The sequence below is a fragment of the Spermophilus citellus genome, assembly GCF_964194105.1.
Source record: "Spermophilus citellus genome assembly, chromosome: 5".
In the NCBI taxonomy this organism is placed as follows: domain Eukaryota; kingdom Metazoa; phylum Chordata; class Mammalia; order Rodentia; family Sciuridae; genus Spermophilus; species Spermophilus citellus.
The window spans coordinates 135982057-137135489 of NC_138186.1; the positions used below are offsets into that span (position 1 = coordinate 135982057).

The 1153433-nt window shown below is 35.3% G+C and overlaps 3 protein-coding genes and 1 long non-coding RNA gene across 6 annotated transcripts; 2 read left to right on the top strand and 2 right to left on the bottom strand.

The window, feature by feature from the left end:
- Positions 1-120053: 120053 nt before the first annotated feature.
- Positions 120054-696458, top strand: LAMA2 (laminin subunit alpha 2). Its single transcript, XM_081295188.1, has 63 exons — positions 120054-120435; positions 255624-255794; positions 263137-263249; positions 292076-292318; positions 333667-333846; positions 336767-336856; positions 338229-338346; positions 343746-343924; positions 354437-354536; positions 358687-358847; positions 373424-373564; positions 375926-376099; positions 428790-428891; positions 430230-430441; positions 441158-441269; positions 446829-446942; positions 451169-451296; positions 459216-459302; positions 466765-466976; positions 470494-470600; positions 476109-476289; positions 479042-479178; positions 497220-497456; positions 498636-498779; positions 499479-499658; positions 499794-499982; positions 500066-500199; positions 504476-504593; positions 511923-512057; positions 525289-525413; positions 531697-531783; positions 535704-535897; positions 548043-548185; positions 552430-552528; positions 574759-574870; positions 580214-580376; positions 581283-581493; positions 589033-589149; positions 589830-589993; positions 592059-592197; positions 611903-612005; positions 624214-624330; positions 625985-626167; positions 630280-630434; positions 636061-636204; positions 637000-637133; positions 639025-639184; positions 642742-642866; positions 648158-648320; positions 649170-649314; positions 657302-657440; positions 662376-662496; positions 665579-665755; positions 670381-670529; positions 675592-675768; positions 675971-676139; positions 685301-685413; positions 685735-685924; positions 687964-688119; positions 689857-690010; positions 692368-692498; positions 694431-694653; positions 696086-696458. Exons 1-63 carry the CDS (start codon positions 120324-120326, stop codon positions 696241-696243), a joined length of 9351 nt encoding a protein of 3116 aa, XP_081151314.1. The 5' UTR covers positions 120054-120323; the 3' UTR covers positions 696244-696458.
- An 87010-nt stretch (positions 696459-783468) lies between these two features.
- ARHGAP18 (Rho GTPase activating protein 18) lies at positions 783469-953092 on the bottom strand (the record flags this gene model as incomplete). Of its 2 annotated transcripts, none has more annotated exons than XM_081296653.1 (15): positions 783469-784148; positions 785594-785655; positions 789064-789188; positions 798696-798836; positions 800702-800908; positions 805067-805149; positions 806727-806886; positions 809555-809632; positions 813896-813987; positions 816827-816992; positions 823783-823949; positions 828902-828965; positions 832777-833012; positions 836451-836650; positions 952917-953092. In XM_081296653.1, the coding sequence occupies 15 exons, from the start codon at positions 953090-953092 to the stop codon at positions 784057-784059; spliced, it is 2049 nt and encodes a 682-aa protein (XP_081152779.1). In that variant the 3' UTR covers positions 783469-784056. The 2 variants fall into 2 exon arrangements, with proteins under 2 accessions (XP_081152779.1, XP_081152780.1); XM_081296654.1 differs by lacking the exon at positions 952917-953092 and adding an exon at positions 902287-902495.
- Positions 953093-953366: 274 nt separating this feature from the next.
- LOC308650579 lies at positions 953367-962320 on the top strand. Its single transcript, XR_014022356.1, has 3 exons — positions 953367-953503; positions 953652-954530; positions 959141-962320. It is a non-coding gene; the product is annotated as an uncharacterized lncRNA (long non-coding RNA).
- Positions 962321-1003895: 41575 nt separating this feature from the next.
- TMEM244 (transmembrane protein 244) lies at positions 1003896-1043024 on the bottom strand (the record flags this gene model as incomplete). 2 transcript variants are annotated; one of them, XM_081293839.1, is made up of 6 exons in its annotated part: positions 1003896-1003990; positions 1007769-1007813; positions 1009328-1009453; positions 1013329-1013402; positions 1017541-1017626; positions 1042992-1043024. In XM_081293839.1, 6 exons carry the CDS (start codon positions 1043022-1043024, stop codon positions 1003896-1003898), a joined length of 459 nt encoding a protein of 152 aa, XP_081149965.1. The 2 variants fall into 2 exon arrangements, with proteins under 2 accessions (XP_081149965.1, XP_081149966.1); XM_081293840.1 differs by lacking the exon at positions 1003896-1003990 and adding an exon at positions 1006902-1006996.
- Between the last annotated feature and the right edge of the window lie 110409 nt (positions 1043025-1153433).

The following is a 1153433-nucleotide window of genomic DNA, read 5'->3' on the forward strand; positions in this document are numbered from 1 at the left end:
GGAAAAAATCACTTGATTCTATGCAAATTTAAACAAAATTAATGATCCTCAATAAGTTGAGATGGATATTTGTATTATTTATAGAGCTAAATAAAATATTTTAAAACAGAATAATACAACAAAAATGAGAAAAAATGGACAACTTCTAGAATAATACGAATTTCAGATGATAATTATAAAATCTAATTTTCATAATAAGTTGATGTGAAGGAAATTGAGGTAGTGTCTTTTTTTATTCTCTTGACTTGTGATAACCTGATAACTCTATATGACAAGTGTGAAACAAATAAGATTTTTTAGATTGGTGCCAATTTTCTGGAGGACAGAGTGAAATATTTTCATGCTTTCACTCAGAAAATATTCATTGAATGCTGTGTCAACTACTGTTCTAGGCACTGGGGCTAAAGTAATGAATATGTAGACAAAAATTTCTGACCTCAAGGAACTTCATTGTATTAATACTTGCTATGCACAACTTTTGACTCAATATCTGTGCTTCTAGAAATTTATCTTGCAGAAAATCTTGCAAAAAGTACAACAAGGTTTATATAAAATGATATCATTGTTATACCACTGTTAGTTATATGAAAAATTAGAAACAAGCTAAAAGTTCATCAATATAAGACTGGTTGGATAAATGATGGTATTCATTGTGCAAAAAATATTTTTTCAGCTATTAAAAGCAATGAGATAGATTATATAATGTTTAGGATTAAAGTATATTTATCTATGTATATGCATATTTGTTAGAAAAATTCGGCAACATGTACCCCCCCACACCCCCCAAAAAAAGAAGGTTTCCTCTGAAGGTGAAATTATGAAGGACTCTCATTTCTTTGTTCATTTTTTAAGTTGTTTAAAGGAATTTTTTCCAAGACACTTGTGTTGCTTGTCTAAACAGATTTTTTTTTTAAATGAAGTATATAAAAGGGAACTTTCAAGGGTAGAGGAGTGTCCAGCAGGGAACTACAGAGTTGTTGGCGTCTCTTTTTACTCATCCAATCCAGTACTTAAGAAGAAAAAAAAGGAGAGAAAAGCTGGAAAAACAAAAGTTCCTCTTTATTTGCGTTACCATATTGCATTTTTATTTGTCTTTACCAGTAGGAAGGTCAATGATAGAGATCTATAAATCAGAAGCCCCAAAGCATCTATTTGTCTAATAATGACACTTCTAGGAATTCATCTTGAGAAAAAAATACTAGACAGAAAGATAGATTTATGCATAAGAGTGGGTATTAAAAGTAGTAGAAATAATCTAAAATCCAAAATAAGGGATTGCTGAAATACACATATGACATCATATAATTGGATACTTGGGAACCTTAAAAATAATCTTGAAAAATACTGCCAAGGAAAAATGTTAAAATATGTTAAGTGAAAATACGAGGCTCTAAGCCATACATACCCATTTTAGTTTGAAACAACAGACGTTTATTTTATCATAGTTCTTGAGAATGGAAGTCCATGATAGAGGTACCAGCAAATTTAGTTGCTGATGAATACTCTTACTTGCCTATACCATGCCATCTTCTCATTGTGTCCTCATATGGCCTTTCCTCTGCTTGCAAGTAGAGGCAACTTTAGAATATCTTTCTCTTCTTATAAGAAGACAGCTTTATAGGATTTACCCTCCATAATTAATTACATCCTTAAGAAAATGACTATAGACATTTCATTCATCTTTTGAAATATTAATTGACCTGGGCTTGGTGGTGCACACCTGCAATATCAGGTAATCAGGAGGCTGAGGGAGTAGGGTCACAAGTTCAAGTATAGCCCAGACAATTTAGCAAGACCTTGTCTCAAAATTTAAAAAAAAAAAAAAAGAAAGAAAAGAAAAGAAAAGAAAAAAGAAAGGGTGATGGAGAATTTGCTTAGCATAACTGAGGCCCTGGTTCAATCCTCAGTACTGCAAAAATAATTTAAAAATTTGACTTGGCATATATAATTTGCCTTCACATTCCTGTTGATCAGAAAGTCACATATCCATACAAAACTGCCAGGACTCTGGGAAATGTAGTATTACTGCAGGTGATTGCTAAAACTATTAATGCTGAGCTAAAACTATTAATGGGAAGAGGGAAGAATGGATATTGGACAGTGAGCTGCTCTGCCATAGGAAACCTAGAAAATATTATATTGAGAATGCCTAAATGATATCTTTTAAAATATTTTATTAAAATACACATTTCTAAACTTATTATTAACACATTTTAATTATACAAATTATGGGATTCACTGTGATAATCCCATAAATGTATACATCGTATATTGATCATGTCCATTCTCCCTCCTTTTCACATATGAAAAAGAATATACAATACTTGTATTTCTGTTTCTTTTTTATTTCAGTTAACATAATGTCCTCTAGTTCCACTCATTTTGCTGCAAATGATGGGGTTTCATTATTTTTTATGGTTAGATATTATTCTATTATGTTTATATATACTATATTTTATTTATCCATTCATCTATCAAAATGACATCTAGGCTAGTTCCATATTATACCCATATTAAATCCAAAGCATTTATATAGTAATATGGTTAAAAAGATAGATGTACCAAAACATTAACAGTGGTTATTCTGGATAAGAAGGATTTGTTTATGAATGATATTTTCCTCTTTAAGCTTTTGTATTCTTCTAAATTTTTTAAATAGTAAACATATTACCTTTAAAATTAGAAAATATTTAACCAAGAGAAATATCTCTGCATAAGTTGTAGGTTTAATTAACATTACCCTTCTTATATAACTGCTCTCATAATAGTTTTTTTATTGGCTTAATTTAAGAGTCAGTGAATTTAGGTAGGGCCATGGCATATACCTGTAATCCCAGAGACTAGGGAAGCTGAAGTTTAAGGCCAGTCTCAGCAACTTAGTGGGACCCTATCTGTATCAAAATGAAAAATTAAGAAAAGGACTAGGGAGGCAGTTCAGTGGTACAGCACCCCTGGGTTTAATATCCAGTGCTGCAAATAAAATAAAACAACTAAACAGTCAGTGAGCTTACATTGCCTAATATGTATTTTAAGATTGTTGTCTTATTATTTAATAACAAATAGAATAATGAAATAAAAGACATTTCATTTTTTAAGCTAAAGAAAATGGTGTATATAGGTCAGAAAAGTATCTTTTATAATAAGGTAGGGATAATATCACTACCCTATTAGCTTCCTTTCGGTCTTTCTTTTTTCCTTCCTATGCTGGGGAGCAAATCCAAGGCCTCATTCATACTAGGCAAGTCCTCTACCACTAAGCTACATCCCCCGTACTCTTTATTATTTTGAGACAACATCTCCCTAAATTAACTAGGTTGGCCTGGAACTTTTGATTCTCCTGCCTTGGGTTTCCCCATTAGCTGGGACTACAGGTGAGGACCAACTCTCCCAGTTCCCCACAAGCTCTCTGAAAAGTAAAAGAAATCAGTTCATGCAAAAAGGCTCATACAGTGCCTGGCTCATAGTAAATACTCCATATTTATTACCTATTATCATCATCACTGATGGCGGCAGTATATTGTTTCTTCCTCTGCTTTCACTGTTGAACTGGTCACATCTGCTTGAGAGACCTGTCAGTTTCAGTGTACCTTCAATTGGTTGGACAGATTCTGGAGAACAAACAGCCCAACATTCAACACTTTTTATTCCCCAGGTTTTTTAGAAAAATTCCTAAATCTTCAAGAACCAGATTGATCTCGTATGTTTCCAAAATCCATATGGCCACAACACTATTGAATCCTTTGGCCCTTTATTTGTCTTCATTTTAATCAGCAGTTAAAGAAAGTGCTATCTTCTTGGACAAACATTCTAAGGTCTGTTGAGTTTTCGTCTTTTATGAGCTTACTTCTTGACATGATCAAACTGCAATCAAATTCATCAACGAAGTAAACAAAGTGGAAAGCAATTCTGAATGACTCTGCATTCTACTCAGATCCACACTGTACAGCCATGGTAAACAGATAGATTAGGGAAGTGAAGGGCAAACACAAAAGGCAGAAATAGCGACTTCATGTTTATAGCAAAACTTCAAGCACAACCATATCCAGGAATGAAGAAGAAAGCTAGGATTTAACTATAAACTGTGTTACAATATTTCAACAAACAAGCACAATATTTTAAAATAGAGATCTTGGCAAGATCCTTATCAATTCCTCTGTGATATATTAGTTCACAGAAGTATTTGAAAATAAAAAGAATCTCTACACTCTTTTTTTTTTTTTGATGGATGAATTGAAATATATAATCTTAGTTTGAAAAACAATTTTTTTGCATTTTTATTTTAGTAATAATTTCAGATTAAAGAAAGTATTTTATAAGACAATGATTGTACAAATGTGCAAACTTAAATGGATTATTAAAATTCAAAATACATTCATACATAACTATTAGCCTATTATAACATATGTAAGAAACAATACATAATTTATTTTCCTTTCTTCTTTTTCTCCCCCCACCCTGCTCCCAGTACTGGGAATTAAACTCAGGGTTACTCTATCACTGGGCTACAACCCTAACCTGTTTTATTTTGAGACAGGGTAGGTTTCACAGACTGGTTTCTAACTTGAAATCCTCTTGCCTCAATCTTCCAAATAGCTGGAATTGCAGGTTTGGGCCAACATGCCTGGCTCATTTTGTCATTATGGCTGAGAATTTTGATTTCCCCAATTAAAAAAAGCAAATTTATTATTTTAAAATGTAATTAGAATTTACTAGGGAATTTTATCAAATTCATTGTTTATCATCTTTTTCCCCCATTTTCATGTGTGATGATGAATTTTGTGCTGACTGGCTAACGAGACAACCAGAGAGCTTCTCTGGATATGTCTGTGAGTGTTTCCAGAAGAGATTAGTCTTGAATCAATGGAGTGAATCTGTCCTCACCAGTGTGGGTGGACATCATCCAGTTTGTTGAGTGTCCACCTAGATGTAATGAAAAATATAGAACAAGGAAGAATTCAAGTTCTCTCTTCTTGACCTGGGACTCCCACTTTCCATTTGTCATGTTACTCCTGGTTCCCTTAGGACTCAGCTGTGGGTGTACAGGACAGTTCCCCTTCTCCCACCTCCTTTGGTCTTATATTGGGAGTTACACCATAATCTTTACCTGTGCCCAGGCCTTTGGATTTGGACTGCATTATACCACCGGTTCTGGCTCTCCTGGCTGTTAAGCTTGCAGATAGCATATAACTGAACTTTTCTGTTTCATAATCCGGTGAGCACATACCTATAATAAATCTAAATTTCCTTAAAGTGTGTTTGTGTGTGTGTGTATGTGTGTGTATAGATATATTTATAATCCTCCTGTTGATTTTATTTCTCTGAAAAACCCTAATACTCTACTAATCTTCTTTTTCACTTTTCCTTTGATAACATACATAGTCAAATTTTCTTTTAGAGAATGACTAGCGGGTAAATGATCTTAGATATTATATGTTTGAAAATGAAGCCAAAATGAAAAGAGGCAGGCAGTGTAGACAGGTAAATCTGGTCAGATTGGATCAAGGTGGCCAATTTGGGCCCAGGAAGTCAAATACCACCCCCTGAGGGATTGAAATGTTAATTCCTTCAGAGCCTTTCCTCCACCCTTATCAAGATGTCCTGCTCCTGTTCCAACCTGTTGCTAAGGTAACCTGTCCCAGGAACTGTACCTTCCTACTGGGACTTGTAAAAGTTGGTAATTAATGTGCCCTGGGTTGCTCCATTAGGCCTTCCCCCACCCCATCTGCTTCTCACCTTTTGGCCATCCTACCTGAGCATCTCCTGGGCCTCCTCACATACTCAGGAAAGAGAGAGATAAGCGAAAGAGAGCAGGAGAACAAAGGAAGCCTAGGACATATTAAAAAAGGCAGACCGTCTCATTTCTTGGGATACCAGGATACCAGCTATGGCCTCCTTCTTCTTCCCAGGAGAAGTCTGTTACCCCTTTTAAAATAAACACTGCTTTATGTGTTTGCCTAGACATGTTTCTCTAATATTACACTTCAACATGAGAGGGAGCAGAACTCGTCACTGCTTACTGGCAGTATCAAAAACATCTTTATTTTGCTTTTACTCTTGGATAATAGTTAAGTATAAATGCTTTGTTGATAATTTTCTTTTTCCCCTTCCATTTGTCCTTAGATATTATGAGTCCACAGAATTCATAATACATTATTGCAGATGAGAAGGGTACTTTCTGTCCTTTGCAAGTCGTTTATCTGTTTTGCTTTGGTAGCTTTCATGTATGTCATTTTATCTCTGATGCTCTAGAGTATCAGCACACTGTGTATATGTATGGGATTTATCAACACATCAAAGTATACTTTTGACCTAATGCTTCAAGCTGGAGAATTCTGAAGCAGTTATCTCTTTAAATATTGTATGTTTCCTGCTCTGTCCTCTTAGATAAGTTTTATCATCTTTTGCTCCATCCTCTATATTTCTTAACTGCTTCTTTCCGGTATTTCTTTTAGCTTCTTTCTAGTATTTATTTTAGCTTCTTTGAACTGTATTCTAGATGAGTTTGTTCCTTATCCAACTTTCTAGTCATTCTGTATTAGCTTCTATTTTTATGGTAACCACATGTGCTGTATTTTATTTAAATGACATTATTTTTTCACATTTGGAATATAGAAGTGATTGTTTTATATTCTCAGTTTGTTTCTTAAGGTTTTCCAAGTTTGGTAATTGGCTGAATTCAAAGAAAGCCAGGGTTCCTTTATCTCCTGAAAACTTTTAATGTATTTATTTAAAAACTCTTGCCCCTTCAATCCCTATACCTGCCCATACAGAACCCTATCCTGATTTCTATTTTAATAAACTGAAATTAATTAATGAATTTGCATTCCAATTATTGATTTCTTGGCTCTGTTTTAGTACTATATTTTTTAATGCTTTGTAATTTTCATTGTCTTGCTTTCTTTCCTTTTCTCCAGTTCTCTCTTTTTCTCATCCTTCCTCCTTCTCTTTCTTCAATCTGTCACAATGTGTCTCTCCTACTCACTCATCACTTGCATTTGCTTCTAACCAGCCCTCTGATGAATCAGGTCGATAACCACAAGCAGCAGTTACTATCAGCTATATTCATGAAGCAAGTGGTTGGTTTGGTTCAGCCACGTGTCACAAGATGCATTTTGTATTGTTTATTTTATAGTCCTGAAACATCTTTGTCTTACAACATTTTTTTTTTTTAAATATTTATTTATTCTTTTAGTTTTCGGCGGACACAACATCTTTCTTTGTATGTGGTGCTGAGGATCGAACCCGGGCCGCACGCATGCCAGGCGAGCGCGCCACCGCTTGAGCCACATCCCCAGCCCACAACATTTTTCATTTATATTCTACTTCTGGTCAATGGAGTTTGCTTTGAATTTGAGTCTGACTACATCATTTTGTTCTTCTATATTTTTATTTGACAGTGGCATGAAATGGGAGTTTATTAATGGGCATACTCTTTGTAATAATTTAACCTGTGTATCTATTTCTTCACCTTTTTTTTTTTTAATAGGTTACTGGGGATTGGTTGCAGGGATGTTCTTCCACATATACATTTCCAGCCATTTATTTATTTATTTATTTATTTAGGGACAGGGTCATGCTAAGTTGCCTGGCTGAACTTGAACTTGCAACCATGCTCCCATAGCCTACCAAATACCTAGGATTTTAGGTACATGCCAGTATGCCCAACTTTTTATTCATATTAATGTTTACTTTTTTTCCTCTTTTCCTGTTTGGACCCAATTTTCTCTTTTTGGTGTTCTGATAATTTGGGGGACTTGGCTATATGTCTTTCAAGTTCCTTTTTAACTTGTTTAGTATCTGGCTATTGAATTCTAACTTTTGCCTTCCTTCCAAGAGTAGAATTATTATTGTGGTCTTGCTGTTGCACTACTTCTTGGGCCCTTGTACTTTATTCTATGCCATAGCATATTCTTCTGCTATACTTTTCCATAATATTCTGTATTTTCTTACATGTGCATGTAGGGAGAAAAAGTAATATATTCTCCTCATCCATTGCTAGGTTCATTAATGAGACCCCAGTAATAAAATTATTAATGAGAAAAGCATATAAATTTTGTTTAATATAGCTTTTAATGTGGCAGAAAGGGACTTTGAAAAATGGTGACCCAAACTTGGAAACCTACATGTCTATATGCTTAGGTTTGCTGAAGGGTGAGCAGTTATAGGGAAATATGAATGAACAAAGCTTGGTCAAATGATGATAAGCTGGGGAAACTTAACAAGACCTGTTCAGATTCTTCTCTGTGATCCTGCATTTTCAGAAATCAGAATTTGCCTTTCCTCCAGGGATAAGGATGGCTCTTCTGGAATTGAGAGCCTCTGACCTTTTTTTAGAGGAAGGTCAGAGAATCCTTTTGATGTCTGCTTCAGAAGACAAGGATGGGAGAGGCTACCTTCTGCTGTTTCCTTAAATTCCCAAGTGCCATATTTTGGTGTGGTATGTGCTGCTCTGTGACACAGCCATTTTTCTTTTTCTATTGACCACTTAAATATAGATCTTGTTTTAAGGACTCTTAATTCTGCCTTCTGACATACAGGGTCCTTGCTTTTATACGACATATTCTTGCCAACTGTGACTAGATCTCACCTCAATTATTCTCTTTGGCAGTCTATGCAGTTGCAACTTCATCCATATCCTGTTGGCATTCACTGTAAATGCTGAGGTTTATATTTTGCAAACACACATGACTGTCTTCCTGAAGGCATTTTATAGGTATAGTAATTTGCTTGCCCCACTTGCCATACAAACTGAAAGTTCTGGAGCATTGATGCCTCCAGAAGAAATTCCCAGAAATGCAGGGTATGAAGTTTTAGTATCACAAATTGTCCCTCAACTGGGAAAAATCTGAAGCATATTTTACACTATTACCCAGAGTTCTATAGTGGAATTTGGTTCTATTTGCTCACAGTGATAACTTATTCATAATGTGACTTTTATTGCTGCACTTTCCTTCCTTTATCTCTACTTTTTAATAGGCATTTACCTGGATCACTTACCAAGTTACCTGTATTCAAAAACCTTTCTCTGAGTTTGCTTCTGTTGGAATTCAAACTCTGATATAAACCATCTCATGTACATACTTCCATTTAACTACTATTCATCCATTCCCACTTGGTGTAACAACAGTTTTTCCCTGTCTCTTATTAATGTTTTAGTTTGTTCTCTATACGCATGGCAAACTGAAATACATTTGACCTAAATGGTCCTCATACTTGAGTGAGAAAGTCTGGCCCAAAGTAGCCTCTCTATAAAATAAGCAGCACCTATTGATGTTTAAAAAATTATAACCTACCCGGTAGTATGCCCTTAGAAGCAAGCAATTAAGTCTTAGACACTTAAAGTCCTCAAACTGTAGCCAGTCACAAGTTTCTAACTGATCACACCATGCTCATGTAAGCCAAAGGTCAATTATAGCCAATCAGGTGATTTCTTTGTATCACTACTTTATTTTTTTAAGGCTGTAAATATAACCATATGTGTGGTAGACTGGAGCATTCTGAACAGAATCATCTTTAGACTGGAATACTGTTTTGTCCTGGAAGCTTTTTCTTCCCCCAGCAAACTTTTATAAAATTTATCTACTCTCAGTTTTTCTTCAGTACATGTGTGCTTTTTTGTAAGTGCTGAGTTACATGCTTCTTAAGACTATTTTTGCAAAAGGTGTTACTGTTGCAGAGCAAGACTAGCCTATGGAGCCAAAGGGGCTATGGACGTTCTACAATTGTGGGTGTTTTCTCAATTATTGGTTTTTGCAATTTCAAAAGAAGGATTTTAGGCAAGTTGCATATGGGAATAGGCAGGAGTTTATTCGAAGGGAATGAGAAAGAGGAAAAGGACATTTTCAAGGGAGAATGGGTGATTGGGTCCTCTTTGAGAGGAAAGGAACCCTCCAGTTTTTTTGAGGGTCCCAGATAAGTTTCCAGATCCTCTGGGCCAGCACCAACTTTCAACTTTTGATTGACAACAGAATTGCATTAGACTTCCAAGTCCGCTACAATATTCTTACCCACAGATGCTTAAGCAAAACCCATGGCATATATGTGTGGTGTTACCATCATAATGACTTTTTTGGGGGTAGGGGGTTACTGAGAATGAACCCAAGGGTGCTTTATCACTGAGTTATATCTGCAGCCCCTCGTTTGTATGCAGTTTGAGACAGGGTCTCACTAAGTTGCTTAGAGCCTTGCTAAATTTCTAGGACTGGTTAGAACTTGGGATCCTTCTGCCTCAGCCTCCTAAATTGCTGGAATTACAGGTGTGTACCACAGTGACTGGCATATAATAATGACATGTTAAAGATCCAAAGGCAACTCAGGGTCACCTTAGAGCTCAAATTGTTCTTACAGATTTTATACTGGGTGGGCTTTTTTTTTTTTTTTTTTTTCTAATTATCCTTTTTTTCCAAGTCCTGGAATCTTTAGTCTGCATAAAGGTCAAAATTCCCCTCTGTACTCCTCTTATTGGCAGGAAAGAGTCTTTGGGCCTGCATTCCTCCCTTCCACAGACAATAGGGTGTTCGATGAGGAATACAGCATGTCCTATTGATTTAGGGCAGTATAAGAGTGGCCTCAGGTAAATTTTTTTTTTTTTTTAAAGAAAGCTTGTGGGTATCAGCACAATAGGTCCAGTCTATAGAATTATCTCCTTTACCTCATGTCCGTTGTGCTCATGTCTGCCTGTTATCTCTCTCTACAATTCCAGCAATGCCATTTAAATTCTCCCATATCAACTTCTAGGGCCTCTTCCTTTCACTTTTTCTTACATCTATTTTTAAACATTATAAGCTGATGAAAATAAAATTGCCAGATTTACAGTGTAGTCTTTGCAACTAGGCATAGTTTGGAGCAGTCATAGGCAACTTTTTTTTTTTTTTTTTTTTTTAGAGAGTGAGAGAGGAGAGAGAGAGAGAGAGAGAGAGAGAGAGAGAGAGAGAGAGAGAGAGAGAGAGAATTTTTTAATATTTATTTCTTAGTTCTCGGCGGACACAACATCTTTGTTGGTATGTGGTGCTGAGGATCGAACCCGGGCCGCACGCATGCCAGACTAGCGCGCTACCGCTTGAGCCACATCCCCAGCCCTCATAGGCAACTTTTGAACTTTCTCTTCCAACAGTGAATACTGAGTTGGTTCCTTTTGCACCAGTAAAGTTGTGATTGCACAGTATGTCTGCAAGGCTAGAAAGCTAAACCTATTGGCTTGGCTTGAGGATTTAGGAGTAGAGTAGTAGAGGGCATACTTGAAAGCTTAGTTTAAAACCATCAAGCAGGTTCAGTGGTTGTAGTACTGCTTTTCTTCCTCTTCCTCCTCTTTGTGCATAGTGGCAAAATATTTATTTAATGGGTGAAATGGTAAGTCCTTGTAAACATTTTCTGGATACACAACCAACTTTTATAATGCTACAACTACCAAGAGCTTTCTTGTTTCCTGTTTGTCTCTGTTGTTTTTATTTTATTTTTTTCCAGCAAGGAAACCACATTGATATCTGCTACAGGAAAAAAAAGGCTAAAAACTGCCATAAACTGCTCTATGACACAGTTTATTCTCAATAATCAACTAGCTAAATAGATATCATTCAGAGGCAAAGATACCGCCATGCTCATTTAGGAGCATTTAAACCCAACTTATTTTTAATCTCTCCCCAGTTGATGGTAAGCAAATATTGATACTGAGTACTAAAATCTGTAAAGCAAAAGAAAATGATTTTCATGGCTGTTGAAAGAAGCCACTGGAGTCACTTTGCCAGTTGTTGTTCCTTTTTATCTCTGAATTGGCTTATTGTTTCAGGCTTTGTCTCTTCCAGTAGAGGCAATTTATACTGAAAAAGAGGTTTTCATTTGCATATTCTGTGAAATTCAAAGCATGTTTCCTTGGAAACTTTGGTTGTCTGAAACAGTTATTTACGTAAACAATGTTCTCATCAAAGCTAATGTTTCCAAAGGAGGGGGGATATTTATAGTTCCTCTGAAATAAAACATGAATTAACACTAATATCCTGAGATTCTGTGGGATTAGCGAAACTTAATGATCTTCATAAAGAATGTGAAATAACTGAAAAACGGCTTTTATATTAATATTAGGTTATATATTCTATGCATTATACAACAGTATCCCTCCTGCCTGATTCAAGACTGGTAGGTGGAAAAGAGATTAAGACGGTTATTTAAAGTGAGTTATCAGGAAGAAAAAGTTAGATACAATTAAATAAAAATTACTCATGTTGCTTGCTAAAGGTGGTAAGGCAGATTTTATTCTTGAAGGGTCATGGAGATAGGCATATGCAGCCATGCAGTGAGATGAGATGTTGGATTCACCTCTGACTCCCAACCAAGATAAATGGGGATTATGAACAATGAATGGATAAAGACTAAGAGCATCATCAAGTGTCTGGCTAATCTGACCAAATTGGATAGTTACTGAAGGCAGGTGAAATGATGAGGTGGTGAGGGTGGGCAGATACCAGAGGGAGTCTTTTGGTGAACTGGCTTAGCAGGGTTCTTTTTCAAACTGGATTCTACATGGACAGAGAGGGAAGCCCAATTCTGGGCCTAGCCAAGACAGGGATTCAAGATCCTGACTGAAGTTTGGGTCTAAGGAGAGAACCTATGTCAATATACACTGCAACATTTCATTTTAAAATGTGCACTTATTTGCCAACCTTTGGATGGTGATCCAAAACAATTACTTTGATGTCTGCTGAGAAAGTTCTACATTCTTTTCTTATATAAACACTGTACTCTGTCATTTTCAGTTTTTTCAAATTTATTATGGGAGTCCATGTACTTAAAAAAAAAGAGTATAAGTTTCTTCTAACTATTATTTTCAAGTCCCCTGTCAGTTTTTTATTTTTTGTTTCACACAAGAGAAAATATATGTTAGTGACTCACAATTATAAAATCTTTCAAAGCATTTAACTTAGTTTACATAGCATTCCCATCATCAATTACATTTCATCAATTTGCATAACATTTAATTTAATTACATAATTGTAGTAAGAAGTACAACTGGCATAAACAGTTTAGGAAATTCAGCTGAATCTTGGTAAGCATACAATTCCCCTAGCAGTAACATAGTCACTAAAAAAGAAAAAAATATATATTTATGAAGTACTTAATTTTACCATTTTAAACTGAAACTGGGAAGACCAATAGATCTCTGAAATACATGGTCAGCAGGTCTTGGGACATGTTCCTGCCACTGCAAGTAGCAAGACTGTGTAGCATTTGAAAAATGTCTGCAGGAACAGAACCAAGACCCTTTGTTTTTGTAAACTTTGAGGAAAGAAAAAAACGTTACCTACATTGCTTATAAATAAGAGGACAAAACCAAGCAGGCAAACATGGGTTAGGAGTTCACACGGCATGGCAATACATTATTAGCCTCTTGATAGCTTTGTTATAGGTACCAACACTGGGGGATTCTCGAGCTAACAGGAGCTGAGGTTCCTTTTCTCACCCACTCTACAGATGTCCCATGGATGACAGGACATATAGTATCTTTTGTCCTTTGTGACCTTAATTTTGGGGTCCAATTATATTCATCACTGCACATAGACATGTTGATCATTTGAGGAATATTTTGTCCCAAACTAAAAGGATTAACCTGAATTAGACTTTTCTAGTTTCTCTCTCTCTTTACCTCCAGGCTGATCAGCCTAACCCTACCAACCATCATGGCCAGAAAAGAGTGAAAAGAGGTAGCACTTGAGTTCCTCTAGTTTTTCCTCCCAAAAGACATGTTTATCCCACCCCTTTATTAGCCTCTCTATCTCCCTCATTATTCCTACCCTACATCTGTAACCACTCAATCCCTAGGAGTTGAGAAGCTGATTTGTGAGTAAAGCTCCTTTTCTGTTCCTTGGCCACTCAATAAAGCCTTTCTTTCCCCCCAGTGCTCATTTCAGTGTTTATTCCAAAAGAGGAGCTTCTAGATCTGGGTTCAGTCACAATATGTTAAATAACAATGGGCACTATAGGAAAGGAAGCAGAGAAGAATAGGGGTTTGAAAATCATAGGGGAATTGTGAATTGGGGGAAGTATAGTTTAGAAGGTGGTATTTGGTCAAGTGCCTAAAAGAAGAGAGTTAAGTTAGATAGGAATAATGAGGAGAGAAAATTGATTTAAGTGGTAATAAAGAAAAAAGTAAATTTACTTATACTCTTTTAATTTCTCTGCTGGGACCCCTGTAACAAAAGGCAGATTAACAAGAGAAAAACAAATAAAAGTTTGTTAATAGGTATATACATGGAAAAAAACAGGAAAAAAAATCATTATCAAAAATGTGGCTTAGAACTCTGTTTTAGCATCTCCAATAAAAACCAATACATTTTCACAGAAATGACAAGACAAAGGCAAAGGATGTTAAGTCTCTCAAGATGTCTTTGTCCTTTTAGGCTGTCATAACAAGATACCATAAATTGGTATTTCTTAGAGTTTATGCTCATGAAGATTAGCGATTTGTTTGATGTGGTTTGGGATTCTGGGAAATCCAAGATGAATTATCATCAGATTCAATGTCTGGTGAGGATCACTTTTTGGTTCATAGATAACATCTTCTAGCTGTGTCTTCGAGGGGAAAGGAAAATCTCTAATCTCTTTAGAAATACATAACTGTGCTGATGCTAACCACAAGGTCTCTATCCACATGAGCCAATAATTTCTCAAATCCCAACCCTAAATACCATCAACCTGGGGCTCAGTTTTCAACAAGGAACACAAAAATTCATCCCTTAGAAAATCAGACTAAAGTCCTTATTGGGTAACTAACTGGTCTTTCCTGGTACAGATACGTAAATTGATGTCCTATTTTCAGGCAAATGGGGGGTGGTAGAGAGCTTTATTTTCTGTCACTGCTTCTTCTCTATTTGCCTCATCTCAAAATAGTCCTTATTTCGAAGTAGCACACGGAGGGTGGCATATTTTGTTACCCTTCACAGTCTCTGAGGCAGAAGTGTGCCTGGAGTTATGGAGGATAGATAGCAAGGGAGCCAGGGGCAGGGCCTTAGTAACTGAAGAGTCAAAGCAAAAGAGAAGTTATCTCAACATTTTACAAAGATCATCTGGCTGAGAAAATATATGTCACCAAACGAAGTAGAAAGGACAGTTGGGAAGCTACTGAAATGAAACAGATTAGAAGTGATGGAATTAGAGAGAATTAAGGAATTAAAAGAACAAAAACAAGAATCTCATGAAAATACAAGGGAGAACTGGGGATTAGAGGAAGAAGATCCAGGGCCACAGAGGAGGGCTAGGAAAGGGGAGACCTGCGGAATGAGATTACCAAAGTTTGTTATGTGCATATATGAATACATCACAATGATTCCACTTTTGTGTATAACTATAATGCTCCAGTGAAAAAATTTAATAGAAGGAGGGACAATAGAGGAAGGGATCATGGGGAGGAAGGAGGTGGTAGAAGGGTAGAGTCCTGGGCATTGAAATGGAGCAAATTATGTTATTACATTATGTATATATCAGAATCAACTCCACAAGTAGAATGAACTAATAAAAAAGTATTTTTTAAAAAAATGAAGCATATATTTAAAAAAATAAAAGGCAATGATGGAGTTCCACACCTTGAGTTTTACATTGTAGTGTTATAGATATATTTTGAAGGTAGCATCTTTAAAATCTATTTTAGTGTATTTTTAAAAATAGTAAAATAAAAATAGTGTTTTGGCTCTGTGCACATAATTGAAATAAAATATCGGAATAATATATTAGAATAATTCTATTATTGCTCTGCAATAATTCTAGATGCAGTTTACCATTCCTCTTAGTATTAGAAGTTTTTGAAAACCTCTTTGGCTTATATTCATACACACACAAAAAAATCACTATTTTAGAGAAGTGATAGATGACTGGATATAAGTTTCATGGATAATGCTTGCATTAGTTTTAAGGTAATCTTGTTCTCTTGTGTATTATACTTCAGTTCAGTCCCTTGAACATGAATGTCTACTAATTGTTTAGATTCTTTACTTCATGCCCACTTTTAATTTTAAATTTATTTTCAAAGTAAACACTATAGTTAATATTAAAAATATAGTATATATTAATAAAGATGATATACATATATGTGCATGGTACATATATATCATTTTTTAAAATGGAAACTCCTAACCCAATAATAACTTTGCCTTCTCTTTTATTACCAAATTATTTCAAATGAGGAGGTTGACATTCTGAAACGTTCTCAGATGCATCTTATAATTTTTCCCTTTACTTTAAGTGCCAGTTCTGCTCTGAAATTGAAAAACAAATCAAGTCACCAACCTATTAAACTCTGTTGTCAAAATCATTCAGCTTCACACACAGCTTCTCTTTAGATCTTTGACTTCCAGTTATGACAAGGTATCTAGTACTTTGTTTTTCAGTCCTTTACCTTAATTTCTATTTGAGTAGCATATTTTCTTTCCAAGAATTGAAAGTCATTCATGACTCATTTATTTTCTATCTACTGACATGTTATTTTGAAGATTTTTAGGTTGTGAGAAGTGATATGATAGTGAAAAAGACAGACTTAGAAAATTTTAAACTGAGTACAAGAATAGATAGATAGTAGATATATCATAGTGGTAAAATCCACTCATCTTCCCAAATGGAAATCTGAACATTCTGAACATTTTATGTCAGCCTGACTTTGGGAACGTAGATCTTATTGGTGGTTGAATAATATTTGTTGAAAGTTTCAAAATTTCTTTAGTTCAATTATTGATAAGCTCATCTTTTTCTGGAAAAGGTAATATTGTCTTTATTAGAATTTAGGCAATTATTGTAACTCCTCAGAAACAACAACCTCACACAATAATAATGATCTCTCAAAAATATTCTAAGTTTGGTTCTAGCACTTAAGTGTTCTTCATGTTTTATTTAGATCAATACCAGTTGTCAAATTAAAGACCACTCACAAATTTTACTCTCCAGCCAAATCTGTCCCTGAATATTAGGGTTGACTATCTATGACCATGAATAAGTGACTAAAAATTGAATTTCCAGTTTATTCTTTCTCACCACCCCTGCCTTTCCAAATGTTGTGTAAGTCATCTGCATCTTAATCAATAGTACTTAATCTTTCTAAGTGCTATGGCCCAGAATTTGGTTCTATCCTTGATTACTTTTCTTTTTCTTTTATCACACATCCAGTCATTAGGAAATACTTTTTTCTTAATATTGAAAAACATATACAATATATTTTGCAAAATATATACAGTATATTTTGCAAAATATATGCAAAATTTGCAAAATATATGCAATATTCAGCCTTCTTTGTCTGAACCACCAGCTAGCTATGGACTAGATGATAGTTTATTAACATTAAAGCAGCCAGGTGAAGCATTTAAAGCAAAATTAATTTTCATATTACATCTCTGCTGAAAACCTCTATAAATGCCCCATTATAATTGGGATAAAAAAGGAAGTTTTCATAATGACCTATTAGCCTGTATACGACCTGGCCTACTGTTATTTCTTTTATACAGAAATAGTGTTAAAGTAGAAATGGTGGAAATTAGAAATCAACAGGAAAGATTAGAGAAAGTAAAAACCTACCTGAATTCTTTATCAATCAAAATTAAGACAAAAAATAATTAATGACATCCTCAAATACAGTGTGAAAAGTCCCCTTAGCAGATTTAACTGAAACACTCAGGGAATTCCTCTAGTAGAAATAAAAATCGGTGAAATAAAAGGATGGAAATCCAAAAGGTAAAGAAAAATATGTGGGTAAACCCCATAATCTCATGCTGTTCAGGCAAAGCAACAATAATTGCAAAAAAATATGTGAAGAAGGAATATACATGCAACACAAAATATGGGAGGGTATAGTAACCACCATATACTATTAACATTCTGAAATTTTCAAACTTCTTTCCCTAGAGCTACAAACTGGCTGATTTCCAGTGTTTGAATGTTGACAGTTTTACCATTTTTTTTTTGCCAGTGCACCATAAAGTCATTCATGTTTTCCATTTCTGATGTCAGTTTCCTCATTGACTGCTACCTGGTCATTTAGCTAATGCAACATATGCAAGGTACTTCATAAAGGAAGTACTCCATTTCAAATTACCAATAATTTTTTAAATGTTATCAGATTCAGAAAATGAACAAATCAGAAACAAACATAACAAAATTTTGGTGGCTTATATAACTGAAGTTTATTTTTTGCTTAAGTAATAGTCCCATACAGATGCTCTTGGCTAATATATACCCCCACATCAGGTGGTTCAGGACCTCAAACTCCTTTCACAAGTCCCTGCCATCCTTTAGGGCTTTGAAGTCCTCTGCATTTAGTTGACAGATAAGAAAATAATACAAACAAAACAGAGCCATTGTTTCTCAAACTGAGATGATGTAATCACTTTGACTCACATTATCTCACATTATATTGGTCTCTATTGATAGTTAGCAAAAATGTTGGAATTGTAGACTTGGGATAGACAGTTTCTTCCCAACAGGAATTCCTACCATTGCTAAGAGAAATCACCAATTTTTGTTGAACAGTTACGCATTCTTTTTAAATTTTTTTTTTAAAGTTGTTTGTTTCTTTAGAATTACAAATCAAAAGGAGTTTTTTAGAACAAAGATTTGAATAAATCTTAACCATTGTTGGACTTAATTTTTCTTTAAGCAATAAAAATGTAACAGTATCAGCAGAAACCAAAGGAAATTATCTTAATAAAATATAACATCTTTGTTCTTTAAGCCAATTCTCTGTTGGATCCTACTTATACATTTTATTTATATCTTATTTTTATGTGTTCTTATTAGTTATACATGACAGTAGAACGTATTTTGACATATTATACATATGATATTTTGATACATTATGCATATACATATAACTTCCCATTCTTCTGGTTGTACATGATATGTAATTACACTGGTTGTGTATTCATATATGCACATTCATAATGCCTCATTCATTCTACCAACTTTCCTATTTCCAATGCCCCCTCTCCCTTTTATTACCCTTTGTTTATAGGGGGTTTTGAATGAAAAAAAAATAACCAAAGGCTTTAAGTTTGTAAGCAAAGCTTCTTCCCCATCACAATAACTTTATAAAACTAATTTTGAACATTAAATAGATTTGATGAGACAGGATGGGTAGGAAATATATGTAATTTGGACCATTATATGAAAACTTTTAGTTAATAAATTGGAGTGTTTTATTTTAGTGTTTCATAAATGTTGACTGAAGAGAGTTCTTTGAAAGAAACTCTATTCATTTACCTTTTCCCACTATGCATTCAGATATATGCTTTTTAATATAAGTACATATTTATAAGTTCTTCACATAAGTACTTTAATTGTGCTTTCATGAGCAAGAGGGCTGTAAAGTTATGCAAACTTCCAAGACTTAGATTAGTCTTTCAAAACTCACTTCTCTTAAACATGGGAGGGGATAAAACAAGTAAAAATGTGTATATTTAGAGGCCTTGTGCTAAAATGCTTAATTTCTCAAAACTACTCATATGTCTACTTTTACAGTGGATGAAACAAAGGGTAATTGTGGCCCTTTGATTTGTGATGTAAGCCCATATCTCCAGAGGACAGAGATAACTATTTTGACAATAGAAATTCAACTCATAGGTTATTTGGATATATTAGATACATGCTTTAGTATCTAGCCCAATTTATTAGAGAATATGTTTTTGTGATATGCAATAATAACATAACCCATAAAATATCTTATAATATTAAATGTAAATTAAATATCTACTTTTGTTTATCTATATTACCGTTTAAAATGGAAAAACATCTTTTTATGTTTTAATTTACAAATAACAACATTTAAAACAATTACTTCCATCCACAGATGTATTTACATGCAGCTCAGAATCAAATGAGATAATTTTGAAACTGCTCAATTTGATATACTGAGCTTATGTCTTCTATTAGTTTGTGCAACCCATTTAGGTTTAATGAAAACCTCTCACCAGTTATCTAATTTTTGATATCCTTATTAACTTAGTGCAGAAAAATTGTGTCTATAAAGCACTGGGCTCATTCCCTCGAGTTAAGTTGCTGTTAAAAGGCACCTTCCCATGTGACACAATGAAGACAGCATTAAAAATTTTAAAGATCTTAAATGCTAATTAGGTCTGGTCAAATATGTATATTAAATTTTAATTATAGTTCATTTTGTCCTTGACTTATTATTGAATACAGTGTTGAATTTTTAGTAGCAACTACTATAAGTAAATGAATTATTTTCAACTTTATAATAGTCATTAAAACTGAGAACAACCTGTTGATTTCTCTTTAGTTGACACAGAACTTATTGGAATTATGTAATGAAAGTTTTTGAATACATGAAGTAGGTGAAGACCTAGATGGGAGATATCTATCTTGTCTTCAGTGCCAACACTAGAAAAAATAATATATACTGTTCATTGCCAGTATCAAGTAAAGTTTGGTCATTGGAAAGATTGTAAATTATTTGAGGAAAACAATTGTATCTTAGATAATTTTTTATATCTAGACTTTAGCTACACACATTTCTCTTATGAAATTGTGCTAAATTTTGTTGATTTTTTTTCCTGTGTTTATCAAAATGAGGGTATGTCTCATGTTGACATGGTGGGTTATATTGATAAAGGTTCAAATATTAAAACAACATTGCAATCCTGTTTTAAACCCAATTCAGTTAATACCTAATGTCTTTTTAAATGTATTCCTTTATTGTAGTTGCTAGTATTTTATTAATTTTTTAAAATTTCTATTCATGAATGATTTTTCTGTAGTTTTCTTTACTTTTAATACCCTTGCCAGATATGGTTCTGATTGTCCTGATCTTACAAAATGAGTTAATAATTTGTTCATTTTCATCATTATTCCAAAGAAAAGTTTAAGTAAATGCTGTGATCTGAATATCCTCCTAAATTCATCTCTTCAAACATAATCCGATGGTGGTTAGCATCAAAGGGACCTCTTGTCAAGTGATTGAGTCATGAAGGCTCTGCTCCCAGTGAGAATGGATTAGGTGCACCATAGAAGCTCTGGAGGGAATTTGGTTAAGCTTTGTTTTGTCTTTCCATTTTCTGTCTTGTAAGTACGTGGCAAGAAGTTCCTCTCCAAGACCCTATTGTTAACACTTTGATCTTGGACTTCTCAGGCTCTAGAACTCTGAGAAATAAATTTCTATTGTTTATAAATTACCCAGTCTATGGTATTGTGTTATAGCAGCACAGATAGACTAAGAGTTAAGAACTATTTTTTCTTTAAGTGTTGGGAGGACTTCACCTTTGAAGCTGCCTGAGCCTGAAGTTTCTATAGTAGGAAGAATATTAATAAAAATTTCACCTTTTAAATAAATAGAAAGCAATTAAATTTTCCATTTGTTGTGCCAACTTTTGCAAAATGAGTTTTTCAATAAATTTTTCATTTTATCTGAGGTATGAAATTTAATGGCATAAAGTTATTCATAATAATATTTTTAATGGCTATTGGATCTATATGTAAACACCACTTATTTGTTAAGGATATTGGCAATTATGTTTTTCTCACTCTTTGGAGGAATTATTCTCACTAGAGAATTTTAATTTTTTTGAACTTTCAGCTTTATGTATTAGCTTTTTCTGTTGTGTGACATAACACCCTATGAAAAATCAAGTTAAAAGAGGAACTATTTATTTTTGCTCAGTTTTAAGGTTTTAGTTCATGATTGTTTAGCTCCATTTCCTTTAAACCTGTGGCAAGGCAGAACATCATGGTCCAGAGGGAATGGTAGAGTAAAGCTGCTTACCTCATGGCTGTGGGGAAGCAAAGAGAGAGAAAGAGAGGCCCAGAGACAAACTATACCATGACTCCAGTGAACTACTTCCTCCAACTGGGCTTCACTTCCTAAAGTAACTGATTTCTAAACATTTAAACATTTTCTACTTAGAAAATATTTTCTGTGTTTTTTTATCTTAATTTAATTTAGTTAAAGGTCAGAGAACAAAATATAGTATCATTTCAATTATTTGTAATTTATTGAGATTTTTTTTATGGCCCAGCTCATGGTCTATCTTGTTAAATCTTCCACATGCACTTGTTCAAAATGTCTATTCTGCAGTTGTGGGTTATAGTGCCATAAATGTGCATGATATCAAGTTAGTTGCTAGTGTAGTATTAATTTCCTTTAGCTTTACTGAATTTTTTGTCTATTTTATAATTACCAAATGGGGGAATGTTAAATTCTGAAGTCATACTTATGGATTTGTTTCTTTTCTTAAATCTGTCAACTGTTGCTTTTTGTATTTTTACATTGTGTTATCAGTAGCAAACACACCTTTCTTGTGGACTTTTCGTCCTTTATTTTTGCAGTGATGGGGATCAAGTCTGGGGTCTTATGCATGCTAGGCAAGCATCTTACCACTGAGCTACATTCCCCGGGCCCCACACCTTTCTTATGAACTGACCTATTTATTATTATGAAATACATCTTTTTGTGTTTATCTTAAAGTACACATTATTTCATTATAGTATAGCCATATCTGCTTTCTTATGATTATCTTCGTATATAATTTTTCAACCTGAATATCTTTCTCTACCTGAATATCTCTCTCCATATATATATATATATATATATATATATATATATATATATATATCACATATATAAAACTATATATAACACATATATATATATAACTATATATAACCATATATACATATAAAACATATATATCTATATATACATAAAATATATAAATATAAATATATGTGTATGTATATGTATACACATATATATCTTTTTTTTTCATATATATCTTTTTTAAGGGCACTTAGTTTAATTGTATAAAAAATCCATTCTTATGACGTCTCCTTTTAATTGGAGAACTTAATCCATTTGCATTTCATGTAGTTATTAATAGAGTTGGAATTTAGACCAATCCTTTGCTTTTTATTAAGTTTGTTCTTTGTATCTTCTTTCTAGCTCTTCTGTGAATTAATCTCCTTCCTTAGATAATTAATTCTAATCTTGGTTTTATTTTTATTTTTAGTGGTTTCTTTAGGAAATATTCACCCCTTAATTTACTGTCTGTTATATCATTTTGTATTACTTCACCATATGACAGATATATTTCATTTGTTGTCTTATCCATTATGATGTTTCTTTTTTAAAAAAAATATTTATTTATTTATTTATTAGTTGTAGTTGGACACAATACCTTTATTTTATTTATTTATTGTTACATGGTGCTGAGGATCAAACCCTGGGCCTCGCAAATGCTAGGTGAGTGCTCTACCTCTGAGCCACAACCCCAGTCCTATGATGTTGCTTTTATCTAATTTATTTCTAAATTACAATGCATCATTAACTTTGTATTCAATAATCAGTTGCCTCTCAAAAAAATTTTAAAAAGTGTTTTATTTTTCTCACTTGTGTTTTACTTCTGATGAATTTTATTTTTTCTGAATATACTCATTACTCTTTGATATTATTTCTCTATAGGTGAACAAAATATTGCTTACAATTTCTTAAATTTCTGGTGTTGGTAATAAATTCTTTAGTCCATTTTAATACAAACTTGTTTGTTTCACTTATAGTTTTGAAGTATATTTTCACTGGCTATAGAATTTTGGGTTGACAACATTAAATGTATGATTCATTTTCTTTTTTATGATGAGAAGTCAGTAATTAGTCTCACCAATGTCCTTTTCTTATCTGAAGACTTTTAAGATTTTTCTTATTATCTTTATTTTTCAGATATTTGAGTACCTATGTGTGGTTAGCTTTATTTTTATATCACTGTGTTTATGCTAATTATTGAGATTTGTGCATCTACATATGACGTTTTTAGTTGAATTTGGTAAAAATTGTGCCATTGGACATTTGTCTTTATACTCTATTTTTAAAATTTTCTTTGGGAAATCCAAATACACATATAATATGCACTCCTGGATATTGTTTCAGGGGTCATAGTCTTTTGATTTCCAGTATATTTTAGTTCATAATAAATAATTTCTTAGAACTTTTTTCAGTTTCATGGACTCTCTTCTGTGAATGATCTGCTTTTAATTCATTGTGTATGAACATATATATTATATATTTAATTTAATGTATGCCATTTTTTTATTTCTAAATTCTCATTTGTTTACTGTTCTGGGATTTCTATTTCTTTCCTGAAATTATAATTATCTTCCCTATTATATTCATCTTTTCCTTCAAATCTTTTAACATGTTTATAATATTGGATCAAGATGATGGCTCATGGTTAAAAAAATCTGAATTATCTGTGGGTCTATTTCAATTGATTTTCTTTCTTGAGCATCACATTTTTCTAGTTCTCAATATCTATTTAACTCTAGATATTATGCTTCATCTCTGTTCTGGTCTAGTGGCTGGGTGTGAAGCTCCTCCTTCAAATTCCACTAGGGGTCATATTGGGCTCTTCTGGGACACAGCTCTGAAGAGTTTTGTTTTACTGTTGGATTGATTCACAGCCGGGCTTTGGAAACCTTGCACCCCCAAATGCATAAGGCTGCTTGAATCCTGTTTCATACTCTTCTTCCATTGCTTCTTTGCAGAAAAATTTAGGAAGTTGTAGGAGAAACTGTCAGGCACATTGGTTAATTTTAGCATTTGGGGCTCTTCCGGATTTTAGTCCTCTCTGCCAGTTTACACTTTTTAAAAAAGCTAGGCTAGATTCTCCTCATTCCAGCAAAGTCTCGCTATCTGTGACAAGCCACTTACTGCCCATCCATAGCCAGGCAAAGGATGGGCCTCTTGACATAGGAGCTGAATTGACTTGTGCTCCTTGATACTGGAATTCAGGGCTTCCATTCATCCACCACCCTTAATAGTCCCTTAGGATACGATGTAAATGTTTATAATTTTTTTTCATGCTGCTATCATGAAATATTTTCCCTACTCCTACATCCTACTCAGTAACAAAATGTTTTCAATCGTCTTATATTGTGTTTTCTTTTGACAAAACAGTTTTCCTCCTACAAACCTTTAACTGATGGTACAGATCTCTGTGGGCCCAGCTAAGGGCAGGTCCCAACTGTTGGCTCTTACTTTCCATCTGTGCCTTTAAATGCAAACCCCTTGATCATTAATATCAATAAATCCTCACAAAAAATTATGGGTAGGTTTTAGCATATCGTGCAAATTGTCCAAAATTTCTTTTCTGTTTTTTTCTTACTTGCTTTCTTAGCCAACATTAGGGAATTCTCTTATCCTCAAGTGAACCTCTGCTTATTCTCTTATCCTCAAGTGAACCTATGCTTATAAAAGCTTACTTTCTACATTTTTCCAGCATTCTAGGTGCTCTGTGGTGGGATAATATCTAGTGTACCACAAAGACAAAATACATAAGTCATTTCTTAAGCCTTCATGTAATTTTTAACCTTTAAGTCACACAATCGGATAATGCTGTTTTTCTTCCTTGGAAAACCTTCAATACTTCAGTTCCTCTTTAATGACATTTTACAAGTTCTTTACTATGTTATTGATAGTTTATCTGCATATCCTAGTTGTATTACATGATTTTAAGTTCAGAGCGGTGGAGTAGCTTGATAGAGAGATGTTTAGCACACAAGGCCCTGGTTCAGTCCCTAGCACCAAGAAGAAAAAAAAAAAAAGAAAAATTTCGATAACCAGTTGATTTTGATATGCTTATATTCTTTTTAAAAATTTATATTTAATGACAAATAAAATTGTACATATTAATTGGGAATCATATAATGTTTTGATACATGTATACATTGCATAATGTTAAGCAGATAAAACATTTATCTTCTGAAACATCTGTCATTTTTTATGGTGAAATGTTCAAAATCTTTCCTTCTAGATTTTTGAAATGTACAATGCATCATTAATGTTTCTAGTCACCCTATTATACAACACACACCAGAACTTCTTGCTCCTAATTGCATCTTAGAATCTAGTGATCAACCTTTTTCATCCCTCACACTCCTTACTTTCCCTAGTCTCTGGTAATCACTATTCTCCTCAAAACTTTAATGAGATCAACTGTTTTAGATTCCACATACAAATGAGATCATGTGGCACAGGACTTTCTGTATCTGATTTGTATCAGATACATTTAACCTAATGATCTCCAGTTCCATTGACATTATTGCAAATGACAGGATTTCATTCTATTTTTTTTTTGTAGTTTGACAGTGTTCTTTTATGGATATGTATCACATTTTAAAATCTATCCATCAGTTGACACACACTGAGTTTGTTTCCATTTCTTGGCCATTGTGAATAGTGCTGCAATGAACAAGGACTTCAGGGTCTGTAGAAAAGAAAGATTTCATTTCCTTTAGATGTTTACCCATGGAATTGATAGATCATATGGTAATTCTGTTTCATTTTGTTAAGAAAACTCCATGCTGATTTTCATAATGGCTGTACTAATTCTCATTTCCACCAACAGTGTGGGATCGTTCTCCTTCATCCACATCCTCACCAGCACTTGTTGTCTTTAGCCTTTTTGATACTATCCATCTTACTGGTACAATGTGATATCTCATTATGATTTCAACTTCCTTTCCCTGATGATTAGTGATATATTTTTTTTCATGTACTTGATGGCCTTCTGTATGTCATCTTTAGAGAAAAGTCTATTTAGATCTATTACACTTTTAAAAAAATCATGTTGTGATTTTTTGGCTAATTGAGATTTTGGACTTCCTTATATATTCTGGATATCTGCCCCATATCAAAAATAAAATTTATAAATATTTTCTCCCTGTGAAACCACTGTAAGAAAAAATAGAAGAAATATTTTAACATATACCTATAGGCAGTAACTTCCTGAATAGGACTACTAAAGCTCAAGAAATAATACTAAGAATTGATCATTATGATTATATGAAATTAAAAAGCATCTCAGGAAGAAAACAATAGAGTGAAGAGATCATACAGAATGAGAAAATGTCTTTTCTCAACTGAAGATAGATATACAGAACATATAAAGAATTAAAAAATCTCAATGCCAAAATAAACCAAATAACTCATTCAATAAGTGGGCAAATGAACCAGACTATTCTCAAAAGAAGTAGAAAAAAAAAGTTTAACATCTTTAGCCATTAGAGTACTGTAAATTGAAACTTCTCTGAGATTCCATCTAAGCCAAATAGAATTGAAATTAAGACTACATATAATAGTAAGTGCTACTGAGGATGTAGAGAAAAAGGCACTCTTATACACTATTTGTGGGAAAGAAAATTAGTGAACATACTAGGGAAATTAGTAATGAGGTTCCGTAAAAAAGTAAAGATAGAACTACCACTCTTTGGTATTTATAAAAAAATGATTAAACAGCATACTTTAGAGATACATACATATCCATATTTATTGCAGTACAATTTACAATTGTGAAGTTATGGAGTCTTCTAGGTGTCCATTAACAGTTGAATAGATTAACAAACAAACAAACATGTGATATACATATACAATGGAATTGTATTCAGGCATAAAGAAGAAGGAAATCATGTCATTTACAGGAGAATGAATGAATCTATAGGGTATCATTCTAAGTGAAATAGCCAGACTCAAAAAGCCAGTATTGAATATTTTCTCTCATATGTGAAAGCTAGGGGAAAACAAGAAAACTGAAAGAAGACATGGAAGTAGAAGGGAGACAAGAGTGTAGAGAGGGGGCTGGGGATGTGGCTCAAGCGGTAGCGCGCTCGTCTGGCATGCGTGCAGCCCGGGTTCGATCCTCAGCACCACATACAAACAACGATGTTGTGTCCGCCGATAACTAAAAAATAAATATTAAAAAATTCTCTCTCTCTATCTCTCCCTCTATCACTCTCTCTTTAAAAAAAAAAGAGTGTAGAGAGGTAAGAGGAAGCATACTAGGAAAAAGAAAGGGTAAAGGGTGTTACTGGGTAATGAAATGGTTCAAATTATGTTATGTGCATGTACAAGTATGTCATAATGAAACCCACTATTTCTGGACAATTATTAGGCACGGATAAAAATATCTTCTCACATTTTTAGGTTGTCTTTTCACTCTGTTGGTGTTTCCTTTGCTCTAGAGGAGCTTTTTGCTTGATGTAATCCTTTTTGTTTGTTTTTTTTTTTTTTATGATCTGTGGTTTACTCAAAAAGTCTATGTCCATTCTAATGTCCTGAAGAGCTTCCTTCTGTTTCCTTAGTAGTTTCCTATGTATGTCTATATAGATACCATAATCTTTATGTTAAGCTCCTAGTATTGCATTAAAGTGTTTAATCAACTTTGAGTTGATTTCAGTTTGATGAGAGATAGGGTTCTCATTTATTATTCTGCATTTGGGTGTCTATTTTCCAAGCACCATGTATTGAAGGCTCCTTTTTTCTGATGTACTTATTTAATGCCTTTGTAAAAAATAAGTTAACCTTAAATGTGGGAGTTGGATTCTAGAATCTCTATTCTGTTTCATTAGTCTATTTGTTTATTTTTATATAAGTACCATGCTGTTTTGATTATTATAGATTTGCAATATGTTTTGAAGTCCAGTAGTGCAATACATCCTATTATTCTTTCTGTTCAACTTGACTTTGGCTACTAAGGTTTTATTTGGAGTTTTGTAAGAATTTTAGAGATTTTTTCTAGTTCTATAAAGAATGCAATTGGTATTTTAATGAATATCACATTGAACTTGTAACTCACTTTGGGTAATTTTCAAAATATTTATTCTTCCAATCTATGAACGAGGGCTGTAGTTTCATTTTTTATTGTTTTTTTTTCAATTTCATCAATGCTGTATTATTTGATTATAGAGCTCTTTAATCTCTTTGGTTAAATTTATTCCTAGGTGTTTCTTAATAGCCATTATAAATGGGATTGATTTCTTAATCTTTTTTTTTTTTAGATAATTCTCAGTTGGCATATAGCAACACTACTGATTTTTGCATGCTGTATTTACATCCTGTGGCTTTACTGTACTCATTTATTTTAATAGTTTTTTGATGAAGTCTTGGGTTTTAAATTAAGATTATGTCACATGCAAACTGACAATTTGATTTATTCTTTTCCAATTTGATGCCTTTTATTCTTTCTCTTATTTGATTTATTGGAGTAAGACTTGTAGCACTGTGTTGAATAAAAGTGGTGAACATGGACACACTTGTCTTGTTCCAGATCTTAGAGAAAAAGCTTTCAGCTTTTCCTCATTCCTCATGTAATGTTGTCCGTTGGATTACATAAATGGCCTTTATTATGTTGAAGTACCTTCCTTTTATGCCTAATTTATTTATGAGGCAATGTTGAATTTTATCAAGTAATTTTTCTGCATCAATTGAGATGATCATGTTTTTTGTTCTTCCTTATTTTGATGTGGTGTTTCATGTTTATTTATTTGCATATATTAAAAATGTCCTTGCATTCCTGGGATAAATTCCACTTGATCATGGTATGTGCTATTATATTTGGATTTTTGTATTTTATTGAGAATTGTATCACACCTGGATATTGGCTTATACTTTTCTTTTTTGTTATTGATCTATCCTTAATTTTCTTATATCCTCAATACTATCTTTAATGCTTGGTGCAATACATTGTTTATACTATCTACTCCATGAAGGAATTGATGTATGTAGAGTGTAATAATATCTATTATTTTTTATGAAGAAGAAATAAAAGCACTTCTATGGCCAGGTTAAAATTTTAAAATGTTTTATCTCTTTAGTTGTAGATGTAGAACATATTCCCAAAGACAAGAAATCAATGGTAATTTTCTTACAATAGTTACCCTGAGGTTTTGTTGCCCTCACACTGAAGTTTCCATACTACAGTTAGCAAATAATCAGAATAATATAAAATACTCAACCTTATTTGATTGTCAGATAAATAATAAGTTTTTACAATGTAGATATGTCTGAGATTGCAGTGTTATTTATCTGGAAGTCAAATTTAGTATGATGTCTTGTACTCTTTCTGTTAACTCTATTCAAATTATAATGAATATTCTCAGAAACCTGCTACCAAATTGCAAAATTTTCCAGAAATAGTTTCCTTGGAGTACACCTTATACCCAAGAACTTCTCTCTGAACTTCTCTTTTCTCGTTTCTGTCATGAAGATAATTTTCTTCTTATCCTTCCAGTCTTCAAGATGACAGTTATCTAACTGGCATAACTAAACTGTATTGCGTGGGGGGGACGCTATACCATGGAATTTGTAACTTTCAAGTAAAATGTACACAATGTAACAGTATTGGAGTCAATGTCATAATTCAAAAACATGATTCTATTGATGAAATCTTGAACCAGAGTCAAAGTATCACCAAAATGCAAGAAAGAAATTTGTGGTCTTTGAAACAAGCTCAGTAAATTGTGTACTGATGCCATCAGGTTTGGAGAAGTACTCTCTGCCAGTTGGGATTCTTAACATGTAGACTTTGTGATTATCAGCCATGTCATTTTAACTTGAGTTAGTATTTAAAATTTTTAAATGACTGCTACCTTGGATTCTAGAATTTAGTAAAAAATCATAATAAACATCATCAATGGTTTTTACAAAAAATTATATACTCCACCAGTATTTCTTCTCAGACTAAAACTATACATTATTCCTCCACTATTAAAGTAAGCAGTAAATTAAGAAATTCAATTGAACATATTTTGAATTAAAAACACATAAATTTACTATTGCAAGCATTCATTTAGCTAGTTTCTTGCCCTTCTTCCCTCCTTCTTCCCTCCCTCTTGTTTCTCCTCCTCCTCCTTCTTCCTTTTTTTCTTTTTTGCATTTTGGAACCAATGAGAATTGGTTCATTTATTAATTTTCTTTTGTTAATAAGTTTATTCATTGGGAAAAGAAGAATAAATGTTGACAATAAGAATAGCCGGTTTTCAGGGAATCATAAGATTTTTTTTCCCCCTTGAATGTACAGAAAGTTTGAATTATAAACAATAAATTGTTTAAGTCTGTCATTTTTAAACTTGGGAGAATCCACTCATTTATGAATTAAGATTTAATATTAGTTCTCTGAGAGAATATTATTATTAGAAGATGGACACAGGAATTATGAAATGTTTTAAAGTAAGAAGAAATTTAAGTATACATTTAGATTACAGCAGAAACAATGCTTACACAGAATATAAGAAAATATTTTTAACTAGCATGGGTAACACAGGAAGATAGCTGACAGCTGTTGACAGTTTTCAGAGAACACCGAAAACTCTTCTGCGTTGTATTTCTTCTTGATAATTTTATACATTAAAAAGACTTATTATGGTTTATTTCTGTTTGACAAACCTGATTTTAGACTTGATAAGGAATATTTTCCTGTGTTCTCAAGCCCATACCCAACACGTTTGAGGGGAAACAACCAATTCCTATAGGTAACCAGCCACCATAGTGATTCCCCAAATGATAGAAGTTTAGAATCTTGATAAAGGACTAGGAGACTGGAGAGAGGCCTGGGTAGTTTTATAAAGTCCTCCAAATAATGCTGATATCATTTTCCCATCCTTAAGGATCTGTATCTAATATAAATATTTTCTTTAAATGAAGCAATTGAGAGACAGATTTGCCCCACATCATCCAGAAAATTGGGTAAGAAGATAAAATTGGTAACTGTATCTCATTTTCAAATACAGTGTTTTTCCTGATGCATAATGTTTTACTATACTGCTCAAAAACTTACATTTGTGTCAGCAATAATTTATCACTTCAGTTCATGAATGCACATGAATTTTTTGACCATTTTTTAAACTGATTTTCTTCTGTTGTAAAACAGAGGGTTGGTAGCAGAGAAATACTCAAATGTGAATTGCTTGAGTTATTCTTAGTTAGATGCTTCCTGACAAACTTGGAGGAATCGATACAGTTTTACCAGTCTTTAAGCAGATTTTGTCTTCTTTTATTACTTTAGCTTGGGGGACATATGGTTAGAGTGTTTAGTAAAGGATGAAAAATGTTAGAGCTCTTGTCCTAATTACTAATTCTGATTAACTCCCCCAACCTGTCTGGTTTACATTTCCATCCTGTGGTTACACTAATTTTATAAGTTCAGACAGTAGTATAACTAGGAAGATAATCTTAGGGGACAGCAGACAGTGATGGTGCACATTCTTTTCTGGTGCTAGAGACAAGTGTGTGGAAAGAAATGTTGTTATGCAGCTGGAATTTGTCAGTGCTATAGAGACTCATTAGTTTATTAAAATATATATATTCGTTGAGTGTCTGCTATATGCCCACCCAGTCCTAGATCATGGGTCTTGATCTGTGAATGAAACAAAGTCTTTGCTTTTGCAGAATTTATAGTCCAGTTTAAAATTGAAGTTTGATAGTCTGGTTGGTAAAGATTTTACATTCACCCATATATATTTAATTGCATACACACACACACACACACATATACACATGCTTATATATAGATGTATGCATATGTACATATGTGTGTGTTTTTTTATTAGTTGCTCATGACAATACAACGATCTTGACATATCATACATTTGAATCAAATGGGGTATAATTTCTCATTTTTCCAAGTGTATAGGTTGCAGAATCACATTGGTTAAACAGCAACGTATATGTGTGTGTGTTTGATGGTAAGTTGTAATAAAAAAATTAAAAGAGTAAAGGATGGAAAATTTTACAGGGTCCATGGTGTAAGACATTTTAAGTAGAGTCATAGGCCAAGTGAAGGGATGAACCAAGAAAATAATGTAGGGAAGAACATTTGAGACAAAGGGAGAGGCTTGCTTTGTATTTTTGGAGAATTACAGAGAAGTAATATGGGTGGAGCACCATAACAGAAGAGTGAGAGGAGGTGAGGTCTAGAAATCATCAGGAGCCAGTTCATGTTGGAATTTGTAGGCCTACTAAGTATTTGGACTTTATTCTCTGTAAAATGGCATACATTGGAATAATTTGAGTTGAGGAAGGGCATGATATCATTTGTGTTTTTAAAAATACCATGTGTACAATTGAAGGATCTGACTCTAGTGGAACTAATGTAGAGGAAGACATACATTGGGAGGCTAGGAGCAAAGTATAGGCAAGAAATTATGATACTTGGTTTGATGTGCTATCTTTTTTTTTTTTTTTTTTTGGTACTGGGGATTAAACCCAGGGGTGCTTTGGAACTGAGCCACATCCACAGCCTTTTACATACATACATATATATATATATATATATATATATATATATATATATATATATATATTTAATTTTGAGACAGGGCATTGCTAAGTTGTTTAGAGCCTCACTAAACTGCTGAGCCTGGCCTCTAACTTGCAATCCTTCTACATCATCCTCTGGACTCTCTGGGATTATATTCACGCATCACCCTACCCAGCCTGACATGCTATCTTTAGAGGGGTCAGATTCTCAGTAAATTTCAGAGATGGAGCTAATAAGATTTTGGATATGTAACATAGGGGATAAAAGAGCTAAGAGGACTTTATGAATTTTGTCCTGAGAAATTGAAATAGAAGTTATCCTTTGACTGAGAGGAGAGGGAGAAATAAGTCGTGATTTCCAAAATCTTTTGTAGTAACGCAACAGTCCTCACTGGATATGAGTTAAAGATCCTCCAAAAGATTGAACTGGTTCAGTACCTTTTTATTTTGCTTCTTGAACATTTTTCACACTTGTTAATGAAAGCTCAAGTTGGCAGCAGAGATAAAAATGATTGGTAGAGCTATTAGGGAAATACTCACAGAGGCTAACAACTATCTTGCTTGACAGGCAGAAACAATGACTACTTAAATGGCTTTAGGGATTTGGAATGGCCCAAAAAAACCTCAGCTTAAGAAATGCCAGCCTTACCACAGCCACACAGATTTCCTGACTTCACTATTTGTCACTATAAGGGTCCTAGGGGAGTTCCTGTTTTTTGACTTTTAAATCTATACTAAACACTTAAATGCTAAAAACTAAATTGATTTAATATTATCATTTTAATTAGTAAGATACATCTGGTTTATTCTGTAGCTGGGAGCAGAACGGAGAAATCTAGGACCATGTAGTATACTGATATTTTTCATACTGACAGAAAAATTATTACTAGACATAATAATTATGTATAAAGATACATATTAGAAATTTTTAAAAATCGTGAATAATTTTTAAAAATTTGTACAACAGGGCTATTTTTTTTCTGGAAGCACATATTTTTTTTTCTTAGTTGTAGTTGGAAACAATACCTTTATTTTATTCATTTTTTATGTGGTGCTAAGGATCGAACCCAGGGCCTTGCACTTTCGAGGTGTGAGCTCTACCACTGAGCCACAACCCCAGCTCACATTTCTTTATTTTTATGTATAGATTTAATCTAGGGCATTTTGTTGCTAAGTAAAATGACATTTTTAAAAACAGCACTCTCAAGTCACAATTTAGAAATTACAACACTATGCCTGCATTCAAAAATTCTCAGCAATGGCACGGCGTTTTGTGTGCTGTATTCACATCTTATGTGCTGCTTCCTATAGCAATCTGTCTTTTTTTTTCCCCTCTAAAGAATGAAGCTTTCATCTCAAATATTTCAAAGCGAATCCAATGGCTAAGAAAATATGCAATGAAAACAAGAACTTTCCAGGTTTCAAAAAGCAAGACTCTTTCTAAAGATTTTTAAGTTCTTTAATTTTAAATTTATTCCTGGAATATAACTTTTTTTTTTGATTGAGAATTTTCTCCAATCATTGCCTCTTCTGAGGACACTGCTGGCACTATCTTCCCATGTAATCATCAGGTACCAGGATTGCTTTCTTGCATTTGTAAATCATCACTCCTCTTACATCTTGTATCGTACCTTGCCTTTCTAAAAATCTTGACCATGGCTCCAAGCCACCTTCTCATTTCTTCTAGGAACAGGCTTCTCTTTGTTTCCATTCCATTCATTGAAGACTTTATGAATTAGTTTTGTAATTCACACATATTTCTGACCTAGTTCTTGCTCACTGCAACAAATGTGAATGATTTTTGAGACATTCAGGATTTTCAGTTTCCTACACTTTTGTTTCTGTTTTTTTTTTTCATTCCCTCAGTCATGTTGTCATATCCTAGAAATTGTGACCACTCAGGACGTGTCAACCTCTGGGGTGTTTGCTTCAACTTCCCAATTTCTGTCCACCATCCCTTCTTAGGCCAGCTACTCATATAGCTCCTCTCAGCTTGTCTTTTCTCTGTCCTAACTAGAATTTCCAGCATTGGAAACCTCAGAGTTTCCTCATTCACCTTCCCCTGTTTTCTCATGCCTTATGTAGTGTAGAATTACTGATTTACTTATTCACTCTCTTCCCAACATCTTATCTTCAGTCTCACATCAAATTCTTCTTCCATACCATCTGCAGGGAAAATAAGTCCATATCCATCAGGAATCCTCACTATACATATCAGAAACTGCTTCAGATTTATTGGAAAAGAAATTTATTAATAGAATATTGCTGTTTTAGTCAGTTTCCCCCCTGCTGTGAGCCAGAAGATCTGACAAGGACAATTTTAAGGAGAGAAAGGTTATTTGGGGGCTCAAGGTTACAGAGGTCTCAGTCCAAACATGGCCAACTCCATTGCTCTGGGTTAGAAGGGAGGCAGGACATTATGGTGGAAGAGTATAGCAGAGGAAAGCAATTGAGAACATGGCACCTGGAAGCAGAGAAAGACTAAGCTTAGCTCACAAAATAGAGACCCCCCCACCAAAGACGTGCCTCTGACAACCCACCTCATCCAGCCACATACATGCCTATAGTCACCACTGAGCTAATCCCTTCCAGAGGATTAACACACTGATTGGGTTGAAGCTCTCATAACTCAATCATTTCATCTCTAAACTTTCTTGCATTGTCTCACACATGAGCTTTTGGGGGATGTCTTATTTAGAAACCATAATTACTGATGGAGTGGTTCACAAAGTTGAGAAATTGGCAAGATAACCAAGCTCAGGAAAGAGGCTGCAAGGAAGGTTCTACAAAGAACCTGGGAGCATGTCAGGCCACAGGGACTTCCGGTTAGGATGCTGACACTGAAGCCAGACACTCTGGCATGGCCCCTCTTTATAGCACTACAACAATATACCTTAAAATTTTCTTTTTGATTTCCAGCAAAATTGTTTCAGAAATAGCTGATACTGAGGATATGGATACTGAGGATTTTTAAGGCTGAACCATTATTATGAATAATTTCTAAGCTGTGCCTATGTCTTTACATTATTTTGTCAAGATTCAAAGTCTTAGGAGCATGATTCAAACATTAATCTTCTGGTTTTAAGGATGGAGTATTCAGAAGTTCTCTCTCCTTTTTCCTCTGTAGTTGCCTCTAAGGCAGTGAGTACTGTCACCTTCACAAAATGAGATCGTTTTCCCAAATCAGAAAAGTGTCTGGGAACTAGTTGCCAAACATTGAGAAATAACTGACATATCAAGACTATATTAATTCGACTTCCTCATCGATACATGGGTTGCTGAACACTGTTAGAGAAAATGATACAGCCATAAGTTTATATTCTAGATCAAAATTAGTTGTTCACTGTTTCCTGTACATCCCTTCTGTTGGTGGCTGATTACTGCTGTGTTCTCCATAGCGATTATTTCTCATTTTTATGCTTCCCTTATTTTTCTAAACCTTCCCTTTGTCCTCTTATTCTTTGTAGTTGCACTCATCATGTTGTTTAGAGAGAAAAATAGAACTTTAAAAAAGTCCTTCAATTTTGTGCCACCATTCAAACAAATTCATCTGGCTACATTCAGATTTTCTTCTAGCTTTGTCTCAGTTATCAGTCTTCCCATCTGTGCTCCATATTCTGCTTCTTTATCCCTTTTCAAATTCTTCACTTGGTTGTTTATTCCACTTATCATGACTGTAATTTTTCCCTTACACCTATTTATATGTATTGACATATAAACACTTAAGAATTTCTAATCATAAAGTTTTCTTTATTCATATTACTTAAGATACTACCCATTATTATACTCAAAAATTCTAGAAAGTTTTAACGATTTTCTTAAAAGAATGCCTTATTCATCATAATAGCTATTTCTGCAACAATTTGGCTGGAAATAAAAAAGAAAATTTTACTGATCAGTGTGTTAGTCAGCTTTCCATTATTATAACAAAGTATTTGAGATAATCAATGCATAGAGCAGAAAGGTTTATTTTGTTCACAGCTTTGGACATTTTCAGTCAATGACCAATTGCCTCATTGCTTTGGGCTTGTGGCAGCACAATTTTTCATGACAGGAACACATGGCAGAGGATGCCCATTCACCCCATGGTACCCAGGTGCAACAGAGAGAAAGAAATAGAGTCACGTGATCCGTTTTGGGGACACACTCCCAATAACCTTAATCTCCTCACTGGGCTCCACTTTGTAAAGGTTACCACCATCTTTCAGTAGTTAGTTTGAAAACCAATTCTTTAACACATAGGCCTCTGGAGGACATTACATATTCAAATAGAGCAAGCAATTTGTAATTACAAGGTAAGAAAAAATATACAAACTTCCCAATTCCCTGATTGGGAAGGAGAGTGACTTGAGACTTCATATACTTGAATGGAGATGAGATTGTTTTAGACACTCACTTGTCAACAAAAATTATTCTCTTCTTGGTTCAGAAGGACTATCTTCTTCAATCTTGAGCCTCTTCTAAGAATCTAAGGCATCCAAGGCAGTTACTTGGTAATGGGTTGTTTAATCTCTTCATCTCCTATTTATTCCTCTTGCTCTCATGCCTCACACTTGTGACTTAAAATAACACGAATGTATTAACTTACTGTTTTCCAGGTTAAAAGCTCAACATTGGTCTCAATGGAACAAAATTCATGCCAGCAAGTCTGCATTCCCTTCAGGATACTCTAAGAGAGAAGACAATTCCATTTTTTTTTTCTCCAGATGCTAGAGGCTGCTTGCCTTCCTTCAACTTCAAAACTAGTGAAGTGGATCAAGCTTTTCCCCCATGATATTACACTGACATTCTCTTCACCTTCCTCTTCCACTTCTAAAGATTATTTTCAACCCACAGGAATAACCAAGAAGAGCCATTTCAAGGTCCTTAATTGATCTACCAAGGTGTTTATTTTATTTTATTTTGCCATGTAAGATAACCTATTCATGGATTTGTGTAATGACAAAATGGACATCTCTGAGGTGCCTCTATTTTCCCTACCAAATACCTCAGAAATATTTTGTTGCCACTGGATTCATAACTATGGTCATTCATTTCATGATCCTGAAGAGTCAGTACAGTCTGAGCAGGAAGCAAATAGTTGACTTACAAGGAGAGTGGCAATATTTTTTTCATACATATTTCAAATACCTGAAGAATAGATGCAGGAGTATAATTCTAAGGTAGGTAAAGGAGAGAATATATTACACCAATTTTTTGAAATGACTACAATTACCAGATACTTTAGAATTTATATGTTAATTTCTACAGGTAGAAATAGTTTTAATAATTTACTTTGTCAGTGATTGAAACTTTGATTGAAAGAAGTTGATGTTCTATAACTCCTCTAGCATAATATGATGGAAGAAGTCTAAAGGATTAAGAAAATGGGATGTTGGAGAATTTATCATGTATGACTTGCACATTCCACACCTATTGCATATTCCAAGGAGGCCTAGAGGATCCTCACAAAACTAATGTGTTAAGCATTAAGACTCTCCAATGCCCTGTAACATTGTCTCCTGTAAGTCAATGATGAGTATAGGTGATGTTGCCAATGAATTAGGTTCTCTAATTTCAGCAGGGATAATGGGATCCAGTAGCAAAAGAAGTTAAGTGGCTGTGTAAGACCAAAGAAAAGCTGGTATATATATCATAAAAGGCAGTAGGAATGAGGTGGGGAATCTAAATATATTAACTCACAGGAATCTTTGGAAGAGACTATTGTTTTTAGAAACTTACTGTATACCAAAGGTGTATTTAACTCCTTATTGGTGCAAACAGGATGGTAAAAAGATTTTTAAAACACCATAAAAAGAAATATTTATTTATAACCATGAAAACAAATGCTCAATAGAGGTTTCTAAATTTCATGCAAAATATTTGAATGCCCTACAGGGCATATATTTTCCATAGTATGAAAATTCTTTGCATATCTCCAGGATAAAATTACTCAGCACTGCATAGAAACAGAATAATCTGTAGGCCTATCAGTTTTTTATCATCTTTACAGATTTGTAAAATACTGTAATGTAGGCAACATCCTCCTAGTGTTGGATAACCCTTGTAATTTCTGCCTCTTAGACAATATTCTAGGATGACATTATGAGATATGGAATCCTCTGTTTTCCTGTCTGCATGTTTTGGAATTTTTTCCCCCTTAACAGTCTTTTCCTTGTACATGTAAGTAAATAACTCTCTACCCCTGGCTACAGGCAACCACTAAAGTTTTATGTCACTATAAATTGTATTTGACATTTCAGAGATTCCAGTAACAGAATCAAACAGAATGTACTTCTTGAGCTTGAATATTTAGGATAATATTCTAAATATTAGGATAATATTATTGGGCTGAATTATTTGGTTTCTATCAACAGCACATATTTTGTTTGTTTGTTTTTATGTAGTTGTACTTTATTATATGGATATACCAAAAGTTTTTTTCACTGATCAACTTTTTGAGTCTTTTCAATTTTTCATAACTTTCAAGTTTTTAGCTATTTTGAAGAAGCTTGGGGCTGGGGATGTGGCTCAAGTGGCGTGCGGGCGGCCCGGGTTCGATCCTCAGCACCACATACCAACAAAGATGTTGTGTCCACCGAGAACTAAAAAATAAATATTAAAAAATTCTCTCTCTCTCTCTCTCTCTCTCTCTCTCTCTCTCTCTCTCTCTCCTCTCTCACTCTCTCTTTAAAAAAAAAAAAAAAAGCTACCAAGGATATACATATGTATGTGTGTGTGTGTGTATATATATATATATATATATATATATATATATATATATATAAATTTGTTCACATAATGTATATGTGTGTGTTCATATAATACTTATTTTATATATATGAACATACTTGATTTATATATATGTGAATATATATTATATATTTATATGTATATATACTAAATATGCTATGTATCATATAGTATATATAGTATATATTTATGTAGCATATATAGTATATATATACACATATGTATGTTGTGTGTATATATATAGTATATAACAAGTATTATGTAAACACATTTTTTATTGGTTGTTCACAACATTACAAAGTTCTTGACATATCATATTTCGTACATTAGATTGAAGTGGGTTATGAACCCCCAATTTTACCCCAAATGCAGATTGCAGAATCACGTCGGCTACACATCCACAATTTTACATAATGCCCTATTAGTAATTGTTGTATTCCGCTACCTTTCCTATCCCCTACTATCCCCCCTCCCCTCCCCTCCCATCTTCTCTCTCTACCCCATCTACTGTAATTCATTTCTCTCCTTGTTTATTTTCCCATTCCCCTCACAACCTCTTATATGTAATTTTGTATAGCAATGAGGGTCTCCCTTCATTTCCATGCAATTTCCCTTTTCTCTCCCTTTCCCTCCCATCTCATGTCTCTGTTTAATGTTAATCTTTTCTTCCTGCTCTTCCTCCCTGCTCTGTTCATAGTTGCTCTCATTATATCAAAGAAGACATTTGGTATTTGGTTTTTAGGGATTGGCTAGCTTCACTAAGCATTTTTTTTATCTCATCTATGTAAGTAACTCAGAGTGGAATTAATGAGTCATATGGATATGAATATGTACCTTTATAGGAAATGGTAGATTGGTTGGATTAATTTTTCAAAGTGATTACATTATCAATAATTATTCCCATCTTTGGAAGGGAGAGAGCCTCAAAGACAAATCATTTTCTATTCAGCGTCAGGAATCCAAAATCAAAGCCAAAGCTGACTGCCAACAATGGCCAAGGAATGGAGAAGGATGACCCTCACTCACAGACCAATTTCTCACTTATGGTTGAGAGGCTGCAGAGACAGAGTAGGGGAAGGATGGTAGGAGATACAGTAATCCAGGAGAGGAATCTGTTCCTAATATTGGTAAGACTTCTTGGAACTTGAGGGCCACCTCTTTTTATTCCTTTTATGATCTAGTGTTTCTGACCATGCAGTGGGTATGTGTGTCATGTAACATGGAAATTAGATTATAATGAAGTTAGAGATGGTCTGGCAGTTACTCTGGCACTCATCTCAGATCTAGCTGATATTAACTAGCCTACCTGAAGAGAAAATTTGCCCTTCAGACATCTTGTTCTCAAAGATAAACAGGATTAGTGGGGTAGAAATTCAGCTGGATCATGTAGGTACTACTTTGGATAACAGTTATAACATTTTCAATTCCTTACTCTAGGTATGAGAGTACCAGAAACTTTATAGTCACCAATAGTTAACATTGGTCTTCTTTATTTTAGCCATAATAATGAGTATACAGTGATAGCTTACTGTATTATTTTTATTCAACTGATTACTAATGACATTGGAAATTTGTTTATGTATATCTTCTTTTGCCAAACAATGGGGATGGATTTCTTCTGAAAATTTATTTGTAAATATCCTTCATATATTCTAGATGCAAGTTGTTTTCCAAGTTTGATGAGAATATTTCTGGAAGCCTATAGGTTGTCATTCTATTTTTCTGAACAGTGGCTTTTTAATAGCGTGAATTTTGAATTGAAGGGACTCAGAACATGACACCCCAAAATATGTTGCACTGGTATATTGTTTATTTTGAGCTGAATGTGCTAGCAAAATAGAGAATGTAGGGAAAGACTGCCTCTAAACTCCCCAAATCTGTCTAAAGACAGATTCTCTAAAAGGAACCCAATTGTCATAAATCCTTTCCCCAGAAATTTCATCAACCAGAGAAGATTGACTCTTATCAGAGGAGAGGAGTCTAGAAGTCAATACTACACCTAGACAAATTTTGTTACAAACAGTAATATCTACCATCTATTCTATCAAGTTTCCATTCATCTTTCTAGAAAGTCATTTTCTTTTCCCTGTGTGGCCTATTTTTTACCTTTCTTTCCCATCAAGACTGTAAATAAGCTTTGAAATCTCACAACTTTTCTGAATATTCACTTTTTTTCTTGTGTTGCCCCATGCATATAGTATTAAAAATTAGTTAATTTGTGTACTTTTTCTTATATCATTGTATTTGGTGTCAGTTTATTTCACTGACTCATCTGTCAAATTTAAGAGTGTAGAAGCAAAGTCCTACTCTGCAGAATTTTAATGAAGTCCAGATTGCCCAGATATTTTTGAAAAGCCCAGATGGGCTTTTCTTTTTTCTTTTGTTTTAATTAATTAATTAATTAATTTTTAAATTTATATATGACAGTGGAATGCATTACAATTCTTATTACACATATAGAGCACAACTTTTCATATCTCTGGTTGTATACACAGTATATTCATACCAATTCGTGTCTTCATACCTATACTTTGAATAATAATGATCATCACATTCCACCGTCATTAATAACCCCATGCCCTCTCCCTTCTCCTCCAACCCCTCTGTTCTATCTAGAGTTTGTCTATCCATCCCATGTTCCCGCTTCCTATCCACTATGAATCACCCTCCTGATATCAAAGAAAACATTTGGCATTTGTTTTTTTAAGGCAGGGCTTTTTCTGTGGTATCTTTGCCTTTTTTATTATCACAATGATTAGGTCTGTTTTCCTAATAGTTATTTTTTATGTTTTCTTAATAGTTATTTTTTTATGTTTTATGTTTGGGTCTATGATATACTTTGAGCTAATATTCTGTATGTTAAGGTAAGGTAAAAATTACATTTCTCCATATTTATATCAAGTTGTTCTGATACCATTTGTTGAAATATTGACAACTTTCCTGTAAAATCACCTTAGTATCTCTGTCAAAGTAAATTAACTGCAAATGTATACATCTCCCCAGTCCTCTGTATTTTGTTTCTTTGATCCTTATTTCTTGATCTTTACATGAATGGCAAATTATCTTGATTTCTTGAGCTTTATACCAAGTATTGAAATCAAATAATGCATGTTTTTTAACTTCGTTTTTCTTTTGAAATTCATTTTTTTCATTATTTCCTTATATTTTTAGAATAAACTTAATTTTTGCAAAAAGCCCATTTGTGTTTTATTAGGACCATATTGAGAATATATATCAATAGGAAAATTGTCTTAATATGGAATTGATGAATTCATGATTATAGTATATATCTCTATTTCTTTAGGTGTTTTAAAATATTTCCCAGAAATGCTTTAGAGTCCTTAATATTCAAATTTTCCATACATTTTAATAAATTTATCCCTATGTATTTCATGTTTTTGATGCTTTTGCAAATTGTTGCATTTTTTTTTATTTTCTAAAAATATTGTTCTTAGTGCATTATAGTTATACATAATATTGGGGTTTATCCTGACATAATCATACATGCATGGATATAATTTTCTCCACTTCAGTCCCCAACTTTCTCTTTTCCTCTCTTCCTCCTTCCCCTACTTCCTTTATACTACTGGTATTCCCGCCATTTATTTTTTTGTTGGTGTTTTATAGGAATACATAAAGGCAGACTTCACTGTGGTATATTCAGATATGTACATAACATAATTTGGTTAATTTTATTCCAAAGTCCCACCCTTTTTTGGTCACTCCTCCCTCTGCCTTAATCCCCTTATATTACAATGACCACTCTTTAATTTTCATTGGAACCACTCCTGCTTCACTTTTTCCCTCTTTTTTTGCTCTAGTTTCTGCATTTGAGAGAAAACACCCAACCCTTGACTTTCTGAAACTGGATGATTTTACTTAACATATTTTCCTGTTCCACCCAATGACCAGCAAATGCCATAATTTCATTTTTCATGATTGAGCAAAACTTCTTTTTGTATATACACCACATTTTCTTCATCCATTCATCTATTGACAGGCACCTATCTGGCTTTTCATAACCTGGTTATTGTGAATTTCACTGCTATAAATGTTGTTGTGTCTGTAGCACTATAACATTCTGATTTTAGTACTTTTGGATAAATATCAAGGGGTAGGATAGCTAGATCTTTTGATGGTTCCATTCTTTTTAAGAATCTCTATGCTGCTTTTTAAAGTGTTTGTATCAATTTGCATTTCCACCAACAATGTAGGAGTACACCCTTGTTTGGACATACTTGTCAACATTTATTATTATTTGCATTCTTGATGATTGCCCTTCTAACTGGAGTGAGATGATATGTCAATGTAGTTTTGATTTGCAGTTGCTTTATTACTAGGGTTGTTGAAATATTTTTCATATATTTGCTGGCCATTTGTATTTCCTCCTTTGAAAAAAATGTCTGTTTAGCTTTTTCCCATTTATTGATGAGGTTATTTGTTGCTTTGTTGTTAACCTTTTTTTTTTTTTTTGAGTCCTTTATATGCTCTGGATATTAAAAGCCTGTAAGAGGAATTGCTAAAAAATAATTTTATCCCATTCTGTAGACTCTTTTTGACTCTCTTAATAATTTTCACCTCTATGCAGAAGCTTCTAAATTTGATGGCATACCACTTATTGATTCTTGGTTTCATTTTGTAAGCTTTAAGGGATCTTGTGAAAGGAAGTTGGTACCTGTACCAAATTGTTGGAGTATTGACCCTATATTTTCTTCTACTAACTGTAAAGTTTCTGGACTAATTCCTACTTTGAGTTTTGTGCAGGGCAAGAGCTAGGAATCTAGTTTCATTCTTCTATATATGAATATCTGGGAAACCAGCATCATTTATTAAAGGTTATATTTTTTCCAGTGTGTTTTTGGCACCTTTGTTGAGTATCACTTGACTGTCTATGTGGGTTTGTCTTGTGTCACCTCTACTTTTCTACATTCTCATTGTGTGTGTGTATATATATATATATATATATATATATATATATATATATATTTTTTTTTTTTTTTTTTTTGCTGGAATTGCTGTAACACTAACATTTTCTGCTTTTCATCTGTTTTCCAGAGGGATATTAGCTTATAGTTTCTTCCCTCTTTGCTATCTGTCTTCCTGCCTTCCTCTCTCACTTTAAATATCTTTCTTTTTCTTATCAAGTTATTTGATCTCATAAAATCATTTTGGAAATGTATATCTGAGATACATTTTTTTCTCTATTGACATTTTTCTTTCTAAAATATTTGATAAAATTAAATAGTAAATTCTTTAATTCTGGAATTTTCTGTGTGGTAAAGTGAATTGAATATAAATTAGGTTTCTTCAGTAAGTTTAGGTCTTTTCCATTTTCTATTTCTTCTTGAGTAAACTTTGATTACTTAAATCTTAGGAGGAATTTTCCAACTTTATCAAAGTTGTCAAACTTACATCCTAAAGCGTGTCATTACATGTTCTAGTTTCACTTTAAATGGATGCATAATGCACTATGTTGATTTGTTTTTCATTTCTAATATTCCCATATCAGCCATGAAAGTTGGGTCACACCATCAGCAAAGTCCCTAAGATCTGCTGATAGCCTAGTTTGGAAAGAGTTTAGAATGGACAATGGAAGAAGGAATGTTTGAGTACCAACTGCAGTTTTGACATCCACCAAATAATTGAGAGCCATTGCTCTCATTTCTAAATTTCTCCTTGGAACCTCACAAAATTCATGGAGCTTTTGGTTTAAAATTCTTCCTAGATGCAATTTTGTTGTGACATCACTCAGGCAATTTTTCATCTCAGAGCTTCTGGATAGTCTCTCTGTCTTTGTATTCAGTCAAAGAATTAACAGTATAAGCATGCTTTTTTCTGGAACTCTTTTCCTGTGTAAATCCCTCATTTCCAGAATTCTCCTCTGGAACTTCCAGCTTCTTCAACATCCCTAAATCTCTTTCACTCAGTGAAACAATTACATTCTCTTGGATCTTCTTCACAAACAAAGACCTGGACTATGCACCAGAGTGAAATCCAGGGCAACCAACATATGATTTCCTTGTTTGTTTCTTATCCTTCTGATATTTCCTTTATTTTTTTCCTCCATATTTGTGGTTGTTTATGGTGAAAGACATAGTTTGGTATTGTTACTCTATCTTAGAACTAAAAATTATTTGCATGATTGTATAAGTATTTAACTTAATTTATTTCTCAGTAGTAAAATTGTAAAAGCACTGTTTAAAATCTTTATCCATTGACTTGAAACATCAAGCTTATCTTAAGAGTACTTAATATGTATTTCTGGACTTCATACATTTCCATTCATACGTTTGCTTGTACCTGAGAAAGTTTTTGATAGTTTAATTGCAGGTTGAAAATATTTTAGAATCTTTTAGTTCAATCCCCTCTAATTATCTTTCTTTTTTTTTCTGTTATTATGTGATATAATGACAAAAGTAGAAATTTAAGACTTTGTATATTTCTATTTTTAATGTGTGATTAATCCACAAGATTTTTTTCTTTCATTTAAATTAATAATTTATCGCACTTTGATAAACTACAGATTCTGAATTTAGTTTTTTAGAATTTTTTCCAAATGTATGAAAAAAAGGCAATATGAGTCCAATTAAACTATTCTATATTAGTTTTTTCTATTACATTGTAGAGGGATAGATGACATAATACCTGGGTTATTAGTGAGATAATAGGTATAAATCCAAGTACTCTTAATAATTTTCAAGTCATAAAAGTTACATATATAATCTAAAGTCTAAAAATGAACATTCTGCACAAGGAGTTGATTATGTATTTTCATTTAACTTTGTAGTAATCTAAGTATGTTTTCAAAGATTGAGTAACTTATTGAGGATTGAAATAAATTAAGTAATAAAATATTTCAATAGAAGTATGAACATTTTAAAATGAACATAATGTCACATAGATATAAAACAAATTCATATATGGAAGTTATAGTTAAAATTAAGTATATATAAACAAATTTAAGTATTAAAAAGTATTATGTAAAAGCAGGAAGCAATGTAAGAAAAGAAATTAATTATTTGCCTCTAGAAGTATTCTTTAACTTTGTTCATCCTTTAAATTACTCAATCTACAAACTTTTACTGAGATTAAATTTGGTTATATAATATATTATTATGCATTGATGTATAGTTATGAAACACTTCTATAATTCAAAAAGATGAAAATTAATTTTCATACAATGTTGAAAATATCAAGAAATGTATATAATAGGTATGTTTAATACATAGGTCAATTCATCATTAAGTTTACATTTTATAATGCTAATGATAACCATACATATATTATGAATTTTCTCCCTAATATTAAAATTTACCATCTTTATAAAAAGTAATTTATTGGGCTGGGGATGTGGCTCAAGCGGTAGCGCGCTCGCCTGGCATGCGTGCGGCCCGGGTTCGATCCTCAGCACCACATACCAACAAAGATGTTGTGTCCGCCGAGAACTAAAAAATAAATATTAAAAATTCTCTCTCTCTCTCTCTCTCTCCTCTCTCACTCTCTCTTTAAAAAAAAAAGTAATTTATTGTGTTTGCATATTTTATTTGCATATAGCACAATTTAGCTTCCTGCTTTGAACATAGCATTATTCACTGCTTAGGAGTCCTATAGCTTGTGGTGCTTGAGTTTTCATGACCTCAAACAGTGAGTCTTTCCCCAAAGGTTCTGTGGTCAGAGGTTATAAACTTGTGGGATCTGCAACACAGAGCTGAAAAATGTTGTAAATGTGGCATGATGAATTCAGCTGAGAGACTGGTTTCTCAGCATAATTGATACATCTCAGCAAACTTCAGAAAAAAACACTTGGTGCATAAATGCAGGGAATCTTATTGTTTACTTAGACATATAGGAGAGAATGATGACTCAAAATTAAATATTCCTAAAAAATAAATATTCCTCCAAGTTTTGAATCACAGGTCTTAAGCCTTGTAAATACCACATATAATTATAATATATTCATATCCACGGAGATAATATTATCAAGCCTAAAATTTTTATTCCAATCTAAGAGGCTTAGATAATATTATTGTATGGTACACTTCTTATAAGAAGTGAATACAGACAACAAAATTGAGAGGGGTTTTTTTGTTTACTAAATTAATTTTGGATAGAAAAGAGTGAAAGTGATGTTATGTTTTATTTCTTGCCATTTCAAAACAGAAAAGCTTGCTATCAAAGAAAAAAATCATGTGTTAGAAATTTTATCAGAGAAATTAATTAAATTAGTTTGTGTAATTTAGCAAAGTATAAATAAGATAAATAATACAGATATTTAAATTTAAATTTTTATTTTGAAGAAAGTCATAGACTTATTAGAAGTTGCAGATGTAGTACAGAGAGGACTACTATATGCATTAGGCAATTTCAACAGTGGCAGCATCTTGTATAATAGGTTCAATCCTTCCTCTAGCTTTTGAACAACAGAGAACAAGTGAGGTAACCACTTTCACACTCTAATCTGAATTGGCAACAATTGATTATTTTTTCTCCTAATACTGTGTCATAGTTTCTTCCTCTCTCTCTCTTTTTTCTTTTGGTTTGGATACTTATTGATTTTTTTAATTGGATTACAAGCAATTTGATTTTTGTTTGGTTCAGAATAAGATATTTTTGTATTGCTAGAAATATTCTTGACATTTACTTATTTATTTTGGTACTGGGGATTGAACCCAGGTATGACCTACAATCCCAATCCTTTAAAAATGTTTAAATTTTGAAACGGGATCTCACTAAGTTGCCTAGGTTGACCTCACACTTGCAATTGTTCTGTCTCAGCCTTCCAGTGAGCTGGGCTTACAGGTGTGTGCCTCCATATTCAGCTTGACTTTTATTTTCAATGAACTTAAGTTACTTAATAGTTTTGAGTCTGTAAGTTTGTTTATCTTAACAACAGCATTATTTAATTTAGGCTCATTTTATCTACTGCTACTATTGTGCAAGACCTTTCTTGGTACTTTGTTGTAATATGTGATGAGTTTGAGATTTTTCTAGTCTGCTTAGTGGGAACAGATATCCTGGGTGAGTTGCAGACATTGGCCCCTCAAGTCATTTTAAGTAGTTTTGTGTGTGTGTGTGTGTGTGTGTGTGTGTGTGTGTTTGTGTGTGTGTGTTTGTGTGTGTTGTGTAGTTTCCTCATATTCATATACAAAAAAAACCAAAACACTATTCTGAAGACTGCCAAGGAAAGCTTGTTGTTCTCTGCGGTTTTTTTCTTTGTAAAGTTTTTTTCCCATTGGTAATGTTTTGTACAATTCTAGACATTTTGGTTTTTCTGGTGTTTCAGCTCTGTTTTCTCCACCCCAGATGTCTATCCATTTCCAGAAGCCTGGAAATTCTTCCAAAGCTTGAGCTGGGGTAGTCATAGGACTCACCTCCTTTGTGTCCCATCTCTGAAGGATCATTACCCTTCATTTGATGCACTAAAACTTGTCATTTTATTTACTTTGTCTACTTTTATAGGTTTTTCAAGTAGAAGAGTAAATTTGGTTCCTGTAATTCTATCTTAGAGAGATATAAAACTCTTTCACCGTTCTGTTTTACCAGGACATTTAAAATATTTCCTACATTTTCTCCCTTCTTCCATTTTCACTTCCTTCCAGTAAATTCCTTTTGTGCAAGTCAAAGTGGCTTGTCTAAGAGGAAAGTTGATCAAGAAGTATTCTGCTTAAAAAATTTCATGGCTTTCTGTAGCAATTATTGTTAAGGAAAAAAAAATCTAGTAAAGGCTTAATATGATTTTGAAACCTTATATCCAAATCTGATGTCAACTCCTATCCAAAATCTTCCAATTCCTTTTTTATATCTAATCTCCTGTCACACTGAACTTGGAGTCCTTTCAAAGTAACAGCACAGTATTGCATCTTTAGATATTCATATGCACTGCCCTCTTTTCCTAGTTACTTCCAATTCATCCTTAATTATCTACTATTTATCCTTAAAAAAATGGTCATTTAAACTATAATTCCCCCTGGTTTAACTCAGTACTAACCACACATCAGGCAAATAATAAATATTTTTTTGCATATTATTATTTGAGTATGAGGGGGAAAGAAGGAGCTAAAAATTTAAGAACTAATATTGAATATTTGTAAAATTTTGTTTTTGAAAGTGCCTGAGCTCTAGAACAATTATGCTTATATTCTCAAAATTTTTCTTTCATATTTCAAACATAGTAGTAATGTTTGTGTTCAACAACTCAAATTTTCAGTAGTTTATCCACCGCTCTCAGTTCTCATTACCCCTACTGAGTCATCTGGATTTTCTCCAGAACTCTCCATTTAATGCCAGATTTCACCCAACTCAAGGTTGACATAATTAGTCAAATTTAATCCAGGAAAAGCCTTTCTACTCTTTTCCCAGGCCAGCTGGCTTCTTCTTGAAATCCTTTCCAACATTCACAGGCTGCCTTATGTTCCAGGTTCCTCTTGTCTTGGCTTTTTCTCATCACACCATATTCTCTAATGAGGCGAAGGCTATCTGCCTGGACTGGAGGTGGGCAGACTTCCTAGTCCTATTACAAACCACCAAGCAGAAATTATTTAACTGATAAGACAAGATGGCACTTAAATCTTTTTGGAAAAATTAAGGCTAAAACTAAATGGCAAAATCTTATTTCTGCATATTAGATCAAGGTTCTCAATATTGTCACACAAAACTTTGACATTTTTGATTATTAATATACATCTATACTTCAGAATATGTTTCAAAGGAAATTTTATAAAACTTAAGTGACTTGAAAGTATCATACTTTTTTTTAAATAATTATTTTCTCTGCTTTTAATTTTTGGAAATTTCTTGACTATATAGACTGTATACATATGTATACACATATATAAATATGACAAAAGTCCATTTTTCATAATTTTTTTAAAATTTCTTGACTATATAGACTGTATACATATGTATACACATATATAAATATGACAAAAGTCCATTTTTCATAAAATTATTTATCAAGCATAATGCTTGACTTTGGGAGACATATATGGGTCAACAATGGGGATGCAATGTCTGACTCCATGTACTTGTAAGTGAATAGATCACTAGAAGACATATACTCGTTCAAAGCAAAGCTACAGAATTTTAGTCTTTCCACTGCCTCACTATATTATGAACTTACTATTCTCATGTACTTTGCAGAAGTTGACATATTAATTAAATGTGTCTTCCTTTTTATTCTATTGTTGCTTTGTTGGTACCCAGTGGCATAGAATTGGATTAATATTTTCTTTGTTTTGTCATGTACTGTCATCAGTGGCTCTTTTGTACTTTGTACATTAATGCGTTTTTGCTTATAAAGGATAATGTAACAAATGCCAGTTAACTTACCACCTGGTTTGGAAATGAGAATATTGAATGATCTGGTTCTTATAATTTCTGTTCACTATCTTATTTTTCACCACCTTCCTACCATATTTTTTTGGATCGTAGATGACATCCTCTTGTCTTAAAAATAATATGATGTAGTTATAACTATTTATCCTTAAAATAGGTAGTTTTATTTTCATTATTTCAATTTTATGAAAATATATTGTGCAGGAACAGAGTGCGATTGAGAAGGGAGGTGTGTGTGGTGGGGGGGGGGAGAAACTAAAAAATGACAAAGAGTGAAGACCGGAAGGGGGGAAGGTAAAAAATATTGAGGGACCTCAGATCTAGAATGGACCATAAAGATAATCTCATTGTTAGGATCCTGAAGTTCAGAGTCAACCAGGGACAGTAAAGGAGCTCAACTTTCTTGACTCTTGAGTTTGCTGTTCCCCGAAATGAAGGGGCAACCCTGGTGAGGCTGAGGTAAGGAGGAGGCATGGTTCCGCACTCCCGAAGTTCCTGGACCCTGGAAAGAGAAACGATGTTAAAGTGGGATCGTGGGGCACCATGGAAAGGACAAGTGGGGAAGAGAAATAGAAATGAGGATGGGCCTCCAGTGAATAAATACACCTCGAGTCGTCCAAGTACGTTTTCTCTTCCCGGCCTTTTTGCTTGCTGTGCCCACTTCTGGAATGCACACTGCATGACTGTAACCAGTTCAAGTCTCTGCTCATAGGTGACCCCATCAGAGACTGTAACCACCGTATCCAAAGGTGGTGATCATTGCACCTATCCTGTTTTATTTGGGTTTGGTTTTATTTATCAAAGCACTTACCACCTAACTTGTGAATCCAGGAGTTTTTATCCTGGAGGGCAATTAGTGAGCGGACCTAAGAAAATCTTTCAAAAAAGAAAAATGCCATCTAACCATTTTTCTACAGAGAAACTGTGGATGGCTCTCTCTAGAACAAAGGTTTGTGATTTTAGAAAATCTGCATATTTCTAGAAAGAACCACTTGATGTTGAAGGAAATCCAGAAAGATGAACCATTTGTATTTTAAAATACTTTATTCTGGTAACCTCTGGATATCCCTGAATAGAAGATAACCAGTGATCCTGGGAACATACTTCAGGCTTATCAGAAAAGAGCCTTGTTTGAGGCTCTTGTCTTTCTAGCCTTTCAGTGCTTGGATTTTTCTGGAAGAAAGACTGTTGCTGGAATAAACAATAGGCTAACAGTGAGTAGGGTTGACTTTTGCTAGGCTATTAAGGTGGTTATTTCCACTCTATCTCATCCCTACTGTTTACTGAAGTGTCACCTGCAACGTGGAATAGGAAATGGAAAGAAATCCTTGAATTTCCTTTGAGAAGCTTATCAATATTACAGCCTCTTTTATTTGTTTTATCCTATGTTCACTTTGAATTTACAATTTGATAAAACATACTTGATTCAAGGATCAATATGAATGTTAACATACTTTTCTGGTTCTGATGAGAGACTCCCACTACCATCAACAGTTACATACACCACCCACACCCCCATGTAACAAGTATGCTTTTTTAACTCAAACATTGCCTCATGTTCTCAATTCTAGTTCCAAGGTATCATGATATTGAAACAGCACTAATTTTAACACCCAGTATATAAGATCCAATCCTAGTTCTATCAGTTATTAGTTGTGACCTGAACAAGCTTCTATGCCTATCTGACATAGAAAATAATACCTACTATGTTAACCTCAAATATTATTGTGAGGATCAGATGACATGGATATGAAGCATCTTTATCAACTGCAAAGTACTATGTTCAGGGACATTGTAATGCTATTCAAATACACTGAAGTATCCAAATCATAGAAGCTAGAGTTGGAAAGGACCCTAAAAGAAATCTATAAGTTCATTTACTTTATTTGAAGGATAAAGAAACGGACCCAATATAAAAGATAATCAATAGATAAATACCTTTGTATAAGGAAGCCTATATTAAACCAGTCTTTTATTTTACTTCCCCAAAAAAGAATATATTGTGCAGTATTTTCACTTTCAACTTGTGAGAGTTTTAAAATAATTTTTGTTTATTTTTAAAATGAACAAGATATCATTTTTCCTAATTAAATAAAATACATTTCTTACCATGATGATTGTTACAGGTATAACAGTTAACATGAGTACAATATTTATCTTTGTATAGGAAAAGCATTTCTCTTGTTAAGCTAAAAAAAAAAAAGAAGAAGAAAAAGAAAGAAAACTGGAAATTGATGATATGTAAAAAGATTTGACAAATTGAAACTAGAAAGCATTGTCAAAATACCATTTTTCTCATGTGATGGAGCATAGAAATTTGAATAAGGAATCTAGACAAAGTTAATCTACTGATATGTGTTCAATATGTTAATATTATTCAACATCTCTTTCAATGGTCTCTTAAAAACTTATTTTGAGATTGTCATTTTGTCTTACACTCTCATTCATTTATGTTGTATCTCCATTTTCGCAGAACAAAACTCAATTTATACTGTTTTTCTGTGACCAGGTAGGGCAATGGTGGGTTTTTCTAAAGGAATCAAATAGTGGACTGTTATTTGCTTATCTTAGGCTGGCTTTATGCTACGATTTTTTTTTCCCCTTAAGGTTGCATTTGTAATTTATTACATTACCACAAGGGTGCACTAAGAAGCCCTCATACACACAAAAATCAGTTATTTAATTTGCTGTAACTCATTTATCCAGAGCAGTAAAATATTTTTATTGGATTCACTTGAAGATGTTCACACTCCAAGAACTTCCCTAGACTGTTAGAAACACTCTGCATAAGAGCAAAAATTTATTCTCACAAAAAACACAAGAGTTTCTTTCCAATAATTAATTATTAAGTCTTAAAAAGTTGCATAGATTATTTTAGACAAAAAAATGAATTTAGCCAGGGATTTCTTTCTTTTATTTCTTTGGCACTTAAAAATAGTTTTCTTTGGAAAAAGTATTTTTAATTATTTGGGAGAAATAGCAATAGGATTTTAGTATGTATTCTAATTATGAAGTGTAAAACTTGACATATTGTTAGCATTATGTCAATTTTTCATCATTCCTTTGATTGTTAAATAAAATCGAGTATTAGGTTTTCAGGAACCTCACATACATTAAGAGGCATATCACATACTTCATATACCAATCTAGAATATAAAAGTAGATTATTTTTCACAAACAAATACTCCCAATAATATTGCACTAAATGTAATTATGTCTATATATTAGAAATTTATCACCTTTATCATTTTATTTACAAAAAATTATAATCATTTTGCTTTTAGATAAAGCTTTAAAATTGTTGAGATATAAAGCTCTCTTATTGTTTATTCTCCAGCGAGCATTTAGTAATAGCCTACTGTATGTCAGGCACTGTGATAGATCCTGCAAAATCAAGGATTAATCACAACTACAGTCTCTTTTCATGCCTTAACTATGTACTAATAGCAGTGGAGATGGAATTATCAAGAAAGGAGTTTGAAGTTTTCTTCAATATTCATTGGAGAGTTTTTATTTGCTGAATGGACTTATTTGCATAGAACATTGTCCCTTACTTTTTTTTAGGTTGAGTAGTGGAAAATTGCCAGGTTGGGAGGCCAAGTTTTGGATCTTACATTTAGCTCAGTCAGTAATACCTTCTTGGGAACTTCAAAAAATCCTGTTTTCTCATTTGTAAAATACAAGAGTTAGAGTCAATGATTTCTTAAAGAAGTTTTCTTTGAACTTTGGCATGCTATGATTCCACTTATGTTAGTGCATAATTAAGAGATGTGGTACACTGAAATGCAAAAGAAATTGGATACAAACTGAACATATTTTAGGAATAGGACAATAAATATATTGTGAGCTTTTGATTTTGAACATAAAGACATTATTCATTTTTACAGTTTAGTTCAGCAGTGGGCATCTTGCCAATATGATAGGCACAAAACGACCCCTTAGATACAAAATAATCCTTTGAATACCACAACATTCCAGTCCACAGCTACTCATGAATAAATTTCTTGGTTGGGTAATTTACTTGATGATGGAAAAATAAAGTCAAAGACTATATTTGATATTAGAGATTAAATACTGTTGAATTTTACTGAAGAATTTCTTATTTCCTTTCTCACTTAACCTTTATTTTGTATTTAATTACTTTTTAAAATTTTTGGAAAATATGTAGCATATAAAAATGACAATGTATGGTATAAATGACAATGTATGGAATAATAAATCCCCATATATTTATCATATAGCTTTAATATCAATCAATGACCAATCTTGAGTTTACATACCATCTATCACTGATTATTATGTCATTTGTAAACATAATCACAAAGAAATTGAACCCATTTGTAAACCAAATTCAGGCCTTTTCTACTCTTTCAGTTTTTATTTGTATGAGCTAAAGATATGTCCCTGGATGAATGATGCACAATATGTATTCTGGGATGCCATGTATCTTACTGATGTGCTTTAATCTGTTTTGGGCTTAATTATGAATACACCATTTCCATTTTATGATGGACTGATGCTGGATCTGTCTTGTTTTGTGACTTAGTGGGTGCTATAGAACACAGCTCATGATAGGCAGTTTCAGATTCACAGTCAAATGTTTTATTTTTACCAGGGTACAATAGTTTACTAGGAATTCTTTTGCAAAAAGTATACAATTATTCAGTGCAGAGGCATGATCTTGCTCCAGAACCCCAGGTACCTACATTGTAATGCCTCCCACCATGGAGACTTCTATTTGATCATGGGGTCTACTGATTTGGATAGTCTAAGCAGCAGCCTCCTTTTATTATAACAGAACCTGTTTTGTATCCTGTATCTGCTCCAACTCTTCTCCAAGATAAAGCATTTCACAGTACCCATGGATCAGATCAGTATTACTAGTTGAGTACTGTGTTATCTTCAGAGCTTTCAGAGATTTAAGAGACAGTGCATTTCCTATTTTATAGTTGGGGATACAAGAAACAGTAATTTGACTTTTAAAAAATATTTTATTTTTTAGTTGTATATGGACACAATACATTTATTTATGTATGTATGTATGTATGTGGTGCTGAGGATCAAACCCAGTGCCTTATATGTGCAAGGAAAGTGCTCTAGCAGTGAGCTACAACCTCAGCCCAGTAGTTTGTCTTTTAATTGAAGATGACCTGCCATGCCACTGACCACTGTGCCTCCTGATATTTTGCTAATATGACAGCCCTCTGAATATTCAATGAAGTTTACTTCATAGAAATTTACTGGAACTCATGTGCCTCACCAGTGCTTCTAATGTGTTAACCACCCTTTTCATCCTCCTGCTTGATCAGCATGATATCATTAAGGTAGTGGATCAACTTGATTTTCTGGAGCCCGAACATATGATAAGGGTGCCTTTGAACTCCATCTTGATATGGAGCTCAAGATTGAACCTAGAGATGACGTAAATCTGCGATTATGTTTTGTTGGGTCTTCCATGTGAATGTAAACCCTTTCTTTTCTTTTTTTTCTGAGATAGAAACACATGCATAGACATACATAAATTCTCTCAGTGTACTATATACCATGTATCTAAGGCTTTATGAATGTGCTTGGGTAAAATTACCAAATTTAGCAGGGAAATTGCAATTAAGCTATATTTGGTTGAGCTTGTGGCAATTTATTGTCATTCCCCACAACTGGTCTGTTTTTTAAAAACTGGTATATTTGATGGGTACCATTCCTGTCTGTCATCCACCATCCTTTACCCACCCCACTTCTAAAGTTTCATTTTGTCTGTGATTTTCTATCAGATCTGGGAGGTGAGGGGGATTGTGGATAGAATGTCAGAGACTTCCTTTTGATTTTGCCTTCTATGATAGCTCTTATCCCACAAACCAATGCAAGGGTTATTCTACCTGTCAAGAACATCTATCCTCATTGTCTACTCCACTGGATTTCTACTCTCCCCTCCCACCTTTCTGTGTGTCAATTTCCACATATCAGTGAAAATATTTGACTTTGGGGATTGGCTTATTTCACTTAGCATGATACCATACATTCAGAAACCAGAAACATCTATTCATATTTAATGAGACTATACTGGAATTTAGCTAGAATTCTATTTGTCTACTGACTCTCACCTCCCATTTGTTCTTTCTCTAAAAGGGAGGCCATGATGATTCTTTATGTCTCTGGCGATCAATAAAATCCTAGATGCCTTTGCTCTTCCTCAAAATGTCTGGTTATTCCTGTTGTACAGAGACTTGAGACCTGAGTAAATGGCCACAAATACTAGCCCTCTCCTGGAGAAAGACTGGGAGAGTCAATGCAGTACTTACTTTCCATGCTCCTGGAAGGTCTTCTTTCTGCTGAATTCATTTGATATTGAGTCTTGAAACTGAATTGCTGACTAAAATGATAAATGTATATGAAACGTGTCCAATGTTTTCTATTCTCTCCACGAATGTTATATTACTTTCCTTCCACAGAAATGATTGAGAGCATCTGTTTCTCTATGGCTTTTTCAGAAATATGTGGCTGAATTTGGAACATTTGATAATTTCATAGGTGAAAAATATCTCCGTGTGTGTTCAGTTTGTATTTTTCTTATCACAAGTGACCCTCTTATCCTATGCTTAACTGCTATTTGCATTTATCCTTCTGTGAATTCCATTGATAATCCTTGGAAAGTTTCATAGGATTTTTGTATTTTTTTTCTTTCAGTTCTCAAGGTATCTTATATATTAGTGATACTTGTTGTTGATTTTTAACAGAGATTGGATATTTTTCCCCCACTTGGTAATTTGATTTTTGGATGTCTTATGATTGCTTTGTCATGGGTTCTTTATATATTAAAAACTATAAATATTTTTCCTTATGGAATTTAGATTCTGAGTCCCAGCAGGCTGTTCTCAGGTTATCCTGCAATTTATCTGTGGTATGATTTACTTTTATTTATAAATTTGTTTAAATAAATCTTGACCCATTTAGAACTTAGATGGCTTGGTCCATGAAATCTTTGATCCACTTAGACTTCATCATAGTAGATGATATGAAGAATGGTTCTACTGTTATTTTTATCCTCTATCTTGTTATAACAATACCACTTTTTAAAAAGTATTTATTTCTCTCTACTGATCTGAGGTGCTAGTGCCTGTATACACACATTTTTCATATGTCTGGTTATTTTCATACACAATTCATACCAATTCGTGTCTTTATACATGTGCTTTGGATAATAATGATCATCACGTTCTACCATCATTACTAACTCCATGCCCGGCTCCCTTCCCCTCTAACCCCTCTGCCCTATCTAGAGTTCATCTATTCCTCCCATGCTCCCTCTCCCTATCCCACCATGAATCTTTGATATCTTTGATATCTTCCTTATATCAAAGAAAACATTCTACTGCATTTTCTCCTTTATGAAAGTTTTTCTTATGAAACTGGTTTCAGAAATATTTACCAATGTTACTTCATCATGAAGCATGCATTTTAACTTTATAACTGTCCTAGTAAATCTCCTTTACTATATTTCTAGTTGGAATTCCTCCTTGTCAAAAATAAAGATTGAGAAATTCCAAAAAAAAAAAAAAAAAACAAACTTATGTTCCACTCAAGTTGTTAGAAAAGGAAGAAAAAAATAGTTCTAAAATCAGTAGAAGACAGGAAATAATAAAGATCAGAACTGAAATAGTGAAATTGAGGACAAAAAATAAAATACACAGGATCAATGCAACAAAAAATTGACTGAGATTTGTTTACCTATTTTTTCATGAATTCAGAGGTCTTAGACTTGCATATCAATTGCAATGGATTTCCCTTTCTCTATTTTATGTGTGTTATTTTGTGTGTAGTTATTTTTATTTTTTAAAGTTTTGTTCTGGGACTTCTCTATTTTTATTGTACAAATAGATGTCCAGATATATGACCTATAGGGTCCCTCTGGATTTTCCCTCTTGGGGCCTTTTGATCTGGGAGTTGTTGATCTGGGAGTTTTTTCCTTCTCAATTTTATGTGATAAACATGGAGAGTGGTGACTTGGTTTCTGATTGTCTCAGCTGCATTTGCACTGGGAACTTTCTGTATAAAGATACAAGTCAAGGTGTCCCAGTTGCTATGTTAATGCTGGCCTGAGGAGACTCTGTGCAAACCCACAGAGCTATATCATTCTGGGCCTTGAACTCAGGCATCAACTCCAGAGGATAGAGAATTCTGAGCATAACAAGATAACCCTAATGTGTTGCCAGTCTTGTGTCCTTCAGATTGCCTTCTTTGCTGAAATTCTAAAAATTACCTTTTGATGAGATTTATATAATAAACATGCTGTACTATCTCTAGGTCATTTATCTTTCATCATGGGATAATGATCCACTTGCCCCCAGCTTTTTCTCTCTATATGTGTCTGTTTTACTTTTCTCAATCCCTCGTTGTCCCTTGCCAGTTTCTGAATAACAGCAGTGCTGGTTGCTGCAATATCGTAATGTTGAGGGTCTGGTGGAGCTAGATCTTTTGTGAGGTGAGATTTGCTGTTACTTGGCTGAGTTGTGGGTATTGTTCTGAAGCAAGATCCCCACTCTGTGAACTTAAAGTGTTCCAATCACTTTCCAGCCTCTCCTAGAGGAAAAGGGAGCCAGGAATAGACTAAAGTTAGCAACAGATGAATATTCATTGTGGATATTTTATTTCTCTTATAACCATCAATTAGATTTATTTCTCTAGGTAAATATCTGCTGAAAGCTCATTCCAGACCTCAGGCTGATGGCTTCTATTTTCTTTTCTTCCTTTCTTTACTCTATTGAAACTTGTTCTCTAATAGATTCTTTCAGACATGATCATTCTGAAAGAATGAAAAAAAAAAAAGATAAAATTCTCTGTATTCTTATTCCTAACAGATAATTTTTATGTCCATATATAAAGTTAGTATGGATGACATACAGCCTGAACACAAAAATTATTTGTTCACATTTTCTTTCCTTGTGTTTCAAAATTTTGTGTCTTTATTGTCTTCAGGCATAATGTGCTACTGTCTAAGAGTCTAATAAGAGTGTAGTTCCCCCCGGGACTGGTAGTGCATGCCTATAATCCCTGTGGCTTTGGAGGCTGAAGCAGGAGGAGTGCAAGTACAAAGCCAGCCTCAGCAATGACAAGGCACTAAGCAACTTAGTGAGACTCTGTCTCTAAATAAAACACAAAACAGGGCTGGGGATGTGGCTCAGTGGTCAAGTGCCCCTGAGTTCAATCCCCAGTACCAAAACAAAGAGTGCAGTTCTCATTTCCTTTTAAGTGCTTTGGTATATTTGCCTACATTCTCAAGCTCCCCTACCCTATTTTCTCCTTCTTAAAATCTAAGTTTTTCTACTAAGAAAACATGTCTGGATGTTTTCTCCTCTGGATTATTTGTCCATGTGTATAGTGTATAGTAGGATATGAAATTTCAAGTTATCTGTTTTCCAGGAAAGTTGTTTTGAGTTGTGTTTTTGTCCTGTTTCATGATCTTAGTTTTCATATGTTAGATCTGGTCTTTCAGTTATATGTATCATTTTCTGTGCATACCTTTTTTCATAGTGTTCATCTTTGATTTTTAAACATTGGCTGCTTTCTGTTTCTCCCAGTCATTATTTGTGTATGTTTGTTTTTCTCTCTAGTATTAATTAAGACATTTTTCTTTTAACTTTTCTTATAACTTTCTAAATCTTGTTTGCTCTTTTCAAATTGTACTTTTGTTCAGTCATCTCATTTATTATAAGCGTTTATAATTCTTATTTAAGCAGTTTTTAGTTTCTAACATTTCACTAATTGTTTTGTACTTATTTTTAATAATTAGGTAAATTTATTGTGGAGATATCTTTCTATTGCACCTTCTTTGTCTATAGTAACAGTATTTTTACTGAATCTTAGTTTTATTGCAATAGTTTTATCTATGATTTGAGTGTAGTCCTTTTCTGTATTCTTCAGGAATGAAAGGAGAATAAGATTATCTGTTGTAGGTTTATGATTCCAGAACTCCTGTTGGCATTGAAAAAATATATATCTTTCTATTCTTTGAGACCTTATGCTGTATTTTCCCTCTCCCAGGCATGAGATCATCTCAGTCTTTGCTCTATTGCTCATATCTTGCTGAATTTGATTTTAGATGCAGCAGGTTTTAGAAGTAACTTAGCTTGACTTTATTTATTTTTTGGCATGAATTTGGTTTTTGTTTTAGTTTGTTTTGTGTTTTCTTTTTCTCACTGAGTTAAAATTTCTTAAACCACACCAACACCACATGACCTCACTGTTTTCCAAGACTATACCCACAAATTGGAGTCTGTTGAGTTCTTCTCAAATCAGTCACCATTTTTATGTTTGCTTTCCAAACTCCAGAGTGTGGTGATTTGAGAGTTTTCTAGGTCTTGTAGCTCTTAAAAGTCCCTTGTTCATTTTCTCTGCTTCCTTCCACACAGTTAGCCAGACCACTTAGTTCTTGCTCTTATAGTGTTGATCCTCATCTATTAGCATTTTAAGGTTTTTGTAAGGATAACTTGCTATCTAGAATTGATGCAGATTTTGTCTGTGGCTGTGGATTTTGCTACTCTGAGTGTTCCATGCATTTTTTATAGTGATATCAGGGAAGGTTAACAAACTGTATTAATTTACTAGGGTTATCATACCAAAGACCCAGAGAGTAGATGGGTTAAGCAACAAATTTGTTGCGTAACAGTCTTGACGACTGTGTGTTAAAATCAAGGTAGCAATGTTGTTGGTTCCTTCTGAGAGCACTATGAGATGCCTCTGTTTTAGCAATCTATCCTGTATTCTATACTTTCATCTTTTCCTTTGGGGAAGACACAATGCAAACTACGTAGAAACTAATGATGCCCAACCCTTATTTTCTTGTTTAAATTTCTTTATGTACAAATAAAACACCAATAAAATCTCTGTATGTTATATTTTTGTAATGCATATAATACAAGATTCCTGACTTTAAGGAGTTGGCATACAAATGGAAGAACAGATATAAAACACCTGAAACATTGAATAATAGTATATAAATGCTTCAGGAGTTGAAACGAGAACTCAGTGAAGGTTTATGTATTCAGGAAAGATTTTCTCTGAACATAGAATTGACCATAATGTTGAAGAATTATGGGAAGAATCTGGATAAACTGAAGAAAAAAAAAAAAAACATGCTTCAAAGTAATCAAAGACAAAGTGAGAGAATATGAATGCCTGTCCAGTTGTCCAGAGAAAACTTAGAGATTACAGTGAGCCTTAGGAAGTAATGGGTTAATGATTGGATAGGGATGATGTGAACAGCTTTTAATGACCTTAAAAGTTAGACAGAGGAGCTAAACTGCTTGACTAAAGAAACTCAAAGCTGATCAGTGTCAAGGCGTATTATTTGTAAAAGTAAGTTTAAGAGTAGTCTATTAGAGAAAGTGAGCCTAGACTCTGGAAGATGGCGGCGGGAAGTAAGCCGCTCCGTGCTCTGTGCCGCCGCGCCCGCAGAGTATGTTGCCGCGTCTTAAAAGATGAAGTAAAGATCATTAAAGGAGATCTGTCGACAAAGACTCAGCACTGTGTCAAGAAAGGGGCCTAGGTGTAGTGAATCCGCCACGACTCCAGCCAAGGTGGAGTGAGTCCATCACGACTTCAGCGCGAGCAGTAAGGCTGCAGCCCGAGGTGCCCGGCTCCCTCGGCCCCTTCTCCTTCTCCTCTCTGCCTTTCCGCTTTGCTTCTCCCCAGCCGTCTCTCCTCCCACGCTCAGTCCCTAAATCTAGATCTCAATTTCTTTCCCCCACCCCGCCCGCTCTCCCGCGTGTCCGGTACTCAGCCCGCGCGGCCCCGAGGCACTGCCTCCCCTCCCCCAGCCCGCACCCCCTCCCCGGGGGGCCCGAAGGCCACAGCTGGGCCGACACCACGCCGCCGCCGCCGCCGCTTCCCGCGGAGCACCATAGAGCAGACTCTTCACTGCGTGAGTGAGCTGCCGAGTTTAAATGGAACAGCTGATGAGTGCCAATTTAAAATCTAAGTGATCCAACATGGCGGCGGACGTGGAGAGATCAAGTCTCTAACCCCTTCAGCTGCGCAAGCATAGGGAGAAGTAAACTGTCAAAATACTGTTCGCTCAGGACCACTAGGCACTGTTGAACTGAAGGGGATCCCGGGTGAACAGTCTGCCCCTCTCAGAACACACCGAGCCCGGATTGGACTGCTTCTAGTGACTCAGCACTAATGATCCTGCTGAAATAACTAGTTGGCCCACCTGAACCCACAGAGTTAAAAGCCAACTGAGCACGATAGTCAGACCCAGGGTATCCCTCTGCTGACAACAGAGGTCCCTTGCACCAGCTACCAGGGGAGTTGCTACCTGAGGGCAAACAAATTCGCTGGGGCTCCTCAGCCGCAAGCCCTACAAACTTAGGGTCTGAGGGAGGCAAACAGAAAGGGTGTGCCCAGGCATCCATGGAAACAGGGCTCCCAGGAGCAGCAAACCCGGTGTGTAGCCAGTATTGTGGCGAGCTTCACAGGTGAGCGGGGCCTGGCTTGAGGAACCACAAGAGAAGGCCCTAGGCACTCAGGATTGGAGATCCGCACAGTCTGGGAAGAAGAGCTGAGGAACAGTGATTGGTTCCCACCCATCAAGAAGAGAAGCCTGGCCCAGTTCCCACCTACTGGAAGAGAAGTTAATTGAGCTCTATGACTGCATTTATTATTATTATTTTTTTTTAATGATTATTATTGGTATTTTTTTAAATTTTATTTTCACTTTTTGTTGTTGATGTTGTTGTTGCTCTTCAACTTTCTTATTAATGGTTTCAATTTTTTTTAAATTCTTTTTATTCTATTATTATTACTATTATTTTTTAAACTTTAATTTCCATTGGTTTATTATCATTATAATTTTTTTTTGGTTTTAAATTTTTATTTTTTCATTTTTTCTTTCTTTCTTTTCACTTTTTTCTTTTGTCTTTTCATTTCTTTTCAACTTTCTTATTCCCCCTTTCTTGAATTCTACCTGCCTACACTCACTCTCTTTAGTGACTTCTTCCCTTCCCTTCTAATACCTCTCCTCCCAAGCATCAAATAAATTTATAAGAGTAAACAGTAACTCAGCAGTCAAACAGAACAAGAAGTATCATGAGCATAAAAAAGCAAGGAAGAAAAGGAGTACAAACAATGAAGGACAGCCTAAATATTCAGGAGGACCTGGAGTCATCAGAAAAATGGCCATATAAAGAACTCAAGGAACACCTTAGACAGATGGAAAGGAACCTTAAATATCACATTGAAAATGAATTACATAAACAGATAAAAGAAGAAGTTAAGCATCTTTATCAGGAGATAGAGATTATAAAAAAAATCAAACAATAATTCTAGAAATGAAGGAAACGATAAACCAAATTAAAAACTCAATCGAGAGTATCACTAACAGAGTGGAGCAAGTAGAAGCCAGAACGTCAGATAATGAAGACAAAGTATATCATCTTGAAAAGAGTCTAGCCAACTCAGATAGACAGGTAAAAAATCATGAGAAAAACATCCAAGAGATTTGGGATAACTTAAAAAAACCAAACTTATGAGTCATCGGGATAGAGGAAGGCACAGAGATTCATGCCAAGGGAATGAGTAACTTGCTGAATGAAATAATTACAGAAAACTTTCCAGAAATAAAAAAGGAAACAGATATACAAATTGTAGATGCATACAGGACACCGAGCACACAAAATCACAGTGGACCAACGCCAAGACACATTGTTATGAAGATATCCAATATACAGAACAAAGAGAAAATATTAAAAGCTACAAGAGAAAAGAGGCAGATTACATTTAGGGGTAAACCAATAAGGTTAACAACGGATTTTTCATCCAAGACGCTGAAAGCGAGAAGATCCTGGAACAACGTATTTCAAACACTGAAAGACAACAGATGCCAACCAAGAATTCTGTATCCAGCAAAATTAAGCTTCAGATACGACAACGAAATAAAAATCTTTCATGATAAACAAAAGCTAAAAGAATTTGTAGCCAGAAAACCAGCATTGCAAAGCGTCTTGAGCAAAACTCTACACAAGGAAGAAATGAAAAACAATAACCAAAACCATCAACAGGAAGTGCCTCGGTAAAGACAGAGGACTGGGGGAAAGCTAATCATGGAGAAACAAACTAAATTAGGAAAAAAAAGAGATAAATAATCAAACATGGCAGGAAGTACAAACCATATATCAATAGTAACTCTAAACGTTAATGGCTTAAACTCTCCAATAAAGCGACATAGGCTGGTAACATGGATTAAAAAAAAAAAAAAAAAACAACAATATGCTGCCTCCAGGAGACACATCTGATTGGAAAACAGGCTCAAGGTAAAAGGTTGGGAAAAAATATACCACGCACACGGTCCTCGTAAGCAAGCAGGGGTGGCCATTCTCATATCGAATAAAGTCGACTTCAAGACTAAGTTAATCAAAAGGGATAAGGAAGGACATTATATACTGTTAAAAGGAACCATTCACCAACAAGACATAACAATTATCAATATGTATGCACCAAATAATGGCGCTGCGATGTTCATAAAACAAACTCTCCTCAAGTTCAAGAATCAAACAAACCACAACACAATAATCATGGGTGACTTCAACACACCTCTCTCACCATTGGACAGATCCTCCAAACAAAAGTTGAATAAAGAAACTATTGACCTCAATATCACAATCAATAACCTAGACTTAACTGACATATATAGAATATATCAATCATCATCAAGTGGATATACTTTTTTCTCAGCAGCACATGGAACCTTCTAAAAAATAAATCATATATTATGCCATAGGGCAACCCTCAGTAAATATAAAGGGGTAGAGATAATACCATGCACTTTATCAGATCATAATGGAATGAAACTGGAAATCAATGATAAAAGAAGGAAGGAAAAATCCTACATCACATGGACAATGAACAATACGTTACTGAATGATCAATGGGTTACAAAAGACATAAAGGAGGAAATCAAAAAATTCTTAGAGATAAATGAAAATACAGACACAACATATCGGAATCTATGGGACACAATGAAAGCAGTTTTAAGAGGGAAATTCATCGCCTGGAGGTCATTCCTCAAAAAAAGGAAAAACCAACAAATAAATGAGCTCACACTTCATCTCAAAGCCCTAGAAAAGGAAGAGCAAAACAACAGCAAATGTAGCAGAAGGCAAGAATTAATTAAAATCAGAGCAGAAATCAATGAAATTGAAACAAAAGAAACTATTGAAAAAATTAACAAAACAAAAAGTTGGTTCTTTGAAAAAATAAATAAGATTGACAGACCCCTAGCCATACTAACGAAGAGAAGAAGAGAGAGAACTCAAATTACTAACATACGGGATGAAAAAGGCAATATTACAACAGACGCTTCAGAAATACAGAAGACAATTAGAAATTATTTTGAAAACCTATATTCCAATAAAATAGAAGATAGTGAAGACATCGATAAATTCCTTAAGTCATATGATTTGCCCAGACTGAGTCAGGAGGATACTCACAACTTAAAAGGACCAATATCAATGGATGAAATAGAAGAAGCAATCAAAAGACTTCCAACCAAGAAAAGCCCAGGACCGGATAGGTATACAGCGGAGTTTTACAAAACCTTTAAAGAAGAATTAATACCAATACTTTTCAAGTTATTTCAGGAAATAGAAAAAGAGGGAGCTCTGCCAAATTCATTCTATGAGGCTAACATCACCCTGATTCTGAAACCAGACAAAGACACCTCAAAGAAAGAAAACTACAGACCAATATCTCTAATGAACCTAGATGCAAAAATCCTCAATAAAATTCTGGCGAATCGGATACAAAGGCACATCAAAAAAATTGTGCACCATGATCAAGTAGGATTCATCCCTGGGATGCAAGGGTGGTTCAATATACGGAAATCAATAAATGTTATTCACCACATCAATAGACTTAAAGATAAGAACCATATGATCATCTCGATAGACGCAGAAAATGCATTTGACAAAGTACAGCATCCCTTTATGTTCAAAACATTAGAAAAACTAGGGATAACAGGAACTTACGTCGACATTGTAAAAGCTATCTATGCTAAGACTCAGGCTAGCATCATTCTGAATGGAGAAAAATTGAAGGCATTCCCTCTAAAATCTGGAACAAGACAGGGATGCCCCCTATCACCACTTCTATTCAATATAGTTCTCGAAACACTGGCCAGAGCAATTAGACAGATGAAAGAAATTAAAGGCATAAAAATAGGAAAAGAAGAACTTAAATTATCACTATTTGCGGATGACATGATTCTATACCTAGAAGACCCAAAAGGGTCTACAAAAAAACTACTAGAACTAATAAATGAATTCAGCAAAGTGGCAGGATATAAAATCAACACACATAAATCCAAGGCATTTCTGTATATCAGTGACAAAACTTCTGAAACGGAAATGAGGAAAAACACTCCATTCACAATATCCTCAAAAAAAAAAAATACTTGGGAATCAACCTAACAAAAGAGGTGAAAGACCTATACAATGAAAACTACAGAACCCTAAAGAGAGAAATAGAGGAGGATCTTAGAAGATGGAAAAATATACCTTGTTCATGGATAGGCAGAACTAACATCATCAAAATGGCGATATTACCAAAAGTTCTCTATAGGTTTAATGCAATGCCAATCAAAATCCCAATGGCATTTCTTGTAGAAATAGATAAAGCAATCGTGAAATTCATATGGAAAAATAAAAGACCCAGAATAGCAAAAACAATTCTAAGCCGGAAGTGTGAATCAGGTGGTATAGCGATACCAGATTTCAAACTATATTACAGAGCAATAGTAACAAAAACAGCATGGTACTGGTACCAGAACAGGCGGGTGGACCAATGGTACAGAATAGAGGACACAGAGACTAATCCACAAAGCTACAACTATCTTATATTTGATAAAGGAGCTAAAAACATGCAATGGAGAAAGGATAGCATCTTCAACAAATGGTGTTGGGAAAACTGGAAATCCATATGCAACAAAATGAAACTGAATCCCCTCCTCTCGCCATGCACAAAAGTCAACTCAAAGTGGATCAAGGAGCTAGATATCAAATCAGAGACTCTCTGTCTGATAGAAGAAAAAGTTGGCTCCGATCTACAGATTGTGGGGTCGGGCTCAAAATTCCTTAATAGGACACCCATAGCACAAGAGTTAATAACAAGAATCAACAAATGGGACTTTCTTAAACTGAAAAGTTTTTTCTCAGCAAGAGAAACGATAAGAGAGGTAAATAGGGAACCTACATCCTGGGAACAAATTTTTACTCCTCACACTTCAGATAGAGCCCTAATATCCAGAGTATACAAAGAACTCAAAAAATTAGACAATAAGAAAACAAATAACCCAATCAACAAATGGGCCAAGGACATGAGCAAACACTTCACAGAGGAGGACATACAATCAATCAACAAGTGCATGAAAAAATGCTCACCATCTCTAGCAGTCAAGGAAATGCAAATCAAAACCACCCTAAGATACCACCTTACCCCAGTAAGATTGGCAGCCATGGTGAAGTCAAAAAACAATGAGTGCTGGCGAGGATGTGGGGAAAAGGGTACTCTTGTACACTGCTGTGTGGACTGCAAATGGGTGAGGCCAATTTGGAAAGCAGTATGGAGATTCCTGGGAAAGCTGGGAATGGAACCACCATTTGACCCTGCTATTGCCCTTCTCGGACTATTTTCTGAAGACCTTAAAAGAGCACACTACAGGGATAGTGCCACATCGATGTTCATAGCAGCACAATTCACGATTGCTAGACTGTGGAATCAACCCAGATGCCCTTCAATAGATGAATGGATAAAAAAAATGTGGCATTTATACACCATGGAGTATTACGCAGCACTAAAAATGACAAAATCACGGAATTTGCAGGGAAATGGATGGCACTAGAGCAGATTATGCTTAGTGAATCTAGCCAATCCCTAAAATACAAATACCAAATGTCTTCTTTGATATAATGAGAGCAACTAAGAACAGAGCAGGGAGGAAGAGCAGGAAGAAAAGATTAACATTAAACAGAGACATGAGGTGGGAGGGAAAGGGAGAAAAAAAGGGAAATCACATGGAAATGGAGGGAGACCCTCATTGTTATACAAAATTACATATAAGAGGTTGTGAGGGGAATGGGATAACAAACACGGAGGGAAATGAATTACAGTAGATGGGGTAGAGAGAGAAGATGGGAGTGGAGGGGAGAGGGTATAGTAGAGGATAGGAAAGGTAGCAGAATACAACATTCACTAATATGGCAGTAAGTAAAAATGTGATGTGTAACCGATGTGATTCTGCAATCTGTATTTGGGGTAAAAATGGGAGTTCATAATCCACTTCAATCTAATGTATGAAATATGATATGTCAAGAGCTTTGTAATGTTGTGAACAACCAATAAAAAAAAGAGTAGTCTATTAGCAATATGCTTGATGGATTCAAAGTAAATTTAAAATTAGAATAGTATTTTATCATTTATAAATCATGTTTTCATCCATTTCCCCAATGTTAGTAGAAGATAGGAAGACTTATTTAGCTTTGATAATTTTCTAGGATCTTTTTACAATTATCTACTTTCTGCAAAATACCTTGATGCATGTGTTAATGCTGCTCTTTTTAGATGATTAAATTAAACCCATACAGTTGAAATTCCTTCCTGAAAAAAGAATATATATATATATATATATATATATATATATATATATATATATATATACACACACACACATTTAATACATGTTTTAGTTAAAATCTGAATCCAGGTCTCCCTGGTTCTGAAGTTCATACTCTTTCCACTATCCTTTACTGCCTCATAAAAGGCTACCAAGTTTTAGAGATAGTACAAAATATTTTTATAGATTTGGCAATGACACTAGAGAAGAAAGTCTAGGCATGAAAGATTTTTTTGAAATGAGGATGAGTTAGTGAGTGATCATATATTTTTTGAGCCCAGAGATTATATCTAGCTCACTTTAGCATTTCTTACACCAAGCATACTGTGGAAACACATCAGTTTTTATACATTTTGTTATAAAAATGCAGTGCTTAACTTTATTCTCAGTAGTATGTAAGTCAAAATGGCATTTTGTAATTTTTTCCTCCACTAGATAAAAATAAATGTTAAAAAATTTTTAGTTGTCTAATACATCACTTACAGATTTAATTGCCTTACATATTCAAGGAAATATTTTTTCCATAGTCATTTTTCTTAAGCTAGTTTTCAACTATACTAATTATTATGGATGTTATGGTCAGTTGTAGGTATCAACTTGGTCACCCAGATGGCTTTTCTAGCATACTTTCTGAGTACATTGGGGAGGGTGTGAAGTCTTTTCCAGAAGAAATTGACATTTAAATCCTAGACTGAGTAAGGATATTCAGTACTCACCCAATAGAGGCAGACACCATCCAACCAACTGAGGGCCCAGATAGAACAAAAAGGCAAAAGAAAGATGAATTTGTTCTCTTTTTTGAGCTACAATAATCATCTTGTCCTTCCCTTGGACATCAGACTTTCAGGTTTTCTGATCTCTGGACTCCAAGACTTGCACCAGAGGACCCCAGGTCCTCAGACCCTGGACCTCAGGTGAAGAGTTACAGAGTTACACAAACAGCTCCTATCCTGCAGTTCTCAGGTTTTTAGACTTGGACTGAGCTACATCTCTGGCATCTCTGGTTGAAGATGACCCAATGTGGAATCTCTTAGCCTCCACAATCACATATGCCAGTTCCCATAATAAATCCCCTCTCATATATCTATTGTCTCTTTTTCTCTGGAGAATCTTGACTAAGACCATGGGTAAGAGAAAAGTCTAAATGTCGAAAGTACCTAAAGAATTAAAAAAGGCAAGAAGAGCCGGAGCCCCTCGTAAAGTCTTTCTTTTTTGTGTGTGTTGAAGGGTAGACACAAAATATTTAGCTTAGTTGCAGCCACATCATGTGGTGTTCCTCTATCTTCCCCAGGTCTAGTTTCTGTCCCATTGTATTTCTATGTTATGAATAAATTTTGGACCTCTATTAATGATACCAAGTTAGAGATAGTGTAAGGATACTACAGTGTTGTCTACACAAAATGAGGATGAGAAACAAGTGATGCTAATTAAAAAGAAAATATGAACAGAGTGAGGATTTTCTGGCATTAGCATTTTAAATTTTGTTTTGTCTGATTTAAAATAAAGGAATTATGTTAAAACTATATGTTAAAAGTCACTTTTTAAAAATATGTTAAAATTAGAAAATTATTACCAATTAAGAAATGTAACTTGAGCCTCATTAATAGTTCTTGAATGTTGTTTAAAATTACTTGGGGTTTATTATATTTTGAACTTTAAAACTTTATAAAATTAAACTTTAGTAATTAAGTAATAATGTACAGTTTATCATCATAATAAATTAATACATAGGAATCAGTAGGGAAGTGGATTATAAATTTTTTATCTCAAGCAAAAGAACATTGGTTAAAGTTATGATTCCAATAATGGTGAGTAACATTTTCTGAACTGATCCTCCTATTGATAATTATTATAACTTTGAATTTAAAAAACTGGTCAAAATATTAAAAATCAACCCAAACACCAGAAACCAACATAATCTTTTAGAGAAAAGAAGTGGCCAAGGTGACACTTATATTTACTTAGATTTCTCCCTGAGGTAATTCCCAGTTTCCTGAGGTATATAGGGAATAGAGCTCAAATAAACATCTGTGGTTTTGCCAGACTAAAAAGGTAGAACAGAAGGAAATTGAGGAGAAAATTGCAGGAAGGAGAGAGCCACAGAAAAAGGATGCCCATTTCCAAATTCTGCATACACATTCTGCACATACATTTCTTTCAACTCCATCAGTGACTTCTGAAATATGCACATGAAGAATAAGACTTCAAAGAGCCAGGAGGAAAGCTGAAGCTGAAATACCAAAGAAATGAGAACAGACTTGAATATCTTCCTCTTGCTCAGAAAAAAAAAAAGTTCTATTCAAATGAAGCTAGGTTATAGTCTCCAGAATATGAGACAGTAAGCTCATGCTGCTGGCATCATTCAGCTTGTAAGTGTATTAAGGCAGCCTGAGCAAATCACACAATGAACAAATCACATGCAGCCACATGTAACAAACACAATAAATCATTAAAAGGAGCTGCTTATTCTGTGAATGTAAGATTGATTTAGCATGTGAAATCAATCAATAGAACTTCAACACATTAATCAGGAAAAGGAGAAAAAATATGATCACAGAAAAATCATTGACAATATTCAACAATGATACATGAATTAAAAAAAAGTAAGAAGAGGGAGAAAACCTCATTGCAAGCTAAAATGTATATAAGGAAACATCTCTAACCTATTTGAGGATATCTATGAAATATCTATAAGTATTCAAATTATTTTCCCTCAAGTGGGAAATAAAAGACTTATTGCTCTCACCACTTCTCTTTAATTTGGAAATGAAAATTCTAGCCAGCAATTAAGCAAGTAAAAAAATAAGTAGGGGTTTTCAAGAGAATGATCAGAAAAGACAGAAAAATTTGCAAAAGATGCCCTTGACTAAGAATTATTATAGGAACCTGTATAGATAGATGGATAGATGAACTGAGGCAGAGAGTCAAGAGATGCAGGGAGGCAGGGTTTGCATGACTGTGAGAGTCTGCAAGTCTCTAATTTGTAGATCAGGACTGGCAAGACATTGTGGTCTTTGGTTTAGAAGCAACTGGTGACAGAATTTCTTCTTTGGGGGATCTTAAGTCTTTTATTTTATGGTCTTATGGTGGGTGACCTATTTTGCTCTAAGTCTACTGATTTAAATATTAGTCACAATTTAAAAAGTAAAATATCTTTACAGCAATGTCAAGGCTGGTGCTTGGGAAAACATCTAACTGATCTCGACAGGCTGGACAAGTTGGTTGGTTCATAAAATGAACCATCACAGAGGGAATGTCCTCAGCTTGATAAACGACATCTATGAAAACCTCTGACTAACCTCATATTTAATAGTGAAAGGCTACTATCTCCCCAAAATGAAGAACAAAGCAAGGATACTCTTTTTCATCACTTCTATGCCACAATGTATTGAAGCTTTTAACCAGTACAGGATGGCAGAGCAAAAACAAACAAATACATAAAAGGAATCCATATTGGAAAGAGAGAATGCATTAATTCAGATGAGATAACTTTAGGATATCCTATAGAAACTCCAATAAAGCCACTAAAACTAATAAGGGAGTGTGGCAATGTTGCAGGATACAAGATCAATATGTAAACATCTACAATATTCCTATACACTAGCAATAAACAATAGGAAATGGAATAAAATAATACTGTTTGTAATAGTATCAAAATATGAAGTAGAGACAAATTTTACTAAAAGGAGCAAGGTCTACATACTAAAAACTATAAAATTGTGCTGAGCAAGACATGGTAATCCCAGTGGCTTGGGAGGCTAAAGAAGAAGGATTGCAAGTTGAAAGCCAGCCTCAGCAATTTAGTGAGGCCTTGAGCAACTTAGTGAGACCCTGCCTCAAAATTAAAAAATAAATAAATAAATAAAGGGCTGGGGATGTGGCTTAGTGGTTATGCACACCTGAGTTCAATCCCCACTACCAAAACAACAACAAAAAAGTGCTGAGAAAAATTAAGTAATAACCAAATAAGTGGAGAGATATAGCATTCATAGCTTGGAAGACTAAATATTATGAAGATGTCATTTATACATTCACTGAACTACATTCATCTGCATACTGTCTACATTTGCTTTAGTACTGCCCTAGCACTTTAGAGTGGTAGTTACCACAAAAGACTATATGATCCCCAAACTATTTATTACCTGGTCCTTTGCAGAAAACCTTTGCTAATCCTGCTGTATTTCCCTCTCCATTCAGGTTCTGGTTATTTTACTGGCTCTTTCTGGTGTCAACTCTTAGTCTTACATTGCCACTGACATGTACTTCTAACAGATTAACATACCATGGTATCTCTCATGGTATACTTTAAGCTTCAGTTTAAGATAGTACTTTTCTTTTAGAGAGCTTTGCTGAGCCCTGAAATCTCAAGAGAATGCACTGAATCTGTGGTCGTAGGGAACTTCATATTCCATGTTTTTTAGACTAATAGTTAACATACTATAAAAATTTGTTTTTATTTTCTCTGAAAGATTGTAGACTATGTGGAGAAGGGATTGTGTTGCAATATTTTACTGGGAAATGGCATATATTTTCTACTTTTGAATGAAATAACATATAGGCAACAATCTTCCACCAAGATAGCTTTAGAGCTAAACAGCATGGTCAAAGGAAAGCTTTTGGGGAAGATTATGCTGGCACTAACCAGTGATTTCTTTTCGAGAAACTCAATGTCATTTCACCTGTGTAGAATAGATATTGTGATCTGAGACTCAGAGTTACAATTCTTTGACTCTAACATTTAAAAAAAATTTGGATTCATATCACAAATAATTCACAAATATTTTGAATTATTTGATATGAATACACAATTTTTTTACATTTGTGAAAAATCTTTCCTCTGATACAGCATTGATAAATTTCTGCCTATGAAATCACCAAAATGAATTTTTTCACTCCTATCTTAAATGAAAATGAAAATTAGCTATTAACTGATATGCTAACACAGGAGGTAAATTCCCAGACCAACTACTGACTTATTTGGTATGAAAAGTACACATTTTATTTGCAGCCTAGCGTCTTCCTATTTAAAGGCAGAACACAATGGCTTTTGATATAATTCCTTCATGTACTTGTTGAGAGGATTGCCATCCCTGTAACATACTCACAGCAAAACCTCAGGAAAGTCTCTGAATCTGACTTCAGGTACATGGAGGGAGAGTAAGCACAGATGTATTTGATTGGTCAAAAGAGTTGAGATCATTTGGGTAAAGGAGAGGGAAATAACTCACATTTTTCTAAGTTTTGTGCAAAGAAAGACTAAATTGGTATACAAAGTAAATAAATGAACTAAACTACTATAAAGTGAAAATAAAATTGGGAACTATTATGTGGTGGGGAATTACATGTTATATTTGCAAGTAAGATAGATTTGTGCAAGTTTTAATGGTTAAACATACAAATGGAATCTTTAATGCAAATTGTTGGTTTGAATAGCCAGTTACCTAGACTAACAATTATGGCATGTGTAGTAGGACAGCCACATTTTCACTGTAGAAGGTGCAAGATGTCTGTAATATTAAATGTTTAGTAGTGTGAGTCCAATACATTACCCTAGGAAGTTGTAAGGTATGTGAGACATCTAAACAACAAAGGTGTGATATTGGGGAAACAGAGTGGATTCATTATTGAGTATTTTAAAGTTAAAAAAATTCAAGACATAAGTGACTGTTTTAAGGTAAGGATTTGTGTCATAATCATGTTTTAGATTTAAAAAATAAAAATTACAATATACAGATTCTTAGATGACTATAAAAATACTAAGTGGTATCAGTCATGTTGTCCTAGAAAAATAATTTCCTAAAATCTCTGTTTCTATTTTTTGGCACTGTGATTTTGGCCCCCACCTGTGTAGGAGGAAAGGTGCCAAGCAGAAGCTGCTATCATCTCTGTGGAACATTTTTAACTCAGTAGCTGAAAGTGACAGCTTAAGTTATAGAAAATTGGTGAAGGTACAATTGGATAAATAAAAGTCATTTTTTTTCTTTTTGAAGTTACAGTATATAAACTAAGAAACAGAAGTTTATAAAGCCAAAAGATTCAAACCTTAGGGAAGTAAGCATAAACTAGTCACAGTGACACACACACACACACACACACACAAAACACACACACATACACACACACAGAGAGAGAGAGAGAGAGAGAGAGAGAGAGAGAGAGAGAGATGAATACATAATGGAATCACTGATGTTCTTTGTTCTCCCTGGCTCATTTCTAGTTTCAGAGACAAAGGTTGAAAACCAAGCAAAATGATAGCAACAAATAAAAAACCACCAGCATCACCAGAGAACATCCTCTAAATATAAATGAGTATTGTGTGTAATGCTTCCTATGCATCAAGGATCACTGCACTTTAACGGTGGTCACATAAGATTACATTGGATCAGGGAAATTCCCATCACTTAGTACCATTATGGCCATCACAATGTTGTATAGCAATACACTAATAATGTGTTTGGGTGAAGTTGGTGTAAATCAACAATGCTGCCAGTTGAATAAAAGTAGAGTGCATATAAATGTGTATAGTACATATATTCTTTGATTATGATAATAAATGCCTATGCTTCTAGTTTATGTAGCTATTATACTATACTTTCCATTGTTCTTTCGGAACATATGGCTTCTACTCATGAAAAAGAAAGTTTAATGTAGAAGAGTGTGCCATGTTATGCAGGTTCTCTTTATTATACTGTTTTCTTTTTTGTTTGGTTTAACCTGTTGTTGTTATCTTCATCATGACCCTAGCAACAAATATATATGTATGTATACACATACATACACCATTTAGCCTAGGTGGGCAGCAGGCTATACCATCCAGGTTGGTGTAAGTAAATTCCATGAAGTTCTCACAATGATGAACTTGCCCAATGACACATTTTTCCATATTTTATCCTCACCATTAAAGGATGTATGCATGTATTTGTGAAAAATAGGTCCTCACAATGAAGCATAGACTTGAAATAAATCAACATCAACCAGAGATATGAAAAATTGTGCTCTACATGTGTAATAAGAATTGTAATGCATTCTGCTGTCATATATAAACAAAAAATAATAAACAACATATGAACTAAGAAATAATTTATCAAAACATTTATGATTTTTTAATTGAAGTTGTAAAGTATTGTCAAAGGGAATATATCCTTAGAAGACTATTTAGAGTTGGGTTTAAGTGGATGGTTTTTCATTTAAATTTAGAAAGTAATGAGAAACTGTTCTTTAAAGAGATATTATCATTCAGAACAATAATAAAAACATTCAAAAGCCTGTCAATATAGGAGAAGTTACTTATATTAATGTGATTCTATCCACACTGACACATAACAGCATTGTCTGTGGGTGTTCAATTGCAGCTCTGACACTAGCACTTCGCTGGACACTCGGGACCATCCAGCGATAGTCATAGTACCTGCTATTAAGTTGCTAATATGATACAGTTTGAACATCCCTAATCCCAATATCCAAATTCTGACATGATTCCAAATCCAAAATGTCTTAGGCATCAACATGGCTCCACAGTGGCAAATGTCATATCTGGCTTCATCTGACAGGTTGGAGTAAAATACAGGTGCACTAAAATATTGTATGACAATTCACACATGCATGGAAATTGATTTCAGTTTACTCTTGTTGTTCTTTTTTTTTGGCAGTGGGGTGCATTCAGGGGATTGAACTCAAGGGCAGTCAACCACTGAGCCACAACCCCAGCCCTATTTTGTATTGTATCTAGAGACAGGGTTTCACTGAATTGCTAAATGCTTCACTTTTGGTGGGGCTGGCTTTGAAATCATGATCCTCCTGCTTCAGCTTCCCAAACCATAACCATAAAGCTTTAAAAAAGATTAAAAAAACAATAAGACTGATTGATACTTCTTTACTAATCAGTTTGCTCTCACACAAGAAAAAATGGACCTTAGTAATAGTTTCTCACTGTATGATTTTTCAGAACTGTTGTGCATCATATATATATATATATATATATATATATATATATATATATGAAAAAGCATATAATCTCAATCCATTGTTTGCAATCAGTGATTCAACTTGCATGATATTCTCTCCTTCTAGAAATAAAAATTATTGAGATAAAAAAACAGCAACAAAAATATCGTATGAAGTTACCTTCAGACTATGTGTGCAAAGTATATATGAAACATAAATGAATTTCATGTGTAGGCTTGGATCATGTCCCCAAGATATCTTATTATGTATTTGCAAATATTCCAAAATTTGAAAAATTCTGATGTTTCACTTCTGTTCCCAAGTGCTGAGAACCATTGCCAAGTAGGAATGACGCATCGAAATTTCCTTGCCAGCATACCCCATGTTGCTTAGAGGAAGGACTCATGGAAATGGACTTGCCTTGGACATTTGCTATGACATTGCATGTATGTTTGAGAAAGGTGACCCTGCTCAAGGACCAGGGTGGATCCTGGTTTAGGGAGGATCCTACTGGATTAGGGAGGATCCTACTGGATTAGGGCGGATCCAGGTTTAGGGTGTATCCTGCTGGGAATAGGGAGTATCCTGCTCCTTGGGTTTAGGGCAGTTCCAGGTTTAAGGTATACCCTGCTGGGAATAGGTCGTATCCTGCTGCCTCTCTGGGATTCAGAAAGTATTTGGGATTCAAAGCCTGGTGGAGTACGTGAATTTTGCGCCAGAACGTGAATTTCCCCAGAACGTGTTTGTAGAGGGCCGGTGTGAGTTCGGGAATAAAGAATTGCTATTTGAATCTACAAGGCTGTGAGTGGCTTGTGATTGTGTGACCAGCCAGACTGCGGCATTTGGTGGCCCGTCCGGGGATCAAACCCGCGACCTTGGTGTTATCAGCACCAAGCTCTAACCAACTGAGCTAATGCCGCAGTCTGGCTGGGCACACAATCACGTACTCCACCAGGCTTTGAATCCCAAATACTTTCTGAATCCCACAAGAACTCAAGGGAACGATCAGGCCTGCCTGAGGCAGCAGGATATGCCCTATTCCCAGCAAGGTACACCTTAAACCTGGAACTGCTCTAAACCCAAGGAGCAGGATACTCCCTATTCCCAGCAGGATACACCCTAAACCTGGATCTGCCCTAATCCAGTAGGATCCTCCCTAAACCCGGATCCACCCTGGTCCTTGAGCAGGGTCACCTTTCTCAAACATACATGCAATGTCATAGCAAATGTCCAAGGCAAGTCCATTTCCATGAGTCCTTCCTCTAAGCAACATGGGGTACACTGACAAGGAAATTTCAATGCGTCATTCCTACCTGGCAATGGTTCTCAGCACCCAAGCATTTCAGACAAGGAATACTCAGCCTTAGTAAGAAGGAGATGTGAAAACAGAAGTATACTCCCATGTACTTTTGGAGAGGTTTGCATGATACACACATGAAATATTGATGAAAGAACTCTTATGTTTCTAATTCTCAGAATGGATTGCCAATTTGTAGGACAGAGAAACTACTTGTTATATTCAGTACTGTATTTCCATTTCTTAGAATTATGATGGGTATAGAGGTATACTAAGAATTTTTTAAAAGATTAAAAAAGAAATTAATCTTCCTTGGGATGTTAAGCTAAATTTCACAGCAGAAGTGATGCATAAAATGATTCTTCAGGTAAGACAGGGAGGCAACACATCAATATATGTAATGGCACAGAAGGATAAAGCAGTTTGATGGTTGACAAGTAATAATAGGTCTGAGGGGTTCCAACCTTGGGGGAGGTGGGGAACAGAGGCTGAAGACAGTGAAGAGGTGGGCAGGGGTCATAATTTAAATGGGTCATAAGTGTGGAGGATATTTAAATTTGATATGGAAGCTCACTGAGACAATGGAGAAAATCACTTTATCTGAAACTTCCTTCCTAAAGGAAATCTGGTTTCTTCCAACTAAATCTGGCTTTGAACAGGAACTGAATGGGCATCTCAGTTGGGGCAGATTAAATTTTGACTAGAAATGTCAGGAGTGTTTAAGATGGTGGAATAGAGATTTCCTCTGGACATAGGGAGGCAGACCAGAAGAACATAGTCTCTATTGTTGGACTGGAATAACTCAGTCTGATAGTATAGTCATTTACTGTTAGATAATTTTATTCCACTATCACATCATGGTGATGTTACCCAGTAGAAGTTATGCTTAAAGTTATATACCCTGATCTTAGTTGGCTATGAGATATGAAGATCATCTTTGAATATAATTTTGGTGATACCTGCTTGATTCCTTTGAAGTTATATGCAGTTGTCATTTGAGTATGACACTTAGCACATTGCTTGGGTATAGGAAGCACATATAAATATTAATTGTATTTATCTCTTTTGTCATTTATCATGAACACATATCAGCATGAGTACACTGCTCCATACCAAAAAGCATTTGATTTAGTGTCTGATCTATTTCATTTTCTTTGTAGACCACTTTTATTTCTCACCTTTCCATTCTTAAAATGCTTACATTACATATCCTCTCCAATAAGCCATGATAATCAATTTCATTGCAATCGAGGATTATCTCTATCAGGGTGCCTAATGTCAACCTAATCCTGTATGTATATCTCTTATGCTAGAAATCACTTTTCCTTTTTCACATTAAATTTTACCCAACTCTTACATCCTATCTCAGCTTCTACCTAGTTCAAGAAAATACCTTCAGCTCTACGAGTTTGTCTGAATTCAAATTAGATTAGTACCTCTCATTAGATACTAATGATTTTGTGTGTTAGCAACACCATTGCCAATAGATTGCAAGCTCCTCTATCTTTAGGTACTCTGTGTATTTATAGCCCTGACAGTGCTAAATCCAAGGTTCAGCATGTGACAGATACTCATTAAATGTTGACTGACCTAAAGAGAGTTCATGCGTGGGTGAAAGGAGGATTCTTAAGTCTGGACAGTATCAGCAGTTGTATCTTTAATAACAGGGATTTATTAGCTGATTAATCAGCATTAAGAGGTACCTCTATCATTACCCTTCCTTGCCAGACATTATCATGACCTTTCTTTTGTTATTCCACTGTTTTCCATCTGCCATTGGGCATTTGCTCAGTTCTGCATCTATGGAATCTTTATAAGTATAATATGACATGAGGTAAGCATGGAAATAATTTTTTTTTGCAGATCACTGAACAAGAAATGTTGCTTATCACAAGGTAATGTAATATGGCAAGCCCTAATCACTGAAATGTTCTGAGTATATTACTGAACACAACAAAAATGGAACAGTTATACCACGCACATATGACTTTACAAATTTATTCTCAGAATTGGTGAAGTAGTGACCATAAATATCTGCTTATTTTGCTGTGTTATATATAAATGTGACAACTTAAGTACAGTCCTATCTCTAGCATCTGGGCTAGTCAACTGGCTATCAGATATCTAAGAATATTTGTTGTTATATAAATACAAAATGAAACAGTGCTTGGTTGAACTTTTACGCTCCAAAAAGATAGAAACAATAAGCAAGTATATTGGAACTTTTATGAAGAAAATAAATGTTGCCAAAAAATCAGTAAGAAAAGTTGTACTGCTTATATAAAATTTGTATCCCTCTGAAAAATTTCCTACCCTTATCTCAGAGCTTTTTGAATGTACAATTTTCTAAGTTACTCTAAATAGGAAAAGGAATCATGTACCCAATTAATTAGCAACCTAATTAACTGAACCGCAGCAGTAGTTATCTGATAGTAAGTTAGAATATTGGAAAAGGTAAGCTGATGTAATGTCTGCATTTGTTCTGCAGGCAGGGCTGTGTTTTACTTCTACTGACCATAACAAAACTTTTCTCCCTGAGCTGTGACATGGAAGGGAAGACAGTCATTTTTCTCTAAGAATATCTGTGGTTGTTATTCCCAAGAGAAATTGCCTAAAGGACCTTGTCTCAAGTTATACGCTTTTTCAAAGACAAAAAAAAAAAAACAAAACAATCTCTCAAAAGCTGTAGAGAACTGTGAGCAAACTAAACCATTCCCTATGGGTTTTCTCATAGTACTTCAGGTCTAATGCTTCAGCTATGCTCCTCAGTATCTTTCAGTGGGTCCTGTTTTGAAATTGCACGGGGTTAGAAATTCTTACAAAGATTAGAAATACTTGGTGAGATCACTTTAAGGCAACTAGTATGCAGCTCTATTCTCTCTAATATTATTCAATGTTAAATATGATAAAATAAGAAAGAACACTCAAAAAGAAAAAATCCATACAATTGTATATCTATAGTCTTGTCTTCCCTTGTTGCATTTTTACAATAACAAATGACAAAAACAAGCGATAAAGTGGGGTTTATACATGGATTTGTACATATGAGCTTACCTATGTTTTGTTACTATTAAAAAAGCAGTTAACTTCAATTACTTACTGACCAATGCTTTTCTTGAAGTATAATCATATCAGCTTTCTAATGACTAACTTCTTATTTATCCCTGAATTTGACAAAGCCAGAAAAAAAAAAAAAGCTGTTTTGAAATAAGAAATACAATCTGGGAGAAACATGTTGGTTTGTCTTTAGACACTGGATGCTCCAGCCCTAAATACAAGAGTCAGAGTTACAGAGGCTTTAGTTCCTCTGCCCGTAGGTGGCATGCTGCCGGAACCCCGTGCCATCTCATTGCTGTGTGGGTTTAAGGTTCCTTTACCCATTCTCTGGGAGTGTAGGAATTTTTTTTGCTGTGGCATGTGTTTCTATTTCTTTTGGGCGGCTCCTTAGGACTTTTAGTGACCACCCACAGTGTCTACGTTCATGATAGTACGATAAACTTTATTTCTTTTAAAATATTTTTAGCTGTAGATGGACCTAATACGTTTATTTTATTTTATATGTGGTGCTGAGGTTTGAACCCAGTGCCTCACATGTGCTAGGCAAGTGCTCTACCACTGAGCTACAGCCCCAGCCTCAACTTGTTTTTCTTACCAGTATTGACATTTTCCCTCATCTTCAAACATAGCCACATGACATCAGGAAGTTCAAAGTAGGCAGAGACTTTGTTTTTAATCACTTCAGTATGAGTAAATAAAAATGTATACTTGTATTTCTCAACAATATTGCATTTTATCATCAGCTCTATACTTGAGGTTACAAATAAAAGAAATAATAAAATATAAGCATTTAAAATCATTCCTGCTTTGGCAGTCATGGAAATGGGGTTTTTGAATCTCCCTTCAAGAAAGAACTTTCTAGTGAACTACAATTAGTACATTAAGGGAGAGAGCCTGAGCACCTTCAGTATCTGTCCCATTTTTGATCCAAGTTCATGCTCTTCCCATACAGCCCCTGGTCAGTGACTGAGCTTGATATGGTCCCTGCACCTCTTCCCAATACAGACCTCTGCTGAGGGAAAATCCTTGCTAGAGAGCTCCCTGATGGATTGGGTAAGATTTTGTCAGATCTCTTTCACTGTTGTAAGATCTCCCTGCCCCATCTGTTCTATGGTTCCTTTTTTTCTTTCACACATGTCAGATTTTTATAGTGATGTCAAGCTTTTTTTCTGCTAGATCCTAATTCCTCTAACTTTTATCTTGTGCAGGCATTATCACTCAATAAAGTTCTTGACCTCCTGTTTGTCTCAGAATCAGTTCCCAAGGGAACCCAACTAATATTTTAACTGATTTGTTTGATGTTTTAAAATGTCACTGTAGATTGTAATCTAATTTCCTTTTTACCCTGTTTAGTAAGTTTCTCAAGAAGCAGAGCTCAAGACTGGAGCTTAGGCCCAGAAAGCTCATTTTGCTAGGTCCTACCAAGGGATAGGAGTGGATACTGGATATAGACAAACATAAGCCAGGGGTGGTCGTTGGCATGACTATTGTGTGCCACTGGGTTAAATTCCTCTAAAAATACCTTGAAGAGGCTGGTGGAACATCCTCAGAATTGTTTGCTGGAAGTACACAAAAGAGAGTAATTTACATCATCCTTCCATCACTTTTTGACTAAGGGCTGCTATCTCCACCTTTGTAAACTGGTTGCTGTATTAATGGTTGGAATAAAAAGGTGGGTCAAGAGGATTCCTAGGGTGGCCGAGGATGTACCCACTGCAGCCCCTTTAGAAGTTTCATTACCACTTATATTAAATTTGTCCCATCTTAAGAGCTTCTAGCAATTTTATACCTTTAAAGCATATACTTGTTGAAGAAATTTTGAAATAAAATTATAAAAGGTGTAATATTCATTCCACTTTTAACAATTATAATTATTCTACTATTTCTGTTTCATCAATTGCTTCCCCATGTTTTTCCTAATGTATTTTAAAGCAAATCTAAGATAAAATAAATTTTATCCACAGACATTTTATTTTATTTCTATACAAATTAAGGACTTTGAAACCTAGTCACTATACCATCATTATTTTAGCAGAATTTTAACAAAAGAAGCTACAAAATCTGTGTTCATTTTTTTCTCCTGACTATACCTACATTCATGCATACATGCTCACACACACCCAGTTTGTTGAAGTAACTGGCTAATGTATCTTTTGAAATTTACTCCACTCACCTTTTGACTGATAATAGCCTTGTAGTATTGTATAAAATATTCCTCCATCATATTTCTGAATAGGGGTGTCCCAGACCTATAGCATTCAGATTTGGGGAGTTTGTTAACATGGATTGAAAAATATCAGCAATTTTATGTTTCCTATTCTAACAGAAATTTAACATTTCCTTCATGTTGAACATATCTTAAAAATTACAGAAGCATTAGCAAAACTACTATATAGATTTTTTCTTTTTTTTTTAAGAAAGAGTGAGAGAGGAGAGAGAGAGAATTTTTTTTTTAGTGAGAGAGGAGAGAGAGAGAGAGAGAGAGAGAGAGAGAGAGAGAGAGAGAATTTTTAATATTTATTTATTTTTTTTAGTTCTCGGTGGACACAACATCTTTGTTGGTATGTGGTGCTGAGGATCGAACCCGGGCCGCACGCATGCCAGGCGAGCGTGCTACCGCTTGAGCCACATCCCCAGCCCCAGATTTTTTCTATTGTTATAAATAGAAAATTTTATGTCCATATGACATTACAGTTGTAGAAATGTCATTTATTTTTCTGGTTATTTACATCAAAAATTTACTATGGCCATTAGATACTCCAGTACATTCCAAGTTATCACAGTCTTCGTGTTCATAAACATGGATGGCCAACTAAGGGTCAAACCTGGCCTAATATTTAGTGAAAACAGGGTGATTCATGCCATCTCTTCAAGGCACATAAGAATTCTTAACTCTTGGTTTGTGTTTCAAAAAGGCAGTGATCTTTTACACTATAAATGACTGCACAGGCTGAGTGAAGACCAGATAAGTTCAAATGTATCTTATAATTGAGGCAAATAAAATGTATGCTAGTTAATGTAACTTATTAATTACTACAAGCAAATTGTAAGATATCCATCTCTAAGTCTGTGAGTAGCAGATACTTTTTTCTTTCTTTTTTAGTATCATTTGGACATTGCCTATATTATAAAACAAAAATATTCCCATACTGAAATATTAGCTGTGAAATTTGACTTCATGGAGAATATTCAAATACATGGACACATCTGTAGAAGGTTGTGTGTTGAAATGGTTTCTGTTATATTTCTTTGGATTATTAAAACTCCTTTTTCTCAGTCTTTGTGACCTGAAGAAGAAATTAATAATGATTTTTTAATTCAGAAAAATATTGTCTTTGTTAGAGAGAATTCCTTTTTATTATTTTATATAAAGATTCATAGAAATTCAGAAGTAGTTGAGAATCAGTGGAGTTATAGGAAGTAAGAAATCATTTGAGAATTGTGCTTAAGTCTTTCTTTCATTTAGTTATAGTTTCTTTTTATTTTTTATGCAGGGTCTTGCTGTGTTGCTCAGTCTAGTCTTTAACTCCTGGGCCCATGCAATCCTTCCACTTCAGTCTGCCCAAGAGCTGTAGTAACTCACCATTTTTCCCAGCTTTAGGTAAGTAATTGCGAATGCACTAACTCATCTATTAATGTGTACAGATGGCCTATTAGCTAGTATATATTTTGAAAGACTATGTAGTTTAAATGTTAATTGAAATTAGATTTCCAAGAAGTTATAATTTATTAATATATCATAAATATTTATCTACTGTAAAATTAATAAATTGCTATTTATGACGTGGTGAGATTTAGAATCTAAATGATAATTAATGAAACAATTTCAATTTTAATATTGACTGTTACTAAACCAATACATGGAGGGAATCATTCACTTGGTTTATGAGAAAAGGGGCTCATCCTCCCCACACACTTTTACAAAGTCATTCAATTCATTCTCAGATACTTGGATTTGGATTTGTAGTGGCTTGGCCATGGCTCTCCAATCTGTCTTATATCAGAATCACCTTAGGACTGTTAAACTCAGATTTCTGGGCCGAGTGTTTCTGTTTTAGTAAATATGGAGTAGGGTTTGAAAATAAGCCTTTTTAGTATTTACTTGGGTGATATTAATATGGATGGTCCAGCAACCATAGTTTGATGATTGTTATTATAAAATATGAGTTTATTTAGTTATCAACTCAAACATTCTATAAAAATATGGAATGAGTACTTATTATTTGTCAAAACAGCAGAATAAAAATTGGGAAGCCACATTGTTTTTATTGGAGGTGATTTTTTTTCTGTAGGGGTGTACTTGGGATTGAACTCAGGGGCACTTGACCACTGAGCCACATTCCCAGCCCTATTTTGTATTTTATTTAGAGACATGTTCTCACTGATTTGCTTAGTGCCTTTTTTTGCTAAGGCTGGCTTTGAACTCACCATCCTCCTGCCTCAGCTTCAAAAGCCGCAGGGATTACAGACATGCACCATCATGTCCATCCGAAGGTGTTTATTTTGATGAAGTATGTTTAATTTATATCTGAAAATAATTGTTAATGGTTAACTTCTACCTGTAATTCCACATAACCTTTATATTGCTCAAAATTTTTCATGTTAAATGAATCAGTATTTTACTTTTCAAATTAGGACATTAAGACTTGAAATGTGGAATATCCAATGTAAAGCAACCTCATGAAATATGAAAAGGTAGTCTGAGGACTTTATGTTTATTAGTATTGATCAAGATATCATATTAGCTTTCTAGGGTTGCCATAACAAAATGCAGCACACTGGGATCTTGAACAACACACATTTGTATTTTTATAGTTCTGGGGGTGGGATGTGTAAGATCAAGGGGTTGGCAGAATTGGGTCTTGGTAAAGCCACTCTTCTTGATTTGCAGCTGGCTGTCTTCATGCTGTGTCTTCATGTAGCCATTTCTCTGTATCTGTGCCTTCCTCGTGCATCTGTCTCATTCTACTGAAGGGCATCAGTCTTGTTGGATCAGGTCCCCACCTGGCTAGCCTCATTTTAACTTAATCACTTCTTTGGTTACCAAAAACAGTTCACTCCAGAAGCCAGGCACTAAGGGAGCTTGAGTGATATAGGACAACAGAATTAGCAAAGAAAAGAAAATAAATGGGAGACCAGAGGACCTAAGAATCACAGAAGCTACAGCCGGGCTTCAGTCTGTCAGAGAAGACACTCAAACACATTATTTATTGGCAGAACACTCATATGTCAAGCATTGTTGTTTGTATTTTGTTCCTGAAATCAAATCATGAAGAAGTCAACTATGCAAAAAATTACAGAGTCAAAAGGAATAGTAAATCATAAACTAACTCTGAGAGAGATACTAAAGGTTATAAATTTATATTTAACAAAATTAAGTTTGCTTAGTTGAACAATTCATGTAATGGTAGTCTAATTTTTTTTCCTTAGCTTATACTCATTGTTGTGGTAAGTCCATAGCTGTAGGAAGGTATTTTTCCAAGACGGTGGTATATATGCTCTCTTGGGATCTATTTCTTTGAGACGACTTAGACAATAAAGTCTTGGTGTCACTCCTAGGGTGACAAAGTTTTTCTATCTTGGGAAAGATTGTACAATTTCAGAAACTGCTAAAGTATCTGGGTGGTGCTTGGATTCAATATAATTGGATAGTATTTTCAGAACCTGTTGTGTCATGAACTATGTTTAGTGACAAAGTAAATAAGTCCTGGTACAATGATAGGAAATCAACAAATATTTTTGTACAATAAGCATCAAAAGTTAAAATGAACTTTATAAAATATTTTTACCTCATCTATTAAAATAGTTGGAGTAATTATAAATAGAAAGAAATCCACCACTTGATTAATTTATTATTAATGTATTATTAATTTCTATCACTGAACACCTTCTTGGCTTTCTAAAACTCAACATTGATTGTCAAGAAGACATCCGTCAACAATTTCTGAGAAAACTTTATATTCTCTGAAAAATATATTTAAGTTCAATGTAGCAACACAAAGTCTCTGTAATTCAGTATCTCCTTACTCTATAGCTTGCATAAATTATATATCACTGTGGGAGATAATTAATCTGCTTACTTGCTAGGTTTAATTCTATTCATGTAAATGCTTTTTTGTTATCTATATCTTCAAATATTTGTAGTATTTATTTAATTTCAATTTTACTTTGCTAAATTTTAAATCAGAAAAAGACAGATTTTCCAGGAAGAATCATGCAGTGATTTATCATGCAGACTTGAAGTTAGATTCCATGGATTTGAACTTTGACTTTCTTCTTTACCTTATCAGTATTTAAGCTGTTTACCTTTATCAAGCTAGTGAGATTCTATCAATTTTAATTTCTTTGCCCTTATAGTGAGAAATAGTAACAACATCTACCTGAAGAAATTATTATGAGGAATGGACAAACAGATATATAATTTGGCCAGTGATTTAAAAATTAAATTATTATTACAATTGTTATTAATACATATAACTCTCATACATCTAAAATAACTCATCAATACAGTACTTAATTACTAAGTGTCAAATTTCTTAATTTTTATATCACTAGATATTGTCAGTCACAAATAATAGAATTGTAATAGTCTCTTACTTCACAGTATGAAGTGATAATTTAGTGGCTAATATTTGTGGGAATAACAGTAAATTAAATACTTTAAAGACTTCTTATTTCTCTTCTGCAATTATTGATCTTTAAAAATAATATATTTTGATTACTTGTGAGAAATAAGGGGGTTTTGTTTGATTGTTTGTTTGCACTAGAGATTGAATCCAGGGTGCTTAACCACTAAGCCACATTATTTATTTTAATAAATATTTATTTTGAAAGACAAATATTTATTTAAAAAATATTTTTTATTTAGCAACTGGGTCTCATTAAGGCTGGCTTTGCACTCACGATCCTCATGCCTTAGCCTCCTGAAGAAATGAGGTTTTAATATTAAATAGTTCCCCTCTCAGAAGAAAAAAAAACACATAATAGTCTAATAATTTGTGTGAGATTTTGCAGAAAAGAATCCCTTAATGCTTGGATTTCTTTTTAGTCAAATTCTAAAGAATGCTGAAATATTAATATTTCCATCTGTTTTTTTTTTTCACCATTAGTGAAGCAGGGGGTATAAAGCAGAAATAATGTGGGCTTTCAAAAACTAATATAAGTTTACAAGAAATTATTACTGTATCCATTTAGATAAATAATTTTAAATTGAAGACAAATAGTTATAGTGATAAATATTTTAATTTTGACTGTTCATATAGCAGAAGATTAAAGCTATTTTTAGCCTAGTCCCATATTTAAAAGTAGAATATTTGGGAAAAGATCTTTGGAGATCAGAAATTGATATCCACAGCTAATATACAGTGGTTTTTCTTTTTCTTTTAAATATTTTTTTAGCTGTAGTTGTATACAATATCTTTATTCCATTCATTTATTTTTACGTGGTGCTGAGGATGGAACCCAGGGCTCTGTGCATGCTAGGCAAGCTCTCTACTGCTAAGCTACAATCCCAGCCCCTACATTGGTTTTTCTACCACATTATACTGCATTTTTTTTTTTTTGTGTGTGTGTGTGTGTGTGTGTGTGTGTTGCATATAAAAATTACCCAAGCAAAAGTACTTTAAACATTACAGAGGATTTCTGGGATTTTATAAGTGTATAAATATGAGGCCATGTTGAGTTCTGAGTTGGTTTTGATTTGGAAACTTAATGGTATCTTTATGGGCCCAGATTTCTCTGTACTTTCATTCTCCCTTACTCTATCAACTTTATCTCTGAGATTTTCTCATGATGCCAAAATGAATCCAGCATTTCCAGGCTTTATAACCAATCTTCATCTAGAAATAGGGATGTTCCTTTCTCAGCATTCTAAGAGTTCTAAAATTCATTTTTTAAAAAAAAAAACTTCAACTTCTAGTTGGATCATTCAATCTCTGTACAAGGGGATGAAATATTTGGATTGACTTATGTCTATCAGAAGTCTCACTCTTGAATTTAACTTCTTGTGGAACACATGTGCTGCAGAGTGGAATAGCAGGTGACTAAACCAAAATTCTTAATGCTTTTAGGAAGAAAAAAGAAACCAATTTATGCTGCCTAGGTAATCAAGAACAAATCCACACTGGTATTTTTATCAAAGTCAGAAAAAAAATTACAAAATACATGGAAAGTAATCTTGAAGATTTAAAAAAATTTATACAGCTTAAAAATATCCAGAAATAAAATCATGTATAAAGAACAGGTCTGCAGATATGATAGTAATTAGTTATTTTTCTCTCAAAATGAACCTGTGTTCTCAGGGATTACAATTTTTTTTGAAATTTGTGGATCCAAAGATATAAATATCTTAAATGGCTATGGGCAACTTGGTTTTGGGAGATATGTTCCAATGGAGTATGTTATTTGTTAAAGGAATGGTCATCTGTTCAAAATATATCTGTTTATAAATAAATACATAGATAAAACTCTTAAAATATAGTTTCTAACAGCATCTGGAATACGTTTCCTTATGTGAATTCATCATATTCAGTTCAGGCACCTTTTCATCTGGAAGCATGATAAAATTGGATTTCTGGATCTGGTTGAATACTGGATTAAGAATTCTAGAGTATAGTATATATCAAAGTTGCATATGATTTCATGCATTCCATTTTTCTGGTGCCAGCAGCAACCATGCTTCTATTTTAAATAGATCTCAAGGACTGACAGCAGTGTCTGAAGAAGGGAGAAGCTAGTATTCCTCTTCTGGCTGTTGGTTTTAGCACAGTCACTCTGGATGAGATGCAGCAGAACCTCAGAGTGAACGTTAGAATACAAAGCCAATACACAATAGGTATTAGTTCAGATTCTACAGAGAAACTGAAGACAATAGAATGGATAAATAGGCATAATTATAAGGAATTCCTTATGTGATCATGAAGGCTAAGTGTCTGGATCTATAAGAGGTGAAGTTCTCATATTTCCTAGGATCTGAGAGTCAGCTAAGCTGATGGTATAGTAGTATGAACACTGGTAGGTCACCTGAAATACAGAAAGAGCCAATACTTCAGTGTGAGTAGGAAGGCAGGAAAAAGCCAATGTATCAGCTTGCTTGCAGTGAGACCACACAGAATTTCTTTTAGTTAGGAGATAGCTTCCTTTTTCTATCTAGGACTTGGACCAGTTAGATGGGGCCTATCCACATTAGGAAGGGAAATCTGCTTTAATCAATCTTCAAATTCAAATATTAATCTCATTCAGAAATACTTTTATAGACACATGCAGAATGTTTGACCCACTGTCTGAGCATCCCATGGACCCAATCAAGTTGACATAAAAAACTAGCCTTTACACAGTACAAGTGCAGGATGGTTTGTCTTAAAAGTTGACAGATCACTGGAAAAAAGCAATTCTGTTTACGGTTCTGATGAAGAAGTTATAAAGTTTTGCTCCAAATCCTTTAAGGCTTTAGAGCCAAAATTCTTTAGATCTTTTCACATTTTTATCCAGATGTGATGGCCTTTACAGAACAAATAAACATGGGTTTGCATGTGACCATATTTGGAAGAAAGAATGGAAGGATTAGGAGTGTAGGAAGCGGTATTTAGCCTAGAAGAGTTCCAGGAAGGATGCTTTGATGATGTGCTCATCTTCCTACCAAATCATGGTTAAAACCTTCCAGAAAGATTATGGTGGCGATTCTTAAAATCCTCTGGAAGAGCAGATTCAGACAACACTTGAATAGTCGTTGTATTGTATACTGAATGTAAAAGGGAAGACCTCAGTCAGGCCATGCATTGGATGGTCTGCGTGAAGGAGAAAGTACTTGGAGGTGGTAGAAGGGTGGAGAAGTGAGGAGACAGACCTCAGGAGGACACCTGAGCCTCTGCACGCCAGAAAGAGCCCTTTTTATAAAGGACTCCAGAAAACAGGGGACACTCCAGCAATGTTGGTTCAGAGCTCCAGTTGGAAGTGTGACAGAGAAAGAGGTGCACTCTACTTGTTTATTTTCCTAAGCAACCCAGCATGACACAGAGGAAGACTAAAGGAAATCCAGTGTCATTTCATTCCTAGTGAGTTTATAGCTCTGTAAGCAACATGAGAAGCTACTCTTATCTGGAAATAATCATGTTTTCATGGTGGACATAGCAGCAACAGAGCGAGAGGCCACCCTCAGAGCCTTGGTAGACAGAAAACCTTAGTGAGATGATAAGAACAGAGAACTGTTTCTAAACTTATAGACAGATAGAATCATAATCCAGTGATTTTGAATTGTTTCAGTTAATAAGATTATTTCACATTGGTAAGGGATGTAGACAATGGCCCATTTCTTAGCTCTATGATCTTAAAATACTAAAGAAACAAGCCATAACAATAAGAAGATATAATTAATGAATTTCAAGACCATGAATGATATATTACTATATTTCAATGAAAAACTGTTTCTCTTTTATAATGTTTCCATGTCAGTTATATCTAATTTTACTAGGTTACTTACAGTTTTCATGTCAGTTATGTCTACTTTTACTGTGTTACTTAAAAGTTAGGTTACTTGGGGCATTTAAAATTAAATGAATAGGGAAAGACCAAGAGTTCCCTTTTATATTGTGGAAAGTGAACATCACATATGAAAACCTATATACAGAGAGAAGTTTTTCAGATTGATTAAAATCATTTGATTTCAGAAGTATTTATTTATTTTTTAAAAAACGTTGAGGGTCACAGACAAGTCAAGATGGCACCTGGCACTTTGCCAGGAGGAGTGGTTTGAGAAGTAACGTCAGGGAGCCATTAAGATGATGGAGATTCTTAATGACTGACTGCTGTGTCTAGATTATGTCAATTAATTTAAGCTGTGTATAATTATTAAGATAATGAGGATTCCTTAATGACTGATTCCTGTTACTGGATGATGCTAAATTGAGTCAAGCTGTGTATTCAGTTATGTATATATACATCTGCTGTCCTAGAATGAAGCGGCTCCCACTGTATCAACCTTCACAAGTTGCTTGTCACCCCCCCGCCCTCCGTTATTTTGCCCAGCCAGACTGCGGCAAAAAAAAAAAAATATTTTAAATTGTGGATGGACCTTTCATTTATTTATACACAGTGCTGAGAATCTAATCCAATGTCCCATGCATGCTAGACAAGTATTCCACCAATGAGCCAAGTACTACACCCTAGCCTAGAAATATTTACTTATAAGAAAACCATGAAGGTTTGGTACAAATGCCTTCTCTTATTGCCTAAATATGTAATTTTTTAAAAAAAGATTTTAAGTAGAAATGTTTTAGTAAATTAAATTACAGGTTCAATCTTTCAACATATTTGCATTCTGCTTATATTTAAAATGTTAGTTTCAGGAATTCAATCAAGAACTCTGTCTGGTTAATAGATCTATATTTTCTATGGAGTTTCTATAAGACCCACATACGTGTATACACTTTTATTTTATTTAGTGTATAAATAAATTTTGAAATTGGGTGACAGGTTCAGATTGATACACTTGACTCTGCAATTTTTATCCTCTCATATTTGTTGCCTCTTGACTCCATCAGCCTATTTTCAGAACTGATTTTGACCCAAGAGAGGAAAGAGTAAGGATCACCTCTTTCAGTATATTGAAGTTGAATATTATTCTGCTCTCACTTTTTACCTTATTTCTGAGAACTTTGATTCTTTCTCCTGTTAGTCTAATGCAGAGATTGGTTAAATGAACCCATTATTTTTCATGGATGCTGTATTAGTCTATTTTTTGTTGCTATATCAGAAGACTTGAGGTGGGAAATTTGTAAAGAAATGAATTTACTTTGGCTCTTGGTTCTTGTTTTCACTGGCTTTTTCATAGTTGTCACCCAAAGACCTGAAAAGAGCAATTTTAGAACAGGAAAAGTTCATTCTGTGGCTCACGGTTTCATAGGTCTCAGTCATGGTTGGCCAACATGGTTGCTCTGGGCTAGAGGTGAGGCAGAGCATCATAGAGTAAGAGTGTGGTGGAGAAAAGCAACTAACTCATGAAATTGAACTAGGAAGGAGAGAAAGACACAGCTCCCCTCACCACGGACAAAATATAAACTTCAAAGGCAGGCCCTCTGTGACCTGCTTCCTCCATCCACACCCTACCAGCCAACAGTTACCACCCAGTTAATCCCTGTCAAGGATCAGGTGATTAGGTTAAGGCTCTCATAACCCAGTCATTCCACCTCTAAGCTTTTTGCAGGGTCTTACATGAGAGCTTTTAAGGGAGAACTAATATCTTCACCATAACAGTGCTGGAAACTGAAAAGTCCAAAATCTGCCAGCTGCATCTAGTGGGACAACATCTTACTTCAACTCATGGCAAAGGTGGAAGGGAGGTAACTTAGGGTGGAAGAGGGAGAACAGGAGGGAAACTTGACTTATAGCAACTCACTTTTGGTAGCTCATTCAGTCCAGTAAGAGCAAGAATCAACTCACCGGGGAGAGTCCATTCATGGGGACTCCCCATCCCAACCCAAACTTCTACCATGTCCCACCCTCCAACATCAAAGATCAAGCCTCAATATAAGTTGTGGTGGGTACAAACCATGTTTGAACTATAGAAAATGCAAATATGTTCTTTCTTTCAAATTCTCTACTTCAATTAAATCATGAAATACAAGTGAGAGAGTCTGGATTGTCTTTAACTCTACCTTTTCCAATCTCATATTTAGTTGTTTCTTAAGTTCCATTCTTTTCACTTCAAGAGCTGTCTTATCTGTTTATCCTAACTCTTAATTCCTAGATTAAAAATTCTACTATCTTTTATCTGACCATTTGATGTAGCCTATTATTGGTTTCCATCACTGCTGTTTCCATTTATAATTTATCTTTCAAGTCACTTCCAGAAGAGTCAACATGTGTGAAGTTAAACAGACTTGACTCTGCTATCAGATTACTTAGGTTCAAATTCTAATCTGTTCTAGAGTGAGTTATTTAACTGTTTTGTGCTTTAGTTTCTCACTGAAGATGGCAGTACTTATTTGTGTGGATTTGAGAAAAAAGAGAGAAAATATACGTGAGTAACATAGAAGAAATAATTCCATGGATGATGACTCTCAGAAAATGTAGTTCTGCTCTGGACCCAGTGGTGGTTCTCCTTTACCTAGGGAGCATATCAGTATCATGACATACAAAACTTTTCCTGATGAATTCTAGGTTACTTTTCCTGCCTTGTCTCTATGTCCCATAAAAGCACCCTGTGTGTTTCAAATCATGTTATTTTAAAGATGCATATTATATTTTGCAACTAGCTTATTATTTTCTCTCTATGGAATGATCTTATGTTGGTTATTGCTTGGAAAACACTTGTTTGTATTTCAAGCCATTGTCAAATTAATTTTGTTTGTAAATTTTTCTGATCCTTTCTAGATATCAATTCCTTCTTGCAGTGGACATTGTTGTTGTTTCACCTATATCTTTTTTGATTCTTTCTATCCTTTCCATGCATAACAACCTGATTTTCAGTAGCCATTATCCTCTAACTATATCCTGAGACTGTTTAATCCAGTTTGTCATCTTGCTACTAAATCCATTTCAGAAAATAAGAGTTGGGATAAAGAGATGAAAACAGTCTCATGGAAATTAACATCCACCTGGAAGCAGACCTTAATTTCTAAGTAGAATAGTGAGTTGGGATTGCTCTTAGGGGAGAAAAAAATTATATCTACTCTATCTGCTTTTCCATAGCACTTGGTACATGTTACCTTAGAAGATTTGGTTGTAGAACTTTTATTTATTTTGTACCTGTTTTGCTACCTCCTCTGGACTGTGAGATGCTCCAGCAAAGACTGCACATCTCATCCATCTTTCTATTTCCATGATCTTGAGCTGATCTTAACCCATGATAAGCCTTCAATAAATTGGCTACTGAAATGAACCATGATCATCTGGTGTGCCACTTGAATCTCTCAATCGTTGTTTTTAATCTTTTGATTCTTCCAGGATTGTGGATGTTTGACCTTGCCTTGACTGTAAGTCTCTCCTTCAGAGACTAGACTCTTGTCATTGAAATCCCAAATCATGGCTTTTGCCTTCTAGTTGATGAGAGGGTTTTTTTTTCTTTTTTGTTTTGTAATTTTGCTTTCCTGGAAGATCTTTCCTGAAAAAAGGAAGGCATAAATAATTAAGAAATAATTGAAAGAAAAAAATAATGAAAAAGAGAAGAGAGAGAGAGAGGTAGAGAGAAAGAGAGGAGGTAAAATTACATGGAAGGTTGAGATGCAGAAGAATGCTGAAAGTTCTTGCTAGATACGCTCCCTTTTTTTAGTAAAGTTAGAGAAAAAATCATTTGCTTAGAGGAATGGGCAAAATGCATATGGTCATGAAGGCACTAGAAAAGGCTTAAGAGAACAGATAAGAATAGTGTAGATAGGAAACCAGTAAAGACTTCTAGAAAAGGCATTTATTCAATCTATAAACTAACAGAGCACCTGCTGTGTATCATGTCCTGTACTGAACATGATTGAGACCATTCAATATGATGAATAATTCAAATCCACTACTTTCTTTTTTTATTTGTTCTTTTTAGTTATACATGAGAGTAGAAGCTATTTTGATATATTTATACAAGCCTTGACTATATCTTATACTAATTAGAACCCCAGTCTTGTGGATGTACTTGGTGGTAAGATTCACTCTGGTGTACTCATATATGTCTACAATAAAGTGTGTCAGATTCATTCTTATTTCTTTCTTATTCCTGTCCCTCATCACTTTTCTTCAAATTTTCAGTATATAAAAAGATCAAAAAAGCTTAATACCAAAAATTAAAAAAAGAAAAGAAAACCCAACTAACCTAATTGATAAATGGGCAAAGAAGTAGACACTTCTCCAAAGAAGAAATATGGTCAAAAAACATGTGAAAAAATGTTTAACACCTCTGGAAATTAGAAAAATGCTAATTAAAATTGCACTAAGATTTCACCTCACTCCAACCAGAATTTCAATTTTTAAGAATACAAGTAACAATAAGAATTGGTGAAGATGTGGGGAAAATGGTTCACTCATACGTTGTTGATGGGACTGCAAATTAGTGTAACCACTCTGGAAAGCATTATGGAGATTCCTCAAAAACTACAAATGGAACCATCATTTGAACCAGTTTTCTCTCTACTCAGTATATGTCCAAAAGAGTTGAAAGCAGCATACTACAGTGATGTAGCCACATCAATGTTCATAGCATTGTAATTCATGTTATCTAAACTATGGAACCAAACTAGATGTCCATCAAGAGGTGAATGGATAAAGAAATTTTTGTATATATACACAATGGAACATTACTCAGCCATAAAGAAGAATAACATTATGACATTTGCCAGTAAATGGATGGATCCAGAGACTGTCATGCTGAATGAAATATGCCAATCCTCAAAATCCAAAGGTCAATGTTTTTTTCTGATATGTTGATACTAACCCATAATAAAGGTATGGGTCAAAGAATTGAAGAAGTTCAGTGGATTAGACAAATACACTACTTCTAACAATGTATTCATTTTAATTTTTGGACGGTTGCCTTAAAATACTTACAAGTAACCTAAAATATGAAAATGTTCATTAATAAAGCAAAAACCTCCATTAAATTATTTAAGCTTTGAAAATAAGCATTCCTTTAGAACATGTAATTTTGACCAATGTGAGAAACTATCATTTTGGTATTTTGTTGTCAAGAGAAAAGAACCTCTGGCAATACAACCTTCTTTAGTACCTTTGCTGCCATTACCTGGAAAGCAGGATATTGAGACATTTTCCCAGAGCAGAAAAGAAATATCTGCTGAGGTCTGCTTAGTTTATGATATATTCTAAGGTAAAGTAAAATTTTATAACTAGAATTTTTTGACCCAATTTTACAATTCTAAGAACTTTCAGGCAAAAGTCTTAATCTAATGATTCAGGTTTTAAACTCAATCACAGTCTTTCATTCTTCCTTTTTCATATGACATTTCATATGACATCAATTTTTTCAAGGAACAAAGCAATCTTATATGTCAAAATTACTTATGCCCTTTGTTATGGTTTAGATATGGTGTCCCCTAAAAGCTCCTATGTGAGCAAATGCAAGTAGGTTTGGAGGAGAAATGATCAGGCTACAGACTTAACCTTATCAGTGAATTAATCCCTAATGGGATTAACTGAGTGGTGGCTGAAGGCAGGTGGGGTATGGCTGGAGGAGGTGGTACATGGGCGGATTGGCTGTGGGTGTATATTATGTATCTGTAGAATGGAGATTCTCTCTCTCTCTCTCTCTCTCTCTCTCTCTCTCCCTCCCTCCCTCCCTCCCTCCCTCCCTCCCTCCTTACTGATCATCATATGAGCTGCTTCCCTCTCCCACACTCTTCTGTCATGATGTTCTGCATCACCTTAAGCCCAAGGAATGGAACGGGCTTTCTATGGACTAAAACATCTGCATCTGTGCACCTTCAAATAAACTTTTCTTCCTTAAAATTGCTCTGATCAGATCTTTTAGTCACAGTAGTGAAAAAGCTGACTAAAACACCCCTTGAATCCTGTGAATAGTTATTTATACAATTATAAAAAAAAAGTAGGCAATAGGTGAGAGGGTGGAATTGTCATCTGACAGATCTGAATAACCTTATCACTTATCAGTTGTGATCTCAGAGAAGCTATTTATCCTTATTATAGTTTAGTTTTCACTCCAGAAATTGAAAAAAAGTGGAGTAATGTAAATGAATAATTTGACAGAAAACTCATAAAGTAGTGCCCGGTAATGGCAAGGCATTGATAAATGATAATTATTTATATTGAATATTTACTTTTCTGTAGTTTGTTTTGAGGCATTCATTGTGTAGACAGACCACTTTCCTAAACACAGGGAATTTCTGACCTAAAAACCCTTGCTGGGAGGGAGAGTCAATTTTCATATACTGAAGCTTAATTGCAAGCACATATTTATGACACTTAACCTGTCTCACCTCCTTGATTTAGGCATATTTCCAAGTGCATGCAGCCTATATTTTAACTGTGAGATAATGCTGGAAGGAAACACATACAGAAACAGAAGGGAATCAGGTGGATGACAAAGACACCTGTTAACAGTGATAGCCATCTTCCATAGGCAGTAGAAGCAGGAGGTCAGCAGTGACTTTTTTGAATTGCTGGTGATACTTCCTGTGGCTCTGAACCTGTTTCAGCAGTGGCATGAAGAGTGGCAGGTTCATAGACTGTGATTTGGGCTGAGGCTCTGGCAGTGGGCCTTGGGAGACTGGTTCTCCAACTTCATTAGAATTTCTTTCAAAGCATTCTTTTATCTTGAGTCAGCCAGTGTCAGCCTTTGTGGCTCTCAGTGAAGATTTCTGATTAATATAATATTAGGATCAGAAATATTTTCAAGTAATAAGCCTAAGGGGAAATTGAGGGTGGAACATGGAAGTGGAGAAGTCTGGGATTTGTTAACTGGCTTAAAGGGGAAAAAAAATTACAGTGATCATTAAAGGATACAACGATGGTAGTTGATGGGATGTTGTACCTGAAACACTAATTAAATTATTCCCTGTGGTCATCTGCTATGAAAGAGCCACTCAAAGAAAGGTTGTGAGGGACCAGTGGATATTATGGGCTAGTAGGAAATATTTTCCCTAAATATATGGACATATTACCCAAGGAGGATGTGGTCAAATTCCAACACTTTTGGCTTAAGATCAAAAATAAACAAGAGCATTTCTATGTCCATGTTAAAACAAACAAACAAACAAACAAACACATACCTCTCCTCTTTTGTGTCAAAGAGCCTAGACACTGAAACTGAATGTAGGTTTGAGTCTGTGAATTGCTGAATTATGTTGGGTAAATTCATTGTTTGATGAATTTTTCCTTTACTGCTAAAATTGCTATTATTTCATGTTTTTATTAGTGCATGGATTACAAATGCAAAACGCCATTCAGATAGAAAGGTAAATTATATAGGCTTTGGTTTTCAGTACAAAGAGACACAAATAACTTATACACAGTGTTTAGTCATTCCAGTGAATCTACCTGTATTCACTAGGATTACTATATGTCTGTAGGTAACTAAATACAGCTAGTGTGGCTTCAAAGGCAAGCACACACATTGCACTTGTACCAAGAAATCTGCAGGTGGCTAGTGGGTTTAACAGCTCTGCAGTGTTTGAGGTTGCTGCTGTTTCTCTCTGCCATTCCCTCATGTCAAAGGAAGGGCTCTGCCATTCCTCTTTATTGATGCTCAAGGCAGTGTTGAGTTATGGGAAAAGGCTAAATCTTCACCCACTGTCAGACACTTGCCAAGAAATACCATCATTCTGTCACTTCTGCTAAGGTGCCATTGCTGACACCAGCTCATGGGTTTGTTCACTCTGACAACAAGACAGTATTAAAAAAAAAAAATCAGGAGAGGCTTGTGCTGATGAATTTGCCTGGGATGGACACATTGTTCGCTGAATTAAAGTGAGGATGTTAGCAAGGATGAGGCTGGGAATGAATATTAAGTTGCCAACAAGTAAGGTCTGCCACATCATCCCACATTTATTTCGCCAGTTCCTGAGTATATGACTGGAGTACATGTATTTAGTAACAGACAGCACTTCCATTTACCCTTATGAACCATGGAACCAAGGTTACCATGGGAGGGAGACACAAAGATCTTCTTTCCTAATGAATACACTGCCCGTTGAAAAGTTAATACCATCAACAAAGACATGAAAGAAAACAAGGAATCTCATCAAGCACTGTGCTTCCCTTTTATTGTTGAAATCTGTTAAGATACAATAATTTGCCTTTTCCTTTTGAAAGAAGAGATCCACGGGCATGATTCAGATCACTGATGGCCCCCTCCAAATTTCACTGGTAAGGTAGACCCCTGAATTTTCATGGATTAAACTTCCTCACCTCTGGAGTTTGTTTTCCTCACCAAGATTTCCAATATAGTCATCCTTTTATTGCTTTATTCAGCCTGTCTAGCTTGATGTCATTGTTATACACAAGGGGACATTCTTCTGTTTTGTGGAGTATCCAGGTGAAAAGGGTGAGAGAGAGTTAACAGGGACAAGGGACAAGATTGTGTTTATGCCAAGAATAAGATGGGCTTCCTTACCTGTTCCTTAAGATTGAAAGTCTGATGCGTCACAGTTGTGTGTGTGGGGGGGATGTGTGTGTGTGTGTGTGTGTGTGTGTGTGTGTGTGTGTTTGCAAGGACTATTTCAACAGAGAAACTGATTTATTTCTTATCATTCTTGTAGTTGATTATCTGGGCTTTGGATTATCATTCCTAAAGTTAAATATATCATATTTCTAATTAGGTTGGTTCCTAGGCCAACCCACCAAGGTCAACTTAGTCCTATCAGACAATAAATTGTGGAGTACAATTGCACTAATGTGGATTTGGGGTCCTGTGGAAAGGAAGCCATGAAATACAGTGGGAGAAGGGAGAAGAGGCCTCTTTCTGTCTTGACTTAAGGAAAAAGGAAAACAAAATGAACCTTTCCCCCCATGTGCTGATTTCCCTAGTGCGTCCACTTCTGTGCGATGGTACTGAACTGTGGCACAGACCTAACTTCACTGCAAAATCCAAAAGGGTCCATGTTTCAAAATTGCAAATCCTTTTTAACTACTTTTCACTAATAATTACACCACTATTTGCATGTATGTTTGGGAATGCTTTAAGTGTGGGTTGAGAAACTACCATATTGCTAGGTTAGTTCTGCCTATAGGTCTATTCCCATGGTTGGTTCACCAAAACTCTTCTCCTTTCTATTGCATATTCTCTCCTCCATTTCTAAATATGCAGATGAACTGAAAGATTCGTAAAGATTCTTTGGGAGGTTACTTTGGTGGCACACAGCTTGACTTCAGAGAGTGGAGAAAGTCCATAAAGATAAGTGGTTATATTTTAGGATTATCTGTAAATTGGGTTTTACTGAAACAGAGACCTGTTCAAATAAACATGATCTTCTCATTAGGTTGATATTGCTATAAAGAGTATCAGTTATTTTATTGTAGGATGCACTAGGTGTTCCAAGATAGAGAATTACTGCAAGGGAAAAAGAGGGTGAAGGGGAGAGCAATGCTTAGTGGGCAGGGCTCCAGCTCTATGCTCTCCTACAACTTCTCCTCCACACCCAGGTACATGTAGGCACTTTAATCTCAGCAATTTACTGGATATGTGTATCAGATATTCACCTATTTTGAGAAATGGCTCCCTTTCTTAAAAACATTTGAGAAGCACTAGATGAGATAATATTCAATATTCATTCCAAATCTGAAATTAAATGGCTCATCACATACCTATCACTTATTACATCTAACCAACACCTTGAAATATATTACATATTTATTAGTGTTAAAAATATTTGATTAATTTAAGAGAAGTTAAAGAAAATAGACTTTATGTTTGACTATAAGTAAAATGTTAAATTTAATAATAAATAAGTGCCTTAAATTTTAAGGCCTGTACACAAAAATATTAACCTCCCCATGACTTGATATTTTTAAATAGCAATGAATCCCTATTCCACTATTTCCTAGCAATGTGGGCTGGAAAATTGTCTTAAGCTCTTTATTCTTCAATTTCCTCATCTGTAAAATGGAGATAACAATAGCATGTATTTAGCTATAATGAAAAAGTAGTAAGACATTAAAGCTTTAGGAAAATGACTGGAACCTTGTAAGCACTCAATATAAATTATAAATATTATTATTGTTTATTTTGAAGTCATAAAATCTATATTACAAGTCTGACCACTGAAAATTTGAATAACTATTTTTTGCATTTGCGAAAAAGGAAAAAAATATAGGACATCTAGAATAGCTTGAATTAGAAACTCGGAAAGGAAAACAGATGGGTAATATCCAGAAAGAAAATTTTGCTCAGGATTGCCCATCTGCTTCTTTCTGCCTGTATGCTTTGCAGTAATATAAATTTTCAAACAGCCAAGTAATAGAATTCTCAATCTACTTTAATTTGTGTTTGCACTTCATTGGCTACTGGCAAGGGAATGGTTAGACTCAGATTTGATGATAACGCCACATAGTCCTCATGTTTATCCCAGGAGAGGCAAAGCTGTACAAAAGATTAAAATTAGTAGGAGGCAATTATTCTCCTTATTAATCAATTCTAGACACATTTGGCAGCTTTCTCTTGCAACAGAAGTACTATTCAAATCAAGGTAGTAGAGACTCTTTTCAAAAGTGTTATTTTAATTGAATGCATCCAGCTCTCTTTAGTAGGCCATAACCTTCTTTGCCTAAGAATGTGTTAAGATTAGTGTTTTTCATTTGAAAATTACAGAGTTTTCTAAAAGCACCATCATTATTCATTTTATTATTAATTGAAATTGCTTATTCACAGTTAAAAATAAATAGAAACTTATTTGATTCATGAATTAAAGACTAATGCATTTTTCTCTTAATGGAAAAAAGTTAGCTTTATTTTGATTTATGTTAATAAATGGCCACTCATGTAGATCCAAATCAGAAATCAGATGATGGTTTTTAAAGGCAAGACTAAAAGCCTCTATATTTAGTAGGTGGTTGTGAATTATTTTACAGAATTATAGATGGCTAGTGATTAAATCTTTAAGTTACTAGGCTAGATGGTCATTTTCCTTGTATTTAATCAGTCAATTCAAGCAGGCACTTAACATTGAAAAATTTAAAAAGAGTAATTTTCTACTTACTTTTCATCCATAAGAGGAAAATTGGCCAAAGACTTTATGTTTTCTTTATCCTGGATCATTCTTGATATCTGTAAGTCTAGAAATACTCTACTGCAATCAATGATCTCAAACCCTAATGTCTTATAATAGCAAATGTTTAAACCTCATTTAAACTATATATCAATTGGAATGTCATGGGACCCAGGCCATGGTACTATCTTCTCTGAATCCTTGTGGTCTTAATTATAGAGTGGGAGGAAATTGTGGTGAAGTTCATGGAAGTGAAAGATATCACATTTCTTCTTCATTGGCCAAAACTATAGCAAGATTGAGTTCAACATAGTGAGAAATTGAAATTTACCACCCATAGCTTAAAGGACTATCTTGAAGCATTCATTACAAACATAGCTAAAATGAGGCCTTTGAAGAACTGTATCTGAAACATGTGAAGAAAGAAGAATTCTAGTTGGGGAAAGAAAAAGAAAAGATCATATCAGAAGTTAAAAAAAATTAAATTTGACCTTTGACTCTGAGTATCCCCTCTATCCATTCTCAGATTATTCTAAGGGTGTTATGAGACTATACGTCCTCACATGACCAGTATGCTTGAATTTTGTGAGTATAATTTGTTCAGTGTCTTAAAATTAATAGAGTCTATCAAATTTTGTTCTTAATACCTCTTTTGATGTAAGTGGTCTTTCAGTAGATTCAATAGCACTATATAAGTTATAATGAATCTACAAGTACTTTGTAATTATTTCCATATTCTTTTCATAATTTTTGCTTTCATGTAGATCATGGATACTTTTTGATCTTAATGAAATTGTCACATGATGGCAGGTAAAATAGGCTGATGAGATATTGGATTAATGTGAATGTTATCTGATACTTAAAATATAAATGTCAACTCCAGTCTTCTTCAGAAAAGTGCTAATTTAGGCTAGCATGTTATATTCTCAAACCTCTAGGTCAAGTTTAATGACTCACTTTATGTTTCATATAAGGACTTTATTTATTTTTATCTTCTGTAGAAATATTGTAGAAAAAAATCTGAAAGGAGCAAATTTCCTTAACATGGCACAAGCTGATTTGCAGTATATTTTATCAATTGAATTAATAACCACGAGCTTTTTCATCATTCTGTGAAATGTGTTCACATCCTGGTGGTAGAATTCCTCTAATCATAGATTCAAACGTCCTATTCTCTTTTCATTCTCTCCTGCATTCCACAAGTCTCTTGACTGTCTTTCTCCATGGGGTGAAGAGTGAATTATCTGGATGATAAATTGGGCAGTCAAAATTGGGCATGTAAAGCTGTAGCTTGCTATTTTTGTTATTTGCTTCTTGCTCAGGTCCTCCACTCCATAAATAACTTTTATTTGGGTGAGGTTGTGTGGAAGGGTGTGGCTGGTGCTTAGAGTTTCTCAGAATTGACTGCAAGTGGGTAGGGAAGTGTCTAACACTGGGATTTCATACTGGAAATCTCTCCTGGCTTCACAATAAAGCTACATTCTCCAACAATACTATGATGCAGACTGCTCTGATTTTTTTTTCAATTCTCTGCCTCACTTCACTTGTTTCTCAAGTCAGGCAAGGAAACAATTTTTCTTCAAACCCTAATTATCCATTCCTTCTCTTACCAGTCCCAAACCTTGCTCAGAGCTACAGATTAACTGCTGAAGAACACCTTGCTATTCTATCCAATTTTCCTGTTACTTCTCACAGATTGAAGGAAAATTGTTGGGTAGGGGTTGGGTATCTGTACTTTTAAAAACTTCACATATTTTTTGAAGAGCTCCCAGATTAATGAAGATACTGACCTGTTTCAGTTATATGTGTTGTATATGTTATCAAGTTTGTGTTTATCTTTTCATTTAATTTACAATTTTTAAATAATAAATACTTGAAACTTGCTTACAAAAACTATTTGTCTTTATATTTTTCCATTTCTATCTTCCTCTGTTCTAAGAGCTGAATATTTTCTGGTAGGATTTTAGAGTTTGAATTTAAAGTAAGTTATTTAAAAATCACTACATGAATACATGCATATTTTTTAAAAGCCTCAAATTTCAAAGAAGCATGTTTATTAAAACATAAAAATTCCCCATTAGTAACACTTCCATCCTCTTATTACATCAGAAGCAATTTGCACATGCAAATATACACAGATCGGTTCTAATTTTGATGTAAAATATGCATTGTTTAGTAATTTTTACAAAATTAACATATCTTGGCAAAATTTTCATGTCTAGAGATCTTTTTATTTATAGAATGGTATAACATTCTATAGGAAGGACAGATCATAATTATTTAACTATTCCCCAATTGATGCACTCTTGATTTACAAATTTACTATTGCAAACACTCCTGAAACAATCATACTTATGCTCTTATTATTTCTGTGTTCACTTTTGGAAGTACAGGCTCTTCTTTAACTCCTGAGGGGAGGAAATGTCATGTTCTTCAAAAATGACAATTATGATAACAAGAAATAAATAGGCTTATAGAAGACCACTGAACACCTGGACCACTTTGAAACTAGAGAACCAACAAAAACAGAAGTTGGTACTTGAAGAGAGAATGTGCACTGCTAATGCACAAAGCTCTATGTTGGTAGGTGGTCACAATGGATATTAAAAATATCTGAAATCAGTAAATGGAAATGCTAATAAGATTAGGGCTGATGATGCTGTAGGAGGGACAAAGTATCACTGTGAGTCAGGTAGATACCATTATGGTGGGCACAGGCAGGAGTACAAGGTGCAGTAATATGAGAACTACTAATGCTGAGAATAAGCCATCACTGGAGAAGCTGGGTGCAGGCAGTGATTCTTTTTTAAAATCTTTTTTGTTTTTGATTAGCACATAAAATGTGTACATATTTATGTTTTGATTCATGTATATACATTGAGTAGGCACTGATTCTTAATGGTATCTTGATAACACTGCAGGAGCCCAGCCATGGGCTTTTTCTTTTCATGCTGAAGATTGTCTTTCTACTTAATGTTTTTTTTCCTGCTTTTCTTGCTTGGAGAAGGCCATGCATAAATCTATATAACTTCTATGCAATGTTGTATCCATTCTATTTATGACTCAAGTATAAGTAGATACATTTGAAGTGAGGTAAAACTGTAGAAGAAAAAAAAATGTTTCTGCAAGTAGAGTAAGGAAGTCAAAAGTGATACACATTTATAATTTGGCATGAATGAGTTAAATGTGCATGTTTTCTATTCTGCCAAATTGTTCTCAAAAATGATGATGATCATTTGCAACCACAGGGGTTTAGAATATCTGTTATCTAGATTTTCATTAGCACTAGGTGGGGTTAACCTTTAAAAATTTTTTGTTTCATGAACTTATTCTACCCAGTAGAGTGAAAATAAATACTTTATTATTGTTTTCACTTACATTTCTGAGATAGTTGAACCATTTTTGTATCTTTTTATTTTGCAGGCAAATATGGACTTGTGGATTATTTGTTGTTATTCTTTGCTTATTTTTATGTTTAATCTTTTGTTGTTGTTCTTCATAGTTGTTGGTAGAAACTTAAAAACAGTAAGAACATATAAACTATGTGCCCATTAATTATTGGAAGAGAGTCCTAATAATCTTTGGCCTATAATTTAACTTTCCATGTTTTTTCCCCCACAAGTAAAATTTTAGCATATTTATGTGGTCATTTATGCTAATTTTCCCTTGTTGCTCAGAATTTTGTGATTACTTTAGAACAGCTTTCTTATCCCTATATTTCTTATCCTTATATTACTAATGCATTAGTAAATATAAATATATCTTTATTTGTATTAATAAAAAGTCATAGAGCTGCTGGGCAGTGGCACAGTTCAGTATGCCAAGTGAGCTGGAAATCTGAGGAAGGAGGATTGCAAGTTTGAAGCCAGCCTGGGAAACTTGGTGAGACCCTGTCAACAAAAAATAAAAAGGCTGGGATGGAGCTCCTGGGTTCAATCCCCAGTATAGCAAAAGAAAAAAAAAATGTCACAGTGCCATCTTCTCTCTACTAATTAATTCATGAACACTTATAAATAAATCTAAACATAGTATTCCGCTTATATTCAGACTGCTGAAGTGTTAATGTCTTCTCTAGTTTTTCTTTTTATTTTTAATTAAAATTTTGTTTATCCACTTGTAAATACTTTTTCCCCTAAAGGAACGTTATAGGGACAGATACTCTCTTTGACTAGAATTTGGTCATTATCTCATGAGTCCTCTTCTTGGTTATGCCTGAACCAACCCTGGGCTTTGCTGGCTGTCTTCAAGGATTCTAGTTTTAGGAAGAATCCTGCTAAGTCACTTTAAGAGAGAATCTCATCTTTATATCTTATCACTCTTCTCTGCCTTGAGCAAAAGACTGTTAAGTCAATTTAGTAAGAGTCCCCTTTCTTTCCTTTGATGTCCCTGTTATTGTCTATCCACTGAAACCCCACACTACTCTTAGCTATAAATCCCCACTTGTTTGTGTTGCATTCAGAACTTAGTATGATTTCTCTTCCCTATTATAGTAGTCTTGACACAGAAAAGGAGCACTGAATTGTCTCCCTACCAATTTATCAGGTGCCAGATGATTTTTTTTCTTTAGCAAGAGACATTGTGTCATTATTTCATAAATAAATTCATAATTTTAATTAGTATTGATTAATTTTGAGAATAACTGTTTATTTGATATTTAGTTCATTTTTCAAGGAATGTGAATCTGTATCTATTTCTATAAACACTGAGGTCCTCTGCATTCTTTTCCTAATGCCTATTTTTAAATTATTTTTGTAGGGCCAAGATCAGTTCATTTAAACACATATGCATTTGAAGCTTTAATAACTTCAGAAGTATAAGTATTACAAACATACAAAACACATTGTTTAAATATTTGCATTTCTTTACATTTATTTAGTTTTGAGAAATTGGATAATAAATTTTTAATTCTTTTAGTCAATGTTGCCACCTTTAATCAGAAAGACTAAGGCAAAATTAAAAATTGATGACTTGCAAAATCAAATATACATACAGGAAATGTAAACAAACTTTCATATGATTTTGGGGGTAGGTTTGTAGAATTTATAAACAAGAAAAACATTTCCAAGTAGAAAGGAGAAAACCATTCTTTCTTAAAGTCTTTGTCTTGTTATTTCTTCATTCTCTCTTTCTTATTTGCTAACTGGATTAATTACTAAGGGACTGGTCTTGTATCTTTTGTAGTTCTAAAATCTCTACCTTTGACTTCATGCCCTGTTACAGTTTTTGCATGACTTTCATCTTCAAACTATAATTTATTTGCTTTGTATTTTTATTATAGTATTTAAAAAAATTCTAACAATAAATTTTGGAGACTGATTCAGTGTGACAATGATTTTTTTCACTTAAGTTTGAAAACTAATTTTAAAACTGAGTTTTGAAAATAGACATGTTAGTTAATTTTTAATGACTCAAGGAAGACTTATTTTTCTCTAACCTAACAACTATAGGGACTAAAAAAAAAAAAAAAAAAAAAAAACTTTTACTAGGGTAATTATCATAACCTCTATCATGGAAATATAATTCTATGCATTTTCAGTTAATTTTTTGGTAAGTTAGGTGTTTTTCCTGGTATATATGCTTTTTAGGTTTATTCTCTCTCTTTAGATAGAAATTGAAGAGACTTCTGATTTTTCAGTTGTACAATGAAAATATTGCTTAGCAATTTTTAGTGATATGAGAATATTTCTCTAGAATAGACATCAAGTGCACTTGCTAGGCTGAAATATTAGGTATTTCACATTTTAGTTAATTTTATCACTTGGTGCAACTCGATATGTTTGCCAATTCATATACAGTGAATGAGCACCCCGGTGTATGATAGTGTGTCCAATCCTTGAGTATTTCAGTTCCTTATTTTGCTGCCAGCCTCATGGAGGAAAACTGGTGTTCAAATTGTTTTAATTTGTGATTTCCTACTAACTGGTAGGGTTAAGCATCTTTTTTTGTATATGTATTGCTCTTTGATTTCCCTTTTATGTGAATATCTTCACTAAATATCATACATAAAATTCTAAATAAATTTAGTGATTAAGTATAAAAAGTCACAAATCATTTAAAACAATATGTTTTTTGCTTATTTTTCTGTTGTCTGCTTTTCTTTTATTCATTTATGAGTATTTTTATATATTCAAGGTACTAAACTTTTATCTGTTCTATATGTTACACATATTTTCTACATGATTGTTGGTTATGTGTCAATGTTGTTTATTGTAATGTTGATATTATTTATGGCTTCTGAACTTTAAGATGTCCATCAGTCTTCCCTATCCCTGATTATATTTTCTTCTAATGCTCTTATCACTTTACTTTTTAACAGTTTTAAGAGTTAGCTTCTTAATACACTGAAATAAAGCAAGAACATACTGTGGGCCCTACCTTTAATATATGTCTAGAATCTGCCATTTTTCTACCTCTGCTTCTCCTCCAGTTCCAGCTACCATTGCTATTTCTGAATTTCTGTGGCAGCCTGCTAACTGGCCGTCTTGTGTCTGCACTTGCTCCCTACAAGCTATTTCAACGTGTAGCCAGACACACATCATCAAAGTGCAAAATAGCAATAGCTGCCATTTTCACATAGAGTAAAACCAGTGTCCCCAGAATGCTTAACATAATTTTGCCCCTTACCCTTGGTCTCTTTCCACTTTGCTCAGTCCTTTCTCCATTCCTTACTGTCCTCAATTAATACACAACCCCAAGTCTATGCACCTACTCTGCTTTCTAGCTGAAGAAGCACCAAGGACAGCTTGTTCTGTTCCCACAGCTCTGCAGCCATGGTGTCCCTATGGCTGTTGGTGCTTCTTTAAACTGCTGTGCTTACCCGACTCTGTTCCTATTCCCTCTTGAAAATATCCCTAAAACCTCTCTCTTATCTCCTTTCTTGGGGTTGCTGCATTGGCACTGGGTACTGAGACATAGGCAGAATCTGTGAATTTTTACAAAGAACTGAACATGTGCAACTTATATTTTATAATAATTTACTGAATTTTTGTGATATTATTTTTTTTTTCCCAGAATAAAAGCTTTAAGATTATAGAGCAACAGAGATCTTTGTTTCATTTGCTGACTGCTGTATTCCCAGCATGGAGACCAATGCCTCACCTGTAGTAGGCTCTCAGTAAATACCAGTGGAAATGAATTGAAAGAACGAGTGCTAGCACTGATGCTACCAAGTGTCACCACCATTGCCACTGCAACGAATTTGAACTTTTCTCTGCTTCTTGATACTGCAAGTTGTATGTTAGAGGCTGGCTTGGGTAGGAACATCCAAGTGGCAATACTTAACCTCCTTGCCCTCATCTGCTTGCAAGAAATCTGTTCATCTTCCTCAATGGGCAACACAGCCCATGATCCTACTAGTAATCACAGGGCGGGGCCCAAACAAGGACAAGCCAAAAGAAGAAATTATTCCTTTCAGGATTGAATTAGATATATAAATTAATTTCTAGAGAATCTTTATGATGTTGAACATTATCATCTAAGAATATAGAGTAACACTCTATTTAGGTCACATTTTTTATTATTCAGATTTTGGGAAATACTATATTATATTTTGGTGTTATGCATTTTTTATATTTATTTCTAGATAGATTTTTATTAGTATTTTTTAATTAATCATTTTTAATTGATAGTTTTTGGTGTATTCCACAAATATTATTTTTATTCCTGTGGTAAATATTCTCTTTGCTAGATTTATGAATTATTGTTTTAAATTATTTGTGACATTTTACACTTAATTACTAAATTTATTTAGACTTTTATGTATGATATTTAGTGAAGATGAAACTCAATTTTGTATTTTTCAATTCCTCCACCAATTGTCTAAGCCTTTACAATTGATATTCCTTTTTTATTCTCATTAATTTATGGTGCAAATGAGCATCTACTAAACTGTTTTGTTTCTAGACTAGTTATAATTTTTAATTATTCCCTCCACACCTATTCCTCAACATCACAGAGAAATCTGTTCACTTGACTATGCCCTATTCATGAAATGACTATGAAATGCTTTCATAAGAACTAAAAATAACCATCTAGATGTCTTCAATGGAAATTACCTCAATATATCTAGCTCACATGGGGCGGTCTTCCTGTATTTCCTCTCAGTTATTAACACTGCCAGACAGCCAGTTGCTCCAGGCAGAAACTTTAGAATGATCTTTGAATCCCCATATCCGGTTGGTTAGCAAGTCTTGTGAATTCACTCTCTCAAACACCTCCAAAATATTCTGACACTGCATTCATTGAATTCTGTCCTCTGTCAGATCTCAGCTTAAATGTCACCTCCTTAGAGAGGGTTTTCTGACACACTATTTTAAGGAAGCTTCACCTTATAGTTACTGATTAATCACCTTGTTTCTTTTGTAAATGTTATAACAATTTGTAATCACGAATTCACAACTTTTTACTAATTTGTTGTTTGTTTGTTTCACCACACTGTAAATGCTATGATAATGGGGTCTTGTTTATCTTGTTTTTGGTAGTAACCACAGTATCTAGTTTCTAGCATATAGCAGACATTCTTGTTAGGTTAAATTGCTTTCATTTCCCTTAATAATTTTTTGTTCAAACAATTGCCACATTGGTAGAATGATAAAGTTCAGAAATCTAATCATGCTACCTCCCAATTTAAAAACCATGTCTTCTTAATTACAAAGCAGACATCACTTTCTTCAGCCTGTAAAAAGTGGCAGGACTACTTCTGATCTACTTTAAATGAGGTTTTGAGTAGAATTGAATGTGCTATGGTAGGAAATAATCTTAAAGTTCGTGTTTGTTTTGAGTTATGCATTTTAAAAACCAGAATTTTAGGAGGAAAAAAAACTCATGTACTTTCTTCAGAGATGTTTCCAACATTTTTCCCATATATTAATTTCTCTTATTTCTAATTTTCATTGGCTTCTTTTGTTTTAAAATATTTTATATTAATCTTTTTCTACATTTTAGAACCTTAGTAATTAAACACTATTCTTTTCTGGTTAGATTAATAATACTACAGAAAATAATTGCATTTTGTGATTAGCTTGTGGGGTTGGTTTCTTTCATGCCTTTACTCTTCTGTAGGTCATAAGCCTGAAGTATATGATAAACCTTTCCATGACACATAGAATGTCCCTTGTACACAGTTAGCTGGTGCTGCCCACATATGGATTCTGAACACTTCAACAGTGACTATCTGACTGAAGACCTAAATTATAATTTTTCTTTTATTTAAATTTGTTTAAATTTAAATGACCATGTGTGGCTAGATGTTACTGCATTAAACAGTATAGGTCTATTCACTCCAATAAAAAGGCAAAAATTATCAGCCTGTCTGAAAAAGCAATACTCAATTCAATGCTGACTATAAGAGACAACCTTTATACATGAAAGTAGAGCATAGCAATGTAAGCAAGCAAATGTTAACTGTCTATATTTCTATATGGGGTGGATATTTGACCCTGCTATCCATCTCCTTGGTCTATACCCAAAGGACTTAGAATCAGCATACTACAGGGAAACAACCACATCAATGTTTATAGCAGCACAATTCACAATAGCTAAACTGTGGGATAAACCTAGATGCCCTTCAGTAGATGAATGTATAAAAAGAAAAGTAGCATAAATACACAATGGAATTTTACTGAGCAATAAAAGAGAATAAAATCATGGCATTTGCAGGTAAATGGATGGCTTGGAGAAGAGAATGCTAAGTGAAGTAGCCAATCCCCAAAAAACAAACGCCAAATGTTTTCTCTGATATAAGGAGGCTGATTCATAGTGGGTAGGGAGGAAGAGCATGGGAGGAAGAGAGGAACTCTAGATAGGCCAGGGGGGTGGGAGGGAAAGGGAAGAAGCAGGAGGTTAGCAAGGATGATGGAATGTGATAGACATTATCCAGAGTACATGTATGAAGACACAAATTGGTGTCAACATACTTTATATACAACCAGAGATATGAAAAATTGTGCTGTATATGTGTAATAAGAATTGTAATGCATTCCACTGTCATTAATTTTTTAAAAAATCCAAAAATATAGGTGGATGTATGAATATAAGACATATGGATTTTAGCAGAAGAAAATTACCAGGGATGGAGGCATTTTGTAATAATAAAAGAATCAATTTTGAAGATAACAGAAGATACTAATGTGCAGACACTGATAATACATCTGCACATCATTACTAAAATCTTGTGATGAAGAAATTGTATTAATATAATAAAGAAAAATCCTATAAGATTATGGTGGTTATAACATAAAATATACCCACTCATTTACATACTTCTAATAAGTAGAATTTTGTGAAAGCGATGGTGTGACTAGGTCATAAATAGCATTATTTTTTCTCTCTTATCATTTGCTCTAGGTAAGCAAACTGCCAAGTCATAAGATAACTCAAGCAGTCATATGCTGAAGCATGTGGCAAATTACCAAGTCTATGCCACAGCTGCCTTAGATAGGGATCCCATAGCCCCAGGATAGCATTAAGATGGCTGCAGCCCTGGTTGATGTCCTGACTGCAACCTCATGGGAGATTTTAAGTCAAAATCACCCAAGTAAATTCCTTTTAAATTCCTGATCCACAGTAACTTTGAAATAATGAATACTTAGTAATTGAAGCTGTAAAGTTTTGGTGGCAATTTGTTTTGAAGTAATAGATAACTAATAAAAGGTCTAAAAAGTGAACTAGAAACAGCCACATTTATCCTTAAGAGCAAATGGATAGATACAAAGAACATTATCCACCAGTTTGACTGACTTAATTAACCTTTATAGAACATGCCACCAAAGAATAGTAAAATACCATTGTCTCAAATAAATATGGACCATTCATAAATATGGATCATATGCTAGGAAAACAGGTTTCTGTAAGTTTAAAAGTATTAAATCATATAGACTATATCATATAGACTATGGGAATTAAATTAGAAATTAATAAAAAAATCTAAGGAAACCTCAAAAAATGGATATTGAAAATGCAATTTGAAAATAACACATGAGTCAAAGAAGAAAGCACAAAATAAATTTTTAAAAAAGATTTTTGAATTGAAAGAAAATCTAAAATTCCAAATTTGGGGGATGCATAAGACTCAGCTTAGAGGAATATTGAGTCCTTTGCTATTTATTTAAGAGAAGAAGAAACATCAATAATCAATGATTAAGTTTCTACCATATGAAACTAAAAAGTAGAAGGAAAGAAATTTTCAAAATTTAAGGAGAAATTGATGATAAAAATATACAAACAACAAAAGAAAAAAATCAACAAAGTCCAAAACTGATTCTTTGAAAAAATCAATAAAAACTATAAGCCTCTAAAAAAATTACCAATATCAGGGGGAAAAATCATCATTATGGGTCCTACAGATATCAAACAGATAATAAATAAATATTATGAAAAAATTTTGCCAAAATAAATTTGACAATTTAAACAAATAGATTAAATCCTTAATACAAATCACCATAATTGGTATAAGAGAAATGAAAAATCTAAATCACTCCATATCTATTTAAAACACTGAATTTAACAATTTTAATTAAAAAAAAACTTAAAAAAAAGAACACTATAGGCCTATAATTTCTCTGGTGAGTTGTATCGGTCATTGATGGAAGAAATTATAAAACCCTACATGAACTATTGCAGAAATGACCTTACTCAGACTAATTGAGTAAGGCCAATATTACTCTGATACTAACTTCAGATGACAATTTACAAGAAAAGTTAGAATGTACTGATATCCTTCATGAATATAGGCATAAAATACTTCTTAAACCCATAGTTTAATTGAAGTATAACTGATATACAAATAACTCTACAAATTAAACATATACAACTTGATGAGTTCGTGTGTATTGAAACCATTGCCCAAATCAAGGTAATAGACATATCCATCATCTCCATTCCAAAGGTTTCCTTGTGTGTGTGTGTGTGTGTGTGTGTGTGTGTGTGTGTATTAATAACAGTTAACTTGAGTTCTAAAATTTGGTGCATACTACAATATTATTGACTATCAAAACCCAAGTAAATCTAAACCAGCAACATATAAGGGATAATAAATCATGATTAGTTAGAATTTAGGCCAGGGCTGAGAGTTTTACAAAATCAGTCAACATAGACTCACCATGTTAATCAAACAAAACTAATTGTGCTTTTTAAAAATAGATGCAGAAAAAGCAATTTGCTAAAATTTAATACTCATGTCACAAAAACTTTCAGCAAAGCAAGAAATTCCCTTAATTTCATACTGAGCACCTACTGAAAACCCATAGCCACTATCATATTGGTGAATGTGCATGAATGACTGCTTTTCTGCTCTGATCAGAAATAAGGCAAAAATGTCTACTCTTATCAGTTTTCATCTTATTACTAGCGGTCATTGCCAGAGCCAAATGGCCCCAAAAGAAAGGAAAAGACAAAAGTGAAAAAGTAAAAGGCAGACAGATTGAAAAGGAAGAAGTAAAATTATTTGTATATAGCTTGATCCAGCACATAAAAAGTTCCAAGGAGTTGTCATTTAAACTACTTTAAAGTGATTTTAGTAACTTTTTGATTACTAAACTTTTTGATTATTTTGATTAATGATCCATTGTAGATAGTTCAAAATTATCATTTCTGTTAGCATAAAAATTAAAATTTAAAAGATTAGGTGTAATAGCATTGAAAAACATGAAACATTTAGATTAAATTTTAGAAAATATGTTCAAGAATTGAACATATTAGCTTCCACACATGCACTGAACACTACAACACAGCTTAGAATATTCAAGAAGCAAATAGAATGGGACATGTAATATTTGTAAGTGGAAATTCAATATTGCTAAGATATTGATTCTTCCAAAATTAATCTATGGATTCAACCTAATTGCAATTAAACTCCTATGACTATGACCTTTTTTATTTCCCCCTTTCAAATATGGTAAAAATTGACAAGCTGAGTTTTAAAATTTTGTGTATTTCAAAACTAAACATAACTTTCTGATATGATCCAGCAATTTTGTCCCTGGCTATTTACCCAAAAGAGTTGAAAATTAATATCCATGTAAATACCTGCTCAGAGATGGTTCTAGCAGCTGTTTAAAAATTGCCCAAATCCAGAAGTAACCAACATGTCCTTCAGTAGTGAAGCAATAAATAAACTGGTATATCCAGAGACTGAAATATTATTCAGGTCTATTATTCAGAAATGAGCTATCTGGACACAAAAATATAAGGAGGAAACTAAACATAATATGAAATGAAGGAAGTTAATCTAAAAAGGCTTAAATACTGGAAGATTCCAACTGTATGAAGTTCTGAATAAAACATAAATAACAAAACAATAAAAGATCGGTGGTTACCAAGGGTGGAGATTGATGTTTGTGGGATGGAAGGACAGTTGAATTGGCAGAACACAGAGAACACTGAGGGTGATGGGTCTTCTTTGTAAGATACTATTTGTCTAAACCATCAGAAGTCCAATGCCAAGTCAGAACCCTAGTGTAAGCCACAGACTCTGGGTGATGATGACTTGTCCATAGAAGTTCATCACTGTAACAACTGCACCCCTCTGAGAGGAGGCTGACAGTGAGAGAGGCTGTATGTAGTGAGAGGGACTAGGGCTGTAAAGACATCTCCTTATCTTATGCTCAGTTTTGCTGTGAATCTAAAACAGTGCTAAAACATAAAGGCCATTAAAAATTAAAATATTCAGTTTCATCAATAAATTAAAGACACTTTCATTTAAAAATTACATGGACATACACAATAATAATAAGAATTTTTTTGGGGTGTTTTGGGGGAGTACCAGGGATTGAACTTAGGGGCACTTGTCCATTGAGCCCCATCCCCTGCCCTATTTATTATTTTATTTAGAGACAGGGCTCACTGAGTTGCTTAGCCTCTCACTTTTGCTGAGGCTGGTTTTGAACTCAGGATCCTCCTGCTTCAGCCTCCTGAGCTGCTGGGATCACAGGTGTGCACCACCAGGCCCAGCTAAGAATTTTATTTTTTATATTTGAAAAATATGCAAAATGTATAAAGCAAGTACTTAAGATACCAATTATTCTTTTTTTCTTTTTTAAAATTGTTTCTTCTTACTTACACATAACAGTAGAATTCATTTGGATAAAATTATGTAAGCATGGAATATATCTAATTCTGATTAGGACCCCATTCTTGTGGGTACACATGATGGTGAGATTCACTTAGGTATTTTCACAAGTGTACATAGGAAAATTATGTTAGATTTATTCTACTGTCTTTCCTATTCCTACCCCCCCTTTGTTCTGCTTTGTCTAATCTACTGAATTTCTTCCCCCACCCCTTTATTGTGGTTTAGCATCCACATATTATAGAGAACATTTTACCTTTGTTTTTTGGGGGATTGGCTTATTTCACTTACCATGACAGTTTTCAGATATATCTATTTCCTAGCAAATGTCATAATGTCATCTTCTTTATGGTTGAGTAATATTCCATTGTGTATATATACTACATATTCTTTATATGTTTATCTATTGATGGGCATCTAGGTTAGTCAATTGAACTTCACCAAAATTCTTAGTTAAGAGCTCTGCTTTTTTTTTTCAATGCAGATATTCATTGAAAGGGTATTTAATACCACTTCAGAAAAAGCACACAATCAGTAATCCCTATGCTCATGGTATTAGAGTGTCCAGGATAATATCTATATCCCATCGATCATATTGATGATGACCCTAAGAATAGAATTCCTAAAAGGGATTTACATTATCTAACTTTGAGATTTACTATAAAGCTAGGTAAGAAAGGCTGTGATAGTGGCATATAACTTTGTATCTATCTATTCATCCATCCATCCATCCATCTATCAATGCAGGGTCCAAAAATAGACCCATACATGGTCAATTGATTGTTGAAAAAGAAACAAAGGTAATCAGATAAGGAAATGATATCTTTCTCAACAAATAGTGTCAAAATTAATTATATATGCATGAAGAGAACAAAGAACTTACCTTAGACTTTACTTCAAAGCCAACATCAAAGTACACTTGGAATTATAGATTTGAATGTAAAAGTCAAGAATATAAAAATCTCTATGATGGATAATCCTGTTAGGAACTCTTTATTTTACTGAAAGGAAATTCATAGATAATATCATAACTTCAATAGGATATCTTTAAAAATCAGTTTATCTTATCTATAAAAATAAAAATGTCATCTACATGAAAGATTTTAATATGAAAATGTTTAGATAAATATACCTCAGTTAAGTAAGCAAAATAAAACAGAAGGAAACACCTATTCCTAGAGTCACTGTCAACATAATTGATGTGGCATTGATGTTGTGGGGACTCATATTGTGAGCAGGGTTGTTACCAGTGATGTGATTTTCTGAAGCGGTATACTGTTTCAATGGATATCTGCATAGTAAAATGAAAGCGCTTATCTAAGAACTTTTAGTGAACTACAGAATGACAAAATACAGTATTTCCTCAATTTATATTATAGATACATCTGGGAAAATAAAAATCACACATCAAAGATTTATATGAAACATTTGTTTTTCAAATATAACAAGTTTATTTTAAATCTGCATGAATATCCAGTGGCTTATTGAGAAGTCCAGGAGGGATAACTTACAATGTAGGACTGTCTGTCCATTGAGAGACAACTAGTCTCCTGATTGTACCCCACATTAATGACAGTAGTGTCCACCCAATCCCTGAACAGAAAATGGACGTCTTGCAAGTCTCATTAAACCCTTTAAAGAACTGTTTCAAATTTTATGAGAACCACTGATCTAGGCCATAACAAGCAAATAATAATAATAATAATAATAATAATAATAATAATAATAAAAGACTAGGAAGGGAAAAATGCACTTCAATTGAGTTAAAGGGAAGACATTAGGACTGAAAGAAGTGAAACTTTGGATCTGAAAGGAAATCATTGCAAAACGTTTATCCTTTAAATAAATGTCTCCCGGAATCAGGGGAAAGCTTTAATTCTAAGCATTATATTGATGAGAAACATTTCAGGAGATCAAGGGGCATATTTTATTTTGCCAAACCTCTGTTGCCTTGACAGCCTTATATAGCATCCCCTGGCCTGAAGTTCAGGGTTCCCAGGGGCCACTGGGGGAACTCTGGAAACTTGGGAGGGTCTTGAATTACCTGGATTCACAACAGCTGCAGTTTTGCCAGGACGTTCTCAGGAGCCAGAGTTCCTAACTGTACGGATTTGCCACAAATAATGTTTTCCATGTGTAGGGATTTCACAGATCCCAAAGTACTTTGGTTGGTGTCAACAACTTTTGTAATTTTAAAGAAGTTTAGGTAATGGATCAAGCTAAGGAATGATCCCATCGCAGAGGAAGGCGCGCGGTGGGAAATCCGGTCTTTGCAGGAGGACCCTTTAAAGGCCTGAGCCTGGGTGTCTGTGGGGCCGAGCGCCTGCGAAGGGGGAGAGTGGGGGAGTGTCCTCTTTCTCCCCCCACCCTCGGGCGGCGGCTGAGCCAAAGCCAGGGAGGGCTGTCTCCTCCTCTTCCCCAGCAGCTGCTGCTCACTCAGCTCTCAAACCAGGGCCAGGGGACCAGGCAGAGCGACTCTGAGAAGCTCCTGAGAAGTGGATTCGCTCGGGGCCACCACGATGCCGGGGGCCGCTGGGGTCCTCCTTTTCCTGCTGCTCACTGGGGGCCTTGGGTACAGCCAGGAGCAGCGACTCCCACAACGTCGACAGCCACAGGCGCATCAGCAAAGAGGTACCGTTGAGGCAGGAGCTTTTGATCCGCATCCTTTCCAGGGGCGCGGCTCCTTACTTGTCCTTTTTTCCCAGAGTTGCTGGCTGGGACCGCTTTCTCGCTTTGCCCTCAGGGAGTGCGCTTTCGGAAAAGAGGGAGGAAGAGTGAAACAAGTTCACGTTCAACTCCCTGAAAATTAGTGTAGAGGGAATTACCGCCAGGGACATGGAGCGCTCTTCATTGTTCATTTGTTTCTAAGCGGTCCTGCTATCTCTATGCTTTCTGTGAACTGATTTATGAACTCTTTCCAAGAGGCAAACTTTTCCAATTGGGGAGAAAAAAAAAAAAAGAAAAGAAAAGAAAAAGAAAATAAAGTTTCTCCAAATCACATTCCATCCCTGCAGTGAAAGGTTTCCCCAAGATGTAGTTCATCTTGGAACTTTATGGAGGGCAGCTGATGCATCTTTTTTTAATTTTAAGCAAGTTTGTTTCCAATTATTTAAAAGGGATTTGTAAAGTCGTAAAGTGTGGGGATGTTTTTTTTCTTCTTTCTTAACAATATTTCCAGCCTCACCTTTTCCATAATCACATTCCCTCTCTGAGGCCTGTTTTTGTTGTAATGAAGCTTCTTGCTTAAATATAGAGGAGACTTTTAAGTCCTGTGTATTTTAAGACACAGTGACCAGATATACACTTCAGGGGCTTTGGAAAACAGTTATATTTAATGTAACTTAAATTATTCTCATCGGAGCATCAATGTTTATATGCATATCATTTCTGAAACTCTTGGGAGATTTGAAGTGTTATTTTATCATGAATTTTAAAAGAAGCACATTGCAGCATTTTAAAACAGAATTCGTAACATTATTTCAGAAAACGTTGCTATTAGTTGGAAACCTGAGTCAAAGTAAAATGTTATTTAAGAAATATATAAGTTTTGTTTTAAATATCAAAATATTTAAGCTTTGGGAAGTTTGGATAAGGCTGAATTTGCTAAAGTTTTGAAATATAATCATCCCTTTTCTAATTAATTGGAATAAAGCCATGTCACATAGTTTTGATGGTTGTTCTTGTTATAATCTAGACTTTTTAGGAGTACTGTTTTTTAAAGGATTGAAAATATATCCTAATCTTCTCGCTTTAATAATAACTCACTGTTTATATATTTTATAAAATAAAAATGACCTTGAGTTCACTATATAACTTTTTTTTCTTTTATTTTTTGTTTTTCCTTCCCTGAGAGGTTAAATGGGGTCATTGTGGCTCAAATAACAAGATTTTGAGACAGTGATTTTAAGAATAACTTTAATGGCTGCTTTAAGAATACTATTTTAAACTATTAACCTTTGTTTAATTACATGATGTGTTTTAATAATACACGGTATTTCAGTACTGTTAGGCATCTGGCAGAGAGGAGAGGCTAGAACACCAATCCTTCTGTCCACTTAGAACAGGACAGAAGCTTAAAGCATGCAGAATAGTGAGCAAGTGGGTTCCTGAGAATTTTCCCCAGCACACACATGTGCTCCTGCCTTTTCTCCCTCCTACCTCAATTTTGAGGTAAAAGTAACTGTGATTTCAGTAGTCTAGGCATAGAGAGGTGAATGCAGAAATGTTTGTAATGCCATAATGTTGAGAGATTATTACGTAGTATATAATGAGAAATCTTGAGAAAAATAACAATGATGTAAAATCTACCATAGACCACAGTATTCTGTATTAGATATATTATTATTATAGGCTATTTGCAATACATTTGGAGGTCAGCTCTAGGATAAATTGTTGAAGTTCATTCATAATAAAAGTACATATAGGGCTGGGGATGTGGTTCAAGCAGTAGCGCGATTGCCTGGCATGCGCAGGGCGCTGGGTTCGATCCTCAGCACCACATAAAAATAAAGATGTTGTATCCGCAGAAAACTAAAAAATAAATATTAAAAAATTCTCTTTCTTAAAAAAAGTATATATAAAATATGTTTTGTGACACCTTAAATTTATAGGTCTTTATAATTTGAAATGGCTTATATACATGATCTGTTTTTACCCTGAACTTATTATTCCACTAGGATCAATTTAAAAATTGAGGCTTTATGTAGCTGTAACTTCTTACATAACTGATAAGAATAACTTAATTTTAAACAAATACAATCACTTTCCAGATTTTTTTATGCTAAAATTTCCCTTTTATTGTTTCAAAATTCCTTATTTCCTTTTTTTCATTTTCTCCCCCCCCCCCTTTTTTTAATTTGACATGATTGCTTTTTGGTGTCATGGTATTAATTGATTAAAGGAAGCTTTCAGTGATGATTATTGGATATGAGTTGGACAAGTATTTTCTTGCCTATCATCAACTGTTTTTCGATTATACATGCTAGCACTGACCTTCCTGACCAAACACTAACTGTGTAGGAGTTCTGTTTTCCTTTATAGTACCAGGCCAATTTTTAAGTATTTTGATATGTAGCAACAATTTTTAGATATTGTAATGGAATTAGAAACTTAATCAGATTTTTTTTTTGCTTTTTATTTTTTCATTAAAATTTCATGTGGTTTTTATAAAAATACTGAATTATAGAATGAATAACACTGAATAAGCAAGTGTGGCAGTCCAAGGAAATTCTACAACTAGATTTAAGATCAACAAAATAGGAGCATGGCATAGTCAATTATTCTAAACTTCAGCAAGGCAGTGAATAACTTTTTTTTCTCTAATTTTCTTGTGAATAACACATGCAAGTGGAAGCATAATGGTGGGTAAATTGCAACTGAGTGAAAAGTAGTTTGCAAAGAACATTGCAGAGTGGATCATAGTCAGTCTGGAGAGAAGTCTCAAGTAGTGTGACAGAAATTTTCTTATGTTCAACTGTCTTAGTAATGATTTGATGGCAGACATAAAATCCATGCTTATCATATTGTCAACTTGTCCAAATATGATGCAAGTGGCAAGCTGGTGAATAAAAGGATTAGCCATTTTAGAGGTCTTCACAGCTTGGACTGTGAACTAAGCTTACATGAATCTGATTTTATTTTTCTTAACTGGAGTTAAATAATTCTATACACCCTCTTCAGAAAATGTATGATGTCCTTTACATGTACAGGGATGAATCAAAGAGAGGATGAGAAAGGCCAGTTAGAGTTGTAGCAAGTGTAATATGAACATATAGTATGGCATAGTGACAGAAAATTTAACTCGCTTTCATACAGAGCTCATTGATGCAGACAGGTCTGGTCGATGCATTTAGGTACCTCATTGACAAATAGGAATAAATTCAGAGGAAGGCAAATAGAAGATTCAAGGTTCTGTAAAGCTTTTCAGAGGAGGTATGTTCCAAGGAAAGCATTTTGACCTGACGAAGAAAAGATTTAAGGAGAGATAATCATAAAAGAAATCCTCAGAGTTTTAGAAGGATTGTTACCTGACAGAAGGACAAAACTGTCCTTTCTGAAGGCTGAACAGGTTTCCATAGAAGAATATGACAAAGAGGAAAGTTTATATTCAATAAAATGGAGTAAAAGGTTGCCTCTTCCCCGCCCTTCCACTCTCTTCCACTCTCCACTTTGAGCAGCTTGCAACAAACTGGGTTGTCTTTGGGATCCTCGCCTCTGGAAATGTCCATGCTGCAATCAGATGTGTTAATTGCAGAGATGCTATAGGAAGAGATGCCTCTGCTGAGTAAAAGTTGAGATGCATTAAGTCTAAGTTCTTTTTCGTAATTACAATACTAAATCCTAGTATTGTAATCTATTGTTTTTGGATTGTATACTTGCGTTTAAATTTCCAAATTCTTATAAATGTCAAGCTAATGTTAAATGCATTAAAATGAGTATTTGGATGCCTTCTAAAATTTAAAATAGAAAACATGTTTGAGACAATCCTCACACATTTTTGGCAAGAATGTTTAAACATTTAGCAATGAATTTTCACATCACCACCAATTACATGATTTTAAAACATCCTGTGTTATATAAGAATAGTTTATACATTTCCTAGGAAATTTTCAAGGGGTTCAGTGGGATCATAAACCTAAAATCATTATGTTTTTATTCTTTCTTTTGCTACATTATAACTGTTGACTTATTTATTATATATTGACCTACTATTTTAGTAGAAATGATTCATAACAGATAAAAGGTATGGCTGATAAGAATATATTCAAAATTGACTATAATAGATATGGCAGAATTAATAAAATTTGTATAAATTTTAATTTTATATTTTATTTTACATATCAGTGAACACAGATTTCTATGTTATTCCTAAGGATTTCCTATCCTAGGATTTCATGCAAAGTAATGAGCTGAATCTATCAAGAGTTGCTGGGTAATATGAAAAATATGCATATGCTTTGCCAATTCTTCCTCAACTCACTTCAGTTACTCTAGCTGCTAAAATATGGGGAAATCATCACCTACACTTATAATAAGTAAAGTTTTCACCTTCTGCAGATATAATCATTTAAAGCTCAAATAGGTATTTCAAGTGTTCTAGTCAGATATGACCACTGTAAGAAAAAAATAATTCTGAATTTCATAGGAGGTATTAAATAATAATAAGAATTTCTGAATTAGTAGGATTTCTTGTACTTTTGTACTATACTGCAAAAATTATGACTCAGAAAAGTTTCCTTTTTCATAAACTTCACATCTTAAAATTTTCTCAGTACCCATTTACCTAAAGCAGAACATTGTCACTGTTGGTTTATTTATGCATTTGCTCAATACTAATCATTCATCGACAATGACTAATGTACTAGACATTTCAACTTGGACCTCTGAGACTGAAGCAATTCTTTTGATCCAAACATATTTAGCAAGAATTATTAATATTTAAACTTTATTCTGGGTCTCAATTTTCTTTCATAATATGTTGTAGGATTACAGAACATGTTCACAATAACTGGTCACAATGTAAGTGGGAGGATTGATACCTAATGAGATCTAGAATAGGGAAACTAACCTCAGGTCACCTGTCCAGTACACTTTTCAGTATGTACTCTGTTAGTAGCTGTAGACTGTATAAAAAATATCAGAAGGAAAGGATCAGTAGCCACACAGATTATTTAGCTTCTAATCTAGAAGACTGGGGCTTAGGTTTTGTATAAACTCAAAACTTTAAACTGGGTAGCCTAAGCAGGCGTTTAAGCAGAATCCCAGGTGCAGTCAATGAGAAAACAAGATAGAGGTTAGAGAAAGACAAAAGTGAATTTGCATGTGGTTCTCAGGCTTAGTGTTCATCAAATAGACTGAAACTAAGCTAATTCTGGGCTTTACTTTTCGGAAACACTGAATTTAAAGATCAGGATTTATGAATGAAATAGATGGGATTAGGTCTGGGTGTATTGGAATGTGGTTAATGAATGAATGTGTTCAGTGAGTAAAACACACACACACACACACACACACACTTGAAGCTCTTGTGGAGCTTATATTTTGTTGTGATGGAGATGAGGTAACAGGCATATAATGAAGAAGTAATAATATGTATATTATATAGAATTTAGTGAGTGATAAATGTTCTAGACAAACAAATACAGTAGGGTAAAGAAGCCAGGAGTTCTAGGAGAAGAGAGAGACTGTTTGCTATTTTAAAAAGGCTGGTAAAGTTAGGCTCAGTGAGAAGCTTACACTTAAGTTACAGTTGCTTATGATGTGAGAGTCATTCATACAGACATCATGTGGAAGAGTAATTTCTGTGCAGGGAACAGATTTATAATTTAGAGCACAGTGAGAGGGATTAGAGAAGTAATGGGAGCTGGATTATATAGCATGTTAAATATTGTAAAGATTTTGCTTATAGTCTTAGTGAGATGGGAAGGTATTGGCAAATTTTGAGCAGAGTTTAATAAATGCATGAAGTCACCACTGTTATGTACTTTCTCAAATAGGCCCAGATCCCTGAGACTCAAGCAACAGTCCAAGGGTAGGATTATGTTAGGCTGTCTCTTGTCTTAGATGCCCCATTCATGGAGGATATTAAAGTGGCTCCACATTTCAGAGCATTCTACTTCAAGTGTTTTCACTGTGAAGCTCAAATGTATCTTTGAATGCTTTTCTTCTTTTGTCATCTCTCAATACTATTTCATAATACAAAGTCAGTACCTCAGTAAGAGCATGAGTGCAAGCCCTTTTATTTCCCCCAATGTATCTGGAAACATGTCATAGTTTCTTAGAGCAATTTTAGCTAGTGTGTACTTTAAAACAAAAGTAAGTTTCTTACAATCCCACAAGGACCTACGTGTATATTGAAGTTCCCTTTTTTATTATCCATTTCAATATCAAAGCTAAAGTTTAGACACTATTGTTAAAAGTGGCACAGTGATGTATTGATCTGATGACTTCTTTTATGAAACGGACTTTGAAATGTTACCCATTTTTACAATCAGAAGCTTATTCTATGCTCCATTTCGATTTTTATAACTGCTTTAAGGATCATCGTAAGTCTTACAGTAACCTTTGGACTAAAGTAATGCAATTTTGGCATGATTTAATTCTGTCATTTAGAACAAAAGTTACATGAAGAAAATTGCTTGGCTTTTCTGTTCTTTCCTTCCCTCCTTCCTCCCTTCCTTACTGTTTCTTTAGTATCTGCTTGTGAATAAAAGAGGGCAATTAAAAGAAATGAATTTAACTATTATAAATTTAAGAAGATTTGTACAGCAAAGCTTCACTTAAATCCTTCTTATTAAAAATTAGTGAGTCTTGCTCTCAAAAGATAGTTTTTTGACAATCCAAATTTCCATATTGACTCAAAGCTAAAGACATTGTCAAAGATGTACCAAAAAGATTAAAAATGTTTTCTTTAAATCATCTTTAATGTGAATTTTAATGTGGGACTATTACATTATTTGGAAACATGGCATTTAAAAAAATATCTTGGAGTTTGTCTATTAGTAGGTTATTACTCCTAATCCCAGCCTTCCGTGACAAGCTTCCTCTAGTTCAAATAGCAAGTTAATCTATGCAAATCCCAATAATGAAAAACTGAGGACCTATTTAGTGTCTGGCATTTAAGAAAGGCACTTCAATAGTTCTGGGATCTCAGTGGACCACTGAGCTGTGCTCTACCTCAAGGCTCCTCATTCAATTGGTCTTCGGTGCTAGAGGTAGACTGGTATATTAATATTTAATACAGTGAGCATTGATCAAAACCTTTACTTACATAACAAAGATTTTTAGTAGATTGATATAACTAATTTATTTTATAGCAGGAAAATTATGATTCCTAGCAACTTATCAAGGAAAAATAAAATTTCCAATGCTAGTTTTATATTTAGAAACTGAACAGCAATGGGGGAGGCGAAGGCAGGAGGATCACAAGTTTGAGACCAGCATCAGCAACTTAGTGAGACCCTAAGCAACATATCAAGATCATGTCTCAAAATAAAACATTAACAAGGACTGAGTATGTACCTCAGTGGTAAAGTACCCCTGGGTTCAATCCCCAAAACCAAAAGTAAAAAATAAAAAACTAAATCATGTCCCTCCTCCTGATTTTATGAATCCTGAGCCTTCATCCTTTTTAATAAAATACACTTAAATTAATATTTTCATTTCTGAGTTATGTTAGTCTAATTTGAAATCAGAGATTCATTAAGTATTGTTAAAGAGTAAGATATTTGATGAGGAACATTCAGGGCATATTTTTATTTAAACACAAACTACTTAAAACTGTGTAGAAATATATGCACACATATGTCATGAGTTAAACCTATTCATAAAGCATTCATCAAATTTTAGTCTTTAAACTCTTAGGACTTTGATTCCTGGACTATAAGAAAGTATTGATTAGTTCTTTTTTTGGCATTTGTGATGTACCTTATAGAAGTTACTTAAGCGGGTCAGAAGCATAATGATATTTATTATTTAACGGTTTCTTTTAAAAATACTCGATTTGTAAATGTCAGTGAAGGAAAAGAGCGAGAATAAAACATATATACCTAAATACCAGAGTGGGGTTAATTTAAAAATTTCTCGTCAAGAAATTTAAAGCTTTGCTATCTTTCTAAATAGATTTAGACTTCCATCTGAAGTGAACTCAGTTAAGAGAAAGTTTTGCAACCCTCTTAGATTCTTTGAGGGTGTGCATGTGTAGGTATGTAGTATGTGTGAAGAGCACATCATGTGTGTATTATTTAAGGTTTAACAATCACAGTACCTAATTAGTATATTTAGTATCTTGATCATTAGCTTTTTGTTTCCTTAAGTCATTAGATATTTTTGGTATCAAAAAAAAACCTGAATAAGGGACTCTAAGAATTGAATTTCTGGAATTTCTAGTTGCCTTGGTGAATGATTATGGACCGAAGGATAAATTGTAAGTGGAATAATTCTCAGTCTAATAACTATGGTATTAAAACTCTTAAGGTATAGCTTGTAATATAGAAGGTTCTATCCCAAAATGGAAGTGCAGATAGTAGAGTTTTCCAGATCAAAAGCCTATGTAGCTGTCACAATTGTCTGGCTTATTGCCTGTCATATATTTTCCAGTTACTGAAGAAGACTGAAAGTCAGAAGGACAGCATGAATCTGTACAATTGTTATTTTGGGGCACTACCTTATTTATTGATTTGTTGTGAGGTGTTTATGGAACTTAGACTATAAAATACAGCATGTAATGAGGTCTCAATAAATGTGAATTTTCAAGATGCCTAAAAAAATGAAGTTTAGAAATTATTATGGTGTTGAGAAATGTTTTGGCTCAGTGAAACACTTTTCTACAACTGTGTGGCATAACAAATTCAACTGGGATTATTTATGAAAGAATTTGCCCTATATTTAAAAACAGAGATATAAGAACTCAGTTTTAGTTAGAATTTCTATCACAATCATAATCAGAATAAGTAAATAGTATTTATTCTGAACTTCATGGCATAGCCTACAATAATTATATGTATCACCATATTCCTACTTATACTTTCAATTTCCACACTCATTTCTCTATTAATGAGGTAACTGAATAGTAGAAAGTATGTACATGGGAGATGGTAAGAGACGGATTCACTGCCAAGTTACTAAATAATGAAAAACAAAGGACTCAGTCAATGGAGTTTAAATTTCCTCTTAGTGAAATAGAATTGTTAGAGAATACACGTGAAAATAATTGGCAGTTAATCAGGACATATTAGCTCTTTCCTTTCTCCTTTATTATTCAAACATAAAGCCCAACAATTATATTTGTAGTGCATATGACTCACCTCTTTGCTTAAGAAGATCAAAATATTCTAAATTTTGAGTATTCCTTAAGAGATTATTGATGGCAAACTAACTCATTGTAGAGGGGTTGAAGAATTCTGTCAGAGTTACCCAAGTCAGTAATAGAGATAAGAAGAGACAAGTTCCTATAATTAGCTAATAGTTATGTTAGTAGCTCAGTGTGAGAAGTGATTTAAAACAGGCTACACAATGGAAATTTTAGCTATTCTTTGTGGCTATTTATACTTCAACTGAGATAATTGAAATTATGTTTTAAGACTCTCATTAATAAGCATCCATTTATTAAGTATTGATAAACTCTAGTTTTAGATCCTTTAATGCACATAATGAATTTTCCTTTAATATATGTAATGAGTTTAGAAAAATGTGTGGCACATAGTGTCCCATAAAGTTTAGTTAGTTATTAGTAAGCATATGTCCTTATTAACACCTGCTTGGGTAGAGATGACAATTAAGCATATTTGACACACAATATTATTTTAGGATGGTCTTCAGTGATCTTCAATGGAAGTCCAATTGGATTATAGGAAAACTCTCAATATAAAGAAATTATATTGATATTCCATAACCACTAACATGAAAAAATGTTCTTAAAACACATTACTTAATACCAACAATTTTTAGGGTGTTAATCTGTGTATTGAGTATAATGACAAATTTTTTAAAAAAAAGAAAGAAAAGAAAAAGAAAAACTACCTCGGAAAATCATGCAACACCTAACATATTTAGGGAAAATTGATTTTTAAAATTAGGAATATTGAATTTTCAAAAATATTAAGATAAAACACTTTCTATAGACCCTTTACTATCAAAAATGTTTCAAACATACTGAATATATAATGTTCAACTGTTTAATTTTTTATTCTGATAAATTAGAAAAATATCAATGGATTTGCAATTGGAACTTTAGAATAAAAGTCTTGCCACCAGCCATCCCAAAATATATTATAAACATTGTATATGTCATTGATTCTGAAACAATTTTTGATCTAAAAAATGGCAATAGACTGTTAAATCTATCTCATGAGATTTCTGGAAGGACTAAATGAAATATGCCGTATAAAGAACATTACTAATAATAATGTTTAATATTATAATAAATGACAAGGCTGGCCTTAGGCATTACTGAATGAATTGAAGGTTTGCTGTGATTTCCTTCCCCCTAGTAGCTTTTAATATATTTAGTTATATATTTTCAAAAGCATATAGCACATGGTTTTCAAACATGATGCAAATGATTTGTTTAGTAAGTATTATACATAAAGTATTGTATGTTTTGAAAGCATATATACATTACTACAGAAAAAACAAAACTGGTATCTGAAAAATACATATTAATTTTCTACAAATAAAGAGCAAATCTTAAATATTTAGTGAAAATATAAAAATAATAATAATAGCTCAGGAATTCTCTAACTTTTTGAGTCAAGATTTCTTTATATATTTAAAAATAATTGAAACCAACTTATATATGGCTTATATTTACTATTTTATTGTAATATAAATTGGAGTTGGAAAATTTGAAAAATATTTTTTAATAAAATAACAGTAATATAACAATTACATGTTGACAAAAATTATGTAGCTTTATAGAAAATAATTTTATATATAAAACCTAATTATATACCTTAATTAAAGTCTAGTAGAAGAGAACTAGGTTCTCATTTTTGTCTCTTAGTTCAAATTATTATATATTTATTTGGTTTAAGTTTATAAAGAATTATACAGTAACATATCTAGGAATGATGCCAAGAAAATCTAAACCTATATCAGTGATATTTTTGTACTGTTATATTAAAATTCACTGCTTTATCTTGCATTTGGAAAGAATTTTATTCATGTGTTCTAATATCTTTCACTGATTATTTGGAACATATTGATCCACTAAGTTATGCAGATCACCCAGAAATTAACAAGTTTTATTTAAAAACATTTTAAAATTATATTTTTATATAATCACTGATCTAATCAGCAAAGTCTTTAAATATTAGAACTTATTAATCTCACAGTGGTAGAGACAAGATTTTCCAGATTTTATTTTCATTTGCAAGTTTAAATATAATTATTGATCATTTTTTATTTTTTTTGGTAACACAATTACTTTATTTCCATGGAAATATCTATCAATTAACTAAGAATCAAAAATTATAATTTGTCAGACACTTTTTGGAGTAAAAAATATATTTCCCCAAAAAGTATTACTCCTAATGTATTTAGGTTTTTATTTTTTATTTTTTGCAGTTCTGGGATCAAACCCAAGCCTTTACACATGGCCCCTGCATGACATCCCCACCCCTGATGTAAGCAAGTTTTAACATGAATTTATTAACTTAGTCCTTGGGGTTCAAAGTGAGTTTCTTATATATGTTCTGAATGTTAACCCCTTTTCAAATGACTAGTTAGTCAATAGTTTCTCCTATTCTGTAGATTATCTCTTAATTCTGTCAAATGTTTCCTTTGCTGTGAAGAAGCTTCTTAATTTGATATAAACCCATGTATCTTGTTTTGCTTTTGTTTCCTGTGCTTTATGATCTAATCAAAAAATCTTTCCCTAACCCAACGTGTTGAAGTATTTTCCCTGTTTTTATTTACTAGTTTCATAGTGTCTTGTCCTGCTGCTTTAAAGTATCTTGATTCTTGAGATATGAATTTCTTTCTGTTCCCTTTTGGGTTCTATTTGTACAGAGGATCTTTCCCCAACCTTTCATTTTTAGTTTGTGTGTCTTGAAGTAGTGCATTGGGTCTTCTTTTTCCATCTATTCAACCAATTTGTATCATTTAATTAGGATATTTAATCTATTTTTATTCAAAGTTATTACTGATAAGTTAGAACTTATTCCTGCCATTTTGTTAATTGTTTTGTAATTGTTTTGTTCATTCTTTATAGGCCTAGACATCTCTTACTGTTTATGTTTGTGGTCTTGTGGTTTTTGTACAGAGTATGACTCTTTTTCATTTTATGTCTGCTTTACCAGTGACTTTTCTTTTTAATGTGTTTTCATGATGTTGGTAGTTATTTTATTTGTTTATTTTTATGTGGTGCTGAGGATCCAACCCAGTGCCTCACATGTATGAGGCAAGTGCTCTACCACTGAACTACAACCCCAGCCCCATGATGTTGGTAGTTATCATGCTTTTGTTTTTAGATATAGGATACTCAAGCATACTTAAGATGGCTAGTTTAACAATAATGGATATTCTGTTTTTACTTTGTCTTCAGAAGTATTTTTTCTTCATCTCTGAGGATTGGCTCTTCTGTAAATAATACTCTTGGTTGATGGTGGTGTTTTATTTCCATAGAACTTTTACAAATATATTGTTGTTTATGCTTATAACTCCCTTCAAAGTACCATTCAATTACTCCCCTTTGAGACTGATGGATTGCAAAGGAAATCTTATAACCAATAACCTGGTTGGTTATTGGTTAACAGAAGGTATAGTCCTTGTTTTGTGACTTTGTATCAGAAGTACAGCTAAGTCCTAATTCCTTAATTTATCAGTTTATTTGTGACTGAGCCCCACTGGAAGTTCAGCTGGGGTGGGCATTAAAGACACCCACTTTGAAATTAGATTTCTGGGGTATGAGTTCTAGATTCTCATCTTGCTGACTGAATGAATCTGAATAATTTCTTTGAACCTCATTGTTTTCAGCTGCAATAATAATAATAATAATAATTAATAATAATAATAATACCTTTCTTAGCGAATGATATAAAGATTAAAAGGAGTGGGCTGGGGATGTGGCTCAAGTGGTAGTGCGCTCGCCTGGCATGTGTGCGGCCTGGGTTCGATCCTCAGCACCACATACAAATAAAGATGTTGTGTCCGCCATAAACTAAAAAATAAATATGAAAAATTCTCTCTCTCTCCATCGCTCTATCTCTCTCACTCTTTAAAAAAAATAGATTAAAAGGAGTTAAGTGCCCAGTTTGTATGCAGAGGTAAATCATCAAGGGTAGACTTCATGTTCATGTTCAATGGTGTTCTCAGCATGACAAGTCAGACTTTGACTTAACCATCAAGGAATTAGCTTTGTTGTCAATCGTTTTAGAATGAGTAGAGGTAGTCATAGTCTAGTCTATATTGCTACTATCCTAGTTTTAAATACTAATAGATGTCTTCATGTCTACTACTCCTCTCAAAACTAATATTTTCAAGTACTGAACATGTGTCCTTCATATTACCTCAACTCTTCTCCCCTCAGCTTCCCCAACTAAGAAAATGGTACCACCATCCACCACCGAAAAAAATTAGATAACTAGATGTCGACATTAACTTCTGTTTTTCCTTCCCCTCCTACATCCAAATCACCAGTATGTCTGTCACCCATACTATCAAAGTTTATCCCATATCCGTCCACATCTTTTGGACCCTACTGTCTTCTAGACCAAGGCTCTGCCTTTTCTTGCCTATGCAGCTTCAACAGGCTCCCAGCTGCACTTGCTGTTTTGCATTTTACCTATTTACAATCCATTGTCTAAGCAACAACCAGAGTGAGCTCTGAAAAGAGTAATCATATTAGATCTACCTCCCCGTAAAAGTTTCATTGCATTCCGATTTCAAGAATATTGAATAGAGTCCAGATTCCTTAGCCTACAAGGCTATTGGGGACTCAGTTCCATGTATTTTTCTGTTATTTCTCTGTTTTTCTATAATATTACAGGAGCAGTGTGAACTTATTTTCATTTCTGAAACATACCATGCTTATTTCCATTTCAGAACTTTTGTACCTGTGGGTCCTCTGTCCAGAATATTGTTTCCTCAGTTCCCTGCATGGCTGTCTTCTCAGTATCACGATTCCATCTCCTAGAGAGACCTTTCCTGAGTATCAATTTAAAGTAGTTCTCATTATATACTCATCTCCCTGCTGTGATTTAAAAAGAAAGTTAATATTTTATAGAATAATCTAATTTATCTTTTATTCTGTTGTCTGTCTCTTCTGCCATCAGAATATCAACTCTATTGTAAAAAGACCTTCATGTCCAGAGCAGAGGAGACACTGTATGTCAATATTTTGAATTAACACATGATTGTGTTCGGGTTCTTTCATATATAATTCCATGGGTTATGTAAAAATTGAACTTATCTATGTAATGAATCTTTCTCATTTATGACTTTTAAGTTATATAATGAGTTAGATGACCAATCTACTCATAATTTAGATTAAACTTCAAGAGTTATCGCTCTTACAGAAAGCTGGAAAGGTAGTAAATCAACTAGTTCCTCTCTTTAGAGCCTCAGCTCTTTAACAGAAATTAATAACTAAGTAAGGTTTATAATGATATGATAGGATTTTTTACCGTTTATTTTTCCTGTTGTTTTATCTCCAGATGATAGTCTGATATATGTATGGTAGGCATACAAAAACAACACAAAACAAAGGCACACAAACAAAAAAACCACCTGCATGAAGAAGAAATCCTTTTTGTATAAACCTTTCAAAAATATTTACATATTTTTTTTCACCTAATGAATGTCTTTATAGTCTGGATGAATTTTTTATAAGTTATAAATTTCCACAAGTACTGAAACACAGTATATATGTAGATATAGATACATGGCATTGTTATCCATTCCACTTAGGGATGACCAAAATATTTTAGAAAATGGAACTACTTTAAATTATCTTGTTTTTTTAAGATTTTTTTACCCCTTAGAACTTTCCAGTGAGGGTTTAATGGCATTTAACTTTGATAGGATCTCTTCCTTAGTGTTAATAATAAAAATGGTGACATACTTAGAATTAATAAAAGAGATTTGTAGTTTAAGAAGCATGGCACTATATTCTTCTCCTTAAAGAAAACAACCTTAATAACAGGCAAGACAGAGATGGGCTTTCAAAAATGAGAGATTTTTCTGATGGGGTAAGAAGGTTGTGAGCAGGACCTAGGTCTGTTTTGCATTCTTAGCATTGTACGGGCCCTGGCACCTAGGATATTCACAGGACAAACTGGATGATAAAATAGGGTGAAAGGAAGAGCTAACGTTTAGGAAGAAAAGTGTATTTCATTCATATAGGTATCAAAATAAACACAGTTTAGATGTATGATACCATCAGAAGTAGGTATTTACTCAGTATGGAAAAGAGAACCAAGCAGGATTTTCCAGGACAAGAAGGACAGGTGTAAGATCATGGACTGATGAAATATATTATTCCAGTTAAATGTTTAAATCTAAAAATTGATGATACTGGGAGTTTAACAGGTACTTTACACATCAGAGAAGCTAATAGTCAAAACTGCCTGCCAGTGTCCTTACTAAGTCCTTCTTACTAAGTCCTAATTCCCTATTTTTTTCAATATTCTGGTTTTTTTATTATTTTTTAATTTATTTATTTTATTGGTTGTTCACAACATTACAAAGCTCTTGACATATCATATTTCATACATTAGAATCAAGTGAGTTATGAACTCCCATTTTTACCCCAAATACAGATTGCAGAATCACATCGGTTACACATCCACATTTTTACATACTGCCATATTAGTGACTGTTGTATTCCGCTACCTTTCCTATCCTCTACTATCCCCCCTCCCCTACCCTCCCATCTTCTCTCTCTACCCCATCTACTGTGAACAAACACTTCACAGAGGAGGACATACAATCAATCAACAAGTACATGAAAAAATGCTCACCATCTCTAGCAGTCAAGGAAATGCAAATGAAAACCACCCTAAGATACCATCTCACTCCAGTAAGATTGGCAGCCATTATGAAGTCAAACAACAAGTGCTGGCGAGGATGTGGGGAAAAGGGTACTCTTGTACATTGCTGGTGGGACTGCAAACGGGTGCGGCCAATTTGGAAAGCAGTATGGAGATTCCTGGGAAAGCTGGGAATGGAACCACCATTTGACCCAGCTATTGCCCTTCTCGGACTATTCCCTGAGGACCTTAAAAGAGCGCACTACAGGGATACTGCCACATCGATGTTCATAGCAGCACAATTCACAATTGCTAGACTGTGGAATCAACCCAGATGCCCTTCAATAGATGAATGGATAAAAAAAAATGTGGCATTTATACACCATGGAGTATTACGCAGCACTAAAAAATGACAAAATCATGGAATTTGCAAGGAAATGGATGGCACTAGAGCAGATTATGCTTAGTGAAGCTAGCCAATCCCTAAAAAACAAATACCAAATGTCTTCTTTGATATAATGAGAGCAACTAAGAACAGAGCAGGGAGGAAGAGCAGAAGAAAAGATTAACATTAAACAGAGACATGAGGTGGGAGAGAAAGGGAAAAAAAAGGGAAATTGCATGGAAGTGGAGGGAGACCCTCATTGTTATTCAATATTCTGTTTTCACTAACTTTTTTTTTGCAAAAAATCAATTCTCCATTTATGCCTTACTATTTAAACCATCAAAACAGTCCTCTTTCCTTAACAATCTTTATAACACCCTACTTTTTATTCTTCTACTTTTAAAATGGAGCTAAAAACTCATTTCCTTCAAGTTCTTATTGATAAATCCACATTTGTATGATTACTTCTGTCCCTTTAATTCAAGCCATCATAATACATAGTGTAAAGTTGTTTTTTATATATTTCATTTTTTATTATTTTTATTTCTTGATTAACATGTTTATGTTTTAAAAGTATGATAGAGGTAGAATTTCTCTCCAAAGTGTATGCATTTTCTTCTTTTTTAAAAATACTAATTGAACTCACTAGGCAATGACAACATTTTCAATTGGAAATATTTAAAAGGAATAGAGAAATGGTGTTCTTCATTAGCTTTTGTTCTCTTGAATTGTGTTATTTATTAATAAAGAGCCAATAAATGGATTGAAAAAGCAATATGAGTCAAATAATGAAGAGTCTCTGCATTCAACTATAGAATTATTAATATACTTGCAATTTTGTTTTAAATTAAATATTTTTCAAGTCTGAATTACTTTGTATAACTTTAAAATTTCTATTTTAGTTAGAGCCTGCTATGGTGCTGTGTAAACCTTTTTCCCCAGAGTGGTGGTATGGGAAAGGGCTGTGGACCAGTAAGTGGTAGTACCTCATGGGAGGCCCTTAGGTCATTAGGAGTTTGCTTACCTTCAGTGGGCATTGTTAGATCCTGGCTGTCCCTACTCTCTACTCTCTTTGCTTGAGATGTGAACATTCACTCTAAAATATGGTTCCACCACAATGTGTCACCGTTAGCAGAGGTCCATACCAATGAATTGTACCTCCAGACCCCTAAGCCTAAATAAACCTCTTAATTCATAAGTAGCTGTGTAATATATTAATTACAGTGACACAAAGCTGATGCATACAAGATGTATAAATTAAATGTCTAAATTTAGGTAAGTTTATATAACATACCATGATTGCCATGGGAGATAAAGGCCAATTTGATGAGCTCAGTCAAAATCTCTCTTTCTACCATATTCGTATCATATTGACATTTATGTTGCCTCTGTCATCAAGGGACTTTATCTTTTAACCATCATTTCTCTATTTCTCTACAAAGCCTTTGAGTCTTGTGTATATAGCACTACTCCCTATAGTTGGAGTTAAGGGGGAGGAGCAATGCTAAAAATGAACTATCTTTACAAAAATAAGAAGGTATGAAATCCTGCATATCCTAAATGCTGGTTGTACATTTTAATTCTCTATATATTCTTCACCACAACATGAAAAGCTGCATTTTTTTGAAGGAGAAAGCCAATATACAAATTGTAGTAGTATAATATCATTTAAAAATGAGAGGGTTAGGATTTTTGAGAATTGAATCTATAGATAACCTATAATATATTTAAAAACTTAGTTAAAAACTGCTGGTTTATCACATTCTCAGAGAAATATCTTTTCATCTTATTTCTTTAAGATAATTGTTAATCTTTATGTATTTACCTGTTTGATTTTTACATTCTATTTATAAATATGACTAGAAACAAATTAGAATGCACACTATTATTTTACATTAACATATTTTGTACTTCCATGACAGATTTGTGTATGGTTTTATATACTAGGATATTGAATATATTGTAATTCACTTTATAAAATATTGATATTAAAATCTATGAGTTCTGTTTATTTGAAGGCTATAGGAGACTTAGAGTGAAATCATCATCTCAAGACTTCTTTCAAATAATACATTCACTATTACTGGAATTGTTTTTTGTGCATTACATTCCATTGACGTAGTTTTAAACTTCCATTCTACTTCTTTATAAAAGGAATTTCATTATATCTGACACCACAGTAAGTGAGTTCCAGAATCGTTGACATTTAGTAGAATTACATATCTTAGTGTCTTTGTATATTCCGCATTAAAATGCATTATGTGTAATTTCAATTCTGTTTTAAAGAAACAACCATTGATTTACATAGTTGTTATATAGAAGAGTTCTGTTTAACTCCATTGTTGGATTTAGTGGTGGTTTTTATTTATTTATTTATTTTTCCTTTCTGAAATCATTTAAAAATATTTCTTGGTGTATTTTCAGCTATTGAATAAAACTAAGATAAATTCAATGTTTTCATAGGTTATGTATTTCTGGGATTTGCCTTGGGGGTTGGGGAAAAGAGGAATCTGAGTTGAAGGGGTGGGGGATAAAGTTGGTGGCCTTTGATTCTAAGAGGCCTGATTCTGAGAACTTCTCATCCATCCCTAGAGGATCTCACAGATGGATATGCAACTGCAGATAAGTATTTTTCAGCCCAAAGGAGTCCTGATAGATCCAAGGTGTGATTGCCCTAAAATCATGTAAAAGCCACCAGTAGTGGAATCACCATTTCCTCAAGAATCTGAGCCTCAGGGACCAAAGTCGAAGATACATCTACTCCATTTACTTTTATGGGAGGAGAGCTTTAAATTCATCCAGGTCCAAATCACCCACTATCTCTGTTTTTTTTTTTTTTGGGGGGGGGATACCGGTGATGGAACTCGGGGGCACTCAACCAGTAAGCCACATACCCAGGCCTATTTTGTAATTTTATTTAGAGACAATGTCTTACTGCATTGCTTAGCACCTTGCTTTTGCTGGGGCTGTGTTTGAACTCGAAGTCCTCCTATTTCAGCCTCCTGAGCTACTGGGACTGTCTCTATTCTTAACCATTGCTACATCTCTGCTTTCTTTTTCCTGTCTAGAGGGAAAAGGGTCACAATGTTAGTAACCATCTTGAAAGACAGTTTCCTGTTTCATCAGCATGCCATCCACAGTCTTAGGTTTTTAGCTTGGTTTGAGGGATTCTTGTTCGTAAGTTACAGCAACAAATTTGGCATGGAAATGCCCTTGACAGTAGTTTTAATAAGCACTTCAATTTCACCAAGAAGTGGTATAGAGAATCACCATGCTCTCTGTCTCCTAAGAGAAGTTTGAGGAGGCTGAATGTCCTGCCGAGTTGATTAGCCTGATTGCCAGATCAGAAACTAGGCATAGTAGCATGAAGCATGTTGTTCTGCATCTGGAAGCCAGGATGTAATAAGCATTGTTAATTCAGTTAAAGAAAGACAGCTGTTTAAGATTAGTCTTGTGTATGTGTGGGAGTTAAGAGCATAATGTCCCTTTTCCAAACTATTTATGGTTTTCTTTGGCTTGTATGCAAATTTTAATTGATTAAGGGATAAATAAACTAAATGAAATAATAGTCAATTTTGTACACTTAAAAACTGGTTGATCTGTACTCATTTGAATGATGGTACACAGTTCTATAAACCAGATAACTTCCAATTCTTTCTATACTGTGCATTATATTCTGAATCAGTTTCCTACTGTGTAACTGCTAAGTCTTGTACAGCCCTCTATTTTCAAAATCAGCCTTTCTGTTAACTATTACTTAGGGCCCCAACCTAATTACTGATTTGTCATAACCACTGTTGTTTTCTGATATGCATTTTGGTGAAAATTTGAATAACATGTATTTATGCAAATGTGTATAATGAGACATATTTGGAAAACAGGTTTTTTGTTGAGTTTAAACTTCTGATCTCCTGTTAGCTTTCATAAACTTTAACGTTTTTTTCTGGTGTTCTATCAAAGTACTGATTATGTGTCCTGCATTTTATTTCTTTTGTTTCAACTATTCTTGAGATTCTCTGAGAAGTAAGACTATTACAGTCATGATGCTGTAACTGAGGAAAGGAGGTTCCCAGTATGATGTAAAGGCAAAATCACTTTTTAAAAACAACCTTTTGATATATAATGTATATAAAATAAAACAGCACCTATATACAGGTAGATAACTTTTGACAAACTCGTGAACCCATGTAATACCACCCCAGTCAAGAAATAGAACATTTTCCCTTTTTCCAGAATGCCTTCCTGTCCCTTTGCATTCTCTTCCCACAACCTCCAAACCCTTACCCATTTTGGTTCATTTGTCCTAGGATTTCCTTTATGCATATCAACAACTATGTTGTTTTATGTTCTGCCTTCTTTTGTCTATTCTAATGTCTATAGAAGCATCCATATTTTCGTGCTTGTCAATATTTATTCTTCTTAATTGCCAAAAGATTTTAAATTTATGAGCATATTTCAGTTTTTAATTTACCAGCCTGTTGGTGACATTTAGACTGTTTCTAAGTTTTAACTATTATGAATAAAGTTGACATATGCTAATCATATACAAGTCTTTTTTTATGGACATATGTTTTTATTTCTTATATTTATCTAAGACTGGAATTAATGGGTTTCATGGAAAATGTACATTTCATTTTATAAGAAATAAGAAAATAATTTTTTAAAACAAAGGTATGATTTTAGTCTAGTGTTGTTTGCTTTTATCCTGAAACATATATATTTGCTAAGCTAACTTTCTGGGGAAGGGATGGTACCATATTTGATATCTTTACTTCCTTCCTTTGTTTTAGATAATTAAAAAATAAATATGAAAAGCTCACTCTGTATGGGAAGATTTCTAGGGGACAGGCAAGTTTAAAACTTCTGTAAGATGCTGCAGAGGCATAGAAAACAGAATAAATACATTTTGTTTAACTTAAAGCAGGCTGTTAATCACTTTTTCACTGTTTTACATGTATTGTGCTCACAGGAAAGGAAATGGTACAGAGGAAGAAAAGTTCCATTTTATTCATTAAACAAAAATTCATTGAACACGAACTATAATAAAAATTCTGCATTGTAGATACAAAGATGAGCGAGAAATATTTTTTTTCCTCCAGAATTGTATGGGTAAAGAAAAAAGTAAATGTATCTTATATAGTGAGATTAATACAGGCAGGATGTATATGGAAAGGACTTTGTAAAGTTATTAAAATGTTTTTAGATTCTAAAGAAATAAAAAATTTTCCATCTCATAGGTATAGGAGCAATATCACAAAGGAGATGGAATTTGAGCCCAACAGAAGAGAAGAATTTTGATGTGCAGGTCAGGAAAAAAGCAGATAAAGGGGATGAAATTTTGTTTTGTGGCTATGGTGATGAGAAAGGCAGGTGAGTTAAGACAGGTTTGAAACTGGAAGGATGGAGAATTAAAAAACACAAACTTAAGTTTAGTTTCATTATTAGTAAAGCAAAAGATTAGCTTGTGATGAGAAAAGAGAAGCTAAACATTAATTTTATTTTATTTTTGATTGACATGAATTATTTTTTATTGATTTCATTATGTTTTTAAATACACAACCACAGTGGAATGTATTACAACCCTTATTACACACATAGAGCACAATTTTTTGTATCTCTGTGTATAAAGTATTTTCACATCAATTTATGCCATTATGCATGTACTTTTTTTTTGAAAATTGACATGTATTAATTCTATATATTTATGGGATTCAGAGTGGTAATTCAGTGCATGCATGCTCTGTTTCCCTGGCTCTACCCTCCTTCCCCACCCTATCCCAACCTCTAATATTCCCTGTTTCACATTTGACTTTTTCTTTTTTTTACTTCTGCATAGGAGAGAGAATATGTAGTATTTGTCTTTCTGGGTCTGGCTTATTTCAGTGAACAGATTATGAAAGGTAAGGGTGAGGGTCTACAATCATTGAAATGGAGTGTAGAGAACACTTACAGGCTTTGATGAATTCTAGAAGCTGTGAGAAAGGTGATCGCTACTTGAGCAATTCTAAGACATTGGAAACCTTTAAACTTTGATTCCACGTTTTCAGTAACTATTCAAATTCAATTAATTTAGCCAAAGAAAGAGTTACCCTGTCATTGATTATTGATAATTGGACTAGTGTAGTTTTTGTCTAAATGATACATTTTTATGAAAAAAAAAAAGACCAGTTTCACTACCTGGATCACTTGTTATGACTTTGTCTGAGATAAACATCCATATGAATTTAAGCCATTTCTTTACTTCACTGTTTAGACGATATTAATAATTTAATCTTATTATTAACTAGAGATTACTTTTTAAAAATTGTACACTTGTGGCTTATTGCAACATAGTGACTAAAGCTGCTATATTTCTACCTCTAAAAATTGATTTGTATGTATTGTCTCCAGTTTATTCACAACTTCTGTAGTAAAGCAATCAGTATAAACTCTCAGAGCAAATTAGAGGGTCCTTATTAGCAATAAAATATAGTAAAAACATACACAGAATAAACATATTTTTATATAATGAAATTACCTCAGAATGTAATTAATCTCAATTAATCTCAATTAAATGAGTTTATAATTGAGATATGTGTGCAAGGGAAAAGAAAATTTATATGCTATGTAGTGTGCATATATAAATATATATATTTTAATGTCAGAGCCAAAATCTCAGCTATCATTTTAGAGTATGTGTGGGTGCCATTAAATGCAAATGTGTTACTTTGCTATAGTACAAGGATAGACCTAGGCAAAAATTAGGAAAAAAAAAAGATTGAGGGGATAAAGAAGTGAAAAATTATAAGAGAAAAACTAACTTCCTTATTTTTTTCCACAAAGTTATTAGCAGAAATATGTCCAACATAAATAGTAATTTAAAAAAATAGAAAGATGTTTATTTTAAAAATAGCTATATAGGGCTAAAGATGTGCTTCTGTTGTTTTACTGTTATAACTTCCAAAAGCCACAGTTAGGGATGTTTTATTAATTTGATACTTGAAATCAATAGATAAATTCTACTCAAACAGTATTTAGGTGCATTTGATTTTTCACTTCAGAAAATGTGTTTGTGAATGCTGAAATCAGCAAGCAAAATGTAAATGTAAAGTGAGCAACAAAGAATGCTACTTATGTTGAGTGCTGGCCTGTGTACTTTAAGTCTGTAATCTTCTATATGTATGTAATACTTGTTCAAGTTCATCATAGCTCTGTGCCCTCTACCTCCCAATACAGTCTCCAGCATATCTAATTTTAAAATAGCTATGCTCATTTCAAAGGAAAACTTTGCTGTGGTTTTATTTTATAGGCTTTAGATTTAAAGTTCTACCACTTAGGTAGATCACAAAGGTAGCTTTCTTGAGCATCTGTGTTTGCAAGAGTCTTATGAGCACTTTGTAAGAGAAATGACAAGTGTATATACTAATCACATAATTCTTTCACTTGAACCTTAAGACAAAGATAGAAAACCCTTTAAAACAGATTGATAATTGAACCTGAGTAAGCTATTCTAGAGCCCATTATTATTGAACCTACATGGGCTTTAGATTGGTAATGTCTGAATTGTGTTTTTATATTGAGGATGTTCATATTCATGGTATTTTTATTTTTTTATTTTTTTAAAACAAAAATATTATTTCCCCCAGAATGTTTTTCATACCTAAAGTACATTACTGACTTTAAACGGAAGTCTGAACACTTAAAACAATTAGCTAGATCTATTTCTTAATAGTTCAAATTAAAGCAGTTTGTACCTAGACCCTATTGGATAAAAAAAAAAAAAAAAGATAAGGTGGTGATGGGAGAATAGCTGGTCTAATTAGAAATACTTTGGCTTCACGTGGACCTTTGCTGAATGCCATTTCTGTGTATTCAATATTTGACCAAGTGCTGAACATCCACATACATTTGCCTCTATGTCAACATTTTGCCTCAGTCTCTCTCCCTCCCTCTGTGTGTGTGTGTGTGTATTATATAATATATATGTATTTCAAAATATCATGTTGTACATGATAAATACCTATGGTTTTATCTGTCAATTTTAAAATAAAGAAAAAATACTTTGTAAATATTTCACTCAGGCACTTACATGAACAAGACCAAAGGGCTAAAGGAAAAATAATTTGCTTTTCTTAAAATACACATTTATTTTCTTTTAATTGCTAATGGGCTTTTTTGATTAGTCTGTGGTTGCTTTTGAAGAGTTATGGGAGCACAGGGCAAGATCAAGAAAGGAATTTTTACCCAAAGTATTCCTGATTCTTAGTGTTTTGTGGAACAGCGTGAGAGATGTCTTCCAATTGTGCAGGATAAGTACAGCCCACTGAATAGTGCTTAACAGCAGTTTACCACAACCAGTTATAATGTCAAAACATTGGAACCTTTTCTTTTCTTCTATATTTGAATAATGATAAATGCCTTCACGCTGGGTGAGAACTATTGAAGTGCGTTTCTCTGCAGGTAAACTTGGCAGAGTCTTATATAACTGCACTCGATGGGAGCAGTGCTTAAACAGTGTGAAACACATTGTCTGACGAGAATTGTATCACAATTTGGAATGATGTTTATGCAAGTAGATAGTCTACCAGTTATTTTTTATTTTAAAAATGGACCTCAGAAGCCACAATATAATAACCATGTATGAGTTTGGATGTTTGAAGTGAAAACTATAATTGCTCTTTGTGGGAGAAAAATAAATTCAGAAATGAGACTGAAAATAAACTATCATTTGGCCCTAAGTCCATCAAGTATGTATGATGAGAAATAATTTGTCTGTCTTTTAATTCTAAAGTAAGATGTACAATATGATTAAATAGTTACTGTTTTCTAAAAAAAAAATCTATAATTTTGATTGAAATTTAATATTTAGTTGTGCCTGTACCTATGCCTGATTGTTTACATGTTGGTTGACGTTGTCGGTTGTCTAACTGCTGTATGGTGTTCTTTGCTGCTGCATTGATTCCACCCCTCCTTCACGGTGATAACATTGTTTTTCATGGTAACCTTTCATATTGGTTTGATGATCCTAAGTGGACTGCATGGAAACTGGGTGACCCAAAAGTCTATTTGACTAATTGGGATATTGGAATGAAGACCAGAAACTCTAGTACTTGTTTGATTTTTGAAGAACTTCAATTATGTTGGTTCATATTCCCAGGCACTCCAAAATAAATGTAATAATCAGAGATTCTAAATGCAAATACCAGTTTTAGCAATGAAAATAATTGGTATTTGAATTGTTGAGCTTCTAATATGTGACTAGGTAAGTAGTTATTGGTGACTTGTGAAATGGAATATGCAGTGCTTTTATACTTGGGTATGTCATTTGAACATTTTGTAAGATAACTAACATTTCAAGTCTTCCTTGTTTTATAATTGCATTGTCTTCATTCAATTATTACATTTTTAAAATTTAAAATTTATTTTTTTTCAATTATTGAATTTTATGATAGAATTTGATGTGTAGAGCTCTGAGGTCTTAACCTATAGGGTGGTGTTTCTCAAATAGTGTAGATAGGGGCTGGAGTTGTGGCTCAGTGGAAGAATGCTTGTCTAGCATGTGTGAGGCATTGGATTTGATCCTCAGCACCACATAAATGTAAGTGAATAAAATAGAGGTTAAAAGAAAATAGTGTAGACACAGAAAACCTAGGAGATATACACAACTTGAGAAGCTGTCAGGGCAACAGTGGCTGTGAAATTGGATCAGGAATTTAGGGCCAGAGGTGAGTCAGAGGCTTCCTACTCAGCTTCTTTTACAACTGAACATTTAAATAAAATTGGAAACCTGCTATTCTTCATGTTTGATTTCCATTATGATGGGAATGACTTGGGCAAGCTACAGTACAGATGGTAATATTGGCTATGATGGAGTGGCACGTGGGAAAAGGAAACTTTTAAGCATTGGGTTTAAGAGAGGCACCAAGTGTTGTCCTTTCTTCCCCAACCTTTATATCTATGTTTACTTACCTTTATCTACCTCAACACACCTGATTCTTATTCTTTCATTCTCTCTGATAGATAGCTTTGCTTTTCCGCTCTCCCATGGCCTCCTATGGCATCTCATCATCTTCCATCTTACAAATATAGTAAAAAATTGAAGCCCCCCCCCATTTAAAAAATAATTATAGATGTAACATACATTTGTTTCTTTCTATAGTTAGATAATATATATAAGCAAAAAATAAAATAAGCATGAAAAAATTTTTTATCAGTTTCCATCAGAAATTGGTCAAGTGCTTTGGAGTTTAATGGTATATAGAATTTACTTTATTTTCTTTATCTATTTAAAAGTCTGGCCCGTGGTCTCAATTTATAAAATCATCAATCTTTTATTTTTACTTTCTCTTTTACTCCTTTTATTATTTCTCAATATGCAGTGTCTAAGACAGGTACATATGTGATTCAGAGTCCCAACTGTTCTCTTCTTGTAATGTCACCAACATAGCAAATGGCTCTCATGCTGGCTGCAGCAGAAGAGAGGAGAATGGAGCCATCACTCAAGGTCTTCAGTGCTTTAGTGAGGAAGTCACATAAATTTATTATCTAGAAATAGTCATATGCCTATGTTAACTACAGGAGAGCTAAAGAGTGGAGGACACACAGGACATAGTTGGTGGGAACTGCTATCTCCAATTACACATAATGGTAAAAGAAAATAGTCTTCCAAATCTGTTAAAATCACACTGTCTTCTCAAATATCCTGGGTACTTTATTAATTTAGTTTATTGTTATCCCAATAATTGTCTTTTCACATTGCTTAAATAGTTATTTCACAAGTCTTTTTATTAACATGCTGTTATGCACACCACAGGTACTGAAACATAAAATTCTTCTTCCAAAATCATGCCTGTTTAAACATTTTTAATGTTCAATTTTCTTTTTGGCACTGGGGATTAAACCCAGGGATGCTTTACCACTGAGCCAAATCCCCAAGTCCCCAGCCCTTTTTTTTTTTTTTTTTTTTTTTTTTTTTTTTTTTTTTGAGATAGGGTTCCACTAAGTTGCTTAGGGCCGCATTAAATTGCTGAGGCTGGCTTTGAACTTGAAATCCTCCTACTCATCCTCCCAAGCCTCTGGGATTATAGACACGTACCACCACACCTGCTCAAAGGAACCTGGGAAAGCCTGAATGAGAGTCATTTGCTGGGATTATAGTCATATGCTATCACAGTATCTTTCTTAGTCCTATGTATGAAAAATGTATACAGCCCTCCAAGATATTTGTAAGTACTCAGTTCCCAGGTGTCTAGGGTGCTATCTTATCTACCCCCTGAAATTTTAAGGCTCACACAGATGGAGCTTTATTTTTTGCCTGACACCAGTACAAACCACTGTTGCTTCACATTAACCCATTTGCAAATAGTCATTACATAATAACATCATTTTTAGAGAAGAGAATCATTTAATGAAACATAACATCAACAAGCCATTTACAGACTACACATACTTAAATATCACAGCATAGTTTTGAGATATTTATAATTGATATATAAGTGTTTACTAAAGTATTATGTGAATATATTTTTGTTATAAAAACTTAAAATGAAGCTTTATAAAATTTGAATGGATGAGTGCCATTACAAAAAACACCACCAACAAAAAACAAAAACAGAAAATGGGATGTCCATTGTGGAAAACAGTATGTCAGTACTTGAAAACAATTAAAAACAGAATTACCATAAGATTCAATAATTCTGCTTCTGGGTATGTACCCATGGAATTAAAAGCAGAGTCTTGAAGAAATATTTGTATAACCATGTTCATAGTAGCATTATTTACAATGGCTAAAAGACAGAAGCAACCAAGTATTAACAGACAAATAGATCAAGAAAAAATATGAAAATTACTCAACCATTAAAAGCAAAGGAATTTTGACACATTCTGCAGCTTGGATGGATTTTGAGAACATTGTGAGATGAAATAAGCCAGTCACTAAAAGGCGATTACTATATGATTCCACTTACATAAAATACCTAGAATAATCAGATTCAAAGAGTCAGCTTATTGACTCCCAGGAGCTGAGTGGGGGGAGGAATGTGAGTTAAAGTTTTCAAGAGGAAGAGTTTTAGAGGTGGATGGTGGTGGGAGTTGCACAGCATTGTCAAGATATTTCATGCTACTGAACTGCACACTTAAAACTGATTAGGATGATAACTTTTGTGTTATGTGTATTTTATCATAAATTAAAATAATTCAAAAAGGCATTCTTACTTAAAATTCTGTAATCAGAGAAAAACACTGGCTTTATTTTTTATATTATCATATAACAATATAGGGTTTATTCTCTGGTTAACTTTGTTTTTTGCATAGATCTGATGTTAATTACATAGTGTGATCTGCGTCTCCAACAGCATGCAAGTCCTGTTATGACAGATGGAGCAGGGAAACTTCCTGGGTCCAAATCGAATTTGGTCTTTTGTTTCCTTTTCTGCCACATTCTTTGTGGTCTTATTTCTACTCGACTCATACTCTCCACCAATGAGACATTCTGGCAGAATTTTTTGTGACCCACCAGATCTAGGATTTCTATTCGGTACTTTTAAGCATTTATCCTAAAATTTCCTGGTTCTACTCAAAGGTTGTGTGCATGTATGTGTGCATGTGTACACGTGTTTGTCAATGTGTAGTTTCTATGAACATATGGACTGTTAAACTTCAAAGGTGAGTTTGAAGCTTTTTACAATTCTTCAAATTTATTTAGCCTTCAGTGTGTTCTGAATTTTTTAAAAAAGCTCTTTGGTAGTGGTAGGAATAGTAGTTCAAGTACAAATATTAGCTCTCAGGCTTTTTTTTTTTTTTAAGGGAGAAAGAGAGAGAGAGAGAGAGAGAGAGAGAGAGAGAGAGAGAGAGAATTTTTTTAATATTTATTTTTTAGTTCTCGGCGGACACAACATCTTTGTTGGTATGTGGTGCTGAGGATCGAACCTGGGCCGCACGCATGCCAGGCAAGCGCGATACAGCTTAATTTACAGTTTTGAGGATCAGAACACAAATTTATAACCCAAAGAAGTCATTCAGGGATTTCTTCTTCTTCAATAATAATCTGTTTTGTATTCAATATTTAGGGTGGATCCAAGATGAAAAATTGGGAAGAAAATATCAAGACTCTTTTTTTATTGGTTCTTTTTAGTTATACATGAAGTAGATCTATTTTGATATATACAAACATGGACTACATTTTATTCTCATTAGGATCTCAGTCTTGTGGATGTACATGATGGTGAGATTTATTGTGGTGTATTCACAGAGCAAAGTTATGTCAGATTAATTCTACTGTCTTTAAAGACAGTGGGATCTCAGGACTCTTAACAGCTCAAACCTTCATGATTATTTATTCAACATAGAGAAATCCAAACTGTTAAGGTACTTAGTATCTAGCCATTATTTGTTACTAATTTTGTCTGTTTAATAAATGATAGTATAGACCATATTTTGAACATTTATGTGCCTTTTAAATATTTGTAATGTGTTTGCTGTGATAAATTCAAGAAATCCAATCTTTCTTCTGAGCCCCTCTCCACTTTTGAAATAGATAAAGACCACTTAGTCATTTAGAAATATTTACTGTAGTGCTAAAGCTCAGAGTAGAAAAGGTGTTTTAGTATTCATCAGATATAACATTGTAATTTTATTGGTAAGACTGTGAAGCAAATCCCAGTGCACTTTAGCTTGGTTAACAAAGATGAAATACAGAATTAAGTAGGTATATCATGAATCTGATTAAGGTTGACATCCAGTTTGAATACATTCATCCTCTAAGGTATAGTTTAGGGCATAAATCATCAACCAAGTGCAAAATGGTGACGTTGAGAGCAGCAGGACATGTATTAGTCAGCTTTATATAACTACAATGGAATACATGACGAAGACTACTTTTGAAGCAGAAGAGGTTTACTTTGGCTTATGGTTTTGGAGTCTGGAAGTCCAAACAGCATGTCCCAGGATCTAGTGAGAGCCTGCCTTTGCTGCCTCACATCGATGTGGGAGCACATGTATATTCCTGTATGGTCTTTCTCTTTCTCTCTCCTCTTAAAGCCACCGATTGAATCATGTGCGCTCAACCCTAATGACCTGTTCTAATCTGATGAATTCCCAGAGGATCTGGAACAAAGCATATTTAAACCCTTACAGAATACAAAGATCTGGTGGATGTTGCTAATGTGTGGCTGCTTAAGTGAATGTGAAATGGGATCCCTAAGTGGTATTTGTCTTTAATGAAATGGCTCAAGCATTCCCTCGTCAGGACACCAATTTCTGTCCTCTTGCCTCCCTTTTCTAGAACAGTGGTCTTAAAACCGTTCTTAGAACCCTTTTTAAAAATGTGCATTTAAATTGTGACCATTTTTCTCACACACACAAATATAATGAAAATGTCATGAATTTTCTTGAAGACATACTTGGAGTTATTATGTTTAGTGTACTCCAATATTTCTACCCTACATTTTTTCTTAATATTTGTTTTGACCTACTAAATTGATTTCAAGATGTACTAACAGATGGTCATAACTTGAAAAAATACTCCCCAGACTTTTTCATGTTATATATTTGGGAATAATTAAATGTGTGTTGAGTGAGTAATGATTTGCTTCCAATTTACCTGTGTATATGGTGAAAATGTTTCTGTGAGTTGAAATCTTTTCTCAGGAAATTTACTTGAAAATCTTCATAAAAGATTTTCCTCATTAGTTCTGTATTAAAAGTTCATGTTTGTACAAGCCAAGGCAAGAGGAAAGAAAAGCTCTTAAAAAAATTCACAGAACTGTTTTAACACATTTCAGGGGATTGTCATTAAGTATGTGCTTTCTAATTACCCCAGAGGAGATCAGTAGACTTCCCTTGTATTTATGTGGTGACCTTGGGGGATTAAGATATGAAAGTTCTAAGACTATACTAACAAAAGACTCTTGATATATTCAAAACCCACATCTATCAACAATTTCAATCCTTAGAATTATAGTGCTGTTTTTCTGAAAAACTTTCCAAATTCTTATCCACATTATATTTATCATTAGTTTATTTCTTCTCCATATACATGAAACAAGTAAAATAATATCAACTTCTATTGGCTTAAGAATGTGGTAAGACCATCTAATGTTAATAATTTTACAGAGATTTAAGTGCTAGTTCTATGTCAATAATCCAAGATAGTTATTTCCATTGTTGACCTCTTCTTGAGCTCCATCTCCTAATTTTCAACATAAAGTTACCAGCTGAGCATTCTTTTTTGAAGTATCTGATTTTGTCCACAGACTTCTGGCACTGCATTAACTCTTTCTCCTCTTATTTCTACTTTTTTTTGCTAAGGGTACCACAAGTCTTTCAGACATAAGCCCCTGGATACATGCTAGATCCCTGTCTTTTCTCCCATATTATATTGTTCAGGAAGGACTTGATTCTATTTTCCGAATATTTCTCATACTTTCCTATTTCTTTCTATTCCTAACTGCTTATACCCTCATTATCTTTAATCTGACCAATGACAATCACCTTTTGAGGTAGTAGCTGGTGCAACTGGATATTTCCAGTTCTTCTTCTGGGAACACAGCAGAATTGCATGTGTCCAACCTCTGAAGTTAGCCACAACCAATGAAATGTGAGCATAAGAAACATGTGTTATTCTTAGCCCTTTAAAAGTCACTGCCAAGTCACCATACTAAACAGAGAAATAATTTTCCAGATGGAAGATTGAGAAAAGAAAGATATCTGTGCCCCCAACATGGACACAAAAGACACATGGAGTAAGAGAATGAAATAAGGTTAGTTAACTTTGCTAATTTAATCTGAGAGACTTGGGAGTTTGCAGTCACATAGTATTCTAGCTTGCCCTGATTAATATAGTCCCTTAACTGATTTCTCCAAAGTCTGTTACCCTTCCAATTATTCTATGTCATTACCATATTAACACTCCTAAAATATAAGTTTAATTATACATATTTTTAATATATTTTAATATTTCTCCCTTATATTCACTTGCCTTCAAGGGAATCACAGTGTGTATGTCAACTCCCTTTTCATATCTATGCACACTGGACACTTTCTGCTTCTTTTGGTTTTCTGTTCCCATTATGATGCCAGAGGCCTTTCTCTTCTACTCCTTTCTGATGAATTCCTATTTATTTTTAATGAACAAATCAAATGACAGTATCTCCATGACATTTTTTTTCTGGACCCTTGTATGAAAGAGACAAGAGATGTTTCTATCATCTCAACTCCCAAAAGACTGAATAATTGTTCTAGCGTTTGTCACTCTTTGCAGTGGCCATTCTGAGTCGATTTTTAGGTACTTTGAAGCAGGAAGTGGTTTTCTTTAACTTCCATATTGTTGCACATTCTCTTGCTTAATGAAGAGTAAATATCTTAAAGTTTAATGAATGAATGAAACTCATGGTAACTTTGACTTTAAAACTGTGGCTTTGCTCTTTAGAAGCCATATGATTATTGGTAACAATAATGAGGCAGGTGCTGCTAATGACATATTTAAGGTAAAAAAATGTAAATGTCATAGTAGTCATTTTCTTTCAAATAATCTTCTTTTAAATTATTTTATTAAGCTGCACTTTGAATTTTACTTTGGTCTCTGACATATTGACTTTGAAGAGTTTCTTAGTGACTTTAATTTTTAAACAATTTAAACAAATAAATATTACATTAGTAAACTGTTAGTTTCAAACTGTAACTTTCCACTTGATCTGTTATTGCAAAATCTGTTTCTATTTTAATTTTAGATAAATTTTGTTTTAAAAAGAATTACTCATTATATTTTTCCTCCAACTTCTTTAAATGCACCAGCTATTCTTTTCTGGATAGTATAAAAGTTTCAAATCAATGAATATTCTATGTCATCCTAATCTTGATGATTAAAAGGAAAGAAAAGCCTAAAACCTTTTTATTCTACAAAAACCAATACTTAAACATGTCTTTTTCTTTGTAATTTATGTTTAATTTGATACATAAAAATTCTCCATATTAATGGGCTACCATGAGACATTTTAATACATATATATGTCTGTCTTCCTTCCTTCCTCCCTTCTGTCCTTTCTCTCTCTCTCCTTCTTTTTCTCTGTCTCTTTCTTTCTTTTTTCTTTTTTGTGGAGCTGAGGATTGAACCTAGGGTCTCACACATACTAGGCAAGTGAGCTACCACTTAGTTACATTCCTAGCCCTTTTATTAAAAAAAAAATGGGGGACAGAGTCAAAGTGACTTGGAACTTGTGATCCTCCTGCCTCAGCCTCTCAAATAGCTGGGCTTCCATGTGTTTACCACCACACCTGGATCTATTTCTTACTATAAAGTAATCTTAACACAGTAGACAAAAGAATAAGTCTGGATCATTCTTCATTACACATTGTAAGGGCTTTGCCTGTTTGGTGGTAGGCCCTGGAATGATATCCTCGTAAGTGGAACTCTCTGTCACTGACTGCACTTATGTCAATTAAAAATCTTCCCTAGAAGTGACTGGACCTTATGCAGATCTCTCCAGTTGTTGTTTCTCCCAGTACTGAGGTCCGAGAGCCTGAGCATGAATCATTCGACAAGTGATTACCGAGAGCTTACTGATCTTTAGGGCTTGAGCACTTCCTAAAGAAAATACCAAATATGGGATATAACCCCTGCCTCTAGAACTAATGCATAAGATCAGGCATACAGATATTACAGAGTATGTGAATAAATTCTAAACTGCACTATGTAGCATGTGAGTGGGAAGGGTTTAATGAAATTAGAAACCAGTATGGAACACAAATATTATAGAGGCATGAGTGAGTTTTCAGTGACAGCTGTGGGATGGAAAAAGAATGGATTTAATCCTAAAGTTAGGTCATGCATTTTCCCCTAGATTTATTGAAATATAATTGACAACTAAAAATTGTATAGATTCAGTACATACAATATGATTATTTTATATACATGCACAATGCAAAATGATTACAACAGTTAATTAACTCATTTATCACCTCACAAGTTAACATCATATGTATGCATGCACTGAAGACACTCAAGATCTATTTTCTTCAAGCAGACAATATAATATCATTAATGTGGTCATCAAGCTGTATGTTAGATCTCCACAATTTTCTGCATTATAACTGAAAATTTGAACCCTTTGACCACTATCCTCTCTTTTTCTCATGCATCCAAACTCTGGCCATGACCATTGTACTCTCTGTTCTATAAGTTCAAAGTATAAGTAAGATCATACAGCATTTGTTGTGCTAGTATTTTTTTAAGGCCTGCCTTATTTCATTTAGCATAATGTGCTCCAGATTTGTTGAAAATGGAAAGGTTTTATTCTTTTCTATGGCTGAATAATATCCACCATGTGCATACGTACATATATACATATGCATTTTTCCTTTTATTTATTCATTCTTTTATGGACACCAAGGCTGTTTCTACATATTTGGCCACTGTGAATAATACTGCAATGAATTTGGGATGCAGATATCTGTTTGATATACTAATTTCATTTCCTCTGAATATATGCCAAGAAGTGAGATTACAAGGTCATATGGTAGGACTATTTTTATTTAAATTTTTTGATGCTATTTTGTATAGTGACTATAAGATTTATATTGCCACCAACAGCATAGAAGTCTTCCCTTTTTTTCGTGCCCTTACCAACATTTGTTATCTTTTTTCTTTTGAATAATAGCCATCCTAGCAAGGGTGGGATAATTTTGTGATTTTTAATTTACATTTCCCTGGTGACTAGTGTTTTTGGACACCTTTTGTTGGCCATTTCTTTATTTTTGGAAAAAACAGCTTTTTTAAAACACATTTTTAGGTCCTCTGCCTATTTTAAAATAGGGAAGTTTTGCTGTTAAATTTTTATTTTTGTTATTGAATTGTATGAGTTCCTTATTCTGGATATTCCTTAGCACATATATAGTTTGCAAATATTTTCTCCCACTTTAGAGTTTGCCTTTTCATTGTTTGGTTATGTCCTTTTCTGTGAAAGCTTTTTATATTGATGTAGTCTCACTTGTTTATTTTTGCTTTTGTTGCTTGTGTTTTCAATGTCATATCAAAAAAAAAAAAGTATTGCCAAGGACAGTGTCAAGCAGCTTTGCTCTTATATTTTATATAAGAATTCTGTGGTTTCAGGCCTTCCATTTAAGTTTTTAGTTAATTTCAAGATATTTTTTGCATGAGGAGTAAGGATCCAGTTTCACCATTTTGCATGTGGATATTCAGTTTTTCCAGTGCAATTTATTGAAGAGATTTTTTGTTCCTCATTGTTTTCATGGCATCTTTGTCAATAGTTAGTTGATAATATATGCATGTGTTTTTTTTTTCTAGACTCTGTATTCTGTTCACTTGGTATATGTATCTTTTTTTTTTTTTATTGCCAGCATCATGAAAACTGTTAGCACCATGTGAGTATCATACTATTTCGATCACTTGGGCTTTGTAATATAGTTTGAAATTAGCAAGAGAAATGTCTCCATCAAGTTCTTCTCTTTCAAGATTATTTTGACTGTTCAAAGTCTTTTTAAGTTCACTTCAAATTTTAGAATTATTTTTCCTATATCTGTGAAAAACGCCATTGACATTTTTATAATGATGGCATTGAATCTGTAGGTTATTTTGGTAAAATGGATATTAAACAATATTGATCCTTCTGAGTCTTGAACACAGGATATCTTTTTATTTATTTGTATCTTCTTCAATTTCTCCCAGATTATAGATTTCAGCATACATATCTTTAATTTCCTTGGTTAAACATTATTCCTGAGTATTTTATTCTTTTTGATGCTATTGTAAATGGGATTGCCTTCTTAATTCTATTTTGGTAAAATGATTATTTTCTTCTCTGAGAAATGTGTTCTTCCCTGAGAAGATGAGTTGCTTTCAAGCTTCTCCATGTGAGCTGCCCCCATCATTCCCTTCTAGAAAAAATGCCTCTTCTCCATTCTTGCCAACTCCAATCTGCTTTCTTTGATGCATTAAGAAATGTTTATCACTCCTCTGTTTTAAAGTTGAAAAAGCCCTTATCTCTGAGTCTCCTTGTCTTAAAAGATGACCTCTATCCAGCATGTTTATTTTTCAAATTTAAGTTCAGATATTCCCTCCTTAGGGAGGTCTCTTCAGACTGTCTGTCCCACCCCAACTCAATCACACTCCTTATGAGGGGCACTGTTGTTGTCTATGCTTTTTTTTCTTTTACACTCGTCATTGATTATAATTATTAATTTACTGAATGAGTTGATTGCTGTCCCTTCTTTTTGTATTGTAAACTTTGAGAGGACAAGGACTCTTGTTTTCCTTACCATCTTTCTCACTTCAGTGCTGATAATATCTGGCACGTTGTAGAAACCTAATAAATATTTGTTGAAAGGAATGAGTATTGAGTGAGGAAATAAATGAATAATGCATTTATGAGTGAGCAAAGAACATATCACACTTTTTTGGTAAATATTTTGCTCACCTTCATGCTAAACTAAAAGAACATCATAACCTGAAATATACCTGGAAGCCATTGAATGAAAAATTCCATGTGCAGAATATTGTTTAAAATATGAATGAAGTATGTATAATGTTTATAGGGGTACAGAACCATATAGTTCATGAAGGAAGAAATTGAGAGCAATGACCTGGAATAAGATTTTTAGGATATAACTTACTTGAGTGGAAGGTTTTCTTTGAGCAGTAGTAGAAAATACCTGCTTGGTGGAGTGGAGCAAGTAGGTGGAAAAACTTTGGATTCAGAAAGAGTGATTTAGACTAAATGAATTTATTTTCAGCTGTCAGCAAACATTGACTGAGTGTTTGCTAGTTACCAGCCACATAAAATTAGGTGCTAGGAAAATGGAGGGACATAGAATGAAGTAGAATCATTGAGATCTTTGGAAAGTCAAGTACATATTCAATATCTGTTCTATGAAGAAGAATTAGAATACTTCTGAAAGATGGTTCTGGGACAGGGAGGAAGTCTGTTGAGTGAATGAGTGAATCAATCAAATTTAATTAATTAAACTGTGCTTCAGTGAACATTCTGAACATCCTTCTCTTAGTTTTATTTCTCTTGACTGTAAGATTTTACTTTAATGAATTATTTGGTTCTCTTCCATTGAGTCAAAGAGATTTTTAAAATATCATTTTAAAGTTTCAGAAACAAAAAAAATAAATGACATGCTCTAAAAAAAGGAGGAGTTTAGACCTAAAAAGAAAAATGGCAGAGATGGTAAATATGTAAGTGAGAAACATGATAATGAGTTTCGTTAACAAGATGCAACACTAAATAAAACACATTCTCAGGTGGTGGATGGCAGTTTATTCTCTGTGCCCAGTGCGTTGTTACCTGCTGACAGTGATTTTTCAAATGTGACATGTGGCTGAGGTCATCACATCACCCACATACACCTCTGTCACTGAGGAGTTCAGAGGTAGAGGATGAAGGGGAATGGCATTGGCCTCCAATAATCTTTGCTTGAGCAGAGCATCTCTGGAGAACACAGTCTGAATTTAACTATGTTCAAAATGCTCCACCTACAAAGAAGAGCGGAAAACAATCTCATTAAAAGTAGCCTAGAAAACAATTCCAAGATATATGATTAAAAGCAAACCGAACAATGGGAGCACAAATAGCGTGACCTTCTCTTGACTTCCATTTTTACTGCTGTACTTATTCAAGTTCTGTTTTGGACATTAAGCTTTGTTCATAGCCATAACTTCTTGGGCTATTCACCCATCTCATCTATTATTTTCCCCTTCTAATTTTTATTGAGTTCTTTTAAGAGAAGCTTGAAAGAAAATCTTTAAATCTTTATAAATCAAAGTTTTCACTCAAATGCTTTTAAAATAATTGTGTATGTATAATGTTATTTAAAAGTCTTCTATTGTCATTTAAGTTACTGTTTATTGAACTTTCATTGAAACTAGGTAAAACTTTTTTTCTTTCAGTTCAGCTTTAAAAGAAAAGCCAAAAATATGGACGGTAGTCAGAAATGATGAAAATAAATTAATATTCTTTTTATTTAATTTTTAAAACTATGAAGTAACTCTTTTAAATGGGTTCTAAAAGTTTTTGTGTGTATGCCTGAATACCATTGTTATGCAGAATAAAACTTTTTTTTTTTTCAGTTCATACTGTGGATGGAAGATTTCTTCAATTGATGTTTCTGTAAAATAAAAAAGAAGTTTAGCACAGAATTCAGTATTTAATATAATTGTTCATATGTAATCTTATTTTGGATGATATATTAAAATCACTTGTATTTTATACTTGTATATTGCAGAGTATAAGAATAATTACAGTTTCATCGGTAACTGCCTTAATTAGAACTAAGCCTGGGGAAACTCATTTGAGGTGACAGGGTACACTGTAAGGTATCAGAGATGAGGGGTTGTTGGAGAGACTGTGGGCTGTGTGCTTTCTTAATTTTGCTCTAAATGGTTAGAAGCACAACCCATACATTCTCCATTTGTACACTATAGAGTACTCATTGTTATTCTGTTCCACATTCACTAATATCATTTTTTTAGAACAAACTATTTTTAAAGGCATATATGTTTTAGTTCTTAGTAATCAAAAACTTATACTGAAAAATATCTGCTGTTTTGAAATTAACTTGATTTCCTTCTGGACATAATGTATTTTTTCCAAATGACCAAGAAAAAATGTAGCTTTCTTAAGATTTTTCTACTTTCTAGATTATCAGAAGGAATTAGTGGAAATAATATTAAAAATATATCATCGGGACTGGAGTTGTGGCTCAGTGGCAGGGCACTTGCCTCACACATGTGAGGCACTGGATTCTATCCTCAGCAACACATAAAAGTAAACAAATAAAATAAAGATTTTGTGTCCATGTATAACTAAAAAATTTTGAAAAAAAAAGATATCACCAAATGCTTCTCATGGATAATATAGAGGACAACACAGTACAGTTGTTCAGCATAGATGAAGAAAAGAAATATCTCTGTATGAGCCTGCCATGTAGGTCAAATATGAGGCCCTTCAGAGAGGAAGTACCTTGTGAAGAAAGAGCCTTAAACATTAATAAGATTTAGAAAGAAAACTTACCGAATGTATTCATGGCAGCAAACTATATAGGTAAATATATATATGACAAAATCAAGATTTTAACAGATCTTCAAAGATTACAGTAATATACCTGATATGATACAGTCTTATAATTTCAATAGACAAGATTTCTCATACAGTGGCCAATCTTTCATCTGAGTACAAACCCAAGTGTATTGAAAGTGAAAAATGGAGAGTCCCTAACTAGATTAAGTGAATTAATTATAATCTTTGGACTTGGGTCCTGAAATTTCTATTCTCCTCAGAAACTTCTTTTGTGTATCCCAGAGTTTTGCAAGCTGCTCATCTAATATATGAAAGGTAATATCCTTGATCCATTTCTGTTTGCTAAGCAAAAATTTGGAAGAAAAAAAGCTAGCCCTAGATGCCATACTTCAGAGGGATACAGGAAAGTAGGTTACTTTTGGAATCAGGGGTGGATGGGACAATGAAGCTCTATAACTTCATGTCGTTTGTGATGGCAAATATCTATCCTTATAAGAGCAGGCACTGAAATAATCTACCAGTTGTTTTCAAATATCCGAGGGAATATCAATACAAAGTTTATTTGTAGTTATGCCTCACTTCTCTGGAAGTTTTGATTAAAATGCATTTTTGTAGATGTAATTATGCCTTGTTTCTCTGGTGACCATCTGTTAGAATTTTGAAAACCTACACCTATGAAAAAAAAATGTGTCACTAAGATACATTTGTTACACCCAGTGTCTCAGTTGTGGACTTTTTAATCAGTGTAGTTGCCATCAGACTGACCAACCAGCTTGCCTGCTAATCCATCTGATCCCTGTCGCACTAATACCGCAGGGAGCAGAGCACAGCTGCTGTTCTTATTTCATTCTCCTTCTGTCTGTCATGACATCCAGGTGCCAATATCTGGAGATAGACATTTTACCAAGAGCAGTTGTTATAGTAGCTTAAACTAAAATCTCCATGCATTTCCCATGAAATAAAAAAAAATTATTATAAATTTCAATAATGGCGTGTGAATTAAATAGTTAGGTTCAGTGACTATTTAGTTCTGATCGTTGTTAAGATGACTGGTTGGATGTTGGAAGACTTCGAGTACATACATTTAGTTACATCTGTATGGCATTTAGTGTGATAGGAAGAGTCTGAAATGGTTCCCAGGATTCCCACCCCCTTGATTACATGTCCTGTATAATCACCTCTAAGTGAATGTGGGTGGGACCTGTCAAAAGGATGGACTGTCATTCCCATGACAGGTTACATTTTGTGACAAAGTAGAAGATATAAATCAGGTATAATTTTGATTCCTAATTAGCTTTCTTTGAGTCAATGAGATGGGAGATCATTGTGGGTGGGTCTAACCTGGTCATGTGAGTTCTCAACACAAGATCCAAAGGGCATTTACTGTTGACCTTGCAAAAGCAAGTAGCCATGGGAGGGACCTGAGGCAAGAGCAGCAAGTGCCCCAGGAGTGGAGAGCAGCCCATGTGATTACCAGGAAGGAAGCTGAGCCAATGCTGAGACCACAGCTCACTGCCACCTTGTGGGTGCTGAGTAGAGCACCCATCTAACATGGTCCACAAAAACTGTGTGATAATAAACACATGCTTTATGGGAATAAGTTTAGGGGCATTGTTACACAGCAATAAAAACCAAATACTTCATGGAAAAAACAATTTCACCAAACAACAACCTGTTACTCAAACATTTAGCTTTTTCTTCACTTAGTGATTTGGAAAAGTGATTTATGATAACAGATTTGAAAAATTTAAAAATAATTCTAATTCTTCTTCTCCTTCTTTTTTTCTTTTTTCTTTTACCAACAAATCATCATCCTGTTTGAACATTGCTTCATTTTAGTTCTCTGGTTGTAAATTGCTCAAAGTTGAGATTTTTCTGGATAACACTTGTTTGTGTTTCACTGAATGCTACAAATAAACTGAAAAGGTCAAGACATACACACTGTTTATCAAGGCAGGAAAAAAGATAAGCAGGATGATGATTTTTCATTTTACCTGATTCATGACTATTAAATATTAATGTAATAGTTTGTATTTGTTGGGTGTTAAATTGTTTGACATCTAGCTGGAAAGTAAAATGTCATATCACAGATAGCTTTTCCAATGTTTCCTTTTTAAAGTAAAGCTTGAGGATTAATTTTTTCATGAAAATTAATTGCTATTCTGTATGTCTTCCTCTATAAGAAAAGAGTTAAAGAATGGAATGTAATGACATTGAAAATTGCTTTCATGTCATATCAAGCAGGAAAAGCCATATTGTTAATGTGTACATTCAGTGTGATCCCCACTTTATAATTCTACTGTCACTCAATATATCTAAATATAGCATATAAAAAAGGATGGAAGTAATTTGGGTCTTAACAATTATTATGTCTGATGAGATTATGCATAATTTTTTTAAAAAATAATATTTATTCTATATATTAAGCATGTATTACTTTCATAACCAGAATGAAACATTATTTTAACAGAAGAGAGTAAATTGAAAGTTTTTAAATGAGACAATGTTTGTGTGTGTGTGTGTGTGTGTGTGTGTGTGTGTGTTACTTGATTGCAAAGGGAAAGGTGGAGATGAGATTGAGGAAGGTTAGAATATTGTGGAGTGAGCCACTTTGATATTGTTATAATCTGGGCAGAAGGAAGCAATTGCAGAGAGCAAGAGGCTAAAATGTAAGGGAGAAAATGAATAGCTCAGCTGTATTTTTTAGGGAAGCAGGAATGACTCAGATTTGATATATAGGTGCCTGGATTTGCCTTTAGGAGGAGAAAGAAAACCTCTTCTGAGACTGTGAGAGATAGCTATAAGAGATAAAGAGAAGACCAGGCAGGAAATCAAAGAAATCTGTGCATGTAGCCTAAATTCTGTCTTTGAATTAAGCCAGGTCATTAGCTGAAATTGGGAAAACTGGGGTGAGCATGGGCCTGAGCTGATTTCTCCTGGAAGAATCCAAGCAAAGCAGACAAAACAGGTACTTGATTGCAGACTGGTGCAGACATTAGTGGCTAATCTGATAGCCACCCTGAGGTTGCTGCACTTAAATACGTGGTAGGAACTCTGGGGAAAAGAATTTCTCCCTATATGTGCACAGATTTGGTTCTGATCCTGAATAGAGATTTAGTGGCTTCCCAGTTCATAGACTTACAGAATATCTTCCTAAAACATGCTTTTCTTCAGTTTATTTCTTAACCTGATCCCAATCCATCTACTCTCATTCCAAGACATACACTAACACTTCTAAACTGCTCCCGACCACATACAGCACACACTGTGCTTGAGTCCCCCCAAATGACACACCTTCCTCCAAGCATGGGTGTGAAACTAGGAAATTAGGGAAATGTGATATTTGGTACTTCCTCTCCCTCCATCTGGGATCACTTTGGCATGAATATTTTAATGGTTTTAAGAGTTAATAATTAATCTCACCTAATTCTCAGAGCAAACCATAGGAGATATATTTTATTTTAATACCACTATAAAAGAGGAAGAAGTCAAGGCCAATAGAAGGCTATTCACTTTCCAGGTCATGCTATCCTTGGTTGTGTACTGGCTGTGTTTCTATCTATTTAGAGCAAAAATAAGAAAGCACACAGCCCACAGTGTCTCCAACAACCCCTCATCTCCCACGGGTACAGCACACCCTGTCACCCCAAATGAGAACTTAATCTGCAGGCATGGCTTCCTCAGGTGGACTTTGTGTTCCCACTGGGATATTAGCTGCAGATCATTCTTTCCTTTTCCCAGGGGACAAAGACTCTTTACAGTGTGTTCACCTTTCTCCCCTTCTCTTAGGGCAGGCTGGTTGCTCCTCATATCACTACTTACAGTGTAGTGGAGGAAAGATTGATTATCCTGTAGGTGTCAGGAACATTTGGCAGATGATCTGTAGGTAGTGGATACAAGTATCAAAATTAGAAAAGACATTTTTTTGAAGAAACACATGAAGGGAGGGGAGAGGGAAGGGAAGAAAGGAGAAAGAAGAGGAAGAAAGATGGGAAGGAAGGGGAATGTCTGATGAGTTTGTGAAGAATGTTCTTTGCAACTGAATTGTGTGACTTTAGTTACATTGACTTAAAAGGAAACAAAAGAAAATCACCCAACCAGTGTGTTTTACTTAAAATGGGGTCATTATTTCTGTCTTTATTTCATATGTCTTTATGTGTCTCATACCTTCTTAGAGTTTTAAAAATTTTGAAGACAAATTAAAAATAGTTAATTTTCACTAAAACAGTCATATTTTTATCCTTTGAAGCTTGTACTTTATGTTACAACCTAACATTTACCACCTAGTGTTAAATTTGAACCAGTTTTAATTCTAACCAGAAAATTTAAGACTTTTTTGATTTTTTTAAAAGATTTTAGACTACTGAAAGAAAACAAAATATGATCCTTTATTGTTTTGATTATTGCTTAAATATCTTGATCCCAAAGAAATATGCATAAATGCTATGAGGAGAATTTAGAAAATTAGAAGACTTAAGTAAAATATAATTTGTGTACTTAAAATACACAGGTATTATCTATGATGCTAAAAGTATCAAGATGTAATATTACTGACCTCAAGGGACATAGTTTTTAGACAGATGAAGAAACAAATTAAAACATAAAATGATATGTGTTTCTTCCACTCATGAGTATGGGGCACTTAAAGAAAGAGGTGCTTGGGAGAAGCTAGAGGGAAAGCTCTCGGATTGAAGCTCTGGGATTGGAGCTCCAGGAAGCAAACATGCAGGGTAAGAGGAGAAAGGGCCCTGAGTATTCAGGGAAAGTGAGCACTTTGGCAAGGATCACCATTTCTGAAGCAACTCACCAAAGAGGAGTTAGCAAAGAGAAAACAAAATCTCAGTAGGGAAGATGGGTGAGGATCCAGGCAGACTGGGTGGGTAGAACTTGCTTATTACAATCAAATGTTTGTCCATCTAATCTCTAGTAGTACTAGGAGTCCTATAAATGTTTTGTTTACTTTTTTTTTTTTTTTTTTTTTTGCAGAAAGCTCTTCAGTTTTCAAATACTGTTAATCTCAGTGACATGTGAAGAGCCACTGTCCAGAAATGGCTTAGCGAGGTGCCAAAGCCACAAGGCCTGGGGTTGAACCTCCGTCTCTGATTTTTTAGTTCTGTGACATTAGTTAAGTTACATAACCTCTCATGTCTCTGTTTTCTTGTCTACAAATTGGGGATAATAATAGTGCCTACCTTTAGGAGCATAGTAAAATATTATATTTATTTTACTATATATACATGTAAGGTTCTTAGCAGAATCCCTGGTATCACATGAGCACTGAGTAAACATTGGATGTTATTGTTTAGTTTACCTGAAACAATTAAATGGCACAGTATGAAGGACATACAACAATGACCCATATCTCCACTATTGAAATTTTATCAGAATTTTTTAATATCTAGGATATAGATTCAGAGGAAGGCTCTAAAAATTAGCTTAATATTTGAGATTAAGAGTAAATTGTTTCAATGGTGATGTGATTGGATTTTTTATCTTTTGTCTGTGTGACGTTTTCCTCATGGTCCTTGTCACAGAGCCAGTAAGCTGTCCTGTTTTGGAATTAAGGCAGATATGAATTTGAATTGCAGTTTTTCCATTTCCTAGATGTTTGACCTTGTGTAAAAATGACTTTAACTCTTTTTTTTTAATCTATCAAACCAGGTTTATGTTCCTGGCAGGGTGTGTTAAGTGAGTTAATTGTGATAATAGGTGTAAGTGACTGGTAGAGAGCCTGGCACAAGTCAGTGCTCAGTGAGTGTGGTTATTGAAAAGAGGTCCCCAGAGGAGAGCTGGCCCTGCTTATGAATAATGATCCTCAGTTCTGTACTGGGAGTCACTTCCTTAAGGGAAATCTCCTATCAGCACAATGTCCAAACTTAAAAATTTTCATGATTATGCTTACAAAAAAGTTATTTTAAACTGGGATGTAAATCCACTGAGCTTCAGCTTGGAGTCTGAGTTACAAAGTTATCTGTAGTGATTTTGAACAGAGATGCTGTCCTAAGGCAAAAATGATCATAAATTCCAATGTGTGTTCAATGCCAGGTGATCCACATTAGTTTTCCTTTACAGAGGGAAAGCTACTCATTGTCCCAAAGCTGTTGACACTCAATTTAACTTAGCATGACATATAAATACTATTTATCCATTTGGCTTTGCCATTTAAGAAATTCTTCATCCTTTTTATCTGTTTTTTTAAAAATATCATATATTGTATATAACACATATACATATACAAAATTATAACATATAACACACACACACACACACACACACACACACTCCTTCCTTGGCCTCCCAAGCCACTCAGATTAGAGGGCTGTGCCACTGCACCTGGTTAAAATTATATTTTATAAATAATGCCAATCCTCAAAACTAAAAAGCACTTTAAAACCTAATGTCTTCATTTTCTGAATGAAAATAAAAACTTTCTTTAAATATATGGAAAAGTATTTGTCTTTCATAGGGTATATTCTATTTTAAAAGATCTTAAAAATTAAGTGAAATAGTCTAGTGCTTCTGGTAATGTGAATGTTAGCCAACAGGAATGGAAATTAATACACAACCAACCACAAATATTTTTTGAGAATCTATTATAAATAAGGCATGGCTTCACAGACTGGGTATCTAAAAATGGTAAAATAGAATTTCATCTCTTAAGGATCTCAATTATTGAGAACAACAGACACTATAACAAATACATATTATTTAATTTAACAGAATTAAATTTGATTATTCACAAGGCATTTGCAATCTCTATTCATTGGTGTTGAATTTTAAAATGCAAAATCCTGACAATTTAGCCAGACAGGATAGCACACGCCTATAATCTCAGTGGTTCAGAGGCTGAGGCAGGAGGATCATGAGTTCAAAGCCAGCCTCAGCAAAAGTGAGGTGCTAAGCAACTCAGTGAGACCCTGTCTCTAAATAAAGTACAACATAGGGCTGAAGATTGATTGATTGTTATTGGTATTGGGGATTTAACCCAGGGGTGCTTAATCCCTGGGCCACATCCCCAGTCCATTTTTTATATTTCATTTTGAGACAGGGTCTTGCTAAGTTGTTTAGGGCTTCTCTAAGTTTCTGAGGCTGGCTTGAACTCTCTATCTTCCTGCGTTGGCCTCTCAAATCACTGGGATTACAGGAATGTGCCATGGTGCTCAGCTAGGATTGTTTTTCTAGTTAGTCTTCAGTTGCAAGTGATAAATATGCAAATTTAGTTCCAGGGACTCCTCTATTAATCTGTTCATAGAAGAGCTGATTTAGCTATCCATTGACCAGTGGTTGAATCACATCATCAGTACTCTTTCCCATTCCCTCTCATTTTTCCTCTTTTTTTTTTGTCTTTATTTTTATCAGTTCTTTCTTTTCAGGTGCCATTAGTAGACAGCCATCAGTAGCTACAAGATTTAGGTAGTTCTTAGCACTTTAATCTCAGAAGGAGAAAAACCTCCTATTCCTAAAGTCCCTTTTAATCTTTGACGGCTTTGCATTGGTCACATGCCCACAAGGGACAGGGTATCTTGGCCAGCTTGGGTCACATTTCCTGAATTTTAGAGGGGTTACACTGTGGCTGATGTATATTCCACAGGTAAGAAATGACAACTGGGGTTGGATCCATTCTTTTCTTGATGACTTCCTGCCTCCACATGAAGTTCTTTTCAATTGAAACTGCTTCCTGGCTTGTTGCTTAAATTTTGTGTGAAAAATCAATTTTAGGTAAAAGCAATAAAGAAGGCTCTCTAATGCTTCTTTTAAAGAAACAGACTTTTACCTATAGGAGATTCCATCAATAGAATCTTTAAGGAAGAAGAATATAGTTTATATAAAATAGTAGGATGCCCTGAATTTTTTAATGTCTCATGGATTCTAACATAATTGACAGCCTGTGTGAACCACTTGACATCCTCCAGAGATGTACATTGTCAAAATACAAAATCAAAACCTGTATCTGGAGTATGTGTGTTCTTCGTGTGTGTGTGTGTGTGTGTGTGTGTGTGTGTGTGTGTGTGTGTGTAGGCATGTATGGTATTAATGTGCAAGCCAAGGAGAAGAAAAAGATGAGTTTGATATTATCTTACCAATATTCTGTGATAATCTTGTTGAATAGTTTCTTTTGTTTCTCTTCTAAATTGACAAAAGTGCAATGTTGTTTGTGCTGTATGAAGTAGATGGAAGATTTTCCATATATTAACAGCAATTCTAAAAGGAGCTCATTTCTCAGATCCATGTAGTCAAAATGACAAACTTACTAAAGTATATTTGCATTATTCTAGATATATTTTTCAGCAGTATTCTTTAAATGTTGAATCCCAGCTGATTTTTCTTTATCTTCAAAAAGTTCAATGAACAAATTATATCCTGCAGATTTTGTTGTTGCTGTGTTCAAGTTCATTTCATCTCTTTTGCTTTAATTCTGCATGGATGTTGGATCCTGATTGTTTGAAGACAGACTTGAGTCCCGAAGTCTGTCTCCTTGACCAGTGGGTTATTTATCAATTTAAAAAGGATGTAGCCATGCATATTAAAGAAAATGTTTACTTTAAGAGGCAGTGTGCTGTTATTATTAGAGCACATCTCTCAAAAAAGAAAATGTGAAGTTCATAATGATGCCTTCTCATATTCCTCTTGAAGATGACTATCATTTTAGCTGTTATAAAACAGGAAGAAGCATCATGGAGCATTAAAATATAATACCTACAGTCACAGTAGCATGCCATTAAATAAAGTTAAGGCATGAATATTTAAATTAGAATTTGTTTTTCATACTCTATTATGTCAGGAAGAAATTGCAAGCTCTGGAAATCCTTTGCATCTTATTGAAAGAAGGTTTGGCATCTTATGCTTCTTTTAAAGAAATATCTGTATCAGCAGAAGATTGCTAACAGTCATCATATTTGATTTTATTTAACATTTCTTAAACACATGGTTGTTTTTATGCAGGCATGGTGTGTTGGCACTTTTACATTACCAGCTCCTTGATTTAAATTTTATTCATGATGCTGACCTGTCATATGGAGTAAATCTATACCACAGTAAAACTCTGTTGTGCTTAAATACATAGCCAGATGTAATATATTTGAGTGAAAACATTGCAAAATCATAGAAGGAAATCTACTTAAGATTTTTTAAAACAATCCTTTGATGTTCTTCAGTTTGTCAGCAGAAGAACATGATTGATGAGCCAAACAAACAAACAACAACAACAAAGAGACAAAAGTGTGGGCCCCAGATTTCTTAACAAGACTCCTAAAGCACAAGAAATACAATCAAGAAATTAATAAATGGGATGGCCTCAAATAAAAAAGCTCTTCTCAGCAAAAGAAACAATGAGGTGAAGAGAGAGCTTACACTTGGGGAACAAATTTTTGCTACACACACATCAGATAGCACACTAATCTCCAGGATATATAAAGAACACAAAAAACTTGACACCAAAAACAAAAAAAACCAAAAACACCCAATCAATAAATGGGCTAAGGAGCTGAACAGGCACTTCTTGGAAGAAGATAAACATATGATCAACAAATACATGAAAAAATATTCAACATTTCTAATAATTAGAAAAATGCAAATCAAAACTACTCTAAGATTTCATCTCATGTCAGTCAGAATGGCTGTTATCAAGAATACAGACAACAATAAATGTTGATAAGAATGTGGGGGAAAAGGCACACTCATACACTGCTGGTGGGACTGCAAATTGGTGCAACTAATCAGGAAAGCAGAATGGAGATTCCTTAGATTACTTGGAATGAAACCACCATTTGACCCAGCTATCCCACTTCTTGGTCTACACCCAAAGGACTTAAAAACAGCATAGTAAATAATGCAGCCACATCAATGTTTATAGCAGCACAATTCACAATAGCTAAACTGTGGAAGCAAACTAGATGCCCTTCAGTAGATGAATGGATAATGAAACTGTGGTATATATATATTATGGAATATTACTCAGCATTAAAAGAAATAAAATTATGGCATTTGTAGGTAAATGGATGGATTTGGAAAATTTTATGCTAAGTGAAGTAAGCCAATCCCCAATACCAAAGGCCAAATATTCTTTCTTATAAGTGGATGCTGATCCATAATGGGACAGGGCATGAGAAAAATGGAGGAACTTTGATTGGGCAAAGGGGAGGGAGAGGTGGGGAGGGGGCATGGTGGCAGGAAAGACGGTGGAATGAGATGAACATTATTACCCTAGGTACTTGTATGACTGCACATACGGTGTGATGCTACATAGTGTATAGCCAGAGAAATGAAAAATTGGGCTGCAGTTGTGTACAATCACTCAAAATGCATTGTGCTACTGATCCCCGCGGCCTGCCCCGCGGCTACAGAAGGCGGGACGCCGCAGAGAAGCGATTAATTAGCAAGCAGGGAGGAAAGTGGCTGCCATTCAGTGGAACCCTGCCGGCCAAGCCTGCACTGACCCCTGGGCTGAGTACGGGATTTCAGACGGGGAAGGAAGCGATACAGTCCCGACCCCCACAACAGAAACTCCACCAAGGCGATCAGCGGCCACCATCTTGGAGAGCTGAAGTATCTACCGCCACTCTCCGACAGATTGCAACAACAAAACAGGTCTGTATCACTCAGCCCATCCCCCATACATCGGGCAATCCGCATAAAACCTCTCCTAGGCTTTGCCGGGGAGGGAGTATCAGAGTGAGCCCTCATAAAGACTAGGGGAAAACTAGAGACACCTGACCTTCAACTCCCCCTCCCATCAACAGCCAAAATGAAACCTGTCTAGCCAGCGCTGGGGGAGGGCCAAGCAGAAAAAATCAAAACGATAGAGTGCCGGAGATCCCAATAGCCAATTGTGCGACCCCGGGGATCCGGGCAGACTGATTCGCCCGGCCTTCCCCATGGCTACAGAAGGCGGGGCGCCTCAGAGAAGTGATTAATTAGCAAGCAGGGAGAAAAGTGGCTGCAATTCTGTGGAATCCTGCCAGATGAGCCCGCACTGACCCCCGGGCTGAGTGCGGGATTTCAGAGGGGGAATGAAGCGGTACAGTTCTATCCCCCACAACGGAAACAAAACAATAGAGTGCCAGGGTCCCCAATAGACACCCTCCACACCCAACAAACGGCAGGTCCAGAGTACAGTTTGAACTGCCGAGAGCCATCACTCAGGGGAAATCTGGTCTAGCAGGAGAAACCAAGACTAGCAAGAGAAACTAGGGGACTAGAGGCCAGGCCCTTGCAACTGGGCGGCTGGAAACCGCAGGCCCGCCGGCGACAGTTCGCCCACTGCCCGCGTAACTGGGCGGTAGGAGAACGCCCGCCCGCCGACTACCGACCGCCGGACTGGGTGCCTAGAGATCGCCCGCCCACTGGCGACAGCCGGCCCGCTGCCCGCACGACTGGGCGGCCAGAGTCCACTCTCCCGCCGTGACCGATCACCCGCCCGCTGCCTGAGATACTGGGCGGCTGGAGACTGCCCGCCTACCTCGACGGGGAGCTGAAACCAAACAGAGACAGTCCAGTCACACAGCCCCATTAGGACACCCCAGCAAGGAGCCTGGGGCCCGTCAGAGCAGAGTAGTGACGTCACTGGAGCTCGGCCGTCGGAATTCCTTCCCAGCAGAATCCACGTTAGCAGGCACAGTTTAACAACACAAATAAGAAACAACAGAGTAATACAGAACCAAAACAAATCTATAGAAGAGAGCAGAAACACGGCAATCAAATAGAGCTAGAAAGTAACGTGGACAACATGAGAAAACAAGGGAAAAAAGGAGTACAAACAATGCAGGACAACTTAATTCTACAGGAGGACATAGAAACATCAGAAGCAGGGATAGGGAAAGAACTCAAGGCATACCTAACTCGAATGGAAAGGAATGTTAGGGAAGACATGAGATAGCAAGTCCAAGTAATAAAAGTATATTTTGAAAATGAATTAAACAAACAAATTCAAATGGCAAAGAACGAGCTCCACCAGGAGATAGAGATCTTAAAAAAAAAACAAACAATAATCCTAGAATTGCAGGAAACTGTAAACCAAATTAAAAACTCAAACAAGAATATTACAAACAGACTTGATCAAGTAGAAGTCAGAACATGAGATAATGAAGACAAGGTTTATCAACTTGAAAAGAATATAGTCAACACAGAAAAGATGCTTAAATCCCACGAGCAATCTATTCAAGAGATATGGGATGTCATAAAAAAACAAATTTGAGGGTCATCAGGATAGAAGAAGGCACAGAGACTCAATCCAAAGGAATGGACAGCATATTAAATGAAATAATTCTAGAAAACTTCCCAGAGATGAAAGATGATATGGATTGCCAAATCCTGGAAGCCTACAGGACCCCAAACATTCAAAACCATAATAGACCAACTCCAAGACATATAATTATGAAGATAGCCAATGTACAGAACAAGGAGAGAATATTAAAAGCTACGAGAGAAAGGAGGCAGATTACATTCAGGGGTAAACCAATTAGGTTAACGACTGATTTCTCATCACAGACTTTGAAAGCGAGAAGATCCTGGAACAATGTATTTCAAATGCTGAAAAATAATGGATTCCAACCAAGAATACTGTATCCAGCAAAATTAAGCTTCAGATTTGACAATGAAATTAAAATCTTTCACAATAAACAAAAGCTAAAAGAATTCGCAGCAAGAAAACCAGCACTGCAAAGCATTTTGAGCAAAATACTACAAGAAGAGGAATTGAAAAATAGTGCCCAAAACTAACAGCAGGAGGTATCTCAGTAAAGGGGGAGGAAAATAACCAAAAAGTAAAACCAGCCAAACTAAAATAAATAAATAAAGAAGCATGACTGGAAGTACAAATCATATCTCAATTGTAACCTTAAATGTTAATGGCCTAAACTCACCAATCAAGAGACATAGGCTAGTAACCTGGATCAAAAAAAATAAACCCAACAATATGCTTCCTTCAAGAGACTCATATGATAGGAAAAGACATACACAGGCTGAAGGTAAAAGGTTGGGAAAAATCATACCACTCACATGGCCCTCGGAAGCAAGCAGGAGTGGCCATACTTATATCGAATAAAATCAACTTTAAACCTAAGTTAATCAAGAAGGATAAAGAAGGACACTATATACTGTTAAAAGGAACCATCCACCAACAAGACATAACAATTATCAATTTGTATGCACCAAACAATGGAGCTGCAACATTCATAAAACAAACTCTCCTCAAGTTCAAGAGTCAAATAGACCACAACACAATAATTATGGGTGACTTCAACACACTGCTCTCACCATTAGACAGATCCTCTAGACAAAAACTGAATAAAGAAACTATAGAACTCAACAACACAATCAATAACCTAGACTTAACCGACATATATAGAATATATCAACCATCATCAAGTGGATACATGTTCTTCTCAGCAGCACATGGACCCTACTCAAAGATAGACCATATATTATGCCACAAGGCAACTCTTAGTAAGTATAAAGGCGTGGAAATAATACCATGCACCATATCTGATCACAATGGAATGAAATTGGAAATCAATGATAAAAGAAGGAAGGAAAAATCCTACATCACATGGAAAATGAACAATATGTTACTGAATGATCAATGGGTTACAGAAGACATAAAGGAGGAGATGAAAAAATTCTTAGAGACAAATGATAATACAGACACAACATACCGGAATCTGTGGGACACAATGAAAGCAGTTTTAAGAGGGAAATTCATTTCTTGGAGTTCTTTCCTCAAAAAAAAAAGAAAAAACCAACAAATAAATGAACTCACACTACACCTCAAAAACCTAGAAAAGGAAGAGCAAAACAACAGCAAATGTAGTAGAAGACAAGAAATAATTAAAATTAGAGCAGAAATCAACAAAATTGAAACGAAAAAAAACCATTGAAAAAATTGATAAAACTAAAAGTTGGTTCTTTGAAAAAATAAATAAGATAGACAGGCCCTTAGCCATGCTAACTAAGAGAAGAAGAGAGAGAACTCAAATTACCAACATACGGGATGAAAAAGGCAATATCACAACAGATACTACAGAAATACAGAAGATAATTAGAAAGTATTTTGAAACCCTATATTCCGATTGAGAAAGGAAGACACACACAATTTAAACAGACCAATAACAAAGGAAGAAATAGAAGAAGCTTTCAAAAGACTACCAACCAAGAAAAGCCCTGGACCGGATGGGTATACAGCGGAGTTCTACAAAACCTTCAAAGAAGAATTAATACCAATACTTTTCAAGCTATTTCAAGAAATAGAAAAAGAAGGAGCTCTTCCAAATTCATTCTATGAGGCCAACATCACTCTGATCCCAAAACCAGACAAAGATACTTCAAAGAAAGAAAACTACAGACCACTATCTCTAATGAACTTGGATGCAAAAATTCTCAATAAAATTCTGGTGAATCGAATACAAAAACATATCAAAAAACTTGTGCACCATGATCAAGTAGGATTCATCCCTGGGATGCAAGGCTGGTTCAATATACGGAAATCAATAAATGCTATTCACCACATCAATAGACTTAAAGACAAGAACCATATGATCATCTCAATAGATGCAGAAAAAGCATTTGACAAAGTACAGCATCCCTTTATGTTCAAAACACTAGAAAAACTAGGGATAACAGGAACTTACCTCAACATTGTAAAAGCTATATATGCTAAACCTCAGGCTAGCATCATCCTAAATGGAGAAAAACTGAAGGCATTGCCTCTAAAATCTGGAACAAGACAGGGATGCCCTCTATCACCACTTCTATTCAATTTAGTTCTCGAAGTACTAGCCAGAGCAATTAGACAGACAAAAGAAATTAAAGGCATAAAAATAGGAAAAGAAGAAATTAAATTATCGCTATTTGCGGATGACATGATAATATACTTAACAGACCCAAAAGGGTCTACAAAGAAGCTGCTAGAGTTAATAAATGAATTCAGCAAAGTGGCAGGTTATAAAATCAACACGCATAAATCAAAGGCATTCCTGTATATCAGCAACAAAACCTCTGAAATGGAAATAAGGAAAACCACTCCATTCACAATATCCTCAAAGAAAATAAGATACTTGGGAATCAACCTAACAAAAGAGGTGGAAGATTTATACAATGAAAACTACAGAACCCTAAAGAGAGAGAGAGAGAAGATCTCAGAAGATGGAAAAATGTACCCTGTTCATGGATAGGCAGAACTAACATCATCAAAATGGCGATATTACCCAAAGTTCTCTATAGGTTTAATGCGATCCCAATCAAAATCCCAATGGCATTTCTTGTAGAAATAGATAAAGCAATCATGAAATTCATATGGAAAAACAAAAGACCCAGAATAGCAAAAGCAATTCTAAGAAGGAAATGTGAATCTGGAGGTATAGCGATACCAGAGTTCAAACTGTACTACAAAGCAATAGTAACAATAACAGCATGGTACTGGTACCAATACAGGCAGGTGAACCTATGGTACAGAATAGAAGACACAGAGACTAATCCACAAAGTTACAACTATCTTTATATTTGATAAAGGGGCTAAAAACATGCAATGGAGGAAGGATAGCATCTTCAACAAATGGTGCTGGGAAAATTGGAAATCCATATGAAACAAAATGAAATTGAATCCCTTTCTCTCACCATCCACAAAAGTTAACTCAAAATGGATCAAGGAGCTAGATATCAAATCAGAGACGCTGCATCTGATAGAAGAAAAAGTTGGCTCCGAACTACATATAGTGGGGTCGGGCTCCAAATTCCTTAATAGGACGCCCATAGCCCAAGAGTTAATAACAAGAATAAACAAATGGGACTTACTTAAACTAAAAAGTTTTTTCTCAGCAAGGGAAACAATAAAAGAGGTAAATAGAAAGCCTACATCCTGGGAACAAATTTTTACCCCTCACACCTCAGATAGAGCCCTAATATCCAGAATGTACAAAGAACTCAAAAAATTAAACAATAAGATAGCAAATAACCCAATCAACAAATGGGCCAAGGACCTGAACAGACACTTTTCAGAGGAGGACATGCAATCAATCAACAAGTACATGAAAAAATGCTCACCATCTCTAGCAATCAGAGAAATGCAAATCAAAACCACCCTAAGATACCATCTCACTCCAGTAAGATTGGCAGCCATTATGAAGTCAAACAACAATAAGTGTTGGCGGGGATGTGGGGAAAAGGGTACACTTGTACACTGCTGGTGGGACTGCAAAATGGTGAGGCCAATTTGGAAAGCAGTATGGAGATTCCTGGGAAAGCTGGGAATGGATCCACCATTTGACCCAGCTATCGCCCTTCTCGGACTACTCCCTGAGGACCTTAAAAGAGCATACTATAGGGATACGGCCACATCAATGATTATAGCGACACAATTCACAATATCTAGACTGTGGAACCAACCTAGATGCCCTTCAATAGATGAATGGATAAAAAAAATGTGGCATCTATACACAATGGAGTATAATGCAGCACTAAGAAATGACAAAATTATAGAATTTGCAGGGAAATGGATGGCATTAGAGCAGATTATGCTAAGTGAAACTAGCCAAGCCCTAAAAAACAAATGCCAAATGTCTTCTTTGATATAAAGAGAGCAACTAAGAACAGGACAGGAAGGAAGAGCATGAGGAAAAGACTAACAGTAAACAAAGACGAATGGGGGGAGAGAAAGGGAGAGAGAAGGGAAAGCATATGGAAATGGTAGGAGACCTTCAATGATACACAAAATTATAAGAGGTTATGAGGGGCAAGGGGGAAGGGGGAAAAAAGGGGAGAGAATTGAACTACAGCAGAGGAGGTAGAGAGGGAAGATGGGAGGGGAGGGGAGGGGAGCGGCGATAGTAGGGGATAGGAAAGGTAGCAGAATACAACAGTCACTAATATGCCATTATGTAATAATGTGAGTATGTAACAGTTGTGATTCTGCAATCTGTATTTGGGATAAAAATAGGAGTTCAAAACCCAATTGAGTCTAATATATGAAAGATGATATATCATGAGCTCTGTAATGTTTTGAACAATCAATAAAAAAAATGCATTGTGCTGTCACAGATACCTAATTAAAATAAATAAATAAATAAATTTAAAAAACAATAAATTCAAAGGCTACACAAAAAATAGGTGTGGGCAAGGAACACATTAAGAAAAAGAGGTATTTTTTACAAGTAAATACTAAATAATAAATTATTAATGTAAACTTCACACGTTTTTTTCTGTCTTTAGAAAGGGTTGGATTCAACAATCCTTGGAATCATAAATGATAATAATAAGTGTAACATAAATGTAATAATGGGCTTTGGGTTTTTGTTATTTTATGTAAAATCTGTGGGATAATAAAAAATAACAAAGGTTTATGTGGTATTTACTGTGCATCAGTAAATGTTTGAACTCTCTCTATATAATTCATTATTTTTCTCAAAGTCTGTGAGATAGGTACTATTACTGTACCCAATTTACAGACAGTGACGCACAGAAGAAATTAAGTAACTTTTCCAAGGAGACATACCAACAAGTGGTAGAACCAGAATTTGGACATCTGTGGAAAGGCCCTAGAATGGTTTCTTCAATCACTAAACTCTATGGCAGCCGCAAGTGTGTCAGAGAGATGACAAACTAGCTATAGCTTCCTTCATCTAAAACAAAAGTATGTGGAAGCACACCAAATGTGAATACTTTTAAAATAGAACAAAGTTAATAGGGAAAATAAAACACATTTAAGAGTTTCAACCTTGTTCTTCCAGTTATGGGCATTTAGATATAATTTGGGTTTCTACTGTTGGTTTTATTAAGATAAGTAAGTCTATCTTTTATTTGTTGTATTTATTTCTCTTTGCTAGTTTTTGAGGGGCAAAAATAGAGTTGCTCATTCTGACTATTTAAAAGTTTTAGCATTAAATTGAAACACTGATTAATCATTGTGAAAACATATTCAATGCCTTTATCAAATTACAGCTAAATAGTGAAGCAGGATGATTGATCAGTGTTTTTAGAGAGAATAATGAGTGGAAAGAAATTCAGCAAAAAATAATTTTTAACAAAAAGAAAAAAAATAGACTCAATTGACCCAAACATATGAATTCATATGAGCCAATAATTTCTTGTAATATCATACATTTCTTACCCTTTTTATAGGAAAAATTTACACAATTCTCAGTGTGGCAAACACTTACCATCAAAGATACAAAGTGATAGGCCATGGACTTTATAAAACCACAGCATGAATATGGCAGATTTTCTTATGCCATCAATTTTACTCAAGGGAAATTTTAAATAATATTTTAATTAATGTTAAAAATAAAATTTATCAGGCAAAAGAATAAAATATATTTGAATTTTTAAAATATCTAGTCTGACTCTTCAAGGAAATGTCAGTTGTGGCAAAAAAAAAAAAAAGTTGTAGCTATGCCACTAGACCCCAGGATATATCTATTTATTCTTCTCTGCCTTAGGGAAATTAAAAAAAAAAAAGTTTGAGAATTTCTGAGATAATTCAGCTTTCCGTACTTATTCTGTTAGTAGATTGGTAGTATGTTTTGGACACTCGTTATGAATCCAAGAGTGAAGTTGAAACAGTTGGATATTTTATAAGACTTACTATGTGTTGCTTTATGTTAATGAAATTGGTTAGATAGATCAATAATCATCTTATTAGTGAAAGAAAATAAAGAGTATTAGTATGTAATAAACACAAAACAAAGTTAATGATATTTTGCACAATGTTAGACTAAAAAAATATGTGTGTCTGGTAATCTTTTCACCTTGGTGATTGTTGCTTTCTTTATAGGTTTTTACTGTAGTTCTCTGTTTATAATGACACACTGCTGCCTGTGCTAATCATTATCATCTATTGCTTTCGTTTTATTTGTCATGTTGTACAAATTCATGTTCAGTTCTCAGGTAATATTGTTGCAAGAAGTCACACATAAGGTAAATTTAAAAAAAAGAATACTAAAATTGAGTGAAGGTTTGGTTGGATTTTATATGTGACTGACCTTGTGTGAAGAGAAATCCACAATAAAATGCTCCGTGAGACACACTGCATGGAAATCTCAAGCAATAAAATTCATCCATATATTAAATGTTATTCTCACATTCTATTCTATTTGGTTCATTAAGAACATGATGATATTTTGAGAACCCCAATTCCTCAAGCTTTTGATTTTGACACCAAGAGATCTACCAGGGAAAGAAATGATTTGTCTTCCTTAACTCAATATTATCAAGTTAGGAATATTTTTCCAATTTATTCCAAAATATTGGCTATTTTATGAATATTTATTATGTGCAAGGAATCTGGCTAATTGCTGGTTAGATACTAAGATATTTGGATATATTTAGATACCAGTACTGTTCTTTAGGTTATTTTTATTTTTACTTTTAGTCACTGACAATTTATAAACCATTAAGCCTTCTGATGTTAATATTTGAAGTTCCTTTTTTGTATTACATTTACTTACTGAATGCCTTATGGGATTTTTTTTGTGTAGTGTAGTCAGGGTTTCATATAATTTCAGTGTTTTCAATATTTACATTATTCTATAGCTTTCAAAGGCATAGTTTCTTATTGTTTTCTTAAAATTTTCTAGGCTAAAATATTACTGGCTTCCGCATTGATGCCTTTAGCATCAACAGGTCTGATTTTTGCAGATCAAAAATATTTGAATAAAAAACCCACACATGTACTGAACATGTACAGCTTTTCTTATCATCAGACCTGAACAATACAGTGTAATAGCTATTTGCACAGCATTTACATTTACATTGTATTAGGTATTATAAGTAATAGAGAGATGATTTAAAATATAAGGGAGAATTATGTACATAGAGGTTATAGGCAAATATAACGCCACTTTATATAAAAGATTTGAGCATCTACAGACTTCAGTACCCTATGGAGTGGGGGAGGCAGGGTGTAATGGAATTTAATCCTATTGTTGATACTGAGATACAACCATATTTATGTTTGAGAGTCTATTCTATAGTGACTGCTGATTGTGTAGTTACTTTCACCTTGCTTTGGACTGCCATCAGATCTTCTCAAACGTGTGCTTACTATAGATGTATGAGGGGCACATTTTTTGTTTGTTTTGGAAACAATACAGAAGAAAAGTTTTAAACTATAAACAATACACAATAATTGTTTTTAATGCCCTTCTTGATGGTGCCCAACATTTCACTTCTCTTGCTGGCTATCTCAGTGGTTCAGGCCTTTTGTGTTTAAAGAGTAGTTTATACTCAGTAATGACTAGTCCTTGAAGTCTCTTAGCTTGCCATCAATAAGTATAATTGGCGTATGTTCCCAATGTGTAACACTCCATGCCCATCTTCTGCCTCTTGTTTTGAGATTTATCCCTGAACTGTTTTTCTCTCTATGTATATAACAATCAAGAAGAGTTTCATCATCTGCCAGTTTGAGGTTTCACTTAAAAGTCCTCTTAGCCCATCAAAGAATAATTCATCTCAGTAGATTCTTTATGTCCTATCACTGTTTTCCTGTATTACTTCAAAAAATTTTCATATATTCATTTTTTGTATTAAAAATACTGCATATTAATATCAAAATCTGGAAAATTCACACAGGCAGAAATCAGTCATTTTACCAGGCAAAAGCAGTGTCTGCTAACATCTAGCACATAATGTAATGTTTAGCAAATATATATTTTTACAAAACTTGGTTTCAACATCTGTATGCCATTTTACCTATGCATTTATTTATTTGTGCCCTTCAATATCCTATCTACCTTCTTTTATTACCTGAATGTGAGTTTATTCCCATATATCTGGCAAGATCAGATAAATTTTAAAACGTCTTTGAAATATTTAATTTGTCAATGGATCTTTGTTATGGTATCCATGTGCGGTGTCCCCCAAAAGTGCACATGTGAGACAATGCAAGAAGATTTGGAGGAGAAATGATTGAGTTATAGCTTTAACCTAATCAGCGAATTACTCCTTGATGGGATTAACTGGGTGGTAACTAGAGACAGGTGAGGTGTAGCTAGAGGAACTGGCTCATTAAGTCCGTGGCTTTGGGGTACATATTTTATATCTGGAGAGTAGAGACACACTCTCACTGATTACCATGTGAGAATCTTCCCTAAGCAATAATTTTCCGCCATGAGCTGGCTGTATATGGACTGAAAACCTCTGAAACCTTAGCCCTAAGTAAACTTTCCTCCTCTATAATTGTGCTGGTTGGGTCCTTTAGTTTCAGCAGTGAAAAATCTGACTAAAACAATATTCTTTCCAAAATTTACTGTCATTTTTTCTTGTTACATAATTATTAGTAGAATTCAGAAATATGCTTTGGGGACTTTTTGTCTTGGTTATTTTCTCATGTTTTAAAATAAGGACTTCAACTTGTTTCATGGCAGATTTTAAAAATTACTTATTTGTTATTAAAAAGTATGTTTATCAAAGCAATGTTTTTTAATCATTACAATTATTCATGTATTTGACATTAATTTTTCAGCAATTGGTGTTCTTACTCTGTGGCATATTTTTCTTTGATTTCCAAATGATGATACTAAAGTCTCGGGGTTTCTTAAAGCAAAATTCTTAAAACTGACATTTATATTTTAACATATTTTTGTCCTTTTGTACATTCATTTTAAAGGCTGAAGAACAAAAAAAATAGGCTCCAGGATACCCATGGTGTTTAATATATTATTAAGAAATAATATGTTACATGTGTAGTCAAAGCCCTACAATCTCATCTCTCCTCTTCCCTTCAGAGGGATCTGGTTATGATTAGTAATTTGTGGTTGTGGCAATTTCAACTAATTGTTATGCTATTTGTTTTCATTCTGCACTTTCACCCTCATCATCATCCTTGTGATAGGCTTCATGATTTGAAAATAACAGCTAATATTGATGTTTTCTGGTTTAATCATCACCTGCCTCTTTCCCTGGTAAGTTCTATTTTAAAGGACATTGTTTTAGTCAGCTTTTTCATCTCTGTCACCAAAGATCTGACAAAAACAACTTTAAAAAGGAAAGTTTGTTTGGGGGCTTATGGTTGAAGAGATTTCAGTCTATAGATAGGTGGCACCATTCTTTGGGACTCAAGGTAAGGCAGAACATCACGGTGGAAGAGAGTGGTGGAGGAAAGCAGGTCAAGGTATGGCTGCCAAGAAGCAGAGAGAGACCAACTTTAGCTCACAAAATATACACCCAAAGGCACACCCCAATAACTCACTTCCTCTAGCCACACCCTACCCGCATACAGTCACCACTCATTTAATCACTATCAGAGGATTAATTCATTGATTGGGTTAAGGCTCTCATAACCCAGTCATTTCACCCTCTGAACTTTCTTGCATTGTCTCACACATGAGCTTCTGGAGACACCTAATATCTAAACCAAATCAGATATTATGTGTGTTTCATGAAGCTTAGTTGTATCTAAATAATAGCAGTTATGGTCATGGAATATTGGAAAAATCAAAACAAAAAGTTGCAATTCTTGATCCCTCTTATATCCTGAGAGACATGACTGATATAATTTAATTGTTTCTTCTAGTAATTACCTCCAGATTTTTAGATGATATATTTAAATAGTATAACTTGAGTTTTGAATTTTAGATGTTATTCCTTTCCTAGTATGGAAGCAAAGATTGAGTTCTCCCATCTAATCTGCATATACACTGTACCCTTCATCCTCCAATATATTTCTATTTAAAATAAATGTTTTATGAAAACTATAAAAATATCACAGCTGAGCTCTGTGGTATATTGCACATACCTTTCCTTTCTTGCTAGCACTAATAATTCCCTTGTTTTTAAAAAGTCTTCCTTGTTTGTATACATTTTCCTACTTCTAAACATATCCCTAATTACATCTACCTACTTCTAAACCACAGTCTTTGACAGAGTTGTTCACTTCCCTTAAATGCTCATAATATTTGGAAGTTTTGTTATTTTTGTTGTTGTTTTTAGTTGTGTGTGTGTTTTAAGAGCACTCCTGTGGAGCTCTTTATGGCCATATTTTTGTATCTTCCCTACAAAGATTGAGGGGTAAATGACATTTTTAAATACGTCTTATTTTTTTTCTCTTTTGAATATCAAGGGGTTATAGAATTTCAGGCTGAGAGCATTGTCTCTTGTTCTTTTGAAGGCATTTTTTTCTGGGGTTCTCCTCTTGATTCCTATCACTACAGCAATCTTGCATCTTTACTTGGGTACATGAAATATGTTCTGGGTTCAGGTCCTTTGCACTGGTTGGTCTTCTGCCAGGAATTCTTCTGCAGTAGATATCTTCATGGCTGTTCCACTTCTCTACATAGAAAAGTATAAGAATGAGCCATGTTCAGTGAATCTCCTTTTATTCCTTTTAGATTAATTTTTGCAGACTGACCTTGCCGCTGATATTCCTTTATCTCCCTAAGCAAGTCCTAGTATTTCCTCCTTTCTCTTATGTCTTTGGGTATACCATAGAGCTTACTTACATATGAGGCAGACTTTTATTACTCCTCTCTGTACCACCTACTCTTCTCCTTAACCCCTGAGAAGACAGAGACTCCATGAGGGCTTGGGTTTTGTCTGACTTTTCTTTTTCTTTTTAAATAACTCAAATATACAGAGCAACCAGGTGTATCCCTCAGCACTTAGAAAGGTGCCTGGAACATGTTAGAACTGTAAAAATATTTGTTAATGAAGAGTTTTCTGATTTTCTAAGTGAAGAATTTTGCCAATATTCTTAATCCTATATATGTGAAGAGATTTTTACCTCAATAATCCTTATGGTCTTTTTTTTTTTTTACCTCTAGTATTCTGTAGTTTGATTATGATAGGCTCTGTGTCATGAAATTTTGACCCTGAAACTCATGGATTTAATTTTTATTGTTATTTGTATTATCTATTATGGAAATATTCTTAGTAGGATTTGAATTTTGTGGATTTTTCTTTTTGTCTTTTCTTAGGTAGCTTGGCATCTTTTTTCTTTTTATTCCATTTCTTACACCTAGAAGATTTCTGTGGTAGTCAGCTTTTTCACTGCTGTGACTAAAAGACCCCATAAGTACCACTTTAGATGAGAGAAAGTTTATTTGGGGACTTACAGTTTTAGAGGTCTCAGTTCATAGACAGCTGGCTGCATTTCTTAGGGCTCAAGGCGAGGCAGAACATCATGGCAGAAAAATGTGGCCTAGGGAAGCAGCTCCATGATGATCAGGAATCATAGAGAGAGACTCCACTTGCCATATACAAAATAGATACCCCAAAGCCACGCCCCCAATGACCCACTTCCTCCAGCCACATCCTACCTGCCTTCAGTTACCACTCAGTCAATATATCAGCTGGATGTGGTAGCTCACAATGTAATCCCAGTGACTCAGGAGGCTGACTCAGGAGGATATCAAGTTCTAGGCCGGCCTCTGCAATTTAGAGAGACCCAAAGCAACTCAGAAAGACCATATCTTAAGATGAAAATTAAAAATAAAAAAAGGCTGGGTATGTAGCTCAGTGGTTAAGTGCCCCTTTGTTCAATCCCTGGTAATGTACACACACAAAAATTACTATATCATCCTGTTCATGTATATCATATATTTTTGCTTGTTATCTTAGTATTGATTGACTTTTGAAGTTTTGTCTTTGTTTCCTCTGAGTTCCTTCTATTTCTCTGTTTTATTTTCTACCTTTCATAGTAGATATAAAATTTATCAGAAAATTTGGCTGTCTGATTATATTTAGCTGATCCACAAAGGTTGTTAGATCAGTGGGTGTCAGAAATGTATGTTAACTTGAGGATGATCAAGTTGTTGTCTTTTCACTGTGAGACTCTCAAACCCTATATCTGTTGACTATTTCTATGGGCAGGTATTTTCTAATCTTTTGTCTGCTAGCTTTTCTATTGGGCATAGTTAAGTAAGGGCTAGGGATTAAAATGATCACTTTATCCAGTATGTAGATTATCTCTCTTTTTTTGTCTTCAATACAGAAGGCAAAATTACTACCATCTTCTGCTGCACGAACACTAGAAACTCATTGGTTTAATTTCCCTGGAGAATAAAACCCCCATCTCCTGCCTTATAAGTTATTTGGCACCTCAATTTGTAGAGACTCTATGGGGTTCAGCAGCTCAAACTAACCTTCTTGTTGTGGTTTTTTCCCATCCCCCTCCTCTTGCAGACACCTGTCCTTCAGCTTTCTTGCTTTTTTCTGGTACCACTTGCACTATCCATTTTCTTTCCATCCTCTATGAATTTGTTGACATTTTACTGCTATCTTCTTCCATCTAGTTAACTGGGTCTAAACATTTTTATTATCTAAATCTTACTTTAGAAGCTTTTATATTAGGATTTAATGTGTTGTTCATGGCCATCTTTAACTAGAGTCCTAGGTATGGGTACTTTAAGTACAGACGAAATATAATTTTACCTTCATCCCTCTACTTTTGAGACTTAGTGATGCTGAGCCCTAGTTATGCTATGGTTACATCACAACCAATGATATGGAACTTTGATTTTATGTGTATTACATTCATAAAGAGAAACTTAGGGTGACTTAAAGTACTTTTGAAGTTCATGATCATTGTGAGAAGTAGGCTTTTGAGTTATTTTTCATTTCCCTAAGGGACAAGAACAATAAAAAATTAATGTAAACACATTAAAAGCTTTGTTAGACATTAGGCAGTGGTGTCTAATTATTAAACAATAAAGTAATAATATTTCTCTTCAGTCATGTGTCTATAAAGACAAAGTTCTTAGTGATTTAGTCCAAGTCTTTTCCATCAATGTGATAAGGACCTCTGGATGCTAAAGAGATTGATAAATTCCAAATACAGAACAAATTAATTTTCTTAAAACTTGTTGTATTTATTTAGCTGATGACAGGGTTAGAATCAATTGAAAGTAACTTCAAATTAATGGCTGTATTTCTTTTTATTGGAAAACAGAATCTTCTGAAAAGGCAAAGTGAAATCTTGTCATCTACATCACTTGTTAATGAAAGGGCACAAGATACCTACCCATAATTTTTCTCCATCTGGGAAAAAAAAACTACAGATGAGTGATTAAACTAATTATTCCAGTCTTTATTATCTTTTAAATTTAACTTTTTTGAGCAACAACAAAACCATGGTAATGTTGGAAGTATTGACCGGAGAACTAGATTGCCTTATTCTAGTATATTCTTTCACTAACTGGTGTGTTCTTTGTTTTTTATTTTTTTGTACCGGGGATTGACTCAGGGGTACTTAACCACTGAGCCACATCCCCAGCCCTATTTTGTGTTTTATTTAGAGTCAGAGTCTCACTGAGTTGCTAAGTACCTCAGTTTTGCTGAGGCTGGCTTTGAACTTGCGATCCTCCTGACTCAGCCTCCTGAGCCAGTGGGATTACCACCATGTGTGCACCACCATGCCCAGCAAACTGGTGGCTTTAATCTCTTAAATGTGATCATAGATCACCAGTCATAGGACTAGATGATCTTTAAAGACTCCTTCTTGTTGTTCTCCTCCTGTTTCCATGTTTTGCCTTTCCTTTTTGATGCTAAGACACGATTCTTGTTTTCACTGGCTCACATTGTACTAGTGAAAATGATGGTGCAAATTAAGGACAAACATACACACATATACCAGGTCATCTTATGACTTAAGAGAAAATACATACAGAAAATGCTGGGGGGTCAATCAGAGTATTTTCTAAGAAATCTAATTTTTTTCTTAGTACAGAATTTACATTTCCCATCATAGAAATGTAGTTAAAGTAGAGTCTCACATGACTGCATTCCCTCTCATCTGGCTATCTCCAGGCCCTATGTCATGTAGAATTCAATGGGTGTTTTCCTCTGTGTGCTTTGTTTACTGTTATAAAATCTTAAATCAAAACATTACATCAAAGGAGAATTTTCATCAAAAGAACCTCAGGAAAACCTCAAACCAACCACATATTCTGCTCATCTATTTAAATCATTAGCAAAGGCAGCACTGTTGTCCTAGCTTCTGAAGCTAACTAGACTTGTCATTTTACCCCTCTTGTGGATGCTTTTCCCATGGCTGAAATACCTGTAAATTACTAATAAATACTGGCAAGGAGGGAGGTTAAAAACAGGCAAACCTTTGCCTTTTAGCTGACAAAGCATTCATTGAAATGCTATCTGTGTGAAGCACTCAGAAATTCATCATCTGAATAGTCTAAATTACAGTACAGGAAGATTGCAGCCCACTTGGGGGACTACCTCCAGCATTCTTCTAGGTTAATTTAAACCAACATGCAGATGTTTTATATGCTTCCTGTGTGGTATCCCAGAAGGTTATATCTTTCCTTTTGAGCTTTGAATGTGCCGATCACCTTGTATAAACAGTAGCATTTCAGTGCACTTGGAAAAAAATAATCTTTGTCTTTGGAGGTAAGTGGCGGGAAAGAGAAATCATTAGAGACTGGAGTGATTGTTGTTGATTGAAAGAGTATCAAGTGAGTTGAATGCCCTGTATTTTAAAAATAGGAGTGATCTCTATTATTACTTTTTTTTTTTTTAAAAAAAAATCTGCTTTTTATATGATACCTGACATGGGAAAGGGATGTTAATGAGAAGCCAATGATGTTGAACTTGCTGTATTTTCAACTGACTTGTTTTTCTCATGAAGGCAGCATTTTACTGAAATTGTGTTTGTTTTTCTTTCTGATAGGTTCTAATTGAAGTTTGAAGGTTCATTACACAGTGCCTGGGAATATGTTGTCAAATACAATTCACCTCTCCCATAGTGAATGTTAGCATAATTTTATAGGACAGGGGACTCTAGAGTGCTCAGCTGTCATAATATTTGGATCCAATTTTATTCATCACGGACAGAATATTTACAATGTTTTGAATTTCTATGTTCAAATATCAGTACACAGAAGCAAGGCATAAAGAATAGATTTGAATGTAAGTAGACGAGCTTTGGCCTTCAAACAACATGTTACAGACCAAATCTTATGCCTCCTTCAATTATATTGAAATAATGCAACCTTACATGTTTCACAAATGTATCACCTGAAACCTAAAAGCAAACCACTTCATCAAAGTCATCTTTATTTAAGTTTAGTAGGAGAAAAAAAAATCTAAAGTGTTTTATTATATATATATATGCTTTTTATGTAGCAGGACATTTCTGATTTTACTTGGGAAATTGAATATATGTTGGGTAGGCTTGGGTTCTCAGTAAATGAGTCTACTTCAGTGTGAGGACTGTTTTTATTAACAGATTTTATAAACCAACTTGGTAGTTTCTAGTTCTGTGGCAAGAACAATATATCATTATAAACCTGCAACATAAATGTACAGTATACATTCTTGTTTCAAAAGTCTCTAAGAAGAGTTCCCTTATGAACAATTTATATGAGAAGATCATAAACTGAAGTTCAGCAATAGCACAAGCCACTGTAGAGAATGGTGTGTGTTTAATGATCTTTAAATCGTGAATATATATATATTTTCAAGAATTTATTAGTCTTACTCCAAATATATATTTTTTTTTTGGTAAATTGCAATTGGAAGGAAGAGTTTATACTTTTTAGAACTACTGAGCTGGCCAGTATATTAGAAAAGTACATAAAACAGGGCTGTAATCTCTGTTTCAAGTGGAATATTTTTCTCCAACATCTGGGTGCAATGATGGCAGTACACTGTCATTTTATTTTTCTTTTGTAGAAGTTTGATTGAATTTTTAAAATATTAAAATGTGTTTACAAAATACAATCTGTGTTATATTGTAGTAGAAAAAAATTGGTCTAAAGATATGAATCGGTTTGGATAACATGGTCATCAAACTATTCGATTTATTTAATTACCCTAAAGAGAAGTTGGTCATAAATTTTAAAATGTTATGACTGAATTTATCTTCCACGTTCATGTAAATTTACATCTTGCTTAAGAGCCTTGAATACTTGAGGTCAGTCATTTTTAGGAAATACAAGACTCTTCTATAATTCCTACCTCCTGTGAACAACTCCTTGTGGTCCCTATAATTGCTCTTGTTTAGTGCACAGGCCTTTTAACTAAAAAAGGAAGAAAACAAAACAATATATATGGACAAAGACTGGAAACCAAAATAAAAATAATTTGAACTCAGCAGATTTTTCTGGGCAAAGCCTCAGAAAGCATTCCAGTTCTTCTTCAGAAAGGCCTTTGTATGCTTAGCTAAATAGATTGAAAAATGCTTATAATTTTGATAAATGATTCAATTGTTTTCTCAATACTAAACATTCATAAAAAAGTGTCTATTCATTCACATAATCCTTTTTAAAATGAGGTAAGTTAAGGAAAAAAGTAGGTCAATGTGATGAGAAATGAGCTTTTTCTTTATCAAAAGGTTAATTTTGTAATCTTTAAAAGAGCAAAGATAAGCTCAGCAAATAAGGGGCTTGTAATAATGAAAGTCCTAAACACAGAAAAACTGTCCTTTTGTTTTTAATCTATAATTGATTAATTAAATTTCCTTGCATGTGTATTGCATAAAACACCTTTCAGGGGTGCAGTTCTTCCTCATTATAGCACCAGCAAAGGTCCAAATTTCAATGAGTAACTTAGCATAGGTGGGAAAGAGTGCTTGTGAGCTACATGCAGATTGTTATAAAACCCTATGAAAGATCTTACAAATACAGAATAGGAATGTGCCTAGGAATGAACAGGCTCTATTCATTTCCGCTTCTATGAGGCTTTTAGGCCTAGGCTTTTGCTCTGAGAAAGAAAACATCAAGAGTGAAATATCAGTTACCACATGTATTCACCCAGTTTGTCTAAAAGTACCAGTAAATTTAAACTCCCTACCACTCCCGAAGATATACAAAATCAAACATCAGTATAAAAGAGAAATATGAGTGAAATAAATTTTAAAAAGAACAGAAACAAATGTTTTTTTTTCAAGATGCCAAAAATATACAAAGAACAGTAAATCTTGATTATTTCATTAAACATGCATGGAACAAAATAGTCATGGGCCAGGCACCTTTAGATTACCCTCATGTGCTTTGCATGAGAACTCAGTTGCTATGCATAAGGCTCAAAGACACACTCCTGACCACTTATTGTGCCAGATACAATTCCTGTCTGATATTGTGTTTAAGGGGTGACTAGAATCGGTATTGATCAATACTTGATGAGTACATTTGACAAACATTTTAAAACTATCCCTGCTCAAAAGTGATAAAATTATCCCTGCTAATCAGGAACATGAGACTTGTATGGGCTCCAGGAGGAAGGAGATGAGTTAGAGCAGTTTATCTAACAAGCACCCCCAGGACTCCATTCTCTCCTTAGGGGACTCAGTAGGTGATGAAAATCTGAGTCTGAGTTTTATATCTTGGGTTATTTCTGAGTTAATCTCTAAGGAGCATGAGATTCTTAGCTCAGGTTCCATCCTTGCTCAAGGATAAGATCATATATACCTAGTCCTCGCAAATTTCTCTCTAGTCCAAACTGAGGCTAATTTTGCTTGTTAAGGATTTGTGTTAAAAAGAAATCAGTCTCAGGACTGGGGTTGTGGCTCAGTGGTAGAGTGCTTGCCTAGCATGTGTGAGGTACTGGGTTTAATCCCCAGCACCACATAAAAAAATTAATAAAATGTCATTGTGTCCATCTACAACTAAATTAAAAAAATCATCTCAATTCATTCTATAGATGAAAATGTGTTTATTTAATCAACCAAGGGGAAATCTATGTGAGGCAAAAATTAAAGAAGGACTTTCCCACCATTTGGTGAGCAGCAACTGAACTGGGTATGTTCTGAGAAGACTGTAGCAATATTGAGGGCCTGTACATAGCTCTGTTCTGGGTAACTTGGCTTCATGAACACACTGGCGTCCAATACTGTGTCACTCTGGAAACATCACAGGTAGATAAAACTTGGAAGTGGGCATTGTTCCAGGCCAAAGCCTCCACTCTTATTTGTGGTGGGCCCAAACATCTAAGATAAAATGTGTAACCAATTATACTGTTATTTCAGGCTGAAACCTAAGACATTGAAAAGAGTTAATACTACTGAAGGGGGCTGGGGTTGTGGCTCAGGGGCTGAGTGCTTGTGAAGCACTTCAGCACCACATAAAAATAAACAAAATAAAGATATTGTGTCCATGTGTAAGTAAAATATTTTTAAAATTTTTTAAATTACTGGAGGGAAGATGACATAGGAAAAGCCATTTGTTCCCTTCTTTTTAGGTCTCCACAGGATGACAATAATACTTTATAATAATCACATTTATGCAATTTCCCAGAAAGTTTGAAATCTTAGATTACCACTGACATTCCAATTTCTAAAGGAAGCTCATATGAATTCCCACATCTCTGTGAGAATAGATTTAGGTATTATATTACAACTTCCTGTGTAGTTTTTAATACTTGGATTGATAGTTCCTTTGACTTTAAAGCAAATTAATTATGTATACAGAAGCAATAATAACAATATTGTTATTTGCAGAGAACAAAGAGAATTAAAAGTACTCTACAAATGGAAGATATACCATGCTTTACAAGTAACTGGCATCTGCATGCCTGTAAGCTCAGATCCAATGGTAGATGAAGAGCAACACAAAGTACAATTATGACTGGCACAGCTATTTTGAAGTTTTAAAAGAGATAATATATAAAAATCTATAATTGAAAAGAGAATCTCGTTAGAAATCAGTGGAAAAATAACATATTTCAGAATTAAATAGGTTAAGTAAAATGAAGAATCTATTAGGGGGCTAATCATTCTTTTTAATTTTTCTTACAATTTATAAGTTATAAACCATATAAATTATTATGTTTATAAATAATAACATTATTATGTTTCATTTTTATAAACATTGAAATAATATGCTGACTCTTTAGTCATCGTGTAGTCCAAGGTCTTTTTATTTTGTTTAGTCTATTATTTTTGAAAGAATGCAAACTATGGTAACTTTTATTATGCTACATGGTATTTTTCAAATTTTTGCTTGAATAAATGATTATAGAGTAAAAATGTAAAACATTGGCAGGCTGTGCAAAGATCCCGCAAATGCTCTATTATTTTCATTATTTATTTTTTATTTTTTTATTATATGATCTACCAGTGTTCACAGCCTGTGAGAGTTTTATTTTTTTTCCAGCTTAATTTGATTTTACCAACACCCTGTGGGCACAGTGAAGAAGATGACTTATTTGTGATTTTATAACTGAAATTGTACCAGTTCCAAGGTATATTAGATAGAAATATACTTTAATTAAAAATAAATATAGTTTTTAAACTCTCAAACACCAATCTTTACAATCTTTTTTTTTCCCCTGAATAACACAAATCAATTTGCATTACAAAGTAGAAAATTCAGTTGTTGGAAATGTTATTCAATCCTATTCTGATAATTAGTTTATCTTGATTTGTTACGACCCTTATCCTTAAGTTGTATCCTATGATTTATGACAGAATGACCATCACTAAGTCCATCATTGCCCATTGGTTTGTCTAGATTAGCTGTGTTCTAAGGAAATTAATTTTAATTTAGAATAGGAATAGCCTACAACCATGAACACTGAAGCTATACATATCGCTAATCAGAGTTGGTGGCTTTCTTTTGCATGTCTCTTGGAGAAGGGTTTATTTAGGGGAGGGCTGGTTTTATTGGTGACCATATACAAAGGGAAAAGGAGCCTCAGCTATTCTTTTTTGCAGTTGACTGTGATGTCCTTTTTTCTGCATTGTGACACTCTTCCATTTGACTCAGGAGTTTTTGTGAGCCCTTAGCTTTGAATATCAAAAGACCTCATCTCCTTTCTATCATGTGCCTGGCACTGAAAAAAAAAGCGAAGAGTAAAAAAAAAAAAAATAATAATTACACACACACACAGAGACACACATATATGTATATAATCTGTTAACATAGTGGAAACATTTCAAAACATTTCATTACAACATTTACAATTTGACTTTACACCTGTATTAGTCATTTAAAATTCACCATTTATTTGTAAATTAATATTTGAATATTAGTATTTTCAAAGAAAAAAGGTAAAATCTTCACAGAGAGAGAATATAGTCAAAGAGGCGATGTGAATACATGGAGGAGAATGAGAATCATTGCCAGATGAGTAATCAAAAAAGAGCATTTTCAAAAAAGTGGTATCTGTGCTGGGTTTCTGTTGGGATTAAATAAAGGAGAGATTAAGTAGAAGACAGATCTTTTAGGCAAAGGTCTAGAAGTTGGGTGTGCATCAGGGATTTTAGTAGATGTAATTTATAAAGGGAATGTTCTCAGCAGAAAAGGATAGGGTAAAAAACTGGAGAAAGATGCAATTACAGGAGAAGCCAAGCCTCCACCTGCACAGGCATGGTGTGTCCTGGAGACAGTATTGCACCACAGAAGGTGTTTCCCCCACAAGGAGGAGGATCCCAGGGTTTCATACCACACATCAGACACTTAGTAGCCACAGGCTGAAGGACAAGTAATGTGACTCAACAGGTATTCCAGGGTGAGGTGGCTCTCAGACACAATAGCCAATGTCTGGAGTGGTGGATCTGCAAGCCATCAACAGCCACCACTGCCACAGCTGAGAGGGTGCTCAGACTTTGGAGAGGATTCTGAGTAGGCTCCAGCAGAATTTCCTACACTTGGGAAATATGCACTGTACACATAGAAGGTTAGTTGTGAGAGAGAACAGCCTGATAGGAAATATTTATTAATTCAGATTTATCAGGATGTTCAACTGGTAATACTTCATTAGTAATTAGATATTGTATGCATTTTGAAGCAATGACTGTGTTTTGAAAACCTTATTTTGTTAATGATCTATAATGATCTATTCCATTTCCTACCTTACAGTTAGGACCATTTATTAATTAAGAGCAAAGGAAAGGGGAGGTAGGTGAAAGACAGATACAAATCCTGTTTTTTTTTTTTTTTTTTTTTTTTTTAAGCTCACAAAGACTAAAGGGGCTTCAAATTGCCAGAAGAGCAGAAAGTTAGTGTCACAGAGACCAGGGACCACTTGGTATAGGGTTAACTCCCTTAGTTTCCTGGCCCTTTGAATCAATAACCAAGGCAATTCACTACAAATAGTTGGCCACCATGGGAGCAGGTAGAGTTATTGCTTTTTCACCACTGCTGCAGAGCCTTGATGCCTCCTTCCATAGGGGATCCTGGAAATTGCCTTATAACACAAATGCAGACTTGCATTTCAAATAAGTGCCTTTCCACCATTGCTTTTTAAGCTTTTCACATTAACATTGACCTACTGCACCAGCTACAAGTCCTCCATCTATCACACAGTGGCTAGCCTATTCAAGGTAAGTAGCCAGATGCCAGCATGCTGTGCACAGTATGTTATCTGACCTTTGTGCAGTTCAGGGTACTCCATTTATGCCCAGTTAACCAGGTGAACCTCTAGTTGCTTTATCAAATACAGCCTAGGCTGTCAAAGAGGTCACAATAGGAACATACAGCGTCCCTGTATCCTACAAAAGAGTTGTTTGAAATCAGAGAATATTTGCTATCATTTTCCAATGTTCAATTTCCACCAAAAGACATATACCTCTATGACTTGTGAGAATTGTTTAAGTTGATAAGAACTAAGATTCAATTCTCATAATTATTAGGGTATCTACCAGCATGCCAGCAGATAGCAAAAATACAAGATGAATATGATACCATTTTGTGGAATATGACATAAAGTTTTAAATGGGATGTAGATAAAAGTACTATTTCGTATTAAAATATATTAAATCATATCATATGATGAAACCAACATTTTAATACAGTTTTTAGATATATCCTCCAAATTTTTATATTTCCTGTAGTGTTAATTCAATAATTTCCACCAAAACACCAATCCTTTGGAAAAGTTTGAGAAGTGCTAATGTACTTCTCAATGGATCTTCAGAGAAATATTTTAGAATAAAAAAAATTAGAAAACTAGTGGAAATGAGCCTGTGGAGTCACTAACTCATTAATTCATGCAATATATTTTAAGCCACTCTTATGCACCAGTTGTTGTTTTTTTGTATGTTTGTGTTTTCAGATAGGCAATTTCTGCATTGCGACACAATCTAATGAAAAATAAATTTTAAAATAAATATAAATAGTATATGGTGAACTAAACACAACAATAAAAATGATGTTATAACAGAAAATAACTGAATATTAGAAGAATTAGGGAAACCTCCTTGAGGAAGCAAAACTACTCTGAAATATTTAGAGGAAAACAGTATAAGTTCAGGCAAATAGAATTTGGAGTGGAGTTAGGGATAGGTGGATGGAGTGTGAAAGTCTAGGCAAATAATGTAGCATTTCATCTAATGAGTATCCTAGGTGAGAAAGTATATGGCTTATTCCAACACTTAAAGAAGTTTGAAATGCTTGGGATATAAAGTGTGAGGAGAAGGATGAAGGAGAAGGTAAAGCAAGCATCACAGGGAAAGAGGAGGAGAGGTAAGGGTAAATATTAACCAAGAACCAGGTTGTGATCCACTTTGTGAGTCCAATTAAACCATACCAGGAAAATCATTCTGACTGCAGCATGGAAAGTGAATTGGAGGGGTCAATGAAGAAAAACCCATTAAGAGGTGTTTGATGGGACCAAAGAGATTTTTGAGGTCTCAGAGGGTTGTGCTGGAAATGGACTGCAGAGCTGGACTGATAGGACTCATTAGTATTTTGATGGGATAGAATGGAGTAACGGAGTAGATGACAGTGTGAGGTGGGAAGAAGTGGGAGGCATGACACTCACATTTCTAACTTTGTTAAAAGATAAGCAGAAAGATGTGTTTTGAGATTAAATAAGAATTCCCATTTGAGTTTGTTTCTTTCTTCTCTTACATTTGATAGACATCCTCCTGCAGATGTCTAAGAGGCAATTAAAGGTTTAGAGAGAGCTGATGGAGAATTCAGGCTGACAATAATGACTTGGGAAATTTCAGCTTATAAATACTCATTGGCACTAGGGGACTGGCTGATATCACTCAGGACAGATTTGTGGAGTGAAGAGAAGTTGCAGAAGGAGCACTGGGAAAAACATTGGCCTTGGAGAGGAGATGCTTTGCTTGAGGGTCCACTATGCATTCAGATTTTTCTCTTGGAGAGAAGCATCAGAGCAATAAAGGAAACTTGATTTCATCCATGTTTCAGATTGTTTTTAGAATGGCATCCAATTAATAAAGAGTATATGATGTAAATATTGACATTCATGAGGAATGTGTCTTGGGACCTTCAAATCTGTAACTATCATTTTAGTTCAAATGAACCCCAAGAAATTCTGTGAGGCTTAGGTACATGCTCTGTATTTCAAGATATATTACAAATACAGCTGGACCAGAGCCCTGATGAAATTGGTACATAAGTAGCTTTGTGATCCAATGCCAAGATAAGTACACAGATTCCTCTTCTTGTCCTTCAAAGTGAGATTCCCTGTGAAATAGAGCAAGACTGCCATGTTCAATGAAATAAGGAAAGATCCATATTTGACTATCTTTTGCTCCTTAGATATGTTTGTAGATATCACTGTATTCTGCTGGTGTCTGTGATAAGAAATCTGAGTGTCTTGCCTTTCCTGGTCTTTCTCTTTAGGAGTATCTCTGGTTAGAAAGAGCTTCACACAACTGCCTGATCAGTTTTCACCTCTCCTCCTAAGGCTCTTTCTTCTTGCTTCCTATTTTTTTTAAGGAAGAGATATTCTTAAACTATGAGAACTAAATTTTACTTATGATAAATACTGGTTCATTAGCTTCAATATAGCTTTCAGCCTCTGTTGCTTCAGAGAAATGATTTTATATAGTTTACATTTCACCTGAATTGGATTTTTGTTGAGACAAGTATTTTCTGAATATGTCCTCACTTCACAAAATTAATTTATTTTCATCTTCCCTCCAGTTTTACCACTGTTTTGAAAAATTGTCTTGTAGAGACAGACTCAGTGAAACAATTTCATAGCCTTTTTATCTTCTTTGCCTCAGACAGTATGGTTGATTCATTCCCTCCCTATGTTGGAGTCATTGTAAAATCAACATTTTACTTTTAAATGAATCCAACATGCATAAATTCTAGTTAAGTAACCTCAAAACTGTGAGTTGTCTTTATTTTAAAGGGAAATGCTTAATTTTTTTAAAAGAAACCATTAAACATGTCATTTTGTGATTTACTCTGTATATTAGAATGAGTACGGAGTAGCAAACTTGAAATAAAATTAGTATCCTGGGTGTCACTGACCAATTTAACTGCTTCCATCTTACACACTAACCAAATAATTCTGATTCAAAGCAGGGCCTGAGGAGGATTAGCAGTGAATATTTGTAACAAATCATTGGGGCTGCTTGTGAATAATTGAGTATTAGGTCGGTGTGTGCCATAAATTCAATTATTCACTCAACTTTTTTTTTTTGACCACCTTTCTGAGACTTAAGCACAGGTATTTAACCAAAGCAGATCTGCCTCTTCTCTAAAGTCCATTGCAGCCTATGAGGTTGATAGACTGTAACTGCATCATTAAGATAAGGTAAACATGATTTGGTGTGAAAGAGGTAAGGAACAGGACTCTTGACAGTATATAATAAAAGAATATGATCTATGAGACAGAAAATCAAAAGCTGCATCTCTGAGGAAGTGACTCTGGGAAGAATTAGTAGAAACTAGGTCTGCAAATTGGGTTAGGTAAGAGGGTTGAGAGTGTTAAGAGGGAAAGCTTCATGGGAACATAGTCCCTGTCCTGGTGTACTCTAGAGAAAACATGGAGCCTCAAAGTGAAAAATGTGATTGTGGTTAGAACATCAAGATGAAGGGCAAAGACTTTCAACTGAGGAAGAAGCCAGACCATGCATGACTTTAGAGGTTGTTAATTAAAAGATTATATAATTTAAAGGAGGCTTATTGATTAGGATGAACTCAAGATAACTTATTTTGTAAAGGGTCAGCTAGGAAATATCATAAATAGCACAGGTGATATGGTCTCTGTGGTAACTACTGAGCTCTGCTATGGCAAGGGAGAAGCAGCCTTCAATAGGACATATGGGAGTGAATGTGGCTGGGTTTCAATAAAACTTTATTCATGAAAACAAGCCATGAGAGTATTTTGCACACCCCCTGATTAAGTCAACCCTCACGTTACTTCTTTCTTTCCAGATTTCTCCATTTGAAGTTGCTCAGGGATATTGAGAGGACTGTAGCAGTGCATAGTCAGCAAGTATCAAGGTACTTCATACATTGAAAATTAGGTTAAGAAAAAAAAGTTGGAATCCTTTGATTCTTCTTTGAAATAATGTCACTGGAAGAAAGCAGCAATCTGGTTCATCTGCCAAGAGGAAAAGCATAAAATGAAATGCCAGAAACTGGATACTAGAGGGAATGAGTGCTAAGAAAATGTTAAAAAGGTTTCTTGAATAGTAAGGATCACTTGAGAGGTGAACTTGTTCAAAGCATGCATTTACTAGCCTCTTGCAAGAACAAACTGTATTATGAAGCTCTGCTACAGCTTGTCTGATATACGGCACCTATGGTCTCTGCAGACAACAGGCTCTGTACTTGAAAAGCACTGAGTTTAGTGCTCCCACTATAGAGAATGATGTACTGTCAAAAAAGTATTCAGATGAAATCTGGAAAAGCTAAAAATGACTTTATGGTAGGTTTTGCTCCCTGTTTTAATCACAGTACCAACTTTGAGTAATTTCATAAAACTTTTTTATGTTGAACAGTCTGTAAAACTCTTGTCAAAATCAGATAGTATCTTTACAATATTTTGGAATTATAACACTGGACACAAGTGGAAGAAGATATGTATCTCTCAGGATGTGCTAGATTGTGCTGAAGACACAAACAACCCTAAACTTCAGTTACTATAAACAACAAAACATTTTTTTTCTTTGCCACTCAAAATACATGGTCATCATGGTCATCAGAGGACTGTATTAATCATAGTCACAGACATAACTAGTTTAACGGAGCAATCAGCTTTTCAGTGTTTCTGATAATGGTCGTAGGAGAGAGAACTCTTGACTGATTTAAGTGACTTGACTTGGAAATAACATATTAAATTTTCTCATAATACATGAACCAGAACTAGTCAAATGCCCCACTCACACCTGTTGGCCTAGGATATTTAGCCTCAACATCCATGTACCCAAAATTTGGAAAGCTGGGAATGTGGCAAACAGTACTAGAACCTACCATAGGAAGTTTTATATTTTTGTGTGTGTTAAAAAGTTTTCTTGAAATAAAATAATTATTTTATTGATAACTATTTATTCAGTTTGGAGAAGAGTAACATAAATCAAGGACTGTGATTGTTTTTCCTCACAGTATTCTCTACCCAGCATACAGAACAGTTCCTGCCCCAATGAGGGGCTCATAAAATATTTGTTAAATAGATGAAGCTGTCTGTCTAGTCTAATCCTTTGATGCAAGACCATACAAAATAATGTGCCACTTTCTTTCTTTAAGATCTTAAGAATGTGACTTCCACATAACATTATCCTTAAAGTAGCTGAAAAATCACTGTCAAAAATAATAGTCAATGGGCTGGAGTTACAATAGTCATGTGTAGACCAGTTACCTGGCATGTGTGAGTCCCTGGATTTGATCCTCAGCACTGCATATAAATAAATAAATAAATAAATAAATAAATAAATAAATAAATAAATAAATAAATAAATAAAATAAAAGATCCATTGATGACAACAACAATTTTTTAAATGTAGCCCCAAAATCTGTCTTTAAAACTTTTGTATCATTTTGAAGAAACTGAAGATAATTTTTTAAATGGTCATCTTTTCCCCACCATAAGAGGAGAGAGACTTTTGAATTGCAAATATTTGATATTGGGGGTTTACTCTCTTGGTTTATATTAATCAAGATTATTCCATGATCATAAAGTGATCTCTAATATCTTGGTTAGTTAATATAGCAGAGTTTGTCTTCTCTCACATTGTCCAATTGGGTTTATGAGGGAGAAGGAAAAGGAGCTCTGCTCATATATTAATTAACTGAAGCTAATGGATGCTCTGCTATCTGGAAAAGAGTAGTCACTTTGAGATCAAGATAGCTGAAGCATACCACTCATCTCCTCCATATTTTGTCCAGGAATGTGACAAACACCACTTCTACTTATAGCTCATTTTTTAGAATCAGTTGTCCTCACATACTAAAAAGGATCACAGTAATGTGAGAAAGCAGATGAGATGTTTGACAAGCACTACTTCTTGCCACATAATTTGTATCAAATAATTCAAAGGCCATAATATTATACATAGATTTGTAACAGTGGGGATTTTATTCTGAATATAGAATTCACTAGAAAGAAAAAATATGTTGAGATTATCTAAGAAAAAGTAACTTAGTCTTGGTTTGCAGGAACTATCAATTTAACTGATTTAATGATAATAGACAAACATCAGAGAAGTAATAGACAAACATCAGAGAAGAGATTTGGACTTGAAGAGTCTGGGCCCAGTTGCAATCATAGTACAAAAACAAAAATAGATGTATTAACCTATTGCTAGGAGAAATATCATAAATTAATATCAGTGATCATTTCTATGTTAAGTATTAGAACAGTGAATTGGAACAATGCTTATTTTATCTATCTACATCAGCACCATACACAATAATATTTTGTTTGTGTTTTAAAATATTTTGCTAGTTGCCCTGTAAATATATCAATGTTCTGTACTATGTACCTCTTAAAAGGAGAATTACCTCACAAATACCAGCCGTCTGCTATCGTAACCCACCAAGTTGTAGATATGCACAATGATTGCTGTTAGCAGAATAAGTAGATTGAAATTCGTTATGCTATACATGTTAACAATTATAGAAGGAAAGCAGTTCTTTTTGAGACTTAATTTTCTATGTGAAAATAAATCCATTTTTTGGAGGGACATTTCACATGGACTATTGGGTCATATTAGGTTAAGTTTGGGAAACTGATGTTTATTGAGCTATCCACATATCTGCTAAAGGAATTTCACATCTATAAATAAATAAGCTTATTTTTCCACGGTGCCAGAGAGATAATAAGACTTTTATATAAAAATATTTCAAAGCAGCTGAAATATCATGATTGTTATTCTACTATTCCTGCCATAAATACTTAGTGATCTGTGTGTCTATTTTAGAAATTTGCAGTGAATATTTTAATTTTTTCTTGTTTTTGAGAACTACTTTCAACCACAGCAAAAATCAAGTTTATATTAATGTGTATATCTTAAGATGTCTTTTTAAATGCTATTTATTTATTTATTGGTGTAGTACTGGGGATTGAACCCAGTGCCTCATAACCTGTTAGGAAAGCTATTCCCAGTCTTAATATGTTGGACAAGCATAAGATTTTAGCTTTAATTTATACTGAAATCAATTTAAGATGATTTTAGAAAGTCTTATTGTTTTTGTTTTTCTTCCCCAGTTACAGTTGTGATTGTCACTTGCCCCAAATCAAAGAAACTGCCTCTTTCCTCTGTGTCCTAACCGAAGGACATCTTTAGCATTCAGGTGTCTTTCTCTGAAACCAGGAGGCATCTACTCCTACTTTCCATTCCACACAGTCACAAGTAATTATTCTGTAGTTTGAGGTCCCTACATACTTGCTGATTTTCTCCGTTTTGTCCTACAGGTTCCGTAATTTAATACTTATTTCTCAACTAAGCTATTGTTAAGATCAAACTTTTCAGGCTGTCAGCCATAATAGAGCCCATACCTGGTACTATCATTCTAGGTATAATTATGAAAAAAAAAACTATGAAAAATTTATAATTATGAAAAATTAAATGGCCTTGGTTGACTCCCTTTCACCTGGGATAAAGTTCAAACTCCTGAGAGTTGGTTCCATTTCCTTTCATCCTCTCACCCTTGTCTGACCTCAACTCTCACTCCTCTCCTGCACACCTTTGAACCTGTGACATTAAAAATGACTTCCAGTTCCTCCCAGGTATCACGGTCTCTCTTGCTCATTTTTCCTTGTAAAGGCCATTCTGATTGCCTTCCCCACAGAAACTTGGTTTCAGCTCCCAGCTCATCAAGTCCTACTCACTTCTTAATTGCTAGCCACTAGGACACTGTCCTTTAGTTCCTCACAAGGCAGATAGAGGCAAATAACCAGCCTTCCTGAGCTCTTCAGCTCTCAGCGCAGAGTCTGTTTCTTCAACATAACACAGGCACACACTCTCCAGGTGGTTCGTTTTACTTGATTGACATCTTTACTGCATTGTTCCTTGTAGGTGGAAACAGTGTCTTTGTTTATTATCTTTATTAGCATGAGAAAATCAAAAGGCACAGGGAAAAATATGGAATGATAAAATTTACCCTCACACTCTAATCTCTTCTAGTAACCTTGATATTTTATCATGTTTTCTTTTTCTTGCCAAACAAATAAAACAAAATACAATTAACTTTTACTTCTATTCTAACTTCCTTTCCTCCTTTGCATGTAAGCAGCAAACACCATCACAATTGGATTTTTCCTTTACATTAGAAAACTTTTAAAACACACATTGTGTATCTATAGTCAAGCAGTGTATGTTTATGAGGTGTTTATTTTTCTAATTTTAGAAATGTTTACATACCTTCTTTACCCTACTATTTCTAGAAAAATTGTGCCAGTATGCATAGATCACAAAAACATAATTTTGAGTAAATGTGCCAAGGGATAGAATGTCATGTGAAGTTTAATTTTTGTCAGTTATGAGTGATAGCAGTTTATCTTTTTTGCTTTTATTTGTATTTTTGATTAATAATGAGATTGAACTTCTTCCCATTGACCATTTAGATATTTCAGACTCTGAATTTTCAGCAAATTCATGTTTTTCTAGAGGAAAAAAAGAGGGAATGTCCCATAGACTTGAGGAAATGACAGCTCTCTACATTCGTGGGTAGGCGGTGTGGTAAGTACCAGCTTTACTGAGCAGAAGATGGAATGGGAGATAGAAAACATGAACTAAGAAGCTTGGATTTTATCTTCTAGTGGTAGAAAATTATTGATGAACTTTAAACAAGGTTGTACTGTGTCAGAGCTTAGTTTAAAGAGTCAGCCTGTGAATGATGCTTTGTAAGCCAAGGCAGAGGGAGAAGACTTGAAATAGAAAAAAATATGTAGAAAAATATTGCAGTAGATTAAACAGAAAATTGCAATGATCTGAAATGAATAGAGGAAGTAGAAATGAAGCAAGTGGCTGTTTTTGCAATTTACTTGATAAATTGGATTTTAGGAATTTGGATAGGCTCAAGGTAAATGAGGCACATAATCTAAATGTTAATGATGAGTGTTATTTAATGTGTACTACTGATATTGTTTTTTCCTTACTAAACTTAAAATTAAGACAGTCAGATGCTATGAAACATTTCCCTGTTCTCCCCATTGTATCCCCAGTGCTAGTACATAAAAAGTATACCATGCATAAACAGAATGGACATCTGTATACCTCTGTCTCCATTTTGTTGATTTACCTTATTCTTGCAAATACTACTCTTTTCCCTTCCTATCTTTCAGAAATTTTTTCCTCTGTGTCCTTAATCTAATCAAAACACCACATCTGTTTTTCCGGCTGTGGTGCTAGGGAAACTTAGAACTACCAGCAAATTCTCATCTTTGGTCTGATGGGTTCTTTTGCTTCTCCTCAGCTGCTCATGTTCTTGCTGTGCTGCAGTTACTGGGTATAGCTCATTTGACTACAGTATCCTCATTATCATACTTTTGAAAACTTACATCTCTCAAGAAAGACCCTTTCATATACACTTAACCAAGAAGTTCAACAGAGACAATTTGCTAGATGTGAGCTCCCTCAGCTATTCTTCTTTTCTCTAAGCTTTTCATTTTACATGCTTAAAACACTTCCATCTTTCAACTTTCTCTAAAGAAATACAAAACATAATAATTCTGCAGGATTGCATGACAAATTTTTCATACAAAAAGTAATTTGTCCCCTATGGAAAAAAAAACACTTCTTTGGAAAGAAGAGAAATAAAGTAAATGCTTTGCAATGGAAAGGGAGATATTTCTCCCTAATCTCACAGGTTTCCATATTACTTTATAGCTTAATCTTGATAATCCCTTAGATGGCAATAAATATGATTTTGTTAAATTTTACTTCCTTTCTGGTTTTTCTGGGGGAGTACCTGCCATTGTGCTTGCATTACAAAACAATATACATTATATGTGTACAGTTGGAGACACTTGGCTACATTGAATCAGGTTGGAAAATAAAGATTTGTGATTATTTCACAGTTTATAGAAACCATCACTTTCTGGCTCTTCTGTATAGATCTACAAATTAATTAGTAGTTTAAGATACATGTTTTTTATTACTCATTCAAAGCCTATATTACTTCCTATTCCTTTGACCTAAATCATAATACACTGTCTTGTAGGTACAGATTTTTAAGAACTCCTTAGGCTGCCTCATTCTTTTTGGACTCATGTCTATGTCATGCATGGTCCTGAATGTGGAATGGGTCTCTGTGAGGAAAACTGGGTCAGATGGCTGCTTGTGCAGATTGGGAAGGAATCTATAGCTTTCTGGGCTCTTTTGAAGGGCACTATTTTAAAATACAGATTAGTCAAGGTTTACAGCGTTCTTCCCAGCCCGAACACTTCAAACCACCATGCAATTTAAAACTGTTCAGTGCTCTTGGCAAAATTCTGGTCTTTTGATGTTGGGGCAAGAGTAGATATTTTATTGGACAACAGGCAAAAGTAGAGATAAAACACTGGAAGGTTTTTTAGGTAAAATGGATTGAGTTTAATAAGAAATGTTCACACCTTTAAGATCTAGAAATGCCAACAGAATGAGAAATAGAAACACAACAAAACCACACACAAATTCAGTCTAGATCCAACTTAACAGTCTGATATTCATCTTCCAATGTTTAAAAAAACTTAGCGTAAAAAATTCTAAACATGAGAAATGGAGACTATAGTGTAAGAAATCCTTTAAGTGCTAATCACTCCAATAATTATCACACATCTATTAACTCTACTTTCTTCCTTCTTTCCCCATTGGATTCTTTTGAATTGAATCCAAAACGTCACAATCTGTAATATAATCTGTAATCTGCAAACATTTAGGCATTCATCTCTAAAAGACAAGGATACTTTTTAAGAATATAACTCTAATGCAATTTCACAGTATGAAGTGACAAAAGATTATTTCATATTATCAAATAGTCATTGACAATCTATCACTTTTTATATACTTACTAGAATATTTATTAAATGAAAGCTGTGGATCATTAGCTTTTTCTTTGTTTACCTCCAGGTAGATGTGACTATAGGAAAACAGATCAAATACTTGAGACTTTTCCTTTATTTTCTAGCCTGGGAAAAACATGAGTTTGTTCGCTGGTATCTGTTAATAGTGATCCATTTGCTTTATTTATCTTTGTGACCTCATATATTTTTAATACATTTGATATGTTTCAATTTATTGTAGCTGTTATTCCTTTCTATGCTCAAATGGCTCCCTCTTTATCTTGGGAGAGTGTCTTCACCTTGGCTCCTTAGTCCTTTAACTCATATGCCTTGATTATGCCCAGGCTTCCTGGTATTTTAAGATTTTCTAGGATTGTCTTGTGTATTTCCTCTCTCAGTCATAGACACTGTCATTTCTCTAAGGAACTCTGGTTCCTTATAGGAAGAAAAGATACTTAGAAACCACAATTTAGGCCAATAGGGCTGTTCTTGGATATACATTGGTGTGTTTCTTAGGTCTTTTTAGTGGACTAAGAAATAAGTATTTTCAATATTGAACATACATCACAAGTTCATTTTGACGTATCCATTTTGAATTATATGGTTTATATTCAACTCCTTTAGATTTATATTTCTCTTTTTTATTCACCGAAAGTTTTGATTCCTAATACCTTATTTGCTATATTTTATGCTCTATCTAAATATGTACTTTCAAAATAATAATAACAATAATATCGTACATAGTATAATTACAAAAGTGACTTTCTTAGCCCTAACCATTATTTTGTATTTCTAATATATCCCACTAGGCATGTACAATCAAATTACCCTTTAAAAAAAGCTTAAAAATTTTTTTCTATTATGGTTAAGATGTCATCCATAATAATAGCTACCTTTGTTTCATGTAAGCTATGTTTTAAGGAATTTTTTTAATTTTTTTTGTAAAATATTCACAAAGTTCTAAAGTTATATCTGTAAAATAAGGTATATACAAACACTAGACTCAATCTCTGTCTCAATCCTGTTTTCTACCTCCCCAATGAGTACCCATTCTCTTTAGTTTTAGAATAACTTTTTTTTTTTTAGGGATATATATATATATATATATATATATATATATATATATATATATATATACACACACACACACACACACACACATACATTTAGACACTTCACTTAAAGCTTTTATTTTGTTATTTGCCTGTACAAATATTCTTATAATCAATCGTTATGTGCAGGTAATCTTTGTACTTTTTATTTTTTGATCAGTTTATCCTTAGAATAGATTCCTAAGAATATATCCTCAGTTAAGGGATAAAATTGGATATTCTTTTATCAGATATTGTCACATTCATCTCTTAGGGGAGTGATATTTTCTAGTTCTAAGGCCAGTGTGTGAGAATACTCCATATTCTTCAACAAATTTTGTTGCTAAACTTTACGTTCCAAATCTTTGTTGTTGGTAGTGGGATGTTTATTAGTTTGTTGGGGAAGAGAAGGAAGGAAGAAAACTCAGCTTGAAGGAATAAAAAGAATTTGAAAACTCAGGTTCAGTTCTTTTTTTTTTATTGGTTGTTCAAAATATTACAAAGCTCATGACATATCATCTTCCATACATTTGATTCAAGTGGGTTATGAACTCCCATTTTTTACCCCAAATACAAGTGCAGAATCACATCGGTTACACATCCACATTTTTACATAATACCATATTAATGACTGTTGTATTCTGCTACCTTTCCTATCCCCTACTATCCCCCCTCCCCTTCCCTCTCATCTTTCCTCTCTACCCCATCTGCTGTTGTTTAATTCTCTCCCTTGTTTTTTTTCCCATTTCTCCTCACAAACTCTTATATGTAATTTTGTGTAACAATGAGGGTGTCCTTCCATTTCCATACAGTTTCCCTTCTCTCTCCCTTTCTCCCACCCCACTCGTCTCTGTTTAATGTTAATCTTTTCCTCATGCTCTTCTTCCCTGTTCTGATCTTAGTTGCTCTCTTTATATCAAAGAAGACATTTGGCATTTGTTTTTAAGGATGGGCTAGCTTCACTTAGCATAATCTGCTCTAATGCCATCCATTTCCCTGCAAAATCCATGATTTTGTCATTTTTTAGTGCTGCGTAATACTCCATTGTGTATAAATGCCACAGTTTTTTAATCCATTCATCTATTGAAGGGCATCTAGGTTGATTCCAAAGTCTAGCTATTGTGAATTATGCTGCTATGATCATTGATGTGGCAGTATCCCTATAGTATGCTCTTTTAAGGTCCTCAGGGAATAGACCGAGAAGGGCGATAGCTGGGTCAAATGGTGATTCCATTCCCAGCTTTCCTAGGAATCTCCATAGTGCTTTCCATATTGGCCGCACCAATTTGCAGTCCCACGAGCAATGTACAAGTGTACCCTTTTCTTCACATCCTCGCCAGCACTTGTTGTTGTTTGACTTCATAGTGGCTGCCAATCTTACTGGAGTGAGATGGTATCTTAGGGTGGTCTTGATTTGCATTTCTCTGACTGCTAGAGATGGTGAGCATTTTTTCATATACTTATTGATTGATTGTATGTCCTCCTCTGAGAAGTGTCTGTTCAGGTCCTTGGCCCATTTGTTGATAGGGTTATTTGTTATCTTATTGTTTAATTTTTTGAGTTCTTTGTATATTCTGGATATTAGGGCTCTATCTGAAGTGTGAGGATTAAAAATTTGTTCTTGAGCTCTCCATGATTACTTGTTGGACCTTAGACAAGTTAGAGAACATTTGTCATCTGTTCCAAAGGACTGTAATGAAGATTAAATGAAAGGAGATCTTTGAAATATATGACAAACTATTTTGCCATAATAGTTACTAAGGACATGGTTTTTAAAAGGTAAAGTATTAATAAACACTGGTAAAGAATTTGTAAACTTCTACTCGTCCTTTGATGAGAATATACAAGAGGATCTATCCACCTTAGGTCTCATGATGATACCTAGTGCCATCTCCAAAAGCCAAAAATCTGTGTCTGAAAAGTAATTGTGGTCATAGCACATAGGTCCTGCATTTAAAATGGCATGCAGAGTACTTTAACCATATTAATATTCAGATAATCACATATGTCACAGGGCACTGTGACATTATATGCTTGTTTGATAAATAAATAAACTAGGTTAAGAAAGGCTTAGTGATTGTTCAAGGTCAAGGTCATACAGCTATGGTTGTGTAGATATTGGAATATATTTATGTGATATGTATAACCGTGTATATATCCATATTCTATGAGTGGAAATGTGTCTGAGCTTGAGGGAAGAAAGGGCATGGTCCAACTAACCGAGACCAGTTCAGTGTCATTTTAGATGGTGTGACTAAATGCCCTCATTTGCTCAGGACAGTGCTGTTTTATATATATAATATCCTTCTCTAATTGCTACTAGTATCAACACTTATTCTCAGAATTGTCCTACTTCTGAACAAGAGTCAATAAGCCTGTAAGCAATGTATGAAGTTTAATGTTACAGTTTCTCAAAGTGCTTTGTGGGAGATCCTTACTCCCTAAATTAAAAGCAATTGAAAACACCACAATCCTAGTGTGTGGCCTGCTAACTTCTTTATAGTAGCTAAGGATAGCTTCAACCTGCAGCTGTGGTTAAACGTCTCTGTAGATCTTGAGTCCCTGGTGGGGCTAAGCCTGGGGTTGTACAGAAGACAAAAAGCAGGCTATTGTCCTTCTATCCTGGGTTTAACAGTCCATATGTTCCCAGGCCCTATATCAGATCCTGCAGAAAACTGAGCACTTGGTAGTGTCATCAGTAAACATATGACTTCAACTGGTATGTGGCCTCTGTGCAGGATAGGAAGAAAGCCAGTTTACTCAGGGCACAGAGTTGACCTGCATGCTTATATCCACATTATTTAATCTTCTTGTTTCAGAGAAAAACATTACCAACTGGAATACAGACCACCCTTTCAGACTATATCACTATGTATGTCTTTTTAAACAAAGATCAGGGACCCAAGATGAATGGCGTCTAGGCCTAAGTTATAGCTTGGTTTTATTTTGCTTATTAATTTTGTAACTTTTTACCTGGGAGAGTGCTGCTGTGTATTTGATCTTACAACCAGCACCAAAAGTATCAGTCTCTTTAGAATGTGTACTACAGAAACACAAGGGCAGGGCTTTTGAGAATGGGCATGATGAGTGCAAATTTGATAGGAAAAATATTAACAAAATAGCCTTGCACCAGGTGCCATGCATCACACCTGTAATTCCAGTGGCTCTGGAGGCTGAAGCAGGAGGATTACAAGTTCAAAGCCAGCCTCAGCAATTTAGGGAGGTCCTAAGCAACTCAGTGAGATTCTGTCTCTAAATAAAATATAAAAAGGGGTTGAGGATGTGACTCAGTTGTAAAGCACCCTGGGTTGAATCCCTGATACAAAAAAATAGCCTTGCTGATGCCAAACCAACATCCAGGCTAAGACTATGTGATTCTGGACAAGTAAGAGTTTCATTTCTCAATCTAATATGCTTCCAGATAAAGAACAAAATAAATGAGGTAAAAAAAAAATATTTATACAGGCTAATGTGTCACTAAGGGGATTTTAGTTACTGTCTATTGAGCAAAACCAGCTGGGCCAACACAAGACTAAGGCCCTGATGCCCCTGTTGGTTGGAGAGGGCTTGAGGAGAGGGAGCCCAGTCTTGCATAAGCATTACCTGGAAAATTAAATTGTCAATTATTGGATTTGTCACTGGTTCCTAGAATTTAGACTAAATTAGCAATCTTTTCTACTTTAAGTCTTAGAAACCATAAGACTGGGAGAAATTTAGTTCTTCACTTTTATTTTCTATGCTTGATGGGGATTAAATTTCATTAGACTTTAGCCCAATATATTAAAACTGAAGCATTTAATTGAAAAAACTCAGAAATTTCTTCAGGCTAAAATTGTTAATTTTAACAAGTCTATTAGATTCATTTAAGATTAATAGTATACTGAATAAAAATGAAATTTTCTATTCCTATATCATTAAATGAAAAACAGAACAAAATCATTATTTTATAAGTAATATGCATCAAGTTTCTAGAATAGCAAAGGATTATTTGTCTTCAAGAAAATATTTTCTATATAATAGTAATGGTGGTATGTGGATATAGGGAGCCTAAAATAATGATTAGGAATGATACTAATGTCATAATTAGGTTTGAGGGTAGCCTTTCTAATTCTGTAATGTTTAATTTAACATACTTGTTGATGCTTAAATGTTAACAATATTTTTAAGTGACTCTGAATAGGATTCTATCCTTAAATGGTCTAATAGTATTTATAGAAAAAGAATGCACCTATAAACATTTGTTCTCAAGCATATAAAAATCTAATCTAATATGAAGGTAGAGTAATGCAGAGAGGATAAATAGGTAATTCTGAACCAAGTGATTTTTAGTTCCTTTTGAATAAGTGAAATCATGAATGTTTCTCATATTTGCTCAATTTATAAAACATGAAGTTACAAAATAGCATTTGAATGACCTGCACAGGCTTTGCAAGCACTGAACCTTGCATCTGCATTAAAGTTCTTGGTATACATTTTCTATCTTGGTTATTAGAAAGCAAGATAATTTTCCTCAGTGTCTCAGGTGTTCCATATGTTCTATGAAGATCATATCTGCCTTGTAAAGTTGTCCCAAGGAGCAGAGATAATATATTCAAAGATACTGGCACATAATAGGTGCTCACAAATTGTAACATGTTTTCACTTCACATGATTTGTTGATATTTATAAAAGCCACTTTAATAGATAATTGCTGATAGGATAAATATTGTTATAAATATTGCCTTAGTACATTCATGTTATTATAACAAAATAATCATGAACAGGGCAGCTTATAAACAGCAGAAATTTATTTCTGATGGTTCTGGAAACTGGAATGTCAAGGCCTAGGTGATGTCAGGTTCAGTGTCTGGTGAGGATCTGCTTTCTCCTTCATAGACAACATCATTCTGTTGTAATCTCATACAAGCATACAAGGGAAGGCAACAAAGTGCCCCCTCATGCTTCTTATATAACGACACTAATCCACTCATGTGGGTTCTGCCCTCCTCACCTAATGACCTTCCAAAAGGGGACTCCAGGATTAGGGGGATTAGGTTTCAGTGTGTGAGTTTGGGTGGGCCGTGAGCACTAACATTTAGAATGTTACAAATATAGATATTATTTTAAAATGCTTTAGGATTCCTTAGTGTGGTCACTGTTAAAACAAAACCAAACACAAAGCTGTAGTAGCAGCCAGGATATCTTACATAGATTTGTTTTGAGGGACTATTTTAGGCTTTTTCAGTTTACAATATGCTGTTAGCCATTTCTGTTTGTTAGGTCCTCAGCCTGTGTTATTTCCGAAAAAAATTATTTTTGTATTTTGTATTTATGTATTTCCTATTGGTTCTCTGAAAGAAGCAATTGTTTTAATTATTGATTATTTATGGTTAAATGGGGAATCATTTTATTCTGACTCATAGGAATAAAACAACAACAAATGGGATGCATGTGAAACACCTCATAAATGCGTATCCAGCAAAGAAAGTATGCATCTTCAGATATGAATATGCATTTAGAGCCTGGCTTGCTGCCAAGCTCCTAACAAGTTGTTCTGTGCTTCAACTTCCTATTATCATAGATCCTGCAAATGGATGCTTTTGGTCCACAGTTAGAGGTAATAGCACCCTATAGAGTTTTATATCTGGGAAGAAGTGGGCTTCTTTGTGGTTAGGTAATTAAATATTTATCACTTTGCCTTAAGCCAAGTACATGGTAAAAGACTAGTTTGTGTTTTTTGTTGTGTTTTCAAGTGGGCTACTTTTACTCTTATTTATCTTGCCTTAATCAGAGGGTTCATTGTTTATTAAAAAGTTGTAATCTGAAATACTTTCATTACATATGTATTACCTAAAACAAATGAGCTATCAATGCTTCTGAGCTTCAAGCAATGACTTGTCAGTATATAAATCCATAATATGTTCCTTGATATGCATAAAGAAGATATTTTAATCAGTATTTCTTTTTGTATTTAAAAGTTGAAAGAAACCCTCTATAGAGCTAAGAATGCTTTTTAATTTTTTTTTAGAAAAGTGATAATTCCAATGTTATTTCTTTACTGTTCATAGAAGATTCTGATTCAATCAGTTTAAGCAATGATAGAGAGATGATTGGTCATTTAAGTTGGATTTTGATTTAAAGAGTAAATTCTTGGAATTTGGGATACTGAACTATCTGTTCCATGCTGAAAGGGAAAAAAAATAACTTCTTATGATTTTTGCTTACTTTTATCTTTTTTTTCCCTAGGAATGGCATCCTGTTAGAAAAACTTATTTTATTCTCCTAGATTTCCTATCACCCCTACCCTCCTGATGCATGGTGATTGGTTTACAAATAGAAATTTATGTCAACTGACACAATCCTTCTTCCTTCTACTGTTGATTTCAAAATGTTCTGCAGTCCTGAAATATGAAACACTATTGATATTTTTTGGTTCAGCTAATGCTTTCCAAAATGTAAATGGATGAAAGTGCTCCAATCTATTACAGAAGCAGAAACATCTTCATATTTGCTTTACAAATTTTTCTAAGTAAAATACAGTCAGGTTTGTAACATTGCATACAAACTCATTTTAGAATTCTTTGCAATAAATTGAAGAAGATAGAGCAATCTGCTTCTCATATTAAACAGTGAAGTAAAAAGCACAATTTTAAAGAACTATTTCTGTTTTGTTAGTGTACAAAAGTTTGTGCTTATTGCTGACTTCTTAAAGAAACCCTATGGGTGAAACTTATGGTTGTTTATGAAATCTGTTATAGAACAAAGTAAAGTAAGATTGGAACTATATGTCTAATTAAATGATAAGGTATGTAGGCAAACTAGCCAGTTAATTCACATAAATACTTCCTATGCACTTTGACATCTAGTATTCAATTTTCAATCAACTCAAAGCCCTGCAACTACTCATTTGAATATTAACTTGGAAAAAACATTCACAGTTAGCAATTTCCTTTTATGTCCACGTTATTTAGAATCAAGGCATAGATTTACCACTGTGTTTTATAGTCAGAGCATATTTATTTGTGAATACTTAACCCTTGATATAATATAGAATGTGGTATAGGACAAATGACATGATCAATTGTTAGATTCTGACGTAATGATAGAGTCTTGGCATTTACAGATTCAGCATTCACAATTACAGTTCTTGTAGTTTCAGATATTTTTGAGAAATCTCAAAGATAGATAATATGGTTTGAAATTTGTGAGCCACAATAATTTGTGCTGTGATCCCAGCTATTGGTTACCTGCAAGCAAGCCCATCTTATAACCAGAATTAACACTGCAATAGAGTTGTCTATTCATTAGGGCCTTATATTGACTTCTATGACAGGATAACTACCTTATTTCATAGCATGAACTGTGCTAACAAGGATTTCATCTATGGGTTCTTCAGGTTTTTTATTTGTTATATACTATAAGATCTATACCATAAGAACATCGTGGTTTAGTGAAATTAAAGACACTTGTTATTTTGTAATAAGATTATTTTAGTATTTCAGATACGGTCTCACATTAAATGAAAAATGTTAAAAGATGCAAGAATTAGATTTTAAAGAAAACTCCTATGCACCCATGTGTCATGCTTTCACACTTAAATTTAAATAAATTATTTATAATCTATAGTATCCAGCGACCTTCATTGTGTAGTAGAGAAACTGAGAATTCCTGATAAGCCAAGTTAGAATAGGAAGACATCAGCTGTGCTGTTGATATTTTGCTATGACATTTCATTTTTCTCACATGGCTTTGTCTTTTTTGACTTCACATTTTATTGATAGTTTTGTTGTATGTACTTCAAATACATCATCTCATTGCATAACTGATAAGAAAAAAAATGCTATAAGAAAAGTAGGGAAAATGTGAAAGTCAAGTTCAATATTTTAGTTATGTACAGGGTATCCAAAAGAAACATGGATATTTCATTTAAAATAGCTGAATCCTCTAAGTAAAAATATTTTTACTTGTCATATGCCAAGCAGATCACTGATGCTATTTAATTTCTCTACCTGTCAGTAAGAACCATCCCTGAAGAGCACTGGAAAAGCTTTCTGTGAATGAAATCATTTAACTAAGCAACACTAGAGATTATTTATATTTAATTACCACAAAAACACTTCTATATGTGTATGCCAACACATTCTAACTGAAAAGCTCAAAATAAAATAATAAATCACTATTTTCTAAAAGAAGGTAGTATTTCCAGCAGAAACTGGAAAAATGTCCACCAAGAATTTATATATAATGTATATAAATCCTGACTGAACAATGAGTGAACAGTTACTTCTAACAAATTTCAGTAACATTGTCTTGACAGTGGTTCATGGTGCCTCTGTGTTGCTAGGCAACCCGAGGAGATGGAGGATTCAAACTCAAATATAATATATATATATATATATTAGACTTTATGCATATAATATTGAGAGTGTATTATACATGTCATTACAGGCTAATTGTACATATCTATTTTATATTCTAAGCTTCTGTCTATATATGTTTATTTTTATGTATACATGCATACATATGTATGTCTGTACATATATATATGTATAGACACATACTGCCAGCATCATTACTCCTCATTTTAAAAAATTAGCATACTCCTAATAATATGCATTGTTTTGATTAATTATTCTGGCTACAAGAGAGAAAATATGTAGACTTTATTGATGCAGAAAGATTTTTTTAAAAAAAATATAAACTGTACAATATGTGCATAAGAGAGAGAGACAGTGTTTCTGAAATAAGATCTCTATGGATAAAAAAAAGGAATAGTCTCTTAGTTCCACCTGGTTCTTCTCAGTTAATTACTATAATTAATAGATGTGGGAGAAAAATTAACAGGATTCTTAAATCCAGGGAGATATTAAATGTCAAAAATGGGGATATTTGAATTAAAACAGGTTCAACTTGAGCAATACACAATGATGTTTAAGATTCTGGTAGCACATTAATTTTAAGTGAGAGTCTTACATTTGATAACTGGAGTAATTTTGTGAATCCAATTTTAAGAGTTAAATGTTATGTCAATGTCAAAGACCAGAGAATTAGATATTAATAACAAAAGAGCTTTATGGAATAATGCATAATACATCATGAAGGCTAAAACTTCTGAAAATTGATGGTCTCAATCAAAGAGGATGGATTTTAAGAATCTTCATGGAATGATTACACACCTGCAGTTTTGTGAGGACAGGTGAAAAGAACAAAGAATATCAAAGGCTTTTATTTCAAGGACTCTGAGAACTTGTAGGTGTACATCATAGCATTAGTCAGTTTACAGTTAGTTAAATGGTCCAAACTTATGAATGAGGATGTTTTTATTGTCTCGCACCAAGATCATGGCACGATTGCTGGGCAAATAGGGGCTTATAATCTCCATGGTATCATTTACAAATCCATGTGTGGGCGTGCAAATTGGTACATTTAGATTCTGATACACTTTAAATGTCTTATGGTAGTTTGAACCAATATCTAATTGTGTGCTTTTTATATGTTTATGTTATTCAGATAAGGTTGAATTTATTTATTTTCATCTTTGAAGATTGAATTAAATATAATCTTTACTATTTTATTGAGATTATTTTAGAATAAATGTATTATAAGAAACATGATTATGTATCTAATACACTATCTCTATACTTTAGAAATTTAGTGATAATTAAGAATTATACTCCTCGATTTGGTTTTCTGGGCAGGGAATATTAGAATTGGTAATTATATATCACATAAATTTGATAAAATTATTTTGTGAGTGAAAATTCTTCTAGACACTATATGTCAAGTGGCATAGCTATTTAACAATAAATATATCATGCTTAGCATAATGCCAGATATACTTGGGTGATTCAAGATTTCTGTAGAATGAAGTTGAGAGGTATTGATAAGTACCAGATATTCCATAAAAACAATTTCCCAATTCTTTGGATTCCTGATTCTTCAGTGATACATTTAATTACCCAATATTCTATTAATCTTTAAATTCATTACAAACATTATGGTTTACCAGATTTTTGTTATTTAATCATTTAATTCTGATTCTCCTATTGATGAATTATGGAATGATGTCTTTCATGCTACTTTTAATTTAATGTTTTAAAATTGATTCTAATATGTTTCTTATTTTATACTAATAAACACATTTTGGCCAAATTGCTTTCTTTTAATAAATTTTCTTATCATTAAAAAATTTTATGTAGATGATCATTTATATGGCTCAACTTCTTTTATTTTAGTAAAACAAAATGAGCAGAATTAGTAAACAAAATCATACTGATATTTTTGGTGTGGATTGTTAAATAAGTAACCTTGCTTCTGTTATGCAGAACTTTGACAGATTTGTAGTTAAACCTTGCTCTCATGTTAATACCCTTTGTATTTAACGTCTAATAATGTGTATGTAAATTCATCCTTCACTGATAGTATAAAAGTGAACAAAATATATAAATAAGGACTTTGTCCTGTGTAAATCAAATGCAGAGGCTGACCAAGGGAACTAAATGATGTAACTATAACATATGTAAGTGCTATAAAGGAAATTTAAAAAGCAATATAATAGAAAGTAGTTGTGTTGGGTTGGTGTAGAGGAGATGATCAAAGGAGGCTCTGCATGGGCTGACATTGCCACTGAGAACACCCAGGAAGGGCCCTGACAGTTCAGTCAACCAAATAAGCACATCTGGCAGAGTCAGGGAAATAGGGAAGGCACATAGAGCAAGGGGACTGGTGACCTCAAGAGGTAGATGGGCCAGTGTGTTTACAGTGCATTGAGGGAGAGGGAAAATAATGCCAGTCAAGGCTGGAACTGAAGACAAAAGTTGACTATTGGAGAAGTGTATCTATAAGAATTTCGGATTTCTGGTGTGTTTTAATTAAATGAATGCAGCTGTTTTCTTCGATGAACAAAAAAGGACTTGAGGTTTTTATAATGTGATTTTAATGATGAATCATTAAGCCAGGCAGGAAAGAACGAAGGCAGGCAGATAAATGGTGAGTGGGAGAAAGAACTCTAAGCTGCAGAGGAGTCTGAGAGACCTTGGGGAGGGTGGTGAGTAGAAGATCTGCTGAGGAGCCAGAGCAGTTGGGCCCTGAGACAGAGGGGAGGAAAGATGAAGACCCAAGGCCCAAGCACTGGGTGAGACACATGGATAGACTTTTCATTTGTAAAGAGGGGTAAATAAATGTCTTAAATAAATGACTAGCAGGTGGTTTGTGGGATGTATTAGACGGTACAGACCAATGACTCCAGTTCCAAATAAGCTGAAATTTTGGGAGGAAAAAAGATAATTATTTTAGGAGTAGCAGCAAAGAGAAACAAAGGCATTATACAACCTGTCTCTAGGTTTTGAAGAACTTTTTAAAAATTAGGTTCACAAGTCTCTTGTCTGGTGATGGTGGTCATTTTATTTAGAATTAAATCATGTCCCAGTACTCACTGGTTTGCATCAATATGTTTTTCTGGGCATTTTTAACAAGGATGCATTTCCATGAGGGCAGAGATAGTTTTTGTTTTGTAGATTGTTGAATCATCAGAACCCTTTTAGTAAATACATGTTGACTTAAATTAGTTACACTCAATTTCTTGTTTGACTTAAATTAGTTACACTCATTTTCTTAACTTGATTTTAATTGGCAAATTAAGAAAAATGTACTTTTATTTTCTGTCTTTATTTCTAATTCTTTTTTTATATGAATTATGTTATCGCATGTATTTTGGCACTTTATAATTATTGCCAAATTATAAACACTATTAGTATCTTATTGACACCTCATAATATTCTATTAACTATCATTTAACACCTTTCCCACTAAACATATTTCAGAATATATTTATAGTTATTGCTTCATGATTCTATTTTATACTCATTTCAATTATGTCAACTAAATTTTCATGTAAAACCACATGGAGTTATCAGATTCTTTAATAGCATTCAAAATTTATATAACGTATCTGTAGAGTTTCAGATATTTTTGAAAAAAAATTACTTTGGAAAGAAATAATTTACTTTAACATGTTTTATTTTTTATAAAGACATCCACAGGTTATGAATTTACTGTTCTTTTCTTGGGGAAAGAGGTATTAGGGTTTCTTTCCAGCTTTTAGACTGGCCAGTGAGGGGAGATTTTTATAAGGTAGTAATTTAAATCCCCTTCCTTCATCTTCTCTCTTCTCTCTTTCCTTTGTTATTTCTTTCCTTTAATTTTAAATATATGTATCTTCTTTCCAAGAGGAATGTATAATAATTGCTGCTTATATAACTACTCATATTTTGTCCTTGGAATATTAAAAAGTGGTTGACATTGCCTATCTTGCTTTATTAGAAAATAATAAAAAATATGTTAAAAAAATTGTTAAAAATATGTTAAAAATTTTAATACTAGAATTTACCAAATTGATGAGTACTGATAACTTTTGTTTTCTCATTACTTTTAACTTTCATTAATTTAATGATAATTTTGCAATTTTATTCAAATTTCAGACCTGAGCATACATAAACTGATGAATTGATGTCTAGGAAATAAGTTGCAATATTTTTATTCTGGAGAATTTTTCCAATTATTCTAAAGCTCTGTAGATTACCAAAGCTGTCAAGGAAAAAATTGTGTGTGTGTGTGTGTGTGTGCGCGTGTGTATGTGTGTATGTGTATGTGTGTGTGTGGTGTATATATCCATGTATGTTTCTTAGTATTTTTGCCTTATCATGAAAGGACAGGCTACTAAGCAATGATGTGGTAAAAAATCTCCCTCTTTTTCCCAAATTGGACAGTAACTCTGCATTGTGTTAGGCGAGAGCTAAGATAGGAGTCCTTTGGCCACCAAGGCTGCAAAGCTGGGTTGAACCTGGATTCCATAGCCCATTGAGACCAGTGGCAAGACCAAGGCCCATGTAGCTATAGCCTGCCTGTTGCTAAGGTATCTTGTGGCCTAATACCACTGCAGCCAGCAAGAGGTGATACTGGCTGCAATTTAAGTCTGTCTCACTGGAGCTGCAGTTTGGGTCTCTGGACATGTACAGACCCAGAAGCTTTATCTGCCAGCACTAACCTGGGATAAGTGCTGTAGAAGTCTTCATAGTGTTGGGTTTTAAAGGCATGGCACTGAGTTCCAAGGCAAAGTTCTGTGTATATTCCCCTGTCCTACTCCCCAGTGGATGGAATCTTTGTGTATTATGGTGCCTAAAGTTGGGGCAAGGATGGTGGAAGGAGTCCCTTGGCTCCTAAGTCACTCTAGGTCCATGAGCACTGGCCCAAAGGCAGGGCCTGTGTGCACTGCCAAGTACTATGTCATTGTGTCAAGTCTGGTACTGGGTTCCAAGTTTAAAGCCCAGACTAATTTCTTCTCCCTCAAAGGGGAGGGAGGTAACTCCAGTGTGCTCTGCTTGGAGTTGGAAGAGGGGTAACAAGTGCAACTTTCCTTCCTGACTTCTTCAGTGCATCTTCTTACTAAAACAATGGATTATGATTACCCAAGTCATTTCCTTAGTTTATATGAAGGTAATTGTTCAGATAGATGTTTCTGTAGAGATAGGATCACTGGAGGGTTTTACTCCTCTGCCATCTTGTTCTACCTATAAAAAAGAATAAGTTTGATAGAATCAACCTTTTGGGGTCAAACAATAAACCCCTTAGATTAAAAAACATTCATCAGCTACTGTAAGTTTATTGCAAATTTTTATTTAGGTTCAATAAATATATAATTGAGTAAATAATATTAGCAGAAAATTTTACAGATTACATAAGAACCAATTTGATAAGTCTTTAAAGTGTAAACCTCTATAATTGTTATCAAGCAAAATTTGGTGTCTATTACCACATATGTGAATTGATATCATTATTTCCACAAGTTCTCAAATTTTTAATGTGAATCTTAAAGTTTTTGTGATATATTTTCAACTTGCATTAATAGTTTACTTTTTTTGGTAAGAATTAAGTTATATTCTTGGGGTTAGGGTTGTGGCTTAGAGGTGGAGCACATGCCTAGCACATGCAAGGCACTGGGTTCAATCCTCAGCAGCACAAAAAATGAATAAATAAATAAAATAAAGGTATTGTGTCTAACTACAACTAAAAACATATACATATTAAAAAAAGAGATACTTTATATTCTTAATTTTAGCTGAACCAACTTATATGTAATTTGCCACAATTTTAGAGGTTGAGGATTGGGCAACAGTCCCATCTTATCTCTTTCCCTACTTTCCTGATCTTAGTGAATGGTGTCCCTTTATCCCACCCATGGACAAACACTACAGACTGTGCCTCTGACATCCCAAAATCCATCTGCTTTCCAATCCTTACAGCCAATGTATTCATTCAAAATCTCTTTCCCTTGATTTCTAAACTGCTTTTCACATTAGCCATCTGCAAATCTCTCTTGTTACTCCCATTCTCATATCATTCCTGCCTAAATGCTCTCCCAGGGATCCCTGTGGTCTCAAAGATAAAATTAGATTCAAACTTGTAATAAAGTGTGCTTTAGTCAGCGTTGCTTTGCTGTGACCAAAATACCTGAGAAGAACAGTGCAGAGAAGGAAGACTTTGTTTGGGCTCACCATTTCAAAGATTCAGTCCATGGTTGACTAACTCCACATATCAGGGCCTGTGGTGAGGTAGAACATCATGGCAGAAGGGTGTGTCAGAGGGAAACAGCTCAGGCCATGCTTTCTTCTCAGGAAGCAGAGAGCTCTGCTCACCAGGGACAGAATATAAAAACCAAAGGCACATGCCCAGTAACCTACTTCTTTTTGTTATACCTACTTGCCTACAATCACCACCCAGTTAATCCATGTCAGGGGATTAATTCACTGATTAGGTCATCGCTTTCATAATTTAATCATTTCACTTTTGAACTTTCTTTCATTGTTACATAAATGAGCTTGGGGGGGCACCTCATATCTATAACATAGTAAGGTACATATAATCTTAATAATTCAGTCTCTGCTCATCAGGTAGTCCTGTCAGGCTGTACTCCTTGCAGTTGCTGGGAAGTGCATGAGCATGCTTATGATTTGTCCCTTCTGTCCAACACCTCACATGATTTGTATGGGTGGCATGTCGTCACCTTTTAAGTATTTGCTGAAACTTCCCATGACATCTTGATCCCTGAACAACCTCTTCTTTGTGCTCACGGAAGTCTTTGTGCTTATATCATTTATCACACAGAATTACCTCTGGCAGTTTAATGTCTGTCTCCCATCAGGCTCCTGAGTAGTTATGCATAGGGGCAAGCAATCTGGTGGAAGGGGGCCAAGGAAGCTTGTCTTAGCTACATTGGCAGATCAATGCTTTGCTTAGATTATCTTTAATTGAGATGGATTTAGGTAGACTTAGGGAGATTACTGGAGAAAAAGGAAATACGAGAGACCAAGCATCTCTTGGCACCTCTGCTGCTGATGTTTCCACTGTGGATTGAGCTCTTAGAAACCAGGGATTATGTCATCTGAGTGTCCACTGAGTACCACATAGTGTTTGGCAAATAGATTGTGTGTCTGACACTTAATAGGCCCTTAATAAATATTAAGTGAATGGAGGATTCTGGATGCTATTCATGTACTCATACTAAATTACTTTCAAAAAGTAAATCCTCTGTAACATTGAAATATACTTAAAATGTATATTTTTTCATCAATGTGATTTGATTTAGATGTGTGGGATCAAATGGGATTAAGAGAAACCATTGCTACCTATATGCAAATACTACACGAATCTAACATTTTATTCTCTGATGGAGATTTTGTGAAAGGAATCTCCTTGGCCAGAATTTTCTGATGGAGGAATAAGTCAGAAATATGAAAAGCATACTTCCTCACTTTTAGGTTGACAGTTTTTTTTTTTTCCCTATGAGCTGTTATACATCAAGCATACCTAAATTGCCTTTCTGAAATACAGGGACACCGTGTATTGTCAGTAAAATGGTCTGTGTTGATTAGTTTGTCTTTGGGGTGTAGTTGATTCATCAGATGATGGAGATCCTGCTGGTGTTTCATGCAACCTGCTATGGTATGTGGGCTTTATTGGCTTCCCAGCAGCAACACTGACACAAATTGTCAGATTTTATGGGCAGTTTTAAACCTAATGAAATACATCCTTGAGAAACTTCCCTCACCATTTTAGTAACTGTACAATTTGAAAGAAAAGAATCAATGCACACCACACAGGGTAGTTCAGGACTGAGATCATGGAATGCGGTGACAACATGCTTATTTTGCTCTCGCACATGGTGTCATTAACTGCACTATGGGATACTGATGCCGCCTCAGGGGCTGGTATTAATCTTTGTGCCAAAGCTTGCAGAAGCCCTGGGTGCACTCGCTGATGTAAGTGTTGCTGTCCATCTTTTTGATCCTAAGATTATTCCTTTGGGGTGGAAGGTAATATAAGGCTGCTGAACTTTAAAAAAAAAAATCTATTAGTGATGTTCATTTTCTTCCAGTTCTGAGAAGTAAGAGTACAAAGTCACATTATTACACAAAAGAAAGTAGTTCTATCACTGCTAGATAATTTACATACATTATCTAATTTAGTCATAAACCGGAGACAGTAAAAATATTATATCTACTTTGCCAATGAGATATTAAGTGATTTTCTGGCATTTGATTTAGGTCCACATGCATCCAAAGGCATATTCTTAATTAACACTCTAAAGAGTCTCCAGTCAAAGCAGTTATTTTGCTATTTTTTTCTTTTAAATTTAAGTGATTCATTGTTATATAATAGTAATAATGATATTTTTATAAGTCAAGAAAGTTGACAAAAATTTATGTTCAAAATTATCTAAACCTTTCGTTTTCCCCCCTACCTTTCTATGTATTCCTGAAATGATGTTACAGTCAGGATCTGTATATTGCCAGGAACTTTGGCAAGAGGAGAGATTACTTTTTGGATAGAATCATTTGCAGGAATTTTCCAAATGATTCACAGAGAATCAGCTTAATCTTCTGGAAAACATTTTAGGGACCACAGATACATATTGCACCCAGAATGCAGTGTGCTTGTTGTAGTGTGGTCTATTATTTTTCTTTTGGTATATATGCATAATCCAAATACCTACATAGAAATAGCAAATTTTAGCACTTTTAGCTATAAAACAAAAGCTATCCTACAGAAGAAATTCTTCATTCTTATTAAACATATCCAGTATCTCTAATAGGAATAACTAATTCAGAAAGACATCATGACGTTTGGTTCTCATTTGGTATTCATGGGCGAAATGGTCCTCTTTGGGAATACTTTAGAGAAGTTAACTTTTTAGCTAAATTAAGGCTCAGTTGATATAAAAAAAGGTATATAAAATGTTGATCCACCTTGTAGAAATGAGTGAGCTGTCTTCCCAGTCAGATCAAAATCTCCCGCGTGAGTATTATAAATTCTCTTTTTTATTTCTAAGAACTTTGGAATAATTGTGACTTAGATCCTTTAAAAACTGAGTGCTCTGATTGGTTTCTCAAAAATCTCAAAATTTTGACAAATGTTTTCCATTTTCTTGTAATTAGGATAATTATTGTAAAAAGCCAGAAGGTGCTTAATTCAAAACTCTAAGCTGAAAACCAAAATTAGAATGAATCTTTAGAAAAGTGAAGATGTCCTTTTTTGAAAAAGTTTGGAATCATTAATTAAATATTTGACCTTTTGTGGCTTTTCAAATGTCCATTTTCAGAAAGGGAAAAACAGTTAGAAGGAAAAGACTATGAATGTAGATTCAGGGCCAGAGGACAAAACCAGTTTAAATTGCCTTGATATAGATTCATAGATTGCAAATGAGCACTTTTTAAAATTTAAACCCTTGAATATAATATCTCAGGAAGAGAGTGAGTTCTTAATATATATGTATATAATGTGATTCTTACTGCCTACCAGCTGTGTTCTGATTTCAGAAGATGACCTTCCCTATAAGTTTTATATCTAACTCATAAAATGTGCAGCTCTGGAGAACAATTATCATGACAGGGAATATACATTCCTGATGATACAATGGGGTCCTGTTTCCCACCTCTGTTTTTGAAGGATATTAAAGGTAAGAATATAAATGTTTCAGTTGTTCTCCTTGCCTGATTGTAACAGTGAAGGAGACAAAATTGATTCTAGCTTATGGCTTGGTGTTCAGTGTTATTCTGTGGCACCTGTTGACCAGCAGCTGTTGGAGATTATTGCAGGTTTCTTTGTCAGGAATGTTGTAGCAACTATAATAAATCAGACTTAGATTGGATACTGAAGGGGTTGTTTAAAAGATTTGAAACTCTCTGTATAGACAAAGATGTTAATTCTAAGTGGCAAATCAGAATGAGCCTGCATGCATATTGAGACTGAAGTGTATATTCTAAATCTGAGCTTATGATCATTCATACAATGAAGCAGAGACAATTTTCTCCCAGAAATACCCAACATCAAGAGATTCCCTACCAAGTATGCATTAAAAGATAGCAAGAGTACAATATTTCTTTAATATCCCCTGCTCTTTCATTCAAAGGAAATGGAGGAGACATCTCTGATGCATAGAAAATCATGTGGCAAACACACATACAATGGATTTGAGAAAATAAATTTCACTAATCTAGACATTTCTCTCCTCAAGAGAAAATGGATTTAAGAAATTTCATGATGTATTTATATTAAACCTATTTTCTCCTACTTGAAGTTGGAAAAAATTGACTCTAAGGTCAAAATATGAAATTGACTTTCTCCTTCTGTGTTAGTCAGCTCTTCATACTGTGACCAAAATAGCCAACAAGGACAACTTAGAGGAGGAAAGTGTATTGGGGCTTAGTGTCAGAGTTATCAGCCCATAGATAGCCCACTCTATAGCTTTGGGCCCATAGTGAGGCAGCATATCATGGTGGAAGGGTGTGGTGGAGAAACGCTTCTCCATTCATAGCAGCCAGAAAGCAGAGGTGGAAGAAGGGACCCACAGAAAAGATGTACCCTTCCAGGATATGCACCCACCCCCTGCATCCATGCCCCCATCTTCCCACAGTTACCATCTAGTCAGTTCATTCAAACTAGGATGAATTGATTAGGTTATGACTCTCTAGACTTTCCTGCAAAACCATTCACCTTCCTAATATACAATGATATTTCACATTAAGTTAAATTAAGGAGGAACATTCACAGTGACTGGGGAGGGAAAAAATGTTGTTTATGACTTTATTGATTATTATGTCAATATATACTGGATACAGTCCATCTATTGTCTAAATTTATATTTTCTCTGAGCTCAAATCTCAAAAAAATTCAGATATATTTGGGGATATCTGAGAGAGGTAAACTGTCTAGAGTCAAAGCAAATGTCATGTGACTTCTAATATATTTATTCCTCTTATTTATATCTTTGCCTATGCTACCAATACATCCATATCCACATGAACTTAAGGATTCATTTTTCATATTCAAATTTTATTCATGAGAAAAGCAGATTTATGCTTAATCCCATTTATGTATGTGGAGAATGGCTCACCTTACTCATTTTACTTTGCAAACCCAGTCACTCTTCTTCTCACCTCTCTCCATCTCTTTCTTTTTATCCTGTCACTAATAGAGCCTTCACTAATGGAGCCTTCAGCTACAAAGACACACAGGACCGCTTTCTGAGGAATAACTGAAATTAACCACATACATCATTTCAGTGGCAAACCCCACAGCCACCAGTCATTTATAGTGCCAAGTCTCAGCTCTTCAGGTAACAGTGGGAAGAAATAGTACACTACACATGTTCCACACATGGATAAAAGAGATTGCTGATTGTTCTCCTATGTGGAAGCCATGTGCCATACCCATCCCCTTTACACATTTATGAAATTTCTGTGATTTGTCCTTTATGTCTTTTGAAGCATTCATATAATTAGATTAGGCTCTACCTAATGGAAGGGAATTGCTCCTATTCTGTGCACAGGGGGTTCATCCATCACCAAGTCTTTTCAAGCATCAATGGCATCAGTAGTGTGCTCAGCATCAAGGCTGAGCAAAGAAAAGAACTTCCCAGAGATTACTCTTAAAATATTCCATTCTGAGAACACCTGTTTCTCCTAGTGCTGTTTACTTTGGGCCTTTCAGGGTCAGTAGGAAGGCTTTTCAACAAATTTGGTTTCTTTTTTAAACTATTTTTGGCAGTTTTGTTACATGTGCCTGTAATTCATTTTAAGTGGTAAAGAGATGGAGATAAATGGTAGGTAGAATTTGAAATGTCTGAAGGCTTTTTTTTTTTTAATCATCCTAAGTTTTTTTTCCACAAATTATATCTGGTAACATACAAAAATGAGACATTATAAAAACAAGGAACAGTTTAATGTTGTTGAATATAAAATCTTTACTATGAGGGGATAAAGATGGAATGAGGCTCTTCCACTCTTCTTATTTTTTATTCTTCTTCTTTCACTCTTTCCGACTCTGGACCCAAATAAAAACACTCAGAATTAATTTTTGTCATTTCAGGGAAATCTGTACTGTACCTTGTCTTTCTGCAAAGCAAAGATAATATTGTATTTCAAAACTTATCTGCCTATAATACTTGAGGAATATATTTTTATTATTTTCTCAAAAGCATTTAAAATTTCCCTAACTGTATTTTTAATTCTTATTCATTCTAAAATAGAACATAGATAATAAATTTACTCATTTTGTGACTCATTCATCATTTGAATATAGTTATAACACTATGCCCTGTTAAATTATTAGAACCATTTATTTTTATGGCAAATGATCTCAAGCTTCTATATAATCATCACCCTCAATCTCTTTCTTTAAAACTGTTATTAATTGGAATAAAATTATTAAAATTTTAAAAATTTATTTCAATTAGGTATATATGACAGTAGAATGCATTTTGATTCATTATACACAATTGCAGCACACCTTTACATTTCTATGGTTGTACACGATGTAGCGTCACACCATATGTGCAGTCATACATGTACCTAGGGTAATGATGTCCATCTCATTCCACCATCTTTCCTGTCCCCATGCATCCTCTTTACCTTCCCTCCCCTTCCTCCCCTCTATCCTTTTTGCACAATCAAATTTCCTCCATTTTTCCCATGCCTCCCCAGTCTCTTTTATGGATCAGCATCCACTTATCAGAGAGAATATTTGGCCTTTGTTTTTGTTGGGTTGGCTTACTTTGCTTAGCATGATATTCCCCCATATCTTTACATTTACCTGCAAATGCCATAAAACAATAATTGTATGTGTGTGTGTGTGTGTGTGTGTGTATGTGCGCGCGCGCGCGTGCGTGTGTGTGCGTGCAAGCTGTGGATTGAACCCAGGGCATGTGAGGCAAGCACTCTACCAACTGAGCTATATCCCAGCCCCCAAATGTTTTATAATTAGTTGTAAAATAATAATTCTCTTACTGATAAAATATACATTTGTTTTGGCTATTTACAAGACTTTTTTTTTTTTTTTGGTTTGGGGCATAGTTATTTTTCCTTTAATATTTATAGTAAATAATCAGTCACAATTTTTACACAAACCTTTCAAACTCATTGCAGTTTCATTAGAGGGAAATTGTTTTTCCTAATGAAATATACTATGTAATAATTTTTGCTCACTGAAAGACAAGAATGCACATTTTCCCCCCTTTGGTTCATCAAGATGATGGTTCATAGAGAATAAATAAGTGTTCCATTGACAAAGTTACTTATGTGTTATAGTTTCTGAAGTAAAGGAAAATAAGGAGAAAATGATTTTCAAATATGCTATGGATGGCTTTCAGTAAATTTTGCCAATGGGATATAAATTTTAGAGACTGTATTTAGACTCAGTGTTACATACTTTATTTTATATAATAAAATATAATAATATTTTCCTTACTAGTCAAAGCTAAATGTCCTCTTCCTCCTCTCAACCCAATCATATTACACTCATTCTTTAATAGTTGAGTTCCCATCTCTTCTTGAAGTACTGCCTGTGAACATCAGTCTATGGTGTAAAACAACTGTTATAGCATTTACGGCAAATATCAATAATTACTGCATCTAGGTGATAAGTATACAAGTGTTATTTGAATTAGCCTTTCAACTTTTCTTTATAATTGATATCTTTATTAAAAATTTTTGAATAAATAGAATAAAGAGTTAGCAAGTGACTAGGCAGTAAAAAAAAAAAAACTAATAAAATATACCAAGATGCATGTTTATAGAAACCAAAAGAATGCTGATGTCAAGCATAGAAAGTGTGGATAAGAGGATTAAAATGTCTCTATTCCAAGAAGAAATGCCAGGGAGGTAGGCAGGGGCCAGGAGCTTTGTAAGCCAGGAGAGACATCTACATTTTATTCAGTAGATTTTAAGTAAAGTTGTAGCTTGCTTCTGATTTATATTTTAGAAGAAATCTTTGGCTACCCAGTGCAGAATTTATTGTTGGGGTATAAGATCTACAGTAGGGAACTAAATTAGGAGGCTATAGGAATACAGACACAAGAGTGGCTTAGATAGGGTAGGTTTAAAAGATGTGGGGGAAAGCAGCCATGTGTGGGACATTTGTGACAGGTAGAATCAATAGTAATGACTGATGGATTGCAGGTAGGTAGTAAGAGAAAGAGGGAAACTTTAAGTAAGGCAATTAGGAAAGTAAAATCAAAGTTAGATCCCATACTTGTGTCATCAGCCATAATATGGATGTGACGTCATTGATTTTGCTGGAATTGATTAGGAGGGGAGCACGATTTTCCAAGAAAGGAAGGTCATGGAATAAAAATTTCTGTTTCAGCCATATTGAGTTTGAGACAAGTAAATAGAACTAGTGTCTTGCTATTTGGATACATCTTATTTTCTAGGAAGAAAATAATCCAGTAGCTATAAATATGGAAGTCTTTGGCATATAAATGGTGTGTAAAATCATATGACTGAGATGGCAAGATGATGTCACCAGGGAAGATTGAGCAGATGGAGAAAAGGAGATTTCCCTTGCCAAGCTGTGGGTGTTTCTACATTTAATTGCTAGCAAAGAAACAGGAAACAATAAGTGAGATGACGAAGGTATAGCTATTTAGGTATAATTCCTGGAAGTCAATGAAAGAAAATATATCAGGACACTGTTAGTGTTGTCAAACGTCGTTAAGAATTCAAATCAAACAGGAACTATGAAATGGCCATTGTGTTTGGGAAAATGAAAACCACTGATGCCTGGGAAGAACATTTTCTTTGGAGTTGGGAAGACTAGATGAGTTTCAGGGGGGAATGGGAGATGAAGACAGTAGAGGATTTCAATAGAGTTTTCTCTGAAGGGTAAAAGCAAAAGAGTGCATTAGGCAAGGAAGAGAGAAACTAAGGAATTTGTTTATGCCTTTTTCTGTTTTGGTATTTACAGTTGTATCTTGTATACTGATATGAATGATTAAACAGAGAAAATAATGATTCAGAAAACAAAGGGGATAGTTATAGGAGCAAAATCCTTAAGGAAGATGGAGAGATCTTAATTCAGACTTACCATGCCACATGTGGGGAACTTGTCCTTTGAGAGGGATAGTCCCATTTCATCTAGAGCTAGAGGAGAAAAGGCAAAAGCATGACACTGATGCTGGTCGCCTGGTGTAATGGCACTGTGAACATGACAAAATTTCTGTCTCATTTCCTCAAAAGGGTACGAGGTGAGGTCAGCAGTGGGAAGTAAGGCAGGGGAGAGGGTCATCTAGTACATTTGAAGAACAAGAAGAAGGTTTGGCTATCTAATTTTTTACCTCCTTTTCTGGTTATCTTCCATTTGTATTCAAATCTCAGCTTTCCCACTTCCTACATATTTAGCCATGGTGAGATCACTTAGCCGGCATTCCTCACAACAAAGAATTTAAAGTTTCATAATGCTGACAGCATGGTTATGATAAAATAGGGATATGCAGATTTGAAATATTAATAGTTTGATATTATCATTAGAATCTAATCAAGCATGAATATACTGGCTTCTATATTCTGGCAGAGGGAATTATCTAGCCTTACTGTCTTGAAATATAACTCATAAATTCATTCAAATAATAAATTACAATAAGAATTTACTCCATATAACCAATTAACACTTTTCCAAATTAATTGAGGATGCTTTGTCTGAAATTGACTTAATGTAGATCATTTGTCCATAAAAACATAAGCATGGGCTGGGGATGTGGCTCAAGTGGTAGCGTGCTCGCCTGGCGTGCGTGCGGCCCGGGTTCGATCCTCAGCACCACATACAAACAAAGATGTTGTGTCTGCTGAGAACTAAGAAAAAATAAATAAATATTAAAATTCTCTCTCTCTCTCTCTGTCTCCCTCTCTCTCACTCTCTCTTTAAAAAAAAACATAAGCATATTAATTAAAGGATACAAACTTAAATGTTAAAAATGAGGTGATCTTATTTGGAGGTATAAATCAAGGATGCATTTTCTGGTTAAGAAAATGTCATGGTTAATCATATGGAATCTCTATATGGAATCTCTACTCACCCTACACCCTTTAAAGCACTACAGTACAAGTTTGGGCTGATCAGGATCATCACTGTCTTTGCTCTGAGATGAACAAAGTCAGGTGTTCCTCTAAGATGCACTGGTGGTTACAAATAAGAGCATGGTAAAAGGGCAAGCAAGAGCAGCCTCACTTAGAATCCAAGAGATACACAAGTTCTCCCAGTCCTCCCTATAGTTTATTTGCATTGTGGGTTTTTAGGGGCACCTAAAAAGTATCTTAGTTAATATAATAGTATTCATAATATACTTAATATAATAATATTCATAAATGTTTTGTCATGAGGTATTTCACCATTTTAATCATTTAAGATCATTTAAGATGAAATGCACCAGCTCTGATGATTATCTTTTTTTTTAAATTTATTGGATGTTCACAACATTACAAAGCTCTTGACAAATCATATTTCATACATTAGAATCAAGTGGGTTATGAACTCCCATTTTTACCCCAAATACAGATTGCAGAATCACATTGGTTACACATCACATTTTTACATACTGCCATATTAGTGACTGTTGTATTCTGCTACCTTTCCTATCCTCTACTATCCCCCTCCCCTCCCCTCCCATCTTCTCTCTCTACCCCATCTACTGTAATTCATTTCCCTCCATGTTTGTTATCCCATTCCCCTCATAACCTCTTATATATAATTTTGTATAACAATGAGGGTCTCCCTCCATTTCCATGTGATTTCCCTTTTTTTCTCCCTTTCTTCACCATCTTCTTGATAACTATATTTTCATCAGGAAATTTAATTCCCTAACACTCCAGAGTAGTAAATTTGTCCTTTTTTGTTTGGGGTATGAAGGTCAAAATGAGGTATTATTTTTAAGAAATTGAGTGATCTTCATTGTTCCTAATCAAAGAATTTCTCTTTATGTAGTCTATACTGGAATTTGCAATGATGCACATAAGATATAACTTTTTAACCTGTAAAATTGTTTTGCATTTTTGTTTCACTTTTGTTTGCAAGTGTGAGCACTTAAAATCACCATTTGAATTTTGAGCTCTTTTGGCTTTTGACTGTGGTAGAAATTTGGATTGCAGACAATGGGAACTGTGATGTACAATATATAAACTTGCATCCAACTGAGAAAAACCACCACTCCTGTCTCAGTTTCAGTCAGCAGGGGTTTCTCTTTTAGTTTGTTTAGAAGAACTGGAGCCTGTCATCAACATGGCAAACCATAGTTGACAGCAAAATTTTCTTTTGCCCTTTGTATCATAACTAATGAATGCCACAGAAATTTATGTCTAGCTGAAGAACAGTTTATATCGACAATGTTAAGAATAAAACCAAATAATATCTTAGATTATTATGTAAAATAGACCAAGGACCATTATCTGAATACCAGATGGAGCCAAATACTTCTTTTTGATTCAGATTATACTTAGAAACATCTTGGATGAATAGAGGTTTTTATGGTATATTATATAAGAAATACTATGATGCAGGAACAGTGAGGTAACAACTCCCACATCTCAAAGTGAGAATGAATTCTTTAATATACTTTCTTTTTGAAATTAGATGTAAAAGAGTACATACTGCCTGATTCTATTTACATAACATTAAAAATAGATACACATAGGGGCTGGGGATGTGGCTCAAGCGGTAGTGCGCTCGCCTGGCATGCGTGCGGCCCGGGTTCGATCCTCAGCACCACATACCAACAAAGATGTTGTGTCCGCCGAAAACTAAAAAATAAATATTAAAAAAAAATTCTCTCTCTCTCTCTCTCTCTCTCTCTCTATCCTCTCTCACTCTCTCTTAAAAAAATAGATACACATAAACTTTCATGTTTGATGGATAGATGTTAACATGGTATTTACGTTTGAAGGTATTGGAGATGGGTATCAAGAAAGAGGATTCTGGATACGGGTAATATTCTCTCTTAATGTGGATGATGGTTATGTACGTTTATATTTATGATCATACATTGATTTTAATATGATACTAAATGGGGATCTTCATGATAAAGCAATGAGATTACATAAAGATAATACATTTATACATTTTCTGTAGGTATATTTTAGATATGTTCACCATAATATATTTTATTAGTACTTATTGTATACAATTTTTAAAATGCTTTCACGGGAAGAAAACAAAAATCTCAGAAAACAAAAATTTATCCCATTTCCTCTTCACTAGAGATAAGTCTATAAACCTGTCATATAAGTAGTATATTATGGGTATGTTAAAATATGTTGAATAAGCAATGCAGCAGCTCCATCTAGACTTTCTTATGAATGAAAAAGCAGAATTAGGTTTAAATGTATTATGTGGGCAACTGAAAAAATAAATCTTTTTTTTCTGAGTAAACTTCAAGTACATTAATCATAAGTAAATTTAATGAGTTAATTATATTAAATATTTTTAAGCTCAGTTTATTTAGATGTATCTTTGTTTTCATTGAGTTCAATAATTTACTTTAATTTTAAGTAATGATATTTTATTTTGCTTCTACTGTTTGTAAGACATTATGACTTTTATGTTATAAATGTTCCAGATATAGCCTCATAGAAAATTTGGTAATGAGAGTACTATTGATTTTAGCAAGTGAAGATGTGTAAGTCTATAGATTATTTACCTACTGCGGGACTCGTACATCATGAAAGATAAAAGACTTTTGTGTACATCTTTGGCATCTGACAGATGAACTTTGATAATATAAAGTCTAGCAAAATCTTATTACTCAAAAATTTATTATCAAATGCATATTACTTGTTAACTTTTTTTTCATAATCCTTTGGGATGCATTATCTAAGAGATTGACAAAGGTGATAATAAAAGCTGTCATTTACCAGGCGTATTCCACTTGCCAAACACAGTTCCATGGCTGATGATGAATATGATTCCTATGTTTCTGGAGAGCTAATTTAAGCAAAGCAGTTTTTTTCTGCCTTAAAATTATGAAGTGTTTTTCCTAAAACCATTACTTCATTTATCCTATTATGGAGAAAATTAGCTATTTTATGAGGAGAACACCATCCTTTGATGGCTATCACCTAAGATAGTTAAACTTTCTTTTAAAAAAATTATCATCTAGGGGGAATAAAAGTAAATACAGTTATTTACATTAGATCTTGTAAAGCTATATACATGCACAGAAATACCTAATTTTCCAAAAGCAGCAGTTTTGTATCTGATGGGAATCTCTTTCCATTGTGTGGATTGATACATTTTAAGGGATCTTTCTACTTTGCATGAAAAAAGTAGCTATGGGAATATTTCTTTGTCAAATGTAGTTGTCTAGAAATATTAATAAGAGAGAATATGTGTTGGGCATTATAAAATATTTTGCAATTTCAAGTTACAGTTGATTGTGAAATAATAGTTTCATACTGAATGAAACATTTGCTTTTAAGAAACAAAAGTGAAGTATTTTAGAAGCCATTAATATAGAGGACATGATGATCTTATATTTTGCTTTAAGAAGTACATGCAATAACTCTAACGGGGTTGAAATGCCAGAAAATCAATCTGAAGGGAACCTGCATAAATGAGAAGAATAAGAAATAATTACTAGGGTCTTAAGTAAAAAGGTAGAACTAATGGGGTATGCTAAAAGTTATATCAAAGTCAAGGGGAAAATTGGTATTTATTATGAAACTTTTATGTATTTTAATCAGAGGCAAATGAAATAGTACAAAGAAGCTTGAGATAAAATAAAACACTTAACCTATCCCTCCTTACCTCTCAAGTCATATTTGTTTTAGTTAGCAATTCCCTCTGATATGTCTAGATAATAGGCTTTTATACATCTTTCTCAATCTATTGAGTATTGATATTATCAATTGACATTCTCTTTTATAATCCACCACTTGGCTCTTCTACACCCGTGTTCAATGCTGTTACTTCCAATGTAATTAATATTTTACTTAACTCATATTATTTTTTATGATGTAAATGTTGACCACTGTTAACATATCCATTATTCCATATTTATGTGACCTATTTTGAGTGGTTATGTTCACTGATATATATATATTAGTTTATAGTCCTTCTGGTACTATTTGCTATTGTTGTCTTCCTTCCCTTATAAATACTTCATCATATTATTCTGAACAGCACCACTTGTCTTTAGAGCTTTTGCTTGAAGTCCTCTGTGTTAGGCCTGAGGGTGGATTGATTGCTCCCTCAGCCTTCTAGAGTGTTTTCCTACATTTCTCTTTTCTGGTTTACTTTCTCATTTTGCTGAAGCACATTTTCAAATAGTTTCTTAAGAAAAGTTGCATGTCCAATACATTTTTTGTCTTCATATCATTTGTGGTATTGTACAAAGTCATAGGCCCTGCTACTATATACTTATTTCTTCTAGTTTAAATAATTTTTTCTTTTATTCTTACTTCTTAACTATAACTCAATTTATCTAGAGTCTTCATTCTATCTTCCTAAAACTTCTACTAGTCAAATTTGTTGTTTCTGTATTGATGATTGATACCACTCTTCCCCTCCTATATTAAATCTATTTTTCTCTATTGTGAGACAAATCTTCAACTTTTCTTCCAAAAACTTTACTGAAAAATTTTTTTGAAGTAGTTGTAATTTCTTTTTTTCCATATTACCCTACTTTTTAATCTCTGCAACAATATTAGAGGTGTTTTTATTTTTAAAAAGTAGCTTGGTCAGTTCTTTGTATAACTTTATGTCTTCGAGGATTTTCTCTTATTTAGTCTTAGTTTCTCCTTTCCTTAAGAGATACTTTATTCAAAAATCTGCATATTTTTCCTTCCCTCGATTAATCGCAAGGCCCTAAAGCGACCTGTGTTGCTGATTGTATGATTGTACATGAGGGCAGTGCAACATGCCTTTAGGTCAAGCATGAGTTATTTTCTGGGGCAACATCCCATGCAAAACTTTGTAGGTTTTCTTTCCTCCTCAGGGATCATGGCTTTTCTCCCGAGAGGGCAGCTCCATGTTTAACCCTAAGGGACAGGTAGTAACCACTGTTCTGGGTCTCAGTTGTTCTTGGCTGCAAGAGAAAAAAATATTCCCCTGAACAGAAAAGTTTTCCACTACTTCTGTTGAATTTAGTACAATCATATCTTTTAATGTAGTCACATCTCATGAATAAGTTTTATTTCATGTAACTGATTTATTCAACAAAAACAAACAAAAGAAAGTTTACAACTTAAAATTCCCCAGTAACTCTTTGAAATTTCTCTTGTTTAGATTTTCATTTCAATATATCATGGGCTTAATTGTCTGTGTTTCAGAAGGACCCAGTTTTGGGGTCACAGTCCACCTGTTTATAGTCGAGTCTTGATAGCTAGTTGCACTATCATATGCACTGGGTAAAATGTTCTCTTGTTTAGCACATTATGTCACTTATTTGTTCCAAAATATTTTATCTATGAATTGCTACTCCTCCATGTAGACTTTTGCTCACAGAAAAGGTAAAATAATTTTGGAAACAGAAATTATTCTGAATCTAAAATTAGATATTCTTAATTTTGAGTAAATTGTAGGTAGAATTAACCATATCCTATGTGCAATAGAGCTTATTTCTTCAAATTATGCAGAAAGTGCACATAATTCTGGAAATAAAAATGTTCAAGAGCTAAGAACTCTCTGCTGTTATTTGTTTTCCATTTGATATAAACATATTCGGGTATAGTTACTTTTCTAGCTACAAGAATTAGCAACAGCTTTGGAGAGAAAAAAATAGGAGAAAGAATGCCCTGAGCATCCCTTTGAATAGCTCAGGCAAGAACAGGTGTTATTATCCCAGGAGGAAACAGTAAGTGACTTTTGTGTAATTGGAAGTGTGTCCTGCCCTGATAAGAATTCGTGGGTAAGGAAACAAGAGACTAGTAAATAGCCGAAGGGAAGAAAGCCAGAAAAGCATGCTGTGTTCCTCCACTTAAATATATGTCATTTCTTTAGGGTCTGCAGGTTTTACAAAGAGATGAGGACTAATTTGGAATGCTACTTACCTCTGTTTCCAAAAGAAAGACTTCCTTTAAAATGTGGTTTTAAGTAGGCCATGGACCAAAAAATAGGCCATAAGGCATGCCAGGCAGCTTGATAAACTTCAAGGTTCTAGGAAATTTCATCCATTGGCAAAATCTTCCATGCTTTAAACAGTATGAGAGAGGAAACCCACGGTAAAAATCAGCCATGGTAGTAATACTGTCTCCCACAAAAAGCTATTTGAATGGTAACGCCTTAGGAGTGATGCTCTTGTTGTTTTGGTTGGTTGATTAAATGTTTTATATATTGTTTTTTTCTTTGCTTGTTGATTTTTAGCATATAAATAAAACTCATAAGGCCAACAACAAACAAAACACAGTAATCTTTCAGGAGCTTTTAAGATAGCATCATCCATTTCAAGATATTTTGAGGCTGAGGTTCTTCTATTTTGCTTGTTACAATACTGCATAATTTTGCTTATTCTACATTTTTTCTTACTCCTGAAACTCAGAAGAAGCTCTGTCATTGACAGGCTCTCATTGTGCATTCATCACACCACCAAACCATCATTTACTCTAAAATTAAGTGTTCAATGATATGCACGTGATAAACTCATTCTCAGTCGAAAAATTTTCTGGGTGCTTAAGAAATTGTTCTTTAATCACATTTGGCCAAAAAGTTTAGCAAAAATAGTATTTTGACAAGCAATGTCAGCCTTTTCCTAGATTTTGATAAATGTGGACAAAATCAATAGATAGATGCATGAGAAGTGCCCAAATAAAATCAACATACATCAAAAGAATTTCCTAACATAACTCCCAGCTGTAGATTTTTTCTTTCAATAACAAAACAGTTTTCATAACTAGAAATTACCCACCCAACTTTCTATTCAAAGAGTACTTCTTTGCAGAAGGCAGAATAGTTACTCAGCAAAATAAATACAATGTGAGACTCCAGTATATTGTTGTATACACAAAAGCCAGGTGAATTTAGAAAATATTTAGTGTTTCCAGGTTTGGTATTTGAGAACACTTTTTGCATCTACATGGCAATATAGAACTGACTTTCCCCTTCCTCCACCGCATTATCAGGGTCCCACTCTATCTCTTTTTTTTTCTTGGTTATAGTAATATACACTACCATTTTATTTTAGCGCTTTCAATATCTCACGTGCTTCATTCTTTTTCTTTTTAAAGATAAAACAAAAGTTTTGCACCACCCTTATCTAGTTCCACTCCCATGCCTATTACCATTATCCATGTACTCCTCAGCTGGTGGCAGTCTGCTTTATTTTTCTCCATATATAAAACTGGTCTCATTAAATCCTTCTATGTAATCTTATAAACCAATGTTCTAAATTCTACCCTGCTCCTCTTTTTTGTGTTCCAAAGAGCCTATCAGTGGATTGGAGAAAGCTTCCATAGTGTCTACTACCAGTGTGTACTGGAGACTCTGGATCTAGACTTATCCATTTGATCTGTTGCTTGTACATGAATGTCAGCAAAGAAACCTGAAGATCATCCTCAAATCTTTTTTCTCCTGAATTGCCACTATTATTAATTTTAACATAATGTCTTTTAAATAATTTACCCTTTCTCTGAACCTAATATCAGAACCCTTTGCATATGGTTATATCTTGCTTGCATTGATGGTTATATTTTGCTTGCAATTGGCTATCTTGTCCCTACTTTGCCCAACTACACTTAGTCCAATCCTCTGATCTCTTTTCTTTCATATCACTAACTTTGTATCACATATTTGATTTTATTTATTGATTCATAATCACACTCTGTTAGTTCATTAGGTGCCCATTGCTTATCAATATTATTTTTTATTTTGTTATTCCATTCATAGCTCTTGTCATAAATGTTTAAATATATATGGTAGACAGTGCAGATGGAATGGTAGTGGTAAAATGAGTACTGGGGCAAGGATGAGAATGGGTATCTAAAATTGAAAGGGTATTTCAGCAGCTGCCTACCATAGTCTAGAAGAAGTCCACTCTGTCTTCCTTGCATTGGTGGAACTGGATCTATGTTAAAATAGGTTTATTTGAGAAATTTTATATAGAAATTAAATATAACCTCTGTGTTGGCTCTACTTAAGTAATATGCTATACACCCATAATATAAATAATCAAATGTTACGAGGGAAATGTGGGAAGCATAAATTGTTCATTGATTTCTAAAGAGAGCTGTATATCTGCCTAGATGAATTCACAGTGTTATGATAATAATGGCATTTCTCCATGTCTTTCCAGTTTTTTGACCAGGCAAAAGGTGTGTTTAAAATCAAAAGACATCAATGGCCTTAATAAGTTTTCTCCTTAGAAAGTTTAAAAATTAATTAAAACTAATTAAAAATTAATCTAGAACTATCTAGATTTGGAATTCATATTGTGCATACATGAACTTAAAACAGCAAAAAAGGTATCCATACATGTGTGAATTTGTTGTCTAATTTAATTTAATTTGAATTATTGAGAAAACAGACAGTTGCAATGTGATATATTATATGAAATGTGTTCCTTTGCTGTTTTTATAGAGAGTGGATATTTTACTTCTAATTTAAAAAAAAAAGAGCCTTTTTTTTCTTAATTCTGGGTTGCTTGTTATCTGTAAGTAAATTTCTGAGAAAAGTGCAAGTATTTAAATACATTGTCTTTATATTTAAAAGGAAAGAGTACGTGTTTGCACACATATTACTATTTTTAAAAAAAAACATGCATTTTATTTACTTGTTTTATAGATTTTTAACAATAGTGGTCTGAAAATAGTTATTGTTTAATAACTGTGGATATCCAACACTTTGCTTTAATACAGCTGCAGGCATCTTTTTCATCAATAGCATTGTTAGTAGGTCAAGGAGAAATCATACCTAAATAGAAGGATCCATGGAGAAAAGAGACCAACCATATCAGAATTAAAATGAAATTGAAAAAATTTAAATCAAGAAAACCATTTTTGCTTCTTTCAGTATGATGTGCAAATTCATGCATTTTAAATGGGAAATTTCCTAGCCACTGAACAGCAGTGATGTGAGCTTTGTGGTCACAATCTACCTGTGGTTGCTTTTGCTCACTTAAGGAAATTACATTTGAAACATTCCGAATACATTATGGACCCACAAGAAAGTTCACAGTGATTTCTTTTTAGCGGAACAAAGTACTTGCTTTTTCTCAGCTCAGAATCATTTCCCAATCTTTCTGCACTTAAGAGGCAGCACACACCTGCCCACACACTCACACATGCAATATTTTACTGGCCATCTCTGTATTTCTTAATGTGTGGCAAACTTGGCCATCAGCTAGAATATGTGTTTTACTTTGGATAGTAATTTACCTCAATAAAATGTCCGTCACTTACTTTCTATGCATGAAGACTGTTTTCCACAAGACTTATAGGTGATTTCATATTTAGTCCAATATTGCCTAAAATGAAATTTTGCATGACATTAACATGATATCAATAATCTTTCTATCATGTAGAATGAAATAGGTATTTTGAAAAGATAAAAAGTATCTGTGATAATAAGTATATTCATAATGTATCAACCAAATTTGCAGAATATTGGTTTCTCTATTAAATTATGTATCATTTTAATTAAAACAAATATATTGTCAATTTGCAAGCAGCACAGTGGTAAGAATCTTTTGCGTGAAGGCAGTTGTATAAATGTGCACTAAAATTCAGTCTAACTGCAAAAATGAATTCAGTAGCTACACATTTAGAAATCAGTGCTAAGAATAAATCTGTTTACAAGCAATTAGTATATATGTGCTTTGTTAGAAGGAAGAGAATTTATTGTAAGTGGGATGCATTAACTCTTTCAGACATAAGGATTTTAGCTCCCAAATACACTCCATTCATGCAAGCAATATGTTTTTTTTTTTTTTTTTTTGAGAGTCAGTTTTCAGCTTCCAGCTGTTTTCTAATGCTGGAAAGTGAACGCAAGAGTTTGAAATGGTTCTGGGGACACAGTCTTTCCTGTCAGGGATTCTAGCAAATGCTTTTATAATTTGATATCCATGGAAGACAGGGCAAATATAGAATAGCATCAAATTGATTTTGCAGAATTTTCAAACCAGATGTCCCTTGGCATTTACATGGAAGAAGTCTACTGAGTACCAAGTTACATATTTTTGTGTGCAAGTTCTCAGCCATGGTATGTAGTCATTGGTGTTTTGACAGCCATCTGCTCAGACCTTACTTTCTGTATTCAGTCATAACTAAAATTGAACATTTTTCAAACTGGAAAATTCCAGGTAGTTTCAATTTTAAGAGAACAGAAAACTACTACTCAGTAACAGATCAAAAGAGCAATATCTTTTGCTTAGACAAAACCCTTGAATGGAAAAACAGTGTCTTATAAATAGCTGTGAAAATAAGTAAAATCTTAGAGAATAAAACCCTCATCATATTATAACATTTGAATTGGTGTTAATTGTGAGCAAGGTTTTCAACTAGATGCTGAAGATGTTACAGAAATGAGAAACTCCATATTACACTGTCTAATGTTGACCTAGTCTTGTACCTGATGAACACCTCATAAATATTGGTTGAATAATGCATGAATGAAGGAATATTAGGAACCAAATATAATAATGTGTCTATGTATGTATTTTTCACCCAACACACATATATACACAACTTTTTGTGTATATGTGTAAGACACACATGTTTACACATTATAAGTGAGCAACATGTTTAATAAGAGTGTAACTATGTACTTATTGGTATATTAGGCATTTTGGAGATTCAAAGAAAGTACACAACATTGTTTCTAAAGTCACCTAGAGGTAATCCAATAAAACTTGTTTAATGATAAATTATATAATATATAACATATGTAATATTACATACTCTCTATATATATCATAATATAGAGAAAAGCAGAAAAGTGTTTTTTAATCAAGAGAATGATTCTGAGCTAATTTTGAAAGAAACACTAAATTTAGATATATTATGGAAAACAATTTAGGGAAATGAATATAGCACAGAGAATATGGGAAATAAGATGATATATTCAGAAGAGGATAAGGAAATATTTGACTATAGTGTGGGATTTTAATTGAAAATATGAAGAGATAAAATTAGAATACATTTAGATTGATAAAGTGAATTGTGGTGAGATTATGGAATACTTTGTCTAAATGAAAACTTTATATTTAATCAAAGAGTCAAGTAAGAATTATTTGAAGTTGTGGATAGAGGTGAGAACATGGAGAAAGTGGACTTTTGAAGAATTTATAATAATGCAGAGGAATCAAGTAAATCATGATAATCTCTGTTTTTAATTAAAATAAGGACTTAGGCTGCATCAGTAATAATGACAAATAGTGTGAATTTATTTTGAAAAACAAGGATAAAGCCTGATAAATAGAAGACAAGAGAAAACCAACGTGAGATATCTCTCTCTCTCTCTCTCTCTCTCTCTCTCCCTCTCTCTCTCTCTTTCTCTTCCATGTTTTCAATTGTAAACCATTTTTATTACTCCACTACTTTTCTTATTAATATTGGAAATAAGCCATAATTATGCTCATACATTAATTAATAATCAAATATTTTTGAACCCTTTCTTAGGTCAGGTATTACATTAAGCACATATATTATTTTAAAAGTTTTCAATTTGGTTAAAAGAAAGACAGATGATAAATAAATATTATCATGAGATTTTAGAAATCATAAGGCTCCAAATCCATCTATCAGTTTCATAAGCATGATTTTCAAGCTTGACAGGGTAGCAAAATTTACATCTCTGAAAAATAACACTTTACTGGGCATGTTTGTTGTCACCAAGCAAATATATGGCATTCTGAAAATATTGCTTATGTCTCTTGTTTCAACATGCTTGGGACAAGTTAATGTTTACGGTTTTGTGAGTGAATAAATCCATATACTGAAAACATGTTATTCAATAAGTTGACCTTGAGTTTTGAATACATTTTGGAGTCTGAGGGAATATGGTCCTTAAGTTTCAATCTTCTAGGTGTGTCTAAATTTAAGTTCATAGATATAATTATCGACATTTATTATAGTTTAATGATTTTGTTAAGTTAATTAATTTTTAGAATATTTTATTCTGACCAGTAACTTTTGACCACCATTCATTCTAGTGGGAATCATGAGATTCCCATATTAATAAGAAAAAAAAATAACCAAATTCTGACTGTCGTGACATTACCAAATTCACCAAATATATTTCCCTTCCAAAATCAGAATATAACATCTTGATATGATTTTAAATTGATACAGCATATTGTTAAATTAGCCACTTAGTGAAAAAATAGATAAAACATTACTAAAGGCATAAGGAGAGAGCATTAAGTGAGAGAAATCTGCAGAAAAATTCAGTTTCATGTAGAAAACTGAAGAGCAATTTACTCTGGAAGCAAAAATCTTATGACATTAAAACAAGATGATGAAGAAATTACTCTGTGCAAGTGTGGAGAAAAAATAGCTTGTGATACCACAGTGATGTGAGACCTCATTATCTATCAGCAATGAAGAGCTCTAACTACCATGCAATTAAAATACTGGAGAGTCTAAATAAGAGTGTATCATGCCTGACACATGTAGAAACTCAGAACTGGGTGGAATTGTAGTAGAGTGATGCTCTTGGCAAAGCAAACTGATTAGAGATCTTTAATTAAAGAACAGTTGCATGGATACCTTCTATAACTATCTTTCAAGTAACAACATCTCATTCTGGATATCTTACTTGGAATAAAATTGATACTCTGATGAAGACTCATCATTTCTGAACACTTACAGAGATGTTTCCTATATTCTCAGTAGTAAGTTCCAAACTGTTAATACCATGTTATGGAGAAAGGCTTGTGGTTTGGTGGCTTGATTTTGCTTATTTCTTTTAGAAGATCAGATAAACTAGTGCACTGTATACAGATTTTTTAAAAAAGGTTAAAACTAATGTGATTAAATTGATTCGCAGAATCTGAGGTCATTCTTTAATTTTATAAATATTTACTGTACATCTATTTGATGTCAATACTATAATTGTCCCTGGGAATAAAAATATTAATAAATTATGGTCTCTGCCTTCAAGAGACTTAGATTTTAGTGGTTAGAGGCAAAAAACAAAAATTCTGATGAAAACCTATCTCTGTGAGTTTGTATGTGCTTGGTAAATTAAAAGCATTATTATAAACCCTATGCTAATTGGCTGCACAAAGCTGCTTTTTAAATTCAATTTTCCAAGAGAAAACTAAATATTTGTGAGTTTCCCTGCATATGTATGTGTGTATTCCAACAGCTGCTGGAGAACAAAGTATTTTGCTATAAACACTGTCAAATCTCACTTTGAAAAAAAAATTGTCTATAAAACAAGTATTTCCATAGATATACTGAAGCTGAATAGAACTTGCTTTTGTAGCACAAAACAGAATTAGATGCTTGAGTCAGCCATGAAGTATTGTTTTTAGATAGCCCTAGTTCTCTGTCTTCACCTTGTGCATTAGGCTGTGGTCTGGTACAATTTGAAGGTTATCAAGCCATAAAATGTTCCAGAAGGAATCTAACAGTTAGTGTAATTTAACATTGTAGTTATTAGATTAGGATCAGCACATTTTGCCTTCAAGTATTTTTGAGGGAAGTAGGGTCATAGACTGGGGAAATACATTAATCCACCAACCAAATTTCTGATTTATCAACCAAATCAACCTAATCCCAGAGAAAACTAAAGATGACTCACAAAAACTCCACAGAATATGAGAAGCTGTATTTATTTCCCAACACAAAAGATGGAAATCTACCCAGAGGGCAGGGGTATGGGTTTAAGAAGACAACATAATAAAGTGTAAGAAAATACTGGTTTTAGACTTTGATATTATCATTATTTCTATGCTGTCAAATCATAGAACAACAGCAACAGAATTGTGGCTTTTTAGTGTTATGTTTGTTGAGTTTTGTTTTAGGTCATGCTTTATTCTTTTTATTTTTTGACAAAGGGAAGTTTGCCACTTCTTCAGAACATGCATATAATTTATGTACTAAATTCTGATATGTTTCTCATTGGAGAATATTTCACGTACCTTTGGGAATACAGTGATAAATTGAAGGAACTATATATGGTTTCTTCCTTCATGAAGCTTGAGTTCCAACAAAAGAGATGATCACTCATTAAAGTTACAGATTGTCATAAGTTCTACACAAGAAAAATAAGGCACAGTTAGGAACTATAATAGAAGACCTGTTTATAAAGATTAGAAAAGATCTCATAGAGGACATAAGACAAAATAAATACCTCTGAAAAGCAGGAAGGTATAAAGAGCACAAGAAAGTAGAGGAGCAAGAATTTCTAGATGTAATACGGAGGAAGAAAAAAACAGCCTTGTTTAGTAACCAACTCAAGAGAGCATTCTTTGAAGGAGACGAAAATCTTGTAATCCAGGATAATAATTTTGAATTTTAATCTAACTTCAATTAAAGTCTATTGAAAGGGTTTAAGAAGAGTGATGTGATTAGATTTATATCTTAAGAAAATTTATTTTATATATAAAGATTAGGAAAATGTCCAGAACAACTTAGAAATACCTTTCAGAGGCTATTATAGAAATATCAGTGTTACAATGCATGCGACTTGGCCCCACTGTAGGCAGTGATGCTGGAGAGAAGCAGATGGATCTGAAAATTATTTTGGAGTTAAACTAGAATGTAGTGATGAAAAGACATCAATGTTGACTCCCAGTTTTCTGTATGAGACACCAGATGGGTAAAGTAAAATGTGCTGAGCTACAAAAAACTCAGGAGTAGCTAATTCACTGGGTGTTAGGGCAATGGTTGGAGCACTGGTAATCATAAGCTCTGCTTTGGATAGATTAAATTTGAGATGTTGGTGAGACATCTAAGTAGAGGTTTCAGCCAGGCATTAAGATGAACAGGTCTAAAGCTTTAGAATGCTCTCTGGCCTGTAGATATAACTTGGGTGTCAGTGATGCTACAAATCACATGCAAATGGCTTAGAAGTGGATGAAATTATTCAGGAAGAAGAATTTAGATAAGAAAAGAATCCAGGATCAGCCCCTGAAGAATTCTTAATACTTACTGACAAAAACAAATGAAAAAGAGTGTAGTAAATGAATGTGACTTCCTTTCTGTTCATCTAAGTTTTTTAAGCCAGGGTAAACATGACTGGGAACTGTGTTTTCATGTGTGTTTCATCACTAGAGATAAGAAATGGTAAGCAGTCCTTATAGAGCATGGGAACCGCATTTTCTCCAAGGCTGTGGTATTCATCAAAGCATGCACAAATCCCTTCTGAGTTTTTGTTTGTTTGTTTGTTTGTTTGTTTGTTTGTTTGTTTGAGGGACATAAATATAAGCTTATGCTCCTAGCATAGAAACTAGTTTAGAGATCTGTCATATTTCACTTTTAAATTATTGGTGAACAGCACACATAGTTGCAAAGTTTTTGATCTGTCTCCATTACAAACACCTTTGTTGTGGGGTAATTGCCAATTTAAGGTTGTAAATTTCATTTTAGTGACTTAAAAGTGTTTTGTATTTTTTTCATCCTTTCCTTTTTTCCTTCTCATTTTGGGTTTGCACACAGACCTGCCAAAGAGACATCGAGTTGATAGGCTTGGTTTTTGGAAGGCAGGCAGAAGAGGGTAGATACTGAACATATGTTCTGCTGATATTGATGAAGTGACGTTGGAAGGAATTTGGAAGTAGTGTATTTCTCCCCAGATGCCACCCCCTCAGTATATATTTTAAGTATCCTAATGCTAGAACATTCCAAATAAGTGTTCCAGCTATGTCTCTTTTTTGGGGTAATAATTTTTGAAAACCATTGAGATGATTCAGAATTGTCCTACAAATGAAGTATAATAAAAACAAAGTATTTGGTGAATACTAATTTTAAATGGTAGTAAATAAGATTTCCAAGCCAGTTCCAAGGAGTGGAAGTGTGACCAGCATCTGCCAGATGGTGGGTTCTTTTCATTTTATTTTATTCTTTTTAATTATACATGATAGTAGAATGTATTTTGATACCTTGTATATACATGGAGTACAACTTCCCATTCTTCTGGTTGTACATGATGTGAAATTACCTTTGTCATGTATTCATTTATGGTGGGTTCTTGATAAGTGATGGAGGCCATATGTAGTGAGACCTGCTTTTGGGGACAAAGTTAAAGTCTCTTCCATTTAGTGCTGGGATGATGTCTTGCTAAATCGAATTTTTTCTTTTCATTTCAGGAAGTATATTGATCACAGGCATTGTGGTCAACTCCCATTTACCCATCATAGGGTGGTTAGAGTTGGTTCCAAAATGTATTTATAGAAGTTTGGGGAAGTTTAAAGCACAAATGCCTTATCCCAAGTCACTGTTACTGTGTAATAGCCTTCCTGGTGTAGGTTAGATTCCTACAAGAAATCTAGATTGTAATAACAGTCATTTTCTTATGTATATCTAAAGTTTAGGTCATGGCAAATCCATGAGGGTATTCTCTTAATTAGATGAATGATGCCCTTTGTGAGGAATTCAGCTCATGTATTTGCTAGGCCAAGTGGTGAAGGTGGCTGCCACATAGAGTAAGTGCTGATGCTGTGTCAGCTATCATATAATAGTTACCTTTGGCTTATTTCATTTCTGATGATAATAAGATTGTTTAAATTTTTATCTTAATCAGTTTATTTAAAAGAGAGAGAGAGAGAGAGAGAGAGAGAGAGAGAACAATTTAAAAAGTTAATTCCACAGAGTAATAGGAACAACTTTTCCTAATTATAAAAAGAGGAAAGGAGACCAAATCAATTCAGGAGGATTTAAATGTGTCTTTTTATTTTGGAGGCTGAAAAGGGCAGAATTAAGTCATAGTCTGAGATAAATGTTAGTGCCCTGGAAACAACTAGAATACGTGCTCTCCTTGTTTTTGTTTGCTTCTAGCCAATTGGATTCATTCTTATTTTCTTTCTAGCTTGCAAGCATTGTTGTGTCTGGACAGCTATTAGTTCAAATTGGACTGATTTTGCAGTTCTATAAAACTCCTCATCTGCATTGTGGATCAAGTGCATTAAGTTACTTCCTGTGGTGCACAGCTGGAAGTCATTCTCTTCAACATTTTGTTTTGTTCCATTTTTGTTTTATACCAGTGTGTCCTACACACCCACATAGTTCAGGATTTCAACAGACAAGTATCTCTTTTACTTCCTTGACACGTCTGAGAACATTTTAAATTGGCATGTTCTCTTTTGTCTTTTAAATAGTGAATCGCTGGCAAACAACTTTGTTTACTTGCATGAATATTTTTTAAAATGCTCCACAGACCTAGAAACTGAAATGGAAAGTTAGAAACATTCAAACCATTTCCGTTTATTCTCTTCAGAGGTGATAGGTACTTGGCATAAAATAACAGAAGAAATACTGTAGCCCAGAGTAAGATGACAGGAAAAGAGAGAGAGAATCTGCCATGTATACTTGTCATAACATAATTATTTTTCACAGTTATTAAAATGAATATACTGAAAATAATTGTTTTATTGACTTTCCCATAGAAAGTCTCCAACTACCATTGGTTATCAGTTATTTAGTGATGGTCTTCACAAGCTGAAGTATGAATGTTAACAGAAATTAAAGAGATGAGAAATTAAAGAGATGTATATGTGTCAATAGGCAAGCGTATACTGATATTTCTGAGTGTTAATTTAAAAATATAATAATATGCTAGACACAAACAATGAAGACAGATAATCCGTAGTATCTAGTTAGTTTAATATTTATGCTGATGAAACAACAAAAAAACACCATGTTTGGAAATATTCATGCCAGACTGTATTAGAAAGATTTTCTTTAAAGATGTATACTAGATAGTGGTCATTAAAAAAATGTTATCAATGCTGGGTATGTGGCTCAAGTGGTAGCACGCTCGCCTAGCATGAGTGAGACACTGAGTTCGATTCTCAGCACCGCATAAAAACAAAATAAAGATATTGTGTCCATCTAAAACTAAAAAATTTAAAAAAAAAGATTTATCAAACATTACACAAAGGTAGTAAAAATAAAGCTACAAGAACTGGAAAACTCTACAAGGGAAATACAGTTATCTGCTGGTTGGTGACCTGCATGTATCTTGGAGTAATTCAACATTTTACTAATCTTATCCTTTATTTTATTTTATTTTATTTTTTTGGCCCAGTTGCTGTGCTTGAAGGAAACTGAAAAGACAGTTTCCCTTTGTAGCACCAAACAATCTTTTCCACATTTGATTTAAGAAATGCCTGTTGAAATTTTTATTGGTACTGATATTAAAATTTATGAAAGCCAATGAATAAGATAAATTTCATGGATGCATTATATTTCTGTTATATTTTTCACCAAAATTTGGTGATGAAAATTTGACTTCATGCAGAAAACTCAAGAGCACAATTATATAGTGAACACGGGCTGAATTAAAGCTAAGATTTTTGTATATTCACTTTGTTGCATGTCTATTCATTTGAGCTTATCTATCCATGGATTCATCTAATTGTGGACATCTTACAAATACATTATCATAAATAGCATTAACTAGAGTCAAAATTGGTGTGTGTCTTTTTAAAGAAATATTTAAATTATCACAACATTCACTTGTTGAGTGCAACTTTTAACAAGTTTTAACAAATGTGTATACCAGTAGAATGCAAACTACTCTCAGGAATATTACCACCCCACAATTTTTCTTTATGCCTCTTCCTAGTCAGTCTTTGCCAAACCCTCAAAGGAAACCTTTTTTTATCCCATGTTATATTTGACCAAAAGATTAGGTTTGCCTGTTGAAAGGTGATATGAATGAATAATAAAATATATACTCTTGTGTAAAGCTTCTTTAATTTGGCATAACAGTTCTTGGAGTCATCTGTGTTGTTGAGTGTATTAATAATTTGTTCGATTTTAATGTGAAGTGGACATTTCATTATATAAACACAGCACAGTATCAGTTCTCTGATGGAGCCCAGGCTTGGGGTATTATGATAAACTTTTCTATGAATGTTCTTGTATAAGTTTTTTTGGATACTGTCTTTTCGGTTGATTATTTAACTGTGAGAGGAAATGTGGGTTCATAGGGTAGGTCTAAGTTGAAATTTATTAAAAACTGCCTAACCATTTTATGTAACATTTGCAGTAATTTACATCCACAACAGTAATATAAAAGAGTTCCAGTTGATATGCAAACTTCAACTTGTGCTGTTATTGTAATTTCATACCACTTAACACAAAGCATTTGGATCCATTTACCATAATCCTGCTATCCTCCAACCTTCCTGATGGTTGTCATATGTGTTATATCTACATCATAACCCTACCCAAGGCAACATTATAATGCTTGTGCTAAGTACTAATATCTATTTTAAAGACTTCAAGAAGGAAAACAGTTTATTGCTTGTTCTTTAGGTCTCTTACACTTTCTTCTGTCAGTTTCAATTTTCTATTATTCATTTCGGTGGGTAATTTAATTTTACATATATTATTTTTCAGTTCTAGAATCCATACTTCACATGTGTCTATTTCTCTGAAGATATTGAAGATATTTATCATTTGTCTTTCCATCATGAGCTTGTGTGTGTGTGTGTGTGTGTGTATAAGACAGAGAAAGAGAACTATAGTTTAAAACTTCCTTTAACTTATTTGTTTGCTTCTTCTAATATGTGATTGATCTCAATTCTCAATGCTGGTTTTAGTTGATTACTTCTCTTCAGTATGGGTTGTCTTTCTTTTTTTAATCTTTCTCTCTCTCTCTCTCTCTCTCTCTCTCTCTCTCTCTATATATATATATATATATATATATATATATATATATATATTAGTACTGGGGCTTGAATCCAGGGTTCTCTAGCACTAAGATGCATTCCCAGTTATTTTTATATTTATTGAGACAGCATCTTGCTAGTTACCAGGGTTGATTTGGAATTTACAATGTTTCTTTGTATGGATTTTTTTTCTTTAATTTAATCTTGGAATTTGTGAAGGTTATATTGTACAAATTCTAGGTTAGGTTATATTCCTCTGATATATACACATTCAATTTTTTGTTTCTGAGACAGTGGGTTAACTTCACTGCACTCAAATTTCAATCTTGTCCCCGCTCCCTGCCCCCCCCCCCCATGGCCTTCAAGAGTTGTATTCTCTACCCAGTGTTTTCAGTCTCAAGTTGTATTACTTGGAAACTGCCTAGGACTTACAAAGGTCTGGCATCTGTGAGCAATCTGGGTACAGTTTGTACACATTTTCAGGCTCCCCTTCTGTGCCCCTGTCCACTCCAGGATTTGACCCTTCATTTTATAACTGCTGTGAGCTGTGCCTGTTCTTGGTTCTGTTCTTTGGTTATTTTATCCAATAAAACTCTGAATTTCTGTTGAGTTTTAGCCCCACATTGCACGGTTGAGGCTTATCCAGTGAGTTATCTTTTTCTTCTATGCCTACACGTTTCTCCTTAATTATTGTTTGTGGTTGATCTGATTCAATAAAAACTTAGATATCAACTGACACTAGATATTGGTGGGATACCTATCTATCTAGATAAAGGTATAGATAGAGGAAAGGGGAAGAGAGAGAAAGAGACTGAGAGAGCCTGAGAAAGAGAGAGGAAAGGAAGGGATATCAGAATCTGCAGCTTTTATCTTTGGAAACTTTGATCAAATAGTAGCTGCTTCACAATTTTTATAAATAGAAGTTCCATAAATAGATTTAAAAATGCTTCTTCTGTTTGAAACTAGAATATGGTATTTTGACAATGCAGATGATCAAAATCATGCCAACATGTATGAACATACTATATTATTTGAACACCCAAATAGACTATAAATATATCCAAGCAAAATCAGTAAAAATTTAGTGAATTAAGTGTTCACTGTGTTGTAATATAATTTCTGTTTTTCCCCTAATTTGGATTTGGCATTTTCCTAAATTTTCTATTTACCATATGTGTGTATGCATGTACATATATGTAAATAGAAATATGTGTGCCTAATATATATGCATATATAATAGAACAAAATATTTTATAAATAGTGGACATATTCTAATCACTATATATAGCAGAGAGAATAAATATCTTCATAAACATAAATCCAACTAAATTTAGTGTAGATTGTATTTAAAAAATGTCAATCATAGTTGTATGGTCATTAACATTACAAGACCTCAAACTGATTGCAATGCATTAATACTCTGTAAAGGTTCATCAGTTATCTGTAGTTCGTTTACACTTCTAATGCTTACATAATCTTAACAAGTAACCTAGATTGAATATGGCAATAAATATTGGTCTAATGCTTTTGAATGGGAATAAATAGGTACACCCTAATAGATTTTATATATAATGAAAATGATGGCAATCTATAATATTGCATGCTGAAGCTTCAACAAAAGTTGAGATATTGACTGACTGTTAAATTGATCATTTTCAACTAATTGAGGACTTTCCCTGACCAATATACTTTATTGATTTTTTTAAAATAAGCAGGAAAATAGTGATAAAATTTCATGAAGCAACTATTCTCTGACCACGATGCAAGGCAACTAAATTGTGAAAAGGCTAATTTTGAGCAAGTGATCAATAAGTATAATAGAAAAAATATCAATAGAAAGAAGGGAAAAATACCAAATGTAAGTTTTTTTTAAGAACTTTAGTTTTATGGGTAGAAAACTCAATGGAACAATGGCGTGGCGAATAGGTAATTTATTTAATTAAATATATACATTGCTAAGCTTTATAGAGGACTAGGTTTTGGGCTCATCATTGTGTCCTGAAAAAAAAAGTCTTCTGAGCTTTTTAAACAGCTGAGTTCAACTCATATTCTCAAGCTGAACTTTCTCCACATTATTTATCTACACTTTCTATAAAGTAGAATTAATAAGATTTACACAGTGGGATGATTGGGATATTAAATAATATGAGAAACATAAAATAGCTTCTGAATCAATGTTATTCCAATATCTGTAATCCTTTTGTAGTTGGATCATTTTGCTCTCATTTTATTCATTTATTCATATGGGGAAATTGAGATGTAATCCAATTCTATGTTTTCTGAACATAAAATGCAAGTAAAATAGTTTCTGCTGGGTGGGTATCTTTCTTTTGGTTTGCTCTCATGACTGCTTGGACGAGGGAAAGTACTTTGACCATCTCAAATCAGGCCCTGTAAGACTGCACCAGACCAGGTTATGGGGAGTCATCCATTCCTGCAAAGTCATGGGAAAGGTCAGGATTTGTCAGTGGTAAAGGAGGAGATCACAGAGTCAAAATGACTATATCTTGGGGAAGTTGTAGAGACATCCCCAGCTGCTGGAGATGGCTTTTATGTGGGTAAGCTGGTTTTCTTTGAAGGGTCTATATGGAGTTTATGACTGGAGCTTGTTCTACGATCACCAAGATGAGAAGAAGAGTATTTATCCTCCTTAGAACACAAGGCTTAATGCATCTCTTCATTCCTATTACCTATTTTTTCTATACCATAAATTAAGTGTTTAAAGAATTGGAAAAAAATAGTGACTAAAACAAATTGGTAACTGTGACATATAGGCTGTGGTTTGTGTTGGTATGTGTGTGAACCATTAGGTGTATTCTATGTGTAATCTATATGTTTCTATATCTATAAAGTTGCATAATCCTACATGTTAAAACAACTGCAAATTGAAGTACTCAACATCCACACAAACTTTTAGCATAAAGCCCATATACAGGGTACATTTACTTTCTCCTTTCTACCTTTTTTCCTACCAGATAAACTTCTCTATCTTCAATATTTAGCTCAACATAATTCCAAATTTTACTCACTGGCATAATATGTTCTCAAACATATTTGATGAAAGGATAATTATATAGTTAAATGTAAAATGGTGATGAATGACAGAAGACAGAGATATACACACAAATCTTATTTTTTTGATCATATATTATTTACTAACCTAGAGAAAAAAGTGTCTACAATAAAGAAATAGTGCCCTGGAGACTATATAATTATAAAAATCAGTTTAAATTTACAACCTGTCAAAATTCACAAAATTGTTATGAAATTTCTCAATAAATCTAGTCTATGTAGAAAAGGTAAAAATAAAATAAATACTAGATAATTTTTATATAGCACTGTTAGTTAGCTTTTAACTGCTGTGACAAATAAATGAGAAAATAAAGAACAAAAATTTATTCTGGCTTACAATTTCTGATGTTTTAATCCCAGCTGCTTTGGGGCCTGAGGTTGGGCAGAATATCATAGCAGCTTGAACATACTGTGAATAAGGTTGCTTACCTCCTAGTAGCCAGGAAGAAAAAAAAAGAGAAAGTGCTGAGGTTCAAATATCCCCTTCAAGGTCACACACCAAGTGACCTAACTCCCTTCCAGTATGACTTATCTCCTAAATCTTCTATCACCTTCCAGTAGTGTCATAGGCTGGCACCACGCCTTAGCACATGGGCCTTTGGGTGACATTTAAGATACGAGCACCTTGCCTTTTGCATAGCACATTATGCTTTATTATGAAACAAACAAACAAAAATAATGTTTTATGAATGGATAACATTTCTCTGACCAATGATCATCTTAGTTGACCTCACATCTCATTGTAGCATGTCTCACTGTGTGGAGGTCAGAGAGCATAGAAATTGTGGGGAGGGATAAATTCATTAGGAAGTATGAAAGAGACAGAAATTAAGTAAAAATTTCAGGAAGTGATGAACTCCTGGCAAACCAGGAAGAATTGGAAACCTCAAATAATTATTAGCTGGAGAAAAGCACAAAGCCAGAGGATTAAGGAGAGGGATTGCTGTGCTGGAAGGGAAAATCAGAGGGATCTTAGAGCCTGGAAAGTGCAGACAGGGAGGGAAGATTTCTTGAGTATAGATTTGGGAGATCCTGAGGGTAATTGAGAAAAGAATTGAAGTGCTTTCTGGCCTTATGAATTCACTTACTGATTAGACAATTTGGATAATGATTACAATAAAGATCCAAAGTAATTAAAATTGTTTTTAAAATTTCTTCTATCATTGCTTTTGCTCTTCTGGTTGAAAGGAAGCTTTATTGATCAAATAAAAGTACATATACATCTCATCAAATTTTATAAACACTGATTTATTTTTTAGTCTTTTATTGTTTCAGTGCAATTCCAAGATCAATCAAGATCACCAGTTTTAATGAGCACTAGATTTATGTAGGTTTCAGATTGCATTGAAGATACCGTTCTGTGTAATGATTAAGAGGACAGGCTTGAGAGCCAGAAAGCTTAACCTCAAAGCACAGCTCTGTTAATAGTAATCCTGAGCCGCCATTTACTTAATACCCTGTGCTTCTTTAATAAAATAAAAGTAAATATAGCTCATATTGCTCATAGACTTATGATACATAAGTATTATAAAGTAACTATCATGATCGTTATCAGAAGTCATTTATTCATTTCTTTTACAAACACACTGAGTGGCTTTTCTGTGCCAAGTCCTGAGAATAGGCTGAAAAAATTTAAAAGCTTAAAACTTTAAGGGTATCAGTAAAACATCAGGCCATAGATTTAGTCAAGAAAGACAGTATTAGAAGTTGAACTGATATAGACCTACTTGGCACATGCATAGAACTTGGACAGCCTAAGTGATCAGTATGTTACTTACATAAATTGAGTCAGATTATCTTAATTCCCAATTGATTTCCTCTAACAAGAGTTTTTCAGTTATAGAGTGGCTTTTGATGAGTCACTTTATTTCGCTGTCATGGAAAAGAGGTCTATAAAATGCGAATACTAGACATGTACAAAGCAGAACTGACATTAAGTTATAGAAACTGAAGGACCTGCACTGGGTTCTCAGATAGAAGGAAGGCTCTCTAGCCTTACAATGAGTTGGCCTTTTGAGTTTGTATGTATGCAAGTCAAACATTTTATTGTAGCTAAGAAATATTTTCAGGTATATGAACATTTACTATTATGATGATTCATTTTTGGAAAGGTATTGTGTAGCACAGAAATCAGTAAAGGGCAGTTTTCCAATATCTTTCATCATTATCTATTTTTTTCTAGTGTGAATATAAATAAGTTGTAACAACCATTTACGCCAAGTGATATTTGGAGCATAATGTGAGCATGAGAACCATAGGTGCATTATTGTGCAGAAACTACATGTGATTATAGTTTAATACTAGATATAAAATAACTGAAGGGGAAGATTCAGATTCAGTAAGATAGTTTATTGATCAAATGAAAAGTATTACTTAAAAGTGTCTGTGACAAGACCTTCTTTATAATTAAATATTAGAGATTAAAGATTAAATAGACAGCCTCATATTCCCATATTTAAGACCCAGAAAGAAAAAAAAATCTCTTCCTTTGTTAAAATGTAGTATTTATTGTCAGGTATTTTATTATCACTAAATATTTCATCTTGGATTAATTTAATGCTCTGAAAAATATCCCATGTTAATTAAGCATTTTAAAATACAGCAAAATCAAAACTGGCTCACATGCTTTCACTTGTCCATCTTTTTCAGGTTTATTCCCTGCTGTCCTGAATCTTGCTTCCAATGCCCTCATCACAACCAATGCGACATGTGGAGAAAGAGGACCTGAAATGTATTGCAAGTTGGTAGAGCATGTCCCTGGGCAGCCTGTGCGGAACCCCCAGTGTCGAATCTGCAATCAAAACAGCAGTAATCCATACCGTATGTATTTCACATGTATTTGTTTTCACTCAGTAAGATATATTTTTCAGAGATTTTAAGAGCACGTTCCATGAAATTAAAAGAGCTTATAATTCTAAGAATTCTTAAAATCTTTTTTTTTCAATGTGAGCCTGTATATGGCCCTCTTCTGTCATTCAACAAAAATTAAAGTCTTGGGGTTCTTTAAAAGTAACAGGCAGAGAGGCTGGAGAGAACTTTCTAGCTGAAGAACTAAATCAGTCATTGGGTTTCCTGGCTCCAGAATGGTATCAGAGGATGTGATTTTTCATGGAGGCTTTAGTTATTCATTGGTTGCTGGTGTGTCAGGTACTATGATTAAGTTCTACTGGGAATAAGGAGTAGTCTTAGCCTCAACAAGAGAGTCAGTGGGCAAGACAATGGCTACTGCTATGTAGTGTAATAAGTTCAAAGAAAGAGTATAGGACCCTGAAGAAGAGAGAAGAGGCTCAGAAATCCAATCTTGATATAGGTGAAGGCTTACCAGATGTGATAACCATGCTGGCAGAGAAGACACTTATGAGCTGAGTAGGTGAAGAGTGGAAAGGGGAAGAAAAATTTAAAAAGCAAGGTTAGGAAAAGAAATCAGAATAAGACAAAAAAAATTTACTTGTTCAGGGAGCTACCAGTAGTTAGGAATGAGTAGAACTGAAAGTGTCAAAGAGGAGAGAATAGAGATGAGTCAAACATAAAAGACTGGAAACAGATTACCAAGGGTCTCACAAACAGGATTGTTTGTGCATGGAAAGCCCACTTGGTCACCTCTATGAACCACATTGTCACCTCTATGAACCACATTGACACCTCAGATAATTTAGTGTATTTGTTCAACAAACTTTTAAATGCTACTTCTACCTATGTCTTATACTGGAACATGATGCTTAATCATATGTAGTCCTTGACTTAGAGAACTTGGAGGGGAAACAGGAAAGAGAAACATAAACTGGGAACATGTAGGTTCTATGTAGATGCCAAGGTCATTGAAGGATTTCCAGGAGACAGTGACTCATACTCTCAGAAGGTACAAAGTAGTAAGATTAGATGAGAGAAAAGCATTAGAAAAGGAAAAGCATATACAAGTCTTGGAGGTATAAACAGCAAGAAGTATTCAGAGAACTGTGTCTTAACAAAGAATTTGTATGGCAAAGGGAAGAATGGTATGAGATAATTTAGAGTTGAAAGTTGATTTATAGATATGCATTAGAAAATCACATATATCATCTACCTATCTATATAAATTTATATAGAAAGGAGAGAAGCTAATAAACTAAATATTTATTATCAATTGATGTGAGTTATGATGAAAAACTTGGAATAAAGCTTCATCATTATACTATTTTTAAATTTGTTAAATGTACCTTTTAACTTTCTTTTATAGTGTTTACTTTTAGAACAGACTCAGGTATGCAGAAAAATTCCCATATTCCCTCTGCCCCAAATACATGCCTGGCCTTCTCCATTATAAATATCTACCTCTATGTGGCAATTTTTTGTTTATAACATTGACACATCATTATCACCAGAATTCAGAGTTTACATTAGGTAGATCTCCCTCCTGTTGGTATGTTCTATGGGTTTTGCACAAATGTGTAATGAAATGTATTTATCATTACCATTTTAGTATCATACAGAGTAGTTCCATTGCTGTATTTTTTTAAGCTTACCAAATGACTAAAGGTTTCTCTCACAATTTGCATTTTTTCAATCTCAGAAAGGAAATTGGAAGACACTGTGCCTTTTTGATAGAGTTAAAGAGAAGAATGCATAATTCTCTCTATTATAGTTAATTTAGAGATGTATAAATCATTAAATATTTTGAGATAATATTTATTAATATATTGTCACTTTTATGATGAAAACTGATGGTCTCATATACCACAAAATGTTAGAAAAAATTAAGACACCAAAGAGGGCAATCATCAGAAATCTTTCTTTGCTATGATGGACTTTAGTTGATTTCTAGAGTCTGTGTTGGTATGGTATGGGATCAGACTGGTAAGTCACAGCACACTTCCCATGTTTGTCTATTTCTTGTGTGGTATGATAAGAGCAAAAGACTTATGTCAGACCCCTGGGGAAACATTAAAGGCTCAAGGAAATGGTTAAGTGGAATCTAGGAGAGGATGAAGATAAACAGATTTTAAGGAAGAAAATCTGGAGAATGAGGCATCATGTATATTAAGAAGAAATTTTCAGGAAGAAAGAGTAATGTATAGTGTTAACTGCTTCCAAGATACTGAGCAAGAAAAGCATAACATGGATAACATAGGTTTTCCTAGGTTTTGACAACACAGGCATCTGCTGGCCATCTTGTTAAAGGAGTCAGTGGACTCACAGTGGCAAAGACAACATTGAAGAGTTAATAAATCAATAAGGAGGACAAAAGGGGAGTGAAGGAATAGTCTTTTCAAGTATTCTTGATATAAAGAGAATAGAGGGTTTTGGAGAGGAGGATATGGTGCTGGAAGGTTTTCAAAGACAGTAAACAGGTGAGCAGGTTTTAGAGGTGACAGGGAAAAGTGAGAGAAGTTGTCAAAAAAATGGTGTTGAAGGTGATGTCTCTTAAGAGATGAGGAGAGATGATCATTAAGCACAGATATAAAAGCCTAAATGAGGAGATATATACCTTTTTAACTGACCAAGTTAGAATAAAAGGAAGGATGGGTAGTGGCAGATAGAAGAGTGGTTGGGAGAAAATTTTTACTAGATGATCTTATTTCCTTTTTAAGATGTGAGTCTGGGTTATCTGCTCAGGAAATAAGTAAAAATTCAGATTAGTTTCCTAGGGGATAGACACCACTGAGCTATAATGAGAATAAGGTCAGAATTCCATATAGAGTAAAAAGGCAGTAGCAAATATTTGGACTTATTTTTGTGCAACATTACAGAGAAAGTGGAACGGAAGAATAAAGTGTCAAGAAAATCCAAGGAAAGGCTTGAGAAGAAATGAACTGATGGATTATAAGTTTTCATTTCATTAGGAAAGAGGGTAAATTCTGGTGGAGAAAAACATCTATGAGCTCAGGAACAAATTATTTTGTGCAGAATTTGAGAAAGGCTGGAAATACGGACATAGTGCAATGGATGATAGGGATGGGGTGGTAGAAATGCATAGCTTTGTGTTTAGGATAGGATGGGCAGAGGGGAACTTATAAAGGTAAAGAACATTAAAATTCACATGTGTGTATATATATGTATATAAATATGTTTCTAAGTAAGTACCTTTATTTACCATATATATACATATATATATTTACCTTATATATACATAAATATATATTTCTACAAAGAAAGAAATTGTTCAGGATGAAAAATGCAAAGATTGAACTGGAAAATAACTGAATGAAGACTCTTGGTTGGAAACTAGATGAAATCTACTTGCCAAAATGAGTTTAAGACCTACTATGTCACTTTTTCCTTCAAAGTTCTGTATTCAGAGTCTCTTTGGCCTCAGTAGAATATGCCTATATTTAGGCATTTTCACCCCATGTTTTCAAATTAAAGCCAAAAATGAATCAATGTTTTAGTATAGCATAATTCACACCAGGTTTTCTTTGTACCTCCCCATTTTTACTTATTTGTGTTATTTTTTTTTTATAACTAGTCATAGCTTGTATTTACTTCATATTGTTTGTTTATAAATGACCAGCTTTACTACATTTCGAAATCATGTTTTAGTACTGGAAATTTAGAAAGAATAGAACCCCACAAGAATAAAATTCTAGTAATAAACCACAGGAACATATGTTAGTAAAGCTGGAGCTATAAAGGATAAAATTCCACAAATTCAGTGAACTTCTAGAATAATTCTGGAAAGTTTGCACTTAATACCATATAAAAAACAAAACTTGAACTCCCTTACTATTACTAGACTGTGCTTCCCAATTAAAAATTAGCAGTCTGAGTGGTCTGCCTCCTTGGATCCCCAGCCAGTTTTCAGATGCAGTTTAGCCCTTTGGTTGACTTGTATAGTTTTTCCCTGTTGAGGATATTCATGTTTCTATCCCCTTTTAAATAAGGGAACTTTGCCAGCAATTAATCAGTATTTGCAAATTAATTATGGTTAAATTTTTATAATGGGGATTATGGTTAATTGTTGATTCATCTCCCTGTCCCCCTTTTCATGACTAATTCTCATATCAATTTGACCCGAGGTGGCAGATATCAAAATTTCCAATTAGACAGGCTCTCTCGCAATTACCTACGAGTCACAAATTCTATTTGGTAATGTGGTTGTGTGAATGTTTTTCTATCACATATTAAACCCACAGTCGATAAAGATGATTCAGGAAGATGTTTGGGGAATGTTTGCTGTGATATTTGTTTTTCTTCACAAGCAATGCCAGCAATATTTCATTTGGTGTTCTGATTTCTGTGTGCCAATTTCAGCACCCACTCACACCACCAGGAGCATTTGTTTGATATTTAGTTATGCTTCTGATATTTGCTTATTGTTATAAAGATGACATCTTCCTTAGCTAAACATAATTTAACTAGCACTAATTATTAAATACATTCAGCAATTTTACTTTTCATTAATGAGACAGGATGCCTTATCTCAGTGGACTGTTGATGACATAAGACTTGGTACAAAATAAAGTCCATCCATCTGCTTAGTGGAATTAAATTTTTATCAATAAAAACGGAATGTTGTTATCCTGTCCTATCATCTCATACAATATTTGGAATATGAATATCTATGTTTGAAAGGTGAATATCATACCATAAGAAAGACAAAGTCATAGCCTTTGTGTGTTTAACTGATGGTTATAGCAGACTACCTAAATAAAATTGACATATAATAAAAATTTTCACAAATTTGAAAATGGCAAATTTAATAAATAGTTTTTAATGAATTTTTAAAAGATATTTTATTTTACTGATTTATACTGCATGGAAGACTTATTAGTTTTGCTTTATTTCTATTATTTTCAATTTTTTATTAATTGCAATTTGTCTCTAAAATTCAGTAAGGTATACATTTTGAACAGATTCACAATGTATTTTATCTATATGCATAATAAGCTTAGATTATTGATAATTATAGAGTTCATTAGCAACCCTATAAGTAAAGGATTTGGATACAAAATGTTTTCACCAGTCAGAGACATGTAAAATAAATGAGCACAACATTCCATGTGTTTCATGAAAACAAAAAGGATACATTTTAAAGAATTTTTCTTTTCTGGATGTGGGAGTGGGGTACTGGGGATTGAACTCAGGGGCACTAAGCTTTTATTTGGAGACAGGGTCTCAGCAAGTTGCTTAGCACCTAAGTTTTTTGCTGAGCCTGGCTTTGAACTTGCAGTCCTCCTGCCTCAGCCAAGAGCCCTGGGATAACAGGTTCTTCTTTATTTTGATTTTATGGCTTTTAAAAACTATTGTTAGCTCTACTTTGTGTACAACCAGAGATATGAAAAATAACTTGTGCTCTATATGTGTAATATGAATTGTAATGCATTCTGCTGTCATATATAACAAATTAAAATTTTAAAAATGCCAAAAACCCCATTTAGCTTCTAAATGTCCTTCATTTTGTGAAATAAAAGTGATGGCATATTAAATGATAATTAGTAGATCAGGATTTATTAATACTTGAAAAAATAAATTTGAACTCCTATATCAACTCCATATATCTCTCATACATTTTTTAAAAATTTTACTTCTTGTCTGAAAGTTAAGAATCTGGAAACCACTGCTGTGAGTGAAGTTTTTGTTATCCCTATTTTAGGGATGACACAGATTTTAAGCAATTCGTCCATGGTCAGTTAAGTACTAAATGGCAGCGCCAGGAGGAATAGCTAGTTTTTCATGACAGCTCTTCATGTGCCAAATTTTGTGCTCTTCGATCATTAGACTATATCATTATCATTAGAATATATGGCTGGATAACTTCATTATGTAGATAAATTGAGAATCCATGATTGCTCTTTTCAGTGTTGTAATTTGTTCATTATTTGAGGTAGTCTTTCAATTTAAAAAAAGATTATGTTTTAATCTGAAGGATTATTCATAGATCACTAATTTTAAACATTTTCCCAAATAATTAGTTTTATATAAGTTCTCAAGAGTGACACCCCAACTATACTTAAACCATAATGAATGGAAGAAAACCAAGGAAGCTCTTTTCCCTTTTGTTTACATTTCTGAGGGAAAATGTGCTGACTTCCAAGTGAGGTGTGAGGAATGTAGATACTTTTACTAGAGCCTTAAAATTAGAAACAGGAACATCAACAACCTCAACTCCCACCATTCTCACCCATGTGTGGATGGGGCCCATTTAGATGAGAGAAAAAAAACGAAAAACAAATAAATATAGCTTGTATTATTTGGAAAAGGAGAAGCAAAGATTTCAGACTTTGATTCAAAGAGTAATGGGGATTGGGGAGGCCCGGGGTAGCTCTACTGTAAAATCTTTGGAGCTAATTTGGAAGAGATGAGCATCTTTGAGGTCCAAAGCTTGTAAGAACAAAGAGAGCCATATCAAAGGACAATATGATTGGCCATGGCTGTCCATATCTCACCTGCTATTCCCAGTCTTCCTTATGATTCTCACAACTGGGTGTCTTCTCAACTGTGTGGATAAGGTGAGGAAAGACCTATGTTTTATTGGTTGGATGAAGTTTCATATGCATTATCTCTTTGTTTGCCATTATTATCTAGATTCTTCCACTACAGTAGTGATTCATGGGGCTAGAAAAAAGCTGCACAGGAAGCATAGGTATCTTTCATTATATTTTTTAACAGTGGTAGAAAATGACAATCTAAAGACTTGTTGTAAAACATCTCATAGGATAAATGTGATAGCAGTTTATATTAAAACCAGATAAATACTGGATCGTCCAAGTCCTGGTGATAAAGAATTTGTCAGAAGAGCAAATGTTCAAGTATGTTTCAACTACAGTTCAAGATTTTATGTTTCTGTTAATCAAGTTGATGGTATACTAGAGTTGCCTCAAACAGTACAGATTTTGCTTTTTTGAATGACTGATGCATCAATTTGATTTCAATATTATTTCCTGACCCTTAATTTCTGCAGTCATCTTCAGAGTTGCCCATTGTAGTAGTTGATGGCTGGAGTGTTGAACAGCTGCTTCTTGATTAGCCGGAGATCTTGGTCATTTCCTACTACATTGTACAGAGATATGGAAAAGGTGTCACTGGATAAATTCTGTAGAAGATATGGATTACTCTTTTTTTAATGTTTGATCTTTACAGGATTGTTTTACCTTAATTTTACTTTTTTTTCTTCAAAGAAACAGTTACAGATTCTTTATATGATTTTCTTTTCTCTTCCTTACACATGTCGCTGCTGACTCAATAGAGAGACACCCTATTACGAATGCTATTGATGGAAAGAACACTTGGTGGCAGAGTCCCAGTATTAAGAATGGAATCGAATACCATTATGTGACAATTACACTGGATTTACAGCAGGTACAGTGCCACTTTCTTATCATTTTCCACTTTTGTTGTACCTTGCATTTGCTATTTATTTAGTTGGTACTTTTTAGGGTGAAAGGATACACTTTCTGATCACCTGCTGTTATTTTCTTGATACAATGAACAAAGGGTCCTATTCATTTGGCACATAGCCGTTTACAAATATGTGGTATTTATTTCTAAAGCACAACTAAAATGGATCCAAGCAAATGGTTTATTAATGATTTAGGACCTGAATCTATATTAACTAGTTAGAGTTGATGAAAACATGGATCAACAAAATTTTACATGAAGGGAGTATGATAGTGCCATTTTTAACTTTTAAAATAATACAGTGCTTCCACTCTGCTGGTGTTGTATGTGCTCTTAAAGGCTCTTGGATAACAAGGCTCTTGAGTAAATTGCCTCTCATTACTGAGAGTTGTGCAAGCTGTGACAGTTAGTCTCAAATTAAACTTGGGCCTCTAAACGAGGTAACAAGCCTTGTAGTTATATAAAATTGATGTTGGAAGTCATTAGAGTGTGTGTTGCATAGGCCTGGGTGCCTTCTATGCTTAATTTCCTTCTTCTTTCTGTTCACAACATTCAGTTCTGGATGAAGTTATGAATCAAGAATCACCGTCACCAAAATTATTTAGGCTTGCAAATGGATTTGGGATGGGATTTGAGAAAAATGTTCCCATAGTTTTTTGTTATTCCAAATACAATGGTTAATTTAATTGTCCTAGACTGAGACTAGAAATGGTGAACTTATGTAACCTCTTCACTTTGGCCTGTTTCTCTTTCACTCTCTGGCATTAACATAGGAAAAACACTTATTTGTTCTTTCTTAGTCCAGTGTGGAGATGATGCATCTAGAGATCTGAGAACTGCTGCAGGGGAATGGCCAAAACACTTAATGGGAGATCAATACACTATAGAGGTCATGGTTTTCAGAGTTTGCCAAAGTATAGGGAAACACCATCCAGTGGGCTAGATTGACATCAGGCAGAAAAGTTCAACCTCCATTCTCCAGAATCTAGGCACATTTTGGTGAGACCTGTATGTAATCAAGAGCCACAGATAGCCGTTGGAAGAGTGAGAAAGCTGGTAGATCACATAGCAGACCCCCTTTCATCATATCTGACCCTTTGGACCTGAGTAACAGAGTGGTGACAGGGCTCAGTGCTGCAGCTAAATTGCCAACTGACATAGATTTATTTCTACCCATATTAGTGTACAGCAGCTGAATGTCAGGTCTGAGTTAGTGATATTTCCCAAGAACTCTCTGTGCATTGTCTGGGAGTGGCCAGGCCATCTACCACACTGATCAATCTTGCTTTAGGTCAATTAACCCTGTGCATGAATTCCCTGTGGATCCTACCCTCAAATTGGACTTTATCTTTCTCTGGATAAAGACAGCTTGGTCCTTTATCAATCACAGCAGTACTTCCTTTTCATATGATCATTGAAAGTCTGCCTTCCCAATCAAGAGTATGTCTGCTGTCCATTGACTTGGGTCATCTCCTGGGATAGGAAATCAATAAATAGTGATGGTTTATTTGCTCTGGTTTACTCTCCACTTATTCTTTTAGATTGCACATAGAGCAAGAGAGTCAATTATTAATATAATTTGCACAAATCACTTGAACTACCCTTTGAGCTCTACCACAACATTATTTATCTGTTATCAAATATAGCAGCATTTTTCTTTCTAATTTACAGCTGGATGGTGGATTCACCAGTTTTTACTAAATCATTTTTGTCCAACATGCTTGTCATTTATTTCATAAGTCAAAGAATTCATCCCAAAGCTCATTTTTTTCAATGAAGGCAGTTATATTTCCCCAAATTTGTTTTGCATCACCAGTTATTCATTACCATACACAATCTGAAGAATCATGTAGTTTTGAGCCAGGCCTGAAATCTTAGCTCCTCAGTACACTGAGGTAGAAATATCACATGCTTGAGGACATACTAGGACAGACATACTGTCACAAAAATAAAATAAAATAGGGCTGGAGATATAGCCCAATGATACAGCAGCTCTGTGTTCAATCCCAAGTACTATAAAAAAAAAAGGAATTACGCAGATTGGTTTTTCTGTTTTATTTCCACATGTTATGATAGCTTAAAAATGAATGAATACTCCAAGGCATCTTTTAGAGTTCAGTCATCCTAACAATCCTGACTAGTATATAAATTCTGTATATAATTAAGGGCTACTGACTCCAATACCTGTAACTGCACAATGTACATAGGCTTTGTACTCAAATGGTCTGATATTTTAGGGTGTTGCCCACCTATTCCCTTTTATTTACGTTAGCCTTCTCTAACTTACTGAATGACAACCTACTATGTTTTTAAGAGGAGAATATAGATAATCTATAAAAGAAAATAAAAATGTATTTAGTCTATTATTTAATGATGTACATCAAGGAGGTTTTGTAAACAGGCTTTATGTAATTCCATAAACAAGAAGGAACCCCACACTTCTCATTTATCCTCAGCCTTTGTAATAACAAACTGTGGCAACATATTTATAGTACTTACCTAGGAAGCAAAACCATAGAAAGACATATTTTAATGCATTAGCAATAGAGAAAATAAGGACATCCTTTATTATGTTACTCACTTCTCACAATAGTCCCATAAGAAAACTAGTATTATTATTCCTATTTAATATCTGAAGAATACTAGTAGGGTCAGAAAAGTTAAGAAACTTGGCCTTCTTTACAAAGCTTAGCATAGAGAGTCTGGATTTTGACTGGAACAGTCTGAATCTGGAACCCAAACTATTCCATCATTTTCTAACAGGGGTCTGAGAACCTTAAGCTAGGAAGCATATGAGAATTTTTGGTATATATTTTCACGGGGTTCATATGTAGTCTACAATCAAAGAATGCTGTACTATGTTCTCTTGTCTTCTATGTAAGCAAAATGAATGGAACTAGATCTCTTATTTCTGGTAGAGTCCAATGTGCCTCTAAAGTGGCATAGAAGCTGTCTTTTCCTCTTAGAGTATAAAGGAATAATAGGTTACTCAGCATAATATAAGCTATTATCCAACTGGGAGTCAAGTGCAGTGGTATTGTTAGAATAGGTAAACATCAGTAAATGTATGTTTGTCATTAATTCAACAAGAAGTTTGACCATTTCTTGTTTTTTTTTTTGTTTTGAGATGTATGAATTTTGATAAGTGCTAATGGTTTGTTGATATGTTCTTCACTCCTCTGTGAAACACTTTGAATAAATTACTATCTTAAATATAAGTAGCAATCATTAGATTTTCTTGATTAAATCATTAAAGACTATACTGAGAGATTTCTTCACATTTTAGTATCCAAGATAAGCACCAGAAAAATATTAAAAAATGTATTGACAAGAAAGTAACTGCCTATTTTATAAGAAGACTGTTTTTACATTTATTACTAAATAATTATTGGCTTTTTCCAATGTTTACTCATAGCATATCTTAAGCTAATGATTTAATCATGCTGTGCCTCAATATCTAGATTAGCAGAATACACATTACAGTGTGATTGTAAAATGTTTTAAATAATGATAATAGCATATAGCAACTAAATTCCATCTGGCAATTATGTCAATTATTAGAACTTTGGATCAGCATCAACTTGAATAGAAGATGAAATGTTCCAGTGATATGTATGCAAATACCCAATATGACAAACAAAAGTATACAGAAATTTAAAAGACAATAAAAGAGATTGAATGGTAATATAATTTCCAAACATTTATATTCTGACAAGATGTCATGAGAATGTGTCATGATATCTGATCTCATTTTATGACTTTTAAAGTTTTTTTCAGTCCTGCCCTTTGATTTCTTTAGAGAAAAGGCAGATTGGTAGTTGGTATAAAACACAAAAGACCAGCTGATAATAGACTATGTTAGCATATATTGAAGTCATACTCATGCCTAGTAATCGAGGAGTGAGGGGAATTAATTTTGCAGTGTGTAGGAGTCCCAGTTAGCTTAATAAACACTTCTTCTATTGCATGTCTATTTCTTAGACTTAAAAGGGCATTTACAAATAAGATTGTCTTGCAGCTACAGAGATCATACTACACACATATTTTTAGCCTAAATGTCTTACACATTGACTTCAAACAGACATATTTGGAGATATGGGTTAACAATTTTAAATATGAGTTATAATTTAGAAGGAATTCAAAGTAGTATAACTATATTTTTAGAATCTATTTGAGTAACATAGAAGAAACTTCTCTTAAAGTCCAGAACTATTAATGTAATGGTTGAGTCCTTTCATGACAATGAAGCACAGAATACATCATCTATTCAAGTTTTTTTTTTAATTTAAACATTTGAAACATGATTGAATTTTCAGTCTTGAAAGAAGGTCATTGTTCTTTCATATCAAATTATTTTTTATACTCTTATTATGATTCCTATACAAGGATCTGTTTTTCAAGGATAAATTTTGGAAAACTTACAAATACACAAAAATTATACAGAATGCTTCCAAGCAATGAATGGGTCAAAGAAATTAAAAATGAGACAAATAAAAGGATACAGACACACTACTAAAATTCTATACCATACTACAACTTAGAGGATTCAGCAAAAGCAATTCCAAGAGGAAAGCTAATAGCAATAAACACTACATCAAAAAGAAGGAAAGATCTCAAAGAAACGACCTAATGTTATTCCTCAAAGAAATAGAAGCAAAACATACTGAGCCTTGAGTTACTAGAAAGGAGGAAATAAGAAATATCAGAGCAGTAATACTGATATAAAGACACAGAAACAATAAAAAAGTCAAACAAAACCGAGGGTATATTTTGAATATAAACAAAATCAGCAATCTCCTCTACAATCAATAAAATAAAATAAAAGATATAAAATAATAAATGTTTTAGTAAGCTTTTGCATTGTTATGACAACATACCTAACAAGAACAATGTAGAGGAAGAAAAGTTTATTGTGGCACATGGTTTCAGAAGTCTCAGTCCATAGATAGTAGACTCCATAGCTCTGGACCCAAGGTGAGTCAGAACATCACCGAGAAAAGGGATGTTGGAGTAAAACAGATCAGACCATGCCAAGAGGGAAGCAGAGAGAGCTTCATTTACCAAGAACAAATATTTACCCTAAAGGCATGCCCCCAATGACCTATTTCCCCTAATCACACTCTACTTGCCTACAGTTACTACCTAGTTAATCCACATTAGTGGATTAATCCACTGATTAGGTTATAACTCTCATAATCAAATCTTTCACTGGTGAAGTTTGTTGCATGTCTTACATATGAAATTTGAGGGCATATATGTATAATAACTATAAATTAAAAAAAGAAGACAGGATTATTGATACCACAGAAATATAAAGGATCAGAGACTACTATGAACAATTTTATGTCAAGAAATTGTATATCCTAGACAACAGATATAAATTCCTAGACACATACTATCTACTAAGACTGAATTGTGAAGAAATAGAAAACCTGAAACAGTCCAGTAAAGGATAAGGGAACTGACTCATATTCTTTTCTCTGTACCAAATATTTAAAGAATAACAAATACCAGTTCTTTTCAAACTCTTTCAAAAAAATTGAAGAGGTAGGAATATTTCCAAAAGCATTTTATGAGAAGAACATTACCCTTATACCAAAGCCAGGCAATGGTATGATAAGAAAAGGACACTAAAGCCTAATAACCTTGATAAACATCAATAAAACATTAGCAAACTGAATTTAACATCATATTAAAAGAATCATTGTGCATGATCAAGTGGAATTTATCCCTGGGATGCATGGATGATTCAGTATATGCAATTACATACATGTAATATACTATATTAACAGAATGAAAGATAAAATAGTATGATTATATCAATAGATACAGAAAAACATTTCACAAAAACAACATCCTTTTATGTACATAGGGAATATATCTCAATGTAATAAAACCATGTATGATAGACCCACCAGTAACATACTCAGTGGTGAAAAGTTGAAAGCTTTTCCTCTAACATCAGGAACAAAATTAAGATGCCCAGTCCTACCACTTCTATTGAATATAGTATTAGAAATCTTAGCCAGAGTAAGTAAGTAAGAAAAATAAATCAAATACATCCAAAATGGAGAGGAAGAATGTAAATTCTCGATTTGCAGATGACATTATATATAAAAGCCCTGATAATTCCACCAAAAAGTATCATAAATAATTAACAAATTTAGTAAAAATGCAGATTGTGATACCAACATACAAAATCTAGCAAATTTATATAACATTAATGAGCGATTGAAAAGAAGAAGCCAGAAGAACAATACTATTCACAATTACATAAGAAATAAAACAAAATTGACTATTTAGGGAAAAAGTTTAAATGAAAAATTGAATTACCCATCCACAAAAAACTATAAAATGTGGATGAAGGAAGTTTAAGAAGACAGTAATAAATAGATATCCTATGTCCATGTATTGGAGTAATTAATATTATTAAAATGTTCCTACTACCCCCCAGTGATAAAAATTAATGAAATTTTCATTAAAATTTCACTGATATTTTTCACAGAAAAAATTCCTGAAGTTTCTATGGGAATACAAAGGATTGAATAGCCAAAGCAATCTTGAGTACAAGAACAGAGCATTATATTACCTGACTTCAAAATATAACTATAGTGTATACTGTCAAAAAAGTATGATAGTAGCATAAAAACAAATAGACCAATGCAAAAGAATAGAGAGCCCAGAAATAAATATACACATTTACAGTCAATTGATTTTCAACAAGCTGCCATGAATATACTATGAGAAAGGATAGCTTATTTAATATAGGATGTTGGGAAAACTGGATATCCACTTGCAAAAGAATGTAAGTAGACCCTTATCTTACAACATATAAAAAATCCACTTAAATAAATTAAAGACTGGAACCATAAAATGATGAGAAGAAACCATAGGGGAAAAACTCTATGACACTGCTGTTGGTATTAATTTGTTTATATAACCCCCAAAACACAAGTTACAAAATTGAAAGGTCACAAATGAGAGTGCATCAAACTAAAGTGTGGTGGCTCAGCCAAGGAAACAATGAACAAGGCTGCTTTTGAAATCACTGAATTTATTTCTTGGTAGTATTTGAAACCCTGCTAAAGTGGGAATTCAAATCCAACTACAGAGATTACATGATGAAAACATCCTACTTAGATAGACCTTGTTTGGTGTAGCAGTAGGATCTGTGGTTAATAGAAAATATGTTCTCTCTATAAATGGATTTGTGTTGACTTTTTAGTCATTTATGTAGTTCACAACCAACTTCAGTGTCTATATAGTACAGCATATTAGTCTTGACTGGTTTCTACTCCTCTCCTCTTCAGTATTTTCTCCATACAGCAGTCACAGTAATCTTGGCACAAAAATCAGATCACATCACTTCCACTGAAACTCTCTAAGGGCTTCCCATCACACTCACTTTGGTAAACACAATGACTCATAAGTCCCTATAGGACCAATTCTTCAACCTGTTTCATTTTTAGCTTCATGTACTGATCTCCCTTTTTCATCTGCCCTGATTGTTGCCTCTCTGGATTTCTTGAACACTAACATTTTGCACCCTCCTGCCTTAGCACCCTTGTACTTGCTCTTTCTTCTGCCTGTAGTTGTTTTCCCCATTTTCCCCTTGGCCTGTGTTCTCACCTCTTTTGCGGTTATATTCGGTGTTGTCTTCTCAGCAAGGATCTCCCTGAGGGCTCCATTTAAAACGGCAGCCATTTCCTAGACCGCTTCCTTGCTTTATTTTTCTCTACACAATATAACTTTCCAAGTATGTATATTTTACTATTTATGTTGAATGTTTTTTTTTTTCACTTCTAAAAGCAAATTTCATGAGGTTGGAAATATTTGTTTTTAACTTTTTTGAATATAAATTAAAAATATTTATTACATGAAACATGAAAATTTGCAGATTAATGATGTACCATATGATATTTCAATTTTTTAAAAGATACTACATTCTAAGTCCTTAGAACAGTTTCCAGCATATTGAGAGCATTCAATACATTTTTATTAAGTGAATGAAGGATTAAGTGAATAAATGAGAAGAAACATCAATTCATAATGTAACAATCTTATTCTAAGGATTAAATTAGAGATTAAATCATTGGTTTCTTATGATAAAATTTTGTTTGCATTTTTAGAATTTATGTAATTTCTATCAGTTCTTAGGTTGAATAGCATTATCTTAGTCTGTTTGGGCCATAATATAATGCCATAGATAGTTTATATACAGCATAAATTTATTTCTTGGGAATTCTGGAGGCTGGGGAAGTCCAGAGTAAAGGCACTGTCAGATTATGTGTTGGGTGAAGGTTTGCTTCCTGGTTTATAGATGGCCATGTTCTTGTGGTAGCTTCAAATGGCAGAAGAAACAAATGAGCTCTTTGGGGTCTCTTTTGTAAGGACACTGATTCCATTCATTAGGGTCTATTCTTATGACCACATCACCATCCAAAGGCCTCCCTGTTAATAGCATCACACTAGGGTTAGGATTTCAACATAGGAATTTGGAAGGGACATAATATTCAGCATTTATAAGACATGGAATAAGTTTTCTCACTAATCATCTTTCTAAACATGTGTTAAACTTCAGTGATTTGCCATTCTCTGTGTAAATTCACCACATTCATAGTTTATTTGCGAAAGAAGGTTTTACTGTGATAATATAAAGTGATGGAGGGATAGGTTTTACATACTGGGTGGCATAAGGGGCTCTGTTTTAGCTTATGTTTGAAATACACATTGATCATCAACATGGAAATATTAAAGAGAATTGAATTTATCAGACTGAGGTTGAAGGGAAAGATTAGAAGTCATGATATCAACTTGGATAACACTGGCAAAGGATTCTCATTAACATTAAGCCCTTGTTTAAGACCATCTAGAAAGAAAGTATAGAACTAAAAATGTGCCTAAAATTGAATCCTAGGCATTCCAAATTCAGAGGTGATAAATTAAATATGTCAAAAAAGAAGAAAGGCAGCTGGGTGTGGTGGCCCATACCTATAATTTCAGCAGCTCAGGAGGCTGAAGCAGGAAGATCACAGTTCAAAGCTAGCCTCAGCAACTTAGTGAGTCCCTAAGCAACCTAGTAATACCTTCTCAAAATTAAAAAAAATAAAAAGGGCTGGGGATGTGGCTCAATGGTTAAGTGCCCCTGGATTCAATACCTGGTACGAATAAATAAAATAAACAGTGTGTGTTGGGAGGATTGTTCAATTGTGTCAGTGCAGATGCTGAGGAGAATGAGTCAAATCTCTCAGATATTAGAAATAACAACATTAAAAAAAAAACTGAAATCAATGAGTACTATATTTTTAAACTTAGAGAATCTTTAATGAAAGTCAAATGGCTTCAAAAATAACATTTGATCTGGAAGCATCCACCATGATACTACCTACCAGTATTTGTTTACTTAATTACACACATTTATTCTTCAACCTTTCAATTAAGGTAATAACCAATAAAATTGGAGAGCAAAAAATAGAAATAGTAGATGTCCGCATCTTTTGCTTATCAGCCAGATTGTGAGCAAGTATTAAAAGTAATATATTCCTGGCCGGGCATAGTAGTGCACATCTATAATACCAGCAACTCAGTAGTTTGAGGCAGGTGTGGCACTCATTCAAGTCCAGCCTGGAAGACTCTGTCTCAAAATAAAAAAATAAAAGCCAGCAATGTATCTCAGTGGATCTCAGTGGTAGAGTATACCTGAGTTTAATCTCCAGTACCATCTTAAGAAAAAGTAAAATTAATGTATTTCTTAGTCAAAATACCTCACTTTCGCTTGTTTTTATAAATATTCAAATGCAGCCTTTCTGCCTAATTGGTTGTAGGAAGCTCATTATAGATTATTCTCAAATTAACTGAAACAATGGACACAACTACAACAAATACAGTACAACTAAGAAAATCCATCCCAAACACTAATGAGCATTTGCCTTTCAGCATTGAGTCATTATCATTATACTGATATAATAAGTCAGGTTCAGGTTAGGAAGCAAAGATAAATAGTGCTCAGAATATAAGGTAACTAGTTAATTAAACCCTCTGCCTTCATACTAGTTGCTGTTTTCATGCTAAAATCTTGCAGCAGTGGGTTGGAATACATGATTTTCTTAGTAATAGTATGTGATAGAATGTCACATTTTGCTCTATCACCATCCTCATCAGCTTTCTCAATTTATTTGAAATGATAATCATTTATATTCATCAATTTGACAAATAACCTATTTACTTACTGAACCTGAAAATGTTGGAAGATTTTAACAAATACAGAATTTAACAAATGGACTAAGAAAGGAAAAATGTTTTTCTCCACTATTTTTAGGATATACTCAAAAAAACTATAAATAGAATATAAATTAATCTATGGACAAGACTGATTTAAATTATAAAGTAATTGCACAAGTTAATTACAACCCACGTAACAGATTTAGAGGAAAAGAAATTGTAAGTAGATCCCGTTTTGGTAGTATTATTAATGTACTCCAATCAGCATCTTACATTTCAAGTGGCCCTGGTACCATTTTACTATGGATCTAGACAAATGGGTATGTTCTAAGACATAGCATCAAAGATGTGGAACATTTGTATTCCATTTAACTCTGTGGCACAGAAAGCTCTAAGCAATGCATAGCACCTTGTTTATCCTTTTCTTACAAGGGAACCTTCCAAGCCTCTAAGAAACATTCCTTACTTCTTATTTGGCCTCTTGATGTGTCAGATTCTTTTTTTTTAGGAAGCTATTATTTTTCAGGCAGATCATTGCACAAATTTATAATCAATGACAATTTTTTTTTTACTTTTTATTAAATAAATCAGGATTTAGGAGATGGAAGGGTGAAAAGCAAAGCAATGAAATTTGAATGAAGAAAATATGTTATTATACATTTGTCCTGATACACTGATGGCACATCTAGAGTGAACCCTAATATACTCTATAGACTTTGTGTATTATGATGTGTTAATGCAGTTTTCTCAATTGTAACAAATGTACCACTCTGGGAGGTAGTGTTGATCATGGGAGAAGCTGCGCATGTATGGGGCCAGGACACATAGGAAAATCTCTGCATCATCTGCCCAGGATTGCTGTAAACCTAAAAATCCGCCCCCTGCCCCTGCAAATAGCATCTTCAATAAGGAAAAAGGAAACCCTATGTTTCTCACTAACTTTTTGATGAAGTTTATCTTTTTGTTTTCAATTCACTCAGTGTTTAATTCTTTAGACCAAAGTTTCACTTATGGTCAACCTCTCAGAATGTGCTGGGTTTTTTTATTATGATATTACACACATGCACACACATCCACACATACAACATAAAAGTTATCCCCTCAAGTGTTTTCGAGTACACACTTGTACATTCATGTATTCATTCATCAAGTACATTCATATTGTTGTGTAGGCATCACCACCATCCAGATTTAGAACTCTTTTTCCTTGTTTAAAACATGAAATATTGAGCTCATTAAATAATAACTACCCATTTCATCCTCCCTTTAACCCACAACAACCACTTTTCTGTCTTTTGTCTCTGAATTTGACTATTTTAGATAGCTGGTACTAGTGGAATCATATTTCTTTGTTACAGGCTTCTTTCACTTAGCACAATGTTAAGATTCTCCCGTGTGGCAGGCAACATGTTGGAATCTTCTATTTTTAACTATGAACATATCCACTATATGTATATACCACATGTTGTTTCTCCATTCATTCATCAATACATATTTGGATTACTTCCACCTTTGTACTGTTGTGCATAATGCTGCTGTACACATGGGTATATGACTATCTATTCAAATCTATGGTTTCTTTTTTCCCATATTTTTGGCTCATATACCTAGAAATTTTGCTGACCAGTTGGTAAAGCCATTTTTATTATTTTGAGGACCCCTCATTTTGTTTTTCCATGATGGTTCTACCATTTTAACATTTTCACCAGTACACAAGTGTGCAATTTTGTCACACCTTCTCCAACATTTGTTATTTTTCTGTCTTTCTTGTTTTTCATCTTTGTTAGTCTTCCTAGTGAGTTTGAAGTATTAGTCATTCATATTTTCAGCCATAGTCCTCTGATATTTCTTGACATAACATTATTACATTCTAAGAGAAATATTTTTTTTTTAAAGAGAGAGTGAGAGAGAGGAGAGAGAGAGAGAGAGAGAGAGAGAGAGAGAGAGAGAGAGAGAGAGAGAATTTTTAATATTTATTTTTTAGTTCTCGGCGGACACAACATCTTTGTCGGTATGTGGTGCTGAGGATCGAACCCGGGCCGCACGCATGCCAGGCGAGCGCGCTACCGCTTGAGCCACATCCCCAGCCCTAAGAGAAATATTTTTAAAACTTATATATGTTAGAAAGAATAGCAATGCACAGTGCCTCTAATCTGGAAACATGACAGAGCAATGAGTTAAAGTAAATTAAATACTGGGCACTTTTGCTCATTTTGCTGAAACAGGTCATCAGTGAAAGACCCATGCTGAGATCCAGGTAATATGTGACCCATTTTATTATTTGCATAAATTATGGCTTTATTATATAAGTATAAAACACAAGTGCTCATGTTTAGAATTACAACAGAGGCATTTTTGTCTCTAAGGAGTTACACAGACACTTTCTGAACACCTATTTTTTCCTACACTGGATAAAACATTTTACATGAATTGTCTTAAGTATTGTTTTCAACTCTATAAGAAAGGTACTATTACAGAGGAGAACATTTTGCACCAGAGATTCAGTATCTTGTGACCACTTCACAAAGGGAAAGCCATAGAGCCAGACCCCAGTTTTCTGATTTCAGAGATTGCCCTCATTTTGCAAGATTTTAAATATTATAATTTAAAAGATTCATTTTCAACCAATCAACACATTTCTTTATTGATCATATAACATGGGGATTCTTTTTGGGAAGTGCCCTTAAAGTAGATGGTATTCTAAACAGTAACAAAATCGGAACAATTTATTTGTAGTGTATTCCAAATTTGGAGGTGTTAAAAATTTCCTGAGAAAAATCTTATTTTGATACTGAAATTAATGCAACTTATTAAGAATTAAGAAAATCAGGGTTTTAATGCTATATATAAACTCTTATTTACTAATTATCATAATAATTTCACTAAGAACAAGTTAATACAAAATAAAATTAAAATTTTAAATTCTACTTCCAAGTTAAGCTTGGGATTTACCAAAAGTGTTACTCACTTTTAACATATACATGTAGATGTAACTTGACATAGTGAATTTAATATTTAAATATCCACATATATTAACTCTCTCAGAATGATTTGGAGAGATTTGTTGTATTATTAAATACCAGTCATTGGTCAATTTAAGTTCTTTTAAGAAGTCATGCAGAATTTGTGGGTCTTTGACAAAAATGCTTTGGGCAATTTTACCGCAATAGACTAATCACTGTGCAAGATTTGAGAAAGGTCATTATTAATCCAATTTGGTCTAAATGATTTTCTCAAGTTTAAATTATTGTTTTTTTTTTTCATTTTTAGTGTGATTCATTGATTTTTTTCTCAGGAAGAACATTTAATTTCTCTCTGGAAATCAAAATAAAAACTTGCCTGAATGTTTACATATCAGCATGGCTTTTAAAGTCTTTATTACCTATGGACATTAAATAGAATTCTTATTAAAAAAGAATTTCTGATATATAGAAAATAAGGATAACTTTTAAATAATAAATCATATTCTTTTGATATCGTTATCAAATAGGATAGTTTGGTATGCTAAAACAGCTTCCTAGAAAAAAATCTGTTTTATCATATACTCATTTAATCTATATATGTCAACATAGATTAAATGATATTTTAAGTGATATAAAAACAGAATATTTCTAAAAATATAATAAAAACTTTAACAGAATATTTTTTTACATGAAAGGATATTAGCACTAGATATTTGGATTAAAAGCTAGTGCAAATTGTCCAATATGCTTCTAAAATGTAAAGAACAATATGAGTTCTTGGTTATCCTTTTCCATAATTTCACTTAATGCTTCCTAGTATCTAACTAAACAGTGGTGCCTGGCATGTAATGGTGCCCAGGAATTACTATTACATTAATCTGCTACTTTGCTAAATCTTTCCATCTCTGATTTCTTCTGTTACTGACATTACTGTCTTAATTATATTCTCTCCCTCTTCTGTAAGAGATTATATAAATTATTCTCTGCTCATAAATTGTGTAAATTACTATTCCAATATAGATATAACTTGTTTAATGATATAAATATTTTATTATTTACTTATTTAATTGTTTTGTGATACTGGGGATCACACCCAGAGCCTTGCTGCTTCTGGGCAAGTTCACTAATACAGAGCCTCACTCCCAACTCTATCTAAATATTTAAATATCTAAATATTTTAAACATCCTGTAAACTAAGGCTTTTATGGGCTACTTTTGAAGTAGAAACTTACAGATTCAGCAAAATAACTCTTATTTGAATTCTTTATTGTAAGTGTATTTAGTATGGTATTATAAACAGCAACAAAATAACATCAATGCATTTACTGTCTTTTCCAAATTTGGCTACACTGTAAATTTCTTGAGAAAAAGTTTATCTTTGTATTCTTTCTGTATACTATATATTGATAACCTTAATTTTCTTGATTTTTGTAATTTCAAATTTATTAGTGAGCTGCATGCCTGTATAAATGTACATTTCATCAAATATCTTTTTCTTTATCTTTAAAATGATTATAGATTACCATTTCCAGTATGGTTTAAAATTGATAGTTTTAAATTTTATTCCTGAAATATTTGGTTTTCCTATTGGCACTTTTTTGATTATTTTTCCTGTATATATCTTGAAATTTTGATCTGTGTTTCAGAACAAGCAAAGCAATATTTATAGATTTGTCTCACAAATTGCTTTTTCAATATAGATTCTGACTTTTTTATATTATAAAAATTAGTTAATAGTATTAACATGTGGAATTATTTCCATTCTGTTCTCTTGTACTCACATACACACACACACACACACACACACACACACACAGAAACATGCATTTTACATTGTCAGCATACTGCAGAAAAAGTTCATATCCTCTTTTGTTAGCTGGATATTACATTATGAGCATCTTCCCTCATATGGCTACATAGTCTTTGAAAATTAGTTATTTGAAAGTTGAATTACAAAGATCATATAGACATTTCCCCATATCTTTGGGGTTATGTCCCTCCTGAAATATAAGGATAATATAAGTGACTTAGCACAGCTAGCCAGGCCTCAGGAAGCACCATTAACTTCATGAAGCCTGCCAATACCATGGAAGCCATCAAAATGACTTTTTAACCAAGTGATACATTTCTATTAATAATTAGATAAAATTTAAAATATATTCTACCATTTTATTTATAAGCTACAATTTACATTATCTATTCATTCCAATAGTACAAACAAATAAGCCAACAAAAAACTAATTCCAATACACATGACTGCTGATAGCTGAATTATAAGGATAGATGGGAAGGAAGATCCAGGTAGATTTTTTTCCCCACTTAGGAAATATTTATCCATGTACTTATTTCTCTCTTTGTCTCTTTCAGTTGAAAGTTTCAAAATACTGTGAATGTTCATTCTCTTTCCAACTTGATATCTAATTATTTTTCTCTTCCAACATTACCTATAAAATATGTTAGATCCTATGAATCTACTGGGAAACAGATGAAAGGATCACTGCTTATTAAAATAACTAATATTTAATGGGGCTTAGCATAAGGCGAATACTGCTACATACATTTTACTTGTATCACATTTTATAATCATCCCAATTGTATAAACAAAATGTATTAGTGTTTTCATTGTCCACGTGGGGAAAAAAAAATGAGGCACAGGAAAGTTAAGAAACTTGCCCAAGTGCCAAGCCCATTTAACAGTGCGCTGCGTCTGTCTTTCAACCAGCAGCTCCACTTGGACATCTAATGGAGCATCACAAACTTTATAGCTCTGAGCAGAAATCTTGATTTCCTTCCTTAGAATACTTCTCCCAGGAAATGGCAGCATTCTTACCCAGTTGTTGAGGCAAATATATAAAAACAAACAAAACACATGGGGATAATCCTTAATGCTTCTTATTCTGGTCCTGCAAACTTCTCCTACAAAATATATCCTGACTCTGTCTTGTGTCATCTGCACCACTGCCACCTTCTAATCTAAGCCATCATCAGCTTTCACCAGAACTGTTATGTAGTCTGTTTCAATATCCACTTTCCAAAGGCCACTTATCAGAAAGCAAGAAAAAGCAACAAAAAGTATATATACCTTTCCATATAAGCCCTGTATACTTCTCTAACACTGCTACTGACCAGTCTATTGCTCCTGATTCTGGCCATATTGGTATCCTTGGAATGAACCAAGTTTATATGTGCATCAAGCCCTTTACACTTGCTCTTTCCTTTTCCATAAATGCTGTTCCCCAAGATGCTGACTGGTTTCATCCCTTGCACTACTAAAGTCTCTACCCAAACAACACTGTCTCAGATAATCCTTCCATCATCAACACCTAAAATAAGTAATTTTAGGTAGAGACTTATAGAAGTCTCTACCTAAAATTACTTATTCATTTGCCTTATTTGTCATCAAAGTGGTATCCTGACAAGTGTTTAGCAATTGACCCTTCAGGGGACAAAAGAGCCCTGATTTGTCAGTCAGTTTCCATGAAGGCAATACTCCTATCATGGGTGACTTCAAGTTACTAGAGTGATGTCATCGAACAAGGTGTTGAAAAAAAATGCTCGTGATTGGCTTCTGAAAGCCAATGTCAACTGGCTCTACCACATCATTGGTATATTTCTCATTTTCTGATAAAATTACTCCTTGAGAGAGCAGCTTTCACTTCATCACTGTATTCCAACACTTAGGTTAAAGACTATCATTGAAAGCAATGTGTTGCTCAGCAATATTTGTAAAATAAATAGATGAGTTGATTAATATATCATTCTGTGGGTTTTTAAAATACATGTACAAGTGCAGAATATTAGAATTTCTATAATAGGAATCTTGGAAAACAAAGGTAAGGATAATACTGACCAAGTGGATTTGACTCAGGTACCGCTGTCCTTCCCACCCTTCTTAATTAGGAGTCACCTCAATGCCTGTTTGAAGGTTCTCTTATAAATCTCTATAAAATGAATATTGAGTATGTAGACATTTAAATGTATTCTGTTCCTATTTAAATAATTGTATTTATGTTTAGGCTGCAAAAATTCACTGAAAGTTATCCCCATGTATTATGTACTGTAGGCATTTGATGTGTTTTGAAAATGTTCGCATCAAGAATATCTACAATTCAAATCATGACCTTCTTTTGGTTTGTTTTCTAATTTACTGTTCCTGACCTAGACACAGAAAGAATTAACTCAAACATTTTAATAATCATTCTGTTATTCTTCATTTCTATCCATGAGACACTTGAAATGTAAACTGCTGAAGAGGCCAACGATGGAGGAGGCTCCTCCACACAAAATGTTATGTGAATTCTAGTTTCCCTAAGTAGTGTTCATGGTCACTTTTTGCAATACTCTTCTTCCATGCATTGCAGACAGGAAGCCTAGGCTAAGGGAAAGTTAAGTCTTCACACTTCTTATAAGGCTTTGCTGACAGCTGCAGATATTTTGTACTGTATGTTTAATTTTCTTGGCTCTGAACTAGGAAATGTGCCATTAGACCTCGTTTGGTGTCTTTATTTGTAAGTGTCTCTCCACATGTACTTTTGGGAGGATTTCACAGTTGCTCTGCTGTTGTTCTTTCTTTGCTGTGTAGGTGCTCTCAGTTCTAGGTGTCAGGTATCCTTGTAGATGATCTTGTAGCTTTGCCATTTGATGATAAGCAAATTTAGTCAGACTGCTCAAGAGGCCCTACAGATTATGTTTTACACTAGGTTTCACAAATAAGCAAGAGCATGATTCCATATTGGTGGACTACTACTTATGTTTCCCAAAGATAAATTGTTCTTTTATTTATTTATTTTGGATTTTGTGACTAAATGTTTAATAGGAGAGTCATTTCAAAAATCAGAAATCAGGGGCAACATTTTGCCCTACTTTTATTTTAATCTTAGAAAGTTTTTCTCACATCACCTTTAGGGCTTTCTTTTATCCCTCCTGAATTATGAGTTCTAGTTTGATTAAATAAGATACAGTTTAATTGTAACACACACGAGATATTCATATCTCTATCATATATTTCATGCCTACCATATATATATATATATATATATATGATATATATATATCCAGTTACATACACACACACACACACACACACACATATGTGTTAGGCGTATATGGACAACTTTGGAACGTGTAAGCAAGAAAACTTTCTAATAGCAAAACTTTCTTATGAAGACAGTGGATTTGGATGTTCTCCTAAGTGTTGTGTGTGCTGTGGCTCATTTTGAGTTTAAGAAACCCAGCTCACAGCATAAATCATTTTTGACTTGACATCATCAAAGTTATATTATAATTTGGAGAATTTTAGACTCAAGAAACACTGTGAGAAATCTATGCAAAATACAGGGTGAAGAATTTGTGGAGCAATTCCTATAAGAAATTTGTCACATATCTTCTTACAATGGTAGACTTAAAAAAATTTTTTTTTGTTAGCTTTTTGGCACTCAGTCTTGAGAAAATGCCCACATAGTTCTGTGAGTCTCTTTTCCTATCTTTGTTTTTAAATTGCAGGCAGAATGACATAAGGCTCTGCAGCTTTTTCATTTTTCATTTCATTTATATTTTTCACACTTCAATGGCAAGTGAGGTCACCTCTTTAAAATTTGGGGTAGAGGCCAGCTGGACAAACAGTGTTAGAATGCTCTCCTCTGCAATTTTTTTTTTGTTTCTAAGGAAGAATATATGATTTAGAAATATTTAGACTGTCATCTTGGTAGAGTATGCCCTCCATTGATAAGAGTTATATAATTTGTACTTACTAATTTTTGTGGTGGTTACGTAGGTTCAACTTTCAGATAGTTATAGATAATCCAGGGTTATTGCCCCAACTTAAAATTTTTAATTATATCATATCTTAAAAGTACTTTTGTCAATTAAGTTTACATATTCATAGGTTCCAAAGATTAAGATATGAACAATTTGAGGGACCCTGATTCAGTTACTTAGGGTCACCCTTCAGATACTTGTAGAAATCACCTCTGAGGTCCAATGAGTTATCTCAGAGATGCAATCAATCCATTTTTTATTACTTATTCAATGAAATTTTAAAACTAATTGACCATTCATTCTGAATAGTACATTAATAGATATTTATAGGATATGTGGTAGTTTCTATTGCTAGCAATTGAAGACTTACGTTTTGGTGACTGAAAAAAGGCAAAACTGCTTCACTACAAAGCAAGATTAAATTATCACAAGAGAAGTTCTGTTGCTAGTTTGAAATATAAAATGGGTCTTGCAGGGATGGTTAAACTGAAATGTGCAAGTGAGTGAAGTAGTCATACACATGAGAGACGGTACTGTTCTGGAAAAAGATCTTGCTTTATTAGTTACTAGTCATGTGAATTAGAACTAGTTATTTAGTGTTTTAGTTTTATATTGTTGCCATAACACCTTACTAATAAACTTGGCAACTTAAAACAAAATGAATTTATTGTCTTACAGTAGAAATCCAACAGGAGTCTTACTGGCCTAAAATTAAAACTGGGCAGGTTTGCATTCCCTTCCAGATGTTCTAGTGTAGGATCAACTTCTTTGTCCAGCTTCCATAGGCCACCTGAGTTCCTTGTCTCATGATCTCATCCTTCTTGCCCTTCAAAGCTAGCAACAGGTTGAGTCCTGCTCATGTTGTTGTCATTCTGACCTCTGTGTGTGTGTGTGTGTGTGTGTGTGTGTGTATGTATGTTTGTGTGGTCTTGGGACTGGACCCAGGGAACTCTGCCACCAAGCTAAATCTTACTGAGCTGTTGAGGCTGACCTTGAGCTTGCCATTCTCTAGCCTTAGTTTCCCAAGTTATTGGGATTATATCTGTGTGCCACTGCACTTGCTGTGACCTCTTCTTTTGCCTTCCTCTTTTACTTTCAAGGACATTGTATACATTTGGCTTACCTGGATAATCCAAGCTGATCTTTCCACCCTGAGGTTTTTAATTAAATCATATCTTCAATGTCCTTTTGTTAAATCAGGTTACATATTCATTGGTTCCAAAGATTAGTTATAGATATTTTGAGGGGTCCTGATTCTAACATACTTCTCTTCTCCTGTTTTCAGTATCTCTATCTCATAGAATTCTTGTTGGCACAAACTTCTGCATGCTAGGAAAAAGCAGGAAGAAATTTTTTTTTAATCTCAAGAAACAGATGATTAGGAAATAAAAGATTGGATTTTATTTTTTTTTATTTTATTTTGTCTAGGAAACTCAAATTAGAAAGGATCAGAACTAGCTATCAAGAGAATAGAGGGAAATTCAGTCTAGTGCTATCTTCACCCCTTCCTCTTGTGTTATTTACTTTGTGCTGTTTACTCCCTAAATTTTAAATAAATATCACTTTTCCAAAGAAAAAAGAAGTTTCAGAAATCAAGAGAACAGCATAATCAATAGCTGAAGATACTGCAAAGAAGATAAAGATGGGGCAAAGAATATGAATTTCCAAATAGGCCACTGGGAACAGAAGGGGATTCTAGAATAGGGTGGTGGGGTGATCCATGGGCTGCAGGGAATTAAAGAGAGAAGAGGTGGTAAAGTAATAAACAACAGAGGGTACAAGTATTTTTAAGGAATTCCCTGGAGAAGGACAAGAAATTGGGGCCATATATAAGCATCAAACTAGCTAATGCTATTTCATTTGTAATAGCTAAAGTTGGATAAGTGTTAAGTGACTCAGATCTGTTTCTGATTCATGAGCCAAGATCAGAAAATTTCATTCTTTGTTATTCTACACTGTTAACGTTATATTTTGAACTCTTTCTCATCACAGCAAATCTCTATTATTCCCCAAATGCTTTGAACTAGAGTGATTCATTCATGTCTGTAAAGTCCGAAATTGGAGAATGCATAGGTTCTTCTTAACCTGATAACTACAGAAGCATGAAAACAAAGGAAATGCTGGTATTTCTCCAGGGTGAATAATTTTTAGAAGGCAAGCTTTAAACTGTCACATTTTTGATTATCTGTGATTCACACCAATATTGTGCTCGTGATGGTTTCATTGAAAGAACTGTCATGTTCTATGGGGGACTCAGCCTACCTGCTCTTTTACCAGTAGCTGGTGTAAAAGCCATGCTGAGCCAATGACTTATTCACAGGAAGCAGGTCAATCTTTTGAAACCATAGATTGTTTCAAATGAGAGAGAAACGTGTGAAGAGAGAATAGATGTCAAGGGCAGTGCTAAAGACAAGGAAAATGCTTGCCTGAGTTTTCCCTGCAGCTGACATTGTAAAAATTGATAGTGAATTAATGAAGCATGGAAAACTAAATACATTAATAGGCTGAGGGAGGGCCTTATTCCTTCCAATTTGGATTCCATTCACTGATGTTACTATTTTCCTTTAAAACTGGACTAAAATTTTGAAACCTTGTAGGCCAAAAAAGCCTTTTTGACTTGGTAATTATTCATATGTATTTTTTGATCTCAGAATGCAGTATAATTACAGTAAGAAACAGAGCTAACCATTCATCAAGATAATTAAGAAAATACAATAATTGTTTGCACCTTAAGAGCAAGCACTAAATTATTGCTAGTGGATATATTGGTATGTGAAAGAGAATTATTTATAAAAATGAGATGTATTAGTAAGTTATATATTTTTTTAATTGTGAAAATCTCCAAGCAAATACAAAAGTATAGAGAAGGATACTATAGGTCCAAATGTCCCCAAACCCACCCAGAAATGAGAATTAGCTCATGAATCCCTTCATGTCAGATCTAAACTTTTCCACATCCTATTCTGTGCCCTGGATTATTTGGAAGTAAACTCAACAACTTTCTGTATGAATAACTCATTATATATCTGTAAAGGATAAGACTTATAAATAAATCCATTGTCACACCTAAATACTACTTTGGTATTAATAAGTATTTAGACAGTATTCAAATTTATCATGCTTGCTTCCAGATTCTTTTTAAATGATTGGTTGATTGAATCACGATGTGCATGAAGACATTGTATTTGGTTGTATTTCTTAAATCTCTCTTTATCTGTAACCTCACTATTTTTTAACTTCCTCACAATTTACTTTTTTAAAGAAATCATGTTGTTTGTCCAACAGAGGATCTCAGATTCTGCAGTTTGCTAATTGTTCTACTGCAGTGCTATTTACATGCTCCTCTGCTATTTCATTTTCTGAAATCTGACAGTTCAGTTTAGACCAACTTTACACTTACTTCCAATACACTCCTGACAATGTCTAGATATGTCTCTTCTGAGGATATTAGTAGGCATATATCCATTTTTTTTCATTAGGGACCCCTTTCACAGTAATCAGATGGAAGCTGATTACTTCATGTTGCTTTTCTTAGTTAACAATGTTTACCTCCATTCATTGCTCTCAGGGCTTCTTGATTCTTCCAAATCAACTTCATCATCAACTTGTCCAGCTCTGAGAGGCGGGGGAGGGGGGGTTCACTTAATATTTTTTTCATGAAAAAAATGGAATTGCATTATATTTATATATTAACAGGGAGAACCAAAAAGTAACTCATTTTTCAGAGATAAACTGATTATTAACATTTTTGCAGAATGAGGTAGAAAATTATTTCAAATACTGTCTCTTGAAGAGTTAGACAATGATTCAAATCCTTTAAAAACAATTTCAAAAGTAATTGCAAATTCTCTCTTCAAAGGACTATCATTAGCCATCCAGTTAGATTATTGTTTCTTAAGAATTCTGTGGTGATGTATTAATTGGTTTTCATCTGTATTAACTTCCTACATCTTTAATGTGTACATAATTTTTTTTGTCTTAATTGGAATCAAGTGTTTCTGTTTCTCTTATGACCTGGGAGACACTTACTTTGAGGTAAAGTGGCAGGTTTGCTTACCTGCAACTTCAATAAATTGATGCTCAGCAACTGTAATACATATTTGGTGGAGGAGAGTTAGATAAGTGGATTGCACATTATAATCGAGTGACAATTGCAAGTCATTTTAGTATGTGAAATTATTTTAAATGTGTTTGTCTGAAGATAGAGAGTATGGGGGAGAAATCTCCTTTTGAGCTCCCTACCACAATATTCTAGGTTTATTGAAGTAAGTAAATTTATAAGTGGACAAAGAACTCACCTAGAAACTAATAATTGGACATATTCTAAAATTATTTTTTTAAGTTTAAAGCATCATTTAAAAACTCCTTTGTTGAACTTGATGTAAACTTAAGTCTAGTAACAGTATTATCAGAATTTATATAATTATCTCTTCAAAGAATTTTAAGATAATAGTAACTAATTTTCTGAGATTGCTCAGAAATTGTCACTGGATAGTAAAAGCCTGGTCACATGCAACTTAAGTGGAAGTGGGGCTGTGAGGTAGCCCTCTGTGATACATAGACTTTCTATAAGTTCTCTGTCTTCAGCCCACTCCACAGCAACAACTCCTACCTGTATCCATTGGCCCAGGACATTCACCTGGGCAATAGCCACTGAGTTCTCTGGGCTCTGACCTCTACTCTCCTTCATCAGAAACTCTGATGAATCTTCCAGAAAAATGCCAAAGTCTCTGCATCCATTTCTGTTTGTTTTTATTGGTTCCTATTTTGGTTTTTTTAAATTTTTCTTTAGTAATCACAAGAGGAAAAGCTGATAATCATATGCTATCCATCAGCTTAGATAAGGAAACATCAAAGGCACTCTACAAAGCTTCCCAGATTATTCCAATGGGAGCTAAGCTTGACAATTCATGTTTTCTATCATCCATTCTGACTCTTACATTGGGTAATCTCATATATATATACATATAGATAAATAGATAGATAGATAAATGAGAGAATTTGACAAATATACTATTAAAGCAAGAATAAGCTTTCAAAATGTATTCGAGATGACATCAAAACTAATGGAAATGTTAAAATCCTTAACACGGCTGGTAGTACAATATTGTAGAACCTCCTTCAACATTAAACAGTTTTATTTTGTGGACATCCATTTACTCTAAGATTCACAGCCATTTGACAGCTGCGTGGGCAGTGGTGCAGAGCTTAACATTGGGTAGAAATTAAATAGCCACACACTGCTCTCCTGAGATTAGGAAAGAAGACACAGAAGAAAGTAAATCAGGTCCTAGGAGAAGGCAGAAGTGCCATCTTCCATAGACAGTAGCTGTCATTAATGTTTTATGGCTTTCATGGGAACAAGCCTATAGGAAATTAGAGGACCTTTGCCCTTGTTACATCATTACACTTTATCCTGGCTCTTCTGTGTGCCAGTGACACTCAAAAGTCTCAGTAAATGTCCTAAACACAATAGTCTTTGGTAGCATTTTTCTAGATCTGTGATTAGTCTTAGCAAAAAACTTTTTTTTAATGCATACCCACCTAGTAATGTGAATGCTAGAAATTGGTTCTGAATTAGGCTTATCTATATGGATTATAGATGAGCTAAGATATTCAGCCCTAGGGCAGCATCCAGAGTGCTCAGAGATCCCAGGTTACTTATTTGAGGCAGTGAGACTCTGTTCAACACAGTGCTGTGCAAATGTAATTTTATCTTAGGCACAATGTGAAAATGTTTGGAAACCATCACTCTATTAATGGTTGTGATTTGTTACTTTTATTTTGGGACTGAAATACTCTTTAGAAAGACCCTATTCTCCAAATCCGCATTCAACAAGATCAAGTTCTTAACACTCTACTAATTATCAAAGTAACATCTAATTCCATGCTTTGTCAGATGAAATAATCACACGATAGTTTGTTAGGTGGCAAGCAAATGATCAACACATGGAATAGGAAATGGTGAGTTTTCTTTGCTGCACTAAAATTTTAGATATTTGGTATTAATTTCAGAGTTATTTTAGATTTTTTTTAGGCACAAAATTTGTAAATGTGACTTCCATCAGAAAAAACATTTCTGTATCATCACATTTGATATGTTTGATTCATTGAAGTGTATGAGACTTAGTACATCTTTTAATGTGGGTGTTTTCTTTCCTTGTTGCACACCAAATAGATTAGGGATATATTCATTTGAAAATAAGGTATTAAAGCTGCTGATTTTGAAGAGTTTTTATGCTGAAAACACAAGAGATAGTTAATAAAAGTAGCATAGATAACATTGAAGAGCTGTTCTGTTTAGGACCATTGAAAATTTGCAGTACTTAGTAAACCACTGTTAAAATTTTCACAGTCATTCTCTGAAGCCTTTAAAGAATACTTCTATTCATTGTGTTTTTCAATAATACTATTTATGACACTTTAAAAAGTTTATTCATAATACTACATGCCAACAAATTTAATTAATTTTGCATGGGATGTGAAAGAATTCATTGAAAATAAATGAAAGAAGGATATTGTTTTGAAATAGGACTCCTTTAATATTTTCAAAGGCAGTGACTGCTTTTCCATGTCATTTAATGCTGGCTGTTATATTGAATAATAGAAGTATTCTGTGGGGTTTCTTCTAGAACTTTTTTCATGGATTATTTTGCATGTATTATTCCAGAGCCAACACAGAAATTCCAAAATTGTATATCCATATTATAGCTCCAAGAAAATTTGGCCTCTTTCTATATTTACTTGCTGAGCTGCTTTCTAAAGCATGTTCTTTATCCATGACCTCAGTGTATCCTTATTTTTCTTATTGAGTACCTTTGGTCTCCAATATGCTTTGTAATCTCAGTTGTTTTTCATCTTTTAAAAATATCTCTGTGAAGTTTCTCTCTTAGAAGGAAAGATGCTAACTTAAAATATTCATCCAGCTTCTGTCTTCCAAAGAACATGCAGTTCATTATCACTTCTGTGGTTTGACTGTAGAGGAGAGAAACTGGAAAATAAAGAGTAAAATAATTTAAGTAATTTTCTCAACTCACAGGTATATCACAAGATGAACACCAAAGAGAAGTATGCCTTAGTTCCTGCAGTTCACAAAATATAATAGTGTTGATTGTGACATCAGTTCTAAGAGAAATGGCCAGTCTGAGCTTATAGCAGCAATGTGGAATTATGTTACCCAGATTTTGGTTATTTGGCTAAATCTGATTAATAGTGAGTCCCTAGAATTTCAAAAGAACTGTAATAAGGTTTGTAGTATCTTAAAAAATATAAAATCTATAGCTCTTTACCTATAAACACTCAATATTTAGTATTGACCTTATGGTTTTAAGATCCTGCCAGAAATACTTTGGCATTACCAAAAATTAGGACCAGACTTTCATATTTTATACTGGACACAATCTTGCCTTTGCATTTGTAGAATAAATCAGTTGGTATGCTTCTCAGTGAATTTTCTTTCAAGGAAGTTCCATGAGATGAGTTGTTTAATAAGAACTATCTGAAATACTTGGGAGGCTGAGACAAGAGGGTCACGAGTTCAGAGCCAGCTGCAGCAACAGCGAGGCGCTAAGCAACTCAGTGAGACCCTGTCTCTAAATAAAATAAAAAAATAGAGCTGGTGTTGTGTTTCACTGGTTGAGCGCCCCTGAGATCAATCCCCAGTACATCCCTGCTCCCAAAAAAAGAACTAAGGGAAATTTTTTTATGAACAATACCTCAAAAATTCAAAAGCTGTAAATAATTGATTAATAGGTGAGAGAGTATGTTTCATCTTATTCCTAATTTTGTCCTTTCTCTGATAATTTGTATTGGAAGTTTTCTTTATTTTAAATTACTTTTATTAAAAGACATTTGTGTTAATAAAAATAACGTAGCAGGATATTGGGATAAAATTTAAAAATTGTTCTATTTCCTTTCCTTGACTCCTCTTTCTGAATCTCCAGAGATGCCAGCTTTAGTATGCTTATGTGTAGCCTTGCCATAAATGTTTAAGCATTTTCAAGTACTTATAGGCATGTTTATTATGATATATATATATATATATATATATATATATATATATATATATATATCTGCAATTATATTAACATGTGTACCTTTGTAATATAAACACATCAGTATTCACTGCCTATAGTGATAGTCAGTAATGGTCAATTTCCACACCAATGACAATGGATGTTTTGACTGTTCCTTGCTCTGCTGGGAATAATCAACTAGTCTCAGGGAAGGGGTGGTGTTTAGGAGGTTGATTGTACAGCAGTGATTTACCAACAAACACAAAAACATATCAGTATTTTAGCCATCCAGGGTTATCATAACTGAACCTAAAAGTTGAATACCAGATCCAACTGCCATCACTTGAGGCTTATGATTTTCCCCTCACTTGTACAAAGTATGCTCATATCTAGTAAAGTTCTCAAGCACTGGTATCTGAGTCACCTGAACTTACCTTTCTGTATCAACTTTTCATATTTTTTAATTCAATCTCTTCATGTATACCATAGATATTATATATGAATTTATGAAAGCCTCCTGTCAAAACAATAAAGCAAATAGAGTTTATTTCTAGAACATTCTTTTAAGATTCCCTCTGTGGCACAGCAGGCCTTTTACCACATTGTAGTGGGCCTGTCCTTCTAATTGTACCCCACTAGTGGTCCTGATCACCCAGAGCTTAAAGTTGTCAAGCTCCCCACATCTTATAGCATTTGCCAACCAAGAATGTATCGTATTTTATATTAATATTGTAATTTCCATGTCTCATTATTATCTTATATTTTCAACACAGTTTTAAAGTAGTTTGCATGTATATTTCTATCTTGAACATTGCATAAAATATCATTCAATAGTGTTTATATATTACACTTTTGGAATTATTGACTTCATTTGTAAAAACATGTATATACTATCCTAAAACACTCAGAATATTTATTTTCAGATCTATCTTGCATCTTCCATGTGAATTTGAAAATAGAGGATTGTCACATTCCTCTCAATTGTCACTGTTGATTTATAGTAACAATGCCATTTCCTTTATTTCTCCATTTTTAATATTTTTACCTCTTATAAAGAGAAGGTTTCAAAATCTTTCATTTAATATGTTTCAACTTCAATCAATTGTCTGCATGTCACTGAAATTTTTTCTCCATTTTTAAAATATTTGGGAATATAGAGGAATTTACATTGGTTGAGTATTTCTGCTAAGTTCTTTGCCAGATACTTTACATACATTATCTCATTTAATCCAAACTGTCTCTTCCTGGTGTGCTTATTCTAGACTTTAATTCACAGAAAAGGAAGCCAAGAGTTGGAAATCTTCCCAGGTTCACATAAATGATGGGGCTACAATTTGAACACATGAGGGTGCCTCCAAAGCTCATTTTTTTTCTGTATTATCTTAGTCCATCAAAATAGTACTTTTTAAAGCACTAAGTGACATAAGTAAGCATGTTTCCACGATTATCTAGTACTTGTCACACATGGGATTTCTTACACATTTTTTTGTGGGTGAATAAATTAGCAGACCATAAATACTTTCATTGGTAATAGTCATAATGGAACTTTAAAAGTTAGGTGAAATGATGCCAATGAGTTGTTAGACAACTAAAATCTAGTCCTAATCCATTGCTTTTAAAGTCATGGCTGTCAAAAGGAAACATCTCTTCTTAGCAAACAGGTATTAAATATGAACATCCAATAGTAAAATCATTTCAGAGAACATAATAGGGTTATAGAATAAAAGTAAAATAAAATCTCCTATAGCATTCAGCTGCATATTTGAGATTAAAAAAAAAATGTGAAAAGACTTTGGAATTGAAAAGTCATGCTGCTGTCACTCTTCCCCAGGTGTTCCAGATTGCTTACGTGATTGTGAAAGCAGCTAACTCCCCTCGGCCTGGGAACTGGATTTTGGAACGCTCACTTGATGACATCGATTACAAGCCCTGGCAGTACCACGCTGTGACGGACACAGAGTGCCTGACCCTCTACAATATTTATCCCCGCACTGGACCTCCATCCTATGCCAAAGATGACGAGGTCATCTGCACTTCATTTTATTCCAAAATACATCCTTTAGAAAATGGAGAGGTAAGATGAGAATACTCACCATTGAAGTACACTTTATAAGGCAAAATAAGCCTGTCAGAAAGACTGGAATATATCAGTAATTAATGTCAGAGAGATTTTAAATGGGATTTAGCAGAAGTACATTTAAATGAGTTATTAAATAAAAAAAGAAAGAAAAAAACCCAAGGTGATTAGAATGTTAACTACCTTCATGTGTCTCCTATCTCCAATAAAGATCAGAGAATAGGAAATGGGTTTAAGCTGGAAAGTCAGTGATTAATTTGATATATAAAGACTTTCCTGACGGTGAGGATTGATAATGATTAGAGAAAGGCTGGAGACCTTAAAGAAAGCCTTACATTTGTGTATGCTCTGGTCTGAAGATGGAGACAATAGAGGGGAATTTGTGAAGAAATGGAATCTACATGAAGGGTCCAAACAAAAGAAATCCTGAGTCGTGGATGCGTTTCTGCTATCACCACAGAGGGCTACAATGGGGTTTCTTTGCTCTGGTTGGGCCATCCTGAATATTAATGTGCAGGATTCTGAGGTTCTCAATTATGTGCAAGTAGGCTGTATGCTTAAATCAAAAGTGTTCTGCTACCCTGTAGTGTTTTTCATCCTGCAGCTAAAATTTCAGTTTTATTTAATTTTAAGCTACAGATTGAAGCCATGACTTCCTTGTTATTAGTTTTGTGTTCTTCCTCCAGTTGTTTTAAGTTATTTGTGCCTCAGTTTCATCTTCCATAAATTGGGAACATAAATAATTACTTTTATCATATGATTCCCATTATGATTAAATGGATGATTATATAGAAACAGTGCTGACATGTACACCAAGTGCTACAAGCATGAACTATTTAGTGCTATAAGCATTTAATATTTCTGTCATTGCTGCTGCTATTTCAGTAGTAATAATAGCAATAGCTACCATATTTATTATTTTCTCTTCTCAAATACTCAAACCCAGATTTACTGATTCTTGAATTCTCTAGTGCCTCTTTATTATATTTTCCTGACCTGACTCCCTTTAATATGTATGGTTAACCTCCTTTCATCCTACTTGCTTGACAGCTCCTCAACTAACCATCCTGATAACCTCTAAGTTGAAAATATCTAAGTAAAAATGTACCTTACACATCTGACATCTGAATACCATGGCTTAGCTCGCCTACCCTAAACATGTTCAGAACATTAGCCAACCATTGGGCAAATTGACCTAACATGAGTCCCATTTTATAATTATGTGTTGAGTGATCTCATGCAATTCACTGACTACTGAAACTGAAGAACAGAGTGGTTATTTGGGTACAGGAGACACTGATGAACATTTTGTAGACATAATGAGATGTGAAGACACAATGTCCAAAAGTGTTGACAACACGGCAGATTGTAGAGAATGGATTGTTCTTGCCTGTGATCCTGCGGCTCACTGAGAGCTATAGCTCCTGATGCTGCCCAGCATCACAAGACAGGGTGGAACCCCATATCACTGGCCTGGGAAAAGATCCAAATTCAAAATTCAAATTACATTCTACTAAATGAATGTCATTCTTTCACCAGCATAAAGTAAAAATATCCTAAGTGAAAAATCCTAAGTCAGGGACTGTCTGTACTTGTGTCTGATATTCTTTCCTCCTAAGACATCAGAAGGTAATGTCATCTGTTACATTCTCACATTCAGAAAAACCACATTCATATTCTATCATGGCTACCCAGACCAATCCAGGCTATCCCTAAACACTTCTGGGGGACAGTTAGGTGTCTGACATAAATCTATCAGACTCCTTGTAGGCAATATTATTCTATGAGTTTAAACTTTATTTCAAATTCCATGTTCAAAAATACCAGTTTTGGGGAAAAAACATTCCAAATGGTGCTCTCAGCAGAGACCTCAATCTGCCAAATGACAAGGAGTCAAATGTAGTGAGTCAAACATCTGTTCAACCCGCTCTATGCCCAGAGGCAACCAAGACCTGGCCAGTTTGGCTTCTGGATATGGAAGGGGAGTAGAGAGAAGACATGTGTGGGAGCTGAATTTTTATTATTTCTTCTCCTCGATCCAGGTTTTACTCAGGTCTAATGATTATCTAATATTTTAAGATTTTTTACTCTTTTAAAAAATGACCCAATTCAGAAATTGGTTGAACAAGATAAAAACTATAAAGCAGAGCTCCTTACCCTGCTCTCCCTATATTAATGGTGGTCCTCCATCCTTTAGACCACATCAACCTACCAATGTGGAACAAACCTACATGTCTGTTTAGTTCTTTATTTCTCTAACTGACAAAATATCATTTCTACTCTTAGAACAACATTCACTAAAAAATGCTCAGTGATGGTGACTATTAAGAAGTTAAAGTTAGGAACAGAAAAAAATTCAGCATATTTGAAGTAGAATGATAGGTTTTAAGAGCATGAATTAAATTCAGACTTATCCTAGACTTTCTACTCATTTTGAAGAATTTATTTCATGGTTGTTTCTTTTTAGAATAAACAGCCTCAGAGAAGGCAGGTGATATTAGCCAGGACACACAGCTCCTGTGATTGTAGAGCTGAAATAAGAATACAGGTCTCCTGCTAGAGAGGAAAAAGGAAAAGAAGGATGGGGGCTGGATCACATAAAGCAGAGGGAGAGTAGAGTAGAGGAAGGGGACCAGGGGAGTGATATTGGCCAAATTATGTTGTTATACTATGTATGTGCACTAATATATAACAACAAATCTCCCCATTATGTACAACTCTCATGGACCAATATAATATGTAGAAGGGAAAAAAATAAAGAATCCAGGTCCCCTACTCCCTGGTAAATGTTTCTTTCATACTCTAGCAAAGACTAGAAGTTGGTTTAAAAAATCTGTTGATAGTTCTTAAACTCAGAAATAATTTCGAGGAGTTGTACATACTGTTGCTGAAACCAGTGTGCTTATGAAGAGTTATAATTCTGAGATAACTTGGTATAGGAAAACATACATGGGAGTAAAAGTTTAAACTTTATTTCAAATTCCATGTTCACAAATACCATTTTTGGTTCTTTCTGGGACCTCAAGTCAGTTAATCATCAGTGAATTTCTTTTTGTTTGGAATGGGGGGTTGAACTCTGGACTTAATCGCTGAACCACATCCCCAGCCCATTTTTGCATTTTATTTAGAGACAGGGTCTCTCTGAGTTGCTTGGGGCTTTGCTAAATTGGCAAGGCTAGCTTTGAACTCATGATCCTCCAGCCTCAGCCTTCCAAGCTGCTGGGACTACAGGCCTACACCACTGTGCCTGGCAGTTCTAAGGCATCTTTGTGTTCTAAAGCAACATTGTTTTGGATAACATATTACATTTGAAGATATAAACTTTTTTGGATGCTTGTCTACAATATTTCCTAGACAAATGACTGTAAAATTAATCTTAGTCTCACTCATTAACTTTTGGTTTTAAAATGATATTGTTTTAAATAGCACCTGAAATACAATTATTAAGTGTTTATGTTCAAAACTTCCCAAAGAAGTGACAATAAAATTAAAGAAACAAACGTAGAGACTAGGAAATAAAACATGAAAGTACAACTACTATAACAGAAGCGTGTAGAGGGGCAAATCCACCCCACCCCCACAAAAAGAAGTCACAATGAGAAGGTAAACTCAAAATACAGAGAAATCAGCAACAACTCTAAGTATCTCAAATTTCAAGGCCAATATGCAAATTCATCTTCAATAATGTGTATATGAATTAAACAATAGAATTCACCTCCATTGTTGAAAAATATTTTATTAAGCATAAATTTTAGGTTTGCAGTTATTTTATTTTGGTACATTTGGTTATTTTCTGATTTCCATTTTACTCTTTTTATTTTGGTACATTTGGTTATTTTCTGATTTCCATTGTTTATGTAGAGAACCTTTTGTTTACCCTTTTGTCTTCTTCTATCTTTGATCTAGGTATTTCTTCTGGTATACTTCTAGTTCATAAATTCTCCCTCAGTTATGTGAAATATATTAAAATGATTCATAGAATTCTAATTTTATTTATCATATTTTTAGTTTCTAGAATTTCTGAGTCACTTCAAATAGAAGCTTGCAATTTCTAGTTTTACATTGAAATTCTATATTTATATTAAATTTTTAATTCTATTATATATAACATTCAAATTTTCAATATTCTATTTTTATCTACTTGAAAACAAGTTTAACAACTGTTAAGCATTTCAGCTTGGTAATACCATTCCTTTATGTGTATATTTTGTTGTCTGTTTCATCTACTGGTTTTCTTTTAAACTGTGTTATCTCTTTCTATCCTGACCACTTTGTATAAGAGAAATTGTAATTTGATAAGCTATATAAATATATGTAGATACAATCTAGGGAGGAAGATATTTTCTTCACCTTGTGAGGTTATCCTGACCCTTCTGCTATCCCATGGCAATCTGGATCCTCTTAAAACAATTTAGAGATTCAAGTAGCTGAGACACTCAGATGACTCCAAGCTGTGCTATAACCCAGGGACAGCTGCTTTAATTCCAGTTATCCTCATTCCTGGAATGCCCGTCTTTGGAGTCTAAGCCAACATGTGGGGGATTTACCAATCATCCTCCTACTAGTCCCAGAATCTAACTTTCGTCCTCTTAATACAGCAGGGCTGTCAGAAACATGGCTTAGTATCTCAGCCATGTCTTTTAGACAAGAAAATGCCCACAAGACCAAAGTTCTCATAATAAGCCAATCACCTATAGAAACATTTTTCTTCTCAATATTAAGGTTACTCTTCATCCTCTAAAGAGCTCTTAGGTGGCTTTTAACAAATGTCTTTGTATATTTTATCCAGTTTGTCTAGTTGTCATCATTGAGAATCTAGCCTTGGAATATAACCTGCTATAAGCAAAAGCAAAGTCACATATGCATTTAAAAATAAATTTTTATTTTGAATTATGATGAATTGATATAAATATAAGAAGAATAAATCCTCATATCTCTTCACTCTACTGCCTTAAGGATAATATCTTACATGATGCATATTTCAAAATGATGTCAACATTGATGCATTACTGTTAAATAAATCACAGACCTGGCTAAGATTTCATTAGTTTTATCATTAATGCTCTTTTTCTCTTATGGGATCCAATTCAGGATTCCACATTGCTTCTAGTGAATGTGTCTCCTTTTTTGCTTCTGATCTCTAACCATTTTAAGAGATATTTCACATATTATTTAAGAGGTAGTTTATAAATATTAGTCTATGTGGGCTTGCCTATTTTATTATAATTATATTGGGCTTCTAGGTTTAGGTTAAGAATGTAATGCAGGAAACAGGTTTCTTATTTATTTATTTATTTTTATGCCTTTATTTTATTTATTTTTATGTGGTGCTGAGGATCAAACCCAGTGCCTCAGATGTGCTAGGCAAGTGGTCTACCACTGAGCCAAAACCCCAGCCTCTTATTTATTTTCATATGTGTAGCTCTTTTGCATATATGCTGCAATTTGGTGTGTGTGTGTGTGTGTGTGTGTGTGTGTGTGTGTGTGTGTGTTTCTTTTTGTTCTTTATCTTTGATCCAGGTGTTTAAATTAAAAAAAATGTCAAATCCAATGAGCCTTTTTACATTGTCACTTGTTTGAAGAATTTTGAGGAAATGTATCAAAAGTTTTAAAACATTTTAAAATATTATATTTCAGGCGAAAAGTACATCATTTCAGAGCCAAAGATATTTGAGATAAATTCTTTATTGACCTACTAAAGGACATCCTGGCTTGGCTTCAACCTCGGCATCTGAAGTTCAGAACTTCCTCTGGCCCTTCCTTGGACCTCCTTGCTCCTTCCACCCCAACTCACTACTTTCCCTGGTTTTCCTCAGCCCCTCGCCTGCTCTCCAGCTCACATGGCTTTCAAGAGATCAACAAATGTTAATTATGAGGATTTACCAGGAGAGTACTTTAGAAAAAACACCCAATTCCCAAAATAACAAGGTTCAACTACTTCCAAGAAAGAGATTACCATAGAATCTAGCATTCTGGGCTACTTCCAAGGGAAGAAGCTCACCCCTAGCTTTGAGATAATCATAAGGTATCAAACCTTAGGACTTTGTAAAGGAGGGATAATGGAGGGATAACCTTGTATATTCTTATCTAGGCTTCAAACAGAGGGAAGCTTTGAGCAAAAACCTTACAAGAGTCTCATTTTTGAAGGGCAATTTTGTATCATCAATGTCAAGAGAAGGCTCAGCAGGGACCCACTTTTCCCTGTTTTGAGAGAGTGATATTGAACTCACTAATAGACATTGCAGAGTATAAAGCAACAGACCACAGGGGGCCCCTATTATTTTTTGAGGCCAGTCATAGGGAAAGCTTTGGTGGGCACAGCTACATAGACTTACCTCTCCAGCAGTGCCCGAGGGAGCCAACACCATCAGGAGCCACTATCATGGCCCATGTGCTACCTCTGTTAAACCAGTTGTTTCCAGAGCTACTAGGAACCCTGAACAAGGAATGCCACGTGGAGGCACCACTGAGAAGCTGGCTTCACTCTGAAATCACCTAGAAGCATTTGAAAGATAGCTATTTCAGAGACCAGTGCTTTTAACTCAATAAATTCAGGAAGGGCTCAGGAAGCCTTCTGTATGTTTTCAACAGATGCTTCTGGAGAGTCTGATGTCTCAACTCCTAGTTTGTTTCTTCAGACATCTCCAACTTTCTCCAACCCTGGAGGAGAGCAGGGTACCACTTATTTAAGGAGAGAAAATTGGTCACAATAACTACATATATGAGGAAAGAAACTAATGTTTTTCTCTAAGGAAACCTCACAGGCTTTTGTGAACTGAATCTCTGGCTGGTTTTGAGTTGAGTAAATGAGCTTGGAGCTTTAATGAGGTTACTGATGGTTGGAGAGGTGGCTGAGAGAGGAATTACATTTATGATATTGAGAAGGATGGGCGTACAGATGGCAATGCTTTTAGGTGTCCTAGAATTAAAATTATAATCCATGTTTATCTGTTATATGAGATTTTTCCCCTTTCTATAACTGGGATTATTACTTTTAATTTACTTGAATTGCCACTACACTAATAACTAAATATTCATGGTTACCATGGTGATGTAGACTCAATTTCCTCATACAGAGACCTAAAGGTTATTTGCATATGATTTCCTTTATTTTTACTCTAATCCTACACACTCTCCTGCAGTAAACTCAATGGAACTTAGATTCACTTTGAGTTTGCTTTTGAAACATGGTAGTCTTGTACAAAAATCCCTGGAGAAACCATCATTAATTCTTGAAGACAATTTCTTTTTGGTAACTGTATGTACAGCTTTGATATTATTTTGATTTCCTATGTGACAGAATTTTATATAAAGAGACAGAATATTTCTCTTTCTCTTTTCATCATCTGACATTATGGTGATCCTTAGAATTGCAAATACTAGAGAGAGAAGAAACAAAACCAACCCTGTATTAAAAATGTTTCAGAGATTCTCCTTTGATATAATATTGTTAAGAGTATAGCAAGATTTCATATGTGAGCTCTCATGGAAATGTGGGAATAGAAATAACGAACTAGTCCTTCTCAGTTACTCATAAAATCTCCTTTAGTGAACAGCAGAGCATTACTAATAGTTTCTATTATGAAAGCAGGTTTAGGTAAATAATAATTTGAGATTTCAAACTTCCTTTCTCTAAAAGAATGCTTGCATTGACCAACATTAGGTCAGTAAATACCCCTTGAGCAAGAACATGAAAATTCCTCCTTGCCATGAGGATTCTATGGAGTTCTCCAAGAAATGAAAAGTTTCAACTCTATTGGAATACACAGAGCATTTGAGATATCTTGTCACAAAGCATTATTCACATAAAACCCATATTTAATTTAAAGCATTTTCTTTTTAATAGATTTTATTATTATATTACCTTTGTAATAAAAAGACAAAATTAAAAAGATTGTATTTCTCCATTTTTGATATGGATCAGTTTATAGATTTCCTCCACCCACACCCAAAATATTGGACCCAGAAAGTGTCAGGAAATCCATTAATATGGTATTGCTGATAAACAAAGATGATGAGAGAAAATGAATAAGAATGGTCTCTTGAGGAGATAGCATCAATATTTAAGAGACCCATATATTTCAGTATTGTAGAATAAGATATACCAGGGTCTACTAAAATGAAACAGCTCTTGTTAAGCTAGGTTAGGAAATTCATAGTTTTGGTAGAAGACACAAAAGAACTGTACATTGTCTTTGGAAATATTCACTAGATTTGACTTTCAGATAATTCTGCCAATGATTAACAATGAGGCTGGCATAGACAAGTAAACTATCTAATAAGTGGCCAGGCCAATTCCCAGAGCTATAGTGCAGATGAAATTAGATTATTTATGGCAATGGCCTGTATAACCTATGTAATGTGATAGCAAATTCCCTTGGTTCATAGCTAACATTGACTTAAACCAACTCCTCACTATAGAATGACTGAGCTGGCTTAGTCTGGATTAACAGCAGGAAGCATCATGGGAACAGAACCATATTGTACTGATTTGTGGAATCATTCCTAGTGTAGACAGGGGCTCCTAAGCAAGACTGAATAAATGAGTGAGGCAAAGAACTGTAGCTTGCTAAAGTATAAAAGACCAGAAAGAACAGGGTGGGCCTCAAGTAGTGACATGGGTTCAGTACAAGGTCAAGAAGACAATAACAATTATTGTACCTTAATTTTATGATAAATATTAGTCTAAGAGTTTTATGAGTATAAAGTCACATATAGTAATTCCCCTTTATCAGAAAGAAGGTGGGCCATTTCAAGATCCTAAGTGGATTCCTGAAACCTCAGAGTACTGAACCCCAGATACTTTTCTATTATACATGCCAATAATAAAGTTTAATATAAATGAGGCATAGTAAGAAATTAACAATCATAACTAATTATAAAATAGAGTAATTATATATGTGTAATATAATGTTTGAATATATAATATAGTATAATAAAATTATCAGCATGATATTTTTGTACTCTGAAGTCATTAAGTAAAAAAAGGATTTCCATGAGCCCAAGCACTGGGTTACCACCACAGTCACTCCAATGCCTGAGGTAGTTATGAAGTGACATATGGGCAGGTATACAATGTGGATACACTGCACAAAGAATGATTCATGTCCCTGGTGGGATGCAGCAGGACATAGGAGGGTGAGATAGTATTCCATTGTGCTACTCAAAACAGCGCAAAATTTAAAGCTTATGAATTACTGCTAGAATTTTTGAGGTAATATTTTCATGCCATTGTTTCAGTTAGTCATGAAAAGCCAAACCCTGAATAAAGAGGGACTACTATATTCTAATATTTTTTTTTCTCTTTTTACCTGAGAAAAAGATGGTACAGACAGGGGACATGACTTTCCCAAGGTGGAATACCTGGTAATTTTTCCAGCTGTGATTTAAACTTAATGTGTCCTCAGAGCATCAGAAAGGTGTAGGGTTAAACCTTTTTCCTTTTTGTCTGGATTTTCTGGAAAAATATCCTCGTTGCTGAACTGAAAGCCTAGATGTCCCCACCTTCTAACAGGCCTTGCTTTCTTTGTGTGTGAAGTTGCTTGAGCCTGCATTTTAGCTACTACCTATTTTTACTTCTGCATTTTCACTCATTTGGCAATATTTAAAATCAAGTCTAAATTCCTGAGCAAACATGCCATAAAGGAATGGTAGGTCGTTTGAGATTGGATGAGTCTTATCAGCTTTATTCCATATAACCAAAGTAGTGTCTAAGCCTTTTCAGTTAAAATGTGAACCCCATGGAGAGGAAGAGGATTAGTACAGCAACTCTTGGTTTTGTTACCAATAAAATTGGCAGTAATATTTAGGTCTATGATATTTTATCAGTTACAAAGTACTTTGTCATATACTATTTCATCTGATTCTCTCCAAAACCTCGGAGAATTTTTTTTTTTTATTAATTTATTTTTTTAAAGAGAGAGTGGGGGACAGAGAGAGAGAGAGAGAGAGAGAGAGAGAGAGAGAATTTTTAATATTTATTTATTTTTTCTTAGTTCTCGGTGGACACAACATCTTTGTTGGTATGTGGTACTGAGGATCGAACCCGGGCCGCACGCACGCCAGGCGAGCGCGCTACCACTTGAGGCACATCCCCAGCCCACCTCGGAGAATTTTGAAGCCAAAATTTTTATTATTCTCAGCTTATAGATGGAAACTTGTTTGATATAATGCAGGGCTAAATTTCAACATTAATATCTGGTCTAGATCTTGTGATTGGCAAATCTCATAATGACTCCACTTTATAAACTGAACCCTTGGGTACAATCATCCATCTTCTAAATGTGACTTTTCCATTGGCCACAAGGACTTGTGTAACACCGTGTGGGTAATTAAGTGCCATCCACTTTCTCAACTGGGAAAACCTGAGGGTGTGTCTGTGCCAGTTAATCAGTTTCACAAAGGAAAGATAAGGTACTGTTATCTTTATTGCAGAAGTATACTTGAAAATACAACAAAGGATCTTGAAGCTATTAAAATAAGCTTCTGATCCTCAGGGAAACTATTTCAACACTAAAGCTATCATCAAAAGTCCTTGAGACAAGTAACCCAGGATTGGAATGGTTATGATTACACTTTACAAGCAAACTTAAAAAGGAACTGTTTTACCAAGTCCACTGTAAAAAAAAAAAATGAAAACTAGAGGAAAATCCAATGCAAGGAATTCTATGTAGCCTGAGGATATGTACTATTTTACAACATGGAAGACTGACTGCTACCAAATATTTTCATTGAAAATATATAAATGAATCATTTCACTGAATTCTGCTACCTGGGGAATACATAAGACATACAATTTAAATTCTAATCATGGGTAGCAAAAATCCTATGATACTCAGTTTACAGAGAAAAATGGCAACCCTGGCAAGATTATAAGTTAGAAAATTATATTTTCCTTGTGTAAATTTGTTCTTAAGCTTCATTCAATAATAAGACATTTATTTTCCTATTCAACTGACAAGTGCCTTCTAAAACCAAATGTACTATTAGGTTAAGACATATAAAATTGCCAATATTTGACTATTTTTAGTCAACAGAATGCATTTTAATATGTATTAAAGTAATATATGCCAAAGCATGAACAGAAATACTTACAGAAATTTAATCTCTACCAAATATAATCTTAGCTAACACAATATTTCAGCAAAAACATCAATGGGAAATCAAACCCTTTCAATGAAACAATAATTTATATGTATAACGATATATACTAGCTGTCTTATGGTTCCCCTTATTCCTGGAATAATAATAAGGTCACTACTAAGCTAAAAGGAGTCAAGCTGTATGTATTTATGAATTTAGGGGGGAGGGAGAAAGCAGCGAATACTATTTTCGTATGAATATTTGGCATTATGTCAGGTTACATGAAAGTTGAAAGTTTATTGGTTACTGGTAGTAAGGTTGGGGACACTGTGGTTGGGGTTCATAGAAAATAAAGTATGTTTGTGTACATCTGTGTGTCCATAGAAATACATTTCCTATTTCTTGATACTTGGGAGCAGGAATGTTCCTCTATTCCATCACGTGTAAAAATGTTGGTTTTATCAGGAGTGACAGATAATACCTTTTTAGAGGCATTTCACATATTTTTAAACCTGACATCCACTTATAGCAGTTATCTACTATTCTTTTCAGGGTGAATTACCTTATTGTAAGATTATTGATGAAAATTCTTAAAGATTATGTCAAGAAATAGAAGAAACCATCTATTGCCTTTGAAGGAAAAAATCATAGAAATGATTTAATTTTGCCTTCTTCCTTATCTCCATATTATTTCAGGGCATGAAAAACATTTTGCTCTTCTTCTTACAGTTTGTTATGTTATATCCACTTATCTTAAAATAAGATAAACTTTTGTGTTGTATTAGCTACAGTAGAGCAGCTGACACATTTATCACTACTAAGCAAAAGATAGGACAACAAAAATATGGCTAAGATACAGTTTCAGTTCAACCAACAAATGACTTGAGATTAAGAATAAATTTAATGAGTTTATGTAGTCAATGAATGGGGTTCAACAATTAACATTTTTACCCATTAACAAATATGGAGAACCATCTGCGTGCCCAGCAGTGTCTCAGGGTACAGGGAGGGAATAAAGTAAATTTGAGGCATTAGATACAACATAAAATGAATCAATAAAGTGGTAAAGGAATTCTTAGTACAGAAAAGGTGTGGTTACAGGGTGACACAGACAGAGGAAATGCCAGCGACTCACCTAGGGAAAGGCCTCCTTGCCACATACAGAATGTAGGAAGGATTAAATGGAGACAGGCTGTGTTCATAGCAATTGCTTTGACTCATCATGATTATTTCGGCTTCTGAATAACTGAATAAATTGAGTAAACAGTTTGTCCGTTCTGAGCTGTAAAACAGTTTCAAAACGAGGAAATACCATTTTAAACTTGGGGAAAAAACACCTACCTTGCAGAAACATGTCACAGAAGCAGATTTTAGGGAAGCAGAGTTCTTTCCCTAAATAATAATTATAGCAAAGTCTTGTTAAAAATAAAAATAAGTATGTTTATCAGCATAAGGAGTGAAAACATTTGGAGTTTTGCTTTAGTTTATGAAATGTATCTTGTTTTGCCATTCTTTCCCCACAGTGCTCACACATGTGGGGCTCATTCTTTGGCCTGAGGGACAGTCCCTAAAGGGGCAATGTTTTAGTTTCCTATTTTTCACCAGTGTTTTGTTAACTCTTTCCTTTTAATATTTCCCCAAACAGTCCTGGGTAATATTTGACTTCTAAGTCAGTCCATCTGGCAAAAGATGGACATATTCTTTTTTGCCTGGGTTCCATGCCAAGAAAAGCATATGCATTTATCTTGAAACAATGGCTAGTGAAAAGCCACAGAGAACTAATAGAACAAAAATACAGAGAGACAAGCCCAAAGCAAGCAAAGCAACTGGCTTTAACTACAGCATTATACTGAATTGTGTGTCGTGACCAAATCTCTACTAGTTAATTCCATCAAGCACCTGATACTAACACAGTATTGGTGCCAATATTATGCCATATTTTGTTACTATTGCTCTGTAGTATAGTTTAAGGTCTGGTATAGTGATGCCACCTGCTTCACTCTTCCTGCTAAGGATTGTTTTGGCTATTCTGGGTCTCTTATTTTTCCAGAATAATTTCATGATTGCTTTTTCTATTTCTATGAGGAATGTCATTGGGATTTTGATTGGGATTGCATTAAATCTGTATAGTGCTTTTGATAGTATGGTCATTTTGACAATATTAATTCGGTGTATCCAAGATCAAGGTAGATCTTTCCATCTTCTAAGGTCTTCTTTAATTTCTTTCTTTACTGTTCTATAGTTTTAATTGTAGAGGTCTTTCACTTCTTTCATTAAGTTGATTGCCAAGGTATGTTTGTGTGTGTGGCTATTGTAAATGGAGTAGTTTTCTTTATTTCCCTTTTAGAAGATTTGTCACTGATATACAAAAATTCCTTTTATGTATGGGTGTTCATTTTATATCCTACTTTGCTGAATTCATTTACTAGTTCTAGAAGTTTTCTGATGGAATTTTTTTGGGGGGTATTCTAGGTATAGAATTATGTCTTTAGCAAATAGTGCCAATTTGAGTTATTCTTTTCCTGTCTGTATCCCTTTAATTTCTTTCATCTGTCTTATTGCTCTTGCCAGTGTTTCAAAAACTATGTTAAATAGAAGTGTTGAAAAAGGGCATACTGTCTTGTTTCTGTTTTTAGAGGGAATGCTTTAAATTTTTCTCCATTTAAAATGATGCTGGCTTGGGGCTTAGCATAGATAGCTTTTAAGATGTTGAGATATGTTCCTGTTATCCCTAGTTTTTTTTTTAATGTTTTGAACATAAAGGGGTGCTGTATTTTGTAGAATGCTTTTTCTGCATCTATTGAGATATCATATCGTTCTTGTCTTTAAGTCTATTTATGTGATGAATTACATTTATTGATTTCCATATGTTGAGCCAACTTTGCATCCCTGGGATGAACCCCACTTCATAGTGGTGTACAATCTTTTTGATGTTTTAGTATTCAATTTTCCAGAATTTTCTTGAGAATTTTTGCATCTATGTTCATTAGAGATATTAGTCTGATGTTTTCTTTTTTTGATGAGTCTTTGCCTGGTTTTGGAATCAGGGTGATATTGGCCCCATAAAGTGAGTTTGAAAGTGCTTCTTTTTTTTCTATTTACCTTGTCTCTTTCTTTAAAAAGTATTTATTTTTAGTTATAAGTGGACACAATATCTTCTTTTTATTTTTACGTGGTGCTAAGGATAGAACCCAATTCCTCACACATGCTAGGCCAGCACTCTACCTCTGAGCCACAATCCCAGCCCTACCTTGTCTCTTGTTTGCATTATTTTCTCTTAATCTTGTGTTGTTTTGTTTACTATGGTCCTAGAAGCAATAGGCTATACTGTATATTCACATACATGCTCATGTGCACATACACAAACACAGATACACATAGACATAATATATTCTAGATATGTAGAAACCTATAATATTTGGGTTTTGTGGAAGTACACACTATGATGTTTACACACAATGGAATCACCTCACCATACGTTTCTGAGAACATATTCCATGGGAAGTGAAGCAAGGCTATGTAGGCAAAACAAACAAAAACCCTGTGTGACTACAGAAATGGCATCTAAACATGCACAGAGAATGGCAAATGGAATTCTCAGGAAGATAAACAATCAGGACAGTAGCAAAACCAGGGAAATGATGTCCTGGGCAGTCCTGAAGTGTTTATGCATTTCTTTCTATCCACAGAGACATGCTGATGAAATTGACCAAGGCCCACTAGTGTCCTTGAGGTATCCCATACAGGGAAGCCCAGATATATCAGCCATCCTCAATTCTGCCTGGCCAAGGCCTTGCATTAAGGCTAAGAAGAGACATGGTTTGGGACATTTTATCCCTATCACTGGAAAATTAGCACAGCTGGTGTCTAACTTTCTTTTTCTGAAAATGGCACAGGTAATTTTTCAGCCAAATAAGATTTTTATCAAAAGAGGAAACAAAGGCAGAATAGGAAGAGAAGCAGATGTCAGTGCTTCCAATGATGCTAAGTTTGTTTAAATATAGTAAAAGAAATAGCATTTCCAGGCTCTTTAAAGTTCCAAAATTGAAATTAAACCAAAAAATGACAAATAGGATATTCACATATTTTTTTAAATAAAAGGACTTGAATTGCACAAGGTAAAGGTAAATTAAAATTGAAAAGATAAAACATAATTAGTTCAAGAGTAATCAGTGAAATATATGCTGAATAAAACAATACTTTGATATTCTGGCCTGGAAAGAGAATTTGGGATTATTTTGAAAAACAACATCTCTATGACTCCGTCCAGAACTCACAGCTGCAGAAACAGAAGTAAACAAGTCCTCCTGTTGAAGGACTGCAAGGTTGAGGAACAGCTAGAGACTCAACACCAAATGAATTCTTGTTAGTTCTCATTGATATGATTATAACTCATACAGTTCCCAAAAGGAAAACTACAAAGGATGTTTGTTGAGATAGGAATACAAATAGCTTTTGCTTGTTTGTTTTGTTTTAAATCAGGTAACAAGAATGAATGTTTTCTGTGTTTGCTTCAAAAAATATTTATTTTCTATGCAGTCATTTAAAATAAAATCTTCCTTGTTTCTTTTCATAGATGAAGAGGTTGAAAGTTGCTACGTTTATTAGGCATTGCTGAAAGCAACTGAGTTCCATGAGAGAGGGGGCCATGACTTAATCCTTCTTACATTTCTCCACTGCTTGGTTTACATCACAAGAACATACATGTAAGGCCTTCCTTGAAGATATCCAAATTCAATAAATCATGCCTTGGAGTAGAAAGTAGGACCTAACTTATTTAGCTTGACTATCATGAATGATAAACCAGCTAGTCTTCAAATATCTATTAAATTTGTGGCAGGAAAGCAACACCTTAGAATTTTTTAGTATTTACATATGTCATTTGTTTATGTGCTAAAGCTACACCAAAATAGCAGGAGAATCAAAAACAAAATGGTAAACTATGATTCTGAATTCAAGTTTAAGCACAAATTATTTGAAAATGATTTTAATTTTATGTATATTTCATTTCTTGGCCACTGAAGAGAGCTTTAGCTCTGCTCAATCCAAAATAACACATAAGCAATGTAATAGGGGCTGCAAGGTGTTGTTATGAAAGCTACATTAATTATTCTAGCCAAGAAACAATGTCACAACCTTATTGCATCATGCAAGAGACTTGTTCTATATGTGCACACTAAAAATGAAGAGAAATAATTCATGTTCTGTAACTTAGCAAAAAAAATCAAATCCACTTTGATTTCCTTTTTGCATTCAAAATTTTTTAATTTTTTATTTGCTTCTGGTATTATGGATGATCAGTTTGTAGTATCTGGGTAATTTTATATTAACATCTGGAACTGAGATTATTTTTTTGTCTGATGCATATAGACTACTTCTTTAAGAAATGTACTTTCCCAGTTGATGTTTATTCATTTCAAAAGGACATAGTTAAGTGAATATAACAGCTTCTAAAAATCCTTAGGAAAATACAAATCATGTTCAGTTTTAAGTCCTGTCAGTTTATTTTCTACTCCATCATATTTTCCAATGGAAGAAATGGATGAGATCTGTACAGCAGGAAGAGGTTAGAATGGTAGTGGGTAGTATCGGTGGTATCATTGAGTACAGGGTTCTTTGAAATCAAGCCTGGTTTGGAGTCTGATCTGGCTGTTAATGACCATGAAACCTTGGGTAACTCTCTGAAGTTCAGTTTCCTTATCTCAACATGGAGAAGTATTAATACATGCCTTTCAACAATGACCATATGAAATGAGATGATTTACAAAATATGTGGTTCATGGTACATGTTCAATGAATGCCAGCTTTTATTATCATTTATTTCAGACTGTTACAGAATGCAGCTTAGAATTTCTTCTTTTATTGATCTCCTAGGATTTTATGCATGTAGGTAACATTCTGGGATTTGCATAAGTTTTTGAGAGCTGTATCTTATCTTCTAAAAGCTTGCTCATTGAGTAGCAAGGAGGAAGGAATTAAGCTGGCTCAAGACATGACAGGAGGAGCCAGAGAAGGCTTGCTTTCCTAGCTTCTGTAGTACAGACTATGAAGTGTGCTAGCAAAAACACTTCAATTTTAGGAAATGCTTCAGAATTCATAGTAAAATAAAGAGCCTTATACTCATAATGAATGCAATATTGTTCAAAATAATTTTGAAACTCTTCTTGAAGTTGTTTACTCCTCTGGACTAAAAAGTGACTTTATTTTTTCTCCCCAAATTATTTTCCTTCAAAGGTGAAAATTCATTACATTTGAGGTAGGCAAAGGAATGCTCCAAAGGTTCCAAACATAGCTCTGAGTAATTTCAAAATCTGAGTGGTATTGGATATGTGTAGAAAAAGGTGGTTAGTATAAGGCAGTTTTCATTCACTTAGTTGTGTGATTTTTTTATATTCTTGTTTAAAAATTAACTGCTTCATTGTATATTCACAGACAAAAAGAGAGTTTTAAGAGAAACACAAATTAACAGGGTTTCAGAGAAATGATATTAATAACATGAATTTCACACACTTATCCTGAAATTCAATGATTTTCTTCAATATATTCTTTCCAATGCTTTTATGAGTATTTCCAGATTGTCTGATTTTTCTCTCTTGTATTTAGCAGGGTTGGTGCTCGTAATACTGGATAAGCAAATGAATGAAAAGATGACAAAATTATATGCTAAAGAGGTGTCCCTTTTTATACCTGTACTTGTTTCCCAGGAAAGCATCAAGGTGACATATGTAACAAAAGCAAAATTTAAAAGGACAACGAAAACGAAAATTTAACTAGAAAAATTAAGGAAAATGAACATTGGCTGCTCATCTGGGATGGGTTAGTTATTGCACTTGAACTCTTAATTTAATTCAGAATTTTCAGACAATTAAGGCAAAAAAAGGAAAATGCTAAATTATATAATTTCCTTGTCTGCCAAAGAAAAGAGCTCTTCCAAATTTTCAAGACAAATATTTTCCTGGCAATGAATTCTCAGAGCAAGTTTTAGTACAGTCCTTTTGTTAAGACTTCAGAGAACAGAAAGTACAAGGTTTTCAAGGACAAATGGCATAAAGAAAAATATTACTTGCTTAATTCTACCACATATGAAAGCTAAGGATATAAACTTAAAATTTTTCATTCAATAATGATATATGTGTCTCTGAGGAACTTGATAATATGATTCAGTTGCATAATTTTCTGACAGTCTAACTTAACCCACAGAAAAGCCTTAGGGATGGGTGGTTAATATGCCATTTTGTTGTCACTCTGAAATGTCAAGTGTGCAGTTAAGTGCTCTGGGTCAGATAACTTGACAGGGACTTAAGCATCAATATTCTTCATTGCTGGGTGGCTTTCTGTGTGATTAATATATAGAATGCACTCCTATCCAAATGGAGAGCCAGATTACTGTCACACAGAAATGCTTCTGTCTGAACAATATATTTCCCCAATATACCCTTTGAGCAATAATAGTTAACATTTACTGATTGTTTGTCATATGCTAGGTACCATCCTATGTGTTTTGCAATTCTTATCTCATCAAACCTTCACAACAACTCCATATAATGAAAACTATTATTATTTCAATTTATGAATGCATAAACTGATGGACAATATCACAGTGCCTAAGTATAAATGGCAGAGTCAGGATTTGAACACAGGGTCATGCCACTGCGTATAGTCAAATTGCCTACGAATTTGCATGAGCACATAGGCATTACAGGATGGATACTTCAGACTCTTTCAATATAGAAAAAAAAAAGTACCATAATCACTGAAGAGATGAACTAACATACTCCTTAGCATTGGGTTGAAAAAGAAACCTAGTATTATCAAGGTGATCATGAACAAATGGAAAATGCACTGAATTTGAAGTAAAATACAATCAGGATTTAATTCCCAGTTGTACCACTCAATTTCTTCAACCTCCAGTCTCTAGTTTCTCTGGCATCTTAGGAGTGTATTCATAAAAGATAAATTTCTCCCATAAGATTGCTTAAGATTCCTTCTCCCGCAACCTTCTAGCTTTGTCGTGTAGCAAATAAGATACTGTGTGTACGTTTCCTTGAAGATGCTAAAGAAGTTGAAAATGCATAGTATTCAAAAATACTAATGTCCGTGAAAGACAGGAATTTAAATCACATCCATGTGGTACCAAGTTATTTAGTTTCATTAAAAAGACAAGTAGTTCACAGGCCCATTTCATTGCACTTAGACTCGGAATTTCATCTGTTACAAATTTATTACTGATTGCTCTAATCCTGTCTTTGAGGAAACTTGACTAAACTGGAATATATGCCAAGAGTGTAGAGAAGCATTATCTCTGAGAAGTAAAGCAGACGAGAAACCTCTGAAAGTTAGAAACGTGCTTTAATGTTTTTAACATCTTCCCTGAAGAATGGAAGAGGGAAGCTGGACCATAGAGGTGCTAATGGGCTGTCATTGGTCCTTACTGCTGATGTGTAAGAATGAGGAACCTAGTCTGAAAATTCCTTAAGGGAACAAAGAGTATACAGGGTACTTAAAGGTATTTTTTATAGTAGAAATATTTCAATTAAAAATAAATAGAACAAAATTATATAAAGCAATTTTTTTTTAGTACTATGTAGATATCTGCAAATATAGATGAAGAGAGTTCTACCCTCTTCACATCCTTCTCACTGCTAATGGCAATTAGCAATTTGGCATGTGTCCTTCTAGATTGCATTCCCCATACATATATGGATATAACAGTATATTATATATTATTTTACAAATAATATTATATATATATTATATTATATTCTTTTACAAATGCAGTTATCTTGTATATAGTGTCATGATTTGCTTTTTCACTTATGATGTTGCACACATTTGTTTCTCATTTCATTATTGGTAGATTTGCTTTGTTTTTAAAACTTCATTGAAATGGAGGGATCCTGCAACTTATTTCATCATTACCCTCTGATGGTCCTTCAGATTCTTTCCATTTTTTCATGATTATAAGCAATATGTACAAATATGTTTATGTTCTTCCATGAATATTTCTGAAAAAAATGATAATTTATTTGGTGATTTAAATTTGGAACTGCTTGGTAAAATATAAGTATATCATACAAAAGCATGCATGCACACATATATTTTGTATATGCACTGACACAGAAATAAGTAAATAGCAATAAATAAATATGTTTAGGAGATATGGAAAATTTCATTGTTTTAGTACAAAATGATCACTTGTATAGATTCTAGTTATATCTATTTATATCTTGATAATGTAACCAATTTAAGAAGATTCAAATATAATTTCTACTATCTCTACATCAATGTTATAAAAAGAAATTTTCGGATCCATAGGAGAAATATATCAAGAACATTTTTGAGGGCTAGGGCTGTAGCTCAGTGACAGAGAGCTTGCCTCACATATGTGAGGTGCTGGGTTTGATCAGCACCACATAAAAATAAAATAAAATAAAGGCATGCTGTGTATCTACAATTATAAAAAAATTAAAAAATATATATTTTTGAAGTTGCTATAGAATAATTCAAGGTATATTTCAATCTGAAATTCCCAGGTACATATTTTAGTACAGCCAAATCTTTTAAAAATAAAAATAAATTATTTAAATATACCAAATCCCATTTGCTATATATGAGAATCATCAAAACAGTAAAATTAAAAATTGTGTTTTTAAACTGGGCATGGTCGTGCACACCTGTAATCCCAGTTACTCCAGAGGCTGAGGCAGGAGGATCTCGAGTTCAAAGCCAGCCTCAGCAAAAACAAGGTGCTAAGCAATCAGTGAGATCCTGTCTTTAAATAAATAACACAAAATAGGTCTGAGGATATGGCTCAGTGGTCAAGTGCCCCTGAGTTCAATCCCCGGTACAAAAAAAAAAAAAAAATGAGTTTTAAATATTTGGGGTTTTCTGAAAGCACTTAATGAAAATCCCTAATACAAATATTTGCAATTTATAATTTAAATAAAAAAGGAAAAGAAAGAATGAAATGAGATAAGCTTATGTTCCATGGGGTATCATTGTCACTCATAAAAATGGACATACTTGGACTGTAATAAAATTTTGGACTTATAGGGCTTTATGAGTATCATACTGGGAAAAAATGCTTAATTATATTATAAAAATTGTTTGGGGATTTTAGATTTAAACAATCAAGTAATGTGAAATAATTTTAGGGTTATAATGACATAAATATCTGGACTTTAGATGTGACTTCTATGACCTTAGAAGTCAGACCTTTCCATTCTGATGACTTCACTTTTGTCTCTGGGGACATTTTGTTTAAAGACTTATCTATCCTCTGTCAGATGATCTTTATATGACTTTTCAGCATGTCTGTTCACATTGGGTTGAGAAATCTTCCAGGAAATTAGTAATCTCCGGTTTCCACAGTCTTTTGCTATTGCATTTGCTGTGATTTAGAATAAAGCTGAAAGTCATAGGAAAAATGTAGAAGCACTGTAGAAGAATCCAAATGTGTCTAATGTCTTCTTCTGCTACTTCCTTATTGCCTTTAATAAAAAATAGCCTGTGAATTGCAAGGATTTTTTTAATCCACATGAATCAGTATGCCCCTTCAGCTTGACTTTTCAAGGAGACTTTTTGAATGCTGAAATGATTAACAATATCTGGAGCTGGATTGTGCAGAACCATGTGGTGTGGTAATAGTGGGTGGGAATACTTATTAGCCTACAGGCCTCTACAGAGCCCTAGACAAAGATCTTGCTCCCTAGTATTCCTCACTGATGGTGGGCTGGAGATGTATTTTCAGAAATAATTATTTACAGAGAACTTATAAAATAAATGAATCACCCTCATCACTGTGCCTGTTCCATTTTGGGATGTTTGTCTACAAGACTTTCTAAATTGGGAGCTTTAAAATTTTAATAAGAAAAACATGTTTTATTTCCTTGAGGACCTCTGAGTCTTCTACAAAGACACTTTCAAATTTTTTTAAACCAATCCTTTTGATGCTGTTGCTTACTAATGCATTTTTATTTAATTTGAATATTTTAATTTAGCATGATTCGTTCCTGTGGAATTACAACTTTCTATTCCAGCATATCTAGTTATATTGTCTGTTGGCAATGACTTTTCTTCTAAAGAGTTCCCTGACTTTATCACTTTAGAACTGACAGAGCTTTTTATGACCAGGAGTAAAGATAGAAACTCCGGAAGGAGGTGATAACAAAATCTGGAAATTGTGTTTAGAAAAATAAAATCATCTTATTACAGAAGTTCTAGATTATGCTTTCTAATATCATTACAAATGTGTTTTAAGAAATTAATTATGGTGAACTCTAAAAACTCTGGAAAAGTCTGAAACAGTGAAACTATAAGGGATTGCAAATTGCAAATAATATGTTTTGAAATTAAAATTAACTGGAGTCAGTTTTATGAGGCATTGAGCTATTAAAGATTTATAAATTGCCTAAAATCAAAATTTTCAGAAAGTAATCGCTTCAGTTGAGATAAAGGAAAGATCTTATTTGCTACTTCACTGCTTGAACTAGCATGAAAAAATAAAATTTGTGATTATTACTCCTCATTATGATGTCTATTGCTAAAATTATAGCTAATGTTTAAAACTGTGTGAAATCTCTAAAAATTGTTTTAGTCCCTCCTTAAAACTCATAAGCAAATCTTAGAAGTTTCCTGAACTGGTTAATTTCTACTTCTGTATGTAGCTTAAAGTCCTGTGAAAATTTTAGGTTTAACTCTGTGTAAGTCTTCCATCATACGAGCTGCTAATTCATAAATTATTCACAAAATATTGATGGAAATGACTTTATTCCTAACCACATTTACAAAATTAACATTTATAATGTAGTGTTCAAAAAAGTCTTAACCAATTAGGATTTCTTTCTTTTATGCCACATGACTCTTTGTGGGTAACAGTGGCATAGACTTTTATGTTCCCTATTGGGCTGGATTTCATTCAAGGGAACTAGCTCTAGAAGTGTTAATGTGCTCACAATCAAGCATTCTTACTAATATGTGTGATCCAAAGTAAATTTCAAAGGAATGTGACCCAGAAAGCCTCCTTTCTATGTTTTGCTTTATGGCTTTGAAAATCTGTGGGAGAAGATGTATCACAACTCCAGGAAGGAAGCACAATTATATATGAAGACTGTCACATACATGATTTATCTCTGATGGTATTTATGCAAAGATTTGTGACTTGTGCTTTTGTGGGGAGTGAGTAATCCCCAGGTTTGCTGGACAAAGGTTGTGGAGTGGTTGTCCCTAACTGTGACTGACTGCATTCCTGCTCTGTTGGCATGCTCCAGCTCACCCACATCTACCACATGCAGTTACTATTGGATTTTAATCCTGACTACCAAATTTCCTAGCTGTTTATTATTGGGAAAGTTCTTTAACCTCTCTGAGTTTGTTTCCTTGTCCTAAAAATAAATAACACAATAATACCTTCCTAATACTTAGAATTAAATAAGATAAATTTAAAGTATTAAACTGGCCTAGAAGGAAAATAAATTGTTGTGGCTAGTTATTAAAAGAATATAGTTTCTGCAAAATTATTTATTTATTTATTTATTTTTAGTTGTAGTTGGACACAATACCTTTGTTTTTATTTATTTGTTTTTATGTGGTTCTGAGGATTGAGCCCAGGACCTCACATGTGCTAGGCAAGCACTCTTCCACTGAGCCACAACAACAACCCTCTGTAAAATAATTAAGAGTTAAATAGCCATGTGATCTACTCATCTTACTTCTAGATATATATCTAAAGGAATGATAATCCAGTTCTCAAAGAGATATCTATACTCTTATGTTCTTTATAGCATTACTCATAATAGCCAAGACATAGAAGCAACCTAAATGTTCACTTGTGAATGACTAGATAAAACATATATATTCATACTTATGATGGGGTAGGATTCAGCCATTGGAGACAACACAGATAAACATGAAGAATATTATGTAATTGAAATAAGCCAGACACACAGTAAAATTCTACATGACTCTGCTTACATGAGGAATCAGAAATAGTCAAGGCACATAGAAACATAGGCTGTAATGGTGATTACCATGATGTGAGGAAAGGAGAAAACAGAAGGACCAGTCAAAGGGTACAAGGTTTCAGTTCTTTAAGATCAATGAATTCTAGAGATTTACCATCCAGTATAGTGTCTAGCATTAACCATACAGTATTTTGTACTAAAAAGCTTATGAATTTGTAGGGTGAAAAGAAACTTTAATCAGTTACAGATATACTGATAGCATAGAACCTAGTGAGGGTCTTCTTGATGTTCCTTTATCTGCAAACTCATCAATTTGGATACATTGAATATGTACTACAGCTTTTTGTATGCCAATTTTATCTCTATAAAGTATTTCTTAAACAATCATGTAAAAGCCTATTTCAAAAATTACTACCACTTAAAACCACCTAATTCCTATGATGTCTTCTTCAAATAATAGTTACATTATGACTGAAGTTGAAATCTAAAAGCTTAAGCCTATATTCAGATAGAAACCTTGGCAAATTGGTTATAACTTTTGAAACTAGGGCAGAACATCTTTGTGGCAGACTATCTTTTCAAGGATGTTTATTTAGCATCTCTGTGAAGCAAAGGTCAGGTTTGTTTATAGCTGGGGTAGATATGGATGCTGTGTCCACCCAGATGAAGGGGCAAACATGCTTACCACCCAGAAGAGACAGCTTGCGCTCTTAAATCAGGATTCCTCTTCAGTAACACACTGCCTGTGAGTCTGGCCTTCAGCCAGTCCTCTTTCTGTCTCTGGGAAGCAGAGCTTGGGAACTGGTATCAAATATGGCAATGCTCAGCTTTGAGTAATAAAGTCTCCTTCCCTGTGTAGGAGTCCCATATATGCTTCTAGCATTCATGAAACTGTATCTGGCTAACTTGTCATCTTCCAAATATTGTAAAAACTCAGACATTTCACAGTCCTCTTTTTTTTTCCTCAAAGAGTGTTTAAAGATCTATTTTATATACAACATAATTGATCAATTTCAAGTGTGCTGTCCAGTAGTATTTAGTGTAATCACAGACTTGGATGACCAACACTTCAGTCCAATCTTAGATCATGTTCAACACTACAAAAAGAACCCTTGATCACACAAAGTTCCCCATCCATACTCTCCTTCACTCACCTCACTCCAGGTGCTCTGGGTGAGTGTTAGAGCACAGGGGGGAAGGGTGGGAGCAGGAGAGCAGTGAAGAGACTTTTGCAGCAATTCAGAGGATAAATGACAGTGACTTTGAATGTGGTAGCAACAGCAAAGGTGTAAAGAATGGCTGAATAGAAGATATATATATATATATATATATATATATATATATATATATATATATATATAATTTTTTTAAAGTAGACTCAACAGGATCTCCTGACCAATTGGAACTGCCAAAAGTATGTGCCAATGATCTCACATGAAGTGTGAGAGAGTGAGATGAGCAAAGGACAAGTCCATGGTTTTGGATTGAGCAAATAGAAGGACTGAGTTGTGATAGAGTGAATTGGGGAAGACTGTTGAAGTAGCAGATTTTACAGGGAGACACAAGATTTCAATTCTGTATATATTAAAAGGTCTATTAGACATTGAGGTGATGTTGAATAGACAACATGTAGTATTCTGGAGTTCAGATGAGAAGTACTGCTTAAAAATATGATTTGGGGGCTAGGATGTAACCCAGTAGTAGAACACTTTCCTGGTGTATACAAGGTCCTGGATTCAGTTCCCAGTACTGCTGGAAAAAAAATACTGGAGGAATTTAAAGCCATGAGAACTCATGAGATCACCAAGGAATTTCTTGACCATGACCATGTTCTAGAACTGAGCCCTGAAGGATGTTGATCTTTAGAGGTCAGAGAAATGTGTAGAAACTATAAGATCAAAGAGTAGACACACATAATTTGGGATAGGGAGATTTCTCCCAAGAATGTTGCTAGTGTTTCATGTTCTTACTTATTGGAGGCAAAAATAATCTTTTGAGAAATGTTCACATGAACCTTGGTGTGATTTACATGAAAAGCACTGGACAATTTGCTAATTCCATTTTATTCCCAAGAAAATGAAAATGTTACAAAATAAACAGTCAGGGGAAAGGGGCTCCATTTCTGTATAGAAAAACTTGACCAGGCTTTTCAAGATTTACTATACATTAAACAAAAGAAAACCAATTAGTATATCTGTTTAATGTCCATCAGAATCCCCATTTCAAATAGATAACTGTTGTATATTCAAGAATATATCATAGTAGTACATTCTTGAAATAACATCTGAAGGATAAACTTGGAATTTAGAAACTTTTAAAACAACTTATAATATAAATCATATAATAAGTGTCAAATATTCACACGTAACACTGGATAGTCACAATTAGGTTTCAATTCTGGTTTTTGTTAGATTTGGAAAACATTGAAAGATAATTATTTTTATGATATTATTTATTTATTTATTTTCACTTTTTGCAGTTCTTCAGATTGAACTCAGGATCTCACACATGCTAGGAAAGGGCATTAACACCAAGCTACATGCCAGTCCCAAATATTTATTTTTAAGTAAAATTTTATTTATGATATTTTAAAAGTCTTCTTAGTAGAATTGTACATATTGAGAAAAAATAAGGGATTGATCATTATATTCATATGAGTTTCTTCTCTGTTGTTTTGAGCCCAACTCAAGAAACATTTGTGTTTTTTTTTTTCTTTTTGACATAAAACTAAGGTACTCTCTTATGCGATGCCAAACATCTGGGTGAAACTAAAAAAATATAGTTAGTCATCAATGTTTATTACTATCTGGATATTTGATGTCATGGAAATGATAAATCATAATTAGCATTTCAGTTTGTCAAACAGATGTTCATTGGAAAACAAACACGAGCTATTCTACAAGCTAGAAGGACATGTCAGATAACCCACCTAAGCATAATCGTTCTTCTGGTCTCAAAATTAAAAAGAAACAAAATTTGTCAACATAATCTATTCAGTGATGTATAAAAATAGGGTTTATTTGTAAATATGAGAGCCTACATTAAAACGATCATGTGTTAAAATTTGATTTAATCTGTTGTGGTTTAATGATCTTAAGGACTCAAAACAGAAGCTGGCAGAAGTATAAATTTAAATGAAATTTATAACATAATGTACATTTTCCATATAATTTACAATATAGGTTTAAACATAGGATTGAACATATTATAATTTTGCAACATGTTCTTTTTTATTGCTGACTCATTTTTTAGTGACACTGATATAGTAATATCCTTTCCATGGTGAATGATTATTATTCTTAAATGGACTACAATAATTTGATTTTATGATATGGTAGTCCTTCGTAGCTGCACAGATACACTCTAAATAGTAACAAACCCTATATATACCATGTGTTATTTCTGTACATACACAACTTTGATAAAGTTTAATCCATAAACTAGACACAATAAGAGATTGACAACAATGACTAACAAAATAGAATAATTATAACAACAAATTTTGATTTAAGTTATGTGATTATGGTCTCTCTTTATCTTGAAAGAGTCAAGGCAAATCTTAGTATTTCCAAACTGCGGTTGACCATCAGTTTCTGAGGCTGTGAAGAGCAAAACAACAGATAAGGGAAGACTATTAGAATAGCACAGATTTTTTAAGTAAACTATGTTTGGTTGCCAATTCTTTCCTGAAATCTTTAAAATTTCCCAGTAGCTCCTGGTGGTTGTTTGTTAAGGGACACTGACACTGAAAGAGCCCTGGGCCCCTGGGTGCCAAGGGAAATAAGTGAAAGATTGTGTCATCTGGACCATCCTCTATTTTCAGCTTGAATTTTCCATTTCTATTCTGACTTTTAATTTTTTTGAGATATTTTCCCCCAGTCACCTTCTTCTTGAGATAGTTTTCCTTCTACCCCTTCAAAAAAAAAATCAGGAATAAAGAAAAATGCAGTAGTATTAAAAATATTAGAGACAAGTCAAACTTTTTATAAGTAGAGCAGCATGCAATAATTATTTTAAAAGGACAACACTCATTGGATTTATAACTCTGGAATGCTATTATTAAATCATTCATGAGTTTTTTTAGATTACTTTTTTACATAAGAAAGAAATAAGAGTGTTGGTATTGTCTGTGTACTTCTCTACAAGCTATATAATTGATAACAGTTTTTGTGACCTAAAAGAATGTTTTCCTCTTTTGTAGTCAAACCATCAGAACTGTTCCTCAAATATATTACTGCAAGGGATACAGGGATATATAAATACAAGAGCAGATATCTAAGTAAAAAACAAATGGGGAATGACCTAAGGACTGAAAATAAATTCTCTTTTAATTTTTTTTTTTTTTTAAAGTGGCAAAACTTCACAGTCTCAATAAAGGAGATTTAAAGAAGTAGACATATAGACATGGCAGTTAGGAGGAAGGATTACTTCAGCTAAAGTAAATTACTAGAAGATAGAAAGATCATGAGATATTTCAATGAAAGGGCTTAATTATGATGGAGAAGGGCTTGATTATGATGGATAAGAAGGGATTAAAAACAGAAAAGAAAATGAATTATCAGAAATGAAGTCACAGAAGGGACTGAATATTGATCAGATTTTCAGAAAAAAAAAAAACTATATACAAACCCCAGCCACTTCTAATGCCAGTCCAAGACTTGAGATTTTTGAAAACCAGCTCCCTAGGGATACATTCAGGGTCACTGTGAATAAGAAAGGCCATGGAGCAAGACCATTGTGGTCTCTGACCCTGTGTTATGGAGTGTAATGATTGGGACAAGGAAGACTAGACATCCTCTCTCCACAGAAGAAATAGAGCCCTTTGGGCTGCCTAGGAACAGGATTTCAGTGATTCTTCCTTCTGTTTTTCAAAAGATTTCCACAGCTAGCCAAATAATAAGGAACGGCATCTGTTGGTAAAGAGTCTGTCCTCACTGTGCCTCATGACTGAGATCCTAAACATGACAAAGATGCTGGTGGTGATGGGCCATGAGAGCCCTAGAGGAGAGCTGCTGGAGAAGCCTGAGAAAAGATGATTTTTACAAATTGGTTAAAAGCATTGGTTCCCAGCACCAAATATTCACCAGGCTTACAGTATATCTCTTTTTCAAGGAATGAAGTTCACAGTCATTACAACACCAGAGATAATCACAACATAGCTTCTTTTAATTGCTTATAGGTGTCCTTGTCATAAACTCTCTCAATAAGGAGATTAAGGTTAGCTTCTTATTTTGGAAGTAAGATTGTGAGAGCAAGGAATAAATGAAACAATCTTGTTGCCGGTTCTCATTGCAGCCAGTTTAGAATGAAAACAAACAAACAAACAAAAAAGCCCTCCAGGCCAACAGCAGCATTCATAACTATTTTCCTAATTTAACTCCTTTTCTTTTTGCTAAGGACAAACAGTTGTATTTTTGTCATTAATAGAAAAGGGAACAGTGCCTAAACAACCTATTATAAATTCTTCTGGGAAAGCATATTACAAATAATTGAAAACAAACCCGATTCCATGAACTTGGCAGCAAATGTATAACAGAAAGCAATTCAGCCTTGGCCCCTGGATGATTGATTAAATGTTTTATTCCCTTTACCTTTCATTCACGCTGTGTTTGTCAAGAGGAGAGAGAAAAGAAATGTTGTGAAACAAAGTCCACTTAAGACAAATAACTTACAGTAATGATCGATGACCTCTAATCAGATATTTATTCATTGTTCTCAAGTTTTAATGTTTCTAAATATTAGCTATTCTGCATGGGTTCCTGTAGGAAACCAGGGCCTGAGTTTCAGCATGTCCCCAACCCCCGCCAGCAAACCAACAACATGAGCTGTTTCTGAGCTTCTTTGAGGGCACGGCCCCACAGCTTCCTGTGGTCAGTTATTAGTCGGAGTCCAGCAAAAGAACAAGAACACTGTGTACTTGGTAAATCTGCAGAAAACTTCATCTTCTGGCTGTGTGGGAGGAGAGGATCCTTTGTTACTTTGAAGGGACTAGAGATTTGCTGGTGCTGTACAGATGCTGAGGTGCACAGAGCCAGCATCCTGCAAACCTAGTAAATAAATGATTTTGATTCACCTCTATACAGAATAAAAGGAGGATTCTAAACTTGTGTATCACAGTTGTTGTTCTGTTGTTCTGCATAGTACATGACATGAAGACCAAGCATCTTCAATGAAACACTTTCTTAGAACCTTTGTACTGTTTAATATTTAGCCATCTGTGTACATCGTAGTATGAGATATAAATCTGGTGACTCTAGCAAAATTTTAAGTATAAAGTCAGATTTTCAGGGGGTCCCTTCTTACATCACATTCTTTTCCTTTTCATCTTTTTCTTCTCACAAAATACAGTCCAGCTAGTGGTCATTCTAGTATATTCTTCCTGCAGCCTTTGGTATTGGTCACTTCGTCTGATCTCAGACCCCAAAGCATCATGTCAGGAGATGAGAATATAGGCCATCCCCACAATAAAACCCTCAGCACAGAGGTAGAGGGGGGTTGAGCCAAGAAGTCCTCTGATCTTTTTTTTTCCTCATTGCTTGTGTGAAAAATAGACATGGATAAGAAGATGAAAAGCAAGAAGTTATCATTTTCTTCTGGACACGTGTTCTCCTGTTGATGTCCCACCACATTAGCATTTCAGAATGACCCCTCCATTGTGGGTGGGAACTCTGTGACTCCATTCATGTTGCTAAGCCAGGTTGGTAATGGGTAGCTACTGTAGAGTCCTTCCTGCTTAGCAGAAAAAACAGTTACTTGCACTGTTCTTATTCTCACAAGAATAACAATTAGCACTTAGATTTTCTTGTACGATAGACATTATTCTTGATCTTCTTTTTAATCCACTAAACAGCAGTAAGGTAGAAATTATTGCTGTTGTCTGCCATATTTAAGGAATGATTAAGTAAATTGCCTAATATACCTAGATAGTAAGTAGCAGAGCCACAGTTTGAACATGGGCAAACTATCTCCTACATGCATGATCTCAGTTATACACAGGAAGAGCCAGTGTCAGAAAAGCACATAAACATCCTTACACTGTTACACACAAACTACTAAGCCTGCTGAAAGGAAAAACTCATCACTTATGGGAATACAAAAATTTGTCTTACAAAAAATTAATTTAGTTTATTTTAGATATTTTTATGCAATGAAAAAAAAATCACAAAATTGGAGAGATAATGCCCATGGTTTCCTTTTACAAAGCTGGTCCATCTGTTGAGCAATAGAACACATTATTTCACCTGTAAGCATAGGAACTTGACCAGCCATGGATGTACAACTTTGCTCTAATGATGAAAAAAAAATTTACAAGATCAAGAGTAAAGAAATAAAACATGAACAGAGAAAGAGTAAAACTATAAAAGTAACTACCAAAAGTTAATACTGTGCAAGCAAAACTAAAAGAAGTAGAAAAGTTGACAAAAGAGGGAAACATTCAGAGAACAAGACTTTTCCTATATGTGGAAAGCAGAGAGCTGGCAGGCAGAGAAGTGTCAGAGGGTAGGATGATGTGGGAAATCACTGGGGACTCTTCTTTGCAAATGTATGTAAGGGATGTTAGGAATATAGCTAGCCTAGAAAAAAAAATGATAGTTCTTGGGGAACTTGTGTCTACATTCAAACTCTTCTCCGAGTATTAGTATGACTCCGTAATTTAAATTCTCTTACATCTTGAGGTTGAGCCTTTTGGAAGATTAGATCTGTTGAGGTTAATGGCCATCTTAAAATGCAGCTTCTATACAAATGGGGAAAATCAAATTAATATATTTATACAGCTTTTCATTTACATACTTATAAAAGATGCACACACACTCACACGTACACACATGCACACACACACACAATTTCTCTCTGAGGATCCTCTGAATCAGAGAATAAGAACAAAAGAGTCTGAATTTCTCTTTCAAGCGCACGTCTTAGGTTTTGTTCCAATCTGTGACACATGATCTGGCAGTGTATTGAGACCTCCTGCTCCAAGATTTTATTTTAATTTTAAACAAGTGTTCCCACTTGGGAACTGAAGACAAAACAGGAAAATGTTGCTTAAGTTTTCCTTTGTGCTGTTATACATCTTTCAAGTGTTTTGTATTACCAATGTGGGTCATTGTATTCTCATTTGCTTTTTTCCTATTCAGAACTCTCTCTTTTAGGTACACCTTAAGGAAGACCATGTTAGTTTCACAGATAGTTATTTTGAGTGTTAACACATTATTATCTTCTTCTCCCTCTAATTTAAGGTTTTCATACATCCTACCTTATATAATTTACCATTAAGTAAAATTTTTGGCATATCAGTGATAGTTTTCACTTAATAAAACATTTAAGTATTTAAACTGTCATAACCAACTTAATTGATTATGATAATAAAAGGGTTTTTTTTAGGAGTTATTGGTTCTTTTCTGGATAAAAATGATTCTGTCCTCAACTCTGAGACATGTTTAGTTTTGGTTTTGACCAATATAGAAAAATAGTTTCTTTTTGCCAGGAGAATTTATCTTGATGTGGACCAGTACTGAGGGGTCTTATTGGCTCTAGAACTGTTCTTTGATTAGTGATCTCTTGTGCTTTCATGTGCCTCACACATGTTCCTTCACAGGAGACCTGGGCACATCCTGTCCAGTGGTGTGTCCTGAGTAGTTTCTACAGCATGGTAAGAATTCTACACAGGAAGTCTAGAATGGATAGAACCAGCAGGACAATTGCTACACAAATTAATGCAAAAAACCAAAAGCTGGGGAAGTCAAGCTATAAAGATAATTCCAGAGGAACAAAGGCAGAACATCATATAAAAAATGGAGTTAAAAATACAAGGTCTATCACAGATAGAATCAGCTCAGAGCAGGTCAGGAGATAGACTGGGTAGAGGGTGCATAGAATAGACTCTCTCACCAGTGATGAGCCTCCTGTTGCTACAAGTCTTCAAATAGCATCTACATGATGCTACATGATGCTATCTACAGGATGCTATTTCATTCAACAAATGCCTGATGAGTCCCTGCTCTGTGAGGTAGTACAGTGATATCTACTAAAGTAAGTCTAGAATTGGAACATATCCTAGCTATATTTGACCATTCTTGTTAAAATTTTAAAGTCTTTTTGTTTTCATTAAAAAAGGCCAATGATAGCACCTACATCATGAGGTTGGTTGTTAGAAGCATTAAATGAGTCAATATTATAGGTATTAGTACATACAGAGCACATATAAGAGTTTCTGGTATCCAGTAAATATACCATAATAACCACTATTACTTCTCAAGTCAAAGTCCTGTGTGTTGTAAGAAATTTCTGAAATAGTGATAGAGCTGAAACAGATGAGTAATGATGCTATTCTCTTAGGCTCTCTCTGGTTGGGGCACACCCCAAACAAAATTTAGAGCAGTGCAAATGTTTGAAGAAAGCAAGAGAACTTCATTTTGGTAGTTTTCTTCATGACTTGTCCTCTTAGAGTCTTTTCTGGCTGTGAATTTCAGATGATGACTATATCTGTATATAGTCTTAGCTTGACAGCACAAGGATTTAGCAATGACATTTGCATTTGATAAAATGTAAATGAGAAACTCCCAGAAGAGATTGAGAAAATCTATTTTGACTACTTTCCTTTTATCCATGCAAATATTACATAACAGGAGAAAGGAAAAAAACAATGATAAATAAAATATTTTCAACTGGAAGTATTTTTCCAAAGCACTTTAGAATATATATGAAATAAACTCTTATATGTAATAGTCCTTTCAGAAAAAAAAAAAAACGGGGGAAAAAGGAAGGAGTGAGATTTGCATTTAGAGCTATTTCCTCGTTTTGAAAATTTTAGGAACTTGGTGTTAGGGTCAGTATTCTATTTAAACATCATGACCAGAGGGAATGATATAAAGATCTTCTGTTTAATTATGATGGAATATAGGTCACCCATCTGTGTGTTTTTCAGCTGAAATTAACCTTAGCTCACCTTGAACAAGGAACTTATAAATAAGTGTTTTCCTGAATTGTTTTTAGAAACCCAAAAGAACAACAAAGGTGTTTTGAAAAGAGGGTCCATACCAATTTTGAGACTTCAAGAAAATGATAATTCTTATAGCAGCTCAGATTTGGCTTCCACTTTTGATATTTCCTAAAAATTTAGACCTTCTGGGTATTCAGCAGTTCTTATAGGAATTAGAAATCACTGTCACATGAAATCTGCTATTGTTATAGGAAGTTAAAAACAAAAGCTGCAAGATTTGCAGCAACTGTGAAGCCAAAATGGTGGTGGTTACAGAAATGATTACTTTCTTATTTTGTTTTTTGACAAGCAGAGAAGCTACACAAACTTATGGAACATAATATTTTAAGGAGTTTTGCTAGGTAAGAAGAAAAATAAAAACGTAAGATGACAAATACTCTGAAGAGAGCTGATTTTCTTATTATGTTGCAATCTATTAATGGATATTGCTTTGACAATGAAGAATCTGTTCAAATACTTCATGGAAGGCAAAGCTCTCATCCAGGAATGACAAATTCAAGAATTATAATTCTGAAGAAAAAAGAAAAGCAATTTAAGTTTCCGGGCAATTGGGACCAAGTAGGTGTCTAACACAAAATGCCTCTTATGGAATAGTATTAAGACTAAACTTAAAGGCAGAGTTGTCAACGATATGGCCATATTAGTTAAACATTTCATTAAGCTAACATTTCCCTGTGTTCTTGGAATAGTTAAAGTCATACACAGTCTTTGACATTTTATTATTAAAGCCCTAATTTTCAAGCAGCTTAGTAGTCATCCACCATGAGAGAGTAGTTGTTTTAGTTGGGCTTGTGAACTTTAAATGTTAGTAACATATTTACTAAACATCTTCCATCTAATTTAGTACACTACCATTTGCATGTAAAGAAGTCTTCCAAGTTCTGGATACTGGAATACAAAGGCACCTGAGGAAGATAGCCATTTATCTATATGTCCCCTTATTATTCTCTTCAGAAATGATTTTACTTTTGTCTTTAATAGTTTCTCATTAACTTATGATAATGTTGGAGCTAACCAGTGAATAAGAGCCAATCTGCTATGGTTGAAAATTGGCTGAATAGTTCTTAAGTTCAAATACAATGTCTTATTCTTTAAAAACAAAACAAAACACATTTATGTGTTATTCTCAGCTAAAAAAAAATAGCCTATCAAAATAAAACTTTGATGTAATATATATAGAATAAAATTAACTAATATTTTTCTGATATTTCTTTTAACTAATACACTAAGATATAAAAATAATGGACAAATACTACTAACTTATCTTTAAATGAAATTAAAATGCTTGGATTGAAAATGAAATAAAGGGTTAATGAATTTTTAATTTTATGAAAATAGCATACTCACAGATATAGTTATATTAATAGCAGAAAAAAAATCATATTACTCCATTAAATTGTTCCTTTTTTAGACAGAAAGCTATTGTAATTTGCTAAATATTTAGGGATTACTAAACTTAAGAAATTTTTATTTATTCAATAATTTTTTAGCACTTTATTTTTACCAGATGCTATCCAGTGTCTGCTAGGGATTATATCAGTTAACAAAATAGAAACTTCTAAGCTCTTGGGCTCCTGTCCAGTAAATAGAGAAACAACCAACATTAGTGTCCCAGGTGAAATAAGAGGAAAACTTGAACTGAGATGGTTTTAGTGGAGGTAGTAATAAGTGATTAGATGCTGGACATATTTTGTAAGTAAAGCCAACAAGATTTGCAAATAAATTTGACATAGGATGTAAGAAAACAAAAGAAGTCAGAAGTAGGTAAAAGGATGGGAAGAATTAGTAATGTTGGGAAGACTGTGTATGAAAAGCAGGAACTCCTTTGGGATGAACTTGAGCCTAGTAACTTCAGCGAGTGGACAGTTGGTTGCTGCATTCTAAACTTCAGAGAGAAGAGACCAGGCCTGGAGTTTCTATGTGAGAGATATCACAGTAGATGGTATTGGAAGCCAGGTGCTTTGATGGGATGACTGAGTAAGTGTGGCCAGAGCAGAAGTAAAGGACTGTACTTTGGTGCTCTAATATTAGAAAGTTAGGGAAGAGTTAAGGTACAGGGTGAGGATCTTTATTCTAAACATCCAAACTATGAAATGCTCCAAAGTTTGAGCTGACATGGTACCACAGGATACTATAACTGGAAAATTCCACACCTGACCCCCCATAGGTCACAGTCAATATACAAATGCATTAAAATTATTATATAAATTACTTTTAGGCTATGTGAGTGAGGTATATATAAAACATTAATGAGTTTTTTGTTTGAAAGTAGGTCCCATCTGGAAGATCTCTCTCTCTCTCTCTCTCTCTCTCTCTCTCTCTCTCTCTCTCTCTCTCTCTCTCTAAATATAAGGATTCTAAAATATTTCAGGTCCAAAGCATTTTTGTTAAGGGAAAATCATTCTATAGTAGTGACAGAGATTGAGATGGAATAGCCAGGGAAGGGGAGCCAAACAAAAACTATGTGTCCTAGATATCAGTGGAGTAATCAAGTTTTTTCAATTGCTGACTATGGTAAGAACTGATAATTGGTTATTTCACATACTAAAAAGGTGAAGGACATTGGTGACTTTCCCAAGAGCAAGGACAATGAAATGGAGGACGCTCTGGAATAGTAGGAACACAGGTGAAGTGTAGTCTAGAAAGCTCCCAATTTTCCATCCAGAGCCAGAACCAGAGAGCCTTTATTTACCTTGTGCTGGGAACACATGACAAATTGTTGAACTTTCCCCCTTTTCAAAGTAGTCTACACCTTACTTTCCTTTTTTAAACTCATTTTTTTCCACAGACTTAAATAAAAGTGATTGACTCTTTTTTAAAAGTTATCTTTATAATCTTACTCTCCCTCCCTGAAATAATACCATGTTAAGAATGATTGGATTGCCAGGCATGGTGGCGCATGCCTTTAATCCCAGCAGTTCAGGAGGCTGAGACAAGAGGATCTTGGGTTCAAAGCCAGCCTCAGCAAAAATGAGGTGCTAAGCAATTTAGTGAGACTCTGTCTCTAAAAAAAAAAAAAAAAATTTGAAATTTGGGCTGGGGATGTGGCTCAGTGGTTGAGTGCCCCTGAGTTCAATCCCTGTTATCTCCCAAAAATGAATGATTTGATTTAACAAGTTCCCATATGCCTCATCCAATCATCCACTCATTTTATACATAAATTATTTAGTCACAGATATAAGTAGCTAATCTCACCCTACACATATGAACTCATTGTTTAAACTTATGGGGTCTGTTTACTTTCAACTTGTGGTACCTATCTCATTGGCACCCTCTTTGGAGATTGATAATTAAAAAAAAAAGATTTTGAAAATGTTCTAACAAAGCATATCACATTTTAACTTCATCCACTTCCACTACTTATTTCAAGATTTCTGATACTGATTTCGCTAATGCTCTTTCAGTGGTCTCCCGTCCATCCATTCCCTCAACAAACTTGTATCATTTGGGAAGCGTAAGGAGACCATAGCACTTCCAGCAATCCAAAATAGATATAGTCATACAATAAGGGGCAATTTTTCATACTATAAATTTCATTATTTGATACACAAAATATTTTAAAAGATATTCTAAATAAAAAAAATGCCATAGAGACATGTAACTCTTATCCATCTTTAATGGAAAGGTGATAATGCAGTATGCCTAACCTTTTAATAGCAGAATTATTTGGGTGAATACAGTGTAATATTGATATAGGCATTTAGTAATTTTAAAAAAAGATATTCTGATGTGTTTTCCCCTTTATTTTTCTGAAAGCTCATTTCAGGGGAAAAAACAAGTAATTTTAAAAGCTCAAAAGCTTAGTTGATAATCATAGTTGGATATTTTCAGTTGGAAAGAATTCCTGTGACAGCATGAACATACACCCACCAACATGTCTGTAATAGAAAGAATTTCAGAAGACAGTAGACTGCCATGGATTTCCCAGGGCCTCACAGCAAGACAACAGTGGTCTTGGGGTCTGATTCTTTCATCTTTCTTGAAGATAGACACTTCCCAGTTGTCACCCCATAGGGAATCAGGAAGTAGGCTAAACCATCCAGTAAACTTTAAATTACACAACATCATGCCAGTGGAAATATCTTATCCAATGTTATGATTTATTTTGAAGGAGAGTGGGGAAAAAAGGGGGAAAAAAGAAAGAAAAAAATAAAACCGATGCAAGGAAGCTGCACACACATGGCCAAACAGCTGGCTGGTTTTATATCCCAGAAACAGCTTGGGATGAGCCATATTCACAAGATCTCTTGGCAGAGTAGCTTGAGGAAAATACCAAAGCTGTGAGGAGAAGTGTTCTTTTGCTGAATATTTCATGGAGCTCTCATGTGGGTTAGTAACCTAAATGAGAACATACACACCTAATTTTTTTTTAAAGTCTTTGTTTAAGTGAGAGATTTCTGACTCTTTAAATAACACAAATGTGGTTCTCTATAACATTGACACCAAAGATACATTAATAACTTTTGAAAACTATAATCTTAAATGAGTATTATTTTTTTCATTTGTTTCAAATAACACTTTAGGGAAAAGTTCAGGGAAAACTTGAAAGAAATGTAAGCATGAATTCAAGGGTACTGGTGACTTTGAATGCAAAAATTAATCTTTAAGAGATACTAGTTTTAAGGACTTCAAGCTTTTGTTTGTTCATTCTTTTAACATTTAATTGATGTCTCTTTAAGTAATGAAGACAACTTAATTTTAAATATTTATTGGCTCACATGCTAAATGCCAGAATTGTGACATACACAAGATCTACTTTACTCTTAGAATTTCCTACATTAGAAGTGGTTTAAGATGCAGTGTTTTAGGTGAACTTACATTTTACCATGTTCCAATTTGTTGATTGTATGAATTTATTCTTCATTTAGTATCCACTTTAAATTCAACTAGCTAGAATATTTCACATTCTGATCATGAGGCATTTTGAATCTTCTTTGTGACATCAGAATTAGTTTCTCATCTGAGAGTTTGCTATATTTCTCTAGTGACTCAAGTAGTTTATTGGCAGTCAGTTTGTAAAATGCTTACTGGGATTATCTAAATGCAGGATGTTAGGAATAGAAATAGATATCATTGCCACTCCTGTCAAAAATATAATTAAAACAGGATATATAATCTTGAAAAAGTAGATGAAAAATCCCAGGGGATGATTTTGAGTCACAGGTCCCCAGTGTGCACATGGATTGTCTTACACCAGAACATCTCCTGCCCTGGCACAGATCTCCCACTTCTAGTGTTCCTGTCTCATTAGCCCTGTGTCAATATATGCATTTTCAGTTCAAAACCTATCACTTAATTTAAAAATTTTGATTAGACTAAATTTATTGCACAGGTAGGAATCCATTTATATAATGCAAAGAAGTAAAAGTAGTTCTTTCTATCATTATAATATGGATCCTTTATTTTTTATTATCACACATATTTCAGTATAACCTTAACTGGTCAAACATTGATGGATATCTGGTCATTTCCTGTTTTTTTATTTTGTTTTGTTTTTTGCTGTAACACCAAATATGCTGAAAAAATATTACTTGTACTCATTCAAGTCACTATAACAAAATTCCATAGAGTGGGTGACTTGTAAACAACAGAAACTTATTTCTCAAAATTCTGGAGGCTAGAAGACTGAGATTAGAGTGACAGCATGGTATGGTTGGGTTATGATGGAGACTTTTCCTGAACTGCAGACTGCTGACTTCTAGTACTGTCTCATGGTTGAAATAAGGTAACACACTTGTCTCCTCTTTGGGTATTAATTCTGTTCTTTGAGGGCCCATCCTTATGGCCCAATTACTGCTCAAAGGCCTCACCTCTAAATATCATCACATTAAAATTAAGGATTCAGTATATAAATTGGGGCAGGAGTAATGGAAACTTTTAGTCTATTTAACATAGTCCATATGTAATATGATATGTGTATTATTTCATATCTGTAGGATAATTCCCCAAAGTAGAATTTCTGGTCAAAAACTCTGCATTTCTCATTTTGACAGTTATTGCTAACCTGGCTTTCTGAAACATTTTTCAATACCCCTTAGACTTGCATCCCTTAGTCTTGCCATCAGAGATTATTACCAGTATTACCCGTATTGAGGAATTTTATCAACCTAAAGATATGGGGGGAAATTTATCCATATCCTTTTAATCAACATTTATCTTATTATGAGTAAACTTTAGCATTTTTATCAATAGTTTAAAAAACAATTATTACATTTCCATTTTTTTCAAAATTGTCTTTATGTCTTTTTAAACCATTTTTGTGTCGTATTGTTGATCCTTTCCCTTGTCAATTTATAAGAGTTCTTTAGATGTCAGGGATATAATTCCTGTATTTGTACCAGGAATTCTTTTTATTTTGTTCAACAGTTTATCCTTCATTAGAATTTTCTGCTCTCAAGATAGCCCTGTGAGAGTAAGCCATCTTTGGTATGAGTTTGGAGCAATGATTCCGGGCATATCTCCATTTTTACATTAAAAAATTGTCTGATTAGATTGTATTTCTTTTGGTGTCAATTGTGCTAAATTATTTTTCTAAAAGATTCTCCATTTCATCCAGATTTAACATATTTTCATACATATATTTTTCATAGGGTATATTATGTCTTTGGTACATTTTTGTCTTTTTGTTCTACCAATTACTAAAATGTAAATGAATCACAATAACAACAACAACAACAACAAAAAATAAAACCACTCTACTAAAAATTTGTTACCCTGGGCATAAGTTTGTCTAGCTTTCACTATAATCTATCAGTTTTTACTTTCTATATTTTATGTATGTATATGTGTATGTGTGTGTGTGTGTGTGTGTGTGTGCGTAAATATGTATACACATAGAGAGAGAGATGATTTCAAGTTCAGAATTAAGTTCCTGAAGGGTTCTTGCTTTTGTCAGATATTTTCTAACCGCCCTCTCTCCCCTGCTTTTTTTTACTAAGTTTGTCCCACTATGTATCATATTCTTCAATAACTTAGGGTGCAATAATTTTCAGAAAAAGTTGATTTATGAATTTATTGAAATCCTAGGAAGGGACGATGTTGCAATGTCCTAGACTAGAGGATATAGGTAGTTGTAGTATATAATTTATAAGATATAAGCAAGTGAATTGCTTGCTTGGATATTAGAAGAACCAAAAAATATATCAGTTACCTCGCTGTGGTCTGGTGATTACATGTGAGCCTGCATATATCTAATTGGGAGAATAGGGACCTACTTTTATTTTTCTAAGAAAATAGGAACAAATAAAAACATATCTAATTTCGGTAAACTTGAGTGTTCAATTATTCCCCACATTTTGCAGATTCACATTTCTCTGATCAATGGAAGACCAAGTGCTGATGATCCTTCTCCTGAACTGCTAGAATTCACCTCTGCTCGCTATATCCGCCTGAGATTCCAAAGAATCCGCACCTTGAATGCCGACTTGATGATGTTTGCTCACAAAGACCCAAGAGAGATTGACCCCATTGTCACAAGAAGAGTAAGTTATAATGACTGTGAATGAGCCTGTGAATGATATAATGCCCATCTTTTTAATTGTCTGTTAAGAAATTTAAAAAAGAAATATTTCAGTGATTTGTACAAGTAGTTATTAGCAAAGATTTTAAAATTCAGTGGACATTCTTTTGTTCAAATTGAAGTCTGCAACTTATTAGGTGCATAAAATTTTTCAAACCTTTTTCACGTTCTTAAACTTTAATTTCCACTTTTGTTAAATGAGTATCATAATGTCTAGTTCATAACCCCTCCATTTTTTTTTTTGAAGTCTGAGTACAGAAGTAGTCTTTTTCACTTTAGGTGACCTGTCCTATTAGTATAATTTTGCTGAGTTATTACTGAAAGGACAGGGGCTTTGACATACTTTTTTCTATGACCCTCACTAAGAAATACACTTTTTAATCATGACCCAGTATAAACACACAGAGAGAAAAAGAGTGCAATTTATCTTAAACTTTAGTGTGCACAGAATTAGCTGGTGTTCTTGTGGAAATGCAGATTTGGATTCAGTAGGTCTAGGGCAGGGCTGAGATTATTCAATCCTAGCAGTTCCCAACTGGTATCAATGTTGCTAGTGTGTAGACTATTCTGTCTCTGTAAATATTTTTGTTTTAGGTTTTAATAACAAATCATGAGCCATAGTTTTTTTTAAAAAAAAATAACACTACTATCTGAGAAAAGGGATACTACATACTGTTTGATTTTTCTTTTTGAATAGAATGTAACAAAGGAAAACAAAGGGTTAAAGTTTCTTTTCCACAAATTTTTGACCATAGAGCTAACAGAAGTGCTGCTTTCCAATGCGAAACTGGGATTTGTTAGATTGTGAAATAGATGGCAATCTCAGATTGCTATGGGTGATAATTGTGCTTCTTTGTGCCTGTCTACTCTGTACCCCATTCACTGGTTTATGTCACTTCCCTTATATGATGCCACACAACATTATTACCATGAGATTCAATTCAGCCATAAATCCATAAGGTAAATCCACGCTACCAAGAAATCCACTGTAAGGCCAGAGGTATCGTAAGAGATAGGATGGTAGAGAGAAATTAACATTGTGGGAAACCACTTAATTATAGAAGGAGCATACCAAGATCAAACTTCTACCACCAGTCACCAAATTGCTTTACCACTAAGCTGAATACAACAGTTCCTGAACACTCCTCACATGTTTTTTCATTACTTAATTCCTCATGCATAACTTCTCCATCATCACAAAATAACTTCAAAAGTTATAATTATCCCCATGAAAGCTATTTCCAGATGTTTTAGTGCCCTGTTTTTTCCAAAACTGAAACCACTTTACCGCATACTATATTTCAATGTATTGTCAATTGCATTATACAGAAGTAATCATTATCTTATAGCAATGTTTAGATTCTTTGCATGTTTCAAGAAATCACTTTTAATTTCCATTTTGGTGTGACTTAAAAATCTGCACCAAGAAAGACTGAATAATATTGAAGTGAAATTTATTCTTTCTTGACAGTATATCTATCAGGGGAAAAAAATCAATGAAAATAAATTAGTGTTCCTTTTATCATCTTTTGCAAGAGTCAGAGTGGGAGTTGGGGTGCACATCCATTATTTATGACTGTGTTGTACATGAGCATTTAATATAGTGCAGTACAAGTCAACATATAAATGTGTTTTTTGAAAGTACTGAAGTTTAATAAACACTACATACAAATTTAAATATATAAAAATAGGATATTGAATTTTAGCTCTTCATGATTCAAAAGCAAAACATTATGCATTTATATTTAAAATCAATTTCCCAATTTTAAAAGCATCTGCAAATACTACTGTGCCGGCTTTTTGAGCAAATATCTCCATTTGTATTAATATTATTAAGTGATAAAGTGAAAAGGAGATTTATATGTTATCCCAATTTCCTAACAAGTTCCATTAGTTCAAGGTCTAGGCATATCAAATACGATAATGTATAAAAAATATTTTAAAAGACACTATATGTAAATAACAAAAACAAAAGGAAGAAGAAGGAGAGGAAAGTAGGGGAAGAGGAGGAGGAAGAAGGGGAGGAGAAGAGTAAGTGAATAAAAGGGATTTCTAGCTAGGGAACTCTGATCTGTGTCCACATGTTTATTATTACTAAATCTGGGATTTTTTAAGGTATATATTTGAATAATAGTTCTGTCTTCCATTAAGAGTAATACTTTGATTCCATATGATAAGGTAAAGGGCTCTGACAATTATGCACATGTTAATTAAATTTTTAATAATACTAACTCTGTAATTATGAATAATCTTTTTAAAAATAGCTGATAGGTTAAAATAATTAGGATCATACCCCTTTATTAGCTTCAAATAGAAAGGTAATTATATGGACATTTTAACATTATAATAAAAGAGGCAAGTGTTCTGCACATCGAATTTGCAGTTCCTTTTTATATCCTTCAACGTTTGGGTAAGAAGTACATTATTATCAATTTTCCCTAAATGTGTTGTTTGTTTTCAAATCTACCAGACAAAATAGCCTGCATGTGATTTGTGAATACAGTTTTCTATTATCACAATTAAAGAGCCTTTCTCTGAAGAAACCATGTAAAACTTTTATGAAGAATTACCATCCTTAGCCCCATTTAAAAACTGCTTTTAGCAATGGGTACTCCCGCATGGCCTTTGTACTGCCTATGGGAAATAAATTTATAAAATGCCCACCTAACATAAATTAGAGGCATTCTTTCTTTGGGCTATGATTACAAATCTAGAAGTTACTTCATCTGTTTTGTGAGCCCTCACTTTTCTTCAGTAAACAGAAGCATGCTTCAAACCAAGGATAAAAGCAAAAAATGAAGTTTCCAACTGAATGTTCCCTTTTGTGGCTTTCACCCTGCAGTTGTCTTAACAGGATTTCTTCTCTGGATTGCTTTTTGCAGTATTACTACTCAGTCAAGGATATTTCGGTTGGAGGGATGTGCATCTGCTATGGTCATGCCAGAGCTTGTCCACTTGATCCAGCGACAAATGTATGTATATTTATAGGATGCTTAGGCAAAATGAAGTGCTCAGCTGTAAAATGCTTCATGAGCCGCTTTGCAGGCAGGGAGCACTGTGAATAGGTGTCAGGTCCCCACTTAGACAGTGTAACAGAAAGCCATGCCAGGGTGAAATAGAGCTGGCAGTTAAGATGATAGACTTTGAAGTCAGCCATCACATTATCAGAAAACAGATTAGGTTTTTTTTTTCTTTTTCCAAAAAATGTTCTAAACTGGTATCTATTTTGAAGTTTCTCTAGCTATGACAGCTTGCTGCATGATTTAGCTTTAGAGAATGCCTGCCATCAATCAACCTGTCCATTTCTTTAGAAATGTTTAATCAAAAAATTAATGCAAACAAATGAAAAATCTGCATGGAAATAAATATATAAATGGCCAGGGAACAGGAGATAGGGCAGGAGCAATAAGGAATAGGTGGGAAAGAGGATTCAGGAGAGTGTTGATATCAGCAGGCCAGAAAATGCTGGAATGCTTTTGGGTAAAATTTTCCATTAATGACAATGTATTAGGTGAACATAACATAAAAAAGAAGATGAATGAGCATCTATTTTTTTTTCTGTCATAAACAAACCAGTGAAATTCATAATCAACTACTGGGCAGTATAAAGAAGAAACATAATGAATAGTAAGATCAGTGAATGTTGGTAGGGTTATAGTTGGGTTTTGTTTTACTTTTGCTTCAACAAATTGTATGATACTTGACATTATACTCATACCTAGTTTTCTGATTAATAGATCATATAATGTTATCTCCTAAGAAGATTCAAAATCCTAGTATGTTTTTTTCTGGAAAAGAGTTAGAGTATCTTGTTACCTGGTAATATGCTGTCAGGGGTGTTTTCCAAGCTTTGAGAACCACCAGGCAACCTTAGAAGGGCAGTGGCATGTGGCAGATGAGACCACTCAGAGCACACACAGATAGGAGAGCTAGCCCAGGGACACTAGATTTCTGTTCCTCCTCTGCCCCTAGATACAGAGTTGGGGGAATCAACTCCCTTCTCTTTTACTATATTCAAAAAATTTAAGGATACTTTGAGTGAAGACTCGAACTCGACACATCTGACTCAGAAAATGTGTGCATATCAGAGAATTCGGTGTTCAAGAACACTTCCCATTGGTCTTCACTGATTTCTTCCAAACCTAAGCCCTTGATTCCAGAACCAGCCTGGATCACCGTAAGCTGGTATTGATCAGAGATACCCACTGCTTCCTGCCCAGGCTGACCCAGTTTTACATTTTAGTACATAGCCTAGAAGTCTTCTCTTCTTTGTACTGCCTTTTAGAAGGAATCCCTCTCTGTGTTTCTAAATAATGTTCAAAGTGTCTCCCACTTTGTGGCTAGAAATCACGCTGCGAGTGTGAGCACAATACGTGTGGCGAGAGCTGCGATCAGTGCTGTCCAGGATTCCATCAGAAACCTTGGAGAGCTGGGACCTTTCTGACGAAAACCGAGTGTGAAGGTATGTTCTTGAGAAGCCTACAGAGTGTGTCTATCTTCCTCTCCTGGAACTCGGGTAGCATAGACGTGTGGAGATTTTAGATACTGTCTTCATATATCCAGTTTGTATATCTTATCCAAGGCAAGAGCTGGTGAATTCTTTACCTTGCTACCTTAGTTTTCCAGTTTTTACTTGGTTGTTTTAATTTGACACTTTTGAATTTACTACTGTGGAAAGATTATGAGAACATGTAAAAGTATACTATCATCATAAGAACGAACCTGATGCTTCTAACATTTTATTTATTATATATAATATAAAAATATTTTGCGTATTTTTATATGTGTATATATATATATATATATATATATAAAATGTAAGTATATTTTACATTATATATACACACACTCATAGAAATGCAGATAAATATTAATTAAAACCTAGACTGTGTAGAGGCTAGCCTCCCAAACATATACACTTAGGAAATTGTTCTGAAGCATATATTAGCTCCAATTCTTTCTGGTTGTTCCCTTAACAGTCTGATGCTCTACCCCTGTTTTCCTAGTAAATAGTCCTTACATACTCATTGTCTGATGAAGTGTGGGAAATAAAAGGTGAGAGATTATCCTCACATGTTAAAACCAGGTTATTATCAGAAAAAATTCATTCATTAGGATTTGATAATTATACTTATTAGAGGTACTGTTTAGGGCAGAATCTAGGAAGGGTACAAGGGTAAAAGGTGAGAAGGCAGGAGATGAAAATTGTGAGAAATGAATGCTTATCTTTTTTTAATTGACACATAATAATTCTATATCTTTGTGGGGTATCTTGTGATATTTCAGTACATAATTATACACAGTGTATAATGTTCAAATCAGGGTAGGAATATCTACAGATATTTATCATTTCTTTGTGGTGTAAATATTCAAAATCCTCTCTTCCAACTTCTTTGAAATATATAGTATATTATCATTTCCCATATTTACTCTACTATACAATAAAACAATAGAACAATGTCTTGTGTTAATTAGCTTTCTGTTGTGACAAAACACCTGGCAAAAACAACTCAAAGGAGGAAACATTTATTTTGGCTCACAGTTCCAGAAGTTTTAGATCTGTGGTAAGGCAGAGACATCATGGCAGAAGAGACCGGTAGAAGAACACTGCTCACTTTGCAGCAGCAGGGGTGTGGGGAGAAGCGACTTGGGACCGACCAGGTACCATTTCAGGTTACACCCCCAGTGTCTTCCTTCCTCCAACCTGACCCCAGCTCCTACAGTTCCCAATACCTTCCAACAGTCAATTCAATTTGAACCTGTTAATAGATAAATCTGTTGATGAGATCAGAGACCACGTGATCCAATCACTTTCCTAAAGCTTCACTTCTGAACATTATTGCATTGGGAACTAAGCTTTCAGCAGATGAACCTGAGCAGAACACTTCAGCTCCAAACTATAACAGTATCTACTGACCAACTTTGACTCTCCCTATTCCCTACTCTTCCTGACTTCTGGAACCCTTATTCTACTTTCAACTTCCATGAGAGCAAATTTTTTTCTTGATTTAACACATGAGATTGTGCTTTATTTGCCTTTTAGTGCCTGGCATATTTCACTTAGCATAATGCCTTCTTGTTCCATCCTCATGATCACAAAAGGAAGACATCATTATTTCTATAGCTTGACGGAATTACTATATGTATAGCTATTTGCTCACAAACGTCTTTAAATTTTGATTAAATGTTTTTTTAGGCTTATGGAATATCAGCAACCACAGTGGAAAAAGCATTTTAGGGTAGGGATTCTTCCTGATACCTTTGACATTGTGTCAAACAGTTATAATTACGTAATATTAAGCAATTCTGCAAATTTTTTTTTACACTTTTCACACACACACACACACACACACACACACAAAAACACACATACAATAAAAAGACCAGTTCAACTTGTCAGCCACAGAAATAGACTATAGCAAAGCAGATTTCTACTTGCTATTATCTATATATTGATCTATCCATATATAGATAGATAGGTAGATAGATATAGATATAGATAGATAGATAGATAGATAGATAGATAGATATATGTATTTAAAACCCTAAGATTATGAAACTATTTTGTCTTTCTCTGTAGGGCAGAGAGTGGGTTATATTTTCAAAGAGAATAATAAACATTTCAAAGATCCAGAAATTAAAGATGGGCATTTTAACCATAAAATCTTCAAATAAACAATGTGCTTTGAGCAAATGTATACATTCCTAAAAGTTTATATTAAAAAACAATTTCCAAGTTGAATTGCATTCCAACTGACTTAATATTTATAAATTCTTCTGTGACATGATAAATCCCTCTATTTAAAGGATAATCATCTTCTAAATCACTTAATTTGGATTTTCATCAGTATAGCTTACTTAAGGCAAGATGTATATATCTCTAAAGAGCAACTAATATTCATTACATTGCTAATCCTTTACTTACATGGTAGTTTCATAGCACATGTTTTAGACATTCTGCTAAACATCAAGTTGCTAATAACAGCAAAAAAAAAAAAAAAAAAAAAAAAGCTCTTTTTTTGTGTTGTCCCTGTTGTCAGAGTCTATGAACATAGAACTGGGCAGGGTGTTGATAGACAGCAACCAGGACTATAGGTAGAGTGTCCTGGCTGTAGGAGAGCTCTGAAGAAGAACTGTCCAGGCATTGATGTTACACCTGCAATAACTCTCAGTTATAAATATACTCAGCAACACTGATTCTAAGTCGCATAAATTTGCATTACTCCGTATTTCCCTCTGTTTATACCAGCATCAGAAATCCTCAATTTCGGGCTGGAGATGTGGCTCAAGCAGTAACGTGCTCACATGGCATGTGTAGGGTGCTGGGTTTGATCCTCAGCACCACATAAAAATAAAATAAAGATGTTGTGTACACCAAAAACTGAAAAAGAAATATTACAAATTATCTCTCTCTCTTCTCTCTCTCTCTCTCTTCTCTCTCTCTCTCTCTTCTCTCTCTCTCTTTAAAAAAAAGAAATCTTCAATTTCTTTTTAACATGTTCAAATGGGATGCTTTAAGCATTCTTGTGTATTGTCCTAAATACAAAAATTATTTATAATACATAGAGATTTGTACTTATTACTATATGATCACTAGAATGATGCTTGAAATTTCATTACTGTAGCAAAAGTAACTATATGCTAAATCCAAAGTCAGCAAATTGGGGAAGGTACTTGAAAGAAACTTGGAGAAGAGACTATCCTTACTATATAAAAAATATTATTTATCAATAAGAAAAAATTCAATAAACCTGCAAAAAATGAGCAAAGGTGAAAACATGAACTTCTCAGGAAAAAAAAAATCTTCTTTAAAATTTAAGCAAAAGATAATTGCATTTATAATAAAGTTCCAATTATAACACTAAAATATAATTTTAACTTAGTAAAGTAAGCATTCAACCAATTCTTGCATGCTTACTGTGTCCAGAAATGGTTTTAAAAGGATTGATATGACACAAAATTAGTGAAGCTTTGGTTAACAATTCCATCATATTTATTACTGGGGGGAGAAATCTACCGTACCATATCTAGATGGGAATTTTTAAAGCTAATAAAATTTAACTTTTATGGACTTTGTGACTAGAAATTATACTTCCAAGAATTTAGCCTATAGATGTACTCATATAGGTTTACAGTGCATATTATCATGATCCTATCATTATTATGCAATTGCTACAACTATTGCTACTAACATTCATTGAGGTGAGTAGTTAGTAGTCTGATATTCTTCTTTTGCATTTGCAAAACAGCTGTCTGAATACTAAAATAATACTAAGATTTGCATTTTCTCCTCAAAGTCACTCAATTGACAAACAGGAAGCGATTTTAAAATTATAGACCATGCCCTGGTATTCCCAATATGTATGCAATGTTATTTAATGGGGAAATCTGGAAACAGTGTAACTGTCTACTAATAGGGACCTGAGGTAGTACCCATGATAGCCTTAGAAGATGTATATGCTAATATGGAATAAAAGCAACACAATTCACTGTTAGTAAAATCTCACAGTTCAGAACACTGGTCATGCTTTCTAATATAAAAGGAAAATTGAGCTGTGTATGTATGTGCACACCTATAGACACACACACATCCATACCAAGGTAAGGACAGATAAGAAACTCAACATCTGAGGGAGATGTTGGAAAGGAAGAATATTGGAGCTGGAGTTTTAGCTCAGTGGTAGAGTGTTCACCGAGCACGTGCAAGGCCGTGGGTTTGATCCTCAGCACCACAAAAAAATAAAATAAAGATATTGTGTCCAACTACAACTAAAAAGCAAAATATTTTTTTAAAAGGAAGAATACTATATAAATTATCTTTCTCTAGTTCCCATCCTGATAGAAATTCCACATGATTTTTGAGGGCTTTGTCCTTTCTGGGGAAAGTGATTTTTTCACTTCTTTGATTTTCTATAATGCAACATGAAAAAATATGAGGAAGACTAAGAGCAGGACAAATCAATTTGGAACTTATTTATAAAGCATTATGCTAAAGATTTTACATGCATTATCTCACTCAATGCTTTTAAATATCCATATCTGGTAATTATTATTGACTACTCATGTTTTATATGGAAACTGAGTCTTAGTGAAATTAAGAAGTTCTGCACATCACATGACTAGTAATTAGAGGCGAGGACACGTAAATCCAGCACTGCTTGGTGCTCACTTTGTCCTGATTACTGGATACCTGCCTTGTATCTTATATCACTCACCAGGTGGAATGTGAAGGCCTGTGGCCCTGGTGAGAAGTGCAGATTCTGGAACCTAACTTCAGAATTTGATTTCCAATACAAATTAGGTTAGCTTTTTTTAAGTTAGGATACTTATCTGTGGCTTGGGTTCCTAATACATGAAAAGAGATTTATTTCAATTTAAATCCACTGTAATAACCATAAAACAATTAGAATAGAGTCTGGCATATTAAAAAAAGTAAGCTTTAGTTGTTACTAGTAGTAAAGGAAAGGAATTATATCCTGAATGTTCTTTTTTACATGTAGTGTCTAAAACTGAAATTTATATACAGTAATTATTCATTACAGATGACCTAGTTGCTAATCATTCAGTACTATCATTCAATAATTTTTAATTTAATATAATAGGAAATTGTAGGCTGAACTATGTGAACCTGTTTCACTTTTGTATATCAAAAGTCAGTAAAATATCATCAGTTTCATGATTCAGCTTATATTTTGATCATTTCATATTTCATTAAAAGCACAAACTTATTAATATATCCAATAAATCCAAATACTTTCTAAAGGTATTTGTGTATATCTGATAAATTATAACAGAAAATACTTTTTAAATATGTCTGAAATCTGAGATTAATATTTGCTAATTTATTATTTTCTAATGTAGCATGCAATTGCCATGGAAAAGCTGAAGAGTGCTATTATGATGAAAATGTTGCCAGAAGAAATCTGAGTTTAAATATACATGGAAAGTACATCGGAGGTGGAGTATGCATTAACTGCACACAAAACACTGCTGGTATAAACTGTGAGACATGTATTGATGGCTTCTTCAGACCCAAAGGGGTAAAGTATATTTTTATATCACAGTTATTTTTGCTTTTTCATATGAAGACATAGGATGCAAAAAATAATTTTGACAGGATTTCTAAGAGGAGTTATTCGACTTCAAATTTTAAAAGGTGACCAGAACTTTTCATCATTGAAGCTGATATAAATCTTTAAGGATATAAGACATTTGAATAGCCCTAGAAAATTTTATTGTACCTCATTCCAGTCAATACTCGCCCACAGAAAACTCTATTCAAATTTTTATTTTTTTTTCACGTAGTTTTCTTTTTTTTAAAGTTAGTGTCATATGGATGTACATAATAGTGAAATTCACTATGTTATATTCACATATGTACATAGAAAAGTTAAGTCAGTTTCATACCACTGATATTCCCTATCCCATCCTTCCTCCATTTCTATCATTGCCCTTTGTCTACTCCTATGATCTTACTTCTGTTCTTTTTTAAACCACCCCTTCTAATTTTGGATTAGCTTCTGCATATCAGAGAAAACTTTCAACTTTGGTTCTTTTTTTTCTTTTTTTTTTTTTTTTGGACTGGCTTATTTCACTTAACATGATAGTCTCCAGTTCCATCCATTTACCAACAAGTGCCGTAAAGACATTCTTCTTTATATCTGAGTAACACTCCATTGTGTGTGTACATTTTAATATATGCATCACATTTTCTTTAACCATTCATCTATTGAGGGGCATCTAGGTTTGTTCCATAGCTTAGCTATTGTGAATTATGCTGCTATAAACATTGATGTGGTTTCATCACTGTAGCATGTTCATTTTAAATCCTTTGGACATGTATCAAGGAATGAGTTAGCTGGGTCATATCGTGGTTCCATTCCCAGTTTTCTGAGGAATCTACTTACTGCTTCAGAGTGGTTTGTATAACTGTATCATTTTCCCCACATCCTTCCCAGCATTTTTTGTTACTTGTATCATTGAAAATTTACATTCTGACTGGAGTCAGAATGATTGGAGTGAGATTAAATTTCAGTGTAGTTTTAATATGCATTTCTCTAATTGCTAGAAATGTTGAATATTTTGTCATATATTTGTTGATCCTTTGTATATTTTCTTATGAGAAGTATCTATTTAGTTCCTTTGCTCATTTATTGATTGGGTATTTTTTTTTGGTGCTAAGTTTTTGTGCTCTTTGTATATCCTAGTTATTAGTACTCTGTCTGAGGAGCAGGTGATAAAGATTTTGTCCCATTCTGTAGATTCTCTCTTCCTGCTCCTTGATGGTTTCCTTTGCTATGAGAAAGCTTTTTAATTTGATGCCATTCATTTATTGATTTTCAATTTTACTTCTTTGCTTTAGGAGTCTTATTTAAAAAAAAAAAAAAGTAAGTTCCTGAGCTGACATGTTGGAGTGTTAGGCCTACGTTTTCTTCTAGCATGTGCAGGAGTTCTGGTCTAATTCCTAGGTCTCTGATCCACTTTGAGTTGAGTTTTGTGCAGGATGAGCAATATGGGTTAAATTTCATTCTAATACTTATAGATTTCCAGTTTTCCCAGCACCATTTGTTAAAGAAGCTATCTTTTCTCCAACATATATTTTTGGCACCTTCATCTAATATGTGGTAACTGTATTTATGTGGAGTTTTCTCTGTGTGTTCTATTCTATTCCATTGATGCTAGTATCATGCTGTTTTTGTTACTGTAGCTCTGTAGTATAATTTGAGGTTTGGTATAAAATATTGGCCAACTGCATAGAAATACACATCAAAAAGGTAGTATACCATAATCAAGTTGGATTCATCCTAGGGATTCAAAGTTGGTTCAGCATACATAAACCAATAAATGAAATCTTCTAAATAAATAGACTGAAGACAAGAATCACATGATGATCTCAATAGCCACAGAGAAAGCATTTGACAAAGTATAATACCCATTCATGTTTAAATCACTAAGAAAGCTAGGGATACAAGAAACATATGTCAACATTGTAAAGGTTATATATGACAAACCTAAGGCCAACATTATTCTGAATGATGAAAAACTAAAAACATTTTCTCTAAAAATAGGAATAAGTCAAAGATGCCCACTTTTATCAATTTTATTCAATATAGTCTATGAAAATCTTGTCAAAATATAAGGCAGGAAAAGTAAATTAAAGAATACAAATAGGAAAAGTAAATCTCAAATAATCTGTTTCCCAATGATAAGATCCTATATTTAGAAGATCTGAGAAACACCACCAAAAGATTTCTAGAACTCATAAATTAATTTATCAAAGTAGCAGGATACTATAAAAGCAACACCCATAAATCATTCCTGTTCCTATTCATTCCAAAGATGAATCTGCTGGAAAAAAAATTAGGAAAATTATATAACTCATTATTACAAGCAGAGTTTCTATAATAAAGAGTTACTGAATTTTTTTAACCTGGTAAAGGCTTTTATTCTTTCCTACTTTCTTTCTTGTTTTGCCATTCTTTTAAGAATATTTATTCTAATTTGTTATATATGACAGCAGAATGCATTTCAATTCCTATTACACATATAGGGCACCATTTTTCATGTCTCTAGTTGTACACAAAGTAGAGTCATACCATTTGCATCTTCATACATGTACTCAGGGTAATGATGTCCATCTCATTCCACCATCTTTCCTACCCACATGCCCCCTTTCCTTCCCTGCCTTCCCCTTTGCCCTATCTAAATTTCCTCCATTCCTCCCATCCCCCCCCCACAATCCTCAGCATGGGTCAGCATCCTCATTTCAGAGAAAACATTCAGCATTTGGTTTTTTGGGATTGGCTTACTTCACTTAGCATAATATTCTCCAACTCTATCCATTTATCTGCAAATGACATGATTGTATTTTCTTTTAATGCTGAGTAATATACCATAATTTCTTTATACATTCATCTACTGAAGGCTATCTAAATTGGTTTCACAATTTTGCTACTGTAAATTTGGCTGCTATAAACATTGATGTGGCTGTGTCCCTGTAGTATGATGTTTTTAAGTCTTTTGTGTATAAACCAAGGAAGGAGTGGGATAGCTGTGTGAAATGCTGGTTCCATTCCAAGTTTTCCAAGGAATCTCCATAGTGCTTTCCATATTGTCTGTACCAATTTGCAGTCCAACCAGCAATGTATGAGTGTGCTTTTTCCCCATATCCTTGCCAACACTTACTGTTGTTTGTATTCTTAATAGCTTCCATTCTGACTGGAATGAGATGAAATCTTTGAGTAGTTTTAATTTGCATTCCTCTAATTGCTAGAAATGTTGAACATTTTTTCATATATTTTTGATTGATTGTATATCCTCTTCTGCAAAGTGTCTGTTCAGTTCTTTGACCCATTTATTGATTGGGTTATTTGTTTTCTTGCTGTTAAGATTTTTGAGTTCTTTATATATTCTGGAGATTAGTGCTCTATCTGATGTGTATGTGGTAACAATTTGCTCCCATTCTGTAGGCTCTCTCTTTACTTCACTGATGTTTCTTTTCCTGAGAAGAAGCTTTTTAGTTTTAATTCATTCCATTTATTGATTCTTGATTTTATTTCTTGTGCTATATGAATCTTATTAAGGAAGTCAGGGCCTAATTCCACATGATAGAGATTAGGTCCTACTTTTTCTTCTATTAGAAACAGAGTCTCTGGTTTAGTTCCTGGTCCATGATCCACTTTGAGTTGAGTTTTGTTTATGGTGAGGGATAGGGGTTTAATTTCATTCTATTGCATATGGATTTCTAGTTTTCCCAGCACCATTTGTTGAAGAGGCTATCTTTTCTCCAATATATGTTTTTGGCACCTTTGTCTAATATGAGATAACTATAATTATATTAATTTGTCTCTGTGTCTTCTATTCTGTACCATTGGTTTACAAGTTTATTTTGGTGCAAATACTGTGCCATTTTTTGTTACTATTACTCTATAGTATAGTTTAAGGTCTTGTATAGTGATGCCACCTGCTTCATTTTTCTTGCTAAAGATTGCTTTGGTTCTTCTGGGTCTCTTATTTTCCCAGATGAATTTAATGATTGCTTTTTCTATTTCTATGAGGAATGTCACTGGGATTTTGATTGGAATTGCATTAAATCTCTATAGTGCTTTTGGTAGTATGGTCATTTTGACAGTATTAATTCTGCCTATCCAAGAACACGGGAGATCTTTCCATCTTCTAAACACTAAAAAACTTGCGATATCAGGAACATGTCTGAACATTGTAAAAACTATCTATGCTAATCCCCAGGCCAACATCACTCTAAATGGAGAAAAATTGAAAACATTCCTCCTAAAACTGGAACAAAGCAGGGAGGCCCTCTTTCACCACTTCTATTTATCATAGTTCTTGAAACTCTAGCCAGTGCAATTAGACGAAAGAAATTAAAGGGATATGGACAGAAAAAGAAGAACTCAAATTATCACTGTTTGTTGATGACGTGATATTGTACCTAGAGGATCCAAAAATTCCACCAGAAAACTTCTAGAACTAATAAAGGAAATCAGCAAGGTAGCAAGATATAAAATTAACACCAATAAATCAAAGGCATTTCTGTACTAGTGACAAATCCTCTGAAAGAAAAGCACTCCATTTAAAATAGCCTCAAAAAAATAAATAAAATACTTGGGAATCAACTTAATGAAAGAGATGAAAGACCTCTGCAATGAAAACTACAGAATGCTAAAGAAATAAATTAAAGAAAATTTATTCAATTTTATCAGATGCTTTTCTGTATCCACTGAAATAAATCTAATTGTTTTCTTCTTATATGTTAATGTGGTAAATTTGCATTGATTTTTAAAATATTGAACCAACTTTGCATTTATGGGTTAAATACCACCTGATTATGAAATGTAATCTTTATTTATTAGATGATTTTACTAATTAAGGATTTTTATATTTTTGTATAAGGCATATCATTCTAAAGTTTAATTCTTTTGTAATGCCTTTGTCAGTTTTTGAATTGGCATACAATGGTCTCAAAAAATGAATTTGAAAATGTTTCCTTATTCTATGATTTCAAAAATTACTCATGTAAGATTGAAATTAATTGGAATTAAGGAAGTGGTATTAATTGTTTTTAAATGTTTCTTATATTTTTAGAACAGAATTTCCTACTAAAACTATCTAAGCTTTTTGTTTTCTTTGTAGAAAAACATGTGGTAATGAAATTAATTTTTATTGGTATAAGACTATATACACTTTGTATTTTTTCCATGGATCAGTTTCGATACATTAACGTTTTCCAAGGATTAGTTTAATTTAGATAAGTTGTCAAATTTTGTAATAAAATATTTTTCTTTAATACCCCTTTATTCTTCTTAAATTGTAGAGTATGTATACTGACACCACTTCCTTAATTCCTAAAAGTTTGAATTTTATTTTTCTCTTTTTTTTACTGATCAGTTTTGGTAGGAGTTTATCAGTTTTCTAAATGTTTTCAAATTTTTTTTTACCTTTTTCTATATTTATTGATTTCTATTTTTACAATACTTACAATATTCCTCTAACGTGTTTTAGTTTTCAATTTTTTATTATCTTACTACCTAACAACAAGGAAACAGATTATTTTGAAGCCTTTTTTCTATTATAATACACATATTTATATATAAATTTTCTTCTAGTAAGTACTTTTAGCTGCTTCCCATAATTTCAGAAATGCTTTATATCCATTACTATTTATTTAAAATAATTTCTAATTCTCATGATTTTTTAAATTTAATTTCCAAGTATTTGGATGTTAGTTGTTTGATTTCCAAATATGTAGTCTTTCTCAATAAATCATATATTTATTGTGTTCTACACTGAATATCATATTGTCTGATAATGTAGTCATTAAGATGCCAAACTCTAGAAGTTTATTGACACTTATTTGTGGCTCAGTGCATGGTCTCTTGGTAAATGACTATGTGTACCTGAGATAGTTTGTCCTAACATTTTTTTACTTCTGCACATATAGATCGATCCAATTTATGATTATGGATTCTTGCATTTCATTTTTTTTTACTATTTCTCCATGTATTTGAAGTACTGTAATTAGGTGCGGTCACATTACAAAATTTTTATATCTTTACATTTTATATCTTATAAGTAGACATTTTAATAATTATGAAGATGTCTACTTAATCTCAGGTGAAACTTTTGGTCATAAAATCAACTTTGTCTCCAATTAAAAAAGCTAAAACAGCTTTCTTATGCTTACTCTGCATTTATATGTTTTTACTTTTTTTTACTTTCAACCTATTGGTATCTGAATTTAAAAGTAGATCGCTGTATAACTAAAAAGAATCAATAAAAAGTGAGTTTCTGCTAATAAAAAAATAGTAGATCACTTATAAATAATAATATAGATGAGTGTTTTTATCTTGGAAATTGCACTTTTTAAGTTGTTTAGTCCATGTATACAACATAGTGACCATTATGGATAGGTTTTGCTATGTGTTTTTTTCCTCAGAAACTTCTTAGCCTACATTTTTTCCTGTTGTCTTTTGTGTTATACACAACTACTTTTCACTATTCCACTTTATTTCTTCTGTCATCTTTTTAGCTATATCCTTGTGTATTATCTTTTTATAAGTTCATGCTTTAGTGATTGCAATACATACATTCTAAAATTATCACTATCTTATCAGAGTAACTAATATGATACTTCACATACAGTTAGGAGAACTGCAATAGCATAGTTCAATCTATGCCTCTCTTTTGGGCTTTTATTTTCCTTTATTGCTTGTAAGCCCCACAGTACAATGTTGTAATTTTTGTTTCAATTCGTGTTTTAAAAAAAGAAATGAAGAAAAAAGAAGTTTACAAATATATGCACACACATACACACACATACATACATACGTACATACATACACTGACACACATCACAGTCTACAGTTGAAATGCATGTGTATATTTATATACATATGTACATATTTATATGTGTGTATACATATACACACACATATATACATCCACACATTCACACACACATGAACATATATATACATGTGCCATTTATAATAACCTTCAATTCTACCCTGTCAATTTGCCCTTTGCCTGAGTAACTTCTTCTACAGAACTACTAGTTATAAATTATCTTTTAAGATATTTTACTTAAAGATATCTGAAAATGTCTTTACTTCCATAATAGTTATAGAAATGGGGTTTTTTTTAGAACTTTAATGTAATACCTTTTCTGAATTGTTTTTTTATGAGAATGTAATCATCCTTTGTATATTTATTCTTCTATATATAATGCATCCTTAATTCACTAGCTGATTTCAAGATGTTCTTTTTTATATTTCTCTTTCAATGGTTTTAACATGTATTTAAAAAAAAAAACTTGGCCTGTAGACCAAATCTGGCCCATAGCCTATTGGTGTATGGCCTGCAAGCAAATAATTTACATTTATAAATGTTTGTTGGTATAAGAGGAAGGATCAGTAAAAGGATGATGGGAAGAAGAGGAGAAACAAAGACCTTAAATGGCTTACAAAATCTACATATTGCTGTCTGTCTCCTTATAGCAAAAATTTTTCAATCTTAGACAGGGATGTGTTCATGTTTGGATTTCTTTGAGCTTATCTTGCTTGGTTTACTGAGCTTATTGAAATTAAAAAAAAATATTTTAATTTTTTAATTATTTCCAATTTAGTACATTTTAGGCCATTAGTTCTTTAAAAAATAAAGACTCATTCTTTCTCCTTTACTTCTAGGACTCCATCTATATACATTTAGCTTACTTGGTTATATCCTATAGGTCACTGATGCTAATTTCTTAAAAAATGTATCTTTTCCTGTTCTCTAGATTTGATAATTTAATATATCTGATGTTATGCCATTAAATTGCCACTTTTCTTTCTGCCATTTCTAACTGGAATTAAGTATATCCAGTAAATTTTAAAACTGAGACATTTGATTTTCAGCTATCTGGAGTTCTCAAGTTTCTTATAGTTTCTATTTCTCTACTAAAATACTCTATGCATTCACTCATTGTGAATGTCATTTATTTTATGTTGGATATATTTGCAGTACCTGTATTGACTTCTTTGTATGTCAATTTAAATACCTGAGTCACCTCAAGGTTTACTTTTATTGACTTCTTTTTCTTAAGCAATGATCACATTTTTCTTTGTTTCTTTTTAGAACTAATAATTTTATTTTCATAGGACATTTTGGATAACACAATGTAAAGACTCTAGATTTTGTTACCTTCCTCTGAAGATTTTCAGTTGTATCCTAGTTGGTAGTCAGTGCATCAAATAACACCTGGAAATTGTAAGACTTGTTTTTACCCTTTGTTTGGTCAGTTTGATGGAATCTCAAGGTGTTCATCTAACCATGTTGATTTAAACTCCAACTTCTGATTATTTTATGATATGCTGCACCTGAAAATTGCTCAGGTTATTCAGCTTTCTGGTCATTGCTTTTTACTGAATTCCTTGGCATTTTCTTGAAGCATCTTTAATAATGGATTAGTTAAGCATTTGTGGGATAATAATATATAGATTTTGGTTCTGTACCTCTGTTAATATGGATCTTCTTCAGAACAATTTTTTTCCCCTTAAAACATCAAATTCTTCTAGTTTCTGCCTGTTTTTAATTGTTCTTACACATCCTCAAGATTCAAGCTTGTCCTCTGTTGATGTGTTGCCCCATGTAAGACACTGCCATAATTGTAACTACAAGGTTGATAAAATTTTTATTAAAAGTCAAGTAATGAATCTGCCCCTAGCATTTGGTACTTTGATACTTATAAAAATACTTATGCTAAACTAAATTTTTAAAAAACACATATTTTACAAGCACTTAATATTTGGGTAGAAATAAAATTTTATGTATTGAAACTTACAAGTAATTTATTTCTATGATCATCTTAAAATTATCTTAAATTTGATTTTAGATTTATTGACTAAACAATGTACATTTATTTATATATTCATATATTTTGTATATTAAATACATATAAAATAATATTTACTTAAAGAGCCATTTATTAATCAAAATTATTATTTTAATAAAATTAAAAATCAAGGTAAAGTAGATATGTTTATAGAATCTCATAAATTAGAAGTTTTGCTGAACAATCTGATTCACTTATATTCTTCCAATTATCACAAGACATGATAATGAATTAAAAGGGCTTAGTTTACTAAAGCTCATCATTAAGATCATAAACCATATTTATGAGTCTAAATTTTATTCAATAAAATTTTTTTGTAATATGTTACTGAGGGTGTGCTTTGTTTTGTTTTGTTTTAGTGCCCTGATAGTTCTTCTGGATAGAAAGCCCTCTTTCAAATTATTTACTCATGTATTCATATATCCAACTCCACTTTAAATGTCCCTTTTTTTGGAAAATATTATTTAAGTTTATTCTGTTATAGGGGTATACTTTTTCTTTTTCTCAATAAGGTTCTGTTTGTTTGTCGTTTTTATCACTGTGTATATTTTCTTCAACCCAAGTCTTTCACATTTGTAACCCCTGTAAGCTCATTTCAGGTAGAGACCATGACTCTTATATTAGCTATGTAGTTCTTACTTCAAAATGGGAAAAGAATGAATGAGTCTAAAGCAAATGATGATTTTGGAACTGCTCTGTGATCTTAACTGATTCATATTCAATCACATGAGTAAGCAACTGTGATTTTAACATTCTGATTTATATTAGCAAATGAGTTTTCACTAATAAATTAAGTTTAATTATAAATATATATGAAAGGCATATTTTATTGGTGGAAAATGTTTACATAGCTATATATATATTTAGTAGCATTTCAGTATTTTCTGGACAACTAATTTAGGTATTTTTATTCTTTTAGTATTCCATCTGGAAAACAAATGTTTCATATATAGTATATGAATGTAGTCTAGGTTTATTTCATTAAAATATTCTAACAGGAAAAGTTAGTAGTTACATTAATCATTTAATACATGCCAGATTCTTATGAGATTTTTATATATTATTCCTTTTAATTTTGATTTATGTAACATCACTGTAGTTGTTTTTATTACCCTTATATTACAAGAAAGTAAATAAATCACACACAGCTTCACAGCCAGTAAGTGGTCACACTGGGATATAATCTGAAGTTTTCCTAATGACCCAGGTCACATTGTTTCCTCTCAGGTTACACAGCCTAACAGTCAGGAAGGCCTCATTATCAAATATATATTAGAATATTCCCAATAAATATCATTGTTATTTTTCTCTGTTATGTTGACAATACTGTGGTGACAAAAGAGGTGCATCCTTAAATGCATAGTTTTTAAAGTCTCTTTATCAGGGATTTTCTCTACAAAATTCAACAAAGGATTAAAAGAGATTATATTTAACTGCTGAATGTAGGTAACAAATAAGTTTATTGTAATCTTCTTCTCTATGGATAGAGTTAGAAGAACTTGATTTTAGAAATAGCATGTGTACTAAAGTTCATTTCTTGTAACTTTTCTCAAAATAATTTATTTTGTATTATTAAAACCAATTTGTCCTTAAAAATGGCTGAAATGGAAAATATTGGTGTTTTTATTACATGTGATGAAAAATATTTTAATATTTTTATTAGGTATCACCAAATTATCCAAGACCATGCCAGCCTTGTCATTGTGATCCCATGGGTTCCCTGACTGAAGTCTGTGTCAAGGATGAGAAATACGCTCGCCGAGGTGAGAGCCGCAGAGAGCCACTGCCCCTTAGGAAGTCACAGGGAAGGCCAGCCTCCAGCATTTTCAGAACAACTCACAGTGAATTCCACTCACATGATGCGCATCCTTCAATTTATCAATGTACCAGTTTTTCCCTGCAGGGACCAGATTTTGTTGTGTCGAAAATTAGTTTTATGTGAAATTATAATCTCTTAAAAGCAAGAAGAGTTTAGTCATTTGTTTATATATTTATTATATATGGACAAATACACATACACACAGATATAGACACACTTGCAGAGTTATGTGTCTCTTAAAAATGGCATAAATTCTGAGAAACTTGTCATTAGGTGATTTTGTTGTCGTATAAATGTTCTAGAATGTACTTGTACAAACTAAAACTTTACCAGGCAGTATAATGCTATGAAACCACGACATCAATAGTATATGTGGTCTTTCCTTGACCAAAATAACATGCAGTGCATGACTCTTTGTGTGTGTGACTGTGTGAATGTGTGTGTGTATGTGTGCATGTGTAGAGAAACAGGAAGAGACTGTGACTCAATCACAAGTCTGTGATGTCTCTACATTATTTTGTGTGTCTCATTATTTATTAGACAGTTTTGTAGCCTCTGTGGCTGCTAGTGTAAAATGGCAGCATTCACTGAAGGGTGTGTATGCTACAATGCAAAGAAAACAGGGAAGAGCATATAGTGAAATGGAAGCAATAATACGGAAAGCAAGAAGTGTACATAAAGAGCTATAAAAGATAGTAGTCATGAGTTAAAGGCAAAGAGGCTGATGTTCACTTAAGCCAAATACTTTGGGAAATAAAATCCACAATGAACTCCAAACATCAAGGAATCAAATCCCAACCTAACTTCTGAGTATAAAACGCTTGGGAGCTACTTCTAGGGCAGTCATTTGCCAAGTTTAAGTAGGAAATTCATAAAATGTATCTGGAGCCATTTCTTTATATCTCAGAGAGTGAATTCTTGTCTTCTTTGGAAAGACTAAAATAAATCATGGCTACAATATAGGGGTTTTTTCCCCTCTAATGACTTTAGAGTAGAAAGACTGGCAGTGTTTCTCTGGTATAGTTCAGCCTGCCTGCTTTCTTTATAAAACTGCAGACTTGCTTAGCAATTTGAGCATTATATGCAGTCTTAAATCTTCAAAGATTAAAAGCTAATGTGTTTTAATATTTTAATAATGATTACTGAGGTCACTTTTCATTTTAAGACCCCTTTCCTTTTTCTTTTCTTTTTTGTTTCAGTAACAACAAAATCACAATGTTATTTTCAGCAATATCATTTATCCTCTGTCTCCTTTTAATAAGTATATCATTGTTGAAAAAGTTATGTAAAAATGTAAGAAAATAACTACAATGCAGTGGTAATTCAGTAGAGATACTACTATTAACATTTTGCATGGTTTTGTCATAATGTATAGAGATTTTTTATAATGCTTCTTTTTACTTTACATATGAGTTTTCTTATTATCACCAAAACCTTCTCTAAAATCTGTTTTCAGCACCTAAATAATACATTAGAATATGGTTATACAACAATTACCCACTGAATTTAATGTAGACATTATTATTTCCAATTTTTGTGTATTATAACCAATTATTTAATGAATACCATTGTATATAACTATTTTTCAATTGAAAGAATATGTGGTGCATGATTTAAAAGGAAGGGAATAAAATAACAGGCAATAGTATCCTTGTTGGTCTCCTTACCTCCGGTCTTCTTTCCAAATTTAACTATATTGAGTTTTTCTTCTATTCAGTTCCTATAAATTACTTCCAGTATCTAAACAATATCCATTCAAGCATTTTGTCAATATAACATATTGCATATTGATTCCATATTGAAATGCAATGAAATGTGTTATTCATAACACCTACCTTTTATCCACTATCCTTACCTTTTTAATATATATTTCTTCTAAATATCTTCATCATGATAAATAGAAAGCTTAAATATTTTATAACCTTTTAAATTTTGACTCTATCTTGAGGTCCTACAATGACAGATCAGAAAAGTATCATCCTTACACTGTGCCTTGCCAGGTGTGGCAATTACATACTTATCTTTTCAAAGATTTTACCAAGTTATATTTGTGGCTTTAGATTAGTAATTAATTATTATAATTTAAAAATATAAGCATAATCAAGATTGGCATTATTATCATCATTGGCATTAATATCAGATGCATATTATTCAATACAGACCCGAGTTGTAAAATTGGCCACACTCTTGTAATACATTTTACCTTCAGGCTTGGTCTGATTTCATAATCTCTTTAGGAAAGAGTCCAAGATGTAGTCTAATGGTTTGAACTACTTTACCAAATTGTGTCACTAAACAGTAAAAGAAAATATATTCCACTGCCTTTTTGGCATTAATTTGATTACTAATAACATATAAATGTTTCTTTTGTGAATTATCTGTTTTCTTTGTTTTCTGCCAGTGTAAGGTAGTCTTAAGATTTTTAAAAGCCCTTTAAATATTAAAAATAATAATAGGTCCTATTTGTTATAAACAATTTCTGTGTCTCACTGGTGTTTATAAGAATTTCTAACATATATTACTTAAATAATTTTTGTATAATCAGCTCTCAGAATTCAGATAATTGTCTTTAGCTATAATCCTGGCACTATGTGACATTATTATATTATAATAATATGTCCTATTTGTTATAAACAATATCTGTGTCTCACTGGTGTTCATAAGAATTTCTAACATACAGTACTTAAATAATCTTTATATAATCAGCTCTCAGAGTTCAGATAATCGTCTTTAGCTATAATAATGACACTATGTGAGATTATTATATTTTAAATGTTTTTCTAAACTGAGTTTCTTCCTACCCTTTATAATTTTAGAGATATTATATCCCCAAATTAGATGAATGTATTTATTTCCTTCATTTATGATTTCCTTTTATAATACCTAATTGATTAATCTATCTGCAAATGATTTTGGTAATTTTATAAAGAAAGTTTCCATCTATATTTTGTTTCTGAATGATTTCTTTTGTTTCACTGATATTAATACTATCTCTTAAAACATATTAAATATGATTACTTCATATTCTGTATATATTAGTAGTGCCATTGTTACCTGAGTCTGATTCTGCAGTTTGCTTTTTCTACTCACTGCTCATCATTGGAGTTTCATTTTCTAAAATGTTTTATAAGTATGTGTTGTATGTGTGTGTTGGTGTTGTGATATATGTATGTTCATGCTTGTGTGGGGTTGTCCTTTCAGAAGCTTTGAATTTGTATGAGATTCTCTGATATGACTTCTTAACTTATATAGGACCTAGGATTTTTATTATTGTTATTGTTGCTTTCTTCCTCCCCTCTTTTTTTTTGCATGGATTATATTTTATTAATTTGCTCTTAACTTTTCTGAATTTTGAAGGTCTATTACCTGTATATATTTGTTGGACATTTTTTATATTTTTCTAACCAAAGACATGAAGGACAGGCAATATCACTGATGGTATTACTGAAGAAGATTCTAAGAGCATTTGTGGAGATAAAATTTATATTTTATTTTTCTCTGTATAAAAAATAAAAACAGAATTTTAAGCTGCATTTATATCCCTCTTCTATTTATTTGTATGTCCAAAATATCTATTTCCATGAATACTTTCAGTCTTTTCTTCAGTAACATGACCGTGACATTGTCTTTAGACCATCACTCCTGAATTGTTGTCTTAAGTACCATATCTTCATTCTCAAGGCCTTTGCCCATCTTGTGTTAGTGTGATGGGGTAGGTTTTTTGATCTATCAGGATGCACAAGTTAATACTTATTCTTCCCAGTATAGTCTCATTACCTAAGATTATGTGGAAATTGTTATTTTCTGATTATTGTTATAATTTTACTGTAGCCTTGGTGGATGGTTTATGTAGTAGTTTGAAAGTTCACCTATCTTTTTTCATCCTTAATCTCTTGAATGATATTTTTAGAAGTTGCAGATTATCATAAATGTAGCAAACTTACTTTTGAATTTGGTACCCAATAGCTATAACTATTGATGGACAGCAAGAATCTAATGTTTGTGTCAAAATCATCTTCTAAAGATTACTATAAGAAAGCTTTGGGACCAAATTATGTATTTGTTTTTAAAATATGTGGTACCTCTTTCCTTAGGTCTGGCACCTGGATCCTGTCATTGCAAAACTGGCTTTGGAGGAGTGAGCTGTGATCGGTGTGCCAGGGGCTACATGGGTTACCCAGACTGCAAACCCTGTAACTGCAGTGGCTCAGGGAGCACAAATGAGGATCCTTGTTTTGGTCCCTGCAACTGCAAGGTACATAGATTATTCTAGTAATGTTCCACGGTCAAGACAGGTGATTTTCTTTGGCTCCTCGGTTATGTCTGCTGGCATTAAGCAATTGTAACAACTTCTCCTGATAATATCCACCATCTATTCTATATGTAGTACTTTTATAAGTGTCCTTAAATGCTTAACAGGTTCACTGCAGCAAGATATTTATAAGTCATCTGTCATTTATCTAAAAACTACAAATATACAGAAGATAAGTCACCTTAACAGACTGTGTCATTTTATAACCAAAAGGCTTCCCCCATTGCCCTTATTCTCTGTTAATTGAAAAATACACAGCACTAGATACAACAATTCTTTAAAACCACAATATATTCAAATCTGTTTCTTCGAATGTAATACTTAAAAATTCTGTCAAGGGTTTCATTCTGGATTTTTAAATAATCCTCTGAATTTTGAACCTAGATAGGTCTTAATATTCTCACCATATTCAATTGTTTGGTTTAATTACCAAAAGTATAAGAAGACCTAGTGGAATTGATTAAAGACTCAATATTTTCTCCTAAGACTACTTTTAGAAATGAAATTTTATTTATTGTACATGCTCAGCTAATAGCTCATCATGTACACTCAGAGGGATGCATTACACCTGCAGCTTACACACATAGAAGGAACAGTGTGGCATGCTCAAATCTAAAATAAGACATATTTACATTATCTATAATAATCAGCTCCATAATGTTCTGATCAGTGTATAGCTACAGTAGCTAAGAGAGTGAACAATTCTTTGAAAAAGTTAGTATGCCATAATGATACAAAAATAAAAATTACTACTTTTTTCATTTTTTTAAAATCATAGATGGAGGCTTACTAGCCTTACTAGTTTATTAGTCTTTTCTAGAAAGTTTTAAATATTACATGGTTATGGCTGATAGATGTATATCCTTGTATGTGTGAATACCAACATTAAGCCATGACAACATTATAAGAAGTAGACAGTGAGTTGTTGAAAATATTAGTTTTAATATTAATATTAGTAGCAAATATTCATTTAATGCTAAATATATATATTTTGAAAAAAGCATATCTAAAATATAAAGCTAAAAATTATAATGGTTGCATAGAATGCATCTATTTTATCAGGGGCTATTTAGTTGCCAATCTTGGGCTATTGAACTTGGAACACTTGGCCAACTTGCTGTCTACATAAGGAAGCAGAAGTCCATGAGGCCATGGTAAAAAGTTATCATGTACTGGAAGATAGTAAATTTTCTAGATTCAATACATTTTACTCCAATGTTATCTAAAATGAAAAATTGCTCTCATAGACCAAGGTTGGATAGCAGTCTATGAGTGATTACTTGCTTAAGGACATTTCCCCTGTCCATCCTGAATGCTTTTTTTTTGGGGGGGGGGCGGGGGCGGGGGTTGCAATTTTACAGGCTTTTAGTGCTTCTTCGCTGATATGTACTGAAATGAATTTTGTGTGTGTTTTATTTTCTTTTCCCCAAACTCCATAGAAATCTCTAACCTTTACCACTTGCGCAAATAAATGACAGGTAAGGCTAGGCTTAAAATCGAAGAGAAATGTCCTGAATCTATAGAATACAGGAAGCATTTCATACACCTACCATTTATAGACTGATGGTTTGATGGTGTGCTCAAGGAAAGAATCACAAAAGTGAGGGAGGTAGACCTCATTTTGTTAATTTTCCTTGGGAAATACACTCAGAAAGGCTAGAATAAGGGAGCTGCAGTGTTTGCAGAGCTCCCAAGGAAAGCTCCTTGGGCTCCATGTGCCAGCTCTCTGCCTGACTTAATGTTGTACTGAGAAGTGATTACCATCCTAATAAGAAAAATGCCTCCCACGAAGACACTTGAAGCTCTGTGCAGACAATTAAAATGCACGATAAATAGCAATTAAGAAATCATAAAAGAGATTGAAAAATTAAGTAAATAGCATCATTAAAAGAAATGTCTTTCAGCCAGATGATATTTTAAATAGTAGACTCTCTGTTCTTAAAAACAATTTGGGGGAAATAAAAACGTGTAGAAAACAAGTTTCACAAAATCTCTACATAAAGATCACAGACTATTTGTTCTAGCAATTCAGATCACAAATATATATCATAATAATTATATCACAATATATTATAATGAATTCTATCACAACATACTGTAATTGAGACCCTATTGCTTCTTCTTTACAAGAATAATAAAAGCTAAATATTTCAGCAAATCACACATACAATTTCAATACTGAAAGGAATACGTACTAATGTAGAGAGAAAAGTGATATTTCCTTCTGTTTCATGAAAACATGGTTTGTCACAGTGTGTCAACTGATCATTAAAGCAGCATGGACCAAAAAGCTATTTAAGAAGCAAAATATTTGAGACATAAATTCATATAAATTATAGATTTTTGACTGAATAGGAAGAATATGTGTGTGTATTCATGTGCATATACTATTGATATCAAATTTAGTAATATTAAATAAGTATTTACTTATAAATAGAATGAAAATTACATGTAAAATAATCTCCATAAGTATCATCTTCAACATGAACATTAACTATTAAGCACATGCATACCTATTTCCTTATACTATAAGATAATGAGAATTTTTTTTGTAATTTCATTAGAAAGAAATATCTCAAGTATGAAGATGTTTTATTGAAATGCTTCTTTATGAAGTCTTGAGACTAAATTTTTTTCTAGTGTTAATTTTAAATGACTGATGCTTTAAATGCCACACTGAGTTTATGTGGAAGACACCTTTCACATTTCTGCTATTTTAAACACCTAGATATGCTCCATAACATAGCAAATGGATTTTAAAACACTTTGATTCATTAAAGAAAGGGAATTTTCCAGGCATCAGACCAAGGAAGGAAATTGAAGTTGAGCATAAATTCAAGCAAAACTCAACACTGAGTGAAGTAGTAGGTGTGAGGCTAGTCTTGGTTATAAGATGGTAACTAAAGTTTGGGTATTTAATACAAAGGACTGGACAGTAAGATTGAGGGAAAATGCAGCTGATTAAACTTAAGGAAGAATACTGCTAATGATCTCTGAAACTGAAAAGGGGTCTAGAAAACTCTTCCTGCAAACCTAGACAGGCAGTTTTTCTTTGGGATTGTGGGTAGTGAAAAATTAGTGCCTATCTCCAAACCGGAGTGCCACAGGGGAATGGAGTCAATCTTATTCTCCCTTATATGACTGAATTCTCCAATAAATCAAGCAAGTGGTTTTCCCATAGGAAAAAGAAACAGAACTACAACTAAAAATGAGTTCACTATAGAGCAGCACAGTGCACAAGAGAAAAATAACTACAAAAGGAAATTGGTAGCCATGAATATGAGAATATTTGTACACTAAAAACTAGAAAGCATAGTGTGAAACAAATCATATAATCATAAAACATGTAATCCCTTTTGTCTCATAAATCATAAAACTAAAACTATGTTAAAATGTACCATCATTAAAATATGATCTGAAGATTAAAGAATAAAAAATAAGAACTATAAAAATTATATAAAGTAGGGTCCTATGTTAAAATACAAGAATAACCTGGTTTAGAAAAGAAAATTTAAAATATATATAGTCATTAGAAATAAAAAATCAGTCAATAGATATTTTAGTCAGCCTTTCAGACTAAAATAGCCATAAGAAAAACTTAGAGAAGAAAACATTTATTTTGGCTCAAAATTTATTTTGGTATCAGAGGGTCAGGTGATGGTGGGTGAACTCCATTCTCTGGGCCCAAGGTGAGGCAGAACATCATGGCAGATGGGTGTGATGGAGGGATGCTGGGATGTTCTTGGCAGCAAGGAAGCAGAGAGAGAGAGAGCAGAGTGGGGATCAGGACACAGTGGAGGTGAACCCTTCCAGGGAAGGCCCCAGTGATCTACCCCCTTCCAGCCACAGCCCACCAGCCTACCAAGTACCACCCAGTCAGTCCATTCAAATTAGGTTAAACTGATTCTGTTATAGCTCTCACAATCCAATCATTTTACTTCTGAACATTCCTGCATTAACCTAGAAGCTATTGGGTGATACCCTATATCCAAACTATAACAGTGATTTAAACAAGAGATTAGGTACTACTGGATAGAGTAGAAAATACAGTCTAGAGGAAATTGCCTACCAAGTGGCATAGGAAGGTAAAGAAATGATTGAAATAAAAGAAAAGATGAAGTTCAACCTAATTTTAGCAGGGATTTTCACAGAAAAGAGCAGATGATATTGGGTAGAAACAATATTAACTTTAGCAGGGATTTTCAGAGAAAAGAGCAGATGATATTGGGTAGAAACAATATTCAAGAAGCAGTATTCAAGGAATAGCAAAGGATAAAAGAGTAATCAACAAAGAAACCATACATCCTTAATTTAATGAAATTAAACAAAACAACCCACCAGCAAGGCCCATAGAGAAACCTAATTACCAGCAAGAAAAAGAGAAAAATACTAAAATTAGAGATGAATATGGTAATTTGTGAATATTCACCACTAATCTGTCTTCATAGAAATAAATACTAAATAATGTATGTGCTTTAGTAAGAAGAGTATTAAACACAAAGGTTTTTACTACATTGCAGGATACACGAATCAGCCTATAAAAAACTGTAGCATTTTCTACACAGTAATAACAATAGTTATAATAGCAACATAAGCTTTGTGATACCTAGAAATGTTTTAAAAATAGGAGTAATTTTTAAAAATTATTGAAGAATATAACCTAAAATATAAATGTGGAGATAGTTGATAATACCAAACACCAGTGAAAATCTGGGGAAATAGAAATGTTTACCATTGCGAATATTAAGGTATATTACTAGCATAATTTAAGAAAACAATATGGCATTATCTAGTATCTTTGAGATGACAAAACCCTGTCATCCAGGACTCCACATTTAAACATTTACCCTTAATGAAATTCTTAACTATATGTTTAAATAAGTATATAAATGATGTTGAACATAAACCTATTTTCTATAACAAAAAGAAAAAAAATCTAAATATCCAAAAATAGCAAAAGTAAGTTGTAATATAGTAAAAAAGTAAGTTGTAATATAGCAAAAGTAAGTTGTAAAATAACCCTTTGTATCCATAGGTTTCCACATCCTCAGACTTAAACAATTGCATATTGAAAATATTGTTTAAAAAATATACTGAATATGCACAGACTTTTTCTTACAATTATCCCTAAACAATATAATAACTATTTATATTGCATTACATTGTATTAGTATTTATAAGTAATTCACAGGTTTATAATATATGGAAGGTTGTGTATAGGTTATATGCAAATGCTTCATGAGTTTATGTAAGGAATTTGAACATCACTAGATTTTTGGAATCCATGTAGAATCTTGTAATCAGTCCCCTACAGATAAGAATGAACAACTGAATGTTCATTTAATCTTATAAAAGAAACAGTTAAAGTGAATGAAATACGTCTATATGTAAAAACATTGATAAATTTCAGAAACCTTAGATAAAGAAAACAAATGACATCAAATTATCATTTACATAAAGTTATAACACACTATTGCTTTTACACGTATGGGGTTCTCTTGTACTCTTATTTAGACAATAATATTAAGGAACATTATCCTCATTATATTCCAACTATAAAAGCAAAAATAATGTGAGACAAAATTATTTGCAAGTTTTTATACATTATTATACATGATTGAAATTTCTGTCTTTTTGAATTACAAGTCCACCTTAGATAGCTGAATCTACTGAACAGAAATGCTCTCTGACTCTGGTGTTTGTTTATTTTAAGTACCACCTGCTAGAAATTGGCTCTGTTTTAGTTTGGTGCTATATTATTTATTCAAAGTCACTTGGATTGCAGAATGTGATAAATAATATAAGCTGACCTTGATCTATGTAGGAACATTGGCTTTTGTTTTTATTAAAGACTTAGTGAAAGACTAGAAATCAAACGTTATTTTCATCTTGTTTTGCTTTGGTTTTTTTTATTATACTTTCCATTAAGTCTTCTTAGCCCACAGGACTGTGTGATCTGGCCTTGACTTACTCCTCTAGGATGTTCTTGAGCCTCAATCATTGTCTTCCAGCCTAGCTCAAATTCCTTGGGTCACCAAGCCTTTTGTAACTCTGCAATCTTACAAGCTTTATTCAGACTGCTCGGGAAATCTCAGCTCTCCCCTTCCTTTGCTTAGCTATGTGCTTTTCAAGGCTCAGCTTTACCTTTACTTTCTCAGCATAGCTCTCCCAGGTACATCAATAGAAATCATTCTCTGCCACAATCACTTTTACACTGTCCCCCTTTATGATCTTTTCACAATTTGCAATCCTATTTTATGTCTGTCTTACCTCTGGGGATGACAGGGGTCCTATATAATTTCTCCATCATTACACAACAAGAAGGTAACATAGCAACTCTATATGAGAAAGTAGAAATCTTTAAAAAATTGTGAAGTTTGACAGTCAGTTCCATTTCATAGTCAGTTCCATTTCATAGTCTACTATAACATTGAAGTTCTGTACAAACATAAAGTATAACCATAAATGCCTACTGGATTACTTTTTTTGGTTGTTGTTTCTATTCCTTTTCACAAGTACAGGTAAGTTTTAATTATCCTTCCCTAATAGGATTTTTATGGCATGTTAACTTTTTTATTGGTTTTGAATTTTCCTCCTCTTTTTCATTTGTATATAGGAATGGTCACGTCATTTAACATGTTAGATTTGAACCTTGGGCATTTCTTCAAAGGACCTTCAATGTATATGTTTTATCCTGGATCTAAAATTGCAAACATGAATTTTTTAACATGAAGACTGCATTCAGAAATTTGTATCTGGGCCCTCTTATTAGATGTCATCTTTAGGCCTTATTTTCATGCCTAGCCCACTTTTACCAAGAATCCTACTAGATCAGTGCACAGAGAATTCCCTACTCTTAATATCCAAGTACCTTGACCTGTCTTTAACGAGAATCCTATTAGGTTGATTTAACAGGAATGCTACCTACTTTTGATGTTTCCTCTCAATAGTTTTCCACCCACTAACCCTTTCTGCTCCTTGACTATAAATCCCCACTTGCCTTTGCTGTATCAGGCATGAAGCTCAGTTCTATATGTAGCTCTCCCTTCCCCTATTGCAATAGTTTCTGAATAAAATGTTTTTATTATGTTAAATGCTATATGACTATGAGTCTTTTCAGTAATATTGAAACTCAACTTGTGAAAAGTAAAAACTAATTTTCATTTGTTTTCTTCATTCCTAACCCATCAACTATTTGTCATCTAGCCTCAGAACACTGTGTTTAGAGTAAACACTCAACAAATACTGCTAATTAGCCAATTATTCTTCCATTTGTTAACTTCTTTTAATACTAGGATGCATTAGAATGAAGGCCATAATGGAAGAAAGCCTGTAATTGACTGTATACCCCCAAAAAAACCAAGTACGACTGCAAAATTCCTGAAGCAATTATCTCACATACACACACACACAAACACACACACACACACACACACACACACACACACACACAATCCTTAAATGTCACTGCAGATATTCTTGGTAACTTTGTCAATAGAATTCCCAGTTGGCTAACAACCACAGATAAGCATGCACTGCAGAAGTTGTACCTCATTTATAACCAGGCAGCTTCCTGATACAGAATACAGGAAATTACTGTGACTCTATTTCTCCAGAGAGACACTATTCTGAGGAAACTATGGCAAAAAGAAATTGATGTTAGCTCAACAGAATTTGATTTAAAGAAATCAAAACTAAAAAAAGCTAGTAAGGTGCCCACCCCCCCACTCCTTCTGCTTCCCGCCCCCCAGGGGAAAAGAAAACCAAAAAAAAAAAAAAAAGAAAAGAAAATGAAAAGCACTATAAATATTTTTGTAGGATAGGACATAATATATTTAATTATATAGTCTGGTAAATATGTTCAATTGAGATATGCGTCTGTAAGCACCCGTTTCCTCTTAAGGTAATGAAAATTAGTTCTTGGGTGATGAAAATATATTCATTTTATGTATAAGGCAAACATATTCACAAAATACATCTGTACATACAATGTATCTATAGTATTAAAATTTCATGAGGGATTATTATTAAAAAAAAGAATAACTAAACAGATTTCCTTAGGGACATGATAATGAAAAATTGGTTGAATAAACTGAGAAAACTGGTCTCAATTAAAATGGCATTTTATTATCACAATATATAAGAATAAAAATATTTGTTATCTGGATTATTTACAATGAAAAATAATTTATTATTATTGGTTCATATTTAATTTTTAATATAATCAATTAGAATAATGCTCTAAAAATAACACAAGTAGAATATTGGGAATATTAATCTCTACAGTAGACATCTGGAGCATTTGGAAATTACCCTATTTTAGAGGCTTCAGTGTGAAAACTGTTATTGAATCTGTACATCAGAAAGACTCAGCAGTGAATTCTAAATAGATAAAATATTAAAACAAAATGACAGGAGCTGCCCAGTGGAAATGCTTGTTTAATAGAGTCGAGCCTAGTTTGTTTAAATAAAGAATAAAGTACATTTTTAAATGTATTAAATTATGTTAATAACTCTTTTTAAAGTTGATCAGTACAAAGAAGTGATGGAATAGTAGTTAAAGGAAAGATAAATCTCATAATGATTAAAATAGCATCCAGACTGGAAGTTATAACGTCTCACTCTCCTGATCAGATAGTTAGGATCCCACCTGGACTTCAGGGACTGAGCCATGGCCTCTGCCAACCTTATAATATAAAGGGTAAATAAATAACTAAAACAGTGCTTTTACTCTTTGTGTTTATTTATTCATTTATTTCAGTAAATGGATTTTGATAGATCCTCCTGCTAGGGACATTCCAGTAAATGAAGATTTTGCTGCAAACTGGGCATGGTGGCACACTCCTGTAATCCCAGGGGTTTGGGAGGCTAAGGCAGAAGGATCACAAGTTCAAAGCCAGCCTCAGCAAAAGTGAGGCACTAAGCAGCTTAGTGAGACCTTGTCTCCAAGTAAAATACCAAATAGGGCTGGGGGTGTGGCTCAGTGGTCGAGTGCCACTGAGTTCAATCCCTGGTACCCCTCCCCCCAAAAAATAGATAGTGCTACAGTAGCCTGTTTTCACCTTATCATGAAAATCTTGGGATACATCTTCTTTGCTCAACCCTGTGGCTTTTCTGCCTCACTTTTCCTTCAGGGGCAGAGACGACTGTGGTGTCTTAGGATGTTCTCTGAACCCCTCTCAGAGCAGTCAGTGCATATCTTGTGAAATGTTATCTATGCACTTCTCTTAGTTCCTTTGCTCTATTGCTTTCTCTTGAAGGCAATTTTATTTTCCTCTGATATCACCTATTAGACCACATAGAATAGCTGTCGTTTGATGAATGAATGAGTCATACAAAGAATAAACCAAGAAGAGAAATAATGTGTGAGTTGTTTATTAATAAATTGATATGGAAAGCAAAAGAAATTCAATTGCACAAAGAGCTCACCCTTAAAGCAGATGGTTCACTCTCAAGCTAAAAATCATAACATCAGTCCTGAATCATTCATATCAAGAGGAAACTTCAAGGGAATGAATCAGGAATGCAATCAGGGACTGAGTAACAGATGACAATGTTGATAAATCATACAAGTTTTGAAAAAGCAATAGTACCCCTGAAGACCAATACAAAGAATTGGGATCTAGGCTGCTAAGATTACACTGATAGCATAAAGATGCTAATTATATACAGATTGTGAAACACATTATAGAGGAGGTAGGAAACCCTTGCCTCTATGAAGGTGTACACAAATGTCTTAAAACACTATATTCCTGTCTTTGAATTGTGCTATTCTCTATTGTATAAATATTTATTATTGCACTATAATGTTCTCTAGCAATCATCATCTTTTTAAAAAAAAGACTTATTTTTAAAAGAAAAATTGTGAAGCACTAAGTAGAACATTATTTAGATATGCAGTCAACTATACACTCTTTCAAGGGAGTTTGTTAAAGGAAGTAGAACCTAATAAGATTAGTTTTCCAGATATCTATGTTGATATGTGTTTAGAAAGAATATGTTTAGTGAATCCAAAGATTTTCTCCAGTTCTTCATCTTCCTACCAACTTCAAACGGCCCTTTAAGTAGGCCATGAGGAATGATAAATAAGCAGGTCATATATGCATTATATTTATTATTTAGTTATATTTCAGTATTTGCAGTAGAGCCTGAGAAAAATCAAAATCTAGCAATTTTGGATAATGAATCTACCTCAATCTTATTAGAAACATAAAAATTCTTGACAAAATAAATTTAATTTAGTTTCTTTGAGCAAGAATGGTTCAGGAATCAGGTAGTACTCAAAATTGGAAGAGATTCAGAGAACTCTGCACACTTATGTGGTCAATAAATATTAGAGGGAGGGAGGGGGAGAGAGAGAGAGAGAGAGAGAGAGAGAGAGAGAGAGAGAGAGAGAGTATAGAAGCAACTTGATGGGTTACTTCTAGGCATTTGCCTTATTTGAACACTGATCAGTTGGCAGCCTGTAATTGGCTTAAGCTTAGCTGTTTGTGATTGGCTGAAACCTGACTATCTGTTACAATAAATATACTCCTAAATTAGGTTTTCTAATCATTAAAAAATTAAGTTGCATTTTTATTATGTAGGAACTCAAAGTATGGAGATGGCCTCAGATAAAATTCAATTTAGCAGAAACTATTATTCACTATAAAGTAAATATAAGGTATAGACTCAGGAATAAAAAGTGGGAGTATAGATTTTTAAAATTGTACCATTAAATAAATATGCAATGAAATCTTATGTAAGGTTTTTGCAAATGCTGTAAAAATATGACAATCATTCATAGAGGGGAATGAATTGAATTGGGTATAGAAAGAGAAGGATTAGTGTGAAGACCTAAAATACATCACTTCAAAGATTTTTCAAAATGAACAAGGCAAAATCACCACTTGGAGACATGTTTTTGTAGATGTAGATGTCCTACATCACTAGCATGATGTGTCAGGGACCCTAAGATCAACCCCAGTTTGAATGATTTGTCAAGAGGATTCACAGGGCTCAGAAAGCTGTTATATTCATATTATAGTTTACTACTTGAAAGGTTGCAGATTAAAATTGCCAAAAACAGAAGATGCATAGGGAAGAGTTTGGGAGAGACCAAGCAAGCACAAACTCTCAGTTATCTTGTCTCAGTGGAAGCACACTGAAGGCTAAGTTCTCCATGCAAAAGTATGTGACTACTCAGAGAAATTGTTGTTCATTAAGGAAGTTCATCTGAGTCTTGATGTTCTGGACTTTTACCAGGGGCTCAGTTATAATGTATAATGGCCCATATTACCAATCTTAAACTACCCAGTCTTCAGTACCTCCAGAGTTCACACTGGTACAGCATGGCCCTGGCGCCTCCAACCGGCCAAAGCCAGGCATTCTCCTTATAAAGTATCTGCTGTGACTCTAGGACCCAGGCATATGAAGGTTTATTGGTTATCTTCCCATAACATAAAAATCATCATTATATGCAGGGTTTACATACCCTAAACCTGTTGAGGTAACCCATTATTGCACCATAAAAAGTGAAAGGTTTTGTTGTTCAATGACTCACATTTCTTAGACATTTTACTCACTGCTATTGATGTTAAGTCCCTCAAGTATAGTGCTATTGATTTATCTCCTGCTGAGCAGTCACAAATGACTTACTAGTTCTTAAGGGGGAATGTCAGGTCAATGTATATTAGGATTGCCTTTAGGATCTATAAACTGAGGATAGAGACCCTGGATTGCAAGAAGCAAGTGACGCTCCTAGCATATTGGAGTTATTCGATGTATTTGTTTTGAAAGAATAAATAATGAATGAACCTTCTACCTATTACGATATTCTTGTTTCCAATATCTTTGCTAACATGAGTCTCTTGTTCTATCCCTGCCAACTAGTTGAATTCATAAACCAGACTTAAAGTTTATGTGAAATTTCACTCCTGCTGTAAAACCTCCTAAAGCTTGCAGCAGAAATTAGTACTTCCTTATGGTACACCTATAATTTAGTTCACTTCTGAGATGCAGTGACCACATTCCATCTTGCATTAGAGTTGATTGTGAGTCTATCTTGTTACCTAAGTAGATGCTGGCTTTTAAAGACAGAGACCTTGACTTGCTCATATTTATGGTACTTCGAATTTCTTCCCTAATGTGTTGCTTCAGGTTATCAAATTGAATTGAATATGCAATTATTTAATCATATTTTCAGGGTCATGTTACTAGGCTAAAATGAAGCTAAAGAAAATGCAACTAATGTCTAAAATTTTCTAATTGTTGAACTCAATCTGAGTCTCAGAAAAGTGGTATGATTTGCTTTCAAATGAGAGTAAATGAAAAGTGGATTAGAGCAAGCACAGAAGAACACAGTGTTCAGAACAGCTGTCCTGTGTCCTCAACAAGAGAAGCAGAACTATAATTATAGCTATGTTTCATCCTTCTGCCTGTGTAATCTTTTGAAGATGCCCTCAACTTCAGTGTTGTCTGGACTTACGTGTCCCGTTAGGTCTGAAATAAGTTTTATTACTTTCTCTGAAATCATCTCAAAATATCTGAAATCTACCTTAAAAAAATTAAAACTTGCAAGAATGTTAATGCATTGCTTCATTTGGTGTGCATATCAGATTCTACAGTTTAACACATGAAACAAGAGGAGAAACACCCCCTTGTTGAGGCTTCCAGTGATGCAGAAGTGGTTGATGTCAATGGACCTTAGAAATGCAGAGCCAAAAAGTTAATTTTAAACAAGTTCTAGATATAAGGAGAAGCTCTTCCAAATCCCTCCTTACATTTATGCCATTTTTTTCTATTTTACCTTATAAATTCTCAAATTTTTAACATACTTGTCTTCTTCCCAATCTTGACTTATTTAAAAATATCTTCTTCATCATCTATTATGTTCAGAGCACTTTTTTTGGATGCAGAAATCACCACCACTTGACAAAAAAATTATGAAGTCTGCATTCAATGTTGGACCAGGATTTCTTATTTTCTGGGATTGAAGTGTGTTGGAAAATAAAAGTCAAGACACCAAGATCTGGAAGCAACACTTTATTAAATGGACTATAATGAGGAATAATTCTCAAAGTCTGAGCCCTGAGCACAGTGGGACTCTTATTTTTAAACATAAGCAAGTTTTTTGGTACATCAAAGCAAGGGAGTGGGTGCAATTCTATTGAAGGTTTCATTCTACACTCCTTTATATGGATACAAGCTAGTCAACACCGTGTGACTCTTTGCTCATACAGCTTAGGGAATTTTACTGAACTAAGCATAAAAATTATTCTGTCCCCATTGCTTTGCTTCCTGCTTCTGCTACTGTAGTTGTCTTTTATAGGTACCTGTAACCACTGCAAGCCTCTATGATTAAATGTCCATAAGCAGAGTTGTTGTGTGTCAGCGTGCAGAACCAGTCTGTCAAATCTTAAACTGCTAAAGTTCCCAATTTGCTCTACCACAATAAGCACAAGTAAATAGGGTTTCTACCTCTGAATAGATTATGGTACACATCCAGGAAAACTGCATTTTTTTGTGGTTATCTTAAGGCAGTGTACAAAAGGCCATCTGAACACAGTTGAGAGAGAAGTTCGTTCTCCAAGGAAAAAGGAAAGCTTCAAAATTGAGGTGTAAAGGGAATTTAAGAAGAGGGGAAATGCAGAATAAATTCACCTTTAAGTAATATTGAAAATCTATTTTCTGGAAAGCAGGGAACTTTCATTTAGAAGAATTAGTCAAGATTAACCATCTCTTAAATGGAGATATTACACCCTTCCCAGTTTTTCATTATACAGCCAACTTCCACTGGCATAAGACCTCATTTGAGGCTCACCTATCAAGAAATAACTTTCAGTGCACTAGGAGTAGAATTAATGGAACCAATCTGGAGAGCAGTCAGCAACAAGAATGAATTTTTCCCATAATATCCTTATATCACTAACTGGCTAGACCAATGTGTCAAAGCCAACAATGTAAAAAATTAACCAGGGAAAACTTTCTTCCTTTTGCAGTTAGTCTGATCAGGAAAACATTCCAGATTATTTGGCCTAGTTCCTCTTCCTGTCAAATTAGCGCTTTTTAGTGCTCAAAGGCATGCATTTTAGTCTGTTGTATAAAAAGTATTTTACAATTTGTATAACATCAGTGTTCTATTATGCATCCAGGTAAAAGTTTAACATGTTTAATTTTATCATATATCATGTGCAAAGTTGTTCAGTAAAATGGAAGTTGCTCCATAGAACAGAACCGTGAACCTGAATGGCACCATTTTAGTCAGGCTAACATATTCTTGTATTTTATCATAACATTTGCTCAATACACTTAACAAACATGAAGATTAGCATCCAATAATCTCTGCCCCCTCCATGGGATTTGAATGGATATAACTTTACAAGCAGCTTATGATCTGATTTTAAAAATAATATTATACTTTAAATAAGTTTGTAAGTAAAATAAATATACAGTTAATATTTTCCTGAGACAAGCAGAGGTATAACTCCTCGTCTTGAGGGGTATCTCTGTCTGTTGCTAACACACCTCTCTATTTGCAGGAGAATGTTGAAGGAGGAGATTGTAGTCGCTGCAAATCTGGCTTCTTCAATTTGCAAGAGGATAACAGGAAAGGCTGTGATGAGTGTTTTTGTTCAGGGGTTTCAAACAGATGTCAGAGTTCCTACTGGACCTATGGCAATGTAAGGACTGCTATTTAATTCTTTGTGCCACTCCAGGGTCTTCTTTATTGCTGCTGTTGTTTCTTTGTAACAAATATTTTCAAAAAGTAATTTATTACCATGAGTTTCTATTTAGAGTTATTTTTTTAAAGTGATGCTATTTGTGTATATTTGCTCAAACCCTTTAAGGTTTTATTTGTAATGCTGTATTCTGGCACCTCTTAGAATAAATTGTCTAGTCTTTCAGTGCCTGTGATTAGTATGTGAAATAATAATGGAATTCATGTTGTTTCAATTCCAAGGGTTCATGATATAATAGAGAAAGCACGAGATTGTAATATAAAACATTACATTTTCCATTTACCAACATGTTTTGTATGGAAGTTGAAAAACTCCTTTATCATATACATAGTAAATATATATATATGTTTGTGTATATTTATATTCATATATATATATATATATATATATATATATATATACACACACACACACACACACACACACACACTTAGTAAATACCAACTTTTAATTGCTGTTTGATGCTTCCTGGGCTATTTAATTATTAAAAAGTACACTAAATTTAAACAACACCTTCATTTTTAGTTGATTGGAAGATTTTTAAATTATTACCTATTTAATCATAACTAGGATTCTCTTCCTCTAATGTAAATATATTTACCTCTCTAACTCTACTGCCCAGAATACTTCCTAATGGTTTCCTTTGCAGAGATCAATTTATCCCCTTATAGAAGAGTTGAGGGAAATGGGACCTTCGGGGAATTTCAGAGAGTTTGTGTAGCTGGACTTAGTATATACAGTGTAGGAGAGAAAAGCTTCGAGGGTGAATGAGAAACTAGGTCTTATGAAGTTGAATGGACTGAAACATTGGGATGTTTTGTTTGGAGAGTTAGATAAGGATTTTGAGCAGTGTAGTACAAGATTGTAGTTATGCTTTACAAAGACTATTTTGATAAGCTATCTTCCAAACACTGCTTAGCTTTAATAAGCTAAATAATTCAGAATATAAGTATAAATATTTTTCTGCCCATATGGCTGTTAAGTGAAATTTGCAATATTATGAGTAGTTTCTAATGATCCTCCCATGCCTGAATTTGAATCTGTGTAGACATTATCAAATGTATTGCTTTTGAAGCTGAGTTCAAAGAATCAATATAAAATGGGCATTCAGTCTAACTTCCTCATTTCCCTTATAGAGCCCCATCCCACCCTCCTGATGTCTCCACTGACATATTAAAGCTTCATTACCAGCCAAGGGGCACATCTGGTGGCACTCAAGCTTTGGGGTCTTTAGAACCAAGGTCCACTGAATCCAACTCAGCTCCCTTGGAAGGGGAAAAGGTGGAAGGAGTTTATTATCTATGGTCTAGCTAGCCAATAAGTTTTCACTTTGTTTTTGTTTTTCTTTTGACCACAAAAGTACTAAAGATTCTACAGCTTTGGGATAAGCATAATCAAATGATCTGTACATGAAGAAATTTAAAAAATATTTTAGCCACACGTCATCACCATTACCATTCTTTTCCCAACACATCACAACACCAAGGAGGTTAAAAAAGTCTCATAGATCCCTGGTAGTGAGTAGCCTGAAACCTCAGTTCAGCTTTATCCTAAGCAGGTAGGATGTTTTAAATTCAAAGTGTGGCAATATGCCTGACCCTGGCGGGAGCAGAGCAATGAAAAAGCCAATCATCATGCACCCCCTTCCCTGCAAGGTTCCTTCCTTTTCTGGCCAGGGATCTAGGATGTGGGTCTCCAGAGTACTTATGACCCTGTGGGAAAGAATAAATACAGTATTGTGAGATGTTGTCATAGCAACTGGCTGGGGGATTTGTATGCCCTTAAACCTACACAGAAATTTTAAAATGTGGGAGGGGAAGAAACACTGAATGTAAAGCCACCTTTTAGGTACTTGTATGTTTTCGTTCTTTTCTTCCTCTGCTTTACAAATATATATGTAATTCTTTTGAAATATTTTATTTCCTTAAGCAACAAGAAATTATTAATAGAATGAAAAATATGAAATTCAAACTCTGATTATTTGATGAATTATATACTGTTTTAACCATAATGTAACTTTGAATGAATTTCTGTTTTTACAGTACTTGGAACTTTTTAAAAGTACAACATCAATAAAAACTGATTATTATACATTGTTATCAAAACTCCTGGAAACATCACGGAAAAATAAACAATGGGAGCTTATATGAGTGTGTTAGTGACATTCATGAATTTCATGTTCTTCTAAGTGTTAATAGTTTGGTTTTCTAATTTCTAAACATGGACACTACAAGGAATGTGACATAGAGAAGAAGGTGATGGATAGTTGTTTATAATTATTGATGTTTGTTTTTTTCTAAGATACAAGACATGAGTGGCTGGTATCTGACCGACATCTCTGGCCGAATTCAAGTGTCTCCCCAGCAGGACAACTTGGTGTCGCCTCAGCAGATCAGCATCAGTAACGTGGAGGCCCGGAGAGTCCTGCCAGACAGCTACTACTGGAGTGCTCCAGCTCCATATTTGGGAAACAAAGTAAGTCCATATGTTTGCATGTTTCTTGTTCCTCTCCTATAACTGACCAATAATGAGAGTGAGTTTTATTTAGCATTTTTTAAAGAAAGGAGAAATCAGATTCCTAGTGTACTGTAACGCCAGAACTGGTTAGTCAAGTCAAGTTGGGCATTTCTCTCCTGATGCTGGGGTAAGGTTTGTATAGAAGACTTTAATGGGCCATGACATCCCTGGTTCTTAATATAGTTGAACTTACATGTAAACTTTCTTAATGAATGAATAAATTAATGAAACCTCGAGGATATTTTGTAAAACATTATAGATATTTGAACACTGTTGTGTTTATTTGAAAATGGGTATTTTTTAGAGTGTTCCGTGATGGAATACTTAGTGAAGTTTTCTTTATCTGTTTAAACTTCATTTTCAAAACTGATATGTAAGAGAGCTACTTTTTCTTCTACCTGGTATAAATCTTAATTGAAAAAGAAATCTATGACATAACTAATTAAATGCTTGCTATAAGGCTTACGTAAACAGCATTTTTCCTGGAATTCAAACTGAGAACTACCCTAAATGTGCTAAATTGAAAGAACATGTTTTTTTTTTAAGTCTACTCATACGTATATCAAAATACACACTGATTATCATAATAAGCCTTAGAAATGCAACCTTTCCCCCGTCCCCATTGTTGATTAACTCTCTCTAGATAAGTGTTTTGGTGTTTAGAATTTATTTTATTTTGCCTAATAATATGTTGGAAACTAAATGGTGTCTTAATTTCATGAATATATCCTTATTCTATGAAAATTAATAACTTGTTATTGATAGTTAAGTTTCTTTATGAAACCAGAAACTATAATAGAAAAACAAATCTGTTAGTGAATTGATGCTATTAAAACTTATTTGTCACCCATAAGAACATAGAGTAACTTTTGAAGAAATCTTCATTAGATTCAACAAATAATTGGAGGGAAGAGGAGGGGATGTGGGGATATGAAAGATAGTAAAATGAAACAGACATTATTACTGTATGTATATATGTGACTACATGACCAATATGATGTTGCAACATGTACACTCAGAAAAATGAGAAATTATATCCCATTTATGTATGATATATCAAAGTACATAAATGCATCCTACTGTCATGTATAACTAATTAAAACAAAATTTTAAAAGTGTATTTATAGCTACTGGTTCTCTTGTATGGCATGAGAGTATCAAAATGAAAAAAAAAAAACTTACTAGCTTATATGTTGCTCAGTGAGTGGGAACTGGTAGTTTCAGCTGATTGAAAAATTTTAACTCACAACCTGGTTCTTATTTTTAACAGGCTTCTAAATGCTATTACCAAAAAAAATGTGTAAATGAATAAACAGGTTTTCAATGAACATGTATTTTAAAAGAGACAGCATATGTTGCATAAAATTCAATAGCTATAATAAAAATCTAATTAAACTTTTATTTGCAGAGCCACTTACAATAAGAAGTCATTTTATCCTATTCTATTTAGGAACCTCCTGTATTCCCAACAAGGATAAAATAACACATAAGATTTGAATTTCCACTGCTTAAAATTGCCAAAAAATTATGAAAATAAGCTGTCTTTTTTTTTCAACATCTTATAGGATGTTCAAGAAGAGATTTGGGTCAAAATTAGATGAGTTTGAGAGGTTTATTTTTTTATGTGATGGTAAAATTTATTTAGATATAGCTGATAATAGAATTTGCCATATTTTCCATCACATCTTCTTTGGTCATATGCTTCTTCTTTCTGTTGGCTGAAAATCAAACTGACAGAAGGAAAGCAAGCAAGTGGGGTATTAAATAGCATCAGAGCAAAGAATTTGGACATCCTGTTCATAGTTGTTGGTTCCCAAAGATAACTTCCCTTATCCTGGCTGAACTGTTTCTTTTAACCACCCACAATGAAGCACTTCATTTTCCCCTACAGATCATTTTCACATCAAAAAGCTGTGCTTGCCTGTGCTCTACTTTCCATTCAGTGAACAAAATAATGGTAACCGGGTGTGCAAATTGTTTGAATATGGAAGACATTTTTTAATGTAATGTGGAAGCCCTTGGTGGTTTACTGTCAGACATCTCAGTATGAATGAAACAATTTCCCTTAATAACTGAACCATATAAATTTTTGATACTACAATAATACTGCAAGCTCTCAGAAATTACCACAGTACATCTTAGCTGTCATGTCACATCATGTAAATTATAGTCATGATGACATGCTTAGCTTGGTTGATTTAATATCTTGCTAAGGAAATGGAAAATTGCAGGGCCTTGTTTGTAAATTCAATAAAGCTACTTTCCTAAATAGTTGAGGCTAAATTCTTTAGCAGTAATTGCTATTTGAATCAGAGCCATTGCCATAATCTGACAAAAAAAGTATTATCAAGATATTTGTGCATCTGCTTAGATACTGAATTTCATTGACATCCATGACCAGAGGCTATGGGTGCATAATCGCTCCTCTGCTTTTTTTGTGTTAATTCCTAAGTCCAAAAATATGTATGTATATATTTATGAGCAGCTATTAGCTCTTCCTAAATATTTATATGACTACTTTTCAAACATTTTCCAAGTCACTTGGTCAGAAAGCCACTTTGCAACAGAAGGGAGAGATGCTGTGCTTACTCTCCTGGAATGGAGATGCCACATGTCCTTTCTTTCTGAGGAACCTAACCCCACATAATAAAAGTGCTCCAGCACAAGACACACTTTACTCACATAGAAGTCTGCAGGTTGTAATAAAACTCAAAAATATGAGCCAATATAGTATAGTACCTGTTATCCTCTGAGGCATGTTCATTTTTTGGCTCTCTGGAATAGTAATGTATGAGTGCATGATTATGAGTATGTATGGAAAGTGGATGTGACCCAGAAGAAACTCACACATTTTTATTCTGCCCATTGAAACTACTCCCATGTAAAGCTGCTTTTTCCTTTTTTTTTTTTTTTTTTTTTTTTTAGAGAGAGTGAGAGAGGAGAGAGGAGAGAGTGAGAATTTTTAATATTTATTTTTTAGTTCTCGGCAGACACAACATCTTTGTTGGTATGTGGTGCTGAGGATCGACTCCGGGCCGCACGCATACCAGGCGAGCGCGCTACCGCTTGAGCCACATCCCCAGCCCCATTTTTCCTTTTTTTTGATAGAATGCTAGAATTCAATCTATATTAAGAAAAATCTGGATTACAGAGGTAACTTTCATCCTCTTACATGTATGAAGACATGAATTGGTATGAGCATATTTTATATACAGAGATATGAAAAATTGTGTTCTATATGTGTAATAAGAATTGTGATGCATTCTGCTGTCATGTATTTAAAAAATAAAAGCAATTTTTTTTAAAAAAAGAAACTACTCCCATGATCTCAACTGTGAATTAACTTCTCAATTGTAATCATGATTTTTTTTCTCACATCTAGGTAAATATTTGGCACAACAGGCAGCTCATTTTTATATAATTTAAACCATCTCATTCTACGTAGTCAACAAGAATTAAGTCCTGCATGCACAGGGTTATCCTAGGCAGCATTTTATTTTCGACATGCTTAGCAAATGTTAATGCCTAATGTTTGAAAGCATTTATGTAAGCCTGGAACCAAGCTAGAGGACAAAGAATCCTGCTGGTTTGCTATAGGCTGTAGGTATTCAGGAACAGTTTGGGAATTTCAGAGTTGGATAATTTACTGCTCTAGTAAACTAAATGCTACTGAAACACTGTAACAGTCATTTACTTAAGGTTACCCTAGTGGTCTAAAATAGTTAGTGCAACTTCCCAAAGCTATTCCCTGCATCTCTCAAGTTCTCAAGAGAATCTGGCTCGCCTGTCTGCTTCTGTTTTTACATTACCATTAAGGTTTGAAATTCTGTCTCTAAACATTATTGAATAAATCTTATGTGATTTGTTATTTACAACATTATTTTATGTTCTAAAATATTATGCTGTCTCTCTTTTGCTTGCTTAGAAAAAATTTAAATTGTTCCATGTAGGTGCCAATAATACCTGTAGTCTAGCTTAAGATGTCTTTATGAGGGCCTCCCAACATAAGAGCATCTGGATTTCAAAAGTCATCTCTGGTGAACTCCTTTGTTGCACTTGCTTGACTTTCAGTTCTACTTTGCAGAGTCCAAATTACAGCTGCTATGAATTAGAAGAAAGAGTCTGATGTTCAAGATTCACAGGACACGGTAGCCCTTATCATATAAAAAGAGCTCAACAAATACTGTGTGATCGATGCTTCCTGCTTAACACAAAGAACAAAAAACAACAAAAAAAATATTTTTATTAAGTTGCTCAGAAATGAATGACCTTTGAGTTGAGATTTGTGTGTGAGTTGAAAGATGATTTCAGTCTTGTTTCTAAGAAATTTAAAATCCTCTAACAAGTATGATCCACTTTTTTTTCTTTAGTCTTATAGTTTGTTTCTGTGACTCCTTTGCTCCACATTCCTCAAGATTATCCAAAAGAAGAGTTCAAAACCCTTTCCTCCATCCATAAATTTCCTCTAATTTAAGTCTTGAATTAATTAAGAAGATCATTATGTATGTGGGGAAGAGCATGGACATAAAAGCAAGTGAATAAATCAGCTGTGATTGAATTTTTTATTCCATAAATCAAATCCTATCAGGAATTATTTGGAAATGAAGTATGGCCTAGCAGAATGATTTCTTCCTAGAATAAACCAAATGAATTTTTAAGAGAAGATGAGGAAATAAATATCTCATATTGCAAAGTATTATCTAAAAGAGCATTCTAATACTCATATGTGTTTTTCTATTTTCACTGTTCTATAATGAAATGCAATGGCACAAAGATTATTTTTTTAAATTGATCAACTAAACAGGTACTAGGTAGGGGACCATTCAGTTTAATAGGAACTTAGTGGAAAAGGTAAGGGACTTTATTTAAGAGTAATTTCAGTATAAGTTGGTTTGCAACATGGTTGACAACAAAGCTAGTAGAGAAACTAGGGCTACATTGGTAGGAGTTCACTGGTCAGAACAAAGGAAGGGAAAGAAAGAAAGAAAGAAAGAAAGAGAGAGAGAGAGAGAGAGAGAAAGGGAGGGAGGGAGGGAGGGAGACTCAGAACCCAACAATGTAAAATTCACCATGTTTAGCATGAAGTAAAAAAATACCAGGACCATTAACAAGTAAGGCATATGAACTATAACCTGGAACATAATCAATAAATGAAAATAGACCCAAAACTCACATGAAAGTTGTGCTATAGTCTATCAAAGTTAAGTGATTGAAAGACGAGATGAAGAGAAAATCATAGAAGCACCCAGAGGGAAAAATGATACAACATGTACAGAGGAACAAAGAAACAGCAGATTCTTGTCATACACTATATGCTATGATCCACATATTGATGTGCACCCCTCCCCTGAAAATTCATGTATGGAAGCCTAATACCTAATGTAATAGTGTAAAGGGTTGGGGCTCTTTGGGGAAGTGATTACTTCATTTCCTTGCAAATGGAATCACAGTCATTATTAAGGAGGTTGAAGGGAACTACCTTGCTTTGTCAGTCATGTGAGGACACAGAAAGAAGTTGCCATCTTGGAAACAGAGAGCAAGCCTTTATCAGATATTGAATGTGCCAGTGCTTGAGTTGAAAATACCTATCTCAAGAACTCTAAGCAATACATGTCTATTCTATTGTTTATAAATTACCAGGTCTATGTTATCTAGTTATAGCAGTGTTAATAGACTCCCCATGCAAGCCAAAATATAACACATTCAATTTGGGGGAAGAAAACATCAACAGAAACAAACAAATGCTATGAATCCAGCATTTTTTTTTTATCAGACCAAAATATCTTTGAAAAATGGAGGCAAAAATAGACTTTTCCACTGGTGTAAAATCTGGGCAAATTTGTCACAGATGAACATTAGAAGTATTTAGAAAGTTTATATACACACACACACACACACACACACACACACACACATACACATATACACACATGTCATATATATGTGTGTATACACATATTCATATATATATCATATATGGTGGAAATTTGTCCTATAAAAGAAGTATCAAACAAGATAAGTTTTATTTTTTTCCTACTCTTGCTTTCTAGCATAAGACCTCCAGCCAGTTATCTCTTTAGCCCCTGAGCCAAGAACCATAATTATTAAATAAATGATTAAACACACAAAGTTTAACTAAAACTTTGAGCACTCCTTGCGTAAAAGTTTCTGTCTGAAGTTGGAAAACTGAAGACTATACTATAACAAGAGCATAAAACAAAGGCTTCCTTGACCATTTATCACTTATTATCTCAAAACCAAAGAAAGCAAATCCAGTACTGATTTGAACGTGCTTCAGTCAGTCCTTAAAGTGAGCTATGTTTTGTTTTTTTCCCATATACTTTTCAGTGTGTTTTTGACATTCATGTTCCATGTGCAGCTCAGTGGAGAACTTTGGGGGAACCAATGGAGTGTTGTCCAATTCCACAGGGGACAGACCCTCAATATGCTGCCCTCTCCTACTTGGAGTAGAAGAGATGCACCAATAATTGTTAGTGTGACAGTATTATACCATTAATAAACCTAGAGTGGCAAGTGTTTTTTACATACTTATTCTTTTTAATTGTTCTTTAAGTATTGGTAGTAGAACAAGAGCAATGTAGTAGGGGTGAATGGGCCACAGACATGTACAGAGGAAAGACAATGGAAGGACAGTGGGAGATGCCAGCAGTCAATTTGCCAAAAAGAGGTGTCTGAAACACACCAGTTCCTCACAGCCCTCAGAAGGGACCATCCCTGCTGACAGCATGAGCTCAGGCTAGGGCTTCTTTTTCTTCGCTTTCATGAGAATTACTAAAAACTAACATTCGTGTAAGAAAGTGACCTGGTTTTATTCTATTTGTGGTTACATTTGTGTGTGTGGGGGGGGGGGTATGTGTGGTATGTGTGTGTGTGTTTTGTGTGTGTGTGTGTGTGTGTGTGGTGTGTATATGCCTGCATGTTCATGCTATCGATCAAAACTTGGGCTTTGCATATGCTAGTCAAGCACTCTGCCACTGAGCTACACTCACAGCCAATATTTTCTTTTTTATGCCTTTCACAGACCTGATATAAATGTTACAGCTCTTCTTTATAAACTTTGTTATGTTGTACACATTCTTTCAGTCAGTTGAACTAGATATTCATTTTCTGAAAAATGAGGATTCTAGCACCCTGCAGAATCATACAAAACCCTCAAAAAAGTCCTTGGCACACAGAAGCTCTTCAACAAATGCACATTGTTTTGTGAATTTCTATAGTTTTATGCTACGGCAATTTATATTGGAAGTAATTTTCATAGTCTCAAAGACATTTGTTAAGGAACACTTTGTTCCCTGTCTATTCATTGTGGCCTGGCATAGCATCTGGTGGTAAGGGTATCATTACAAATAAAAATGGTCAAAGATTTCACTTGAGTAAGTAAGGAGATGATATGACTTAACGGCAGCTTCACAGAAAAGGAAAATAAGTTAGACAACTGTTTGAAATACCTGGAGGGAATTTTGTACTATATTTTGAAGGTACTAAAATTGAGCTAGTGTGTATTATTTTATATCTTCCTGAGCAAATGACTAGGGCCCACTCTCTTTGCTTCACTGAAGACCTGGCCGTGAGTGGGATTTGAGTTTTCTGACCATCAGAAGCTGACTAAAGAAATAAATTTCACAACTGTAGTCAATGTTCTACAGCAATAATTTGGCAAGTGAGAATGAGGTCATTAAGATGGGCCCAACCCCAATATGACTGGTGTTCTTATAAAATGGGGAAATTTGGAGACACACACATTGAAAGAACACCATGTGAAGGTACAGATGGCCATCACCAAGCCAAGGAGAGAGGCCTAGAACACACCCTTCCCTCTTAGCCATCTCAACAACTGACGTGCCAATGCCTCAGTTTCAGACTTGTGGCCTCCAGAACTATGGAGCAATAAATTTCTAATTTTTAAGCCACTCAGTCTGTGGTATTTTGGTATGGCTGCCCTAGCAAACCAATACACATAGTAAAGTATATTTTTTTAGATCCTATAACTTCTAATTGTGTTATAATATATAGTGAACAAAACACAAATTTCTTGATTCTTTAAAGAAAGCATACAAATTTGATAAGAGCAAGGTTAACAGTCCAACAGAAAACCGGACAATAGGGTAATTGAGCAGTATATAGAAAAGGAAATAAAATGGGGTCTTAACTATGTGAAACAATGTTCAGCCTGTTTTATAACATAATAACTACACTGAAAAATCATTTGTCATTAGTCATGTAGGGAAGACAACAAAATGGATAACATGCTCTATTATTTATTGAAGGTTTAAAGAGACAAAGCTCCTCATAAATCCCTGGTTGGGATATACATCAATGTAGTCCAGGAAAACCAACCTAGAAATCTCCACCAAAGTTACAAACGCATGTATTCTTTATATACTTCTCTTCTGGGAATTTTGCTTACATGTATGTGTGTGTATGTGTGATTGTGTGTGTGTGTGTATATACACACATGCAAAGTTACTCATTCCACAATTGTGGTAACCACAAAAAATATCCATTAGTGAGAAACTGATTTAATGAATTTTGGTGCATCCATGCCATCAAACACTATAAAACTATAAATAAATTAGAAAAAGAAGTTATTTGCATAATAATATAGAATGATCCAGAATATATTTTTAAATGATTAAAAATAGAAGTCTAATATATGTATGACTACCATTTGTGTTCTCAAGTGGAGAAAAAGATTACGTATTTGGGATTTTAAAGTGACTTTCCTATTTAGAGTAACATCCACCATTTGGATTGAGATGAGTTTGTCTCAAAGACTGTGTTCTATTGCCACACTCAAGAAGAGCATATTGTCACATTTGTAAGATAAGGTATTTGAACTAAAACAGTCTTATTTTTATTTCTAATTTCATCTCTTTCACACTATTGCCTCTCTATTTTATACTTCACTGTAGCAATTGATGTTTTCATGTGATCCTTTAATAAGTATTAAGTGCCCAATCCCATCTGCTAAAGAGTGGTTAGCATGATTAATTAATCACAGAGATTCCAATAGCACTCTTCTCTTTCCAGACTTTTTCAGGAAATTCTCTTATTGTCAGTAGGGCCTGTTGGGAAAACATAAAACTGGCATTTGTATTCCTGATGTCTTCTCATCACTTCCAACAGTAGCAGCTGAGTAAAAGCAGGTGCTCTCTTGCCTTACTATTTCAAAATCTCTCACTCTGTTACCTGGGTCTGAAATTTCATGCAGTTAAAAATCTAACATTTGCCACATTGAAAAGGGAGCTATGTGATAGGACCCCAATCCGAAATGTGATGAATTATTAAACAGGTAGTTTGTTGGGTGATTGAAAATTACCTGCAAAAGAGTGCTTATCTCCTTGAGGCGCATCGAAAGCTGAAGGAATTGAGCCAATTAGACTGACTGTCTTTTCAATGAGTTGTGACCTATCAATGGTAATAGCTTATTATGATGATAAATGAACCCATCTCTCAAACTGAAGCCTGAGTACACACTTCAGCAGTTTCTTTGAATCATGAGGCCATTACCTCTCAGCTTCAGATCGACAGCAGTGACAACCACAGGAGCAGAGAGCATGCATGACTAGACACAGATGATTGTTTTACTCAGATGAATATATTTACAGCTATTTCCAAAGAAACAGGCCCTCTTTGTGCCTTGTGTGTTGATACCTGAAATATTCACCATATAATTCTTCCTTCATTAGGAATAAATCCCCTCCCCAGCTGTAACATTCTCAGATAGCTAGATATGGGTATTTTGAAAGCATTTGTGGTTGGTTTGTTGTTTACAGTGTTTGGATATCCCATTCTTGTTGGTCTTTTGGTTAGGTAAAAATACAGAATAAAATTAGCTTCTTACACTGAAGATAAAAGTAAATATGAATAAGTGTAATTTTGGCAAGAAAATAATTTTACCCATTACATTTCACGGTTTATTTTTTATGTGAGTTGGGGAGACTACACAGAGACTCCTTTTTCTGCTCTTACAGATAATTGTTTTTAAGGATCAATAGTTTAAAAATCACACAATATAAAAAAAAAAATTAGTTTGGGGTTTTTATTTTAAAGACATGTCAAAAGTTCTTGAAATAATTATAGATGTTTGATAATTTCCATGTGCTATTACAACAATTTCTGGTGTTAGGAGAATTAGAAATGACTAATAACAAAGTATAGTCTTCTGATTCTTATCAAGTATTCGACAGATGTCAGTTGCCAACTTGATAAAAATATCCCTGAAAAAAATCTGTTAGTCAAGCACAACTAAGTTTTGAAATTAATACAGGGTGGGAGAACAGAACTTCCACAAGACTATAACAGCAGCTCAGAAGATAAAGATGAGGGTTGTTATTTATGAGTTTTTGGGGAAAACAGGTAATTTCAAGGCAGCTCTTGCATTATGGAAAACTCTTCGGGATTCAGCAAAATTTATGGTACAATAGCTTTGCATTTGTCAGCAGGGTAAGGCAAGGGTCTTTAATCAAGTATTAAAGAGTCTGCTATTAGTCTATAACTAAGCTTTTTAAGATGGTTCATAATCCAGGAACAAAGTTGTTTTCAAAATTATTCACAGTATTTTTTTTTTTTTACAATGAGAGTTGGAAGTTATGTTATCCTCAGCCTTGTTTGATGCAGTAACAAAAATTGGAGTTGACTTTCCTTTTTACAGATAGCTGTGTGACTGTAGTACAGTTTACTTGGCATTTCTGTGCCACAGTTCCTCATGCATAAAATGGAAATAATTATTAATACCTACTTCATTGAGTTTTTGTAAGGATTAAATGAACCTGAAAAATAATAAGCTGTTATTATTAACTCCAAACTGGAATTTACTTGCGGTCAAATTTTATTTCATTGGGACTTGAGAAAAGCTGGCCCCCCTGGAGAGGTGGTACAGGCATGTGATCCAGTGTCTCTGGAGGCTAAGCAGGAGAATTGGAAGGTCCAGCCCAGGATGGACAACTTAGTGAAACCCTGTTTCAAAATGAAAAATGAAAAGGGCTGGAGATGCAGCTCAGTGGTAAAGCACCCTTGACTTCAATCTCCAGTTCAGAAAAAAAAAAAGGGGGAGGGAGTAAGAAAAGAAGAACTTCTGTCCCCCACCCCCAACATAAACATCATGGGGGGCGGGGAGATGGAAGGTGGGAGGAAAGATAAAAAGGAAAGGAAGGGAAGGGAAGGTGTAGGAGAGAGGAAGGAGTGGAAAGGAGGAAGGGAAGAAGGGAAAGAATGAAGAAATAGAGCAGGAAAGGGAACAGGACAGGAAGAATCTGATGATAAATAATTTCGGAGGGTATTTTGATTTACAAAGTAACTGTCTATCAGGGCCTCCCTTAGCCCAAATCTATTAAGAAATGGCATGGTCTGAGAGTAAATTACTTTTCTCTACAATTTTCATCTAGGGCTGGATTTGAAGTGATCATCAGCCTCAGTGTTCTGGAAAATTCCTCTATAATGAAATGAACTGGAAATAACTCAGAGGCATAAAATTTTGCAGGCAATGGAAGGTCCTCCAGGTCATTTAGTGCTTTACGCTTGTTTTTGCTCATATCGGAGGGGATAGAAATGAATAGGATGTTGTTCTTCTAATATCAAATCATTTTAAATTAAGATGTGATGGTTTTATTTAAAAGTAAAAATATTCTATTTTGCTCTCTCCTTCAAAGAGGCATACAGTTAAAATTTAACTATAGTAACATCTAATGTTAATTCTGCTCTTGATCAGAAACTCTTGAAATTTTACCCAGAAAATGATAAAGCAGTTTAATGCATCTTATTTGGAGGATGTTGGGTAGGATGAGTGTTTGAAATAAGAAAGCGGGTTGGGGATGTGGCTCAAGCAGTAGCGCACTCACCTGGCATGTGTGGGGGCGCCGGGTTCGATCCTCAGCACCACATAAAAATAAAATAAAGATGTTGTGTCCACCGAAAACTAATAAATAAATATTAAAAAATTCTCTCTCTCTCTCTCTTAAAAAAAAATGAAATAAGAAAGCATTCCAGTTGTGCCAAGCTCGAAAACTTTTTGTCTGATGAAAGATAACTAGGTAAATGAAATGTTAACTGTGCTGGAAATGAAACAACCACAGCTTGATTCTATAATCTTAGATGGGATAGGTTTGACTCCATGTCCCTGACTCACACGGTACATTAACTTTAAAGAAGACAAGCCAGGTGAAGGGGTAGAACAAAGCCATTGAATTAATACCTTCTTTTAACATCAAATTGTAGCTGCCACAGCCTCTTAGGGGTGTTGTTCAGTCTGCTTTGCACCAGTCATCTAGAGTCCACTAAACTTGGCAACTGTAGGCCCTTATTCTGGCTTCACTCAGAAGACATGGGCAAATCTACATTTTTAAACCACACACCCAACCATTGGTTCACCTATAAAATTTTGACAGCTACCCTTTTGTGATTACTTTATAAACTGACTGATGATTAATTATCTGTAGATAGTTCTGGATACCTAGGCTTTCCAAAGTTTAAAAAAAAAAAAAAAGTTGCAACATACCCTAATCTGAATTCAAAGGTTGACTTTCTTATTTAATAGCTTAGCATGAACAATGGAATCCTAAAATAGCCCCTTCTTAGCCACCTCTGAAGACTATGTTGCCGCAGTCTTGGCTGGGCACAGAATCACGAGCCACTCAAGCAGGAACAAAACTTTATTTTGAAAAAGCCGCCAACACTCTCAGCGCCAGCAAGCAAAAAACCGGTCCTCCCACGCGGGCGTCTAACCGGAACCGCCATCCCCCGGAACCCGGGGTCCCCCGGACCTCCCCCGGAATTTCCTCCTACTATCCTTCCCCAACCAATGGGAACTCTCCATGAGTCCCCGTAACATGAGTCCAGTAGTAGGCCAAGGTGAACAGCAGGAGCCCAATTTGCATATGAATGTAAATCTTAGCATAATAATACCTCAGTGGCTAGCTGGCTTTACAACCAAAGGTGCCATACATCATATATTTTGCTTGTGGCTCCTAGCATCTGCCCCCTTCTGTTTAATTAAGTAACAAGCAATGTGGCTAGGGACCGTGCCTGGTAGGTTGTCCAATTTAACATATGGTTCTTACCCGTCATGGGAGAACTGACCTTTAGGCGTCAGCTTCCTGTCTTAGGTTGAATCCACTGTAATCAGAGCAACCCGTCACTGACTACCGGTCCAGCATTCAGCCATGCTTGTGGATAGGCCTATGCACCAGTGGGGGGGTGAGGTTCTTGCCTCACCTCTGTTGGCCCCCAAATTTTGCCTTGGTGCCAGTGGGGGGGTAAGGTTCTTTGCCTCACCTCTGTTGGCCCCCAAATTTTAGACCATCACTAGTAGAAGGGAGGAGGATACAGAAATGCCACGACACCAAGCCAATTGATGGCTCCTTGGAAAAATTGCGTCACTGGTGACACCATCAGCAAAGATATGCCAGCATTACCACAATTAACATGGGGTGAGCTGGCAAGGAAATTGCATCACTGGTGACACCATCAGCAAAGATATGCCAGCAGTACCACAATTTGGTGCACCAGATGATATTTTACAATATATGTAACTGAAATATAGTCCAGGCAAGTTCTGCAAGCAGTTCAAATTGGAGGAGTCTATCAATATGTCCATTTCCTCCCAAAGTAAATCAAGTCCTTGATAGCATTACTTGTTGAGTTATATTCATTGATGCATCAGTTTATACAGTTTACTGTGATTGCTATCATAGAAGCTGTAGTTTGGTTTTATCTCAGTCTTCACTGGAATTGGGATGGAGATGGAAATTCTGGCAATGATGTTAAAGAGACATTATCCTGAACAGAATTATTAAATATAATAAAAAGGAAAGGAGAAAGTAAACAAACAGATCTGTTAAACTCCTTTAAAAACAATCCTTAACAGCTGTTTACCAAATTTAAATTAGCAAACAAACAGATCTGTTAACCATCTTTAAAAACAATCATTAACAGCTGTTTACCTAATTTAAATTAAACTATATAAATCACGTGAATAAAGAAAAAATTCGGATCCATTTTTTCATGAGCGCTCCTCATATAAGAAATATGGACATACACACATACAGACATACAACACAAAACAGAAGTGTGCACACAACATACAACACATAAGACAATAGTAAATAAAGGCCTTGTAACTATACCTAGGTGAAATCTCCATTGCAATGTTTAAAAACTCCACAGTCAAAAAATAAAACACAGTCAAAAAATAAAACTGATCAGAAAAACATTAACCTAGGTTTGTATGAGCTCAAAAATAAAATAGAACTTTATGATGTGGAAAAATGCAATAATAAAATAGATATTGAAAAAAACACCTTGGTTAATCACTGTCGCAGATGTAAGAATAGCCAAGCTGGAGCTTTGGATGTCAGCTGTTATGGATTTGAGTCAAATCATCTTCTTTTTCTGTAGAAATTGTTTTAGTTAATCTCTCTGGAATCCAAATCGGTTCCTGTTCATCCTGTGGGAAAACACAGACAGCGCCCCGATTCCAGACTATCACTGGATCCGGGCCTTTCCATTGTCCTGTTAGAATATCTTTCCAAAGTACCTTAGGCTTATGTACATTTTTGGGGTACAAATGTCTTTCCGCAGCACTAAGTCCCGATGAATCTAAATTTAAAAAGTTTAGAGTAAAAAGGGTTATTTTAAGTTTATCTTTGGGGGATATATACCCCTTTCCAATTCCCTCCTTTTGTTTTAATAAGTACATTTTAATAGTTTGATGAGCTCTTTCAACTATGCCTTGTCCTTGTGGATTGTATGGAATTCCTGTTATGTGAGTAATACCAAATGATGAGCAAAATTGTTTAAAAGAGGTGGAAGTATAACCAGGACCGTTGTCCGTTTTTAACTGTTTTGGAACGCCCACAGTGGCAAAATTTTGTAAGCAATGAGCTATAACATCTTTAGTTTTTTCTCCGGCATGAAGGGAGCCCATCAAAAATCCGGAAGAGGTATCAACTGTAACATGTAAATATTTTAATTTTCCAAATTCTGGCAAGTGTGTGACGTCCATCTGCCAAATATGGTTAGGTATCAGTCCTCTAGGATTGACTCCAAGATTAACTTGTGGTAAAAATGTCACACAATTTTGACATTGTTTTATTATATGTCTGGCTTGTTCTTTAGTTATTTTAAAACGCTTTTGTAAAGTATTAGCATTGACATGGAACCTTTTATGAAAATTTATAGCTTCTTCTATTGTGGAGAAAATATGTATGTCATGTGTAGATTTATCTGCTAGTTCATTGCCCATACTAAGGGCTCCAGGCAATCCTGTATGTGCCCTGATATGACCTATGAAGAATGGATCTTTTCGGTCCCAGATTAGACTTTGTATAGTGGAAAACAAAGAGAAAACAGTAGAAGAAGGTGAGATCCTACCAGCATCTTCAAGGGATACTATAGCATTAACTACATACTGACTATCAGAAAATAAATTAAATACAGAATCTTTAAACATCATAAAAGCTTGTAATACTGCATTAAGCTCTACCTTTTGAGCTGATTGTTTGGGTACTAAAAATGTAAAAGTTTGATCAGGAGTAACTACTGCTGCTGTACCATTGTTTGACCCATCAGTGAATATATTTGGAGCATTTATGATAGGGGTTTTTCTTGTCATTTTTGGAAAAACTACAGGATGCTTAGACCAAAAAGACAACAAAGGATTAGATGGTAAGTGATTATCAAATGAAACACTAGTTTTACACATGATTATTGCCCAAGTATTTAACTCATTAGCTAACTCATCAATTTGATCCATAGTATATGGAGTGATAATTTTATTGGGAGAAATCCCAAACACTCCCTTAGCTGCTTTTATTCCTTTGAGTATTAATTGTCCTACAGCCTCAGGATATCTAGTAAGAATAGTGTTAGGAGAATAAGATAAATGTATCCACAATAATGGACCTTCCTGCCAAAATACTCCTGTAGGAATATTTTTTGTTGGTAGTACAATAAATAATAAAGGCAAACTTATATCAATTCTATCCAAATGCATATTTTCCATATACGTTTCAATGATTTTTAATGTTTTTCTTGCTTCAGGCGTTAACATGCGGGGTGAATTTGGATCTGATGGACCTTTTAGAATATCAAATAAAGGTCCTAACTCTCCTGTTGGTATGCCTAGATAAGGCCTTATCCAATTTATGTCTCCCAATAATTTTTGAAAGTCATTAAGTGATTTGAGTTGATCTACTCGTATTTGAATTTTTGGTGGACGGACCATGGTTGAGGATAATAGAACTCCTAAATAATTAATTGGAAGACTTCATTGTACTTTATCTATTGCTATCTCTAGATTATAATTTTTCAATAAGTTTGTAAGTGTGGCATAACATTCTAGCAATGTGTTTTTATCTTTATGTGCCAATAACACATCATCCATATAGTGAAATATTTGTAGTTCAGGATTTTGGTTTCTAAGTGGCTGGATTGCTTTATTAACATAAATTTGACACATAGTTGGGCTGTTAGCCATCCCTTGAGGGAGTACTTTCCATTCATATCTCTGATCAGGACCTTCATGATTCAGTGCAGGGATAGTAAATGCAAAATGTGGACTATCCTCGGGATGAATTGGAATTGAAAAGAAACAATCTTTAATATCTATAGCTAAAACATGCCAGGTTTTTGGTAAAGCAGACAATTGAGGAATCCCTGATTGAGCAGGTCCCATAATAACCATCTCATTATTAATGGCTCTTAAATCTTGTAATAATCTCCATTTACCAGATTTCTTTTTAATGACAAAAATGGGAGTATTATGGGGGGATACGGAAGGTTGTATATGTCCTTCCGCTAATTGTTGTCTGACCAAGTCATGGGCTACTTGTATCTTTTCTTTAGTCAGGGGCCACTGAGGAACCCACACTGGTCTTTCTGATTTCCAAGTAATTTTGATTGTCTCAGTGGCCCTTTCTGAAAACCCAATTCATGTCTATTTATTTCTTGATCTATTTGAATAGGTGCTGTCATACCTTGTTCTTGTTCTCTTAATCTTTTTTCTTTCCTAAAGCCTTGTTTAGCCCTAGTAGTGGACACGTTAGGATTGATGTTATTTGTTAATGTCAATCCTAATTGATCTAGGACATCTCGTCCCCATAAATTTACAGGAAGATGATCCAATACATAGGGCTGTATAGTTCCTTCACATCCTTCAGGATCCCTCCAATCTAATACCATAGCACTTCTATGGGGATTTGTTGCCACTCCTAGGCCTCGAAGCGTTTGAGTGGCTTGTTGTAATGGCCAATGTTCTGGCCATTCTTGACGAGATATTATGCTGAGGTCAGCACCTGTGTCCAGCAGCCCATTAAAGTCATGTCCTTGAATATTTAATTTTAGCATTGGGCGAGAATCTAAATTTAAAGACAGCATAGCCCAATCTACACCTGTGGAGCCTAATCCCTTGGAACCTCTTTCTACATTACAACTGGAAAATTTATCATGCAGGCTGGGTATTATTAATAACTGTACTATTCTATCTCCTGGTGAAATTACTGATATACCTCTTGGAGAACTAGCTATAATTTTTATTTCACCCTCATAATCGGGATCAATTACCCCAGGACTTATCATAAGTCCTTTTAGTGTAGAAGAACTGCGTCCCAATAATAAGCCTACTGTTCCCTGGGGAAGAGGTCCTTTTACTCCTGTGGGAATGATTTGAATTCCCATCTCTGGGGTTAGTACTGCTCTGGCAGAGGCGCAGATGTCCAGCCCTGCGCTCCCTCTAGTTTGTCTGATGAGGGATTTAATGGATAATGCGTCCTGGGCACTACCTTGATGGTGCTGTTGGGTTCCTCCATTGCCCCATATATTTGTGGTTTTGGGCCCCGGGGCATTGGGCCCTCTAGTCCGTTTTTTGGCAATGGAGCCTGATACCTTTCTCCACGATATCGTGGGTAAACACTTGGTCCTTGTCCGTTTTTTGATAACGGAATACCCTCTATGGTGCTTTGAGAACGGCATTCATTAGCTCAATGTTTCCCTCTATGGCATCGTGGGCAAATACCCGGTATTCTATTCCTTTGATATCCAGCTTTGTTAAACCCTCCTCTTACGGGGCAACTCCTTTTAAAATGTCCTGTTTGATTACAATTATAGCATGTTTTTGGCCTGGCATCTAAAGCCTGTTGTACTGCTGCTAAGACTTGCCCTTGTTCATTAATGTCTCTACATAATTTAATATATGTGTTTAAATCTTCATGTTTCCATGGTCTAATGACCTCTCTGCAGCAACGATTTGCTTGGTCATAAGCCAGTTGTTTTATAAATGGCATTACCTGTTCTGTATTACCAAATATCCTAGAGGCTGACTGAATAAGTCTATCTACAAATTCAGCGTAAGGTTCATTAGTTCCTTGTATTACCTTAGATAATTGACCTTGTAAGTCTCCATGCCCCTGTAAAGTTTTCCATGCCCTAACTGCATCTACAGCAATTTGTGCGTATACGCCAGGGTCATATTCAATTTGTTGTCTTTGACCCTCATATGGTCCCTTTCCCAATAGCATGTCCATATTTCTTTGAGGATAACCAGCTTCTGCATTTCGCCTAGCTGTCTCCATGCAAAATTCCTCATTGGCAACCTTCCGTAACAAATATTGTCCTCCGTTTAGCACAGATCGACACATGTTAGCCCAATCTGCTGGTGTCATGTCCAAGTTGGTAACAGATTCGACCATGCTTATTGTGAAGGGAGCTTGCGGCCCATAGGTCGTTACAGCCTCCTTTAATTGCTTTATTGTTTTGAAATCTAAAGCACGGTGAATTCGTTGCCCTCCTGCCTGCTCAAGTACAGGGCATGCTAATCTTTGGGGTCCTGCCTCAGAATTCCGTCCATCAACTACGGGAGTTGAGGGCCGCTCAGCGGTAGATGGAGCTGTTGGCTGAGTTACGCCCTCTGGTGATAGAACGGAGTTAGTAGCAACCTCCTGTTGTAATTCTCCACCTGATGGCTGCTTTTCCTCTAAGCTTGCTTTTTTTAAATTCTCCTCTGTCTGACTAGCTTGAGAGACCTTCTCTTTTGCTTGACCTAGAGTTTTTTCTACCATAGTCTGGACCTCTAACAATTTACTTAGCAGTTTTTCGGTTTGTTTTTTACTGGATTCTAATCTACTATAAAGGTAACGTAACCCAATAAGATAGGATAAAACAAAGCCGAAACAGAATGAAACAAAAACGGAACAGACAATGGTTGTATCAATTTTCTCTTTCTCAGGGCCGAATAACTTCAAACCTTGAGCCAACCATTTTTCCCAGTTTGCCTGAGAAAATTCTAGGGCTAGGGAGCTTGAAATAAAAACAAAATAAATCAAAACAAGAACACATTGTTTTTCTAAATGTTCACCCATTCTGTCGCCTTCCCTCAGGGGCGAGCAGTTTTACTCACCTCTAAGTTTCAGGCGTTCCCCGTCCGGGCCGCCAAATGCCGCAGTCTTGGCTGGGCACAGAATCACGAGCCACTCAAGCAGGAACAAAACTTTATTTTGAAAAAGCCGCCAACACTCTCAGCGCCAGCAAGCAAAAAACCGGTCCTCCCACGCGGGCGTCTAACCGGAACCGCCGTCCCCCGGAACCCGGGGTCCCCCGGACCTCCCCCGGAATTTTCTCCTACTATCCTTCCCCAACCAATGGGAACTCTCCATGAGTCCCCGTAACATGAGTCCAGTAGTAGGCCAAGGTGAACAGCAGGAGCCCAATTTGCATATGAATGTAAATCTTAGCATAATAATACCTCAGTGGCTAGCTGGCTTTACAACCAAAGGTGCCATACATCATATATTTTGCTTGTGGCTCCTAGCACTATGTGAATCCAAATTTATCATCAATCTCATTAAAAGATAAGCTTGTGCTAAAGCATGTGTGCGTGCACACACACATACACACGCACACTCACAAAACACATTCACATAGTAAAAAAAAATAGGTTTATAAAACAGCTGTTTTATAATAGGAAGTCTAAAATACATTGCAATTAATATTTGGAAAGAGGAAAAAAGGAAACTTGGCAGGACCAGAATATTATGTCTGGACTGGGAACAGTTTCAGATTTTAGAAGAGTTTCCAGCTCTTCCTGAACATATTAATGGTTTTTCTGATGGAAGTCTTCTGCCTACTTATCAAGTATCAACACAGGTAAGACCCTCAACTTCAGAGGGCTTCATTTCTTTAGAAATTGAGAGGTTATAATTTCTTAGCAACAGAAACTGTTTTTTAAACAAACTTTTAAATAAGACATCCAAAACAAGGAAAACAAATCAAGTAGATGAGAGGGCCAGTGCTGTTACATCAAAAGATGCAGATGATTCTGGTTACATGGGAGATAGGGTTGGTGCTAGCTACTTTGGAGAAAGGGATGGTCCTGTTTACAGTAAGCCACAGGCAGTGGCTGGTTATAGGGTCTGAGAATTTGGGTTCAAGTGAGAGTTAGTGTTGGTGATTATTACAGTGGTTGAAAGGGCTGGTTTTAGTTATTGTGAGTTACAGAGGTAGGAATTCTACCTGCATTTATATCCCCATGGTTTCATCTCATGTTCCTACATGAAACTTCAGTTTTAGAGAAACGTGGCTTGAAAATATGCAGATCAGGTGAATTAATAGTTCTTCTGAAGATTCAAAATTCTGTGATTCTAACACCAAATAGAAGCATATACTCAGTTGACTACTAACAAGAAAATAATAACTCTGCAAACTATGGTAGAGGGACTACATGACAACGATTGAAAAGAAAAATATTTTACCCTGCTGAGCTGTTGTCCATATCCAGATGTGCTGATGAAACATAAGCCCAGCCATAGAAAATGTGGGATGTGTCAGAGCAAAGCAACTAAAATGATTCAAGACACTGAGGACACATCATTCCTTAGCTAGATTACAGCAAAAAGCCATTGAACTTTCTTTGCAACTCTAGCCTCCCAACTCTTAAATATTATTCACACACCTGATGGAGGGAATCTTATCAAAGCTCAAATTTCATTATCTCTGTCCCTTTTTAAAATCTCATTGTTGAAAGCATACAGCAAAAGCTGAGCACCCACTTCAGATTTGTAACTCTCTTGGAGGTCAAGAAGGAAGCTGGAATCAACCATTAAAATGCCCACAAATATCCAGTGCTTGAAGGCATTCCCATATCACAAGAGCTTCTTTTGTCTGGAATTTCCACGTATCATTTTCCTGACTGATTAACTTTTATGCAGTTTTCTGACTGTATCTCCCAGCTCTAGCGGAGTTCAGGCTTTTCCTGGGACCTCCTACCACACAGTATGAAGAAATATTCCTTTTTGACTCTCTCAATAAACTAAGTTCCTGGAGGATTACCAATGAATTCTGTTTACTGTCTCTCCAGAATCCAGAAGATTGCTTTAGACATCATAGGAGTTCAAAAACTCCTCACTGAGCAAATAAATGGAAGCACCATGTGAACAGCTATTGTTTGTTTCCATAGAAGATGAGCAATAGAAAATATAGGCAGAATACTTTTAAGTAAAAAGAATTTTGAAAATGTAGGGAAAATACTTAATTGGAATTTATTCAGAAATTCCTGTCTAGATTTTCAAATATTTAAAAAATATATATATTTTGGGGATCATTTAAGGCCATGTCTGTTCAGAACCAGCCTAAGTAGTATGCCAGATTCTTTTCCAGCCCCCAAATTTTATGAACCTGTTTAGTATTATGGATCAGGAGGATGTTAAGATGTTTTGTGTATTTACATACAAACAAAGAATTTCAAGACTGGAAAGAACTTGAGCAGTGCTCTATTAAATGGTTTTCATTTCACACTGTATTCTGTGTGAAATGATTTTCACATTGTGTTCTTTGTGGTCCTATGGCAAGAGGTAGGATAGAGCAGATAAGGATTCTTCTTCCTTCTTAAGCCAGAGTATTTTTATCTGTTTTGCATATTGACAATACACGTCATGGAATATGGAAACTGAGACCCCCAAGAGATTATGTCACTTGGACAAAGTATATAGCATCTCCAGAGGCCAGACAGAACATTAGATTTATGATTTCCTGTCATCTACTGCAGATCTCTTTTCATTTTTCTATGCAAACAATAAAGGCTATTTATGTTGTAAATAGGTTAAAACTCAAGACACTTGTTTTCAAACATTAATTTTAGAGTTTATGTCATCAAATTTAAGAATTGGTTAGCAGAGTTTAATTTTCTTTTACTTAGGAAGCAGCTGCATTTCAAGATAATAAAATAAACAGATACAATAATATTTGGTCAGCTGTGGCTTTTAATTTAAACATTTGATTTAGTGTTGTTTAGTCTACTGGATTCCAAATTTTTCTCTGCAAGAGAAGTGTATGCATTTCAAATGTTTATTGTGGTGTCCTAGATCTGGCTGCCTTTATTCTTCTGGTCCCCTGAGCAGACATGACATTGCTTTGGCAGCACATATTTTATACTACACATATAACTTTCATAATATAAATTTTCTGGTAGAGGTGACAAATGTGATCGGCCATTGTCAACCTTACTGTCTCCTTAGTGCTTTTTCCAGGATGTCATTTGGAATCCTTGGTGTATAACCTTTTCAGATTGACCTTCCTCACTTTGGTAATATGAATTTAAGTTTCTTTGAATCTTTTCACAGCTTAATAGCTCATTTATTTTTAGTTCTGAATAATACTGCATTATTTGAATGTGCCACAGTTTCGTTGTCCATTCACTTACTGAACGACATTGGTCTGCTTCTGAGTTTTGGCAATACGAATGAAACTGCTGTAAGCACTTGTATGCTGGTTTGTGTGCATGTAACCTTTTAGCTTGGTTAAATTCTAAGTAGTATGATTTATAGACTAAATGGTAAGAATGTGTTTAGCTTTGTAAAAAACTGCCAAGCTGTCTGCCATTTGCTGTACCATTTTGCCTTCTCATAAGCAATGAGAACCCCTGCTGCTGCACATCCTCACCAGCATTAGGTGCTGTTACTGTTTTATAATTTGGCCCTTCTAATAAGTGTATACTGATATCTTGATCTCATTTGCAATTCCCCAATGATTGATGATGTTGAATATCTTTTAATGTGTTTATTCACCATCTGTATATAATCCTTGGTGAGGTGGCATGTTTTTGCCCATTTTTAATTGGGCTGTGAATTTTTTTATTATTGAGATTTGAGAGTTTTTTTATATTTTGGAAAAAGATTTTTGTCATCATCTTTGAGCACACATTTCCTCCAAGTTTATGGAGTGCCTTCCCATTTTTTTTAACATTCTTTCACAGATTACATGTCTTTTGATGTTGACAATTTCAGCCTATCAATTTTTCTTCTATAGCTCTTGACTCAAGGTAATTTAGATTTTTCTTCTGTGTTATCATCCAAGAGTTATTTGTAATTTTGAATTTTATATGATTCATTTTGAGGTTTATAATCCATTTTCTATTCATTTTTGTGAAGAGTGTAAGATCTGTGTCTAACTTTATTATTTATTTTTGTAAGGGGTATTCATTTGTTCTAACACCATTTTTGAAAAGATTTCCTTTTATCCATTGAATTACCTTTGATTCTTTGTCAAAGATCAAATGAGCGTATTTGTGTGGGTCTATTTCTGGGCTCTCTATTCTATTCTGTGATCTCTTTTTTTCACCCTTACTACACTGTCTTGATTGTGATAGCTCTATAACAATTCTTATCATGGGGTAGTATCAGTTCTCCAACTTCATTCAGTATTCTCCAATGTTGTTATAGATATTCTTGGTATTCAGCACTCTATAAAAACATTAGAACTAGTATCCAGATATCCACAAAATAACTTGTTTGATTTGGTTGGTATTACATTGAGTCTACATTTCTTAGCTGATATCATAGCAATATTGAGTCTTCCTATCCATGAATATGGAATATTTCTTCATTTATTTGTTTATTCCTTGAGTTCTTTCATAAGTCTAATATATTTTTTGTTAGATTTATATTTAACTATTTGGGGGGATGGTACTAATATAAATTATATTTAAAAATTATTTTTGCATGATAGAAGAAACCAATTGACTTTGTATTATTCCTTTCTCTTTTTTTAAATAGAATCAAGTGACGTAGAAATTGATAATTTTTCTCTAAGTTGAATATCTTGAAAATTCCCAACTTCATTCTGAGAAATATGATCTTTACATCTCAAGGATACGGATAACACACTACTTCCAAAATTCATGTTAAGACATAAGTTCTAAAAACCTAACACCTCAAGAAGTTTTTCAAAATCAGAATTTGGGTTTCTAGTGGCTTCAGGAACAGTATGTGGAGTATATTAGCAGAACTATGGGCCACTCTCAAAGATTCTGAGTTGTAGCCCTCTTCATATACAGGGTGTTTTTTTCTCCAAGCAAGAACTAACTACAAGTAGCTTTGCCACATAGGGATATATATTTCTTAAACTCAGCCAAAGAATGGTGGTGCCAGAGAGACCAAAGTTTCTTTTTCAGTACTTAGTGAAATTCCTTTGACCCATATTCTTTGACACTTCATCTGTAAAATGAAGATTGTGTTTTCATAGAATTATCATGATGTTTTAATATTAACACAACAAACATTTAGTATGTAATAGGAACTGGATAATTATTAACCCCTTTGCTTCTGTTTGAGATTTTCCAAAGAATAAAATCTTGATTTGGAATTCAAGATTCTCTGTCAGATTCCAGTAGAGAAGGTGAATCTGAGGGAAGACATATTTGTCACATTTCCTACTTTGATTGTTATGGGGATAGTTTGGTGTTTAAATAGCTGTTCAACCAAGATATGTGGAGGGAGATGATTGCCAGAGGATCATATTTAGACTCTATCTTAGTCAATACTTTCCTTCTCTGTTTTTTTAAAAGTACTATAGTAGTGACTATAACAAATTGCTATCTATTTCTATTGATTCATTGTGAACAGAGACAATAATGGTTGACTATGCCTTACTGTGCAAGGCAAAAATGAGTTTAATATGGGATGTAAATCATGAATCAGAAAGTAAAATTTGCTTTACACATGATGTATAACCACAAAGAAACTCGAAAACACAAACTCTGATTATACAAGTACAGTAACCTGCAGCTACATTCTACAAAATAAACACCATTGTAGCAACAGATACTTTATCATTTATATTTTATGAACACTATTCTCCTTTGTTTTTATGTCATTTAGAGGGTAGAAGAACATCCTCGAGGGTAAAACATGCCTTTCATACATTAGGGTTGCCTAGAGCATATTCTGGCACATTATATAAATATTAAGTAATCTTTATAATTAAAATGATGTTCTTTGGAATGAAGATGGAAACACATGGTTATCTGAATAGCCTTGAGCTAGTTTTTCAATAAGTAGATCTTTACTTTTCTAGAATATGTAATGGATCATGCTGTGTTACAAGTAAATATTAATTAATAGTGAAAATTCAAAGAACATTTTCTGGGGGTATGTGATAATCTATTTACAACAAAAGGTATTTGTCATGATAAATGCTAGTCAGTGAAGGCTATATCAGATACATTTTTATTCATAAAGAAAATTTTTATTTATTTTTAATACAACAAATATTTACTTAAAAAGTAAAAGAACACTAGTATAATGTGAAAATCTTAATATTTTACATATGATACATGATTTTTGTTGAATAATTTGGAAATACTTTCAAGTTATCAAAAATACTCAGAAGGGGTTGCAATTATCAGAAATACATATTATACCCAAAATGTATTAAGGCCTTTGTTGTGAAAATTAGGTTTCATAGCAAGAAAATAGTCTATATAATTATGTTCTTCAAATATAGGTAAAGACAGGGAGTGTGTTTTAAACACAAAATATGCATTTTCAGAATCTCAAACTCATATTTCTTTTTCACATACAAATCCCAATGTCATGTTTCTACATAGTCTGTGTATGTAAGGTTTGTAATTATATTACTTATGTAAATGCACATGATTCAAATTGTTTGGTCAATCTTTCAATTTTTTTTTAAGCAATTACCTGCTCACTTTGTGTTGAATTCCTTTTAAATCAGAAAAGTGAGTATTAACAGGGTACCTTCAATATGTCTACCAAAGGGGCTGGGGATGTGGCTCAAATGGTAGCGCACTCGCCTAGCATGCGTGAGGTGCTGGGTTCGATCCTCAGCACCACATAAAAATAAAATAAAGATGTTGTGTCCACCGAAAACTAAAATATAAATATTAAAAAGTTCTCTCTCTCTCTTTCAAAAAAAGAAAATGAAAAAAGATATTGTGTCCACCTACAAAAATAAATACTTAAAAAAAAATGTCTACCAAAGAGCCATGCATAACTCTATCCAAAGTAACTTTCTCCTATAAACGTTACCTATGGTATTTTCCATAGATCGAGATCATCTCTTACCAAGTTCTGATCAAATTAGATCTTTTTCTCATTTGAAACACTCTGCTCATTTTAAGTATGAAACACTTCCTCCTTTGAAATAAAATCACTGGAAAATCTGGCTGAGACACTTTTGAATATTTTTCACAGAAAGTAATGAGAAAAAACTTAATATCAGAGTTTCTGGGAAACCCTAGTGCCTAATCTATTCTAGAATGTCATTCATGGACAGAACTTTATACTTAAAGACTTGGGATAGTTCAGCCTCTACGGCTTTAAGATACAATTCTGAAGTTAGGTACAAATGGATCTTGTAAAGTTTCACAAAATTTCTCTCAAAGTCACTTGTGAAAAATAAGATTGGGCCAATAGCCAATAGTTTGTATTTTGGTCTCCTGCTGTGAACCTAGTAGAGCAAAGAGGTATCTTTCTCCCTTTGTTCCTTCAGGATGCACAAAGGAGGAGACAGTGGTTACTTGTAGTACAACATGTATCATCCCAAAGTCAAAAGCTTTTTGCTCACCTTACTAAATTCTCCAGAATTCACTGATCTGTTTTTTTTTAAATACAGAAACATCAACTTTTCATTACCATAGCAGTCATCACATATTTTAATGCAAGTACAGAAAGTGTAAGTAATGAATCAAAACTTGAAGCAATGACATATAAAGTATAAACTAGATTAAGACAGATAATATACCCAATTCATTATTCCAGATGACACTAAGAGCAGCTTTGCTACAGCAAGTGACATCCCAATTAACTCAATATATCAAAACATAAGCACGTGCATATTTTCAGTAAAATATTAATGATATTCCGATTGAAATACTTTATCGTGAAAAAATTGATTTGTTCAGTGTTTTTACTCCTTTTGGTTTTAAAGTTCTTGATGGAAAGAATGATGTTTTGTTCCCCTTGTGCTTACCTTCCTTCCCTATGCATGCTTCCTTTAGACATAATAGGTATTCGATACTGTTTATTATAGTCAATAGAACTTTATACATCATGGTTTATAAAGTTTGACATACACTTGATATACTCATGCAATTTATAAAGCCTTTCTGAAAACTGGCTAAATTATAGCTAGTTGTTAAAACTCTGGGGAAATTTTATAAATTAGAGGTAAACTAGTTCTCCAATATAAAATAGCTATAGGCTCTAAGTTAAAATAATGATTTTCCTCATTCTTCAATAACATTCATTAAATTTCTAATGTGATTCTGTACTTTCTGAAAAGTGATTATGATGAAGACAGCTATTATACAATTGTCATTTAGTCATAGGTAAAACAAATGAGAGTATTACAGTGAAAGCATTTTTATTAGAGGAAAGATGAAACTACTCTTTAAAAACATTTTAGTGTTATTCATTTTCCATATTTTATGTTGAATGAAAGAATATGGATAGATAATGTTTACATTGGCAGGTTTTTAAATTTAGATAAATGTTAATACTTAAATTCTTATTATCAAACAGTACCTATTATTCATTATTCAATTTATTAAATGAAAAATTAATATTATTAAATATTTATATGCAAGACCTCAAACTAACATATTTCTTAGTGAAATAATGGCTTGGATAGCCATTACTTAACAGTTTTATATTACATTACAAATTCCTGATATTTTGCTGATTTTCATGAATTTGGGTTAAGACACCATAAGAATGCCCTAAATATTTGGCAAAATATATGGGTTAAAAAAAAAAAAAAAAAAAAACACGCCAAATCAGACATCTCTAAAGTCCAGGAAGTATGTTTGCCATAAGAATGCCTGTAAAGGAATATTAGATCTTTCAATACTTTCAATTGGATATCTGGGGGCAAGAAGATTTTAGTGCAAGAGAGAAGCACATGTACAGGCCCTAACAAATAAATGTGAATGGCATGTTCACAGAATAAGGGGTACAGGAAGAGAAGAATAGAAGAAAATGGGAAGGGAAAATATGTTTTAGGCCTTTGTGCCAAGGTAAGTAATGTCTTTATATTTTTCTCACAGAGTGGTTTGAGCACGGAAGTATATGATCTGACTTGTGTTTTAACAGTCAAGTGATCAGTGCGCTGAGAATAGGCTGAAAGGAGACAAGGGAGATAGGGAAGCCAGTTAAGAAACTTTGTAATCAGCCAGTCTTTAGATATAATATCTTGGACCAGAGTTGTGGCAGTGGAGGTGTTTAAGAGTGGTTTTATTTTGTATGTATTTCAAAGACAAAGCCAAAAGGAGGTACTGACAGTTTGGCTATGAAACTTGAAAGAAAAAGTCAAAGATCATTTCAAGATTATGGGCCTGGACTACTGAGAGAATAGAGCCAATGATTTAGAGGGGGCAGATTTTAGAAGAGTATATTTTGGAGAAAAAAAAAATCAGTGGCTCAATTTGGCTAGTTAAATTAAGTTAGAAAAGACTACTAAACATGTAAGTGGAGATGTTAAAATGGTAGCATACAACTCCCAAATTCAGTGGGAAGGAGCTAAATTGAAAATTTTTTTAAAAAGTTGTCATTAATATAGATGTCAGTGAAATCAGAAAAACATATAAAGCAACCAAAAAAAAAAAAAGTAAATATAAACAAGAGAAGAGATCTGAAGACTGAGACAGTGGCAATCTCTGATTTATGGAATAAGAAACTGAGAAGGAATCAGAAATAAAAAGGAGTACTCAGGAAGGTAAAATGAAAACAAAGATGCTGAGGTTCTAAAAGTCAAAAGAGTTAACTGATAGTGATCAACTCAGTCACTATGTATTGAGGGATCAAATAAAATGAGAATGAGATGTTGAGAGTACACTTTCAGTGGAGTGATGGGGACAAACACTTGACTGGAATGGACTGATGAGAGAGTAAGGAGAAAGGATATTGATCCATCAAGTATAGCCAGCTGTTTCAAGAAAACAAAAAGAACACAGCTGATTTTAAGTGGATTGAAGTGGTACTGAGATGTGTGAAATGCTCTCTTCTGTTGGCCTTTATATTTCTATTAAAAAAAAATAGAAAGTGAGCATGAGGATATGGGAGGAAGACTTTGGAGTTTTACAAAGAAAGGAGAAGGGGTAAAAGAGTATCCAAGAACATAGGAGAGAAAATGGACCGTATAGGATTAAGGATCCGTGTCAGTTTAATCATCTCAGATGGAAAATGGGGTTCTGTAGAAGGCAGTACATGTTTCGTCAGATATTTCCAACTCAACATTCCAAGTGCAGAAGAAGGTAGACTAGTAAATTTAATTAAGATTGTGGATTACCCAACAAAGTACAATGAAACTAAAGAGGGCCTAGGGAGCTGAGATTGAGTGCAATGGAGAGATCAAAATGATTGACCATGGAATTCAATATGGTGGTGGAAAAGCCTCAGGCCATACCAATTTCCATTTTCCCCCTGCCTTCCAAAATGCTAATAGCGTTTTAGACAAGACAAGTTTTTGTTTCACAGGACTGTAAAAAGCATTAGAGAATGTTTAGTATCCTGGCTCATTTCACCACAAATTAAAGGAACAATATGTAATCTTTGACAGCTTTTAAGTCCATTATGGTTTTTCTTCATTGAAATGAATTTTTTATGTGCCTCCCCAGTGAGGTAATCAATCTAACATTAAAAGCCTTTGCAAACACAAAAATCAGTCCAACTATCTACTTATTATAACTAGTACAAGGTAGGTCAGTGAGGAGAAGTTAGATTAATATTCTGAAATTATACTTAACTGGACTTACAAGAATTTCTATCATTCATTTACCTGGTTCTGTTTGTTAGGCTTAAATAATAATAGAAATAACTGGAATGTATTGAGCATTCACATGAGAGTCTGGAATGCATCAAGTGTTCATTTGTATTACTGGCATAATGCTAATTATTCTATTATCTAATTTAATCTTTTCACAATGGTCTGAAATATGCATTTTCATTTTTTCCCATTTATAGTAAACTACACAAAAATGAGCTTATCACTTGAAGAAAGAACTGTATGGTGTGGTTACTCACTTTAATCTGGATGTGTTGATACTGGATGGTTTCAGGTTGCTAAGGCAGCACTGTTGGAATCCACCTTTTTCTTAGACAAAACACTTTATTCTTTTATGCTGTAGATCCTCAAACTGTCTGCACAACTTCTTCCTTTCACTTTCCACATTGATGACTAAAATTGAAAGCTTAGATTTGTTTTAATACAAAACAATCTAGGGGAACATATGCCCTCCAAAAGATTATTTAGCATATATTACACATCAAATTACTTAAAAGCTTCAAAAATTTTTGAACTTCTAAAATGGCATGTCATTTGATATTGGTGACATTTGTTAACCAATAAAAAGATGTATTTTGCATCCATGTAGCTACCATCAGTATATTTGCTGAATACATATGTAGTTCTAAATACACTGCAAAAGTGATATAAATATATAGTGTTCCCCTATGTCCCCTTTTCTTTTCCTTTAGCTCAATAACCTAAAAAACAGCTATTTTAAAAAGACATAGTCTTGTTTGGCAGAATAGTATCACCATATACCACATGTACAATATGGTCCTAATTTGTGTGTATATGTGCTAAGCTTAGAAAAGTCACTTTAAGTTTTACTGAATTTATTTTGGAGTTTAACTCTTACTTCTGACATAATTTATATTCCAAGGAATTCTCAGCTTCTCCCTGCCTGAAACTCAGCAAAATGACATTAGATAGAGAAAGGTATATGCTCTTATTATAGCAGTATCTGCTAGGACTGCAGTGCTATTGCTAGAAGCCTGTCAGAATTTTCAATGTGAACCTTCCTTCTCTAGGTGTTATGATTTAATCTGCTAACTTCTATTACTCCCCAAGAACTGTGCAGCCATCTCATATCTTTGAACAAATCAATATATGCACATTCCTGTTTCCTTCTCCATATCGACACCCACAATTATAATTGTATTACTTCAAAATTGTCATCCCAGCAACTGATTCCAAATGAGAATTCTGGGTCTACTTGCAGAACTGGTGGCTAGTGAACTCCTCATGTGAATTTATTTATATCATTATATTGATTAATACTGATTAATATATGTGGTAAAGAATGTGCCCTTGAAAAAAAAAATTTGCCCACATCCCTATCTCCCTAACCTGTGTGTGATGTAGCAAAAGGGGCTTTGTGAATATGATAAAGTTTTAAGGCCTTAACATAGAAAGATTGTCTTGTATTATCCATGTGGATCTATCTAATTACGTGAAGTGTTCAAAGTGGAAGAGAAAGGCTAAAGAGGGGCTTAGGGTGATATGATAGAAGAAAAACAAGAAGGTATTTTTTCCTTTTTTTTTTTTTAAATTGGTGCATTGTGATTATATAAAACAGTGGGAATTGTTGTTCCATATGCATACGTTAATACAATAGAACATACAGTAGAACAATATAAATTGGTCATTTTAATTCCCCAGTACCTTCCTTGTTTCTTCCCTCTCCCTTCCTCCTATTCCCTTTTTATATTCTACTTGTCTAGAAGTAGGGATTTAAAGAAGGAAAGGCACTTGATCTGCTATTGCTAATCTTAAAGATGGAGGAACCTGTGAGCAAAGGAATGCGAGCTACCTCTGGAAGCTGGCAATGGGTATTGGCTGACAGCCAGCAAGGATACAGGAACCTCAGGTCTGTAACCACAAGAACCTACAGCCTGAGTGAGCAAGGAAATGGATTCTCCTCTAGAAGCTCCAGAAAGCAATGTATTCCTTCTGACATTGGAATTTTAGTAATTTTAACCAGAAGATCCATGTTCAAATCCTCATCTGTGGAACTGTAAAATTTGTGTTGTTTTCAGCTTCTAAGGTTGTTGAGAAGCAATGGAAAACTTTTCTAATACTATCTGGATACTAATACCATACGGATACTTTCTTCTTTGAATACAGAAAGTGGGATGTATTTCATGCACAAAACTGGGAATCGAAAAACCATAGAGGTTTCATGGTATCTGTCCCTTTTCCCTCTTTCCACTTCACTGGGAGCTTTGAAAAACTGGTCTAAAAACTTATTCTAAGAGAGAAAAAAGCTATAATTGGAAATAAAGGAGAGATATTTTGGAGGAAAATACAGTAAGACAAATTGTAATACAGGGTGGAGGAAGGGCTATTTTCTCCCACCTGTAATCAAGAGGGGTTTTGATACCTTGGAGGTGAAGGGCAGATTTGCCTGAAATGGGATTCTCTATGCAAACACCAATAGCTGAGTAGTGGAGAGATATCTTGATGAGGGGCCAGAACAGATTTGCTTTGGGATTGAAGGTACCTAAGAACTACCTTTATTAGACAACAGTGTTAATGAGACTGCATTTCTATCTACAGAATTGTGAGCTGTAGATATATGCATATTATATAAAAATACTACATTTATAATTAGAAGAGCCACAAATAATTAACATCCAAATATTCCATTTAAATGATGTCTACACAATTCTACACATGTATATTGAAACTCAAAAAGTGAATCATTCATTGTAATAATTTGCCCAATCCAGTTTGAGTGTTACATATAAGTCCATCTGAGGGCATCTGATTGTGCTAACTTTGTGAGTTTTTCTCTCTCTCTCTCTCTTTTTTTTTTTTCTTGTGTCAGGGATTACCAGCCCTTTAAAAAAAATTTTTAATTAGAGAAAGAGTCTCACTAGATTGTTTAAAGGCCTCAAAAAGTTGCTGAGTCTGACTTTGAACTCATGATCCTCCTGCCTCAGCCTCCAAGACACTGTGATTACAGACATGCCACTACTCCCAGCAAGTTTTTCACTTTTATAACAGAGTTCAGATGATCAAAATATCACAATGAAAAATAGGACATAAGTTTAAAAAAGACTAATAATGGTATTTCTCCTTTTTCTGGTATAAGAAATCCATTAACATGGAGCTAGTTTAGATTGCATGAGTACATTTTATTAAAGCACAAAATGTTTATCTGGATGGGTCTATTTCATGAACAGTTGTGAAATCAAAACTACATTTTAAAATTAAGTCATGTCATTGTGAACGCCAAAGTTAATATGCTCATTGCTAATATGCAGGTTCTTTTGTGCTGCTTAGAAAATTCACTTATGTGGAATGCATTTTATTCAATAGATTAACCACAGTGTTATACACTATAAGAGGCATAAACCTGATTGTTGACTCTATCTTTAAGAAAATATATAAAGAGAAGAAAACTCTGTCAATTACTTAACTGAATTCATATCAATGACCTACTATAAATTGAGGTTTGTAAATTTGAGTGAATGAGAGGGTTAATCTGATTTGACTCTATTTTAGGCACAGATTCATGATGTAATACAATTGGAAGTAAACTCTTGAACATATTTCTGAAATGTTTAAAAGATAATTACATATTTCAAACCCTTACAAAAACTTAGTTGACCCATCTACATCTGTTTTGCATTCAAATTACATGGCCATTTGTATGACAAATGAGAAACTTCTAGAGACAAAAAAGCCTAGAATCAATTGAACTAGACTAAAATAAATAAAATTTCGTTATTTCAGTACTTAGAGTTTGTAGACAAGAAGAATAGCTTCTTACCAATTATTATGCTACTACTTTTGTTTTGCTTTGCTTTCACCAAGCTTAGTGAGGAGTAAATGAGTTCTAAAAAGATGACTCAGAGACTTTTCAGGCACTTGATTTCTTCTGGCTGTGCATGGTCAGCTCTCTCCAAAATGTGCGACTTCACCCCAACTTTGTCATCTATTGGCAGAGCTACCAGGCTACTGTGATATGAAAAAGAGATTTATATTTTTGTGAATTGTACCAAAATAGAAATATATCATTTATTTTTGCTTATCTCCTTAGATGTATAGTTACTTTGCACAGGACCAATCTTAACACTGAGCCATATATTAAAATATGTTTTATTTTATATGTTGTTGAATTACTTAATAATAGCTAAAATTATGAGAGAATTCTACTTGGTCCAGGAAAATGATTGGATTTTCTTGAATGTCAGATATATAAAACAAGATATTAGAAAAGTTAATAATATATGTTCTTGTCTAATGATTATGGGGCATATTAACATTTCTTCAGTTCTCCTTAGCTAAATATAATGTAACTTTTAAAATGTCTATTATGGTATTAATTTGCTAAAAAATTATTATCAACTTACTTCGCATAAATAATACTTTGCCTAGATGTTCTTTATCTCAATTTTTAAATTTTATCAAATAAATTTAAAATATATTGCCAGATTTTTTTCACTTTTTTTGAAAGAGTTAAATTCCTCATCTGCCTTGTGTTGTTTATTTGCTTCTTGATATATAAATAAGTTGCATGATTATATACAGAGGCCTTTGTTTTAAAGAAATTCAGCACAAATATGATAGCACAAATACATTCTATTCTGTGCTCATAAAAATAATAAAATAAAAAGAAAGAAAAATGATAGGTTCCACTGGGTGTGGTGGTGCACACCTCTATTCCCAGTGACTTGGGAAACTGAGGGAGGAAAATCTGAATTTCAAGGCTGGGCTCAGCAAATTATCGACCTAAGCAATTTAGTGAGATCCTGTCTCAAAATACAAAATAAAAAAGGGTTTGGGAGTTGCTGAGTGGTTAAGAAATGGTACAAAAAAAAAAAAAAAAGCTAGATCCCAACAAATAAAGATAAAGCAAAGGTTAGGACTGCATCAGTTTGACTGATGGTATCTAAATCAAGACAGCATATTCATTATTAATGGGTTTAAACTGAGAACTAGAATATTCTAGTAATCTGTTGCTAACTGAAGTACCAAAGCACTGCAAATTTGGCAGTTTAAAAAAAACTATTTTAATATGCTTAAAAATGTTGTTGCTAAGAATTTGGGCAAAACATTGCAGGGATAGCCTTTGTTCCATATCTTGGTTTCATCTAGGCAGATTCAAATAGGTATGGGTGAGGGAAGTGACTGGTGGCCTCTTCACTTACATATCTGGTAGTTGAACTACAATAACAAGGGTTAGTCTATGCTGGGTTGACAACCAGGCAGCTTGCACATAACTTCACTATGTGGTTTGGGTTTCCCCCAAACTTGATGGCCTCAGGTAGATATACTTGCTTCCTGGCATCACATGGCTCTAAAAGAATATGTACCCATAAAATAAGACAAAAGCTCAATGATCTTTATAACCAAATTTCAGAAATTACAGAGCTTTTTTCCCCTACAATATTCCTTTTTTAAAAGCAGCTACAAACCTATTCCAACTCAAGATGAGGAGCAAAACCCCAACAAGAGTCACTGGTGTGAGAATGAAAGAATTTTTTTAAAAAAAATTGTAAAAAATAACATAGAACAGAAAACAAGTTTTCCCAAACTGTGAATAAATATAGAGAAATGAGAGTAAAACCCAAGACCCAGGTTCTCTGCCATTATTTGCAATTTGACTTGACAGATTATGTATCTTCCCTAGGACCATTTTTTTTCCTCAATGGTAATTAGGGTTAAAACAATATCTAAAATGTTTTGACAGATGAAGAAAAAGGTATAATCAATAAGATTTTAAGTCAATCTCTTGACATTTGATTGATTAGTCCAAAATAAAATTACTTTCAGAAATGATAGGATGCTGCACATATTCTTAAATATTGCTCACTTATTGGATAAATGCCTACCAAGGATTAGAGGGAATATATAATGTTCTCTTTGATCACTTTTAGTGAATTTCTAAGAAATTCCTGATATTTTAAATTTAAAACTCTCTCTTCCAAGAATTATGTGAGTTCCTTAGGTTAATTTGATTTAGAAAAAAGAACAAGGTCAATATTTTTGTGCTATAGCAGTTTGAGTGGGTATTAACTCAAAGAATTGTTGTCTGTCTTCTTCCTTGGTAGAAGTTGCTGTTAAATGAACCAGGATGCTCATTGAGCTTTGAATTCAAGAAACTTTTGCTGTTGTCAGTTCCAACCAACTATATGAACTACTATGCATTTAATTGGAAATGTTTTATATTAGTCATTAGTGTAAAAGATAGCCTTCTGTTTTAACTGATAACACAAGTCCCATGCATTTGTACAAACCATGATAGAAATAGAAGCTCGATGGGAAAAACTAATGAGGAGCCTGAAAATTAATGAGACATAAAAGCTTTTGACCATGACCTTGAGATGTGAATTGGTATTTATAATGTTAAATTACTTGTCTTCTTTAAACAGAGAAACATCTGTTCTTTGTGGGAAGGATGTTCAGTAATGATTGAGAAGAGAAATAGAAGCAAGAGAAATTCCAAATCCTTAGAAATTATATCAAATTCAAGTACATAGTAAAAATTCAAATGCAATAAGTTAAAGTTCATAGAATACATAAACTTGTCCCCCACCATGGTGTGAAAGTACATGAAGAAAATAAGTATCCAAAGCTGCATAAATATTTGTACCCCCATGAGAGTGTGAGAAAGTGTGTTTCATGTTGTGATTGATAGGATGGCTTTCAAGGCCCACTTTGAACTCTTAGCAGGAACTTTGGAGTGTCCTGAGGGTCTGTCTGCCTTTGTGTGCCAGGAACTCTGTTTTCTTAGAAAATAGTAAAGAACACTGTTTGTACTCCCTTTGTTCAAAAAGGGAATGTACACTTTATGGGAATTAAGGAACTTAATAGAAAAATCACCAACTTTCTTACACATCTTATAGGAAATGTTTGGCTTTATATTGAAACTTTGGCCATTGTTTTTCTTTCTGTCTTGTTCTTGCTCTTCTTGTTCCTTTCCTCTATACCTCTTCTCTTTCTCAGTATAGGAAGGTTCTACTTTGACCTATTTATAATATATATGGTGATGATATATGAAGATCCTAGCAAGGCTATTTTATTCTAATGACTTTCCCCCTCCCCCCCTTTTTTTTGTAACTGAAAATAAGAAGGAGTGAAGTTAAGGCAAATCTAAAACACTGGGTAATGTATTTGCCAAAATAATCAATAAAGTTCTGCACATAGGAGTGCTGGAGAATTTCCCTATTAAACAAGAAGTCTTTATTACTTCATTGAAGTTGTATGATCTGGGAAGCATTATATTTCTGTTTAAGAAACCTTAAATTCTCCATCAAGGTCAGGAAATTTTAAGGTGTCAGAAAATAAAGCATACCTATATGTAATCTCCAAAATGAGTTAAGCCTTACTTCATATGAATCTCAAAGTAACATGGTAAAATAAGCAGATATATTGTTGACATTTGCACAGTGGAAATGATCTTAAAGCTCACTTGGCTAAATAATTTGTTCAAAGCCATATTTCTGTGAAGGACTCAAACTGAGGCATTATTTTAGCTTGTTTCACTTTTATGTTCTACATGTTGGTTTTGGTTTTGTTCTTAAGAAGCAAGTGTTTTTAAATCAACACGTCTGACTAAGCAGCACTAACACTGGGGGATTCCCTTTCACTGTGTTTTCTCAATGCCACTCTTCTAGAAATTCCTTTGAATATATTTTAAAGGCACTCTTTATAAAACATAATTTTTTGTTAGATAATCATGCATCTCCAAGTGCTGAAATCAAATATTTCACTTGCAATTCCAGGTAGAAGTGCTGATTTTCCAGGTAGCAGTCATTCCATCTGATAAAATTAACTGAGGAATAAATAATATTGAAATAATAGCTACCATGTATTTGGGGGTTAACTTTTCACTACTTCTGCACTTCTGTGTCTTAATAGATAATGTATACTCTCATGGATTTACATGCATACACTTATACACTCACATACATACAGGCATATGAATAGCTTTCCCATCATTTTATATAAATGCTAACATGCCATACACATTATATAAGCACAGTATAATTTGCTTTCATTTAATATAATTTAAAACCAATTTCATGTTAATACCTAGTTTTCCCAGCAGTTAATATATAATTTTTTTGGGGGGGGTAGTTTTCTTCTGTTTGTTCAGTGCTCTAAGTAGAGGTTAAACATTGACCATAGTGCTAGACTATGATGGATCAAATCCTGGTTTCACCAACCAGTACCTTTGAAACCTTGAATAATCTATGAATCATTTAACACTTCACTTTTCTGGTCTCTAAAATGAATGTAACAATAATAATAATATGCCTGTATCACAAAGTTCTGTGTTGAGAATTAAATAAATTAATACATGCAAATATGATTGTATCTTCAGAGAGGGTGAAGAATATAAGTTAGTGTAAGGGTCTGGCGAAGCGTCGGAGAAAGAGACCACACGAGACTAGCTTCATGCAATGGCAAGGGGGATTTATTAGGGATCCGTTCCAGTGCGCTGGGGCTCCGTGCTCACTCAAGAAGGGAGAGCAGCCCAGAGCCCAGAGCAGAGGTCAAGCAGAGCTTAAGTACACTTTTTGGAGAGGACGGTGGGCTTTGCATACATCAGAACAAATCATCATGAGGCGCAGGAAAATTGAACAACAATTCTGAGACATGATTAGTCCATTCATTGGCGGGAACAGTTTGGGCAGGGGTGATTGGTCACTTCTAAACGGGGTACACATTTAAACTGATTGGTTCTGGGGCCTATATGCTTACGTGCCATGCTACCTGGAGCCCTTAGCTATTAAACAACCAGGGAATCAATGGAGATATTTACTGGGCAGTTCCCGCATTGTCCTAACAACTTTACAGAGATTACAGGTTCCGGGGATAGCAGAGGAATTGTAACAATAGACTTTTACCTTTTAGCCCAGGCCTTGTAATCTAGAAGCTTTACAATGCCCTAGTCTTTTACACTTTAACTCAGACTTTTGCAGCTTAGAATCAGCTTAGAAATTTTACCTTTACATTAGAACAATATAAGTTAACTATCATGTCCATCAGTATTATTATTAACATATCTATTACCTGTTGCTATTGATAGACATAAGGGTATTTTAAGTATTTTTCCCCTACAAACATTGTTTCAATGAATAAACATGAACCCAGTTATATTCTACATGTGTCAGTATAACTGTTGAATGAATTTCTAAAAGTGAAATTTCTATGTTGAAATATGTATTCATTTATAATTTTAACATGTGTTGTCAAGTTGATCCCATATATTTTATATATGAGTATTTGTTTCCCTAAACCCCTTATTAATAGAGTATATTCTTAAACTTTTGGATGTTTGTCAATTCAATGGGTGAAAAATAGCATAGTAGCAACATTTTACTTTTAGAATTAATGAAAATGGTACATTTTAATGTTAAGAAATGGTATATTCTTTTCTACACAGCACAAATGTACAAAGCCTATTTTTAATTTATTGAATTCTCAGAATAATTAGGAGAAGAAAGAGATCGTGTTTTAAACAATCCTGTATGCTTGATATAGAAAATGAAGAATAGGCTTTATAAGTGTTTCTCTCATGAATCGTTATTAAAGTTTTTTCCAAGGGATCATTTTTCATCCCCTCTTAGATACAAAATAACTTTTACTTCAAAGATAAATTGCTTTACCCAAAGTCATACAATAAATATATGGATGAAGTTTAGAATGAGTAGGTCTTATTCTTTTTCACATTTATCTTTGAATTATTGACACATCATGTCCATTGACAGTGTTTGAGTGTATTTTAGGTGTGTGTGTGTGTGTGTGTGTGTGAGAGAGAGAGAGAGAGAGAGAGAGAGAGAGAAAGAGAGAGAGAGAGAATCTTGAGAGAAGCGTTAAAAAGGTGAATAAATAAATCAAGAATATATATCAAAATCACTAAAATAACACTGTAACCTTGAACATTTCAACCTCAGTGCTTCAATTTATACATCCACACAGTAGAATAATAACTAACCTATACTATATTTGGAAATTAAATGAAATAATTACGAAATGTGCTTCAAAAATTCTGAAGTTACATGTAATGTTAGCTTTGATCATCTATAGAACAATAATTCAATCTCTCTTTTTTTCTCCCTTGGTACTAAGAATTAAATGCGGGGGCTATGGGGAGGGTGCTCTGCCACTGAGCTACATGCCCAGCCCTTTTTGTTTCCCAACCTGACCTGGCCTCACTAACTTGCCCAAACTGGCCTCAAACTTGAGATATCTCCACCTCCAAGTGGCTAAGATTACAGTTGTGTGCCACCATGACTGCCTGGGTCTCCTTCCTTGTTGAGACCTACCTGTATTTTATATTATTTATTTCTTGCTAAAATAAAACAGTAATTTTTTGCATACTTTTTTTTCCAAATTTTCTTTTAAATTTAAAAACCCTGGTTCATATTGATTTGTTACAACGATGTATGTGGTTGTCAGAGTACCTTGCTTTGGAAAGTTACACAATTATGGAGACATTTTATACAGTACTCACAATAACAAGAACAATGGTCACACCTCATCTCCACTAAACATTTACAACACAGCAAGCACTGTTCTAGATTATTCATTTGAATCCTTCCAACAACCCTAGGTAGCAGTTACTGTTGTATCATCCCCATTTTCTTCTAGAATAAGAGAGGCCAAATAATTTGCTACGGTCACACAGAGCTAATAAGTGGCATAGCTGGATATTTTACTGCAGGCAGTCTAGCTTAAGAGTGGTGCTTTCTCCACTGTGCTACCCTCTTTCTGGTGCTGTCAGTACAAATCATTTTCTCTTAGGGAAATGTGTTGTTCTGTCCTTATATATGATTTTGTTCTAAAATCACAGAACTGGGAGCAGGTGTACATAAAGCTCATTACTATTCTGGTGTTCTAAAATAAAACTTGCAGAGGATTAACTCTAGTATTTAAGTAACCTACTGTTAATAAATTAGCTGTAAAACAGTATGGTGAAATTACAAATTGTGCAGTGAGATCAGATCTAATCCAACCTCTCAGTAGATGTGGGAATTTCTTTCCTATCCTCCTAGACTAATGGGACTCTATTCATCTACCTTCAGAGAGAGGGTTGCCCTACACAGGGTCGCTCCCCATTTTCAACAGCTCTAGATATTAGAAGTTAATTTTTATATTGAAGAAAAATATGCCCCCTTCCATGACATTTTTTCCATAGAATCTATTTTTACATTATAAAGAACAAGTTCCTTTCCTTTTATGCTTGATAAACCTTCAAACCATTCAGAAAAAAAAATGCTGTTTTCTTTAAGTCTTCTCTTTTTGAGGTTAAATACTCGCATTACCTTTCTAAACCTCATGTTCAGCTGTTGGCGCCATCAGCATCCTAGTCACACCTCTTTGGATGAACTCTAATTTGTCAACTACTCTCTTAAATGGTGGTGTCAAGAATTGATCACAGCACCCTGGCTGTGCTCTGCCCAACTATGACTGCAGCTAGACCACTGCTTCTTCAAATCTGCACACTAGATTTCTTCTTCATAGAATATGTCCTTTGCTTATATATCATTATGTTGAAAATATATTTATGACTTATTAAATATGTGTTGGGTGCTGGAATTTACATTATTATCCTAGTATATAGAAGCTGGCAAAAAGTAATGCCATATAGTTGATTTATGTGTATAAATGTCTAAATGACTTAAATATTGATTTTTTCCTCCTTCAACGGCAGATCAGACTTTCCAAATGCTAAAGGTTCCTTACTTTAAAACAAATGCATTTATGGTTTACTGGTCAGCAGTATAGAAGGCTCAAATAACCAAAATGCTTAAATAGACACATCAACTTGGGATAAGAATAGAGAAACTAATAAAGACATACTTTAATAATCACTCTCAGGTATCTCATGAGGTAATACAAATTTATCCTAGTTTTTTTTTTTTTTTTTTTTTTTTTTAATGCTCTCTCTGTGCATAGTACATTGAAAGGACATATGGTGATGAACCTGATTAAAATGCAGCAGATATTTATGCAGGATCTTCTGTCTGTGAAATGCTTATGCAAAGTACCATAGGGGAGCATTCAGATGTGAATGAGGCCTGAGTGCTGCCATTGCCACGATCTCTCCCAGAAACCTTTAGGTTTTTAAAGTGCATTTAGAATCATGAAATAAATATCATTGCCATTACTGTTAAGTATTTGTGGTATATTAATTTTGAAAACTATATACTTATTTAGACATTAAGACTGGCAATATGTATTCAATGCATACCACATGCTAGGTGCCAGGTGAGGAGTTTTATGTGTATTTGCTCATGTCATCCTCAAAACAGACTTCTGAGGAAGGTGTAATTCAGCTCATTTTAGTGACAATTAACTGAAGCTCTGAAAGCATAAAATGCTTTCCCAACGGCCAGAAAGCCCTGAAAGGCAGAATCAAAATCAAAACTAGGACTTTAAAAGCTCCAAGAATGAGCTTCATCTTTTTCTGTGATTTATATATAACATGTATTAATAGGCATGTCAGATAATGGCACAACTCCATCTGTTTATTCTGGAAGACACTTGGATGTATTTATTAGCCTGTTGATTCTACTCTGGAGTGTGACTTAGTATCCATTGCACCTTTGGGATTCTTATCTTCTAAAATTCACAGCTGTTTCTACTGTTGTAATAAAGAACCACCTTGCAGTTTGTGAATGAGTTGGGAGAGAAAAGAAAATAGTGGTAGATCAATAACATTTAGCATCAAATCCAAATAGTATTTCAAGTCTGATGTTCTGGCTTCTGCTTTTGTGGAAAATAAGTTCACTGCTCTTTCAAAGTACCCTTGTTATGCTCGAATTCAGGACCCCCAAAAACCACCAGAGACCCAAGATCAATGTAAGCAGCAAAGAGGTGTTTATTGCGAGCTAGCTCGGTCCTCCGCGCGCACACACAGCAACTGGTGACGCTGAGAGCCCAAGGTTTGCAGAATTTTTATACATTTTTTTGGAGAGGGCAGGGACTTCACATACATCAAAGCAAATCATCACACACCTCGGGAAAATTAAACAACAACTCTAAAACATGATTAGCACATTCACTGGCGGGAACAAGTTGGGTAGGGGTGATTGGTCAGAACAAAAGGGGCATTGGTTTGAACTGATTGGTTTGAGCCAAGAGGGGTGTACGTTCTGGAACTACATGGTTTCCCAATATGTTATCAACCACCATAAACTACTGGGAGGGTCATCTGGCATCCCAGGTATTTCCCTGTCTCATGCTGATTGGTGGCTGCTAGGGGGTTGCTATGGATCTCCACCTAGCCTGACTGAGTCAGGGACACCTGGGGCAGCAGATCTCTCCTGTTATTTGTAGATAAACAACTTAGCAGGGTGGGAATGTGCCTAGGAGTGCTCTGTGGGTTTTTCCAAGGACAAAGGTCATGTCCCTTTCTTGGACAGGCTTTGCTCTGAGGTAGAGGCTGGTTTTTCACCCTCTATCTGAATAACTGAAACTTGAAATTAATTGAACTCATTGGAACATATAGCACACCAGTCCATATTCAGGCCTGTTAAAGGACCTAGTATTGAGGTCTGCCTACTGGCAAGATGAAAACTGTTTTCTATACTCGTTTTTCCCTATGCAAAGAATGGGGAAAGAGCTCTACAGCAGCCACATACTACCCAAGGTAATAATACTTCCTTAAAAGAAAAAAAAAGAAAATCCTCAAGCAGTGAGAGAAAGGTTAACTAAAATTTACATTCAAAAGAAAATAGCAATGCTAATCTCTCTCTCTCTCTCTCTCTCTCTCTCTCTCTCTCTCTCTCTCTGTCTCACACACACACACACACACACACACACACACACAGCATTCCTATACATTTTTCACAAGGATTATTCATTTTCTGTTTACCCATTTGTCATTTATGTAAGAATCATAAGTCTGTTTCTTTTACCTTAATGGAACTTGCATTAAAATGTATTCTGTTATTTTAATCATTATCAATATAGTATATCATGGGCATGCAATTTTCCATTTACTTGGCAGGGACCTTGAAAAAAATTTAAGCCTTAGTCAATAAGCAGCCTGTGTGTAAGTGAAACCATAATTTATGGTTTATTCAATTAGATCAATGTTTAATTATGTATTACATGTATTTTTGGTACAGAATATTTACACATAAATTAATCTATCTCATAGGGAGAGGACCAATGGAATGTTCTATCCAAACAGAAAGTGAGTAAATGGAAAATAAACAGCTGTTGCAAAGACCCTGTTTTTGAGTCTGGACTTGAGAACACAAAACAGTTTTGAGAATTTGGCTGCTACTCTTACTCAACATCTGTTGAGATTATACTGTTTCAACTCAAGATTTTATCAGGGCATGTCACAAATTAACGAGTAATTCTCTAAGTCAGAAAACTTAAAGAAAACCTTAAATGTTATTTTATTGAATGAGATGTTGGCTTTTTAAGTACTGCATCATTTTTGTGCAATGTTTAGCAAATCTAATCACAGAGTCCTTGTATTGTTAAAAGCCCGCAAACAGATTTGTTCATAAAAGATAAGTGGGGCGGAGGGAGGAAACTAATATCTTGGGGCTAGAGTGGTGGCTCAGTGGTAAAGTGCCTGTCTAGCATGTGCAAGGCACTGGGTTCAATTCTTAGTACCCCATATGAATATATAAAATAAAGGTCTATTGACAACTAAAAAAATGAAAAAAAAACCCACTAATATCTATTTGCTGTATCTTAAAAATCAGTTTGTCTACCAAATTTTGTTGGATTTCTTATTTTAGGAGAACCACTGGTTGTCTGGTTTTTCAATTCCATCCAAAAGTATTCTGATCTGATAAAACTCTTGAAATTCTATTTGCCTTGAATTATAACTTGGTCTTATTTTGTTACACAGATGACAGGAAATTTATGCTGAAGACTAGTCAGTCTTATTCAAGTGAAGAAGCAATTTAACAAAAACTCACATGGGAAACACATTGGCCCCTCAGCTTCTCTATATATGTCTCTCACAATTACTCCCACCTCCCATCAATCAAAACATTATAGTGAATATCTCTTATCATTATCCAAAAGAAATGCAGCATGTTAATATTGACTAGAATATAGTCAATATGAATTTACAGAGTTAGAGTGAATTGTGAGAGAAGTAAATATTACCAGGGAATTCAACTGGCAATAGAAGCTAGGAGGACACCACTTAGTCCATCGGGGCAGGTTACGCTGAGGGAGTCTCTCCCCACATCCGTCCAAGAACTCTGTTCTTGGCCTTGTCACATTAACAATTCTTCATACTTAGGAAATGTAGATGATACCAAACAGAGAGGAATGCACAATCATCAGATTGGACTGATTATAGTGGTCAAGTCAAAGAACAGTCGCAAACTCAATCCTCTTACCCCAACCAATTCTAAGTCCTGCACATGTGGGGAAAAAGAAAAAAAAAAAAAGAGAAAAACAACCACACTATAAAACTGTGTAGTGGTTACTATAAAAGAGAACAAGGAAAAAAGGAGGAAAAGAAATAAAGAAGTCAGGAAAAGCAGGAAGAAAAGGGGGCAGGAAGGACATTTCCCCAAGGCTTTCTTCTTTGTCCCTCCTAGACTCCATAATCTAGTCTCTTGCCTTCTAAAGCAACTTTTCTGGGATGTACTATCTCTGCTTGACACCCACAAATCCTAGTCCAGTCCATTTTCTATGGACCAAAAGTGATCAACTTTAAGAGTGTCTGTATTAATTCTGCCCCTCTAAAATTCTATTTCCTCTTGCCTTTGTTCTATTCTAATAACTATCAACCTTTGAATTATAAAAATAACATGCTCCTATTTCAGTGTTATAATTGTATGGAAGAACACAATAAAACCTTGAAGCAGAATAATTTGTCTATGTTAAAAGAAATCTCCTTGAATAGATGCATTAATAAACACTTTTCTGGGAGGGATACCTTTTGAGTTAATGCTATGAGGCTTCCAAATCTAGAGAGATGAATCACTTGCCCTGTTTGGGATACTAAATGGAAACTGGCAGATATGGGTAATTTATCCTGCTCAGTATTACAAAGCCTTTTCCTCATCTGACTTTAGTATTTGTTCTGGTAAGCAAAAGCAAATATTAGGTTTTAAACTCCATTTAGTGGTATAACAGTGATGATAATCTGACATCAGAGAACTGAATATCCCAGGCTTATTTTGTGAAATGTATTTCCTCTCCAGATACATTGTCCTCAATAGGTTATCCCATCCTTCATCCTGCAATTCATATTTCTTGAGATTAGGGGAGAAAAAAAGAAGGTCCTACACAAGCAGCCTCATACAAAATACTTTGGTAAAGCTTAGTATATGAATTACCTTTAGCTTTTTCCACTCATGAGGGAAAACTTCCTTGCCTCATTAAATCTTTAATGCAATGTGTGCCAGGCACGCTCTATTGTTATGTGTGACATTAGGTTATATAGTGCATAGTAACTACAATGTTACTTGCAAACAAGCTGTTTCTTTCCCCTGAAGGTAAAATTAAAACAGGTACTCCTGGGGAACAGCTATTTGTATTGTTCTTTTCTTAATGAGGTGAAGCTGAGGATCTGGAGAATGAAGGGCTTAACTCTGAACTATCTCCAGGAATCCTTGGGTGCTGCTCCTCTGTTTACAGTGGGAAATTCTTCTCAATTTGATATCTGAATCCCTCTGAAGAGAATATCCCTTAATACATATGGAGAGAGAGGTAAAAGGCTGTCTTGTGGGGGTCCTTATGGAATGAATTATTCTCAGTAAATTCACTTTCTCTTTGAGAGGGATACATCCTTTCATCTCTGGTGAGTGTACGCCCTTCCACCCAGTAAACATAATAATTGCGTTGATGTAAACAAAATTGCACTTAATTCTACCTGTGGAAAGCCATGTTTCTCTAGCCAATAAATAGAAAGATAACAGGTTAGTTCCTCAATAGAGGAAATGAAATATTCTACTGAATGTACAATACTGAAAAAAATTTACATAAATCAGTATTTTCCCCAAATGAGATAATGAGTATGCTAGATACCTTATTTGATTATTGACTGATGTTTTTATATAATCTGAAAGTCTCAAAGATAAAATTCACGAATTGAGTATACCAAGCCCCAAATTATACATGTATGTCAAAATACATTCTACTGACATATATACCTAAAACAAACAAAAAATTGGTTGAAGCTCCAGATGTAGAACCCGAAAATACAGAGGGCCAATTGTATACAAATTCCCAAACCTAAGTATCTGATCATACAATGCTACCCTTAGTTTCTATTCCACATTGTTGTTTTTTTTTTGGTTTTTTTTGGTAGTACTTGCTTTTTTATTTGTGTATTACTGGGGATTAAACCTAGGAATGATCTTAGCTAGATGCTTAGCCCTTTTTATCATATTTTGAGACAGGGTGTCACTTAGTTGCTGAAGCTGACCTCAAACTTGCAATTCTCCTGCCTAAACCTCCCAAGTCACTGGGATTACAGACATGTTCTACCTTACCTGGCATCCACTGAAAACTTTGCTTAGCATAGATATGACGTAGCTTAAAGTACACTGTGAGTTCTCCAGCACTTTATGAAAATAAATTTTTGTTATTTAAGCTACTTGGTTTCTGATACTTTATTATAGTGGCTTGAGCAGATTAACACAGGGACAAAGCCTACGCCAAAAGACATAGATTGAGGAATTAGGTTAGTTGTAGTTCAGTCCATGAGAGAGGAGTCCATGTGAAATATGACAACCAAAGGAGAATGAAAAAGAGTCTTACAGTCACTCACTGAGTATAGAATAATTTTTTAAAAATGTATTTAAATAAGGCATGGCTGTGTCCAACACAAGGAAAATAATATGAGGAAGTTCAGTGTAATGGATGACAAAGGAATAAAAAAATCTTAAGAACTATTGCATGTCATATAAGATTAAGAATAGAATTAAACAAAAGGAATAATACCTCAAAATATAGCACTCAACTGTAGTAACTAAAACAGCATGATACTAACATAAATATAAACCAATGTAACTGAATGGAAAAGACAAAGGTAGTTTTTACATACTTATGATCAGCCAAATCATTTTTTGAAAAAGGTGCTAAGAATTCACAATGGAGAGAAAAACGACAATATCTTCAACAGCTGGTGCTAGGAAAACCAGATAACCATATGCAAAAGAATGAAGTTAGGCCCCTCTGTCTTACCACCCAACAAACATCAGTTTAAAATATATCAAACAATTTAAGTCCAGAAATGGTAAAACGACTAGAAAATATTCTCTGACATTGGTCAGGCAAGGATGTGTTTGGATAAGACCTCAAAGCAAACAAAGCAAAAATTGACAAATGATATTACACCAAAGTATGAATTTTCTGTACAGGAAATGAAACAGTCAAGAGATAACCTACAGAATGGCAGAAAATATTTGCAACTATACATCTGTCAAAGTATCAATGTCCAAAGTGTATAAGAAACTCAAACAACTCAATAGTATAAGACCAAACAAAAAGAAAACTAACAGACAAACCCTCCAATTAATCCATTAAAAATGGACAAAAGACCTGAATAGGTTATTTCCTAAAAGAAGACATATGGACAAATATGTAAAAAAATGTTCAACATCATTCATCAGCAGGAAATACAAATGAAAAATCACAATGAGATATTGCTTTACCCCAACTAGAATTGCTGTTGTCAAAAAAAACAAAAAACAACAACAAAAAAATATGATAGTGGCTGCACAAAAAGAAAAACTCTGATACACTGTTAGTGGTAATGTAAATTAGTGGAGATATTATGGAAAACAGTAAGTATATTCTGCAAATCATTAAATATGGAACTACCAGATGATATAGCAATCCCACTATTGGGTATATATATCCAAAGGAAATGAAATCACTCTATGTAAAAAGATATCTTCACTCTTATGTTTATTGCAGCACTATCCTCAATAGCCAAGATAGGGATTCAACCTAAGTATTCATCAAAAATGAGCATTCATCAAAAATGAGTGGGTAAAGTGATGCATATACACAATGGAATACAATTCAGCCATTTATAAAATGAAATCCCATCATTTCCAGCAACATGGATAAACCTAGAGGACATTTTTTTAAGTAAAATAAGCCAGGCACAGAAAGATAAATAATACATGATAGCATTCGTGTAAAATTTAAAGGACCTGATGTCATATAGTTAGTAGATTGTTGTTACCAGAGTCTGGAAAGAGGAGGAAAGAGAAAGGAACAGTTATAAATTGACCAATGAGTACACAGTTACCCAGTGGAGTGGGCTCTGGTGTTCTGTTGCATGATAGGGTGACTATCGTTAACAATATTGCTCTGATTATTTCAAAATAGCTAGAAGAGGGAATATAAATGTCCTTACCACAAAGAGATGATAGATGTATGAGATAATGAGTATGCTTTGATGATTGACTGATGTTTGCATTTATCAAAACCTCACATTGTACCCCACAAAAATGCACAACTATTATCTCAGTTACAAATAAAATTTTAAAAGCGGTCATTAATGGTTGCTATATAGTTTATAAATGGCATATCAAGATACTCTTTCAATGGAGCACTACTCCATTGAAATGGACAGCTGGATTCAGGAGATGAAATAAGAAAGGATGGATAGATAGAAAATAAAAAAAAATAATGCCATACTTCATGTGTCCAAGATTGACAATAAACTAATAAATAAGTATGGATAATAGCTAGAAGAGAAATTGAAGCTAACTGATGATCTGCACTCTGGTGCACATTCAATTTGATGAAGAGAGTGAGGGTTAGGATACGGAAAGGTCTATAAGAGATTGTGGAAGCAAGGGAAAGGAACAGTCTAACAAAGGTGACATCTGGAATATGGAGGACTGGAGAAATGGAGAACAGTCTTCATTCAAAGGTATAGGAAAGGATAACATAGACTGAATATTCCCAGAGCTTTCCCACCAAAAATCAATATTCCTCTGAAGAGAAGTTTTTTCTTAAAATTGACTCATTATAGTGTCCCACACAATAGTATGTACTCTTTGAAGGAAACACATTCAGTGGCAACATTAGGAAATGCTTGATGTCACTTCTTACGAAGAGTTTGCTTTACAGATTTGTAGGAAAACTAAAACAAACAACAACAACAACAACAACAAAAAACTTTGAGAATGAGCTATTCCTAGGGATACAATCTCTAAATTGTAGGATAATATCTTAAGCCATCCTTTCTAAAAATTACTGAAATCAGTATTTGGCTAAGTAGTTATGCAGATATGGTTATAAATATGCACCTTTAGAGTTAAGGAAAAAAACAATGATTCTAATACTCTATAAATTGGTACTTTTACCATGGGGAAGAATATCTGGTAACAGTACCATACACATGTTTAAAACAATCTGTCTTTCACAAAATTTAGCAGGATGTAAATTGGATTAACTTGTGAAAAATTTTAGGTGATTCAAAAAATGTTCTATTAATTCCAAAATATGACTATCAAAATGCCTGAAAGAATTTGCAATACATTGGTTTATAAAGTATGAGTGAAAGCATAATTTTTCATTACTATTAGAGTGAATAGAGGGCCTACTTCTTACTTGTATTTTACATTATCACTGACCTGCATGAGACACTTCTTTTCTTATATATTAATTTAGTTCTTTTCTCCATTACTCCTTTCCTTTCCTCTCTCATATTATATATGTGTTATGAGACTTTATAAATATTTCAAGTAGGTATATAAAGTATATTAAAAATCAAATAGTATAAGTGAACTTTTTTGTTTCATATAAGTCTTAAAACTGAATGTTCAAATTATATACATTTTGGCTTTTATTAGCAAAATAAAATATTACCTTTAATTCAAAATTCTTTATCTTTGGTTTTCTGTAGGAATTTCTTAGTTAATATGATTTTTAAATTTTAGATAAGCATATTCAATAAAAATAATGTAATGCAAATTTTAAATAATCAAAATATGTTTGGAAGCCCAAAATATTTTGGAATGTTTCAGACCTATATTTCAATGTTCTTCCCAAACAAGGTCTACCTCTGACTGAATAATTTAATTAATTTAGAAAATTCTAAGTAGTCCAGTCCTCTGAAAAATATAAAACATTTTCTTTTTCTGCTGCCTTTTTGGATTCCTCTTATTGAGAAAATGTCTGGCTGATTTGAACAAGCATGCTCTGTAAAATTTTGGATGCTTTTTTAATAGAACCCAAAGCCTTTTATATATATTCACCCCTCATTACTCACAATAATGCCAAGTGCTATAGTCCAGGCAGATATTTATTATTTTATATGTGAAAAGACATTAAAGTGGGACCATTTCTCAGTGGAGTAGGGAAATAAAAGTTTTCAGAAATTCTGTTCCTTCTAGAACACCATGTAATGAGCTCTTAGAAGACACTGCAGAGCTACAATTTAAAATCCTGTTTAATCAGCCATAGCAAGCTATGTGCAGTCCCAATGGAACAACTCTGAAAGGAATCAGGACTCCTCCTACTCTATCCAGTGCCTGTCCAGGAATTGCTTTCTGGTCAGAGTCTGCCATGAAGGGCCACAGAGAGCCAAGGGCTGCAAAGCTGGGTCTCTGCATGTCAGCAAAGAGCAAACAGCAGAATACAAATCATCAACTTTGTTTTATGAATGTCTTTATTTACAAGGCTAGAGTAGAATTTTTAAAATAAGAAGTGCAGCATTAGCATTGAATCTGTCACTCACAGCTCCAATTTTGATTCCTGTCCTATAAATGATATTGCATTCCTTTTTTTTTTTTTGCTAAGTTTCTGCAAGGTTACTCTCAATGACAGAAAATATAAACCTCCAGCACTTATTGTACGAGGCTTGGCTTGCATGTTAGAAGGAAATAAATTTGTTTAATGAAAAGGGAATAATAACCTTCATTCAAACTAACTTATTTGTTTGACAAGGTAAGTATACCTTCTTAGGCAATTTTGATTGCATTTTAATATAAATTTTGGTGCTAATCTTTTTATTTTATTTTATTTTTATTTTTTAGTTCTCAATGTACCTTTTTTTATTTATATGTGGTGCCGAGAATCTAACCCAGTGCCTCACACATGCTAGGCAAGCACTCTACCACTGAGCTACAACCCCATCCCGTGTGCTAATTTTTATTTTCCTTTGACCAACAACAAAAGCTCATCTAGCTTTTGGTCTTTGTAAAATGCCCTTCAAATGGAGAGAGATCCTCATTGGCTGCATAAGACCCAAAGACAGTGGATAGAAAATGGATAGAAATCTTCTAATTTTGACAATGATCCTTATTTGTTTGGGAATTAAAAAGCTCATACTACAGACCAAGAAGATGACAGAAAGGGCTGTGTTTGGTTTCATGGAACTTAACCTGTACAACAATCCTGCCACACTGGGGGAAACAGTACATGAATTTATATTTATGTCAGGCTTATAGTTGATGGGTAAGGTTTCGTTTAAAGGTTACTCCTAAAGAAATGTCTGTCATCGACACTCTGTTCTCTGGTGATTTCTGCTTCTTCCAAATACTGCCCTATAGAAAAATAAAATTATTTAAAAATATAAATAAAATATGATTTAATAGCCCATCTCCTGTGCCATAATGATTATGCATCTCCTCTCTTGTAGCTCCCAGCCGTAGGAGGACAGTTGACATTTACCATCTCATATGACCTCGAGGAAGAGGAAGAAGATACAGAGTATGTTCTCCAGCTGAGGGTCCTCTTAGAGGTAGTGTACTAAGCACATTGCTTTGTAACCCTAGAACACCATATGTCATTTCAGGTTACTCAGGCTCTTTTTACGTGGTTGGTTTGAAAGTAATTTACATAATTCTAAAGAAAAAACAATCTTAGAAATTTTTTTGGGGGGGATGTAATTCCTATGTCTCACTCTGAGGACATATCTAGAAAACTAAATATATTCACTGGGTTCTAATAATAATGGAAACCTTTGGACCCGACTTATAAATTTAAATTTAGAGTATGATGATCATGTTTCTGATGACAGTGTTTAGGTGAAAGCTGATTTATATAGTTTATATAAATTTTCCATCTCCCCTTGCTTCCACATAGATTTTACTATTTCCTTGTTTATATTAGTCATAAGTAAGTGAAAAAAAATGAAACCAATTCATTTAGCTATAGGCTACAGTTAAAGCTTGACTTTGAAATCCCAATTTAGGTATGAAACATAGGAGAAACTGCTTTCAGGGTTTGGATGTTTGTAGTCAATTCCTAAATGCTGGAAACCAAGAGTAATCCTAGAAGTGTTCCCTTCCCTTTTCAGTTATGTTGACCCTTGCCCCATAGTCACACATACTCAAAGGCATGCACATGCATTCCCATTGATGATTTCGAAAGGTAGAAGTCACGTTAGCCCCTGTTAGTAAACAGCCTCTGTTATTCTTTCCCTTAAACATTTCAAACATGTGGATCAATGACAGAATGACAGATTTTTTTCCTCTAAATGAATATTTTTCAGAATTGATGAAGTGGTCTGAATTTTAGTTAGATAGATATTAAGAAGTTATGTGTCATTAATATGAATGAACTAATACAACCTAAATGTTCAAGGTCAATCTATATTCCTTATTATGATGCCAGTCTCCTACTGTAATCATTATATATAGACCTTTTTTATTTGTTTTACTTATGTACAAAGAAGTCCTTTACACGAATAGCTTAATTAAGTAAAGCTTCCTTCTCTATTGTATTTACCATCAACTAATATTTTTGAAATATATAATTTTTGTGTTCGTGTGTAAAATCAGAATGCCTATAATCACATGCATGCTTAGGCCTTGCCAGCTATCTGTTATTTTAGTTCATGAGGGAAGTGGGATCATACAAAACCAAGACCCTTATACTTTGCAGTGCATCTGGTGAAAGCCAATATTTAAATTCATGTGTTCTGAAAATGCATGGAACAACAAGGAAAGCCAACCTGAAATTCAAAACCTACTGATAATAATCTATAGGATAAATAATCCAAATACAGATTTTTTTTGTTTTACTTTTTTTTGCCTGGTTATCAATCTTATCTTGATATACTTTTTACCCTCCTTAGGGAAATGGCTTGAGAATCAGCACAACCCAAGAAGAGGTGTATCTTCAACCATCTGAAGAACATGTCAGCATGTTAGCACTTAAAGAAGAGTCATTTACCATACATGGCACAAATTTTCCAGTTAGTAGAAAGGATTTTATGACAGTGCTTGTGAATATGAAGAGAGTTCTCATACAAATCACATACAACTTTGGGATGGATGCCATCTTCAGGTAAAATCAGGAACTGCACCTTCCAAGTCCCCACATTTACCTTGGGGCAAACATGCATATGCAAGAAAAGTGAAGGGGCTTGAGGCAACTTCCTTGATCAGGCCAACACAAATAACAAACTCTTTGTGCGAAGCTTACAAATAACATCTTACCAAAACTGGGGTTTGCATGATCTGGAGCTACAACTTCTTTTAAAAAAGGAAATAAATTGTGAACAATATCTTGATTGGACAGAGGTTGCATGGTTGTCTCAAGATACTGGGTGTCTTACCTGGTACTGGGCTAGAAGCTCTCTTCCTCTAACTGGTAGCCAGTGAGATTAAAAGTCACCTTCAACTGTACCACATGAATCCCTAGACAATAGCAGCTCCCCATCAATCTTTTTGATACCCCTCACAGCTACGGGAGCTTTGTTTTGCTTTGCTTTAATGAATTCCTATAATTTGTTCTGCAAAACAGACACACACACACACACACACACACACACACACACACACACACACCAAACAAACAAACAAACAAAAAGTGAATTTTAAAACCTCTACATTTAGCCAGATGTGGTGGCACATGCCTGTAATCCCAGAGGCTTGGGAGGCTGAGGCAGGAAGATCACGAATTCAAAGCCAGCCTCAATAACTTAGCAAGGCCCTAAGCAACTCAGTGTCTCTAAATAAAATATAAAAATAAATGAATAATGACAGAGGAAGTGGCTCAGTGGTTAAGTACCCCTGAGTTCAATCCCCAGTACAAGGGGGAAAAAAATCTCTAGGTCTGTTCCTTCAAATACAAGATAAGAGTAAGCATTGGTTTTCTGAAAGAAGTTCATGAGCCCTTTAAAATTTTAAATATCACAAATAATTTATCTTAGAAAAAAAAATCAGATCATTGATGTTTCCTTTACAATTCTGCCAGAATATGTAATAAATAATGACTCCAAGGTTGAGACATGCTATACTAAAATGTAAAGTCACCTTTATGATGGCTCAGATAGTAGGAATCCAAAAAGATACAATTTCAGGGTACTCATGTTTAGAAAGTGGTTTGTAAAATATTTTCCTTCATAACTTAATTAACTAGTTTCTGTCTTATTAGTATGTTGTTTGTAATAAAAAACGCAAGCCTCTTTACTTAAATAACCACCCATCCCTGTACAAACCATTGTAAAATTATAATGGCCCCATAGTATAAGAAGAAAGAGTGTGGATTTTAGAGCCAAAATGAGTAGGAATTCGGCAAGCTCTCTTGCTTGTTGTGTGCATATGGCAAGAGATTGGGGTTTGTAGAACCTCAATTTTAATTGTAATGTGCAGATAATAATTCCTGTTTTCAGGGTTGCTGTGACAATAATATGTGATAATTACATAAAGTGCCCATTACCTAGAACATTTTCAAAGATTAGCTCTTTCTTTTTCTCCATGTTTTTTTTTTCTTTTAAATGAGAGTGCCCTGGCTTGACACAAAAATACCCATATCTGACTGACTGTAGGGTGCTGTGTTTTCCCTTTTTAAAATTGTGACAGAATTTTAACTTAAATTATATACGAATGAGCTCTTTCTTTTTTCCTGTTCTATGCAGATAACAAATAGCATAAGATATCATAGCATCTTACTTTTGAATCAGATTCAGTTAGATGATCAAGTTTGACCCCACACTGACAACTGATAGACCCTTAATCAAAGAAATGTCTCCAATATTAGGTATTTTATTTCAGATACCACCTAGCATTATTTGCTTGTGCTGCCTAGTTTGTCTTTCACTTGTAACATTTTAGCAAAGTATAATCATCATTACCATTTCCCAAAGGAGGAAACTGCAGATTCATAAACAAAACCATTGCCAAACAATGTACCTCTTTTGCATAGCCAATTCTGCTAGAAGCAGGGTTAAAGTGCCATAAAGATGAGAAGCTGCACTTAGGAATTAATTATGTTTTTCCCATTTAGTAAATAGAGATTGTCATGATGTTCAAACAGTACAAAAGAGATGAGTCCTCTAGCTTTTAAAATGAATGACAACCAAATTGACAAAAACTGGCTAGGGGGCTTATTTATTTTTGTCAACATTGTTTCTCAGGCTAGTTAATCCAAAGACACTTCTCCCTGATTTATGTCAAACAGTTTCAGTGTCTACCCTTCTTAAAATCACTGGTTTTATTTGAAGCTTTCTGAGGTATCCCTGTATATGCAGGACACATTCACAGACCATGGCTATGTGAACAGACATAGGAACAAATCCAAGAAGGTGACTGCTTGCCGCCACCTTTATTACTAAAGCACTGTGGTTCAAGAAGTAAAAGCCAATTTAGATTTGAAATTCCTCCCCACTTCAGGTGAGCTGAAAGTCAGCATGAATCCCAAGTCAGTAAGCTTGTTATATTTTATTTATCTCTGATCTACTAGTAGATTGAGTCATATTTGTAAAACATCACCTGAATTGATTCAACTTGTCTTGCACAGTAGGCTTCTGACTTGGTGTACTGTTTGTGTGCAAGCATGAGTAAATTGAAGCTATCACAACAGAAACTCATGTTTAGGCTTATTTAAGGAGGACTTACTCCCATGATAGTTCTCTCAGCAAATGGGCTTAGATCTGTCTGATTCTGTAGTCAGGTAGAATTGTATAGTAGAAACCTGGGCTGCAGGTCAAGGATTTTGACTTTTGTTTTCAACTCAGTTATGTAATAATTGTGTAAGTAAGTATGGCTTTGACCTCTTTGTACTTAAGTTGCTTGCCCCCGCCTCCTCCTCCTCCTCCTCTTCCTCCTTCTCTTCCTCCTCTTCCTCCTCCTCCTCTTCCCTCCTCTTTCTCCTCCTTCTCCTCCTTCTTCTTTTCTTCTTCTTGTAACTTGGGATTGAAGCTGGGGGTAAACAACCACTGAGCCACACCCCTAGCCCTTTATATTTTGAGACGGGTCCTAACTATGCTGCTGAGGCTACCCTCAATCTTGTGATCCTACTGCTGCAGCCTCCCAAGTTGCTGGGATAACAGGCATTCGCCACCATGCACAGTTTAAATCGCTTCATTTCTGAAAGAAGGAGGAGGACAATTGTTCTGTCAATTTCAAAATGTCACTTTGAAAAAGGAATTAGAGAGATGCTGAAGTGGTTTGATAGTGGAAGATCAACACACAGATATGAAGAATGCCCACCTGACCCACCTCATCCCAAGGGAGAGCATTTTTCTCCGAATACCATTAAGACTTGGAGACACCCAGAATAAGGCAGAATCAATTTCCACAATTATTTTTGTTCTTACTGACATTCTTTTCCATATATATATATATATATATATATAAATTTTTCCTAGAGGAAAAACATTGAATTGCCAGTGTGAGACTCTCTGGCACTTATTCAGCAACAGATGATCAAACAACCTGAAACACTGACAGCACAAGGAGGTCAGCAGCCTGGTTGTTTTGATCTTATGGTTGTTGAACAAAGGTTAGCTCTTGTAAAATCCTCTGCAGGCCTGAAGTATCGCTGAGAACTTGTAGTTGTTACCACAGTGTAATGGATCTCATCATGACTTTATCATGATTTACCTCATATGTCTTTATTGCTTAAAAATGAATACCGAATCTTTCAAAGGCAATATTTATTCACATAACTTTTAAAGTTTAGGGGTTATGAGCTGAGAATGGTTAGACAAAATTTAGACAATAAATAATCTAGAACAATTCTTGTAAACTAAGACATTTTGTTTATAGAAAAAGAATTGATAGATGCATAGTATGCTTCCAATTTTTTACAATAATAATCCAGGCAACCACATTTTAAAGAAAGTATACCGATAAAGACTCTAGAACTTAAAAACTTTTATGCAACTCACTTGGTATCAGGCAGTGGGTAAGAGGTACAAGCAGCATTTGAACTCCTACATGCTTTCTCCTGTTATCTTTAATTACTTCCCAGTGCTACCCTGTAAATACTGGATTCAGTCTGCAAACATTTTTATAGAGCATCTTCTACATGTACCTATTCAGTTCTCACTCCAGTAAAATGGTAAAAAATAATATCTAACTTCCAACACTGAAGATTAAGTGAGAAAATCATGTCTATAAAACACCAGACATGTTACTCAACATGTGTTGGTAAGCAATGTAGGGTAACAAGGAGGCCCCTGGTTTTGGAGTCTCACTCAGGTTTGGATCTGGGCTGCACTGCTCACTAACTATACATGTTGTACAAGGCACTTTATTCCTCTGAGCTTTAGTTTCTTCATTTGTAAATTTGAAGGGAAAATGTGATTTTTACATTGAGAGTATTGATATGTAAATGTCTTTTAAGCACCCATTATAACACACTGAAGATAGTAGACACAAATTTAAGTAATAATTATTAATATGTGCAAGTTCTAAGCTAAGCTACAAGGATAAAAAGATGTGTAAATGATCATTGAGTTCAAAGAAGGTGTAGTCTAGTAGGGAAGGCGGATATGCACATTAATGATAATTAAACTGTACAAAGTGAATATAGTGTAGATTGCTAGGACTAAGGAGGAAGAGATGAATCTATACATTAGCATTTAATATAGACTTGGTAGATGTCTACAGTAGTATCAGATTTTATCATTTACTTCTCCTACTTGATATAGAGTTGAAAATGTTTGGAGAGAATATATGCCCCTTTTCCAGATGGCTGTATCAGACATTGACTGAAACACTGAGTGATTTCGTTGCCTCTTTACGAATGCAGTAAAAATTACTAGGCTCTTCTAATTGAGCAGTACCTTGCACAATTTCCATCACATAGAGACTAAAGAAATTCTGAATCCGCATCTTAGGTTTTGACAAAAACACTTCAATAGCAATAAAATACTTATGATAGTTAACCCAATGTAACATTGTTTTAAGTGGGATAAAATAGAGTCCTTCAATGTAAAAAGGAGAGTGGAAAGGTAAAAGAAAAAAATTGTAAGACCAAAGGTCTTTCTGTTATTTCAAAATGTGATGTTTTCTGGTGGTGCTGGTTGTTTTAGTGTAGTATAACTACACTACGTCTAATTCTGGTGGGATGTGTAGTAAATCAAAAATATACTAAGGTAGTACAAGGACAATGTTTCTGATATGATTTCAGTATTTTTCATAATAGCTTACATAATCATGTCTTTTCTCTTCATCTGTTGTCTTATCTGCACTTTCAAGTCATAAAAATAAAAATAAGAAACGATAGCTAAAGATTTGACTTAGTTGACAAATCTTTAACAGCTCATGCATCTCCAAAATTTAGTACTTTATTACTGCCAACATTTCGTATTTAAATGAATGCAGGCTGGTAACAAGAAAATAAAATGACCGTATTGAAGGGGAAAAAGAATAAACTGCAGCCTTCTTCATGAGTAACACTTAAAACTGTTAAACGCATTAAAATCCCATTTAACAAATAGCAGAACCTAATGAACGCTGGGACTACTCAGTGAATACTAATGTGGAATATTACTGGGAAAGATGTTTGAGTGTTGAAATTTCTCATAGCTCAAAATGGCTATACAAATTAAGGAGAGGAACATCTGTTGTTCAAAAGACAAATGAAATTTGGCAGTTCGCAGAAAATATTTTTGTTTTTGTATCTTTATATTTTAAATTGTTTCTTAAAGCGGTCAATTGCTCATTCTTCTACCTGGAAACTTCCAATGCTCTTCCTTTAAGTTTTGTATATCAGTTTTATATGCGAAATCCTAGGATTTTATCTATGTGCAATCAATCAACCTGCTAATTAGTGCACTGTGACAATCTATTGCTTGATAAACAATTAATATATTAATCTGTTCGTGAATACTCATAGCAGCCAAAAGGTGGAAACAACACAAAAATCCATCAACAGAAAAATGGGTAAACAAAATATAGTATATACATGCAACAGTATATGACTCAAGCATCTGAGTCATATATTGTTGCATGTATATACCATGCTAGAATAGACTTCAAAACAGGCTAAGAGAAAATAATCAGACACCAGGGTCACATATTGCTTGATACTGTTAATATGAAATATCCAGAATTAGTAAATTCACAGTGATAGAAGCAGATTGATAGCTGACAGAGGTTGGAGGAAGAAGGGAAGAGACAGTGGCTACTTAATTTGCATGAGGTTTTCTTTGAGGCTGATGAAAATGTTTCCGATCTAGACAGAGGTAGTAGTTGCACAGCATTGTGAATGTACTAAATGATGCAGAATTGCACACTTTAAGAGTTCATTTTGTTGTGTGAATTCCACCTCAGATAATAAAAAGAGGAAGAAATGCCTAAGACACTGCATGCCATTGTGCACAAGGCTGCTTGGTGAGGGGAAGATCATTTAGTGATTTTTCAAATGACCCATGTAACATGAACACTGTATGATGGCGATTTTTAATGCCTACCTGTTGAGGACCTTCTATCAGGATGTCTAAGCTGTGCCCCTAGAAAAGACAGCATCCAAGAAATAATGCTGGATGAGTTCATCTGCCGTTAAAGATAATGCCCTGGTTTTTACAAGGCACCAGCTGTCACTCAGCACAGAGAAGATTTCATCCAGCTGCCTATTTTTTTTTTTAAGATTTCAGTTCCCTCTCCTTTTCTGCTTCTTGATCATAATGAACTCATACAAATTCCAAAGTAATATCAGTGTCTAGGATTAGTAAAGTGGAAGTAAAGCCAATAAAGATTTTAGCAACTTGTTGAAAAGTTTACAATGTTGTTGAAGGTTGTCACTTTTGAAAATAACGTTTAAACCTTGTCATGAGCCCTATAGCTTTGCTCTCTGGATTGGCTACAGCATACATTCCTACATCCAGCAAACTCTTGGTTTACATGTAAATCCCTGATTAATAAAAATCTCTTGAGTAAGAAATTCAGAATGCCCTAGCAAGAGCAGCTGAAATTTTCTTATGGCTAAAGGGTGCCATATTATGTCTTATAAAAATCTATCAATCATTTTAAAAAACAAAGTTTATTATTGTGAATCAACACAGGTCATTTAGGGTTTTTTTTTTTTTAATTCATTTGGTTGATTTTTTGCTTGTAAACATAGAAGTTTATTTGTCAATGCTCTGGAAGTCTGAGATCAGGGTGACAGCACAGTCAGGCTCTGCTGAGAGCCCTCTTCCAGATAGCAGCCTGCGCTCTTTTTATTGTATCCTTACATACTGGAAATAGGGCAAGAAATGCTATTGGAGTTTCTTATAAAGCCACTAATGCCATGTGGGCTCTGACCTCAGGACTGAATTTCCTCCCAAAGGCCCCATGTGTTAATATTGTCATGTTGGGGGTTAGGATTCACTGTTACATTATTAATTTTTAATTTTTTTGTCTAACCTGTACTAACTATTTACATTAATGAGGTTCAGTGTAATATTTCTTTTTTTAAAATATATTTATTTATTTATATGTGGTGCTGAGGATCGAACCCAGTGACTCAGATGTCCGAGGCAGGTGCTCTGCCACTGAGCTACAGCCCCAGTCCTCAGTGTAATATGTCAAAACATAGAGCATATCATGATGAGATGCAGCCTCCTCTTATACATCCCCTTCCCTTACCGCTAATAATCACTATTCTATATTCAGGTCAATTTTCATATATTTTTTAAATTCCACATATGAGAGAGAATATGTGGGACCTAACTTTCTGTGTTCAGCTTATGTCACTTAATATAGTGTCCTTCCAATCTACCCATTTTACTAAAGATGAAAGCTTTCATTCTTTTTTTTTTTTTTTGACTAAATGATCTGCCATTGTGTACATATACCACACATTTTAAATCCATTGACCCATAGATGGGCACCTAAATTGATTTCATATTTTAACCATGTGAATAATGCCACAGTAAATGTGAGGGTGCAGTATCTCTTTGGTATGTTTATTTCATTTCCTTTGTATATACCCAGAAATGGAATAGCTGGATCATATGGTAGATCTATTTTTAGTCTTTTGAGGAACTTCCCAACTGTTCCCCACAATGTCTCTACTCATTTACATTCCTATGAATGATATATAAGGGCTTCTTTTTTTCCTCTACATTCTTGCCTGAATTTTTTGTTTTTTATTTTCTTATAATAACCATTCTGACTAGGGTGATATGATAGCTAGTTGTAGTATTAATTTGCATTTCTCTGATGAGTAATGATATTGAGCATTTTTTTTCCATAAACTTTTTGGACATTTGTGTTAATTCTTTTGAGAAATATCTGCTTAGATAACTTCCCCATTTAAATTGGATTATTTGTTTATTCATCATTATGTTTTTGGGAGATGAGATCCTTATGTATTTTAGATATTAACCAGATGAGTAGTTAGCATATATTTTTGTTAGGATGTCATTTCTGTAGGTTGTTTCTTCACTCAGTTGTTTCCTTTGCTGAGCACGATTTTAGTTTGATGTGATCCCATTTATCTACTTTTGCTTTTGTTTCCTGTGCATTTGTGGTAATATCCAAAAAAGCCATTGTATATACCACTGTCTGTAACTGTTTCCCCTGTTTTTTTTTTTTTCTAATATTTTAATAGTTTCAGGACTTATTCTTAGGTCTTTGATCTACTCGAGTTAATTTTTGTAAATGATGAGAAATAGTGTTCAAGTTTCAGTCCTTTTCTGCATAAGGATATCCCGTTTTCCCAGCACCACTTTTGCAGAGGCTCTCCTTCCTCCAGTGTCCATTTTTAGCACCTTTGTCAACTGTCTGTTGGCTCTAGTGCATGGGTTTACTTCTGGAATCTCTCTGTTCCTTCATTGGTCTGTGTCTATTCTTATGCTAATGATTTGGTTACTGTGACTCTGTAGTATGTCTTGGAATCAAGTATTGTGATGCCTCCAGCTTTCTTCTTTTTTGTTTAAAATTGCTTTTACTATGCACAGTGTTTTGTGTTTTCATATGAATTTTGGGATTTTGTTTTTTCTAGTTCCATGAAAAATGTTATTGGTGTTTTTGATGGAAATTGCATTGAATCTATAAGTTGCTTTGGATAGCGTGGACATTTTAACAATATTAATCCTTGTAGTCAATGAACACCAAAGGTACATTTTTTGTGTGCCTTATTCAATATTTTCTCATCAATGTCTTATAATGTTCATTGGAGAGGTCTTTAACTTCCTTAGTTATATTTATTCTTAGGGAATTTTTCAAGCTATTATGAATGGGATTTCTTTCTCAATAATTTCATTATGATATATAAAAATGATACTGATTTTTATGTTGATTTTCTATATATACTGAATTTATCATTTCTAATAGGCTTCTGATGGAATCTTGAGGGGTTTTTATGCATAATATCATATCACCTGCAAACAGGGATAATTAGACATCCACTCTTCCTATTTATGCACTTTGTTTCTTTCTCTTGCCTAATTGCTCTAAGTAATCATTAGTTTTGCCCTCTTAGAGTTTATTTAAAATTTGTTAAATGATTTGGGTTTACAAATAGTTCAGGTAGTATTTTCATTACTACTTATGTAGTCATTTTTACCGTGTTTCAACAATCAGTGAAAATATGTTAATTGTGTGTCTAGTATTTCATAATTACTATAATATCAAGAATTGGTATTTTTTTTATTTAATCACTTTACCAGCTTTTCTCTCAAATAATAAGTGATGCCAAGTCACTTGGCTAACATCACCAAATGGTATAAAAGTATCAGTAAAATAAAATTCATACATACAGAGAACAGTGATTTAATTTACACCAAAAATAGTTTAAGAATAGTGCTAACTAGCTCTACTGAGCATTTGAGAAAGTTTCACTTATACCTACTACAACATGGGTTTATCTATGAAGAAAAGAAACCAAAATTCATTCCACTTTTTCTTTCAATTTAAAAACTAAAATTTAAGATTAATACTGTCCCCTGTTTTTCTACTTCAAACAGTCATGGGAATTAATGTATTCTATTTTAAAAATCACTTAAATTATATGATTTTAAACTGTTTTTTTTTTAGCCTTCATAGAAAGAAAATGAAAATATATAGCAGCCAGGCACAGTGGCTATGCAATAATCCCAGCCTCTCAGGAGGCTGAGGGAGGAAGACTGCGAGTTCAAAGCAAGCCTTAAGAATTTACCAAGCCTAAGTAACTTAGCAAAAACTTATCTCTAAATAAAATATTTTTTAAAAAGGAGCTGAGTTAAGCACCACTGGGTCTAATCCCTGGGACCCCTCCCCTTCCCCTACCCCAAAACACACAAAGCTAAGAACCAATAAATAAGGAAGAACATTCTCATATCTTTTCAGTATTTGATGGTTGTGATGATTGTCAGCATTTATAGCTGAGTAGGCCTTACCTAATAGAGCTGTTCCTCAGTATCCTCAGGTGATGGATTCTACCCAAATCCCTGTATGCTTAGTCCCCATATCAAATGATGCAGAGTCTGCATATGACCCATGCAATTTTGCTATACAGTTTAAATTAACACTTGATTACATGTAGTTGCTATATGAGCAGTTTTTCTAGTATATTGTTTAGGGATGACAATGACAAAAGTCTGTACATTTTCAGTACAGGTTCAGTTTTCCCAAATATTTTCAATCCACAGCTAGTTGAATACACAGATGTGGAGCCATGGATAGTGAAGGCTAACTATATAATGCATGACAGCTTCAAGTTATGGATATTCATTTGCTTTCTTCCAATGGATGATTTTCTCATATTTGTATTATAGTTGCTATACATGTTCTTTAGCCAATATAATGCCATAATGCCGAAGAGATTGTGTATTTACTTAGTATCCGTTTCCCCACTTCTCAGGTTGAGCTCTGTGAAGCTTGAATCTGCTGTCCCATATCCTACTGATGGAAGTGTTGCAGCTGCTGTGGAAATCTGTCAGTGTCCACCAGGGTATAGTGGCTCCTCTTGTGAAGTAAGTTTGTAAAAATATATTCTCCATGCAATATAAGCTCCTTCAGATACTATTCTGAATACAGGAGTTCTTTGCTAATAATTGCACAAATAATCATGTATTACTTAAAGAAGGAACAAAATTCTACTAAAAAGTCAAGACTTGTCCAAAAAGTATTAACCACATAATGCCATCATGAAATTGGTTCCTTTTGAGACATTTTTTCTTACTATAACTGAAAAATATGATGTTTCCATAAATATTTCTTTCCTGTTCAATCAGTTGCATGCTGGATGGCAGCAGAATAATATTTCAAAGTGTTTTTTTTTTTCATTTTCATTTCAGTAGTTATCCAGAATTTAGTACTTGTTTCTTTTTATTTTCCCATTTTTAAATCCTATATATACCTCTTTTACTCTACTTCCTGAGAATACAACCAAGTCACAACCATCTGAAGCTTGCAATCTTCAGAATGTCAAGAACATAATTCATGGAACAAATACCTTGCTCTAGGAAATTCTTTACCATTTTTTTTATTTGTTTAATATATAAGTTTCAGAAATTAGTTGTTGTCTCAAAATTCCAGATTTAAAATAAAATTAATGTTTCTTACTTAATACCACAGTATATCTTTTTAAGAGAGCAATTTTATTTACTTCTATGTATTTTCTCTGAGGTAGTTTGAAAATTGATTTTACTTGAAACCTGGTCAAAAATGTAAACATGAATTCCCTGCCAAAGGGAATGCCTTCAAGATAAATAAGAGCTTAAAGTCTTTAAAATGATACCTTTAAGGAATCATTTGAGTGCATCAGGATGTTCCAGTTCAGAACACTTACCTATTACACCATTTATAGAAATACTATAGGCACTGCTTTGTGAGTTCCCTCATACTTTAAAATAATATGTGCTTCCAGAGAGTGCTCAGACCTTACAGTCGTATTCATGACAAATGTGTTTTCTTTAACTGGGCAGATTTACCTATCTAGAAATAAAACTAAAGGTAATTCATTATAGTACTTGTTTTTCCAAAATTTTTGAAGAAAGGAAAAAAAATCATGGATTTAAACTATCTATGTCCAGCCCTATTTGATTGCAGATATAAAATCTATGTTTTATTTGAAGACACTTTTTTTTATAACAAGTCTTTCAGCTTTTATTTTCAACTCCTTTTGGAAATTTAAATTCCTATTTCAGTAATAATAATAAATACCTTATTTCTCTTCTTGCTTTAATACATACCCACATCATTCTCATTTTAATTCATCATCTTTTATGCATGGACCACATGCCTATAGAATAGAAAATTGTCTTAATATTATAATGGTTTAATCAGCTATATTTCATGTTACTTTTGTCCCTTTGAAAATATTCTGACAAATTCTGCACACATTTGATAAGTTATGTAAATTTCTCTGTATAAATTGTCAATGAGTATACAACACAATCTCTGTTCTTGAAGAACTAACAATCTGGGGAGACAGAACAAATACCTATGAAAAATTGGATCATAGCACTGTATCATTAAGGGACCAGTTAACAGGGGATCCTTCAAAGGGTGAGCTACTCTAGTGGAAAGAAATGTCTTGGAAAGTATCTGAGAGATGCTAAATATTAGTAACACATGGATTGGAAGAGAGAAGCATGCAAGTGTGGAAAAGAGAACAAAAAAAGGAGCGGAAGAAGAAAAATAAAGCTTCCTTGAACTTGTCACACAATAATTGATAAATAAAGTTTCTTTGAGACACATAAATGAACTTAGTTTAATCAAGGGACAATAAGTTTTGGAACTCTGGAGTTCCTCTCTGATTTTGTTTCTTTTACCCTCTAATGATCTTTTCTGTTCTTTATCAAAACTTCCTGTCCCTAGACTTGATATCACCCAATGCTGTCCTTTCTTGAGGTTGTTTTCTTTTTTCACTGAGCTTAGTTCAGAAGGCCAGTCACTAGGTTTGTTATCATTAATATCCTGCGATCCCTTAAAAGCAGAGTAAACTACAAAGACCATCCCATTACTTAATTATAGATTACTAAGAACCTCTGGCCAAAAATTTATTTGAGACTTTATTTGGGACTATAATGTTGATTTAGAAGCTATTTTTTTTTTTAAAAAATTCTTCTTCTCATTTCTACTTGTCATCTTATAAATCGCTCTACATTTAAACTTTCAAATATTTTCTTATTTTCCTAGTACCATCATAATCCATTTTACTTGATAGGTGAGGAAATGAAAGCACGATAGGATACTAAAAAAACAAAGTTTTAAGGCCAAATCTGTTTCCTCTTAATATGAATCTCTATATACAAGTGTTTGTACTCTCACTTTACTTCAGTATTTTATAAAGCATATATTTCAGGCAGTCAAGACCCAGGACATGAAGGATAATGTGATAAAGAGTACAGATATGGTCTTTGAAAAGCTAGGTAAATTAACAGGATGTCATCACATCACAAAGGTCCGGAGGAGACTGATTTCATATGAAATCAGACAGGAAGAGAAAGAGTATTCAAAGATGGAGAGACTACTTTATAAAGTTTGCCATGAAAGGCTTTCTGAAGTGGTGACATCAAACCATGTTAAAGAATGAGAAGTAAAAAGAGCTTATGAGGAAGTGGCCTAGAGTTTGGAGTCTGCAGGAACCTGAAAGAAGGCAAGTTTGGCTGCAGTTTAGTAAGCACAGGGGTGAGTGGCCCAAAATGTGAATGGGGGAGCCAGGCCATTCAGAGGTGTTCACACATGGTAAGAATCAAGATTTTATTCTGAGTGCCATGCAGAATCAATAGAGGTCTTTAAGCAGGATGTTGCCGTGACTTGAATTATGTTTTTTTGACTGTATTTTTTGACTTTATACTATAGTCACATCATTATTACTATAACATAAAGAACACACTGTAGAATGGCGTGACTGGTAGGAAGAAGAATAGTTAATACACTAGTACAGATAGAACACAGAAATTACAATAGTTTGTGTTCATTTATTGGCAGGGCATGTACAAATACAGAACATATTATATATGTGTTTTGAGAACCAATAGGACTTACTGGTATTCTACATGCCAGGGGGAGAAGAAGAAATAGTTTACCAACGAGTCATAGGTTACCAGCTAAAAACTGTACAACTGGATGTGATGACATTGATTGAGCTGGGAATGGCTACTCTGGAGGAATAATTGGGTTGGAGTGAAGAGGGAATCAATAGTCCATTTTAGAAATATTTGGTTTGGAAACACTGTGAAGTGTAGATGTCAATGTGTCCTTAGAATATGCATGTCTTGGACTTAGCATATCTATCTGCCTGGTTGGAAGGCATTAAACTATGGGACTAAATAAATTAACCAAGAGAGAATGTGATTAAAAAGAGAAAAGCAACCTCACCTAGACCCTGAGGGGCTCCTGACAATGAGAAGTAGGGTCAGAGCAGAGAAGAATGTAAAGAGAAAGGAGATGAATTCAGGGAGCATGATGTTGCAGAGGTTGGGAGAAGACTTTCAAGGTAGAATAGAGTCAGCCAGGCAGAATGATAAGAAGATCCCAGACCAAATACAGTTACAGAGTTGTGCACTGTGTTTGGTCAAATGGAACATGGTGGCAGGGACAAGAGAAGTTTTAATTGAGTGAGCACAAAACAGATGAGTATGGGATGAAGCGAGCAAGGCAATCGAGGAAGAAAAGATTGTGTAGAATAGTTTTACTGAAAAGAAAAAAAAAGGTGACAGAAAGTGTTGTGTAAGGTTAAAAGAGTGATTTTGCCATTTTGTTTTTTTTCTGTTAGTTTTTGATGGAGGCAGTGGGTCATATTTCTGAGATGATGATAGTGGTCCAGTAACAAAGATTTTATTGATGGAGCAGTGAGAGGGAATATTGAAAAGACAAAAAGATCCTGGAATCAAGAACACAAGTGGAGTAAGATTTCCTTCAGAGGAGGAAGGATCCTGCATTACCTCCTCTATTGTTGCAGAGGGAAATTGGCAAGAATGTCTGAAGACAAAGGTGCATTCTTGTTGGCTTAGGATCGGAAAGATAGATTCTGATGGCTTTCTTTTTTTTTTTTTTTTTCTGTGACTAAAGGGGTAAATTCACTGATTAAGAAAAAGGTCTAGGGAGTTGGGGCATCTGAAAAATGAAGGTGTTATACAAGTGCTACATTTTAAAATGTTAAAAATATATGTTAAGGAAATCTCTATAAACATCTGCCCTAAAAACCTCCTATCAGTTCTCTCGCTCTTCTCTTGATATAAGCTTTACCTCCTTCTGGATAGGTAGCTTCACCAGTTTATAAACATTTATATTATAGAAGAACATCACTTCCATAATAAATCTATGGAGACCAAAATTTTAACAGGGGGAAATTATTGGAAAGGAACAGAAAGTCCACACTTTCTCTTTCATACTGCTCAAAATAAGAGGAAAGTTGATTTTATTTTATTTTCAGATATGAAATATCTGCAGATCCTTTTTTTCACGTGTCTGTTATTGATGTTCAAATTGAAGAGTCCTCATATCCTAAGGCAGAAGAACATTTCCAACAATACACAACACAATTCTATATACTTTATTACTTCAGTGGTTTCTTTCATTTCTATTTTCAACTGGAAAAAAAAGACCTTTTGTGATATATGGTGTTGTATTTAACCATCCAGAAATACAGTTTATAACCCACAAAAGGTGATTACTATATGGACTCATAAGCTTCTAGAAGACATCAATACTTACCTTACAGTGAATTTAGATACCTTTCAGTTTGTAGAAATCCCCAGAGAATAAAAATTTAATTAAGAGTGAGTGGATTTAGAGCAGGTACTGACAAATAGGAAATATAAACCCCAAGTATCCTGTTATAATTGGAATTCTGGTTTTATATCATAAACTGTTTCATATATAAGAAATCTACAATGAAGATAAGCCAGATTATAGGATAATAATACCATAAAATAAACTATCAGGGGAATATATGGTAAATAAACCACAAGCTACTTTGGGTAAATTTGAAAAACCATTATAGGATGGAGGAAATTTGGAATGAAATATATAAATTACAAATGTATTAAAGTCAAATGTGTATGTTGTCAAATGTAGGAGGCAACTGCTGTCTGTTTTGCAGATGATTTCAAAGATTTTTATGAATGTGAAGGGGTTGAGGGTGGCGACTGTGTGCAAAAGGGAGCTATTCCCAAGTCAAATTACTTGGGATGATGTTGAGTGCCCTAGTAGGCTAAGATTCTCTGAACCCTTTTATGTTGGCTGCTTTTTTTTTTTTCAGTACTTTTCCTTCTATTTTCCTGTCTGTGCTATTTACTTTGAGACTGTCACATTTCAATTCTTTATATCTGTGCTTTATTTTACCATTTCAGAAGAGACACCATGCTAACGCTTCCTCTAATCTCATACCTGCCAATAACAGTAAGGTCAGTACGAAGTCCCAATGTCAGGAATAATAGTGCTACAGCAATGTTTCAATAGTGGCTACCTTTGACAGCATATTTGCTGAGTTTGCTACCTAAGTTATTTTCTATTATCAGAAAAAAAATTCTTTTTTTTTTTTAATACCAAGACTGATGCAAAATTTATCTTTCTTTCAGTCTTGTTGGCCTCGGTACAGAAGAGTTAATGGCACCATATTTGGTGGCATCTGTGAACCATGTCGATGCTTTGGTCATGCAGAATCCTGTGATGACATTACAGGAGAATGCCTGGTAAGTGCTGTCTTTCCACTGGGGATGCTGATTGACACAGCTAAAATTGACTCAACAAATGCCGCAGTTTGGTTGCTGCCTTTGGAACCTTGAACACTTGAGTAAAGAAGTGGTTTGACAACGATATTTATATTGAACTAAATTAGAAGCTGAAAATACTCTTGAATATGTAATCTCCCTAGTAACTATTAGGAAGTATTTATTTATATTAGTCTAAGAATTGAGTTAGAGCTACATCATTATAGAGCATAACTAATGACTAGGATATATATTCTAACATGAATATATGTGATTTCACTCCCTTCCATAAATCTACCAAAAATAGACTGTTCTAAAACAAGAAATTATGTATAGCCCTATAATAGGAGAAGTGTAAAAGATAACCTTTATAATACACATAATTCAGGGGTTTTTTTATAATTTATTATTTTCACATTGAAAATGAGGACATTTGCATATTTATCTGAAACTTTCAGCATTTAACTACATTCAAAGTGTCATGCATAGATAAAAATAATAAATATATGGAATACATATTCACTAGAGTCGTTTCTCCTTCTACAATTAAGGCTATACTTTTAACAAGAAAATAAGCTCTGCAAAGTGCAGAGCACTTTCTATCCTTCTAAGAAGCCTTAGGACTGGAGAATTACTCTGAATAGGCCGTTCTGATTAACTCAAGGGCATGTTAGTTTTATATTGTCTGACATGGCATGAAGCTTGAAACAACACTTCTCATTTCATTAGTCTTGCAGAAACACAATTTGAAACAGTGCCAATTTAGGAGGATATCATACTCTCATTTCCCTGCAGAATGTAAGACAGACTATGTTATCAGTAATTCTTAATGTTTTCTTTCTCTTGCTCATTTTCCCCCCTTTCTCTTCTATTTAAAAGCTTCTGGGAAAAATCCAAAATGAAAACTCAGGGCTTTTGTTTCAATGTAATTTTGCATTTAGGTTTATTGATGTACTTTCTGTTTTCTCTATATAAGATTTTGTTTAATTGCATTGCAGTATAAAGCATGATAGACTTAATTTGTGGATCACTAGATTTTTCAAATGGCATTTTTACGAATAGAAAGACTAAGTGATTTTCATTTTAATTATACCACAGTCTTTTAAAACGTACCTTGGGAAAAATATTGAGTTACCTTTAAACACTTTATTAACATGCAGTAGGAAATATACAGCTCGAAACTAATGTGGATTTGCTTTACTTACCAGAAAAAAGCAAAAATAAATATGTCACAATACCAAACTCATAATGTTCCCTAAGGTAATATCCCAAGTTGAATTCATCACAATAAAATGAAATCATGCTGTTGGTTAATTTGGTGATATGATATTTTGAAGAATGAAACATTTGTTTTAGAATTAAATAGCTTCTTTCAGCGTAATTTTGAGAGAAATTAGGGAGGAAGCAGTGATAGCTGAGATCTTATAAAAAACCTATTTTATTGGCTGTTTAATGGACAAGAAGATAGAAATCTACCTTCAAATAACAGAGGAATCTTGGAGACAAAATCTCCTGTTCCTTGGATTTTCCCAGGTAGCTGGCAAGTAAATGATCAGGTAAGATATATTCTGGAGACATTCAAGTGTTCTTTCTCTGAAATGGTATTGAAATCTAAGTGTCAATATCTTAATTGAAGCTTATGTGATCCACAAGGAGAAAAATATTGGAATAATTGCATTACTAAGGCATTCTTACATTTTATTGTTCAATTGATCTTATATTTCAGCTTTTTTATTATTCATGGGGAATTGTTTCTTTCATTAAAAGATAATTTATGAAACTTATAGACTTATTTTAGTTTAGCTTGTCTGATTATAAATTAACTGAAATACATTTTTGACATCAGAATAAAAATTCAGACAACTGCTATAATGTGAACCTATATGGAAAAAGTCATTTTAACTCAGAGTATGATGTGATCCAGGAAACATTTAAAGCCACATGGGAAGATGGTATGTTTCTCATTGTTCTCATGATATGTGATGGGAACAAACATTTGAAAGGCACTTTTATAGCAAATCACCCTTGTAAACAACCGGCTTATCATAGTGAAACTTTCATGTTTTTCAGTGTTGATTATATTGGTTGTGTGATGCTATTTTATAGTTTTAATTACAAATATACTTGTTTGAAGATTATTTTATTTTTATTCACTGAAACCTAAAAATGCAAAGTGTAAGAAACTTTATTTTTCCATTAAATCAGTTGTTAAAGAAAAGCAGGGTCTCTGAGTTATGCAAGATTTTCTGTGGAGTTTTACAATTACATTTTCAATCTAGTTAAATTGTAATTAATTTTATGATTGAATTTTTTAAACTCTAAAGTTGTTGACAGAATTTTAATTTTGTTAACATGACAACATGCAAAGAATTTTCCAAAAAAACAAACAATTATTTGGTAAGACCTAAGTTAAGATAAACTTAAAAAGTGAAGGAGGTGATAGGAAGGCCCAATCAAAAGAAAGTTTTCTTTCAATTGTTCTAGGTTTTGTCCTTAACATCCTAATATACTGTGTTAGACAACTGTTAATAGCAAAGTTAGTTAATTGTTACACTGTCTTTTAAAAAGTCAAATATATTTGAGAAATAATTTAAAATAGCTCAAAGGAAAACCTGTCTTCGAGTATCACCAGTTACTATAGAAATACCTTTCACTTGTAGTTGATAGCAATGACATGGAGTATTCAGAGCTTGAAAACTTTAAGTAATGAACTTTAGCTTCCATTTTCTTTTAATTTTTATTTATTTATATGCAGTGCTGAGAATTGAACCCAGTGCCTCACACATGCTATTCGAGTGCTCTACCACTGAGCCACGACCCCAGCCCAACTTTACTTCTTTATTTCAGAGAATGTAAATAGGAGGTTCGAGTTAAATGAATGGATTATGATTTAGATTTTTTTTCATTCAATAAACAAATCTGATATCCCCTAAGAAACTATAATAAGCAATGTTCAAAATATATCTTCATTTATTTGGTTGTTTTTGTTAAATCTATATACTAAACAAAACTGACACTCATCTTATTTCTAAACCTATGGAAATAAATAAAATGTGGAATTTTCATTAACCTGATCTGACTGTTCCAACAGTCATAAAAACATATAAACTTTTACTGTGCTCAAGATTAATTTATATTCTTCCTATTTCCTTCATAAATTTGGGTGTTGGTGATAAAAATAAAGGCTGTACATCCTTGAGTTCTTATGAACCCTTGTAAACATGTAGAAAAATTATAATTACATGTGCTTATTAGACTTAAAATAAACTTCAGTACTAATGAATCCATGCTATATGATTTTAGAAGGAATTATATAACATCATTGTATCATTGGAAACAAGACCTATATCTACATGATACAATAAATATTTATCAAATTGTGCTATTGGAGACAGTTCTACTGCTTGATTAGCTGGACGTTTATACCAGTCTTGATGAGTTTTATGAACACAGCCTGAGATTAGGAATATATTTTAATTAATATGATAAAATCAAGAAATAAATTATTTATTTTGATTTTGATTTTTGAAAAAGAGATTGCTCTAAAAATAATAATTGGTAGAAAGATATAGTTTCTACTAGGTTTTGAAAGTATCTGAGGAAAAATTTTATGTGCTCTGTGATTTCATCATATATTTAAGATTTTTTTCCCATTTTCTCAATGTTCAATTATGAATCAAACAAGCTCCTCACAGATATAATATAAGAAAGCATTGTGCAAACATCAGAGTCTGCTAAGTTCAAAATTAATGCCTGAGCTAAGAGGGCACAGTCTTGGGGGATTTGTATGATTAGCCACAGTTCTCATTAAATCAGCAGTTTTAAGCTACAATTGATTTTTACTTAGAATCAGCTACAATTTCCATTAAACTTATGTCATTAGGGCTATCTGACTACATACACATACACACACTATCAAATACATTTTCTTAAGAAAAAAATAAAGAGGAAATAAAATTTGCATAATGAAAATAATTTATAAAGGATTTCAGTTATCTTTTAAATTATGTATGTGTTGAGCCTAGTATGTAGTTGATGAACTAGATATTAACTTCCAATGTTATTTCCCTGCTAAAAAAGTGACCGTTTAATGTGGAAAAATTTATCTTCCTGGTGGGGAACAGACTAATGATTTTATAGACCTATTTTCAGCAACATGGTGCTGTTTGAGACCAAAATATAAACTCTGATATGCTCTTCTTCCTCAGAACTGTATGGATCATACAGGTGGCCCCTATTGCAATATATGTCTTCCTGGTTTCTATGGTGATCCTACTCAAGGAACTGCTGAAGATTGCAAGCCCTGTGCTTGTCCGCTCAATATTCCATCCAATAAGTGAGTAACAAACTTTCCTTACCAAGGAGTTTGGTTTCCAGTTCTATAAGTGTATCTTTGATATCAAATGTAAACTTTCTCTTGTTGCATGCACATAAATAATAAATACATGCATGAATTTTTCAGGAAGGCGATGTGAGTTTTTAATGTAAAATATTTAAAATTATGACCATTTATTTCTAAAGGTTTTTAGTATTTTGCCCTAGATTTGATGATTTAGTAATTAAGAGATAGAACTCAAATAGCATTTCTATCCTAGTTCCAAAGAACATAATTTAAATAAACACATACATGTGCATGTGTAGACATATATGCCTACACACCATAAGATCAGTGACATTAAATGCTGCTCATTTAAATCCTAGTGTAGCTTTTGTGTGTGTATGTGAAAGTATGTTTGGGCAAGTCACAAACTTCTCAAAAGCTAAAATGAAGGGATTTGATTAGTTGAAACTTTAAGCTAGTTTTGATGAGTTTTATGAACACAACCTGAGATTAGGAATATATTTTAATTAATAAGATAAAATAAGAAATAAATTATTATTTTTATTCTTATTTTTGAAAAAAGATGGCTCTAAAAATAACAATTGGTAGAAAGTCCTTGAAGCACTGCATTCAATTCTCAGCACTGCATATAAATAAAAATTTAAAGACAAACAAAAGCTGAAGTTGATTACTTAAAGTTTTAAAGCTCTGAAACTCCATGCCATTGCTATCAAACCAGCTGATCTTCAATTACCCATACTATCCCTGAATTATCACATAGTTTATCTTATACACAATATTTACAGATAAATATGTTTATTTATACATATATCTCCATCTTATTAAAATTGGTTTAACAGTACACATTTTATCATAAATTTATGAATAATAAACTATGGGTATTAATTGCTACATTATCTATTATAAACAATATAGATCTTAAAAGTTTTAATACAAACTTCATATAATTTATATCCATTTTTTTCAGTTATTCACCTAGAACAATAATCTATTAGAAAATATTTTAGAAAAGGAAGGAAGGAAAGAAGAAAGGAAGGAAGGAAGGGTTAAATAAATTAATACAGTTTTCTTTGCTCTTTCCCTTACTTTTCATGAGAATGCTCTATAACAGATTCAAAAATTGATATTACTACAAAATGTGGCTGTGTTAGTCAAATTTTCATCACTGTGACAAAATATCTGAGATAAATAAAGAAGAAAAAATTTATTTTTGCTCACAGTGTCAGAGTTTTTAGTGCATGGTCAGATGGTTGAATTGTTTTTAGACCTAGGTGAGGAAGAAATATGGTGGAAGGGCGTGGCTTAGGAAAGCTTCTCATTGGGAGGCAGACAAAAAGGAAAAGAGAAGGAGAGAGAGGAAGGGGCCAGTGACAAGATATAATTTCCAAAAGCATTCTCCCAAGAATAGATTTACTTCAATGAGGTCCTACTTCCTATAGTTTCCATCATTTCCCAATAGTTCATTCAAATTATGAATCCTTCAATGGCTTAACCCATTGATGAGGGTAGAGCCCTCATGGTCTAACTATTTCCTAAAAACCTTACCTCTGAACATTCCTATATTAGGAATCAAGAAGGCAAATAGTTCTTACGGGTAAATAATTGCAAATAACTATAATTTTACTTATTTTATTATTTTTGGTGCTAAATTTAGATCCAAGATCTTGTAATCTGCCACTGAGCTACACCGCCAGCCCTAACTATAATTTTAAATGAAAGGAATTTTCTTTTGAGAACTTTTAAGAGTAATCTTAGTACTTAGTGAAGTTCTTATCATGTGATGCACTTTCCATCTGTTTCTACAAGCAGTGATAAAACTTTTAGGGCAGAAATTTCAAATAATTTTTAAGTGAAATCTGTCAGCTATGATTTTTAAATGTGAAGTTTTGATCAAGGAGGTCATACTCTTAGGTCTTACCCAAGATGTTCCTAATTAAGATACTATATTATTATTAGATCTAATGAATACAACAGGCTAAAAAATGAAAATAATTCTGTTTTCAAGATTAAAGTCCTCCTGAGAACTGTGCTTTCTTGTATTCAGCTCACATGGAATCCTTATCCTCCTCTCCAACTATGCTTCTCTTCCAATGTTCCACCTTACTCATTGTTTGAAAAAGAACTAACATTGAATGAAAACAGCCTACTATATTCTAGGCATAGGATCATGAACTGTATTAGGTTATTTCACCTTCAGAAATTATCCAATTTGGTAGATAGACTAATAAGTCAAGTTTATGAGTAGAAAGGGTGTTATAATATCAACTTTGAAGTCAAAACTCCCTTAGTTTAAATGGTGGATCCATACTTTCCACTGGTACAACTTTGGGCAACTTTCTTAAACTACCTTACTTTATTCAACATTAGTTGTGATAACTGAACACTCTCACAGGGTAGTAAGAATCACACCATTAAAATATGTGAAGTACATAAAACAGTGAGTGGAAATGGTGAACTGTGGATTGATTGTTAAGTAACTTGCAAGAGTCATAAAGCATCAGTATCAGAAAACAGTTTTAACTTTAATATCTTTTATATGTTCCAGTCCTCTGCAGTCTATGTTGAGGACTTTTTAAAAAATAAGTAAAAATAATGCAGGTTAACATAAAACCTGAAACAATTAATCAATCCACTAGGTAAGTTAAGTTTCCTAGTAAGATCCTGAAAAAATGAGAAGTTGATTTAACCTATATTAGGGATCAGAACATTTCCAGAACATAGGGAATGAGCTTGGAAAGACATAGAACTTAAGAACCTTTGCCCACCAAAGGTATCAGAGAAGAGGAAGAAAAAATACTGGAAAATAGGGAATATAAGGAAATACAAATAAAGTCCTTCATGACTAATGGCTACTGCTCCCTACCTTGTATATAATGTGACACAAATTGGCTATGTGTTGTACACATGAAGAATTAGATTACATAGTGCATGACCTCCTCATTTACCAGGGCTAAATGGCATTCTCCAGCCCATCACATGCTCATAAACCTCACTGTTGAGCACTGACCTTCATTGAGGAAGGCAGACAGATTGCACCTCGAGATGCCCTTGCAATGTATCTTCTTATCAACCAAAACATTATTGTTATTAACATAGCTATCAACCCGGCAGAGCTGTTCATTCATTGAACCATGTGAATCCTAATGTAATACATAGAGACCTTATGAATTTCCCCTCAAATCTGGCCAACATTGCTATAAATAAAGAGAAGTCATTAGGGAAGGAATTTTGCTTGGGCAAGTGTAGGCATTCTTGGCCAGTCCTTGCCTTTATACTTGCTGTGTGTTGTCCTGAACAAAAAATAGCTCAACCAAAATTAAAGTACCATCCACCTGTAAAAAAGGGATTTGGGTACCAGAAAGTTGAATGATATTTCCTAAAACATGTGTTTTGCAAGTTGGCTTACTTTGTTGATGTTATTTTTTTAAAAAATCATGTAATAATAAGAAGAAGAACAACAATAATATATTAACATAAATAACAACATTGGTAACATCAAATATTTAGAGATCATTCAATTTTAAGATGATTTTATTTGTAGTAAATAACCATTAAATTATTTTTTAAAGATTTATTTTAGTAATATCATTGAGACTAGAGTAGTAACTTATTTGAATTCCAGATTTAAATTGTTTTATTAAAAGTAGAAAAAGCAACGACACACTTAGTTTATAAATTCTAGAACTTTTGTAGTTAGAGATATACAGTCTTTTAAATTTAAAACATTCTAGAAAATTATCATAGTTTAGCTACACAATTGTGATGGAAGAAATCCATTTTAAATAATAACCTAAAATATTTTCTTGAAAAATTACTAAAAAACAAGGACACTTAAAGAAATAGGGAACTATTTTTTTAAAAGATCTTTGTAAATTACAGTTATAATCTAAGTTAGGAACTCTGAAGTATAAATTGAAGAGTTGTATATAATCCAGAAGATGAGATTTGAATTTTTACAGTTACATAGAAAAAGAGAGAGTGAGCACTAAAGGTTGCTGCAACCTTCCTCCAAAGTGTGAGGCTTAGTGATAGTTTTAACTTGGTGATTTATCTATTTAATCCCTGGTCATAAATCTTATAGATCACAAGCATTTTGGCTCCAAACTTCTTGGATAATATTGCTAAATAAATCAAATGTGTTGGAAGATAGAGATAGATTGGTATAATTATTATGATGTATGAATACAGACAAGCATATAATATTTAAATCATACATATACATCAACTTCATCAACTATTTACAGTGTCCACTGTGTGTTTGGCCTTTTCACCTTGGTGATGTTTATATTCTAACTATAGATGTAACTAGCCAGTGAAATTTACCTCCAGAGAAGCAAATAAAAGTGAAATTTCAAATGTTTAATATTCATTAATTTTCAGTATCACATAGATTAAATATGAACATTTGCTATTGAATACTTAGCATGCATTTTAATAGATAAAATTATTTAAGCCAATACTGATTTTCATAAATTGTGCTATAAAATTAGAGATATTCTTGATACAAGCCTGGACAGAAAGTAGCCCCTCAACAAATTCCATCTACTGTGGAATCTGCTAATTTGTGTTCCTCAGGAATGCTTCAATAACATTAGTAAAAGAATGGAATACTTCTAGAGCTGACTTTTGGGCTTTTTCAAAAGGACATATTGAATTATTGTTGTTAAATTTAGTACTTATAATTGAGAAGTACATTCCAAGACAAGAGGTAATTTAAATTCTTTTGGAATAAGGCTAATGGTATCTTTATGTTTGCATTCACAAACATAAACATATACACGTACTCATATATAAACACATATGCATGTATGCACATATATACATCTTTATAAATGGATAATTATGAAACACATGCAAATCTATGTTTGTTATTAAAAGATCCATGTGCATATCCTTACAATTTATTCCAAGAGTAGCTGCCCTTCCTCCCCATTTGTTGAAGCTGTGCCTGCAGCTCTTGGCTCTTCTGTGTCTTCGGTGCCATGGGCTGGTAAATCCAGGAAGCAGGACATTCTCTCTGCTGGTGTGCAGCTAGCCAACTAGTGTTAAGTGACATAATCTTGGAATCGATTTAAGTCAATGATGATCCCACAGTTCCCTCTTTGTGTCATGGAACAATTATCTTCATGTTTTGGCCAAAATCAGTGTCACATCACTATATTTGCCAATCCAAATTCTGGAGGCATTTTTGGTTGTGCATGTGTATTTCTCATTCTAATTTTAATGTTGTTGTTGAATGCCATCTTCTGTCATTCCTGTAACTGAAATTACAGCAGTAAGGGAGTGACTCCTCAGTTTATGTTGTTAAAGAATTTCAAAGCATGAGTATATTTTAAGAAGGGATTTTATTTGCATGCATCATGTAAAGTATTTATATTACTAAAACCTTAAAATGACTTAATTCTCACCAGCAGGTTTGAATGACAGTTTGTTACATGGAGAAGAGAATATAAAATTAAAATTCTGAAGTCCTGGATCCCATGCTCAGTTCTTCTAGAAATTAGAGTATGACCTTGGGAGAGAAAAATTATGCCTGCCCCAAACAGCTCATAGGATTCTGTGAAAATGTGATAAAGTTATTTGTAAAAGGACTCTGAACTATAAGAGCAAGTCAAATCTAATATATTGTTATTGCTTATTTTTTTACTGAGAAAATATTGATTTTTGTCAGTGAGTACATTTTACTTTACTTCTGTTGGCTTTAACTGACGTGAGTATTTTAAGAATTTGAAATCTATTTTATAAATAGTTTTAAAGTGTCAGAAGCCTTGTCAACCACCTTTGACATGTCTCACGGTAAACTGATCTAGGATTTTTAAAAAAATAATTGGTACAGTTTTTCTTTCAATCACTGTAGTCCCACGGGATTGGCAAACTCAGGGCTTTAAGAGTCCCTTTCTCCATACATGATAAGATAATTAAAGAATTCCAGTTTTCAAAGAATATATGCACTACAGAAATTTTTAAAATTCCAGTTCATTTTTTTCATACCTACAAATAAAAACAAATCACTGTGTTAAAGATGGGGAAAATCCTGTTTCATTCTTCTTTCATATGTGCTTCTCCTTGGTATAAACAAGTGACATGTACCTCTTCAGTATAAATGCATTCCCGCTAAGATCATGTGGGTGATCCCTTTGGGGGTAATGTGTGGCAAGATGCAGGCCCCAGTTTAAAAGGAGATTCCCTTCTCACAGAACAGACTGGTTGCCCATGGTAGCCACCAGAACCCCTTAATATGAGATATTTTGTTTGAATAATATTTATATATAAACTCATGTTCCCCTTTTCAGGCTTTCCCCCCTTGACCCAGTAGATTCATTTGGTCTTTCCACAAAGTGAAATGTCTAAATTGATGCCAGTAGCTTGGTACTTCCAAAAAAAAAAAAAAAAAAGAATTATTTTATCTTTACAGGAACATAATGAATTAAGTCAGAGTCATATTACTTAAAAACAGTACCCATGATCTTCTCTCCATCAAATTTAAGAAAGCTATGCAAGTGTCAGGAGCCAAATGAGATCAGGACTTGCAGTGTTTCTTGTTCTCACTTTAGTTCACTTAGCCATCAAGTAATCAAGCAAGACTGTACTGAATTGTCATGTCATATACAATAGAAAATAAACCTATTTAGAGAAAACATAATGGAAGAAAGATTAATTGAGGGCATTTCCCTTTAAAATAGTGGGACAGTATGAATCTGAAGAACTTGATCACAGAAAAGTTGAGGATAGAATGGTGGTTACCAGAGGCTGGGCGAGTAGTGGGGCAGGTATGAGTTACAGCTAGACAGGAGCAACCAATTCTGGTTCTGGACTATAGATAACAACAGTGTAATGCACATTCTGAAAACCTAGGAGAAAGGACTTTGAAAGTCTTCACTGTGAAAAAACGATGTTTGAGGAGATTGACATGATTCATCTGATTTAAACATTACACAGCATAACAACAACAACAACAACAACAAAAATTACATGCTATCCATTACTATGTACAGTTTCTGTGTACCAGTTCAATAGTATTTTTTTAAATGGTAGAGCAGCAGAATTAATGAGAGGGCTCTTCTGAGAGCAGCAGATATCTACAGGATAGTGTCCATTTTGGGGTAAGCGTGAATGCAGGTGAGATGTCTCTTTCCAAGAAAAAAAAATGTAAGCCAAGCTGAACATGTTTCTTTGAAGGCTAATGCTCACATGAGATTGCTGTGCTGGTTCTTGACATGGTGTCCAACTCTGTTATTTCAGACCAAAATTGTAAGTATGTTCAGAGAGAGAGAAATTTTGAAACATGCCCAAAGGTATAAAATGGCAAGGTTGCTGTAGTTTGTTTTGTCTTATTGTAAATTGAAGTATAGTACACACACTTAATTGCTTCTGGAAGCATTCTTGAGGATGCCATCAGTGTGACTGTATGCCTGTGAGTATACATTACAGCAGTTAGCACATACACCCCAGGCAGCAGCCCTGAAGGTAGGAACCCCTACTGCCACCTCTGCTGCATGCTGAGTTTTCCAAAAATCCCTAAGATTTCTCAGTGCTGCTTCAGATTCCACGGGACTTGGCTGGAGAGAAAGGATGTGAGGAAATGTGTTTCTAGGCCCAGGGAATCCCTCAAAGCAGCTGTTCAGAAACTCTTATTATTGGCAATCACAGATCCAGAGCAGTCAAAAGTTAGTTAATAACAGGTCACAGGGATACTGCTTCTCCACTGGGCTATAGTCATGTCTGCACATAGAGCAATGTCATTTCATCCTCAATTGTCCAGATCCTGAGTTCTATCTGTGAGACAGGAATGACCAGCTTTTGGCCTTTTTTTCACAGCAGTAGTAGAGAAAGAGAAATAAAAATAGGCTACTAATGATTTTGTATATTGCTTCTTTTTTGTCTCTGTTGTTCCCCAAAACAACATCACATAGCTTTAGCCCGACCTGCCATTTAGACCAGAGTCTTGGCCTGATCTGTGATGCATGTTCTGTTGGGTACACAGGACCACGCTGTGAAAGGTAAGCACATACCATCCCATCTTGCAGAATGACTTCTACCTTGGGAATTACAAAGCCATAGGCATCATCATCCTTCGCTCTACCCCAGAAAAGCTGCCACACTTGATGAGGTGGAATAAAGTTTCCTATCACACTTGTCAACCAAATGCATTATTTATTTATACTTTATTTATTCTCTAGAAATTGCTCTACCAATATCTATTCATGTAGAAAGTATCTGATTAATGTTTTAATCTTAAAGGTTAAGCATCGACCTGCAATCTTTCTAGAAAGTGTTGCTCAAGCGGAATGTCATGCACTTTAAGATTTATCTTACTGTCTACCATCAGCACCCTTTGTTTTTCATAATTAGTTTTTTGTCCTTAAAATGTGGCTTAAATTCATAGTCCATAGTTCAGTAAGTGGTCCATAATTTACTTTAAACATATTTGAAAATAGAAACAAAATGTAATTTATCATCATGTTTTTTACATTCTTTCTAATTAGTCCTATACCAGTATTTTAATTTCTGTTGACTTTGTTGGATTGCTTTTCAATGGAACGATGGGTATTACTATATATAATCTGTATAATCATATTTTCTCCCAAAATTATTTTTTGGATTTATTTATTTTTTTTAATTTGTTCTAATTAATTATACATAGCAATAGAATGCATTTTGACACATCATATACCAATGGAACACAACTTCTCCTTCTTCTGGCTGTACATGGTGCAAAGTCACACCAATAATGTAATCATGCAGGTATATAGGGTAATAATGTCTGTCTCATTCTACTGTCCCTCTCATCCCCATCCCTGCCCCTCACTCCCCTCTGCACAATCCAATGTTCTTTCATTCTTCCCCACCCCACACTAGCCCCATTATGAATTAGCATCCACTTATCAGAGAAAACATTCAGACTTCCCAAAATGATTTGAAGAGACTTTTCTTTATTCCAGTTGCGGTATAAAACTGATACAAACTTCCCCCTTGATATTATTGCCAAATAGAACAAATTCTCTCTGGTCTTAGCAATGAAAACAGATCCAAACAGCCTACTTCATTAGTAGGCCATAGGGATTGGGGGAAAAGGGTCATAATGGATGTGACCTACTTTCAATCTTTGTCACCAAAACTAACCCCAAAGAGGGCCATTTTGGCCTGTCCTCTCCTGCCTTCTTGGCAGCCATCAGTCCTATTCCAACCAGGGTGCATAAAATTATTGAAGCAGGAGCCAATCACCCAGAGAGAATTTAGCTAGCAACTAGCAATCTGTGGACAAAGTACCAGTGACAGTTTCCATGAGCAATAAGTACTATTTGTAAGAATGGCAGCATCTGTAAATTAGTAATGGAAGAAGAGAACTGAAATAAGGAGGATATATTTGTAATCGAGAAACTAGAGGTCTTTAATTGTGTTTTTCTTTAAAAGAAGCTTTGTGTACATTACTTATTATAATAGGAGAGCAATCATTGCCAAGACAGATCTACATCAAAAGCCTAACCACCCACCGCCTCCCCCACAGCTCACTACAGGCAACCTTTTTTAGCAACTAGAAAGCAACAGCTGCTCTTTCATACAAGGCCATTAAATTCGCTTACCTAGGTGAGCATAATCTCTGATGTATTTATATTGCTTTGCTTCGTACACTATGTTTTCTATACATGTTAGATCATAGTTTCCGAATCATCTACAATTTAAATGCTACCTTTAATTTTACATATATCTGCTTAGTAGCTGCCATTTACTAAGCACAGGGCTGGATGTCAGAGGTAAACAGATGCATTATGCCATCCTTGCCCTCAAGCAGCTCATATCTTTCTTTAATGCATATGAGAATGGTCACATGCATTCTGGAGAGAAACCTAACTGAATAATGAAATTCGCCCAGGAAAGAAGTAACTGACAGAGAGCATAATTTTCTGCCTAAAATCTATATTAATCTGATTCAATGGAAGATTACAAGATGCATATGCAGTGTAGCAAATGTTATATAGCTCAGCTCCAACTAAAGTTTTTTAACTAAAAATAATCTTCAACTATTTTTATACAGATGATGAGATATTTGCTTTTCCTAGGCAGAATTTGAATTAGCATTTTCCAGAAATATTTAGGGTATACCATTTCAGTATATGTATGTGAGCCAAAAGCCCATTTGATAGGTCAAAATTATGAGAGGAATAATTTTGCAATTGTGTATGTTGAAGTGCAAAGGAGGGAAAAGAAAGGTCAGAGTAAAGAGGAGTCACTGGTTGCATTAAAATTGTGTAATCAAAGCCATTCTGTAAGTGATGTGTATGATTACTGTATGCATATCGGCTACATAAAAAATCAGCATTTGAAATAAAACAGGGTTTCCCAAACTGTAGTTGTTCCTAGACTAAAGAATGCTGTGATCACAAAAGTTTGGGAAGTATCCATTAGCATGTTAAAATTTGTGCTATGTCCTGTGGTGGGAAGTAGAGAAATCTGATCACTTAGTTAGTTTAGCTCAGTCTTTCCAAAATTTTCTGCTTTTATTATATAGCATGAATGTGTCTCAGACTACAGCTCTGGTGGATGAGAATTATCAGTTGATATTGTTTATTTCAATACAGTTTCTATTTTGAGACCTCATCTATATATGTGAGAACTGTGAGAACTTAGACATGTGATCTCACATGATCTCAACCAAGCTTGAATCAAAGTTCTAATTAGTTGACAAAGTACCAAGGGGCTGGTGTGCATGAGTGGTGAGTAGGTGAGTGAGTGTGGGTATGTCTGTGTTGGGCAAACGGACATGCTGTGGGGCCATCCTGTCCTAATTATCCCCATGTATCTCTGCCAACCTTTGCCTTTTCTGTCCTCTGAATCACCTTTCCTCTCAGGTCATTCAACTCTCTTCACTTTATCCCATTCTTGGGGAGACAGAAATCATTCAGCTTCTTTCATTCCACACTGGGATACACCATCATTGCCACTATCATCACTTCTTCATCCACCTTTTCAGCTCCATCTTATTTGGGGGAAAGTTGTATAGGTTCCACGTTCATAGAAATTCCAACTTTTTGAGTCCAAGGTCTAGGAGTTCTCTGCGTTTCTGCTTTCTTCCCTATCAAATCCTTTCATTTAGATGCATGGCGCACCATGCTCTTGCTTCTTGAATCGAGGGAAAGAAAAGAAACCATGAACAAGAGGATGGCAAAGGTAGGTTTAGCAAAATGTTGACTGATGATTGTTTCACATGTAGGACACTAGTCACAGCTTGGAAGCATGAAACATTTGCTTGGGGCCAAAGCACCTTGAGGAGTTACTATTTTGCTGGGAACTAGTTTAACAAGAGAAAGAAGAGAGGGAGTTAAGGGAGAAGGTATTCATTATGAAACTTTGCTGAGATTCAAGGCTTCTTTCATCTGGACAATGGGAGACTAAAACTCCAGAAAATCAGAGACAACATCTAGAAATTAGCCTTAGAGCATCAAGAGAAATTTTTAAAAACATAAAACAAAAGGTGAGTTAATCACAGATGACACCTGACCTACCAGACGTTAGGGTACTTTCAGAATAAGTCTGTAGTCCTAGCAATTTAGAATGCATCGTGGAGAAAGACAGTTCCAAGACTGTGGCAAGTTCACTTGGCAGATTCTATGGGACAACCTGGTACTTAATGGGATATTTAACCCTTATTGGGATAACCCCTGCCTCCTCCCCAGTGTAATTTCTTAGAAGATCCTCCCTAGGTGAGGCCAGAGGCCAAAAATCAAGACTGCTTTCGCAGTTACCTCTGAGAATGCAGAAGACATTTGACTCGGGTTGCCTAATGTTTTAAAAATTCACCTGTAATTTTATCCACGTGATTCATATTAGATATCAAGTTCCATTTTGTTATTTAGCTATAACTCCAAAATCCCAGTTAGGTCTTCTCTACTTCAGAAATGTCTGGATCAAGTCCAGTTTCCCTCTGATCATGATGCTGATAACATTTTTCTACTTGTGTCTGAATCTCCTTAAGTGTTGGGTCCTCGCTGCCAAAGATGACATTAAATAGAAACAACAGAAGAGAGAAGCTTATTCTTTCTTAATAGTGCCATAAACAAAACTGTGGCTTCAGCTGATGTTTCAAAGAGGCTGCTCATGCGCGATTGAGCAGTTTGCACACTGCCCAAAGAATGTCCGGAAGTGGCAAATGGGAGCTTGAAGCCAGTATGAGGGCTTGAGTGAAAGAAGAGCTTCTTGCTGTGCTCAGCTACAGAAGTGTGGACCTACTCTCTCTACACTTTTTGTAATTTGCAGAAAGGCCTTGAATATGCAGGCAAATTCCCTCAGTCTTTAGCTGACTGGCAGGTGCAAAGTAGTAAGAACACAGTCTTGCAGTATAGCCACACACCTTTATACTCCAGCCACTTTTTTCTGTACCTTTGTCAATGCTGTCCCACCTCCCTAGAACACTGTAGTCCTCCCACTGCTCTACCTGAGGCTAACCCTGGTCATCTCTTAAAATTCTGCTCTGTCATTCTGAACAGGCCTTTGTTAAATCCTAATCCGAGTAGGTTGTACCTTTTCTATGCTTTGCTGATAGTACTTACATAACTCTGGTTGTTCTGTTGTCAGATTGTTTAAGGAATATTTGTTTTCTGTGGACTAAAGACTGAATGTTATTTATATGCATCATGTAAAAATACTCAGTGGCTTTTTTTTTTTTTTGAGGAAGAGATAGTATGACCATAGGCCTCAGATTTTAACCCAAAGTTGTTGGAGAAAATGATGGAACACAATGAGATTTAAAACATCTCCTCCATCTTGTTGCTTTCTTTTCTCGTTATTGTTCCTCTCCTCTTCTGTCATTCATTCTCTCTCCCTCTCCCCCCAACCTTTCCTCTCTCTAATATTCTTCCTAAATTATCAATAGCAGCAACTCTTATTATATAACTGCTTGTGTTTTCTGGAATCTTATTTGCATTTAAAGGGTATCTGTTTTAAATAGCTCAATTTGATTTGAAAAAGTGAACAAATGTGGAATGGAGCAGTGACTCTATGACAAGGTGCTCATCTTTAACAAGGAATCCAATAAACTGCCTTCTTTAAAAATGCCCTCATTCTGCCTTATCTGTGAAAGTGAGAGTGCTTAAGATTTCAAATTACAATTAATTTTATTAGAGCAATAATCTGTGAAAATGAAAAGGGTCAAAGGACTGTGATTTTTAACTAATTTTTATTAGATAAATCATATAACAGATTATAAAGTGATATTATTGGTAATAAAAGCATATGATTAGTAGCATTGTATTTTCTGATCCTAGCATTGTTTGTTCACTCCAAATGGAACATTTTATATGTCTCTTTGAAGACCATTCTATGTATAAAAATGGACATGCACATACACCAGCAATAAAGCACAAATGTACTGCAGAAAATGGTCCCACTTTCAATAAAGCAGCATATGAATTTTCTAATATGTATATTCACAAATTTTTCTTACATGTCCTGCAATGAAAAAGACAGATGCTTCTTTCATTATTCTATTCAATCACAGTTTTGTTGCTTTTTTTTCTTCCATGGGCTGAGTTTCTTTTATTATAGGAGAATTTTGTACTTATTAATTGGTATCTGTGTTAAGAGAAATTCCCAGATCTTGTTATATAATGCCATCTCTCCTGAGGGCAGTAAGTTATTTTGAGGAAAGTGAACTGAAAATAATAGGTCTTTGTTGACTATGATAATAATCACCGTACCTCCTTATTCTAAGTGGAGCAAAGTCACTCTCTTAGCAGTAAACAAAATGAGATGTGAATATATGCAGATGTGATCATAAGCTCTGAATATCAACTAATGTAAGAATACCCCTGAAGGAATTATGGGGGAACTTTATGCACTAAAATATTGTTTCATATTTTGTAATAGAGAATTAATATATGAATTTGTGGGCAGCAGTAGTCTTTTAAGATGTTTATATAACACTCATAATCATATTAACCATTTTGTAAAAATAATTAAAACTATTAATCTCATTTTTTAAAATTCTTTTTTTTAAAGAGAGAGAGAGAGAGAATTTTTAATATTTATTTTTTAGTTTTTGGTGGACACAACATCTTTGTTTGTATGTGGTCCTGAGGATCGAACCCCGAGCGCACTACTGCTTGAGCCACATCCCCAGCACCATAAAAATTCTGATAAAATATTAAATCCATAAGAATATTATGGTCCCCATACATTTTCTGGAAAACTTAGAATAATCATTGATCAATGTATCTGTACCAAATTAACGACTGTGTCCCATAATTGCAGTGTTATTAATATGTCCTTAATATGACATAATGAATTTAAACCATTTCTATTCCTAATGGCAGAGAGCCTTGCTCTAAACAATGGCTTTCACATCTGAGTAGATGAGCATAACATAGCGTACTATGGAGGTAAAAACACTCTATTTTCTTGGTTCATTTTCAATTCTGACCCTTGCTGCAGAAGACTACTTTGATAAGATACTGCAGGTAACAGAGCTGGCCTGCCCATAGACTGTGGATGCCCTGTTTCATTTCTCCTTTGTCAAGTATGGCTTAATATGAAGTGTGGGAAAATGTAACTGAAAGAGATGACAGAGCAGAAGATAAATAGGCATTGCCTGTAAGGATGTATCTGGGTGTCCGTAAGGTAATATGACATTATAAGACAGCATTTAGATCAGGGAAATTTTGGTATTATAGTTTAAAAAAAAAACTCCTCTGTAATGCTTTGTAAATAATGACAATATGTAAAAATAGTTCTTGGTTGATTAAAACAAAATACCTGGATTTTGCTAATTTGAGTCATGGGCACGGTTGAGCATCACCTTATGTCATATTGCCATAATTGGCAAGAATACCTACTTAGACTTCCCCTTAGTAAAGACTCTTCATTTATAAACTACCTCTAAATCTACATTCAGTTACATACAAATCCATTATTAATTCAGAGACACACTCCACCCAAATAAAAATAAAAATCTCATGAGTCACAGTTTTTATTTAAGAAATTCTGTACTCTCGCTACTAAATTTCTCGTGAATTGTTTCCTCCTAACAAGCTCTTGCTGCAAGAACAACAACAACAACAAAATGTGAACCTTGCATATTTGTACAAAAAAACAACCAATTGGTGTAGAGATACATAATGTGTTCTATTACAAAGGCTTTGCAACAGGGACCTAGATTCTTTGAGAGTGCCAGCAGCAGATTTCTTATGCTTTGGTCTCGTCTTCAGTGCCAGTGACAAGATTTTGTTTTGTTTTGTTTTTGTCTGGTTGAAATCTAATTACTAGTGGGTCTGGCAGGATTTTGTCTTGTATCTACACTGTGGTTATAGAAAAACATTTTTTAATCACCTTGCATTTGAGACAAGGAACACTGAAAAGGAAAAGCCATCATACTGGGAGAGTAGTAGCATGAAAAATATGTAAACATTGCCCCAAGATGTGTTTCTTGAGTTTACCCCAAATACTCATGGATGCAATTTTTCACCTTAGGTGTGCAGAAGGCTATTTTGGACAACCCTCTGTACCTGGAGGATCATGTCAACCATGTCAATGCAATGACAACCTTGACTTCTCCATCCCTGGCAGCTGTGACAGCTTGTCTGGCTCCTGTCTGATATGTAAGCCAGGTACAACAGGCCGGTACTGTGAGCTCTGTGCTGATGGATATTTTGGAGACGCAGTTGATGCAAAGAACTGTCAGCGTAAGTCCTGAACTATTGATGCCCCTGACAGAATTGATGTATTATACCTCAAAGTAGCTGATGAGTTCTTGAGTGGGGATTGGAGACTAGGAAATTATCTGTAATACATTGATGATAGATGCACAGCATAGACAAGAGTCTGCATATTCCAGAATCTATCTTTCTTTGTACTAATAGCAAAAATCCTTTGAAAATTGCTGCATTGTTGAAGTGGTATTCCTTTTTATTTTTTCAAATGATACACATTTCTATTTTAAAATGACCTCATATTCATAGTAGGAAAGAAGAATTTGAAAATTTAGTAGGACTTTTTTTTTTGGTGTTTTGTTTTGTTTATCTCAATTCTAATAATTTTTTTGTTGACCTAAAGTTCTTGACTCAGATCCTTCATCATTACCTGTCAATAGGTGTTATTTGGTTGTGCTTTCCCGTGTGAACTTTACAGTCTTGTATTTTTTAATGGGTGTAAAACTCTGCCAATGTTTTCACACGCTGGCATTTTAATTATTGAATGATTAACTTTCATCTTAGGACTATGCATAGGATATTACTTCTGTGTTTTCCTTCACAAAAGTAGCTACTCTATGGCTTCATCCATTTTAGTACAATTCACCCCCCTCCCCATCTTTGCCTTCTTTGCTGTATTATTAAGTGTGGCACAGAATTTACTAATGCTTTATAATAGTGGTAATATGATATGCAAAGGGAATCTAGCAGTGGAAAGGCAAATGGGTTTATGAGTCCACATTAGCACTCGAGTGCTTTACGAAGCCATTGTCAGCTTCATCTGCTGTCAAAATCTTTAGGAGGAGCAGGATATTAAGAGTAGCCCAACCATTCACTTCTGCCAAGAGACTCCTGTTATCATTCAGGTAGGGCCCAGGGCTTGCAGAATTACAGAAACTAGAGAAAATGAAGTTTGTTATCATCTTTGCTTTAAGCACTAAAGGCCCACTAGGGTTCCTCATTTCACTAGAAAATGTGTCTTCACCTAAATTGAGAAGATGAGTGTGAACTTTGTGTCATACACGTATGATAATGCGTTCAATCAAAAATTAATCCCTCTGGAACAACTACTGTCTGTCAATATCATATATAAAATGATTTTAAGCAAAATTTCCAACAGGTTCAGAATGACTTTAAACATCATAGGTTTTCAGGCATTTTTGTAAAATCATCAGGAACTGAAGAAATTCTTCTGTTCAAACAAATCGTCTGGGATCCATGTTTTCTAGCTCTGTGACGCTGAGGAAGACATTTGACCTCAATAAGACTTAGTTTTATCACCTCCAATAAGTTTGCTACAGGAATTAAAGGACATACATAGCACATAGAGAGCATCCAGGGAATCCTTGGGATCTGGAGATGCCCACACGTGGTCTCTTGTCTGGTAGTAGTGCAAGTAGTAGTCATGAATATCAGTGGTTCACTAATTCTAGATTACTTTAGTCATTTATCAGCCTTTCTTTCTCTGTCTTCTAATAATCCCTATGGAAAGATTAAGATATTATTCCAATAATTTAACATGATAAACTAATGATTTGTGGCATAAAGTTTTAAGAACAGAGGAGAATGTGGGAATAACAACATTTGAACTATCTCCAATTTTTGTACTACTTGCCATGAGGTACAAATATGATTATGATTTTTAATGCCCTCCAGGATATAATTATGATTAAAAATGTAAAAATCCATTTATTATCTATTTTACAATTTTTTTTAATACAGTAGTTCTTCTATACATGATAGTAAACCCTCAAGAAAAGAAAGCTCATGAGAAAGCATTATTTAAGTTGCTTCTGGATTTGTTCATGAATAGTTGACCACTACCAAGAAGTATATTTTGCCTTTTGAATTTATATATTTAGATTGTTTTATACTCTTCCATTAAATGCCCCTTTTACAAAATTCTATATTGTTTTTGTTATTTTTAAGGTGACATTAATCACCAGAATATTTATGTAAATTTAATTTTGTAGTACTTACTTTTTAAAAAAAGGATTTCTATATTATAAATAACTTAAGATTTTTTAAAATTTATGTATATAGTACACTTAAGAAATTTATATAAAGAAATTGATGGTGTGCACCACAAATCGGTATCCAAATGAATGTGGATATTTAAAAAGAATATTTGTCTCCAGCCCTTTTTAAAACTCCATCTATGAACTAACTGTTCCTTAAGCTATTGCCTGAGGAAAATTAACCAGCTAATTTGACTGGTTGCTGGGTAGGCCAGTTTTCCAATGTCCAACATACTAGAATCAAGTTAGCAGATACTGAAGACTAAACTTTTCTGGAAAAAAAAAATCAAGCAATTTTTAGAAGAGCTGTAAAGGAAAGTGAAATCTGGAGCCAAGTGAAGAGAATAATAATAGCATTGGCTGATAGAGTAGGCATTTTAACATGTTAATAGGTAATGTTTAACAGATATTGTACCAAATTTACCAAAGCCACGTATGGAATAGTCTTAATTCCCATGCCATCTGCCCCCACACAATTTCATTCTGTTATCAACGCCATTATATGCATCATGACACATGCATTTGTAGAGTACACAGGGAGCCATTAATTAGTTATTTTTGTGAATACCACTTAGGTTTTAGACTGATTTATTATATGTTTCAGAATAACATCAGACAACTTCATAACACAAAAATGACAATAGATTATTGAAATCAAATATATTTTCCATCTTTGCAGACAAATTGTAATATTAAAGTGATTTTTAAAAATTACAATGTTCTATTTCTAATAGACTTGAAGCAATGTTTTCATCTTATATACTTTTATAATCATGTCAAACTCATTTTTTGTACTTAAAATAAAGACTGACACAGAATAAATAAACATTATTTTGAAATAATTAATTCAGTATTACTTGATTAATGATGACATTAGTATTATGACATGAATGCAATCAATTTTAGAAATTTTTTGGAATTATTTTGGCCTCAGAGTCAGTATGTATGACTTACAATGGGATTATAATATTTTAAATGTTACCCAATGTATCTATGAAGGAATTACCCAGCACTGTACCTGAAATCAGGGATCTGCAAGTCTCAGTAATGTTCTGAACCCAGCAATATCTAACTGGCCTTGAATATCTTGAATGACAACATAAATGTTTGAATAGCATATGATGTCTGGAGAATTGTACCAAAGACTTGATATAAATTCTCTCTACAGCTGATAGAGTTATTGTAGGGATAAAAATTATAGAATTCTTGAGAGCACTTAGCAAGTCAGAAATATTCTATTACTGAATTTAGGTGTCAGTGTTACCACTTGGGCTATATTTTTATTTAACAAACACGTTAAGACTGGGAACATTTTGGATTTCAGATTTTCCAACTAGGGATACTCGACCAGTAAAGTTTATGCAACTATATTCCCAAATTTAGAAAACTTCGAACTCGGAAATATTTCTGGTCCCTGGCACTTCATATAAAACATATTCAACCTGTATTAGAATTTTTTTTTTTCCAGCCACTGATGCCTTTTCTCTCTCCAGCCTGTCATTGTAATGTCAATGGCTCCTTCTCAGAGATTTGCCACCCTCGAACAGGACAGTGTGATTGCAGACCCAATGTGCAGGGACGCCGGTGTGATGAATGCAAGGTAAGGAGGAGCTTATCAGTGAATTACTTTCTTGAAAATTTTCATTGGCTTTCAATATCATGTTTTAGACACCTTAATGTATTCACAAAATGGTTCAGGATTATCTAATTCCACAGATAGAATTACTATGATCAGGAAAATATATGCTCAAATACAGCAAAAACTTGTTGTACGTTGCAGTTGACCTGCAAATGACATTTCTTTGGCAGATAATTTGTATATTTCCTATAATGCAAATGTTTCTGAAATAGCCATCATGAATATAATCCTGATCTTTTGGAAAGTAAACTACTCTTTACATTTTTGGCAGAAAAAAAAAATGTGTTGCTCCTTTTGCTTAGCAAGTACCTTCTTCTAGTTCTCATTTAAAAGCTAACTCCAGTGAGCACTCTACTTAGCAAAAGTTTCAAAAGAAAAGCTAATTTATATAATGTTTACAGATATCATTGTGCTAAAATGAAATTTTCAGTTTCAATATGTTGAACTCAATTTCTGAACATATCAGTTGCCTGCCTTTAGCCGGGTGAGTGCCTTGAGATTCATTCATGACAGTGGAAGGATTTGCACTACCTCTTTTACTTAAATACATTTTATTGGTGATAAAGACTATTAAGCAGAAGCCAAAACTTCTCAGATGTCAAACTGACCTTTCTTCAGAAAGTTGGAAAATATAATCTGCTACTGTTTTTTGAATAATACCATATGCTTTTTTGTTGTTCTTATTTTGTTTCATTTTATTTTTCTGTTGGCAATTAAAGCCCAGTATGTGGTGGGATCCAGAGAAGCAAGTCTGTGTGCCCTGTGACTGCAATCTCATGGGCTCAGTGTCACCCCAATGTGATACAACAGGAAGATGTATCTGTAAATCAGGCTTTATAGGGAAACAGTGCAACCTCGGCAGGCAGGTGCATCGGCAGGAGGAGCAGCCACGGAGAGCGCAACGCGTACTGGGGTCTCCCAGGAGGTGGGGGTCCGGCAGTTCCAGCGGGTGTCCTCGGGGAGCCTATCGGGCCCCAGCTCGGGTAATCCCAGAGGCGCTGCATGGCTCGTGCCGGGGCATGTTGTGTTCCGTGTGCCTCAGCTGAAGTTCCCTGGTGGCATTTTACCAAATAACAGCTGCTAAGTGTGCGAATTGCAAATGCAAACATTTTTTCAGTTTCTGATTGGAGCCTTGCCTTTTTAAAAATAACCATCCTTATGCTTTTAAAAATATATTCAAGTTCATAAGTTTAATAAAGTGTCAATTGGCCATGGTTGGGTAGAAATCAAATAAAAATTTATTTATAGGAACCTCAGGTATGATTTGGTAAAAACTCACTTTAGAAGTAAACAGATGAGAAATATAACAAAGAAAGTGACTTGCCTAAGAAAATTCAGAGCTTTGATATAACATTTGTCTGATATCATAATTAAGGATTTTGCTGTTTCTCATCATTTTTTGTTCATGTGTGCATCAAACACAAGAAACACATTTGCACACACTATAAAAGCACAACATACACAAAATAAGGAAAGAAAGTTATTTTCAGTTACAATTTGTTCCCGTTCTCACTAGGCAAACAAAACAAATGCTAAATAATAAGGGAGAGATGGAGGGCAGGAGGGAAAACTGCTTCTCATAGCCTTGTGGCTGAGTAACAAGGGACAAGATTTGCCATTCTAGATGAAGGGTCTGTGGAGAGTTGAGGGTAGGGGTTAAAAGGAGAGTGCAAAATAAACAGTAAAGAGGAAGAAAAAAAATATTATTTTATTTCTTGTTTCATTAGAGTACATTTTAAGTAAAGGAGTTCTCATATTAGACTGACTGCCTCAGATCAATCCCAGCCTCTTGGCTTCATGGCTGTTAAGTTCCTTGATCTATCTGTAATTTAGTTTCTTCGTGTATTTGCTGTAAGACCCACTTCATAAAGTTTGTGTCGTCTTATATCCTTCAAAAAGAAAATTCCAAAAGATTTTAGGGGAAAAACATGTATGAAGAATGAAAGGGGAAGAGCAGAGCATGCTGGGAGACTTCTGCTACAGTGGCCCTCTGACTCTTGGGCAAAGAGAAAAGGAAAGATTGGTTAGGAAAGGCTTCATTCAGTGCATCCTACCAAAGTCCCAAATTTTGACCAGACTAATGGGAAATGCCCATCAGGGCAAAGAAATGTTTGCCCATTGGTGGAATCCTAAATTTGGCAGGAAGGTTCTGGTGCCTTACTGTAATTAGCCACTGACTGGAAAAGCCTGACAAAGCATAGACTGAGCTTGACTTAGTCCATTCAGGAGGCTATATCAGAATGGCATTAGACTGGGTGGCTTATAAACAACAGAAATTCATTCCTCAGAGTTCTGGAGAAGATTCAGATCAAGGTGTTAGCAGATATCTGTCTGGTGATAGCCCACTTCCCCTAGATGGCTGTCTAAGAAGACAGAATAACTTCTCATGGTGAAGAGATTTCTTTGGGTCTCTTTTATAAGGCTTCGGATCTCGTTCATGAGGGCTCTACCCTCATAACCTAATTATCTCCCTTAAAACCCACCTCAGATTACCATCACTGTGAAGTTAGGATTTCAACATATGGAATTGGGGGTGGGGACATCAGCTTTCAGCCCATCGCTAAGCTCTTTGATGGATCCAAAAGACTAGAAGCTGGAGGTTATGAGGCATCAACATTCCACACTGCAGATGGCTTGCAGGGAGATGTGATGAGGCACCTCCAAGGCTGTTTGAAGGCAATAGTGAGAACAGCAATAATATACTAACATGGAGCAGTCAGGTAGTCTAGTGCATGCATTATTAGTATTACTAGTATTACTGTAGTTACTAAATGAAAAAATCTTTAAAACATTTTTTTTCTTCACAAACAAATGAATTAATTGAAAATAAAAGAAAGGGATAGTAACTGATTAAAATGCCTCTAAAATAAAAATTTAGCAGAAAATCAACTCTCATTCATTTGTTTTCCTACATATCTCACAGTACTATTTTGTCTTGAGACCACTTAGTTCTTGAGGAAGTGTGTATGAGAATCTAAAGCCAGGCTTCAGAGAAATTTCTTTGGCAATTTACTTACATTTTCCAGGCCTTGGTTTTACTACTTTCCAAGAAAGTAATGGCTGTGACAGTTTATTCCACAGTTGCCCTGTGGAGTTAACTAATTCATATTTGTAAAATATGAATTTTAGACTAGTACCTGGCTCATAGGAAATAATATATAAGAGCTAGTTTTTGTTATTTCCCTCAGTGAGAAGAATGTAAAGGAGTGCATCCAGCTTGCTGCTGGGAGTGGACAAGTACTCTTCTCCGTATTTGTTACTTCATTAATCTCAATTATTGACCAGGAGTGTTTGCTCCTTTAATTTGTTTCCTAGGGAGGTTTTCCTTAGGCTTTGAAATCAATTTTTGAATCCCCAATTTATTAAAATTTTATTAATGAAGTATGGTAGCTTTATTTTGGTGTAAACTAGTTTTTAAAACAATATCATTTAAATACTTGAAAACTATTTCGTATTTCTTCCTGTATGTTTACATTTCTTCCTGTATCTTTCCTTGCATAATCAACTTTGGAATTTTTGATGCTATGATTTAATAAATTCATTCAATATTTGATCAACTTACCCATTAAAGATATGTGCATATATATGCATAGGTACATACCAATGTATGCCTAGGCTAAATTAAGAAAATTTAGGAAATAATGATGAATATACAATTCAGCTTCAGTAAAGAAAATGCAGTAAATAAAGACAAATGGAAAGTATTCTATAATTCAGATATTTTACAGAACTGTTTTAATGTGTTAGGTTCTAGACATGTTTTTATATGTATGTTTCTATTTGTGTGTTTCTGGGTGGGATGTATGTCGTATGTGATTGAAATCGTAAAATCTGTATTATTCCAAGTGCTGCATTTTAGAAATTTTCCTTAATGCTATATCATAAGCATATTCATATCATTAAAACTGTTTCAAACCAGATTTTAATTATTGCATAGTATTACATAGCATGAATATGTTATAATTCATTCAGCTATTTCACTAACGTAGAACATTTAAGTGCCTCTGCAGTTATACACCATGATAAAAAAATATTGTAATAGGCATGCTTGCATTTTAATCATTGTTCTAATACCCGATAATTTCTCTAGGTCAACAATCTAGAATCTTACATTTAATCATTGATTTTATAAATAAAAATATTGTGTTTTAGTTTTTCTTTACATAGGTAAATTTAAATTCAATATTGGGTAATTTGTTGAAACGATTACTTACTTTCTTCTTTAATATAATGAATTCTAAATTATAACTAGAAATAAAAATAAAGCGAGTAGTAAATATAAAGAATAAAATTATTTTTAAACTCAATCAACTCATTTCTCACTTAAACAATAAAACTATTCTTAGCCATTTTAAAATTCTAATCATTGGTATGAATTTGTTTTCTAGAACTTAGTTTTAATACTGCTAATAATTGAAAAATATATAATGAGACTTATTCATTTCTCTTTGGGTGACTCACATTAAGTGGCAAGATTTAGTTTTTTTTAACCCAGAAGTAATTATTAAGTCTAATTTTCCAAAATAGGGATTATTTTTACAAAGAAGTAATTACTGACACTAATTTTCCAGATTGAAATATCATAATAATGTGACATAGTTTATATTTAAAAAGACAATTGCGACACACTTTAAGTAGGATATATGCTTTTCTCTTTTCTCGTAGAAGGGATTTTTCAGTCCATCAGCATTTTCCCATGCAGCCACTCTAAGCCTGATAACATGCATTTCAAGAAAGTCGCCTGAAGCAAGTGTGGCCACAGATGAGTGATGGGCATCTAAGTCATTACAGAATAAAGATCTCTCTTTACTTTTCTAATAGAGCACTTTAATATGTGTTCTCACACATCAGTTTTAATTATTAGAATAAAATCCAAGAAACTAGATGTTTGCCAAACCAATTATTTGGTCACTGTAGGCATAACCTGTAAATTACATTTATAATGTGCATACTGTATTGATGACTAGAAGTATTTATGGATCCATGACAAAAAAGTAGATCACATACTATTTGATAAATACTATTTTAAATTTAAACTTCTGGTCAATCATGTTTAAAGCATTTTTATTAGAAATACATAAGATCTGAAAGTAATCAATTCAGAATATTAGGAATAAAGTGAATAACATTTTAAGGTAAAACCAGAAATACAACCCACAGCTTACTTCATACTGCTTCTAAAACCTTGAGAAGTATAGGGCAAGGCTGATGGAAATACAATAGGCAAAAGATAGTGCCTAATTCTGCTATTTATTTTGATGGTCCTTCAAAGTAGCTGAACTTGCCCTTTGGTTATCATTGAAAGTACCCACTCAATTAAATGACAGTCTAGTCATCATGACATCATTGAGGAACCCTAGTAACCTATAGGTTCTCTTTTTTCTGCCTGATCCCTTGCTATTGTGTATATTGTTTCATTGTGAGTTAATCAACTGAAATTTCATTTTTCTTTTTCCTTTTCTATATCAGCCTGAAACATTTGGCCTACAATCAGCCAGGGGGTGTGTTCCCTGCAACTGCAATTCTTTTGGGTCTAAATCATTTGACTGTGAAGAGAATGGACAGTGTTGGTGCCAGCCTGGTGTTGCAGGGAAGAAATGTGACCGTTGTGCCCGGGGCTATTTCAACTTCCAAGAAGGAGGCTGCACAGGTCTGTAGACAAGGCTGGAGTTCTGCATTTTGGTGACTGATTTTGATAACTGTTCATTTTTTAAAAGGAGATAATCGTTGACAAAATATTTAATAATAACATATTTTAAATTTGTTAGTAAAATATGTTGGTATTTAATAGTGTCTTATAAATAACTGTGCTTGCAAACTATTCAATAAAAATCCATCAGCAGATCCCAAATCTGCTATGTCCCTCCCTATCTGTGACCCCAGTTTGACCATTACTTGATGACCACTGCTGTTTAAGTCAAATGTTCAAGTTTTCTAGTGTCAATGTTATCTCTCAGCTTTCACTTCTCGTAATGCAAGCTTGATACAAGGATCAAGGAAGGTAATTTTTTTTCTCGTACAAAAAATACAAGAGCTTTGTAATGTTGTGAACAACTAATAAAAAAAATACATTTTTATCTACTTTTAGCTGTCTTGAAAACTGTGATGTTCTGGGAAAGAAACAGGATAACTCTAAATGTTTAGTTTGTGGGGAAAAGCAGTCAAATTTCTAACCATGATTCCTTAGAGTTTTCCTATATCCATTCACAGCCTTCACACAAATCATGAACCAAGAAAACATCAATTAACACACTACAGATGAAAGAAAAGATTGAATATTCATTCCTATTCATGTGCCACTAATTTAGAATAGACCCTATTTCAACAGTCATGAGGTGGAATATTACTTTTTCTTATGAAGTTCATTGATTGAACATGGATTGATACTATCATACTGTACTCTCAGCACTGTGGTAAGACTTGAAAACATTGTTGACTCTTGTCACGGATTTATGTGAGAATCAGCGAGAATAATATTTAAAATTATTTAAAGAACCAAATCTTTCAGACATTCTTCAGCACTTGAGATACATGATTTTTATCATAAGCCAAGCTTATTATAAATTATTTGAAATGTAATCATTGAAGATCTATGAGTGCATATCTATCTGTAGGCCAATATTGGCATATACTAAAAATTATAAGGCCACATTTTAAAATATAATCTATTATTTGAATCCAATTTACTCTAACATTTTTACTTAATGGAAATTAACATGCTAATACTGTACATTCAAATACATCTAGTAAGAGAAGGTATAAGTGAAACCAAGAATATTTTCTAATATTACAAAATGGTGATAGCATTTCAGGAATGCAGACCTAGTAGCATTTTAAGCCAGAGACATAGAATAGAAAAAATAATGCACCAAACAGGCAGGATAACATTATGACTGAAAGCATGACTTGCACTGAACAGCCTGGATTTATCTCATGGTTCCATCAGTAACTAGTTTTGTGACCTTGACTGTATGATTTAGCCTTGCTTTCCCTCCGTAAAATTCATCTGTTATACTAAGATTATAATAGTATGTGCATCCTAGGGTTTTGGTGAGAATTAGTTGAGTTAATGGCTATAAAATATTTAGAGTAATGACTGACATATAAGTATTATGTGTTTATCATTGTTATGATCTTTGATCTTTGTCAGTATTATTAATTAGGGTAAATATAATGCTTTAGGAGAAGAAAATTAACTAATCACCTAGATCTGCTTCCTATTCAGTGTTATGATTCCATTGAAGATCTACTTAGAGAATTTCTGTTTGCAAGTAGAAATTTAAACTGTCCCAAGATGTATTTAGCACATAAATGGGAACAGCATGATGTTTTTCTTCTTAGTGAATGGCACATATAAAGTAAATCATGTGATTTAAAATTAGTCACAATAATAATAATAATAAAAATAGTAATCACTGATATTTATTGTTTAATGTCAAGTATCATGGTAAATATTTTTCACAGCTGCTATGAAATGCTATGTACAATGACAGTGAACCTAATAAGATATCCTAAATGCATTCAGTTAAATGATTTAATCATCATGTAAGCAACTCAAAGTTTTTTCAAAGCATCATTCTCCTACTTGAATTCAAGTATTTTGTGTTTCTTCTCTCATTTCTTTGAAATGAAGTGCTACACTAAAATATATTTTTAGCAGCTGGGCCAACTATAGATAAGTGGTGACATACCTTCTTTGTTTCACATGGCTTTGAAGATGGTCTCAATTTGTTTATTTGCATTTTTTCAGAAGAGGCAACTGGTTTACACTCTTCATGTATCATTCATAGTCAAGAAAATGAAATCTATTGAAAAGACATAAGGACGGTGGCAAATAAAAGTTAAACGTATCTTTGTATCTAGACAGTGTTCATAATTTAACTGTCTTTAAATATTTGCAAAACTGAAATATTCTAATCTTTTCCAATTATACACATGATGTGCTGGATTTATAATCCTGATTTTTATTGTAAACCAGAGTCATCATCAAAAAGGAAAAATAAGTATTTCCAGCATAGTAACAAATATTAACAAACCTAAAATAAATATACAAACAAAATTTTCAACTTTATGCTACTGGATATAAGGCATTCTAGTTAATAGGGAATCTGTAACACCAGTTCTTCCCTTTATCAAACTGAACAGGAAATGTAAAAATGCTTTAACTTTTGAAATTATTAAATGAAATACAACATATATTGATTGAAAAACTCCTCTGTGAAATACACTATACTATGATATAAAAGATGAATGAGGTAAGTTTTTATTTCCAAGGAACCTTAAACAGTACCAAAAAATGGAAAATGGAACAAATCAATCCGACAAAAAACTAAATATTTTATATCAATTTTTTTCCCTTTTTCTAAAACTCTTCTCTTTTTCCCCTCTTTTCTCCTATGAAGCTTGTGACTGTTCCCACCTGGGTAATAACTGTGACCCAAAAACTGGTCAATGCATTTGCCCTCCAAACACCATTGGAGAAAAATGTTCTAAATGTGCATCAAATACGTGGGGCCACAGTATTGTCACTGGTTGTCAGGTGAGTGGATCAATTTTTTCATCAGATAATTTTTGTAGAGATTTTGGTTTTATAATTGGACACTTGAAAATCCAATATGCTATTGTAAAACAATACAGAATTATCAGAGAGTGTATTGCAAATATGGGTCAGTATCTTCAGTTTTATTTGTAGGAGAGATTATGAAGTAAGTACACATTTCTGCAGCTGCTTCCATGGTATCTACAGAAATAGGGGGAGGAGACGGACAAAAAAAATTATAATAAAACTAAGAAATAGCAGTAACTTTTTTTTGCTAGAAGCTGAAATATATCTGCAAGGTACAAGGAAATTAAAAATTAGTGAAGAGAATTTTCCAAAAATCTACAGGGATTGCCCCCAAATTGACAAAATTTATCTGTCAAGAAGTAGTGGAAAGGATTCTGAAAGTCATATTAACAGTCTTCAGATTGGAAAAAATCTTCATTATTTTTATTTTCTTTCTGTGGGTTGATGATAGAAAATGCCATGACCAGGCTCCTGTTCAGAGAAATCTATCTAGCATGAGGGGAGAAGGTAAGAATTTATAGGACTGTTGAAAAATTTTAATAGAAGATGCCAAAAGCCTGGATCCAGTTAACAAGCTTCCATGAGGATTCAGGAGTGACATATCTTAAGCTGATATGAACTGAGTGTTTTGACAGAAAAGAAAGATAAGGCTTAAGAATGATTCCCATGTCTTGCTTCAGAACAAAATAGAGGATACTAGTTACCATTTACTACTAAAGGGATCATAGGAGGAGGAGCAAGTTCAGGAAGATGATGAGTTTGAGGTTCTTATTAACATGTTATATTAATTAAAATATAACTCACACATTTAAAGTCATGAGCTTTGACCAGTAGTTACAGTCATGTAACCATGCCTTCTGTCCCTTTGCAATTTTGCTTCTAGCACTGTCCTTTTCCATTTCTACACAGTTTCATACATATGGAATCATACTCTAGATCATTCTTTTGTTTTGCTATTGCTTTGGTGAAGCAGGGCTTGGTTTGTCTTTCTTTGTTTAGTGTGATGCTTTTGCAGTCCATCCGTAGTGCTGAATCTACCAGTAGTTTATTCTTTTCAAATGCTTTACAATATTCCCATAGTGTAGTATGTTATAACTTGTTTATTTATTTCCCATTTGCTAGGCATTCGACTCACTTCCAGTTTGGAGCTATTAGGAATAATTTTTTCTGGGAACATTAGTGCACAAGTCAAAAGCATATTTCTAGACATTTGTTTACATTTCTCTTCATATGAAAGCTTCACATTTTTGCTAACATTTGAAACTCTGACCATTTTTAACTATAAGCAGTCTTTCGGGAATGTTTTGCATTATTTAATGTCCAAAGACATTGGGAGTTGTTTTGTTTATTTATTTGCCATTCATATATTTCCTTCTGTGAAGTTTTTACAAATGTTTTCCCCATTTTTATTTTGTGTATTTTAAATAATGAGCTTTAATAATTCTTCACATATTTAGGATATAAATTCTTTAACATATATGTTCTTTTTATTTATATATGACAGTGGAATGCATTACAATTCTTTTTTTTTTCAAAGAGAGAGTGAGAGAGGAGAGAGAGAGAGTGAGTGAGAGAGGAGAGAGAGAGAGAGAGAGAGAATTTTTAATATTTATTTTTTTAGTTCTCGGCGGACACAACATCTTTGTTGGTATGTGGTGCTGAGGATCGAACCCGGGCCACACGCATGCCAGGCGAGCGCGCTACCACTTGAGCCACATCCCCAGCCCCTGCAATTCTTATTACACATATAGAACACAATTTTTCATATCTCTAGTTGTATACAAAGTTATTCAAACCAATTCATGTACTTTGGATAATAATGATCATCACATTCCACCATCATTTATATTCCCATGCCCTCTCCCTTACTTTCCAATCCCTCTGCCCTATCCTCAGTTCATCTATTCATCCCATGCTCCCTCTCCCTATCCCACTATGAATCAGCCACCTTATTTCAAAGAAAACATTTGGCATTTGGTTTTGTGGGATTGACTAACTTCACTTAGCATTATCTTCTCTAACTCCATCCATTTACCTGCAAATGCCATGATTTTATTCTCTCTTATTGCTGAGTAATATTCCATAGTATATGTGGGATTAGGCTCCAACTTTCTTAATAAGACTCCTTTGGCAGAAGAATTAAAATCAAGAATCAATAAATGGGATTGACTCAAACTAAAAAGTTTCTTCTCAGCAAAAGAAACAATGTGTGAGGTGAATAGAGAGCCTACGTCTTGGGAGAAAATTTTTACTCTTCACACATCAGATAGAGCACTAATCTCTAGGGTATAAAGAACTCAAAAAGCTAAGCACCAAAAAAACAAATAACCCAATCAATAAATGGGCCAAGGAGCTGAACAGACACTTCTCAGAAGATGATATACAATCAGTCAGCAAATATATGAAAAAAATATTCATCATCACTAGCAATTAGAGAAATGCAAGTCAAAACCACTCTAAGATTTCATCTCACTCCAGTCAAAATGTCAGCTATTATGAAGACAAACAACAATAAGTGTTGGCGAGGATGTGTGGAAAGAGGTACACTCATACACTGCTGGTGGGACTGCAAATTGGTGCGGCCAATATGGAAAGCAGAATGGATATTTCTTGGAAAATTGGGAATGGAGTCATCATTTGACCCAACTGTCCCTCTTCTCAGTCTATACCTAAAGAATCTAAAAACAGCGTACTACAGGGACACAGCCACATCAATGTTTATAGCAGCACAACACAATAGCTAAACTGTGGAACCAACCTAGATGCCCTTCAATAGATGAATGGATAAAAAACATATATGGTTTATAACTGTATTTTTCCTAAAATATACCTTTCTTTTCAATAAAAATCTTCATTTCATTTTTATAAATGCTGGTTTATTACCTTTTTCTTTTATGGTTCATGCTTTTTATATTTTAAGAAATATCTCTATTCCCAAGTTAACATCCAAAGGCTTCTGTCCTGTGTTTTCTTAATTTTTAAATTTTTAGCTCCTAAATTTAGGTTCATTTTGCATAGTAACTTTTATATGGTATAAAATAATGGTCAAAGCTCACTTTTTTAGTGGCTACCCAATTTTTTAAATACCATTTATTGAAAAGACTATCCTTTTTTCCATTGAATTACCTTTGTCTCTTTTTCTAATCAATTGACTGTACATATGTTCATGCCTTTCTGGACTGGTTGATTTCATTGTCTGTATGTCTATCCTTACATATGGATTACTGTAGCTTTCCAGCAAGGAATGAAATAAGAATTGTGTACTCTTCAACTTTGTTCTTCATTTCCAATATGTTTAGGTACATTTCCAAATAAATTTTCAATTCAGCTTCCCAATTTCTTGACCAAAACAGCCTTCTAGAATTTCATTCATGTTACATTGAATGTGTAGATCAATTTGAAAAAAAAAAAATTGACTTCTTAAGAATATAGGATCTTCCCGTGTGTGAACATGGCATAACTTTGCATTTATTTAGGTCTTTACAATTTTCCTCAGCAATGATTTATAGTTTGGGGGCATGCAAACCTTGCAGATATATTGTTGAATTTATTATTATTTCATATTCTATGCAAAGGTATGTACTATTCTTCCATTTCACTCTCTAATTACTTGTTGCTAGAATAGAAAATCATCATTTTAATACATTACACTTCTGTAATCTTTCTAGAGTATAATTCTAGGTGCTTTTTTGCTAGATTTATTGAGGATTTCTAGGTAGCTAATCATGTTTTCTACAAGTAAAATTTTACTTTTTCCTTTACAGTCTGTGTAACTTTTACTCATTTTCTTTTTGTCAATAACTTTTACAACTATGTTCATAAGCATATCCAAAGAGTTTTTTAATAGTGTTGTCTGGTGTTGGTATTGGGCTACTGCTAGCTTTATGAAATAGGTTGAAAAGTATTCCTTTCTTATAATTCCTGAGTTTGTACCATCAGTGAAATACAAAACAGGAATAATTTAGAGAAAATCAATCAATGGTTCTTTGTAAAGATCAATAAAGTAGACATATTCTAGAAAGATGAATTAAAAAAAGGAATAAAGTAGAAATAATCAATATCACAAATGAAAGAGGGGACATCACTATATATCATAAAAACACTAAAGTAATAATATTGTAATAATATATACAATTTTATCAATAAATTCAGGAGCTTGCATGAAATAAAATTTGCTTAATTTGATTTTTTTAAGTTTTCCTAATTATTATAATATTCATTAAAATAATATGTACTCTAGAATTGTTGAAAGAAATATTTTATTGAGGTATATTATCCTTAATGATTTTGATTTCTAAATGTTGTCTCAATTACCAACAATGTTTAACAATTGTTCTGATTTAGCTGTTGGTTCTTTTATTTCTCTCAGGTTTTGATCATGTATTTTAGAACAGTATCATAGAGGTATGCACATTTAGGATTCTTATGTCCTTTTGAAAAGATTGTACCCTTATGATAAAATGTCCTTTTTCAGCCCTGATAATATTCCTTCTTGTGAAATGTTCTTTTTTCTGATATTTATATAGCCATTCTATCTTTGTTATGCTTGGTATTTGCATAGTGTGTTATGTATATTTTTCTACAAAAATTGTTTATGTTATCTCTAATATTTCAGTGTTTCATTTAGATATTGCATATTTAAATATTTGTTGTTTGTTCAGTATTAATACTTTGGACTTTTAATTATAGTATTTAAATCATTTTTATTTTATGTAGTATTGATATGATTAGATTATGTGCCCCTTCCTCCCACCCCTACACTGGGGATTTAAACCCAGAGCACTGAGCCGCTGAGCCAGATCCTTCTCCCTTTTTATTTTTATTTTTTTATTTTGAGATAGGATCTCACTAAGTTGTTTAGAGCCTCACTAAATTGTTAAGGCTGGCTTTGAATTTGTAATCCTCCTGCCTCAGTCTCAAACTGCTGAAATTACAGGTGTATACCACCACACCAGGCTATGCCTGCTTTTTCTGTTCACTTTTAACTTGCCTTATTTATTCTTGGCTTTTCTCTTATTTTCCTGCCTTCTTTTGGATTGAATAACTTTTAAAATGATAGTTTTCTTTCATTTATAGATTATTGGGTAACCCTGTTTGTTTTATGGGTTAGGTGATTTTTGAGGGATATACATTTTTCACTTCCCAAAAAGTACCTTATATAAGACCTTTTTACATATATCATAACAACCTTTACAGTATAAATCTCCAATTGCTTTTTCCTGTTCTTTGTTATATTATCATATATTTTATTTATTTGTGGTATATATCTCACAATAAAATCTGATTTTGATTTAAATAATCAATTATCTTTTTCAAAGAAGAAAAATGTTTTTTTTCTGTTTGTCCATATATATACACATATGCAGATATATATATTTAATTCCAGTGCTTTTAATTCCTTTTTACATATCCAGCTTTCCATATCGTACCAATTTTATTCTTTCATTTACTACCTTCCTAATTTTTATTGTTATTTTTTCTAGTATCTTAGTCTACTGCAATGATTCTTTCCTTTTTTGCTTAAAAAATGTCTATTTTTTCTTCATTTTTTAAAGATATTTTTGGTGAGTATATAGATAGATAAATAGATAGATAGATATTAGTTTTCAGCTATTTAGTTATACTGAATTTTTAAAAATAATTTTATGTTTTTCCCCCACAAGATTAGTTGGATCTGTTGATTTTATAAGATGACCATTTTTTCTTTTTTTTTTCTTTTTTTTTATTGGTTGTTCACAACATTACAAAGCTCTTGACATATCATATTTCATACATTAGATTGAAGTGGGTTATGAACTCCCAATTTTACCCCAAATGCAGATTGCAGAATCACATCGGTTACACATCCACAATTTTACATAATGCCCTATTAGTAATTGTTGTATTCTGCTACCTTTCCCATCCCCTACTATCCCCCCTCCCCTTCCCTCACATCTTCTCTCTCTACCCCATCTACTGTAATTCATTTCTCTCCTTGTTTATTTTCCCATTCCCCTCACAACCTCTTATATGTAATTTTGTATAGCAATGAGGGTCTCCCTTCATTTCCATGCAATTTCCCTTTTCTCTCTCTTTCCCTCCCATCTCATGTCTCTGTTTAAAGTTAATCTTTTCTTCCTGCTCTTCCTCCCTACTCTGTTCATAGTTGCTCTCATTATATCAAAGAAGATATTTGGTGTTTGTTTTTTAAGGATTGGCTAGCTTCACTAAGCATAATCTGCTTTAGTGCCATCCATTTCCCTGCAAATTCCATGATTTTGTTATTTTTTAGTGCTGTGTAATATTCCATGGTGTATAAATGCCACATCTTTTTTATCCATTCATCTATTGAAGGGCATCTGGGTTGGTTCCACAGTCTAGCAATTGTGAATTGTGCTGCTATGAACATCGATGTGGCAGTATCCCTGTAGCATGCTCTTTTAAGGTCTTCACGGAATAGTCCGAGAAGGGCGATAGCTGGGTCAAATGGCAGTTCCATTCCCAGCTTTCCCAGGAATCTCCAAACCGCTTTCCAAATTGGCCACACCAATTCGCAGTCCCACCAGCAATGTACAAGTGTACCCTTTTCTCCACATCCTCGCCAGCACTTGTTGTTGTTTGACTTCATAGTGGCTGCCAATCTTACTGGAGTGAGATGGTATCTTAGGGTGGTTTTGATTTGCATTTCTCTGGCTGCTAGAGATGGTGAGCATTTTTTCATGTACTTGTTGATTGATTGTATATCCTCCTCTGAGAAGTGTCTGCTCAGGTCCTTGGCCCATTTGTTGATTGGGTTATTTGTTATCTTATGGTCTAATTTTTTGAGTTCTTTGTATACTCTGGATATTAGGGCTCTATCTGAAGTGTGAGGAGTAAAAATTTGTTCCCAGGATTTAGGCTCCCTATTTACCTCTCTTATTGTTTCTCTTGCTGAGAAAAAAACTTTTTAGTTTAAGTAAGTCCCATTTGTTGATTCTTGTTATTAACTCTTGTGCTATGGGTGTGCTATTAAGGAATTTGGAGCCCGACCCCACAATATGTAGATCTGAGCCAACTTTTTCTTCTATCAGACGCAGAGTCTCTGATTTGATATCAAGCTCCTTGATCCATTTTGAGTTAACTTTTGTGCATGGCGAGAGAAAGGGATTCAGTTTCATTTTGTTGCATATGGATTTCCAGTTTTCCCAACACCATTTGTTGAAGATGCTATCCTTCCTCCATTGCATGCTTTTAGCCCCTTTATCAAATATAAGATAGTTGTAACTTTGTGGATTAGTCTCTGTGTCCTCTATTCTATACCATTGGTTCACCCGCCTGTTTTGGTACCAGTACCATGCTGTTTTTGTCACTATTGCTCTGTAATATAGTTTTAAATCTGGTATCGCTATACTGCCTGATTCACACTTCCTGCTTAGAATTGCTTTTGCTATTCTGGGTCTTTTATTTTCCATATGAATTTCATGATTGCTTTATCTATTTCGACAAGAAATGCCATTGGGATTTTGATTGGCATTGCATTAAACCTATAAAGAACTTCTGGTAATATCGCCATTTTGATAATGTTAGTTCTGCCTATCCATGAACAGGGTATATTTTTCCATCTTCTAAGATCTTCTTCTATTTCTCTCTTTAGGTTTCTGTAGTTTTCATTGTATAAATCTTTCACCTCTTTTGTTAGGTTGATTCCCAAGTATTTTTTTTTTTTTTTGAGGATATTGTGAGTGGAGTGTTTTTCCTCATTTCCGTTTCAGAAGTTTTGTCGCTGATATACAGAAATGCCTTTGATTTATGCGTGTTGATTTTATATCCTGCCACTTTGCTGAATTCATATATTAGTTCTAGTAGTTTCTTTGTAGATCCTTTTGGGTCTTCTAGGTATAGAATCATGTCATCCACAAATAGTGATAATTTAAGTTCTTCTTTTCCTATTTTTATGCCTTTACTTTCTTTTGTCTGTCTAATTGCTCTGGCTAGTATTTCAAGGACTAAATTAAATAGAAGTGGTGAGAGAGGGCATCCCTGTCTTGTTCCAGATTTTAGAGGGAATGCCTTCAACTTTCGTCCATTCAGAATGATGCTAGCCTGAGGCTTAGCATAGATAGCTTTTACAATGTCAAGGTAAGTTCCTGTTATCCCTAGTTTTTCTAATGTTTTGAACATAAAGGGATGCTGTACTTTGTCAAATGCTTTCTCTGCGTCTATCGAGATGATCATATGGTTCTTATCTTTAAGTCTATTGATGTGGTCAATAACATTTATTGATTTCCGTATATTGAACCATCCTTGCATCCCAGGGATGAATCCTACTTGATCATGGTGCACAATTTTTTTGATGTGTTTTTGTATTCGATTCGCCAGAATTTTATTGAGGATTTTTGCATCTAGGTTCATTAGAGATATTGGTCTGTAGTTTTCTTTCTTTGAGGTGTCTTTGTCTGGTTTCAGAATCAGGGTGATGTTGGCCTCATAGAATGAATTTGGAAGAGCTCCTCTTTTTCTATTTCCTGAAATAACTTGAAAAGTATTGGTATTAATTCTTGTTTAAAGGTTTTGTAAAACTCCGCTGCATACCCATCCAGTCCTGGGCTTTTCTTGGTTGGTAGTCTTTTGATGGCTTCTTCAATTTCATTCATTGATATTGGTCTGTTCAAATTGTGTGTATCCTCCTGACTCAGTCTGGGCAAATCATATGACTTAAGAAATTTATTGATGTCTTCACTATCTTCTATTTTATTGGAATATATGTTTTCAAAATAATTTCTAATTGACTTCTGTATTTCTGTAACATCTGTTGTGATACTGCCTTTTTCATCCTGTATGTTAGTAATTTGAGTTCTCTCTCTTCTTCTCTTCATTAGCATGGCTAAAGGTCTGTCGATCTTATTCATTTTTTCGAAGAACCAACTTTTAGTTTTGCTTATTTTTTCAATAGTTTCTTTTGTTTCAATTTCATTGATTTCCGCTCTGATTTTAATTATTTCTTGCCTTCTGCTACATTTGCTGTTGTTTTGCTCTTCCTTTTCTAGGGCTTTGAGATGAAGTGTGAGCTCATTTATTTGTTGTTTTTTTCTTTTTTTGAGGAATGACCACCAGGCGATGAATTTCCCTCTTAAAACTGCTTTCATTGTGTCCCATAGATTCCGATATGTTGTGTCTGTATTTTCGTTTATCTCTAAGAACTTTTTGATTTCCTCCTTTATGTCTTCTGTAACCCATTGATCATTTAGTAACATATTGTTCATTTTCCATATGATGTAGGATTTTTCCTTCCTTCTTTTATCATTGATTTCCAGTTTCATTCCATTATGATCAGATAAAATGCATGGTATTATCTCCACCCCTTTATATTTACTGAGGGTTGCCCTATGGCATAATATATGGTCTATTTTTGAGAAGGATCCATGTGCTGCTGAGAAAAAAGTATATCCATTTGATGATGGTTGATATATTCTATATATGTCAGTTAAGTCTAAGTTATTGATTGTGGTATTGAGTTCTATAGTTTCTTTATTCAACTTTTGTTTGGAGGATCTGTCCAATGGTGAGAGAGGTGTGTTGAAGTCACCCATAATTATTGTGTTGTGGTCTATTTGATTCTTGAACTTGAGGAGAATTTGTTTTATGAATGTCGCAGCACCATTATTTGGTGCATAAATATTGATAATTGTTATGTCTTGTTGTTGAATGGTTCCTTTTAACAGTATATAATGTGCTTCCTTATCCCTTTTGATTAACTTAGTCTTGAAGTCGATTTTATTCGATATGAGGATGGCCACCCCTGCATGTTTACGAAGACCGTGTGTGTGGTATATTTTTTCCCATCCTTTCACCTTCAGCCTGTGTATGTCTTTTCCAATCAGATGTGTCTCCTGGAGGCAGCATATTGTTGGATTTGGTTTTTTAATCCATGATACCAGCCTATGTCGCTTTATTGGAGAGTTTAAGCCATTAACATTCAGAGTTACTATTGATATATGGTTTGTACTTCCATCCATGTTTGATTGTTTATCCTTTTTTTTAAAAATTTAGTTTGTTTCTCCATGATTATCTTTCCCCTCGCCCTCTGTCTTTACCAAGGCACTTCCCACTGTTGACTTTGGTTATTGTTTTTCATTTCTTCCTCGTGTAGTGTTTTGGTCAAAATGCTTTGCAATGCTGGTTTTCTGGCTGAAAATTCTTTTAACTTTTGTTTATCATGAAGGATTTTTATTTTGTTGTCATACCTGAAGCTTAATTTTGCTGGATACAGAATTCTTGGTTGGCATCCATTGTCTTTCAGTGTTTGAAATACATTGTTCCATGACCTTCTTGCTTTCAGTGTCTGTGATGAAAAATCCATTGTTAACCTTATTGGTTTACCCCTGAATGTAATCTGTCTCCTTTCTCTTGTAGCTTTTAATATTTTCTCTTTGTTCTGTATATTGGATATCTTCATAACAATGTGTCTTGGCGTTGGTCAACTGTGATTTTGTGTGCTTGGTGTCCTGTATGCATCTTCAATTTGTATTTCTGTTTCCTTTTTTATTTCTGGAAAGTTTTCTGCAATTATTTCATTCAGCAGGTTACTCATTCCCTTGGTTTGAATCTCTGTACCTTCTTCTATCCCGATGACTCGTAAGTTTGGTTTTTTTATGTTATCCCATAACTCTTGGATGTTTTTCTCATGATTTTTTACCAGCCTTTCTGAGTTGGCTAGACTCTTTTCAAGATGATATATTTTGTCTTCATTATCTGACGTTCTGGCTTCTACTTGCTCCACTCTGTTAGTGATACTCTCAATTGAGTTTTTAATTTGCTTTATCATTTCCTTCATTTCTAGAATTATTGCTTGATTATTTTTTATAATCTCTATCTCCTGATAAAGATGCTTAACTTCTTCTTTTTTCTGTTTATGTAATTCATTCTCAATGTGTTGTTTCGCTGCTTGAATTTGCTGTCTCGTATCCTCTTTAAGGTGCCATTCCATCTGTCTAAGGTGTTCCTTGAGTTATTTATATGACCATTTTTCTGATGACTCTAGGTCCTCCTGAATATTTAGGCTGTACTTCATTGTTTGTACTCCTTTTCTTCCTTGCTTTTTGAAGTTGCTCATGTTACTTCTTGTTCTGTTTGACTGCTGAGTTACTGTTTACTCCTATAAATTTATTTGATGCTTGGGAGGAAAGGTATTAGAAGGGAAGGGAAGAAGTCACTAAAGAGAATGAGAGTAAGCAGGTAGAATTCAAGGAAGGGGGAATAAGAAAATTGAAAAGAAATGAAAAGACAAAAGAAGAAAAAAAATAGGAAATAAAAAAAGAAAAAAAATTAAGAAAAAAACAATAATTTAAAAAAATTAAAATTAAAATTAGAAGAAAAAAAATTTTAAAAAAATTGTAAAAAAATTTAAAAAAAAACAAGAAAGAAAAATGAAAATGAAAGAAAAAACCCAAATCAAAAAAAAGAGAAAAGAAAAAAAGAAAAAAAAAACTAATAAATGCAGTCTTAGAGTTTGATTAACTTCTCTTCCAGTAGGTGGCGCTGTGCCCACCAGGCCAAGTTTCTCCTGTCACTACGCAGGAACCAATCACTGTGCAGCAGCTCCTCCTCCCAGACTGGGCGAGTCTCCAATCCTGAGTGCCTAGGGCTTCCTCTTGTGTCTAGTCACTTCCCCACTTTTCCTCTAGCCAGGCCCCTCTCACGGGTGCCACTCACCACAATACAGGTCTGCTGCTCCCGGGAGCCCTGTTTTCATGAATGACTGGGCACACTCTCCCAGTTTGCCATTCCCTCAGACCCTAAGTTTGTAGAGTTTGGGGCTGAGAATCCTCAGCAAATTTTACTTGCCCTCCGGTAGCCACGCCCCTGGTAGCTGGTGCAAGAAACCTCAGTTGTCAGCTCTGGTGGGAGCGGTAGCCGGGAGTTCCGCGCCACGGGTCCCAAAACACATCTGATTCCCTCGGTCTGGCTTTCGCGCTCACGGGAGAGCTGGGAGGGGCCCTTACGGGAGAGCTGGGAGGGGCCCTTAAGGTTTCCCCGATGTGTGGAGAGGGAAGGCTAGGGAATTACACACCTGTCGCCGCAGGTTTCAATGAAGTTATCTCCTCCGCCGAAGTCTGGTGACGTCAGTTCTCTGCCATGGTGGTATCTCTTGCAAATAGCGACAGTTCGTTTCCCTTTGCCGGGTGACCAATGCAACGGGTGGGTCCTTACTGTCTCTCCCAAGCCCTGTTTCAAACCTGTGGCCACTACCTATGAAGGCTCGGTTGGCATTTACCTCCGTAGGAACAGAAGGGCCGACCAGTTGTTTCAGCCGGATGGATTAGTGCTGAGTCACAGCTGTTTGTCTGCGGGAAGCAGGCGAATGGGAGCTTGAATTCCCATTTTTTCAAATTTGAAAAAATTTTGACCCATTACTTCTTTAAATACTTCCCTATACTTTACCCCAGTCACTCTTTCTCATTAATATGTACACTGGGCCACTTGTTTTTTTCCACCACATCTCATTGAAGCTTTGTTGGTTTGAATTACCATTTCCCTATGTTTCATTTTTTACAGTTTTTGTTAAATATGCAAATTACAGATTAATTTTCTATCTTGTGTACTCTGTTAATCCAATTGAATATATTTTTTAAAAAATCAAACATTACATCTTTGGTCATTACAATCATCTTTTGGATCTATTTATAGTTTTCATTTCCCTATTCACTCACATTTTTTATTTATCTTTGAAAATATTTATAAATATTAGCAGTGTTAAGATGATTGCTAATTCCATAATTTATTTCACAACCTTTCCTATTGGTTTATTTGGTTCTGAGTTGCTTTTTCTTGATTCTTCACATGCCTGATAAATTTTATTTGAGTGCTAAATATTGTACATTTTTCACTGTGGTAAATCAAATTTTTGTTGTATTCCTTTAAAGAGTATTGAGTTTTATCTGGCAAACAATTTAGTTACTCACTAATCATTTGAAACTTTTTGAAGATTGCTTTTAAGTTCTGTTAGGGAAGATATAGCAAAACCTTAAATCCAGGGACCACTTAACTCTATTACTAAGGTGTGACCCTTCTGAGAACATTACCCAAAGCATTATATTGTGGCTCTCCTGTCCTGCTGTTGGGAATATAGACTATTTCAAGATCACTGTGAAGTCTAGGGATTTTCTCAGCCCAGGAGTTTTTTGTTTGGTTTGGTTGGTTTGGTTTTTTGTTCGTTTGCATTGTTTTGTTTTGTTGGTACTAGGGATTGATTTCAGGGGCACTTGACCACTGAGTCACATCCCCAATCCCATTTTGTATTTTATTTAGAGACATGGTCTCACTGGGTAGCTTAGCACCTTGTTTTTGCTGAGGGTGGCTTTGAACTCTCAATCCTCCTGTCTCAGTCTCCCTAGCCACTGAGATTACAGCCATGCCACCACACCCGGCTCAGCCCAGGGTTTTTTAATGCTTTATTTTCCCCAACCAGTAGAATTTGTTCTATATGCACTCATCAGCTTTCAGACAAAGACTCAAAGGGATCCTTGTGCAAATCTCCGGAGTTCTTTCTCATTCAAACATCTTGCTTTTTGAACATATATTATACTTGTTCCCATAAATTTTAGTTGCTTTGCCTTCTCTAAACTCTACCCTTTGTCCCTTTGGTTTCTCCTCTCTGTGCATTGCAGCTTAGAAATACCACCCCCCCATACACCACAGCCTCATTTGTTTTTCTCTTGTCAAAATTACAGTTCTGTGATTTCTGTTATCCAATGTCTGATACAATTGTGTCTTGGTTTTTATTTATTTATTGGTTTCTTAGTTTAACAGCTGAAAAAGAGAGGAGGTAAAGCTCTACATGCTGTAAAATCTAAGAAAGAGTCTGTTCAAAAAGAAGAACCAGTTGTAAGTCCCAAATATAACATTAGGGCCAAGTAAGACTAAAGATGAACTGTGTTCATTAAGTGTAAGAACAGTAAGTAAGGACATTTTTTATGTTAGTGAGAGTTGTTTCAATCAATCAAATTGAGTTAGGGAATATTGAAAGGTGATAAATGTGATAACCAGGTGTGGTTATCTCTTTGTTAGATCCCTCTAAAGATGGGAACTCATTTTTCCACTCATCTTACGTACAATAGTAGACTCTATCCATTTTTATACATGTGTGATAAAACATCTGAATGCCAACCTAGAATATACCGAAATAGGAGAGAACAGGGTATTTATTGGCAATTGTTTGAGGAAGTTGATCTGACTTCAATTAAACACGTGATCAGAAAAAATAAAAACTACACAGGACATTCATTTTTCTATTGCCCATGGAATTGTAAAATTTGAAATTTCCTAGAGCTCCATTTTGACAAACAAAGCTAAAATTTCTCAAGAATGTCAGATCTTATGAGTATAAATAATGCTCTAAATTTCTATGATTGACTTTATGTATTTCCAATATCATATCCATGCATCTGAGGGATCTCTTCCCTTCTATCCACAAAGTCTTGTGATATAGCCAAACTCTAATGAAACTCCTAAAATTACAGCTGCTAGTTAATGTTTAGGATGTAAATCAGAATAGAATATAATTTAAATCTCTATAAAAGCATAGTTATTTTCAGTGCTATCACTTTATTGGCCCTTGGATAAACATTAAGCTGATTTAAATTTTTGATTACTTTGAACAATTTTTAAATATCTAAACTTCTGAATAGTAACACATTTTACATTATGAAGAACCACACAATGTAACAATTAATGTAGCCCTCACAAATAATTTATTTACAAGCATACATTCTAGTACTTACAAAACTTGGATGAGTTTAATTTAAATGTTCGGTGACTGGAGGATTTAGTTTCTCTTTCTTTGTGTCATGGATAATTTCTCTGAGCTGAGGTGTAAGCACACACATCATTTGAACTGCTATTAAAGTAGAATACAAAGCTGCCACTTTTCTAGCAGGAGAATAGTGAATAAATCCTTTATTGCTAAACAAACATTACATCTAATTATTATTTAAGTTTGATGTTAATATCATGTTATCTATGCATATAGCTAATAGCCTCATTTATTCCCCACTCTAACTTCCCAAATAAACTTCCTGATATGGACAGGTCCCACTGTCTACTCTCAATTCTTCCTCAAGTATTTGTGCTATCTATGGTTTTGAACAATAAATTCAGTAGCAGACATTTCATATTTTTATTATTTAAAGATATGTATGTTTCACAGGACTTTTAAAACTACAACTGTAGCTTTCCATACCACATCATACTTTTGCTTCTGACTATGGCAAATCTTGTTTAGGTGAATCAATACATATTCAATGCAATTGGCAAGGAAAAATTATATGAATGAATTAGTAAACCATCATAATTTTGAAACTTCATTCTACATCTGATGTTCTACAAATATGAGTTACTTGGAGGTTATTACAATGGGTTATGCCCATGTTTGCAATATAACAAATAATTTTGGAACTTTTGGTTTAAAATAACTTTAGTAGCCATCTCTATTGCAGCCTTTTTCCTCCATAGCAATGAAGAGATAGAAAAATACTGTAAAACACTCAAAGTAAAGCCTGATTGTTTTCAAATCAGAGTCTCGGAAGACTTTTCACCGAACATTTTAGCAGAAAAACAAACAAAAAAACCCACAAGAGAAACCGATGATTATATATTACATCCTAGAAAGAGTAGTCTTCTAAGTAAGCTATTATTAGGAGGAACAGTAGCAAGGATGTCCCCATCGACAGTGGATAGAAGAATTAAGCTGAGCAATGAAATGGGAGCCATACTTGGTTCTGCATTAGAGCTGTAGATCTGAGAAGGATGATAAAGTGAGGTCACAAAGCATAAACACCATCTGGTGGTAAAGTCAGAGAGGTGTGAGTCTCATTTGAGTACCAACTCAGGCCCCAGAAGGGAGAGAGAAACCATACAGTTTATGTAAACAGGGAAAATTGTATATAAATAATGGTTAACTGAAAAAGGTAATTACTAATTTAAAAATAATAAAAGAATTACATAGCATGTAGAAAAGAGCAGCTATTATTACCTGTCAGCCAAGAGAGAGTTGACACTAAACAAACTGAGGGCTAGGATGGAGCACACCCCTCACCCTGGTGAGGCTGACATTGAAAGGAGGGTATAGAAACCACAGGTATCAACAGCCTACTTGTCATTAAAAAAAAAAAAAAAAACAGCAAATCATTAGAGTTACTGGGCAAGTGCTCATCTTTGGAAGCAGTACCATTTTGGTGGAGTACAGACATGCAGAAGCTATTCAGAAGCAGTATCATCTCAGAGTTGTATGATGTGGAGAGAAGCCATTGAGAAAAGTGCCTATGGGGGACAGTGGCCTGAAGGCACAGCTGGGACCCCTTCAGGGCCTTAGGATTCTGTACTAAATAATAAAATAATAATGGTAACAATATTAATAAAGAAACATAAACAGGATGGAAGTTTCTTGGACCTCTTTGGATCTTTTCAGTGCATTCTATTGACAAAGCCTGACACACTGCCACCTGGCCATAGAGACATTTCTACAAAGTCTCACTACAATAAAGCAGGGTGGATTTGGAGCTAGAGCCTGTAGTTTTACAAGTGGCACAAATGGCCCCTGAAAATGATTTATTCCAAGATTCTAAATGACTTGTTAGGAATGTACTGGATTCCTAAATGTCACTAAATGTCAAGAGATATGAACTGTAGATCAAGAGCAGAAACTTTAAGAATGTAAGACAAAAGGACAACTGGGAGATCAGAAATTGAAAATGAGTGAAATGCAAAAGAAATTATTCAAAAGAAGATAAAACTGCAGTTGTAATTAAAACATGCATTGATGCTATAGACATACCATAAAGTTCTCATTATATAAAACAGGAGCTGAAAAAAATGGAGAATGTCAATTTGAGATGTCAATACAACTAGAAAGGTAAAGGAAGGAAGAGGATTAGGGAAGACATTAGGAGATTTAGATTTGACAGACAAATAAAAGTAATGTCCTTTAAGAATTATAGTTGATCCTGAAGAACAAAATTAATAAAATAGAACAGATAAAAATATCAACAATACATCAGAATAAGAGTCAAATTTGCATCAAAAATAATTATGTACTGTAATTCCAGCAACTCAGGAGAATGAGACAGGAGGATCAAGGGTTGAAAGCCACACTCAGCAATTCAAGGAGGCAGTAAGCAACTCAGTGAGACCTTGTCTCTAAATAAAATACAATAAGGACTGGGTTTGTGGCACAGTGTTTTAGTGCCCCTGAGTTCAAACCCCAGTACCAAATACCAAATAATAATAATAATAGTAATAATAATAATAATTGTTATTATTATTACTATTATTATTATTATTTCTCAAACTGAAATAACTCACCATGTTCTGGCAAATTAATGAAAACCCTCAAGTTTTTAAAATTTTAAGCAAAAAAATTGCATTACATAAACAAACTGAAAATAATGCATACAACTGAGATGAAGAACAGAGGTCACCAGTCAATTCCCTCAAATCTGGGCTGTCTGCAAAGCTAAACTTCAAAAACCAATAAATAAGATGTCAATTCTCGAAGCTCTCCCTGGCTTCCCTGAATCTGGATTGCTTCTCCTCTTACGTTCTCATACCATTTTCCATTGTATAGTGCTTATTCTGTCATGTTATAATATTTATTGGTCTCCCTCCACTGGACATAGGTATGCTCCCATAGAACTTTCATGCTGCAGTAGTGAATCAATGTGTAGTGAATATGAAATGAAATTTGGTTGTATGAAGTATACTCTTTGAAGCAAAAAGTATATGAAGAAAACCCATATCTAACCCTTCCCCACCATGGAAAGACAGAAATAAATACATTTCTTCTTATTCACATAGCATTATGATTTCTATTTGTATAAATGGAAGGAGCAATTTTTACTTTTGGATCTACTGATGTTTCCCAAGTAACTAAAACAAGTAGTACAAAGCATATGATAGATACAGGATTGTTATGTGTTTGAATAAAGCCTAGGAGCATTAAGATTAAAGTTGAAAATATTTCCTATGAAGCTGTTAAGTCACTGTCTTTCTCTCCTCTGTAGGCTTGTAATTGCAGCATGGTGGGCTCCTTGGATTTCCAGTGCAATGTGAACACAGGCCAGTGCAAGTGTCACCCCAAATTCTCTGGTGCAAAATGTGCAGAGTGTAATCGAGGTCACTGGAACTACCCTCACTGCAATCTCTGTGACTGCTTCCTGCCAGGGACAGATGCCTCCACCTGTGACTCAGAGACTGGAAAATGCTCTTGTAGTGATCAAACTGGGCAGTGCACTTGTAAGGTAATATGCTGTTGAAATGCTTCAAGGAAAAGCCTCAATTCTGATTCCATTCTTCAGTTTCAACTTCATGAGGTATTTGTTAATCCTGTTTCATTAAGCTGTACCAAAAAAAAAAAAAAAAAGTCATTGCCCGAATTTCTCAAGTTCTCCAGCACAGATAAGTTATGCTTTTCAATAACTTACTTTCAACCCAAACCCAACTTTTTTCCAGTTGATAGAGATGATGTATTTTCAATAGTAAAGCTAAAGTAGTTTTTTAAAATATGTATTTCTTTTGATTAAACTAGAATAATCTGTGGGGTGGGGCAAATAAGACTTTTTTAAAACATCAGAGAAAATCACAGCTAAACACTAGGCTTAAAAAAATTCTCCTAAACTTAATCTTTAATCACTGCATATTGGGAAATTAATTTACTACTGAGAAATTTCAGTAAAATTTCACCACATACAAACACTGACATTACAAAGAGTAACTGTGCAAATTTCAGCTCTCATTAATATTGTGAAATGATGTAGAAAAACAGACAATTAAAAAGGATGAGGATTTTTCCCATTAAATATTTCTGAAAAATCAATCCAGGTTACATGCAGCTAAAACTGTGTCTGAGGAATCTTTTCAAGATAAAAATCTATGGAAAGAGAGACAGAGAAAACAGAAAGAGGTAATCTGGGAGTGGTTATCAGTATAGTCTTAAGGATTCAGGAAAATGACAACTTCTATCAACAAAGGACCCAGTCAAAACTAAGTACAAGGCTACGTTATTACATAGTATAGTTATATTTATGTGCTGTATATAATATGTGTTATATGACATAGACATTATAACTTGAAAATGTACATTTTTTAACCTCTGCCTGTTTTAATATTACTTTTGGAATTCTCATGAGGCTTTCATATTGCTCACAACAAAATTGTAGGGAAAAATGCCACTTAAATTTAAAAAATATGTATCCACTACCCTTAGTAATTGATGCATTTATAAACAAAATACTTCTTTTAAAAACCCATGAAATCCTAACAGTGAGTTTAAGTACATATGGCATTAAGATGTGAGTCTAATATTCAGTATTCTTTTATTTTATTAATGAAGTATAAATGTGTTCCTATTATTCACTGTTAAGTTGGTCTCCCCCTAACATTGCTGTTATGAACTCGAATGGGCTCTCTTCTTTCTTCAGGTGAATGTGGAAGGCATCCACTGTGACAGGTGTCGGCCAGGGAAATTTGGACTTGATGCCAAGAACCCACTTGGCTGCAGCAGCTGCTATTGCTTCGGTGTTACTACTGGGTGCTCTGAAGCAAAAGGACTGATCCGAATGTGGGTGAGTACGGAGTTGCTGAGCCGTGTAATGGCATAATGTTAGTTCCTGCTGGCATCTTTTAGTTGGCCACAGAGGGATGGTAGGTAATGGCAAAACATTTAAGTAATCTTTTCCCCTGTGCACGTTCAGAAATGGTAAAGGGGCTATGTGCCATTAGGCACTTGGAGTAAATGACTTTTTAAAAAATTCTTCCTTAAAGATAGTTCATTTATTCTTGATAAGGAAATAGATGTGAAGTGAAGAGGAAGCATTGTCAGGGAGGCATTACCCTTTCACATGGGAAGAAGTCTTGAGGAATGAGGGCACCAGAGCATGAATTTTGATATGTAGTAATGCAGCAATGAAAATCACCAGAACTTGTTACATGTATTCCAACAGTCCTTAGGAAATTTTTAGTTTTTAGTGTGGGAGCCTGCTCATATTTAGCCTTAATTTTCTTTTAACTCTTTTTACTTTTAAATTCTATTTTTATTAGTATAAAATATTTCAGTTTTCAGATATTATAGTTTTCACTATGCACACTAGTCAAAAGGACTCATCCCCTGGCATGCTCACCACTAGAAGCCCTATTTCTTGTGAGAACCCCTCAATAGAATGGGAATAGGCACCGTAGATACATGTATAGCCAATAACTTAGTTTTAAAGTAATGCCCCAAAGACTTCAACTCAACTTCCGGTTGCATTTTTTACCTAACCCAGGTAACTCTGAAGGCTGGGCAGACCATTCTGCCTCTAGTGGATGAGGCTCTGCAGCACACAACTACCAAAGGCATTGCTTTTCAACATCCTGAGATTGTAGCAGACATGGATCTGGTGAGAAAAGACCTCCACTTGGAACCTTTTTATTGGAAACTCCCAGAACAATTTGAAGGAAAGAAGGTAAAATACATACATACATACATACATACATACATACAAACAAACACTTTTGAATTCACATAAAAACAAAGTAAAAGATGCTTTTGGAATCACACTGTTTGGAGTATTACCTACATCTCCATTTTCTTTTGTTAGTTGATGGCCTACGGAGGCAAACTCAAGTACACAATCTATTTTGAGGCTCGGGAAGAGACAGGCTTCTCTACTTATAAACCTCAAGTTATCATTCGAGGTGGGACTCCTACTCATGCTAGAATTATCATCAGGCATGTGGCTGCACCGCTCATTGGCCAACTGACAAGGCATGAAATTGAAATGACAGAGGTAAAGTTATTGGTTGATTAGTACCAGGATACCAATTGTTTTGCATTCAATGTTGTCAACGTGGTTTCTTTTCTTACTCACAGAAAGAATGGAAATATTATGGTGATGATCCTCGAGTCACTAGATCTGTAACCCGCGAAGACTTCTTGGATACACTATATGACATTCATTATATTCTTATCAAGGCTACTTATGGAAACATCATGAGACAAAGCAGGTAAACTGTGAAAGAAAATGTTCAAATTAAGGTCTGACTGTAGACTCTTCAGGACAGGTCAGTAAGACACCAGGTAAGATTTAGAAGTGGTTGCTTTTGGAATGTGATAATAAAAAACAAGCCAAGGGTGGCATTACTACCAAAAAAGGGAAATAGCACAAAAACCTGAGTAAATCAGAAAAAAAATATTGAATTCACTTTAGATGGGGAGAGTTAAATTGCTAGTCCAAAATGCAGGAAAACATGTCGTTTAGATCACATATAATTAGTTGCTGTGCCATAAATGTGTTATAAGATTGCTAGAAAAGTGCCCTCCTTCTTCTCTCAGGGGAACCAAGTAGGGCCAAGTTAGTCTGGTCTCTTCCAACTCTGAGCATCCTCATCTGTTCACCCCAGTGTACCATCCATGTATTTCCCCTTTGCACCATTTACCTATGCGTCATGACATGAAACAGCTGGGAATCATATTGAAAACACACACACAAACACAGTGAGAGAGAGAGAGAGAGAGAGAGAGAGAGAGAGAAGAACAGCAAGAATGAATGAGGTATCATGGAATCTAAGCCATTGTAATACTTCCAGGGAGTATTCAAAGTTTGGTATGACTCAAAGAGGCCAGTTTAAATGAAGCTTATTGGGACTGACACTTAGGACCACACTGGTGACATTCTTAATGCCAGTCTCAATGGAGTCCTGGTGCAGGAATAATCTCAAAATTTTAAAGAATGAACGGCACACCATGAACCAAACATTGTGAGCATGCACTGCTGTTTCCATGAATGCAATTACAAAAGGGAGGAATGACAGTGTCAAAAGTCAAGGGATAATTGTTCAATTTGAGATGGAAGTAATCATTTTAATGACTGTTAGGAAAGGATTAGCAGCAAAGAAAATGTTTAAAATAAGAATAAAGAGAGAATAATGGTGAAGCCAGGAGACTTTGATAACACAAGGGCACCTAATATTTTTCTTTAGTAGAATGAGCAACTTATTCAATGAGATAAAATGAGAAATCACTCAGATGTAGGTAAGTCTTATACCATAGAAGTAGAAGGTTGAGTTGATTTCTTACAATAGTCTCAATTTCTCTTTCATGTATTTTTCTCTTATGTTCTGTAAGAATATGGAAGCAATATATGTTAGTAAAACTAATCTTGCATGATAAATTAGTAAACCAGGCCAAGAAAACAACACAAAATTATGAAGCCTCTCATTGTCAAATTAATTCATCTGAAAATCTCATATTTCAAATATTTATACTGTAATAAGTATTTAATATAGCAAAATAATTTTTCATTTCATGAAGATTTATATTCCTTTATTATTGATATAGGGACTTCGGGTAAAAGACTAAATCAAGGACAAAAAATTCACTTTCTAATCTATATTCCGTTGGTTTCCTTGTCACATTCCTCACTGTAACAGGAGTTACGTTTTATATGGAATAATTAAAAACCATGTACTGAAAAAGTGCTGTCAGCTATATTATTAATTATTTTAGAATATCAAATGTACAGTAGGTGGTAGAAGCCAAAGCAGGTTTGCATGTCATAGATATGCAAATCCATTATTTAACAAATTGTTCCAAGCTGGACCAAGAGTTAGGTAAGTCACATTTTTTGTGTGGAACTGATGAAAACAATGCTGTCATTTATTTTTCAATGCACTTCCTTTCCCTTTCTCACCAATTTAGCCTTTCTACAATGTGACACTTTGTCTCTGAACCCCCATATGTCTCTTTTTCTTATCATATTCTTTCTCATTAACTAATGACAACCTTTGGTTTAAGTGACAATTTTATGAAACTTTAGAAAAAATATTTCCCTTTTTCTAAACCCCATTAAAAATTAGCAAAACATCTAGCAATGATAAGAATAAGGCAGATAATCAGCACCTGATCTTGTGAGGCAGTGGAATCATGACAAATGTTGGGAAAAAGTTAAAATATTTTCAAAATATAACACACAATCCTACATCTTTATTATTATATAAAATTTAATAGTCCCAAAAGCAGAGACTTTGGAGTATATGTGTGGTTGGATGCCGCAATCTGGCTGGACACAATTCAGGAGCCACTTGTCAAAAGAAACTAACTTTATTTTTAGAACTACACACGCCAAACAAAACAGCTCCTCAGGAAAAAACCCTCAGAGCCCAACTGCCACCACCGGCTTCCCACAAGCCTCTCTCCCCAACACCAGCCTCTCCCCCTCCCACAATCCTCCTGCTCTTGAGGCCAATTGGCTGGGTCGTGTGGGCAGAGCCAAAGAAGTCCCCCAATGAGCAGCTCCGTGGTCTGAAAGGGCAGGGAAACAGCCCAATGAGCATCACCGCAGAGAAGCCAATCAGCTAGATGTTGTTGGGGCCCTGTGAGCCAATCATCAGCTGGCAGTCTGAAGGGTGGGGAAACAGCCCAATGAACATCACCGCAGAGGAGCCAATCAGCTAGATGTTGCTGGGGCCGCTGTGAGCCAATCATCAGCGGGCAGCTGGAAGTTTGCTGGCAGCTGGAAGTTTGCTGGGGCCCCTTTGGCTGTGGCTCTCAACAGTTGGAGATTCACACTTTACACATTTTTGTCAACCTAGCCTTTTCATTTTTCCTTGCTTTGGCCTTCTCTTACCTTTGTTTGAAACAAATAACTTTAAAATTTTTCCCATATTTTTTATTGGTGCATTACAGCTGTACATGATAGTGGAATTCATAGGTACATATTCATATATGCACATAATATAATAATATATTTTGGTCAATATCATTCCCCAGTAGTTCCCATTTCCCTCCCCTCTGTCCTCTCCCTGGTCCCTTTCCTGTACTCTACAGGAAATAACTTTTGCCATTCAGCATTCATTGAAATAGAAGCCATATCTTGGATACAGACAAAATCATTGCTTTTCTATCTATCCCACATAGCCACTCTTCCACCTTCCTGGAATCCCCTTTAATCCCTGGAGAAAAACTTTGCATTGCAGAATTATCTATTGTTGCTTCAGTTGATTTTTAAACACTTGTCGGTATGTCATGTGCATACTTGTGCAAGGCAGAGGAGGCGATATGATGGTAATATATCTATGGCTATAAAATACCATGGAGGTGCCAGAGGAGAGAGGGCTCCTCAACAATACCAAGTTACCTTCTTGCTCCCACAAAGAGCCTGAGGGTAATAGAAGAATGGAGTTTCTTTTACCAGAGGGGAGTGGTTTATTTATAGCTTTCTACCATTGTATGTACTCTAAGGAGGGGAGAATGAAACCTGAATTTTAGCTGAACATAGTGTTATAAAGACTGGCTCATCTTCAGAGTGCAGATTACAATGCTAGTGAAACCAGAATGTGCATTCATAACTCAATGAAACTTACCTATGCTTGTTATAAAGTTTATGATTTCAAATCCTTGGACTATTGGAGGTGACTTTTATTGAAGCAAAACTGTTTATTGTCTCATTTAAAAGTTTATTTGCAGAACATTTTCATGTTACCAGTTAGTCAATCATGAAATAGTCTGAGTTTATGGACTGTGTATATTTTTAATGTATAATTTCAAATTAATGAAAAGGATATCAATATTTTCACTGTGATCTTTTTATCAATTATAAGGTCTTTTTCAGCAATAGGAAGGGTGCATTAAGTCACTTGAAGAATTTATATTAATGAAGTTAATAAAATATTAATTTGAAATGTTCTTTCTTTGTCCTTATGAATACACCAATATTATATCATGCTAGATTGTTGTTTTCTGGGTGGTTTTCTAAAGTTCTTGAAAGGACATTCAGAGGCTAGAGAGGAAGAAATTGGGAACACTAATACATTAAAAGCAATTTCACTAGTGACTACAGGAGATATTCTTACAGGGAATGACCTTGGGTTGTCTGTTTGAAAAAAATATAAATGTCTAATTAAATGCCCATGTCTACCTGAAGCCACTCACACTTTAAAAAGTGGAGAGGAAATCTTTATAATAAAGTCTCAACAGGATATCAGATATCCAATTTACTGAACTCCTTATGATTTATGCGGAATTTTTGCTAATATGTAATCTCAATCTTTGAGGAAGCAAAAATGTAGAAGGAAAATGTGACACATGAGCCCCTGTGGATATAGGCAGCTTCAAAACAATATATTTAATTAACTTAATTGAATCTTTCAATTATATGTACACATACCAAAATGCACTTGAGGTTGATAAGAATCTGAAGAGAGTCTTCTTGCAGGGTTGAGTACTTTGAGGTGACCTGAGCTGACTGATGGGATGATCTAAGTATGTATTTGCTCTTTCCAGAATTTCTGAAATTGCCATGGAGGTAGCTGAACCAGGACGTATAACTGCAGAGAGTCCTCCAGCTCACTTGATAGAAAAATGTGATTGTCCTGTGGGCTATTCTGGATTGTCCTGTGAGGTAAGCTGGCTGCTACTGACCCCCTTCCCCTCATTTCAGGAGCCAAGTGGAATATCCTACACCCCCTTAGGGGCTGAGACCTTGCAACAGGTTACAAAAGCTCTTTCAGGGGAAGATGGTGCATTCCCAAATCCCAGTTGTGCTTTCATACATAGTCTTCACCTGTTTTATTGGATCTTTCCCTCACAGTGTTAGAAACAGTAGCAACCGGATGATGTTATTGTGACCAAGGAGTACAAATCAGAGGTAAAGAGAAATATTTGATAAAAAATTAAAAGATTCATAAAAAATACGAAAAAGTTGGGAGATAACATTGTTTTCAAAAGGCCCGTCTATTATAACTGATCTATTTTCTTGGCACTATTTCTGAACAGTTAGAGGCATTTAAACTGCAATGATTATGAGATACAATTGTATCAGGTTTTGAAAGTGTTTTTATAGAGATCATAACAAAACTTAAGCATTAAGCAGCAGGCTGTTCCCTTCAATGTGGCTTCTTAGAATGATATATATTGTTTCAACAGTGCTGCTGTCATTCAGTCACTGCATTTTCAAAACGACCTTTATAAAAAAAAAATTTTTCTGCGATATTCTTTTGACTACCTTCAGAATTGGAAAATTTTGTAGATCTTCGTCTTCTGGAAGTCAATTCAATTTCTACAAATATCAATTAATAGAGATAATGCCGGAAACATGAAATGGATGAGAAATGAGTTTGAACCTGAGCTTCGCCATGTACTAGGGCTGAGACTTTGCAACAGGTTACAAAAGCTCTTTCAGGGGAAGATGGTGCATTCCCAAATCCCAGAATAACTGCCACCACACTTGGCCTCTCCTGCAGACCCCTAGTCCAACACTTGGCCTGAGAGGGGCCTCAGGAACCTTCTTGACAGTCAGGATTCTTTCTCGTTAGTCACAGTGGTTGGTGCCCATGGCATAGCAGTCAAATAATATTAATAATTCCCTTTTCTACAGCCTGTGAATCTTATGAAAACAAAATAAGCTATGAGCTTTAAGCCCTGGTCACCAAGCCTGGCATAGAGTCAGTGCTAGTTGTTGAGGTTAATATTATTATTATTGTCATAAATATACATCCATGTGTTGATTTATGTATAAATGATTTTCTATACCTTATTCTGTGAATAGATTTAGGAATTTTTGTTAAGTATGGCACACAAGTCAAATGATGACACCAGGTCAAAACAAAAGTACAATTTAAAAATACTGGATATTCCTGAGAAGTGGCATGGCAAAATGAAAAGAAAAAGGCATTTGGTTTTGGTGAATCTTACCTAGTTTGGCTCCCATGATTGTTACTGACCTTGGGAGAGTTTACCTCTTGAATTTTCATAAGGATTAACTTAAGTGAAAACATATGTGGAAAGCCCCATTGTAAACTGATGTTATTATCATATGTATTCACACCATGCAGAGAAATTTCATAGCATAACTCGGAAATCTTGTGAAGCGACCTTGAAATAATTTCATAGCCTCTTTTTGTTACTGCTCTGAGGGCAATATACATTTGAATGTGCCTAGCTTGATTTAATAAATAATCAAATAATCAATTTTATTATTAAATCATAACTCCTGTGTACATTAATTCATACATTGGTATACCGACATGCAGGTTTATATATTGCATTTATACATACATATATACATACAACCCATCTAAATATACACATTCATACACAGTGTATAAGTTATGAGTAAATAATGCGACAGTGTGCTCGTATAAAATATGTTAACTTCCCAGTAAGCATGAAAGATATAAAGGACAGAAAGAACTTCAGATTTTTCCAGACAAGAGATAAACTTTTATTTATTCCACGGAGTGTGCAGCTGCACTGCTGACTCACTATGTATCTTTGGTCAATTCCCTTAATTGTTATAGTCATTAGTTATATAGTTATCCAATCTATGAAATGACAGGTTGGGTTTTGAAGTTCTAAAATTCTCTGACTCTGCAATATTATTCTGCTATAGAAGATATCCAGCAAATACTCAAGGTTGATCTTTAGATATCTTGAAAGAAAGTTATTACAACTCTATTTTATCTGAATTTATTTAAAATAATACTGATCACTTACCAACAAAACTGTTAGTAGAGTGGCAATTTATTTTAATGCAATTTACCTTCCGTTACCGATTTCAGATGTTAAAATCCCTTCTTATCGTGGTCAATAGGCTTTTCAAATAATATGTTCTAAAACATGATTTCCTATTAATTTTAGTAATTTTCCATTGTATGAAAATATAAATTAGTACAAATTAAAAAAATGATAAAAGAATGAAATCAAGAAAAACTGGGAATATGTTCAATCATCTGCACCGGTGGCTTTGCCTGTGTCCTGTGAATTTCACCTAAGCTCCTATTTACAGACAATAATTACAGTAATATCTTAGTGAGGAGATTATAAAGATAAAGGCTTATCTCTCATAATAGGGTACCTGAGATGTTTGCCACAACCCATTGCCTCTAATCCATTATACATCTTATTTATGATTCATCTTGATTCTAAAGTGTAATTACCAGGCGTAAAAATCTAATCATCAAAGCAAGAGCTAAGGACAGTTTTGAAATAGTACATCCCATTCCAGTAACATATGCTTTGGGTCATGAATACACAAAGCAATTCCTTCACAGTATTTTCACCAAATTTGTGGTATTCTGGAGATATCTACATTTCAGGCTCTTCATTTCATATTTTTTTATACAAAATGTGACTGCACATAGACCAAAAAAAAAAAAAAAGTATTGGTTACACTTAAAATACTTTAAGTTTTAAAGACCTACCTTGTAGCATTATAACTGCATCCCTGCTCATTAACAATGTTAGTGCTAAAAGTGCCCAATCATTAAAATTTATGATTACCTTTAGAAGTCAAATATAGGGCACTATTTTATTACTAGATTTGTTTTTGTTAGAGTCTTGGAATTTACCTGTTCTTCAGGTTAGGTTAGGCTTAGCATGTTGCCTAAACTAAATTAAACTAAAGTCAGTTTAGGATGTATGCAGGTACTATTCATATTCATGAGATTTTTTTCTTAAAAATGGAAAATATCCTATATTAAATATATGTTCTTTGCAATCATATCATGGAAATCAAAAATTCACCAATGATTTCTAGGTCATGTTTTAATAGTTTCAGCCTCTACCCCCCCACCTCCTATATTATAGTAGGGATTCCAGCTCACAGTTGAATGGCTGGTGCTTGTTGGGTCACCACTCATAATCAGTCACTTGTGGCAAACTAATTTTTTAAATCCCCACCCAGTTTATGACTATTATCAAATGATAAAATCCAAAAGACAAAATGCAGAAGTAGACTTGTCCCTTTATATATTCCCACCTTTCAGGGTCTCCTTTAACACATTCAGTTGAACTGAGACTCAAAACTCAGTTTTCAACTGTGTTTAGTCATGTGCTGTTTAACAACAGGGACATGTTCTAAGAACTGTGTCATTATTCAATTTCATCACTTATGAACATCATAAAGAGTACTCACATAAACTAAGCCAGCTACAATATCAATAGGCAATATAATTTTATGGGACCACCACTGTATATTTAGTCTATGGTTGACTGATATGTGCATACAGATACTGAAAACATGGTAAGGATAATGACATACATTGTAATTTTCTTTCCCAGTGTAGCTCAGAAGAATCACAATTGCCTTTATTTTTAGTTCATCCTCCACATATGTGTTGATTTATTTTAAGTCAAGTTATGCCATTTAATTCTTACAACAATGCTGTACAAAAACAAAATTTATTTATTGAATGCTTACTATATCCTGAACAAGTCCAATCACCTTTCCTAATATACATATACCATCATCAAGTATGATGTAATGGATATAATGGATGAGGAAATTGAAGCTTAGGCACATTAAGGAACTTGTCCATGATGATCCCACAGCTAAGCAGAAGCAATTTGAACCACAGTAGGCCTATTTATAAAATGCAGATAAACTTATACTCAGCTATTATGTTGTACAAGATTCTTATGTTCCAGGTGAGGAAACTGAGGTCTGTAGTACATGAAACCTGCACAATAATCACATGTAGCAAGAGGTAGAACAAATTAACTGAAGTTAACTTTGCCTGGTTGAGAAACACATGCAAAGATAAAAGACAAGAGTATTTTTATTGGCTCGAGCTCAAATATCTATTTTTATTGTTGAACTGTGAGGAAAGAAGGTATTACTAAACTCATGTTCATTTCTCACTACTTGAAACAGCTAAAGCTTTCCAAAATTTTATGTAGGATTTTCTCCATTACAAAGGGAGGGTGCTGCGCAGCTCTGAGCCTAGGGCTTGCTGGCCTCTCTCATGTTTCATTCTGTTCTCTCTAGTTTTTCACATTTTTGTACAAATTGGATTCTAATATTTTTAAGAGACATTATATTATGAAAGTAAAAGTGGAAAGAAAGCAGAATCAATTGAGCTATGCATAATTTCAGTACGTGAGAAGAAAACTGTGGAAAAGTTTAAGTTCAAGAAAAAGAAAAGATAAAATGAAATCAGTAAAATTTTCATTTATTTGCTTTTCTTTAATTCACCATTGTGTTCCAGAAAGAATTTTAGATGAGACATTGTAAAGCAGCTGTATTTTTTTAAGAGAGAGAGAGAGAGAGAGAGAGAGGGAGAGAGAGAGAGAGAGAGAGAATGAGAGAATTTTTAATATTTATTTTTTAGTTTTCGGTGGACACAACATCTTTATTTTATTTTTATGTGGTATTGAGGATTGAACCCAGCACCCCGCGCATGCCAGGCAAGCGCGTTACTGCTTGAGCCACATCCCCAGCCTAAGCAGGTGTTTTTAATCCTAATTCAAATATAATTATTCTCATGAATAATCTCAGTTCCCTTAGAGTCCTAGGAGGCATAAATATTGAAAAACACCCTTATTTTTTAAATATAAAGAATAAATACAAAAGATCCAGGAAAAAAGAGAAGATTAAAAAGAAATAAAAAGGTCACATAGTTTCTTTAAAATTTCTAAGTTTTTGCATTGTGGAATAGTCCCCCTCCTTTGGTAACTCATTGTTATAATCTATCAAGCACAATAATAATCTAAAATTTTGGAAACACTAGAAATACTCTGAGTTAACAGACCTGCTTATTTGTGGGATGAGGAAACTGTGTTTCACAGATAATTAATTTGACCACGTCCTGCAGGAAAAAAAAAAAAAAAAAAAAAACTACCTTTACAACCATGATTTCCGTATTCATTATGCCATAATACCAAGGAGTGTGCACGCCCCTCTGAAAGCAAACAGGGGAAATGGGGAAGCATACTGGTCAATTGCAAACCTGATATGCTTATCATACTCTCCCAGGAGTTTTAAAACCAACCCTAGGATCTCTAGGGGTGGAGCCAATTATCAGTACATTTAAAAGCTCCCTTGATAACTATGAGAACCACAGAGAAAAGTCTAGAAAGTTCTATACAGAACTCAAGTTGTAGCTTAGTCTGTGGACACCCACTACAGGTGCTTTTCTATTGAGCCATACTAGCTCCAGTAAAGCGCCACAGCAAGTGTCTTGTGCATTACAGTCAATATTGCCCGAGTGCTCATCTGCACATATCAGTCTGTAATGCTGAGCTTCATATGATTCCTCAGTGAAGAATATTATTTATTAAGTTTGTTCTGCTAAGACTTGTTTTAAGCTTTTGTTTGGAGATATGAAGTGAAGCTAGGGGTCTCCTCTTAATTTGTGTCATTTTTTCAGAGAGAAAGAGAGAGAGAGATACACCTAGCACATATACCAATAAAATAACAATATAATAACAATTTCTTAGGAAGATATTCAGGGATGAAATCCATGCAAAAAAAAAATTATCTTTATTTAATAGTTTGCACACTAACAAATTGGGACAGCCTACACTGTGAACCACCTTTAAATATACCTCAGTATGTTTCTTCAATTTTTCTTAAATTAATTCCTCAATTAATTTCCAGATCTTATTCTATAGCAATGGTAAAAATTGCTATAAAACTATATTCCTATAAAATTACAGAAATAACTGCTATGAAATAGATAATAGGAAGAAGCTTTATCAATATATATGATTATGCCCACTGTGACACAAACAAAATGCAAAATCTTTTGAATACTCTTTTCATTTTCTCTATCAGTTTTGCTTAAAGCTGAGGCATTATTAAATCTCATTAAAATTTATTATTGGCTTCTAAAAGCAGAGAGACTCTTAATTAAGTACTTAATTGAGGTACACATTATCCAAATCAAAATAAACAGGATGAGTGTGCTGAGTATTGATCGATTTTCTCTTTCTGAGCAATCCATGTATATTCCAATCTGGACTACTTAATGCCAGCATCAAAGGGATATGAGTCAGTAGGAAGTTCTTAATCCAATATTTTTTTTTCATTTTCAGCAATCATTTTTCTTCCTTCAATGGGAGCAAAATTTTTAAGTGAAAAAAAAAAAAAACTTCATTAGCTAAGGTGGTAAAACAGCCCCTTTATAATCAGTGGAATCTGAAAAACAGATTACTACCTTTTAACCAGAAATGAAGCTATGTCTGATGAATGCTAGGGCTGAACCTGGAACTCAGACTGTCCTCTCTAGAGCTGGGATCTTCCTTCCAGAAAGCCAGACATGTTTTTGATATATTTATATGATAACTGAATGAAGATGAACATCTTGATTTCATCCACTTCACTAGCAATTTTCTGTTGGCTTTCAGATTTTTATTGCAAAATGAAAAACAAATAGATCAGGGAAAGAAAATTTTTATTGGTAGCCTAATAGTCCCAAGAAATGAATAGCTTTGATTATTTTGCATTTCTTCCTTTTATATTCTTTACATAATATCAGTATATATATATATATATATATATATATATATATATATATATAATGCATTCTTGACATTTTAAAATTTTTTGATGAATTTCATTGGACATTTGCTATTCATTCAACACAGTAGAAACAGATTTTAGGTTGTCAAGGATGTTGGAATTGTCTTGTTAGCCATATGACAATGTTAATTAAAAATAAACCTCTTTCTCAAGTGGGAAAAAAAACAATAAAGCTTTTTCAGGCAAAGAGCTATACTGAAAATGAAAGCTTTTTTTTCACTAATATCTGGTTACATGGATGCTGCCTATATCTGTGTGCAGAGGAGGGACCCAGCAAAAATTTACGTTAGATATCAACATGCACTTGAGTTTGTAAGTGGTGTTACCCTATCACACATTGGAAAAAGAAGTCCATCTTCATAACCAGAATTTTCATTGCTGAAGCAAGATTTCTACTTGGCTGTCCTAATTGGCTTTCTTTTCTTTCAGACATGTATGCCAGGATTTTATCGACTTCGTTCTGAACCACGTGGCCGCATCCCTGGTCCCACCCTGGGAACCTGTGTTCCATGTCAGTGCAATGGACACAGTAGCCTGTGTGATCCTGAAACATCCATATGCCAGGTAGGCACCTAATCCTTTCTTGTCCAAGGTCCAGGTGAGATACTGTATGCAGAGGCCAGCTGGTCTGCAGAGAGCATGATTGAGTGTGTGTGTGTGTGTGTGTGTGTGTGTGTGTGTAGAATAAAACATGTAGGAGAAAAACAACATCCAACATATTCTACATTTTCAAAAAGGAATGAAAAATGATAACTGGAAAAACCAGTTTGTGTCATGAAATAGAAGAATAGCAGCACATTAAAAGTCTGCTCTACCTTGGAACAGTTACAATCCTCATGTGTTTCACCCTTTGCATTTCAGTTGCTATGAGAAATTCAGGTTTCCTATGTTACCACCCCTTCCCTTAATGAATTACCACACAATTCTGTATGTCTCTGCTGACCCCATGTGCCACCTCTTCTCATCTGCTGAAGTCCTTCCACTGAGTCTCGGCAGAACTCATGGTTAGATGTCAGCAAAATCCTCTATGTACTTCTCCTCTTTTCTTCTTGTTCTCTTAGTCTTGCTCTCATTGAATCCTGGCTGTCCCCTTGCTAGCTGCTGCTATCCCTCTTAAGTAGGAGCCATTGTTTTCTCTCTTTTCATTCCTGAGTCTGAAGGTAAGAAAGGGGTCTGTGGCCCTCACTGATGGTCTTATATCCTGCTCCTTTTCTCTTCCACATGACCAACTTGCTGTGAATCTCATGTCCCCATCTCTTGCAAATTACACTTGCTTATTAAAGTTGCCTTCTAATCCTGGGATAAGCTACGCTGTTCCCTGAAGATTTTTCCTCTATATCATTTTCATTATCTTTAGCACTATCCTATCATAATTCTTGGTTATTTTTTTCTTCTATATCCTTAACTGTTGGTTCCATGTACCTCTGAAGTCTCCATTTTAAGGACCCTACTATTTCTTAGCCATCAGTTTTCTCTCCAGTTCACTTCTTAATACTTCAACATTTCAAAGCTCATCATTGATACTTATACCCTATCTCTCGTGCTTCCATGTTTTTAACCAGTATAATATTAGCATTACTGCTTACAACATTCATTGTTTGCTGCTCTCTCATTGGTTGAATCCTACTCTCTATCTACTACACCTGCACCTTCAAAGCCAAGTGTGGCTGTAGAAAAACAGACAACTGCCCTTTATTCTCAGTTTAAGCTCATGATCACTCTCTTCAAATGGACCCTCTGTGCTACCCTGTAGTCCAGGCACTTTTCTCTAATGGACATTCCTAAAAGACAAGTTCATATCATCTCTTCCCTATTCAAGTCCAAACCTCTTCTCCCACCTCTTAATTCTCTGTTATCAGTGCTGCTTCTTATTTGAGAAATTAGAAGCAATCAGAATGGAAGGAACATGTGCTCCTACCACCTCAGGCACCAACATCTTTGCATCTGTGCTCTATTATTCAGACTCTTTTCCATACTTTGGATCAGTTGTTCTTTCTAGGGAAAAAATTGAGTCTTCCACATACATTCAATATCTCACATGTCTCCCACTCAAGGACATCACTCCTGCTAATCTCTTTTTCCTCTTATATTGTCACCCAAAATGCAATACAAACTCTTTTGACTCTGCTTTCTTTCTAGCTATAACTTCCTTCTTCCCTTCCATCTGTGAAGAGTCATCTCTGCCTACAGTTTCTCTCTGTTCATTCTCTCTTAATTACTAAAACCTGGCTTTCATCTCCACCACTATACCATAGTGCCTAACTAATGCTCAGCCATGGTGGTCTCATCTACGTGATCTGTTAGCCTTGTTTGCCACTGGCAGTCACCCCCTTCTTGAAGTTCTTTGTTTGGTTAGCTTCTCTGCCATAATGTTTTGAGGATTGTCAAACTCCAGGAGGCTACTTCTCAGCCCCCCTGTGCTTCCCTCTCTGTGTAACTCAGTCCTTGGGCAATTGGCCTGTATTACACTCATCTTCAGGGTGATCTCACTCAGTGCTGTGGCGTTCAGTATGTACTTAGGAGCACACACTGTTTACCAGGATTTCTATAATTTAATACAGTTTATTTATTATATGAGATCCACTGTTTAACACTTCAGAAATTTATTGTGGTATAGGGAAGGAATCTTCAAGTATATGTTAATGTAAAGAAATTTTATTTATTAGTGCTTTCTTTTCTCCTTCATATTTCATGGTATCTGAGTACATAAAACCTATTTCTCCCATGTTAAAATATATTTAAGGATTATCAATTTTGTTGTACTTACTTTTATATATATAATTTTCTGATTAACAACATCGCAGAGTAACTTATAATATACAAGCAATCAAGGCTCTTGTTTTTGAATTGGGTTATGAGGCCCCCATGGAGGATACCTCATCTCTGCCGTTATCTCACTTCACTGGCTGAGTCTCTTCCGAGTTCCAGCTAACAGGCATCTATCTGTAGGGCCTCTCAAGGCCCTTTATCATTGTCCTTTCTTCCACGTTTATTAAATAAATACTCATATATTTTTTCAACTACATTTTTCTTCATTGTTTCAATCCATGCTCTAAAAAATGTTACTAGAATTTTGATTGTAATTGCAATTAACCAATTTGTAAAGATTATTATATTATTTATTCTCCCTCAACCCAGTGATATAATACTCAATTCAAACATTTTATGTCTCATAGTGAACTTTTAATATTGTCTATGTAAATTATACATTTTATATATTAAAATTATTTGTATATGTTTTACACTTTTATTTCAATACTAAACATTAGGTTTTTTGTTTCAGTGTAGTACATTTATTAACTGGTCATTATTGATAAAATGTTTTTTAACATGTGTTTGATGTTCACCCACTTTTATTTTAGTTCTATAATCTTTCACTTGGTCATTTTACTAATTTTATACTTATATTATTTTTCAATAATTATAATTATTTTTTCTTACCAAAAAGTATATGTTATAATAATTTTATATTTTTCATTGTCAAATTCTTCCAGAAAACGTTAAATAGAAAAATAATCAACTCCCTATTTTATTCCTTATCTCACATCACATATGAATGTCTCACATCTTGTACCATATTATGCCAGTGGTTCATTTAAGAAAAATATTCCTTGTCATGTAAAGAGAATATCTTTTCAACATGGCTTCTTTAGTTTTTTTTCTATCAATCGGTGTAAGATATTGAAATTTAATACAAACTTACTTGGGGAGAAGGTGAGGGAGTGCAGAGAAATAGGTAGTTTTTTCACAGTAAGCAGATGGTTGATATACTGAATAACTAATTAACTATCCTTGAATTCCTGAAATAATTACTATTTGTCTTTGGTGTAATATTCTTTCCCTACTACTTGTCTTTAAGATTCAATAGATAATATGGGAGAAATAGATTAACTTATACCTTCATAAGTGAAAATTAAATGCATAATTGTCATGCAATTTTTACTGACATTTTTAGCAGGGTTAAGTTAGCTTCATATGATTAATTTAGAAAAATTCATAAAGAATATACCTTAATTTTATTTCTGTTAGAATAAAAGTTACTGTCTTTATGCAGTCCTTTTGGCCACTTGGCTATCATTGCTATATTTGTTCCTTAGGAATCCTCAATGAAGTTCTATTTTTTGAGAAATCCCTAGGTGAAGTAAAAAATAAATAAATACTTCCATCAAACATACACAGCTAGTATAAATTGTTCTGCTCTGAATTTTTATATTTTCCTTCAGGGAACTTACAACTTTTGAATTTAGACAACTTTATTTATCTTTGAAACAGACCCGTGAGGCAAATAGGAAATGGCTATTATAACTCCCATGTTGTAACTGAGGATACTGAAGCATGCTGATTTCTCTTTTGTGTGGAATATGGATTGCAGTTTAGTATCATGTCCATTACATAATGTACCCTCTGCTTTGGCAGAGTGGCAAAGTGGACTCTGAAGTCAAACTGCTTTGACTGAATCCTAGCTTCACCCCTCAAAGGCAATGTGAGCCTAAAGTTAATTTCTTCAACCTAAGTAGGGCCTGAGTTTCCTGATTTATAAAAAAAAAATAATAGTACTTACTTATATAGTTTTTGTAAAGGCTATGAAATACTCAATAAAGTTCTTAGACTATTACTCAGCACATGGTAAGCACCATAAAAACAATAGTGATGATAATGATGGTGACCACATTGTCACCATTTACAATTTCAGAACCAATCAGTTGATAATCAAAAACTATTTAAAAAAAACATTTTTATGTTGGATTTTTTCTCACTGTCTCAGTTGTTTGGGCCAACAAAATAGCATAAGTTAGGCATATGTTTGTTTTTCATAGTTCTAGAGACTTGGAAGTTCAAGATGGAAGTACCAGAAGATTTGATTTCTTGTAAAGACCCATTTCCTGGTCACATGTGATGCTGGCTTTCTTTGTACTAAATGGTGGAAGGAGCTAGTTCATTCTCTGGAGTCTCTTTGTAAGGGCACTAATCCCAGCCTGACGGTTTCACCCTAATGACCTAATCACCTCTCAAGGTTCCATTTTCTAGTACTATCACATTCAGGGTTAGGATTTCAATGTAGGAATTTGGAAAGGACACAAAAACATTCAGATAATATCAATCTTCAATCTTCCATGTGATGATATTTGGAGATGGAATACTCACTTATCTTTTTGTGTTTTGTTTCCTTCTTCAAAAACAGTGGAAAAGAAATATAGCTATTGAGAATTATATAGGTTAAATATTTCCCTGTGTAACTATGTTTTTCATAATGCCTAGTGACACTTGCAAGAAGTATGGTTGCTCACCCTAGGCTTTAAAAAATCCTATACCTTCAACATTATTCCATATCATTAATACCACAGTTACTGTTGCCCAGAAATTTTTTTTTTTTAAATGGAAGAGTAAAACCAATGTGTTGTTGAATCCCAAACAAAGGGAAGGGAAGAGGAAGAGACAAGTGAATTAACACTAATTGGCATGTGCGCGCGTGCATGCGCGCGATCGCACACACACACACACACACACACACACATACATGGAGTCACATGGATGGATGGATAGATGGATGGATATTCTTATTTATTAGCCATCACTAAACCCAGTGGTCTTGATTAATTCTGTTTTTCACATGAGAATATTGAAGCTTCAGCTAGCTCAAATAACATTGTAAAGGTATAATTGCTTGTGGCAATTTAATTTTCACTTTACCTAATGCTTTTTTTAAATTTTTTTATTTTTTTTATTGGTTGTTCAAAACATTACAAAGCTCTTGACATATCATATTTCAAGAGCTTTGTAATGTTTTGAACAATCAATAAAAAATTCTTATTTTAAAAAGAAAAGAATAAAATCTTCATCATTGAACTGCTCTATTGCCTGAAATACCATTGATATCTGTGGATAAAATATTAGCTCTCTCTTTAGTAAATATATTTTTAACTGGAATCCACTGTGTTTAAGGTGCATTGCAAACCTTTTTTAATCTGTGTAACAACTTTGCCAAAATAGATATTATTAGAATCTTGTTTCAGTTCTAAAAATTAAGGCTAAGGAAATTCAAGCAATCTATTAGCCTTGACCAAGAAGTATTGGAATCAGGTTTCAAATCCAAACTGAGAAAGAGAAAATGTACACTTAGTTAATTAAATGAGTTTGGTTTAAAATACCCAGGTGAATTATATCTTAGACTATGTAAAAGTAATCAAGGGCTATACATGAAAAAATTTGAGAAATCATAAGTATATGAAATATATCACAAGATAAAGCAGTGAAATATTGTTTTAGTTGTATAAGGGAATGAAAAATGTAGGAAACAGATTTACTTTGATCTACAATGAAACAAGTAAATACATGATGTATTAAACTAGTATATATTAATTTTAGGAAAAATAGAGCAGACTAAAGAGGAATCAGAATAAATTCATTAAAAATAACATACTTCAAACTAATTGCTAGGGTTACAATATATAAAAAATACCTGAGACCATGGTCTCCTGAATCTCTATACAATACTAAATTTCTCTGACAACATGATGTAACATTTCTCAAATTCAGAAAAGCATTAATATCAACTATGTGTCCACCCCACTATCACAGATTTTCTCATTTATTCTTATAATATAAACAGGATCATTTCTTACTTTATAGTTGATGAATTGATGAGAGAAGTTAAATAATTGGCTTAAGTTAAAAATAATAAGGATGAAATCTATGATTCAAACACTAGTTTGGGCCTTTGATGGAATGTTTCCTGGTATCCTCATTAATAAGACTGAAAACATGGACTGGATGTCAACCAGCTAATGGGTTGCTAAAAAATGTGACCCAAAGTAAGTTCTAGAGATTTCTCCAACAATAAGGCATGGGGTTTGTATTTAATTGTGTTGTGTTCAAAATATTTATTAATGAATTGGATAAGATCTGTGAAATATTCAAATGACATAGAGCTGGAAGTGTTATCTAATCCATTGGGTGGTAGAATAAGATCCTGACAGGTGGAACTATGACTCATAACTGACACCATGAAATTAATACAAAAGGTTTTGTATTGAGTTCATTTGTCCTTTCATTCTTATGGCCTGTGTGAATAATTATTTCCAATATGCCCACCTTATGGCTGGCTGGGATATAAAGATATGCACTGCATAAGCCTTGCCTTCCAGGAATGTATTTTCTAGTGTTTTAAAAACCAATCAAGGAAATAGCATATAATATCAATGCATGTGATGTAGGGATTCTTATTAGATTGCGATTCATATGAAGCATTACTATTTGTACAAGATCCAAATCAAGGAAGGAATAACACTCAATATGTTTCTAAATCACAGCTAGAGACTTATAATCTACTATCTTTTAAAAGAAACTCGAAGTAGCTTGGATAGTTAAATATTTAACTTGAAAAAAAAAGATTTAAGAAGTAATAGTATTCTTAGATATCTGAGTACTTTTCCTGGGAAATGGGAATTAGACGTAATCTGCATAGCTATAGAGGCAGAATTTGGATCACTGCCTGAAAATTAGAGTGAAACAAATTTTCAGATGGCATAAAGTAAAACTTCATAGCTTATGGTTTTGCAAGATAAAAGGGACAGCCTTATAAGAATTCATGCATTTAGTAATATCTCAAGGAAAGTGTAGAAGGTATTCCTATAAGAAAGAAGATTAAGTAACTTCTTACCCTAGGTCTAAAATGCTATATTAATGTTATATTCATTTGAAGTAGTGGAAGAAATATATAACACCAGTTTTCCATGATGCAAAAAAACTTCAAAATTTCATATATTCTAATCTATCTTGAAAAGATTCTAATATATATATATATATATATATATATATATATATATATATATATATATATATCACTCTTGAGAATATAATTAAATTTCTCATTAGATGTCCACAGCATATAAATGCTTCCTAAAAGGCTAATTTCTATATAAGAGAAAATATTACAAGCTCTATTTCAAAGCATATAGGAAAGTAATATGAAAGCACTATGTCAAAAAGTTTCAAAAATAGCATCATGATTTATGTGCTATGTTGGTGGATCTATCCGGGACATTTGATTCACTTAACCAGATGTAGTATGTCAGCAACCCTGTGTAAGATTGACTGTCCAAGCACTAGAGGTTCAATAAACATTCCAGGAGCCAACCTAGTCAAGACCATTTCTTTTGAATATACAGGAGTATACTGAGTCTGACTTGTACCTGTCAAGGTCCATGTGAAGAATCTGACCTTTGAGAAAGTTCCAAATAATCCCTTTAAATGATACCACCACATGTCAAATGGATCATGTGAGTTGCACACTAGTTATGTTTCAAAATTTAAACAACATATCATAAATTCCACTACACTTATTTCGGTCAATGCTGCGACCCGCATGGCCGTTAATTCAGGTTCCTGGACCAGGCAATGAGGGAATGAAGAAAAGACAAAAAGACACACAAATAAAGAAAAAAAACTGAGTCTCAGTGCTTGACTACTCCTTGGAAGGGAGGTAAAGACCCCCAATAAGCTCAGCAGGTCTCTTATAAACATCAAAAGGATTTATTGTTAGAAAGTTTCTTCAAAAATAAGCAAAACCAAGGTCATGAGTATGAGCAGCCTGATTATTATTATAAGCTTGTGCCCATAACTTTCTACCCGCAAGCAACTGGCATCTAAACCTAAAAAAAAAAAAAAAAAAAAAAAGATTGACTGTCCAGAGATTTAAATACTGGCTTACTCTGTAAAGAAATTGTATAAAGTTACAGGCATAAGTAAAACAATGACATATTTTGAATCTCTCCATTTTTAGTAATGATAATTCTATTTTAAGTATTTTGATTTAGTTATTAATGTTATATTTAGGTTACATAAAATGATTTATTATGCAATGATTTCATTAAAAATGTAAAATACTGAAAATTATTGTTAGAGATTTCATGTATTTTTGGCACACATTAATTCTTATAACTATAAAATATGTTCTTAAAACACTCCATAGTTAACACTTATTCATCATTTGTCCCCTTGCTGAATGATTTGAGACTGAAATTTATATAATTATTTTATCTAGGAGCCATTATCTCTCACAATGCTACAATTAAATGTGAAATGGCTATTTTATTGCTAAAATATGGTGGTTCCTTTGGGTGGTTGAAAAGAAGATTATGGCCTAAAATTAATTTTAAAATATAACAGATCATTTCACCTTTCTAACCAGTTTTTCTACAGATACTAAAATTAAAACTTGTTTTTTCCTTCTGGGTACAGTGGCACACAACTGTAATCCCAATGGCTCAGGAGGCTGAGGCAGGAGGATCGAGAATTCAAAGCCAGCCTCAGCAAACGTGAGACACTAAGCAACTCATTGAGACCCTGTCTCTAAATAAAATACATAATAGGGCTGAGGATGTGGTGTAATGGTCAAGTGCCACCGAGTTCAATCCCCAGTACAAACAAACAAACAAACAGTTGCTTCTATACTAACTAGAACATGATTGATTAATTCAGTAAGTCAAAATAACCATTGAATGCCTATGCTGTTTTATTCACTATGTTAAACTAGAATGAGCAGTTAAACCAGATTTATGACATCAATGAATGTTTATCAGAGAAAATTATATTTGTAGTGAAAACAGAAATGAGTAAATGCTCGTCTGGTGAGCAGACAAAAAAAAAAAAAAAAACATTCCATAATAAAGGATTTGTAAATGAGAAGTCCTAGTGGTGCAAGAGAGAGCAGCACATAATTGAGAGTTTCAGATGGTCTCATATGAATAGTAGAGTATGCAAAGGGAATAATGGCTAGAGGTAAGACTGGAGGACAAAGAAGACCAGATTATGAAAGTCTTCCTTGCCATGTGTAGGTATTTACAATTCATTTTGACAATAGTGAGTACCTAGCATAGGCTTTCAAGCATGGGATGGGCATGGTTTGATATGTTGTATGGAATAATCACTCTGATTGTAGTGTGGGAAAATCTCTGGAGGAGAAATAGGACCTCTAGCAAAGAGTTTATTCTAATAATACAGGTAAAAGATGACAGTGGCCAGACAAAAGCAGTAGCAACAAGGAGATAAGAAACAGAAAAATACAATTATGAAACAGTAAACAAATAAGTATCTGGGAAAAGAGAAGACTCTAAATTGTGGACCTGGGCAAATGAGTGGATGACAGTGACCCCAAATTAACTATGAATCACAAGTTCATAGTAGGCTGAAAGAGAGAGAAACATGATTATTGATGTTTCAAATTCCAGGTGCTTTTGTGTTGTGCATTGATATTTATCCAAGAAGCAATTAAATATATAAGTCTAGCACTCATTGGAGATATACATAATGAATGTATAAAATATAGTTTGGGGCACATAGATAACTAAAGTCATGGTAATGAATGAAACCACCAAGGTTGAATATATAGGAATAAAACAGATGAGAGCCAAAGCTAGAGTCAAAGAAGTTGGCCTTTCACAATAGAAAGGGAAGAGTCCATGAAGGAGAATAAGAAAGAGTAGCCATAGAAGTAGGAGGAAAAAAACAACACTATACTCTTTAAAGAGAGATTATAGAAGAGAAACTTTCCAAGGCAGAGTGGCCAGAGACATCAGACGCTGTAGAATTCGTATACTAACACTAGTTAGTGTCAGTCAATTTCAGTTTAGGAACTAAGATCTTTACGTGAGCCTGAAATTATTTCAGTGGTGAGATGAAAAGGCTATTTAATGGGTACATGGGAGCAAGATGAAGAAATAAAAATGAGGAGTGTAAACAATGTGCTTTAAAAGCTTATCAAAGATACAACGGAAGTTATTAAGGGATTTGGGACCCTACAGATTTTATTTATTTAAGATAGGAAAGTCATGACCAACTTCAAATATTAATGGGTAAAAGCCAACTAAGGAGAAAATGAAGACACTGGAGAAAATTCAGAGGCAGAGCAAGGAAACAAGTTTAGAAGGAAAGTAGATTTAAGCAAAGAACAAAACACCACTTCCCTGCAGACAGAATCAATGTCAAAGGGATGGAAAAACATTCAGGCAAAATAGTGAATAGTTTGGAAGGACACTGAGGGAGCACCAAATTGAGGACTTTCTTTTCTCTGAAAATAGGAGGCTATCATCTCCTAAGGGTAAAGTGGAAACAGAACTGAGATTTCTTCCTGTCATATTGTGCAACTGGGTCCATTTTACATTAGTTGTAAAATTTATCTTCAAGTGACACAATATATTTTCAGGTATCACACGAAAAATGTAAAAGGCTAGTCGTGGTCTAAAATTAATGGTGGCAATGTCATGCTTTTACTGCAAAATCTCTCAAAATTAGTATTAAAAGCTCTAAAATTAAAAAAAATAATAATAATAAAATTCCACAGCAGTGTTTTTGGTGGAAGTGACTTCAGTTAGTGTTTGTCATGAAAGGCTACACATCATGTACCAAACATTGTTTGTCATTAGAAGACAGATGAAAAAATAAATACATTCTTCATGATTGATTGAAACAAAGAGCCCAGCAGACGGATGTCATCCAAGTTCAATATACAGCCTGCAGACAGCTCTGTGGCTCCAGCTGAGTTGATCAGGAGACCATGTACATCTATTTGGTTGCTGACTTTGTTGCTTCTCAACTTTTCTTTTTATAATGTTTGTAAGAAATAAATCACTTCCAACCACTTCAAATCCTCTTAAAAAATAAAGCTGAAATCCAACTTCGAATTCCCTTTATTTCTTATTTTTCTTAACTCCAAATCAGAGTTAACAACAACATTCCATTTTACATTTTTGTTTCCATGTGTATTATTTGCCATTCTTTTTAAACTCTTTTCCTAAAGTGAGAAAAATGTTCTTTTCTCTTTTTTCCCTCACTTGATTCTTCCAATGCCTAGTTTAGTACCTTGAAGCACTTGTTGCAGGAATGATTGTTCTGTGTTAAATATAATTCTGTTTTAGGAAAATTTTAATTTCAAAGCTATTTACACACTAGTCTGAAACTTGTCTTTTCCTTATAGAGGTGTCTTAGAGCAAGCATATCATCCCAATTCCTTTATTATGCAAACACAAAAAAAGAAAATATTGACTTAAAGTACTTGGTTTCAAATTGAATCATTTCTATTATAAAGAACCACCATGTTTGCTGAGTAACAGACAAATAGCTTTTTTTATTTTTATTTATTTATTTATTTTTAGTATTGGAGATTTAATACGAAGCAGTTAATCTCTGAGCTACATCTGAAGCCTTTTCCCCTTTTTAATTTTTTTTTTTTTTTTACTTTGAGGCAGAGTCTCACTAAGTTGTTTAGGGCCTGGCTAAGTTTCTGAGGCTGGCCTTGGACTTGCAATCCTTCTGCCTCAACCTCCCAAGTCACTGGAAATATAGGAGTGTGCCACTGTGCCCAGTGCAGCATTCTTTTTTTTGTTGTTGTTCTTTTTTAGGATCCCATTCTTGTGGTTATACATGATATGAAGTTTCACTGGTTGTGCATTCATTTATGAACTTAGGAAAGTTATGTCTGATTTATTCTACTGTCTTTTCTATTCCCATCCCCCTTCTCTTTCCTTCATTCCCCTTTGTCTAATTCAGTTCTCCCACACCCTTTATTTTGTGTTAGCATCCACATATCAGAGAAAACATTTGGCCTTTGGTTTTGGGATTGGCTTATTTTACTAACCATGATAGTCTCCAGTTCCATCCATTTACCAGCAAATGCCATAATTTTATTTTTTATGGGTGAGTCATATTTCGTTGCATATATATATATATATATATATATATATATATATATATATATATATCACAATGTCTTTATCCATTTGTCTACTGAAGGGCATCTGGGTTGGTTCCAAAGTTTAGTTATTGTGAATTGAGCTGCTATAAATATTGATGTAGATTATCACTGTATTATCTGGGTCAAATGGTGGTTCCATTCCCAGTTTTCCAAGGAATCTCCATACTGCTTTCCAGATTGGCTGCACCAATTTGCAGTCCCACCAGCAATGTATGATTATACCTTTTCCCCCACATCCTCACCAACACTTATTGTTGTTTGTATTCTTGATAATTGACATTCTGACTGGAGTGAAATAAAATCTTAGTTTTGATTTGCATTTCTCTAATTGCTAGAGTTGTGGAAATTTTTTTAATATATTGGTTGATTGATTTTATTTCTTCTGTGAAGTATCTGTTCATTTCCTTAGACCATTTATTGATTGAGTTTTTTTGGTTTTTTTGCTGTTGAATTTTATGAGTTATTTATATATTCTAGAGACTTGTGCTCTATCTGAGGTGCATGTGGTAAAGATTTTTTTTCTAGTCACAGCATTCTTAAATGCAGTTACAAATCTGATCTTTTTTTTTCCTTGTTCTCTCTTAAAACATTTAGGTTTTCTATCTTGTTTTGGCTTCAAAATTCCAATGATGGGCATGTGCCAAGGTCCTATTATTTTTAATAAATTTTTTCAGGACCTTGTAGAGCTAAAAACTAAGAAATTTAAATGACTAGGTGATAAAATAAATTCTAGAGATTTTTGTGATTCCATACCTCAATTTAGAGTGAAAGAAAAATGTACACAGAAATTGATGTAGGAAAAAAAATACTTATCACTAGTTTAGCTAAAATTGCATAGTATTAGTTTCTCAAATAAAAGTTTCTTTAAAATATATCAAAAACTGAGTTTCCTATTAATGATAGACTCTGTGTGTGTGTGTGTGTGTGTGTGTGTTTGTGTGTTCATAGACACACACACTCATAGGGGTGGAACTGTACAATAAGTTACATTCTAACTCTCATTTAATTAAAAATAAATGTTTTATCCCTTTCCCTTTATTGCAGAATTGTCAGCATCACACTACTGGTGATTTCTGTGAACGGTGTGCTCTTGGATACTATGGCATTGTCAAGGGATTGCCAAATGACTGTCAGCAATGTGCTTGCCCTCTGATTTCTCCCAGCAACAAGTAAGATTAAGAAATACAGCCATATTTCCCAATCAGTAATGCCATCTGTCTAGCACATGGGCTGTCTAAGATTCGACTGTTTTTCCATGTAGATAAAAATCTCAAGACAAATATTCCTAATCATAAAATCATGAAAAATGTTGGTATATACACTCTATGGCTCATTTGTCCTTTAAAACACTGTCCCAGAGTTTAATAATTAATTAAAATGTAAGTACCAATATTAATATGATTTCTGATTATAAAATAAATGGCATATATACAAGTATGCATAGTTGTATAAATATACAGTTCTAGTGTTTGCATATAGTTCTGCCATCAACTCAGCTATGAAGGATAGCTTGACTGCATACTATATCACTTTTGTGTCTATTTCCATTCTTTTTGTGATAAATTTAAGGCTGGAAATTAATTATCAAGGAAACAATTGAAAAATTGCACAATGAAAGCAGGGCAACTTATTGATATGCTCCTCCCCCCCAAAAAAGTCCATGTCTGCCAGAATCACAGCACTCCTTCTGTTAAGACGGTCTGAGCTTGGTACCATGGAAACATAGCTAAGGGGGAAAAAATGCTGGAATATCTTATTTCGATGCTGTCTGAACATGCTGCTTTGGTTTATAGATTGATGAAAACCCTGGGTGTTTTAATTTATCCTTTTGCTAAGACAATCTATACTATAAGTGATTTATAGACTTCAGTATTCACTTCATAGTTTTTCTTTAAGAATTTGGTTGGTAAAAAAAGAAAGGTATATCAGTTCATTCAGAATTAGAATTCTGGACACTTGGCCTCTAGCATAAAACAGATACAGAGCGATTCCTAGTGGCTGCCATGCCACCTGGGCCTGTTTGCTTTGCCTCTACATTTCAGCTTTAGGCATATTCTGAAAACATTTTTGTATAGTTTGTTTCCTTTTCTTCTGAAAACTTCTCTTCCTTGTTGACCATAATTTCAGGCCTTTTTAGGGTATTAAATATAAACTTTGGGATACATTGGCTACTGATGAGGATAATATGCATAATCTTATTTTCATGCAAGCAGGAACTGATAGGTATATGAAACATAATATTATTCTGCTTTCCCTTTTCCTAATCTCCCTCTGATACTCATATTTAAATAAGGGGATGCTATTTATTCCCTTGTTTCTTAAAATGTGAACCATTTGAATTAGAAAAAATAATCGATAGTTAATTAATTTTTCTCTGTTTGGATACACTATAAGAAAAGCTACAGAGACTATAAAGGAGAAGCTACCATCTCTTGGGGTTGCTCCTTATTAAACATGTGTCTTAAGAGACATCAACTTAAATGTTAAGAGAATTTAAGAGCTTAAAACACTGTAATTATTTGGGGGAGTTTCAAGAACACATTAAAAGAAGTAGTCATTGTGTAAGGGATCATCAATAGTAGACTGAAGGGTTTCTACTGTTGGGAATGGTAAGAAATTATATGAGCAGAAGCCTAGAAAACACAGTGTGCAAGGCATATTGAAAAGCTAGTAAGTAATAGAGTTTGGAGCATGAAATTTGGATAAAATTTCTTAATTACAGATGAAAATGAATAAGAAAATGGAGGCCATATTATAGAAATTCTCAAATACCACTATAGAAATTAATTTTAATATTATATATTATGAAAAACTGTAAGTTTTTTTTTATTTTTAAGAAAAGGTTAATATGATCAGAGCCACATTTGAGGAAGACTATTATGAGACAATTGAGCATAATGAATTGAAACAGGCAAAAAAGAAAAGCGGGGAGACCAATTAAAGGGCTAATGCAGTTACCTGGACAAAAAATAATTAGAACAGTAACAAGAATAGAGACAAGGGATGAATATGAGAAAATTGTTAAACATAGGTCTGCAGAATTGATAACTCCATGTGAGGGATGAGGTCTAGAAAGGAGTTGAAGGCTGAAGACTTTAGCCAGGTTGACCCCCAAATGGTGGAACTATGAATTGAAATAGGAAAATTAGGAGAGAGGTGCTACAGAAGAAAGGCCATTTATAGTTTAAATAGGTTTAAATTGATGTTAAGGGTCTGTGTGAATGGAAATATGCAAATATCTTTAAGAAATAGGAATCTGAAAATTGCAGGAGCAGATGAAGGAAGAAATATGTTAATAAATGAGTTTGTGAGATAAGGTTGCCCTGGAGAACACATGGAGAGAAGCAAAGACAGGACTTCCTTTGTGGGGAATCACTAAAGAAAATGGGGAGGCAAGGCAGGAACAGGCAGGGAGACAAGAATCCAGGCAGTTGTCGCAGACAGCAAGGGAATGAGGAATATCAATCAACAAACACCCAGTGCTGCTCCCTCATATGAGACAGCTTCGGTGTGGTGGCAGATGAACTAGCAGCAAGAATAGAAGCAGTCATTAAAACACAAGAGCTTGAATTTGAGGTTTTAAGAAATGTCGAACTTCATAATAACAAGGAAAATATTACTTTGGTTGGTTAGAACAATCAATTCAATGGTACATTTTCATTTGTTTTATTTTTAGGTTATATTATTTATGTAACTTAAGTATAATCTCTATTCAAAGGACCCTAAAAGAATCATAATACCAAGTGAAAGTGGCTTATTCCAGTGCCTTTCAAACTTTCTTGATCAAATCACTGTGAGAAATACTTTTTTCTTATATTATAGCCTAGCATTCAAAGACATGTGTGCAGATACTCAAAAATATATATTATATGCCCAACCATTTATTTCATTTTATTATCTCACATTTTTGGAAAAGTTTTAGTCAAAAGCCACTAAGCTGATTTCATGACCCACTAATACCCATCACCTAAAGCCTGGAATGTCTAGTCTAATTCAAATATCTACATATGGTGAAAAAAGAAGGATTAAAAGGCAAAAGACAGAAATCAGCCAGGGCAAAGAAGAGAGGCACGTCTTCCCAATATATAAAAAAAGATTCCAGGTACACGTGGGGTGGGTTGCGATTTCTCATTTTAGTGCCTTCGATTTGTATAGCTGAGTGAAACAAAGGCTAGGAAGGCATGGAGATTGGTCACTGACTCACCATTCCAGGCTCAGTGCCCTCTGTTCCTTTTCTCATGATGCCAAGTCTGGAGATTCCTGCTCTTTTCTGAACATGCTCAACAGTCTTTGTCCTTGCTGTTCCCTGAGATGATTCCTGTGGAATCTAATCCATTCTTCAAGGCCCAGTTCAAGTGCCACCTCCCCCACAGAACAGCAGAGCATGTTCTTTGTACTTTCATTTACTACTAATGCATTTTATCTCATATCTTTGCTTCATTCAAAAGGGCTTTCAGAAATTAAACACTAAGTAGTAAGTACTGCATCTTGACATCCTGAATAAGAGAGATACATATGTCCTGTCTTGTATTTGTATATGTCCATCTGATATACACTTGTAACTTTACCGAAGGTAAAGATACTATTGTGTTTCTACCTTCCCAAATATTTAATGATGGTACAACTCAATGCCAGACATGGTTCTTCATGCTGGGAATTGATAGGTGAACAGAATAATCCAAGTTTCCTACTCTCTCTGATCTTACATTTTTCATAAGTAAGACAATAAATAAATAGATAGATAATGTAATGTCAGGTGGTGACAAATACTGCCATGAAAAATAAAGCAGCCTCAGTGAATATAAAGTGACTGGAGTACAATTTTACATAGGGTGGTCAGTGACCTCTACAGAAAGATGGGGTTTATATAGAGACTCAAATGAAACAATGGAGCAAACCATTTTAATATTTGCAAGAAGAGCATCCAGCCAGAGGTAAAGCAAATGCCCAGGCCTAGAGACAGATCCTTCTGACCCATGCACAGCAGACAGCAGAGGTCAGCAGGAAAGGAGTAGAGAAAATGAGTAAGAGAGTTGGCAATGATGAAATCAGCAAGCTCCAATGGGTAACTAAAGATACAGAAATCGGTCTGGGGTTGTGGCTCAGTGGTAGAGAGGCTACTGTGCATGTGTGAGGCACTGGGTTTGATCCTCAGCGCCACATAAATAAATAAGTAAATAAACAAATAAAGGTATTGTGTTATGTAAAACTAAAAAATAAAAATTAAACACACAGAAGGCAAACTGTCTTCCAATGGCAAGGGGTGGGCTGGTCCAGGACAATGCAGTGATGATATTTCTGATTGTAGCACCAGTGACATTTACATATAAAATTTATGTGGCATGTGAGAGAAATAAGAAGACAAAGTTGACCCCATGATTTTTGGCATAGCAAATAGAAGCACAGAATGACCTTTGACTAAGATGGAGATAATTATAGAAAAATCAGGTATATTTTTTTTAGAGGACAGGGGGCTCAGTTTTAGATCTGTCAATGTAAATTCAATATGTAAAGACATTGAGAATGGATGAAATTGTCAGAGAAGAAAGGAGAGAGGAGGAGAAATCTGAAAACAGAACTTGGAAGCACATTGGGAGATCAAGGACATGATGTAGATCCAGCAAAGGAAATTAAAAGGAGAAACAAGTGAACTGGGAACAAGACTAAGGAGGTTGTTTCTAGGGAGCCAGTTCCTCTCTGTAGAGTCCACACAGAGTGACACAGGAAGAGACTCTGTAAATGTCAAAAATTCTGTTGAAGGGAGTTTGGAATTACCACAGGGAAAGGTAAAGGGTGGTCACCAAGAAAAAACACAAGGCTTGTTAAGTGGTTCTGTCAATGAAATGAGAATTGAGAGCAGACAAGGGAGGTATGAACAAAAAGAATCAACTCTAACCTCAGGCAAATTATGATTCCTACTTCCTTCTTCAGAAGCCTTTTATGTGATTTAAGGAGAAAGCATGATCCATCAGAGTACTGTAATTCCAAAATGGTATCCACTCTCCAAGGAGATTTACTACACTCCTATGTGGTGCTTCATTCATTCCTCTATAGCACACTAGTTATTTACTTTCTGAGTACTTTATTTTTGGTAATATTATATTACTGTAAATGAATGTAATCTAGGTTTGCACTTAAAATGTCCAAAATCTATTTCCTTGGGCCTATATATGTATATGAGTTTGTGTGTGTATGTACAAACAGATGCATTTGGCATCAAGTCTTAAAGAGCTAAACACTTGACAGACTGTGTCAATTATGAGTTTGTGGTTCTATTTTTCATGAAAACAAAAAATAGTCTTGAATAATTAGTTTGCTAGTACTAAATTCATTCGTTTACATAGTTTGCAAAAGTTAGAGTTTATCATTCATTCTTATACTATTGATTTAATGCATTAAAAGATAGTTAAAATAGGGTCCTATTGGCACCCGACCCAAAGAGCATGGCCTTTGTCTCTGTCATTACTGCCTTTTTAGCATCAAGTGGTTTTGCAGATCAACCAAAATGAAAAACGGTGTTTCCAGCATTGATGTTTTGCAACAAATAAGTTTTCTTAGTTCCTAAGTTTCTAATGAATCAAATAGTTTTATTCAATTGAAATGTAGCACTTTCCTGTTTGATAGAAGTTTATAACAACTCAAAGCTACATGATAATACAGTTTGGTTTTCAAGTCTCTTCAAGTCTTTCTATTATACAGTAAGATAATCAGAAATCCTGGAGTAAGGCAGACAGGCTGTGGCCTACCAGCATTGTAGTGAAAAAAAGTTATAGAAGACCTAATAATTAGAAAATTCTGTAAAATGATGAGTAAATTGTATTCATTTTCTTACAGAAGGCTTTCTTTTCTTCTTGTGCTCATACTAATCACATTACTTAGTGTTTAATGTAATATGTAGTTTGAAATCTGGATGTCAATTAGAAAAAGTGCACTTATTACAACTGAAATGTTTATTCATACTTCATGTGTTGAAGTACCAGGGGTAATTTGAACTGAGCTTTCAGAAAAATACACACACACACACACACACACACATACATACACACACACGATATGTATACATAGCTTTTATGCCCTCCTCTTTCCTTTAACCTAAGAGACATTCAGCAATGCCTATTCTATCAGAGAGATATGCATAAATTCTAGTCCAATTTATCTTTTGATTAGTGAGCAAGGGGACTCTTTTGCTAGGTGCCTAATATTTTCCTGGCTATTATGTAATCATTGAAATTCCAAAATATTGACATGTTTAGTGTAATTCATCAAACACCAACCAAGATTTATTTACTATTATTAGTAACATTTGTGACACCCTACCCTTAAATAGGAACTTTACCAATGATTAAAATATGACCTTTGTCATTACCTTAGAAATATGAACATTGGTTCATATTCACCTTGAAATAAATGAGTAAAAAAAATATTTTCATAATATTTCTTTTTCTGATTCAGTTTCAGCCCTTCTTGTGTCATCCAAGGCATTGATGATTACCGCTGCACAGCTTGTCCACGGGGATATGAAGGCCAATACTGTGAAAGGTACTAGCAGTCACGACACATGGAGGTTACATGCTAAGGGTCACCACAGAGAAGCCCATATTTCAATAATTTCATTATTTTCATTTTTTCTAGTTGTTTAAATTAGATGCTTACAAAACTATTTTTATATCTTTAGACTTTTTCTGGAGAAAATTTACTTCTATCTAACTTTAGATTTCCTTAAAGCTCCAAATCATTTCACAACTAATTTAGGTTTTAGTAAATATATAGAGATATAAATGTATAAATAGGCACAAATTTTATAAATTTATTTTATAACTTTTATACTAACAAATAAATTGGTTTTCAAAAGCTTATCAGTAGTGTCCAATAATAAAAACCTGGCTACGTATTTCTCATTTTAGTTCACTGGAAAATGTTGTCTTCAAAATACTATAACGATAACTGCACACACATCATTTGTTCTTAGCCCAGTGACCCTTCATTGGCAAGTATATGGCTAACTCAGAATGTAAATGGTGTCAGCATTTTTAATTAGTATACTATTCAAACAATGAGATGCTGTTCATTCCCCGTATTCAATAGTAAAAATGTTATTTACATGCTGCTTCTTACAGTAGTAATTTATAGGATCTACTAAGGCAAATGTGTAGATATTAAATTGAATTCTAAATATATAACAAATGTTAAAATAAGCAATACAATTCCAGACCATAAAGTAAGATTGTAACTAACATCTTCCCAATACGTATTTTCTATAATATTAACATCCTAGCTATTCAAACTTGTCACCACCACTTTTAGCATCTTTAACATAACAGAAAGTAATAATATTGACCATTAAAACTCATAGTGGTTATAGCAGAATTGACAGCATAAAAAGTTTTCTAGAGCTTCATGAACTTAGCTTAGTTCCACCAACCTAGATGGATCCAATATTTCCTCATCTGTCTTAGAAGAATAGCTGATGTTCTATCTACTTAACACTGCCAGTATGACAGTGATGTGTGTGACACCTTGCCTAGGCACCCAGATGAAAACCTCCTCTCCAGCAGAGTCACAAAAAGTCTTGGAAATTTATCCCATCTTCATCTTGTGCCTCAAAGTCAATAACTACCTAGTGAAGTAGTACAAGAGTCCCTTTCCTTTGTCTCAAAGCAGAACAGATTTTAAGATGCTATTGATAATCCAGAACGCTCTATGGAATCACTCTAACACTGGAGATTTATTGCAATCACATCATAGTTTGGAGTCTTTCTTTTCCATGTCCTGCTTTACTCATTGTTTTTTTTTTTTTTTTTTGCTGGATTCTCCTAGGAGCTTTTGAAATCAAAATTTAAAAAGATAAGCTAATATTAAATAATATTTATCATCACTCACTTAGAAAATCTTCTTATATAGAATCAGAAATGTCTATATTAATAATGACAACAGGAAGGTAATTAAATAATTAGACTTAAATTTTGTAAATTCCAGTGCAGTTTGTATAAGTTCATAAGGTAGAGTTCGAAATACAAATCTGTATGTGGTTACTCTAATTACAATATTCTGTACTTGCATATGTATAACAGTGCATTCACAATTTCCATCAACCAAAATTAGTAGCAATTAAACAACTTGTAATATAAAATCCAAAACTATTTTCATTTGTTTTGAAAATACATACATTATTTGTATGTAGATTATAGATTATAAAGGTATATATTTTCTCTCTCCACCAGGGTGCTTTAGTTTTGATGCTTAGGCGATATTCAGTTCATGCCCTTGTAATCACCAGCAGGGTGGTAAATGAGAGCATTCTTTCACACCAACACAATTATCTGCAATAATAAGCTGCATTCATAAATTGGAATCACCACTACAGACAAAAGCATGTGTATAGATAGAAAAGACTGGAAAGGTATACCATGATGACAAGTATTATCTTAAAGCAGAGTGATTACAGAAATCCATTTCTAAAATCCATTAATGTTTAATGAATAAGAGTTGACAGTTCATACAGCATATAAGATGAGCAGGATCATATACTATCAAATGTGAATGGTATGAATTGTTTTTGCAATTCTTGAATGTTGTTAAAGCTTTGCATTTATCATCTATAACATATAAATGATCAGTTATATTTCCCTGAAAAATTGCTTCTATTCAGCTAAATTAAACCAAAGGTCTTGGTTAAATTTTTATTGTAACCTTCCAAATAAACTCATCCCACTTCTGAGAGCATCTTAAATCATTTAAATCACCTTAAGACCTGCTCAAACTTAACTCAACTCTTAAAGTATCTAAATTTCTTGAGTGTCCCTGTAATGTAGAAACCCTTCCCAAACTTTATCCTCATTACTCTTGTCATAAATTCTTTGAAGATTTACACAGTCTGAACCTGCTTAGAATACAATTATTTTACCTGCAAATGTTAAGAAACAATTTAAGTGGACTTATTTAAATAATATTTTTACTAAGCATTTGTTATCTTATATTGGAAAGAAAATGACAATCAAAAGCATAAATGTCTGAAAGCCTAATGTTACAAATAGTTTATGCTTCACCTTTTCTAACTAGCACAGGATGAATGAACTTTTAGAATTAGCTATGCAGGGCTGGGGTTGTGGCTCAGTGGTAGATTGCTCGTCTAGCACGTGCAAGGCCCTGGGTTGGATCCTCAGCACCATATAAAAATAAACAAACAATATAAAGATATTGTTTCCAACTACTTCTAAAAAATAAATATTTTTTAAAAAGAATCAGCTGTGCAAGTTTTCATAGTCCCAAGCTACTAAAAATGGTCTAGAATTATCCAATTAGTATTTATACCTTTGGCTCCAACCGCCTACTATCTCTGACCTTCTCTTACTTACATGTTGAACAAAAATCCTGACTTTTGAGTGAGACTTTCTCAAAATAAAAAATAAAAATGGCTGGGAATGTTGCTCAATGGTTAAGTGCCTCTGGGTTCAATCTCCAGTACAAAAAAAAAAAAAAAAAACCTGACTGTTGGTTATATTTACACTGATCATATATATAATATATTGTACTCTAAAGAGGAAAAGGAAGTATTTTTTAATAATTTAGCCAGGACAACAGGTAATCTGAGATTGTCCTGAGCACAGCAGAAACATATGACTTTGCTAGCATCTTGTAAAGCTGCAGTATCATAGTGCATGTTGGTATATACTCAGATGAATAGATTCATGGATTAGGGGGAAAGTTGATGAGTGGATGGCATTTGGGGTTCACGCAATCTGATTTCATTTTTAATTTCTTAAGTCAATGCTATGTGTTTTATTTGCTCAACATGAACCCATTTTCCCAGATACCTAATGAATATCATCTTGGAAAAGGTGTGGTAAAAAAAGAAACACCAATAGAATTCAATAGAAAATCCAATTTGCTTATTGCCAAGAAACTTTAAAAGAAACTTTTAAGAAAAGTTTATGAACTAGAGCTGCAGTAGGCAAACTACAGCCCATGGGCCAAATTCAGTCCTTGCCTGATTCTCTTTGCCATTTAATCCAAGAACCATATTGCCTCAGGTAAACATTTACAATCATGTGATGATTTGAAAGCACTAAATCTGAACTCCATTTACTTAAATTTAATATGTCAAAGACTTCTAGCTATTCTCTTTAGTAGATTTGTATTATGAAATAATTTATACTCTATTGTTGTTGATATTACTATGGTTTGAATTCTACCAACTTGAAGAAACTTTGAAATTTTCTTTCTCAGTGCATAAACTTGACTTTGTCTTTGGCTTATAAAGCACAAAATGTTCTATCTGGCCCTTTATAGGAAAGGATTGCTGACTCCTGATCTTGATACCAATTTTGACTCTTGATACCAATTTTGCTTCATTTAAAAATGAAACAAATAGACACACACACACACACACACACACACTCAAACAAATAATTTAGAGATGTGACTTACCTAACCTTTGCTTTGTCACTGTTTAAATCCAGGTGTGCCCCTGGCTACACTGGCAGTCCAAGCAGCCCTGGAGGCTCCTGCCAAGAATGTGAGTGTGACCCCTATGGCTCACTGCCTGTCCCCTGTGACCCAGTCACAGGGCTCTGCACATGCCGCCCTGGAGCCACGGGAAGGAAGTGTGATGGCTGCAAGCACTGGCATGCACGCGAGGGCTCGGAGTGTGTTTGTACGTATACTAAGTGTTTAGCAATAGGACCCAGGCTTCCCCTTCTGTCTCATTTCCAATGAGAAAGATGGACTTTTTTCTTGTTTGCAATACCAAGGGCTCCTCTCCATTGGTTCTGACACTATCTATTCACCTCCTGCTTTTGGCCTGCTGGTTTTGACTCCATCCTGCTGAGCCATGAATAGCTAAGAAAATCCCCAGCATGCTTTGGTCCTCTCATTGAAGACCCACAACAAAGTTCCTGGAGACAAATTTTATTTATTAATTTTGTTCATCTCAGGGTTTATAGTTTTTTTTTCCTAAAGTTGGCATTGCCTTTGTGACAGATTAAAGATCTGAGTATATTAAATTTTTTGGAATCCTTCTGAATTTGTAATCAACTAGGCAGGTACTTTAAGCCTTGAATTATAACTGATTTTTATTTTTCCAGATTTTATGGAAATCTATAGGCATATTGCTTTGTAACTTTCTCTTGAACTACAAAACCTGGGAGCATGAACTCAAGTATTTAAATATTTTTACTCACACATATACTAAATGGAGAGCAGTTTGCTGTCTCTCTCTTTCCTTCCTTTAACTGATTCTGAATTCAATAGTGCCATATTGAAAATACATTGAAATGAGTAGTTAAATATAGTTCTTGGATTTTCTGAAAATTCTAATCTAAAATAGGTTATTTAAAAATTTAAGAAGGGAATGTTGTACAGTGATATACTTTTCCTTAAGGAAATTTGTTTTAACACCTTTTACTTCAACATTTACCTTTTTAAATGCATTTTTGCATGCCAGTGTTTTTTGTTTTTAACATCTTACATGTGTCTTTGTATTAATAGCATTTTAATTAGAAAAATTTTTGTTTGTACACTGGTTTTATAAGTTACCTCAAAAGCTAAGGCTGGATTTAAAAATATGCCAAAACTTAAGACTGCCTGTGTTTGGGTAGATAAGCTTTTAAATATTTTCTTTGTATTTCAACTATATTTAATGAAAAATATTTTTTTTCAAGTAAAAATAAATGTGAAAGTGGACAGGAGAGAAGAGATAAATTGTAGTATAATCATATACATCAATATTATTGTATCCAGTTATTGGTATATACATAGTCACTCTTTCCAAGTATAAAGATATATTCTAATGATAATTAAAGAGTGTACTACTAAATATTCTATACTGTTTTCAGGTTGAATTATTAGTATGAATATAATCAACTAGGTAATATGTAGATTTTTTTTTTAAAGAGAGAATGAGAGAGGAGAGAGAGAGAGAGAATTTTTTTTAATATTTATTTTTTAGTTCTCGGCGGACACAACATCTTTGTTGGTATGTGGTGCTGAGGATCGAACCCAGGCCGCACGCATGCCAGGCGAGCGCGCTACCGCTTGAGCCACATCCCCAGCCCATATGTAGATATTTCTAATGCAAATATGACATTAAAATCTAGGAAAGATAAAATAATGAATTATTTTTCTGAACATTTATTTGAAAGTGTAATAGCATTCTATTCATCAGCAATGACTTTAAGTTCTGTTTCTATTAATGACAGGTACCTTATTTACACTTTTAGTAAAATAATCCTAAAAAAAATCTTATTCCTATCACGTGTGGATTTTTAATCTCCAGGTGTCCCATTGGAGGTTAACAAAAGAGTCAATCTTCCACTTACAAAGTTACACAGCCTTACAATGCTTTTCTTTGTTATTTTTATCCCACATGGGAAATGCATTCACACCTGCTATATATACATCGTATTCACTTCAGTTGCTATGTCCTGTAAATTTAAATATTCTTCTGGAATATTCATTCTTCTTGATTAACTCATGAATTTTCTTCTATAAAAATGCTAAATTACAGGGTTGATTTTTATATTAAATCTTTACTGAAGTTTGTAATTATGATGTATAGGTGTTCCTTACACTGCCTTCCTTAAGCTTTGGTGATGTCTGCTGACTTGTAGAACATTTCCTCTTCGCCCTTCATTAGGTGAACTCTTAAGAGTTGCCACACAGAATATCTTTAGACTTTCCTTCCTGTCTTTTAGAATTTTCTTCAATTTTAGAAAAATGTGCCATGGTTCTATCACATTAGTCTTCCCCAGGACTCAGTTTCTACACTTACTTTTTAAATGACTTAACAAAACAAGGTACAAGTGAGGACAAAACTCTGACTTATTCTCAATTCTCTTTGTAAGACATTTTTATATCCTCAAGCTAAATTAGATCAAGGGGCCAAAGCATAGATTCTGCTGGCTTGTTGGATTTGCAGGGCCTGTTTTATCACATGTGATCATCCTGGGATTACATAAGGCCCAGGGGTGTAAGCTTGGGGAGGGAGCCTGGTGAGGGCAAAAGTAGAGATGTGTAGCAAGAGAAGTGATTGTGGTGCTGGTTCTTAATGTGGTGCTGACTGTAGAAAGCTTCTCCTGTTACAAAAACAAGCACTCATATAGGGTGGTAGCATATATTGTAGAAGAGTTAAATTTGTTCTCTATAGTTGATTCTCTAGGAAACACACTTTAAATTGTCCCATAAAAAGAGTTTGTATTTTTTTAAAATGCACAATAAATGACCTAGGCATGTTCATTATATTATCTCAGGCAAGCTACCTGTTGGTGGAAAGAATCTGCATATGCACCATAAAATAAAAGTCTTTTTTTTTTTTTTTAAGAGAGAGAGGGAGAGGGAGGGAGGGAGGGAGGGAGAGAGAGAGAGAGAGAGAGAGAGAGAGAGAGAGAGAGAGAGAGAGAGAATTTTAATATTTATTTTTTAGTTATCCACATCTTTGTATGTGGTGCTGAGGATCGAACCCGAGCCGCACGCATGCCAGGCGAGCGCGCTACCGCTTGAGCCACATCCCCAGCCCCTAAAAGTCTTATATAATAAAAGGTATAAAATTCTGCTAAAAGACTGGACAGTACAGAACAAATACAAAAGTCATAGAAGAGTTTCCTTTGACCACCCAGCTTTGCCAGAGAGACTTATCACCACCAAGGCCAGTTGAGAGTGAGTAAGCTAGAATTTTACTGAATTCAACATGGAATTTCCTGTGGGACATAGGTTTTTTATATGTGAGATTTCCAATATTCTGACGAATTTAAACAAATAGTCCATGTCCATCGTAGGAAGTATTTACACCTCAGTGTCACACAATTAGTGAGTCAAATCCAGCCACACCAAGGTGATCAGCTCCACCAAGCAGAGTAGCACCTGGCCTTAAATAAGCAATATTCACCTGCAGGCACTAGGCAGTCTCCTAAGAATCCCCTCTACCAAAAACAAGATCATCATCATCATAATTTTTAAAGGCTCACTTTGAGAGCTGATCTTTTGCCAGGCACCATGTTAATTGCTTCATATGCAGCTCTTTTAATTCTTGCCATATCCCTAGACATTATCATCACCATTGTGGGATAAGAAAGTTAAATTTAGGCAGTTTAAGCCATATTATGATTTGGATACGTGCCCCCTAAAGGTGAATGTGTTGAAGACTTGGTCCCCAAGGTGGCTCTATTGAGAAGTGGTGAAATTAAGAAGGTAGGGCCTTATGAGAAGTCCTTTGATAACTGGGGGTCTGCCCTCAAAGGAGACTGTGGGACCCTAGTCCCTTCTTCTCTTTTTTACTCTCTACCGTGGGTGAGCTGTTTGCTCCACCAACCACTCTCAGACTTTGCCACCAGAAATGTCTACCAGAGGCCCAAAGCAATGAATATGCTAATTTTGTACTGGAAGCACCAAAAATGTGAGCATAGATAAACCTTTTCTCTTTATTTGTTAATTGTCTCAGATATTTCATTATAATGATGGGAAGCTGACCAACACAAATCACTTTCTGAAGGTTCACTGTTACTTTTTGACAGAGCTACTGTTTGAACATAGGTGGTTTGTAAATCTTATTTTCTTAATCTCTCTGCTGGCTCCTGATGCAAAATGCAGAAAACTAACATGGTTTACCTGATATATTCAGCATTAATGAAGTCAGTCTTTTATTCATTTATTTCTTCTCATCTAATAATCCATTTTACCTGAATAAAAAATAAAAATAAAATGGACTACAGATACATTAAAAAAAAAACTTTTAAATTTATCCAAGGCCAATAAGGTCATATTTTTTTTCTGTTAAACATCGTGTATCTCTTCACTAAGTTATAAAAGACTTATAAAATATTTACTATAGATGCTTATTCATCAGAGATTGTCAAGTAGACTGTCCCCTCTGTAGGAAAAAAGGCACACTAGCCATGTACCCAGACTAACTTCAGAGCCTTTTTTCTTTTTGTAGGAATTATTTCGGGGAGTTCTTTATTATTACAAGGAGTTCTTCACTTACATATGGTAGTGAGATCTGAATAGATAATTGATTGGATTTCCCAAAGTTGGCTTTCTCCTTAGTAAGTTACAAAAATCCATCCTGTCTTTCAACCCTCATTCATAATTGACATTTCATTTTACAATTACCTGCCCTTCTGAAATTTGAGAATGAGCAAGAAAGTCATTATTTATTCAGTAGTAAGGTTTTATATTGTGAAAAACTTGGACTTGTTCATGTCCTATTTTCCTCAGATGCATAGTTAACAGAGTAACTCATGTGATGTTTAAAATAGATTGTGAATGGCATAGTAAAATAGATAAATCTCCCAGAAAAACAAAAGATAAAATAAGTAGCTATTGGCAAGATGTTATGCCACAAAATGTGCTTGAAATAGCATTTAATAAATATCAAGTTGATACTTACTATTTTTAATCACTGCATATAAAGTATTTGGAGTGTATCAGTTTTTTATTATTTATAGTCACAGTTTATTTAAAATATAGAATATAAAATAAAGCTTTGCTAGTTAATGTAAAAAATCTATCATGAAGTGTCCTTGATACTGATCCACAGAGATACTATCAAGATTATTATTTTTAACAGCCAGTTACCACCAAGGATCTTACCATAATAATACAAAGGCTCTTATTATCACTAGAGCATTGTTTATCCAATATAATTAAACTTGATTAACATTGACAGTGATTGTTTTCTGTGCAAAGAATTAGGCTCAAAATAGTAGAATATTGTTATCACTGTAAAGAAAACAGGATTTTCTGTTTTAAAATGTGAAAAAACATCAACTGATCTCCAAAGGCAATTTTAAAATCTATGATTTTGTATGTCATTGCCCTCCATCGCAGCAACCTGAAGATCACCCTATCTCTACCCCCACTTTAGTGTCCAAGTTCCTTTTCCAAGGCCAATGTGTCCACTAGAGCCTTTTGGAACTCTGAACCATGGCATGCTGTTCAAATCCAGGTGTTGGCAATCCGTTAAAACCACTTCTGTTTCCCTTGTTTTGTACCATCTATTCATCTGTTTCATTAGTAAAAGATGCTTGAATTTCTTGTCACCAACCTTCTTAGCACAGATCCAGGGGACCAGTGTGTGGAACAGTAACTCTCACTTTGATTCTGGATAAGTTTTCTAGTCATTGAGGGAGAGTCTCAGTGATTTGCACACCACATTGTGCAAACTGTTCTGTTAACAGATTAAGGAGTTGCGTGTTGAATTGACATTTGGAAAAGCATGATCACTATTCCTTTTTTTTTTCAGTGAAGCTTTTAAAAATAAAGTGAATTCTTCATTGATTTCTATTCTGGCTTGGCACTAAAGCTTTATTGACTTCAAAGAATATTACAAGCACATGATTTTAAAATTAGATATATTAAAAGATAGTCTAATATTTCTCCTTTTTGTGGCATCCCCCAAACAGACAATTCTCTATTGCACAGAATTTTGCTTTTATAAAATGGCTTAGAGCTGGGCACGGTGGTGAATACCTATAATGCCAGCAGCTCCAGAGGCTGAAACAGGAGGATCACAAGTTCAAAGCCAACCTCAGCAAAGGCGAGGTGCTAAGCAACTAGGTGAGACCCTGTCTCTAAATAAAATACAAAATAGGGCAGGGAATCTGGCTCACTGGTCAAGTGCCCCTGAGTTCAATTCTTGGTATCAAAAAGAATAAAATAAAATGGCGTAGAAGGTTTGATTTCTAGTCCATCTCATAAAAGATATGTGACATCAAATTAGCTAATTGTTCAAAACCTTATTTTAACATCTGTAAAATAGAAATAAAATACTATATATAGGCATATGAAATGTCTAAGCATACTAGATGGTTTATAAATCCTAACAATTATTACTATCATTGTTATTCAGTGGCCATTTTTTTTCAAAGACATGATGTTTGATGCAACTCCTCTGTTTCTAATACAATATTTTCCTTCATTTAGGCTGAATTCCAGTTTTATATAATTATCACTAATTATAGATTCTTCAAGTCACAGAAAATCACTTTTATGACCAGTTTACATTTTTCTTTTCTTTAAGTTCTACACATGCATTATTTATAGATTCATAAACAGCCTAATTGTGACTATTTTTCTTATCTATAAAAAAGTATATTAATAGTACTTACCTAATAGAACTACTGTGAGAATTAGATGAGATGATAGCAAACATGATGCATTGCCTGTCATATAGTGAATATTGTGTAGATAAAAGCTATAATCTCATTATTATTTATAGTACTTTCAAATTTTCAAAGTTTTCATTTGGTTTTTGCAAAGTTATACCATCTCTGAACCATCTCTGAACCATTGTTTTTCTTATAGACTCTGATTTAGTTTATGTATTATATATATGTATATTTTACTACTTGGCACACAGATTTATCAGTCTCAGCTAAAACCTACAGATTACCTTTTCCTCTTGTCAAACCTAACAGATAAAATGCCTTCTTAATGAGTCTGGACCAATTTTTTATACATTTATTTATAAATAATATAAAATAACTGGATCCATTTTAATAAGCCCTAAATTTATGTTAATCTAAAATTTTATTCTTGAAGAGGTCAAGGGAAAGAGAGAAATATAAAATCCAGACAAAGGGGAACTATCAATGCTATTCTTCTAGAAGGATTAATTTAAAATATGCACATTAACACATAAATTTTATCTTTTGTCAAAATGTATATTTACTCCATTATTCTTAGTTGAATAGAACATATAATTTATATATCTTTATCTAAAATTGGCAAAGGGGTTTAGCCTTTTCTAAAATGCTCAGTGTACTCATTTCAGCCTCAGCTTCTTTGGCATGAATGCAGTTTGTGAATTTTTGTGACAGTAAGCCAGTCATTATTATGCATGGGGGACTCTGGTAGAAATGCAATATTTTGTACTAATTGCTAACAGAAAGATCTGTAATATTGGCTGCATGATTTGCCCCTTACATGTGCCCAGCTATAACGATCTGAATTTAATACTGCATTTGTTAATATTAGACACAAATTTATTCTGACACTTTTATAGGCAAAGCCTTGGAAACATTTAGTCATGTAAAATATAATGATAGTCTTGAAATATTTGCTTTTGCTCTCATGCATTTTAGGTAGGATCTCACTTTATAATCTTATCTGTATTGCTGAATTAGGAAAATTGTTTGGTGAGGTTATTTGGGGTCCTGATTATGAGACAGGTGTTAATCTACACTGCACCCTTATCAAAGAGCGATTGTTTACAGAATGTGAATATTCCTCATCTCTGTACACTCTTCAGATCTTTCCATCATAGTGAGTTAAATTCATTTTTAAATTGCATCCCATTTCCAGTGTCTATTGGCAGACACTTCAGACTTTTGAGGGCAAAGAAAAGTAGCTTGTGGTATAAGTGAAATATTTTGTGTCAGAAAAAAAGACAGCAAACCATTACGCAAAGGGCACAATTCCTGGTGTGTTTACCTTATAACTGAGTGTACTAGACTTGTACAGAAGCTTTGAAAAAATCTCCATGGCTATAATTTTCATAAGTCTTTCTGACCCATTGAGACAGATGTTAGTATATTACTTGGAGCATACTATAAAACTTACCTTTCACTTATGGAAATGTGCTTGTAACTTTGTTCTCCCAAAAGCAAACACAAAGACCATAAGACATGGGATAATAATAGACCTTTGTACACAGAAACATAAAATGGAATGTATGAGTCCTTGAAAGAGCAATTAAATACATTTTCATTTTAGCAACTGAAGATGAGGAACTAAAGCAGATGGGCAGGGGGTAGAATAAATGAGAGAAAAATCAGTATTCATCATGCCTCTTGGCATTCTAGCTCAGCAATTTACTCTGTAGTAGATCACAGTAAATCAGATCTAGTTTTCCATTCCAGCTCCTGGTTTATTCTTATGTGAAATAAAAACTAAAAACTAAGCAAACTGTGGGTACTTTCCCTGGCAATTTCTAGAATCATACAATAAGTAGCCTCTAGCTATATTATTATCAACAAGCCAACTCAATTCCTTTTTGGAAATAGATGAGTAATACATTATAAATAAATTACAGAACGGACTACCACAGGATTCCTGAAGAACATTCTACCCTAAAAAGCATGGTGAGATATCATATTATCAAATACCCTTCGGGATCTTGAAGCCGAAAAGAGCAAATTACTTGCTTCAATCCTGGGATTATCTTCCAAAAATACAGCCTCACTAGAAATAAGTAGAATTTGTTTGGGCTCCATGGAAAGGGAAACTTCATGTTTTTCATAATTCTTAATAATATTAAGAATTGCTACAAATGCTTGCTTTTAACTTGTGAATTGCAAAGTCAAAGTCTTTCATTTGAATCCATACTCTGAATTATAGCAGCAAAACTTAGGAATGTATATTAGTTATTGCTGCCAATCTGAAATGTACAATGCCAACTATATACAGCGTAGCCTCAAGATTCTATAGGTTGGCAATTTGGGCTGGGGTCAGTAAGACAGGACTTTTGTTGCCATGCCTGGAGGTATCTGGAATGACCCCAACCACAGGGTGGGGACTCAGCTGGTGGCAAGTTGGGCATGCCCCTCTCTGTCTCATGTTATATCCTTGCTCTTGCCCAGGGTTGTCCTCAAAGTAACCAGGTTCCAAGAATATGAAAACAAAAATCACTAACACCTTGAGACTGAGGCTTAGAAGGTACATGTATTCCTCTGTCTATTCTGTGGATCAGAGTATGTGGCAAAGCCAAAGAAGATTGGAAGGAAGAGAAGTAAACTTACCTTTTAACAGAAGCTGCAGCAAAGATGTAATCATTTATAACCTACTACAGATATCAGAATCACCTTGATCTTGTCAGTAACCTAGATGTGGTCTTTCTTGCCTGGTGGTACTTTAGACCTATTTTCTTCTCTTCTGTTGCTCTAAGTAAGTGTCTCTTCACTGGGTCATTATTGCATGATGGAGCCCCGGTACAGCTATCACAACAGTCATCCCTGATTTCAGGTGGTCTCTGTCCTCAAATCATAGCACAGTTTTTTTTCTGTGATTATTCTTTTTATCCTGTTCCTCTGTTCTTTGCAATCTGTGTGGTTCACCATTTCCTATCAAACATGTCACCCTCACATTCAGAAGTGACCAGTATCCTTCCCCTCTCTCACTTGAGCATTCTGTCCCCAGTCTCGCCTTCTCAGGAACTTGTTTACATGCCATCCTTAGCCATTCTTAGACCAAAATATTTTCTTGATCTTCATTCACAAAGATATTATTAATATACAAGTATTTATAGAATTTACTTTGTTGAAGACACTTTCTAGGCACAGTGAACAAGGTGTTTAAGGTCTATCCTTAAGTAAGAGAGAAACAATATATACATATGCAAACAACATACTAAAACAGCCAGTGCAAGCAGAAGGTCTAAGATAATAAAACAGGGAATTCAGGGGTGACAGGTGAGCAATTGAAGTAAAGGTAACTTTAAAGTCATCAGGACCTTCCCCTTTGTGCAAGTAACACCCGAATATTTGACCTGCACACCCAAAAGCCAAGTGGATGAAGATGAAGTATCCTAGGTAAAGGATAACACAAGTAAAATGACCTCAACCATATCCTTACCCACTTTAGCACTGAGCATTCTTACCACTTACCATCTGGCAGGCAGGGGAAGAACCCAGGATCTATGTTTTTATAAATCCCCATGTGATGCTAATGTGCAGGCAAAGCTGAGAACCACTGATTTCCAGCAGAGCTTTTAAGACTTTCCTATCACATGGAATCTTTCTCAAATGCAGCCTGTGGTTTGCAAGATCTGGGGTAGAGCCCAAGACAGTGCATTTCTAATGAGCTCTCAGGCAGTACCAAAACTGCTTGTCTGTTAGCTCCTCACAGCATGGTGCACAGACCAGCTGTATAGATGTACAAGAACTTGTTAGGATATACATGCTCAGCCTAAGAATCAGATACCAGGGAATACTATCACCTCCTGAATCAGAAACCTGGGGCATGACTAAGTCTCCTGGAATTTCAGAAAATCCTTTGGGTAACTAAGGCCTACTGAAGTTCTGGAGAACCAGAACATGGATCTAGGTGTTTAAGCATGATCAATTTGGCACTTAATTATATCCTGTGTTGTGTTTCTATAATCATGTCTTGTAGGTAACTCTGTTGAAGCTTACACTGACCAAGAGGGTGAAGCCATAATGTTCTCTTCCTTTTATTTAGTTTCCACAATGCACAAATTCCTTCATTCTGGTTAGGAGGATGAGTCAGACATAGGTACTGGGAATGAAATTGACCAAATTATGTTGTTATATTGTGTACATGTATACAAATATGTTAACAATGAATCCCACTATTATGTATACTTATAGTTCACCTAAAAAAAAAATTAGAAGAGACACAGCTCCATTTCCAGCCTTCTGTTGCTGCCTCCAAAGCTCTTGTTCACTCAGCTTCTCAAGTATTGGAGCTTGCAGAGCCCCTGCAGATGACACTCCATGGTTCCAGGTGTCACCCGAAAGGAGCTGATTTATCAAACCTCCTGCTGGGGCAGTTTAGTCCCTGTGAAGAAATGTTGTAACTCACCTCTAACTGCTGTCCTATCAAAAAATCACCCTCTATACTACTTCTCTTTGTTTACAAGCTTCTGTTAATGGTTTTCTCTCCATTAAGCTGCTCAGGGGAGTGCTATTTAGAGAACTAATTGAATTCTTGCCAGTTTGGGACATGATCCAGTGCTGCTCCATATCTCAGTATTTTCCTTTCCTCTAATGTGCATAGTCTTGGTATCTCCATCCGCAGAATAGATGTTAGAGATTGTAACTGTATACATGAATGTATCTATTTTATCAGCATGGTAGTACCTGCTCCTTTTTTATGAAGAGACAACTCATTACTCTGCAAAGTAAAACTAGAAAGGGAAATACATATAACTTAAAGTGCTCCCCAAATATTAAAACATGTTAATTTTAGAAATTGTACTATTTGTGAGATTAATTCAATCATGAAGAGACAAAAATCCAATTTTCTCTCTACCAACTCTACAACCAAATTTGAGGAGTTCTTCTTCCTAATCACTGAAAAGATTATAAGTACAATATTAGTACTCTTGGCTACTTAAGAGATAAAACTTTCCTGATCCATAGCCATTATTCATCTAAAGATTAGATAAGGTTAATTAATCATCAAGGTGGGGATTTGTGGGATGTACCTAACCATGGGTAAAAAGGTATTAAGGTTCACTACAGAGGAGGAGTTGGCAAACAAATAAGTAAATAAATAAATATCAAGACAAGGTAAAAACAATAATTATAAAAAGAAAATTTGTTTTGTCTTGAAAAATAATACTCTTTAGTATGTTATCGGTGATAATTTTCATAATTTTCGACCTGTCATACATGAAGCATGCACAGGACAACCTGCTTTGGTGTAGCACTGTACATTTGTATACATAGAACAATTTGAATACACTGCAGTATGTTTTATTTCTAAGCTACAGATTGCTCCTGTGGGGATTTTGGAGTGTTTTATATTCTGTGTCTCACCTCTCCTTTACTGCTATTGCAATATGCTTTCTTTCCCTAAAACTCTATTTGGTCCTCTTTTTAGAACCTCTATGTAGTTCATCTTCTTCTATTTCAAGTTCTGGGTGGCAGGCATATCAACTCTGTTGTCATTATTCTCATCTTTTCTCAACTGCCATCCATTCAATAGCATTAATTATCTGAGATGAGTACCACTGTGTTTCACGGAATTATGCTTGGACCATAAACTATTTCATTGCTGAAATCTTTGAACATCTGGATGGCATGTTTAGCAGAAGTAAATATTCTCTGTTGTTTCCCTTCCAGTTTGTGGAGATGAATGCACAGGCCTGCTTCTCGATGACCTGGCTCGCCTGGAGCAAATGGCCATGAGCATCAACCTCACGGGCCCACTGCCTGCTCCGTATAAAATTCTCTATGGCATTGAAAATACAACTCAGGAATTAAAGGTAGGTTGGTACAGTAGCAGCAAGAACCAGGGCCAAGGTGACAGAAGAATCCCAAGTGACATTGGCCATAATTGGTAAATGCTCTTTCCACTGCCCCAAATCAAGGGGAGCAGCTGTTCGGGAAATTCAGATTTTCTAAAGCCATCTTTTTCAAACTGGAAAACTGAAATATGCAGAGTGCCATTAAAGGAAAAAGAGTCTCATATACACCCACCCACCCCCACTGTTTTTCCTAAATCAGTTTTATTATGTGACTTAAATATGTGTGAACATAAAATCAGGTATGTACTCCTTATACTTATAGCTCCATAAAATCAAAACAAATTAATTCTTACAGAAGTCTACAAAACCAATAAAATTCAAATTAAAAACATTAATCTAAAGTAATATGATTTTGGCTAAAAGTAAATTGCTACTTGCAACAAGAATATGATTCTGACTACCTCCGCATGGGTTCTTTCACCAGCAGGCAATATGTGATAGCTTGGTTGTCTTACTATTCCACAGTTGAACTAGTGAGCCCCTTGCAAGGGATCCTGAATGACTTTTGGCATCATTTGACAAGTACTTGTGACTCAAAAGCTCAAATTTTCCCTATGATCAAACACGTAAGCAGATGTAGTCTCTGATATCAAGAGTCATGTGTATCTTGAGTACCTAACTTGGGGTCCAGAAGAGCTTACATTAAAACCCAAGAATAAATCTTTGTTCTAGAGAACTAGTAGACCTTTGAAAGTACCTCTACAAGTTCCAGTTTGAAAAACACTGTTCTGAAACATTGTTAAAGCTTTTGGTCATTGAAGGGATAAGAAGAAATGTTAAGGAAATCAGATTCATTGTAAAAAGATGAAAAGCATATAATTATATGCGATCAGTCAGTTACCAAGTATTTATAAGAAATTATAGAATGCCCAGGGTTGTACTTTGTTCCCTAGGGTATCTTTTGACTTTTATAATATTGTCACTAAACCTCAGGAATCCTAGATTCTATGTAGCTTTTAAAAATCATTAAGCAGTAATTCAATAGCAAAAATCATACTATGTGCTTTATCAAGATTTGAGGTACAATAGAGTACAAAGATTGAAGAAATCAGTAAGATTCTGGATAACTAGAGAATGCACCCTTAATGAGAGTTAATTTTGTTGAAAATCAAAGGGTAAATACCATTTTATTTAGTTAGCTAGGTTTTTTTTTTTTTTTTAGAGGGTACTGGGGATTGAACTCAGGGGTACTTGGCCACTGAGCCATATCCCCAGCCATATTTTAATTTTATTTAGAGACAGGGTCTCACTGAGTTGCTTAGGGCCTCGCTCACTTTTTGCTGAGGCTGGGACTGAACTCCTGATTCTCCTGCCTCAGCCTCCCAAGCTGCTGGGATTATAGGTGTGAGCCACTGTGCCTGGCTTATATACCATTTTAATTGGCAGAGAAGTATTGGTGAGGACGAGGAAGAAATCCAAACTTGATTCACTCGCCCCATATACTTATCTGAGAAATATATTTTTAATCCTGATTATAGCCACCTTATTATGCCTATTTTACTGAAAAACCACTGATAATGATAGCAAGAATAACTAAAATTTATGGAAAACTAAGCAATTAACTTACGTGAATAACCATACATAACTCATATAGAAACTCCAAGAAGTAAGAAAGAAGTTTTCATGGATTAAATATTTGTGCTCCCCACCAAGTTCATTTGTGCTCCCCACCAAGTTGAAGGCTTGTCTTAGACTGTTTTAGGCTGCTATAACAAAATGCTATAAACTGTGGAGATTGTAAACCACAGGGACTTATTCACAGTTCTAGAGATTGTGAGGTCCATGATAAACGTAGATTGTATATCTGATGAGGGCCCCTTCCTCATAGATGTGTGTTCTCATATGGTAGGAGAGAACAGCTAGTTTTGTTAGATCTCTTTCACAAGGGCACTAATCCTAATCTTGAGGTCTGTACCCTTATGACCTTATCACTTCCCAAAGGCCCTAGTTCCAAATACCATCACCTCAGAGGGTAAAATTTTGGAGAGAGACAAACAATCTCTAACAATAATAAGAAATGTCACGGTATTTGGAGACAGGGTCTTAGGGAGGTAAACAGATTAGGTCATGAAGGTAAAGACCTCATGATGTATTAGTAGACTCATATAAACAAGAAGTACATTCTCTCCCCCCCACCACCTGTCTGTAGTATTTCTTTTTTATACCAGTCTCATCTAAGATGGAAGTACTATATTATCTTTGTTTTTCAAGTAGGGAAACTGAGGCACCAAGAAGTTTTTGCATAAGGCACAAAGTTTTATAGCTATTGAGTGTAGAGCTAGAATTTAACATTTGACTTTTTTTTTTTTTTGGTACCAGGGATTGAACTCAGGGACACTTGACCGCTGAGCCACATCCCCAGCCCTTAGAGCTAGAATTTAAAAAGAGGGAGTATAACTTTAAGACCTATAAGAATGACTGTCTTGGGCTGGGGATATAGCTCAGTTGGTAGAGTGCTTGCCTCGCATGCACAAGGCCCTGGATTAGATCCCCAGCACCAAAAAAACAAAAACAAACAAACAAACAAACAAAAAAGAAAAACCAAGAATGTCTATAAAACTCAGAGAAAGTAACTTGCCAGGGAGGACCCAGTGAACCAGTGGTGAGATCTCCCTAATGCACAGCCCCTGCTTGCTCTTGCCATGGAGTCATGCCATGTGAGCAGAGGGAGAGGTATGAATGAGGCATATCTAGCAGACATTAAAAGTCAGGTCTGCTAGTGACAGATAAAGCTGAGGACTGGAGTAGGGCAAGGTGATATGAAGGACAACCTTGAAAGCAGGCAGAGGATTCTGAGTTTAACTTCATTGTCCTAATATTCAGGGATATAATGAGTTTCCACAAAGAGAATGCCGACCAGTTATTTTCCATGTGCATGAAGGGAATACAAAGAAAAGAAATTAAATTAGAAAAGCAAACATTTCAGTTGGATGTAAGTATTTTTAAAAAATCGTACTTAAGTCATGAACAATGAAGTGCTGAAGGGCACCGGGGAAAAGGTCCCAACTGTCACCAAGCTGAGGACTTCAGTTGCCTACCCTCTTACATCTAGGTATTAATCAAAATGAGCTTGGCTTTCTTTGAATCTCAAACTCTCCTGATTCTGTGTATTCTTATTACATAATTCATTAAGTAGTTGGATCCCATTTTGATGTTTTAAACCCTTAAGCAAATTCTTTAATCTCTTTCTTCAGTTCTTCACTGTGGCAGTGGTCCCTAGGTCCAATCTAAAGACCACCAAGAGCACACAAATGGTAGAATACAGCTGGGTTTATTAGCTCACTCCAGCTAGGACATGGAACACCAGGGAGAACGGTGGGCTGTCTCCATAAGAGGGTGTTAGGAAGAAGGTATATAGTACATTGGGCTAGAGCTGGGTGGTCTTAGGGCAGGTTCCAGGAAGCAGGGGTTAGTACTCAATTGGGTGCTGTTAGCAAGAGGGAATAATTATATAATTCAATAGTCTAATGACTATTTAGGAAGCACAGAGGGAAACAAACTATGAGTGAAGAAACTGGTCCTTCATATTAGCCAGCAAATAGGATTTTATGTATTATCTAAGCCCAGGGAAATGGTATTGTCTGTGCTTAGATAAGATTATAGAACAGTCTCACTTTTCCTTTTTATTCACCACTATCACAGAGTGACCCTATCTAATCTTGTGAAATTGTATATTCAACGGGAGAAGAAAGCAGCCTGTGAATGCCAGGCCAGCTCTTACCTATTCTGAGTCCAGGCCAGTTAGTGCCAGGATCTCTATGCCAAGTGCTACTGTTAGCTCTTTTGTGCCTGTAAACTGTGTCTCTGCTGATTGGAACCAGGAGCGTTGTGGAGGTTCATCTTAATTCTACTTGCTATTAGCTGTGTGATCTTGCACAGATTTTTAACTCTCTGTAAGCCACATCCACAAAATGGAATAACATTGACTAGATAGGACTCTTATAAGAATTAAGTGAAATAGCAACTACACAAAAAAACAAAAACAGTTTACACTGTAAATTCTCAATAAATTACTACTTTTTTTTTTTTTTTTTGCTATTTGCCTGAGTATTTGACATAATGCTCAGTGTGTAGGGTTGTTATTTTTTATTCAAAGTGATAAACCAAATTTTTTGTATATGTAGGAAAACTGTGTGCCATTCAACCCAATGATTACTGCAAAACCACTTACTGAAGTATGTATGGGATGAAATGTTTTTCAGCACCTGCTCTCACCCCAGCGGGCCCCTGAGAGGCTTATTCAGTTGGCAGAAGGCAATCTGAATACACTTGTGATGGAAATGAATGAGCTTCTGACCAGGGTAAGTTGGCAAAGTCTTCCTAAGTAGATAGATATAAGAAATTAATTTCCATAGGAACTAAAAGAGTCCCTAATCTTGTTCTTCCCAGTTTGATGCACATCAGGACTTGCTACTTCTGCTTCAAATCAAATCTTAAAAGCCAGTAGCAGACATCCCCCTTCCCAACAACAACAAGAAATGATTGTGATACTTAGGAAATATCAAGGAAAAAGACCCAAAATATGAGAATTACCATGTATTTTGAAAACTGTATTCAGTAACATTTATGCTAAAGTTTTTATCAATTTTAAATTTCAAAAGCATTGTCCTTGATTTGTAGAAGGAAAAACAAATGAAAATACTTGTAGTCTCTTTGATTTCCTCCTGGGATTTTTCATTTGTATAAAGACAGTCTCCATCAGATCAGTATTCTTACTCAAAAAAAGAGTAATATTATTTATTGTGAAAATCCCAAACATTCAAGACACCCTTGAGAGTCAGCATACAAAGTCTATGTCGCATTTATCAGACTTTTTCAGGAACTGGTAGTTTTAAATTTTCAAAATGCAAGAGTGCTAAGATTCTTTTTTGTTGAGGAAAATAACATAAAGCCCGCCATCTTGTGGTCAGAAAAATGCATGAACAAGAATCCAGCCTGCTCTGTAGGAATTGAGTTGATTATCCAAATTTAAGCTTTAAAATACAAAGGATACTAGATTTAGAAGGTTTTAGAGACTATCTACTCCATTTTGTATTTTAAAGAAGAGCTGCCTCAGGCCATGATAGTGAAATGAATCAACAATGGCTATCAATTCACTACTCAAGGACCTAACCTGGAACAAGCTCCAGATTCCCATTGGCTCAGTACTTTTTTCACATAAACTGCAGCTGGATTAGGAAAATTTCCACAGGGAAATCAAATGGCTTCTGAGCACATAATGCTAAACAATGGCCCTGATGTTACAAGTAGCATACTAAACAACTTTCTCTAAATCTCAAACCAGCAATATAGAATGTACATAGTTTATTGCCAAATGTACATAGACATTAAATTAATTAATGAGTATATGAATCTCATATTAATTTTATATTTAATAATTTATCTGTTATATGACTATTACTAAATAATATATTTTAAATGAATCATAGCAGAGTAAACTCAATTCAATTCAATTTATATGTTCACTACATACAAAGCCCCAAGGGTTGTCAAATGAAAAATATTAGTGAGGCTCAATCTATCTTCAAGGACCTCTTAGTCATGTGTGTGTGTGTGTGTGTGTGTGTGTGTGTGTGTGTGTGTTTATTTATGTGTTTATGTGCAAGCTTGTACGTGTGTGTGACATTTAGGTGAATGGAGATAGTATTTGTCAACTATACACAGATATATATATATATATATATATATATATATATATATATATATGTCCATATATCTGTGTATAGTTGACTAATATTATATGGCCCTCCTATACCCACAGCTACCCTTACTGTTCACCTCCCCCATCAGAATGGTGCTTTTGTTAGGATCAATGCACCTTTAGTGCTATATTTTTATCAACCAACATCTGAAGTTTACCTTAGTGATTATTCTTGGAATTATATATTCCATACAAACACATCTTGATGTGTACTCATCATTACAGTATGCTACCAAAGAGTACCACTGCTCTATAAATCATTTGTGCTCCACCTCCACATTATCCTCCCTCTCTAACCCATAGCAACTGCTCATCTTTTCACTGTGTCTATAGTCTTTGTCCAAATGTCCTGTAATTGGAATCACATAGGATATAGCTTTTATAGATTGGCTTCTTTCTCTTAGTAATATGCACCTAAAGTTTATATCATTTCATGGCTTAATAGCTTGCTTCCTTTTACTGCTGAAGAATATTACATTGTCTAGATGTATCAGTTTATCCAGGCACTTACTGAAGGACACTAGTTGCTTCCAAGCTTGGCAATATGAATAAAGTGCCTGTGAATATCTGTATTCAAATTTTTGTGTGAAATATGTTTGAGTCATTTGGGTAAAAAAAAACTAGTTTGATTGCTGAATTTTTTGGTAAGACTGTGTTTAGTGCTATAAGAAATTGAGAAAATGTCTTCCCTTTTGGCTGTGCCATTTTGTATTCTAACCAGCAATGAATGAGAGTTCTGTGGCTCCACATCCTCACCAGAATTTGATGATATCAGTGATCTGGATTTGAGTCATTCTAAAAGGTGTTTATGGTATCTCATTTTTGTTTCACTTGCAATCCTCTAATGACATATGATGTTGGACATATTCATCTACTTATTTGCTATCTATGTATCTTCTCTGAGAAGGAATCTTATTCCTATTTTTAATTGTTTTTTTTTTCTTACTGTCAAATTACAAGTGTTTTTTCTTATATTTTATATAACAGTTGTTTATCACATATGTTGTTTGCAAGTATCTTTTCCAACTCTAGGTTGCCTTCTCATTCTTGTAAGAATATATTTCACAGAGCAGAACTTTTCAATTTTAATCATGTCCAGCTTGTCAATTATTTCTTTCATGATTGTACCTTTGGCATTGCCAATATACAGGAATAACATTCTTTTTTATGTCAGAGGTACAGTCCAAAACTAGAATTGTCAAGATCTCTCTGCAGATGATTCTGATGTCAGCCATAACTACTGTTATCCTAGTCATTGACCCAGTGGCTGAGACTCCCCTTCTCTGGAAAGTGCTTTTGATTGGTTCTGCAAATTTTATGATGCTCTTTCCCCTACCCCACCCCTGATTTGGCTAGCCATGTGTCTTTGTAGTATGCTGACTTTAATTCTTTTTGATAAATAGTAACAAGTAGTGTAACTGAATCATATGGTGATTCTTATTCATAGTCTTTCGGGAACCTCCATCCTGATTTCCATGCTATCTCTACTAATGTACAATCCCACCAAAAGTTTATGGTTTCCTTCCCCGCTCATCCTCAACAGCATTTATTATTATTTTCACTCTTAATGATTGTCATTCTAACTGGAGTAAGATAAAATATCATACTTTTGATTTGCACTTCTCTGATGGCAAAAGATGTTAAGCTTTAAAATATATATAATTGCTGCCTATTTGTATTTCTGTTAAGAAGTATCTGTTTAATTCATTTGTCTATTTATTGATTTTATTGATTGTGGTTATTTGGGTTTTCTTTTCTTTTTTCTTTCTTTCTTTCTTTCTTATTTTTTATGTTAAGCATTTTAAGTTCTTTGTGTGTTCTGGATATTAATCCTCTGTCAGAAGAGCGGCTGGCAAAGATTTTCTAAAATTCTGTAGATTCTCTCTTTATGCTGTTGTTTTGTTGCTATATAGAAGATTTTTTAGTTTGATGCTCTCATTTATTCATGGTTGGTGTTATTTCCTGAGCTATAGGAGTCCTATAGAAGAAGTTGCTCCCTATGCTTACCTGCTAAAATTTCCCCTACATTTTCTTGTAGGAGTTACAAAGTTTCTGGTCTTATTCTTAGGTTGCTGATCCCTTTTGAGTTGACTTTAGTGCAGAATGAGACATGTGGGTCTAGTTTCAATCTTTTACATATGAATATTCAGTTTTCACAGTACTATTTGTTTAAAGGTCTGTCTTTTCTCTAATGAAAACATTTGGTAACTCTGTTAAGAATCAGATGGCTATCTGTGTGAGTTTGCCTCTGTTTTCTGTTGTGTTCCATTGGTCTATGTGTCTATTTTTGTACCAGTACTATGCTGCTTTGATTACAGTAGTTCTGTATTATAGTTTTAAGTCAGGTGTGGTTATGCCTACAGCTTTACTCTATTTGCGTAGAATAGTTTCGTCTATTCTGAATCTTTTATTTTCCCATATGAAATTTAGAATTGTTTTTCTAGTTCTGGGAAAAACAGGCATTTTGATGTCTCTATTAAAACATTGCATTGAACCTGTATCACATTTGGAAATATGACTATTTTAACAATCTTAATTCTGCCTATCCAAAAACATGAGGAGTTCTTCCATCTTATGGTGTATTCTTCAATTACTTTTTCAGTGTTCTTTAATTTTTATTAGTTAGGTTTTTCATTTTTTTATTTAGATTTATTACTAAGTATTTTATTTATATATTTTGAAGTTACGCTGAATAAAATTGTTTTCTCTCTTTTTCAGTAGATTCATTGTTTAATAAATGAATTAAGTGAATGTGTAGAAAAGCTATTGATTTTAGTATGTTGATTTTATATCCTGCTCTTTGCTGAATTTGTTTATCAGCTCCAGAAGTACTGGTGGACTTTTAAGGATCTTCTAAGTGTAGGATCACATCATTTGCAAACCGTGATAATTTGACAACTTCCTTCCCTATTTGTATTCCCCTTTTTTTCTTATCTTGCTGAATTGGGCTAAAATTTCAATTTCTATATTGAATAGGAGTGGTGAGAGAAAACATCCTTGTCTTTTTCTTGATTTAGAGAAAATGCTTTCAGTTTTCCCCCTTCAGGACGATGCTAGCTTTGGATTTGTTATATATGTCCTTTGTGATGTTCAGCTGTTTCCTTCTATCCCTAGTTTTTTTCAGAGTTTTAATCATGAAGAGGTGCTGAATTTTTTCCAAGGCTTTCATAATTGTGAATTTTTTTTCTTGATTCCATTAATATGATATATTATATTTGATGAACCGTTGTTACATCATTGGAATGAAACAAAATTAATCATGGGTATAATCTTTTAATGTGTTGTTGAATTCAATTTGCTAACATTTTATCAAGGATTTTTGCATCTATGTTCATTAAGAATATTGGTGTGTATTTTTCTTTTCTTTCTTTTTTCTATTTATTTTTGATACATCCTTATCCGATTTTGGTATTAGGGTGACAATGACTTCATAGAAAGAATTTAAAAATGTTCTCTTTCTGTTTCATGAAATTAGTTAAGGAGCATGGCATTCCTTTTGCTTTAAAGGCTGATAGAATTCAGCTGTGAATCCATCTGGTACTTGGCTTTTCTTTGTAGAAGGCTTTTTATTACTGTTTTCATCTCATTTCTTATTACTGGTCTGTTTCAATTTTCTCTTGGGTCAGTTTTGGTGGGTTGTGTATGTCTAGAAATTTATCCATTTCTTCTAGATTTTCAAATTAATTGGAATATAAGTTTTCAAAATAAGCCCTAATGATCATCTGATTTTCAGAGATGTCTATAGTGATATCATCCCCTTTTTCATTGCTATTTTTATTAATTTGGGTTTTCTTTCTCTCTTTTGGTAAGTTTGTCTAAGGTCTGGCAATCTTGTTTATACTTTTAAGGAACCATATATTTGTTTTATTGATTTCTTGCATTGTTCTTTTATTCTGTGTCATTATTTCAGTTCTGATCTTATTATTTCTTTTCTTCTACCAGTTTTTAAGGCAGTTCATTATTATTTTTCTAAGATATTGATGTATTATATATCATTAGGTTATTTATTTAGGATCTTTTTTGATATTTTTAATGTCAATGTTCATAAACTTTCCTCTTAGCACTGCCTTTACTACGTCCCAGAGATTCTTGTATGTTATCTCTCTGTTCTCATTTGAAATTCCTCCCTGATTCCTTTTATGACTCATTTAATCACTCAAAAGTGCATTGTTCAATCTCCATGTATTTATATTTTCTGTAGTTCTAGTTGCTATTGTTGATTTATAATTTGATTCTATTATAATCCAATAAGATGCAAGAAATTATTTCAGCTACTTTTGTATTTTTCAGGATTTACCTTTTGGTTTAAAATGTGATTTTTTTTTTCTGGAGAAAGTTTCATGAACAGCTGAGAAGAAAGTATATTTAGTTGTTGTTGGTTGAAATACTCTGTTGATGTCTGTTAAGTCTGTTTGATCTGTAGTCTACTTCTGTGGTAACTTTTTGGATTTGATGTCTGAATAACCTATTTATGAGGGATACAGGGGTTTTTAAACCACCCAGTATAATTGTATTAGGTTCTATCTGAGCCTTTATGTTATCTGTTAACAACCCAGTGATAGCAAACCAGTCAACCCTCTCTTTATGCCCATCATTCATTATCTACTAAGCCTTCTATTCCCTGACTCATTTTATTGAGGAATGTGACATTTCCTTTCCCCTCAGGCCTGGTAGGGCTTTGGGCAGATTGCTTTTTGGCAGAGAATCCATGTAGGGAGTCAGTGCACTGGGTTCATTTGATAGAATTATTCTCTTAAATGTATGTTCCCACCATTCTTATTTATTTGTCCCTTTCAATGTTGAGCAGAATTTGTTTTATATAATTAGGTACACCAATGTTTGAGGCATAACTATTAAAAGTTGTTATATCTTCTTGTTGCATTATTGTCTTTACTAATACATAGTGACATTCTTTGTCTCTTCTGACTAATTTTGTCTTAAAATATACTTTCTCCGATATAAAAGCAGCTACTCCTGCTTACTTTCAGTTTCCATTGGCATGAAATATCATTTTCTATTCTTTCACTTTCAGCCTGTGGATATATTTTCCTAAAAAGTGTGCTTCATTCAGGTAGTCTATAATTGGGTTTTATTTTTAAATCTAAAATGCCTGATTATGTCTTTTAAATTGAAGAATTGAAACCATTTGCATTTCAGTGTTATTATAGAGTTATGTATTAACACTTGTAATTTTGTTTTATTTCTAATGTTTTATTTGATCCTAATTCTCATTTGCTCATCTATTCTTCTAATGAGATTTATTTTTCCTGCACTTTTCTTTGATGTTTCTACTCTGTGTAAGGTCCCTGTAAGTGTCTTCTTCAATGCTGGCTTAGTAGGCATGAACCTTTAATTTGTGCTGCTCTTGGAAGGATTTTCCATGATTCTGAAGGAAACTGATGGATATAGCAATTTAGGTTGGTAGTTATTTTCTTTCAGTACTTGAAATATGTCATTCCAAGCCCTCCTGGACTTTATGGTTTCTGCTGAAAAACCTGCTCTTATTCTGATTTTTTTCTGTGACCTGGCATTTCTCTTTGGCAGCTTTTAAAATTATTTCTTTGTTCTAAAGTTTGGGCATTTTGTTTATAATGTGTTACGGAGAGATTCTTTTCTGGTCTTATTTATTTGGGGGTTCTAAATGCACCCATCTCATTTTCAAGGTTTGGAAATTTTTCTATATTTCAATGAATAGGTTACCAATGCCATTAGCCTGTATCTCTGCTCCTTGTTCAATACTGCTGAGTCTTAAGTTAGTTTTCTTAATGTTGTTCCACAACTCATGAATATTCTTGATATACTTTATTGTTCTTTTTTCTCATTAATGTTATCTAAAATGTTCTGTTGTATATACCTTATCTTCAAGCTCAGAAATTGAAATTATATTTTCAACTTGATCTTATCCATTGGATAGACTTTCAACCAAGTTTTTTGGGTGATTTATTTTCTGTGTCTTTTATTTCTGAGATTTCTGTTTGGTTCATTTTCAGAATCACTAACTCTTTATTTTAATGTTCTTTCATATCCTATATTTCTTCTCCCATTGTGTGAAAGATTTTTAGTTAGCAGTTATCTCCTTATAATAAGCCCTGAGCTTGGGATATAACTTGGCATCCATACATCCAATCAGTGTATCAAAGTGTTAAGTATAAGCACCAACACTGCTTTGAAATGAGAGAGCAATTAAGAGCAAACTATTTATCAACATGTATTAAAAAACTTAATACAATGCTCTCTACACCTAAGCTAACCAATGAGTATATTGGGTGAGAAATAATGCAGAAAAGATGGAAAAGTTAAACATTTATGATACTAAATACTAAATCACACTTGAAGGGAAACAAACAAAAGAAGAAATAGGTAGGTAGGAAAGATAGATAAAATAAAATCGAGGGGAGAAAATAGAAAGAAAATTATTGGAGATGATAAAGAGGAAACGAGGTATAAAGAAAAAAACAGTTAAGAATGCATAAAATTAGGATCCAAGATGTCGGGCTAGGGGGAGGTTGCATTCCTTGTTGCTCCTTGACCTGGGATTCAAGAAGTGGGAGTACTGTATTCCTGCAAGTTATTAGAGGACCCCCTACCATTGATCCCATGCAGGAATCCTGGCCACCATGCCTGTGCAGGTCCCCCAGCCTCAGTGGCTGAACAGGACCCCTGCCTTTAGTGCCCATGCAGAACCCCCAGCTGCCCACCCACACAGGTCCCCCTGCCACCACTCCCGTGTGGACCCCCATCTACCAACGTGGGGCTCCCTTTGTCATCCCCATCTTGGGACACTGCAACCACTGTCACAATCCCCTCTACATGCCAGTATGCACCTGGGGACATAGAACATGGTCTGAAGACAGCTGCCCACCACAGCACTGCATGCTGCTGAGCTGAATCTCTGAGTACGCCATGCATTGCCATCGCCCAGCCCACCTGGAGGCCACATCTCTCAAAGCAGTCACCTCCATCTTGGGACACCTTTGTCGCCATCTTGGGTTATCTTCTCTACCACCATCAACATTTTTATTTGGGGTAACTCCCAGCTTGGGACATCTGCTGAGGCCTAGAAGCAATATCAAGGTACCAATAGTCCTCAACTCCCCCATTTTGCCCATAGCCACTAACCCAGCACAGTGCTTGCAGCTATGAGGCCTGTTGGTATCTCACAAAGCCTAGTCCTTAACCACCCAATATAAAACAGCTCTCCACGGCAGGTGCTCAGGACATAGAGCACAGCCTACAAGACCTCTGTAGAGAGGTTCCTGACTGGGAAGTAGAAAGGGAAGGGGTAAGTAAGATACAGTTTAGAGACTAAATTAGAGACCAGGAATTGTGAGGTCTATAGGCAATATGAGGAGATAATACCAAGTACCCACATCACAGGAGCGGGCCCAAAGAAGATCATTGGGGTGCAGTCTCCCATCAGAGACCAACAAGTGCTGTACCCCACCTCTAGGAGTTCCACCTCCAAGACCAACCCTCCCACCCTAATAACCTTCATCATCCTGAGGGTGGATATACCAGCAAAAAACAGACAACCGCACCTATTGGATCAGAAAGAAATCAGGAAAGATACTGAACTCCAACAGAAACAATCCCTTCATTTTCCTTAAAGAATTTTTTTTTTTCTCTCTCTCACTTCCCTTACAGCCCCAACATTTGTGTAAGCAAGTACTTTTCATGCATTAGACTACTGAGGACTGGGATATCTGAATATTATATTACAGTTGTTGTATATTCTTTTTTATTCTTACATTTTTTTTCTTTTTCTTAATTTTTATGTTTGTTTGTTGTACTCTCTCTATTGTCTTCCCATTTACTTCTCTCCGAAAATCTCTTTCTCTCTTTTCTCCTGCTGCTAGCCAACTTCCTTTGATTCCTCTTTCACACTCACTAAGATCTAATAAGTCTATATCCTCACCCCCTACCTCCTTAACATCCGCCCCCTTATTCTCTCTTTGTCCACCATTAGAAACTCTAGACCCTTTTGCAAACCTACTGTTTATATTGTAGATAATAACTGAACTCACCATTTCTGTCTCTTGTGATAAAACTGTAAATATCTTAATAGGAGCTATTTGATTTAAGGCTATATATTGTACTGGGATCTGTTAATATTAAAAAATTCTTAGAGGTAAATGAGAATACTGATACAACATATCAAAATCTCAGGGACACTATGAAGGCAGTATTAAGAGGAAAGTTCACTGCATGGAATTCATTTTTTAAAAGAAGAAAAAGTCAAGAAATAAATGACCTAACATTACATTTCAAAGCCCTAGCAAAAGAAGAACAAATGAACACCAAAAGTAGTAGAAGACAGAAAATAATTAAAATCAGAGCTAAAATCAATGAAATTGAAATAAAGAAACAATTGAAAAATTTGACAAAATAAAAAGTTCATTCTTTGAAAAACAAATAAAATTGATAAACCTTTAGCCACACTAATGAAGAGAAGGAGAGAGAAAACTCAAATTAATTACATCCATGATGAAAAAGTAAATATCACAATGGACACGACAGAAATACAAAAGATAATTAGAAACTATTTTGAAAATATGTACTCCAATAAAATAGAAAATCTTGAAGACTTCAACAAATTTCTAGAGACATATGACTTACCCAAACTGAATCAGGACAATATGCACAAGTTAAGCAGATCAATTTCAAGCAATGAAAGAGAAGACAGCATCAAAAGCCTACCAAACAAGAAAAGTCCAGGACCAGATGGATTCCCAGCTGAGTTCTACAAGACCTTCAAAGAAGAACTAATACCAATATTCCTCAAATTTTTCTATGGAATAGAAAAAGAGGGAACACTTCCAAACTCATTCTATGAGGCCAATATCACCCTGTTTCCAAAACCAGACAAAGACACATCAAGGAAAGAAAACTTCAGACCAATATCTCTAATAAATATAGATGCAAAAATTATCAATAAAATTATGGAAAATAGAATACAAAAACATTGAAAAGATAGTGCACCATGATCAAGTGGAGTTCATCACAAGGATGCAAGGTTGGTTCAACATACAGAAATCTATAAATGTAATTCATCACATCAGTAGACTAAAAATAAGAATCATATGATCACCTCAACAGATGCAGTAAAAGCATTTGACAAAATACAGCACCTCTTTATGTTCAAAACACCAGAAAAATTAGAGATAATAGGAACATATCTGAACATTGTAAAAGCTATATCTATGCTATGCCCAAGGCCAACATCATTCTAAATGGAGAATAATTGAAAGCATCCCTCTAAAAACTAGAGCAAGACAGAGATTCCCTAACTACTTCTATTTAACATAGTTCTTGAAATTCTAGCCAGAGCAATTATACAGATAAAAGAAACTAAAGGGATATGAATAGGAAAATAAGAACTCAAACTATGACTATTTGCCAACGACATGATTCGATACTTAAGAGGTTCTGAAAAATTTCAGCAGAAAACTTCTAGAACTAATAAATGAATTCATAAAAGTAGCAGGATATAAAATAAACACTTGTACATCAAATGCATTTCTGTACTTCAGTGACGTACCCTCTGAAAGAGAAATTAGAAAAACTATCCCATTCACAATAGCCTAAAAAAATAAAATATTTTGAAATCAACTTATCAAAAGAGGTGAAAGATCTCTACAATGAAAACTACAGAATGCTAAAGAAAGGAACTAAAGAAGACCTTAAAAGATGGAAAGATCTTTCCTGTTCTAGAATAGGCAGAATTAATATTGTCAAAATGGTCATACTGCCAAAAGCACTATACAAAAATTTTTTGAGAGAGAGAGAGAGAGAGAGAGAGAGAGAGAGAGAGAGAGAGAGAGAGAGAGAGAGAATTTTTTAATATTTATTTTTTAGTTTTCGGTGGACACAACATCTTTATTTTATTTTTATGTTGTGCTGAGGATCGAACCCAGCACCCCGTACATGCCAGGCAAGCGCGCTACCTCTTGAGCCACATCCCCAGCCCAAACACTATACAGATTTAATGCAATTCCAATAAATTACCAATTAAATTTCTCATAGAAATAGAAAAAGCAATAATGAAATACATCTGGCAAAATAAGAGACCCAAAATAGCCAAAGCAATCCTTAGCAAGAAGTGTAAGGCAGGTGGCATCAGTATACTAGACCTTAAAAAACACTACTACAGAGCAATAGTAACAAAAATGGCATGGTATTGGCACCAAAATAGACTTGTAGACAAATGGTACAGAATAAAGGACACAGAGACAAACCCAAATAAATAGTTATCTCATACTAAACAAAGGTGCCAAAAACATACAACAAATGGTTCTGGGAAGACTGGAAATCCGTATGCAGCAAAATGAAATTAAACTCCTATCTCTCACCATGCACAAAACTCAACTCAAAGTGTATTAAGGACCCAGGAATTAGACCAGAGACCTTGTACCTAATAAAAGAAAAAGTAGGCCCAATCTTCATCATGTTGGATTAGGACCCTACTTCCTTAACAAGACTCCTAAAGTACAAGAAACAAAATCAAGAATTAATAAATGTGATGGATTTAAACTGAAAAGTTTCCTCTCAGTAAAAGAAACAGTGAGGTGAAGAGAGAGCCTACAAAATGAAAGAAAATTTTACCATACATACATCAGAGCACTAATCTCCAGGATTTATAAATAACTCAAAAAACTTAACACCAAAAAACAAACAAACAAACAAACAAAAAACAACAAATAACCCAATAAATAAATGGACTAAGGAAATGAACAGACACTTCTCAGAAAAAAGATATTCAATTGATCATTAAATATATGAAAAAAATGTTCCACATCTCTAACAATTAGAGAAATGCAAATCAAAACTACTCTAAGATTTTATCTCACTCCAGTCAGAATGGCAGTTATTAAGAATATAAGCAACAAAAAGTGTTGACGAGGATATTGGGGGAAAGGCACACTCTCCCATTGCAGGTGGGACTGCAAATTGGTGCAACCAATCTGGAGAGCAGTATGGAGATTCCTTAGAAAACTTGGAATGGAACCACCATTTGACCCAGCTATCCCACTCCTTGGTTTATACCCAGAGGACTTAAAATCAGCATACTGCAGTGACACAACCACATCAGTGTTTACAGCACAGTAGCTAAATTATTCAACCAACCTAGATGACCTTCAATAGATGAATGGATAAAGAAACTGTGATACATATACACAATAGAATATTACCCAGCATTAAAAGAGAATAATGTCATGGTATTTGCAAGTAAATGGATGGAGTTGGAGAATATCATGCTAAGTGAAGTAAGCCAATCCCAAAAAACCAAAGGCCAAATATTTTCTCTGATATATGAAAGCTGATCCATAATGGGGGTGAAGGGAGGATCATGGGAGGAATGGAGGAACTTTGGATAGAGCAAAGGGAAGGGAGGGGAAAGGAGAGAGCATGGGGGTAATAAAGGTGTGGAATGAGATGGACATCATTACCCTAGGTACATATATGAAGACACAAATGGTGTGATGCTACTTTGTGTACTACCAAAGAAATGAAAAATTGTGTTCCAGTTGTGTATTCCACTTGTGTATTATGAATGCTATCATGTATAACAAATTAGAAATAAATAAATAAATAAATAAGTCTAAAAAATACATAAAATTAGTTAGAATCATGAAAAAACAAATGATGAGGAAAGACACAACAAAATACTTAGGCTTTACACAAAACAGTTAATATAACAACAGTCATAAAAAAATTCCATTTTGGCCTTGCAGAAATATTTAAAATGTAGATACCTATTTTATGCACTCTTGAACTTACAAAAACAGGTATGAGCTCATCTTTGTAGTTTTTGGCTTGTGGAGCTTGGTAGCACAGGACAGATGCATGAACTGACCTGGTTGCTGAGGAGCAAGGTGGTACCTGGAAGCTGAGGTCCAGATTGGCAGCTGGTTTGACGGTGGCTGGTAGCAGAGATGTGAGTTGCTCCATAGATACCACACTTTCTAGCAGAATCCAAGGTTGATTTTAGGGATATGTTTGCTGCAGGTAGGTGCTATACTCTACCACAATATTATGCACTCTTCTCTGCTCTGCCCCACTCCTATTGCAGAAGCTAGAAGGAAGAGGGGCAACTCAATCGCCTTTAGTTCTAAAACGTGTAACTACACAGAATTATAGTACTGCCCCACTTCAAAGGTGCCCCCCATGATAATATTAGCAGGTGTCTCTAGGTGGGATGAATCTTTAAAAATTGAATTGCTTCCTGAGCTATAAGCTCAGATGTGATCTCCAAAAAATGGCTGCCCACCACAGTCTCTAGTAAAAAAAACAAGTGGAGTACTTCTTATTCAGTGGTTAAATTCTCAGCTCCCTTCCCAACTTAGTCTGAATTTTTCTTCAGCTGTCTCTAAAGTAAGCTTATCAGCTTTTCCTCTCCCACTTTCTCTCCCTGTGACCCCTCCCTCCAGACCTGTCCAGATGCTGGTTCTGGGTTAACTAATTCTTTTCTGTTATTTGTTGCAGTAACCAGAATTTCCAAGTCCTTCAAGTCTCTGATCTTCCAATATTGATAATCAGTGCATTCCCTTTGCCACCTACATCTTTAATCAGCTGTTTTCTCTCTACATGAAAGAGCTAAGATAGGCAGCCTGCCTTCTCTCCACCATCTTGAATTCCCCTTCAGATAATTTATTATGACAACTGTATATATCTCTAGAGCTACGACTGTTAGCATTTTTTCTGCTTTCAGAGACATTTTTTTTAAGAAAGTCTTAGAGATCTGCTCTTATTTCTCACTCCCCTTCCATTTAAATTTCTACTAGAAACTACTGAAACTATTGTTATAAGATAACCATTGAGTTGTTACCAAATCCAATGGACACTTTATTAATTTACTTGAGCTCCCTGAAGCAATTAATAATTTTGATCTATCTTTCCTTCTTGACATATTCTTCTCTTTGTTTTCCTCTTAATTCTCTGGCCTTTCATTTGGAGCCTCTTCCTCTTCCTATCCTTTAAATTTGTTTTTTTCATATAGTCTAGTCCTCAGTCCACATTTCTTCTCACTCTATAAACTCTTTCTCTGGGCTTTACTTACAAAATATAAGCTGATGATCCATCCAACTATATTTTCAAGATAAACTTCATTCACATGCTTCAGCGCTGTGTACCTACCTGCCAGATGGACACCTCAAACTGTGTTTGTCATTTTTTTTTGTCACTATAACCAAAACACCTGATGAATATCTCAAAGGATAAAAGACATATGTTTGATTAATGGTTTAAGAGGCATAATTCTATGGTCTTCTGGCTCTATATATTTGGTCCTGGTGGAGGAAAAACTGCTCAATTCATGGCATCTGGGAATCAGAGGAGGGGAGGGTGAAAAGACAAGAAATACCCTTTCAATACATGCCCACAGTGACATACCTCCATCAGCTATGCCCTACCTCCTATAATACTACACTATACTCCCAGTCGTCCTTTCTCTTGCTAATAAAGTAATGCACTGATGATGTCAAAGCCCTCATAATGCATCCATTTCTCAAAAGTCCCATCTGCTACATTGGGGATACAGCCTTCAACACAGAGTCTTTGGGAGGCATTCCTGATCCAAATCACAAAACAAACTAATCCCATAATTTTCCTTTAAATTATGTAGTGGCTTTCTAATTTGTTCAGAATAACATACAATGTTCTCCCACCATAGTCTGACCTCCCTAGCTTAATCTCTTCTCTTCACTCAACAATGTGTGCCCATTTGGACCTCTGTGTATTGAGTGTATAAGCCAGAAACCTATAATCTTCCTTGATTCCTCTTAATACCTTATTGCCCTCTTGCTTATCTAACTCATTACCAAACCTCCACTTCTGGGTAGATCTTCTATTGTCATTACCCCACCTCCTCTAATCTCATAATGCTAATTTGAGATTACCATGTCAACTTTCTACATAGTCTCTCTGTTTTTTGTTTTGCTCTTTCCTGGCTCTGCTCTCTACAATGTAGGCTGAATGATCATTTGCTGTTCCAAATATGAATATATCACTAGAGTGCGTAAACTCTTTTTCTGGCTCATCTTTGGTATTAGGATAAGGGCCAGAATTCCACCTTTGCCACCTCTCCCACCACTTGTGCCACTGCAATGACACCAGCATTTCAGCCATTCCATCACTTTGTCACTTTGTCCCATCATGGAGCCTTACCACACATTTTTTTTTCTGCTGCCTTGATGGTATCCCCCGCCCCCAAACATCTTATTAATTTCTCTTAACTCCAGTTCACATTTCAAATCTCAACTCACGAAAGCCCTCTGTGACAGTCCACGTGTGCTGACATTCCTCATATGGTTGTATTATACCACTGTGGTTTTTTTTATTATACCACTGTGTTCTCCAGTTTATTTCTATAAATTTATTGGCATGATTATTTGACAAATAACTCTACCCCATCAGACTATAATTTCCAAAAAACACAAAATACCCATTGTTTTGTTTTGTTTTTTTGTGTGTATGTATGTGTTCATTGTGGTATCTTCAACATCATATATATATACATATATATATATATATATATATACACACACACACACACACACACACACACACACACACATACACATACACGAACTGGCCTGGGTGCTTGGGAGCAAGGTGGTCACACAAACATACACAACACACACACACACACAACACACACACGTGATGAGGTGTTCAGTTAATATTTGTTTAATGAATTAATTGTGAATAATTCAATAACAGCATTTGAACAAAAACAAAAGCTAGACGAATTCAAAGTAAGCTCTCATTCTGAGTTTCTCTAAAGTATATTAAAATCAGACATATATTTGTAGTTTTCTTAAATTTTGTATCTTCTGTGATAAATAACTCTCAAATGTTTATATTCTATGAGAAGAAAATGCTACATAATAATTTGAACTATATAAAATATTAGAGTTTAGTGTTATTTACATTTTTGCTGCCTATTGAAAATTAAATTTAATTAAGATAAAATACTCTTAAAATAATGAAACTGGCTTTTGAATTATTCAAGTGCTAACAATATTATATGTATACAATGGCTTATTTATATTTTCAAAAGTTGAGGGCTGGGGATGTGGCTCAAGCGGTAGCGCGCTCGCCTGGCATGTGTGCGGCCCGGGTTCGATCCTCAGCACCACATACCAACAAAGATGTTGTGTCCGCCGAGAAATAAAAAATAAATATTAAAAATTCTCTCTCTCTCTCTCTCTCTCTCTCTCTCTCTCTCTCTCTCTCTCCTCTATCACTCTCTCTTAAAAAAAAAAAGTTGAAATAGCGAACAATATTCTTTATTTCTGCTTTTTTATTTTAAGAGAGAGATAGGGTGTAATAATAAATCATATGTATTTGATTTGGAACTTTCAAAATTGTCACCTGAGATATTTAAGTAGATATTCCACTTGAAACTGGCTTTTTATCATCCCACAGGGTTAAATGGTTGTTTTTCGTCTCTTTCCTTGTGTGTTGTTGGTCTAGCACCTTGCCTGAGAAGTGCTTCACTGCCACTTGGATATACAAAATTGGTAGTGTTTAAAGATGAGCCCTTGAGAATATCATATAAATGAGTAGACCTGAAATTTAATTTTAGCAGGTAACCATAGGAATCTATAAGTGCATAGGTGGATGACATTTAAGCATTGTTTTCTATTGAGCAGTTAGATTTGCTCCATTAGCTTCTAGTTTTAACATAAAGAATCCAGAAAATAAAAGACACTAGTAATATCCAACCAAGAAAATTATGCACAGATTTCAAGGGGCACAGTGAGAACTGCTTGAACTAAAGCAAGGGAGTAACAGCTATATTGTTCAGAAGTAATTTAATGTGCATCTAATGGAGATGCATGCTGCCTGGATACAAATACTTTAAAAACAAAAGCCAGAAAATAAAAGGAAAATAAAAGGTAGTGGGGGAGACCTGAGTGAACTTGAATGTTAAAAAAATAAAGGTAATCAAAGGTAGGAAAGATGCACGTGAGATACTGTGTAAAGCATCTTTACAGACGAACATTGGAATGATGGCAGTACAGAGGCACGGGGATGCTGAAATAAGAAAATCTAAGCTAGAGAATGAAGGGAAACCTGTACATCATATTACAGTAAATAAGATAATTGTCAAATACCAAAAGAACAAGATAATAGTGAACGAGAGAAAGATGACTAAGGGATGAGGATGGTAATTTAATGAAACACAGGAAGACCAAGCTGGGTCCAACAGATAGCCCCTATCATGTATTATTGAGCATTCATATATATGAAGCATTATATTAGCCTGTCCTAGGGAAACCTGAGTTTTGTGAATTTTACTTTCACAATGATACACTAGCAATCACTACTATCTATAGGTAGTAGAACATTTGTCGTGGTCCTCCTTTATGGTATCTTTCATTTATTTTGACCAGAGTGACTCTTCAACTTCACTACAATATAATGAGACATGCTTTTAAAAAATATATCTAGATGTTGTTGTTCTGTTATAGACCTCATGTTAATTGATGAAAGGCCAAAACTTACATGTACAAGTAATGACAAGTAATGTACTACACAAGCTGTAGCAATTTTCTCCTCCCTTGGAATGCTAAGCTTTTTTTATATTTGTTCCAGTCCTTCTGGATGTTAGCCAAATATAAAATAGTATTTGGTACAGACAAATATTGTACAAATTTGTCTTTTTGTCCCAAATTTCTGATGTATGAATTTACGTCGCCACTAAATCTTTCTGTACCTTCACTTTCACCTGTGTGAAAGTAACAATCGTGCCCCCACATATCTCTAAAATCAGTTAGGGTGAATGAAACCTACAAGAGTGATATAAACCTTTCCAAACACACATATCAGTCTGGGCACAGCTGAGTCTGACTCTATAAACCATCTTGCAAAGTGCTAATCCACATAAGTCAATGCTGTGGGTGCCAGGAAACTCTCATCTCCTCCTCTTTTGGATTGTAGCCAACAGGGGAAGTTCTAGTACATGAAAAGAAAGGGTGTCTTTCTTAGTAAGCCCTATGGTGGTTCTGAAAACTTTTATCCACCCCTCCCTCTACTCAACCCTCACCAGCATGGAGCTTAGTGCATAATCACAGGCTCAGTTTTGAATTACCATGAGGACAGTGGCTAGAATACAGTGTGGTTACAACTGGAGGTCCTCATGCCTGGCTGTGTTCCCAAGCACTCAGCTGCAGCCCTTGAGCCACAGCTTCTGACGAGCTCTAAGAGATTCCCAGAAAACTGCTCAGATGTCTGCATTTGCTGGCAAGCATAGCTCCAGGCATATGGTCAGTTTGAATGGCCTTGGGAATCCTCCAACAGGCTTTAGAACTTGAAAGGGTTAGGTGGTTTGATTATCATTGTATCAGCCAGTCACTCAACATTTTTGACCCTCCACAATTTACCAGGCACTGTGCCTTGCCCTCTAAGGAATCAAAAGAAGAAAGTCTATGAGTTTTAGGCTCCACAGATGAAGATGAGATAGATATGGCAAAGCACCTAGCAAAGTAACTACCATTGCAGTTATGAATGGTACTAATGAAGGTTGAAAATCTAAGGAGAGCATGCACTAGAATAAGCAGGGATGCCTTTCCAGAGAATATGAGACTGGAACTGAATTGCAAAATTTGGATATATTTGGAGTAAGTGGAAAGAAGTTAAGAATCAATAATATAAACAAAATCTTTTTTTCCAAAAAAGAAAATAAGTAAGAATAGTAATGTGGTAATGAGAGTGACAAGATTCAATAAAAAAATTGTTTTTCAGTCATCTATTTAACCACACTCAGAGAATATTAGCTGTAAAGTAGCCATTATACTAGATGATGGATATAAAGTGATTAGCAAAATAGACCAACTACTTGCCCTCTTAGAGCTTACCTTTTAGTTGGGAGGTAGTTGAAAAATATCAAGTCAGTAATAGTAAATCAATTACTTATTTATTAAAATGAAATAAGTAATTCTAAACTGAACGATGCGATGAAGGAAGTATCCTGATGCAGGAGAAATGTGGAGACCTGAAAAGGCACTTGGGAATGGCTAAGAAGAGCCACTTAAATTGAAAACTGATGGATGATAAAGGTCCCATCACTGAAAGAGTCAAAAAGAAGCATATTACAGGCAAAAACAACAGGATACACAAAAAGTCCCTAAAAAGGGAAAAGCTTGGCATATTTAATATACTAAAAGGAAGCCAGGGAGGTTGATTGAAAAGGGCCTTAGTGATTCCTTTGTAAGTATGTTTTTATCACAAGACATGCAAGATTCTTTTTTTTTTAAAGAGAGAGAGAGAGAGAGAGAGAGAGAGAGAATTTTTAATATTTATTTTTTAGTTTTCGGCAGACACAACATCTTTGTTGGTATGTGGTGCTGAGGATCGAACCCGGGCCGCACGCATGCCAGGCGAGCACACTACCGCTTGAGCCACATCCCCAGCCCCATACAAGATTCTTGATATCTCAATATTGGAGTACTCATACAATTGGTACTGAGAGTTCAATGTTTGTTGTCAATGACTTTTCACATTACACCTACTACAGCAGGCCAATAGGAGAAGTGAAGACAATGAATGTGATCTTGGTCATGTGGAATGTGGGAAGTGGTGTGCTTATGTACATCATTTTTTAAAAAGTTTGATGCTTGAGTTATTCATAAGAATTGGTTAGTTTGATGGTGTGAATACTTGTAATACTTTAGCTTAAGTTATAATGTACATATTTTGCATATTAAGAGATAACAGTGCTGGTGATCCATTAATTCTTAAGATAATATATTGGACGATGACCATATTGCAGATTGAGTCCCTTATCATGGTTTTCCATATAGGTGAAAATGGAAGTGATATCAGAGTACAGATAGGGTTAGACTAGAGAACTCTAGTTTTGGTGATATTAGCTGTTTTATGCCTTTCTCAAATATCATCTAATACTCTTAATATTAAACTCATTAAACAAAAGTAAACAAGCCACAAGAGAAAAAGACAAATTTCTGTAGCATGCTTTATAATTTTTTTTTAATTTGTTCATTTTAGTTATACATGATATTAGAATGTGTTTTGACATATCATACATACATGGAACATAACTTCCCATTTTATGGTTGTTCATGATGTGGAATTACACTGATCGTGAATTCATGTATGAACACAGGAAGGCTATGTCCTGTTCATTCTGCTGTCTTTCCTATTCCTATCACCCCTCCCTTCCCTTTACTCCCCCTTGTCTAATCCTGTGACATCTGAAGCAGTTGACTTTAGTGATTCAAAACTAACTCTTAAATAACTACATGTGTAAAGTGTTTGTGTGTATAGTGTGTGTGTGTGTGTGTGTGTATGTGTAAAAGTGATTTGAGCATCTGATTCTTGAATGCAAACATATGAAAGAAATTACTAGGACATATTTGTAATACCTAGGGATTTTATGCACAGTTTACTACCAAAAAGAATTTTTTTAAATCCAAAAGTGAAAGTAACCCCATTATTAATACATTAGAAGAATAAATCTAGAACATTAAATATATTGATTAATATTCTACAAGTCTCAGTGTATATGTATAGCAAACTACAAAGAGAAGATTTTAAATTTTTCCAATGGATTATTTCCTTTTCATCATTTTGTATTGTTAACACTAGCAAATTGAGAAATTGGATGATAATAGTTGGATTTTTATTCTATCTTTTATGCAAAACCTTGAAACCTTTCATAAATTAAACTTCTTACTGCCCCTGGGAAAACACAAAATGCAGAGCAATTCCTGTGGCATCTCTTGCCATTTCTGTACAGGCCAGACATTTAGTTCTACTTAAAATATTTAAAATAGAAAAAGATGAATCCTTTGGCCATGCTTAGAATGTAAGGACCCTGGTCAATCAAGACTGTACAGCATTAATACTCTGCCAACTTGGACTGCATTCACAGCAATATTGAGGCAGTTTGTGATTCTCTGATTCATATCTGTTGTTAGATTACATCCTTTTAGTAAAAGAGAAGTCCTTTTCATTCATATATGTGTACACATAGAAAAGTGAGGAGTAAACCTGTGTCAAGGTGCTCTAAACTTTGTAGTGCCTTTTAAAGAAACATTTAACATTTTACAGATCTTTTGTATTAGACTATGCTCTGTCTTAACTCTGAACAATCCATTGTATCAAATGGCATCTTCAATGTAAACAGAGGTAAATATGTATAAGGTCCTCCTTGGGAGGTAGAGCTGTTTGAGAGTTCTTTTTTATTTTGCATATGGTATATGGTTCTGTGCCCTATTTCTGCCAATGACATATAGAAAAGTTAGTATTTATTCTCTCTTGATGTATTACTGGCATCTTTGAAGTGTTATACAACAAGCATTTACTACTGGATAACTAAGCACTTCTATCCTTTGTTTCTTTAATTAACTTATTGATCTACACTGAATCTATAGGATCAAGCTTATTGAGACAGACTGCCTATTCTTCCCCCAAGAGATGGTTGCTGGTCTCCTCATGTTTTCAAATAAAAGGCAGACAAACCTGCAACACATGGAACCCAAAGATTTCATAAAGACTTTGGCAATAGTACCTTACAGATATTTCAAAAATAGTTGTGCTTTATCACTTCTTCTGTGCCATCACATATAATGAGTCTTTTTAAAAGACTAAATACAGCTCTCTGATTTTCATTTAATGGAAGAAGTAATAAAGTTTAATTGTATACTTGAACATGGGGTGTCATTTCCAGTACTTCTGATCAATAATTCATCGATTGCTTTTGGCTCAAAGTAAAATTTGAAAGAAAATATAGCCAGTGGGAGCTTATCTCACTGTAGCTTTATCATCTCTATTAATTATGCTTTTCCCAAATTTGGATCATTAGGCTACCAAAGTGACAGCAGATGGTGAGCAAACGGGACAGGATGCTGAGAGGACCAACACAAGAGCAAAGTCCCTTGGAGAATTTGTTGAAAAGCTTGCCCATGATGCAGAAGGTATTAGAGAAACCATGTTGTAATCATTATTTGTCTCAACAGAAAATAGAGAAAAGAGATTATAAGATTCTCTTGTAAAGATGCTATTTCTAAATTCAAGGGTTGAGTTTTTCAAAGTATTTTGTTAAAATATTCAAGAACATTATCTACTGACAACCTGTGACCTACAGTGGTAAATGAATGACAATAGCCAATGAATTAATGATGATAAGCACAGAATAGTGGTAAATTCTTGAGGAATGACTATTACAATTAAATTACTCATGGGAAAGCTACGTTTTGCTATTTTTGTGTTCAAAACTATTTAAATATTTTTAATTTTTAAAAAGGCTTATTTGATAATCTATTTGGTACCTGAAACCAGCACTTTAATTTCTCAAAATGGCCTTTCAAATACTTGGTACAAGATTTTTAATGAACATCTGTTGCTTGGGATTTGGATGTGCTACTTCACCAGAAGCTCCCCTGCATTTTGTCCACATTTCCCCAGGAGTTAGTTGTTGGCAACTGCCAGTATGATGGAGAGTTAAAGTAGAAACCATCTTTGGGCAAAAGCTCTTCGGAGACCCAATTGATGAAAACAGATAATGCCCACACCACACTAAAATAAAACTAGCTCTTAAATGTCTACTAATATAAGTATGTATGCATGTTAAGAAAGTTTTTAAAAAGTAGGGTTTTTCTCTCTAAAAATAAAATATTTTTTATTGCTCTATAACATTATGCATATTAGATTATTTGCTTTGTAATATAGTTTAATAAATCAGGAAAAGATCTAAACTTCAAGGCAGATTCTAACTAGTAATTCTTAGATATCACATACAGGAAGATTCCCCATGGCAATTAGGAACAGAGTTTTAAACATGTCAGAATCTAAAACAGAAGTTACTTCCACTAGAACAATCTTAGTGAATTTATGTGTTTTATCCTCTGTCAGATGAGATTGGTATGCTTTCCCTGGGATTATTTTCCATGAATGCAACTTAAAAGTCCCCTTCCCCAAACAGCAACCATAACAACAACAACAAATCCCAGGGTAAGCATAGCAGTTTCCCTCCATGTGGCTCCCTGAAGATGCCAATTGATGTTCTAAGATCTCTCCTTTCCTTCTGTGTGGAATTTCAAACACCCAGAACCAAGATGATATGCTCATCCCAGAGACTCATTTTAAAAATTATCTCAATGAAATATTGGTACATCAGAATAAGTGCTAACACATGCACTAATAGACCTCCGTGTCATTACTGCTCACTTTCTCTTTTACATTGAGTCCTCCACCCACCATCACACAGAGACACGTATTTGTGGGCTTTTTTTTTCTGCATGGCCAAGGCCATTGTACAGTTTGTGCCCCACACCAGACACCAGTGGAGACAAATTGGAGATGATGTTTAACATGGGTTTTGCAAACTTGAGATGATGTTTAATATGGGTTTTGTTCAATGACCATATTCTCTGACTTATTACACTGAAAAAAAAAATGTGTCTTTTTCCCCAAATTGTGCATTGGTCAGGTGATCTATCTAGATGAGACATCTTTTTCTAATTCATGTGAAGTGACATGGGGTTTTTGTACCTGAGGAAAACAGGGCACTGCTCACTTCTGCCAGCAGACACTATTTGGCAGAATTGATGCAGCTGTTAAAATTGAAAGCGAACCAGAATATTCCAGTGATGTACTAAATTTTTGCTAAGATGTAAATAGGTTATACAACATACTCAGACTCCCCCTCCCACCCACCAAAGCTACAATAGGGAAAGTCATGAGTAATTTTGCATTTTATTAGTGGCAATAAATTGCTATGGGAAAAGTGAATGCTTCAGCCTGGCATTTGTCCACTTTGGTTTTATGTTTAGGTAGAGATGAGTGCCTCACCTCTCCCCCACTTTAAGTCATGGCCTAATTATAGATGATCAGCTTCTCTTCATCCAAGACCTTGTACCCCACTCTAATTTTATAATATATTCTCTGATATGACTCTCCATTAGGTCATGAATATTTTACACCATGCATTATTAGAATGAATGAATGGACATAGGTGAACCCCATTAGTGTCGATGCCCTGACACATAATAGCACCTGAGGTTAGACACCCTTCTAGGCTGTTTCTCAGGTCAGAGTAGCAGTGTTCATTCTTGATTACTTTACTTATCACAGGATTTCTTTCAGATTTATGTACAAAATCATCCTGGCATATCCTGAAGATGTGGCTTATTTTTATTTTAGGGATACTGTATAACTCCGGAGATTCTCTTCATTTTATCAGCTTGGAACTAGATTTAGGGACCATTGTTTTGAACATGATGACACACCTTTTTGCATAGTAAGACTTTTCCTGATTCACATTAATCTTTTCCCTTTACTCCTATTTTTTCTTATAGGAGAATTGAGTCACCATGTTTTAAAGACATTTTTAATTCCTTTAAATTTTCATATGAAATAAGGTCCAAATAAATGAGTAAATTCAAAAGCTATATTTATTTCACAAATATTTTCAATAACTGTGCAAAAGAAAATATATTGCAGTGACAACATATACCTCTGAGTAAGAGGTTAAATAACACATTCATCTTTAGTATTAAAATGCTCAGAGAAGTTTTAATCTCACATATATATAAGCAGTAGACCAAGTAAACCTCTTCTATTAAAAGGCTTGCTTTCTTAACACAGCATCATTTTGCTAAAACCATTTTTTGTGTACCCTATTAATTTCTTTAGTTCTTTACATAATATTTTAATTAAAAATAAAATGATCTGCATTTCAAAACATGCAGCCATTTTTAACTTTTTCTTTTCTCTCTCTGATGTCATTCTTTTCTGCATAAGTTTAGCTTTGAGCCTAAACCACAAGAGAAACAGTGAAATTATATCCCATGTTCTCCCTTCTCTAGTATGGCTTGTGCTCAGACCTAAATTAGATCAAATTTCAAAGAAATATTTTTATCATTTATATACTCATTTAATAAAGAAAAAACATGGCTTTCGGAGATTAAGAAGTGGGATTTATCACTGTCAATTTTAAAGAGTGAATATAAATGATGTCTGTAGTTCCTTATATGCCACAATTGGTTTAAATCAGCTTTGCCAACAGGCATGTGCTCAGACTAAAGGATGAGGCTGTCCCATAGGTATAGCCAAATCTATGACAGATTCTACTTTTTTGAAATTTTAGAAGAATAAAATATCTCCCATTTAATCATTGACCCTCTGGTATGCCTCCCATATGGTCTACTGGACCAGAGAGCTTTCAATTAATCAGTTCATGGTCACAGTGGCCCCATAATAGACATGACACATGATGCTGGATATCTTATTAGCATGTGATAGAATCTTGGGAAGGTTCTTTGACCTATCTCAGGACGACTATTAGAAATGTTCACCCTCACTAACTTCTAGGAATATAGCACCTGAGCAATGATTTCTTCCACAGGGCTAGGGGTGGTTCCTAGGAGTATTCTTTAAAACACATGATTGAAATTTTTCTGCAAATTAATCTATTGCTATCTAAGTATGTTCTGACCATTTGAACAAATATATCACAGACCTGTGGGCTTAAAAGCAAATTAAATATCTTTTTCATCTTTCATAAAGCTGATACATCCAAAATTAAGTCACTGGTGTAGCTAGTGTCTGGGGAGGAGCCCCCTTTTTATGTGCCAAGGGCAGTTTCTTGTTATAACTCACATGATGGCAGGGTCAAGGGAGTCCTCTGCAACTATTGTATAAGGTCACAACCCCTTCCCTGCCCTCATGATCCAATCAACTCTCAAGAGTCTTACCTTCATCTACCATCACAACAGGAATGGTTTCAACACAAACCTTATGTCTATAACAAAGGCTATAGGAATAAGGTGTTGACTGCAGCAATTTTCTTACCAAAGACATTTATATGAAAAGGAAATTACAAAGGTGCATTTGGGAAAGGGATTGAAACTAATTAAAACAAAACAAGCAAACAAACAAAAGAAACTCCATTTCTTCTACTAACCCAGTACTCCTTGCACTCCAGCATGTGTCAGAAGCTCCGTTAGGACTTGTTAAAATAACAACACCAGATTACTGGTCCCCTACTCCCAGAATTTCTATTTCAATAGGTCCGTGGAAGGCCTGAGAATATGCATGTCTAACAAGTACCAAGGTGATGCTGCTGCTACTTAATGGGGGAACAACATTTCAGATCCACTCTACTAACTAACCCACCATTTCACCACCCACTCTGGCTAATATACATTCCTGACTATGTGCATCTGCTCAGGAGCTTTGACCAGTATAAATCAGAAAATAATCTCTCCAGAAATGAATGTTCAGGATTTATTATGTTTACAGAAGTCTTTAGATACCCTCTTGACAATATATATATATATATATATATATATATATATATATATATATATATATATATATGCCAGCCCAGACCCCCATTCTATGGCTTTTCATATATGATATTGTAGAAAAAACTATTCAGCAGACAAAGAGTTCAGAAAATATCTCCCTTCAGCTCACCAAATTAATGTTCAATAGAACACTTTTCAAGCAACTTTAGTCTAAAATTAATGGTTAGAACTCTGTAAAATGTTTCAATTCACCAATTCTTTAAACTTTTATTTGACAAAGAATTCTTTTTCCAAATGAAATTTTGCCCAGAACACCAACTTATAAAACAGATTCTTGGCAGAATAGACATTATTTGTAGAATACCTGAAGTACCTGGAGAATCCTAATATTCCAACAAATACAGCTTGAAGCTCCATTTAATGCATAAAAACATGGACTGCTAGGATGGATGTTACTGCTGGAAGGCATCTTCAAGGTCTAATCTATACCCTTGTCCCAGGACCAGTGCTCCTTCCCTCACTCCTTTATAACAACGAATACAAGAGTACTTGTGGAAACTCAAGGGCAAGTTCATGTTCAGAAACCTCATCACTGATAGTATTTCTATATTCAGTATTTTAAAACAGACTAAATATGACAGTTTTATCAGAAATAGGAAGATCTCTTGTTTTCACTTCCAAGAACTAGACTGCACATCTCTTTTTTTTTTTTTTATTTTTTCTTGGAAGAGAATTTGACCCACTGCTTTGTTAGTATTCTTTCCTTTTGAGTTTTGAAACTGTGTTTTAATTCCTGTGTCCCCTAAAAGAAATCTAACATGAAGAATTATGTCACATTTCCCTCTTTGTTGGTGATTGTTACACAACTGCCTCTCTCTTTCCCAGCAGGAACATCTCTGGCAAATTACATTCCACTTGGAGGTGGTGGTAAGGAGCAGATGTTGAATGCCACTTTCCCTTGTGACACTTTTGTTTACTAATTTGCAAAATTTGTTTTACCCCCTGCAGCTGTAAATGAAAAAGCCATAAAACTAAATGAAACTCTAGGAACTCAAGACAAGGCCCCTGAGAGAAATTTACAAGAGCTTCAGAAAGAGATAGATCAGATGATGAAAGAGCTGAGGAGGAAAAATCTGGATAAACAAAAGGAAGTTGCAGAAGATGAGTTGGTGTGAGTAGATCCTCTATTTCTTCATTTGATAAATTGAGCTTTTAAAATTATGTATAGATTTCTAAATTTCTATCACACATTTAAGCAGATGATAATTTTATTCTGACCTGGAAATGTTTGCTATTTATTTATTTTTCATTTAGTTACTAAGGTTATACTTACTTTGCTCTAAAGTGAATTAAAAGCATTTTTTTCCTATTTTTATAAATAATCAAATAAATGATTTTTCCTGGTATTGTCCTTTTTATAATTAGATTAATGGATTTTCTTTATTAATAGCCTGTATTAGGAGCTTTTAAACTATCAATAATTTTTTGTTTTAATAAGAATACTTTTGGATAAATAAAATTGTGTGTTAGCCAGACCATCCAAATACATTATTAGTTCAGGAAATTCAGGTAAGTCAAACCCAAGCAATTCCCAGATCACTCAGTTGAAAGAAAAAGAAATGTAGGTTGAAATTATAACATTACATTGGCATAACAAAAATAGAGTTCTGTTCATAGTTTCTAAGCAAATATGTCAATATTCATCCAGTATATTCCCGTTATGGAGAAAATGTCCCATTTTGTGACAGGGGTGGGGTTTTTTGTTGTTCTTATGTGAAGTAAATCATAAAACTCATTTCATCAGTCATGTTCTGTGAATTACATGAGACCCCACCAAATGAAAATGATATCTTACTAATGAATTTCGAAGTTGGGATTTTTTTCTTTCTGTTTTAAATTATAAACTATGTGCCACCTTCAGGGGCCAGATTTCAATTGGATTTAGTACAGACTGAATCTGCCTCACATGCTTACGTTTCACGCTTTTTTATATTATCATCTCTTGATAGCACAGTTTAATACCAATAAGTCCTGAGGCAGTGACATTATTGTCTGTGCTTGGGCTGGGTGGTTACAGAGCTGCAGAAGGCCTTTTGAAGAAAGTAAACAAGCTATTTGGAGAGTCCAGAGGCAAAAATGAACAATTGGAGAAAGATCTCAGGGAGAAACTGGCTGACCACAAGAATAAAGTTGATGATGCTTGGGACCTGCTGAGAGAAGCCACAAATAAAACCAGAGAAGCGAATCGCTTATCTGCTGCCAACCAAAAAATCATGACTGCTTTAGAGGTGAGTGTTAGGCGCTTTCAATAGACTCTTGGGGATGGGGAGTAGGGTGGAACAGTCAAGTTGATACACATTTACAACCATCAAGAATGACAACTCTGAACAGAGACTACTAAGCAGAACAGAAAATGATCATCTCTCTCTCTCTCTCTCTCTCTCTCTCTCTCTCTCTCTCTCTCTGTGTGTGTGTGTGTGTGTGTGTGTGTGTATGTATGTATGTATGTATGTATGTGTTAGAGAGAAAAAGAGAGTGAGCATCCTTAATGACTATTTTCCATTGAATCAATTAAAATTCAGATAACTTAGGCTATGGAATGTTTTTAAAGACAGTATGATACAGTGAAGAAGCTCTTTCCTGGGAGTTAGGGGACTTGGATCTCAATAATGAGTGCCACTAACTGTAAGATTGTACCAGTCAATTTATATCTCTGAGTATCAGATCTCTGACTCTTCCATGAGTGCATTATACTAGAGCATACCTCGAGTATTTTCAAATCCCAATGCCATATGATTTTGCAGTTCACCATCATAACCCACAAATTTGATTCAAAGATCTGGCTGCCAAAAATCATAGAAGTCTCTACATTTTTCAATGGAATCTGTGCACATGAGCAATAGCTCACTGAGAAACCAGAGCTGGAGAAAATCCTGGATTCTCTTTTTATTTGCACTGTGTTCCATGCAAATGATACTTTTAAAGGGACTGACAGGAACAGATCAATTCTGGGTTATTTCCCCACCTTTCTCTCAAAGAGATCTAGAAATTCTAGGCAGCCCTTTTGCAGAGGCTTTCTCAAAATGTGCCTTGTTCTAGAACTAAAACAGATTCTTCCATTGTTTTCTTTCTTTTAACTTTTTAAAAATTTCTTCTTTCTCTTAACATGATTAATCACTTTCCCTACAACTAAATTCAGTACGTAGGATGGCACAATCCTGTGTTTGGTAAACAACTTTCTTCACAGAGACAAACCAACCTTAGCTGATTTTGAAGTATTTGACCCCCATAGATCTGAACAGCAGCAGCATTGCATTCCATCTCTACTGTCATAGAATTCCATTTTCGAGGATAAAACAACACCCTGGCATAGCATATGCTCTCAAAAAAATTTTTGTTGAATGCCAGTGATGATTGAATTAATGAGCCTGGATTTTAAAAAAAAATCCACTAATGTTCCTTTGTGTTAAGAAGTAAAAGGATGAACTAAATTTTTAAAAAAGCAATTTATGGGTCCCTCCTCTAAGGTATAGCTTTGTCATTCTTGTAGAAGACTGAGAAGGCTCACTTTTTTTTATAACTGATGTGTCTAATCTTAACCAATTTGTAGTCTACTGACAAGCTAGCAATATTCAAGAAAAAGCACCATCTGGAGAGGCTGGAGCCCAGGCTGCCGTCCTGTCAGAGGCTCCAGCATGACTCATTCTGCTTGGTGACACACCAGTGGTGCAACTTATTCGGAGGGGCACCTCTCCATTTTATGGCTACAGTTGAAGAAATTAAAATGACCAGTGTGGAGAGCATGATAAGCATTAGAGAAGTATTTCAAGAAGAGTTATAGTGGCACATAAATGGTGCTTTCAGCTCTTCCTCCCTTTTCCTTCCTCCCTTTGCAGAGGCTTTTAGTGATGTTTAAAACTAAGAGCCATCATTCTTGGGTACCCCAAGAGACTCCTGTAGCTTATATAGTCAGTACTGAAATTCTATGTCATCCTTTCTGTCTTTTGTTTTATGTGCCACTATTAACTAAAGGCTTGTTTAAATATTTATCAGATAAAATAGATGTTTAATAAATTAACATGAATAAAGTACAAATTTTTAAGGTTGCTGTGTCTACCAAGGGTTTTGCCAAGCTACCTAAAAACATCACCTGGAAAGTCCATACACTCCAATTGGGAATCTGGTTAGTCTGCTCTTGTGTGTGGCCCAATGTCCATATCCTAAAATTCACTGGGTTTATTTGATGCTCATCCAGGCTTGGGAACAGTGGATGCACTGTACTCATTGGATTAAATAATGAGCTATTTTTAAAATAAACCTCCATTGTGTTAGTGTCTTCAATGAAGATGATATAATTAAAAGCCAACTTGGATGGTTTATATTTATTTTAAAGTGGTAGGCATGCATTTTTTATTATTAAAAACTTTTATTAATTGAAATTCATTGTTATGTGCATGTACAAATATGCCACAATGAACCTACTATGATGTATAAATATTATGTACCAATAAAAATAAACTTTTATCAAGCCCCTTACTATAGTCAGGAAATACGCTGACCACAAAATTTATTGTAACAGCTCTCAGTCACCATGATGTGGTCCTCAGAGTAACAGTATCAACATCAGCTAGAAATGGGTCAAATATGTGATTTCTCATGCCACTATTAACTTGTGCTATCAACTCAGAAATTTTGAGGAATGGGGTGGGAGGTCTAGCAACCTGTTTTAAAAAATCCCTCCAGTGAATCAGATGCAGCCTTAAGTTTGAGAACCCAGATATAAGGAATAAAACACCATTGCTGATAACTGTCTAGTGGGAGATACACACAAGCAAACCACTTATACACTAGAGCAGAGATCATGGAGGTGAGCAAAGGGAGCCTCAGATGTCCCCAGGTTCTCAAGGGGCTTCAGAGAGGCTCTGATACTTGTGCCTAAAGGGTGCTACTTAGTAGAAATAAAAAGAGAAAAGCATTACAGAAATAGGAAAAAGCATGAGCTCAGGCATGAAAAAAGAAAGGTTGGACATTTGAGAAAAAATTCGGTGGTTTGATAGAATTGGAATGAAACCTGAATGGGAGTAAATGTGTAGACAGCCTTCCAAGATAGGCAGCCACCAGAGCTGGAGGTGCAGGAGATTGCATTGCGAGACTAAGCCAGAGAGATGGGATTTTTATTCTGAAAACCGAAATATGGAGTCATGGCTTAAAATCACATTGGGGAAATTTGTGAAGGGTTGACATAAACTGGAAAATTGGCTTTGTATTGGAACAGTGCGAGTTTAGCCTATGAAAGTGGGCTAGGTAATACTTAAATGTCTGCCCCATCAAGCTGCTGTTGGTAACCAGGGTATTTGAGGTTGAATAGGAACAGTTCCTGGCCTCCTGGAACTTAGAAGCTCCTGAAAACTTTATACATTTTATTCTCTCACTATGTGTAATATTGTGATTAATACTGACTGAGTCAGCAAAAGAGCTCCAAAAATTATGGCACCATACAAAAAAAAAAAAAAAAGAAAAGAAAGAAAGGAGAAAACAGCATGAGCACAAGCTTGGAGCTCTGAAAGTGTAGGGTGATCTGAGAAATGTCAAATGCAGCAGTGCAGCTCATTCATAAGCCACATAAAAGTCTGCAACAGAAGATGGGTCTGGAAATGGCATTTGGAGCCTAAACATAGAAAACTTTGAATGCAGACTACTAGAAGTGGCAGGGTTAGAAGGGCATTTCTGGTGATGGAGAGAAAACTGCAGGGACTGATGGGCAGAAAGAGATGAGGTGAGCAGAAGAGTGAAGCAAAGAATGTGTATTGAACCATCTGTCAGAACCTTGCTGAAGAAGAGATTGCAAAGAAAGAAAAGAGTAAGTTGCTACCTAAAAGGTAAGACAGGAAGGTAGCATTTGTTGGTTCCTGAAAAATCTACCCCCTACAACAACGGAAGACAGGGAGTTAGTGTCCAACTTGCAAAACTCTGGAAGGAATTAAGATCTAATTAGTATAAGAAGTTAAAAATAAGAATATAATCAACCTTGACATTCAAACAATGATTTAATAATTATGTTCATGGCATACTGAAGAATAATTCTCTCAATACATGGGTATTCCTTTTTGTTCCTCAAATACTCCATTTCTTATCTTAAGTATTTTACATCCTACATCATTCTCTGTCCATTTATTCTTTTTGTTTATTTTTTTGGCATTCATTTTTTCATTACTTAAAAGGATACATGAATTCACTCATTCATTTTCTCCTTCCTGTGTTAGTTAGCTTTCTACTGCTGTGACAAAATACCTGAATTAATCAACTTCTAAGTTTTTCTTGGCTCTAAGTTTCAGAGGTTTCAATCCCTGATTGGTGGGCTCAGTTGTTTTTAGGTTTTTGAGGGGGCAAAATATTATGGCAGAGAGTGTATAATGGAGAAGTTATTCTTCATGGCAACCAGGAAGCAGAAAGAGAGAGAGAGAGACAGGAACTAGGATCCCAATATCCTCTACAAAGTCATGCTTGCAGTGATCATACTCCCTTTCTCAGGCTTCACCTCCAATGGTTCCAAAGCTTGCCATTGGCTGATGAAAAAGCCTTCAACACATGGTCTTTGATAGCATTTAGGTTCAAACTGTACCACACCTCCAGATAAGCCACGAAGAACATGTCTTCTTTCTGACTCTATCATCAGAGTCTAAAGCAGCTCTTGGCACTAAAGCAAAACAGACATTTTTTTTCCAGTGAATGAAATTTCATAAAGCAAAGAAAAATAAATGTTGAGATCTCTATAATTTTATCAATATGTGGGAGCTCCAGATCTCTTTCTTTGTTTCAAAGCTAGATTCCATCAATGTCTAATTTGAAAATTAGCCACATCTAAAATCTCTTTAACCTTTACAGGATTATTTCTGCCTTAGTATGACAAAGAACATATTTTGATCTTCACAGGACAATGGGCTCTTTAAAGTTGCTCAACTGGAGTTTTACAAAAGAAACTCATAATTTACTAAAGCCAAAATGGGTGCAGCTCTTCATTTAAACCACATGTGAAAATATTCTTCTCCCTACATCGGTACAGCACTTTAAATTACCTTGACTCGCTAATACAAACAAGCACTGTTGTGACCAAAAAAACAGATTCTTGACTTTCTGCACACAGTAGAACTTTAGATAAGTTAAAAACTGAAGACTAAATTGATAGTTATATAGCAAATGTCAGATTTTCAGAAGAAAAGATAAGTGGAAATCAGGGATATAAGGACTGCCCCTGCATTTGTTGTCTATGAAGAGGGGGTGAAAAATCCAAACTTACCCTGAATTAGCCAGAGATGAGAGTAGTTGAAAAAGCAAATGTCACTGGAAAAGTTTCAAGTCTCATTTTCATTTATTTAACTGAAACCATTTATTAAGGAAGTTCATCTAACTACTAGAGATTGTGATAATAAGACTTTGTTTATAGGACTTGTAATAGTGAGGGAGATAGTCACTAAACCAATAAACAAGCATGTGATATGGCCATAGAGTTTTGAAATGTGGGATGATGTGTAGTACATGGGTTTCTGGATATATATGATCTGTGATATTGCATGACACTTCCAATGTGTCATCCTTCATCTGCAATATGCAGCTCAGGAGGCTGTGCCTTCTCATCAGTCCCAGCATAAGTATCTATGATACATTTCTATCTCTGATGTTCATTAAATAACCTATGCTTTTAGAAACCCCAGAAGAAGAAATCAAGCTAGTTTTGTTCTACATAAAAACTAAAATAATCATCTACGTTTCTATGGTTTGTGGCCACCCTATTGTATATGATTCAGCTTAGTGAGTGCTAGGAAGAATAATGAAATAAAATAATTACTACAATGGTTAACAATTACATAGTGTCACTCTGTGCTAAGCAGTGTTTTAAGCCAAGTCTTCCCAGATTTTACTAGGTATGTCAATCACTTGGGGTTCTCTTTAAAATGCAGGTAGTAAAAGTCAGTAGTTCCCCAGAAGTTATTGAGATTATGCATTTCTAACAAGCTTCCTGGTGATGCCCAGGCTACTAGTAAATGTGTAGCAAAGGACTAAATATTTTACATGAGGCTTAAGATTTCATAGCATTCAGAACTAGAATTCCATTCCAGCAGCCTGTCCCTTGAATTCCTCTTTTAATCACTGTGCCCTAATCTGTATATAATTATTGGAAGGAAGATGCATGCTATTTTAGATAGGTGGTTGGTAGGTGACCATAAGCAGAAAATTGAGGGAAGAAGCATGCCAGAGAACTTGATAATAATATACAGGAGAGAGAAGTGCAAAAGCAAAGGCTCAGAGGCAGCTAGATATATGTACTGGGCACCATATTGAAGTGTTGGGAAGACACTAGGAAAGGAAGGTATGAAGTCAGCACTAACCCAGTGCAAATAAGAAATGTGATTTCTGTAATGAGAGAGAGTTCTTTCATTACCCATGGCCCAGGATCTATCTATCATTCAATAGATCAGTATTCAAATTTATTTATGCTATACTAACTGAACTGCATGACCCTTAAGTAAATCACTTAATGTCTTAGTCCACTTGGGATGCTATAACAAAACACCAAAATCCAAGTGGTTTATAAACAAAAGAGATGTATTCCTCATAGTTCTCATATTTATTCCTCATAGTCCATTTTTCTGGATTTCTGGAAATCAAAGATTGAGGTGCTGATAGATTAGTGTCTGGAGAGATCTTACTTTCTAGCTCACAAACGGTATTTCCACTGTACTTTCACAGATAGAAGGGTTAACAGCCTCCCTTGGGTCTCATCTGTAAGAGCATTTATCCCATCTTTATGTTTTCTGCCTTATGACCTAATCTCCTCCCAAAGGCCCAACCTCCTGATACAAACACCTTGGAGATTAAGATTATCACTTACAGACTTACGGGGAACAAAAATATTCAGACAATAGCACCTAACTTGTTCAATTTTCCACTCATTTAAAAGATAAGCACAGGACACAGAGAGTTGAAATTCAATGGGAAAGCCTTGTAAACTGCCTGACACATATTGATATTTCAATACATATAAACTACTAGTATTATTTATATAAAAACATAAATGGCCAGGCTTACAATTTTAATTGATGCAGCTAAACTTAAATGTAAAATGGTGATTGGAAGAAAATGAATGAGTCAGAAGTATGTTTTTAAAAATGGTAAGCAAAGATATGCTCCAGCTGGAGAAATGGCAGTATTTTTCTCTCATTGATTTTCCTCTTCTAAACCAGGAATGAGTTTCATGTAGTTTTCAGACAAGCTGTAAGTTCCCAAAAAACAGTCCATTAGGTTTATCCTTCCAGGTGATAGTTTCTCTTCTTGAAAAACATTGCCCCTAAGATCTCTTTTAAAGCTCCCTTCTTTGAATTTTACAGAATTCCCATAGAATAAACCTGCTTATGCTTATGCTTACAAAGAACTCATGTGTACATAGCTCTGGAATTCAATGTGCCATTCCACTGTGATTTGGTGTACTATCACATGTTCAGTTGTTCATATTAAATATGTTAAATATGGATGTTTCATCTTGCTTTTAAAATAATTTTAATTCCTCAGCCACTACTATCTCATTTCTTTTCTTTGCTTGGATGCCTTCCTCAAATGGGAAGGAGAAATTACCTACTCAGGCTCTAAATAGAAAGACTTTCAGAGGACTAGCTAGGTGGCTTGTATCATTCTCATCTAGCCACGTTGTCAACACGATGTACTTTGTTCGTGAAGCTTTTGTTCAGACAACTCAGGAGAGACAGGGGTGCAGAGATGGATAGGGTTTTAACCAAATGGTATTTTGATGTCTTGTTCTTCCCATACTGTAGGAAAAGAAGGAGGCAGTTCAAAGTGGCAAACGGCAAATTGAGAACACTTTAAAAGAAGGCAATGACATACTTGATGAAGCCAAACAACTTGCAGATGAAATCGGCTCAGTCATAGAAGTGAGTATTTGATAAAATCCAAAGTTAAAAGAGAGATGATTATGGTGCAGCCTCTCATAAATGGGAAACAAGGAGATATCTTAGTAATATAAGCAGATACTGACATTTATTTTCTCAAGGAGGGAAAATTATTTTTGTATTGTTCTACTATGATCATACCACCTATTGATAACAATTAGAGCTTTATCTCCTAATAGATATGGATGCTTATGCCATCACACAACTTGTGTTTCTATTTTTTTTTCCCACAGTGAAATGTGGGCCATTCCTTGTTCCTAGGGCAGCCTTTAAAATCTGCTTCAGTATTATATAGCACTAGTTAAAAGAGCAAAGTAAATCTACAAACAGACTTTTAACATACTGTCTAATGCATTACCTAGTAATATATAGTAATAAAAATGCAAAATGGTCTAAAAGATCCTAATAACTGTCATTTATGCATTTATTCCAATGAAAAACATTTTTTAAAAGGTGTATTCTTCTTGGTGTAAATTGGCATCATAAAGTTTCTAATATTTTTATTAAATAATAGCTTTTTTCCTCTTTTGACTAAGCTAGTATATTTTAAAGTTTCATAAAAAAATTAAATGTGTATAATTATGTCTCTTGGAAAAATTAGTAAATTCAAGGAGGCTTGGATTCACTTGATTAAAATGCCTTCTCTCCTCTCTGCATATTAGTATGTTGAAGACATTCAGACTAAATTGCCACCAATGTCTGAGGAACTTAAAGATAAAATAGATGACCTCTCCCAAGAAATAAAGGACAGGAAGCTTGCTGAGAAAGTGTCCCAGGCTGAAAGCCACGCAGCTCAACTGAATGACTCATCTGCTGTACTTGATGGGTATGTCATTTGTTGTTAGAAATGCCAATGTACTGTGACACTTATCCAAAAGTTTTGACAAGCAGAAATGATAGAGAATCATTTTCAAATCTCGATTTCTACAATTATGAACAAAAGAGCTACATGGCCTTTCTATGGAACATCCTAATTAGAAGGGTGTACGCAAAGCTCTACTGGAAAAGCATCAAAAGTCCAAATTAAAAGTGGATTCATGCCTGACTTATTAGGAAGTGAACATGGCCTGAGGCTACACTTAGAATATTATTTTTTGTTCTTTATTAGAAAGCACAGCAGTTGCCTTATTAGCATTTTAAATAATAATAGTATATTAACATTTTCTGCTTCAAAATTTAGTTTTATATTCATAATGGAATCAAAAAAATTTATTGTTAAAAGGTGCCTTTTGAAATGTAACCCTATACATAGCCTCTTCCTTGCTCATACGAATTCCAGGAAGATCCTACATACCCTGCGAAATAACAGCTTGCTATAAGGGGGATTGTTGCATGATTCAGGGAGAGAAGAGCAGAAGAAAAGGGTGTTTTTAAGTTGCAAACAGCCTTCCAGGTGTAACTAACATACTTCACCAACACTTTAGGATTGACAAAATAAATACAAGAGCTATTGGCCCCCCAAATATTTTTTCCAAATAAATCTATATTTAATGTACACCATACACAGGGATATGTTTCCATACTTAGAACTTATTGTTACAAAGGAAAATACTATTGTTTGAAAATGCTAGGCACTGTAATTTTTAAAAAATATATATAACTTTTTTTTTGCCAATTCACGGTAAAGGGTTATAGATAGAAAAGTGAGCCAAGAGTCAGCCAACCCAAGTTTCAAGTCCAGATTCCTCATTAGGGATATGTCTGTCATGTGACTTGAAGCAAGCCATTTAAACTTCTGAGATTTTTTTCATTCTCCCCTGGAAATGCACCTACCCCAGAAAGATTTTTTTTTTTTTAGAAAATATATCAATATTTTCTTTCATTTTTGTTAGTTATTTCTGTGTTTTTTGTTTGTTCTTTTTAGATATATAGTATAATGTATTTTGGTATATTATACATACATGGAGTATAATTTATTTTAATTAGGGTCATATTTTTGTGGTCATACATGTTGTAGAGTTAACCTGGTCTTATATTTAAATACAAGTATAGGAAAGTTATGTCTGATTAATTCTACTGTCCTTCCTATTTCCCTCCCCACTCCCTTTTCTTTGTTCCCTCTTTCTTTTAAAATTATAATCTATTTATGTGTTCTTTTTTATTATTTGTTTTACTTAGTTACACATGACAGTACAATGATCTTGACATATCATACATTTGAATCAGATGGGATGTAATTTCTCATTTTTCTGAGTGTACAGGTTGCAGAATCACATTGGCCATGCAGTCACATATATAAACACAGTAATAATAATGTCTGTTTCGTTCTACTATCCTTCCTATCTCCCCAGCCCCTCCCCTCCCACCACTTCTCTCTACTTAATCTAGGGTAAAGCTATTCGTTTTTTTTTCTCACATCTTCATACATGTATTTTGTATAACAATGAGGGTCTCCTTCCACCAAACATGCGATTCTATTTCTCCCTCCCTTTCCCTCCCACCCCTCTCCCCTATATAGAAGTAATCTTCTTCCCATGCTCTTCCTCTCTTCCCCATGTTGAGTCACCCCCGTTTATATCAGAGAAGACATTCAGGATTTGTAGACTTTTTGAAGTTCATTCCAGCAATGGGTGCAAGTTCTCTGAAACCTCTAGTTTGCTTTATAAATAACATGAAGGATTGTCTCACTATACACACACGCCTGGTGCATATGGTTGCAGAGGCTTTGGATGATGCTGCAGATGTTTAAGAATGTTGGAGGTATTTCATAGCTGAATTGTTTAAGAATATGAATTTAAATTGAAAACTACAACACTGTAAGTAGGTATGTCACTATGATTCACAATTACTATCATTATTTTGAAGCCATGATTGTTATAACCAGGATGTTCCTTTATTTGCTTACTCACAACTCTGATGTTATTTTTTTTGGGGGGGGGTTATTCCAACAGAATCCTTGATGAGGCTAAAAACATCTCCTTCAATGCCACTGCAGCCTTCAATGCTTACAGCAATATTAAAGACTATATTGATGAAGCTGAGAAAGTTGCCAAAGAAGCCAAAGGTCTTGCACAAGAAGCTATAAGACTGGTAAGAAACAAACAGGACCATTAGCCTTTTTGAATAGTTACTTTATTTTTTAAAATTTAACTGTCTCTAAAAACCCTAGTAAATTTGATTCCTGTCTTGAATTATTTTTTTGTAGGCTTCCTTTAAGTTTTCTTCAAAATAAATTCTCTGTGTGCAGAAATCTTTTCTCAGTCACCCACTACTTATCACTGTTAGGGCCTTGAAATTATCACAAATGCCAAGCAGATTTGTGCCACCAGCTCACAAAACAAAAACAAGCTAATAGAACACTCTAGACGTAGAAATCTCTCACCATTATTCCAAATATTTTCACTAAAAAAAGTGCCTTGAAAATAAATATCATTGCTTATAATCACAAACAATACAGTTGTATGTGAAGTCTGAACATCAAGTGCACTTTTTATAAAGCACATTGGATCAGATCTTTTTAATGTGTTTATAAAATTTTTATAAACTAAAAAGTCTTTAAGGTTTGGCTGCAGCCATTGATCAAAATACATTTATACCTAATATTTTAGAGTTTTGAGGTTCCAATTATATCACATTATTTGAGCATCTTCAATATAAACAAATCTTTATCCTTTATATGTAGAACCACATTTTCTAAATAACTTGCATAATAAAACTTGGTGATGATATTTTAAATAAAAAAGACACTACTTAGGAAGCATGCTGTTAGCTAAAATTGTTCAAAACTATCATTCATACAAAATTTCCAAACATATAAGAAATTTGCTGGATGAGGGGCTGATTGGATACTTGATTATGAATGAAATATGGTGTTATGAAATTGCCTGGTATTATAAGAAATGGATCAATATTTGATTTTGCATTGAGCAAAAAATATTTTCTCAAATCTCTGAGATATTAGAGATAATTACCAGAATCTTAGAGATGTTATCCTGTGACCATAATGAAAACATGATATTCTATCAACAATTACTAACATTCTTTTCTTTTCTATGAAATAAGCTGAACTAATTTCACATATCCTATTAGTTTCTTATTCATAATAGTGACACCCATGTCAACTGATGATTTCTTTTCCTTTGTTCCTTCATTTTTTGGAGGGCGAAGAAGCTTGGGGTTAAACTCATAGGTACTTTGTCACTGAGTTACATCCCTAGCCCTTTAATTTTTATTTTGTGGCAAGATATCACTAAGTTGCGTAGGACCTTGTTAAGTTGCTGAGGCTGACCTCGACCTCATGGTCCTCCTGTGTTAAGCTGCAGAGTTGCTGGAATTACAGACACACACCACCACAACTGTCTCTTTCTTCTTCATCTCCTGGCCACTATTGTTGTCTGAAACTTCCTGTCTCTACCTTTGTCTGGCTCTGTCTTTCTTACACACCTATCCACAGTGTTTCTTAATACCCTCTAGTCCTGAATTACATTTTTCAATTTGTTTCCGTGCTTAACAAGATCTTTACTGGTGACAACTATGAGAGAGTGAGAACTTATACTACCTATGTCAGTCAGAGTCCTGCAGAGAAACATACCTAGTAGGAGATGATGATGGTGATGATAGATAGATGGATGGATGGATAGATAGATAGATAGATAGATAGATAGATAGAGAATTATCTCACATGATTCTGGATGTGGAAAAGCCCCAGATTTGTCCAGCTGGAAATCTAGCAAAGCCAGGAGTATAATTCAGTTCTAATTAAAAATCTTCAGAATCAAAGGAGCCAATGGTGTAAATCCCAGTCTGAAGGTTGGAGAAGATGAGATGAGATGTTACAGCTCAGTCTATTATGCAAGAAAGAAGGGACTAGATTCCTCCTTCCTCCAGTTTTTGTCCCATTAAAGGTTTCAGTGGCTGCATGGTATACAACCCCAGCAGAAAGGGCCATTTGTTTTACTGTCATCCAGAAACACCTTCCTAGACACTCCCAGTACTAGGGTTTGATCTGGACACTCACTGAAATTAACCATAATATTGACCGCAAGCCCTGTGCAGAATTTAATCTTCCTATGTATTCTCCAAATTCAGATTTTCTCTCTTGCCATAATAACTCATATTTCTTGGGAGACATGATTCTAAAAAATCTTAGGCAATGTATTTCCCAGGCATTTTGAAGAATAATAATATAAAATACAAAAGAAAATGAGGGCAATGTGAAAGTAATATGTGTTGTCTTAGACACAGAAATAGTGAGTATAGTACAGTATAAACAAGATGTAAGCTTTATACAGATTGAATAAGGGAGGGGAAAACCTAGAAAAAAAATATTATACAGGAGGAGAATATACCTAAAATTTAAGTAAGCTTAAAGTGTTGACACTTGTATCCTCATAAATGTCTGAACTGGTCTTGTAGGTAACTTTTGGGGTTCATTTTCTAATATGAGTAAAAATCCATAGAAACCACAAAAGGAGTTTTTGTGTTTGTTTGTTTGTTTGCTTCAGGATCAAGTGTCTAAAGAATAAAGTGAATTTTTGAAAATTTACTCTTATGTGGCATATCAGTGAAGGAAAAACTACTGATAGGAAGCACTTAACTACTACAAAATACACTTTATTCACTACACTGCCACAAAACACATTTCATTCACTGAAATACTACAAAATATACTTCAAAAGAAATGTGAACAAAATCAAAGAACATGGGGATTAAAGAGAAAAACATGAACCAAAAATAGTACATGTGTAAAAGTTTAGGTCAGAATTGTTAAGATCATGGTGATGATAATAATACATATAATTAAAAGCGAAAAATTAAATTCAAGAGACTAATTACATGGAAAATGTGTCATGTGGTCAGTTAAAAGTTTTAAGGTCCTTCAGTTTGAGGAAGGAGAGTAAAAGCTGATACCTTTCATATATATCAAATTTTGTGTGTTAGATATTGAGGATTGCTATAAGAGAATGAAAATAATTGTATTAAATTTCTCTAAGGAAACAGAACTGTTGTACACAGCCACACATCATTTAGCATTCTAGAAAGTGTGGTGTTAGGTGATTTCTTTGTTTTGCAACAGCATGAAGTGCACTAACCTGGTTAAAGATAGCTATGACATCACCTGCTGATATAACCTTAAGGGACCACCATTGTAATGAAAGTCATCCTTGACCAAAGCATCACTGTGTGGCACATGACTATATGTGTGTGTGTGTGTGTGTGTGTGTGTGTGTGTGTGTGTGTGTGTATATATATATATATATATATATATATATATATATATATATATATTAAAAAGCATTGACTCACGTAATTATAGTATGTAACAAGTCTCCTTAGGCCAGGCTAATAGGCTAGAGACCTAGAAAAGAGTTAATGTTTTAATCTTGAGTCCAAAGGCAGTCTGCATGTAGAATTTATTCTTCCTCAGTGTTTTCTCTTACGATTACCCACACTATGGAGAGTAAACTGCTTTACTCAAAATTTACTCATGTAAGTGTTGAACCCATTTTGTCCCATTATCCCAGATACAGAGCATCTGGAAAAACTTATATGATATATAATAAAATTATATAACATGAACTTATATAATAATAAAGGAATGTATTATAATACAATATATATATAATATACATAAGCTCTAGATTATGATTCCCAACCTATTTTGATGCACCTGTGTCAATTTTATTGAAATATTTGCAGAATTGAAAACTTGGGACTTCATGAGTTAATCAAATCTGAAAAATCCATTCCTAGCAGCATCTATATTAGTAATGTTTGACCACAAACTGGGTACTATAGTCTAGCCAAGCTGACACGTATAATTAACTATCACAAATAGCTACACATTTCATATAAGCAGAAAGAAAAATAATGTCTGAAGAGAAGGAACATTATCAATCAATTCCATGAAAAGTGAAAAATAGAAAAACAAACAGATCATGGTAAATATAAAATACGATAGAATTATCCAAATATAGAAGTCAGAATAATTATCATTAGTTACCACAAGAAATAACTCCTGAAATTTCAGAGGCTGGACACAATATAAGTTTGAGTCTCACATCACAACCCAAAGTGTGTCCAACAACTCTTGTCCCTCTTGTAGTCAACTACACCACACTGTGTAGCCTACAAGATTGTCCTGGCAGAGAAAGGGAAAGAAGAAAGAGACGTGCCAGCTCTCAGCATGTTGGCTTATGTGGCTTGGCCTAGTCCATTGACCAAAATAAGCCACATGCCCCAAAATAACTGGAAAGGAGACTGGGAGTACTAGAAGGCATATTTGATGAGCGCCAACTGTCTCTGCTTCTGTTTGTCTTCATGATAAAATGCAAACAGACTAAAATTACCAATTGGGTCACCACAATTTTTATATTGGATTATAAAACATTTGACAAAGGTGGTCAAAACTCTGCTGAGCCATGAAGGTACAGAAGGGTGGTAAATGAAGGGATGAGAAAAAATATGTCAGGGAAACTAATAAGAAAGCTGGTACACCTCTATAAATAACAGTCAAATAGGCTTTATATCTTTCAAAAGGAGTTATTAGGGATAAAGAGAGTCATCATGATATAAGACAAAGAACTAGATATCAGAAAGATTTTAAATTTGTAAAACTAAAAGGTCATAACAACAAAGCATAACAATAAACAAAACTAACACATCAGAATGAGAAAATTGATGTGTCTCTAGTGAGAGATTTTCCTATATCTCTTATAAATTGAGAGGTAAAGAAAAGACATAAAAAGATATAGATCCAAAGAATACCACAAACCAGATGATTTAATGGCCTTGCAGAATTCTATAACAATTAGATAACTAATTCTACATGCCCCAATAGATACACTTCTCCTAAAACTTTAAAAACAAAACAATGCCAAAGGACCATGAACTGAAACACAAAGGATCAGCATATGCTAATGATCCAACTGCACCTAGACTACAGTCTGTGATCACAGTGCAGTAGAATTAGAAACTGATGTAAAATTATGGCCAAAAATAAGTTTTAAAATAAAAACACACTTAAACTTAATTCAGGACTCAGTGAATGGAAACTAATTTTAAATTACAGAATATTTAATAACAGAATATAAATATAATTCTACAAATGTATGGGTTGCAAATAAAATGGTACCTCCAGGAAAATGTAGAGTTTAAAATGCGGATATTCGTACAGGATAAGAACTGAAACTAGTTACTAAGTTTCTGTTCCAGAAGTTTTAAGCCAGACATGGTGTTGTAGTCCTATAATCCCAGTAACTCAGGAGGCTGAGGCAGGAGGATCACAAGTTTGAGGCCAGTCTCTACATCAAAACAAGACTCTAAACAACTTAGTGAGATCCTGACTCAAAATAAATCTAAAAAGGTCTGGGGATATGGCTTAGTGGTAAAGTGCCTCTGGGTTCAATTGCCCAGTACCAAAAAAGAAGGAGGAGGAGGAGGGGGATAAATTTTAAAAGTAAATTTAAAAAGTATGGTAGAATGAATACAAATAAAAGCTGGAATTAATGGCGTAGAAAAAAGCATTAGAGTTGACAAAACAGAAACCCGATTCTTAGAATAAACAGGCAACTAAACAGAGAAGACAAAAACAGTAAGGCAAAGATAGCTGATACATACAAACAGGAATGAAAAGGGGACCATTCCTGTAGATATAGTGTAGATTTTTTAAAAATATGAATTATCAGAGTACGTGAACAATTTTATTCAAATGGATTTGCATACTTAGATAAAGTGGACAATAAATCTAGATTAAAATTGACTCAAAACAAAGTAGTAAACCTGAGTAGAATTATAACCATTAAATGAATCAAATCAGTAGTTAATAATTTATCTACAACAAAACCACAAAGCCTACCAAAATGCTAAGGACCCATTATGCAAAACATTCCAAAGAACAGAAAAGAAGGAAATGTTCCCCAGCTTGTTTTATGAAGCTGGTATGTGATCTTGATGGCAAAATTCCTTAGGGAACTGTATTGAAAAGAAAAACTGTGGGCCAGTCATTTAAATAAAGATGTAGGATGTTAAATTACTATCAGTTTTAATCCAAACATGCACATTTTGAAGATCTGCACAAATACAGGAGAAAGTTGATATTTATCAGATTTAGAAGATAAAAGAATACAAGTGTCTGCATTAATGTCTGTTCTTATCAGTATGCTTAAATTATTTCCTAGATAAATGTTTTAACATAAATGAAATTAAGAATGGTTAGGAAATTAATTCTGCAAGATGGACCCTAAGGGAAAAAAAAATTAAGAAAGATGGGTCTACAATGGGTCTGGATTTTCATCCTTTATACCAACAAGTCCCTAAATTTCTTTCTTTCATTTTTGAATTCATGGTGTATGCATGTTTTTGTTTCTTACATATTACAAAGAGATACTGATGATTTCAATCAACAATCCCCTGACCTAAATTTTCACTTCTAAGATCACGCACCCAAGAGCAACCATCTATCAAATTTTTCTTTTCTTTCTCTATTAGTAATATTATTATCATGCATCATGGATTTCATTAATGTGGAGGGCTATCTTTGCTGTGGTGAATGAGAGGTTCACTTAGAGCTCGTCACATTGCTTTGTTCTCCCATCCATGTCCAGTAGATATGCTTCACCACCCTTCACTGTTTCTTTTAAACTGATGTAAATTTACCTGCAGCTTTACCTCTTGTTCCATAAATATGGATTTCACATACAGAAGATGAAGTTACTTGGGACCTCATCTTTCCCTCTAGCTCCCTTTCTTTCCTTTTCCCCTCAATCTCTACCCCTTTTACTTTAAGATTCTCATAGCCAGTGATATTTACATTTCATCTGTAAGCATAATTGTTCCAAGGCACGTTTTTTTAAGCCACCCAGTTTGCTTAAAAAGATTCTCCAGTTTCTGTTTGTTTGATTTTCAATAGGGGGAGTGGATGCTTGGCTGTCTGTGCTTCTGTGCAGGAAGAAGGGGTTAAAATAAATAACCCATATTGAATTATCTGCTTTTATTCTCATGACTGATTGATCCTCAACCTTACTGCTGTTTCTGAAGCCTGGCCTGCTTCAGAGTCTTTGTACCTCCTTCCTGCCTTCTACCCTACTGTGCCACGTGTAGGCACAGTAACTGCTACAGATTGAGGAGCATTAAATATCTAAAGAGCTTCATTGGTATAAAGAAGAGAGTCCACCTGCAAAGGGAAGATTCCTCTATGGAGGTCATACACTTTCTTTGATCTACTTCTTTTTTCTGTCTCATAGTTGTATGCCCCATTGATGTCTCCTGCAAGCCACTACCTTTTACATAGTCTCTTGGTATAATCTACTGAAAATGATCAGTTCTTTGTTTAAAATTCATATTTTAAATTAAATAATCTATTTTTTGAGGAGCTCCTTGTTCTCTTACTGTATACATTACCTCCTCTGTGGGAGAAGTATAGTTGGGGGCTCCACTAGCCCATTCAATCATTGGGTGAGTTAGGAGAGGCATCTTGGCTTGGCATAGGTACTAGGGTTCACAGCCTGGTGAGCAGCACCCTTAGTTCTATTTGCACTGTTTCCTGGTTGTGATGTTATGTTATTCTTTCCTTTTCCCAGAAACAAATGTATACAGAATTAAATTTGAACTGACAATAGATTTCCCAGTTGAAAGAAGCATGAATAACCAAGAATGACCCTAGGTATTTTATTATTATTATAGTATTATGTGATTTTCATACATACTGGGTTACAGTAGGTGATCACTAAATGCAGGATGCACCCTCCTATCTCCGAAAACTAATGCTAAACCTCTAGAATGGCTGATAATTCAGACTAACACACCTAATAAAATATTTATATCACCACAAGATAGAGTTGAACAGTGATGAAAATTTCAAAGAGAAAATAAAATTCTTTCTTTTTCTTATCTAATTTGAGATCATGTCTGAACATCTGTTTCAAGGTACATGTCACATAGAATTTTTAAAAATTGATCAGATTTAGGTTCAAGTAATATGCTTGAATATCCTACTCATCCTACTCTTGAGAGAAGAACTTGGCCAGTCAGAATTTAGGAATTAGGAGATCTGTCTCCAAATTGAGCACATTTAAATAGGTAGTGACCTACCAGCTAACAGAATACCTTCTCAAGAAACACTGAGCAGCCTGTGTTGATTCATCCGTTGGCATAGTTCCTATGGTAAATGCAGTTCCTAGAGTCTAGAACTTAATTTTAATTTATTTTTAATTGGCAAATAAAATTTTCTACATTTATGATGCGTAGCATGTCTTTTGGTTAACAGAAATTCTAACAGGTGTGAGGTGATAGCTCACAATTTTAATTTGCATTTCCTGATGATTAGTGATGTTGAGCATTTTTTTCATGCATCTGCTGGATATTAATATGTCCTCTTTTGAGAAATGTTTATTCAGGCCCTCTGCCCATTTTTTAACCCAGTTATATATTTTCTTGTTATTGAGGTTTTTTTTTAAAATTTCTTATATATATTGGAAATTAATACACACACCTTTTTTAGATGTGTGCTTTGCAAATATTTTCTCTAATTCACTAGGTTCCCTCTTCCTTGTAGACTGCTTCCTTTGCTGTACAGAAGCAGATACACAAGCCTGAGTAATGTATAAAGAAAAAAAGGTTTATTTAGCTCACAACTTTGGAAGCTGACGTCCAAGTTTGGGGGGCGTCATTGATTGTATTTCTGATGTGGACCCACTTGGCTACATCACATCAGGCTTTCAGCATCTTGGCAGAAGCATGTGTGAGAGAGAAATATCACATGGTAAAACAGGAAGCCAGAGAGGCTGATGAGGGGCCAGCCTTATTTTTTTTATGACAACTCTTTTGTAATAATTTACCAAGATCCGGAAAATAGTAAATCAATTCCTTCTACAGGTAGCATTATCAGTGATGTCATTACTTCCTAATAAGCCCCACATCTTGAAAGTCCAATCAACTCTGGAGACCAAGGTTCTAATGCATGAACCTTTGGAGGACAAACTCCATCTGAACCATGGACAATCTATTTTGAAATGATGTGAGATAAGGCCTAATTTCATTGTTTTGCATGTAGATATCAAGTTATGCCAGCATCATTTATGGAATAGTCTGTCCTTCCCCAATTGTGTGTTCTTGGCTCCTTTATTAAAAATCCATTGACCTTAAGCATGCAAACTCTCTGGGCTTTCTATTTTGTTCCATTAGTCTATGTATCTGATTTTATGTCAGTATCATGCTATAAGATTACTATAGCTTCATCATATACTTTGAGACTAGGAAGTGCAATGCACAGCTTTGTTGAGGATTTCTTTGGTCATTTGGAGTCTTTTGTATTTTCATATGGACTTTAGAATTGTTTTTCCTACTTCTGTGAAAATTGTCTTTGGAATCTTGATAGGGATTGCTTTGAATCTGGAAATTACTTTTTGTGATATGGACATTTTGGGATATCTTTCTATTTATTTGTGTCTCCCTTGGTTTCTTTCATCAATGTTTTATATTTTTTAGCATACAGGTCTTCCCTTCATTGATTAAATGTATGCCTAAGTTTTTCTCATTCCTTTTGTACCTATTATAAATAGAATTGTATTATTGACTTTTTTTTTCATATAGTTTGAGTTTGTTGTTAGTATAGAGAAACACAATTTTTTAAAAAATTCAATTTACAGATAACATCCTATGGTTTTATCATTACACGATTTCTTGAAGTATACACACAATGTGTAATGGGTAAATATAGTTAATTAATAAATGAATCTACCTCGTATAGTTATCATTTTTGTGGTGGGAGCACATAGCATCCACTCTCCACATTTTTTTTTCAAGAACACAATGTATCCTCCTTAACTTCAACCACCTTGCTGTATTATAGGTGGATTTATTCCCCCTACAAAATTGTAATTATAGATCCTTTCACCAACATCTCTTCAACCAACCCATCAACAACAACAACCACCTTCACCTCAGGTAGCCAGCAGTCTACTCTCTACTTCTGTGAGATCAACTCTTTAGATTGCACATATGGAGGAGATCATGCAGAATTTGTCTTTCTGTATCTGACCTAACATAATATCCTTCATGTTCATCTATGTTCTCAAGATGGCAGGATTTCCTTATTTTTAATGGCTGACTGGTATTTGATTGGAAAGAAATACTACTGGTTTCTGTATCGATTTTGTATCTTGCAACTTAAGAATTTAATTTTTATGTGAGTTAACATTCAATCTCCAATTACATAATTTCTTATTTTTCATCAATGCAGTTATGGTATGTATAATAGGATCTTATGAACTATTTATTAATGTGAGGTGTTAAACATAATCATATTTTGAATTTTCTCTTTAAAATCTTTTTAAAGCATGTATTCATTTTAATTAATGTATAAATAGAATTAAGAAATATATAGGGTAATCAGAGGTGGATAGAATTCATTACTACCTTTAGGCCAGTAGTTACCATTTATGTATTTATTACTTGTCTTGATAATAAAAGACAACACTTTTCCAACTTTTATCTATATTAGTCATTATTTTTCCTTTCTTCCTATTTTTACTTTTTCTTTTATTATTTATTTTCTTTTAATATTATTCTTTTCCCTACTATTTTCTTCTTCTACTTCGTTATTAGTTTTTGAATATTTAGCAAGATTATTTTGATACCACTACTGTTGGTCAGTAAATCCTAAAGTAAAACACTGAGTCTTATGATATTATGAGTAAACATTAAGGCCTTTCTAAAGAGCAGTTAATTAAAAATATGATCACATAGTATCTTCTTTATGTCTTATCTAAATTTCCTTTTTGTAAAAGTACTAGTCAATTTTGAGGTTTTTATTTTCAACACAAAAGACAGGGAAAATATTAGAATATCTATTGCATTCAAAGTTCCCATAAAGTATGGTGTCTGCCAATTTCTAAACTTTACTCACATTTACCTTGCATTTTATTCTGTCAACTTTTACATAGTAGTCACTCACACAGTAATTTTAGCTTCTAATTAATATCTGTAATTGTTGGAATTTACATTTTATACCAGTGTAGTGTTAATATGAAAATGATATAAAGCCATAAGTGATATGACAGTCAAATTTGTCACCAAAATGGGTGAGCACTTTTCTTCTGCATTAGCAAGTCACCTCTCTGAGAACTAAATGATTCCCACAATAGTAAATACAAAAGAATCAATCAGAATCTAACCTGTGTAGAAAAATAATGAATCAGTATGAAAATAGTACTCATTAATATTTCTTGACTTTAGCAACTTGCTTTGTACCTGCTAGACTCATTTCAGTCAATAATTAAATAACAATCTATTGAAAGCAGAGAAGTGAATTCTATATTATGGCCCAACATTAGATGCATTTAAAATTTCCGGGAATAAAATGTTTAAAATCAAAAGATTTTTGTCATCAGAAACAAACTCTTGGGGATGATGCCTTAATGCAATTTAAATGTGAACTAATTTTCATCAAAGCAGCAATGTTCTTGATGCTGTTCTAACGACTAGTTAGGAATTTCACCTAGGGATGGAATGATCAGGTGGTGAGACTGCTCATTCAGTTTGATACTGGAGAGAAAATCCTACTAAACTTCTTCATAGTCTTTTTGCAAATTCAAGGCCCTTGTATTATCTGCCCACCCATCTTCTAATGACCATTTATGAGCCCAGTCCCTGCCCTGTTGCAACATGTTAGTGGCACCCATAGGTGCAGGCAGAGTTATGGCTATTACACTGTAATTGGGAAAAAAACAATTCTCAGTCATATATTTTTAAATCTTTCTTTGAGTATTTTTCTTAGTTTTTACATCAAGCTAAAAATTCACAGTCACAAACTGAATTTTCATGAGCAATTTGGGAGTTTTCTTATTTTATCTCAGTTTTCTTTGTGTGTTCAGTCGCTTTCAGTCTTCCATAGACTTATCTAATTCTTCTACAATCCTAGGATGCACTATTTAATACCAGAATTCTACAGTGTTTCAAAAGATCTCTGGCCAAGGCCATCTCTTTGGGTCATTTCTTGACTCCCTATTCTACTTTAGGAACCTATAAAACATATATATGTTTCATTAAAAAGCTTTCAAAATTGATGCAGTGATTTTCTTATTTTAAAACTCTTTGTGATCTTTACAATTATTTTACCTAAGTTCATGTCCACTATCTACAAAACAGGAAATAAAGAGGAAGGGAATGTAAAGTTGTGCAAAAGCCCACAAATAATTACTATATCACACCATAATCTCTCAAAAATTACTTTTATAATATTGTTATATGAACATTTTCCTATGCAAATAATTTTTGCACAAATGAGTGATGTTTGCATAATATTTTTGCAACTTGAATATATCAATTAATATCAATTAATATGAAAACAGTACTCATAAAGCTTTCTTTTTTTAGAACATTTTTAAAGGTTCTCAAAATTTATCTTTTTAAAATGCATTTAGGACTAGACTTCACCCTATATTCTGAGAATTTATTATGGTAAGAACATTACCCATGATTTTTAATGGTAGTCAGATGCACTAAAATGTAAATTATCTCTAATACATACTTTATATAAACACATTGCAACTAATCACCAACCTCACATATTTTGAAGTTCTCTTTATTGCAAAATTTAAATTTAAAATCATTTAGTTAACATATTATCTTGGTACATTAATCCACTCTGGAAATGTATAAGAACTTGACTTATGAAATAAGTTATTTTATAGAAACAGCATAATGGAACATGTAATAACCATTCTGATGAATTATCAGTTACTACTTCCCTTAAAACTAAACAAAAACAAATATTTTCATACCTTCTTAAATCCAACTTTTACAATTGAACTTAGATAATTTATCTCTAAGAAAGAAGTTATGTGAGTAACATAAAAGTAGAAAGCAGAATAAATAACATTTAAAATTGCTTGTTTAGAAAGTAACTCACTGTGTCACATCAGTTACATTTCCATTGATTTACAAATTGCCTTTCTAGTGACTGATGTATTCTGCTCTCTATCCCATTCTCCACTATCCCAGCAATCTGTATACGGGGTAAAAATGGGAGTTCATAACCCACTTGAATCAATCTGTGAAATATGGTATATTAAGAACTATGTAATGTTTTGAACAACCAACAATAAAATTAAAAAAAAAAAAAGAAAGTAACTCACTGGAGGCAGGTTTACAAGCCCAACAAATTGTAACTTACCTTCAATACTCAACTACACATCTCCCTCACATCTCATACACATCTCATAATAGAACCTCCGGATAGCCAAAAACTTTGAAATTTCTCTGCTCTCATAATGATTTGATCATTTTTCTTTGAAAGTGACTTTTTCATTGGTCTTTCCACACCACTCCAATTCTATCCGGGAAAGCATAATCTTTCCATTTTGAATACTCAGAGCTTACTGTGGTGGTTGAAACATCTAAAAATTTTCATTGAGTAAATTAATAAATTAATTCATCTATTAATCAGCAACATTATGTCTTAATAAGAGCCACTGTGAATATTTAACCAATAGTAGGAAGAAGAAAACTTACACATATCAAAATGCAATTAAGTGCCAAACCCTCCATTATATCTTTAGAGACTTTGTCATTTCGTTTTTTCTATGTTTTCTACTCTGTCTTAAATTATTTCACATTTTCCTAGATAAGTATGAGCTAATTATACATGCAGAAACTTACATACATTAATAATATATTCTATTTTGCATGACATAATAAATGTATAATTTGTATGTGTACATATTTATGCATATATAGAGTACTGAAGACTTATTTATGAAAATATAACCTCTAAAAAGCAAGAAACAAAATATCTTGCAACTCTAAGAATCTCATTTATATTTCACATATGCTGTAGACACAGCTCAGAAATTCAGATGTGATGCTTATGAATATGTATGAAGAATAATTAGTTTGGAAAATGCTGCTTCATCACCTGTCTTGATTCTGTTGATGTGCTTCAGTAACTTACTAAGCAATGTTGGAGGAAGGTCTCTCCAAATTCCAATGAGTCGAAACAGTTCTGTTCATCCATGAGATGTTAGTATTTCCATTCCCTTATCCTTTGAAAAGCCTGTCTTTTAAACCTGGATTGTTGGCAGATTGCTTATAACTGACAGTTGTATGCCATCAGCTCGTTATTTTATTATTTTGGAGTGTGCCTGGAAACATTGAAGACTGACTCTCAAATCCAAACTTTTCAATTTCACAGGTCTTGTCTGTGTTTATTACTCTTGTCTTCCTAGCCTATACTATTACAATAGCCAACCAAAGGCTCCTTCTTTCCCAGGCAGCTACCTAATTTATCTTCTGGACTGGAACTTTGATTGTACTCACCTACTCTGAAATTTTTAATAGCTCTGAATTGTTCATTGCCCAGATCGCTTAGTCTGACATTCAAACCTTCTAGAAATTATGACCTACCTGATATCTTTATTTCTCCAAACTGTCCTCCACAAACTATAGCCTGATGGGATTGAAATATTTATTTCCCCCAACCACACGTCAAAACTTTTTGACTCTTTGTCTTTCCTTATAGTATTTCTCCTCTGTTTCCTACACTTTTAAATATGCCATCTATCTCCTTGTCTCTTAGCAAGGAATGGTTCACTAAAGATACAGGAAGAAATCACTGGCTTCCTAAAAAGCAGGGAAGATAAGACTCCTTGAAGCAGAAAAATGAGAAATATTCCAAAATGAAAAAAGACAGAAAATAGCAGTGGGGATGCTTTTCAGTAAATAATCTTCAGTCAGAGATCAATCTCACTGCTGGATGAAGATGCAAGGATTCAATGGAAGATGAATAAGTTAATAATTATCCGTACAGACTAGTATTAGAAAACTCAGAAAGGTTTCCAAAGAGGGATCTCACAAATAAAAGAGGTGAAATTACTAAAACCTCTGCAGATAATAAAAATATTAGAAAAGTATTGTAAATAATTTTATGCTAATAATTCAACAATTTGAATGAAATGAGCAAACTCTTTAAAAATCTTAAACTACCAAAACTCATCCACAAATGAACAAATAATCTGAATATACATAACATACATAAAATATATATAATAGAATTAAATTTGTAGTTAAAAACCTTCATACTCACACATATGCACAATCTCAGTCCCAGATTACTCCACTTGAGAATTTCATGAAACTTTCATCAAAGAAATACTAAATTTTTCTAGAAAATTGAAGAGGATAAAATATGTCCTCTTACCCCATTCTATGATATCAATGCCAGGTAAGGATATTACAAGAAAATTATAAACTAATATCCTTCATATTCAAACATTTTTGATAAAGCTATAACAAATCCGAGCCATTTTTAAAGGATTATACAATATTTCTGAGATTAATCCCAGGAATTTACAATGAGGATTTGTAAATCAATCTATATAATTTACCACATTAAAAAGCTAAAGAAGGAAATCATAGAATCACCTTAATAGAGGCAGGAAAAGTGACAAAAATCCAACATCTCTGCATATTAAAGTTTTAATTTTAGAAGTAAATTTTTCTCCCTGTCATCTATGAAGTATATTATTTTTTAAAAACCCTACATTAACATCATACTTAATGGTGAAAGACTGAATGCTTTGTTCTTAAGATCAGGAAAAGGAAAGGATATCTGTTCTCTTCACTTTCATTTAATGTTGTATTGGAAATGCTAGCCAATGCAATCAGCAAGAAAAAGGAAATAAAAGGCTTCCATATTGAAAGTACAACTGCCTTTATTCACAAGAGCTATGGCAGTCAAAGCATAATAATCCATGGGATCTATAAAATGTTACTAGAACTGATAAGCAAGTTTACCAGTATTATAGGCTATGGCATAAATATGTGAAAACTGATCATTTGCATAGGCTGTCAAAGAGAAACTTGAAGTTGAAAATAAATTAATACAATTTACAATAGCATAAAGAATATGAAATAGGTATAAATTTGATAAAAAATTCAAAAAACCTATACACAGAATATTACTGAAATAAATTAAAAACAACTATATAAATAAAGAGATATATCATGTTCATGGATCAGAAGATCCAATATTCTTATAGTGCTAATTTTACATAAATTGATATATACATTCAAAGAAAGCTGAATGAGATCCTAGAAACCGATTTAAAGAAATTTATAATCAATATGAAATAAAAAGGAAAAAAATTGGAAGAGTTATATTATCAGGGTTTAATAATTTCTATAAAGCTATGGTAATTAAACAGTGTGGTGTTGTTATCAACATTGAGTAATAATTGATCATTAGAACAAAATAACCTAGAAATAGATCCTAACATACGTCAAATGATTCCTGACAAAGATACAAGAGCAATTCAATGTTTTCTAATGAATGCAACTATAAGAATTAGATATACATGTGTAAAAACATGTACTACAATCCATATATTATACCATTTTTCAAAACTAACTCAGAAATAGATCACAGATCTAAATATGTAGCATAAAAATATAAAACATCTGAAAGAAAATGTAAGTAAAATATTTATGATCTTGGGCAAAAATTATTAGATATAACATAAAAGACTAACCCTTAACTGGAAAAAAATTGCTAAATTAATCTTCATTAAAATTGAGTACTTTCCCTTCAAAAACTATTTTGAAGCCAGGTGCAGTGGCACATGCCTGTAATCTCAGCAGCTTGGGAGGCTGAGGCAGGAGAATTGCAAGTTCAAAGCCAATCTCAACATAAGTGAGGCAATTCAATGAGACTCTGTCTCTAAATAAAGTACAAAATAGGTCTGGGGATATGGCTCAGTGGTCAAGTGCCCCTGAACCCTGAGTTCAATCCACAGTACCCAATAATAAATAGATAAATAAATAAGTAAAAATAAACAACTACTTTTAAGAAAACGAAAAGACAAATTCCAAATTAGGAGATGATATTTTTGAATTATGTGTCTGAAAAAAGACTTGTAATAAGGAAAAAAAACAAAAATTGAACAGAAAAATTCTTAACAGATATTTCTCCTAAGAAGATAGCAAATAAGCACAAAAAGAAATACTCAACATTATTAGTCAACAGAAAAATGCAAATTAGAACCAAAATGAAAGTCAAATTTTAGTCTATTTTTAAATTTTAAAAGATTGAGTATTGGGGGTGTGGCTCAGTGGTAAAGTGCTTGCCTAGCACCTGTGAGGCCCTGGGTTCAATTCTCAGCACCACATATAAATTAAAAAAAAAAAAAAAAAAAAAAAAAAGATTGAGTGTATTGAGTCTTGGCCCAGCTGAGGACAAAAGAAACTTCTGTGTACTACTGGACAGAAATTTTAAATACTACAAACAATTTGGAAATCAGGTAGCTGTTTCTTAAAAACTTAAATATACATCAACCATATGATCAAGTCATTCTACTACTTGGTAGTCACTCTCAGAGTAATGAAAATCTCTGTTTATACAAAGATTTGCACAAAAATTATTAGAAGGTCTATTTATAATGGTGAAAGCTAAAGCAACTCAAATTTCCATTCAATAGTAAATGCATAAATGGATTGGGACACATCCTTACGATGAAATACCACTTACACATACAAAAGGGATCAAATGCTGACACACACACACACAACATGGACAAATGCTAAAATTATACTGAGTGAAAAAAGCCAGATCCCCCCCAAAAAATGCAGTATATAAATTCTATAAGACACAAACTTACAGTGATTAAATTAAGACTAGTATTTGTCTAGGAACATGGTGGGGAAGAGGAGAAGAGATAAGAAGGAAAGGATTAAAAGAAATGATATTGTGTTCTCTACTTTGATTACAGTAATGGTTTCATGGGTGTAGACATTTCAAAAATAAAATTGTAAATTCTAAGTATGTGTGATTTATCTATCCAGTTTTAACTTAATCAGCTGCTGAAAAGTTTTGAAAAATAGAAAAATGCATATTGGTTACGACTGATACGACTGATTATAGTCCATCAACAACTTCTCACAGTTCACTCAGTGGTGATTGGGGTCTCTCTCTCTCTCTCTCTCTCTCTCTCTCTCTCTCATCTGTTGCCTTTAATTTTCTTTTTCACAGCAAATCAACTCTGTTTCCCTCAGTTAATGCCATGCCTCATTTTGCACATCCAAGATTAGCTTTAAAATTATGGTTTTTAAATGCTTGCCAGATGATGTTCTTATAAAAAGGCATTCACACTCCAAGAATGTTAGAAAAGCTGGGGTTTTATTTCTTTTCTCTCTCTTTTTTTGTTAAAGTTTCCTCTAACATTATGAATGACCCATATTCTTGATTATTCAGGAACATTGTCAACATTAGTTCTTTTATTACAATAATATTGTCATCCACTGAGAACTACCTTACCATATACACTTGACCCCTTTCCAAGTCGATTTGGATGCCTAAGCATTGAAAATTTTCCTCTCTACTTTTGAGTTTTTTTCTTTTTCTTCATCGTCAAACAGATTGTCAGCTGTCACTTCTGCTGTTTTTACTGTGCCTATTTAGAGAATCTTCACTCCTTTGTAATTTCCTATCTTTGATCTGTTTTGATTCATAAAACTTATAACCCACAGAGTAAAAATGATGTGTAAATTGGAGCAAATATAGAACATGAGTGGGTAATCTGAGGCTTCCTTTTTTGAGTAAAGTACATTGAATTTGTGCCATTAACTTTTACACTTATTTTTTCCCCAAGATAATGACACTTTTTGATGTTACTACACCTAATTCCCAAGATAAAATGTGAAACTAAGAATTCCCATGAACGCAATGTGAGATACTCTCAATTTCCCATAGAATAATTTTCCAAGGTTGTATTTTTCTAGTACTTTGTACAATGTCTCTTTTTATTTACGCAGATGTTTCTCATATGCCCTTTTGTGGATATAAAGTCTGTCTTATGAGCAATATTTAAATGAATTCTGTTGCAATGATACACTAAAATAAATTTGACCACAGCAAAACCAAGCTCTGTAATTTTTTCCTATTTTAATTCTCAAGTAACATGACTGATAAAAAATGTTACTAAGGCACTACAGATGTCTTTGAAGAACATTATGACTGGGGTGACCTAAGTTCAGAATTATAAATTTGAGAGTAAGCATTTAGTATTCTTCAGCCCTTATTGTACCCTGAAATACTTTTCCAGTTTAAAATATACACATAGGACCTTATTTGATTTATCTGTTGGTATAAATGTATTATGTAATGACTACAGAGGAGCAAACACTATTAAATGGATAACTAGACAGTCAAGTGAAATGATCCTTTTCCTGTTCTATTATCTTTGTGTCACCTCGATCAATCTAACCCTCAACAAATACATCTTTGCTGGATGATTGTGATTCTGAGATTGTCATTTAGAAGGCTGTATGATGCCATGGTGCTTTGAAATTTGTTTAAAAAGGAACCGGTATTCCTTTTAAATTCAACACCCAGGGAATAAAAGTAGTGCTCCCCACTCACCCCACATCTAGAATGAATGTTTTTAGTTCTTAATTTGCTTGGCTTCTGCAGCACTTAATACTACTGATCATTTATGTTCTTGTAACTCTGTCAGCCATGATATGTTGGGGAAAATAATATCACATTCTCTCAGTTTCTCCTTATTGCCTCTGGAATACCAGCCCCACTTCTATACCTGCCACTTGAACATTTTTGTTCTAAGGATTTCTCTCTAGAACTTCTAATCTCCCAACAAGTAGTCTCTAGTCACCCACATGTGTTAAAAAGTCACAATTATAAGTCTTTATTCCAGTAAGTAAACTCTGTATACTAACTGTCTTCGGGACATCTTGACTTCATTATGCTACATTATTAGATATTTTAAACCTATTTTTCTGTCCACAGGCATCAGGTCCTCAAGGTTCATTGAAGGAAGATGCCAAAGGCTCTCTTCAAAAAAGCTTCAGGATTCTTAATGAAGCCAAGAAATTAGCAAATGATGTAAAAGGTTAGTGTGGCCAATGTTTTTGTTATATTCAGGTTAATTGCATTATTATTGATAGGATATTCTATGACCATATTGAAGAATGAAAGTTTTCAGATTTATTGAGCATTTTACAACCTGGATATTAAGCAAGTAAACTTTCTCACCAGTTTTACATTTTATAGTCTTCACATCTTATTTTTCACTGAATAATGCTTCATAATTTTTAAACCTAACTTATATAGAATTGCTTCAACCATAATTTCTATTGAATTTCTTCAACTATATCTCAAGTACAGTAACTTTTAGCATGATGAATTTTTAAGGGTGCCAACCCCACTTTGTTATGGCTTCAGAAAAGAAAGTCACAAGGAATAGGTTGGGCAGACGTGATGTAAATATCTGTGAAACTTCCGGTGTTATTAGTGGGATCTGAACATTTTTCAAATCTTTTCAATATATTTTCATGTATTTTATTCCTAATACAGAAATCAAAAATGAAAAAAAAAATCTACCCATATATTTTATATTTTGTGTTAAGAATATGTTATTTCACATGGCTATTGTCTATATAAGTTGGTATACTTACTATTTCATTCAACTTTCCCCTGTTTCTCATCTGAATGGCCTTTTATTTATCTCTCCAGTCTCATCCCTTACAATTTTCTGGCTTTCATCCAACTTCCAAGCCTTCCTGAAGATTCAAAGCCCCTCTAAAACATGCTACCATTTTGAGACTTCATGCTTACACAGTGTTATTCCTTCTCCTTGGAATGCCTCAACCCCCATCCCTCTTTATCTAACCACTTTCTCTCAGATCTTTACAATATAGCTCAGATATCTTCTCCAGAAAACCTAGCACCCTATCCATTTAGGTGCCCCTCTATGACCATACTCTTCCTCATAGACTTGTCAAACTACTGCAGTTATGAACCTTATTCCACCTTCTTCAGAAAAGGCATAGGGTTTTTTAAACTTTGAATTTCTTGTATATATCTCACTGAAGAGTTCAAATTGAGAAATAATTCCATATTTTCACTAAAGGACTGATGTTGGTCTTTACTTATCCTAGAAAGAGAAGAAGTTTAATTTCTATTTGGCATGATTTCAACCAATAAAACTTGGTCTCCTATATTAGCCGATACAGAATTATAACATCTATCTCTCTTAGAGATGACACTTTCATAGTAAAATGCTTTGGATTGTGTATCACAGATAAAATAAAGCTCCATATTTACATAATTTTGTGCAGATGATAGCTGTTATTACAAGAGTGATTATAAACAACCAAAGTCTGTTTTCTAGTTAGACAAAAGACGTCAGACCATTACTTTGTGTTCACTTCTTCTTATCTTGTACCCTTGCCCAGGACGAGGGCAGGTGAGTGAGATAAGTCATACAAGTCCAGAGACAGAACCTGTCTTTATTTAAGATTTTAATATTTGGTTCATTATGGATCTTTCTGCATTAATTCTGATTTTTAATATATTATATTAAAATATGTCTGTCTTACCTACTGAGTTTTGGGGTGTTGTTTTAAATTTCATAACAGAGTTTGTTGCCTTATACACCTGACCCTTCTCCCTGTCCTGCCCCTGCCTTGATTTCCCCACAAACATTGTGATGTTATAAAAAAGAAGAAAGAATTCCATTTTTAGTGTTTGAAAAAGAAATCTAAGGACAGGGTGGCAGAAAGGGTTTGGAGACAGAAATGTTCATTAGTCTAAGTGTCGTTTTTTGTACTTCAGGTAGTACATTATTTAAAGTAATGAAAACCCACAAACTACTCAAGTAATAATTCCTCCAGAAAACCAAGCCAAGGCTGAGACGGAGATGGGAATGTTTTCTTGCTACATTATGACATTCCCCTGATTTGTGGCCAATTACACAGGTTATAAAATGGCTGTTAATCAGGGAAATGCCATATATTACCACTAGGAACTGCTGAAATAGGCCCTACAGAGCAAAACTCCTGACAGCAGCTATTAAAACAGAGATTTAGTCATTTCTCTCTCTATGGTGCCTGGAGTTACAAGGAATAAAAATGGTGGGGCCAGTATTCCCTCCATATTTCTAATTTGTTGCTTGGTTCAATTCAGTACAATTCAGTTAGTTCCTGAGGTTTAGTCATGAATGACTTACTGCTGCTCCCTGCCATTTTTCTGCTGTCCTTGCCTAGAGGGAGTCTGAACTTGCCAGGAGCAATTTGTTTTGCTTTTTAATGTTTGAATATACATCTGTTAAAAGGAAATTTGCCCTTGTGTGTGTTTGAGCTTTGAAGCCAGTCTACACTACACTGATTGAATATCTGTGGAAACAAAAACCATTTTGTTGATGGATATGAGGCTTTGCACAAATTGATTATTGAAAGAGAGGATGGATTAATACCACCAGGTGAATTAATTCTACTTTATCAGTAAGCAAAAAGTATGGACAATAAAATAGTTGAGGTGCTCATACAGTATGTACAGGGCGAGGAATGAAGTGGTGATGAATTAGTAGTCTGAGAATACTGTGATTTAAAAATTTTTAAATTATATACATTGTCTTACATAGAGCAACATTTCAAATTTATTTACTTCCTAATTTACCCCTCATTTTTGTTTTTGTCAAAGATAAAAGAAATTATATAATTACTTAAGAAATACTTATAAAAATTGGATAATACTCACATAAAATAAAAATTTATATTCCCAAGCCCAGGAATAATGAGTCAGTGCACTGCTTGTCCTGTGGTGCTGTCCAGCACACAGAGCAGTTCCACACATCACTCAAGTCATCAATGTTCGTCCATTTCTTTTTCTGCTATGGTTCTCCAACCACTTGGGCCTCCATCTACATATGTGTATCAGAAGATTCTGCAGTTATGGATAATGAACTTAAAATTATATACTTATTGAGATTCTTTGTTATTTTCGAAAAGGAATAAAAAGTCATATTGCAGTGGTTTTAAACCAAAGTATAGCATAGGAATTACATTTAATTAAAGCATTCTTATATTATTAAAAATGTAATTTTTCTGAATTCCCATGCTACCATTTACCTGAATCAGCCTAGTTGGCATGTCACAGAGACAAAATCATTTGTTCACTGATGACAATTTTACATGAAACTGATGAAATCAAACCTTGGTCTCCTGGTATAACATACTTCTTCATCTTTTCTCATTGAAATTACTGGTCCCTCATATATAATTTTGACTCCTTCTTTGGAATGTGAACATCAAAAATCAAGAAAATTAAACCAGGATGGACTCAGGTTAGAGGGAAAATCAAAAAGTGGCAAAACAGGGATAAACATGGAGGGGCAGGAACTACTAAAAATACCTTCTCTAAAAGTGAGACTTAGCTTGTGGTATTGCAGAAGCAAACCCTCGGAACCATCCTCTGAATCTACTAAGAAAGAGACAAAGGTCCGCACAGTAAAAGCGGGAGTCAGAGGGATTGTAGTGTATTCAGAATCAGAACCTGGGCTTTTGGGGGAACCAGGTTGTAAGTAAATTTGTCTGAAACCAGGGTAAACAGAAATGTCTTCAAGAACCTGACAGATAACCCAAGAAATGGTAGGGCCTGTGTTAAACTAGAAAGTATTTTCATATATAAAGACATTCAAATTCAAGTTCCTGACTGACCAAAATAGAACGAAATAAAAGCCTGCAGGGCCACAATCAGAAAGCAAATATAGGTTAACTGACGGCAGTGGGAATTCCTTCTACCGCCACCTCCTAAGACTTTGGAGAGCATAAAACCAGAAAAGTACCCCTTCCCTCCATTCCTGAGGAGTCTACCATAGTCCTCTAATGGTAGGAAAAGCAGAAACAATCAGTTGTAGCTGACAGTTTTAAGGGCCTGTCAACCCCGTGTTTATCTCAAGACTTAATTTGTACTCGATACTTCAAGGATCAATGTATACAGTGATGTGTAAATAACTTTAAAATATTGCAAATAATAACATATATTTATATACATGTATATATGTATATTAATATTATTTAAGAGAGCAAGATTTTATAAGAAACAAAAATAAATCCTTCAGTTTTAAGGGAAATATTTTCACTTACACCCCCACAACAAAAGCAAAGAACTACACTAAGATCATGATGAGAAGTTCACTTGACATTTTATGCTTGGTTCAGGAAGCAAACTCTTTTATAAGAATGCTCAAGGAAGCAGAAGTTTAAATCTAATTCTCTTACAGAGGAACCATTAGAAATCTTGCCACTGATTCCTTTAGCCATGAGAACTAATTGGCAACTTAGCAAATTTAAATTTTGAAGGTTCCATATATCTAAGAAATTATAAAGTCATATAATATATATAAAATCATATAATCATGTAATACATACATGTTTTACATATTTGTAATATGTAGCTTTAAAGTTAGTGTATTTTAAATAGTATATTTTTATTTATGTTGAGTTGGTATAATGGGCTTGATCAATATCAATGCTGGACAGACAAACTCCTCAGCTGGCTAAGATTAATGTGGTTAATATATCATTCTCTCTACTAAAATTACCTTCTAAGTAGCTATATGAAAGAAAAGTTTTAAAGCTTTAAATATAGGTTATTTAATTAAGTAAACGTATGGTTAACCTATCTATGCAGGCCGTGTTAAAAATTTAGAGGAAAAACAGAACACTACAGATTTTGTATTAACTTCCCTGGCCCACATTCCAATTTGGGATTTTAAATCATTGATAATTGTGTTTTTAAAAACCCTCAAAGAAAAAATTAAAAAGATACAACCAAATTTAATTATGCATACCCCTTAACTTGACAGTGAACAATATTTTTGTAACAATGACTTGAATAGTGATCAAAAGGGCTGGGAGTATAGCTCAATGGTAGAGTGTTGCCTTATATACACAGGGCCCTGGGTTCAATCTCCAGCACTGTTAGAAAAAACAAGGACCATTGAACAAGTGCAATGTATGATACTTACATCCTCGTTAAGTAAAATGACATGAAGAGAGATATCTTATATATCTAGATATATATCTATATAGAGATATAGACAAGCTATATATTTAAAAATCAATAAATAACAATATCAACATATTTTATATAACTAACATATATTCCAGCACGAATAGCTATAAGAATTTAAGATGAATGCTTTCAAGGAGACATAGGTCTTAAAGACACTGACTAAGACAGCAAATTACTACTTTTATTGGAAGGCGTTTGGGAAAATTTAGCTTTAAAACTTTGTTGTTTTGTAAACATTGCTTACTTTTAAAATATGTAAATTTAAAATAAAAGCAAAATACTGTACACGTTGAAAATTTCCATTGCCTCTGATGTTTCAATTACTCAAAAGTAGTCATTGAGGCAACTGAGCAGACCAATCTGGATAATGTATATTTTTGCATTGGAAGGGTCCCCTAAATTTTGCCCCAAACAGCAAGTTAGGAACCCTAAAAAATTTCTATGTGGTAGCATATTTTTTTCCTCAAACCTTCCATAATAGATGAAGATGAGAAAAATGATAAAGAGAGGTTAAATGAACTGCCCCAGTCTATCAGGGGGTATATAGTGGAGTCAGCAGTTTAACACAAAGTTTCATGGCTCCAAACCTGATATTTTAACCCATCCTGGACAAAAACTCTGGACTTCTACCATGGTTGGAAAGGTGGACTGTTAACATTCATGGCCCTACAGATGGTTGATAAATGAATGAGTGGGAGAATACTTGAGAGCAGGAATCACTCATTACCAGGATGGGTTAAATCAAGGTTATCTCCATGACCTGGTACAGAGCCCAGGACTATCCCAAACATTCTGCTTCAGAACTACAGACAGAAACACTGCAGAGATTAAAAAACCTATTCTCTAATTATTACAGGGCTTCTAGAACAAAAGATGAAGCATATTTAACAAAAAAGAGCTTGTATGGATTAAGTTTCTTTTGCAAAGAAATCTTTAAGAGAGATTATTCTTTCAGCTTCAGAAGAGTGATAATGAGTCTGTGCAAATATTGTGGACATGAAAAAGCTCATTGCAAATGTCACCTAGTTGGCAGTTTAACAATGGACTCCATCTAGCCAAACCATTCAAAACTAATAGCTGGTCCATGAATTTCACCCTTATGATTTGGGTATTCTCTCAGGATATTTATTTGTGCCCTGTACATATGAATAGAAAATTAAAATTGTGTTTGAGGAACATAATTAGATGAAGTTTAAATAGGCAAATAGAAAAGTTCTACTGAAATCCATGAAAATCAGTTAAAAGAGATAGATATATTTTCTTAGGAAATGTAAACTTAAGTTCTGGACCAAGCAGTTTAAATGAAGAAAGTAAGCCATAAATAATATTAGTAATAACTGGCCAAACACACCAGACTCTTATCAACACAATGTGAATGCATTGTCTCTTACTAACTACCTGTGATGAATCTAGTACTTTCTCATGCACCCTTCAATTAATTTCTTATGTCAGTCATAGGAAAGGAAGCACTGTGTTCATTCTATACAGATAAAAAGGCACAGAGATGACATTTGAACCCACATCTTCCAAATCCAGTCCTATAATGGTTTCATTGCACCATACTACTTTTTTTTGTTTTTTTTTAAAGAGAGAGTGAGAGAGGAGAGAGAGAGAGAGAATTTTTAATATTTATTTTTTAGTTCTCGGCGGACACAACATCTTTGTTGGTATGTGGTGCTGAGGATCGAACCCGGGCCGCACGCATGCCAGGCGAGCGCGCTACCGCTTGAGCCACATCCCCAGCCCACCATACTACTTCTTAATGACTGGCATCTAATAGAAGAAATTGCTAATGATCAAAGAAGTAATGTGTAATTTTTTTGAGTTTTTTATTTGTTCTAATTAGTTATAAATAGAATAGAATGCGTTTTTACACATCATACATAAATGGAGTATAATTTTTCATTTTTCTGGTTGTACATGATGTAAAGTTAAACTGGTCATGTAATGATATATGCATATAGGGTCATATTTCCAGTTCATTTTATTATCCTTCCTATTCCCACACCCTTTAACTCTCCTCTGTCTAATCCAGAGTACCTCTATTCTTCCCCAGCCACCCCATCTTATTGTGAATTAGCATCCACATATCAGAGAAAACATTCAGACTTTTGTTTGGGGGGATTGACTTATTTTGCTTAGCATGATATTCTCCAGTTCCATTCATTTACCAGAAAATGTCATAATTTCATTCGTCTTTAAGGCTGAGTAATATGCCATTGTGTGTGTGTGTGTGTGTGTGTGTGTGTGTGTGTGTGTGTATGTATATATATATATACATACACACACCACATTTTCTTTATCTATGCATCTGTTGAAGGGAACCTAGATTGGTTTCATAGTTTAGCTATTGTGAATTCAGCTGCTATAAACCTTGATATGGCTACATCACCTTCATATACTGATTTTAAGTCCTTTAGATATCAATCGAGGAGTGGGATAGCTGGGTCAAATGATGGTTCCATTCCTAGTTTTCTGAGGAATCTCCATACTGCTATCCGGAGTGTTTGCACCAATTTGCAGTCCCACCAGCAGTGTAGGAGTGTACTTCCCCCCCCCCCCCCCGACATCCTCACCAACATTTGTTATTGCTTGCATTCTTGATAATTGCCATTCTGACTGCAATGAAATGAAATCTTAGTTTTATTCGTATTTCCTAATTGCTAGAGGTGTTGAACATTTTCATATTTTTGTTGATCCATTGTATTTTTTCTTCTGTGAAGTGTCTGTTCAGTTCCTTAGCCCATTTAGTTAATTGGGTTATTGGTTGGTTGGTTGGTTGTTTTCTTGAGATTGAATAGCATAGATCCGTGTCACCAGTTCTGATTTAACTGCACTGTGACTCATATTTACCACCATGCCAGGAACATGGCATATGAGTAAATGTTTATGGACAGTGAAAGTGACTTTGAACTCTAATGCTTTTTAGTAGGGATATGACTGCCTTGTAGTACTTCTGGTTGTGCATGAGAGGGAAATCATGTCATCAGACACATTCACAGTCTATCCTGGCTGCTCTGCTTTGTCTCCTCCCTTGATTTATTAGCCTTATCTTTGCCACACCCATTTCTTAACCTTTGTCTTCTGAAGGGTGATGACAGGGTAAGCATAGGAGAGCCATAACTAAAGAAGTACACATGTGTAGTCTTTGAGGTGTAATGAATGAGGTCTTTAGAGAGAAGATGAACTGGCAGGGCTACTGCCATTGTTGTTGTTTCAGCAAAAAATACGGAGACAAAATCCTACAAAATGTAGCTGAAGATAATAAACTGAATTCTTTTCTTTCTCTCTAGAAATTGAAAGTAAAGAATTATGTTAGAATTTATTTTAACTCTCAATAATTATGTTGCTTCAGTCATGTTAAAATTCAAACCAACCACAAGCATTCTTCCTTATATTTTTGAGTTATGAGTACACTGTATCTTATCTATTTTCCCTTGAAACAAATACTGAAAGACTTCTTAATCTATTTTTTTCTTTGCTGTAGGTTTTGTTAGTTTTCCATTTCAAAATCTATCATTCTTTTTTGTACACAACTTCTACCTACTCACCCAATGCTATTTCCAGAGATACAAAATGTTTAGACTTTGTATAAGAAGTTCTAGAAACTACTTAAGAAATAAATGATCAGTGTAAGAAAAGATAAATTAAGAAAGAATCAGAGTCAGATCTCTAAGACATAAAAATCAGAATAGGGTCAGAACATATTCATTTTAATTTTCCAGCACAGAAAAAGATAAAAATTATTGATTTTAAATTTGAAGGACAGCAGTAAAAATAATCTTCAGGTCATTCTCTCTTCTGAATAATTGGCCTGATTGTTCCACTAGCATTTGCTATCAGAATGCAGAAAATGGTATAAATTTGGTGATGCCCTTTAAATTGATGATTTTCCCTGTATGTGAATATCTTGCTTGCCAGAGCATTTGAATACTTCATTATTTTAAAAATCAAATCCAATCAAGAAGCTGGGAATTGAAATTTCTACAGTTCTATGTCCGTAATTGACGAAGACTTCCAAGTTATTATTAAAAGAGCAGCCTTGTATTCTCAAGGAATTTGTGTAGAAATCACAGTCATAATCAGACTGCTTTATTTCCAAAAGTATACTTTTTGGTAATCTATCCAAAGATTTTATTTTAGAACAAGCAGTGAAAATAACAGAAGTGTTAAAAGAGAGATGAATTGTGATTGACAGAGGAGAAAATTAAATCACTTGCAAAACATATTTAGAGGTACTAGAATTGGAAATAATAATACATTAGTGACTGAAACAGACATTGATGTTTTAGAACCATATTTTGCCCTATTATTTTATGCTTTGTTTTTCTGTAATATCAAGTCTTTGGCAGGCACTTTAAACAACATTATGTACATACATTAGTATAATCTGTGATATAATCATGGTTTTGTGTGTAGTATGACAATGGTTTAATCAGTCTGCCTATAAACCCTTTGTATGAAGTGGGATGTAGCTCTAATTAACATGTCTACTACTCTTCACATTCAGAACATTGAGAGTTCAGAATCCTCTGTCTTCCTTCCCCTTTGCTGTTCCTCCTAGAGGAGGGACAGTAAAGGCCAGGATTATTACCCAGCTGCAAGTGGCCTGCCTGCCAGTGGAGCATCTCCGATGAACCAGATGCACTACCTCTGGCAGGGGCGGGCACACAGTCACATCAAGACAGTCTGGTTCTATTCTGAGGAACATATCCTCTCCTGGTCTGCCCACCCTGGGTGCCAGAAAAGTGGTAAAAATAAGAGTCCTGACATGGGCAGATAACACCAAGATGACAAATAGCATTCTTCCTCAATTCAGTTTGCTTAAGTATTCTTTTCTAAATAAAGCAAGAGAAATATATGCACAGAGAAAATCATTTTATTAATACAGGCAATTATAAAATGAGTGGTTGTAGGACACTACAACCTTCTCCACCATTAAGTGTCTCAGTCCTTCATAGTTTCTATAAACTATGAGCACAGTCAATGGTTTTGGGTACATTCGTCACAACCTATCTCCCACCAACCATCATTTTCAGGAAAGGTGTTAAAGATCATTTTATACCCACATTTATTCTTCTAATTCTTGTTAAAGTTTGCTTCCTACATACCATTTTAGGATATGCTGAATGAATATAGACAATACTCTAATAGTGGAAATTTAAAATTCTTTTTTTTGCTGTGACAAATAAAGATCTAATATATATCCCAGAATATAAACATTGATATGACTTTACAAATATATCATAGGATAAATTCCTGTCAGTAGAACTGCCATACCAAATACATGTCTATTTAAAATTCTAATATTTAATTAAATTGCACTTAAAACAATAGCATCAATTCTCACCTGATAATTTCAGAAATTTAACTTTTCCCAATCTGGATGATGAGAAATGATACCTTGTTTTTCATTTGCTTTACAGTTTTTTAATGATAATATTGTGCTTTGTTTTATTTTGACAATTCCTTCTTTTTATTTTGTTGTGAACTACCTATTCCTATATTTTACCCATTATCCTCCAAAACATGGATCACTGCATATATTACCTATCACCTTTGCATAGGGACAATGTTTGTGTAAGTCTCCTATGATTTTCTATAACCATGACCAATGTTTTCAGACAATAAAAGAGAAAGGAGAGGGAGGGGAAAAGAGAAGAAAAAAGGTTGGGGGCATGAGTGGAGGTGGAAGGAGCATTATTACCCAATGAGCCTGCTCTTCTCATCCCTGGTTTTTGTTAAGTTATTGTAAGGATGAAGTAAAACAACCCACAAAAAATGACAAGCACAACATGGGGTCCAGGGCACTCACTCATTGACCATTGGCCATGTCTATTACTAAATATTGGCCAGTCCTGTACAGGAGAGACAGGGGTACCTTCTTGTCTTGGTATATTTTTTTTTTCTTTTTTCAGTTTCCCTCTTTATATGGAGACTTATTTACATTTTTGCATTCTGTGGAGCTAATTTAAATAATTAGCATACATCACCCCAGGAAACAAATATGATGACATAATAAGCTACTAAAAATACCATCAAGAAATGGTCTGCTTTATAGAGTCAGTAGAAATAAATAATATTTTGAGAAGCATAGTATTTTACACATTTTGTTTTTCATTCCATGGTTCACTAATAAGAGAAGGAGACAGATGATTCACTCCATTTCACTCTTTAGATATACTTACAGTTTGATGCATAATGAAGTAAGATTTCTAAACTGACATTTCATATAAACAAATTGAATCTATTTTTTCTTTCCCCCAAATGACTTCATAGTTTTCACTTTTTTATGTTTTTAACACTGAAATTCTAAAATGCTAAATTATTACTACAATATAAACTAATGGAATATCTAGAAAATGTTAAAAACTAGCAGAAAGAAGCTGGAAAATTTACACTGATATTTTTGAGTTATCATTTGTATATCATATTTTCAGTGTTAAATAAAGCATATTCTAGAGTACCAAGAAGACCTACCTATACAAAGTCCATTTGAGGCAATTTTTAAAAATACCACTTTCTGTATGAAAAATTAGAGTCATATCAAATATGAGTTTTTTTCCTTCTTTTGATTTTTATCTGTTTCAAATAAATACTAATAGTAGTATTTACTAAAATAAGAGATTCTGTTTAACAATCATATATGAAATCTTTTTTTTTTTTAAAGAGAGAGTAGAGAGAGAGAGAGAGAGAGAATTTTTTTTTTAATATTTATTTTTTAGTTCTCAGCGGACACAACATCTTTGTTGGTATGTGGTGCTGAGGATCGAACCCGGGCCGCACGCATGCCAGGCGAGCGCGCTACCACTTGAGCCACATCCCCAGCCCCCATATATGAAATCTTAAAAAGCAAATCTGTGATCCATTTGGGTAATAAAAGTTTTTGAGTAAGTGAAAATAAGAGGAATGATATTAAGAGGGTAACATTACAAATGCATCAAAAGACTGACTCTTACAGGGTATTTATCCATAGGAAGCCATCAAATTAAATCAGAAGGATGTTGGATATCAAGAAGAAAATATAATCATTAAACATGCTAAAACATCAAGTTATTGTAAATTCATGTATTTTATATTTGATTGGAAACGTATTTGTGGATAGATGACAATAAACTAATTACACTGAGGTGTTTTTTTATTAATTTTGTATTGAATAACCTGAAATTGTACATCCAAGAATAAGCTCATAGGCAATTAAAATTGTTTTTTTTTCTTTTTTTGTTTTTCCCTATTCACAGAAAATAATGTCCATCTAAATGATTTGACAACCAGGTTAGAGAATGTTGAAGACAGAAATGGTGATCTCCTGAGAGCTTTGAATGACACTTTGGGAAAGTTATCGGCCATTCCAAATGGTATGCATTCAGGACACTGCACATGTGTCATTTTACCTGAACTTTTGGAGAACATAGTTCACTTTCACCATTCTTCTAACATTTCACTTGTACTAATGTCAGGAAATTAGATGCTGGTTTTCTTACCTACGAATTGTTCCTTTTAAGAATGAGAAACAAAGTCACATTTAACATTACGATCTTATTTATCTTTTATTGCCTTTATTTGGCATCTAGAGGAATGTTATAGAAAGAAAGATATAGACACATTATTATTAAATTGTCTTCCATGTTTCAGCCCAAGAAATCTTGTATTAGTGGGAAAGAATAAAATCATATAGATACTGTTCTCTACAATCTCAATATACTACAACAACATCTCAGTTTATTACAGTACCTACCATCTTAGATGAGAGTCTGTTGCCCTTCCATAAATCTGTGCTCACAAAATTCAACTCCTTAGCTGTTCTAGCTTTCAAAAGCATTGGTGGTCAAACCATGCCCATATTATCTCTCTATCTTTAGAACTATTGAAATTATGTCTAGGTATTATGAAAGCACATATTCTTTTAGGGATATTATATTCATATTTTAGTCACATGATACAATAATAATAAAAGTCATAAACATTTATTGAGTGTTTACATATTAATATGCCAATGTTACATGTATATAATCCTTTATATTAATTCCACAATGTGAATAGCATTTATAATCTCACTTTCCAAGTGAGAAACTGAGACAAGAGATACTGAAAGACATTGTTGAAGTAACATTTATGATATATGAACCTTGATGTTCTACTTCAGAGCCTGTGGTCTTAAGCGCTAACCCACACTATGTGCATTCATATGTTCAATATGTTTTATTGTATAAATTATGATCAGAAAATAAATACACAAATTTATACAACATAGGAAATATTAAAGTTTAAATGGTTTTTACTTTAACACTAAAATACTGTAAAGTAGCTTTTCAAAATTTCAGGTTGTTTCTGCAGTAATAAGTGCCTAGAAAATTTCCAATGCTCAGAGCAGGGTGGGATGGTACACAGCTGTAATCTCAGCAACATGGGAGTTCAAAGCAAAAGGATTGTAAGTTTGAGGCCAGCCTGGGCAACTTAGCAGGACCCTGCATCACTATAAAAAATAAAAAGGACTAGGGATGCAGCTCAGGTAGCAAAGCACCCCTGGGTCAATTCCCAATTCCATCAAAAAAAATTTTTTTTTTAGTGCTGACAACATAAAAATATACACAAATGCATGATCTTGCATTCCTGAAAAAGTCTCTGTATCCTAAAAATGAAACACATTCATTTCTCCCCTCTGGAAATACAGATTAAAACTTAAGCCTGGTTTTGATGAAGCTATATGACTGACGTGGATGAATTTCTCTTGTTAATATGTTCAGCAGCAAATCACAATGAACATTTAGAACAATCACTTTACTATATTAAAAGCTAATCAGGTATTCATAGCAAAGGTCCCTGAGAAAATTTAATTTAGCTAAAAAATTTGCTTCATTTGCTACAACCAAATGAGACAGAGTTCATCCTCTCCCCTTTGTAAATGTGTCCCTGAGGTCAGCCAGCCACAGCCTAGCTTTGACAAGCATGGATTAAACCACCAGCTCCAGACCCATTGTTTTGCCTTTCATACCTTCTTCTGCTTGACAGACACAGCGGCTAAACTGCAAGCTGTTAAGGACAAAGCCAGACAAGCCAACGACACTGCCAAAGATGTACTGGCTCAGATTAAAGAACTCCACCAGAACCTGGATGGCCTGAAGCAAAATTACAATAAACTAGCAGATAGCATGGCCAAAACGAATGCGGTGATAAAAGATCCTTCCAAGAACAGTAAGATCTCCTTTTTTTCACTGCGATAATGTTATTTATTTCTTCACACTGTAGTATCCTCAACTCAAATGGTAGAGCTGGGAAGACTCTCATGGTGCTGTAGTCTGCCCTCTCAATCCTAGTCTGGGCACAGTAGATGGAGTGCCCTGCCCTTCAAGAACCAAAGAATCCAAGTCTCCCAACTCTGCCCTGGTGCCTTTTCTCATCTAGATTTTGTCCAATCAAGAGGAGATTAGGACGTCCCAAAGTCTGTATGATATTTGATGTAGACATGCTAAATACTTTTTAAATCTATTAGAGTAACTGAAAATACAGTTGTTTTCAGGAAACTCTACACTCAGAACTAGCTGAGTTTCATGGAGCATAGAGTTTGAGGAGCAGGCTCATTTCTCAGGCCTGTTAGAACAAGGAATGAAAATCATATTAGCTTGAACTGTGTGAACATTTAAAAATTTTGATATTTTATTATTTAGATTTAATTATTAAGCATTTCTAGGAAAGAAGGATGTATCCAGTTTAATTTATATTTGTAGTTAAATATAGTCTATAAACATTGACATGGATTTTTTTTCATTCCTATCAAGTGATTAGACATTATCTTAGAGTATGTTTTTATCAGGACAGTTACTTATGCTTTTGTACTTTCCACCTCCAAGAGACTTGCCCTCTTTATATACTAACATTTCCACAGAATAGCAAGGCATTTGAGAGTACAATAACAAAAACATTCTGGTTGACGTTATGTGCCATACAATCCAGGTGATGTTTGAATGGGGCAGGGTGCTGATTTCAACACCATCAGCTCAACTCAAATGCTAAGAATAGAATAATAGAAACTATTGTGCCAGTACTGTGAATGGGGGTCTTGAGAAGACTTCTGACTCCGTCATGAGCAAGGAGGAGCACAGACACATGGCATGTGAACTTCAGGGCTAAGAAGCAGAAGATCCCATTCCTTGCTATTTCTTCAAAGAAAAAAAAAAGGATGGGGGGATAGAAAGGTTTTCAATTTTTTAAATGTAAATCCAGAGATAGCCTCTCCTACATGTCAAAGATTTGATCTAGATAATGATGCATGCTATATAACATTTCCCTAAAAATGAGGGAAAATGCATTTTCAGTAAATACTACTATGGATTCATTTTATAATATATCAGTTCATTCTATTTTAGATTGATTCTCAACTAGTGGCTTTTGATAATACACCTCACATTTTCTTTTACATTATCTGCTAAGAGAAATAATTATCTGCGAATATTAATTAAATTTTGTGTTTTATATCTTATTTAAACATGACAGGAACAATTCTTTTAATATGAACAAGAGTCTGCTAAATGGCATATCGTTGTATACTTTTTATTTCATAACACTCATTTGATATAAAATAGGGTGCATTTGTAATTAGTACCTGTCCTGGAAAGCAACGTTGTTTGTGATGTCACTACTTTGTTAATATCAATACAAAATATGTTCTCATGAATTTTCTAATTTCTTTTTGTTTTACTTCCATATGAAATTACCTGCAGAAATCAGTATGTATATGTTTACTTGGGCACTTTTTACCAACTTTTATGCTTCACTGCCTATCACAAAAAGCTTTAGCTTTGCATGTGACCATGTTTTGTGCTGTTTTGAACTTTACATAGCTGTTCTTTCCACTCTCATCATATTAATGCTAGATGCACACATACACACACACACACACACACACACACACACACAGAGAGAGAGAATCTTCCTTTATATAAGGATAGTAGGTACATGTATTTGACATAAAATGTTTTTAATGGCATTATGAAAAAAAATGAGTAAAATATCTATATGATATCTACATAAAATGGAAAACTGAATTCCTTCACAGATAGAAGGCAATTATAATAACAAAATTCAGCCACAGAAGCTCAAATGACTTACTTGCAGCAGATTAAAATACACCATTAGGTCTTTGTTGTTGGTGACAAATATTCTATTCCCCATCCTTATGAGTAATTCATCTCAACTTCTAAAGAACTGTATTTGAAGAAGCACCAAAATGAGATCTTAATAAATGAGCAACTACTATGATATAAACATATTCTCTCGAACATCTCATATTTTAAAGTTAAAAGTAAAACTGAGGAATACTAGAAATATAAAAGTAACAAAATCCATTGTATCAAAATCAAATTGAGAGCAATTGAAACCAGCATTGAAATAAACAATTTTAAGAAACCAGCTCAGTGGGTTAGAAAAAGCTAAAATTGACATAAAGAAAAAGGTGAAAAAGTTAACAAATTAAACAACAGAAATAATAGAACTGAGACATCCAAGAGATATTTAGGAAAATAAAGATTAAAAAATAAATGATAGGTTTAATCAAGAAAAATAAATTACAAATAGGCAAATTTCTAACTGAGATATAACAAGACCGCAGAGGAAATTTGACACATAAGAGTATGTGTCAAATACTCTAGGCTAATAAATTATAACCTAGATAAAATCTTCTAGAGAAACATCAACTTTATCAAACTTTCTCTTCAGAAGTTAAAGTGAGAACGTTTTCAAACACTACTGTACAAGAAAGCATCAGACTCAGTATCAGAGATGATTTATTTTTCAGACCTTCAGGAAGGTAGTTGCCATATGACTCTAACTATTTCACAAGATAGAAGAGAATGGGGGAAAGGAAATCTCCAGATCCCATTTTGAAGCAGTTGACGTGAGTTTCTGGGAACTTTAGAAGAAAAGGATCTATTTTTGACCTATGCTTAAGTAATTTCTGCTTAACACCTTCTTTCTCTTACTTGTGAATCTAAATTTAAATCAATTGTCCTCAATTCTAGAGTAATTTTTTAAATCAGAATAATATTGGAGAATTAAAAAGAAGAGAAAAAGAACAAATAGTTTATTAAAGTGCACAAAACTAAGGGGTAGCCAGGATATGTTGTCTACACAATTATCCAACAAGGGCTTAGACCCACATAAACCTGCAGTTCAGAAACAAAATACTCAAGGATTTATCTAGCAGCTTTTGGAGTTAAAGCTAAGAATAGTCTTAATGTTGTTTTAAACACAATAACAATATAATTCAGTTTTTTGAGCATGAGTTCAAAACCTAGTTCTAAAACCTAGTTCAAAAATAATAATTTACTTCCATTTGAGCACATTTGATTCAATGCTGAGGGTTGGGTTTCAGTGGTCCAGTGTCAGCCAGAGAGCTGATCATTAGGTTTAGCACAGACAGCCTTGAACCTTAAGCAATTTCACTATTTCATCAGGATTACAATGACAGAAAGTGGAACAATACATGCTCAATCAGATAATAACTGACATAGTTTGAATAAGACTGCCAGCATCATAGAGATAGAATAATTAGTTTTCCGTTTGTTATATGCCCTCTATGAAAAGAACATACTCGAAGTCTATGGATCACTGATAACCTTCAACTATTTTAGGGTTCAAACTTTTGAAATTGCCAATATTCGATCTTTTTCTTTAACCTAAAAAAACAGCAGTTTAATATGGTTCAACCTAATATATAGTGCAGGATAATCAACTATTCTTCAAAATGAAATTGAACCACAACTTGAAAGATTTAATTAAAGTGTAACATAGCCCTCCAGTCTCAGGGTTGTTCAACATCAAAATGTTCTTTAAGCCACATTTATAGCTTCTCTGTTCAAGATGTGCAGAGAAAGACAGAAAAAGAAAGAAAACCAATTTTGTGTGATAAACCTGATTAAAAAACAGTTGGGGCTTGGACAGACTTGGTGACATTTTAAAGACACTTTCATTTTCCTTCTTCAATGACTGAAGTTCTATTCTATAAAGGTTAGCTTTTTGGCTAAAGCTAAAAAATGAAGCATTGAATTAAGTTCATCGAATTTTCTATCTTCAGTGCTAATTTTCAGCTTCATTCCAAAGCCAAAAACTTTAATACCGCCTCTGGCCTTCTTGAGTCTCAACTAAAATACCTACATTTGCCATCACACACCTTGCTTTGGCGGCCACTGCCTTGCTTTGTCACATGGATAAGATGAAATTGCTTAGTTAAACATACTACCATTCTAATTTCACTGTGTGTGTGTGTGTGTGTGTGTGTGTGTATGCACATATTAATTTGCTCTGTACAGTTGCAGATGCAGATGCCACTGTGAAAAATCTAGAACAAGAAGCTGATCGGCTGATAGATAAACTGAAACCCATCAAGGAACTTGAGGATAACCTGAAGAAAAACATCTCTGAGATCAAGGAACTGATAAATCAAGCCCGGAAACAAGCCAATTCTGTAAGCTCTATTTATTTTCAGAACCAGTAAATTATTTTGATTGTTAGTATTATTCCGCAAGGGGAGGTCCTCCCCCAATTTACCCTATTGAATGATCTCTGACTCTTCCTTTAACTTGAAGCTAAAGAGGACAGAAAAGGGAAGTTAGATAGTTTTCTACAAATGTCAAAAGACATTTCATGAGAATGATAATCACTTTTTAGAATTAGGGATTCTGGCATATTTTATTATATTTGAATTAATCAAATAAATAGCAACAACGAAGATCTTATTATTGACTGCTAACAAGACATTGATGAGAATGCCTTACTCTTGATAAGCAAAAAAGCCAATCTGTGAGGTTGTGCCCTGGATGAAGGAAATGCAGAGAAACAGCAGAGAGGAACCATGGTTTATATACAATGTATTATTTCATCTGAGTACAAGCAATGATAAAAATTATTTTTTATTAATATATATGCATTTTTTATTTCAAAGAAAGATTAGGAAATATCTTAAATGTCTTAAAATTTTGCTCTATATTTATCCAATGTGAAGACTATTAAGATAGAAGCACAACTTTCTAGAAAGTCTCATGCTAAAGAACCAGGATATTAAGTACCAATGTGAAACTTCATGTACCTAATGATTTTAGAAATAATAATTTTTAAAAAGACAGATTTTATGTTATCAGGCTTCAACTTAAACCTTTTTAGATTCATAAGTTTTTCATCTCAAAAACCATTTTTGAACAACTTCAGAGCTAGGAAGATCAGAAAAGCATTTTATTAATTCATCAATTTATATAATTTTTAGTAGTGTCCAAGAATATAATACTTGAATGACAGTATTTCTTTTCCCCTTCATACATGACTAATAATTCTAAACAAGGCCACAGCAATAAGTTCAAGGTGAACTTTGAAAAGGAACTCATGACTGACTGTAAAGAAAACTAAGAAAATGACAAAATGACTAATGAAGATGTTGTTACATAAGATGAGAGTAAAGGAGGCAGTGATAGGATCTGAGAAGTCGTATATTCAACTATAATAAGAAAACTAGTGTGGTCGGCAGATGATCATTATGTACGTAAAATATGAGGTTAAAAGATAACTAGATTTTGCAGAATTTAGAGTTTTGTCTAAGATTTAACCAAAGCAGAAAAAGCGTCTCTTATGTTCAGTGCCACTTGCTTTGAGATATACCAAGATGAGAGGGGCAGGTCTTGCACTCTTAAAGTTTATAATGTAGAAGAAGAAATATGACATGAATGCAAGCAACCTTTAAGATGATGCAAAATGTTGGGCCATGTACATGAGCCATGCATGGGAAGAGCTTTCACAATTCTAAAGAGAATAAGTCACTTCTGGGAGAGTCAAAAGATTTCCCAAAGGGAAGGATTTCAGCCTGGCCTTGAAGTGGGATAGTGCTGGGTGGTGGGAGGGCAGGAACACAAGGGAAACTAGGGAATGGCTTGAGTCAAGACAGAGAGAGAAGCAAGTTTCAGGACCACTCCATGAAAAAAGCACTCTACTTGGTCAAGAGATAGTGCATAATTGATAAAGTGAACATTAAATTGGAAAGGTCAGTGGAAGCCAGGTCTTATGAATCTTTAAATAACAAATAAAGCAGTATCTATAATTTGGCAACACATGTACTCGGGATAACTCTCATTGGACAAACTGAACGTTTTTGAGCACAACAAAGAAATAGTTTATGAGACAGGTGAGAAAAACTAGAAAGAAGGACCCAAGTATAGCAAGAGCAATAGGAAGAACTTGTTGTATCACTTCTATAGGTGTTTTGCAATGTTATCTTAGAGAAAAAGATAATAGTAAATATGTGCCTGCGGATCACACATTTAGCCATTTTCTGATTTAGTCGCCAAGTGAACAAATTTTAATATTTTTATTATTTCTTCATTTTAAGAAACTTAAAAATCTGCCCATAGATTTATCAGTCATGAATGATTTGCCTCTTCCCACAAAATCAAAATTCTCACATGTGAGTATATAAACTATGCCAAAGTCCAAAGTGAAATAAAAGTACAAAGCAATGCTAGAATAAGTAAACATTGTCCATGTCTTTCAAGAAAGTTTTTTTTTTCACTTTTGCAAGTGGAAGTTACAATAAAATGCCTAACTTTTTATGAAATATTAGAAAAATGCAAGTATCAAATGTATTTCAAATGACTTGTATATGAACTAAAGATTATATTTTCTGATTTGTAAATATATTTGCAACTTGACATGGGTGTCTGGATTTGACCCTAACACATATTTGATCTTGAAATTAAGAAAGACTTTTCTAAATTAAGATATTAAAGATATTTTTAAAGCAGCTCTGTTTTAATTTGTTGAATTTAATATAGAGCAGATGATACTCTTTTTAAATGAATGCCCTAGTTACTAGATGAAAAAATGCAATGAAAATTCAATAGATATAATAATGGGATAGTCAATAATGTTTAATTGAGTTCATAATGATTAACTGGTAAAGAATGCTATATCAAAAATGCCCAGAAATATCTAACACTTAGCAATTTTTTTCAGAAGTGTTACTAAGGAAACACATTATAAATACAACAGCCCATAGAGCCAAACATCCTAACACAATGATCATATTTCAAAAATCTCTCCCCTTTTTCCAGAGGTTCCTTCTAAATAAATGTATAGATATTGTACTTTGATTCACTAGTTTTAAGTTAGTTAAAACACGTACCTATACTTAAAAATCAAAATACAAAGTATTTGAAAGGAGAAATTAGTAGTTATGGACCGGTTGCTGATAGTTTTCACTGCCTAAATTTTTCAGTTACTGAGGTATATTCTAAAACAGAAACCAAAACAGAAAATCCAGAGGGTTTTCTGTGTGAATGTTTATTGTTATGAATGTTGAACCATAGATCAGTGTACAAGATTAATTGCTGGCATTTTGGGTATGGCATTACCATTTTGTTCAGAGAACTATATTTTTAGATATGTAAAGTATGCTGCACAGTAGATTAATTTAAAATCCTAATGACATTAAACACTTTTTTGTTTTAAAATGGCTATGCTCTTGACTTGAATTCTCAGATGGAGCTTCATCAGTTCAGTTAGGTGTCAGTACCAGTGTTCTGTCTTCTACATCTTGGGAAACTCCTTTTCAATTAACCAAACATGTAATCTCCTATTATTTCTACCAGGCATAAATAAGCAAAGCCTGAAATTCATCCTGTGACCTAGTGGCCACGTATTCCACATATATTCAGTGTTTTCTTCCTTAATGATAAATGAGGAGTATCATTCAATTGTGTTCTTTAAACAAAAATGACTTATGATTACACTAGTCATAATATGGCCTTATAGCTAAGCCTATAATGCATTTATGAAGAAAGGGGAAAAAAAACTATACACAGTTATTTTTTACTAATCTGTCCCTGCTGTGAATTTAGATATGATTTCCTGTCAGGCACAGCAGTTTCTTTTCACTTTTACTCATGAATGGCAGTTAGATCTTGGTTTTCTTGTTCTCTTTAATCCTCTTATGGTATCACTGGTACTTAAAGTCTGCCTCAGATATTAAATTTGCTCAATGCCTAGGTCTTCTCTTATGATGGTTCTGGTCCAGTTGCTACAAATTCCTAAAAACTTACTACATCCTATACCCTTTCCTGAACACTAAAAATATCTGAGGACTACATTTTCCCTGCCTGTTCTCTACAACATGGTCTTTCTCTTGTGTTGCTTTATCGTTCCAATCTCGAACTCTGCATAACTGCTATTCTGTCATATAATATGTTCTGCCCACTTCCACTGCACATCTGCTTTATAGTATTGACATCCATAGTAAAAATCATATTATTTCCTGGTTAGGGTTTTCTGTTATTCACTTTGATTCACCTACTCAACTCTATATGTAGAAGGGAAATTCCCGTGTGAAGCAAAGAACTCACACTTCCTCACTGAACACCACACTAACAAGAAGCAATCTGTCCAGGACACAGAGCAAACACCAGAGAGGGTCCCCTAGTCCTGAACTCCTCCTCTGGCAGCCTGAACCACATCCTGAGGGGAAGACAGGACAGGACAGTAGTTTAAGAATTAGGCTTCACAGATCTTTCCAGTTCCAGCTACAGGCCATCACACACAGAGCTCTACGAGTTCATTTCTTCCTGGTAGGGGAGGAAACAGTGCCTGTTTCTTTTCAGAACACAGTTTCCTCTATGTGGACATGCACTTTGGTCAGCAGATCAGATGAGGCAACCATATCATACAATTACAGGTGACTTATTTAATGTCTGTGGGAAAGCAGCACACCTGCTCTACCCTACCCCAGATACTCTTTAATGGATATGAATTTACCTGTTTGTCAAAACCAAAAATCCCTCCTTAATGTTCCCTTTTAAAACAAGACAATTTTGCATCCAGCACCTCCTGGGTGTAGCCTTCCCTACCCTTTGTGAGGGGCCCCAGGGCTCCCTACCCTTACACCTTAATCAAACTCTTGTAGACCCGTGGAGACTGGCTTGGTGGCTAGGCTATTTTGTTTGTAGTCTGCACCAGCCTTCCAGGAGGGTGACCACAGTGCTACTTGGTTTTGCTCTGAGTGTGAAAACTAAATGTGTAGCATGAAATGCCAGACGAAAAGAGAAAACAGAAATTCACTACCAATGAGGGCCCAGAGGCTCCCCGAGGTTGGGCATTGGAACCAGTGGCAAAAGAGGTTGTGTTCCTTGCCCTTTCTCTGCCTCCTCCTATGAGCACCATCAATCAGCGAAGTTGCAACTTCTCAGATCAAGCAACTACATGGCTGTCCTAAAAGCACCCCTTCAATGGTGATTTTGTACCTGACCCAAAGGAAATGAAATCGAATAATCAGGTAGTGTTATTTGTGATTGAAGAAAGGCTCCCTGAATGTAGATAAAAATTGGTACAAACAGTGTCATTCTATTCACATAGGAATTCCTTTCTTAGAAATTCATAGTAATTTTTAAAGTACTTTTCAAAAGAAAAAGGAGCTGTTAAATACATTAGTACTGATAGCCTTTAGAAATTATTTCCATCTCATTTCCTGGAATTTTTTCTAATAAAAAAGTATAATTTATTCTGAAATGTATGTTCTGAGAGGAATGATTAATATCCTTCTTATTATTATAACATCTAGAACAAAATTTATTTGGCCTCTTTCAACTGTAAGAGCACGGGAGGTAATTTCCTCTTGAAAACTAAGAAAAAATAGCTCTCTACTTTAAATGATACCCAAATTGCTGAAACCTGAATTGTAAAATTTCATTAAGCAACCTTAATGAAGATCATTCCCATTAGCTCCTTGTAAAACCCCCTTTTGAAAATGTCCCTATATCCATAAAGGAGACAGGTATGAAGGGAAGAATTTGTTAGTTGCATTCTTCAAAAACTAGTAGCATGCTAACAAGCCAAGGTGCTGGGAACAGCTCATTGTCAAAGTGCGAGTGGGGAGCTGCTCTTCTGTGCCCTCACTAGTAAGCATGATGGTGTCTGCATATGGGCACTTAATCACACTATCTGATGATTGAAAAACAACTTCAAAGAAAAAGTGATGATGGGTTTGTGTTTGTTTGGGAGCTACTTCAAACTTCCTGAGAGATTTAGTCTAAGGTCTTTGTACCTTGTTTTTCTTGAAGATCAAAGTATCTGTGTCTTCCGGAGGTGACTGCATTCGAACATACAAGCCGGAAATCAAGAAAGGAAGCTACAATAATATTATTATCAACGTCAAGACAGCTGTTGCTGACAACCTCCTTTTTTATCTTGGAAGTGCCAAATTTGTAAGTCTAATATTCAGCTTTTTTTAGTCTACTGTGTACATGTAATGTCAGAGGGTAACCCTGGTGTTAGGGGAAAATCACAGAATTTATAACATGGTCCCAACAGTGTCTAAGGCAGCCAGCCTTTCAGATTTGAAAACTTCAGAATCTCACCACACGAAATTCTGAAGTGTCACGTGAAGTTAGAAAGCAAATAAGTAGATAATTCTTTACAATATTTAGGCATATTTGCTTTCATCTATTAGTATGCCAGCATTTACTTTGAATTATGTTTTTAGATCTAGCTATTTAAAAAGAAGAGCTAGTAGATATAAAGCTTTTTTTTTTCAAACTGGGAAATTACAAGGAAAGTTCATATTAGTAAAATTAAAATAGCAAATTATGTCCTAATTTCTTACCAATGAAAATCTTCTAACTCATGTTGACTTTATGACTCAAACTGAAATGGCATAAGTTGAATCTACAAAAACTTACACATAGAGTTCTAATGCTTTCCATTTGAACCACTTGATTCTACATGATCTTCCAAAATGAATAAGACTCTAGCAAACTAGTTTTGAAATAAGTAAATATTTGCCATTTCAGATGAAGAACTTTGGATCACTTTGGGTAAATAAAAAAAATCATAGCTGCACCTCAAAAATGTCAGTGTTATTGGTGAAAACAATAATGAATTCTGAATCCAATTATTTTACATGTCTCTATATGACACCTGTGAAAAAGTACTCTGAGGTCCTCCTCTTTCAAAGGGCTTTACATCTAATAATCTACTGTTTTTGTATTTCTCCAAACCAGATTGACTTTCTGGCTATAGAAATGCGTAAAGGCAAAGTAAGTTTCCTCTGGGATGTTGGATCTGGAGTTGGGCGTGTGGAATATCCAGATTTGACTATTGACGATTCACATTGGTACCGTATTGAAGCATCAAGGTAACTACTCAATAAACATTAAGATAACTCAGTAACAGAATTTTGAAGTAGCTTTCCAGTTTCAGAGAAAACTCCTATTTCCATTTTAATAGGGTAGCTGTGTATTATTGTATGTACATATTATGAATTTTACATATTACATGTATATACATAAATGTGGGTATATATATATTCGTATACCTGTTAAGAATGCCACACCTTCAAGGTACCAACCAGAGTGACCAATCTATTTCTGACCTCTTCATCTGTTATCTGGTAGAAATTTGGGGATTTAGACATTTGAAGGCATTTTATTTTTCTTGATGGGGAAAATAAATTACTGACATTCTTGTTAAACAAAGGCCAGAGCCTAAGAATTCCATTATTGCTTATCTTTTTGTGTACATAACTCCTATTCTCGCCTAGATAGCAACAATGTCATCAGGCAGATGCAAAAAAAAAAAAAAAACAAGAAACTGTGAAACTGTCAGCATCCACATGTATTATGCAATCCTTTCTTCTGAGAGTGCAAAGTCATAGGAAATTGAATCAGTAATTCTATCTCTGAAGCCTTAATCCAATTATCAACATTGAGCAGCACTTGGATTACTTAAACAACCATTCCTGTCTCTAGAACTTGCCCCCTGTTTTCTGTTCTTTTCCCAATTCTTAATTCCCTATTAAGCCCAAAGCATCTAACAGCTGAGTGGTGTGGCTAAGGACCTAGAACTATAGATGAAGTTCTTCAAACAGGTGCAGAACACTTGAAATAGCACTCAATATAGATAAGGGGTACATATAGTTTCATTCTGTTTATACATGCTTATTTTTTCTAAAATAAGGTTTGAAAGAAAATTTTATGGAAAGCAATAGTTTTAGTTCAGCAAAGGTGTGTGTGTGTGTGTGTGTGTGTGTGTGAGAGAGAGAGAGAGAGAGAGAGAGAGAGAGATTTAAAAAAAACAGAATGTGCTAATATATGTGGTAGTAATGGAAGGATTAAATATTTTACCAGGTTCTAGGACATTTATTCTCAGGAAGTACACTTTTATCAGAAGAGATTCATTCTGTTAAAGAAGAACTTTAATTGTTAAATTCACTCTTTTGTTCCCATGTATTTCATTTAAAGCTGGCCCTTAAAGATAAAAAGATTACCAAAATGAGACAGCAGGGAGAGAAATATGACACTGAAGTTGTGTTATGACTGCTTGTCTCAGAAGAGAGACCAGATTTTCATATTTAACAATGCATGGAAATCAATCACTTGAAGAAGAAAATGAAATAAAATGCTAATAGCTTTCAAAATTCTGTTAATTGAATTTAAGAGAACTCCCATATAATTTGTATACACAACTCTGAAGACTAGATGTTATACTATATACATTAAGATGGTGCAGCAAACTAAAAGACAATTTCAGGAAGACTACCTCAGCAAATTTGTACTCAAAATATTATAAGGAATTTTAGGAAAAAAATATGCATCTTCTACTGCAGAAAGGTGGCTCATCTGGGTTTCACTTGCCAAATTAAATTAGACAAAATGCTAAATGAATTAATATAAATTTGTTGAATGCATAGAAAACACCAATTATGTAAAACAATAGGAAAAATGTTTCCACTTGACTCATAGCTATTTCATAAACTAATGGATGCTGTGTAATTTTTATCAGTGGGCACATAGAATCAGGATAAGACTCTCTAGTTCAGATTGACTGTAAATATCCAGCAAAGATCAGACTCTGGGTGTTAATTTGAGATTTAATGAGTTTAGAATATTTGAAGCTAGACATCTACTTTTATCTGAAAATTTTCCACAAGAGTGCTCTGTATTTTGTTATTGAAATCTGAAGTTGACAGAGATATGATATATATTTTATTTTCTATATTTCCTTCCCCTTTATTTTAACACTTAAAGAACGGGAAGAAATGGATCTATTTCTGTGAGAGCCCTGGATGGACCCAAAGCCAGCATTGTGCCCAGTACCTACCACTCAGTATCCCCTCCAGGATACACCATTCTAGATGTGGATGCAAATGCAATGCTGTTTGTTGGTGGCTTGACTGGGAAATTAAAGGTAATGTTCTCTTGCCCACTCTCTTTATTTCATCTTTAGAGACAACGCTTGCCTGATTTCTTTGGAAGAAGGCATGAAGAAGCTCTGAAAAAAACTTGTAACTTTATACTTGACTTTAAAAAAAAAAGAATACAAATTTATTTTGAGTAAAAGTTTCTTCTTTGAATCGTGAAAACTCAATCTGGAAACATTGTATTTATAACCCATGTGCATTTACCTAAATAATTGTTTTGCCCTTATCAGTGGCATCAGTTTTTTGGGTTTTTTCCTTGTTTTAGTTGCCTCAAGAGCAAAGTATTTTTTTAAATATACATCATTTTCTGAACCAATTCGTAATTTATAGACATGAAGTGCTATAAAGTTCATATTCACATCTAATTAAAAGATTCATGAATACCTTGGGAAATATCAAAGGAGGTATAAGCTTTCAAATCATGATCTGGTTTTAAAAGTTTTCGAGTTGCTCTTCTCATTCTCAGAGTAATGCACTTAATATTCATAATTGCTTCATGACAGGTCCTCGTGCATTTCAAATTGCAAAGTGCCTGCATTTTAAAGAAGCTTATGTTGATTAAATGGAATTAGGTGTTGAAAAACAACCTGTGGGTGATATGCAAGAGTACAACCAAATATAATGGCTAATCCTGGACTAGTCATAATCACCCTGGGATGAGATTAGTCAGAAAATGTGAAAAGTCAGGGTGACCCCAAATTTATGAGAACTCAACCTGCATAGAGAGCAAGGATGCTTTGTTTGCTTTGTGTACGAGATGTGACTATAAAACATGGGAATTGATTCCACAACTACAGACTAAAATCATCCTCATTTCCTAGAACAACATATAAATATATGTGGCACATAATAACATATAGTCATATTGCCAAGTCTCTCTGCTTCCTAGAAAGATAAATATAGGTATAGCACACAGTGGTACAAAAGCCATGAATTTTGAAATCAAATCCAGCTTGGAATCCCTCCTCAACCACTTACTAAAATATGACCTCAGGCAAGTCATTTAACCCCTTGAGCTTCAATTTTCTCAACTAGAAAAGGGTGATAAAAATATCCATTTTGCTTTTTTATTGTAGTAAACAATAATGTGCTTTTATAACACTTTTTAAACAGTATGCACTAAGTAATATTCTAAGTAATTTACATGAATTAACACATTTAATCGTCACAAACATTCCAAAAATTATGTCTTAGTCTGTCTGTATGGACTGCTATAACAAAATTACCATAAAATTACTGCTATAACAAAATTACCATTGGATAGCTAATAAGCAGAAAATTACTGAACGCTAAGCTCAAAATGCCAACAGATTTGATGTCTAATGGGTGCCTGTTACACATGAAAGGAATATTCTTGCTGTGTCTTCATAGAAGGGGGGTGGGGTATGTTCCCTTATACCTGTTTTATAAGGACACTAATCCCATTCATAGAGGTACCACCCTTATGATCTAATCACCTTCGAAGTCCCTCACCTCCTAATGCCTTGTGAATCAGTATTTCAACACAAGAACTGGGCAGTGAGGTAGGGAGGACATAGATGTTAAGTCATAGCAGATAGATATTTATATCCTCATTTCATAGTTAAGGAGTCTAAGAGAGAAGTGACTGTCCTGATCAAGGTCACAGTACTTAGCGGCAGAGCTGGCATTTGAATACAGGTTAACAAGCACAGGAGTCTCTCTCTTAATCACCATGCTCTACTGCTAAGATGAGTAGGGAGAACATGTGTACCAATCAGGTGACCAGTGCCCAAGTCAAGGTAGTCACACTTTAAATAAAGTCTTACTATGCAGTTGTCACTGGCACAAAGCAACTTTTTGTCAGTCTCAGGAAAAAAAAAAAAGTAGACAAATGAAATCTATAGAAAATCTTAAGAAACCATTTTGGCCAAGAGTTTCAAGACTCCTGTCACATGAGAATATGAGTCAAAGCTACAAAAAAAGTAACTAAATGAACTTGATGATGAAAATTCAAATGAGCAGGAAAATTTCTCAAGTATAGCTTTTTAGGATGCAAGGAGACACAAAAAGAATCCACAAGTAGGATAATCAACCTCTGGAAAATGTTCTGAGGGAGTATTCCAAGGACCATTCTGACTTGTAATATCAGGGGCTCTGATCAACATTCTTTCCACACAGGCACATTGATAGGAAGATATTCATGTGATGGGTTTAAATAAAGATAACTAAAAAAATTTAGCCATTCATTGACCATCTTTTTACATTCATTCTAAAACTCAAACATGTCAATCTACCCTTATTTCCAGATAATTCAAGTAATGTGGATTAGCTTTAGCAGAGTTTCTAAAGTTGTAAGGCACCCAAATTGAGAATTTATCTGTAATACATCAAGGTTTAAACAAATGTTAAGTTGTTTAAACTACATCAAGGATCTCTAAAGTGAACTGGGTCACTTTCCTCCTTTGCAGTAGTGGTATGTATGAAGCATATGGCGTTTCCCTGTGAGAACAACATCAAGATTGGCATTCAGCAGATTTTTATTGAGCCCTCTTAGACCCTGAGGCCTGTGCTAGAAATACCAGCAAGCATAACTTGTATGGTCCTTTTCATACAAATTTGCTTCTTTTTCTTCATTCTCTTGAACTGGAGACCTACCTGGTTATGAATAGAAATGAAAAGTGAAAGGCAGCCCTATTATAAAATGATAAGGATATATGTGTTCTTTTTTTCCCTTCTCCCTGTGTTATTAATCTTTCTCATGCTCTCAAGAGAGAAATATTCTTAGTGTATGTGTGGTCGAGATTTGCCCAAAGAAAATCATGTAGGTGCAGTAGTGCTTACTAAACAACTATTCTATGCCAGACACTGAGCTTGGTACCATAAAGAAATCATCTAATTGAATTCCCACAATAAACCCATGTTGTAGACCAAAAAATAAAAATGTGGAGAACTTCATCAGAAACTAGAAATTGTTTATAGACGTCTGTCAATATCTGTGGGTTCCCCAATCTAAGATCCAACCAACCAAGGATCAATAATAATCAGAAAATAAAGTTGCATCTGTACTAAACATGTCCAGATTCAGATTTATTATTATTATTATTCTCTAAACTATGCAGTATAACAACTATTTCCATAGTGTTTATGTCATATTAGGCTTTATAAGCTATCTAGAAATGATTTAAAGTATGTGGAGGATGCGTCCAGTTTATATGCAATTACTACCCCATTTTGTACAAGGGACTTGAGCCTCTAAGAATTGTGGTATCCATGGGAGTCTTGGAACCAACCATCGTGAATACCAAGGGACAATTGCATTCATCAATAGGGATAAAGTGGTACAACAAAAAGTAACCAGCATCTATTGATGAAATATTTGAGCTTCCATCACCCCTTTATTTTGAGCCATCTTGGAGTAACTTTGGTGATATAATGTTGTTAAAAGAAGAGTAGATGTGAAATTAAGAATATCAGAAAAATAGATAATAACTAGTCTAGCTTCTACTGTTGGTAATTCTTGCAGATACTGGGAGATTATTTGTGAAATTCTTAATTCTAACAAGTACAATACCTTTCTCTGCAGAAGGCCGATGCTGTGCGTGTGATTACATTCACTGGCTGTATGGGAGAAACACACTTTGATGGTAAACCTATAGGTTTGTGGAATTTCCGAGAAAAAGAAGGTGACTGCAAAGGATGTACTGTCAGGTTAGTTGAGAACTCCCCTGAGAATGGTTCTGTGTGTCATGAAAGTTTTTATTTTATAGTGTAAAATTATATTGTCACATAGATAATATGGAGCTGTTTTGAAATGATTATACAGAGGTGGATTTACCATAAAGCTAATGTAACTTCTAGTTCTTGCTTCCGATTTATACAGGTATTTTTAAGGTCCTGGGAGGTACTCTAGCAGTACATTTGCATGATATTATGTTTTTGTAAAATTTGCAAAGGCAAGATATTTCCACCAAAGTCAATTAAGACTTTTTCTACTTCAGTGTCCCTTCATGTCCATGGGTTTTGCTTATCTATGTTTTTTCTATAGCCAGACTATTATTTCATAAAAAAAAGTTCTTCCCAAACTTATTAAGCATAAATTTAGAAGCCTAGCCCAGGTTTTATCAAATTGACACATCAGTTCCTATGAATGCTTTCAGTGGAAACCACAGGACTTCAAGATTCTGTTTATAGGAGACGAATCTGGGGTCTAGACAGACCAGAAGAAATTCTATGCTACAAATCATCCACTATAAGATAGAGGCTGGAATAGAAGTTTGAAAATACAACAGTATACAAAGAATGTAGGAAGAATAATTTTTTTTTTTTGTACTGGGGATTGACTCAGAGATACTTTACCACTGAGCCATATTCCTAATACTTTTTATTTTTTTGAGACAGGGTTTTACTCACTTAATGAAGGTCTCACTAAATTGCAGAGTCTGGTCTTGAACTTACAATCTTCCTTCTCCAGCCTCTCAATTCACTGGGATGGCAGGTGATATGTCACCCCTGCTCCTAGCAAGAATACAAATTTTTATATAAACTTGAAGACAGGATATAAAATAATTAGCTAGAAGTAGAGGATTTATCAGCATAAAAAAAATGGTGTCCTCTAGTTACACTATCATAAAATAATTTCATTATAATAAGTTGAAGCTATAAAACACAAATTAAATATCTGGAACATTTAATGTGATATACATAGCAATTCAAAAGTGCTAAGGAGTTTGTGTTTTTTACTTCTAATTTAAAGGGCACATGCATACTTTCAAAACCCAAGTCACTCATTAAAATGCCAGAATACACTGTACATTTTCTTCTCAGCATTTTTAGAGTTGCATAGAAGAAAGTAGCCCCAAAGTAATTCCTTGTGAAAGTTTAAACTTCCAACTCTCTTTCTTTTTGGCATCTTGAATTTATCAACACAGCATGAGGATAGTTTGAAAGCCTGACCTATTTAAAATATTTTTTTTAAATAATCTTCAATAAAATTTAATATGGAAGGATATCTTTAAAATTCTTTCACTACAACAAAAGTGATGAGGTCTGTTTTAATGTTTTACTACTCACAAAGAAACACCAACTTTTTTCTACGTATCTTTGGTAAATTTCTAAGTAGAATTTTCAGAAGCCTGTTACCAACAAAACATCTAAAGCACTTAATATCTATTGAGTGGTGCATATCAGATAGGACTATAACACCACTAATTATTAATTCTGCAAAGATATTGTACTACCAACCTACAATGTGTTATATTAATTGATATAATAATAATAATAATAATAATAATAATAATAATAATAATAGAATTCCTATATATTCATAGGGCAATTTGTAGGTTAAAAGATTCATGCATACAATTACCTGATACTAGGATGAAGCCAGTCTTGTTCCAGATATCAAGAAATTTATCACCAGGAAGAAAGAAAAGCCAAATGTTAAAATATAAGCTTTTTTTTTTTTTTAAAGAGAGAGTGAGAGAGGAGAAAGAGAGAGAGCGAATTTTTTTTTAAAGAGAGAGTGAGAGAGGAGAGAGTTAGAGAGAGAGAATTTTTAATATTTATTTTGTAGTTCTCGGCGGACACAACATCTTTGTATGTGGTGCTGAGGATCGAACCCGGGCCGCACGCATGCCAGGCGAGCGCGCTACCGCTTGAGCCACATCCCCAGCCCCAATATAAGCTATTTTTTAAAATCCCTTTAAAAAGGTACCAAGTATACATAGGTTGTTCACATCAGGTTGAAGGCATCAAGATCTGTTTAGTGGAGGAGGCGACATTTGAGGTGGCCCTTAACATGGGATAAAAGTCCAACAAGAGGAGAGAGCAGGTGAGATGTGGAATTTGGAGAACATTCTGGTCCCAGAGATCAAGGAAAGAAAATGTGGGGAGGCTGAAAAGCCAGTCTACAGTTTGTAAAATGCTGAACAAGTGTGAACTGGCTCATACAGGATTGGTTAGTGGGAGAACAATACAAGTAACATACAGAGGTCACATGGGTTTGTACCCAGTCCTTCCCAGCAGGTTAATGTTTTGCATGTCAAGTAAGGGTAGCAGAATGCAAAGCAACCCAACAGGCTGCAGACGCTGAGATCAGGATACTGAGCCCATAGTGCAGCCTGCATACAAAGCCATTTCACCTGCACACTTGTCCTCAGCTGGCTTTGGCAAAGCATTCCAGCTCGGAAATGTTCATTGCCCAGTTCTCCTCTATCACAGTGCATTTTGAGCACATGGTCACCCTGCAGGGTCAACCCTTCTTTACACTCCAGGTAGTCAAACTACCTTCACCTTTTCCTTTGAAGGTGAAGTTCTGTTTCTGGAATGATTCTCTGTTTTTAGATTTTTTTTAATGTATCTTTTTGAGCTGTGCAAATATTTTTATTAGGACTGTCATTGTTTTTTTGTTGTTGTTGTTGTTTTGTTTTATTTTGTTTTGTTTTGTTTTTGTGAATGCTCTGATTATGTGATTGCATAAATTTTGAATGATCTTCCCCAAACTATTTTCTCATAAACACTGGTATTTGTAAGAATCATTTTTTAGAACTTTAGGTATTGTTTGTGTTATGTTTTCTTTTCAGGAAAACACGGATCACATTTTTAACATAATGACCAATTGTTCTAGTTAAAGGGCAAAAGTGAATTTATAGAAAAGATGTAAAACATGAAGCTAAAAGAACTAGATTGGAAAATTTTGTAGAAGACCTAGAGTGTCAGTTTTAGAAATTTGTATTTATTCAGTAGTCAATAGAAGGGCTATAATTATTGTTATACTTTGGAAAGATTACTTTGCCAATGGTATATTTTAAAATGTATCTCATTTTTCTTAACCTGCCAAAAATCACATTAAGATTAAAATACAGGAAAAAAATGCTGAAAGTAAAATGTATTTAGTTAAACATTAAAATTATGATGAAATTTTAAATACCAAAAGCCAACATACATAACTGCTTGTTAACTACAGAATACAATGGCTGTTTCAAAATAGCATAGTTAATCCTTCGTAACTTGACCAGACATCCAGGTTCAACAGAGAAAAATAAGGGAAGTTAAGATGCTTTCAGTTATTGATATACTAGTTACTTTTTCTGGTAAATGTGCTCAAAATGAATAGGAAAAATCTAATATAATGTTAGCTGTTGAATTATTACAGAATATACCTGGAAGAATTTGTTGTCCCTCATCCCAAAGTCACCAAGCCTAGAGTTTTTTTTTTTTTTTTAGGCTATTATCAGCGAATAATTAAGTACATCTATCTGTATGCCACTCACTTCTACACAAAACTCTTTTCCTTAGTTTGTCTATTGCTTTAGTAAGAGAATCTCCTCAGTGTTAGAGTTGAAGGGGCTTAAGAATCCTATAAGTGATCTAACTTATAATATCACAGTTGAGAAACTTAGACATGAAACTATTTAGAGACTTGTAGCAAGACCTTCATGAGATTTCATAGTAGACTCCAGGGTACTTGCCATCTAATCTGTTGTTTTTTCTATTACCTGTTGAGGGAGTTGGTAGGTTAGAGACATAAGGACACCAGGGTACAAGTGTTCAAAGTTTTTGTATATGAAAAATAAAATGTAATATTTTTGTTTTGATTCTCCAACCTATGCTCACCTTGTATTGTGAGACTTTAATGTTTTTGATTTGGATATTTTTTAAAGTTATAAGTAACACTTTATTGGGCCAAAGTATCAATAAAACAGTCAACAGGGATTCCCACAACCCTTTCTTGGGTTGCATTGGTAACCTACCTGTATATAATGAAAAATTCTAGTAATTGAGAACTTTAGGGAACTTCTAGGTAGATTTTCAACAACATTTTCTCATCACTAATACATTGCTCCAGAAAGTAATGTATTCATTATCATCATGAAGGAAGGCCACATAATAGCCAATTTATTCACTATCAGTTCTACTCGTAAGAGGTTGATTTACTCAGTCTTCCAGTTAGCATTTCTGATGAGTATTGAAAAAGCATCTTTTGCTTTATCTTTAGTGCTTTTATCTCTCCAGTCCAGGAACAGAATGCTAAGTATGTAACAGCTCTTTCTATACAAGCCCATTAAGTTTTTGTTCACTATATATTTTCTCATTAAACATGATTTCATAAAAGTAGTATTTTAGATTCCTGTTGTTTTATACTGATAATACAATAATATTTCTCAATCTCTCTTTCTATTCTCAAGCTGATACAACACTCCAGTTTCAGAGATTAAATATGTCCTAACATGCAGATACTGTGAGTTTAAAACAATATCCCCACGATATCAATAGTGATTAAATAGTAAGATAGGTAGATATTAAATTAAACTGCACCATAAGACTTAGGTATATTCAATCAATACTGATTAAGCATGTATTCTCTGTGAAGAACTCGTCTATACTAAAATCTTCTTTACCCTACAAATGCATACTGGGTTTCTTTGAGCCAAATGCTACGTAGATGTTGAATCCCATCACATGACGACTGGCCTGTAAATTCTAGATGGTCTCACAGAGCTTCACTAGAAGTGAAGAACACAGATAAAAAAATACACAATGAAATACAGGCATCCTTCATTGTTGAAATCTAATCTGTTCTAAGAAAATCTACTGGATGGTGAATATTCAGAGATTAGGGGTCTGATAGTCCACTATATTTTGCATCTGGGAAGTCTAATTATAGACTCTCAACCTATCCCCAAACTCTACCAGTTTTCACAAATAGCAATAAGATAAGCTTAAACACCAATATAACTATTCACCAATAGCATCATCTAAACATAAAAAAATTTGAAATACCCATTATTACCTAGTTTTGAACACCTAATGAAGTCCAGGTGAAAGATGGTTATTTTTTGTTATAAAATGATTGTAGTAGAGGTGGTGAGAAGCAGAAGAATAGAAGACATATTGGGCATGGTTTCTGCTCTACAACAGCTTACAATCTAGTCTCAGTTTGATACATTGAATAATGATGGACAGAGTAGGTCTAATTCATGTGAGATGTCTCCTTTCAGTCCTCAGGTGGAAGACAGTGAAGGGACTATTCAGTTTGATGGAGAAGGTTATGCATTGGTCAGCCGCCCCATTCGCTGGTACCCCAACATCTCCACTGTCATGTTCAAGTTCCGGACATTTTCATCAAGTGCTCTCCTCATGTACCTTGCCACAAGAGACCTGGTAAAGAAAACATGCACAGTCAGAGTTTTCATAATTGATAATGTATTTGCTTCTTTTTGTAGAATTCCAGTACAGTTATCACTTATTTGTAAAAATCATCAGTTATTGTTAAAAAAAAGTCTAGGATGGGCTTGGGTTGTGGCTCAGTGGTAGAGTGCTCAACTACCATGTGGAAAGCACTGGGTTCGATCCTCAGTACCACATAAAAATAAATAAAATAAAGGTATTGTGTCCAACTACAATTAAAAATATAAAAAATGGAGTCTGGGATGACTATATGGTAGTCAAAGGTGGGTGCTGCAGATGATGCTTATATATTTTTATTGATAACTTCAATTATGGATACAATTTAATTGTCATTTATTTTCAATATAACTTCTTATATAATCCTTTAAGAGAAGCAGACAGTAAATATTTTCCCAGTATAAAATTATACAGCAGAAAAACTATTTTCTTATTTTTTTTCCAAAGAACTAAGTTCAAAGGTGATTCTAAATGTTTTTTTGCCCTTACTTTTTCAGGTCAATATTTCTTAGCAAATTTTTTTCAGGGAACCTACGTTTTTGTTTACTTAACATGTTTCAAAGGAACCCACTTTGTAGTGCTCTAATGATAGAATACGTCTTAGCAGTTTGTTTGGGATGATTTGCACCATAACATAACATCCATGAAAATTCACAAAATATTAACAGGAGTTCTATTTCCAAAGGGTATTTCTGTTACCAAGCAACATATTGAGCAATTTAGCAACAAGGCCCTCTTATAAATGCCATAAAAAAAGTGAATACCCATATGTTTCTCTGTGTGTCTAATCATTGATGTATTTTTTTCTTTTTACTCTATTAATAGAAAGATTTCATGAGTGTAGAGCTCAGTGATGGGCACATAAAAGTCAGCTATGATCTGGGGTCAGGAATGGCTTCCGTTGTCAGCAATCAAAACCATAATGATGGGAGATGGAAATCATTCACCCTGTCAAGAATTCAAAAACAAGGTGAGTTTTTATAGTAATAATGTAGTATGGGCCTTAATCATGCCATCCAAAGTACCCATGAACCTAATCAGGAGAAAGACCCTGGGTGTAATTTCAGCTACTCACAAGTTCTGAGAAAAATTGATACAGTCATTTCTTGGCTTCGTTATAGGTAGTTTGGATTAGACAAGACTGATTGAAGAGCCAAATGGTTCCCTGTCATTTTCTTTTGAAACTGAGAGCTTAATTTGAAAGCATAAAACTGTCTTACAACTTGTAAAATTATATCCCATAATAGGCTTGAAAAATGTTGTGTGCTTTTCTGTTATTTTCAGTTTTTCAAGATGTTTCCTTTAAAGAATTCTGCAGTAGAACATGTAGGGGTGGAAGAGCATAGCTACCAGGTCTTTGCTCTTTAGAAATGTCAAAAAGATCTGTATGTGCTTGAGTAAATAATCGATTAACAATAAAATGACATTTGTATGGTTCTGGGACTTTTAAAAACACTTCCACAAACATTATTTTGTTTGATAACATAAGGAGGTATTTTGTTCTGTTGCTGGAAAAAAGGAAATACACAAACTTAATACGTGGTTGCAGTCATGTGTACATAAGATTCCACAACCAAGGCAGGAAGCCAGGTCTATTTATTCTTAACATGGTGCTATTGCTATTTAGGTATAATTCCCTGAATTCTGTGTACTGTGGTATTACCTATATCTGCAAATGAAGCATTTATTATTTGCTAATATAAATAGACTTATTAATGTTGATGATGTCCATGTAACATTGCATGACAATTTAGATTTAACTTTGTATCATCATTAATTCCTGCAATTAACAAATTTCTGCTAGTCACCCACTACATACTAAAACATGCCTTTGCCTTCAACAAGCTTGCAGTCTACTGGGTGAGTCAGACAAGATTCAGTGGTCAGAGGCTATACGGCACTAATTGCTGATAGAGATGCATGTAGCAGATTAATAGTCATAAGAAGATGTCAATGTTTAAGGGAAGGGAAGACATTATTGTTTAAGGGAAAGGAGAGGTCACGTCCTGGCAGTGGCCCTGAAGCTCAAGCAGGAGTTGAAGAGTTAGCTGGATGAAAGGCACATGAGAACATTTCAGAGTGGTGAAAAAGTTACGGGAAGGTCTGTCACCATCAGAGAGCAGAATATATCATTTCCCGGCTGCACTTCCTTGGAGTGTTATTAAGACAAAAACTAATTTTGAGCTTCTGTTGGAATTCTGACAAATACTTTGCTCCCACGTATGATGGATGCATGTTCCAGGCTTGGCTTAGTTGTTCAGTAATAATGTTTAACTCATTTTACCAAGTTTTCCCCGAACTCACTTAATCACAGAAAAACATCCATTCCTGCAGTACTAGCATTTTGTGAAACATTTTGGGAAACCAATTAGCAACTGTAAGTGAATCCTTAGGCTCAATGGATGAATGTTGGCAGAAAATTATCAGATAAGGCTGAGGTAACAAAGCCAGTACATAAAGGGCCTTGTAAGCTAAGTGAATGAGTTTAGCTTTCCAGAACTATAGGGGTCCTAGGAAGTAACATCATCAGATTTACATTTTAGTGACAGTTTAGGATGCTTCCGCAGTGTGCAGTAAGCCAGGTAGACAGTGAGAAGAAAGAAAAGTAAGTTAATGGCCGTGAGAATGGAGAAGAAAGAATGGAGTTGAAAGGTATTAAGTATCTTAAAACTGAAGACTTTTGTGATGTACGCCATGTGGAGGCTAACTTAAAAAAAAAAAAGGTATAGAATGATTTCTTTTTTGTTTTGTTTTGTTTTTCCTTAGATAACAAGATTATGTCAGTGCTATTCAAGCAGCTTTTAAATACAGGGAAAATAACAGGTTTCTGGAAAAGATGCTGAGTTCTATTTTGGACATTCTGTACACAAGGTACTTTTAGTACCTTCAGCAGCCTAGGGAAAATGTGTAATTGGCAGGAATTAGTTATATGTATCTGAGGATCACAGAGTTCTGTAAGAGATAGACAACTAGGAATCGTCATTAAATCTTAGTAGTTGCCTGTGAATAGCGATGAGAAAAATTCAAGCAGTTATGTCTAGAATAAAATGGTCCAAAGCCCTGGAAAACACAAATATTAAAAATATATCCATAATCACTGGGGGCTTTGGAAAAAATGGTGGAGTGGCCACTGTGAGAGTCAAGAGCAAGTTTAGATCATAAAGTACTATGGGAAAGCAGACACCGTAAGTGTAGACTGATTCTGAAGAAAGTTTGGCACTAAAATCCAGAAGAAAGAAAGGGTCATAGCAAAAAAGGGGGATATGGAGTTTGAAGGCAAGGATGTTATTTTTCTCCATCAGTTCTTAGCACATAGTAATTACTTAATAAGTGCTTGAGGAGTAGATTGAATGAATGATTCTTGATCATGTCTGTAGGCTGCAAAGGATGCAATTGGAGAAAGAGGAAGCAATTAGAGGAAGAGGAAGCAATTATAAATACAAAAGAAATAATGAATACAGCATGAGCAAGCCCTTAGAAAGCCTGAGAGCATTGCACCCATGTGGAGTGCTCAATCTGAGACAGAAAGAAACCTTTGCTCCCAGAGACAAGATGAAAGAAGAAGTAAAGTTAGAGATAAGTTTGTAGCTATGGGATGGGATTTTGAGATTATTCTCTCCAGATGTCCTAATTTTTCATTGACTATAAAAGTAGAAAATAAATGGAGACTAGATAAAGGTAAGAGATAGAAGAATAATAAGTCTGAACAAAAAAGGAAAAGGTCCGTATATACACTGTGGGAAAGGTAAAAAAGAAAAACTCAGGAACACTTGGCTAAATTGCCTAGTGCTATAAGCTCTAAAGATAATAATGTGTTAAAAAATAAATCTAGAATGCAAAAAAATCAGGGTGGAATGATTTGACTACCTAGCAGAATAATATCTATAAACTTGGAAATACCAGTTTCTATAATCAGTCAAATATGTAGACTCTCTGTCCAATAAAGTGAGTGATCAAGAGTCCTGTAGTCTTAAATAATGTTAGCAAAGGTCGAATTATAATACTGTACAAACTTGAAAGCAGTTAAAATATGTTTTTGGTTTATTGTAACTCAATGTGAAAAGTGAAAAGTTCTTTCCTCCACTGGTGCAATTTTTCCAGATTTCACTAGACCTACATTGTTTCTACTCTCTGATCCAAAAATCTGAAGGGCTTTGTCTTTTCTTTTCCATATAGTATCCCCTGCTTCAGTCCTGTTCTCTAGCTTGATTCCTTTGGCTCAATTAACTGATACCTTCTCTTTCACATATCTCCATCATGTTGTTCACATTAACTCTATACTGACATTGATGCATACTAAGCAATCATTCTCACTTTTATTTTAGGTCTTAATGACATGAATCATCCTATAAACTGCTCTCATGTATCTCTATATTATCACCATTGAAAAAATATCATATTAAGCTAGGTGCAGTGGCTCACGCCTGTAATCCCAGCAGCTCAGGAGGCTGAGGCAGGAGGATCATGATTTCAAAGCCAGCCTCAGCAATAGTGAGGTGCTAAGCAACTCAGTGAGACTCTGTCTCTAAATAAAATACAAAATAGTGCTGGGATGTAACTCAGTGGTCGAGTGCTCCCGAGTTCAAACCCTGTTGCCCCTCAAAAAAATCACATTAAATCCTATAAACTTCTGTTGTTCAGAACTCAGATTCTCATATTAGGTTGAAAACTTCTAGTTTCTCCTGCCTTTGGTGGTTCCTCATTTTCATGATACCTTTAAAGCATTTTATTATTCTAGCAACATAAATTATTTTTTCTATTAAAAATAAAAGCATTAAAGCTCAAACAGAAAAAGACACAAAAGTTATAAGGAAATAGTTCCTAGTTATAGTTGGGAATTAAAATCTCAATAAAATACAAGAATGTAATTATTTACTTCAATATCAGTATTCACAGATCACACTTAATAAAGAGTGAAATAAGAGTTACAGTAGGATTCAATGTTAGGAAAATGCAAAATAAATCCAAAATAGGATACCACTGCATGGTTATTAAAAATATGTAAAATTTGTCGGGAGTAGTGGCATAGGCCTGTAATCCCAGTGGCTTGGGAGACTGATGCAGGGGGATTGCAAGTTCAAAGCCAGCCTCAGCAAAAGCAACATGCTAAGTACCACAATGAGACCCCGTCTCTAAATAAAATATACAAAATAGGGCTGGGGATGTGGCTCAGTGGTAGAGAATGCCCCTGAGTTCAATTCCTGGTACCAAAAGAAAAAAAAAATCTAAAATTTAAAAGACTGATCATAACTAGTTCTGGCAAAGATGTGGAATAACTGAAGCCCTCATACACTGCTGATGAAGATATAAAATGGCACAGGAACATTGGCAAACAGGTTGTAGGTTCCCCTACCTATGAAACAGCCATTCCCATTCCCAGGCATTCACTCAAAACACCTAAAACCATATCTCCATACAAAGACTTATGCCATGATATTCATATTACCTTTATTTGATATGTCCCCAAACTGAAAAGAAACCAAATATTCATCAGTAGGCAAATGGAAATACATGGATTGTTATGTGCCCATACAATGGAATTCTACTTGTTCATAAAATATGAATAGACATACAAAATGGTTTGATATAAAAATAATTAATGAGTAAAATAAGGCAAACAAAACACACATTTATATAAAATGATATAGACAATGAAAACTGATCTATAGTCACACAAAGCAAATAGAGGCTACCTATAGATAGGGCATGCAGGGAGGGTTAGGAATGAGGGTTACAATGCAACAGAACACATTTGGGTTGTGAATATGTTCATTTTATTTATTGTGGTAGTGGGTTCCATAGGTATGAAGAATTTTAAAACTTGTTAGATTGCATACTTTAATCATGGGCAAAGTATAAGGTGTCGATTATATGTTGGTAAAAGTTTCTAAAAATAATACAAATATCATTATTTAGAAGGAGAAATCAGTAAGGATGTTGATGGATTAGATGTGAATGATGGGTAGGGTGACTTTTCTAGTTTAGGAGACTGAAAGGGGGAGACATAATGCCACCAAGTAAAATAGGTAATAGGTATTTGGGAGTAAAAATATCATCATTTTGGTTTGGAATATGTTTAGTACTGAAGGAAAACACAAATGATACCACTTCCCCTGTTGAAACTGTATTTTTAGGAAAAAATCAGGTACAGTCATATTCTTAAGTTATCAACACATTAAGTCTGAGTTAACTTTGAATTTACTCAGATGGATGAAACAGAAGTGAGAAAAGGAAGGGCATTAGGGAACATGGAAATCTCAGAAATGTTTAAAGAAATAGGGAAGGAGATGGAGAATGAGAACAAAAGCTAAAAAGCGTAAGATGCTGGGAGCCAAAATAAGAAATTTCTAGAAGGAAGGGGTATACTCCTAGCATCAAAATATTGAGAATGCTAGTAGCATCAAATATTGCATAAAGATTAGGATGAGGACCAAAAGTTACTCCACTGGGTCTGGAAAAGGGGGTGAGGGGTGTCAGGGAGTGGGGTGTTCTCAAGGATTTTAGCAATATCATACTCTACAGCATAGTGGGATAGTAATTGAAATAAGGCTTTAGCAATTTGGATTATTGCTTCTTTTCAGTGACCAGATTAGTTGTTTTATATTAATTATTCTCAACTAACTTATAAAACTATTCCTCCTTGAAAGTCAAATACAGTCCTTCAGGGGCATTCCCCATCTTCCTGGGAGTCAATCAGTAGAACCATAATCACTAATAATCTCATATCCCTCATGTGCATTGGTATGGAAGCAAAGCTAAGAACAATTATATAGGTTTTCGATAAATTAAGAGAGAGAGAAAAAAAAAGAATTACCAAAGTAAAAATAATTAGCTTATAACAACTCAGCACTGATCATAAAATTACTTGTTAAGCCCCTACTAAGTGTCTGTTATTTAATGAAAACTCTTATTTCCCTGCTTACCTATAAAAATGATGACTGAACTCATCAACTCTGAAATTTGGTATAAATAGCTTATTTTTCTATTCTGTAAGGAAAGGAAATGGCACAAGAAATAAAAGCAAATAGTAGCATTTCCCGGTGGAATCCACTTTGGCCACTATCTCATATGAAGGATAGGATAAAGCCCCCCACTAACTTAACAAAAATATGCCGTCCTGCACCTCCCTGCGGGAGTGAACTCCTGGGCCAGTGAGTTTCAATTGAATTGTGTTGCTACTCTTTAATCAATTTTCCTTAGAGTGATTTCTAAAAATGCATATATTCACTCAGGGATAAGGAAGAAAACTACCTCCCATCCCTGGCTTGCCAGTGATAGAGGCAGAATCTCATTTCACAGACACCATTAAAATATCCACCAAGTCTGCAGAAAGAGACGATTTTCATGTTCCAGTCAACAGCACCATATAAAAACTTCTTTGTGATCTAGATAAAAAGGAATATGTATGAAGAAGCCTAGGAAACAGTTTTATAAATCTATTTTCTTTTACCCACCAGTCTAATTTAAAAGATATATGTATGAAAAACTAATTATATTTATTAAAGTAATTAAATATTTGTACAAAATTAAAGTTTATGAACATGATTAAATTATAAAATCTTCCCTTACTATTTTTAATAGGATAATTGTTCTTTTTAGTTGATTTGTTTGTTTTTATAGAAGTCTGCTTTGAGAATTTGAGGAACCAATAGGTTTGAGAAATTGATTTGAGTCATTTTTTACGTGGCAATTGTGTTTGATTTTATTGAAGATACATCCCTTGGGAATGGTAGCACTATCAGCTACAATAGAATTTAGAATTTAATATTTTTATAGTTACCAATAATATCAATTCTAAAAGATGTGAGTTGAGAGGAAATAATAAGAGTCAAATACTTCTTAGTCTATGTTGCTCTTATGAAATATTGCACTGCACATTAGTATGTTAAAATAACTGTAAAGTTCAGATGTATGTTTAACTTTGTTTTACCCAGTATTTATCAAATATATTTGAGCCAGGAACATCCAAGAAACTACAATCCAAAGAATTAACATTTAGAAATTCCATTATAACCAGCTGGTTAAAGTGCCCATGTTCAACCCTGGGATAATTCAGATTCTGCATCAGGCATAGACAAAGAAGTGAAATCTATCATGTTAATGAACTGAATGTACAGCAAGGATCCAAACTGGGTGAAGAGGTTGAAGTAAATAGTGTGGTGAGAAAGCACATAATTCAGAAAAATCCTAGCTTGACGCTTACAAATGAGGGAGGAAAATCAATGATAAAGAATTTCCATTGCTAAACAATGCAGTCTAAGCAGAGGAATGACTCTTCTTTCCTTTATCCTATTTCTGAATTCTTATCCTCATCACATGAGTAATACCTTGAGAGACATAAGAGAAAAGCAATAAAGCCTGAGGGCTATCCCTCACTCACAACATTCAGCTTTCAAGTCTAAAACATGATTTAGCATGGAGATGGGTCCCACTGTCTTGCAGGACCAAAGATCCTCATTTCAACATTTCCATGCACAACCATATTACACAAGAGCATACCACTTTGCAGATGGCTCTAAATTTCAATAGTTTTTTGAACACTGACATTTACAGAAAGAGCCACAGCATATTTCTAATAAATATTAGAAATTAATTTCTAATTAACATTCATCGTAGCACTTCACCATCCTAATTTATTTTCTGACTACTGACCTATATTATGGAAAATTATAGCAAGTAGTTCTTTGTTGTCCAGCTAAACTTCTCTCTTTTATTTTTATTGATGTTCCTTTTTAACATTCAAGCCATTATTTTCATGCTCTCTTGTTTGTGGAAAGGTCAGTAATTATTCTATTGGTGTTACTGTTGTGTCTTCAATTAATAAATGGTTAAATATAGTACAAGTGCTTGATAAAGTCAATGTTAATTTCAGAATTGAACTAAATTTATCTTGAAGTATCAGTGATGATATAGGTGTGATTGGTTTGCTCCAATTAAACTTCCTATTTCCTTTACAGCCAACATATCCATTGTAGATATAGATACCAACCAGGAGGAAAACATAGCAACTTCATCTTCTGGAAACAACTTTGGTCTTGATTTGAAAGCAGATGACAAAATATATTTTGGTGGCCTGCCAACCCTGAGAAACTTGAGGTAATTTAGCATATATTTAAAATGAAGGATTAAGTTTTAATTAAATGGTCATTCTGCTCACTAGAGTTCTGAAGTTTAATTACAATAGGAATGCCATATAACCTTTAGCAGCAGAAAAGGTCTAATTAAAAAAAATCATGTTGCATGTTAGAACAACACCAGGATTTAGAAATCAAAGGATTAGTTTGACATCTTTGTTGAGGAGATGGATTAGAATCACTGCTTCCCTTATATGCACCTGCTGAAAAGAATTATGAAAGTAATTAAAAGTAGAAGCCAGAGTCAAATGTGGGTCTTATAATTGCTGTTCTTCTTGCACATTCACTGGAGGTAATGGCACTCTGACATTGCTTAGTGTTCTGGAAATTAGTCAGTGTTCCAGGATACTGTGAGTATAACCTATTTTATTGCTAAGCATTAGCATTATAATGGCATATTGGAGCTTTCCCATATGCCTAGTACAAAACTGTATTAGTTTTTCCCATACTCATGCCAATATTTTCATCATTTTTCACATATGCTTTTTAGTGAGAAGAATGGGGAAACATCTTTAGCTCATAGTTTAGACAGTTCAAAAAAATAACTAAAAAAATGTCAGAAATCTTCTGTACCATAATGTCAATGCCATGCTTATTATAAAACATAAGAAAAACAATAGAAAGTATTTGATCCTTAATAAATGTGAAATGAATTTGATTAGAAGGGAACAAATTGATTTGGATAAATCATTAGAGTTTACTACATACAGAGTATTTTGTTTAGTTTGATAGTTTTTAATGGGTATAAAAGTTCTATCTAGGTGTTCCTACTCCACAAAGACAAATTACATTTGGAGAAATTTCATAATACTATAGTGGAAAAGTGTGGTGTCAGTTATCTTTGTATTTCCTAATGGAGCAGTGAAACTTTAGTCTCCTTTTTTACATCAGTAGCATGCAAATTGAAAGGTTTTTCTCCTGAATCAAAACTCATAGACCAGGACATTATCTAATTATTAGTCTTTTAGCAGTCTGAGTTGATAAGCTTCTTGGTGCAAATCAACTAGTTATGCATTCATCTACATTATAAAGTACTTATTTGTGTTAGGAATATAGATTTAAAGCCTCAGGTTAGAAAAATCATTGCAAATCAAATGCATCTATATAGAGACACAGTTATACTTGGACATCCAGTTTGGAAACAAGTATTCAACATATATTAGTTGAGCATCTACTATGTGCCAGCCACCTTACTAAATACTAAGGATTCAACAGTTGTTCAAATGTAAGACTTACTTTGTAAACTCATTAGCTATATTCTACTGAGTGCATTCAAAATAAGGCTATCTATATCTATCTTCATTTATTCTAGTGGTGATTTTAATTATCATAAAGTGATTTTTAGGAATGATCTACAACCATGGATATGTAATTTCATAGAGAAGAGATTTTGTCTTAGTTGTTTTGGAGACTACATGTCCAGTGAATCTGCTCTGCTGGGATTTTTTTTTTAATTTTCTCAGTATAGCATTTATAATTATAATATTATCGTAGTATGGTATATTATTTCAGAATAATCTTTAGATGTATATTTGTGATTGACAAAGGAACCAAGCATTCATAGTTACCTGTTTTTATGTATACAGACATATCTCATCATGATAAAGTGCAGACTATGTGGTTGACTTAAATTATTTTTAGATATTTTGTTAAGCTCAAGTTATTTGAGAGCAGTATTCATAATCTTCTCATAAACACTATGTTTGTGCATTTTCCCATTTATTATATTGATGGAATAAGCACTTTAAATTTATATTCCAAACTAAAAATGATTCAAGAGAAAAGTGTGGAAACTGGTCATCTTTGAATTCTAATTTCACTTCAGTCAAGGGCACCTATCTATTTTCTATTCTGTCAGGTTTTTAAATTTCTTCTCTGTGAGATGAGTTTTTTTAAAAGAAGATTTATAGTTAAAGTTTATTGTTTTGCTAAATGAAAATGCAATTATAAGTAAATTGTTTTTTTTCTCTCTCTCTCTCTCCCCACCCTATGACTTAGTATGAAAGCAAGGTAAAATTTAAATTTATGCATGCCTCCTTCAAGTGCATGGGTTGGCTAAATATGGCTTCTTAGATAAAGCAGCAGTGCAGAAGCAGAGCCACACCTGCACAGCTTTATTCATAGTACATTTCATGAGCAAATAATGCATTCTGAGAGAGTTCTCATGCTGCCCTTCACTTACAAAGATGCTGCTGCTTCCCCACCATCAGTTGAGCTGCAATTTGAGATATTTCACCAGCGATGACAGATTTGCTCTGCTTACTTGTTCAACCAACTGTGCAGTGCTCCACTCCTGACCAGTAGCACATGCTCCAAGCACCACTGCTCAAGTGTATGGACACAATCTAGTTCCAGGGGGACAGAGCAAAGAGGTCTCTTGATTCTCCAGACTCTGGCTTCCCTGGTGCCAGGCTGTCTGCTGAACAGTCTACCAGTGCTCCCAAATGCTTATCACTGCCTTGTTGCTTTTTGCAGGCCTGCAAATATGCAAATATCCATGGGGCCTTTGCACCTCTTAGCAAAGCTGCTTATATAGTTGCTGTGTTTATTTAGAATTAGCTATGGAGCCAAGTGAAAGGAATCTCTGGAAATACTGTTTAAAACAACTGTTTGAATTAACAATGAAGAAGTTTTCGAATGGTCCCCCTACCTTCTCAGGTGCATTAATTCTTACTTACAGACAGGCATTAGCAGGAATTAGCAGCCTTTATAGATGAGTCATCAACCCCAGAGATGTGCAGGGTTGGCACACTCTGGCTAAAGCTGATTTGTGGTATTTTAGCATTTAAGAGCCTAACTATGCCAAATTTCTGGATAGGAGATAATGAAGTCTAATGGATCCAAGAAAATTTTAAAGCAAAGCCAGACTTAATATCAGAAAGTGGGAAAAAAAATGAAACAGTTGTTTTATCATGATACTGTTATGAGACTAGTCATGCTATCTGTTTGCTGAGATGACTAAAAGGCAAAGTCTGGCTTCCAGTTGAAATATATGTTAATAAAACTCTGGAATGGTACTGTGCAGCTTTGAAATTTGCCCTTGAGTGGTGACCCTCAGGAAACAGAGACCTATGACTACCTTTAGGAATCTGATCTCCATTTGTCGTTACTTAACCCTCATGATTTTCAGAACATTCAGCTTTCTAAGTCATTGTATTTGGAAATGGTACTTTATATTTCCATGAAACAATGAACTTGTAGGACAAATGTACTTTATTACAAGACTTCTGAGAAAACTGTGATAAATCTTTCTTCCCCTAAAGGAAAATTTGGAAGCAAATGAACACTGCAAATGAAATTCACTTATTCCCTCTGCTTTTTACAAGAAGAATCTTAGCTCAATACTTACCTTCCAGTTAGGCATGTTCTTCAGAACTACTAACTGAAAGAACAGGAGGAGGAGACCTTGAGAACCAAAGGAAATGATCAAAGGAAAAGTTCCAGAGCGAGAGAGGGCTGGGGGTGGGGGACTGAATAAATACCTGACATGAAATAAATCACCTAATACACACTGCCAGGTTCTAATTTGCTTTCCCACCTGTTTTTCCTCATGCCATGTGTTTTTATTAAGATGAAAAAGAAAAACTTGGCATCAGGGGACTGTAAGAAGAGAATTAATCATTACCCTATCAAGCACAATATTGGTGTGGACTGGACACTTTTCAAGATATTAACACTACATAAGGAAAAATCGCATGTTTACCTCTATATACTCACTGTTCAGCATAATTGTCACTAGCCCTATTGGCTATTTAACTTTCAGTTAAAAACAAATAACAATCAATATGCAGTTCCTATTGGCACAAGCTACCTTGCAAGTCCCAGTAGCCACAGGTGGCTAGTAACACTTGACTTAGTGCAGAACAGAATGTGTTCATCATCACAGAAATTTCCGTTGGACAGCACTGTTTTAGACTCAGGAGGGGTCAGCACCATGGACATACTGCTAGTTTATGTTTATTGAGCACTTACATGTGCTGTGCTCTTTTTTTGACCTATCCAAATTTCACAACATGATAAATGCAGGTACTACCATTATTATTATCATGTCCACTTCATATCTAAGTGCACTGAGTCCTGCAGAAGTCAGATCACTTATATAATGTCACATAGTAACTCAGAGCAACATGCTGTTCTCAAAGGCAAAGGGTTCATTTTCCAATCTTCTGGCAGGTTGGCTTTGTTTGAAAGAGCAGTAAGCAGAAAGTAAACATTCAAGTTTAGTGTGAGTATAGAAGCCACTTCCCAACCTATAGGAAAAAATAATGTATTTTTTTTTTTTTACATTTAGTTGCTTTGTTTCATTATTGCTCCAATATAGAATATAAACTTTGGGGTTGATTTGTAACTTAATTTTTAAATATCTGTTTTTAGGCTACATAACCCAGAAGAATGTTTCTAGGCTTTGCTTTACTTAAAAGCTTTTTTAAAAAGTGTACATTATTCTTTAACTGCCTTCTCCAAAATCTCACTAAGAGAATTTTTTTTTCAAAATTAATGGTTCCAGCTATTTTCCCTAAATTTGAAGTAACTTTTAAAAGATGTTTTTGTATGTAGTTTGATTATTCATAATTTTCTTATCTTTAATGGAAAAAAGAAACACTTCATTATGCACATGAAGACAATAAATCAATTAATTTCTGTACTTTGTATGGAATACTATGAGAAATTATTTTAAAGAGAATAAGAACTACAACAAGACTTCTTCTGCAGAGTGGTCAACCAGCAGATATTGGAAAGCATGGTGTGTGCTAGGTACATGTGCGCATGAGCAGTTTGATAGACATGGACTGAGCTATGTGCCACTTTGCTCCATATGACCTCCTCCCATCATCAGAGACTTTGCTGCCATCACACTCATGACTTTGCTTTTGTTTTCCATTTGACTGTTCAATAGGCCAGAAGTAAATGTGAAGAAATATTCTGGCTGCCTCAAAGATATTGAAATTTCAAGAACTCCATACAACATACTCAGTAGTCCTGATTACGTTGGTGTTACCAAAGGATGTTCGCTGGAGGTTAGTCTGTTTTTAAAGCCTCCCTAAACACATCCCTATCACTTTTTCATTTACTTAGTTTGGGTGTTCTTGTTAATAAATTTCTACAGATCCTGGTCTTAGCTATACATAAATGGTAAAGCAAGATTGAAGCATGCTATAAAGTTCTGTGATGGTAATGGTGTTATAGAGATTGTGCTCCATTTTCCCAAATGAAGAAAATGTATCTTTAGTATTAATATATCTCTGGTTCTCCCTTCCATTCCAACACTAATTTTTATCATTTTCTGTCATCTATTTTAGATTCGTTTTATCTATCTGCATTATATATAGATCTATTAGCAACATTAATTTTTTGAGAATGTATTAGGAGTTTAAGCATTTAATAAAAAGTAGTAATTTGTACCATACCCATTAGGGTATAGCCCCTTGTCTTTGAAGTAATGTAGATGGGGACTTGCAACTTCCTACTTTGCAAAGACTTCTGTAACATAACAGTAAGTCTTTTGTTAGCCAAAATCTCCAGAATCTCTGATTTTTTATTTATTTTGTTCTTGTAAGAGGCCCTGGATTCCACTTGACTGTTCCGCAGACTCCCCAGTTAGTGTTGAGTGCGAAAGACTGAGGACACAGCTCTGCTCTCTTGAAACATAAACAAAAGCCAATTGTCAATAGAAAACATTAATAAGAATTTTATAGGCATTCAATGGTGATGAGCTTTTATAAATAACAAAATGTTAACTATATCACACAAATTTTTAATTTCCCTGATACCATACAACTGTTCATTTTGACGGCTGCTTTGGATTAAGATAGTTTTAAAGCACTCCAGTAAAGTTCAAAGAAATGAAGAGAGGACAGGGGAAAAGAAAGAGTGAATCTGCCTTCAGAGCAATGAGGTTTAAAGACTGGAACAGAACTGTCAGGACTTCATTGTTCATAGCCTCAGGTTCCAATTTAGAATTGGCCATAGACACTCACCCTGAGCTTAGGAAGAAGGAAAATGGAAATGCATCAAGAATTAAAACTTTAAGGATCCATACTTGCTTCTTAAAGAAAATGTTACAGAGCATTTTAATCTTCAAAGCCTAACTCTCATCCACATTCAAAAGATATATACATGAAGATGGAAAACTGTCCAGAAAATGAATAGTCTGTATGCATGGAAATGATGAGTCTGTAAAGGTGATTTGCAGTAACCAGAAATTATTTTACAAGGAAAATATGAGGAAGAAATTTGATTTGGATAAATATTGAAATGTCTGCACAGTAGTTTTATCTGAACTATCTAAAACTCTGTGATTTGAAAATTGGAACAGAAAGTAGATTACACATTTTACCCGCTCTTGTGTCATTGAACTGGGCTTGAAACACTGTGGAGGGAAAAGACAGCCCACATGAAAAGATCCCTTGCTTTTACTCCAGCGCAATTCAGAACTTCAAAAATGAATATTTTAAGTGCCATAAATGCCCAAAGACATGCACATACTTAAATAAATGAAAGCACATTGATAGTAGCAAAAAGTCCCCCAGCAATTAAAAGTAATGGTGGTCTGTATTTACTGACAGAGAGACATTGCCCACAAACTTCAGTGCAAGAGAGATCCCAAATGAATATGCTTGCCATGATTCAGTTTAAATGCAGGAAGGAGCAGAAAGAAAGGGGTAAAGGTTGTGAAAGGTAAAATGAATGAATGGGTAAATTATAAAAAGGCTCTGTTTGGGGCTGGGGTTGTGGCTCAGTGGCAGAGCATTTGCCTCGCACAAGTAAGGCACTGGGTTCCATCCTCAGCACCACGTAAACAAACAAACAAACAAACAAACAAACAAAATAAAGATATTGAAAAAAAAGTAAAAAAAAAAATATTTAAAAAAAGGATCCATTTCCACACAGCTTTGGGATTGTCCATTTTGCACTTGATTACTGTCTAAAACATAGTTTATTAATTTTATTTTATTGTGTTTATTTATTTGTTTAGTTTTTGGTACCAAGGATTGAACACAGGAACATTTTTTTTTTATTTTGAGGCAGGGTCTCACTAAGTTGCTTAGGACCTTGCTAAGTTGCTGAGGCTGGCTTTGAACCCTCCTGTCCCAGCATTCCAAGCCACTGGGATTATAGGCATGAGCCACCACACCCAGCTTAATTTTATAATCAGTAAGAACAATGGTATAATTTTCATTTTGAGAAAAAAAATAGTATTTTTAAAGTTTTGTTTTTAAGGCTCCAATTTTTAATTTTTTTCCAGAAAGTATTTACATATTTGATAACTAATGAACATTTTGCTTGTGGACTCATCAAGAAGAAGAATGAGACATAGACCACGCTCTACTCATCTTTCAAACAAAAAAAAATAATTGATAGAGTATACTCAAGGGATTTATTATAATATTTTCAAGGAGATTTTACAAGGTAGTCAGGTGTTTTGTTTGAAGGGATTTTGTTGTTTTGTTTTGTTTTTTTCTTGAGACAAAAGTCTCACTATGTTGCCCAGGCTGATCTCAAATTCCTACGCTTGAGTAATTCTCCAACTTGGCCTCCCCCATAGCTAAAATTATAGGTTCAAGCTGCTGCATCTGACTAGCAAGGTAGACTTAAACTGAAAGAAAATGTTATCTGTCAATAGTGATCTCTGTTTTTAATCAGAAGTTCTAGACTGAAAGCCAAGGCCATCATTTTGATTTTTTTGTTTGTTTGTTTGTATTTTGGTGGAAGGGTTAACCAGGAATTGAACTCAGAGGCACTTGACCACTGAGCCAAGTCCGTAGCCCTATTTTGTATTTTATTTAGAGACAGGGTCTCACTGAGTTGCTTAGTGCCTGCTTTTGGTTGAGGCTGTCCTCCTACCTCAACCTCCTGAGCTGTTGAGATTACAGGCGTGCACCCCCATGCCCAGCTCATCATTTTAATCTTAACCCGAACTTCTCAAAATATTCAAAGTTCTAACTAGAAATAATATTTCTTCAACTGCATTTAAGTATTCCACATCACAATGGTTTTTATGCTTTCTAAACCACAGTATATTTAATAATCACATGGCCTGCAATGAAGAAATTAAAATTCATTTCTAATGATTTCTTCTCCTCTTCTCCTTTTACCCAGAATGTTTACACAGTTAGCTTCCCCAAGCCTGGTTTTGTGGAACTTATTCCTGTGTCGATTGATGTAGGCACAGAAATCAATCTGTCCTTCAGCACCAAGAATGAGTCTGGGATCATTCTCTTGGGAAGCGGAGGAGTATCAGCACCACCTAGGAGAAAACGGAGGCAGACTGGACAGGTACTCTCACCCCTGTTAACAATGGATTTTCCCTTGTGCTTCAATTGCTTGTATATTTTTATATTCACATCATTGATTTCAACTCTCATTTTGGCTAACCAGTATTAATCATTCCATTTATCCTATTGTCTTCCTATTTCCCCCACATCACCTTCTTAGGGCAATTGACTTTTCTATATTTTCATGTTGTCAATTTGAGGTGCTGAGTCACACCTATATTTGCACCAACCTTTCATATAGTACTTCGCATATTCATATGTAAGTGGGAAGGTTATAATCTATTCAAATTATATTAATCTTCTTTTCTTTAAGGTTAACACTTTATCAGATCTGTAGAGATTCAGCTAAGGTTTGTTCAACTTAAATTTAAATTTCTTCTAGGATCAGCTTCCCAGTTGTACTAGCTGAGGCAATGCTGTCTGTTAGAGTTTGACCAATCCAGCCTCTCTGGACACAGAGAAGGACCTGGCATAGGTGGCACCCAATCGATAGAAGCACGAACCACTATAGCCCAGTCTAACTCAAGAATGTTAAAATAAAGCCTAAGGAGCATCTGCTTTGAGTATTTACATTCCCTAATCATTTGATTCTTTTAAAAACAATCCTTCAACTACTCAGATTTAGGCATCAGAACTCTTACTTCTTTTGGTACTCCTCAATACCCTCCATTATAATTTTTCATTGTATTCTTTTTATTTAACCTATTTTTTCTCAATAAAAGCATTCATAGAAATTACCTAGCCCACCATTATCAGAAGAGTGAAATGCTTTACAAGTATGGCCTCAAATGTGCACATACCTTTGTGAACCAAATGTGATGTTTTTTTATTATATGTGTTTTTTTTAATTTTAGAATTTAATATTTAATCAATAATATATGTGATAAAGTCTTATCTTATTCTTTTTCTAAAAATAATATAGCCTGTACAAAATATTAGAAACCATGAGTAATTTGGGTTATCTCAGGAATGCAGGGATCATTTAATATTAGCAAATCTAAATATCCTCTAATCATCCCAGTACATACAGAAAAAACATTGGGTGAAACATAACACCCATTCTTAATTTTAAAATAAAGTGAGAAGAGGAAGAAATTTCCTTGGCCATCTGTAAAAATTTATAGCAAGTATTCTTATTCATTTGTTACAAATTTAAACCCAAGAATAGTTATTATTATTGAACTGAAAAAAGTATAAGAAAACATACTATAAGAATAAGCATAAAATTTAAGAATAAATATAACAAGTTAGACCTAGATGAAGAAAATTATAAAAGTGTATTGAAAGGCATTAAAGTAGTCCTTAATAAATGAGTGTATTCAACATGTTAATGGAAAGACTCAATATTAAAAATATGTCAATTCTCCCAAAAGTGATTCAATTTCAGTATCTTATATCATAATAGAAAGGAGACCATAATAGAAAGAGGAAAAGAGGAGCTACTGGAATTGAAATTGACCAAGCTATACTGTTATATTGTTTGCATGTATAAGTCCCACTATTGTAATGTACCAATTACAATAATGTATTAATAATAATGTAATAATGCATGATTATAATGTACCAATAAAAATTTCCATCAAGGACCAAAACCTCCCAAACTCCTGAAATTGAAGAATAAGATGATAAGCTTAGACTATCAGATATCAGCACATTATGAGAGTTTGGGATTGTAGTGCTATGATATTCATTCATGGAAAATTCTGTCTGGTGAAACAGAAAAGAAAACCCTGTCTATCCCAAGCATAGATGGACATGACATTTGACACTAAGTGGCATTGCAAGTCATTAAGAAAACAGTGAACCCATTCAGTGAATGATATTAGGACAATTCGTGATCTATATGAATAGAATGAAGCTGAATTTCTTCTTAATATCAAACCAAAAAGATAAATTCCAAGTGAATTAAAGTCTTAAATATAGAAAGAAAAATAACATGTTTGGAAGAAAATATGGAAAGATAACTTTCAATCTTGAGGAAGAGAAGGGTTTATTGAACAAAATAGAAGCAAAAAAAATCATTAATATTAGAACTCTCTCTCTACACACACACACACACACACACACACACACACACACACACACACCACAAGCCCCAGCCTGGAAAGTTACTGAATATATAACCTTCAAAAATCTGGTAAATGAGGACTGGGGTTGTGGCTCAGTGATAGAGCACTTTCCTAGCACCGGTGAGGCTCTGGATTTGATCCCAGCCCCACATAATTAATTAATTCATTCATTAAAGGTCAATTAAAAAAATCTGATAACCAGCATATAAAAGTAACTCTTACAAACCGAAAAGAAAAACAAATAGAGACAATAATGAAGATTTGACTAGACATTTCAGAGAAGAGAAAACATGATTAATCCAAAAATATTTTTAAAATGTTCAACCTCAGTGTAATGTGAGAAGTGCAACTTCAGGCCACACTAGATTTTTAGACCACTTAAAATGAGAAAACACTGGGAAATATCATTTTACCAAGTATTGGGAAGACCTTGGTCAAAGGAAACTCTCAATCACAGCTGGAAGAAAAGAGGGAGTGGCTACAGTCTCTTTGGAAAGTGATTTGGCACAATCTTATAGAGTTGAACTTTCCACTCCCATGTGTATGCCCAGACTCTTTCACAGCTGCATAATAAGACACGTACAAGAATGCTCATAGAAACATTTCTAACCATAGCAGAAAAAGTAGAAACCACCTCATCCTCATGAACCCGAGAACAAATAAGCAAACTGGCATTTTTGCATAATGGGATATTAAGAGTAGCCACAAGGAATAAATTGTAATTAAACAAGACAACATGGATGGATAGAAGCCATATGGAAATGAAAAATGATACTATTTATAGATTTTTAATACAAGAAGCAGTAAATAACTCCATTTACAGGTATGTATATGTGCATTTTTAAAAATAACTTTTTAAAAACATGGAAATAATGAAGGTATAATCCATATTAGTGGTTGCCTCTGACATGTAGTTACCTCTGGAAGGAGGTAGATGGGTTCAAGAAGCTCATAGGAGATATAACAATAGTTTCTTAAATTAAGTGATGGATTCACAGGCAGATTTTACTGCACAGTATGAACACAACTTCATCATTTGTATGTATATCACACTATGAGGAATGTGTCAAATAGTCATAATAAAATATTTTTTGGAAAGTAGAGGGAGAAAAGCATTATTTCATTTTTCACTGCACAAAATAATCACTGAATAAACATAAAACATGAGAGCTCCTTTAAATCCTTTATCCTTTAATCCTGAAAAATAAAATTATTTTCTCACTGTTACAAATGATAAGCTAGTTATAATAGGGAGACCAGACCTAACATTCCAAAATACATTTCTACTACACTATATTTGTTTCCTTGCTCATTGCAGAATAATGAAGTACTACCTACTTACTGGCTTCAAATTTCCCTTCATCAGTACTAATTAAGAGGACCTGAGTCACCAGCTTTCAGGATATTTCTTTAAGTAGAGCATGTTCCTATTAAAACAATTAAAATAAGAAAACATGAAGTACTATAGCACAAAATAAATTAGAAATAAAATTTAATGTTCCAGAATTTTAATGATAATGAATATCTAATATCTAATTTTTAAAAATTGCATAGTGATTGTTATCTGAAGAAGGAAAGGAGGTTAAATAGTACCGGTCTGTTGTAGAATCAATGCTGATTAAATTGACATGTTTTAGCTTTCAAAGATAACAGTTTTGATATGCAGAGGGTTGTTTGTGATTGTGTTCTGCTAAATGGGTTTGTGATGTCAAACAGCTGAGAAATGCTCAAGTAAGTAGTTTGTGGCTGCCCCTTTGGGGAATGGTGAGTACTAATCTAGATCCTCAGATCATTTTGTGCTGGACGTGGACCTGCGTAGATGATTCAGTACAGTATTGAAGACATGAGGATTTTGATAGAAACCATCTCCACTGCCATAGGTTACTCATGAGGACCCTGTGATCATGTGCAGTGGGTGCCCAGTGGTCCACAAGAAAGGAAATGTATTTGGCATCTGCTTTGGGGACGAGGACTGCATTCAAGCTCCCCGGGGTTCACAATCAGATATCAAAACCATACTGGTTGCTATGGTAACCACAGCAAGAAGAGGCAGACGTGTTTGTGGATGAAAAAATTGTCTCCTTCTTTCTAAATGTGGGAGACAAGTTACATGTTTGTGATAGAAATCTATCACACCAGATCGAGAGCAAACTGAAGTCTAAACATTCAAAATACCATGAGGTTGAGAGTCAGACCTCATTTCCAGAGGCCAGCCTTTCGCCTGTGAATACAAGAGAGACAGATTTTGTGGACACCCTTTGTGTTCTTTTGTGAGTTAGAGGACCAATTCAAACACAGCTGTTAGATTCAGCATTACAAACCTGCTTGGCAGAGAACTGCTATATTACTATCTGCACTTTCCACATCATCTAACAAGCAAAAATGGTAAATGGTTAAAAAGACATTGCCAAATACTCTAACAACTCTGTTTAAGAAAATATTGAGTTGTCTTCAGTAAGATCTCAGGCCAGATGAAATTGTGGCACTGTCAGAACATCTTACAGCTAAGCCATAGATGAGTCTCCTTTTCATCTTCAATAACCATTTCTCATTGCAGGCCTATTATGCCATATTCCTCAACAAGGGTCGTCTGGAAGTGCATCTCTCCATGGGGACACGAACAATGAGGAAAATTGTTGTCAGACCAGAGCCAAGTCTGTTTCATGATGGGAGAGAACATTCTGTTCATGTGGAGAGAACTAGAGGGTAACTATAGCACTAGAATACTTACTGTGTCAACTTCCTTTCCAGCCTTGGTCTCTGCCTGAACTTCAGTGTGTATAGATATACTATCCATCATAAAATGAAAAAGTACCTTAATTTCCTTTTCTTACACTTTGTATTTCAGGAACCTCATTTAGCCAGACCCTTAAGAATTCTGTTCTTAACAGCTTTATCCTCTATAGGTCTCTGTTCCACCTCTGGAATAACCAAATGAATCTTCTGAATCTAGAGATAAGAAAAATCCCTCCTTCTTCATCTCTCAATACTCTCTCCTCAAATAAGGCACGCACATAGTAAAGCTCACGTAAAAGCTCAGCCAGAGCCAGCAACCGTTGGCAGCTCTGATTTCATTCAGGTTCTAAAGCAGTTATGGCAGCTGCTTAGAAACCTGTCACAGATATGGTAGCGTGGCGACAGCAGCTGCATGACCTACTGAGCCTCTTGTGTGCGTGTTTCATCCCTGTCTCCTCCCCAGGGTGTGCAGAGTTCCTGCAGTACCTTCATGAAGGATCAGAGTCAAGGTAGAGAAGGGGAATGGCCACTACCCCACAATCCTTCCATGGAGACCTCCACTCCACAGATCCACAATAGCACCTGCCCCCCCTTGCTCTGATCTAGGGAATTGGCTTTAACAGTACACAAACCGATTTCCTGTTTCTTCAGTTGTTACCATACTTAATACTTTCTTTATTGGAAATTCATCAGTATTTTTCATCAAAATATTGTACAACTCAGAAAGTTAATTAGTTTTGAAGGACAGTTAGAGAAAAAGAAAACAGAAACCCAGAGACTGCAGGGGCCTCAGCCCTCCAAACAAGCAATCCATTTATTAGACTGAAGCATAGAAAAGAGCTAGAAATCAAATATAATGAAACCTCAAAACACAGAGAATACTTTTAAATGAAACACAAGTATGAATGTGTAGCAATAGTTCAAACAAGCAGTTGCTATTCTGTAGCTAAAGATCTATATTTTCTAATTATCCTCTTGTATAGATAACAGTTTAGATGAATAATAAGGATTTCTTATCATCTAAGTAAATAATAAAGCTTTCCTCAGCTCGCTTTGTTATTATTACATAGAGCATTAGGTTGTAGGCTGAATTGATGCTAAGCATTCCTGCAGCGTCTACTAACCAAGATGTTTAGAAACCATGATTAAGACAAATGAGCGATCAATAGTTGGACAAAATCAGAACTTTTACCAATTTAACAGCCAGATATTGTAGTTGTGGTTTCCAAAAAGAACAGCAGACTGGATTTTTGCATTCAAACCTGAAGGAACACTTTAGATTATGATTTTACATTTCTTCTTGACTAGATTTTATGCCCTTTGCCAAAAATGAATACTTCTTACTGTGGGAAGAACTTTTTTTAAGAGTCTGTGAACTTGAAAGTATTTCAATTAAGAAATGCAAATTTGAGAAATATAGTTGATCCCAGATCACCCAAAATGTATTATTTTCTAGAGAAAGAATTTTGAAATCCCCAAATGCATTATGAGGTTGTACTAAGGTGTCCTTTTAACAGGTGTCTCTTCAAGAAGGGCATTTTATTACGCCAGCTTCACAGCTGTTGACTATCAATCCAGCCTTCATTTGATTAAGCTCAGTGGATAGTACATCCCTGAAAACTGGTCATTCTGCTAATTGGCCATATAAACAAACGGTCTTGCCATTCACTGTTAATTACAGGATAATGTTGAACATATTAGTGTTTAGTCACTGAACTCTGTGCCAAAACAAGAACACATTTGCTTCCATAATGTCTTTTTCAGTGTTCTAAGGTCGAAACAGCATTACCCTCTACTTTATAAGAAGGTACTCCATAAAACTGATTAACCAGAGATCACTAATGTCCACCTGAACTTCACTCTGAAACATTTTAATGCTTCATATACCAATTCTATGATATTATTTGTCAAATATTACACAGACATTGCTTGTTAATTATTCTAAATGTACATGAGAAGTGTATTAATATTATTTCATCATGGATGAGAAAGAAGTAACTGAATTGCACAAAATCACATATCAGAAACACAGAGACAGGTTTTTAACCCAGACATATTTGTCTTAAATACTTCTATCCATGCTTGACAAACTATTTATTCTTATCCTTACTTGTGACCTTAAAGGTTTCTTTTACTTCAAGTTGATTATAATATACTTTAGGAATATTGCTTTCTCTCAACACTTTTCAGACCATAAATGTCAGTCACCATTTAGGTTTTCCTAAAACCCTGGATAAGATAGTGTTTTTAATACCACCTCATAAAATCATTGGGTTTTGACCAAATTATAGGACAAACTTCCCAAGATCAAACTTCTGTCTCCCCCTCTGCCTCTTTTTACTCCTCTTTCCTCATTTGTTCTTCTTTTCTACCCCTTCCTCTGGAAACAAAAAAATCTCATTTCAATCACTTTGTTATCTAATTTCTTGGTACTCCGGTGACCTCTGCTTTTTGTGAGTGCTCTAGCCTCTGACACTTCTCCCAGCATCTACCTCAGCAGTTCTAACTGGATGAGGGCCTGAAATGGCTGAATAGGCAACTAAGATAAGCAACTGAATTGGGTTTCTCCTCTGCGAAAGCATTCTACATGTAGGTACCAAATGAGGCTAAAGACCATGAAGTTGGGTCAGATATTTCAGGCATAATTGGGGTTTCCAGAATGAGAGCATGATTTGGACACTACCACCCAAATATTTTCTTCCTTATCATTGAGATTCAATTTTGTTCATGTAAATTACAATGTCAAGATATTTAATATGCAATTCAATTGGTGGTGGCTTGAAGAAACAAAAGTCTTGGACCAATATTTTGAACAAAAAAGGAAAAGAATGTAAGTAATAAAATATTTAATTATGAGGGGCTGGGGCTGTAGCTCAGGGCAGAATGCCTGGCTCGCATGTGTGAGGCACGGGTTCGATCCTTAGCACCACATAAAAATAAATACATAAAAATATTGTGTCCATCTACAAATATATATATATATATATATATATATATATATATATATATATATATATATATATATAAACATTTAATTATGAAACCCTAAGAATCAACCGCTAAAATTGTAAAAGAAAATAATGACAATAGAGCTGACCTGTCATAATATTAATAGGTAATGCAGCATTTATTATGGTGTTTTGCACAAAGAAGAAGAACCTCAGTAAAAAGTTGTTACATGAATTTAAAAAAAAAATAGAAAACACACCAGATTCATAATGGCCACGTTGGTAAAGTCCTTCTGTACATAAGTACTACATAAATCATTTAGATTTGATGCACTTAATGTGTAAAATATGAGCTGAATCCAGCTATTGTCTTCTAGCAATGCCCTTATTAAGTAAAACAGCCTCAGGGGAAACCCTTAATTAATGTTTTCCAGTGTTTGAAGTAGGTATTTTTATCTCCATTTTATAAATGAATGAAATGAAATTGAGCATGATTAAATAACTTGCCCAAGGTCACAGCACTAGTAGGCTTCCACATTAGCACTTAATTCCAGTCTGTTCCTTCTGAAAGCCCTCATTCATTCCACATCACTACCCCAGGATCTAGTAGCAAAGGACTTATATCATGGTCCTTGGGGCAGAAGCCAACTATAGAATCTACACCAGAAAAAGGAGGGCTCCTGGCTCCTTAAAACTCTAATCAAGAGCAGAGATTTGCTCTCTTTAAGAGTGGCTTACACACTCATTAAAGCCCCTAGAAGCACCACTTCATCTGTAAGCAAGAGATTGCTTTTAATTGAAGGGAGAAACATGGGGTGGCGGGAGTGGGGGTAGGGGTGTCTCAGTGAGTCACACATATCCAGAAGCGAGAGGCTTCTTAAGTCTCCTAAACCTCCAATGCTCTTAGCAATGAAGTTGCACCTCCTGATATTTGCCTACATATTCTTCTACAATCTCGTTTCTTAAAAACATAATTTTTCCTTTGAAACTAAATCTGACCAATTCCCTGTACACCCCCTTGAAAAGTGATATCTTGAGCCATAGCAAAATCCATCTTTTGTTCTTTTCTCTTTTGAATTGTATCAAAGTGGATCCATAATCAGTAACAATTTGTTGCCTTACTATATTGTTTCCAGTTCCACATGTGTATGTGTTTTTGTTTTGTTTTTAACTTATAAAATCAAGTAAGATAGCCCTTTAGGACTGCATTGTCCACCAGAGTACTTTGGTTTAATTTTCAAATAGGAAGTAAGTTTTCAGTGATCCATTTATGATCTTGGGGCTGGTGACTAATATTGATGACATTTATCACTAATGGCACCCAGATGACTGTTGGAACCAAGCTGAAAACCTACTTCAACAACAAAAGAGAAAATGCATTTGGTCATTGCAACTTTGTCTCCTGATTCTTTGCCCCAGGATCCAAGGATTATTGTAAATCAGTAGCATGAGGTTTTCAATTAGTCGTGTGTGAGTTATCTCTCATAAGCAAATTAGGGAAAGTAATGAAACAGCCACTAAGGAAAATTGTTGCAAGGAACAATGAGCTTGGTGTTCTTGCCTGCCTCTTCTATTCAAAAGCCAGCAGCTACAATCTTTATAAAACAACGTACTGTACAGTGTTTGCTGTTGATTCCTGAAGTCAAAGCTCTCAGGAGTACAGTTTGTCCCCTAGCAAGAAGAGAATAGCCAGCACAAACCAAAAAATAAAGAGTCAAACAAAATGTGACCCCATGCTGTGCCTAACCAACTGATCCTTACAGGATTAGACATCACTGCTCAGCACAGGAGCCCCTGTGCTCACAGGCTCATGTTTTGGGCTGCAGACTACAGCTGTCCCCTCTACCAGAGGCTCATTTTGCTTCTGCACATTGCCTGATTTCAGTAAGCTTTCAGGGACAGTTAAGAGAGATAAGGGACAAAATGCTGGGGAAAGAATAACAGTGGTTAATGTGGAGTTCCAAATCAGCCAATTTGGGATCACCTAAACGCTGTAGAAAGGATGGGTGAGGGGCGGCAGGAAGGAGATTTCCAACTGTATTGAATAATATGTGATTCATGTTTGTTTATTTTAAAAATCTTAGCATCTTCACTGTTCAAGTCGATGAAGATAAAAGACACATGCAAAATCTCACAGTAGAACAGGCTATTGAAGTCAAAAAGCTTTTCATTGGGGGTGCTCCACCTGAATTCCAACCTCCCCCACTCAGAAACATTCCTCCTTTTGAAGGCTGTGTGTGGAATCTTGTTATTAACTCTGTGTAAGTAATACTCCTTTCTACTATTTTTTTTTCAATTTGAGGATCACTAACATTATCCAAAATCATGAGGAAAGGAAATTATGAAGGTCTTAATTTAGAATTGGAAGACTGAACTGGGGGTCTTAAAAGGGAGGGCATGGCAGTCTGATTCATTATGGAGGAATGAAAACTAATAAAAAAAAATTTTGTTCCATTCAATTAGCCCCATGGACTTTGCCCAGCCTGTATCCTTCAAAAATGCAGACATTGGTCGCTGTACCCATCAGAAACCCCTGGAAGATGAAGATGGAGGAGTTCCAGCTGAAATCATTATCCAGCCTGAGCCAGTTCCCACCCCAGCCTTCCTTACTCCCAGCCCAACTGTGGCACATGTGAGTGTTTATATCTCCATTCACTTGGTGTTTTGAGTCGTTTTTCAGAAGGGGAATTGTTCAAGGGAATCAGATATACTCTATTGCTGGGATTGGAAATGAAAATCTACTCCTCTCACATCTACCTTGAGTTATTTTTATTTATGTGTTTCCCTAAATTTTTGTTTATAAAATAGTACAGTTTCAGTTGGAAAGTTGGAAATCAGAAATATCCAAAATTAGCAATAGAAGCTACCTAGAATACCAACACAGAAAGGGAATCATATCACTTTTCAATCATATCACTTTTTTTTTTTGGTACTGGGGGTTGAACTCAAGGGCACTCAACCATCGAGCCACATCCCCAACCCTATTTTGTATTTTATTTAGAGACAGGGTCTCACTGAGTTTATTAGTGCCTTGCTTTAGCTGAGGCTGGCTTTGAACTCGTGATTCTCCTGCCTCAGCCTCCTGAGTCGCTGGGATTATAGGTGGGCACCACCACGCCCCACTACAATCATCAATTTTATTTTTCATTTCACACATAGATCTCATACCAGTGCCCATGAAATTTGGTAATCTGATTTTTAAAATTCATAATACACAATTAAAACTGGTTCTAAACATGTAAATGTATGAGTCTACTATGATTTTTTATTATGGTATACACACATATACATATATACAAAATGTGTCACAGTGCAGGAGGTAGTAGTCAGACAGCGTGGAGTCAAATCCTAATTCAACCAATCCTAGTTTAACCAACCCTCTATATGAATTTGGGAAAGCTAAAAGGGAATAAAGAGAAGGGAGGGGAAATGGGAATAGAAAAGACAGACTAAATCAGACATAATTTTCCTATGTTCATATGTGAACACACGACCACTGTAACTCCACATATTTACAACCAGAAGTATGGGATCCTAATTAGAATAAATTACACTTCATGTATGTATAATATGTCAATGTATACTCTACTGTCATGTATATCTAAAAAGACCAACAAAAAGAATTTGGGAAAGCTGTTTGGTTGAACTATTCCTCAGTTTCCTCATTTGTGAAGTGAGGATATTAATAGCACATATGTCAAAGAGTTATTATCAGGCTATTAAAATAAAATCTTTGCTACATGTCTGCCATAAACTAAGTATTTATATATATATATATATATATATATATATATATATATATATATATATATATATATCATGATTATTATATGGTAATGATAATAATTACTTCCTTCAAAAGCTTAATGTTTCAGCTGCTATCTAAACAATTTCCATTTAATGTTATTGTAACTGTCATAACTGCTCTTTAAAATATAGATTGTCATTCCACTTTGAGTGGATTTGATAAGCATTAGCTAATTTAAGTAACTCACCCCCTCACCCAGCTAGTTAGTGTCACGATAGGAAATTTAACCCCATGGATCGTAATCCAAAGTCTGGCTTGCTATCACTATAGCACTCTGCCTTTACAATGTATTCTTCTTTGAGTAGTCCATTGTGGGATTTTAGAGTATTTGTAGTTTTTCGCTATTAGAACCTAAACTCTGATAAGCACTTCTGTGAATCAAACTTTTTCCATCATTTCTGATTTTTTTTAATAGAATAGATTCATGGATGGTGAATTATGAAACCAAAAAGTGAATATGTCTGAGGTTCTCAACACATGTATCTGAATTGCCTTTTCCAGTGGTTATACCTGTTTACATTCTTACCACCATAATGTCAAAGGGGTCAATTTCACAACACTCTCAACAACACATGATCACATCTGTAATTCAGAAGTGGGTGAAACATGTTGTCTTGAGTGTAGATTTGGAAAACTCTTGACCATCTCATTCTCTTCATTGATTTCTGTGATGAAATGGGTTGTTCTGTAAAGCTCTGAGCTCTTTATCACTAGAAAAATTATTAAATGACAGGGCAGATAATCATCATTCAGTAGAAGTGGTCATTTACTCCAAGCATAAATTTAGCCTCTGTAAAGTGTGAACCTTACACCTACCTTGCTTACTGCATGGAGTTATAGGAGATAATGCATGTGGAAGTTCTTTAAGAATTGGAAGAAGCACATCATCACATATATACACTGAGGGATCTCTGCCTTTAGTGAGTGATTGGTATGAGTCCATTACTCTGTGGTCATATTATTTTATTTGATCCTGACAAGCTATTAATTATTTTATTTACAATTTTTGGAAATACTATTAATGTTATCTCACCAAAGAAAATACCCAGGATCACAAAACAAGCAAGGTAAATGCCATCAGTCATGTGGAGTGATTTCCCCCTGAGGTATCAGGAGATCTGCTACAGGGATTTCAGAATGTTTTCTCAGCAGTTTCATACCGTGACCTCTGTCTGTATCTTTCCCCAGCAAAGGAAGGCTAATGATCCTCCTTCTTTTCCCCTTATATTTCTTAAAAGTAAGTGTTCCCTAAGCTCAAGAATGTGTTTTCAATTGAAGAATTAAAAACATGATATTTTGACCTTAGAAATAGTCTTTTATTGACCTTAGATCCTCATATGCCTTTATAAAATGATTTCTAAGGAAATAGACCTTAATTTCTCAACAACACGCTTAAAATTATAAACTACAGTTGACAAGAGCCCTACAGATCTCTAGTCCTGTCCCCTTCTTAGATCTAAGTGTGAATTTCTTATGTGTGATATTTGACGTGGGCTTGCAGCCTTTGGTTGAATATTTCATTGACAAGGATTTTCCAGGGTCGTGATGAGCAGGTTCAAAGTGTTAGAAAGCCATTGGTTATACTGAAGTCAAACTGTATCCCTGTAACTTCCACCTAATGATGGTGCTTCCATAACTAAACATATTAGCATCCCTTCTAATGACCCTTTGAGGTTTCAAAAAATAGTTAAGTCTTGTTCTCCACAGACTAAATATCCCACCTGATCAGGTATTCTTTGTATGACCAAATTTATAACCTTAATATCCCAGGAAATCAATACTCCTGAGTTTGAAATATCCCTTTTAAAATATGGCACATAGGACAGACCATACTCCTCAAAAAAAGAAGTGACTAGTTCAAGGGACATTGCTTCCTCCCTGAGTCTGTTATTATTTTTCTATTAATGTACCTGAACTGTTAATGTTTTCAACAGATGCATCATTGCTATTGACTCCTACATTGGTACCATATTTTCTCAAGGAAACCTCACCCTGTGGGCCTTCCTATCACTAGAATTTCCTTCAGTCAGGTCTCTCATCTTGTACCTGTTGGTTTGGTTTGGGCCTTTGGAGAAGACCCCTGCTGACCTTCAATAATCCCCTTACTTTCCTTAGTGCTCACCAAATGTCATTTTGTAGGTCATCTCAAGCACATCCCTCTGTGGTTTCTAAAAACAACATTTTTCTGGGACTGAAGGTTTTCACTCTTTTCAGTTTTCTTGGAACTTTCTGTTCTAATTCTGGTTTCCCTTTTCTCTTAACAATCTATGGTTTAACTTTTCCAAAAATATAGCATTCATTGGTAGACAGTAACAAAGCCAACTAGTTATGGAGCAGCCCAGTTGGTTGTTCTGGAATGAATAGCAAAGAAGTTACCTTTCGTATCATAGCTAGAGAAGACCTTAGCAATTCGAACATGGTTCAAGGTTACACACATTAGTGAGAACTGGCACTAAAGCCACTAATGCATCTATACTCTACCTGCTATTGACTCTCTCTTGTACATAGTAATTATTTATGATGTTGTGGTCAGAATTATAATTTTAGAACTTTCTTTATGGAATTGTATTGTAGAAATTCAGATCATGGAGCCACACATATCTCCTCTTTTAGTTTGATTTCTTTCTTATTTTCTGTCTTTTTTGGGTGGGGAGATGGAGAGGAGTCTTCTCTTTAAAGGTTACTAAAACTTAAATGTTTAACTTTTTTTTTTTTTGGTGCTAGGGATTGAACCCAGGGCCTTGTGTGAGGCAAGCACTCTAACAACTGAGCTATATCCCTAGCCCATTAACAATTTATTTTAAATAAGTATTTATTAAGCATCTAATAAATGCAGAGATGAAGAAGAGAGCATCATTGATAGTGGCAGGAGGCAGCCTTAGCAAGAGTGATAACACAAGAGTAAGTAATCATTAGCTTTCCTGCAACCACCCATATTTGTTCAATGAACTCTGACAGGTGCCTGGTCCTCTCTAAATGTAAGGTAACCCACTGAAAGATAAGATATCTACCTTTTAGGATTATCATGAGGGAAGAAGTTACACATTGCATGCAGAGTCCCTGGTTCATGGTAATACCCCATGGCTCTGTCAATCCTTCTATGTGACTAGCTAGTTTAACCTTTCATACTTATAGGGTGAGGCAAGCACCAGGGAATATGGGTTGCTGGTGAGTATTCTACTTTAAAGCAATTTCAAACTCCAACACGTAATGGTTAGAACTCAAGTTTCTCATCATTTATAATTCTCAACATTTTCTTTTTTAAATCAAAGTTTATTTAAATTTTTAAGAATTGTTATGTAATAATTAAGACTTACAAGTTAATTTTTGATGTGGAAGCTTCTGGTATATGAGCCCCATATTTGTTCTAGTGCAATTGACAGCAAAGATCTCCTCTTCTTCCTTCTTTTTCTTCTTTACACCCAACCCAGTCAGCAGCTAACAGCAAGAAGACAGCAATTGAAGAGGATCCTGAGAAAGCCTTGCCCTGGGAAAAGGATTTCACCAGTCATGTGGTTAATCCATCATAGAACCTTGGAGATTGGAGGGCATTTCATGCATGTTATCTCATTTGATAGGGCAGAAGCTTATCATCTCTTTGTTCTTCCCTCTTATTTCTTAGCCCATTTAGATAAGCATTTCTGCATATTATTTGCACATCTTTCCCATTTAGAAACACAGGGGACAGAGGAGTTAAAGTCTGGGGCCTCCAGTATTTCAGAAATATGGTGATGTGTCAAAATGTGGCAAGTCCTCTGTGAATCCATGTACTATTTACACCAAGTTCTCATAAGGAGCGTGGCTGTGTGGCTTGTGCGCAATGCCTGCTGCTTATTTTTTTTTAATTGCATCTTATGGGAAAGTTGAACTGTGAACCTGAAAGTTTAAAATGTGAAAATCAAGAAGAGCAATATAAGGAGCCATGAAGAGGGTTGTGTTGATAAGGGCTCTTTGGGAATTGAGGAGATGAAGTAGACAGAGAAGAAAAGGATAGAGAAAAAGAAAGTGATTTCTCCAGCAGATTTAATGCTACGACTTTAAAAGCTAAGTACAGTCAAGGCCAAAGGATAAATCGATTGGATACTGATATGTATTTAAAGGAAAAACACACATTCTCTACACTTCAAGGAATCTCTCTTCAGGCATTAGTGTGTAAATATCACTGAAAATGCCCAATACCACCAAAAGAGCTCATGAGCAGGGAGTTAACATAATTCAGTTTTTTCAATAAACAGCTTGAATAGGAATATTACATTTCAGAACATTAAAGTCAGTATTAAAAAAAAACCTAGTATCTTCCACTGAGTATTCATCTGTAAAGAAAATCATCACAAATAATCATCAGATATGATTTTAGCCCACACTTGTTAGGGAGATAATTGACTTATGAAAGAAGAAAATCATGCAATTTTTATGATGATTTGTCATTCGATGCTTTCAAGAACAAAGATGTCAATTTTCATAAATGCAATTTAAATCTCTGCTCTGCACCTATCTAAATTCAAGGGATGCTTATCAGGGAATCGTGTGCTATCTTAAATCCAAATATTTATTTGCCAACACCAACCACCAATCAGAAGTTGAATATGACCACTACTTTACTCTGACTTAGAATTAAATAGGGTGAAAAGATTTTCACCTTATTAATAAATGGCATACTCTCCTCTTCCCTGAACATGACTGTTGCAAGCCTGGCTTTCTTCAGAGTCCTCTCCAACCACATTACTGCTCTCATCAACAGACAAACTGCAACATTAGACTCCCCCTCAAAATCCAAGTCAATCTGCCTACAGCTTGTCCAGGGTCAAGCAGATACATTAAAAAGCATATCCAGTTCCCCTTTCATATCTCATTTCCCCCAAAATGTACTCGTAGTATTTTAAAGCATCCCCACAAGGTGGCAGAATTGTAACACGTTGAGATTGATGAGCCTCTACTGAGACTGATTTTTTTTTTTAAATTGTTTAACACATTTCAGAGATCAGTGTTTCCAAAACAGCATAGGAAAAGCATCACGTCCATAAAGACTCCCCTCAAGCTCTTGTAGGTGAGAGGAGGAAAATTCATCTTGCAATGAGCCATCTTTAAATTGAAATTACCTAATGAGATCTTTCCTCCCACTCCTCTGGCTTAGCTTAGATTTCTATGGGAAGCAGAGTTGAAAATGTCCTTACTGTCAAGATCATTTCATTCTTGTGCATAGTGCAGGCATTTTCTGATGCATCTCACATGTTCCCTTTTAAAATGTTAGAAGGGAGAGAGAAGCTGGAGCTGCAGGGGGAGCAGCTCCACCCTCTGGGGGACTGAGAGAGGAGGAAGGGAAGCTGCAGCAACAGCAAGCAAACCTCTGGAAGAGCGCTGCCCTGCACCCATCCTGATTTCAAAATCAGATTCAGTTCACCCCAGAGAAGGTGATGCAAAGCAGACATGATTCAGTCCAGGCTCCCTTTAACCAAGCAAGGGGAGAGATCCAGATGGTACCAGAACATTACCACACTAGAGATTAGAGGATTTTCTTCCTCCTTAAATCCTAAAGTAGATACATATAAAAACCCTCTTACACTAGCATTTCTCAGTCCTTTTCCAACTGCCAATTTTATAAAGGAAGGCGATAGATATTTTATTAAAGCATTATCTATAATATGCATCTGATTGCAAGTCCATATTAGTGTCAGTTTGGATGTCCTCAAAGAAGAGTGAATTTACCATCCTGGCTTCTACTTTGAGGTTACCCACTAATCAGTTTGGCTGCTACAGCTTAGGCTAATTTGAGTACACCATTATATTAAACATTGCTTTTGCCTGCTTGTCCAGATCCACCCTTTTCAAAAGAAAAAAATGGGAATTTTGAGGAAAGTTCTTCATTTCAAATAGGGTGCTCATGGTTCTTAGAAGGGCCTTGACAAAGTCCCTGTACTTTTCTGGACAGTTCTTTTCCTAAAATGACTTAAGCAGGGCCACTTCCATCTTGAAAATCTGATAGTATGTGATAAAGAACTGTTGATGAGCTCAGAACCTGTTTTGGAAACACCTGTCTAGCTGGCAAAGTTATCATGGTGTTTGGGCCTCCATGTAACAGATAAAGACAAAAGCTCTCCAGAGCGTACAGGTGCCACCAGTAAAACACCCAATCTTTGCAACTGCCACTGTGATCTGTTTAAAGACCAAAATAGAATAGGGTTTTATTTTATTCAAAATCAAATATGATTTTCTATGCTTTTCTATTATGTCTACATACAGTAACTGAACAAGTAGCTGCAATAGTAACAATAATAGGATCATAACACTCTGTGGTTTCCTTTTAGGTGACATTATTACTCCCTAATTCCTCAGTATCCATTGACCTTTTCAGTTTCTCAGTTTTTCAAAGATGAAGGTTTAAAGATGTGTTAGTGAAAATCTGTCCCCGTGGACTCACAGCACATAGGATTCTCTTAGAGGTTTCTGAGAACTGGAGGCTACATGTGTTTTTTGAGAAGGTCCTGTGTACAGGAAATATTGCAAAAGATTGATAAATGATCCCAGTTCTATTAATAGTGTCACTGAGGGCTGAGGCATTAAGCCACCAGAGCCTTTCCATTTGTGCTCTCACTGTGGGCAGTGGAAATAAGGTGCCGTGAGGAGCATTTTCCCTTCCTACCCACTGGGTTTTTGCATTGCTATATGAATTTTAGCCACAGTCTGCTCTTTATAACTGACCATCTCCTGGGAAGCCAAGAAGAGAAATACTTCCACGAAGACCAATTTTACAGCATTTCGAAACACTTTAAGCCCTTTACCTGCTGTGGCAGAGTGTTGCATTTGACTAAACTCAAGAGAAAAGAGAACAAGGATATTCCTCAAGTAAAGATTTCCTGTGTGCTGATGAGTCATCTCAGAGGTACATTGGAACACTCTGCATCCAAAGCAAGCCCTGGGCTGTTTGGAAACCTCTGCTGACTCAGCACTCACTGGGGCAGTGGTCCATCCAGAGCTATTAAGCTCAGATCTTAAAAACAGATGTGCCGGGCAGAGTGCACAGGTTATTGATTTTCTCATGTACTGCTTGTTCTAAAAGACGTCTTAAGCTGCCTGTACATGGAGCTATCTTGTGAAAATAGAGAACAGGGAAAGAGGTTTGTAGATTTGATCATATGCAGAGCCTTGATTACTGGATTGTTTGTTATGGTAGCCTAATATGGTCCACATAGCCAGGATCAATTGTATAATTTGCAAGGTTCAATGCAAAATGAAAATGTAGGGCCCCCTGATCAAAAACTGTTCAGCATTTCATGATGGTGAGGGCAGAGCATTAAACCCAGTGAAAGCACAGCTCTGTACCTAGCTGTCCCTCTTAAGCACCCCAGGAACCTCATCTTTGAACAGGAGCAGTGGAAATGCTGTATGGTAGTTTACATTAAAAAAAAAATGTGCTGTGTTGCCTAGCAACTGACTAAGGACCTGAATGGGCTGACTTGCAGGTTTAGATACACCATCTTGAAAGTCTAAATTCATGGCAACCTCCTAGTAGACTGATAATTTTTAAGGAAAAGTAATATAGTGGGAGATGGAAATGGGAGGGCAGAAAGGAACACTTTTTCCTACTCTTATAATGCAGGTGGCTAGCTTGTCGTTTTCCTTGTTCAATCTTCCAAGAATAAGATTCTTCATAAGTGAAATAAATGTGAAGAAGAAATTATAGTTTCCTCTGAAATATAAACAAGATTTTTCCTTAGAGGATAACGAAAATATGAATTAATCAATAAATTTTTGAGCACACGTATTTAGCAATTCAAGGGTGTGATATAGAAAAACTGATTCACATTCACTGAGCATTTAATAATAAGTACCTGCTATGCTATAGATTACAGAGATGAATAATAGTTTTTATTCTTAAGGAATTATACCTAGACATGAAGATAATATGTAATAAACAAACTGCAGTGTTGCCTATTTGAAAAAGAGACCTCATAATCACCTCTCTTTCTCTCCTTGGTGTTTTACAGGGACCTTGTGCTGCAGAATCAGAACCAGCTCTTTTGATGGGGAGCAAGCAGTTCGGACTCTCAAAAAACAGTCACATTGCAATTGCCTTTGATGACACAAAAGTTAAAAACCGGTGTGTATTATTCTGAGATATTGCCCAAGAACTGGTAAATGAAATATTGAATGGTCATGTTTAATCAAATTTCATCAACTACATTTACTAATTAATGAAATTATTTTTTATTTACTTTTAATTTTCTGAATACAGCAGAGAATAAAATTATATTTGTCTGGGCCTAAAGAGCTCCATTTAGGAAATCAGTAGCCCAGGCAAGCCCCGTCAGAGAAGATTTCACCTATGTTATGAAAATAAACCCAGAAGTTGACACCCCTCCATCTTAGCATAACAATTCTCTTATTTTCTTCTTTCCCTTCACATGCTTGAATTTCACAGCCTTACAATTGAGTTGGAAGTGCGAACCGAAGCTGAATCGGGCTTGCTTTTTTACATGGCTCGGATCAATCATGCTGATTTTGCTACAGTTCAGCTGAGAAATGGATTGCCGTACTTCAGTTATGACTTGGGCAGTGGTGACACCAACACCATGATCCCCACCAAAATCAATGATGGCCAGTGGCACAAGGTAACCATGCCCAGGACTTGGCAACCCTCTCTGCAGGGGTCCGGGTGGCAGCCATGGGTGTTCCCGTGGTACCAGCACTATTTTGCCAGTGCAGGCACTAACCCTCATGCTGCTGGAATGTGGCAGAGGTTAAAAATAAAGTAAATGCTGTATACCACTTGCACAACCTTGGAAAATGTGATCCTATCCTGGGTAGGTTAATATTTGGCCACTTACAAACCTGATCATGGTACTCCAGGGTTCTGCCATTGTTTCACGACTGTGGCTCCTGAACATATGTCCACAAACTGGGCCAAGGGGTTGAAGACATTCTCACTGCTCTGAGTAAGAATTATAGGATACAGCATGTGTTAATCATGAAGTTTTGGGTAGTAGATGTAGAGGAATAATATTTATTTTTGAGATTATATGTTCCTATTTCGAAGGTACTGTGAAACCTCTCTTTTAATAAATAAAATTTGGCCAAAGTAAAAGTTGGCTACACTCATATGGGGGCTTAAGACTTGGGGGGTCTGAAAACCAAGAGTCTGGGAATCTCTGCAGTGTTGTGTTTAAAGGACCCTAAGGTACCATTTCCACCGATAGTCATTTGGAACAACTTTAAAAGGCTGGCCTTACACCCAGAAACTGGTGCTATTATGGGCACAGAAGGCTCATTTGACAGCTTACAATCGTCTTTGGCATGACTGCAAGTAGATAATATACTGCCTGATTAAAACAAAAACTCAAAATTTGTCTCTGCACCTGTGATACCCTATTAAGTAAAGTTTCCCTGGGTATACCAATAAAATGCTTAATTTTCAGAGCAGGATATTATTAGATGTTAGATTTGATGTATTAACCTACTTTGACTTGTCATACCATATAGAAAGCCAAAGAACATTAAAAAAAATACAAGACAAACTCCAAGTCAACCAATTTGTCTCAGAAATAAGAAATGCAATCTTTATATTTGATTGGAAGTTTATGGATAGCAAATAGTGATCTCAATGGAGGGGTTCCCATTAAGATTATTCTTCTCTCTGGTTAATGGGATAATAAATATGATACTTGAGAAAAAGTCACATTTGAGGCCATAAAAAGGTTAGGATTAAGAGAGGAACTTAAATAGGATAATTACCCAAATTAAAAGCAGATTTTATTTTTGAAGATTTTAAAATTACTTCCCAAACTAGAATAGATAACCTATAAAATGAGGTGTTAAATTACCCTAGTCCTGATCCAGACTCATTTTTAAGCCATTGTTGGGCCCCAGCATTCCATAGGCTTACATAATCCCCTGGTTAAATTTAGATTCTATACTCAAGCCATTTTTCACACCCCCCTTCTTTTGTTCTGTCCTGGAAGATACTTCCTTAACTGCCATAAATTCAGCATCAGTAGGGTTTCCATCTTCCTCCCTGACTTTGGACTAATCAGCTGCTGCAGAAATTACAGTACCTCCCCTGTGCACTGCTCTCCTTCTAGTTCTGCACACAAGAAAGGCCTGTAGCAAGTAGTCAATGGCATTAGGAGTACAGGTTTTGCTCAGATTAATACATTATTACAACTAGACACGAATTTTGCAGTTCACTTAATTCATAGCAGTGCTATCAGTCTGCAAGTTTCCATACAACACGCCTATCTCTTGAGACATATGCACACTTGGAAAGCTCTAGAAGCAACTTCAATCTAAAACTTACCCAGAAAAAGGTTGTGACTTTTCAGTAATGATAGTCATGGAAAAGACAAAAGTTTGAAATATTATGTTAAATGGGTGTATACTCCTTTATGTTACACCTTAGCCCATAAATTATTTCACCTTTTGTCATGAATATCACACAAGTTCTTATGTTTTTTTTTAAAAAAAATTAGTTGTAGATAGACCTTTATTATATTTATTTGTAAGTGGTGCTAAGAATCGAACCCAGTGTCTCACACATGTCAGGCAAGTGTGCTACTGCTGAGCCACAGCCCCAGCCCCAAATTTTTATGTCTTATACTGTGCATAATTGAAATTCATTTAAGATTGGCATTAATGACTTTTTTCAATTTTGTAGATTAAGATTGTGCGAATTAAGCAAGAAGGAATTCTTCATGTAGATGATGCCTCCAACAGAACCATTAGTCCCAAGAAAGCAGACATCCTGGATGTTGTGGGAATGCTGTACGTTGGTGGGTTACCCATCAACTATACCACCCGAAGAATTGGTCCAGTATGTGTCAGATTCCTTCCTTGTTGCCTAAATATATAAGTTACTTATTTATGTATGTATTTTTAAATTGTTAGATCATGTGGGCTCGTGATAATTTACAGGCGGGTTGGAAATCATCTTTCTTGAGAAGTGATGGAAAGTTTTCTAGAAAAATTTAACTGTGTGTGGTAATGTCACCGAGCACTGGACCCTGGAGCCCAACTCCCTTGCTTTAAATATTTGCCTAATTTTTTTTTTAAGAGAGAGAGAGAGAGAAAGAGAGAATTTTTTTAATATTTATTTTGGGCTGACACAACATCTTTATTTTATTTTATGTGGTGCTGAGGATCGAACCCAGCGCCCCGTGCATGCCAGGCGAGCGTGTTACCGCTTGAGCCACATCTCCAGCCCAGATATTTGCCTAAATATTGACTGACAAGCTGTATGACCTTGAATGTCTTTCTTTAACAAAGTTCCCTCTTTTGCAAAATAAGGTAATGAAAGTACCAGAGTTGCTGTAAAGATGAAATGAGGTAATATATTTTAAGTATTTGAAAGAGAACCAGACATGTAGAAAACACTGGATAAGGAAGATAAAGATGATGGTGTGCATGATACCATTTCAGGACTAGAGACTTAGTGATTAATGGAGAAATATAGTATTCAAAGACTAAACTTATTTAATTTCAGATTCGGAATTTAAAGTCCTCACAATTTTATGAATCAATATTCACAAAATAATTTTTTCTCAGACCTTGTATCCTGGTTTACTTTGAAAAATGTAATTCTGAGCAGCACAGGGGGTCATTGTTTTTAGAGAATGCACTAGATACAAGTGTGATACATTTCTATAGTCAAATTAGAGCACATGATAGCTTTATTCATTTGTCAAAGACAATTGCCCTTTGCAGTTGTAATTCTCAGCATTTGGCTTTTCTTGTGAATGATTGCTTTTTTTTATAGCTCTCAGATATGCTACCAACATCTATCAAAATAAGAGTCTCTGAAGTGATAACAGCAAAAAGTGACCAACTTGAATTCCTAAAACCAGATTAAATATAACAGTGCAGCTGGGTGTAGTGACACACTCCTGTAATCCCAGCGGCTCAGGAGGCTGAGACAGGAGGATCACAGGTTCAAAGTTCAAAGTTCAAAGCCAGCCTCTACAATAGTAAGGCACTAAGCAGCAACTCAGTGAGAGCCTGATTCTAAATAAAATACCTCTCTCTGAGTTTAATCCCCAGTACAAGGTAGATAGATGATAGATAGATAGATGATAGATAGATAGATAGATAGATAGATAGATAGATAGATGGATGTGCAGAGTGTGATTGAGTTATTTCCAAATTCTTCAAGGCCCAAATGTTTCATGCAAACTTCTGAGTTTTATGAGTGTATGTATTATTATGTATTATTAATAGGAACATGAAATCAGCAACATAAAATACACATCAAAAGCTACAATACCTGTGCAGAGCCCATAGTTCTTTCAAAGCAATGGTCACATAATACAACATAGTATGCAGTCTTTAGAGAAGCAGACAGTCCTGTTGGATATAACCTATGGAGAAGCACAACACAAGATTCTCAGAAGCCATGCAGTCCTGGGGTGATGCAGACCTAGGCATCTCTGGCAAATGCTCTAAGACAACAGACCCAGGTCTCCATGCACCAAGGATCCCACAAATGATTATACTGCACATAAAGACAAAATTCTGCTAAAACTTGGCATTTGTTTCTTCTGCCCTGAATGTTTAGGTGACCTACAGCATTGATGGCTGCATTAGGAATCTTCACATGGAAGAAGCTCCTGTTGATCTTGAACAACCGACCTCTAGCTTCCATGTCGGGACCTGCTTTGCAAATACTCAGAGAGGAACCTATTTTGATGGGACAGGTTTTGCCAAAGCAGGTGAGGCTCTTCTTTTTCCTTCCTGTTGAATATTCACTATGTATAAATTCTAACTTCTTACCTGTACCAAGAAGTAAAAGTCCCAGAATCCCAAACTAATCCTCTTTGTGGAAACTTGAATGAATTTCTAGAACTAACAAAAAATGCCTCTTAAAAATTCACATTCTCTTAAAAATTCACATATCTACTAAAAATATTTTTTTAATTCACATATCTGATTATGATAAGGACTAATAGAAAAAATACAATAAAAAATTGGTTGGAGATTTTATTTTATGTTCCTCATTAAAGACCAATAACAGTAAAATAAATGTAATTCTGAAGAAAAGCTCCATAAGTTTACACTATGTGATTTCTGTATCTTCCAGTTTTCCCTGTCTGCCTTTCTAGATATATGACACTATTTTTCTTTCTTCTTCTTCAATTCTTTGCCAGGCTCCATTTTTTGATATATACACACACATTCACACTGCACACATACCTATGCTTATTTCTTACTGACAGTGGGAAAAAACTAAAACTAACTTCTCTTTTAATAATAACAACAACAACCAAAAAAAAAAAAACCTCTCACATTAACATACATTAAGATAGAATGTGCAATACTATGGTTTTGATAGACACATGTATTTATTCATTAAAAAAATTATAAATACCTAATATGTGAAAATTTTTATAGGAAACAGAAATTAATAAGATGTAGTTCCTTCCTTTAATAATATATTGTCAATACGTAAGATATAATTTGCTCAAAAATCACAAGCAGACAAGTAAAAATGATTCAAAACTATAAAAGCAAAGTTCTATAGATAATAAGAAGAAAGATTAATTTGGGTTGAAAAATCAGGAAAGTTTTAAGGAAGAATTCACATCTAAGTCAAGATTTAGAAGACAGGTGGGACATTCCCATACAAAAGTTGTGAGAGGTGGAAGATTAGGACCCTGTCACAAAGCCTAAGTGGGAAACATCACCTATGCAGAAACAGAAATCAGAAAAACACATGCTAAATACTCAAATATTGGTTGTGTTAAACCCCAAATTTCATGTGCTGTGGAAATCCAAATACTTTCCCAAGACTTCTGCAAATTCAGATGGCTAGCATTCTCTCCTTCAGATGTGATGGCAAGCTTCAATGCAGCCTCTGTAGCTAATGGAATGATTTACCATCCAGCAGAGCTCCTTTGGTTCTGGTTCAAACTGGACCAGAAAATTAATCACTTCCCTAATTTTCAACAATTTCTCATCTTCTCCACACAGCACAGTACAATTTACACAAGACCTGGTGGTCCAAGGAGATTATGTAACTGGAAAACACAAGTTCGATTTAACCTTTGACTTCTTTGTTCTTTAAAGCTTGCCAGCCATCCAATCACTGGAGAGTTTTTATTGTCCTCTACACGCCCTCTGTCCTTAGCTGAACTTTTCCATGTCATCCTTCTCTTCTTACTTTTCCCTTTCTGTTTTACTTTGCAAAATAACTCAGCTTCTTCTACCCTTGATTTTTTAAAACTGCTGTAAATACACCTTTGCCCATCCAGAACCATCCAGGTTATCAGAACAGTCTTTCACATAACAGGTTTCACCCTTCACTATCAATGGTTATGGTTATACGCTGAATTTCTTTCTTGTCTAAATAAATAGAAGACATACAGAAATTTTCCATGAGTCCTTTCCTAATATGTCATGCAGTTCATGTAGCCTAGAATAATCACTTTGTTTATATGAGAACTACCTTAAATACATGTTAAGAGACTAAATCAATCAATCAATCAAATATATAAAATTATAGAAAAAAGAATTAACTAGTGAACTAGAAAAGTCCATTTATAATCCAGAATCTTCTCATCAAAAATTATATTTGCAGTTTCTATCTTTATTAATAAATTATTTAGTAACTTGTATAGTCTTTCAGATCATGTGGTATCATTTAGAGTGCCTCAATAAAATTTTACTCATTAGTCTTTGAAATACTTAGTCCAACAGACAGACTTCTACACAATAATCCTACCTAGCTTTAAGGTTCTTTGATTCAATCTCAGTGTGTGTTCATTCATTCATTAATTCAACAAATATCTATTAAACTTCCAATATATGCTAGATACTTTGATATGCCCACGAATAAAATGTTGAGCAATATAGACAATCTATACCCTCATTCTGGAAGGAAAGACAGCCAAGAAAATAAGCTAAAACTATAAAATATAATACTAACACAGTGGTGGAGGGATAGGTCTGGAACTTCAGCCTCAGTTAGGTAGCATGAATTGAAATCTAGTAAAACCAATACACTATACAAATTTAAATTAGTAATGCCTACACTCTAATTCACATTTTAAAAAAACACTTTATTTTACAGTTGGTGGATTCAAAGTGGGATTGGACCTTCTTGTAGAATTTGAGTTCCGCACAACCAGAACAACTGGGGTTCTTTTGGGAATAAGCAGTCAAAAAATGGATGGGATGGGAATTGAAATGATTGATGAAAAGGTGAGTGACAGCAACCCAAACACTGTTTTGTTTATGACATCATTGTTCATGTGTTGTGAACTCCATTTTGAAATCTTGACATTTTCTTTATTCTCAGAAAGCTTGATTGCCTTTTTCCATTCTTCTGGATTATCTCAATTTGTGTGTTTTCAGCATAAATATTCTGTAGGCCAGTATAAACTTTAAATGTGATAAGCCTACAGCAAGGCGACTGGATTGACCAATTATGGACTAAATCATTTTTTAACTCAAGCTCTTACTATGTTGTCCTAAGTACTCTGTTATTCTCCTCTCCATGAACATGGTCTATGGAGCTATTGATTCCAGTGGAACAAAAGGAAGAGGTTTGGATCATCTATAATCAGTCTACCTCCTATTAAAGGGTAGGCGTCTCTTAGAAGACAGGATGGGCAACATTTCAGTTTCTCAATTTTTTATCTAAAAGCATCCAGATACTATTAAAAAAAAAGAACAAACTTATAAAAGTGTTTTGTCAGTTTGCTGACTGTGGATAATCTAGTTCTAAACACCCCTTTAGTCCCTGCATGCCTATGACCAACAACCTGCAGTGAGATGACCTGTTTATATATACTTTGTACTATGGGGATCTGGCAAAAAAGAGGAGGCAAAGAAAGACATCTCACAAGTTTTCTATTTGGGTATTAGCTTCAACTCTGCACATACACTGCACACCCCCATGACCCTCCACTTAAAACACTGTTGCCTCCTAAGAAGAAAAATTACATAGTGACTTAAAATACATATTCCTTTGCCTCCTCTCTCCTTCTCCACAGTCTTCAAACCACCCACAAAGGCAACATAACAACAACCACCAAAAAAACAAAACAAAAAAAGATCTAGAAGTTTATAGGTAAAAAAAAAAAAGGATGAATAAATAAGCCACCCTTAGTAGTTTTGTCAAATTTGTAAACATACTTTTTCTACACCTTTTTAAGCTTTACCACTTGCTCATAACCTTGGTAGTATTGATGTGTCCATGTATCATGTGGTTTCTCATCAGGTTCCTTCAACATGCAAAATCCTGTGATTACAAACTCCACTCAGTATACTAAACTCCTTGCCAACATTTACATCATTGTACATTTTATAAACTTTCCTACTATTTACTTGCACTTTTAATCTTTTTACAAAACTGTATTTCTTTTCATTCACCTTGTCAAATGCATTGCCAAATTGACTGTTTTTAATATTTCAATATGTTTCTTTTCTTCATCAGCTTCAAAAGAATTCTGACTTCTCAAATTTCAGGGTCCTTGCCGCATTACTAAAAACAGATTTTTCTCTTTTAAATGAGAACTTCTAATCTAAATTCTTCATTGTTAGGAATTTAACTGGCCTTCTGGCTCAGGTCTTTGGCACCTGTGACATGAAACGTGCCTCCAAAAGTAATTTATGTAACTCATTCCTGTATATAAAATAGAATCCATGAAGGAAAACAAATACAATTAAAACATCAAGCGTTTAAATTTTTTAAAATCCTTTAAAGTGAATTTGTAAACCAATTAATAGATCACTTTTTAAGCAACATCTTTTAAGAAAGTTTTATAAGGTTCACTGAGAACTCTCACACTCTAAAAAAAACGTGTGGTTATTTTTCTGTGTATACTATATCCTTTTTTTAAAAAATGCCTGATTTCAGACTTTTCTGAAAACAGAGCCAGCTTCATGCACCTTGTCTATTAATACCAACGATGCCCAAAAGCAAAGAACATAATTTGTGACTCTAGGTGATCAGATTCATATTTTAATTTCTGTCAAGTTTTTAAATATGTTTAATATGTCCCAGTTGTGTTCACTTCAAATGCTTCCAGGTGACATCTTTCCTAGAGACCTGATCATTTTTGCTCTGTGAACTGTCATGACTCCCCTCTAATGAAACCATCTGGGACTGTTCACTTTCCTACTTTCTAGCTTATGTTTCATGTGGACAATGGTGCTGGCCGATTCACTGCTGTCTACGATGCTGGGATCCCAGGATATTTGTGTGATGGACGATGGCACAGAGTCACAGCCAACAAGATCAAACACCGCATTGAGCTCACAGTAGATGGGAACCAGGTGGAAGCCCAAAGCCCAAACCCAGCATCTACGTCAGCTGATACAAATGACCCTGTGTTTGTTGGAGGTTTCCCAGGTAATGATTGGCTACTCCAGTCAGAATTTCTTTGCACTATTATGTTTGTGGTTTTGAAACATTTATATTTGTATGGGCATGTCCAAAAATGTGTGCCTAAGGACACTTGCTTCTTAACTTTAAGAATCCCCTCACAAATATAACACTTTACCTCAAATTTCCAGTCTATAAAATGAGCATATTACTTATATAGAACACATGGGACTGAACTTTTCATGATGGTCCCAAAGTTTCATCCAAGAAGAAGTGAAACCTAGAGGAAATGAGTTTGACTTATAAAAGATATGAAGCATTTAATAGCAATTGAGGCCAGAGTTAGTGTTCTTTCTGATTTTGTTTAAAATTAATATACCAGAGGTATCATAAAATGTTGTGGAACTTATTTCCTCAAGTTCTGGAAATCATTGGGTTAAATACAGCTAATTTCCCCCTTAGGTTATTATAGAGTTTATATTTATCTTCAGAGAAACCCAAGCAATAAATCTGCATTCAAAATCTTTCTCCAGGACATTAAATATAGCCTGTGAACCACAGAGAGTTGCCTAAAGTGTCCATAAGCAAGAGTCCTCCACTTCATGAGAAATAAGCCCAGTTCCCCCTTAATAAGTACTATAATAACACAAACCCCTAGAATGGTCTTTCATCATTTTGGCAAGAGGAACTTTTGTCCTCATTTACATCAATCTCCTTTGCACAACATACACAATTTATAGTTTTCAGTAGTAGTCGACAAAGCAAAAGATATAAAAGTAAACGAGGACTAGTTGAGAGCTCCCCTTTCCAACTTGATTCTGGATTTTAAAAAAGACCTACTTCTTCAACCACGATAAACCCTCTTTTCCATTTACAGTCATGGAATAAGGTCCCAGTTAGCACCAAGTCAGCCTGCTGACAGATGGCCCTCCTTAATAAAGAGAAGAAAATTTTATGTGTGCTTGCAACTTACTGAACATTTTGAAATTTATTTTTCCAATATAAGAAGTGATAAAGTCACCTTTTAAAACCAACCCATATCCTGATTCAATATTTGAAATATTTGATGTTACTTTGTTTCATTAAGTAAAACTTTATAGTTTTAAGTCACCACTGTAAATTTTTTCATTCCAATCCACATTATTTGTTTGATGTCTTCAAATGCATAATTCCAGATGTTTCCATATTTCAAAAGTTGGTATTTCTCTATAAATCCAGTAAACCAAAAAACAAAATGCCTTACCTTATACAAGACAGTGTTCCAATTTATTCTTAAACTAACTGTTGACTTTGAAAGAAGTTCTTAGTATTTAATGCAGCAACATTTCAAAACTGAACCCTCAGGGCTAAAGATGTAGCTTAGTGGAAGAGCTGGTCAGCATGTGGGAAGCTCTAGGTTTCATCCCGAAAAGCCAAAAACAAAATAAAAATCCTAAACTCTCTTGTTTTGTCTTTTCAGCTGGCCTCAACCAGTTTGGCCTGACAACCAACATTAGATTCCGAGGTTGCATTCGATCCCTGAGGCTCACCAAAGGCACCGGGAAGCCATTGGAGGTTAATTTTGCCAAGGCCTTAGAACTAAGGGGTGTGCAACCTGTATCATGCCCAGCTGACTAATAAAAATAAGCTCAAATCCCAGAAGCATCCATAAAAACAAGTATATTGACAAAAACAAATCTGTTTTACCTATATATAAATACAACTAATTTGTGCCCATATATCGAATTCTTTCTATATACAGATGGTGCTAATTCAGACCCCAGATTGAATTTCAATTCAAGTTCTTTCTCAAGTTTATGAATATTAAACCTACTATTTCATTCTAAATAACTGCTTGTTTTGTGCGATTTTTAAAAATAAAAGGCAACTGACCATAATTTATTGTATTTGCAGCATGTCGGTCATTTCAGGAAAAAGATCTCAGATGTAATTTGTGAAGGAAACTTAAAAAAAAAAACCTTCTATTAATACTTTTATCATCAATTTCCAAGCTTTGGCTTTCTGTCCAAGCCATTGAAAACAAGTGGATTTGGCATGTGTGATTAGAAGGAAATCAGCTCTCCTACTCCCTGTGTTTGTAAAAGCATTAGCAAATCATTTCTCTGATCCAAGTTCATTATTAAAGCATTTAACTAGCCATCTGAGTGAATACCTTTTTATGCTGGAGGATGATAGTATAGATTAGATTCAGGGCGGAGAGCTTGTTTACTTGATTTTCTTGTTTGATAATGATTTATAGGCTTTGGGGACATACCAGAACCAAGCTGCAGAATGACAATTAAGCATACATTTCATGCCACAGTATTGAGGCTTTGGGCTCTTTACGTTACAGTGAATGTTGCAATCTACACTGCAGTGGACGGGACCCATGCAGAGATGCATCTTCACTTACCAGCAAGCAATCAACTGGAAACTTAAAAGGCATACTTCACTGAGGATTTTTGATTTGTCATTTGACCAAACAAATTTATATCCTAAAAAAAATTCTGTATATTCTTCTCCTTTTACTTATTGTTTCAATCATCTTGAAAGGGGCCTGTGAAAAGACTGGCCTAGATTTTATTCATCAGCTGAAGAAGGAAACATTTCATTTGCTGTATTCAGAAAAAAAAATGGTTGTAGACTAGTAATTCAGAACACTTGAATGAACAGAAGACTTTCCTCACTATGGAAATTTTAGCCAAAGGAGAATATGTACTCCCATGGTGTTATATGATGTTATCCACAGGGACATGAAAGGTGCTATTTTGTAATCAAGGTGATGGTGAACCTGCTCTTAGCTTTTTGCCATTGGCTCAATACAGTTTGTCCACAGGATTTCATTCTAGAACAAGAAATTCTCAACCTTGGCTTGGCTCAGATTTTCAGAATATTGCCTTGGAATTAAAAAGAAAAAAACAAAACAATACAACTGGTGCCTGGTACAGCAATTCTGATTTGGTTTAGCACACACCCTGGATATGAGGACTTTTAGAGACCTTCCCAGGCAATTCTAAAGTGCTTGACAAAGAATAAAAATCTAAAATAAAAATCTAAAATACTAACATGAAAACTTATCTACCTGTCAACAGTTTTATAGTCACTAGAGAGTGAAACTGTTAGTTCTATCTTCGCCATTTCTACACACATAAAAAATATATTCTATTGGATCAAGTTAGCCTTTTAATCAACCTTTAAGCAATAAACTGAAAACCAATGTATTAGAAATAAAACCGTTGCTTCTACAGTAAACACTGACATTAACTGTAGGGCTTATTGTGAGTATTCAGTGGGATAAAGAAGAATAACAATGCTAAATTCCTTAAATTAAAAGCTAATGCTTATCTTTCTTGAGTCCTGTACAGAAAAATAAATAATTATGAAAGCAAAGATATTTTATGGGTATGCCCAGCCCACTGAAGTCAATTTGTAGACAAATGACTTAGAATTGTAGAATTCGAAGCAACTGCTGATATCAATGAATATAATTCTCAATTCTGGCTAGATATTACAAGTGACTTAGTGCTGAACCCTGGGCTCCAGCCACCTCCACATTAGGAGGAGGAATTAGAGGGAAGCAGGGGAATTTGATGGTGTGTGCAAAGTTCCACTTTAATAAAATTTTCCCATGTGACCCCAAGAAAGTTGAATCTGGACCCAAGCAGAATTTACTGAATTAAGTTTCAGCAAGATCTCTCCATACTCCATATTCGTTCGTGAATTTCTATTGACAAATATCGTTCCTGTTTTAAGATCAGAAATAGAATTTGAATTCATTTTTTTTAACCTCAAAAAAAAAACCAACAAATTAATTTTTATCCCCAAACAATATAAAATGTTTTCTTTATTCTTATATTCTCAATAATTTCCTCACCCGCTGCCACCCACACCAATCATGAAGAAAGCAGAATATTTGTCATTTATTTTCCAACACCCACTCCTACCAGGTTGTCAGCCTACTTTAAAAAGGTGCTTGGCATTTTAGAAGAAAAACAGTCATGAGGGGACTTTTATTGAAGTTACCATGGTGAACACCGCTGACAAAGGAAAATAAAGAAGAGAGCGGATTTCAGCCCCAAATCACCAGAACACTGACAGACACTTAATGCTTCAATTAGCAGTTTTAAATTCTTCTGCATTGATTTAGCCTATTGTCCCCAACTACAAAACCCTTCTGGATTTTTTCACTTACCAAAGGAAAAGAATACTTTGACAAATTGAAAATCTCTTGATTTTTATGTGAATTATTTACTAAATTATTTTGTGTAGAAAATTGGTAAATATGATTAACATGAAAACAAAACATGACAGTCAATCAAGGACAAAGTGTAATCCTCTTTACTACCAATTGGAAAGAATGTGACTTATGGCTGATGTGACTTCTTTTGCTCATGTTTCGTTGTCTTTTCATCTCTGTTTAATCTAGAAAGCGATGCAAACATAGGTACTTTCCTCATTGGCTTGATGGCAATCACTAGCACACACCTCAGTCCCACTGGAGGGACATGCTATCCCAGGCCAGGCCCTGAATTCCAACATTATTCTGGAATCTTGACATGTAGGGTGCTGGCTCAGTTTCACCCTTCAGCATTTGTGTCATTTACCTAAGTAAGCATGACATGTATGCTCATTAACGATGTGAAAATATTATGGAATGGATTGTGTCCCCACAAAATTCACATGTTGAAGTCCTAACTCCCAGGACTTCAGAGTGTGTTGTCTTTTGAAGAGGTAATTAAGACAAAACAAAGTCATATGGGTGGGTCCTTCTCCCATATGACTAGCATCCATATAAAAAGAGATGAGGATTCAGACATAGAGAATGAATCATGTGAAGACAACAGAGAGAAAATAGCTGTCGAGGTGCAATGAAAGCAGCTTCCAGAAGAATTCATCTCTATTGACACCTTCATTCTTGTTCTAGCATCCAGAATTGTGGGACTAAAACTTCTGTGTTACTTTACCTAGTCTGTGACACTTTGTTACAGCAGTACTGGTAAGTTAATCCACAGTGCTTCTTCACTAAAAAGTAAACAATATTTTAAAGTGTAGTCCAACTTTTGATACTCAAACTCTTGAATAGTAACACCCAATCACAAGAACATGGACAGAATTTTTTTAATCACTTCGTTACTTTTTAATTATCTAGGACAAAACAGAAATAATCTTAAGTTTAAAACATTAGATAAGTATATTATTTAAGATCAATTTATTTAATCCATTTGTATATTTCCTAATAATGCCCATGATCTTAAATATAACTAAAATAAAATGATTGGCTGTTAAAAATCACAAAAGAAATAGCCAAACAGACTTACACTAAACTTGGGAGCAGGTTTTGAACTAACTTAAGATGCAGCATTCTTTGCAGCATTAACAGAAATTATCTGGGGTCCCCTGCTGAGCACCTGAGGGAGATGGGCAATCATTCCGGAAAATGAAGTACCAACATTAGAAACTGTTGACTGCTTATGGAGAAAAACATTCCACATACATACTAAGACACAGTGAATGGGGGAAAATCCCATCAACTATGGGCTTAAACTCACCAAAGTCCAAAACCTGTAGGTACATGTGTTATTGAACTACATTTTGCATTGGCAATTCTATAGGGTATGTTATATAGGATTAGAACCATCATCATTTTTGTAAATGAATTTTTAAAAAATGGTTTATGTATCTTTCAAAAGGTACAGTACAGGCTACCCAACCTCTTTGTACAAAAACACAGGGAGATAAAGAAAGGGAGGGAAGTAGGGAGGAAAAGAGGGAGGGGCAGAGAGAAAGGTGATTTTCACTGTAAATATGCAAATAAAGGCACATTTATTGACAAAATCCTATTGTTCGGTCTTGATATGCCAAGTGTGCATTAATATTTTGATTAAAATTTTAATAATGTACTATGCAATAAAAAATGTACTGAAACTAATGTTATGATCTAATAATCTTATATTTTTTTACTTTAAAATATCAGTTGGGCTGGGCATGGTGATATCAGAAATCAGGAGGTGAAGTAGGAGGATCACAAGTTGGAGGCAAGCCTGTCTCAAAATAGAAAATAAAAAGGGCTGGGGATTTCTCTCAGTGGTAAAATGCCCCTGTGTTGAATCCCTAGTACACCCCCCCCCAAAAAAAATCAGTTGATTTATATTGATAGTTTTTATTTTTTGTTTCTCTATTACAATCAAAAGGAACCTTTACATTATTACATGTAGGCACTTCTCAAAAATACACATTGTAGCAGTGAGTAATTTAATCCCAGTAAACAAAAAGTAAATTGGATGAAATTTAAAATTTTATTTTCTCTTATGAATTGTTTTTTTTTATTAGAGGTAATCATGATGCATCATATTAAATGTTTTATCAAATAAACATATTATGGATCTGATGAGGCAAATGGAAAAAAATTATTCATAACCGCCAAAACAATAATGGTGTCTAGCCTATCAGGTAGGTAGTAAACAGACTGATTCTCATTAATTGGCATTTATACTCACTTGATGTGCTCCAGTGGGCTCTCCACTGTGAAGTTATTAAGGGAAATATTTAATAATTATTTTATTTTGTATAGTGCCTTTTAAGATGGAAGCAGAAATATTTGCCATTTGGGCCTTAAGAAGAGAACATTCTTGAACACAATCATAAAACCTTAGGGTTTTATGATCACTAGTGAGACAGGATGGCCTTAGTAATAATTTTCAAATTGTGTTGTTGAGACACATCAGTGGATCATAGGATCAAATTACAGGATTGTAAAAGAGCAATTTATGTAATAAAGTGGAATGGAAGGGAATAGAACAGAATAATAACATCAAAGTGCATTGGACAGACTGAAGATTGTTCCATGAAATCTGTTTTATGTAGGCATGATGTAGAGTACATGTAAAATGTTGTATTTCTGCAGATGGCAATTTTTGAAAGTTGAAGTAGAAATTAGCTAAAATAATAATGTGAAATATAAAATGAGGAAAAAGAAAAGGATCATTAAGGAAATTAGTTTATTTTTACTTATTGGAATAATTAGAAACAATAATAGCATAATAATTTGTTGTTATTAGAATAGTACAAATAAGATTGTTTTTAACAGTTTAGTATACTGTTAAGCCAAAAAAAAAAATGTGGCTTAATTAATAGCTCCCAGCTGTGACTGCTGAGTCTACCATAATTAAAGGCTTCGACTGTGTCTGGAAGGTCATATCTAGAAAGCACAGAAAGATGTGGTAACAGTAAAGAAGAGTGCTGAGAATACAAAGCTCTTAAAGGAATAATTGAGCAGCTATCTAACAGGAACTGAAGATATCCAGTTACAGGACAATAACATTCAGAGTTCTTTTTCTGAATTAAAACATTGCCAAAACCTCATTTCCTTAGTAGGCACTGAACAGTGGAGCCTCATAAAAGAAATGAAAAAAAAAAAGCAAATAAAAGGGGAAGAACAATGTATTTCAATCAAAATTGAATTAAGAATAAAATATTTCTCAGGTTCCATTTCTAAAAATCACATTGAGACTCAGAGTAATGAAAGTTTATGCAACAATTGTTGTAGCCTATACAAAATAATGTTTGGGGAAAAATAATATATTCCATTTTGTAGGGGATTTTTGAGAAACCCTTTCTAAGGTAAAAGAAATGTATACTTCTTGCATTTATTAGACTGTAGGAGGCTTTTGCCCCAATGCATTGTCCTTACTTCTAAGAAAAAATCCCTACATTCCTTAGGACACATACCCCTCTCACCATTCCTCCTCCAGAAATAGGTGCTGATAATTCAACAAGTGAATCTCATCCCATTCTTCTGCCTACCAGCCTGGAATGATAAGGAATCCAGTCAGGACCAAGGAGTTTCCAGGGAGGGCTATTCCAAGTGGTGCACTCTGCACTCACACAGTAAGCTAAAGCATAGTGTGCATTAACAACACGATCACTAGAATTGTTGCTGCCAAGTAGAAACAGTCCAGAGCCCAGGAAGACAAGGACAAAGCTGAGGAGGAAGATGCCACTGTCAAAGGCAGGGTAGAGGAGCCACATGGTTGCATAATACCCATCCAAAGGCTATCGTAATTCTGGCCCTTCCATTTGCATGCATAGGAGCAGTTCTTTACTAAGACTAGTATTAAAATTTCCCCTCACCTTCAACTTTCGGTTCTAATTGATGCACATGTGAACTATATACTAGGCACTGTAAGCACAATTTCCTAGTTAATCCTGACATAGTTTGTGACACCACTATGGTTGCCATTTGAAATATGAAAAAATACAGGCTTAAAACAAGTGCCTTTTTGTCCAAAGTCACCAAGCCAGGGATTCCTAGAACCATGAAATTCAAATTTAAAACATTCTCATTGGGTTTGATACTCTCCAAAAAGTGGAACCCTAGATTTTTTTTTTCTTAAGCTTAAAATATATTTGTTTTAAAATGAACTTGAGGGCTGGGGATGTGGCTCAAGCGGTAGCGCGCTCGCCTGGCATGCGTGCGGCCCGGGTTCGATCCTCAGCACCACATACCAACAAAGATGTTGTGTCCGCCGAGAACTAAAAAATAAATATTAAAAATTCTCTCTCTCTCTCTCTCTCTCTCTCTCTCTCTCTCTCCTCTCTCACTCTCTCTTTAAAAAAAAAAATAAATAAATAAATAAATAAATAAAATGAACTTGAATGATTACAGTTAAATAGTGATTGGGACTCCCAGTGCTCATTGGGAAGAGACATAAAATAATCCTTCCTGACCTTTATTTCCACAAATATTCATTTAAATCCTAAAATATACAGGCAGCATGGAGATAAGAAGCATATAATCTTGGGGCTGGGGATGTGGCTCAAGCGGTAGCATGCTTGCCTGGCATGCACAGGGTGCTGGGTTCGATCCTCATCACCACATAAAAATTAAAAAAAAATAAAGATGTTGTGTCTGCCAAGAACTAAAAAATAAATATTGAAAATCAATCTCTCTCTCTCTCTCTCTCTCTCTCTCTCTCTCTCTTTAAAAAAAAAAAGAAGCATATAATCTTATCTGCAGTTCTTTCTAGTTTGTAAGTAGAACTTTCAAACCAGCCAAAGCAACACAAGGGGGTTTATATTCAGAATATCAGAGATTTTCATGGAACCCAAAGAACACAAGCTTGAGCTCATAAGGACGTGCAATCAACAACTGAAAACCATCAGATTCTGTAGAAGCTGTTCTTCCTCCTTCTCTGCCTTCCCACTGTGGTGTTGCTTCAGTCTTCTCTCTCTCTCTCCAGATGGGATCCCCTGCTTTCACTGATGTAAATAGACAACCTCTGATTATTCCATTTATTTTTCAAGGGGCCAGGGAGAAGCACCAGCTGCTCTGAATCCCAATTTGAAATTTTCTAAAAGGAAAGCATGATTGGCTGCTCATGAATCATGCTGACCTCGTGTGATCCAATCAGTATCACCATTGGAAGCATCAGGTGGTACAAATAGAAGTGCATAAAACTGACACTCCCCAGTGGCCAAGCAGTGGGGGCAATCCTAGACTGCAGAGAGGCTGCATGTATGGAAACCTGAAAAGCTATTCCAGCATGGCACAGCAGTGAGACAAACAAGGTAAGGGAAGCGCCAAATTTAGGGTATATACAAGGTCAGGGGAGGCTTTGAGTCCCTGGTGGGACCTGAATTTAATGATAAGGAATTTGGGAAGTGAAAGAGAAGGTAATCCAGACAGGAAAACCAGAAACCTGGACTCCCACAGAAAGTGATTTGACAAAAGAAAACATCATGCTTCCAATAAATTATGAAACAAGAGAAATTGTTAAATAAGGAATCGACGTGTTGAAAGGAGAGCTTTTTTTTTGATATCCGAAAAGGAGGTTGTAAGAATTGGGGTGTCTGAATCCTTCCAAAAATACAGATGATAAACAAAATTCTCAACTAAGTTCTGATCTTAAAATGAAAGCTTTATCACCACAGTGGAAAAATATTTAGTCATTGATTAAATGATAATGAGTTTTAAAAATCTTTCTTCTTTCTCTTTGTTTCTAAACAACCTCATCTGCTGGTTAAATCAATCTAAATTGCTCCATAATTTAAGATCTGGTGTCTATTCAAAATGTTTGATTTGTGTGTTTATTGCAGTCCACATAGTGCAAACATGAAAAAACACTAATTTTCTTAATGGGAGGTCTGTAATTGACTCAACCTAACATATTTCTGATGATTAATAAGGCTACTTTTCCTCATGGTGGTAACACAGACATTTTTTAAAAAATCTCTGGAGCAAATAATAATCCCAGTGACCTCGTTTTTATTGTCTGCAAACTCTTTATAAACACGTTCAAGTAGAATATGGTTGTTGAATACATGGTCATCTATATTGAACTAAACTAGACCGTTTTCCCTACTCAAATGGAACAAACCCCATAAATATACATTTTTTAAAAAACAGACTCAATGGCATGCTTTTATGCTTTCTAGATCAAACAATATGATTCTCAGAAGTGATTCTTCAATCTAAATGTCCTTTGCTTGATAAATTACAAAATCCCTCTCACCCTTTTCTCTTACTGTTGTCTCTATTTTTCCCTGCCTTTCCACTATATCTTCTCTCATTTAAGAAAAAAAAGAAGAAGAAGAAGCCGAGCATGGTGGCACATGCCTGCAATCCCAGCAGCTCAGGAAGTTGAGACAGGAAGATCACGAGTTCAAAGCCAGCCACAGTCAAAAGCAAGGCACTAAGAAACTCAGTGAGACCCTGTCTCTAAATAAAATACAAAATAAGACTGGGGATGTGGCTCAGAGATCCAGTGCCTCTGAGTTCAGTCCCTGGTACCCTACCCCCCCAAAATAAAGAAAACCCTAATCTTGATAAATGCCAAATTGAGATGAATAGAAATGTTTATTAGAAATAACAAAGTCACTCCTGTAGTCCCAGCTACTCAGGAGGCTGAACAGAAGGATTGCAAGTGAAAAGCCAAACTGAGCAGCTTAGTAAGACCCTCTCTGAAAATAAAATGGGCAGAGGGTATAACTCAATGGTAGAGTGTTTACCTAACATGAGCACAACTCTGGGTTTAATCCTCAGCATCAAAAAACATTATCACCTGTCTTTCATCCAGAAATTAGAGTGCTTCCTATATGGACTGGCTTGACTAAGTGCTGAACACACAATGTTAAATGAGAATCCTTTATTTCTTACCTCTGTGATAGATAAGTACAGCAGTAAATATAACTTTGTGATAAGTGCTATAGAAGAAACAAGGAACTAAAACAGGAGGAACCGATTTCAGAAAATGTGCTCAGGGAAGGCTTTCCTGAACAGGTGACCCTCATGCTGACACCCAAATGAGAAAAAGTCAATCATGCAAAAACTATATGCATGTGTGGGAAGGGAAGGGCAGCTTCTCTTGGGAGGAAGTACATGCAGAATGACAAGAGTGCACAGATTGTGATTGGACAGAGCAGATGTCTTCTAGGAACAGAGCAGATCAGTGTGGCCAGAGGTCAGCCAGCCAGCAGAGGGTGGCCTGAACTGAATTTAACAGTGACAGGGCCACATCATGCAAGGTGTTACAGGCCATGGGGATGAGTTTGGCTATTGGTTTTAGGAACAGTGAAAAGCCACTGAAAGTCTTTCAGAGAGGATCTGATTCGATTTCTCTTGTTCTCAGGAGACAGGATTAGAGGGAGATAGGAATGGAAGGGAAATCCCTCAGTAATTCTGGCAAAAGATAATAGCAGTCAAGACTACAGCATATTTGTAGAAGCAGAAGAGGATATATTATTGGCAATGAATTAATATCTTGAAGGAGTTGAACTTAAGATGGGTAGATGGAGTAGAGTGTTTACCTAACATGAGTAAGGCTCTGGGTTTAATCCCCAACATCAAAAACATTATCACTTGCCTTTCACCTGCCTAAGGGAACAGGAAGGGAGAGAGATTTCAAGGACAGCTTATAAATTTCTGGCTTGAATGACCATATGGATGATGGTATCATTTATTAGAGTTAGGAAGATTGAGAATGGAGGTTGAAGCTAACAACTAAGTTGCTTTGTGTAACAGTCCAGGCTAAATTTGCTGTGAGGGTATGGAAATACCTTTTCTAACATAATCAAGAAGCATTTGTGGACTTCAGGGCTCTAAGCCCACTTCTCTCTGGTCTTCCTAGGTCTGCAGGGTCCCACGTGGTCTATCCTCAGGCATAATAGCTGCTGCAGTTTCAAGCATCAACACATCTGTAGATGGAAATGTGACCCTCAACCTCCATCTCCATTCTAGGAGTCAAGGACTTTCTAGCAGTTTTTCAGTTTTTCCTAGTTAGGTCTTAACAGCAGAATATTACCACCCCACTAACTGCATGCAAGAAGAAAGCGATCTCTCTATTTTCTCATATCAATTTCCCAGTTATTTTTTTAAAAACTGAAGACAGATTCCCCGCAACAAAATGTCAGGAAGTTACAAGTAATAAAACAATAAAGCAGGACTGAGCATTCACCCAAATGTTTTGAAAATGTATGCCACCCAAAAACATATACATTTCGAGTAGCTTCGTTCATGATTCCAGAATCAAAGCAACCAAGATTTCCTTCAATAGAGAATGGATAAAAAAGTTGTTATATTCATACAATAAAATATTATTCAGTAGAAAAAAATTATCAAACCCTGAAAAGATATGAAGGGAACCTAAATGCACATTTCTAAGTGAAAGAAACCATTCTGAAAAGACTACACACTGTATGATTCCAACTAAATAATTTTACAAAAGGTAAAACCAAGTAGACAAAGAATTAGTAGTGGCTAGGGGGTCAGCTGAGAAAAGCAGGAAGGGTAAAACCCAGGTTTTTCAGGCAGTGAAGCTATTCTATAAGAAACTGTAATGTCAGTACATGATACTATGCATTGGTCAAAGTCCTCTCTGCATAACAAAATTAACCCTAACATAAACTGTGCACATTAGCTAATAATACTTTATCAATAGAGTGTCAATTTTTTAAGAATATATTAATGAATGATGTTTGTAATAGGAAAAAAATGGGTGTGGGAAGGAGTATAGGAGAACTCTACTTTCTATTCAATTTGTCTTTAAATGTTTAACTGCTCTAAAAACAATCTATTACAATAAAATCAGTATTCTGGAAGCAAATAATTATAGAATATACAGAGTTGCATAGTTAGCTAATAGTGTCTACCAAGGGTACAGGAAAGTTCTAGCATTTCTTTTCAAACATGTTAAGTTTGAGATGTGAAGCATCCTGTGCATGTGTCAGGCAGTTGGATAAGTGACTCTGACAAAGGAAAGATTCAGGCAAGAGATGTGAATTTCAGAGGCAAAGACTCAAGAATCTATGGAAATTAATAAGATCTCCTAGAGAAAGGGAGAGAAAGAAGGTTCCTGGACCAGGATTGAAGAACCGTATTTAGAAGACAGACTTGAAAAAGGTGTTGCCAATCAAGGGGAATAAAGTGAGGAGCAGACAGATTTTGGAAAAAATGTGATGTGAGGATAGGCAAGGGAGTTTTATTGTTCCCAGCACACACACACACACACACACACACACACACACACACACACACCACAAAAATGATGTTAATTAGCTTGGTTGAATTTTTCTACAGTATACGCACAAATCAAAACATCAGATTGTACTCCATAAATATACACAATTATTTGTCAAATAAGTATGAAAGTTTAAAATAATGAATTAAAGATGAGGATGTTTCGAGATGCATGGCGTGCTGAGGTAGTTTTAAAAATGAAGCAAGTGAAGCAAAGGAAGAGGACTGAGTGGGAAGGATGAGGACAGGAAAAGGGAGGAACTGGACATTATGCTATCTATGTATATATAAATATCCCTCAGTGAATTCCACCTTATATGTATACAGCACCAATTTAAAAAAAAGTAACTAGAAGAAAGATCAGTAGAGGAAGAGGAGAAGTAGGAGGAGGGGAGAGAAAGGGGAAGCGCTAGGGATTGAAACGGAGCAAATTATATTCCATGCATGTATGATTATGTCAAAATGAGCCCAATATTATGTATAACTAATACACTAACAAAAGGATTTTTAAAAAGATAAAGGCAGAAGCTGATTGTTTTGTAGACAACATGATAACTTTGACAAGGGCTCCTCAAAGAGTAGTAAGGGAAGACGGAGCTCAAACAGTGAATGGAAAACAAGGAATTAAAGGGAACATTTATAGATAATGAAATGTTTCCCATTTTCCTGTAAAGGGACTACTTTGTGTCAGTCCAATGCCTTGCATATAATTTTTTTCTGCCTCGCCAAATGAATAAAATAAGAGCATTACATCTCTTGAACACATATGTGCCCTCATGATTCTGATAAAGACTCTGGACAATTATATTGCTCCTTAAGGACTGCTGCTCAGAAATGTGTAGCTCCAGTAACTGAGAGACCATAAACTCAGCAGATCACATACACCTTCTTACCCAGGTGCCCTTAGCCAAATCACAACTTAGAATTGAAGGCAGACTATTTCTAGGGCTTAAATAATTCAGTTAAAATAAATCACTCTCAATCTCCCCATAGGCAATGAAGTCTTATCTGCTTAATAAAGTCAAATACAAACAAGATAAAACATCACAATAAGATACAGATAATCTAAGAGTATAGTAGCCAAAAAGATGAAATGTAAGGTTTTGTCATGCTAACCACAGCATTCTCTACTGTCTTCCCTGTGGTCCCTACCTGTTAGAAGGGCCCTTGAACATGGGATGGCTGCATATGGTGACAGGGTATGGATACTATTCAGCAACTTGATCTCCTAACAGAAAGGACACCTGATATTGAGGCTCTGGGCAGGACTCCCTTCTGAGCAAACTCCAATGTGACCAAAAATATATAGCAAAATCTCTAGGTAGTCTTAAAACCAAGTGTCTGTAATATAATTATAAGCAAAGGCATTACTTGACATAATTTAATTTTTTTGTTGTTTTCCTTCAAGGACAAGGTGTTGCACTTGAGACCAGGTTATGAGAGCAGTTGTAGTTATTGGGGAAGTTGACAAAGTTCTCAAGTCTTGTAAAGCATTCTGAAAGCTGTGACAATCGCAGTGAGTCTGCGATGGGATGACTGGACAGAAATACCTGGATGGAAGTATTAACTATGAGGCTATTTTGGAAATATCCAAATAAAACAATGTGTCAGAGGTACAATTTAAGAGAGGGTCCCTGATAATAGGGGACATTGTGGCTCAATGAGACAGAAAAGTAATCTTTTGACAAGGTGAAAGCCCTAAGTTCAGTTTCTCCTTCTGACTGTATAGATGAATCACTTAAACTTTTTGAATCTTATTTGTAAATAAAAATAATACTCCATGTTCTGTCTTACACAGAGCATTCAATTGCAAGATCCTTTCCCCACCTTATGTTGAATAAAGAATTATCTTCTTTTTTCTCTCCCTGTTTTGCACTTTAATTTGTATTCTATTAATTTTCTTTATTTAAGATTAATCCTTCACTTTTTCAAGATATACAACTTCAAATCTAAATTGGATTTGGGAAAGAAAAAAAAAACAAGGTCTAAAAGAACTTGGAATGCTTTATCTTCATCTTTTCCATCCTGTATGTTACTTCTGCCTACTGTTAGTTCCATTAAGCTTCCAGAAATTGGTGGGATTTTTTGGACAGTATTTTTACTCTAACAACACCTTTTTCTTGCTTACCATTACTTCTTGGATTCCACCTCTTCTGCATTCTTCTGTTGTTGTTTTTTTGTTTTTGTTTTTGTTTTTGTTTTTGTTTTTTGTTTTATTTTCACTGAGAGATATTAAGTAGTACCTCTCAGTTTTTCAATGTCTGGAAATGTTTTTCTTGGTCTTAATCTTGAATAATAGATTTGGGCACAAACTCCTAAGTGGACATTTTCTCTCAGTGCTTTGAAGATATGATCCCATTGTCTGTGTTAATTAACTAATTAGAAATCTACTTTATTCTGATTGGTATTGTTATAGGTTTTCTTTCTTTTCTGTTTGGTAGGTTTTAGAATTTTCTTCTTTGTCCATGATAATGTATAGTTTCAGTCCAACTTATTTAGATGAAGATTTGGCTTTATCTGTACTATTCAGAGCTCACTGTAATTTTTTTCACTTTAAAACTTGAATCTTCTTGCAATTCAGGGAAATTCTCTAACATCTTTTTGAATATTATCTCTTCCAAATGCTTATTCTCTTCATTTGAATCTTACTTAAATTGAAGTTTCTCTTTTTTTTTTTTTTTCCTAGGTGACAACCTGTCGTTTATGTTTCCAGGGACAGTGCACAGTTTTTTGGGGACTTGCAATTTATATAATTGGGGAGTCTTTTTAAAGAAAATGTAATAGTAAGAATAGAAAATTACATATGAAATAAATATTTTAGAAAGAGAAAAGTAAATCACACAAATCAAAGATTGAAACAAAACAAATACTTCAAACACAGTTCCAGAAAAATATCCTAATATATGTACTAACTGCTAGAATACCTCCCTAATACTTTTTCTTTCTTCCTATTTAGGCACTACTCTTCTATAACAATAATGAACAATCCTTTTCAGTTGAAGAATAGAAATGCATCTGGGCCTCCTCTTTCTTATTAATAATATTTTTAAAAGTTTTTTTAGTGCTACATTTCATCATTGATTCTATAAGTTTTTAGGGCTATTGTTAAATATGGGAAAATCTTTCCAGGATTTTTCTTATATATGGAGTTAGAAGTTGGTCTTATAGTTTATATATATCCAGACTTATTTACTCTCCATTCTCCTTATTGTCTTCATGCCATGTGCTGTAGGACATTTTCCTATCAAGAAATGACCTCTGGCCTTGCCTTTCAAAATGCCCAGCATTTAGGCACACTGATAGTATAAGTATTCCTGAGAATTCTTCCTATAGGAGGATTCCTACAGTGACAACTCTACAGGGAAGTTACTACCCACTACACAAATATTACTCTTCCAATACAGGGAAAATATCCTAAAGTCAACTCTTCTCAAAATGTGCATGGCCATTCCAGTGTAGCCCACCATGAGGAAAGTATGACAGAAGCCAAGTGGAATGGAAAGATTTAGCAATCTTAAACAATTGCAGCTTAAAAATTGATTCTGCAAAGTGTGGAAACATAACATGAGCATGCTGTTTAGCATACTGCTGGATAGGGTCCATACAAGTGAGCGGGGCTAGCATGGAAGCATCATTATTTCATTATAAATCTAGTAAATTTATTTCCCATGTATCTCTTTCTATTGTATTTCAATTTCTTCTATTTTGCATTTCTTTTTTTTTTTTGGTGGACACAACATCTTTTTTTTTATTGGTTGTTCAAAACATTACATAGTTCTTGATATATCATATTTCACACTTTGATTCAAGTGGGTTATGAACTCCCATTTTTACCCCGTATACAGATTGCAGAATCACATCAGTTACACTTCCACTGATTTACATATTGACATACTCATGTCTGTTGTATTCTGCTGCCTTTCCTATCCTCTACTATCCCCCCTCCCCTCCCCTCCCCTCCCCTCTCTTTACCCCCTCTACTGTAATTCATTTCTCCCCCTTGTATTATTTTTCCCTTTCCCCTCACTTCCTCTTGTATGTAATTTTGTATAACCCTAAGGGTCTCCTTCCATTTCCAAGCAATTTCCCTTCTCCTTTCAGTGAAGTTAGTCACCATTTATGCCCCGTATTGACTTTTCATGTTAATGACTGTACTTTCATTTCTGAAATTTCTTTCTTTCACACCTTCCTATAATTTTAAAAAGTAACATCTTCTCATCTTATGTATTCAGTTTCTTTTGTGTCATTAAACATGTTAAATTTCATCGTGTTAATTTATTGTAAGTTGCTGTATTATCTAAAATTCCTTGAATGAGAATGCTCCCAATTGTCATGTCTGCTAATGGTCTCAGGGATGCCTAGTGTGTTTTATAATTTTTGACAGTGTGCTTATCCTCTTGAGAGTCTCATGTGTGGCCTGGCTTATGGAGGCATCCAATGTAGACTTTCCAGGTTTACCTTCACGAATATAGCACAAATTTAGCCTATAGATTTGTGGGACCTATGTTCCTTACCCTTGATATTACAACCCCATCCCCTGTTGCAAACAGATGTCAGGTAATCTGGTCATTGAGCAAACAGCAGATTGAGGGAGAAATATTATGATACCAGTCACTAACACATCGCACTACACATATATAACCTCAGGAACAGATGGTATACCACAAAGAAAGTGAGTCATGGACCAAATTCTGCTTCCCTTCCCCTCCAAAAAGAAACTAAATATTATTAGCAAGAAAGAACAAAGATGGCTACATGTGTGTGGTCTTTGCCTTATTCTATGCACTAAAAACTTACTCTAAAACAGAAACGGTATTCTTACAGCAGAACTACCCAGGCTTGTGGTCAGATTAGGTGACCTAGAGGAACATAGGGTCAATGGTGCTATACTTCTCAAGCACTATACAACTGTGGAAGTCTTCTGAACTGACTAGATTTGTATACTTTATACCCAGAAAATATTCCTAACCAAGTTAAATATGACATATTTTAACAAAAAACCCTGTAATATCCCTTAAATGAATCACTAAACTTCTGTGATGAATATTTTCATCATGTTTGAAGTGCTCACTACCTGCCAATAAAAATATGGACTCCTTATGAGGATACTCCAAACACTGAACAACCATTTCTCTCAACATTTTGTTAGCTTTAGTCTTGAATATTACAGATATTTATCTCCACATAACCGAAAAGATGATCAGCAGCAGTTCCCAGTATTACACTCCAACAGATTCACACAGCCAAGGTAGAAAAGGAACTTCTATCTTCTAGTTTCAGCTTTAACATTTCAATATACAATGCCCTCTTAAATGCAATGTTTAGAACCAAATAGCCTGATGTGAGTCAAACATCATCAAGGAAAACATGCAGCCACTGAAGTAGACATTCAAATTATTTACATGATCACAGGATATTTTTAGCAGTTATTGGCTGATGTTGACTTTTTAATCACCTGTGACGTTTCATGCATGTAACCACTCAACGTAGAGGTTCTTCATTCTGTAATTGCATGATTAATGGTCTACACATAAATTTAGGCACTAAATGTATCCCTTTTAAATTTCATCTTACAACTTTCCCTATATAATGTCCAAGTCTTTTTTAGACTATTTATTCTGCCATCTGGGTGAACAGATGGATGGATGGATAAAACATCTAACATTCCTTCACTCAGTAGACCATGTTTCACAGCAGTGCTGTCCTAAAATTATTTCAAGCTCTTGATTCTGCTTCTATTATTTCTCTACCATTGCCCCACTTTTTCACTCTTTTGGATATCGCAAGCAGCCAACACTAACAGTCAGGGAAATTGAAACTGAAGAGAAAAGCTTATCATGAAGAAATACAGTAATTTATGAAGTGGTACCCCTGTGGCCTGAATTATTGGAGATTCCCAATGAGCCTGACTCCCTTTAGGGAAGCACTCTATGCAGTAGGAGAAGCTGATTCAACACATTTCTAATTCTGCATTCTCTCCTGGTACTGGGTATGCTATAACCAACTCTGCTAAGTGATCAAGTTTCATGGCACATGTAATGATAGCACAGCAGGACATCAATAAAACAACAAAAATCCAAGGTAGCTAGGGAAAAGCAAACAATTATGGAAGAGGAAAATTAAGAATGCAGGGGAAGAGGCAGCTTGTAAGGCAGAATTTTTTTTTTTTCTTTTTCAGCCTTGAGTCTAGGGAAATAGCAATACAAAGGTGTATTGTACAACTATCTGATAATAATCAATTTTGGTCACCAGCAGCCTGGGAATGTTTGTCCCAGGCAACCTTCAAAGTAATTTGGTCAATCATTAGTCCCTAAAGCCATTCTGTCATTCTATGCTAAGTAAAAAATAGTAGGAAAAATAATAATTTTGAAAGTCTTACAAATAATGAACTTTAAAAAAAACTCAACATCATTTCTAATTCCTAGAAAATTAAGATGTGTTATAATAGACAGGGCATATTAGCTTTCAAAAGCTCTTGAGGGACTCAGTGTTATCCCACTGGATATCTAAGACTACAGATTTTGTTAAATGAATTATCTCTCCAGAGTAAAGTATAACATCTACAAAAGACTAGATTCTCTTATCCAATGATTTTTTTTCCTCAAAACTTTAAGGTCTCCTGTGTAAATACTTAAACCCTAGAATTGGTAGTATTTTCATTTTTATAATTGCCTTAAAGGGAAAAAAAGCCTATAAAACTTACCAGAGTTCTTTTTGTCTTTTAGACTTCTTGTTAATGTCTTTCCCATTTCTCCAAAGCCTCCCTCTCCTAATCCAAACTTTTCTTTTATATTATCTTTATGTTCATTTATTCATATAAGGAAAAATGTTTTTTGGTTTTCTGATAGTGTTTAATTTGTATTTCTTTTAATATGTGAATCATTATGATGAAAAAATAAATCATTACAAATTTTAAATATACCACCATGGAATCCAGAAAAATAACATTATTAATTCCTTGTCAATTGCTATAATCTATGTATGTGCGTTTGTGTCCATACATATACATATATAATAAATATATATAAAAATTTACCCTAGTTCTAGTTCTTGGTGCTAAAGACCACTACTTGTGGTTTGCTATGTGCCAATAACTTTGAACAAATTCCTCTTGGGTCCTTTTTTACATTTGAAAGATGCTGGCCAAAATCCATTCCAAGGAAAGAGGAAACACTTCTTCTGTGTTGATTCTAGATTATCTTCTTCATCCTCTTCAGGAATAGAGAACGAAATGCAGAATAAATCAATCACTGAGTGCAGATTAGAGAATCGAATTCATCCGTATCCAGGTGGAGCTCCATGTTTTTCCTAGAGGTTGTGTCTGAGCTGTGTCTGGTCATGGGACCTCCCTCTAAGGCACATGTCTGCATATGCAGGTTTCCTATCAGGGTACTGGTATGTATAGTATGTAATTATGTTGGAGTGAGGTGCTAACAAGAAGGACCTTTAGCTGAGAAAACATAACAAGAAAATCTGCCAAAAATGTCGCTTCTCCAGGTTAGTGAAGAAGTGTGGGTTTTGGTTTGATTTCAAGTGACAAGAATCATATTAAAAAGAAAAGATTTTAGTTTTTCTATGTGAAAATGAAGTGTCTTTTTTGTTTACATTGTTTATTAAGAAATATATGCAGAAAATAACTACATACAAAAACTATGTTGACCTAAATAACTATTTACCTTGTCTTCTACAGATGTAATTTTAAAGAGCTGATAAAGAAACTAGGGTTCCTTAGAGGCCTCCAGATAATTACAAAGGAAACACTCCAGAAAACTAAAATGGCAAATATATTTAAGGTAATTCCCTGTGAATAGACTTTAGTCGCCACCATTCATTTTATTATTGCTTTTCTAAATTGCTTTCTAGCTGTTCTCTACCAGAGTCTCAGATCAATCTCTAGGTATTGTTGCAAGGGCTTGTCCAATGTAATGATACTTGGCACAGAGCTGTAATTGTTTTATGTGCAGGGCATGCTCTGTTGTGTGCTAAGTCTTTTTCTTCATTAAGAGACTTTAAATCTCATAGCAGACTTTAAGCACAAAAGAGGGCACCTTGCAGCAAATGTTTCAGTTTAAACAGGATTTCTCCAGAAAGCAAGGAACACGGGGTCACTTGCATTCAGAGAATGAAAGGTGGCGGGGAAACATCTAGAGCAAAGTGAGTTTTTGATGCATTGGCTCTTGGTTCCCCAGTATACTTTTCCTTCTACCCTCTCCAATCCAGGAGATGAATTCTCCAAATCTCTCTCCGTTGCCAGCTGGCCCAGTGTTTGACTCTGTCAGTAGAATTTTTTCCCCTCAGTCAACAGTGTTCACTTCAATTGGCTTCTGCAGTGTGAACAGTCCTTGCAGTAGTGCCTGGGGACCAGCAACAGAGGGCCCCTACCAGTCAGAAGCCCTCACAGTGGCATGTTGATGATGGGCCTCACTGTGCCCAGCTTCCCAGAACAGTCTCCTCCCTGGAAATCTTCCTGGGAAGTCCACCCCATAGACGGTTTTCTTAGATGGTTTCCCAGAGAATCTTCATGGGCAGAGTGCCCCTTAATGGCTTCTCCCAGCTTCCCACAACCTGGAGGGTTCTAAGGTTCCACACTTTCTGAAGACAGCCATCCCCCTGAACTCCACAGGAAAGTTTCCAGAGAACCTCACATACCCAGTGAGCCTTGACTGTGCCTCTCTGGGTGTTTTGTCTCAGCCCCGGGAGTAAGGGCAAGTCCCTACATCCATTGTTTATATTTGTTAGTGCTCTCTGGCTTGTATTAGCCAATTTCTTATTACTGAAATCCCCTCCCTATTAGTTCTTTATGTTAAACTTTCCCTCCTTGTTTGTTTTTCTGACTCCTGTTGGATGATAACCACAGAATCCTTTGGTGGAAAGGATGAGAGAGGGGTTCCCAGTGTTTCACAGAAAGAAGCATTGATTTGTTCCTGATAATTTCTGCTGCAACTGCCCCATTTTCCAGACAACACCCTTGTCTGCTCTCTGCACATGATCATCCTGGCTTACATCCAAGGGCCACTAGCCCCAGAAAGGTTCCCACCTACCAAACTCCCAGAGTGTCCCCAAACCCCTACCCATCTTAGACTCATCTTTGGGTGAGGGGGTGAATAAGAAGAATCACTTAATTTCTCTATAAAATATACTGTACCTTGACCTTTAAAACAATTCCCAACTTAATATTTTGTAATAGAGACTTGAAAAGGACTCTGACTTGATCAATATTGCAAATTGCCAACTTAGTTAAAGTCCCTAAAAATCATGCTGAGAAACAGCAGAAATTTGTTCACAATGTGAAGGTCAGACAGAAATTTCTGAATTGCAATGGACAGTATCAGCCACAACGGACTGGTTTGACACCATAATCCATCTTAACAGTGGCACACAGAAGACCAGTGCTCATTATATAACCTCCAGTCCATGACCAGAGTAGTGACAAATTGACTTCCCGTGATGACTATAAATAGAAGGAATACACTGTAAAACTGGCTATTCTGTGCTCTAGTATAGAACCCCATAGTTGGAGAATTTTACACTATAATCATTTCTTTGTTGTGATTCCTCTACTGGCCTTTATCTTCCTCCTCCAAGTAGAAATGCACTCTGCTTATTCCTTTAGATGTAAGAATTTTAATTTCAGCTTTTAAAAAAGTGATCCATCAGAAAAATGAAAAATTAAAACCCAAGTATAAAATACAGACAAAAATACTATACTTTTGTTCAATAGCAAAAATAGGTTGACCAGATTCTAGTGCACAAGTAGGAATTCATTCACCTACAAGTATGTCATAAAACTCAGTTCTTAAAGTCTGTAGAAATATTGTACTGAGACCTAGCTAGGCAGGGTTTGAGAATGTAAGCATAATTTTGATACTCATTGTTTTCTTGTTGGCACACTTTATTTATTAACCTTGGGGGTGGAACACATAGGCATTTTGTCCCTGAAGCGTTGAGTCTCATAAGGGGTGGTGCAAGGGTCTGGGGAGTAGGAAAGGGTGAGAGATGAGACCCAAGTTGGATATATGCAAAGTCCTGTGTGGGTTAGATTTCTAGAGATAGAATAACCTTGGAGTCTAAGGCCTCCTGAATCAATCAACATACACAGAGATAAAGGATACCATGAGATTAATCCTAGTGAACATTATTCAGATAGTGGAGACAAGGATTTGGATATTGAGTAGAGAATTAGAAATAGTAAAATGTTAGAAAAAGAACTAGACTAAGATAATCATGGAGAGTAGAATTGATGGGGCAGAGGAGAGTTATCTTTAAAACAAGCCATTTATGTTTTAAAAAGTAAAATGATTTGGAAAGTATTTAACAAATTTAATTTTTAATGCATAACACATTAATGGGTTCTGTGTGACATTTGCACACATGCATATGACATGTATTGATTAAATCCAACCCCCCTTTATTCACCTTCACCCCAAAATCTTTCTCAACTTCTAGAATCATTCTACATTCAGGTTGGCTTTACCTAGTTTCCACATCTGAGAGAGAACAAGCCTTTCCGTGTCTGATTTATTTCACTTAGCAAAATATCCTTGGGTTCCACCCTTATTGCTACAAATGAGAGGATTTCATTCTTCTTCATGGCCGAACACTCCTCTTTTGTGTGCAAATACCACATTTTCTTTATCCAGTCATCAGTTAATGGGTACCTAGAAGAATTCCATATCTGAGGTATGGTAGATATTGCCACAATAAACATGGGTGTGCAGATGACTCTTCGGTATGCTGATTTCATTTTCTTGACACACATACCCAGAAGTGGGATAGCTGATGGTGTTTGTATATCTGTTAGTTTTTTGAGAGGCCTCTAAACTACTAATTTATATTCCCACCAACACTATACATGTTCCTTTTTCTTCCACATCCTCACGAGCATATTGTGTGTGTGTGTGTGTGTGTGTGTGTGTGTGTGTGTGTGTGTAGATAGCCATTCTACCTGGAGTAAGATGCTATCTCCTTATTGTTTTGATTTTCTTTTTTCCTGATAGCTAATAATATTGAACAATCTTATATGTATTTGTTGGCCATTTGTGGTTTGAGATGTGTCTATTCAGATCTCTTGCCCGTTTTTAATTGGATTATTGGGATTTTTGTGAGTTTTTTTTAGTTCTTTCTATATTCTGAATATTGAACCTCTGTCAGATGAGTAATTGGCAAATATTTTCTCTCATTCTGTTAAATTGTTGCTTCGTTCTGTCTACTGTTTCATGTGTTGTGTAGAAGCTTTTTACTTGGATATAATACAACTTGTCAGTTTTTGCTTTTGTTTTCTGTGCTTTGACCATCCTATCCAGAAAAACACTGTCTGTGCCGTGTCTTGAAGTATTTTGCCTGTTTTCTTCTTGTAGTTTGAGAAGTTAAGGTCTTATATATTTAGATCTTTGGATCCATCTCAAGTTGGTTTTTGTAGGGTGAAAGGAGAAAAGTCTTAGTCTTTGGTGTGTGGATGTCCTGTTTTCCTAGCACCATTTATTGAAGAGGCTGTCCCTTCTTTAAGGTATATTTTGACACTGTTCCAGTTTGTATGTGTGGTGTCCCCCAAAAGCTCACATGTGAGACAATTCAAGGAGGTTTAGAGGATAAATGATTGGCTTATGAGAGCCTTAACTCAATCAGTGAATCAATCCCCTGATGGGATTAACTGAGTGGTGACTGAAGGCAGGTAAGGTGTGCCTGGGGGAGGTGGAACACTGGGGGCATGCCTTTGGGGTATATGTTTGGTGAGCTGAGCTTTGTCCCTCTCTGCTGCCTGACCATCATGTGAGCTGCTTCCCTCCACCACACTCTTCTGCTATCATGTTCTGCCTCATTCTGAGCCCTGAGGAATGGAGCCTCAGTTTTTTTCAGAGATGGAGATCTCTGAAACCATGAGCCCTCAAATTAATTTCTCCTCCCCTAAAATTGTTCTGGTTGGGTGTTTTAGTCACAGCAGCAAAAAGGCTGACTAAAACAGATACCTTTGTCAATCAGTTGGCTGTAGACTCATGGGCTTATCTTGGGGATCTCTATTAGGTGCCATGGATCTATATCTCTGTTTTTAATGCTGATACCATGATGTTTTGTTTCTTATGTCAATACCATACTATGGCTCTGTAGTATGACTTGAAATCAAATGTTGTGATACTTATACCTTTGTTATTTTCCCCCCAATATGACATTAATTACTCTGAGGTTTTTTTTTTTTTTTGCTTCCATATAAATTTTAGGACTTCTTTATAGTTTGGTGAAGAATGTCAAATGTCACTGATATTTTTATGGGACCTGCATAAAAATTTGAGGATCACTTTAGGTAATATGGACAATTATTTCTTCCAATTCATGATCATGGGAGGTCTTTCATCTTATGTCTTTTTAAATATCTTTCATGAGTGTTTTATAATTTTTATCATAGATATCTTCTACTTCCTTGGTTAAGTTTATTTATAGTTATTTTTTTTTATTTTTACAGCTACTGTAAATGGGATTGTTTTAATGATTCCTTAGCAAATTCATTGATTTATAGAAAAGCTACTCATTATTGTATGCTGCTAGTTTACTAAATTTATCAGTTTAAATAGTCTTGGTGGAGTCTTTAGATTTTTCTATGAATAGAATCATATTTCTGCAAACAGGAATTTGACTTTCTCACTTCCTATTTGTATGACCATTATTACTTTCTCTTGCCTGATTTCCCTGACTAAAATTTCTAGCACAATATTGAATAAGAGCAGCAAGAGTGGACACCCTTGTCTTGTTCTTTATCTCAGAAGAAATATTTTCAGTTTTTCCTCAGTTTGTACAATGTTGATTGGGTTTTTCATGTATAGTCTTTATTATGTTAAGCCATGGTCCTTCTAAACCAAGTTGTTCAGAGATTCTCTCATGAAGGGATATTCAATTTAATCAAATTTTTTCTACATTTGTTTAGATGATCATATCATTTTTATCCTTAATTCTGTTGATACAATATATTTTTTGATTTGCATATGTTGAATCACCCTTGCATTCCTGGGATGAAAACAACTTGATCATGGTGAATAATCTTTTTGAGGTGCTGTTGAGTTAGATTTGATAGTATCTTGGTTCAGAAATTTTCATCTATGTTCATCAGGAATATTGGTCTACAGTTCTTTTTTGTTGTATTCTTGTAAGTTTCTGGTAATAGAGTAATAATGGCTTCATAGAAAGAGTTTGGAAGGGACTCCTCCCTCTCAACTCATTGGAATGGTTTAAGACTTGGCTTTAGTTTTTTAGGAGTTTGGTATGATTTAGCAGTGAAGCCACCTGGTCCTCTGTCCTCAGCTTATCTTTATTGGATGACTGATTCAATCTCATTACTTGTTATTACTGATTCAATCTCATTACTTGTCATTAGTTTATGCAGGCATTTTATGTCTTTGTGGTTCAATTTTAGTAGGCATGTGTCCAGAAATCTGTTTCTTCTGGGTTAGCATAGAGGTTTTCCATAATAATCTCTAATGGTCCCTTGTATTTTTTTGGTATTGGTCTCCTTTTTCATCTCTAATTTTAGTTAAATTCTTTCTACTTTTTCTTGGTTACACTAGCTCAAGGTTTGTGGATTTTATTTTTCTTCTTAACAGCAGCCAACCACAGAGGCACACACATGTAATCCCAGGGACTTAGGAGGCTGAGGCAGGAGGATCAAAAGTTTGAGGCAAGTCTAAGCAACTTTAGTGAGATACTATCTCAAAATAAAAAATAAAAAGACTAGGGCTGTAGCTCCATGGTAAATTGCCCCTGAGTTCAATCCCAGGTACTGCCCCCCAAAATGACATCTTTGTTTCATTGCTATTTTATATTGCTTTTTACTTTCTAATTTGTTTACTTCTGATCTTCTTTCTTCTATTTTTAGGTTTGGTTTGCTCTTAATTTTCTAAATCCTCAAGATGTATCATTCTGTTTTTATTTGAAATCTTTTTTTAATGTAGACATTTTTTGCTATAAATGTCCCTGTTTGTACTCCTTTTGCAGTATCCCATCTGTTTGGGTATGTTGTGTTTCCGTTTTTACTTGTTACAAGATATATTTTAGTTGTCCTTTTGATTTCTTTGACCATTGTTTGTTTAAATGTGTGCTGTTCAGTCTCCATGTATTAGTATAATTTCTAAAATTTCTTATATTGTTGACAACTAGTTTCATTCTCTTACGATCAGAAAAGACAAAACATGTTTTTTCAATCTTTTTTTTTTTAATTCAAGACTTATTTTTTGGCCTAAGTTATGATTTATTCTAGAGAAAGTCCTATGCTCTCATGAAAAGAATATGTAGGTTCTTCAGCTATTGGATGAAATGTCCTGTAAAATGTCTGAAGTCCATCTGATCTATAGTGTAATTCAACTTTTTTTTGGGGGGGGAGGGGGGGGTCTGGGTGATCCTTCCATTGATGAAAGTTGAACACTGAAGTCTCCCAATCACTATATTATTGGAGCTTATCACTCCCTTCAGATCAAACGGCGTTCACTTTATAAAATTGACTGTTCCAATTAGATGCATATACATTTGAAATCACTGTATCTTATTGAATTGATCGCTTCTTTATTATATAGAGATTTTCTTTGTCCCTCCTTACAGTTTTGTCTGAAGTCTTTGTTGTCAGACATAAATACAACTACTCCTGCTCAGTTTAGGTTACATTTTCTTGAATATCATTTTCTGTCCTTTATTTTTAGTCAGTATGTGTCTCTATTGGTAAAATGATTTTCCTATATGCATTAATTTTGGGGGTCTTCATTTTTATCCATTTGGTTAGTCTGTGTCTTTTTATCAGAGAATTTAGTAAATTTATGCTCAAGGTTATTATTGCTAAGTAAGAATGTACTTCTATCTTTATTTATCTTTCTATCTATCTATCTATCTATCTATCTATCTATCTATCTTCTAATTGCTTTCAACATGATCTTTAACATCCTCTCATTTATCTCTGTGGTTTGATGGCTTAGTGTATTGATAATGTTACTTTTCTTTTTTTTGTGTGTATCTACTCATCTAGTCAGAGTTATGCTTTTGTTAGAGTAGTTGTTTTACATTCACTTTTGGATGTAGGACTCCTTTAAACATCTTTTATAAGGATGGTCTGGTGGTTATGAGTTCCCTCAGGTTTTGTTTGCCTTTGGACAGTTTTATTTCTTATTCATTTGCAAAGAATAGTCTTGTTGGATATAATATTCTTGGTTGACAATTACTTTTTTCAAAACTTGGAACACATCATTCTATTTTTTTCTTGGCCTGTAAGGTTTCTGGTGAGAAATCTGTTAGTCGAATAGAAATACTCTGGAATGTGACTTGGCACTTTGTCTTTCATATTTTAGAAATATTTTCTTTGTCTTGTATTTTTGAGTTTGGCTATTGCATCATGGTGAAGGTCTTTTGGTCAAATCATGGTCATGTCTGTCTGGGATCCTTCCTTGCATGATGTCTAAGATTAAGAATGTTCTCTGCTTTTACTTCATTGAACACATTTTCTATACCTTTTTTTAATCTCCTTTGGAAATTCCAAAAATGTGGATATTTGTTTTTTGTTTATTGGTATTCTAAAGATCTGGAATGTTCTTTACATTATTTTTCTTTTTGGTCTGACTAAAATATTTCAAAAGATTTCTCTTCAAGTTTAAATATTCTTTCTTCTGACTGATCAAGTCTGTTATTGAGGTTTTAAAGTATATATTTTTTATTTGACTCATAGAGCTCTTCATTTCCAAGATTCATTTGGTTTGTTTTCAAAATATCTTTGTTAACTTTTTCATTCATATCCTCAATTATTTTCCTAATTTCATTTTACTGTTTCCTCTATATTCTCTTGGATCTCATTGAGTTTTTTTATAATCACTTTTAAATTCCGTATCAGATTTCTTTGGAATCAGTTGCTAGTTATTGTGTTTTGGTGATGTCATGTTTTTTTAAAAAAATATTTGTTTTGCTACTATGTTGAGATTTGCACATCTGATTGATTATCTCTATCACTTTTATAGACTGGCCTTCTTACTAAGCTGATTTCTCTTGAAGATGGATCTTTGAATGTTGGTTTTCTGATGTTGGCTTTGTTTCCAACTGGGCATCACAATATTGCCTCCTTATTGCTTCTTTTTTTTTTATTGGTTGTTCACAACATTACAAAGCTCTTGACATATCATATTTCATACATTAGATTGATGTGGGTTATGAACTCCCAATTTTTACCCCAAATGCAGATTGCAGAATCACATCGGTTACACATCCACACTTTTACATAATGCCCTAATAGTAATTGTTGTATTCTGCTACCTTTCCTATCCCCTACTATCCCCGCTTCCCTCCCCTCCCAACTTCTCTCTCTACCCCATCTACTGTAATTCATTTCTCTCTTTGTTTATTTTCCCATTCCCCTCACAACCTCTTATATGTAATTTTGTTTAGCAATGAGGGTCTCCCTTCATTTCCATGCAATTTCCCTTTTCTCTCCCTTTCCCTCCCATCTCAAGTCTCTGTTTAATGTTAATCTTTTCTTCTTACTCTTCCTCCCTGCTCTGTTCATAGTTGCTCTCATTATATCAAAGAAGACATTTGGTATTTGTTTTTTAGGGTTTGGCTAGCTTCACTAAGCATAATCTGCTCTAGTGCCATCCATTTCCCTGAAAATTCTATGATTTTGTCATTTTTTATTGCTGCATAGTACTCCATTGTGTATAGATGCCATATTTTTTTTTATCCATTCATCTATTGAAGGGCATATGGGTTGGTTCCACAGTCTAGCTATTGTGAATTGTGCTGCTATGAACATCGATGTGGCAGTGTCCCTGTAGCATGCTCTTTTAAGGTCTTCAGGGAATAGTCCGAGAAGGGCAATAGCAGGGTTAAATGGTGGTTCCATTCCCAGCTTTCCTAGGAATCTCCAAACTGCTTTCCAAATTGGCCGCACCAATTTGCAGTCCCACCAGCAATGTACAAGTGTACCCTTTTCTCCACATCCTCGCCAGCACTTGTTGTTGTTTGACTTCATAGTGGCTGCCAATCTTACTGGAGTGAGACGGTATCTTAGGGTGGTTTTGATTTGCATTTCTCTGACTGCCAGAGATGGAGAGCATTTTTTCATGTACTTGTTGATTGATTGTATATCCTCCTCTGAGAAGTGTCTGTTCAGGTCCTTGGCCCATTTGTTGATTGGGTTATTTGTTATCTTATTGTCTAATTTTTTGAGTTCTTTGTATACTCTGGATATTAGGGCTCTATCTGAAGTGTGAGGCATAAAAATTTGTTCCCAGGATGTAGGCTCCCTATTTACCTCTCTTATTGTTTCTTTTGCTGAGAAAAAACTTTTAAGTTTAATTAAGTCCCATTTGTTGATTCTAGTTGTTAACTCTTGTGCTATGGGTGTCCTATTAAGGAATTTGGAGCCCGACCCCACAATCTGTAGATCGGAGCCAACTTTATCTTCGATCAGACGCAGAGTTTCTGATTTGATATCAAGCTCCTTGATCCATTTTGAGTTAACTTTTGTGCATGGCGAGAGAAAGGGATTCAGTTTCATTTTGTTGCATATGGATTTCCAGTTTTCCCAACACCATTTGTTGAAGATGCTATCCTTCCTCCATTGCATGCTTTTAGCCCCTTTATCAAATATAAGATAGTTGTAACTTTGTGAATTAGTCTCTGTATCCTCTATTTTATACCATTGGTCCACCCGCCTGTTTTGGTACCAGTACCATGCTGTTTTTGTCACTATTGCTCTGTAATATAGTTTGAAATCTGGTATCGCTATACCGCCTGATTCACACTTTCTGCTTAGAATTGCTTTTGCTATTCTGGGTCTTTTATTTTTCCATATGAATTTCATGATTGCTTTATCTATTTATACAAGAAATGCCTTTGGGATTTTGATTGGCATTGCATTAAATCTATAGAGAACTTTTGGTAATATCGCCATTTTGATGATGTTAGTTCTGCCTATCCATGAACAGGGTATATTTTTCCATCTTCTAAGATCTTCTTCTACTTCTCTCTTTAGAGTTCTGTAGTTTTCATTGTATAAATCTTTCACCTCTTTTGTTAGGTTGATTCCCAACTATTTTATTTTTTTTGAGGATATTGTGAATGGAGTGTTTTCCCTCATTTCCATTTCAGAAGTTTTGTCGCTGATATACAGAAATGCTTTTGATTTATGCGTGTTGATTTTATATCCTGCCACTTTGCTGAATTCATTTATTAGTTCTAGTATTTTCTTTGTAGACCCTTTTGGTCTTCTAGGTATAGAATCATGTCATCTGCAAATAGTGATAATTTAAGTTCTTCTTTTCCAATTTTTTGCCTTTAATTTCTTTCGTCTGTCTAATTGCTCTGGCCAGTGTTTCGAGAACTATATTGAATAGAAGTGGAGATAGAGGGAATCCCTGTCTTGTTCCAGATTTTAGAGGGAATGCCTTCAACTTTTGTCCATTCAGAATGATGCTAGCCTGAGGCTTAGCATAGATAGCTTTTACAATGTCAAGGTAAGTTCCTGTTATCCCTAGTTTTTCTAATGTCTTGAACATAAAGGGATGCTGTACTTTGTCGAATGCTTTCTCTGCATCTATCGAGATGAACATATGGTTCTTATCTTTAAGTCTATTGATGTGGTGAATAACATTTATTGATTTCCGTATGTTGAACCATCCTTGCATCCCAGGGATGAATCCTACTTGATCATGGTGCACTATTATTTTGATGTGTTTTTGTATTCGATTCGCCAGAATTTTATTGAGGATTTTTGCATCTAGGTTCATTAGAGATATTGGTCTGTAGTTTTCTTTCTTTGAGGTGTCTTTGTCTGGTTTCGGGATCAGGGTGATGTTGGCCTCATAGAATGAATTTGGAAGAGCTCCCTCTTTTTCTATTTCCTGAAATAACTTGAAAAGTATTAGTATTAATTCTTCTTTAAAGGTTTTGTAAAACTCTGCTGTATACCCATCCGGTCCTGGGCTTTTCTTGGTTGGTAGTCTTTTGATGGCTTCTTCAATTTCATCCATTGATATTGGTCTGTTCAGATTGTGTGTATCCTCCTGACTCAGTCTGGACAAATCATATGACTTAAGAAATTTATTGATGTCTTCACTATCCTCTATTTTATTGGAATATAGGTTTTCAAAATAATTTCTAATTGTCTTCTGTATTTCTGTAGCATCTGTTGTGATATTGCCTTTTTCATCCCGTATGTTAGTAATTTGAGTTCTCTCTCATCTTCTCTTTGTTAGCATGGCTAAAGGTCTGTCGATCTTATTTATTTTTTCGAAGAACCAACTTTTAGTTTTGTTAATTTTTTCAATAGTTTCTTTTGTTTCAATTTCATTAATTTCCGCTCTGATTTTAATTATTTCTTGCCTTCTGCTACATTTGCTGTTGTTTTGCTCTTCCTTTTCTAGGGCTTTGAGTTGGAGTGTGAGCTCATTTATTTGTTGGTTTCTTCTTTTTTTTGAGGAATGACCACCAGGCGATGAATTTCCCTCTTAAAACTGCTTTCATTGTGTCCCATAGATTCCGATATGTTGTGTCTGTATTTTCATTTATCTCTAAGAATTTTTTGATTTCCTCCTTTATGTCTTCTGTAACCCATTGATCATTCAGTAGCATATTGTTCATTTTCCATGTGATGTAGGATTTTTCCTTCCTTCTTTTATCATTGATTTCCAGTTTCATTCCATTATGATCAGATAAAGTGCATGGTATTATCTCCACCCCTTTATATTTACTAAGGGTTGCCCTATGGCATAATATATGGTCTATTTTTGAGAAGGATCCATGTGCTGCTGAGAAAAAAGTATATCCATTTGATGATGGTTGATATATTCTATATAAGTCAGTTAAGTCTAGGTTATTGATTGTGGTATTGAGTTCTATAGTTTCTTTATTTAACTTTTGTTTGGAGGATCTGTCCAATGGTGAGAGAGGTGTGTTGAAGTCTCCTGTAATTATTGTGTTGTGGTCTATTTGATTCTTGAATTTGAGGAGAATTTGTTTTATGAATGTCGCAGCACCATTATTTGGTGCGTAAATATTGATAATTGTTATGTCTTGTTGGTGAATGGTTCCTTTTAACAGTATATAATGACCTTCTTTATCCCTTTTGATTAACTTAGTCTTGAAGTCGATTTTATTCGATATGAGGATGGCCACCCCTGCTTGCTTGCGAGGACCGTGTGTGTGGTATATTTTTTCCCATCCTTTCACCTTCAGCCTGTGTATGTCTTTTCCAATCAGATGTGTCTCCTGGAGGCAGCATATTGTTAGATTTGTTTTTTAATCCATGATACCAGCCTATGTTGCTTTATTGGAGAGTTTAAGCCATTAACATTCAGAGTTACTATTGATATATGGTTTGAACTTCCATCCATGTTTGATTGTTTATCCTTTTTTTTAAAAAAAAATTTAGTTTGTTTCTCCGTGATTATCTTTCCCGTCGCCCTCTGTCTTTACCGAGGCACTTCCCACTGATGGTAATTTTAACTTGCATTTCCCTGATGGTTGGAGCTGGTAGGTATTTTATTTTTCATATTCTTATTGGTCATTTGTATGTCTTTGAGAGATGACTGTTAATGGAGTTCAGGATGCACTAACACTAAATATTTTTCCATAACATTTGAGAAAACAGCAGAAGCAGGGAGTTCTCTGTCATCTTCTCTGATTCTTTTTGTTGCTGTTCAGATCTACTCTTTTAATATATTAACTTAGACATCATTTAATAATCATCACATTAACTTTTTATTTATTTTTAGATGCACATGACAGTACAGTATGTTTTAATATATTATACATACATGGAGTATAACATTCTAATTAGGATCCCATTCTCATGGTTGTATATAATGTGGAGTTTCACTGGTCGTGTATTCATTTATTAACATAGGAAAGTTATGTCTGATTCATTCTACTGTTTTTTCCTATTCTCATCCACCTCCCTTTTATCATTTCTCTTTGTCTAATCCAATAAATTTCTATTTTTTTCTTCCCCCACCCCTCATTTTGTATTTGCATCTGCATATCAGAGAGAACATTCAACCTTTGGTTTGGGGAATTGATTTATTTCACTAAGCATGATAGTCTCCATTTCCATCCATTTACTGGCAAATGTCATAATTTAATTCTTCTTTTTGGCTGAGTAATAAATATTTCATTGTGTATATATACACCACATTTTCTTTATATATTCATGCATTGAATGGCCCCTAAGTTGGATCCATAGCTTAGTCTATGAGACCTGCTATAAACATTGATGTGGTCACATCACTATAGTATGCTGGTTTTAAGTCCTTTGGATATATACTGAGGAGTAGGATAATTGGGTCAAATGGAGGTTCCATTCGAGTTTTCTAAGAAATCTCCATAATACTTTCCACAGTGGTTGCACCCATTTACAGTCCCGCAAGCAATGTATGAATGTTCCTTTTACCCCACATCCTCATCAAAATTATTGTTACTCATATTCTTGATAATTACCATTTGACTTTAGTCAAGATGGAATCTCAGTGTAGTTTTAATGTGCATTTCTCTAATTGATAGAGATATTGAACCTTTTTTCATGTATTTGTTGATCATTCATACTTCTTTTGTGAAGTGCCTGTTCAGTTCCTATGCCCATTTATTGATTGAATAATTTGGTTTTGTTTTTTTGTTTTTTGAGGGGATGTCAAGTTTCTAGAGTTCTTTATATATCCTGGAGGTGCAGGTGGCAAAGATATTATCCTATTCTGTAGGTTTTCTCTTAACATTCTTGATTGAGTCCTTTGTTGTGAAGAAGCATTTTAGTTTGATATCATCCCATTTATTGATTCTTGATTTTACTTCTTGTGCTTTAGGAGTCTTGTTGAAGAAGTCAGTTCCTAAGCCAACATAATGGAGAGTTGGGCCAACATTTTCTTCTAGTAGATACAGGATCTCTGATCTAATGCCTATGTCCTTGATCCACTTCAAGTTTTGTGCAGGGTGAGAGATGGGGATTTAAGTTCATTTTGCTACACATAGATTTCTAGTTTTCCCAGCAGATTTGTTGAAGAGTCTTTCTTTTCTCCAAAGTGTGTTTATAGTGCCTTTATCTAGTATAATATAACTGTATTTATGTGAGTTGGTTTCTGTGTCTTCTATTCTGTTCTATTGGTCTCTATGTCTGCTTTAATGTCAATACCATGCCATTTTTTGTTACTATGGCTGTGTTGTATAATTTAAGGTCTGGTATGGTGAAGGCTCCTGCATCACTATTCTCAATAAAGATTGCTGTGTCTATTCTGATTCTCTCATTTTTCCAAATGAATTTCATGACTGCTTTTTGTATTTTTATGAAGAATATCATTGGAATTTCAATAGGAATTGCATTAAATATGTATAGTGCTTGTGGTAGTATGACCATTTTGACAATATTAATTCTGCCTATCAAAGAACATGGGAGATCTTTCCATCTTCTAAAGTCTTTTTCAATTTCTTTCTTTAATGTGTTACAGTTTTCATTGCAGAGGTCTTTCTCCTCTTTTGTTAGATTGATTCCCAAATAATCTTATTATTTTTGAGGCTATTGTGAATGGGATACTTTTCCTAATTTCTCTTTCAGTTGATTCATCGCTGATGTATAGAAATGCAGTCAATTATGAGTGTTAGTTTTATATCCTGCTACCTTGCTGAATTCATTTATGAGTTCTAGAAGTTTTCTGGTGGAATTTTTGGGTCTTCTAATATAGAATCATGTCATTGGCAAATAGATATAGTTTGGGTTCTTCTTTTTCTATTCGTATCCCTTTAATTTCTTTCTTCTAATTGCTCTGGCTAGAGTTTCAAGGACTATGTTGAATAGAAGCAGTGAAAGAGAGTATCCTTGTCTTGTTCCAGTTTCTAGAGGGAATGACTTCAATTTTTCTCATTTAAAATGAGTTTAACGTGTATAGCTTTTACAATGTTGAGATATGTTACTACCATACCTAGTTTTTCTAGTGTTTTGAACATAAATTGGTGCTTTATTTCCTCAAATGTTCTTCTGCATCTATTGAGATAATCACGATTCTTGATTTTAAAGTCTATTGATGTGATGGTTTATGTTTATTGATTTCTGAATATTGAACCAAACTTGCATCCCTGAGATAAACCCCACTTGATCATGGTGCACTATCTCATAAAAAAATGTGTTTGCATGGAGTTTGCCAATATTTTATTAAGAATTTTGCATCCATATTCATCAGGGATATTGAGCTGAAGTTTTCTTTCCTTGATGTGTCTTTGTCTGGTTTTGGTATCAGGGTGATACTAGCATTATAGAATGAATTTGAATGGGTTCCCTCCTTTTCTATTTTGTGGAATAATTTGAGGAATGTTGGTGTAAGTTCTTCTTCAAATGTCTGATAGAACTCAGCTGAGAATCCATCTGATCCTGGGCTTTTCTTTGTTGATAGGCTTTTGATGGCATCTTCCATTTAATTTCTGGAATTTAATCTGTTTAAATTTTCTATGTCCTCCTGACTCAATTTGGGTTTGTCAATGTCTCTAGAAAATTGTCAATGACTTTGAGATTTTCCATTTTATCAAAGCATACATTTTCAAAATAGCTTCTGATTATTGTCTGTATTTCAGTACTGTCCATTATGATATTTTTAAAATATTTATTCTTTAGTTTTTGGTGGACACAACATCTTTATTTTTTATTTGTATGTGATGCTGAGGATCGAACCCAGCACCCTGCGAGTGCCAGGTGAGCGCACTACTGCTTGAGCCATATCCCCAGCCCCATGATATTTTCTTTTTCATCACAAATTTAGTAATTTGAGTTTCCTCTCCATTAACTTGGCTAAGAGTTTATCAATTTTATTTATTTTTTTCAAAGAACCAACTGTGTTTTTTGGTTTAAATTTTTTAAAAAAAATTGTATTGATTTTTTTTTTCAGCTCTGATTTTAATTACTTAATGTCTTCTACTGCTTCTTTGGTATTGATTTTTCTCTTCCTATTCTAGGGATTTAAGATGTGAGTTTAGATTATTTGCTCAATGCAATGAACTTTCCTCATAGAACTACCTTCATATGTCCCATAGATTTTGATGTGTGGGTCATTGTTCTCATGTACCTCTGTTTTTTGGTGTTTTTTTAAAATTTTATCCCTGATTTCTTCTTCTGATCATTGGTCACTTAATAGCATATTATTTAGTCTCCAGGTGTTAGAGTAGCTTTTATTTTTTTATTTTGTCATTGATTTCTAATTTTATTCCTTTATGATCTGATAGAAGGCAGGGTAGTGTCTCTACTTTTTTGTATTTGCTAAAAGTTGCTTTGTTGCCTAAGATATGGTCTATTTTAGAAAAGGATCCATGTGCTGCTGAGAAGAAAGTATATTCAGTCACTGATGGGTTTCACCAGTATTTCATCAAATAGTTTAAAATATGTGTTTCTCTGTTTCTTTGAATTTTCATATTTTTATTAAGATAAAATATTTATACATAGTGGGGGTACATTATTAGTTATGGGGAAATTTGATGCCTGTATATAATGTATAATAATCAGAATAATAAACCTTTTATCTCATTTTTAATCATTAATCATTTTTGTATATTGGGAATTTTCATTGAGCTAGTTGTTTGAATAGACAATTGTAGACAGTGGTGATCCTACTGTGCTACAGAAAACCAGAACTAATTACTCCTGTCTACCTTTATTTCAGTGCTCTTATCTAATCTTTCCCCTCCCCCCCCCACTAGAGTGGTCTACTCACAAGGGGTTACTTTTCCATTCTTCCATATAGTTGACTTTATAGTTCCCACAAATGATTGAGGCTTATTACTTTTAACATAATTATTCTAGTTCCATGCATTTTTGCCACAAATGACAGGACTTTGTTCTTTTATAGGGCTAAATGATATTCCATTGTGTATATATGCCCCACATGTTCTTTATTCATTTATCTATCAAAGATCATCTTGGTTGATACTATATCTTTGTTATTATGAATATTGCTTTAATAAACATGGGAATGAAGGTATTTTTATGTAATTAGTTCATTTCTTTTGAACATATGCCAAGTAGTGGGATTGCTTGATCATGCGGTGGTTCTATTTTTAATTTTCTGAAGAAGATCCATATTGTTTTCCATAGTGGCTATGCTAATTTACATCCCTCCACCCCACAATAGTGTTTGTATACAAGACTTCCCCTTTCTCTGCATCCTCACAGCCCTTCCTTTTTGTTTTTTGGACCATGCCAGCATTTTTTTAAATTATTTTTATTAGTTATACATGACAGTAGAATGCATTTGTGCACTTTGATATATCATACATAGACAGGATACAATTTTTCATTTTTCTGAGTGTGCATGTTGCAGAATCATATTGGTCATGCAGTCACATGTATACATACAGTAATAATGTCTGTTTCATTCTACTATCCTTCCTATTTCCATATCCCCTTCCTTGCCCTCCCTTCACTTCCCTCTACCTAATCTAAGGTAATGCTATTCTTCCCTAGTGCCCCCCCTGCCTAATTGTGAATTAGCATCTGCATATTAGAGAAAATATTCAGGCTTTGGTTTTGTGAGATTGGCTTATTTAGCTTAGCATGATATTCTCCAACTCCAACCATCTACTGGCAAATGCCATAATTTCATATTTTAAAGCTCTGAGTAACATTTCATTGAGTAATAGACCTCATTTTCTTTATCCATTCATCTGTTGAGGGACACCTAGGTTGGTTTCATATTCTAGCTATTGTGAATTGAGTTGCTATAAACATTGATGTGGCCGAGTCACTATAGTACGCCGATTTTAGATCCTTTGGGAATAAACCAAGGAGTGGGATCGCTGGGTCAAATTGTAGTTACATTCCCAGTTTTCTGAGAAATCTCCATACTGCTTTCCATAGTGGTTGCACCAATTTTTAGTCCCACCAGCAATTCATGAGTTTACCTTTATCACCACATGCTTACCAACATTTATTGTTGCCTGTATTCTTGATGATTGACATTCTGACGAGTTAGATGCAAATCAAATCTACTCTTAAGATTTCATTTCTCTAATTGCTAGAGACGTTGAACACATTTTCATATATTTGTTTATCAATTGTATTTCTTCTTTGAAGTGTCTGTTGAGTTCCTTAGTCCATTTATTGATTGGGTTATTTTGTTTGTTGTTGTTTGTTTGCTTTTGGTGTTTTTTGAGTTCTTTATATGTCCTAGAGATTAATTATTTATCTGAGGTGCATGTGGTAAAGATTTTCTCCCAATCTATATGCTCTTTCCTCACATTATTGTTTCCTTTGCTGAGAAGAAGCTTTTTAATTTGAATCCATCCCACTTATTGATTCTTGATTTTACCTTTTACACTTAAGGAGTCTTGTTAAGGAAGTCAGATCCTAGGCTGATATGGTAAAGATTTTGGCCTAATTTTTTTTTGTTAGACATAGGGTTTCTGTTCTAGTGCCTAAGTCTTTGATCCACTTTAAGTTGGTTTTTGTGCAGGGTGAGAGATAGAGGTTTAATTTCATTTTGCTACATATGGATTTTCAGTTTTGCCAGCACCATTTGTTGAATAGGCTATATTTTTTTCCAGTGAATATTTTTGGCACTCTTGTCTAGTATGAGATAACTGTATTTATGTGGGTTTGTCTCTATGTCCTCTATTCTGTACCATTGGTCTACAAGTCTATTTTAGTGCCAATACCATGTTGTTTTTGTTACTATAGCTCTGTAGTATAGTTTAATGTCTGGTATTGTGATGCCTCCTGCTTCACTTTTCTTGCTAAGGATTGCTTTAGCTATTCTGGGTCTCTTATTTTTTCAAATTTCATGATTGCTTTTTCTATTTCTATGAAGAATGTCATTGGGATTTTAATAAAAATTACATTAAATCTGTACAGTGCTTTAGATAGTATGGGCCATTTTGATAATATCAATTCTACCTATGAACATGAGAGATCTTTCCATCTTCTGAGGTTTTCTTTAATTTATTTCTTTAGTGTTCTGTAGTTTTCATTGTGGAGGTCTTTCATCTCTTTTGTTAGATTGATTCCCAGGTATTTTATTTATTTATTTAATTTACTTATTTATTTTGAGGCTATAGTGAGTGGAATAGTTTGCCTAGTTTCTCTTTCAGTAGATTCATCACTGATGTATAGGAATGCATTTGATTTATGGGTGTTGATTTTTATATCCTGCTACTTCACTGGATATTCATTTATTAGTTCTGGAAGTTTTCTGGTAGACTTCTTTGGATCCTCTAGATGTAGAATCATGTCATCAGCAAATAGTGATAGTTTGAGTTCTTCTTTACGTATGTGTATCACTTTCATTTCTTTTGTCTAGTTGCTCTGGTTAGAGTTTCAAGTATGATGTTGAATAGAAGTGGTGAAAGAGGACATCCTTGTCTTGTTCCAGTTTTTAGCAAGAATCCTTTCAATTTTTCTCCATTTAGAATGATGCTGGCCTTGGGTTTAGCATATATAGCTTTTACAATATTGAGGTATGTTCCTACTATTCCTAATTTTTCTAGTGTTTTGAACACTAAGGTATGCTGTATTTTGTCAAGTGCTTTTTCTGCATCTATAATTCTTGTTTTAAAATCCATTAATATGATGAATTATGTTTATTGATTTCCATATGTTGAACCAACCCTGAATTTCTGGGATGAATCCCACTTGATCATGGTGCACTATCTTTTTAATGTGTTTTTGTATGTGATTTGCCAGAATTATATTGAGAATTTTTGCATCTATGCTCATCAGGGATATTGGTCTGAAGTTTTCTTTCCTTGATGTGTCTTTGTCTGGTTTCAGTATAACGGTGATATTAGCCACATAGAATGAGTTTAGAAGGGTTCCCTCCTTTTGTAGTTCATGGAATACTTTGTGTAGTATCGGTGTTAATTCTTCTTGAAAGTCTTGTAGAACTTGGCTGAGAATCCATCTGGTCCTGGGCTTTTCTTGGTTGGTAGGCTTTTGAAGGTATCTTCTATTTAATTACTTGAAATTGATCTGTGTAAATCGGGTATGACCTCCTCGTTCAGTTTGGGTAGGTCATATGTTTCTAGATATTTTCTATTTTATCAGAGTATAAATTTTCAAAATACTTTCTAATTATCTTCTGTATTTCAGACATGTCCATTGTGATATTTCCTTCTTCATCTTGTATTTTAGTAATGGCCAGGTTATTATTGAGAGATGATTTATCCATTTTATTTTTCAAAGAACCAACTTTTGTCAATTTTTTCAATTGTTTCTTTTTTTCGATTTCATTAGTTTCAGCTCTGATTTTAATTATTTCATATCTTCTGCTTTGGGGGTTGATTTGCTCTTTTTCTAGGGCTTTTATATGTAGTGTTAGGTCATTTATTTGTTGACTTTTTATTTAATGAATGCACTTAATGCAATAAACTTTCCTCTTAGTACTGCTTTTATAATGTTCCAGAGATTTTGATATGTTGTATCATTCATCATTCAATTGTGTATTATTTAGTCTCCATTTGTTACAGTAGCTTCTATTTTTTTATTTTATCATTGATTTCTAATTTTATTCCATTGTTGTATGGACTATAACCATGGAAATGTACAGGAAAGCATTCCTCTGGTGAGCAAACTCCCTGGGTGTAACAGGCACCCTATTTCCCACCCTTGGAATGACCTGCAATCCCTCTTAGGATCTAGGAATATAGCTAATATGTGTGCAACATCTAGCTGGTATGGCAATGCCCTGAGAAGCCTCTGTGTTAGAGCCTTATCAAGCCTTGACCTTGATTTCAGGCACATAGATCCTGGAAATAAAATAACTTGTTTGCTAGATAACTACAATGTTTCATCAAGCTCTGTTGCTCCTTGATCTGCCCACTTAACAGTAACCCCAAACAATGGACTTTCTTGAGAACTGAACAAACCTCCTAATATTACATTTTGTAACCGTAGAATGTAAGCAAACTTGCTGATACTCTAAACAATAATATAGTTATGGTTCTAATGACCTAATGTAACCTATTGGTATGAATAAACTTGGCCGCTTGGATAAAAAGCCACCCTGCCACTTTCCTGCCTCTGCACCTTATCTCTGTGTCACCCTTTATTATCATTATTCTTTACACATTGTGGTCTGATAGAATGCAGAGTATTATCTCCATTTTGTTTTGTTTTTGTTTGTATTTACTAAGAGTTGTTTTATGGCATAAGATATGGTTTATTTTAATTTTAGAGAAGGAGCCATGTGCTGCTGAGAACAAAGCATATTTTCTCATTGATGGATGAAATATTCTATGTATGTCTGTTAAGTCTAAATTATTGATTGTGTTATTTAGTTCTATAGTTTCCTTATTTAGTTTTTGTTTGGAAGATCTGTCTAGTAATGAGAGAGGTGTGTTAAAGTCACCCAGTATTATTATATTGTGGTCAATTTGACTCTTGAAATTGAGAAGGGTTTATTTGAGGTACATAGATGCTCCACTGTTTGGGTGTAAATATTTATAATTGTTATGTCCTGCTTATATATATTTTCCTTAAGCAGTATGAGATGTCCTTTTTTGTCTCTTCTGATTAACTGATTTGAAGTCTACTTTGTCTGAAATGAGAATGGAAAACCCTGCTTATTTACGCAATCCATATGATTGATAATTTTTTTTCCCCATCCTTTCAACTTCAGCCTATGGATGTCTTTGCCCATGAGATGAGTCTCATGAAGACAGCATATTGTTGGTCTTGCTTCTTAATCCAATCTGCCAAACTATGTCTTTTGATTGATGAGTTTAGGCCATTAACACTCAATCATATTGAGATATGATTTGTATTCCCTGTCATCTTGACTTATTTCTGATTTTTAGATTTTTCTTAGTTTCTTATTTGATTGAATGTCCCTTTAGTGTAGATCTTCCCTTTGCTGGTTTTCACTTTTTCTTTTTTCACTTCATTCTCATGGAATATTTTGTTGAGAGTACTCTGTAGTATAGGATTTCTAATTGTGAATTCTTTTAATTTTTGTTTATCATGGAAAGTTTTAATTTCATCTTCAAATCTGAAACTTAATTTTGCTGGATACAAAATTCTTGGTTGGCATCTATTTTCTTTCAGAGCTTAAAATATATTACTCCAAGAACTCCTAGCTTTGAGGGTCTGGATTGAGAAATCAGTTGATATCCAAATTGGTTTCCCCCTCTACATAATTTGATTTTTTTTCTCTCACAGCCTTTAAGATTTTATCATTATTCTCTGTGTTATTCATTCTCATTATAATGTGTCTTGGTGTAGGTCTGCTGTAATTTTGTATATTTGGGGTCCCCTTATATATTTGATTTTCCATTCCATTCTTTAGGTTGGGAAATTTTCTGCTATTATATCATTGAAAAGATTGTGCATTCCTTTGGTTTGGTTTGTATCTGTGCTCCTTCATCTATTAACTCTTAAATTTGATCTTTTCATGTTATCCTATAATTCTTGGATATTCTGTTCATGGCTTCTTAACATCTTCTCCATATGTTCAACTCTACTTTCAAGATTATATATTTTGTCTTCATTGTCTGAGGTTCTGTCTTTCAAGTGGTCTAGTCTGTTGGTGATGCTTTCTATTGAATTTATAATTTGGTTTACTGATTCCTTCATTTTGAGGATTTCTGCTTGCTTTTTTTTTCATGATCTCTCTTTATTGAAGTGGTTTTTCACTTCCTGCATTTTTTCTTTGATTTTGCTCCTTATACTATTCTTACTTCACATACCAATTTAACTATATACAATCTGAATTCCTTCTTAGACATTTCTTCTACTGCATTATCAGTGGCTTCTGTTGTTGAAGCATCTTGGTTTGGGGTCCTATATTCCCTTTTTGTTGTCATGTTGTTAGTGTGTTTTACCAATTAAAGTATGGATCTAAGGCAGGATATAGTCTACTCTGTAGACCTATAGTGTCCCTGAAGGTTTCCAGCATTTCACCTTTACTGGTGAAACCATATAGCATCAACAGCACCCAGTGTACACAATATATAGCCTTAAGCCTAATAGCTTCCACTAGAGCATCTACTGCTTTCTTGCATTAAACCAAAATGATAAGTTCAATAACTGTGTGTATTACAAACTTAATATTTGTTAAAATGATTTGCAATTTCAAATGGTGGATAAGAGAACAGAGGTAGTGTAGTATGCAATATTTGTAAGGGATGAAGAGAGAAGCTAGAAGTAAAAATTCATAGGAAGAGTGGAAATGGAGGTGATAAAGATTGGCTGTAGGTTGGAGAAAAGTTGGAAAGAAAAATCCAAGAAAATAGACAAGAGAAAGGAAAAAATATGAACAAAGAGAAAAAGATAAGACATAAGAATACAAAAAAATGCAAAAAGAAAACATTCATATGTCATTGTCCTCCACACATTGATGCAAAAAAAAAAAAACATCCTGTTCCAAATTTGGTAGAGATTAATGAATCAAAAATAAAACAAATCTTGCTGGAAAGACAAATTGTCTCTTTCCGTGTTCAAGTTTCTCATCCCTGTCTCTGACATCTCTTGGGATCACCAAATCCAGATCAGCCCTTTCAAAACCAGTCCCTTTCCCATCGATCCGAGCTTCAGCTATCTCAGGCTTGGCCACACTACAGTCCCAATATCTTAATGCTGCTCTTACTCGCAGAGAGACCACCAGAGATACTCATGCAACAGAGAAACCCCAAGATGCAGCAGCAAGACAAGGGCCACCAGCACTCTCAGCAGAAAGACCCTTTTGGCTCCTCCAAACCCGCAGCCACCCCCATACTGGACTTGCAGGTCCCAGCTGGAGAAAAAGGCTCTTGTGGTGGTAAACCTGCTGGCACCCAACCCCAGGCCCTGGTGTCCCAAAATGGGTGCAGCCACATGCAAGCAAACCTGAAATCTCCCCCAAAAGCAGTCCTCTAGGTTGTGGTAGCAGCAGCAGTGGCAGTGGTTGTTGGCAGCAGGCAGCTGGTCAGCAGAAGCAAGGGCTGCACTGGCAACTGCAGCTATGGGGGCAGAGTCAGCAGGTGATCTCTGGGATCAGCAGCAGTGTCAGCTTCAGTTGCATCCAGGGCAGCAGTTTCAGCAGCAGCACCCAGTAAGAAGACCTCCAGGCAACCTCAAGCTGGCAGCAGCAGAATCAGAGGCAGTAGCAATCTTTTTTGGTCTTTTTGGTAATAGCCATTTTAACTGTGAGTGGTGAGGAGATGTGTTTTATTTACCCAGTATTTAGGGATATTAAGCATTTTCTAATATGTTTGTTGCTTGTATTTCTTATTTGGAGATTTTCTAATTGGTACTTTGTAATTATACATAATGATAATTTGATAATATTAATTCTGCCTATCTGAACATGAAAGGTCTTTCTTCTAAGGTCTTTAATTTCTCTCTTCAATGTTCTATAGCTTTTATTGCAGAGGGCTTTCACTTCCTTACTGAGATTTATTCTTAGATATTTTAATTTTTTGAAGCTCTTGTAAATGGGTTTGTTTAAGTAGATTCATCATTGGCATATAGAAAATATTTTTTTTGTAGATTTTATAACCTGCTACTTTGATGAATTTATTAGCTCTAGAATTTTTTTTGTTTTTGTTTTTTGGTGGAGCTTTTTGGATCTTTTAAATATATGAGCATGTCATCTACAATGATAATTTGACTTTTTTCCTTTCCTATTTTTATCATTTTTACTTTCTTCTCCTGCCTAAATGCTTTGGCTAACATTTCCAGTACCATATTAAATAGAAATGGAGAGAATAGACATTCTAGTTTTGTTCCAGACTTTAAAGGAAATGCTTTGTTTTTCCCCATTCACTATGATATTGACTTTGGGAGTTTTGTATGTAGCCTTTATGATTTTGAGATAGGTTACTTCTATTCCTGGTTTCTTCTGGGTTTTCATCATGAATGGATGCTAATTTGTCAAAGGCTTTCTCTGCATGTATTGAGATGAGTGGTTTTTCCCTTTTCTATTTATGTAAGGAATTATCTTTGTTGATTTGCATATATGAAACTATGCTTGCATCTCTGGTATAAAACCAACTTGGTCATAATATACAATCTTTTTAATAGGTTGAGTACAATTTGCTAATATTTCATTCAAGACTTTTGCATCTAAATTCAACAGGGATATGGGTCTATAGTTTTCTTTCCTTGATGTCTCTTTACCTTGCTTTGGTGATACTGTCATCAGCCCATTTTTAAGTTATATTATTTGGGGCTTCTGTTGTTGAGCTTTAAATATCCTTTTTATTCTGAATATTACTTCTTTGTCAAAGAAATAATTTCAAAATATTCTTCCAACTATGTAGGTTGTATCTTAGCTGTGTTTTCTTTGCTGTTCAGAAGCTTCTTAGTTTAATATAGTACTATCAATTTTTACTTTTGTTCTCTGTGTTTTGAAGGTCTTCTGCAAAAAAAAATAATAATAATTGCCTGCACTAATGTCTTTAATTGCTTCCCCTATGATTTCTTGTACTATATTTATACCATCAGGTCTTACATTAAGATCTCTGACTTTGTATATGGTAAGAGAAAAGAATCTGGTTTCATTCTTCTGCATATGTATATTTTCACAAGCAACATTTTTTGAACAGACTGTCCTTCAATGCATGTTCCTGGTGCCTTCGTCAAAAATTAGTTGGCAGTATACATATGGATTAATTTCTGGATTTTCTATTGTTTGATTACTCTATGTATCACTATTTTTGCCAATACCATGCTGTTTTGGTTATTATAGCTTTGGTAATATGTTTTGAGATCAGGTATTTTGATGCCTCCAGTTTACCTCCAACTGTAGGATCTCCTTGATTATTCTGGGTCTGTTGTGGCTTCATATGAATTTTAGAATTGTTTTTTTTTTTTTTAATTTCTGTAAAAAGGCGGTACAGTCCCATCCCCCACAAGGGACACTCCACTAAGGCAATCAGCGGCCACCATCTTGGAGAGCTGAAGTATCCACCGCCACTCTCCGACAGACTGCAACAACAAAACAGGTGTGTGTCACGCAGCTCAGCCCCCATACATAGGGGGATTTCACATAAAATCTCTCCTAGACTTTCCAGGGGAGGGAGTATCAGAGTGAGCCTGCATAAAGACTAAGGGGAAACTAGAGGCACCTGACATTCAACCCCCCCTCTCATCAGCAGCCAAAACAAAACCTGTCGAGCCAGCGCTGGGGGAGGGGCAAGCAGAAAAAATCAAAACCATAGAGGGCCGGAAATCCCAAAAGCCAACTGTGTGACCCCGGAGATCCAGGCTGTCTGATTCGCGCGGCCTGCCCCGCGGCTACAGAAGGCGTGGCGCCGCAGAGAAGGGATTAACTAGTAAGCAGGGAGATAAGTGGCTGCGACACGGTGGAATCCCGCCAGCCAAGCCCGCACTGACCCCCGGGCTGAGTTCGGGATTTCAGACGGGGAAGGAAGCGGTACAGTTCTATCCCCCACAAGGGAAACAAAACAATAGAGTGCCGGGGTTCCCAATAGCCACCCTCCACACCCAACAAACGGCAGGCCCAGAGTACAGTTTGAACTGCCGAGAACCATCACTCAGGGGAAATCTGGTCTAGCAGGAGAAACCAAGACTAGCAGGAGAAACCAGGGGACTAGAGGCAAGGCCCTCGCGACTGGGCGGCTGTAAACTGCAGGCCTGCCGGCGACAGTTCACCCACTGCCCGCGTAACTGGGCGGTAGGAGAACGCCCGCCCGCTGGCGACTGATCACCTGCCCGCGGCCTGTGATACTGGGCGGCTGGAGACCGCCCGCCTGCCGCGACCGGGAGCTGAAACCAAACAGAGACAGTCCAGTCACACCCCCCCATTAGGACACCCCGGCAAGGAGACTGGGGCCCATCATAGCAGAGTAGTGTCGTCACTGGAGCTCGGATGTCGGAATTCCTTCCCAGCGGAATCCACGTTAGCAGGCATAGTTTAACAACACAAAGGAGAGACATCAGAGTAATACAGAAACAAAACAAATCTATAGAAGAGAGCAGAAACACAACAATCAAATAGAGCTGGAAAATAACATGGACAACATGAGAAAACAAGGGAAAAAAGGATTACAAACAATGCAAGACAACTCAATTCTACAGGAGGACATAGAAACATCAGAAACAGGGATAGGGAAAGAACTCAAGGCATACCTAACTCGAATGAAAAGGAATATTAGAGAAGACATGAGACAGCAAGTCCAAGAAATAAAAGTATATTTTGAAAATGAATTAAACAAACAAATTCAAATGGCAAAGAACGAGCTCTACCAGGAGATAGAGATCTTAAAAAAAAAAATCAAACAATAACCCTAGAATTGCAGGAAACTATAAACCAAAATAAAAACTCAAGCGAGAATATTACAAATAGACTTGATCAAGTAGAAGTCAGAACATCAGATAATGAAGACATGGTTTATCAACTTGAAAAGAATATAGTCAACACAGAAAAGATGCTTAAATCCCATGAGCAATCTATTCAAGAGATATGGGATGTCATAAAAAAAACAAATTTGAGAGTCATAGGGATAGAAGAAGGCACAGAGATTCAAACCAAAGGAATGGACAGCATATTAAATGAAATAATTCTAGAAAACTTCCCAGAGATGAAAGATGAAATGGATTGCCAAATCCTGGAATCCTACAGGACCCCAAACATTCAAAACCATAATAGACCAACTCCAAGACATATAATTATGAAGATAGCCAACGTACAGAACAAGGAGAGAATATTAAAAGCTACGAGAGAAAAGAGGCAGATTACATTCAGGGGTAAACCAATTAGGTTAACGACCGATTTCTCATCACAGACTTTGAAAGCGAGAAGATCCTGGAACAATGTATTTCAAACGCTGAAAAATAATGGATTCCAACCAAGAATACTGTATCCAGCAAAATTGAGCTTCAAATTTGACAATGAAATTAAAATCTTTCACGATAAACAAAAGCTAAAAGAATTCGCAGCAAGAAAACCAGCTCTGCAAAGCATTTTGAGCAAAACACTACAAGAAGAGGAATTGAAAAATAGTGCCCAAAACTAACAGCAGGAGGTATCTCAGTAAAGGGAGAGGAAAGTAACCAAAAAGTAAAACTAGCCAAACTAAAATAAATAAATAAAGAAGCATGACTGGAAGTACAAATCATATCTCAATTGTAACCTTAAATGTTAATGGCCTAAACTCACCAATCAAGAGACATAGGCTAGTAACCTGGATCAAAAAAACAAATCCAACAATATGCTGCCTTCAGGAGACTCATATGATAGGAAAAGACATACACAGGCTGAAAGTGAAAGGTTGGGAAAAATCATACCACTCACATGGCCCTCGGAAGCAAGCAGGAGTGGCCATACTCATATCGAATAAAATCAACTTCAAACCTAAGTTAATCAAGAAGGATAAAGAAGGACACTATATACTGTTAAAAGGAACCATCCACCAACAAGACATAACAATCATCAATTTGTATGCACCAAACAATGGAGCTGCAACGTTCATAAAACAAACTCTCCTCAAGTTCAAGAGTCAAATAGACCACAACACAATAATTATGGGTGACTTCAACACACCGCTCTCACCATTAGACAGATCCTCTAGACAAAAGCTGAATAAAGAAACTATAGAACTCAACAGCACAATCAATAACCTAGACTTAACCAACATATATAGAATATATCAACCATCATCAAGTGGATACACGTTCTTCTCAGCAGCACATGGATCCTACTCAAAGATAGACCATATATTATGCCATAAGGCAACTCTTAGTAAATATAAAGGCGTGGAGATAATACCATGCACCATATCTGATCATAATGGAATGAAATTGGAAATCAATGATAAAAGAAGGAAGGAAAAATCCTATATCACATGGAAAATGAACAATATGTTATTGAATGATCAATGGGTTATAGAAGACATAAAGGAGGAGATGAAAAAGTTCTTAGAGTCAAATGATAATACAGACACAACATACCGGAATCTATGGGACACAATGAAAGCAGTTTTAAGAGGGAAATTCATTTCTTGGACTTCTTACCTCAAAAAAAGAAAAAACCAACAAATAAATGAACTCACACAACACCTCAAAAACCTAGAAAAGGAAGAGCAAAACAACAGCAAATGTAGTAGAAGACAAGAAATAATTAAAATTAGAGCAGAAATCAACGAAATTGAAACAAAAGAAACCATTGAAAAAATTGATAAAACTAAAAGTTGGTTCTTTGAAAAAATAAATAAGATAGACAAGCCCTTAGCCATGCTAACAAAAAGAAGAAGAGAGAGAACTCAAATTACTAACATACGGAATGAAAAAGGCAATATCACAACAGACACTACAGAAATACAGAAGATAATTAGAAAATATTTTGAAACCCTATATTCCAATAAAATAGAAGATAGTGAAGATATCGATAAATTTCTTAAGGCATATGATCTGCCCAGATTGAGACAGGAAGACACACACAATTTAAACAGACCAATAACAAAGGAAGAAATAGAAGAAGCCATCAAAAGACTACCAACCAAGAAAAGCCCTGGACCGGATGGGTATACAGCGGAGTTCTACAAAACCTTCAAAGAAGAATTAATACCAATACTTTTCAAGCTATTTTAAGAAATAGAAAAACAAGGAGCTCTTCCAAATTCATTCTATGAGGCCAACATCACTTTGATCCCAAAACCAGACAAAGATACTTCAAAGAAAGAAAACTACAGACCAATATCTCTAATGAACTTGGATGCAAAAATTCTCAATAAAATTCTGGCGAATCAAATACAAAAACATATCAGAAAACTTGTGCACCATGATCAAGTAGGATTCATTCCTGGGATGCAAGGCTGGTTCAATATACGAAAATCAATAAATGCTATTCACCACATCAATAGACTTAAAGACAAGAACCATATGATCATCTCGATGGATGCAGAAAAAGCATTTGACAAAGTACAGCATCCCTTTATGTTCAAAACACTAGAAAAACTAGGGATAACAGGAACTTACCTCAACATTGTAAAAGCTATATATGCTAAACCTCAGGCTACCATCATCCTAAAGGGAGAAAAACTGAAGGCATTCCCTCTAAAATCTGGAACAAGACAGGGATGCTCTCTATCACCACTTCTATTCAATTTAGTTCTCGAAGTACTAGCCAGAGCAATTAGACAGACAAAAGAAATTAAAGGCATAAAAATAGGAAAAGAAGAAATTAAATTATCGCTATTTGCGGATGACATGATAATGTACTTAACAGACCCAAAAGGGTCTACAAAGAAGCTGCTAGAGTTAATAAATGAATTCAGCAAAGTGGCAGGTTATAAAATCAACACGCATAAATCAAAGGCATTCCTGTATATCAGCAACAAAACCTCTGAAATGGAAATAAGGAAAACCACTCCATTCACAATATCCTCAAAGAAAATAAGATACTTGGGAATCAACCTAACAAAAGAGGTGAAAGATTTATACAATGAAAACTACAGAACCCTAAAGAGAGAGATAGAAGAAGATCTCAGAAGATGGAAAAATGTACCCTGTTCATGGATAGGCAGAACTAACATCATCAAAATGGCGATATTACATAAAGTTCTCTACAGGTTTAATGCGATGCCAATCAAAATCCCAACGGCATTTCTTGTAGAAATAGACAAAGCAATCATGAAATTCATATGGAAAAACAAAAGACCCAGAATAGCAAAAGCAATTCTAAGCAGGAAGTGTGAATCTGGAGGTATAGCGATACCAGAGGTCAAACTGTACTACAAAGCAATAGTAACAAAAACAGCATGGTACTGGTACCAAAACAGGCAGGTGGACCAATGGTACAGAATAGAGGACACAGAGACTAATCCACAAAGTTACAACTATCTTATATTTGATAAAGGGGCTTAAAGCATGCAATGGAGGAAGGATAGCATCTTCAACAAATGGTGCTGGGAAAATTGGAAATCCATATGCAACAAAATGGAATTGAATCCCTTTCTCTCGCCATCCACAAAAATTTACTCAAAATGGATCAGGGAGCTAGATATCAAATCAGAGACACTGCGTCTGATAGAAGAAAAAGTTGGCTCCGATCTACATATTGTGGGGTCGGGCTCCAAATTCCTTAATAGGACACCCATAGCACAAGAGTTAATAACAAGAATAAACAAATGGGACTTACTTAAACTAAAAAGTTTTTTCTCAGCAAGAGAAACAATAAAAGAGGTAAATAGAGAGCCTACATCCTGGGAACAAATTTTTACCCCCCACACCTCAGATAGAGCCCTAATATCCAGAATGTACAATGAACTCAAAAAATTAAACAATAAGATAACAAATAACCCAATCAACAAATGGGCCAAGGACCTGAACAGACACTTCTCAGAGGAGGACATAGAATCAATCAACAAGTACATGAAAAATGCTCACCATCTCTAGCAATCAGAGAAATGCAAATCAAAACCACCCTAAGATACCATCTCACTCCAGTAAGATTGGCAGCCATTATGAAGTCAAACAACAATAAGTGTTGGCGGGGATGTGGGGAAAAGGGTACACTTGTACACTGCTGGTGGGACAACAAAATGGTGAGGCCAATTTGGAAAGCAGTATGGAGATTCCTGGGAAAGCTGGGAATGGATCCACCATTTGACCCAGCTATCGCCCTTCTCGGACTATTCCCTGAGGACCTTAAAAGAGTGCACTATAGGGATACGGCTGCATCAATTATTATAGCGGCACAATTCACAATAGCTAGACTGTGGAACCAACCTAGATGCCCCTCAATAGATGAATGGATAAAAAAAAATGTGGCATCTATACACAATGGAGTATTATGCAGCACTAAGAAATGACAAAATCATAGAATTTGCAGGGAAATGGATGGCATTAGAGCAGATTATGCTAAGCGAAGCTAGCCAAGCCCTAAAAAACAAATGCCAAATGTCTGCTTTGATATAAAGAGAGCAACTAAGAACAGAACAGGAAGGAAGAGCATGATGAAAAGACTATAGTAAAAAAAGACGAATGGGGGGAGAGAAATGGAGAGAGAAGGGAAAGCATATGGAAATGGTAGGAGATCTTCAATGATACATAAAATTATAAGAGGTCATGAGGGGCAAGGGGGAGGGAAAAAAGGGGAGAGAATTGAACAACAGCAGGGGAGGTAGAGAGGGAAGATGGGAGGGGAGGGGAGGGGAGGGGAGGGGGGATAGTAGGGGATAGGAAAGGTAGCAGAATACAACAGTCACTAATATGGCATTATGTAAAAATGTGAATATGTAACAGATGTGATTCTGCAATCTGTATTTGGGGTGAAAATGGGAGTTCAAAACACAATTTGAGTCAAATGTATGAAAGATGATATATCATGAGCTATGTAATGCTTTAAATAATCAATAAAAAATATTTTAGGACTAAGAAAAGACAAAAAAAATAATTTCTGTAAAAAATGTCATTTGAATTTAATGAAGATTGTACTGAATCTATAGATTATTTTGGGTGATAAGGTCATTTTAACAATATTAATTCTTCCAATTTATAAACATAATATCTTTCCATGTGTCTTTACTGCATAACTTATTTCATCAGTTTTTTAAAATTTCACCATGGAACATTTAACTTTCTGGATTAAATTTACTTCTAAATGTTGAAGCCATTTTGAGATAAATTACTTGTGATTTTTGGAAAGTTGTTTGTGTTCAAAATAATGGATTTGTTTGTATGAATATTGGTTTTGTATCCTACAACTTTACTGAATCTTCAAATCAGTTCTAAAAACTTTTTGGTGGAGTATTTCTATTTTTTATGTTTAAAATCATATCATTCAAACCTGGATAAATAATCTTCCTTTTCAATTTGGATTCCCTTTATTTCTATCTCTTACTTAATTGCTCTTGGAAAGATTCCAATATTATGTTTAACAAGTGGTGAATATGAACATCCTTGTCTTGTTCCATACCTTATAGGAAATCTTTTCAGCTATTCTCCATTTGGTGTGATATTGGCTGTGGGTTTATCATATATAGTCTTTAGTATTTTAATGTATATTCCCTTTCTAACTTGTTAAGAGTTTTTATCATTAAGGAAGTTTGCACCTTATCAATTTTTTTTTTTTGCAAATACTGAGATGATAATATGGCTTCTATTATTTACTTGTTGGTACAATATCTTTAATGATTCATAAGTAGTAAACCATCTAAATTTCTCTGGGATGGATCACACTTTATCCTGGTATATGATATTTTAGTTGTGCCTTCATATTCAATCTACTAGTGTTTTGTTGAGAATTTTAAAATCTGTTTTCATCAGGGATATTGGTCCAGATTTTTATGATGCATCTTTGGTTTGGGTCTCAGGGTAATGATGGCCTCATAAAAAGTTTCAGAGTTTCTTTCTTTTTTATTCCTTGGAATTGTTTAAGAAGAATTGGAATTAGTTAAATATTTTGTAGAATTTGACTGTAAAGCCATCATGTCCTGGACTTTTCTTTGATGGAAGATGCTTCATTACTACTTTAATTGTCTACTCTAATCAGCAACTGATTCAATTTGGCAGGTCATATGTATCCAAGAACTTATATGTTTCTTCTGGTTTTTCAATTTGTTAGCATATTATTGTTCATAATCATTTCTTATCCTTTGTATTTCTTTGGTATCATTTACAACCCCCACCCCCTTTATTTCCATCTCTGGTCTTACTTATCTGGGTCTTATCTTTTGCTTCCTTGGTTATTATAACGTTTTTCAACTTTATCTTTAATAAAAAACATAACTGGTTTGTTGTTGTTGTTTTTAGTTTTTGGTTGCTATTTCATTTATTTTGGTTCCCATCTTAATTTTTTCCTCCTACTAATTTGAGTTTGAAATGTTCTCACTTTCTAAGTCCATGAACTATATTATTAAGTTGTTTACTCAAAATCTATTTTATGGGGCTGGGGATGTGGCTCAAGCGGTAGCGCACTTGCCTGGCATGCGTGCGGCCCGGGTTCGATCCTCAGCACCACATACCAACAAAGATGTTGTGTCCGCCGAGAACTAAAAAATAAATATTAAAAATTCTCTCTCTCTCTCTCTCCCCCCCCTCCCTCTCCCTCTCCCTCCCTCCCTCCCTCCCTCCTCTCTCACTCTCTTAAAAAAAAATCTATTTTATGTGTGCACTTATTGCTATATAAACTTCCCTGTTAGTACGGCTTTTGCTACATCTTACAGATTGTGTTGTGTTTTCACTTTTCTTTAAAAGCAATTATTTTTACATTGACCATTTAGAAGCATGTTGTTTAATTTTGATATACTTATGTATTTTTCCATTCTCATTTATTACTAATTTTATTCCATTTTATTCTGAAAAGGTGTGTGGTATAATTTCTATTTGGGGGATATAATTTCCATTTTTAAAAATTTATTGGGACATGATTTGTAACCTAATGTGATCTATTCCAAAGAATGTTGCACGTCCTGATTAAAATATATGTATATTCTGCTGTTAGGTAAAAGGTCTGTAAGTATCTGTTGGGTATATTTATTCTGTAGTACAGTTCAACTCTGATGCATCTTTGTTTTCTGTCTGGATGTCTTCTCCATTGATAAAAAATAGGCAATGTAGTTCCCAGTTGTAATTGCACTGGAGTCAGGATTGTCTCTCCTTTTAGATCTATTAATATTTGTGTAATATATTTGGATGGCCTGAAATTGGTTGCATATGTATTTATAATTACTATATGTTCTGGTTGAATTAATACTTTTATCAGTATGTAATGGCCTTCTTTGTTTCCAGTATCTGATTTAAAGAGTGCCTCATCTGATACGAGTATAGCTCCTCCTACTTACTTTTAGTTTCCATTTGCATGGTATGTATTTTTCAACTCTTCACTTTCAGTCCACATGTGTCTTTTGCCAGTGAAGCAAATTTTGTGTATGTAGCATATAGTTTTGTTTAAAAAAATCCATTCATCCAGCCTATTTGTTAATTGGGAAATTTAATCAATTTATTTTGTTTTCCATAGGCATGGACTTATTCTTGTGTTGTTATTTTCTTATGGCTTTATATATTATTTGTTTCTTTATCTCTCTTATGTTGCTTATCTTTATTGTTTAGTAGATTCATGTGTTTTCATGATGGTAGTTACCATCCTTTTGTTTTGAGTGTAGGGAGTCCTACATTGAGCATATCTTGTGGGGCTGGTTTGCTGGTGATGACATTGTCAATTTGTACTTGTCTGAAAAAGACTTTATTTCCTCTTCCTATCTGAAGGTTAGCATTTCTGGGTGTAGTATTCTTGGTTGGCAGTTCTTTTCTGTTTCATTCCCTCAGAACTTCTGATATATAATCCCATCCTCTTCCTCTTCATGTTACATGGTCAGGGTGGGCCAGGAAACTGAGGCATATGAGAGGAGAGGAATGGCCTGCCTTTCTTGCCCTGCAGTTGTATTAGGGGACCCAGGGAAGTTTCCAGAGAATCCCACCCAATATCCACCTCTTGACTATTTGACTAATAGCAGAATGAAATAAGACTTCCAAGTCCTCACTGCCATTATAACTCTAGGTCAATTTAGCCCATGATTGGGTCTACTTGGAACCTGTTCTTACAGATTTTATGGTTGGAGGAATTGTCCTTATCTCTCTGAGTTCTGGTCTCTGTAAGGGTCACAGAAGTCTCCCTTTCATGGTAACTTGTATTCTTACAGGTATTTCATGCCTATATTTCCCCTGCAGGTAAGTTTGTTTTCTGAGGAATGTAATAGATCCTGTTGATGTAAACCAAGCAGGGCTGCAGATAAATTGTTTTATAGAAAACACAGCATTTTGGAGTCAGCACAGTGGGTTCATTTTGTAGAATTATTCCCTCAACCTTATGTTCCCACTGCTCAAGTCTCTCTGTTCCTATCATTCTGGCCTGTACAATTTCTGCTGAGAAATCTGCTCTTTACATAATGGAAATTCTGTTATAGGTGACTTGACACTTCTCTTGCTGTTTTTAGAATTATCTCTTTGTCTAGTACTTTTGACAAATTAATTATAATATATCTTGAACATATGGGAGGGGTGGGGTAGTGTGAGTTTTTTCTTTGTTGCACAGTGATTGCTCAAGTCCCAGACAGCTCCACAGACTGTATTTAAAACCAGTGAGGACTGTGGAATTCTCCTGCAGTTAGGACTGCAGCTGCTTCTATGATGAGCATTGCTGGTACTGAGCGTTGCTGGTATTATCCCACTTTTTCCTGACAATGTAGTAGTCCTCCTCCCATCCCACTCTACTAGCCAGGGTTCAAAGTTAATGTTCTTTGTCCTATTCTCCACACTGCCTTTTCAACTTTCCCTGAAATTCTGGATTCACATCACTTCCTGGATGATTTCCAGAATTCTCTGATAGTCATTGTTCTCAAAAGGCAGCCTACCTTTGTTGCCCTCATTCTTACCTGTGGTAGAGGAGAACCCAGGTCACCTCTCTTCAGCCATCTTGGATCTATATCTCCAAGTCTTCATTTCTAAAGGTTCCTGTGCCTTGTAAAACTATACTCAGTAAATTTGTATGTTTTCATCTTGTAAACCTGTCTTTTGTTGTACCCTGAACCTTGCAGTGGGTAACAAAAAGATATTTATTTTCCCTTGAACTATTCAGATTCTTTGCCCACTTTTTTTGTTTTTTAGTTTTATTGGTGCTGGGGATGAAAGCCAAGGCCTCATACATGCTCGGCAAGCACTCTACCACTGAGCTACAAATCCAGCCTCTCTTTGCCAACTTTTTAATCAGGTTATTTGTGCAATTGTTTGACTTTGCTATTTAGTCGAGTTCCTAATTTATTTTGTATATTAACTCTTTATCAAATGAATGGTTTTCAAGTTTTCCCATTCTGTAGGTATTTCTCCAGCCATTGTACTCTTTGTTCAGAAGCATTTTAAGTTGACATGATCCCATTTATCTGCTTTTGCTGCCAGTGTTTTGGGGTCATTAGATCTGTACTCATCCTTTGATCACACCTACTCTCCTGCCTCTAAAGGTACCAATGACATTCATATTTACATCTCTAACCCAACCCCTCTCCTAAATGTTATATTCTCATAACTTAATTACCTAATTAGCATCCCTGCTTGGAATTCATATATATATATATATATATATATATATATATATATATAATTTATCAAATATATTATATCTACAAAACAAAACACATAATCCCTATCACCCCGTATGGGTTAGATGTGAGGTGTCCCGCAACAGCTCACATGTGAGGCAATGCAAGAAGGTTCAGAGGAGAAATGACTGGGTTGTGAAAGTCTTAATCCAATCAGTGAATTAATCCCTGATCAAATTAACTGAGTGGTAACTGGAGGAAGGTGTGGTGTGGTTGGAGAACACCGCTCATTGGGTGCAGGGTTTTGGGGTACATATTTGTATCTGGACAGTGGAGATCTCTATCTATGCTTCCTGATCATGTTGTGAACTGCTTCCCTCTGCCACATTCTTCTGCCATGATGTTCTGCCTCACCTGGAGCCCCAAGAAATGGAATAGGCTTTCTATGAACTAAGACTTCTGAGTCCTCAAATAAGCACCCCCCCAAAAAAAATTGTTCTTGTCAGATCCTTTAGTCACAATGGTGAAAAAGCTGACTAAAACATACCCAATATATTCCTAGTCTTTCTCCCTAAATGCTTCCCCCATCTTAAATAATGGAAAACGTGTTCTTCCAGTTCCTCAATCCAATTCAAAATCTTTGTAATCATCTTGAGTCTTACATTTCTTTCATACTTCATATCTAAGCTATCAGAAAATCCTACTTGGTCCACTTTCAAAATATACCCAGCATTGCAAATGACAGTTTGCTTATGAATTACTGTCACTCAGTTAGTGCTGGCTGTGACACTTTCCTGGCAGTGTCTCTCCTTCAGCTTGGGTAATTTCAAACTACTAGAAAAAGAGAATGCTAATAAATAAAAGGGCAGGATGTGGGTGTGATACTCTAATTGCTTCTAAGAATTTCTTTGTCTTCAAGGAAGTTATGCTTAGAAACACATACGCATAGCAGAAAGAAAAATGGAAGCAAAGTAAGACTACAGTTCTCATACAATGGTTGTATTTTGTACAGGATCTATCCCATTCAGTGTTTAATGAATGCTCATTGACACAAATAATACTATCATATATATATATAGCTTACCACTTGTACAGCATTGTTATCTGTATCTTAGTAAAGACATTTATTCATTACAATAATCCTACCAGATTTCAAATCCTTGCAGGAAGAGACTTCTTTGAACTCCAAGGCTAGCCCAGGGACTGTCGAACAGTTCTAGCTCAGCCAATGTTTGCTAAAAAGTGATTTGACTCACAGACATGAGCTTTTCATCCTCATTTTACAGATGATCAGAATAGATTAAAAAGTAGAATAACTTGCTCGATATTACCAAAGTACTAATTGCAAGTAAGCAGTCTTCTAATCCCTCCTGATTCCTAGGGTTCTTTGTATTAAGCAAGTGACTGCATCAATGAGTCATGACATGTCCAAACAGTAGAATTTAACATATTAGATAAACAATCTAGTGTGTTATAATTACAAAGGTTAAACAATTTGGTGCAGATCTACAATATCAAAACAAAACTAAATGTTGGGACGATATATTTTGGAAGAGAACTTGTTTTTTTTCAGAGTTCCACACAATGAACAAATGCTATGATGCTTCTAGACAGATGGTTATTTCACCTCTCTGAATACTTCCACAAGACAGCCCATTCAATGTTGGAATTTTTCATTGCCAAAAAGATATTCTTTATTTAAAATAACTAATATTTATTGAGTCCATTTGGGAGAATTTTCTACCTGATGGCATGAAATCTATTCTTTTGAATGCCCCAGAATATATCTAATTTTTGTTCCCCCATTTTTATATACATCATTGAATATAGGAAGACCATTATCATGGCTGTTCTAAGAAGCCCTATTCCTTCTGGGTTATTTTCAACCATGTAAGATCACATTCACACTTCTCAATATCTGGCTCCTCATTTTGTGAATACAAATTATATTGTCACAAGACCTCTTAAAATATATGTAGCACAATTTAATGTAATTCCCTCAGAATGATTGGAAAACCCAGAATTTAGAGGCCATGTCCTTGTACTTGGCGCTCCCTAACTTTAGTTGGCAGTTTCCAGTCGGTGTCTTTTTCTTCCTCCAAGATGTATTGTATCATACAGAGTATATCAAATGTGTGGTCAACTAAAGAACAATTTAGTTCATGGTTTTTCTCAGAGAGCTGCACCAAGCCTATATACTTACAATTAATTTTCTTAATTGTAATAAATTTAAATTTTTCTCTAACTTAACCTTCATTGTTTCCTTATAGCTCGTTAGCATTTGAAACTGAAGGCTTTGGTCTAAAGGCTAAACAGTTAGTTCATGGAGCAATTTTACCATCCAGGCATGGTGGCACAGGCCTATAATCCCAGCAGCTCAAGAGGCTGAGGCAGGAGGATTGCAAGTTCAAAGGTAGGCTTGGCAACTTAGGCCCTAAACAACTTAGCAAGATCCTGTCTCAAAATGAAAACTAAAAATAAAGAGCTGGGGATCAGTGGTTAAGCGCCCCTGAATTCAATCCTTGATCCAAACAAATAAAAAATTCCTCCTTCCCTTCTGTAAGTTGACATGGGACACAAGTTTCTGCTTGCATCTCCACATCCTCAGAGCCTTGGTCCTGAACATCTGTTCATCCATCTTGAGCTGTGTTTTATTACCTGTCAGTTTCTAACCTCATGATTTCCCTTCAATGGTGTAACTTTAGTCCTTGCATCTGACACATCATATCTTTTATTTTCTTCTTCAGTTATGAGTAAGGTCTTGGGCTATTCTACACTTATTAGCTCTTGATAAACACTGCACTGCTCAGTCCATCCTTGAAACCTCATGTCCCAGCAGGATGCCCTAGTCCTATAGGGAAGGCCTAGTGAACACTTGGTGCAGAAGCTTTTTGTTACTTTACCCCCCTTAGTTGACCACATATACAATGAGGTTTTGCCTTCATTTTCTTTTTTTAAAATTTTTTTATTATTATTTGTTAAAAACATTACATAGCTCTTGACATATCATATTCCATACATTTGATTCAAGTGGATTATGAACTCATATTTTTACCCCATATACATATTGCAGATTCACATCGGTTACACATCCACTTTTTTACATACTGCCATACTAGTGTATGTTGTATTCTGCTGCCTTTCCTATCCTCTACTATCGCCCCTCCCCTCCCCTCCCCTCCCATCTTCTCTCTCTACCCCATCTATTGTAATTCATTTCTCTCTTGTTTTTTTCCCCTTTCCCCTCACTTCCTCTTCTATGTAATTTTGTATAACAATGAGGGTCTCTTTCCTTTACCATGCAATTTCCCTTCTCTTTCTCTTTCCCTCCCACCTCTCTTCCCTGTTTAATGGTGATCTTCTTCCCATGCTCTTCCTCCCTATTCTGTTCTTAGTTGCTCTCCTTATGTCAAAGATTACATTTGGCATTTGTTTTTTAGGGATTGCTAGCTTCACTTAGCATAATCTGCTCTAGTGCCATCTATTTCACTGCAAATTCCATGATTTTGTCATTATTTAGTGCAGAGTAATACTCCATTGTGTATAAATTCCACATTTTTTTTATCCATTCATCTATTGAAGGGCATCTAGGTTGGTTCCACAGTCTAGCTCTTGTGAATTGTGCTGATATGAACATCGTTGTAGCAGTATCCCTATAGTATGCTCTTTTCAGGTCTTTAGGGAATAGTCCAAGAAGGGGAATAGCTGGGTCAAATGGTGGTTCCATTCCCAGCTTTCCCAGGAATCTCCATACTGCTTTCCAAATTGGCCTCACCAATTTGCAGCCCCACCAGCAATGTACAAGTGTATGCTTTTCCCCACATCCTCACCAGCACTTGTTGTTTGACTTCATAATGGCTGCCGATCTTTTTTTTTTATTGATTGTTCAAAACATTACAGAGCTCATGATATATCATCTTTCATACATTAGACTCAATTGGGTTTTGAACTCCCATTTTTACCCCAAATACAGATTGCAGACTCACAACTGTTACATACTCACATTATTACATAATGGCATATTAGTGAAAGTTGTATTCTGCTACCTTTCCTATCCCCTACTATCCCCCCTCCCCTCCCATCTTCCCTCTCTATCTCCTCTGCTGTTGTTCAATTCTCTCCCCTTTTCCCTCCTCCCCCTTGCCCCTCACAACCTCTTATAATTTTGTGTATCATTGAAGGTCTCCTACCATTTCTATATGCTTTCCCTTCTCTCTCCCTTTCTCTCCCCCCATTCGTCTTTGTTTACTGTTAGTCTTTTCCTCATGCTCTTCCTTCCTGTTCTGTTCTTAGTTGCTCTCTTTATATCAAAGAAGACATTTGGCATTTGTTTTTTAGGGCTTGGCTAGCTTCACTTAGCATAATCTGCTCTAATGCCATCCATTTCCCTGCAAATTCTATGATTTTGTCATTTCTTAGTGCTGCATAATATTCCATTGTGTATAGATGCCACATTTTTTTATCCATTCATCTATTGAAGGGCATCTAGGTTGGTTCCACAGTCTAGCTATTGTGAATTGTGTCGATATAATCATTGATGTGGCCGTATCCCTATAGTGCGCTCTTTTAAGGTCCTCAGGGAATAGTCCGAGAAGGGCGATAGCTGGGTCAAATGGTGGATCCATTCCCAGCTTTCCCAGGAATCTCCATACTGCTTTCCAAATTGGCCTCACCATTTTGCAGTCCCACCAGCAGTGTACAAGTGTACCCTTTTCCCCACATCCCCACCAACTCTTATTGTTGTTTGACTTCATAATGGCTGCCAATCTTACTGGAGTGAGATGGTATCTTAGGGTGGTTTTGATTTGCATTTCTCTGATTGCTAGAGATGGTGAGCATTTTTTCATGTACTTGTTGATTGATTGTATGTCCTCCTCTGAGAAGTGTCTGTTCAGGTGCTTGGCCCATTTGGTAATATCGCCATTTTGATGATGTTAGTTCTGCCTATCCATGAATAGGGTATATTTTTCCATATTCTAAGATCTTCTATTTCTCTTTTTAGGGTTCTGTAGTTTTCATTGTGTAAGTCTTTCACCTCTTTTGTTAGGTTGATTCCCAAGAATTTTCTTTTATTTTTTGAGGATATTGTGAATGGGGTGTTTTTCGTCATTTCCATTTCGGAAGTTTTGTTGCTGATATACAGGAATGCCTTTGATGTATGTGTGTTGATTTTATATCCTGCCACTTTGCTGAATTCATTTATTAGTTCTAGTAGTTTCTTTGTAGACCCTTTTGGGTCTGCTAGGTATAGAATCATGTCATCTGCAATTAGTGATAATTTAAGTTCTTCTTTTTCTATTTTTATGCCTTTAATTTCTTTCATCTGTCTAATTGCTCTGGCCAGTGTTTCCAGAACTATATTGAATAGAAGTGGTGATAGAGGGCATCCCTGTCTTGTTCCAGATTTTAGAGGGAATGCCTTCAATTTTTCTCCATTCAGAATGATGCTAGCCTAAGGTTTAGCATAGACAGCCTTTACAATGTTGAGGTAAGTTCCTGTTATCCCTAGTTTTTCTAGTGTTTTGAACATAAAGGGATGCTGTACTTTGTTGAATGATTTTTCTGCATCTATCAAGATGATTATATGGTTCTTATCTTTAAGTCTATTGATGCAGTGAATAATATTTCTTGATTTCTGTATATTGAACCATCCTTGCATCCCAGGGATGAATCCTACGTGGTCATGGTGCACAATTTTTTGATGTGTTTTTTTTGTATCCAATTTGCCAGAATTTTATTGAGGATTTTTGCATCTAGGTTCATTAGAGATATTGGTCTGTAATTTTGTTTCTTTGGGGTGTCTTTGTCTGGTTTCGGAATCAGGGTGATGTTGGCCTCATAGAAAAAGAGGGAGATCTGCCAAATTCATTCTATTTCCAGAAATAACTTGAAAAGTATTGGTATTAATTCTTCTTTAAAGGTTTTGTAAAACTCCGCTGTATACCCATCCGGTCCTGGGCTTTTCTTGGTTGGTAGTCTTTTGATTGCTTCTTCTATTTCATCCATTGATATTGGTCTGTTTAAATTGTGTGTATCCTCCTGACTCAGTCTGGGCAAATCATATGACTTAAGAAATTTATCAATGTATTCACTATCTTCTATTTTATTGGAATATAGGGTTTCAAAATAATTTATAATTTTCTTCTGTATTTCTGTAGTATCTGTTGTAATATTACATTTTTCATCCCATATGTTAGTAATTTGAGTTCTCTCTCTTCTCTTCGTTAGCATGGCTAAGGATCTGTCAATCTTATTTATTTTTTCAAAGAACCAACTTTTAGTTTTGTCAATTTATTCAATAGTTTCTTTTGTTTCAATTTCGTTGATTTTTGCTCTTATTTTAATTATTTCTTGCCTTCTGCTACATTTGCTGTTGTTTTGCTCTTCCTTTTCTAGGGCTTTGAGATGAAGTGTGAGCTCATTTATTTGTTGTTTTTTTTCTTTTTTTGAGGAAAGATCTCCAGGCAATGAATTTCCCTCTTAAAACTGCTTTCATTGTGTCCCATAGATTCCGATATGTTGTGTCTGTATTTTCATTTATCTCTAAGAATTTTTTTTATTTCCTCCTTCATGTCTTCTGTAACCCATTGATCATTCAGGAACATATTGTTCATTTTCCATGTGATGTAGGATTTTTCCTTCCTTCTTTTATCATTGATTTCCAATTTCATTCCATTATGATCAGATAAAATGCATGGTATTATCTCCACCCCTTTATATTTACTGAGGGTTGCCCTGTGGCATAATGTATGGTCTATTTTTGAGAAGGATCCATGTGCTACTGAGAAAAAAAGTATTTCCACTTGATGATGGTTGATATATTCTATATATGTCAGTTAAGTCTAAGTTATTGATTGTGATATTGAGTTCTATAGTTTCTTTATTCAACTTTTGTTTGGAGGATCTGTCCAATAGTGAGAGAGGTGTGTTGAAGTCACCCATAATTATTGTGTTGTGGTCTATTTGATTCTTGAACTTGAGGAGAGTTTGTTTTATGAACGTCACAGCACCATTATTTAGTGCATAAATATTGATAATTGTTATGTCTTGTTGGTGAATGGTTCCTTTTAACAGTATATAATGTCCTTCCTTATCCCTTTTGATTAACTTAGTCTTGAAGATTTTATTCTATATGAGGATGGCCACCCCTGCTTGCTTACAAGGACCGTGTGCGTGGTATGTTTTTTCCCAACCTTTCACTTTCAGCCTGTGTATGTCTTTTCCAATCATATGAGTCTCCTGGAGGCAGCATATTGTTCAATTTGTTTTTTTTTAATCCATGTTACCAGCCTATGTTGCTTTTTTGTAAGCCATTAACATGTACAGTTACTATTGATATATGGTTTGTACTTCCAGCCATGTTTGATTATTTATCTTTTTTTATTTTAATTTGGTTTGTTTCTCCATGATTAGCTTTTCCCCCACCTTCTCACTTTACTGAGGTACTTCCCACTGTTGGTTTTGGTTATTGTTTTTCATTTCTTCCTCGTGTAATGTTTTGCTCAAGATGTTTTGCAGTGCTGGTTTTCTGGCTGCAAATTCTTTTAAATTTTGTTTATCATGAAAGATTTTTATTTCCTTGTCATACCTGAAGCTTAATTTTGCTGGATACAAAAATCTTGGTTGGCATCCATTGTCTTTCAGTGTTTGAAATACGTTGTTCCAGGATCTTCTCGCTTTCAGTGTCTGTGATGAAAAATCCGTTGTTAACCTTATTGGTTTACCCCTGAATGTAATCTGTCTCCTTTCTCTTGTAGCTTTTAATATTTTCTCTTTGTTCTGTATATTGGATATCTTCATAACAATGTGTCTTGGCGTTGGTCTACTGTGATTTTGTATGCTCGGTGTCCTGTATGCATCTACAATTTGTACATCCATTTCCTTTTTTATATCTGGAAAGTTTTCTATAATTATTTCATTCAACAGGTTGCTCATTCCCTTGGTTTGAACCTCTATACCTTCCTCTATCCCGATGACTCTTAAGTTTGTTTTTTTATGTTATCCCATAACTCTTGGATGTTTTTCTTTTGATTTTTTACCAGCCTTTCTGAGTTGGCTAGACTCTTTTCAAGATGATATATTTTGTCTTCATTATTGGACATTCTGGCTTCTACTTGCTCCACTCTGTTAGTGATACTCTCATTTGAGTTTTTAATTTGGTTCATAGTTTCCTTCATTTCTAGAATTATTGTTTGATTTTTTTATAATCTCTATCTCCTGATAAAGATGCTTATTTGCTTCTTTTATCTGTTTATGTAATTCATTTTCAATGTGTTTTTTCATTGTTTGAATTTGCTGTCTCATGTCCTCTTTAAGATTCCATTCCATCTGTCTAAGGTATTCCTTGAATTCTTTATTTGACCATTTTTCTGATGCCTCTAGGTCCTCCTGTATATTTAGGCTGTCCTGCATTGTTTGTACTCCTTTTCTTCCTTGCTTTTTCATGCTGCTCATGTTACTTCTTGTTCTGTTTGACTGCTGAGTTACTGTTTACTCCTGTAAATTTATTTGGCTTTGTGCGTCTCTGGGGTCTCTCTTTTGTGATGGGAGACTATGACTAGAGATGATGAGTTTTGTTGCACTTTAATGCAGATTCATTCGTTTCCTAAACTGTGTACGGATTCTGTCTGCAGTTTGGTCTTGGGCCTTATATTTAGGTCGAATGATGTGATGTATTGAGGTTGGTATCTCTTGGCAACCTTGGAAGTTTGCTCTACTGACAAGGGATATTAACAGGAGAATGGTCTGGAGTATTTGGGGGTAGCTAGGGACTTGGTAGCACTATATAACGCCTCGGAGCATTTACCTATACACATTTAGTAAATTACACATAAACAGCATTGTGATGCTTGGGAGGAAAGGTACTATAAGGGAAGGGAAGAAGTCACTAAAGAGAATGAGAGTAAACAGGTAGAATTCAAGGAAAGGGGAATAGGGAAATTGAAAAGACAAAAGAAAAAAATAGAAAACAAAAAAAGAAAATTTTAAACAATAATCAAAAAATAAAAATAATAATAATAAATAAAAATAAATAAAATTTTTTTAAAAATTTAAAAACCAAATAATAATAAAAAAAATTTAAAAATGCAGTCTTATTGTTCGATTAACTTCTCTTCCAGTAGGTGGAGCTTTGTCCACTGGGCCAAGCATCTCCTCTCAATACGCAGGAACCAATCAGTGTGAAGCAGCTCCTTCTCCCCGACTGGGCGGGTCTCCAATCCTGAGTGTCTAGGGCCTTTTCTTGTGTCTAGTTACTTCCCCACTTTTCCTCAAGCCAGGCCCCGCTCATCGGTGATGCTCACCACAATACTGGCAACCCGCCAGGTCTGCTGCTCCCAGGAGCCCTATTTTCTTGAATGACTGGGCACACTCTCCCTGCTTGCCATTCCCTCAGACCCTAAGGTTGTGGATCTTGGGGCTGAGAACCCTTAGCATATTTTGTTTGCCCTCCGGTAGCCACGCCCCCGGTAGCTGGTGCAAGAGACCTCAGTTGTCAGCGCTGGTGGGAGCAGTAGCTGGGATCCCATGCTGCTCCTGATTCCCTCAGTCTGACTATCACGCTCATGGGAGAGCTGGAAGGGGCCCTTGAGGTTTCCCCACTATGTGTGGAGAGGGAGGCCTAGGGGGTTACACACCTGCCGCCACCGGTTTCAATGAAGTTATCTCCACTGCCGCATTCTGGTGACGTCAGTTCTCTGCCATGGTGATATCCCCTGCGAATGGCGACAGTTCATTCCCTTTGCCAGGTGACCGATGCAACGGGTGGGTCCTGACCAGCTCTCCCGAGCCCCGTCTCAATCCTGTGGCCACTGCCTATGAAGGCTCCATTGGTATTAACCTCCGCAGGATCAGGAAAAGCCAACAAGTTGTTTCAGCAGGATCGTTTAATGCTGAGTCACAGCGGTTTGTCTGTGAGACGCAGGTGAATGGGAGCCTGAATTCAGCCACTCCGGGCTTGGTGTGTGTTCTGAGAGGTGCAGACTGTTCGCCCCAGATCCACATCAGCTCAGCATTGCCTAGTGATCCTGAGAAAAACAGCATTTTCACGGTTTAAGACTCCCTATGCCCGCGCAGCTGAAGAGGTCAGAGACTTGATCTCTCCGCGCCCGCTGCCATGTTGGATCTCCCTTGCCTTCATTTTCTAATTGCCAGTTACCTCTCTGCATAGGTTTGGCCCAATTTCCCTTACACTTGGCTATTGGCCAGGGTCATAGTCTAACTGGGTAGAATACTGAGCATCTAGATTCATTTTGTGAGTCACCTCTGTATGAAAATGTTGATGGTCACCATTTGAAATGCCATAGATATTGTGAACCTGAGCTTGATTGAGGAGCAACCATTATCTTTATGACCCGGCATCTGGACTGAAGGTTTCACCTTTCTGAGAGTAAGCTTACAACTGAAACAATCTCCTGAGTCTATCTTAATCTGTCTGCCTCTATGATTCGAGTTGGCTCAGTCCAAAACCCAGTCTGTTAAAATTCCTACAATAATCTTTCATTTGACTGTGTGATCAATAGGTACTTGTCTACATTCTATTTGTTGATTTTTATCAGCATGACTTTTTCTTCTCTGAAATTGCAAACAACCAAAAATAATATTGAATAGAACTGTCAGCCTGCTTGAGACTTTCTTTGAGATTTTAAAGTGATACCAAGTTAAAACTAAGTAAGTTTATTTAAGCATACTGTAATTGAATTCCCATTTTACAATGTTCTATTGGAACACCCAAAAGATTGAGTCCAATATTTGCCTAATTTGATGCTGTATCTCTGACAGTCTCTTTTAATCCACCAATTATTGTTTTAAAAGAAAGAAGTACATGAGATTCATTTGGCATACATTGTTCCTAGTGAACCCAGTATAGTTCCACATACTCAGGTTTACTGACTTATAGTTATTGCAACTCCATATATGTTGGGACAGCCTTGGGGAGAAAAAAAAATGGCAAGAGATAACTCTTACAGTGAGTGTTCCACAGTGAAAGAGAATCACAGCACAGCATCTTTTTTCTCTGACTTTTTGAAATACGCTTCCTGAAATAGTATAATAAGTAAACAGGGAGAACAATAGAGAAAATTTTAGGAGAAAAATAACTTCTGGAGTTTTTAAGGATTGGTTCTACCTAAAATTTACTATTTACATGACTGGAACTTGTTTGATTTTCAGTTTCCTTAAGTGCCAATGAGAGCTTAATATCAATATTAGAATTTGGTGGTAAGGACTAAATTAACATGTAAAGCAGATAATCCTTACACATTTCCTAAAGGTAAATCCCCTTTCTCTTCATTTTCTTCTCCCAAATAGTGTTCTAAAATTTCTTAATTTTGTTCTTCAGATTTGGCTTCCTATTCCTTATAATAGAACACATTTAGTAGAACATCAATTGCCTACCACGATTTTCTTTCAGTATCTTCCAGCTTCCCCTAAGTGGATACTAGTTTCCAATTATTTCAGCCAAAGGCAAACCTAAGCAAAATAGAAAAAGAGGTATATACTCCCTGGTTACTATAAGTATTGTGAAGTGCCATCTTAATGCTTTCAGGAATATCATATTTTATTTACATATATCAATAATACAAGTCAATGGTATTCTCCCCAAAAACACTTCCTGGAATATAACTCTTCAGATTTGGGGATGGGAGGTGATCCATAAATTGCCTGGACTCCATTAGCCCATTTCTCCCAAAATGCTATGTTTAGGACTTATTCTTGCATCTGACACATCATATCTTTTATTTTCTGTGAAATGTCTTGCATCTTTTTCTTCATGAAATCTTCTAGTTAAAATTGCTACTCTGCTGCCAGTTGGGTTTATTGTTCCATCTCCATCTATATATTTACCTTATTTAAAAACATTGTTTTCATTTTCTAACCACCTTCTGGGGTTATCCTTTGATTCCTTTCAATTACTGGGGACTCAACAATCAGGACTAGCTTTATCTTTCCTATTTTGTTCCCCAAAACCTCTCCCTTTTTTTTGAGTACTTTAACATGATGCCAAACTGCATCCTCACAAATCCAAAATCTCACTCAAGATAACAAATAACCAAGCTAGAAACCTACTCCCATACCAACCTATTTATAATAATAATAGTGTTCCCACCGCATTGTGTTCTCCTCTTTAAGCAATACTCAGAAAAGGTTTCCAAGAATGCTGAGGATTTATCTTTTTAGTTCCCTCCAAGTTATTTTAGAAAACATAAGAGTGACAGAAGTTTAAGGAAAAAATGTTGGGAATAATCAAGGCTGTTAGCAAGCCCCATTTCAGTGAGCAGGGCACACAGCTAGTCATCTTTAGATGCATTCTCAGAGTCCCTTCCTAAAAGAGGCATACTGTTTATAATAGTGAATTTTCTTTATTACATTTTACACAACAGTACAGAGCTTCTTCATGGCTAGTGTCCAACAAGCCTATAAAATATCCTCTACTTCCTTTTTCACTTGGTGTTGAATTTTTAAAAAAAGATTAAAGATACAGAAGTATCTTAATGAAGTAGGTAAAGAACAGAGAGTCACAAGTTTATGTCAAATCCAAAATTCACTTAAACTACTTTGGGTTAATTGCTTCAACTCTTGAGTCTAATTTTTCTCATCTATAAATGAAAAGAACATTATCTGCTTCCTAAGACCAGTATGAGAGGTAGGTGAGAGTTTATCTGGAAGGATTTTATAAAATATAAAGCAGGTGCTATCATCTAATTCAGGCAAAATAGCAGAATGGAACCACCTGTCAGGTGAAGGGAAAGTGCTATAGAATGTGCACTTTGGCCTGGGGATGTAGCTCAATGGTGAAGGGCTTGCCTAGAATGTGCAAGGCCCTGGGTTCAATCCCCAGCAACATAAAAAAAAATGCACTTTCATTCAGTACATGAATCCTATTTCCCTAACTGCAAAAATATCATCTTTGCTTCAAGTTATCTTTCTGATCTCTTACTTCTTACTGAATGGATATTAGTGATGATGACATGTAGAGATGGGTGGGGCTCTAGAAAATGGTAGTATCCCTGAGAGCGTAAGAAAATAAACTCAAACACTGATTGTATACAGGACTCATTATTTTCATTTTGTTGGCACTGACTAGAGAAAGAAGAACCAAAAGGTATGAATGTGTTTTAATTTCTCAGAGAATTAATATCTCCCTCTACATAGACAACTAATTTTGTAAAGTAAATCATATTTTTCCTACCCATTTTGCAATTATTTCTGATATCCAATCACTTCTCTTCTGCACTCTAATCCCTCTGCATATCCCTTCTCCTGTATCCATCTCATATGCCTCTTATTTTCCTCGATCAACATGTGGTCAACTTCCAAATACAAATCTCCAGCCCAGACATCTCTCGTGGTGGACTTTAATATCTAACTGCCACACAACACCCCCACTTGGATATCCAGCGTCTCAAACTTAACATGGCCCAAACTGAACTGATCTTTACCCTCAAGCTCACTGTTCCCATTTTCCCACATCTTAGTTAATGTCTACTCCAATTTTTGTTGATTGGACCATTGATAATGGAGTTATATGTCCATATCACTTCTATTAGGAAACTTTGTTGGCCCTACCCTTCAAAATAAACTCAAATCTGCTACTTTTTTACTGATTCTATGGCTACCAGTTTAGTCTGAGCCATCTTCTCTTGCCAAATGTACACAATGGCCATCTTGAAGTGTCCTTATTTTCACTCTTCTTCTCTCCATCACCCTCAACTCTGAGTCTTCTCTCAAAATAGCAGCAGAACAATTTTTTTTTTTAAAACCTATGTCTGGGCATGCTGCAGCTCTTCTCAAAACCCTCTAACAATAACACATTTTACTCAAAGAGAAGCCTTTCCAAGATGATTCCATTGTTACCTTTATGACCTTATTATCCTACTCTGTACCCCAGGCTCCCTGTCTCAGACACACTGGCCTTTTTACTCTACCATAACATTTAGGCACATTCCACTTTTGTGGTCTCCATATTGGTTTTTCTGTCTGCCTGGTGGGTGTTTCACTTTGTAAGTCTATAAATCTACCTCTTCACATTGCTGACACTCTCAATGACACCTGTACTGACTACCCTGCTCAAAATTGCAATTCTTTTCCCTAGAACCACAGATCTGTCTCATCCTGTTTGTTCTCTCCCTTTACCTGAAGCCCATGAACTCCAACATGATATTATTTTCTCTCTCACTCTATCACTTTATTAGACCATAAGGACCACAAGGGTGATAGCCCAGGCAGAGGTGCCTTGCAATCAATAGAAATTTGTTGAATAAATTTCTTTACTCTTATTTTCTGGAGTATTAAAAGTTGAGTAGTGTTTTCATTTCCTATTGCTACTCTAACAAATTACCATATATTTAGTTCTCATAAATCACCACAAATTTATTGTCCTATAGTTCTGAAAACTGGAATCCTAAAATAAAGGTGTCAGTAGGGAAAGGTTCCTTCTAGAGACTTTAGGGAGATTGCTTCCTTGACTTTTTCTGCCTTTGGAGATTATCGGTATTCCATGGCTCATAGGCCCTTGCTTTCTAACATCATGCCTCTTTCATCAGTTCTCCTAATCTTGCTCCAGGATAATCTCCCCATTTTATGATCATTAATTTTTTCATATCTACAAATTCATTTTGCATATAAGGTAATGTTCATAGATCCCAGAGAGGAGGACATGGACATCTATGTAGTGGTGGAATGAGGGGCAATGCTCTACTTACCATGTGTGGAAAACAGGTTTGTGGAATTGAGTGACACATGGCAATTCTCCCTAGCCACATTAAGGATTTGGGACCATGTTCTAAGGAACATTGGAAACCACTGAAGGGACTTATTTAGGGAAAGTGGCCTCATCAGATTTACATTTGAAAACACACTGCTCCTGTAACTATGAGGGGAAAGAATGGAAGAGCAATAGGGACGTGACCACATCAGTTGGGAGAATGATGCAATGGTCCAGGTCAGAGTGCTTTGCTGTATATTGAGTCTTGGCTTCTTCTGTCACCCTCAATTAGTCATTCCAAGGATTCACTGAGGACACACACAAAGCACTGGCTTGGGTGCATAGATTGTGCTGGCTATAGGTAGCGGTAACTGTTATCTGTTCTTAACAAAATTCTAGAGCTACTGCTTGAAAGAAAATGAGGTATTGATCTCATCTTACCCAATGAATTTAAAAACCAATAAAATGCTGACATGAGCACAGTGGGATAAGGAGCTGGCCTCTGCACAGCCCAATTAGGTTGAGAGACCTGTCTGTAAACACCTTCTGCAAACAAAACCAAGAGATGGCCAGAGTTCAGAGAGAACGTTTGGATAACAGATTTCAGTAACAGAGAAGCAAAGAGAAAGTTGCCACTGAGATGTTTGGTTGCCAGAGACAGAATATTATGAAAATGAATGATATTGAGGGTCCTTGGAGGTGATTTACCATGTGTCGCCAGGCAAGGAGGGAGAACAGTGCTGTGTATAGAAGCCTAGACTTGAGCATGAGTGGATTCAAGTCCTGACTTTGTCACTCACTCCTTTACCATTGGGAAAGTTACACAAATTTTATGAGCCTTCATTACCCTTTCTGAAAATCAAGATAATAATAGAAATATGTGCCTCATGGGTCTTTATTAGAATTTAATGAGAAAATGCTGTGCAAATGCAAAGCATGACCCAGCATGGGTATCCAAATAGTTGTTTTGTTATTATTTAGGCTCTAACCTTTTTTCTCCCCCTTCTATTTATTCATCCAGTGTCATTTAATGAATTCTAAAACAGCATCTGGAATAAGGGAAACAGGAAAGAGACCAGATGGAAGCAGAGAAGGAATTGTAGGGTCAGTACCAAGTCATCTTACCAAACACAGGACCTAAGTCATTATGATTCAAGCAAGGCTGGGAACTTGTGTTGCAGTTGAGGTGTGTTACCAAGAGCAGGCAAAGAGCCAGCAAGAGAACATGTAGGCATGAACCAAGGGAAGAGAGAATGCTGGTTTCAATGTGTCAGGAGATGGTCATCTCCTGGAGTACCTGGCTCATTGTCACCAGGAATCTGATAGCCTACAAAGAGGAGGACAAGCAAGAACACTGGAGGACAATGGTTGTAGTCTTGCAACTGCCCTTTCTGCGGAAACCACACACATTAGCCTTCCTTAGATGAAAGGCTGGAGAAGCTGTTTCCAGACTACTCTTGAGGGCATTAAGTGCCTCCTATTTGAGTACAAAAAAGAACTACATAAACATAAGACCGATGTCAACAGACACAATGATAAAGAAAATAGATATCATTAAGTCTAAGAGAGCCTAGTAGAGTTTTCCAACAGATTTGAACAGTTGAGGCTTATAAGTTGCATAAGGTTAGGGAGGGGGAAAAAAGTCTAATTTTCCTAAAGCCAAGGGAGCAGGTATGGTATGAGTAAAGTTTATAAACAAAAAGGAAAGTCCACATGACTGAACAACTGAGCCACCCCTCAAGAAAGAGGGGAAAGGGAGAATTGCTGTTCCACAGTCTACCCCTTTTTAGCCTCCTGAGTTTAGCCTGAGAGAAACACATTTAACTCTGAGATGAAAGAACTTTGGTGTTATCTCAGCCAAGTGCTTCTTGGAGCAGGAACTTAGAAGATGCCCACCATCAGTAGATGTATAACCAATGTGATTCTGCAATCTTTATACGGGGTAAAAATGGGAGTTCATAACCCACTTGAATCAAAGTGTGAAATATGATATGTCAAGAACTATGTAATGTTTTGAACAACCAACAATAAAAATTTTAAAAAAAGATGCCCACCATAAGTGTAAAAAGATTTTGAGACTAACAAGTGTAAGATGACTTTGGCAGACTATACATCAATTATATACATACAAAACAGATGCCAATGGTGACCCATTATCTACCAATTGCAAGCTTCTTACCCTGATTTGGAAAAATCTTCCCATGCTCTACTTAGTCCCCACTCTAGGTGATATGTCCCAAATGCTGTTCTGGGTATGGAGACTAATGAGAGCATGCTCAGTCTAAACTCCCAGGAAGAAACTCCCTCAAGGGTCTACCCTGGGTCCAATTATACACAGCAAGTAATCACAAAATTGCTACCAGAGCCCCACATGTGTGCACCAGGGCAGGAAAGCTGTGGATCTGGTAGAGATCCAAGTGTGTCCAGACTATCTTTTTCTTTTTCACTGGTCTTTTCTCCTCAGTCACGTTAGACTTGTTGGAAAAAGGAAATGGACACAGCCCTCAAAGATGAGCTTCGGATATTGGTCAGAATATGTGCTCAGGCTTAGAAATCTTATATTTCCCTGTTCTACATTGAAAGGACAAGGCCTTAGTGAAGGCTAAAGATGATGTTGGGAGCATCTAGAGAGTGGGGCTTTTCTGGTGTGTTCTGATTCCTGATCAGGAAACGTGTGGGTGCTGCTGTATACTTTTAGTCTGTTTCAACCTCAGCCATGTTATTTTGAAATATCATTATTTTGAAAAGACCAACCCTGACATGTTGTTGAATTAGTAATTCTAGTTGATATATGGACAAAGCCTCATGCATAGACTCACATAATGGCAATTAGACCTTGGGGATGAGTGAACATGACCATCTGCAGAGCCACAAGAACTCGGTGTCACCTCATGAGGAAACCTCTTCCTTAACTTTCCAACTGATATAATAGCTCCCTCTTTCCCATTACCAGAGAATTTGGTTTTACTCTGTGGACTAGATCATAAACATAACACCACTTTGTTTTGTGTCTGAATATCAGCATAGTCACTTAGCAAGTGTGATTTCTCTGAAAATTCCTCACTGGTAAAACAGGATATAAAAATCTCACCTTTTAGGTATGCTGTGAAACTTTAAAACCAATGTATATAAAACACATATCACATTGCCTGGTACAAAGTGCTCAATGCAAGCTAGTAACACCACTATTTGTTCTTGAGGCAGTAGTACCTTACTGCTATTTGAATATAATACTGCTACCTTAGTAAAAACAAATAGAAAAATGGGCAGTTCAAGAAGGTATTTCCAGCCAAATGCCTAATGGAGTTATGTGGTGTTTGGCAGGACACTGGTCAAATCTTCCCTGAGACTTTAAACACAACAAGGATACTAGCTGCTTTTAGCCAAGTATAACCCTGTTGGGGCTAAATTCACGCATCTCCTCAGAATTCTTGTAGAATCCTACCTACAATGTGTGGATAAGCTCTAGGTGTTCATTAGTCACAAGCATTTTCTGAGCACCTACAGATTTCCAGTTATTGAAGAGGTCAGAGGAGATAAGACCCTGCTCTAGGTTCTGACAGTCTCTTTCCTAGAGGTGTTATACCGATCACACCATCAATGCATATCTCACAAAATTTAATGGTCTGCAATGATTTCACCTGTCAGTTTGCACCCTGAAGCAGCAACATAATCCTTTATAGGTGACCACATCCCTCATGCCACTGTTGCCAGCCCTACTTCTGCTCTGGTTCCAATAGCATCTCCATTGCTGTCCTTACTAACATTCAAAAATGAGGAGTATGATATACAGTGGATATACAGTGTGTTGATGTCAACGCTCATTTGTTGTATCCAGGTTTCCTGTATGGGTTGGTTCACTGTAGCTATATGTGGCACAATCTTATGCCTCCTTTCATAAGCTATGAAGCATACTAAGCATTTGGCTTGTGTTTGGGTTCTTATCTTCATAGAACAAACTACATGCTATCTACCAAGCTTCTAATCTAGTTTCAGACAGAGGGAAATACACTCCGTGTTTTCAGTTTTAATTAGCGATTCTCCCAAATCTATGTCCTTATAATTACCATCCTTAAAGTTCATCTGCTACCTTTGCACTCATTTACATTTGAATATTCATGTATAGTTGGATCATCTTCATACTAGGATGCTCTTATGTGCCCTGGGGCTAAAAGGTTTGTGTTTTGTTTTTGTGGTGCTGGGGATTGAACCCAGGGCCTTGTGCATGCTAGGCAAGCACTCTATCAACTGACCTATATCCCCAGCCCACTGAAAGATTTTTAATTTATTATTACTAACATTTACTCACTAGTCATTATATTTATTCTACTAGAAGATTCATTTTCCTTATTACTTCCATAGGTACTGCCCTAACCAAATGACTAACAATTACATAAAAAATGCGCTTAGATATATTGGTATAAAAGTTTCAAAGTCACTTTTAAATCTCTCTCTCACACACACACAGACATACACACATACCCCGCTTTTCCACCATATAAATGCCTCTTTACTCTTAGGATGATGCAAAACTAGCTCTGCAGTGAAATACCATGACAAACTGGTAGGTGAGTATCCAGGCCATATCAATGATTAAAATTTGAATATTGCTCCTATGTCCATAAACTTATTTGTATATATTTTCGTATAGGTGATATTTAAAACTGCTCTATCCTAACTTCTGAGGGGAAAATAATTTGTAAGGAATTTTCAATTTGAAAGGAAATTCTATTTCTCTGGAAATCTCTACTTTTTGGTCCTAGGAATTGAACATAGGGATGCTTAACCATTGAGCCATATATCCACAGCCCTTTTGATTTTGAGATAGGGTCTGGCTAAGTTGTACTCTTTCTGCCTCAGTCTTCTAAGTCACTGTGATTACAGACATTCACATTCATGCAACACAATTCCTACACTTAAATCAACAAGTTCCAGAAAAGAATGAGGATCAATGTTATTCTAAACACCAACTTTCCAAGGACAGATAGTGCATAACTTCTAAGTCTTCTGACTTAGCCACTCACTATTATGGCCATTTGAGCTGACTAAGAGCAGATATCTATTTCTCACAAAGCAGAAATTCAAGGTGACGTATGATTCAGTTCTTGGTTTAGACTTATTCCCTGGCTTGCAGACAACTGCCTTCCTACTGTGTCTTTTCATGGCCTTTCCTTGGTGAATGCTCATGGGGAAAGACATCTTAGTGTTATAAGGCTGCTCATCCCATAATAAGGAACCTGTCCTCATGACTCATCTGATCTTAATTACCTCCCAAGGGCCCCATTTTCAAATGCCATCACATGGGTAGTTATATCTTCAACAAATGAACTTCAAGGGAGCATGTTCAGGCCATAACACCTTTACTGAATAATGACCTTTCAGTTCAAAAGGATTCGGAATTACCAAGGGAAAAAAAATTCTTTATATAAAGTAAAATCAAAATATTTAAAATCAAATAGAGGAAACACTTTCCACTCATACCAATGATGCTGCTAATATTGATTTATACTGCTATGGGTCAGGTGTTCTATAATATTTATATTCTATAATGTTTACATTCCCAATTATACTTTTATATTACTCAATGAACAAACGATAAGTCTAAGTGTCCTAAACAGTTTATATGTTAGTAATTAAAGACTGCAAAGAGATACTTTTTCTTTTCTGAATTCACTAATAAACATGAGATATGATTAGCCTCATTAGTTATCCATGAAATGCAAATTAAAGCAGCAAAATGTCATTTCTTCACCCATGAAATTAATGAATATTAAATAAAATGATGTTGAGCAGACATGAGATTATCACTCAACCACTACCAACAGAAGTATGAATTAGTATAACTTTCCTAAAAATCCATTTGGCAATATGTTCAACAAGACCTTTAAGTATTTTTCTACTTTTTGAGTCAGTAGCCATTTTCTGTTATACCTCTGGAAAGTTGAAAAATGAGTGATCATAATATCTAACTAACAAATCCATATATAAATCAGATTGACTCAAAATAGCTTTCAAAAAAATTACGTATTTCCTGGTAGGCCATTACAAATAATTCTGATGATGTTTTTATAACTATTGGCACATAATGAACTTAAAGGGAGTTCAAAAAACCTGAGTAATCATTGCCATAACTAAAACCTTTTATTCCAATTTACATTCATGTATGAAAAATTTTCTTGGTGTCTATACAAATCTATGTAATGAAAAGTAATCTTGAATTAAGAATAAAAGTATGAATCCCTTGATGGGGGTGAAACAAATGTTATCATTAAAAATCCCATTTATAAAAAATTTCCCCCTTTATAATTTTACTGGTAAAATTATACATAATAGATTTGTTGTTACATATTCATAGGTGCACACAATAGAACAACAGATTGGTCAGTTTCATTCCCCAGTACTTCTCATTTTACCTCCCTACCCCCTCTATCTGGTCCCCATTCTCTACCCTATTGGACTCCCTTCTGTTTTCATGAGGACCCTCATTTTCTCCCCTTTCTAACTTCTGTATATGAAAAATATGACCCTTGACATTCTAAGTTTGGCTTATTTAGCTCAAGATAATGCTTTCAAGTTCCTGCAAATAACAATTTCATTTTTCTTTATGGCCAAACAAAACTCCATTGTGTATATATACTATATTTTATCAGTTCATCTGTTGACAGACGCTAGGCTGGTTCCACATTTTTGGTTACTGTGAATTGTGCTGCTGTAAACCATGGGAATGCAGATATCACTATAGTATGCTGACTTTACATAAATACCAAGTGATATAACTGGGTCATATGGTGGTTCCATGCCTACTCTTTTGAGGAAACTCCATACTGGTTTCCACAGTGGTTGTATTAATTTACAACCCACCAAGAGTGTAAAAGTGTTTTTTTCATCATATCATCTTCAGCAGTTATTTATAGTCTTGATGACTGCCAGTCCAACTAATGTGAGATGAGATCTCATTAATAGTTTTGATTTGCATTTCCCTGATTGCTAATGATATTCAAGATACTTTTATTTGTTGGCCATGTGTATTTCTTTTTTTGAGAAGTGTCTTTTTACTTGTTTTGACCATTTGTTGATTGGGTTATTTAGGTTTTCTGTGGTTGAGTTTTTTATATATTCCTGTTGGAAGAGTAGCTAAAAGATTTTCTTCCATTATATAGGATCTCCCTTCATGCTCCTGTTTCCTTTTCTGAGAAGATTTTGACATCCAACTTATTTAATTTCTTGAGCATTAGGAGTCCTGTTAAGGAAGTGGTTGCCTGTGTCTATATGTTGGGAGTGTTGACCCTACATTTTCTTCTAGCAGTTGCAAAGTTTCTGGTCTAATTCCTAGGTCTTTGATTCATTTTGAGTTGACTTTTGTGCAGGTTGAGAGGTAGGAATCTAGTTTTGTTCTTCTACATATGGATAACCAGTTATTCTAGCACCATTTGTTAAAAATGCTACCTTCTCTCCAACATGTTTTTGGTACATTTTTCAAGAACCAGATGACTGAATCTGTCTTCTAATATCTGTTTTTATGCGAGTACCATGTAGTTTTTTGTTCCTATAGTTCTATAGTACAATTTGAAGTCAGTTACTGTGATTACTACACTACGCTTAGAATCGCTTTGGCTATTCTGGGTCTTTTATCCTTCCATATGAATTTTAGAACTTTTTTCTAGTTCTTTGAAGAATGGCATTGGTATTTTGATAGGTATTGCATTAAATCTGCAGATTGCTTTTGGTAATATGGCCACTTTAGCATTATTATTTCTGCCTATCCATGAACACTGAAAGTCTTTTCATCTCCTATGGTCTTCAATGAAAAGTCAAGTTCAAGGAAAGCATAAAAATTCTTGCCATTTATGAGCTTCCATACATTTTTTAAAAACATTCTATTTGAAATCATTTAAAGAATTAGAATATCCTTGACAATTATTTAAACTCGTGAAGAATTTTAGATTTTAACAGAAAAAAATATGCAAAGTGGTGGATCATTTTTGGGTGTACATAAGTGAAAATAATTTGAACAGAATTGTAGAGCCTTCAGTGCATTGTTTAGTGCATTGTTTGCCTTTCAATAATTAGCGTTAGAAACAAAAGGTTACCATAACATTTGTTCTGAATCTCGTTTTCCATGGAATCATAGTTTCCAATGTATCTAGCATGAGGTGCTCAGGTTTTGCTGCATGGACTATAGTGGACAAAGCAATTATCCTCAAACATGGCCATGTAAAAGAGCAGCAAGAGTCAGAGTGACATTTCCCAATTCCCAAAGTATTCTCAAAAGTGCTGCTAACCTGGAACACATTTTAGTGCTTCAGGGTTACCAGTCCCTTCTAAACACCAGCTTCCAAACAAACTCGTTTAAAAAACATTTGACTTAAGAATTTTCTCCAAGTTTAAAAATCAAAAACTAGTGACTCTCTTAAGGTCTGGCAAAATTCTTAGAGGAATTTTCACCTTAGCATAGCCAATTTTATTCAAAAGTTAACCATTTTGAGTAGTATGGTAGATAAGGGGAACTCTCTGTAAGAAGCACCTGCACTAACTAAAGTTAGCAATAGATGAATTTAACATTAGAAATATGTGCAAACTATGATCAAGTTTCCCCTCTGCAAAATATCAAAAGAAAAAAAAAACATCTTTGACCCTTATTCCTTGTGCCCCTCCCCACAATGATCCCAACTGAGTTCACAGCTTCCTGTTCCTATTTACATCTTGGCCTACAGCAAATGCTTTGGTTCCCCATCAGTCCCAACACTCTAGACTCAAAATACTAGGTCTGCCCTGAACTTCCACTCCAGGGGATTCTATATCACATTTTGTCAGATTCACTTCTCTCAATTATTTGACATAACTTATTTCCTTTCTTAAATCCATCTCTGACAGCTGTGATTTTTACTCATCTGACATGAGGACTGTGGCTTGAACTGCTCTTTCCTTCCTCCCCTAAGTAGAGGGAAGCATATCTCAAAGTGAGATAGTCTCATTTCCTTTGCACCTATAGCTTTAATTATCATCTCCTGCAAGCATTTTCTAAATACACTTTTCAAAGAAATCCACCTTAAAAAAAAGTTTCATTCCAAACTATTCATTCAGCTCTTCACACACCTGAATCTCAACACATTGTTATTTTTTCTCCTTTCCACTCCCATAATATTCTCCTCTTGCTCCATGCCCTCTATCCCTAAACTAACTATGTTCCTCTATCCCGGGATCCTTTGAAAAGAAACTACCTAAATAAATAAATAAATAAAATCACCATTAATTCTTAGGGCCTTTAACTCTTCTGCATCCTGTGGAATCATCAAGTCTTCTTGACTCCAACATTGGTTAACACGTTCTCACTTTTCATTGCCATAGGCTAATTCTGAATCTCAACTTTTTGACTGGGTCTAGATTTTGACATTCTAACTGGGTTTCCAGCTTAAATACCACTCCTCCTCACTGCCTCTGATGCTGCCCAATGAACAATACCCTTTGTCTGTGTTCCCCTAGTTTATCCTACAGTTAGTTGTACCTGTATCCTCCCTCAAATCAGGGGATGCATTTTTGTCAAATGGACTCTATCACCAGGTCATCAATCCTATCCACAAATGTAAATCTAATCTCCCTGTGGAAATACATCATATAATCGATGATACATCACCCATAGTATTAACTGGTACAGCACACATAGCAAGCACTTGGAAAGAGGAACAAGTAAGGATCTTATTTCTTTCTGAGCCTTTAAAGTATTCCTTATCATAGTAATGCCTAAATGAGCTCACGATATACTTTAAAACAATACCTAACTAACTATAATTTCTTAAGAATAAAAATTTTGTTGCTGGAGATGTAACAGTGGCATAACATTTGCAGAGCATGCACTAGGCCCTGGGTTCAACCCATAGCATCAAAAATAATAAAGCTTGTTAATTCCTTCCACTTTCTTCACATGCATGTCCTGGAGTAGATTTCAAGAATCTTGGAAGAAAGGAGAAGCACAATCCCCCAACAGTTAATTCCTTGTATTCTCAATAGAATTCTTCCTTGCCAATTAAACTGAGTGGTGCAAGCACACAAAGCCAAGGTGCCCAAGATTTCCTCCACTAAAATGAAGTTGTAAAGTCACAAGAACTAAATCATTGTTTTTGTACTTGCAATAAAACTACAATTAAGTGCAAAAACCAAAATTTTAACTAGTGGTCAGCTCAGAAGTTGGGCCACAGATTCCTTCTCCTTGTGAGTTTCCCTCCAGGGGAAATGCCTTGTTCTCTTTGGCCCTGGCTGGAAAGGAAGGCAACCTAAAGCAGAGATTATATGAAAGCTGTCAGTTTCTAAAGGTTACAAGAGACGCAACAGGATACAAAACTGAACTGCCAAGGTGCAGTAAGAGGCGAACATCAAAAGAGGGGTATAGCAGCGAGGAGAGCTGCTTTTCCTGAAGCTTATCTGAATTACTTTGGTTGAGAAGACAAGACTTGAAACCTCAAGATAAAAAAGTTTACCGTGACAAAGCCAGTGTGTCTTATCTCCAGGTACAAATGCTAAAGATGGATGTTTCCCTTCTACAAAATGCAGTAACGTGTGAAAAACAACTCTTGAGCCCCTTCAAAAAAACATTTAAGTAGTTTAAGGAATGGTTATATGGAGGAAGGGGAGTCTCATGTTTCCTCTGAAACCCTTTTGACCAGAGCCAAGGATCCTCCAAAACACTTCGACTCATGTGAAAAGAGAAACTGATGCCAAGTCCATATTCCAAGCCACCAGAAGTGGAAGGAAGCCAGGTATGCTGGCACACATGTTACTCAGTGACTTGGGAGGCTGAGGCAGGAGGATCACAAGTTCAAGACCAGCCTGGGCAACTTAGTAAGATCCTATCTCAAAAGGTAATTTTACGAAGGCTGGGAGTATAGCTCAGTGGTAGAGTGCCTCTGGGCTGAATCCCCAGTACTGGAAGATGGGGAGATAAAATCATTGCTCTTTAATACTAATTAAATGTGAAACTTGAAAAACTGGGGTCTCAGAAAAACTAACAATGAAGTGGGACCTCTATCAGCAGTAGTAGCCAACACCAGGTGCCCAGGATCATCCCAGAAGTGATCAAGAGTGAAACATGAACTGAGTAAGGCTTTGTTTTCTTGCTGGGTCTCCTGGTCTGAGATGCAGGGAGAGAATTCTGTCCCTTCTGCCAGTCTTTACTTTAAATGAAATAAATGCTGTTTAGAGTACAAATTTTCTGGAATTATTGTGGTGCCCCAGATCCTCCAAGGAGGAGATATAGCCACTGGTTTCTAGGTAGCATAGGTGGCATTGGAACCAATGACCAGAGCAAAATAAAGGACAGTCCTCAAACATCCCAGAAGTGACTTGCCACTTCAAGGAAGGAATGTTTATGGGAGATGCTAGCAGAATCACCAAAGGAGGAAAGGGCTTGCTATTCTAAACAGCTACTACCCATCTCCCTGAATACCCTGTGTTTGTCATCTGTTCAATCTTTTCTTACTTTGAGGGGCAAAGAATACACTAAAATAACATTTTGAGGTGATATACAACTGATAATATTGATCCTAATAAACGCTAATAAAAATATTCATTTATTGAATATGCTGCTGATCCTTTAGATAGATAATATTTAATTCTAGTAAACTGATATACAAATTAGACACTGGACTAACTTGTGTGATCTTGGACCAGGTTGACTTTTGCTTCATTTTCTATGTTGGCTCTTATACATTTAAGTAATTTTTGAGAAATCCCCCCAAAACTTGGGCAATAAGAACATCTTCTACTTCTGATTGTGCCTCATTTATTAGCTCCCCTGTGTAGAAACAGAAATTCCTTATAAGAAGCATCCACAGCCTTTAGTTCTTCTGCCATTCTCTTGACTCCCTATCACAGGTCCCATAACTTTACCTAGCTGTTCAGCAAGGTCAGTAAGATTAGTGGTCAATTCCCAGCCCTCAACTCATTTGAGTTACAAGTAGTCTTTGACGTAACTACTCCCTGTTCCTCAGTGCCCTTCCTCACTTGCCTAGGGCCCATTATGATGTCATAATCTTAATTGCCTCCAAGTCACTTCTCCATCTCTTTGCTGATCCCCTTTCCTCCCAGCCTCTGATGTTGGGTAGCTCCAGAGCTTAGTTCTTGGTGATTTCTCTCCTATATCACACTCTCCCTTTATGATCTCATATAGGCCACAACTTAAGTTAAATCCCACATGCATGGCCATGACTTCAACCCATACCTGCCTCTTGAACTTCTCATGTAACTTCCAGGTCATTGACACTTGGATGTCCAACAGAGACATCTCTCAGAATATCTGATAAACCTTCTCCTTCCCTATTTATTGGAAATTCCATCCTTCTAATTGCTCAGGTCAAAACCCCTGTGGCAAACCTTGATTAAAAATGCATTCACGCATGGAAGAAGTAGACTAAGTTTCTGAAGAACCACTCATATGTGTGTCCCCCATTTCACCTTCATTCCTGATACCTTTTCAAGGATTTTTTTGTTCTTTGTTTTTGTTAACATTTATTAAAATGTGTATGGCATGACGATATCTACTTAAAGGGGAGATAAGATTTCTTTGTACTTTTAAGTGATATACTGTGATACTTTAGGCACTAAAGCAGAGCTAGTAATGCTTTTTCTAGTTTCACTTTGGCTTATTTTAACAGGTTGAGATGTTTGTTCTAAGACATGTAACCTAACTTTGTAGTCTAAAGTGTTTCACTACCAAGTTGTATCCCTTAGTAGACCAGACCAAATCTTTTGTCCCCGAAGTGTTCCAGGATAGACCTTGATGTTTAAAAGAAAGATATTTGTTAAAATGGCTTGAGTTTCATCTCATTAGGATCCCCCATAGTTACCCACTGTGCATGTACTAGTCCTCTAGAACCAAGTATGTGAAACAGACAACTGGCTGGGAGGAACTCTACAGGGCTTGTTTTCCAAAGAAAAGTATTTCAAGAAACAAAGCTTAAACCTCCCTGAGGTGTGTTACAAAGCTGTTCAAAAAGTAACTCGGTGAGGCTTGTGAATGGAAATATGTAGTGCCCAAGTCAACATTCTGCTTTAAACAGTAATAAATGCAGATGAGTTTAAAAAAAAAATGCATTCTTGTTCTGTCAAACCAGAAACCCTGTACCTCTCCACCTTCACCATGAGGAGTGATGACCACTTCTTGTCACTTAGCAACTCCTGCCCTCAACAACACTGCCATTTACTCTGATGGGACCCGATTTGAACCTTAAGTTACCATCATCCTAATTAAGGCTCTCATGATCTTATCCCCTACCCTAACCTCCCCTCTCTGACATCACCATTTTGCTTTCAAGGGCCCTGTATCTGCTCTTGCCACCCTTTGCCAAGTCAGGCACACTTCTGCTTTGGAACTTGGCTCTAAATGTTCCCTTTTCCTAGAATGCTCTTCCTCCAGATATCAATATGGCAACTCACTACGTTCAATTCGTAACGTGCCCATCCCTCCACTTCATCCCATCCACCCTGCTCATTTCGTCTCCATTGCACTTTCCACCTTTCAACATACCCCATAATTTGCTTATTGTTCTACCCACTAAAGTGTAAACTCAATGGGATTGGGGCTTTTTATTATTTTGTTCACTGATGTATTTATCAATATACTTAGCACATACATAGGTGTCTAATAAGCATCTGAATGAAGAACTATGTATACTAAACATGTCAGACCTTTCCTTAGACACCCTTCCTCTTACTGTTCTGGTTTTCAGCCTTGCTTCTTGTAATAATCCTTCTGTGCTTGAAATAGACATTTGACAAAAGCCAAATTCTGAGATAACACACCTCCACCCCACCCCCACACACAATGGGTTAAGGATAAAATCAGTTTCTATGTTCAGCTTATTGCTATATCCAGTATTGTTGCCAAACTGCCTTGCAAATACCTGGGAATGAGTCTCGGCTACTTACCTATGAACTTGGGTTCATTTCTTTGAATTTCCCATATTTCAGATTCAAAGGAATTCCTGACCAATACTGCCACCTACTGACAAGTGGGTGAGAAATCAGAACAAAGTGCAAAAACAATTTTAACAAAAACTGGGAAACAATAGTGAAATATCCAGTGAAGTCAGTAAAATAAACTGCTTTCCCCAAAGCGAGTCAACCAGGAACTAACAGTGAATTCTCAGCAACATTAAGCAAAGAAATACACATTGAAGTGTAAGTGAAAAGAATTACAGGACCCCTTCAGAAAAAAAAACAGGCATCACCAAAATCTTTACAGGGCACCAATCTTCTATACACATGGCTCTTCTACTTTGCACCGGCAACTTCTGTAAGAGTTGAAATGTTTGAGACTCAAAGGCTAATATATTTGTTATTTTCCCTCACACAGACAAATCTACTGTGATATTTACAATAGTAGGCCAAAAAAAAAAAAATCACAGTAAAGCATATGGGATGACCAGAACATTTACACTTTAGGCTCCAAGCTATCAAACTTCTCATCTTTAGATTTGTGTGAGAGATTTTAATGCCAAAAAATTTGGTTGGATCATGAGTTCTAGGAAGGGCAAATTAAAATGGCATTTTAATTTCTTTACCAAAATCTCCTTTTTCATGATCAAAAACCTGCTCCCCCTGGTTGGGTAGTAAATGGAATGAAAATCAGTTTCTGTATGCTGTAGTAAACCATTTACTTATTGTACTCAAGTGGACTTTAAATATGTTAAGTGCTTCTTATTTACTATTTCAAACTACTAAAACATTTTGCTGAGAAATTTGTAGTGTCAAACAGTATTTTGAAAGTAAAGCAATTTGCAGAAGGGAAAAAAAATCCAAGGAAGGAGATAAGTTTATATCCCACATCTTCCAAATTTAAAAATTACATAAGAGGTATGAGTAGATGTGACTTTAATAACAAAAATAGTTCATTTGTCAGTTTAAAAGGCACATAGGGTTAAATGTAATAATTCCAAGAGACAATAACTTAGAAAAATGCATTTAATTATAAAAATTTCTTTAAATAAAAAAGCAATGGCACAAATCACCACAAAATTACTCAAGTGATTATATCCACAGGCTGCTCTTGCAATATGCTACAAATTTATGCCTGTTCTCACTAACAATTTTCCCTCCTAATTAGTGACATCAATAGCTTCCGAAAATGTAATTTGTCCTAAAGTACTACTAAAAGTATCATGAACACAGTTGGTGCAGTGTTTACATCACCTTTTATTTAGTACACTCTAACATCATAAAATATTTAACATTTCTCTTTTCCTTCATTTCTCTTATTTACAGTACGGAGGCTCATCTATTGTCACAGTGTGGCTTGTGCATTAAAATACCTGGGAACATTCTACATTTTAATAGATTTACTGATTATTTAAAATAAGTACACAAACAAAAGCTCATTCACATGAATGTCACAGCCAGAAGAATAACTCTTCCACTAGACTTATTCAGGAGGAAAAAAATCCCACTTTAAGAATACATTCTCCAACCACTATTGGATTATACTATCATGCATATTTATAGTGCTAATACAATAGGTAAAGCCAGCTATGACTTTTTGCGTTTCAGTTGGAAGGATACAGCAAACATGAAGTGATTTGGCTTTTACTCTCTGGTTATCAGTAATTCAGTTATTCCACATGGGTATGTTTTATTTATTCTTAGAAGTATTTAATGGTTTGATAATAATTGGCAGTTTCTAACAGTTCTATCTTCTTGATCCTGGAAATAGTTTTGCACATATCAGGGAAAAAAACTCACAAATCACTGAATGCAATGCAGCAGAAACAAGCAGGATGGTATTGTTTGGGCAAATGACACAGACATGCATACTAATGTTCTATAGGGCCAGGAATACTGTTGAATAAGGTCTGTTTCAACGTGTGTTGTCTTCACAACTTGCCATACCTGCTATTTATCTTTTTTTGTTGTTAAAAAAATATCAAACCTCATTGAGGGAAGGCAGATGCAAGGAGCTACAAAAGGTGAGAAAGCATATATTGCAGAATGATTTTAGGGGAAAAAAAAGTGAGCAGATAGAGACATTCATACTAAAAACCAGTCACATCTCGATGCATTTCAGACCATATGAAAAAGCCCAGAAACTAAGTAAGCCCCTCTCTTTTCCAGTGGTACTTGTTTCTAGTAACAATTAGCATCATTCTGGCAGCAGCATAAATCTAACTTTTTAAGGCTTGAGGGTGTCACGTCTTAATAGGTGGGTACAGTTGACTATTAAGAGCCCTGACATTTCACTTATATATAGTCTTGATCCCAGCAAGCATGATTGTAGAGGTAGTGGATCAGCAGCTTCAGTCTTCTACAGTGGCTTTAACTTGATGACCCACTCGGCATTTGGATTGAGCTGATACAAGTCCTTCATATAAGTGTCGTCATCAAGACGGCGTTCCCCTGTTGAAGAGAGGTGGTACCAAGTTGAGCACAGTGGGAGGATGGGGTGCAGTTCTGAACTGAAACTCGATGGATCTGAAGTCCTGGATTTCTAAATACTTCTTCCTTTCCCATTCTCATCAGGCACATATGTACTCGCTAGCAGTTTAGCAAATAGGATAAATGACTTAGGTTTATTTTTCTATTTTGTAATACATATTAATACTTAAAGAAAGAGGCAAAGTACTGGAAAAACCAATTTGGCAGTCTTTCCCTAAATAAGTAGGTTTCCAATTAAATGAGGAATCAAAATACTTCGCACTGTAGGCTTTTAAACAGTTCCTTAAATTCATATTCACCTTTATTAAGAACAACAATTTTAGGGCTGAGGCTCAGTGGTAGATCACTTGCCTAGCAAGGGCAAGGCCTGGGTTCCATCCTCAGCACCACATAAAAAGAAATAAGTAAAATAAAGGTATTGTGTACAACTACAACTAAAAAATAAATTTTTAATAACAATTTTAGAATCATCTAATAGTAAAATCAAATGTATTAATATTAATCTTTACTAGCAGATTTAACATTTGCAGTTCTCTAGTGGACCTGTGGTTTATTTAAATGTTAAGAATGAGCCTTCACATATCCAGTATTCAACTAACATTTTTTTAAGTTCCAGAAAATATTGTATAAAACTTCAAATTATTTTCAATTAAACATTTCATTTTTAATGTCATCCTTATCAGTTTTCAGAGTCGAGGAAAAGAAGAAATGAGAGCCAGGCATGGTAGTGAATGCCTGTAATCCCAGTGGCTCGGGAGACTGAGGCAGGAGAATCACAAAGTTCAAAGTCTGCCTCAGCAATCTAGTGAGGCCCAAAGCAACTCAACAAGACCCTGTCTCTAAATAAATGATTAAAAGGTCTGGGAATGTGGTTCAGTACTTAAGTGCCCCTGGGTTCAATCCCCAGTACAAAAATAATAATAATAAGACCCACTGATAATTATAAAATAGAAAAATAAACAAGTCATTTATCCTATTTGCTAAATTACTAGTGAGTATATAAGACTTAGTATTTTTGTCCACATTGATTTCCTACTTTTATTATGGCATAGTACTAGATTTTTTAGTAAAACTATTTTATCTTGGTTTTAAATAAGCTCAACTCCTTCCTTTATTATGAAGGTATAAAAATGAAAGCAATTTGGAAAAACTCGTATCACTGTCCATTCTAGAAGGTTTTCCTATTCTAAGGAACTTGCCTTTGCTGAGGTTGAATGTAGGGGCATTTGTACAGAAGCTCAACGAGAGCCTGGAGGAAAAAGTCCAGATCATTAAACAAATCCATAATATTCAGCAACTATCGAAAAGCATGCTATATTTTACTGACAACTTCCTTCAAAGATATAAATAACCACTGGCAATGTCAGATCAGCATATGGAATGCAAAGAAAAAAAAATGTGCTTACCAATATTTCCTCCAATTTCATACAAAAAAACTTCCCCTTTCTTGAGAGTCTGGGCAACCCCACTATTTAGGGACAAAACAAACTGATTAGTTGTATCATCAAACAGCTTGCAAGTAAATCACTTTAACATGCTTGGGGAATTCTGGCTGGTATGGAAAATTCATAACTCAGACACACCGTAATTATCTACACATTTGTATTTTCCCATCTGTTAAATGTGCCGAATAGGTAATAAAAATGTCACACCTGTAAATTAAAATAAACAAATGGAATCATACATCTGACGGCAAAATAATAAATCATTATCTAAATTTATAAAGTTAAAAGGAAAAGTTAATATAACATTTTAGCTGTCATTCAAATTAATATGATTATCTATCTTGCATAGAGGCCAAGTTTCCATCTGTTTTCACAATGAACTTATCCAGTAAGTTTTTGTCACGAGGCTGTTGTGCTGACAACTCCAGTTGTACAAGATGAATGCAAAGAATGATTCATAGGTCTCTAACAGCCAGTCCAATGTGGGAGGTACATATACTCCCAAATCTTAGAAGCAAACAGCCATCAGGAAGGTGTAACTTTATCAGGAAAGTTGCATTTATAATTTTCAAAGAACAAACCCTTCTCCATAAAGAGGTGGTCAATATTTGAGGAGAGAGACATGTTTGCCCCAATTTGGATAGTACATGTATTAATGCAAGGTATGGCATCCCATAAATATATACAATTTTTTTTTGCAAAGTCTGAAAATACAACAAATCATTAGGATAAAACAAAAATTGGTAAAATGCAGTGATTTTTTTTTCAAAACTTTCTGTTAAAGAATTACTTGAGAAACATGTAAACTCAGACTCAAAGCTCTAGAAGTTCTTAGGATGAAATTCAAGAATCTGCTTTTTACATGCTCTATAGGTCACTGTGATGCATGAACATATTTGTGAACTGCAGATACAAGATCATGAAGAGAGAGACTCTGGAAATGGGAAGTAAAAGCTATTAGGAGAAATAGGGCACAGAGCAGATTTCCTAACCAGCCATTTAATGGCTCATCTGGCTACTTAGTCTTCTCTATCCACCTGCCACATCAGATCCTAATGCATAGTCAGTTTCCAACCAAGAGTACATTTTTTTTTTAACTTTAAATACTTGTACTGAGTATGAAAACTCACTCCCGCTATGAAAAAGCAATGCTATATTTGCTCCAATTGATTTTTGTGTATCTATATTTTTATTCCACTTGATAAAAATGTGAAAGACTTTTTCAGTCTACAAAAGTTTTCATATAATGCTCATCAACAAATTCATCATTAATAAGATGGCATAAATCCCGAGTGGACTGGCAAATGTGCAATTTATTGTTTTGTTGTTGTTGATTGGCTTCAGCAGAGAAAGTAGGGAAGAATAGGGATGAAAGGGTATAAGAATACCCCAACACATGTAGAATAAAACCAGAAGTACAGGCATGAGGTAGAAGAAAATGTAGAGACAACCAATCAATCTGGATTCAAATGCTTGCTATTCATATTTTCAGAAGAAAACAGAGGACTTCCATTACTATGTGGCCCAGACAGACAGGTGATCATTACAAGACTATAACGTAAGTCCTGTTGTGTCCACTCTTACAAAATGAGATTTAAAATTATAAAAACTAGCCTAGAGTGAAGCATGAATAGTGAGCATTTTGAATCCAGATTGATTGTCTCTACATCCCCAAGAATAAGGAAAGAGCCAAAGGATTACGGGGAAAGAGAAATCAATGGAAAGAATCTTACCAGAAAGAATTAGGGACCCAACTCCACAGAATAGAAAATGCTTATTTAATAACAGCACCACCAGCAGAGAGGGAAATTATCACAAAGCTGGTGCTTTCTATAACAATATACTGACTAATGGTTCATGCTATGCCCTAAATATAAAAGTCACAGTTGAGTATGTTGTAGAATTTGTATCTTATATTATTAGCAAGTAGAAGGAAATAATGAATAAATTGGGCACTTGTGTCCAGAAAGTAAATGCCATGTAAATGAACTGTGTGTAGCCTGAAAGAGCCATTCCTGTCTGAAGTTGGGCAGATCTGTAGGACAACGTTCTAGGAGAGGAGGGGACTCCATCTCTAGAGGGAAGAAGGGTAAAAGTTGGTATCTACAAAGTCAAGGGAGAGGGTAGAGAGGAAGCTCCCTTTAGGGAGCAAAGATCTGAGAAATTTCAATTGCTTCCACACTTGACTCTAAGAAATTCTTCTACCCCCACAAAACTTAATCCCACAAAATTCCATCTACTCCCAGACCTTCCAGCCAATGTGGAAAGTGGCAAAGGGGCTGCCTTTGAGGATAGAAACCACAGGAAGAGGGCCAGCCCCACTATCGATGGGAAATACATGACCTACAATCTGTTTACTGATCAGTAAAACAGAAGGAACAATAGTACTTACTTCACAGTGTTACTGCAGGGGAAGTTCACGCTGGTCTACTAAAACCTGAGATAATACTAATAAGCCTCTTTCCCATTTCACCACCATCTGTTAGCTGTAGAGACTCATCCCTTCTCTCAATTTATAAACTCCCAGGGAAGGTACTTTAAAATAAGTTTTATCCCTTTCAACCCCTAGCAAAAGGCCTTAAACAGAGTAGAAGCATATTAAATACTTGAGATATTGTATTAAAATTGAAGAAACTTTTGGCAAAAAATCTGACCAAAGCCCCCTGCGTTAGAATGAGGTGATTATGTTTCATGAAAGATCAAAATGGGTTATTATCATCCGAGGTGCCAATGACCTTGGATCTCCTTTCTTTTTAAAGATTTTAGTTTATCTCAAAAAATAGGAATGGGAGGCTGGTATTAAAACATGAATCATTAGATAAGAATTTAAAAGCTAAAGATTGAAAACCCAATTCAGCTATTATGACGTCTAAAATTCAAGATGAATTGGAAATCAACTCCACTATGACAGTAAGAGGGAGACCCAATGGCTTTCAACGGACTCTTGGCCCCAAAATGAAGTGAAGGGCTTGGCTGCCCCTAATGAGGAAGATTCATTCTCTACTGACTGCAGACTCAAGGGACTTCTTCCTTCTCTGTGCTCAATTCTTCATGCTGTTTTTAAATTGGAACATTTCTTTTGTATTCATTATATTTCATAGAAAAAGTTGCATCTTTTATTTTAATACCACTGTATCCTAATTAGTAATTTTCCTAACAGCCTAGGAACAGTAATTAACCTCTCATCAACATATTCAAGAAAGGCTACTGAGTGACTCCCTTGCCAGACACAGTGAAGGAAGCGTCAGGCCTCCTGCTTGAAAGAGGCTCAACTTGAACTAAACTCATTCCAACAGTCGAACTGTCAGGTCTGTTCTCCTCTGCTGGGAAGACAAAAATTTTAAGCTATGCACACTACTTTATAGTTAATGAAAAAGGGAAGAGGGAAGACAAGTGAGTTATCCCATAGAATAATTAAAACGGGCCTCTACCTTTCTTGGCTGAGAAACCTGGCAAGTACATCACTGGCTTTTAGCTCTTCCGTTAGCTGTATTGCCATGGAAACTTTCGAAAGACGGGGAGCTTGCACTCGAATCACTCCCTGAGGAACGTCAGCCTGCAAAGCAATAATGACACTGGAACAAAGCTGGCGGCAGCTGGAACATGTAACTCTGTACAATGCATTATATGGTAAGTGTGCTTAACTACTACGCATTTTACTTCACTGCATAAAAACCTTAACTACTGTATAATGTAATTTGCTAAATTACATCAAACCTCAAATATCCTCTTAATGGTGATAGGGGAACTTTATAATGCCTGTGCAGTAATGCTTAATTATTTTTAAAGATGTAAAGAATGACAGCAATAACCATTACTACCATATTAAGTGCTGATTTCTGAGTGTTATCTACTAGAGGGTGCTTCTTCATGTAGCAATTTATGAAATTGAATCAGAAAGAAGTCACCGTGTGCTATAGTTATGTGTGCATTTGAAAAGTCTTCCCACACATTAAGAAATTTTCCCCCAAATTTGTCACTGAGTGTCAAAAAGAAAAAAAAAAAAACATACTTTTCAAATATATTGTATCACACCTGCTCCCCACTTGGTTAATGAGCTTAGACTTCTGACTATACACTTTGAACTAAAGATGACCAATTCTGAGGTCTTCGCTCATGGACGTAAAGAACATTTTATGGATTTGGAGATATTATAAACTCATTGATATCAAAATGTCAGTTATGGCACTTGAAATATTAGACTTAATTCCTAAGTGTTTCTGCTAAAATAAATACTAATTTATTATTTATAACCATATGTCTTAAACAGACTTTAGAACAGCATGCACAAATTATGTTTAAAGATAATTCTTTAAATACTACAAATACCCCATTTAATTTGACCAAAAATTTTCCTAAGCATCTGAGTACCAAATAGTAGATAAGACACAAGTCCTTTAATCACATAATCATTTTAAAAATGTACATGTCTTAAAATGCTTTTGCTTTTTAGACAAAGCATAGATGCCATTAATTTCTATGTTCAACAATTATATGCCTTTAGAAGCAGGCGACACAAAAGCACAGGTGTCCTCAAAAGGCTTAAAATTGATTTTTCAGTAACATAAGTGATTTCATGTGGGAATAAAGAAAAAGAAGTGACCTTGAAGAGGACTGACTGCCCAGGGAGCATGGCTTTCCCAACCCATGTCCAGACTGGACCCTCAGCTTGGTTTTGTGACTTCTATTACCTCAGTCTATTCTCTGACCTTGACCTCTAGGATAAAAATCTAACTTACCTTTTCCTTGACTGACAAATTGCTTTCATTTACAACATACTAGAAAATGAGCTGAACAATTCCTTACCATGCCTGGGGTATCTCCTCTGGTACTATTATCTTTTTCTTTGCAGAGCAGTTAAATCAATGCTGTAACACAACTCAGGGACAATCTGGACCTCTCCCTTGGGGATAATCTCTATAGTTTATATTTCCTACTATGACCGTTCTACCTGCTAGCCTGTCCTCAACTATGTCTCCTTCAATAGGAAATGGAAAACAAGAAACAGGTAGTGTAATAGCAAAACATGAAGTATTAAACTGTATTTACAGGACCCTTGACTCCCTTGTCCACTCAGGACAATACACATTGTCACATGTCATTGGCATTTTCAATTCCCTTAGTCTATTGTTATCATCTTGTACAGGGCCTTGAATGGCTGGCTAGAGTTTCAGATAGCCACATACTTTATGCTGACATTAGTAAGAAATACTGGTTAAGTCATGGCTGCAAAATATCCTTCCATATTGGTTTTGTTGGAAGTAATAGTAGCAAACATTGTCCCATAACTACCTGTTAGCCAGCCCAAGAATATTTTAAAAAATCCAACTTACATTAATACTCAAGGTGAATAAAATGTAAGTTTTTATATACAGAAGATCCATAGAAATGTATTATAAAACCAAAATGTACCAGGAAAATATATTGGAGAACTGGGGGATAGAGCAACCTTACTCCCTGCCTTTCCCTCTCAACTCTTGGTGTGTATTCCACTGTTTGGTTAAAAAGGTGAACAAAAATTCACTACAACCACCACATGTTATCCTATCTGTACACGCTTTATCCTAATTCTGGACTATTTCTGCTATCTATACTTGGAGGCCAGCCCATACTTTATGCACCCTTCTCTTCCATAATCCATAGGATAAAAGCAATGTCTTACATGGAACCCCATATGATGGGCATTCTAATATATGCCATATATCTATGGCTGTAGCTACTCATAATGTTAATTGATTAAATGAATCACTATTTTTCACTAAAAATGATAGGTTGACAGTAAATAACATTTCTCCAAAATAAAAGCCTACCAACATGCTTTCCTTTATTGCCAAAATATAACTCTAGACACACTGTCTAAAAGAAGTTAAGCTATCACATAGTATTCCTTCCTCTATCAAGAAAAAGTAAGGAAAAATGTGAAAGAAAGCAACTGAATATGCTATATGAAATAATTTAGTCATTTACTTCTGCAGAGAGTCAAGGAGAAAAGTCAGGGTTTCCAACAGTAGCATGCACCTACTTGGGGATATAGCCCTCTTCCCCTCTGAGGATCTCAAGGAGAGCTGAAGGCCTACACTAATAAGCATAGACCTAAGCATTCTCAATGAATTCAGGGATTATGGCCTTGGAGAGTGTGGCTATGCTTTCTCAAAAGTGCAGCACTGATTTAGTATGGTGTCAGAATTTCCAAGAGAGTTACATCTGACACACAATCCAGAGAATTGGGCAGGGCCTGTAGGGATCAGGGGCAGAGCACAGGCTTAGCATGTTCAAGGCATGGGGTCCAATAACCACTACTATCACCAGACACACTCAAATCTTTCTGATAGTTAGGAGTTTGAAAAAGGAAGACTTCAGGCAGTAGCTTCTGAAGGCATTTGGGAGTTTTTGTGTCTATGTTAGGAAATTGCCACATAATGTGCTCAGGGCTGAATTTTGCCAATGTGGGGAATGGCCTAGGCATTCTCCAGTGGGTTCCTTATGGCTAGGAGTAGAACATTTCCCACAGAGTGGGCACACAATGACACACAGCAACTTCCCAGATCAACTGGAGAACTTGTAGTCAAACCGGATAAGAGTGCATGGCTGTGTGTCTATGAGAGGAACAAGTCTCAGTTTGTTTAATTCATCCCACCCCAACTCTTGCAACAATGCTGAGATTGAGTGACTCCATGAATCTACCATGCCCTTTACTGTTGGAGATGAGCTTAGCCAGTCGATGTAATGATAGAGAGCTTAAAAGTTGTTTCTGGAAAGTTTTTCAGAGTATAGTGACAAGGGAGGCCAAAATGATATTTACATGAAGATGATAAACAATAAATGATGCCAAAGCTCTCGTTTAAATGGTGTATGACAACTGCTATTAAGCTCCAGAATCATGCTGCATCAAACTCGAATCCTATTAGTATACTAATTACATTGAGCTGCCAAGCTTTGAAAAGACACAACATGCCTGATCATTAAGCCAAACAGTCTGTTCTTAACTTAAGCCATAATAGCTGAATCTGGGCACAGTATAATTTTTGTGACCTTCCTATTTCATGTTCTCTGGTGTAACAGCTCCGACACTATCCCCTTTTTTGGGGGGGAGGGGATGCTTATGAAATGAAATTATGTGATGCACCGTAGTTCTGGAGAAGTATTTGACTAACATATCCTTAAGGTTTAGTTACCAAGGATTTTATATCTTGGTATTAATTTCTTTTGCATGCAAAGACTATTACAGTAGAGAAAATGATCTCATATTGTTCTTTTTTAATGTATTGAACTAAGATTTTTTTAAAATCTGATTTTTTTTTTGGCCTGAATGATTTTAGTATTTCATAAGATATGGCTTTGTTCATATTTTTGCTCTCTAGAAATTTAATGTCAGATCATCAGAAGAGATAATTTCTTTTTCATTAAAACATTATAAAGCTGATATTTTTAATGCTACACAAAATGCCTTTCATCTTCAAAAGGGCGAACTGGAAATACAGCTTTTTAAAAAAATGCCAGATATATACTTTAGAAAATTAAATAAGGACATTTTAGCAAGGTATCTTAAACAAAAATGGCATATTCATCACCCTAGTCAAAATCAACAATACTTGCAGGTAGTGACATAGACGGGATTCTCTACTATCCTGAACTAGGATTGCTTATAATTGGGTCTTCATTATCCAAATGCCTCAAACTTTTTCTTCAACTTATAGGTTCAGACAATTTTAAAGGGGCTTTAATATCTTTCATAATTAATAAGATTTTAATTTCCAGTGAAATAAGTTGATATTTTTCCCTTTTAATGTGGTTTTATGACTCTTTTTTTAATAGTGCATAAAAATAAACAAGATTTTGTGCTTGATATTGTAATTTGATTTTCCACATGGTTCCAAGTGACTGTTTCCAGACCTAAAGCAGATGCTGGAAACAATACCTGCAATACTGCTCTGGGGTGAGAGCTGCTAAATAAAACCAGAGATGGAATTCTGAATAGAGGTGTGATTTACGGGCACACAAACCAAGGCTCCATATTGCATGCAGCCAACATGAGGATGCTTCTGGTGGCCGTAACAATTATTATTATTGTTATTTTTTTTTTTTGCCCAAAGCCCTGAACTTTAAAATGCTACAAGATCATTCCAGAACTTCTGGCAAGTTACATAACCTCTCTAAAACTTGAGTTCCTCTGCAATAAATGAAGCTTGTGTCATCAGGCCATCCTGAGTTAACCTGCAGTTAACCATGCGATGAGAACGTTTGTTTCCTTGACCAGTGAGGTCAGATGTGAGGAGCATAACATATTTCACATATCCAAGTCCCTTGCTCTTCTAAAGGTATAGGTTCCTGTGGGAAGTGAGCCTGAATGGTGGATGATCATACAGATCAAAGTCCACAACAGATATCCAAGCCTGGAAGATTTAGCAGTTCACAACCAACTGCCCCCCACATCCTTATCAGTCAGAGAAGCAATTATGGGATGTCTGATTTTATTAAAAAAAAATGTGGGGGACAGGATCTAACTATAAAAATGTATTTATTGATGTTGGGGTTCATGCGATTTCTACTTTTGTGCATGTTAGAAAAAAGATCTGTGGTACAATTAAGGAAATACACACACCAAATGAGGGTGTTCCCTTACAGTTTCAATGTAATTCACATACTCAAGTCCTACTTTGGAAGATTCTGACTCAGTAGATCTAAGGAGTGGCTTAACATTGTTTTTTTATTTCTATATACTATAGATGCTTCCATGGAAAACTCTGGCAAACACCACTAATCTCACCCTAGCTTATAAAATTAAATAACTTGCACTCATTAATGGCGGTGCTAGAGCTGTATGCTGAAGCCATATAGCTTCTGCTAAGTATGTAAGGGACATCAATCCCTACAAATCAAAACCTATCAGCAAATGGTTATTTTTAATGGTTCACAATGTTATTTTCTCCAATTGTTTCTTCCTGTGATAACAGATAGTATTTAATATGCTGTAGACATTAAAAGCATTTGTCTTATTAGGTAAATTGAGTGCGTCTTACAACCTGGCTCAAACTATTAATTTATCTAGTCAAGCATATCTTAATAACATGAATGCCCAATTATGTATAGTTAGATTTAATAGCATGCAAAATTTTAAAAATATTACCTTGATGCATTTTCATGATCTATAATCTCTTTTACTCTCCAATCCCTGGAAATCTGTCTTCTGCCATCAATACTCACCAGCAATACTTTGGCAAAGTCATAACTGACCTTCAAATGCAAAAGCCCTTGGACCTTTATCCAACGTAAACCACCTCCTCCCTGCCATATTGGTACTACTACCCCAGCTCTATTTTGCTCTTCCTGCCTGTGCTTCTAAGACAGTACATTCTTCAACTTTTTTTTGAGGGGGGGTACCAGAGATTGAACCTAGGGGTGCTTAACCACTGAGCCACATCCCTCCCCATTCCCCCCACCGCCAACCCCCATTTTTATTTTGAGAGAGTGTCTTGCTAAATTGCTGAGGCTGGCTTTGAACTTGTGATCCTCCTGCCTCAGCATCCCAAATTGCTGGGATTAAAGCATGTGCCACCACACCTGGCTCAATTTAATTTTACTTCCTATTTGTTATAGTTTAGATATTAGGTGTTTCCCAAAAGCTCATGTGAGACAATGAAAGAAAGCTTAGAGGTGAAATGATAGGGTTATGAGAGCCTTAACCTAGTCAGTGTGTTAATTCCCTAGAAGGGATTAACTAACTAGGTGGTAACAACAGACTAAGGGGATGTGGCTGCAGGAGGTGGATTATTTGGTATAGATTTTGTCTTTGTTGAGCAGAGCTCTTTCTCTCTGCTTCTGGGTGGCCATGTCTTGACCTGCTTTCCTCCACTACATAGTGTTTCCAACACTACATATGTTCTGCCTCACCTCAAGCCCTGAGGAATGGAGCCAGCTATCTATGGACTGAGAATTTTGAAACCACGAGCCCCCCAGTTTTTTCCTACTTGAATTGTTCTTGTCAAGTCTTTTGGTCACGGTAGCAGAAAAAGCTAATTAAAACATTATTACTTCATAGCCTCTTACCAGCTCTACTGCCCTCTTCATTGGATCACTACTTAAATATTAGTGTCCCCAAAGATCTGTCTATGCTTTTATTATCTAATTCTACATATCCAGTTTGTGTGCTGTGAAGCACACTGTATGGCTTCCATTACAATCTCTAGGCACCTCCGCCCCTGGATGCTCCATGAACTTTGCACCCATGTAGTCAGTTCACACAGTCATATTAACCCAAGACAAAAAACTGATATTTCAAGTCTGTTCCCTTTGCTTGATACATTATCTTGCTGATAAAGCCATCCTAGCAAAATTAACGAACAACTTACCTAATTTACTGCAATATTTGTTAAGGACAGTGCCTTATTTATTTTTGGTGAATGCTTACCAGGTCAGGCATGATGGTAAACATTTTACAAACATTATCATGATGGTAGTCTAGTTGGAGTATATTCCTTTGATTTTTCCTCAGATGAGGAAAGTGAGGATCAGCAGTGTTTAAAAATAATTTATTATAATTTGTTATATAATAGCAGAATGCCTTTCAATTCATAGTACACATATAGAGCACAATTTTTCAGAATCGGCAATCTTAACAAGCTGATCTAGATAGTAAGTCATGGAGCTGGAATTTGAAACCAAATCTGGTTGTCTTAATCATGGACTTTACTTCTCCATGGACCACAGAACTGTAAGAAGGAAATATACCAAAATGCTGAGTTTATGGTTGGTAATGAACATGGATTGCTGCTGTTAGAAGTTTTATATATAACTTTTAAAACAGTCCTGGGATGGAGCCAAGGCCCAGTTGGGAATAGAATGAAGTTTAGATTATGAGTCAGTGGGACCCACAGGACATGGATACTGGTTGGATGTGAGGAGGGTAGAAGAAACTTATGCAAAATTCTGTACTGCCTGACCCACCATATATCTATAGTATTTGAACTCGCCTAGTACTTTTATTTTTTTCAGTAATTATTTTCTGTGCCTATTTACTCTCCCCATTAAAAATGACAGCAACTTGAAAAAAAAATTCTGGAAATTGATTAAAGAGTCTCAACCACAATGACAGGTCAAACAGACCTCCTCCTGGGCAGTGAGGCCAGGAATCTCCCACTGAGGGTTAGATCAGGTCTGGTGACGCCTGAGTAACACCTCATTTTCCATATCTCAGTTTGACTCCCTGTAGGTTCTTTGGTGTCTACTGCCTGCTTTCCAGCCTGACCGTGCTCCAATCACTCACCTCTAGCACCTCTGAGCTACATCCCTCTCCTGGCTCCCTGAGGGCAAGTCCCCTGCACCAGCTGCCTCTGAATACCTAACCCGAGTGGGAGTTTGACATCCAGGAAGCAGTAGCATCTTGTTAATAACTAAATTGTAGAACAGCAAAGAAAACCCAAACTCGGGCAAAACCAAAAACTATTAAAGTTACAGCTAATATATGAAAAAGCAGACTCAAATTTCAGGCCTTAAAATGTCAACATAGCTTTTCAATAGGGCAGAGATAATTTTCTCCCCAGCTTATATCTAATTAGTTCAAAAGTGCAAACAGAATAAAAATTAATGCTCTTTCTGTAAGTGACAAAAAGTAAACATTTACCTCTAGAAAATAACCTTTTCACTTTTTGTTAAGAACTTACTATGAAAAAGGTATCTCCCAAGGGTCTACTAAAGGCTCAGTACCACAGTATAACTGCCTTAGAGAGACGAGGCTATAAAGTCAATATGAATAATTAGGGCTACAAAACAAGATATCCAATATTTATAATGGTGTTGAAGGTAATAAAGAATTCTAAAGTTAAAAATGATTCGTCAAAAATCTTCCCCAGCCCTATAATATCAAGTCCTACTTCAAAAAAAAAATATGAACAATCTTGTTATTTCACTATATCATTTTATGTGCTTTTAAGGGCACTGAAAATTTATTTAAAATTTCACAATGCCAAGAAAGCTGTATATCCATTTAGGAGAAAATTTGGGTCATATCATTACTAGCTCTCTCAGCAGGCCAATGCAGAAGAAGCAGACAAAGGCCGATTACTGCAGTTTCAAAAGGTTCCACAAGATGTCAGCATGTAACTGGACAACCTCCACCATGGTGCCGAGGGGTGTACTCACACCCCAACAGAACAATAGAAACCCTTCATTTCATGATCCTATGCTAGAGCTTTGGTAACTCAATTCATAAACGTTTTCACACACGTTTTATTGCAAATTCTGTGGTCAATACATTCTTACAGACCTTTCTAAATACTGATAGTGAGATATGTTTTGTTCAAAATGTCTTAATTTCTTTAGAATATAACTCAAAATTCTTCTGATCAAATTGAGAACCTTTGGATACTTAAGTCCAAGAACAATTCTAAGCCCTATACCAACGTTAGCCAGTTTGTCTAAATTGTTTCCCCTCATTTTACAGATGAAAAACTAGCAGCCCTGTGTGGTGGCTCATACCTGTATTCCCAGGGCTTCAGAGGCTTAGACAGGAGGATCGCAAGTTAAAAACCAACCTCAGCAACTTAGGATCTTTCTAAGTTGCTTAGGGCTTCACTGCCTCAAAATAAAAGAGGGCCTGGGATTGTGGCTCAGAGGGAGAGCTCTTGCCTCGCATGCTTGAAGCACTGGGTTCGATCCTTGGCACCACATGATAAAGATATTGTGTCCACCTCTAACTTAAAAATAAATAAAGGGCCTATGGATGTAGCTCAGTGATTAAGTGCCCCTGGGTTTGACCCCACAGTACAAAATAAAAAAAAAAATAGTTCATGAAGGAGATTTTTCACTTGCTAGATACTATATAGTCAGTAGGCAACAGTCTCTGTGGGAGTCCTGAGTGTCTGAGTTGCTCATTCTTGTTATATTTCTTTGCTCCCCATTAATGGGTCACATGCTGAGTCACCAAACCTGGCCAGCTGTCAACACTTATCACTGGGAGTAACAGAGGATAGCTATTGTTATCAATACATTAACTCATGTGTAGTACCAAGGCTTAGCAAGTGATAGAAACAATGCAAATTAATACAGATCTTCACAATTTTCTTACGTCATTTGTACTCTTATCTTGCTTTTCATATTTTTCTCGGTCATAAGCCATTTTCTTCAGTAATTTCTTCATGGCTTTCCTGTCCTTTTTATGGTTTTCAGTGTTTTGCTTCCTCACTTGATTGACAATAAACTTGGGAATCTATAGAAAAAAAATTGTTTGGGGAAGAAAAAGACAGGTTACCATTTTAGAACTACAAACATTTATTGAATTTTGAGAGGCATACAAGTTCTACTTAATAAGACTCTGCAATTTTGCATTTTTACTAGTCATTAAATCTATGGAAAGATAATGTACATTTCCTAAATGAATAATATGATAAAGAGCAACCACAGGGGCTGGGGATGTGGCTCAAGCGGTAGCGCGCTCGCCTGGCATGCATGCGGCCTGGGTTCGATCCTCAGCACCACATACAAAGATGTTGTGTCCGTCGAAAACTAAAAACATATTAAAAAATTCTCTCAAAAAAAAAAAAAAAAAAAACAACCACAGGATAAAATTGACCACCCATTGTGTAAGGTTCCAAAGAGGGTTTGTGAAGTTCAAAGGCATAGTGACTTCTTCCATGCCATGAATATCAAGACCAAGACTCCTTTAGGGGATTAGTAGTCAGGCCACTACTTCGAATTTTCCTTTGCCATCACCTCTCTGCAGTCCCTGTAGATAACCTACAGTCCCCCTCTAATAAGAGGCCTCGTCAGGAAAAGAAAAGTTTACCAACAAGAGCCAACAGGGAGCTAGCAATAATCCAGGAAAAATTGATCCTTAGAATCATTAATGACAATGAAATATATTTTTAGTTACCAAACTATAAACATGAAATAAAATTAGCATTTAAAAAATACTTAATAACTGGATGATTTTTAAAAATCATTTTGACCTGACCTGTATCAGTTGCCTTTATAGAGAATATAAAAATAAAGAGTTCAGAATCTATCACTTTGCTTTTTTAACAAAATATCTGGGGTTTCCTTCAATAAAAGATTAAAATTTTCAATACTACAATTTTGCTTAGAACTTTAGTTTGTTTTTCTAAATGCCTCTCAAATTCTAAATTTCACTAGAAAATGAGGTCTTAATCAACTAAACCTATCATCTATCACTATGTCCTGATTATCTGTCAAAACTTAAACTCAAGGGTGAAATGGAAAAACCATTTTCAAGACAGTCTCAGCAATCAATGTACAAAATGTGTGTCCCTTCAAATAATAGGTCTATGAAAAATAGCAGTGAATAAACTGAAGTCAAGATAGCAATAGCTCTTTAAAACAGCTCCTGCCAGGCATGGTGGCACATGCCTGTAATCCAGTGACTCGGGAGGCTGAGGCAGGAGGATGACAAGTTTGAGGCCAGTTGCAACAATTTAGCAAGGCCTTGTCATAAAAAAATAAAAAGGAATGAGCTGTATCTCAGTGATAAAGCCCCATTGGGTATAATCCCTGGTACAAAAAAAAAAAAAAACAATAACCCTACCCTGCAAGTTGATATACACCTGTAATTCCAGCTGCTCCAGAGGTCAAGATGGGAGGATCACAAATTTGAGGCCAACCAAGACCCATCTCCAAATTAAAAAAACAAAATAAGGCTGGGGGTGTGGCTCAGTGGTAGAGTCCTTGCCTACCTAGCACAGGGCCTTTGAATCAGAGAGGAAGGAAAATTGTAAATGGGGAACTACGGGGGTAGTGAAAGGACCAGTAAAAAATACAAAGGGCTGGGATTGTGGCTCAGTGGAAGAGCACCCCTGGATTCAATCCCCAGTTCCAAAAAAAAAATGTAAAATAGAAATTCACAAGGTTCTCCTTACCTGTGTGAATAAAATGCCTTTAATTTCTGCACTCACAAATTTTAAATACAATCTTATAAAACTGGTAACAAAATTATGTGTTTATTAAACCATTAAGAAAAGAACATTACATTTTTATCTGCTTCATAAAAGCACGTTCAAAATTGTTATAATTATGCAAAGAAATTCTATGGTCATTAATGCCGTTCAAAAACATACTTACTGTCCACAGAAGTTTCTGATACTTAATCAATAAGTGCATGATGTTTGCTGTCCCAGCTGCCATTCCAAACTCTCGTTGTTCATTGGACTTCAGACCCAATGCACGACACATAAAGAGATTTGGGGCCATGACCATTGCTACATTCATGACTGTCATTTTATTTTTCTCTTTATTATCTATGACTCTTTGGAGAAATTCCAGCAGGGCCTAAAAGAGAAATGACCATGAGATTTGTTTTGAACATGGAGATAAGAGATTAAAGCATTGAAGCAGACAAGATTTTTATGTCACTTAAAAACTAAGATGTGTAAAACCACAGTCAGCCAGCCACACCCCACAGTCCTTATTCTGGAAGCTTTTTCCTTTGGCCAGTCCACCTGGAGACAGTACTTGGCTTCTGTGGTCTTCTGTGAATAGCTTGTGTGGTCTGCAGGAGGCAGAGAGTGTACCATCTGAACTAGGAACCTACTAAGCCTCTAGGAGCCATGGAGCATTGAAAAATAGCTTAAAATATCATACAAAGATCCACTTACTTTAGAACGTGCTATAGTTTTATCTCTAGGGATTATAAGAAAAAAAAATGTCCTTAACCCATTTTGTCCCATTATCTCAGATGTAGAACACCTACAAAAATTTAAATTGAGCAACAAATATACTATGGTAAATAAAATATTTGAATATTATATTTGCAAAATTAAAACTTGGGACTTAAATGTTAAAAAGACCCATTCACCCTGAGTTTCATTCGCCTTCAGTGAAAGCACTCAATAGTTGACTGGAACCTAAAAAGAATGAAGATTGACACAAGGAATGAGGGAAAAGAGGAAAGATGCAGGAGAAGATAATTCTTACTGAATGAAAGAAAGGGAATCTTTCAATCAAATAGGCTAGATTATTCTCAGATGTTACCCACTTCTAATTCTACTGCAGATGCCCAGTCTCCTCTGCACCTGCCCTCCCCAAAAGTCACCAGCAGCTCAGATCAGCCTGCTCTGACATGGCTTCAAGTTCTCCTTTTGCCTTCTTAATTTGTCTAGAATAATCACTGATACACAGGTATTTGAAGTTCTCTATGGGCATGGCAGTGCATTAAAACACAGTACAGAGATCAGCTTGATCCTTAAAGACAGATGTTGTACTTATCCCCACCTTACAGGGGAGAAAATTATGTTTTCAAGAAGGTTAAGTAACTTGCTAGAGTTCACAAACTACAAATGTGGAGAAGAAATTTAATTGAAGATCTATTTGGCCTTTGTTTCTAGACTCAACAACTGACTAAAATACTCATGTTTGCACAGTTAGCCCAAAATTTCTACCTAAAAAAGTATACTATACCAAATATAATGGTAAGACAAAACAAAATACAAACTGTCTTTCACAAGACTTCAGGGAAAAAAAACAAAGTCTTAAGTACTAACAAGTTGATCTTGCATTAAGTTTAGCTGCTCTATAGACCTTGGAAAGTTGAAACAAAGATAGATACTTAATATCTAGCAATATTTTATATATTTAATATCTGTAATCCAAGCCTAGTGTTCCAATAGAAACAAGTTCAAGAGAAAAATTTGAAGTTTGGAAAATGATTAATTTTGTTCCACGGAGACTAGAACAATTGTTTAGGGAACAGTGTGTCTCTTTGAGCATAAACTACAAAAAAGCATAGGTAATTATTTTAATCATGGTGCACACATGCAAAGATATTCGAAATATTAATATCAGGATGCTATCTAGCAGGAGGAAGGGAGTGGGAAAAAGGAGGAAAGAAGATACAAATTTAATAAGATGTTAGCCTCGCCTTGCTGAAAGAACTGCAGTATTTTTTTTTCACAAACTAAGAACTGGTGGCCGTATAACCAATGTGATACTGCAACCTGTACACTTGGAAAAATGAGAAATTATCCTACATTTGAATCAAATGTATGATATGTCAAGATCATTGTATTACCATGAGCAACTAATAAAAAATAATATAAAAAACTGTAAGAACTGTCCTTTTTTAAAAAAGTATTTCCTTTGTGATGAGTCATTATAGTTCCCTTCCCTGAAAACACACATTTGAATCCCAGCACAGTTATTCCTTAGCTATGTGTGGTCTTAGGGCAAATCCTTTTATATCTCTGTGCTTTAAATTTTTTCAGTTGTAAAATGGATATTTCAGTCTCGTAGCTTGCAAGGATTGAGACAAAATATATAATAAAACTATGAAAAGAATACATGTGGGTAATTATATTAACATGGATCTCCTCTTGATATTTTAAAATCATTCTTCTAATTCTCTAAATCAAAGGTAAGTATGATCAAGAGTCCAAATGCACAATAATTCAAAACAACAAATAATTTTGATTAAGCAGCTTGCCCAAAGACTCCTGTCACTTTATAGGTATGCCTGGTGTCTCCTTAGATTTGCTGTGTAAATACTCTACACAAAGCACACACATGATCCTCTTTCTCCTGATAGCTGAGGAATAGTGCAAGCACTGGATACATCACAGGAACTCTGCATTAAGTTTCCTAAAATTACATTGCAATGTGTTTCCTTTTCCTTTCATAGAAGTAAATTTAAAGTTTATTAATTTATGGTTTATGATATACCATTACAGGCTTCCATTAGAATTCTTGCTTGAAACCATCAATGTTGGCTATTTGAGTCACTAAAGCTTAAGTCAATATGTAAAATTACTTATTTTCATCTCCCAAATTTTGATCAAAAAATCCTCCTCCATTATAAAATTATCTTCTAGTAAACTTACATGCAAAATAGAAATCAACCCTAAATTTTAAACATACACTTTTAAACACAATTGTTAAAAGAATATGCCTCAGACTTGGAAGGCAAAGTCCAAAAATTTCTAGACCAGCCCAATAGCAAACATACTGGAATCAGCGTTTTCTTCTAAAACTCGGAGAATTTATTTGAATATATCTGTATTTTAAGGAATTATGTGTATTTCACTTTTCACCTTCCACTCCTTGTTCACAGGGCTGTCATGCCAACAGGCATTTTTATGTGAGTCAGAAAAAGATGTTCCCCAATCTTCCTACATAGTGGAAACTATATCAAGGGCATGGCTGGTAATTAGAGGACAGGCAGAAAATCAGCCCCACTCTGTCCTGGACCCATTCAGCAACAATCTACACATTCTTACACAGTAGCCCTGCTACGGCAATATCTGAGTGTAACTAGTCCTAGAATCGGTCTCTGCCACAAAAACCAAACCTACCCTAATATTGCCTTCCAAGTCATGCATTTGACAATCAGTAGAATAGAAGATTTGTTTCTGACATAGAAAAGGGAGAAAACTCTTTAGACATTCTCCTATTGGAGAGGTAGTGCTTTACCCCTAGTCCTCCTCATGGAAGTGCTTTATCCAAAAAAGTTGAATAGTTACATTCATTCCAAGTGCATTAGAGAACTACTGCCCATGAACTTATGGTTCAAAGAGTTTTTATAAGATGCAGAAAAAAATTCTCAAGACTGACCAAATGATGATTTTTCTTTACATGAAATTTCTCAACATGATATTTAACTTTAAATAGAAAAAAAATGCAGGGAATAAAAAGGCAGGGGTCCTGTTCTACCTATATAAAACAATTTTTATGGTAATGGCAAAAATTAAAGTATATTGAAAAAAATATATATATAGAAATTCCCTTTTTCTTTTATAAAAGTGTATAATTAAGCCTTTACAACTACTCCATAAACTTTGGCCCTTGAGGAAAATAAATCAGTGTGGAACAATTCATACTGATTATAAGAGCCTCTAATAACACTTATAATAAGTGGCATTAAAACATGAATATTAGAACAAATCATTTCAAAATTACATAAATCAGAAAAAAGCCCTTAGATAAATAACTAGAATTTGAGTTGGTCTATCTTTAGGCTAACAAATAGTTTAAGTCACCATTAACAACTTATTTCAAAAACTCTACCCTTTGGAACTACAAAAGATTAACATCCTTAGGCAATAGTGGGTTGTATTCATATTAGTGAGTCTTAGGATTTTCATTTTAAATATTATTAACCTTATTAATACACACTCATTAAACAGAATTTGGAAAATGTAGAATAGGAAACAAAAAGATATCCATTGTTTCCATTAATCAAATGAACCTTAATAATCTGTTTTGGTAGAAGAAATGTTATAGAAAAACCTAAAATGCAAAACCTAGTAATATGAACAACCAACACAATAAGTTAATAAAGAATTAAAGACTTTCCCTCCCTATCAGTCCTTAGAAGTCTTTTCCTTTTAAACTTCTACTAATCTTTCCAAGGTAAACATCACATTGTTGTACTGTAAATAATGAAAAATCACTATGCTATGTCCTAAGGGATATTTAATGTAAATTATCCCAGCTGACCTTCAGTGTGTCTCTGTTTGCATCCGGCAGGAGGATGACAAGGAGGTTCAGAGCCTGTAGTTGTTGCTTCTTGGTTGGAAGATCTGCAGATAGATTAGATAGATCTGAACTCTTTTCTTTATTGAATATTTTTCTTTATCTTTTCAAGCAATAAAGTTATTTGGCATAAACATTACAGTAAAATGTAAGATGCAACGATGACTGAGCAGCAAGCCTGGTTGAGAGAGTTTGTGGGAGATCAGTGGAGCAGCTGCCAAGAGCTTCCTCTCCCTCAGAATGCTCACTTCCAACTGTGATCATATGACAAGCGGCCTTATGTTTGCAGACACACAACAGTGCTTTGGAAATAATTTTAACTTCTGTGAGATAATTATTCCCCAATGAAAAGACACAGAAGATTGGACCTTCCATGACATGGCATCAGGGTGCATCTTGTGTTTCTTTTAATAGTGAGTGAACAAATAACATGAGAAGAGTCCACTAATTTCAACAGGAATAAGTAAAACAGGGTCTTGGAACACAGTTGGTGTTTAATATGTGTTTGTGCAATGAATTAGGAAACCAAACAGCAACTAAAAGAATCTAAGAGCTACATTATAAACACTGAATCTATGATCTTCAGTAGTCCTCACCCCATTTAAGTAGTATTTATGTACATTTAGAATCATCCCAGCATTTGTCAGCAATAAATGTGATCCTTTAATCCATATTCAGGAGATGTATGCAAAATAACACAATTTAACCATTAAAAAATATTTTAAGAAGATGGTTTCTTCTGTTTAAAGATGAAATCTGTTTAAAAAATACTTCTAAACATATTTCATGTTTCCCTTATAAATTTTGAAGAAATATTATGGTACAAAATGACTCATGAATTCATCTCAATATTGTATGCTTTAAGAATAACCTGGAACCGTTCTGATTGACATGGTAGCTCACCATAATTATTAACAGTGCCCCTCTTTCACTCAAAAGTGTCCCAGTCTGGAAGCTAAAGATATGGTTGCTTAAACATGTTGACAGCGTTCTTTCTTTTTTAATGGACTCTCAGAGTAAAAGGGATAATTGTGCTGGTACATAACCCTTATAAGATCGCTGTGTTCCCTGAAAAGGGAATCAAGAACTGTAACAGACATTAACTTGGAGCTTGACCAAGACCACAAAATTGCAACACACAACTAGTCTGTGTCCTCCACCAATGAAGCAGCAAAGTGCTCTGTCCCATGCTTCCTCACAACAATTTCCAAATTTAATTTTTCAGGGAAAATGCTCATAGACTCTACCACATCTCCTTGCGCTTTTATGACAACTGTTAATCCACAGCTTCTCCTGTAAGTGTTGCTTTTAACACTTGGCACGAAAAAAAAAAAAAAGCATCAGATCTTCTGCAACTCCTATTAGAGAGGTACTTAAGTTTCCGGTTTTAACTTTCAATTGTATTGTTTAAATGCCAAGCAATTAATCTGTACCCAAAGAGAACATCCTGTAGCCTATTTATGCAGACATGTATATTTGTAAAAGAAAAGGAAAACAGCCTGAGGTATTAGAGCACCATGAGTCAAAATGTGTTACTTGGGTACACCTGGTTAGCTGCCTCACCCTGCCAAATGCATTTAAAACAACATAGATGGCTCTAGCATCAAAAAGGGATGGCACTTACTCTGCACAGCCTGAAAGGCTCTGAGATACTCTACGCTGAGCAGGGGTTGGGGCAGCTCCCGGATGAAGAGCTTCAGCAGGCTGGCTGCGTCATGCTGTTTGACACTTTCCCAATTAAATGTCCCTTCATAAAACTTTGCTTCTAGTTCTTGGCAAAGATTCTGAAAGACACAAGGGGGGGCGGAGGGATGGCTATCAGTAAGTGCATTTTTCCCCTGCTGAGAGAGAGAGATGTTTTCTGCTTTACAAGAATTCCACTCTGAGAAGACATATTGAAGTATCAAAAGTCAATACTTCCGTTACTCAGAAAAATACTATCCCCACCTCCACCCCAGTTTTACTTTACTAGGAAGAAATTGCACCTAAGGCCAAGATTTAAAGAAAAAAAAAATTACTCAAACTTTAGTAATGATAGAACATAAAAATTAGTTAAAATAGTCCTTCCATTTAGGGGCTTCACCTAGATACAACAATTCTTCAAGATATTAAAACAAATCACTTAAAAGAGACAATTAGTTATTTAGAAGTGTATTTGTGTAACAAAATGCATAATCAATCTTTGCACCCTAAAGCAGAAGATCACCTCTGATTAGTCACCTCTGGGAAATGGAAAACCAAATCCTACAGCAAACAAGGCATGAAAATACATCAATATACCCGCCTTCAAATGCAGCCATTCTGCTTTCAACTAAGGAAGCATTTTCAAGGAAGCATTCAGAGTCCACTTAGAATTGGAAATACCTACTCATTTACCTCACAGACTCTGCAAAACTTGCTGGCCAAACTACAACTAATAAGTCAATTTAGTTTAATGATCACTACTTTCGACATGTGTGTGTGTGTTTTTTTTTTAATAAACACCATGGCATAAATTCATGTCAGAGATCCTGTCAAAGTTTGTTACTTCTTTCTATTAGGTGAAACCAGTTTCCCAAGATGGTTTTTATTTTCCTTGTAAGGTGACTTTTATCACATTATCTCTTCCCAACAGAACCCCATCCTCTACCTTCGTTATTTTTATAATTAGTGAAAAGCATGCAAGTAAAGTTAGAAATGGAGAGGTGAGGGCAGAGAGAGAGAAGGAAAAGAGAAAACAGAAAAAGGAGAGAGGATAAGGAAAAGAGGAAGAACCAGTAAGGCAGGGAAGAAAAGAGAAAAGCAAAAATTTTTCTTCTTATCGTTAAATTATTTGTAATGGACCAGCTGCTGCATAATCTGGTGGATGACAAGAGGCTGGGTTAACCTAGCTGAATCCACTTAATTGGACGTTGTAGAAATTACATCTAGTTGTCTTTTCTGCCAGCCTTCCCATCACAAAGTAAAATCCACATATTCACTATTCCGTACTAAAGTCAACCTGTCTTGGATCCTGTGGGGTTGCCATCATGCTGTGCTCATGAGGGCCCAAAGGCTTTGAACTGTCAACTGAGAAGCACTACTTGTGCTGACATAAGTAATATGAAGCCACATTACCTGTTTCCATTCCTTTGTAAGAGAACCCATTTCTTAAGAGCTGATCCCTGAATCACCCACAATGCCCATGGTGAACTCGCCGTAGATGTTCATAAATGCAGAAAGACATCGGCAAGTTATCAAACTTAAACAAGGCAAAGCATTTCCAGGGACCTCTATGTACCAGACATCAAACCCAGGGGACACAAGCTGAAATTTGTCAGCAGGGTATGTCACATTACTGGAATCCTATTAAAATGAGATCACTGTGTAGGAAGAGCCAAGTTGGCTGAATCTAGTGTTTTGGAATAAGGAAACTTATCACTAGGTGATGCAAACTGTAGAATACATGCATAGTAATTCCAAATCCTAGTAGCACCAAAGCCCAGCAATGACAAGCAACGGCAGCATGCACCCACTGAGCATCATCTCATCCTAGTCAGCTCTGAAGTTTTCAAATAGAATAATATGACTTAAGGAAATGAACAGAGAAGATCTCTTCCCTTGATCTTATTTACTCTTGGAGTTTCAAATTCAGTCAGACAATATCTAGCATGTGAGCAGTTTCTTTGTGCTATCTCAGTTTAGAGCCAAAGCTGAATTTGAAAGATAGGGTAAAAGAGATAGTAAAGGACTGCTAACCAAACATTTCTGCCAGGTGAATTTTCTAGACGTAGTTATAGTTCCAAAGGAACTCCCTTTAAAACGCATGTCTTGTGGGAGACATTATGTAGTACACCCTGCCTGCAGGGTCATTCCATATCTATTGTGCAATCACTGGAAGTTTTATCCCCCAGAACAGGAGTTGGAGCACAGAGTTGAAAGCAGGAGGGTGCACAGGACCCAGAGGAAACAAGAAAAGGTAAGGGCAAAGGGGGACCCAAACTAGGAAGTCTGGGAATCCCCTCGCCTCTTTCACCAGCCAGACTTGCATCAGCTGGCCACAGAAAGAAAAGGAACTGTGACAATTGGGAGTGTGGTTGGGACACTCATTCTGCCAGCTCGCCAACACTAACAAAGTATGGGGACTATTGTCAAGGGCCGTACTCTGCCAGAGTCTTATGTTCCTGTAAAAATAAAAACTCAGTTGCTATTGCTCATCCTGATAAACCTATCACCATAACCCCCTATTAATATTTTGAGTCATCATGTTCTCTTTAGACTAGTGTTATTAATATGGCAATTTTGAAAAATAAAAACTTAAAAGAGAAGGGATTGTAGAAAACCTAAATATAAATTGAAGTGTTAAGATGTTTTATTGTTTTATTTTATCCACTTTGTTAACAATAAGGGGTGGGAGGACAAGTTGGCTTTAAAATGCAAAAGTATGATTAAACAATAAAATTGTACATTAACAGAGCCAAAAGGTTACATTACCTTGATTCTAATGGCAGCTCCAGGTATTCGTAAGAGGCCTTCAGTTTCCAAACCTCCCTCTTCAATTTGAGAAATCAGCTGTGTATAAACAGAAAAACATGCTGATTTTGATATCTGTAACAGGTACATTTTAACATCTGTTTCATATATAAATAAATGAAAGCTGATTGCAATGACATGTACACTGGATTTTATGAGGTTTTGAATGCTAAAGCACCACCACAATTCAAAACAATAAGTCCAAGAACTAGTTATAATTTAGAAAAAGTTGGCTCTGGTTTTACTTTGCAACAGAAGTGTATAATTTCGCACAACAGCTGTGGTAATCCAAACAGAGAACGAAGATGTTCTTTGTTTAAAAGCAACCAAGAACATCCATTTCTTCTGTTTTTCCAGCAACATATTCTGAAATAAAATAAATTCTATGAAATTCTAGTATCTGCACAATGACATCACATTTTTAGTTTGTTCCAAGAAAGAATTACTTACAATATGAAGAAAAAAATTTGTTTGCTAATATTTATTTTTAAGTCTTTGATGATAAACTTGAATGTTCTTAAACAGGACTTTTAAATCAAACCAATGGCCAATGACTACACATAGCTCTCTCTTCTGGAACCCACAAATAAAGTCTTTTTGTTTTCTTTCTAAGGATGAAAGCCAGGTCCTCCCACATGCTAGGCAAGTGCTCTCTACCACTGAGTTATATCCCTAGTCCTTTCTGAGACAGGGTCTCACTGACTTGCCCAGGCTGGCCTCAAACTAGCAATTTGTTGTCTCAGATTCCAAGTAATTGGGATTGCAGGCAAGTACCTCTGCTCCCAGCCCTTATTTTTAAAACTATAAGCCAAAAACTCATTAAAGTAAGGCAAATGTGGGAAGTTATGGTGACAAACTATTGAAAGCTACAAAGAAGACAAGAGTGGTCAGTTTCTTGGTAGGGTGATCTTCCAACTGGAAAACTAGAACCCATATTTCCTGGGCAGCACACAAATTGTTGATGGAGGTATTCTGTTATTTTTAAGGAAATCGATTCCACATCCTTAGTTTAAATACAATGCATTTATTAGCATTCTATAGGTTTCCCTTCCTACAACCTACCCACTTTCCCCATTAGCCTTCTCTTACTTCATCAGACAGAACTAGTCTGCCTCATGTGTAATCTCAGAATAACATTCTCAGCATATCCTAAGGCATAAAATCTTCCAGAGTACAAAAGAATGTTTTTCAGGGAAGACTCCTTTAATCATTAACCAAGGTGCCATAAGCCACATAGACCTGTTTTTCTCTTGTATATAAAAAGTGCCTCTTAAGAACCAAACTAGCTGTCATAAAAGAGCTCCTTTGACCTGAAATCAGTTCTATTAGGGTATGTGAACACTGGAAGCAATGGCAATTTTTCTTTAATGACATCACCTCTTCTATCCTTGGGCTAGGTGGTGGCTAAAGGATGCTCTGATTTTTAGGGAGCTGGGTTAAGAATTAACCATAGAATAGTCACAAAATTCTCCTAAGGATTTATTACTAGATGAAGTATCTTTGACCAGTTGAAGTAGTATGCGATTTTTTAAAAATTAAACCAGAAAATTTTTCAAAACCACATTGTTCAATGGATAGAAACTAAAAAAAAAAAAGATTAATAAAGTATTTAAAACCAGATTTAAAATTTTCAATAAATAGTTTTCATTTTATTTCACCTTGTAAAATTAACAATAAAACAAAATCATGTTAGATTCTGAAGCAAATTAGTTTTTAGTTTCTACTAAAAGCATAGTTTCTATGCTTTCTCACTTTCATTAAATTCACAAAAAAATTGATCATGACTTCTAAATAACTAAATGAGAGCAACATCTGAATTTTCAATATTCTAGACTTTTTTATTCTCAAAAACTGAATTCCCACATCTGACAGAATCATATGTGTATACAATCTGAATTTCATATTTTCATATTTCTCACTTTGAAAATCACTCTTTTTCACCATCGCATATTACATTATTAAAATATACTATTTTGCCTTCCTTTTAATTTTCAAGACTTAAAATAGATAGAAAATTATACTGATTTATATAGTGAATATGCTAGTTTTAAAAATTTATCTCATGTTCTATAATTTATCAGTAATTCACAGCATTTCTCAAAATAGATAGTATAGATTTATGTTAACTGAAAAATGAACTCAGGCTTTTTTGACACAAAGTATGCCTAGTACGGCCTATTAGTTTGTCAGTAAGAACACTGGATCTGCTAACTAGATTATAAAGTGGACTTTTTCCATTAAATTAAAATTAACAACATTTTATTTTTCAACTCCTTATGAGAATATCGTTTAAACCAAGTGCCTCTGAGGAAAAAATAAATACCAGATAACAACTCAATGGTAGTGGATACGCTCTGCTAGTGGCCTTTTTTGGGGTATATTTCCTCAAACATTAAAAGTATAATCCTCTGAAGATTGGTAATGAATCTCTTTGTAGATCGGTGGTTTCTATTTCTTTCCTTTTACAAAACAGAGGGAAGACCCAATTGAGTTGTCCAGCTGATGAATCCAAAGGCACTTCAAGACAGACCACTGTGATTTGCTGCTTACTGTTCAGAGGGGACACAAGCAGATGAGTGTTACCTACAAGCAAACTCTTCATATGAATAAAAAGCTTGGAGCTATACCAATACTTCATACTAGCAGGCTGCCAGAGTCTAGAGAATGTTGAAGAGAAAATAATGAAAAGTAACTAAATAAACTTAAACAACAATGACAACAAAATAGTGTCAAGAGAAATGACAAAGGGAGATTTTTCTCGAGGGACCGGATACCATTCTCAGCCTGGTGAGGAAGCATCATCGAACCTTATGAAAACCTAGGCTCACAGAACTTCCCTGGTATGATGATGTCTTTGTGTGTCCACGTGGCTACAGTGTCCATTTATTCAGTCAGACATCAGTCAAGATGTTGCAGGGATAGGATTTTCTCAGATGCTATTAACATTTAAATCATAGTTTGAGTAAAGCAAATAACACTCCAGAAATTGAAGGGCCTTACCCAATCAATCGAAGGCCTAAAGGCAAAACCTGGGATATTCCAAAAAAGAAGTTCTGCCTCAAGACTGAAGCATGAACTCTCACCCCAGGGTCCAGACCATTTGCTCCACATCTGAGGCTTGCTAGCACCCATACCTAGTTGAGAAAATTCTTCAAAGTAATTCACTTCTTATCTTTCTGCATGAATCCCAATGGTTCTGTTTCTCTGCAGAGCCTTGGCTAACATACCTAGGAAGCATGCTGCCGAGATTCCCGTTCTGAGAAGCCATTTGTCTATAACGACTTACATCTTTTCTTGAGACCAAAAGAATTTGTCAGTAACCTGTATTTGTTACCCGCTTTCTATTAATCACAGGAAGCATTGACCACTATTCATACAGATACAGGTTCTATAGGCAGTGGCTGTCAGAAGCTGATGAGTAGGATAAACCGCACAACAATGTTCATCAGGAGAGACAGAGATACACAGGTTTGGTGTAATGGCAAACAAGAGCAGTAAAGGTCACAATGCTAGTCGGTAAGACAGGGAAATGACCAATTTGGCATAGACTAAGTGCCAAGATTAAGCCTTAGGTTTGGATGAGTCTGTTGGCCTAGTCAACTGTGAAACCATTTCTCCTGCCCCTAGAGATTTCAGAAACTCATATGCCTGGACTGTTGCAAAGTATCCATAACGTGGGTTGTCCACAACTGATCCAATCTGCCTTCTTCAGTGTATGCTTCCTAGCTTTTATCAAATGTAATCTGTGCTTCAGGAGCAATGATGGCTCAGAGGTTGGGCTGGAATTTTTTATTGCTATAGATAATCCCCTTATGAATAATTGAGTGTTGACTACCCAAGTGATTTGATAGTTTAGCGATCATTTTCTAATTCTACTTTATGGTTTCTTTGCCTACTTTGGACATAGGCACTGGTAAATTAAATCGGACATCCTCACTGTAAATAGGAAAGCTTGGGAAGTACATACAGGCATGAAATATTCATGAAGATTCAATTCCCTAGAAATTTATAAGCAGTTCTCACTCCTATGTATTATAGAATTGAAATCTCAATTATACAAAGCCAGCTAATATAAGACAGGAAAATGATGCCTGATGATCACAGTTACAGTAATAACACAGAAAGCATCACCATGAAATAAAAATTATGAGCCCTCGAAACAAATTTGCTTCCTGAATAGAAAATCCAAGTACCACAAAGTAAAAGAGACTATCAATTGAAACTATAGTATATAGTATAATAGTATGAGTACCAAAAAAAAAAAAAAAAAAAAAAAAAAAAAAAAAAAAAAGGCCTACTTACTTTTTGAAAGATCAAGGGTATTCGAGTTCCCGGCACTTTTCTCTGATCTTGTTCTAACAACGTGGCCAGTGGAACACCAAAAAGACCAGAATCTGCAACAAGAAAACAAAATGTCTTTGTTTCCATCAATTGACTAATAATAATAAATACAAAAAAAAATGCTAAGGCATAAGATTTCTGACACTGTCATTCAATTAGACAACTATTTGTTGAGTACCTACTAGGAAAAGGACAAAACTTGGCCGGCCATTAGGTATAAATAGGTCAATAAAAAAACTGACCCTGCCTTATGGAGAAATACAGCAACAAACAATGTGTTAGCTTGTTGTTACTGTGACAAAATGCCTGAGACAAAAAACCTACAGGAGGAAAGATTTATTTGGCTCATAGTTTCAAAATTTCAGTCCATGGTCAGCTAGCATCATGGCATAAGGACAAGGTAGAACATAACTCTCACCTTATGATGGCCAGAAAACAAAGAGTGGAATATGGGACAAGATATAGTCCCCAAGGGCAGAACCCTAAGGCACACCTCACTCCCTTCAACTAGGCCCAGCCTCTGAAATTTCCGTCACATCTCAATAGTCCATTAAATTGTGAATCCATCAACGGATTAATCCATAAAGTCAGAACCCTCATGATCTATTTACTGCCCCAAAGCCCCAGCTATGAACATTGTAGCACTGGGAAACAAGTCTTGAGCTAACACATGTGCCCTTAGGGGATGTTCCATATCCAACCAGAACACTAAAGATTGCAAAAAAATCACTGAAATAATTAGTAAAGGGAAAACTGCTACAAAAGGAAAAACAGACTCCTGTAAGAACATATAAATATTCAAACAATTTACTAAAGTTCAATCAAATTAAAAGTTATGGCTGAAAACCAAGTATTACTCATCTCTTCTAAATTGACATTTAACATTCTACAAAACAGCTAAGTATCAATAAATGCCATTTTGAGAAATAAGCCAATTTTATGATCCTATTCTACAAATGCTTCCACTTTAAAAAAAAACAGTAGATATTTGGTATTCTTAATTTTAAATCTGTAGGGTTTTTTTTTTTAAAAAAATAGTAATCATTCCAGAAGAAATGATAGTAATTTACAAAAATTATAAATGATATTATCTATCATATGCCTTGAGTTTGGTAGAGCATAGTTCCTACCCAGAACCTCCACCTCATCCCCATCACTAAGTGGAGAATTACCACAGACGAGATAGCACTTCCTTTATGGCACACATTAGAGGAAATAAAAATCATTGGTGAACATGAAGAAGGGAGTGACCTTGTAACCCGAGGACAGACATTGGACACTAAGATGCCACTCACAAGAATTCTAGTAACACAAGAAGTAACTTTTCAGTTTGAGGAATTAAGAAAAAATGTAACTGAAGAATGCCAAGTGTCTAGTATATAGTGTAAACAGCTTAGATAAGCGATGAAGATTATTTTTTAGCTGGGTGTGGTGGCATACACCTGTAATTCCAGCAACTTAAGAGGCTGAGGCAGGAAAATCACAAATTTGAGGCCAGTCTCAGCACTTAAATGAAGAGGGCTGGGATGTAGCTCAGTGGTACAGTGCTCCTGGGTTCACTGAAACACCAAAAAGACCATAATCTGCAACAAGAATTTTTTTTTTTTTTCAATACTGGAATTTCTACTGTTCCACTGAAACTGTGATAGCTTTAATAAGAGCAGTACTTCTCTGCTAGAATGGAATCCTTAAAAACACAAACATAAAAATCATGAGGACTAGGTTTCAGTTATTTAAATTATATTTCTATCTTTTAATTGCAGGTTTTGTGATGAGATTCTAGAAAAGCAATTGAAGTCTTCTTTCTCCATAAGACACTCGTGAAAAAAAAAAAAAAAAAAAGAGCACCTTTTAACCCAAAAATTCACCATTCCAAGCCTCAAGCTAGAAGATTCCTAGGAACTGAACACGGAATGCAGTCCACCGTGGGTCCACTAGGACAGAGGATCTGAGGGAAAGACATTTCAGTCCTACAGAGAAACTGCCGCTAATATTTAAACCAGGTGACTACTTGCCTTGGCTAATGTTACCATAGCAACTCATAGTCCTCATTCATGGTGTCCCTTTAGGAGGCACCTTTCAGGTTAAACAAGAGGACAAAGAGTCCTACACCGCAAAGCTTTGACAGTAGAGAATTATCTGGATTTCCAGACCAATAAAACCCCAGAGGAACAAAAACCAAAGACGTATTCATTCTTTATCATGCTACAAAATATAAATTCTATTTCTGTAGGTAAAGCAAGCTGCTTACAAAAGAAAAACTACACATATATAGGATTAGTATCATCTAGGGGTACTGTATGTATGTCACAATGACATTTTCTTAATAGGATAAGAAATATTTTCAAAATGTAGTTACAACTCTCATGTAAGTGAACAAAGGGACAAAATACTAACTACCCCAGTATTTTCTAGCCAGTGATAAGCGAGAGTCATAATTTAGGACCAACCAGCTCAAAGTCATTTTTCAAGATCTGAATTTGAAAACAAATATGTTTTTTTTTTAAAAATACAGTTTTTTATATTTTATTTTATTTTATTTTAATTTTTTTTATTGGTTGTTCACAACATTACAAAGCTCTTGACATATCATATTTCATACATTAGATTGAAGTGGGTTATGAAGTTTTCAAAGGAGAAAGCATAAAGTTATGATTCTTTGATTCACAGTTTCCTTCCGTAGGAATTATTTGATTATGCCTTTATTTTCTATAGTCTCTAAGACACAGTATATTTTTATCAAGTTACTCAATTTTTGAAGGCAATGTTTTAGAATCTGAACTCCAGATGTATTTGCAGATGTTGCTTTGATACCTGCCACAAGAATACTGCTAAAAAATCCATTTTGATGCTTTAAAAGTCAATCTAACTTTTTTTTTATTTGAAGGTTACCTTTTGTTTTGATTTTCGCAGCTTTCTGTTGTTTCAGCTCGACACCCAATACATCATAGAGAGCGGTCAGCTCAATCAGGGCTAAATGGCAAACTTTCTTCATGTCCTGGGGTGCAAGGTCACCAACCTTTGTGGTGCCCGTTTTATCTTTTGGCAATCTGAAATCCTAAAATAAACACCATTAATATAGTGAAAGCTTACAGTATCTAACCATTTTTGTAATGCAGAAAGAAAAAAAAATCATAACTCTATAAAGAAGTTACACTCAGATTAAATGACAAGGAAAGCCATGATAGAATTTTCCTAGTCAGAATGCAGAGTGAGTGATCCTGTCAAAAGGGTGTGGAAGTTCCAGAATCTGACAAGTGAATGAGATCATGTACTGGGAGGGCTCCTATCAATACTACAGATCAAGAGAGTAAGCTCAGAAGAGCAAATGACTACCAGTTAGTGGTTCTTTAAGAACCAAAGATTAATCAAGCATATGCCTGTAATCCCCCAAAACTCGGGAGACTGAGGCAGGAAGATGGAATGTTTGAGGCCAGCCTGGGCAACTTAGTGAGATCCCGTCTCAAAAAATCAAATAAAAAGGGCTGGTGGTAGTATACCTTGAGTTAATCCCCAGTACCACCCAGACCAAAGCAAAATTGGAAGTTGGGGGATAATCAATGGGGTGGGGGTGGAAGAGGAGGAATTACATGATATGATATGAGGATACATAGGAAGAAGAGAAATAGCAGCATGAGTGTGTGCTTAGAATGTGCCAGGTACCCTTCACATACATTGTGTATCTTCTGTAAGGAAAAACATGGTAAGGTTGGTAAAGGCTACGGGGCGCGGGATAGCAGCTGGCATGAACTTTAAAGACAGGGCCTGCCAGTCATCCAGCTGCTTACCAGATATGCAATTTGGCAATTGCTTAATCTTTCTTTCTGCAAAATGGGAGGAGAGGGAAGAGAGAAAGGAGGAGGAGAAAAAGAAGGAAGCCACCTAATTTAAAGTGCTGTTGTGAGGTTTAAATGTCACCACTTCCCATCGACTTTTATGTGGTTGCTCTTATTAGTTATCATTATTACTTTCACAGCTGAATACACCAAAATGGAGAGGTGCCACTCAGGACCACAAGCAAGTCAGTGATATTAGCTGTTTTATGCATTTCTCTTATATCATCTAGTACTCTTAACATTAAACTCATTATATATAAGAAAACAAGCCACAAGAGGAAGAAAAAGAATTTCTTTAGCATATTTAATACATGCTGCCCTGTTTGCTGACTAAACCAATGATCATTTTCTAGCAGTCTGATAAAAAAGGCTTTCATTAGATGACATCGTTGAGGTTTACCCTTGCCTTCTTCATTTAATTGCCAAAGATGTTCAGTTGATTCCCTTTTATTCTCTCTGCTGATTTTTGTCATTAACATCTCATGGCCTAAATATTAATATAAGCAGCAGGTTAAAGCATGGTATCATGCAGGTCCTCAATACTCTTTTCAAGAGGTTTAGAGGTCAAACTTATTAATTCAAAAGTTGTCAATTTTTATAATAATTAATATTAGTTGAATGATTAATTTTAATATTAAGACACTGTTTTGCCTCTCCTGCTTTCATTTTCTCCTGAGTGCACAGAGAAATTTTCCTATGGTAAACTATGTGGACCATTGCAACAGATAATGCAGGAGGAGCTGACCTACTAAGGCCAAATATTAGAGATGTGCTAAAATTAAAACTATGCCACACTTCTCAATTTTTAGTTCTAAAAAAACAAGGCTGTTTTCCATTTTTAAAAGGGCTTTTATGTTAATGGTAGCAATTACTTTAAACAGACTGTGTGTGGCACTAGGGATTAAACCTGGGGGTGCTTTCTCACTGAGCTACAATCCAGACCTTTTTTTTTTTTTTTTTTTTTTTTTTTGAGACAGTGTCTTGCTAAGTTACCAAGACCAGTCTTGAACTTGCAATCCTTTTGCCTCAGCCTCCTGAGCCACTGGGATTCCAGGTGTGTGCATGCTACTATGTCCAGCTAATTTATTTATTGTCATTATTATTGTTATTGCTGTTGTTTTATTATTTTGTGCCACAGATTGAACCTAGGCCTCAAATATGCTAAGCCTATAATTTACCACTAAGTTACACACCCAGCTCCTTAATTTAAGTTTGATATAAACATCCATAGGTGCAACCCACATAAACAAAACCTCTTTGAGGGCCTCAATAATTTTTAACAGTGGCGAGACCACAATTTTTGAGGGTTACACTATTTCCTGAAATCTATGGCCAATGTCGTTCAAGCAAACTCAACTCTGAGAGCCTTAAAAAAAAAAAAAATCCACTAAAAAGAGAAAAGGTCTCTCTCTTAGCTTTGAGTAATCTATTTTTGTCCTATGAAAATATTGAGTAAAATAAGAACAGACCTCATGGAAGATGGAGCCTAACTGAATTCCCAGCACTGATGTGGAAGGCCTCCATAGTGCTGGGCACAGTGGGCAAGTATGTGGAGCTGGGCACAGGGGGCAAATCTGTTTCCATGGCTTACTAGCTATGTGACCTCGGGCAAATACCACCACTTCTGTGCCTCAGCCTCTTTACCTGCAAGATGGAATAATGCCACGTTCCACCATATAAAGCTATGGTGAGGCACTCATGGCATATAACAAGCACTCAAAAAGGGTTAAGTATTACCACTGTGTATTTCTTCATAGAACTTTTTAAATAATGTCCACGTTTCATGATTTTCCATTAAGAAAAAAATGACAAGATTCATATTTACTTTTTACTACATTCTGCCAAAGTCTCAAAAGGGTAAGAATGACTATGGCGGTGTTGTAGGTATGGAAAATGAGGCCTGGTGGAAAGGGTTAAATGTGGCCACATGGTCAGTGACAAAATTACAGATGCAAATTCAGATCTCCTCAATCCCAAATTCATTAAATCCAGTCCTCCCAGCCCCATTCACCTGGCAGGCAGAGGGCAGAAAGCAGCAGGCAGGAGGAAATCTAGGTTGGCAGGTGTTGATGTCGGACTGGGAGCCCCCCAAGGACAGGAGCTACATCTTAATCACCTCTTATAACCCTGTTGTATCATAGACCTGGCACATTTCAGGAGCCCTGCCACTAGTCTAACAAATGAAGACACTCGCACTACAGAAAGAAAAGCATATACTCAAACACCACACCAATGTTTTGATATTCTGATTTTGCAATTTTTACTAAGCTTTACTTTTTAAATTACACAAAACTTGTCACATTTTTCTCATACACGGCCCTATATTTATGCTAATGACTTTGTTTTCTGAAGGGCTGAGCCAACCATATTTACCAACCGTTTACACATTTTTAAAAAGTCCTAAATGTTTCATTAAAATCAGTTGTTTTGGGGCTAATAAGCCAAACACATGTAATATAATTATTGAAGTACTACCCAAGGTAAATGTTTAGAGAAACCTGAAATATTATTAGTTCAAACATTTGATTTACCTAGCAATATATGTCATGAGCTTATTTATTTATTTAAACATTGTACTTAATGAAGGAGTTAGTTCTTTACCCCAATGTTTAATTCATAGCAGCTGCTTTAAATATTTATGAAGTTTCCTGTCATTTTTGTTTAGTTAATAGACTAGATGGCTGAGTTCCTTGGTTAAGAGAAGACAGTAGAATTTCAGCAACAGAAAAGTCCTCTACCTTTGAAAACTGTGCTTAAAGCAAAGAATTAAATAAAATTTTTCAAAAAATATAAGGTCCCTGGTTCCCTGTGTTTCATAAATTAGCTAGGGAGAGCTCCCTGATGCTCCCCCTCCTTTATAGGCCTTGCCATACAAGGTAGCCTGCAGGCATTTCATCAGTAATGATGAACTTGACTTTCCTACTCCTCAGTCTAGCTTCAGCTCGGAAAGGAAAGCAAGAGAAAAGTGTCAAAAGCTTAGTCACCAAAGTCAAGCCTTAGCATGCCTTGTAACCTAACTGGTTTTCTCAAGTGGAAAATAGGGACAATGCTTAACCTCACAAAGATCTTTTGATAGAGGAATGAAATAATTGCAGAGCATAATTCCTGATATATACTATGTAGTACCTAAATTGTCAAACTACAGCATCTAAAAGGTTATAAAACCTGATCTTCAAAATTTAAGAGCAGAAATCTGAATCTACTGAGAGATCATAAAGAATTAAAACAAAGCCTGCTCAGTGCTTTAAGAAAAAGGAAGTGCATATGAAATGCGGTCACAACAGGATAGTGTATTACATAAAGCCTACTGCTTATTTACAGACTCGGGAAAGCAAGGAGTAAAAATGGAACTTAAGGTTTGTTTCTGCTCAGACACCTGCTTCTGAGTAGTGATTATAAATATTCACTCCATCAACCACGCTAAAGACTCGAAGAAACTTTACAATATACCTAGGTCTTCTGGAAGGCATGCAGAATTTTAAAATATGGTTGTAGAAATAAAAAGATGCATGTAGGTAAAAACAAAGCCAGACAAATTAGTAACATCAAATGCAAGTTAATGATAGTATATCAGTAGATTTCAAGTAATATATGTAACATAAGTTCATGGTCAGGAAAGACTTAACAAGAAGCATAGGTATAGAGGTAGGCTCTAAGGAACAGAAGGTGGTTTCCTTGGCAAATATAGAACATAGAAAAAGAAATGTCATTCTTAAACCTGGGGCATGACATGCACAAAATCAATATGGTAAGTGAACACAAATTAGTTTGTAAAACAGAATAAAATGGTAGAGCAAGTCTTGTTTTGAAACTTTGGGCAGAGATTTTATCTTATTCCATTGTTGTAGTCAACAATATCTTCATTCTGTTTAGATTATGCTAACCTTATCTTGTATTGTTATTGATGGCAGTGTTAGCAATCGCTATTCTTTGCATTAATGTGAAATAAAGGAGATGAGTCTTTAAGTGACGTTCTAAATATGTCACCTGCCATTTCCTGAGAACCACAATTGTCAGCATGAAAGATACAGATGTTATCCTGCTGTCTGAAAAGCCTTGAAAATGAGGACCAACCCAGAGACAAATACGCCTTGAGTTCCAGTCATAGACAGGAAAATGTGTTTCTACGAAATGAAATTGGGGTTCTCGATGAAAAACACAATATTAGGTCTGGAGTACAAAAATGTGCCATATAAGCCTGGGAAACTTTATCTAGGATCACATCAAATATGTATGAATCCATGAGTTAAGATGCTATTCTTATAAAACAAACACAAATGGTAATTGATTGCTGGGGAAAAATGCTAGGGAATCAAAAAATTTTGAAAACTGGTAAATACATGGAGAAAGTAACCATTTCAAAAAAGTTTTTCTTAAAAGAAACACCCAAAGTAATAAAGCAAAGACAGATGAAAATATTGGAACATCAGCATTTTCCAACCATGAATAAACTGTATTATTGACAGCAGCTGTTAATTTCACCAACAAAAGACAACCAGATTCTGTGCGCCTGCTGAAAACAGGTAACCACATATCTGAAGTAGTCTCAACAGAGAAGTTGAACCTTAGACCAATACGTTTAGAGTCAATTATAAAAACAATGGAAGATGTTAAATTGTACCATAGGGATAGGATTAGTCACAAGGAGAAATTCTCTATAACTTAACAACCAGGTGTCTTCAACAAATACATTTTGAGGCAAGGGGAGAGAGTAGGAGGTATGGAAAGACAGAAAGAAAGAACAAAAGAGGACACAGAAAGGTGAGAGACAAAGGAAAATAGGAGAAAGAAAACAGAGGAAGGATGAGAGGAATAGAGGGACAGGGGGAGAAAGAGGAATATGGGGAAGAGAAAAATGAAGACCTTGGTTCCTGGTCCTCAAACAAACTCTACAAAAAGATCAAATTTCAAATTGTTGGGCTGGCTCAGAGGTAGAGAGCTTGACTACCATGTGTGAGGCACTGGGTTCAGTTCTCAGCACATCGAAAAATAAAAAGTCATTATGTACAACCATGACTTATATTTATTTATAAAATCCAAATTATCAAATTTCATGAACACTGTTCTAGAGATTTGAAATTAATAATTGTCAGGGTTTTTAACACATGGCAACATGAACATGTGTTTTAAAATGTTTAAACTTTATCAACACAAATATTGACAATATAATTCAGATATGGTTCACAAAATAACACAGAATAGACAACTAGATAAGGATATGGCTAGATCAGGATTGACCCTGGACCAATAAATGTTGGGGCTGGGAGATGACTAGGATTCATTTTATTATTCCTTTTAATTGCATGTGTAAAATTTGAATAACTACTTGTATACATGTATATATACTTATATACACACACAATCTACATACATACACATAGATAGATAGATGTGCATGTGGACATATGTATTCAGTAGCAAAGAGAACACTCTACACAGAGAACTGGGATTCTAAATATAATCTACTGCTAAAAGGAACCAGAGCTTTTTGAAGACGTGACTACTTTCAAGTCTAAGGGGAAAAAATTACAAGGTGATCATAGAACATTTTGTCCAGAAAGTTAAGGAAACAGACAAAAAATCAGAAAACTGCTCTGGGCTCTTCAAAAATGTTAACGGAAAAGAAGGGGAACTACCTCAATTCAAGAGAACTGGAAAGATGAAACAACCAACACAAAAATATCCCTTGTTCAAATTCTAATGGGTATGGAGAAAGGGAAAGCTATCAAGGATAATCTTGTAGCAACTAGAGAAATATTAATATGACTCTCTATTAAATATAGCTCTCTTCAGTGTTCAGTTTAAGTACTGTAGCTGTTCTGTATGTCCTTGATAATCTCAAGGCATACATAGATAAAGATACAGGAAAGGCTATATATTAATAAGGGTCGACTATCAATGAAGAGCAGGGTGCTGCTGTATCATGCTTTCAACTTAGCCCTGGGTTCTAAATTTTCATAAGAATCTGATAAAAATGTTTCTATTAGTAACATCTGGACACGTGCTACTTACAGGTAATGAGGCATCATTGCTTTCACTCTTCTGAGTTTTCTCCTCTTTCTGGTTGACCGCTTGCTCAGCAAATGACACCTCCAGGTTGATGTCTGTTGCAGAGGCAGGTGTGTCCTCAGGCACTGGGAGCATCAGCTCTTTATCACTAAGGGGGGTAGATGCCTGGTCTGGGGGAGGGGAGGACCCAAATCATATACTTGCTTTATTTTTTTTTTTTTAACTTCCAATACATTAACTACTTAAAAATCTTTGAGAACATTACTATTTTCTCTCCTCAAGAATTAAATATTGGGGCCGAGGCTGTAGCTCAGAGGTACAGCGCTTGCCTGGCCCATGAGACGTGCTGGGTTCGATCCTCAGCACCACATAAAAATAAAATAAAGGCATGTGTCCAACAACTAAAAAAAAAAATTAAATATTATTTTCATGGTAAAAAGTATACTCAAGGAATCCTATCAAGAGGTCAAGGGAGACAGAAGATAGGGATAACTGGGAACTATGGTCCAATTGTGGAATATTTGAGAACATAGCTCTTAGATGGGATCAAAATACAAAATGCAGCTGGGAGATATCAAACTCTTGATGAAAAATCTCACAAACTTAATAGTTGCCATGTTATTTTATTCTACACTGAGGAATTAAAATCAAAAGAGGTCAGAAGAGTTGTAATCTCTCAGAATTAGCATTTAATTTCATCACATTAGAAGAGATTCCTGGAATAAACCTGTTCCACACCCTGCTTTTTCTTTCTGGAATGTTACCTATCATAGTAGAAATTCCAAAATAAAGAGCTAATGCCAAAAACTCACTGTGGCAGACAGTTACCTGGAGGTAACTGGTACAGGAACCAACAGGTTTTCAGCCTGATTTTATCAAAGAGCATAAAAGTTTCTACAACTATCAACCCTAGCTAAATAGGTTTAATCCATTTACATCAACATTTCAAGGATATGTAGTGTAACACATTTAACTTTGCTTTGAGGTTTTGATTTTTTTGTGTGTTTGCTGATAATCCTCCTGGAAAGAATTCACATTCAAAGCCTCTGAGGAAAACACAAGCTTTTATTTTTGTTGCTGTTCTTTTTAGATATACATGGCAGTAGATGGTATTTGACATATATACGTAGATGGAGTATGACTTACTCTAGTTAGGATCCCATTTTTGTGGTGGAACATGGTGTGGAGTTACATTGGAAAATTATGTTGGATTCATTCTACTCTTTCCTGTTCCTATTTCTGTTTCCTTCCCTTCATTCCCCTTTGCCTAATCCAAAGAACTCCTACTTTTCTCTTCCCCCAGAAAATTCAAATTTTAAGCTTTGAAGAAAATACTTCTAAATTTGACTATTTGGTACATATTTGGTTTTAACACATCTCACATTAGAAAAACCCAGGCACCAATGATGGATTGCTGACATTATCTTTGAAGAGGTTTGAATCATGATAAGAAGCTCTGAATTAAAAAATAACTTACATAGTTCATTTATAAGCTCTATACTAACATCCTCATATAGTGGCAGAACAAACTGATGGAAGACAAACTTAAAAAGATGAAAATGCATGCCATATATACATACTGGTATTAAAAGTCTACTGCTAATAAAAAACATTGCATTTATAGTCATTTTGAAAAAAACCTGTTTTAATCAAAATGAAATTAATAAATAAATACAAATCTGGTCTTATTCACTCCCATTATATAAGCAGAGTGGGCTCCTGTGCAGTCATGAGGGGATCCCAACTCAGAAAGGTTCTACCCATGGCTTAATACTCATTGTTACCACCTTGGAATCTGAATAAGCCACCTACATTTTCTGTTTGCATTGGTCCAACTGGCCCAGAGGCATCTCACAGTTAAAAAAATAAGCATTTATCTGTGTTGATTCCAAAAATAAGAATGAATTTAAAGCTAATTAATATTATTGGTGACATCTGCTACCATCTTTGTTTTTCCAGCCTGCCTGCAATAACTTTTTAAAAATTAAAATATTTGTAAGTTTTTATGGTTTCTAAAAATAGTAACAAATGCCAAAGCCCAATTCTATTTTCCCATTGGTTTATTTGGCTTTATGTGTTACTGTGAGTATGTATATTGATTTCCTAGGAAACCATTCTAAGAAAAAAAATGATTAGCTATTTTCTTAAATTAGAGACTCCCTTTCAGCAGCTGAATGTTTGTGAACAAAAATTTTAAAACTACACTTCTCAACACAATACACCCAATACAAATGGACTGTGTTAAACTCAAAAATAGGTAATTCTACTTAAATTAGAACACATTTAAAATATATGAATCTCCTCTAGAAACAAGGCAAAAAAAATAAAGTATATTAAAGACTCAGTTTTAATGGTAAGTTAAGGGAGACCTTCAGGAAAATAATTATGGTGACAATAACATCAATAATTATAGGGACACTGTTACAGGAAATGGGTAGTTAATTGGATAAGAAAAGTGATAAATTATTCTCAAAAGAGAAAATCTAAAAGAGAATATTGAAGTAGACCTTTTGGCACTCTAAAGTTCTCAAATGTAAAAAACAAAATTTCTTTAATTTATCTCCCCTGGGTTTTGAAAAGGACAATAGCACTAGGTTACAAATATTTTGCAAATCTCCCCAAAGTGTTTTAATTGTTCAAAATATTCAGAAATATCTTATTTTAAAAAAGACTCTTCTTCCATGGAAATTTAAAAAAAGAAGAAAGTATACATAATAATATGAAAGTTTTTTAAAAATTAGAAATGTAATTCCCAAATAAACAATCACTGCCTTTTCATAGAGTTGTCCGGTTTGGTTAAATTTTAGGTGAATACTTAGTGATGGATTGATTGATTTGAAATGTGAAAACCCTTGCAATCTTCATATTGACAACTTTTTAATTTGCAATAAGTATCACAGATTGAACATGTCTGAAAACCCAAGTGTAGGGAGAATACTTAAAATAGACTATGTCACCCATGCCTTTAGATCTGAACCAGAAATAGCCCTATTTTGGAACCCCAGCCACAATTTCCATGCACATCATTCTGAACCTTCTGCTGTTTACACAACACTCCTGGCTCCCTGGCTAGTGCCCAGAATAGGTGTGGTGATCACCGCTTCGTGCCATGGACAGGGGTGCACAGGTTCTGCTCTTCTTATTGGACACTCAATGCCCACTGCTTAGCATTCCAACGAAAGCACATGTAAACCAGGCAGCATGACTGAGTCCTGTTACCCTTGCCTGCTGCTGTTTAGGCTGGAAAGTGCTTATATAACAAACTTGTCTTCCAGAACTTTTGTTGATATAGCCTACATTATGATCTCTGACAATGGAGAAAAACAAAAGGCAAGGACAATATTGTCCTCGGTATCTGTTAAACAGCTGCCAGTCACTCTTCCCCAAGGCCCAAAGCACAATGACACTGGCACAAAGGTTTGTCCGTCTCTCCAGAAGACTCGGTCTTCCTGCAAGCCAGAGATGGCTATGCTGGCTGGCTTGTCATTTTGGTGTTTGCTGGTACACATACTAGAGGAAACACTAGGAATTTCATTCTGAAATAACACATAGCACTACCAAAAAAAAAAAAAAAAAAAAAAAATCACAGAATAGCGAGAAAAAGCAAGTGCATCCCCTCCCCACCCCCAGTACAGGGGATTGAACTCAGTGGTGCTTTACCATTGAGCACTTTGTACAATTTTATTCTGAAACATGGTGTCCCTAAATTTCCAAGACTGGCCTAGAACTTGGAGTCTTCTTTCTTCAGCATTCCATGTAGTTGGGATTACAGGCATATGCCACCATACCTGATGGAGCATGGGTTTTTATAGCTACAAATATGTGTGTGTACACAGACCTACACACCAGCACATGTGTGCATTTTTTTTAAGGTAGGGGTGCAGGAGAAAAGTTTTGAAAAAACATGAAAGAAAATGATGCTGGATGCTCACTATAAAATGTCTCATACAATGTAAGCCTAATGCATGATTTTTGATACCTGGTCTCACTTACTGAGGCTTGCCTCAAAATTGCAATAATCCTGCTTCAGCCTCCTGAGTAGCTAGGATGACAGCATGTGCCACCATGCCTGGCCTAATGCAGGATTTTTGTGGGAATATTAGGAACACTTCCTAGTACTAAGTTTACCTGATACCCAGTCCCCATCTCCAACAACTATTAACTGCAACACCATTAACAGTGTGAATGTCCCAGATGCTAAGACTGGAGAAAATGAAGTTTACCTTTGTGATAACAATTAAGAACTATATTTTTAAGCTTAAACCTATGACCTTAATTTAGAATACATTTCTTTTTTTGTAAACAAATGAAATAACTACGTTTTTTCTTGATAAATTCTAACGAAGCCTTAATATTTATTTTTTTCCATGCTTTGAACTTTCAACTCATATCTGAATATCCAAAGAGAAAAAGTATAAAAAAAGAGAATTATAATCAATTACTCAATCAACTAATATTTTTAAGTTTCTTTAAATTTTCTGATTAAACCATTTGAGAACAAATTTATTGGTTCTGACTTTCTAAATGTATGGCCTTGAGAAAGGGAATTCACAACTCTTAAACTCATTTTTCATTTGAGAAAACTGAGCTTAAGAGCAGTGCCTACCACCAAGTTTTTGCTCTCTTGTTTTTCTTTGTTGTTGTTGTTGTTGTTTTTGGAAGGTACTAGGGAGTGAATCCAGGGGTATTCTACAGTGAACTACATCTTTAGCTCCTTTACTAATTTTATTTTGACAAGGAGTCTCTTTAAGCTGTGGAGTCTGTCCTCAAACTTGCAATGCTCCTGCCTCAGTCTCCAGAGCATCTGGGATTACAGACATGCACCAAGGTACCTGGCCACAGAGTTCTTGAGTATATTAAATGAGGTAAACATCTCTGCACATGCTAACTGTTCAGGAACATAAATATATGAATGTAGAATCAGATTGGGATATATGTTCAAAAAAAAAAAAAAAACAACAGCCAACTATATGCTCAACTTCATATAATTATCAACCTGGAACCTAATACTAGTAATAGAATTTGCTTACTAGAATTGAAGGCAAATGTTTTAAAAGGTTGTAACTGTTTATTATCCCAATTAAAAGGAAAAAAAAAAAACAAGAGAACAGGTCCAACATACCATCTTTTCCTTGGTATTTGTTTTCATTTGTTCTGACTGACTGTGATTCAGTACCATCTGGAGCCTAAACATAGAAAACGAGCCATTTAGTCATCTCCAATTCACAACCAGAGAAAATGGGATTGTAAATAATTCTGCTACTAACCTTTAGAATGCAAGAAATGTGCACAGACTTATAACAGTCACCATGGTGGGGGGAACACTATGGTTATGATCAATAGGCAATCTTCCAATAAATACATGATTTCCCCCCAATTGTAGGCTGCAATAGTAAGTCTTCTGGGGAATATGGAAAGTGTCAAGGATCCCTGCTGTCAAATCATCACTATCCAGTTGGATATCCACTATCCAGACAAACCTGCTAATAATATCTATCAAGTGATAAGTAGAGAAACAAATGTAGCCTATACATACAAGGGAATATTATTTGGCAATGAAAAGAATGAAGTATTGATGCACATTTCAACGTGGATGAACCTTAAAAACCTTTTGCTAATTGAAAGGAACCAGTCACAAAAGCCCATACATTTTATGATCCCATTTGTATGCAATGTCCAGAATGAACAAACCAGAGAGATGGAAAGTAGACAAGTACTTGCCCAAGATAGGGAAGGGGACATGAAGAATGAGTGCTAGTGGGCATGAACTTTTTTTTTTTTTTAAAGAGATGATGAAAATGTATTACAGTCAATTGTGGCGATGGTAGAAAAAAAATCTGTGAATATATTAAAAATCATTGAATTGTACACTTTAATTGGGTGAATTATATGACAGGTGAATTATCTCTCCGTAATGCAAAAAAAAAATAAACAAAATAGAAGTAAAATAGAAAAATTGTTTTAAAGTAACAAATGTGAGATAAATTAAAATCAGGTTACCAAGTCGGCAAAAAGAACTAAAATGGAACTCTTTCTGTCCAGGGTTGGTGCTGTGACCCCTGAGTAATTGAGCCCTCCAAAGCTGATGGACAAGGTCAATCAGGGTTGGTCTGCTCACCAGTCAGGGTGGTAAACAGTACTTCTTCCTTTCCAGGTAAACTGAGGAGGATCTCAGAGATGAGGAAGGGGAACCTGGATCAACCATACAAAAGGGCCCGTTTGAATGAATTATTTTTAAAATGATCCTTCTATTGGATTGTATCTCTATAGTAGCCATAGTAGTCCCCGCACCACAATGTTTCACCTCAAATTATCACAGCAACAGAGGACTCCCCCTCCACATGCCTTAAAAAAATAATAAAAATACCAGGGCAGATACATATATGCCATTGGTATATTACTAAGAGACCCACATATCCAGGACAGAGATAGTGCCTCCCACGTCACATGGGCACATGGCACCACATTAGTTAGCTGTAGGACAGGGCAATAGCATTCTCTTTTCCTCTACCCCTGAGCCAGCAGAGGGCAGGCCCTCCATGACCGTGAACATAACAAGTGATTCTAATCTTGCACGTGAACGCATATTTTGGAATATGTGGTTGGAATTGTTTTCCTCAACAATTGAGGATGGCAGTACAGATGGAATTCATTTCTATATTATATTTCCTAGTGTCAGCAAGGGCTTCATGAGAAAGCATTTAAACTGGAAGAGCTGAATATGCACTGACTGAAGAAGAGAAGAACTGCAAGTGGAGACAGCTGGTCCGTGTTTGCTGGAGGGATGCAGAGCACATTTCTAATGGGTTGTGGTGTTCAATTAAAGGGATGCCTTGTAAGCGGGTATATATTATTTCAATTTGCTTGTAATATTTATCTCTTAATGAGTCTATCAGATGATACAATCCACCAATTACCTTGCATTCAAAACCATGTGGTTTAGACATTACCAGGAATTTGCTGAAAAATGCTGCTTCTAAAATCAAGTAGCAAAGTCCTCTTGGAGACTGGCAGGAATCCCACAGTATGTATTTTGCTTAGGTTCAGCTCTCGGCTCCCTCTCCCTTTTCACTTCCTCTTAGTTCCCTTAGGAGGGTCCTTTGATTGGGAAGGAAATTTCATGATACTATATTTCCTTGCCATTCATTATTTTACAGCTCGAAACCAAGTCCAGTCCTTAAGTACTAGTGGATGTCCCAAATCACCACTGGCTGGTAAATGGTGCTTAACACACATAAGTGCCTGGAGCATTCAAATGACCCCAGAATTCCTGTAAATGACTGGTTTTGATCCATAATTGACCATGCAAATAGAGTAGCAATCTGTAGCTAGAAAGGATTTCTTGGAAGAATGAAAACAAAACAAAAAAATTTACATGCCAGAAAGATACCTTAAACATGAACCCTTCCACTCCATTTGTTATGGAAAAAAATATATAATAAGGGGCTGGGGATGTGGCTCAAGTGGTAGCGCGCTCGTCTGGCGTGCGTGCGGCCCGGGTTCGATCCTCAGCACCACATACAAAGATGTTGTGTCCGCCAATAACTAAAAAATAAATATTAAAATTTATATATATATATATATATATATATATAAATAAAAGTTTTCCAGGCATGGTGGTGCATGCCTGTAATCCCAACCACTAGGGACACTGAGGCAGGAGGATCACAAGTTTAAAGCCAGCCTCAGCAACTTAGCAAGGCCCTAAGCAACTTAGCAAGATCCTGTCTCAAAATAAAATAGAAAACCAGCTGGGGATATGGCCCAATGGCTAAGGAGTCTTGGGTTCAATCTCCAGTACAAAAAACAATCACAAAATTTTCATTACCCCTCATTTATAGTATAAATAGAATCTTATATTCAGAATGCTTAATATCAGAATCATGTCTGGAAATGAAAGTTTAGCAGAACAGAGAATGGTTAAAAGCATGTACTTCAGAGTCGGACAAATTTGGATTTAGTATGTATAGGCCATTGAGCAAGTCACTTAAAGTCTATGAGCCTCAGCCATAGAACGAAAATGATAATACTTCACAGACAGCTGTAAGGATTAAATGAGATAAAGCAGGTAGAGCAATTAGCACAGTTCAACCATGGTGGCAGCAACTGTTATTGTTACTGTTATCATTACAGTCCTTGTTCCAGAATCCTTTTGTATCCCCCACCAACCACTTTACTATGTCTCCTAGGCTATTGAGGCCAGAATGTAAATCTACCATGACCCAGGAACACCATTGAGTTCAGTAGACTTTTTTTTTTTTTTTGGGGGGGGGGGGTAGTGAGACTTTCCTGATAAAAGAGAATAGTAATTTACATTCTATGCTAGCTCCTGGCTTCTTTCTGGATGAATAATAAGGAACCTGCCAACTAGCTACATTGTTTATACTGGTCCTTTTACTATACATACCTTCTCTCATGTTTCTTCATTCATCACCTCCTCAGTCACTACCAGACTTCAACATCTTCCATCAAAAATTTCCCATGTGCTAGGTTTGGGGCTAAGTGCTAGCTATAAAAGGGGTATCGTTTCACATCTCAGGATCCCTACTTTGTAATTCAGCTGCCATTAGGTCCCTCATATCTCACCTCTGTCCATCCCTAAGTGAGTCTGAAAACACAAGTTTTCCTGCAGGCACTAATAGATAAGACAGACTCCTCCACCTCCTGTTTTTCTATTGGCAACGACTAAAGGTCTGTTTGCCCAGGAAGCCTGTCCAGTCACTTCTTGTGGCACTGTAGGTACATCTAGTGCTCCAAGGACATCATCTCCCCCAAGAGGATTATCACACTGAATTTTAGTTTGCTTAGCTTTTTACGCCATGGGTGTAACTTCTAGAAGGCAGAGTACAGGCACTTTTGTTCACTTCCTGGATGGAGCTTTGGTGCCTGGTTTACAAGAAGTGCTCATTAAGGCTGTAGGCTTTGAATTAAACTAGACTGATTCAAGTGAGACCAAGCACATAATCTTTTCACTTAATATCAGAAAAGAAAACTTACTTTTTCTTTTGACTCTCTCTGTTGAGTAAATATGTCTCTGACGTCAGGAATATGATACTGTTTGTTTTTCTTCCTCAAAGTTTGGGAGACCGTCTCTACCCGTTTTTGAACAGCTGCTGCCTGGGTCCGGGTCAGTGTGGATAAAAACACCATGCTCTCTTGGGGGTCCTCAGCAGAGTCTCCAAACAGGTTAGACAGACCAGCCTCTTTGAGCCACTCTTCTTCCAATTCTCCCTCTAAGACAATGGGAGAAACCAGGTGTTATATCACAATTTATAAGAAATTCCACATTTTTTAAGCTGCTAAAAATTCCTGCTGAAACTCTTCTATTGTAACCCAACTGCAGTGCTAAGAATCATTAGCTGAAACTTGGACAACTGCCATCCACTCTGGCCACAGCGATATCAAGTTTTAGGTCGATTTCCTATATACTCAATTAAAAAAATTTTAATGACTTCACATGTAATTAACCTCTACAACTTCCCTGCAGATGAACTAGAGAGAATGATACTGTTCCCCTTCCAGAGATGAGTAAGCAAGAAAAAGATAACTTACTTCCATCAAATTACAGAGGGAAGTCAGTGCTGGGGATATACATTCAAGCCTGGTTTCTTGGCTTAGATTCAGCATATCATGGACACCAATGCTAATTTATGTAATGGCTTGCTTTTTTTCTGTTCACTGTAGCTGACGAGGGAATGTGGCAAAATAGTACAAAGCATCTGGACATTGGGAACTATTCGATTTCAAATTAATGTTTCTAATCCCAAATCAGCACACCAGATTAGGTTGCTTTTTATAATTTTTCAAAAAAAAAAAAAAGACTATTTTTAAAAAAGAAGAATTTATATAAGAAACTAATAACCGAATCAATTCAAAATACCAAAAGCAGGAAGTAAACTAAATTCTATCAGCCCTTCACACCTGCAGACACTGTATCTGATGATTCAATCCACCTCATGTTGAAAATATTTTATAAACATTCCATCTGCACTGAACTTGCACACACACTTTTCTTGTCATTATTCCCTGAACAATAGAGTATTAACAATTATTTATATTGCATTTACATTGTGTTATGTACTATAAGTAGTCTAGAAATGACTTCAAACATATAGGAAGATACACATAGGTTATAAGCCAATGCTAATAATCATCTTAGGTAAGGGACTTGGCATTTGTGGAGTTTGGTGTTCAGAGATTCCATATCTGTAACCAATCCTCCATAGATACTAAGGGATGACTTTATTGTTGACAATCTAATACAGATAAACAAAAGGACTTTATGGTACAGTGGCACACCCCTGTAATCCCAGCTATGCAGGGGGCTGAGACAGGAGGATTCCAAGTTCTAGCCAGCCTCAGCAACTTTTGTCATCTGTGAAATAAATGACAGCCATCTCAGCCACCTCATAACCAAATGAGGAACACTGCAGAGCACTATTGTATTGTAGCCTGTATCACCCGACAGCACTGATGGCACTGTCTATCCTTCTATGCTACATACACTCTTCGAGGGCAGAAATCAAGTATTCATTACCCTGACTTCAAGAAACATAATGAAGTGCAAGGCACTGTGTCTGTTCCACATTAAAAACTATTTAATGACATAAAGTCAACCATTATTACTAATTCTATTCTGGTAAAATTTGTCATAGATGTATAAAACCAAATTGCTAGGGAAAAAACAGACATTGCCCTGACAAGGAAACCATGATTAATATACAATATAATTTATTCCATTAAGAAGCAGAGATAGACAGGGCATAGTGGCACACACCTGTAATCCCAGTAACTCAGGAGGCTGAGGCAGGGAGATCACAAGTTTGAGGCCAACCTTGGCAACTTAACAAAACCCTTGTCCCACCCACAAAAAAAATACAAAGGGTCTGGGAGTTAGGGGATATAGCTCAGTGCCCCTGCATTTAATCCTCAGTACTTAAAAAAAAGGGGGAGTGAGGGGGTAAAACTCAAACAATTTAAAGTCCAAAGAGGAGTATGAACAAGTAGAACCATCCCCAATCTTCCTTTATTGTTTTGATAGTAAGGATTGAACCCTTGAACCCAGGATGCTTTACTACTGTGCTGTATCCCACAGAGTTTTGCTAAAGTTGTGGAGTGTCTCACTAAATTACTGAGGCTGGCCTCTCACCATCTCTTGCCTCAGCCTCCCGAGTTGCTGGGATCACAGCCATGTTCCAATCTTCTTGGAACAAATGACAAGATCATGTATGAATCAAATTTAACTTTGGAGAACTATGAAACAACTGATGATACCTGTGGATCTGGCCTCAATACCATTTTCTCTAGCATATTTCCTCCTTATTCAATAAACCATTCGTGTGCTGCTTCCATATTGAATTATTGAGACAGAAAGGCTGAGGAACAATATTAATTGTCACAAAGAAGTCTGGCTTTATTGGTAATATATTTGGGAAAGAGAAAAAAAATAAATGAGAAACCAAAGAGTGAGTTGCTTATAGTTTTCTTTTACAAATTAAGAAATATTAAAATTTTTTTAAAAGCCCCCATTAAAAAAAATTGTTAGATTTTCTAAGAAATGTTGCAGCAAGGAAGAAAAATCTTATATAGACTTTTCTGTGCAAGTTAATCCTAAGTCACTTAGTTAGAAGGAAATCTCTCATTAGTGAATAAAGGGGCACTGACTGGCTTTTACCTTTTTGATATATCAACTGATACACCAAAATATATTACAAATTTATGGATTACATAGAAAGAAAGCTAATACAATAAATAGAAGCCAAAATTGGGTATCAAAAACTTGGTGACTGCTTAAATTTAAGAGGTTAAAGAAATGGTGTGAAATTGAAGGAAAAAAATAAGTATTACATGTTTCTCCCAGAAATATCATGTTCATTAGTGAAGAGTGTGGAAAATCTGGCTGGGAAGAGACTTGAGAAAAATTACGGGCCAACAAAAGAAATAAGCAACTATGGGAAGATAAAAATGGTGACGCCATCTTCCACTGTCTAAATCTGTATCCGTAGATTAGCAGGCTAAGCCTGTGGCACTGCATCCAGTCAGTCATGCTGTACTTTGGATAACAAAAATGACCAAAATTATAGGTCTGAAAAAATCACTTAAGGGTTCTTTTCATAAAATTTCCTTGCAAAAGCTACATGGCTAGAAACAAGGTAAGTGTCCTCAAATATATGACAGGCTACCATGTAAACATAGAATGAATGTGTTCTGTTGTTCCGAAAGGCAGAAAAAAATACAGCAGTATATTAGAAGAGAGCAGGCTATAAATCAGTAAAATAAAGATGAAAGCAAATCATGCATACTAACAACTGGAAAAACAGTAACACTGCAAAGTCACAAGCTTTCCATCACCATCTACACTTCCTAGAGACCAAAGAACCATGAAGCTGGCATATTACAGAAAGAACTCAGAGTTTCAAAAAAAAAAAAAATTAAACCTAACCCTAAAAGTCTATATGCCACAGTCAGTTCAGCCACCAAGAACCCAGCCATAGCAACAATTAAGTGAATTTGCTCATGCCACTTGTATCTGGCAGCTACACCCATAAACCTGCTACAAACAAGTAATTATTAAGTTGAAAGACAACTAACAATTTCATTTTCTGGTTGTTCTACTCTGCCTTTCCACACATGGATTCTCTATGGATAACTAATAAGAATTTATTTGTTACCATCAGGTTCTTTGACAACCACCACCTCTTGATTGTCTTGTCTGTTTTCATGAGATCTCTTGATATTTTCCAGTTCTATCCAATAGTCCTCCATAGATAGTTCGTCCAAGGAATCCTGGGAACTTGATCGATCAAATGGAGGCTTCTCCGTAATTTTAGTGGTGGTGTCCTGGTTCATGGTATACTGGCCATATCTCCGACTATAAGTTAAAAAAAAAAAAAAAAAAAAAAAAAAAAAAAAAAAAAAAAAAAAAAACATGGTTCCTTTTAGTAAATGAGGGAATATTACAATTTTCAAAATATCATAGTGCTGAGCTGGAAAATTTGAAAACTTCTTAAGTTTTCCTTTATAAAGCAAATGAGATAACATATTTTGAAACTGTTTACCTTTGGCTGCTATTGATTATAATATGCTCCCAGAATGAAGAGTTTCACACTTTCCAAAACAGTACTATGAGGGACAAAGAGTGGCAGGGTGAATTACCTGCCCTTTTTACATTATTACTTAAATTATCTTAAGACTCATTGCAATTTAAAACTTTGTTTTTTAAAAAATAGGATGAATTTTGATTGCAGGCTATAAATAAATAAAATTGGAAATTTTATGTGCTATTTATCACTTACATTTATAAAACAGTCAGCTCTTACATAGCAAATATATGCAACCAATGAATAAAGTACTATTTAAATTTCCATTTTATTTTTGGAACAAATATAAATAGGGTGATATATTAGTTTGCTGTTATACTCTACTGCAGAAAGCAACTTTAAATCTTTGCTGTAAGTGTACCCATGACATACACATATTAATAATTTTAAAATGTGTTTAAAAACTCTTTAATTAGCAATTCTGAAGAGTTTGGAATTACCCTGAGCATTGATTTTTTAGATACAATCCATAAATGAAAGGATAAATTGAATGAGAGCATTCTCATGACTGCAAGTGAACTGTATTCTTCCTTTATAATTCAATCTTAGAAACACATGAAAGGTGAATTAAAGGACCTTATATGATAGAAATTTGAAATTTTTGATTATTTAAATATAGAGAAAATAGCACCTAATTACCTAAAAGAGGAAAAATTTCAGCTATGGTATCTTCCTTTATATTCGATATTTTTCTTTTAAAAGTACAATATGAATAGGGACAGGTGGTGAAAAATGTTTTTTTTTAAGATTTTAATTTCAAATTGCCCTTTTATTTCCCAAGGACTTTTAGAAAGTAATACTTGTTAGACTGATTTTACCTCCTGTATATATTGAAAGTCAAAAGAAATAAATATAAAATTATTTAACAATGTGTGAACATTCTTAAATTTCAACTGGCCTTTCCCACAATTATTTAAAATAGTAGGACTTTAACACTACGTGGGGTAGAGTGTCACTAAATTCTGGGTTAACCTATCTAGATGTTTAATTCCAACTCGTTTGTTAGAAAAAGTTAAAGACCTTAATTGTCTATTGCTACAAATAAGTGCAGCACAACTCGGTAGTTAGCAGTACCAAGCTCATAGGTCAGTTTTATTAATAACCTTAAAGATGGATCTTCATGCCTTAAGTACTTTATAAATGCAGATTTCATGAATGAATACTCACTCACTATAATCACTCCCTGGTAGCAATCTTGGATGGTGATGGGTGAACATCAGGACTAGGGCCAACAAGAATAAGTCTGGACAAGTTTGTGAATTTCTTTCCTCAGTTCTCTATTGTCCATTGTTTGCCTCTTCCATCCCTTAATTCAAGGGGTACTTCCTCCCTCCCTGGCCCCCAGCATCCTGTTTACATCACTGTATCCCATCCTGGTCCCCAGGCCTGGCCCAATGGTCACTGTATAATTTTATTTATTTTATTTTATTTTGGTACAAGGGAGTGAATCCAGGGGCACTTAACCAGTGAGCCACACCCCCAGCACTTCTTGTATTTTATTTAGAGACAGGGTCTCACTGAGTTACTTAGGGCCTCTCTAAGTTGCTGAGATTGGCTTTGAACTTACAATCCTCTGCCTCAGCCTCCCCACCTATTGGGATTACAGGCATGGGCCACCACACCCAGCATGACTAATACTTTTATTACAGGGTTTTCAATCCCGAATCAAATTAAAATGTGAATAAGAAAGTTACCCTCTCTTAAAAATGACTTGTTTTTCCCCCAGTATCAGCAGCTCAATTTATCTGTGGTTCATAGTCCTTAATCCTGCCTTACCAGGATAACTATAGCTAATTTGTAGAATGCCTGTCAAATTCATTTTTTTTTCTGTTTTGTCAAATATACATGCCCTATCCTTGTTTTTATTTTATCTCACATGATAATGCAAGACTGGCTACCTTATTCCTATTCCCTACTTGTACCCACTGCAGCTCCCACAAGAGACCACAATAAGTATGGTGAACTATGTGAAATATAATGACTAATGCCAAATAATTTGGTTTATCTGCTCACAGGAAAGAGGTACAGTTGAGCTAGAAGTACATTAAGCTTTTCGTTGCTGAAGGAATGTGTTTATTCTGGCAAGAATTTTCCAGTAAATTTCCATTAAGATAGCAATATGCAGAAAAATGAAGAAACACTGAGTAACAGCATTGTTACATAAATATACCTTCTCTATGGACTCTGATTTCAAAACATGCATAAAGCAAAAGTCTTACAGCTTAGTACTGACGAATTGACTCAGTATTTTGACTTTAGATTCAGAAGCCAAATAGATGTGTAATAACCTGAAAATACTGAGTCATAGATTTTTTTTTCTTCTTTCCATCTCCCCCATTTGCATCCCTGGTAAATATTCCAGGGGCACATTTTCAATTTTATATATTAGGAGATGAAAAGTATTCAGGAATGGGATTACTCTCCTTGCTCAACCTAACATGTATTTTTAAATTACTCTCAAAATGCAAGTGAATATTCTTTCAATTTACATCAATTAACATTCAGAACCACTTTCTCTTCTTAGAATATACTTTTGGTACTACAGCAGTGGCTTAAAGTCTGGACCCTTCTTACTGTCCTGGTAAGTGGCCAATTAACTGATTTCCTCTTTTCTGGTTTTTTAAGAGTATGCTATTTGATACCATGCTCATTCTGAAAATTGGGTTCAAAAACATAAAGCAACATCTGCTAGATGTAACGAAGTGCAGACCAGAAGTATTTTATATTTCCAAAAGATCCAAGCCAACACATAGTGCTGAAATCAAAGAAGCATAGTTTATACCACAGACAACTACAAATTACCCACCTGATCTGCTGGCAAGCGACTGTTCCAAGATCCTTCCCACCCCCTCCCTAATCCTGTGCACTGACTGTCCCATGGCCATGCTTCAAGAACCTGTGCATTTCCTGCCTTCTGAAACTACAATGACAGAACTGGACGTGTCTTCTGAAAGAGGCTGCCATGTTGCTCTACTAAGAGCTGCTTCCAGACTGCCTGTGTGAGTCACTCTTTTCCCAACACACCATCACTCTGCCTTTTTTGTGGGCATGAATATCACCAGCTTCCTGGAATGGTTTGTTTTCAACTTGCCAGCATGTCCTCCATGACATGTTTATTTTTAAAAATTAAGGCTCTGTTTTATTGTGGTTTTATTTGTGGGGGGGGGGTAGGTTTGCATTACTGGGTATTGAACCCAGGGATGCTCTACCACCGAGTTACATTCCTAACCCTTTCTAGTTTCAATTTTGAGACAGGGTCTTGCTAAGTTGCTGAGGCTGCCCTCAAACTTGCATCCTCTGGCCTCAGCCTCTTCAGTCACTGCGATTGCAGGCAGGCACGATCATGCCCAACTTGTTTTGTTGTATTTTCCCCCAGGCATAGGTTATATCATTTTCCTAAGATAATTTTTTCTAGCTGGTCAAGAATTTCAAAGGTATTGATATCATGGTGTTTATTTTTATGGAGAATATGAAACTGGTCTGACATCATTTGTCCTCCACAAGGAGGTGGGGTAGCTATCTCTTACAACACAGTCTATTGGAAGATCACAATCTGGCTGATGATTCATCCTGATACCTGACGTAGTCAGTAAAGAAATGGAAAAATATGAAACCAGGAGATCCAAGAACCAAATGATTCCAGCTCTGTTTGACCATCTCTATACTCTATGGTAGTTCAGAACTTCTCCACTCCCCAATTTTCTATGAAATGGGAAGAGTAACAATAGCCTTGAGGGCTGGAGGCCAAGCAGGAGGCCCTAGGTTCAATTTCCAATGCATGTGAGCATGCAAATATATATCCTCAATTCCTACTGACTTACCCTGAGAAGGTCATGAAGGATAGGATCTCCGCTAACCCAAGTACCACTAACTATACATAACTGCTGATCCCAGAGTTTTGTTGTTTTTGTTTTGGGTGGGTTTTTTGGGGGGCGGAGGGGGCAGGGGGGGATACATACCAGTCCTTGAACCCAGGGCCTCATACATGGTAAGCACACACTCAGTCACTAAGCTACATCTATAGCCTATAATGCCCCCCCGAGACACACACACACACACACACACACACACACACACACACACAGTGTATCGAGGTCACCTTTGCCCTCTTCTAAGGTTCAGAGAGATCATTTATCTTCTAGGACTGTTCTTGGACTTTTTGATCTCAGAATTCCTTTATACACTCAAAGCTTTTCAAGAACCTTCCAAGAGCTTTTGTTTACAGGTGTGTCTATTGATGTTTACAGCATTAGATTATAAAACTGAAAAAAACATTTCAATACTATTGGTTTGATAATAAACATCTTCATGTTAACAACTTTTTTCCAAAAAAAAAAAAACCAAAAAACCCAGCTGTTATGATTTAGATGTGGTGTCCCCCAAAAGCTCATGTGTGAGACAATGCAAGAAGGTTCCAAGGAGAAATGAATGGGTTGTAAGAGTCTTAACCCAATCAGTGAATTAATCCCCCATAGGGATTAACTGAGTGGTAACTGAAGTGGTAGGGTGTGGGTGGAAGAGGTAGAAATTGGGGTGTGGCTTTGGGGTATATATTTGTATCTGGCCAGTGGTGTCTCTCTGCTTCCTGATTATCATGTGAGCTGCTCTCTGCCAAACACTTCTGCCATGATGTCCCATGTCACAAGCCCCAAGGAATGGATTCTGCTGTCTATGGATTGAGACCTCTGAAACCATAAGCCCCTAAATACACTTTTCCTCTTCTACAGTTGTTCTGGTTGGGTCCTTTTAGTCGCAGCGGTGAAAAAGCTGACAAAAACACTGTATTTTCCAAACAAAACATAGATGAATAGCATTGCTTTAAATTTTGAAACTGTCTTTAAGGTCCAGCTTAATAGAAGGCATCTGGACTCTCACATCTGCTTCTGTGTTCAATCTCACGTAGAACTGCACCTCACAGGGCCTCTGGGATCCTGCTCTCTATTCTCATGAGAGAACAACAGTGAAAATGGCAAATAATGTTTGAATCCACAATTCTGATCTCCCAGACCCCTGAAAAAGTTCTGAGACACCCAGATGTCCTGTACCATACTTTGAAAAGTAAGTATGGTATCTTACAGAAGTAAGCTTTTGTAAGATTTCTCAAGAACATTATTTAATGGAGGTTGAGAAGGCACTTTTAACTCTGCACAGTGCCCCAGAAAGCTCTCCTGAAAGAAACAGGCATGCTTTCCTGGCGACTCTTGACCTAGTTCTTTGTTTATTTTAGTTTAGTTTTTCAGGCTTTCATAAAAACTGGGACTCATTCCAATGATATATCCATGCTGCATTTATACTATAATGACAAAAAAATAAATAAAAACGTTATTTCGAAAGCTCTGCCTGGCCAATGTTTGTAATCGTTTGCTTGTGTCCACCAGGCATAAAGGGGAGCACTTCCCCACTCTGGCCAGTGTGTTTCAAGGTGGACATTCCCTTAACCCTCCCTTGACATCCATGTCCTCTGCCTAAAACCACCTTCAGGCAGATTTATCTGTAACTAAAACGTGTCTTTGAATTCATACTTAATCATCTGGTCCAATTTCCACTTTGGGTACCCTACCCTGTTGGTGTTCAAAAAACAGTACCCTAAAGTATGGTTTCTTTAGCATGCCAAGCACTTCTGAATTAAAGGAAATCAGAAGGATTTAGAAGCTGCCTCTGGAGCAAGAGATTTTTAAACTCCTTTTGTTTGTTTTCCCTTCAAAGCCAGAGGGACTCTCTGAAGTTCCTTTATCTAACTCAAGTTTCCTTATCTGACTTCTTTCAAAAGATGGGCAACTATGTTAGGTCCCCTTCCTAGGAAACTAATCAAATTACCAGGGAAGAGTAACTATAAGAGAGGACTGAAAGCCCTCTCCATTCTCAATAGATTTTCCTTGGAGAGCTTACCTGGGAGACTTAACCTGCATGAGACAACTTTATTCACAATGAAATTCTGCCCCTTTCCTAACTTGTGCACCTCCCCCTGGCTGAGAGAACTTTGTCCCAGACCATGGTCCACTCTTTGCGGTTCATTCATTTCTCAAAAAAACAAAACATTTAATACACCTCTAAAATTGCCTATAATCTCCTCCAAGACCAACTGCGGCACTTAACATCCGGTCTCCTTATTCCACTCCTTCCAGAGATATTTTTGCAGTACAAGTCTGTTTTCACTTGAAGTACTATGGTGTGGGGCCTTAGAGAACTCTTAAAGAAAAACTACATTTTCTATCATATTTCTTATCCTACCTTTATTTCCCTGAAGGAAAACAAGTAATTGGATTGGGCAATTTAAGACAAAATAAGGTTTATTTTTGTTTTTGTATAATTGGGGGGGAGATGTTCTTACTCAGATATTACTTATCAATGTTACTGACTGAGCATACTTTAGATAAAGTTATACTTATTAAACTTAAACCTTAGGAGCTAGGGTTGCTGCTCAATGGTGGAGCGCTCGTCTAACATGGGCAGGGCCCTGGGTTCTATCCTCAGCACCACATAAAAATAAGTAAATAAAGGTATTATGTCCAACTCCAACTAAAAAATAAATATAAAAAAAAAAACAAAATAGGGCTGGGATTGTGGCTCATCGGTAGAGCGCTCGCCTAGCATGGGTTGGATCCTCAGCATCACATAAAAATAAAGGCATTGTGCTGTGTCCATCTACACCTAAAAAATAAAAATAAAAAAACTTAAACTTTAGAATTGTATTAGATCTTAAGAACTTAAACATATCTTATCATATGGGGTTATGAGGTCCCCAAACCTGAGCAGCAAAGGGATGTTAGAATCAAGATCAGCAGTCTTTTTCATGTTTAGTGGTAAATATTATACCACTATAATTTGCTTTGTTCTTATTATTTGCATCTGTCTTTCTGAGTTTATATTGCACATAGCTGGCCAAATGCAACCTTGTTGACAGTCTATAATTAGCATTTTTAAATGATATTTTACTTACCAAGAGAAAATACATTTAAGAAATACATTTAAAAATTAAACCATTCCTTTTGAACAGGCATGAAAAGCCTTTTGAGATGCACTGCCTAAAATATGGTTGGTGTCATGCTGGGCATGACTTCAAATATAACCTGTTTAAAAAAATAAAACCAAAACCTTTGCTTTGCAAAAGTTTAAAAATTTGGCAATGTTTTAAAAATTCTTCTTCGTCTACATTATTTCTATGTTTAAAAAACAATAGCTTGTCAGATGTACAGTTCTCTCTTTCATTGTAACAATGATATTAAAGAAGTATTCACTACATGGTGCTTGGTAAAGCTATTAATACTGTGTAATGGCCCTGTCCATCAGAATACACTCAGTTTGAATCACTATGAAGAGCTGCAGCCTATGAATGACCCAAGTCATTTCCCCCCACCCCCTTGGAAGTGAATGTCTAGTATTGTTTAGCTGAAAGCAATAATTATTACAAGTGGCTCTGACATTCATGAAGAAAGAACCCTGAGGATGCCCAAAGGCAGGAAGAAGTTGATTAGAAAGCAATGCCACATTGCTCCCTCCCTGTACCCAGGAGCCATTAGAACTCAAGGAAAGGGCTCTTCATCTCTTGTATCTGACCCTAAAGCCATAGTTTTAAGGACCTACTAAGTTAATTTTCACATTTCATTTAAAGGAACTTTATGTTTTGTATATCTTACCCTTTCCATTTGGGGGAAAACCCAAAGTTGACTTGTTTCTTTCAGCTTTTGTTTTCTTAAACAAGACTGACTCAATATCTTGTATAGGCCTTTGTAGTTTTTCAGAGTGTCCACCTACTTTTGACACACAGTAAAACAACGAGCAAATGAACTGGTTATTGTCTATTTACATGACATTCCCTGAGCAAAACTGAGAAGAAAAGCCCCTTGGGTAGTATACTGTTAAGAGCTAGCTTTGAAAACATGGCTTTCTCATTTTTTATGGAAAAACAGAACAAAACCAATTCTGATGTTTTTCGTTGGTGTTTTCACTATACTTTGATACCCCTAAAAGAATAGGCATATAAACAGTAAACTCCTGGAGGGAAGGCAGAGACAGAAAGGATGTGGGAAAGGTAGCCAGGACAACTTGCAAACATTCCACTCCTCTTTAGGTACCAAACAAGGAACACAAAAGGGTACAGTGTCACTGGCCACCAGACATAGGTCTTCATTGTTTTAAAGCACTGGTTCTCGGTGGGGTGATTCTATGTCTCATCTCCCCTCAACTCTCTCAGGAGGTAGTTCCTTCACCTTAAATGGAGGCACAACTTAGAACTAGCCAGGTGGGAAACACGGGTTCTTAATATCAACGTCATCTTCTTGGACAAGCACGATAGAATCTACAGTAGGATTTTGACATGCAGTGTTAGGATCTGGAGACCCTGGTTCAAAGCATATTTGCTTCACTCATCTGTCACTATAACTTGTTTCTACCCGACAATCTGATCCTGTTGTGTTTTCTCCAGGATTCCTTCCTCTTCTTGTTCTGGCCAGCTGTACAGCCAACTGGAAAGTAAATACCAGTAGCTGCTTTGCATTCTGAGCATACTCAGTTGCATATCATGGTACCTTTCTCTTTCTGGGCTGGAATCAACTTGTTGCTACAGACTTCCTACATTTTGCACTATGATGGTCTGCTCCCAACTGTCTCTACCACTAAATTACATGTTCTTTGGGGTAAAAATCCATTGTTGCTTTTCATTGTGATATTCCTAGATTCAAGCAAACTGCTTGCCACAGCAGATAACTATGAAATATTCAATAAATATTCAATTATTACTCATTGAATTATCAGTGCTTCTGAAACAACCCCTTTTAATTCATGAGATTTTTTTTAGTTAATTGTACAAAACCACAAAGAAGTAGAGATATTAAAAGTAACCAAAGAAATCAGCAATTAAGAAACCCTAATATTGGGCTGGCTTTACAGCTCAGTGGCAGAATGCTTGCCTAGCATGTATGAAGCACTGATTTTGATCATCAGTACCACATTAAATAAATAAATAAATAAATAAATAAAAGTCAAGTTATTATATCCATCTATAACTAATTTTTTTTAAGAAACCCTAATACTAATAGGGAAACTGTTCTATTATCTGACTCTCAGATGTTTAGCCTGAAAGTAGGCTCCCTAAAGAGAGCAGATACATGCAAAAGGGTTGATTTAATACCAGAATGTAATTAATATTAAGTCACAAACAAGCTTTCTGCATTAAGCACATGTTCCAGTGTCCTAGAGCATCCCAAGCTCTAGAATAAACCTTTACTGAATACCTTCATTGAATTTCAAACTTCTATTCATTTATTTTTATTGTGCTTAGAAAAAAAATCAACTCAACATTGGGCACCTTATCAGGACCCTCTATTCAACCAAACTCTTCAAACCTCTACTGTGAGGTAGATGATACAGGATGCCACACCAGATATAGGTGCAATTTTCTAGTTCCTCATTGAATTAGTGGCCTGAAAACTCTCCAGCATAGGCTTACAGGTCATAACCACTGCTTTGGCATATTATTTGGCCCAGTTTGTGGTTCACCACTCCTTTCCCAGTAAGAATTTCACTTCTGCTCTGGCTGTTCCTGCCACTCCCACCCACTCTCCCTCAACTCATCCTCTGCTCAAGCATTTTCCTAGATTTAGACCAATAATTTGAGGCCACTCCATAGTTCCTTACTATGGTCTCAATGGTTGTGTCACTCCAAAATTCAGAGGTTGGAATTTCACAACACTAGGAGCTGGGGACTTTGGAGGGGAGTTGGCAGTAGGAGCTGGGGCCTTTTAGTGTCCTCATAAATTAGATCTTAGACAGCTGCCTTGCCTCTTCCTCCATGTGAGGACCAAAGAGAAGGCACAGTCTATAAGAAGGCCCTCACCATGGAATCTGCCAGTGTCTTGAGCTGAGACTTTTCAGCATTCGGAAACAGGAGAAATAATTTTGTTGTTTACCAGCAACCCAGTTTACTGTAGTCTGTTTTAAAGGCACAAATGTGCTAAAACATCCTTTCTGGGATTCCTTCCTCTCCCCTCATCAGTCTGTCCCAGGCTTCATGGGTTTGCCTGAAGCCCAACACTGCTGTCCATTCTTGAGATGAAGCCTGCCTTCCTTAAAATTTTAGTATTTGACTCTTGTTTCCCAATAGTCATGTGGCTTCAAAGGTAGTTATCAGCATCCAGATTTTTTTTTTCAAACTTTTATTCATTTATTTTTATTGTGCTTAGGAAAAAAATCGATATTTTTTACTTTTCAGTTCAAAGCTTAACCCCTATTTTCATTCTGAGAAATCTATCAAGTTCTCAATACTCTTCAGAGGTGAAATGAGGAAGGAATTCACTCTTGAAGACCAAAGATATTTCCACCTCCCGACTTTCTCAAACTCAATCTGAAGTCCCCTATCATGACCTCTGTTAGCTTGTAATTTCATCATCCTAGTTTGTCAAGAGGCTTTAAACACAGATTAACAGATAAACTTACATCAGGGTATAAATTTACTCAAGACTGTTAATATACCTTAAGATCTGGGATCCAGCAACTCAGGAGGCTGAGGAGGGAGGATCATAAATTCAAGAACAGGCTGGGCAATTTAGTAAGACCTATCACAAAATAAAAGATTGGGGATGTAGCTTGGAGGTTGAGCACTCACCTAGCATGTGGGAGCAGTAAGCTCCACCCCAAGCAAGCACTCCCTTAAAAAAATTGGGGATTCAGGAAATATATTCATATGTGAGCCAGAAATTTTCATTCTGGATGATAACTACAGAGATACATATAAAAATGCGCGTACATAGGTTTTTGGTGCTTTCGTGGCTCTAGAGACCTCACATATATTAGGCAAACACTCTACCAATGAGTTCTACCCGTATCCTTAAATTATGATATTCTGATACCACCTCTCCAGTTCATAAAGGCTGTTATCGACTCAAAATGCTTGCCATAATATAGGTACTGGCAAAATATTTGTTAACAAAATTATGAACACTATTTTAAAATGTAATGTTAAAAAAATTGTACTAAATATTGGTTTTATTTATTTCCTATGGGCAAATCTCTTGTCCTACCAAAGCCCTTTTATACACATATTAACATCAACTTTACATGCTAATAAAAACACAGACATGAGGCAAAGGTAGATTTAAAGAAAAAGAAAATCTTTAAATAGATGGGCATATTCTCAAAGAGACAAGGGTTTTATTCACCTTTTCTTCATTCTTCATGATAGCCTATTATAATAGAGTGGAGAAATCACCTTATTTCTCAGTGAGGATACAGGGGGTATAAAACCAATGTTAAACGAAGAAAATGTTAAAAGTGGGGCTGGCAGTGTGGCTCAGTGGTAGAGTGCTTGCCTTGCACGTGTGAGGCACTGGGTTCAATCTTCAGCCCCACATAAAGATAAATAAAATAAAGGTATTGTGTCCATCTACAACTAAAATTATATATATATATTTTTTTTTTTAAGTGAAGGGTGGGGCTGGGATGTGGCTCAAGCGGTAGCACGCTCGCCTGGCATGCATGCCGCCCAGGTTCGGCCCGGGTTCGATCCTCAGCACCACATATAAAGATGTTATGTCTGCCGAAAAACTAAAAAATAAATATTAAAAAATTCTCTCTAAAAAATAAAAGTGAAGGGCTATCTATATTTATGCTAGATGATAAAAAGGAAGAGGCTACCTGTCAAGTAACACTGGTTAAAGGTAAAAATGCCACCAATATTGCAGTACATATCTAGAGAGGAAAAAAGAAAGCTGCTTTCCATAAGCTGGAGAGAGAAAAAAAAAAGTGTGTGTGTATTTGTGTGTGTGTATATTTGTTTTTTTTTTTTTCCCCCTAAACCAGGTGCTAAAAGTTGTTAGTTCTATTATGGAGATGAAAGAGGTAGAAAGAAAACTTTCAGCTAATCAAAAATTTTAGCCAACCTTAGAGATAATTCATCCATAATGTTTCCCACTAAATGTATTTAGCAGTCAGTCAAAAAGTAGATTATGTAAATATTACAAGAGATTTTCCCTTTTTAAATGAGAATAAGAGAAAAAAATTCTGAGATGTCCTAAATTTAATTCCAAGAGCCAGAGGATGGAGAGGAGAGATAAGGCAGATAATGAATTAACAGCTGCAGCTGAAAACAAGAGACCACTTCAAGTTCTGAATCTTGATTAAAACCTTAAGTCAAATTCATCACCACCTGCCACGCACACAGCATCCTGCTTGCAGCCCCACCTTCCAGAATGATCTCCTCCTACCTCAAAGACTTCCCTCCTCCCGTCAGCCAATCCCTCTCGTCTATGGCCAGTGTAGGTTCAATGTGACAAGTTGTGCTTTCCTTCTCCAAATTTTCTTTGTAAAAATACTCTTAGCTCTAGGTCCAGCGGACATTTTCTCATCTGCTACTGTAGCCTTGCTGCTGGAAATTGCAGGTTGGTATCCTAAGACCTGGTCCTTTTTCAGGCTCATATTCTCAATGGCTCAATAAAACCTTTTATTTCAAAAATCCCTCAATCTCAAAAAGTTGGGTTTAACAAGATTATTTAAGACCACCTTTTCCTTAGTATATTTTAGATTCTGACCTGGTCCAACACAAGCAGATGTGACTACAAATAGCAGCCAGGCATGGTGGTGCACATCCGTAGTGCGAGTAGCTCGAGAGGCTGAGGCAGGAGGATAGAGTTCAAAGCCAGCCTCAGCAACTTAGCAAGGCCCTAAGCAACTGTCTCTAAATAAAAAAAAAAGAAAAAAGGGCTGGGGATATGGCTCGGTGGTTAAGTACCCCTGGGTTCAGTCCCCAGTACAAAAACAAAAAAAAAAAAAAAAAAACCCACAAATAGTATCAAAGACCCATTAAATATGAAATAGAAACATGGAAAAGACGGTTTTCATTTGTAAGAGGTTTACAGGTAGGGGAGGGGCTTTAGCATTTCAAAGACAAAAATATTTAAAACTCCCAGAAAAAAACAAACACAAATATTTTCAATAAAAGCCTTTGACCTTTGTTTAGGACAGGAACAGGGTTCACAGGGTATTGAGACCTAATCCTACCAAAAGGGGAAGAAATGCAGAAAGTAGAGAGGAAAAAATTGTGTAAAATCACAATTTATGCTGTTCCTGGACATTATCACATCTACACAGTCATTGGCACACTCAGCTCAGGGAAATGCCACCCAGAGACCCAAATTCTAAGAGGAGTAAATACTTGTTCATGTTGGACGTTTACAAACCTGTCCTAGCTTAATTCTTAAAAGGGCCAAAATAGAACTTAACACTCCAGACTCCTACCCTCCCCGAGTCTCAGACTTGCCGCCAGGCATATGCCAGCCTATGGCTCAACTGCTGTGTTCACGCCAGGCAGAATTTCCACTTAACCCAAAGCTAAGTGGCATCTGGTTCCCAAATGCCATTCCAAGTAGAAATGTGAAACAGGTTAAGAAGTTCAAAAGCAGTTGATGTCCTGAGGAGTTCCCTCCCTCGTCACAGCCAAGGTTGGGCAGGATCTCAGGTTAAATTAGCATCCAGTTCCAGGCTTTCACCTCCTGTGCGCCCTTTTCCATCCCTCTTGCTCCCAGCCTTCCTCATGGTTCCATACCCGGGTGGATTCTCTTCTACACTCATGCTCCATCAAGATACAGAGGTCCATCAACTTGGATCGTATCTTCCCAAAATGCTGCCTGCCACATCAATCTTTCTGAGCTTTCTGCACTGGCCAGGGCTTCTGGGACCTCCCATCTCAGGAAGGTCTGGGACCCATAGCCCATGCTCAACAAGAAGGAAAGAGGTAGAAAAAAAACGAACTGTTGTCTCAGAAAGCCATCACTTCAAAAGACAGAAATCAATAAAAGCCAGTGAATACAGGGTAGAGCCTCTAGAGGAGGGCAGTCAAAGTTCTGAGGGGAGAAGATGAAAGGATGAAAAGCATGCAGGACCCTCCAGGGCACATGTCAGCATTTATGCAGTTAGTGCCACAGGTGGGGAAGCCAGCCCAGCTGATGGCATCAGGGACGGATCTGCCTTGGCTATCTTGCCAGGATGAGTCTACGGAAAGAGCTGTCAGATACTGCAAGACACAGAATGTTTTCCTGCTTTCTTACTTTTTAATTCAGGTGTTGAAGGGTCAGCTGTTAAGAGTTCCCACCTCATAAATGACTATTTGCTGAAGTAGGATCTATAAAATACAGAGCTTTTATAAGACAAATACGGTGAGCTTTAAGCACACTTTCATATGCCAACCCGTTTGACATAGGACTATTTAATTTCCTTCTTAAAAAAATATTTATTTTTTAGTTGTAGTTGGACACAATACCTTTATTTTGTTTACTCATTTTTATGTGGTGCTGAGAATCAAACCCAGGGCCTTGCACGTGCTAGGCGAGCATGCTACTGCTGAGCCACAACCCCAGCTCACAGACTATTCATTTTGTAATTGTTTTTCAGGGAGAAAGCTTCACTGAAAAATAACACATTTATTCATTGGTATTTTTTAATTATATTTGATCAGAATTCTGCATTTAGGGTTGGAGGGATTTCTTTGGTGTTGGGGATCAAATCCAGGGCCCCTCACATGCTAGGCAACTGAACTATACCCCCAGCCCTAGGTTTTATTTTTTTTAAATCATTATGATTATGGTTCAACATAAAACTGATCCCATAATATATTCTTTTCTTTTTGTTTTGGTGCTAGGAATTGAACCGAGGGCCTATGCACATTCGAAGCAGGCATTCTACCACTGAACTTCACTCCAGCAAAGGGGCACTTAAAAGGACAGTAGAATCAGAATCAGGTCAACACTTCAATGTTTTGGTGGAGTGACCTACAGAACTTGGACTCTTGTTTGTTAATAACAAACAGACTACCAAGTTATGGTTCAGATATTCGTTAAATAAACACTGGCCCCCCACCTCCATTAACTGTAAGGACTCAAATCCAAGGAAGCACTGGACTTCACCTCTGACTTCCAAGTCTGCCTTCTGAGAGAGATTAAGCATGGATGAAAAGAACAATACAGAATAGCACTGGCTTCATGCCCAAGGAGGGGGACAAATAGCAGGTGTTACAAGGCTCACTCCTGGCGAAACACAGGCAAAGGCGAGATGCCAGAAGTGTAAAAAACATATTTGTAGTCCAGTGAGACAAGGTAAGAAGGGAAATTCCAGTCTCTTGCTATACCTTGTTCTAATTTTATAAACCTCTCCCCAGAGCCAACAATGTCTTCCTGTTGTTTGATTCAACTTTATTTCCCTCTAATTTAAGCCCATTTCCTCTGAGCATATAAAGAATCAATCAGTGTTCTCTTTGTATGAACCTCTTAGTTGGGAAAAAGTTTTGGTCGTCTTTCACTGCACTTTTGAGTTGGGCAATGAATATTACTCTTTCATTTTTTTTCCTCCTATATTTTTAAAAAGCAGCACCTCAGAAACACAACCGATAGTACGTGTTCTTATTGTCTTCTAAATCAGAACTACCTATGGGTAACAGCATATCATCTTTGTTCTGAAATGTTTCTTTTTCAGAATGGTTCTTGCTCTGCAAGGGGGAAAGCTCTAAGCTGACACTGATTTTAGGTACCTGTTTAGGCCCAGGTGGGAGGTCCTTGGCACCCGATAACAAAGTTAGAAGTCTAATCATAAAATGTTTTTTTCTTCCTTACTAAGGAAATGAGCACTGCTATTAACTGCTTTCCAGGGTTTCTGCTTTCTTTTTCAAAAAGCCTTTGCTGATCATTTGCATTAATATTATGCTAATAAAAGTAAGGGGATGCTAACTAATTCTGTCTCTTCAGTAGTAACTAAGGATCAGAGAGAGATAATTTGCATGTTTTCTTGATTGGAGTGAATTGGCATTTAAACACTCATTGTCCTCATTTCTAAAAAAAAAAATAATAATAATACATGTTGGGCCAGGCTGACAGAAGTAATTTCTCCAGAGAAACCATCTAAAACCGAAGAATTTCAAGAGACATTTTGCTTCTAAGTATGAATCTCAAATGACAAGGATGAGCATTCAAACACAGGGCAGCCATCTGCACAACAAATACGTTTCAGTCCTTCTCTGCAGAAGGAATTCATTTACTGTTGAAGGCCATTCACTTCCACTGCCAGTGCTTATTCCTCAAAAAGCTTCCAAGTATTGTGAGAACAATGATTAAAAGAGGATCTTTCCATCTGTGCTGCATTAGTCTGCAAGGCAGCCCCTCCTGCAGAAACATTTTTTTTTTGCATAATTCATTGTGCCATTTTTAACCCTAATCAGTGCAGTGCGATAAGCAATTGACGGAGTGCGCCAGAGAAAAGACATTTATTAGCTGCCTCCTTAGCATGCACCTAATCCTCACTTGAGGCTATTCTCCTTGAATCATAGCATCTTACCTTATGTACACACATCTTACCTCCTGTGGGTTCTTATTCACACCTTACTCATCTTTCTTAGCCCATACGAATATCTCAGGACAGTCATCCATTCATTTAATCATGCGATGCTGGAGATGGAACCCAGGGCCTTGTGCACGGCAAGGAAATGCTCTACCACTAGCTCCATCCTCCGGCCCCAAACTAGAAAGCCTATTTCCTATGTGATTATCAGAGTAGTCAGGGAAAGAGGATTCTACTGGGAGACAAAAGAATTTGGCCTATCTCCAGTACAGCTTTTCCTGTATGAGCATGACAGAAACATTCATACTACAAAAGGAAGGACAATAACTCAAGTCTCTTCCTAGTCTAAAAATTATATAACTGTAATCTGTTAACACTGACTTTTCACCTTTAAAGCCTTAATTCAGCCTGCCACTTTGCCTGAGAACTGTGCTTTCCAAAGGGCAAGCCAAGGTGGCCTACAAGGGCCCCTCTCAGTCTCCACCAACCCCTCCATAGCTTTGTTTTGATCTGTTTGTTATTTAAAGATCCACTTAAGAATGCACTGGGGGAAAAATCCATGATTATAGAAAATTGAAAAAAAAAACTGCCTTAGGCACAAGTTTAACAAAAGAAAAAAAAAACTTTAAAGGATAGATTTCTTAAGCTTTAAACATTGAAAAGCCAGTTAAGTAGAGACATTAATGATGACAGGCAATATATGACTTTTGAATCAGCAAAACTAATGAGAAACTATGTGGGCAGCAGGGTGGAAGATGTGGATTGCAAGTCTTAGCCTAAAATGTAACACTTTCCACTTCTTATTTCTCCCTAGGTCATAATAAAATATTTTGTGAGTTTCATATTTATAGGTAATATCAATATTTGACACACAGTAATCAAAAAAATCATCTCAAAGGTAATTTGAAGAACTAAATTCACTGGTAGTATCTTCACATAAACAAATTTACTTTAAAATCAATAATGCCTAAGAATGAAAACATAACTAAACAGTAAATACTTGGCAGTCTTAGCACAATTGAAGTGTTAGTGGAAAGCCTTTCTGGGTTCTAAATACAAGGAATAAACTATTATTTTAGAACAGTGCCAGCCAATGGAAGTAAAAGAAGAATATGAAAGTAATTTGAAGCTTCCTAGTCACCACATTTAAAAAAGTAGAAATAGATAAACATTAATTCCTATAATATACGTGAACTCGATAGAGCCAAAATATCATCATTGTAACATGAAATCAATATAAAAATAAATCCTTGATATCATTCTAAGTTCTTAAAGTCCTACATGTCATTAAATGCTTGTAAGTATGAATCTCAAATGACAAGGATGAGCATTCAAACACAGGGCAGCCATCTGGAACACACTTCTGGTGCTCAACTGCTACAGGAAGCTTGGCTGGGGCTACTGTACTGACAAGAGTGCTGCAGATTGGCAAGGCTGTGGGCAGGTTTTCCTCAGAAGACCACTGACATACACCTTGATAAGTACCGCTGATGTAATTTCCTCCTATTAACATATGAAAGTTAATGCTGTTTGTGTACAGAATTTTTTTTTCACTTGAGTCAACAAATATTGAGTGAAAACTAACTTTACCCCACAAGATGCTGAACATTAAAATACAGATGTGTTTCAGATGAGGTTGGCCTACAATTTAGAAAGCAATAAAGATATGCAACTCCTATGATGCCCCCACTGCATGTATATGTTTGTACGGCTTTTCTCCTATTAGTCTACCCTTGGGGAAATTTCCTCCTTTACACAGACCAAGGGCACCAGGCATTAAGGGCAGAATCTCAGACCCCACTTCAGACTTGCTCCATCTACATTTAAACAATATCCTCAGGTGACTCCTGACAGTTTAAGTCAGAGAAGAACTGTCCCGGGCATTTGAAAAATCAATTTCAAGAACTCATGAAAGAGTTACTGGCTGGAAGATAATTTTGGAAGCATTAGCATATACATGAATGTTAAAAGGATAGGAGTGAAAAAGCTCAGAGAACAAGTTGACACAGGATAAAGGAATCTGTGTGGTGTGGAGGAGGTCGCCTGTGTACAACAAATGAGAATCATCATAAAAGTAAACAGTGGCTCTCTGGGTAAGTACGGTAAATAAAAACTAAACCCAGAAGAAAAGGCAGAAGAAGAAAAAAAGAAGGTAGGAAACCTCTAAAACTAATGAAAACAATCACAAGGATGACTCCACATGAAAGCTATAAAGTACCTTCCACTTGTGATTAAGACAAAGTCATAGCCGGGCACAGAAGCTGGGGAGGCTGAGATAGGAGGATCACAGATTCAAAGCCAGCCTCAGCAAAAGCGAGGTGCTAAGCAACTGAATGAGACCCTGTCTCTAAATAAAATACAAAATAAGGCTGGGGATGTGGCTCAGTGGTAGAATGCCTATGAGTTCAATCCCTAGTACCTGCCCTCCCCCCCCCAAAAAAAGACAAACTCACACATTTCTTACTATTCAGGGATGCTGGACAACAAAAACAAATTAGACATAAGCAGAGGCAGAAATTAATGAAAAGTTTAAAAAATGGAATACAAAATATCAATGTTTTGCTTGCTAATTTGTAAAATGCTATTAAAATAAGTGATGAATATAAAATATTAACAGTTGATTTGATAAGATTATAAGAGAAAGAGTTTTAAAAAATCTATAATCAGTTAAAAAAAAAAAGTAATAAGTCAAAATGTATCACCTTTTTCTTTGAGAAAACAAAAAAGATACTGCTTGTAGTACAGAGATAATCAAAGTGGGGAAAGAGCCAGAAGGCCCAGGCTCTAGGCTGGGGCTCCAGGGCCACCTGGCCTCAGGCAAGTCATCGCACCTCTGCACAGCATAGTCTCTTCAACTGGGTAAGAGGGGACCCAGAACAAGATGTTCTCTTCGAACGGGATTCCCAGCTGTGACTCTATGAATCCAACTTGGCAGCAAGGCGAGATTCATTCATACCTCCAAAATGCTCTTTGACAATAATGTAAAGACTATGTATAGCTGCCATTTCCATGCTCCACCCAGCCCACCCCAACCTCCCCAGCCCACCCAGAAAATGACTTTCCAGAAGCTTTGTTCAGAATCCCACAACTGCTTAGAGCTGGTTTCAAGTCCACAGAGCAGCAGTCTGCGTCCTGTTTCCCAGGTGACGCTGTCATAGCTTCCTTGTGTTACCACCACACACACACACACACACACACACACTCCAGGAACCCAATGCCCTTACAGCCAAGAGCCCCTCCCAGCACCCATGCAAGCTGCTGCTCCCTGAGGCATGAGACCCTCTGCATGCTTCTTGCTAGATGCTAAATGATTAAAAACCACTGGGCATAATTACTAGTCCATGTTAAAGCCTGAAAAAAAAATTTTAAATGGCTTTACTGCAGGTCACAGAAGCAAAAGCAGCAAGAGCAAGCTGTGCTCTTTTATGTGAGGGCTAGTGCACATGAATACAAATATGGCAAGAGATCAAAGTGAGAGGAAAGGACAAGCTGCTCTTTCAGTGGTGCTGGCAGCCCAGTGTGAAGGGCCCATCGGGGCAGCATGCCTGTTTCTCGGCTCCTCAGAACACTCGGGGTACACACACACACTGTCCTTCTGAAGTGGGTGCAATTTGTCTATTGTCATCCTCTTGCCTTAAGTTATGCACCAATATGGATCTGGAGAGGTGTTTTTGTTCTTCGCATGCAGAAGTCCTTCACATTAGCTGGTGAAAACTATCACAGCATCTTGTGTCATAAATGCTTCCCTCTACAGCAAAGCTGCTATCAGATGGGCTCCTTCAGTGATCCCCAATCCTACATGCAAGCCTTCTTTCTGCAGCACTGCACAGGAGTCATGGGCACATTTGTACAGTCACACATGCAAAGTCAGCTGTTTAGCTAATATTGGGAGATCCACAAGATTCACGTGTTGCTGCACCTTAATCAACTCGTACTGTTCCAATACAGAGACTACACTAGAGTAAATCAAATGTATGAATGAGGAACAGTCCTGATTAACCCTGCTAACTTTTCATTCCAACACATCTCAATTGCTAATATGAGTTATGAAAGGCTAAAATCTTCTGGGAAAGGAGGAAAATTCTCATGCTATGTGTCAAATATTAAGTTTTTTAAATTTATACTACCTAGTTACTCTATTACAAAAAGGGAGCATTTGATCAGTTTATCAATAATTAGGATAACAACTAGACTAGGATATAGTTACCATTATTACCCCCATTTTACAGATGGTATTTTCCCTATCTGTAAAATGGGGAAAATGGGGCATAGAGAAATAAATCAATGTGGCCTAGACATCCAGGATGCCACCCAGGCAGGGGGACTAAAACATGTGCTCTTAGCCTCTGTGATAAAAAGTTTGGCAATCTGTTCTCAAAAAGGATAACTCAAGTTAAGATGAAGTTTGGAGCCAAAATAGTCACTAAGTCTGATCATTCTCCAAGCTTCATGGTGGGCTCACTGGAGGAAACTCAGCAACCATGTCATGTTTATAAGTGTGCTTGAAAACAGTGATAGATACTAGCAATCTAATCCTTTTCTCTGACAACACAGGCTTTGTTTAGAGATAAAAGAACCAGGTTCAAGTCCTGCACAAAATCCTCTGTGCCTTTTTTTGCACATGCCTCAAAGCCCAGCTCTTAATTATTCAAATGTTAATATGGCAAAGTAGAAAATTTGGCTAATTTTTCCTAGTCACATTCATGTAGTTAATACTCACACCAAACCTCTAAGAAGGTCTCTGGACTTGTACTCAGGAAATGGTCTAACCAAGTATGCTCCATTAGGACAGATGGTATTAGGACAGAGAAAACACATTACTCTTCAATGTTATCACCAGGGTCATAAAGACAGGCAATAAATACCCTTTTATTGATCATTATTTTCCCTTTGTGAACTTTGACAGCCCAACCCACTAATCCTTGGGATGGTCCAAAGAACAACTACCCACAAAGGTACCACTTCACATGTTCTCCAACATATTTGTGCGTATTGAAATTAATTACTCCTTTGGAAAAAAAATAATTTAAAGCAGTACTGAGGATTGAACCCAGAACCTTCTGCATCTAGGAAAATATTCTACCACTGATCTATGGTAGCAAATGCACTACTACCAGCCCTTTGTTTTAGAGTGTATTTTGAGGCAGAGTCTCCTTCAGTTGCTGAAGCTGGCCTCCAACATGTAATCCTCCTGCCTCAGCAACCAGAGTAGCTTGGGATTATAGGTACATGCTGCCACACCCAGTGAAAAGGGTTATTAATACATGCCAAGGTCAATAGTCACAAACTAGGAATCTGCAGGAGAGACCTGGCACACTGAAGTGTTTTGTTTGGCAAGCAGAGTGTTTTAAGCATTTTTTACATGGGTTCAACCATATTTCTCTTGCAACGTGCTTTTCTGAGAAGGCAGCAGGTGGGCAGGGCTGGGAGTGGAGATAGCCCCATTGAATATGGGATGTGTATCCCAGTTTGCCATAGCCTGCCTTGATTTTATACTAACCCTGTGAGTATCTGAGTTGTGGTCTCTGCTCTACTGTATTCATATTATGGCATTAAAATACCATGAACCATTTAAAACCTATCACCATGATTGACAAGTGAATTCTTCCATAAAATACATCTTACTTTATCAGGAACACAACAGAGCATAGAGACAGACCTGGACTGGGAGGATGGGTAGCTTGATTCAATCCATTCCCCTTTCAGTAAATGGCAGTATTACTTTGATCAGACTGCCTACTCTCAATGGATCTTGGTTGTTTCCTCATTGGTGAAATATAAAAGTTGGACTGTCTACTAAATTTTTTTTAATCCCCCTCAACTCCAAAGTCCTAAAACTCCTTCAAATCCAGATCATGTAAAAATATGGAAATTTTCTCAGGCAGAGGGATATTAGTGAAGAGGGGAACAGGAGAGGTTGGGATTACATAGATTATCCTGATATCATTTCCACAAAATCTTAAGGCCAGTCATTGGAACTCTGAGTCCCAGTTTTCTCATATTCATTCATTTCCTTGAAATGATTTATTGAGCATTTACTAAATGACCAGCAAATTCTAAATGCTGGGGATTCAATGAACAAAACAGTCACTGTTTTCACAAAGCTTAGAGTAGCAAAGCCATGGAAAATTAAAAAAAAAAACTCATCATTTTTCAGGTGGTGAGAAGTGCTGTAAGAGTAAGTCAGGTGGGTTAAGAGAAGGGATGAAGTTACAGATGGGAAGAGTTCACCTCTCTGACAAGATGGTACTTGAATAGAATTGATTGGAGGTTGGGGAGGAGAAATAAGTTCAATCATGCAGATTTGGGGGATATAGACTATTCCAGGAAAATACCCATTGTGAAAATTTAATGATATGATAAGCGGAACTCCTGGCAGCCACTGGCATTTCTTAGGAGCTGTGATAAGCTCCATTTCTCCAACCTCCCCATTCCCCACTTTATCTTCTAAACACTTGTTTGGCTTTGATTGGTAAAAGTAGAGAGTGGATCTCAATGCCAAATACCCCAAAGTAAAGTTGACCAAGGATCAGTAAAACTTCACCTTGAATTGCACATTCTAAATGGCAATCTACACCCGTCAAATCCTGTGTGATAAGAGCCAACATCTGACATCAACTGTTTTCCAAAAAAAAATCATTTTTATAATAAAGTACTCCAAAATACATACAGAAGTTAGTATTTATGATCTGATCTTCTTGGAGTTGGAGCAGGAAAACTCAAGTGGTTAAGATCACAGTCTGTCGAAAAAGACTAGATGGCATTCCAAACCTGTGTGCTGACTGCAGGACGTTGACTAAATTCATCACCTCTGAATCTCAGCTTTTTTTTTTTTTTTTTTTTTTTAAATCTGAGCTGAGGACTGAACATGTTACCTCTTTTCAGGGTGAGACTTGAATAAGACTATGTACAAAACATGTACAACCTCCTTGCCACAGAGGAAAGTACCCAAGGCTATGTATCCATTTCTCTCAGGGTTTTTCATTTCAAGTTCCAAAAATTAACTCTGATGAGGCAGAAGAGAATTTTCTTAAAAGCTTACTAAGTGACTTACAAATCACATCCTGGAATGGACCAGCAGCCTCACAGGGCAGTAGATGCTGCTGCTCACACCACCAATGCCTATAGCAATGGTCACTGGCTCCTTTTCAGTGGTGGTGGTGGTGGTGGTGAGGGGGAAGTTCTGTCTTCCAGCAAGACTAGGAAAGTAGACAATTCCCCACACCAGAAATAGGTGCTTATATGGGGATGGCCAAAAAGACACATATCCAAGCATGCCACTACAACAACACACAGAATTCGTAGTACTCCCCCTCTGGAGCATCTACTACTTCTCTCATGTGACTTCCCTCAACAAGAATTCTCCTATCCTCTCCATGCAGCTCAGCCCCATCCTGGTGACCCCCCGCCCTTCTGAAAAGACTTCCAACCTGCATCCAGGGCCTCCTCCCTTCTCCAGCTAATGTTCCTACAATGCACCTTATTATACCTGAGTGACATACCCATATGCACACAAAGTCTTTAGAGAATACAGGGTAGAAATTAAAAACAAATGCATGGTCATGAATAATGCTTCTGAGTTGGCTAATTATTTGTGTGTGTACATCTCTTTCTGCAAATGAGGTTTTAGGTCTCTGTTGACAAGGAACACCATTCTCTTCTGTATCTATTAGAAGCCTTTCTTGTTCAATACCTCCTCCTTTAAATCCAAAATGAAGTGTAGTTTTATATTGAGAATCAAATATTTAATTCATATCTATAAATATTCCTTTGTTGAGGAAAATAAATTCAAACTCTCATGCAGAATACAGAAACTGATGAATGTCAATAAACTTCACGACACTGAAGTACATGCAAATTATAACAAATTATTTTAAAACCCATTTTTACCCATTTTCAGGTTTTATATATATTATATATATATATAAAATAAATTCTCTTCCTTCCTACTCTAGAAAGTGGAGTATCCTACACTGCCCCAAGGGGAAAAAGAACTTTTTTTTTTTTTTTTTTAACACAGAGAAGAACATCCCCATCTTGTGAGCAATATTCCTCAATGTTTTCAAAAATCATGGTTACATTCAGAACAGTGGCATCTCAATACTCGCCAGGGACAAACAGATTTGAACTGCAATCCCTATTTGGTTCACAAGCCCGAAATTTCCCCTTGCCTTTAACAAATGCTATCTGCACAGAACACTTAGACATTTGAAATAGCTAAAAACCTACAATATTGAGTTAGGTATCAGCCAGATGTATGTGAGAAGATATATCATATATATTTTAATATATGAATATTTATATATCAAATGACATGAAATATGTCAATGTATCAAAATACAAAAATATAAACAATATATGTATAATATGATTCAAAATATATATAATATATAATTCTTTATTTTTTTATTCACAGGTACCTAAGGGAGAACACCTCTCAGATGGATTCTCTTCCCCGTGAGTAATGAACTCATCCAATTCAGGAAACATTTATCGTATCCAGTGTCTATTTGGGCCTCATCTATTCCCCTCAGGTCAGGATCTGCCAAGCAGAAGGCAATGGATACATGGAAGGCAAAAAGAAACTGACAAGAACCTCAGTGGTTCCCAGAAGGTTCCTGCCCAAGGGCAGGAGGCTGAGAATGTCTTCCTGGGCTCTTGGCCAAGGGGAGGAAGGTTATTGGACTTTCAGAGATATGCATGGACAAAGAACCGAAAAACAAGATGGGAGAGGAGGGTGATGAAGCAACAGGAAAGTAAGGGGAGGAAGCATCCATGGGCTCTTTTGCACCTTTCAGAGACAGAAAGGAAGGACTGAGCATCTATCAAGAAAAGTAAAATGGAGCAGAACAAAGAGGCTGACAAAGTTCCAACTCTCTCCCTCTGTACTGCAGAGGCCCTTAGAAATGCAAGAAGTCTACAACTTAGAGATACCAGATATTTAAAGTTCTCTAGCTACTACTTGCCCTCCTTTTGAAATTATCATGAGACGGCTTATCTAATCTTGTTTGTGTGCATCTCTCACTGAAATAGTTCTTCTCTGCAGAGAGAACTTTCTTTCTCAAGCCAGGACATGATGCAAACCCACCGACTCCAGACAAAATTTATTTCAGAACGACCTTTATTGAACACAGTTATCACCGACTAGGAAAATACATGCTATACAAATGCAGCATCTTCAACCATCAGTCCCAAACCATCAGTTTATGAAAATAATCATCAAAAAATAGGAAAAAAAAATCTGTGGACTCAGCACCTCTCATCGCCTCCCAATTCTTCTCCAAATCTCAATGCAAACCATAAGAGCCATGATTACAGGAGCAGCCCATTTCCTTCAGTCCCCAGGTTCTGCAGTCTGAGGTTCCAGACCTCATGAGCCCAGGCACAGCTTGCCTCTTCCTCTGGATCAGGCCTTCTCCCATTTCTCTTTTGGGCATCTCCCTCTGGTCCAGCAGTACCGAGTATCCCATGCACTTTTCTTACCTCAAGGGCCTGGTCTCTACAGGTCCTACACCCTATTTAACGCCCTCCTACTTTCCTTAACCCTACATACAACATAGCAAATAGACCTTCCTCGAAACCTCTAAACTCCTAACTGCCTCGTGCACTGCTCTCCTGGCTCACTTACTGAATGTCCCTTTAGTGATAGAGTGTGTTACTGCAGAGAGAACTGCAGGTTTTGAAGTCTGACAACTCTGCAGTTTGCTGGATATAGAATTTTGTACAAATTAACCTCTTTGCATATCCATTTATTTGTTAAATGAATAATAATACCTACCTTGCCTGGTTGTTAAGACTATGGGAAATTATTTACATAGAAGGACTAAATACAGGTTGAGCATTCCTAATCCAAAAATTTGAAATCTGAAATGCATTAGTGCTCAAAAAAATTTCAAATTTAAGGGCATTTCAAATTTTCAATTTTCGGATAGGAGATGCTCAACCTGGAACATCTATGCAAATATTCTAAAATACAAAAAAATTCCCAAAGCTGAAACAATTCCAGTCCAAAGCATTTCAGATAAGAGATACTCAACTTGGGCTACATGGCAGATAACACAATAAATAAAGATCATGATTCAAAAAAAAAATGAAATAACAATGTGACAGCCTACAGTTTGGAGAAGGGACAATGCCATAAGTGGCTATACTCTGTGCTGTGGGCTCCTTGAGAGCAGATCCATTCCTTTCTCTTCTCTGTGGACTTAGAACTCTAACTGCTACACTTAGCATCTACCAAGTACTTTTTAAAGACCAACAGAAAAGACTATTAAAATAATATGCACCAAAATATTAACAAAACTATTCTCAGGCACTGGTTTTATGGACTATTTATTGTTTACTTGTACTTTTCAGTATTAAAGTTTTAGAGTGGACAAACATAATATTTAAGCTAAACATTCACTATGGAATGTCACTTCACTCCCAATTCCTGTTACACATTGCAAGCAGAAATTAACAATTTTTTCCTTTCCATTCAGCTTTATGTCCATTTATCCTTTCATACTTAGTATAAATGTACGAGGAGAACAATTAGACATTCTCTAGACTGAAACAGGGTTTTTTTTTTTAATTGAAACTCCCCTTAAATTTGACCTCAAAATATCCCAATAATTTTATTTGTGACCCTAGTGAGCATTAAGGTTAGATATCAAGTACATTATCTGATCTAAAATCAAATCAACCTTAAGAAACCTAAGAAATTCTACATAATAGCCAAATGGATATCTCATTATCATAATATTCCTGCTTTCTCATGGTAAACGTCTATGGTTACTTTCATTTTTAACATTTTAAGTATTCTTTAAGATAATAAGCTTAAAAATGGACGATAGAGAAATTCTCTAACTCAAAACTGATCCCATATCATGGCAAGATTTTTCCCCAAGTTTCAGCAGAGAACATTCATACTAATGATGGATAATGGTGCCATCTTATAATGTAAAAGGCAAAATAAACTGTTAGAAGAAAGGGATACATTTGTGGGTAGCTCAGTTATTTGAAAAGTATTTTATACCACCTACTTCACATCAAAAGAATCATCCAGATTGAGCTGAAAAAAAAAATGCAGTCATAATGCCTTTTTTGTTTGTTTGTTTTTTAAACTGCCTTCCCCACCACTGAGCCCTCTTCTGGCTGCTCCTACTTCTCTGTGGACTTTAACCAGAGTGCCCCTTGGCCCTGCATTGGCAGGAACCCAGCTCTCCTCAAGGGCCCAAGGTGCCCCTCCCCTCCAGACAGATCTCAATGTCTTCAGGATTTCCTGGGTTCATAAGTGGCTGGTTTCTCCCCACTTCCTAAGCTGATCCTCAGTCTTTAAAAGCTTCCCAACATAGAAAACCTATCTTTCCACATCATGACATTCACAGAGCTGCAGTACTTTGGAGATATCAGGTGTTAAAATCTTGGAGACCACCTAGTGATATGGTTCTCAACCTTAACAGACTCACTTGCCCTTAACATATCTCCCTTCACTTTTCTGAAGCAAAGTTCAGATAATTTATCTATACATAGATAGTTACATGTGTATTCTCATGCCCTTTGTCATAACATTGAGGAAAAATTAAGAGCGATGTAAAATAAAATAAAATTTCAATGAGCACTTGCACTCTAAAAGACATGCAATGAAGTGGTCAACTGTTTATCTACTGATAATGAACAAATTTACACAGGGAAAAATAAAATCAGAAAAATTACTAACAAGAAATACCGGTCTTCAAATTCTAGATCTGAGTAGCTATAGAATCTTGAATAAATTTTTAATGTTCAAAATAAATAAATAAAGAGTGGGGAAGACAGGTGGCAAGTAGAAAACAAAAAAGCCTGATTTAGGATATGCAGAGATGAGATTTATTTGTACCTGATATCCTTTGAGAATGCCACCCGAGTCATCCCAGAGTCATGAAGGACATCAGATAATCCTCTGTTTGGCAGAGCTGTCCTGAAACCTTAGAACATCTAACACAGTGGGACAGTAAAACACGCCCCCACAAATTTCCAAAATGCCCTTTAGAGGGCAATATTGACCCCACTGAGAACTACTGGTCTAGTTCAACTCTCACTATTCATCCCATTTTGCCTTTGAGAACATAGAAGCCCTGAGAAATTAAGTAATTACAGTCACAGCAGGTTACAGAGATGACACAGCTGGTTTCAGCATCTCTCCCCCTCCAGCTTCTTATCCCATTCGGCGCTCAGAATTTTCACCTTGCCCTCTACAATCATGAGCCTCCCAATTTGGACGTCTGATTCCCTCTGACCCCACCCCAGGTGCATTCTTCCCTGAACATACAGGCCAACTTGCCTCTCCATTGCATATCAAGCCTCACTAACTTGCTCACTGATGGAGCCTTATTAACTCAAATCACAAAGATCTCTAATTCAGCATTCCCCTGTTGAACCACAACCAACCTCTTGCCTGTGTCTTTGGGACCATCCAGTCTAGCCAGCCCACTGTGTCATTTCCTCCCTTCCCATATCCAACTCCCTAAAGCACCAGGAAAACTAATTCAACATGGATCTTCCAACAAGCCCATTAGTGCATCCTGAGTGTTGGTTAATATCCCACTGTCAGCTTTTTCCTAATCCTTACTGCACAGAAGTATGAAGCATGTTAAATTCCATGTCTAAGCAGGCCTGCAATGCTTCATATTCATTAGCTACAGTGCATTTTGATTCAGTGTAGTTCTAGCTACCTGACATAATCTTTCAATGGCTGTCCCAAACCTGCTGAGCCAATTCCCAATTCAATCCACCTAAAATAAACAACTTTGCTTTTATAATAATGAGGCCATCGATTATGAGGATGATCCTCACAGCACCATCTTTGTCAATGCTCAATGTCCATGTACAAATACACCACAATAGTCCTCCTATACACACGCACACACACCATAATATAATGTACTATTAAAACAACAACAGAATGGACATCAATAAAGTAGAGTAAGCAGAGGAGGGGGAGGGAAGAGAGAAGGGAAATGGAAAGTTCTGTGGAATGAGATGGATCAAATATGTGCATATACAAATATGGCATAATGAATCCCACTATAATGTACAAATTATAATGCTCCAATAAAAAAAATAGAATGCCCTTTTTTTGAAGAACCAAGTTTTATATTTCCTTCAAAATCTGGTTCCTGTTAATATCTTCAATAAAGCTTCTGGGTTCTTGGTCCATCATTTTCCCTGCTGTCTCCGATTCTTAAGAATGACAGATTTGCAGAGGGGAAAGAAGTCCATAGATCACCTAGTCAAGTGATTTTGTTTTATGGATCAGGGAGGGCACTGGGACTCGGCAATGAGAAGTCTTTGGTGATGTCACTGGTTATCAGCACAGGAGGCTACAAATCTGGTCTCTCCACTTTCTGTCCAGTTTCTTTCAAAGGCATACTCGAGTTACTTTTCCAGATTTATATACTTTCAAAATGTCAGAAAGTTTTAAGATGTGTTTTGCATGCATTTTAGAAAGATAAATACTACTATGCCTCCTATTGTCATTGAGTACTTAAAAATGGAAATAGTTTTCCCTAGTGTATTTTCATACTACATGAAAATTTAATGCAAATATCCAACTCCTATTTCCCTTAGTTTTGAGCCCCTCCCAAATTAAAAAACATTTCCAACCAGGCATGGTGGCACATGCCTATAATCCCAGTGACTTTGGAGGCTGAGGCAGAAGGATCACAAGTTTGAAACCAGCCTGGGTAATTCAACAAGACCCATCCTCGAAATAAAAAATAAAAAGGTTGGGACTGTGGCTCAGTGGTAAAGCACACCTGGGTTCACTCCCCGGTACCAAAAACAAAAACGCCTCCAGCTTTTCTATCAGGACAAAATATTCATGTCAAATTAATGTCCCAAATGAAGGATTTTTAGTTTTAGTATTCTGACTTCAAACCAGGTTTATTTTACATTGTGTTTCTTCCTCACTGTATCCTATACAGGGAAGGTTAAATAAAGATAATCCCATTATTTAATCTGAAATTACTTCTTAAGTTTCTTGCATGCCTTACTATTGCTAACTCATCAACAATTATTCACATTCTTTAAGCTTACAATCTGTTTCCCTCCAACTGCTTAGCTTTCAACTATTTAGGAGGTAAATGTTTTAGATTATTTTCAAGCTTTTCATGTAATAATTCTTATTCTTTTTATTAAATTATTTATTCTGTTATGACAGCAGAATGCAATTCATTTCATATTACACATATAGAGCACAATGTTTCAAGTCACTGGTTGACACAAAGTATTTTTACTCCATTCATGTCTCCATACATGTATTTAAGATAATAATGTCTAACTCATTCCACTAATTTTCCTACCCTCATGCCTCCTCCATTCCCCTCCCTCCCTTTTGCCCTATCTAAAGTTCCTCCATTCCTCCCATGCCTCCCCTGCCACATCAAAACTACTCTAAGATTTCATCTCACTCCAGTCAGAATGGCATCTATCAAGAATACAAACAACAATAGTATTGGCGAGGATGTGGGGGAAAAGGCACACTCATGCATTGCTGGTGGGACTGAAAATTGATGCAGCCAATCTGGAAAGCAGTATGGAGATTCCTGGGAAAACTTGGAATGGAACCACCATCTGACCCAGCTATACCACTCCTCAGTTTATACCCAAAGGACTTAAAAACAGAATATTACAGGGACATAGCCACATCAATGTTTATAGCACCACAATTCACAATAGCTAAATTGTGGAACCAATCCAGATGCCTTTCAGTAGATGAATGAATAGGGAAACTTTGGTATATATACACAATGTAATATTACTCAGCATTAAAAGAGAATAAAACCAAGGCATTTGCAGGTAAATGGATGGAGTTGGAGAATTTAATGCTAAGTGAAATAAGCCAATCTCCCTCAAAAAACAAAGGCCAAGTGTTTTTTTTTTGATATGAGGATGCTGAATTCTTTGTTTCTTTTAAATTAATATGCCATCTGTTTTTTGTTTTGTTTCATTTGGTACCAGGGATTACTGAACCCAGGGGCACTTAACCACTGAGCCTTGACCCTAGCCTTTTTAATTTATTATTTTGAGACAAGGCCTTGCTAAATTGCCGAGTCTAGCTTTGAATTTGCGATCTTTCTGCCTCAACCTCCAGAGTTCCTGGGATTACAGGTATACACCACCACACTTGGCAGTTAATTCATTTTAATGAGCTCTGTACAGAACACCACTGTCGAAAATCCAGAATATGCTTCCTCCCTGCAGGTACATATTCCTCAACAGAATGTATCTTGCCAGCCTTGAAAATATGTTTCTACTCTTACTAGTTATTTTGAACTCTATTTTAAATACAACCAAAATAAAGAAAGGGAAAATGGATGTATGACAAAATTTGACTCAACTGAAGGATAACATAGGGAAAACTTCAAAGACACTGGCTTAAATTTCATTTTCTTAAGCTCTAAACCCACAGAATCAATCTCTCTCAATCTTTCTTTCCCTCCCCCATCCCCACTCTCATGCATCTTTCTATTTGACAAAGGTGCTAGTTAGGTGATCTGTTTTGTACTTCTCCCCAACTCTGCCTCAAGCTTCTAATCTCTCCATAGTTAGTAAAATATACTTTGTGTTTTACACTCTAAAATTTTTGAGTTAAATACTTTTTATCCACATGAAAAATTCTCAGTGAAATTCTCATAATTATAACCCCTGGCAACTGAAACAAATTGGTGGGAGAAAAACAGCTAAACAGGAGACACATGTGAAGATGTACAACACAAGTCTATGACTTTAAGGAAAGAGACCATGGGCAGCCTACCTGGTTCTATCATTAGTTGCTTCATCTTCATCTTTTCATAAGTGAAAAGTCACTTATGCTCTCTGGGCTACTTCTTATAAATCAAGGTAGTAGAGAATGAATATAGTATATGTTCAAGCTTCAAAATTCTGTGGTTCCAGGAAATGACACCAAAAAATATTATTTTTCTGTAATATAACTAAATAAAATCCCTCAAGAGAGGAATTTCCCTGAGTTAAACTGAATCCCTGGTGTTCATAAGGTCAGGTCATTATGGCATATTAGGTGTGGGCAACTGAATCTATATAATCCACACATTTTATTTTCATAGGCGTCACTGCTACTCTTCATTTAAAAACTTGGGACAAAATTGTAAGACTGCAAAATAGATAGCCACGAGAACAAAATAACCATAAAATGCTATCAGCAGCTCACATAAGTTCTCACTACCTGCTAGGAACTCTTTTAAACATTTGCACAGTTTTTTGTTTGTTTGTTTTTTCGCATTTACTTCTTACAACAACCTTACCACTATCTCAATCTGTCAGTGGAGAAACAGGGACAAGTGGTAAAGGTCATACAGTATGTGGAGAGCTAGACTTGCATTTCAGGCAGCACACCCTCGGCTCATGCAGGTGGCTCAGCCCTTAACTTACAGCCTCCAGTTAAGAGACTGAGTGGGGATAGAATGTTAGTTCAGTCTGAAATGAACCAGTACACAACCCTGGAACTCCATTTTCCACATGTCCAAAAGGACGTGATTGTGAGAACAGCTCTCACTACTCTATTATCTGGTGGAGTTTTTTTGTGAGTGTTTTTATTTTTGTTTTTGTGTTGTGTGTGTATGTGTGTTCTGGGGAGGCAGGTACTGAGGATTGAACTCAGGAACACTCAACCACTGAGCCACACCCCCAGCCCTATTTTATATTTTATTTAGAGACAGGGTCTCACCGAGTTGCTTAGTGCCTTGCCATTGCTGAGGCTGGCTTTGAACTCGCCTTCCAGTGGTTCGCCTCAGCCTCCCAAGCCACTGGAATTACAGGTGTGCGCCACCATGCTCAGCTGTCTGGTGTTTTAATATGGAAAACTCTTTTTTTTTTACCAGCAACTTCTGAAAAAGACTGTCATTTCTCTCCAGAGCATTTCCTGAAGCACAGCCATAAGCCCTTTCTCCTATTACTCATAGATAGATCTATTATTGAGGATGGTGCCTGGGTTCCTAGACCTAAGAGATCATAAGGGGACCTAAAATGGAATAAGAAGCAGACTAATTGGTTTTCCTCACTCCTCGTTTCCCTTTTTGACTGACATGATCACTACCCCTGTGTCCCTGTGCCTACCTGTGATGCCCAAACAGCTGTCAATACCAGACCAACTCCCACTCAGAGTTTATCCAATAGCCACCTCACTCTGCCCAACTATACCTCACCATGCACCATGTTTGCCCACAATTAAAAAGGCAACTGACTCACAGGTAAAGACTGACCAATAAGTTGAAAGTATAAAATAGATCCACCTAACAATCCTAGATATTATCATTGGGGTCAGCCACTTGATTTATCATAGAGTGTCCACACCGATTCTCTCCTGGCTATCGCTCAGAAAAGGCTATCAAATGGTAAGAAAAGTGGGAGAGAATGGGGAGAGCCCATGACTGGCCAAGCTTGCACACCTCTTTTATACTGGGTTTCTGAAGTGGATGAAAAATTGGAAGAAAAGCATAAGTTCTCTTATGAGTGAAAGTGAGGAGTGCTACTACTTCTGCTTGCTGACCATCATGAAGGTTAATAACCCCACAAGCTGGAGAGGGACACAACAGGCCAGATACCATCACTCATACCTACATCTCAGAGTGACCATGGAACAGGGCCTATGGTACTGAGTCTAAACATTCATGAGTATTTAGATAAACCATCAAATTCTCCAAAGCCAATGAGGGATTCTCCAAGAAGAGGTGTGCTTGCCATGTGCACAGTGTGCTGTGACCCTGTAGCCTTCACACCCATAATATCTCCATTATCATAGTTCCTGGGAGAAACATCCCCTTTCCATCCCTGATGAAGGTGGAATGAAAAGACCAGACCCATTCATGGTGCTTACTTCTCTACTGTTTAGAGCCTCAAGTTTGGATTTTTAATAATATTCTCAAAAATGTCTAGAAAGTAAACTGCATGTAACTGTCACACATCACTGAGTATATTCACTGGGGGTTCTAAGTGCTACTCTTTCCATCACCTGCTGGATGTGAGCTATTCTGAGTAGTGATTTTTACCTCTCTGGGCCTGTTTCATCATGTATGAAAGAGTGATACCCAGTGACACTCAAGTCCCTTAAACACAAAAATTTATGATAACAAGGCAAAAGTAATATCCTTGAATGATCTAAGAATTGCCGATTTATATGAAAACAGGTGAATTGCTTGTACTTTTTTTTAAAAAAGGGAAGGAAAATAGAATGTTCAGGAACAACATTGATTTTTTGTTGTTGTTGTCAAACTAGATAAAATAAAGGCCAGAACTAAAACAGTAAATGAAGAGACTGTAAAAGGGTCCTGCTCCAAAGGTCAAGTTTAAAAATAACTTTCCTTTGTTAACTGGTAATCTTCACTACCTTTTCTCATTGTTCATAAAAATCATACTGCTTACCTGGGTAACTAGTTTTAGCTCATCTACTGAACTCTTACTTGTACTAAGTAGGCTATATTGGTCAGTTTTCTGTTGCTGTGACAAAATACCTGATAAAAATATACTTACAAGAGGAAAAGTTTATTATTGCTCAGTTTTAGAGGTTCAGTCCATCACTGACTGACTCCATAGCTCTAGGTTCCAGGTGAGGCAGAATATCATCTCAGAGGGACTCAGCTAAGAACATGGCAACCAGGAAGTCGAGTATTTAACTCACCAAGGACAAAATATAAACTCCAAATGCACATCCTCAGTGACCTCCTTTCTCAAGCCATCCCCTACCTGCCTAGAGTTACCAGCCAGTTAATTCATATCAGTGGATTAATCCATAGATGCCTGGCTACATTGTTTCTTGACTTGTGATGAAGCAGAACATCATGGTGGGGAGGAAAACTGCTTACCTCATAGCATCCCGGAAGCAGAACAAAGAAGGGGCTGGGGAGAAAATATATCCTTCCAGGGCATGCCCTCTGTGACCTACTTCCTCCAACTAAGAGGAACCAGCTTTTACCACCTCCCAATAATGCCATCCAATTATGAATCCACCCATTGATTCATTCACTGATGAGGTCAGAGCCCTCACAATCAAGTCACTTCCTAAAAGTCCCATTTCAGAACACTGTTGCATTGGGAATCGAGCCTTTAACACATGAGTTTTTGGAAAACATTCCACATCCAAACCTCAACATGTACCAAGTTAAAAAATTCTGTCTCTAAAGGAATAAAGCACCGCTTTAAAGCGTTGAGATTCTATCTCTTGGTTAGATTTGTGAGTGCTATTTGACAATGGAAAAGTCCTAAAAATTGAAGATTGATGCTTACAAAATATTCAATCACAAAATAACAATGAGTCGATCATTTCTCACCCTGTTGTCACCTCTAACATTACCTTGAAAGGTTCACTGGTTCGCTCCCTGGACATACATCCCCCGTCCTCTGGTCTTCCAGCAATGCCATTCACAAGTCACTTCTTCCTATCATGTCTCCTTGTCCTTGCAGAAACCTTTGCTCCCAAACTTGGACATTCCCATCGCTAGCTGGAATTAATTTTCCATACAGAAAACATACTGCTAAAGCTACAAGTAAATTTAATGTGTAAAGAGAAAGGGAATACAAGATAGCACTAAGAGAACAGTAAATAATTTTTTAAAAAAACCTTGTGTATGAGTATCACCCATGTTTTCCTTATCAATTAAGCCTCACATTCCTAACAAGGTAACATTAAACCTGTTGTTGCAAGATCAGAGAAAGACGACTATGTGACTACAAATATGCTAGCTGACCCACGAGGGAGCAACCCTGAAGCTGGGGTTGAACCCCAGGGATCCATATGGATGGGCCTTTCTGAGTCTTTGAGTGATGTTTACACCAAACATGAAATAAAGTTCCACCTTACATCTCTGTGCACATATTTGAACTTAAATGCATTATTGATTACAGAGATGCAGTTTTCCATTGATCTCTTTTCTAAATTCACAGCGATACATTTGTGCTCTGGAAAGGCTGCACTGCTTTTCCTGCTCACGTTGTAACAGTTGGTCAGTGTAAGACATTGCTCAGACACAGACAACCCACTCAACAGATGCCCAGCAAAATGTAGAAGCCTTTAAGTTCATGCAATCTACAAATATTTATCTGACACTCTGCACAAGTCTCTCATATAGGTACTGGGAATACAGCCATGAACAAAACAAGACAAAAATTCCAATCTTTATGGAGATTGGCAACCACATCATAGTTTGTAACAAAAACCAGCTATAAAAGGCACCCAGAGGAAAACTTTTGAAATTTTAATATGGATTCCATAGTGGACCATAATTATCTTTGCTACGATAACTGTATACTTCTGTTTCTAACGTGTCTGCATTGGAACCACCTGGGAGTTTCACTGAAACAAAAACTGATGTCTATGACTCATGTAAAGGCTGAGATTCATTTGTCTGGAGTGTGGCTTGAGATTTGGAATTTTAATTTTTCTAACATTTTTTCCTGTACTTTTTTTTTTAACCCAAGAACTCACTCGTGCCAGGCAAGATTGTACCTGATACATTCCCAGCCCTTTTTATTTTTTGAGACAGGATATCACTAAGTTTTTTTTTTTTTTTTTTTTTTTTTTTAGGTCCTCCCCAAGTTGCCGAGGCTGGCCTCCAATTTGTGTCCTCCTGCCTTAGCCTCTTGAGTTGCTGGAATTATAGGTGTGTACCACCATGTTTAGCAAATTTTTCTGAATTTAGAATTTGAAGCCATATGTAAGATTTATATGAATTTTTAAACCCATTGGAAAAACATTTCTAAGTACTTGAATTTTTCCCAAAAGTTTGGGAAGTAGTATGAACCATCTTGTTCACTAGATGGCCCTGCAATTTACTAAGATATTTGTACTATGAACTCTTCCTTTCAATACTCTAAACTGTTTTTGTTTTGTTTTGTTTTTAAAGATGGAGTCCAGAGCCTCACTGACATTATTCTGAACTACAGGTATAGTATGTATTTGAGTTTCATCTATACTGACCCTAAAAACATACTTTAAAGAACATTTTTAAATTCCTTAATATACATTTGCCTACTTTGTCCATTTTTCCTCAGAAATGTAACCAAAAAAGTTCCAATTAATATTTATTACACAATCAGTCTATTCTAGTACCATCTGTCATCTGGACAGTTATTATTCATAAGGGAAATTGTAGTTATTATTCATTATTTATGCCTCACCAACTTGATTTTTTTTCTCTGGCAAGAACATAAAAAGAAGACTGAGAAAAAGAGCTAGAATAGCTGATTGGAGCCCCGATTAGGAAACTACTCAGACGTAGGCATGTAGTTATTTGGAAAATACTAAGAACCTACTGTGTGCCAAGTAATGTGGATACAATCATAGACAGGCCAAATAAGATCTCAAATTTATAGTCATATTAGGAATACAAGCATGTGCGATACAATTAGAGGGCTGCTTTAGGAAAATTAATCCGGTAATCAGAACTTCACTAAAACAGCTTTGTATTAATTGCATATAATACACAAGTACATGAAAGCGGATTCTCTCATAAAAATTAAATTTGTTGACAGAAAACAACTTGGTCAGGAGGACTCATTTTTTTTTCTTTCCCTCCTGTATTAGGTTTCATATGGCTGCTATAACAAATTACCACAAACTTAATGGTTAACAACAGAAATTTAACACTGTTGCAGTAGACCATGCCTGCCATCCCAGCTACTTGAAAGACAGGAGGATCAGAAATTCAGTCTAGGCTTTTAAAAATTAACAGAAACAAATTCAAAAATAAATTTGTTTAATTAAAAAAATAATTAAATTATCATTTCATAGTTTAGAGGTTAAATGTCCAAAATCAGGATCCCTTGGATAAAATAAAGGAATGTGCAAGGATTTTTCTTCTCCAGAGCCTCTGGAGTATCTATGCCTTGCTTCTTCTAGTATCTGGGTGTACTGGCATTCTTTTGTGGCAGTTGATTCCAATCTCCACCCCTATCTTCACATGTTTCCTCCTCTGTATCAGATTTCCCTTGGCCTCCCATGTGGACATGTGTAATTGCATTTAGGGCCCAATTGGGATAATCCAGGATCATCCACCATCTCAAGTTACTTAACTTAATCCATCTGTGAAGACCCCCCTGCATTCCAAATAACATTTTAACATTCACATGTTCCAAGGATTAGAGCTTAAAAAAAAAAATTAACTACCATACCTATACAGAAAGCTTAAGAGATAAATAAGGATAAAGGGGAGGGGGAAAAATCCAACTTGACTATGAGAGCCTTTATAGTCATACTGCAAACACATCTGAAGAGCTCATCCATTTCTGAACAGGTCCAAATGCAAGGCTGTCGCTCCTCTGGTATTTCATGCTTTTATGGAGAGAATTTAATCAAGACACTGGAAAGCACTATAGATATTAAAATGGACTTTACCTTTTTTTCTTCCCTCTTTTTCCTCCTCCATCATCATCTCAAACTTCCTTGAAAGCTGCACCTGCAACTTCCACTTACCCATTTGAAAACTCTGGCTTGATATTTCACCATATTAAAAAAAAAAAAAAAAAAACTCCAACAAATTTATCAGGGCACCCTACCTTCAGGCCTGTTCTCAGGCATCCTTAGGATTAGAGGTGAACCTGGGCAGGGCTGAAACCTGGTGGAACCCTGGAGCTAGATCCTTTCTAGAATCCTCTAGAACTGAAAGAGTGACTTGGTATTCACCCTGGGGACATTCTATTTACAGTCACTTTTCCGTAAGTGCAAAAGTCAGTCTTGGCTAGAAATGCTAAGAATCCCAAGTCCAAAATAAGCATGAGAAGAGTAGCATGGAGAAATTCAAGATTCTAGTCAAAACCCAAGGAGCTACTCTGCCTCTTAAACTTCCTGCAGTTATAATAATGGAATGTTGGCCAAATCATCACTTTCCTGACCAAAGTATTTGAGCAGAATCATAAAGCAGGCCACCCTCATCCTGACTTGCCTCCCCCTCCAATTGCCTAGATATGGAGAACTGCTCTCACTGTAGAATCCGTTCCCCAGTGACTCTTTGCTAAAATTTTTATTCAGAAATATTTCTTAATATCATTAATACTTAAAGGTGTTCTCCATAACAGAAAAGCATCCTAATGGAGAAAACCTAATATAAACTGACATTTCAATAAGTACTTGTATATAAGCCCAGTCTACTTTCTTCTCCCTCCAGATCTATACTGCTATATAAATTCAATCCTTCGCCTCTCAAGCAAGGCTAAAATTACCACCTCCTATATTATGATGCCAGCACAAACATATTTCCATTTGGACTACTGACATGTTCAGACTTTGAGACAAAATAAATGAAATAATTCATTTCTGCATGGGCTTAAAATATAGCAACATGAAATAGAACACAAAATTACAAACCAAGTTCCATGTAATATTAGTTAAGGGTATCTAAAGTAGGGCAAGCACCATGAGGCAGTCCAAGGACATAAAACATTGTTTTTCAAAGAGCGTGGTGAGCAAGCTCGAAGATTAGGCAATTCATTATCTCCTCTTCCTCATTTATCGGCTTACCTTCATGAAGCAGAAGTTCCAGGCAGCTACATAAAAAGTCTATTGTTTCCTCTCCACTATCTCATCACGCAATAGCCTTCCATTCCAGTGAAAAACCCATATTCTCTTACAGAGCTCATTTTAACTTATTAAATTCACAATTTAAGAACTGTGCCAACAGAACACACTGTAATTACAGAATCATAGGATTTTTCAAAGGAAGGGCCATCGGAGATCCAGTACATGAATGCAGGCATTGCTTCAATCCCCATCACACTTTCTGAACAAAAGACCCGCCGCCTTTCCCATCACCCTCTACTTCTGGCTGAACTGAGAAAAAGATGATATTGGTATTTGCAAATATAAAAGCATTCCAGGGTCACAGAAGAAGTAACTCTAGCTTTGCAATATAAAACAACCCATGTCGTTTCTGTCTGCCAGGCCAGAATCCTGACATGACCACTGAAACATGCTGGCTTCATCTCCTACTGGCCTAAGGCTCCCTTCCCTTTCTGGCAGATCCCAGAACAAAGCGTGAGGTCATAGAGCCAAGTAACAGGACAGATCCAAGAGGAATCAAAACATAGCCGACACCCACACAGGTTACAACTGGCATCTCCTTATGGACAACTAGGTGCCAATATCTATGGATAGTTAGAGATACGGATTGCTGCCACTGGGGTTAGGAATATTCTTAAGTTTTATTTAGTAAAATAAAAACCCTAGAAATACAAAGAAAGATTATTTTCCCGAAGCATCATCACATAATCAGCAAACATTTATTGACTGTACACAGCTTGGCTGATATTAACTAGATGTTGAGATTCAGGGATAAAGAAAATGTGTTCAATGCTTTTATGAGTTTATATTCTAAGACAGAAACAGGCACTGGATGTTATGTACCTGAGAAGAAACAAAAAATGAATAAAACAGAATTTTTTTTAACTGCACACAAGGTATTCTTATCAAACAAAAACACACTCAAAATGCATTTTTAATCAAAAGACACAGCTTGCTAACAATACCATCTCTCATTAACTGTTTTGTTTCTTTCTCCTCTTCCTGCCTCTCATTTTCTTTATGCTAAGTTTCAAATAGTACTTTTTAGACTTACATACTTTTGGGGGAAAACATTTAAAATTTAGGACAGAAGGAATTAACACAGGGTTGCAAGCTTTTTAATTGGCCAAATAAGTGCATTTACAAAACTATACTTCTTGCAGGTATTTCATTTCATTAAGATATTTGGTCACTAAAAGAATTCCTAAACAACTGATATGAGATCCTTTCATATTTTGTTTAGAAATATTTAGTATCATTCTTGCTCTCTGATTCATAACAAGTAGAAAAGATCTGATGGGTCACAACGTAACAAAGGATACAGCTTGAAAACAGCAAGGACTTTTTTTACTTCACAGATTTTCTCTAGAATCAGCTCAATTAATCTTTTAACAATACAATAACAAAGAACTAAGGTGTATCTTTGCCTTATGTGCAGTGGATGAAATAAATAAGAATATCATTGAGAAGCATAAAATGTGGCTGGGGTATAGGTCAGTGGTAGAGCACTTGCCCAGCATGATAGGGCCCTGGGTTTCATTCCCAGCACAGCAACAAAGATGTGGACATAACTGGAAAGTAATGCAAAGGGGTTATCATGGTAGAGTTCTGCTAAGAAAAGGACACTAAGAAACACTTGAGGGAAATTTTTGTTTTGTTTTTGCTGTTGTTACTAGCACTTGGAATGGAACCCAGGGTCTTGCATGCTAAGCACATGATCTACCACTGAGCTACACCCTCTTGCCACAGAAAATTACCCCCCCCCCCACTTTTTTAAGTTTGGATTGAAACCAAAAAGAATCTAGAGGCCAAGAAACGGACCTTGACAGCATGAGATGATTGAAGTATAGATTAGGGTTGAGCTTTGGTGGTTTAAAAATAAAGTACAGATCTGAGAAATCTTAGAGGAAAAAAACAACAAAGCTCAATAACAGCTTCTGGAGACAGAGAGAAGTCAGTGATGACTCAGATGTCACAAGTGGAGAGCCAGCAGCAGGACTGCCAGGGACACAGAGGAAGTAGGAGAGGAAATGATGCGTGCAATGGCAAGGCAGTACTATAAATGGTTACATATCTGTGGCTTCCCCAGCAAAAAAAAAAAAAAAAAAAAAAAAAATGCATGTGTGAAATGTTCTGCATTCTGTACCTTGGTTAAAATTTAACTGTGAGGATAACAAGATATTAGCTACACAAACTATTGCTTTAAGATAGCATGTGTAGAAATGTGGGTGCAAGAAAAAAAAAAAAACACTGAAGGAAAATACAATTCAATAAAGACCAGCTTTGCAGTAGGATTCTAAGTGACCTTGATTTCCTCTTTGCACTTTATTTTTCCAGTTTTTCTTTAAGGAGAATACAATTTAATTGGCAGAATTTTTGAAATATCAGAGCCGAGTTATGTCAGCATGCTGTATTAGTCTGACAGTTTCAGGGACACATACGGAGAACATGTTCACCAACTTTAAGTATTATGGAGTATTGAGTCCACTGGAGGTATGCCCAAGTATCACTGCTGCATTCACAGAAATTAGGGCACATCTTTGTGATCTGCCATCTGGTGACTTTCATGTATTTAACATATATCAGATGTGCACAGATTGGCCATAATTCAGCCAAAACCCAAGAAACTTCAGCCTAATAAATGTTATTAAACCTAAACTCTGCCATTACCACATGGTCTCTTTCCCCAAGATCTGTGAAGAGCCCTCTGAAACTAAAGAAGATATCAGCATCAAGACTTTCTAGTATTAAATACGGTACTTCCTAATCATAAAGAAGAAGAATGGGTATTTCCATGATAAGCTGGGAAAATTCAGTTGCAAGTCATTAAAATAGAGAACAGAATGACTCCTCCCTTGAGCTCAGGCTATGAACAGTGAATACAGTATGGTAATTAACAGAACAAACTCTGGAACCAGATGGGCAGGGTTTGAAATCCAGCTCTTCTATTTTCCTAGCATGTCACCTATTTTAACCCCTGTGCCTTAGTTTCCCAAACTATAAAACATAATTATACCTATACTCATGGTATTGTGATGCATGTATGAATTGATATTCAAGCATAGGACATTGTGAAGCAAACAAACAGTACCAGGCAAGGAATGATGTAAATTCTAGTTATATATTTTTCATCAAAAAGTGAGATGTTGTATAACCCCAGCTGGTCAAAAAATTCTAGTTATAATGCAACCACGAATGGTGCTAATCATGTTGGAGATTGTTTAATACAGTTTTTCTATATTCAAAAATATAAGTTTCTTTTTTCCCCTCCTTCTTCTTGTCCCAGCCCCAGACCTACTTTAATAGGGTTTAGTTCGTCAAATTCAACAGCACCTAAAGAGTGGAGAGAGAGAAGGGGAGGGGAGGGGAGGGGAGGGGAGGGGGGATAGTGGAGAATGGGATAGACAGCAGAATACATCAGTCACTAGAAAGGCAATTTATAAATCAATGGAAATGTAACTGATGTGACACAGCAATCTGTATACGGGGTAAAAAATGGGAGTTCATAACCCACTTGAATCAATCTGTGAAATATGGTATATTAAGAACTATGTAATGTTTTGAACAACCAACAATAAAATATTATTAAAAAAAAAAAAAAAGAGTGAACTGCCTAGATATTTTTCCCCCTCCACTGTGTTACACTCTTCCCTCCCCTAGAAAAGAAGTTTCTTCAGTTTACTAACAACTCAGAATGCTGGTAATAATGTTTAAAGTCAAAAACAAGTTGACCCCATTGTAAATGAAAAAGTCTGCATTGAGGAGAATGAGATAAATTATAATTATACTTTACAGAAACCTGTAATAACTAGCTCTCCCATGATGCCACACAGGCTACCTAAGCCAGACCATGTCCTCAGGTCACCTCTCTGCATAGTATTTTCCCCAGCAGGGTCATCCATTGTGTGCTAAGAGCCTACACTTCATGAAGTACTAACTTCCACTAGCGCTAAATCTTCTATGGTGGTCAGCTCAGTCTTCCCTGGTCTCTCATTTGCACTGCCCTCTGCGGGCTGGGCTGCTCACCTCGGATTGCTTTTCTTCCGAGCCATGACCAAAGGCTCCTTGTGCAATCTATGATGATCAGAGACTGCAAAACTCAACTTTAGAAGCTACTCTCATCGGACAAATTACCACATCACCAAGATACCAAGCTGGCAAAGAAGCTTACTCAGCATCCCACTGGCTCCTCAAATGGGTTAATTAACTCAAAGCTCAGTCTTTTCCCTAAGATGTTGAGAAAAGTCAACCACCTAAACGTTCTGGAGAATTATGGGCTGAGAGCTTCCAGAATTCTAAGGTTTACAACTATGAAGTTTATGTAGACTCCTGGCTTTGTTTAGACGCACATTTCTCTCAATAGTTAGGGAAGTCACCTCATCCACTTTCACTAAAAAAAAAAAAAAAAAAAAAAAAAAAAAAAAAAAAAAAAAAAACTTAATAAGTACATAGTTCAGGAGAACAATTGGCTGTAGATGCTGAGCAGGTATGCAGCTTATTCACTAGGCACCATCTCCCATACACCACACCCTCTGGACTTCCAACCCTGGGTTCAAAGGTTTCAGAGATACTGTAAACTACCATAGTGTCCAACATTCCAAGTAACTGCAAATGGTAGAAACTGCACGTGTTAACACTAGGAATGCCAAGGGTCTGAACACCAATTGACAGAGCTCGCCCTGACAGTCTTCAGAAAGTCTTTCTGCATGCCTGCAGCTGACAACATTTCCTCTCCTTCAGCACCAAGTGGGACTCCTCAGGTTACCTGAGCTTAGGCTCAAAGTGCTGCTTCAACTCTTTTCCCAAAACATGGGAAGCAAGAGGTAAGCATCTTTGTTGTAGAAAGTCTGGCTTCACTACAGGAAATGGGACCTTTATATTTCATACTAAAGCCATCCTTTCTATTAACTTACATCTTTGTCTGTGTGGAACATCTCCCCGTCTCATCACACACACTTATTGAACACTATGTTTGTGACAGAGCAGAGGGGGAGACTTTGAGATGACATAAAAAGTTAAGTAGGGACCAGGAGGTTTTTAGTTACTTGCAATGGACCTCTGTGCTTTGTACCTCACTTAATCCTCACACCACCACTGAGGAACAGGGAGGGTTACTAACTTACCCAAAGACAGATGGATCCAAAAAAAAAAAAAAAAAATATATATATATATATATACATATACATACATATATACACATATATACACACATACACATATACACACATATACACACATACACGTGTATATATATATATACGCGTATATATATATGTGTGTGTGTATATATATATGTATATATACACACACACACACACACACACATATATATATATACGTATATATAAGAAAGCCATCTCGGGCCTAGAGCCCCGTTTGCCTTACAATTCCACTCCATTACAATGGTGGCAGTTCAGTAAATCCAAAAGTATATAATAGAACACTTGAGATATTCTGAAAATCAGGCTGGTTACAGAAACTGATCAAAGACATCCCAATTCAGATGGAACCTTAAGAACTGCAATAAGTTGGCCTCAACCTCCCAGTCCTTCCTTATTTCTCAAGCATCTTGTCACTAGCCTAATTAGCATCCTCAGAGTATTAACCACCATCCAAACTTCCTCTTCTCAGAATACATTTACCTTCTTTCCCCCAAAGCTAAATCCTACCCAGCCACTGCAGAAAGATGAAATGTGAAACTCTCAGATCCTCTTAGTTGGATGTAAAATGACATAACTCTGTAAACACACATGGCAGAATTGTTTTTAACCTCTTCTGCAATGATTGTAACTTCCCATTCTGTCTCACCGATATGTGAGACAGAACTCATCAACCTTGGCAGGAACTGTAAAACTCATCATCGGAGTTTTATCTCTGTGTAGTTCAGTGCTCCTAGTATGGGACAGTACACAAGGTACTTGGCTCAACAAATTCCAACATGTTACCATAGCAGTGTTTAAAAAATATGCTCCATCATTGATAGTTTCCCCGTATAGCATCTAACTAGAGCCACTACCAGTGACAATAATTCCACCTGGGAACTGTCTAGAGCTACCAATGACAATAATTCAACCTGTTGGAGCTTCAATAGATGAAAGGTAGGATGACTCCCCTTAACCATTATCTAAGAGAAATGTATGTATTTTCCTTCCGTCTCCTTGAGAACCTCAGGGTCACAAGGCCAAGAGGCTGCAGATTTTAAGTAATTCTTTAACATCCAACATATGTGTTGTCACTCTTAAGAGTTTATCAAAAAATGGAATAGTGCAAATCTTAAATTTCTAGAGGAATAAATGAGTGCTACCACTAATAATCATCTCCCATCCTCATCACAACTTAAGAAAAAAACATAAGTCTCTAGCCTGAGTGACAACCAGGAGAAAGGATGGCTTGAAAGGCAATCATTTCCTTTTCAAATGAAGATGAGAGCTTCCCTCAGGAAAAAGATGTGTGCACAATATTGTGTTTGCCTTGGAAAACTTGACCAGAGACTCTCCCTTGAGGATGCAAGGATGAAAATTCACTTACACGTTCTAATTCTGCATTAAAACATACTTTTGGCTTCATCTCAGCAATCATTGCAAGTGTGAAGGCACAATGCACACCTATGGGCACCTGGATGTTCCCCTATTTCATCCCTCAGAAAAATTATACACTTGCTTTTCACAAGGACCTTGGGAAACAGCATCCCTAGAAAAACAATTCTATGTCGCCCCTACTGTTGGCATCCTAGCCTTCAAATTTTAAAACTACAAAGTTTGACCATTTAGTTCAACTTGTTATTTTTTTTTTTTTTTGAAGGAGGCTGGTTCATTTCTGTGTAAAATAATTACATAAGTAATTACATAAATTCAAGTTGAGTCTAATGTCAATGAGTAAACACATGTGTTTTGGTTAAATGGTCCATTTATAATAGTTTATTTATTACAAAAATCAACAGAAATGTTTTGCCCAAGGAAACAAATGTGTGTGTGTGATGATTTGTATGGAAATTAAGTAAAAATACACCAATGACTTATTTACAACATAAATATAATCTTTACATATACACAGTGCCTAAAATAGCATAACCCATGAAAATGAATCAGATTCCTACAAATGCTACTGCAATGATGATTGTAACTTCCCATCCTGCATCACAGATATATGACAGAGCTCATCAACCTTGGCAGAAATTGTAAATTTCGTCTTAGGAGGTTTATCTCGGCATAGTTCAGTGCTCCTTTCATGGGAAAGTACAACAAATTCCAAGGCATTAACCATAACACGGTTTTTTAAAAGTAAAAAAAAACTTTTTTTTTCTTAATTTTGAAAACTAGAGTACTTCCCTTGATGATGCAAGGATGAAAATCCATTTATGCATTATAATTCTATTATTAAAACATTATTTTGGCCTCATCTCAATCATTTAAATGATTGCTGATGCGAACATTTAAATATCTGATTGGCTTGAACAAGAGTGGTAATTACCTTTATCCTACGTCATCTATCATTATGTACAATATATAAGTTCTCCAAATGCAAAATCATTCATGTTCTAAATATAAAACATGAAATGGTTTCAGACAGTAAAGAAGTAATTAATTTACTATTTACATTACTCAAGTACAGTTTTAGAATCTATAGATAAGGTTCACTTTCAAGTAGTTAATTTTTCCATGTTTACTTTTTTCCATAATGTAATACAAATATTACATGATATAAAATTCCCTTTGAAAATATTCATGCATAAAGGATACATATCAATACAGCATTATGAAAATTTGTAGCATTTAATGTTACTCAAGAAAAATATTCCATATTATGATTTCATAAGCTTAACATCTGAGAGACTAAATTTTATAGGCTTGCACAATATTAGAAAGTTTTCTGTAAATCTAAAATCGTAAATTCACTTAATGCTCTCATCATTTATTTGGTACAAACGACCTTTATTTTATTACTTTTTTTTAGATGCTGGTTCTGTACAAAAATACCATGTAAGAAAGTGTTTGGCATCTTCATCATTGACATACTGGGCTAAATTTAAGTTATAACTTTGATGAGTAGTACAATGAAGATATTATTGCACAAAATCCTCCCAATTTACTTGGTTATTCAATTAATTTACTCCACTAATGAGACGAAGATAATACATTCAAGGGGGAAGGAAGTGAATAACTGGAAATAGTCAACTTCAACATACACAAAAACTTTCCCTAACCCCAGTCTTAAATAAAGGACAACACAGACTTTGGCTCCAGGTCTTATCAGTATGAGGCCTTCAGCAGCCTGGGGGTCTCTGCATAAAGATTAAGGAAACAGGAACTAAGGATGGGAGATATTGAGTCATGCAGATGGGTATGTCAGCCATCTCCATGGAAAGATCCAGCTCAACCTTAAAGGAATTCTGTGCACTCTAATATTTTGCTAAGGAAGCCACTTTTTTAAAATTTTCTTTCAAAGTGCTGGAGATTGAACTCCAAATCTTGGTGCATGCAAGCCAAGCACTATACTACCAAGCTACATCCCCAACTCTGTTTTAATAAAATTCACTCTTCCAAATGGTTCTTCAAGATGCTTAGAATATCACAATTTTAAGTGGAAACCTAGAAAGCAGCTCTCTCCAAGCATTAAAACTTAAAGGCCAAAGGTTCATAAAACACTATTGTATAAGAGACCTGTTTATTTCATTAGTATTAAAGAATGAGAAGGAGACTGGGGTTGTGGCTCAATGAGCGCACTTGCCTAGCATGTGTGAGGCACCAGGTTCAATTCTCAGCAACTCATAAATAAATTATAAATAAAGTCCATTGACAACTAAAAAAACATTAAAGGAAAAAAAGTTGAAATACCTATATATGAGAAGGTATGCCAGACAGGGCTACATATCCAGGAAGCACGTTGAAGGGGTGTGAACCACTCCACAATGCAACAAAAATTGCAGTTCTTGCCCACCCAGTCTTCAGGTCTTCCAAGGGCTGCTGAGGTAGAACAGTTCCCCTGGTAGCCATGCCTTCTGGTAACTGCTATCCTGTCCACCTGAAGTGGCTTCTCCAGCCATGGCTGTTCTTGCATGCCACCTCCATTGCTGTGGGCACTCTTTTTATGGCCACCTGGGCCTGACCGGTGCCTCCTCAGTACCAACACAGCCAGCACCTCTAGAAAGTGACAGAACCAACTGTCCTCACCTTCCAAATTGTTCTCATCTTCCAGGCCCTTTCCCCATTTTTCTGTTCTTGACCCTGAAACCCAGAGATCTCTTTCCTTAGATGGAGTCCTCTGAGCCAACTGGCCCTAGATGAGGGCTGGGCAACGTGGACATTTCTATCAATTCTGGTTTTGCATTGTGAATGTTTAAAAAAAAAATGCATGCTTGGGACTGGGATTGTGGCTCAGCAGTAGAGTACTTGCCTACCACGTTTGAGGACCTGGGTTTGATCCTTAGCACCACATAAAAATAAAATAGTGGTATTGTGTCCAGCTGCAACTAAAAAGTAAATTTTTTTAAAAAAAGAAATGCATGCTTCTTTCCTTCCTTCTGTTCTTCACAAAGAGGGGAAGGCTGCTGAGGGAGTGCTGCTTGTCTGCACAGGCCCCTTTTGCAAGATAGTACCATTGTGCTTGGGTTTCCCCAATAGCACAAGGTTCCCATCTTCCTTTACCCTCCGTGTCCTGCCAGCACTGGGTCTGCAGACTTGGCAGTTGGGATGATTCCTCAAAGTAAACCATTTGCCCAAGGATGGGGGATTGGTATACTTCTCAGCTTAAGGCAGCACAGAACTTTAGGCACAAATTAGAAAGCATGCAGAGCTCATGCAGGGAACCTCACCTGGTGAAGGCAGCACTGGCTGTGGTCAGAGGAAAGCAGGAGCAGTTTGAGTGGACACAGAACTCTATTTTTGCTAAGATTTGCAACTTGTGGCACCAGGACGTTTATAGAAACATGTCATACAGGGACACCTTGGCCTGGAAATCAACTGTTTTTAAAACAGGTCTAGGTTTAGGACCAAGAATAAGCCAGTCCCTGCATGTCTTCAGTTTTTGGATAAATTTTAAATTACTTTGCCTAAAAATGGAGATGCTCCTGAAAGAGCTATAAAGTGAGTCAATCACCTGGTTAATACTTGTTTTATTTTTTTCTTTTTATTGGTGCATTATAATTATACATAACAGTAGGATCTGTTATAATATATTCATACATGCACACAATAAAATGGTATAATTTGATCAACTTCATTCCCCAGTACTTCCCATTTCTCTCCCCTTCCCTACTCTTGTTCCCCTTCTATTCTACTGGGCTCCCTTCAATTTTTTTTAGTTTGTTCTAATTAGTTGTGCATAATAGTGGAATGCATTTTGACACATTGTATACAAATGGAGCACAACTTCTCCTTCCTCTGGCTGAACATGGTGCAGAGTCACTCCAGTAGTGTAATCATACATTACAAAGGGTAATAATGTCTTATTCTACTTTCCTTCCCATCCCAATCACACCCCTCCCCTCACTCCCCTCTGCTGCTTAACACTTATAAACTAAGAAAATCTAAATGTTTCAATTTTGAAAGGTCCATAGCTGACAGATAGTTATAAGTAAGCTCTCTAGCTAGCCAGCCATCACTCACCACCTTCTTAAATATTTCATTAATTTAATCAAAAGTGCTTTTGAAACACCAAAAGGGCCATTTTATTTTGAGACCTTTGGGTCTGTGGTAGGCCACAACTTGAATGTACTGGCCACCCCCTGAAACATTCCAATGACTTTGCCAAGTGGAAAGAGACCATTCATTAGCCACTGTGAGAATTCCAGTTTCACAGCCAAAGAGAATGGCCCATTTGGATATCAGAGGCAACTTACAACACAAGGGAAAGAGTAGTGAGACCATCTAGACTGTGCTGGGGAAGGCCAGAAGTTAACCCAGACCCAGCCATCTTATTGTTCTATTTCACACTAAGAAATATCTGATTAGTCAGCCTTTAAAGAAAAAACACCACCATTAATGGCACTGAGGATGGTGGAGGTGGCATTGGTATTTGAAAGGCTTATCTTGTTACTGTGTCACCCTGGTTCCAGGAGATGTATTCCAATGCTTTTGAAGAGAATTTCCAGTTCACAAATGTTCACTAGTGAAGACAGAGGCCCTAGCCCAGGGCTGACTCCTCTGCTGTATGAACAGGAACCCCAACTTCCCCATCTGCTCCTGTGGCTCCCACCACAGCCATCACACACCCAGACTGAAGACCCAGGTTTGCCTGCTATAGATGTCCTTTCTGTGAACTGAGGTCCCATTGTCATTTAGATACCAAAAAAAAAAAAAAAACAAAACAAAACAAAAAAACTTGCATCCTCTCAGTACATAAACTGACATGTACTCAAGACAGAATTGATCTACGCACAAGCTGTGTGATCTGGGACCAGTAGCTCCACGTACCAGAGGGTTAGCTTCCTTAAGACGAGGATAATAGCTCTAGTCTTATGAGGATTAAACAAATTCCCCTTTAAAGTACTTGGAACTCAAAGAGTGCTCCATAAATATTTGTTTTACCCTGCCTCTACGATACAATGTCCCCCAATATTTGTTTTACCCTTTCTCTACAATATAAGTGACCACAACATGCCAGGGGACACCTTAAGGCTACATAAACTTATGTACTAAATGGCAGGATTTTGTAAAACTACTATTTCACTAACAGTAAATAGTATCTTGGCACCTGAAAGGAGTTAAGTTGATCTCTCAAAGTGTCTATTTTAGTACCAGTAAATGCCCAGAAGCCAGATTGGCATAATCTTCTCTAAATACTACAGGGAACAGAGCTTTTACTATAAAAATGAATACAAACTACCAGACATGCCAACATTTTGTTGTACTTTAACTTGCTCTGCATACACTTCCCAAAACCACACTGAATTTACAAAAATTAGTAACAAAATTATTTCTGTGAATAGCAGGTGGTGAAGACCCAGACAGCAAATGCCCATGTTCAAATTTCAGTCCTGCCACTTACTTGCAGGATAACCTCAAGATAAGCTACTTTACCTCTTTATCTCTCATATTGAGTTGGGGGGATATATGCAAATTTTGCCTATTAAAAAATTGGAGGAGCCAGGCACAGTGGTGCACGCCTCTAATCCCAACAGTTTGGGAGGCCAAGGCAGGAGGATGACAAGTTCAAAGCCAGCCTCAGCAACTTAGCAAGAATGTTTCAAAATAAAAAAATAAAAGAGGCTAGGAATGTGACTCAGTGGTTAAGCATCCCTAGGTACAATCCCTGGTACCCCCCCCCCACAAAAAAAATTAAGAGAAAAATGCTTTATTGAAAGAGTTATGTGAAATCTGGGTATGAAGATACAGAAAACATTCATACTGTGGAAACAAGGTACAAAACACAAAAGGAAACTCTGCAGGCGGTAAATGTGTGGTGACTATCAGAAGACAGGAGGTTTTAAAAGCTACTGTTGCTACTATTACAAAGAGCCCAAAATGCTAACAATTGTAAATTTTGGAATTAAGAAGACATTTTTCTACATATAAAGAGACATCAGTATTTGGGAATTTGTTTTACCCTGTCTCTACAATACAATGTCCCCCAATATTTGTTTTACCCCAATATTGTGTTCTACTGATCATTGGTTACAAGAGTTTTGCAAAACTAAGGATCCCAAGTCAAATAAATCTGAAATAAATTTTGCTTTGTACAATGTTGGCCTCTATCTTTTAGTGATTTACAATACTTACTAGGATAGTATATGCCATGCAGGATTGTTTACACCTAAATATTTGACCATGAAACCCTTTTTAAAATGGAATACTTATTAACAGTGTTCCACACACTATTTGTGAAATAAGAACCCAACACTAATTCATGGAAGAAATTTTGCTTTAAGCAGATTAACAAAGTATTAATCTGTCCTGAGATGTACAAATAGCTATTAGAATGGATTTTGTAAGAGTCCCAAGCCTAGACTTTACCATCAAGTTTCAGGCTTCAAACTAAATTCAAAAAGAGATTCGTTTCCTTTGCCTGTAAAATGGGGATGACTTGATTTCCAACCTATAGAATAGAGGACAGGAAAATTTGTGACAACTTATTTCTCTAAATGACAGAAACATCTAGGAATTACATGATCTGACAAAGTGGTATTGCCATTTCCATGGACAAGTAATTTAAATTTATGCATTAACTTCTCACAATAACAATGGCAGTCCAAAGCTGAAGATTCAATTTTTTTCTTTGTTGTTGTTATTGGGTTTTCCTATGTGGGGAGGGAAGTGGAGTGGGGGTAATATATGTGTTCTAAGGAATTGAACCTGGGGGCACTCTACTACCCTATTGAGCATTATTATTATTATTATTATTATTATTATTATTATTATTATTATTAGAAAGGGTATCACTAAATTGCAGAGGCTGGCCTCAAATTTGCAATTCTCCTGACTCAGCCCCCTGAGAATATGGAATTACAGGCATGGGTGGCTATACCTAGTGATAAAGTATTTTTAAAGAAACAAACATCTTAAGTATATGTATTATACTATATACAAAATATTCCCTAATTTTTGAGAGAAACTCCTTCCCATTCCCCCAGAGTTCTATGGGGTTACCTCGTCAGTGATGCCTTTCCTTTCTTTGGTAAACATTTCAAGAAGCAAATAGAGTTCAGTAATAGACACAGTAAAGCAAAACTTTCTAAATAAGAAAGAAATGAAATCCTACAGTGATGCTATTTAGGTATGTAAGGCTCAGTGGTAACAGTAAATGATTCATAAATCTATTGTACCAGGGTAGAAACATCAAGTAACTCAAATATTGGCAGGTAACTTTTATATTGCCTCTGGGATATTTCCCAAATGCAACATGTGATCTGAAAAATAATATGTACTCCAAAATACTACATTTGTGTCCAATAGACCCCTGGAGTAAATATCACTGGATGTAAACAAACAACAGCCTTTAGCAACTGGGATGCCAGCAACGGAGGGAACTGCTTAATTTATTATCCCATGAAGAATAGTTAGCCAACATTTTACAAGAACTTTCTATATGCTAGACCCTGTCACATTCTTTAAAAGGAATACTTCATTTCCCAGTACTCTATTTTTCTCCCAATTCAAATTGGTACTTATGCCTAAAGTCAATTTTTAAATTTAGATTGGGGGGCGGGGGGGAGTAGAGAAACATTTGGAGAGTTAGGCATTATTATTATTTTTTTTTTTGTAGAAAGAAAAGAAGGCTGCATAGTATAAACTGCCCTGCAGACAATAAAAAAACAAAATCCTTCCAAAGTATCAAATATCAACCAAATCACAAACATAGTCGAGTCCTATTATAAACCGGGCACAGAATCCATCCAGTGCTTAGGAGAAAGAAAAATTAGTGCCAGTTCCTTAAGGCATTCATGTTCTTGATGAATAGAAACATTCCCCAATATAAAGTTACCAAACTCAGCAAATCAGAAGGATAAATGCATACAGGATGTGTATGTACTGATAGAGAATTTTAAAGTCAAGCCCCATGAGACAGAGTGTTCTGTATAAGAACAGTTGGTAATAAGACCAAGAGAGGCAGGCAGGGCCAGACGCAGAGAGACAAGGATGACAACAAGTAGTCTGTCACCAAGGATGGCTGCCATCAACTTCTTATCTTCCCACTATGTGCAGGCCATTCTCCCACTGAAGAGAATTATATTCCTCCATGATCTTGAATCTGAGTTGGCTTACGATGGGTTAGCCAACAGAATACACCCAAGTGCCTCTGATAACTTCTGAAGCTGGGTCCTAAGAAGTCTAGCAGAAGGTTCTACCCACACAATTCTCCCAATGCTCATTTTAGGGTCAGTCAGCAAGACTGCAAGAAGTCTGGCTACCCTGAAACTGCCATGAGTGGAGAAGCTGCACAAGGAAGAAAAGATGCTCAACTAGCTTAGATGCCAAATGTGTACATGTAGAAGTCTCTGATGTCCCCATCTCAGCCCATCTGAATGATGGTCTCAAGAAGGAACTCGATTGTGGCCCTCCAGAATCATGACAGAAAACTGTTATCTTCAACTCCTAAGTTTTAGGGAGACGTGTTTCACATCAGTGGATAATCAAAACCTACACCTGGTCCTCCAGGATACAGGTCACAGACCTGTTGGGTCATATCCAACTTATAGACAGGTTTTTGTATTTTTGTTTACTTAGTATTTTTAAAATTCTAATTAATATTTTCTACCTAATTTTTTTTTCCTGAGGCCTGTACTTTCGAGTAATCCACTTCAATCATTTAATATATTATCTTTCAGGCCTCTATTGATTCTTAGGTAGCCAAGCTGTTTCTAAAACAACACACACACACACACACACAAAAAAAAAAAAAAAAAAAAAAAAAACCACAAAACAGCAAGGGATTACAAGGGATTAATACATTTATATAATTACCTAATCATGTCCAATGTGATGACACTATGACTAATATCAGACACAATAATTTAGAATGCTATAATTCAAGAATTTTAATCTAGAAATACTAAAGTATATATTTCCATTTTCAAGAAAAAATTCACTTTTTTGTTTTAAAGACATACTTCTACCTTTATCCAAATAAAATGTATCACATGACAAACCATAGCTTTGACTGTATTATTTGTACCAAGAGAAATGAACAGGCACACACTTAGTAACTCTAGTAAAAACATTAATTATAGAATACGTTAATCAAGTTACATGTTTCTAGACCACCTATAAATAGCCTAAGTTCCTTTCAACTTCCAGTAGCCAACTTATCTTTTCTTAGCCAAACCCATTCTCAATTATTCAACAAATTCTTTTTAAGTTCTCTCTATAGCTTAAAAGAGAAAACTGTGCACCAAGGCTTCCTAAACCTGATACTGAAAAGGTTGTTTTAGAATCCATTTCAATTTTACTGTAAGCTCCCTCAGAGCAGGAATTCATTTATTTTATATACCTATATAAAATACATATACAGATATATAAATATATGTATGCATATATACACAATTTTTAGGCTTATTATTTGTTTGTACCCACAAGGACCTTCCAAAGCTGTTTAGTTAAAACACATATTAAATTTTTTTTAATAATTTAAAATTTAAATTCTTCATGTATACATATCCTGAAAGCGTTCGAGTTATCCAAGTCTTTTTCCATGACAGAATTTTAACCTTATGCTGCTCATCAATAATATATAACATCCATTTTTCCTAAAATATAGGTGGTATCTGAGTCATTAGCATTCAAAGGTACACCAAATCTTAACACCAAGCCATGCCAATTTCTTGTTAGTGTGAATCCCAAGACTTTTCTACACAGTTCTAGTTTTAGAGCAGAATGGTATTAAAGCATGTCTCACTTTACTAAATTAATTACACTGTATCAGTTCTAATCTTATTTTAACTGAGGTCACAATATCATATCAACTTCTACCTTCCTTAATCTTCCAAAGGAATGACAAATGTAGACAAGTACATAATCCTTAGTGGAAGACAGGCATGTGTTGAGGAATTGTGAAAAGACATTATTTAGGGGGGTACAAAAAGCTCCCGCGTACCTTGGGAAGGACATTGTACACTTCTGTAAGACAAAACTGGAGGCTGTAAAAAATAAACAACTTTCACTTCGCACTTCCCAGAGATCCTGGTCGGCAACAAAATGTTGCAGAATTAGAGAATTTGCACCTCCATACAATTTAAATATCATTTATGCTTATCGTTTACCCTATGGAAAATGGATCTTTCATTTGAAAGTGGCAAACATTTCCACACACCCTCCAGCTCTCCCTTCCCCTAGTTACTTCTACTTCCACCAAAAGATCCCCAGACTCTTGGAGGTGGAAGCAAAGTCGCCTGCTCTTAAGTGTCATTTGTGAGCAAGAGTAACCAGGTTTACAAGCACTTGAACCTTTAGCCCAGTGCATAATAGACATTTGAAGTAAAGGTATTGGATGATATAGATGAAGAGAATTAATAGCAAACTAAATGGGAAACAGGATTTGGCACAGGCTCAAGAGAAATTGGTTAGGGGGAATCCGACCCCCAGATCTACACCATGAACAAAATTAATTCAAAAGAATTTTAATCTAGAAATACTAAAGTATATATTTCCATTTTCCATCTTAGCTTCACCTCATGAAATGTCCCTTCTCAGTTATGAAATCAATTTACTCAAAAGGTACAGAAATATATTTTAAGGGCAAAAACCTATAAGATTATTCTTTTCTCAAACACTTCAGCTATAGTGATTTACTGTCATTTTTACCTGCAAGTTCTCAGATAACTTGAGGGAAATTTGCTCTTTGAGGAACAAGAGCAAATAACTTTTCCTTGCTCTACACCAGATGATTTTTCTAATTTACCAAAAAGTGACATTATTTATAAATTTACATGTACCCAAAAATTAAAAAGCTATTCCAAACAGTCACTGAGGCCTACCAAAAGTTGAATACTTTTAAGTCCTTTCTAAGATGCTTTTTTGGGGAGCATTATTTATATTTATTAAATAAAAAGGAGCTGGGCTTGTAGCTCAGCAGTACAGCACTCGCCTAGCATGTGTGAGGCCCTGGGTTCTATCCTCAACATCACATAAAAACAAATATATAAAACAGAGGTATTGTGTTCAACTACAACAAAAAAATAAATATTAAAAAATAAAAATAAAGTAAGCTGAAATGTGAAATTAATTCTACAATTATTTTTAAAATAAAGAAGTCATACCCCATATGTATTAGAGGAAGTATTCATTTTCCAAAGCACTTGCATCTTAAAAATGGTTTTCAACACTACTTCCAAATTAATGTATCAACAGGTTACAGCCTTTGACTATCCTTCATCAGAGAAAATATACTTTCTGTCAAGTAGTCTTTCTGCTAAGTTACATTTGTTAACTCACTAAATCCTCATTATAACTCTTTAGTCTTGTCCCCAGGTCACAGAAAAAAAAAAAAAAAAAAAAAAAAAAAAGGACCTGAGACTCTAAATAACAGTGCCCAAGGTCACACAGCTATTAAATGACAGAAGCAGAACTCCAATCCAGGCATTCTGCCACCAATTCCCTTTTACACACATTCATTCAAATTTTTAACTTGAATGGAACAAGTACTTGACTAAGACTTAGGTGTAAAGCTACACATTCCTCCTCAAGAAAAAAAAAAAAAAAAAAACCCACAGGCAAGATCCACACCCTACCATGAACTTATATCCGAGTATCTATAGTGAAAAAGAAAATGCAAGTTAAACAAGAAAGTTCAGTATGACAACTGTGACTTGGGTTAAGTAAAATGCCTGGAGAAGATTTAAGATACTGCACTGAAAAGGGTTTATTAATAATGGTCCTCGTCTGTATTTTTTTTATTTTTATAATGAACCTAGAGAAGCAAACAAGAGCATTATCATGCCGACTTCATACATGAGGAAACAGATGAAAGTACTGCATCCTTAGCAAAGATACCACATCCTTCCTGCAGGAATCTGCCATACCCATAGATCCTGCTTCTCTAAAAAGACCAAAAATGGCCAAATTGTACAGTGCCTGGGGATCCACTATGGCCTGTTCCAAAAGATTAGATGGACAGACCTGATCCCCTTTTTAAAATGTGAAATAAAGAAATGTGTCAGATAGACAAGTTGGAAGAAGATAGAGGGACACCCAGGAAAAGTGTGGGCTCAGGCTGAAACAATATTATAAAGCCAGTGGTTCTGTAGAAAACCAAGAGTCTCAAAGAGGGAAAGCAGGCTTGCCACAAGGGACACCACATGATCAGTCCCTGAGGGCAGAGGAGAGATGCCTCCTTCCCCTCTGAGCCAGATCCCCATGATAAGTCCCACTTCCGCCAAAGAAATGCAAGTGTTCTTTGCAGCCAAAAAGGAACTACATTTGCCAGTGCAAAATTATTAAGATTTTACCCTCTCCTTCAACACAGAAATTCTGATACTTGGTAGACTTAGTATGAAAAACACTCTACAAGTGCTTACTGGCCACATAGGTTTCCATGGCTTCTGTTTACTTCTTGCAAAAAAAAAAAAAAAAAAGAGCCAATTTTGCCAGCCCAGTAATAAACACAGAAATCAAAAGAAATGCGTTTTCAGAAGAAACCAGATATCATCATCTGAGCCCCCTGACCTTGGCTCATCCCTACTCTCCTCAAATTATTAGGCTTCTCATTCTCTATCTCAGTTTGTCAAAAGAAAAGAAAAAACCCACCAAGTATCTTAACTGAATAAAACTTTTCACAAGCCATTCCATTGCAAAGTATTTGTATGAAATGTAAAGTTTGGAGCAGAACACTAAACTAGAAAAGAGCTTGGTGAGGGTTGTCATCACACCTTCTTTCCCCCCAAACCAGTGATTATGATGCTAGTGATCCCTCCCCCCAACCATGAGAACTCTTAAACACTCCCATTCCTCCTCTTGCTCCTAGTGAGGACTTCTGTGACCTGGTTAATCTGAGGGCCCTGAATTTTTGCAGTTCATCCACAAGGATGGCTAGGAGGGAGTCTTTGCAGGACTCCTGAGTAGAGCCCAATCCAAGGAGGTGAGAGAGGCAGAAGGGAAAGACACCTCATGCTCATGAACAAGGAGCACAGGGAACTTCCACCTCCGCCTTGGCCTCTGGGGTCCCGGGTTTTTTCCTCCAATGTATGAGATTGAGGTTTCCAGCAGGGAATTAAAATTTATATATATATATATATATATATATATATATATATATATATATATATATATATATATAGGCTATATATCATATGTTCATATGTTCTGCGGGTCCATCCCAACTATTAACAATGACGTAAGCCTGACATGTGGCAGTCAGCAGCAATCTCCTGCACCACATTAAATTCATTGATTCTCTAAGTCCATTCTGCTTCAACACTCTTGGAAGTACAAGAAATACTAATAAAACTAACACCCAAAAAGAACAATGATCAACCTTTAAATGACAGCAAGTCAGTCTCAGAAGAGATAAGGTGCAGAGTGAGGTAGTAAAGTTCAAGGAGTAAGTGTGCCATGGAAATAGAGGCCAACTTTCAGCAGGTTCTTCTCAGGGTGGAGGTGTGGAGTGTGATTTCTAAGTCCTTGCATTTGAGAGGCATAAATCTAATAGGCTCCATGAAGATAACTTTAAACAGGCCCACAAAAATCACAGGCCTCCAGAGGGGGATGATTAAAAGGGAAGTATCATATTCCCCCAGAGAAAAGGTGGAGGCTGCTCCAAAATAATGAAAGTCACACCTAACAATTCAGGAGGAACTTATGCATGTGGCTTCTGAACTATACAGTGAAGAAAATAAGTCCTTAAGAAGCATCTTTATGCCATGAATTTGAGAACTTGGTTAGTCTAGAAAACAGTCATCCATATGGACAGGCTAAAAAAAAAATGCATTTCATCATTAACCCTATAAAAATGAGGAAATACGCCTTAATTAAGTGAAGTATAAAAACCTCTTAAAAATGCCCCTTCTTTCACCAAAATAGTAACAGTTTCAGAAAATACACAAATTCAGAAGGCAAGAACTCCATCAAGGGTGTAGTCCACAGGTTTTAAGGTGCTATACACATAAAGGTGCCAACCTCATCAAGACAGAGGGTCATGTCCTTCTCTTAATGTTTTTTCTCCAAAAGATGTTTCCAACTTAGATGCCCCAAACTGAGCTTCACATCTTACCCAGCCCACACCCCTAATACAATCCAAGAAATCTTTACTAAACTTATAGCAACTCTGTTATGGTTTAGATATTAGGTGTCCCACAAAAGAGCATGTATGAGGCAATGCAAGAAGGTTCAGAGGTGAATTGGTTGGGTTAAGAGCACATTAATCTAATCAATGAATTAATCCCCTGATAGGGATGAACTGGGTAGTGACTCTAGGAAGGTAGGGTGTGGCTGAAGGAGGTGGGCAGTGTACCTTTGGGGGTATATATTTTGTCCAAGGTGAGTGGAGTCTTTCTCTCTGCTCCTGCTTCTTGGTGCCATGTTCCCAACTGCTTTTCTCAACCACACACTTCTGCCATGATGTCCTGCCTCACTTCAAGACCTAAGGAATGGAGACTGTACTATATGGACTAAGACCTCTGAAACCAAGAGCTCCAAAATAAACTTTTCCTCCTATAATAGTTCTTGTCAGGTCTTTTTGGGCACAGCAGTGAAAAAGCTGACTAAAACCCTGGCCTCAAAGTTTCTTAGGCCAAAAGCCCTGTAACCATCTTTATTCCCACTTGGTCATGCATCACATCCATCAGGAAATCCTACAGAGTATCTTCAAAAGAACCTCCTGCTCACTCCCCACAATGCCACTGTGACCTAGACCTTGGCCCAAGCTACCCTACACAGCCTTCACCTCCTGGGGGCTGTTGCTATTTCTATACTCTATGCTCAACATTATACCAGAGAAACCTTTAAAAGTGAAATCTCTGTTCTTTCCTCAAAACCCTTCCCCTCAATGTCTTCTGATCTTACTTTAAGCATAAACCAAAGACCTTAAAAGCTCCACAAAAGGCCATCAGGGGTCAGCTCTCCCCTGGTTTTCTTCTCCCCAACCCCCAGCCACGTAGGGCTCTTTGCTCTTCTGGGTACTTGCTCTACATAGTCTTGATTTTCTATTCCAGGAGCCACGCAGGTATTCATTATGTTCCCCTCTATAATCCCAGCACCTGGACAATTGCCGACACTGAGCAAGAACTTGGGGTTATACATGGAATGACCAAGTGAGTGACTGGTTGTGCTTTCAGAACCAAGGAATGGCGAGACTTAGAAATTAAGTCCAGAACTCAGATAAGCATATGAAAATGACAGCCCTCTTACTTTGGCATGGAGAGCAGGAGGGAGACCAACTACCAAAAAAGGCTCCACCCACATTCCATCTTGCCATAAGTCAATGTTTGCAGACCTTGGTGCCCATCAGTTCCCAGAGGCAGACCTTCAATAGGAAGGTCAATCACAAAAGTTTCTATGGTTCAAAAGAAAGGAAAGCCCAGAGGAATGTTACCCTTCAAAGGCCTAAACTTTTACATTATGGTTCATTTTAAAATATGTCTTTCTCAGGTAAGCATAGCTCATGCCCATGCTTCTTAATATTGATATAAATTCTTCTGAAACAAAGAAGAACATTCTATATGCTATAAAACCCAATCATTTCTTTCCTTTATCTAGTGTCAAAAAAACAGCAGCCAGTAATGTATTGGACACGAGAACATGGACTTTATATGGACCATCCCACTTAAACACAAATACTATTATGAAGTTCGATTTATAGGTAGAAAATTAAGTAACTCTTCCAAGGTCATGCTAATCAGTGAGAAGGTCAGGATATAAACAAGGCAGGTTAGTTTTACAGTTTAGGATTTCAGGATTAGAGTCACCACAGGGCACCTCTTGGTTCTACCTACTCAATACCACTAGCAAATGGGTCAATAAGACTCTGAACAATAGAAGACATTTTGTTTAAAAAAAAAAAAAAGACATAGAAACATCTCATTCTTCATCCTATTTAGGTAGAGAGTTAAATGGTTCTATAAAATAAAGATTCACTTGACATTAACATTAAAAATATTAATAAAAATGATACAAAACAATCAGAATAGTTTTCTCTTAAAATGATGGTAAAGTTGAAATAACAGTGTAAATAGACAAAATATGTAAACTTCTGAAACATCTGAAGACTCCTGCTTGAAAAACAAATAAGTCTTATAAATATAGCTACTCATAAAAAGTGGTTTCCCTTGGAAACATTTGACTGTGTACAAGGCAACTAGAAGAGCTAATGTTGATATATTTCTCCAAATCCAGAAACATTAAGGAAAAAAAAAAAAAACCCACCACCACAACACAGGATTCTACAATCATTTGTAAGGCCCCAACCAGGAGTGGGAAAAATTCCTTAATTTGGCATCCAGTGAATGTGTTCTGATAAAGAGGGATAATGGAGTGGAGGGAATTTTAGACTAACAAATTACTTTAAAAAATTATTAATCCCCGGGCTAGGGATGTGGCTCAAGCGGTAACGCGCTCGCCTGGCATGCGCGGGGCGCTGGGTTCCATCCTCAGCACCACATAAAAATAAAGATATTGTGTCCAACGAAAACTAAAAAATAAATATTGAATTTTTTAAAAAAATATTAATTCCCTACTATCCCAGTTTCATAAAGACCAGAATAAAAATATTTGTTTAGACAAAGTTTAAAAAAAAATCAAACTTTTAAAATAAATATGCTAAATCATATACATAAAAGCTTCTTAGATTTCTTGATTAAACAGTTCATTAAAGTACACATTTTTTAAAAAAGAAGAAAACCTTGTGACAAATGAAGTCAGAATTTTAGGTACCTCTAGCAACATACAGGTAGGAGGAAAGGCAGAAACTAATTCAGTCTCTTTAAGAGTTGTGATTTTACTTCTTGCAGAATTCTACAAAACAGGTGTCAACCATCAATCTTGAACTTCGGAGCAGTTGACCAGACATAACCAAAGTTTGATATGCGCCCCCCCCAAAATCATCATATGCTTAGATCATCACTAGTGATCCTGTTTCACACTCAAATCCCTCCTCCTTCTATGCATCCCCACCACCCATGCCAATTCTAGTACCTTAACTCTTTGAGGTTAAACAGGGTGCATCTCAAAATTACATTTTACTCATCTGGGAAATTATTCCATGCTTAAGGGTAAAAGCTAATGAGGATTTTCCCCTCCTCCCTGCCTTTCCTCCCAGACTTCAAACCATGTTGCCGTGTTCTCCAACCAACATAAATTAACTGTGTGCCTAGGATCCCAATTCACTGGATGTAAGGGCTGGGGTGCACTATGGGTAAGTAATATGGTATCAGCAGGCAAGACCCTTGAGAGCAGACCCGGAACTTCAGTCTTGCTCCAAGCATTCACTGCAGAGACAAGTTGCCCACCCTGCTGCCTCAGTGCCTCTGGGTTCCGTCTCAGCAATAGTTGAGAATGATCCCTGCCTCTGTTTGCTCATCCCATTGGAGTACAGGCCACCCACAACAAGCTGCAAAACTGCAGACACAGCAAAAAGTGTCTTGGGAACCAGAGCAACAGCCCCAGGCAGATCCTAGAACTAGAAGCCTTGCAACTACTTAAGGAATCCCTGGATCTGAGTCCTCAAATGAGAGGTTTGAACATAAAGGTCCTATGGTTCTATTTACTCTCACAATCCAGATCTAAGATTCAGCTGAGATCCTCAGGCCACTCCAGTATGAAGTCACTAAAGAACGCGCTGAGCTTGCACAATTCTGACAATTTTGACTGCAATGTGGAAGCCAAATTATGGTTGACATGGGATTGGTGTGGCAGGCTGCTTACTGCTGAATGATTACTACATATACACATGTATATCCATATATAATACACATACATGTATATACATATTCAATGGGAAAACTGGATAAACAGCTAATGATTTCAGAAAGAAAGAATACTTAAAAGGACAGAAAAGAAAATGGTAACAGCTATAGCACAAGCATCAATTCCCTTATATCTTTGGCTGTGGGTGCCATGTGAGAAAAAAGTTTTAGTCAGCCTAGGTCCAACCCAGAGTATTACAGCCATTCCTTTGATTCTCTCACCTCCCCCACATTTGAGGATTTTAAAACAAATGAAAGAAGGCATTATTTCAACTTAAGGCACATAAGGCAGCATAAGTCACTTAAGAACAAAGGAGGTTTTATCATCACAATAAGCATCAAGGAGGAAATGCACTTTCTGTTAACTAATTAAGCACTCTAGGCTAGAAGGTTAGCATTTGCTTTCTGCAATCTTCCAGGCTAATATTTGCCATTTATATCTAAGGAGGTAAAAATGTTCAGCAAGTAAGGAGGTCATTAAGGGGAGAAAGGGGACAAAAATTCCTTGAAAAACAGAACAAAGTACACAGATAGGGAGGAAGGTACCCTTCGCGCCTCAGTGGTCTATAGAACATTTGCCCTTTCTGCCTATAAAGTGATTTAACATTAACCACATTTCACTCCAGAGGCAGAGCACTATCTCCTGATATAAACTCTTTTTTGGGAAAAAAAAAAAAATGGGGTGGGGATTGGGGGTAGGGAGATCCACATACAGGAAAGAATGTGAAACATTGACACAGGCCAGTATCTTGGGCATTTTGCCTAAGAGGTTTGCTTTCAGTGAGGAGAAGGGAAAAATAACACACTGTAACAACAACAGCTTGTACAGTGAACAGCCTTCCTGCTTTTTGGCAGACTTTCCCAGCTAACAGTTCCAGTGGCTATGTCTCCAGCCCATTCAAGAATTCCATCTCATAGGAAGTGTTTCAAATATAGTCATTTGATCTTTCAGCATTTGCAAATGCACCTGCTAGGCAACTAGTCTGATGGCCATACAGCCATATCCCCATTTCCTTCTGCTTCTCCTTCACCAGTAAGCAGATGGGCTATTTCAGACCTGGACTGGAGATGAAAAGTACATAAAAACCATGCCAAATACTTCTGCTGCTGCGGAGGTCAGGTTCTACTTGCACAGGTAACTCCCTTCTCCCCACACCAGCTTCCCTGTCACTTTTTTCCTGGAGTAGGGAAGGGGTTTTCCTTTTGTTTTCTGGCTTTTAAGCACCAGGGCTTACCTCGAGGTGGCCTCCTCACCTCCCCGTGTGTGGCTCTCCCCCCCAGTCTGGTCCTTGCCGCTGGGGTGGTAGGCAGTTAGCACAACTCCCTGGGAACTGGAGAGCCAGCTCATGGTGAGAGAAGGGGCATAATTTCTGTGATCCTGACACAGAAGAGAATGAAGTTCCTGTCTTGCCTGGCAACTTGCTCATTAGCATCGGCCAGCTCCTCCCCGTGGGGCAGGCGATTCACACGGGAGGGGCGGGGCCTCCCTCTGAAGAGCTTCCTGGATCTCCAATTAGAAGCCGGGACTCAGCGCTGTGCAACCACCAGACCACTCCAGGCTGAGCTGCTTTAGTAAGCGCCCCTCCCCAGCCCAGGCTGACAGGGTGCCCCAAATCCCGAATGATTCTGATCCGATTAAACTGCCAGATTGTAGACTCAACTCGTCAATGTAAGTACAAGCCCCGTTGGTTCGGAAAAAATGACTTAACTGCCATCTTTCCCCCGCCTTCCCAATTCCTGTTTCCATCTGATAAATTCTGCTACTTCATGTAACATGAGTAAGGGCGTTTCTTAACCCCTTCATGCACTGCTTTAACCTTAGCCACAGCAAAACCCAACAAACCTATGGCCACACCGTGCCACACCGCCCACAAGAAGGGCTCTACTTGTTACGTCTGGTTGTAAATGCCCTCATAAAAAATGACTGTGTGCCCTGGAATGTCATTTTCTTTTATCAGAGCCCATGTCAAGTATACCTCTTGCTTTATCAAAACACTTTCCAGTACCAAAAAGACATCAACCTGTGCTCTGATAAGTTATTGCAAAGAATAAAAGTACCCACCATTTATTCAGCAGGTGCATGCATGCAGATACACACACACACCAAAAAAAAAAAAAAAAAAAAAAAAAAAAAAAAAAAAAAAAAAAACGTATCAGTAATAGTAATAAGTAAGGTTAAGGAACAGGTGGGATGCCTTGACTAAAATAGCTCAGTTATTAAATGCCAGAAGCTGGAGTTGAACAGAATCCTAGCCTAATTCCATTCTTTTTCATCAAAATGCTGCTTTTTTTGATGAAGAAACAAACTCAAAAGAAAAATACAAGAGACATCTGTGTTCTTTCTCCCCCTCCAAAAAAAAAAAAAAAAAAAAAACTACTCTCTTCAATATATCTAAGTAATCTGAATTTATTGATCTTTATGATTTATGGGTCTGCCTATCTAAAATTCTTCATGAACAGTCTTTCATTATTCCAAACACTGTTTATACTTTATTTTAAATTATGAAAAATAATTTACCCATACATTACAAAGTATCTATTTTTTTTAAAACTTTGTTACATCTGTAGTGAATTCATTACAAAAGTCTTCCTTTAAAAGGAGATTATTTCTCCCTCCCTCTCTTCACAGATGGTTGCTCAGTCTTTCTGTCTCCACCTCCTAGAAAGGTGACAGCAGGCACAGCCCTATCTTCATTGCCTCAGCTATACTGGGCCCTATAATTATGTATTGGTTCAAATCTTACGACAGTCCTTTTAGCCCTTCTCCTTGTCACCTCCTCTAAATTGTTTCACCTTGTTATTCCATCCCAGCACCACCCCAGTGTCATCTCTTCTTGCTTAAAAACCTTCACCAGCTCCCTCTTGCCAAAAGAGCTAGTTCTAAACCTTTGATATGACCACCAGCCATTCTCCTACCTTACCCACACATACAGCTCTTTCCATCTCATCTGCTGGTCACCACTCCCTCAGGTCACACTGTCATTCCTTTCCCTTCATTCCATATCTAATTCAATTTTTCCACATACTGGGACTAAAGCAAATGTTGAATGTAGGAATGACTTAAAAACTCTACTAAACTTTTATATTGAAATTAGTATTAGATTAGTTGCTCCCATGCAGACACCACGGCTAACCTATCAGGAAGTGTTTACCAGTCCAGACAAAATAAAAAATATCAGGGAGAGCCAGATGGTAAGTAGAATCGAGTGAATACATTTTATCACTTTACTGTCCTAATGTGGGAAAAAAATGGTCAATATCCCCCCCCCAGTTACCTCTTTTTTAAAAACGTACCTGCCCTGAAATGAAAAAAGAAAGCAAGAAAGAAATCCCCATATTTTAGGATTATTTATGGTAATCCCAATACTCTGTTTTGTAGATTCTTTCCTTCCCAGCCTTTCTCTTGGCCCCACCCTTTCTTTCAATTCCTTGGACCTCCTTTTAACCTTCTTCCTCTATTTCTCTTCAGTCTTTTCTCCCTTCTTTGCAATATCTTCAGACTCTGCCATGCAGAAAACACTGCTCAGGCATTCCATTTATGATAAAGATATTTTGTCCATTTGTGACCAAAGTTATCTCTTTGCCTAATCTTTGTTCGTTGAATAAATTAATCACAATGTACAGGTTGAATGTAACTTATAAGTCGAAAATAATATATGGGTTCATAGTAACCATACTTTATTTTTTAATTTCTTGGAGGCAGAAAAAGTGATATGAATTGATTTCCATAGCTGAGTATATAAAATTTGAATCCTGCTAATTTAACTTTCAAGCACATGGAAATCCTCTGGAGCCCTTTTCCATACTTCCCACTAAGCTCTGTTGTTATCATTCTGAGAGTATTGCCTGCCAGCACACAGCTGGCAGGATTGTGCCCTCCAGTACACGGCCTCAGATATGAACTCTAGTTTAAAAGAAAAAAAAAAAAGTCTTCAGAATTTCCCTATGTCATCAGGGAAGAAAACTTAACCACCCATATGGTCTTTTGAAAGGCTGTTCTTATTTCACACCCTAAACCATACCAAGAGTTAGTCACGGTCCATGTCTTATGCCATATTAACCTTCTTACATAAAGGCCCCTTTTATTAAAAATAAACACTCTTACTCCCTTCCTTAATAATTTTAAACAAACACAGAGAACCTCACGTCCTTGAAGATGTTAATATTCCAAGCTTCTGAATGCATGCCAAATGCTTTCCTGTTATGAAACATCTTAGAAAGTAATTAACAACATCAAGACAGGTAAAAAAATGCATTTCATTCATTCTCTTTAACCAGTATGTAGTAGCTGTCATGGGAAGGGAAAAGGAGGTTGTAATTTATGTACTCAAATAGGTCCTTAAAAATAGAATGAGATAGTACTGCAGTCTGACAATTTGACAAAATGTTCAAAAGTAATTAAAAAAAGTTTCTTTGATTCAGTGCTAATAGTGTTATTAACCGATTTTCACATTTTGATGCAGGAATAAATTATTTTTGAAGAGAATCAAAATCACCATGAAATCAATGTATTACTAAAATTTCTCAACTAGTGAATTTTATTTTTAAAGGAATTAACTAAGGAGAATGTGTGTACTCTAATCTCTAAGATGGTATAAAACCTAGGTAGAGACACAAAGCCATGTGAAAAAGGATCTTTCAATTGGTAAAGTTCAACTCAATTTATAATATGATATAGGAAGAACTTGAATACATTAATCATAAACTGAAAACTTAAGGCTTACGTAAGTGATAAAACCTAGGTTTGTAAAGTAGCATTGACTAATGAAGAGGGAGTGTTCTAACCCCATTCCTGATGTTTAATCAGGCCTTTGTAGGAATAATTCTTGAAAGCTTTGAGTGCTAGCCAACTTTGTGCTGAGGAACTGTTACAGAAAAATATTCTACACACAGAATCTAAACTTACTTCCTTGAAAATTGTATGTTACTAATTCTATGTGGATCAACAAAGAATGAGGCTTTTTCCTTCCTCTGGACAGCTTAAAAATTGCTGCATTTTTATCAAAGTTATTTTCTTTAACTGTTCCTCCAGGGAAAAAATACAAGCCACACCTTGAATAATGTGCAAGCAATTGCCAGAGTCTAACGTAGGCTTCTGGGCAAACATTTAGAAAAAAAAAAAATATTACAGTTGAAGAGTTCATTACCAATAAATAATAGTTTCTAATAGTTGAGTGTTTGCTTTTTGCAAGACATGGTCTCTCATTTAATCATCAACAACTTCAGACTCTGCCATGCAGGAAAACACTGCTCAGGCATTAAATTTGTGACAAAGATATTTTGTCCATTTGTAACCAAAGTTATATTTTTGCCTAATTTTTGTTAATTTGGTAAATTAATCACAATTTACAGGTTGAATGTAACTTACAAGTTGAAAATAATATATGTGTTCATAATAACCATAGTTCATAGTAATCATCAACAACAGCCCTAAGAATAGATATTAGAATTATGCCCACTTTAAAAATGAGAAATTTGAGATCACCCAGCTACCAGGTTGCAGAACCAAGACAGATAAACCTGGGTTTATACAACCATTTGAGGATACACACTCAATCATTAACGGTGCACCTATCCTGAAACTGACTCTGTATCACTTATGAAAAGATTAATATGAGGAACTAACAAGAAACATACAGCAAATTGAAGGTGTCCACAGCCAAATGAAATACTGATATACCGTGCCATGTGCTGGGGTTGGGGGGTGAGGTTACATTCAGACTGGAACAAACACATTTGTTTCTTTTCTGGCACTTTGAAACTTGTTTTTAATGTCAAGTAACTGAGGTACTTATGGCACACTATGTATCCCACTCTAAAAGGACATCATCATTATGCCATACTTTTTTTTTTTTTTAAGGGGATACTGGGGATTGACCCCAGAGGTGTTTTAAAACTGAGCTACATCCTAGCCCCTTTTATTTTGATGCAGTTGCTGAGGGTGGCCTGGAACTTGGATCCTCCTGCCTCAGTCTCCAAGTAGCCAGGATTATACATGTGCCCACCCCCATGCAGGCTATGTAAAATTGTTTCTACCAATAGAAATGGTATGAAAGTACTCTGCCTATTAATTTATGAAAATTCTTTTTAGATGTTTAATATCAAACAGATTAGATTTGTGGACCTGGAAACTTACAGAATTTGTTAGCCACAAGGCCTTAGCAAAGGGTCTATGTAAGAGTGAACCGTAAAGGTTCATCTTCACCTAACTTCATGGTAAACCACCTATTATATTAAAACTCACCCAAACTATACATTTCTACCATTGAGAAAAGAAAAGACAATGATCCTTAGTTTCCTTTAATTTTCTCCTTCTACTGAAGGATTCCCATGTTGCAAATATTTGCAACTAGAAGCATAAAGTCAAGAACAAAATACATCCTATAAGCTAGAACATTCTGGAAAGGTAGAATTTTGCTGATGCATAAAGGCTCAATTTGAAAAATGCAGAACTGTATAAAATACTTAGATGTGCCCAAATACAAAAGCCTTATCAGGAAATAGATTGAAAAGATATCTCATCATGTGAGAGAAGCCACTGTGACTGGGGAAATCTTGGTGAAGCTGCGTATCTAAGAAAGTAGATGAGCCAAATTTTTGACTTGGAGAAAAAGGTCAATAAAAGTCATGTTTCTTTTTTTGTTTTGTTTTGTTTTTTAAACAATGATGGTTATCCACTTTAAAATGAAGAAAGTTCTGATGTTTTAGTAAAGTTCCTAGAGTAATTATCCTGTTTTTCTTGAACAAAATACTTAATAAAACTGCATAGATGCCACCCAAAAGAATTTCTTTTATGAGCCCTTTGGGGATTTTTTTTTGGGGGGTGGGTACCAGGGGTTGAACCCAGGAGTGCTAAACTACTAAGACACATCCCTACCTCTTATTTTTATTTGAGACAAGTTGTTCAGGGCCTTGCTAAATTGCCGAGACTGACCTTTGAGGAATTTCTAATGCTAGAAACATCTTCAAAAATGCAGAACAATTTTTTTCTGGAAAAAAAATCATACTTTACTTACAAATAGAACACCTCAAATATTCAACAGTAAACCCAGTTTTGTGTCTGTAGCTAAGAGATTAGGTTGACATGTCATCATGGATCCATGTTCTCTACAAGTGCACACATTTGGTGGCAAAACAACTATTTTAGTGTCATGTAAGTTGTTAGAATCAGAGTTTGGACCTTAATCACTGATTTCTCAAAATGAGGCATCATAAAACAATTAGAATATATTAGTATCCTTTTTAATGACACAGACTTTCACTAGTTTTCTAGAATATTTTAAATATGTTTGTTCTTCATGGAGATGTTTCCGTTTTTAAATCCCACCCTTAAAATAATTTCAAAGATGAATTTATTGGGCATGGCACTTGGCTTATTTAATAGTAATTATTGTCAGTTGAATGAGTAATCTTTGCATTTTTAAAGTTATAGAACAGAGCATCTTTAAAAGTAAGCAAAGTTGTTTTTGCACAATCAGCCTTGTCAGCCAAGGTTAAAATCTGAAATACTAGGGATTTGTGGCTCAGTAGTAGAGCGCTCACCTAACATGTATGAGGCACTGGGTTCAATCCTCAGCCCCACATAAAAATAAATAAAGTCCATCAACAACTAAAAAAATATTTTTTTCAAAAACTGAAATACTAGATAAGTTTTTTAAATTTCACAACATGAATAACCCAATTGTATGCTGCAGTTTGGAGGAACTCCTCCTTCTCAACGTCTCTGCAAGCAAAAACCTCATAACCTCTTGCAAGTTTTCATCCTCTCAGACAAATGGGAGGGTAACAGTTCTCAACTCCCTAAATTTAACTTGGGATCCTAGAGGATTGTAGAGAAGCCAGTCTTGACATATGTCTATCATGTCTAGCACAGCAATTTATGCGATTTCTAATTTCCTCTGCCAACACAAACCTCTTAAGCATCGCGGTCTTCCAGCAATTGTTATCATCAAAATGAAGGGAGTGGGGAAGAGAACTACATATTAAATAGAAAACAGTCTTATTAAAATTTATTTTGAAGAATATCTCATTTGGCCATTTGTTTATTGAAAATAAGTTTAAACAAACAAGCCATAGCTCTGGGGAAAAAATTATACTGTATTCTCTCAATTCTAAGAAAGAGATTTTAATACTTTTGTCATTTAGTAAGTACCCTGAAATACTTCAGACTGTTTGATATGGTGGCAAGACTTATTTGCCAAAAATCTATTAAGCTTTACTTGTCTTTCAATTAATAGCAACTTAAAAGGAAAGAAAGTACTTTATTTCTGCAAAATTTTGGTAGAATCAACTTTGCTGGGTAAAACATATTTATGTCATTGGTTATATATTCTGTGAAAAAATTTCCAGCCATTCAGGAGGCTGAGGCAGGAGGATCAGAAGTTTGAAGCTAGCCTGGGCAATTTAGCAAGATTCTGTCTCAAATAAAAGAGGCCAGGAATGCAACTCAGTGGAAGAGCTTTCCCAAGTGCTGGAGGTGTGAGTGCAGAAGGTGGGGAGCAGAACATTTTCAGTGAGATTAGTAAATTACTGTACTCCCGAAATTTGGAGTACAGTGTTAATAATGATTTATTTTTGTGCCAGGATCCCCCTAGTTTCAACATATTCTTACAGTACCTCCAGGAAGAATGAAGAACCACTGTTCTAGACATTATTGTGAAGGGTTTTCACCCAAACTCCCCATACTTCACTTGAGTTGAGGAAGAGCTCCTTAAGTAATATCCTAGCACCAAAATTGTTTGCACTCCTGAAATATGCTCTTGAAACATCTAGAAAGGCTATTCTCCCTTCTTCTATTTAATAATTTGGCTAGTTGGGTATGTGGCAAAGGTTTAGAGAACACAGCTGTAATCATGAAGACCTTAGCTGCCTGAAAATTTAGACACTAGAAATTATAGGGTGGAGGCTGTTCCACAAAGGTATCTATATCTAGTCCAAACTACTTCATTTATAGAAGCAGCTGCTATGGAAAAGGAAGGGTAGGCACTAGCTGGTCAGATGATTACAGAGCCAAGATTGTGAGATCTGATGAAAACTCTACATCCTGGCACCAAAATACTTTCTTGCACTGCAAATTGTTCGAGGTCAGAACAACAATACATTCAACCCACAGTCCCTGGCTCAGTCAAAATATCTATCTATTAGAAGAACTTAAGTCAAGTGCTTCTTAATCACTTCAAAGTAATTTCTTTAAACTTCTATTCCACCCTAACTCCTGCAAAAAAAAAAAAAAAAAAAAAAAGGAAGTTATCTATAGTTTAGTGGAAAAAAATTTAATTCCACTATGGACAGAAAAAAAAATATATTTTCCATCAACATTTATTCTAGGTAACTATATATTCATCTCTATTTTTCTTTAAAAAAGATGCTTTCCTTTCTCAATAATGAAATCACATGTTTAATATCCGCTGTGTCACAATCCTGCAGTTGAGGATTAATGAGTAACATAAAATTCTACCCAGTCATCATCCTTCCAAGCACGTCACATTTTACACATACATAGAATACTCACAAATGCTGTAGAATAGATATATTCATAAAAGCCGCTTTTATCACAAATTAGCATAAGAGAAGAAAAGCAGCAAGCTTGGTGTGACAGAGGTAGATTGAGTTTTCACACACACGCTATAACATATTGCCACTTCCGCTTATACAGAAGTAGTTTTAAAATTTTTCCAGAAGGTGAATATAACCTTCCAAGCCTTTGAGTTTAAATCTTACTCTGATGTTCTGGGAAATTTATGTCACTATAAGTTATCAAGGATTCAAATCAAGGCAGTAGAGCAACATTTTTGGTCACACACACAAAAAAAGTGAGGCATATATCAGAATTCTCCCTATTGTAAGTCTGCCCAGCTCGAAAGTAATATTTGTTGTAACCTTGCAAAGATCATCAAAATAAAGCTGTGGTGAGCAAATGGATACATTACTTGAAGGAAACAAAGTGAAATGGGCAGAGCCCTCTTGGATTTCATTTCTTTCAAGAGAGACTGCCTTTACATTATTCTATGCAGTCTATTGGGAACATTCATATATTAGAGGAATATAAAAAAATTCAGTAGAATCACCAAACATTTTTTAAAAAGACTTTTTTAAAGGTTTCAGTCCAGAGCAAAAATTCTACCATCTCAATGTGAAAGAGAGGCATAAAATGAGCCCATCTGAGAATCATCCACAGATCTAAGAGAAGATACTAGGTACCAGTGATGGCCTCCACGGGATGCTTTGATAATGACTAGTAGGGCTTGTCTCTTAAAAAAATAATAATAATTCTCTATCAACCCATGGTTCCACTAAAGTCACATGTTCAGTTATTACACAGTTACAGGCTCACTTCTATCAAATACCTGGAAGAGTTAGAGGAGTCAGATTCAACTCAGGTCTTAGGAATTTGTTTTTAGTCAGGACTGACAAATGTGCATCTATTTATAATATCAATCATTGGATCATATGCAAAAATAAATAAAAACACTTCAATGCTAAGGGAATAACCAAAAAGAGAAATATTTCCCAAGTTGTAAGGAAGAGGACACAATTAAGCAGGATGCATATGCAACTTTCCCAAGCTTTCTGTATTAACCATTATTTTATAACTAGAGAAAATGTGAGTAAACATACATCAAGGCATACTACCATGTCAGGTCTTGAATTAGGGTGGGCAGAGTGGGGCTTTCTACAGGAGGGTGAACAAAAGAAGACAGATTCTAGCTGACTGCTCATGAAAGTCAGGATGCATTCACAAAGTGCTATGAAGTTGTACAAGAAGAGCACATGCACATGTTCTATAGCACAATAGCCGACTATAGTACACAACAATCTATTGCATATCTTATAAAGAACTACAAGAGAGGAGTTTGAAGTTTTCCAACACAAATCAATGATAACCAGTCAGGCAAGGTGGTGCCTGTAATCCCAGTGGCTCACAGGGCTGAGGCAGGAGGATCCAAGTTTGAAGCTAGCTTCAGCAACTTAGCAAGACCTGGTCTCAAAATTTAAAAAAAAAAAAAAATCAAAAGGGTTGTGGATGTAGCTCAGTGGTCCAGTGCCTCTGGGCCCTGGGTTCAAGCCAATTTAAAAAAATAAGCATTTAAGGAGATGGCATGAAAATTACACCAATTTTATCATTAAAATTGTATAATGTATCAATTATCACACTTTGACCCATAAATTTGTACAATTACTGTATATCATTAAAAAAAACTTTAAAAAAGCACTGTGTGCCAGACATGGTGGCATAATCCTGTAAATATCAGAAACTGAGGAGGCTGAGGCAGGAAGATCACAAACTTGAGGCCAATTGCAGCAACTTAGCAACCCTCGGCAGTTTAGCAAGACCCTGTAAAAAAATTTTAAAAGAAACACTGGGGATATAGCTCAGTGGTAGTGCCCCCTGCCCCTGGGTTCAAATCCCAGATGGAGAAGGGAGGTACAATTAGGGACTCCAACAAAAATATACACACTTATGCCAGATGTTTAGGGACTTGTAGAGCCTGGCAAGTATTTAGTCTATATTCCACCAGAAATGGGAAACAATCCAAGGTGAGTGAGCATTAGGTTAATATAATCAGATCTGTGCAAAGAGGGAACACTCTGCTTGGCTATGAATACCACAGTGGGAGGAAAGATGGCAACGAGATCAGTTAGCAGGCCAGTACAGTAGAACATATGGTATCGCAGGGTGCTGTGATGACAGACGTGACAGATCTGTCTGTGCCTCATCTTCTCCCCCAGTTCATGCTGCACATGACAATGCAAAGAAATATACTGGCGACGGACTCCTCAGGACCTGGCAGAATGCGGAAATGCAAAGGGTAGGAGTCTGAAACTGCCCTGTGGTTTCTAACCTAGGTGAATGAAGAGGTCTAACAAATGGTGAGAGGACAGGCCCTGATGTGACCTATGACAGGAAGGCCTCAGGCAACTTGTGGTCATGAAGTACCTGGATGACAGGTGAAGAAAAAGTGGAAACATTCTTTTCCTACCTGAAGTCTTGGTCTCTAGCCATTCTTCCCAAGAGGACAAGCGGCCCAAAGAGTACTTCTCTGCCTTATTGATGAGAGCTGCATTCACCCATTTCTCAAGGATGCTTACTTTTCACACTGGGAGTCCCCTAGGTCCATTAATCTTGGAAAGTTTTTCAGTTTTAATCAAGGGTAAAGGGTCACAGAGGGTAGAAAGATAGATCAGAAAGGTGAGCATCTGTGAAGTTTCAGACTCTTATTAAGCAGGCCCTTTAAAACTTTTTTTTTTTTTTTTTTTTGGTAGGAGGTTGTTACTAGAGATTGATCCCAGGGTGTTTTACCACTGAGCTACATCCACCCCTTTTTGAGACAGGGTCTTTCCCAGTGTGGCCTTGAACATGTGATCCTCCTGAGTAAGTGGGTTTATAGGCATACACCACCACTGCCAGGTTATTTTCTCTCTCGTTTTTTATTTGATGTACAGGGCTGCAAAATCTTTAGTATGCATCAGTTAATTAACTGCCCATCATCATCCAGCCCTGGCAGAGTCTAGAAATAGGCTAACTCAACTCAGAGATCTATCTGCAGCTTCTCATAACAGGCCCATCTCTTCTTCATTTAGGTTTGATGATAGTCAATTACTAAAGTCTGATCCTTTTTCAGCCTACTTAAAAATGTGATTATAGCTGGGTGTGGTGGTACACATCTGTAATCCCCAGGACTCAAGAGGTTGAGGCATGAGGATCACAAGTTTGAAGACAACCTGCAACTTAGCAAGACCTTGTCTCAAAATTAAAAAAAAAAAAAAAAAAAAAAATCAAAAAGGACTGAAGATATAGCTCTTTGTTCATCCCCAGTACCACAAATACACATACAATGATTATTAAATTGAAAGCAAATACTAAGAATAAATCTCATAATTGAAAATATTCAAGCTAGACTCAAAATTATAAATTTTTCCATAGCACCTACCTATGATTCCACCACAGATGTTTAAGGCCATTAGGTCTAATATCTACCATCTATGGCTCTATTACAACACAATTCTGATAACATGTTTTTGAGTTTGTGCTGAGCTCTGGGGTGTTAGTACTGATCTTTAATTTCAAATCATCCACATAGTTTTGTTCTATCCAAACCAAAGAATAGTATGATTTATGGACCATGGTATTTTTGAACATTTGGTTTATACCATCTTGAACCCACTTTTTGTGAACAATGAGATGAGGAAAACATCTGCTCCCAAAAATGCTGGGCCAGGTGATATAACATCCTTTTCCCTCTTCCTTTTCCTCTTCTTTAAATAGAGGCCCATCCTTGTTTACAGGATAAGGGCAAAAGGTAAAATTCTTTCCAAAAAAGGATGTAGTGCATTATGTTGCTCTTAAGATGTTGTGTAAGATTGTTACAGTGGCTGTCGGAGATTTATCAACACAAGAGTAGCTAAACTCTCACCTACGTCAATAGTTACCTGGAAGCAGCTCAGTGGAGCCCTGGAGAATCCTCTAAAATCAAAGGCTCCAGGGACACCTCTCTCAACTGCTGCAACTAAGCCTGTTTCTGAACCTGTGGTCGAGGCTTGTTACTACCCAAAAGGGCCATTCTAAGGTACAAATAAGCCAGCAAGGGACAGAAGAGAAAAAGGAGCATTCACTGGATTTTGTTCATTGAATATCTATCTCTCTTATATCGATGTTTTGTTCCGATAGTACAGACAGGGACACTATGACTCAAAGATGAGCAGCTAGGAAAACAATGCTCAGATTTTAAAAGGAAAAAAAGGAAACATAATTTAGAATAAAATTTCTTTGGTCCAAAAATCCATGTTTTCCTCTCATACTGTCTTGCATATAAAGCACCAGAGACATTATCAAGGTGAATTTAGTCTCATTACCAATGTACCTTACCAAATCTAACAGACCTACTACCACTGATGGCCTTGCAAAACACTGGTAAGGAAAGAACACTACTGATCATGTTTATGCTACCAATAAGTCACACCCCAGTTTCAGAGATGTTCTCATGTGAATGAAACAAATATACACCTTAGAATCAACAAAACACAGAAGCAGAATATAAATAATTATTTTATTTTTCAAAAAAGGTTACAAACTTGGTTCTTTTAAGGTTTACCAGGACTTTTATATCTTTCATAAGTGCTACTGATAGCCAGGCCTGGTGGTACATGCCTGTAATCTCAGTGACTCAGAGGGACTAAGGTAAAGAGGATTCCAAGTTCAAGTCCAGACTGAGCAACTTAGTGAGATCTCATTTCAAAAATAAAAAAGGGTATATTGGGGCTTTAGCACAATTGGTTAAATCCCCAGTTCTACAATAAGTATATAATACTGACAGTCATTTACTCCATCATTCATACTTTTTTTTTTAAACCTATACATACACTGTCCTGCCCCTCCAGAATAGGAGGCATGTTACCAATAAATAACAATCAAGTGTTCTAGTTATGGAGATAGACAGCAGAAGCAAGAGTGAAAATGAAGCACAAAGTAGGTAATTCTTTCAGGAATGAATCAAGTTGTCAACCTTTCTATGATGAACACAAAGTTCAGGATAGTTATGGTTAGCTACTTACCTCCTTTTTTTGGTATACACAAATAACTGACTTCAAGTACAAAGCACTCATTTTAATATGACACCTCCAATCTAGATTTTTTTTTTCTTTTTGGTAGCACTGGATATTGAACCTGAGGTGCTCTACCATTGAGCTACAACCCTTTTTTTGTTTGTTTTGAGACAGGATCTTACTAAGTTGCTGCATCTGGCCTAAAACTCGCAATCCTCCTACCTCTGCCTCCAGAGTGGCTGGGATTACAGGCCAGCACCACCACACCCAGCTCCTTCATCTTTAAGACTCATTGCCTTTCAGAGTAACACAGGAGTCTTTGCTATAGTGCATGCTTTCCTCATTACAGGCCTAGATCTGTATTCCTCCAGATTCTATATATCACCACCATTACCTATCACATTCCCTGACTTGGTGGTAGGACTACTGGACAGACTCTGGGATTTTGGCTGCATCTTCTGAGCCAGTTCTGCTAGGACAAATTCATAGGGTTTTGTTTTGGCTTATGCTTGAATCACTAAGGGAGCCCTAGAGATCCACTGATATGTCCTGAATCACATAAGGGCTCATTTATTCTCACATTTGTTTTACACTTACCAGTGAACATATTATAGCCTGACAGACTTCAGTTAGAAATAATCATTTATTTATGTATTTGTGTGTTTATTTATTTAGGGCTACTGGGAGTCAGCTTTGGTGCATGTTAAATAGATGCCTTCCCACTGAGCTATTCCCCCAACCATAGACATTCATTTCTGAACATCAAAGCTACTTCTTGTCCTACTGATTAATGAAGCAAACGTCTATCTAAAGAAGGAAATCCCACCAGGTATAGCGGCACACACTTGTAATCCCAGTGTATGGGGAGTGTGAGGCAGGAGGATCTCAAATTTGAGGCCAACCACTACAACTTAATGAGATCTTTTCTCCACATATATAAAGTACTGGGAATGTAGCTCATTGATAAAGTGCCCCTGGGTTCAACCTCCAGAACCAGAAAACAAGAAAATCCCTAAGTGCCTTTTGAAGTGCCTTTTGATAGATGTAGAACTTTCTCTTCACTTTATAACTTCCTGGATAACAAATGTGAAGTCACTGAATTGGGCCCTAAATATCATCTCTGGCATCAATATCATCAATGGATTTGCTTATTGTTCTGATGGCCACTCAGTTTATTCACTGGGCAAATACTTCTTGACACACCACTACCAGCGTGAGGCACTGATTTGACATAATTCACTGATGAATAAAAAGAAATTCACTTGCGCACGCACACACACACACACACACACACACGGCCCAAATTCTTACATCCCTCAGTTGAAAAACATGCATTTAATAAAATGTCAATTATATGCTAATCTGTACTAGTTTTCATTTATTACCTTAGTACATCCTGACCTCTGCTTCTATTTAACAAATGAGAATATGGAAAGCTTCATCAGAAAGAGGAAGCAATTTATAAGAATTTGAACCCAAGTCTCCTGACAAGATACCCGATGTTTATTTATATTTGGCAATGGAAGAGCTGTGGATTCATATTTTAACCAACGAGGTGGTCCATACATTCTCTCTAGTTGGCTAGTATTAACCTTGTATGGGAAACTAAGGCATATTCCTCAAACTTTGTGTTAAAGTTACACTGTTATCATTGGAACTTTGTTCACAATGAATTCCAGGTCCATAACAAAGGATTATTCCAAAAAGTGACTCCCTTTTACATTGAGATAACACTTGGTTCCGATAACTCCATCATCTTGGGTCTGAATTAACTATGGAGCAAAGCATTTGCCTACTGGTTACTATCCCCCTACCCTGCTATGGTTTAGATATGAGGTATCCCCCAAAAGCTTATGTGAGACACAATGCAAGAAAGTTCAGAGGTGAAAGGATTGTTACTAGGGACTTAACTTAATCAGTGCATTAATCCTCTGGTAGGGATTAACTGGATGGTAACTGTAGGCAGGTGGAGTTTGGATGGAGCAGATGAGTCCCTGGGCACCTGCCTTTAGGGTATGTATTTTGTCTGTGGTGAGGGAAGTCCGTCTCCTGGTGCAATCTCCTAAAGTGCTTTAATCCATCACATTCTTCTGCTATGATGTTATGCCTCACCTTGGTCCTCAAAGAATGAGGCTAGCTATCTGTAAACTAAGACCTCTAAAGCTGTGAGCCCCGAAATAAAATTTTCCTTCTCTGATCATTCTTATTAGTTTTTTTTGCTGCTGTGACCAAAAGACCTGACTAAAACACCTTCTCTGTGTCACTAAGAGTTTTAAGACTGTTCTTTGGGTCTTGAGTATGTGTGGTACCAGGAATTGAACCTTGGTCTTTGCACATGCTAAGCAAGTGCTCTAACACCGACTTACTTCCCCAGCACTTTTTATTTTGAAACAGGGTCTCACTAACTTGCCCAGGTTGGCCTCCGCTTCCTCGTGCTTCTGCCTCTCAAGTATCTTCTATATGTATCCAGCATTTTAAAAAAGCAAAAGACTATTTTTCACAGGGAAAAAAAAAACTATTAACTTAGATCTTCCTTAGATATTTTCTAGAAAGGTGCAATCACTGAAGTATGTAAACACTTCAGTGTATGATCATTGCATCTTTAACATGATCCCTGGGAATAAGTCTGGTACTCTTTTAGACCACTACCTTGTTACATTGAAGTTATTTATATTCCTTATCACCCCTCTGTTCCCCCACACACTCAGACTCTATAGGACTACCCATTCCTTGAAAGGAGAAGGTTCCAACCATTTCCCTATAACTGTTGGTACGCAGTCATTCAGTCACACTTGTTACCAAAGCAAATGCCATCAATGTGGCCAAAGACGAGAGGACTTCAAGAGTCCTGCTTCCCCACTAAGGCAGTAGATGGGTTACTATAAACTTGACAAAATGAAATAGATTTTGGATCCTTGGTAGGAAAGTGTTTGGCTGCTAAGATAAACACTGGAGGTCTGTGGTAATAATAAGCTGCTTTTCTGAATCAGTCATTTTTAATATCACCCGACATTCCCTGTGAAGGCAAAGTAACTACACCTTCTCAAAGAGTGCATATGATCACTTCTCCTAAAAACACAATCACTATCACATTAGAATTGTCTAATTTGTTAATAGTCACAACCTGTCTTTGTCTTACTGAGCTACAGAACACATGAGGAAAAAATGCATCAAGAACAGAGTCCAAAATACTCTACAGCACAGCACTAAATTACCACTTTCATCACTAATCAACAACTATAATTAAGCCTAATTATAAATTACAAGTATCTAATTTTAGGAGACCTTTACATTATAAATCCTAGATGTTAGAGACATTATCAATTTAGCTACTTGAAATTACTTCAGGGCCAAAAACTTTCTTTGTGCATCCTTGCTTCTCGAGTTTGTCCTAAAATACTTCATTTGTTGTTTTTTTAAAGTGGTACTGGGATGGAATCCAGGGGTGATTTATCACTGAGCTATCTATCTATGGGTCATGCCAAGTTGCTGAGGCCGGAGAAATAATTTTGTTCCAGAACATATACAAGTGCATAGCAGAGAACATAATCTCCTGGTTTGTAGCTTTGAACCACCATCAATTATGTTTCTGTTGGACTTGGAACATTTTCAACTAGAATTGGTGATACTTATCTTTGCTTGAAGAAATGGCATAAAAAAGCAAGGAGAAACTCTCACATTCATTTGCAAGGTGACGGCCCAATGGCATCCTGCTGAGTTTTCTAATTTATGAATTGAGGGGTCACATTGCACAAGCGAACTCCTGCACTTCAACATTGTGGGTGTGTATTACAACAGATTTCACTGATGGGATGGTGGCCCACACTTTGCACATCAACAGCTCACATAGATATGACGGTGACAGCGTCTAAAGGAACAGCGTCTAAACATCCCTGATCTGGAGATACTGGGCAGCCAAGAATGACGATAAATAAGGGGAAAATGTTCCCTCTTCTAGCCTCCAACTCCTTGAGATCTTTGATAGGGAATTTCAAATCATTAACAGATCTTCAGGATAGCAACTTTAGTTAGTATAATCTCTTCTTAGAACATAAGCAGGTAGCAATTTGGGGGCATTCCTGAAAGCCACATGACACCAAACATACTTCAAGTACAAGGGCCTGTGTGCTTGGCTGTCCTATTGAGAGGAAGGTAGCCTACCATGGACTTGCTTTAGAGAAGACAGCTGGTATTAGGGGTCATCTTTTCTGTTTAGGGTAGACTATCTCAGGAGTATCAGCAGCTTATATCATATGACAGTTAGTCACCACACTTCTGAGTTCAGTCATCACTCTACCTGCCTTGCTGACCATCCTCCCACAGGCCCTGGAAGCAAAGTAGCTAGCTAGTCCCCCACAGCCACATCTATACCATCCGCCTCCAGCCCAAGCTAATGCAGATTCCAGGGGCACTGGGGTGAAGAACAATGCTGGGCTAAGGAGTTCTACTTCAGTATTGCTGTTCTTGAAAACGCATTAGCTCTGTAAGTCTGTGCAAGTTAGCTCATCTGTGCCTCCATTCCCTCAGCAAGCAGTGAAAGGGTTAGATCACATAGGCTCTCTGATCCCCTCCATCTTTGCTGACTGTCACCACTGTCATATCAGTCATCTGAAGGGCACCACTCATTAGGCTTGCTTACTGAATGCCTGGCACCCGAAGTGCCTTTCAATCATCATCTTTTTAAATTCATAAAATAGGTGATGATACTGTCCCATTCAATAGATTAAAAAACTAAGACTTAAAAGTAGCTTACAAAGGGTGCTACCTCTGCCTAGGCCTTTTGAAGTCTGAGTCAAAGAGTGTACTTTGATTTTAAAAAGTCACAAACTCACCCCCCCCACACACACACACACACAAACCTATATTGAAAAGAAAATGAAATAGTATTTTTATAACCATTCCATCTTAACTGACGACTTCACTTTTGATTCTGCCTTTTAAACTGCCAAATCAAGAAAATAGATTCATTATGTTAAACACAATGTTGCATAAATCTGGATGATTCCTCTGACAGGCCTCTAAGGTGTGTGACAGTGATATGCAGGTACTGAAATCAAAAGCAGCCTCAGGAAAACCAACCTTCTGTATAGGGACCTGGTGTTCAAAAACACCTTTGTCAGGGTGACTCCATTTCAGGGCCAAATGTTTTTCATTCACCTGTCATTTTCATCAAGCATTAATATGCAAAAAGCAGGGTCTCTACTGGCTGCCATAATGAGGTGAACTTTTAGCTTTAATTTGGTTGCCACCTGCTGGCTAAAAAACAAAAAATCTTCCCTGTGAAGAAAAAAAAATGCTTGGTACCTCAGAAGGACAAATGTAAACAAATGATGAAATCCTCAAACCATGTGGGAGAACTCGGGTCATCTTACAGAAGGGAAGGGAGTCAGTATTTAATGAGTAGGTGGAGGGTCAGGCTGGGTGCTTCAGACCCATCACATTTCATCAGCTGCAAAAACCTGTGACAAGCAGCCATTTTGAAGAGGAGAAAACAAGCAACTAGCGTCAGATTACACCACCACAAAGTGACAAGGAATTCAAAACCAGGTCTCGCTCAGGCATCGGCTTCTCTTCATCTTGCCATTACCCTGGTGTACCCAAGGATCTCAGCCCTTATAGGAAACAGTGATGAGTGGAGGATCAGCAGTAGAGGTGCAGCTCAGTGCAGAGCCAGGAAGACTTCAAGACATTTCACAGTGAAGCAGAGACAGGCCACATAAATGCTTCATAACGTTGGCAGGGAGTTCTATCAACAATTCATCAAAATAAACTAGTTGGAAATATTGTGAGAATCATCCATGGAAGCAATTTCAGGAGGTCAGAAGAAATTAAGACTTTTAAATGGTAATTAGATTTATTCAGTCTCTTTAGCAAAAATAAAAAATAAAAACCAAAAAATGGGTTGGGCATTTTTCTTTGGTCCCTTTAGGAAACTCACAGTGCTCACCTATTTCCTCATGACCATCAGTACTGGGTGCTACCTAGGACCAACACCCGGCCTTGAAGAGCTCACAATCTGGTTCACAGATACAAACATGAAAGAGGTTTCCATACTTGGGGGCACTATATCTCAACTTGCTTTTGTCTAAAAGGCTTTATATTACAAAAATAATGATGGCTAGTGTTTGAGCCATGTTTAAAGTGCTTAGAACAATCTTCATACAATGGCAAGAGATAACTGTATCTTTACTTTCTCTTTTATAGATGGGAGAGTAATTTGTCTCAATCCAAATAGATCTCTCAAGTGATGGCACCAGTATTCAAACCCAGGCAGTCTGCTCTACGATTCAAGTCTTTAAAGATGTTGTTATGGGCCTCTGTGAGGGGTACTATTGCGGTGGTTTCACAGAAGTTTAGGATCAGAAAGGACATGAGACTTGTCAACTGTTGCACAGTTAAGTAGCCAGCAGAGCCAGAAAGGGAATAATTCTCCAGCCTTGAGTCAATTCAGTTCTCTCGACCAACATCACATTATATCTGAAACCAAAACTACAAGTGCAAGAATGCCAATACATGTTACTTAAGGGAGTTCAAGGTCGAGTTGTTGAGCAAAGACATACAGCAGCAGCATCAGCAAGTGGGTTTATTCCAGGCAGTCTGCTTGGAGTCAGAGTTATTTCCAGAGCAAGCCTACCACGCCAGGAATTCCTACTCATCTTGGAAGCCAGCTCCCATCCACAGACAGGCCTGGCACTAGAAACAATTCTATGGTGAGAAGTGATTAGCTAGACATCACAGAGAGCCTCTGTATTTTGACGTAGCATGTGAACTTACCATTTACAGGGTTTACCAAATTACAATGATCATCAACTTCTGGGGCAAATTCAAATGTCAGATTAATATTCTAGAATTGATTGGATTGGAAAGATGCAAGAATTATAAGCCAAACATCCTTGTGAAAGTCACACCTATGTGAAAATCATTATCTTCCAATGAAATGTTACTTGGAAGTTTTAGAAGGAGTAACAATTATCTTTTCATAACCATTTCTCATTGAAAGTGCTATAATTGGAGGAGGTAGTTATGACTACTATTTATCACTAATCAAACAAAATAATGACACTGAAGGCAATCGATAATGAGAGACAAATCAGAAAATTAACTTGTCCAGAATTAAAAAGACACAAAATCATAGCTAATGATCATCAGTGACATAAAGGAATTTGACAGATGTTTCTTCTTCGATTCATTTTATTTAATACCACCATAGAAATGTCTTAAGTTTTTATAATGAGGTTTAGGGGATGAAAGGGGAAAAATGAAAGAAGGGAAAGGAAAAAGCACAAAGGTAAATGCGATTCCACAGAAATTTTTTTTATAAGCATGTTACAGTTTTCATTGTTCTAAAATACTTTATATCATTGCCAATAACTTGAAGATAGATCCATCATGCTCTGTCCCTAAGCTAAATATACTGTATTTGTTAAGTTCTAATATAACATTTCAATAAATGTGCATCTAGAGAGGATGATCAGTTTGGTATGAAATACCCAAAATATATCACATGACGTAAAGTGAAAGGAAATAGGGATGCCTGTACTTAAGGAAAAGAAATTACAGAAATGTTATAGCAAACATTTACAGAATGTGCATGACATATCAGAGAGTGCTGTTTGGTCTATTTGTCTACATGTATTATCTTATTTAATCCTTACAACAAATCATCCGAGGTATCATTACAATTTATGGATGAAGAAGTCAAAGATTAGAAATACTGCTCATCCAGTATCACAGGCTGGCAAGTGGGGAAGGGTAGACCTCTTTGCAGCTCTGCTTTTTCTGACAATCCAACACCTCCTGCACCTGCTCTAGTGGCTGCAATGTAAGAGATAAGTGCTCATCCTGGGTGGAAGGTTGCAGAGACAGTGTTAATAGACAGCACACCTTGGGACCAGTGTTGCCACTACCCGAGACTGAGTTCAGGGAAAGTCATCCCAATGCATCAGGGTTCTGTCATTTCTAAAACAAGAGTTTATATGATCACAGAAGTTTTTAAAAACCCAAATTCTCTCATTCCAAGTATTTGAAAATATATTGATGAGGAAATGCATTATTTTTTTATGCATTGAAATTTGAAGGAATAGGATTGGAGACATTGATTACAATGGAACAGAAATGTAAAGAATAAATAAGGGGCTGAGAAGATAGCTCAGTTGGTAGAGTGCCTGCCTCCCATGCAAAAGGCCCTGGGTTCAACTCTCAGCACCACCCACCCCATCACCAAAAAAAAAAAAAAAAAGTTATTTTGGGGCTGGGGCTCAATGGTAGAGTGCTTGCCTAGCATGTGTGAGGCCTGGGTTTGATTTTCAGCACCGAATATAAATAAATAAAATAAAGGTCCATCAACAATTAAAAGTTTTAAAAAGAATAAATAAAATTATAGGTCTCCATCTCATTCAATGTTGAATACATTTACATTTTATCAGTATTTTGATATATTTTATAATAATGGTATAGTAGAACCAAAAGTCACCCCAGAACTTAGCTTTTCCAAGGTGAAATTCTCAAATTATATTCTTTGTGTCCTTTGTTATTATTTTCCCATCTTTGAGTCAGTGTCTTTCAAAAGAATCAGTCAAATTTAAAAATCCCTTACATGCTAAAATGACTTCATTAATTTGAAACAGTTTAGATATAATTTGGCAGTGCTAATAAAAGTGTTCTAAACATCCATACTCAACAAAAACCTTCAATGTTGATGATATTTATTGAACAATCCACTCTCAAATAAAATTTTAGGTGATATATTAGTTTTCTATCAAATTAAGTTATGATAAAAAATTATGACATTGATAGAAAATCCATGTTGTATAGCCATTCTAATCTAAAAATTAAATTGTTCTATGGCAATGAATTGGGAGTCTTGATTTCTATTCTTAATTTCTTTACATTTTAGTGCCGGTTGGTATACACTTTTTTCTCTAGGTAGCTAGCTCCATCGGTACCCTGTCAACATCTCAACTCTATTTGCCCATCTTGTCAGTCCGTGAAAACTACAGAAAGGTGTCCCCAAAAACTTCTAAAAAATGACAGCAATGAGCAATCCTCAGTCTCTGATCCAAAGTAACCTCAAGAGCAAGTAAACTATCAGGAAAGCAGGGCAACTCAATAGAAGTAGTTTATAAACCATTGAGTTAACATATCTGAAACGGTTTGTTTCAAGGGAATCAGGAAGTAGATGCCTTAGCAAGGGAGGTAAACGCAGACAAATAATGGCAGTATCTATCCTAACATTGTCCATAGGCCAACATGAGCCTTCCCAAGTAGACAAGGAGGTAAATAAGGCCATGCCACTGAAAGTCAAATATTTCAATGGTCTGCCTATAAATAGATGTGGTACTCTTGGATGTATACTTAAAATTTCCACATTTCCATGTCACTGGTCAATTATAATGTATTAATAAAATAGCTTCATTTTTACATGACAAAATATGAGTTGACCATACCTATTTAAACACTCCTGTCCTTATAACGAGTCAAATATAACACAATATGCATAAGTCATGGAGCTACAGATTGCTGTTTTAATCACAATGCAAACATTCAAGTAATCATAACCATGGTCCGAAAATAGTATATTGCCAGACCCCAGAAACCTGTACCCCTCCCATATCAATACCCCCCTACTATCTGAACTTAAATGTTTTTTTTTAAAAAAACCATATCCCTAAAGCTGTGCTTCAGTTTTTCCAAACTTTCTATAAATGTAAATATAATTATTTGAACAAAGAATATATTGTATAAGGGGGAAAAGGCAGAAATGTAGATGAATATTGTGAGCATAAGTGTAGTTTATTCATTTCATAGTGCTCCATATGGACAGAATACAATTTATCCACACTATTATGAATAGAAATTAGAGCCGATTCTTATTTTTATCCATACAAATGTGCTACAAATGTTCTTCTATGTTTCTTAGTACATCTGTGAGCAAGTTTCAACTGAGTATATACCCAAGAGTGGAATTTCTGGGTCACAGGGTATTCATATCTTCAACTTGAGCAGATAATGTTGGAAAGTTCTGCAAAGGGGTTGACCATATACATTCTCTCAGCAGTGTGTGAAACTTCTTAGTTCTAGATCATTGTCAATTCTTGGCATTGTTACCCTTTTGGATTTTAGACTATCTATTGGGTGAAAAAAAACCCTTGAAATCACATATATAGCTGAATTGTATCAAACATCACATGTATCCAATTAGACAATTATTTTTGTTACTTTTTGATAATGTGATAAATTGTGGTATTTAAGTGTTAAACCAATGTTATTTTCTGGAGTCAGCCCAACTTATTTGTTACAAGGGTCACCCACCCGCCCTCCCAACCACCACCACCACCACCACCACATTTTTCCTTCCAGGGATAGAACTCAAAGCCTCAAGCATACTAGGCAAGCATTCTTCCATTGAGCCACATTCCTAGCCTCATGTTATCTTTTTCTGTATGATTCCAGAGTTGGTTTCACAGTCACTTTGTTAACAACTTTTCCATCTAGTTCAATAAAATAGGGATATATACAATAGTAGGCAGAACAATGCCCTTACCCACAAAGTGTCCATATCCCAATCCCTGGAACCTGTGAATATATTATACAGCAAAGGTAAATTAAAGTTGCCAAACAGCCAACCATAAAATAGAAGAATGTTCTAGATCATTCAGATGAGCCAGAAATATTTAAGAGTCTTTAAATGCAAAGAGCCAAGGCAGGAGAGGTCAGAATGATGCAAATGATAAGGACTAGAGTGCAGGGACTTTGGAGGAGGTAAGGAAACTGGAAACTGGAAAGGGTAAGGAATCTTCCTCAGAGCTTCCAGGAAGGAATGCAGCCTGCCAACACGTAGAGGTTAGCCCAGTGAGATCTGTATTACATTTCTGAAATAAACAACTATAAGATAATAGATTCATAGCATTGTCAGGCACTAGATTTGTTGTAATATGTTTGCAGCTGCATTAGAAAAGTGTGGCACACACTTAGGTAGCCACTCTACAAAGAAAAGCAAGGAATTATCAAATCAATTTCTTGCGATCATCTTCACAGTGTTTGACATTGAGGTTGTGCTGGTCTCACAAAAATGTGTTGTATCCTTCCTCTTTTCCTGACTCAGTTTGAAAAACACTTATTACTTTAAGTGCTTTGAGGAAGTCATTAATGAGGCTATCTGGGCAAAGGGTGTTCCTGGGGAGAGGCTTTAATTACAAATTCAATTTTATAATTATAGGATGAGTCTAGTATAGACTGTCAGTTTTGTTAGGTTATACTTACTTGGAACTTCTAAATTTCAAGTAAATTTTCAAATATGCTGGTATGAAGCTGTTCATTATATTTCTTTAAGAGCTTCTAATGTCTTTTTTTTTTTTAAAGGGAGGGAGGGTGACCAGGGAATGAACCCAGGAGCACTTAACCATTAAGCCACATCCCCAGCCCTTTGCATATTTATTTTTAATTTTGAGACAGAGTCAGAGTTGCTTAGAGCCTTGCTAAGTTGCTGAGGCTATCTTTGAACTTGAGATCCTCCTGCTTTACCCTCCTGATCTGCTAGTATTACAGGCTCTAGCACTAGTGTCTTAAAAGAGTTACAACATCAATATATTTTCTTATTACTGGCATTTGTGCCCTTTCTTAATATTTGTTTTACCAAAAGGTTATCCATTTTATTCGTCCTTTCAAAGGATCTGCTTTGGGATATATAACTTGTGGTGGTGGGGGGGCGCACTTTTTCTTGTCACTAATTTGTTACCTTTATCTTTTCCATGTATGTTCTTGGATTAAATTTGCTGGAATTTTTCTAGTTTCTTCCTCTGGATGCTTATCTTATTGGTATTTAGACTTTATTCTAACACAGCTATGCACTTCCTTCCAAAAGGGCTCAGGTTTTAATCACATTTCACAATTAGTAATATGTAGTATGTGGATATCATCATATGCAGAAAACCTCAAACTATTTTATAATTCTAGACTAAATAAGAGTTCCTTAATACCAGTTCTTAAAAACAAAAACAAAACCCAAATAGGATTTTTCTAAGTTCTTCTTTTTGTTAATTTCTCACTTATTCAAATTGCAACCACAAGACATTCTATAGGATTTTACTCAGAAATTTGTTGAAATTTGTCTTTGGCCCAGTAAATAGTCAAAGTTAATGAACACTTACACATGCTGAAAAGGAATATGCTGGAGTTTTGGGGTTTCCTGTATGTTCACCGAGGCAGGTTTTGTCAAGTATGCAGTTTAAATTTCCCAAATATTTGTTGGGATTTTTCTTCCCAATGGTTCTAATAGCTACTCAGAGTAGTATATTTAAATACCTCACTATGGCCGGATTCTGTGGTTGGTGCATGCATGTAATAATCCCAGCTACTCCAAAAGCAGGGGCATCACAAGTTTGAGGCCAGCCTAAGCAACTTAGCGAGACCCTGTTACAAAATGAATAGAGAGGGATGGGGTTTAAATTCAGTAGTAAAGTGCTTGCCAGGCCCTGGTTCATTCCCCATTATAGATATGGGAATGATCACTCACTATGGGAAAAAAAAATCCTCACTATGGCTATAGATTTCCTCGTTTGTCTTTATAGTTCTATAAAATTTATGTGGCAGTTATTTCTTATTGCAAATTAATGAACTGGCATTTCGGTCTTCACTCTAGGCTTCCATGAGTGTTACAGGGACTTAGGATCAAATGGGACAATGTTCTCTGGACACACATAGCATCTCTGGGACAGGGCTTCTCCAATGTTGTGACATGACCATCCTTATATACCCTTGTAAGTCTGGTGACATCTGTGGACACTAAGTTTTTAAATGACCGAAATAAATAGGATAATAAATCAAGTCCTCTAAATGTAGTCATCAAAATGGTAAATATAATTGTTATTGTAACACAGGTTTCAATTGCTAGTATACTCACAAACAAAATATTCTACCCACAGTTCTGATAAACCTCTAATCTCTAGTGATCAGCACAAACAGCCTATTTGCCATAATTGTACCATATATTTGCAAAAATTTTATGTGATGTGAAAATATCTGATCTTGATTAGAGACAAAAATCATAGGTTCTGCTAATACTACTGTGATTTATTTCCTGCATAAAAGAAATGACCAATTTCAGTGAGACATTTGTGAAAATAAGTCTGCATTTTTCTTCTGTCCACATTCACAAACACCTTGAATTCCATCCACCATGTGGCTCATGTTCACTGACCACATGTTAAGCACTGTTGCTTCAGACTGTCAAATCAGAGGTCAACCTTTTAGAAAGTAATGACATTCTTACTTCCAGCTTGCAGGTCTTGTTTGTTCAATCTCCATTCTTATGTTTTTCCCCTCCCCTTTTCACATTACTTCTCATTCTTTATTTTACAAATATATTTTATTTATATATCACCACATTCTCCAATCTTCTATTCCCCAGGCATCCTTTTCTACCACATTTGCTATTTTAGTTAGTGTTAGAATTCATTTTATTCCAGAATATGATTATTTCCATCTCTTTATGCCTACAGCAGTATTTTATTGTATAAAATATCATACTACATATTACAGATATATGCTTTGCAATTCTGGGGATCAAATCCAGGGTCTCCCAAATGCTAGGCAAATACCATTGGTCCATTCCTAGTCCAAGGATACTTATATAGCAACTTTACTGACATTACCAGATGGTAAATTTATTTAAAGTTTTACTCATCTTTGTATTTCTTGCAGTGTCAATATAGAAGACATTCAATAAATATTTGTTAAAATTATATAATTAACTTGTATCTAAATGTTAACCAAAATTTTATTCTCTATAGAGATCAACTGAGTGAATGATAAATTTGACAATTTTTATTGTCCTATTTCTTTCTTGAAAAATCTAAACTGAGATGAGATCCTATTTTTATTAATATTGGACTAAACTAATTCCCCCATCATGGTTAGGATAAATATCCCCAAAAAGGTCCAGGTGTTCGAGGCCTGGTCCGTGATGACACCATTGGAAGGTGGTAGGAACTTTAGGGAGTAGAGTCTAGTGGGAGGTCCTTGGGTCATTGAGGGCATGCCCACAAAGGGCATTGTGGGACCCGATTTCCTCCTCAACTCAGGAGCCAGAGAGCAAAAGAGAGGAACAGTTTACTGTCCCTTGTGTTGCCTGTAGGCCATCCAGCACCCTCACAAGTTGCCCGATTTTACATAGGAACCTCAAAATTCTTAAGCCAACTACCATTTCTCTTTATAAGTTAGCTATCTCGGATATTATAACAAAACAACATGCATTAATATACCACTCAAATGCCTGTTGACGTGAACATGGACAAACTATTGTATTTTCACATAAGCAAATTGGCTTTTTACTGCTGCTTTTGTTACAACACAGGTTAATCTGGAAAACTTTGTAAGAAAAAAAGACATACCCCAAAAAAGCCAGACACACACACACACACACAAATCTCATCTAAAAGAAAGTGTGTGATTTGTAAGACAATAATAACAGTGTACAACAACAGCAGAAATCAGACAGTGGGTGTTTAGGGACCAGATTTGACTAACAAGGGCAAAAGAGATATATCCATGAGGATAGAGATGCGCTTCATCTTGACCAAGGTGGATGGCCACTCAGATGTACACATTTGCATACATTCACCAAGTTGTGCACTTAACAGACCTGCATTTCTCTCTCCCCACCCCACACACACTCATTCCTCAAAGATAAAACATTAAAGGAAAAAAGATTGCTACCTTCAGAAGAAGGCCTACTGCTAGGCATGATTCTAAACACTGAATATCAATCAGTCAACAAACCATGGCGACATAAAGTGAATAATACATTGTGATTGTAAACATCTTCTGACCAAATTAAAGCATATGGTAGAAAAATCACTTAAATAACAACCTTTCAGAAGCACTATTTCTTTTGGCTTCCTATTCTTATTACACCTTAATGTCTATATTAATGCATTCTCTTAATACACTAGCCATAGGGTTCATACAATTCTAGAAAACAATTATCAAAAAATATAAATAAGCATTAAAAAATTAACTATCCATTGTCCTACCACAAAGGATATTTTCATTTTATATTGTCTAATTATTTGTTCCATTATTGGAATATATCCAAGTTGACAAGGAGTTTTTTTTTGTTGTTGTTGTTGTTTTTTTTTTTTAAAGAGAGAGTGAGAGAGGAGAGAGAGAGAGAGAATTTTTTTTTTAATATTTATTTTTTAGTTCTCGGCGGACACAACATCTTTGTTGGTATGTGGTGCTGAGGATCGAACCCGGGCCGCACGCATGCCAGGCGAGCGCGCTACCGCTTGAGCCACATCCCCAGCCCCAGACAAGGAGTTTTTAAACTATAAATTTCAGGATCTCTTCAACATTGAAGATATTCCATTCTAATTGATTCATTTCTCATTTAAAAAACCAAAACCAATAAAACAAGAGACGACGAGGATGCTTTGTTTCATTTTTCCACAATAAAGAGAACATGGATATTTGTGATATTTACAAAATTAGTTTCACATTAAAGATTGTACTCAGTCTAAGGAGATGCATTTGGTCTATATTTTATTCTCTATAGAGATCAACTGAGTGAATGATAAATATTTGAAAAATTTTTATTGCCCTATTTCTTTCTTGAAAAATCTAAACTGAGATGAGATCCTAGATTCATTAATATTGGCCTAAACTTGAATTCCCCTGTCATGGTTTGGATAAGTATCCCTTGATGTCAAAACACTGATATCAGAGACCTTGGAAGCTTTCATTCCACAAAGGATCGCAAACCTTAGGGTGGGGTGAAGCAGACTCAGTCTTAAGGATGGAGCAGCTGGGGGTTCCCAAGGCCCACAGCAGCACTTCCCCTGGAGGGGAGGAGAAAAGCATTCCATGGTCAGTGCATTTAGGAAACAGTTCATATATTTTCCTCACACTGGAAAAATGAGAAGTCGCCTATCAAAGTGATCCTCCCAGAAGTCCTCCAACTGGGAAACAACCTGGTTTTGATGGAATATTCCCTAAACTTATTTGGCTTCCTGAACTGTTCTTCTCCCAATTTAAGTGACAACCAAGAACATCAAGATAAGGCCACACTTTGGAAACACCACCCATCTGCCCTCTGATCTCATCACTACAGTCCTCCTCAGACACACCAGTGAGCCACCACAGCAAGCCCTTTGCCACTCCTTGCGGACACCTGGGTGGCTCTGAAGCCCAACCCTGGTACATTCTTCAGCATAAAATGCTACTCTCTTTCTTGGGCCTGCTGAGCTGGCGATTGCCCCGTCATCATTTTGGTTCAAAAGAACCTGCTCTGCCCTGCCAGGAAGGCTTAGGCAAACCTTCTTCAGACTTCATCATACAATTGCTTTTCATTCTAGACATTTCCATAAAATATCATAATAAACATTTTTCTTGTATAATTCCCCATATGCAAGTCTAAAAGTAAGGTTCCTAAGTGGTAGAACTTTTGCTTTTTTATCCTTTAAGAAGGGAGGCTGACAGAAGAGTTTTGTTGTTGCTTCACAGTACTCCCCAGGGACATCCTACCAGTAAGCTACATTTCCGGCCCTTTTTATTGTTGAGATAGAGTCTCTAAGTTATGGGGTGGCCTCAAACTTTCCATCCTCCTGCCTCAGCCTCCCAAATAGCTGCAATTACAGGCAAGTGCCATGGATTAGGAGAGTCTTAAATTATTGGTAAAATAAATAAATGAACAATTATAGTACAAACTTTTTTTCAGGAATGGGAATTAAAAGTAGCAGGGGCTGGGGATGTAGCTCAATGGTAGAGCACTTGCCTACCATATGTGAGGCCTTGGATTCAATCCCCAACCCCCCAAAACAAACAGCAAATTAATGTGTCTATATTCTTATTTCAACAACTAATTTGTGAAGGCTTTCTAAAAGTATTTCTCCCCCTTTATCATCCAACAAGGCAAACTAAATGCTACTGAACTCTATGTTTAAAAACAGTTAAGATGATAAAATTTGTTATTTCTATATTTTCCCCCAATAAAAAAGCAAATAGGAAGAAGAAATATTTAATTGTCATGAGAGGGGGAAATATTTAAAAGAATACTACTAATACCTATGATTTTTAAAAACCAATTTCTTTGAATAAACCCAAAATCTTTAAATGTGTTGAGCTAAAATTAAAACTGAGGGTAAAAAACAAAGCAAGTGAGAATAAACAGTAATAAAAGCAAAGATACATGATTTTTATTATGAAATTAAAACACAAAGAGCCCCTTAATTAGAGAGAATAGAGAAAACATTACTGAAAATGACATCCCCATTAGTACCACTTAAATTGCAAGGGACAGCTTACTGCTCATGTGTGACTATAAAGTAAGTTAACTGGTTTTACAATAAAATACATTTTAATACTGTGTAAGAGCTGTCTGAGAGATTTTAAGTCTATTCCACAGACACCCCAGCAGGGAGGTTGCTCCAAAACTTTGATATCTGAGAGACAGTTGTTAATAACAGATTCCTAAGCCATTTACTTCTCATCACTTTTCTTCAAAGGGGACAACACATCTTGTTTCAGACTAATCTGTAGTGACTTTATAGGCAAGCGGCTTCCTTATTCTAGAACTTTAATCAAAATCTCTAGTGTTTAAAATATATGCAGAAAAAGCAACTAAAACTTGATCCTTCATTCATATGACTTATAGTTACATAGATCAAAAACACATTCTACTTCTTTCTATTTAAAAGAAAAATGAAACACTCCTTCAAATCAGGTCAACTATGGGTTTAATCTTAATACCACCTCTCTCTCTCTCTCTCTCTCTCTCTCTCTCTCTCTCTCTCTCACACACACACACACACACACACGCACATACTGATTTAACTAAGATTTCCCAGGGTTTTCTTTTTTTAAAAAATTCCAATTACAACCTTTATTCCTTATAAATTACCAAGCCTCAATGATTTTGTTATAGAAACAGAAAATAAACTAAGACACAACAATCTGCTATAGGCTACACCAAGTTAATAGGTTTACTTTCCACTACTTTTTGGAGACAAATTAGCTCAGGATCACAAATTAGAAGAAACCAATTCATACAGAATAAGTCTAGCCAAGTAAGTATCAACTTCTTACACAACACTGAGCATTTACTGAACAGTTGACCCCCACAGTCACTGACTGAACACCGTGACCACTTCTCATGTCTGTTTCTGACCACTTCAGAGGTTTGGACCAAGTAAGTAAATTTAGCAGACACCTAGATAACTAATAATGAAAGTAAAATATTGAAGCTATTTACCAATTCTGCATAACCTGTCACAACCTTTCACTATGGGGACATAACTTCTCCCAAATGACTCCAGAACCAAATGCCATTATTTTGCTTCTGGATCTCCTAAGGCCCAGTGTTTAGATCTTGACAAGTGGATGCACGAAACAGATCTTCCACCCTCCTCGCTGTACAGTGTCTTTGCCTACTCCATGACACTCTCTCCATGGAATTCTGTACTTGAGTTTCTTACTACTTCCTCTGCTGTTTTCTTGGAATTAATACTTTGTCTGCCTGAGCTGTGGTCCCAGTCCATCCCTCATAATTTAGCCAACTTCCCCCTAAATCGGTATCTGACATGCCAGATTTATGACACCAACTAGCCTACCTTCTAGCTAGCCAAATTCCAGACCTCAGCATCCTTGGCCTGTTACATTCATTGCAATTTTTAGACTACGCTATCTACACAATAAAGGATATGAAGTTAGCGTGCTGTGAGACCCAAGCTATTTTGAGAGGTAGGCAAAGAGACACGTTTGCATAACCAAAGAGGAAGACCTAATAATAAGAACTCCAATTCAAAATGATACATACATATACCAAGTGAAAGACCACATTTTGTTAGCAAAATGGGAAAAATGCAAGAGATTCCACAGAACTATGTGATACATCAGATAAAGGCTTATCATAACTGAAGGAAGGCAAAACTAGAAACTGCATCAGAGCAAATTTTAAAGCATAATATATGTAAAGAGAGTCAATAGGGATTTAGGTTGTTTTCACCAAATCTTTCGTTTTCTTCAAATAACCACCAACTTAAAAGACTCTCTGGATAACGTTGTGGGGAAGACTGATGGGGAGAAACAGAATAATACCTATCATCACTACGATCAGGAAAAAAATAACAAATATACAGGAGACAGACGTGCTCTTGACTCTCTGACACCCACCAACAGCCAAAATGTTTGAACACTACATTAGTTGAGCTCTTCTGTCATCTAAGTTATATACAGCTACCAAGAACTAGTAAGCTACTCAGGCTTAATTAGACCCATTACTTTAATTGGGGAAACTACACAATAGTGGTCAAACTGATGAAATAGGAGTTCAAAAATTCCCTCTATGAAAACCAAGTTTAATGCAATGGGACTCCTTGGGTGCCAAGAAAAATTGCTGTCAAACTAGGTGAGTACTAGACAACTACAAACTGGAATTCTACATCCAGGTCAGAAGAGACTGTAGTGCTAGTATAAGTTTCTGATTTATGAAACAATACATCCTAAGATACATTTAGGTCCATGTTTCTGTCACATGAGGATGTGGGCACCATAAAGGTGCGTGTCGGGTAGGAGATATGATTTCCCATTTCTGTATCATTTTGCTTTGAAAGCAATTATGGGGGCAAAGTGATAGCCAAAGACTATACGTGAAGAAAGTTCCATGATAACTATCATAAAGAGCCATGAAAGGATGATCCTTAAAATATTAATGGTCATTATTGTCAAGCAATTTTAACTTCATACATTATCATTTGAATATGTTACAGTCAGCATCTTGCATAATTATAGGAAAATTAGGCTATTTTTCATTTTGATTTTGTTGTTACTATAAGATGAGCAGACCATGGGACTCAAATTAGGGAGAAAAACTAAGTCAATGTTTAGACATTGGAGGAAAATTATTTTTGATCCTTGCTGACAAAGGACCCATTGTGATGCAAGAGGGGAAAGACAGCAGTGACCCACCTCTGCCATCCAATTTCCAGAATCTAGAGCTCCATTCCTCAGGGAACTAAGGAATTGGCTGTTTGAAACCTCTAGTATTCTGGGTATCTAGTGACATTTGTCTGTCTTTACTTGTATTTTATAGAAAATGAACTTTGCCCGTTTATATATCAGTGCCCATAGATCCATTTATAACTCTAGGTCAGCTTGCCTTCTGGTGGATTTTCGACATTTAACTGTAGAATAGTGTCACCAGTTACTAATCCAAATGTAAAAAACAATGTCTTTTTATTTGGCTTCTAGCAGGGAATGTCAGATTAGAAAGTCCTTCACTTGGTGCTAACCACAAATGATAGGGGCCTTTGACATTAAGTGCAATAATACATTCCCAGGCATATAAGGGGGTCATATCCTAAGGAACTCTCAATTAAAAAAAAAAAATATGTATTAGGTACTTTACCTGAAGTTCACTTACATGTAGGAGTAATTAAGGCTTGCAGAGGTCACATAACTTGTGTATATTTCCGTACTGATAAGAAGTGGTAAAACAGGAATTCAGATATGTCTCAACCCTCTGGATTTCTGATTAGACAGGTTCAATGTGTCCAAGGCCCTGGCACATGACAGGGATTGAGTTAATAGCAAAAACAGGGACCAGAGGGTTCAATTAGTTGAAATCAGGTTTAGATTTCATAAAATTAAGCTTACCTAAAAAATGAATTGATCTATACTTGATCGGGAAATATGGAGCAAAAGAGTGTAGTGCAGAAAAATACATATATTTTTTAAAGCCTAAGAGAAAAATCAGGCTTACTTTTCAGGCATCCTTTTACATTGAATATGATCTAGAGCCGTTTGACTCTTTCTCCAGGAACATTCAAAACTAGAATATTCTAGAGCTATTACAGACTGGCACCATTTTTCCAGTGGGTCTGCTGCAAAAACACATTCATTCACTTTGAGTTAAAAGGACCAGGATTGAGAAGAATATTCTCAATGTGTCATTTACATGCATACCAAATTATTTTGGAAATTGTTTCATGCAAAGGCTCCTGGATAGAAATTCAACACAACTCAGTGCAGCTGCCTTAGTTTATGCAAGAGTCCCGACAGACACGGTGCTGGCCCGTTTCGCTTCATGGCTCTGCTCAACCCATCTTAATTTATTTGGTTTTTATTTCAGTTATATACACACATACTACTAGGAATTGTTATATTTAATATTAATATCAAGAACATGTGTTCTGAGCCCATTCAAAATGCATTTATCATTCTCTGGATAAAAGATATGGTTAATTATAGACATCGCCTCTCTTGAAAGTGATAACTCATTCACATATTGTGTACTCTATAATGTACAAAATCAAACCTTTTTGTCTCATGTCAACTGCAGACATCAAATGCAAAATATACCAACATGATCCGTAGAATGGCATGGTTTGCAAATGATCTTTTGATTTTTCTTCTGTACACAAATTACTAAAAGAATAGGTAACATGGTATGAGAAGAATTCTGAACTTAGAGGTGTCAGAAACCACGACTTCCAGTCCCAACTTGGCCCCTAACCTGTTAAGACAAGCACTTTAACTCCTTTCGTCCCAGTTTTCCAATTTATGAAAAGATGAACAAATAACTTCTAAAAGCCCCTTAAGTCTAATCCCCACTTTGGGGATTATGAGCAAGCCTATCACATTTCTCCACTTTGAACTTCCAATTTGACCAAGTGTGAACATTTTTACTATCTGGCATTCCCATTAAGGAAAGATTACAATGTTACATGACTGACCAACCATGGTTATCTGCTCTAATCCTAGGGAAAAAAGAAGAAGAAATATAGAACGAGGAAGCAGAAGAAACCTGTAAAATGAAATTTGCGGTTAACAGCATTGAGAGAGATTGTTATTAGACTATCCAGAAACGCAATGAGTTTGGAGCTACCATTAGATGTTAAGTAGGTTCCACTTCATAATTAACAGGGATAGAGAATAATGTATGCTCAGTCACCATTTTTTTTTTTTTTAAAGGCATGCGGGGAAGAAGTTGACTCACTTTTATCCTTACTTAATGCTACTGCTAAGTCACTTAATCCAAATCCTGTGCTCCTGATGGAGGAGGAGAGCAGGAGTAGGGCATGAGTCATCAGCAATTAATTACTGAGTTTTCTAAGCCATGATCATCTTTCTTTATGAGCTTCCCTCATAAGTATCTCTAAGAACTTTTAAGTATTAATTATAACACCATCTTGAAATAATTTTGGCTTTGATTAAAAATTACATGTTCTACTTATGGTTACCATCTTCAGGTGCAGAGTCTGAAGAATCCTAGAAGGCTAGCGGTTGGAAGGATGCTGAAGTACACCAGGCCCCACCCTCACATTTCAGATATGAGATTTCGGAGACCACGTGGTTAGGGGACTTGCCAGATTTCACCTGCTAGTCAAGAAGCAGGTTTTGCATAGATGTGCCACATTCTGTTCTCTGAAGCCTCCCCCGAGGTTGTGCCAAAATGGCATTTCATAGTAATCTTTCATCCATTCACCTCCTAAATTACTTGAGGCAATTTATGAGTAACTTTCTTAGATACAAAGCCAGCATGTAGGTAGAAACAAAGATAATCTGGAGGGGCTTAAACAAGACCTATTTCCTTCTCAAGTTTTTAGCATTTAGGTTACAAACTGGATATTCAAAAATCAAGATAGATTGATGATGATCTGCACAAGATTTGGAAGATGAATGAGATGAACTGTGTTCAAGCCTAAGAAAACAGCCCCTAAACATTAAAAAACCTCCTTGACCAGGAGCTTGGGCTCAGGCATTATCTGTAAGAGATTGCAGGTGAAATAGCTTCTTTATTTTTTCAAGTGACCTAAAATGCCCAAGTTTCTCTGGGACCACTGAAGGGAAGAGGAAGGACAAAGGAATATGGGTGTAAGTGAAAAACAGACCAATGAGAGGGTAGCTAAAGAATGTTTCAGTTGATTCACAGCATGGCACACATCTGAACTTCAAATGCCACTTATCTCAAGGGAAGATCAGAATGATGTGGCTCAAAGTTGGGCCTGGAAGTCAGGGGGAGCAGGCTCCCTTCCAGGTGGCAGCGATGAGGCCCTGGACTATTTCTTGGCCTCCTGCACATTTCCTTTCCATAAAGGTGGATAATCAAACTCCTACCCTCACAAAACTAGTGGGAAATTAAATACACATTGACAGAAGAAAATGCAGCTACAAGTGAGTACTCAATAAACTCCAAAACTTGCTGTAACCAAAAGTGTCTCCCTCTTGAGATAGTCCACATTCTCCTTTGAATGTGTTTCATAAAAAAAATTATATATATACTATACACCCCTCCACACACATATATATAGTTTTTTTTAAAGAGAATTGTTTTAATATTTATTTTTTAGTTTTCGGTGTACACAACATCTTTTATTTTTATGTGGTGCTGAGGATCGAACCCAGCACCCTGCACATGCCAGGCAAGCACGCTACTACTTGAGCCACATCCCCAGCCTCATATATATTGTTTTGAAACAATTGGCCCACCTTTACTCCAAGCATTTGACCTTCATGGTTTATGTAGTTGTGAAGAGCAAAAGCACTCTTGGGACATTCCTGGAGAATGCCATTTTACCTATGTCCTGGAAATGTATTTCTAAATGAGGTTTTTGTTCATTTAAAGGAACAGGGACTAAGCTAATTCTGCTGGTCACTTATTTTTATGTTGTGAAGGAACAGGTATTAAGCTAGTTCTGCTGGTCAATTATTTTTATGTTGTAGAGACATTTGGAAATTATAGTGACCTGGATCTCATTAAAACATCTAATCTGAATACTTCATTCTTTGTCTCTGCCCTTGCAATCTCCTTCCTGGGATTTCTACCTTTTGTTTGCTACTCTGACTCAGACTCTATGCTTCAAAGAAAGTGCAGATGATTAAAAAGTGAAATATATATGAGTAATAGTTGAAATACAAATAAATTGTATTGATAGAGTACAAAATCTGGAAGTTTCATGACTCAAGAATGACCTTTAGAGAACAAATGTATGCTTTTTGGTTATGTTCTTTGTGCCTTGTATGCCACAAACCTGCCTTCCTAAAGATATACATTTTAATCCAAATAAAGCATAGCAATTCACTTTTTAGAATTCATAAGAATATTTCTTAATTATCATCTTTTTCATGTCATCAGATTAATTTTTTCTACTCTTAGCATCACTTCTATTAAGTAATTCTGGCCCTAAGAGATCTATTTGGTTAATGTTCTGCCAAAAATAAAGAATTAGCTTTCTGCTTAGATTTATCAAAGTTATACTCCAAATTAGAAGTAATTCAGTTTTATATTGGCAAAATATAAGGTCAGGTGTTCCTTACATTAGTTATCAGTAGCCTGAAATCAATGATTCACTTCAGAAAATAAATTCTATCACAATTTGAAATGAGGGTTTGCTTGTATCCTACAAATGTCTCCCATCTCTTTTGTTCTCTTGCGCCATCTAGTGGTAGTTAGGGAATATTTAGCTCAATTCTCAGGCCCAATCCTAGCCAGAAAAATGAAAGCATCAGTTAAGGAAGACTGTCTAGTCCGATACCCAGTCTTTATTTTTCATGTGAAACAAAGTGTTTGCTCTCCAGAGGTGAAACAGATGATTACAGAGAGATCTGGGATTAGATTTTATTCTGGGATACTGAGGAACAGTCTCAATTTTCCCTCGACTTTATTTACCATCTGTCATTATCACAACTTCATAGTTTCAGCAGCACAGAAAAGATATATACACCGTTCATTAAAGAAAAGAGTGAGTTTCTGAGTTTAAGCCAAAGGTCTAATATTTTCCATCATATGTGGAAGCTACAGTTAAATAAAGGGGGAGGGAAGGATAATATTACATAAAGAACCAATCAAATACAAATAGATGAGCGAAAGTCTAGTAGAGGAAGGGGGAGGGGAAGGAGGATGGGAAGAAAAAGGATCATGAACTGAAATCATTCTTCATGTATGTATGAGTTTGTCGGGATAAACCCAATTACTATGTATAGCCACAGAGATCTAATACAAATAAAAAGTGGCTTCAGAGACAACAATTGGGGCAAGAAAAATACTTCACTCAGATGCATTTTCACCATATATATACCTACCATATATTATCTCAGAGTTTGCATGTTCTTTTTCTCATGAAAAGTGCCTGGTAGTAACTGTCTCCAGGTCACAAACTCTAACAGTCATATTTAGTACTGAATGAGCATCTTTATAAGATGAGATTCTCAATCCTCCACTGAGTCAGCACCCACACGCACAAATCCCATATACTTATATTCCGTAACTAGAGGGCTCTTCCTACCAAGAGTTGACATCCCGTGATGTATGCAGGTCAGTCATTGCTCTTACCCATGACACTGTAATGTTGACAAGTGGGGTTCCAACCTGTTCCCCACTTTGTAGCTAAGTAGCCTCAGACTTTTTACTTAACAGTATTCCAGAGAAGTTTCAGCACATGTCAAACTTGGATAATACCTACCTCATTTTTTTTTTATTTTTTGTGAGGATTATGTGTGCTGATACAGGTACCTGGCACTTTATATATAGTACTTGCTAAACAGTAGTCATAATCTAAAGCAAAACAAGTCATTTACTTGGTACATGTGCTAACATTGTTATAGAAAATACTAATTTAATGAAAACTAAATTGTATATAAAAAGTCTGCTGTAGCACAGATATCCTTAATCAGAAATAACAAGGAAAACTTCTATATATTTAGATACTTCTAACTTTTTAACATATCTTCCTGAAAGATCTTTCTGATAAAAGCATTTGTTTTGATTTTTAACAATTAAACCTTCCTTACAGTTAAACACATGCCCCCTACTGTGCTATGTGTTTGCAGCCCTGACTCCTCATCTGGTCTCCACCCTGACTGAGGTAGGGAAGCATGACCATCTTCCAGGCTGTGCAGATAAGGAACTGAAGGCTTAGAGACATAAGTCAGAGCTTGCATGTGTGGGGGATAAAAAAAATTAAAAAACAAAAAACAAAAACTCAAAAAACAAGATGACTCAAATCGGAAATGAGGCTCAAGTTGTAGTTCAATAGAGGTGCCTGCCTAGTATGCTCAAGGGCCTGGATTTGATCCCCAGTTCTATGGAGTAGGGGATCCAGGAATGTTTAGAACCATTACATGAATGGCCAAATTGTTTACCTTGACTAAGTCTGTTTTCCTTAGACATGAGAAAAAGTAGATGAGATGGTACAAGATGCTGAAAACTCAACTTTTAAATACAAATATTATTACTATATAAATCTGAATGGCAAATGTAGGTATTTAGTTATTTAAAATTTACCAATAAGTCTATGAATTTTTTGTTTTTGTTGTTGTTTGTTTAAATCAGTTTGGGCTGGTATAACAAATATATAAACTGGTTAGAAAATGAACAACAAATTTCTCAGTTCTAGAGGCTGGTTAGGCCAAGATCAAGGTAGATTGTGTGTCTTGGTGAGGGCCCACTTTCTACCTCAGACAGCTTCCTCTTGCTAGATCTTCACACCATGGAAAAGCTAGCTGGCTCTCTGGGTACTTTGTATGGTACTGGGATTTTACCCAAGGGCACAATACCTCTGAGCTATGGCACCAACCATTTTTTCTTTTTATTCTGAGATAGGGTCTTGCTAAATTGCCCAGGCTGACCTTAAACTTATGATCTTCCAGCTGGGCGCAGTGGCACATGCCTGTAATCCCAGTGACTAGGGAGGATTATACACCTGTAATCCCAGAAGGAAGATCACTAGTTCAAAGCCAGCCTCAGCAATGGTGAGGCACTAAGCAACTCAGTAAGACTCTGTCTCTAAATAAAATACAAAAAAAGGGCTGGGGATGTGGCTCAGCAAAGTTCAATTTCTGGTACCAAAACAAAAACAACTTGGGTTCTACTTCAGCCTCCTGAGTCACTGGAATTATAGGTGTGTGCTACTGTGCCTGGCTTCTCTGAGCCCTCTTAGAGCATTAATCCCAGTCTTGACAGCTCTACCTTCACCTCTCAAAGGTATGACCTCCTTCCTAATGCCTTACCATGGGAATCAGGGTTTCAACCAATGAATTTAGGGAGGACCCAAACATTTAGTGCATGGTAGTATTTTTCTGTTGGATTTTCTAATGGGTGTTCTAAAAGTTATAAATTCTCAATATCAGTATTATCTAATTGACAATTCACATACCAAGTATATGGTTATGCCCACCTGTAATCTCAGCTACATGGAAGGCTAAAGCAGGAGAATGGCAAGTTTGAGGCTAGTCTTGGCAACTCAGCAGGACCCTATCTCAAAAAGGGTGGGGTATGTAGCTCAGTGGTAGAGTGCCCCTGGGTTCAATCCCTAGTACAGCAAAAATAAATAAAAATTTAAGAAATTAAAGGTATAGGATATCTATTATTATATAAGACAATATAATTACATCTTTTTTAATTATTCTTTTTTAATTTTATTTTTATTTTTTTAATATTTATTTATTACATCTCTTAAGAATATGCATTATCAACTTGCTTGCTGACCGATTGATTCCACATGTTGTCATTCCAAATATTGAACATTAAAATAGCTCTTTAATTATGAATTAGCTAATCCCAATTTTTCTTAGAAAATATAAGCCAAGGGAGAAATAAGCCACAGATAAAACTAAACACTAACAGCAATAAACACCACTATTGGCATTTTGTTTTATTTTCCTTGTCAAAGATATTTAAAAGAAATATGAAGATAGTATAATTCATTTTACATTCTTACCATTCAATCAACAAAAAACAATTGGAGTCTACTTGCTGAGATAGTACTGACATGATAATAAACAGTACTGGCCTCAGTCTATGCCTATATAAATCATCTGGCCAAGAGTGTGAATTTAGTAGTGGTTTTTGAGATAAGAGAACTGAGCTCTTGATAAATTAGCACATTAGTGTGGTGACTAGGTCTGGTGTACAAGAGGAGGCCATCCACGTAATGTCCGTAATCTTTCCCATAATACCATTTGCATTTTCTTCACAGCACTCACGATTCTGATGCGTTTCTTCTAATATTTACTTGACAGTAAATTGCATATTTGTCATCTTTTAAAATACATATGTCTTGTTAAACAGCTAAGAGTTAATTAACACATGTGTATGACCTCATGTACTTAATCATATAGTAGAAACAAAATCAACTCAACATTTAAGAATGCAATACATTATTATTAACTACAGTCAACACTTTGTACAATAGATCTTACACTTATTCCTTTTAACTGAAATTGTTCTTTGACAATGATGTCATCAAGCCACCCTCCTTTCCAACCTCAGATCTCTACGAACCAACATTCTACTTTCCACTTCCCAGTTTGACTTTTTAAAATTCCACATAAGTGAAATCTCATGGCATATATTTTTCTGTGTCTTGATTATTTCACCTAATGTCCTTTAGTTTTTTTCCATATCATTGCAAATAACAGGATCATTAAGGCCAAAATAGTGTTACATTGTACTTACACATTTTCTTTACCCATTCATCCATTGTTGTACACTTGAGTTTCTTCCATATCTTAGATATCATGAATGCCACAATGAACATAAATATAGATATCTTTCTGACATACCAATTTCATTTTCTTTGGATGTATTCCCGGTGGTGGGATTGCTGGACCATACGGCAGCTCTATTTTTAACATTTTCAGGAACCTCCATACTTTTTTCCATAATGGCTGTACTAATTTATACTCCTGCCAGGATGTTTATTAATATTCTCTTTCTCCCATCAAAATTCAGGTTCCATGGAATCAGGAATTAATCTATTAATCTCTATATTCCGAGTGCTTAGAATAATAGGAGCCAACACATGATAGGTGCTCAGAATATATTTACTGAACAGTGAATGAGATGGCACAAGTAACTAAAAAAATGATTTTCTCTTCCTGGGTAGTTTATATTCCTCACCCTTTTCTGGTAGTTACTTTCCTTTCTACCCCTCCACCATGACCAATCTTCTAGTGCCTCAGTTAACAACAACAAAAAGTGTTTTGATCTGAAAACTTCATAGACAATGACAGTTTGGTAGTGAGCTCTTGGCAACCTGCCCCTGAGCACTGAGGATATTTGTTCTGGAAGCAAACAACCTTCCCTCTGCTCAGGAGACACTTTAGGCTGATAGGTTTCAAAGAGAGGTACATTTTTTTTTTTATTGGTTGTTCACAACATTACAAAGCTCTTGACATATCATATTTCATATAGACCTTTTCTTAAGTGTCTTCACAGACTAGATGCTTTCATTCAGCAACATGACCTTTGCACATCTCCATCACATCTAGAGTTACAGGTTCCAGATGCATGTAATCTGCATTTCTGAATCTTGATTTGGTTTGCCATGCTAGGAATTGAACCCAGAGTCTCATGCATGCTAGGCAATGCTTTACCACTAAGCACATCCCCTGCCCTGAATCCTTGCTTTCTAAATTAAAACCTGGATGTCATTTAGTACTAAGAGACAGAAAAGCCCACATTTACAACTTGCTTCAGATACCACCCCCCAGTCTGTAGTTGATCTGAGCAAGACCCACACCCAAAGTACATAGGAAGGCAGTAGAGTGACTCTTGGGACCCTTCCCTTAAACAAACATCTAATCCTGTGGAGAAGACAGTGGGTAACAGTAGGCTAGTTCTTCAGGCTGAAGAATGGTTTGTAAGGCTTATCTTCACCTTCTGCTTTAGGAGTCTGTAAGCAGAAGCTGCACAGAGTACCACTTTCTCCCAGTGGAACATGAAAAATTAGACAAACGGTAGTCCTGTTGGTATCACATAACACCATCCTAGACTTGGGTGTACTGTGCTTATTCTGAGCCTAATTATTCTCCACACTGTATCCTAAATTTAACCTGAGTGTTACAATAACTTTTTTTTTGGTGGGGGGCACTTTGACAAATTTTTTCTTGTCCATCCAAAGCCCATGTCCACAGCTGGGTACAGAGGCCTGCAGAGCTCCCTGGGGAAAAAGGCAGAGATTCCTGCCCAACAGGAGATCCAGGGAATGGATATTTGTTAAAAGTTTGTTTACTATTACCCCACTACCCAACCACCCTCAACCATCCAGATTATGTCTGAAGTATATTCGTACCAGGAATCCAGTGCCTTGTGAAACCAACACCTAGGAGCAATCAAAAAGCAGCAGAAAGTGCTTCATTTTGCTCTCCTAAGGGAAGGACTTATCTGTTAATTTGTGCATCAGACATCATACTAAAACTCTATAGGTAAAAATAAATAAAATACGTTTTGTGTGGGCAGAACCAATTACATAAATTTTGGGTTCCACTGCAAAATAAAAATGTGGTGCCACTTGTTCAGAAGTATTAAGAACCTCAAAAAAGCAACAGCTGAGCAGTAAAGCAATCATGGGTTCCTGTGAGCCTGGGTTCATGTGAGCATTTCATTCTGGGAATCCACTGACCTAAACTACAATGTAAAATATAAGGCATTTCGTTTTGTTCTCAGAATCATGACAGATCACAGATCTATGCCTGGCCTGTGAATGAGGAGGGGCTGTAGAACATTCCTGAGAAATGAAATTTGACAGACAAAAGGGGAGGAATTAATCAAAAATATATTTCTGATCACTAAGAAACATTTCAGTTTTTTCTAGTTGAATAACTAGACTTTGTACTTCTACGTAAATATGCTTAAGACAGAAACATTAACAGTAAACAATATATTAACATTCTCTATTACTTTGGATGTTTTTGCAGTACTGAGGCCTTCTAAAAGATTAAGCCAGACATGGCCCCAGCTACTTGGGAGGCTGAGGCCAGAAGATCCCTTGAGCTCAGGTTTGGGACCAACCTGGACAACACAGGAAGACCCAGGGATCCTATGGAGTAAAAGTCCCTCTTTGTAAAGCTAAAAGAGGTATGTGCAAGTGATATCCATGGAAAAGAAAAGAACAGGCCTTCATTTCTAATTAATTTACAATAACATCTAAATATCCTTTGTTCTTAATAAAATGTGGTGGGGGAAAAAAAAGCGAAACCATCCAGGTCAAAACTTGCATGAAGATAAATGCACTTAATAAATGAGCTCTTCCATACTATAGAACATTATTCTTGTTAAGCCATTTGTCAAACTCACATTCCAACATTTCACATTAATAATAATGATTTTTTTATAATATAGAATTATGCAGTTTAAGAAGTTGATGGTTATTTTAGCATATGAATTTAGGGATCTATAAACCCAAATCTTGGTAATTCCTATCCTCTTAAAAAAAAATTTAAGTATGAAGGCCAAAAGCATGGCAGAAATACTTTCCCTTCATTAACAGGGTGCTCAAGAGTTCTTTTTGTATTCCCATGTAATGCTCACCTTCAGAATGTTCCATATAGCAATAAAAAATTAAAATGAATAATTAATCATGCAAAATGCCGAAATTGTGGTAAAGGAAAAACTAGTTCTCTAAACACATATGGAATTCCATGAGTTTGATGTTACTTAAAAACACCTTACCTGGTTAAGGGACATTTTCTCCCTACAGATGGGCTAGAAACAGCCAGGGAAGACCCCCTCTAGTGCCTTACATTTCCAGTAGGCACTTGTTACTGTGACACCAAGAAAGAGTAGCAAAATGTGTGCCACTCACACCCTTTCAAAATAAACTCACACTTTCAAGAAAGTAGAAAGGGAATGTTTCAGCCACAGAATCACAATCTTTATTACACAGTGAAAGAACAAATTTACCAATGGTTTATCAAGTCGACTAAGAAAACAGAAAAGAATTTGGCTGAATTGAAGAGTATACTTTTTAAACTATAGTTTTATTGCAGTCCACTGACAAATTTAATGTGCATAAACAATTCCAGTTTAATTTTTCTTAAAACTGAGGATGTACCAAAAGCTATATCTAATTCTTGCTTCAAAACCCTAGTTAAAACATTCCATATGTACCTTAACCAGCAGAACGTATAAGAATAGTTCTAAAAGCTTGAGAAATAAGTACACTTTAGAACTATTCATTTAAAAACAGAACACTCTGGGGATTCTGAGTTGGTAAGTCTGGGTTGAGGTTCAAGCACATTTTTTAAAATATTTTTTTAAACTCCCAGGTAGTTCCTAACCCCTAACACGGGTTAGGATTCGGGACTACTGTACTAAACTAATGGTTCTCATGATATGGCCCCCAAACCAGCAACATCAGTTACTGGTTCACTTGTTTCAAATACAGCTTCTGGAGATCCCTTAGACCTAGTGAATTAGAAACAGAAGGAGCAGGGAGGGCTCACAAGCTCTCCAGATGATTTGGTTCATGTTAGAGAATCACTGTTTAATGCAGACATGAGTTAGTTCAAAAATCATGCCTTACAATTACTAAAGCTACCAAACCTTTCACCAGATTCTTTTTTATATCTATGCTCAAAAAAAAAAAAAAAAAGAAAATAGAAACTTATTGCTCCATATAAGAACCAACCACCACTACTTTAAAAATGTTCCCACATGTAATCAATTTTGTCACCTTGACTTCAGTGTCCCACTCCTTCCCCAAGTTAGAATAAAGTTCAAACTTTTGCTATACAGGGCTATAAAGTCAATGTTCTCACTTCTTGCAGGCCAGATGGTCTCCACTACAAACATTCAACTCCATCATATACAGTACATGAGTGAATGTGTCTGTGTTCCAATAAAACTTTATTTACAAAAACAGGTGTCAATTCAGCTTTAACCTAGGGCTATAGCTCACCAACTCCCATGTTTAAGACAAGATGGCCAAAAAAGTTGGGGAAGAAAAACCAAGACAGAACAAAACACATGATCCCACACCCATGAAATGAGAATACTATCATGAGCACAATCCAACCCAGAACCTGCTTCAGGGGTTAAAAAAATAAAAAAATAAAAACACTGTACAAGGAAAAAGTATTGTATATTACTTATTCACTTATCAGACAGTAAACATTTGGTTGCATACACATGCCTGAAACCAAACATCAAAGCCCTACTTGCACAGACCCAAGTCTATAAAGAAAAACATTTTAATTAGAAAAAAAAATTTCAATGTTTTGATGACATTGCTGAGAGTATAAAATGGCGAGTGTCACAAAGCTCTGAAGAAGGCACAAAACTAGTGACATTAGGCCTGAATCTCCAGCAATCAACAGGATTATGCTACTTGGAAAAGGATGAAAATTATACCACGTAAAGGGAGCAGCACAGCAAGTGCAAAGGCTTAAAGCTCAAGATCAATACATTCCAAGAGATCAGCACTGCTGGACCATATGCTCAACTTTCTCCCTTGACCCTTCAGTGCATTCTCCATATAGAAGCCACCATGCTTTCAAATATGAAATCCTCCAATGGAGTTCCACTGTGATTAAAAATTCATTCTCACTTGATTGTAATTTCAGTTACTTTGGAGGTTAAAGTAGGAGGATCACAAGTTGGAGGTCAGCCTGGAAAACTTAGTGAAACCCTATCTCAAAAAAAAAAAAAGCTGGGGAAGTTGTTCAGATGTAGAACAACCCTGGGTTCAATATCCAGTTACACCCCACCCATTCCTCCCCCCCAAAAAAAAAAATCTCTACAGCCCTTGACTATCTTTCTGATCTTATCCCTCATCTCCCACCCCCCCCCATACTGTGGTCCACACCTCCTACCTCCTCCTCCTCCTCCCCACGTACACACAGCATTACCTATCCAGCTCCAAAAGAACACATACTCCATTCTTGCCACATTTTAATATCCATCTCGAGAATAAACCAAGAAACCAGGAATGTGTCTCCAGACTTCAACTGACTTTGAACTCATGATCCTCCTGCCTCAACCTCCCTAACATCTGGGGATACAGGTGTGTGCCACCATGCTTGGCTCATTATCAACAAGTTTTAGGTCACATATTTCTTCAGAGGGCTTTCCCAAGTGCCCTACCTAAAGTCACACTTTATGCCATCTCTCAGTCAGCTTCATTGCATCAAGAAACGCAAATATTCAGATTCCAGCTAGTCTTGCATACTTGAAAAGATGCCAGCTATGGCCTACTTATGTTCTGTTGCTAAACAATTTGGTCTAAACAATGTCACAGAGAAACAATACCAGGCTTTTCTCAAACCTCAGTCTGTGTTCCAAAACTGTATTGCTAGCAGTGACAATCTGAAAGTCACTTGCTGGAAGCTTAATGATATACCCTTGAAGATGAAATAGAATCTTCAGCAATTTGAGGCATTAATATACCAATCCTAGAACTAATTTGGTATTTCTGGCTTCCTATCCAGATTCCAGTTAATATTTGAGTATTTCTAGTTTTATGCAAATAAAATTATACTCTCATTAAATTGCTAAACCAAAGCTAGGAACCACCTAATGGAAAAATTCATTCCTCAAATCAAGATCAAGTGGTGACTAGGACAAAAACTTTGCACACTATAAAAAACAAATGGTTAGCTCTTTTTAGACTAAACTGATGGGAAATAGAGAAAGTTGCATAAGTCATTATTAAAATACTTTCTGGGGAAAGGGGATACCAGAGATTAAACTCAGGGGCACGCAACCACTGAGCCACATCCCAGCCCTATTTTGTGTTTTACCTAAGGACAGTATCTCACTGAGTCGCTTAGTACCTTGCTTTTGCTGAGGGTGGCTTTGAACTAGTGATCCTCCTGCCTCAACCTCCCTAACCTCTTGGATTATAGGCATGCACCACCATGCTTGGCTCATTATCAACATACTTTTGATCATGTGGTCTTTTATTGACAGCACTTGTGATGTATCCTGGTCCAGGTTCTGTGAATGAACAAACTACAGCTGAATCTTGCTCTAATCCCAAGGGCTAATTGAGCCCATCTCAAAAATGGCAGAAGAGGCAGTTTATTTATTAAAGAAAAAGGAATATGTCTGTACACAGAGGACTAAAGTTCTGGTCCGATTGGAATGTTTAGAAGTGAAATTCATTGTGTTTCTTTCACAGATTAATAACTTAAGAATACATTCATTTTCTGTGATATAAAAGATAATGTAAGTGGGTAGTAGGGTTAGGACACGGTAATGACAGATAGGAAGCTGTCCTCTACTCTCACCCTTAAAACATGAAGCACAGTGATTTCCACTGGAATAGTTTTACTCCTTGTTGTGTATCATCATTGAGGAGGAAGAGCAGGAGAGAAAGAATAGCAGTCTGCCCCTCCTCAATATTCAGATGTGGGGAAATAAGTTTTTTCCCAATTTTTTTATTCTTCCACCTGATGGAGATATTCTAGGCAATTGTGGTACTTAACATTTGAACACATTACATCTAACAAGACTAGATATGTTCACTGATTATTAGAAACTTACAAAGACTCTCAAAGGTTGTCATTGGCTATTACTGATTATTTCTCTTACAGTCTAAAGAGAACAATCTGAAAATGGCTATCAATTATCCCCTTTACTTATTTCACATGAAGTTCCTTTATCGTTCATTTCACAGAACGAGACCAACAACAGCTAAAGCAAGGGCCTGGGAGATAAATTTTCCTCAGTAAAATCCTGGGTCTTTGGGAGCTTCTGAAAGGAAGGGGTGCTTTTTGTGTAAATTCCACAGAGGGACACCAGAATGTGTAGACCTAACAGGTGTGAACAGGTAAAGAATAAAAGGCTAATGTATTAACAGAGTCCCCAGGCAGCTTTTGTCTGGCCCTAGGTGAGCTGATGGAGTCTGGATATTTACTACCAAAAAAGAGGAGGAAGAGATTTCTCTGAGCTTCCAGGTAAGTCAAACATTACCAAACTTTATCTCTTTTGTAGAACCAAACTTATTGGCTGAACGTGAGCAGATCCCAGTCCCTATAAACAAACTAGGAATAGGAATTTTTAGCTCTGTATTAATTTGATCCTTCACTTTTTCTTTCAAAGTGCAGTGCTTTCAAATTGATACCTTTTGTCCTTTTTATCTAGTTTTGCTAGACTTTGTTGCCTGGTTACAGTCATTATCTTTAAGTGATCCTTTTCAGAGCAAGGACACACCTCCCTTGCTTTGCCTACCTATCTTAATGTCATGTGTTAGGCATACAGTCCTAACATTATAGATCTGCCATGGAAAACAGCAAATGCTTCAGTGAGTGGATTCAGTAATTGATTTTGAACTTATATTACATTTTGCCTAAAACATTAGTGTCATTTGTTCATGGTAAAATGGGCCCAAAAGAGAAAGTGTCATAAATGCCAAGTAATGATTTTTTAAAAGGCTGTAAAAGTACTTATTTGTCCAGGAATTTCAACTTTTTCCTCAAATATTTACCACTCAAAATCAAATATATTCTTTTCTTTATCACTACATGACTTTTAATTTTGATGACAAAAAATCTTTACTATCTTAGAAAAATAACAGTTACTATATTATACAAGTTATTAATAAGCTTAAGCAAGAAATTAAAAGCCTAATATGAAACTCTATGGAAAACTTTTTTCTGTCCCATTGATCAGAATTGTTAAAAGTTAGGCAGTACTCATACCTATGACTACCTTATTTCTTTGAAAAGGTAGTCCCTTTCTTTTAAGGCCTCCAAATTGATAGCAATGGAAACTATAGTTATTATTATAGGACATTTGGGGTAGTTTTTCTTTGGTAGCCCATGATTAAATATGTTCATTCAAATGTACTTTATTTAAGTTCTTTATACTGTCTCCCCTGACTTCACCCTTTTATATGAAGGGCCATCTAAAGATTTGATTCCACAATTTCCATCAAAAATTCACATAACTATATTTTGAAAATGTTTCTCTTGAACAGATACCTCTATGGAGAGGCTGTCTTACTCAACACTCAAAGAATGAGTGATTTTCTTTTTTTAATTTTGTTTTAAATCTATGGGCTCCTGTTTATCTATTAAAAGAAAACCTTGAAACTTTTTGTTTTGCTTGTTTTTAACAAATAAGTTGACTACAGGAAATGTTCATACTAGTTATCTGCTTAAGTTCAATGTGGATCAAGGTTAATGTTGAATCTTAGAATTAACTGCTCTGTCGGCTGCAATTGAAATGGTAATTATATGGAAACGGCTGTAATATCAGTTCACCTATATTATATGAAGTTCCTTTCCCTAAAATATAGCAGGAATTTTTTTTTAAGTTACCTTAACCTCATCTTGCAAATGAAATGGTGGGTTCATGGCAAAATTCTATGAAGCAAGTAAATTTCAGAGTCTAGAATGACGGTGGCTTAAAAGAACACGCTTGTCTTTACTGTTCGCCAGGAAGGATTTTTAAAAGTCCTATAAAAAGTCCTTTTCCCCAGTCTTCGATAAGAGCAAACTAGTCGTGTAAGAATAAAGGCCACAGTTAACTTTTCCCAGCTGCAGGTTTCAAAGCTAATTAACGCGGTGACAATAGAAAAGCGTGGAAAGATGCTCTTCTTACCTCCGGTGAAAGCAGTGTCCCAGCTTTGTTATTACTATAAGCATCTTTCCCAGGGCAAGAGCGGCGGGCACCAGTCGCCAGACGTAGGGGAACGGAGCTCTGTCGCGACACACCGCCTCTCTGGGGCTCTCCCGCGCCGCGCCCTTCACGGTTAACCACGACTCTGATCCTGTCATTTCTGCTCAATCATCCAGCAGCTGCTTATAAAGACCGGGTGAAGCATGATGGGCACGAGAAGCAGGAGTGGGTGGAGGAGGAGGACGGGCACGAGCGCCGAGCTCGCAGACTGACTTCAGCTGGAGGACCCCGGGGGACCCCCGCTGTTTCGCAGCTGCGGCTGCAGACCCGAAAGCCGCACGTTATTGGGCGGAGATCAGCTTTCCAGGAACGAGCTGGAACTGCGGCACAAGCCCCGCAGCTTCCTGGAGGCTCTTCTAGCAGATGTGTGTGAACCAAAACTGGCCGTGTGCTCAGAGAGGGACCCCTGCCACGACTGAGCATGCTCGGCTTCCCGGCTGTCTCGCCAGGCCTTTCAACTGTTGACTTCTCTAGATGCGAAAAAGGGACAATGGAGAAGTGGGCGGAAGGTGAGATCAATGTAGGTAATTTTAAACACGAAGATGACCTCCTCCCCTCCCCTCCCCTCCCCTCCCCTAGAAAATGAGGGTGGGGGTGCAAGTGGAAGGATTTATCATCCTGCACTAAGCAATGTTTTTTGTTTTTGTTTTTTGACAGGTTGACAAAGATGTTCTGGAAGCGATCCATAGCTTTTGAACTCTCTCCGTGCACAATTAAGTTGCCTCAGGGGTCGTGTATGCATTGTATATAGTGAAAGAATTTAATGCTAACAAATCACTGTCAATCAAAGATTAGGTATGGAATTGCCGAAATTTGAAGGTTTAGGCAATGTGCCACGGATGAATTATTCTCTATACGAGTGTAACATACACCTAGACAACTTTCTTAAAACAGTATTTCATAAAAATGCAATTTTTGAAATTTTAATGTTAGTCTATATTATAATATGTACATTTCGAAACGTAAATCTTCCACGTGGCAGCTCAATTGAAGCCGAGAATATTTGGCTAATTCATGATTTCTAAATCTTTTCTCTGGATTTAGTAAATGGCAAGTAATCCATTAATGTTTGAGAATGAATTGTGGGTTTGCTAGGTAATCTGTAAATGGCACTTAACCCAGAAAGCTGAGGTTCTTGAATTTGATATGCACCCATATTCAGCTCTTGACCTTCTTGGTTTTCTATTTTGGGCGGGTCCAGTGCTTAAAAATAGGAATACACTGTTTTTGCCATACACACAATGCATAAGTAAATTTGCTTTTCAATACTGTTTGCAGCTTAGTGTTTTTATTGTGGCCCTTCATCTCCTCTTTTTCAAGCCCCCGAACTTGATACTCACTAAGTTGGGCCCAATTCAGAGCAACTTTCAAAACCAACAACACTGACTCTCCATGATTTGCAAATAGCATTTCATTTTTAAAAACTTCTAGCCAACCATCTCTGCCAAAACTATGGATGGTGAATCTAAGATGCTTTCACAGCTGAAAGGGATCCTGAAACAGCCTGAAAGCTGACTGCAAGTTCACTGGGAAAATGTGAGTGAGCCAGACATATCATGATTTCTTACCAGGTGTCTCTGGCCCTTGGATTTAGTCTGGGGCAATAAATATTCCCCCACTCTTTTTCTGGATTCTTCTGCCCTCCCATTAAGATTTAGGTGTCACCTGAGTACCTCCTGTTTCCAGAGGTCTCCCAGCCCCTGGGCTCTCCAGGGCCAGCTTTTATCTCTCCACTTTCTGCTTTGGCCTGAGCTGAATTATGCCCTACCTACCAGCAGCTGTGAATTCCTTGATGGTGGAGACAACGGCAGACTGCTTGCATCTATACAAATGTATTCATCTGCCCAATTTCTGGTTTTCATATGCTTTCAGATTAGATGAAGGCAGCTTGGGAAGGAAGCCTATTGTGGTGGCCACTTGGAAAATTGGTGGAGTTAATCTGGAGACATTTTCTAGAGGAAGTGACTCCACAGGAAAAAGGATCTTTTCAGTATCACCACATCAAAGATGTAGTAGATGGAAAAGAGAATGTAGGTCTTTTTGTATAGATCTGGTAAGCACAGATACCTAGGATGGAGCTATATTTATGGTTTTTAATCCCCACCTCTCAGTCACAAACAAAAATAGAAATAGAAGTAGAGACACAACTGCCCCTGCCCTGATGCTCCCTCAGTTTCACAGCAGAGATTTCTTACTCCATCTATTTCATCTCTCAGAATTTCTTTTTGTTTTTCCTGATTTTTTTTTTAATCCTGGGAATCTGGTTTTCAAAGGTTGCCCATGGTGCCCTCATTACCAAAACCAGGAATTTTCCAGTTTTGATGACAAAAGTCATAGCACTCACTCCATTTGCACCTTCTCCTCTGCCTAGCACAGCTAAATTCTTTATGAACATCACATTTAATGACCACAAGAAGCATCTTGTAAGAGTATCTATCACAGTTTTAAATTTAATTTACAGTATTTAATGTTTGCTAGTGTCAGAACAAAACAGGGACACAGACAATAATTAGTGACGGATAGACAAGGACAGAATATTATCCTCTGATGCTGCAGCCCAGGCTGGGAGAACACAAGGTGATACAGCTAACAAGCAGAGGAGGAGGGTGTGGATTCTGTGCTGTTTGGTGCCAGAGCTCGCCAGTGCTTAATCTAGATTATCACATCAGTCCTTATGCTTGCCTTCCCTGAGGCCATTCCACTAGTTGAAACTGAGAGTAAGGGCCAATTCCAAGTTGACTTGATGCCAAACTCTACGCTTAAACTCTCCGCCACGCACTCCTTCGCCTCCTCTATAAAATTCTTTTTTTTTTTAATATTTTATTTTTTTAGTTTTCAGCGGACATGACATGTTTCTTTGTATGTGGTGCTGAGGATTGAATTCCAGGCCGCACGCATGCCAGGCGAGCACGCTACCGCTTGAGCCACATCCCCAGCCCAATATAAAATTCTTTCTTCTTTTGAATTTTCTGACATAATTTTTATGATTCTGATCCCTTCCCCCCTCATTTTTTTTAATAATTGAAGTTTCTTTTCTAGTCATTTGTGCCATTATCATTACTCTGTCACTTCTTATGACCACTGTTTAGCTACTCAACTGTCACACTGGTTTTTGTTGTTGTTTTTGATGTGTGATTTTAATCTCTTACTCTCTAATCTGTTTCTCCTTACAACCCCCAAAAGTATCTTCCTAAAAATTCTTTTACCAATACAGTGAACATTCTTGGTTGTCTTTACAGAGCCCTTAATAGATCCCTAGTTATGAGTCTTTATCATCCATGCCCCCCAAATAGTCCACTTGCTCAATGAGAAGTGGCCTGGTCCTGATTCATCTCAGGGCAACACTACCATGCTCTTGCCAGTCATTGGTTAGCAAATGGCCATGTGACTTAATTTTGATTGATGAAGAGGCCATGCAAGTTTGTGACAGGCTTCAGGAACATTCTTCTTTTCTCTTGAGAATCACAGAAATCCACTAAATATCTCACATTTAAACCAGGAAGTTATCACCCCCTAAGTACTGTGAACCATGGTAACACCCTGAGAAGATCAACCTTACGCCAACACTGTACAAAGTAAAGCACAAAGATGAAAGGCATGGATGTTTGGTGGTGTCACTGAATTGATCTGCCCACCCAGATGCCTACCGTTTCACTTGGTTTCTCAGAATATGAGCCAATAAAATCTGTTTAAACTGTAAGAATTAGGTTTTCTCCTTGTAGTGAAAAAAGCTTCCTTGTCTGAGAAAAGAATTTTTCCTTTTTCCCTTTCCTTTCAAAATGCTAAATTAAGAGCTGGGGATGTGGCTTAGTGGTAGAGCTCTTGCCTAGCATGTGCAAGGCCCCAGGCTGAATCCCCAGCATTGGAAAAAAAAAAAAAAACTGAAATGATGGAGAATAAGCTAAATTTCTTAGCAAAGCATTTGAGAACCTTTTCTGCACCTTCTGTCTTTGTAATCTTGCTCCACCATGTCATTTTGTATTTTCTATCAAGTTAAATTTTCCATGAAATCAAATTTTCCCTCTAAGATCTGGATCAAAAGACACTACCTTGAAGATAGATTTTCAGAATTAGTATTTCTTCTTCTTTGTTGAGCTGAGAATCATATCCAAGGTCTCACATATGTCAGGCAATCATTCTACCACTTGGCTACATACTCAGCCCCAGTATTTCTTCTTTCTCTATCTTTATACATGTTGGTTGTACCTCTGTAAGTCTGAGTCCTCCAAGAATCAGAGCAGCCAAGATAGAATTATACTACAACAAATTTTTATTAGAGGAAATGTCTCTAAGAGGAAATGGAGAAGGAGTTGGAACAGGCTGCAGGAGCCATAGGGCCATGCAAGTATAATCTCAAAGGAGGGAGGGAGGAAAGAACGAACTTAGTTGGGTGCAGTCCAGTTCTCAAGAATGTTCAGGAAGTCTGGTGGGGAATCCTCAAGACAGTCTTTTCAGAAGAGGCTTAAATGAGCTACCTTAGTATCATTGCTACTCTCTGTCCTTGGTGGGGAACAGCAGGTAGGAAGTGTGGCCCAGCACAGAAGCTGTCCTGGCTGTCCACATAGCAGGGGGCCTTGGTCACTTATATTCTGCAGCCAGAGGACTGGGCAATGCTTGCTTATGGCTGCTGCACCATCGTTCCTTCACTCTGCCCTAAACTCTATTTGATTGGTGTATCTATAGCAATAAATAAAAAGTGTAATCTTTCATTGTGGATTATAAACTACTGAAGAGCAGGACCCTTTCTGTCCTACTTACATGTTTCCCATAGTAGGATCTCAGCAGAGTATTGCCATGTTACTGAACTGAACTCTGGAATACATTGGCTCAGGCCTCTGTTTGCAATTCCTTAGGTAAGGAATAGGGATAATAGCCCCTTAAAGCAAGTCCCCAAGTACTTGCTCCCAGAAGTTGTAAGATACTATTCCATGATTAATATTGTTTTTAAAAATATTTAGTCACATTCACCTGGTAACCCAATGGGCCTCCATATTAAAATTCAGTTTTGACATTTCTCTGTGAGTGATATGGCAAAGTGAAGCATCTGCTGAATGAAACCTCATTTTTCACAAATTGATCCCCAAGATGAGTTCGTTATTGAACTTTGGGGTTATAGTTATAATGTACTTTAGTTCTTAATTGGGGAAATAATTTATTCCAGTATGATATGCTCTACTATTTCCTCAACATTCATTTTTAGGTAATATACAATGGATCTTTCAGGCACATTTTTCAGATAAAAGTAGGATTTAGTGGCTCTTATGGAGGGGGAGATTAGAAAAATCTGTGATTATTTGAAATATAATATGCAATATTAAGCAAGGAGGAAAAACATGTAAATATAGGCATTTTGTCATGACATACTACATACAGTGCTCTCTGTATTGCTAATTTAACTGTCTATGGTTAAGATAAAATAATATCGGGGGCTGGGATTGTGGCTCAGTGGTAGAGCACTTGTCTAGCACATGTGAGACACTGAGTTTGATCCTCAGCATCATGTAAAAATAAATGAATACATAAAAGAAAGGTATAAAAAGAAAGATAAAATAATATCTATCACGATAATCAGTCAGGGTCCAATAAAGAGACAGAAACTCCACAGTAATTTGGAAAGAGAGGACTTAAGTGTAAATAATTATTTATAGCAAAACAAACGGGGCCTAAAATACAACTCTGAAGAATTTCTGAAGGCTGAAGGATGGCACTTAATGAAGGAAGCCCTCCCTGTGACTAGGGCTCAGAGCTCTTGGAGTAGTAACTGCCTACTGGCTGGTGGAAAAGCTCACTGGGTTGCATAGGCTACAGCTTGCCTACAAGCAGTCTGGGGAGACTGGTAGCATGAACTCTGGGTTGAGACTGACAAGCTGGAAGCCTCCTGCCGAGGTGCCAGGAACTGGGGAACCTAACTGCCAGGTGGGGTGCTGATGAGATCTTCTGGGAAGCTGCCTGCAGGGGCTGCTGCTGTTGAACTCACTGGGAAGCCAGCCGGATACTGGCTGAACTCACCAGAAAACCACTAGGAAGTCGCTTGTGCAATAGGTTTCATTTAACTCTCTGGGCACCCAGGGAGCTCTCCAGAATCTGCCTGTGAGGGTGTGCCACTGAATTTGCAGATGTGAGATGACCTCTGTAATCACCCCCAGGTCCTTTCAGAAGCTGCTACTGGGGGAAAGAAATACCACTGGACTCAGCCCTGGAGAGCCAGGTTAGAGGACAGCAGAACCCAACAGGAAATGGTCTCAGAGGTGTTGTTACACTCACTCCTGAAAAGCCACCTGGGGCACTTCTGGAACTCACCTCAAGGTGAGCAGTGCTTCTGAAATTCCCTAAGGTGAGCTCCCCTGACTATCCTGCAGGCCGGCTCAGCATTACAGGAGCAAGAATGCTGGAAGGTACACCAGAACAAGGAAGAGACATCCCTTCCCCCTGCAGTGTCCCTCCAGCACCCTCTACTGACAGTGCCGAACATCCTGCCCGCTGGCAAGAGACAAATGTTTCATTATCACAAGCAGACAGAGAAGGAACAGAGAGGAAATGAGTTAACTGTGCTTCTGTCAAAGTCACTATCTTGTATTGAAATTCTCTCTTCACTCATTCATGTTTTCTACTGGGAGATATGTGTTTCAAAAATAGAATTATTTTTATATTTTGTGTGTAGTATAGTTCCTGGCATGTGTGATGTATTTGCCAAACATTTGTCAAAATGTTGTTCTGAATATGTATATATTGCCTCTTGTGCTAAAGGACTCTCTTGGTCATACAAGCACTAGGTATTCCCAAATTTAGTTTGCATAAAGAGAGGCCATTATGTTCACTGTTTGTATATGAAAGGAAAATGGCAATGGTGTTGATTAACACATTGCACATGTGTAGAGGCAGTTTTCTAAATGGGCTTCCGTGGGCTGTGTGTGTGGAAGTAGGGATTGAACACAAGGCTGCTTTACCACTGAACTACCACCTCAGCCTTTTTGTTTTTATTTTTGAAACCGGGTTTTACTAAGTCGCCCAGGTTTGGCCTCAAACTTGCAATCTTCCTGCTTCAGCTTCCTGAGTTGTTGGGATTACAGGTATGTGCTACTATACCTGGCTCTAAATAAACGTTTTGAAATTTCAGTTGGTGTCCATTGACTGAAAATCCTCCAAAACATTACTAGAGAGGAAACAAATCCTCCCTTTTGAGAAGCAGATTATTTTATTCAGAAATTTACTGAAAAAATGAAAAAAAAAGCCAGTATACTAGTAAACTGACATTTAACCAGTTGACATAGACTTTATTAATATGGGAAAACAGGATAAAATAACTTCTCCACTATAGAACACATGTTCATTATTTTTATTTTTATTTATTTATTTTTTTTAGAGAGAGAATTTTTTTAATATTTATTTTTTAGTTTTCGGCAGACACAACATCTTTGTTTGTATGTGGTGCCGAGGATCGAACCTGGGCCGCACACATGCCAGGCAAGCGCGATACTGCTTGAGCCACATCCCCAGCCCAATTATTTTTAACTATCAATGAGATTTTATTTCTTTGACATTATGACTGAATTTCATTTTATGTTGAAAGTAACTGTAGTGAGTGAATCTAGGAATTGAAGAATAGGGAGAGGAATTTATTTAGTAAATATCACATTAGTAAGTATTAAATAAATGCCTTATATAGAATAAGAACCAGAGATTTAAGAATTTTTCTCTAGTAGGAACTAGGAGAGACTGGCAAGCCTGAACTTTGCAGGGCAGGACAGAAGACTCGATTCTTGGAGTTGTTATCTCAGTCTGGAGACAATTCAATCTTCTTTGGAGAATTCAGTCTTTTTATTTTAATACCTTTAACTGATTGGATAAGGCCCATCCCACCTATAGTAAATAATCTTGTTTACTCAAAGTCTACTACTGACTTAAAGATATATCTAAAAAGTAAAAGATAAATCTAAAAAGTACCATCTGGGTTAGTATTTGACCCAATACATGGGCACCATATCCTAGCCAAGCTGACACACAAAATTGACCATTACGATATCTAACTTCATTTATGAAATCAGTATAGCAATGATAACACTAAAAGTTGACAAATGTAACTGGTGTGGGGGATAAGATAGGGGGGAATGGAGAGAAAAAGAGAGAAAGTGTTCCTACAGAATTCATAAAGAAAATATTCCCAGACTGTTGCAACAAAGTAGTGCAAGAATACAATCACAGCCTGATGGAATTTTCAGTGTGTGCGTTGATTGACTGCTGTCATCAGTTGCATTCTCCACAGGATTTTTAACAGGATCCAGAATCTCTCGACACAATATTCCAAATATAAAATATAAATATTCCAAATGCCTGTAAGAAGATTCAAATGTATAGAAAGTGCCAGAAAAATCTGACAAGTTTTTAAAGGAAAAGATAATCTACAGATGCCAACTCTAAAATGACTAGATGCTCAATTAATCATACAAAGACTATTAGGAATAAAAAAAATATTGAAATATTAATGTATACAGCATGTGACTTAATTTGCTCTTGTTGAGTAAAGTAAGCTAGGTTGAGAAGAGTGCATACTATTTGGTTGTATTTTGTCTGGAAAAGGCAATAGGGTGAACAGATCAGTGGTTGTCAGTGTTAAGAATGGGGGTGGGGAGACTGGCTACAACACAAAAAGGATGCTATGGGATATTTTGGGTAATGGAAATCCCTGTATCTTGATGGTAATGCAATTACATGCATTTGTTAAAACTATACAGAAAATAGAGTGAATTTACTTCAGATAAACCAAAAAGAAAAAAAATTAAGTACTTTTTAAAATTATTGGTTTTCCGTCTCCTAAGCAAATTTAAGTGTGTTTAGTTACAAATGATTTAACTGTTGATCTACTGCCTACCTTGCATGCTGATATTGTCCTATACTTTCATATTATCTTCTTTGTGTAGCTGCAAGTTAGTCATATTTGTTATTGTTTTATATATTTAAGCCCTTGTTTTTAAGGTTTAGCAATATAGAAAAAGTTTTCTCTATTTTGTATCTCATTCCCTTCTAAAATTAATGTTATCCTCTATGAAGTACTTCCCTTAAAAATTCATTCAGCAACCCTGCCAATTCCCTCAAATTTTATTCTTAATAGCCCTTAACTTTGATCTCAGAATTGAGTGATGGTCCATCTGGGTGTTAAAAACCTAGCTCTCAAGCTATTTTTAAAAATATTCTAGATGTTATTTCACTTGTTCTCGTAACTATTGATGCTGTTTTGTCTGTTGTATTTCATTGCTTAACATCTTCTCTGTTCCAGATATATATTAGTTTATCTAAATATATAGTTAGTTTTATTTTATTGATAATAACTTGTTTTGACTTAATAAATCTTAAATTCATTAAATTCTAGAAATCTCTCTACTATATCACTTAAAAAATTTGCTCCTATACTATTCTAACGTCTTCTTGGGAAATATAAGTTACATACGTGTTGAACTTTCTCATCCAATCTTCCGTGCCTATTCATTTTTCTTTTACTTTTTTTTTATTGCATTGGTTTCAGGATAGATTCCTCAGAACAATCTACCAATTCACTAATTCTTCACATAATCTTATATTTAATCTATTTAATAATTTTAAAATTATAGAAGGCTGGGGGCATAGCTTAATGGGGGAATTACATGTTTTACAGACATTGGACTATAGGTTCAATCCTTAGAAAGAAAAATATAAAATAAAATTATAAATTTGTAATGACCGTATATTTATTTTCTAAAAATTCATTTTAAAAATTTGCCTGGTAATTGTCATAGTAATTTATACCTTTCTCATATTCTTTTGTGTTTAGTTTTTACAATTTAAACCATTTCAGTATATTTATTTTATAATCTGTACCTAATAATCCTATTTTGGGGTATAGGGTCTAATCATATCTTTTTTCCCTGCTAAACTTTTGATGGTGAATTTTTTCCTTTTGTATTTTACAATTTTAGATTGCAAGCTTATCTTCCCAGGACTTTATGAAGGTAATCTTATATGATACAATTTGGAATACCTAGGATTATAACTAATCTACTACAAATATTGATGTTAATTTGTTGGTATATAGATCCTAGACTATTAAGATAATGGTAATTCAATTCCAAAACTTTTATGATAAAGCTAATGATTATGAATTTACAAGAGATTTTTGTTTGTCTTTTTTTTTCCCCCCCAAGTAGAGTCCTGGTTGTAACTAAAAGCTTTCCTTGTTACCTTACCTATCTCTGCTGGGAATAGGTAATTTTAGTCTACCATTCTTCATATGTATATAAAATTCGATTTTTAATCTTTCTGTAAGCCTAATTCCTTACATACTATTTCAGCCTGGACTTATGCTCAGCTACTTTCCAAGTCTCTAGTTTATCAAAGACTTCTCTTAGCTGAAAAATAGAGTCATAGTTTTGTTTTCAGTTTCCTTTATATTTTTTGTCCCATGTATTTTTTCATCTCTTTGTGAGCATAACTACATATTTTAAAATGATATTTGCTATCTTTTATTCATCATTTCTTTGTATTTTTATATGAAATTTTTTCAATTTATGCAGACTACCTGTTTTTCAGAAAATGTTAATTCTTTTTTTTTAAAGAGAGAGAGAGAGAGAGAGAATTTTTTAATATTTATTTTTCAGTTTTCAGCAGACACAACATCTTTGTATGCGGTGCTGAGGATCGAACTTGGGCCGCACACATGCCAGGCGAGCACGCTAGAACTTGAGCCACATCCCCAGCCCAACGTTAACTCTTTTTACTGGCTATTAAAACACATTAATTTGTCTAAATCTTTACAAAGTCATCAAAATATTTTAATGTTAATTTTGAAGGCATTTTAATAGCTTCAGATAGGGACAAAATTATATAACAGGGCCTTTAAAAACAGTTATGTTTAAGACTAAAAGGCTGATTGTAAGTTAATAAATAATGTATTAACCTAGAATTTTCACAACTGATCTCTTTTAAAGACAATAGTAAATACAGAAATGGAAAGCTTGAGATAATTGTGTAAATTTCTTTTATTCCCAAGCCAAATCTTTTATTTAGTGATCCTAATTCTAGAAAGAATATCAGCATAGCATTTTGAAGGTCTAGTGTAAAAATTAATGGTTCTGGATATTTGCTTTTCATCAGTACTTTGAGACATAAAAATGATTTAGCACAACATTGGTAGTCCTGTATGGAAATGAGCAAATACATTTGAAGCTAAGGGTAATAGAAATTGGTGCCATTTTTCTAAAGAGCAATGGGATGGTACATATTAAGATCTTAAAATATATATTTATATAATTGAACAAAAAGGAATTCTGATTATACAACTTTATTTTTTTGTCTTCTATTATTTTTTCCTTTGTTCATTGACCAACAATCTTTAAAGAGTCAATTATATGCCAAACATTATCATTATTCTGTGAATAAAAAGATAATTTAAGCATGATTCTTTCCCTTGAAAATCACAGGCCTGTCTAACACATTTCTCTTACCTTCATACTCCCACTTCACTTTCCAAAGAGGTATATTATCTGCAAAAAATATTTAAAACTTGATCATTTAATACAACACATTTTTTCTACTTACACTCCTCAAACATTAACACAAAGGAATTCGATACTAAAATGAAAAATAAATATGTGGAATTATATTATACAGTCCACAACTTCTAGCCCTAAATGTCTAAACAATTTGAAAGTATAGAGGTAAGCTATTTTTTTATTGAGAAATAAAAATTTTATATTTGTCATATATGGCATGACATTTCAAAATATGCACTCATTTGAAAGGTATAAATCAAGCTAATCAACATGTATTACCTCACATAGTTATTTTTTATTTTGAGAACTGTACTTTCGTAGACATATTCAAGAATATAACACATTGTTATTAACTATACTCATCATGTTAGATAACAGGGAAAAACAATTTTTCAACATTGGGCGTATAGGCAGCACAGGATGGTACATTCTGAAGCAGAAGTTTGATGTTAAACCCACTGTCATGTACACTTGCTACCCAGAGGCAATTCTCTAGGGTAGAGGCAGGAGAAGCTAAATAAAAGTCTGGCAATGATCTTGAGTTGAAGAGATCAAAGTTAAAGTTCAGGATGATTCTGCTAAAACTCATGGGGAAGATTACCCCAGAGAAGGGAGGTACACACAGAAAATCTCCAGAAATCAAAGCAGGGAACCCTTGGTTTTAACCTAAATACCAAAGTGTTTGTACACGAGGTGAATGTTCCATAAGGCCAGACAAAAACAGCTTTCAAGGCAAGAATAATTACTGAGGACTTGTAAAACAGTCCTCAGAGTTCAGAGAGGCAGAAATTGTTCAAGAATTCTTAATCCAGAGTAAAGAGATCCTATTTAGAAAGGAGGATTGAAGGGCTTTCCCTTAGAAGTTGAGAAAAACTGGTCCTAGCATAAAGACTACCCTAGACCCAATTTAAAACAGCTTAAAAACAAACCTCAAAAACAATAAGCTCACTAGAAAGGCAATTTGTAAATCAATGGAAATGTAACTGATGTGACACAGCAATCTGTATACGGGGTAAAAATGGGAGTTCATAACCCACTTGAATCAATCTGTGAAATATGGTATATTAAGAACTATGTAATGTTTTGAACAACCAACAATAAAATAAAAAAATAAAAAACAATAAGCTAATCCAAAAGAAACCTGACTGCCATCCAGAAAATAACTAGTCTTAAAATGCAATGAAATGTAACAACAGCATAACATTCACAACACTTAGCATTTCATCAAAACCTACCAGATATGAAGAAGTGTAACCTATAATCATGAAAAAAAAAAAAAACACTTGAAACAGGTGATGGAATTCACAGAAAATTATATTAAAATATCTATAATGAAAATGGTGCCTATGTTCAAATATGTAAAAAGAAATAAATCATGATTAGGAGACAGATTGAAAGTAAAAAAAGAAAAACCTGAACATAACTTAAAGAATTGGAAAACAAAATACGTGAAATGAAAAATACATGAGTGAACAACATACACCCCCTCCCCAAATAAAAAGTTAGTGAACTTGAAGACTTAGCAACAGAAACTATTCAAAATGAAATACACAAAGAGAAACAACATAAAATAAAGACACAATGACATGTGGAATAGCATCTCTAGTCTAACATATACATAATTAGGGTTTCAGAATATGGGAGGCAAGACAAAAAAACAAATTTCCAAATTTGAAGAAAATTATGAATCCACAAATCCAAGTTCAACAAATTCCTAATAGAATAAGAAAAAAAACTTAAAATTACAGCATGATTTGTTATATTTTTTTAGAAGGTAATAATTATAAACGCTTTAAAAGATCCAAGGAACAAAAGATGTATTGCATACAGAGGACTGATGATTAGAATTTTTTCACACTTCTTGTCTAAAACGATGTAGAACAGAATAAAAACTGGACTTTTTTTTATAAATGTAGGGAAAAAATGATATACTCACTTTAGAATTTTTAACTTCAAAAAAATGAAGACAAAACAATGTTTTTGTTTTTAGACAAACAAAAGCAACTTATTGACAGCAGGCCTGCACTTTAAGAAACACTGAAGGAAGTTCTTTGGCTAAAAGGAGCAAGATAACAGACAAAAATTTGAATCTACACAAAGGAATGAAGAATACCAGAATTTGTAAAAATATAGATGAACATGAAATATGCTTTTCCACGTGAAAATATATGAAAGATAATTGATGATCTAATGCAAAACAGTAAAACACTGTGAGGATAATACTACCTTTTGTAGAAGTAAAATACATGACAACAGTAGGACAAAGGCTGAAAAGGGGAAACAGAGTATATGATGGTAAGTTGTCATTTAAAGGTAGACTAGGATAGCTTAAATATTTAAATCATAAACCCTACTGCCGCAGTCTTGGCTGGGCACAGAATCACGAGCCACCACACAGCTTTGTAGATTCAAACAGCAATTCTTTATTCCCGAACTCACACCGGCCTCCACACACGTTCTGGGGCAATCCCAGTTCTCCTCCGCCCAATTCACCTCCTCCACGAGGCTTTCTTCCCAAAAATGCTCTCTGAATCTCACGAGAGCTCAATGGGAGCTCAGGCAGCAGGAACGCCCTAATTCCAGCAGCAATAATCCTCAACATCGAACTTCCCTAAAATCCAAGGTCTTAAACTGGGAACGCCCTAAACCCAAGGACTGGGATACTTCCTCAAACCTGATCAGCTCTAAACCCGGATCCGCCTTCCTTGAGCAAGGTCACCTTACATGCAATGTCAACAGCAAAATTCCAAGGCAAGTCATTAAACATGGGGTACGCTGGCAAGGAAATTTCGAATGCGTCATTCCTACTTGGTAATGGCCCTCAGCACCCTACAACAGATGTTTTATTTAAAATATTTTTCGTACTGGAGATTGAACCCAGGGTCACTAAATTGAACCCAGAGTCACCACTGAACTATATCCTCAGCCCTTTTTTATTTTTTATTTGGAGATGGGTCTTACTAAGTTGCCCTGGCTGGCCTCTTAAGTCTCTGGGATTATAGGCATGCACCACCACACTTGGTGCATGCAAGACTTTGCTGGTCATTGAGTCTGGGCTCAAAATATCTGCATGATGTCGTTAGTATACCTCTAGGGACAGCAGCCCTAGGTGTAGTGGTGCATGCCTATAATATTTTAAAATATTTTTATTTAACAAGTCATTAGAGGAAATAAAATAAAATCTTGAAAATTTAAATTGATTCAAGAAGAGAGAGAAAAAAAAGTTAAAAGGGAACAAAGATCAGATAAGACAAATAGAAACAAATGGCAAGATGGTAAATTTAAACCAATCTATTGATAATTTCTTTAAACATGAATGACCTAACACTCCATTAAAGATTAAAGATTATTTTAATAAAAAAGCACAATTCTGTCTACAAGAAAAATCCACATAAAATACAAACAAACAAACAAACAAAAAAAGACAGTGTGTGAAAGGTAAAATGATAGGAAAATACTGAGATAACATTTTTCAAAAGAAAGGTAGGTTTTATTAGGCGAGGTAAATTTCATAGCACAGAATATATCAGGGAAAAAGACAATAACTTCCTGATGAAAATGTTAAATATATCTGCATCAAGACAATACAAAATTTATATGATATATTCATCTAAACAGACCTTCAAAATACACACCAAAAAAACCTAATAGAACTTGAAGAGACAAAACCACAACTCTATTCCTCTCTCAACATTGATAAAACCCATTGCCAAGGTGGGTACAGAGTACTTGAATAATACTATCAGCCAACCTCACCCACTATTCAACAAAACACTACACTCAACAAATAGGAGAACACAAATTCTTTTCAAGGGTACATGAGACACTTACCAAGATAACCCAAATTCTGAGTCACATAACAAGTTTCAATAAATCCAAACAGATTAAAAATGTGTCAATGGTGTATGACCACCAAGACGTTATTAAAGGAATAAATAACCAAAAGACATTAGGAACATTTAAAAATGCACTTCTAAAATACTTACAATCCATTAAGCAAAGAACAAATGACAAGGAAAACTAGAAAATATTTTAAGCAGTGAAAATTAAGGACAACTTATCAAGATGTATGGAATTCAGCTAAAGTATTGCTTAGAGGAAAATATATTATTAGCTTAGAGTAGAAAGTTTCAAATAATTTTCTAAACTTCCACCTTAAACTAGAAAGAGAAGAACATATTAAACTTCAAGTAAGTAGATGTAAGGACATAATGGAGATAAAATAGAAATATAAAATAAAAATAAGGAAAAACTATACAGAAAATCAATGAAACAAATAGTTGATTTTTTTAAATGAACAATAAAATTGGTGTACCTCTAGAAATATTGGTTAGAAAGAAAAGAAAACCCCCAAATCACCAATATTTAGAATGAAACGGGAGCTGGGCACAGTGGTACATACCTACAATCCCAGTGGCTTGAGAGGCTGAGGCAGGAAGATCTCAAGTTCAAAGCCTGCTTCAGCAACGGTGAGACCCTGTCTCTAAATGAAAATAGGGCTGGGGATGTGGCTCAATGGTTGAGTGCCCCTGAGTTCAAGCCCCAGTAATAAAAAAAAAAAAATGAAAGAAGAGACACCATTCAAAAAGTAAGGAAAATACAATGTCAATAATGCTGATAAATAAAATAAATTAACATGATGTGGATCCTGGGTTAATGTATCCTATCTGTATTGTTGCTTGTATAATTCAACTAACATTTTTCTTTTTGATTTTTTTCTTAATACCTAGCATAAAAAAGATGAAATTAATTTGTTTCTTGAAAGAAACACACTAACAAAATTCATTCCAGGATGAAGAGATTTTGTGAAAAGCCCTACATGTGAAGAAATAAAATTAATATAGTTTCTTACATGAAAAACAAAATTGATAATGTCTTACATGCAGAAATAATAGCTTATGATGTCCCACAAAAAATTCTTCAGGCCTGGAAGACTTTGCTGGTCATTGAGTCTGGGCTCAAAATCTCTGCATGATGTCGTTAGTATACCTCTAGGGACAGCAGCCCTAAGGAAGGCCTCAGGGCACATTCTGGGATAGGTCACAAGGTGGACCCAGGATCCCAACCATCACCCCAGGACTATGGCAATAAAGGTCCCTGTCCCAGTCCTCATATTCACCAACTCTGTGAAAGGATGCATGGGCACATGGGCATTTCAGTCATTTGTGACTTGGTGCTGACATAGCAGAACCCATGAGGATATCCTCCATGTCTGCCCTTGGGAGTGGCACTTTCCAATCTTTTAGAGAAACACTGAACATCTCCTTTCCTCCTATGTTCTCTAAACAATCACAGACTACCAGTAAGTGGTGTCAAGGTTTGCATGTGTTTAACTGACTCTGCTTCTGAGGGCAGGAAGGATTTCAGATATAGAAGCACTTAGCAAATGGAAAAGACAAATTAATCAACTTCTTAAATCTTTCCTCTCAGAAAAGATTCTTTCATAACAAAGTATCCCTTCCCAGTGGTGTCAAGTGTCCATATTCTTGCTTTCCTGGTATTTCAGATTCATGATTGCACATGGCACCTAGAGAACATTGGCAATATACAGTTTATATTACTCTTATGTAGTTCATGTATCTTTATATTTATAGACACTTAAGTCTAGATATAATGTGAACAAAGCATAATCTAGTTAACGTTATAAATAGACACTGAGAACTGGACTTGCAAATAATTTTGTTTTGATGAAAGTATTTAATGAGATTTAATTGATTTTACCTAAAATAATTTCAGATTCCTTTATGTGATTTTATACTAAAAGTTCTATTAATCATTATAATTTTATTTTGCACTTCAGCTTTTTATGTATCCTTTTGAAAATTTCGGAACATGACTTTTCTGAAAACAAAGTTTTAATTTACATCTTTAATGAACATATAATCAAAATAGGTTCACTTGGAATGCATTTGCATTTTAGTTCTTAATCATTCAGGTTTATAAGAAGGAGTTCAAATTAAAAACAGAAATGCAAAGGTAGGATTCAGGGGGGGAAGTTGAAAGCATATGGAAATAGATAATGTTCAGAGTGCATGTATGAATATGTAATAATGAATTTCACCATTATGTACAACTGTAATGCACCAAAAATAAAAAAAATAAAATATGGAAAAGAGGAAAAGAGAAAATATTCGAAGAGACAGCCTCCTAAGTTTTTAAAAACTGGAAACAAAAGTGAGATTTACACTGATATGACTTATAAACTTTGTAAATAAGGCATCAAAATTTTTATTAGATGTGGACTTAATTACTGGCCAAAAAAATGACAATGAGTGAAATTATTTTTGTTAAATACATAACTTGAACAAGTGAAATGAAATCCCTGAAATTTTACATAAGGGTAGATATTATAAGAGAGAGTAAAAATGGCTGCATAAGTCCAGATCTTTATATAATGAAAATGAAATACATTTTAAATTTTCTGTAGTCACGTTTAAACTTTGTAATATTTTGTTTTAATCCCAAAAATGCTTTTTCTTTCTTTTTTTAAAAAAGGTTGAACCCAGGGCCTCAAGAATGCTAAGCACACGTTCTACCATTGAGCTATATTCCCAGCACTTCAAATATACATCTTATGAATTTTATTAACATTTTCATTTTCTATTTCTCAGTTGAGCAGTCTCTTTAAATGTAAATTAATTAAAAAGAGACAAAGCACTACAATGATACAATTTGTACATAGTATTAATAAAACACAAATTGTGAGAAAATCCTGATTTTATCAATATCAGTGATTTTTCTATGAAATAAATACAAGAAAAATCAACTGTATGGAATAATCATATAATAATTTATGAATTATCAAATGTCTCCCTATTGTTGCTCACTCAAACATCACCAGCCCAATCAACAAAGCACCAAAACTTGTACATCAATAATAGAATTCCATTTTCTTGAAATATTCTTTCAGTCATGAAAAAGGCATGTTTCAAATGTGTTTAAAATTTTATTAAGATTTTTTTTCAAGATAGGAGGATATAACTTAATTTATTAATGGTTTGATAGCTTAATTTTTATGTTCTAATGTTTGGTGGCCTATGGGCCTCCTTTACCCTCTCTTATAGATAATTCAATAGTTACTAATGGACTATAATACCATTCACCAAAGCACAAATGGACTCATTAACACAACCAGGGAATTCTGTAGACCTACCTGATATACCCATCCTTCAAACTTCACTAGGTCAGGGCCTATAAATCCAGCAACTCCAGAGACTGAGGTAGGAGGATCATGAGATGGAGGCCAGCCTTAGCAACTTAGCCAGGACTTAATGTAAGACCCCACTGCAAAATTAAAAAAAAAAAAAAAAAAAGGGCTGGGGATATAGCTCACTGTTAAAGTGCCTGGGTTCAACTCCCAAGACCAAAAAAGAAAAACAAAAACAAAAACAAATTTTACTGGGATTATTTGAAAAGCAACAATACAAAAAAAAAAAAAAAAAAAAAACAAAACGCTAAGAGATTCATCCAGGATAAAAGAAATCAGAAAAGAAAGACACACTGAAGTAAGATGATCTCTAATTATCAGCCTTCGTCATAATCACCTTTATTAAACATTAAATGGAGTGGACAGCACTAGTTAAATCTGGTCTGGCCAAATTACTTTAGGCTCTATGTAAATCTATAATGATCATAAGTTGCTTATTCATTTTTGTTATTTTTCCTGAACAAGTTCTTGTGTTTGGCAGCAATTGTAACAAAACTAGTTAAGACTTAGTGGTATCATCTTCTTATTGAAAAAATACCCCAACCTCATCCTATTTGTAGCAGGATAGAACCAGAGACTCTACATCTTATAGAATAAAAAGTAGCCCCTAATCTTCATCATGTGGGATTAGGCCCCAACTTCCTTAATAAGACTCCTATAGCCCAATAATTAAAACCAAGAATCAATAAATGGGATGGAATCAAACTAAAAAGTTTCTTCACAGCAAAAGAAACAATCTGTGAGGTGAACCGAGAGCCTACATCCTGGGAGCAAATTTTTACCCCTCATACATCAGATAGAGCACTAACATTTAGGCTATATAAAGAACTCAAAAAGCTAAGCACCAAAAAAAATAAAAATAAAAAACAATAAACAAATGGGCCAAGGACCTAAACAGACACTTCTCAGAAGAGGATGTACAATCCATCAACAAATATATGAAAAAATGCTCATCATTTCTAGCAATCAGAGAAATGCAAATCGAAACTACTCTAAGATATTATCTCACTCCAGTCAGAATGGCAGCTATTATGAAGACAAACAACAATAATTGTTAGAGAGGATGTGGGGCAAAAGTACACTCATACATTGCTGGTGGGACTGCAAATTGGTGCAGCCAATATGGGAAGCAGTATGGAGATTCCTTGGAAATCTGGGAATGGAACCACCATTTGACCCAGCTCCTCTCCTTGGACTATACCCAAAAGACTTAAAAACAGCATATTACAGGGACACAGCCACATCAATGTTTATAGCAGTACGATTCACAATAGCTAAACTGTGGAGCCAACCTAGATGCCCTTCAGTTGATGAATGGATAAAAAAAAATGCGGCATATATACACAATGGAATTTTACTCAGCAATAAAAGAGAATAAAATCATGGCATTTGCAGGTAAATGGATGACATTGAAGAAGATAATGCTAAATGAAGTTAGCCAATCACAAAAAAACAAATGCCGAATATTTTCTCTGATATAAGGAGGCTGACTCATAGTGGTGTAGGGAGGGGGAGCATGAGAGGAATAGATGAATTCTAGATAGGGAAGAGAGATGGGAGGGAAAGGGAGGTGGCAGAGGGTAGCAAGGATGGTGGAATATGATAGACATCATTATCCAAAGTACATGTATGATGACACGAGTTGGGTGTCAAAATACTTTATATACAAACAGAGATATGAAAAATTGTGGTATATATGTATAATAAAAATTGTAATGCTGTTATTTATGTACTTTATATCAATTTTAAAAAAGAATATTTCTTTAGTACAGGTAATGGGTAAAAATTGCAGTTGTCATTAATCATAGGAAAAAGTACATTTATAAAGCATTTCTTTAAAGCTCTAAATAACCAGTATTAACATAACCTTGTCAATTTTCTTCTCATTTGTTATTTTCTCCTTCTTCCTCCCCTCCTCTTTATTTATTTTTGTGTGTTCCTGATAGGTGTTTAGACATGCTGTCATTTTGACTAATGCTTCTCATTAAAAATGTTTAAAATAGTTTTTACATTTTTGAATCTATTAAGCATCAAAAATGTGTCGTCTCTCTGATACAATCATTCCTGTTTAGATTTACCATATTTTAGGAAAGAAGATACTTTTGGTTTTGACATTTGAAAACGTTTTACTGGTAGACAATGAAAACACGTGTAATCATATTCATTAGGATTTTTATTCTTCCATGAAAAAAAAATGTCAGCAAGGAAATGCAAATAGCAACAACAGTTAAAAGCACTCACTTGGGTCAAACAGACCTGTGTTGTCTGAGCACTCCTTTCAGCAGCTGTGTGACCTAAGACATGTGGCTTAACCATCCTAAGCATGAATTTCTTCATAGTTTAAGTGGAGGTAACCATGGTTGCTTTCTATAGAGATGCAAGAATTAAACAAAACAAAAAACCCACATAAAGAACTTGGGGCTGTGTAAGGCACCCACAGAAGCTTATCAACATTGTTTTTGATCCCATGGTTTTCATTATTATTATTTATTAATTTTAACTTCCTGTGACTTTCTTTCATCAAAAAGTAATAAAACCCCACAATAGAAAGGTAGGTTGTAGAGTACACAAAATAAAGACTTCTTTCTTTGTTTCTACTTTCTTCCTCCTCTCCATTAATAAGTATCTTACTTCAAATTATTTTGTAAAAATATAAATTATAATAAATGCATATATATATATGTGTGTGTTTTACACATGTATCTGTGTGTATGTGTTTAAATATTTGGGCTTATTGAGTATACATTTATATGTGTTTCAGAAACTTTACACAGAGATTAGACCTTGCCCCTGCCTTATATTTTTGTCACTTAACAATTCATCTTAAATATCTTTATTCAAACATGTGCATCACTTTCATTCTTTGCTGTAAACACAATATAGTACTGTGACATATTTGACTGTACAGATAATTTATATCATACTTATCTTTTTGCTTTTTATTTTATAATTATGACTAAGGAAAATTATATATAAATTCAATATATATCAAATTTACATGTAAATTTCTATATATACAAATATAGATACTGAAATATATATGTGTTATATTGGAATATTTATGTGTGTATACACACATATAAATTTCAGTATTTGTGTTATTTTAAGCCACTAAGTTCATTCATAAAAATTAGCTGAAACAACAATAGGAAACTAAAGCACCATCCCTGTATCTCAGGTGGGGATTCAGCTATGCCCTCTATAGGAATGTGTGAGAGACTAGATTCAGAAAACCAAAAATTCCTTAGTGCCCAAGGCAGTTGAAATTGAGCTGGCCAGGTTAACAACACGGATGAGCCTTGGGGGAGCTAAGGGAATAAGCCAGGTGTAGGAAGACCAATGCTGCACGATGATAAACTGAATCTAAGATAATGAAACTAAAAACAAAGTAGAATGATTGCTGCCAGGGGCTGAGAGGGATTGTTAAAAGGTTTATTTGCAAAATAAATAAGTTCTAGAAATCAACATAGGGCCTTTGATAGACAATACTTACTGTATCAAATCCTTAAAATTTTGCTAGAAGGGTAACTCTTATGTAAAGTGTTCTTATTGGAAAAAGAACAATAAACAAAAGACCAAAGGGAGTGGGAGGAGCTTTTGAAGAGGAAGGATAAGTATTTTGTACAAATAGTGATGACAGTTTTATGGGTGTGTCCTTATTTCCAAACATGTCAAATTGTTTACATTAAATTTCTACAGTTTTTTATATGTACAAAGAGTTGTTTGTTGTTGTTGCTGTTGTTAAATTGAGCTACATATTCTGTGTTCCCACTATGGAGGTCCCTAAGTATCTTTATGAAACCCATAGTATCCTAAGAAGCAGATTGAAAACTAATCTTTTAGTAAATTAAACAAGCTTTCCCCTCCTGCTTGAGCATATAAATTTAATGTATTTTTAAATGGATTTTCACTTAAATTGTGTTAGCTTTTCCTTACTATAACAAAAACCCGAGAAACCCAACTTAAAGTACAAAAGATCTATTTTGGTTCATGGTCAGCTGGCTTCATTACATTGGACTTGAGGTAAGGCAAACCACTGTGGCAGAAGGGCAGAACAGAGAAAAGCTGCTCACCTTATGGTGGTTGAGAAGCAGAAAGAGGGAGAGAGGACAAGGCCAGGAAGAAAGTATAGTCCCCAAGGGCACAGCCACAAGGACCCATTTTCTTCAACTAAGTCCTGCCTCCTACAGTTTCTACTCCCTCCTAATAGTCCATTCATATTATTAATCTCTCATGATCCAAATGCTTCCCCACATCCTCACCTCTGAACAACGCTGCACTGGGTACCAAGCCTTCAACATATGCCTTTGGGGGACACTTTACATCCAGACCATAAATACTTATTGGTACCCATTATGGGGAGCCACTGTATGAACAGGAGACACAGGAATAAATAAGAGACTTCTTCCTGCCTTCATAGGTTATGGTGTAGTAAGGAATGCAGCCAATTCCAGTGTAATGTGACAAACTCTTTGAGATGGAAACGTTAGGGAGCTTCATGGGTGCACAGAAGGCTACTCTCCAGGGTCTGACATGAGGAGGAGAACATAGAAATCTTCCCAAGGAAGGAAGAAAGGACATTTTAAGCTGAGAACAAGTGGAGGTACCCAGGCCAAGGATGAGCCAAGGTAGGTAGAAGAAGTGATAGGGTAAGGTAGGAGAGAGGGAGTGTGAGAATCAGTCCCGTAAAATGAGAACAGCATTTCCAAAGACTTAGAAGTGAGAGAGTAGGTAGATTTGGGAAATAGGAAGGAGTTCTGTATAGCTGAAGCACAGAATGCCATGGGGAAATAAAAGGCATTGAGGCTGAAGTTCTTGAAGGGCCTTGCTGCTCCTATGCAGTTACTTCCCCTTCATTCTCTATCCAGGTAGAGCCAACCCTGCAGATCTGGTTGGGGCCCATTTGCATTTAGAGGAGTTAAGGTGGCCAGAATGTGGGGAACAGAAGAGGTGGAGCAACACTGGGGCTGGAAGGACAGTTGGGACGTTTTTACAGAGGGTCAAGCTAGTGCTCTGGTGGTAGTGGACCTAGACCTACAGGAATGACCCGGCAAGATAATAAGGTCACATGCTTCGCAGAACCTAGGGATAAAAACCAGAATCCAAAAGGACACTCAGATTCTTGGCTTGACGAGGAACCCAGTAGACTTCTATCCCACAAGGCCGAGTCTGAGGATTTGCTCAGAGAGAACAAGTAGATAGGAGCCCCAACAGATCAAGAGCCCTAGGAAGTAACTTGGGACAGATTTATGAAATATTAGCTTACACTAAGTATTAAGGAGAGTGAACAAAATGCCCCAGGTGGAGGGTACAGGGCAGCAAAAGGATGAAGGCAGCACCCTGAGATTCAAAAAGGAATAAAGGTACAGAGGCATGCAGGGAGGGAATGGTCAACAAGGACAGTTGAGATGCTATGGGTGGTTAAATAGAATAATCATGAAAAATATCTCTTGAATGTAGAATTGAAGGAGATCTTGGTGTTTACTGGACTGCCTTCAGTACTGTTGTTACTGTCTAGGGGTGCTGGGTTCATTATCTCTGTTCAGCAAAGAAGTAAGGAATATGACATAGCAAGCAAGAAGTACATTTATTGCAGAAGCAACAGAGATACAGAGACAGACTTCTCCAAAGAGAAGGGGCCCCAGAACTGGGAGTCTGGTGGGGGAGTTTTGGGCCTATTCTTTTGATGGTCTCTGGAATTTCTTCCTTTCCTTATCTCCTCCCCTGTCCATGAGCTCCTCACTCTTATTGATTGGTGCCCCCTCTGTCCATGCATCTGTTTTAGTTTTTCTAATGGATCCCCCACTTAGGAGCATGGGTATGGAAGTGTCTGTCTGACTGGGTTCCCTGCTTGTGTTCACAAGCACTTTCATCAAGCAGGAAGTTGACCTCATCAGAAGACCCTTTCTATGCTACTTTGTTCTGGGCCTGCCTCCAACCTCCTCACTCTCCATCCTTTCCTGACTGCCTAGGCCTTTCTCAAACTCCCTCAGCATGATGGGAGCTGAAGTATGGCCATAATAAGTTGAAAATGGACTGGGAAAAGAGAATGGCAAAAAGTCATGTGATTCACAGCACAGTGGAAGGACTAACTTCAAATGAGAGACAGGAAAATTGCTCCTTTGTAGGACAAGGAAAGGAAAGGGATGATGCTTTTATATCTACATAAAGGGAATGATCTTCTGATATCTAAATTATGTGTAAGGGCGATTTGGATTCTTGAGTTGTCTCATATAATAAAAGCAGGACCAATGGGAAACTGCAGGAAGACTAATTTGGCTCTATCTATCTCAGGAGGAACTTGTTAATGATTATAGATGCTCATAATAAAATGCTTGTGTTAGTGAACAACAAGTCCCCTGTCACTGAGATGATTGAAACAGAGGCAACAGTTACCTCAAGAAAGAGTAAACAATAAAATGGTGGATGGGGAACAGAAGATTAACCACATGCCCTCTATTGTCCCCTCATGGACTTGACATTCAACTCTGCAAACTACAGCAAGTGTGTTATGTGTCAAATCTCACACCTCAATTCCTTTCTGCTGTTGGTAACACTGCCCAGCTGCTGGTGATAAAAATTTCATCCTGCAGAATCAGCCTCCAGATCAGAACCAGACCCAAATAAGCAGAGCTAGGAACTACGTCACCTGCAGAATGAGGACTGGAATTAGTCTTCTGACCTGTGCTGGCTTCAAGGGAGCCTGAGTTGAGCTCACAGGTCCCCGAATTCCTACAACCCTGCAGTGTTTCCTCCTAATCACAAATACCCATTGCGCTTATAATGAACTAGGCACCTTCTCATTTATTACTGAACACCTAGGTGATGACTAGAGGATGATGAATGTCCATTCCATATAGATACAGAGTCAGGACTGAAAACAGCTCACTTGTGCATTTCCTGCACCTAATGCAGTATTTTCTATTTACATTTTCAATATGTTCTAATATTTAATTCCGTGACTGACCAAGACACTCCATTTAAGTTGCTTGACTCTGGTATACAAGACAAGCATATGGACTGACAACTTCAGTATAATGTGACAGGGACATTTGTAGGAAATCTCCCAGGAAGCACAGAAGAGGGACATCTTCCTTAACCTGGAGTTACAGTTTGTATTTTGGTTCCCAGCTCACATTGAAGTCCAGCCTGAACCTGCATCTGCTTGTCCACCTGGTGATCTTTGCCATTTGCCTCTACCTGTAAAGCTGAACCATGTTGCTCTGCCCGAGAGCTGGTTGGGACCCTTCAGCAATCAAGGTTCTGCCACTGTCAGACCACGAGTAGATACTGTTTCTGACCAGAGATGGCATTTACTCCTACCAGGACAGAGTTCTTAGAGAGGCGAAGGTCAGTACCAAACACACCTCATTAGCCATTCCATCTTGGATAGCTGGACAAGCTCCTAGAGGGCAAGGAACACTGCCAAGGTAGTGCCTGTAGCACTAGCCACACTACTGCCCTTCACTGGCTGCCTCAGGTCCCAGTGTGACTCACAGGGTGTTCAAGAAAGTTCTCTAGGAATTAGCAACCAAACACAGGCCCAGCTCATTCCCTTCTCAAGGATGCATTACCACAATACAGAAATGTCCTCACATACAGAGAAGGGGGCATAGTAAAAAGAGGAGTGTGAGTCCAGGTAGTCGTTACTTCTTTTTATAACTTTGGGCAAGTCAATTAAATTCTTTGACTCTGTCTCTCCTTTTCGTTTTTTTTTGGTTAAAACTTTTCCCTGTTTTGACATATCGGACTTACACAAATATTGTAAGGATAGTACAAAAATTTCCCAGGTACCATTCATCCAGATTCCCCAAAAGTTAACAGTTTCTAGAGTCATCTTATCCTTTTCTCAGTGTCCATCTGTGTGTTGCACATGTACACACCACATATATAAAAAATATTTTATTTAGATTTTGGTACTAGAAATTAAGCCTAGAGAGCCTAACCACCAAGCTACATCCCCAGCCCTTTTTATTTTTTATTTTGAAATAGGGTTTCACTAAGTTGCTTAGAGCCCCACTAAGTTGCTGAGGTTGGTCTGGAACTTTTGATCCTCCTTCCTCAGCCTCCTGAGTCACTGGGATTACAGCATACACCACCAAATCTAGCTTATATCAATTTTTCTAATGCATCATGCAAGAAGGATGATGGCAGACACATTTCCTTTTTCTCTAAATACTTAATGTATATTTTCTAAAAGTTCTTTAACTACCACAGTATAATTTTCAAAATCAGGAAATTGTCATTGAAACAATACTATAATCTATAGACTTTATTGAGATTTTTGTCAATCGCTCTAAAAAATGCCCTTTCTATTAAAAGAAAATCCCATATCCTACATTTCGTTCATCATTTTTTAAAGTCTTTAATTTGGAACAATAATCTGAGGATTTGAATTTATGATCTTGGCATTTTTGTAAAATACAGCACAGTTGTTTTGTAGTATCCCTAAACTGGGTTAGTCAGATTGACTCTTCAGATTGTTCACTTGGGGCAAGAATCACAGGGGTGATGCTGAATTCTCAGTGCATCACATAGGAGGTGCGAAGTGTCAATTAGTCCCTTTCCTGGCAATGTTAACTTTGACATTGTCTATGGTGGTATTTTCCAGCTTTCACTAAAGTAATAATATTAAATACCCTTGTATTTAAAAGCAGGCTTTATGGGTATTTCCATTACTACTTAAACTAGATCAATTATGATAATGGCTAGCACATGTTGATTTTTAAAATTCCATGATTTTTTTCTGGACTTGTGGTTGACATTTTCCTGAAAGGAGGAGTTTACCTTTTCCCTTGATTTGTTTGTGGACTAATGATATTTTATCAAAAGTACATAATCTTATTCTGACATGGTGGTGCATGCCTGTAATCCCAGCTACTGTGGAGGCTGAGGCAGGAGGATCAAAAGTTTAAGGACAGCTTGGGCAATTTAGTAAGATCCTGTGCAAAAAGAAACAAAGGGAGGCAGCTGGAGCTGCAGTTGGAGGTGTGGCTTAGTGGTAGTGCTCTTGCTGACTATGCATGAGGCTCTAGGTTTGCCTTACCCCCTCCCCTCAGTCTCTCTCTCTCTCTCTCTCTCTCTCTCTCTCTCTCTCTCTCTCTCTCTCTCTCTCTCTCTCATGCACGTGCACTCTCCCACACATACACACAGTTTTTAACCCTTTATTTTGATAAATTGTACCAGGGTTTGCTAGTGGAGTCTTCAGACTGGTTCCTGTGGCTTTGTGTTATATCCCACTATCTTTCTATTGCTTATGTACTTTCAGGTGCCACAAAATGTCCCAGGTTCATCTTGTTCTTTCCTAACCCAGCCTTCTTGGTCAGCCATTTCTCCAAAGACAACTGACTCCCTTTAAGGCAGAAGAATATTTAGAAAAATATGATCTGGAATTAAGTGTGCCACTGATACTGGGCTTCCATTGCTTGTAGTTCTTCTCAGAAGACTGAACTGGGGGTAGGAATGGAGAAAGAAACACACACACCCATCACATATTCATACATATGCAGTTATATGAACACTCACACACACACAGACTCACACATACCTATATCCATTTATATCTACTTCTCTATTTACCAATATCTCCAATTTGTGTTTACTTTTCCATATTAATACTATCTTCAGTAATAGTGAGAAATCTGGCTCCTATGACCAATAAAACATGCATTTGTTCAATCTTGGAATATGTAAAAGGTAGTTTTAGGATTATTAACCTATATTCTTGGAGGAGAAAAACAAAATAGATACTACTTAAAGTTCAGTATTTATTTAGAGATTTTTTTTTTACCTTTAACATGAAAGAAAATGATACAGATATTATGTTGCATAGTGGCTCGAGTTAATTTTTGGACCACCCCAGAGTGTGATTATGTTAATTATTTGATTTATGTAGTTCAGTTCATTCTTTTTGTTTGTATCTACAATGCCTGTTCACTGTTGGTAGCAGTAAAATCAGTAGCCAAACTTGCTTTGTTTCTCTTCTCTTTTCATTGAGAATTTTGGATTTAAGATGAAAAAATATATATGTTGTCATGTTTAAAAAGTATTTATCAATTCCTATTTTCTTGAGTGTTATTTTCAGAAAGGGTATTGATTTTCTAAAGAGCCTTTGTTCAGGATCCATGAAGATAATCTCATTGAAAATTCTAATGTGGCATCTTATATTAATGAATGTTCCATTTTTGAAATAACCTTGCATTGCTGATAAATCCTACTTGGTCATGCTATATTTTTTAAAATGTGTAGTTAGATTTATTTTGCTAATATTTAGACCTTTTCCATTAATATTCATAAGTTACATTCTTCAGTCCAAATTAGCTAAAAAGTAGTTTCAGAATTATTAACCAATTTTTTTTTGCTTTTTGAAATTTTTTTCTTTTTATACTATGTCAGGGTTAAGTGTTCATGTTATACTTGCTTTATATAATGAGTATGTTTCTCTTCATTTGCACTGCTTTGTGACATGTTGCATTGAGACTGTCTGGTCTCTGAAGGTTTGATAGTAATTTTCAGAGTCTCTAGCATAAAATGGGAACAATTACAATAGTTTCCTCTAGGGAGTTGATGGATCAATTGAGTTGATGGACTTGGAAGTGCTTTCTAAACAGCACATCACTAGTCACATGTTAAGAATTATCATTGAGTTAAGAAAAATGTATAGTGCAGAATGTAAAATGAAATCTACCTCAGTTAGGAAAGAGATGGTACCTGGGAAGATTTCATAGACATTTTTAGTTCTGTTTTGAACGAAGAGTAGGATTTTACCTAACCAAGAAGTAAATATTCAAGTAATGCAAAGAAAATCAGTAAGGACATGGAAGATTTAAATTGCAAAATATACCATGCTCATTTAAAGATGCACAGTTTACAATTTGCCATTTATTAGTCTCTTTGATTCTTTGAGGAAGGTAGAATAAGTGTTGTTCCCATCTTAAGATGGAGAAGGCAAGGATTTCACAAGAAATTGACAGAGCCTAGCACAAGTCCTCGCAGAGTAGGTGCTGGATAAATGTCTGATGATAAAAACCCACAATAGAATTTTGTTTCTCTTGTACTTCCACTGTTCCTCCATTACTTTTGTGCATGAGATAACTTCAACTTATCAACTTACAACTTATTAAACTTATTACCAATGTATAGTGTTTCACATAATGCTGTATAGCTTTTTCATTATTTTATACAGCTCCTTTTGGTAGTGGAATAGACATTTGCCATTAAAATTGAGTCTTTGGATTGTTAGTATAGAAACCCAGTTTTCATTCTGGTATTCTGCTTCCTTCTGGGAGCTTACAGGTTTACTGGGAAGCTGACAGTCTTTCACCCTCCCACTCTCCAGGCAGGGGTGAGTATTAAGAGCTGCCTTGAGCCAATTAGCACTTCTCACTGCCCTGGCAACAGTGACTGGCTCAGGATCCAGTGTGAACCAAGTAAGATGGGAAACTTCTGGAAAGAATCATCCTTGCTCTTCCTCACTGGTTCTAAAAAGGAATATGAGCAACCAAATAGAAAATGCAAGAGGCAAAACTTACCAAAATGGAGCTCCTCCAAGGAAGCAGATTGCAAAATAGACAAAAATGAACCAAATCTTGAGCCACCATTTTAAGCCTTGCCTAAAACCAACTTTCATCTGAGTTTTCAAACAAATAAGTCAATAAATGCCTTTATTCTTAAAATCAGCTTCTGCCACTTTCAACCAAAGGTCCTAACTTATAAAATGTAGGCAATACTGTTCAATCTGAGAACCTACTGATAGTAAGGAAGCAGGCAAAAATCATTTATTAAGATTTTGTGGGTAATATAAACATAGTACAGTGTATTTATTCATTCAATGCATACAGTGAGCATCCCCAATACCATTGGTACATAGTTTTTACCATAAACATTTTGCAATTGATTTATTATTATATTTATTTTAGATTTATTTTCCTACCAGATTTCTACACATAATTATTTATTCATTTATTAACTCAATTGAACAAGTATTTTTGAATACTACCACATGCTAGCCTTATATTTCTCAGTCTATTTCCCTCATGACCTGCAGAACTCATGTGTAGAAAAAACATTGGTTAATAAAGTGAATTCTCATGGCCAGTCTGAATGATAAAAGCAAAACTGCACCACTTGCCCAATCCTTTTTATTATAAATTAGGACCCCCCAAAAGAAAAACAATCATATTATGTTAAATTTTCATATAATTTTGGGGACATAGTGGGGACTGAACCCCAGGAGTGCTTTTACCACTGAGTCACATCCCAGTTCTATTTTAATTTTAAAACAAGTTCTTGCTAAGTTGCTAAGGCTGTCCTCAGACTTGCAGTCTTGCCTCAAACTTCCAAATCACTGGGATTACAAGTGTGCACCAATGTGCCTGGCTACATTTTCATATAATTATCAACTCAGAGTGTTTGAATTTTATGTGATAAGAAACACAGCTCTGTATTTAAACATTTTAGCTCCTTATCATACAAATATGTCCTGCAAAAATTGGAGTGTGTTTAAACCTGACTTTAAAAGACATTAGTCCACACAATATTTGTCTTCATGGAACAAACAAATGATGCAATGATGATGAACTGCAGAAAATTAAATTCACCTTTGTTCATTAAAAAAAAAAAATGGGGGGGGGTTAACCAGGAATTAAACCCAGGGGTACTTGGTCACCAATCCATATTTCCAGCCCTATTTTATATTTTATTTAGAGACAAGGTCTCACTGAGTTGCTTAGTGCCTCGCTTTTGCTGAGGCTGGCTTTGAACCCGCAATGTCCTGCCTCAGCCACCCGAGCTGCTGGGATTATAGGCATGTGCCACACATCTGGCTTCATTTTTGAATTTTTAAAAATTTATTGTTTTTAGACATATATGTCAGTAGAGTGATTTTTGACATATTATACATACATAGAGTATAACTTCCCATTTTTGTGGTTGCACATGATGTGGAGTTCCACTGACATGTATTCATATATGAACATAGGAAAATTATATCTGATTCATTCTACTGTCTTTTCTATTTCCATCTCCATTCCATTCATTCCTGTTTGGCTAATCTAGTGAATTTCTATTCTTCCTTGGCTCCTTTAATGTGTGTTAGCATCCACATATTAGAATATTTTGCCTTTGGTGTTTTTCACCTATGTTTATTTTAAACTGTTTATATATATTTGAAGAACAATATTTTGAAGCTACATTTGGAACTGAAATTCCTAAAGATTGAAAACTTCAGTTAGTTATTACTTTAGTAACTCTTCAAATTATGAGAACTACCTGCATAATGTCTTTTTATTATAATAGTTTGATCAGTCATTAATTTTAGGTACAATGCTCCTTAGAGCTTGGTATGCCTGTAATCTCAGCTACTCAGGAAATTGAGACAGGAGGATGGCAAGTTCAAGCCCAGTTTGGGCAACTTAGTGAAACCATGTTTCAAAATAAAAAATAAAAAGGTCTGAGGTTGTAACTCCATGATAAAGGACCCCTGGTTCAATCCCAATACTGCCCCCCCCCCAAATGTTCATTACTATAGAGGCCTAGTTTCATCTGCTCAATTGCCAAATATATATTTCCATTTGAAAATTCTATCTTCAGTTCAAAGTCAACATCACTAATACTTGAATTAATCTCCCATTCTCTGTTGCATTCCCAACCTCTCAGTGCAACTTGACCACACCAAGTAAAATGCAGAACTACACATTGATTGTATCGAGTCTCTATTTTATTCAAACTCATTTGGTAAAAAGTAATATTTTATACCCATTTCAAATTAAGATCTTTTATTTCTAAAATGTAGTTGAACATTTTTTCACAGGTTTATTGGCCTTCTGCATTATGGTTTGGATCTGAAATTTCCTCTAAAAGCTCATGTGATGAAAGCTTAGTCCCTCCCCATTGCAGCAGTTCTCAGAAATAGAGTCTTGGGAGAATCACAGCCTCTGGGATGAGAGTCCCCTGTGTTTTTCCTTTGGTAGCAAAGCAATAAAATGTCTTTTTCCTTTTTCTCAACACCGTGTCCTCATTATTTGATTGGCCTAAGGGACAAGGATTGTGCTTTTGGTAACAAAATCAGCACCCCAGATGGGACCTGAGAGCAGCCCCTGCTCCAGCTTTCTTGGGCAGGCCTGGCTCTCCAAGGAATTCCACTTCCACGCTGAGATGCAAGGTGGCTGGTGAATTTGTTGAGAGCCAATTGCAAGAGTTAGGGGCTGGGTGAGTTTGCCTTGATTTGAACTGGAGGAGCTATTCCTGTGAGTAAAGGGAAGGATTGAAGGATCCTCCCAGCAGCAGCCGAAGTTCCTTCTGCTTTGAGGAACGCCCACCTTCTCTCCCTGAATGGCAAAGGTTGCTCCATTATAATCCTCTTTTAGAAAAGGGAAACTGAACTCAGGAAAGTTGCAACACCCTTGGCCATCCAGTATGTTCCCTGGTGTGCACACTGAGAGCCTTGATTCCACACATCTTGTTCCTCTTCATAGGAACATCTGGTCCCTTATTGTGGGAACATCAATGGCTCCACTGGTGTGGGAGTCATGGTTAAGCAGGACTTGAAACCTAGAGATATTTACTACCTTCTAGTTTGCTTTAAATTCTCGTCTGTCTGTTGGCCTTAGGTTTGGGAATTTCCTCTGATTGTCTGCATTTTTGTGTGTAGGTGTGTTTTTTTTTGGGGGGAGGGGGTTGTTTTTTGTATCTGTTACTCTTTAAGACATGGACCATGCTGCATTGATCTGTTGATCTTATTGGTAATCTTTTTTTTTTTTTTTTTTTTTTTTGGTACCAGGGATTGAACTCAGGGTGCTTAACCACTGAGCCACACCCCCAGCCCACCAGTAATCGCTTGAGCAGAGAGATATGGGCTGAATGGGCCACCTATAGGTATAAGCCTAAGAGAAAGATGGTTTACTATAATACAATCCCCCTGAATGTTTTTCCTGGATTATTATACAATCTTGAAATTGAAGTTGGTTTGTCAGGGGTGAAGTGTATGAGAGAGATTCTGTATGTGCAGGCATTTTTGCAGGTGCATGATAAGGGATCTGAACCATTAGGAACTAAGTTGAAGTTGCCAAAAGTCACTGCTTCTAGTGTGCAAGGATAGCAGGACACCAGGAAAAAAAAAAAAAAAAAAGGAGTTAAAAAGATTTAATAAATCCAGTACTGGCACTCCCAGCACTGTTTCTCAGCCTGGCCCCAGGCAGCCACAGATAATCTCACTGTGGGTCAAGGACATGAGCCCTAAGCTGGGGAAAAATCCCATAAAAGCTTCCTGGGCTGTAGAAAAATTGCCAAAGAAAACCTGACCTCTGCCCTACCTTCCAGCTCCCTTTGCCCATGGTGGGTGGAGGCTGCTGGCCACAAAGTATGTGGCAGTATATTCCAGCACTATCAGTTTATGACCTGGACAGGACACCCCATTTGGCCAGGGGATATTCACCACTGGAGCAAAGCAATTTTTTTACTATAGCAGTATCCCATCAAACTAAATGCATGGGGAGAATGGCGGAATATACAACCGCACCCAAAAAAGAAAAAGACAGAAACTAAGGCCAACCTGTGTTTTGTAGACAGCCTCTTCAAAGGGATCATCAGGGAAGCCTAAAGAAAAGAATGAAAAGGGCCTCCTCCATTGCATATCAATATGCCTAGTGTAGGGAAAACGTCCAAAAGGAGCCTGTAGGTACAATTGACATTGGGGAACTCACTGAAAGTTGATGGCATTGTGATAATGATGAAGGAGACAGGTCAGGCTCAAAAATAACTTGTGCTTCAACCCCTTGAAAAAATATTGAGAGCTGGGCAGGTAGCACACACCTGTAATCCTAGTGGCGAACAAGTTGTGAATGTCTGAGTCACAGAAGTTTTAAGGAAGGTAAATCTCAAAAAGTTTGTAATCGTGATTAAATTTGCTATAATTAGCACAGTCAGTCAAAGTTATTTGAACTTTAATGTACTGATATGAAACAAGGTCTGAGACATTGATCTGCTTTCATCTCTCAAGATAATTTTCTTGTATCTGTTAGGTTTTATTACTTAGGGAAACTAAGTCTTAACAGAGTTAGGGTTTGTACCTGTTTTAAAGTCTTTTAAATGATTACTTTGTAACTGATTAAACAACTATTATTTTAGATTATAATGATATAGTTGACACCATAAATATATATGACTAAATATAAGTATTCATCTGAGAACTATATCTATCTGAGCTTTTTCTAAGTGTTATGTAAAAATCTATAAAATGAAAGTTCATCTAGAATTACTGGTAAGGTAACCAATAAGTGCTCTCCTTTATACATTATATCTGACACAGAAGGGCCGTACTGTCACTTAAAGACCTGTCTTGTATCTGCTTGCTTGACTAAGTTTATTTCTGACATTAACACTGTTTCCTAAATGTATAAGAGATTTAAGGCTCTCTTTGGATTTTGTTAACCCTTGCAGATCTGTGATTATTGTTACCATTAATTACACTTTGGATTCTAAATTTTACTTTAAAAGTTCAACTTAGTTAGATGTAAAGCTTAGGAGAGCATATTACCAAGTTGGTGTTCTCCAAACTAAAATTATCTATAGCAATAGTCTCCTTTGGATTTATATAGAAATAACAACTTTGGTTGTCATTTATTCATGTCATTTGATGTTTTATACCTATATAAAATAATATGTTGTTAATAGTTATATATACAATTTTGTGTTACTCTTCACACTGGAATAGGAATTTAAATGTATTTTTGGAATGTACTAACAAGAGCCTGATCTTTCTAAAGATGACATTGTAAAACATGAAAGCATTTTGCCATTTTTTCCACAAAAATAAAGTTAAAAGCTATCTTAGCCTTTGTTTGATTCATGTTTCAGATGTAATGTTGTATTGTGTTATTTGTCAAGAGCATTGCCTTACCCGAGATAAGGCTCTGCCCCTCACCTTACTCCATGTTAGAAATGGCTCCAAAATAGTCTAGACTTCAGCTCATGTAGAGTTGTGTTCAAAAGATTGTTTTTTGTTGTAAAGAATACTGTGATCTCAAAATAAACAAGGGATATCATGTATAACTAAGTAAAGATTTAAAAGTATAAAAACCATTTTCTTAGTTCATAGCTATTACACAAATTAATTTTTTTCTCTGTTAATTTCATTTGGTATGTTCCTTGTAAACTTTGTAACTGTTGCCTATTACTGTTTTGCAGAGGTACTGCATCTAATAAAACAAATTGAGTTAATTTGAGATAATATGCCATCACCTATAGGACAGATAATATATAATGCTTTCAGTAGTAATATTAACCTCAATTCAATGAAGAAGGTGATTCTAAGATTATAGATATTGAAGTTATAACCTGTTACTACCACTTTAAGACTGGTGAAACTGGCTTGCTGGGTATTTAAAACCAAAAAGTTGGAGACCAAAGTCAAGGAAGTAAAAGGGCCAAGGAAAAAGCAGCCAACATTTTGACCCTTGCTCTATAAGGTCAGCCAAGACCCAGAGAATTTCAGGACTCCTCTCTAGGCCTTGCTACTCTGGTGAGTTACCCTATTTGCTGATCAGGGAGATCAAGAGGATCCTAGAGAACAGAAAGCCAAACTGTGTAGATTCTGCAAAGAGGAGGGTCATTTGAGAGAAGAATATCCCTGATGCTTCCAAGAGAAGCATGTCAGCAAAAGCTTGACCCATCCTAGCAGATGGCACCACTATTAAAGGAAAGCTAAAAAGGCCAGGAGGCTTCACACATATCCCCAAGAGTAATCTCTAAGGAATCTTAGCTGACTCTTACGAATAGATAGGAGGCTGCAGATATAGCTCAGTGGTAGAGCAATTGCTTAGCATATGCAAGGCCCTGGGTTCAATCCCAGCACTACAAAAAAAAAAAAAATGTAGATAAGAGTAAGGTCAATTTGGAGCAACTTGGTCTTAAACACCTGGAAGGAAAGTATAGCCTAAACAGTCCTACACTGGACATTTAAAAGGGAAGTTTAATGTAACTTAAGATATACCCTTGTGTCAACCCTACCAAAAGTAAGTAAAGCTGGAGGCTTATAAAGGAAGGATTCTTGTGTGGGAGTGCCTAATAATGATCACAAAGGACTCCAGGCACAAGTTTATCCTGAGTTAATTTGAGCCTGATCTCATAGACCTACAAATCTTCCTAACCTCCTACATTGATAAACTTAATCTGTTTTTCACTGATATAATAAGTTATTGTCTTCATGGTTTTCAGAGACTGGCTGAAATACTAATTTTTTTGTGCTAATTGTTGGCAAAAAAGTAATGCTTTGCTGTCTTGTTTATTACTGTCTTAGATGATCCCTGCCCCATGTATGTGTTGTCTAGTCACTGCCATCTGTCACTGTGGACCTCTGGACTGCTCTGATGCTGAATGTCCTCAACTGTCCATGCCCGACCTGATAGAGAACAACAACTTTGAGTTACTTACCCCAAGAACTTTGGGTTACTTCCCCCATTTCACCTTCTTTCAGCAGGAAGCAGCTTGGAGATGTTGGCACCCATTTTTCCACAGAAATGGAATGTAGAAATTGGCAGTGGGAAATGTAACAGTGGTCCCCTTGATGCTCTGAATATAGCCCTTGCTTGTCTACGGCCACCTCACCCTGAACGCACCCAGTCTTATCTGAATATAGCCTTTGCTGCTCTAACACTACAACTTATTTTTTAATAAAATATTTATGATTTTTATTAGAGCATTATAGTTATACACAGTAGTTGGGTTCATCTCAACAAATCTGTACATGTATGGAATTCAATTTCAGTTCACATTTCTCATCTTTTCTCTCCCCTCCTCCCTTCCCCCATTCTCCTTCCTCTACTCTGCTGATATTCATTTCACTCATTTATTTAGTTTTGATTTGTTCTTTCTACTTATACATCAAGGTAAAATCTCCTGACTGCAACTTATTTTTAAAATGGACATGTTTCTTTCTTTCTCTCTCCTTGCTCCTCCCTAATCTCTCCCCTCCCTAATCTCAGGGTGAACAGAATAACTTTTCTTCCCCATTTTAGGCAGATTCAACTGTTCTTGAGTACATGCCTACCATAGGAACAAAATAATCCAGACTTTGGGGATGGTACCAGAAGATCTCAGAAATGACGATCTCCCAAATTAACAAGTAAATTACAACTCCAACAGAGAGCCTTTGAATCACCTCTTTAAAAGCTCCCTGTATCTGCTGATGGACAGAATAACAGACTTTGGGACAGGAGTCCCCTGTATTTCTCCTTTGCTAGCAAACCAGTGATTTTTTTTTCTTTTTCCTAAAAGAGAGAGAGAGGCCTTGGGAAAGTGGATGGATCATGGGTGCTCTGATCTCATTGGTGAATTAATCCATTAATGGATTCATAACTCACAGGACTATTGAGAGCTGGGGAAAATTTCAGGAGGCAGGGAATAGTTAGAGGAAGTAGGTCACTGTGGGCATGGCTTTGAAGGACACTTTTTTTTTTTTTTTTTTTTTTTTTGCTTCTCTCTCTCTCTCTTCCTGGTTGGCATAAGGTAAACAGCTTTGTACCACCATCTACTCCCTGTCGTGATGTTTTACCTCACCACAGCCCAGAAACAATATAGCCAGCCAACTATGGATTGAACATTCTGAAACCATGAGCCAAAATAAATCTTTCCTTCTTTAAGTTTATTTTCTCATATATTTTGTAACAACAACAACAACAACAAAAGGCTAACATACTCTGTATGTATCCTTTATTTCTTTTCTTTTGCTGTACTGGAGATCAAACCCAGGGCCTTGAACATACTAGGCAAGCCCTCTACCACTGAGCTGTACCCCATATATTAACCTTATTTGTCTTTTTTTTTTCTGGCTTATAGACTTTGTTTATTTGCCTTTTGGATTGTTTATATTTTCATATATATCAGTATTTTCTTTTTACAGGATACTATTCCTTTGTATGTTATATAAATTGCAAATAAATTCACATTGTATAGCTGTCTTTTAATTTTGGTTACTTCTTTGTTCTTTTTGGCTTCATACTTCCTTCTTGTTATAAAACATTGTCCTTTTTTCAAATTTAGACTTTTATACAATTTTAAACTTTTTATGACATAAGGAAGAATCCTAATTTATTTTTTTTCATATGAAAGTCATTTATTGAATTATATGTTTTTTCTCTACCAATTTATGTTACTTCTGTCTAACACTGTTTCAGAACCTAGTTGGGATTTTGCACACTTTATTCTCTTCAATTGATCTATTTATTTGTTTCAGAATGCAATATCACATTGTTTTAATTCTATAGCTTAGGATGGTGGAATGTGATGTACATCATTATCCAAGTATGAAGACACGAATTGGTGTGAACATACTTTATATACAACCAGAGATATGAAAAATTGTGCTGTATACACGTAATAAGAATTGTAATGCATTCCACTGTCATTTATTTTTAAAGAATCAATTTAAAAATTTAAAAAATAAAAAAAATAAATAAGATGGAGGGAACTGTTCTATATTAATCTTCAGCTATATTTACCTTGTGTTGAAAATAATTAAAGATTAAGCTTTTGTTAAAAAATTCTATAGCTTAACACTAATTTTGATTTTTGGTAAAGCAATTTCTTTCCTAGTACTTGCTTTCAAAATTATCTGGGGATGGGGCTGGGGATGTGGCTCAAGCGGTAGCGCGCTCGCCTCGCATGCGTGCGGCCGGGGTTCGATCCTCAGCACCACATACCAACAAAGATGTTGTGTCTGCCGAGAACTAAAAAATAATAAATATTAAAAAATTCTCTCTCTCTCTCTCTCTCTCTCTCTCTCTCTCTCTCTTCTCTAAAAAAAATTATCTGGGCTATTCTTGGAATAGCTACTCTTTTATATGAATTCTACCCTTGAATTTCTGAGTCTGACTAATTTCATTTAGCATTATATTCTCCAGTTCTAACCATTTACCAGAAAATGCCATAATTTTATCTTTCTATGACTGAGTAAAACTCCATTGTGTATATATATCATATTTTCTTAATCCATTCATCTATTAACAAACATCTGGGCTGGATCCATAATTTGTCTATTGTAAATTGTGCTGCTATAGATATTGATGTTCCTATATCATTATTCTATGCTGATTTTAGTTCTTTTCAATGAATAGTGAGGAGTGAGGTATCTGGGTCATATGGTGGTTCCATTCCTAGTTTTTTAAGGACTCTCCATCTCTCCAGAGTGGTTGTACTGATTTGCAGTCACAACAATAATGTACGAGTGAACCTTTTCTTATCTTGAGAAAAGTCCATATAGTTCTTATGCCCATTTATTGACTGGACTGCTTGTTTTTCTGGTGTTAAGTTTTTTGAGTTCTTTATATATTCTGGATATTAACCCCCTGTCAGATGAGCAGCTGGTATTCTGTGGTCTCTCTCTTCATGCTCCTTGTTGTTTCCTTTGCCGTGGAGAAGCTCCATAATTTAATGTCTCTCATGCTCAGTGAAACAAGCCAGACGCAGAAAATCAAGAGTGAAATGTTTTCTCTCAAATGTGGAAGTTAGAGCAAAAGAAGAGAAAGAAAGCAGTGGGTGAGTGAGGATCAGATATCATAAATACACAGGGAAGAAGTATATTCTTCTCCACTGAGACAAGAAGAATGAGAGGGAGGAAGGGAGGATGCAAAAGGAAGAGAAATATGGAATGAATCTAATAAAATCATATTGTATGTATATATCAATGTATCAAAGGGAATTTCAGCTTTCTGTATACATAGAAGTATCAATCAAAAATGAACAAATAAATAAGCCAAAGGCTGACCACTAGAATTGAGGGAAGAGAACAGGGGACAGAAGGGGGAGGAATAGGAGGTAAATGGGGATTGAAATAAAATTCCTTGCATTTATGATTTTGTACAAATGAACCCAACTACTATGTATAACTATAATTCTGTAATAAAAATTATAATTGATTTTTCTTAATTTAAGAAAATCAGTTTTTTTCCTTTAATCTGATATATGGTAATTTACACTGATAGATTGTCAAGTACTTAACTTTAAAAAAAAATGGGGGATTGAACTCAGGGGCATTTTACCATTGAGCTTCATCCCCGTCCTTTTTTAAATTATTTTTAAATTTTGAGACAGGGTCTCATTAAGTTGGTGAGGGCCTATGTTGCTGAGACTGGCCTTGAACCTACTACCGCCTGCCTCAGTCTCTGGATTCAATGGGATTATAGAACTGTGTCACCACTCCTGGCTCAAGTGCTGAAATTTTGTAGACATCCCTTTTGTGCAGCTAGATACAGAATAATGGATGCTGGATACTTTATAAAGAAAAAAGATTTGTTCAGCTCACAGTTCCAGGATTCAAGAGCACAGCACTGGTATCTACTAGGTTCTGGTAAGAATCTCATATGTGGTAGATGGTATCACACTAAGATGTGGTGTGTGTGTGTGTGTGTGTGTGTGTGTGTGTGTGAGAGAGAGAGAGAGAGAGAGAGAAGAGGCGGTGGGGGGAGAGGCAAGTGGAACTGGTGAAAAAAGGATTCTCAGAGGAGGTGTCAAACTCTTTACAAACAACCCATTCTCTCAGGAACTCATCAAGTCCTGAGACTGCCATTAATCCTTTACTAGGGTGGTACCTGGTAACCTAACCACCTTCCACTAGGCCCAACTTCTGAAAGTGGTGTGGCAAAGCTGGGGACCAAGCTTCTTACACATGAACCTTTTGAGGGACACACACAAACCACATGCAAACCATAGTAACCCTCCTTGCATTCTTGGAATAAACTTTATGGAGATGAGTTAATATCTTTAAAAAGGCACAATTGGGGTTAATTTTATAGTACTTATTTTGATATTCAAATATATAAGAGAGATCAATCTGCTATTTTCTCTTTTATCGTATTTGTGCAGTTTTGGTATCAATGTTATGCAAAACTTGAAAACTAATTGGATTCTTTTTTCTTTCTCTATTTTCTAATACAGTTGATCTATGAAAGGAATTGTCTGACCTTTGATGGCTTGATACAATTTACAATTCAGGCTGATATGCTTTTTTCACTTTATTTATTTATTTAGCTGTGCATGGCAATAGAATCTATTTTGATATAATTAATTATACAAGCCTGGAATATATGTTATCTAGTTACAGTTCCATTCTTACGACTGTACATGAAGGTGAGATTTCACTGTGTTGTTTTTGTATATGTACATGGGGAAATTTTGTCAGATTCATTCCACTGGCTTTACTTTGCAGACTGTTATACTTTTGTTTTGATTTTTATATATTACTTTTAGAAAACAGACTTCTTATTTTTATTACCAAGTTCAGTTTATTCAATAGTTACTGATTTATTTAGGTTTGCTTATTTATCTTCTAATTTGTGTTCTTAAAATTATTCATTTTATCAAGTTCTCAATTTTAATTATATAATTCCTAAAATCCTCTATTCTGTCTGAATTATTTCTGTCTTTTTATTCTTAATACTTCTATTTGTGCTTTCTCTGTTGATCAGCTGTACTTTGTACACAAAGTAGATATTTCTCAAATCTGAAGAGATCAGTTACTTACAATATCACTTCCCCTTTTATATTTAGGGATTGTAGTCTCATTCAAAATAAATTTACCCTAACAACCTATATTTTTCATTTAAGAGTATACTAGTAAGTACCAGGATTTATTTATGATCAAATCCTCAAGTGACCATGGAGAAGTTTGGGTACAGAAGGCTGGGAGAAGGCAAAGTCAGTACCAAATCTTCCTGGAGAATCTCCCTTCTCAAGTTGGCCAGACTACTTTACTATATTAAATAAACTATTTCTTATCTTGGGTCATTTCTTTTTTAATTATTTTTTTAGTTATTAATGGTTATTTATTTATTTATTTATTTATTTATTTATTTATTTATTTATATGTGGTGCCTCCCACATTCTAGGTAAGCATCTTACCACTGAGCCACAAAACCCAGCCCTTATCTTGTGTTATTTCTGTGAATTTAATCTTTATTACAATTACTTTTCAATTTCTGTATGCTGTGTCAGGTATGGGTTATGTCATTTATCTGATTTGTCATTGGGTAAAGCCTTTTCATCTGGAAACACATAGGTCTCTGCAGTTCCACAAACTCTTCAGCCTTTGTATCCACATATTTTCTCTTCCTCATTCTTCTTTGTAGACTCTAATTAAATGGGTGTTAGGGTTTCTCAGTCTATCTTCCATGTGTCCACTTATCTTTCATATTTTCCATCTCTTTTCTTTCAGTAAATTTAGAGTAAATTTCTCAGTTCTTTCTTCATATCATTAATCTATCTCTTCAGTATTTAGAATCCTGATTATCTTATCTACTTAGCTTTTTTATAGTAACAACTATATTTTCACTTCCATGAAATACATATATATTTCTAAATACAAATATATATATATCTTTTGTATGATTACCAACCGTTCTCATTGCAGAGATGATATTTTCCTATTTGAAAGAAATATGAAGTATTTATATATTTGTCTTTAAATTGCTGTCTTATTTTTGACTGTGAGGCTGAAATTCTTCTTCATCTTAAATGTTCTGTCTTCTGTAGAGGAATATTTCCCTTGGAAAGAGATGTGTTGTGTAGGGATGTTTCCATGTGTGCTATGCTCTGATTGGTGGGATTGTTTAAATATTTTGCATAGTGATTGTTTTCCTTTAACTGTTTTGCATAGCCTCCCAGGTCTCCAGTAGAGCTAGGGAAGGATTCTCTATGTTGGGTGGGTGGGGGTGTTGATGAAGCAGAGAGAGTGGTAGAGATGTCTTTCACAGAGGATCACGTCTGGTATCTCACCGCTTCCTATAGACTCTGTATTTCCCTCCAAGCTGTGGTGTTCCTGGAAAATAAAAAGCCCTTCACTCACTTCATGTTTTCAGGGAGATCTAAAATATCCCCCCAAACTGGGGCCAGGGATGATGGGAATAGAGAAGTTTTATTACCCCTTCAGACGATGGAGCAGGAAGGCAGGTCAAGGCCATTGGGAGGCAGTGCCTACAGCAGCACCTAGGAAGATACCAAGTGAGTCTGTTGAGATGGGAGGCAACTGCATTGGTATGAAATCTTATCATGTCCTTTGTCAACCTGGACGGGTCTGAGGACAGCTTGTTTAATGGTCTGTTCTTAGTGATCACAGTCTCTTTTGTAGTGGAAACTTCCATGGTGGCTGAGATCTTGTTGTTGGTTTTGGCAAAAAGCTTCCTGGAATTTGGCAGGAATTAAAATACTTTCAAAGGAATAATTTTACCCAAAGACCTGGCACAAAGGGATGGAGGAATTTATCAGTAGCCAAATAAACATAATAAATTCACACTGGAAGGAGGTTAACAGTTGTACCTGTCTAGAAACAAATATCTGTGTCTCAGTGCACTTGTAGAATAGCATGTAATTATGCAATGCTTAACATCATATCATAGTTAACAGTTAAATCTCGAAGTTTTTCAGAGAACACCAAATTTTTCTGCCTAATACCAGAAAAAAACTTTTATTAACATCCTAGTCATCTTATGATAGCAGTTTTCTAGAAGGAAATGCTTATAATTCACAACCCATTAAAGGACTTGCTGACTACCTGAAATTTGACAGAAAACAAACTGCAAGTCCAACTTGATAACTCCTATGTAAATCTTTATTACTGAAATTATATTTAATGTTGAATAAAAGACTGAAACCTGAAATTTTCTGAGAACAGCAAACTAAGAAAAGACTATAAAATATTTTGAGAGAAAGCAAAGGGGTAGCTATTAAAATAGAAGTAAATATATTTGATATTATCTTTCAGAAGTAACCAGTTAAAGCCTAATCCAAGGATAGGGGTATATCTCAGTGGAAAGTGCCTACCATGTGTGAGACCCTGGGTTTCATTTCTAGCACCGATAAATAAATAAATAAATAAATAAATAAATAAATAAAAAATGTAATTCATTCTCGGAGTTACTGAGAATCAGAAGTTATCCTTGGGTTCTCAAACCATTCAAGGCATAGAATGATACTCCATGGTGAAAGCCATCATGACCATTAAAATTGTCATATAGTATAGTAGACACCTTATTAAATTCCTGTTAGTAGTCCTCCTAGATGGCAAACTTGGTGTGAGTTATCCAGGAGAGGACTAAGAAACCTATAGAGGAAAGGGGGAAAAGAGGTACATTTCTTCAAGAAATTTCCATGATTGTGGGTTTTTTCTTTTCTAAAGCAGGACAAGCTCATTTTCATATTTAAGACCCACTGATACCAGCTATTCATGAAAGAAAATCAAGTTGCAGTGTCAGCTCCGAGGTAGAAGTTGTATTTTTCATATAAAAGAAAAGAAAGATGCCAACACATAGTGCATTTCTGGACAATGTCCACATGGTCTTTATGCACTATGACCTGCATGAGAGTCTCTGGGTTTTCTATGTACTTGTTCCTTTGCAGAAAGAAGAATGTTAGGTGGGAACTGTTTTTTAAGATGCATTGGGCCCTGTCATTAATGAACTACCCAGAAATTTTATTAAGAATAAAAGAAAATTGAAAAGAAATAACTAAATTAAGAAATAGTGAATAAAAAAATTTAATGTTGTTGTTCTGTATTAAAAAATGTGCAATATTCTCAAAATTTTTACCATCTTCTATGAGGTCTTTTTTCTCCAGTAGAAATTTTATGTAAAAGAATGATGTTATCTTTACATGAACCAAACTGTATTTCCTTCCTTTTTTTGATAATATTCAGCATAGCCACATCAATGGATTCTTTTGCTATGTTTTTATTTTTCTCTCAATTCAGTTTTCTAAAGTTTACAGAACAACAACTTTAGAAAGTGGTTTTATATTTCCTTGGGATGTTTGCCATAAACAAAACTCTCTATCTCATAGTATATAAGTTCTCACTTTTATAGAATAATGTCTGTAGCTTTAGTGATTCTAAATAGTTTTAGAACTTATTAGTTCAGTTATTAAGGTAAATTGGTTGAATAAAATCCATAACATTTTAGATATAATTCTAATCTTCAGACAGAAAATGTGTAAATAGTGTTCATATATATTTTGGAATAGCTGTCAGCAAAATTCTTTTAAATGTAATTCTTTAAAGCATTATTAAAGGAGAATGTAAATGGATTTAAATCCTAAAATAGCACAAAGGAATGATAGCTTTAAAGTATATTTATGAAAAAGTTATGCATAATATAAAAGTATTATCTTTCTTAAAAATATAAAAATTCTAGTCCTGAAAAATATGAATCAAAATCCTGTATAGGATTCTACCAACTTGTGACTCTTTATGGGACACTGAAGGAATAAGTTAAGCCTTTGAGAAAGTTATATATAGTGTAGGGCAAGTAGATTATTAGTTGATATAGTTAATGTATCATTTTTTGTGCTAAAATTTCCACCCATTGTATTTTTAATTACTGTGTGTCAAGAGGTGCCATCAAGTAGATAATGGTAATCATTTTAATGAGGGAAAGAAGAAAACCACAGATTATTCTTGTGCTCAGGGAGAAAAAATAAAGAGTAGGATTAACACAATAGTAATTACCTGAGCAGATGGATTTCTAATCCTAGAAATAAACATGCTAATTAAGCTGCACTACAGAATGACAAGATCCTGAGTCTGGAGAGATTGTTTTTCTAATTTACTAGTGAAATTTAATTCTCATTATATTAAAAAGTACTTAATCAACCACATCTTTTTTAATTAACAATTTTATTTAGGAAGTTTTAATGTTTCTGTGAATTTCTTCCATGGGTGTGAGTTTCACAGGGCACATTCCCTCATCAGTGGGTCCATGGTTTGTTGGTCTCTGCACTTCTAGAGCAGGACTGAGTTCTGTTGCATCTTTAACAAGATGCTTGCCTGTGTGCTGTCAGTAGGGGCTTAACTGAGAACCATCATTATGGGGCTTTTATAACTACCCTAGGTTGACAGAGCAATAGTAACAAAAACAGCATGGTACTGGTACCAAAACAGGCGGGTGGACCAATGGTACAGAATAGAGGACACAGAGACCAATCCACAAAATTACAACTATCTTATTTTTGACAAAGGGGCTAAAAGCATGCAATGGAGGAAGGATAGCATCTTCAACAAATGGTGCTGGGAAAACTGGAAATCCATATGCGCAAAATGAATCTGAATCCCTTCTTCTCGCCATGCACAAAAGTTAACTCAAAATGGATCAAAGAGCTTGATATCAAAACAGAGACTCTGCATCTGATAGAAGAAAAAGTTGGCTCCAATCTACATATTGTGGGGTCAGGCTCCAAACCTTAATAAGACACCCATAGCACAAGAGTTAAAAACAAGAATCAACAAATGGGACTCACTCAAACTAAAAAGTTTTTTCTCAGCAAGAGAAACAATAAGAGAGGTAAATAGGGAGCCTACATCCTGGGAACAAATTTTTACTCCTCACACTTCAGATAGAGCCCTAATATCCAGAATATACAAGGAACTAAAAATTAAACAATAAGAAAACAAATAACCCAATCAATAAATGGGCCAAGGACCTGAACAGACACTTCTCAGAGGAGGACACATAAACAATCAACAAGTACATAAAAAAATGCTCACCATCTCTAGCAGTCAGAGAAATGCAAATCAAAACCACCCTAAGATACCATCTCACTCCAGTAAGATTGGCAGCCATTATGAAGTCAAACAACAAGTGCTGGTGAGGATGTGGGGGAAAGGGTACACTTGTACATTGCTGGTGGGACTGCAAATTGGTGCAGCCAATTTGGAAAGCAGTATGGAGATTCCTTGGAAAGCTGGGATGGAACCACCATTTGACCCAGCTATTCCCCTTCTTGGACTATTCCCTAAAGACCTTAAAAGAGCATACTATAGGGATACTGCTACATCGATGTTCATAGCAGCACAATTCATAATAGCTAGACTGTGGAACCAACCTAGATGCCCTTCAATAGATGAATGGATTAAAAAATGTGGCATTTATACACCATGGAGTATTATGCAGCACTAAAAAATGACAAAATCATGGAATTTGCAGGGAAATGGATGGCATTAGAGCAGATTATGCTAAGTGAAGCTAGCCAATCCTTAAAAAACAAATGCCAAATGTCTTCTTTGATATAAGGAGAGCAACTAAGAACAGAGCAGGGAGGAAGAGCATGAGGAAAAGATTAACATTAAACAGAGATGAGTGGTGGGAGGGAAAGGGAGAGAGAAGGGAAATTGTATGTAAATGGAAGGAGACCCTCATTGTTACACAAAATTACATATAAGAGGTTGTGAGGGGAAAAGGGGGGGAAACAAGGGAGAGAATTGAACAACAGTAGATGGGGTAGAGAGGGAAGATGGGAGGGGAGGGGAGGGGGATAGTAAGGGACAGGAAAGGTAGCAGAATACAACAGTTACTAATATGGCATTATGTAAAATTGTGGATGTATAACCAATGTGATTCTGCACTTTGTATTTGGGGTAAAAATGGGAGTTCATAACCTACTTGAATCAAATCTATGAAAGATGATATGTCATGAGCTTTGTAATGTTTTGAACAATCAATTAAAAATGTTGCATTTATACACAATGGAGTATTACTCAGCACTAAAAAATAACAAAATCATGGCATTTGAGGGAAATGGATGGAATTAGAGCAGATTATGCTAAGTGAAGCTAGCCAATCCTTAAAAAACAAAAGCCAAATGTCTTCTTTGATATAAGGAGAGCAACTAAGAACAGAGCAGGGAGGAAGAGCATGAGAAGAAGATTAGCATTAAACAGGGAGGAGAGGTGGGAGGGAAAGGGAGAGAGAAGGGAAATTGTATGTAAATGGAAGGAGACCCTCATTGTTACACAAAATTACATATAAGAGGTTGTGAGGGGAAAAGGGGGGGAAACAAGGGAGAGAATTGAACAACAGTAGATGGGGTAGAGAGGGAAGATGGGAGGGGAGGGGAGGGGGATAGTAGGGGACAGGAAAGGTAGCAGAATACAACAGTTACTAATATGGCATTATGTAAAATTGTGGATGTATAACCAATGTGATTCTGCACTTTGTATTTGGGGTAAAAATGGGAGTTCATAACCTACTTGAATCAAATCTATGAAAGATGATATGTCATGAGCTTTGTAATGTTTTGAACAATCAATTAAAAATGTTGCATTTATACACAATGGAGTATTACTCAGCACTAAAAAATAACAAAATCATGGCATTTGAGGGAAATGGATGGAATTAGAGCAGATTATGCTAAGTGAAGCTAGCCAATCCTTAAAAAACAAAAGCCAAATGTCTTCTTTGATATAAGGAGAGCAACTAAGAACAGAGCAGGGAGGAAGAGCATGAGAAGAAGATTAGCATTAAACAGGGAGGAGAGGTGGGAGGGAAAGGGAGAGAGAAGGGAGTTTGTATGGAAATGGAAGGAGACCCTCATCGTTATACAAAATTACATATAAGAGAAAGTGAGGGGAGAGGGGAAAATAACAAGAGAGAGAAATGAATTACAGTAGATGGGGTAGAGAGAGAAGATGGGAAGGGAGGGGAGGAGAGGGGGGATAATACAGGATAGGAAAGGCAGCAGAATACCAGACACTAGTATGGCAGTATGTAAAAACTGGATGTGTAACTGATGTGATTCTGCAATCTGTATACGGGGAAAAAATGGGAGTTCATAACCCACTTGAATCAAATGTATGAAATATGATATGTCAAGAAGTATGTAATGTTTTGAACAACTAATAATAATTAAAAAATGAAAAAAAAAGTTTTTTCATAATTGAAATTCACAGTCTCTTGATTGATCCAGGTGAGTTACACATTTTGATACCTCTACAACCAAATATTTCAGAATAATTACCAGGAAGAATGGAACTAATGGATGGGACACAAAAGGTCATGTGAGTGAATAATGTGAGAAAGAAGCAAAAGAGACAGTATCATTACTTTTATACTTACAGGTTCCCAATAAGTTCAAATTTCTAAATCAGTAACTGATCAATACAACATAGCTTTTGGAAGGTTATCTGAAATATATAAAATTATCCACAGCACTGCTTAGTAGGTGAATGGATGTCTTCATGAAGGAAAAGGATTTTTAGGGTAAAACGTCTCATCAGGGAGAAAATTCTAAAATATGGTTTGGTTTATTTTTTAATTGTTTCCTAAAATTTGTGAATATGAATGTATGGGACTGTAACTTTCCTGTCCCTTTTTGTATGTTCATACTATTATATTAGCAGATTATTTTAGCTATATTGAAAGTAGTAAATATTTAAGACAATTATATAAAGTAACTCACCTTGCTTTAAATTCAAATAAATAAGTACTTACTGCATGACAATAACAGAAGAACTATCAAACTGGTAATACAGAACTATACAACACTAGCATTTCCTGAGAACTGTTAGAAGTACATAATCTTGGACTCTATCATCCTCCCTTCTGAACCAAAATCTGCACTGTTAACAAGATCCCCAGACAAATCAAATGCACATTAGATTTTGAGAAGCCCTATGTTAGAAGACTACAGTCTAAAGAAAGAAATAGATACAGGTATTAAAACAAAAACTAGTAATTTCATAAGAAATGCTCTAACCTAGAGTAAATAATGTGGGACAATAATAGAATCTAATTCTGGTTGCAGAGATTGGCAGCAGTTTTGAATCTGCCCATTTCTGTGTTACATTTTCCATACTATTTACCAATATTTTCTAAAATGTGTCTCTAATCAAATACATTGGAGAAGCATAATGTATATTATACTTTAACTTTTCTAAATAAGTAATCAATTGAAACAACATAGTTTTGGGAAGGTTACAAGGAATATGGAATATTAGCATGACATTTCTTAGTGGGTAAATGAATGTCTTTGCCAAAAAAAATGGATGACTTGTTCACAATAGTGTGTCAAAGATTCCTGAAAAATGCTGAAATAAATGAGTTTTGTTGTACTTCAACCCAGGATTCCACAAATGCACTTAGACATAAAACTTCCCCCCATTGTATAGCATTACGAACATTCTTCAGAACCAGTGTTCTGTGGAACACACTTTGGGAAACACTGCATTTTATAAGTTTGCAACACTATGCTCTTAAATTGTTGACTAGAATTGTTCTGCTCTCCATTTATCTATATTTTATTGTTATAAAGTATACTAAACAAATTCAACCTTGAACTTAAACAAAAAGTAAAATTTAACTCTGATGTAATATATGTTACAGGATAGAAATTCTGAGGCAAATTAATCCATCTGTACTGCTAAAAGTTACCCAGATCTGGATATATAAAGTTGTCTTTGAATAAACAGTATGCTAAAGTCTGGCCTCCACATATCATTGAAATTAAGCCGGCTCCTGCAAATAAATGAAAGGAAAGTTTTGGTTAACTACCAGTAATGAATAATTCATAGGTAGGATTATGAATAAGAACAATTGCCATGACTTAAATAATGTTTCTGTAACTGACATCGTTTTTGAAATAGAACAGTTTATAGATTCAGCTAAGAGAGGGGAGGTATACATTGTAAAGCTGATAAACTGTTAAAATTTAGAACTTCCTTCAGAGAGTATGTGCAGATCAATAGGAAGGAGCTCTTAAAACTCAGATATTCAAAGACAATGAAGTCGAAGCACATGCCAAGGAATTCACAATTCCCAATACTTTCTGTGCTTAAATGTTCCATTTATCTGTATTGTTACTGTGTGTGTGTGTGTGTGTGTGTGTGTGTGTGTATGAGTGTGTACACACACAAACTAAGGTCTTTTCTCCTCTAATTATAAAAGAAAAAATGCTTGCTGACTTTTAAGTATAGAAAAGATTTCAAGAACCAGAATTCTACATACCTGAGTTATTTAGTTTTATGAAAATGCTTTAGTTCTGGTTTCATTGGCCCAGTGATTCTTATTTGTTTTAAAATATTGATTTGACCAATATTGATCCAATTAAAGAGCTTTCATAAATCTGTTGTTCCTTGTGGGGCAGTAACAACATAATGACCTTGAAAGGTAAAGCTCCCGGAGGTAAGAACACTAGGACTGCTAACTTCCTCTCAGAAAGAAGCTTTTTCAATTTTGTTTTAAATATTGGAAATGAAACATCAGCCATTCTATAATTTACTTTTCCAGAAGGTAAGCAGCATTGTGCTATTTCCAACTGAGTTTAGACACAAACACTTTGATCTTATGTGTGTGTGTGAGAGTGTGTGTGTTATTTCTATGTTAGGTCTTATCTGTTTACTCTGTTTGATGTGAAAATGTCATAGAACTGGGAAGTCTTTTCAGAGCTTGTGATTCTACTTGATCAGTCTATATTCTCTTCAGTTTCCTTTGCCTAAATGATAACTATCTCCAAAAATTTTTGTGAGCTCTGTTCTTTACCTGGTATATTTTCTAAATGGAAGAATTTACTGCAACCATCACATCTTTGCAGTGAGAGCTCCAGGATTTCTACTTAGGAGTAGAAATTGCTCTGGGTAGTAGTCTAAGTCAGAAGAAAAGGCTAGTTACAGGACCCATCTTAGTAGCTAAAGGAACTCTGCTAAATCATCCAATTCAATAAACTTTTGTTTCCACATTTATAGAATTAGAATATAATAGGTATCACACAAAATTGTAATAAAGATTAGTGAGATAAATTCAATGTCCCTGGCTTGTATTAACTGATCGATAAATGTATTATTAATATTGTGTGGGCCATTAAAATTGAGTGGCAAAGCCAGGCATGGTGCTGAAAGCTGTAATCTCAACTATTTGGGAGGCTGATGAAGGAGGATGGCAAGTAAGAGACCAATCTTGGCAACTTATAGAGAACTCAACTCAAAAAAGAGCCAGGGGTGTAGCTCAGAGAGTGGTTAAAGCAACCTTGAGTACTTGAGTAGTTCAATACTCAGCACCAAAACAAAACAAAAAAACCAAACACTTGAGAGGCAATACTAGACCATGCTTGGGTTTGTTTTCAAAACAGATTGAAGATATTAGACAATATTATTGTTGCCAAATCAAGAAGAAAAAAATTTTAGAGATATTATATAATCTTTGTATTTGGAAGCCAAATACAACAGATTTATAAATAAATAGTTTCCAAACTTGGCAAGTATTGAAAACTGTTTAGAAGCATCCAGCTTTTCTTTATTAGCAGAAATAAATGGTAAAGTTGTAATGCTGATTTCCCTTCCTAAATTTCTAATTATTACATAATATAATTAAGGAAGAATACAAATAACATGATATTGTAACAATCTCATTTCCTTTATGTTTGCTGTTTCTTATCTTGATTTCCTATTTCATAAAAGAGTATTCTAAGGAAAACAACATATAGATTGGATTATTTAAAACTAAGAATGAGCTGAATGTGGCTGGCTACTCTACTTCTAGGAAAGGATGATATTAGGATACAATAAAGAGATTAAATGTAGATGCCTTCAAGAACTTCAAAATTTTAAGAAGTGAAAATACTATCAAGTCATAAAATGTATTGATTTTGCTTCAAATTAGGTATTATGTAATAATTTTAAAAGTTCAGAATATTCTCTGTATTGTCCCTGAACCAGCAATGCTTGCATTACCTGGGCCCTATCCAGACTGATTGCATTTTTGTAAAGTCCTCATGATCTGCACAGAGAAATTCTGCTCTAGGTCATAGTTCTAGGCCCTTTGTATTAATAGGGGGAAAAAAAGAACAGAGGCTAATTTGCTTTTATATATTCTTATGTTCTTTTCCCCTTTATATATAAGCTATTTTCACACTTAACTAAGTTTCAATACATTGTCGTTTTATTGTTCTCACTCTCTTCACTGTAATTTTGTCTTTAGAAAGAAGGCATCGTGGGTCTTGACTACTTCACTTGAATCATCCCATAGAAGGCAGTTCCCTCCGATGATGTATCCATCATGAGCCTCTTTGTCCCACTAAAAGTTCAACCTTTTGAGGATCCAAGAATGTTGAAAGAGGATTTATTTTGATAAGTTGTATCCAATAAGAATTAAAGGGAGCTGTGTCTCAGAAGAATACATGAAGGTCATTCCCATGATGGAACATGAAACCTACCTCCATTAGGTACGAAGCTCTGAGAACAAATAATGTCAGAGAAGGAAAAAGGCAGAACTGCATTAGGAAAGGCAGAGCGCTTTGTTGACCTCAGGCCTTTTGTGCACCATGACTCATGCCACTTCTGAGTCTACCCAGCTGGCTCACTAGTACAGTTGAGGCACCTGTATGTACGTGTGTGTATGTGTGTGGGGGGGTGATCAAGAGTCTGTGGATTCCAATAAAGGTGCAAAATATGTCCCTAAAACACTTTTTCAGAGGAAGTAGATCGATTCTGGTTTCCCTGCTTATAGTGGCTCAGTACTTACTACCTGCTGCAAAGGGAAAATAATGGGAAAAGAAAGGGAGAGAAAAATAGTGTAAGTCAGACTTGGAGGCAAGCTGAGGAAATCTACAGCTTAATGAAAATTTTGCAGAGGTATTTTGGGCTTTCATGCCCTACCACTTTATATATTGCTCAATATATACAGTAAAATCCATGTCATTCCTTTATAAAGTCAAATTTATCTTAAGGAGAAGAAGAAATTTCTGTTTGGGGTACCAGAGATTAAACCCAGAAATGCTTCACCACTGAGACACACTGCCAGTGCTTCTTATTTTTTGAGACAGGGACTTGCTAAGTTGCTTAGGGCCTCACTAAATTGCTGAGGCTGGCTCTTAACTTGTGATCCTCCTGCCTCAGCCTCCTGAGCTGCTAGGATTACAGGTGTGTACCACCCTGCTGGTCAAGCAAATTTCTTTTATTTCTATGTACTGATCTACTTTTGGTCTAAAATATATGTTAATATGGCAACACCTCTGTTGTGGATTTTTTTAGGGTTGTCCGGACAGTATATTTGGGCCAAAGAGACAACCAGTAGAGTTCATCTTTAGTAAAACTGAGAGGTTTTTCAATGCCTTAAACATCATCATTGTCATTATTATCTTAGAAAGAGTATGATTATATATAATTAATTATAATGAATTACTTAGAAAGATTATGATTATATAATTAAATCTATGTCTAAATAATAAAATCTATTTCCTAAATTTACTCCAGTTAACATTGTAGATTAAAGAATCTAAACTAGAATAATTCCAACATACCTAAAGCAGCCCACCAATGTGATGTTAAGGGGAATTCCAACATGACTGCAATAGAAAAAAATAAAAATAAAAAGGTGTTACTCATTTTCAAAGTATGCCTTATTTTTTTCACTGGTGAAGAAATATGTATTTCTGTTCAGTCAAATCATACCCATATACCAAAGAAAGATTTTATACGTATTTATGAAATCAGGTCGTCCTGAATTTGTCTTTAAGCCATGGTCTAAAAGTTATTTGTTAGGTCAGATATTAGGAAGGCTTCTAAAAATGGTGCTCTGAATTGTCAGGGTCTCAGGTCAGCTCACAAAGTAGATTTGAAGTAGCCTACAGCAGTCTTGTTCTTGTTCCAGGCATTGAATCGTCAATGCCTGGCTCCCTCTGGAATTCTGAACCACTTTACTCTGAACTCAGTTCTAACAAGCAATCAAGCAATTATTTGTTAAGTATTTTCTGCATGCCATGTGTTAGACTGTTAACTAATAACTTCTGCATCCAAAATCTATAGCTTATTTAAACTTTGAGGAGTGGACTACCTTATGCCTCCAAACAGCTAGCCTGTGGCTGCCTTGCAGGAAAACTTGAGCCCTAAAGTAAAACAGAGAATCTGAGGTGTGGGGAGGGGATCAGTGATTCTTTGAATTACTGAGGGTTGTGTCTGAGAAAATTGATGCTAGGGGATCAATATACTGGTATTCTCTAATAGCAGTGAAGCTGGGAAGTGGCAATTCATTTAGAAATTGTGTGCTTCTAAGGGTACTAAAAATATGAGTGATTTAAATTGGTAATAACAATAATAAATGCCAAATTATAACTTGAGTTTGATCTCACCCACACTTTGACTAATATGCTTTTTTCAAAAACAATAAATAAATAATGGAGGATGAAAAGGGAGAAAAAGTAGACTGGAAGAATAAATTTTGAATGATTGGATAAATGGATGGATAAACCTATCCTTTACTGAGTAACTGCTATACTAGATTCCATTTCAGACAATTTTATAAGCTTAATGAAACTGCACCAGGTCCCTCACTTTTGCAGTGGAAAGAACTGATCTAAGAGATGTGACTTGTCAAAGAATACACTCCAAGTAAAGGTAAAACGAATGCATTTTTTTTTTCTGACTCTAAAGATCATGGGTACAGAGGAAAAACTCCTTAGAACTGGTAGTCTTATTAAAATAACCATTGTTGGCAAGTTCCCAGGCTTGCCAACAGTCAAGGTTCCCTTGAGTCCTATGTCCCAGTCTTTGGTCAATTTTTACCTGAAGAATGAATTGGGATGAAAAATATTCCTTACAGAGGGCAAACAGACCCTTTAATAGTGGATGGCATGTTGAATATGGAAAGAGAACAGGAAACATTTCAGTAGGGTTCCCAATCAGAAAATGCAGCTGTCAAACCTCTCCAAGAGAAGTGGTAGAGGAACTTGGGTGGGGAGGAGGAGAAGCAGAGGAGGGAGGAACTTTAATCATCCTAGGAATATATGCTTTTAGAACGAGATCTGGAGACAACATGAGATTTAGTACATTTTCTCTGTTTTCATTATTTTATTTTGCTTACCGGTTGAAGTGATGGCAACATGAAGAATAGTTACTGAAATAGCATAATCCCAAACCCACTCTTCCACAACCAGAGCAAAAAGCAATCCACAAACAAAGTAGGTGACCTCTGTTGAGAATAAAAGAACTGCAAATAAAAGGAAAAATATAACTATTTGGGATTAGAGCGATTAAGTGTTCTGAACTACAGCTGACAATGAGACCATGAAAATGCATTCTGCTTTTGGTAAGGACTTTTACAATGTTCCATCTCATACCCAATCCTCAAATATTGGTAGGAACTTCTAACATATTCTATCTGTTAATTAAATTTAGACTTGCAGAAAAATAGCTAATAATATAATTTCTGCTTTATATTCTTAGTACTTAGCATTTTAGAAGATAAAATAAAATAAAGTTACAATATAAGCTATACAAGTTGATCTGTTATTGTATTGCAAATTGCATTTTAAGAGACATTAAAATTAATAAAATCAATGAAAGAAATTTGTTCTGAATTATTATAAACTCTCTCTATATATATTATATAATTATATATACATTTAAATACACACACACACACACACACACACTCACACACTAACCTTTCTTTGGTACCAACCTGTGTTTAACTTAGAAATAAGTTCCTTTGTGTTTTTGTACTAATTTGATATGTTCAGATAGTCATCTGGGAAACATAACTGATCACCATGGATGAAAGAAAGCCTCATAAATGACAGGTGTGGGTGGAAGCACTTCTAAATTCACTGGTTGTCACAGAGTCATTTCCCTGAACATGTATAAAGAGATAGTTATTTACAGGTCAGGACCACAAATCTCTAAGAGCTCGGAACATGTGAAGGGTCAACCTTTTGCCTCTTGTCTTTTATATTGCTCTTTAAAACTACAGTTGTTTCAAAGGAGAAATACATCAAACTTTAAAGTGACAAATATATGTGATATACTACCAAAGTCCCTTTGTAAATAATACTACTTTCCATAAAAAATTACTTTCCTTTCCTTTTAAAACATAGCCAATGATTGGTATGTTCATACAATTCAGGAACTAATAAATCTAGGCAGGCAAACTATATTTTTCAAAGCAGAAAATAAAATTATCACCTTATTTCCTATTGTGCAGAAGTAGTTTATTAACCAGCAAACCAGTGTTTGCCTAATGGGTAAGCAAGAAGACATCAGGCAAGCAAGTCCCAGGTGATAGCTTTTTAAAGGATCACCCTTGTTCCTCTTCAATTGTATTTAACTCAATAGGCTTCAAAGATTGAATGGAGAATTCATACCATTCCTTTACTGTTGCATGGACATTCATTTGACCAATACTGATCAGATCAGCATGTTATGCTCCATAAAATCAAGGAAGCAACTCTCCTGCAGTATCACAGTGATATCATCTCACCTGTCACACTCTACTCCTTCCTTGAAACATAATTCATAGAGCCTCCACATCATTATAAGAAAATAAATATACCTTTTCTATCAGCATTTAGGAATTTTTTAGGTTAACTAGGAGCTGCTTGGAGATAGTGATGTTAGCCTCGCACAAGCTGTATTTGCATATATTGATAGAGAATATGGATGTAGACTTCATTTATGATATAAAAGAAAGTCTGTTTTAAAGGACATTTAAAAATTTGAGATTAGGATACCAGCATCCTACAATTTAAGAGTTCTAAGACGTTGAGCAGGATTTTAACCTCTTGATCAATCCATTTCCTTCCCCATAAACTGGAAGTGTGGTACTCTCTTATCTACTTCAAAATATTGTTGGGAGATTTTTAATTTAAAATGAAAGGACTTGATGAGCTATTCTCTGCAATGTAAAGGAAAGAATTAGAAATCAAAATAGTGTAACTGGGCAGTTCCAGTGTCCTTGCTCAAAGTGATCTCCTGAATAACAAAATTATCAAGACAAAGAAACCTGAACCTAAATTCAAGCCCAAGGCTCAGAGATTACTCTTATATTTTATCTCCAAGATTAAACAAGTAGTCTGGATTCTCAAAGCAACAACCCTCAAGAGTCAGGGCACTTATCACCCAGAGCCCAAAATTAAAGATTTAATAGGCTAAGGATTTATTGATATCTTGGTACAAATGTTCATGTTTCATAACAGAAAAAGCAACGTAAACTGAGCCAGACATCCTGGGGATCTTCACTAATGTTTGCTATGTATAAACATAGCCTTCTCCAGAAAGCCTGTGACATTGTCCTATCTTCACTGACTGACTCAAAGGCAAAGATTTTAAATTAACAAGAGTTTTAAATTTCTCCCTCTACCCAACACACCCACATGCACCCAAACTTTGCTTTACTGTAGCTATTTCCTTATCATTTGTGGAAAGTCTTGATTAAAAAAAATGTTAATTTAACCTTCAATAGTGAAGAGCTTGAAGAGAGGGTTAAGATCTCCTTGCATCTCCTTACAATAAATATCTCTTGTTCTTACATATTATTTGATATTCAAAATTGAATCAAATGACATCAAACAAGGCTACTCGTTTGAAGAGGATGTTTGAAACCTTTTTTTAAATTTTTTTTGTCTTAATTCAGTTATTTTAACTGGCCAAGTTTCCTAGGCAAATCATATTTAAAATCTGGTTTCTTTAGGGTATAAAAAAGGATTAGTTTCCTGATGATAGGGACTTGTTTATCATTTAATCCCTAATCTTGATTAGCAAAGTTCATAATACATTGATATTCAATAAATATTTGCAGAATTAATTAATTTATAGAAAGAATGAGATGGGGGAAACAAGAAATAAAAGACAAATCAAAAAGCAATTATAACAACAGGAAGAAAATGCTGGGCTTTTAATGATCACCTAAGTGTACTACCATTTCTAAAAAATAAAATAATAAAATAAAAATAAAATCTGGTTTCGGGTAATTTTGAATAATTGCATATTTTCCCCCCAAAAAAGATTATCCCATGTTTTCTAATGAATTTTTAATAGTTAAAGAATTGACAATTCATTTTTAAAAAAGAGTAGGAAGAAATTTATCAGATTATTAAGAATAATTATACATAGAAAGTAAGTTTGCAATTTAATTTTTCTCCTTTCTACTTATAGATATTTTCTAAGCTTTCATTAGTGTGTATTATTTTATAATGAAAAATTATATTAAAATTTTCCTTTTTAAAAAGTGGGACAAATTTACCATGAGCAACCTCAAAACAATTCTGCTTGGCATATATTCAATACAAATGGCTGTTTTTATTAACATACATATGGCTTATCAACAGATGAGGTTTTAGCTAACTATAAATTCAGCACAAATACTAAATTTAAAAGATAAGTTTAATCTTACTCGGCATATTCTTTCTTATTGTTTTTCCTGTGCAATGAATTATTTGTATACTTTTATTTTTTAATTGACACATAGTAATGCACACACTTATGGGGCACAGTGTAACGGTCAGTTCAAGGTAACCGGCATATCTATCACCTGAGACATTATGATTTCTTTGTGTTGGAAACATTCCAAATTCTCTCTACTAGATATTTTTCAATATCCAATTAATTGTTGTCAACCTGAGCTCTCTTACTGTGCTCTCAAACATTTCCTCTGCAACAAATCCTATACTATTTTGGGAAGAAAAAAAATACAAAACAGAAATGTGTAAGTAGAAAAATGAAAGTCCTCTGTCATCCCAGATGGGAGGTAACAGTTTGTTATATAATTTTCCAGACTGGTACCATGTATTTTACTCTACTCTTCACAAATAAAATTTCACTTTCTATTTCATATCGCAGGAACATTTTGCTACATCAGTAAATTGTCATACTTCCTTTTCTTTGAAATATTTATTGCACACAACGTCACCCACAATACCAGGAAATAAAAATTCATACAAGAATTCTAATTCCTCTTCTCCACTTACATCACCTTATGTCTTAGAAGCAGCCATTTAAACATCTTCTGATGGTACTTTTCCTAATTAATTTTTGACGTCAGATATAAGATACAGATGATTGATAAGGATTAAAATTTAAAATAATTACCTTTATAATTTGTGTTGAGCCATGAAGGATTGGTTTTGAAATCAAATGGTGCCAGGACATCCAATTCGTACACCCTGAGATGTTGCAAAGGAAAATGTTTACTCTGGAGACAGTTCATAATGCACATCACAACTTTGCACATCACTATTCACATACAAAAAATATGCCATTAATAAGCCTTCAGAAACATATGGTCATCTCATAGATGCAGAAAAAGCATTTGACATTATATTTACCCAGGTCAAGCACACTTAAAAACTTGTCAACTTGGATGGCCACCAACAAAATAAGATTTTGTTCATGTTGCCTTCCTTGTCCAATTAAATTCACTTTGTCCACCAAGTGGACTTAATTGCATTTGAAGACTCAGCTGTGATCTTGGTAGTTCCTGCCACTGCATGTTGAGGGGAGGGAACTTGTACATGGAAAGAGCAGAGGGTTAGAAGCCATGAGACCTAAGTTCTAATTCTGGTGGTGTTTGAACTATGAGCATGGACAAATAACTTAACCTCTCAGGGTTTCAGTTTCTTAACTGTAAATTGAAGAGATTAATCTCTAAGACCCCTTCCTGTCTAAAATATGAATCTATAAAATATATACTTGGACATTCTACAGTGCCCAAGTTTGTAATTATATGCAGCTGGTCAACCAGTTAGCTGCCACCTGGAGCTTTAAGGTCCAGTTACTTCAAATTTCTCACCAATGATTCACATTAACTACAAACTGTTGAAATCTCATTCTCAGAGAGCCCTGAAGAGTCTTCCCTCTTCCCTGCTTGAGGGATAGTTTCATCATTTCCAGTGTCAGGCAGCAGCTGAGACTGTGTGTAAGCACTAGAAGCTTCCTGATTGGGTTTGCCTTCGAGCATATTGAACAACATTCTTTCTGTTGAAAAATCTGGAATAATTATTTGGTGATATAAATTTACATTTTAAAATAGAGAGTCTTTGCTTGCCCAGTGAAATTAAAATGTATAAACACTCAATTTTTAGAAAATGATTTATAAATATCCAAAATCTATTTCAAGGCAATGAATGTGTTGGCAATCTAAATTTGTAGAAAAGATTTTCAGCCATCAGGACACAAAAAAATCACCTGAAAAATAAACCTGATTCTTACATAGAAATGATGCCATTAAAAACAAGTGTATCATTTTTTTGTCCTAATGATAATCCCTTTGGGGATTATTATTTCCATTTAACAAAAGAAGACACTGAAATAAGACAAACTCTATGGCTCAGTCAAAATGAGTCAGGAAATTAGTAAGAACCCATGCCAAAAGGCAGATCTCCTGACTTACAGTCCAAAGCTACTTCCAGTATATATCAGAAAATATTTATATTGGATGTAGGTTATCTTGAAGCTCATTCTACTCCAAACCTCTTCTGATTCCAAACCAGCTCAGGGAATAATAACTTCATTTTCTTTCCATGACTGTCCTTAAAGAGATAAGAACAGTCCTGCCTGGTTCTACCTACTATATTTCAAGAGAGTGATAATTCTCAAGATGAAACATTTATTTTTTACTTTAAAAACAAAAGTGAAAAAATATACCATTAAGAAGCCTTCAGAATCATATGGTCATCTCAATAGATGCAGAAAAAGCATTTGACAAAATATAGCACCTCTTCATGCTCAAAACACTAGAAAAGCTAGGGTTAGTAAGAACATACCTCAACATCATAAAAGCTATAAATGCTAAACTCAAGGCCAACATCATTCTGAATGGAGAAAAATTGAAAGCATTCCATTAAGAACTGGAACAAGACAAGAATGCCCCATTTCACCACTTTTTTTCAACATCATTCTTGAAACTCTAGCAGAGCAATTAACAGAACAAAGAAATTTAAGGGAATGAATAAGAAAAGAAGAACTCAAACTAGTAGCCAATGACATGATTCTATATTTAGAAGATCCAAAAAATTCTACCAGAAAAATTCTAGAACTAATTAATGAGTTCAGCAAAGTAACAGGATATAAAATCAATTCCCATAAATCAAATGCATTTCTATACATCAATAATGAATCTTCTGCAAGAGAAATTAGGAAAACTACCCCATTCACAATAGCCTAAAAAAAAATACTTGGGAATCAATCTAACAAAAGAGGTGAAAGGCCTCTACAATGAAAATGACAGAACACTAAAGAAAGAAATTTAAGAAGACCTTAGAAGATAGAAAGATCTCCCATGCCCTTGGATAGTCAGAATTACTATTGTGAACATAGCCATACTACAAAAATTGTTATATAGATTTAATGCAATTCTTCATAGAACTAGAAAAAGCAATCATGAAATTCATTTGGAAAAACCAAAGACCCAGAATAGCCAAAGCAATCCTTAGCAAGAAAAGTGAAGCAGGAGGCACAACAATACCAGACCTTAAACTGTACTTCAGAGCCACTGTAACAAAAACAGAATGGTATTGGCACCAAAATAGACATACAGACAAATGATACAGAATAGAGGCCACAGAGACAAACCCACATAAATACAGTTACTTCATACTAGACAAAGGGACTAACAACATGCATTGGGGAAAAGATAGCCTCTTCAACAAATGGTGCTAGGAAAACTTTAAATCCATATGTAGCAAAATAAAATTAAACCTTATCTCTCACCCTGCATAAAAAAAAAATCAACTCAAAGTGGATCAAAGACTCAGGCATTAGAAGAGAGACCCTGTTCCTAATGGAAAACAAAGTAGGCCCAAATCTTCATCATGTTGGCTTAGGAACTGACTTCCTTAACAAGACTCCTAAAGCACAAAAAGTAAAATCAAGAATCAATAAATAAGAAGAAACTAAACAGTTTCTTCTCAGCAAAGGAGAACTGCTCAAATAGAGCAATAATCTCCAGGATATATAAAGAACTCACAAAACTTAACACCAAAAAAACAAATAACCTGGGCGAGGGCTGTAGCCCAGTAGCAGAGTGCTTGCCTAGCTCATGTGAGGCCCTGGGGCCAATCCTAGCACCACATAAAAATAAGTGAGTAGAATAACGGGGTCGTGAAAAAAAAATTTAATAACCCAATCAATAAATGGGCTAAGGATCTGAACAGATACTTCACAGATGAAGAAAAACAATCGTTCAACAAATATATGAAAAAAATGTTTAACATCTCTAGCGCAATTAGAGAAATACAAATCAAAACTACACTAAGATTTCATCTTACTCTAGTCAGAATGTCAATCATCAAGAATACAAGCAATAATAAATGTTGGCAAGGATGTGGGGGAAAATGTATACTTATACTGTTGGGACTGCAAATTGATATGACCACTATGGAAAGCAGTATGGAAATTCCTCAGAAAACTTGGAATGGAACCACCATTTGACCCAGTTTTCCTTCTCCATTATGTATACCAAAAGGATTTAAAATCAGCATACTATAGTGACGAGGTCACAACAATGTTTTTAGCAGTTCAATTCACAATAGCCAAACTATGGAACCAAAGTAGGTGCCCTTCTACAGATAAATGAATAAAGAAAATGTGGTATTTATACACAATGGAATATTACCCAACCTTAAAGAAGAATGAAATTATGGCATTTGCTGATAGATGGATGGAGCTGGAGAATATCATGCCAAGCGAAAAAAGCCAGTTCCAAAGAACTAAAGGCAGAATGTTTTCTCTGATAAGCAGAAGCTAATTCACAATGGGGGGGGTGGGTAGGAAAGAATAGAGGTACTTTGGGATGGACAGTGGGGAGTGAAGGGAAGGGACACCGTGTATGGGTAGGAAGTACAGTGGAATCAACTGGATATTATTACCCTATGTGCATGTATGACTGCACAACTGGAGTAATTATACATCACACACAATGAGAAGAATGAGAAGTTATAGTCCACTTGTGTATGATGTGTCAAAATGCATGTATAACTAATTAGAACAAATTTTTTAAAAAATTTTTAAAAGATCCAAACTATATGAGGGCTTATCTCTTCAGTTAAACAGGGATACTGTTGCTCTGCATGCATGTTTTCTTTTCTTTTCTTTTTTTTAACATACTTTAAAATTTTGTAAACAAGTTTCCAACATTTAAAAACCATGTTACAATTACAACACTTTTGATAAATTGTTAAGCTACAAAAAAAAAAAAAGAAAGAAACCTTCATTCCCTTGTCCACAGAGATATTTCAAATATTAAATACCGACTCCTTTTATATTTGATGATAACTTTTTAATTGAAGAGAACATGCTACTTACTGGAGTGTCAGGCAGCACATGCTCAGAGACACATAGTACATGGAGTAGAACAGGATGAGGCATGTAATAAGGTTCTGTAGAACAACCTGTGGAGAAGACAAGCATGTGGTCCCAGAGCTGTTTCCTATGGTTGTCATCAGTGACTCCGACAAACAAAATATCATGAATGGATTCTACATAGTGCTGGCCAGCCTTGTGTTGGATGGGGACTCATGAGGTGTGAATGACTTCAGAGTGCAAAATGAAAGCATTTCTGATCAAAGAGGCTGGCAGAGTATGTACATTTGCACCAAGGATTAATTCAGTACACAAATCCAAATCATTACCCTCCATCCAGTAGGACAAACTTCCTAAATACCAACACCTATATCTTAATTTGATAAAATTATTCCAAATGTCAGCTAAAATAGTGATAAAAATAGGAAAACCGGTAAGAAGTTTGGAAGTGAAAAAAAAAATCCACAGAATAATACGGTGATTAAGTCTGTATGCAAGAATTTCCAGAGCAATTGGCTGAATCACAATAGATGATCCTGAAATGGACTCTTCCTCATCTGAGCCTTAATAAGCAAGCACATTAATGGAGACCAGCTGGATTACTCAACAAAAGGTGGTGTGAAAATTGTCTGACTTCTAAATAGAAAAAATCCCATTAGATTCTGGTCTTGTGTCAGATACCACAATCACTTTCAAATGGATTAAAGACTTAATGCCAAAAAAGAGATTGGGAGAAAATATTTGCAACATATATATCATAGGCAAAGGATTGATATCTATAATATATAAACTCATACAAATAAAAAAGCAAACAAACCAACAGAAAAAAATGAGCAAAGAATATAAATATATCAGTATCTCATGTGAAGGAATACTTTAAAAAGCCAGTAGAGAATCAAAAGCATACCGAACTTCACTATTAATCTTGCAAAATATATTCTTATGAATAAAACAAAATGTCAGTATTTTGTACGGGAATTACTAGATTTATTTTGTTCACTTTTGAATCTTTTTTTAAAGTCTTTTTTGTTTAGCCAACACTCTTTAACATTTTAGGATTATTCATTTTCTCTGAATGACCAGTTCATCAAATTCACAAGTTCTTGAATGGTTTGGGGTGCAGACGATGCTCTCCACCAGAGGCAAGAGAAGGTCATTAGCACACAGCACACCACATCCAGGTGCCCGAATAAACCACATCTTTACAGATTTACCAAGAATTTACTTCTTTTGACTACTTAAAAATGGGTGAACTGGTGGTGCTGAAGGTGTGGTTCAGTGGTAGAGTGCTTGCCTAGCACACCACACAAGGTATTTTCCCTCCCTACAAAGAAAAATAAATAAATAAAGGGGTGAACTGTCAGAGCCAAAAGGACTGTGGGAGTCAAGGACTGTCAGATGCTGGGATCTTCAGCATCTTCCCACACCCCACCCACCAGCATCCTCACTCCTCTTAGTCTCTGTTGTATAATCTCTCTCTCCCCACCCCTCATTTTAATCTCTCCCCTTTTCCTTCAGAATCTCCATATTTTACCTTCTAATCTCCCCTCCCTCAGGTTCCTCAGCTTCCCTTCCCTCATTTCTTTATTTTCTCTGTCCTCTTTATCTTCCTAAGACCTGAATAGCCTTGTGGTTCCATCATGGCTGACACTAAACATTTTAAAAGAAGATATAAAAGAATGTGGGCTGGGGCTGTAGCTTAGTGGCAGAGTGTTTGCCTGGCATGTGTGAGGCACTGGGTTAGATTCTTAGCACCACGTAAAAATAAATAAAATAAAGACATTCTATACATCTACAAGTACAAAAAAAAATCTTTTAAATGGGTGTAAGAGTCTCTTTTTTTATTAGAAAATAAAAATTCCTTCCTAGAAGTCCCCATCAGGCTTCCCATTTTACTACATTGACCATCACCATACCAGGTGCCCATGGACTAAACAATCACAGGCAAAGAGTCGGAGGGGCTGCCAGAATGGGTTTGCAGTATTGTGACTTTGTTCCTAGGGATGGACAGCTACTGCCTCCATAAAATGAAAATTGAATTTCTATTAGCAAGGCAAAAGAAATAGGCATGGGCAACTAGTAGTGTATTCCAAATGGAGGAATCAAAATGTAAAGGGCTAAAAGCCCTCATTTTGTAGAGATTATTCAGAGCTCAGAAGAAAATGTGAAATCTTTATCTGAGATGAAGGTCCAAACGTGCTCACGAATAAACTTAATTTCTTTCCAAGTGTTGGGAAGAGAATCTGCTGATGTGAGATGGGTATGTAATACAGAGAGGCTTCTTCAGCCTTATAATTTTCTTAAGAGTCATGGGTCTTTGGGTTTCCTTTGCTCTTTATTGCCGCAGTCTAGCTGGGCACAGAATCATGAGCCACTCAAGCAGGAACAAAACTTTATTTTTGAAAATGCCGCCAATACTCCGTACGAGCCTGGCAAGCAAGCCAGTCCACCCATGCCGGAACCGGGGCCCAGGACCTCCCCCAGAATTCCCTCCTACTATCCTTCCCCAAACAATGGGAACTCTCCAGGAGTCCCATAACATGAGTCCCTAGCAGGCCAAGGTGAACAGCAGGAGTCCAATTTCCATATGAATGTAAATCTTAACATAATCATATCATCTCAATGGCTAGCTGGCCTCACCTTACAACCAAAAGTGCCATGCATCATATTATTTCATATTATTTGGTTGTGGCTCCTAGCATCTGCCCCCTTCTGTTTAATTAAGCAACAGGCAATGTGGCTAGGGACCATGCCTGTTAGGTATGTCCAATTCAACATATGGTTCTTACCCGTCATCGGAAAACTGACCTCTAGGCGTCAGCCTCCTGTCTTAGGTTGATACCACTGCAACTGAATCATACCCGTCACTGACTACCAGTCCAGTATATAGCCATACCTGTGGATAGGCCTATGCACCAGTGGGGGGGTGAGGTTCTTTGCCTCACCTCTGTTGGCCCCCAAATTTGGCCTTGGTGCCGGTGGGGGGGTGAGGTTCTTTGCCTCACCTCAGTTGGCCCCCAAAATTAGACCATCACTAGTAGAAGGGAGGAGGATACAGAAATGCCACAACATCAAGTCAATAGACGGCTCTTTAGGAAAAATTGCATCACTGGTGACACATCAGCAAAGATACGCCAGCAATACCATAGTTCACTGTATCAACAAATAGAACACAATGCATACAAGTGATACATAGTCCAGGCAAGTTTTGTAAGCAGTTCAAAGCAGAGGAATCTATCAATATGTCCATTTCCTCCCAAAATAAATTGACTCAGTGATTGAGCATTACTTGTTGAGTTATTATTCATTGATGCATCAGTTTATACAGTTTGTTGTGATAATTATTGAAGAAGTTGTAGTTTGGTTTCATCTTTGTCTTCACCGGCATGGGGATGAAAATAGGGATTGACAATGATTTTAAGAAAAGAAAGAAATGTAACATTTCAACAGGTATTAAGAAAACAATTTTTAGAACAATTTACATTATCCTGAACAGAATTATTAAATATAATGAAAAGGAAAGGTGAAAGTAAACAAACAGATCTGTTAACCTGCTTATTTGTACACATATTAAAACAGTCTTCAACAGCTGTTTACCCAAATTAAATTAAACCATTAAAATCATGTGAATAATAAAAAAAAATTTGGGATCCATATTTTTATGAGTGCTCCTCATATATGATATATGGACATACGCACATACAGACATACAACACAAAACAGAAATGTGCACACGTAACACAACATATAAGACAATAGTAAAGGCCTTGTAGATTTACCTAGGTGAAATCTCCATTGCAATGTTTAAAAACTCCATAGTCAAAAAATAAAACTGATCAGAAAAACATTAATTTATGTCTGTATGAGCTCAAAAATAAAATGGAACTTTATGATGTGGGAAAAAGCAATAATAAAATAGATATTGAAAAAAGCATCCTGGTTGATCACTGTTGCAGATGTAAGAACAGCCAAGCTTGGGTTCTGGATATCAGCTGTTATGGATTTGAGTCAAATCATCTTCTTTTTCTGTAGAAATTGTTTTGGTTAATCTCTCTGGAATCCAAATTGGCTGCTGTTCCTCCTGTGGAAAAACACAGACAGAGCCCCGACTCCAGACTATCACTGGGTCCGGACCTTTCCATTGTCCTGTTAGAATATCCTTCCAAAGTACCTTAGGCTTATGTGCATTTTTTGGGGTACAAATGCCTTTCTGCAGCACTAAGCCCTGATGAATCCAAATTTAAAAAGTTTAGAGTAAAAAGGGTTATTTTAAGTTTATCTTTGGGGGATATATACCCCTTTCCAATTCCCTCCTTTTGTTTTAATAAGTACATTTTAATAGTTTGATGAGCTCTTTCAACTACGCCTTGTCCTTGTGGATTGTATGGAATTCCTGTTATGTGAGTAATGCCAAATGATGAGCAAAATTGTTTAAAAGAGGTAGAAGTATAACCAGGACCATTGTCCGTTTTTAACTGTTTTGGAACGCCCACAGTGGCAAAATTTTGTAAGCAATGAGCTATAACATCTTTAGTTTTTTCTCTGGCATGAAGGGAGCCCATCAAAAATCTGGAAGAGGTATCAACTGTAACATGCAAATATTTTAATTTTCCAAATTCTGTCAAGTGTGTGACGTCCATCTGCCAAATATTGTTAGGTATCTATCAGTCCTCTAGGATTGACTCCAAGATTAACTTGTGGTAAAAATGTCACACAATTTTGACATTGTTTTATTATATGTCTGGATTGTTCTTTAGTTATTTTAAAACGCTTTTGTAAAGTATTAGCATTGACATGGAACCTCTTATGAAAATTTATAGCTTCTTCTATTGTGGAGAAAATATGTATGTCATGTGTAGATTTATCTGCTAGTTCATTGCCCATACTAAGGGCTCCAGGCAATCCTGTATGTGCCCTGATATGTCCTATAAATAATGGATCTTTTCTGTCCCAGATTAGACTTTGTATAGCGGAAAACAAAGAGAAAACAGTAGAAGAAGGTGAAATCCTACCAGCATCTTCAAGGGATACTATAGCATTAACTACATACTGACTATCAGAAAATAAATTAAATACAGAATCTTTAAACATCATAAAAGCTTGTAATACTGCATTAAGCTCTACCTTTTGAGCTGATTGTTTGGGTACTAAAAATGTAAAAGTTTGATCAGGTGTAACTATTGCTGCTGTACCATTGTTTGACCCATCAGTGAATATATTTGGAGCATTTATGATAGGGATTTTTCTTGTCATTTTTGGAAAAACTACAGGATGCTTAGACCAAAAAGACAACAAAGGATTAGATGGTAAGTGATTATCAAATGAAACACTAGATTTACACATGATTATTGCCCAAGTATTTAACTCATTAGCTAACTCATCAATTTGATCCATAGTATATGGGGTAATAATTTTATTGGGAGAAATCCCAAACACTCCCTTTGCTGCTTTTATTCCTTTGAGTATTAATTGTCCTACAGCCTCAGGATATCTAGTAAGAATAGTGTTAGGAGAATAAGATAAATGTATCCACAATAATGGACCTTCTTGCCAAAATACTCCTGTAGGAATATTTTTTGTTGGTAGTACAATAAATAATAAAGGCAAACTTATATCAATTCTATCCAAATGCATATTTTCCATATATGTCTCAATTATTTTTAATGCTTTTCTTGCTTCAGGCGTTAACATTTGGATCTGATGGACCTTTTAGAATATCAAATAAAAGTCCCAACTCTCCTGTTGGTATGCCTAGATAAGGCCTTATCCAATTTATGTCTCCCAATAACTTTTGAAAGTCATTAAGTGATTTGAGTTGATCTACTCGTATTTGAATTTTTGGTGGATGGACCATGGTTGAGGATAATAGAACTCCTAAATAATTAATTGGAAGATTTAATTGTACTTTATCTATTGCTATCTCTAGATTATAATTTTTAATAAGTTTGTAAGTGTGGCATAACATTCTAGCAATGTGTTTTTATCTTTATGTGCCAATAACACATCATCCATATAGTGAAATATTTGTAGTTCAGGATTTTGATTTCTAAGTGGCTGGATTGCTTTATTAACATAAATTTGACACATAGTTGGGCTGTTAGCCATCCCTTGAGGGAGTACTTTCCATTCATATCTCTGATCAGGACCTTCATGATTCAGTGCAGGGATAGTAAATGCAAAATGTGGACTATCCTCGGGATGAATTGGAATTGAAAAGAAACAATCTTTGATATCTATAGCTAAAACATGCCAGGTTTTTGGTAAAGCAGACAATTGGGGAATCCCTGATTGAGCAGGTCCCTTAATAACCATCTCATTATTAATGGCTCTTAAATCTTGTAATAATCTCCATTTACCAGATTTCTTTTTAATGACAAATATGGGAGTATTATGGGGGGATATGGAAGGCTGTATATGTCCTTCCGCTTATTGTTGTCTGAAAAGGTCATGGGCTACTTGTATCTTTTCTTTAGTCAGGGGCCACTGAGGAACTCACACTGGTCTTTCTGATTTCCAAGTAATTTTGATTGTCTCAGTGGCCCTTTCTGAAAACCCAATCCATGTCTATTTATTTCTTGATCTATTTGAATTGGTGCTGTCATACCTTGTTCTTGTTCTCTTAATCTTTTTTCTTTCCTAAATCCTTGTCTAGCCCTAGTAGTGGGCGCGTTAGGATTGATGTTATTTGTTAATGTCAATCCTAATTGATCTAGGACATCTCGTCCCTATAAATTTACGGGAAGATGATCCAATACATAGGGCTGTATAGTTCCTTCACATCCTTCAGGATCCCTCCAATCTAATACCATAGCACTTCTATGGGGATTTGTTGCCACTCCTAGGCCTCGAAGCCTTTGAGTGGCTTGTTGTAATGGCCAATGTTTTGGCCATTCTTGAGGAGATATGATGCTGAGGTCAGCACCTGTGTCCAGCAGCCCATTAAAGTCATGTCCTTGAATATTTAATTTTAGCATTGGGTGAGAATCTAAATTTAAAGACAGCATAGCCCAATCTACACCTGTGGAGCCTAATCCTTTGGAACCTCTTTCTACATTACAACTGGAAAATTTATCATGCAGGCTGGGTATTATTAATAACTGTGCTATTCTATCTCCTGGTGAAATTACTGATATACCTCTTGAAGAACTAGCTATAATTTTTATTTCACCCTCATAATCGGGATGAATTACCCCAGGACTTATCATAAGTCCTTTTAGTGTAGAACTGTGTCCCAATAATAAGCCTACTGTTCCCTGGGGAAGAGGTCCTTTTACTCCTGTGGGAATGATTTGAACTCCCATCTCTGGAGTTAGTACTGCTCTGGCAGAGGCGCAGATGTCCAACCCTGCACTCCCTCTAGTTTGTCTGATGAGGGATTTAATGGATAATGCGTCCTGGGCACTACCTTGATGGTGCTGCTGGGTTCCTCCATTGCCCCATATATTTGTGGTTTTGGGCCCCGGGGCATTGGGCCCTCTAGTCTGTTTTTTGGCAATGGAGCCTGATACCATTCTCCATGATATCGTGGGTAAACACTTGGTCCTTGTCCATTTTTTGATAACAGAATACCCTCTATGGTGGTTTGAGAATGGCATTCATTAGCCCAATGTCTCCCTCTATGGCATCGTGGGCAAATACCCAGTATTCTATTCCTTTGATACCTAGCTTTGTTAAACCCTCCTCCTATGGGGCAATTCCTTTTAAAATGTCCTGTTTGATTACAATTATAGCATGTTTTTGGCCTGGCATCTAAAGCCTGTTGTACTGCTGCTAAGACTTGCCCTTGTTCATTAATGTCTCTACATAATTTAATATATGTGTTTAAATCTTCATGTCTCCATGGTCTAATGACCTCTCTGCAGCAACGATTTGCTTGGTCATAAGCCAGTTGTTTTATAAATGGCATTGCCTGTTCTGTATTTCCAAATATTCTAGAAGCTGTCTGAATAAGCCTATCTACAAATTCAGCGTAAGGTTCATTAGTTCCTTGTATTACCTTAGATAATTGACCTTGTAAATCTCCATGCCCCTGTAAAGTTTTCCATGCCCTAACTGCATCTACAGCAATTTGTGCATATATGCCAGGATCATATTCAATTTGTTGTCTTTGACCCTCATAAGGTCCCTTTCCTAATAACATATCTAGATTTCTTTGAGAGTAACCGGCTTCTGCATTTCGCCTAGCTGTCTCCATGCAAAATTCCTCATTGGCAACCTTCCATAACAAATATTGTCCTTCATTTAGCACAGATCGACACATGTTAGCCCAATCTGCTGGTGTCGTGTCCAAGTTGGTAACAGATTCTACCATACTAATCGTAAAGGGTGCTTGAGGGCCATAGGTTGTTACAGCCTCCTTTAATTGCTTTACTGTTTTGAAATCTAAAGCACGGTGAATTCGTTGCCCTCCTGCCTGCTCAAGTACAGGGCATGCTAATCTTTGGGGTCCTGCCTCAGAATTCCGTCCATCAACTACGGGAGTTGAGGGCCGCTCAGCTGTAGATGGAGCTGTTGGTTGAATTACGCCCTCTGGTGATAGAACGGAGATAGTAGCAGCCTCCTGTTGTAATTCTCCACCTGATGGCTGTTTTTCCTCTAAGCTTTCTTTCTTTAAATTTTCCTCTGTCTGACTAGCTTGAGAGACCTTCTCTTTTGCTTGACCTAACGTTCTTTCTACCATAGTCTGGATCTCTAACAATTTACTTAACAGTCTTTCGGTTTGTTTTTTACTAGATTCTAATCTACTATAAAGGTAACGTAACCCAATAAGATAGGATAAAACAAAGCTGAAACAGAATGAAACAAAAATGGAGCAGGGAATGGTTGTATCAATTTTCTCTTTCTCAGGGCCGAATAACTTCAAACCTTGAGCCAACCATTTTTCCCGGTTCGCCTGAGAAAATTCTAGGGGTAGGGAGTTTGAAATAAAAACAAAATGAATCAAAACAAGAACACATTGTTTTTTGAAATGGTCACCCATTCTGTCGCCTTCCCTCAGGGGCGAGCAATTTTACTCACCTCTAAGCTTCAGGCGTTCCCCGTATAGGCCACCAATTGCCGCAGTCTAGCTGGGCACAGAATCACGAGCCACTCAAGCAGGAACAAAACTTTATTTTTGAAAATGCCGCCAATACTCCGTACGCGCCCGGCAAGCAAGCCAGTCCACCCACGCGGTCGCGTCTACCGGAACCGGGGCCCAGGACCTCCCCCGGAATTCCCTCCTACTATCCTTCCCCAACCAATGGGAACTCTCCAGGAGTCCCGTAACATGAGTCCCTAGCAGGCCAAGGTGAACAGCAGGAGTCCAATTTCCATATGAATGTAAATCTTAACATAATCATATCATCTCAATGGCTAGCTGGCGTCACCTTACAACCAAAAGTGCCATGCATCATATTATTTCATATTATTTGGTTGTGGCTCCTAGCACTTTATGCTACATATTAATATTAGTTTTTCTTTTAATTTGAGCACTAATATCTTATAAGTTGAAAAATTTCCAGGTTATTGGCTTATTTTAATTCAAAATAAGATGAGTAACATATAGTCTCTGCACCAAGACATACTTTCAAACAAAACTATTTTTATTTCTATATTAATATTGAACTTTAAATGTTATTTTAATTCTTAAACACACAATCGTTGTAAAATTTTACTTTTATAATCCAGAGAATTGTGCTACATACATAGAAAACTCATAAATTGTAAATCTGTTCAAGATTTTAGAACTGTTTTTGAAAATTTAGTCATAATTTATAAGAGAATATATTTATTAATGATTTCATATATAAATGCCTACTTTTTGCAACAAATTCATAAAACACTACATAAAATATGATGTTAAATAATACATTTAAGATAAGTTTACAAGGAATATTTTTAAAAGGAAAACATATTTTTTTGTAAATAATTACTTTTTTCTACCTGAACTGTAAATCCAGATTTTCAAGTGATAATTTTTCAATACCCAAATTCACTTCCCTGGAGTTACTTCTCCTTCCGATCTAATTCAACCCAACCTATGGAACTAACCTTCTAATAGACAGACAATGGCATTCCCCTGCTTGATGTCCTTTTGTGGCCCCACACTATTGTCAGTATTCATTCAATCTTTTTTTTTTTTCTGTTTTACAAATGGTCCCTGAGCTGTGCACCAATGTGAGATGAATTGAATTATAGTCCCAGACATGGAGCTCTGCTCTAATAGTCATTCTCAAAGACACAAGTTTCAGTCTCACATTGAGGATCTGTTAAAATGCAGATTGTCCCAGAGTTTCTGATTTAGTAGAATGGGGTGGGCCCCAGGAATCTGCCTTGCTACTAGGGATGTTTGGTCTAGTGTTCCTGTTACCACAATTTGAGAGCTACTGATCCAGAGGCAAGAATGATGAGTAAACAGATGGCTAAAATACAGAAAGAGGAGCTGTGGTTGAGGGGTGTTCATAATGCTGTGAGAGCCCAAGGGAGAAACCAGGGGAGGATACACAGTGTGTGGGTACTGTGAGGACACACATATTGTTCCAGGAAATGTTCAACAGTAACATTTATCATAGGTTTACAATATATCAGGAACCATTTGTACAATGCAGTACTTCATTTGTTCCTTGCAGCAAATGAGTGGCAGATTCTATCAGTATTCCTTTCTCAGGTAGAATAAAAATGAAGCTCAGAGATGTTTAGTGACTTTTTCAGTTTGACAATAAATTGTAGAGCTAGGACTCAAATCTTGCTATTTGTGATGAACTGGGGCGAGGGTGAGGGGTTGCTACAGGCAGGAGAAGCACTTGTGAAGACTTGACTGAAGCTAAGCTGAAGGGGAGGTAAGAGTAGTTAAAGAGTTGAGGTCAATTGTGAAGGGAATGTTATGCCTTGACAAAGAATTCTAAATGTCTCTAAAGGCCACAGGGAGACTGCATGATTGAAGGAGCAGTATGGATCCGAGGGGCCATTAGGTAAGGAAGCATTTAAATGGGATTTTAATAACCTAGGCAAGCAGGGGAGCTGGAAAAGAGGGCAGATACATGAGCTACTAAGGAAACAGAACAGACAAGTGGCCCATGGTAAGGGACACAGGGTCATTGATTATATCTCCCGACTTGCTTAACTAGATGAACAGTAAGAAAAAGAACAAGATCCATTTTGAATGGTAGGAATGGCAATTGTTGATCTAACCCAGGGCTCTCTGAAGGAAATGTAATGCAAGCCGCACATATAATTTTAAAATTTCTCTATCAGCCACATTCCTAAATGTTTCAAAAGTGTGAAACTGATACTTATTTAACCTAATATATCCAGCATATTATAATTTCAGCATGTACTAAAAACTAACAATTATTGAGATTTTTTTTGTCATCTGTCAAACTGTGTCTTAGAGCTCCAGAGTGCATTTTACCAGAACACAGCACAGCTTCAATGAGCCATATTTCAAGAGCTCAGTTACCCCATGTAGCTAGTGAAGACCATATTGAACAACATAGGTCTAAACTCTGCTGACCCCTCATCTCCTGCTCTGAACAGTCCACTGTCTAATCATATTAACTGCTTATTGAGGGGTTACTATGTAACAATCCCTGGACTCACATTTTCTCATTTTATTTAGCATTCTCTATACCCTACTACTATGCACATATATTTTTCCTTTTTATTTATTTATTTTTATTGTTTAATTTGTTCTAATTAGTTATAATTGACAGTGGAACACTGTACACATACATAAAAAGAAACTGTCTAGGTTTGGTTGACTATTGCCTTCATTTCATAGATTCAGAAACCAAGGTAAAGAGAAGTTAAGAAACTTATTCCAGTTCATGTGGCCTGTATGTTGGGGCAGGGCTCTAGCCCAAACCTTCTGGATGTCAACCCTCTTCTTAACCTTGTGCTAGCCTGCCTCCCACTTGGAAAGTTCAAAACTTTAATACTATGTTGAACAATCAATTCTATTGCAACACATTCTTTTTAATAGGATTTCAGAAATGAGAACTTAAGTTGAGTTAATGGTTCAATAGCATACTTTTATTTAGTGGCAGAATTGAGATCAGGAAAAAAAATTGTATCAATTACCAAAGGAAAGGCACTTAACAATGCTGTCTAAATGACAGAACACATGACTTCATTATGATATAAATATCATTATGGCACTCTAGGAAAATCCAATAAATGTGAATCAGACTTCATAGCAATCTAGATATTTATGTACTGCCAAAATTTTTATTGTTTTTTTTCAAAAAGATATTTAGATCCTGGACCAAACAAACTATAAAAAATATTATGACATTTATAAGACATTTGGCTTTTAAAACTTGACTGAGTATTTAATGATGCTAAAGAATTATGGATACGTTTTTAAACTGTGATAATGGTATGTGTGTGGGGGGGTGTTTTAAAAGTCCTTCAAGTCTGGATTAGCTTCAAAATAAAAAACTGGAAATAAAAGTGGAAAGGATGAAATAATATTGAACATGAATTGATAATTGTGAGGGTGGGTGACAGGTAAGAGGAATTCATTATATTGTTGTATTTTAATTATACACATTTTACTTTTTTAATACTCTTAATTTCTTTAGCCACTGAGTATATTTTTTAACAACAACTTCTTCTTCTTCTTCTTCTTCTTCTTCTTCTTCTTCTTCTTCTTCTTCTTCTTCTTCTGTTCTGGGGTTTGAGCATAGGGGCATTTTGCCACTGAGCTACATTCCCATGCCCAGCCCTTTTTATTTTTTATTTTGAGACAGGATCAAGGATTACAGAATTAGCGGCATGTGCTATTGCACCTGGCTTTTTATGAACTTTTAAATGTGGTTTTATTAATGAGGAATAGACTAAGGGGTGACTTGTTTAATGGCTATGCACTCAAGGTATCAAGCTCTCCACTGTAAGCCCTGTTCCCTTATATCCTCACAACAATGCTGCCAGGTAAGAATTGTGACCCATATTTATAATAAGAAAACATGTCCAGAACACATGATTTCAGGGGCTTTACCAGTATTCTGGGCCACTGAGATGAGGTGAGAGGCAAGGGAAGAGGATCACTGGGAAGTTCCATGATCTTGGCATAGTGTCAGGGACCAGAGGGCATGATGTTGAATTGGACCATACAAGGGCAATGAGGAGGCCCTTGGCTATGCCTACCAGCCAAGAGAAACACATCTTCCACAGCCACACAGCACAATGGTGGGGATCTGTGAAGGATCTATGTCCATCCTGGAACTCATCTTCCTTTTGGCCCTATGACACCAGTGACAAAGAGTTCTAGGTTATCTTACCCTGTGGACTCTGCTCTTCTCCATGCACCCCACCACTGCTACCACTGCATCATCTCCCTCTTCTCTCCTTCCAGAACTTCTGCCCCTCAGCTAGATCCCTATGAAGGGGAGTCAAGTGATCTCTGGTCTCCACTTGTCAGTCTATTGTTGGAACACATTTTGGAAGCCAAAAAAGCAAACACCCCCAACACCAAATGTTCCTCTTCATTGCATTCTTTCTGCAGCAAACCTAATTCTCCAAGACAATGTCACCTCTAATACAGGAACTGGTGGACAAGAAAAACACAAAAACATTTCATAGTAGTATATGTACATAGATGAAAGTCATCCCTGGGTTCTGCTATTCCCTTTGTGTTTGCCCTTCTTTTGGCATGCCAGTCATGCTTAAGTACTTTCTATTCCTGGGAAAGGTCATTGCCACTCCCCCTGTCTAGAACTAAAGCTCCCTTCTTTGGAAGGCTAACTCCCACTCATCGTTACAGGTCTCAGCTGACACCTCACTAACTTCAGAAATTTTCCTGACTTATTATTCTCTGTTGGGAACTCTTTAATTCTCTCTTTTCTCCTTAATACAGTCCTCATTAGTCTGACTATGGGGAGTAATTAATGGTAACCAAAGATTTATTATGTTCTCATAAAGATCATTATGAATGCAATTTCTTTATTAAAAAGCTTCCACTCATTGTTTGTGCACAATCGCAAAACTATTCTGAAAGTGGAATAAACATGCAAAAGTCTTCCGTTTATGGATACTTATGATTTGATAAATGCTTTCCAAGTTGCTTTCCAAAAACTGACAGCTACAACTGGTCTTTACGTTGTCATCTCTTTGGATCAAAAATATTTTGGTGCCTGTCTTCCTTCCACTGCCCTAAACAATAAAGCATTTTTAATGAGTTGAAATTAAGGAAAGACTGCATCTACACAAAATAGAGGAAAGTTTATTAATTTGCAATTTCAGAACCTCCCCAAACCAAAAACAGTATCTTTGTAAGGGCTAGTTTGGGACCCAGAATGAATAGGAATATATGCTGGTGGCATCCCTGAGAATTCAGAGCTTCAGAGGACCTGTAATACTCCAGTTGGCATGACTCACTCATCTGTCTTTCCACACAGTTAATACCACCCCATATTATTCCCAGTCAAGTCAGTGTATAATTCAAAAAGGACCAGTTTATATTTGTTCCATTCTCCTGGAGATCTCTTCATTTATCACTTGAATTTCTCTCATGGCATTTAATAATGTAAATTGAGATGTCTTGCACATATTATTTTATAGTTCTCCAAATAATGACTACAAATATGGGATCTAATTGTATCTTGGAAGGTATTGAGAGGGAATAGATATGTCCCTCTGGCTCACTGATACATGCATAGTGTCTGGTGTCATTCCTGCGGATTCTCAGTGAAAATAAGTTGAATGACTCAGCATAGTTTAAGAATTGAAAGAATCTTGGCCTTAAAGGACATTCTAGCTATTTAAGGAGCAGATATATGATCGGTCAGAGCACCAGACACACTTAATACCACCCCATATGAAAGCAATCTTGGCCATATAGGAGATAGTAATAATCAACACAAAATTTAGCAAATATTGACATTCTTCCCAAAGCTGTTTGGGACTCTTTTAGAATACAAAGAAATAAGTAAGATTAAAAAAATAATAATCACATGGTAAACAATTAGAAAAATCAAGTATATCCTGTGTTTATATGAACCTTTAAAGTATACTTGTGTAGATTAGCTCACACTTTAAAACAAATTCACAGGCTAGGATTATAATGCCCTCATTGTTAATGGAGAAATAGGGGCTTAGAGAAATTAAGTCATTTTCACAAAGCCAATCATTAAAAGAGTTGCAATTTTATATCAGGTTTATTGACTCTCAATCAGAAAGTAAACTTTGTGATTGATTATAAGGGCAAAATGACCTCATCAAAAAGATATAACCTGACTTCATAAGGATTTAGGCTCTTGCAAAACTCAAAATCGTCCATACAGTTCATATTTAGGATCAGTTTAAATGTCATTTGAGTGGTTCTCAAACTTTATTACTCTTAACCCTGGTTTTCCCATTTTAACAAACTTCTCATTGACTACAATACAAAGACCTACTGAGGCCATAGAAACTAGTGCAGGTAATAAACAGGAACAGGCTTCTCGGAGAGTTTCTCTCAGGCAGAATTTCTTTATGGGAATTGGATGGACAGCTGGGATATCGAAGTTCCTCAACCAAAAAGGAAAGCCACAAATTTTCTATTGAAATGAACAAATAGAATATTTTTTTTTTACTACAAATAAAGAAATGCATGTTAACACAAAAATGGAATGCCATTCCTGTCCTACAAAATTAGTCAAGATATTTTTCCTTTTAAAAATTGAATAACTTGTTCTAAAAAAAATGAAATAAAACATGGTGGTAGGCTGCTGGTATTAGTAGAATTTAATACAAGTCTGTGAGAAAACAGTATGTTAGCAATATAGTAATCTGTATTTTTTTACAAATGTGGCTCTGAATCTAAAATATATATATTTCTGGTAGGAAATAGAAAAATCTTAATGATCTTTACAGGGTGGAATCATGTTTAACAAGTTTGTAATGAAAGAGAGAAACCCAGTCTTTAGCAGTTAAAGCTTGCATGACTTTGGACAAGTTTTTTCAAGTAATGTTTTGATCTGGTGTTTTTAACCCTTATTTGCTCATTTTCTTTTTGTATATCTGATGTAAAATGTGGAATGTGCAGAAAAATGCATATACTCAAAAAATACACACAAAATTGTGTACAATTGTAGTGTTATCAGAGAAACTCTAAGGCCCATCCATGTATCCCAGATTAAGAATCTCAAATATTAAGAATAATTCCAACTCTATTTATATGGGTTCCATGTGGAGTACATTTAAAATCCTGTAGAGAAAGATTATCCCCATCCTCATGAAGAATTAAAGAAAGCATTAACCGCATCATCATATCTGCAACTATGGCATGTGCAGAAAGCTGTATAAATATTGTTTGTGGGATTAGTATTTTAAATTGTCTTTCAAATTTCAATATGTTCATTAGGCTCCTTCAAGTTGTAGGGAATACAAAATTCACTCTACCTCAAAGGGGATAATAGGAAGATTTTTAGAATCCATTAAAACAACTATCTTAACATCTACTGATTCAGCTTCTCTCTGCCACCATTCAAGATCCACAATAACTCATTGGTTAAGTACATAGTGGCGCTGGTGACCTGTGGGCCATTGCCATAATCTTCCATGCTAGGGCTGAATTATTCTAGTCTCAGATTTGTTTTTTCTTCCAACTCTACTAAAAACTGACCAACTCTTTCTCTTATGCAAACTCACAAAAAGAGAGAATCTCGCTGAATAAACTAATCACTACTTGGTATTTGACACCATGTTAGATGGAGCTCTATTAACAGGTGCTGGTGGGCAGGGGACAGGACTGTGCATGACTGACTTTGAGACAAATGTATTTCTCTAAAGCAAACGTGTGTGTCCATATCATAGAGTTCATCTGATACAAGTCATGTTGACCTAAGCAAAAGACACCCCACTAAAAGTGCTAAGGTAAGGGACAGCACCCAAAAAAGTCTCAGAAGGAACCACAATAATAGACCCATTCTATGGCATATTTGCTGCTGTTAAACTATTAATAAAACAAACATTATAAAAACAAATTCAGATATTGGGTCCATTAAAACTAATATGATTGCATTGGTCATGAAGGTTGTAGTAGTTCTGGGAAGTGAAAGGGAAGGTGAAGTAAATATTCCTGTTTTCAGCTTCTGGCTAGTCATTTCCAGTTAATTCAGGACTTTGAAATTTCTTCCCTAATCTGTAAAGTTCAAAAATGTCTAAAATGCTTTAGAGAACCAGTTGTCTCTTTGATTTTCTAAAGTCTCAAAATAATATAAGCTCATTAATTCAATTCTCAAAGGATTCAAAAAAGTTCAAAATGTAAAAAAATATAAAAACATGAAATAAAATGATAAAAATAATTCTTAATGTCACTACTCACTAGTCTCATTATTCAAATAAACCCAAATTAAACTGCTATTAAACAACTCTCAGATTCTTCTGGTCACCATATCTAGCTTTCAAACATGAGAATCAAATGGGAGCTTTACATTCTTCTCCTTAGTTCAGTATCTAAAAAGACATGTCTTAATGATGTTTGTTTTTAAAAGGCTAAAATTATGGCTATGCCTTTCCTACTTTTATATATTTTGTAAGTTTTAATGAAAGAAAGAGAAAGATCAGGTATTTATTGTATAATAATAGCAAGTCCTACTTAAAACTGTACCAAATGTAAATTATTAGCAAACAGACAAAAATATTTGTACAACCTGTTCTTAAAAACTTAGTGAAGTTCTGAGGTTGTGGCTCAGTGATAGAGCACTCACCTCGCATGTGTAAGGCACTGGGTTCCATCCTCGACAACACATAAAAATGAAATGAAGATATTGTGTCCACCTACAACTAAAAAATAAATATTAAAAAAATAACAGTGAAGTCCCCCTCTCTAATCTATAACACTTTGACAACTACTTTGAGTTTGCCAAGTTTACTCTGAGACATCACAATGACACCCTGAAGTCAACATCAAATATCCTGGCAAGATGATTGACACATTTTTCCATAAAGTTGAGGCACAGTCTAAGAGCATGGAGTTCAAGATCTTGGAATCTTCTCTAATGGTATTTGAGTTACTGGGCTTTCCAAATTCTTATATTTTGTTCATATAAGGATAGGGAGGCCTGATCAATTTTGTGTGTTTGGAACAAAATTAATTTCATCAGTGAAAAATATAACTTGTTTCTGATGTTCATTAACAAAATCTCTAGTATACTTTTCAATAATATTTTCTGAACTGCCTGATAACTTATTCAAGTGTGAATTCTTAATAAGGGTACTTTAGATGTTAATCAACAGCTCCTGGGGTATAGATTAACATTAATTTATGTACACATATTTCATACTATATTATGCTAAAGTATTTTGTACTTCACACAAAATATATTTTCAAAATATATCATATTTTTATATTAATATTCACTTATTTCCCCTTTAAAGGATGCATAATTTAATAAAAGCCTTTGCAAGAATATGACTAGGTATACTGTGTAAAGTTAATGTGAAATTGTACCACATTTATTTTTCAGTGGCAAAAAATGAAGACAAAATTTTAAAAACATTTTCCCCAGAGTCTCATAAAAGCAAGTCCAATTTCCTAGACAACCACCAAATTATTATCACACACGGGAAATTTTATATGGACATGATATATTACTTCTGTGGAATTCATATTCAAATTTCTTCAGTTATCCTCAAAATATGAGAATCCTGGAATCAAATTTTCACATGTTGCATTTTGTTATCGTATCTGTTAGTGTCTTACTCTAAATTTTTCTGAGGGTTTCCTCATTATTAGATTCTTCAGGGAAGAATTCTATAAAGGTAAAATTGTGTATCTCCCATTGCATCTCATAAGGAGAACATAATATGACTTTGTTTCATTATCAGTGATGGTCGGTTTGATACTTTGATAAAGGTGATGTATTTGTGTTTTATTTGTACTATTATCCTTTGTAACTAGTAAGTTATGACTTGAGAGTAGGTGAATATCTTGTTCCTTCAAAACATTTTGCCCAATGCTTTTAGCACCCATTAACAGATCTTGTCTGAATCAATTATTTACATCGATGATGTAGACTGATATGACTTCATCATTTCATTTTTTTCTACATTTTAGTAGACATTCTTCCATAAAGAGATTTCCTCTCTTACCCTTGATCTTAGGTGTTAATCTATATATTGATTATTTATTCATTTATTTTTGATAACTTATCTTTTTGTTTTCTCTGTGTCATAATCTACTGGCATCATGATCCTTGGGGCTGGGTGTGTAGCTCATTGGTAGAACACTTGCCTAAACATGCTTGAGGCCCTGGGTTCAATCCCCAACACTGAAATACACAGAACAAACAAAAAAATTATGAGTTCTGTTGATGCCAAATGGTTCCAAATTTGGCCTACAAGACACCGTTTGTGTTCTTTTGACATGTCCCCATCAATGCCTTGCTTTCTGTGGTAACCTGACATTCCCATGGAGCTGCTACATTTTTTCCATTTTTTCAGCTGTGTGCATTTTTGTTATTTATATTCTCTGGTTTTTTTTTTCCCATTGAGCTCTCTTTCTCTGACTCATGAATCTGTACCACACTGTATTAGTTGTAGAAACTTTATAGTATGTTTTCTGTTTGTTTGGTTTTGGTATCAGAGATTGAATACAGGAACACTCAACCACTGAGCCATAAGCCATATCCCCCAACCCTATGTGTGTGTGTGTGTGTGTGTGTGTGTGTGTGTGTGTGTGTGTGTTTTATTTAGATACAGGGTCTTGTTGAGTCACTTAGGGTCTTGCTAAGTTGCTAAGGCTGGCTTTGAACACATGATCCTCCTGCCTCATCTTCCCGAGCTGCCGGGATTACAGGCTTGTGCCACGGCACCTGGTTTATAGTACGTTTTAATATCTGACAAGGCATACGTTAACAGGTTTAAGCTCATGTTAGGTATTCTTACTACACATGCAAAAACTGGCACAGAGGCACAAGGACACTTTGCGGGGTGATGAATATGTCCAACACCTTGATGATGATGATGGTTTCACAGGAGTTTGCATCTGTCCAAATTCATCAAATTGCACACATTAAAATTGTTCCGTTTTTAAAATTTATTCCTCAACAAAGTTATTTTTAAAATATTTGATAATGCTAGTCCCCTCTTATCTCTTTGTTTTAGGGTTCTCATATGTATATATAAACTTCCAAATCTGATACAATAACTTCATAAAACAATTCTGTTTTTTTTGTGATTATGCTAAATTCACTACTAAGATGGGAATAAGTGATAGGAATAAACTTTATAATGTTTACTGATGCTATCTAAAAACCAAGAAAATCTCCAACTTTATTTAAGTCTACTTTTGTATCATTCAGGCATACTTTAATCTTTTCTCAGATAGCTTTCACATACTATCTGTCAAGTTTATTATTAAATAAATTCTTGCTACCAAGTTTTATCTTTCATAACATCATCTAACTAGCTACTATTTGTGTATATAAAGGCAACTGATTTTTGTATTTAACTTTAATAACTTATTAACATATTGAAATGTGTTATTGTTTGTGTTAGTATTTTCATTTTTCTCCCTAGTTATCTTTATTTAAGATTTATTTTATATTATACCAAATTTAGCTGCTGTCAAATCACAAGACTTCATTTTTTGAAACTCAATATATATTTTACAAAAATCTTAAATGCATTTTCACAGTAGTAATTTTTTGAGCATACACCCCAATAAATATGTACTAATTAACTTATAAATCATGCATGCAAATATGATATGCATATATCAGATCACATTATAAAATACACACAAAACCAAAATTTTAAAAGAATAAGATATACACCTCATGATTCAGGGGCTGGGGCTGGGTATTTAACCCAGGGGTGCTTTACCACTGAGCCACACTCCTAGCTCTTTTTATTTTTTACATTTTATTTTGAGACAAAGTCTCCCTAAGTTACTAAAGATCTTGCTAAGTTGCTAAGGCTAGCCTCAAACTTGTGATGCTTCTGCCTCAGCCTCCCAAGTCACTGGGATTACAGGTGTGTGCCACAGCACCCATCCAATCATCAGAATTTTTTATTTGTTCTTTTTAGTTATCTATGACAGTAGAGTACATTTTGACATATTTATACAAACATGGAGTACATCTTATTCTAATTAGGATCCCAATCTTGTGTACATGATGTGAAAATTCACTGTGGTGTATTTATATATGTACATAGTAAAGTTAAGACAGATTCATTCGACTTTATTATTCCTATTCCCCCTCCCTTCTATTCATTCCCCTTTGTCTAATCTACTAAACTTCTATTCTTCCCTCACCCCCATTTGTTATGTGTTAATACCCAGATAACATCAGAAAGAACATTTGACTTTTGATTTTAGGGGATTGGTTTATTTTCCTTGATCTTATATATAAATACAATAGTATATATAAATAGACTTAGTTTCACTTCTGTTCTAATTCTTATGGCTCATTCATTTATTGTGGTCTAATTGGATTGACTAGAACTTCCAGTATATTTTTAAATAATATTGAATTTAATGTATATCCTTGTCTGGTTCTTTGCCTTTTTAAAGATGTCCCTGGTTTTTTCCACTGAGTAACACACCCTCTTTAGGACTGTGATGTGATGTGATGTGAGGTGAGTGTGTGCATGCATGTGTAGCTATTGATATTCTTTAATACTAAAGAAGAATGTTTATAGCAGATCAATTCACAATAGCTAAACTGTGGAAGCAACCTAGACGCCCTTCAGTAGATGAATGGGTAGAGAAAATGTGATATATATGCACAATGGAATATTATTCAGCATTAAAAGAGAATAAAATCATGACATTTACAGGTAAATGGATGGAGTTGGAGACTATCATACTAAGTGATGTAAGCCAATCCCAAAAAACCGAAGGCTGAATGTTTTCTAATATGTGGATGCTGATAGATAATGGAGGTTGTGGGGCAGCGTGGGAGGAATGGAGAAAGTTTATATAGGACAAAGGGGAGGGTGGAAAGAGAGGAGGCATGTGGATAGGAAATATGGTGGAATGAGATGGACATCATTACTCTAAGTACATATATGAAGACACTAATGGTGTGACTCTACTTTGTGTACAAACAGAGACATGAAAAATTGTGTTCTATATGTGTGCTATGAATTGAAATGCATTCTGTTGTTATGTATAACAAATTCGAATAAATAAATAAATTTAAAATAAGGAAAAGGAAGCAATCATCAGTTTCTATTTTATTTAGTGTTTTAATTAGGAATGGCTGTCAATTTTACTCAAAGACCATTTTAGCATCTATGAAGATGACCATATGATTTTCTACTTAAATTTACAAATTTGATTAATTATGCTAGTAGCTTACCTAATACTGAACCATCCTTACATTTTTAGAATAAATATAATTTGGCCATGATACTTTATTTATATGATGTCATCTTAGATTCTGTTTGCTTTGCTTATATGTTATTTGGATGTTTTACCTTTATATTCATAAATGAGATCAATCTTTTGGGGGATGGGGGCACTGGGGAAGGAAGTCAGGGGCACTCAACTCAATCAATGAGCCACATCCCCATCCCTATTTTGTATTTTATTTAGAGACAGGTTCTCACTGAGTTGCTTAGGAATACTCCTGCCTTAGCCTCCAGAGCCGCTGGGACTACAGAGGAGTGCACCAACACACCTGGCCCATCTTTTTTTGTGTTATCTTTAATTTCTGTTTTGTTAAAACAGCTTCATGTTTTTCTTCTTTTTCTATACTCAGAAACAATTTAAGTAGCATTGGAAGTGTATGAACTTTGAAAGTTTAGAGGAATTCTCTTATGAAATCTGAGCCTGTTCCTTTTATAATAAATAGCCTTCTCCACTTATCCTATGGAAACTGGAGGCTCTTATGTGATTTTGCAAAGCAGAATGCTCCCCTTGCCTACAAAGCTTACTCTTAGAGCAAATAGCTGTATGTTCTCAAGGTCTAGCTCATATGCCATCTTCCCACTGCACCCTGACTCCAGGACAGAGTCAATCTGTCCCTTTTTTCCTTTATGTCTTTTTCTCCCTCCCTCCTTCTTTCCTCCCCCTCCCTTTCTCTGTCCATCCTCCCTTTATTCCTTCCCTCCTTCCTTCTTTCCTCTTCTCATTCCTCCCATCCTTCCATCTTTCCCTCCATTGTATTATGAGTATGTCTTTCAGGTCTGACCACATTTGTGTAGTAACACACTTATTTATGGAGGTGCTTATATCTTCAGCCTCTCTGAGTTTAATTCCTCATCTCCCAAACTGTTTAACCGTTGGTAGATATTCAATAATTCAATAACTACATTTTGAATAATAATGAAGGAAGGAAGGAAAACATAATGAAAGCCTAGTCCAATGGGAACCATAGTCTATCAATAAAAAAAAAATGTAGACTCTATAGTCAGATATGCTGGAGTTACTCTCCTAGTTCCTCCCCAGCAAGTACGTGACATCAGCCAGTTACTTTCTGAGTGTTTCTTCTATTTATCTGTAAAACATAAGTTAGTTTTCATAGTTTTTTGTTGTTGTTATTGTTGTTTTGTTATTTTTTAGTTATAGATGGACACAATATATTTATTTTTATTTATTTATTTTTATGTGTTGCTGAAGATCAAACCCAGTGCCTCACACATGCTAGGCAAGCACTCTACCACTGAGCTACAGCCCCAGCCCCTCAAAGGGGTTTTGTGTTCAGAACATATGTAAAATTCCCCGTATTCAGTACTATATCAACAGAAAATTCTTTCCCTTCCACTTCTTTCTACCGAAAGCCTTCTTTTAATTCTTACAACAATTCCTAGAGAAACCATGAGATGTGGCCCTCTCTCCTGTTGGACCATAGCTCAGGATCCAGCCTCCATTGAGCAGCTCCCTTGGAAAGGGCCTCTTCCAAGGACAAAAGTCTCCAGTCCAAGGAAATTCCAAACTGGGTTGTGTCTCTGAGATCTTTATATACATTCATTTCACAGAGGAAAGTTTACATTATTTTAATGTAGGTAGGAAAAGTGCATTTTGAACATCAAAACACTGTATTCTGAACAACAAATTACCAGTCCTCATACCTGGGCTTGCTTCCCAGTTTTTTTGTGCAATTTTCCCAGACAGCAAATTAATTAAATGGCCTTTGGCCACAATTCTTTCCCTTGTGTCAGCTTTTCTCTCATTTAAAGCATAGAGACGGGGGATTTAATTAGCCCAATGCCTGGCACATTGTGTGCATTCAATATGTTTGTGGAACCTTGGAATTATCTTCAGATGAAGGTCACTTTTGCTATTAATATTAATTTAGGAGCGTATAAGTAATTCCTGTGCTGATAATACTGACAATAAATAAAGATTGAAGAAAAGTTAACTCATAACCCACAGGATATGCCATGAGAATTCAGACTGTCACCAACTCACCTCTACTGCACATGCTCTGGGATTTTAAAACTGTCAAGATCTGTACCAACCATGCACATATTTCTCCTGCAAGGAATATGTATGTATTTGTGTGTGTGTGTGTGTGTGTGTGTGTGTGTGTACGTGTGTGTAAACCGAGACTAAATATAGAGTCCCTGTTCTTTGGGTAAGCTACTTAAGACTCAGGATATTATCTTTTAATTTTTTATCTCTTCAGCAAGTTATTATTGCTAGTTGCATCACAAAATTATGTATAAATTATGAACAGTTTTTAAATCCTTTTAAAAAACAAATTTCTTAGAAAATGTTTTCCTTGAAATAGTGTTTTCACTGACCTAGAAAATTTTTCTTAGCTGTTGCCATATTCAACATTTCTCACTGATGATGTATGTGGTGATGATGGCATTGAGCAGAAAAAGCTCAAGGAAATACACATGGTGTTGATATTTTACTAAAATGAATGTAGCACTCACTTGTAATCATAAATTAATTTTTAAGTAAAAATCTTATTTTCCAGTGTCATTCCCTTAAGCCTGCTCCTTTATAGGCCTGAAGTCTATGTGAATTTACACAGCTGCTTTGAAGCTATGCATATTTCCTTGTTTTAGGTTCTTTGATTTTTTTAAAGGGGTATTTTTATACTGAAATAAAAACTATTAACACTAGCTTCAGGGGGAAAAGAAACTAACAACCCTACAGCTTAAAATGTTTTAATGCTTTGCCTTTAAAATCTTGCACATCCTTTAGAAGCTACAAAAATAAAAGCTACCCCCTGCAAAAAAAAAAAAAAAAAAATAGAAAAGAAAAAAGATTGAGGACAAACTATCAAGATTTTGGAACATGGTAGTGGAAGTACAGGTGTTAACACTAGAGAGATTGCTTCTGTGTAAAATGATGCTTTTAAACAGCTACTGTTTAAATGTTTTAGAATCCTTTCTTGGGCACAGGCGCCTCTGTATTGCCACCATTACCACAAGATGCAAGCAGTACAGCAGAATGTTTTCTGCATGGTACCCAGCCAAAAGCGAAACAAGTTGCCTACTGACAGAGAGGCCATTTATAGAACATACTCATTTACACAAGGGCTAGGCAGCAGGAAAAGCAATGCAAAGAAGTAACATCTCTTTACCTTGCTTGGAGCAACCCTGACACGGAGAGCCATGCGCACAACCTACATCAAGGAGGTGATGAGAGCCGGGCTCCTTGTACTGATGACATCTGGAAGAAGAGACAATTGTCACCGTGAGCTTTTCAATTACTCCTGGAGACTAAGTGTGAGACGCAGTAGTGCAGGATGATTGGATTACACAAAATGAGACAGAAGCCATCTGTGAGCCATGCGTAAGCCGCTGAGTGCCAAAATGAACATCCTTATTAGACAACTGAGTTCTCATACCATTTGTAGTTTGGTCAAATTTGAAGGATGAGTGGATTGTTTTTAAACAGTGCCACAAATAGGCAGTGACGTGGAATTGTCCCTGGCTGCATGAGCAATTACTGCCTCATTTTTAAACTGGAAACATGGGTTTTTCAGTTAGGAGGTCTTGAGATTGTCCCCAAAGGCTGCTGCTGCCATTCATGAGAAAGCCTGGTACTTTCACTTGCAAGGGACACATACTTCTGGAGAAAGAAATCACTGTTTCCTTTCACATTGTGGGGAAAAAAAAGCCAAAACAACAACAACAAAACCTCTAGCCTTCTGTTAGGAAACAGAAGGATTTCCATGTTCTAAAGTAATGTTCATTGTATAGTTAGATAAATGATTTCCAAAACTGTCAGGATGCAGGATTGGAGCTCTATGTACCCCAAGGCTTCAGAACCAATCCTTCTCTTACCATTGTTCATTCCTTGTCATTTGACTACCATTGACCTTGGATAGGAATTTTCCTGTGTTCTCTCATTCTTTTCCCATCCCAACACCATTCTAACTTCCCTAAAGAACACAGCTTGAATACTTACCCTTATACATAAAAGCATGAATCTGGTAAAAGCAAACAGAGTATCTTTTACAAGCCCAGGGCATATTTTTCATCTGGATATGTTATTAAATTTGACATTCATAATGCATATTAATAACAATATCAATGCTCTTTTGTTAATATACTTTAGACAATTCCTTCAAAATGTGGTTGTGCTGTTCTCTGCTTATATTGCAAGTTCTTACAAAGAAAAACTTCTGCCCCCCCGATAACTTTGTAACAGCTCCCATAGTCTGCTTCAGATTTTGACAGTTAGGCCCTCAAGAAATGATGATTGACAGTCAAAATCCTATGCCTTGTCCTATTTGTAACAGCAATAAACCACCCTTTTTCCCTGAAGAGGGCAGGTAGAACTCCCCACGAGTTAGAGCCCAGAGAACTGTAAAGGGCATTTGCCTTTCTTGCTCTGCTTCTAACACATACAGAGCAATTTATATAAGCTCAGATTCCATTTGAATTGTTCTGTTAAATAGTAATAACCCCAAACCTATCCTCTTAGGAAGCTGATACCTCCTAAGTGCCTTGGGAACCAACACTAATTTTATTCTAACCATTCACTGGATAAAATATTGAAAAGTACTAATTGTGTGTGTTTGTGTGTGTGTGTACATACACACATGCATTTACATCTACAACAATAAACGTCCTTTTTTAAGATACTATTATGATCTGTTGTGAGAGTAGACATGATAACACACACATTTAACAACACTAACTCTGTTTTCCAAAGTTGCTGTTAAATTTATGAAGTATAAACCTGTGTGTACCTTACAGGTACATATGTGTGTATATACATTTTATATATATATATATATTCATGCACGGTAACCATATGGTAGTTAAGGAATAAAATGTACACAATTTGTCACAATTTGTCATCATGTTTTAAAGTATTTGCAGTCCTTTTGTGTGATTTGTATCCAGAGTTCTTCTTTGCTAAAACCTAATTTCATTGTTTCCTTCATAGTAGAGACATTCATAAATTAACACCTTTAATTCAAGGTATCAAAGAAACATTTGCAAGAGAGTACATAATTTAGAATTTCTTCCTGATAAAAACAGAGGGGAAAATGAGTTCAGATCCACAATTACTAATACTAAATCTTTAGGGCCAGATATTATTATAATTTCAGAAAAAATGAATTTTATATAGATAATAGTTTTCGTATATTATATTACATGCTCCAAAGGTCTGGAGCTTTACTCTGTATTCAGAAACATTCTGTGAACACCAAAACATACAAATATCCACAGGGGGGATAAATAAAAACTGTAAAACAATTTGATATCAATTTAGTTTTGTCATTAAATTAATTTAGATCAGGTAATATTCTGCCACTGAAGGGTTAAAAAAGCATTTTTCACACCTTTTTAGATTTTGGATTCTTAGTTGAGGAACTGTGAGCAACTATAGATTTAATGAGAATCTGAAGATTTGATGATAGAACACTTGTTAAATTTAATTAAATTTGGCCTACAGCTGCTTCTCTATCAAACTCCACTCTAACAGTATAGATACAACTGCAAGCTGACAGAGAATATCTTGTTGTAACAGGTAGCAGAGGCTCAGCCAATCACAGCACCTCAGTTTCAGCCAATCACATGTTGAGGACTGATGAGACTATGTCTATTTAAGGCAAAGACCACCTCATGCCATTCCCAAATAAGGCAATGCCAACTGTAGCCAATCAAGTTGTTTCTGTATTTCGTTTCCTTTTTTTCTGTCTCTATTGCCTGCCCACATAGCTGGGTGGAGCTCTAGAAAACCTCTCCTGGTTCTGAGAGCTGCCCAATTCATAAATCTTTCTTTCCTAAATTTAATTTGTCAAAAGTTTTTCTTTTTACATTCCAAATACAATTTCAAATAATTGATGAAATAAAAATGCTGCTTGAAGAAAGTCAAATTAACCATAAGAAACAAAAAAGTGAAATTCCTTTGTCCCCAGTGTCAGTGTCTCTGAATGAATCAGATTCCCATTGATGCTTCCAGATCCCTCTGTTAGAGCTGACTTTGCTTGGGAAGTCTGACAGTATATTTTTTAGTTTTACTGGTTCTCTCTAACCCATTTCTCCTTCTCAGGGCCTTCTACCACATCTGCTATTCACTGCCTTTTTGAAATTAAAATAAAGTACTCTACAGGATATCACTAAATCATAAAAAGATATTAAGAACAAACAGAATGGATTTTATTTCAGGGAGCCATGGAAATAACAAAGTTGGGATAATTTTTTTTCAGTTTATAGCTTTAATGGAATTTCCTTTAGATTTGTGTACACCCACACAGGCACACACTTATTTCACTGTTTCAAATTTCTTCAGCAACAAATTGTGTTCTGAAAGACAAAAATCACAAAACAGGACAGAGCCGTAAATGGAAAGTACATGGAGTCAAAAAAACATTTGGCATGGTGCCTGTTTCTGAATATCCAAATTCTATGAGACAGTAGTTTTCATATCTTCCTACCATAAAACTAAGCCAGAGTTAACAATAACTGCAAATTTGGATACTTGAATCTCAGTGTCTCATTTCCTCTACTTCTAAGTGAGTTGACAACATTCTAGGACTTAGCTTATGCATTATATAGCAGAGGAACATTAATGGGATAAAGAAAAGAGCTGATAAGTATATACATTGTGTCCACTTGAAATATTGTTGGGAAAGAAAACATAAATTAGAGTAATTTCAATTCCATGATCCCAGAGCAAAAATAAATATTGATTCAAAAAATGTGAGCTGGATTTTTCACTAGGAGGAGAAGACAGAATGGTAGGAAGGAGAAGAAAGGCATTTCAGATGAGATCGACTTCAAAGTGCTAGGAACAAGCCAATGAGCTTGAGAATGAGGAAGGAGACTCAGGAGGAGGTGCTGGGATGTTGACTGTTTAGAAGTCTCAAAGAACAAACAGGAACATTGTGTTTTGGTTCAAAATAAAATAAAACTCTTCCTGAAGAGCTCTGTGAAAGACTAAATCAGCATATGATGAATATTATTTTAACAGCAATAAAATATAAAAGACTGTTTCAATGGTATTTACTGGCTTGTTGGAGAAAATTTGGTATTAGATTTTCAATAGCACTTTTTTTCCCCCTACACTGGGGATTGAACCCAGGAGTGGTTTAGCATTGAGTTATATCCCTAGCCCTTTTATTTTATTTTGAGACAGGGTCTCACTAAGTTGCCTAGGCTGGCCTCAAACTTGAGATCCTCTGCCTCAGCCTCTGGAATGGCTGGGATGACAAGCGTGTGCCACCAAGCCAGGCTTGACAGCACTTTTATTTCAAAATAGGCACTCTTGATGAGCAGCTGCCTTGCATACACAAGGCCCTAGGTTTTATCCCTTAACACCACCAAACAAACACAAAACAAAATCATATTCTGAAAACAGAAACTGAGTATATAAAAGATCATAGCATAACTTTTGAAGGAGGCAACAGAAAGAGATTCAGAAGGGAATTGCAATTAGGCATTATGTGAGCGTAGGAAAAGGGACCCCTAGGTGTTTGACAATCTATTCTAGAAATTTTTCTATCACTCTCTGTGAAGAAGCAAAAAGGTGGAAAGTTAAAAGGAAAAGTTAATAAGTCTACTTTGTATTTTAATTATTGTCAAGTACCCAGGTGCTTAAGTGAAGAGTCTCATGTACATATAAATTACTTCTGTGCCCTAGCATATTTGTAGAAATCTAAATGAGATGTTGTTCCATTTAAAATTTAAATAATTCCCTTGAGAAAATGCCAACCAGATTGCTGAACTAGAAGCCAATGCATAAACATGTATTTGTTATTTACGTGTTAATGTGTTCAGTATCTCGATGTTTCTTTTTTTGCACAAAACCTAAAATCCTTTATAATATGATTTGATTGACCCCAAAATGAAGTTTAAATAAGTAAACAAACAATATTGAATTTTGCAGCAGCTGCGGAGAACACAATTTATAGAAAGGACTTTTTCAAGCCGTTTCAGAAGTAATGGTTACAAAATGTGATACTCCATTGTTCCAAGGGTTCAGACAAGCCTCAGCTCGCACTTTTACAAAATGGCAGGTTCCCATCCACGAAGGCAAATTTTTTAAATGGTGACTCAGTGGAGGGAAACTTGCCTGACACTCCAGAATGCTGAGGACAATTAAGGGGCCAACTTGGCTTTGTTCTGCAAGATCACACTGATTGAGTCAGCCTTGGCTCTGGCAAGGCAGCTGCCGGCAAAAATGTGCAGTCATTTCCCAGAGTCTATATTCTGAGAGGAACTTAACTCTTGCAAGCATAATTTGAAGTTAAAATGGGAGTGAGGGGGTTCAGGTAATCTTTAATACTTGAAAATTCACAACTTCCATGCTCCAGCTGAGGAAAAATTTGGGTAAAACCAGATTTTACACACACACACACACACACACACACACACACACACACAAACACACAAGAGTGCACATGTGTGTATATATGTCTATATTTACATTTACATTTATATTTACATTTATATTTATATTTATAAATGACCCTAGAGTATTTTGGACATAAAATTGTTTTTTTAAAAAAACAACAATATAATGAGTTAAGAGTGAATGAATCAGAAACATACGGATTAAATTTTCCCTGAAATTTGCATGGATTTGGAAGTCATGCAGAAAAGGGCACTTGGCAAGATGTTTTGGTATTTTATTGAACCAAAAATGTTTGAAAAATCATCTGAGGTGCTTTGGTAGACACAAAACTGTACCATGTTCTTTCATTTTTATAAACAGCACTCAATAAAAAAGGGGGGCAGAGATTAAAAGTCATCTAATTGAAATTTAATGAAGACATAGACTCTTGCTTATACAGCAACTAGCAAACTTCACAGATAAGCACCAGTTTTCCAAGGGATTGGGCTAAGGGCATTGAAGAGGAAATTGGAATCAGAGACAGACTACAGTCTGTGAATGTGTAGTGCCCCCAGATAGAGCAAGGGTACAACCTGGTACTGTCAGAAGGGTGTTTTATTTCAGGGCCATTTTTTTTCCATTAACCTAAATGGAATTAAAATAAACAATAACAACAACTAAAATATTGCTTCAAGGAAAACACATAGTGCTTATCTGTATGCTGTTTTGTTTTGTGTCAACACTCAGCATGTCACTAAGATGATCATTGGGCTAAGAGTGCTCTAGCAAGGGCTTCTGGTACTTCTAGTAGCTAGCTAGCCAGTTTTACACCAGCTCTGGTGCTTTAACAGGAAAAATAAGCTTCAAGTTGCTTTATAAGCATTTACTAGGTCATTAATGAAATGATAAATGGGGAAAATTTATATCTATTTTTTAAACCTGCTGTTTCTTTCATTGTGATAATTTTTATTCAGCCTCAGCAAAGACCTTAGTGTAACATTACTCTCCCATTCCTTTTTCTGGTGGATTGAAAATCAGCCTCTTATTCATATAGGATTCATACAGGATCTTATTCAGTCACTGTATGGACATAGGAGCTTACAAAAATCACTAAAGCCACACATTTTCTAAAAGATCACAGGTTGGTGCTGGGTTGAAAAGAGGGGTAAAGAAATGGGAGGGGAGGGGAAGGGCAGGGGGGGAAAGGAAGGACAGCAGAATAAAATACACATTATTATTGCTGTGGGTATATACGTGACTGCATGACCAATGTGATTCTGAAACCTGTACACTCAGAAAAATGAGAAATTATACCGCATCTGATTCAAATGTATGATATGTCAACATCATTGTACTGTCATGTGTAACTAATTAAAACAAATTAAAAATTTTTTAAAAAAGAAAAGTGAGACCTTTTATAGGGATGGAAAACACAAAGTACAACAATCTCTGTAGTATTTAACCCATGAACTTAAAACTTAGATTAATGCCATGAGCATAAGCAAGAATATCAGAAAACTCAACTTACCCTACATTTGTTAATGACTCTGGTAAATGAATTCACTCTTTCTTTACTTGGTAGATTAGTTCTAGCTCTTTAAAAACAAGGACCATGTGGGGTGCTTACCATAAGCACCGCACTCTCTGGCTAATACACTAGTAATAAGGGTAGTTTTTAAGTGGAATTCAGGGGAGTCATTTGTAAAGCAGATCCTGCCACATGTGTACATTATTTCTTGGGCAAACTAAACCAACTGTATACCTAATATTTGAAATATTTGAATATCAGTCCCTCTGACTTCTTAACTCTGATAATATTAGACATGTGCATAAAGGGGGTATTTGGAAAGAATGAACAGCAAGGCAACAGGGGTTAGGTTTACTCAGAAGGTGGTAAAAATACCCAACATAGAAATTCCAAATTTTGATGTTTTTTTTCTTTAAAAGAAAATACTGTACCCATCCAAGGGGGATAGGCCTTCATGTTAGCAGCTAAGTCTGAGACCTTTGTGAATGCCCATAATTGTATATTCCACCATAATTCCCTATCTTCCTACAATACAAAAGCAAAACCACAACTGAGCATACATGCACCTTTTTAAATACATACTATTTCTCCTTCCCCATTAATAAGTATGTGCAACTGACTCTGGAACATGCTAAATCAGTTGTACAATCTGATTTTTCTTGTTTCTTTATAGAATACACAGTGGAGAATTGCCTTATAGAGCAGGGCTATTGTAAGAACCAATATACCACTTTTCAGTATCAGAGATTTCTATTTTTCTAGCCAAAGGATTTAAATTCTTATACCAGTTTACTTCCATGTTGGTCTTAACAATTGTTTTTTGTATACTCATTTACTTTCTCTTCACTTCCATATGTAGACTACAATTGTGGTTTTTTTTTAGGCCTCTTTATAAAAACAAACACAATTTTTTACCAAATTTATTGTATGTGCCATATTGGAGAGAGAAAAGATGCTGCAAGGAGGTGTGGCCACTGAATGAATTAATGTCTGGGTTCCCACCTTAGCAAGGGGACCAGCTCATATAGAACTGCATGAGCTCCGTGAATACACAACTCAAATTTGGGCCTCAGCCTGGGTGTTACACACTCTGGGAGTGCTTTCTGATTCTCTCTCCCATATAACCTCAATACCTTCTTTCTACCTATATATTCCTGAGGCATCCTGAACATTGCCCATCACATTTGTTCTTACTTTCTGTTGTAATTGCCTGTTTTATTTTATTTACAACCACTGTGCTCAAAGCCCTAAGAAATCAAATTCAGTATTTCACTTACCTTGTTCATTTTTATAACCCAAACACATAGAGAGTTCCCAGGACTTAGTAATAACCCAATAAACATTTTTAAATACATGAATTAATGTTTCTTGGGTTACATGTGAATATACTTGGCCCTTTAGTAGAATGTGGTTATCTACTAAGGGACCAAATGCATTTGAAAATATAAAAAATAATACTATCAAAACTGTGCAAACATTGGAAAGTAGATTAAAGTGTAATACAATTTCGAGATCAAAGTGTTTAGCAATTTTTAAACATAACTTGTATTTTATTTATTTGTTTATTTTTGGTACTAGACATTGAATCCAGGGATACTTTACCACTGAGCTACTTACCCAGTCTTTTTATTTGTTATTTCGCGACAGTCTTAAGTTGCTGAGGAAACTAGTCTTGAACCTGTGGATCCTCCTACCTTATCCCAGAAATCTGGGATTCTGTGAGTTGCGTGCTGCACCTGATTTTTACCTGGACACATGATCTTTAATTTTTTCCCTATTCTTCAACAATGAATACACTGTGTTTATTTGTTTAACTTTGTGTGTGTGTATGTGTGTGTGTGTGTGTGGTGCTGAGGACTGAACCCAGGGCCATGTGCATGCTAGGCAAGTGCTCTAACCCCAAGTCACATTGCCAGCCCTATGCTGTTAACTGATTTGGGTTTAACTGAGAAACCAATTGAGGCTAAAATCTGTTGCTTTCAGCATGCCTAATGATATAATTCTTATGTCAAGAAATCATATTTATGAGACTCATGATTTTTATCATTAATACCAACATTTTCATTTTTCCAATTTCTATTGTTTTACAAAATAATAAGAGAAAGGGAAATGAAGATTTAAATGATTTAATAAACAGTGCTGTGCAGGCCAGCAAGGTGACAGTGCCAAAAGAGCTGAGGTTTGGCAGGAAGCTCCCCCACATGCAATCCATCAAGATCCTCAGGGTCCTCCTCCAGGCATTCCTTGCGCGTACCAGCTTCTTGCCTTCTTATCACCCCTCCCTATAATACTGTCCAAGTTTCCTAACAACTCCCTGCTTTTATTTTTGCCCCCATATCATACCCCACATACTCCAGTGCAGCCAGAAGATTATTTTTAAAATATAAGTCAAATCACTGGTTACAAATCCTCATTGGCTTCTCATTGTTCTTAGAGAACAGATTACAATTTCCTGTTTCATTGTACAAAGGCCTCCCCTCCCTGGTTAGCTGGTCTACCTACCTGACCTCATCTTGCTCCACCATCTGCACTCTTTTTCCAGCCTTTGTTTTACCCCAATTATGCCACGCTCCTCCCCACCTTGTGACCTTGACACTGTGCTGCTTCTCTGTCTCTGACACTCTTTCTTTCATCTTACTCCTGTTTTGCAGGTCTCAGCTGTCTGCTAAAGCAACCGTCCCACAACTCTGTCACATTACTCTGTTTTACATCTATCTCTGCATAGACCTTATTGCTTTGCAGTAATTTTCCTCTTTTTTTTTTTATTGCCCTTTCCCTCAGAAGAATGAAGGTCTTTGAGAGCCTGGACTTTATGTCTCTGGGGGAAGTTGAAGCTCCCAGTTAATGGGTGGTTCTTGGATTTTCTTTACACAAACCAAAAGCTGATTATATTCATAACAAGACCATCGTGTCAGAAAGATGGTAAATGGTAATAAACCCTCTATTGGATTTCTTCCCTCCACCCCCAAAATACACAGCCTAATTAGGAAGCTCAAATGCATGTGAAGTAGTATAAAAAAAAATCTGTGCATACAAAAGGGATAACAGAAGTGGAAACAGAGCTTAACATGTGAAAACACTTAACATAGTACCTAACACATGTTAGGTGCCAAAGTTTATTTATTGGTTCATATGTTTATCATTCCTTGTTCACCAATTTCTTGGCTCATACATTCACTAGATGTAGTTCACCAAACCCAGGAGTATCAGTAGATATTGATTATAAAAGGGGCGTGTCTTCAGAGAGGAAGCATCAAATCCATCAAAAATCCATCAAAGCAGTTAAAGGCCAGAAAAGCTGTGCCTGGAATGGCCTGCTTTGTAGCCTTCCAATGCTAAATGGCAGCAAAGCCAACAAGGAACTTAAGTGGCCCCGGAATTGAACACATGTTACATAGGAAATTTTCTAAGAAAACTTGGAGAGAAGCTTGTGGGAGGATTAAGCGTGTGCTTGATTTTAGAATCACTATTGACTATCGAAGACTGAAAAGTGAGAATTAAACCTGTGAAGTTGCTAAAGACAAATATATTTAAATATTAATCTAATTTGTATGTGTTATAATTTGGATATGAAGTCTCCTCTAAAGAGTCATGATATCCAAGGCTTTGTCCCCTATATAGCAATGTTCAGAGGTGGGAATTTGGGGAAGTGACTGGATCATGAGGGCTCTCACCCCATCAATGGATTAATAATTAGAAGGCATTATTGGGAGCTATAGGAGGTGGGAGCTGGTTGAAGGTAACATATCATGGGGGCAGGCCCTTGTACCTGGCCCTGCCCATCCCCCTGCTTCCCAGCTGCTATGAGATGAGCAACTTTCTTCTGCTACACCCTTCTACCCTGATTTGCAGCCTCACTTCAGGCCTAAAGCAATAGAGCCATCTGACCATGGATGGAAAGATGGAAACCTCTGAAACTATGAGCCAAAATAAATCTTTCCTCTTTCAGGTGTTCATATTATGTCTGTGGTCACACCAATGAAAAGCTGACACTGTGGCTATGTGAAAAATTATCCCAAAACATGATCCCATAAAATAATGACATTGTGCACCCAAGTTATAAGTCAGGAATCTAAGAATTATGCTGGTTATTCTCACTTAGGCCTCTCTTATAGTTGCAGTCAGGTTTTGACAGGGGTGACCACTATCTGAAGGCTTGGCTGGGACTTGATTATCTATTTCCAAGGTGGCTCCCTGACAGAAAGTAATGAGGTGCCTTAGTTCCTCTCCATTTGGGTCTCTTTCAAGGGGCTGGCTGATCTAGTGCCCTTCTGGTGGTAGTTTCCCCCAGAATGACCAATCCAAAAGATCAGGGTAAGAATGCAATACCTTTTACAATCTTAAGACTCATATAGGGTTACTGTACTCCCGGTCACTTCAGCCAGTCCTGATTCCATGTGGGAGGAGACAACATGAATACCAAGGGGTGTGGATCATGGGGGACATTTTGGAGGCTAAATAATAAAAATGTTATTAAACATTAACATTAATGTTATATAACGTGATTAGAGGATGACTAAGGATCAAAAAGGGGTTTTCCATGACTGAATTTTTAAAAAAATGAATTGATTGTACCAGTTAGTAATATAACAGCATATTTGTAAATAAAATGCAAACTTGCACCATGTTCATAAGATAATACAATAATATTTTATTCTTAGAAAATTTCAGAAATCTTTGCAGGCAGAAACATTTCATTAAACTTTGTTAAATAACTACTGTACACATACCTCATTAAAGAACCTGTGATTTTTTTTTCATCCTCTTTGCAGATATAACTTAGGCCAACTTAGGTGCTTTGACCAAGACATTACAGAAAAACAACCCTCTGCATAGATTGCTGCCTTTAAAAAAAAAAAGAATTCCAAAATAAGTTTTGGAACACTTGGACCATTTCCTGATAGTTTTCCACTGTTCCTTCCAGTGCAAGCCCACAGTCAGCACTGGGCCACGCTGTGGGAGTCTTAAAACTTGACTTGAATAATCATGAAGTTTAATGCATAGTTTGTTTTTTATTTAAAACATGTACAACGAATACACACACATGCACACACATCCCACATACGCCCAATCCTGTAAAGTACTGGTTGGCAATAAGTCCAGCAGCTGAATTTTGATCTTCAGAATCAAGTCCAGATGATTCTAAAACAAGTTGATAGTAAGAAGAAAAAAACAGGTTTTACCAAATTTATACCCACTCACAGACTTGTGGAACTTTAAGTTTAGAATAAACTAAATTTTCCAAACCTTTCCGCATATTGCTCTGCCTAGCACAAGGAAGTACATCATTCCGGTAATTTGAAAAAAGGAGGAAAAGAAGAAAGAACAGCCGCAGTTTGTGAAATAACTTCTACAACCTCTAGAAAATAGAGGGTAAGTAAAGCAACATCAGAAAGGCAGGATTGTTAACTCTGCCCATATCCATAGGGTTCAGTTACCCTTTAGGGCATAAGCAGTTCCAAGTGGGTGGAGGTAGGGGAATGTTTGGTCTTTTTTGTTGTTGTTGTTGTTGTTGTTGTTATTATTATTATTATTAAGTTGCAGCTGGACACAATACATTTATTTTATTTATTCATTTATTTTTATATGGTGCTGAGGATCAAACCCAGTGCCTCACATGTGCTGGGCAAGGGTTCTACCACTGAGCCACAACACCAGTCCATATTTGGTTCTTTTTAGCTTTACCAAACCTGAAGTGTTTGAAACCTATCTGGAAGTAAACTGCTATCAGACTTAGATTGGATACTGTTATGGAATTGAACATATTCAAAATTTATGAAAAGCCTCTTTTAATACCATTTCAGACAGCCATGATGAAGACAGGTGCTCCATGAATATGCCCATAAGCTCAATATTTGCATTCGCAGCCTGGTGGTCTTGTGAAATTCAGTCATAATGGCTCCCAAGTCCAGCAACTCAGCTGAGCGTAGATGAATACGTACAAATTTACATGGAAAGTTTTGTGCCAATACAGGGTACTTGTGTTTGCACACAGCAATGGCATTCTAGGGCAATTTGAGGTTTTGCATTTAAACTCCATGTGAGGTAAAGTTGGGTATATTAATTAAATTACTCTGGTTTGAATAAATGGCTGTAATATAAACTGACAGAGTTTCTTCATTCTGGGTTAAAAAAAAATAATGATCTATTACAGGAAGTGAAACCTAATTGCACGAAACTGAACCCACGCAAAGCTGAAGCTGCTCAGATAAACAAAATTTCCTCCAAGAAAGCTGTACCCTGCCCTTTCCTAATGTAGTATTTAGGACTGGAGGTGAGATTTAAGCTTACCCATCAGATATTCTAGAAGAATATTCATAAGAAACTTTGTGTTCCTTCTCTTTTCAATTACAAGGTCACACATTTTTTCCTTTGAGCTTCTTAGATTTGGAAATACATTTATTATGAAAGAAAAAGACTTTAAAAAGTCTTGCTTTTATACACAGCCTTCTCTATATCAGGGTTTACTTAAATGTCCACGCATAAGCCACGGTCGTCTTCAGGGCCTGCCTACCCTGACATAGTGCTAGCAAAATTAATTTGAGAAAGATTCCCCTCATTGTCAATTATTTCAAAATTGGGCTTTGAAAATTAATCACTTACAGTGATGAGTAAGATGTTCAAGGATTACTGAGAGGAAACATTTCTGTCTCTCCCCTTGACCTCACCAACAGAACACTGGTGAAACAAAGGCAAACACAAACCAAACAGAACAGAAGCAGCCAACTAATGTCAGGAAGGAGCTGAATGGCTAACATACAACTGAAAAAAACACCTGGACATGGACATCCACCCAAGAAAGAGAGAAGACCAGGAATTGTGTTCTTTTCTTTCAGGAAAATTAGGGGAATGTAGAAATCTCAAAGAAGAAAACAAAATCTACATATAATTTCATCCATCAGGTAATACTTATTAAATTTCAGAATATGCATATACACATGTTGTTATTTTTTTTTTTAAAAAAGAGATGATACTAGATGTAGGCAACATACCTCTAATCCTGTAGTGACTTGGAAGGCTTAGACAGGAGGACCATAATTCAAGGCTGGCCTCAGCAATTTAGCAAGACCCTACAGGATTGACACAATTTAGAGAGACCCTGTCTCAAAAAAAAAAAAAAAGAGTTGGTTGGGGATGTGGCTCACTGGTAAAGTGAAAAGTGCCCCTGGGTTAAACCTCTAGTACCGAGAGGAGGGGGGGGCCCATTTTATAAAATTTTTTATTCACATTTCTATGTGCCCATCACTATTCTATAGTTTGAAGGGCTGCAGAACACAGCCCAGTATGAACAGATTTTTTTTAAACAAATTTCTTTCTGCCATATACAGGTTAGCTTGTAATTCTTGCTGTTTTATTTTAATAATGCTGTGAAGTGAATTATTTTATGATTCTGAACAAATCTTGGAGTAAAAGAAAAGACTAGAAGTGGAACTGCAAGGGAATTTGCAAGATGTTTGTTGGGCATTGAAACATGTTCTTCCAGAAAGGTTCCACCTCTCTGGGATTGACAACCAGCAGTGTGGCAAGTGAGGTTTCTCCCAAGGCTGCAGGACCAGCCCTTCTGAATATGCCTCCTTAAGTCTTAAAGACACAGTGTCCTCTCCCCCAGGCCGAAAATTTGGGAGAGAACCCCGCTAATATGTTTGCAACTGTGCTTTTTCAGTGTTACCTGCTAATTCCATATATCTTATAACATTACACAAAGGAGATTTGTTGGGAAGTGCTAAGTGGTAGAAAGCAGGATGAAATCAAGCTTCCTAATTTTTATTTCCAGACTGGGAGCGATTTATTGACTTTTTGAAGGTTATATAAGCAACTGAAGCCATGCCCTAAGAATAAAACACAGGCTAGTGACTATCCAGATAATTGCCAAACCAATTTCTCTTCCTAATAAAAGTAACTCAGTTTAATTTCTAGGTTAATTTAAAATTAATAAAAGATGTCAGATGAATAGCTCAGAAGGCTCCTACCTTCTTAATCTATGATCCAAACAATGGCACGCTTTGAATAACATCATTCACAAATGAGCAGAAACTGTGTCATCTCCATGGCTATAACTCAGAACTATGGCAGAATTATATGTGTCTAAGAAATTTAGTCCGATCAATTGCTTGAAGCATCTGATAATGCCCTGAGAAATAGAAAACTTCGGGGGCTGGAGGGAAGTGCCCAGGCGGGTGATATAAATTAGAATGATGAAAACACTTTGGTCATATTTAATTATTCTGGGGTCATTTTTTACCACAGCCTATACTTCTAAATTTACTTTCTGGATTTCTTAACATATTAACTTTCCTAAAGCACTAACTGGGAGGCGGTGTAGTTTTGAGGAGCACATCAGGATGGGGGAACCAGAATTCTTTGCTACTGTAAGCACAGGGCAAGGTGGGGAGCAAATCTCGCATCCTCAAGCTTCTGTTATTCAGCATCAGGGTGAATCCAACTAACACCTGATGTGGCTCATTTTCAGGGAAAAAAAATGGCTGGGAGCCACGAGGTTCTGGGCTTTATATACAGCCTCAGCAGAGCCAGACGATGGGCGGAGCTAGCTACTTCTTGTGGGTCCTTTTGGTGGGCAGGGGACAGGGCCAGGTCATGGGAGGAGTGTTGGCAGCAGGATCATTTAGGGCAGTGCAGGAAGACAGGTAGGTAATCATATCCCTCAGCTACTACTTCTCCTAGCTTGCAGAATGACTTGGGTTAACTCCCTTAACCTTTCTGCTCTGCAGTTATTTGTCTTGCAATAACTTATATTTTGTAACAGGCAAATATCTAATAGATGGGAAACACACCAGGCCCTATGGCAGTTAAGATAGCTGACAACAGAGCCTGATTGCAGATTGAAACCCCGCTGTACACTCACCACATATCTTTGGGAAGTGTCAGTCTCCTCATCTGTATAACATAAATAGAAATAGCATCTACCACTGAGAATTCATGTGAGAATAACATATTTCTTGCTTGGCATATGGTAAATAGCCACTAAATGTTAGCTGTCAATAGTCCAGGCTCATCAGAGTATAGGGGATCTTGAAATGTGTCTTTAATTCATGTTTTTAAAGAAATATTTGGACTAACGTTTTATTACATCGATTTGAGCACTATTTACTGTAGTTCTGCGTCTTCACTAGCAGGAATGAGTTGTTTTTATGCCTCATGGTTGAATCAGCCTCATTTTCTAAATAACATTTTCTATTTAGAAAGAACTTCATTTCATCTTTATTTTCTTATTTCAGACCTACTTTCAGAAACACACTGAGTTGTTTACATTAGTGGTAGGATTATATTCAATTTGCTCTTAAAATATCCTTTAAATTTCACAAAAGCCTAAAATTTATACATTATCTTTTTTAAAGATTATTTTGGATTACATTAGTCAGTTCATTAAATAAAAATCTGAGCTGCACACTCTACTATGGTGTTGAAATTTGGCATTGTGTGGCTCTAACTTGGTCCACCTCCAAGAGCGGTTAGTTATCAGAGAGGCAGAAAACCCTCAGTACAATAGGCCTCACCCTACGGAGGCCCTGCAGCTGTTCCCAGAGGGCAGTTGGGCTAACAAGCAAGGATTTAGTATGAAAAGAATTTTTATTAGTATTAAAAGAATTTTTATTAGTATCCAAAATTTAATACCACATCTTAAATTACTTCAGTTCCCATGTGATAAAAGTAAAATTAAATAAGCTATCAACATAAATGCAGATGTGGACCTACAAAGGTTATAATAATTTGAGAGTAGAAAAAAATCTTCAAGAAATAGGTTAAAACAATACAAGGCATAAAAAGACTCAATCGTCTGAGTCAATGAAAGAGTGTCAAGAAATAAAATAAATGCAAAAGAAATCTGAATAATTATATAACAGATAAAAGAATAAATCAGTCAATAATCCAAATTGTGATCTATTAAGAAGGTGTAGTTTTTTTTTTTTCCTGGATTTTTATCAATGAGATAAAGAAACAAAATCACTCTTGGAAAAAACCTTCCAGGTCTCCTTGTTGGGGAAGAACAGATTTTTCTTTAAAATATTACAATGCTCATTTTTGAGATGGATTACTAAAGTGGTTGTAATCTATGATTACTATTACAACCCTAATGTGAAAAGGGGGTGATCATTTATTTTTAGCTTTGTTATTAATCACATCTAAATAAACAGGATTTATTTCACATTTCATGTTTCAAACAGACAATGTAGGGAAATCAGCTCGATAACTAAATTCTGACATCAAACATTCTGATGAGGATAGCACCTCATCACTTTCAAGTGTTTACTAAATATGCAAAGTGATTGGAAGACATAAGTTAAAGGAGTATTTTGACCCCAATTTTTGACAGTAAAGCATTTCTGAATTTCATGCAATGACAGGATCTTAACTTTAATGTTTTCTCATACTGTCTTATATAATTCAAACCATCAAACTAATTTAGTCCAAACCAAATTTAAAAATAAATTGCATTTGAAATTCATATATTGACAACTAAAGATGAAAAGGAATATGTATGTGGCACTGGATCAAACCAGTTAGTGAGACATAAATTGGCAAATGCATGATGTATGGGTATAGCAAAACAAAAATAGAAAATACGTTATTTGTTCTCAAGATAATCCATACATACATAAAAGTTATGATTTTAGCCAACATTTTCTAAGAGTAAATAGATTCAAGCATTATTATGAGGAAGTTTCAAAATGGGAATTGAATGGGTTTATTTCAAGGACAGGCATTGCCTATATCCATTTTATATTCAGATTCTAATCATGTCTAATCATCCAACAGCCATGTACTTGGGCCATGTTGTTTCATTGGCTCACAAAATTGTTAACTAGGTTTTATTATTACTTTGCTTTTATTGACAGAAATTCCAAGAAATGCCCACATGAACAGCCATTTCTAAAAAAATCTACTTATTATATCTCCAATTGCTTTTTCAATTGGTGAAAGTTCTTTTCCCCAAGGAAGTTTGGGGTATTTTGTTTTTCCTCTAAAGAAAATTAGAAATTTTTTTCTTTTTTTTTTTGCTTTGTCTTCCCAGAATCTCAGAATCGAAGTTGTTCTCAGAATGTAATAGCTAATTGGCTCTTAGAATACGTGTACACCTATGTACATTACATGTTATCTTTTCTTTCTCCCCCTGAACCTGTTTTCACTTTAGCATTTATAATTCCCAATTTTTTCTCTATATTTTCTGTATGCTACTTGAAATTCTTAGTATCAAAAGGTCATGGATGGATAGCTAGCTAGGTATGATTGACAGATCTGAGGAATATAGGAGGAATCAGAGTTGGTTTGCAGTTAATAAACAAAGCCTATTGAGAGGGAATAGGTTATTAAAATTATTGTTTTCTGTGGGTAATAAAATATACATTCATTGATGAACGTGCAGGTAAATTAAAAAAATCTTTAACTATGTATAGGCCCTGATAGAGTTCATATACATTGTCACATCATCCTCCGGTAGACCCTAAGGGGTAAGGTGCTATCCACCCCCTATCGCAGATCTGGTAATACTAAAGCTGTGTTTTGAGTTCAGGCAGATTAATTGGAGCATGTGCCTCACCACTCCTCTGTGCTGCTCTGCTAACATTCATTAGAAATCTTGCTAAATCAGTGTACTGAACTTCTAAATACTGATTAGTTGGAAACTCAGTCTTTTCCTGAGATGATCTTCATGACATGGTCCCTCTAGGAAATTCTGGGAATGTTGAACAAGATGCAATGGTGTATGTATTCAGAACCTGCCTTCAGCTTTGTGCTTCTGACCTCAAGGGATGCCCTGACTTTTTCCTCATACATTACCATCCATCTTGTAGCCCAGTTGCTGAAAGTTTCACTGTTTCTACAATGTTCACTAGGCTGACATTGACTTTCTCCAACCTAGAAAAATACATGTGTACTATATAGAACAAACAAAGGATAATGTCCTTTTAAAAAACAAAAAGAAAAACAAATTGGTAATCAATAAAAAAAAATCTTATTGGAGAAATTGTCAAAGAATACAAGTCAAAAAAGACTGCTCTTAGGAGAAAAAATATAATTGCTCCATAAACAGTTAAAAGCATTCCCTACACTATTAATTTTAAAAATGCCAATAGAAATAGTGAAAGACCAATCACAGCTTCTTTCTTCCTCTGCTGACAAAGTAAACAAACAGCATTTGGATATGAGAGAAATAAGCACTGTCACAGACTGTTAATAAGAGAGAAGTCAGTACAAACTTTTGTGAAATAATTTGACATTATTTATCAAATGTTTAAATAATTTATCTTTTGATTTTGCATCTTCACTGCTAAGCATTTATCCCGAGATTCTACAGAACATTTACAGAGATAAATGATAAATGCAATTTTTGTAATTATTTTTATAATAATTAAAAATCCCAAACAACCTGAGCACTAATAAATAAGACATTAGATGAATAGATTGTGATAATTTATACAAGGGAATAAGAAAAATGACAGCTATCTGTCCTCCAAGATTTATACGTATTAGGTATGCCAGTCAGCTGCTCAGTTAAGAGATTAGGAATAGATTCTAGAGGCTTGGTACAGATTCTGGAACCATAAAGGAATTTGCCCACCACTTATAACTGGGGCTGTCTATGTCAAGTATCATAATCTCTGCATCCCCACACTTTGCTTGTCAGTAAAATGAACATAAGAATGGTACTCACTCATAAGTTGTTGTGAAGCTTAAATGATCTAACATTTGTGAGGCGTTTAGATGAGGGCTTGACATGTAGCACATTTTGTGAAATGTAATAAATACTGATATGAAAAGTTGTTTAAAGCACATGAAATACAAAGTAGAATGATATAAAAACGGTATAATGACAGGTAGGGGCAGGATAGGTATTTGCATAAAAATAAAACCTTTCTGGAAGCCACTACAGAGTTTACCTCTAAGATATGGAAAGAAAATAGATGATCACAAATCGTCATATTTTCACCCTTCTGTATAGTCTGAAGTTCTTTTAATTGTATTCCATCAGGAAATAGAAGGAGACACCACAGTAGCAACCACAGCTCCTGGAAGATTTTTATAAACCTGAGAGGCGGGTTTGCCCTGAGCTTACTGGGGACCCCTGCAGGGTGGGAGGTTTAATACCACAGGCCAGGCTCCCATCTTGGCTCTGACTTCATGAAAATAGCTCATCCCCCCCCCCCCACCACAGATACACATATACACTCACATGCACACATGCATTATAAAATTAGAATCATATGATATAAATGATTATTGATCCTATTCTGTTTAGTTAGTGATATATGGAGTCTTTTCCCATCTTATTAAATGTTCTTCAAAATTATGATTTTAGTAACTGCTTATGTTCTACCAGTACATGTACCAACCATATCTTTTCCTGAATAGGACTGTGAACCAAGTGGAACAGGGATCAAATCACAGAATCCTGTGAGGTCAATCTACACAAGGAACCCACAGCCTTCCTTTTTCATTTTTCACTGTTCTATGTCACTCCCTCCTTCTCATTATAAAAATAGGGAAAAGGATCTGGCAAGCTTATTCACTTTAATGAACAAATTACTAACATAGGAAATATTGATACTAGTACTGATACAAGAGGGAAAAAATCCAGCAACTCTATTTTACCAAGGAACAAATCATTCATCCTAAGATTTAAATTAGGAGTTCCTAATCAGCAAGAAGAGTAAGGGAAGATTTCCCTAATCAGCAAGAGGAGTAAGGGAAGCCTTACATGGGGTGGAAGAGACATTTAGACTTAATATTTTCAGTCTGGGCTGAGTAAATGTTGGTTGAATTGAAATGTTAGGAAGGCTGGTACAATATATCTTCTCTGTATTGTTGCAAGTCTCTGTGGCATACAAACCATAGGAAGTCAAACAAGTCTCACACACACACAGAGAGAAAAAAAAACCCACAGGAAGCCACAGAAACTTCTAGAACACAAAATACCAGTTTTCCAATGTTGCTTACTCTTGGTATCTGACTTTGTTCCTGTCTTGAGCAAGCTTACCTTACTTCTCCATGTCTCACTCTATATGTGTATTTCGGGGGTGGGGGATTGCTAGGGATTGAACCCAGGGGTACTCTACCACTGCCCTATACCTTCTGCCCTTTCTGTATTTTATTTTGAGACAGGGTCTTTCTAAATTGACCAGACTGTCCTCCAACTTACAATCATCCTGCCTCAGCCTCCTAAGTCACTCAGATTACAGATGTGTGGCATCATGACTAGTCATGCCTCACTTTATCACACAAATGATCTACTCCAGAAAGATATGGGGAGAAGTCATTTGCTCAAAACACACAATTCTGTATTTCACGTTCTCATCCTTCCCTTGCCTCTCCTCACAAGGAAGTTTGAATTCAGAGAAGATGGCACATAATTCCCAGGAAAGACATAAACATATACCATCTAAGGTGGGTCACTAAGTTTCACCTTGATGATTGATATTAACAATAGAGAAATTCACATTTTAACTTAACCCAATGCTGATGCCTATTATGCTTATTTGTCTGACACTATTGTTGTCATTTAGAGGCAAAGGAGAAGGATCAAAATGTGTGCAACATTTTTTAGAATATAATGAATTTGGTTCTTTGGTTGATTACCTCCTTTAATCTTCAAAATAGCCGCTTAATGCAGAGATGATACACAAATTAAAGTTTAGCTCTCACCCAAATGCACACAAATCAAAAGTAGTATAGTTGAAATTTAGATTCCAAAGCCCCTCTTCATGGCTGCACACTGCGTATGTGATCTTCAGAGCTCTGTAGAGGCCCAGACACATTAAGCATTACTATTATCATATTACTAAAAGGGTTATGAAACCAAAGTGGCATGAGTCACCAAAATGGAGGTGACTCACCAACATCTCTCTTGTGAGGACTTTTTGTTCTGCAAATCTTCCCTCAATATAAAAGGAACTAATTTATGATGAAGAGTTTCATAAAATAAACCATGATATGTCAATATCTAAAAGTGTCTATAGCAATAGCTGATGTTTAGGCACATATGATTGAACTTCTTAGAGGCATGTGAAGTATATTATATATAATTTACATAAAAATTACATATGTAAGATGTACATATATACACATGTATACCCAGGCATATATGCATGTCATAAATACATATATGTATATTGTGTATGATTGTGCTCCTTTTTTTTTTTTTCCCTCTTGGTACTGCGGGGAATGAACCTGGAGTACTTACCCACTGTGCCACGTCCCCAGCCCTTTTTTTAAGTTTTTAATTTTGAGACAGGGTCTCACTAAGTTGCCTGTGTCCTCCCTAAGTTTTTGAGGCTGGCCTTGAACTTGTGATCCTCCTGCCTCAGACTCCCCCAATTGCTGGGATTTCAGGCATGCACTACAAGGACCCAGGCCGGTTGGACTCTTGATACCTGAACTATTGATAGCAAAAATTGAATAAAACATTGGAAATACAACAATTTCAATTTTTTTCTTTCACTTCATCAGATGAGCCACACACCTTCCAGCTCCTTTCCTGGTGAATTATATCAGCATTATGTCCATTCACACTATTTTGCCTTTCCTTCCCATTATGTTATTCCCCAGAAAATTAAAGAAGTGAATCTTAGACACCTGTTCTCTCTTTGCTCTTGAATTAGACCAAATTTCTTGCCATTTATTCAACAAATATTTCTGAGCTCCTCTTCTCCTGCTGCTGCTGTGCCAGGAAAGGCACGGTAGGCACTGCATGCGTGGACAACAGGGCATGTCTGCACCTCAGGAACCTGCAGCTGAGTGTGCTGAGCTGGTGGGGTGTGGTGACGGTGAAGTGGAGAGAACTGTGGCTGGCAGGAGGCTGAAGAAGGGTAAGTCCTCTTCCCAGGGTGGAGTTGGGGGCAGGGCCAATGATGGGTTTTTGAGAGAGTGTGAGAAAGCTGGTCAGGAGAAGGGAGATTCCAGGATGTAAAACCACACAACTTTGACATTCTTCAGCTGGCCTTAGAAGAAAAGGGATACCAAACAACCTCACATTCAGGAAAACAACACACAACGGGGCATGGAAGCATTTTCCCCACCTTGTCTTTGACACCTCCCCCACCTCCTATCTTCCTGAAAGCCAGCTAGTGTAGTCTGGGGCCTGCCCCGAGTCCTGTGGCCAGGCCAGGCCTGAAGTCAATCAGAATCACCACAGCGTCTCTCACCTAGATGTGCACCTGGTCCTGGGCTCTGCAGGGAGAAGTGAGGCCTCGCTGTTTGTTTTAGTCAGCTTTTTCACTGCTGTGAATAAAAGACCCGACCAGAACAACTGGAGAGGATTTGAGGGTTCACGGTTTCAGAGGTCTCCATCCACAGACAGCAGGCTCTGTTCTTCCCATTTCCAGGTGAGGCACAACATCATGGTGAAAGAATGTGGGAGAAGGAAGCCCCTCACATGATGACCAGGAAGGGGAGAGAGAGAGAAAGATCTCCACTTGCCAGATACAAATGTATAACCCAAAGCCACACCCCAGTCCCCACCTCCTCCAGCCACACCCTACCATTTCAGCTGCCACTCAGTTAATCCCTACTAGGGGATTAGTCCACTGATTGGATTAAAATGTTTATAACCCAATCATTTCTCCTCTGAACCTTCTTGCATTGTGTCTCACACTTAAGCTTTTGGGAGACACCTCACATCCAAACCACAACACTCCTCCAATCAGACAGACATCCTGCCCTTTGCCAGCCTGGAAACCTCACTAGTTTACTTGAGTGACCGAGTCCTTGGTTTGCTCAAGCATGATGGAGATAATAATGCCTGTCTCACAGGACATTTTTGTGTGATGATTAAAGAAAGAATAGAAGGTGGACATAAAGTATGTTAGCCTAGAGTTGGGCATATGGTAAATGTTCAAAAATTGTACCTAATATTGTTTTACCTCCACACACGTGCCATTGCCCCCCACCCCCCAGCCTGTTCCTAATCTCCATGGCTTCTTTTTGTCTCTTTTTTCCCACTTTACTGCCATTGCTTATGTTCATAACTGATCCCTTCCTCCTTCACGTTGCCCAGGGCCTGAAGCCATCCTCTCCTCGTGCCCAACCTTAAAGCGTTGTCTGTGTCGGCAATTTGCCCTGCTCCCAAGGCCTTGTGTCCAACCCCATTCAGCAATATTGTGTGGCTGGTAAAAAAGCACAAGGTACATAATGTGAATACACTCACAAGGAGGGAAGTCTGAGATATGTTAATGAGAAAGGAGAGATGCTGTTTAAGATCTGTGGTATGGTTTCATTTTTTGAAGCAAGACCTTTTATCTCAAAATCTCTATTTTGGTTTAAAGTTTTTCTAGAAGCATATATACTCCTTGGGGTGGTTATTCTTATATGTCTGCTTTGTGGGACTAAAGCATACCAGATAGCTAGTCAAACCTTACTTCTGGGTAGGCTTGTAAGGGGTTTTCTGGAAGAGATAATTATTTGAATGGGTTGGCTGAGTAAAGAAGGTTCCCTCACCAACATGAGTGAGCATCACCCAAACCATGCAAGGCCCCGATAGAACAGAAAGGCACAGGAAGGGTGGGTTCATATTCCCTTGTGGAACCCTGACATCCATCTTCTCCTGCCCTTGGACAATGGCACTCCGGGTTCTCAGGCTCCAGCCAGGACTTATAACATCACCTCATGTACCCTGCTTCTGGATTCAGAGTGGGATTTATGCCATGCCTCCCCTGGTTTGTACTGGAGCCACACCACCAGCTGTCTTGAGCCTTCAGTTTGCAGATAGAAGACCTTGGGACATCTCAGCTACCATAATCACATGACAAATCTCTCATAGCAAATCATTCTATATATCTAATATACATATGTCTTATCAGGCTTGTTTCTCAGGAGAACTCTGACATACTACTTTTACCTTTGTGTTTATATTTGTAAAGAAATTGTTATAACTTTCAGACATCATAAAGACTATGGTGAAAGGAAAAACACAGGTTTAAACAGAGCAATGGTGGAGAAGAGTCTGTCTGCATGAGGATTTCCCAAAGTGGGCATGGAAAGCTGTTTTCGCAGGGGGTGAATGTCTTTCTTTATAGGAACAAAGATCATTTAGTCAAGTGTGTCTGAGAAACACCAAGTGGAGACTATCACTGTGGCTAAAATGGGCAACAGTGTCCTTACAACACCTTCTTTTTCTAGGAGCAACACCCAGCATGACAGGGGGAGCTCCCCAAATTTGAGAAATGCTGACCAAGTAGGCCAACTATTTCTCTCCTTAAATATCTCAGTTTTTATCTCTGTTCTTTTTTTATTCTTTTTCCACCAAGTATTTTTTTTAATCAGACTACTACCCTAAGCTCAATATACAATTTAATTACTGTATATTTAAGTACTGAATATTCAAAATCTCAATGCCCAGTGAACTTGAAATTTAAGTAACTTCACACTGTCTATAATTAGCCCAAAACAAAAATCATCTAGTTAAAATAATTATCTCCTGGGTTGGGCAGAAATATCTCCTCTGCTCAGGAGAGAAAATTGTGATTTTAAAAAATATTTTTGAATTTGATACTTAAATTTGAGATAAGCATCAGCATTACTTGACTCTCTTGTTAAGAGATTGAGTTGATTTTCTTCATCACTGATCTCTGTTTAAGGCACATTATCATCATTGATCTGACTGTAAGGCACATTATCATCTAAGCCCTTTCCTGTTAGCTTAGTCATTGATTCATTTCTTCACTTGCTCCTTTAAAAATTCATTTTCAAATTCCATCTCTCTCTCTCTCTCTCTCTCTCTCTCTCTCTCTCTCTCTCTCTCTCTCTCTCTCCCCAACCATTCTAATATATTTAAATACACTGAATACAGAATTTGAGATTTTTATGTTTTTTTAAAAAAAAACTGGGAATGCTGCTTTATATTATATTTGTAAGAATTATTCCAACTGTGCTGCCCAGGATCTTAGGAGATTTTTGACTGTATAATGACTTTTAATAAATATTAAAAACTAAAATATGACTACCAGGAAAAACTGATTAACTCTTTAGTCACATATACCAAAATGTGCTATGATAAATCAATGAATTCAGCAACTGTGTATCTATATTTTGCCAAGCAACATTGAATGCAAAACAAAACCAACATGTCCAGAGAACATCCTAGTATTTATTTGCTAAAATTTGAAATGTTCATTTTATCATTCTCTACATTCTTCTGCAACAGGAAATGACTTCTGAATGCACGGCCTCATTTGTCATTGTCAAGGATTAAATATGAACCAAATTTGCAAGGTATTTTTTTTTAAGTTTGCTAGAGCAGAATAATGTCATTGTCAACACTTTTTAACATTTTATGACTTTGGAATCTTTCCTTAAAAAAGAAGCACACTGCCAAACTAATTAAAATTGGTCATGAATATTAATGTTTGAGTTGAAAACAACTGCCACTAGGTGGCAAACAATCTACACATAGACTTATACAAAAGAAAAAATTATAAATACACTATATTATATGCATATTAAGCCAGACATTTCAAAATATCTGGTTAACATTGCATCTTCCATATAATGTTAAAAACACCCACTTGGAAACATCAGTCTAATACTATAAGCAGTGAAAAATGCACTTTTTGAAAAGGTAAGTTTTCTTTTTTCTTTCTGTTTTTTAAAAATATTTTAAGTTGTAGATGGTGTGGTACTGAGGATTGAGCCAGTGCCTCACACATGCCAGGCAAGCAGTCTACGTCTGAGCTACGAACCCAGCCCACTGTTTTTTTCTTAAGTGAAATCTTTTTTTTTCTTTCTTTCTTTCTTTTTAAAGAGAAGGAAGGAGCTGGGATGTAACTCAGTGGTAGAGTACTTGCCTAGCATGCATGAAGCTCTGGATGTGATCCCAGCACCGCTCCCTCCCCTGCCAAAAAGAAAATGAAGGTGAATACATAGCCTTAAATCCTAACATTTGTCATTATGTAGAACTGGAACATGGACATGTATTATTTATCTCACCTGTGCTGTCCTAAGGCATCCTGTTGTGATTGAAGATATACCCATGATGAAACACTATAGCTTGGAGAGACCCTGAACTTGCCCTGGGGTTTCTTATCTGGCTTCATGGATTCTATAAGGCCATCAATCTTCATCCCATGTTGGATGCAGAAGGAGAGAAAAAGCTCTGCTGGTATTTTTCTTCCACCATTTGATTCAACACTCTTGGGAATAGGAAATGTGATGCTGTGGTGAAGAGGGCAATCCTGGCACTCAACTGCCAGGTTTGAATATTAGCACAACCACTTCCAGGTTGAGTAACTATGGCTAACTGTACTACAGTGCCCCCAAATAACTTCCCATTCTTATAAGAGGATAAAATTGACCTTGAGTTTGGCCACATATGTGCTCTGGGCAGTGGAATGTGAGTTAAACATGGTGTACACCCTGTCCAGCAAGCAGCTTCAAGAGCTGTTGTGAGTTTCCACTATCTCCTTGGTCTTTCCTTCTACAAAGAAAATGATATGTTCTCCTTCAGTTTATGGCCTGGAATAAAAAGAATCATAGAAAAGAGCTAAGGAAAGTGATGTACAAGTCACCAAATTATAATACAACCAACAAATGAGTATTTGTTGGTATAAGCTACTTGAATTTGGGGTTCTTTGTTATTATAGCATCACCTGGTAAAAACTATTACAAAGGGCTTCAGTTTCTTCATCTATCAAATGAAACTAAAAATATTACTCATTTCATAAGACACGGAGGATTGAATAATTAATACATGTGAAGAAGGTGGCATCAAAGAAGTTAGATATCATTATTAAAATAGTCCAAATGAAGCTAGGCATGGTGACATGTACCTATAAATCCTAGCTACCTGGGCAGCTGAGGCAGGAGGGATTTGTTGAGCGCAGGGGTTCAAGACTGGCCAGGGCTACCTAGCAAGACCGCCCCCCCCCACACACACACACAAAAAGAATCTAAATGCAGCAAGAGTAAGAGATTGCATGTATTGAGTGACTAAACTTTTAGAGTCTAAGAATGTTTCACTAATGATTTTAATTATACAATTTTAAAAGTATTGCTATTTTTTTTTTCTCACTAAGTTGCTTAGGGCCTCACTTAGTTGCCGAGTCTGGCCTCAAAATTGAGATTCCCTTGTATTGGGAGTCTCTGGGATTACAGGAGTGTGCCATCATGCCAGGCTAAAGTATTGACATTATTGTTTTATAGACTGTGCCAAAAAGCCTCCTAATTTAGTGATTCTCAAATCATCGGTGGCTTAAGAATGATTCTTTTTACTTTTTTGCCCTTAATCTGTCATGAATTCATAAATTTGGAAAATACAAATAAAAGTGAGTTATTAGAAATTCAATTAAATGAACAAATTTAAAAGGCATATAAAATACAATTCTAATATGCATTATAGACTCAATAGACATAAAATTCTATCTTAATTCATATCATTGATATAAATATAACACTAAAAATTTTAAAATTGTCCTCATTGTTTTGTGAAAATATACACGTAGACAACTTATATAGAAAATAACTATTTCACTTAATCTTTCTGTCACTTCATAATTATAACTGAACAAAAGTATGAGTGAAAAGCCATATCTCAAGTGTTAAAACAAAATACTTGAAACTCCACACAGTTTGTAATGTGACAAGTTTGCTTCTTACTTGTTAACTTATCTAATCTTTAATTTTGATAACAACTTCTGGTAAAGAAACAAATCTCACAGAGCTCTGTTGATGGGAATGGCAGAAAGGACTTTAAATCAATTATAGCTATCTTGATTGTTTGTTTTAACAGTATTCAAAATGAAGTAAATGGTGCAATATATTCAGAGTTTATATTTCATCAGAGGTCAAATCCAATAATTTACTCTGTAGAATTATAAATTGAAATTGTTTTTAATGGAAAAAATCTAAATTTAACACTTCGGGATTATAGTTGACAAACTAACCTTAACATATGATTTTGTAACAAGGTCTTGCTGTGCAAATTGATAGGTACCTTAGAGTCCACATAGTAAGTTTAGGAAGGGACTCATCCTGTAATTTTGTTTTTGTTTTTTGTATTTTATTTTGTTTTGAGACGGGTTCTCACTAAACTGTTGAGGCTAGCCTCAAACTTGGGACTCTCCTCCCAAATCACTGGGATTATAGGCCTGCTCAACCACATCCAGCTCATCGTGTGATTTTAAAAACACCTAAGCTGTTCTGTGCTTTATTAATTGAGGTGAGTTAATCCATTCTACATGACTGTTTAAGCAGCTTTCTAAACACTGAAGCTCAATTCTGAATTTGTAATGTGACAAAAATTTTGCTTCTTACTTGTTAATTTATCTGATCTTTTCATTTTTGACTGGAGCAGCAATAAGGAATGTGCCGTTGACACTGTTCTATGAAACATTCCTTGAAAAGCATAGTGCTAGCTAGGCCAGCTGGTAGGTGGCAGGAACAGATTTCAACTCCAGGTCTGACTGACTGGCCTCCTTTATTGTATATGGTCCTTTCTCTTATCTGTAAGCAGATTATCCAAGCTGTGGATTATATTTGTCCTACTGCCTATACTGCCTAGCAGCACTACCAGCTGGCTAACAGTAGCCTGGAGCCAGGCATAGAGATGATAATTCATTATGTCTAGATAGATGATTGATAGATAAACAGCCAATATACATGTACATTACATGTATACATGTGTATACATAACATATATAACACATAACATGTAACATACAAGTATATACTTATATGTGTGTGTACATGTATACATGCAACTCTTTTTTTTTTTAGTTGTTGATAGACCTTTATTTTATTTATTTATTTGTGGTGTTGAGAATCAAACCCAGTGCCTCACACATGCCAGGCAAGTGTGCGACCACTCAGCCACAGCCCCAACCCTACATACATCTTTCATACATCTTTTTAATGATAGAAATAAAATTTCAGGTGTCTTCTGGAAATTTACATATATCCATATTAGATTTGTCAGTTTGCAGGCCAACCAAGACAACTTTATTATCTTCAAATATTTATTGGCAACCTGTTTTAAATAGGCCAAGTTATAACTTAATTTCCAGTATGGGGAGAAAAATGAAGTTTCTTAATGGAAATTTTGACACATATGTGATTCTAGAAGTAACCTTCCAATATAGGTAGAAGAATTTAAATAGGACCAAAACATTTAAAACTTAGTTCATTACCCATGATTAGGAATAAAGCAATTGTTTTTAGAATGTCAGTTCAATTTACTCTGAATCCTGTTGGATTTCAATTTCAAGCTTTTTTTCATTGCAAATATAAAATCATTGAATTTAAATAAAAATTTCATTGCTCATTCAACATGTACTTATATAAGTCAAGGAAGTTTGCTTATTAGTTTTATTTGCTCTTTTACTTCCCAGCTAATATAATTATTACAAAGCTACACATAAATGTAAATATTTTTATTGCTTGACTGAAATTACTGTTATAAAACTTTACTTCATTTTTAATTTTGGTTTTCTTTAAACATCAGGTTATATGGGGATCTTTCCTGCACTGCCAAAATGCTTAAAGCATTAAATATTTTTAGCCTATAACAACAGAATAGATTTGAAGAACTTATTGATTATCTTTTCCTTTTTTCTCATAGAAATAAACAGGTGCTGCAGGCAGAATTTAAGTTCCACCTTCTTGAATGAGTGGTTCCCTTCACTTCTTTTGTCTGTTTTTCCTGGGAGGTAATGCAGAGCACAAAGATAAGCAGAAATACTTTATTCATTAAAAAAAGATTTGTATGTTACAAATATGAAATCTAGAATTGCCTCCTGCACACCGAATCTAATTTCAATAACTGGGAAACTCAGCTTTCTTAAGATGAGCTGGAAAGTCTGTCAGAAGGCAATATTTTTTCCCATAGGCCTCAAAAGTTTTGCTCATGTACCCTTCCTTAACCAACTTTGTAGCTTTTCAAATATTTTTGTTTTCTTACATTCATCCTTGTAATTTTTTTAAATGCAGAGTTTATAACATCCATATATTGAGAACATTGGCATTTTAAAATAAAATTTTAGCAACTTTATCTATACCTACAAATGTTGCAGATAGATAAATAGATAATAGTTATACATGTGTACTTACATACATATATATGTACTTTTCCTTAATTGTAGGATATATTTTTTCCCTTTTCTTTTTTACCTCACACTTCTAGTCTACTTCTTTATGATAATATATATTTATGATACATTTTTATGCTACAAAATTTTTATTAGCCTATAACATTTGAAATGATCAAAGTTGGTGAGCAAAAGGCTCTAGGTGTTAAAACATTCCATGTTGATTGAGTTCTCAACATTATTATTAGTGTATAATCTATCAAAACAATGTTTGTAGACGTTTTGATAAATATGCATTAAACAAAAAACTTGGAAATTCATCTTCTCATGAGAGAAAAGAGACTGAATCTATGTGGGAATATTACTTGCTACTGAAATTAATGGTAATATATTTATTTCTTAATTTTTGTAGATATAAGCATTAAGAAATGCAGTTCCTCTAAATATGTAAATGAAATTAGATGGAATTTGTTGAGGCTCTGTTATTCAATTCTGAACTCCTTTTGAGTTACATAACAAAAATTCTGTAGTGATCTATCATCAACAACTAGTTTTTAATAATCTATTGGTTAAAAATTCCTTTAGATTCTCATCTGTTTTTAATGAAAAAATATTAAAAAGGAACACTCTCAAACATGGAGTTGTTAGCAAATCATTTAGATTGTTCAGTTACTCAGTATTGTAACCAATACTATATTTGAAATTGTCCCTTTCTGCATTTATTGGCACGTCAAAAGTTTTTTGTTTGTTTGTTTGTTTTGTTTTATTTTGTTTTTGGTTACGTGGATTGAACTCAGGGGCACTTGACCAGTGAGCAACATCCCCAGCCTATTTTGTATTTTACTTAGAGACAGGGTCTTACTGAGTTGCTTAGTTCCTCACTGAGGCTCACTGAGGCTGAAGCTGAGGCTGGCTTTGAACTTTCAATCCTCCTGCCTCAGCCTTCCTATCTGCTGGGATTACAGGTGAGCGCCACCACACCCTGCAAAAGTTGTTTGTTTTTTTTTAACAAGGAGAATATGATACAATACAATTCAACTCACAAAAGATTAAGTCATTTGTTTTTCTTTTATAAAGTGTGAAAAGAGATACTGTAAAAAGAGATATGGAAAACACAGAAGACAAACAGTTTTTGGAGTGCATACATTCAATACATGAAAGTTGAAAATTGGAAATTGCTTTTCCTAAATCACGGTCCCATGTGGACCTTGGACACATTCCAAGTGGTCCCAGGTGTACTATAAATCCAGTGGTGACAACTGTATGCTCTCTTGTCAAGATAGTAACTCTCTTCTTGTACAGGTTGTTATGGTTTAGATGTAGTGCCCCCCAAAGCTCACATGTGAGACAATGCAATAAGTTTCAGAGAAGAAATTATTGAGTTATAGCCTTAACCTAATCAGCAAATTAATCTCTGTTGGGATTAACTAGATAGTGACTAGGGGAAGGTGGGGTGTGGCTGGAGGAAGTGGTTCAGTGGGGGTGTAGCTGTTGGGTATATATTTGTATCTGGCAAGTGGAGACCTCTGTCTGCTTTCTGATCATCATGTGAGCTGATTCCCTTTACCATACTCTTCCACCATGATATTCAGCCTCACCTCCAGCCCCAAGGAATGGAGCCAGCTGCCTACTAAGATCTCTGAAACCATTTGATCTTCTTCAATAAACTGTGAAGTTCCTGAGGGTAAAAGTATCATGCCATATTCATCTTTGACTCCCCTGATTCTTACAAAATACTTGATAAATAGAGGTGCCCGATAAATATGAACCATGCTAAATGAGACAGAAGTAATATATTTGCATGGTGTAATATGAGAGATATGAGGAAAATTCCTTTGCCCTGAAATATTAGCTTTCAAAGCCATTCTTAAATCCTTTGATAAATCCTTTTGCATCTCCTAGAATCCTAGAGCCCTCAAATAAATTTTTCCTACAGTAAAATTGTTCTGGTCAGATCCTTTAGTTACAAAGGCGAATAAAGCTGACTAAAACACAGGTAGAAGGCATTTTCCTTTACAAGTTTATCACAGTCCACTTCCCAATCAACAGACTATTCATTATTTATTGTATGTGATAAGAAAGTGTTTGGCTAAATTAAAAAATACAAATGATTATGTTTTTGCCATGAGACAAGAAGAATTTATATAATTACCTTTTATGCTACCCAGTTTAATCAAATCAAACTCTTCTCTAAACTCTAGGGATATTGAACTGTAAAGACCTGGTGGAAAGTTCCTGAGAAAGCCTTTCCTGAACCTCAGGCTTCACTGATATCTCCTCTCTGGGCACCCATAAAAGATATTAAAATTATTTTCTCATCTGTCTTCTTGAACAAACTGTAAAGTTCCTGAGGTTAAAAGTATCATGCCATATTCATCTTTGACTCCCCTAATTCTTACAAAATACTTGATAAATAGAGGTGCCCAATAAATATAAACCATGCTAAATAAGACAGAAGAAATTATCTTTGCATGTTGTAATATGAGAGATATAAGGAAAACTCCTTTGCCCTGAAATATTAGCTTTCAAAGCCATTCTTAAATCCTTTGATAAATCCTTTTGCATCTCCTAGAATCCTAATATTAAAAAATGAAATATGGTTAAGATTTCATTGGGAAAACAATAGCAGAGAGGAGAGAAGTTGTTTCCTACAGTGGGAACAAACTCTGCTGCAGTAACATTGTAAGAGCATGGTATGGGCAGAGCTTGTGTGGGAGGGAATGTTTCAGAAGGAGGATGAAGAGTTTGATCCAGGCATCATCATCGGGGTCAAGTATAGGATTTGGGATTTGATTCTAAGCATAGTAAGTAGCCATTAGAAAGTATTAAGCAAAATGCTGACATGACCTGATTTGGTTATTAAAAGATCACTCTGGCAGAGACTTCTCCATCTACTAAATCCAGGCTAGGCTAATTACACCAGCTCTCCCAATAAAAACAATCAGAACTTCCAGAAAAATTATTTTTAAAAAAATCTTTAAAGCATTGAAAAACCAAAAGTAAACAAGGGACTTCCAGGCCAAAATCAAATAAAAGACAGAAAGCCTGAGAGATCCAAGAAACCAAATAAATACCAAGCAGATAAATCATGAGACCACATTTAGATGTATTACAGTGAAGCTGTGGAGCACCAAAATCAAAGAAAAGCAATTTTAATCCAATCAAAAAATAAAAGCTAATGTATTGGTTTTCTAGGACTGCCATTAAAAAAAAATGGTTACAAATTGGGTGGCCTTAAACAATGGAGATTTATTCTTGCATAATTCTGGAGGCCAAAAGTCCAAAATATTAATAAGAACAAGAAGAAGAAGAAGTGAGGGTCTTGTTTCTACTATGTCTTGCACCTGGTGGTTGCCAGCATCCTTGACATTTCTTGGCATGTAAGTGTGCCCTTCCCATCTCCCATGTAAAGTCTCTCTGTCTCCTCTCCTCTTCTTAAGGATACAAGCCACTGGATCTAAGTCTACTCTAAATCTAGGATAATATAATTTTGAGATCTTTAACTAATTACATCTTCAAAGACCCTGTTTCCTGGCTGGGACTGTATTCAGTGTCAGAGCACTTGTGTCGAATGTTCAAGTCCCTGGTTTTGATGCACAGTGCCATTTTAAAGAAGAAGAAGAACTGGGGGGAGGAAGGAAGGAAGGAAGGAAGGAAGGGAGGGAGGGAGGGAGGGAGGCGCTTCTCCAAGACCTGATTTCCAAATAAGTTCACATTATGGGTTTTTTGTTGTTGTTGTTGTTGTTAATTGTTTATTTACCAAGAAAAACTATTCCTTCGCCCATATATTCATCTTTTATAGTTCAGGAGCACAAGTCAGTACAAACTTCTAAGGACCTCAGTCCCAAAGAGGTGATGGTGAAATGGACTAAGATTTTGAGGGATTTAAAAATTCTTTATATTCCCAAATCATTTTACACTCTGAAAGACACCAGCCCTTCTCATCTCCTCAAAATCTTCATGAACTCATAATTTCTGCAGAAATCTGCACATGTCTTCTTTTTTGGTTCAGCCACACAAAATTTATAGAGCTGCAACCCCCAGGGCAACTGTGAATGTTCCAACAATATGAAAACCGCAGACACCTAGCCCCAAGACCCTGCATCCAAGGTTGCGTCAAAGTGTCTGAAGCCATGGCACTTACTGTCCTCCACACCATCTTAAGGGCAGATGAAGAAATGGACCTAAGATAACATTCTGAAGTTCCAGATAGATATGAATTTTGGAATAATAATATTCAACTCCCTATAGCTTTCCTTCTGTCCCCTACCCCATATTCATGTTCCTACCATGTGAAAAATGCATTAACCCATCTCTAAATCCCTCAGAATCTTAGTCCATGTCACCATCACCTCTAAATCCTAAATCTCATCAACTTTTTAAAGTCTCAGATATTATCATCTAAATAAGATATGGGTGAGATGCTGGGGTATGATCTGTTCCAGAGCAAAATTTATCTTTCCCTTGTGGATCTGAGAAGTAAAAAAAAAAAAAAAAGAAAAAAAGAAAAGAAAATCTGCTTTCTAAATACAATGATAAGTCAGGCATAGAATAGGCATTGCCATATCAAAAGGGAGAAAACAGGAAAAAGAAAGTGGTCACTGGTCCCAAACAACCTCCCAGTAGGACAAAATCTACTGTTTCTCAAGGCCTGAGATTAATCCTTGCGGCTCAGTCCACTGTAAAGACCCTGGAGCCCAATTCTATGGCTGCTGTTACTGTATCCAGTTTTGCTTCCAGGATCAATCAATCAATCAATTGATTTATCTATTTTTCTTCCTTCCTTCCTTTCTTTCTTTCATTCCTTTTTCTTCTTTTTTTTTTCATTATTTTTCCTTAAGGGGTATTACACATCTATAGCTGAGCAATTCTATCAGCTATTTCCTGCCTATAGAATCTCACTGTCAACATCCTTCCTTAATTTTATTCAGTCTCTGTCAGTCTGAACTTGTAGTATTTCTGTAGATATAACATTCTCAAGAACCTTGTGGGTTTCCCATATATTTCAAGGAGGTTCATACCATTAAACGTGAGTATTTTCCCACAGGTCCTTCCTGTGTAATCTCATTTCTATTTCTGGTTTCCACTGAGATTTTCAACTGGATGATTCACATGCCTAATCTCTAGCAAAAGGTTTCCAGCCCCACACTGTTTGGTCCAGCACATGTTTTAGCATTTTTTTTTTTTTTTTGCAATATGAATAGGTTGAAAATTTTCCAAATCATAATGTGCTGGCTCCTTTCTGCTTAACAGTTTTTTCCTCAATTGATCTCATTCCTGTCATATTTTACAACAAGTACTTACAACAAGTAAGTAGGCTGCACCATCCACTCTGATCTGAAATCTCCTTAGCTAAATTCTCAATTCTCACTTGTAGTTGATTCTTTCTTGCCAATCAAGATACTTCAATCTTGTTCTCGGTACTTTATAGGAAGGATTAACTTTCCTCCCAAGTCTAATATCATGTCCTTCTTTTCCTTCTAATACCTCACCAGAAGCATCTTTAACATTTATATTTTTACCAACTGTTTCTTCAAAGAAGCCTATGATTTTTTAATCAAGCACCTTAAAATTCTTCCAGCCTCTACCTGCTATGCAAACTAAAACCACTCTGTATTTTTAGATATCTGCTTACAGTAGTTTAGAACATCTGTTTAAGTATGTTACAGTAACACCTTACTTTCTGTACCAAAATCTGCATCAGTTTCATAGAGTTGGCTGTAACAATTACACACACTGTGTTGCTTAAATGACAGAAATGTATTCCCTCACATTACTGAAAGCCAGAAGTCTGAATGGAGTTGTCCTTTCTATCTCGAGACATCAAGGGAAAAATCTATGTCATGTTTCCCCTAGCTAGTGGTGGTTATTGGCAATTCTTGGCATTCTTTGGCTTACAGCTGCATTATTCCAATCTCTGCTTCTTGCTCAACATGACATCCTCCTCTCTCTGTTTCTGTGTTCTCTCCTCTTCTTAAAAGGACAAAGTCACTGGTTTAGAGCCCACTCTAAATTCAGAATGACTTTGACTTCAGATCTTTAACCAATTATATCAGCCATAATCCCCTTTCTAAGTAGGACCAGATTTTGAGGTCCTGAATAGATATGAAATTTTGAGGAACATTCAACCCCATACAGATAGGTTACTTTCAAAAGAGGTACAGTAGATTGATTTTCAATAGTAATAAGAGAAGTTAAAAAATAGTGAGTGATATTTGCTGAAAGAAATGATATACTGAAAGAAATTGACTTCTATCCTAAGCTTAGTAATAATATATATTTTCAAAAAGATCAAAAGTCATTTTCAGGAAACACAGTCTGCTTAATTATGTGAAAAAAATAGCAAAATTCCCATTCTGTGTAGAAGAGTCTCAGCCATGGTGACGGCTTCTGGGTGGCAATAACTCTGAAGGCCTCCACTAGCTAGGGTGTAGGTTGTCTCTTAGTTTGCTTAGAACATACCAAATGTCACATTCTTTCACCAGTGACGATTACTTCACATCACATTGTCAAATAAAATACTAGAAGGATTTTTTGATGACCCAAAGAATTGAGGAGAAGGAAAAGGAAAATCTGGAGCTGCTTGGACTAGTCAGAAATTAAGGGACAAATGTATCAAAGATTTACATAAACTTTTGTATGTCCTTGTGAAAGAAACATGCTTCACACTCTCAAGCAGGATCCCAAGAGGCAGAGATTGACAATACCAAACCCAGAGTGCTTAGAAAAGGTGGTTGATACCATGGCGCATTAGTAAAGTTTTCCGGGAAAGAGAGCACTAGGGCTTCTTCAGAGGGGCCAGGAAAAAGCTAGACCCTGTGCTTGGAGAAGAGACATCTTTGGAAGAAACATCTAGCACAAGTTCAAACACTGGCCTATAAGATAGTCTTTGTAATGCCTTCGGTGGATCATTTCCTCAGACTGAGACTTGAGAAACAAGCCCACATCAAAATAAGAAAGCAGAGTTTAGAGAAAGAGAAAGTAAAATGTCTTCAGGAAAGGTTTCCATATCTCATTTTCATATCTTTCTGAAACTCATTCCATCTACCATATCTGACCTGTTAATTAACCATTTGTTTTTCATGCATTATAGTCTGTGTAGAAAATAAATATGTTAAGTGGTTTAGAAAGGGGAAAAATCATTTTCAGATAATTACACAATAAGTTTGCTGCCAATAGATGTTCACTTAAGAAAATTCTAAAGAATGTGCTTCAGCAAGAAGGAAAATAAACCTGGATATTAAAGAAAATGAAAAGTACAGAAAAGGTGAAAAATAGGTCAGTCAATCTAAATGAACATTGACAGTATATTATGATGATAATAGTAGAATTTTTAAAAAGGTGAAAGTAAAATTGATAATATCTAAAATATGCGAAGTTTATTGAGGAAATATATCCTAATAATAAAAAGTAAAAGTAGTTATTACTTTTAGACTTTGTTGATTTTTAAGAACACACATAAATTTTCTAGAGTAACCACTAAAAGAAGATTAAAAGTGTATAAATTCAAACAGGAAATAAAAATAGTATATGGTGACTTACACACACACATACACACACACACAATATCAATCAATCAATTCTAAAGAAAATTCTGAAAAATTAAAAATAAACAGAATAGCATATGAGGGGAAAAATAGGACAAAATAAGAGGCTAAATTTACATCAGGCAAATAGACAATATTCACATTAATTTATTTAATAGACTATGTGAACCAGCTACAGGACAGAGATTGTCAGAAAAAAATAAAAAATACAACTGGATGATATTTGTAACAAATACAATTCCAATATAGAAAAATAGAAAAAGAAGGGATACAAAAGAAATACCATGGAAATGCTTACACATCACATTTTTAGGCAAAATGCTTGACAATAAAAAAAAAGAAATTTAGTATATTGAGTAAGAGGTTTAACTTAAAAGGATAATATAACAATTTTATATTTTGTTTCATATATAAATACCGTTTCAAACTATTATTCAAAATTTTAGTCGAGAGAAAAATAGTTTCTCTTGGAAATTGATGAAGAAACAAGTAGCAATATATAAATAAGACTGTATAAGAGTTGAAATTTGTAAGATGATAGTACTTGGAAAATCAATTTAATAAAATTGGTATAAAGAACAAATGAAACATTTAAAACAGTTGACCATATATTGAGCAAGTTTTATCACATTTCAAAGGGCTAGAGTACTATGAAGCACATTTTCTGATCACATCAAATTAAAAATGGCATTAATTTTTTAAAGGTAATTGAAATGATCCCATGCTTATAAATTAAAAAGTGCATTTCTAACTTACCCATGGGTCATTTCTAATTGACTCTTGTGGAATACAGTTAAAGTGGAGCACAGAGGAAAAAATATAACTATATATTTAAAAAATAAGGGCCCAAATTTAGTGAACTAAGTATCTATTACAATTATTTAAATCAAAATCAACAAAATAATCTTAAAGAAGAAATAAAATAACAAAGAATAGAAAATAATTAAATACAAAATAGAAAGCATCAACTTAGCCAAAAGTTGGCTCTCTGAAGAGTTTAATCAATTTGGCAAAATTCTGTTCCTATTGAATGTGTCTGTTTGCATATGTGCAGGAGGGGCAGAATGGGAGTTAAGAAGTAACTACTACTATCAGAAGTAAAGAGAAATTACTAGGAGCATTTTAGAAGTTAATATAGGAACAGGACTAGTGAGAACAGGATCTATCAACTGTTAAGGATGGAAGTCTTTCATAGGTCTCTAACCTGCCCAAACCTCTTATAAGTAGTCTCTCAATGAATTTTCTTCATTAGAACCATTTGGAATACTCTGGATATCTTTCTCCCCCACTTTTTGTTTCTCAGGAAGCTGAAACCTATGAATTTTAACCATGGAGTTCCTTGGCCAATGGCTTCCAGTGGGATTCAGTTAAAGTGAAAAACCAGCAGGAAATCAGAAGAATGAAGTCTGGGTATTTATTTCCTTTCTCTCTCTTACCATGTTGTCTCAAACTGAATGATCCCTCCCCCGCCCAATTTTCTTAGCTTCCATAAGGAAGTTCATTCTTTTCTCAGACTGCACTCTTGACCTTGTCCCTTCAGACTTAGAGCTGTTAAAAGGTCCCTGTTTGGGGGTTTTGTTCCATCCCTATTGTATATCTAAACCTTGTGCATATCTTTGCATACAGTCTCTCTGTTAAGCTCTCTTCAAATTACTCAATTTGATCATGCCATATGTTACCTGCCAGGACCCTGACTGGTAAATGAGGTGAGGCTTCACCATTACGGTATCAGTTGATGCTTCTCCAGTTGAGCTGTCAGTGCATATTAATTAATTTTAATGCAAAGGTTTGTGTTTGTTATTCCAATACACTTCTCTCTCACTAAGCAATTTTGACTCCACCAAACTCAGAGAACACTTACCTGTGAAATGAATGGGGAGATGGGCAGCTTTGCCTTACATAAGATTCTCCTGAAGCAGGTATCTATTGATCTCCGCATGTCACACTGCTACATCATCATACTTTGTCAGCTCTATTGTGCTGTAGGGAAGGGAGTATAGACCATGAGTCTGTGTTGGATGGCCATTTCATGTTTCTATAACACGAAAATCCTTAATCTCTTAGTTTACAACTGTTTCAATTTTATGCTCAACTTAGTCATTAATCAGAAAATGTACCCTTCCATGAAATGGTGAAAGCATAAGAGGCATGTATACCTGTACCTAAGCCCCAAATCTCTCACTTGCCACAGATGTGCTAACAGCCACATACCAGCGCTAATACTAACTATGCTGAAGCAGAAGCACATCCAGTTTTTGAAGGAAAAATCACAGTTACCTTGTATTCGAAATGAATGAGGTTTTGTGGGGTTTTCTTTGCGCTGTATCTATTTTGCTATAATGGAGTTCCATAGGGCCAGGCTGAATTTTGGTGTGGAGAAGACAGCTTCCAGCTAAAATATTCTTTCAAACTATCTCCTCCTTTGGGAAGAAATCACTGATTCTGTATCATGCTGTTGATCAACATCCTCTGCCCAAAGCAACCTAAATAATTACTGATTAACATTGATACACATAATTCTCAGACTGCATTTAGACCTGGTTTCCTGGAGTGGAAGAATATAATATATGCCACATTATCAGCCTTTTTAACATGAAACAGACAAGCAAAACAACAAGGTCACAAGTACAGCAGGTCCTGGTGACATTCCAGAATAGAGCCACAGAGGTAAATATGCCGTAAGTAGATGTATGATGAATAAGCAGAGTTAGCATGGCCTGTTCAATGCTCTTCTGAACTCTGACACTCTTTGTTTTGTTCCAAATTTCAGAAAAGAGATCCTTTTCTGAAATCACCTTTAGGCATAGTTGGTGGTTGGTACATATTAGTTAGAATGTGTTTGCCTGCATAAAGGAAAAAAATATTCTTACCAAATATTCTTCTATATACAGAAGGAGTTTTTTTCACCTAACAAGAAGACTGGTCCAGGAAAGTAAGTGACTTGAAGAACCTGGGCCTGGCAGACACCCAGACTCACACATTTCTATCCTGCCATGATTAGCATGTCACTTCTTTGTAACAGTACTACTGGGACCAGACAACACATCTGCATTCCCAACAGGAAGAAGGACAATAAGACCATAGGTGGAGGAAAAGAAAAAAAAAAAACAGGCCAGGTGAGTCTCTCCTGTGGTTCTGATTACCATATTTCACCACATAATCATTGCATATTTTTTGCCCATTTTTTTTAATTTTTATGTTCTGCAAAAAGGTGGAGTACAACTCCATGAATCTCTTATAAAATAATAAGTTGCGCCAGTATTATTTAAAAATTATTTTTTACTAAACTGTCTTTGGTGCAAGATTAGGATGCATGGAATAATCCAGAATATATGTTAATGTAGTGCCAATGATTATATGGCAAAATAGGGTGTATTTCATTGGCTAGCCTGGGTCATTTGGCCAATCAGAGCTGCAAGGAACTCTGGGAAGGTATTTCTTTTTTTTTTTTTTTTTTAAGAGAGAGTGAGAGAGAGAAAGAGAGAGAGAATTTTTTAATGTTTTTTTTTTTTTTTTTTAGTTTTCAGTGGACACAACATCTTTGTCTATATGTGGTGCTGAGAATCGAACCTGGGGCGCATCAATGCCAGGCTATCCGGCTACCGCTTAAGCCACATCCCCAGCCCCAAGGGAAGGTATTTCTTAAAAACGTTTTTATACGTGAATTATTACTGTGCATAAAAGTAAGCTTCATTGTGATATATTCATACCTGCACATAGCATGGTATGGCCTATTTCTTTCCTGCCTTCTCTCCTTCATCTCCATCCCTACTCTATTGGTCTAGGAAAGTATTTTTAATAGAGAACAATGCCATTATGACAAAATTGGGGTTCTGATACTACAGAAGAGGAGAAGATACTGGGAAATCAACTAGCAGTATCTAACTTAACTTTCTTTCATATTGTGATGTAACTCACTCCCTGTCCTAGAAGCACATCTTACAGACCTAACCTTGAAGAGTTTACACACAATTGCAATAGTATTTTTTAGAGTATTTGTGTATTGGGGTAGAGTGGGGGTGTGGTAGACACTCAATTACAATCTGTATCAAGGTAGTTTATTATTTTTGACAATTTATTTTCTCTTTCTCCCCTGCCAAATTTAATTATATATATATATCTATATATATATCCTCATTGCCATAAAGTTATTAAATATTTTAAAACATTATATAGGAAAGAATTATATATATATATATATATATATATATATATATATTATATATAATTTATATATAATATAGAGAAAAAATATATATATAGATGTTTTTACTACACCAATATTTGCCCTATTAATGTGCTTGTATATTTCATCTTTTTCTATCATAGTATTCATTGAATTTTATATATCATTTTATGATTAGCAGTCATAAGCATTATACTGTTATTAAAATTTATATCAGAATCATATCTGATAAAATTGATATTTTCTATCTTATACAACTCTTGCCAATCAAATAAGATGAAAATAATAGCTTTCACTTAATGCACACTTACTGAATGTCAGGCCTGGTATTAAGTACATCATGTCATTTATTTCTTTAAGCCCCCCTTGGGAACAAGATATTATTGTTATTCCCATGTAAGGTAGGGAAACTGAGGCTCAGATATGGTTAACTGATCTTTCTAGAATCACAGTTACTGTTTATTTCATTTTTAATGATAACAATAAATAATGATAAAGTATAGTTCTGATTATGTAACATGAATACCAGATTTCCCTCCAACTCTATTCTAATCTAGTAACAACTCTGATGCATAAAGAAGCTTTTAAAATTTATTTATTTTACAGTTCTCTGCATCTTAGTTTAATCATGTCATGTTTTTCTGCTGTATTTCATGGTATTTTTAAAAAATAGTGATTATTCATTTGAAATGTTAGTTTTGCTAGTTCCCTTTCAGACATAACATGGACACAATTGGAATATGGAGGTCTTTATGATCTATTACTCTTTCTAGCCAAAATAAAATAAAATAACATAAAAAAACAGTGAGAAACATCCGCCAGATCAATCTTGTTAGATATCTTCATGCCACAGAGCAGTAAGTTACTAAATGATTATTCAGTGAGGTTATTAGTGAGTGATTTAGTATTCCTTTTTACCCTTTTCTTTTAGAAGGAGAGCCCATCTGAGGAGATAATTCAATATTCCCATTTGAAATGATTAAACCAGAAAGAGTATAAGGGACCCTTTACCCAATCTGCAATTTAACAAGAACAATGAAACTAAAAGTGTATCTTCTAAAATTTTATTTACTTATTCTAATAGATAATATGTTTGAATGATTCTTTTTTAGAAACTTAAAGTTGAACAAAGTATAACACAAATGAGAAGACTTATTTCCCTTTTCCCACTATCTACCTCACTCCTTACTTCCCTTTTGGTTAACCATTTGTATTAATTGCTCATACTACTCCCTTTATTTGTTATATAAAATGTAGATCATCAGGATGTGGTAGCACATACCTATAATCCCAGCTACTTGAGAGTCTGAAAGAGGAAGAACAGAAGTTTAAGGTCACTTTGGGCAACTTTCTGAGGCCCTATCTTAAAAAAAAATTACAGGAAAGGGGATATACTAAGTGGTAGAGATTTACTAGTATGCTGGAGGCCTGGGTTCAATCCCTAGAACCAGAAAACAAAAAATAGTAGATTATTATTTACTTTTTTCATCACTTCTCACTTCACTTTTAACAATGTTTCCTAGAAATATTTCTTTATCAGTACATCTCTTGCTTCCTCATTGTTTTTTATAGCTACCTAATATTCCATTGTGTGCATGTACCATAATTTAATTAACCACTCCTCTGCGGATAGACACTTGGGTTGCTTTCAATCTTTTGCTTTTTCAAATAATGCAGTAGTGAATAACCTTGGACATAAATCATTTTGATGTGTGCAGATGTGTCAGTATGATGCATTCCCAGAAGTGAGATTGCTGGGTCAAAGAGCAAACACATTTGTAACTATTAAAAATCTTGCCAAAATGTCCTTCATGGAGATTGTATCATTGTGTCCTCTCACCAGAAATGAAGGAGAGCACCTGCTACCCTATAGCCTCAGATGCAGAATTATATTCAACTTTTTGATTATTTCCAATCTGATAAGTGAAAAAATTGTGTTGGTTAATAAGTCAGACTTTAATTCACAAATAATATATTATTTTAGGTAATATAAAAGAAACTTGTAGGGCTGGGATGTAGCTCAGTGGCAAAGCATGTGCTTTGCATTCTCAAAGTCCTGGGTTCGACCCCCAGTTCCAAAAGAACCCCACCAAAAAAAAAAAAGATAAAAAAAAAGAAAGAAACTTGTTTTTTTTTATTGGTTGTTCACAACATTACAAAGCTCTCGACATATCATATTTCATACATTAGAATCAAGTGGGTTATGAACTCCCATTTTTACCCCAAATACAGATTGCAGAATCACATCTGTTACACATCACATTTTTACATACTGCCATATTAGCGACTGTTGTATTCTGCTACCTTTCCTATCCTCTACTATCCCCCCCTCCCCTCCCATCTTCTCTCTCTACCCCATCTACTGTAATTCATTTCCCTCCATGATTGTTATCCCATTCCCCTCATAACCTCTTATATGTAATTTTGTATAACAATGAGGGTCTCCCTCCATTTCCATGTGATTTCCCTTTTTTTCTCCCTTTCCCTCCCACCTCATGTCTCTGTTTAATGTTAATCTTTTCTTCCTGCTCTTCCTCCCTGTTCTGTTCTTAGTTGCTCTCATTATATCAAAGAAGACATTTGGTATTTGTTTTTTAGGGATTGGCTAGCTTCACTAAGCATAATCTGCTCTAGTGCCATCCATTTCACTGCAAATTCCGTGATTTTGTCATTTTTTAGTGCTGCATAATACTCCATGGTGTATAAATGCCACATTTTTTTTATCCATTCATCTATTGAAGGGCATCTGGGTTGATTCCACAGTCTAGCAATTGTGAATTGTGCTGCTATGAACATCGATGTGGCAGTATCCCTGTAGTGTGCTCTTTTAAGGTCTTCAGGGAATAGTCAGAGAAGGGCAATAGCTGGGTCAAATGGTGTTCCATTCCCAGCTTTCCCAGGAATCTCCATACTGCTTTCCAAATTGGCCGCACCCATTTGCAGTCCCACCAGCAGTGTACAAGAGTACCCTTTTCCCCACATCCTCGCCAGCACTCATTGTTGTTTGACTTCATCATGGCTGCCAATCTTACTGGGGTGAGGTGGTATCTTAGGGTGGTTTTGATTTGCATTTCCTTGACTGCTAGAGATGGTGAGCATTTTTTCATGTACTTGTTGATTGATTGTATGTCCTCCTCTGTGAAGTGTTTGTTCATGTCCTTGGCGCAATTGTTGATTGGGTTATTTGTTTTCTTATTGTCTAATTTTTTGAGTTCTTTGTATACTCTGGATATTAGGGCTCTATCTGAAGTGTGAGGAGTAAAAATTTGTTCCCATGATGTAGGCTCCCTATTTACCTCACTTATTGTTTCTCTTGCTGAGAAAAAAACTTTTCAGTTTAAGAAAGTCCCATTTGTTGATTCTTATTATTAACTCTTGTGCTATGGGTGTCCTATTAAGGAGTTTTGAGCCCGACCCCACAATCTGTAGATCGGAGCCAACTTTTTCTTCTATCAGACACAGAGTCTCTGATTTGATATCTAGCTCCTTGATCCACATTGAGTTGACTTTTGTGCATGGCGAGAGGAGGGGATTCATTTTCATTTTGTTGCATATGGATTTCCAGTTTTCCCAACACCATTTGTTGAAGATGCTATCCTTTCTCCACTGCACGTTTTTAGCTCCTTTATCAAATATAAGATAGTTGTAGCTTTGTGGATTAGTCTCTGTGTCCTCTATTCTGTACCATTGGTCCACCCGCCTGTTCTGGTACAAGTACCATGCTGTTTTTATTACTATTGCTCTGTAATATAGTTTGAAATCTGGTATCGCTATAACACCTGATTCACACTTCCTGCTTAGAATTGCTTTTGCTATTCTGGGTCTTTTATTTTTCCATATGAATTTCATGATTGCTTTATCTATTTCTACAAGAAATGCCATTGGGATTTTGATTGGCATTGCATTAAACCTATAGAGAACTTTTGGTAATATCGCCATTTTGATGATGTTAGTTCTGCCTATCCATGAACAAGGTATATTTTTCCATCTTCTAAGATCCTCCTCTATTTCTCTCTTTAGGGTTCTGTAGTTTTCATTGTATAGATCTTTCACCTCTTTTGTTAGGTTGATTCCCAAGTATTTTATTTTTTTTGAGGATATTGTGAATGGAGTGTTTTTCCTCATTTCCGTTTCAGAAGTTTTGTTGCTGATATACAGAAATGCCTTTGATTTATGTGTGTTGATTTTATATCCTGCCACTTTGCTGAATTCATTTATTAGTTCTAGTAGTTTTTTTGTAGACCCTTTTGGGTCTTCTAGGTATAGAATCATGTCATCCACAAATAGTAATAATTTAAGTTCTTCTTTTCCTATTTTTATGCCTTTAGTTTCTTTCGTCTGTCTAATTGCTCTGGCCAGTGTTTCGAGAACTATATTGAATAGAAGTGGTGATAGGGGGCATCCCTGTCTTGTTCCAGATTTTAGAGGGAATGCCTTCAATTTTTCTCCATTCAGAATGATGCTAGCCTGAGGCTTAGCATAGATAGCTTTTACAATGTCGAGGTAAGTTCCTATTATCCCTAGTTTTTCTAATGTTTTGAACATAAAGGGATGCTGTACTTTGTCAAATGCTTTTTCTGTGTCTATCGAGATGAGCATATGGTTCTTATCTTTAAGTCTATTGATGTGGTGAATAACATTTATTGATTTCCGTATATTGAACCATCCTTGCATCCCAGGGATGAATCCTACTTGATCATGCTGCACAATTTTTTTGATGTGCCTTTGTATCCGATTCGCCAGAATTTTATTGAGGATTTTTGCATCTAGGTTCATTAGAGATATTGGTCTGTAGTTTTCTTTCTTTGAGGTGTCTTTGTCTGGTTTCGGAATCAGGGTGATGTTGGCCTCGTAGAATGAATTTGGCAGAGCTCCCTCTTTTTCTATTTCCTGAAATAACTTGAAAAGTATTGGTATTAATTCTTCTTTAAAGGTTTTGTAAAACTCCGCTGTATACCCATCCGGTCCTGGGCTTTTCTTGGTTGGAAGTCTTTTGATTGCTTCTTCTATTTCATCTATTGATATTGGTCTGTTTAAGTTGTGAGTATCCTCCTAACTCAGTCTGGGCAAATCATATGACTTAAGGAATTTATCGATGTCTTCACTATCTTCTATTTTATTGGAATATAGGTTTTCAAAATAATTTCTAATTGTTTTCTGTATTTCTGAAGCATCTGTTGTAATATTGCCTTTTTCATCCCGTATGTTAGTAATTTGAGTTCTCTCTCCTCTTCGTTAGTATGGCTAGGGGTCTGTCGATCTTATTTATTTTTTCAAAGAACCAACTTTTTGTTTTGTTAATTTTTTCAATAGTTTCTTTTGTTTCAATTTCGTTGATTTCCGCTCTGATTTTAATTAATTCTTGCCTTCTGCTACATTTGCTATTGTTTTGCTCTTCCTTTTCTAGGGCTTTGAGATGAAGTGTGAGCTCATTTATTTGTTGGTTTTTCCTTTTTTTGAGGAATGACCTCCAGGCGATTAATTTCCCTCTTAAAACTGCTTTCATGGGGCTGGGGATGTGGCTCAAGTGGTAGCGCGCTCGCCTGGCATGCGTGTGGCCCGGGTTCGATCCTCAGCACCACATACAAACAATTGTTTTGTGTCCGCCGATAACTAAAAAATAAATATTAAAATTCTCTCTCTCTCTCCCTCTCTCACTCTCTTAAAAAAAAAAAAACTGCTTTCATTGTGTCCCATAGATTCCGATATGTTGTGTCTGTATTTTCATTTATCTCTAAGAATTTTTTGATTTCCTCCTTTATGTCTTCTGTAACCCATTGATCATTCAGTAATGTATTGTTCATTGTCCATGTGATGCAGGATTTTTCCTTCCTTCTTTTATCATTGATTTCCAGTTTCATTCCATTATGATCTGATAAAGTGCATGGTATTATCTCTACCCCTTTATATTTACTGAGGGTTGCCCTATGGCATAATATATGATCTATTTTTGAGAAGGTTCCATGTGCTGCTGAGAAAAAAGTATATCCACTTGATGATGGTTGATATATTCTATCTATGTCAGTTAAGTCTAGGTTATTTATTGTTTGTTATTGAGGTCAATAGTTTCTTTATTCAACTTTTGTTTGGAGGATCTGTCCAATGGTGAGAGAGGTGTGTTGAAGTCACCCATGATTATTGTGTTGTGGTCTATTTGATTCTTGAACTTGAGGAGAGTTTGTTTTATGAACGTCGCAGCGCCATTATTTGGTGCATAAATATTGATAATTGTTATGTCTTGTTGGTGAATGGTTCCTTTTAACAGTATATAATGTCCTTCCTTATCCCTTTTGATTAACTTAGTCTTGAAGTCAATTTTATTCGATATGAGGATGGCCACCCCTGCTTGCTTACGAGGAGTGTGTGCGTGGTATATTTTTTCCCAACCTTTTACCTTGAGCCTGTGTATGTCTTTTCCAATCAGATGTGTCTCCTGGAGGCAGCATATTGTTGGATTTGTTTTTTTAATCCATGATACCAGCCTATGTCGCTTTATTGGAGAGTTTAAGCCATTAACGTTTAGAGTTACTATTGATATATGGTTTGTACTTCCTGCCATGTTTGATTATTTATCTCTTTTTTTTTCTAATTTAGTTTGTTTCTCCATGATTAGCTTTCCCCCCGTCCTCTGTCTTTACCGAGGCACTTCCCGCTGATGGTTTTGGTTATTGTTTTTCATTTCTTCCTTGTGTAGAGTTTTGCTCAAGACGCTTTGCAATGCTGGTTTTCTGGCTACAAATTCTTTTAGCTTTTGTTTATCATGAAAGATTTTTATTTCATTGTCGTATCTGAAGCTTAATTTTGGTGGATACAAAATTCTTGGTTGGCATCCATTGTCTTTCAGTGTTTGAAATACGTTGTTCTAGGATCTTCTCGCTTTCAGCGTCTTGGATGAAAAATCCGTTGTTAACCTTATTGGTTTACCCCTAAATGTAATCTGCCTCTTTTCTCTTGTAGGTTTTAATATTTTCTCTTTGTTCTGTATATTGGATATCTTCATAACTATGTGTCTTGGCGTTGGTCTACTGTGATTTTGTGTGCTTGGTGTCCTGTATGCATCTACAATTTGTATATCTGTTTCCTTTTTTATTTCTGGAAAGTTTTCTGTAATTATTTCATTCAGCAAGATACTCATTCCCTTGGCATGAATCTCTGTGCCTTCCTCTATCCCAATGACTCGTAAGTTTGGTTTTTTTAAGTTATCCCAAATCTCTTGGATGTTTTTCTTGTGATTTTTTACCAGCCTATCTGAGTTGGCTAGACTCTTTTCAAGATGATATATTTTGTCTTCATTATCTGACATTCTGGCTTCTACTTGCTCCACTCTGTTAGTGATACTCTCGATTGAGTTTTTAATTTGGTTTATCGTTTCCTTCATTTCTAGAATTATTGTTTTATTTTTTTTATAATCTCTATCTCCTGATAGAGATGCTTAACTTCTTCTTTTATCTGTTTATGTAATTCATTTTCAATGTGATCTTTAAGATTCCATTCCATCTGTCTAAGGTGTTCCTTGAGTTCTTTATATGGCCATTTTTCTGATGACTCCAGGTCCTCCTGAATATTTAGGCTGTCCTTCATTGTTTGTACTGCTTTTCTTCCTTGCTTTTTTATGCTCATGATACTTCTTATTCTGTTTGACTGCTGAGTTACTGTTTACTCTTATAAATTTATTTGATGCTTGGGAGGAGAGGCATTAGAAGGGAAGGGAAGAAGTCACTAAAGAGAGTGAGTGTAGGCAGGTAGAATTCAATAAAGGGGGAATAAGAAAATTGAAAAGAAATGAAAAGACAAAAGAAAAAAAGTTAAAAGAAAGAAAGAAAAAACGAAAAAATAAAAATTTAAAACAAACAAAAAAAATTATAATGATAATGAAAAAATGGAAATTGAAGTTTAAAAAATAATAGTAATAATAATAGAATAAAAAGAATTTAAAAAATTGAAACCATTAATAAGAAAGTTAAAGAACAACAACAACATCAACTACAAAAAGTGAGAATAAAATAAAAAAAATACTAATAATAATCATAAAAAAAATAATAATAATAAATGCAGTCATAGAGCTCGATTAACTTCTCTTCCAGTAGGTGGAGCTATGCCCACTGGGCCAGGCTTCTCCTCTTGATAGGTGGGAACCAATCACTGTGCCTTAGCTCTTCTTCCCAGACTGTGTGGGTCTCCAGTCCTGAGTGCCTAGGTCCTTCTCTTGTGGTTCCTCAATCCAGGCCCCGCTCATCTGTGCCGCTTACCACAATACTGGCTACACGCCGGGTCTGCTGCTCCTGGGAGCCCTGTTTTCATGGATGCCTGGGCACACCCTTTCTCTTTGCCTCCCTCGGACCCTAAGTTTGTAGGGCTTGGGGCTGAGGACCCCCAGCGAATTTGTTTGCCCTCAGGTAGCAACTCCCCTGGTAGCTGGTGCAAGGGACCTCTGTTGTCAGCACTGGTGGGAGTGATAACCGGGGGTTCTGCGCCGCTAGTCCCACGTCCCTCCTGATTCCCTGGGTCTGGCTATGGTGCTCAGTTGGCTTTTACCTCTGTGAGATCAGGTGGGCCGACTAGTTATTTCAGCGGGATCGTTAGTGCTGAGTCACAAGAAGCAGGCGAACCAGGGCTTGAATGCAGCAGATTCGTGCTCAGTGTGTGTTTTCTGAGGGGCCCAAAGTGTACGCCTTAGCTCCATGTCAGCTCAGCATTGCCTAGTGATCCTGAGCAAACAGGCTTTAGATAATTTACAGCTCCCTATGCCCGCACAGTTGAAGAGGTCAGAGACTTGATCTCTCCGTGCCTGCCGCCATGTTAGACCTCCTCAATGATATTCATGTTACCCTTACAGTTTCCTGGCATAAGCAAGATCTTGGGATTATACAAACTGCTGCTTCTGTTTCCAGTCCAGTTTTCTAGAACTGAAACCCTGCTGCCGTCGCCTCCACCTCTGGGCCGCGCTCTTGGGCGCCGCGCTTGTCCGCGACCTTAGCAGCGCCGCCGCGGCCTCCACTGCTCCTCGGCCCGGTGCCTAGCTCCTGGGGCCCAAGCGGCTGCCGCCGTGGCTCTCCAGCCCCCTCCTCCGGAGCACGGGTCCCCTCGTAGGGGGATGCCGAACGACCCCAGAGCAGGCTCTGCCCCAAGGTGCAGCAGGGAACAGGCGACCGAGGCACTTGAGGCCGTGGTCCAGCCTTCAGAGGACAGGGCTCGGCACGCAGCCCAGTTCCAGTCTCTAGATGCGGCAGCTGGACCCTGTAGACAGAGCCATCAAGACAGCATGCAGAAAGCAAATGGCGGCTCCCGCGGAGTGGATTTTCGGCCCCGAAACCACAGCCTAGCCAACAATCCCAATCCACTAACTCTCCCTGTATAGACAATATTCAAAAAAAAAAAAAGGCGGGGTGTACTGAGCTTTCTTTGCCTCAGGTACTTACAATCCACTGCTGATTACCCATTCAGCTTCTCTGCCAGGAGCGAAGTGAAAGAGGCAAGAAACTTGTTTTGTTTTCTTTTCCGCACACTGTGTCCTTGATTCCATGTCACAGAATCACTGCTCTAAGTGGAACTGTGTTAATGAGGGCTCCCAGGATTTATTTCGCAGATCTTTCATATGAGTTAATAGGTATGGTGGCAAGAGCCCTTGCCCACAAGCCAGGAGAAAAACACAGGAGAAAGGAGTCAAGTCCAGGATCTGCTTGTCACTAATTGTGTGCTTTGATCCAGTCATAAATCCCTAGAGGCTCAGTATCCCCATGGGTAAGAAAATCAGGAAGCAGAATAATGGGAAAAGATAGAGGAAAGTTGTAATGACTACTGCTAAAGGAGGAGGAATATGGGAGGCAACACCAATTTAAGGCAGCAGAAAATGTATGGTGTTGATACTATCAATTGGAACTATTGAGCCAGCGAATAATCTGGGAGGAGTGAAGCAGTCAGAGGCTGTTTTGGTTTCAATATAGTGAGATGTTCAGATGGACCCATGTAATGCTAAATTCTGTTTACGCTGGGTCAACAATGTATTGAAATTTAAAAAAAAAGGATTGATACATGTAAATACTTTGTTTAGGAACCTACAGTTGGAAACAAATGAAGTTTATTTTGTTTTGGAGATAATACCTACCTTATGTCTATAATTTGAATTAAGTCTAAACGCCAAGATTGTCAGCTTAAAATTATGTGTTGAATTAGGTGTTTATTATCTAATCATTCTCTGGTAGCTAAATATTTAACTATAAATATATAGGGTCACATGTTTTAAACATGTAGCTGAACATACCATGGAATCCTATTTTATAAGAAGCCTTATTGGGTTTTTGGTAGATATTTGTATAAAATAATATTAGAGAGATTGCTCAAGAAAGTGTACAGCCTTCTCAGTCTAAGTTGTAGAATTTCAGAAAATTTACTTTTGTCTTGCTGCTATGTATTTAATAATTTTCCCATAATGAAAATTTATTAACTTTAAAAATAATTTTGAAAAGTCAAGAAAAAAAGCAATTCTGGTTAAAAGTGGGGCAGAGGGGAGACTTTGATTGTTGAAATTTCAGTTGAAACAGTTCTCAGTCTGGTCAATCCTGTTAAACCAACCAGAGGCATTTTAAGTGGAGTAAGGTAACTTCGGCTACGCGCACTTTCTTATATTATGGATCTACCTGAGCACTTTCTGTAATATCATTCTTTTCTTATTTTACATCTTTTATTTGAATAAAAAATAGAGAAAATCATAGAGCTTGAAGGTGAAAGGCCTTTCGGTCTGCCTATTCGATATGTAAACATAATTTTTCAACCACTTTATTTTATGCTTCTCATGATTCCCAACAGATATAATAGGTCTATTTCCATTTTCTATTGTATTCTAATGGTTATTTTCACAGAACGCTGTTCATGCTGTCTTTCTAACTGGTCTCTGGGCAATCTGTCTGACATACAAGCAGATTAATATGTTCCTAAAACACCACTTTCATTATGTAACTTTCCTGCTCAAAAATCTTCAATAGTTTCTCTTATTTACCATCAGGATCGTGGAGCTTTGCAATAGTCGAATTTTGCTCCCAAAGGAATCCTTATGTGGAATTCCTGTGTATAAAAGAGATGCAAGTAATATTTTATTTTAGAACTGATGGTAAAGCCAAACAATAAAACCCATGAGGATATTTTGAGGCCACAAAAAAATAGAATTGAGTGTTATGATTGAGGCTGAAATTCTTAGCTTTCAGTATACTTTTGTATTTTATTTTGGTTGCAGAGATTCAATTTAGAAAAATAAGTAGAGACTGTTAATAAAAGCATTTTTAATAGCTGAGTTTACAATCACAAGTCACAAGTACATCAAAACTTGACTCCAAGGTTTGCAATGAGAGTTAACTTGTTAGTGGAAGTCACAGTGGTGAGATGGGATACATCACTGACTTAAGTGTAAGAGGCTGGTTTGCCAGTCTGTTCATTTTCTTGTGTTTTTGTTTGTTTGTTTGTTTGTTTGTTTTTAACTTGCAATTCAGAAAATACATTTAAAGATCAGGCTTGTTCCAAAAAGCTTCCTAATTCTGGGACAGATTTTCACCAAATGAGAGTCAGGTGGTTCTCTGCAGCTCTCAAGTGGACACTCTTTTTTCCTCTTTGATCCTATGCAGGCTGTCAAACATATTTAAAAAAAAAAAAAACAGTCTGTTCACCCTGAAAGTTGCTGAGGTGGTCCTCTCTGAGGGTCCCGTTGGTCTTCATACTCCCCTCACTTTGATACCAAGTGGATTTCAGGGAGGAAAATTCACTTTTCAGCAGAAGTTTCAAGACCATCCTGTCACTGTCGTTGGCCTTCAACTCCCTAAGCCCTGACAATCATCTCCTAGGTAAACACTGGGCCAAGAGACAGAAGGCGCTGGGCCATGGCTCCTTCAGCGTCCTACCTGGTTTCCATTGTGTCATCTTCATGTTCGCTGGTGGTAAGTGGCATGACTCATGCCTAGCTCCTCACAACCTATCCTAACTTGACTCTTTGCCCCATGACCATGAATAAGGGAATTTTCGTATCACTTTCACCTTTTTAAAGTTATTTTTACTTTTTCTCATAATCGTGTGCTGCCTTTGGCTACTTAACAGTTTTTAACACTTTTCGTGCTATTTTGCACTTATTGGTCTTTGATAGGGTAACCACTGTTTGAAACACATTTAAACTAAGCACACCTCAGCAGACACAGCAGCCTCACTGGTCCAGTGAGGGCACAGCTGCCAACACCATCTCTTGGTGGCATACAGAACTGTCTCACTACTGCCCCAGAGCACAGTGCTGCTGTGCGCCTATAGCAGTGTGTAAGTTGCAAGTTTGTAAACTGCAGTTTCCTAAGGAGTTTATATGGTTAAGAAATATATCTTTAGGAAAGCAATTTAAATCAAGCATTGACATAGTATAACCACATTTTAGAGCAAGGATTTGCAAACATCCTATAAAAGATCAGATGGGGTAGCAAATATTTTAGATTGTGCAAATTACACAATCTCTATCGCAAGGACTCAACTCTGTGGTTGTAGCACAAAAACAGGCATAGACAAATGTAAGCTCATGGGTGTGGATATATTCCAATAAAACTTTATTTACAAAATCAAGTAGTGGGCTGTATTTGGCACATGGGCTATTGCTTGCCAACTCTGGTCTAAGCAATTACATCAAATTAATAAATAAATTAGAGTAGATTAAAGCTGGTTACAAATTCTTTGCTACTTCTTCCACTGATCAATGGGGTCTGTGTTCCCTCCCTTTGAACAGAGATTGTCCTTGGAGACCTTCTTATCCAACAGAATGCTGTGTGAGTATCATTCTGAGACTCTGACACTAGGAAGTAAGAAATCTTGTAAATTGTGTCTGGGTCTTGGAAAATGCTTGTTTTAGAGAAACCCTAGCATGTGCCAAGACTGACAGCTCTGAGATAACCATGTGGTGAGAAGTCCAGGCCACATGGCAAAGCCCTTGAGGACGGGAGAGAGAAATATCAAGGTGCCAGACACGTCAACAGAAGCCATCTTGGAAGGCAACCTCAGGTTGAGCCTCTCCCTCCAGCTGGTGCCCAAATAGAGCAAAGACAAGCCATTCCTATAACACTTTGGATCAATTGCAAATCGATCCAAATAAATGTCGTTTTTATTATTTTAAGCCATTAAATTTGGGGATATTGTAGAGACTCAAAGATTCAGGGTTTGTCAAGGAGAAAACAAGATCAGAGGAGGCAGTGGCACACCAAGAGCTTTATGTAGGAAGAGCTTGGGCAGGTTGCATGGCAGGGATGTCCCTGGCAGCAGAACTTCCAGAGAGACAGCAGTGAGGGACAAACTCCAGAAAGGGGGAGGGACATAAAATCTTCAAGGGGTCAGGGAAGTGGGACAGTAGTGGCATGCGCAGTTGTTGTTGTTCAGTGGCACAGGGGGTGGATGACCTCAGCATAACCACCTGGGGTCATGTGTAATCCCAGGGTTTGCCCTATGCCGGCCCAGTGTATACTGGGTATAGTTCATGGGGTATGAAAAGAAAGTGGCCTTCAAATGGCTAAAAATATGCTTATTTGAGTTATATATTTTTTTAAGTTGTATATGTAAGAATTTGAGTTTAGTGTTGATAGTTTTTGAGGTAATAGTCATCTTCTGTGAAGAAGCTAACAACATACAGGTCAATATTGAGGGGCTGTCTTTGGTTCATTTATATGACAAGCATTTTTTATGAGGTAGTAGATAAAACCACAAATAATCATGCAGATATTTATTTTGTTTTAAAATATTATCAGGTATTTTGGCTTTATTTGCCCGTGTAGATTCCACATTTCGTCAGCACACAGCAGATGTCTTAAATGTTTTGTATTCTGCACAGGAGTTGACCCTTGCTTTGTAAACAGTTGCCAGGTAATGAAAATTTCTTCAATACTGCAGATATCTCAATGAACAAAGAAGTCACTATCTTGATTAGTAAGTGAAGGGGTCAGTTAGCATTCAGAGTGCAAATGCAAATATTTTGTATTCAGTCAAACAAGGCACTTTTCTGCATAATTTGAGAAGGTATGTAGAATTTGTCTTTTGCTCTGTTGGTCAGATTATATTTTTGGAATCTATTTTTATTTTCTAATAGTTATAATAGTTTGAAAAACATGATTAAAATGCACTGATAGCTGGGAGCATGGTGGCACATGCCTGTAATTCCAGAAGCTCTGGAGGCTGAGGCAGGAGGATTGTGAGTCCAAAACCAGCCTCAGCAAAAGCAAGGTACTAAACAACTCAGTGAGACCCTGTCTCTAATAAAATACAAAATAGGCCTGGGGATGTGGCTCACTGGCTCAGTGCCCCTGAGTTCAATCCTCAGTACCCCCCACCCAAAAAAAAGAAGCACTGATAAACCGCATGTGGTTGTGCAACCTATAATCCTTGCAATTCCGGAGGCTGAGGCAGGAGGATCAGAAATTTGAGGCCTGTTTCAGCAATTTATTGAGGCCTTCCTGCCTCAAAATAAAAAATAAAAAGGACTGGGGATGTGGCTCAGTGGTAGAGTGCCTCTGGGCTCAGCTTCCAGTATCAAAAATAAATAAAATAAATTGCACTGATAAGCAAGAAACAACTTTCTCAATAGCATTTGGACTCTTGGCCATACTTAAAAGTTCTGTGCCTTATCTAACATCAGTTGGTGTCCTCGTGCTATTAGTTAAGAGATTCTAAACCTCAGAGATGCCAGATCAGCTTTGTTAACAAGCAATATGTTATGCAGACTTATGTCCATTTGATCACATGGGTTAAAAAATTAAATCACAATCTATTGAACTACTCTAGTAGACAGACATCTCTGTGGGGTATTGAGGGACCATTATTAGGAATAAGACCCAAGACCTGCCTTGAAAGGCATTATAACCTAAACAGAGAGCTGGAGAAGTATAGAAATAAGTATAAAGAAGAATACAAGAAATATCATAAGAGAAGAAGAAACAAGAGGTTTAGTAGAGAAATCAAAAGTGACTTCATGAATCAGAAAAGTCTCCCCCCAGTAACTAGAATTTTAGGATGTATTTCAAAATGTATTTCACAACTAGTATTTCAAAAGACAGACATAATCAATATTCAAGTTTTCAACTAGGTAATTTTAATAGGGTTTTGTTCTGTTCCTAACCAAGTAGTAAAGATTTTGGCTACTTCTCTTTAAGAGTAGTGACTTAGACAAAACCATCTGTATGCCACTTGGAATAAATAAAATGTATCATTGTGCCTTGAAACATAAGGAATAGGCTGAGTGTGGTGGTGCATGCCTGTAATCCTGGTGGTTTGAGAGGAGGCTGGGGGATCACAAGTTCAAGTCCAGCCTCAGCAATTTAGTGAGATCTTGTCTAAAAATAACAAATAAAAAGAGTTGGGGTGTTGCTCAGTGATTAAGTGCACCTAAGTCAATCCCTGGTACCAAAAAAAGAAAAAGAAAAAGAAAAGAAAGAAAAAGAAGAATATAAAATCCTTCTGTGGATTAGGTAAAACAATGAGCATGTTTATCACAGGTGAACCAGACCCACAGTAGTATATTTTGAGAATTGTGCACACACATACAGGTGCACACATACACACTACCGATGAGGGAGAGAGAGAAAGAAAACACAATTCTCTGTGTTTTTAGAAGTTGCAGAAGACAAGACTGCAAAGGTAGGTTGGTTTAAAATGATAGTACTTTGTGTATTATTTGCTAAATTATAGGGGATTATAGAAGTATTTTGAACAAGGGAGTGATGTGGCTGGAACGGGCTTTTGAAGATTTACTTGGGAGTGGAAAACTTACAAGTGGGTGGTGGTATGGAGTAGTCTATGGGAGAATGGTGTTGAGGTGGTCACAGTGGTTTTGGTGAGGAGTTGAAAGATCATAATGGCTTTCCCTAGAGTGAGTCTACAGAAGGAATGTTCGGGGTTGATGTAGAAGACATTATTTTACTTAGGACTTTGAATTGGAAAGAGGAAAGATTCATTAAAACCAGCTAAAACAAAAGAAAGTGGGAATAAATTAAGGTATCTAAACCTTTCATGAGAAACCTGACAGTGAGTTACAATTCGGATAACAATTGAATTTGGAAATTTCCTAGCAATTGAAATTGGAAACTAAAACTGTGTCTCTCTATTTCTCCACATACCTCTCCATCTCTCTACAGGTCTGTTCCTGTCTCTGTGCCCTCTTAGCCACCTTCCTAAACTTGCCCAGAATTATCCAGCCTCAGCTTCAACTTCTCTGACCCATTGGGAATACACACTTTAATGTGAAAATCCCTGTAAGCAACATCTGATCCCCTCAGATGGTCTTTTTCCCCCCAGAATTCTGGCCAAGCTGTGGATGGACAGGTTTAGATTGCTGCTCCATATACTTCTAAATAGCTAAGGTCAGGGATAGGTGGGATCAGAGGCCAGTATGAAGTACATGGTACATGGTAGGGTTGGGCTTGCCCTGTTCTTCAGAGGTTGTGACGGGTTGGGGGTGAAAGGTCTGTCACCTCCAAAGATATCTTATCAATTTTGGTCTGTTGTCAACTTGACAACTGGTTATATAGGAGTTCAGAATTTGAGTCTAGAAATCTGGAAGAAAAATGATAACAGTCACCAAAATAAGAAAAATAGTGGGGGATGGTGAGTTAGGTTATTGATTGTTAGAGAATAATTTAAGGATATTCTTTGTCAGGGTTTTCTCGTAAATGCATACAGAGAACATTCCTGAGGCAAAGCTAAATTATAAATGTGGACCTGTCGGACATTCTTCTTTTTTGAGTGTAGTGATACATTTGTGGAGAAGGTTATCTATTAAATAAATTTCAAATGTGAATAAATAAAATCTCTTTCACTGCAGTCACTTCGGGTAAATGCTGCCATCTCTATGCCAGTGAACCTCACAAAGTTTGGTCCTGGCACAGAAATGGCAATAATGCCAATCACATCCTTGAATTTACAGTGTGTCAATAATAGCACTAGTTAGGCATCTTTGGGGTCAAATAAGTAAGTTAAATTTACAAGAGATAAATGTATGATTCATTACTAAACTGTTATAATTCTGGACACCTTAATGTGAAAGATGAGGTAATAGAATAAGAAACTTTGGGCAGGGAGTGGAGTTGGTTTAATTAATTTATTAATTAACTTTCCTTTTTTTTTTTTTTTTTTACTAATTAGATAGTATCCTTCCTGTCTCACTGCCCTAAAAGAAGACACTTCAAATGGATGATAACTGGATGTACTTAATTCTTTTATTTTTCTTTTTTGGGTACCAGGCATTGAACCCAAGGATGTTTAACCATTGAACCACATTCCCAGCCCCTTTTTATATTTTTTACTTTGTATTTTGAGACAAAGTCTCACTAAGTTCCTTAGGGCCTCACCAAGTTGCTAAGGCTGGCTTTGAACTCCCGATCCTCCTGCCTCAGCCTCCTGAGCTGCTGGGATGACAGGCATATGCCGCTGAGCTCAAGAGATGGGCTTTATTCTTTTTTTTTTTTTTTTTTTGCTATTTTTAACTTGTTAACTTTATTCTGACTTGTTATATATGACAACAGAATGTATTACAAGTCATATTACATATATAGAGCATAATTTTTAATATCTCTGGTTGTATACAAAGTATATTCACACCATAAGTGTCTTCATACATGTACTTTGGATAATGATGTCCATCACGTTCCACCATCATTTCTAACCCCATGCTTCCTCCCTTCCCCTCCTAACCCTTTGCCCTATCTAGAGTTCATCTATTCCTCCCACGTTCCCCTTCCCTGCCCTACTATGATGCTAGTTGTTTTAATGAATCATAATAATAGCCATTATTTATCAGTTGGTTAATATGTGCCCAATACTGATAAAATACTTCATGAATTAGATTTCTTTTTAAAGTCATGTTTGTTAAGATGTAATTTATATGTGGTACAATTTTCCCTATTTAATTTTATAGTTATATGAATTTTGATGACACAAATATAAAAAAATGACAACATATAAAAAGCCACATTCAAAGACAGAATCATACCATGGGCTAAAGATCCTTTGAGTGTGCATGATTATTTCTTCCCATAAGGTGATCTGATGGATCAGTCTAGAGAAGGAACAATAAAAAATTCTAATAAATCTAATAAAAGAGCCCAATAAAATTTCAGATTGTTCTCATCACTAGAAATGCTTTCTTTAAAGTAACTCAAATTCTGCTTCCTGTAACTGCACTCAATGATGCTACTTCCCCTCTCTGGCACTGTGTAGAAAAGTCATTTTCTTCTAACAGTTCTCATGTGATATGATTGTTAGATCCCTCACCATTTTCTCACTCTTCTGAATATACTGCTGACTTATTTTAATGTGGTCTGTGGAAGGTTCAGGTTGCTTTCAAACTTAACGGACTAGAATTAGATAAATCAAGAGTTAAGAAAAACTGGAACCCACTTTTTAAAGGTTATACAATAAAAGCCCATCAGATATTTTGTCAAAGAATAATGAGGTAACAATGACTAATGCAAGGGTAGAGCTCCAGGGCATCCAAGGCTTTTCCTAATTGCACTTCTTCCCCATTCCTATTTGTATCAGAAATACTAGTCTTTTTTCCTGATATTAATTCCTTAGAATTTAAGGAAAAGTGGAAAATTGCCTGTGTGGATTGATATAAGGAGAACAGTAAGGAAAAAACTCTTCTATTCACCAATACTAACGGAGATCTGCCCTTGATCATCTTCTAAAAGTCTTATACTGATTATCAAAAATACAATTAATAATCAATGCTGGTGAGGATGTGAGGAAAAGGTACATACATTTATTAGTGGGACTGAAAATTAGTGCAACCACTCTGAAAACAGTGAGGAAATAGCTCAAAAAACTAGGAATGGCATCACCATAAAACCCATCTATCCTAGTCCTCAGTATATATCCATAAGATTTTGAATCAGCATACCATACTGACACAGCCACATTAATATTCATAGCAGCATAATTCACAATAGCCAAGCCATGGAACCAACCCAAGTGCCCTTCAACAGATGAATGGACAAAGAAAATGTGGCACATATATACAATGGAATATTACTCAGCCATAAAGAAGAATGAAATTATGGCATTTTCCAGTAAATGAAAGGAACTAGTGACTGTCACGCTAAGTGAAATAAGCCTGTCCCCAAAAGTTGAAAGTTGAATATTTTCTCTGATATGCAGAAGCTAATCCAAAACAACAAAAGGGGGATTAAAAAGAAAAAAGAGAAAGGGGGAAAAAGGAAAGGTGTTTTCATCAAAATAGAGTAGAGTAAGTGAAGGGGATTGTGGAGGAGGAAGAAGGGACAGGAAAAGGGAAGAACAGAGTAATGAATCTGAACTTACATATGTACATACATGAATATAGCACAGTGAATCCTAACATCAAGTATATCCACAAGTCACTGATTTAAAAATAAAACTATCAATTATAGAAAGATCTGTAGAGTAGAGGTAGGAGAACAGCAGGAGCAAAAGGGGGGTGGGAGAGGTGCTGGGGACTGAATTAGAGCAAATTATATTGTATGCTTTTGTGATTTTGTCAAAATGCATCATAATGTTATATGTACCTAAAAAGAACCTTAAAAAGACATTGAACTAAAAAAAAAAAAAAGTCCATGCTGGAGCTAGTGAATTACTTGATTTTTTTAATTAATTCATACACTTAGTAAAAATTTCAAAAAAATACCAAGTAATATACCACAGATAATAATTCATGCTATAATCCCAACCCTCAACTGCCCAGGGGTCTCCTAAAGACTTCAATTGTTAGCCAGTTTCTTCTGTAGAGTTCTAGAGATATTCCATGAATATTACACATGCAAATGTCTTTGCATAAACATATAAAACTTTTTTTCTACACAAATGGTACACTATATTTTGGAGACAATTTCATGACAGAACACAGAATTGTCTCATTCTGTTCAAATATCCATTATGCTCTGGTATCACAATTTATTTAACAGTCCATCTTTGTTAGACATTTGGTTGTTCCCAATCTTTTGCTAGTAAAAACAATGCTGCAATGGTTATCTTTGTACATATTTTTTCTGCCCATATGTGCAAGTATACTTGTAAAATTAATTACTGGAAATGAAAATGATGTGCCAAAGAGCATGCACATTTTTAAAATTTTTAATGGATGCCAATTAACCTCCAGGGAGTGTACTCTGAGTGTTTGAGGGTGCCAGTTTCTCCATACCCTTGCCAAAACAGCGTGTTATCAAATCTGTTTATCTGTGACAGGATAAAGATGAAACATGGTGGAATGTATCTCACTTTCATTTTAAATGAAAATATTCTTATAGTGATATTGAATATCTTTTCAAATGTTTAATAGTTGTATTTCATTCCTTATTTCTGGACTATTTATAGCTGTTTGCTATTGCACTTGAGTCTTTTAAAAATTTTTGTTCACAGCTACATTTTATATGTGAAGCTATGAACATTCTGTCTATAGCATGACACAAATATTTTCTACTAATTTCTATATCTTTGGACTTTAGTGAAAGAACTTTCAATACGCAGGTTTTTAAAATATATTTAAATTCAGAAAACTCTTCTCTTCAAGTTACATAAAAAGACTTTCACTTTCCTCTAATAATGTTATAGCCATATTTTAATTTTTGAATTTTCCATCTGGAATTTATTCTGATGTAGTATGAGTGAAAAATCAACTTTCTATTTTCAGAAATTCAATTATTCCAGAATTATGTATTGAAAATTCTGTTTTTCTCTAATGATACAAATGCCTGTATCATTTACTATATTTCATTTGGGGGATGTTTATAAGCCCACTCTTGTATTTCCTTCGTCTATGTTTCTATGTGCCAGTACAACACAATGTTAGGCAACATAATTGGTAAGGCTAATCTTCCCTCATAACTGAATCTTGTTCCACACAGAAGTTTCCTAACCATTCTCATGTGCTCATTTTTCCATGTGATGGTTACAAGCTTGTAACAAAGATCTACTGGTTTCTTACTGAGACTGTGAAAAAAATATAGTTTAATTTAGGCACAATTGAGGTATTTATAATTCTCCTTTCTCTTTAAGGATAAAATGTACCTTGCACTTATTTATGTCTTTTGTGTCCCTTCATAACATTTTAAATGGTGCTCATATAGAGTTTTATGCATTTCTTTTTAAGTTTGTTCTCAGGTAGTCTATCTTTTAGTTACTTTTACATTTATTCTCTTACATTTTCAAACTGGTTACTAATTGTGCATAGAAAGGATAAATCCAAGTGATATTAAATTATCAAGTAAAAAATGTTAATATAGCTCATTTTATTTTATTAAGAACTTTTATCACAAATAAATGTTTTGTGTTTGATGAAATATCTTTTCAGCATCTATGAATGAGTATTATATTTTCTTTTATTTACTAATGTAGTCAAATATATTATTAGATTTCCTAATACTGAAACATTCTCATGCCTTTGAGATGGTCCCTATCTAAGTCAAAAATTTTTAAAGTATGATTAATATTACTTGTTAATTTTTTAGATTTTAAAAAAATCATCTTATAAGTAAAATAGATTTTATTACTTCTGTTTTCTAATGATATTCCAGTTCCTTAAAAAGAACTTTGAAAATTTCACTAATTATCTATGTTCTGGAACAGTTTAATTAGCATTAGTATTCTCTAGTCATTGACGTTTCAGAAAGTACACTTTGTGAAACACTTAGTCCTTGTACGCATTCAGGGAGGAGAGTGGGGATGAAATGGCTCTTTGTGAATTTTTATTTATATTTTATTTATACTATTTTAATTTACATTTTCTACTTCTGTGATTACTTCAGGCAATTTGAACTTTCCTATAAACTGATTGAGCTCACGGAGGCTTTCAAATTGTTTTTTCATGCAGTTGACTTAAATAATCCCTTCCTATTGTTTACATTCACTCTGTATTTAGGTTACATTCCCATTTTCATTCTTAATTGGCATATTTCTTCCTTTTTATTCTAGTCATATCAGCTAGTGACATCTCTATTTTATGTTTTCTTGATTTCAAATAACCAATTTTTACATTCACTCAGTATTTCTATTTTCTGTTTCCTAATGCATTTATTCAAAATTTTCTCCTTTTTAATCTCAAAGCTATAATTGTTATTAATGTGTAAGTATTCTTGGAAAGTCATATTTAGATTGTTAATAATCACTTAAATCATGAGATAAATTAATTCCAGATTCTTTTCTGAGACTGGGTTTTGGTAAAGAGAAAAGAGAGTTATTAATCAAGCAATTACTTGAGTCCTAAGGAAGAGGCTGAGACCTGGGCTACAAATATAATTATAGTGCTGGAGTCTGGAGAGGTACATACCTCCCAGGTCACAGACTTACACCCACACACATATGTTAGAATGTGTTTCTGGAACATCCCCACATAATGGTTTGATATTGTGGGGAAGCAAAATAAATTAGTATTTGTTGGGAAAGTGCTTAAATAAAAACATGAGATTCAGCTACTCCAATTATGAAAACTAAGTCATGGTACATTTTGTTTCCCAATAGTATAAATACAACAAAACTAGGAAAATACCTTTATGGGGAGGCTCATAACTAGGCAACACAATTCCAAGGCCATTTATTTATCCTGTGGTACCACAGAAAAGAATAGGAGAGAAGGGTGCGCCTCTGTACCACAGCCCTGGCTGCCCCAGAGCTGTGAAGTCCTGCTCGCCTCTCTGCATTGGCTACTCTTCTTTCTGAGGTTTGAACAATTATATTTCTAAGACCTTTTGACATACTTTTCATAATTTGATCTTCATAATATCCATGTTCGTTGGATTCTTTTCCCTGTTTGTCCTCTCCCACCTAACTGGACACAAGTCTTAAGAGTTCTTAATTCAGAATGTTTCAAACATTTTTCAACATTTTATCAGTCCTGCTTCTGAGTTTAGGACTTAATCATTCACACACACACACACACAAACACACACACACACACACACACACACACACACACACAGTCTCACAGTATAGGCAGTAGGGGATTATCCTAGGAGTACAAGAAATGACCAAAAAAAGAAGAAGAAAAACACAAAACAGCTGAGAAAATCAAAAGTACAAAATAAGACAGCAAAAATAAGTTCAAATATGAATAATTATATTAAAAGTAAATGGACTGAATGTTTAAAAATTTTCAGATTACCAAAATGGATTGAGAAAACAATCACATCATATGCAGTTAACCATATATAACAAAAGAGAAAGGTTGAAAGAATGGGAAAAAATACACCATGCAGAAAAAAAAATTAAAAGAAAGTTGGTGTAACACTAGTAATATCAGTAATGATAGACTTTAAGGCAACAGGCATCAGTAGCCTTCATAACAAAACAGCTCAATTCACCAGGAATGCATAACAATTTTGAATTTGTGTGCATTTTTATGCAAGACACAAATTAGCAAGAAGTAGAAATAAAATAATAGATAATTGCCTCATTTTCTTACTTGTTTTTAATCTATCAACCATATATATTCTGTACCTATTTGTCAGTTGATTTTCAATCTTAGAACAATAAGTGTTATGGCTTAACCAAATGATATCAAAACTAGTAGTGGAAATGTCACTCAAATTCCTCAAGTTTGTGGGTGAGCGGGGTATGGACAACTTCTCTCCTGAGCAGAAACTGAAGTGTGGTCTTGGGAAGGAAGGCCATCCCCGGTCCCTAGGGCTTCTGCCAATTGCCACTTCTTTTTTTTTTTTTAATTTTTATTGGTTGTTCACAACATTACAAAGCTCTTGACATATCATACTTCATACATTAGATTGAAGTGGGTTATGAACCCCCAATTTTACCCCAAATGCAGATTGCAGAATCACATCAGTTACACATCCACAATTTTACATAATGCCCTATTAGTAATTGTTGTATTCTCCTACCTTACCTATCCCCTACTATCCCCCCTCCCCTCCCCTCCCTTCTTCTCTCTCTACCCCATCTACTGTAATTCATTTCTCTCCTTGTTTATTTTCCCATTCCCCTCACAACCTCTTATATGTAATTTTGTGTAGCAATGAGGGTCTCCCTTCATTTCCATGCAATTTTCCTCATCTCTCCCTTTCCCTCCCATCTCATGTCACTGATTAATGTTACTCTTTTCTTCCCCCTCTTCCTCCCTGCTCTGTTCATATTTGCTCTCATTATATCAAAGAAGACATTTGGTATTTGTTTTTTAGGGATTGGCTAGCTTCACTAAGCATAATCTGCTCTAGTGCCGTCCATTTCCCTGCAAATTCTATGATTTTGTCATTTTTTATTGCTGCATAGTACTCCATTGTGTATAGATGCCACATTTTTTTATCCATTCATCTATTGAGGGGCATCTGGGTTGGTTCCACAGTCTAGCAATTGTGAATTGTGCTGCTATGAACATCGATGTGGCAGTATCCCTGTAGCATGCTCTTTTAAGGTCTTCAGGGAATAGTCCGAGAAGGGCAATAGCAGGGTCAAATGGTGGTTCCATTCCCAGCTTTCCCAGGAATCTCCAAAGTGCTTTCCAAATTGGCCGCACCAATTTGCAGTCCCACCAGCAATGTACAAGTGTACCCTTTTCTCCACATCCTCGCCAGCACTTGTTGTTGTTTGACTTCATAGTGGCTGCCAATCTTACTGGAGTGAGATGGTATATTAGGGTGGTTTTGATTTGCATTTCTCTGACTGCTAGAGATGGTGAGCATTTTTTCATGTACTTGTTGATTGATTATATATCCTCCTCTGAGAAGTGTCACCTCTTTTGTTAGGTTGATTCCCAAGTATTTTATTTTTTTTGAGGATATTGTGAATGGAGTGTTTTTCCTCATTTCCGTTTCAGAAGTTTTGTCGCTGATATATACAGAAATGCCTTTGATTTATGCGTGTTGATTTCATATCCTGCCACTTTGCTGAATTCATTTATTAGTTCTAGTAGTTTCTTTGTAGACCCTTTTGGGTCTTCTAGGTATAGAATCATGTCATCTGCAAATAGTGATAATTTAAGTTCTTCTTTTCCTATTTTTATGCCTTTAATTTCTTTCGTCTGTCTAATTGCTCTGGCCAGTGTTTCGAGAACTATATTGAATAGAAGTGGAGATAGAGGGCATCCCTGTCTTGTTCCGGATTTTAGGGGGAATGCCTTCAACTTTTGTCCATTCAGAATGATGCTAGCCTGAGGCTTAGCATAGATAGCTTTTACAATGTCAAGGTAAGTTCCTGTTATCCCTAATTTTTCTAATGTTTTGAACATAAAGGGATGCTGTACTTTGTCAAATGCTTTCTCTGCATCAAGTGAGATGATCATATGGTTCTTATCTTTAAGCCTATTGATGTGGTGAATCACATTTATTGATTTCCGTATGTTGAACCATCCTTGCATCCCAGGGATGAATCCTACTTGATCATGCTGCACAATTTTTTTGATGTGTTTTTGTATTCGATTCGCCAGAATTTTATTGAGGATTTTTGCATCTAGGTTCATTAGAGATATTGGTCTGTAGTTTTCTTTCTTTGAGGTGTCTTTGTCTGGTTTCAGAATCAGGGTGATGTTGGCCTCATAGAATGAATTTGGAAGAGCTCCCTCTTTTTCTATTTCCTGAAATAACTTGAAAAGTATTGGTTTTAATTCTTCTTTAAAGGTTTTGTAAAACTCCGCTGTATACCCATCCAGTCCTGGGCTTTTCTTGGTTGGAAGTCTTTTTATGGCTTCTTCAATTTCATCCATTGATATTGGTCTGTTCAAATTGTGTGTATCCTCCTGACTCAGTCTGGGTAAATCATATGACTTAAGAAATTTATCGATGTCTTCACTATCTTCTATTTTGTTGGAATATAGGTTTTCAAAATAATTTCTAATTGTCTTCTGTATTTCTGTAGCATCTGTTGTGATATTGCCTTTTTCATCCCGTATGTTAGTAATTTGAGTTCTCTCTCTTCTTCTCTTCGTTAGCATGGCTAAAGGTCTGTCGATCTTATTTATTTTTTTGAAGAACCAATTTTTAGTTTTGTTAATTTTTTCAATAGTTTCTTTTGTTTCAATTTCGTTGATTTCCGCTCTGATTTTAATTATTTCTTGCCTTCTGCTACATTTGCTGTTGTTTTGCTCTTCCTTTTCTAGGGCTTTGAGATGAAGTGTGAGCTCATTTATTTGTTGGTTTTTTCTTTTTTTGAGGAATGACCACCAGGCGATGAATTTTCCTCTTAAAACTGCTTTCATTGTGTCCCATAGATTTCGATATGTTGTGTCTGTATTTTCATTTATCTCTAAGAATTCTTTGATTTCCTCCTTTATGTCTTCTGTAACCCATTGATCATTCAGTAACATATTGTTCATTTTCCATGTGATGTAGGATTTTTCCATCCTTCTTTTATCATTGATTTCCAGTTTCATTCCATTATGATCAGATAAAATGCATGGTATTATCTCCACCCCTTTATATTTACTGAGGGTTGCCCTATGGCATAATATATGGTCTATTTTTGAGAAGGATCCATGTGCTGCTGAGAAAAAAGTATATCCATTTGATGATGGTTGATATATTCTATATATGTCAGTTAAGTCTAGGTTATTGATTGTGATATTGAGTTCTATAGTTTCTTTATTCAATTTTTGTTTGGAGGATCTGTCCAATGGTGAGAGAGGTGTGTTGAAGTCACCCATAATTATTGTGTTGTGGTCTATTTGATTCTTGAACTTGAGGAGAATTTGTTTTATGAATGTCGCAGCACCATTGTTTGGTGCATAAATATTGATAATTGTTATGTCTTGTTGGTGAATGGTTCCTTTTAACAGTATATAATGACCTTCTTTATCCCTTTTGATTAACTTAGTCTTGAAGTCGATTTTATTTGATATGAGGATGGCCACCCCCGCTTGCTTACGAGAACTGTGTGCGTGGTATATTTTTCCCATCCTTTCACCTTCAGCCTGTGTATGTCTTTTCCAATCAGATGTGTCTCCTGGAGGCAGCATATTGTTGGTTTTGTTTTTTTAATCCATGATACCAGCCTATGTCACTTTATTGGAGAGTTTAAGCCATTAACATTCAGAGTTACTATTGATATATGGTTTGAACTTCCATCCATGTTTGATTGTTTATCCTTTTTTTAAAAAAAAATTTAGTTTGTTTCTCCGTGATTATCTTTCCCGTCGCCCTCTGTCTTTACCGAGGCACTTCCCACTGATGGTTTTGGTTATTGTTTTTCATTTCTTCCTCGTGTAGTGTTTTGCACAAAATGCTTTGCAATGCTGGTTTTCTGGCTGCAAATTCTTTTAACTTTTGTTTATCATGAAAGATCTTTATTTCATTGTCATACCTGAAGCTTAATTTTGCTGGATACAGAATTCTTGGTTGGCATCCATTGTCTTTCAGAGTTTGAAATACATTGTTCCATGACCTTCTTGCTTTCAGTGTCTGTGATGAAAAATCCGTTGTTAACCAATTGCCACTTCTTAATAAAACGCTTCTCTTTGGTCACTAGATTGCCCCTAAAATTAATTGAAGCCTTAGGCTTTGGACATAAAGCAGGTGATGCAAATTTGTGACAATATTAAAATTGAAGCATCAATACTATTCTTGAAATGAAATGTTGAGCATCGTCTTTGTTCCGATTTTCATTTTTAATCTTTCTATTTATTCTTTCACTACCTTATTTACTTCTCCATCTTTAGAAGTTTGTTCAATGGTAATTAATACACATATGAGATCAAAAATTAAAATCACACAAATATTAAGATTGGTAAAATCCATGTCTCTTGCCTCTGTCCCCCAAGCCCCCCAGGTCCATATTGTAGAGACAACCCAGTTACCAATTGGTAGATTACCAAACCAATGTTCTTCATTTTACTCTTCTTCCTTTTGACTATTTATTCTAGATGGTATTTCATATCAGTTTTTAGAGGGGGTACCACATTCTTTTTAATCTTCTGCATAATAACCATTGCATGAATGAACCACATTTTATTAACCAGCTCCTTCTAAAAGTTGTTTCTGCTCATTTGTTATCACAGACAATTTTGCAGGACTAGCTTTGCATATATACACCATTGCACAATTGCTAGAGTGTATTTAAACAGTCAATTCTTAAAAGTAGATGGCTTAGGTCAAACGGTGTGAGTATATGCATGTCATTTTGATAAACAATGCTAAATCATCCCATCCATGAGTAGAGTTCCTTAAATGTATTAGCCCAAAAATGGTTATTGAAAGTGCTTGTGCCCCGGTACCTTGGAACAGCTTATTATTAAAATGTTTATTTTTAGCTTTCTGATAATTGGAAAATAGATTCTTGCTGTCATTAAGTACTTCTTTTATGAGAGGATTAAATAAGGATTGAACATCTTTTTAAAAAAAAATTACTATATTTTGGGGGGGGGGGGCAGGATACAAGGGTACTTTAACCACTGAGCTATATCCCCAGCACTTTTGTTTATTTTTTTATTTTGAAACAGGGTCTCAATAAGTTGCAGAGCCTGGCCTTGAACTTGCCATCCTCCTGCCTCAGCCTCGAGAGCCACTGGGATTACAAGTGTGCGCAACCACACCTGGCTAAAAAAAAATACAATAAAATACTGTCAATAAATTAATATTAGTATAACCAATATAGTAATATGATAATTATAGACATAGAAAACATATCATAAATATAATAACAAATTGTATAAATTTATATCATTTGATTAAAAATATTACTAGTCAGATGAAAACTACTGTATATCCTTTCCTTGTTAAATTTCTCTATTACTTCTTTTCAGAAGTATTTGCTACCCTGAATTTAATATTTATCATTTCCAGGTATTCGCTGATATCTTATAACATCTATATATATTCCCAAATTATATATGGGGGTGTGTATAGACTTGGTTTTCATGTTTTTAAACTTCACACAAATGGTGTTATCGAGTATGTATTCCTCTACCGTGTGTCTTTCTTTAACCTCAACCTTATTTTGTGGGAATTCATTCAAAGTATTTGTTTATCTCAAATTCATTCACTTGCCCAATTGCTCAGTAACCCATGGGATGAATACATCACCACTTACCTGTTCTACCATTAAAGTCAATTGAGGTTGTTTCAAAGTCTCACTCTTGCAGACAACGCCACCACGAGCATCTCTGTGACTGTCTCCTCATCACAGGAGTAGACATGTACCAGGAGCGAACCTCTGGTCATGGAGTTTGGGTTCTTCGACTTCACTACAATTGCCAAATTGCATTCAAATGTCATTGTCCCCATTTCTACTCTCATCAGCATTATAGAAGAATGTACTCCATTGCCAAAACTTGGCATTAGGATATAATAATTTTGCCAATATGAGTAATTTGAAAGACTTTTACTGTAGTTTTAATTTGCATTTCACTGTTGGTAGATAAGAATAAAAAATTTTACAGATGTGCAAAAGCAATTTTTATTTTTTTATGTAAATTGCCTGTTTGTGTTTTTAGCAATTTTTTACTATTAGGCTTTTAATTGTTTTATTATTTTTATTTTAATTTGTTATATATGACAACTGAAGTCATTACAATTCATATTACACACATAGAGCACATTTTTCATATCTCTGGTTGTACAAAAAGGAGAGTCACACCATTCATGTCTTCTTACATGTACTTAGGGTAATGATGTCCATCTGACTCTACCATCTTTCCAACCCCTATTGCCCTTGCCTTCCACTCCCTCCCCTTTTCTCCTTTGCCCTACTAGAGTTTATCTAATTATCCCATGCCCCCCACCACCACATTATGAATTAGCATCCTTAAATCAGAGAAAACATTTTGCATTTTTTGGGGGGGGGGGGATTGGCTAACTTCACTTATCATTATATTCTCCAACTTCATCAATTTACCTTCACATGCCGTAATTTTATTCTCATTTAATGCTGGATAATATTCCACTGTGTATATATACCACATTTTCTTTATCCATTCATCTACTGAAGGGCATCTAGGGTGGTTCCACAGTTAAGCTATTGTGAATTGGGCTGCTATAAACATTGATGTGGCTGTGTCCCTGTAATATGCTATTTATAAGTCCTTTGGGTATAGACAGAGGAGAGGGATAACTGGGTCAAATGGTCGTTTCATTCCAAGTTTTCCAAGGAATCTCCATACTGCTTTCCATATTGGCTGTACCAATTTTCAGTCCCACCAGCAATGTATGAGGGTGCCTTTTTCCCACATTCTTGCCAACACTTGTTGTTTGTATTCTTAATAGCTGCCATTCTGACTGGAGTGAGATGAAATCTTAGAGTAGTTTTGATTTATGTTTCTCTATTTTCTATTTATGTTTCTTTGCTAGAGATGTTGAACATTTTTTCATGTATTTGTTGATTGATTGTATATCTTCTTCTGAAAAGTTTTCATTCAGTTCCTTGGCCCATTTATTGATTGGATTTTTGGGGTTTTTTGGTGTTAGGATTTATAAGTTCTTTATATATCCTAGAGATTAGTGCTCTATCTGACATGTGTGTGGTAAAAATTTGTTCCCAAATTGTAGATTGTCTATTCACCTCACTGATTATTTCTTTTGCTGAGATTTCTTTTGTTGATGAATAGTTCCCTTAATCAGTATGAAATATCCTTCTTCATCCCTTTTAATTAACTTTGGCTTGAAGTCTACTTTATTTGATATGAGGATGGAAACCCTGCTTTCTTCTGCAGTCCATGAGAGTGGTATAATTTTTCCCAACTTTTCACCTTCGGTCTTTTCCTATGAGATGAGTCTCTTGGAGGCAGCATATTGTTGGGTCTTTTTTTTTTTTTTTAATCCTACCTGCCAGGCTATGTCTTTTGATTGGTAAGTTTAGGCCATTACCATTCCGGGTTATTATTGAGATATGATTTGTGTTCCAAGCCATTTTTGTTTGTTTTTGGTGTTTAACTTGAATTGGTTTCTCCTTCAATTAGTTTTTCCTTTAGTGTAATACCTCCCTTGGCTGATTTTCATTGTTGTTTTTTAATTCCTCTTCATGGAATATTTTGCCGAGGATGTTCAGTAGTGCAAGCTTTCTAGCTGTAAATTCTTTTAATTTTTTATTAATTTTTATTTCGTCGTCAAATCTAAAGCTTAATTTTGCTGGATATGATTCTTGGTTGGAATCCATTTTGTTTCAGAGCATGGTATATGCTGTTCCAGGATCTCCTAGCTTTGAGGGTCTGGGTTGAAAAATCTGCTGAAATACGAATTGGTCTCCCCCTATATGTGAGCTGATTTCTTTCTCTAGCAGCCTTTAAGATTCTATCCTTATTCTGTATGCTAGGAATTTCATTATAATGTGCCTTTGTGTAAATCTGATGTAATTTTGTACATTTGGTGACTGTAAGCCTCTGAGATTTGAATTTCCAATTCATTCTTCGTGTTTGGGAAATTTTCTGATATTTTCTCATTGAAGAGATTATGCATTCCTTTGATTTGAAACTCTGTGCCTTCCTCTATCCCAATAACTCTTATCGGTCTTTTGATGTTATCCCATAATTCTTGGATGTTCTGCTCATAGTTCCTTACCATTATGCTAAGTGAAGCTAGCCAATCCTTAAAAAACAAATGCCAGATGTCTTCTTTGATTTAAGGAGAGCAACTAAGAACTGAGCAGGGAGGAAGAGCATGAGGAAAAGAGTAACATTTAAACAGAGATGAGTGGTGGGAGGGAAAGGGGGAGAGAAGGGAAATTGCATGGAAACGGAAGGAAACCCTCAACGTTATACGAAATCACATATAAGAGGTTGTGAGGGGAAATGGGGGGGGGGAAACAAGGGAAAGAACAGAACAACAACAGATGAGGTAGAGAGGGAAGATGGGAGGGGAGGGGAGGGGGGATAGTAGGGGATAGAAAAGGTAGCAGAATACAACAGTCACTAATATGGCATTATGTAAAAATGTGGATGTGTAACTGATGTGATTCTGCAATTTGTATTTGGGGTAAAAATGGGAGTTCATAACCCAATTGAATCAAATGTATGAAAGATGATATGTCATGAGCTTTGTAATGTTTTGAACAACCAATAAAAAATAAAATAAAATAAAACTCCTCAATGTATATTTTCCTAAAAAAAAAAAAAAAAAAAAAGATGGAAGTGGGTTAGACCTGGGCTTCTAAGTGGTAGTGGGGGGAGCAGACCCACGCTTACCCTGGGCCCTGGCTCCTGTGCAGGTTAGCAAGGTAGGTCTAGGCTGAGCCTGAGCTCTGGTTTCTATTAGATTTTTTGGTCTTACTTTTAACTGCTTTATAGGAGGGTTTTCTTTCTTTTCTTAAATTAGCTACTTATTCCCATAGGTCTTGTTTTTAATCAAAGTTTCTCTAGATTTTCATGTTTCTTTTGTTTTTATTTACAGTGCCTTTGATCCAAATATTTTAGTTTATATTTTTAAATGTATATTCACTTGAACATAATTTTATATAAATGTGATCGTGTTTAGGAATTCTATGTATACAACTATTTTCCTCCTTCTCTTGGCTTTTTCCTCATTCTCTCCTACTTTGCCCCTCACCTGAGTCCCTGCTCTTCCCTTGCAAAGATAACTCATGTTAAAAAATTTATATACCATTTCATGTTTTTCACTGCATTCAAATAATTGTATGAAGACCTGAACATGTATATACATACCATAGGCTATTTTTAATTTTTTTATTATTTGGTTCATAAAGATGGGCTAAAGCAAATATGATGTTGTTTCCTTTTTATATTTTCATTTAACAATATTTTGTCAAAATAACCCCAAGTCAACATATAATTCTAATTCATTCTTCCAATGGCTTCTAAATTGTGTTCTATTGCCAAAATTTTGCTAAGAGAAACCCACAGCACAGAAACTTTAAGGAGCATAGAGAAGGATAACTGTACCTAGTCAAGATTTCAATAAATGCATTTTAGATATTTATTTATATATATGAACTTGAAAGTGACATTTTAAGATACATTATTTTACCATGAAAATGTGGTGTTGTATAAATTTAGGTCACACACACACACACACACACACACACACACACATATGTCTATATATATTATATATATTGAGAGAGAGAACCCCAAGAGGCAAGACAAAAGGCAGAGAACAAAATGACAGGAAGTACATTATATTCCTGGTTCAGTAGCAGACACCTGTGTGGACTTGGAATAATTTAACACCGTGGACTCCAGATATCACATCTGTAAAATGAAAAATAGAATCAGAGCAGAGGCTGCATGAGATCAAATAGTTTGTCAGTCAACTCAAGACTAATCCAAACTTTGCCAAAGCTTTATGTTCACCAGCTGACATGGCGCCACCATGTGGTAGTAGTGTAAACAGTTTAAAATGCATTTGACTCATGGGCTTTTAAATTATGATTCTTTTAATTTGACAAATTAGCTTTATTTCAATTTTTTTCATAAATTGAGACTTTAGTGAAATTTTTGTTTTTCACATTGTTTCAAATTTTCATAAAATGCAATTACACTCAATCGTCACAGAAGTTTTAAAATATAACATTATTTCTGTACCACACAGTAGTGATCAACCACATGAGAAAATGGGCAAAATTTTAATAATCAGAATTACTTACATGAAGAAAGTATATTTTGAGACAAAAAATATACAACATATTTAGAAGCCACATAACTAGAAAATTTTTCAAAATGCCTAAAGTCCCTGAAAATGTTAGCAGGGTGATGGTGGGAGCAGTGTTAGGTGAAAGGGTACCAGGCATTCCTACATCCAGAGTAATAATGAAGCACACAGTGGTGCTCACCTGTAATCCCAATGACTGGGTGTTGAGGCAGGAGGATTGCAAGTTCTCAGCCAACCTTGGTAAATTAGCAACACCCTGTCTCCAGAATAATAATAGTATAATAAATGATAATTATGTATTATTATTTAATTGTATTATTATAGTACCATTTTTTAAACTTCACACTATATGGGACTCATACTACACTAAAGCATATTACACAATCCAGTAATCAAACAGTAGGAATAAAATATGTCAGTTTTTATATTTATTCTAGCATTTACATACTTTGTTCATTGAAAATAACTATGTAAACTCTTACTGTTTTAAGATATTTAAATTTTTGTTTATTTTTGAGGAAATTCTTCATTTTAGTATAGTTTTAGATCCACAGAAAATTTGCAAAGAGAATTCCCAATACCTAGTACATTAACCTCAAAGATGACTGTAGCCCATTTGTCACAACTAAAAACAAACGTCGGTACTTTATTACTAACTAAAGTCTATACTTCATAAAAATATCCTGTTTTTGCCTAACCTCCTTTTTCTTTTCCATGATCCCATCCACGATAAAACATTTAGCCATCACATCTCTTTAATCTCCTCTGGGATTTGACCATTTCTCAGACTTTATTTTTGAAAATTTTGGCACTTTATTTTTTCTTTTTTGCACTTTGGATTAAATGCAACAGTGCTCTACCATTGAGTTAAATCCCTAGTTCTTTTAATTTTTATTTATTTATTTATTTATTTACTTATTTATTTATTTATTTTTGTATTTTGGGTCAGGGCTTCCCTAAATTACTGAAATGGTCTCATATTTGAGATCCTCCTGCCTCAGTCTCCCAAGAAGCTGGGGTTATAGACATGTGCTAATGTGCCCAGCTGACTTTGGCAGTTTTGAAAGTTAAGTCAGGGTTTGGTTGGTTGATTGTGAGTTTCATTTCCTCTGATGCTGTCTTGTGAATAGACCAGGGTTCTGGTTGGCAGGGAGGAAGATCTCAGGCGTAAAGTGCCATTATTTTCACATAGCAGCATGTGTTTTTACTATTGCTATGACTTCTCTCAGTTGATGACCTTGATCATCTGACAAGGTAGTGTTTTCTGGGTTTTTCGATGAGAAAGTTAGTCTTTCCTCCCTTTTCCTTATTGTATTCTTTAGAAGGAAGTCATGAGGCAAAGCCACCACTGAAGGGTAGGGAGATACTCACCTTGTTAAGTAGGAATTCCACACATCAATTCTTTGAGATTCTTCTGTATAAGATATTTGTCTCCTTACCCCATTTGTTTGTGTATTCAGTCAGTTATTTGTATTACAGCGACTCGTGTATATTTATTTTATATGTATGTATATGTAATAATACTTAATTATTTTTTTAAATTTTGATGCTCAGGTTGTTCTAGTTTTGGCCATTGCGAGTTCCTTCATATTGCCTTCTGAGCCCCTTTGACACATCCCCATCCTTTAGTTTTTTGAAGCACTTCTTTTCTTCCTGGCATTTCTTGTATATTTCTTGCTCCAAGGAGTTCTGGTTTCTTTTATTTTAGAATGGATTAGAAACCCTGACACGGCTATTAGGTGACTCTTATTTACTCTGGATTCTTCCTCTGCTTGTATTTACATAAATAATTTTCCCTCTACATCTTAATCATCTTAATATTGAGACTTTTTAAGACAGAACTTTGAGGATGTCAGGAATAGTTTTGTTTTTTTCACTCGTTGAGTATTCTTTCGGTTATTGCTGCTGTTAACACTGTCACACACTATGTAAAGTTTGTCAGTCCCAAACATGAATTCAGGATAAAAGCTTCCTAAAGAAAAAAAATTATAAATTACTCATTTTTCCTCACGACATTCCTTTTCACTAAACCTGCAGCCAATACATTTTCTGCAAGGGAATAAATAGAACTGCATGTCCACATACATACAGGTGTTTTCCTTTAGGCTTCTTATTAAAGTGCAAATGTGCCCAAATTACCAGACTGATTCGTTTGAAAGCAGCATCTGTGTGTTCTCTGTGTCTTTGCATTTCCAGGACTTAGCTCAATGCTTGATATGACACAAGGGTTTCCTAACGTTTTGCTGAATAAGCTGCAGAACCCCCCCGGAATGTGGTAAATGTTACCATCAATAATTTAAATGGATCTAAATTTTTATCCTCCTGTGTTTTGTTGTTCTTTATTTACATGATTTTGTTTGGGAAGTCTTCAGTGCCAATAATTAAAAGAGTAGGGGTCACTATCACAGTGGAAACTTATCCCATCTCCCTGATACTGCCTTATCATGAGCCATAGTAAATTAATCAGTGTTAGTCTTCTTTTCCACTAGGGAAATAAGACCCAAATGTTTCTTTTAGAGAAAATGCCCCCAAAGAACCCTGTATTGGAAAAGCATTTCTAGTTGTCATGTTGAATAAGCTATTCATCCACTGGGTGGTACTGAATTTAATTAGAAGAAAATATCTTCATAAAAATAAGGCTTCGTGATATACTGTTTCATTTAAGACCAAGTCATCACATCCTCTAAACAGTGGGATAAAGATGCTGCAACAGAACACTATGAAAGGAAAAACTTCTTCATTTGCTGTTCAGTCTTTCCATGCATTTTTATATTTTATTATCTTCATAGTCTCACATCCAATTCCCCATTTAAAATGAGATTCTCTTGTAAGATCTATTTCAATTTGACTGAAGATTCAGTACAATTTTTATCAAATGATATTTGTTTAAATATAATCCAGGAACCAAGCAGTCCTGAACAAAGAGATTAGAGACAGCACCTATGGCTCCAGTATAAACACTCTCACCATCTCTCCATCCAGTCCCCAACCCATTTATCAGAACTACTAGGCAACCATGTCCTCCAGGACTGGGAACCCACGGGTGGGGAAGGGAGACACAGAGAGGAGAAAAGAACTAAATGATGCAGCAGGATGGTCCCAGTATAGCAAATGAGAGCATGAGACCTGGATGCGGTCTGCCATTTGCTGACGTGAGAGTTCATTGATGGCAGCCTGCCAATCCAGGTACATGCCCAACAGAGTAGGGGTGAACTGAGACTACCTGCACACTATCCCTGGGTACTAGCTCCTTCCCCCCACCCTTTTAAAATAACAATGGACATTCATCAAATGTTTGCCCAAGTCTGAACATAGTTCTAGGGATTTTGTGTGTCCTTAACTCATATTTCCTTCTTTACAACTCGTCATGATGACAGGTGCACTGAGGCAGATTATGGGTTGTCTGGAGCAGGCCTTATAATTCTCATTTCCATTTTGCATATGAGAAAACAGAAGCACAAAGAGCTCACCTAACTTAATTAGGATCCTGCAGCTGCACGTGTAGGATGCAGACCAGGAAGTATGCTCCAGAACCCCCTTCACTTGCAGGATGGTCTGCACTATGGTTGAACCTTAAGGAGAGAAGAGCAGCAGGCGGCAGCTGCTCCACCAGACCAGTAGAAATAGCAAAAGGCAGGCAATGATCGAGAGTCTGCAGGAGCCCACCTCGTTTGGCTCCTTGAGACCTCTGGGGTTAGTTTAGAAGCCTTGAAGTTGGTCATCTCAGCATGAAGACTGTGTTCATCTGAGCCATTCTCAGGTAACTACAGAAGCCAAAGACAATGCCAAAAGGGGAGAGGTTTGGGAGGAATCAGAGTGTGAGCGGAGTGGATGGAGAAAAGTGTAAGCTACACACTTCATGGGAACCGCTCATGAGACTGGACATGTTGATAGAGCTCAGGTTATTTTCATGCAGGGTACATTTAGATGCTCCTGTTAAAAGTGCCAAATACTCTTCTATTTTTTGTAGATTTGTTTTTCCCTTGGTGAATGTGATATCCAGAACCTTTCCCTTCTTCCTAGGCACACCAAGACAGCAAGTGGGCGGTTTCAACTTCATTGAGTGTGTTTTCTATGTTTATAGGTTTGTATTACTTTATAAATGGGGGGAGGGGACAACTCTTGTAATTTGATAGAATTGGGATGGAAATAATAGCCCTGTCCCACAAACCCATCATTAACAATAAAGTTTTACAATAGTAATTATACTTGGTTAATACTACTAAGGCGAGAGAGAAATGTCAGACATTTAATTGAGCTAACAATATTGTGCAGTCTAAAACAAAGAACAGGAGATCACATATGTGAACTGAGTATTCTCCTCCCCAGTGTCTTTAAATTTAAGACAGAGATGAGAGAATTTTAATGTGGCTCAATCAAGATGCAAGTGAATTCTCAGATATGAGCAGGCGTATTGCTTGGAATGATTGATGGCCTTTTCTGAGATGAGTGAGTAAGGTAAACAAAAGATTTTGTGACTGTGTTTCTGCTAGAGACTTCAGCATGGTTCTCCTCCCATCTCTGATCCCCTTCATCATAGACTACCATCCTATCAGCAGAGTACAAAATGCAATAAGTTTTCCCAAGGATGGGGCAAAGTGGGGCAAATTTTCCCATTACCTAGTAATACAAATTGTAAAAAAGAAAAAGGAAAACAAAGCTTCCTACCTTGGAAAATACTATGGCCAAGTGACTGTTTCAAAGACCACAGTGAAAACAGATGTGTTCTCGTGGCCACCTCAAAACGGTGATACTGAAATAGCCTGTGAAAATGTCATGACCCTGGGACCCACAGAAGATGCTCTTTAAACACTTCTGGGTGTAAGAGGACAAGGATTTCTGAACCTACCCACAGTCTCTTGAGATCTCAAAATAACTGTATTAAAATGGTTGACATCATCTATGTCAGGGGAAATGCAAGCAGGAATTTTTGGAGGAGGGATGCTCTAGAAAAAGGAAGGATTGGAGAGGCAGAGTACCTGGGAGAGAGAACCAGGGGAGGAGAAGGTGTTATAGCAGAAAGGGCAAGATGCACAGCAACCCAGAAATGAGAATCTGAGTGGGATGAAGCTACAACATGAAGGCTTCTCACATGCTCACCAATCAACTTTTATTGAGCACCTACTACATGCTTCACCACAGTGCCAAACCCTATTGTAGAAAACACAATTGATCTGGTATGATTCAGTCTTCTTTTTCTTTTTTCCTCTCCACAATGACAACAACAGTAAAATACAGTGGATCCTAAGTCAATTTCAAAACTCAAGTTTGATTTTAGCACTATGTGGTTTTCCTCGAAGTATTTTTCTAATCATTTTTTAAACCACTGCAGCACAAATTATATAATTCAAAAATATTCTTTTCTCTACTTATTTTCAAAAACCATCAAGTCTAAATTAAATTCAGATAAACTACTTCGTTTATTTTGAAACACATAGTTACATTAGAAATACAAATACGCACACACACAAAAAATTGCTGACCAATTAAGTATTAAGCATTCAGTTGGTATACAGTAACTTTTTGAAAAGAAAATATCAGTTATTACTCAATTTTAATAATAATACTTTATGCTCTACAGAATGAAGAGTGTGCTGAAACATTTGAAACTCTTTCTGTCAATATTCTTAAAAAAACAAATCTTGAAAGCAGATTAAATACAGATTATTTTTCTGTAACATTACCATTAACCTGAATGTTCCCATGGCAACAAGACATCTAACAGAATATAAAGCAGATAACTTTCAATATTTAAATCATAACTCATAAATAAAATCATATTTTGTAGTTCTAAGAAAGTTACACATTAATTCTATCAGGGATGCAGAAATTTATTTAGAAATACTATTTTTCAAATTTATATGTTAATTTTTATAACTAATTTCTAATTACAAAAACAATTCATTCTTTCTGCAAAAATAAATTGGAAAATATACCAAAAGAAGAATTAAATAAATCCTGTGATGAGTACCACTAATATTTGTTTTAATTATTTTTGTATATTGATTTTTTTAATTCTTTAAAAAAACTTCAATCAGAATATAAATTTAGCTTTTTGTTCTTAATTTGTTACTTCTTAACATGCATGTCATTAATTATATTTTATATTTGTTTTATGGTAACAGTTTTGTGATAGTCTCAACAATGTAACCATATACTTTCTGCTTAAATAATAACTTTGTATTTTCCATAATACATTTAGTCCTTGCAGCTGTGAAGTCATATTCTACACCCTCAAAAAATAATGACTACAAGAGAGTTAAATTCCTTTATGTCATTTTATAACAATGTTATCATGTCAAATCTATAAGCTTCCAAAATTAAGGATGTTTTAGACTAATTATTCCTCATTAAGGCTGCTTTTGGACTCTAAAGTACTAATTGAGAGTTCTTTCACAAACAAAATCATAAAACTTCTGAAAGAGAATGGGGCAGGTTCCTTTTATCTGGGCATGTATATAGTAATTTCCCAGGAAGGCTCTACATTAAATGTTAAATATTGTTTATCACTTCAGCACACAAGGGGAAAAAATGATAGCCAGAAAATACCCTACACATGGACTTTTTTGTTATTAAAGTTATTAAACGTATATATATTTCCATTATTTTGACTTTGAAATTGTGTCAAATATCAGACACATGCAGATTATATCTATCCTATCAGGACCCATTTAATAGGACAGGAGCCATTAAAACTGACAAACCCAATTTACTGGAACATACCCTCATGGTCAGACAGGGAAATGCTGCCTTTGCCCTTTGGTTGCAAATAGTAACAAGGAAGAGAAATATACAGAAGGTTAGAGAAGACCTCAACCCCAGAGGAGAAATACAGTTGAGGACCAGGAACAGTGGAAAAACAGGACTGGAAAGATTCGGGAAAACAGGAAGTCCTTTTCTTTCCCAGAAACCCCATTTCCTCAGCTCTCTACCACTAGATTTCTGCCAAGAGAACCTGTCTACTCCTCAGCACACCGGGAGAGAGAAGATGGCACCCCACTTCCTGCAGATACTGGAAGGTACCTGGCCAGCCACATGCTAAAACGGATTCTCTGGCAGTCCCATTCATTAATGAATTGTCTTGGCTTGACTTAGGTGCAGGTTCCTGGACCCTCTGACCCTGTGCTGAGTCACCTTATAAAAGCCTGAGTGCTGATTCCCTAGTCGTAACTGAGGGCAGGCGATCGGCCCACTCCTGTGTGATTTTGTCTACTGTGATCAAATGACTGTGCAATAGGTTCTGAATTCAAATGAAGTATGACTTTTATTTTACTTTTTGCTTTGAGAATTATATTACTAGTATATGAACACATTTTTCCTTGTATCCATTGTGTAAATTTCCAGAACTTTTTCCTTGGGGGAATCTTACTGTAGGTGTTGTTCGACGATATGTTTTTGTTTTGTCACATAACAATATGTCTTACATATTAGAGTTATATATTTTTAATGAATTCATTTTTAAGGTATACTAGCAATACACAAATGCATTTTTATTGTAAGAAAAATTTAGTGCTGCTGATCATATGAATGAAAAGTCAAGTTTTCTTTCCTATAACCTGTAAATTATCATTTTTTTTAACTCTCTAGGATCATGGTTTATGTACTTGAATCAATGCATAAATATGTAGTCATCATTTAAACAAACACTGCTTTAAAATACATAAACAGACTAAAAAATAAATTCCCCTTTTTATGAATAAAATCCAACTTGCCTTCCCAAAATCATCATTAACAATTAATTTGTTATGTATCCATCTGGACTTTTTTCTATGTACTTACATATTCACATACATATAAAATATATATAACTTGGAATTTTAAAATTTTAACAAAATTGGTATCAAAGTATAAGAATTAAACAGAATTTTGTAGTTGTTTTCAAAAATTACAGATTCTGGGATGGGGACACACACTTTGTAATCCCAGCTATTAAGGAGGTTGAGGCAGGAGGACTGCAAATTTGAGAACAGCCTGAGCAATTTAGCAAGACTGTGTCTCAAAATTTAAAAAACAGTGGGGAGACTGGAAGTGTAGCTCAGTAGTAGAGCACTTACCTTGCATGCTCAAAGTCCTGGGTGAAATCCTCAGTGCTAGGAAAAAAAAATTGTAGATATGTAATGGAGATGGTTCCAATGCAGGTACATACAGACTTAGTAAGTTTTGCTTAACATTCTATATTAAGATGTAATTTAACTATTCCTCTATTGGTGAATATTTTTTATTGATTTTATTTTTTTTAAATACACGACAGTGGAATGTATTACAATTCTTATTACACACATAGAGCACAATTTTGCATACCTTTGTATAAAGTACGTTCACGCCAATTCATGTTTTGGTGAATATTTGTTGTTTTTAATATTAAAAATATGGCCATAGGACTGGGGTGTAGTTCAGGGGTAGAGCACTTGCCTAGAACTCATGAAGCCTTGGGTTCAATCTCCTCCAAGACAGCAAAGAAAAGTAAATTTTTTTGTGTGATGAATGTGTTTGTACATATTTCTTAATGTTCCTATAAGGATATTTCTTCTGTCAAAAGAACACAATTATTACAAAAAGGAAAAAGAAAAACCTGTAAGAATTTCATCCTTCCAACAGCATCTGAGATTGCCTATTTCCATACAACTTTGCCAATCATAGATACCAGCAAGCCTTTTTAATATTTGCCCATCTGAAAATTAAAAAAAAAATTATATTTTATATTTGCTGATAATTACTGAGAATAGATATCTTTTTATATGTTTACTGGTCATTTAGATTTATTTTTCCTTGGATTTTCTGTTCAAAAACCTTTTTTTCTTCTTGGAATTTTTTACCCTTTTTTTTTTTTCAAAATCAACGTACAAAAGAAGCCAGGTGTAGTGATATACACCTGAAATTCCAGCAACTTGGCAGGCTGAAGCAGGAGGATAGCAAGGCTCAGCAACTTAGCCCCTCAGCAATTTAGCAAGACCCTCTTTCAAAATAAAAGATGTAGCTCAGTGGTAAAGTATTCCTGGGTTTTTAACTTTGTGGTATTTTTATTATACGAATTTCAATTTTTAAATAACCAGCATTGTAAGCCTTTCTCTTTATGGTGTCTAGATATAGTATAAGGTTTAGGAAGTTATTTTTTAAGCTATGAAGAAAAAAAATGTTTATTTTGACTTTCAGTTTGGGGCCAAGGGCCAAGGGTCACATCTTGCTGGCAGAGTTCCACAGTGACACGGTGCATCCTGTGGCAAGAAACAGGGAGCACATGACTGATGGATGCTTTTTACCACATAAAGATTCCAAACAATTTCCAGAAAACATAGTTTGGAGATGTCTTTCTAATTTCCTTCCAATCTTCTGTATGGTTTTCCCTACAGAAAGGTGGAAAGACTCACTTGTAAAACCATCTGGGATGAGTTCCTTTCCAAGGCTGATCTTTGACTACCTCCCTGTCTCCTCTCTGGTTATTGTCTTGTTCAGATTTTATACGTCCTCAAAGTACAAATTATTTATATCTTTTAGAAGTCCTTTCATCTAGATTTTTTAATCTATTCATATAAAATTGTCTTTCTTCCTTATTTCTTATGATAAATTTCTCTTTTAACTTTTGTCTTAATCACCCATGACAAAGATTTATTGACTGGTAATTAGGCAACTAGATGTGGTCTCCTCTGATTTGTGTTGCTTTTCTTCCCCAGGCAGCCCTGTCTCCAACGTGAGACCTGGGTGAGGTTGGCAGGGCATCTCACTGTCATGTTTCATTCTGGGCAGGAAATCAGGAAGGCCAAAATTGAGAGGACCTTAATTTGGGGTGGATCCCCCCAAGTGCCATTAGACATGTGTCCCCTTAACTTCCTCTACATCTGTGCTGAACTTCCAGAGGAGTCTCCTGTAGCTCTGCTCAGCTTGTCCAGGGCAGGGCAATTCTCTGAGGAGGCCTTGGCCTCCTGTGGCAGATTATTCTCTTTTCAGAGAGGGTTTTGCTGATTTTATCCAAGGGCACACACTGCTAATCCCTGCCACTTAGAATAAGTGGAAGGGGAGAGAGGAGTAAGATGCCCAACCAGCCTAGCTATTTCAAGAATGTGTTGACTCTGAGCTTGGATAATCACTGAAATTCCTTCAACATTGTACAATTTTCTCTTACCCATGTTTTAGCCTGAGGTTTTCTCTAACCTTGTTTCTTCATCAGCCTGATTTCATTTTGTTTCTATTTATCTTCCTAGAAACTTTTATTTTCTGGGCATCCTTTCTCATTTTCTATCACTGATATAGATTTATTCTTGAAGAACAAATAAGATAATTTCTGTCACTTCCTTCAGGGCCTGGAAGTGAGCAGTTTTGAGACCGTTTTTGGACCAACTTTTTTCATTGTTGTTTTTACTTACATTAAACGAAAGAGGATAATCCCAGTAAATAAATAAGTTGAAAAAAATAAGAACTGATTTAGGAACCCCTGTTAGGCTTTCATTTTCTGTGTACTTCCTTTTCCGCTTCAGTGGTTAATCCAAGTAAGGGTTGTGTAAGTCACGGTGAAGACAAAATGCTGCCCCTCATGTGTGTCATTGGTACCCCTGATGCACAGCATTGCTTAAACCTGTGAGCATTCCACAAACACTGATAAAGTGGGTAAGGGAATATATTATTTTATGCACAAATCCAAAATGCAGGAAATCACTAAAAGTTCCTCTGAAGGGCGTGGTGCACTTCATCCAGTGACAGGACTAGATCTGGGACCTGATGTGACCCTCCCTTGAGCGCTACTTCCACTGACTTTCTCGGGCCATTTGCTTTGTTCTCCCAGTCATCTCTTCCAGAAAGACAAGTGGAAAGAAGTCCACTGTCATTGGCAATGACAGAAATTGTTGCTAAGCCTGACAACTAACACTAGCATCATCACCTCCTACACTAGCACTTCAGGATATCAGCAGGAATAGGTCCACCCTCTTTCTTTGTTATCCTATCCTTTATTGGAGTAATAACTGAAGCTCATTCACTGCTCTGAGTATGTTGTAAACATTATTAGTATTTCTGATCTTTTGTGCCTTTGCAAAGGAAAAGATGGCCATTAGATTGTGCGTAGGTGTGTGGATGGGTGGGTGGTTGGGTGTGGATATGAGAGTGTTAGTGTATAGGGCTTGTTTATTTGTTGTTTTAAAATGTAACCTCTGAATTAGGGTGAATAGTGAATTGGAAAGCCACTGGTTTCCTAGAATAAGATTTGCTTCTTACCAGTACAGCCCTTTTGTATTTTGTTCAAGCAATATAATAACCTTGAGTCTCTGGACCTAATAGTTAAATTATGGTAATCACAGAAGACTTTTCCTTAAAATATGCTTTGATATTAAACCATTCGTTCACCATATCTTACCAAGGGGTGGAAAAAGATATTTTTCTTGCAAGTGATTATGCTGCTTATATGTCCAATATGGATGACAACTTGGCTTAGCAAAAAAAAAAAAGAAAAAAAAAATTTTTTTTTTACTTTTTTGTAAACTAAAGACATAAATTGTAAGTTAGAAACTTGTGATTACGTCTGTTTTACAGATTAATCTGAGGATATATATTGCCACAGAATTTTTTACTACTAACATTTCTCATAATACTGATAAGGGCCTACTGAGATTTTTTCATGAAAAGCCTTATTATCTTAGGGATAAAATTTTAATTGATATGTAGAACAATTTCCTTTTACTACTCTAAGGAGTCTGGAAAGTTTCCAGGTTATAGATTCTGAAAACAAATTGAATCTATCCACCTTAGATTAGATAAAGAGTTGCCAATGAGATTGAAAAAAATATTTTAAAAATCGACTTTCATCAGTTTTTGTTTAGAATGGTTATATCTGGGGAAAAAATGGACAACTATTTTTAAGTAGAGTTTGCTATTTGAATTTACCCAGAAAATATTACTATAGAACACAGGACAACCTACACAATGTCTCAGGTCAGGTTGTCAGAACAGAGTATGATAAAATCATGAGATATTTAGAAATCACCATGAAGAGCTTTTATTTCCATGTTATATGTTTAACTGTTTGAATTTACCCTATGACCTTTGAAAATAAGAAAAAAAATTCTGCATACAATGGTGCATGCCTATAATTTCTGCATTCAGGAAGCTGAGGAACATTGCAAGTTTGAGGCCAGCTTCAACAACTTAGCAAGATCCTGTGTCAAATAAATAAATAAATAGTAGAGGTCCTACTACATCCTCAGGCTACATGGAATCAGAGTGACAGTCTATGCTACAATGGGGTCTTATGACTCTTCTACCTTCTCAGCCTCTGGGTAACCTAGCTAAGGGGTACAGTGCACCAGAGTTCAATCCCAGTATTGCATTTTAAAAACTTAATAAACACACATACACACACACACACACACACACACACACACACACACACACTTCTCAATGTTTCCAAGTCAAATCAAATCATGAGAGGCCCCTAACTGTTAAGATTATTGCAAATCTATTTGTCATGATTTGGAGTGGTAGCCTTTCCTAGAGTAGAAGTTCAGAGTCACACATACAGCCCCACACACTGGGGGTGGTCTTCTGGCTTAACATTACAATCCCTGTGATAGTTAAGTTGTCAACTTGGCTAAGCTATAGTGCCCAGTTGTGCGACAATCCCTAACTTAGATATTGCTGTGAAGGTATATCTTAGAATCTTAGATGTGATTAACATTTAAATCACTAGACTCTGAATAAAGCAGATTATCAAAAACCCCATAATGTGTGTAGGCCTCACCCAATCAGTTGAAGGTAGTAAAAGCGAAGACTGAGGTTTCCCAAAGTGGAGGCAATTCTATGTCAAGATTACAACAAACAAATCCTGCCAAATTTTGGATTCAAGGCTGCAACACCAACTCTTCCCCATGTTTCCAGGCTGCCAGGCTGTTTGCCTGCGCTACAAATTTCAAATTTACCAGCCCTGAAGAATAATATAAACCAATTGTTTAAAACAAATCTCTATTGGTTCTATTTCAATGGAGAACTCTCACGAGTACATTTTCCCTTGAGATGTCCACTGACCATGTGCCACATTCAAAGTTGGAAGTTCTGCTGCTCTTGACACCCTCTGCTGACCTCTAGCCACTATGATGCTTCCTTCAAGTTCAAGTCAGCAACCCTTAGTTAAGTCCCAGGACTACACATGCTGACCTGTCAGAGGTCCTACTACATCCTGAGGTTAGGTCAGAGTGCTGTCTGTGACACATGGGGGTCTCACAATTCTTCTACTTTCTTTTTTTTTAAGTATTTATTTTTTAGTTGTAGGTGGACACACAATATCTTTTTTTTTAATTTTTTTATTGATTATTTAAAGCATTACATAGCTCATGATAGATCATCTTTCATACATTTGACTCAAATTGTGTTTTGAACTCCCATTTTCACCCCAAATACAGATTGCAGAATCACATCTGTTACATATTCACATTTTTACATAATGCCATATTAGTGACTGTTGTATTCTGCTACCTTTCCTATCCCCTACTATCCCCCCTCCCCTCCCCTCCCCTCCCATCTTCCCTCTCTACCTCCCCTGCTGTTGTTCAATTCTCTCCCTTTTTTTCCCTCCCCCTTGCCCCTCATGACCTCTTATAATTTTATGTATCATTGAAGGTCTCCTACCATTTCCATATGCTTTCCCTTCTCTCTCCGTTTCTCCCCCCCCCATTCGTCTTTGTTTACTGTAGTCTTTTCCTCATGCTCTTCCTTCCTGTTCTGTTCTTGGTTGCTCTCTTTATATCAAAGCAGACATTTGGCATTTGTTTTTTAGGGCTTGGCTAGCTTCGTTTAGCATAATCTGCTCTAATGCCATCCATTTCCCTGCAAATTCTATGATTTTCTCATTTCTTAGTGCTGCATAATACTCCATTGTGTATAGATGCCACATTTTTTTATCCATTCATCTATTGAGGGGCATCTAGGTTGGTTCCACAGTCTAGCTATTGTGAATTGTGCCGCTATAATCATTGATGCAGCCGTATCCCTATAGTGCGCTCTTTTAAGGTCCTCAGGGAATAGTCCGAGAAGTGCGATAGCTAGGTCAAATGGTGGATCCATTCCCAGCTTTCCCAGGAATCTCCATACTGCTTTCCAAATTGGCCTCACCATTTTGCAGCCCCACCAGCAGTGTACAAGTGTACCCTTTTCCCCACATCCCCGCCAACACTTATTGTTGTTTGACTTCATAATGGCTGCCAATCTTACTGGAGTGAGATGGTATCTTAGGGTGGTTTTGATTTGCATTTCTCTGATTGCTAGAGATGGTGAGCATTTTTTTCATGTACTTGTTGATTGATTGTATGTCCTCCTCTGAGAAGTGTCTGTTCAGGTCCTTGGCCCATTTGTTGATTGGGTTATTTGTTATCTTATTGTTTAATTTTTTAAGTTCTTTGTACATTCTGGGTATTAGGGCTCTATCTGAGGTGTGGGGGGTAAAAATTTGTTCCCAGGATGTAGGCTCTCTATTTACCTCTTTTATTGTTTCTCTTGCTGAGAAAAAACTTTTTAGTTTAAGTAAGTCCCATTTGTTGATTCTTGTTATTAACTCTTGGGCTATGGGTTTCCTATTAAGGAATTTGGAGCCCAACCCCACAATATGTAGATCGTAGCCAACTTTTTCTTCTATCAGACGCAGTGTCTCTGATTTGATATCTAGCTCCCTGATCCATTTTGAGTTAATTTTTGTGGCTGGCGAGAGAAAGGGATTCAATTTCATTTTGTTGGATATGGGTTTCCAATTTTCCCAGCATCATTTGTTGAAGATGCTATCCTTCCTCCATTGCATGCTTTTAGCCCCTTTATCAAATATAAGATAGTTGTAACTTTGTGGATTAGTCTCTGTGTCCTCTATTCTGTACCATTGGTCCACCTGCCTGTTTTGGTACCAGTACCATGCTGTTTTTGTTACTATTGCTTTGTAGTACAGTTTGACCTCTGGTATCGCTATACCTCCAGATTCACACTTCCTGCTTAGAATTGCTTTTACTATTCTGGGTCTTTTGTTTTTCCATATGAATTTCATGATTGCTTTGTCTATTTCTACAAGAAATGCTGTTGGGATTTTGATTGGCATCGCATTAAACCTGTAGAGAACTTTGGGTAATATCGCCATTTTGATGATGTTAGTTCTGCCTATCCATGAACAGGGTACATTTTTCCATCTTCTGAGATCTTCTTCTATCTCTCTCTTTAGGGTTCTGTAGTTTTCATTGTATAAATCTTTCACCTCTTTTGTTAGATTGATTCCCAAGTATCTTATTTTCTTTGAGGATATTGTGAATGGAGTGGTTTTCCTTATTTCCATTTCAGAGGTTTTGTTGCTGATATACAGGAATACCTTTGATTTATGCGTGTTGATTTTATAACCTGCCACTTTGCTGAATTCATTTATTAACTCTAGCAGCTTCTTTGTAGACTCTTTTGGGTCTGTTAAGTACATTATCATGTCATCCGCAAATAGCGATAATTTAATTTCTTCTTTTCCTATTTTTATGCCTTTAATTTCTTTTGTCTGTCTAATTGCTCTGGCTAGTACTTCGAGAACTAAATTGAATAGAAGTGGTGATAGAGGGCATCCCTGTCTTGTTCCAGATTTTAGAGGGAATGCCTTCAGTTTTTCTCCATTTAGGATGATGCTAGCCTGAGGTTTAGCATATATAGCTTTTACAATGTTGAGGTAAGTTCCTGTTATCCCTAGTTTTTCTAGTGTTTTGAACATAAAGGGATGCTGTACTTTGTCAAATGCTTTTTCTGCATCCATCGAGATGATCATATGGTTCTTGTCTTTAAGTCTATTGATGTGGTGAATAGCATTTATTGATTTCCGTATATTGAACCAGCCTTGCATCCCAGGAATGAATCCTACTTGATCATGGTGCACAAGTTTTCTGATATGTTTTTGTATTCGATTCGCCAGAATTTTATTGAGGATTTTTGCATCCAAGTTCATTAGAGATATTGGTCTGTAGTTTTCTTTCTTTGAAGTATCTTTGTCTGGTTTGGGGATCAAAGTGATGTTGGCCTCATAGAATGAATTTGGAAGAGCTCCTTCTTTTTCTATTTCTTGAAATAGCTTGAAAAGTATTGGTATTAATTCTTCTTTGAAGGTTTTGTAGAACTCTGCTGTATACCCATCTGGTCCTGGGCTTTTCTTGGTTGGTAGTCTTTTGATAGCTTCTTCTATTTCTTCCTTTGTTATTGGGCTGTTTAAACTGTGTGTGTCTTCCTGTCTCAATCTGGGCAAATCATATGCCTTAAGAAATTTATCGATATCTTCACTATCTTCTATTTTATTGGAATATAGGGTTTCAAAATACTTTCTAATTATCTTCTGTATTTCTGTAGTGTCTGTTGTGATATTGCCTTTTTCATCCCGTATGTTAGTAATCTGAGTTCTCTCTCTTCTTCTTTTGTTAGCATGGCTAAGGGCTTGTCTATCTTATTTATTTTTTCAAAGAACCAACTTTTAGTTTTATCAATTTTTTCAATGGTTTCTTTTGTTTCAATTTCGTTGATTTCTGCTCTAATTTTAATTATTTCTTGTCTTCTACTACATTTGCTGTTGTTTTGCTCTTCCTTTTCTAGGTTTTTGAGGTGTTGTGTGAGTTCATTTATTTGTTGGTTTTCTTTTTTTGAGGTAAGAACTCCAAGAAATGAATTTCCCTCTTAAAACTGCTTTCATTGTGTCCCATAGATTCCGGTATGTTGTGTCTGTATTATCATTTGACTCTAAGAATTTTTTCATCTCCTCCTTTATGTCTTCTATAACCCATTGATCATTCAATAACATATTGTTCATTTTCCATGTGATGTATGATTTTTCCTTCCTTCTTTTATCATTGATTTCCAATTTCATTCCATTATGATCAGATATAGTGCATGGTATTATCTCCACGCCTTTATATTTACTAAGAGTTGTCTTATGGCATAATATATGGTCTATCTTTGAGTAGGATCCATGTGCTGCTGAGAAGAACGTGTATCCACTTGATGATGGTTGATATATTCTATATATGTCGGTTAAGTCTAGGTTATTGATTGTGCTATTGAGTTCTATAGTTTCTTTATTCAGTTTTTGTCTAGAGGATCTGTCTAATGGCGAGAGCGGTGTGTTGAAGTCACCCATAATTATTGTGTTGTGGTCTATTTGACTCTTGAACTTGAGGAGAGTTTGTTTTATGAACGTTGCAGCTCCATTGTTTGGTGCATACAAATTGATGATTGTTATGTCTTGTTGGTGGATGGTTCCTTTTAACAGTATATAGTGACCTTCTTTATCCTTCTTGATTAACTTAGGTTTGAAGTTGATTTTATTCGATATGAGTATGGCCACTCCTGCTTGCTTCCGAGGGCCATGTGAGTGGTATGATTTTTCCCAACCTTTTACCTTCAGCCTGTGTATGTCTTTTCCTATCATATGAGTCTCCTGAAGGCAGCATATTGTTGGATTTGTTTTTTTGATCCAGGTTACTAGCCTATGTCTCTTGATTGGTGAGTTTAGGCCATTAACATTTAAGGTTACAATTGAGATATGATTTGTACTTCCAGTCATGCTTCTTTATTTATTTTAGTTTGGCTAGTTTTACTTTTTGGTTACTTTCCTCCCCCTTTACTGAGATACCTCCTGCTGTTAGTTTTGGGCACTATTTTTCAATTCCTCTTCTTGTAGTGTTTTGCTCAAAATGCTTTGCAGAGCTGGTTTTCTTGCTGCAAATTCTTTTAGCTTTTGTTTATCATGAAAGATTTTGATTTCATTGTCAAATTTGAAGCTCAGTTTTGCTGGATACAGTATTCTTGGTTGGAATCCATTATTTTTCAGCGTTTGAAATACATTGTTCCAGGATCTTCTCGCTTTCAAAGTCTGAGATGAGAAATCGGTCGTTAACCTAATTGGTTTACCCCTGAATGTAATCTGCCTCTTTTCTCTCGTAGCTTTTAATATTCTCTCCTTGTTCTGTACGTTGGCTATCTTCATAATTATATGTCTTGGAGTTGGTCTATTATGGTTTTGAATGTTTGGGGTCCTGTAGGCTTCCAGGATTTGGCAATCCATTCCATCTTTCATCTCTGGGAAGTTTTCTAGAATTATTTCATTTAATATGCTTCTTCTACTTTCTTAGCCCCTGGAAACCCAGCTCTGCCCCAAGGTTGAGTCAAACCCCCAAATGCCACCTTCATACTCAAGCATTAGAATGATCCTTTTCCACCCACCTCAACTCCTACCCTTGAGCAAAAGCAACTACCTCCTATCCTTCTAAAATGCAAGAAAGGCTATTTATGTCTCTTTGAACAACAAGCTCCCAACACACAAATGTCATGAAGCACTTGGAAATTACCGTTTTAGTCCTTTAATTATCCTACATCCATGAGAATTGACATGAAATAATGTCATGTGCAACTATCCTGCTTTGTTTGTATGTAAAGATCCAAGACCCAGAGAATTTAAGTAGTTTCCTCAAGCTTCCCAGAAGACTCTTGTGAAAGGAATAAGATGCTATGTGATGCTGTGATGTCATATCCCTTCCTCTCCCCACCCTTGATCTATCATCCGGGTGTCACCTGCTACATAGCTTTGTATATATATCTGGAGACCCCAGCACTGAAACTGCTTTGCTATTTCAATATGAAATGGCAGGTTGGAATCTGGTTCTTAAATGGATCACAGCCTCTGTGGCTAGTAGCAGCTGCAGCTTACTCCAAATAATTCAACCACAGGCTTTGGAGGGAAGAGGGTCCCTTCTCAAATACACAACTTAGTTCAAGCTTGAAAGTCAGTGGGCACCACCTGGCATCAGCAGCTAGAAAGTTCTATGAAATCTACTCTATCCTCCCTCTTGATGATGAATAAAATCCTTTTTCTTTTCTTCCTTTTTCTCTTGTTTCTTTCTTTCTTTTTAAGTTTAGCAGCTCAATGATAGGATGATGCAAAAATGGGACTCTGACTGTGGCAATATTACTCGGGCTTTTCCTATCAATCTCATGGGCTCATTATGTAAGCTATTTCTTCTGCTGATACAGGAGCAAAAAAAAAAAAAAAAAAAAGCTGATTTGTTAATTTTTTCTGTTACACTCCGTGTCTAAAAACATACTCAGACATTCAACAGTACATGAGTAGCCAGCCATTTAGTCTTTCAGCCAAGAAGGCTGTGGCTGGGGATTGCCTGAGAAAATATCTGCTTTTGATCAAAATAAAATCCAAACTGTAAACCAGTATAGTTTATTGCCTATAATAAGCCTTGTCCCTTAAGGTCATAATAAAACTGTCAGCTTCTTGTGTCACCAGCTTCCTCTCTTCTCTCTTTTCCCCCGTTCTCACTCTTGTGCTTGTTATTTATCTACTTTTACAGCTAACTAATATTTTCTATATTTTGAATGTTTTCTTTAGAGATTTGCTTGCTATAGAGGTTATCGTGTGTCCTTGTGTTTTATTTTTCACATCTAACAGGGAAGCATGCATGTACAGAGTCAGGCAAGAGAACATAATAATTGTTTGAAATCAAAATATGTCCCTCTGGCCTGGAACCACTAAATACATCTGCCAGTCACAGAGAGCTCGAGATTTCTCCAAATTCTATTTCTGCCAGATTAGCACCTGTGACCACTGCCTTGGGGCCACTCGTTGCAATTACTATAAGTAGTTTAAAACACAGACTCTAAAACTAGGCCACTGAAGTTCAAATCCTGGCTCTCCTGATTGTTATCTATTTATCAATCATGTATAAGATTTTTTTTTCTCTATGCCTCAGTTTTCTTAACCATAAATTAGAGATTTAAAAGAAATATCACAGAGTTTCTGAAAAGTTTTGATGAATTAGAATATTTTCCTGCAGAATAGTACTTGGTACCTTGTAAGTATTGAATTAGTTATTATTATTAATCAGGTTTTTGAGAGACTTTGTTTTACTGAAGTCTAAAATACAGTTTCCAAGAAAAAGAGTACAGTCCTCCCTCAGTATCCACAGGGGATTGGTTTCAGCCATGCTCTGCCTTCCTCCATGTTCAAGTACCTTAGATAAAAATCACATAATTTGGGCTGGGTTTGTGGCTCAGCGGTAGAGCGCTTGCCTCACGTGGGTGAGGCTCTGGGTTCAATCCTTAGCACCACATAAAAATAAATAAATAAAATAAAGATATTGTGTCCAACTACAATTAAAAAATAAATATTTTTTTTTAAATTACATAATTGTTACACATAACCTAGGCACATCTCGTCAAAAACTTTAAATCAGCTCTAGACTATTATTTCTGATACAATGTAAATATTATGTAAGTTATTGCTATATCACATTGCTTATTGGAATGATAAGAAAAAATGTGTATACATGTTCGATTACAGATGCAATTTTTCTTTAAATAACTTTTGTTCAAGTTTAGTTGATACAGAACCTGGAAATTTGGAAGGCCAGCGATACGGGTTTCATATTTGGTTATGTTGCAAATACTGATGGAGAACATAGTACTATTTCTTTGGTACATTGTTCTGGAAGATAGTCTTTGGAGCTGGAGTGAATGAGGCTCCCCCTGAGATAGTGGTTTTTGAGATCAGTGTACCTTCAACACTTCATAAGATCTTCTATGTCACCAAACTGGTTTGGGGGAAAGAAAGGAAGGCAGGTAAGAGAAACTTGGCTTAAGAAGTAAGAAGATTAAGGTCTAGACTTTATTTTGCTGTGTAAAAAAAATAAAAGGAAACACTGAGATTCATTTTCCTCATCTTGTTCTTGGAAAGAAGCTATTTTGGAATCATTTTGTTGGAACAGTAATTCATAACATAAATAATTTTAAGTTCTAGATCTATGGAGAGTTAAATGTAGAATAAAACTAAGAATCAGCATAAAGCATAGATATTGGGTTGAGGAAGGTCTTCGTAAGACACATTTTTTTAAGAGAGAGAATTTCTTAATATTTATTTTTTAGTTTTCGGTGGACACAACATCTTTATTTCATTTTTATGTGGTGCTGAGGATCGAACTCAGCGCCCCACACATGCCAGGTGAGCACGCTACCGCTTGAGCCACATCCCCTGCCCAAACACATTTTTAAAAGGGAGAAATTGAGTTGAATATCAGAAAAATTTGCAATATCTACAAATAAAAAGCTTCAGCAAATGTAAAGCAAATAACAACAATATTTTAACAATGTAACAGGAAAAATTAAGAAGACAACCTAAAGAAGTCTTAAAAACCAAGTGGAATGATGAAAATACATTATAAAATTGATAAAAGAATCACAATGTGTGTATCTTATTAAGATCTTGATTCAAAATTGAACTGTAAAATACTTAAAGGTAGAAGACAACTGGAAATTTTAATACTTGATATTTGATGATAAAAAGAATCAGCAATTCTTCAAGTATGATAATGGTATTGTAGGCATTTTCAAAAGAGCCCTTATTTTTTTTAAAGACACATTCTGAGATATTTACAGATGAGCTGGTTGTTATCTGGGATTTGTTTCAAAATTATGCAAAGGTGGGATAAATAGATTGGTGCCATAACTGAAGCAAGACTGGCCATGAATGGAAAATTGTTAAAAATCCAGGATCGGTTCCTTATTCTATCGGCTTTTCCTAATGTTTGAGATTTCCATAACAAGAACAACATAAGCTGTAATACTGTTTAATGGAATGAATACATGATTCAAAACAGTATGTATTCAGAGATACAGGAATCTGTGTGTGTGTTGTGTGAGAGTGTGTGTTTGTGTGTGTGTGTGTGCGCGCACGTGCGCACGTCCATGTGTGTAATTTATCTCTATTGGGGCTAAGAAGAGGAATGTGATTAGGAAGGAGTCCATAGGGACATCAATTCTACTGCTAATTTTTTCTATTTCCTAAGCTAAGTAAACACAAAGTGGTGATTTGTATTATTATTTAATTTTGTGACTCTATGGTATTTCTTTATATTTTCTTTAAAAAACGATTTTCTCAAAATTTTTAAGTACAAAGACATATAATTTAACAAAAGAGAAACTAAAACTAATCATTAACTAGCAAAAATAATTCAAGCTTGCTTTTATTAGAAGAAATACACTTTCGATAAGATACCATGTTGATTTTTTCCTAGCAAATTGGAAAAGATTAAAACATCATATCAATAACTTTTGGCCAACATAGTGAATTAGATACTTTCATACCTTGATGGAAATAAAAAATTTTTTCAAACTTTCTAGAAAGCAACTTGATGTTCAAATCAAGACGAAGTAATTCCACTCCTAGGTTTTTATTCTGTAGAAATAACCAGAGAGAAACATAAGCTTTTTATTATCAAAGGATGTTCATTGCAATTATGTTTTACAGAAAAATTGGAAACTTCCATGTCTAACAATAGGAATCTAATTAAATGTTTGATGGCATGTTCATGAAACAGAATTCTATATAAGACTAAATAGTCATGTTTCTAGTGGCATATAAGACAAGCTCGACATAGTATTAAATTACAAAAGCAAAATAAAACTGCATATAGCATGAACCTCTTTTTATGAACAAACAATCTGAATGAGAGGTGGGGGCAGGGCAGTCTTGGTTTGAAACTCTGTGGCGCCTTCTGAGATGTGAGCATGTCTGGGCAGGCCTTAGGAACTGGTGGGTGGCCTTACGGGCTTCTTTCAGTTTGTTTGGGAGAACGAGAGAACCTCCTAGAAAACAACTCATTCTAAGCAAAAAAGGAGTTTGAGACAAAGAGACAAATTAGAGACAAAGCCTTGGGGTAAGAGGCTGTAGTCCTTCTGAGTCCAGGGATATTTAAAAGCTGCATCTACCCTAGATCAGCCTCTGGGATCTCAGAGCTGGTCTTACGAGACAACTGTATACAAAGGTGGGAGTAGCTATTACTCAAGCACCACACTGTTGCAATGCGCCACAACACTATAACACAGATGTGAAAGGGAGCTTTTTCTTTTCTTTTGGCTGCTTTTCTGTTGGCCACTGATCAGTTTGAAACCTTAAAGGCTTCTGTCAGGGCTGTTCTTGAGAGTAAAAGGCAGCCAGGCACTGTAGAAGTCACACTGGGGGCACCTAGAGGGGTCTGGGGTGGGTGAGGGCCTGGGACCTGGTCTGTCTGACATATAGGAGCTGCAGAGACACTTGTGTGATACACTTTACAAACCCCAGAAACAAGCTAGGAGCAAAGCAAGATTTTGGTTTGGACTGAGTTTCTATAGTTTCATAGGACAGCAAATTAGCAGTGACACTGTTGAAGTGATTTTACATTTAATCAGGTGGTTTAAGTAAACTCAAATTACATATACATGTATGTATGTCCAGAAAAATAACCAAAAATAAATAAACCAAATCCTCATCAAATTTCATTATTATTATAGGTGATTTCAATTCCCCTCCAAATATTTCTGCCACTGAGATTTAGTTATGACTAAGCATGCCTAAAGAGCACAATGGCAGCCTGGTTCTGGTGGAGCATACCCGTAATCACAGAGACTTGAAAGGCTGAGGCAGGAGGATCCCAAGTTTGAGACCAGGATGGATGACTTAGAACTTCAACAACTTAGCAAGACACTGTCTCAAAATAAAATATAAAGGAATGGGAATGTAGCTCAGTGGTAACATGCTGGAGTTCAACCCCCTGTTCAAAATAACAACAAAAGTGTGGTGAAAGATGATCTGTAGTGACTAGGGTGAACCCTCCTGTTTTCTGACACTGTGAAAACTTTAAATTGTACTCTAAGACTGGGAGTGTGGCTCAGTGGAAGGGCTCCTGCTTAGAATGCATAAGAACCTGGGTGGAAAAAGAGAAAGGGCCCGGGGAGAAGAGGAAGGGATTCTATTCTAAAGAAAAAGAAAACATATTTGACTTTGTTTTATCAGGCCAATATTGAATGTGCTATCTCCTATTTGCTTTTAAGTCAAATATTCTATATGACTTTATAATTCTGTGAAAGGTTTATAGGTCCATGATTAAATATATTTGACTTATGTAGGAATATGAGTGTATAATAAATAATTTCTGTTGTCTAGGTTTGTGTCTTGCTCAGAAATTTTCACTTATTTCCTGGTGGAATCCACAAAAAATAGTCATGGAAGCTGTGGTCTAAATATGTTCATACAAGAGATCCAACAGCTAAAAATGTCTCTATTGATGAAAATCAATAAGAGAATGTATTCAAATTCAGTTTCTATTGTCAATCTCTTGTATATATTGAATAGGCTGTCTTTATATTAGCTATTAATATTTTACACTATTTTTGTATTTCTTGAGTTGAAAGATGAAAATTAGGATTTTGCATTTATCAGGGAAGCAAGTCTGATTCTACAGTTTCATGTGATAACTAACATATGACAAATGCATAAAGGTAGAAAATTTGATGAAAGCCATTTTCTCTTTGTTTTGCTTTATAATTTTTCTTATTTTTGTCAAATTGATTATTTTCTTATTTGGTCAAACTATTTCCCCATACTTCCCCTTTCCCTATCATCTCCCTCTCCTTAGTCTCCTTTTTCTACTCTACTGAGCTCCTTACCATTTCCATGAGATCTCCATCCCCTATCTTTTTCATCCTTCTTTCTCTCTAGCTCCAACATGCAAGAGAAAAAACCTATGACAATTGACTATCTGAGTCTGGCTTATTTTTTCATTTTATTTTATTCATTTTTATGCAAATGACATAATTCCATACTTCTTTTGGGATGAATAAAACTCTGTAGTATAAATTTACCATACTTTCTTTATCCATTTATCTGTTGATGAACACATAGACTGGTTTTATAACTTGGCTATTGTGAGTTGTGCTGCTGTAAACATGGGTGAGCATGTATCACTATAAAGTGCTGACTTTAATTTTTTTGGATAAATACTGAGGAGTGATATATCTGGATCATGTGGTGGTTCTATTCCTGGTCTTTTGAGAAAACTCCATGTTGTTGTGCATAGTAGTTGTGCTAATTTACAATCCCAGCAACAGTGTATAAGTACTTTTTTCCCCACATCCTCATCAGAATATATTAATTTTTTTAATTAATTAATTCTTTTTTTTAAAACTCTTTGGATTCTTGATAGTGCTGCCATTTTACCTGGAGTGAGATGAAATCTCAGTGTTTTTTTTTTTTTTTTTTTTTTTTTTTTTTTTTTTAGTATCAGGAATTAAACCCAAAGATAGTTTACCAATTAGTTACATCCTCAGAACTTTTTATTTTTTAAATTTGAAACAGGGTCTCACTATGCTTAGGGGCTTTCTAAGTTGCTGAGGCTGGTCTTCAACGTGTGATCCCCCTGCCTCAGCCTACTGACATGCTGAGATTATAGATGTGAACAACTGGGCCTATCTTCAGCCTGGTTTTGATCTGCACTTCTCTGATTCCTAAAGATGTTGAATATTTTTTCATATATTTGTTGGGCATTTGTATTTCTTCTTTTAATAAATGTCTATCTAGTTCATTTGTCGATATGTTGATTGGGTTATTTGTTCTTTTCATAGTAAATTTTTCAGATTCTTTATATATTCTGGATATGAATCCTCAATAAAAGTAATTTGAATCAGATACTAATAACATATCTGAAAGCTGTCAAAGCAATACTTCAAGGATAAAAAGTACTCACAGGTGATTTTTCCAAAAGATCACCATATTAGCAATATATTTACTAGTTGAGATTTTTAATTTGAAAATATGTATTTATGGAAAAACTGGCCTTTAGATTAAGATTATTCATATATTGTTCCCAATTTTAAATTGACATAACATTTCATTATTAATATGACAATCATGTTTGTTTTGCCTTTATCATTCTTCAGTAATTTTCTTTTCTTTCTACTTTACATTGAACAAAAGTAGATTCTTTATCAAAACACTTTTAGCACCTATGATATATTTTCTCCTTTAATTCATTGAAAGATTTCCTGGCTTTTGGATCATTTACACATTCTTGGAAAAAAATAGTTGATTGCACAGCATTCCTTTGATGTACTGCTATTCTATAAAATAGTCATTTATTTGGAAAACTTGCACCTGTGTCTGTTAGATATTTGGCCTACATGACATTTATTCCTGTTGCTCAACACAACCAGTGTTGCTCTACTATCTGTGTTGGGTGTTAGTTTAAAGTTAGATTGGTTTTATAAAATTAACTGAGGAGATTTCCTTTTTTTCTCTATGAATTTACATAGTTAAAATACCAACCTAGATGCCTTTAAACAGATGAATGGATAAAGAAAATGTGGAATAAATACACAATGGAATATTATTCGGCCTTAATGAAGAATGCAATTATGGCATTCACAGGTAAATGGATGGAGCTGGAGGATATCACACTAAGTGAAATAAGCCAATCCTCCTAAGACCAAAGGCTAAATGTTTTCTCTGATATGTGGATGCTAATTCACAATGGGGATGAGGGATGCTAATCCACAATGGGGTTGAGGGAGTGGCTAGGGAAGGATAGAGGTACTTTGGATTAGACAGAGGAGAGTGGGAGGAGGGGAGGGGATATTGGGGTTGAAAGGATAGTATAATCAATCAGACATTATTACCCTATGTGCATATATAATTACACAATCAGTGTGATTCTACAGCATGTACAACCAGAAGAATAAGAAGTCATACCCCATTTATGTATAATATGTCAAAATGCACTCTACTCTCATGTATAACCAATTAGAACAAATAAAAAAAGAAAAAATAAGATCAATGTTATCTATTCTTCAAATGTTATCATTAATTTAATCTGTATTGGGCCTAATTTTTTTTTAGTTGTACATGAACACAATATTTTTATTTTTATTATTTATTTTTATGTGGTGCTGAGGATTGAATCCAGGGCCTCACATGTGTGAGGCAAGAGTTCTGCCACTCAGCTACAACCCCAGATCTGGGCCTGATTATTTTTAAGTGTTTACATTTTATCATCATTCCAATGCCTACATGGTTTTTGTTTGTTTGTTTGTTTTCTATTCATGTTTTTACTTCTTAAACAAATATTAGAGATTTATCAGTCATGCCAAGCTGTAGTAACAAAACCCTACCTTTGAGAAGTTTCACACAATGAACTGTTCACATCACAGTTTGAGATGGATTAGAGAGCCATCCTGCAGCTTATAGTTAGCCTGCAGCATATAGTTAATATGTGTCTTCTAAAGTCATCATAAAAGAGGACTAAAGAAATAAGCAAGATATTTTTATGTGCAAGGCCCTGAAAGTGGCTTCTATCACTTGTATTCTTACTTCTTCGGACAGATCTCAGTCTCATCTCAGCCTGACAAGGAGTCTCTGGGTCCATGAAGAAGAAATACTGAGGAAATAAAAGAGTGTCCCTCTACAGTAATAGTTACATATTTCACTAGGAAATCATCTAGTTTCTCTGAATTTTCAAATTCAATACCATAGAATTGCACACAATGATATTTTACAATCATTTTAATATTTTTATATTTGTTTTTTTCTTTTTCTGCATTTTTGTTGGTGCATTATAGTTGTACATAATGGGATTTGCTGTTACATATTCATACATACACACAATATAACAATATAATTTTGGTCTATATAACTCCCTAACACTTCCCCTCTCCCTCCTCTCCTTCTACTCTCTGGTCCTTTTGCTCTACTGATCTCCTTCTGCTTTTCATGAGATCTTCGTCACCCCTCTCCCACCTTTTTTTGTTTGTTTTTCTTCTCTAGCTTCACATATGAGACAAAACATATACCTCTTGACCTTCTTTCTGAGTTTGCTCTAGTTTGCTTAACATATAGTCTTGGGTGCCATCCATTTTCCTGCCAATGACATAATTTTGTTTTTCTTTATGGCTGCATAAATCTCCATTGTGTATATATACCACATTTTGTTTATCCATTTGTCTGTTGATGAACACCAAGGCTGGTTCCATAGTCTGGCTATTGTGAATTGTGCTGCTATAAACATGGGTATATATGTATCACTATAGTGTGATGACTTTAATTCTTTAGGATAAATACAGAGGAGTGGTATAGCTGGGTCATATGGTGGTTCTATGCCTTATCTTTTGAGGAATTGCCATACTGATTTCCATAATGATTGGACTAATTTACAATCTCAAGAATGTAAAAAATGTTTGTTTTTCTCCATTTATTATTTTTTGTTTTTTTGATGGCTACCATTCTGACTGGAGTAACATGAAATCTCATTGTATTTTTCATTTACATTTCCTAATTGCTAATGAGTTGACATTCTTTCATTTATTTGTTGGCCATTTGTATGTCCTCTTTTGATAACTGTCTATGTAATTAATTTTCCCATTTATTAATTGAGCTATTTGGGTTTCTTGGTGTTAGGATTTTATATATATTATTTCCTAGATATTAATTCTCTGTCAGAAGAGTAGCTAACCAAGATTTTCTCCCATTCTGTAGGTTTTCTCTTCATATTTCTAATTGTTTCCATTACAGAAGCTTTTTATTTTGATGCCATCCCATTTATTAACTTTTGGCATTATTTCCTGAGATTTAGGGGTTCTATTGAGGAAGTTGTTGCCTGTGCCTATATGTTGAAGTATTAACTCTGCATTTTCTGTATAGTATAGTGCATTTTCTGTATATGTATAGTTTCTGGTCTAATTTGTAGGTCTTTGCTCCATTTTGAGTTTACTTTTGTGCAAGGTGAAACATAATGGTCTAGTCTCATTCTTCTACATATCTATATAATCAATTTTTCTAGCATCATATGTTTAAAAGTCCGTTTTTTCTCCAATGTATATTTTTGGCATCTTTGTTAAGGACAACATAACTGTATATATGTGCATTTGTGTCTCTATGTCTCTTATTCTCTACCATTGGTCTATGTGTCTGTTTTTATGCCAATAGCATACAGTTTTTGGTACTATAGCTCTGTAGTATAATTTGAAGTCAGGTGTTATAATGCCTGTTAGATTGTTTTTTTTTTTGGCTTAGGATTGATTTGACTATTCTGGGTCTTTTATTCCTCCAAATGAATTTTAGGACTGTTGTATTCTAGTTCTGTGAAGAAAGTCATTGGTGTTTGATGGAGATTGCATTGAATCAGGGTATTGCTTTTGATAGTATAGCCATTTTAACAATATTAATTCGGCTTATCTAGGAACATGGGAGGTTTTTCTATCTTGTGAGGAACTTCTGAGGAAGTTCAATTTCTTCACTATTCTATAGTTTTCATTTCTCTCACCTCCTTGGTTACATTTATTCCTGGATATTTTATAATCATTTTAATCTTAATTGTATCTCTATGTAATTTTATTGTGTCATTCTCAGTTTTATAAAATTTATTTTATCTTTTTTGTACTGTTCTGTTTTACCTGATAGTCATTCATTAGTTTAAAAAAAAGAAACTGAGCTTTTGGTTTTGTTTATTCTTTCCATCAATATCACAAATAACTATTGAGCACTATTCTCTGTAACTGAACACTTTGTGGACATTTAAAAAAAGAAAGAAAATCACTCATCCCATGGAATTTGTAACCCTTTTCCTTTTTTCCAATCTATTTCCTTGTTCTTATACCACATATTGGAATTTTTTTCATTTTACTTTAATCTTCCTTTTAATTTTTAATAAAAGCTTCTAAGGCCATAAAATTTATTCTGATTTTAACATGTTCCCCAGGATTTATCATTAATGGTTCTCATTTTTTTAATCATTTTTTTCCTGTGGTTTTGATTTTCTCTTTGATTTAGGATTTTCTAAAACAGCACATTTTCGTTTCCAAGGAGTTAATTTTTTGATGATTATATCTTTTTTATCTCTATGTTGAATTACTATTAGAATATGTGGGCCATAAAAATCTTTGCTTTTTAGAATTTATTAAATTTTTCTTTGTGGCCAAGAGCAAGATTGATTTTTGTAAGTGTTCCATGAGTCTAAGCCGAGAATATATGTTCTCTGATGTAAGGCCATGTTTCATACAGCTTGTTGATTATATTATTAAAATAATATATGTCCTTGTAATTTATCTTCTTGGCCTATCAAATTCTGGAAAAGATACATTAAATTCTCCCACCGTATTTCTTTAAAGATTGAGCAGTACTTATGGAACATTTTTATATGTGTGATGTATATGTTGTTCTGTGCATAAAATTTTATGTATAAATTATGGGAGGAAACTTTCCCAAGTCCAAGTGAACTCTCACACCATTAAATAATGTCTCTTTCAGTTTTGTAGAACGTTTTGACCTTGTTGAATATTGACGTTTTAACATCTATGTTTTATTTGTTTATATTTACTGGTATATCTTTTTTTACATCTTCATTTTCAGTGTTTCCTTGCTGCTTTTAGATGAGTGTCATTTAAAAATAATTTTAATATACAATATTTAATAATTTAGTGAGAACTTATATACTTTATGCTTTCAATTATGTGGCATGTTTTCTTTATATTTTGCTATTTGTTGCTATTGTTTTCTCCCATTATTAGTTCTTCTTTCTATGTCAAATTTTCTTCATCGCTTTTCCAAACTTGGTGATTTGGAATTTCATCTCTATCTTAAATTCTGCTGGCAGTTAAACTGATAATCAAATCCATACTCGTTTATTATAATATCAGAACATAATAATTATGCAGGATCCTGTACACCTCATTTGTTCATTTCTCCCCTTTCCCTACTGAGAATTACAGTGTTTTTATTTCCTCATTCTTACATGCTCTGTTCTTCTCATCTTGTAGTTTTTTATCCTCAAAGTTCAAGAATTTCACTAAGATACTCCAACTCTCTCAGGCAATAAGTGGGAACTTTGACAGAGCTCCCCGCCATTGGTTCTTTGTTCTCAGCGGTCACGATTGTTGCACACATTTTGGCTGGTTTTCTACTTATTTAGTGTGGGAAGGTAAATCTAATCTAATTCCAATGTGGCCAGAAGTGAAAGTGTTTCTTGATAACATCTCCTAAAATTTGGTGAGGCCTATTAATTTGTATATTCACATCTCTTGCCAGTTAGGGAGGTTTTCTCACATAGTTTATTTTTTCCTTCCAATTTGCCTCTGTCCGAGTTCCAGCGGGAGTCACGCATGGGAAATTAATCCTGGGGCTCCTGTATCATCCTCCTCTTTTCTTTTCCCTGATTAATTCCACCTCTTGGTATTTTGCTCCGTGATCTGACACACTTTCCCTGTAGAATTTCTGCACTACTAATTTTCTTCTCGACAGTAAACATAGCCTGAGGTAAGCTGTTTGGCTGATCACGGCTTTGTGTTACCCCAGCACCCATGCAGGTCAGGCTGTAGGATCTCGGGAGCACTGACAAACCATCAATGGTGCAAGGCAGAGAAAAATCTTTCTGTCATGGAAAAGTAGCAATCAACTCCCTTCCAGATTATGAAGAATAGAGGGAAATGTTGGGTGACTGTAATTTTGGAAGCATTAACTTTCTTGTGAAATCCCCTGGTGTATGGTATTATGACACCTAAATTCTAGACATTAGACTCTCCCAGACTTCCTCAATCTGAGTTGGATATGCTCCTTCTGAAGATTTTAGGATTAATCCCTCAGTTACCAAATAGCTACTGAATGTGCACTTTTTATCAGACACTATTTTTTTTTTTTTTTTACTGGTGCACTATAATTAAACACAAATGGTAGGATTCATCGGTACATATTTGTATATGCACACAATTGCCAGACACTCTTTTAGTGACTACAGAAATGTTGATGAACAAAGTCCTGGTTCTATTGACACAGTCTAAAGGAGAGAGGCAGGGAGGAAAAAATGTATGTTTGGAGCTGTGAAAAGAAAAAAAAAATAATAAAAACAAGGTAAGGTGAATGGGCATGTGGGACCTGGTGTGCTGCTTAACTTAGGAAGGTCATGGAACACTTACTTTAGTAGGATACTGAAAGAAGTGAGGAAGGGAAGGGATATGGGTATTGGAGAAAAAAAAAATTAGACAGAAGGAGCAGCACATTACATGACCCTGCGGTGGAAACTGCGAGGAAACCTGCAGGGCTGGAGCAGAATAAGTGAGGCAGGAAGCAACAGAGGTGAGAGCAAAGAAACAGCTGGATGGAGAATGCAAGGCACACTCAACCCCCACTCAACCTCAACATGTGGCAGGTTTTCCTTTGGAACCAAACAGAGAAAGAGTCCCATCTAACTGATCTAGGGTGGGGTCCAGTCATGGAGATCTTTCTAGAAACTCCTCAGAGATCATTCACATGTGCAATTGGAATTTAAATCCTCCACTGTACAGGTTTGTGTAAAAAAATAAATAAATAAAATCTTGGATTCAGTACTGTAGATGAGCAAAGAAAAATACTGGAATTTCTGAGTAAAGAATTAATAAGTATAGTAGGAAGGAAAAGAATGCTCAGCAAAGGATAAAAGTGTTAAGAAAGGCTTTAAAGGTATTTTTGTTGTTGTTTGTTTGGGGTTTTTTTGTTTGCTTGTTGTTTTGTGGGTTGTTTTTTGTTGTTGTTGGTTTTTTGGTACCAGGTATTGAACTCAGGGGTGCTTAACCACCAAGCAACATCCCCAGCCCTTTTTTAATATTTTTATTAAAGACAGGGTCTCACTAAGTTGCTTAGGGCCTCACTAAGTTGCCGAGGCTGGCTTTGAACTCAAAATCCTCCTGCCTCAGCCTCCTGAGTCACCGGGATTACAGGCATGTGCCACCGCAGCTGGCTAGGAAGTTTTATTTGAGGGAAGTAGTCACTAGGAGAATCTCAACTCATGTGACAAAAATTATTCACAGCCAAAAAAATAGAAACAACCCAAATGTCCACTGGATGAATGGATGAACAAAAGTGGTGTACATATATATGATGAAATGTTATTACTCCTTAAAAAGAAGGAAATCCTGACACGTTTGACAACAAGTATGAATATTAAAACATAGTGCTAAGTGAAACAGGATGGACACACAGGATAAATATGTTTTGATGCCACTTACATGAGGTTTCCTAGAGTAGCAAAAATCTCAGTGATAGACAGCAGAATGGTAATTACCAGGGGCAGGAGTGAGCGGAGAATGGAGAGTTAAGGTTTAATAGGTACAGAGTTTCAGTCAGGAAGATGAACAAGTTCTAGAGACAGATGACAGTGGGTGTTGCCCAATGATGTGAACATAATGCCACTGAGCTATACAGCTAAAAATGGATACAATGGCACATTTGTTGTACATATTTACCTTTCTTTATATATAATGCACAAACAACACGCATATGCATATTCCATTTCACATATGAAATTTACAGAGGGCATTGGAAATACTCTAAACTTTATTTTTTTTAAATTTTGCTGTGAACCTAAAATACTCTAAAAAATAAAGTCTCTTGTTTTAAAGACAATCTATCTAAACTTGCTAGTGATACAACATGGCGGCGGGCGCGGAGAGATCAAGTCTCTGACCTCTTCAGCTGCGCGGGCATAGGGAGTTGTAAACTGTCTAAATGCTGTTTGCTCAGGATCACTAGGCAATGCTGAGCTGACGTGGATCTGGGGCGAACAGTTTGGGCCTCTCAGAACACACACCGAGCCCGGATCGGCTGCATTCAAGCCCCGGTTGCCTGCTTCTCGTGACTCAGCACTAACAATCCCGTAGAAATAAGTGGTCGGCCCTTCTGAACTTACAGAGGTAAAAGCCAACCGAGCCTTCATAGGCAGTGGCCACAGGATTGAAACGTGGCTTGGGAGAGACAGTCAGGACCCACCCGTTGCATTGGTCACTCGGCAAAGGGAACGAATGGTCACCATTTGCATGGGATACCACCATGGCAGAGAACTGATGTCATGGGCGGAGGAGATAACTTCATTAAAACCAGCGGCTACAGGTGTGTAATCCCCTAGCCATCCTTCTCCACACAGCGGGGAAAACTTAAGGGCCCCTCCCAGCTCTCCCGTGAGCGCGATAGCCAGACTGAGGGAATCAGGAGTGGTGCGGGACTCGCGGCACGGAACTCCCGGCTACCACTCCCACCAGTGCTGACAAGTGAGGTCTCTTGCACCAGCTACCGGGGGCATGGCTACTGGAGGGCAAGCTCTACAAACTTAGAGTCTGAGGGAGGCAAACAGGGAGAGTGTGCCCAGGCGTTCATGAAAACAGGGTTCCCAGGAGCAGCAGACCTGTAGCCAGTATTGTGGTGAGTGTCACAGGTGAGCGGGGCCTGGCTTGAGGAAACACAAAGAGAAGGCCCTAGACACTCAGGATTGGAGACCCGCCCAGTCTGGGAGGAAGAGCTGCTGCACAGTGATTGGTTCCCACCTATTGAGAGGAGAAGCTTGGTCCAGTGGGCACAGCTCCACCTACTGGAAGAGAAGTTAATCAAACTCTATGACTGCATTTATTATTATTATTATTTTAATTTGGGTTTTTTCTTTCATTTTCATTTGTTGTTGTTATTCTTTAACTTTTTTAAATTTTTTTAATTTTTTAAATTATTTTATTTTATTATTATTATTTTTAAAAAATTTTTTAATTTTCATTTTTTTATTATCATTCTTTTTTTGAAAAAAAATTTTTCTCTTTCTTTTCTATTTTTTTCTGTTTTGTCTTTTCATTTCTTTTCAATTTTCTTATTC

Excerpts from the sequence above, each read along its gene's own strand:
- LAMA2 (XM_081295188.1), top strand. The coding sequence starts at position 120,324 with ATGCCGGGGGCCGCTGGGGTCCTCCTTTTCCTGCTGCTCACTGGGGGC. Across the intron at positions 446,943-451,168 it reads ACATTACAGGAGAATGCCTG|AACTGTATGGATCATACAGG; the intron begins GTAAGTGCTGTC and ends CTTCTTCCTCAG. Across the intron at positions 589,150-589,829 it reads AAATCGGCTCAGTCATAGAA|TATGTTGAAGACATTCAGAC; the intron begins GTGAGTATTTGA and ends TCTGCATATTAG.